Here is a 1,072,388-nt window from a genome sequence, read left to right on the forward strand (position 1 = left end):
AGAAAAATAAAAAGACTTTGATTTTTATAGCGCCTTTCATGACCACTGGACGTCTCACAGCGTTTCACAGCCAATTAAGTACTTTTTGGAGTGTAGTCACTGTTGTAATCTTTCTTCTTAGATGGTCCCACAAATCCAGGATGACTTGCTTCCATGCCGAAAATGGCTGAGTTCACAGGTGTTTCAATGAAGGACCTAAAATTGGAGATCCTGAAGAGTGGAAGATTCCTGTGCGTGGATTTTTTTAACATGGGGTAGCCGTTGCACACCAGCCACCACACGGGCTTGACAGAGCTAGGTCTTGGTCCAGTGGCAAGGGTTAACCAGGATGACTGGAGACCTGCTCTGCTGCATGAACCTAGTGCGCACACATATCACAGTGTGGGCTGGCCCGTGCTGCCCCTGGGCCCCGAACACACGCCTCTCCTGGGCCCCGATCACGTCACTCTACAATCTGTCACCGCTCCTTCGCCCCGACATTGCCGCTCGCCACCTCTCCTGCTGTACCTGCCCACGCTTCAATCACTGACCTTGACTGAGCAGCATGGAGACCACCAGGGAGCAGCGCCAGCTGGTGCAGGAGGACGATAACTTGGAGAAGGGCGAATGGATCCTAGCTCTTACAAATGTTTCAGCAGTCACTCCTTTACCGGAAAGACCGATACAAAACATTTGTAAGACTGCTATAATGTAAGAAATGCGGCAGCCAACTTGTCTACAGCAAGCTCCCACCAACAGCAATGTGATAATGACCATACAATCTGTTTTTTGTTAAGTTGATTGAGGAATAAATATAGGCCAGGACACTGGGGATAACTCTGTTCCTCTTCTAAATAGTGCCAAGGGATTTTATACATCCACCTGAGAGAGCTGACGGGGCCTCAGTTTAACATCTCATCCGAAAGACAGTACCTCTGACTGTGCAGCGCTCCCTCAGCACTGCACTAGAGTGTCAGCCTGGATTTATGTGCTCAAGTCCTTGGAGTGGGACTCAAACCAACAACCTTCTGACTCAGAGGCAAGAGAGAGTGCTACCCACTGAGCCATGGCTGACAATGAGTCAATGCAGTGACAATGAGTGGAAAACCCATGCCGGCTAGTAGCGAACCTTTGACTTGCTGTGGTGGGGCACATACAGCTGTACAGAGGACTACCGCAGAATGAAAGAATCGTAACTAATGAAACCCCCCCCCCCGCTAATTTTGGGGGAGGGGGGTGCAGTCGCTTTCATCATAGGCAGTCCCTCGGAATCGAGCAAGACTTGCTTCCACTCTTAACATGAGTCCTTAGGTAGCTGAACAGTCCAATACGAGAACCACAGTCTCTGTCATAGGTGGGGCAGATAGTCATTGAGGGAAAGGGAGGGTGAGACAGGTTTGCCGCATGCTCTTTCCTCTGCCTATGCTTGTTTTCTGCATGCTCTCGGTGCCCTCCCAGATGCACTTCCTCCACATAGGGCAGTCTTTGGCCAGGGACTCCCAGGTGTCGGTGGGGATGATGCACTTTATCAGGGAGGCTTTGAGGGTGTCCATGTTGCGTTTCCTCTGCCCACCCTTTGGCTCATTTGCCGTGAAGCCGGTCCCTTTAAGGGGCTGTGCAACCCATTCACACTTTTGCACATGCGCGACATTTAACATTGAGAAAGTTGGTCCCAAGTTACGCAGGACCCGGCCGAGAACCGTGCAGCTACATGACTGCGCAGCTTAGAGCGAACGTTGTTCGTGACTGCTGCCGGGATACCAGGCCTTCATTTGCATGGTGTGTACACCAGTTGCATATTGAGGGAGTGGAAGCACTTTCGGCTCATGAAAATCGCCACGTTCACAATGTGTGCAGTTGATAGCACCCTGCAATATGGACAGGTCGGCAATTTGAGCAAAACCCTCGTGCTCACTCCCCACTACTTGGAGCGGTGGCTGCAGCAGTTGGCAGCTTTCCACTCATCTCTTCTGTGAAGTGAAGACATCTCGAGCATTGGTCTTCGCTGAATTTGAGGGAAGAGCATTGCTGCCCGAGCACCCTGGGCGGATATGGCCTCCAGCTGAGAGCCCTCCTCTCCTCCCTCCTCCTCCTCCTCCCTCTTCTAGCAGCTTGTCCTGCTCTGCGTTGCCTCTGCTCATTCTCTCAGCCATGCTCAATTCCCAGAGGAAAGCCACCGATATCTGGAAGCAATTTGTTTCAGCACAAGCTTTTAAATGAACAGAAAAGTACTTCAGCACCTGCCCGACCACACTTTGTACATGTAGACACGTATAAGATTATGAGGGGGCTTGACGAGGTGGATGCAGAGAGGATGTTTCCACTGGTGGGGGAGACTAGAATTAGAGGGCACGATCTTAGAATAAGGGGCCGCCTATTTAAAACTGAGATGAGGAGAAATTTCTTCTCTCAGAGGTTTGTAAATCTGTGGAATTCGCTGTCTCAGTGAGCTGTGGAAGCTGGGACATTGAATAAATTTAAGACAGAAATAGACAGTTTCTTAACCAATAAGGGAATGAGGGGTTATGGGGAGTGGGCAGGGAAGTGGAGTTGAGTCCATGATCGGATCAGCCATGATCTTATTGAATGGCAGAGCAGGCTCAAGGGGCCATATGGCCTACTCCTGCTCCTATTTCTTAGGTTCCTATGTTCTTATAGTAAAGCCCCCACGACACGTACAAATTTACCAGCAGCCAGAAGGAATAATCCAGGAATTGAAGTGTAGGTAATTGTTGCTCCCGTTACACAGTGCTGGCAGGGGATTCTTTCTGCTGTTTAACGTCATGTTCAACTGTGCGTGGTTAAGTCTGGCATTCGAAAATGATATTCGGCTCCGCCTCTCATACCATCCCCCTCCCTCTGCCCCACATACCATCCGCCTCCCTCTGCCCCACATACCATCCCCCTCCCTCTGCCCCACATACCATCCCCCTCCCTCTGCCCCACATACCATCCCCCTCCCTCTGCCCCACATACCATCCCCCTCCCTCTGCCCCACATACCATCCCCCTCCCTCTGCCCCACATACCATCCGCCTCCCTCTGCCGCACATACCATCCCCCTCCCTCTGCCCCACATACCATCCCCCTCCCTCTGCCCCACATACCATCCGCCTCCCTCTGCCCCACATACCATCCCCCTCCCTCTGCCCCACATACCATCCCCCTCCCTCTGCCCCACATACCATCCGCCTCCCTCTGCCCCACATACCATCCCCCTCCCTCTGCCCACATACCATCCCCCTCCCTCTGCCCCACATACCATCCCCCTCCCTCTGCCCCACATACCATCCCCCTCCCTCTGCCCCACATACCATCCCTCTCCCTCTGCCCCACATACCACCCCTCTCCCTCTGCCCCACATACCATCCCCCTCCCTCTGCCCCACATACCATCCCCCTCCCTCTGCCCCACATACCACCCCTCTCCCTCTGCCCCACATACCATCCCTCTCCCTCTGCCCCACATACCATCCCTCTCCCTCTGCCCCACATACCATCCCTCTCCCTCTGCCCCACATACGATCCCCCTCCCTCTGCCCCACATACCAACCCCCTCCCTCTGCCCCACATACCAACCCCCTCCCTATGCCCCACATACCATCCGCCTCCCTCTGCCCCACATACCATCCCTCTCCCTCTGCCCCACATACCATCCGCCTCCCTCTGCCCCACATACCATCCCCCTCCCTCTGCCCCACATACCATCCCTCTCCCTCTGCCCCACATACCACCCCCCTCCCTCTGCCCCACATACCATCCGCCTCCCTCTGCCCCACATACCATCCCCCTCCCTCTGCCCCACATACCACCTCCCTCCCTCTGCCCCACATCTATCCCTCACCCTCTGCCCCATATCTATCCCTCTTCCTCTGCCCCACATACCACCCCCCTCCCTCAGCCTCACATTTTACAAATTATAACCAAGTATTTACAGCACAAAAACAGGCCAATCGGTGCTACAAGCCTTCATGTCTGCTCCAAACGAACCTTCTCCCACCCCTCTTCATCGCACCCCATCACCATATCCTTCTATTCCTTTCTCCCTCATGTGTTTATCCAGCCTTTCCTTAAATGCATCGATACTATTCACCTCAACCACTTCCTGTGGCATAGATTTCCACATTCTCACCACTCTCTGGGTAACAAAGTTCCTCCTGAATTCCCGATTGGATTTATTAACGTTACATTCATGGCCCTTGATTTTTGGTCTCGCGCGCAAGTGGGAACATCTTCTCTACGTTAACCCTATCGAATCTATTCATGATCTTCAACATTTCAATCTTTCACCCCTCAGTCCTCCTTTTCCTGGTGAAACAAGCCATAACTTGCTCAATTTTTCCCGATCGGTATAACCTCTCAGTTCTGGTTTTATTGCAGCAAATCTTTTTCGCACCTTCTCCCAGTACTTCTATATCCTTTTTATATTATGGAGACCAGGATTGTTCACAGTCCTCGGAATGCGTTCTAACCCGGGATCGAATCAAGTTTAACACAACTTCTCTGCTTTACAAATCTATCCGTCTGGAACTGAACTCCAGTGCTTCGTTTGTTTTTAATGGTCTTATTAACCTGCGTCGCTACTTTTAGTGATTTGTGCTATAGCCCCTCACAGGAAGTGTGGTGCAATGTCGCGCTCTACTTGCTGTTGGTGCGGTGTCCGGGGAGCTTCACGGGTGCTACGCGGCCTCTCCACGCAGCATTAATGCCTCTCAAGGCGCCTTCACTTCCCTTAAAGGGGCGGGCCCGCTGCGAACTCTGCAGGCCCCTCGATGGGCCTCCACTGTGGGCCACCAGGGCCGCAACTTGGTGCCAAACAGTGTGCCAGCCTGCACAGGGCAATGGCGGCCCGAGCCACGTGACATCAATGGAGGCGCGGGGCCATCCGGTGAGTCGGCCGAAGAAACAAAATGGGGCGTGGGCGCACAGCGCAGCGCAGCGACCACACTGGCCCCTTTAATTCCCGTCCCGGGAGCGGAAGTCGGCCCAATTCACGACCCGCGAGGCTGGCGCGGATGTTGTCTGTGGCAACCTCATGCAGGCGCTCGTCAATTTCCGCCTCGGGGCGGAAAGTGGTCGCCACGCAAGGCGATGATGTCATCGGCGGCTCGGGTCGCTACCAGCAAGGCAGCCGCTACCATTTTCGTGTCTCCGCTAACTCTCGTGCAATTTCACGGGAGCCAGTAGTGCCCCCCCCACCCCACCCCGGGTGAAAACAGGTTCACGTCCCATTAGCGGCCCCCGGAGGTGCTAACGGCAGGCGTGGAACAAGCCGATTTCAGCCCTTATATCTTTTTAAATGTTTGTTATTTATTTCAGGTTGCACTCTCTCCGTGCGAGAGCCTCAAGCATTGTTTTGCTCTCTCTAACATTTAAAAAAAAATCAGAATAACGAGCTTCCTCACTTCCTGGTTATCTCTGTGCGTGTGAGAATTCTGCATTGTGATTGGCTGCTTAGATGGCTTGTTGATGTCACAGCAGCTTGTGCTATGGAATTGCCACTAAACGACACTGAACTCAACTGCACCTTGAAAAAGCCAAACTTCTCCCTACAGAGATGGCAAAATCTTTGTGGTCAGCTCCTTCAGGAGCTTCACCGCTGACAGAAAATTACAGGCCATGATGTCTCCTGCGTCGCCCCTATCTACCTTTTCTGTTACTCCTTCAAAGAACTCAATGAGGTTGGTCAAGCAGGACCTTCCCTTTTGAAATCCATGCTGACTACTCTGTAGTATATCTTCGAGTAAGGATTCCATTATCTTTCCTACCACTGACATTAAGCTAACTAGTCCATAGCGCCTTGGACATGTTCTATCTCCCTTTTTAAATATACGAAAACATTAACTGTCCGCCAGTCCTCTGGCACTATTCCTTTTTTTAATGAATTTTTATATATATGTCAGTGTCTCTGCTATCTCTTTCCACACTTTCTTTATCAAACACGGATGCAATCCATCCGAACTCGAGGTTTTATATTCTCTCTAGCTTTGATCTGTTTATCAATTATCGCCTCCCTTTCTATCTTAAATACCTTTATATGTTATTTGATCAGTTCGTTTATGACATGTGCACCTTGTTAGTCTCCCTGATAAACACCGAGGCAAAGTAACTACTTAATATTTCAGCCATTTCGCTGTTGTGAGTTTATCGTGTGTATGTACCTCTTAGTGGCCCGATCCCGATTCTGATTTTTCTTTGTTAGAAACATAGAAACATAGAAAATAGGTGCAGGAGTAGGCCATTCGGCCCTTCTAGTCTGCACCGCCATTCAATGAGTTCATGGCTGAACATGCAACTTCAGTACCCCATTCCTGCTTTCTCGCCATACCACTTGATCCCCCGAGTAGTAAGTACTTCATCGAACTCCTTTTTGAATATATTTAGTGAATTGGCCTAAACAACTTTCTGTGGTGGAGAATTCCACAGGTTCACCACTCTCTGGGTGAAGACGTTTCTCCTCATCTCGGTCCTAAATGGCTTACCCCTTATCCTTAGACTGTGACCCCTGGTTCGAGACTTCCCCAACCTTGGGAACATTATTCCTGCATCTAACCTGTCTAAACCCGTCAGAATTTTAAATGTTTCTATAAGGTCCCCTCTCATTCTTCTGAACTCCAGTGAATACAAGCCCAGTTGATGCAGTCTTTCTTGATAGGTCAGTCCCGCCATCCCGGGAATCAATCTGGTGAACCTTCGCTGCACTCCCTCAATAGCAAGAATGTCCTTCCTCAGGTTAGGAGACCAAAACTGTACACAATACTCCAGGCGTGTCCTCACCAAGGCCCTGTACAACTGTAGCAACACCTCCCTGCCCCTGTACTCAAATCCCCTCGCTATGAAGGCCAACATGCCATTTGCTTTCTTAACCGCCTGCTGTACCTGCATGCCAACCTTCAATGACTGATGTACCATGACACCCAGGTCTCGTTGCACCTCCCCTTTTCCTAATCTGTCACCATTCAGATAATAGTCTGTTCTCTGTTTTTACCACCAAAGTGGATAACCTCACATTTATCCACATTATACTTCATCTGCCACACATTTACCCACTCACCTAACCTATCCAAGTCGCTCTGCAGCCTCATAGCATCCTCCTCGCAGTTCACACTGCCACCCAACTTAGTGTCATCCGCAAATTTGGAGATACTACATTTAATCCCCTCGTCTAAATCATTAATGTACAGTGTAAACAGCTGGGGCCCCAGCACAGAACCTTGCGGTACCCCACTAGTCACTTCCTGCCATTCTGAAAAGTCCCCATTTACTCCTACTCTTTGCTTCCTGTCTGACAACCAGTTCTCAATCCATGTCAGCACACTACCCCCAATCCCATGTGCTTTAACTTTGCACATTAATCTCTTGTGTCGGACCTTGTCGAAAGCCTTCTGAAAGTCCAAATACACCACATCAACTGGTTCTCCCTTGTCCACTCTACTGGAAACATCCTGAAAAAATTCCAGAAGATTTGTCACAAGCATGATTTCCCTTTCACAAATCCATGCTGACTTGGACCTATCATGTCACCTCTTTCCAAAAGCGCTGCTATGACATCCTTAATAATTGATTCCATCATTTTACCCACTACCAATATCAGGCTGACCGGTCTATAATTCCCTGTTTTCTCTCTCCCTCCTTTTTTAAAAAGTGGGGTTACATTGGCTACCCTCCACTCGATAGGAACTGATCCAGAGTCAATGGAATGTTGGAAAATGACTGTCAATGCATCCGCTATTTCCAAGGCCACCTCCATAAGTACTCTGGGATGCAGTCCATCAGGCCCTGGGGATTTATCGGCCTTCAATCCCATCAATTTCCCCAACACAATTTCCCGACTAATAAGGATTTCCCTCAGTTCCTCCTTCTTACAAGACCCTCTGACCCCTTTTATATCCGGAAGGTTGTTTGTGTCCTCCTTAGTGAATACCGAACCAAAGTACTTGTTTAATTGGTCCGCCATTTCTTTGTTCCCCGTTATGACTTCCCCTGATTCTGACTGCAGGGGACCTACGTTTGTCTTTACTAACCTTTTTCTCTTTACATATCTATAGAAACTTTTGCAATCCGTCTTAATGTTCCCTGCAAGCTTCTTCTCGTACTCCATTTTCCCTGCCCGAATCAAACCCTTTGTCCTCCTCTGCTGAGTTCTAAATTTCTCCCAGTCCCCGGGTTCGCTGCTATTTCTGGCCAATTTGTATGCCACTTCCTTGGATTTAATACTATCACTGATTTCCCTTGATAGCCACGGTTGAGCCACTTTCCCTTTTTTATTTTATCCATGCAGTCTCTAAATGTCTGCCATTGCCCATCCACAGTCAACCCCCTAAGTATCATTCACCAATCTATCCTAGCCAATTCACGCTACATACCTTCAAAGTTACCCTTCTTTAAGTTCTGGACCATGGTCTCTGAATTAACTGTTTCATTCTCCATCTTAATGTAGAATTCCACCATATTATGGTCACTCTTCCCCAAGGGGCCTCGCACAACGAGATTGCTAATTAATCCTCTCTCATTACACAACACCCAGTCTAAGATGGCCTCCCCCGTAGTTGGTTCCTCGACATATTGGTCTAGAAAACCATCCCTTATGCACTCCAGGAAATTCTCCTCCACCGTATTGCTTCCAGTTTGGTTAGCCCAATCTATGTGCATATTAAAGTCACCCATTATAACTGCTGCACCTTTATTGCATGCACACCTAATTTCCTGTTTGATGCCCTCCCCAACATCACTACTACTTTTGGAGGTCTGTACACAACTCCCACTAACTTTTTTTGCCCTTTGGTGTTCTGCAGCTCTAACCATATAGATTCCACATCATCCAAGCTAACTATTGCATTAATCTCCTCCTTAACCAGCAATGCTACCCCACCTCCTTTTCCTTTTATTCAATCCTTCCTGAATGTTGAATACCCCTGGATGTTGAGTTCCCAGCCCTGATCATCCTGGAGCCACGTCTCTGTTATCCCAATCACATCATATTTGTTAACATCTATTTGCACAGTTAATTCATCCACCTTATTACGGATACTCCTTGCATTAAGACACAAAGCCTTCAGGCTTGTTTTTTTAACACCCTTTGTCCTTTTAGAATTTTGCTGTACAGTGGCCCTTTTTGTTCTTTGCCTTGGGTTTCTCTGCCCTCCACTTTTCCTCATCTCCTTTCTGTCTTTTGCTTTTGTCTCCTTTTTGTTTCCCTCTGTCTCCCTGCATTGGTTCCCACCCCCTGCCATATTAGTTTAACTCCTCCCCAACAGCACTAGCAAACACTCCCCCGAGGACATTGGTTCCGGTCCTGCCCAGGTACAGACCGTCCGGTTTGTACTGGTGCCACCTCCCACAGAACCGGTTGTTGTTTATGTATCTGTAGAATACATAACTATTGCTTGATCATGTCATTTCGTAGTTTCTCTTTCCCTTCCTTATTACTTTTTGAATTCTTTCCTAATGTTTTGATATTCCTTTTTGTCATCTTTTCCTTTATTGGTTACGTACTTAGTGCATGCCTTATCTTTAGTTTAAATTTTAACCTTATTTCTTTATTCATCCATTGTGTGTCATTACTGGCTACTTTGTTGTTGCTTTTTAGTGGGAAATATTTTTGCTGGACTTTATTGTACAATGTTTCCCACTGCCGGCCTCTTTCCATGTTTGTCAGTAAGTGTTTCCCGTTTATTTTCCCGATCTCCATTCTTATACTCATAAATGAGCTTTATTTCAATTTATTACTTTGGTCTTTGTCTTACATATGTCCTTCTCAATCTTTATCTTATACCTTATTATGTTGTGGTTGTTATTGCCTAGATGTTCCCCTACACTTACTACTCTCATCAGTTCATAGAATATGAAGGATAGTGTGCAGACATGATATGAGATGATATCATCCCCCCCCCGCCTCTTATATCACCCGCCCACTCTGCCTCTTATATCAGCCCCCCCCCGCTCTGCCTCTCATATCATCCCCCTCACTCTGCCTCTCATATCATCCACCCCACTCCGTCTCTCATATCATCCCCTCACACCCTGCCTCTCATATCATTATAACCAGCAGCGTAGATAAGGGAGAAAAAGTGGATGTAGTATATTTGGATGAATTGGTTGTCATCGTCTAAAATTCCATAGATTCTAGAGCGGTTCCCACAGATTGGAAGGTAGCAAATGTAACCCTACTATTGAAGAAAGGAGGGAGAGAGAAATCATGGAATTACAGACCGGTTAGCCTGACATCGGTAACCGGGAAAATGTTATAATCCATTATTAAGGATGTTGGTAACAGGGCACTTAGAAAATAATAATAGGATTGGGCAGAGTCAACACGGATTTATGAAAGGGAAATCATGCTTGCCAAATCTGTTGTAGTTTTTTAGGTTGTAACTTGTAGAATAGTTAAGGGGGGACCAGTGGCTGTTGTGTATTTGGATTTTCAGAAGGCATTTGATAAGGTGCCACACCAGAGGTTGTTACACAAGGGTCGGGCTCATGGGATTAGGGGTAATATATTAGCGTGAAAAGAGGATTGATTAACGGAGAGAATATAGAGAGTAGGAAGAAATGGTTCATTTTTGAGAGACAGACCGTAACTAATGGGGTACCGCAAGGATCAGTGCTTGGGCCTCAACTATTTATAATCTTGATCAATGACTTAGATGGTAGGATTGAGTGTAAAGTATCCATGTTTGCTGACGAGACAAAGAAAGGTGGGAAAGTAAGCTGTGAGGAGGATACAAAGGCAACCAGGTTGGTTGAGTGATTGGGCAATAAGGTGGCAGATGGAGTTTAATGTGGGGAGCTATGGAATTATCCAGTTTGGTAGGAAGAATGGAAATGCAGAATTATTTTTTAAAAGGTGAGAGACCAGTAAATGTTGGTATGCAAAGCGGTTTGGGGGTCTTTGCAAACAAAGCACAGAGGTATAAAAGCAGGGAAGTCTTACTACAGTTATACAGGGTATTGGTGAGGCCTCACCTGGAATACTGCGTGCAGTTTTAGTTTCCATATTTACGAAAGGATGTACTTACTTTGGAGGCAGTTCAGAGAAGGTTCACTCGGTTGATTCCGGGGATGAGTGGGTTGACTTATGAGGAAAGGTTGAGTAGGTTGGGCCTCTACTCATTGGAATTCAGAAGAATGAGAGATGATCTTATCAGTTAAGATTATGAGGGAGCTTGTCAAGGTGGATGCAGAGAGGATGTTTCCACTGATGGGGGAGACGAGAACTAGGGGGCATAATCTTAGAATAAGGGGCTACCCATTTAAAACTGAGATGAGGAGGAATTTCTTATCTCAGAGGATTGTAAATCTGTGGAATTCGCTGCCTCAGAGAGCTGTGGAAGTTGAGACATTGAATATATTTAAGACAGAAATAGACAGTTTCTTAACCGGTACGGGAATAAGGGGTTATGGGGAGCGGGCAGAGAAGTGGATCTGAGTCCATGATCAGATCAGCCATGATTGTATTAAATGGTGGAGCAGGCTCGAGGGGCTATCTGGCCTTCTCCTGCTCCGATTTCTTATGTTCTTATGTTCCAAGGTTAACATGCAGGTACAGCAAGCAATATGAAGACAAATAGCATGTTAGCCTTTATTACAAGGGGGTTGGAGTACAGGAGTAAGGAAGCCTTGCTGCAGTTATATACGGCTTTGGTGAGACCATACCCAGAGTACTGTGTACAATTATTGCCTCCTTACCTAAGTAACGATATAATTGAGTTAGTGGGGGGTGTAACAGACGTTCATTTGATTGATTCCTGGGATGAAAGGATTGCCCTGTGAAGACGGATTGAGTAGACTGGATCTATATTCTCTGGAGTTCAGAAGAATGAGAGGGGATCTTATTGAAAAATACAAAATTCTGACAGGGCTTGACAGAGTCGATGCAGGGAGAATGTTTCCTCTGTCTGGGGAGTCGAGAACCAGGGGTCACATCCCAGAATAAGGGGTCGGCCATTTAGGACCAAGATGAGGAGAAACGTCTTCACTCAGAGGATGGTAAATCTCTGGAATTCTCTTCACCAGAGGGCTGTGGAGGCTCAGTCCTTGAGTATATTCAAGACAGAGATCGATGGATTTTTGAAGATTAAGGGATCAAGAGATCGGGCGGGAAAGTGGAAATGAGGTTGAAGATCAGCCATGACCTTATTGAATGGCGGAGTAGGCTCAAAGGGCCATAGAGCCTACGCCTGCTCCTATTTCTTTTGTTCTTATGCCCTCACGTCATCCCCCTCAGGCTGCGTCACATCCTCCACCGCCCATGGTCTCCCAGTCGGGGGAAATGAGACTAACCAGAATAACAATGTTGTAACTGTGAGAGTGCTGGTGGGTTTGGGGACTCTGTATCCATGGCATGTGTTACCATCCTGTGACATTCTGGTTTCAGGCGGTGTTCGACTGCGTGGTGACATCACTGAAGAATGTGTTGAACATTCTGATAGTCTACAAACTCTTCATGTTCATCTTCGCAGTAATTGCCGTGCAGCTCTTCAAGGGGAAGTTTTTCTACTGCACTGACAGCAGCAAGATGACCAAAAAGGAATGCAGGTGATGAAGGTCACTCATACTCCCAGAGTACCACACCTGGTCTCACACACTCGCGGAGTACCACACCTGGTCTCACACACTCGCGGAGTACCACACCTGGTCACACATACTCCCGGAGTACCACACCTGGTCACACACACTCCCAGAGTACCACACCTGGTCTCACACACTCGCGGAGTACCACACCTGGTCACACACACTCCCGGAGTACCACACCTGGTCACACACACTCCCAGAGTACCACACCTGGTCACACACACTCCCAGAGTACCACACCTGGTCTCACACACTCGCGGAGTACCACACCTGGTCACACACACTCCCGGAGTACCACACCTGGTCACACACACTCCCGGAGTACCACACCTGGTCACACACACTCCCGGAGTACCACACCTGGTCACACACACTCCCAGAGTACCACACCTGGTCACACACACTCCCAGAGTACCACACCTGGTCACACACACTCCCAGAGTACCACACCTGGTCACAAGCACTCCCAGAGTACCACAACTAGTCACACTGCGCTCCCAGCGTATCACACCTGGTCACACACACTCCCAGAGTACCACACCTGGTCACACACACTCCCAGAGTACCACACCTGGTAACACACACTCCCAGAGTACCACACCTGGTCACACACACTCCCAGAGTACCACACCTGGTCACACTGCACTCCCTGAGTACCACACCTGATCACACTGCACTCCCTGAGTACCACACCTGGTCACACGGCACTCCCTGAGTACAACACCTGGTCACACTGCACTCCCAGAGTACCACACCTGGTCACACTGCACTCCCAGAGTGCCACACCTGATCACACTGCACTCCCTGAGTACCACACCTGATCACACGGCACTCCCTGAGTACCACACCTGATCACACTGCACTCCCTGAGTACCACACCTGATCACACTGCACTCCCTGAGTACCACACCTGGTCACACTGCACTCCCAGAGTGCCACACCTGGTCACAAGCACTCCCAGAGTACCACACCTGATCACACTGCACTCCCTGAGTACCACACCTGGTCACACGGCACTCACTGAGTACCAAACCTGATCACACGGCACTCCCTGAATACCACACCTGGTCACACTGCACTCCCAAGTACCACACCTGATCACACACACTCGCAGAGTACCACACCTTGTCACACGGCACTCCCAGAGTGCCACACCTGGTCACACTGCACTCCCAGAGTATCACACCTGGTCACACTGCACTCCCAGAGTACCACACCTGCTCACGCTGCACTCTCAGAGTACCACACCTGGTCACACTGCACTCCCAAGTACCACACCTGATCACACACACTCCCAGAGTACCACACCTGGTCACACTGCACACCCACAGGACCACACCTGGTCACACTGCACTCCCAGAGTATCACACATGGTCACACTGCACTCCCAGAGTACCACACCTGCTCACACTGCACTCCCAGAGTACCACACCTGGTCACACTGCACTCCCAGAGTGCCACACCAGGTCACAGTGCACTCCCAGAGTACCACACCTGTTCACACTGCACTCTCAGAGTACAACAGCTGGTCACACACACTCCCAGAGTACCACACCTCGTCACAGAGCACTCCCAGAGTACCACACCTGGTAACACTGCACCCCTGAGCACCACATCTGATCACACACACTCCCCGAATACCACACCTGGTCACACACACTCCCAGCGTACCACACCTGGTCTCAGACACTACCAGAGTACCACACCTGGTCACACGCACTTCCAGAATATGGCACCAGGTCACACACACTCCCAGAGTACCACACCTGGTCACACACACACCGAGAGTTCCACACCTGCTCACACACGCTCCCATCGTACCACACCATGGTCGCACACACTCCCAGAGTACCACACCTGGTCACACACACTCCCAGAGTACCACACCTGGTCACACACACTCCCAGAGTACCACACCTGGTCACACACACACCCAGAGTACCACACCTGGTCACACACACTCCCAGAGTACCACACCTGGTCTCACACACTACCAGAGTACCACACCTGGTCACACGCACTTCCAGAATATGGCACCAGGTCACACACACTCCCAGAGTACCACACCTGATCACATTCACTCCGAGAGTACCACAACTGGTCACACGCACTCCCAGAATACAACACCTGGTATCACACACTCCCAGAGCACCACACCTATTCTCACACACTCCCAGCATACCACACCTGGTCACACACACAACTAGAGTACCAAACCTGTTAACACACACTCCCAGTGTACCACAGCTGGTCACACTGCACCCACAGTGTAGCACACCTGATCACACACACTGCCAGAGTACCACACCTGGTCACACACAGTCCCAGAGTACCACAGCTGGTCACTCACACTCCCAGAGTACCACACCTGGTCACAAACACTCCCAGAGTACCGCTCCTGGTCACACACACACCCAGAGTACCACATCTGGTCACACACACAACTAGAGTACCAAACCTGTTAAGACACACACCCAGTGTACCACAGCTGGTCACACTGCACCCACAGATAACCACATCTGGTCACACTGCACTCCAAGAGTCCCACACCTGGTCACACACACTCCCAGAGTACCACACCTGGTCTGACACACTCCCAGAGTACAACACCTGCTCGCACACACTCCCAGAGTACCACACCTGGTCACACACATTCCCCGAGTATCACACCTGGTCACACACAGTCCCAGAGTACCACACCTGGTCACAAATACTCCCAGAGTACCACACCTTGTCACACACACACCCAGAGTACCACACCTGGTTACACACACTCCCAGAGTACCACACCTGGTCCCATTGCACTCCCAGAGTACCACACCTGGTCACAAATACTCCCAGAGTACCACACCAGGTCACAAACACTCCCAGAGTACCACACCTGGTCACACACACACCGAGAGTTCCACACCTGCTCACACACGCTCCCATCGTACCACACCTGGTCGCACACACTCCCAGATTACCACACCTGGTCACACACACTCCCAGAGTACCACACCTGGTCACACACACTCCCAGAGTACCACACCTGGTCACACACACTCCCAGAGTACCACACCTGGTCACACACACTCCCAAGGTACCACACCTGGTCACACACAGGTCCAGAGTATGACACCTGATCACACATACTCCCAGAGTGCCACATCTGGTATCACACATACTCCCAGAGTACCACACCTATTCTCACACACTCCCAGCGTACCACACCTGGTCTCACACACTCCCAGACCAGCACACCAGGTCACAGACACTCCCAGATTACCATACCTGATCACACTGCATTCCCAGCGTACCACACCTGGTCACACACACTCCCAGAGTACCACACCTGGTCACGCACACGCCCAGAGTAACTCACCTGGTCACACTGCATTCCCAGAGTACCACACCTGGTCACACTGCACGCCCAGAGTACCACACCTGGTCACACTGCACTCCCAGAGTACCACACTTGGTCACACTGCACTCCCAGAGTGCCACACCAGGTCACTCACACACCCACAGTACCACACCTGGTCACAGTGCACTTCAAGAGTACCACATCTGTTCACACTGCACTCTCAGAGTATAACTGCTGGTCACACACACTCCCAGAGTACCACACCTGGTCACAGTGCACTCCCAGAGTACCACACCTGATCACACTGCACTCCCAGAGTGCCACACGAGGTCACTCATACTCCCAGATTATCACAACTGGTAACACTGCACCCCTGAGCACCACATCTGATTACACACACTCCCCAAATACCACACCTGGTCACACTGCATTCCCAGCGTACCACACCTGGTCACACACACTCCCAGAGTACCACACCTGGTCACGTACACACCCAGAGTAACTCACCTGGTCACATGCACTCACAGTGTACCACACCTGGTCACACACACTCCCCGAGTACCACACCTGGTCACACACACTCCCAGAATACCACACCTGATCACACACACTCCCAGAGTACCACACCTGGTCACACACATTCCCAGAGCACCACATCTGATCACACCGCACTCCCAGAGTACCACACTTGATCACAGTGCACTCCCAGAGTAACACACCTGCTCACACACACTCCCAGAGTACCACACCTGGTCACACACTCTCCCCGAGTACCACACCTGGTCACACAGACTCCCAGAGTACCACGCCTGGTCACTCTGCACTCCCAGAGTACCACACCTGGTCACACTGCACTCCTGGTTAACACATCTGGTCACACGGCATTCCCAGGGAACCACACCTAGTCACATACACACCCAGAGTACCACATCTGTTCTCACACACTCCCAGAGTACCACACCTGATCACTCACACTCCCTGAATACCACACCTGTTCACACACACTCCCAGAGTACCACACCTGGTCTCACACACTCCTAGATTACCAAACCTGGTCACACACACCCCAAGTGTACCACAGCTGGTCACACACATTCCCAGAGCACCACATCTGATCACACCGCACTCCTAGAGTACCACACTTGATCACAGTGCACTCTAAGAGTAACACACCTGCTCACACACACTCCCAGAGTACCACACCTGGTCACTCTGCACTCCCAGAGTACCACACCTGGTCACACTGCACTCCCGGTTAACACATCTGGTCACACTGCATTCCCAGGGAACCACACCTAGTCACATACACACCCAGAGTACCACACCTGGTCTCACACACTCCCAGAGTACCTCACCTGCTCACTCACACTCCCCGAATGCCACACCTGGTCACACACACTCCCAGAGTACCACACCTGGTCTCACACACTCCTAGAGTATCAAACCTGGTCACACACACCCCAAGTGTACCACAGCTGGTCACACTGCACCCGCAGATTACCACATCTGATCACACACACTCCCATTGTACCACAGCTGGTCACACTGCACCCACAAAGTAGCACACCTGATCACACACACTGCCAGAGTACCACACCTGGTCACACACAGTCCCAGAGTACCACAGCTGGTCACTCACACTCCCACAGTACCACACCTGGTCACAAACACTCCCAGAGTACCGCACCTGGTCACACTGCACACCCAGAGTACCGCTCCTGGTCACTCACACTCCCAGAGTACCACATCTGGTCACACACACTCCCCGAATATAACACATGGTCCCACACACTCCCAGAGTACCACACCTGGTCACACACACAACTAGAGTACCAAACCTGTTAACACACACACCCAGTGTACCACAGACGGTCACACTGCACCCACAGATAACCACATCTGGTCACACTGCACTCCAAGAGTCCCACACCTGGTCACAAATACTCCCAGAGTACCACACCTGGTCACACACACACCGAACGTTCCACACCTGCTCACACGCGCTCCCATCATACCACACTTGGTCATAAACACTCCCAGAGTACCACACCTGGTCGCACACACTCCCAGAGTACCACACCTGGTCACACACACTCCCAGAGTACCACACCTGGTCACACACACTCCCAGAGTACCACACCTGGTCACAAACACTCCCAGAGTACCACACCTGGTCGCACTGCACACCCAGAGTACCGCTCCTGGTCACACACACACCCAGAGTACCACATCTGGTCACACACACAACTAGAGTACCAAACCTATTAAGACACACACCCAGTGTACCACAGCTGGTCACACTGCACCCACAGATAACCACATCTGGTCACACTGCACTCCAAGAGTCCCGCACCTGATTACACACACTCCCAGAGTACCACACCTGGTCTGACACACTCCCAGATTACCACACCTGCTCGCACACACTCCCAGAGTACCACACCTGGTCACACACATTCCCCGAGTACCACACCTGATCACACACACTCCCAGAGTACCACACCTGGTCACACACACTCCCAGAGAAGCACACCTGGTCATACACACTCCCAGAGTACCACACCTGGTCACAGTGCACTCCCAGAGTGCCACACGAGGTCACTCGCTCCCAGAGTACCACAACTGGTAACACTGCACCCCTGAGCACCACATCAGATCACACACACTCCCCAAATACCACACCTGGTCACACTGCATTCCCAGCGTACCACACCTGGTCACACACACTCCCAGAGTACCACACCTGGTCACGTACACACCCAGAGTAACTCACCTGGTCACATGCACTCACAGTGTACCACACCTGGTCACACACACTCCCCGAGTACCACACCTGGTCACACACACTCCCAGAATACCACACCTGATCACACACACTCCCAGAGTACCACACCTGGTCACACACATTCCCAGAGCACCACATCTGATCACACCGCACTCCCAGAGTACCACACTTGATCACAGTGCACTCCCAGAGTAACACACCTGCTCACACACACTCCCAGAGTACCACACCTGGTCTCACACACTCGCGGAGTACCACACCTGGTCACACACACTCCCGGAGTACCACACCTGGTCACACACACTCCCGGAATACCACACCTGGTCACACACACTCGCGGAGTCCCACACCTGGTCACACACACTCCCAGAGTACCACACCTGGTCTCACACACTCGCGGAGTACCACACCTGGTCACACACACTCCCGGAGTACCACACCTGGTCACACACACTCCCGGAGTACCACACCTGGTCACACACACTCCCGGAGTACCACACCTGGTCACACACACTCCCAGAGTACCACACCTGGTCACACACACTCCCAGAGTACCACACCTGGTCACACACACTCCCAGAGTACCACACCTGGTCACAAGCACTCCCAGAGTACCACAACTAGTCACACTGCGCTCCCAGCGTATCACACCTGGTCACACACACTCCCAGAGTACCACACCTGGTCACACACACTCCAAGAGTACCAGACCTGGTCACACACACTCCCAGAGTACCACACCTGGTCACACACACTCCCAGAGTACCACACCTGGTCACACTGCACTCCCTGAGTACCACACCTGATCACACTGCACTCCCTGAGTACCACACCTGGTCACACGGCACTCCCTGAGTACCACACCTGGTCACACTGCACTCCCAGAGTACCACACCTGGTCACACTGCACTCCCAGAGTGCCACACCTGATCACACTGCACTCCCTGAGTACCACACCTGATCACACGGCACTCCCTGAGTACCACACCTGATCACACTGCACTCCCTGAGTACCACACCTGATCACACTGCACTCCCTGAGTACCACACCTGGTCACACTGCACTCCCAGAGTGCCACACCTGGTCACAAGCACTCCCAGAGTACCACACCTGATCACACTGCACTCCCTGAGTACCACACCTGGTCACACGGCACTCACTGAGTACCAAACCTGATCACACGGCACTCCCTGAATACCACACCTGGTCACACTGCACTCCCAAGTACCACACCTGATCACACACACTCGCAGAGTACCACACCTTGTCACACGGCACTCCCAGAGTGCCACACCTGGTCACACTGCACTCCCAGAGTATCACACCTGGTCACACTGCACTCCCAGAGTACCACACCTGCTCACACTGCACTCTCAGAGTACCACACCTGGTCACACTGCACTCCCAAGTACCACACCTGATCACACACACTCCCAGAGTACCACACCTGGTCACACTGCACACCCACAGGACCACACCTGGTCACACTGCACTCCCAGAGTATCACACATGGTCACACTGCACTCCCAGAGTACCACACCTGCTCACACTGCACTCCCAGAGTACCACACCTGGTCACACTGCACTCCCAGAGTGCCACACCAGGTCACAGTGCACTCCCAGAGTACCACACCTGTTCACACTGCACTCTCAGAGTACAACAGCTGGTCACACACACTCCCAGAGTACCACACCTCGTCACAGAGCACTCCCAGAGTACCACACCTGGTAACACTGCACCCCTGAGCACCACATCTGATCACACACACTCCCCGAATACCACACCTGGTCACACACACTCCCAGCGTACCACACCTGTACTCAGACACTACCAGAGTACCACACCTGGTCACACGCACTTCCAGAATATGGCACCAGGTCACACACACTCCCAGAGTACCACACCTGGTCACACACACACCGAGAGTTCCACACCTGCTCACACACGCTCCCATCGTACCACACCTGGTCGCACACACTCCAAGAGTACCACACCTGGTCACACACACTCCCAGAGTACCACACCTGGTCACACACACTCCCAGAGTACCACACCTGGTCACACACACACCCAGAGTACCACACCTGGTCACACACACTCCCAGAGTACCACACCTGGTCTCACACACTACCAGAGTACCACACCTGGTCACACGCACTTCCAGAATATGGCACCAGGTCACACACACTCCCAGAGTACCACACCTGATCACATTCACTCCCAGAGTACCACAACTGGTCACACGCACTCCCAGAATACAACACCTGGTATCACACACTCCCAGAGCACCACACCTATTCTCACACACTCCCAGCATACCACACCTGGTCACACACACAACTAGAGTACCAAACCTGTTAACACACACTCCCAGTGTACCACAGCTGGTCACACTGCACCCACATTGTAGCACACCTGATCACACACACTGCCAGAGTACCACACCTGGTCACACACAGTCCCAGAGTACCACAGCTGGTCACTCACACTCCCAGAGTACCACACCTGGTCACAAACACTCCCAGAGTACCGCCCCTGGTCACACACACACCCAGAGTACCACATCTGGTCACACACACAACTAGAGTACCAAACCTGTTAAGACACACACCCAGTGTACCACAGCTGGTCACACTGCACCCACAGATAACCACATCTGGTCACACTGCACTCCAAGAGTCCCACACCTGGTCACACACACTCCCAGAGTACCACACCTGGTCTGACACACTCCCAGAGTACCACACCTGCTCGCACACACTCCCAGAGTACCACACCTGGTCACACACATTCCCCGAGTATCACACCTGGTCACACACAGTCCCAGAGTACCACACCTGGTCACAAATACTCCCAGAGTACCACACCTTGTCACACACACACCCAGAGTACCACACCTGGTCACACACACTCCCAGAGTACCACACCTGGTCCCATTGCACTCCCAGAGTACCACACCTGGTCACAAATACTCCCAGAGTACCACACCTGGTCACAAACACTCCCAGAGTACCACACCTGGTCACACACACACCGAGAGTTCCACACCTGCTCACACACGCTCCCATCGTACCACACCTGGTCGCACACACTCCCAGAGTACCACACCTGGTCACACACACTCCCAGAGTACCACACCTGGTCACACACACTCCCAGAGTACCACACCTGGTCACACACACTCCCAGAGTACCACACCTGGTCACACACACTCCCAAGGTACCACACCTGGTCACACACAGGTCCAGAGTATGACACCTGATCACACATACTCCCAGAGTGCCACATCTGGTATCACACATACTCCCAGAGTACCACACCTATTCTCACACACTCCCAGCGTACCACACCTGGTCTCACACACTCCCAGACCAGCACACCAGGTCACACACACTCCCAGATTACCATACCTGGTCACACTGCATTCCCAGCGTACCACACCTGGTCACACACACTCCCAGAGTACCACACCTGGTCACGCACACGCCCAGAGTAACTCACCTGGTCACACTGCATTCCCAGAGTACCACACCTGGTCACACTGCACTCCCAGAGTACCACACCTGGTCACTCACACACCCACAGTACCACACCTGGTCACAGTGCACTTCAAGAGTACCACATCTGTTCACACTGCACTCTCAGAGTATAACTGCTGGTCACACACACTCCCAGAGTACCACACCTGGTCACAGTGCACTCCCAGAGTACCACACCTGATCACACTGCACTCCCAGAGTGCCACACGAGGTCACTCATACTCCCAGATTATCACAACTGGTAACACTGCACCCCTGAGCACCACATCTGATTACACACACTCCCCAAATACCACACCTGGTCACACTGCATTCCCAGCGTACCACACCTGGTCACACACACTCCCAGAGTACAACACCTGGTCACGTACACACCCAGAGTAACTCACCTGGTCACATGCACTCACAGTGTACCACACCTGGTCACACACACTCCCCGAGTACCACACCTGGTCACACACACTCCCAGAATACCACACCTGATCACACACACTCCCAGAGTACCACACCTGGTCACACACATTCCCAGAGCACCACATCTGGTCACACCGCACTCCCAGAGTACCACACTTGATCACAGTGCACTCCCAGAGTAACACACCTGCTCACACACACTCCCAGAGTACCACACCTGGTCACACACTCTCCCCGAGTACCACACCTGGTCACACAGACTCCCAGAGTACCACGCCTGGTCACTCTGCACTCCCAGAGTACCACACCTGGTCACACTGCACTCCTGGTTAACACATCTGGTCACACGGCATTCCCAGGGAACCACACCTAGTCACATACACACCCAGAGTACCACATCTGTTCTCACACACTCCCAGAGTACCACACCTGATCACTCACACTCCCTGAATACCACACCTGTTCACACACACTCCCAGAGTACCACACCTGGTCTCACACACTCCTAGATTACCAAACCTGGTCACACACACCCCAAGTGTACCACAGCTGGTCACACACATTCCCAGAGCACCACATCTGATCACACCGCACTCCTAGAGTACCACACTTGATCACAGTGCACTCTAAGAGTAACACACCTGCTCACACACACTCCCAGAGTACCACACCTGGTCACTCTGCACTCCCAGAGTACCACACCTGGTCACACTGCACTCCCGGTTAACACATCTGGTCACACTGCATTCCCAGGGAACCACACCTAGTCACATACACACCCAGAGTACCACACCTGGTCTCACACACTCCCAGAGTACCTCACCTGATCACTCACACTCCCCGAATGCCACACCTGGTCACACACACTCCCAGAGTACCACACCTGGTCTCACACACTCCTAGAGTATCAAACCTGGTCACACACACCCCAAGTGTACCACAGCTGGTCACACTGCACCCGCAGATTACCACATCTGATCACACACACTCCCATTGTACCACAGCTGGTCACACTGCACCCACAAAGTAGCACACCTGATCACACACACTGCCAGAGTACCACACCTGGTCACACACAGTCCCAGAGTACCACAGCTGGTCACTCACACTCCCACAGTACCACACCTGGTCACAAACACTCCCAGAGTACCGCACCTGGTCACACTGCACACCCAGAGTACCGCTCCTGGTCACTCACACTCCCAGAGTACCACATCTGGTCACACACACTCCCCGAATATAACACATGGTCCCACACACTCCCAGAGTACCACACCTGGTCACACACACAACTAGAGTACCAAACCTGTTAACACACACACCCAGTGTACCACAGACGGTCACACTGCACCCACAGATAACCACATCTGGTCACACTGCACTCCAAGAGTCCCACACCTGGTCACAAATACTCCCAGAGCACCACACCTGGTCACACACACACCGAACGTTCCACACCTGCTCACACGCGCTCCCATCATACCACACTTGGTCATAAACACTCCCAGAGTACCACACCTGGTCGCACACACTCCCAGAGTACCACACCTGGTCACACACACTCCCAGAGTACCACACCTGGTCACACACACTCCCAGAGTACCACACCTGGTCACAAACACTCCCAGAGTACCACACCTGGTCGCACTGCACACCCAGAGTACCGCTCCTGGTCACACACACACCCAGAGTACCACATCTGGTCACACACACAACTAGAGTACCAAACCTATTAAGACACACACCCAGTGTACCACAGCTGGTCACACTGCACCCACAGATAACCACATCTGGTCACACTGCACTCCAAGAGTCCCGCACCTGATTACACACACTCCCAGAGTACCACACCTGGTCTGACACACTCCCAGATTACCACACCTGCTCGCACACACTCCCAGAGTACCACACCTGGTCACACACATTCCCCGAGTACCACACCTGATCACACACACTCCCAGAGTACCACACCTGGTCACACACACTCCCAGAGTACCACACCTGGTCCCATTGCACTCCCAGAGTACCACACCTGGTCACAAATACACCCAGAGTACCACACCTGGTCACAAATACTCCCAGAGTACCACACCTGGTCATTAACACTCCCAGAGTACCACACCTGGTCGCACACACTCCCAGAGAAGCACACCTGGTCACACACACTCCCAGAGTACCACACCTGGTCACAGTGCACTCCCAGAGTGCCACACGAGGTCACTCACACTCCCAGAGTACCACAACTGGTAACACTGCACCCCTGAGCACCACATCAGATCACACACACTCCCCAAATACCACACCTGGTCACACTGCATTCCCAGCGTACCACACCTGGTCACACACACTCCCAGAGTACCACACCTGGTCACGTACACACCCAGAGTAACTCACCTGGTCACATGCACTCACAGTGTACCACACCTGGTCACACACACTCCCCGAGTACCACACCTGGTCACACACACTCCCAGAATACCACACCTGATCACACACACTCCCAGAGTACCACACCTGGTCACACACATTCCCAGAGCACCACATCTGATCACACCGCACTCCCAGAGTACCACACTTGATCACAGTGCACTCCCAGAGTAACACACCTGCTCACACACACTCCCAGAGTACCACACCTGGTCTCACACACTCGCGGAGTACCACACCTGGTCACACACACTCCCGGAGTACCACACCTGGTCACACACACTCCCGGAATACCACACCTGGTCACACACACTCGCGGAGTACCACACCTGGTCACACACACTCCCAGAGTACCACACCTGGTCTCACACACTCGCGGAGTACCACACCTGGTCACACACACTCCCGGAGTACCACACCTGGTCACACACACTCCCGGAGTACCACACCTGGTCACACACACTCCCGGAGTACCACACCTGGTCACACACACTCCCAGAGTACCACACCTGGTCACACACACTCCCAGAGTACCACACCTGGTCACACACACTCCCAGAGTACCACACCTGGTCACAAGCACTCCCAGAGTACCACAACTAGTCACACTGCGCTCCCAGCGTATCACACCTGGTCACACACACTCCCAGAGTACCACACCTGGTCACACACACTCCAAGAGTACCAGACCTGGTCACACACACTCCCAGAGTACCACACCTGATCACACACACTCCCAGAGTACCACACCTGGTCACACTGCACACCCACAGGACCACACCTGGTCACACTGCACTCCCAGAGTATCACACCTGGTCACACTGCACTCCCAGAGTAACACACCTGCTCACACTGCACTCCCAGAGTACCACACCTGGTCACACTGCACTCCCAGAGTGCCACACCAGGTCACAGTGCACTCCCAGAGTACCACACCTGTTCACACTGCACTCTCAGAGTACCACAGCTGGTCACACACACTCCCAGAGTACCACACCTCATCACAGTGCACCTCCAGAGTGCCACACCTGGTCTCAGTGCACTCCCAGAGTACCACACCTGTTCACAGAGCACTCTCAGAGTACCACACCTGGTAACACTGCACCCCTGAGCACCACATCTGATCACACACACTCCCCGAATACCACACCTGGTCACACACACTCCCAGAGTACCACACCTGGTCACAAATACTCCCAGAGTACCACACCTCGTCATAAACATTCCCAGAGTACCACACCTGGTCGCACACACTCCCAGAGTACCACAGCTGGTCACACACACTCCCAGAGTACCACACCTGGTCTCATACACTCCTAGAGTATCAAACCTGGTCACACACACCCCAAGTGTACCACAGCTGGTCACACTGCACCCGCAGATTACCACATCTGATCACACACACTCCCATTGTACCACAGCTGGTCACACTGCACCCACAGAGTAGCACACCTGATCACACACACTCCAAGAGTCCCACACCTGGTCACACACACTCCCAGAGTACCACACCTGGTCTGACACACTCCCAGAGTACCACACCTGCTCGCACACACTCCCAGAGTACCACACCTGGTCACACACATTCCCCGAGTACCACACCTGGTCACACACACTCCCAGAGTATCACACCTGGTCACACACAGTCCCAGAGTACCACACCTGGTCACAAATACTCCCAGAGTACCACACCTGGTCACACACTCTCCCAGAGTACCACACCTTGTCACACACACTCCCAGAGTACCACACCTGGTCCCATTGCACTCTCAGAGTACCACACCTTTTCACAAATACTCCCAGAGTACCACACCTGGTCATAAACATTCCCAGAGTACCACACCTGGTCGCACACACTCCCAGAGTACCACAGCTGGTCACACACACTCCCAGAGTACCACACCTGGTCACAAACACTCGCAGAGTACCACACCTGGTCACAAACACTCCCAGAGTACCACACCTGGTCACACACACACCGAGCGTTCCACACCTGCTCACACACGCTCCCATCGTACCACACTTGGTCTTAAACACTCCCAGATTACCACACCTGGTCGCACACACTCCCAGAGTACCACACCTGGTCACACACACTCCCAGAGTACCACACCTGGTCTCACACACTCGCGGAGTACCACACCTGGTCACACACACTCCCGGAGTACCACACCTGGTCACACACACTCCCGGAGTACCACACCTGGTCACACACACTCCCGGAGTACCACACCTGGTCACACACACTCCAAGAGTACCACACCTGGTCACACACACTCCCAGAGTACCACACCTGGTCACACACACTCCCAGAGTACCACACCTGGTCACAAGCACTCCCAGAGTACCACAACTAGTCACACTGCGCTCCCAGCGTATCACACCTGGTCACACACACTCCCAGAGTACCACACCTGGTCACACACACTCCAAGAGTACCAGACCTGGTCACACACACTCCCAGAGTACCACACCTGGTCACACACACTCCCAGAGTACCACACCTGGTCACACTGCACTCCCTGAGTACCACACCTGATCACACTGCACTCCCTGAGTACCACACCTGGTCACACGGCACTCCCTGAGTACCACACCTGGTCACACTGCACTCCCAGAGTACCACACCTGGTCACACTGCACTCCCAGAGTGCCACACCTGATCACACTGCACTCCCTGAGTACCACACCTGATCACACGGCACTCCCTGAGTACCACACCTGATCACACTGCACTCCCTGAGTACCACACCTGATCACACACACTCCCAGAGTACCACACCTGGTCACACTGCACACCCACAGGACCACACCTGGTCACACTGCACTCCCAGAGTATCACACATGGTCACACTGCACTCCCAGAGTACCACACCTGCTCACACTGCACTCCCTGAGTACCAAACCTGGTCACACTGCACTCCCAGAGTGCCACACCAGGTCACAGTGCACTCCCAGAGTACCACACCTGTTCACACTGCACTCTCAGAGTACAACAGCTGGTCACACACACTCCCAGAGTACCACACCTCGTCACAGAGCACTCCCAGAGTACCACACCTGGTAACACTGCACCCCTGAGCACCACATCTGATCACACACACTCCCCGAATACCACACCTGGTCACACACACTCCCAGCGTACCACACCTGTACTCAGACACTACCAGAGTACCACACCTGGTCACACGCACTTCCAGAATATGGCACCAGGTCACACACACTCCCAGAGTACCACACCTGGTCACACACACACCGAGAGTTCCACACCTGCTCACACACGCTCCCATCGTACCACACCTGGTCGCACACACTCCCAGAGTACCACACCTGGTCACACACACTCCCAGAGTACCACACCTGGTCACACACACTCCCAGAGTACCACACCTGGTCACACACACACCCAGAGTACCACACCTGGTCACACACACTCCCAGAGTACCACACCTGGTCTCACACACTACCAGAGTACCACACCTGGTCACACGCACTTCCAGAATATGGCACCAGGTCACACACACTCCCAGAGTACCACACCTGATCACATTCACTCCCAGAGTACCACAACTGGTCACACGCACTCCCAGAATACAACACCTGGTATCACACACTCCCAGAGCACCACACCTATTCTCACACACTCCCAGCATACCACACCTGGTCACACACACAACTAGAGTACCAAACCTGTTAACACACACTCCCAGTGTACCACAGCTGGTCACACTGCACCCACAGTGTAGCACACCTGATCACACACACTGCCAGAGTACCACACCTGGTCACACACAGTCCCAGAGTACCACAGCTGGTCACTCACACTCCCAGAGTACCACACCTGGTCACAAACACTCCCAGAGTACCGCCCCTGGTCACACACACACCCAGAGTACCACATCTGGTCACACACACAACTAGAGTACCAAACCTGTTAAGACACACACCCAGTGTACCACAGCTGGTCACACTGCACCCACAGATAACCACATCTGGTCACACTGCACTCCAAGAGTCCCACACCTGGTCACACACACTCCCAGAGTACCACACCTGGTCTGACACACTCCCAGAGTACCACACCTGCTCGCACACACTCCCAGAGTACCACACCTGGTCACACACATTCCCCGAGTATCACACCTGGTCACACACAGTCCCAGAGTACCACACCTGGTCACAAATACTCCCAGAGTACCACACCTTGTCACACACACACCCAGAGTACCACACCTGGTCACACACACTCCCAGAGTACCACACCTGGTCCCATTGCACTCCCAGAGTACCACACCTGGTCACAAATACTCCCAGAGTACCACACCTGGTCACAAACACTCCCAGAGTACCACACCTGGTCACACACACACCGAGAGTTCCACACCTGCTCACACACGCTCCCATCGTACCACACCTGGTCGCACACACTCCCAGAGTACCACACCTGGTCACACACACTCCCAGAGTACCACACCTGGTCACACACACTCCCAGAGTACCACACCTGGTCACACACACTCCCAGAGTACCACACCTGGTCACACACACTCCCAAGGTACCACACCTGGTCACACACAGGTCCAGAGTATGACACCTGATCACACATACTCCCAGAGTGCCACATCTGGTATCACACATACTCCCAGAGTACCACACCTATTCTCACACACTCCCAGCGTACCACACCTGGTCTCACACACTCCCAGACCAGCACACCAGGTCACACACACTCCCAGATTACCATACCTGGTCACACTGCATTCCCAGCGTACCACACCTGGTCACACACACTCCCAGAGTACCACACCTGGTCGCGCACACGCCCAGAGTAACTCACCTGGTCACACTGCATTCCCAGAGTACCACACCTGGTCACACTGCACTCCCAGAGTACCACACCTGGTCACTCACACACCCACAGTACCACACCTGGTCACAGTGCACTTCAAGAGTACCACATCTGTTCACACTGCACTCTCAGAGTATAACTGCTGGTCACACACACTCCCAGAGTACCACACCTGGTCACAGTGCACTCCCAGAGTACCACACCTGATCACACTGCACTCCCAGAGTGCCACACGAGGTCACTCATACTCCCAGATTATCACAACTGGTAACACTGCACCCCTGAGCACCACATCTGATTACACACACTCCCCAAATACCACACCTGGTCACACTGCATTCCCAGCGTACCACACCTGATCACACACACTCCCAGAGTACCACACCTGGTCACGTACACACCCAGAGTAACTCACCTGGTCACATGCACTCACAGTGTACCACACCTGGTCACACACACTCCCCGAGTACCACACCTGGTCACACACACTCCCAGAATACCACACCTGATCACACACACTCCCAGAGTACCACACCTGGTCACACACATTCCCAGAGCACCACATCTGATCACACCGCACTCCCAGAGTACCACACTTGATCACAGTGCACTCCCAGAGTAACACACCTGCTCACACACACTCCCAGAGTACCACACCTGGTCACACACTCTCCCCGAGTACCACACCTGGTCACACAGACTCCCAGAGTACCACGCCTGGTCACTCTGCACTCCCAGAGTACCACACCTGGTCACACTGCACTCCTGGTTAACACATCTGGTCACACGGCATTCCCAGGGAACCACACCTAGTCACATACACACCCAGAGTACCACATCTGTTCTCACACACTCCCAGAGTACCACACCTGATCACTCACACTCCCTGAATACCACACCTGTTCACACACACTCCCAGAGTACCACACCTGGTCTCACACACTCCTAGATTACCAAACCTGGTCACACACACCCCAAGTGTACCACAGCTGGTCACACACATTCCCAGAGCACCACATCTGATCACACCGCACTCCTAGAGTACCACACTTGATCACAGTGCACTCTAAGAGTAACACACCTGCTCACACACACTCCCAGAGTACCACACCTGGTCACTCTGCACTCCCAGAGTACCACACCTGGTCACACTGCACTCCCGGTTAACACATCTGGTCACACTGCATTCCCAGGGAACCACACCTAGTCACATACACACCCAGAGTACCACACCTGGTCTCACACACTCCCAGAGTACCTCACCTGATCACTCACACTCCCCGAATGCCACACCTGGTCACACACACTCCCAGAGTACCACACCTGGTCTCACACACTCCTAGAGTATCAAACCTGGTCACACACACCCCAAGTGTACCACAGCTGGTCACACTGCACCCGCAGATTACCACATCTGATCACACACACTCCCATTGTACCACAGCTGGTCACACTGCACCCACAAAGTAGCACACCTGATCACACACACTGCCAGAGTACCACACCTGGTCACACACAGTCCCAGAGTACCACAGCTGGTCACTCACACTCCCACAGTACCACACCTGGTCACAAACACTCCCAGAGTACCGCACCTGGTCACACTGCACACCCAGAGTACCGCTCCTGGTCACTCACACTCCCAGAGTACCACATCTGGTCACACACACTCCCCGAATATAACACATGGTCCCACACACTCCCAGAGTACCACACCTGGTCACACACACAACTAGAGTACCAAACCTGTTAACACACACACCCAGTGTACCACAGACGGTCACACTGCACCCACAGATAACCACATCTGGTCACACTGCACTCCAAGAGTCCCACACCTGGTCACAAATACTCCCAGAGTACCACACCTGGTCACACACACACCGAACGTTCCACACCTGCTCACACGCGCTCCCATCATACCACACTTGGTCATAAACACTCCCAGAGTACCACACCTGGTCGCACACACTCCCAGAGTACCACACCTGGTCACACACACTCCCAGAGTACCACACCTGGTCACACACACTCCCAGAGTACCACACCTGGTCACAAACACTCCCAGAGTACCACACCTGGTCGCACTGCACACCCAGAGTACCGCTCCTGGTCACACACACACCCAGAGTACCACATCTGGTCACACACACAACTAGAGTACCAAACCTATTAAGACACACACCCAGTGTACCACAGCTGGTCACACTGCACCCACAGATAACCACATCTGGTCACACTGCACTCCAAGAGTCCCGCACCTGATTACACACACTCCCAGAGTACCACACCTGGTCTGACACACTCCCAGATTACCACACCTGCTCGCACACACTCCCAGAGTACCACACCTGGTCACACACATTCCCCGAGTACCACACCTGATCACACACACTCCCAGAGTACCACACCTGGTCACACACACTCCCAGAGTACCACACCTGGTCCCATTGCACTCCCAGAGTACCACACCTGGTCACAAATACACCCAGAGTACCACACCTGGTCACAAATACTCCCAGAGTACCACACCTGGTCATTAACACTCCCAGAGTACCACACCTGGTCGCACACACTCCCAGAGAAGCACACCTGGTCACACACACTCCCAGAGTACCACACCTGGTCACAGTGCACTCCCAGAGTGCCACACGAGGTCACTCACACTTCCAGAGTACCACAACTGGTAACACTGCACCCCTGAGCACCACATCAGATCACACACACTCCCCAAATACCACACCTGGTCACACTGCATTCCCAGCGTACCACACCTGGTCACACACACTCCCAGAGTACCACACCTGGTCACGTACACACCCAGAGTAACTCACCTGGTCACATGCACTCACAGTGTACCACACCTGGTCACACACACTCCCCGAGTACCACACCTGGTCACACACACTCCCAGAATACCACACCTGATCACACACACTCCCAGAGTACCACACCTGGTCACACACATTCCCAGAGCACCACATCTGATCACACCGCACTCCCAGAGTACCACACTTGATCACAGTGCACTCCCAGAGTAACACACCTGCTCACACACACTCCCAGAGTACCACACCTGGGCACACACTCTCCCCGAGTACCACACCTGGTCACACAGACTCCCAGAGTACCACGCCTGGTCACTCTGCACTCCCAGAGTACCACACCTGGTCACACTGCACTCCTGGTTAACACATCTGGTCACACTGCATTCCCAGGGAACCACACCTAGTCACATACACACACAGAGTACCACACCTGGTCTCACACACTCCCAGAGTACCACACCTGATCATTCACACTCCCCGAATACCACACCTGTTCACACACACTCCCAGAGTACCACACCTGGTCTCACACACTCCTAGAGTACCAAACCTGGTCACACACACACCAAGTGTACCACTGCTGGTCACACTGCACCCGCAGATTACCACATCTGATCACACACACTCCCAGAGTACCAAACCTGGTCACACACACTCCCAGAGTACCACACCTGATCACATTCACTCCCAGAGTACCACACCTGGTCACACGCACTCCCAGAGTACAACACCTGGTCACACTGCACTCCCAGAGTATCACACCTGGTCACACTGCACTCCCAGAGTACCACACCTGCTCACACTGCACTCTCAGAGTACCACACCTGGTCACACTGCACACCCAAGTACCACACCTGATCACACACACTCCCAGAGTACCACACCTGGTCACACTGCACACCCACAGGACCACACCTGGTCACACTGCACTCCCAGAGTATCACACCTGGTCACACTGCACTCCCAGAGTACCACACCTGCTCACACTGCACTCCCAGAGTACCACACCTGGTCACACTGCACTCCCAGAGTGCCACACCAGGTCACAGTGCACTCCCAGAGTACCACACCTGTTCACACTGCACTCTCAGAGTACCACAGCTGGTCACACACACTCCCAGAGTACCACACCTCATCACAGTGCACCTCCAGAGTGCCACACCTGGTCTCAGTGCACTCCCAGAGTACCACACCTGTTCACAGAGCACTCTCAGAGTACCACACCTGGTAACACTGCACCCCTGAGCACCACATCTGATCACACACACTCCCCGAATACCACACCTGGTCACACACACTCCCAGAGTACCACACCTGGTCACAAATACTCCCAGAGTACCACACCTCGTCATAAACATTCCCAGAGTACCACACCTGGTCGCACACACTCCCAGAGTACCACAGCTGGTCACACACACTCCCAGAGTACCACACCTGGTCTCATACACTCCTAGAGTATCAAACCTGGTCACACACACCCCAAGTGTACCACAGCTGGTCACACTGCACCCGCAGATTACCACATCTGATCACACACACTCCCATTGTACCAAAGCTGGTCACACTGCACCCACAGAGTAGCACACCTGATCACACACACTCCAAGAGTCCCACACCTGGTCACACACACTCCCAGAGTACCACACCTGGTCTGACACACTCCCAGAGTACCACACCTGCTCGCACACACTCCCAGAGTACCACACCTGGTCACACACATTCCCCGAGTACCACACCTGGTCACACACACTCCCAGAGTATCACACCTGGTCACACACAGTCCCAGAGTACCACACCTGGTCACAAATACTCCCAGAGTACCACACCTGGTCACACACTCTCCCAGAGTACCACACCTTGTCACACACACTCCCAGAGTACCACACCTGGTCCCATTGCACTCTCAGAGTACCACACCTTTTCACAAATACTCCCAGAGTACCACACCTGGTCATAAACATTCCCAGAGTACCACACCTGGTCGCACACACTCCCAGAGTACCACAGCTGGTCACACACACTCCCAGAGTACCACACCTGGTCACAAACACTCGCAGAGTACCACACCTGGTCACAAACACTCCCAGAGTACCACACCTGGTCACACACACACCGAGCGTTCCACACCTGCTCACACACGCTCCCATCGTACCACACTTGGTCTTAAACACTCCCAGATTACCACACCTGGTCGCACACACTCCCAGAGTACCACACCTGGTCACACACACTCCCAGAGTACCACACTTGGTCACACACACTCCCAGAGTACCACACCTGGTCACACACACACCCAGAGTACCACACCTGGTCACACACACTCCCAGAGTACCACACCTGGTCACACACACTCCCAGAGTACCACACCTGGTCACACACAGGTCCAGAGTATGACACCTGATCACACATACTTCCAGAGTGCCACATCTGGTATCACACATACTCCCAGAGTACCACACCTATTCTCACACACTCCCAACGTACCACATCTGGTCTCACAAACTCCCAGACCAGCACACCAGGTCACACACACTCCCAGATTACCATACCTGGTCACACTGCATTCCCAGCGTACCACACCTGGTCACACACACTCCCAGAGTACCACACCTGGTCACGCACACGCCCAGAGTAACTCACCTGGTCACACTGCACTCCCAGAGTACCACACCTGGTCACACTGCACTCCCAGAGTACCACACCTGGTCACACTGCACTCCCAGAGTATCACACCTGATCACACTGCACTCCCAGAGTACCACACTTGGTCACACTGCACTCCCAGAGTGCCACACCAGGTCACTCACACACCCACAGTACCACACCTGGTCACATTGCACTTCAAGAGTACCACATCTGTTCACACTGCACTCTCAGAGTATAACTGCTGGTCACACACACTCCCAGAGTACCACACCTGGTCACACTGCACTCCCAGAGTGCCACACGAGGTCACTCATAGTCCCAGAGTATCACAACTGGTAACACTGCACCCCTGAGCACCACATCTGATTACACACACTCCCCAAATACCACACCTGGTCACACTGCATTCCCAGCGTACCACACCTGGTCACACACACTCCCAGAGTACCACACCTGGTCACGTACACACCCAGAGTAACTCACCTGGTCACATGCACTCACAGTGTACCACACCTGGTCACACACACTCCCCGAGTACCACACCTGGTCACACACACTCCCAGAATACCACACCTGATCACACACACTCCCAGAGTACCACACCTGGTCACACACATTCCCAGAGCACCACATCTGATCACACCGCACTCCCAGAGTACCACACTTGATCACAGTGCACTCCCAGAGTAACACACCTGCTCACACACACTCCCAGAGTACCACACCTGGTCACACACTCTCCCCGAGTACCACACCTGGTCACACAGACTCCCAGAGTACCACGCCTGGTCACTCTGCACTCCCAGAGTACCACACCTGGTCACACTGCACCCCTGGTTAAGACATCTGGTCACACTGCATTCCCAGGGAACCATACCTAGTCACATACACACCCAGAGTACCACACCTGGTCTCACACACTCCCAGAGTACCACACCTGATCACTCACACTCCCCGAATACCACACCTGTTCACACACACTCCCAGAGTACCACACCTGGTCTCACACACTCCTCGATTACCAAACCTGGTCACACACACCCCAAGTGTAGCACAGCTGGTCACACACATTCCCAGAGCACCACATCTGATCACACCGCACTCCCAGAGTACCACACTTGATCACAGTGCACTCTAAGAGTAACACACCTGCTCACACACACTCCCAGAGTACCACACCTGGTCACTCTGCACTCCCAGAGTACCACACCTGGTCACACTGCACTCCGGGTTAACACATCTGGTCACACTGCATTCCCAGGGAACCACACCTAGTCACATACACACCCAGAGTACCACACCTGGTCTCACACACTCCCAGAGTACCTCACCTGATCACGCACACTCCCCGAATGCCACACCTCGTCACACACACTCCCAGAGTACCACACCTGGTCTCACACACTCCTAGAGTATCAAACCTGGTCACACACACCCCAAGTGTACCACAGCTGGTCACACTGCACCTGCAGATTACCACATCTGATCACACACACTCCCAGAGTACCAAACCTGGTCACACACACTCCCAGAGTACCACACCTGATCAAATTCACTCCCAGAGTACCACACCTGGTCACACGCACTCCCAGAGTACAACACCTGGTATCACAGACTCCCAGAGTACCACACCTGGTCACACGCACTCCCAGAGTACAACACCTGGTATCACACACTCCCAGAGAACCACACCTATTCTCGCACACTCCCAGCATACCACACCTGGTCACACACACAACTAGAGTACCAAACCTGTTAACACACACTCCCATTGTACCACAGCTGGTCACACTGCACCCACAGAGTAGCACACCTGATCACACACACTGCGAGAGTACCACACCTGGTCACACACAGTCACAGAGTACCACAGCTGGTCACTCACACTCCCACTGTACCACACCTGGTCACAAACACTCCCAGAGTACCGCACCTGGTCACACTGCACACCCAGAGTACCGCTCCTGGTCACTCACACTCCCAGAGTACCACATCTGGTCACACACACTCCCCGAATATAACACATGGTCCCACACACTCCCAGAGTACCACACCTGGTCACACACACAACTAGAGTACCAAACCTGTTAACACACACACCCAGTGTACCACAGCTGGTCACACTGCACCCACAGATAACCACATCTGGTCACACTGCACTCCAAGAGTCCCACACCTGGTCACAAATACTCCCAGAGTACCACACCTGGTCACACACACACCGAACGTTCCACACCTGCTCACACGCGCTCCCATCATACCACACTTGGTCATAAACACTCCCAGAGTACCACACCTGGTCGCACACACTCCCAGAGTACCACACCTGGTCACACACACTCCCAGAGTACCACACCTGGTCACTCACACTCCCAGAGTACCACACCTGGTCACAAACACTCCCAGAGTACCACACCTGGTCGCACTGCACACCCAGAGTACCGCACCTGGTCACACACACAACTAGAGTACCAAACCTGTTAAGACACACACCCAGTGTACCACAGCTGGTCACACTGCACCCACAGATAACCACATCTGGTCACACTGCACTCCAAGAGTCCCACACCTGATTACACACACTCCCAGAGTACCACACCTGGTCTGACACACTCCCAGAGTACCACACCTGCTCGCACACACTCCCAGAGTACCACACCTGGTCACACACATTCCCCGAGTACCGCACCTGGTCACACACACTCCCAGAGTACCACACCTGGTCACACACAGTCCCACAGTACCACACCTGGTCACAAATACTCCCAGAGTACCACCCCTGGTCACACACACTCCCAGAGTACCACACCTGGTCACACACACTCCCAGAGTACCACAGCTGGTCCCATCGCACTCCCAGAGTACCACACCTGGTCACAAATACTCCCAGAGTACCACACCTGGTCATAAACACTCCCAGAGTACCACACCTGGTCGCACACACTCCCAGAGAACCACACCTGGTCACACACACTCCCAGAGTACCACACCTGGTCACAGTGCACTCCCAGAGTACCACACCTGATCACACTGCATTCCCAGAGTGCCACACGAGGTCACTCACACTTCCAGAGTACCACAACTGGTAACACTGCACCCCTGAGCACCACATCAGATCACACAAACTCCCCAAATACCACACCTGGTCTCACTGCATTCCCAGCGTACCACACCTGGTCACACACACTCCCAGAGTACCACACCTGGTCACGTACACACCCAGAGTAACTCACCTGGTCACATGCACTCACAGTGTACCACACCTGGTCACACACACTCCCCGAGTACCACACCTGGTCACACACACTCCCAGAATACCACACCTGATCACACACACTCCCAGAGTATCACACCTGGTCACACACATTCCCAGAGCACAACATCTGATCACACCGCACTCCCAGAGTACCACACTTGATCACAGTGCACTCCCAGAGTACCACACCTGGTCACACTGCACTCCCAGAGTGCCACACCAGGTCACAGTGCACTCCCAGAGTACCACACCTGTTCACACTGCACTCTCAGAGTACCACAGCTGGTCACACACACTCCCAGAGTACCACACCTCGTCACAGTGCACCTCCAGAGTGCCACACCTGGTCACAGTGCACTCCCAGAGTACCACACCTGTTCACAGAGCACTCTCAGAGTACCACACCTGGTAACACTGCACCCCTGAGCACCACATCTGATCACACACACTCCCCGAATACCACACCTGGTCACACACACTCACAGCGTACCACACCTGGTCTCACACACGACCAGAGTACCACACCTGGTCACACGCACTTCCAGAATATGACACCAGGTCACACACACTCCCAGAGTACCACACCTGATCACATTCACTCCCAGAGTACCACAACTGGTCACACGCACTCCCAGAATACAACACCTGGTATCACACACTCCCAGAGCACCACACCAATTCTCACACACTCCCAGCATACCACACCTGGTCACACACACAACTAGAGTACCAAACCTGTTAACACACACTCCCAGTGTACCACAGCTGGTCACACTGCACCCACAGAGTAGCACACCTGATCACACACACTGCCAGAGTACCACACCTGGTCACACACAGTCCCAGAGTACCACAGCTGGTCACTCACACTCCCAGAGTACCACACCTGGTCACAAACACTCCCAGAGTACCGCTCCTGGTCACACACACACCCAGAGTACCACATCTGGTCACACACACAACTAGAGTACCAAACCTGTTAAGACACACACCCAGTGTACCACAGCTGGTCACACTGCACCCACAGATAACCACATCTGGTCACACTGCACTCCAAGAGTCCCACACCTGGTCACACACACTCCCAGAGTACCACACCTGGTCTGACACACTCCCAGAGTACCACACCTGCTCGCACACACTCCCAGAGTACCACACCTGGTCACACACATTCCCCGAGTACCACACTTGGTCACACACAGTCCCAGAGTACCAGACCTGGTTACAAATACACCCAGAGTACCACACCTTGTCACACACACACCCAGAGTACAACACCTGGTCACACACACTCCCAGAGTACCACACCTGGTCCCATTGCACTCCCAGAGTACGAGACCTGGTCACAAATACTCCCAGAGTACCACACCTGGTCATAAACATTCCCAGAGTACCACACCTGGTCGCACACACTCCCAGAGTACCACAGCTGGTCACACACACTCCCAGAGTACCACACCTGGTCACAAACACTCGCAGAGTACCACACCTGGTCACAAACACTCCCAGAGTACCACACCTGGTCACACACACACCGAGAGATCCACACCTGCTCACACACGCTCCCATCGTACCACACCTGGTCGCACACACTCCCAGAGTACCACACCTGGTCACACACACTCCCAGAGTACCACACCTGGTCACACACACACCCAGAGTACCACACCTGGTCACACACACTCCCAGAGTACCACACCTGGTCTCACACACTACCAGAGTACCACACCTGGTCACACGCACTTCCAGAATATGGCACCAGGTCACACACACTCCCAGAGTACCACACCTGATCACATTCACTCCCAGAGTACCACAACTGGTCACACGCACTCCCAGAATACAACACCTGGTATCACACACTCCCAGAGCACCACACCTATTCTCACACACTCCCAGCATACCACACCTGGTCACACACACAACTAGAGTACCAAACCTGTTAACACACACTCCCAGTGTACCACAGCTGGTCACACTGCACCCACAGAGTAGCACACCTGATCACACACACTGCCAGAGTACCACACCTGGTCACACACAGTCCCAGAGTACCACAGCTGGTCACTCACACTCCCAGAGTACCACACCTGGTCACAAACACTCCCAGAGTACCGCTCCTGGTCACACACACACACCCAGAGTATCACATCTGGTCACACACACAACTAGAGTACGAAACCTGTTAAGACGCACACCCAGTGTACCACAGCTGGTCACACTGCACCCACAGATAACCACATCTGGTCACACTGCACTCCAAGAGTCCCACACCTGGTCACACACACTCCCAGAGTACCACACCTGGTCTGACACACTCCCAGAGTACCACACCTGGTCACACACATTCCCCGAGTACCACACCTGGTCACACACACTCCCAGAGTACCACACCTGGTCACACACAGTCCCAGAGTACCACACCTGGTCACAAATACTCCCAGAGTACCGCACCTGGTCACACACACTCCCAGAGTACCACACCTGGTCACACACACTCCCAGAGTACCACAGCTGGTCCCATTGCACTCCCAGAGTACCACACCTGGTCACAAATACACCCAGAGTACCACACCTGGTCACAAATACTCCCAGAGTACCACACCTGGTCATAAACACTCCCAGAGTACCACACCTGGTCGCACACACTCCCAGAGAACCACACCTGGTCACACACACTCCCAGAGTACCACACCTGGTCACAGTGCACTCCCAGAATACCACACCTGATCACACTGCACTCCCAGAGTGCCACACGAGGTCACTCACACTCCCAGAGTACCACAACTGGTAACACTGCACCCCTGAGCACCACATCAGATCACACACACTCCCCAAATACCACACCTGGTCACACTGCATTCCCAGCATACCACACCTGGTCACACACACTCCCAGAGTACCACACCTGGTCACGTACACACCCAGAGTAACTCACCTGGTCACATGCACTCACAGTGTACCACACCTGGTCACACACACTCCCCGAGTACCACACCTGGTCACACACACTCCCAGAATACCACACCTGATCACACACACTCCCAGAGTATCACACCTGGTCACACACATTCCCAGAGCACAACATCTGATCACACCGCACTCCCAGAGTACCACACCTGGTCACACTGCACTCCCAGAGTGCCACACCAGGTCACAGTGCACTCCCAGAGTACCACACCTGTTCACACTGCACTCTCAGAGTACCACAGCTGGTCACACACACTCCCAGAGTACCACACCTCGTCACAGTGCACCTCCAGAGTGCCACACCTGGTCACAGTGCACTCCCAGAGTACCACACCTGTTCACAGAGCACTCTCAGAGTACCACACCTGGTAACACTGCACCCCTGAGCACCACATCTGATCACACACACTCCCCGAATACCACACCTGGTCACACACACTCCCAGCGTACCACACCTGGTCTCACACACTCCCAGAGTACCACACCTGGTCACAAATACTCCCAGAGTACCACACCTTGTCACACACACACCCAGAGTACCACACCTGGTCACACACACTCCCAGAGTACCACACCTGGTCCCATTGCACTCCCAGAGTACCACACCTGGTCACAAATACTCCCAGAGTACCACACCTGGTCATAAACATTCCCAGAGTACCACACCTGGTCGCACACACTCCCAGAGTACCACAGCTGGTCACACACACTCCCAGAGTACCACACCTGGTCACAAACACTCGCAGAGTACCACACCTGGTCACAAACACTCCCAGAGTACCACACCTGGTCACACACACACCGAGAGTTCCACACCTGCTCACACACGCTCCCATCATACCACACCTGGTCGCACACACTCCCAGAGTACCACACCTGGTCACACACACTCCCAGAGTACCACACCTGGTCACACACACTCCCAGAGTACCACACCTGGTCACACACACACACCCAGAGTACCACACCTGGTCACACACACTCCCAGAGTACCACACCTGGTCTCACACACTACCAGAGTACCACACCTGGTCACACGCACTTCCAGAATATGGCACCAGGTCACACACACTCCCAGAGTACCACACCTGATCACATTCACTCCCAGAGTACCACAACTGGTCACAGGCACTCCCAGAATACAACACCTGGTATCACACACTCCCAGAGCACCACACCTATTCTCACACACTCCCAGCATACCACACCTGGTCACACACACAACTAGAGTACCAAACCTGTTAACACACACTCCCAGTGTACCACAGCTGGTCACACTGCACCCACAGAGTAGCGCACCTGATCACACACACTGCCAGAGTACCACACCTGGTCACACACAGTCCCAGAGTACCACAGCTGGTCACTCACACTCCCAGAGTACCACACCTGGTCACAAACACTCCCAGAGTACCGCTCCTGGTCACACACACACCCAGAGTACCACATCTGGTCACACACACAACTAGAGTACGAAACCTGTTAAGACACACACCCAGTGTACCACAGCTGGTCACACTGCACCCACAGATAACCACATCTGGTCACACTGCACTACAAGAGTCCCACACCTGGTCACACACACTCCCAGAGTAACACACCTGGTCTGACACACTCCCAGAGTACCACACCTGCTCGCACACACTCCCAGAGTACCACACCTGGTCACACACATTCCCCGAGTATCACACCTGGTCACACACAGTCCCAGAGTACCACACCTGGTCACAAATACTCCCAGAGTACCACACCTTGTCACACATACTCCCAGAGTACCACACCTGGTCACACACACTCCCAGAGTACGACACCTGGTCCCATTGCACTCCCAGAGTACCACACCTGGTCACAAATACTCCCAGAGTACCACACCTGGTCATAAACATTCCCAGAGTACCACACCTGGTCGCACACACTCCCAGAGTACCACAGCTGGTCACACACACTCCCAGAGTACCACACCTGGTCACAAACACTCGCAGAGTACCACACCTGGTCACAAACACTCCCAGAGTACCACACCTGGTCACACACACACCGAGAGTTCCACACCTGCTCACACACGCTCCCATCGTACCACACCTGGTCGCACACACTCCCAGAGTACCACACCTGGTCACACACACTCCCAGAGTACCACACCTGGTCACACACACTCCCAGAGTACCACATCTGGTCACACACACACCCAGAGTACCACACCTGGTCACACACACTCCCAGAGTACCACACCTGGTCACACACACTCCCAGAGTACCACACCTGGTCACACACAGGTCCAGAGTATGACACCTGATCACACATACTCCCAGAGTGCCACATCTGGTATCACGCATACTCCCAGAGTACCACACCTATTCTCACACACTCCCAGCGTACCACACCTGGTTTCACACACTCCCAGACCAGCACACCAGGTCACACACACTCCCAGATTACCATACCTGGTCACACTGCATTCCCAGCGTACCACACCTGGTCAAACACACTCCCAGAGTACCACACCTGGTCACGCACACGCCCAGAGTAACTCACCTGGTCACACTGCACTCCCAGAGTACCACACCTGGTCACACTGCACTCCCAGAGTACCACACCTGGTCACACTGCACTCCCAGAGTACCACACTTGGTCACACTGCACTCCCAGAGTGCCACACCAGGTCACTCACACACCCACAGTACCACACCTGGTCACAGTGCACTTCAAGAGTACCACATCTGTTCACACTGCACTCTCAGAGTATAACTGCTGGTCACACACACTCCCAGAGTACCACACCTGGTCACACTGCACTCCCAGAGTGCCACACGAGGTCACTCATAGTCCCAGAGTATCACAACTGGTAACACTGCACCCCTGAGCACCACATCTGATTACACACACTCCCCAAATACCACACCTGGTCACACTGCATTCCCAGCGTACCACACCTGGTCACACACACTCCCAGAGTACCACACCTGGTCACGTACACACCCAGAGTAACTCACCTGGTCACATGCACTCACAGTGTACCACACCTGGTCACACACACTCCCCGAGTACCACACCTGGTCACACACACTCCCAGAATACCACACCTGATCACACACACTCCCAGAGTACCACACCTGCTCACACACATTCCCAGAGCACCACATCTGATCACACCGCACTCCCAGAGTACCACACTTGATCACAGTGCACTCCCAGAGTAACACACCTGCTCACACACACTCCCAGAGTACCACACCTGGTCACACACGCTCCCCGAGTACCACACCTGGTCACACAGACTCCCAGAGTACCACGCCTGGTCACTCTGCACTCCCAGAGTACCACACCTGGTCACACTGCACTCCTGGTTAACACATCTGGTCACACGGCATTCCCAGGGAACCACACCTAGTCACATACACACCCAGAGTACCACACCTGGTCTCACACACTCCCAGAGTACCACACCTGATCACTCACACTCCCCGAATACCACACCTGGTCACACACACTCCCAGAGTACCACACCTGGTCTCACACACTCCTAGATTACCAAACCTGGTCACAAACACCCCAAGTGTACCACAGCTAGTCACACACATGCCCAGAGCACCACATCTGATCACACCGCACTCCCAGAGTACCACACTTGATCACAGTGCACTCTAAGAGGAACACACCTGCTCACACACACTCCCAGAGTACCACACCTGGTCACACTGCACTCCCAGAGTACCACACCTGGTCACACTGCACTCCGGGTTAACACATCTGGTCACACTGCATTCCCAGGGAACCACACCTAGTCACATACACACCAAGAGTACCACACCTGGTCTCACACACTCCCAGAGTACCTCACCTGATCACTCACACTCCCCGAATGCCACACCTGGTCACACACACTCCCAGAGTACCACACCTGGTCTCACACACTCCTAGAGTATCAAACCTGGTCACACACACCCCAAGTGTACCACAGCTGGTCACACTGCACCCGCAGATTACCAAATCTGATCACACACACTCCCATTTTACCACAGCTGGTCACACTGCACCCACAGAGTAGCACACCTGATCACACACACTGCCAGAGTACCACACCTGGTCACACACAGTCCCAGAGTACCACAGCTGGTCACTCACACTCCCACAGTACCACACCTGGTCACAAACACTCCCAGAGTACCGCACCTGGTCACACTGCACACCCAGAGTACCGCTCCTGGTCACTCACACTCCCAGAGTACCACATCTGGTCACACACACTCCCCGAATATAACACATGGTCCCACACACGCCCAGAGTACCACACCTGGTCACACACACAACTAGAGTACCAAACCTGTTAACACACACACCCAGTGTACCACAGATGGTCACACTACACCCACAGATAACCACATCTGGTCACACTGCACTCCAAGAGTCCCACACCTGGTCACAAATACTCCCAGAGTACCACACCTGGTCACACACACACCGAACGTTCCACACCTGCTCACACGCGCTCCCATCATACCACACGTGGTCATAAACACTCCCAGAGTACCACACCTGGTCGCACACACTCCCAGAGTACCACACCTGGTCACACACACTCCCAGAGTACCACACCTGGTCACTCACACTCCCAGAGTACCACACCTGGTCACAAACACTCCCAGAGTACCACACCTGGTCACACTGCACACCCAGAGTACCGCTCCTGGTCACACACACACCCAGAGTACCACATCTGGTCACACACACAACTAGAGTACCAAACCTATTAAGACACACACCCAGTGTACCACAGCTGGTCACACTGCACCCACAGATAACCACATCTGGTCACACTGCACTCCAAGAGTCCCACACCTGATTACACACTCTCCCAGAGTACCACACCTGGTCTGACACACTCCCAGATTACCACACCTGCTCGCACACACTCCCAGAGTACCACACCTGGTCACACACATTCCCCGAGTACCACACCTGGTCACACACACTCCCAGAGTACCACACCTGGTCACACACACTCCCAGAGTACCACACCTGGTCCCATTGCACTCCCAGAGTACCACACCTGGTCACAAACACACCCAGAGTACCACACCTGGTCATAAACACTCCCAGAGTACCACACCTGGTCATAAACACTCCCAGAGTACCACACCTGGTCGCACACACTCCCAGAGAACCACACCTGGTCACACACACTCCCAGAGTACCACACCTGGTCACAGTGCACTCCCAGAGTACCACACCTGATCGCACTGCACTCCCAGAGTGCCACACGAGGTCACTCACACTCCCAGAGTACCACAACTGGTAACACTGCACCCCTGAGCACCACATCAGATCACACACACTCCCCAAATACCACACCTGGTCACACTGCATTCCCAGCGTACCACACCTGGTCACACACACTCCCAGAGTAACACACCTGGTCACGTACACACCCAGACTAACTCACCTGGTCAGATGCACTCACAGTGTACCACACCTGGTCACACACACTCCCCGAGTACCACACCTGATCACACACACTCCCAGAATACCACACCTGATCACACACACTCCCAGAGTACCACACCTGGTCACACACATTCCCAGAGCACCACATCTGATCACACCGCACTCCCAGAGTACCACACTTGATCACAGTGCACTCCCAGAGTAACACACCTGCTCACACACACTCCCAGAATACCACACCTGGTCACACACTCTCCCCGAGTATCACACCTGGTCACACAGACTCCCAGAGTACCACGCCTGGTCACTTTGCACTCCCAGAGTACCACACCTGGTCACACTGCTCTCCTGGTTAACACATCTGGTCACACTGCATTCCCAGGGAACCACACCTAGTCACATACACACCCAGAGTACCACACCTGGTCTCACACACTCCCAGAGTACCACACCTGATCATTCACACTCCCCGAATACCACACCTGTTCACACACACTCCCAGAGTACCACACCTGGTCTCACACACTCCTAGAGTACCAAACCTGGTCACACACACCCCAAGTGTACCACAGCTGGTCACACTGCACCCGCAGATTACCACATCTGATCACACACACTCCCAGAGTACCAAACCTGGTCACACACACTCTCAGAGTTCCACACCTGATCACATTCACTCCCAGAGTACCACACCTGGTCACACGCACTCCCAGAGCACAACACCTGGTCACACTGCACTCCCAGAATATCACACCTGGACACACTGCACTCCCAGAGTACCACACCTGCTCACACTGCACTCTCAGAGTACCACACCTGTTCACACTGCACTCCCAAGTACCACACCTGGTCACACTGCACTCCCAGAGTATCACACCTGGTCACACTGCACTCCCAGAGTACCACACCTGCTCACACTGCACTCCCAGAGTACCACACCTGGTCACACTGCACTCCCAGAGTGCCACACCAGGTCACAGTGCACTCCCAGAGTACCACACCTGTTCACACTGCACTCTCAGAGTACCACAGCTGGTCACACACACTCCCAGAGTACCACACCTCATCACAGTGCACCTCCAGAGTGCCACATCTGGTCACAGTGCACTCCCAGAGTACCACACCTGTTCACAGAGCACTCTCAGAGTACCACACCTGGTAACACTGCACCCCTGAGCACCACATCTGATCACACACACTCCCCGAATACCACACCTGGTCACACACACTCCCAGAGTACCACACCTGGTCACAAATACTCCCAGAGTACCACACCTGGTCATAAACATTCCCAGAGTACCACACCTGGTCGCACACACTCCCAGAGTACCACAGCTGGTCACACACACTCCCAGAGTACCACACCAGGTCTCACACACTCCTAGAGTATCAAACCTGGTCACACACACCCCAAGTGTACCACAGCTGGTCACACTGCACCCGCAGATTACCACATCTGATCACACACACTCCCATTGTACCACAGCTGGTCACACTGCACCCACAGAGTAGCACACCTGATCACACACACTCCAAGAGTCCCACACCTGGTCACACACAGTCCCAGAGTACCACACCTGGTCACACACAGTCCCAGAGTACCACACCTGGTCACAAATACTCCCAGAGTACCACAACTGGTCACACACACTCCCAGAGTACCACACCTGGTCACACACACTCCCAGAGTACCACACCTGGTCCCATTGCACTCCCAGAGTACCACACCTGGTAACAAATACTCTCAGAGTACCACACCTGGTCATAAACATTCCCAGAGTACCACACCTGGTCGCACACACTCCCAGAGTACCACAGCTGGTCACACACACACCCAGAGTACCACACCTGGTCACAAACACTCGCAGAGTACCACACCTGGTCACAAACACTCCCAGAGTACCACACCTGATCACACACACACATCGAGCGTTCCACACCTGCTCACACACGCTCCCATCGTACCACACTTGGTCTTAAACACTCCCAGATTACCACACCTGGTCGCACACACTCCCAGAGTACCACACCTGGTCACACACACTCCCAGAGTACCACACCTGGTCACACACACTCCCAGAGTACCACACCTGGTCACACACACACCCAGAGTACCACACCTGGTCACACACACTCCCAGAGTACCACACCTGGTCACACACACTCCCAGAGTACCACACCTGGTCACACACAGGTCCAGAGTATGACACCTGATCACACATACTTCCAGAGTGCCACATCTGGTATCACACATACTCCCAGAGTACCACACCTATTCTCACACACTCCCAATGTACCACACCTGGTCTCACACACTCCCAGACCAGCACACCAGGTCACACACACTCCCAGATTACCATACCTGGTCACACTGCATTCCCAGCGTACCACACCTGGTCACACACACTCCCAGAGTACCACACCTGGTCACGCACACGCCCAGAGTAACTCACCTGGTCACACTGCACTCCCAGAGTACCACACCTGGTCACACTGCACTCCCAGAGTACCACACCTGGTCACACTGCACTCCCAGAGTACCACACCTGGTCACACTGCACTCCCAGAGTACCACACTTGGTCACACTGCACTCCCAGAGTGCCACACCAGGTCACTCACACACCCACAGTACCACACCTGGTCACAGTGCACTTCAAGAGTACCACATCTGTTCACACTGCACTCTCAGAGTATAACTGCTGGTCACACACACTCCCAGAGTACCACACCTGGTCACAGTGCACTCCCAGAGTGCCACACGAGGTCACTCACACACCCACAGTACCACACCTGGTCACAGTGCACTTCAAGAGTACCACATCTGTTCACACTGTACTCCCAGAGTGCCACACGAGGTCACTCACACTCCCAGAGTACCACAACTGGTAACACTGCACCCCTGAGCACCACATCTGATTACACACACTCCCCAAATACCACACCTGGTCACACTGCATTCCCAGCGTACCACACCTGGTCACACACACTCCCAGAGTACCACACCTGGTCACGTACACACCCAGAGTAACTCACCTGGTCACATGCACTCACAGTGTACCACACCTGGTCACACACACTCCCCGAGTACCACACCTGGTCACACACACTCCCAGAATACCACACCTGATCACACACACTCCCAGAGTACCACACCTGGTCACACACATTCCCAGAGCACCACATCTGATCACACCGCACTCCCAGAGTACCACACCTGGTCACACTGCACTCCTGGTTAACACATCTGGTCACACTGCATTCCCAGGGAACCACACCTAGTCACATACACACCCAGAGTACCACACCTGGTGTCACACACTCCCAGAGTACCACACCTGATCACTCACACTCCCCGAATATCACACCTGTTCACACACACTCCCAGAGTACCACACCTGGTCTCACACACTCCTCGATTACCAAACCTGGTCACACACACCCCAAGTGTAGCACAGCTGGTCACACACATTCCCAGAGCACCACATCTGATCACACCGCACTCCCAGAGTACCACACTTGATCACAGTGCACTCTAAGAGTAACACACCTGCTCACACACACTCCCAGAGTACCACACCTGGTCACTCTGCACTCCCAGAGTACCACACCTGGTCACACTGCACTCCGGGTTAACACATCTGGTCACACTGCATTCCCAGGGAACCACACCTAGTCACATACACACCCAGAGTACCACACCAGGTCTCACACACTCCCAGAGTGCGTCACCTGATCACGCACACTCCCCGAATGCCACACCTGGTCACACACACTCACAGAGTACCACACCTGGTCTCAGACACTCCTAGAGTATCAAACCTGGTCACACACACCCCAAGTGTACCACAGCTGGTCACACTGCACCCGCAGATTACCACATCTGATCACACACACTCCCAGAGTACCAAACCTGGTCACACACACTCCCAGAGTACCACACCTGATCACATTCACTCCCAGAGTACCACACCTGGTCACACGCACTCCCAGAGTACAACACCTGGTATCACAGACTCCCAGAGTACCACACCTGGTCACACGCACTCCCAGAGTACAACACCTGGTATCACACACTCCCAGAGAACCACACCTATTCTCACACACTCCCAGCATACCACACCTGGTCACACACACAACTAGAGTACCAAACCTGTTAACACACACTCCCATTGTACCACAGCTGGTCACACTGCACCCACAGAGTAGCACACCTGATCACACACACTGCCAGAGTACCACACCTGGTCACACACAGTCCCAGAGTACCACAGCTGGTCACTCACACTCCCACAGTACCACACCTGGTCACAAACACTCCCAGAGTACCGCACCTGGTCACACTGCACACCCAGAGTACCGCTCCTGGTCACTCACACTCCCAGAGTACCACATCTGGTCACACACACTCCCCGAATATAACACATGGTCCCACACACTCCCAGAGTACCACACCTGGTCACACACACAACTAGAGTACGAAACCTGTTAACACACACACCCAGTGTACCACAGCTGGTCACACTGCACCCACAGATAACCACATCTGGTCACACTGCACTGCAAGAGTCCCACACCTGGTCACAAATACTCCCAGAGTACCACACCTGGTGACACACACACCGAACGTTCCACACCTGCTCACACGCGCTCCCAACATACCACACTTGGTCATAAACCCTCCCAGAGTACCACACCTGATCGCACACACTCCCAGAGAACCACACCTGGTCACACACACTCCCAGAGTACCACACCTGGTCACTCACACTCCCAGAGTACCACACCTGGTCACAAACACTCCCAGAGTACCACACCTGGTCGCACTGCACACCCAGAGTACCACACCTGGTCACACACACAACTAAAGTACCAAACCTGTTAAGACACACACCCAGTGTACCACAGCTGGTCACACTGCACCCACAGATAACCACATCTGGTCACACTGCACTCCAAGAGTCCCACACCTAATTACACACACTCCCAGAGTACCACACCTGGTCTGACACACTCCCAGAGTACCACACCTGCTCGCACACACTCCCAGAGTACCACACCTGATCACACACATTCCCCGAGTACCACACCTGGTCACACACACTCCCAGAGTACCACACCTGGTCACACACAGTCCCAGAGTACCACACCTGGTCACAAATACTCCCAGAGTACCACACCTGGTCACACACACTCCCAGAGTACCACACCTGGTCACACACACTCCCAGAGTACCACAGCTGGTCCCATTGCACTCCCAGCGTACCACACCTGGTCACAAATACACCCAGAGTACCACACCTGGTCACAAATACTCCCAGAGTACCACACCTGGTCATAAACACTCCCAGAGTACCACACCTGGTCGCACACACTCCCAGAGAACCACACCTGGTCACACACACTCCCAGAGTACCACACCTGGTCACAGTGCACTCCCAGAGTACCACACCTGATCACACTGCACTCCCAGAGTGCCACACGAGGTCACTCACACTCCCAGAGTACCACAACTGGTAACACTGCACCCCTGAGCACCACATCAGATCACACACACTCCCCAAATACCACACCTGGTCACACTGCATTCCCAGCGTACCACACCTGGTCACACACACTCCCAGAGTACCACACCTGGTCACGTACACACCCAGAGTAACTCACCTGGTCACATGCACTCACAGTGTACCACACCTGGTCACACACACTCCCCGAGTACCACACCTGGTCACACACACTCCCAGAATACCACACCTGATCACACACACTCCCAGAGTATCACACCTGGTCACACACATTCCCAGAGCACAACATCTGATCACACCGCACTCCCAGAGTACCACACTTGATCACAGTGCACTCCCAGAATAACACACCTGCTCACACACACTCCCAGAGTACCACACCTGGTCACACACTCTCCCCGAGTACCACACCTGGTCACACAGACTCCCAGAGTACCACGCCTGGTCACTCTGCACTCCCAGAGTACCACACCTGGTCACACTGCACTCCTGGTTAACACATCTGGTCACACTGCATTCCCAGGGAATCACACCTAGTCACATACACACCCAGAGTACCACACCTGGTCTCACACACTCCCAGAGTACCACACCTGATCACTCACACTCCCCGAATACCACACCTGTTCACACACACTCCCAGAGTACCACACCTGGTCTCACACACTCCTAGATTATCAAACCTGGTCACACACACCCCAAGTGTAGCACAGCTGGTCACACACATTCCTAGAGCACCACATCTGATCACACCGCACTCCCAGAGTACCACACTTGATCACAGTGCACTCTAAGAGTAACACACCTGCTCACACACACACCCAGAGTACCACACCTGGTCACTCTGCACTCCCAGAGTATCACACCTGGTCACATTGCACTCCGGGTTAACACATCTGGTCACACTGCATTCCCAGGGAACCACACCTAGTCACATACACACCCAGAGTACCACACCTGGTCTCACACACTCCCAGAGTACCACACCTGATCACTCACACTCCCCGAATGCCACACCTTGTCACACACACTCCCAGAGTCCCACACCTGGTCTCACACACTCCTAGAGTACCAAACCTGGTAACACACACCCCAAGTGTACCACAGCTGGTCACACTGCACCCGCAGATTACCACATCTGATCACACACACTCCCAGAGTACCAAACCTGGTCACACACACTCCCAGAGTACCACACCTGATCACATTCACTCCCAGAGTACCACACCTGGTCACACGCACTCCCAGAGTACAACACCTGGTATCACAGACTCCCAGAGTACCACACCTGGTCACACGCACTCCCAGAGTACAACACCTGGTATCACACACTCCCAGAGAACCACACCTATTCTCACACACTCCCAGCATACCACACCTGGTCACACACACAACTAGAGTACCAAACCTGTTAACACACACTCCCATTGTACCACAGCTGGTCACACTGCACCCACAGAGTAGCACACCTGATCACACACACTGCCAGAGTACCACACCTGGTCACACACAGTCCCAGAGTACCACAGCTGGTCACTCACACTCCCACAGTACCACACCTGGTCACAAAAACTCCCAGAGTATCGCACCTGGTCACACTGCACACCCAGAGTACCGCTCCTGGTCACTCACACTCCCAGAGTACCACAGCTGGTCACACACACAACTAGAGTACCAAACCTGTTAACACACACACCCAGTGTACCACAGACGGTCACACTGCACCCACAGATAACCACATCTGGTCACACTGCACTGCAAGAGTCCCACACCTGGTCACAAATACTCCCAGAGTACCACACCTGGTGACACACACACCGAACGTTCCACACCTGCTCACACGCGCTCCCAACATACCACACTTGGTCATAAACACTCCCAGAGTACCACACCTGGTCGCACACACTCCCAGAGAACCACACCTGGTCACACACACTCCCAGAGTACCACACCTGGTCACTCACACTCCCAGAGTACCACACCTGGTCACAAACACTCCCAGAGTACCACACCTGGTCGCACTGCACACCCAGAGTACCACACCTGGTCACACACACAACTAAAGTACCAAACCTGTTAAGACACACACCCAGTGTACCACAGCTGGTCACACTGCACCCACAGATAACCACATCTGGTCACACTGCACTCCAAGAGTCCCACACCTAATTACACACACTCCCAGAGTACCACACCTGGTCTGACACACTCCCAGAGTACCACACCTGCTCGCACACACTCCCAGAGTACCACACCTGATCACACACATTCCCCGAGTACCACACCTGGTCACACACACTCCCAGAGTACCACACCTGGTCACACACAGTCCCAGAGTACCACACCTGGTCACAAATACTCCCAGAGTACCACACCTGGTCACACACACTCCCAGAGTACCACACCTGGTCACACACACTCCCAGAGTACCACAGCTGGTCCCATTGCACTCCCAGCGTACCACACCTGGTCACAAATACACCCAGAGTACCACACCTGGTCACAAATACTCCCAGAGTACCACACCTGGTCATAAACACTCCCAGAGTACCACACCTGGTCGCACACACTCCCAGAGAACCACACCTGGTCACACACACTCCCAGAGTACCACACCTGGTCACAGTGCACTCCCAGAGTACCACACCTGATCACACTGCACTCCCAGAGTGCCACACGAGGTCACGCACACTCCCAGAGTACCACAACTGGTAACACTGCACCCCTGAGCACCACATCAGATCACACACACTCCCCAAATACCACACCTGGTCACACTGCATTCCCAGCGTACCACACCTGGTCACACACACTCCCAGAGTACCACACCTGGTCACGTACACACCCAGAGTAACTCACCTGGTCACATGCACTCACAGTGTACCACACCTGGTCACACACACTCCCCGAGTACCACACCTGGTCACACACACTCCCAGAATACCACACCTGATCACACACACTCCCAGAGTATCACACCTGGTCACACACATTCCCAGAGCACAACATCTGATCACACCGCACTCCCAGAGTACCACACTTGATCACAGTGCACTCCCAGAGTAACACACCTGCTCACACACACTCCCAGAGTACCACACCTGGTCACACACTCTCCCCGAGTACCACACCTGGTCACACAGACTCCCAGAGTACCACGCCTGGTCACTCTGCACTCCCAGAGTACCGCACCTGGTCACACTGCACTCCTGGTTAACACATCTGGTCACACTGCATTCCCAGGGAACCACACCTAGTCACATACACACCCAGAGTACCACACCTGGTCTCACACACTCCCAGAGTACCACACCTGATCACTCACACTCCCCGAATACCACACCTGTTCACACACACTCCCAGAGTACCACACCTGGTCTCACACACTCCTAGATTATCAAACCTGGTCACACACACCCCAAGTGTAGCACAGCTGGTCACACACATTCCCAGAGCACCACATCTGATCACACCGCACTCCCAGAGTACCACACTTGATCACAGTGCACTCTAAGAGTAACACACCTGCTCACACACACACGCAGAGTACCACACCTGGTCACTCTGCACTCCCAGAGTATCACACCTGGTCACATTGCACTCCGGGTTAACACATCTGGTCACACTGCATTCCCAGGGAACCACACCTAGTCACATACACACCCAGAGTACCACACCTGGTCTCACACACTCCCAGAGTACCACACCTGATCACTCACACTCCCCGAATGCCACACCTGGTCACACACACTCCCAGAGTCCCACACCTGGTCTCACACACTCCTAGAGTACCAAACCTGGTCACACACACCCCAAGTGTACCACAGCTGGTCACACTGCACCCGCAGATTACCACATCTGATCACACACACTCCCAGAGTACCAAACCTGGTCACACACACTCCCAGAGTACCACACCTGATCACATTCACTCCCAGAGTACCACACCTGGTCACACGCACTCCCAGAGTACAACACCTGGTATCACAGACTCCCAGAGTACCACACCTGGTCACACGCACTCCCAGAGTACAACACCTGGTATCACACACTCCCAGAGAACCACACCTATTCTCACACACTCCCAGCATACCACACCTGGTCACACACACAACTAGAGTACCAAACCTGTTAACACACACTCCCATTGTACCACAGCTGGTCACACTGCACCCACAGAGTAGCACACCTGATCACACACACTGCCAGAGTACCACACCTGGTCACACACAGTCCCAGAGTACCACAGCTGGTCACTCACACTCCCACAGTACCACACCTGGTCACAAAAACTCCCAGAGTATCGCACCTGGTCACACTGCACACCCAGAGTACCGCTCCTGGTCACTCACACTCCCAGAGTACCACAGCTGGTCACACACACAACTAGAGTACCAAACCTGTTAACACACACACCCAGTGTACCACAGCTGGTGACACTGCACCCACAGATAACCACATCTGGTCACACTGCACTCCAAGAGTCCCACACCTGGTCACAAATACTCCCAGAGTTCCACACCTGCTCACACGCGTTCCCATCGTACCACACTTGGTCATAAACACTCTCAGAGTACCACACCTGGTCGCACAGACTCCCAGAGTACCACACCTGGTCACACACACAATTAGAGTACCAAACCTGTTAACACACACTCCCAGTGTACCACAGCTGGTCACACTGCACCCACAGAGTAGCACACCTGATCACACACACTGCCAGAGTACCATACCTGGTCACACACAGTCCCAGAGTACCACAGCTGGTCACTCACACACTCGGAGTACCACACCTGGTCACAAACACTCCCAGAGTACCACACCTGGTCACACACACACACCCAGAGTACCACATCTGGTCACACACACAACTAGAGTACCAAACCTGTTAAGACACACACCCAGTGTACCACAGCTGGTCACACTGCACCCACAGATAACCACATCTGGTCACACTGCACTCCAAGAGTCCCACAACTGGTCTGACACACTCCCAGAGTACCACACCTGCTCGCACACACTCCCAGAGTACCACACCTGGTCACACACATTCCCCGAGTACCACACCTGGTCACATACATTCTCAGATTACCACACCTGGTCACACACAGTCCCAGAGTACCACACCTGGTCACAAATACTCCCAGAGTACCACACCTGGTCACACACACTCCCAGAGTACCACACCTGGTCACACACACTCCCAGAGTACCACACCTGGTCCCATTGTACTCCCAGAGTACCACACCAGGTCACAAATACTCCCAGAGTACCACACCTGGTCACAAATACTCCCAGAGTACCACACCTGGTCGGACACACTCCCAGAGTACCACACCTGGTCGCACACACTCTCAGAGTACCACAACTGGTCACACACACTCCCAGAGTACCACACCTGGTCACAAACACTCCCAGAATACCACACCTGGTCGCACACACTCCCAGAGTACCACACCTGGTCGCACACACTCCCAGAGTACCACACCTGGTCACAAACACTCCCATGGTACCACGCCTGGTCACAAACGCTCCCAGAGTACCACACCTGGTCACAAACACACCGGGTGTTTCACACCTGCTCACACAAGCTCCCATCGTACCACACTTGGTCATCAACACTCCCATATTACCACACCTGGTCGCAAACACTCCCGGAGTACCACACCTGGTCACACACACTCCCAGAGTACCACAACTGGTCACACGCACTGCCAGAGTACCACACCTGGTCACACACACACACACAGAGTACCACACCTGGTCACAAACACTCCCAGAGTACCACACCTGGTCACACACAGGTCCAGAGTATGACACCTGATCACACATACTCCCAGAGTGCCACATCTGGTATCACACACTCCCAGAGTACCACACCTATTCTCACACACTCCCAGCGTACCACACCTCGTCTCACACACTCCCAGACCAGCACACCAGGTCACACACACTCCCAGATTACCATACCTGGTCACACTGCATTCCCAGCGTACCACACCTGGTCACACACACTCCCAGAGTACCACACCTGGTCACGCACACGCCCAGAGTAACTCACCTGGTCACACTGCACTCCCAGAGTACCACACCTGGTCACACTGCACTCCCACAAGACCACACCTGGTCACACACACTCCCAGAGTACCACACCTTGTCACAGTGCACTCCCAGAGTACCACACCTGGTCACACTGCACTCCCAGAGTGCTACACGAGGTCACTCACACTCCCAGAGTACCACAACTGGTAACACTGCACCCCTGAGCACCACATCTGATCACACACACTCCCCAAATACCACACCTGGTCACACTGCATTCCCAGCATACCACACCTGGTCACACACTCCCCGAATACCACACCTGATCACACACACTCCCAGAGTACCACACCTCGTCACACACATTCCCAGAGCACCACATCTGATCACACCGCACTCCCAGAGTACCACACTTGATCACAGTGCACTCCCAGAGTAACACACCTGCTCACACACACTCCCTGAGTACCACACCTGGTCACACACTCTCCCCGAGTACCACACCTGATCACACAGACTCCCAGAGTACCACGCCTGGTCACTCTGCACTCCCAGAGTACCACACCTGGTCACACTGCACTCCTGGTTAACACATCTGGTCACAATGCATTCCCAGGGAACCACACCTCGTCACATACACACCCAAAGTACCACACCTGGTCTCACACACTCCAAGAGTACCACACCTGATCACTCACACTCCCCGAATACCACACCTGTTCACACACACTCCCAGAGTGCCACACCTGGTCTCACACACTCCTAGAGTACCAAACCTGGTCACACACACCCCAAGTGTACCACAGCTGGTCACACACACCCCAAGTGTACCACAGCTGGTCACACACATTCCCAGAGCACCACATCTGATCACACCGCACTCCCAGAGTACCACACTTGGTCACAGTGCACTCCGGGTTAACACATCTGGTCACACTGCATTCCCAGGGAACCACACCTAGTCACATACACACAACAGAGTACCACACCTGGTCTCACACACTCCCAGAGTACCACACCTGATCACTCACACTCCCCTAATGCCACACCTGGTCACACACACTCCCAGAGTACCACACCTGTTCTCACACACTCCTAGAGTACCAAACCTGGTCACACACACCCCAAGTGTACCACAGCTGGTCACACTGCACCCGCAGATTACCACATCTGATCACACACACTCCCAGAGTACCAAACCTGGTCACACACTCTCCCAGAGTACCACACCTGATCACATTCACTCCCAGAGTACCACACCTGATCACATTCACTCCCAGAGTACCACACCTGGTCACACGCACTCCCAGAGTACAACACCTGGTATCACAGACTCCCAGAGTACCACACCTGGTCACACGCACTCCCAGAGTACAACACCTGGTATCACACACTCCCAGAGTACCACACCTATTCTCACACACTCCCAGCATACCAGACCTGGTCACACACACAACTAGATTACCAAACCTGTTAACACACACTCCCATTGTACCACAGCTGGTCACACTGCACCCACAGAATAGCACACCTGATCACACACACTGCCAGAGTACCACACCTGGTCACACACAGTCCCAGAGTACCACAGCTGGCCACTCACACTCCCAGAGTACCACACCTGGTCACAAACACTCCCAGAGTACCGCACCTGGTCGCACTGCACATCCAGAGTACCGCTCCTGGTCACTCACACTCCCAGAGTACCACACCTGTTCACACACAGTCCCAGAGTACCACACCTGATCATAGACACTCCCAGAGTACCACACCTTGTCACACTGCACTCCCTGAGTACCACACCTGGTCACACTGCACTCCCAGAGTACCACACCTGATCACACACACTCCCAGAGTACCACACCTGGTCACACTGCACTCCCACAGGACCACACCTCGTCACACTGCACTCCCAGAGTATCACACCTGGTCACAAGCACTCCCAGAGTACCACAGCTGGTCACACACACTCCCAGAGTACCACACCTTGTCACACTGCACTCCCTGAGTACCACACCTGATCACACGGCACTCCCAGAGTGCCACACCTGGTCACAAGCACTCCCAGAGTACCACACCTGCTCACACTGCACTCTCAGAGTACCACACCTGGTCACACTGCACTCCCAAGTACCACACCTGATCACACACACTCCCAGAGAACCACAACTGGTCACACTGCACTCCCAGAGTGCCACACCAGGTCACAGTGCACTCCCAGATTACGACACCTGTTCACACTGCACTCTCAGAGTACCACAGCTGGTCACACACACTCCCAGAGTACCACACCTCGTCACAGTGCACTTCCAGAGTACCACACCTGGTCACAGTGCACTCCCAGAGTACCACACCTGTTCACAGTGCACTCTCAGAGTACCACACCTGGTAACACTGCACCCCTGAGCACCACATCTGATCACACACACTCCCAGCGTACCACACCTGGTCACACACACTTCCAGAATATGGCACCAGGTATCACACACTCCCAGAGCACCACACCTATTCTCACACACTCCCAGCATTCCACACCTGGTCACACACACAACTAGAGTACCAAACCTGTTAACACACACTCCCAGTGTACCACAGCTGGTCACACTGCACCCACAGAGTAGCACACCTGATCACACACACTGCCAGAGTAACACACCTGGTCACACACAGTCCCAGAGTACCACAGCTGGTCAACACACTCCAAGAGTACCACACCTGGTCACAAACACTCCCAGAGTACCGCTCCTGATCACATACACACCCAGAGTACCACACCTGGTCACACACACAACTAGAGTACCAAACCTGTTAAGACACACACCCAGTGTACCACAGATGGTCACACTGCACCCACAGATAACCACATCTGGTCACACTGCACTCCAGGAGTCCCACACCTGGTCACACACACTCCCAGAGTACCACACCTGGTCTGACACACTCCCAGAGTACCACACCTGCTCGCACAAACTCCCAGAGTACCACACCTGGTCACACACATTCCCCGAGTACCACACCTGGTCACACACATTCCCCGAGTACCACACCTGGTCACACACACTCCCAGAGTACCACACCTGGTCACACACAGTCCCAGAGTACCACACTTGGTCACAAATACTCCCAGAGTACCACACCTGGGCACACACACTCCCAGAGTACCACACCTGGTCCCATTGTACTCCCAGAGTACCACACCAGGTCACAAATACTCCCAGAGTACCACACCTGGTCACAAATACTCCCAGAGTACCACACCTGGTCGCACACACTCCCAGAGTACCACACCTGGTCGCACACACTCTCAGAGTACCACAACTGGTCACACACACTCCCAGAGTACCACACCTGGTCTGACACACTCCCAGAGTACCACACCTGCTCGCACAAACTCCCAGAGTACGACACCTGGTCACACACATTCCCCGAGTACCACACCTGGTCACACACATTCCCCGAGTACCACACCTGGTCACACACACTCCCAGAGTACCACACCTGGGCACACACACTCCCAGAGTACCACACCTGGTCCCATTGTACTCCCAGAGTACCACACCTGGTCACAAATTCTCCCAGAGTACCACACCTGGTCGCACACACTCCCAGAGTACCACACCTGGTCGCACACACTCTCAGAGTACCACAACTGGTCACACACACTCCCAGAGTACCACACCTGGTCACAAACACTCCCAGAATACCACACCTGGTCGCACACACTCCCAGAGTACCACACCTGGTCGCACACACTCCCAGAGTACCACACCTGGTCACAAACACTCCCATGGTACCACACCTGGTCACAAACGCTCCCAGAGTACCACACCTGGTCACAAACACACCTAGTGTTTCACACCTGCTCACACAAGCTCCTATCGTACCACACTTGGTCATCAACACTCCCATATTAACAAACCTGGTCGCACACACTCCCGGAGTACCACACCTGGTCACACACACACACCCAGAGTACCACACCTGGTCACAAACACTCCCAGAGTACCACACCTGGTCACACACAGGTCCAGAGTATGACACCTGATCACACATACTCCCAGAGTGCCACATCTGGTATCACACACTCCCAGAGTACCACACCTATTCTCACACCCTCCCAGCGTACCACACCTCGTCTCACACACTCCCAGACCAGCACACCAGGTCACACACACTCCCAGATTACCATACCTGGTCACATTGCATTCCCAGCGTACCACACCTGGTCACACACACTCCCAGAGTACCACACCTGGTCACGCACACGCCCAGAGTAACTCACCTGGTCACACTGCACTCCCAGAGTACCACACCTGGTCACACTGCACTCCCACAGGACCACACCTGGTCACACACACTCCCAGAGTACCACACCTTGTCACAGTGCACTCCCAGAGTACCACACCTGGTCACACTGCACTCCCAGAGTGCTACACGAGGTCACTCACACTCCCAGAGTACCACAACTGGTAACACTGCACCCCTGAGCACCACATCTGATCACACACACTCCCCAAATACCACACCTGGTCACACTGCATTCCCAGCATACCACACCTGGTCACACACTCCCCGAATACCACACCTGATCACACACACTCCCAGAGTACCACACCTCGTCACACACATTCCCAGAGCACCACATCTGATCACACCGCACTCCCAGAGTACCACACTTGATCACAGTGCACTCCCAGAGTAACACACCTGCTCACACACACTCCCAAAGTACCACACATGGTCACACACTCTCCCCGAGTACCACACCTGATCACACAGACTCCCAGAGTACCACGCCTGGTCACTCTGCACTCCCAGAGTACCACACCTGGTCACACTGCACTCCTGGTTAACACATCTGGTCACAATGCATTCCCAGGGAACCACACCTCGTCACATACACACCCAAAGTACCACACCTGGTCTCACACACTCCAAGAGTACCACACCTGATCACTCACACTCCCCGAATACCACACCTGTTCACACACACTCCCAGAGTGCCACACCTGGTCTCAAACACTCCTAGAGTACCAAACCTGGTCACACACACCCCAAGTGTACCACAGCTGGTCACACACATTCCCAGAGCATCACATCTGATCACACCGCACTCCCAGAGTACCACACCTGATCACAGTGCACTCCGGGTTAACACATCTGGTCACACTGCATTCCCAGGGAACCACACCTAGTCACATACACACAACAGAGTACCACACCTGGTCTCACACACTCCCAGAGTACCACACCTGATCACTCACACTCCCCGAATGCCACACCTGGTCACACACACTCCCAGAGTACCACACCTGGTCTCACACACTCCTAGAGTACCAAACCTGGTCACACACACCCCAAGTGTACCACAGCTGGTCACACTGCACCCGCAGATTACCACATCTGATCACACACACTCCCAGAGTACCAAACCTGGTCACACACTCTCCCAGAGTACCACACCTGATCACATTCACTCCCAGAGTACCACACCTGGTCACACGCACTCCCAGAGTACAACACCTGGTATCACAGACTCCCAGAGTACCACACCTGGTCACACGCACTCCCAGAGTACAACACCTGGTATCACACACTCCCAGAGTACCACACCTATTCTCACACACTCCCAGCATACCAGACCTGGTCACACACACAACTAGAGTACCAAACCTGTTAACACACACTCCCATTGTACCACAGCTGGTCACACTGCACCCACAGAATAGCACACCTGATCACACACACTGCCAGAGTACCACACCTGGTCACACACAGTCCCAGAGTACCACAGCTGGCCACTCACACTCCCAGAGTACCACACCTGGTCACAAACACTCCCAGAGTACCGCACCTGGTCGCACTGCACATCCAGAGTACCGCTCCTGGTCACTCACACTCCCAGAGTACCACACCTGTTCACACACAGTCCCAGAGTACCACACCTGATCATACACACTCCCAGAGTACCACACCTTGTCACACTGCACTCCCACAGGACCACACCTCGTCACACTGCACTCCCAGAGTATCACACCTGGTCACAAGCACTCCCAGAGTACCACAGCTGGTCACACACACACTCCCAGAGTACCACACCTTGTCACACTGCACTCCCTGAGTACCACACCTGATCACACGGCACTCCCAGAGTGCCACACCTGGTCACAAACACTCCCAGAGTACCACACCTGCTCATACTGCACTCTCAGAGTACCACACCTGGTCACACTGCACTCCCAAGTACCACACCTGATCACACACACTCCCAGAGTACCACAACTGGTCACACTGCACTCCCAGAGTGCCACACCAGGTCACAGTGCACTCCCAGATTACGACACCTGTTCACACTGCACTCTCAGAGTACCACAGCTGGTCACACACACTCCCAGAGTACCACACCTCGTCACAGTGCACTTCCAGAGTACCACACCTGGTCACAGTGCACTCCCAGAGTACCACACCTGTTCACAGTGCACTCTCAGAGTACCACACCTGGTAACACTGCACCCCTGAGCACCACATCTGATCACACACACTCCCAGCGTACCACACCTGGTCACACACACTTCCAGAATATGGCACCAGGTATCACACACTCCCAGAGCACCACACCTATTCTCACACACTCCCAGCATTCCACACCTGGTCACACACACAACTAGAGTACCAAACCTGTTAACACACACTCCCAGTGTACCACAGCTGGTCACACTGCACCCACAGAGTAGCACACCTGATCACACACACTGCCAATGTACCACACCTGGTCACACACAGTCCCAGAGTACCACAGCTGGTCAACACACTCCAAGAGTACCACACCTGGTCACAAACACTCCCAGAGTACCGCTCCTGGTCACATACACACCCAGAGTACCACACCTGGTCACACACACAACTAGAGTACCAAACCTGTTAAGACACACACCCAGTGTACCACAGATGGTCACACTGCACCCACAGATAACCACATCTGGTCACACTGCACTCCAGGAGTCCCACACCTGGTCACACACACTCCCAGAGTACCACACCTGGTCTGACACACTCCCAGAGTACCACACCTGGTCACAAATACTCCCAGAGTACCACACCTGGTCATAAACACTCCCAGAGTACCACACCTGGTCGCACACACTCCCAGAGTACCACACCTGGTCACACACACTCCCAGAGTACCACACCTGGTCACAAACACTCCCAGAGTACCACACCTGGTCACAAACACTCCCAGAGTACCACACCTGGTCACACACACACCGAGCGTTCCACACCTGCTCACACACGCTCCCATCATACCACTCTTGGTCATAAACACTCCCAGATTACCACACCTGGTCGCACACACTACCCAGAGTACCACACCTGGTCACACACACTCCCAGAGTACCACACCTGGTCACACACACACCCAGAGTACCACACCTGGTCACACACACTCCCAGAGTACCACACCTGGTCACACACACTCCCATAGTAAGACACCTGATCACACATACTCCCAGAGTGCCACATCTGGTATCACACACTCCCAGCGTACCACACCTGGTCTCACACACTCCCAGACCAGCACACCAGGTCACACACACTCCCAGATTACCATACCAGGTCACACTGCATTCCCAGCGTACCACACCTGGTCACGCACACGCCCAGAGTAACTCACCTGGTCACACTGCACTCCCAGAGTACCACACCTGGTCACACTGCACTCCAACAGGACCACACCTGGTCACACTGCACTCCCAGAGTACCACACCTGGTCACACTGCATTCCCAGAGTACCACACTTGGTCACACTGCACTCCCAGAGTGCCACACCAGGTCACTCACACTCCCACAGTACCACACCTGGTCACAGTGCACTTCAAGAGCACCACATCTGTTCACACTGCACTCTCAGAGTATAACAGCTGGTCACACACACTCCCAGAGTACCACACCTGGTCACAGTGCACTCCCAGAGTACCACACCTGATCACACTGCACTCCCAGAGTGCCACACGAGTTCACTCACTCTCCCAGAGTACCACAACTGGTAACACTGCACCCCTGAGCACCACATCTGATCACACACACTCCCCAAATACCACACCTGGTCACACTGCATTCCCAGCGTACCACACCTGGTCACACACACTCCCAGAGTACCACACCTGGTCACGTACATGCCCAGAGTAACTCACCTGGTCACATGCACTCACAGTGTACCACACCTGGTCACACACACTCCCCGAGTACCACACCTGGTCACACACACTCCCAGAATACCACACCTGATCACACACACTCCCAGAGTACCACACCTGGTCACACACATTCCCAGAGCACCACATCTGATCACACCGCACTCCCAGAGTACCACACTTGATCACAGTGCACTCCCAGAGTAACACACCTGCTCACACACACTCCCAGAGTACCACACCTGGGCACACACTCTCCCCGAGTACCACACCTGGTCACACAGACTCCCAGAGTACCACGTCTGGTCACTCTGCACTCCCAGAGTACCACACCTGGTCACACTGCACTCCTGGTTAACACATCTGGTCACACTGCATTCCCAGGGAACCACACCAAGTCACATACACACCCAGAGTACCACACCTGGTCTCACACACTCCAAGAGTACCACACCTGATCACTCACACTCCCCGAATACCACACCTGTTCACACACACTCCCAGAGTACCACACCTGGTCTCACACACTCCTAGAGTACCAAACCTGGTCACACACACCCCAAGTGTACCACAGCTGGTCACACACATTCCCAGAGCACCACATCTAATCACACCGCACTCCCAGAGTACCACACTTGATCACAGTGCACACTAAGAGTAACACACCTGCTCACACACTCCCAGAGTACCACACCTGGTCACTCTGCACTCCCAGAGTACCACACCTGGTCACACTGCACTCCGGGTTAACACATCTGGTCACACTGCATTCCCAGGGAACCACACCTAGACACATACACACCCAGAGTATCACACCTGGTCTCACACACTCCCAGAGTACCACACCTGGTCACACACACTCCCAGAGTACCACACCTGGTCACACACACTCCCAGAGTATGACACCTGATCACACATACTCCAAGAGTGCAACATCTGGTATCACACACTCCCAGAGTACCGCACCTATTCTCACACACTCCCAGCGTACCACACCTGGTCTCACACACTCCCAGACGAGCACGCCAGGTCACACACACTCCCAGATTACCATACCTGGTCACACTGCATTCCCAGCGTACCACACCTGGTCACGCACACGCCCAGAGTAACTCACCTGGTCACACTGCACTCCCAGAGTACCACACCTGGTCACACTGCACTCCCACAGGACCACACCTGGTCACACTGCACTCCCAGAGTACCACACCTGGTCACACTGCACTCCCAGAGTGCCACACTTGGTCACACTGCACTCCCAGAGTGCCACACCAGGTCACTCACACTCCCACAGTACCACACCTGGTCACAGTGCACTTCAAGTGCACCACATCTGTTCACACTGCACTCTCAGAGTATAACAGCTGGTCACACACACTCCCAGAGTACCACACCTGGTCACAGTGCACTCCCAGAGTACCACACCTGGTCACACTGCACTCCCAAGTACCACACCTGATCACACACACTCCCAGAGTACCACAACTGGTCACACTGCACTCCCAGAGTGCCACACCAGGTCACAGTGCACTCCCAGATTACGACACCTGTTCACACTGCACTCTCAGAGTACCACAGCTGGTCACACACACTCCCAGAGTACCACACCTCGTCACAGTGCACTTCCAGAGTACCACACCTGGTCACAGTGCACTCCCAGAGTACCACACCTGTTCACAGTGCACTCTCAGAGTACCACACCTGGTAACACTGCACCCCTGAGCACCACATCTGATCACACACACTCCCAGCGTACCACACCTGGTCACACACACTTCCAGAATATGGCACCAGGTATCACACACTCCCAGAGCACCACACCTATTCTCACACACTCCCAGCATTCCACACCTGGTCACACACACAACTAGAGTACCAAACCTGTTAACACACACTCCCAGTGTACCACAGCTGGTCACACTGCACCCACAGAGTAGCACACCTGATCACACACACTGCCAATGTACCACACCTGGTCACACACAGTCCCAGAGTACCACAGCTGGTCAACACACTCCAAGAGTACCACACCTGGTCACAAACACTCCCAGAGTACCGCTCCTGGTCACATACACACCCAGAGTACCACACCTGGTCACACACACAACTAGAGTACCAAACCTGTTAAGACACACACCCAGTGTACCACAGATGGTCACACTGCACCCACAGATAACCACATCTGGTCACACTGCACTCCAGGAGTCCCACACCTGGTCACACACACTCCCAGAGTACCACACCTGGTCTGACACACTCCCAGAGTACCACACCTGCTCGCACATACTCCCAGAGTACCACACCTGGTCACACACATTCCCCGAGTACCACACCTGGTCACACACATTCCCCGAGTACCACACCTGGACACACACACTCCCAGAGTACCACACCTGGTCACACACAGTCCCAGAGTACCACACCTGGTCACAAATACTCCCAGAGTACCACACCTGGGCACACACACTCCCAGAGTACCACACCTGGTCACACACACTCCCGGAGTACCACGCCTGGTCCCATTGCACTCCCAGAGTACCACACCTGGTCACAAATACTCCCAGAGTACCACACCTGGTCATAAACACTCCCAGAGTACCACACCTGGTCGCACACACTCCCAGAGTACCACACCTGGTCACACACACTCCCAGAGTACCACACCTGGTCACAAACACTCCCAGAGTACCACACCTGGTCACAAACACTCCCAGAGTACCACACCTGGTCACACACACACCGAGCGTTCCACACCTGGTCACACACACTCCCATAGTAAGACACCTGATCACACATACTCCCAGAGTGCCACATCTGGTATCACACACTCCCAGAGTACCGCACCTATTCTCACACACTCCCAGCGTACCACACCTGGTCTCACACACTCCCAGACCAGCACACCAGGTCACACACACTCCCAGATTACCATACCAGGTCACACTGCATTCCCAGCGTACCACACCTGGTCACGCACACGCCCAGAGTAACTCACCTGGTCACACTGCACTCCCAGAGTACCACACCTGGTCACACTGCACTCCAACAGGACCACACCTGGTCACACTGCACTCCCAGAGTACCACACCTGGTCACACTGCACTCCCAGAGTACCACACTTGGTCACACTGCACTCCCAGAGTGCCACACCAGGTCACTCACACTCCCACAGTACCACACCTGGTCACAGTGCACTTCAAGAGCACCACATCTGTTCACACTGCACTCTCAGAGTATAACAGCTGGTCACACACACTCCCAGAGTACCACACCTGGTCACAGTGCACTCCCAGAGTACCACACCTGATCACACTGCACTCCCAGAGTGCCACACGAGTTCACTCACTCTCCCAGAGTACCACAACTGGTAACACTGCACCCCTGAGCACCACATCTGATCACACACACTCCCCAAATACCACACCTGGTCACACTGCATTCCCAGCGTACCACACCTGGACACACACACTCCCAGAGTACCACACCTGGTCACGTACATGCCCAGAGTAACTCACCTGGTCACATGCACTCACAGTGTACCACACCTGGTCACACACACTCCCCGAGTACCACACCTGGTCACACACACTCCCAGAATACCACACCTGATCACACACACTCCCAGAGTACCACACCTGGTCACACACATTCCCAGAGCACCACATCTGATCACACCGCACTCCCAGAGTACCACACTTGATCACAGTGCACTCCCAGAGTAACACACCTGCTCACACACACTCCCAGAGTACCACACCTGGGCACACACTCTCCCCGAGTACCACACCTGGTCACACAGACTCCCAGAGTACCACGTCTGGTCACTCTGCACTCCCAGAGTACCACACCTGGTCACACTGCACTCCTGGTTAACACATCTGGTCACACTGCATTCCCAGGGAACCACACCAAGTCACATACACACCCAGAGTACCACACCTGGTCTCACACACTCCAAGAGTACCACACCTGATCACTCACACTCCCCGAATACCACACCTGTTCACACACACTCCCAGAGTACCACACCTGGTCTCACACACTCCTAGAGTACCAAACCTGGTCACACACACCCCAAGTGTACCACAGCTGGTCACACACATTCCCAGAGCACCACATCTAATCACACCGCACTCCCAGAGTACCACACTTGATCACAGTGCACACTAAGAGTAACACACCTGCTCACACACTCCCAGAGTACCACACCTGGTCACTCTGCACTCCCAGAGTACCACACCTGGTCACACTGCACTCCGGGTTAACACATCTGGTCACACTGCATTCCCAGGGAACCATACCTAGACACATACACACCCAGAGTATCACACCTGGTCTCACACACTCCCAGAGTACCACACCTGGTCACACACACTCCCAGAGTACCACACCTGGTCACACACACTCCCAGAGTATGACACCTGATCACACATACTCCCAGAGTGCAACATCTGGTATCACACACTCCCAGAGTACCGCACCTATTCTCACACACTCCCAGCGTACCACACCTGGTCTCACACACTCCCAGACGAGCACGCCAGGTCACACACACTCCCAGATTACCATACCTGGTCACACTGCATTCCCAGCGTACCACACCTGGTCACGCACACGCCCAGAGTAACTCACCTGGTCACACTGCACTCCCAGAGTACCACACCTGGTCACACTGCACTCCCACAGGACCACACCTGGTCACACTGCACTCCCAGAGTACCACACCTGGTCACACTGCACTCCCAGAGTGCCACACTTGGTCACACTGCACTCCCAGAGTGCCACACCAGGTCACTCACACTCCCACAGTACCACACCTGGTCACAGTGCACTTCAAGTGCACCACATCTGTTCACACTGCACTCTCAGAGTATAACAGCTGGTCACACACACTCCCAGAGTACCACACCTGGTCACAGTGCACTCCCAGAGTACCACACCTGATCACACTGCACTCCCAGAGTACCACACCTGGGCACACACTCTCCCCGAGTACCACACCTGGTCACACAGATTCCCAGAGTACCACGTCTGGTCACTCTGCACTCCCAGAGTACCACACCTGGTCACACTGCACTCCTGGTTAACACATCTGGTCACACTGCATTCCCAGGGAACCACACCAAGTCACATACACACCCAGAGTACCACACCTGGTCTCACACACTCCAAGAGTACCACACCTGATCACTCACACTCCCCGAATACCACACCTGTTCACACACACTCCCAGAGTACCACACCTGGTCTCACACACTCCTAGAGTACCAAACCTGGTCACACACACCCCAAGTGTACCACAGCTGGTCACACACATTCCCAGAGCACCACATCTAATCACACCGCACTCCCAGAGTACCACACTTGATCACAGTGCACACTAAGAGTAACACACCTGCTCACACACACTCCCAGAGTACCACACCTGGTCACTCTGCACTCCCAGAGTACCACACCTGGTCACACTGCACTCCGGGTTAACACATCTGGTCACACTGCATTCCCAGGGAACCACACCTAGAAACATACACATCCAGAGTATCACACCTGGTCTCACACACTCCCAGAGTACCACACCTGGTCACACACACTCCCAGAGTACCACACCTGGTCACACACACTCCCAGAGTATGACACCTGATCACACATACTCCCAGAGTGCAACATCTGGTATCACACACTCCCAGAGTACCGCACCTATTCTCACACACCCCCAGCGTACCACACCTGGTCTCACACACTCCCAGACCAGCACACCAGGTCACACACACTCCCAGATTACCATACCTGGTCACACTGCATTCCCAGCGTACCACACCTGGTCACGCACACGCCCAGAGTAACTCACCTGGTCACACTGCACTCCCAGAGTACCACACCTGGTCACACTGCACTCCCACAGGACCACACCTGGTCACACTGCACTCCCAGAGTACCACACCTGGTCACACTGCACTCCCAGAGTACCACACTTGGTCACACTGCACTCCCAGAGTGCCACACCAGGTCACTCACACTCCCACAGTACCACACCTGGTCACAGTGCACTTCAAGTGCACCACATCTGTTCACACTGCACTCTCAGAGTATAACAGCTGGTCACACACACTCCCAGAGTACCACACCTGGTCACAGTGCACTCCCAGAGTACCACACCTGATCACACTGCACTCCCAGAGTGCCACACCAGGTCACTCACACTCCCACAGTACCACACCTGGTCACAGTGCACTTCAAGAGCACCACATCTGTTCACACTGCACTCTCAGAGTATAACAGCTGGTCACACACACTCCCAGAGTACCACACCTGGTCACAGTGCACTCCCAGAGTACCACACCTGATCACACTGCACTCCCAGAGTGCCACACGAGTTCACTCACTCTCCCAGAGTACCACAACTGGTAACACTGCACCCCTGAGCACCACATCTGATCACACACACTCCCCAAATACCACACCTGGTCACACTGCATTCCCAGCGTACCACACCTGGTCACACACACTCCCAGAGTACCACACCTGGTCACGTACATGCCCAGAGTAACTCACCTGGTCACATGCACTCACAGTGTACCACACCTGGTCACACACACTCCCCGAGTACCACACCTGGTCACACCCTCTCCCAGAATACCACACCTGATCACACACACTCCCAGAGTACCACACCTGGTCACACACATTCCCAGAGCACCACATCTGATCACACCGCACTCCCAGAGTACCACACTTGATCACAGTGCACTCCCAGAGTAACACACCTGCTCACACACACTCCCAGAGTACCACACCTGGGCACACACTCTCCCCGAGTACCACACCTGGTCACACAGACTCCCAGAGTACCACGTCTGGTCACTCTGCACTCCCAGAGTACCACACCTGGTCACACTGCACTCCTAGAGTACCAAACCTGGTCACACACACCCCAAGTGTACCACAGCTGGTCACACACATTCCCAGAGCACCACATCTAATCACACCGCACTCCCAGAGTACCACACTTGATCACAGTGCACACTAAGAGTAACACACCTGCTCACACACTCCCGGAGTACCACACCTGGTCACTCTGCACTCCCAGAGTACCACACCTGGTCACACTGCACTCCGGGTTAACACATCTGGTCACACTGCATTCCCAGGGAACCACACCTAGACACATACACACCCAGAGTATCACACCTGGTCTCACACACTCCCAGAGTACCACACCTGGTCACACACACTCCCAGAGTACCACACCTGGTCACACACACTCCCAGAGTATGACACCTGATCACACATACTCCCAGAGTGCAACATCTGGTATCACACACTCCCAGAGTACCGCACCTATTCTCACACACTCCCAGCGTACCACACCTGGTCTCACACACTCCCAGACGAGCACGCCAGGTCACACACACTCCCAGATTACCATACCTGGTCACACTGCATTCCCAGCGTACCACACCTGGTCACGCACACGCCCAGAGTAACTCACCTGGTCACACTGCACTCCCAGAGTACCACACCTGGTCACACTGCACTCCCACAGGACCACACCTGGTCACACTGCACTCCCAGAGGACCACACCTGGTCACACTGCACTCCCAGAGTGCCACACTTGGTCACACTGCACTCCCAGAGTGCCACACCAGGTCACTCACACTCCCACAGTACCACACCTGGTCACAGTGCACTTCAAGTGCACCACATCTGTTCACACTGCACTCTCAGAGTATAACAGCTGGTCACACACACTCCCAGAGTACCACACCTGGTCACAGTGCACTCCCAGAGTACCACACCTGATCACACTGCACTCCCAGAGTGCCACACGAGTTCACTCACACTCCCAGAGTACCACAACTGGTAACACTGCACCCCTGAGCACCACATCTGATCACACACACTCCCCAAATACCACACCTGGTCACACTGCATTCCCAGCGTACCACACCTGGTCACACACACTCCCAGAGTACCACGTCTGGTCACTCTGCACTCCCAGAGTACCACACCTGGTCACACTGCACTCCTGGTTAACACATCTGGTCACACTGCATTCCCAGGGAACCACACCAAGTCACATACACACCCAGAGTACCACACCTGGTCTCACACACTCCAAGAGTACCACACCTGATCACTCACACTCCCCGAATACCACACCTGTTCACACACACTCCCAGAGTACCACACCTGGTCTCACACACTCCTAGAGTACCAAACCTGGTCACACACACCCCAAGTGTACCACAGCTGGTCACACACATTCCCAGAGCACCACATCTAATCACACCGCACTCCCAGAGTACCACACTTGATCACAGTGCACACTAAGAGTAACACACCTGCTCACACACTCCCGGAGTACCACACCTGGTCACTCTGCACTCCCAGAGTACCACACCTGGTCACACTGCACTCCGGGTTAACACATCTGGTCACACTGCATTCCCAGGGAACCACACCTAGACACATACACACCCAGAGTATCACACCTGGTCTCACACACTCCCAGAGTACCACACCTGGTCACACACACTCCCAGAGTACCACACCTGGTCACACACACTCCCAGAGTATGACACCTGACCACACATACTCCCAGAGTGCAACATCTGGTATCACACACTCCCAGAGTACCGCACCTATTCTCACACACTCCCAGCGTACCACACCTGGTCTCACACACTCCCAGACGAGCACGCCAGGTCACACACACTCCCAGATTACCATACCTGGTCACACTGCATTCCCAGCGTACCACACCTGGTCACGCACACGCCCAGAGTAACTCACCTGGTCACACTGCACTCCCAGAGTACCACACCTGGTCACACTGCACTCCCACAGGACCACACCTGGTCACACTGCACTCCCAGAGGACCACACCTGGTCACACTGCACTCCCAGAGTGCCACACTTGGTCACACTGCACTCCCAGAGTGCCACACCAGGTCACTCACACTCCCACAGTACCACACCTGGTCACAGTGCACTTCAAGTGCACCACATCTGTTCACACTGCACTCTCAGAGTATAACAGCTGGTCACACACACTCCCAGAGTACCACACCTGGTCACAGTGCACTCCCAGAGTACCACACCTGATCACACTGCACTCCCAGAGTGCCACACGAGTTCACTCACACTCCCAGAGTACCACAACTGGTAACACTGCACCCCTGAGCACCACATCTGATCACACACACTCCCCAAATACCACACCTGGTCACACTGCATTCCCAGCGTACCACACCTGGTCACACACACTCCCAGAGTACCACACCTGGTCACGTACATGCCCAGAGTAACACACCTGCTCACACACACTCCCAGAGTACCACACCTGGGCACACACTCTCCCCGAGTACCACACCTGGTCACACAGACTCCCAGAGTACCACGTCTGGTCACTCTGCACTCCCAGAGTACCACACCTGGTCACACTGCACTCCTGGTTAACACATCTGGTCACACTGCATTCCCAGGGAACCACACCAAGTCACATACACACCCAGAGTACCACACCTGGTCTCACACACTCCAAGAGTACCACACCTGATCACTCACACTCCCCGAATACCACACCTGTTCACACACACTCCCAGAGTACCACACCTGGTCTCACACACTCCTAGAGTACCAAACCTGGTCACACACACCCCAAGTGTACCACAGCTGGTCACACACATTCCCAGAGCACCACATCTAATCACACCGCACTCCCAGAGTACCACACTTGATCACAGTGCACACTAAGAGTAACACACCTGCTCACACACTCCCGGAGTACCACACCTGGTCACTCTGCACTCCCAGAGTACCACACCTGGTCACACTGCACTCCGGGTTAACACATCTGGTCACACTGCATTCCCAGGGAACCACACCTAGACACATACACACCCAGAGTATCACACCTGGTCTCACACACTCCCAGAGTACCACACCTGGTCACACACACTCCCAGAGTACCACACCTGGTCACACACACTCCCAGAGTATGACACCTGACCACACATACTCCCAGAGTGCAACATCTGGTATCACACACTCCCAGAGTACCGCACCTATTCTCACACACTCCCAGCGTACCACACCTGGTCTCACACACTCCCAGACGAGCACGCCAGGTCACACACACTCCCAGATTACCATACCTGGTCACACTGCATTCCCAGCGTACCACACCTGGTCACGCACACGCCCAGATTAACTCACCTGGTCACACTGCACTCCCAGAGTACCACACCTGGTCACACTGCACTCCCACAGGACCACACCTGGTCACACTGCACTCCCAGAGGACCACACCTGGTCACACTGCACTCCCAGAGTGCCACACTTGGTCACACTGCACTCCCAGAGTGCCACACCAGGTCACTCACACTCCCACAGTACCACACCTGGTCACAGTGCACTTCAAGTGCACCACATCTGTTCACACTGCACTCTCAGAGTATAACAGCTGGTCACACACACTCCCAGAGTACCACACCTGGTCACAGTGCACTCCCAGAGTACCACACCTGATCACACTGCACTCCCAGAGTGCCACACGAGTTCACTCACACTCCCAGAGTACCACAACTGGTAACACTGCACCCCTGAGCACCACATCTGATCACACACACTCCCCAAATACCACACCTGGTCACACTGCATTCCCAGCGTACCACACCTGGTCACACACACTCCCAGAGTACCACACCTGGTCACGTACATGCCCAGAGTAACACACCTGCTCACACACACTCCCAGAGTACCACACCTGGGCACACACTCTCCCCGAGTACCACACCTGGTCACACAGACTCCCAGAGTACCACGTCTGGTCACTCTGCACTCCCAGAGTACCACACCTGGTCACACTGCACTCCTGGTTAACACATCTGGTCACACTGCATTCCCAGGGAACCACACCAAGTCACATACACACCCAGAGTACCACACCTGGTCTCACACACTCCAAGAGTACCACACCTGATCACTCACACTCCCCGAATACCACACCTGTTCACACACACTCCCAGAGTACCACACCTGGTCTCACACACTCCTAGAGTACCAAACCTGGTCACACACACCCCAAGTGTACCACAGCTGGTCACACACATTCCCAGAGCACCACATCTAATCACACCGCACTCCCAGAGTACCACACTTGATCACAGTGCACACTAAGAGTAACACACCTGCTCACACACACTCCCAGAGTACCACACCTGGTCACTCTGCACTCCCAGAGTACCACACCTGGTCACACTGCACTCCGGGTTAACACATCTGGTCACACTGCATTCCCAGGGAACCACACCTAGAGACATACACACCCAGAGTATCACACCTGGTCTCACACACTCCCAGAGTACCACACCTGGTCACACACACTCCCAGAGTATGACACCTGATCACACATACTCCCAGAGTGCAACATCTGGTATCACACACTCCCAGAGTACCGCACCTATTCTCACACACTCCCAGCGTACCACACCTGGTCTCACACACTCCCAGACCAGCACACCAGGTCACACACACTCCCAGATTACCATACCTGGTCACACTGCATTCCCAGCGTACCACACCTGGTCACGCACACGCCCAGAGTAACTCAACTGGTCACACTGCACTCCCAGAGTACCACACCTGGTCACACTGCACTCCCACAGGACCACACCTGGTCACACTGCACTCCCAGAGTACCACACTTGGTCACACTGCACTCCCAGAGTGCCACACCAGGTCACTCACACTCCCACAGTACCACACCTGGTCACAGTGCACTTCAAGTGCACCACATCTGTTCACACTGCACTCTCAGAGTATAACAGCTGGTCACACACACTCCCAGAGTACCACACCTGGTCACAGTGCACTCCCAGAGTACCACACCTGATCACACTGCACTCCCAGAGTGCCACACGAGTTCACTCACACTCCCAGAGTACCACAACTGGTAACACTGCACCCCTGAGCACCACATCTGATCACACACACTCCCCAAATACCACACCTGGTCACACTGCATTCCCAGCGTACCACACCTGGTCACACACACTCCCAGAGTACCACACCTGGTCACGTACATGCCCAGAGTAACTCACCTGGTCACATGCACTCACAGTGTACCACACCTGGTCACACACACTCCCCGAGTACCACACCTGGTCACACACACTCCCAGAATACCACAGCTGATCACACACACTGCCAGAGTACCACAACTGGTCACACACATTCCCAGAGCACCACATCTGATCACACCGCACTCCCAGAGTACCACACTTGATCACAGTGCACTCCCAGAGTAACACACCTGGTCACGCACACGCCCAGAGTAACTCACCTGGTCACACACACTCCCAGAGTACCACACCTGGGCACACACTCTCCCCGAGTACCACACCTGGTCACACAGACTCCCAGAGTACCACGCCTGGTCACTCTGCACTCCCAGAGTACCACACCTGGTCACACTGCACTCCTGGTTAACACATCTGGTCACACTGCATTCCCAGGGAACCACACCAAGTCACATACACACCCAGAGTACCACACCTGGTCTCACACACTCCAAGAGTACCACACCTGATCACTCACACTCCCCGAATACCACACCTGTTCACACACACTCCCAGAGTACCACACCTGGTCTCACACACTCCTAGAGTACCAAACCTGGTCACACACACCCCAAGTGTACCACAGCTGGTCACGCACATTCCCAGAGCACCACATCTAATCACACCGCACTCCGGGTTAACACATCTGGTCACACTGCATTCCCAGGGAACCACACCTAGACACATACACACCCAGAGTACCACACCTGGTCTCACACACTCCCAGAGTACCACACCTGATCACTCACACTCCCCGAATGCCACACCTGGTCACACACACTCCCAGAGTACCACACCTGGTCACTCTGCACTCCCAGAATACCACACCTGGTCACACTGCACTCCGGGTTAACACATCTGGTCACACTGCATTCCCAGGGAACCACACCTAGACACATACACACCCAGAGTACCACACCTGGTCTCACACACTCCCAGAGTACCACACCTGATCACTCACACTCCCCGAATGCCACACCTGGTCACACACACTCCCAGAGTACCACACCTGGTCTCACACACTCCTAGAGTACCAAACCTGGTCACACACACCCCAACTGTACCACAGCTGTTCACACTGCACCCGCAGATTACCATATCTGATCACACACACTCCCAGAGTACCAAACCTGGTCACACACACTCCCAGAGTACCACACCTGATCACATTCACTCCCAGAGTACCACACCTGGTCACACGCACTCCCAGAGTACAACACCTGGTATCACACACTCCCAGAGAACCACACCTATTCTCTCATACTCCCAGCATACCACACCTGGTCACACACACAACTAGAGTACCAAACCTGTTAACACACACTCCCATTGTACCACAGCTGGTCACACTGCACCCACAGAGTAGCACACCTGATCACACACACTGCCAGAGTACCACACCTGGTCACACACAGTCACAGAGTACCACAGCTGGTCACTCACACTCCCAGAGTACCACACCTGGTCACAAACACTCCCAGAGTACCGCACCTGGTCGCACTGCACACCCAGAGTACCGCTCCTGGTCACTCACACTCCCAGAGTACCACATCTGGTCACACACACTCCCCGAATATAACACATGGTCCCACACACTCCCAGAGTACCACACCTGGTCACACACACAACTAGAGTACCAAACCTGTTAACACACACACCCAGTGTACCAAGCTGGTCACACTGCACCCACAGATAACCACATCTGGTCACACTGCACTCCAAGAGTCCCACACCTGGTCACAAAAACTCCCAGAGTACCACACCTGGTCACACACACACCGAGCGTTCCACACCTGCTCACACACGCTCCCATCGTACCACACTTGGTCATAAACACTCCCAGAGTACCACACCTGGTCTGACACACTCCCAGAGTACCACACCTGCTCGCACAAACTCCCAGAGTACCACACCTGGTCACACACATTCCCCGAGTACCACACCTGGTCACACACATTCCCCGAGTACCACACCTGGTCACACACACTCCCAGAGTACCACACCTGGTCACAAATACTCCCAGAGTACCACACCTGGTCACAAATACTCCCAGAGTACCACACCTGGGCACACACACTCCCTGAGTAGCACACCTGCTCGCACACACTCCCAGAGTACCACACCTGGTCACACACATTCCCCGAGTACCACACCTGGTCACACACATTCCCAGAGTACCACACCTGGTAACACACAGTCCCAGAGTACCACACATGGTCACAAATACTCCCAGAGTACCACACCTAGTCACACACATTCCCAGAGTACCACACCTGGTCACACACACTCCCAGAGTACCACACCTGGTCCCATTGCACTCCCAGAGTACCACACCTGGTCACAAATACTCGCAGAGTACCACACCTGGTCATAAACACTCCCAGAGTACCACACCTGGTCGCACACACTCCCAGAGTACCACACTTGGTCATAAACACTCCCAGATTACCACACCTGGTCGCACACACTCCCAGAGTACCACACCTGGTCACACACACTCCCAGAGTACCACACCTGGTCACACACACACCGAGTGTTCCACACCTGGTCTCACACACTCCCAGACCAGCACACCAGGTCAAACACACTCCCACTGTACCACACCTGGTTATACACACTCCCAGAGTACCAAACCTGGTGACACACACTCCCAGAGTACCACACCTGGTCACACTGCTCTCCTAGAGTACCACACTTGGTCTCGCGCACTCCCAGAGTAGCACACCTCATCACACACACTCCCAGAGTCCCACACCTGGTCATACACACTCACAGTATACCACACCTGGTCATACACACTCCCAGAGTACCACAGCTGGTCACACTGCTCTCCCAGAGTACCACACCTGGTCACACTGCACTCCCAGAGTACCACACCTGGTCACATACATTCCCAGAGTACGACACCTGGTCACACACACTCCCATAGTACGACAGCTGGTCACATACACGTCCGGAGAACAACACCTGGTGACACTGCACTCCCAGAGTACAACACCTGGTCACACACACTCCCAGCATACCACACCTAGTCACACTGCACTCCCAGAATACCACACCTTGACACTCATTCTCCCAGAGTACTACACCTGGTCACGCACACATCCAGAGTACCACACCTGGTCACGCACACTCCCAGAGTACCACACCTGGTCACACACACTCCCAGAGTACCACACCTTGTCACAGACACTCCCAGATACCACACCTGATCCCACTGCACTCCCAGAGTACCACACCTGGTCACATACATTTCCAGAGTACGACACCTGGTCACACACACACCCCCAGAGTACCACACCTGGTCACACTGCACTCCCAGAGTTCCACAACTGGGCACACACATTCCCACAGTACCACCCCTGGCCACTCACACTCCCAGAGTACCACACCTGGCCACTCACACTCCCAGAGTACGACACCTGGTCACACTGCACTCCCAGAGTACCACACCGGGTCATACACACTTCCAGAGTACCACACCTGGTCACGCACACTCCCAGAGTACCACATCTGGCCACTCACACTACCAGAGTACGACACCTGGTCTAAAACACTCCCAGAGTACCACACCTGGTCACACTGCTCTCCCAGAGTACCACACCTGGTCACATACATTTCCAGAGTACCACACCTGGTCACACACACCACCAGAGTACCACACCTGGTCACACACACTCCCTGAGTTCCACACCTGGTCACACACACTCCCAGAGTACCACACATGGTCACACTGCACTCCTTGAGTACCACACTTGGTTGCACACACTCCCAGAGGAGCACAAATGGTCACACACACCCAGAGTACCACACTGGGCACACACAGTCCCAGAGTACCTCAGCTGGTCACTCACACTCCCAGAGTACCACACCTGGTCACAAACACTCCCAGAGTACCGCTCCTGGTCACACACACACCCAGAATAGCACATCTGGTCACACACACAACTAGAGTACCAAACCTGTTAGGACACACACCCAGTGTACCACAGCTGGTCACACTGCACCCACAGATAACCACATCTGGTCACACTGCACTCCAAGAGTCCCACACCTGGTCACACACACTCCCAGAGTACCACACCTGGTCTGACACACTCCCAGAGTACCACACCTGCTCGCACACACTCCCAGAGTATCACACCTGGTCACACACAGTCCCAGAGTACCACACCTGGTCACAAATACTCCCAGAGTACCACACCTGGTCACACACACTCCCAGAGAACCACACCTGGTCACACACACTCCCAGAGTACCACAGCTGGTCCCATTGCACTCCCAGAGTACCACACCTGGTCACAAATACTCCCAGAGTACCACACCTGGTCATAAACATTCCCAGAGTACCACACCTGGTCGCACACACTCCCAGAGTACCACAGCTGGTCACACACACTCCCAGAGTACCACACCTGGTCACAAACACTCGCAGAGTAACACACCTGGTCACAAACACTCCCAGAGTACCACACCTGGTCACACACACACCGAGCGTTCCACACCTGCTCACACACGCTCCCATTGTACCACACTTGGTCATAAACACTCCCAGATTACCACACCTGGTCGCACACACTCCCAGAGTACCACACCTGGTCACACACACTCCCAGAGTACCACACCTGGTCACACACACACCCAGAGTACCACACCTGGTCACACACACTCCCAGAGTACCACACCTGGTCACACACACTCCCAGAGTACCACACCTGGTCACACACAGGTCCAGAGTATGACACCTGATCACACATACTCCCAGAGTGCCACATCTGGTATCACACATACTCCCAGAGTACCACACCAATTCTCACACACTCCCAGCTTACCACACCTGGTGTCACACACTCCCAGACCAGCACACCAGGTCACACACTCTCCCAGATTACCATACCTGGTCACACTGCATTCCCAGCGTACCACACCTGTTCACACACACTCCCAGAGTACCACACCTGGTCACGCACACGCCCAGAGTAACTCACCTGGTCACACTGCACTCCCAGAGTACCACACCTGGTCACACTGCACTCCCAGAGTACCACACCTGGTCACACTGCACTCCCAGAGTACCACACCTGGTCACACTGCACTCCCAGAGTACCACACCTGGTCACACTGCACTTCCAGAGTACCACACTTGGTCACACTGCACTCCCAGAGTGCCACACCAGGTCACTCACACTCCCACAGTACCACACCTGGTCACATTGCACTTCAAGAGTACCACATCTGTTCACACTGCACTCTCAGAGTATAACAGCTGGTCACACACACTCCCAGAGTACCACACCTGGTCACAGTGCACTCCCAGAGTACCACACCTGATCACACTGCACTCCCAGAGTGCCACACGAGTTCACTCACACTCCCAGAGTACCACAACTGGTAACACTGCACCCCTGAGCACCACATCTGATTACACACACTCCCCAAATACCACACCTGGTCACACTGCATTCCCAGCGTACCACACCTGGTCACACACACTCCCAGAGTGCCACACCTGGTCACGTACACACCCAGAGTAACTCACCTGGTCACATGCACTCACAGTGTACCACACCTGGTCACACACACTCCCCGAGTACCACACCTGGTCACACACACTCCCAGAATACCACACCTGATCACACACACTCCCAGAGTACCACACCTGGTCACACACATTCCCAGAGCACCACATCTGATCACACCGCACTCCCAGAGTACCACACTTGATCACAGTGCACTCCCAGAGTAACACACCTGCTCACACACACTCCCAGAGTACCACACCTGGTCACACACTCTCCCCGAGTACCACACCTGGTCACACAGACTCCCAGAGTACCACGCCTGGTCACTCTGCACTCCCAGAGTACCACACCTGGTCACACTGCACTCCTGGTTAACACATCTGGTCACACTGCATTCCCAGGGAACCACACCTAGTCACATACACACCCAGAGTACCACACCTGGTCTCACACACTCCCAGAGTACCACACCTGATCACTCACACTCCCCGAATACCACACCTGTTCACACACACTCCCAGAGTACCACACCTGGTCTCACACACTCCTAGATTACCAAACCTGGTCACACACACCCCAAGTGTAGCACAGCTGGTCACACACATTCGCAGAGCACCACATCTGATCACACCGCACTCCCAGAGTACCACACTTGATCACAGTGCAATCTAAGAGTAACACACCTGCTCACACACACTCCCAGAGTACCACACCTGGTCACCCTGCACTCCCAGAGTACCACACCTGGTCACACTGCACTCCGGGTTAACACATCTGGTCACACTGCATTCCCAGGGAACCACACCTAGTCACATACACACCCAGAGTACCACACCTGGTCTCACACACTCCCAGAGTACCACACCTGATCACTCACACTCCCCTAATACCACACCTGTTCACACACACTCCCAGAGTACCACACCTGGTCTCACACATTCCTAGATTACCAAACCTGGTCACACACACCCCACGTGTAGCACAGCTGGTCACACACATTCCCAGAGCACCACATCTGATCACACCGCACTCCCAGAGTACCGCACTTGATCACAGTGCACTCTAAGAGTAACACACCTGCTCACACACACACCCAGAGTACCACACCTGGTCACTCTGCACTCCCAGAGTATCACACCTGGTCACACTGCACTCCGGGTTAACACATCTGGTCACACTGCATTCCCAGGGAACCACACCTAGTCACATACACACCCAGAGTACCACACCTGGTCTCACACACTCCCAGAGTACCACACCTGATCACTCACACTCCCCGAATGCCACACCTGGTAACACACTCCCAGAGTACCACACCTTGTCTCACACACTCCTGGAGTACCAAACCTGGTCACACACACCCCAAGTGTACCACAGCTGGTCACACTGCACCCGCAGATTACCACATCTGATCACACACACTCCCAGAGTACCAAACCTGGTCACACACACTCCCAGAGTACCACACCTGATCACATTCACTCCCAGAGTACCACACCTGGTCACACGCACTCCCAGAGTACAACACCTGGTCACACTGCACTCCCAGAGTATCACACCTGGTCACACTGCACTCCCAGAGTACCACACCTGCTCACACTGCACTCTCAGAGTACCACACCTGGTCACACTGCACTCCCAAGTACCACACCTGATCACACACACTCCCAGAGTACAACACCTGGTCACACTGCACTCCCAGAGTATCACACCTGGTCGCACTGCACTCCCAGAGTACCACACCTGCTCACACTGCACTCTCAGAGTACCACACCTGGTCACACTGCGCTCCCAAGTACCACACCTGATCACACACACTCCCAGAGTACCACACCTGGTCACACTGCACACCCACAGGACCACACCTGGTCACACTGCACTCCCAGAGTATCACACCTGATCACACTGCACTCCCAGAGTACCACACCTGCTCACACTGCACTCCCAGAGTACCACACCTGGTCACACTGCACTCCCAGACTGCCACACCAGGTCACAGTGCACTCGCAGAGTGCCACACCTGTTCACACTGCACTCTCAGAGTACCACAGCTGGCCACACACACTCCCAGAGTACCACACCTGGTCACAGTGCACCTCCAGAGTGCCACACCTGGTCACAGTGCACTCCCAGAGTACCACACCTGTTCACAGAGCACTCTGAGAGTACCACACCTGGTAACACTGCACCCCTGAGCACCACATCTGATCACACACACTCCCCGAATACCACACCTGGTCACACACACTCCCAGCGTACCACACCTGGTCTCACACACTCCCAGAGTACCACACCTGGTCACACGCACTTCCAGAATATGGCACCAGGTCACACACACTCCCAGAGTACCACACCTGATCACATTCACTCCCAGAGTACCACAACTGGTCACACGCACTCCCAGAATACAACACCTGGTATCACACACTCCCAGCGTACCACAACTGGTCTCACACACTCCCAGAGTACCACACCTGGTCACACGCACTTCCAGAATATGGCACCAGGTCACACACACTCCCAGAGTACCACACCTGATCACATTCACTCCCAGAGTACCACAACTGGTCACACGCACTCCCAGCATACCACACCTGGTCACACACACAACTAGAGTACCAAACCTGTTAACACACACTCCCAGTGTACCACAGCTGGTCACACTGCACCCACAGAGTAGCACATCTGATCACACACACTGCCAGAGTACCACACCTGGTCACACACAGTCCCAGAGTACCACAGCTGGTCACTCACACTCCCAGAGTACCACACCTGGTCGCACTGCACACCCAGAGTACCGCTCCTGGTCACACACACACCCAGAGTACCACATCTGGTCACACACACAACTAGAGTACCAAACCTGTTAAGACACACACCCAGTGTACCACAGCTAGTCACACTGCACCCACAGATAACCACATCTGGTCACACTGCACTCCAAGAGTCCCACACCTGGTCACACACACTCCCAGAGTACCACACCTGGTCTGACACACTCCCAGAGTACCACACCTGCTCACACTGCACTCTCAGAGTACCACACCTGGTCACACTGCACTCCCAAGTACCACACCTGATCACACACACTCCCAGAGTACAACACCTGGTCACACACACTCCCAGAGCACCACACCTGGTCACACACATTCCCAGAGCACCACATCGGATCACACCGCACTCCCAGGGTACCACACTTGATCACAGTGCACTCCCAGAGTAACACACCTGCTCACACACACTCCCAGAGTACCACACCTGGTCACACACTCTCCCCGAGTACCACACCTGGTCACACAGACTCCCAGAGTACCACGCCTGGTCACTCTGCACTCCCAGAGTACCACACCTGGTCACACTGCACTCCTGGTTAACACATCTGGTCACACTGCATTCCCAGGGAACCACACCTAGTCACATACACACCCAGAGTACCACACCTGGTCTCACACACTCCCAGAGTACCACACCTGATCACTCACACTCCCCGAATACCACACCTGTTCACACACACTCCCAGAGTACCACACCTGGTCTCACACACTCCTAGATTACCAAACCTGGTCACACACACCCCAAGTGTACCACAGCTGGTCACACACATTCCCAGAGCACCACATCTGATCACATCGCACTCCCAGAGTACCACACTTGATCACAGTGCACTCTAAGAGTAACACACCTGCTCACACACACTCCCAGAGTACCACACCTGGTCACTCTGCACTCCCAGAGTACCACACCTGGTCACACTGCACTCTGGGTTAACACATCTGGTCACACTGCATTCCCAGGGAACCACACCTAGTCACATACACACCCAGAGTACCACACCTGGTCTCACACACTCCCAGAGTACCTCACCTGATCACTCACACTCCCCGAATGCCACACCTGGTCACACACACTCCCAGAGTACCACACCTGGTCTCACACACTCCTAGAGTATCAAACCTGGTCACACACACCCCAAGTGTACCACAGCTGGTCACACTGCACCCGCAGATTACCACATCTGATCACACACACTCCCAGAGTACCAAACCTGGTCACACACACTCCCAGAGTACCACACCTGATCACATTCACTCCCAAAGTACCACACCTGGTCACACGCACTCCCAGAGTACAACACCTGGTATCACAGACTCCCAGAGTACCACACCTGGTCACACGCACTCCCAGAGTACAACACCTGGTATCACACACTCCCAGAGAACCACACCTATTCTCACACACTCCCAGCATACCACACCTGGTCACACACACAACTAGAGTACCAAACCTGTTAACACACACTCCCATTGTACCACAGCTGGTCACACTGCACCCGCAGAGTAGCACACCTGATCACACACACTGCCAGAGTACCACACCTGGTCACACACAGTCCCAGAGTACCACAGCTGGTCACTCACACTCCCACAGTACCACACCTGGTCACAAACACTCCCAGAGTACCGCACCTGGTCACACTGCACACCCAGAGTACCGCTCCTGGTCACTCACATCCCAGAGTACCACATCTGGTCACACACACTCCCCGAATATAACACATGGTCCCACACACTCCCAGAGTACCACACCTGGTCACACACACAACTAGAGTACCAAACCTGTTAACACACACACCCAGTGTACCACAGCTGGTCACACTGCACCCACAGATAACCACATCTGGTCACACTGCACTCCAAGAGTCCCACACCTGGTCACAAATACTCCCAGAGTACCACACCTGGTCACACACACACCGAACGTTCCACACCTGCTCACACGCGCTCCCATCATACCACACTTGGTCATAAACACTCCCAGAGTACCACACCTGGTCGCACACACTCCCAGAGTACCACACCTGATCACTCACACTCCCCGAATACCACACCTGTTCACACACACTCCCAGAGTACCACACCTGGTCTCACACACTCCTAGATTACCAAACCTGGTCACACACACCCCAAGTGTACCACAGCTGGTCACACAAATTCCCAGAGCACCACATCTGATCACATCGCACTCCCAGAGTACCACACTTGATCACAGTGCACTCTAAGAGTAACACACCTGCTCACACACACTCTCAGAGTACCACACCTGGTCACTCTGCACTCCCAGAGTACCACACCTGGTCACACTGCACTCTGGGTTAACACATCTGGTCACACTGCATTCCCAGGGAACCACACCTAGTCACATACACACCCAGAGTACCACACCTGGTCTCACACACTCCCAGAGTACCTCACCTGATCACTCACACTCCCCGAATGCCACACCTGGTCACACACACTCCCAGAGTACCACACCTGGTCTCACACACTCCTAGAGTATCAAACCTGGTCACACACACCCCAAGTGTACCACAGCTGGTCACACTGCACCCGCAGATTACCACATCTGATCACACACACTCGCAGAGTACAACACCTGGTATCACACACTCCCAGAGAACCACACCTATTCTCACACACTCCCAGCATACCACACCTGGTCACACACACAACTAGAGTACCAAACCTGTTAACACACACTCCCATTGTACCACAGCTGGTCACACTGCACCCGCAGAGTAGCACACCTGATCACACACACTGCCAGAGTACCACACCTGGTCACACACAGTCCCAGAGTACCACAGCTGGTCACTCACACTCCCACAGTACCACACCTGGTCACAAACACTCCCAGAGTACCGCACCTGGTCACACTGCACACCCAGAGTACCGCTCCTGGTCACTCACATCCCAGAGTACCACATCTGGTCACACACACTCCCCGAATATAACACATGATCCCACACACTCCCAGAGTACCACACCTGGTCACACACACAACTAGAGTACCAAACCTGTTAACACACACACCCAGTGTACCACAGCTGGTCACACTGCACCCACAGATAACCACATCTGGTCACACTGCACTCCAAGAGTCCCACACCTGGTCACAAATACTCCCAGAGTACCACACCTGGTCACACACACACCGAACGTTCCACACCTGCTCACACGCGCTCCCATCATACCACACTTGGTCATAAACACTCCCAGAGTACCACACCTGGTCGCACACACTCCCAGAGTACAACACCTGGTCACACACACTCCCAGAGTACCTCACCTGATCACTCACACTCCCCGAATGCCACACCTGGTAACACACTCCCAGAGTACCACACCTTGTCTCACACACTCCTGGAGTACCAAACCTGGTCACACACACCCCAAGTGTACCACAGCTGGTCACACTGCACCCGCAGATTACCACATCTGATCACACACACTCCCAGAGTACCAAACCTGGTCACACACACTCCCAGAGTACCACACCTGATCACATTCACTCCCAGAGTACCACACCTGGTCACACGCACTCCCAGAGTACAACACCTGGTCACACTGCACTCCCAGAGTATCACACCTGGTCACACTGCACTCCCAGAGTACCACACCTGCTCACACTGCACTCTCAGAGTACCACACCTGGTCACACTGCACTCCCAAGTACCACACCTGATCACACACACTCCCAGAGTACAACACCTGGTCACACTGCACTCCCAGAGTATCACACCTGGTCGCACTGCACTCCCAGAGTACCACACCTGCTCACACTGCACTCTCAGAGTACCACACCTGGTCACACTGCGCTCCCAAGTACCACACCTGATCACACACACTCCCAGAGTACCACACCTGGTCACACTGCACACCCACAGGACCACACCTGGTCACACTGCACTCCCAGAGTATCACACCTGATCACACTGCACTCCCAGAGTACCACACCTGCTCACACTGCACTCCCAGAGTACCACACCTGGTCACACTGCACTCCCAGACTGCCACACCAGGTCACAGTGCACTCGCAGAGTGCCACACCTGTTCACACTGCACTCTCAGAGTACCACAGCTGGCCACACACACTCCCAGAGTACCACACCTGGTCACAGTGCACCTCCAGAGTGCCACACCTGGTCACAGTGCACTCCCAGAGTACCACACCTGTTCACAGAGCACTCTGAGAGTACCACACCTGGTAACACTGCACCCCTGAGCACCACATCTGATCACACACACTCCCCGAATACCACACCTGGTCACACACACTCCCAGCGTACCACACCTGGTCTCACACACTCCCAGAGTACCACACCTGGTCACACGCACTTCCAGAATATGGCACCAGGTCACACACACTCCCAGAGTACCACACCTGATCACATTCACTCCCAGAGTACCACAACTGGTCACACGCACTCCCAGAATACAACACCTGGTATCACACACTCCCAGCGTACCACAACTGGTCTCACACACTCCCAGAGTACCACACCTGGTCACACGCACTTCCAGAATATGGCACCAGGTCACACACACTCCCAGAGTACCACACCTGATCACATTCACTCCCAGAGTACCACAACTGGTCACACGCACTCCCAGCATACCACACCTGGTCACACACACAACTAGAGTACCAAACCTGTTAACACACACTCCCAGTGTACCACAGCTGGTCACACTGCACCCACAGAGTAGCACATCTGATCACACACACTGCCAGAGTACCACACCTGGTCACACACAGTCCCAGAGTACCACAGCTGGTCACTCACACTCCCAGAGTACCACACCTGGTCGCACTGCACACCCAGAGTACCGCTCCTGGTCACACACACACCCAGAGTACCACATCTGGTCACACACACAACTAGAGTACCAAACCTGTTAAGACACACACCCAGTGTACCACAGCTAGTCACACTGCACCCACAGATAACCACATCTGGTCACACTGCACTCCAAGAGTCCCACACCTGGTCACACACACTCCCAGAGTACCACACCTGGTCTGACACACTCCCAGAGTACCACACCTGCTCACACTGCACTCTCAGAGTACCACACCTGGTCACACTGCACTCCCAAGTACCACACCTGATCACACACACTCCCAGAGTACAACACCTGGTCACACACACTCCCAGAGCACCACACCTGGTCACACACATTCCCAGAGCACCACATCGGATCACACCGCACTCCCAGGGTACCACACTTGATCACAGTGCACTCCCAGAGTAACACACCTGCTCACACACACTCCCAGAGTACCACACCTGGTCACACACTCTCCCCGAGTACCACACCTGGTCACACAGACTCCCAGAGTACCACGCCTGGTCACTCTGCACTCCCAGAGTACCACACCTGGTCACACTGCACTCCTGGTTAACACATCTGGTCACACTGCATTCCCAGGGAACCACACCTAGTCACATACACACCCAGAGTACCACACCTGGTCTCACACACTCCCAGAGTACCACACCTGATCACTCACACTCCCCGAATACCACACCTGTTCACACACACTCCCAGAGTACCACACCTGGTCTCACACACTCCTAGATTACCAAACCTGGTCACACACACCCCAAGTGTACCACAGCTGGTCACACACATTCCCAGAGCACCACATCTGATCACATCGCACTCCCAGAGTACCACACTTGATCACAGTGCACTCTAAGAGTAACACACCTGCTCACACACACTCCCAGAGTACCACACCTGGTCACTCTGCACTCCCAGAGTACCACACCTGGTCACACTGCACTCTGGGTTAACACATCTGGTCACACTGCATTCCCAGGGAACCACACCTAGTCACATACACACCCAGAGTACCACACCTGGTCTCACACACTCCCAGAGTACCTCACCTGATCACTCACACTCCCCGAATGCCACACCTGGTCACACACACTCCCAGAGTACCACACCTGGTCTCACACACTCCTAGAGTATCAAACCTGGTCACACACACCCCAAGTGTACCACAGCTGGTCACACTGCACCCGCAGATTACCACATCTGATCACACACACTCCCAGAGTACCAAACCTGGTCACACACACTCCCAGAGTACCACACCTGATCACATTCACTCCCAAAGTACCACACCTGGTCACACGCACTCCCAGAGTACAACACCTGGTATCACAGACTCCCAGAGTACCACACCTGGTCACACGCACTCCCAGAGTACAACACCTGGTATCACACACTCCCAGAGAACCACACCTATTCTCACACACTCCCAGCATACCACACCTGGTCACACACACAACTAGAGTACCAAACCTGTTAACACACACTCCCATTGTACCACAGCTGGTCACACTGCACCCGCAGAGTAGCACACCTGATCACACACACTGCCAGAGTACCACACCTGGTCACACACAGTCCCAGAGTACCACAGCTGGTCACTCACACTCCCACAGTACCACACCTGGTCACAAACACTCCCAGAGTACCGCACCTGGTCACACTGCACACCCAGAGTACCGCTCCTGGTCACTCACATCCCAGAGTACCACATCTGGTCACACACACTCCCCGAATATAACACATGGTCCCACACACTCCCAGAGTACCACACCTGGTCACACACACAACTAGAGTACCAAACCTGTTAACACACACACCCAGTGTACCACAGCTGGTCACACTGCACCCACAGATAACCACATCTGGTCACACTGCACTCCAAGAGTCCCACACCTGGTCACAAATACTCCCAGAGTACCACACCTGGTCACACACACACCGAACGTTCCACACCTGCTCACACGCGCTCCCATCATACCACACTTGGTCATAAACACTCCCAGAGTACCACACCTGGTCGCACACACTCCCAGAGTACCACACCTGATCACTCACACTCCCCGAATACCACACCTGTTCACACACACTCCCAGAGTACCACACCTGGTCTCACACACTCCTAGATTACCAAACCTGGTCACACACACCCCAAGTGTACCACAGCTGGTCACACAAATTCCCAGAGCACCACATCTGATCACATCGCACTCCCAGAGTACCACACTTGATCACAGTGCACTCTAAGAGTAACACACCTGCTCACACACACTCTCAGAGTACCACACCTGGTCACTCTGCACTCCCAGAGTACCACACCTGGTCACACTGCACTCTGGGTTAACACATCTGGTCACACTGCATTCCCAGGGAACCACACCTAGTCACATACACACCCAGAGTACCACACCTGGTCTCACACACTCCCAGAGTACCTCACCTGATCACTCACACTCCCCGAATGCCACACCTGGTCACACACACTCCCAGAGTACCACACCTGGTCTCACACACTCCTAGAGTATCAAACCTGGTCACACACACCCCAAGTGTACCACAGCTGGTCACACTGCACCCGCAGATTACCACATCTGATCACACACACTCGCAGAGTACAACACCTGGTATCACACACTCCCAGAGAACCACACCTATTCTCACACACTCCCAGCATACCACACCTGGTCACACACACAACTAGAGTACCAAACCTGTTAACACACACTCCCATTGTACCACAGCTGGTCACACTGCACCCGCAGAGTAGCACACCTGATCACACACACTGCCAGAGTACCACACCTGGTCACACACAGTCCCAGAGTACCACAGCTGGTCACTCACACTCCCACAGTACCACACCTGGTCACAAACACTCCCAGAGTACCGCACCTGGTCACACTGCACACCCAGAGTACCGCTCCTGGTCACTCACATCCCAGAGTACCACATCTGGTCACACACACTCCCCGAATATAACACATGATCCCACACACTCCCAGAGTACCACACCTGGTCACACACACAACTAGAGTACCAAACCTGTTAACACACACACCCAGTGTACCACAGCTGGTCACACTGCACCCACAGATAACCACATCTGGTCACACTGCACTCCAAGAGTCCCACACCTGGTCACAAATACTCCCAGAGTACCACACCTGGTCACACACACACCGAACGTTCCACACCTGCTCACACGCGCTCCCATCATACCACACTTGGTCATAAACACTCCCAGAGTACCACACCTGGTCGCACACACTCCCAGAGTACAACACCTGGTCACACACACTCCCAGAGTACCACACCTGGTCACTCACACTCCCAGAGTACCACACCTGGTCACAAACACTCCCAGAGTACCACACCTGGTCGCACTGCACACCCAGAGTACCGCTCCTGGTCACACACACACCCAGAGTACCACATCTGGTCACACACACAACTAGAGTATCAAACCTGTCAAGACACACACCCAGTGTACCACAGCTGGTCACACTGCACCCACAGATAACCACATCTGGTCACACTGCACTCCAAGAGTCCCACACCTGATTACACACACTCCCAGAGTACCACACCTGGTCTGACACACTCCCAGAGTACCACACCTGCTCGCACACACTCCCAGAGTACCACACCTGGTCACACACATTCCCCGAGTACCACACCTGGTTCACACACTCCCAGAGTACCACACCTGGTCACACACAGTCCCAGAGTACCACACCTGGTCACAAATACTCCCAGAGTACCGCACCTGGTCACACACACTCCCAGAGTACCACACCTGGTCACAAATACTCCCAGAGTACCACACCTGGTCATAAACATTCCCAGAGTACCACACCTGGTCGCACACACTCCCAGAGAACCACACCTGGTCACAAATACTCCCAGAGTACCACACCTGGTCATAAACACTCCCAGAGTACCACACTTGGTCGCACACACACCCAGAGAACCACACCTGGTCACACACACTCCCAGAGTACCACACCTGGTCACAGTGCACTCCCAGAGTACCACACCTGATCACACTGCACTCCCAGAGTGCCACACGAGGTCACTCACACTCCCAGAGTACCACAACTGGTAACACTGCACCCCTGAGCACCACATCAGATCACACACACTCCCCAAATACCACACCTGGTCACACTGCATTCCCAGCGTACCACACCTGGTCACACACACTCCCAGAGTACCACACCTGGTCACGTACACACCCAGAGTAACTCACCTGGTCACATGCACTCACAATGTACCACACCTGGTCACACACACTCCCCGAGTACCACACCTGGTCACACACACTCCCAGAATACCACACCTGATCACACACACTCCCAGAGTACCACACCTGGTCACACACATTCCCAGAGCACCACATCTGATCACACCGCACTCCCAGAGTACCACACTTGATCACAGTGCACTCTAAGAGTAACACACCTGCTCACACACACACCCAGAGTACCACACCTGGTCACTCTGCACTCCCAGAGTACCACACCTGGTCACACTGCACTCCGGGTTAACACATCTGGTCACACTGCATTCCCAGGGAACCACACCTAGTCACATACACACCCAGAGTACCACACCTGGTCTCACACACTCCCAGCGTACCACACCTGATCACTCACACTCCCCGAATGCCACACCTGGTCACACACACTCCCAGAGTACCACACCTGGTCTCACACACTCCTAGAGTACCAAACCTGGTCACACACACCCCAAGTGTACCACAGCTGGTCACACTGCACCCGCAGATTACCACATCTGATCACACACACTCCCAGAGTACCAAACCTGGTCACACACACTCCCAGAGTACCACACCTGATCACATTCACTCCCAGAGTACCACACCTGGTCAGACGCACTCCCAGAGTACAACACCTGGTATCACAGACTCCCAGAGTACCACACCTGGTCACACGCACTCCCAGAGTACAACACCTGGTATCACACACTCCCAGAGAACCACACCTATTCTCACACACTCCCAGCATACCACACCTGGTCACACACACAACTAGAGTACCAAACCTGTTAACACACACTCCCATTGTACCACAGCTGGTCACACTGCACCCACAGAGTAGCACACCTGATCACACACACTGCCAGAGTACAACACCTGGTCACAAACATTCCCAGAGTACCGCACCTGGTCACAATGCACACCCAGAGTACCGCTCCTGGTCACTCACACTCCCAGAGTACCACATCTGGTCACACACACTCCCCGAATAAAACACATGGTCCCACACACTCCCAGAGGAGCACACCTGGTCACACACACAACTAGAGTACCAAACCTGTTAACACACACACCCAGTGTACCACAGCTGGTGACACTGCACCCACAGATAATCACATCTGGTCACACTGCACTCCAAGAGTCCCACACCTGGTCACAAATACTCCCAGAGTACCACACCTGGTCACACACACACCGTGCGTTCCACACCTGCTCACACGCGCTCCCATCGTACCACACTTGGTCATAAACACTCCCAGAGTACCACACCTGGTCGCACACACTCCCAGAGTACCACACCTGGTCACACACACACCCAGAGTACAACACCTGGTCACACACACTCCCAGAGTACCACACCTGGTCACACACACAATTATAGTACAAAACCTGTTAACACACACTCCCAGTGTAGCACACCTGCTCACACGCACTCCCATCGTACCACACTTGGTCATAAACACTCCCAGAGTACCACACCTGTTCACACACACTCCCAGAGGATCACACCTTGGTCACACTGCTCTCCCAGAGTACCACGCCTGGTCACACTGCACTCCCAGAGTACGACACCTGGTCACATACATTCCCAGAGTACGACACCTGGTCACACACACTCCCAGAGCATGACACCTGGTCACACACACTCCCAGAGCACGACACCTGGTCACACACACTCCCAGAGCACGGCACCTGGTCAAACACACTCCCAGAGTACCACACCTGGTCACAATGCACTCCCAGAGTACCACACCGGGTCATACACAGTCCCAGAGTACCACACCTGGTCACACACATGCCCAGTGTACCACATCTGGTCCCATACACTCCCAGAGAACCACAAATGGTCACACACACTCCCAGAGTACCACACCTGGTCACACTGCACTCCCAGAGTACCACACCTGGTCATGCACACACCCAGAGTACCATACCTGGTCACACACACTCCCACAGTACCACACCTGGTCACACACACTCCCAGAGTACTAAACCTGATCACACACACTCCCAGAGTTCCACACCTGGTCATACACACTCCCAGAGTACCAACCTGGTCGCTTACACTCCCAGAGTACCACACCTGGTCACACTGCACTCCCAGAGTACCACACCGGGTGATACACACTCCCAGAGTAACACACCTGGTCACACACATGCCCAGTTTACCATATCTGGTCCCATACACTCCCAGAGAACCACAGCTGGTCACACACACTCCCAGAGTACCACACCTGGTCACACTGCACTCCCAGAGTACCACACCTGGTGATGCACACACCCAGCGTACCACACCTGGTCACAGAAACTCCCAGAGTACCACACCTGGTCACACACACTCCCACAGTACTACACCTGATCACACACACTCCCAGAGTTCCACACCTGGTCACACACACTCCCAGAGTACCAAACCTGGTCGCTCACACTCCCAGCGTACTACACCTGGCAACTCAAATTCCCAGAGTACCACACCTGGTCACGCACACTCCCAGAGTACCACAGCTGGTCACCTACACTCCCGGAAAACAACACCTGGTCACACTGCACTCCCAGAGTACCACACCTGGTCACACACACTCCCAGAGTACTACACCTGGTCACACTCACTGCCATAATACCACACCTGGTCACACTCACTCCCAGAGTTCCACACCTGGGCACACGCACTCCCAGAGTATCACACCTGGTCACACCGCACTCCCATAGTACCACATCTGGTCACACACACTCCCAGAGTACCACACCTGGTCACACACGCTTCCAGAGTACTACAACTGGTCACACTGCACTCCCTGAGTCCCACACCAGGTGGCACACACTCCCAGAGTACCACACCTGGTCACACACACTCCCAGAGTAGCACACCTGCTCACTCACACTCCCAGAGTACCACACCTGGTCATACACAGTACCACACCTGGTCACACTCACTCCCTGAGTACCACACCTGATCACACACACTCCCAGAGTAGCACACCTGGTCACACTGCATTCCATGAGTACCACACCTGGTCACATACACTCCCAGAGTACTATACCTGATCACGCACACTCCCAGAGCACCACACCTGGTCACACCAACTCCCAGAGTACCAAACCTCGTTGCTCACACTACCAGCGTACCACACCTGGTCACACAAACTCCCAGAGTACCACACCTGGTCACACACACACACCCAGCATACCAAACCTGGTCACACTGCATTCCCAGAGTACCACACTTGGTCACACACACTCCCAGAGTAACACACCTGGTCACACACACTCCCAGAGTACCACACCTGGTCACAGACACTCCCAGAGTACCACACCTGATCCGACTGCACTTCCAGAGTTCCACACCTGGGCACACACACTCCCAGAGTACCACACATGGTCACCCATACTCCCAGAGTACCACACCTGGCCACTCACACTCCCAGTGCACCACACCTGGTCATACACACTCACAGTACACCACACCTGGTCATACACACTCCCAGAGTACCACACCTGGTCACACACACTCCCAGAGTACGACACCGGGTCAAAAACACTCCCAGAGTACGACACTTGGTCAGGCTGCACTCACAGAGTACCACACCTGGTCACACACACTCGCAGAGTACCAAACCTGGTCGCTCACACTCCCAGCGCACCACACCTGGTCACGCATACACCCAGCATACCAAACCTGGTCACACTGCATTCCCAGGGAACCACACCTAGTCACATACACATCCAGAGTACCACACCTGGTCACGCACACTCCCAGAGTACCACAGTAGGTCACCTACACTCCCAGAAAACAACACCTGGTCACACTGCACTCCCAGAGTACCACACCTGGTCACACACACTCCCAGAGTACTACACCTGGTCACACTCACTGCCATAATACCACACCTGGTCACACTCACTCCCAGAGTTCCACACCTGGGCACACGCACTCCCAGAGTATCACACCTGGTCACACCGCACTCCCATAGTACCACATCTGGTCACACACACTTCCAGAGTACCACACCTGGTCACACACGCTTCCAGAGTACTACAACTGGTCACACTGCACTCCCTGAGTCCCACACCAGGTGGCACACACTCCCAGAGTACCACACCTGGTCACACACACTCCCAGAGTAGCACACCTGCTCACTCACACTCCCAGAGTACCACACCTGGTCATACACAGTACCACACCTGGTCACACTCACTCCCTGAGTACCACACCTGATCACACACACTCCCAGAGTAGCACACCTGGTCACACTGCATTCCATGAGTACCACACCTGGTCACATACACTCCCAGAGTACTATACCTGATCACGCACACTCCCAGAGCACCACACCTGGTCACACCAACTCCCAGAGTACCAAACCTCGTTGCTCACACTACCAGCGTACCACACCTGGTCACACAAACTCCCAGAGTACCACACCTGGTCACACACACACACCCAGCATACCAAACCTGGTCACACTGCATTCCCAGAGTACCACACTTGGTCACACACACTCCCAGAGTAACACACCTGGTCACACACACTTCCAGAGTACCACACCTGGTCACAGACACTCCCAGAGTACCACACCTGATCCGACTGCACTTCCAGAGTTCCACACCTGGGCACACACACTCCCAGAGTACCACACATGGTCACCCATACTCCCAGAGTACCACACCTGGCCACTCACACTCCCAGTGCACCACACCTGGTCATACACACTCACAGTACACCACACCTGGTCATACACACTCCCAGAGTACCACACCTGGTCACACACACTCCCAGAGTACGACACCGGGTCAAAAACACTCCCAGAGTACGACACTTGGTCAGGCTGCACTCACAGAGTACCACACCTGGTCACACACACTCGCAGAGTACCAAACCTGGTCGCTCACACTCCCAGCGCACCACACCTGGTCACGCACACACCCAGCATACCAAACCTGGTAACACTGCATTCCCAGGGAACCACACCTCGTCACATACACACCCAGAGTACCACACCTGGTCTCACACACTCCCAGAGTACCACACCTGATCACTCACACTCCCCGAATACCACACCTGTTCACACACACTCCCAGAGTACCGCACCTGGTCTCACACACTCCTAGATTACCAAACCTGGTCACACACACCCCAAGTGTAGCACAGCTGGTCACACACATTCCCAGAGCACCACATCTGATCACACCGCACTCCCAGAGTACCACACTTGATCACAGTGCACTCTAAGAGTAACACACCTGCTCACACACACACCCAGAGTACCACACCTGGTCACTCTGCACTCCCAGAGTATCACACCTGGTCACACTGCACTCCGGGTTAACACATCTGGTCACACTGCATTCCCAGGGAACCACACCAATCACATACACACCCAGAGTACCACACCTGGTCTCACACACTCCCAGAGTACCACACCTGATCACTCACACTCCCCGAATGCCACACCTGGTAACACACTCCCAGAGTACCACACCTGGTCTCACACACTCCTGGAGTACCAAACCTGGTCACACACACCCCAAGTGTACCACAGCTGGTCACACTGCACCCGCAGATTACCACATCTGATCACACACACTCCCAGAGTACCAAACCTGGTCACACACACTCCCAGAGTACCACACCTGATCACATTCACTCCCAGAGTACCACACCTGGTCACACGCACTCCCAGAGTACAACACCTGGTCACACTGCACTCCCAGAGTATCACACCTGGTCACACTGCACTCCCAGAGTACCACACCTGCTCACACTGCACTCTCAGAGTACCACACCTGGTCACACTGCACTCCCAAGTACCACACCTGATCACACACACTCCCAGAGTACAACACCTGGTCACACTGCACTCCCAGAGTATCACACCTGGTCGCACTGCACTCCCAGAGTACCACACCTGCTCACACTGCACTCTCAGAGTACCACACCTGGTCACACTGCACACCCAAGTACCACACCTGATCACACACACTCCCAGAGTACCACACCTGGTCACACTGCACACCCACAGGACCACACCTGGTCACACTGCACTCCCAGAGTATCACACCTGATCACACTGCACTCCCAGAGTACCACACCTGCTCACACTGCACTCCCAGAGTACCACACCTGGTCACACTGCACTCCCAGAGTGCCACACCAGGTCACAGTGCACTCGCAGAGTGCCACACCTGTTCACACTGCACTCTCAGAGTACCACAGCTGGTCACACACACTCCCAGAGTACCACACCTCGTCACAGTGCACCTCCAGAGTGCCACACCTGGTCACAGTGCACTCCCAGAGTACCACACCTGTTCACAGAGCACTCTGAGAGTTCCACACCTGGTAACACTGCACCCCTGAGCACCACATCTGATCACACACACTCCCCGAATACCACACCTGGTCACACACACTCCCAGCGTACCACACCTGGTCTCACACACTCCCAGAGTACCACACCTGGTCACACGCACTTCCAGAATATGGCACCAGGTCACACACACTCCCAGAGTACCACACCTGATCACATTCACTCCCAGAGTACCACAACTGGTCACACGCACTCCCAGAATACAACACCTGGTATCACACACTGCCAGCGTACCACACCTGGTCTCACACACTCCCAGAGTACCACACCTGGTCACACGCACTTCCAGAATATGGCACCAGGTCACACACATTCCCAGAGTACCACACCTGATCACATTCACTCCCAGAGTACCACAACTGGTCACACGCACTCCCAGCATACCACACCTGGTCACACACACAACTAGAGTACCAAACCTGTTAACACACACTCCCAGTGTACCACAGCTGGTCACACTGCACCCACAGAGTAGCACATCTGATCACACACACTGCCAGAGTACCACACCTGGTCACACACAGTCCCAGAGTACCACAGCTGGTCACTCACACTCCCAGAGTACCACACCTGGTCGCACTGCACACCCAGAGTACCGCTCCTGCTCACACACACACCCAGAGTACCACATCTGGTCACACACACAACTAGAGTACCAAACCTGTTAAGACACACACCCAGTGTACCACAGCTAGTCACACTGCACCCACAGATAACCACATCTGGTCACACTGCACTCCAAGAGTCCCACACCTGGTCACACACACTCCCAGAGTACCACACCTGGTCTGACACACTCCCAGATTACCACACCTGCTCGCACACACTCCCAGAGTACCACACCTGGTCACACACATTCCCCGAGTACCATACCTGGTCGCACACACTCCCAGAGTATCACACCTGGTCACACACAGTCCCAGAGTACAACACCTGGTCACAAATACTCCCAGAGTACCACACCTGGTCACACACACTCCCAGAGTACCACACCTGGTCACACACACTCCCAGAGTACCACACCTGGTCCCATTGCACTCCCAGAGTAGCACACCTGGTCACAAATACTCCCAGAGTACCACACCTGGTCATAAACATTCCCAGAGTACCACACCTGGTCGTACACACTCCCAGAGTACCACAGCTGGTCACACACACTCCCAGAGTACCACACCTGGTCACAAACACTCGCAGAGTACCACACCTGGTCACAAACACTCCCAGAGTACCACACCTGGTCACACACACACCGAGCGTTCCACACCTGCTCACACACGCTCCCATTGTACCACACTTGGTCATAAACACTCCCAGATTACCACACCTGGTCGCACACACTCCCAGAGTACCACACCTGGTCACACACACTCCCAGAGTACCACACCTGGTCACACACACTCCCAGAGTACCACACCTGGTCACACACACACCCAGAGTACCACACCTGGTCACACACACTCCCAGAGTACCACACCTGGTCACACACACTCCCAGAATACCACACCTGGTCACACACAGGTCCAGAGTATGACACCTGATCACACATACTCCCAGAGTGCCACATCTGGTATCACACATACTCCCAGAGTACCACACCTATTCTCACACACTCCCAGCGTACCACACCTGGTCTCACACACTCCCAGACCAGCACACCAGGTCACACACACTCCCAGATTACCATACCTGGTCACACTGCATTCCCAGCGTACCACACCTGGTCACACACACTCCCAGAGTACCACACCTGGTCACGCACACGCCCAGAGTAACTCACCTGGTCACACTGCACTCCCAGAGTACCACACATGGTCACACTGCACTCCCAGAGTACCACACTTGGTCACACTGCACTCCCAGAGTGCCACACCAGGTCACTCACACACCCACAGTACCACACCTGGTCACAGTGCACTTCAAGAGTACCACATCTGTTCACACTGCACTCTCAGAGTATAACTGCTGGTCACACACACTCCCAGAGTACCACAGCTGGTCACAGTGCACTCCCAGAGTACCACACCTGATCACACTGCACTCCCAGAGTGCCACACGAGGTCACTCACACTCCCAGAGTACCACAACTGGTAACACTGCACCCCTGAGCACCACATCTGATTACACACACTCCCCAAATTCCTCACCTGGTCACACTGCATTCCCAGCGTACCACACCTGGTCACGTACACACCCAGAGTAACTCACCTGGTCACATGCACTCACAGTGTACCACACCTGGTCACACACACTCCCCGAGTACCACACCTGGTCACACACACTCCCAGAATACCACACCTGATCACACACACTCCCAGAGCACCACACCTGGTCACACACATTCCCAGAGCACCACATCGGATCACACCGCACTCCCAGAGTACCACACTTGATCACAGTGCACTCCCAGAGTAACACACCTGGTCACACAGACTCGCAGAGTACCACACCTGGTCACACTGCACTCCTGGTTAACACATCTGGTCACACTGCATTCCCAGGGAACCACACCTAGTCACATACACACCCAGAGTACCACACCTGGTCTCACACACTCCCAGAGTACCACACCTGATCACTCACACTCCCCGAATACCACACCTGTTCACACACACTCCCAGAGTACCACACCTGGTCTCACACACTCCTAGATTACCAAACCTGGTCACACACACCCCAAGTGTACCACAGCTGGTCACACACATTCCCAGAGCACCACATCTGATCACATCGCACTCCCAGAGTACCACACTTGATCACAGTGCACTCTAAGAGTAACACACCTGCTCACACACACTCCCAGAGTACCACACCTGGTCACTCTGCACTCCCAGAGTACCACACCTGGTCACACTGCACTCTGGGTTAACACATCTGGTCACACTGCATTCCCAGGGAACCACACCTAGTCACATACACACCCAGAGTACCACACCTGGTCTCACACACTCCCAGAGTACCTCACCTGATCACTCACACTCCCCGAATGCCACACCTGGTCACACACACTCCCAGAGTACCACACCTGGTCTCACACACTCCTAGAGTATCAAACCTGGTCACACACACCCCAAGTGTACCACAGCTGGTCACACTGCACCCGCAGATTACCACATCTGATCACACACACTCCCAGAGTACCAAACCTGATCACACACACTCCCAGAGTACCACACCTGATCACATTCACTCCCAAAGTACCACACCTGGTCACACGCACTCCCAGAGTACAACACCTGGTATCACAGACTCCCAGAGTACCACACCTGGTCACACGCACTCCCAGAGTACAACACCTGGTATCACACACTCCCAGAGAACCACACCTATTCTCACACACTCCCAGCATACCACACCTGGTCACACACACAACTAGAGTACCAAACCTGTTAACACACACTCCCATTGTACCACAGCTGGTCACACTGCACCCGCAGAGTAGCACACCTGATCACACACACTGCCAGAGTACCACACCTGGTCACACACAGTCCCAGAGTACCACAGCTGGTCACTCACACTCCCACAGTACCACACCTGGTCACAAACACTCCCAGAGTACCGCACCTGGTCACACTGCACACCCAGAGTACCGCTCCTGGTCACTCACATCCCAGAGTACCACATCTGGTCACACACTCCCCGAATATAACACATGGTCCCACACACTCCCAGAGTACCACACCCGGTCACACACACAACTAGAGTACCAAACCTGTTAACACACACACCCAGTGTACCACAGCTGGTCACACTGCACCCACAGATAACCACATCTGGTCACACTGCACTCCAAGAGTCCCACACCTGGTCACAAATACTCCCAGAGTACCACACCTGGTCACACACACACCGAACGTTCCACACCTGCTCACACGCGCTCCCATCATACCACACTTGGTCATAAACACTCCCAGAGTACCACACCTGGTCGCACACACTCCCAGAGTACAACACCTGGTCACACACACTCCCAGAGTACCACACCTGGTCACTCACACTCCCAGAGTACCACACCTGGTCACAAACACTCCCAGAGTACCACACCTGGTCGCACTGCACACCCAGAGTACCGCTCCTGGTCACACACACACCCAGAGTACCACATCTGGTCATACACACAACTAGAGTACCAAACCTGTTAAGACACACACCCAATGTACCACAGCTGGTCACACTGCAACCACAGATAACCACATCTGGTCACACTGCACTCCAAGAGTCCCACACCTGATTACACACACTCCCAGAGTACCACACCTGGTCTGACACACTCCCAGAGTACCACACCTGCTCGCACACACTCCCAGAGTACCACACCTGGTCACACACATTCCCCGAGTACCACACCTGGTTCACACACTCCCAGAGTACCACACCTGGTCACACACAGTCCCAGAGTACCACACCTGGTCACAAATACTCCCAGAGTACCGCACCTGGTCACACACACTCCCAGAGTACCACACCTGGTCACAAATACTCCCAGAGTACCACACCTGGTCATAAACATTCCCAGAGTACCACACCTGGTCGCACACACTCCCAGAGAACCACACCTGGTCACAAATACTCCCAGAGTACCAGTCCTGGTCATAAACACTCCCAGAGTACCACACCTGGTCGCACACACACCCAGAGAACCACACCTGGTCACACACACTCCCAGAGTACCACACCTGGTCACAGTGCACTCCCAGAGTACCACACCTGATCACACTGCACTCCCAGAGTGCCACACGAGGTCACTCACACTCCCAGAGTACCACAACTGGTAACACTGCACCCCTGAGCACCACATCAGATCACACACACTCCCCAAATACCACACCTGGTCACACTGCATTCCCAGTGTACCACACCTGGTCACACACACTCCCAGAGTACCACACCTGGACACGTACACACCCAGAGTAACTCACCTGGTCACATGCACTCACAGTGTACCACACCTGGTCACACACACTCCCCGAGTACCACACCTGGTCACACACACTCCCAGAATACCACACCTGATCACACACACTCCCAGAGTACCACACCTGGTCACACACATTCCCAGAGCACCACATCTGATCACACCGCACTCCCAGAGTACCACACTTGATCACAGTGCACTCCCAGAGTAACACACCTGCTCACACACACTCCCAGAGTACCACACCTGGTCACACACTCTCCCCGAGTACCACACCTGGTCACACAGACTCCCAGAGTACCACGCCTGGTCACTCTGCACTCCCAGAGTACCACACCTGGTCACACTGCACTCCTGGTTAACACATCTGGTCACACTGCATTCCCAGGGAACCACACCCAGTCACAAATACACCCAGAGTACCACACCTGGTCTCACACACTCCCAGAGTACCTCACCTGATCACTCACACTCCCCGAATACCACACCTGTTCACACACACTCCCAGAGTACCACACCTGGTCTCACACACTCCTAGAGTACCAAACCTGGTCACACACACCCCAAGTGTACCACAGCTGGTCACACTGCACCCGCAGATTACCACATCTGATCACACACACTCCCAGAGTACCAAACCTGGTCACACACACTCCCAGAGTACCACACCTGATCACATTCACTCCCAGAGTACCACACCTGGTCAGACGCACTCCCAGAGTACAACACCTGGTCACAATGCACACCCAGAGTACCGCTCCTGGTCACTCACACTCCCAGAGTACCACATCTGGTCACACACACTCCCCGAATAAAACACATGGTCCCACACACTCCCAGAGGAGGACACCTGGTCACACACACAACTAGAGTACCAAACCTGTTAACACACACACCCAGTGTACCACAGCTGGTGACACTGCACCCACAGATAACCACATCTGGTCACACTGCACTCCAAGAGTCCCACACCTGGTCACAATACTCCCAGAGTACCACACCTGGTCACACACACACCGAGTGTTCCACACCTGCTCACACGCGCTCCCATCGTACCACACTTGGTCATAAACACTCCCAGAGTACCACACCTGGTCGCACACACTCCCAGAGTACCACACCTGGTCACACACACACCCAGAGTACCACACCTGGTCACACACACTCCCAGAGTACCACACCTGGTCACACACACAATTATAGTACAAAACCTGTTAACACACACTCCCAGTGTACCACACCTGCTCACACGCGCTCCCATCGTACCACACTTGGTCATAAACACTCCCAGAGGATCACACCTGGTCACACTGCTCTCCCAGAGTACCACGCCTGGTCACACTGCACTCCCACAGTACGACACCTGGTCACATACATTCCCAGAGTACGACACCTGGTCACACACACTCCCAGAGCATGACACCTGGTCACACACACTCCCAGAGCACGACACCTGGTCACACACACTCCCAGAGCACGGCACCTGGTCAAACACACTCCCAGAGTACCACACTTGGTCACAATGCACTCCCAGAGTACCACACCGGGTCATACACAGTCCCAGAGTACCACACCTGGTCACACACATGCCCAGTGTACCACATCTGGTCCCATACACTCCCAGAGAACCACAAATGGTCACACACACTCCCAGAGTACCACACCTGGTCACACTGCACTCCCAGAGTACCACACCTGGTCATGCACACACCCAGAGTACCATACCTGGTCACACACACTCCCACAGTACCACACCTGGTCACACACACTCCCAGAGTACTAAACCTGATCACACACACTCCCAGAGTTCCACACCTGGTCATACACACTCCCAGAGTACCAACCTGGTCGCTTACACTCCCAGAGTACCACACCTGGTCACACTGCACTCCCAGAGTACCACACCGGGTGATACACACTCCCAGAGTAACACACCTGGTCACACACATGCCCAGTTTACCATATCTGGTCCCATACACTCCCAGAGAACCACAGCTGGTCACACACACTCCCAGAGTACCACACCTGGTCACACTGCACTCCCAGAGTACCACACCTGGTCATGCACACACCCAGCGTACCACACCTGGTCACAGAAACTCCCAGAGTACCACACCTGGTCACACACACTCCCACAGTACTACACCTGATCACACACACTCTCAGAGTTCCACACCTGGTCACACACACTCCCAGAGTACCAAACCTGGTCGCTCACACTCCCAGCGTACTACACCTGGCAACTCAAACTCCCAGAGTACCACACCTGGTCACGCACACTCCCAGAGTACCACAGCTGGTCACCTACACTCCCGGAAAACAACACCTGGTCACACTGCACTCCCAGAGTACCACACCTGGTCACACACACTCCCAGAGTACTACACCTGGTCACACTCACTGCCATAATACCACACCTGGTCACACTCACTCCCAGAGTTCCACACCTGGGCACACGCACTCCCAGAGTATCACACCTGGTCACACCGCACTCCCATAGTACCACATCTGGTCACACACACTCCCAGAGTACCACACCTGGTCACACACGCTTCCAGAGTACTACAACTGGTCACACTGCACTCCCTGAGTCCCACACCAGGTGGCACACACTCCCAGAGTACCACACCTGGTCACACACACTCCCAGAGTAGCACACCTGGTCACTCACACTCCCAGAGTACCACACCTGGTCATACACAGTACCACACCTGGTCACACTCACTCCCTGAGTACCACACCTGATCACACATACTCCCAGAGTAGCACACCTGGTCACACTGCATTCCATGAGTACCACACCTGGTCACACACACTCCCAGAGTACTATACCTGATCACGCACACTCCCAGAGCACCACAACTGGTCACACCAACTCCCAGAGTACCAAACCTGGTTGCTCACACTACCAGCGTACCACACCTGGTCACACAAACTCCCAGAGTACCACACCTGGTCACACACACACCCAGCATACCAAACCTGGTCACACTGCATTCCCAGAGTACCACACTTGGTCACACACACTCCCAGAGTAACACACCTGGTCACACACACTCCCAGAGTACCACACCTGGTCACAGACACTCCCAGAGTACCACACCTGATCCGACTGCACTTCCAGAGTTCCACACCTGGGCACACACACTCCCAGAGTACCACACATGGTCACCCATACTCCCAGAGTACCACACCTGGCCACTCACACTCCCAGTGCACCACACCTGGTCATACACACTCACAGTACACCACACCTGGTCATACACACTCCCAGAGTACCACACCTGGTCACACACACTCCCAGAGTACGACACCGGGTCAAAAACACTCCCAGAGTACGACACTTGGTCAGGCTGCACTCACAGAGTACCACACCTGGTCACACACACTCGCAGAGTACCAAACCTGGTCGCTCACACTCCCAGCGCACCACACCTGGTCACGCACACTCCCAGAGTACCACAGCTGGTCACATACACGCCCGGAGAACAACACCTGGTCACATTGCACTCCCGGAGTACCACACCTGGTCACACACAGTCCCAGAGTACCACACCTGGTCACTGACACTCCCAGAGTACCACACCTGATACCACTGCACTCCCAGAGTACCACAACAGGTCACTCACACTCCCAGAGTTCCACACCTGGTCACACACACTCCCAGAGGATCACACCTGGTCACACTGCTCTCCCAGAGTACCACGCCTGGTCACACTGCACTCCCAGAGTACGACACCTGGTCAGATACATTCCCAGAGTACGACACCTGGTCACACACACTCCCAGAGCATGACACCTGGTCACACACACTCCCAGAGCACGACACCTGGTCACACACACTCCCAGAGCACGGCACCTGGTCAAACACACTCCCAGAGTACGACACCTGGCCTCACAGACACCTAGAGTATCACACCTGGTCACACTCACTCCCATAGTACCTCACCTGGTCACACTCACTCCCATAGTACCACACCTGGCCTCACAGACACCTCGAGTATCACACCTGGTCACACTCACTCCAATAGTACCTCACCTGGTCACACTCACTCCCATAGTACCACACTTGGCCAAACTCACTCCCAGAGTTGCACACCTGGGCACACACATTCCCAGGTCACGACCCCTGGCCACTCACACTCCCAGAGTACCACACCTGGCCACTCACACTCCCAGAGTACCACACCTGGTCACAATGCACTCCCAGAGTACCACACCGGGTCATACACACTCCCAGAGTACCACACCTGGTCACATACATGCCCAGTGTACCACATCTGGTCCCATACACTCCCAGAGAACCACTACTGGTCACACACACTCCCAGAATACCACACCTGGTCACACTGCACTCCCAGAGTACCACACCTGGTCATGCACACACCCAGAGTACCACACCTGGTCACACACACTCCCACAGTACCACACCTGGTCACACACACTCCCAGAGTACTAAACCTGATCACACACACTCCCTGAGTTCCACACCTGGTCACACACACTCCCAGAGAACCAAACCTGGTCGCTTACACTCCCAGAGTACCTCACCTGGTCACACTGCCCTCCCAGAGTACCACACCGGGTCATACACACTCCCAGAGTACCACACCTGGTCACACACATGCCCAGTGTACCACATCTGGTCCCAGACACTCCCAGAGAACCACAGCTGGTCACACACACTCCCAGAGTACCACACCTGGTCACACTGCACTCCCAGAGTACCACACCTGGTCATGCACACACCCAGAGTACCACACCTGGTCACTCACACTCCCACAGTACCGCACCTGGTCACACACACTCCCAGAGTAATACACCTGATCACACACACTCCCAGAGTTCCACACCTGGTCACACACACTACCAGAGTACCACACCTGGTCATACACAGTACCACACCTGGTCGCACTCACTCCCAGAGTACCACACCTGATCACACACACTCCCAGAGTACCACACCTGGTCACACTGCACTCCATGAGTACCACACCTGGTCACACACACTCCCAGAGTACTATACCTGATCACGCACACTCCCAGAGCACCACTCCTGGTCACACCAACTCCCAGAATACCAAACCTGGTTGCTCACACTACCAGCGTACCACACCTGGTCACACAAACTCCCAAAGTACCACAACTGGTCACACACACACCCAGCATACCAAACCTGGTCACACTGCATTCCCAGAGTACCACACTTGGTCACACACACTCCCAGAGAAACACACCTGGTCACACACACTCCCAGAGTACCACACCTGGTCACAGACACTCCCAGAGTACCACACCTGATCCGACTGCACTTCCAGAGTTCCACACCTGGGCACACACACTCCCAGAGTACCACACCTGGTCACTCATACTCCCAGAGTACCACACCTGGCCACTCACACTCCCAGAGCACCACACCTGGTCATACACACTCACAGTACACCACACCTGGTCATACACACTGCCAGAGTACCACACCTGGTCACACACACTCCCAGAGTACGACACCGGGTCAAAAACACTCCCAGAGTACGACACTTGGTCAGGCTGCACTCACAGAGTACCACACCTGGTCACACACACTCGCAGAGTACCAAACCTGGTCGCTCACACTCCCAGCGCACCACACCTGGTCACACACACTCCCAGAGTACCACAGCTGGTCACATACACGCCCGGAGAACAACACCTGGTCACATTGCACTCACGGAGTACCACACCTGGTCACACACAGTCCCAGAGTACCACACCTGGTCACAGACACTCCCAGAGTACCACACCTGATACCACTGCACTCCCAGATTTCCACACCTGGGCACACACATCCCAGAGTACCACACCTTGTCACTAACCCTCCCAGAGTAACACACCTGGTCACACTGCACTTCCAGAGTACCACACCTGGGCACTCTGCACTCCCAGAGTACCACACCTGGTCACACACATTCCCAGAGTACCACACCTGGTCACACACACTCCCAGAGTACCACACCTGGTCACACTGCACTCCCAGAGTACCACACCTGGTCATGCACACACCCAGAGTACCACACCTGGTCACACACACTCCCACAGTACCGCACCTGGTCACACACACTCCCAGAGTAATACACCTGATCACACACACTCCCAGAGTTCCACACCTGGTCACACACACTCCCAGAGTACCACACCTGGTCATACACAGTACCACACCTGGTCACACTCACTCCCAGAATACCACACCTGATCACACACACTCCCAGAGTACCACACCTTGTCACACTCACTCCCAGAGTACCACACCTGGTCACAAACACTCCCAGAGTACGACACCGGGTCAAAAACACTCCCAGAGTACCACACCTGGTCATACTGCTCTCCCAGAGTACCACGCCAGGTCACACTGCACTCCCAGAGTACCACACCTGGTCACATACATTCCCAGAGTACGACCCCTGGTCACACACACTCCCAGAGTACGGCACTTGGTCAGGCTGCACTCACAGAGTACCACACCTGGTCACACACACTCGCAGAGTACCAAACCTGGTCGCTCACGCTCCCAGCGCACCACACCTGGTCACTCAAACTCCAAGAGTACCACACCTGGTCACGCACACTCCCAGAGTACCACAGCTGGTCACATACACGCCCAGAGAACAACACCTGGTCACATTGCACTCTCAGAGTTCCACACCTGGTCACACACACTCCCAGAGTAACACAACTGGTCACACACAGTCCCAGAGTACCACACCTGGTCACAGACACTCCCAGAGTACCACACCTGATACCACTGCACTTCCAGAGTACCGCACCTGGGCACTCTACACTCCCAGAGTACCACACCTGGTCACACACATTCCCAGAGTACCATACTTGGTCACACACACTCCCGGAGTACGACACCTGGTCACACACACTCCCAGAGTACCTCACATGGTCATGCACACACCTAGAGTACCACACCTGGTCACACACACTCCCACAGTACCACACCTGGTCACACTCACTGCCATAATACCACACCTGGTCCTACTGCACTCCCAGAGTTCCACACCTGGGCACACGCACTCCCAGATTACCACACCTGGTCACACCACACTCCCATAGTACCACATCTAGTCACACACATTCCCAGAGTACCACACCTGGTCACACTCAATCCCAGAGTACCACAACTGGTTCCACTGCACTTCCAGAGTTCCCCACTTGGGCACACGCACTCCCAGAGTACCACACCTGGTCACTCACACTCCCAGAGTACCACAACTGGACATTCACACTCCCACAGTACCACAACTGATCACTCACACTCCCAGAGTACCACACCTGGTCACACTGCTCTGCCAGAGTACCACGCCTGGTCACACTGCACTCCCAGAGTACGACACCTGGTCACATACATTCCCAGAGTACGACACCGGGTCACACACACTCCCAGAGCACGACACCTGGTCACACACACTCCTAGAGCACGACACCTGGTCACACACACTCCCAGAGTACCACACCTGGACTCGCAGACACCTAGAGTATCACACCTGGTCACACTAACTCCCATAGTACCACACCTGGTCACACTCACTCCTATAGTACAACACCTGGTCACACTCACTCCCATAGTATCACACCTGGTCCCACTGCACTCCCAGAGTATGACACCTGGCCAAACTCACTCCCAGAGTTGCGCACCGGCGCACACACATTCCCAGGACACGACCCCTGGCCACTCACACTCCCAGAGTACCACACCTGGCCACTCACACTCCCAGAGTACCACACCTGGTCACACTGCACTCCCAGAGTACCACACCTGGTCACACACATGCTCAGTGTACCACATCTGGTCCCATACACACCCAGAGAACCACAACTGGTCACACACACTCCCAGAGTACCACACCTGGTCACACTGCACTCCCAGAGTACCACACCTGGTCATGCACACACCCAGAGTACCACACCTGGTCACACACACTCCCACAGTACCACACCTGGTCACACACACTCCCAGTGTACCACACCTGGTCACACACACTCCCAGAATACCACACCTGGTCACACACACTCCCAGAGTACCAAACCTGGACGCTCATACTCCCAGCGTACCACACCTGGTAACTCAAACTCCTGGAAAACAACACCTGGTCACACTGCACTCCCAGAGTACCACACCTGGTCACACACACTCTCAGTGTACCACACCTGGTCACACTGCACTTCCAGAGTACGACACCTGGTCACACACACTCCCAGAGTACCACACCTGGTCACAGACACTCCCAGAGTACCACACCAGGTCACACTCACTGCCATAATACCACACCTGGTCACAGTCACTCCCAGAGTTCCACAACTGGGCACACGCACTCCCAGAGTACCACACCTGGTCACACTGCACTCCCATAGTACCACATCTGGTCACACACACTCCCAGAGTACCACACCGGGTCATACACACTCCCAGAGTACCACACCTGGTCACACACATGCCCAGTGTACCATATCTGGTCCCATACACACCCAGAGAACCACAACTGGTCACACACACTCCCAGAGTACCACACCTGGTCACACTGCACTCCCAGAATACCACACCTGGTCATGCACACACCCAGAGTACCACACCTGGTCACACACACTCCCACAGTACCACACCTGGTCACACACACTCCCAGTGTACCACACCTGGTCACACACACTCCCAGAGTACCACACCTGGTCACACACACTCCCAGAGTACCAAACCTGGTCGCTCACACTCCCAGCGTACCACACCTGGTAACTCAAACTCCTGGAAAACAACACCTGGTCACATTGCACTCCCAGAGTACCACACCTGGTCACACACACTCTCAGAGTACCACACCTGGTCACACTGCACTTCCAGAGTACGACACCTGGTCACACACACTCCCAGAGTACCACACCTGGTCACAGACACTCCCAGAGTACCACACCAGGTCACACTCACTGCCATAATACCACACCTGGTCACACTCACTCCCAGAGTTCCACAACTGGGCACACGCACTCCCAGAGTACCACACCTGGTCACACCGCACTCCCATAGTACCACATCTGGTCACACACACTCCCAGAGTACCACATCCGGTCATACACGCTTCCAGAGTGCTACAACTGGTCACACTGCACTCCCTGAGTCCCACACCAGGTGGCACACACTCCCAGAGTACCACACCTGGTCACACACACTCCCAGAGTACCACACCTGGTCACTCACACTCCCAGAGTACCACACCTGGTCATACACAGTAACACACCTGGTCACACTCACTCCCAGAGTACCACACCTGATCACGCACACTCCCAGAGTACCACACCTGGTCACACTGTACTCCATGAGTACCACACCTGGTCCCACACACTCCCAGAGTACTATACCTGATCACGCACACTCCGAGAGCACCACACCTGGTCACACCAACTCCCAGAGTACCAAACCTGGTTGCTCACACTACCAGCGTTCCACACCATGTCACTCAAACTCAAAGAGTACCACCCCTGGTCACGCACACACCCAGAGTACCACAGCTGGTCACATACATGCCCGGAGAACAACACCTGGTCACACTGCACTCCCAGAGTTCCACACCTGGGCACACACACTCCTAGAGTACCACACCTGGTCACTCATACTCCCAGAGTACCACACCTGGCCACTCACACTCACAGAGCACCACACGTGGTCATACACACTCACAGTACACCACACCTGGTCATACACACTCCCAGAGTACCACACCTGGTCACACACACTCCCAGAGTACGACACCGGGTCAAAGACACTCCCAGAGTACCACACCTGGCCACACTGCTCTCCCAGAGTACCACGCCAGGTCACACTGCACTCCCAGAGTACCACACCTGGTCACATACATTCCCAGAGTACGACACCTGGTCACACACACTCCCAGAGTACGACACTTGGTCAGGCTGCACTCGCAGAGTACCACACCTGGTCACACACACTCGCAGAGTACCATTCTTGGTCGCTCACGCTCCCAACGCACCACACCTGGTCACTCAAACTCCAAGAGTACCACACCTGGTCACGCACACTCCCAGAGTACCACAGCTGGTCACATACACGCCCGGAGAACAACACCTGGTCACATTGCACTCCCGGAGTACCACACCTGGTCACACACACTCCCAGAGTACCACACCTGGTCCAATTGCACTCCCAGAGTTCCACACCTGGTCATACACACTCCCAGAGTAACACACCTGGTCACACACAGTCTCAGAGTACCACACCTGGTCACAGACACTCCCAGGGTACCACACCTGATACCACTGAATTCCAGAGTTCCACACCTGGTCACTCACACTCCCAGAGTACCACAACTGGACACTCACACTCCCACAGTACCACAACTGGTCACTCACACTCCCTGATTACCACAACTGGTCACACACACTCCCAGAGGATCACACCTGGTCACACTGCTCTCCCAGAGTACCACGCCTGGTCACACTGCACTCCCAGAGCACACCTGGTCACATACATTCCAAGAGTACGACACCTGGTCACACACACTCCCAGAGCACGACACCTGGTCACACACACTCCCAGAGCACGACACCTGGTCACACACACTCCCAGAGTACCACACCTGGACTCGCAGACACCTAGAGTATCACACCTGGTCACACTCACTCCCATAGTACCACACCTGGTCACACTCACTCCTATAGTACCACACCTGTTCACACTCACTCCCATAGTACCACACCTGGTCCCACTGCACTCCCAGAGTATGACACCTGGCCAAACTCACTCCCAGAGTTGCACATCTGGGCACACAAAATCCCAGGACACGGCCCCTGGCCACTCACACTCCCAGAGTACCACACCTGGCCACTCACACTCCAAGAGTACCACACCTCATCACACTGCACTCCCAGAGTACCACACCGGGTCATACACACTCCCAGAGTACCACACCTGGTCACACATATGCCCAGTGTACCACATCTGGTCACACACACTCCCAGAGTACCAAACCTGGTCGCTCACACTCCCAGCGTACCACACCTGGTAACTCAAACTCCCGGAAAACAACACCTGGTCACACTGCACTCCCAGAGTACCACACCTGGTCACACACACACCGAGAGTACCACACCTGGTCACACACACTCCCACAGTACCACACCAAGTCACACTCACTGCCATAATACCACACCTGGTCACACTCACTCCCAGAGTTCCACACCTGGGCACACGCACTCCCAGAGTACCACACCTGGTCACACCGCACTCCCATAGTACCACATCTGGTCACACACACTCCCAGAATACCACACCTGGTCACACATGGATCCAGAGTACGACAACTGGTCACACTGCACTCCCTGAGTCCCACTCCAGGTGGCACACACTCCCAGAGTACCACATCTGGTCACACTGCACTCCATGAGTACCACACCTGGTCACACACACTCCCAGAGGACCAAACCTGGTCGCTCACACTCCCAGCGTACCACACCTGGTAACTCAAACTCCTGGAAAACAACACCTGGTCACACTGCACTCCCAGAGTACCACACCTGGTCACACACACTCTCAGAGTACCACACCTGGTCACACTGCACTTCCAGAGTACGACACCTGGTCACACACACTCCCAGAGTACCACACCTGGTCACAGACACTCCCAGAGTACCACACCAGGTCACACTCACTGCCATAATACCACACCTGGTCACACTCACTCCCAGAGTTCCACAACTGGGCACACGCACTCCCAGAGTACCACACCTGGTCACACCGCACTCCCATAGTACCACATCTGGTCACACACACTCCCAGAGTACCACATCCGGTCATACACGCTTCCAGAGTACTACAACTGGTCACACTGCACTCCCTGAGTCCCACACCAGGTGGCACACACTCCCAGAGTACCACACCTGGTCACACACACTCCCAGAGTACCACACCTGGTCACTCACACTCCCAGAGTACCACACCTGGTCATACACAGTAACACACCTGGTCACACTCACTCCCAGAGTACCACACCTGATCACGCACACTCCCAGAGTACCACACCTGGTCACACTGTACTCCATGAGTACCACACCTGGTCCCACACACTCCCAGAGTACTATACCTGATCACGCACACTCCGAGAGCACCACACCTGGTCACACCAACTCCCAGAGTACCAAACCTGGTTGCTCACACTACCAGCGTTCCACACCATGTCACTCAAACTCAAAGAGTACCACCCCTGGACACGCACACACCCAGAGTACCACAGCTGGTCACATACATGCCCGGAGAACAACACCTGGTCACACTGCACTCCCAGAGTTCCACACCTGGGCACACACACTCCTAGAGTACCACACCTGGTCACTCATACTCCCAGAGTACCACACCTGGCCACTCACACTCACAGAGCACCACACGTGGTCATACACACTCACAGTACACCACACCTGGTCATACACACTCCCAGAGTACCACACCTGGTCACACACACTCCCAGAGTACGACACCGGGTCAAAGACACTCCCAGAGTACCACACCTGGTCACACTGCTCTCCCAGAGTACCACGCCAGGTCACACTGCACTCCCAGAGTACCACACCTGGTCACATACATTCCCAGAGTACGACACCTGGTCACACACACTCCCAGAGTACGACACTTGGTCAGGCTGCACTCGCAGAGTACCACACCTGGTCACACACACTCGCAGAGTACCATTCTTGGTCGCTCACGCTCCCAACGCACCACACCTGGTCACTCAAACTCCAAGAGTACCACACCTGGTCACGCACACTCCCAGAGTACCACAGCTGGTCACATACACGCCCGGAGAACAACACCTGGTCACATTGCACTCCCGGAGTACCACACCTGGTCACACACACTCCCAGAGTACCACACCTGGTCCAATTGCACTCCCAGAGTTCCACACCTGGTCATACACACTCCCAGAGTAACACACCTGGTCACACACAGTCTCAGAGTACCACACCTGGTCACAGACACTCCCAGGGTACCACACCTGATACCACTGCATTCCAGAGTTCCACACCTGGGCACACACACTCCCGGAGTACCACACCTTGTCACTAACCCTCCCAGAGTACCACACCTGGTCACACTGCACTTCCAGAGTACCACACCTGGGCACTCTACACTCCCAGAGTACCACACCTGGTCACACACATTCCCAGAGTACCATACTTGGTCACACACACTCCCGGAGTACGACACCTGGTCACACACACTCCCAGAGTACCACACATGGTCATGCACACACCTAGAGTACCACACCTGGTCACACACACTCCCACAGTACCACACCTGGTCACACTCACTGCCATAATACCACACCTGGTCCTACTGCACTCCCAGAGTTCCACACCTGGGCACACGCACTCCCAGATTACCACACCTGGTCACACCACACTCCCATAGTACCACATCTGGTCACACACATTCCCAGAGTACCACACCTGGTCACACTCAATCCCAGAGTACCACAACTGGTTCCACTGCACTTTCAGAGTTCCCCACTTGGGCACACGCACTCCCAGAGTACCACACCTGGTCACTCACACTCCCAGAGTACCACAACTGGACACTCACACTCCCACAGTACCACAACTGGTCACTCACACTCCCTGATTACCACAACTGGTCACACACACTCCCAGAGGATCACACCTGGTCACACTGCTCTCCCAGAGTACCACGCCTGGTCACACTGCACTCCCAGAGTACACCTGGTCACATACATTCCCAGAGTACGACACCTGGTCACACACACTCCCAGAGCACGACACCTGGTCACACACACTCCCAGAGCACGACACCTGGTCACACACACTCCCAGAGTACCACACCTGGACTCGCAGACACCTAGAGTATCACACCTGGTCACACTCACTCCCATAGTACCACACCTGGTCACACTCACTCCTATAGTACCACACCTGTTCACACTCACTCCCATAGTACCACACCTGGTCCCACTGCACTCCCAGAGTATGACACCTGGCCAAACTCACTCCCAGAGTTGCACATCTGGGCACACAAAATCCCAGGACACGGCCCCTGGCCACTCACACTCCCAGAGTACCACACCTGGCCACTCACACTCCAAGAGTACCACACCTCATCACACTGCACTCCCAGAGTACCACACCGGGTCATACACACTCCCAGAGTACCACACCTGGTCACACATATGCCCAGTGTACCACATCTGGTCACACACACTCCCAGAGTACCAGACCTGGTCGCTCACACTCCCAGCGTACCACACCTGGTAACTCAAACTCCCGGAAAACAACACCTGGTCACACTGCACTCCCAGAGTACCACACCTGGTCACACACACACCTAGAGTACCACACCTGGTCACACACACTCCCACAGTACCACACCAAGTCACACTCACTGCCATAATACCACACCTGGTCACACTCACTCCCAGAGTTCCACACCTGGGCACACGCACTCCCAGAGTACCACACCTGGTCACACCGCACTCCCATAGTACCACATCTGGTCACACACACTCCCAGAATACCACACCTGGTCACACACGGATCCAGAGTACGACAACTGGTCACACTGCACTCCCTGAGTCCCACTCCAGGTGGCACACACTCCCAGAGTACCACATCTGGTCACACTGCACTCCATGAGTACCACACCTGGTCACACACACTCCCAGAGGACCACACCTGGTCACGCTGCACTCCCAGAGCACCACACCTGGTCACACCAACTCCCAGAGTACCAAACCTGGTTGCTCACGCTACCAGCATACCACACCATGTCACTCAAACTCCCAGAGCACCACACCTGGTCATACACACTCACAGTATACCACACCTGGTCACATACATTCCCAGAGTACCACACCTGGTCACACACACTCCCAGAGTACGACACTTGGTCAGGCTGCACTCACAGAGTACCACACCTGGTCACACACACTCGCAGAGTACCAAACCTGGTCGCTCACGCTCCCAGCGCACCACACCTGGTCACTCAAACTCCAAAAGTACCACACCTGGTCTCGCAACTCCCAGAGTACCACAGCTGGTCACATGCATGCCCGGAGAATAACACCTGGTCACATTGCACTCCCGGAGTACCACACCTGGTCACACACACTCCCAGAATACCACACCTGGTCCCATTGCACTCCCAGAGTTCCACACCTGGTCATACACACTCCCAGAGTAACACACCTGGTCACACACAGTCCCAGAGTACCACACCTAGTCACAGACACTCCCAGAGTACCACACCTGATACCACTGCACTCCCAGAGTTCCACACCTGGGCACACACACTCCCAGAGTACCACACCTGGTCACACTGCACTTACAGAGTACCACACCTGGTCACACTGCACTCCCAGAGTAACACACCTTGTCACACACATTCCCAGAGTACCACACCTGGTCACACACACTCCCAGAGTACGGCACCTGGTCACACACACTCCCAGAGTACCACACCTGGTTACGCACACACCTAGAGTACCACACCTGGTCACACACACTCCCACAGTACCACACCAGGTCACACTCACTGCCATAATACCACACCTGGTCACACTCACTCCCAGAGTTCCACACCTGGGCACACGCACTCCCAGAGTACCACACCAGGTCACACCGCACTCCCATAGTACTACATCTGGTCACACACACTCCCAGAGTACCACACCTGGTCACACACGGTTCCAGAGTACTACAACTGGTCACACTGCACTCCCTGAGTCCCACACCAGGTGGCACACACTCCCAGAGTACCACACCTGGTCACACACACTCCCAGAGTACCACATCTGGTCACTCACACTCCCAGAGTACCACACCTGGTCATACACAGTACCACACCTGGTCACACTCACTCCCAGAGTACCACACCTGATCACACACACTTCCAGAGTACCACACCTGGTCACACTGCAATCCATGAGTACCACACCTGGTCACACACACTCCCAGAGTAGCACACCTGGTCACGCTGCACTCACAGAGTACCACACCTGGTCACACCAACTCCCAGAGTAACAAACCTGGTTGCTCACACTACCAGCGTACCACACCATGTCACTCAAACTCCCAGAGTACCACCCCTGGTCACGCACACTCCCAGAGTACCACAGCTGGTCACATACATGCCCGGAGAACAACACCTGGTCACACTGCACTCCCAGAGTACCACACCTGGTCACACACACTCCCAGAGAACCACAACTGGTCACACACACATCCAGCATACCAAACCTGGTAACACTGCATTCCCAGAGTACCACACTTGGTCACACACACTCCCAGAGTACCACACCTGGTCACACACACTCCCAGAGTACCACACCTGGTCACACACACTCCCAGAGTACCACAGTTGGTCACACACACTCCCAGAGTACCACACCTGGCCACTCACACTCAGAGAGCACCACACCTGGTCATACACACTCACAGTATACCACACCTGGTCATACACACTCCCAGAGTACCACAGCTGGTCACATACATGCCCGGAGAACAACACCTGGTCACATTGCACTCCCGGAGTACCACACCTGGTCACACACACACCCAGAGTACCACACCTGATACCACTGCACTCCCAGTTCGAACATCCATTCCTCATTCTAACATCCATTCCCCATTCTATCATTGTTTCCTTATTCTCACATCCATTCCCCATTCTAACATCCATTCCCCATTCTAACAGCCATTCCCCATTCTAACATCCATTCCCAACTCCAACATCGCTTCCTCATTCTAACATCCATTCCCCATTCTAACATCCATTCCCCATTCTGACATCCATTCCCCATTCTAACATCCATTTCCCCTTCGAACATCCATTCCTCATTCTAACATCCATTCCCCATTCTATCATTGTTTCCTTATTCTCACATCCATTCCCCATTCTAACATCCATTCCTCATTCTAACATCCATTCTCCATTCTAACATCCATTCCCCATTTTAACATCCATTCCCCATTCTAACAGCCATTCCCCATTCTAACAGCCATTCCCAATTCCAACATCGCTTCCTCATTCTAACATCCATTCCCCATTCTAACATCCATTCCTCATTCTAACATCCATTCCCAACTCCAACATCGCTTCCTCATTCTAACATCCAATCGCCATTCGAACATCCATTCCTCATTCTCAAATCCATTCCCCATTCTTACATTGTTTCCTCATTCTATAATCCATTCCACATTCTCACCTGCGTTCACCTCATTCTAACAACTATTCCACATCCTAACCTCTATTCCCCTCATTCTAACCTCCATTCCTCATTCTAACATGCATTCCTCTTCCAATCATTCATTCTTCATTCTTACATCCATTCCGCATTCTAACCTCCATTCACCTCATTCTCACAAAAATTCCCCATTCTAAGCTCCATTCCCCTCATTCTAACCTCCATTCCCCATTCTACCAAACATTCCTCATTCTAACATCCATTCCTAATTCTAACATCCATTCCTCATTCTAACATCCATTCCCCTTTCTAACATCCATTCCCCTTTCTAACATCCATTCCTAATTCTAACATCCATTCCTCATTCTAACATCCATTCCTCATTCTAACATACAATTCCCATTCTAACATTGATTCCTCATTCTAACATCCATTCTCCATTCTCACATCCATTCCCCATTCTAACATCCATTCCCCTCATTTTAACATCCATTCCCCATTCTAACACCCATTCCCCATTCTAACATTCATTCCCGATTCTCACATCCATTCCTCATTCTAACATCCAATCCCCATTCAGACATCCATTCCCCATTCTAACATCCATTCCCCATTCTAACATCCATTCCCCATTCTAACATCCATTCCCCTCATTTTAACATCCATTCCCCATTCTACACCCATTCCCCATTCTAACATTCATTCCCCATTGTAACATCCATTCCTCATTGTAACATCCATTTCCGATTATAACACTCACACTCCCAGAGTACCACACCTGGTCCCAATTACTCCCACAGTACCACACCTGGTCCCATTGCACTCCCAGAGTTCCACACCTGGACACACACTCTCCCAGAGTACCACACCTGGTCACACTGGACTCCCAGAGTACCACACCTGGTCACTCACACTCCCAGAGTAAAAACCTGGTCACACACACTCCCAGAGTGCGACACCTGGTCACAGACACTCCCAGAGTACCACACCTGATCCCACTGCACTCGCAGAGTATCACACCTGGTCACACACACTCACAGTGCACCATACATGGTCATTCACACTCCCAGAGTACCAAATCTGGCCACACACTCCCAGAGTATGACACCTGGTCAAAAACACTCCCAGAGTACCACACCTGGTCACACTGCTCTCCCAGAGTACCACACCTGGTCACACTGCACTCCAAGAGTACCACACCTGGTCCCATACATTCCCAGAGTACGACATCTGGTCACACACACTCCCACAGTACCACACCTGGTCCCACTGTACTCCCAGAGTATGACACCTGGCCAAACTCACTCCCAGAGTTCCACACCTGGGCACACACATTCCCAGGTTACCATCCTTGGCCATTCACACTCCCAGAGTACTACACCTGGCCACTCACACTTCCAGAGTACCACACCTGGTCACACTGCACTCCCGGAGTACCACAATGAGTCATGCACACTCCCAGAGTACCACACCTGGTCACACACACGTCCAGAGTACCACACCTGGTCACACACACTCCCAGAGAAGCACAACTGGTCACACACACTGCCAGATTACCACACCTGGTCACACTGCACTCCCAGAGTACCAAACCTGGTCACGCACACACCCAGAGTACCACAACTGGTCACACACACTCCCACAGTACCACACCTGGTCACACATACTCCCAGAGTACCACAGCTGGTCACATACACACCCGGAGAACAACACCTGGTCACATTGCACTCCCGGAGTACCACACCTGGTCACACACTCTCCCAGAGTACCACACCTGGTCCCATTGTACTCCCAGAGTTCCACACCTGGTCATACACACTCCCAGAGTACAACACCTGGTCACACACAGTCCCAGAGTACCACACCTGGTCACAGACACTCCCAGAGTACCGCACCTCATCCCACTGCACTCCCAGAGTACCACACCTGGTCACACTGCACTTCCAGAGTACCACACCTTTTCACTCACTCTCCCAGAGTACCACACCTGGTCACACACACTCCCGGAGTACGACACCTGGTCACACACACTCCCAGAGTACCACACCTGGTCACGCACACACGTAGAGTACCACACCTGGTCACACACACTCCCACAGTACCACACTTGGTCACACTCACTCCCATCATACCACACCTGGTCCCACTGCACTCCCAGAGTTCCACACCTGGGCACACTGCACTCCCAGAGTACGACACCTAGTCACACTGCACTCCCATAGTACCACACCTGGTCACACACACTCCCAGAGTACCACACATGGTCACGCACACACCTAGAGTACCACACCTGGTCACAACACTCCCACAGTCCCACACCTGGTCACACACACTCCCAGAGTACCACACCTGGTCACACACACTCCCAGAGTACCACACATGGTCACGCACACACCTAGAGTACCACACCTGGTCACACACACTCCCACAGTACCACACCTGGTCACACTCACTGCCATAATACCACACCTGGTCCTACTGCACTCCCAGAGCTCCACACCTGGGTACACACATTCCGAGAGTAGCACACCTGGTCACACACACTCCCAGAGTACCACACCTGGTCACACACACTCCCTGAGTACCACACCAGGTCGCACTCACTCCCAGAGTACCACAACTGGTCACTCAAATATCCCAGAGTACCACACCTGGTCACACACGCTTCCAGAGTACGACAACTGGTCACACTGCACTCCCTGAGTCCCACACCAGGTCGCACACACTCCCAGAGTACCACAACTGGTCACACACACTCCCAGAGTACCACACCCGGTCACACACGCTTCCAGAGTATGACAACTGGTCACACTGCACTCCCTGAGTCCCACACCAGGTCGCACACACTCCCAGAGTACCACACCTGGTCACACACATTCCCAGAGTACCACACCTGGTCACACACACTCCCAGAGTACCACACATGGTCACGCACACACCTAGAGTACCACACCTGGTCACAACACTCCCACAGTACCACACCTGGTCACACACACTCCCAGAGTACCACACCTGGTCACACACACTCCCAGAGTACCACACATGGTCACGCACACACCTAGAGTACCACACCTGGTCACACACACTCCCACAGTACCACACCTGGTCACACTCACTGCCATAATACCACACCTGGTCCTACTGCACTCCCAGAGTTCCACACCTGGGTACACACATTCCGAGAGTAGCACACCTGGTCACACACACTCCCAGAGTACCACACCTGGTCACACACACTCCCTGAGTACCACACCAGGTCGCACTCACTCCCAGAGTACCACACCTGGTCACTCAAATATCCCAGAGTACCACACCTGGTCACGCACACACCCAGAGTTCCACACCTGGGTACACACAATCCCAGAGTACCACACTGGTCACTCATACCCCCAGAGTACCACGCAGGTCATACTGCACTCCCAGAGTATGACACCTGGCCAAACTCACTCCCAGAGTTGCACACCTGGGCACACACATTCCCAGGTCACGACCCCTGGCCACTCACACTCCCAGAGTACCACACCTGGTCACACTGCACTCCCAGAGTACCACACCAGGTCATACACACTCCCAAGAGTTGCACACCTGGGCACACACATTCCCAGGTCACGACCCCTGGCCACTCACACTCCCAGAGTACCGCATCTGGTCCCATACACTCCCAGAGAACCACAGCTGGTCACACACACTTCCAGAGTACCACACCTGGTCATGCACACACCCAGAGTACCACACCTGGTCACACACACTCCCACAGTACCACACCTGGTCACACACACTCCCAGAGTACTACACCTGATCACACACACTCCCAGAGTTACACACCTGGTTACACACACTCCCAGAGTACCAAACCTGGTCGGTCACACTCCCAGCGTACCACACCTGGTAACTCAAACTCCCAGAGTACCACACCTGGTCACGCACACTCCCAGAGTACCACAGCTGCTCACATACATGCCCGGAAAACAACACCTGGTCACACTGCACTCCAAGAGTACCACACCTGGTCCCATTGCACTCCCAGAGTTCCACATCTGGACACACACTCTCCCAGAGTACCACACCTGGTCACACTGGACTCCCAGAGTACCACACCTGGTCATACACACTCCCAGAGTAACAACCTGGTCACACACACTCCCAGAGTACCACACCTGGTCACAGACACTCCCAGAGCACCACACCTGATCCCACTGCACTCCCAGAGCTCCACACCTGGGCACACACACTCCCACAGTACCACACCTGGTCACTCATACTCCCAGAGTACCAAATCGGGCCACTCAAAATACCAGAGTATCACACCTGGTCACACACACTCACATTGTGCCACACCTGATCATTCACACTCCCAGAGTACCACACCTGCTCACACACACTCCCAGAGTATGACACCTGGTCAAAAACACTGCCAGAGTACCACACCTGGTCACACTGCTCTCCCAGAGTACCACACCTGGTCACACTGCACTCCCAGAGTACCACACCTGGTCCCATACATTCCCAGAGTACGACATCTGGTCACACACACTCCCACAGTACCACACCTGGTCCCACTGTACTCCCAGAGTATGACACCTGGCCAAACTCAATCCCAGAGTTCCACACCTGGGCACACACATTCCCAGGTTACCATTCCTGGCCATTCACACTCCCAGAGTACTACACCTGGCCACTCACACTTCCAGAGTACCACCCCTGGTCACACTGCACTCCCGGAGTACCACAACGAGTCATGCACACTCCCAGAGTACCACACCTGATCACACACACGTTCAGAGTACCACACCTGGTCACACACACTCCCAGAGAAGCACAACTGGTCACACACACTCCCGGATTAACACACCTGGTCACACTGCACTCCCAGAGTACCAAACCTGGTCACACACATACCCAGAGTACCACAACTGGTCACACACACTCCCACAGTACCACACCTGGTCACGCATACTCCCAGAGTACCACAGCTGGTCTCATACACGCCCGGAGAACAACACCTGGTCACATTGCACTCCCGGAATACCACACCTGGTCACACACTCTCCCAGAGTACCACACCTGGTCCCATTGTACTCCCAGAGTTCCACACCTGGTCATACACACTCCCAGAGTACAACACCTGGTCACACACAGTCCCAGAGTACCACACCTGGTCACAGACACTCCCAGAGTATCACATCTCATCCCACTGCACTCCCAGAGTACCACACCTGGTCACACTGCACTTCCAGAGTACCACACCTTGTCACTCACTCTCCCAGAGTACCACACCTGGTCACACACATTCCCGGAGTACGACACCTTGTCACACACACTCCCAGAGTACCACACCTGGTCACGCACATACCTAGAGTACCACACCTGGTCACACACACTTCCAGAGTATGACACCTGTTCACACACACTCCCAGAGTACGACACCTAGTCACACAGCACTCCCATAGTACCACATCTGGTCACACACACTCCCAGAGTACCACACTTGGTCACACACGCTTCCAGAGTATGACAACTGGTCACACTGCATTCCTGAGTCCCACACCAGGTCGCACACACTTCCAGAGTACCATACCTGGTCTCACACGCTCCCAGAGTACCACACCTGGTCACACACGCTTCCAGAGTACGACAACTGGTCACACTGCACTCCCTGAGTCCCACACCAGGTCGCACACACTCCCAGAGTACCACACCTGGTCACACACACTCCCAGAGTACCACACCTGGTCACTCACACTCCCAGAGTACCACAACTGGTCATTCACACTCCCAGAGTACCACACCTGGTCACTCACACTCCCAGAGAACCACACCTGGTCACTCACATGCCCAGATTATCAAACCTGGTCACACTGCACGCCCAGAGTACCACGACTGGTCTCACTGCACTCCCAGAGTACCACATCCGTTCACGCACACTCCCAGAGAACCACACCTGGTCGCACATACTCCCAGAGTAATACACCAGATCACACTGCACTCCCAGAGTACCACACCTGGCCACACTCACTGCCAGAGTACCACACCTGGTCCCACTGCTCTCCCAGAGTTCCACACCTGGCCGCTCACACTCCCAGAGTACCACACCTGGTCATACACACTCCCAGAATACCACACCTGGTCTCACACACACCCAGAGTACGACACCTGGTCACACACACTCCCAGAGTATGACACCTGTTCACACACACTCCCAGAGTACGACAGCTGGTCACACACACTCCTAGAGTACGACACCTGATCACACTGCTCTCCCAGAGTACCACGCCAGGTCACACTGCACTCCCAGAGTACCACACCTGGTCACACACACTCCAAGAGTACTAAACCTGGTCGCGCACAATCCTAGCGCACCACACCTGGTCACTCAAACTCCCAGAGTACCACACCTGGTCACGCACACTCCCAGAGTACCACAGCTGGTCACATACATGCTTGGAGAACAACACCTGGTCACATTGCACTCCCGGAGTACCACAACCGGTCACCCACATACGCACAGTACCACACCTGCTCACGCACACTCCCAGAGTACCACACCTGGTCCCATTGCTCTCCCAGAGTACCACACCTGGCCACTCACACTCCCAGAGTACCACACCTGGCCACTCACACTCCCAGAGTTCCACACCTGGGCACACACACTCCCAGAGTACCACATCTGGTCACTCACACTCCCAGAGCACCACACCTGGCCAATCACACTCCCAGAGTACCACACCTGGTCATACACACTCACAGTTTACCACACCTGGTCATACACACTCCCAGAGTACCACACCTGGTCACACACACTCCCAGAGTACGACACCTGGTCACACACACTCCCAGAGTACGACACCTGGTCACACTGCACTCCCAGAGTCCCACACCTGGTCTCACTGCACTCCCAGACTACCACACCTGGTCACACTGCACCCCCACAGAGTACCACACCTGGACACACTGCACTCCTAGTGCACCACACCTGGTCACACTGCACTCCCAGATTATCACACCTGGTCACACACATTTCCACAGTGCCACACCTGGTCACACTGACACCCAGCGTACCACACCTAGTTCCACTGCACTACCAGAGTTCCCCATTTGGGTACACGCACTCCCAGAGTACCACACCTGGTCACACTGCACTTTCAGAGTACCACACCTGGTCACTCACACTCTCAGAGTACCACAACTGGTCACTCACACCCCCAGAGTACCACACCTGGTCACTCACACTCCCAGAGTACCACATCTGGTCACACTGCACGCCCAGAGTATCACGTCTGGTCTCACTGCACTCCGAGAGTATCACATCCGTTAACGCACATTCCCAGAGTACCACACCTGTCCCCACTGCACTCCCGGATTTCCACACCTGGGCACACACACTCCCAGAGTACCACACCTTGTCTCGCTGCACTCCCAGACTACCACAGCTGGTCACACTGCACCCCCAGAGTACCACACCTGGTCACACTGCACTCCAACTGCACCACCCCTTGTCACACTTCACTCCCAGAGTACCACACCTGGTCACGCACACACCCAGAGTACCACACCTGGTCACACAGACTCCCACAGTGCCAGACCTGGTCACACTGCACTTCCAGAGTACCACAACTGGTCAATCACACTCCCAGAGTACCACACCTGGTCACAGACACTCGCAGAGTACCATACCTGAACCCACTGCACTCCCAGAGTTCCACACCTGGGCACACACACTCCCAGAGTACCACACCTGGCCACTCACACTCCCAGAGCACCACACCTGGCCACTCACACTCCCAGAGTTCCACACCTGGGCACACACACTCCCAGAGTACCACACCTGGTTACTCACACTCCCAGAGCACCACACCTGGCCACTCACACTCCCAGAGTACCACACCTAGTCATACACACTCATAGTTTACCACACCTGGTCATACACACTCCCAGAGTACCACACCTGGTCACACACACTCCCAGAGTACGACACCTGGTCACACACACTCCCAGAGTACGACACCTGGTCACACTGCACTCCCAGAGTCCCACACCTGGTCTCACTGCACTCCCAGACTACCACACCTGGTCACACTGCACCCCCAGAGTACCACACCTGGACACACTGCACTCCTAGTGCACCACACCTGGTCACACTGCACTCCCAGATTACCACACCTGGTCACACACATTTCCACAGTGCCACACCTGGTCACACTCACTCCCAGCATACCACACCTAGTTCCACTGCACTACCAGAGTTCCCCATTTGGGTACACGCACTCCCAGAGTACCACACCTGGTCACACTGCACTTTCAGAGTACCACACCTGGTCACTCACACTCTCAGAGTACCACAACTGTTCACTCACACCCCCAGAGTACCACACCTGGTCACTCACACCCGCAGAGTACCACACCTGGTCACTCACACTCCCAGAGTACCACATCTGGTCACACTGCACGCCCAGAGTACCACATCCGTTAACGCACACTCCCAGAGTACCACACCTGGTCCCACTGCACTCCCGGAGTTCCACACCTGGGCACACACACTCCCAGAGTACCACACCTTTTCACTCACACTCCCAGAGTACCACACCTGGTCATACACACTCACAGTGTACCACACCTGGTGATACACACTCCCAGAGTACCACACCTGGTCACACACACTCCCAGAGTACCACACCTGGTCACAGACACTCCCAGAGTACCACACCTGAACCCACTGCACCCCAGAGTTCCACACCTGGGCACACACACTCCCAGAGTACCACACCTGGCCACTCACACTCCCAGAGCACCACACCTGGCCACTCACACTCCCAGAGTACCACACCTGGTCATACACACTCATAGTTTACCACACCTGGTCATACACACTCCCAGAGTACCACACCTGGTCACACACACTCCCAAGTACGACACCTGGTCACACACACTCCCAGAGTACGACACCTGGTCACACTGCACTCCCAGAGTCCCACACCTGGACACACTGCACTCCTAGTGCACCACACCTGGTCACACTGCACTCCCAGATTACCACACCTGGTCACACACACTTCCACAGTGCCACACCTGGTCACACTCACTCCCAGCGTACCGCACCTAGTTCCACTGCACTACCAGAGTTCCCCATTTGGGTACACGCACTCCCAGAGTACCACACCTGGTCACACTGCACTTTCAGAGTACCACACCTGGTCACTCACACTCTCAAAGTACCACAACTGTTCACTCACACCCCCAGAGTACCACACCTGGTCACTCACACCCCCATAGTACCACACCTGGTCACTCACACTCCCAGAGTACCACATCTGGTCACACTGCACGCCCAGAGTATCACGTCTGGTCTCACTGCACTCCTAGAGTATCACATCCGTTAACGCACATTCCCAGAGTACCACACCTGTCCCCACTGCACTCCCGGTTTCCACACCTGAGCACACACACTCGCAGAGTACCACACCTGGTCTTACTGCACTCCCAGAGTACCACAGCTGGTCACACTGCACTCCCGGAGTTCCACATCTGGGCACAAACAGTCCCAGAGTACCACACCTTGTCACTCACACTCCCAGAGTACCACACCTGGTCATACACACTCACAGTGTACCACACCTGGTCATACACACTCCCAGAGTACCACACCTGGTCACACACACTCCCAGAGTACCACACCTGGTCACACTGCACTCCCAGAGTACCACACCTGGTCACACTGCACTCCCAGATTACCACACCTGGCCCCACTGCACTCCCGGATTTCCACACCTGGGCACACACTCCCAGAGTACAACACCTGGTCATACACACTCCCAGAGTACCACACCTAGTCTCACTGCACTCCCAGAGTATCACAGCTGTTCACACTGCACCCCCAGAGTACCACACCTGGTCACACTGCACTCCTAGTGCACTACCCCTGATCACACTGCACTCCCAGAGTACCACACCTGGTCACGCACACACCCAGAGTACCACACCTGGTCACACACACTCCCACAGTGCCATACCTGGTCACACTGCACTTCCAGAGTACCACAACTGGTCAATCACACTCCCAGAGTACCACACCTGGCCACTCACACTCCCAGTGTACCACACCTGGTCACGCACACTCCCAGAGTACCACACCTGGCCGCACACACACCCAGAGTACCACACCTGGCCACACACACTCCCAGAGTACCACACCTGGTCACACTGCACTCCCAGATTACCACACCTGGTCACGCACACACCCAGAGTACCACACCTGGTCACACACACTCCCACAGTACCACACCTGGTCACACTCACTCCCAGAGTACTACACCTGGTTCCACTGCACTACCAGAGATCGCACTTGGGCACACGCACTCCCGGAGTATCTCACCTGGTCACACTGCACTTCCAGAGTACCACACCTGGTCACTCACACGCCCAGAGTACCACACCTGGTCACTCACACTCCCAGAGTACCACACCTGCTCATACACACTCCCAGAGTACCACACCTGGTCACACACACTCCCAGAGTACCACACCTGGTCACACTGCACACCCAGAGTACCACACCTGGTCACACTGCACTCCCAGAGTACCACACCTGGTCACAATGCACTCCCAGAGTACCACACCTGGTCACACTGCACTCCCAGATTACCACACCTGGTCACGCACACACCCACAGTACCACACCTGGTCACACACACTCCCACAGTACCACACCTGGTCATACACACTCCCAGAGTGCCACACCTGGTCACACACACTCCCAGAGTACCACACCTGGTCACACTGCACTCCCAGAGTACCACACCTGGTCACACTGCACTCCCAGATTACCACACCTGGCCCCACTGCACTCCCGGATTTCCACACCTGGGCACACACTCCCAGAGTACCACACCTGGTCATACACACTCATAGTTTTCCACACCTGGTCATACACACTCCCAGAGTACCACACCTGGTATCAATGCACTCCCAGAATACCACAGCTGGTCACACTGCACCCCCAGAGTACCACACCTGGTCACACTGCACTCCTAGTTCACCACCCCTGGTCACACTGCACTCCCAGAGTACCACAACTGGTCAATCAAACTCCCAGAGTACCACACCTGGTCACACACACTCCCAGAGTACCACATCTGGTCACTCACACTCCCAGAGTACCACACCTGGCCACTCACACTCCCAGAGTACCACTCCTGGTCACACACACTCCCAGAGTACCATACCTGGTCACACTGCACTCCCAGAGTAACACACCTGGTCACAATGCACTCCCAGATTACCACACCTGGTCACACTGCACTCCCAGATTACCACACCTGGTCATGCACACACCCAGAGTACCACACCTGGTCACACACACTCCCACAGTACCACACCTGGTCACACTCACTCCCAGAGTACCACATCTGGTTCCACTGCACTACCAGAGATCCCCACTTGGGCACACGCACTCCCAGAGTACCTCACCTGGTCACACTGCACTTCCAGAGTACCACACCTGGTCACTCACATTCCCAGAGTACCACAACTGGTCACTCACACTCCCAGAGTACCACACCTGGTCACTCACACTCCCAGAGTACCACACCTGGTCACTCACACTCCCAGAGGACCAAATCTGGTCACACTGCACGCCCAGAGTACCAAGTCTGGTCTCACTGCACTCCCAGAGTACCAACTCCGTTCACGCACACTCCCATAATACCACACCTGTTCACACATACTCCCAGAGTAATACACCTGGTCGCATTGCACTCCCAGAGTACCACACCTGGTCACACACACTCCCAGAGTACCACACCTTGTCACACACACTCCCAGAGTATCACACCTAGTTACTCACGCTCCCAGAGTACCACACCTGGTCACACACATTTCCAGAGTACCATAGCTGCTCACATATACTCCCAGAGTACCACGCCTGATCACACACACTCCCAGAGTACCACACCTGGTCACTCACACTCCCAGAGTACCACGCCTGGACACACACACTCCCAGAGTACCACACCTGGTCACTCTGCACTCCCAGAGTACCACATCGGGTCACATTGCACTATACACACTCCCAGAGTACAATGTGTGGTCTCACTGTGTATTTTCTTACAATACAACAGCGAGCGCAATTCAAATGTTCTTCACAGTCCGTAACTGCTTCAGGACATTTTGCGATCACCTGCATGTATATGTGTGTGCTTGTGCGAGTGTTTGTACGTATACCTACGTGGCCGTACCCTTACTCAAGTACCACAGCCCTCAGCATCCTGTGACTGACGTCCCAGCACCCAATCATCCTGCCACAGTGTATGTGTGTTTGTGTGTGTCCCGGTTTGTGCATGTGCATGTGTACATGTGATTGTGTGCACATGTACAATCCTGATCATGTATGTGTGTGTGTCTGCATGTGAGTATGTCTGCGTGTGCATGTGTGCACATTTGATTCTGTGTACGTGCACATTCGTGAACATGCGTGAGTGTGTCTGCGTGTTTATGTGCATCTGTCACTTAACGGAATATGTTTTTTTACCCCTGTCAGAGGCCAGTTTGTGGTGTATGAGACAGAGACAGAGACAAAAATTGTTGATCGAGACTGGAAACGTTATGACTTTCACTACGATAACATCGCCTGGGCCCTGCTGACCCTGTTCACTGTCTCCACGGGAGAGGGCTGGCCGCAGTAAGTACCCGCTGACCAGCATGGAGTATAACTACCATCATTGGCACATCGCAAAGCATCGTAAAGGATCCTTTGTCATCAGCTGATTTGAACAACTGGTTGGTTCCTTCGTCCACTTCAGGAAACGATAGATGTAGGATAGGTTGCATAGACCGGACTTGTATTCCCTCGAATCGATACAGGGGAGATCTCGTTGAGGGGGTTAAGAGGATTAAAGAGCTTGACAGGGTAGAGAGGGATAAACGCTTTCTTCTGATGGGGGAGTCCAGAACAAGGGAGCATAATCTTAAAATTAGAGCCAGGCTGCTCAGTGGTGATGTCAGCAAACATTTCTTCACACAAAGGGTAGTGAATAATATGGAACTCACTCCCCCAAAAAGTTTTGATTCTGGGTTTCAAGTGGAGTTCTCAATGCTGAGATCTTTTGTAAGGTATCAAGAGATAGGGACCAAGGCATGTCGATGAAGCTGAGGTAAAGAACAACCATGCTCTAATTCAAAGGTGGAGCACACCCTATGGTCTGAATGGCCTCCTCCTGTTCCTATGTTGCTATGTCACTATCTCCCTGGGGGAGAGGGACTGAGAGACACCAGTCAGTATACAGATATCTCCCTGGGGGAGAGGGACTGAGAGACACCAGTCAGTATACAGATATCTCGCTGGGGGAGAGGGACTGAGAGACACCAGTCAGTGTACAGATATCTCCCTGGGGGAGAGGGACTGAGAGACACCAGTCAGTATACAGATATCTCCATGAGGGAGAAGGACTGAGAGACATCAGTCAGTATACAGGTATCTCCCTGAGGGAGAGGGACTGAGAGACACCAGTCAGTATACAGATATCTCCCTGGGGGAGAAGGACTGAGAGACATCAGTCAGTATACAGATATCTCCCTGGGGGAGAGAGACTGAGAGACACCAGTCAGTATACAGATATCTCCCTGGGGGAGAGGGACTGAGAGACACCAGTCAGTATACAGATATCTCGCTGGGGTAGAGGGACTGAGAGACACCAGTCAGTGTACAGATATCTCCCTGGGGGAGAGGGACTGAGAGACACCAGTCAGTATACAGATATCTCCCTGAGGGAGAAGGACTGAGAGACATCAGTCAGTATACAGGTATCTCCCTGAGGGAGAGGGACTGAGAGACACCAGTCAGTATACAGATATCTCCCTGGGGGAGAAGGACTGAGAGACATCAGTCAGTATACAGATATCTCCCTGGGGGAGAGAGACTGAGAGACACCAGTCAGTATACAGATATCTCCCTGGGGGAGAGGGACTGAGAGAGACCAGTCAGTGTACAGATATCTCCCTGGGGGAGAGGGACTGAGAGACACCAGTCAGTATACAGATATCTCCCTGAGGGAGAAGGACTGAGAGACATCAGTCAGTATACAGATATCTCCCTGAGGGAGAGGGACTGAGAAACACCAGTCAGTGTACAGAAATCTCCCTGAGGGAGAGGGACTGAGAGACCCCAGTCAGTGTGCAGAAATCTAGCTACAGATTTAGCCTCGGGGTTTCAGAGATAGGGACCAGGGGGAACCAGGATTATATTTAGGCACCCCCTCATACAGTTGAAGAGGTGCTGCAGTCACCGACTCCCCCAGCAGAGAATGTAATTGGGGCCCGGTGTACGAGTGGAGAGTGCAGTGTGTCTGTGGGTGAGGTATTAACATGTTGAACTCTGTGTTGCCACAGGGTCCTGCAGCATTCCGTGGACGTGACCGAGGCAGACCAAGGACCCATCCCCGGGAACAGAATGGAAATGTCCATCTTCTATGTTGTATATTTTGTTGTCTTCCCCTTCTTCTTTGTCAATATCTTCGTGGCCTTGATAATCATCACCTTCCAGGAGCAGGGGGACAAGATGCTGGAGGAGAGCAGCCTGGAGAAAAACGAGGTCCTCGACTTCTTCATTCTTCCTCTCCCTCCTTCCTTCCCACCACATTCTATCTCTGCTTCACAATCTCTCCGTAACACTCTCATTCACACTTCACATTGTCTCTCCAGAAGCATAATTGTCTCTCTCATATGCATAATTCACATTCGCTCTCCATAATTCACACCCACTCCATAATTCACGCTCACTCTGCAAAATTCACGCACATTCTCCATAATTCACACTCACTCTGCATATTTCACACTCACGCTCCATAATCCACGCTCACTCTGCATAATTCACAATCACTCTCCATAATTCACACTCACTCCATAATTCACACTCACTCCATAATTCACGCACACTCTGCATAATTCACGCACATTCTCCATAATTCACACTCACATTCCATAATTCACACTCACTCTCCATAGTTCACACTCACTCTCTATAATTCTCACTCACTCTCTATAATTCTCACTCACTCACCATAATTCACAATCACTCTCCATAATTCACACTCACTCTGCATAATTCACACTCACTCTGCATAATTCACACTCACATTCCATAATTCACACTCACTCTCCAGAATTAACACTCATTCCCAATAATTCACTCTCACTCTCGATAATGCACACTCACGCCCCATAATTCACACTCGTTCTCCATATTTCACACTCACTCTGCATAATTCACACTCACATTCCATAATTCACTCTCACTCTCCATAATTCACACTCACTCTCCATAATTCATTCACGCTCTCCATAAATCACACTCACTCTGTATCATTCACACTCATTCTCTATAATTCACATTCACTTGCTATAATTCACACGCACTTTCCACAGAGGCAGAGAGGTTGTTTCCACTGGTCGGGGAGGCTAGAACTAGAGGGCACAGCCTCAAAATACGGGGGAGCCAATTTACAACCGAGTTGAGAAGGAATTTCTTCTCCCAGAGGGTTGTAAATCTGTGGAATTCTCTCCCCAAGGAAGCAATTGAGGCTAGCTCATTGAATGTATTGAAGTCACAGATAGATAGATTTTTAACCAATAAGGGAATTAAGGGTTACGGGGAGCGTGCGGATAAGTGGAGCTGAGACCACGGCCAGATCAGCCATGATCTTGTTGAATGGCGGAGCAGGCTCAAGGGGCGAGATGGCCTACTCCTGTTCCTAATTCTTATGTTTTTATGTTCGAGTAATTCACTCTCACTCTCCATAATTCACAATCACTCTCCAGAATTCACACTCAATCTCAATAATTCACTCTCACTCTACATAATTTACACTCACTCTGGATAATTCACACTCACATTCCATAATTTGCATAATTCACTCTCACTCTCCATAATTCACACTCACTCTCCATATTTCACTCTAACTCTCCATAATTTACACTCACTCTCCATAATTCACACTCACTGACCATAATTCAAACTCAGTCTCCATAATTCACACTCAGGCTGCATAATTCACACTCACATTCCATAATTTGCATAATTCACTCACACTCTCCATAATTCATTCTCACTCTCCATAATTCACACTCGCTCTCCATAATTCTCACACGCACTCCATAATTCTCACTCACGCTGGATAATTGACACTCACATTCCATAATTTGCACGCTCTCCATAATTCACACTCACTCTCCATATTTCACTCTAACTCTCCATAATTCACACTCACTGACCATAATTCAAACTCAGTCTCCATAATTCACTCTCACTCTCCATAATTCACACTCACTGACCATAATTCAAACTCAGTCTCCATAATTTATCTCACTCTCCATAATTCACACTCACTCTCCATAAATCACTCTCAATCTCCATAATTCACACTCACGCTGCATAATTCACACTCACTCTCATAATTCACACACACTCTCCATAATTCACACTCACGCTGCACAATTCACACTCACTCTCCATAATTCACACTCACTCTCAATAATTCGCACGCGCTCTCCCTAATTCACACTCGCATTCCATAATTCACTCTCACTCTCCATAATTCACACTCACATTCCATAATTCACACTCGCTCTCCATAATTCACACTCGCTCTCCATCATTCACGCACACGCGACATAATTCACACTCACATTCCATAATTCACATTCACGTTCCATAATTAACACTCACTCTCCATAATTCACACTTACTCTCCATAATTCACTCTCACATTCCATAATTCACACACTCCATAATTCACACACACTCTCTATAATTCACAATCACTCCCCATAATTCTCTCTCACATTCCATCTCTCACACTCTTCATAATTCACACTCGCTCTCCACAATTCACTTTCACTCTCCATAATTGACAATCACTTTCAATAATTCACTTTCATATTCCATAATTCACACTCCTCTCCATTACTCACACTGACTCTCCATAATTCACACTCACTCTCTATAATTAACACACTTCATAATTCACACTCACTCTCCATAATTCATACTCACTCTCCATAATTCACTCTCATATTCCATAATTCACGCACACTCTCTATAATTCACAATCACACTCCATAATTCAATCTCACGCTCCATAATTCACACTCACTCTCCATAATCCACTCTCAATCTTCATAATTCACAATCACATTCCATAATTCACGCTCATTCTCCATAATTAACACTCACGTTCCATAATTAACACTCTCTCTCCCTAATTCACAGTTGCATTCCAGAATTCACTCTCACCCTCCATAATTCACACACACATTCCATAATTCACACTCGCTCTCCATGATTCACACACATTCACTTTCATTCATGCACACGTTACATAATTCACACTCACATTCCATAATTAACACTCACTCTCCATAATTCACACTCACTCTCCATAATTCACTTTCACATTCCATAATTCACACACACTCTCGATAATTCACGCACTCCATAATTCACACACACTCTCTATAATTCACACTCGCATTCCATAATTCACACTCACTCTCCATAATTCACTTTCACTCTCCATAATTGACAATCACGTTCCATAATTCACTTTCACGTTCCATAATTCACACTCCTCTCCATTACTCACACTGACTCTCCATAATTCACACTCACTCTCTAGAATTCACACACTCCATAATTAACACTCACTCTCCATAATTCACACTCAGTCTCCATAATTCACTCTCACATTCCATAATTCACGCACACTCTCTATAATTCACACTCACACTCCATAATTCAATCTCACTCTCCATAATTCACTCTCACATTCCATAATTCACACTCACTCTCCATAATTCACACTCACATTCCATAATTCACACTCACTCTCCATAATTCACACTCACTCTCCATAATTCACACACACTCTCCATAATTCACACTCACGCTGCATAATTCACACTCATGCTCCATAATTCACTCTAACTCCCCATAATTCACACACTCTCCATCATTCACACTCACTCTGCATAATTCACACTCACATTTCATAATTCACACTCACTCTCTGTTAGCGTTAGTGTTTTCTTAGAAGAATCACTCAACACTCAGGGTCGGTTCCAATGCTGAAGCAGCTTTTATTACGCTCAGCGGGAAGGAAAAACTCAGGACCGTATCCAGGTTTCTCTTCACAGAACAAAGAGTTACATGTACCTTTATATGTTTCACAACAGTTACAAAACAGTTTACTGCAGCTACACAGCCCATCACGGCTGGACACAAGCCAATCACAATGATTATAGATTACATATAGGTTATTTTAACCCAATAGAATTCTTGGAGAAATAATTGGTATATAGCCTTGTTTACAGCAAATGGTTTCCCTCTTATCTTTCTTCCTGAAATAATTGGTTTCATGGCCTTGTTCACAGGAGATGGTTTCCTTCTTATCTCTGTCTTCCCAGGCATTCCTACAGTGGGCCTCACAGGGTTATTGCTCGGTCAGTGAACGTTCAACAGTTCACAGTTTGACTACCTGATTTCCCATAATGCCTGGGCAGCCATTTTATGTGTGTGTCCATTTAAGCTTATGTGAGTTTTAAATATCCAGCAGGTGCCTAATGCCTAAGTCTATATATATTTCTACTCTCTACAACAATTCCCCCCTTTCGGTAAAGGGACTAGCCCTAGTCCCCTTTTAACCGAAATACTGCCTTTATCTGATATTTGTGCACGGCCCGGTATTCCTTGCCTCAACGTGCTGGCCAGTCACGCGGTTTCAGGAGTTCCGGTTGCTCAAATCAAATTAACAAAGGCTAGCTCCTCCCGTCCCCTTATCAAACAGACTTGTTTAATATCCAGGGAACGGTGATTGGTCCGTTTCTGCCGTTTGTGGCGCCTGCATACCTGGCAGGCCATCACGCCCCATGTTATTGCTAAGATTAATTGTATTCCGACCAGTGTGTGTGAAATAATTCGGATCCATGGGTGGATGTTCACATTTATTCCCCAGTCCCAGACCTTTCTCCACCAACTCTGACTTTGTAAGTCTACCTCGGTATCTTCTTCCAGTTCTTTGATTTTAGTTTGTAGCTGGTGATAGAGTTTTACGGATTGCCCCACTCTGAGCCTCAACTCCCGTAATACTTCGGTTAGATGTGGGATAGGGACCTGCTCTGGCTCGTCATAATCCTGCAAATGATCATGGAGCTGATCAGTTACTTCAATAACTTCGGACTTCCGGCGCCTAACCTGGGTGATATGCGCTTGCCCGATCGCGACAGGTCGTAGTGGTGTAAAGCAAAAGTTTGGCTGCGGTATAGGGCACTGCAGGTCATTATACTGGTATGAACTCTCAGTAGTAGAGACGCAGTATCTTCCCCTCCCTCCGTAGCCTGCCCTCGCGAAGTGCATGTGTGCGGGCACTATTTCTAGTACACACCCGTTGGTTCGGTTAAACCCGCACTCGTCTAGTTCACCTCGGCCCACCGGGTGAGGGCATACTGTGATTTCCCCCCCTTTGCTTGCAATCTGCTAGGGAAATCCCAGTAAGTATGTTGTTTCGACGAACGGCAGAGGTGGTGGTCAGGTAGTAGCGTATGGAGACATTTTCCCGTATTACTCCGATATTCTCTAGTTGGTATAAGGGGAACGGCCCTGAGTCCGGCGTTGCTATAGGGATCAACAGGACTATCCCTATCCCGGTAGTCCTACCCATCTGGCAATCTGGAATTGCGGGGTATACTCGGGTCAGTCCCTTCAGAGTACAATTATCCAGTGTCCCCCTTTGGTTCGCCAACTGAGCTAAATGTGAACTGTCTATCCAATCGGGTACTTCCCCGCGTTGGATCTGGTCGAGGTTGTGGCGGATCTGTCCCACCATCCACAGACCATAAGCATGACAGAGTTGCCCCTGTCTTTGCTTTATTGTATCTTCTTGTTCTCTATCAATGAGGTGATTGATGGTTTTAGCGTGAGCTTCCAGGACTGAGATGCCATCCAACTGGATTTCGGCCCCCTCCTTTCCTAGGTTGGCCTGGTCTTCCTGGTTTTGCTCCACCCTCTCCAATAACCCCTTCATCACCCCTTTAAGCTGTTCTACCCTCTCATTTAACCCTTGTATGTCTATCGAGTTCACTACGGAGGTTCCTGTATTGAAAACGGTAGCAACATCATTTACTATTTCCCTCTTCACCCTGGGGGCTAACCCCTGTCCCCGGAACCTACTGGCACCCATTGCATCGGCAGCCTGCTGCATTACAACTTTACTTAATACATTGTACATCTTCCTTGACTGTTCGGTACAATATTCCGGCATCTGGATGCCTGAAATATTGATCAGAACAGGCACAATTTCATGTTTAACATTATCATACAATAATTCCCCTTCGTTGTACATTGCAATCCCATTTTCTGGTCCCTTAGTAGTTATGGGACAAGGCAGTTCTTCGGGCAATGTAGTGATTCTTATGGGGCGCGGTGTCGGAGGGGGTGAGAAACATACATACAATTATATTGCAGCCGCCCCCGCCTCCTCGTAATACCCACACAGCCCCATTCCCTTCTTGCGGATGACTGATTGCTGGGATTGTCCCGGAGGCGCGCAAATTATGCCGAAAGTACATTCATCAGGCCCTTTGACATCCCTCCGTTTAATGCATCTGCTCCTTATACCCGTGGAGCACTGTACACATACTCTTATTCTTATTAGGATTCTTATTAGGATTCACTTGTAACCATGCATTAAAATAAGTCCTGTCCTTGCTCCAGTCCTTGGCTGCTGGGATGCACATTCCGTCCGTTAAATTAAACAAGACTCCATAGTTCATGTAGTTGTTTATTTCCAGCATGCTCTGCTGTCCGTCGGTGTTGCCCAGGGTACGTGCATGTCGCAGGGCTATCCAGATTACGAGTAGCGCCGTTCGTATTCCCATTCCGGTAAGCATTATCTGTAATTTTAAACAGACGGCCTGGTCGTCACCAGGGGTTAAGTTTTTTGCTCTACGAGAGTCCCTGTCACCCTGCAAAATCAGAAGCACAAGGTTATAATCGAACCATTTCGAGCTGAATCTGTAGGGCGTGCGCCCGTGTCTTTACCCACTTAAATATTACCCAAACTCCTATTATGACCAAGGCCAAAGCTATTCCTCCAAACATCGCTGTCTGCTTTACCGTTAGGTTGGGTTTGTGGACTACACCTACCCACCGTGGGGTACATTGGCTCTATTGCCAGAGGTGATGGTGCTATGGCTGCGCACTGCACTATCCGTCTAGTCCCGTTATCTCTTCCAGCCTGTTTATCTTAGCTTTTAACTCTTCAATTTGTTTTATTGAATATCTATTTCTTTATTGTATCAGGCAAGTATTATTACATAAGCTAGTTCTGTTTTTATTTTTGTTTCCTCTGTTAGGTGAGTCTTTTTTTTTTCCCTATTAAGAAATCCAAATTAATAATGTTCAGTATAAAACGGCTGTCAATGGAAAGGGTTAACTCCTTTCCAGGTTTGTAAGAAGACCTGATGTCATTACGTGACTTCACGTAATCATCTGGAAAAAAAAAAGTCTTTGTGCCTTCAAAACTGGCTTCGAAATTAGGAATCCGTTAAACAGCATAAATCATTAGAGTAAACTCCAATGTTTTCTTAACTTCTAATTCAAGTACTTGCCAAAGAATTTTTTTTTTAAATTGTTTTAAAACAAGACCACACATACAATAGCAATTTTGTTTACTGAAATTCAATTCTGTTTTTTTTTTATTTCTCTCTTTCTCCTCGTTATCTTCAAAACCCTCCTGCTTGTTTAGACTGTTCGGGACATTTTTGATAAACACTGTCCATTTTGGAAATCTTTTCAAACTGCATTGAAACTTTTTCATAATTTAAAATTCGAATCCATGTAGAGTGTTTTTTTACTTATTCCATTTTTTTTTCTCTTCTAATTAAACCAATATCTTTTTCACAGCAAACATCAACTAGTATTTAGTAAGTTATGTCTTTTTCCATTTAGTCCGTTACATCTTTTTTTTTTTCCTTTCTTCAAATTAGGTTTTGTATTTTACACGGAGGGTTCGTAACTCCATAAAGTTGTTAATTTAAAATCATTTGTTTACTTTCAAAGTGGCGTCTTTATCTTTTTCTTTTTCTCCATAACTGGAATGAAGTCCATCTTTGAGAGTTTGAGTGCTTTTTCGTTATCTCAAAATGCTCCAGTTTCAAAGTCGTTACTAAAGCTTGCTGTTTTTTAACATTTTCCAAAAGTTCCTTTTACACCTTCGCAGATAGCTCGCCACTTGCCCAGGAGTTTGACCTGATCAGATTTAATTTAATCTTTTTTTTTTAAATCCACCTCAGTATTTCCTGTGCCTTCTCTGAATATCTCAAAATCCCAATTCAAACTTTGTAATTTCAATCTTTATTTAAAACTTTTTTTTTTTAGAAGCTCTCTTTTTTTTTAAGCATTCTTTATCTCATTCCGAGACCAAATTTATGTCTTTCAACCCAATCAATCATTGCATGTTTTCTTTCGGCAAGTAAGTGAGCATGTCAAATAAATATTTTGCTCAACAAACCTATTCTTTATTTGTTTATTTTCCTAGCTCCGTAACTTATCATCCGAATAAATCCACACCTGCGTTTCTAACTTAAATGTCTTAAAACTTCCCACATACAGGACAACATTACAAAGGGTTTAAAAAAAGACTTTCACTCTGTTTCTAAAATAAACAGACACTTGCGTTCCTCTTCCAACCAGGCTTTCGGAACATGAAAACATAAAAAATTCATTCTGCAGTCAAAAATCACACACACACTTCTCACTCAACGATCAGACATTTACAACAGTCTCTCTTCTTGTTTTGGCCGGCTCTATTTTTGGATCCATGACCTTTCAGGGAATTCGTAGTTTTATCTAAATAATTCCTCACATAACTAATTCCTGAGGATTCCACCCTGCTTTAATCATTTTTTCAATTAGCTTCTTTTGTTTTTCCGCCAGGTGGCGGGTAAGCGACCCTTCTGGTCCCCACTCGAGTTTACTTGTTTTCATGGCCATTCCTGGGTAGGACTGGTATCGTTAGGAATCTACTCTCAGAGGTCCGCTTTCTTTCTAGCGCGACTTGTAGTAAACTGTCTCTTGGCTACTGTCAGGTCACAAGTTCTGCTGTTACACAAACTTATACAATTCTTAAAAACGCGTTTAAGCAATTCCCGCAGTGCTCTACATATCCTTAACGACTACCTACCACCGCTCAGCCTGTTGGTCCGACCCTGTTCACAGGTTTGGATTCCGTTAGCCGCTGTACACCGCTTGGTTCTATCCCGGGGTATTTCAAATTACACTACTGGGTCCGGAAGATGTCTCTCGGTATCACGATTCCACGGTCTAAGTGTGTTCCCGACGCCTACTTGGTTCCTGGCCGTCACGTGGGACAAAAGTCCTCTTAATTCAGGCTCAGGCTAGGCGTTTGAGATATTAGACCGTCTCCTCATGTCGATCAACCAGCTTCCACCTTCCGCACCCTTTATACTTAAAAATTGTTTTTTTTATACTCACCCGGGTTTTTTCCAAGGGCGTCCAGCGACTCCGGGAAATCCCGTCGACTACGCCATTGTTAGCGTTAGTGTTTTCTTAGAAGAATCACTCAACACTCAGGGTCGGTTCCAATGCTGAAGCAGCTTTTATTACGCTCAGCGGGAAGGAAAAACTCAGGACCGTATCCAGGTTTCTCTTCACAGAACAAAGAGTTACATGTACCTTTATATGTTTCACAACAGTTACAAAACAGTTTACTGCAGCTACACAGCCCATCACGGCTGGACACAAGCCAATCACAATGATTATAGATTACATATAGGTTATTTTAACCCAATAGAATTCTTGGAGAAATAATTGGTATATAGCCTTGTTTACAGCAAATGGTTTCCCTCTTATCTTTCTTCCTGAAATAATTGGTTTCATGGCCTTGTTCACAGGAGATGGTTTCCTTCTTATCTCTGTCTTCCCAGGCATTCCTACAGTGGGCCTCACAGGGTTATTGCTCGGTCAGTGAACGTTCAACAGTTCACAGTTTGACTACCTGATTTCCCATAATGCCTGGGCAGCCATTTTATGTGTGTGTCCATTTAAGCTTATGTGAGTTTTAAATATCCAGCAGGTGCCTAATGCCTAAGTCTATATATATTTCTACTCTCTACAACACTCTCCATAATTCACTCTCACTCTCCATAATTCACTTTTACAATCCATAATGCATACTCACTCTCCATAATTAACACTCGCTCTCTATAATTCACACTCACATTCCATAATTCGCTCTCACTCTCCATAATTCACACTCACTCTCCAATTCACACACTCCATAATTCACACTCACTCTCCAAAATTCACACTCACATTCCATAATTGACTTTCACTCTCCATAATTCACACTCACTCTCTATAATTCACACTCACTCTCCAAATAAAACACTCACTCTTCATAATAGAAACATAGAAACATAAAAAATAGGTGCAGGAGTAGGCCATTTACCCCATCTAGCCTGCACCGCCATTCAATGAGTTCATGGCTGAACATGCACTTCAGTACCCGCTTCCTGCTTTCTCGCCATACCCCTTGATCCCCCGAGTAGTTCATCTAACTCCCTTTTGAATATATTTAGTGAATTGGCCTCAACTACTTTCTGTGGTAGAGAATTCCACAGGTTCACCACTCTCTGAGTGAAGAAGTTTCTCCTCATCTCGGTCCTAAATGGCTTACCCCTTATCCTTAGACTGTGACCCCTGGTTCTGGACTTCCCCAACATTGGGAACATTCTTCCTGCATCTAACCTGTCTAAACATGTCAGAATTTTAAACGTTTCTATGAGGTCCCCTCTCATTCTTCTGAACTCCAGTGAATACAAGCCCAGTTGATCCAGTCTTTCTTGATAGGTCAGTCCCACCGACCCGGGAATCAGTCTGGTGAATCTTCGCTGCACTCCCTTAATAGCAAGAATGTCCTTCCTCAAGTTAGGAGACCAAAACTGTACACAAAACTCCAGGTGTGGCCTCACCTCCCTGCCCCTGTACTCAAATCCCCTCGCTATGAAGGCCAACATGCCATTTGCTTTTTTAACCGCCTGCTATACCTGCATGCCAACCTTCAATGACTGATGTACCATGACACCCAGGTCTCGTTGCACCTCCCCTTTTCCTAATCTGTCACCATTCAGATAATAGTCTGTCTCTCTGTTTTTACCACCAAAGTGGATAACCTCACATTTATCCACATTATACTTCATCTGCCATGCATTTGCCCACTCACCTGACCTATCCAAGTCACTCTGCAGCCTCATAGCATCCTCCTCGCAGCTCACACTACCACCCAACTTAGTGTCATCCGCAAATTTGGAGATAATACATTTAATCCCCTCGTCTAAATCATTAATGTACAATGTAAACAGCTGGGGCCCCAGCACAGAATCTTGCGGTACCCCATTAGTCACTGCCTGCCATTCTGAAAAGTACCCATTCACTCCTACTCTTTGCTTCCTGTCTGACAACCAGTTCTCAATCCACGTCAGCACACTACCCCCAATCTCATGTGCTTTAACTTTGCACATTAATCTCTTATATGGGACCTTGTCGAAGGCCTTCTGAAAGTCCAAATATACCACATCAACTAGTTCTCCATTGTCCACTTTACTGGAAACATCCTCAAAAAATTCCAGAAGGTTTGTCAAGCATGATTTCCCTTTCACAAATCCATGCTGACTTGGACCTATCATGTCACCATTTTCCAAATGCACTGCTATGACATCCTCAATAATTGATTCCATCATTTTACCCACTACTGAGGTCAGGCTGAACGGTCTATAATTCCCTGTTTTCTCTCTCACTCCTTTTTTAAAAAGTGGGGTTATATTGGCTACCCTCCACTCGATAGGAACTGATCCAGAGTCAATGGAATGTTGGAAAATGATTGGCAATGCATTCACACTCGTTCTCCATAATTAACACTCAATCCCTATAATTCACTCTCATTCTCCATAGTTTGCTGTCACTCTGCATAATTCACACTCACATTCCATAATTCACAATCACTCTCCATTATTCACTCTCACACTCCATAATTCACACTCACTCTTCATCATTCACACTCACATTCCACAATTCACACTTACTCTCCATAATTCACGCATATTCTCCATAATTCACACTCATGTTCCATAATTCACACTCTCTCTTCCTAATTCACACTCGCATTCCATAATTCACTCTCACCTTCCATAATTCACACTCACATTCCATAATTCACATTCGCTCTCCATAATTCACACACACTCTCTATCATTCACGCACACACTACATAATTCACACTCACATTCCATAATTAACACACACTCTCGATAATTCACCCACTCCATAATTAACACACACTCTCGATAATTCACCCACTCCATAATTCACACACACTCTCTATAATTCACACTCACTCTCCATAATTCCCTCACACTCTCCATAATTCACACTCGCTCTCCATAATTCGCACTCGCTCTCCATAATTCACACACGCTCTCCATAATTCACTTTCACATTCCATAATTGACAATCACGTTACATAATTCACTCTCACATTCCATAATTCACACTCCTCTCCAATACTCACACTGACTCTCCATAATTCACACTCACTCTCTGTAATGCACACACTCCATAATTCACACTCACTCTCCATAATTCACACTCACTCTCCATAATTCACGCACACTCTCCATAATTCACACTCACACTCCATAATTCACTCTCACTCTCCATAATTCACACTCACATTCCATAATTCACACTCACATTCCATAATTAATTCTCACTCTCCATAATTCACGCTCACTCTGCATAATTCACACTCACATTCCATAATTCGCACGCTCTCCATAATTCACACTCACTCTCCATATTTCACTCTAAATCTCCACAATTCACACTCATTGACCATAATTCACACCCAGTCTCCATAATTCACTCTCACTCTCCATAATTCACACTCACTCTCCATAATTCTCTCTCACTCTCCATAAGTTGCACTCACTGTCCATAATTCACACTCGCTCTCCCTAATTCACACTCACATTCCATAATTCACTCTCTCATTCTATAATTCACTCTCTCTCCATATTCACACTCACATTCCATAATTCACACTCACTCTCCATAATTCACAAACACTCTCCATCATTCACGCACACTCTACATAATTCACACTCACATTCAATATTTAACAATCAATTTCCATAATTCACATTCACTCTCCATAATTCACTCTCACTCTCCATAATTCAAACTCACTCTACATAATTCACACTCACATTCCATAATTCACTTTCACTCTCCATAATTCACATTCACTCTCCATTATTCACTCTCACTCTCCATAATTCACACTCACACTCCATAATTCACTCTCATCATCCATAATTCACACACACTCTCGATAATTCGCACCCTCCATAATTCACACACACACTCTATAATTCACACTCACTCTCGATAATTCTCTCTCACATTCCATAATTCTCACTCACTCTCCATATTCTCTCACACTCTCCATAATTTACACTCGCTCTCCATAATTCGCACTCGCATTCCATAATTCACACTCGCTCTCCATAATTCACTTTCACTCTCCATAATTTAAAATCACAGTCCATAATTCACTCTCTCATTCCATAATTCACACTCCTCTCCATAATTCACACTGACACTCCATAATTCACACTCACACTCGATAATTCACACACTCCATAATTCACACTCACTCTCTATAATTCACAATCACATTCCATAATTCACACTCGCTCATGGCAATTCACTCTCACTCTCCATAATTCACTCTCACGCTCCATAATTCACACTCACTCTCCATCATTCACACTCACATTCCATAATTCACACTCACTCTCCATAATTCACGCTCATTCTCCATAATTCACACTCTCTCTCCCTAATTCACACTCGCATTCCATAATTCACTCTCACCCTCCATAATTCACACTCACATTCCATAATTGACACTCCCTCTCCATAATTCACACTCACTCTCCATAATTCTCTCTCACGTTCCATAATTCACACACACTCTCGATAATTCACACACTCCATAATTCACACACTCTCTATAATTCACACTCTCTCCATAATTCTCTCTCACATTCCATAATTCACACTCACTCTCCATAATTCTCTCACACTCTCCATAATTCACACTCGCTCTACATAATTTGCACTCGCATTCCATAATTGACAATCACGTTCCATAACTCACTCTCACGTTCCATATTTCACACTCCTCTCCATTACTCACACTGACTTTCTATAATTCACACTCACGCTCCAAAATTCACACTCAGTCTTCATAATTAACACTCACTCCCTATAATTCACTCTCACTCTCCACAGTTTGCTGTCACTCTGCATAATTCACACTCACATTCCATAATTAACAATCACTTTTCATAATTCACTCTCACACTCCATAATTCACACTCACTCTCCATCATTCACACTCACATTCCATAATTCACACTCACTCTCCATAATTCACACTCACATTCCATAATTAACACTCGCTCTCCGTAATTCACACTCACTCTCTATAATTCACACTCACTCTCCATAATTCACTCTCACATGCCAGAATTCATTCTCACTCTCCATAATTCATGCTCACTCTGCATAATTCACACTCACATTCCATAATTCGCACGCTCTCCATAATTCACACTCACTCTCCATATTTCACTCTAACTCTCCACAATTCACACTCATTGACCATAATTCACACCAGTCTCCATAATTCACTCTCATTCTCCATAATTCACACTCACTCTCCATAAATCTCTCTCACTCTCCATAAATTACACTCACTGTCCATAATTCACACTCGCTCTCCCTAATTCACACTCGCATTCCATAATTCACTCTCACCCTCCATAATTCATACTCAAATTCCATAATTCACACTCGCTCTCCATAATTCACACACACTCTCCATCATTCACGCACACGCTACATAATTCAAACTCACATTCCATAATTAACACTCACTCTCCATAATTCACACTCACTCTCCATAATACACTCTCACATTCCATAATACACACACACTCTCGATAATTCACACACTCCATAATTCACACACGCTCTCCATAATTCACACTCACTCTCCATAATTCACTCTCACATGCCAGAATTCATTCTCACTCTCCATAATTCACGCTCACTCTGCATAATTCACACTCACATTCCATAATTCGCACGCTCTCCATAATTCACACTCACTCTCCATATTTCACTCTAACTCTCCACAATTCACACTCATTGACCATAATTCACACCAGTCTCCATAATTCACTCTCATTCTCCATAATTCACACTCACTCTCCAGAAATCTCTCTCACTCTCCATAAATTACACTCACTGTCCATAATTCACACTCGCTCTCCCTAATTCACACTCGCATTCCATAATTCACTCTCACCCTCCATAATTCATACTCAAATTCCATAATTCACACTCGCTCTCCATAATTCACACACACTCTCCATCATTCACGCACACGCTACATAATTCAAACTCACATTCCATAATTAACACTCACTCTCCATAATTCACACTCACTCTCCATAATACACTCTCACATTCCATAATACACACACACTCTCGATAATTCACACACTCCATAATTCACACACGCTCTCTATAATTCACACTCACTCTCCATAATTCTCTCTCACATTCCATAAGTCACACCCTCTCTCCATAATTCTCTCACACTCTCCATAATTCACACTCGCTCTCCATAATTCGCAATCGCATTCCATACTTCTCACTCGCTCTCCATAATTCACTTTCACTCTCCATAATCGACAATCACGTTCCGTAATTCACAGTCATCTCCAATACTCACACTGACTCTCCATAATTCACACTCACTCTCGATAATTCACACAGTTCATAATTCACACTCACTCTCCATAATTCACACTCACTCTCCATAATTCACTCTCACATTCCATAATTCACACTCACTCTCCATAATTCACATACACATTCCATGTTTAACACTCACTCTCCATAATTCACTCTCACTCTCCATAATTCTCTCTCACTCTCCATAAATTACACTCACTGTCCATAATTCACACTCGCTCTCCCTAATTCACACTCACATTTCATAATTCACTCTCTCTCCATATTCACACTCACATTCCATAATTCACACTCGCTCTCCATAATTCACACACTCTCCATCATTCACGCACACTCTACATAATTCACACTCACATTCCATATTTAACACTCACTCTCCATAATTCACACTCACTCTCCATAATTCTCTCTCACATTCCATAATTCACACACACTCTCGATAATTCACACACTCCATAATTCACACACACTCTCTATAATTCACACTCTCTCCATAATTCTCTCACATTCCATAATTCACACTCACTCTCCATCATTCTCTCACACTCTCCATAATTCACACTCGCTCTCCATAATTCGCACTCGCATTCCATAATTCACACTCGCTCTACATAATTCACTTTCACTCTCCATGTTTGACAATCACGTTCCGTAACTCACTCTCACGTTCCATAATTCACACTCCTCTCCATTACTCACACTGACTCTCTATAATTCACACTCACTCTCCAAAATTCACACTCAGTCTTCATAATTCACACTCACTCCCTATAATTCACTCTCACTCTTCATAGTTTGCTGTCACTCTGCATAATTCACACTCACATTTCATAATCCATAATCACTCTCCATAATTCACTTTTACACTCCAAAATTCACACTCACTCTCCATCATTCACACTCACAGTCCATAATTCACATTCACTCTCCATAATTCATGCTCATTCTCCATAATTCACACTCACGTTCCATAATTCACACTCTCTCTCCCTAATTCACACTCGCATTCCATAATTCACTCTCACCCTCCATAATTCAAACTCACATTCCATAATTAACACTCACTCTCCATAATTCACACTCACTCTCCATAATTCACTCTCACATTCCATAATTCACACACACTCTCGATAATTCACACACTCCATAATTCACATACGCTCTCTATAATTCACACTCACTCTCCATAATTATCTCTCACATTCCATAAGTCACACCCTCTCTCCATAATTCTCTCACACTCTCCATAATTCACACTCGCTCTCCATAATTCGCACTCGCATTCCATAGTTCTCACTCGCTCTCTATAATTCACTTTCACTCTCCATAATCGACAATCACGTTCCATAATTCGCTCTCACGTTCCGTAATTCACACTCATCTCCAATACCCACACTGACTCTCCATAATTCACACTCACTCTCCAAAATTCACACTCAGTCTTCATAATTCACACTCACTCCCTATAATTCACTCTCACTCTTCATAGTTTGCTGTCACTCTGCATAATTCACACTCACATTTCATAATCCATAATCACTCTCCATAATTCACTTTTACACTCCAAAATTCACACTCACTCTCCATCATTCACACTCACAGTCCATAATTCACATTCACTCTCCATAATTCATGCTCATTCTCCATAATTCACACTCACGTTCCATAATTCACACTCTCTCTCCCTAATTCACACTCGCATTCCATAATTCACTCTCACCCTCCATAATTCAAACTCACATTCCATAATTAACACTCACTCTCCATAATTCACACTCACTCTCCATAATTCACTCTCACATTCCATAATTCACACACACTCTCGATAATTCACACACTCCATAATTCACATACGCTCTCTATAATTCACACTCACTCTCCATAATTATCTCTCACATTCCATAAGTCACACCCTCTCTCCATAATTCTCTCACACTCTCCATAATTCACACTCGCTCTCCATAATTCGCACTCGCATTCCATAGTTCTCACTCGCTCTCTATAATTCACTTTCACTCTCCATAATCGACAATCACGTTCCATAATTCGCTCTCACGTTCCGTAATTCACACTCATCTCCAATACCCACACTGACTCTCCATAATTCACACTCACTCTCTATAATTCACACACTCCATAATTCACACTCACTCTCCATAATTCACACACACATTCCACAATTGACACTCACTCTCCATAATTCACGCTCATTCTCCATAATTCACACTCACGTTCCATAATTCACACTCACATTCCATAATTCACAATCACTCTTCATAATTCACTCTCACGCGCCATAATTCACACTGACTCTCCATCATTCGCACTCGCATTCCATACTTCTCACTCGCACTCCATAATTCACTTTCACTCTCCTAAATTCACACTCGCATTCCATAACTCACTCTCACGTTCCATAATTCACACTCCTCTCCATTATTCACACTGACTCTCTATAATTCACACTAACTCTCCAAAATTCACACTCAGTCTTCATAATTAACACTCACTCCCTATAATTCACACTCACTATCCATAGTTTGCTGTCACTCTGCATAATTCACACTCACATTCCATAATTCACAATCACTCTCCATAATTCACTCTCATGCTCCATAATTCACACTCACTCTCCATCATTTACACTCACATTCCATAATTCACTCTCACTCTCCATAATTCATGCTCATTCTCCATAATTCACACTCATGTTCCATAATTCACACTCTCCCTCCCTAAATCACACTCGCATTCCATAATTCACTCTCACCCTCCATAATTCACACTCACATTCCATAATTCACACTCGCTCTCCATAATTCACACACACTCTCCATAATTCACACTCACATTCCATAATTCACATACACTCTCGATAATTCACACACTCCATAATTCACACTCACTTTCCATAATTCACTCTCACATTCCATAATTCATGCACACTCTATAATTCACACTCACACTCCATAATTAACTCTCACTCTCCATAATTCACACTCTCATTCCATAATTCACACACACACTCCATAATTCGCACTCACTCTCCATAATTCACACTCACTCTCCATAATTTACACACACACTCTATAATTCACACTCACTCTCCATAATTCACTCTCACATTCCATACTTCATTCTCACTCTCCATAATTCACACTCACTCTCTATAATTCACACACTCCATAACTGACACTCACTCTCCATAATTCACACTCACTCTCCATAATTCACTCTCACATTCCATAATTCACTCACACTCTCTATAATTCACACTCACATTCCATAATAGACACTCGCTCACGGCAATTCACTCTCACTCTCCATAATGCACACTCACTCTCCATCATTCACACTCACTCTCCATCATTCACACTCACATTCCATAATTCACACTCACTCTCCATAATTCAAGCTCATTCTCCATAATTGACACTCACGTTCCATAATTCACACTCTCTCTCCCTAATTCACACTCGCATTCCATAATTCACTCTCGCTCTCCATAATTCACACTCTATCTCCCTAATTCACACTCGCTCTCCATAAATCACACACTCTCTATCATTAACGCACACGCTACATCATTCACACTCACATTCCATAATTAACACTCACTCTGCATAATTCACACTCACTCTCCATAATTATCTCATACATTCCATAATTCACACACACTCGATAATTCACACACGCTCTCTATACTTCACACTCTCTCTCCATAATTCTCTCTCACATTCCATAATTCACACTCACTCTCCATAATTCTCTCACACTCTCCATAATTCACACTCGCTCTCCATAATTCGCACTCTCATTCCATAATTCACACTCGCTCTCCACAATTCACTTTCACTCTCCATAATTGACAATCACGTTCCATAACTCATTCTCACGTTCCATAATTCACACTCCTCTTCATTACTCACACTGACTCTCGATAATTCACACTCACTCTCTAAAATTCACACTCAGTCTTTATAATTAACACTCAGTCCATATAATTCACTCTCATTCTCCATAGTTTGCTGCCACTCTGCATAATTCACACTCACATTCCATAATTCACAATCACTCTCCATAATTCACTCTCACGCTCCATAAGTCACACTCACTCTCCATCATTCACACTCACATTCCATAATTCACTCTCAGTCTCCATAATTCATGCTCATTCTTCATAATTCACACTCACGTTCCATAATTCACAATCTCTCTCCCTGATTCACATTCGCATTCCATAATTCACTCTCACCCTCCTTAATTGACACTCACATTCCATAATTCACACTCGCTTTCCATAATTCACACTCGCTCTCCATAATTCACACTCACATTCCATAATTCGCACACACTCTCGATAATTCACACACTCCATAATTCACACACGCTCTCTATAATTCACACTCACTCTCCATAATTCTCTTTCACATTCCTTCAGTCACACCCTCTCTCCATAATTCTCTCACACTCTCCATGATTCACACTCGCTCTCCATAATTCGCACTCGCATTCCATACTTCTCACTCGCTCTCCATAATTCACTTTCACTCTCCATAATCGACAATCACGTTCCATAATTCACTCTCACGTTCCATAATTCACCCTCATCTCCAATACTCACACTGACTCTCCATAATTCACACTCATTCTCCATAATTCACACACTCCATAATTTACACTCACTCTCCATAATTCACACTCACTCTCCATAATTCACTCTCACATTCCATAATTCACACACACTCTCTATAATTCACACTCACACTACATAATTCATTCTCACTCTCCATAATTCACTCTCACATTCCATAATTCACACTTACTCTCCATAATTTACACTCACACTCTATAATTCACCCTCACTCTCCAGAATTCACTCTCACATTCCAGAACTCATTCTCACTCTCCATACTTCACACTCACTCTCTATAATTCACACACTCCATAATTCACACTCACTCTCCATAACTCACACTCACTCTCCATAATTCACACTCACATTCCATAATTCACTCACAATCTCTATAATTCATACTCACATTCCATAATTCACACTCGCTCATGGCAATTCACTCTCACTCTCCATAATTCACTCTCACGCTCCATAATTCACACTCACTCTCCAACATTCACACTCACATTCCATAATTCACACTCACTCTCCATAATTCACGCTCATTCTCCATAATTCACACTCACGTTCCATAATTCACACTCTCTCTCCCTAATTCACACTCGCATTCCATAATTCACACTCGCTCTCCATAATTCACACACACTCTCTATCATTAACACACACGCTACATAATTCACACTCACATACCATAATTAACACTCACTCTGCATAATTCACACTCACTCTCCATAATTCTCTCACACATTCCATAATTCACACACACTCTCGATAATTCACACACGCTCTCTATAATTCTCTCTCACATTCCATAATTCACACTCACTCTCCATAATTCTCTCACACTCTCCATAATTCACACTCGCTCTCCATAATTCGCACTCTCATTCCATAATTCACATTCGCTCTCCACAATTCACTTTCACTCTCCATAATTGACAATCACATTCCATAACTCGCTCTCACGTTCCATAATTCACACTCCTCTCCATTACTCACACTGACTCTCTATAATTCACACTCACTCTCCAAAATTCACACTCAGTCTTCATAATTAACACTCACTCCCTATAATTCACACTCACATTCCATAATTCACACTCGCTCATGGCAATTCACTCTCACTCTCCATAATTCACTCTCACGCTCCATAATTCACACTCACTCTCCATCATTCACACTCACATTCCATAATTCACAATCACTCTCCATAATTCATGCCCATTCTCCATAATTCACACTCACGTTCCATAATTCACGCTCTCTCTCCCTAATTCACACTCGCATTCCATAATTCACTCTCACACTTCATAATTCACACTCACATTCCATAATTAACACTCACTCTCCATAATTCACACTCACTCTCCATAATTCTCTCTCACATTCCATAATTCACACACACTCTCGATAATTCACACACTCCATAATTCACACACTCTCTATAATTCACACTCTCTCCATAATTCTCTCACACTCTCCATAATTCACTTTCACTCTCCATAATCGACAATCACGTTCCATAATTCACTCTCACGTTCTATAATTCACCCTCATCTCCAATACTCACACTGACTCTCCATAATTCACACTCACTCTCCATAATTCACACACTCCATAATTTACAATCATACTACATAATTCACTCTCACTCTCCATAATTCACTCTCACATTCCATAATTCACACTCACATTCCATAATTCATTCTCACTCTCCATAATTTACACTCACACTCTATTATTCACACTCACTCTCCATAATTCACTCTCACATTCCATACTTCATTCTCACTCTCCATAATTCACACTCACTCTCTATAATTCACACACTCCATAATTCACACTCACTCTCCATAATTCACACTCACTCGCCATAATTCACTCTCACATTCCATAATTCACTCACATTCCATAATTCACACTCGCTCTCCATAATTCACACACACTCTCTATCATTCACGCACACGCTACATAATTCAAACTCACATTCCAGAATTAACACTCACTCTCCATAATTCACACTCACTCTCCATAATTCACTCTCACATTCCATAATTCACACTCACTCTCCATAATTCACACACTCCATAATTCACACACGCTCTCTATAATTCACACTCACTCTCCATAATTATCTCTCACATTCCATAAGTCACAACCTCTCTCCATAAATCTCTCACACTCTCCATAATTCACACTCGCTCTCCATATTTCGCACTCGCATTCCATACTTCTCACTCGCTCTCCATAATTCACTTTCACTCTCCATAATCAACAATCACGTTCCATAATTCACTCTCACGTTCCATAATTCACACTCATCTCCAATACTCACACTGACTCTCCATAATTCACACTCACTCTCTATAATTCACACACTCCATAATTCACACTCACTCTCCATAATTCACTCTCACATTGCATAATTCACGCACACTCTTTATAATTCACACTCACACTCCATCATTCACACACACATTCCATAATTCACACTCACTCTCCATAATTCACGCTCATTCTCCATAATTCACACTCACGTTCCATAATTCACACTCACGTTCCATAATTCACACTCACATTCCATAATTCACACTCGCTCTCCATAATTCACACACACTCTCTATCATTCACGCACTCGCTACATAATTCACACTCACATTCCATAATTAACACTCACTCTCCATAATTCACATTCACGCTCCATAATTCTCTTTCACATTCCATAATTCACACACACTCTCGATAATTCACACACTATATAATTCACACACACTATCTATAATTCACACTCTCTCCATAATTCTCTCTCACATTCCATAATTCACACTCACTCTCCATAATTCTCTCACACTCTCCATAATTCACACTCGCTCTCCATAATTCGCACTCGCATTCCATAATTCACACTCGCTCGCCATAATTCACTTTCACTCTCCATAATTGACAATCACGTTCCATAACTCACTCTCACATTCCATAATTCACACTCCTCTCCATTACTCACACTAACTATCCATAATTCACACTCACTCTCTAGAATTCACACACTCCATAATTCACTCTCACTCTCCAAAATTCACACTCAGTCTTCATAATTAACACTCACTCCCTATAATTCACTCTCACGCTCCATAGTTTGCTGTCACTCTGCATAATTCACACTCACATTCCATAATTCACAATCACTCTCCATAATTCACTCTCACGCTCCATAGTTCACAATCACTCTCCATCATTCACACTCACATTCCATAATTCACATTCACTCTCCATAATCCACGCTCATTCTCCATAATTCACACTCACGTTCCATAACTCAAACTCTCTCTCCCTAATTCACAATCGCATTCCATAATTCACACTCGCTCTCCATAACTCACACTCACATTCCATAATTCACACTCGCTCTCCATAACTCACACACACTCTCTATCATTCACGCACACGCTACATAATTCAAACTCAGATTCCAAAATTAACACTCACTCTCCACAATTCACTTTCACTCTCCATAATTGACAATCACGTTCCTTAACTCGCTCTCACGTTCCATAATTCACACTCCTCTCCATTACTCACACTGACTCTCTATAATTCACACTCACTCTCCAAAATTCACACTCAGTCTTCATAATTAACACTCACTCCCTATAATTCACTCTCACGCTCCATAGTTTGCTGTCACTCTGCATAATTCACACTCACATTCCATTATTCACAATCACTCTCCAGAATTCACTCTCACGCTCCATAATTCACACTCACTCTCCATCATTCACACTCACATTCCATAATTCACATTCACTCTCCATAATTCATGCTCATTCTCCATAATTCACACTTACGTTCCATAATTCACACTCTCTCTCCCTAATTCACACTCGCATTCCATAATTCACTCTCACCCTCCATAATTCACACTCACATTCCATAATTCACACTCGCTCTCCATAATTCACACACAGTCTCTATCATTCACGCACACTCTACATAATTCAAACTCACATGCCAAAATTAACACTCACTCTCTATAATTCACACTCACTCTCCATAATTCACTCTCACATTCCATAATTCACACACACTCTCAATAATTCACACACTCCATAATTCACACACGCTCTCTATAATTAACACTCACTCTCCATAATTCTCTCTCACATTCCATAAGTCACACCCTCACTCCATAATTCTCTCACACTCTCCATAATTCACACTCGCTCTCCATAATCGACAATCACTTTCGAGAATTCATTCTCACGTTCCATAATTCACACTCATCTCCAATACTCACACTGACTTTCCATAATTCACACTCACTCTCTATAATTCACACACTCCATAATTCACACTCACTCTCCATAATTCATACTCACTCTCCATAATTCACTCTCAAATTCCATAATTCACGCACACTCTCTATAATTCACACTCACACTCCATAATTCACTCTCACTCTCCATAATTCACTCTCACTCTCCATAATTCACTCTCACATTCCATAATTCACACTCACTCTCCTTAATTCACACTCGCAATCCATAATTCACACTCGCTGTCCATAATTCACTTTCACTCTCCATAATTGACAATCACGTTCCATAACTCACTCTCACGTTCCATAATTCACACTCCTCTCCATTACTCACACTGACACTCTATAATTCACACTCACTCTCCAAAATTCAAACTCAGTCTTCATAATTAACACTCACTCCCTATAATTCACACTCACTCTCCATAGTTTGCTGTCACTCTGCATAATTCACACTCACATTCCATAATTCACACTCGCTCTCCCTAATTCACACTCACATTCCAAAATTCACTCTCACCCTCCATAATTCACACTCACATTTCATAATTCACACTCGCTCTCCATAATTCACACTCGCTCTCCATAATTCAAACACACTCTCCATAATTCACAGTCACATTCCATAATTCACACACACTCTCGATAATTCACACGATCCATAATTCACATTTGCTCTCTATAATTCACACTCACTCTCCATAATTCTCTTTCACATTCCTTAAGTCACACCCTCTCTCCATAATTCGCACTCGCATTCCATACTTCTCACTCACGCTCCATAATTCACTTTCACTCTCCATAATCTACAATCACGTTCCATAATTCACTCTCACGTTCCATAATTCACCCTCATCTCCAATACTCACACTGACTCTCCATAATTCACACTCACTCTCCATAATTCACACACTCCATAATTTACACTCACTCTCCATAATTCATTCTCACTCTCCATAATTCACTCTCACATTCCATAATTCACACTCACACTCCAGAATTCACACTCACTCTCCATAATTCACTCTCACATTCCATAATTCACACTCACTCTCCATAATTCACACACTCCATAATTCACACTCACTCTCCATAATTCACACTCACTCTCCATAATTCACACTCACTCTCCATAATTCACTCTCACTCTCCATAATTCACACTCACTCTCCGTAATTCACTCTCACATTCCATAATTCACTCTCTCTCCATATTCACACTCACATTCCATAATTCACACTCACTCTCCATAATTCACACACACTCTCCATCATTCACACACACTCTACATAATTCACACACACATTCCATAATTAACACTCACTCTCCATAATTCACATTCACTCTCCATAATTCACTCTCACTCTCCATAATTCAAACTCACTCTAAGTAATTCACTCTCACTCTCCATAATTCACACTCACACTCCATAATTCACTCTCATATTCCATCATTCACACACACTCTTGATAATTCACACCTCCATAATTAACACACACACTCTATAATTCAAACTCACTCTCGATAATTCTCTCTCACATTCCATAATTCTCACTCACTCTCCATATTCTCTCACACTCTCCATAATTTACACTCGCTCTCCATAATTCGCACTCGCATTCCATAATTCACACTCGCTCTCCATAATCCACTTTAACTCTCCATAATTGAAAATCACAGTCCATAATTCACTCTCTCATTCCAAAATTCACACTCCTCTCCATAATTCACACTGACACTCCATAATTCACACTCACACTCTATAATTCACACACTCCATAATTCACACTCACTCTCTATAATTCACACTCACATTCCATAATTCACACTCGCTCATGGCAATTCACTCTCACTCGCCATAATTCACTCTCACGCTCCATAATTCACACTCACTCTCCATCATTCACACTCAAATTCCATAATTCACACTCACTCTCCATAATTCACGCTCATTCTCCATAATTCACACTCACGTTCCATAATTCACACTCTATCTCCCTAATTCACACTCGCATTCCATAATTCACTCTCACCTCCATAATTCACACTCACATTCCATAATTAACACTCACTCTCCATAATTCACACTCACTCTCCATAATTCTCTCTCACATTCCATAATTCACACACACTCTCGATAATTCACACACTCCATAATTCACACACTCTCTATAATTCACACTCACTCTCCATAATTCTCTCACACTCTCCATAATTCACTTTCACTCTCCATAATCGACAATCACGTTCCATAATTCACTCTCACGTTCCATAATTCACCCTCATCTCCAATACTCACACTGACTCTCCATAATTCACACTCACTCTCCATAATTCACACACACTCTCGATAATTCACACACTCCATAATTCACACACACTCTCTATAATTCACACTCTCTCCATAATTCTCTCACATTCCATAATTCACACTCACTCTCCATAATTCTCTCACACTCTCCATAATTCACACTCGCTCTCCATAATTCGCACTGCATTCCATAATTCACACTCGCTCTACATAATTCACTTTCACTCTCCATATTTGACAATCACGTTCCGTAACTCACTCTCACGTTCCATAATTCACACTCCTCTCCATTACTCACACTGACTCTCTATAATTCACACTCACTCTCCAAAATTCACACTCAGTCTTCATAATTAACACTCAGTCCCTATAATTCACTCTCACTCTTCATAGTTTGCTGTCACTCTGCATAATTCACACTCACATTTCATAATTCATAATCACTCTCCATAATTCACTTTTACACTCCAAAATTCACACTCACTCTCCATTATTCACACTCACAGTCCATAATTCACATTCACTCTCCATAATTCATGCTCATTCTCCATAATTCACGCTCATTCTCCATAATTCACACTCACGTTCCATAATTCACACTCTCTCTCCCTAATTCACACTCGCATTCCATAATTCACTCTCACCTTCCATAATTCAAACTCACATTCCATAATTAACACTCACTCTCCATAATTCACACTCACTCTCCATAATTCACTCTCACATTCCATAATTCACACACACTCTCGATAATTCACACACTCCATAATTCACACACGCTCTCTATAATTCACACTCACTCTCCATAATTATCTCTCACATTCCATAAGTCACACCCTCTCTCGAAAATTCTCTCACACTATCCATAATTCACACTCGCTCTCCATAATTCGCACTCGCATTCCATAATTCACAATCACTCTCCAGAATTCACTCTCACGCTCCATAATTCACACTCACTCTCCATCATTCACACTCACATTCCATAATTCACATTCACTCTCCATAATTCATGCTCATTCTCCATAATTCACACTTACGTTCCATAATTCACACTCTCTCTCCCTAATTCACACTCGCATTCCATAATTCACTCTCACCCTCCATAATTCACACTCACATTCCATAATTCACACTCGCTCTCCATAAATCACACACAGTCTCTATCATTCACGCACACTCTACATAATTCAAACTCACATGCCAAAATTAACACTCACTCTCTATAATTAACACTCACTCTCCATAATTCTCTCTCACATTCCATAAGTCACACCCTCACTCCATAATTCTCTCACACTCTCCATAATTCACACTCGCTCTCCATAATCGACAATCACTTTCGAGAATTCACTCTCACGTTCCATAATTCACACTCATCACCAATACTCACACTGACTTTCCATAATTCACACTCTCTCTCTATAATTCACACACTCCATAATTCACACTCACTCTCCATAATTAATACACACTCTCCATAATTCACTCTCAAATTCCATAATTCACGCACACTCTCTATAATTCACACTCACACTCCATAATTCACTCTCACTCTCCATAATTCTCTCTCACTCTCCATAATTCACTTTCACTCTCCATAATCGACAATCATGTTCCATAATTCACTCTCACGTTCCATAATTCACCCTCATCTCCAATACTCACACTGACTCTCCATAATTCACACACACTCTCGATAATTCACACACTCCATAATTCACACACACTCTCTATAATTCACACTCTCTCCATAATTCTCTCACATTCCATAATTCACACTCACTCTCCATAATTCTCTCACACTCTCCATAATTCACACTCGCTCTCCATAATTCGCACTCGCATTCCATAATTCACACTCGCTCTACATAATTCACTTTCACTCTCCATATTTGACAATCACGTTCCGTAACTCACTCTCACGTTCCATAATTCACACTCCTCTCCATTACTCACACTGACTCTCTATAATTCACACTCACTCTCCAAAATTCACACTCAGTCTTCATAATTAACACTCACTCCCTATAATTCACTCTCACTCTTCATAGTTTGCTGTCACTCTGCATAATTCACACTCACATTTCATAATTCATAATCACTCTCCATAATTCACTTTTACACTCCAAAATTCACACTCATTCTCCATTATTCACACTCACAGTCCATAATTCACATTCACTCTCCATAATTCATGCTCATTCTCCATAATTCACGCTCATTCTCCATAATTCACACTCACGTTCCATAATTCACACTCTCTCTCCCTAATTCACACTCGCATTCCATAATTCACTCTCACCTTCCATAATTCAAACTCACATTCCATAATTAACACTCACTCTCCATAATTCACACTCACTCTCCATAATTCACTCTCACATTCCATAATTCACACACACTCTCGATAATTCACACACTCCATAATTCACACACGCTCTCTATAATTCACACTCACTCTCCATAATTATCTCTCACATTCCATAAGTCACACCCTCTCTCGATAATTCTCTCACACTATCCATAATTCACACTCGCTCTCCATAATTCGCACTCGCATTCCATAATTCTCACTCACTCTCTATAATTCACTTTCACTCTCCATAATCGACAATCACGTTCCATAATTCACACTCATCTCCAATACTCACACTGACTCTCCATAATTCACACTCACTCTCTATAATTCACACACTCCATAATTCACACTCACTCTCCATAATTCACACTCACTATCCATAATTCACTCTCACATTCCATAATTCACACGCACTTTATATCATTCACACTCACACTCCATCATTCACACACACATTCCACAATTGACACTCACTCTCCATAATTCACGCTCATTCTCCATAATTCACACTCACGTTCCATAATTCACACTCACATTCCATAATTCACAATCACTCTCCATAATTCACTCTCACGCGCCATAATTCACACTCACTCTCCATCATTCGCACTCGCATTCCATACTTCTCACTCGCTCTCCATAATTCACTTTCACTCTCCTTAATTCACACTCGCATTCCATAACTCACTCTCACGTTCAATAATTCACACTCCTCTCCATTATTCACACTGACTCTCTATAATTCACACTAACTCTCCAAAATTCACACTCAGTCTTCATAATTAACACTCACTCCCTATAATTCACACTCACTATCCATAGTTTGCTGTCACTCTGCATAATTCACACTCAAATTCCATAATTCACAATCACTCTCCATAATTCACTCTCACGCTCCATAATTCACACTCACTCTCCATCATTCACACTCACATTCCATAATTCACTCTCACTCTCCATAATTCATGCTCATTCTCCATAATTCACACTCATGTTCCATAATTCACACTCTCTCTCCCTAATTCACACTCGCATTCCATAATTCACTCTCACCCTCCATAATTCACACTCACATTCCATAATTCACACTCGCTCTCCATAATTCACACGCACTCTCCATAATTCACACTCACTTTCCATAATTCATGCACACTCTATAATTCACACTCACACTCCATAATTAACTCTCACTCTCCATAATTCACACTCTCATTCCATAATTCACACACACACTCCATAATTCGCAATCACTCTCCATAATTCACACTCACTCTCCATAATTTACACACACACACTATAATTCACACTCACTCTCCATAATTCACTCTCACATTCCATACTTCATTCTCACTCTCCATAATTCACACTCACTCTCTATAATTCACACACTCCATAATTGACACTCACTCTCCATAATTCACACTCACTCTCCATAATTCACTCTCACATTCCATAATTCACTCACACTCTCTATAATTCACACTCACATTCCATAATAGACACTCGCTCACGGCAATTCACGCTCACTCTCCATAATGCACACTCACTCTCCATCATTCACACTCACTCTCCATCATTCACACTCACATTCCATAATTCACACTCACTCTCCATAATTCACGCTCATTCTCCATAATTCACACTCACGTTCCATAATTCACACTCTCTCTCCCTAATTCACACTCGCATTCCATAATTCACACTCGCTCTCCATAAATCACACACACTCTCTATCATTAACGCACACGCTACATCATTCACACTCACATTCCATAATTAACACTCACTCTGCATAATTCACACTCACTCTCCATAATTCTCTCTCACATTCCATAATTCACACTCACTCTCCATAATTCTCTCACACTCTCCATAATTGACAATCACGTTCCATAACTCACTCTCACGTTCCATAATTCACACTCCTCTTCATTACTCACACTGACTCTCGATAATTCACACTCACTCTCTAAAATTCACACTCAGTCTTTATAATTAACACTCAGTCCCTATAATTCACTCTCACTCTCCATAGTTTGCTGCCACTCTGCATAATTCACACTCACATTCCATAATTCACAATCACTCTCCATAATTCACTCTCACGCTCCATAAGTCACACTCACTCTCCATCATTCACACTCACATTCCATAATTCACTCTCAGTCTCCATAATTCATGCTCATTCTCCATAATTCACACTCACGTTCCATAATTCACAATCTCTCTCCCTGATTCACCTTCGCATTCCATAATTCACTCTCACCCTCCTTAATTGACACTCACATTCCATAATTCACACTCGCTTTCCATAATTCACACTCGCTCTCCATAATTCTCTTTCACATTCCTTAAGTCACACCCTTTCTCCATAATTCTCTCACACTCTCCATGATTCACACTCGCTCTCCATAATTCGCACTCGCATTCCATACTTCTCACTCGCTCTCCATAATTCACTTTCACTCTCCATAATCGACAATCACGTTCCATATTTCACTCTCACGTTCCATAATTCACCCTCATCTCCAATACTCACACTGACTCTCCATAATTCACACTCACTCTCCATAATTCACACACTCCATAATTTACACTCACTCTCCATAATTCACACTCACTCTCCATAATTCACTCTCACATTCCATAATTCACACACACTCTCTATAATTCACACTCACACTACATAATTCATTCTCACTCACCATAATTCACTCTCACATTCCATAATTCACACTCACTCTCCATAATTTACACTCACTCTCTATAATTCACACACTCCATAATTCACACTCACTCTCCATAACTCACACTCACTCTCCATAATTCACACTCACATTCCATAATTCACTCACAATCTCTATAATTCATACTCACATTCCAGAATTCACACTCGCTCATGGCAATTCACTCTCACTCTCCATAATTCATTCTCACGCTCCATAATTCACACTCACTCTCCATCATTCACACTCACATTCCATAATTCACACTCACGCTCCATAATTCACGCTCATTCTCCATAATTCACACTCACGTTCCATAATTCACACTCTCTCTCCCTAATTCACACTCGCATTCCAAAATTCACACTCGCTCTCCATAATTCACATACACTCTCTATCATTAACACACACGCTACATAATTCACACTCACATACCATAATTAACACTCACTCTGCATAATTCACACTCACTCTCCATAATTCTCTCACACATTCCATAATTCACACACACTCTCGATAATTCACACACGCTCTCTATAATTCTCTCTCACATTCCATAATTCACACTCACTCTCCATAATTCTCTCACACTCTCCATAATTCACACTCGCTCTCCATAACTCGCACTCTCATTCCATAATTCACATTCGCTCTCCACAATTCACTTTCACTCTCCATAATTGACAATCACATTCCATAACTCGCTCTCACGTTCCATAATTCACACTCCTCTCCATTACTCACACTGACTCTCTATAATTCACACTCACTCTCCAAAATTCACACTCAGTCTTCATAATTAACACTCACTCCCTATAATTCACTCTCACTCTCCATAGTTTGCTGTCACTCTGCATAATTCACACTCACATTCCATAATTCCCAATCACTCTCCAGAATTCACTCTCACGCTCCATAATGCACACTCACTCTCCATCATTCACACTCACATTCCATAATTCACATTCACTCTCCATAATTCATGCTCATTCTCCATAATTCACACTTATGTTCCATAATTCACACTCTCTCTCCCTAATTCACACTCGCATTCCATAATTCACTCTCACCCTCCATAATTCACACTCACATTCCATAATTCATACTCGCTCTCCATAATTCACACACAGTCTCTATCATTCACGCACACGCTACATAATTCAAACTCACATTCCATAATTAACACTGACTCTCCATAATTCACACTCACTCTCCATAATTTACTCTCACATTCCATAATTCTCACACACTCTCGATAATTTTCACACTCCATAATTCACACATGCTCCCAATAATTCACACTCACTCTCCATAATACTCTCTCACATTCCATAAGTCACACCCTCTCTCCAGAATTCTCTCACACTCTCCATAATTCACACTCGCTCTCCATAATTCGCACTCGCATTCCATACTTCTCACTCGTTCTCCATAATTCACTTTCACTCTCCATAATCGACAATCACATTCCATAATTCACTCACACGTTCCGTAATTCACACTCATCTCCAATACTCACACTGACTCTCCATAATTCACACTCACTCTCTATAATTCACTCATTCCATAATTCACACTCACTCTCCATAATTCATTCTCACATTCCATAATTCACTCTCTCTCCATATTCACACTCACATTCCATAATTCACACTCACTCTCCATAATTCACACACACTCTCCATCATTCACGCACACTCTACATAATTCACACTCACATTCCATATTTAACAATCACTCTCCATAATTCACATTCACTCTCCATAATTCAATCTCACTCTCCATAATTCAAACTCACTCTACATAATTCACTCTCATTCTCCATAATTCACACTCACACTCCATAATTCACTCTCACATTCCATAATTCACACACACTCTCGATAATTCACACCCTCCATAATTAACACACACACTCTATATTTCACACTCACTCTCGATAATTCTCTCTCACATTCCATAATTCTCACTCAGTCTCCATATTCTCTCACACTCTCCATAATTTACACTCGCTCTCCATAATTCGCACTCGAATTCCATAATTCACACTCGCTCTCCATAATTCACTTTCACTCTCCATAATTGAAAATCACAGTCCATAATTCACTCTCTCATTCCATAATTCACACTCCTCTCCATAATTCACACACTCCATAATTCACACTCACTCTCTATAATTCACACTCACATTCCATAATTCACACTCGCTCATGGCAATTCACTCTCACTCTCCATAATTCACTCTCACGCTCCATAATTCACACTCACTCTCCATCATTCACACTCACATTCCATAATTCACAATCACTCTCCATAATTCATGCCCATTCTCCATAATTCACACTCATGTTCCATAATTCACGCTCTCTCTCCCTAATTCACACTCGCATTCCATAATTCACTCTCACCCTCCATAATTCACACTCACATTCCATAATTCACACTCACATTCCATAATTAACACTCACTCTCCATAATTCACACTCACTCTCCATAATTCTCTCTCACATTCCATAATTCACACACACTCGATAATTCACACACTCCATAATTCACACACTCTCTATAATTCACACTCTCTCCATAATTCTCTCTCACATTCCATAATTCACACTCACTCTCCATAATTCTCTCACACTCTCCATAATTCACTTTCACTCTCCATAATCGACAATCACGTTCCATAATTCACTCTCACGTTCCATAATTCACCCTCATCTCCAATACTCACACTGACTCTCCATAATTCACACTCACTCTCCATAATTCACACACTCCATAATTTACACTCACACTAAATAATTCACTCTCACTCTCCATAAATCACTCTCACATTCCATAATTCATGCACATTCTCTATAATTAACTCTCACTCTCCATAATTCACTCTCACGTTCCATAATTCACACACACACTCCATAATTCACACTCACATTCCATAATTCATCCTCACTCTCCATAATTTACACTCACATTCTATTATTCACACTCACTCTCCATAATTCACTCTCACATTCCATACTTCATTCTCACTTTCCATAATTGACACTCACTCTCTATAATTCACACACTCCATAATTCACACTCACTCTCTATAATTCACACTCACTCTCCATAATTCACTCTCACATTCCATAATTCACTCACATTCCATAATTCACACTCGCTCTCCATAATTCACACACACTCTCTATCATTCACGCACACGCTACATAATTCAAACTCACATTCCAGAATTAACACTCACTCTCCATAATTCACACTCACTCTCCATAATTCACTCTCACATTCCATAATTCACACTCACTCTCCATAATTCACACACTCCATAATTCACACACGCTCTCTATAATTCACACTCACTCTCCATAATTATCTCTCACATTCCATAAGTCACACCCTCTCTCCATAAATCTCTCACACTCTCCATAATTCACACTCGCTCTCCATATTTCGCACTCGCATTCCATACTTCTCACTCCCTCTCCATAATTCACTTTCACTCTCCATAATCAACAATCACGTTCCATAATTCACTCTCACGTTCCATAATTCACACTCATCTCCAATACTCACACTGACTCTCCATAATTCACACTCACTCGATAATTCACATACTCCATAATTCACACACACATTCCATAATTCACACTCACTCTCCATAATTCACGCTCATTCTCCATAATTCACACTCACGTTCCATAATTCACGCTCTCTCTCCCTAATTCACGCTCGCATTCCATAATTCACTCTCACCCTCCATAATTCACACTCACATTCCATAATTAACACTCACTCTCCATAATTCACACTCACTCTCCATAATTGTCTCTCACATTCCATAATTCACACACACTCTCGATAATTCACACACTCCATAATTCACACCCTCTCTATAATTCACACTCTCTCCATATTTCTCTCTCACATTCCATAATTCACACTCACTCTCCATAATTCTCTCACACTCTCCATAATTCACTTTCACTCTCCATAATCGACAATCACGTTCCATAATTCACTCTCACGTTCCATAATTCACCCTCATCTCCAATACTCACACTGACTCTCCATAATTCACACTCACTCTCCATAATTCACACACTCCATAATTTACACTCACACTACATAATTCACTCTCACTCTCCATAATTCACTCTCACATTCCATAATTCATGCACATTCTCTATAATTAACTCTCACTCTCCATAATTCACTCTCACATTCCATAATTCACACACACACTCCATAATTCACACTCACATTCCATAATTCATCCTCACTCTCCATAATTTACACTCACACTCTATTATTCACACTCACTCTCCATAATTCACTCTCACATTCCATACTTCATTCTCACTCTCCATAATTCACACTCACTCTCTATAATTCACACACTCCATAATTCACACTCACTCTCCATAATTCACACTCACTCTCCATAATTCACTCTCACATTCCATAATTCACTCACATTCCATAATTCACACTCGCTCTCCATAATTCACACACACTCTCTATCATTCACGCACACGCTACATAATTCAAACTCACATTCCAGAATTAACCATCACTCTCCATAATTCACACTCACTCTCCATAATTCACTCTCACATTCCATAATTCACACTCACTCTCCATAATTCACACACTCCATAATTCACACACGCTCTCTATAATTCACACTCACTCTCCACAATTAGCTCTCACATTCCATAAGTCACACCCTCTCTCCATAAATCCCTCACACTCTCCATAATTCACACTCGCTCTCCATATTTCGCACTCGCATTCCATACTTCTCACTCGCTCTCCATAATTCACTTTCACTCTCCATAATCAACAATCACGTTCCATAATTCACTCTCACGTTCCATAATTCACACTCATCTCCAATACTCACACTGACTCTCCATAATTCACACTCACTCTCTATAATTCACGCACTCCATAATTCACACTCACTCTCCATAATTCACACTCACTCTCCATAATTCACTCTCACATTGCATAATTCACGCACACTCTTTATAATTCACACTCACACTCCATCATTCACACACACATTCCATAATTCACACTCACTCTCCATAATTCACGCTCATTCTCCATAATTGACAATCACGTTCCATAACTCACTCTCACATTCCATAATTCACACTCCTCTCCATTACTCACACTAACTCTCCATAATTCACACTCACTCTCTAGAATTCACACACTCCATAATTCACTCTCACTCTCCAAAATTCACACTCAGTCTTCATAATTAACACTCACTCCCTATAATTCACTCTCACTCTCTATAGTTTGCTGTCACTCTGCATAATTCACACTCACATTCCATAATTCACAATCACTCCCCATAATTCACTCTCACGCTCCATAGTTCACACTCACTCTCCATCATTCACACTCACATTCCATAATTCACATTCACTCTCCATAATTCATGCTCATTCTCCATAATTCACACTCACGTTCCATAACTCAAACTCTCTCTCCCTAATTCACACTCACACTCCATAATTCACACTCACTCTCCATAATTCACTCTCACATTCCATAATTCACACTCACTCTCCATAATTCACACACTCCATAATTCACACTCACTCTCCATAATTCACACTCACTCTCCATAATTCACACTCGCTCATGGCAATTCACTCTCACATTCCATAATTCACTCTCACGCTCCATAATTCTCTTTCACATTCCTTAAGTCACACCCTCTCTCCATAATTCTCTCACACTCTCCATGATTCACATTCGCTCTCCATAATTCACACTCACATTCCATAATTCACACTCACTCTCCATAATTCACGCTCATTCTCCATAATTCACACTCACGTTCCATAATTCACACTCTCTCTCCCTAATTCACACTCGCATTCCATAATTCACACTCGCTCTCCATAATTCACACACACACTCTATCATTAACGCACACGCTACATAATTCACACTCACATTCCATAATTAACACTCACTCTGCATAATTCACACTCACTCTCCATAATTCTCTCACACATTCCATAATTCACACACACTCTCGATAATTCACACACGCTCTCTATAATTTTCTCTCACATTCCATAATTCACACTCACTCTCCATAATTCTCTCACACTCTCCATAATTCACACTCCTCTCCATTACTCAAACTGACTCTCTAAAATTCACACTCACTCTCCAAAATTCACACGCAGTCTTCATAATTAACACTCACTCCCTATAATTCACACCCACTCTCCATCATTCACACTCACTATCCATAATTCACATTCACTCTCCATAATTCATGCTCATTCTCCATAATTCACAATTACGTTCCATAATTCACACTCTCTCTCCCTAATTCACACTCGCATTCCATAATTCACTCTCTCCCTCCATAATTCACACTCACATTCCATAATTCACACTCGCTCTCCATAATTCACACACAGTCTCTATCATTCACGCACACGCTATATAATTCAAACTCACATTCCATAATTAACACTCACTCTCCATAATTCACACTCATCTCCATAATTTACTCTCACATTCCATAATTCACACACACTCTCGATAATTTTCACACTCCATAATTCACACAAGCTCTCTATTATTCACACTCACTCTCCGCAATTATCTCTCACATTCCATAAGTCACACCCTCTCTCCATAATTCTCTCACACTCTCCATAATTCACATTCGCTCTCCATAATTCGCACTCGCATTCCATACTTCTCACTCGCTCTCCATAATTCACTTTCACTCTCCATAATCAACAATCACGTTCCATAATTCACTCTCACATTCCGTAATTCACACTCATCTCCAATACTCACACTGACTCTCCATAATTCACACTCACTCTCTATAATTCACACAGTCCATAATTCACACCCACTCTCCATAATTCACACTCACTCTCCATAATTCACTCTCACATTCCATAATTCACTTACTCTCCATATTCACACTCACATTCCATAATTCACACACACTCTCCATCATTCACACACACTCTACATAATTCACACTCACATTCCATATTTAACACTCACTCTCCATAATTCACATTCACTCTCCATAATTCACTCTCACTCTCCATAATTCAAACTCACTCCACGTAATTCACTCTCACATTCCATATTTAACACTCACTCTCCATAATTAACATTCACTCTCCATAATTCTCTCACACTCTCCATAATTCACTTTCACTCTCCATAATCGACAATCACGTTCCATAATTCACTCTCACGTTCCATAATTCACCCTCATCTCCAATACTCACACTGACTCTCCATAATTCACACTCACTCTCCATAATTCACACACTCCATAATTTACACTCACTCTCCATAATTCACACTCACTCTCCATAATTCACTCTCACATTCCATAATTCATGCACACTCTCTATAATTCACACTCACACTACATAATTCACTCTCACTCTCCATAATTCACTCTCACATTCCATAATTCACACTCACACTCCATAATTAACTCTCACTCTCCATAATTCACTCTCACATTCCATAATTCACACACACACTCCGTAATTCACACTCACATTCCATAATTCACACTCACTCTCCACAATTTACACTCGCACTCTATAATTACATTCACTCTCCATAATTCACTCTCACATTCCATACTTCATTCTCACTCTCCATAATTCACACTCACTCTCTATAATTCACACACTCCATAATTCACACTCACTCTCCATAATTCACACTCACTCTCCATCATTCACACTCACATTCCATAATGCACACTCATTCTCCATAATTCACGCTCATTCTCCATAATTCACACTCACTCTCCAAAAGTCACACTCAGTCTTCATAATTAACACTCACACCCTATAATTCACTCTCACTCTCCATAGTTTGCTGTCACTCTGCATAATTCACACTCACATTCATAATTCACAATCACTCTCCATAATTCACTCTCACGCTCCATAATTCACACTCTCTCTCCCTAATTCACACTCACATTCCAAAATTCACTCTCACCCTCCATAATTCACACTCACATTTCATAATTCACACTCGCTCTCCATAATTCACACTCGCTCTCCATCATTCACACAAACTCTCCATAATTCACACTCACATTCCATAATTCACACACACTCTCGATAATTCACACAATCCATAATTCACATTTGCTCTCTATAATTCACACTCACTCTCCATAATTCTCTTTCACATTCCTTAAGTCACACCCTCTCTCCATAATTCTCTCACACTCTCCATGATTCACACTCGCTCTCCATAATTCGCACTCGCATTCCATACTTCTCACTCACTCTCCATAATTCACTTTCACTCTCCATAATCGACAATCACGTTCCATAATTCACTCTCACGTTCCATAATTCACCCTCATCTCCAATACTCACACTGACTCTCCATAATTCACACTCACTCTCCATAATTCACACACTCCATAATTTACACTCACTCTCCATAATTCACTCTCACTCTCCATAATTCACTCTCACATTCCATAATTCACACTCACACTCCATAATTCACACTCACTCTCCATAATTCACTCTCACATTCCATAATTCACACTCACTCTCCATAATTCACACACTCCATAATTCACACTCACTCTCCATAATTCACACTCACTCTCCATAATTCACACTCGCTCATGGCAATTCACTCTCACATTCCATAATTCACTCTCACGCTCCATAATTCTCTTTCACATTCCTTAAGTCACACCCTCTCTCCATAATTCTCTCACACTCTCCATGATTCACATTCGCTCTCCATAATTCACACTCACATTCCATAATTCACACTCACTCTCCATAATTCACGCTCATTCTCCATAATTCACACGCACGTTCCATAATTCACACTCTCTCTCCCTAATTCACACTCGCATTCCATAATTCACACTCGCTCTCCATAATTCACACACACACTCTATAATTCACACTCACATTCCATAATGCACACTCACTCTCCATAATTCACGCTCATTCTCCATAATTCACACTCACGTTCCATAATTCACACTCTCTCTCCCTAATTCACACTCGCTCTCCATAATTCACACACACTCTCTATCATTAACGCACACGCTACATCATTCACACTCACATTCCATAATTAACACTCACTCTGCATAATTCACACTCACTCTCCATAATTCTCTCTCACATTCCATAATTCACACTCACTCTCCATAATTCTCTCACACTCTCCATAATTCACACTCGCTCTCCATAATTCGGACTCTCATTCCATAATTCACACTCGCTCTCCATTACTCACACCCACTCCATAATTCACGCTCACTCTGCAAAATTCACGCACATTCTCCATAATTCACATTCACATTCCATAATTCACAATCATTCTCCATAATTCACACTCACTCTGCGTATTTCACACTCGTGCTCCATAATCCATGCTCACTCTGCATAATTCACAATCATTCTCCATAATTCACACTCACTCCATAATTCACACTCACTCCATAATTCACACACACTCTGCATAATTCACGCACACTCTGCATAATTCACGCGCACTCTCCATAATTCACACTCACTTTCCATAATTCATACTCACTCTCCATAGTTCACACTCACTCTGCATAATTCGCACTCACATTCCATTATTCACACTCACTCTCTATAATTCACATTCACTCTCCAGAATTCACACTCACTCTCCAGAATTAACACTCATTCCCAATAATTCACTCTCACTCTCGATAATGCACACTCACGCCCCATAATTCACACTCGTTCTCCATAATTCACACTCACTCTGCATAATTCACACTCACATTCCATAAATCACTCTCACTCTCCATAATTCACACTCACTCTCCACAATTCATTCGCGCCCTCCATAAATCACACTCACTCTGTATCATTCACACTCATTCTCTATAATTCACATTCACTCGCTATAATTCACACTCACTTTCCACAGAGGCAGAGAGTTTATTTCCACTGGTCGGGGAGACTAGAACTAGGGGGCACAGCCTCAAAATATGGGGGAGCCAATTTAAAACTGAGTTGAGAAGGAATTTCTTCTCCCAGAGGGTTGTAAATCTGTGGAATTCTCTCCCCAAGGAAGCAATTGAGGCTAGCTCATTGAATGTATTGAAGTCACAGATAGATAGATTTTTAACCAATAAGGGAATTAAGGGTTACGGGGAGCGTGCGGGTAAGTGGAGCTGAGACCATGGCCAGATCAGCCATGATCTTGTTGAATGGCGGAGCAGGCTCGAGGAGCGAGATGGCCTACTCCTGTTCCTAATTCTTATGTTCTTATGTTCGAGTAATTCACTCTCACTCTCCATAATTCACAGTCACTCTCCAGAATTCACACTCAATCTCAATAATTCACTCTCACTCTACATAATTTACACTCACTCTGGATAATTCACACTCACATTCCATAATTTGCATAATTCACTCTCACTCTCCATAATTCACACTCACTCTCCATATTTCACTCTAACTCTCCATAATTTACACTCACTCTCCATAATTCACACTCACTGACCATAATTCAAACTCAGTCTCCATAATTCATTCTCACTCTCCATAATTCACGCTCATTCTCCATTAATCACTCTCAATCTCCATAATTCACACACAGGCTGCATAATTCACACTCACATTCCATAATTTGCATAATTCACTCTCACTCTCCATAATTCATTCTCACTCTCCATAATTCACACTCGCTCTCCATAATTCTCACTCGCACTCCATAATTCTCACTCACTCGGGATAATTCACACTCACATTCCATAATTTGCACGCTCTCCATAATTCACACTCACTCTCCATATTTCACTCTAACTCTCCATAATTCACATTCACTGACCATAATTCAAACACAGTCTCCATAATTCACTCTCACTCTCCATAATTCACACTCACTCTCCATAAATCACTCTCAATCTCCATAATTCACACTCACGCTGCACAATTCACACTCACTCTCCATAATTCACACTCACTCTCAATAATTCACACGCGCTCTCCCTAATTCACACTCGCATTCCATAATTCACTCTCACTCTCCATAATTCACACTCACATTCCATAATTCACACTCGCTCTCCACAATTCACACTCACTCTCAATAATTCACACGCGCTCTCCCTAATTCACACTCGCATTCCATAATTCACTCTCACTCTCCATAATTCACACTCACATTCCATAATTCACACTCGCTCAACACAATTCACTCTCACTCTCCATAATTCACTCTCACATTCCATAATTCACACTCACACTCCATAATTAACTCTCACTCTCCATAATTCACTCTCACATTCCATAATTCACACACACACTCCATAATTCACACTCACATTCCATAATTCACACTCACTCTCCATAATTTACACTCACACTCTATAATTCACACTCACTCTCCATAGTTCACTCTCACATTCCATACTCCATTCTCACTCTCCATAATTCACACTCACTCTCTATAATTCACACACTCCATAATTCACACTCACTCACCATAAATCACACTCACTCTCCATAATTCACTCTCACATTCCACAATTCACTCTCACTCTCCATAATTCACACTCACATTCCATAATTCACTCTCACTCTCCATAATTAACTCTCACATTCCATAATTCACACTCACATTCCATAATTCACACTCACTCTCCATAATTTACACTCACACTCTATAATTCACACTCACTCTCCATAATTCACTCTCACATTCCATACTCCATTCTCACTCTCCATAATTCACACTCACTCTCTATAATTCACACACTCCATAATTCACACTGACACTCCATAATTCACACTCACACTCTATAATTCACACACTCCATAATTCACACTCACTCTCTATAATTCACACTCACATTCCATAATTCATACTCGCTCACGGCAATTCACTCTCACTCTCCATAATTCACACTCACGCTCCATAATTCACACTCACTCTCCATCATTCACACTCACATTCCATAATTCACACTCACTCTCCATAATTCACGCTCATTCTCCATAATTCACACTCACGTTCCATAATTCACACTCTCTCTCCCTAATTCACACTCGCATTCCATAATTCACTCTCGCTCTCAATAATTCACACTCTCTCTCCCTAATTCACACTCGCTCTCCATAATTTACACACACTCTCTATCATTAATGCACACGCTACATCATTCACACTCACATTCCATAATTAACACTCACTCTGCATAATTCACATTCACTCTCCATAATTATCACACACATTCCATAATTCACACACACTCTCGATAATTCACACACGCTCTCTACAATTCACACTCTCTCTCCATAATTCTCTCTCACATTCCATAATTCACACTCACTCTCCATAATTCTCTCACACTCTCCATAATTCACACTCGCTCTCCATAATTCGGACTCTCATTCCATAATTCACACTCGCTCTCCATTACTCACACCCACTCCATAATTCACGCTCACTCTGCAAAATTCACGCACATTCTCCATAATTCACATTCACATTCCATAATTCACAATCATTCTCCATAATTCACACTCACTATGCATATTTCACACTCGCGCTCCATAATCCATGCTCACTCTGCATAATTCACAATCACTCTCCATAATTCACACTCACTCCATAATTCACACGCACTCCATAATTCACACACACACTCTGCATTTTCACGCACACTCTGCATAATTCACGCGCACTCTCCATAATTCACACTCACATTCCATAATTCACACTCACTCTCCATAGTTCACACTCACTCTCCACAAATCAGACTCACTCTCCACAATTCACACTCACTCTCTATAATTCTCACTCACTCACCATAATTCACACTCACTCTGCATTATTCACACTCACATTCCATTATTCACACTCACTCACTCTCTATAATTCACACTCACTCTCCAGAATTCACACTCACTCTCCAGAATTAACACTCATTCCCAATAATTCACTCTCACTCTCGATCATGCACACTCACGCCCCATAATTCACACTCGTTCTCCATAATTCACACTCACTCTGCATAATTCACACTCACATTCCATAATTTGCATAATTCACTCTCACTCTCCATAATTCATTCTCACTCTCCATAATTCACACTCGCTCTCCATAATTCTCACTCGCACTCCATAATTCTCACTCACTCTGGATAATTCACACTCACATTCCATAATTTGCACGCTCTCCATAATTCACACTCACTCTCCATATTTCACTCTAACTCTCCAAAAATCACACTCACTGACCATAATTCAAACTCAGTCTCCATAATTCACGCTCACTCTCCATAATTCACACTCAATCTCCATAATTCACACTCACGCTGCATAATTCACACTCACTCTCATAATTCACACTCAGTCTCCATAATTCACTCTCACTCTCCATAATTCACATTCACTCTCCATAATTCACTCTCACTCTCCATAATTCACACTCACGCTGCACAATTCACACTCACTCTCCATAATTCACACTCACTCTCAATAATTCACACGCGCTCTCCCTAATTCACACTCGCATTCCATAATTCACTCTCACTATCCATAATTCACACTCACATTCTATAATTCACACTCACTCTCCATAATGCACACTCACTCTCAATAATTCACACGCGCTATCCCTAATTCACACTCGCATTCCATAATTCACTCTCACTCTCCATAATTCACACTCACATTCCATAATTCACACTCGCTCAACACAATTCACTCTCACTCTCCATAATTCACTCTCGCGCTCCAGAATTCACACACACTCTCCATCATTCACACTCACATTCCATAATTCACAATCACTCTCCATAATTCACGCTCATTCTCCATAATTCACACTCGCGTTCCATAATTAACACTCTCTCTCCCTAATTCACACTCGCATTCCAGAATTTACTCTCACTCTCCATAATTCACACACACATTCCATAATTCACACTCGCTCTCCATGATTCACACACACTCACTTTCATTCATGCAAACGTTACATAATTCACACTCACATTCCATAAATAACACTCACTCTCCATAATTCACACTCACTCTCCATATTTCACACTCACTCTCCATAATTCACTTTCACATTCCATAATTCACACACTCGATAATTCACGCACTCCATAATTCACACACACTCTCCACAATTATCTCTCACATTCCATTATTCACACTCACTCTCCATAATTCACACACTCCATAATTCACACACTCCATAATTCACACTCACTCTCCATAATTCACACTCACTCTCCATAATTCACACTCGCTCATGGCAATTCACTCTCACTCTCCATAATTCACTCTCACGCTCCATAATTCTCTTTCACATTCCTTAAGTCACACCCTCTCCCCATAATTCTCTCACACTCTCCATGATTCACACTCGCTCTCCATAATTCACACTCACATTCCATAATTCACACTCACTCTCCATAATTCACGCTCATTCTCCATAATTCACACTCACGTTCCATAATTCACACTCTCTCTCCCAAATTCACACTCGCATTCCATAATTCACACACACACTCTATCATTAACGCACACGCTACATAATTCACACTCACTCTCCATAATTCACACTCACTCTCAATAATTCACACGCGCTCTCCCTAATTCACACTCGCATTCCATAATTCACTCTCACTCTCCATAATTCACACTCACATTCCATAATTCACACTCGCTCTCCACAATTCACACTCACTCTCAATAATTCACACGCGCTCTCCCTAATTCACACTCGCATTCCATAATTCACTCTCACTCTCCATAATTCACACTCACATTCCATAATTCACACTCGCTCAACACAATTCACTCTCACTCTCCATAATTCACTCTCACATTCCATAATTCACACTCACACTCCATAATTAACTCTCACTCTCCATAATTCACTCTCACATTCCATAATTCACACACACACTCCATAATTCACACTCACATTCCATAATTCACACTCACTCTCCATAATTTACACTCACACTCTATAATTCACACTCACTCTCCATAGTTCACTCTCACATTCCATACTCCATTCTCACTCTCCATAATTCACACTCACTCTCTATAATTCACACACTCCATAATTCACACTCACTCACCATAAATCACACTCACTCTCCATAATTCACTCTCACATTCCACAATTCACTCTCACTCTCCATAATTCACACTCACATTCCATAATTCACTCTCACTCTCCATAATTAACTCTCACATTCCATAATTCACACTCACATTCCATAATTCACACTCACTCTCCATAATTTACACTCACACTCTATAATTCACACTCACTCTCCATAATTCACTCTCACATTCCATACTCCATTCTCACTCTCCATAATTCACACTCACTCTCTATAATTCACACACTCCATAATTCACACTGACACTCCATAATTCACACTCACACTCTATAATTCACACACTCCATAATTCACACTCACTCTCTATAATTCACACTCACATTCCATAATTCATACTCGCTCACGGCAATTCACTCTCACTCTCCATAATTCACACTCACGCTCCATAATTCACACTCACTCTCCATCATTCACACTCACATTCCATAATTCACACTCACTCTCCATAATTCACGCTCATTCTCCATAATTCACACTCACGTTCCATAATTCACACTCTCTCTCCCTAATTCACACTCGCATTCCATAATTCACTCTCGCTCTCAATAATTCACACTCTCTCTCCCTAATTCACACTCGCTCTCCATAATTTACACACACTCTCTATCATTAATGCACACGCTACATCATTCACACTCACATTCCATAATTAACACTCACTCTGCATAATTCACATTCACTCTCCATAATTATCACACACATTCCATAATTCACACACACTCTCGATAATTCACACACGCTCTCTACAATTCACACTCTCTCTCCATAATTCTCTCTCACATTCCATAATTCACACTCACTCTCCATAATTCTCTCACACTCTCCATAATTCACACTCGCTCTCCATAATTCGGACTCTCATTCCATAATTCACACTCGCTCTCCATTACTCACACCCACTCCATAATTCACGCTCACTCTGCAAAATTCACGCACATTCTCCATAATTCACATTCACATTCCATAATTCACAATCATTCTCCATAATTCACACTCACTATGCATATTTCACACTCGCGCTCCATAATCCATGCTCACTCTGCATAATTCACAATCACTCTCCATAATTCACACTCACTCCATAATTCACACGCACTCCATAATTCACACACACACTCTGCATTTTCACGCACACTCTGCATAATTCACGCGCACTCTCCATAATTCACACTCACATTCCATAATTCACACTCACTCTCCATAGTTCACACTCACTCTCCACAAATCAGACTCACTCTCCACAATTCACACTCACTCTCTATAATTCTCACTCACTCACCATAATTCACACTCACTCTGCATTATTCACACTCACATTCCATTATTCACACTCACTCACTCTCTATAATTCACACTCACTCTCCAGAATTCACACTCACTCTCCAGAATTAACACTCATTCCCAATAATTCACTCTCACTCTCGATCATGCACACTCACGCCCCATAATTCACACTCGTTCTCCATAATTCACACTCACTCTGCATAATTCACACTCACATTCCATAATTTGCATAATTCACTCTCACTCTCCATAATTCATTCTCACTCTCCATAATTCACACTCGCTCTCCATAATTCTCACTCGCACTCCATAATTCTCACTCACTCTGGATAATTCACACTCACATTCCATAATTTGCACGCTCTCCATAATTCACACTCACTCTCCATATTTCACTCTAACTCTCCAAAAATCACACTCACTGACCATAATTCAAACTCAGTCTCCATAATTCACGCTCACTCTCCATAATTCACACTCAATCTCCATAATTCACACTCACGCTGCATAATTCACACTCACTCTCATAATTCACACTCAGTCTCCATAATTCACTCTCACTCTCCATAATTCACATTCACTCTCCATAATTCACTCTCACTCTCCATAATTCACACTCACGCTGCACAATTCACACTCACTCTCCATAATTCACACTCACTCTCAATAATTCACACGCGCTCTCCCTAATTCACACTCGCATTCCATAATTCACTCTCACTATCCATAATTCACACTCACATTCTATAATTCACACTCACTCTCCATAATGCACACTCACTCTCAATAATTCACACGCGCTATCCCTAATTCACACTCGCATTCCATAATTCACTCTCACTCTCCATAATTCACACTCACATTCCATAATTCACACTCGCTCAACACAATTCACTCTCACTCTCCATAATTCACTCTCGCGCTCCAGAATTCACACACACTCTCCATCATTCACACTCACATTCCATAATTCACAATCACTCTCCATAATTCACGCTCATTCTCCATAATTCACACTCGCGTTCCATAATTAACACTCTCTCTCCCTAATTCACACTCGCATTCCAGAATTTACTCTCACTCTCCATAATTCACACACACATTCCATAATTCACACTCGCTCTCCATGATTCACACACACTCACTTTCATTCATGCAAACGTTACATAATTCACACTCACATTCCATAAATAACACTCACTCTCCATAATTCACACTCACTCTCCATATTTCACACTCACTCTCCATAATTCACTTTCACATTCCATAATTCACACACTCGATAATTCACGCACTCCATAATTCACACACACTCTCCACAATTATCTCTCACATTCCATTATTCACACTCACTCTCCATAATTCACACACTCCATAATTCACACACTCCATAATTCACACTCACTCTCCATAATTCACACTCACTCTCCATAATTCACACTCGCTCATGGCAATTCACTCTCACTCTCCATAATTCACTCTCACGCTCCATAATTCTCTTTCACATTCCTTAAGTCACACCCTCTCCCCATAATTCTCTCACACTCTCCATGATTCACACTCGCTCTCCATAATTCACACTCACATTCCATAATTCACACTCACTCTCCATAATTCACGCTCATTCTCCATAATTCACACTCACGTTCCATAATTCACACTCTCTCTCCCAAATTCACACTCGCATTCCATAATTCACACACACACTCTATCATTAACGCACACGCTACATAATTCACACTCACATTCCATAATTAACACTCACTCTGCATAATTCACACTCACTCTCCATGATTCTCTCACACATTCCATAATTCACACACACTCTCGATAATTCACACACGCTCTCTATAATTCTCTCTCACATTCCATAATTCACACTCACTCTCCATAATTCTCTCACACTCTCCATAATTCACACTCGCTCTCCATAATTCGCACTCTCATTCCATAATTCACACTCGCTCTCCACAATTCACTTTCACTCTCCATAATTGACAATCACGTTCCATAACTCGCTCTCACGTTCCATAATTCACACTCCTCTCCATTACTCAAACTGACTCTCTATAATTCACACTCACTCTCCAAAATTCACACTGAGTCTTCATAATTAACACTCACTCCCTATAATTCACACTCACTCTCCATCATTCACACTCACATTCCATAATTCACATTCGCTCTCCATAATTCATGCTCATTCTCCATAATTCACAATTATGTTCCATAATTCACAATCTCTCTCCCTAATTCACACTCGCATTCCATAATTCACTCTCACCCTCCATAATTCACACTCACATTCCATAATTCACACTCGCTCTCCATAATTCACACACAGTCTCTATCATTCACGCACACGCTATATAATTCAAACTCACATTCCATAATTAACACTCACTCTCCATAATTCACACTCACTCTCCATAATTTACTCTCACATTCCATAATTCACACACACTCTCTATAATTTTCACACTCCATAATTCACACACGCTCTCTATAATTCACACTCACTCTCCACAATTATCTCTCACATTCCATAAGTCACACACTCTCTCCATAATTCTCTCACACTCTCCATAATTCACACTCACTCTCCATAATTCACACACTCCATAATTTACACTCACTCTCCATAATTCACTCTCTCTCTCCATAATTCACTCTCACATTCCATAATTCACACTCACACTCTATAATTCACACTCACTCTCCATAATTCACTCTCACATTCCATAATTCACACTCACTCTCCATAATTCACACACTCCATAATTCACACTCACTCTCCATAATTCACACTCACTCTCCATAATTCACACTCGCTCATGGCAATTCACTCTCACTCTCCATAATTCACTCTCACGCTCCATAATTCTCTTTCACATTCCTTAAGTCACACCCTCTCTCCATAACTCTCTCACACTCTCCATGATTCACACTCGCTCTCCATAATTCACACTCACATTCCATAATTCACACTCTCTCTCCCTAATTCACACTCGCATTCCATAATTCACACTCGCTCTCCATAATTCACACACACACTCTATCATTAACGCACACGCTACATAATTCACAATCACATTCCACAATTAACACTCACTCTGCATAATTAACACTCACTCTCCATAATTCTCTCACAAATTCCATAATCCACACACTCTCTCGATAATTCACACACGCTCTCTATAATTCTCTCTCACATTCCATAATTCACACTCACTCTCCATAATTCTCTCACACTCTCCATAATTCAAACTCGCTCTCCATAATTCGCACTCGCTCTCCACAATTCACTTTCACTCTCCATAATTGACAATCACGTTCCATAACTCGCTCTCACGTTCCATAATTCACACTCCTCTCCATTACTCAAACTGACTCTCTATAATTCACACTCACTTTCCAAAATTCACACTGAGTCTTCATAATTAACACTCACTCCCTATAATTCACACTCACTCTCCATCATTCACACTCACATTCCATAATTCACATTCGCTCTCCATAATTCATGCTCATTCTCCATAATTCACAATTACGTTCCATAATTCACAATCTCTCTCCCTAATTCACACTCGCATTCCATAATTCACTCTCACCCTCCATAATTCACACTCACATTCCATAATTCACACTCGCTCTCCATAATTCACACACAGTCTCTATCATTCACGCACACGCTACATAATTCAAACTCACATTCCATAATTAAGACTCACTCTCCATAATTCACACTCACTCTCCATAATTTACTCTCACATTCCATAATTCACACACACTCTCGATAATTTTCACATTCCATAATTCACACACGCTCTCTATAATTCACACTCACTCTCCACAATTATCTCTCACATTCCATAAGTCACACCCTCTCTCCATAATTCTCTCACACTCTCCATAATTCACACTCGCTCTCCATAATTCGCACTCGCATTCCATACTTCTCACTCGCTCTCCATAATTCTCACTCGCACTCCATAATTCTCACTCACTGGATAATTCACACTCACATTCCATAATTTGCACACTCTCCATAATTCACACTCAATCTCCATATTTCACTCTAACTCTCCATAATTCACACTCACTGACCATAATTCAAACTCAGTCTCCATAATTCACTCTCACTCTCCATAATTCACACTCACTCTCCATAAATCACTCTCAATCTCCATAATTCACACTCACGCTGCATAATTCACACTCACTCTCATAATTCACACACACTCTCCATAATTCACACTCACTCTGCATAATTCACACTCAGTCTCCATAATTCACTCTCACTCTCCATAATTCACATTCACTCTCCATAATTCACTCTCACTCTCCATAATTCACACTCACGCTGCACAATTCACACTCACTCTCCATAATTCACACTCACTCTCGATAATTCACACGCGCTCTCCCTAATTCACACTCGCATTCCATAATTCACTCTCACTCTCCATAATTCACACTCACATTCCATAATTCACACTCACTCTCCATAATTCACACTCACATTCCATAATTCACACTCGCTCAACACAATTCACTCTCACTCTCTATAATTCACTCTCGCGCTCCAGAATTCACACACACTCTCCATCATTCACACTCACATTCCATAATTCACACTCACTCTCCATAAATCACTCTCAATCTCCATAATTCACACTCACGCTGCATAATTCACACTCACTCTCATAATTCACACACACTCTCCATAATTCACACTCACTCTGCATAATTCACACTCAGTCTCCATAATTCACTCTCACTCTCCATAATTCACATTCACTCTCCATAATTCACTCTCACTCTCCATAATTCACACTCACGCTGCACAATTCACACTCACTCTCCATAATTCACACTCACTCTCGATAATTCACACGCGCTCTCCCTAATTCACACTCGCATTCCATAATTCACTCTCACTCTCCATAATTCACACTCACATTCCATAATTCACACTCGCTCTCCATAATTCACACTCACTCTCAATAATTCACACGCGCTCTCCCTAATTCACACTCGCATTCCATAATTCACTCTCACTCTCCATAATTCACACTCACATTCCATAATTCACACTCGCTCAACACAATTCACTCTCACTCTCCATAATTCACTCTCGCGCTCCAGAATTCACACACACTCTCCATCATTCACACTCACATTCCATAATTCACACTCACTCTCCATAATTCACGCTCATTCTCCATAATTCACACTCACGTTCCATAATTAACACTCTCTCTCCCTAATTCACACTCGCATTCCAGAATTTACTCTCACCCTCCATAATTCACACAGACATTCCATAATTCACACTCGCTCTCCATGATTCACACACACTCACTTTCATTCATGCACACGTTACATAATTCACACTCACATTCCATAATTAACACTCACTCTCCATAATTCAGACTCACTCTCCATAATTCACTTTCACATTCCATAATTCACACACTCGATAATTCACGCACTCCATAATTCACACACACTCTCTATAATTCACACTCACTCTCCATAATTCTCTCTCACATTCCATAATTCACACTCACTCTCCATAATTCTCTCACACTCTCCATAATTCACACTCGCTCTACATAATTCACTTTCACTCTCCATAATTGACAATCACGTTCCATAATTCACTTTCACGTTCCATAATTCACCCTCACCTCCAATACTCACACTGACTCTCCATAATTCACACTCACTCTCCATAATTCACACACTCCATAATTTACACTCACTCTCCATAATTCACTCTCACTCTCCATAATTCACTCTTACATTCCATAATTCACACTCACACTCCATAATTAACTCTCACTCTCCATAATTCACTCTCACATTCCATAATTCACACACACTCTCCATAATTTACACTCACACTCTATAATTCACACTCACTCTCCATAATTCACTCTCACATTCCATACTTCATTCTCACTCTCCATAAATCACACTCACTCTCTATAATTCACACACTCCATAATTCACACTCACTCTCCATAATTAACACACACTCTCCATAATTCACTCTCACATTCCATAATTCACTCACACTCTCTATAATTCACACTCACATTCCATAATTCACACTCGCTCACGGCAATTCACTCTCACTCTCCATAATTCACTCTCACGCTCCATCATTCACACTCACTCTCCATCATTCACACTCACGTTCCATAATTCACACTCTCTCTCCCTAATTCACACTCGCATTCCATAATTCACTCTCGCTCTCCATAATTCACACTCTCTCTCCCTAATTCACACTCACTCCATAATTCACACTCACTCCATAATTCACACACACTCTGCATAATTCACGCACACCCTGCATAATTCACACTCAATTTCCATAATTCACACTCACTCTCCACAAATCACACTCACTCTCCATAATTCACACTCACTCCATAATTCACACTCACTCTGCATAATTCACGCGCACTCTCCATAATTCACACTCACATTCCATAATTAACACTCACTCTCCATAGTTCACACTCACTCTGCACAAATCAGACTCACTCTCCACAATTCACACTCACTCTCTATAATTCTCACTCACTCACCATAATTCACAATCACTCTCCATAATTCACACTCACTCTGCATAATTCACACTCACTCTGCATAATTCACACTCACATTCCATTATTCACACTCACTCTCTATAATTCACACTCACTCTCCAGAATTCATACTCACTCTCCAGAATTAACACTCATTCCCAATAATTCACTCTCACTCTCGATAATGCACACGCACGCCTCATAATTCACACTCGTTCTCCATAATTCACACTCACTCTGCATAATTCACACTCACTCTCCACAATTTATTTGCGCTCTCCATAAATCACACTCACTCTGTATCATTCACACTCATTCTCTATAATTCACATTCACTCGCTATAATTCACACTCACTTTCCTCAGAGGCAGAGAGGTTGTTTCCACTGGTCGGGGAGACTAGAACTAGGGGGCACAGCCTCAAAATACGGGGGAGCCAATTTAAAACCGAGTTGAGAAGGAATTTCTTCTCCCAGAGGGTTGTAAATCTGTGGAATTCTCTCCCCAAGGAAGCAATTGAGGCTAGCTCATTGAATGTATTGAAGTCACAGATAGATAGATTTTTAACCAATAAGGGAATTAAGGGTTACGGGGAGCGTGCGGGTAAGTGGAGCTGAGACCACGGCCAGATCAGCCATGATCTTGTTGAATGGCGGAGCAGGCTCGAGGAGCGAGATGGCCCACTCCCGTTCCTAATTCTTATGTTCTTATGTTCGAGTAATTCACTCTCACTCTCCATAATTCACAGTCACTCTCCAGAATTCACACTCAATCTCAATAATTCACTCTCACTCTACATAATTTACACTCACTCTGGATAATTCACACTCACATTCCATAATTTGCATAATTCACTCTCACTCTCCATAATTCACACTCACTCTCCATATTTCACTCTAACTCTCCATAATTTACACTCACTCTCCATAATTCACACTCACTGACCATAATTCAAACTCAGTCTCCATAATTCACTCTCACTCTCCATAATTCACGCTCATTCTCCATAAATCACTCTCAATCTCCATAATTCACACTCAGGCTGCATAATTCACACTCACATTCCATAATTTGCATAATTCACTCTCACTCTCCATAATTCATTCTCACTCTCCATAATTCTCACTCGCTCTCCATAATTCTCACTCGCACTCCATAATTCACACTCACATTCCATAATTTGCACACTCTCCATAATTCACACTCAATCTCCATATTTCACTCTAACTCTCCATAATTCACACTCACTGACCATAATTCAAACTCAGTCTCCATAATTCACACTCACGCTGCATAATTCACACTCACTCTCATAATTCACACACACTCTCCATAATTCACACTCACTCTGCATAATTCACACTCAGTCTCCATAATTCACTCTCACTCTCCATAATTCACATTCACTCTCCATAATTCACTCTCACTCTCCATAATTCACACTCACGCTGCACAATTCACACTCACTCTCCATAATTCACACTCACTCTCGATAATTCACACGCGCTCTCCCTAATTCACACTCGCATTCCATAATTCACTCTCACTCTCCATAATTCACACTCACATTCCATAATTCACACTCACTCTCCATAATTCACACTCACATTCCATAATTCACACTCGCTCAACACAATTCACTCTCACTCTCTATAATTCACTCTCGCGCTCCAGAATTCACACACACTCTCCATCATTCACACTCACATTCCATAATTCACACTCACTCTCCATAATTCACGCTCATTCTCCATAATTCACACTCACGTTCCATAATTAACACTCTCTCTCCCTAATTCACACTCGCATTCCAGAATTTACTCTCACCCTCCATAATTCACACACACATTCCATAATTCACACTCGCTCGCCATGATTCACACACACTCACTTTCATTCATGCACACATTACATAATTCACACTCACATTCCATAATTAACACTCACTCTCCATAATTCACACTCACTCTCCATAATTCACTTTCACATTCCATAATTCACACACTCGATAATTCACGCACTCCATAATTCACACACACTCTCTATAATTCACACTCACTCTCCATAATTCTCTCTCACATTCCATAATTCACACTCACTCTCCATAATTCTCTCACACTCTCCATAATTCACACTCACTCTCCATAATTCACACTCACATTCCATAATTCACACTCACTCTCCATAATTCACACTTACTCTCCATAATTCACACACACTCTCCATAATTCACACTCACGCTGCATAATTCACACTCACATTTCATAATTCACACTCACTCTCCATAATTCACTCTCACTCTCCATAATTCACTCACACAATCAATAATGCATACTCACTCTCCATAATTCACTCTCACCCTCCATAATTCACACTCACATTCCATAATTCACACTCGCTCTCCATAATTCACACACAGTCTCTTTCATTCACGCACATGCTACATAATTCAAACTCACATTCCATAATTAACACTCACTCTCCATAATTCACACTCACTCTCCATAATTCACTCTCACATTCCATAATTCACACACACTCTCAATAATTTTCACACTCCATAATTCACACACGCTCTCTATAATTCACACTCACTCTCCATAATTCTCTCTCACATTCCATAAGTCACACCCTCTCTCCATAATTCTCTCACACTCTCCATAATTCACACTCACTCTCCATAATTCGCACTCGCATTCCATACTTCTCACTCGCTCTCCATAATTCACTTTCACTCTCCATAATCGACAATCACGTTCCATAATTCACTCTCACGTTCCATAATTCACCCTCACCTCCAATACTCACACTGACTCTCCATAATTCACACTCACTCTCCATAATTCACACACTCCATAATTTACACTCACTCTCCATAATTCACACTCACTCTCCATAATTCACTCTCACATTCCATAATTCATGCACACTCTCTATAATTCACACTCACACTACATAATTCACTCTCACTCTCCATAATTCACTCTTACATTCCATAATTCACACTCACACTCCATAATTAACTCTCACTCTCCATAATTCACTCTCACATTCCATAATTCACACACACTCTCCATAATTTACACTCACACTCTATAATTCACACTCACTCTCCATAATTCACTCTCACATTCCATACTTCATTCTCACTCTCCATAAATCACACTCACTCTCTATAATTCACACACTCCATAATTCACACTCACTCTCCATAATTAACACACACTCTCCATAATTCACTCTCACATTCCATAATTCACTCACACTCTCTATAATTCACACTCACATTCCATAATTCACACTCGCTCACGGCAATTCACTCTCACTCTCCATAATTCACTCTCACGCTCCATCATTCACACTCACTCTCCATCATTCACACTCACGTTCCATAATTCACACTCTCTCTCCCTAATTCACACTCGCATTCCATAATTCACTCTCGCTCTCCATAATTCACACTCTCTCTCCCTAATTCACACTCACTCCATAATTCACACTCACTCCATAATTCACACACACTCTGCATAATTCACGCACACCCTGCATAATTCACACTCAATTTCCATAATTCACACTCACTCTCCACAAATCACACTCACTCTCCATAATTCACACTCACTCCATAATTCACACTCACTCTGCATAATTCACGCGCACTCTCCATAATTCACACTCACATTCCATAATTAACACTCACTCTCCATAGTTCACACTCACTCTGCACAAATCAGACTCACTCTCCACAATTCACACTCACTCTCTATAATTCTCACTCACTCACCATAATTCACAATCACTCTCCATAATTCACACTCACTCTGCATAATTCACACTCACTCTGCATAATTCACACTCACATTCCATTATTCACACTCACTCTCTATAATTCACACTCACTCTCCAGAATTCATACTCACTCTCCAGAATTAACACTCATTCCCAATAATTCACTCTCACTCTTGATAATGCACACGCACGCCTCATAATTCACACTCGTTCTCCATAATTCACACTCACTCTGCATAATTCACACTCACTCTCCACAATTTATTCGCGCTCTCCATAAATCACACTCACTCTGTATCATTCACACTCATTCTCTATAATTCACATTCACTCGCTATAATTCACACTCACTTTCCTCAGAGGCAGAGAGGTTGTTTCCACTGGTCGGGGAGACTAGAACTAGGGGGCACAGCCTCAAAATACGGGGGAGCCAATTTAAAACCGAGTTGAGAAGGAATTTCTTCTCCCAGAGGGTTGTAAATCTGTGGAATTCTCTCCCCAAGGAAGCAATTGAGGCTAGCTCATTGAATGTATTGAAGTCACAGATAGATAGATTTTTAACCAATAAGGGAATTAAGGGTTACGGGGAGCGTGCGGGTAAGTGGAGCGGAGACCACGGCCAGATCAGCCATGATCTTGTTGAATGGCGGAGCAGGCTCGAGGAGCGAGATGGCCTACTCCTGTTCCTAATTCTTATGTTCTTATGTTCGAGTAATTCACTCTCACTCTCCATAATTCACAGTCACTCTCCAGAATTCACACTCAATCTCAATAATTCAATCTCACTCTACATAATTTACACTCACTCTGGATAATTCACACTCACATTCCATAATTTGCATAATTCACTCTCACTCTCCATAATTCACACTCACTCTCCATATTTCACTCTAACTCTCCATAATTTACACTCACTCTCCATAATTCACACTCACTGACCATAATTCAAACTCAGTCTCCATAATTCACTCTCACTCTCCATAATTCACGCTCATTCTCCATAAATCACTCTCAATCTCCATAATTCACACTCAGGCTGCATAATTCACACTCACATTCCATAATTTGCATAATTCACTCTCACTCTCCATAATTCATTCTCACTCTCCATAATTCTCACTCGCTCTACATAATTCTCACTCGCACTCCATAATTCACACTCACATTCCATAATTTGCACACTCTCCATAATTCACACTCAATCTCCATATTTCACTCTAACTCTCCATAATTCACACTCACTGACCATAATTCAAACTCAGTCTCCATAATTCACTCTCACTCTCCATAATTCACACTCACTCTCCATAAATCACTCTCAATCTCCATAATTCACACTCACGCTGCATAATTCACACTCACTCTCATAATTCACACACACTCTCCATAATTCACACTCACTCTGCATAATTCACACTCAGTCTCCATAATTCACTCTCACTCTCCATAATTCACATTCACTCTCCATAATTCACTCTCACTCTCCATAATTCACACTCACGCTGCACAATTCACACTCACTCTCCATAATTCACACTCACTCTCGATAATTCACACGCGCTCTCCCTAATTCACACTCGCATTCCATAATTCACTCTCACTCTCCATAATTCACGCTCACATTCCATAATTCACACTCGCTCAACACAATTCACTCTCACTCTCCATAATTCACTCTCGCGCTCCAGAATTCACACACACTCTCCATCATTCACACTCACATTCCATAATTCACACTCACTCTCCATAATTCAAGCTCATTCTCCATAATTCACACTCACGTTCCATAATTAACACTCTCTCTCCCTAATTCACACTCGCATTCCAGAATTTACTCTCACCCTCCATAATTCACACACACATTCCATAATTCACACTCGCTCTCCATGATTTACACACACTCACTTTCATTCATGCACACGTTACATAATTCACACTCACATTCCATAATTAACACTCACTCTCCATAATTCACACTCACTCTCCATAATTCACTTTCACATTCCATAATTCACACACTCGATAATTCACGCACTCCATAATTCACACACACTCTCTATAATTCACACTCACTCTCCATAATTCTCTCTCACATTCCATAATTCACAATCACTCTCCATAATTCTCTCACACTCTCCATAATTCACACTCGCTCTACATAATTCACTTTCACTCTCCATAATTGACAATCACGTTCCATAATTCACTTTCACGTTCCATAATTCACACTCCTCTCCATTACTCACACTGACTCTCCATAATTCACACTCACTCTCTAGAATTCACACACTGCATAATTAACACTCACTCTCCATAATTCACACTCAGTCTCCATAATTCACTCTCACATTCCATAATTCACGCACACTCTCTATAATTCACACTCACACTCCATAATTCAATCTCACTCTCCATAATTCACTCTCACATTCCATAATTCACACTCACTCTCCATAATTCACACTCACATTCCATAATTCACACTCACTCTCCATAATTCACACTCACTCTCCATAATTCACACACACTCTCCATAATTCACACTCACGCTGCATAATTCACACTCACATTTCATAATTCACACTCACTCTCCATAATTCACTCTCACTCTCCATAATTCACTCTCACAATCAATAATGCATACTCACTCTCCATAATTCACTCTCACCCTCCATAATTCACACTCACATTCCATAATTCACACTCGCTCTCCATAATTCACACACAGTCTCTTTCATTCACGCACATGCTACATAATTCAAACTCACATTCCATAATTAACACTCACTCTCCATAATTCACACTCACTCTCCATAATTCACTCTCACATTCCATAATTCACACACACTCTCGATAATTTTCACACTCCATAATTCACACACGCTCTCTATAATTCACACTCACTCTCCATAATTCTCTCTCACATTCCATAAGTCACACCCTCTCTCCATAATTCTCTCACACTCTCCATAATTCACACTCACTCTCCATAATTCGCACTCGCATTCCATACTTCTCACTCGCTCTCCATAATTCACTTTCACTCTCCATAATCGACAATCACGTTCCATAATTCACTCTTACTCTCCATAATTCACACTCACACTCCATAATTCACTCTCATATTCCATAATTCACACACACTCTCGATAATTCACACTCACTCTCGATAATTCTCTCTCACATTCCATAATTCTCACTCACTCTCCATATTCTCTCACACTCTCCATAATTCACACTCACTCTCCATAATCCACTTTAACTCTCCATAATTGAAAATCACAGTCCATAATTCACTCTCTCATTCCAAAATTCACACTCCTCTCCATAATTCACACTGACACTCCATAATTCACACTCACACTCTATAATTCACACACTCCATAATTCACACTCACTCTCTATAATTCACACTCACATTCCATAATTCACATTCGCTCATGGCAATTCACTCTCACTCTCCATAATTCACTATCACGCTCCATAATTCACACTCACTCTCCATCATTCACACTCACATTCCATAATTCACACTCACTCTCCATAATTCACTCTCACTCTCCATAATTCACTCTCACAATCAATAATGCATACTCACTCTCCATAATTCACTCTCACCCTCCATAATTCACACTCACATTCCATAATTCACACTCGCTCTCCATAATTCACACACAGTCTCTTTCATTCACGCACATGCTACATAATTCAAACTCACATTCCATAATTAACACTCACTCTCCATAATTCACACTCACTCTCCATAATTCACTCTCACATTCCATAATTCACACACACTCTCGATAATTTTCACACTCCATAATTCACACACGCTCTCTATAATTCACACTCACTCTCCATAATTCTCTCTCACATTCCATAAGTCACACCCTCTCTCCATAATTCTCTCACACTCTCCATAATTCACACTCACTCTCCATAATTCGCACTCGCATTCCATAATTAACACTCACTCTCCATAATTCACACTCACACTCCATAATTCACTCTCATATTCCATAATTCACACACACTCTCGATAATTCACACCCTCCATAATTAACACACACACTCTATAATTCACACTCACTCTCGATAATTCTCTCTCACATTCCATAATTCTCACTCACTCTCCATATTCTCTCACACTCTCCATAATTCACACTCGCTCTCCATAATCCACTTTAACTCTCCATAATTGAAAATCACAGTCCATAATTCACTCTCTCATTCCAAAATTCACACTCCTCTCCATAATTCACACTGACACTCCATAATTCACACTCACACTCTATAATTCACACACTCCATAATTCACACTCACTCTCTCTAATTCACACTCACATTCCATAATTCACATTCGCTCATGGCAATTCACTCTCACTCTCCATAATTCACTCTCACGCTCCATAATTCACACTCACTCTCCATCATTCACACTCACATTCCATACTTCACACTCACTCTCCATAAATCAAGCTCATTCTCCATAATTCACACTCACGTTCCATAATTCACACTCTCTCTCCCTAATTCACACTCGCATTCCATAATTCACTCTCACCTCCATAATTCACACTCACATTTCATAATTAACACTCACTCTCCATAATTCACACTCACTCTCCATAATTCTCTCTGACATTCCATAATTTACACACACTCTCGATAATTCACACACTCCATAATTCACACACTCTCTATAATTCACACTCACTCTCCATAATTCTCTCACACTCTCCATAATTCACTTTCACTCTCCATAATCGACAATCACGTTCCATAATTCACTCTCACGTTCCATAATTCACCCTCACCTCCAATACTCACACTGACTCTCCATAATTTACACTCACTCTCCATAATTCACACACTCCACACTCCATAATTTACACTCACTCTCCATAATTCACACTCACTCTCCATAATTCACTCTCACATTCCATAATTCATGCACACTCTCTATAATTCACACTCACACTACATAATTCACTCTCACTCTCCATAATTCACTCTTACATTCCATAATTCACACTCACACTCCATAATTAACTCTCACTCTCCATAATTCACTCTCACATTCCATAATTCACACACACTCTCCATAATTTACACTCACACTCGAAAATTCACACTCACTCTCCATAATTCACTCTCACATTCCATACTTCATTCTCACTCTCCATAAATCACACTCACTCTCTATAATTCACACACTCCATAATTCACACTCACTCTCCATAATTAACACACACTCTCCATAATTCACTCACACTCTCTATAATTCACACTCACATTCCATAATTCACACTCGCTCACGGCAATTCACTCTCACTCTCCATAATTCACTCTCACGCTCCCTAATTCACACTCACTCTCCATCATTCACACTCACATTCCATAATTCACACTCACTCTCCATAATTCACACTCATTCTCCATAATTCACACTCACGTTCCATAATTCACACTCTCTCTCCCTAATTCACACTCGCATTCCATAATTCACACTCAATTTCCATAATTCACACTCACTCTCCACAAATCACACTCACTCTCCATAATTCACACTCACTCCATAATTCACACTCACTCTGCATAATTCACGTGCACTCTCCATAATACACACTCACATTCCATAATTAACACTCACTCTCCATAGTTCACACTCACTCTGCACAAATCAGACTCACTCTCCACAATTCACACTCACTCTCGATAATTCTCACTCACTCACCATAATTCACAATCACTCTCCATAATTCACATTCACTCTCTATAATTCACACTCACTCTCCAGAATTCATACTCACTCTCCAGAATTAACACTCATTCCCAATAATTCACTCTCACTCTCGATAATGCACACTCATGCCTCATAATTCACACTCGTTCTCCATAATTCACACTCACTCTGCATAATTCACACTCACTCTCCACAATTTATTCGCGCTCTCCATAAATCACACTCACTCTGTATCATTCACACTCATTCTCTATAATTCACATTCACTCGCTATAATTCACACTCACTTTCCTCAGAGGCAGAGAGGTTGTTTCCACTGGTCGGGGAGACTAGAACTAGGGGGCACAGCCTCAAAATACGGGGGAGCCAATTTAAAACCGAGTTGAGAAGGAATTTCTTCTCCCAGAGGGTTGTAAATCTGTGGAATTCTCTCCCCAAGGAAGCAATTGAGGCTAGCTCATTGAATGTATTGAAGTCACAGATAGATAGATTTTTAACCAATAAGGGAATTAAGGGTTACGGAGAGCGTGCGGGTAAGTGGAGCTGAGACCACGGCCAGATAATTCATAATTCACACTCACTCTCAATAATTCACACGCGCTCTCCCTAATTCACACTCGCATTCCATAATTCACTCTCACTCTCCATAATTCACACTCACATTCCATAATTCACACTCGCTCAACACAATTCACTCTCGCGCTCCAGAATTCACACACACTCTCCATCATTCACACTCACATTCCATAATTCACACTCACTCTCCATAATTCACGCTCATTCTCCATAATTCACACTCACGTTCCATAATTAACACTCTCTCTCCCTAATTCACACTCGCATTCCAGAATTTACTCTCACCCTCCATAATTCACACACACATTCCATAATTCACACTCGCTCTCCATGATTCACACACACTCACTTTCATTCATGCACACGTTACATAATTCACACTCACATTCCATAATTAACACTCACTCTCCATAATTCACACTCACTCTCCATAATTCACTTTCACATTCCATAATTCACACACTCGATAATTCACGCACTCCATAATTCACACACACTCTCTATAATTCACACTCACTCTCCATAATTCTCTCTCACATTCCATAATTCACACTCACTCTCCATAATTCTCTCACACTCTCCATAATTCACACTCGCTCTACATTATTCACTTTCACTCTCCATAATTGACAATCACGTTCCATAATTCACTTTCACGTTCCATAATTCACACTCCTCTCCATTACTCACACTGACTCTCCATAATTCACAGTCACTCTCTAGAATTCACACACTGCATAATTAACACTCACTCTCCATAATTCACACTCAGTCTCCATAATTCACTCTCACATTCCATAATTCACGCACACTCTCTATAATTCACACTCACACTCCATAATTCAATCTCACTCTCCATAATTCACTCTCACATTCCATAATTCACACTCACTCTCCATAATTCACACTCACATTCCATAATTCACACTCACTCTCCATAATTCACACTCACTCTCCATAATTCACACACACTCTCCATAATTCACACTCACGCTGCATAATTCACACTCACATTTCATAATTCACACTCACTCTCCATAATTCACTCTCACTCTCCATAATTCACTCTCACAATCAATAATGCATACTCACTCTACATAATTAACACTCACTCTCTATAATTCACACTGACATTCCATAATTCGCTCTCACTCTCCATAATTCACTCTCACTGTCCATAATTCACACTCACTCTCCAAAATTCACACTCACATTCCATAATTGACTTTCACTCTCCATAATTCACACTCACTCTCTATAATTCACACTCACTCTCCAAAATTAACACTCACTCTTCATAATAGAAACATAGAAACATAGAAAATAGGTGCAGGAGTAGGCCATTCAGCCCATCTAGCCTGCACCGCCATTCAATGAGTTCATGGCTGAACAGGCACTTCAGTACCCCCTTCCTGCTTTCTCGCCATACCCCTTGATCCCCCGAGTAGTAAGGACTTCATCTAACTCCCTTTTGAATATATTTAGTGAATTGGCCTCAACTACTTTCTGTGGTAGAGAATTCCACAGGTTCACCACTCTCTGAGTGAAGAAGTTTCTCCTCATCTCGGTCCTAAATGGCTTACCCCTTATCCTTAGACTGTGACCCCTGGTTCTGGACTTCCCCAACATTGGGAACATTCTTCCTGCATCTAACCTGTCTAAACATGTCAGAATTTTAAACGTTTCTATGAGGTCCCCTCTCATTCTTCTGAACTCCAGTGAATACAAGCCCAGTTGATCCAGTCTTTCTTGATAGGTCAGTCCCACCATCCCGGGAATCAGTCTGGTGAATCTTCGCTGCACTCCCTCAATAGCAAGAATGTCCTTCCTCAAGTTAGGAGACCAAAACTGTAAACAATACTCCAGGTGTGGCCTCACCTCCCTGCCCCTGTACTCAAATCCCCTCGCTATGAAGGCCAACATGCCATTTGCTTTCTTAACCACCTGCTGTACCTGCATGCCAACCTTCAATGACTGATGTACCATGACACCCAGGTCTCGTTGCACCTCCCCTCTTCCTAATCTGTCACCATTCAGATAATAGTCTGTCTCTCTGTTTTTACCACCAAAGTGGATAACCTCACATTTATCCACATTATACTTCATCTGCCATGCATTTGCCCACTCACCTGACCTGTCCAAGTCACTCTGCAGCCTCATAGCATCCTCCTCGCAGCTCACACTGCCACCCAACTTAGTGTCATCCACAAATTTGGAGATAATATATTTAATCCCCTCGTCTAAATCATTAATGTACAATGTAAACAGCTGGGGCCCCAGCACAGAATCTTGCGGTACCCCACTAGTCACTGCCTGCCATTCTGAAAAGTACCCATTCACTCCTACTCTTTGCTTCCTGTCTGACAACCAGTTCTCAATCCACGTCAGCACACTACCCCCAATCCCATGTGCTTTAACTTTGCACATGAATCTCTTGTGTGGGACTTTGTCGAAAGCCTTCTGAAAGTCCAAATATACCACATCAACTGGTTCTCCATTGTCCACTTTACTGGAAACATCCTCAAAAAATTCCAGAAGGTTTGTCAAGCATGATTTCCCTTTCACAAATCCATGCTGACTTGGACCTATCATGTCACCATTTTCCAAATGCACTGCTATGACATCCTTAATAATTGATTCCATCATTTTACCCACTACTGAGGTCAGGCTGACCGGTCCATAATTCCCTGTTTTCTCTCTCACTCCTTTTTTAAAAAGTGGGGTTGTATTGGATACCCTCCACTCGATAGGAACTGATCCAGAGTCAATGGAATGTTGGAAAATGACTAGCAATGCATTCACACTCGTTCTCCATAATTAACACTCAATCCCTGTAATTCACTCTCATTCTCCATAGTTTGCTGTCACTCTGCATAATTCATACTCACATTCCATAATTCACAATCACTCTCCATAATTCACTCTCACCCTCCATAATTCACACTCACATTCCATAATTCACACTCGCTCTCCATAATTCACACACAGTCTCTTTCATTCACGCACATGCTACATAATTCAAACTCACATTCCATAATTAACACTCACTCTCCATAATTCACACTCACTCTCCATAATTCACTCTCACATTCCATAATTCACACACACTCTCGATAATTTTCACACTCCATAATTCACACACGCTCTCTATAATTCACACTCACTCTCCATAATTCTCTCTCACATTCCATAAGTCACACCCTCTCTCCATAATTCTCTCACACTCTCCATAATTCACACTCACTCTCCATAATTCGCACTCGCATTCCATACTTCTCACTCGCTCTCCATAATTCACTTTCACTCTCCATAATTCACACTCACACTCCATAATTCACTCTCATATTCCATAATTCACACACTCTCGATAATTCACACCCTCCATAATTAACACACACACTCTATAATTCACACTCACTCTCGATAATTCTCTCTCACATTCCATAATTCTCACTCACTCTCCATATTCTCTCACACTCTCCATAATTCACACTCGCTCTCCATAATCCACTTTAACTCTCCATAATTGAAAATCACAGTCCATAATTCACTCTCTCATTCCAAAATTCACACTCCTCTCCATAATTCACACTGACACTCCATAATTCACACTCACACTCCATAATTCACACTCACTCCCCATAATTCACACTCACATTCCATAATTCACTCTCACTCTCCATAATTAACTCTCACATTCCATAATTCACACTCGCTACTCCATAATTAACAGTCACTTTCCCGAATTCACATTCGCTCTCCATCATTCACACTCGCATGACATAATTCACACTCACTCTCCATAATTCACACTCGCATTCCATAATTCACCCTCACTCTCCATAATTCACACTCACCCTCCATAATTCACACTAAGTGTGCATAATTCACACTTACTCTCCTCAATTCACACTCGCTCTCCACAAATCACACTCACATTCCATAATTCACACTCACGTTATATAATTCACACTCACATTCCATAATTCACACTCACTCTCAATGATTCACTCTCACTCTCCATAATTCACTCTCACATTCCATCATTCAAACTCACTCTCCATAATTCACACTAATTCTCTATAATTCACACTCACTCTCCAGAATTCACACTCACTCTCCATAATTCACTCTCACGCTCCATAAATCACACTCATTCTCCATAATTCACACTCACATTCCATAATTCACACTCACACTCGATAATTCACTCTCACTGCCCATAATTCACTCTCACTCTCCATAATTCACACTCACATTACATAATTCAATCTCACTCCCTATAATACACTCTCACTCTCCATAATTCATACTCACATTCCATAATTCACACTCACTCCCCATAATACACACTCACTCTCCATAATTCACTCTCACTCTCCATAATGCACACTCACATTCCATAATTCACACTCACTCCGAATAATTCACTCTCACTCGTCATAATTCACACTCACTCTGCATAATTCATTCTCACTCTCCATAATTCACTCTCAGTCTCCATAATTCACACTCACTCCCCATAATTCGCTCTCACACTCCATAATTCACACTCACATTCCAGAATTCACACTCACTCCGCATAATTCACTCTCACTCCCACAATTCACACTCACATTCCATAATTCAAACTCACTCCGCATAATTCACTCTCACTCTCGATAATTCAATCTCACTCTCCATAATTCACACTCACTCAGCATAATTAACTCTCACTCTCCATAATCCACTCTCACATTCCATAATTCACACTCACTCTCCATAATTCACACTCACTCCCCATAATTCACACTCACATTCCATAATTCACTCTCACTCTCCATAATTAACTCTCACATTCCATAATTCGCACTCGCTACTCCAGAATTAACAGTCACTTTCCCGAATTCACACTCGCTCTCCATCATTCGAACTCACATGACATAATTCACACTCACTCTCCATAATTCACACTCGCATTCCATAATTCACCTTCACTCTCCATAATTCACACTCACCCTCCATAATTCACACTCACTGTGCATAATTCACACTCACTCTCCTCAATTCACACTCGCTCTCCATAATTCACACTCACATTCCATAATTCACACTCACGTTATATAATTCACACTCACAATCCATAATTCACACTCACTCTCAATGATTCACTCTCACTCTCCATAATTCACTCTCACATTCCATCATTCAAACTCACTCTCCATAATTCACACTAATTCTCTATAATTCACACTCACTCTCCAGAATTCACACTCACTCTCCATAATTCACTCTCACACTCCATAAATCACACTCATTCTCCATAATTCACACTCACATTCCATAATTCACTCTCACTCTCCATCATTCACACTCACTCTCCATAATTCACACTCATATTCCATAATTCACACTCACTCTCTATAATTCACACTCACATTCCATAATTCAGACTCACTCTCGATAATTCACTCTCACTGCCCATAATTCACTCTCACTCTCCATAATTCACACTCACTTTACATAATTCAATCTCACTCCCTATAATACACTCTCACTCTCCATAATTCATACTCACATTCCATAATTCACACTCACTCCCCATAATACACACTCACTCTCCATAATTCACTCTCACTCTCCATAATGCACACTCACATTCCATAATTCACACTCACTCCGAATAATTCACTCTCACTCGTCATAATTCACACTCACTCTGCATAATTCATTCTCACTCTCCATAATTCACTCTCAGTCTCCATAATTCACACTCACTCCCCATAATTCGTTCTCACACTCCATAATTCACACTCACATTCCAGAATTCACACTCACTCCGCATAATTCACTCTCACTCCCACAATTCACACTCACATTCCATAATTCACACTCACTCCGCATAATTCACTCTCACTCTCGATAATTCAATCTCACTCTCCATAATTCACACTCACATTCCATAATTCACTCTCACTCTCCATAATTAACTCTCACATTCCATAATTCACACTCGCTACTCCAGAATTAACAGTCACTTTCCCGAATTCACACTCGCTCTCCATCATTCGCACTCACATGACATAATTCACACTCACTCTCCATAATTCACACTCGCATTCCATAATTCACCCTCACTCTCCATAATTCACACTCACCCTCCATAATTCACACTTACTGTGCATAATTCACACTCACTCTCCTCAATTCACACTCGCTCTCCACAATTCACACTCACATTCCATAATTGACACACATGTTATATAATTCACACTCACATTCCAACATTCACACTCACTCTCAATGATTCACTCTCACTCTCCATAATTCACTCTCACATTCCATCATTCAAACTCACTCTCCATAATTCACACTAATTCTCTATAATTCACACTCACTCTCCAGAATTCACACTCACTCTCCATAATTCACTCTCACGCTCCATAAATCACACTCATTCTCCATAATTCACACTCACATTCCATAATTCACTCTCGCTCTCTATAATTCACACTCACATTCCATAATTCACACTCACTCTCGATAATTCACTCTCACTCCCCATAATTCACTCTCACTCTCCATAATTCACAATCACATTACATAATTCAATCTCACTCCCTATAATACACTCTCACTCTCCATAATTCATACTCACATTCCATAATTCACACTCACTCCCCATAATACACACTCACTCTCCATAATACACACTCACTCTCCATAATTCACTCTCATTCTCCAGAATGCACACTCACATTCCATAATTCACACTCACTCCGAATAATTCACTCTCACTCGCCATAATTCACACTCACTCTGCATAATTCATTCTCACTCTCCATAATTTACTCTCAGTCTCCATAATTCACACTCACTCCCCATAATTCGTTCTCACACTCCATAATTCACACTCACATTCCAGAATTCACACTCACTCCGCATAATTCACTCTCACTCCCACAATTCACACTCACATACCATAATGCACACTCACTCCGCATAATTCACTCTCACCCTCGATAATTCAATCTCACTCTCCATAATTCACACTCACTCAGCATAATTAACTCTCACTCTCCATAATCCACTCTCACATACCATAATTCACACTCACTCTCCATAATTCACACTCACTCTCCATAATTCACTCTCACGCTCCATAAATCACACTCATTCTCCATAATTCACACTCACATTCCATAATTCACTCTCACTCTCCATCATTCACACTCACTCTCCATAATTCACACTCATATTCCATAATTCACACTCACTCTCTATAATTCACACTCACATTCCATAATTCACACTCACTCTCGATAATTCACTCTCACTCCCCATAATTCACTCTCACTCTCCATAATTCACACTCACATTACATAATTCAATCTCACTCCCTATAATACACTCTCACTCTCCATAATTCATACTCACATTCCATTGTTCACTCTCACTCCCCATAATACACACTCACTCTCCATAATTCACTCTCACTCTCCATAATGCACACTCACATTCCATAATTCACACTCACTCTGAATAATTCACTCTCACTCGCCATAATTCACACTCACTCTGCATAATTCATTCTCACTCTCCATAATTAACTCTCACATTCCATAATTCACACTCGCTACTCCATAATTAACAGTCACTTTCCCGAATTCACACTCGCTCTCCATCATTCACACTCACATGACATAATTCACACTCACTCTCCATAATTCACACTCGCATTCCATAATTCACCCTCACTCTCCATAATTCACACTCACCCTCCATAATTCACACTCACTGTGCATAATTCACACTCACTCTCCTCAATTCACACTCGCTCTCCACAATTCACACTCACATTCCATAATTCACACTCACGTTATATAATTCACACTCACATTCCATAATTCACACTCACTCTCAATGATTCACTCTCACTCTCCATAATTCACTCTCACATTCCATCATTCAAACTCACTCTCCATAATTCACACTAATTCTCTATAATTCACACTCACTCTCCAGAATTCACACTCACTCTCCATAATTCACTCTCACGCTCCATAAATCACACTCATTCTCCATAATTCACACTCACATTCCATAATTCACTCTCACTCTCCATCATTCACACTCATTTCCATAATTCACACTCATATTCCATAATTCACACTCACCCTCCATAATTCACACTCACTGTGCATAATTCATACTCACTCTCCTCAATTCACACTCGCTCTCCACAATTCACACTCACATTCCATAATTCACACTCACGTTATATAATTCACACTCACATTCCATAATTCACACTCACTCTCAATGATTCACTCTCACTCTCCATAATTCACTCTCACATTCCATCATTCAAACTCACTCTCCATAATTCACACTAATTCTCTATAATTCACACTCCCTCTCCAGAATTCACACTCACTCTGCATAATTCACGTGCACTCTCCATAATACACACTCACATTCCATAATTAACACTCACTCTCCATAGTTCACACTCACTCTGCACAAATCAGACTAACTCTCCACAATTCACACTCACTCTCGATAATTCTCACTCACTCACCATAATTCACAATCACTCTCCATAATTCACATTCACTCTCTATAATTCACACTCACTCTCCAGAATTCATACTCACTCTCCAGAATTAACACTCATTCCCAATAATTCACTCTCACTCTCGATAATGCACACTCATGCCTCATAATTCACACTCGTTCTCCATAATTCACACTCACTCTGCATAATTCACACTCACTCTCCACAATTTATTCGCGCTCTCCATAAATCACACTCACTCTGTATCATTCACACTCATTCGCTATAATTCACATTCACTCGCTATAATTCACACTCACTTTCCTCAGAGGCAGAGAGGTTGTTTCCACTGGTCGGGGAGACTAGAACTAGGGGGCACAGCCTCAAAATACGGGGGAGCCAATTTAAAACCGAGTTGAGAAGGAATTTCTTCTCCCAGAGGGTTGTAAATCTGTGGAATTCTCTCCCCAAGGAAGCAATTGAGGCTAGCTCATTGAATGTATTGAAGTCACAGATAGATAGATTTTTAACCAATAAGGGAATTAAGGGTTACGGAGAGCGTGCGGGTAAGTGGAGCTGAGACCACGGCCAGATAATTCATAATTCACACTCACTCTCAATAATTCACACGCGCTCTCCCTAATTCACACTCGCATTCCATAATTCACTCTCACTCTCCATAATTCACACTCACATTCCATAATTCACACTCGCTCAACACAATTCACTCTCGCGCTCCAGAATTCACACACACTCTCCATCATTCACACTCACATTCCATAATTCACACTCACTCTCCATAATTCACGCTCATTCTCCATAATTCACACTCACGTTCCATAATTAACACTCTCTCTCCCTAATTCACACTCGCATTCCAGAATTTACTCTCACCCTCCATAATTCACACACACATTCCATAATTCACACTCGCTCTCCATGATTCACACACACTCACTTTCATTCATGCACACGTTACATAATTCACACTCACATTCCATAATTAACACTCACTCTCCATAATTCACACTCACTCTCCATAATTCACTTTCACATTCCATAATTCACACACTCGATAATTCACGCACTCCATAATTCACACACACTCTCTATAATTCACACTTACTCTCCATAATTCTCTCTCACATTCCATAATTCACACTCACTCTCCATAATTCTCTCACACTCTCCATAATTCACACTCGCTCTACATTATTCACTTTCACTCTCCATAATTGACAATCACGTTCCATAATTCACTTTCACGTTCCATAATTCACACTCCTCTCCATTACTCACACTGACTCTCCATAATTCACAGTCACTCTCTAGAATTCACACACTGCATAATTAACACTCACTCTCCATAATTCACACTCAGTCTCCATAATTCACTCTCACATTCCATAATTCACGCACACTCTCTATAATTCACACTCACACTCCATAATTCAATCTCACTCTCCATAATTCACTCTCACATTCCATAATTCACACTCACTCTCCATAATTCACACTCACATTCCATAATTCACACTCACTCTCCATAATTCACACTCACTCTCCATAATTCACACACACTCTCCATAATTCACACTCATGCTGCATAATTCACACTCACATTTCATAATTCACACTCACTCTCCATAATTCACTCTCACTCTCCATAATTCACTCTCACAATCAATAATGCATACTCACTCTACATAATTAACACTCACTCTCTATAATTCACACTGACATTCCATAATTCGCTCTCACTCTCCATAATTCACTCTCACTGTCCATAATTCACACTCACTCTCCAAAATTCACACTCACATTCCATAATTGACTTTCACTCTCCATAATTCACACTCACTCTCCATAATTCACACACACTCTCCATAATTCACACACACGCTGCATAATTCACACTCACTCTCCTCAATTCACACTCGCTCTCCACAATTCACACTCACATTCCATAATTCACACTCACGTTATATAATTCACACTCACATTCCATAATTCACACTCACTCTCAATGATTCACTCTCACTCTCCATAATTCACTCTCACTCTCCATAATTCACACTAATTCTCTATAATTCACACTCCCTCTCCAGAATTCACACTCACTCTCCATAATTCACTCTCACGCTCCATAAATCACACTCATTCTCCATAATTCACACTCACATTCCATAATTCACTCTCACTCTCCATCATTCACACTCATTTCCATAATTCACACTCATATTCCATAATTCACACTCACCCTCCATAATTCACACTCACTGTGCATAATTCATACTCACTCTCCTCAATTCACACTCGCTCTCCACAATTCACACTCACATTCCATAATTCACACTCACGTTATATAATTCACACTCACATTCCATAATTCACACTCACTCTCAATGATTCACTCTCACTCTCCATAATTCACTCTCACATTCCATCATTCAAACTCACTCTCCATAATTCACACTAATTCTCTATAATTCACACTCCCTCTCCAGAATTCACACTCACTCTGCATAATTCACGTGCACTCTCCATAATACACACTCACATTCCATAATTAACACTCACTCTCCATAGTTCACACTCACTCTGCACAAATCAGACTAACTCTCCACAATTCACACTCACTCTCGATAATTCTCACTCACTCACCATAATTCACAATCACTCTCCATAATTCACATTCACTCTCTATAATTCACACTCACTCTCCAGAATTCATACTCACTCTCCAGAATTAACACTCATTCCCAATAATTCACTCTCACTCTCGATAATGCACACTCATGCCTCATAATTCACACTCGTTCTCCATAATTCACACTCACTCTGCATAATTCACACTCACTCTCCACAATTTATTCGCGCTCTCCATAAATCACACTCACTCTGTATCATTCACACTCATTCGCTATAATTCACATTCACTCGCTATAATTCACACTCACTTTCCTCAGAGGCAGAGAGGTTGTTTCCACTGGTCGGGGAGACTAGAACTAGGGGGCACAGCCTCAAAATACGGGGGAGCCAATTTAAAACCGAGTTGAGAAGGAATTTCTTCTCCCAGAGGGTTGTAAATCTGTGGAATTCTCTCCCCAAGGAAGCAATTGAGGCTAGCTCATTGAATGTATTGAAGTCACAGATAGATAGATTTTTAACCAATAAGGGAATTAAGGGTTACGGAGAGCGTGCGGGTAAGTGGAGCTGAGACCACGGCCAGATAATTCATAATTCACACTCACTCTCAATAATTCACACGCGCTCTCCCTAATTCACACTCGCATTCCATAATTCACTCTCACTCTCCATAATTCACACTCACATTCCATAATTCACACTCGCTCAACACAATTCACTCTCGCGCTCCAGAATTCACACACACTCTCCATCATTCACACTCACATTCCATAATTCACACTCACTCTCCATAATTCACGCTCATTCTCCATAATTCACACTCACGTTCCATAATTAACACTCTCTCTCCCTAATTCACACTCGCATTCCAGAATTTACTCTCACCCTCCATAATTCACACACACATTCCATAATTCACACTCGCTCTCCATGATTCACACACACTCACTTTCATTCATGCACACGTTACATAATTCACACTCACATTCCATAATTAACACTCACTCTCCATAATTCACACTCACTCTCCATAATTCACTTTCACATTCCATAATTCACACACTCGATAATTCACGCACTCCATAATTCACACACACTCTCTATAATTCACACTCACTCTCCATAATTCTCTCTCACATTCCATAATTCACACTCACTCTCCATAATTCTCTCACACTCTCCATAATTCACACTCGCTCTACATTATTCACTTTCACTCTCCATAATTGACAATCACGTTCCATAATTCACTTTCACGTTCCATAATTCACACTCCTCTCCATTACTCACACTGACTCTCCATAATTCACAGTCACTCTCTAGAATTCACACACTGCATAATTAACACTCACTCTCCATAATTCACACTCAGTCTCCATAATTCACTCTCACATTCCATAATTCACGCACACTCTCTATAATTCACACTCACACTCCATAATTCAATCTCACTCTCCATAATTCACTCTCACATTCCATAATTCACACTCACTCTCCATAATTCACACTCACATTCCATAATTCACACTCACTCTCCATAATTCACACTCACTCTCCATAATTCACACACACTCTCCATAATTCACACTCATGCTGCATAATTCACACTCACATTTCATAATTCACACTCACTCTCCATAATTCACTCTCACTCTCCATAATTCACTCTCACAATCAATAATGCATACTCACTCTACATAATTAACACTCACTCTCTATAATTCACACTGACATTCCATAATTCGCTCTCACTCTCCATAATTCACTCTCACTGTCCATAATTCACACTCACTCTCCAAAATTCACACTCACATTCCATAATTGACTTTCACTCTCCATAATTCACACTCACTCTCCATAATTCACACACACCCTCCATAATTCACACTCACGCTGCATAATTCACACTCACATTTCATAATTCACACTCACTCTACATAATTAACACTCACTCTCTATAATTCACACTGACATTCCATAATTCGCTCTCACTCTCCATAATTCACTCTCACTGTCCATAATTCACACTCACTCTCCAAAATTCACACTCACATTCCATAATTGACTTTCACTCTCCATAATTCACACTCACTCTCTATAATTCACACTCACTCTCCAAAATTAACACTCACTCTTCATAATAGAAACATAGAAACATAGAAAATAGGTGCAGGAGTAGGCCATTCAGCCCATCTAGCCTGCACCGCCATTCAATGAGTTCATGGCTGAACATGCACTTCAGTACCCCCTTCCTGCTTTCTCGCCATACCCCTTGATCCCCCGAGTAGTAAGGACTTCATCTAACTCCCTTTTGAATATATTTAGTGAATTGGCCTCAACTACTTTCTGTGGTAGAGAATTCCACAGGTTCACCACTCTCTGAGTGAAGAAGTTTCTCCTCATCTCGGTCCTAAATGGCTTACCCCTTATCCTTAGACTGTGACCCCTGGTTCTGGACTTCCCCAACATTGGGAACATTCTTCCTGCATCTAACCTGTCTAAACATGTCAGAATTTTAAACGTTTCTATGAGGTCCCCTCTCATTCTTCTGAACTCCAGTGAATACAAGCCCAGTTGATCCAGTCTTTCTTGATAGGTCAGTCCCACCATCCCGGGAATCAGTCTGGTGAATCTTCGCTGCACTCCCTCAATAGCAAGAATGTCCTTCCTCAAGTTAGGAGACCAAAACTGTAAACAATACTCCAGGTGTGGCCTCACCTCCCTGCCCCTGTACTCAAATCCCCTCGCTATGAAGGCCAACATGCCATTTGCTTTCTTAACCACCTGCTGTACCTGCATGCCAACCTTCAATGACTGATGTACCATGACACCCAGGTCTCGTTGCACCTCCCCTCTTCCTAATCTGTCACCATTCAGATAATAGTCTGTCTCTCTGTTTTTACCACCAAAGTGGATAACCTCACATTTATCCACATTATACTTCATCTGCCATGCATTTGCCCACTCACCTGACCTGTCCAAGTCACTCTGCAGCCTCATAGCATCCTCCTCGCAGCTCACACTGCCACCCAACTTAGTGTCATCCACAAATTTGGAGATAATATATTTAATCCCCTCGTCTAAATCATTAATGTACAATGTAAACAGCTGGGGCCCCAGCACAGAATCTTGCGGTACCCCACTAGTCACTGCCTGCCATTCTGAAAAGTACCCATTCACTCCTACTCTTTGCTTCCTGTCTGACAACCAGTTCTCAATCCACGTCAGCACACTACCCCCAATCCCATGTGCTTTAACTTTGCACATGAATCTCTTGTGTGGGACTTTGTCGAAAGCCTTCTGAAAGTCCAAATATACCACATCAACTGGTTCTCCATTGTCCACTTTACTGGAAACATCCTCAAAAAATTCCAGAAGGTTTGTCAAGCATGATTTCCCTTTCACAAATCCATGCTGACTTGGACCTATCATGTCACCATTTTCCAAATGCACTGCTATGACATCCTTAATAATTGATTCCATCATTTTACCCACTACTGAGGTCAGGCTGACCGGTCCATAATTCCCTGTTTTCTCTCTCACTCCTTTTTTAAAAAGTGGGGTTGTATTGGATACCCTCCACTCGATAGGAACTGATCCAGAGTCAATGGAATGTTGGAAAATGACTAGCAATGCATTCACACTCGTTCTCCATAATTAACACTCAATCCCTGTAATTCACTCTCATTCTCCATAGTTTGCTGTCACTCTGCATAATTCATACTCACATTCCATAATTCACAATCACTCTCCATAATTCACTCTCACCCTCCATAATTCACACTCACATTCCATAATTCACACTCGCTCTCCATAATTCACACACAGTCTCTTTCATTCACGCACATGCTACATAATTCAAACTCACATTCCATAATTAACACTCACTCTCCATAATTCACACTCACTCTCCATAATTCACTCTCACATTCCATAATTCACACACACTCTCGATAATTTTCACACTCCATAATTCACACACGCTCTCTATAATTCACACTCACTCTCCATAATTCTCTCTCACATTCCATAAGTCACACCCTCTCTCCATAATTCTCTCACACTCTCCATAATTCACACTCACTCTCCATAATTCGCACTCGCATTCCATACTTCTCACTCGCTCTCCATAATTCACTTTCACTCTCCATAATCGACAATCACGTTCCATAATTCACTCTCACTCTCCATAATTCACACTCACACTCCATAATTCACTCTCATATTCCATAATTCACACACACTCTCGATAATTCACACCCTCCATAATTAACACACACACTCTATAATTCACACTCACTCTCGATAATTCTCTCTCACATTCCATAATTCTCACTCACTCTCCATATTCTCTCACACTCTCCATAATTCACACTCGCTCTCCATAATCCACTTTAACTCTCCATAATTGAAAATCACAGTCCATAATTCACTCTCTCATTCCAAAATTCACACTCCTCTCCATAATTCACACTGACACTCCATAATTCACACTCACACTCCATAATTCACACTCACTCCCCATAATTCACACTCACATTCCATAATTCACTCTCACTCTCCATAATTAACTCTCACATTCCATAATTCACACTCGCTACTCCATAATTAACAGTCACTTTCCCGAATTCACATTCGCTCTCCATCATTCACACTCACATGACATAATTCACACTCACTCTCCATAATTCACACTCGCATTCCATAATTCACCCTCACTCTCCATAATTCACACTCACCCTCCATAATTCACACTCAGTGTGCATAATTCACACTTACTCTCCTCAATTCACACTCGCTCTCCACAAATCACACTCACATTCCATAATTCACACTCACGTTATATAATTCACACTCACATTCCATAATTCACACTCACTCTCAATGATTCACTCTCACTCTCCATAATTCACTCTCACATTCCATCATTCAAACTCACTCTCCATAATTCACACTAATTCTCTATAATTCACACTCACTCTCCAGAATTCACACTCACTCTCCATAATTCACTCTCACGCTCCATAAATCACACTCATTCTCCATAATTCACACTCACATTCCATAATTCACACTCACACTCGATAATTCACTCTCACTGCCCATAATTCACTCTCACTCTCCATAATTCACACTCACATTACATAATTCAATCTCACTCCCTATAATACACTCTCACTCTCCATAATTCATACTCACATTCCATAATTCACACTCACTCCCCATAATACACACTCACTCTCCATAATTCACTCTCACTCTCCATAATGCACACTCACATTCCATAATTCACACTCACTCCGAATAATTCACTCTCACTCGCCATAATTCACACTCACTCTGCATAATTCATTCTCACTCTCCATAATTCACTCTCAGTCTCCATAATTCACACTCACTCCCCATAATTCGCTCTCACACTCCATAATTCACACTCACATTCCAGAATTCACACTCACTCCGCATAATTCACTCTCACTCCCACAATTCACACTCACATTCCATAATTCAAACTCACTCCGCATAATTCACTCTCACTCTCGATAATTCAATCTCACTCTCCATAATTCACACTCACTCAGCATAATTAACTCTCACTCTCCATAATCCACTCTCACATTCCATAATTCACACTCACTCTCCATAATTCACACTCACTCCCCATAATTCACACTCACATTCCATAATTCACTCTCACTCTCCATAATTAACTCTCACATTCCATAATTCACACTCGCTACTCCAGAATTAACAGTCACTTTCCCGAATTCACACTCGCTCTCCATCATTCGAACTCACATGACATAATTCACACTCACTCTCCATAATTCACACTCGCATTCCATAATTCACCTTCACTCTCCATAATTCACACTCACCCTCCATAATTCACACTCACTGTGCATAATTCACACTCACTCTACTCAATTCACACTCGCTCTCCATAATTCACACTCACATTCCATAATTCACACTCACGTTATATAATTCACACTCACATTCCATAATTCACACTCACTCTCAATGATTCACTCTCACTCTCCATAATTCACTCTCACATTCCATCATTCAAACTCACTCTCCATAATTCACACTAATTCTCTATAATTCACACTCACTCTCCAGAATTCACACTCACTCTCCATAATTCACTCTCACGCTCCATAAATCACACTCATTCTCCATAATTCACACTCACATTCCATAATTCACTCTCACTCTCCATCATTCACACTCACTCTCCATAATTCACACTCATATTCCATAATTCACACTCACTCTCTATAATTCACACTCACATTCCATAATTCAGACTCACTCTCGATAATTCACTCTCACTGCCCATAATTCACTCTCACTCTCCATAATTCACACTCACATTACATAATTCAATCTCACTCCCTATAATACACTCTCACTCTCCATAATTCATACTCACATTCCATAATTCACACTCACTCCCCATAATACACACTCACTCTCCATAATTCACTCTCACTCTCCATAATGCACACTCACATTCCATAATTCACACTCACTCCGAATAATTCACTCTCACTCGTCATAATTCACACTCACTCTGCATAATTCATTCTCACTCTCCATAATTCACTCTCAGTCTCCATAATTCACACTCACTCCCCATAATTCGTTCTCACACTCCATAATTCACACTCACATTCCAGAATTCACACTCACTCCGCATAATTCACTCTCACTCCCACAATTCACACTCACATTCCATAATTCACACTCACTCCGCATAATTCACTCTCACTCTCGATAATTCAATCTCACTCTCCATAATTCACACTCACATTCCATAATTCACTCTCACTCTCCATAATTAACTCTCACATTCCATAATTCACACTCGCTACTCCAGAATTAACAGTCACTTTCCCGAATTCACACTCGCTCTCCATCATTCGCACTCACATGACATAATTCACACTCACTCTCCATAATTCACACTCGCATTCCATAATTCACCCTCACTCTCCATAATTCACACTCACCCTCCATAATTCACACTTACTGTGCATAATTCACACTCACTCTCCTCAATTCACACTCGCTCTCCACAATTCACACTCACATTCCATAATTGACACACATGTTATATAATTCACACTCACATTCCATCATTCACACTCACTCTCAATGATTCACTCTCACTCTCCATAATTCACTCTCACATTCCATCATTCAAACTCACTCTCCATAATTCACACTAATTCTCTATAATTCACACTCACTCTCCAGAATTCACACTCACTCTCCATAATTCACTCTCACGCTCCATGAATCACACTCATTCTCCATAATTCAATCTCACTCCCTATAATACACTCTCACTCTCCATAATTCATACTCACATTCCATAATTCACACTCACTCCCCATAATACACACTCACTCTCCATAATACACACTCACTCTCCATAATTCACTCTCACTCTCCAGAATGCACACTCACATTCCATAATTCACACTCACTCCGAATAATTCACTCTCACTCGCCATAATTCACACTCACTCTGCATAATTCATTCTCACTCTCCATAATTTACTCTCAGTCTCCATAATTCACACTCACTCCCCATAATTCGTTCTCACACTCCATAATTCACACTCACATTCCAGAATTCACACTCACTCCGCATAATTCACTCTCACTCCCACAATTCACACTCACATACCATAATGCACACTCACTCCGCATAATTCACTCTCACTCTCGATAATTCAATCTCACTCTCCATAATCCACACTCACTCAGCATAAATAACTCTCACTCTCCATAATCCACTCTCACATTCCATAATTCACACTCACTCTCCATAATTCACACTCACTCTCCATAATTCACTCTCACGCTCCATAAATCACACTCATTCTCCATAATTCACACTCACATTCCATAATTCACTCTCACTCTCCATCATTCACACTCACTCTCCATAATTCACACCCATATTCCATAATTCACACTCACTCTCTATAATTCACTCTCACATTCCATAATTCACACTCACTCTCGATAATTCACTCTCACTCCCCATAATTCACTCTCACTCTCCATAATTCACACTCACATTACATAATTCAATCTCACTCCCTATAATACACTCTCACTCTCCATAATTCATACTCACATTCCATTGTTCACTCTCACTCCCCATAATACACACTCACTCTCCATAATTCACTCTCACTCTCCATAATGCACACTCACATTCCATAATTCACACTCACTCTGAATAATTCACTCTCACTCGCCATAATTCACACTCACTCTGCATAATTCATTCTCACTCTCCATAATTAACTCTCACATTCCATAATTCACACTCGCTACTCCATAATTAACAGTCACTTTCCCGAATTCACACTCGCTCTCCATCATTCACACTCACATGACATAATTCACACTCACTCTCCATAATTCACACTCGCATTCCATAATTCACCCTCACTCTCCATAATTCACACTCACCCTCCATAATTCACACTCACTGTGCATAATTCACACTCACTCTCCTCAATTCACACTCGCTCTCCACAATTCACACTCACATTCCATAATTCACACTCACGTTATATAATTCACACTCACATTCCATAATTCACACTCACTCTCAATGATTCACTCTCACTCTCCATAATTCACTCTCACATTCCATCATTCAAACTCACTCTCCATAATTCACACTAATTCTCTATAATTCACACTCACTCTCCAGAATTCACACTCACTCTCCATAATTCACTCTCACGCTCCATAAATCACACTCATTCTCCATAATTCACACTCACATTCCATAATTCACTCTCACTCTCCATCATTCACACTCATTTCCATAATTCACACTCATATTCCATAATTCACACTCACCCTCCATAATTCACACTCACTGTGCATAATTCACACTCACTCTCCTCAATTCACACTCGCTCTCCACAATTCACACTCACATTCCATAATTCAAACTCACTCTCCATAATTCACACTAATTCTCTATAATTCACACTCACTCTCCAGAATTCACACTCACTCTCCATAATTCACTCTCACGCTCCATAAATCACACTCATTCTCCATAATTCACACTCACATTCCATAATTCACACTCACACTCGATAATTCACTCTCACTGCCCATAATTCACTCTCACTCTCCATAATTCACACTCACATTACATAATTCAATCTCACTCCCTATAATACACTCTCACTCTCCATAATTCATACTCACATTCCATAATTCACACTCACTCCCCATAATACACACTCACTCTCCATAATTCACTCTCACTCTCCATAATGCACACTCACATTCCATAATTCACACTCACTCCGAATAATTCACTCTCACTCGCCATAATTCACACTCACTCTGCATAATTCATTCTCACTCTCCATAATTCACTCTCAGTCTCCATAATTCACACTCACTCCCCATAATTCGCTCTCACACTCCATAATTCACACTCACATTCCAGAATTCACACTCACTCCGCATAATTCACTCTCACTCCCACAATTCACACTCACATTCCATAATTCAAACTCACTCCGCATAATTCACTCTCACTCTCGATAATTCAATCTCACTCTCCATAATTCACACTCACTCAGCATAATTAACTCTCACTCTCCATAATCCACTCTCACATTCCATAATTCACACTCACTCTCCATAATTCACACTCACTCCCCATAATTCACACTCACATTCCATAATTCACTCTCACTCTCCATAATTAACTCTCACATTCCATAATTCACACTCGCTACTCCAGAATTAACAGTCACTTTCCCGAATTCACACTCGCTCTCCATCATTCGAACTCACATGACATAATTCACACTCACTCTCCATAATTCACACTCGCATTCCATAATTCACCTTCACTCTCCATAATTCACACTCACCCTCCATAATTCACACTCACTGTGCATAATTCACACTCACTCTCCTCAATTCACACTCGCTCTCCATAATTCACACTCACATTCCATAATTCACACTCACGTTATATAATTCACACTCACATTCCATAATTCACACTCACTCTCAATGATTCACTCTCACTCCCCATAATTCACTCTCACATTCCATCATTCAAACTCACTCTCCATAATTCACACTAATTCTCTATAATTCACACTCACTCTCCAGAATTCACACTCACTCTCCATAATTCACTCTCACGCTCCATAAATCACACTCATTCTCCATAATTCACACTCACATTCCATAATTCACTCTCACTCTCCATCATTCACACTCACTCTCCATAATTCACACTCATATTCCATAATTCACACTCACTCTCTATAATTCACACTCACATTCCATAATTCAGACTCACTCTCGATAATTCACTCTCACTGCCCATAATTCACTCTCACTCTCCATAATTCACACTCACATTACATAATTCAATCTCACTCCCTATAATACACTCTCACTCTCCATAATTCATACTCACATTCCATAATTCACACTCACTCCCCATAATACACACTCACTCTCCATAATTCACTCTCACTCTCCATAATGCACACTCACATTCCATAATTCACACTCACTCCGAATAATTCACTCTCACTCGTCATAATTCACACTCACTCTGCATAATTCATTCTCACTCTCCATAATTCACTCTCAGTCTCCATAATTCACACTCACTCCCCATAATTCGTTCTCACACTCCATAATTCACACTCACATTCCAGAATTCACACTCACTCCGCATAATTCACTCTCACTCCCACAATTCACACTCACATTCCATAATTCACACTCACTCCGCATAATTCACTCTCACTCTCGATAATTCAATCTCACTCTCCATAATTCACACTCACATTCCATAATTCACTCTCACTCTCCATAATTAACTCTCACATTCCATAATTCACATTCGCTACTCCAGAATTAACAGTCACTTTCCCGAATTCACACTCGCTCTCCATCATTCGCACTCACATGACATAATTCACACTCACTCTCCATAATTCACACTCGCATTCCATAATTCACCCTCACTCTCCATAATTCACACTCACCCTCCATAATTCACACTTACTGTGCATAATTCACACTCACTCTCCTCAATTCACACTCGCTCTCCACAATTCACACTCACATTCCATAATTGACACACATGTTATATAATTCACACTCACATTCCATCATTCACACTCACTCTCAATGATTCACTCTCACTCTCCATAATTCACTCTCACATTCCATCATTCAAACTCACTCTCCATAATTCACACTAATTCTCTATAATTCACACTCACTCTCCAGAATTCACACTCACTCTCCATAATTCACTCTCACGCTCCATAAATCACACTCATTCTCCATAATTCACACTCACATTCCATAATTCACTCTCGCTCTCTATAATTCACACTCACATTCCATAATTCACACTCACTCTCGATAATTCACTCTCACTCCCCATAATTCACTCTCACTCTCCATAATTCACAATCACATTACATAATTCAATCTCACTCCCTATAATACACTCTCACTCTCCATAATTCATACTCACATTCCATAATTCACACTCACTCCCCATAATACACACTCACTCTCCATAATACACACTCACTCTCCATAATTCACTCTCACTCTCCAGAATGCACACTCACATTCCATAATTCACACTCACTCCGAATAATTCACTCTCACTCGCCATAATTCACACTCACTCTGCATAATTCATTCTCACTCTCCATAATTTACTCTCAGTCTCCATAATTCACACTCACTCCCCATAATTCGTTCTCACACTCCATAATTCACACTCACATTCCAGAATTCACACTCACTCCGCATAATTCACTCTCACTCCCACAATTCACACTCACATACCATAATGCACACTCACTCCGCATAATTCACTCTCACTCTCGATAATTCAATCTCACTCTCCATAATTCACACTCACTCAGCATAATTAACTCTCACTCTCCATAATCCACTCTCACATTCCATAATTCACACTCACTCTCCATAATTCACACTCACTCTCCATAATTCACTCTCACGCTCCATAAATCACACTCATTCTCCATAATTCACACTCACATTCCATAATTCACTCTCACTCTCCATCATTCACACTCACTCTCCATAATTCACACTCATATTCCATAATTCACACTCACTCTCTATAATTCACTCTCACATTCCATAATTCACACTCACTCTCGATAATTCACTCTCACTCCCCATAATTCACTCTCACTCTCCATAATTCACACTCACATTACATAATTCAATCTCACTCCCTATAATACACTCTCACTCTCCACAATTCATACTCACATTCCATTGTTCACTCTCACTCCCCATAATACACACTCACTCTCCATAATTCACTCTCACTCTCCATAATGCACACTCACATTCCATAATTCACACTCACTCTGAATAATTCACTCTCACTCGCCATAATTCACACTCACTCTGCATAATTCATTCTCACTCTCCATAATTAACTCTCACATTCCATAATTCACACTCGCTACTCCATAATTAACAGTCACTTTCCCGAATTCACACTCGCTCTCCATCATTCACACTCACATGACATAATTCACACTCACTCTCCATAATTCACACTCGCATTCCATAATTCACCCTCGCTCTCCATAATTCACACTCACCCTCCATAATTCACACTCACTGTGCATAATTCACACTCACTCTCCTCAATTCACACTCGCTCTCCACAATTCACACTCACATTCCATAATTCACACTCACGTTATATAATTCACACTCACATTCCATAATTCACACTCACTCTCAATGATTCACTCTCACTCTCCATAATTCACTCTCACATTCCATCATTCAAACTCACTCTCCATAATTCACACTAATTCTCTATAATTCACACTCACTCTCCAGAATTCACACTCACTCTCCATAATTCACTCTCACGCTCCATAAATCACACTCATTCTCCATAATTCACACTCACATTCCATAATTCACTCTCACTCTCCATCATTCACACTCATTTCCATAATTCACACTCATATTCCATAATTCACACTCACCCTCCATAATTCACACTCACTGTGCATAATTCACACTCACTCTCCTCAATTCACACTCGCTCTCCACAATTCACACTCACATTCCATAATTCACACTCACGTTATATAATTCACACTCACATTCCATAATTCACACTCACTCTCAATGATTCACTCTCACTCTCCATAATTCACTCTCACATTCCATCATTCAAACTCACTCTCCATAATTCACACTAATTCTCTATAATTCACACTCCCTCTCCAGAATTCACACTCACTCTCCATAATTCACTCTCACGCTCCATAAATCACACTCATTCTCCATAATTCACACTCACATTCCATAATTCACTCTCACTCTCCATCATTCACACTCACTCTCCATAATTCACACTCATATTCCATAATTCACACTCACTCTCTATAATTCACACTCACATTCCATAATTCACACTCACTCTGCATAATTCTTTCTCACTCTCCATAATTCACTCTCAGTCTCCATAATTCACACTCACTTCCCATAATTCGCTCTCACACTCCATAATTCACACTCACATTCCAGAATTAACAGTCACTTTCCCGAATTCACACTTGCTCTCCATCATTCACACTCACATGACATAATTCACACTCACTCTCCATAATTCACACTCACCCTCCATAATTCACACTCACTGTGCATAATTCACACTCACTCTCCTCAATTCACACTCGCTCTCCACAATTCACACTCACATTCCATAATTCACACTCACATTCCATAATTCACACTCACTCTCCAGAATTCACACTCACTCTCCATAATTCACTCTCACGCTCCATAAATCACACTCATTCTCCATAATTCAAACTCACATTCCATAATTCACTCTCAATCTCCATCATTCACACTCACTCTCCATAATTCACACTCATATTCCATAATTCACACTCACTCTCTATAATTCACGCTCACATTCCATAATTCACACTCACTCTCGATAATTTACTCTCACTCCCCATAATTCACTCTCACTCTCCATAATTCACACTCACATTACATAATTCAATCTCACTCCCTATAATTCACTCTCACTCTCCACAATTCACACTCACATTCCATAATTCACACTCATTCCGCATAATTCACTCTCACTCTCGATAATTCAATCTCACTCTCCATAATTCACACTCACTCAGCATAATTAACTCTCACTCTCCATAATCCACTCTCACATTCCATAATTCACACTCACTCTCCATAATTCACACTCACTCTCCATAATTCACTCTCATTCTCCATAATTCACACTCAGTCTCTATAATTCAAACTTACATTCCATAATGCACACTCATTCCCCATAATTCACTCTCACTCCCCATAACTCACTCACACACTCCATAATTAACGCTCACTCTCCATAATTCACACTCACTCCGCATAATTCACTCTCACTCTCCATAATTCACAGTCATTCTAGATAATTCACTCTCACTCTCCATAATTCACACTCACATTCCATAATTCACACTCACATTCGATAATTCACACTCACTACGCATAATTCACTATCACTCAGCATAATACACTGTCACTCTCTATAATTTAATCTGACATACCATAATTCAAACTCACTCTCCATAATTCACACTCACTATCTATAATTCATACTCACATTCCATAATTCACACTCACTCCGCATAATTCACTCTCACTCTCCATAATTCACAGTCACTCTCCATAATTCACTCTCACTCTCCATAATTCATTCTCATTCTCCATAATTCACACTCACATTCTATAATTCACTCTCACTCCCCATAATTCACTCTCACTCTCCATAATTCGCACTCACATTCCATAATTCACAATCACTCCGCATAATTCACTCTCACTCTCCATAATTCACAGTCACTCTCCATAATTCACTATCAATCTCCATAATTCACTCTCACTCTCCATAATTTATATTCACTCAGCATAATTCACTCTCACTCTCTATAATTCACTCTCACATTTCATAATTTACAATTACTCTCCGTAATTCACACTCACTCTCCGTAATTCACACTCACTCTCTATAATTCACTCTCGTTCTCCATAATTCACACGCACTCTGTTATTCACACTCATTCCATAATTCACATTCTCTCGATAATTCGCTCTCACTCCCCATAATTCTCTCTCACTCTCCATAATTCACACTCACTCCGCATAATTCACTCTCACTCCGCACAATTCACTCTCACTCTCCATAATTCACACTCACATTCCATAATTCACACTCCCTCCATAAATCACTCTCACTCTCCATAATTCACTCTCGCTCTCCATAATTCACTCTCACTCTCCATAATGCACACTCACATTCCATAATTCACACTCACGTTATATAATTCACACTCACATTCCATCATTCACACTCACTCTCAATGATTCACTCTCACTCTCCATAATTCACTCTCACATTCCATCATTCAAACTCACTCTCCATAATTCACACTAATTCTCTATAATTCACACTCACTCTCCAGAATTCACACTCACTCTCCATAATTCACTCTCACGCTCCATAAATCACACTCATTCTCCATAATTCAAACTCACATTCCATAATTCACTCTCACTCTCCATCATTCACACTCATTCTCCATAATTCACACTCACATTCCATAATTCACTCTCGCTCTCTATAATTCACACTCACATTCCATAATTCACACTCACTCTCGATAATTCACTCTCACTCCCCATAATTCACACTCACTCTCCATAATTCACAATCACATTACATAATTCAATCTCACTCCCTATAATACACTCTCACTCTCCATAATTCATACTCACATTCCATAATTCACACTCACTCCCCATAATACACACTCACTCTCCATAATACACACTCACTCTCCATAATTCACTCTCACTCTCCAGAATGCACACTCACATTCCATAATTCACACTCACTCCGAATAATTCACTCTCACTCGCCATAATTCACACTCACTCTGCATAATTCATTCTCACTCTCCATAATTTACTCTCAGTCTCCATAATTCACACTCACTCCCCATAATTCGTTCTCACACTCCATAATTCACGCTCACATTCCAGAATTCACACTCACTCCGCATAATTCACTCTCACTCCCACAATTCACACTCACATACCATAATTCACACTCACTCCGCATAATTCACTCTCACTCTCGATAATTCAATCTCACTCTCCATAATTCACACTCACTCAGCATAATTAACTCTCACTCTCCATAATCCACTCTCACATTCCATAATTCACACTCACACTCCATAATTCACACTCACTCCCCATAATTCACACTCACATTCCATAATTCACTCTCACTCTCCATAATTCACACTCACATTACATAATTCAATCTCACTCCCTATAATTCACTCTCACTCTCCATAATTCACACTCACATTACATAATTCAATCTCACTCTCCATAATTCACTCTCACTCTCCATAATGCACACTCACATTCCATAATTCACACTCACTCCGAATAATTCACTCTCACTCGCCATAATTCACACTCACTCTGCATAATTCTTTCTCACTCTCCATAATTCACTCTCAGTCTCCATAATTCACACTCACTTCCCATAATTCGCTCTCACACTCCATAATTCAAACTCACATTCCAGAATTCACACTCACTCCGCATAATTCACTCTCACTCCCACAATTCACACTCACATTATATAATTCACACTCACTCCGCATAATTCACTCTCACTCTCGATAATTCAATCTCACTCTCCATACTTCACACTCACTCAGCATAATTAACTCTCACTCTCCATAATCCATTCTCACATTCCATAATTCACACTCACTCTCCATAATTCACACTCACTCCCCATAATTCACACTCACATTCCATAATTCACTCTCACTCTCCATAATTAACTCTCACATTCCATAATTCACACTCGCTACTCCAGAATTAACAGTCACTTTCCCGAATTCACACTCGCTCTCCATCATTCACACTCACATGACATAATTCACACTCACTCTCCATAATTCACACTCGCATTCCATAATTCACCCTCACTCTCCATAATTCACACTCACCCTCCATAATTCACACTCACTGTGCATAATTCACACTCACTCTCCTCAATTCACACTCGCTCTCCACAATTCACACTCACATTCCATAATTCACACTCACGTTATATAATTCACACTCACATTCCATAATTCACACTCACTCTCAATGATTCACTCTCACTCTCCATAATTCACTCTTACATTCCATCATTCAAACTCACTCTCCATAATTCACACTAATTCTCTATAATTCACACTCACTCTCCAGAATTCACACTCACTCTCCATAATTCACTCTCACGCTCCATAAATCACACTCATTCTCCATAATTCAAACTCACATTCCATAATTCACTCTCACTCTCCATCATTCACACTCACTCTCCATAATTCACACTCATATTCCATAATTCACACTCACTTCTCTATAATTCACACTCACATTCCATAATTCACACTCACTCTCGATAATTTACTCTCACTCCCCATAATTCACTCTCACTCTCCATAATTCACACTCACATTACATAATTCAATCTCACTCCCTATAATTCACTCTCACTCTCCACAATTCACACTCACATTCCATAATTCACACTCATTCCGCATAATTCACTCTCACTCTCGATAATTCAATCTCACTCTCCATAATTCACACTCACTCAGCATAATTAACTCTCACTCTCCATAATCCACTCTCACATTCCATAATTCACACTCACTCTCCATAATTCACACTCACTCTCCATTATTCGCACTCACTCTCAATAATTCACAATCACTCTCCATAATTCACACTCACTCTTTTTAATTCACACTCATATTCCATAATTCACTCTCACTCTCCATAATTCATACCCACTCTCCATAATTCTCTCTCACTCTCCATAATTCACACTCACTTGCCATAATTCACACTCACTCTCCATAATTCACGCTCATTCTCCATAATTCACACTCAGTCTCTATAATTCAAACTCACATTCCATAATGCACACTCATTCCCCATAATTCACTCTCACTCCCCATAACTCACTCACACACTCCATAATTAACGCTCACTCTCCATAATTCACACTCACTCCGCATAATTCACTCTCACTCTCCATAATTCACAGTCATTCTAGATAATTCACTCTCACTCTCCATAATTCACACTCACATTCCATAATTCACACTCACATTCGATAATTCACACTCACTACGCATAATTCACTATCACTCAGCATAATTCACTGTCACTCTCTATAATTTACTCTGACATACCATAATTCAAACTCACTCTCCATAATTCACACTCACTATCTATAATTCATACTCACATTCCAAAATTCACACTCACTCCGCATAATTCACTCTCACTCTCCATAATTCACAGTCACTCTCCATAATTCACTCTCACTCTCCATAATTCATTCTCATTCTCCATAATTCACACTCACAATCCATAATTCACTCTCACTCCCCATAATTCACTCTCACTCTCCATAATTCGCACTCACATTCCATAATTCACAATCACTCCGCATAATTCACTCTCACTCTCCATAATTCACTCTCGCTCTCCATAATTCACTCTCACTCTCCATAATGCACACTCACATTCCATAATTCACACTCACGTTATATAATTCACACTCACTCTCAATGATTCACTCTCACTCTCCATAATTCACTCTCACATTCCATCATTCAAACTCACTCTCCATAATTCACACTAATTCTCTATAATTCACACTCACTCTCCAGAATTCACACTCACTCTCCATAATTCACTCTCACGCTCCATAAATCACACTCATTCTCCATAATTCAAACTCAAATTCCATAATTCACTCTCACTCTCCATCATTCACACTCATTCTCCATAATTCACACTCACATTCCATAATTCACTCTCGCTCTCTATAATTCACACTCACATTCCATAATTCACACTCACTCTCGATAATTCACTCTCACTCCCCATAATTCACTCTCACTCTTCATAATTCACAATCACATTACATAATTCAATCTCACTCCCTATAATACACTCTCATTCTCCATAATTCATACTCACATTCCATAATTCACACTCACTCCCCATAATACACACTCACTCTCCATAATACACACTCACTCTCCATAATTCACTCTCACTCTCCATAATGCACACTCACATTCCATAATTCACAGTCACTCCGAATAATTCACTCTCACTCGCCATAATTCACACTCACTCTGCATAATTCATTCTCACTCTCCATAATTTACTCTCAGTCTCCATAATTCACACTCACTCCCCATATTTCGTTCTCACACTCCATAATTCACACTCACATTCCAGAATTCACATTCACTCCGCATAATTCACTCTCACTCCCACAATTCACACTCACATACCATAATTCACACTCACTCCGCATAATTCACTCTCACTCTCGATAATTCAATCTCACTCTCCATAATTCACACTCACTCAGCAAAATTAACTCTCACTCTCCATAATCCACTCTCACATTCCATAATTCACACTCACTCTCCATAATTCACACTCACTCTCCATAATTCACTCTCACGCTCCATAAATCACACTCATTCTCCATAATTCACACTCACATTCCATAATTCACTCTCACTCTCCATCATTCACACTCACTCTCCATAATTCACACTCATATTCCATAATTCACACTCACTCTCTATAATTCACACTCACATTCCAGAATTCACACTCACTCTCGATAATTCACTCTCACTCCCCATAATTCACTCTCACTCTACATAATTCACACTCACATTACATAATTCAATCTCACTCCCTATAATACACTCTCACTCTCCATAATTCATACTCACATTCCATTGTTAACACTCACCCCCCATAATACACACTCACTCTCCATAATTCACTCTCACTCTCCATAATGCACACTCACATTCCATAATTCACACTCACTCTGAATAATTCACTCTCACTCGCCATAATTCACACTAACTCTGCATAATTCATTCTCACTCTCCATAATTCACTCTCACATTCCAGAATTCACACTCACTCTGCATAATTCACTCTAACTCCCACAATTCACACTCACATTCCATAATTCACACTCACTCCGCATAATTCACTCTCACTCTCCATAATTCACAGTCACTCTCCATAATTCACTCTCCCTCTCCATAATTCATTCTCATTCTCCATAATTCACACTCACATTCCATAATTCACTCTCACTCCCCATAATTCACTCTCACTCTCCATAATTCGCACTCACATTCCATAATTCACAATCACTCCGCATAATTCACTCTCACTCTCCATAATTCACAGTCACTCTCCATAATTCACTATCAATCTCCATAATTCACTCTCACTCTCCATAATTTATATTCACTCAGCATAATTCACTCTCACTCTCTATAATTCACTCTCACATTTCATAATTTACAATTACTCTCCGTAATTCACACTCACTCTCCGTAATTCACACTCACTCTCTATAATTCACTCTCGTTCTCCATAATTCACACGCACTCTGTTATTCACACTCATTCCATAATTCACATTCTCTCGATAATTCTCTCTCACTCCCCATAATTCTCTCTCACTCTCCATAATTCACTCTCACTCCGCATAATTCACTCTCACTCCGCACAATTCACTCTCACTCTCCATAATTCACACTCACATTCCATAATTCACACTCCCTCCATAAATCACTCTCACTCTCCATAATTCACTCTCGCTCTCCATAATTCACTCTCACTCTCCATAATGCACACTCACATTCCATAATTCACACTCACGTTATATAATTCACACTCACATTCCATCATTCACACTCACTCTCAATGATTCACTCTCACTCTCCATAATTCACTCTCACAATCCATCATTCAAACTCACTCTCCATAATTCACACTAATTCTCTATAATTCACACTCACTCTCCAGAATTCACACTCACTCTCCATAATTCACTCTCACGCTCCATAAATCACATTCATTCTCCATAATTCAAACTCACATTCCATAATTCACTCTCACTCTCCATCATTCACACTCATTCTCCATAATTCACACTCACATTCCGTAATTCACTCTCGCTCTCTATAATTCACACTCACATTCCATAATTCACACTCACTCTCGATAATTCACTCTCACTCCCCATAATTCACTCTCACTCTCCATAATTCACAATCACATTACATAATTCAATCTCACTCCCTATAATACACTCTCACTCTCCATAATTCATACTCACATTCCACAATTCACACTCACTCCCCATAATACACACTCACTCTCCATAATACACACTCACTCTCCATAATTCACTCTCACTCTCCATAATGCACACTCACATTCCATAATTCACAGTCACTCCGAATAATTCACTCTCACTCGCCATAATTCACACTCACTCTGCATAATTCATTCTCACTCTCCATAATTTACTCTCAGTCTCCATAATTCACACTCACTCCCCATAATTCGTTCTCACACTCCATAATTCACGCTCACATTCCAGAATTCACACTCACTCCGCATAATTCACTCTCACTCCCACAATTCACACTCACATACCATAATTCACACTCACTCCGCATAATTCACTCTCACTCTCGATAATTCAATCTCACTCTCCATAATTCACACTCACTCAGCATAATTAACTCTCATTCTCCATAATTCAAACTCACATTCCATAATTCACTCTCACTCTCCATCATTCACACTCATTCTCCATAATTCACACTCACATTCCATAATTCACTCTCGCTCTCTATAATTCACACTCACATTCCATAATTCACACTCACTCTCGATAATTCACTCTCACTCCCCATAATTCACTCTCACTCTCCATAATTCACAATCACATTACATAATTCAATCTCACTCCCGATAATACACTCTCACTCTCCATAATTCATACACACAATCCATAATTCACACTCACTCCCCATAATACACACTCACTCTCCATAATACACACTCACTCTCCATAATTCACTCTCACTCTCCATAATGCACACTCACATTCCATAATTCACAGTCACTCCGAATAATTCACTCTCACTCGCCATAATTCACACTCACTCTGCATAATTAATTCTCACTCTCCATAATTTACTCTCAGTCTCCATAATTCACACTCACTCCCCATAATTCGTTCTCACACTCCATAATTCACGCTCACATTCCAGAATTCACACTCACTCCGCATAATTCACTCTCACTCCCACAATTCACACTCACATACCATAATTCACACTCACTCCGCATAATTCACTCTCACTCTCGATAATTCAATCTCACTCTCCATAATTCACACTCACTCAGCATAATTAACTCTCATTCTCCATAATTCAAACTCACATTCCATAATTCACTCTCACTCTCCATCATTCACACTCATTCTCCATAATTCACACTCACATTCCATAATTCACTCTCGCTCTCTATAATTCACACTCACATTCCATAATTCACACGCACTCTCGATAATTCACTCTCACTCCCCATAATTCACTCTCACTCTCCATAATTCACAATCACATTACATAATTCAATCTCACTCCCTATAATACACTCTCACTCTCCATAATTCATACTCACATTCCATAATTCACACTCACTCCCCATAATACACACTCACTCTCCATAATACACACTCACTCTCCATAATTCACTCTCACTCTCCATAATGCACACTCACATTCCATAATTCACAGTCATTCCGAATAATTCACTCTCACTCGCCATAATTCACACTCACTCTGCATAATTCATTCTCACTCTCCATAATTTACTCTCAGTCTCCATAATTCACACTCACTCCCCATAATTCGTTCTCACACTCCATAATTCACACTCACATTCCAGAATTCACACTCACTCCGCATAATTCACTCTCACTCCCACAATTCACACTCACATACCATAATTCACACTCACTCCGCATAATTCACTCTCACTCTCGATAATTCAATCTCACTCTCCATAATTCACACTCACTCAGCATAATTAACTCTCACTCTCCATAATCCACTCTCACATTCCATAATTCACACTCACACTCCATAATTCACACTCACTCCCCATAATTCACACTCACATTCCATAATTCACTCTCACTCTCCATAATTCACACTCACATTACATAATTCAATCTCACTCCCTATAATACACCCTCACTCTCCATAATTCATACTCACATTCCATTATTCACACTCACTCCCCATAATACACACTCACTCTCCATAATTCACTCTCACTCTCCATAATGCACACTCACATTCCATAATTCACACTCACTCCGAATAATTCACTCTCACTCGCCATAATTCACACTCACTCTGCATAATTCTTTCTCACTCTCCATAATTCACTCTCAGTCTCCATAATTCACACTCACTTCCCATAATTCGCTCTCACACTCCATAATTCACACTCACATTCCAGAATTCACACTCACTCCGCATAATTCACTCTCACTCCCACAATTCACACTCACATTCTATAATTCACACTCACTCCGCATAATTCACTCTCACTCTCGATAATTCAATCTCACTCTCCATACTTCACACTCACTCAGCATAATTAACTCTCACTCTCCATAATCCACTCTCACATTCCATAATTCACACTCACTCTCCATAATTCACACTCACTCCCCATAATTCACACTCACATTCCATAATTCACTCTCACTCTCCATAATTAACTCTCACATTCCATAATTCACACTCGCTACTCCAGAATTAACAGTCACTTTCCCGAATTCACACTCGCTCTCCATCATTCACACTCACATGACATAATTCACACTCACTCTCCATAATTCACACTCGCATTCCATAATTCACCCTCACTCTCCATAATTCACACTCACCCTCCATAATTCACACTCACTGTGCATAATTCACACTCACTCTCCTCAATTCACACTCGCTCTCCACAATTCACACTCACATTCCATAATTCACACTCACATTCCATAATTCACACTCACTCTCAATGATTCACTCTCACTCTCCATAATTCACTCTCACATTCCATCATTCAAACTCACTCTCCATAATTCACACTAATTCTCTATAATTCACACTCACTCTCCAGAATTCACACTCACTCTCCATAATTCACTCTCACGCTCCATAAATCACACTCATTCTCCATAATTCAAACTCACATTCCATAATTCACTCTCACTCTCCATCATTCACACTCACTCTCCATAATTCACACTCATATTCCATAATTCACACTCACTCTCTATAATTCACACTCACTCTCGATAATTTACTCTCACTCCCCATAATTCACTCTCACTCTCCATAATTCACACTCACATTACATAATTCAATCTCACTCCCTATAATTCACTCTCACTCTCCACAATTCACACTCACATTCCATAATTCACACTCATTCCGCATAATTCACTCTCACTCTCGATAATTCAATCTCACTCTCCATTATTCACACTCACTCAGCATAATTAACTCTCACTCTCCATAATCCACTCTCACATTCCATAATTCACACTCACTCTCCATAATTCACACTCACTCTCCATTATTCGCACTCACTCTCAATAATTCACAATCACTCTCCATAATTCACACTCACTCTTTTTAATTCACACTCATATTCCATAATTCACTCTCACTCTCCATAATTCGCACTCACTCTCAATAATTCACAATCACTCTCCATAATTCACACTCACTCTTTTTAATTCACACTCATATTCCATAATCCACTCTCACATTCCATAATTCACACTCACTCTCCATAATTCACACTCACTCTCCATAATTCACACTCACTCTCCATAATTCACTCTCACTCTCCATAATTCGTACTCACTCTCAATAATTCACAATCACTCTCCATAATTCACACTCACTATTTTTAATTCACACTCACTCTCTATAATTCACTCTCGTTCTCCATAATTCACGCGCACTCTGTTATTCACACTCATTCCATAATTCACATTCTCTCGATAATTCTCTCTCACTCCCCATAATTCTCTCTCACTCTCCATAATTCACACTCACTCCGCATAATTCACTCTCACTCCGCACAATTCACTCTCACTCTCCATAATTCACACTCACATTCCATAATTCACACTCCCTCCATAAATCACTCTCACTCTCCATAATTCACTCTCGCTCTCCATAATTCACTCTCACTCTCCATAATGCACACTCACATTCCATAATTCACACTCACGTTATATAATTCACACTCACATTCCATCATTCACACTCACTCTCAATGATTCACTCTCACTCTCCATAATTCACTCTCACATTCCATCATTCAAACTCACTCTCCATAATTCACACTAATTCTCTATAATTCACACTCACTCTCCAGAATTCACACTCACTCTCCATAATTCACTCTCACGCTCCATAAATCACACTCATTCTCCATAATTCAAACTCACATTCCATAATTCACTCTCACTCTCCATCATTCACACTCATTCTCCATAATTCACACTCACATTCCATAATTCACTCTCGCTCTCTATAATTCACACTCACTCTCCAGAATTCACACTCACTCTCCATAATTCACTCTCACGCTCCATAAATCACACTCATTCTCCATAATTCAAACTCACATTCCATAATTCACTCTCACTCTCCATCATTCACACTCATTCTCCATAATTCACACTCATATTCCATAATTCACACTCACTCTCTATAATTCACACTCACTCTCGATAATTTACTCTCACTCCCCATAATTCACTCTCACTCTCCATAATTCACACTCACATTACATAATTCAATCTCACTCCCTATAATTCACTCTCACTCTCCACAATTCACACTCACATTCCATAATTCACACTCATTCCGCATAATTCACTCTCACTCTCGATAATTCAATCTCACTCTCCATTATTCACACTCACTCAGCATAATTAACTCTCACTCTCCATAATTCACTCTCACATTCCATAATTCACACTCACTCTCCATAATTCACACTCACTCTCCATTATTCGCACTCACTCTCAATAATTCACAATCACTCTCCATAATTCACACTCACTCTTTTTAATTCACACTCATATTCCATAATTCACTCTCACTCTCCATAATTCGCACTCACTCTCAATAATTCACAATCACTCTCCATAATTCACACTCACTCTTTTTAATTCACACTCATATTCCATAATCCACTCTCACATTCCATAATTCACACTCACTCTCCATAATTCACACTCACTCTCCATAATTCACACTCACTCTCCATAATTCACTCTCACTCTCCATAATTCGCACTCACTCTCAATAATTCACAATCACTCTCCATAATTCACACTCACTCTTTTTAATTCACACTCACTCTCTATAATTCACTCTCGTTCTCCATAATTCACACGCACTCTGTTATTCACACTCATTCCATAATTCACATTCTCTCGATAATTCTCTCTCACTCCCCATAATTCTCTCTCACTCTCCATAATTCACACTCACTCCGCATAATTCACTCTCACTCCGCACAATTCACTCTCACTCTCCATAATTCAAACTCACATTCCATAATTCACACTCCCTCCATAAATCACTCTCACTCTCCATAATTCACTCTCGCTCTCCATAATTCACACTCACTCCCCATAATTCACACTCACATTCCATAATTCACTCTCACTCTCCATAATTAACTCTCACATTCCATAATTCACACTCGCTACTCCAGAATTAACAGTCACTTTCCCGAATTCACACTCGCTCTCCATCATTCACACTCACATGACATAATTCACACTCACTCTCCATAATTCACACTCGCATTCCATAATTCACCCTCACTCTCCATAATTCACACTCACCCTCCATAATTCACACTCACTGTGCATAATTCACACTCACTCTCCTCAATTCACACTCGCTCTCCACAATTCACACTCACATTCCATAATTCACACTCACATTCCATAATTCACACTCACTCTCAATGATTCACTCTCACTCTCCATAATTCACTCTCACATTCCATCATTCAAACTCACTCTCCATAATTCACACTAATTCTCTATAATTCACACTCACTCTCCAGAATTCACACTCACTCTCCATAATTCACTCTCACGCTCCATAAATCACACTCATTCTCCATAATTCAAACTCACATTCCATAATTCACTCTCACTCTCCATCATTCACACTCATTCTCCATAATTCACACTCACATTCCATAATTCACTCTCGCTCTCTATAATTCACACTCACTCTCCAGAATTCACACTCACTCTCCATAATTCACTCTCACGCCCTATAAATCACACTCATTCTCCATAATTCAAACTCACATTCCATAATTCACTCTCACTCTCCATCATTCTCTCTCACTCTCCATAATTCATACTCACATTCCATAATTCACACTCACTCCCCATAATACACACTCACTCTCCATAATACACACTCACTCTCCATAATTCACTCTCACTCTCCATAATGCACACTCACATTCCATAATTCACACTCACTCCGAATAATTCACTCTCACTCGCCATAATTCACACTCACTCTGCATAATTCATTCTCACTCTCCATAATTTACTCTCAGTCTCCATAATTCACACTCACTCCCCATATTTCGTTCTCACACTCCATAATTCACACTCACATTCCAGAATTCACACTCACTCCGCATAATTCACTCTCACTCCCACAATTCACACTCACATACCATAATTCACACTCACTCCGCATAATTCACTCTCACTCTCGATAATTCAATCTCACTCTCCATAATTCACACTCACTCAGCATAATTAACTCTCACTCTCCATAATCCACTCTCACATTCCATAATTCACACTCACTCTCCATAATTCACACTCACTCTCCATAATTCACTCTCACGCTCCATAAATCACACTCATTCTCCATAATTCACACTCACATTCCATAATTCACTCTCACTCTTCATCATTCACACTCACTCTCCATAATTCACACTCATATTCCATAATTCACACTCACTCCCTATAATTCACACTCACATTCCATAATTCACACTCACTCTCGATAATTCACTCTCATTCCCCATAATTCACTCTCACTCTCCATAATTCACACTCACATTACATAATTCAATCTCACTCCCTATAATACGCTCTCACTCTCCATAATTCATACTCACATTCCATTGTTAACACTCACTCCCCATAATACACACTCACTCTCCATAATTCACTCTCACTCTCCATAATGCACACTCACATTCCATAATTCACACTCACTCTGAATAATTCACTCTCACTCGCCATAATTCACACTCATACTGCATAATTCATTCTCACTCTCCATAATTCACTCTCAGTCTCCATAATTCACACTCACTCCCCATAATTCGCTCTCACACTCCATAATTCACACTCACATTCCAGAATTCACACTCACTCTGCATAATTCACTCTCACTCCCACAATTCACACTCACATTCCATAATTCACACTCACTCCGCATAATTCACTCTCACTCGCGATAATTCAAACTCACTCTCCATAATTCACACTCACTCAGCATAATTAACTCTCACTCTCCATAATCCACTCTCACATTCCATAATTCACACTCTACACTCCATAATTCACACTCACTCCCCATAATTCACACTCACATTCCATAATTCACTCTCACTCTCCATAATTAACTTTCACATTCCATAATTCACACTCGCTACTCCATAATTAACAGTCACTTTCCCGAATTCACACTCGCTCTCCATCATTCACACTCACATGACATAATTCACACTCACTCTCCATAATTCACATTCGCATTCCACAATTCACCCTCACTCTCCATAATTCACACTCACCCTCCATAATTCACACTCACTGTGCATAATTCACACTCACTCTCCTCAATTCACACTCGCTCTCCACAATTCACACTCACATTCCATAATTCACACTCACGTTATATAATTCACACTCACATTCCATAATTCACACTCACTCTCAATGATTCACTCTCACTCTCCATAATTCACTCTCACATTCCATCATTCAAACTCACTCTCCATAATTCACACTAATTCTCTATAATTCACACTCACTCTCCAGAATTCACACTCACTCTCCATAATTCACTCTCACGCTCCATAAATCACATTCATTCTCCATAATTCACACTCACATTCCATAATTCACTCTCACTCTCCATCATTCACACTCATTTCCATAATTCACACTCATATTCCATAATTCACACTCACTCTCTATAATTCACACTCACATTCCATAATTCACACTCACTCTCGATAATTCACTCTCACTGCCCATAATTCACTCTCACTCTCCATAATTCACACTCACATTACATAATTCAATCTCACTCCCTATAATACACTCTCACTCTCCACAATTCATACTCACATTCCATAATTCACACTCACTCCCCATAATACACACTCACTCTCCATAATTCACTCTCTCTCTCCATAATGCACACTCACATTCCATAATTCACACTCACTCTGAATAATTCACTCTCACTCGCCATAATTCACACTCACTCTGCATAATTCATTCTCACTCTCCATAATTCACTCTCAGTCTCCATAATTCACACTCACTCCCCATAATTCGCTCTCACACTCCATAATTCACACTCACATTCCAGAATTCACACTCACTCCGCATAATTCACTCTCACTCCCACAATTCACACTCACATTCCATAATTCACACTCACTCTGCATAATTCACTCTCACTCTCGATAATTCAATCTCACTCTCCATAATTCATACTCACTCAGCTAATTAACTCTCACTCTCCATAATCCACTCTCACATTCCATAATTCACACTCACTCTCCATAATTCACACTCACTCTCCATAATTCACTCTCACACTCCATAAATCACACTCATTCTCCATAATTCACACTCACATTCCATAATTCACTCTCACTCTCCATCATTCACACTCACTCTCCATAATTCACACTCATATTCCATAATTCACACCCACTCTCTATAATTCACACTCACATTCCATAATTCACACTCACTCTCGATAATTCACTCTCATTCCCCATAATTCACTCTCACTCTCCATAATTCACACTCACTCCCCATAATTCACACTCACATTCCATAATTCACTCTCACTCTCCATAATTAACTCTCACATTCCATAATTCACACTCGCTACTCCAGAATTAACAGTCACTTTCCCGAATTCACACTCGCTCTCCATCATTCACACTCACATGACATAATTCACACTCACTCTCCATAATTCACACTCGCATTCCATAATTCACCCTCACTCTCCATAATTCACACTCACCCTCCATAATTCATACTCACTGTGCATAATTCACACTCACTCTCCTCAATTCACACTCGCTCTCCACAATTCACACTCACATTCCATAATTCACACTCACGTTATATAATTCACACTCACATTCCATAATTCACACTCACTCTCAATGATTCACTCTCACTCTCCATAATTCACTCTCACATTCCATCATTCAAACTCACTCTCCATAATTCACACTAATTCTCTATAATTCACACTCACTCTCCAGAATTCACACTCACTCTCCATAATTCACTCTCACGCTCCATAAATCACACTCATTCTCCATAATTCACACTCACATTCCATAATTCACTCATACTCTCCATCATTCACACTCACTCTCCATAATTCACACTCACATTCCATAATTCATACTCACTCTCTATAATTCACACTCACATTCCATAATTCACACTCACTCTCGATAATTTACTCTCACTCCCCATAATTCACTCTCACTCTCCATAATTCACACTCACATTACATAATTGAATCTCACTCCCTATAATTCACTCTCACTCTCCACAATTCACACTCACATTCCATAATTCACACTCATTCCGCATAATTCACTCTCACTCTCGATAATTCAATCTCACTCTCCATATTTCACACTCACTCAGCATAATTAACTCTCACTCTCCATAATCCACTCTCACATTCCATAATTCACACTCACTCTCCATAATTCACACTCACTCTCCATTATTCGCACTCACTCTCAATAATTCACAAATACTCTCCATAATTCACACTCACTCTTTTTAATTCACACTCATATTCCATAATTCACTCTCACTCTCCATAATTCACACCCACTCTCCATAATTCTCTCTCACTCTCCATAATTCACACTCACTTGCCATAATTCACACTCACTCTCCATAATTCACTCTCATACTCCATAATTCACACTCAGTCTCTATAATTCAAACTCACATTCCATAATGCACACTCATTCCCCATAATTCACTCTCACTCCCCATAACTCAGTCACACACTCCATAATTAACGCTCACTCTCCATAATTCACACTCACTCCGCATAATTCACTCTCACTCTCCATAATTCACAGTCATTCTAGATAATTCACTCTCACTCTCCATAATTCACACTCACATTCCATAATTCACACTCACATTCGATAATTCACACTCACTACGCATAATTCACTATCACTCAGCATAATTCACTGTCACTCTCTATAATTTACTCTGACATACCATAATTCAAACTCACTCTCCATAATTCACACTCACTATCTATAATTCATACTCACATTCCATAATTCACACTCACTCCGCATAATTCACTCTCACTCTCCATAATTCACAGTCACTCTCCATAATTCACTCTCACTCTCCATAATTCATTCTCATTCTCCATAATTCACACTCACATTCCATAATTCACTCTCACTCCCCATAATTCACTCTCACTCTCCATAATTCGCACTCACATTCCATAATTCACACTCACTCCGCATAATTCACTCTCACTCTCCATAATTCACAGTCACTCTCCATAATTCACTATCAATCTCCATAATTCACTCTCACTCTCCATAATTTATATTCACTCAGCATAATTCACTCTCACTCTCTATAATTCACTCTCACATTTCATAATTTACAATTACTCTCCGTAATTCACACTCACTCTCCGTAATTCACACTCACTCTCTATAATTCACTCTCGTTCTCCATAATTCACACGCAATCTGTTATTCACACTCATTCCATAATAAACATTCTCTCGATAATTCTCTCTCACTCCCCATAATTCTCTCTCACTCTCCATAATTCACACTCACTCCGCATAATTCACTCTCACTCCGCAAAATTCACTCTCACTCTCCATAATTCACACTCACATTCCATAATTCACACGCCCTCCATAAATCACTCTCACTCTCCATAATTCACTCTCGCTCTCTACAATTCACTCTCACATTCCATAATTCACATTCGCTCTCCATAATTCACACTCACTCTCTATAATTCACTCTCATTCTCCATAATTCACACTCACTATCTATAATTCACACTCACATTCCATAATTCACTCTCACTCTCCATAATTCACACTCACTCTCCATAATTCGCCCGTATTCTCCATAATTCACTCTCACCCTCCATAATTCACACTCACATTCCATAATTCTCACACACTCTCCATAATTCACTCTCACTCTCCAGAATTCACTCACACTCTCCATAATTCACTCTCACTCTCCATAATTCGCGCGCTCTCCATCATTCAGACTCACTCTACATAATTCACAATCACATTCCATAATTCACACTCACTCCGAATAATTCACTCTCACTCACCATAAGTCACACTCACTCTGCATAATTCATTCTCACTCTCCATAATTCACACTCAGTCTCCATAATCCACACTCACTCCCCATAATTCGCTCTCACACTCCATAATTCGCACTCAGATTCCATAATTCACACTCACTCCGCATAATTCACACACACTCTCCATAATTCACACTCGCATTCCATAATTCACCCTCACTCTCCATAATTCACACTCACCCTCCATAATTCACACTCACTGTGCATAATTCACACTCACTGTGCATAATTCACACTCACTCTCCTCAATTCACACTCGCTCTCCACAATTTACACTCACATTCCATAATTCACACTCACTTTATATAATTCACACTCACATTCCATAATTAACACTCACTCTCAATGATTCACTCTCACTCTCCATAATTCACAGTCACTCTCTATAATTCACTCTCATTCTCCGTAATTCACACTCACTATCTATAATTCACACTCACATTCCATAATTCACTCTCACTCTCCATAATTCACACTCACTCTCCATAATTCGCCCGTATTCTCCATAATTCACTCTCACTCTCCATAATTCACACTCACTCTCCATAATTCACACTCACATTCCATAATTCTCACTCACTCTCCAGCATTCAGACTCACTCTACATAATTCACAATCACATTCCATAATTCACACTCACTCACCATAATTCACACTCACTCTGCATAATTCATTCTCACTCTCCATAATTCACTCTCAGTCTCCATAATCCACACTCACGCCCCATAATTCGCTCTCACACTCCATAATTCACACTCACATTCCAGAATTCACACTCACTCCGCATAATTCACTCTCACTCCCACAATTCACACTCACATTCCATAATTCACACTCACTCCGCATAATTCACTCTCACTCTCCACTCTCCATAATTCACACTCACTCAGCATAATTCACTCTCAATCTCCATAATCCACTCTCACATTCCATAATTCACAATCGCTACTCCAGAATTAACAGACACTTTCCCGAATTCACACTCGCTCTCCATCATTCACACTCACATGACATAATTCACACTCACTCTCCATAATTCACACTCGCATTCCATAATTCACCCTCACTCTCCATAATTCACACTCACCCTCCATAATTCACACTCACTGTGCATAATTCACACTCACTCTCCTCAATTCACACTCGCTCTCCACAATTCACACTCACATTGCATAATTCACACTCACGTTATATAATTCACACTCACATTCCATAATTCACACTCACTCTCAATGATTCACTCTCACTCTCCATAATTCACTCTCACATTCCATCATTCAAACTCACTCTCCATAATTCACACTAATTCTCTATAATTCACACTCACTCTCCAGAATTCACACTCACTCTCCATAATTCACTCTCACGCACCATAAATCACATTCATTCTCCATAATTCACACTCACATTCCATAATTCACTCTCACTCTCCATCATTCACACTCATTTCCATAATTCACACTGATATTCCATAATTCACACTCACTCTCTATAATTCACACTCACATTCCATAATTCACACTCACTCTCGATAATTCACTCTCACTGCCCATAATTCACTCTCACTCTCCATAATTCACACTCACATTACATAATTCAATCTCACTCCCTATAATACACTCTCACTCTCCACAATTCATACTCACATTCCATAATTCACACTCACTCCCCATAATACACACTCACTCTCCATAATTCACTCTCTCTCTCCATAATGCACACTCACATTCCATAATTCACACTCACTCCGAATAATTCACTCTCACTCGCCATAATTCACACTCACTCTGCATAATTCATTCTCACTCTCCATAATTCACTCTCAGTCTCCATAATTCACACTCACTCCCCATAATTCGCTCTCACACTCCATAATTCACACTCACATTCCAGAATTCACACTCACTCCGCATAATTCACTCTCACTCCCATAATTCACACTCACATTCCATAATTCACACTCACTCTGCATAATTCACTCTCACTCTCGATAATTCAATCTCACTCTCCATAATTCATACTCACTCAGCTAATTAACTCTCACTGTCCATAATCCACTCTCACATTCCATAATTCACACTCACTCTCCATAATTCACACTCACTCTCCATAATTCACTCTCACACTCCATAAATCACACTCACTCTCCATAATTCACACTCACTCTCCATAATTCACTCTCACGCTCCATAAATCACACTCATTCTCCATAATTCACACTCACATTCCATAATTCACTCTCACTCTCCATCATTCACACTCACTCTCCATAATTCACACTCATATTCCATAATTCACACTCACTCTCTATAATTCACACTCACATTCCATAATTCACACTCACTCTCGATAATTCACTCTCATTCCCCATAATTCACTCTCACTCTCCATAATTCACACTCACATTACATAATTCAATCTCACTCCCTATAATACACTCTCACTCTCCATAATTCATACTCACATTCCATTATTCACACTCACTCCCCATAATACACACTCACTCTCCATAATTCACTCTCACTCTCCATAATGCACACTCACATTCCATAATTCACACTCACTCCGAATAATTCACTCTCACTCGCCATAATTCACACTCACTCTGTATAATTCATTCTCACTCTCCATAATTCACTCTCAGTCTCCATAATTCACACTCACTCCCCATAATTCGTTCTCACACTCCATAATTCACACTCACATTCCAGAATTCACACTCACTCCGCATAATTCACTCACACTCCCACAATTCACACTCACATTCTATAATTCACACTCACTCCGCATAATTCACTCTCACTCTCGATAATTCAATCTCACTCTCCATACTTCACACTCACTCAGCATAATTAACTCTCACTCTCCATAATCCACTCTCACATCCAATAATTCACACTCACTCTCCATAATTCACACTCACTCCCCATAATTCACACTCACATTCCATAATTCACTCTCACTCTCCATAATTAATGCTCACATTCCATAATTCACACTCGCTACTCCAGAATTAACAGTCACTTTCCCGAATTCACACTCGCTCTCCATCATTCACACTCACATGACATAATTCACACTCACTCTCCATAATTCACACTCGCATTCCATAATTCACCCTCACTCTCCATAATTCACACTCACCCTCCATAATTCACACTCACTGTGCATAATTCACACTCACTCTCCTCAATTCACACTCGCTCTCCACAATTCACACTCACATTCCATAATTCACACTCACGTTATATAATTCACACTCACATTCCATAATTCACACTCACTCTCAATGATTCACTCTCACTCTCCATAATTCACTCTCACATTCCATCATTCAAACTCACTCTCCATAATTCACACTAATTCTCTATAATTCACACTCACTCTCCAGAATTCACACTCACTCTCCATAATTCACTCTCACGCTCCATAAATCACACTGATTCTCCATAATTCACACTCACATTCCATAATTCACTCTCACTCTCCATCATTCACACTCACTCTCCATAATTCACACTCATATTCCATAATTCACACTCACTCTCTATAATTCACACTCACATTCCATAATTCACACTCACTCTCGATAATTTACTCTCACTCCCCATAATTCACTCTCACTCTCCATAATTCACACTCACATTACATAATTCAATCTCACTCCCTATAATTCACTCTCACTCTCCACAATTCACACTCACATTCCATAATTCACACTCATTCCGCATAATTCACTCTCACTCTCGATAATTCAATCTCACTCTCCATAATTCACACTCACTCAGCATAATTAACTCTCACTCTCCATAATCCACTCTCACATTCCATAATTCATACTTACTCTCCATAATTCACACTCACTCTCCATTATTCGCACTCACTCTCAATAATTCACAATCACTCTCCATAATTCACACTCACTCTTTTTAATTCACACTCATATTCCATAATTCACTCTCACTCTCCATAATTCACACCCACTCTCCATAATTCTCTCTCACTCTCCATAATTCACACTCACTTGCCATAATTCACACTCACTCTCCATAATTCACTCTCATTCTCCATAATTCACACTCAGTCTCCATAATTCACACTCACTCCGCATAATTCACTCTCACTCTCCATAATTCACAGTCATTCTAGATAATTCACTCTCACTCTCCATAATTCACACTCACATTCCATAATTCACACTCACATTCGATAATTCACACTCACTACGCATAATTCACTATCACTCAGCATAATTCACTGTCACTCTCTATAATTTACTCTGACATACCATAATTCAAACTCACTCTCCATAATTCACACTCACTATCTATAATTCATACTCACATTCCATAATTCACACTCACTCCGCATAATTCATTCTCATTCTCCATAATTCACACTCACATTCCATAATTCACTCTCACTCCCCATAATTCACTCTCACTCTCCATAATTCGCACTCACATTCCATAATTCACACTCACTCCGCATACTTCACTCTCACTCTCCATAATTCACAGTCACTCTCCATAATTCACTATCAATCTCCATAATTCACTCTCACTCTCCATAATTTATATTCACTCAGCATAATTCACTCTCACTCTCTATAATTCACTCTCACATTTCATAATTTACAATTACTCTCCGTAATTCACACACACTCTCCGTAATTCACACTCACTCTCTATAATTCACTCTCGTTCTCCATAATTCACACGCACTCTGTTATTCACACTCATTCCATAATAAACATTCTCTCGATAATTCTCTCTCACTCCCCATAATTCTCTCTCACTCTCCATAATTCACACTCACTCCGCATAATTCACTCTCACTCCGCACAATTCACTCTCACTCTCCATAATTCACACTCACATTCCATAATTCACACGCCCTCCATAAATCACTCTCACTCTCCATAATTCACTCTCGCTCTCTACAATTCACTCTCACATTCCATAATTCACATTCGCTCTCCATAATTCACACTCACTCTCTATAATTCACTCTCATTCTCCATAATTCACACTCACTATCTATAATTCACACTCACATTCCATAATTCACTCTCTCTCTCCATAATTCACACTCACTCTCCATAATTCGCCCGTATTCTCCATAATTCACTCTCACCCTCCATAATTCACACTCACATTCCATAATTCTCACACACTCTCCATAATTCACTCTCACTCTCCAGAATTCACTCACACTCTCCATAATTCACTCTCACTCTCCATAATTCGCGCGCTCTCCATCATTCAGACTCACTCTACATAATTCACAATCACAGTCCATAATTCACACTCACTCCGAATAATTCACTCTCACTCACCATAATTCACACTCACTCTGCATAATTCATTCTCACTCTCCATAATTCACACTCAGTCTCCATAATCCACACTCACTCCCCATAATTCGCTCTCACACTCCATAATTCGCACTCAGATTCCATAATTCACACTCACTCCGCATAATTCACACACACTCTCCATAATTCACACTCGCATTCCATAATTCACCCTCACTCTCCATAATTCACACTCACCCTCCATAATTCACACTCACTGTGCATAATTCACACTCACTCTCCTCAATTCACACTCGCTCTCCACAATTTACACTCACATTCCATAATTCACACTCACTTTATATAATTCACACTCACATTCCATAATTAACACTCACTCTCAATGATTCACTCTCACTCTCCATAATTCACAGTCACTCTCTATAATTCACTCTCATTCTCCATAATTCACACTCACTATCTATAATTCACACTCACATTCCATAATTCACTCTCACTCTCCATAATTCACACTCACTCTCCATAATTCGCCCGTATTCTCCATAATTCACTCTCACTCTCCATAATTCACACTCACATTCCATAATTCTCACTCACGCTCCACAATTCACACTCACTCTCTATAATTCACACTCACATTCCATAATTCACACACACTCTCCATAATTCACTCTCACTCTCCATAATTCACACTCACATTCCATAATTCTCACTCACTCTCCATCATTCAGACTCACTCTATATAATTCACAATCACATTCCATAATTCACACTCACTCCGAATAATTCACTCTCACTCACCATAATTCACACTCACTCTGCATAATTCATTCTCACTCTCCATAATTCACTCTCAGTCTCCATAATCCACACTCACTCCCCATAATTCGCTCGCACACTCCATAATTCACACTCACATTCCAGAATTCACACTCACTCCGCATAATTCACTCTCACTCCCACAATTCACACTCACATTCCATAATTCACACTCACTCCGCATAATTCACTCTCACTCTCCACTCTCCATAATTCACACTCACTCAGCATAATACACTCTCAATCTCCATAATCCACACTCACATTCCATAATTCACACTCGCTACTCCAGAATTAACAGTCACTTTCCCGAATTCACACTCGCTCTCCATCATTCGCACTCACATGACATAATTCACACTCACTCTCCATAATTCACACTCGCATTCCATAATTCACCCTCACTCTCCATAATTCACACTCACCCTCCATAATTCACACTTACTGTGCATAATTCACACTCACTCTCCTCAATTCACACTCGCTCTCCACAATTCACACTCACATTCCATAATTCACACTCACGTTATATAATTCACACTCACATTCCATCATTCACACTCACTCTCAATGATTCACTCTCACTCTCCATAATTCACTCTCACATTCCATCATTCAAACTTACTCTCCATAATTCACACTAATTCTCTATAATTCACACTCACTCTCCAGAATTCACACTCACTCTCCATAATTCACTCTCACGCTCCATAAATCACACTCATTCACCATAATTCACACTCACATTCCATAATTCACTCTCGCTCTCTATAATTCACACTCACATTCCATAATTCACACTCACTCTCGATAATTCACTCTCACTCCCCATAATTCACTCTCACTCTCCATAATTCACAATCACATTACATAATTCAATCTCACTACCTATAATACACTCTCACTCTCCATAATTCATACTCACATTCCATAATTCACACTCACTCCCCATAATACACACTCACTCTCCATAATTCACTCTCACTCTCCATAATGCACACTCACATTCCATAATTCACACTCACTCCGAATAATTCACTCTCACTCGACATAATTCACACTCACTCTGCATAATTCATTCTCACTCTCCATAATTTACTCTCAGTCTCCATAATTCACACTCACTCCCCATAATTCGTTCTCACACTCCATAATTCACACTCACATTCCAGAATTCACACTCACTCCGCATAATTCACTCTCACTCCCACAATTCACACTCACATACCATAATTCACACTCACTCCGCATAATTCACTCTCACTCTCGATAATTCAATCTCACTCTCCATAATTCACACTCACTCAGCATAATTAACTCTCACTCTCCATAATCCACTCTCACATTCCATAATTCACACTCACTCTCCATAATTCACACTCACTCTCCATAATTCACTTTCACGCTCCATAAATCACACTCATTCTCCATAATTCACACTCACATTCCATAATTCACTCTCACTCTCCATCATTCACACTCACTCTCCATAATTCACACTCATATTCCATAATTCACACTCACTCTCTATAATTCACACTCACATTCCATAATTCACACTCACACTCCATAATTCACACTCACTCCCCATAATTCACACTCACATTCCATAATTCACTCTCACTCTCTATAATTAACTCTCACATTCCATAATTCACACTCGCTACTCCATAATTAACAGACACTTTCCCGAATTCACACTCGCTCTCCATCATTCACACTCACATGACATAATTCACACTCACTCTCCATAATTCACACTCGCATTCCATAATTCACCCTCACTCTCCATAATTCACACTCACCCTCCATAATTCACACTCACTGTGCATAATTCACACTCACTCTCCTCAATTCACACTCGCTTTCCACAATTCACACTCACATTCCATAATTCACACTCACGTTATATAATTCACACTCACATTCCATAATTCACACTCACTCTCAATGATTCACTCTCACTCTCCATAATTCACTCTCACATTCCATCATTCAAACTCACTCTTCATAATTCACACTAATTCTCTATAATTCACACTCACTCTCCAGAATTCACACTCACTCTCCATAATTCACTCTCACGCTCCATAAATCACATTCATTCTCCATAATTCACACTCACATTCCATAATTCACTCTCACTCTCCATCATTCACACTCACTCTCCATAATTCACACTCATATTCCATAATTCACACTCACTCTCTATAATTCACACTCACATTCCATAATTCACACTCACTCTCGATAATTCACTCTCACTGCCCATAATTCACTCTCACTCTCCATAATTCACACTCACATTACATAATTCAATCTCACTCCCTATAATACACTCTCACTCTCCACAATTCATACTCACATTCCATAATTCACACTCACTCCCCATAATACACACTCACTCTCCATAATTCACTCTCTCTCTCCATAATGCACACTCACATTCCATAATTCACACTCACTCCGAATAATTCACTCTCACTCGCCATAATTCACACTCACTCTGCATAATTCATTCTCACTCTCCATAATTCACTCTCATTCTCCATAATTCACACTCACATTCCAGAATTCACACTCACTCCGCATAATTCACTCTCACTCCCACAATTCACACTCACATTCCATAATTCACACTCACTCCGCATAATTCACTCTCACTCTCCACTCTCCATAATTCACACTCACTCAGCATAATTCACTCTCAATCTCCATAATCCACTCTCACATTCCATAATTCACACTCGCTACTCCAGAATTAACAGTCACTTTCCCGAATTCACACTCGCTCTCCATCATTCGCACTCACATGACATAATTCACACTCACTCTCCATAATTCACACTCGCATTCCAGAATTCACCCTCACTCTCCATAATTCACACTTACTGTGCATAATTCACACTCACTCTCCTCAATTCACACTCGCTCTCCACAATTCACACTCACATTCCATAATTCACACTCACGTTATATAATTCACACTCACATTCCATCATTCACACTCACTCTCAATGATTCACTCTCACTCTCCATAATTCACTCTCACATTCCATCATTCAAACTCACTCTCCATAATTCACACTAATTCTCTATAATTCACACACACTCTCCAGAATTCACACTCACTCTCCATAATTCACTCTCACGCTCCATAAATCACACTCATTCTCCATAATTCACACTCACATTCCATAATTCACTCTCACTCTCCATCATTCACACTCACTCTCCATAATTCACACTCATATTCCATAATTCACACTCACTCTCTATAATTCACACTCCCATTCCATAATTCACACTCACTCTCGATAATTTACTCTCACTCCCCATAATTCACTCTCACTCTCCATAATTCACACTCACGTTACATAATTCAATCTCACTCCCTATAATTCACTCTCACCCTCCACAATTCACACTCACATTCCATAATTCACTCTCATTCCGCATAATTCACTCTCACTCTCGATAATTCAATCTCACTCTCCATAATTCACACTCACTCAGCATAATTAACTCTCACTCTCCATAATCCACTCTCACATTCCATAATTCACACTCACTCTCCATAATTCACACTCACTCTCCATTATTCGCACTCACTCTCAATAATTCACAATCACTCTCCATAATTCACACTCACTCTTTTTAATTCACACTCATATTCCATAATTCACTCTCACTCTCCATAATTCACACCCACTCTCCATAATTCTCTCTCACTCTCCATAATTCACACTCACTTGCCATAATTCACACTCACTCTCCATAATTCACTCTCATTCTCCATAATTCACACTCAGTCTCCATAATTCACACTCACTCCGCATAATTCACTCTCACTCTCCATAATTCACAGTCATTCTAGATAATTCACTCTCACTCTCCATAATTTACACTCACATTCCATAATTCACACTCACATTCGATAATTCACACTCACTACGCATAATTCACTATCACTCAGCATAATTCACTGTCACTCTCTATAATTCACTCTGACATACCATAATTCAAACTCACTCTCCATAATTCACACTCACTATCTATAATTCATACTCACATTCCATAATTCACACTCACTCCGCATAATTCACTCTCACTCCCCATAATTCACTCTCACTCTCCATAATTCGGAATCACATTCCATAATTCACACTCACTCCGCATAATTCACTCTCACTCTCCATAATTCACAGTCACTCTCCATAATTCACTATCAATCTCCATAATTCACTCTCACTCTCCATAATTTATATTCACTCAGCATAATTCACTCTCACTCTCTATAATTCACTCTCATATTTCTTAATTTACAATTACTCTCCGTAATTCACACTCACTGTCCGTAATTCACACTCACTCTCTATAATTCACTCTCGTTCTCCATAATTCACACGCACTCTGTTATTCACACTCATTCCATAATAAACATTCTCTCGATAATTCTCTCTCACTCCCCATAATTCTCTCTCACTCTCCATAATTCACACACACTCCGCATAATTCACTCTCACTCCGCACAATTCACTCTCACTCTCCATAATTCACACTCACATTCCATAATTCACACTCCCTCCATAAATCACTCTCACTCTCCATAATTCACTCTCGCTCTCTACAATTCAATCTCACATTCCATAATTCACATTCGCTCTCCATAATTCACACTCACTCTCTATAATTCACTCTCATTCTCCATAATTCACACTCACTATCTATAATTCACACTCACATTCCATAATTCACTCTCACTCTCCATAATTCGCCCGTATTCTCCATAATTCACTCTCACCCTCCATAATTCACACTCACGTTCCATAATTCTCACACACTCTCCATAATTCACTCTCACTCTCCAGAATTCACTCACACTCTCCATAATTCACTCTCACTCTCCATAATTCGCGCGCTCTCCATCATTCAGACTCACTCTACATAATTCACAATCACATTCCATAATTCACACTCACTCCGAATAATTCACTCTCACTCACCATAATTCACACTCACTCTGCATAATTCATTCTAACTCTCCATAATTCACACTCAGTCTCCATAATCCACACTCACTCCCCATAATTCGCTCTCACACTCCATAATTCGCACTCAGATTCCATAATTCACACTCACTCCGCATAATTCACACACACTCTCCATAATTCACACTCGCATTCCATAATTCACCCTCACTCTCCATAATTCACACTCACCCTCCATAATTCACACTCACTGTGCATAATTCACTCTCACTCTCCTCAATTCACACTCGCTCTCCACAATTTACACTCACATTCCATAATTCACACTCACTTTATATAATTCACACTCACATTCCATAATTAACACTCACTCTCAATGATTCACTCTCACTCTCCATAGTTCACAGTCACTCTCTATAATTCACTCTCATTCTCCATAATTCACACTCACTATCTATAATTCACACTCACATTCCATAATTCACTCTCACTCTCCATAATTCACACTCACTCTCCATAATTCGCCCGTATTCTCCATAATTCACTCTCACTCTCCATAATTCACACTCACATTCCATAATTCTCACTCACTCTCCACAATTCACACTCACTCTCTATAATTCACACTCACATTCCATAATTCACACACACTCTCCATAATTCACTCTCACTCTCCATAATTCACACTCACATTCCATAATTCTCACTCACTCTCCATCATTCAGACTCACTCTACATAATTCACAATCACATTCCATAATTCACACTCACTCACCATAATTCACACTCACTCTGCATAATTCATTCTCACTCTCCATAATTCACTCTCAGTCTCCATAATCCACACTCACTCCCCATAATTCGCTCTCACACTCCATAATTCACACTCACATTCCAGAATTCACACTCACTCCGCATAATTCACTCTCACTCCCACAATTCACACTCACATTCCATAATTCACACTCACTCCGCATAATTCACTCTCACTCTCCACTCTCCATAATTCACACTCACTCAGCATAATTCACTCTCAATCTCCATAATCCACTCTCACACTCCATAATTCACACTCGCTACTCCAGAATTAACAGTCACTTTCCCGAATTCACACTCGCTCTCCATCATTCGCACTCACATGACATAATTCACACTCACTCTCCATAATTCACACTCGCATTCCATAATTCACCCTCACTCTCCATAATTCACACTCACCCTCCATAATTCACACTTACTGTGCATAATTCACACTCACTCTCCTCAATTCACACTCGCTCTCCACAATTCACACTCACATTCCATAATTCACACTCACGTTATATAATTCACACTCACATTCCATCATTCACACTCACTCTCAATGATTCACTCTCACTCTCCATAATTCACTCTCACATTCCATCATTCAAACTCACTCTCCATAATTCACACTAATTCTCTATAATTCACACACACTCTCCAGAATTCACACTCACTCTCCATAATTCACTCTCACGCTCCATAAATCACACTCATTCTCCATAATTCACACTCACATTCCATAATTCACTCTCGCTCTCTATAATTCACACTCACATTCCATAATTCACACTCACTCTCGATAATTCACTCTCACTCCCCATAATTCACTCTCACTCTCCATAATTCACAATCACATTATATAATTCAATCTCACTACCTATAATACACTCTCACTCTCCATAATTCATACTCACATTCCATAATTCACACTCACTCCCCATAATACACACTCACTCTCCATAATTCACTCTCACTCTCCATAATGCACACTCACATTCCATAATTCACACTCACTCCGAATAATTCACTCTCACTCGCCATAATTCACACTCACTCTGCATAATTCATTCTCACTCTCCATAATTTACTCTCAGTCTCCATAATTCACACTCACTCCCCATAATTCGTTCCCACACTCCATAATTCACACTCACATTCCAGAATTCACACTCACTCCGCATAATTCATTCTCACTCCCACAATTCACACTCACATACCATAATTCACACTCACTCCGCATAATTCACTCTCACTCTCGATAATTCAATCTCACTCTCCATAATTCACACTCACTCAGCATAATTAACTCTCACTCTCCATAATCCACTCTCACATTCCATAATTCACACTCACTCTCCATAATTCACACTCACTCTCCATAATGCACACTCATATTCCATAATTCACACTCACTCTCTATAATTCACACTCACATTCCATAATTCACACTCACTCTCGATAATTCACTCTCACTCCCCATAATTCACTCTCACTCTCCATAATTCACACTCACATTACATAATTCAATCTCACTGCCTATAATACACTCTCACTCTCCATAATTCATACTCACATTCCATTGTTCACACTCACTCCCCATAATACACACTCACTCTCCATAATTCACTCTCACTCTCCATAATGCACACTCACATTCCATAATTCGCACTCACTCTGAATAAATCACTCTCACTCGCCATAATTCACACTCACTCTGCATAATTCATTCTCACTCTCCATAATTCACTCTCAGTCTCCATAATTCACACTCACTCCCCATAATTCGCTCTCACACTCCATAATTCACACTCACATTCCAGAATTCACACTCACTCCGCATAATTCACTCTCACTCCCACAATTCACACTCACATTCCATAATTCACACTCACTCCGCATAATTCACTCTCACTCTCTATAATTCAATCTCACTCTCCATAATTCACACTCACTCAGCATAATTAACTCTCACTCTCCACAATCCACTCTCACATTCCATAATTAACACTCACACTCCATAATTCACACTCACTCCCCATAATTCACACTCACATTCCATATTTCACTCTCACTCTCCATAATTAACTCTCACATTCCATAATTCACACTCGCTACTACATAATTAACAGGCACTTTCCCGAATTCACACTCGCTCTCCATCATTCACACTCACATGACATCATTCACACTCACTCTCCATAATTCACACTCGCATTCCATAATTCACCCTCACTCTCCATAATTCACACTCACCCTCCATAATTCACACTCACTGTGCATAATTCACACTCAATCTCCTCAATTCACACTCGCTCTCCACAATTCACACTCACATTGCATAATTCACACTCACGTTATATAATTCACACTCACATTCCATAATTCACACTCACTCTCAATGATTCACTCTCACTCTCCATAATTCACTCTCACATTCCATCATTCAAACTCACTCTCCATAATTCACGCTAATTCTCTATAATTCAAACTCACTCTCCAGAATTCACACTCACTCTCCATAATTCACTCTCACGCTCCATAAATCACATTCATTCTCCATAATTCACACTCACATTCCATAATTCACTCTCACTCTCCATCATTCACACTCATTTCCATAATTCACACTGATATTCCATAATTCACACTCACTCTCTATAATTCACACTCACATTCCATAATTCACACTCACTCTCGATAATTCACTCTCACTGCCCATAATTCACTCTCACTCTCCATAATTCACACTCACTCCCCATAATTCGTTCCCACACTCCATAATTCACACTCACATTCCAGAATTCACACTCACTCCGCATAATTCACTCTCACTCCCACAATTCACACTCACATACCATAATTCACACTCACTCCGCATAATTCACTCTCACTCTCGATAATTCAATCTCACTCTCCATAATTCACACTCACTCAGCATAATTAACTCTCACTCTCCATAATCCACTCTCACATTCCATAATTCACACTCACTCTCCATAATTCACACTCACTCTCCATAATGCACACTCATATTCCATAATTCACACTCACTCTCTATAATTCACACTCACATTCCATAATTCACACTCACTCTCGATAATTCACTCTCACTCCCCATAATTCACTGTCACTCTCCATAATTCACACTCACATTACATAATTCAATCTCACTGCCTATAATACACTCTCACTCTCCATAATTCATACTCACATTCCATTGTTCACACTCACTCCCCATAATACACACTCACTCTCCATAATTCACTCTCACTCTCCATAATGCACACTCACATTCCATAATTCGCACTCACTCTGAATAAATCACTCTCACTCGCCATAATTCACACTCACTCTGCATAATTCATTCTCACTCTCCATAATTCACTCTCAGTCTCCATAATTCACACTCACTCCCCATAATTCGCTCTCACACTCCATAATTCACACTCACATTCCAGAATTCACACTCACTCCGCATAATTCACTCTCACTCCCACAATTCACACTCACATTCCATAATTCACACTCACTCCGCATAATTCACTCTCACTCTCTATAATTCAATCTCACTCTCCATAATTCACACTCACTCAGCATAATTAACTCTCACTCTCCACAATCCACTCTCACATTCCATAATTCACACTCACACTCCATAATTCACACTCACTCCCCATAATTCACACTCACATTCCATATTTCACTCTCACTCTCCATAATTAACTCTCACATTCCATAATTCACACTCGCTACTACATAATTAACAGGCACTTTCCCGAATTCACACTCGCTCTCCATCATTCACACTCACATGACATCATTCACACTCACTCTCCATAATTCACACTCGCATTCCATAATTCACCCTCACTCTCCATAATTCACACTCACCCTCCATAATTCACACTCACTGTGCATAATTCACACTCACTCTCCTCAATTCACACTCGCTCTCCACAATTCACACTCACATTGCATAATTCACACTCACGTTATATAATTCACACTCACATTCCATAATTCACACTCACTCTCAATGATTCACTCTCACTCTCCATAATTCACTCTCACATTCCATCATTCAAACTCACTCTCCATAATTCACACTAATTCTCTATAATTCAAACTCACTCTCCAGAATTCACACTCACTCTCCATAATTCACTCTCACGCTCCATAAATCACATTCATTCTCCATAATTCACACTCACATTCCATAATTCACTCTCACTCTCCATCATTCACACTCATTTCCATAATTCACACTGATATTCCATAATTCACACTCACTCTCTATAATTCACACTCACATTCCATAATTCACACTCACTCTCGATAATTCACTCTCACTGCCCATAATTCACTCTCACTCTCCATAATTCACACTCACATTACATAATTCAATCTCACTCCCTATAATACACTCTCACTCTCCACAATTCATACTCACATTCCATAATTCACACTCACTCCCCATAATACACCCTCACTCTCCATAATTCACTCTCTCTCTCCATAATGCACACTCACATTCCATAATTCACACTCACTCCGAATAATTCACTCTCACTCGCCATAATTCACCCTCAGTCTGCATAATTCATTCTCACTCTCCATAATTCACTCTCAGTCTCCATAATTCACACTCACTCCCCATAATTCGCTCTCACACTCCATAATTCACCCTCACATTCCAGAATTCACACTCACTCCGCATAATTCACTCTCACTCCCACAATTCACACTCACATTCCATAATTCACACTCACTCTGCATAATTCACTCTCACTCTCGATAATTCAATCTCACTCTCCATAATTCATACTCACTCAGCTAATTAACTCTCACTCTCCATAATCCACTCTCACATTCCACAATTCACACTCACTCTCCATAATTCACACTCACTCTCCATAATTCACTCTCACGCTCCATAAATCACACTCATTCTCCATAATTCACACTCACATTCCATAATTCACTCTCACTCTCCATCATTCACACTCACTCTCCATAATTCACACTCATATTCCATAATTCACACTCACTCTCTATAATTCACACTCCCATTCCATAATTCACACTCACTCTCGATAATTCACTCTCATTTCCCATAATTCACTCTCACTCTCCATAATTCACACTCACATTACATAATTCAATCTCACTCCCTATAATACACTCTCACTCTGCATAATTCATACTCACATTCCATTATTCACACTCACTCCCCATAATACACACTCACTCTCCATAATTCACTCTCACTCTCCATAATGCACACTCACATTCCATAATTCACACTCACTCCAAATAATTCACTCTCACTCGCCATAATTCACACTCACTCTGCATAATTCATTCTCACTCTCCCTAATTCACTCTCAGTCTCCATAATTCACACTCACTCCCCATAATTCGCTCTCACACTCCATAATTCACACTCACATTCCAGAATTCACACTCACTCCGCATAATTCACTCTCACTCCCACAATTCACACTCACATTCTATAATTCACACTCACTCCGCATAATTCACTCTCACTCTCGATAATTCAATCTCACTCTCCATACTTCACACTCAATCAGCATAATTAACTCTCACTCTCCATAATCCACTCTCACATTCCATAATTCACACTCACTCTCCATAATTCACACTCACTCCCCATAATTCACACTCACATTCCATAATTCACTCTCACTCTCCATAATTAACTCTCACATTCCATAATTCACACTCGCTACTCCAGAATTAACAGTCACTTTCCCGAATGCACACTCGCTCTCCATCATTCACACTCGCATGACATAATTCACACTCACTCTCCATAATTCACACTCGCATTCCATAATTCACCCTCACTCTCCATAATTCACACTCACCCTCCATAATTCACACTCACTGTGCATAATTCACACTCACTCTCCTCAATTCACACTCGCTCTCCACAATTCACACTCACATTCCATAATTCACACTCACGTTATATAATTCACACTCACATTCCATAATTCACACTCACTCTCAATGATTCACTCTCACTCTCCATAATTCACTCTCACATTCCATCATTCAATCTCACTCTCCATAATTCACACTAATTCTCTATAATTCACACTCACTCTCCAGAATTCACACTCACTCTCCATAATTCACTCTCACGCTCCATAAATCACACTCATTCTCCATAATTCACACTCACATTCCATAATTCACTCATACTCTCCATCATTCACAATCACTCTCCATAATTCACACTCATATTCCATAATTCACACTCACTCTCTATAATTCACACTCACATTCCATAATTCACACTCACTCTCGATAATTTACTCTCACTCCCCATAATTCACTCTCACTCTCCATAATTCACACTCACATTACATAATTCAATCTCACTCCCTATAATTCACTCTCACTCTCCACAATTCACACTCACATTCCATAATTCACACTCATTCCGCATAATCCACTCTCACTCTCGATAATTCAATCTCACTCTCCATAATTCACACTCACTCAGCATAATTAACTCTCACTCTCCATAATCCACTCTCACATTCCATAATTCACACTCACTCTCCATAATTCACACTCACTCTCCATTATTCGCACTCACTCTCAATAATTCACAATCACTCTCCATAATTCACACTCACTCTTTTTAATTCACACTCATATTCCATAATTCACTCTCACTCTCCATAATTCACACCCCTCTCCATAATTCTCTCTCACTCTCCATAATTCACACTCACTTGCCATAATTCACACTCACTCTCCATCATTCACTCTCATTCTCCATAATTCACACTCAGTCTCTATAATTCAAACTCACATTCCATAATGCACACTCATTCCCCATAATTCACTCTCACTCCCCATAACTCACTCACACACTCCATAATTAACGCTCACTCTCCATAATTCACACTCACTCCGCATAATTCACTCTCACTCTCCATAATTCACAGTCATTCTAGATAATTCACTCTCACTCTCCATAATTCACACTCACATTCGATAATTCACACTCACTACGCATAATTCACTATCACTCAGCATAATTCACTGTCACTCTCTATAATTTACTCTGACATACCATAATTCAAACTCACTCTCCATAATTCACACTCACTATCTATAATTCATACTCACATTCCATAATTCACACTCACTCCGCATAATTCACTCTCACTCTCCATAATTCACAGTCACTCTCCATAATTCACTCTCACTCTCCATAATTCATTCTCATTCTCCATAATTCACACTCACATTCCATAATTCACACTCACTCCGCATAATTCACTCTCACTCTCCATAATTCACAGTCACTCTCCATAATTCACTATCAATCTCCATAATTCACTCTCACTCTCCATAATTTATATTCACTCAGCATAATTCACTCTCACTCTCTATAATTCACTCTCACATTTCATAATTTACAATTACTCTCCGTAATTCACACTCACTCTCCGTAATTCACACTCACTCTCTACAATTCACTCTCGTTCTCCATAATTCACACGCACTCTGTTATTCACACTCATTCCATAATAAACATTCTCTCGATAATTCTCTCTCACTCCCCATAATTCTCTCTCACTCTCCATAATTCACACTCACTCCGCATAATTCACTCTCACTCCGCACAATTCACTCTCACTCTCCATAATTCACACTCACATTCCATAATTCACACTCCCTCCATAAATCACTCTCACTCTCCATAATTCACTCTCGCTCTCTACAATTCACTCTCACATTCCATAATTCACATTCGCTCTCCATAATTCACACTCACTCTCTATAATTCACTCTCATTCTCCATAATTCACACTCACATTCCATAATTCACTCTCACTCTCCATAATTCACACTCACATTCCATAATTCGCCCGTATTCTCCATAATTCACTCTCACCCTCCATAATTCACACTCACATTCCATAATTCACTCTCACTCTCCACAATTCACACTCACTCTCCATAATTTCCCGTATTCTCCATAATTCACTCTCACTCTCCATAATTCACACTCACATTCCATAATTCTCACTCACTCTCCACAATTCACACTCACTCTCTATAATTCACACTCACATTCCATAATTCACACACACTCCGCATAATTCACTCTCACTCTCCACTCTCCATAATTCACACTCACTCAGCATAATTCACTCTCAATCTCCATAATCCACTCTCACATTCCATAATTCACACTCGCTACTCCAGAATTAACAGTCACTTTCCCGAATTCACACTCGCTCTCCATCATTCGCACTCACATGACATAATTCACACTCACTCTCCATAATTCACACTCGCATTCCATAATTCACCCTCACTCTCCATAATTCACACTCACCCTCCATAATTCACACTTACTGTGCATAATTCACACTCACTCTCCTCAATTCACACTCGCTCTCCACAATTCACACTCACATTCCATAATTCACACTCACGTTATATAATTCACACTCACATTCCATCATTCACACTCACTCTCAATGATTCACTCTCACACTCCATAATTCACTCTCACATTCCATCATTCAAACTCACTCTCCATAATTCACACTAATTCTCTATAATTCACACTCACTCTCCAGAATTCACACTCACTCTCCATAATTCACTCTCACGCTCCATAAATCACACTCATTCTCCATAATTCACACTCACATTCCATAATTCACTCTCGCTCTCTATAATTCACACTCACATTCCATAATTCACACTCACTCTCGATAATTCACTCTCACTCCCCATAATTCACTCTCAATCTCCATAATTCACAATCACATTACATAATTCAATCTCACTACCTATAATACACTCTCACTCTCCATAATTCATACTCACATTCCATAATTCACACTCACTCCCCATAATACACACTCACTCTCCATAATTCACTCTCATTCTCCATAATGCACACTCACATTCCATAATTCACACTCACTCCGAATAATTCACTCTCACTCGCCATAATTCACACTCACTCTGCATAATTCATTCTCACTCTCCATAATTTACTCTCAGTCTCCATAATTCACACTCACTCCCCATAATTCGTTCTCACACTCCACAATTCACACTCACATACCATAATTCACACTCACTCCGCATAATTCACTCTCACTCTCGATAATTCAATCTCACTCTCCATAATTCACACTCACTCAGCACAATTAACTCTCACTCTCCATAATCCACTCTCACATTCCATAATTCACACTCACTCTCCATAATTCACACTCACTCTCCATAATTCACTTTCACGCTCCATAAATCACACTCATTCTCCATAATTCACACTTCACATTCCATAATTCACTCTCACTCTCCATCATTCACACTCACTCTCCATAATTCACACTCATATTCCATAATTCACACTCACTCTCTATAATTCACACTCACATTCCATAATTCACACTCACTCTCCATAATTCACACTCACTCAGCATAATTAACTCTCACTCTCCATAATCCACTCTCACATTCCATAATTCACACTCACACTCCATAATTCACACTCACTCCCCATAATTCACACTCACACTCCATAATTCAGTCTCACTCTCCATAATTAACTCTCACATTCCATAATTCACACTCGCTACTCCAGAATTAACAGACACTTTCCCGAATTCACACTCGCTCTCCATCATTCACACTCACATGACATAATTCACACTCACTCTCCATAATTCACACTCACCCTCCATAATTCACACTCACTGTGCATAATTCACACTCACTCTCCTCAATTCACACTCGCTCTCCACAATTCACACTCACATTCCATAATTCACACTCACGTTATATAATTCACACTCACATTCCATAATTCACACTCACTCTCAATGATTCACTCTCACTCTCCATAATTCACTCTCACATTCCATCATTCAAACTCACTCTCCATAATTCACACTAATTCTCTATAATTCACACTCACTCTCCAGAATTCACACTCACTCTCCATAATTCACTCTCACGCTCCATAAATCACACTCATTCTCCATAATTCACACTCACATTCCATAATTCACTCATACTCTCCATCATTCACACTCACTCTCCATAATTCACACTCATATTCCATAATTCACACTCACTCTCTATAATTCACACTCACATTCCATAATTCACACTCACTCTCGATAATTTACTCTCACTCCCCATAATTCACTCTCACTCTCCATAATTCACACTCACATTACATAATTCAATCTCACTCCCTATAATTCACTCTCACTCTCCACAATTCACACTCACATTCCATAATTCACACTCATTCCGCATAATTCACTCTCACTCTCGATAATTCAATCTCACTCTCCATAATTCACACTCACTCAGCATAATTAACTCTCACTCTCCATAATCCACTCTCACATTCCATAATTCACACTCACTCTCCATAATTCAAACTCACTCTCCATTATTCGCACTCACTCTCAATAATTCACAATCACTCTCCATAATTCACACTCACTCTTTTTAATTCACACTCATATTCCATAATTCACTCTCACTCTCCATAATTCACACCCACTCTCCATAATTCTCTCTCACTCTCCATAATTCACACTCACTTGCCATAATTCACACTCACTCTCCATAATTCACTCTCATTCTCCATAATTCACACTCAGTCTCCATAATTCACACTCACTCCGCATAATTCACTCTCACTCTCCATAATTCACAGTCATTCTAGATAATTCACTCTCACTCTCCATAATTCACACTCACATTCCATAATTCACACTCACATTCGATAATTTACTCTCACTCCCCATAATTCACTCTCACTCTCCATAATTCACACTCACATTACATAATTCAATCTCACTCCCTATAATTCACTCTCACTCTCCACAATTCACACTCACATTCCATAATTCACACTCATTCCGCATAATTCACTCTCACTCTCGATAATTCAATCTCACTCTCCATAATTCACACTCACTCAGCATAATTAACTCTCACTCTCCATAATCCACTCTCACATTCCATAATTCACACTCACTCTCCATAATTCACACTCACTCTCCATTATTCGCACTCACTCTCAATAATTCACAATCACTCTCCATAATTCACACTCACTCTTTTTAATTCACACTCATATTCCATAATTCACTCTCACTCTCCATAATTCACACCCACTCTCCATAATTCTCTCTCACTCTCCATAATTCACACTCACTTGCCATAATTCACACTCACTCTCCATAATTCACTCTCATTCTCCATAATTCACACTCAGTCTCCATAATTCACACTCACTCCGCATAATTCACTCTCACTCTCCATAATTCACAGTCATTCTAGATATTTCACTCTCACTCTCCATAATTCACACTCACATTCCATAATTCACACTCACATTCGATAATTCACACTCACTACGCATAATTCACTATCACTCAGCATAATTCACTGTCACTCTCTATAATTTACTCTGACATGCCATAATTCAAACTCACTCTCCATAATTCACACTCACTATCTATAATTCATACTCACATTCCATAATTCACACTCACTCCGCATAATTCACTCTCACTCTCCATAATTCACAGTCACTCTCCATAATTCACTCTCACTCTCCATAATTCATTCTCATTCTCCATAATTCACACTCACATTCCATAATTCACTCTCACTCCCCATAATTCACTATCACTCTCCATAATTCGCACTCACATTCCATAATTCACACTCACTCCGCATAATTCACTCTCACTCTCCATAATTCACAGTCACTCTCCATAATTCACTATCAATCTCCATAATTCACTCTCACTCTCCATAATTTATATTCACTCAGCATAATTCACTCTCACTCTCCATAATTCACAGTCACTCTCCATAATTCACTATCAATCTCCATAATTCACTCTCACTCTCCATAATTTATATTCACTCAGCATAATTCACTCTCACTCTCTATAATTCACTCTCACATTTCATAATTTACAATTACTCTCCGTAATTCACACTCACTCTCCGTCATTCACACTCACTCTCTATAATTCACTCTCGTTCTCCATAATTCACACGCACTCTGTTATTCACACTCATTCCATAATTCACATTCTCTTGATAATTCTCTCTCACTCCCCATAATTCTCTCTCACTCTCCATAATTCACACTCACTCCGCATAATTCACTCTCACTCGCACAATTCACTCTCACTCTCCATAATTCACACTCACATTCCATAATTCACACTCCCTCCATAAATCACTCTCACTCTCCATAATTCACTCTTGCTCTCTACAATTCACTCTCACATTCCATAATTCACATTCGCTCTCCATAATTCACACTCACTCTCTATAATTCACTCTCATTCTCCATAATTCACACTCACTATCTATAATTCACACTCACTATCTATAATTCACACTCACATTCCATAATTCACACTCACTCTGCATAATTCATTCTCACTCTCCATAATTCACACTCAGTCTCCATAATCCACACTCACTCCCCATAATTCGCTCTCACACTCCATAATTCGCACTCAGATTCCATAATTCACACTCACTCCGCATAATTCACAAACACTCTCCATAATTCACACTCGCATTCCATAATTCACCCTCACTCTCCATAATTCACACTCACCCTCCATAATTCACACTCACTGTGCATAAGTCACACTCACGCTCCTCAATTCACACTCGCTCTCCACAATTTACACTCACATTCCATAATTCACACTCACTTTATATAATTCACACTCACATTCCATAATTAACACTCACTCTCAATGATTCACTCTCACTCTCCATAATTCACAGTCACTCTCTATAATTCACTCTCATTCTCCATAATTCACACTCACTATCTATAATTCACACTCACATTCCATAATTCACTCTCACTCTCCATAATTCACACTCACTCTCCATAATTCGCCCGTATTCTCCATAATTCACTCTCACTCTCCATAATTCACACTCACATTCCATAATTCTCACTCACTCTCCACAATTCACACTCACTCTCCATAATTCACACTCACATTCCATAATTCACACACACTCTCCATAATTCACTCTCACTCTCCATAATTCACACTCACATTCCATAATTCTCACTCACTCTCCATCATTCATACTCACTCTACATAATTCACAATCACATTCCATAATTCACACTCACTCTGCATAATTCATTCTCACTCTCCATAATTCACTCTCAGTCTCCATAATCCACACTCACTCCCCATAATTCGCTCTCACACTCCATAATTCACACTCACATTCCAGAATTCACAGTCACTCCGCATAATTCACTCTCACTCCCACAATTCACACTCACATTCCATAATTCACACTCACTCCGCATAATTCACTCTCACTCTCCACTCTCCATAATTCACACTCACTCAGCATAATTCACTCTCAATCTCCATAGTCCACTCTCACATTCCATAATTCACACTCACTCTCCATAATTCACACTCACTCTCCATAATTCGCACTCACTCTCAATAATTCACAATCACTCTCCATAATTCACACTCACTCTCTATAATTCACATTCATATTCCATAATTCACTCTCACTCTCCATAATTCACACCCACTCTCCATAATTCACTCTCACATTCCATAATTCACACTCTCAATAATTCACATGCACTCTCTCTAATTCATACTCATTCTTCATAATTCACACTCATTCAATAATTCACACATTCTCCATAATTCACTTTCACTCTCCATAATTCACTCTCACTCTCCATAATTCACTCTCACACTCCATAATTCGCGCGCTCTCCATCATTCAGACTCACTCTACATAATTCACAATCACATTCCATAATTCACACTCACTCCGAATAATTCACTCTCACTCACCATAATTAACACTCACTCTGCATAATTCATTCTCACTCTCCATAATTCACTCTCAGTCTCCATAGTTCACACTCACTCCCCATAATTCGCTCTCACACTCCATAATTCACACTCACATTCCATAATTCACACACACTCTCCATAATTCACTCTCACTCTCCATAATTCACACTCACATTCCATAATTCTCACTCACTCTCCATAATTCACACTCACTCTCCATAATTCACACTCACTCTCCATAATTCGCACTCACTCTCAATAATTCACAATCACTCTCCATAATTCACACTCACTCTCTATAATTCACATTCATATTCCATAATTCACTCTCACTCTCCATAATTCACACCCACTCTCCATAATTCACTCTCACATTCCATAATTCACACTCTCAATAATTCACATGCACTCTCTCTAATTCATACTCATTCTTCATAATTCACACTCATTCAATAATTCACACATTCTCCATAATTCACTTTCACTCTCCATAATTCACTCTCACTCTCCATAATTCACTCTCACACTCCATAATTCGCGCGCTCTCCATCATTCAGACTCACTCTACATAATTCACAATCACATTCCATAATTCACACTCACTCCGAATAATTCACTCTCACTCACCATAATTAACACTCACTCTGCATAATTCATTCTCACTCTCCATAATTCACTCTCAGTCTCCATAATTCACACTCACTCCCCATAATTCGCTCTCACACTCCATAATTCACACTCACATTCCAGAATTCACACTCACTCCGCATAATTCACTCTCACTCCCACAATTCACACTCACATTCCATAATTCACACTCACTCCGCATAATTCACACTCACTCAGCATAATTTACTCTCACTCTCCATAATCCACTCTCACATTCCATAATTTACACTCACTCTCCATAATTCTCACTCACTCTCCATAATTCACACTCACTCTCAATAATTCACAATCACTCTCGATAATTCACACTCACTCTCTATAATTCACACTCATATTCCATAATTCATTCTCACTCTCCATAATTCACACTCACATGCCATAATTCACACTCACTCTCCATAATTGCCTCACATTCACTATAATTCACACTCAGTCTCTATAATTCACACTCACATTCCATAATGTACACTCGCTCCCCATAATTCACTCTTACTCCCCATAATTCACTCACACACTCCATAATTCATGCTCACTCTCCATAATTCACACTCACATTCCATAATTCACACTTACTCCCCATAATTTACTCTCACTCTCCATAATTCACAGTTATTCTCCATAATTTACTTCACTCTCCATAATTCACACACACATTCCATAATTCACTCTCACTCCACATAATTTACTCTCACTCTCCATAATTCACACTCACATTCGATAATTCACACTCACTACGCATAATTCACTCTCACTCAGCATAATTCACTGTCTCTCTCTATAATTTACTCTCACATTCCATAATTCAAACTCAGTCTCCATAATTCACACTCACTATCTATAAATCACACTCACATTCCGTAATTCACACTCACTCTCCATAATTCACACTCACTCCCCATAATACACTCTCACTCCCCATAATTCTCTCTCACTCTCCATAATTCACACTCACCCTCCATAATTCACACTCACTCTCCATAATTCACTCTCACTCCCCATAATTCACTCACACTCTGCATAATTCACTATCACTCTCCATAATTCATACTCACATTCCAAAATTAACAGTCAACTCCGCATCATTCACTCTCACGCTCCATAATTCACAGTCACTCTCCATAATTCACTCTCATTCTCCATAATTCACACTCACTCTTCATAATTCACACTCACATTCCATAATTCACTCTCACTCCCCATAATTCAATCTCACTCTCCATAATTCGCACTCACATTCCATAATTCACACTCACTCCGCATAATTCACTCTCACTCTCCATAATTCACATTCACTCAGCATAATTCACTCTCACTCTCTATAATTCACTCTCACATTTCATAATTTACAATCACTCTCCGTAATTCACACTCACTCTCGATAATTCACTCTCGTTCTCCATAATTCACAAGCACTCTCTGTAATTCACACTCACTCCCCATAATACACTCTCACTCCCCATAATTCTTTCTCACTCTCCATAATTCACTCTCACTCCCCATAATTCACTCACACTCTCCATAATTCACTCTCACTCTCCATAATTCACACTCACATTCAATAATTCACACTCACTCCGCATAATTCCCTCTCACGCTCCATAATTCACAGTCACTCTCCATAATTCATTCTCACTCTCCATAATTCACACTCACTCTCCATAATTCACACTCACATTCCATAATTCACTCTCACTCCCCATAATTCACTCTCACTCTCCATAATTCGCACTCACATTCCATAATTCACACTCACTCCGCATAATTCACTCTCACTCTCCATAATTCACACTTACTCTCCATAATTCACGATCAATCTCCATAATTCACTCTCTCTCTCCATAATTCAAATTCACTCAGCATAATTCACTCTCACTCTCTATAATTCATTCTCACATTTCATAATTTACAATCACTCTCCGTAATTCACACTCACTCTCGATAATTCACTCTCGTTCTCCATAATTCAAACGCACTCTCTGTAATTCACACTCATTCCATAATTCACACTCTCTCGATAATTATCTCTCACTCCCCATAATTCTCTCTCACTCTCCATAATTCACTCTCACTCTCTATAATTCATACACACTCTCCAATATTCACGTTCACTCTCTATAATTCACACTCACATTCCATAATTCACACACACTCTCCATAATTCACACTCACTCTCCATAATTCACACTCATTCTCTATAATTCACACACTCCATAATTCATGCTCACTCTCTACAATTCACACTCACATTCCAAAATTCACACTCACTCTCCATAATTTTCACGCACTCTCCATAATTTGCAAACACCCGGCATAATTCCCACTCACATTCCATAATCCCCATTCACAATCCATAATTCACATTCACAATTCATAATTCACACTCGCTCTCCATAATTCACTCTCACTCTCCATAATTCACACTCACATTCCATAATTCACAATCATTCTCCATAATTTTCACGCACTCTCCATAATTCACAATCACCCTACATAATTCACACTCACATTCCATAATTCACACTCACAATCCATATTTCACGCTCACTCTGCATAATTCACTTTCACTCTCCATAATTCACTCTCACTCTCCATAATTCACACCCACTCTCCATAATTCACTCTCACATTCCATAATTCACTCTCACATTCCATAATTCCCACTCTCAATAATTCACATGCACTCTCTCTAATTCATACTCACTCTTCATAATTCACACTCATTCCATAATTCACACTTTCTCCACAATTCACTTTCACTCTCCATAATTCACTCTCACTCTCCATAATTCACTCTCACTCTGCATAATTTGCGCGCTCTCCATCATTCAGACTCACTCTCCATAATTCACACTCACTTTCCATAATTCACACTAACTCCCCATAATTCACTCTCACTCTCCATAATTCACACTAATTCTCTACAATTCACACTCATTCTCCATAAATCACACTCACTCTCCATAATTCACACTCACATTCCATAATTCACTCTCACTCTCCATCATTCTCCATAAATCACGCTCACTCTCCATAATTCACACTCACATTCGATAATTCACTCTCACTCTCCATAATTCACACTCACTCACAATAATTCACACTCACTCTCCATAATTCACACTCACATTCCATAAGTCATCCTCACTCTCCATAATTCACACTCACCCTCCTAATTCACACTCACTGTGCATAATTCACACTCACTCTCCTCAATTCACACTCGCTTTCCAGAATTCACACTCACTCTCCATAATTCACGCTCACATTCCATAATTCACACTCACTCTCAATAATTAAAACACACTCTCAATGATTCACTCTCACTCTCCATAATTCACAGTCACATTCCATAATTCACATTCACTCTCCATAATTCACACTCACTCTCCACAATTCACACTCACTTTACATAATTCACACTCACATTCCATAATTCACACTCACTCTCAATGATTCACTCTCACTCTCCATAGTTCACTCTCACATTCCATAATTCACACTCACTCTCCATAATTCACACTCGCTACTCCATAATTAACTTTCACTTTCCCGAATTCATATTCGCTCTCGATCATTCACACTCACTCTCCATAATAGACACACACTATCCATAATTCACACTCGCATTCCATAATTCACCCTCACTCTCCATAATTCACACTCACCCTCCATAATTCACACTCACTTTCCATAATTCACACTCACTCCCCATAATTCACTCTCACTCCCCATAATTCACACTAATTCTCTACAATTCACACTCGCTCTCCATCATTCACACTCACTCGCCATAATTCACACTCACTCTCCATAATTCACACTCACTCTCCATAATTCACCCTCACTCTCCATAATTCACACTCATCTCCAAATTCACACTCAGTGTGCATAATTCACACTCGCTCTCCTCAATTCACACTCGCTCACCACAATTCACACTCACTCTTCATAATTCACACTCACATTCCATAATTCACACTCACTCTCAATAATTAACACTCACTCTCAATGATTCACTCTCACTCTCCATAATTCACAGTCACATTCCATAATTCATATTCACTCTCCATAATTCACACTCACTCTCCACAATTCGCACTCACTTTACATAATTCACACTCACATTCCATAATTCACACTCACTCTCAATGATTCACTCACTCTCCATAATTCATTCTCACATTCCATAATTCACACTCTCTCTCCATAATTCAAACTCACTCTCCATAATTCACACTATTTCTCTATAATTCACACTCACCCTCCATAATTCACACTCACTCTCCATAATTCACTCTCACTCTCCATAAATCACACTCACTCTCCATAATTCACACTCACATTCCATAATTCACTCTCACTCTCCCTAATTCACTCTCACATTTCATAATTCACACTCACTTTCCCGAATTCACACTCGATCTCTATCATTCACACTCACTGTCCATAATTCACTCTCACTCTCCATAATTCACTCTCACATTCCATAATTCACACTCACTCTCCATAATTCAAACTCACTCTCCATAATTCACACTAATTCTCTATAATTCACACTCACTCTCCATAAATCACACTCACTCTCCATAATTCACACTCACATTCCATAATTCACTCTCACTCTCCATAATTCACTCTCACTCTCCATAATTCACACTTACATTCCATAATTCACTCTCACTCTCCATAATTAACTCTCACATTCCATAATTCACACTCGCTACTCCATAATTAACAGTCACTTTCCCGAATTCACATTCGCTCTCCATCATTCACACTCACTCTACATAATTCACACTCACTCTCCATAATTCACACTTGCATTCCATAAATCACCCTCACTCTCCATAATTGACACTCACCCTCCATAATTCACACTCACTGTGCATAATTCGCACTCACTCTCCTCAATTCACACTCGCTCTCCACAATTCACACTCGCTCTCCACAATTCACACTCACTCTCCATAATTCACACTCACATTCCATAATTCACACTTACTCTCAATAATTAACACTCACTCTCAATGATTCACTCTCACTCTCCATAATTCACATTAACTCTCCATAATTTACACTTACTCTCCACAATTCACACTCACTTTATATAATTCACACTCACATTCCATAATTCACACTCACTCTCAATGATTCACTCTCACTCTCCATAATTCACTCTCACATTCCATAATTCATACTCACTCTCCATAATTCAAAATCACTCTCCATAATTCACACTAATTCTCTATAATTCACACTCACTCTCCATAATTCACACTCACTCTCCATAATTCACTCTCACACTCCATAAATCACACTCACATTCCATAATTCACTCTCACTCTCCATAATTCACTCTCACATTTCATAATTCACTCTCACATTCCATAATTCACACTCGCTCTCCATAATTCACACTCACTTTCCCGAATTCACACTCGCTCTCCATCATTCACACTCACTCTCCATAATTCACATTCACATTCCATAATTCACACTCACATTCCATAATTCACCCTCACTCTCCATAATGCACACTCACTCTCCATAATTCACACTCACTCTCCAAAATTCACACTCACTTTATATAATTCACACTCACATTCCATAATTCACACTCACTGTCAATGATTCACTCTCACTCTCCATAATTCACTGTCACATTCCATAATTCACACTCACTCTCCATAATTCAAACTCACTCTCCATAATTCACACTAATTCTCTATAAGTCACACTCACTCTCCATAATTCACACTCACTCTCCATAATTCACTCTCACTCTCCATAAATCACACTCACTCTCCATAATTCACACTCACATTCCATAATTCATTCTCACTCTCCATAATTCACTCCCACATTTCATAATTCACTCTCACATTCCATAATTCACACTCACTCTCCATAATTCACACTCACTTTCCCGAATTCACACTCGCTCTCCATCATTCACACTCACTTTCCATAATTCACACTCACTATCCATAATTCACACTCACTCTCCATAATTCACACTCTCTCTCCATTATTCACTCACTCTCTCCATAATTCACTCTCACTCTCCATAATTCACACTCACTCTCCATAATTCACACTCACTCTCCATAATTCACTCACTCTCTCCATAATTCACACTCACTCTCCATAATTCACGGTCACATTCCATAATTCACACTCACTCTCCATAATTCACACTCACTATCCATAATTCACACTCTTCTCCATTATTCGCTCTCTCTCTCCATAATTCGCTCTCACTCTCCATAATTCACTCTCACTCTCCATAATTCACACTCACTCTCCATAATTCACACTCACTCTCCATAATTCACACTCACTCTCCATAATTCACACTCACAGTGAATTATTTCTCACTCACAGTGAATTATTTCTCTTCATAATTCACACTCACTTCTTTCACACTTTGCCTTGTCTCTGTCATATTAAAGTGACAGATAATTGAAGCAGCCGATGAAATGCCTGCCATTGCTGTTTAGTATTTGCAGCTGGCCCTTGCTGCCTCCTGGTGGCCAGTTCCTTCCAGTGTGCATATTCTCTGGAGATAGCAAGGGTGGGCCTTCGGATTCCTCGATTGTTACCTTCAAACCCACACCGTTCCCATTCCCAATACTTTCCCGCATCAGTCCATCATACCCTGCCTAGATTGACTGTGACCTCGTACATTTCCACTCAGATCCAGACTCCATTTCCCACTGCATGTCCTCATCATCATTGTCTATGATTCCCAGATCGCAGCTCTACCCAACCCCTTGCCCCTTTGAGAACTTTCCACTCCTCCAAACACCCAACTTCTGTCACCACTCCCGCCTGTCCTTCACACCCGCAAACTTCTCACTGAATTATGTGGCCTCTGTTCCAATTGATAATTTCAACCTTCATCAGCAGTCCCTTTAACTCACAACTCCCTTATCTCTCCCTCACCCTCCATCTCACTCCTCAGCCTCCTCTCCAGCTCTCTCTCTCTCTATCTCTCTCTTACACCCAACTCCCTTCTCTCACCCTCACCCTCCATCTCAATCCTCAGCCTCCTCTCCAGCTCTCTCTCTCTAACACCCAACTCCTTTCTCTTGCCCTCACCCTCCATCTCACTCCCTTTTACTTGGATGTGTATTTGAAATGCCGTAACCTACAGCGCGACAAACCAAGAGCTGGAAAGCGGGATTCGATGCGATAGCTCTTTTTTTGCCGGTACAGAGACGATGGGCTGAATGGCCTCCTTCTGTGCCATAAATTTCTACGATTCCTCAGCTCCCTCTCCAGCTCTCTCTTTAACTCCCAACCAACATTGCCAAATGTATTGATCTGTTCTGACCACCTCAAGCACTGTGGCCTCCCCGCTCACCTGGGGTTAAGTCCGACAGTGTGTCAGTGATGGATTCCCACCCACTCTAAGGTCGAGAGTGGGCAAACCCAATAGCTGATTCTCACCCAGAACGATATCCAGCAGAAGGATTTATGCTGGAGGAGGGAAGCTTGTGCAGTTTGTGCAGCATGTGAAAAGAACATTTCAAGGGCTCTGCCCCTGTAGATAAGTCTAGTCCTGTACTGACCCTGTCCATCTTTTACCCCCCAGAGAGCCTGTATAGATTTTGCCATCAGTGCCAAACCCTTGACAAGGTACATGCCACAGAACCGACAGACATTCCAGTACCGAGTCTGGCATTTTGTGGTGTCACCCTCCTTCGAGTACACCATCCTCACCATGATAGCACTCAACACCGTGGTCCTCATGATGAAGGTATGTTCCTGAATATCAGAGCTTGGTTTCGCTGCATAACACTGGTTAACACCCCATAATACTAGGTCATACTGAGTAACACTGGGCTACCCATGGTAACCCTGAGTAACACTAGCTATCTGGGGAACACTCCCCTGGGAGGACAGACGCACCAACGTTAACGTCCTCGACCAGGCCAACATCCAGAGCATCGAAGCACTGACAACACTTGATCAGCTCCGCTGGGCAGGCCACATTGTTCGCATGCTAGACACGAGACTCCCAAAGCATGCGCTCTACTCGGAACTCCTTCACGGCTAATGAGCCAAAGGTGGGCAGAGGAAACGTGACAAGGATACCCTCAAAGCCTCCCTGATGAAGTGCAACATCCCCACCGACACCTGGAAGTCCCTAGCCAAAGACCACCATAAGTGGAGGAAGTGCATCCGGGAGGGCGCTGAGCACCTCGAGTCTCATCACCGAGAGCATGCAAAAACCAAACGCAGGCAGCGGAAGGAGCGTGCGGCAAACCAGTTCCACCCACCCCTTCCTTCAACGACTGTCTGACCCACGTGTGACAGGGACTGTGGCTCTCGTATTGGAATGTTCAGCCATCTGAGGACTCATTTTCAGAGTGGAAGCAAGTCTTCCTCGATTCCGAGGGACTGCCTATGATGATGATGGATCTGGGGAACATTGGCTATCTCTGTCCCTATGCTGGCTAATACTGGGCAATGTTAGCTACCATTGGGCAATCTGGAGTATCACTAGGTGGCCCTGAACAACAATGCTACTTATCACTGGATTTTTGTTGGGTAAGGATATCAACATCAGAACATAAGAATATAAGAAATAGGAGCAGGAGTCGGCCATTTGGCCCCTCGAGCCTGCTCCGCCATTTAATAAGATCATGGCTGATCTGATCATGGGCTCAGCTCCACTTCCCTGCCCGCTCCCCATAACCCTTGATTCCCTTATCTTTCAAAAATCTGTCTATCTCAGCCTTGAATATATTCAATGACCCAGCCTCCACAGCTCTCTGGGGCAGAGAATTCCATAGATCCACAACCCTCTGAGAGAAGAAATTCCTCCTCATTTCCGTTTTAAATGGGCAACCCCTTATTCTGAAACTATGACCCCTAGTTCTAGATTCTCCCATGAGGGGAAACATCCTCTCTGCATCTATCCTATCAAGCCCCTTCAGTATCTAATACATTTCAATATGATCTCATCTCAGTCTTCTAAACTCCAATGTGTAAAGGCCCAACCTGCTCAACCTTTCTTCATAAGACAACCCCTTCATCTCAGGAATCAACCTAGTGAACCTTCTCTGAACTGCCTCTAATGCAAGTATATTCCTTCCGTATCAAGAGATATGAAGAAAAGGTGGACAAACTGAATTGAGATACAGAGCAGCTATGATCTGATTACAGGCGAATCTGGCTCGAGTGTCTGAAAAGCCTCCTCCTGTTCCTATGTCCATTTGAGTAACTATCACTGGGTAACACTGGATAATAATGGTGAAAACAGGTTAATGCTAGTTAGCACTGGGTCACATTTGGTAGCCCTGGTTAAAATTGGATAACCTGGTTATCACTGATTAATAACTGGGTGTGGCTGAGTCACACTGGCTGTCACTGAATATCTCTGGGTGTCACTCACTTTGGGTGTCACTCACTCTGGGTGTCACTGGCTCACTCTGGGTGTCACCCACTCTGGGTCTCCCTGACACTGGGTGTCACTCACTCTGGGTGTCACTGGCTCATTCTGGGTGCCACTCATTCTGGGTGTCACTCACTCTGGGTATCACTGGCTCACCCTGGGTGTCACTCATTCTGGGTGTCACTCATTCTGGGTGTCACTGTCTCTGGGTGTCACTCACTCTGGGTGTCACTGGCTCACTCTGGGTGTCACTCTCTCTGGGTGTCACTCACTCTGGGTGTCACTGACTCTGGGTGTCACTGGTTCACTCTGGGTGTCACTCATTCTGGATGTCACTCTCTCTGTGTATCACTCACTCTGGGTGTCACTCACTCTGGGTGTCACTCTCTCTGGGTGTCACTCACTTTGGGTGTCACTCAGTCTAGTTGTCACAGACTCTGGGTGTCACTCACTCTGGGTGTCACTCAGCCTGGGTGTCACTCACTCTGGGTGTCGCTGATTCTGGGTGTCTCTGACACTGTAGTCACTCACTTTGGGTGTCACTCACTCTGGGTGTCACTCAGCCTGGGTGTCACAAACTCTGGGTGTCACTCACTCTGGGTGTCACTCACTCTGGGTGTCACAGACTCCGGGTGTCACTGACACTGGGTGTCACTCTCTAAGTGTATCACTCACTCTGGCTGTCACTCACACTGGGTGGGACTGGTTATTTAACCGAGTAATGATTCTCCACCAATATTGACACTGTATAAATGTCCGACATTTGCCGGATGCCTCCACCTTCTCTCCCCAGTCACTCGCCGGATGTGAACTAACCAGCAGGATCAGGGCGCGCGTGTGTTTTAAATTCCCATCGATGTGCCGCCCAGTTTCACTCGGTGTTGACTGGAGGGTTACGTTAAGATTCGGGCTAGGTATTTATGAATTTTGAGGTCGGGAGTCACTGGTGCACGTTTCCTTGTTAGATTGTTTCTGCCCTGACTGTGTCCGTGTGTATTGTATTGCAGCATTATTCTGCCTCCCAAAGCTTCATGAATAGCCTAAAACTGATGAACCTCGCCTTCACCATCGCATTCACACTCGAGTGCATCCTCAAAATCATTGCCTTCGGATTCCTGGTGAGCAAAAAACAACAACGTTATGAGGAAAGCGTTTGATTCAATCTTTGCGAATGAGAAATGGTGGATACAAGGACCTTCCCATCCAGTGTCTCGGTTTGATGGTACAGTGTAGAGGGAGTTTTACTCTGTATCTAATCCGTGCTGTACCTGCCCTGGGAGTGTTTGATAGGACTGTGTAGAGGGAGCTTTACACTGTACCTAACCCGTGCTGTACCTGCCCTGGGAGTGTTTGATGGGACAGTGTAGAGGAAGCTTTACTCTGTATCCAATCCGTGCTGTAGCTGCCCTGGGATGCAGAGGGAGCTTTACTCTGTATCTAACCACATGCTGTACCTGCCCTGTGAGTGTTAGATGGGACAGTGTAGAGGGAGCTTTACTCGATATCTAACCCGTGCTGGACCTACACTGGGATTGTTTGATGGGACTGTGTAGAGGGAGCTTTACTCTGTATCCAACCCATGCTGTACCTGCCCTGGGAGTGTTTGATGGGACTGTGTAGAGGGAGCTTTACTTTGTATCCAACCCGTGCTGTACCTGCACTGGGAGTGTTTGATGGGACAGTGTAGAGGGAGCTTGACTCTGTATCTAACCCATGCTGTACCTGCCCTGGGAGTGTTTGATGGGACAGAGTAGAGGGAGCTTTACTCTGTATCTAACCTGTGCTGTACCTGCCCTGGGAGTGTTTGATGGGACAGTGTAGAGGGAGCTTTACTCTGTATCTAACCTGTGCTGTACCTGCACTGGGAGTGTTTGATGGGACAGTATAGAGGGAGCTTTACTCTGTATCTATCCTGTGCTGTACCTGCACTGGGAGTGTTTGATGGGACAATGTAGAGGGAGCTTTACTCTGTATCTATCCTGTGCTGTACCTGCACTGGGAGTGTTTGATGGGACAGTGTAGAGGGAGCTTTACTCTGTATCTATCCTGTGCTGTACCTGCACTGGGAGTGTTTGATGGGACAATGTAGAGGGAGCTTGACTCTGTATCTATCCTGTGCTGTACCTGCACTGGGAGTGTTTGATGGGACAATGTAGAGGGAGCTTTACTATGAGTACAGAGATAGTGACGTGATGGGGTGGGCGAGAGGGTTATGGGGTTGTGACAGTGGGAAAGCCGATGGGTTGAGTGAGGTCCGACAATTGTACCCAGTCGTGAGGTCCATCCCGATGAGCTTCATCTCAAACTGAGTGTCTGTGAAGCGAATGTGAGTCAGCAGTTACTGCCTGACGGGGATCTTTATCAAGGAGACTGTCGGAGAATGTGTTTCTGCTTGCTATTCTGACATCTTATGTTCATTCCCTCCTCACAGAATTACTTTCGAGACTCCTGGAACATATTTGACTTTGTGACAGTACTGGGCAGCATCAGTGAAATCATTGTTACAGAATGCAAGGTACAATGCTTCAATACAGTATATCTTAGCATGGGAGAAATATCACAGTGAGAGTGTGGGAGAGGGAGTGTGGGAGAGGGAGTGTGGGAGAGAGAGTGTTAGAGAGACTGGGAGAGGGAGTGTGGGAGAGGGAGTGTGGGAGAGGGAGTGTTGGAGAGGGAGTGTTAGAGAGAGTGGGAGAGGGAGTGTGGGAGAGGGAGTGTTAGAGAAAGTGGGAGAGGGAGTGTGGGAGAGAGAGTGTTAGAGAGAGTAGGAGAGGGAGTGTGGGAGAGGGAGTGTGGGAGAGGGAGTGTTAGAGAGAGTGAGAGAGGGAGTGTGGGAGAGGGAGTGTGGGAGAGGGAGTGTTAGAAAGAGTGGGAGAGGGAGTGTGGGAGAGAGAGTGTTAGAGAGAGTGGGAGAGGGAGTGTGGGAGAGGGAGTGTGGGAGAGGGAGTGTTAGAGAGAGTGGGAGAGGGAGTGTGGGAGAGGGAGTGTGGGAGAGGGAGTGTGGGAGAGGGATTATTAGAGAGAGTGGGAGAGGGAGTGTGGGAGAGGGAGTGTGGGAGAGGGAGTATTGGAGAGGGAGTGTTAGAGAGAGTGGGAGAGGGAGTGTGGGAGAGGGAGTGTGGGAGAGGGAGTGTTAGAGAGAGTGGGAGAGGGAGTGTGGGAGAGGGAGTGTTAGAGAGAGTGGGAGAGTAGGAAAGAAAGTGGGAGAGAGGGTGTGGGAGAGAGTATGGGTGGGAGTATGGGAGAGAGTGTGGGAGAGAGAGTGAGAAAGAAAGTGGGAGAGGGAGAGTGGGAGACAGGGTGTGGGAGAGAGGGAGTGGGAGAGAAAGAGTGTGGCAGAGTGGGAGAGAGAGAGTGGGCGAGAGGGTTTGAGAGAGTGTGTGGGAGAGACTGGGACAGGGTATGGGAGAGAGTGTGGGAGTGTATTAGAGAGGGTGTGGGGGAGAGTGTGGGAGAGAGAGTAGGAGAAAGTTTGGAAGAGGGTGTGGGAGAGGGTATCGGAGAGGACAGTGTAAGGGGTTTTCTCAGGGAGTGTTGTTGTGCCTTGGGTTTCTCTCTCTGGGCTTCTGCCCTCACAGCTTATGCCTGGCCTGTGAGTGTCAAACACTCCTAACCCCTTCTTCCCTAGCCTGTGACACACAGTTGAGCGTTTTCGAGGCGCTCCTAGCTTCCCTTACACTGTTCTGACATAAGACTCACGATCAGGAGATGTAATACAATAGAACTGAGACAAGCTGATTCCAAGAGGAACTTTTAGGCTTCCAATTTATTTGACAAGGTGTATCTCAACAAACAGCAATACACCAACAAAATAATCCCCCTAAATCCCACTAAACGGACACAACGAAAATCTTTACACAAGTTTAGCAGTACAATGCCCAACCTCCCACCTTTCCTGGCCTAACTGAGTTGGGAGTTCTGGGGACCAGAGGTTATACTCACTACTGTGCCTTCTGCAGTCTAGTGGTTTGTTTCTTCTATCTTCGGTGTCTTCGGACACTGGTTTTCCTTCAGTGTCGAGAGTCTTGCTGGTTGTGGTTGTTGGATGACGAGGGCAGGGAACCACCCACACTATGTCAGAAACCCCTTTTTATAGCCAGATTATCCAGTCCGCCTTTCCTGCTGAAATCGATTCTTCCCATTGGTGGGCTTTGTGATTTTGAAAAATGCAGCAGTTTTAGATAATTGCGTTTTTTTTCCACTGATGTTAACCTACTCAAGGTTTGAGTGGGTGTTGATTGCGTTGGCCTCCTGTAGCCATTGTGTAGGCCCTTGGGTTGTTTTGGGTTCCCTGGTTTCTAAGGTCTGCATAATTTTCCTCCAATTCAGATTTTCTAACCTACTCAAGGTTTGAGTAGGTGTTAGTTGGGTTGGCCTCCTGTAGCCATTGTGTAGGTTCTTGGTTTGTTTTGGGTTCCCTAGTATTCTGAAGATCTGCATAATTTCCTTCCATAATGTAAACATGGGGAAGACAATAGTCTGATAATGGCTGTGAGTCAGTCCCACAGTTTTCGAGCAAGTGCTCTCCCATTGGCTTGAAAGCCCCATGCTTTGGGCTGACTCTGTCCCACCATTGGCCCTCCGGTGTCCTCCCCCGTCCAATCACTGCTCTGCCAAAGTCAAACTGTATCGGTTTCAATTCACAGCACAGACTGATCCCACAGCCCTTTTCCTTCTGGGTAAAATGAGGGGGTTTTTGTCCTCTCCTACAGGATCACAGTGAGGGAGATTATGAGTGACACTAAAAGGGTAGATGGTCACTGAGGGACATGGGGGAACATCTGTGGTATTCGGCGGGACTGATGGAGAAAAGGGTCACTGACGGGAAAGTTACAGGGGTACAGGGTTATGAAGTGAGGAGAGTAAGAGAGGGGTATGGGGCATTGTTCGATGTCAGAGTCGAGGGCTACTGACAGGGTCGAGGTGTTATTTTGGGCTCGGAGTGGAGGGCCCTACCAATTGTGTGTTGCTTGTTTCAGTGCCAAGGTGTGAAAAGTGGAAAGTGGATAATCTCAATACCCTGTGACAGAGCAGTGAGAGAACAGAGAGCGATGGGACGGGCTTCACTCGAACCATGCTGGGACCTGTGTCCGAGCGAATTGAATTACTCATGCTATAGAGAGGGCTTTCAACTAAATAGCGAGGGGGAGGGTTCAGGTGAGCGGAAATTTAAAAAGTCAAAGAGCAAGGAGAAGGCAATAGAGCAGGGTAGCACTGGGGGAAATGATAACCAGAGCATGACAGGAATGGACAGAATGTATAAACATAAGATTGTATGAAAAATAGAGGTCAAAGCAGGAAAATTGGTTAACAGACTAAATTAAAAGCTCATTAATTGAATGCACACAGCATTTGTAACAAGATCGATGAGTTGACGGCACAAATAGATATAAATGGATGTGATCTGATCGTCATTACAGAGACATGTTTGCAACATGACCAAGGCTGGGAACTGAATATTCAGGGGTATTTGACATTTCAAAAGGAAAAACTGAAAAAGCAGGAAACTATAGACGAGTTAGCCTAACATCTGTTGTTGGGAAAATGCTAGAGTCCATTATTAAAGAAACAGTAGCAGGACATTTGGAAAAGCAGAAATCAATCAAGCAGAGTCAGCATGGTTTTATGAAAGGGAAATCGTGTGCTGCAGTACAGAGGGACCTGGGGGTACTTGTGCATGAAACACAAAACTTTAGTATGCAGGTACAGCAGGTGATCAGGAAGGCCAATGGAATCTTGGCCTTTGTTGCAAAGAGGAAGGAGTATAAAAGAGGGAGGTCTTGCTACAGCTATACAGGGTATTGGTGAGGTCACACCTGGAATACTGCATGCAATTTTGGTTTCCATATTTACGAAAGGATATACTTTTAGACTGACTTTTAGATTGGTTTAATTGGCAGCGAACTACTAAGTAGCTGTTTGGTGTTTAAGTAAATTTTAGTAAGTAAATTAATTTAAGGGTTAAATCATGGCAGGAGAGCTCAGACCCGTGTCATGTTCCTCCTGTGCTGTGTGGGAAATCGGGGACACTTCCAGTGTCCCTGACTACTTTGTGTGCGGGAAGTGTGTCCAGCTGCAGCTGCTGACAGATCGCATGGCGGCACTGGAGCTGCGGATGGACTCACTCTGGAGCATGCGCGATGCTGAAAATGTTGTGGATAGCACATTTAGTGAGTTGGTCACACCGCAGGTAAGGGTTAGGACAGATAGTGAATGGGTGACCAAGAGACAAGGCAAGAGCAGGAAGGTAGTGCAGGAGTCCCCTGCGGTCATCTCCCTCCAAAACAGATATACTGTTGGGGGAGATGATTTACCAGGGGAAGGCATCAGCAGCCAGGTTCATGGTACCATGGGTGGCTCTGCTGCACAGAAGGGCAGCAAAAAGAGTGGGAGAGCTATAGTGATAGGGGACTCTATTGTAAGGGGAATAGATAGGAGTTTCTGCGGCCGCAACTGAGACTCCAGGATGGTATGTTGCCTCACTGGTGCAAGGGTCAAGGATGTCTCAGAGCGGCTGCAGAGCATTCTGGAGAGCGAGGGTGAACAGCCAGTTGTCGTGGTACATGTAGGTACCAACGATATAGGTAAGAAGCGGGAAGAGGTCCTACAAGCTGAATTTAGGGAGCTAGGAGTTACATTTAAAAATAGGACCTCAAAGGTAGTAATCTCTGGATTGCTATCAGTGCCACGTGCGACTCAGAGTAGAGGGAGCAGGAGAGTTAGAATAAATACGTGGCTTGAGCAGTGGTGCAAGAGGGAGCGATTCAAATTCCTGGGACATTAGAACCAGTTCTGGGGGAAGTGGGATCTGCACAAAAGGGACGGTCTGCACTTGGGCAGGACTGGAACTGATGTCCTGGGGATAACATTTGCTAATGCAGTTCGGGAGTGTTTAAACTAATATGGCAGGGGGATGGGAACCTATGCAGCGAGACAGGGTGAAGTAATATGGAGTCAGAAACAGATGGTTGAAAGGTAAAAAGCAATAGTGGAAGGCCGAGTAAACAAAGGCAAGAAACAAAAAGGGCCACACTACATCACAATTCGAAAAGGACAAAGGGTGTTAAAAAAACAAGCCTGAAGGCTTTGTGTCTTAATACAAGGAGTATCCGTAATAAAGGGGATGAATTAACTGTGCAAATAGATGTTAACAGATATGATGTGATTGGGATTACAGAGACGTGGTTCCAGGATGATCAGGGCTGGGAACTCAAATTCCAGGGGTATTCAACATTCAGGAAGGATAGAATAAAAGGAAAAGGAGGTGGGGTAGCATTGCTGGTTAAAAGAAGATTAATGCAATAGTTAGGAAGGACATTAGCTTGGATGATGTGGAATCTCTATGGGTAGAGCTACAGAACACCAAAGGGCAAAAAACGTTAGTGGGAGTTGTGTACAGACCTCCAAACAGTAATAGTGATGTTGGGGAGGGCATCTAACAGGAAATTAGGGGTGCATGCATTAAAGGTGCAGCAGTTATCATGGGTGACTTTAATATGCATATAGATTGGGCTAACCAAACTGGAAGCAATACGGTGGAGGAGGATTTCCTGGAGTGCATAAGGGATGGTTTTCTAGACCAATATGTCGAGGAACCAACTAGGGGGGAGGCCATCTTAGACTGGGTGTTGTGTAATGAGAGAGGATTAATTAGCAATCTCGTTGTGCGAGGCCCCTTGGGGAAGAGAGACCATAATATGGTGGAATTCTGCATTAGGATGGAGAATGACACAGTTAATTCAGAGACCATGGTACAGAACTTAAAGAAGGGTAACTTTGAAGGTATGAGGCGTGAATTGGCGAGGCTAGATTGGCGAATGATACTTAAGGGGTTGACAGTGGATGGGCAATGGCAGACATTTAGAGACCGCATGGATGAACTACAACAATTGTACATCCCTGTCTGGCGTAAAAATAAAAAAGGGAAGGTGACTCAACTGTGGCTATCAAGGGAAATCAGGGATAGTATTAAAGCCAAGGAAGTGGCATACAAATTGTCCAGAAATAGCAGCGAACCCAGGGACTGGGAGAAATTTAGAAGAGGGGGACAAAGGGTTTGATTAGGGCAGGGAAAATAGAGTACGAGAGGAAGCTTGCAGGGAACATTAAGACGGACTGCAAAAGCTTCTATAGATATGGAAAGAAAAAAAGGTTAGTAAAGACAAATGTAGGTCCCCTGCAGTCAGAATCAGGGGAAGTCATAACTGGGAACAAAGTAATGGCAGACCAATTGAACAAGTACTTTGGTTCGGTATTCACTAAGGAGGACACAAACAACCTTCCGGATATAAAAGGGGTCAGAGGATCTAGTAAGAAGGAGGAACTGAGGGAAATCCTTATTAGTCGGGAAATTGTGTTGGGGAAATTGATGGGATTGAAGGCCGATAAGTCCCCAGGGCCTGATGGACTGCATCCCAGAGTACTTAAGGAGGTGGCCTTGGATATAGCGGCTGCATTGACAGTCATTTTTCAACATTCCATAGATTCTGGATTAGTTCCTATGGAGTGGAGGGTAGCCAATGTAACCCCACTTTTTAACAAAGGAGGGAGAGAGAAAACAGGGAATTATAGACCGGTCAGCCTGACATCGGTAGTGGGTAAAATGATGGAATCAATTATTAAGGATGTCATAGCAGCATTTTTGGAAAGAGGTGACATGATAGGTCCAAGTCAGCATGGATTTGTGAAAGGGAAATCATGCTTGACAAATCTTCTGGAATATTTTGAGGATGTTTCCAGTAGAGTGGACAAGGGAGAACCAGTTGATGTGGTGTATTTGGACTTTCAGAAGGCTTTCGACAAGGTCCCACACAAGAGATTAATGTGCAAAGTTAAAGCACATGGGATTGGGGTAGTGTGCTGACGTGGTTTGAGAACTGGTTGGCAGACAGGAAGCAAAGAGTAGGAGTAAATGGGTACTTTTCAGAATGGCAGGCAGTGACTAGTAGGGTGCCGCAAGGTTCTGTGCTGGGGCCCCAGCTGTTTACATTGTACATTAATGATTTAGACGAGGGGATTAAATGTAGTATCTCCATATTTGCGGATGACACTATGTTGGGTGGCTGTGTGAGCTGCGAGGAGGATGCTATGAGGCTGCAGAGTGACTTGGATAGGTTAGGTGAGTGGGCAAATGCATGGCAGATGAAGTATAATGTGGATAAATGTGAGGTAATCCACTTTGGTGGTAAAACAGAGCGACAGACTATTATCTGAATCGTGACAGATTCGGAAAATGGGAGGTGCAACGAGACCTGGGTGTCATGGTACATCAGTCATTGAAGGTTGGCATGCAGGTACAGCAGGTGGTTAAGAAAGCAAATGGCATGTTGGCCTTCATAGCGAGGGGATTTGAGTACAGGGGCAGGGAGGTGTTACTACAGTTGTACAGGGCCTTGGTGAGGCCACACCTGGAGTATTGTGTACAGTTTTGGTCTCTTAACTTGAGGAAGGACATTCTTGCTATTGAGGGAGTGCAGCGAATGTTCACCAGACTGATTCCCGGGATGGTGGGACTGACATATCAATAAAGACTGGATCAACTGGGCTTGTATTCACTGAAGTTCAGAAGAATGAGAGGAGATCTCATAGAAATGTTTAAAATTCTGACGGGTTTAGAGAGGTTAGATGCAGAAAGAATGTTCCCAATGTTGGGCAAGTCCAGAACCAGGGGTCACAGTCTAAGGATAAGGGATAAGCCATCTCGGACCGAGATGAGGAGAAACTTCTTCACCCAGAGAGTGGTGAACCTGTGGAATTCTCTACCACAGAAAGTTGTTGAGGCTAATTCACTAAATATATTCAAAAAGCAGTTAGATGTAGTCCTTACTACTGGGGGAATCAAAGGGTATGGTGATAAAGCAGGAATGAGGAACTGAAGTTGCATGTTCAGCCATGAACTCATTGAATGGCGGTGCAGGCTTGAAGGGCCGAATGGCCTACTCTTGCACCTATTTTTTATGTTTCTATGTTTCTTGCTTTGGAGGCAGTTCACAGAAGGTTCACAAGTTTGATTCCGGGGATGAGGGGGTTGACTTATGAAGAACGATTGAGTAGGTTGGGCCGCTACTCATTGGAGTTCAGAAGAATGAGAGGTGATCGTATATCGAACCGTATAAGATTATGAGGGGGCTTGACAAGGTGGATGCAGAGAGGATGTTTCCACTGATGGGAGAGACTAGAACGAGAGGACATAATCATAGAAAGAGAAACATAGAAAATAGGTGCAGGACTAGGCCATTCGGCTCTTCGATTCAATATGATCATGGCTGATCATGCACCTTCGGTACCCCACTCCTGCCTTCTCTCCATACCCCCTGGTCCCTTTAGCCATAAGGGCCACATCTAACTCCTTTTTGAATATATCCAATGAACTGGCCTCAACAACTTTCTGTGGTGGAGAATTTCATAGGTTCACAATTCTCTGCGTGAAAAAGTTTCCCATCTCGGTCCTATATGGCTTACCCCTTATCCTTAGACTGTGCCCCCTGGTTCTGGCTTCCCCAACATCGGGAACATTCTTCCTGCATCTAACCTGTCCAATCCCGTCAGAATTTTATATGCTTCTATGAGATCCTCTCTCATTCTTCTAAATGCCAGTGAATATAAGTGTAATCGATCCAGTCTTTCTTCATATGTCAGTCCTGCCATCCCGGGAATCAGTCTGGTGAACCTTCCCTCAACAGCAAGAATGTCCTTCCTCGGTTTAGGAGACCAAAACTAGAGACAATACTCAAGGTGTGGTCACACCAAGGCTCTGTACAACTGCATTAAACCTCCCTGCTCCTATACTCAAATCCTCTCGCTATGAAGGCCAACATGCCATTTGCTTTCTTTACTGCCTGCTGTACCTGCATGCCAACATTCAATGACTCATGTACCATGACACCCAGGTCTTGTTGCACCTCCACTTTTCCTAATCTGTCACCATTCAGATAATAATCTGCCTTCCTGTTTTTGCCACCTAAGTGGATAACCTCACATTTATCCACATTATACTGCAGCTGCCATGCATTTGCCGACTCACCTAACCTGTTCAAGTCACCCTGCAGCCTCTTAGCATCCTCCTAACAGCTCACACCACCACCCAGCTTAGTGTCATCTGCAAACTTGGAGATATTACATTCAATTTCTTTGTCTAAATCATTAATATATATTGTAAATAGCTGGGGTCCCAGCACTGAACCTTGTGGTACCCCTCTAGTCACTGCCTGCCATTCTGAAAAGGACCCGTTTATTCCCACTCTTTGCTTCCTGTCTGCCAACCAGTTCTCTATCCACGTCAATGCATTACCCCCAATTCCATGTGCCTTAATTTTGCACACTAATCTCTTGTGTGGGACCTTCTCAAAAGAACTTTTGAAAGTCCAAATACACCACATCCACTGGTTCTCCCTTCTACTCTACTAGTTGCATCCTTAGAATAAGGGGCCGCCCATTTAAAACTGAGATAAGAAGAAATTTCTTCTCTCAGAGGGTTGTGTATCTGTGGAATTCGCTGTCTCAGAGAGCTGTGGAAGCTGGGACATTGAATAAATTTAAGACAGAAATAGACAGTTTCTTAAACGATAAGGGAATAAGGGGTTATGGGGAGCGGGCAGGGAAGTGGACCTGACTCCATGATTAGATCAGCCATGATCGTATTAAATGGCAGAGCAGGCTCGAGGGGCCAAATGGCCCACTCCTGCTCCTATTTTTTATGTTCTTATGTTTGACAAATTTGCTGGAGATCTTTGAGGATGTAACGAGCAGGGTGGATAAGGGGGAACCAGTGGATGTGCTGTATTTGGATTTCCCGAAGCATTCGATAAGGTGACACGTAAAAGGTGACTGCACAAGATAAAAATTCATGAGGTTGGGGGTCATATATTAGCATGGATAGAGGATTGGCTAATGAACAGAAAACTGCGAATCGTGATAAATGGGTCATTTTCCAGTTGGTAAACAGTAACTAGTGAGGTGCTGCAGGGATCAGTGCTGGGTCTTCAACTAATTACAATCTATATTAATGACTTGGATGAAGGGACCGAGTGTACTGTAGCCAAGTTTGCTGATGATATAAAGATAGGCGGGAAAGCAAATTATGAGGACACAAAAATCTGCAAAGGGATATAGACAGGCTAAGTGAGTGAGCAAAAATTGGCAGATGGAGTATAATGTGGGAAAATATGAGGTTATCCACTTTGGCAGAAAAAATAGAAAAGCAAATTATAATTTAAATGGAGAAAAATTACAAAATGCTGCAGTACAGAGACACCTGGGGGTCCTTGTGCATGAAACACAAAAAGTTAGCATGCAGGTACAGCAAGTAATCAGGAAGGCAAATGGAATGTTGGCCTTTATTGCAAGGTGGATAGAGTATAAAAGCAGAGAAGTCCTGCTACAACTGTACAGGGTATTGGTGAGGCCACACCTCGAGTACTGCGTACAGTTTTGGTCTCCGTGTTTAAGGAAGGATATACTTGCATTGGAGGCTGTTCAGAGAAGGTTCACTAGGTTGATTCCGGAGATGAGCGGGTTGACTTATGAAGATAGGTTGTGTAGGTTGGGACTATACACATTGGAGTTCAGAAGAATGAAAGGTGATCTGATTGAACTTATAAGATAATGAGGGGGCTCGACAAGGTGGATGCAGAGAGGGTATTTCCACTCATAGGGGAAACTAAAACTAGGGGACATAGTCTCAGAATAAGGGGCCACCCATTAAAAACTGAGTTGAGAGCGAGATGAGGAGGAATTTATTCTCTGAGGTTTGTAAATCTGTGGAATTATCTGCCCCAGAGAACTGTAGAGGCTGGGTCATTGAATATATTTAAGGTGGAGATAGATAGATTTTTAAGCAATAAGGGAGTTATGGGGGCGGGCAGGGAAGTGGAGCTGAGTCCATGATCAGATTAGCCATGATTTTATTAAATGGCGGTGCAGGCTCGAGGGGCCATGTGGCCTACTCCTGTTCCTATTTCTTATGTTCTTATGCAAAGGAAAAGGAGGCAGTGTCGCTCTGTCAATAACGGAGGAGATCAGTGCAGAAGTGAGAAATGATATTGGCTCAGAACATCAAGATGTTGAATCTGTTTGGGTGGAGATAAGAAATAATAAAGGGAAGAAGTCACTGGTGGGCGTAGTCTACAGTCCCCTAACAGTAATTACAGTTGGCCGGGTTATAAATCAAGAAATAATGCAGGCTTTTAAGAAAGGTGTGGCAATAATCATAAGCGATTTTCATCTTCATATTGATTGGACAAGTCAAATTGGCCAAGGAAGCTTTGAGGAAGATTTGATAGAGTGTATCCAGGATGGTTTCTTTGAACAGTAGACTGTAGAACCAACCAAGGTGTAGAGTAACTTAGATCTGATACTGTGTAATGAGACAGGATTAATAAATGATCTCCTAGTAAAGGATCCTTTCGGAAAGAGTGATCATAGCATGGTTGAATTTCAAATTCAGTTCGAGGGTGAGAAAGTTGGGTCTCAACCAATGTCCTAAGCTTAAATAAAGGAGACTTCAAAGGGATGAAGGCAGAGTTGGCTAAAGTGTACTGGGAAAATAGATTAAAGGATAAGACAATAAATAAGCAGTGGCAGATATTGAAGGAGATATTTCATAACTCTCAGCAAAGATATATTCCAGTGAGAAGGAAAGGCTATAAGAGAAGGGATAACCATCCGTGACTAACTAAGGAAATAAAGGATGGTATCAAATTGAAAACAAGGGCATACAAAGTAGGCAAGACGAGTGGGAGGCCAGAGGATTGGGATTGTTTTGTAAAATAGCAAAGGACGACTCACAAAATAATAAAGAGAGGGAAGATAGATTATGAGAGTAAACTAACAAGAAATATAAAAAGAGACAGCAAGAGCTTCTACAGGTACATAAAAAAGAAGAGGGTAGCGAATGTAAATGTTGGTCCCCTGGAGGATGAGACTGGGGAATTAATAATGGGGAACAGGGAAATGGCAGAGACTTTGAACAAATATTTTTTATCGGTCTTCATGGTAGAAGACACTAAAAACATCCCAATAATGCATAATCATGGGGCTATAGGGAGGGGGGATCTTCATAAAATCACTATCACTAAAGAAAAAGTACTCGGTAAAATAATGGGACCAAAGGTGGACTAGTCCTCTGGACCTGATGGCCTGCATCCTAGGGTCTTAAAAGAAGTGGCTGCAGAGATAGTGGATGTAATCTATCAAAATTCCTTGGATTCTGGGGAGGTCCCAGCGGATTAAAAAAATGCAAATGTAACGCCCCTATTTAAAAAAGGAGGGAGACAGAAAGTAGGAAATTATAGACCAGTTAGCCTAACATCTGTTGTTGGGAAAATGCTGGAGTCCATTATTAAAGAAGCAGTAGCAGGACATTTGGAAAAGCATCATTCAATCAGGCAGAGTCAGCATGGGTTTAGGAAAGGGAAATCATGTTTGACACATTTGCTGGAATTCTTTGAGGATGTAATGAGCAGGGTGGATAAGGGGAACCAGTGGATGTGGTGTATTTGCCAGAAGGCATTCGATAAGGTGCCACATAAAAGCTTACTGCTCAAGATGAGAGCTCACGGGGTTGGTGGTAATATATTAGCTTGGATAGAGGATTGGGACCGAGTGTAATGTAGCCAAGTTTGTTGATGATACAAAGATGGGTGGGAAAGCAAGTTGTGAGGAGGACACAAAGAATCTGCAAAGGGATACAGACAGGCTAAGTGAGTGGGCAAAATTTGGCAGATGGAGTATAATGTGGGCAAGTGTGAGGTTACCCATTTTGGCAAGAAAAATAAAAAAACAAATTATTATTTAAATGAAGAGAGATTACAAAGTGCTCCACTACAGAGGGACCTGGGGGGTCCTTGTACATGAAACACAAGAAGTTAGTATGCAGGTACAGCAAGTAATTAGGAAGGCAAATGGAATGTTGGCCTTAATTGCAAGGGGGATAGAGTATAAAAGCAGGGAAGTCCTGCTACATCTGTACAGGGTATTTTTGAGGCCACACCTGGAGTACTGCGTACTGTTTGGGTCTTCTTATTTAAGGAAGGCTATACTTGCATTGGAGGCAGTTCAGAGAAGGTTCACTAGGTTAATTCCTGAGATGAAGGGGTTGACCTATGAAGAAAGGTTGAGCAGGTTGGGCCTATACTCATTGGAGTTTAGAAGAATGAGAGGTGATCCTATTGGAACATATAAGATTCTGAAGGAGCTTGACAGGGTAGATGTACAGAGGATGTTTCCCCTCGTGGAGGAATCTGGAACTAGGGGCATAGTTTCTGAGTAAGTGGTTGTCCACTTAAACCGGAAATGAGGAGGAATTTCTTCTCTCAGAGGGTTGTGAATCTGTGGAATTCTCTGCCCCAGGGAGCTGTGGAGGCTGAGCCATTGAATATATTTAAGGTGGAGATGGACAGATTTTTGAACAATAGGGGTGTCAAGGTTTATGGGGAGTGGGCAGGGAAATGGAGCTGAGGCCATGATCAGATCAGCCATGATTTCATTCGATGGCGGTGCAGGCTCGAGGGGCCAAATGGCCTCGTCCTGCTCCTATTTCTTATGTTCTTATAACTGTGTGACTGATGGTGAAAGGATTGCATTTGGTCTAATGCTGCAATCTCTCTGCAGTTGAAGTTTGTGACGCTGAGCTTCCTGAAGCTGTTCCGTGCTGCCCGCCTGATCAAGCTGCTTCGCCAAGGCTACACCATCCGCATCCTGCTCTGGACCTTTGTGCAGTCCTTCAAGGTACAAGAGCCACCCAAATACTTCCACTCACTCAAACGCAAAGGGATCCAGCAACATCACATTCAGCAAACTCCCGAGATCGATACAGGAGAGAGAGTCCATCGTGCAAGTCCAGCTACAGACCCATCATTCCTCTTCATCAAGGCTCCAAATTTGTTAGCTCCTCATAGACCCCATTGTGAAGGCTGATCACTCTTCCTGGCATCAGTCCTAAACTCTCCTTTCCACAGTCTTAGACGCTGTCCCTGGCTCTTATATCCTGACAGGAGAGTCACGGCAGATCCATCTGACAGCAAACCTGCACTTCCATGGCTAGCTCTCTGCTCTTGATATTGGTGCACTGGTAAGGTATTGCTGCACTGTTGAGGTATCGGTGCAATGGTCAGGTATCGGTGCAATGGTGAGGTATTGGTGCAACGGTGAGGTATCGGTGCAATGGTCAGATATTGGTACACTGGTCAGGTAACGGTGTACTGGTCAGGCATTGGTGCACTGGTCAGGTATTGGTGCACTGGTCATTTATTGGTGCAATGGTCATGTATTGGTGCACTGGTCAGGTATAGGTGTACTGGTGAGGTATCGGTGCACTGGTCAAGTATTGGTGCACTGGTCAGGTATTGGTGTAATGGTCAGGTATTGTTGCAATGGTAAGGTATTGGTGCAATGGTCAGGGATTGTTGCACTGGTGAGGTATTGGTGCAATGGTCAGTTATCGTGCAATGGTCTGTTATTGTGCAATGGTCAGATATCGGTGCAAGGGTGTGTTATTGGTGCAACGGTGAGGTATCGGGGCAATGGTCAGATATTGGTGCAATGTTCAGGTATTGGTGCACTGATCAGATATCGGAGCAATGGTGGGATATTGGTGTAATGGTCAGGTATTGGTGCACTAGTGAGGTATTGGTACCCTGTTGAGTTGTAGTTGCAATGGTGAGGTATCGGTGCAATGTTGCAGTATCGGTGCAATGTTGAGGTATCGGTGCAATGGTGAGGTATCGGTGCAATGGTCAGGTATCGGTGCACTGGTCAGGTATTGGTGCACTAGTGGGGTATTGGTACCCTGGTGAGGTATCGGTGCAATGGTGAGGTATCGGTGCAATGGTGAGGTAACGTTGCACTGGTCAGGTAATGGTGGAATGGTCAGGGATTGGTGCGATGGTCAGGTATCGGTGCAATGGTGGGATATTGGTGCAGTGGTCAAGTATCGGTGCAATGGTCAGGTATCGGTGCAATGGTCAGGTATTGGTGCAATGGTCAGGTATTGGTGAAATGGTCAGGTTTTGGTGCAATGGTCAGGGATTGCTGCAATGGTGCGGTATCGGTGCACTGGTGTGGTGTCGGTGCACTGGTCAGGTATTGGTGCACTGGTCAGGTATAGGTGCAATGCTCAGGCATTGGTGCACTGGTCAGGTATTTGTGCACTGGTCAGGTATAGGTACACTGGTCAGGTATTGGTGCAATGGTGCGGTATCGGTGCAATGGTCAGGTATTGTTGCAATAGTCAGGTATTGTTGCAATGGTGAGGTATCGGTGCAATGGTGAGGTATCGGTGCAATGGTGAGGTATCGGTGCAATGGTGAGGTCTCGGTGCAATGGTGAGGTATCGGTGCAATGGTCAGGTATTGGTGCACTGGTGAGATATCGGTGCAATGGTGAGGTTTCGGTGCAATGGTGAGGTATCGGTGCAATGGTGAGGTATCGGTGCAATGGTGAGGTCTCGGTGCAATGGTGAGGTATCGGTGCACTGGTCAGGTATTGATGCAATGGTCAGGTATAGGTTCACTGGTCAGGTATAGGTGCAATGGTCAGGTCTCGGTGCAATGGTGAGGTATCGGTGCAATGGTGAGGTATCGGTGCAATGGTCAGGTATCGGTGCAATGGTCAGGTATCGGTGCAATGGTCAGGTATCGGTGCAATGGTGAGTTATTGGTGCAATGGTCAGGTGTTGGTGCAATGGTGAGGTACTGTTGCACTGGCCAGGTGAAGGTGCAATGGTAAGGTATTGGTACAATGGTCAGGTATTGGTGCAATGGTGGGGTATTGGTGCACTGGTCAGGGATTGGTGCACTGGTCAGGAATTGGTGCAATGGTCAGGCATTAGTGCAATGGTCAGGTCTAGGTGTACCAGTGGGGTATTGGTACAATGGCCAGGTATCGGTGCAATGGTGAGGTCTCGGTGCAATGGTGAGGTATCGGTGCACTGGTCAGGTATTGATGCAATCGTCAGGTATAGGTTCACTGGTCAGGTATAGGTGCAATGGTCAGGTCTCGGTGCAATAGTCAAGTATCGGTGCAATGGTGAGGTATCGGTGCAATGGTGAGGTATCGGTGCAATGGTGAGGTCAAGGTGCAATGGTGAGGTATCGGTGCACTGGTCAGGTATTGATGCAATGGTCAGGTATAGGTTCACTGGTCAGGTATAGGTGCAATGGTGAGGTATCGGTGCAATGGTGAGGTATCGGTGCAATGGTGAGGTATCGGTGCAATGGTGAGGTATCGGTGCAATGGTGAGGTATCGGTGCAATGGTGAGGTATCGGTGCAATGGTCAGGTATCGGTGCAATAGTCAAGTATCGGTGCAATGGTGAGTTATTGGTGCAATGGTCAGGTGTTGGTGCAATGGTGAGGTATAGGTGCACTGGTCAGGTTTCGGTGCAATGGTCAGGTTTTGGTGCACTGGTCAGGTATTGTTGCACTGGTCAGGTACTGTTGCACTGGCCAGGTGAAGGTGCAATGGTAAGGTATTGGTGCAATGGTCAGGTATTGGTGCAATGGTGGGGTATTGGTGCACTGGTCAGGGATTGGTGCACTGGTCAGGTTTTGGTGCACTGGTCAGGTATTGTTGCACTGGTCAGGTACTGTTGCACTGGCCAGGTGAAGGTGCAATGGTAAGGTATTGGTACAATGGTCAGGTATTGGTGCAATGGTGGGGTATTGGTGCACTGGTCAGGGATTGGTGCACTGGTCAGGAATTGGTGCAATGGTCAGGCATTAGTGCAATGGTCAGGTCTAGGTGTACCAGTGGGGTATTGGTGCAATGGTCAGGTATCGGTGCAATGGTCAGGTATGGGTGCACTGGTCAGGTATGAGTGCACTGGTCAGGTATCGGTGCAATGGTCAGGTATAGGTACACTGGTCAGTTATCTGTGCACTGGTCAGGTATCTGTGCACTGGTCAGGCAATGGTGCACTGGTCAGGTAATGGTGCACTGGTCAGGTATCGGTGTGCTGGTCGGGTATCGGTGCAATGGTGAGGTATTGATGCACTGGTGAAGTATTGGTACAATGGTCAGGTATTGTTGCACTGGTGGGGTACTGTTACCCTGGTGAGTTATAGGTGCAATGGTGAGGTATCGGTGCAATGGTGAGGTATCGGTGCAATGGTCAGGTATCGGTGTACTGGTCAGGTATCAGTGCACTGGTCAGGTATCGGTGCACTGGTCAGGTATCGGTGCAATGGTCAGGTATCGGTGTAATGGTCAGGTATCGGTGCACTGGTCAGGGATTTGTGCGATGGTCAGGTATAGGTGCACTGGTCAGGTATCTGTGCACTGGTCAGGTATCGGTGCACTGGTCAGGTATCGGTGCACTGGTCAGGTAATGGTGCACTGGTCAGGTATATGTGCACTGGTCAGGTATAGGTGCACTGGTCGGGTATCGGTGCACTGGTCGGGTATTGGTGCACTGGTCAGGTATCGGTGCAATGGTCAGGTATCGGTGCAATGGCCCGGTATCGGTGCACTGGTCAGGTATCAGTGCAATGGTCATGTATCGGTGCAATGGTCAGGTATTTGTGAACTGGCCAGGTATCTGTGCACTGGCCAGGTATCGGTGCAATGGTGGGGTATTGGTGCAATGGTCAGGTATCTGTGCACTGGCCAGGTATCTGTGCACTGGCCAGGTATCGGTGCAATGGTCAGGTATCGGTGCAATGGTCAGGTATTGGTGCACTGCTCATGTATCGGTGCAATGGTCATGTATCGGTGCTATGGTCAGGTATTGGTGCAATGGTCAGGGATTGATGCAATGGTGCGCTATCGGTGCACTGGTGCAATATCGGTGCACTGGTCAGGTATAGGTGCAAGGTTGGGTATTGGTACAATGGTCAGGTATTGGTGCAATGGTCAGGTATCGGTGTGACAGTCATTGAATGGTGGAATGGTCAGGTATTGGTGCAGTGGTCAAGTATCAGTGCACTGGTCAGGTATCGGTGCAATGGTGGGGTATCGGTTCAATGGTGGGCTATTGGTGCAATGGTCAGGTATCGGTGCAATGGTCAGGTATCGGTGCAATGGTGGGGTATCGGTGCAATGGTGAGGTCTCGGTGCAATGGTGAGGTATCGGTGCACTGGTCAGGTATTGATGCAATGGTCAGGTATAGGTTCACTGGTCAGGTATAGGTGCAATGGTCAGGTCTCGGTGCAATGGTGAGGTATCGGTGCAATGGTGAGGTATCGGTGCAATGGTCAGGTATCGGTGCAATGGTCAGGTATCGGTGCAATGGTCAGGTATCGGTGCAATGGTGAGTTATTGGTGCAATGGTCAGGTGTTGGTGCAATGGTGAGGTACTGTTGCACTGGCCAGGTGAAGGTGCAATGGTAAGGTATTGGTACAATGGTCAGGTATTGGTGCAATGGTGGGGTATTGGTGCACTGGTCAGGGATTGGTGCACTGGTCAGGAATTGGTGCAATGGTCAGGCATTAGTGCAATGGTCAGGTCTAGGTGTACCAGTGGGGTATTGGTACAATGGCCAGGTATCGGTGCAATGGTGAGGTCTCGGTGCAATGGTGAGGTATCGGTGCACTGGTCAGGTATTGATGCAATCGTCAGGTATAGGTTCACTGGTCAGGTATAGGTGCAATGGTCAGGTCTCGGTGCAATAGTCAAGTATCGGTGCAATGGTGAGGTATCGGTGCAATGGTGAGGTATCGGTGCAATGGTGAGGTCAAGGTGCAATGGTGAGGTATCGGTGCACTGGTCAGGTATTGATGCAATGGTCAGGTATAGGTTCACTGGTCAGGTATAGGTGCAATGGTGAGGTATCGGTGCAATGGTGAGGTATCGGTGCAATGGTGAGGTATCGGTGCAATGGTGAGGTATCGGTGCAATGGTGAGGTATCGGTGCAATGGTGAGGTATCGGTGCAATGGTCAGGTATCGGTGCAATAGTCAAGTATCGGTGCAATGGTGAGTTATTGGTGCAATGGTCAGGTGTTGGTGCAATGGTGAGGTATAGGTGCACTGGTCAGGTTTCGGTGCAATGGTCAGGTTTTGGTGCACTGGTCAGGTATTGTTGCACTGGTCAGGTACTGTTGCACTGGCCAGGTGAAGGTGCAATGGTAAGGTATTGGTGCAATGGTCAGGTATTGGTGCAATGGTGGGGTATTGGTGCACTGGTCAGGGATTGGTGCACTGGTCAGGTTTTGGTGCACTGGTCAGGTATTGTTGCACTGGTCAGGTACTGTTGCACTGGCCAGGTGAAGGTGCAATGGTAAGGTATTGGTACAATGGTCAGGTATTGGTGCAATGGTGGGGTATTGGTGCACTGGTCAGGGATTGGTGCACTGGTCAGGAATTGGTGCAATGGTCAGGCATTAGTGCAATGGTCAGGTCTAGGTGTACCAGTGGGGTATTGGTGCAATGGTCAGGTATCGGTGCAATGGTCAGGTATGGGTGCACTGGTCAGGTATGAGTGCACTGGTCAGGTATCGGTGCAATGGTCAGGTATAGGTACACTGGTCAGTTATCTGTGCACTGGTCAGGTATCTGTGCACTGGTCAGGCAATGGTGCACTGGTCAGGTAATGGTGCACTGGTCAGGTATCGGTGTGCTGGTCGGGTATCGGTGCAATGGTGAGGTATTGATGCACTGGTGAAGTATTGGTACAATGGTCAGGTATTGTTGCACTGGTGGGGTACTGTTACCCTGGTGAGTTATAGGTGCAATGGTGAGGTATCGGTGCAATGGTGAGGTATCGGTGCAATGGTCAGGTATCGGTGTACTGGTCAGGTATCAGTGCACTGGTCAGGTATCGGTGCACTGGTCAGGTATCGGTGCAATGGTCAGGTATCGGTGTAATGGTCAGGTATCGGTGCACTGGTCAGGGATTTGTGCGATGGTCAGGTATAGGTGCACTGGTCAGGTATCTGTGCACTGGTCAGGTATCGGTGCACTGGTCAGGTATCGGTGCACTGGTCAGGTAATGGTGCACTGGTCAGGTATATGTGCACTGGTCAGGTATAGGTGCACTGGTCGGGTATCGGTGCACTGGTCGGGTATTGGTGCACTGGTCAGGTATCGGTGCAATGGTCAGGTATCGGTGCAATGGCCCGGTATCGGTGCACTGGTCAGGTATCAGTGCAATGGTCATGTATCGGTGCAATGGTCAGGTATTTGTGAACTGGCCAGGTATCTGTGCACTGGCCAGGTATCGGTGCAATGGTGGGGTATTGGTGCAATGGTCAGGTATCTGTGCACTGGCCAGGTATCTGTGCACTGGCCAGGTATCGGTGCAATGGTCAGGTATCGGTGCAATGGTCAGGTATTGGTGCACTGCTCATGTATCGGTGCAATGGTCATGTATCGGTGCTATGGTCAGGTATTGGTGCAATGGTCAGGGATTGATGCAATGGTGCGCTATCGGTGCACTGGTGCAATATCGGTGCACTGGTCAGGTATAGGTGCAAGGTTGGGTATTGGTACAATGGTCAGGTATTGGTGCAATGGTCAGGTATCGGTGTGACAGTCATTGAATGGTGGAATGGTCAGGTATTGGTGCAGTGGTCAAGTATCAGTGCACTGGTCAGGTATCGGTGCAATGGTGGGGTATCGGTTCAATGGTGGGCTATTGGTGCAATGGTCAGGTATCGGTGCAATGGTCAGGTATCGGTGCAATGGTGGGGTATCGGTGCAATGGTCAGATATTGGTGCAATGGTGGGGTATTGGTGCAATGGTCAGGGATTTGTGCACTGGTCAGGAATGGTGCAATGGTCAGGAATTAGTGCAATGGTCAGGTCTAGGTGTACCAGTGGGGTATTGGTACAATGGCCAGGTATTGGTGCAGTGGTCAAGTATCAGTGCACTGGTCAGGTATCGGTGCAATGGTGGGGTATCGGTGCAATGGTGGGGTATCGGTGCAATGGCCAGGTATCGGTGCAATGATCAGGTATCAGTGCACTGGTCAGGTATAGGTGCACTGGTCAGTATAGGTGCAATGCTCAGGTATCGGTGAACTGGTGAGGTATTAGTGCAATGGTCAGGTATCGGTGCAATGGTCAGGTATCGGTGCACTGGTCAGGTATCTGAGCACTGGTCAGGTATCTGTGCACTGGTCAGGTATCTGTGCACTGGTCAGGCAATGGTGCACTGGTCGGGTATCGGTGCAATGGTGAGGTATTGATGCACTGGTGAAGTATTGGTACAATGGTCAGGTATTGTTGCACTGGTGGGGTACTGGTACCCTGGTGAGGTATCGGTGCAATGGTCAGGGATTGGTGCGGTGGTCAAGAATTGATACGGTGGTGAGGTATTGATGCAATGGTCAAGTATTGGTTCACTGGTCAGGTATCGGTGCACTGGTCAGGTATTGTTGCACTGGTCAGGTACTGTTGCACTGGCCAGGTGAAGGTGCAATGGTAAGGTATTGGTACAATGGTCAGGTATTGGTGCAATGGTGGGGTATTGGTGCACTGGTCAGGAATTGGTGCAATGGTCAGGCATTAGTGCAATGGTCAGGTCTAGGTGTACCAGTGGGGTATTGGTACAATGGCCAGGTATCGGTGCAATGGTGAGGTCTCGGTGCAATGGTGAGGTATCGGTGCACTGGTCAGGTACTGATGCAATCGTCAGGTATAGGTTCACTGGTCAGGTATAGGTGCAATGGTCAGGTCTCGGTGCAATGGTGAGGTATCGGTGCAATGGTGAGGTATCGGTGCAATGGTGAGGTATCGGTGCAATGGTGAGGTATCGGTGCAATGGTCAGGTATCGGTGCAATAGTCAAGTATCGGTGCAATGGTGAGTTATTGGTGCAATGGTTAGGTAGTTGGTGCAATGGTGAGGTATAGGTGCACTGGTCAGGTTTCGGTGCAATGGTCAGGTTTTGGTGCACTGGTCAGGTATTGTTGCACTGGTCAGGTACTGTTGCACTGGCCAGGTGAAGGTGCAATGGTAAGGTATTGGTACAATGGTCAGGTATTGCTGCAATGGTGGGGTATTGGTGCACTGGTCAGGGATTGGTGCACTGGTCAGGAATTGGTGCAATGGTCAGGCATTAGTGCAATGGTCAGGTCTAGGTGTACCAGTGGGGTATTGGTGCAATGGTCAGGTATCGGTCCAATGGTCAGGTATGGGTGCACTGGTCAGGTATGAGTGCACTGGTCAGGTATCGGTGCAATGGTCAGGTATAGGTACACTGGTCAGTTATCTGTGCACTGGTCAGGTATCTGTGCACTGGTCAGGCAATGGTGCACTGGTCAGGTAATGGTGCACTGGTCAGGTATCGGTGCACTGGTCGGGTATCGGTGCAATGGTGAGGTATTGATGCACTGGTGAAGTATTGGTACAATGGTCAGGTATTGTTGCACTGGTGGGGTACTGTTACCCTGGTGAGTTATAGGTGCAATGGTGAGGTATCGGTGCAATGGTGAGGTATCGGTGCAATGGTCAGGTATCGGTGTACTGGTCAGGTATCGGTGCACTGGTCAGGTATCGGTGCACTGGTCAGGTATCGGTGCAATGGTCAGGTATCGGTGTAATGGTCAGGTATCAGTGCACTGGTCAGGGATTTGTGCGATGGTCAGGTATAGGTGCACTGGTCAGGTATCTGTGCACTGGTCAGGTATCGGTGCACTGGTCAGGTATCGGTGCACTGGTCAGGTAATGGTGCACTGGTCAGGTATATGTGCACTGGTCAGGTATAGGTGCACTGGTCGGGTATCGGTGCACTGGTCGGGTATTGGTGCACTGGTCAGGTATCGGTGCAATGGTCAGGTATCGGTGCAATGGCCCGGTATCGGTGCACTGGTCAGGTATCGGTGCACTGGTCAGGTATCTGTGCAATGGTCAGGTATAGGTGCACTGGTCAGGTATAGGTGCACTGGTCAGGTATAGGTGCAATGGTCAGGTATCAGTGCAATGGTCATGTATCGGTGCAATGGTCAGGTATTTGTGAACTGGCCAGGTATCTGTGCACTGGCCAGGTATCGGTGCAATGGTGGGGTATTGGTGCAATGGTCAGGTATCTGTGCACTGGCCAGGTATCTGTGCACTGGCCAGGTATCGGTGCAATGGTCAGGTATCGGTGCAATGGTCAGGTATTGGTGCACTGCTCATGTATCGGTGCAATGGTCATGTATCGGTGCTATGGTCAGGTATTGGTGCAATGGTCAGGGATTGATGCAATGGTGCGCTATCGGTGCACTGGTGCAATATCGGTGCACTGGTCAGGTATAGGTGCAAGGTTGGGTATTGGTACAATGGTCAGGTATTGGTGCAATGGTCAGGTATCGGTGTGACAGTCATTGAATGGTGGAATGGTCAGGTATTGGTGCAGTGGTCAAGTATCAGTGCACTGGTCAGGTATCGGTGCAATGGTGGGGTATCGGTTCAATGGTGGGCTATTGGTGCAATGGTCAGGTATCGGTGCAATGGTCAGGTATCGGTGCAATGGTGGGGTATCGGTGCAATGGTCAGATATTGGTGCAATGGTGGGGTATTGGTGCAATGGTCAGGGATTTGTGCACTGGTCAGGAATGGTGCAATGGTCAGGAATTAGTGCAATGGTCAGGTCTAGGTGTACCAGTGGGGTATTGGTACAATGGCCAGGTATTGGTGCAGTGGTCAAGTATCAGTGCACTGGTCAGGTATCGGTGCAATGGTGGGGTATCGGTGCAATGGTGGGGTATCGGTGCAATGGCCAGGTATCGGTGCAATGATCAGGTATCAGTGCACTGGTCAGGTATAGGTGCACTGGTCAGTATAGGTGCAATGCTCAGGTATCGGTGAACTGGTGAGGTATTGGTGCAATGGTCAGGTATCGGTGCAATGGTCAGGTATCGGTGCACTGGTCAGGTATCTGAGCACTGGTCAGGTATCTGTGCACTGGTCAGGTATCTGTGCACTGGTCAGGCAATGGTGCACTGGTCGGGTATCGGTGCAATGGTGAGGTATTGATGCACTGGTGAAGTATTGGTACAATGGTCAGGTATTGTTGCACTGGTGGGGTACTGGTACCCTGGTGAGGTATCGGTGCAATGGTCAGGGATTGGTGCGGTGGTCAAGAATTGATACGGTGGTGAGGTATTGATGCAATGGTCAAGTATTGGTTCACTGGTCAGGTATCGGTGCACTGGTCAGGTATTGTTGCACTGGTCAGGTACTGTTGCACTGGCCAGGTGAAGGTGCAATGGTAAGGTATTGGTACAATGGTCAGGTATTGGTGCAATGGTGGGGTATTGGTGCACTGGTCAGGAATTGGTGCAATGGTCAGGCATTAGTGCAATGGTCAGGTCTAGGTGTACCAGTGGGGTATTGGAACAATGGCCAGGTATCGGTGCAATGGTGAGGTCTCGGTGCAATGGTGAGGTATCGGTGCACTGGTCAGGTATTGATGCAATCGTCAGGTATAGGTTCACTGGTCAGGTATAGGTGCAATGGTCAGGTCTCGGTGCAATGGTGAGGTATCGGTGCAATGGTGAGGTATCGGTGCAATGGTGAGGTATCGGTGCAATGGTGAGGTATCGGTGCAATGGTCAGGTATCGGTGCAATAGTCAAGTATCGGTGCAATGGTGAGTTATTGGTGCAATGGTTAGGTAGTTGGTGCAATGGTGAGGTATAGGTGCACTGGTCAGGTTTCGGTGCAATGGTCAGGTTTTGGTGCACTGGTCAGGTATTGTTGCACTGGTCAGGTACTGTTGCACTGGCCAGGTGAAGGTGCAATGGTAAGGTATTGGTACAATGGTCAGGTATTGGTGCAATGGTGGGGTATTGGTGCACTGGTCAGGGATTGGTGCACTGGTCAGGAATTGGTGCAATGGTCAGGCATTAGTGCAATGGTCAGGTCTAGGTGTACCAGTGGGGTATTGGTGCAATGGTCAGGTATCGGTCCAATGGTCAGGTATGGGTGCACTGGTCAGGTATGAGTGCACTGGTCAGGTATCGGTGCAATGGTCAGGTATAGGTACACTGGTCAGTTATCTGTGCACTGGTCAGGTATCTGTGCACTGGTCAGGCAATGGTGCACTGGTCAGGTAATGGTGCACTGGTCAGGTATCGGTGCACTGGTCGGGTATCGGTGCAATGGTGAGGTATTGATGCACTGGTGAAGTATTGGTACAATGGTCAGGTATTGTTGCACTGGTGGGGTACTGTTACCCTGGTGAGTTATAGGTGCAATGGTGAGGTATCGGTGCAATGGTGAGGTATCGGTGCAATGGTCAGGTATCGGTGTACTGGTCAGGTATCGGTGCACTGGTCAGGTATCGGTGCACTGGTCAGGTATCGGTGCAATGGTCAGGTATCGGTGTAATGGTCAGGTATCAGTGCACTGGTCAGGGATTTGTGCGATGGTCAGGTATAGGTGCACTGTTCAGGTATAGGTGCACTGGTCAGGTATCTGTGCACTGGTCAGGTATCTGTGCACTGGTCAGGTATCGGTGCACTGGTCAGGTATCGGTGCACTGGTCAGGTAATGGTGCACTGGTCAGGTATATGTGCACTGGTCAGGTATAGGTGCACAGGTCAAGTATTGGTGCACTGGTCGGGTATTGGTGCACTGGTCAGGTATCGGTGCAATGGTCAGGTATCGGTGCAATGGCCCGGTATCGGTGCACTGGTCAGGTATCGGTGCAATGGTCAGGTATCGGTGCAATGGTGGGGTATCGGTGCAATGGTCAGATATTGGTGCAATGGTGGGGTATTGGTGCAATGGTCAGGGATTGGTGCACTGGTCAGGAATGGTGCAATGGTCAGGAATTAGTGCAATGGTCAGGTCTAGGTGTACCAGTGGGGTATTGGTACAATGGCCAGGTATTGGTGCAGTGGTCAAGTATCAGTGCACTGGTCAGGTATCGGTGCAATGGTGGGGTATCGGTGCAATGGTGGGGTATCGGTGCAATGGCCAGGTATCGGTGCAATGGTCAGGTATCGGTGCAATGATCAGGTATCGGTGCACTGGTCAGGTATAGGTGCACTGGTCAGTATAGGTGCAATGCTCAGGTATCGGTGAACTGGTGAGGTAACGGTGCACTGGTCAGGGATTGGTGCACTGGTCAGGAATGGTGCAATGGTCAGGAATTAGTGTAATGGTCAGGTCTAGGTGTACCAGTGGGGTATTGGTACAATGGCCAGGTATTGGTGCAGTGGTCAAGTATCAGTGCACTGGTCAGGTATCGGTGCAATGGTGGGGTATCGGTGCAATGGTGGGGTATCGGTGCAATGGCCAGGTATCGGTGCAATGGTCAGGTATCGGTGCAATGATCAGGTATCGGTGCACTGGTCAGGTATAGGTGCACTGGTCAGTATAGGTGCAATGCTCAGGTATCGGTGAACTGGTGAGGTATTGGTGCAATGGTCAGGTATCGGTGCAATGGTCAGGTATCGGTGCACTGGTCAGGTATCTGAGCACTGGTCAGGTATCTGTGCACTGGTCAGGTATCTGTGCACTGGTCAGGCAATGGTGCACTGGTCGGGTATCGGTGCAATGGTGAGGTATTGATGCACTGGTGAAGTATTGGTACAATGGTCAGGTATTGTTGCACTGGTGGGGTACTGGTACCCTGGTGAGGTATCGATGCAATGGTCAGGGATTGGTGCGGTGGTCAAGAATTGATACTGTGTTGAGGTATTGATGCAATGGTCAAGTATTGGTTCACTGGTCAGGTATCGGTGCACTGGTCAGGTATCGTTGCACTGGTCAGGTAGTCGGTGCAATGGTGGGGTATTGGTGCAATGGTCAGGTATTGGTGCACTGGTGGGGTATTGATGCAATGGTCAGGTATTGGTGCACTGGCCAGGTATCAGTGCAATGGTCAGGTATCGGTGCAATGGTCAGGTATTTGTGCACTGCTCATGTATCGGTGCAATGGTCATGTATCGGTGCTATGGTCAGGTATTGGTGCAATGGTCAGGGATTGATGCAATGGTGCGCTATCGGTGCACTGGTGCAATATCGGTGCACTGGTCAGGTATAGGTGCAAGGTTGGGTATTGGTACAATGGTCAGGTATTGGTGCAATGGTCAGGTATCGGTGCGACAGTCATTGAATGGTGGAGTGGTCAGGTATTGGTGCAGTGGTCAAATATCGGTGCACTGGTCAGGTATCGGTGCAATGGTGGGGTGTCGGTTCAATGGTGGGCTATTGATGCAATGGTCAGGTATCGGTGCACTGGTCAGGTATCGGTGCAATGGTGGGGTATCGGTGCAATGGTCAGATATTGGTGCAATGGTGGGGTATTGGTGCGATGGTCAGGGATTGGTGCACAGCTCAGGAATTGGTGCAATGGTCTGGCATTAGTGCAGTGGTCGGGTCTAGGTGTACCAGTGGGGTATTGGTGCAATGGTCAGGTATCGGTGCAATGGTGGGTTATCGGTGCAATGGTCAGATATTGGTGCAATGGTGGGGTATTGGTGCGATGGTCAGGTATTGGTGCAGTGGTCAAGTATCGGTGCACTGGTCAGGTATCGGTGCAATGGTGGGGTATCGGTTCAATGGTGGGCTATTGGTGCAATGGTGGGGTATCGGTTCAATGGTGGGCTATTGGTGCAATGGTCAGGTATCGGTGCAATGGTCAGGTATCGGTGCAATGGTGGGGTATCGGTGCAATGGTCAGATATTGGTGCAATGGTGGGGTATTGGTGCAATGGTCAGGGATTTGTGCACTGGTCAGGAATGGTGCAATGGTCAGGAATTAGTGCAATGGTCAGGTCTAGGTGTACCAGTGGGGTATTGGTACAATGGCCAGGTATTGGTGCAGTGGTCAAGTATCAGTGCACTGGTCAGGTATCGGTGCAATGGTGGGGTATCGGTGCAATGGTGGGGTATCGGTGCAATGGCCAGGTATCGGTGCAATGATCAGGTATCGGTGCACTGGTCAGGTATAGGTGCACTGGTCAGTATAGGTGCAATGCTCAGGTATCGGTGAACTGGTGAGGTATTGGTGCAATGGTCAGGTATCGGTGCAATGGTCAGGTATCGGTGCACTGGTCAGGTATCTGAGCATGCTCATGTATCGGTGCAATGGTCATGTATCGGTGCTATGGTCAGGTATTGGTGCAATGGTCAGGGATTGATGCAATGGTGCGCTATCGGTGCACTGGTGCAATATCGGTGCACTGGTCAGGTATAGGTACAAGGTTGGGTATTGGTACAATGGTCAGGTATTGGTGCAATGGTCTGGTATCGGTGCGACAGTCATTGAATGGTGGAATGGTCAGGTATTGGTGCAGTGGTCAAGTATCAGTGCACTGGTCAGGTATCGGTGCAATGGTCAGGTCTTGGTGCAATGGTCAGGTCTTGGTCTCATGGTCAGGTATCGGTGCACTGGTCAGGTACAGTTGCAATGGTCAGGTATCGGTGCAATGGTCAGGTATTTGTGCATTGGTCAGGTATTTGTGCACTGGTCAGGTATTTGTGCACTGGTGAGGTATTTGTGCACTTGTCAGGTATCGGTGCAATGGTGGTGTATTGGTGCAATGGTCAGGTATTGATGCTCTGGTCAGATATCGATGCACTGGTGAGGTATCGATGCACTGGTGAGGTATCGATGCACTGGTCAGGTATTGGTGCACTGGTCAGGTATCGTAGCACTGGTCAGGTATCGATGCACTGGTCAGGTATCGATGCACTGGTCAGGTATCGGTGCACTGGTCAGGTTTTGGTTCAATGGTCAGGCATTGGTGCACTGGTCTCAGGTATTGGTGCAATGGTCAGGTATCGGTGCACTGGTTAGGTATAGAGGTTCTGGTCAGGTATTGGTGCACTGGTCTCAGGTATTGGTGCACTGGTCTCAGGTATTGGTGCACTGGTCACAGGTATTTCTGCACTGGTCAGGTATTGGTGCACTGGTCAGGTATAGGTGCTCTGGTCAGGTATAGGTGCTCTGGTCAGGTATAGGTGCACTGGTCAGGTATTTGTGCAATGGTGAGGTATCGGTCCAATGGTCAGGTATCGGTGCACTGGTCATGTAATGGTGCACTGGTCAGATATTGATGCAATGGTCAGGTATCGGTGCACTGGTCAAGTATCGGTGCACTGGTGGTGAGGTATTGGTGCAATGGTCAGGTATCGGTGCACTGGTCTCGGGTATTGGTGCACTGGTCAGGTATTGGTGCAATGGTCAGGTATTGGTGCACTGGTGAGGTATTGGTGCACTGGTTAGGTATTGTTGCAGTGGTCTCAGGTATTGGTGCACTGGTGAGGTATTGGTGCACTGGTGAGGTATTGGTGCAATGGCCAGGTATTGGTGCAATGGTCAGGTATCGGTGCACTGGCCGCAGGTATTTCTGCACGGGTCAGGTATTGGAGCACTGGTCAGGTATTTCTGCACTGGTCAGTTATAGGTGCACTGGTCAGGTACAGGTGCACTGGTCAGGTATAGGTGCTCTGGTCAGGTATTGGTGCACTGGTCAGGTATTGTTGCACTGGTCAGGTATAGGTGCACTGGTCAGATATTGATGCAATGGTCAGGTATCGGTGCACTGGTCAGGTATCGGTGCACTGGTCTCGGGTATTGGTGCACTGGTCAGGTATCGGTGCAATGGTGTCGAAATCTCGACCTCCGAAAAGAATGACTCCGACACTTACAGCTCCGATAGAAGTTTCCCTTTTAATTTACTTGCTCGCAAGGGGTTGGTTTCACTCAGTCAAGGGCTAAATGAGCACCTCCGCAATGGTACAGCTTCACAAGATATTTATACAGTAAAACCCGTTCTGGCCTCTCCCTGTGTATTGCTCTGTCTCACAGTCAGTGAATACAGATAAAGAGTTAATTACTATATCCTGGTCCTGACATGGTGTCAAGATATTTCCTTTTGTCAGGGTTATCAGAAAGCCAAACGGCCATTACTCCATGAGTCATAGGTAATGGGCTATCACCTGTCTTGTATTGTGTCAGGATTATCCAATTTCCTGGTCAGTTTACCTGTTTGCTTCAAATGGATGAGGTAAAGGAAAGAGATAATGGCTAGAAGATAAGGGTGGGGTGACATGGAACTCCTGTAGTGTAGACAATAGGAGAGCACCATGGGGGGGTTACTTGTCTCAGCATGACTTGTCTCCTAGCTGTCTGATGGCCATCAGCCATCTAACAGCAGGTTTAGCTGTTTATGCAAGCTGGCTGCTAAAATGCAGAAAGTTCTGGAAGGGCCAGGACTCCATTTTAATCAAAAGGCACACAAATACCGTATGGTATCAGCTTAGATAAAAATACTTTCCACATTCCCCCATTTTGTCCTTCACAAGGACAACTCAATCCATTCTGATCTTGTACAGTCTATCCATTTCCATTTTCTTTAGTCTCATTACTCACTAGGCATATTATACCTTCAGGATTTCCTATTCTGGGAGTAATGCTTAGGAAGGGAGGCTGATGGTTATTATCATAATTGGGCTGGTACCATCCCTGGAAGGCTGTAAGTTTATACCCTGCCGACCTCCATTCTGTTTGCTCCTTCGTTTCTGGCCCCTTAGTTAGTTTTGTCCTGTTTTGCACTGTCAACCATTCTACCATTTCTGATTCGTTAAAGGGGACAGATCTCAGGGGAATACCCCCCCTGGAGTGGACAGGTACATGGGAACATATCCAACAACTCGACAAGTTTCTTTCTTGAGCATACCTATGACTCAGTGCCATAAATACGTTTACGTGCAATTCCCTTCGGTGACGGGTCTGTACCCCTGGTGTAATCAATAATGTGAAGTAAAACCCTGTGAAGCCCAGCACCATCAGTCCCCATAGTCCATACAGTTCCTTATTCAGTCTTCCTTTTTCTGTTCCTCTGATTCCTTCGTCCCTTCCTCCTGGTCGGGTGCCCGTTTGCAATGGGATGCGTGGATCCATGTTGGTCTTTCCTTTACCTTGATTGCAGTATTGGTCGCCAGCAAGACCTGGTATGGTCCTTCGAATCTTGGCTGTAGACTGCTTTTCCTTTTAAAAATCTTGATGTAAACGAATTCCCCTGGCTCCAGGTTATGACACTTCCCTTCCGCTGGCTTGACTTGGGCTTCCTTTACCTGTGAATGAAAGCTGGAAATACATTTGGTTAGTGCAATACAATAATTCAACATATTTTCCTCCATTTTGTGGATGTCCATCTGTTTTGCAGTAAATGGTGCTGTAAAAGGTAGTCGTTGGGGACGTCCCATAACTATCTCATGCGGTGACAGGCCTGTTGTTCTGTTGGTTGCAGATCGCATTACCATCAAAGCTAAGGGCAGCAGTTCTGTCCATTTCAGTCCAGTGTCATTGCATAGTTTTGCCAGCTTATTTTTAAGCATTCCATTATATCTTTCAACAAGTCCAGCTGATTGTGGATGATAACTGCAATGAAAACGTTGATTAATCTGTAAAGCTTTACACATTTCTCTTATGACAGTTCCCGTGAAATGTGACCCGTTATCACTGGAAAGCTTAGCAGGGATTCCGAAGCGCGGTACAATTTCTTTTAACAAACATTTAGCAACAGTAGTGGCATCGGCCTTTTTACATGGAAAGGCTTCAATCCATCTAGAGAACACATCTACAATAACTAATACATACTTGAATCCCATACACATAGGTAATTCAATAAAATCCATTTGTAAATGTACAAAAGGCCCGACTGGATTTGGGTGGGAGGCAGATTCTACTTTTTCCGTCTTACCCGGATTCATTGTCTGACAGGTAACACAATTTTCACAGATTTGTTTTGCAATTGCCGAAATACCTGGTGCATACCAAGTTGCCAAAATATAATCTGCCAATCCCCCTTTGCCTGCGTGTGTGAATGTATGAACACATCGGGCAATCCATGGAAGTAAGGATCTAGGGGCCACCACGCGGCCGTCATGGTGAACCCATATTCCTTCTGGATTTTTATAACATTGATCCTTCGTCCAGGTCACCACCTCCTCCGTACTGGCCTGTGTCTGAAAGGCCAGCACGTCATTAATAGTGGGTGGCGGGTCTGAGCAATTATTTTTCCTTAGTGGGAACAATGACACCTGCATCCCCCCTTTCGACACAGCTGCTGACTTAGCTGCATTATCAGCTCTGGCATTCCCAAGTGCCACCTCATTCGACTGGCCTGTATGTGCTTGGCATTTGATAATGGCAAGTTTTAAAGGGCATTGAATGGCTCGCAGGAGATTTTCCACTTGTTCTGCATTTTTGATTGTCTGAGCCTGTTGCATAGCATAATAAGCTGCTGCCAACGAAGGAAGACATCCCGGTAGTCCGCGTGCCACTGGGTCTAGTTAGGTACTGAAATATGCTACCGGTCGCTGCCTGTCCCCATGTAACTGAGTCAAAACAGATTGTGCAAAACCCGACTTGTGATGCACAAATAAGTTGAATAGCTTAGTGTAATCTGGTAATCCCAAGGCTGGTGCTGAAGTGAGGGACTGCTTAAGGTTCTGGAAAGCATTCCGGGATACTTCATTCCACATCCTTTAAGCATTGTGAGAATATTTGTGTGGGCTTCTGAACTGGACGAATCTGTGTGTTACACGGACTTCTCATTTATGCTTATGGTGATTCACAGATCACAGAATGTAAAGTACTTGTTTTCTAATTTTATTAAAAGGCTTCCAAACCCAAGATTTTTCCAATGCACCCAAAATGTTGATCAAGAGATCACCTGAAATATCTCAAAATCCCAATTCAACTATTGTACTGCCACTCTTTATCAAAAAAAATCCTCTTACTGAGCTAGAAGCTTTTGTACCAAGAATTTACACCAAGGACAATGAGAGTGTACTCCCCCAGCCTGCACCTCGAGAGACCCACAAAGGCTTTTTAAAAAAAAAAAGGCATTACAACTTTTAACCACCGGGACCATGTCTCAACAAACCTATCCTTTGTGCATTTCCCAGCTCCGTAACCTCTCATCCGAATAAATCCACACCTGCGCTTCTAACTTAAAATGTCTTAAACTTCCCACATACAGGACAACACTATGAAGGGTTAAAAAAAAAACTTCACTTTGTTTGAAAAAGTGGGTGCAGCTAAAACAAACAGGAGTGGGTGGAGTTAAAACAAACAGGCAGTTCCCCAACCTTTCCAAACAGGTGTCCAGACACAAGGAAAAAAGACAGAAGCACTCTCATTCAAAGACAAGACATTCACGCACTCTCATTGAAAGACAAGACATTCACAAGTCTCTCTCCATTCAATAAAGCTTTTTCTTTTGCTAGCTTCATTTTTTTTTAATCCATAAGTCACTATCAGGTTCTCTTTTTTTTTTACATTTGATTTACTTTCTCTGTTAATTTTACATGGACTTGAAGAATCGGAACCCAGGCATTTTCTATTACTTTCCTTTTTTTTCCTACCTGGATCTCTGTTTATAAGACACTCCTCTAGACATGTTCTTCTCTCTAAATTAAATGAACCATCGGGTGGAAATGGCCTGTTTTCACCCTTAGTCCACTTTACCGTTTTTGTTTCTTTGGTCAATTGAAGACTGACCACAATTCTGGAGCATGACATAGGCTGGTGTGCCTTTTGTGGTGTTTTAACTTGCTCCGGCACCCATTCTGGATGATTAAGATTTTCCCACAGTTTCTGATCTCACAATCCTTTCGGCCAACCGAGTTCTCTACGCCCACTTCTCCTGGCCGTTACGTGGCCTGAAAAGGCTCTTAATTCGGGCTCAGTCTGGGTGTGTGAGATATGTTGGCACGAACCAATCGTAGTTGATCGATCAGTTACTGTTTCTTTTCGTAATCAATCCTTGTGTTTTTTTTTCGAATCACAACTTTCCCTAGTGACTCTTCCCGTTTCTCTAATGGCAATGACTCATAAAGGTATTGCACACAACAGTAATACAAGGACAACAAACAATATTCCCGTGAGTACACAAATCATAACCTCTAAACAAATTCTCAGTCTGCGTTGTACGCCACTACAGACCGAGTCCTTAACTTATCCTAATAACAGCTGATAAAACTTAAGGTTCCGTACCCAAAATCTTTGATCGATTGCGCTCTTTTTTTTTATATAGTCTTATCACATAAGAACCCCTTCCGAATTAAAAACAATAAAAATCTTATCACATAAGAACCTTCGATCGATTAGCGCTTTCTTTTTTCTTTTTTTTTAATAGTCTTATCACATAAGAACCCCTTCCGAATTAAAAACAATAAAAATCTTATCACATATGAACCTGGAACCCTTTTCGATCGACTAGCGCTCCCTTACCTACTGAAACCTTCCCCGGGCTGTCTCGAGATTTTTTCCAGAACCTGTTCTCTTCTGCTGGCGAGCTGAGAAAGAAATGGTTATAAAAAAAATACCTTTAACTTTTAAATGCCGAGTCTTGTAGATGCAGTACCTCAGCTGTGGACAACAGATTACATCTGCGATTCAACAGTGAAGAAACCTCTTGTGAGCAAAGGCTCACCTTGTTTGGCCACCGAAGCCTTTCACTGGAGAGGCACTATGCCTGTATCCGTTTTACTCACAGAACAGAGAGTATGCATCTCGGTGGAACCTCCAATAACTGTCGAAATCTCGACCTCCGAAAAGAATGACTCCGACACTTACAGCTCCGATAGAAGTTTCCCTTTTAATTTACTTGCTCGCAAGGGGTAGGTTTCACTCAGTCAAGGGCTAAATGAACACCTCCGCAATGGTACAGCTTCACAAGATATTTATACAGTAAAACCCAAGTTCTGGCCTCTCCCTGTGTATTGCTCTGTCTCACAGTCAGTGAATACAGATAAAGAGTAAATTACTATATCCTGGTCCTGAAATGGTGTCAAGATATTTCCTTTTGTCAGGGTTATCAGAAAGCCAAACGGCCATTACTCCATGAGTCATAGGTAATGGGCTATCACCTGTCTTGTATTGTGTCAGGATTATCCAATTTCCTGGTCAGTTTACCTGTTTGCTTCAAATGGATGAGGCAAAGGAAAGAGATAATGGCTAGAAGATAAGGGTGGGGTGACATGGAACTCCTGTAGTGTAGACAATAGGAGAGCACCATGGGGGGGTTACTTGTATCAGCATGACTTGTCTCCTAGCTGTCTGATGGCCATCAGCCATCTAACAGAGGTTTAGCTGTTTATGCAAGCTGGCTGCTAAAATGCAGAAAGTTCTGGAAGGGCCAGGACTCCATTTTAATCAAAAGGCACACAAATACCGTATGGTATCAGCTTAGATAAAAATACTTTCCACAATGGTCAGGTATTGGTGCACTGGTTACGTATTGTTGCAGTGGTCTCAGGTATTGATGCACTGGTCAGGTATTGGTGCACTGGTGAGGTATTGGTCCAATGGTCAGGTATCGGTGCACTGGTCAGGTAATGGTGCACTGGTCAGGTATCGGTGCACTGGTCAGGTATCGGTGCACTGGTCAGGTCTTGGTGTCATCGTCAGGTACCGGTGCATTGGTCAGGTACCGGTGCACTGGTCAGGTACAGGTGCACTAGTCAGGTATTTGTGCACTGGTCAGGTATTTGTGCACTGGTCAGTTATAGGTGCAGTGGTCAGGTATTTGTGCAGTGGTCAGGTATTTGTGCAGTGGTCAGGTATTTGTGCACTGGTCAGGTATTTGTACACTGGTCAGGTATCGGTGCAATGGTGGTGTATTGATGCACTGGTGAGGTATCGATGCACTGGTGAGGTATCGATGCACTGGTCAGGTATCGGTGCACTGGTCAGGTATCGATGCACTGGTCAGGTATTGGTGCAATGGTCAGGCATTGGTGCACTGGTCTCAGGTATTGGTGCAATGGTCGGGTATCGGTGCACTGGTCAGGTATAGGGGTTCTGGTCAGGTATTGGTGCACTGGTCTCAGGTATTGGTGCACTGGTCACAGGTATTTCTGCACTGGTCAGGTATAGATGCACTGGTCAGGTATTGGTGCACTGGTCAGGTATTGGTGCACTGGTCAGGTATTTCTGCACTGGTCAGGTATTGTTGCACTGGTCAGGTATTGTTGCACTGGTCAGGTATTGTTGCACTGGTCAGGTATTGCTGCACTGGTCAGGTATTGCTGCACTGGTCAGGTATAGGTGCACTGGTCAGGTATTGGTCCAATGGTCAGGTATCGGTCCACTGGTCAGGTAATGGTGCACTGGTCAGATATTGATGCAATGGTCAGGTATCAGTGCACTGGTCCGGTATCGGTGCACTGGTGAGGTATTGGTGCACTGGTTAGGTATCAGTGCACTGGTCTCGGGTATTGGTGCACTGGTCAGGTACCGGAGCAATGGTCACGTATTGGTGTACTGGTGAGGTATTGGTGCACCGGTTAGGTATTGTTTCAGTGGTCTCACGTATTGGTGCACTGGTGAGGTATTGGTGTACTGGTGAGGTATTGGTGCATTGGTTAGGTATTGTTGCAGTGGTCTCAGGTATTGGTCCAATGGTCAGGTATCGGTGCACTGGTCAGGTAATGGTGCACTGTTCAGATATTGATGCAATGGTCAGGTATCGGTGCACTGGTCAAGTATCGGTGCACTGGTAAGGTAATGGTGCACTGGTCAGATTTTGATGCAATGGTCAGGTATCGGTGCATTGGTCAAGTATCGGTGCACTGGTGGTGAGGTATTGGTGCAATGGTCAGGTATCGGTGCACTGGTGAGGTATTGGTGCACTGGTGAGGTATTGGTGCAATGGCCAGGTATTGGTGCACTGGTGAGGTATTGGTGCACTGGTTAGGTATTGTTGCAGTGGTCTCAGGTATTGGTGCACTGGTGAGGTATTGGTGCACAGGTGAGGTATTGGTGCAATGGCCAGGTATTGGTGCAATGATCAGGTATCGGTGCACTGGCCGCAGGTATTTCTGCACGGGTCAGGTATTGGAGCACTGGTCAGGTATTTCTGCACTGGTCAGTTATAGGTGCACTGGTCAGGTACAGGTGCACTGGTCAGGTATAGGTGCTCTGGTCAGGTATTGGTGCACTGGTCAGGTATTGTTGCACTGGTCAGGTATCGGTGCACTGCTCAGGTATCGGTGCACTGGTCTCGCGTATTGGTGCACTGGTCAGGTATCGGTGCAATGGTCAGCTTTGGTGCACTGGTTACGTATTGTTGCAGTGGTCTCAGGTATTGATGCACTGGTCAGGTATTGGTGCACTGGTGAGGTATTGGTCCAATGGTCAGGTATCGGTGCACTGGTCAGGTAATGGTGCACTGGTCAGGTATCGGTGCACTGGTCAGGTATCGGTGCACTGGTCAGGTCTTGGTGTCATGGTCAGGTACCGGTGCATTGGTCAGGTACCGGTGCACTGGTCAGGTACAGGTGCACTAGTCAGGTATTTGTGCACTAGTCAGGTATTTGTGCACTGGTCAGGTATTTGTGCACTAGTCAGGTATTTGTGCACTGGTCAGTTATAGGTGCAGTGGCAAGGTATTTGTGCAGTGGTCAGGTATTTGTGCAGTGGTCAGGTATTTGTGCACTGGTCAGGTATTTGTGCACTGGTCAGGTATCGGTGCAATGGTGGTGTATTGGTGCAATGGTCAGATATTGATGCACTGGTGAGGTATCGATGCACTGGTGAGGTATCGGTGCACTGGTGAGGTAAAGGTGCACTGGTCAGGTATCGATGCACTGGTCAGGTATTGGTGCAATGGTCAGGCATTGGTGCACTGGTCTCAGGTATTGGTGCAATGGTCAGCTTTCGGTGCACTTGTCAGGTATAGGGTTTCTGGTCAGGTATTGGTGCACTGGTCTCAGGTATTGGTGCACTGGTCACAGGTATTTCTGCACTGGTCAGGTATTGGTGCACTGGTCAGGTATTGGTGCACTGGTCAGGTATTGGTGCACTGGTCAGGTATAGGTGTTCTGGTCAGGTATAGATGCTCTGGTCAGGTATAGATGCACTGGTCAGGTATTGGTGCAATGGTGAGGTATTGGTCCAATGGTCAGGTATCGGTGCACTGGTCAGGTAATGGTGCACTGGTCAGGTATTGGTGCAATGGTCAGGTATCGGTGCACTGGTCAAGTATCGGTGAACTGGTAAGGTAATGGTGCACTGGTCAGATATTGATGCAATGATCAGGTATCGGTGCATTGGTCAAGTATCGGTGCACTGGTGGTGAGGTATTGGTGCAATGGTCAGGTATCGGTGCACTGGTCTCGGGTATTGGTGCACTGGTCAGGTATTGGTGCAATGGTCAGGTATTGGTGCACTGGTGAGGTATTGGTGCACTGGTTAGGTATTGTTTCAGTGGTCTCAGGTACTGGTGCACTGGAGAGGTATTGGTGCACTGGTGAGGTATTGGTGCAATGGCCAGGTATTGGTGCAATGGTCAGGTATCGGTGCACTGGCCGCATGTATTTCTGCACGGGTCAGGTTTTGGAGCACTGGTCAGGTATTTCTGCACTGGTCAGTTATAGGTGCACTGGTCAGGTACAGGTGCACTGGTCAGGTATAGGTGCTCTGGTCAGGTATTGGTGCACTGGTCAGGTATTGTTGCACTGGTCAGGTATAGGTGCACTGGTCAGATATTGATACAATGGTCAGGTATCGGTGCACTGGTCAGGTATCGGTGCAGTGGTCTCAGGTATTGATGCACTGGTCAGGTATTGGTGCACTGGTGAGGTATTGGTCCAATGGTCAGGTATCGGTGCACTGGTCAGGTAATGGTGCACTGGTCAGGTATCGGTGCACTGGTCAGGTATCGGTGCACTGGTCAGGTCTTGGTGTCATGGTCAGGTACCGGTGCATTGATCAGGTACCGGTGCACTGGTCAGGTACAGGTGCACTAGTCAGGTACAAGTGCACTAGTCAGGTAGTTGTGCACAGGTCAGGTATTTGTGCACTGCTCAGTTATAGGTGCAGTGGTCAGGTATTTGTGCACTGGTCAGGTATTTGTGCACTGGTCAGGTATCGGTGCAATGGTGGTGTATTGGTGCAATGGTCAGATATCGATGCACTGGTGAGGTATCGATGCACTGGTGAGGTATCGATGCACTGGTGAGGTATCGATGCACTGGTCAGGTATCGGTGCACTGGTCAGGTATCGATGCACTGGTCAGGTATTGGTGCAATGGTCAGGCATTGGTGCACTGGTCTCAGGTATTGGTGCAATGGTCAGGTATCGGTGCACTGGTCAGGTATCGGTGCACTGGTCTTGGGTATTGGTGCACTGGTCAGGTATCGGTGCAATGGTCAGGTATTGGTGCACTGGTTACGTATTGTTGCAGTGGTCTCAGGTATTGATGCACTGGTCAGGTATCGGTGCACTGGTCAGGTAATGGTGCACTGGTCAGGTATCGGTGCACTGGTCAGGTATCGGTGCACTGGTCAGGTCTTGGTGTCATGGTCAGGTACCGGTGCATTGGTCAGGTACCGGTGCACTGGTCAGGTACAGGTGCACTAGTCAGGTATTTGTGCACTAGTCAGGTTTTTGTGCACTGGTCAGGTATTTGTGCACTAGTCAGGTATTTATGCACTGGTCAGTTATAGGTGCAGTGGTCAGGTATCGATGCACTGGTCAGGTATTGGTGCAATGGTCAGGCATTGGTGCACTGGTCTCAGGTATTGGGCAATGGTCAGGTATCGGTGCACTGGTCAGGTATAGGGTTTCTGGTCAGGTATTGGTGCACTGGTCTCAGGTATTGGTGCACTGGTCACAGGTATTTCTGCACTGGTCAGGTATAGATGCACTGGTCAGGTATTGGTGCACTGGTCTCAGGTATTGGTGCACTGGTCAGGTATTTCTGCACTGGTCAGGTATAGGTGCACTGGTCAGGTATTGTTGCACTGGTCAGGTATTGCTGCACTGGTCAGGTATTGCTGCACTGGTCAGGTATTGCTGCACTGGTCAGGTATAGGTGCACTGGTCAGGTATTGGTGCAATGGTGAGGTATTGGTCCAATGGTCAGGTATCAGTGCACTGGTCTCGGGTATTGGTGCACTGGTCACGTACCGGAGCAATGGTCACGTATTGGTGTACTGGTGAGGTATTGGTGCACCGGTTAGGTATTGTTGCAGTGGTCTCACGTATTGGTGCACTGGTGAGGTATTGGTGCAATGGTCAGGTATCGGTGCACTGGTCTCGGGTATTGGTGCACTGGTCAGGTATTGGTGCAATGGTCAGGTATTGGTGCACTGGTGAGGTATTGGTGCACTGGTTAGGTATTGTTTCAGTGGTCTCAGGTATTGGTGCACTGGTGAGGTATTGGTGCACTGGTGAGGTATTGGTGCAATGGCCAGGTATTGGTGCAATGGTCAGGTATCGGTGCACTGGCCGCAGGTATTTCTGCACGGGTCAGGTATTGGAGCACTGGTCAGGTATTTCTGCACTGGTCAGTTATAGGTGCACTGGTCAGGTACAGGTGCACTGGTCAGGTATAGGTGCTCTGGTCAGGTATTGGTGCACTGGTCAGGTATTGTTGCACTGGTCAGGTATAGGTGCACTGGTCAGATATTGATGCAATGGTCAGGTATCGGTGCACTGGTCATGTATCGGTGCACTGGTCTCGGGTATTGGTGCACTGGTCAGGTATCGGTGCAATGGTCAGGTATTGGTGCACTGGTTACGTATTGTTGCAGTGGTCTCAGGTATTGATGCACTGGTCAGGTATTGGTGCACTGGTGAGGTATTGGTCCAATGGTCAGGTATCGGTGCACTGGTCAGGTAATGGTGCACTGGTCAGGTATCGGTGCACTGGTCAGGTATCGGTGCACTGGTCAGGTCTTGGTGTCATGGTCAGGTACCGGTGCATTGGTCAGGTACCGGTGCACTGGTCAGGTACAGGTGCACTAGTCAGGTACAAGTGCACTAGTCAGGTATTTGTGCACTGGTCAGGTATTTGTGCACTGGTCAGGTATTTGTGCACTGCTCAGTTATAGGTGCAGTGGTCAGGTATTTGTGCAGTGGTCAGGTATTTGTGCACTGGTCAGGTATTTGTGCACTGGTCAGGTATCGGTGCAATGGTGGTGTATTGGTGCAATGGTCAGATATTGATGCACTGGTGAGGTATCGATGCACTGGTGAGGTATCGATGCACTGGTGAGGTATAGATGCACTGGTCAGGTATCGGTGCACTGGTCAGGTATCGATGCACTGGTCAGGTATTGGTGCAATGGTCAGGCATTGGTGCACTGGTCTCAGGTATTGGTGCAGTGGTCAGGTATCGGTGCACTGGTCAGGTATAGGGGTTCTGGTCAGGTATTGGTGCACTGGTCTCAGGTATTGGTGCACTGGTCACAGGTATTTCTGCACTGGTCATGTATAGATGCACTGGTCAGGTATTGTTGCACTGGTCAGGTATTGGTGCACTGGTCAGGTATTTCTGCACTGGTCAGGTATTGTTGCACTGGTCAGGTATTGTTGCACTGGTCAGGTATTGCTGCACTGGTCAGGTATAGGTGCACTGGTCAGGTATTGGTGCAATGGTCAGGTATTGGTCCAATGGTCAGGTATCGGTGCACTGGTCAGGTAATGGTGCACTGGTCAGATATTGATGCAATGGTCAGGTATCGGTGCACTGGTGAGGTATTGGTGCAATGGTCAGGTATCGGAGCAATGGTCACGTATTGGTGTACTGGTGAGGTATTGGTGCACCGGTTAGGTATTGTTGCAGTGGTCTCACGTATTGGTGCACTGGTGAGGTATTGGTGTACTGGTGAGGTATTGGTGCATTGGTTAGGTATTGTTGCAGTGGTCTCAGGTATTGGTGCAATGGTCGGGTATCGGTGCACTGGTCAGGTATTGGTGCAATGGTCAGGCATTGGTGCACTGGTCTCAGGTATTGGTGCAATGGTCAGGTATCGGTATCGGTTCACTGGTCAGGTATAGGTGCACTGGTCAGGTATTGGTGCACTGGTGAGGTATTGGTCCAATGGTCAGGTATCGGTGCACTGGTCAGGTAATGGTGCACTGGTCAGGTATCGGTGCACTGGTCAGGTATCGGTGCACTGGTCAGGTCTTGGTGTCATCGTCAGGTACCGGTGCATTGGTCAGGTACCGGTGCACTGGTCAGGTACAGGTGCACTAGTCAGGTATTTGTGCACTGATCAGGTATTTGTGCACTGGTCAGTTATAGGTGCAGTGGTCAGGTATTTGTGCAGTGGTCAGGTATTTGTGCAGTGGTCAGGTATTTGTGCAGTGGTCAGGTATTTGTGCACTGGTCAGGTATTTGTACACTGGTCAGGTATCGGTGCAATGGTGGTGTATTGATGCACTGGTGAGGTATCGATGCACTGGTGAGGTATCGATGCACTGGTGAGGTATCGATGCACTGGTCAGGTATCGGTGCACTGGTCAGGTATCGATGCACTGGTCAGGTATTGGTGCAATGGTCAGGTATCGGTGCACTGGTCAGTTATAGGGGTTCTGGTCAGGTATTGGTGCACTGGTCTCAGGTATTGGTGCACTGGTCACAGGTATTTCTGCACTGGTCAGGTATACATGCACTGGTCAGGTATTGGTGCACTGGTCAGGTATTTCTGCACTGGTCAGGTATTGTTGCACTGGTCAGGTATAGGTGCACTGGTCAGGTATTGCTGCACTGGTCAGGTATTGCTGCACTGGTCAGGTATAGGTGCACTGGTCAGATATTGATGCAATGGTCAGGTATCGGTGCACTGGTCAGGTATCGGTGCACTGGTGAGGTATTGGTGCACTGGTCAGGTATCAGTGCACTGGTCTCGGGTATTGGTGCACTGGTCAGGTACCGGAGCAATGGTCACGTATTGGTGTACTGGTGAGGTATTGGTGCACCGGTTAGGTATTGTTTCAGTGGTCTCACGTATTGGTGCACTGGTGAGGTATTGGTGTACTGGTGAGGTATTGGTGCATTGGTTAGGTATTGTTGCAGTGGTCTCAGGTATTGGTCCAATGGTCAGGTATCGGTGCACTGGTCAGGTAATGGTGCACTGGTCAGATATTGATGCAATGGTCAGGTATCGGTGCACTGGTCAAGTATCGGTGCACTGGTGGTGAGGTATTGGTGCAATGGTCAGGTATCGGTGCACTGGTCTCGGGTATTGGTGCACTGGTCAGGTATTGGTGCAATGGTCAGGTATTGGTGCACTGGTGAGGTATTGGTGCACTGGTTAGGTATTGTTGCAGTGGTCTCAGGTATTGGTGCACTGGTGAGGTATTGGTGCACAGGTGAGGTATTGGTGCAATGGCCAGGTATTGGTGCAATGATCAGGTATCGGTGCACTGGCCGCAGGTATTTCTGCACGGGTCAGGTATTGGAGCACTGGTCAGGTATTTCTGCACTGGTCAGTTATAGGTGCACTGGTCAGGTACAGGTGCACTGGTCAGGTATAGGTGCTCTGGTCAGGTATTGGTGCACTGGTCAGGTATTGTTGCACTGGTCAGGTATAGGTGCACTGGTCAGATATTGATGCAATGGTCAGGTATCGGTGCACTGGTCAGGTATCGGTGCACTGGTCTCGCGTATTGGTGCACTGGTCAGGTATCGGTGCAATGGTCAGGTATTGGTGCACTGGTTACGTATTGTTGCAGTGGTCTCAGGTATTGATGCACTGGTGAGGTATCGATGCACTGGTGAGGTATCGATGCACTGGTGAGGTAAGGGTGCACTGGTCAGGTATCGATGCACTGGTCAGGTATTGGTGCAATGGTCAGGCATTGGTGCACTGGTCTCAGGTATTGGTGCAATGGTCAGGTATCGGTGCACTGGTCAGGTATAGGGTTTCTGGTCAGGTATTGGTGCACTGGTCTCAGGTATTGGTGCACTGGTCACAGGTATTTCTGCACTGGTCAGGTAAAGATGCACTGGTCAGGTATTGGTGCACTGGTCAAGGATTGGTGCACTGGTCAGGTATTTCTGCACTGGTCAGGTATAGGTGCACTGGTCAGGTATTGTTGCACTGGTCAGGTATTGCTGCACTGGTCAGGTATTGCTGCACTGGTCAGGTATAGGTGCACTGGTCAGGTATTGGTGCAATGGTGAGGTATTGGTCCAATGGTCAGGTATCAGTGCACTGGTCTCGGGTATTGGTGCACTGGTCAGGTACCGGAGCAATGGTCACGTATTGGTGTACTGGTGAGGTATTGGTGCACCGGTTAGGTATTGTTGCAGTGGTCTCACGTATTGGTGCACTGGTGAGGTATTGGTGTACTGGTGAGGTATTGGTGCATTGGTTAGGTATTGTTGCAGTGGTCTCAGGTATTGGTGCAATGGTCGGGTATCGGTGCACTGGTCAGGTATTGGTGCAATGGTCAGGCATTGGTGCACTGGTCTCAGGTATTGGTGCAATGGTCAGCTTTCGGTGCACTTGTCAGGTATCGGGTTTCTGGTCAGGTATTGGTGCACTGGTCTCAGGTATTGGTGCACTGGTCACAGGTATTTCTGCACTGGTCAGGTATTGGTGCACTGGTCAGGTATTGGTGCACTGGTCAGGTATTGGTGCACTGGTCAGGTATAGGAGCTCTGGTCAGGTATAGGTGCTCTGGTCAGGTATTGATGCAATGGTCAGGTATCGGTGCACTGGTCAAGTATCGGTGCACTGGTAAGGTAATGGTGCACTGGTCAGATATTGATGCAATGGTCAGGTATCGGTGCATTGGTCAAGTATCGGTGCACTGGTGGTGAGGTATTGGTGCAATGGTCAGGTATCGGTGCACTGGTCTCGGGTATTGGTGCACTGGTCAGGTATTGGTGCAATGGTCAGGTATTGGTGCACTGGTGAGGTATTGGTGCACTGGTTAGATATTGTTTCAGTGGTCTCAGGTACTGGTGCACTGGTGAGGTATTGGTGCACTGGTGAGGTATTGGTGCAATGGCCAGGTATTGGTGCAATGGTCAGGTAACGGTGCACTGGCCGCAGGTATTTCTGCACGGGTCAGGTATTGGAGCACTGGTCAGGTATTTCTGCACTGGTCAGTTATAGGTGCACTGGTCAGGTACAGGTGCACTGGTCAGGTATAGGTGCTCTGGTCAGGTATTGGTGCACTGGTCAGGTATTGTTGCACTGGTCAGGTATAGGTGCACTGGTCAGATATTGATACAATGGTCAGGTATCGGTGCACTGGTCAGGTATCGGTGCACTGGTCTCGGGTATTGGTGCACTGGTCAGGTATCGGTGCAATGGTCAGGTATTGGTGCACTGGTTACGTATTGTTGCAGTGGTCTCAGGTATTGATGCACTGGTCAGGTATTGGTGCACTGGTGAGGTATTGGTCCAATGGTCAGGTATCGGTGCACTGGTCAGGTAATGGTGCACTGGTCAGGTATCGGTGCACTGGTCAGGTATCGGTGCACTGGTCAGGTCTTGGTGTCATGGTCAGGTACCGGTGCATTGGTCAGGTACCGGTGCACTGGTCAGGTACAGGTGCACTAGTCAGGTACAAGTGCACTAGTCAGGAATTTGTGCACTGGTCAGGTATTTGTGCACTGCTCAGTTATAGGTGCAGTGGTCAGGTATTTGTGCAGTGGTCAGGTATTTGTGCACTGGTCAGGTATTTGTGCACTGGTCAGGTATCGGTTCAATGGTGGTGTATTGGTGCAATGGTCAGATATTGATGCACTGGTGAGGTATCGATGCACTGGTGAGGTATCGATGCACTGGTGAGGTATCGATGCACTGGTCAGGTATCGGTGCACTGGTCAGGTATCGATGTACTGGTCAGGTATTGGTGCAATGGTCAGGCATTGGTGCACTGGTCTCAGGTATTGGTGCAATGGTCAGGTATCAGTGCACTGGTCAGGTATCGGTGCACTAGTCTCGGGTATTGGTGCACTGGTCAGGTATCGGTGCAATGGTCAGGTATTGGTGCACTGGTTACGTATTGTTGCAGTGGTCTCAGGTATTGATGCACTGGTCAGGTATTGGTGCACTGGTGAGGTATTGGTCCAATGGTCAGGTATCGGTGCACTGGTCAGGTCATGGTGCACTGGTCAGGTATCGGTGCACTGGTCATGTATCGGTGCACTGGTCAGGTCTTGGTGTCATGGTCAGGTACCGGTGCATTGGTCAGGTACCGGTGCACTGGTCAGGTACAGGTGCACTAGTCAGGTATTTGTGCACTAGTCAGGTATTTGTGCACTGGTCAGGTATTTGTGCACTAGTCAGGTATTTGTGCAATGGTCAGTTATAGGTGCAGTGGTCAGTTATTTGTGCAGTGGTCAGGTATTTGTGCACTGGTCAGGTATTTGTGCACTGGTCAGGTATCGGTGCAATGGTGGTGTATTGGTGCAATGGTCAGATATTGATGCACTGGTGAGGTATCGATGCACTGGTGAGGTATCGATGCACTGGTGAGGTAAAGGTGCACTGGTCAGGTATCGATGCTCTGGTCAGGTATTGGTGCAATGGTCAGGCATTGGTGCACTGGTCTCAGGTATTGGTGCAATGGTCAGGTATCGGTGCACTGGTCAGGTATAGGGTTTCTGGTCAGGTATTGGTGCACTGGTCTCAGGTATTGGTGCACTGGTCACAGGTATTTCTGCACTGGTCAGGTATTGGTGCTCTGGTCAGGTATTGGTGCAATGGTGAGGTATTGGTCCAATGGTCAGGTATCGGTGCACTGGTCAGGTAATGGTGCACTGGTCAGGTATTGATGCAATGGTCAGGTATCGGTGCACTGGTCAAGTATCGGTGCACTGGTAAGGTAATGGTGCACTGGTCAGATATTGATGCAATGGTCAGGTATCGGTGCATTGGTCAAGTATTGGTGCACTGGTGGTGAGGTATTGGTGCAATGGTCAGGTATCGGTGCACTGGTCTCGGGTTTTGGTGCACTGGTCAGGTATTGGTGCAATGGTCAGGTATTGGTGCACTGGTGAGGTATTGGTGCACTGGTTAGGTATTGTTTCAGTGGTCTCAGGTATTGGTGCACTGGTGAGGTATTGGTGCACTGGTGAGGTATTGGTGCAATGGCCAGGTATTGGTGCAATGGTCAGGTATCGGTGCACTGGCCGCAGGTATTTCTGCACGGGTCAGGTATTGGAGCACTTGTCAGGTATTTCTGCACTGGTCAGTTATAGGTGCACTGGTCAGGTACAGGTGCACTGGTCAGGTATAGGTGCTCTGGTCAGGTATTGGTGCACTGGTCAGGTATTGTTGCACTGGTCAGGTATAGGTGCACTGGTCAGATATTGATGCAATGGTCAGGTATCGGTGCACTGGTCAGGTATTGGTGCACTGGTCTCGGGTATTGGTGCACTGGTCAGGTATCGGTGCAATGGTCAGGTATTGGTGCACTGGTTACGTATTGTTGCAGTGGTCTCAGGTATTGATGCACTGGTCAGGTATTGGTGCACTGGTGAGGTATTGGTCCAATGGTCAGGTATCGGTGCACTGGTCAGGTAATGGTGCACTGGTCAGGTATCGGTGCACTGGTCAGGTATCGGTGCACTTCTCAGGTCTTGGTGTCATGGTCAGGTACCGGTGCATTGGTCAGGTACCGGTGCACTGGTCAGGTACAGGTGCACTAGTCAGGTACAAGTGCACTAGTCAGGTATTTGTGCACTGGTCAGGTATTTGTGCACTGGTCAGGTATTTGTGCACTGCTCAGTTATCGGTGCCGTGGTCAGGTATTTGTGCAGTGGTCAGGTATTTGTGCACTGGTCAGGTATTTGTGCACTGGTCAGGTATCGGTGCAATGGTGGTGTATTGGTGCAATGGTCAGATATTGATGCACTGGTGAGGTATCGATGCACTGGTGAGGTATCGATGCACTGGTGAGGTATTGATGCACTGGTCAGGTATCGGTGCACTGGTCAGGTATCGATGCACTGGTCAGGTATTGGTGCAATGGTCAGGCATTGGTGCACTGGTCTCAGGTATTGGTGCAATGGTCAGGTATCGGTGCACTGGTCAGGTATAGGGGTTCTGGTCAGGTATTGGTGCACTGGTCTCAGGTATTGGTGCACTGGTCACAGGTATTTCTGCACTGGTCAGGTATAGATGCACTGGTCAGGTATTGTTGCACTGGTCAGGTATTGGTGCACTGGTCAGGTATTTCTGCACTGGTCAGGTATTGTTGCACTGGTCAGGTATTGTTGCACTGGTCAGGTATAGGTGCACTGGTCAGGTATAGGTGCACTGGTCAGGTATTGGTGCAATGGTGAGGTATTGGTCCAATGGTCAGGTATCGGTGCACTGGTCAGGTAATGGTGCACTGGTCAGATATTGATGCAATGGTCAGGTATCGGTGCACTGGTGAGGTATTGGTGCAATGGTCAGGTATCAGTGCACTGGTCTCGGGTATTGGTGCACTGGTCAGGTACCGGAGCAATGTTCATGTATTGGTGTACTGGTGAGGTATTGGTGCACCGGTTAGGTATTGTTGCAGTGGTCTCACGTATTGGTGTACTGGTGAGGTATTGGTGCATTGGTTAGGTATTGTTGCAGTGGTCTCAGGTATTGGTGCAATGGTCGGGTATCGGTGCACTGGTCTCAGGTATTGGTGCAATGGTCAGGTATCGGTGCACTGGTCAGGTATAGGTGCACTGGTCAGGTATTGGTGCAATGGTGAGGTATTGGTCCAATGGTCAGGTATCGGTGCACTGGTCAGGTAATGGTGCACTGGTCAGATATTGATGCAATGGTCAGGTATTGGTGCACTGGTCAGGTATCGTTGCACTGGTGAGGTATTGGTGCAATGGTCAGGTATCGGTGCACTGGTCTCAGGTATTGGTGCACTGGTCACAGGTATTTCTGCCCTGGTCAGGTATAGATGCACTGGTCAGGTATTGGTGCACTGGTCAGGTATTGGTGCACTGGTCAGGTATTTCTGCACTGGTCAGGTATAGGTGCACTGGTCAGGTATAGGTGCACTGGTCAGGTATTGTTGCACTGGTCAGGTATTGTTGCACTGGTCAGGTATTGCTGCACTGGTCAGGTATAGGTGCACTGGTCAGGTATTGGTGCAATGGTGAGGTATTGGTCCAATGGTCAGGTATCGGTGCACTGGTCAGGTAATGGTGCACTGGTCAAATATTGATGCATTGGTCAGGTATCGGTGCAATGGTCAGGTATCGGTGCACTGGTCAGGTATTGGTGCAATGGTCAGGTATCAGTGCACTGGTCTCGGGTATTGGTGCACTGGTCAGGTACCGGAGCAATGGTCACGTATTGGTGTACTGGTGAGGTATTGGTGCACCGGTTAGGTATTGTTGCAGTGGTCTCACGTATTGGTGCACTGGTGAGGTATTGGTGTACTGGTGAGGTATTGGTGCATTGGTTAGGTATTGTTGCAGTGGTCTCAGGTATTGGTGCAATGGTCAGGTATCGGTGCACTGGTCAGGTATAGGGTTTCTGGTCAGGTATTGGTGCACTGGTCTCAGGTATTGGTGCACTGGTCACAGGTATTTCTGCACTGGTCAGGTATAGATGCACTGCTCAGGTATTGGTGCACTGGTCAGGGATTGGTGCACTGGTCAGGTATTTCTGCACTGGTCAGTTATAGGTGCACTGGTCAGGTATTGTTGCACTGGCCAGGTATTGCTGCACTGGTCAGGTATTGCTGCACTGGTCAGGTATTGCTGCACTGGTCAGGTATAGGTGCACTGGTCAGGTATTGGTGCAATGGTGAGGTATTGGTCCAATGGTCAGGTATCAGTGCACTGGTCTCGGGTATTGGTGCACTGGTCACGTACCGGAGCAATGGTCACGTATTGGTGTACTGGTGAGGTATTGGTGCACCGGTTAGGTATTGTTGCAGTGGTCTCACGTATTGGTGCACTGGTGAGGTATTGGTGTACTGGTGAGGTATTGGTGCATTGGTTAGGTATTGTTGCAGTGGTCTCAGGTATTGGTGCAATGGTCGGGTATCGGTGCACTGGTCAGGTATTGGTGCAATGGTCAGGCATTGGTGCACTGGTCTCAGGTATTGGTGCAATGGTCAGCCTTCGGTGCACTTGTCAGGTATCGGGTTTCTGGTCAGGTATTGGTGCACTGGTCTCAGGTATTGGTGCACTGGTCACAGGTATTTCTGCACTGGTCAGGTATTGGTGCTCTGGTCAGGTATAGGTGCTCTGGTCAGGTATAGGTGCTCTGGTCAGATATAGGTGCACTGGTCAGGTATTGGTGCAATGGTGAGGTATTGGTCCAATGGTCAGGTATCGGTGCACTGGTCAGGTAATGGTGCACTGGTCAGGTATTGATGCAATGGTCAGGTATCGGTGCACTGGTCAAGTATCGGTGCACTGGTAAGGTAATGGTGCACTGGTCAGATATTGATGCAATGGTCAGGTATCGGTGCATTGGTCAAGTATTGGTGCACTGGTGGTGAGGTATTGGTGCAATGGTCAGGTATCGGTGCACTGGTCTCGGGTATTGGTGCACTGGTCAGGTATTGGTGCAATGGTCAGGTATTGGTGCACTGGTGAGGTATTGGTGCACTGGTTAGGTATTGTTTCAGTGGTCTCAGGTATTGGTGCACTGGTGAGGTATTGGTGCACTGGTGAGGTATTGGTGCAATGGCCAGGTATTGGTGCAATGGTCAGGTATCGGTGCACTGGCCGCAGGTATTTCTGCACGGGTCAGGTATTGGAGCACTGGTCAGGTATTTCTGCACTGGTCAGTTATAGGTGCACTGGTCAGGTACAGGTGCACTGGTCAGGTATAGGTGCTCTGGTCAGGTATTGGTGCACTGGTCAGGTATTGTTGCACTGGTCAGGTATAGGTGCACTGGTCAGATATTGATGCAATGGTCAGGTATCGGTGCACTGGTCAGGTATTGGTGCACTGGTCTCGGGTATTGGTGCACTGGTCAGGTATCGGTGCAATGGTCAGGTATTGGTGCACTGGTTACGTATTGTTGCAGTGGTCTCAGGTATTGATGCACTGGTCAGGTATTGGTGCACTGGTGAGGTATTGGTCCAATGGTCAGGTATCGGTGCACTGGTCAGGTAATGGTGCACTGGTCAGGTATCGGTGCACTGGTCAGGTATCGGTGCACTTCTCAGGTCTTGGTGTCATGGTCAGGTACCGGTGCATTGGTCAGGTACCGGTGCACTGGTCAGGTACAGGTGCACTAGTCAGGTACAAGTGCACTAGTCAGGTATTTGTGCACTGGTCAGGTATTTGTGCACTGGTCAGGTATTTGTGCACTGCTCAGTTATCGGTGCCGTGGTCAGGTATTTGTGCAGTGGTCAGGTATTTGTGCACTGGTCAGGTATTTGTGCACTGGTCAGGTATCGGTGCAATGGTGGTGTATTGGTGCAATGGTCAGATATTGATGCACTGGTGAGGTATCGATGCACTGGTGAGGTATCGATGCACTGGTGAGGTATCGATGCACTGGTCAGGTATCGGTGCACTGGTCAGGTATCGATGCACTGGTCAGGTATTGGTGCAATGGTCAGGCATTGGTGCACTGGTCTCAGGTATTGGTGCAATGGTCAGGTATCGGTGCACTGGTCAGGTATAGGGGTTCTGGTCAGGTATTGGTGCACTGGTCTCAGGTATTGGTGCACTGGTCACAGGTATTTCTGCACTGGTCAGGTATAGATGCACTGGTCAGGTATTGTTGCACTGGTCAGGTATTGGTGCACTGGTCAGGTATTTCTGCACTGGTCAGGTATTGTTGCACTGGTCAGGTATTGTTGCACTGGTCAGGTATTGCTCCACTGGTCAGGTATAGGTGCACTGGTCAGGTATTGGTGCAATGGTGAGGTATTGGTCCAATGGTCAGGTATCGGTGCACTGGTCAGGTAATGGTGCACTGGTCAGATATTGATGCAATGGTCAGGTATCGGTGCACTGGTGAGTTATTGGTGCAATGGTCAGGTATCAGTGCACTGGTCTCGGGTATTGGTGCACTGGTCAGGTACCGGAGCAATGCTCATGTATTGGTGTACTGGTGAGGTATTGGTGCACCGGTTAGGTATTGTTGCAGTGGTCTCACGTATTGGTGTACTGGTGAGGTATTGGTGCATTGGTTAGGTATTGTTGCAGTGGTCTCAGGTATTGGTGCAATGGTCGGGTATCGGTGCACTGGTCTCAGGTATTGGTGCAATGGTCAGGTATCGGTGCACTGGTCAGGTATAGGTGCACTGGTCAGGTATTGGTGCAATGGTGAGGTATTGGTCCAATGGTCAGGTATCGGTGCACTGGTCAGGTAATGGTGCACTGGTCAGATATTGATGCAATGGTCAGGTATTGGTGCACTGGTCAGGTATCGTTGCACTGGTGAGGTATTGGTGCAATGGTCAGGTATCGGTGCACTGGTCTCAGGTATTGGTGCACTGGTCACAGGTATTTCTGCCCTGGTCAGGTATAGATGCACTGGTCAGGTATTGGTGCACTGGTCAGGTATTGGTGCACTGGTCAGGTATTTCTGCACTGGTCAGGTATAGGTGCACTGGTCAGGTATAGGTGCACTGGTCAGGTATTGTTGCACTGGTCAGGTATTGTTGCACTGGTCAGGTATTGCTGCACTGGTCAGGTATAGGTGCACTGGTCAGGTATTGGTGCAATGGTGAGGTATTGGTCCAATGGTCAGGTATCGGTGCACTGGTCAGGTAATGGTGCACTGGTCAGATATTGATGCATTGGTCAGGTATCGGTGCACTGGTCAGGTATCGGTGCACTGGTCAGGTATTGGTGCAATGGTCAGGTATCAGTGCACTGGTCTCGGGTATTGGTGCACTGGTCAGGTACCGGAGCAATGGTCACGTATTGGTGTACTGGTGAGGTATTGGTGCACCGGTTAGGTATTGTTGCAGTGGTCTCACGTATTGGTGCACTGGTGAGGTATTGGTGTACTGGTGAGGTATTGGTGCATTGGTTAGGTATTGTTGCAGTGGTCTCAGGTATTGGTGCAATGGTCAGGTATCGGTGCACTGGTCAGGTATAGGGTTTCTGGTCAGGTATTGGTGCACTGGTCTCAGGTATTGGTGCACTGGTCACAGGTATTTCTGCACTGGTCAGGTATAGATGCACTGCTCAGGTATTGGTGCACTGGGCAGGGATTGGTGCACTGGTCAGGTATTTCTGCACTGGTCAGTTATAGGTGCACTGGTCAGGTATTGTTGCACTGGCCAGGTATTGCTGCACTGGTTAGGTATTGCTGCACTGGTCAGGTATTGCTGCACTGGTCAGGTATAGGTGCACTGGTCAGGTATTGGTGCAATGGTGAGGTATTGGTCCAATGGTCAGGTATCAGTGCACTGGTCTCGGGTATTGGTGCACTGGTCACGTACCGGAGCAATGGTCACGTATTGGTGTACTGGTGAGGTATTGGTGCACCGGTTAGGTATTGTTGCAGTGGTCTCACGTATTGGTGCACTGGTGAGGTATTGGTGTACTGGTGAGGTATTGGTGCATTGGTTAGGTATTGTTGCAGTGGTCTCAGGTATTGGTGCAATGGTCGGGTATCGGTGCACTGGTCAGGTATTGGTGCAATGGTCAGGCATTGGTGCACTGGTCTCAGGTATTGGTGCAATGGTCAGCTTTCGGTGCACTTGTCAGGTATCGGGTTTCTGGTCAGGTATTGGTGCACTGGTCTCAGGTATTGGTGCACTGGTCACAGGTATTTCTGCACTGGTCAGGTATTGGTGCTCTGGTCAGGTATAGGTGCTCTGGTCAGGTATAGGTGCTCTGGTCAGATATAGGTGCACTGGTCAGGTATTGGTGCAATGGTGAGGTATTGGTCCAATGGTCAGGTATCGGTGCACTGGTCAGGTAATGGTGCACTGGTCAGGTATTGATGCAATGGTCAGGTATCGGTGCACTGGTCAAGTATCGGTGCACTGGTAAGGTAATGGTGCACTGGTCAGATATTGATGCAATGGTCAGGTATCGGTGCATTGGTCAAGTATTGGTGCACTGGTGGTGAGGTATTGGTGCAATGGTCAGGTATCGGTGCACTGGTCTCGGGTATTGGTGCACTGGTCAGGTATTGGTGCAATGGTCAGGTATTGGTGCACTGGTGAGGTATTGGTGCACTGGTTAGGTATTGTTTCAGTGGTCTCAGGTATTGGTGCACTGGTGAGGTATTGGTGCACTGGTGAGGTATTGGTGCAATGGCCAGGTATTGGTGCAATGGTCAGGTATCGGTGCACTGGCCGCAGGTATTTCTGCACGGGTCAGGTATTGGAGCACTGGTCAGGTATTTCTGCACTGGTCAGTTATAGGTGCACTGGTCAGGTACAGGTGCACTGGTCAGGTATAGGTGCTCTGGTCAGGTATTGGTGCACTGGTCAGGTATTGTTGCACTGGTCAGGTATAGGTGCACTGGTCAGATATTGATGCAATGGTCAGGTATCGGTGCACTGGTCAGGTATTGGTGCACTGGTCTCGGGTATTGGTGCACTGGTCAGGTATCGGTGCAATGGTCAGGTATTGGTGCACTGGTTACGTATTGTTGCAGTGGTCTCAGGTATTGATGCACTGGTCAGGTATTGGTGCACTGGTGAGGTATTGGTCCAATGGTCAGGTATCGGTGCACTGGTCAGGTAATGGTGCACTGGTCAGGTATCGGTGCACTGGTCAGGTATCGGTGCACTTCTCAGGTCTTGGTGTCATGGTCAGGTACCGGTGCATTGGTCAGGTACCGGTGCACTGGTCAGGTACAGGTGCACTAGTCAGGTACAAGTGCACTAGTCAGGTATTTGTGCACTGGTCAGGTATTTGTGCACTGGTCAGGTATTTGTGCACTGCTCAGTTATCGGTGCCGTGGTCAGGTATTTGTGCAATGGTCAGGTATTTGTGCACTGGTCAGGTATTTGTGCACTGGTCAGGTATCGGTGCAATGGTGGTGTATTGGTGCAATGGTCAGATATTGATGCACTGGTGAGGTATCGATGCACTGGTGAGGTATCGATGCACTGGTGAGGTATCGATGCACTGGTCAGGTATCGGTGCACTGGTCAGGTATCGATGCACTGGTCAGGTATTGGTGCAATGGTCAGGCATTGGTGCACTGGTCTCAGGTATTGGTGCAATGGTCAGGTATCGGTGCACTGGTCAGGTATAGGGGTTCTGGTCAGGTATTGGTGCACTGGTCTCAGGTATTGGTGCACTGGTCACAGGTATTTCTGCACTGGTCAGGTATAGATGCACTGGTCAGGTATTGTTGCACTGGTCAGGTATTGGTGCACTGGTCAGGTATTTCTGCACTGGTCAGGTATTGTTGCACTGGTCAGGTATTGTTGCACTGGTCAGGTATTGCTGCACTGGTCAGGTATAGGTGCACTGGTCAGGTATTGGTGCAATGGTGAGGTATTGGTCCAATGGTCAGGTATCGGTGCACTGGTCAGGTAATGGTGCACTGGTCAGATATTGATGCAATGGTCAGGTATCGGTGCACTGGTGAGTTATTGGTGCAATGGTCAGGTATCAGTGCACTGGTCTCGGGTATTGGTGCACTGGTCAGGTACCGGAGCAATGCTCATGTATTGGTGTACTGGTGAGGTATTGGTGCACCGGTTAGGTATTGTTGCAGTGGTCTCACGTATTGGTGTACTGGTGAGGTATTGGTGCATTGGTTAGGTATTGTTGCAGTGGTCTCAGGTATTGGTGCAATGGTCGGGTATCGGTGCACTGGTCTCAGGTATTGGTGCAATGGTCAGGTATCGGTGCACTGGTCAGGTATAGGTGCACTGGTCAGGTATTGGTGCAATGGTGAGGTATTGGTCCAATGGTCAGGTATCGGTGCACTGGTCAGGTAATGGTGCACTGGTCAGATATTGATGCAATGGTCAGGTATTGGTGCACTGGTCAGGTATCGTTGCACTGGTGAGGTATTGGTGCAATGGTCAGGTATCGGTGCACTGGTCTCAGGTATTGGTGCACTGGTCACAGGTATTTCTGCCCTGGTCAGGTATAGATGCACTGGTCAGGTATTGGTGCACTGGTCAGGTATTGGTGCACTGGTCAGGTATTTCTGCACTGGTCAGGTATAGGTGCACTGGTCAGGTATAGGTGCACTGGTCAGGTATTGTTGCACTGGTCAGGTATTGTTGCACTGGTCAGGTATTGCTGCACTGGTCAGGTATAGGTGCACTGGTCAGGTATTGGTGCAATGGTGAGGTATTGGTCCAATGGTCAGGTATCGGTGCACTGGTCAGGTAATGGTGCACTGGTCAGATATTGATGCATTGGTCAGGTATCGGTGCACTGGTCAGGTATCGGTGCACTGGTGAGGTATTGGTGCAATGGTCAGGTATCAGTGCACTGGTCTCGGGTATTGGTGCACTGGTCAGGTACCGGAGCAATGGTCACGTATTGGTGTACTGGTGAGGTATTGGTGCACCGGTTAGGTATTGTTGCAGTGGTCTCACGTATTGGTGCACTGGTGAGGTATTGGTGTACTGGTGAGGTATTGGTGCATTGGTTAGGTATTGTTGCAGTGGTCTCAGGTATTGGTGCAATGGTCGGGTATCGGTGCACTGGTCAGGTAGAGGTGCTCTGGTCAGGCATAGGTGCTCTGGTCAGGTATAGATGCACTGGTCAGGTATTGGTGCAATGGTGAGGTATTGGTCCAATGGTCAGGTATCGGTGCACTGGTCAGGTAATGGTGCACTGGTCAGGTATTGATGCAATGGTCAGGTATCGGTGCACTGGTCAAGTATCGGTGCACTGGTAAGGTAATGGTGCACTGGTCAGATATTGATGCAATGGTCAGGTATCGGTGCATTGGTCAAGTATCGGTGCACTGGTGGTGAGGTATTGGTGCAATGGTCAGGTATCGGTGCACTGGTCTCGGGTATTGGTGCACTGGTCAGGTATTGGTGCAATGGTCAGGTATTGGTGCACTGGTGAGGTATTGGTGCACTGGTTAGGTATTGTTTCAGTGGTCTCAGGTACTGGTGCACTGGTGAGGTATTGGTGCACTGGTGAGGTATTGGTGCAATGGCCAGGTATTGGTGCAATGGTCAGGTATCGGTGCACTGGCCGCAGGTATTTCTGCACGGGTCAGGTATTTCTGCACTGGTCAGGTATTTCTGCACTGGTCAGTTATAGGTGCACTGGTCAGGTACAGGTGCACTGGTCAGGTATAGGTGCTCTGGTCAGGTATTGGTGCACTGGTCAGGTATTGTTGCACTGGTCAGGTATAGGTGCACTGGTCAGATATTGATACAATGGTCAGGTATCGGTGCACTGGTCAGGTATCGGTGCACTGGTCTCGGGTATTGGTGCACTGGTCAGGTATCGGTGCAATGGTCAGGTATTGGTGCACTGGTTCCGTATTGTTGCAGTGGTCTCAGGTATTGATGCACTGGTCAGGTATTGGTGCACTGGTGAGGTATTGGTCCAATGGTCAGGTATCGGTGCACTGGTCAGGTAATGGTGCACTGGTCAGGTATCGGTGCACTGGTCAGGTATCGGTGCACTGGTCAGGTCTTGGTGTCATGGTCAGGTACCGGTGCATTGGTCAGGTACCGGTGCACTGGTCAGGTACAGGTGCACTAGTCAGGTACAAGTGCACTAGTCAGGTATTTGTGCACTGGTCAGGTATTTGTGCACTGCTCAGTTATAGGTGCAGTGGTCAGGTATTTGTGCACTGGTCAGGTATTTGTGCACTGGTCAGGTATCGGTGCAATGGTGGTGCATTGGTGCAATGGTCAGATATTGATGCACTGGTGAGGTATCGATGCACTGGTGAGGTATCGATGCACTGGTGAGGTATCGATGCACTGGTCAGGTATCGGTGCACTGGTCAGGTATCGATGCACTGGTCAGGTATTGGTGCAATGGTCAGGCATTGGTGCACTGGTCTCAGGTATTGGTGCAATGGTCAGGTATCGGTGCACTGGTCAGGTATCGGTGCACTAGTCTCGGGTATTGGTGCACTGGTCTGGTATCGGTGCAATGGTCAGGTATTGGTGCACTGGTTACGTATTGTTGCAGTGGTCTCAGGTATTGATGCACTGGTCAGGTATTGGTGCACTGGTGAGGTATTGGTCCAATGGTCAGGTATCGGTGCACTGGTCAGGTAATGGTGCACTGGTCAGGTATCGGTGCACTGGTCAGGTATCGGTGCACTGGTCAGGTCTTGGTGTCATGGTCAGGTACCGGTGCATTGGTCAGGTACCGGTGCACTGGTCAGGTACAGGTGCACTTGTCAGGTATTTGTGCACTAGTCAGGTATTTGTTCACTGGTCAGGTATTTGTGCACTAGTCAGGTATTTGTGCACTGGTCAGTTATAGGTGCAGTGGTCAGGTATTTGTGCAGTGGTCAGGTATTTGTGCAGTGGGCAGGTATTTGTGCACTGGTCAGGTATTTGTGCACTGGTCAGGTATCGGTGCAATGGTGGTGTATTGGTGCAATGGTCAGATATTGATGCACTGGTGAGGTATCGATGCACTGGTGAGGTATCGATGCACTGGTGAGGTAAAGGTGCACTGGTCAGGTATCGATGCTCTGGTCAGGAATTGGTGCAATGGTCAGGCATTGGTGCACTGGTCTCAGATATTGGTGCAATGGTCAGGTATCGGTGCACTGGTCAGGTATAGGGTTTCTGGTCAGGTATTGGTGCACTGGTCTCAGGTATTGGTGCACTGGTCACAGGTATTTCTGCACTGGTCAGGTATAGATGCACTGGTCAGGTATTGGTGCACTGGTCAGGGATTGGTGCACTGGTCAGGTATTTCTGCACTGGTCAGTTATAGGTGCACTGGTCAGGTATTGTTGCACTGGCCATGTATTGTTGCACTGGTCAGGTATTGCTGCACTGGTCAGGTATTGCTGCACTGGTCAGGTATAGGTGCACTGGTCAGGTATTGGTGCAATGGTGAGGTATTGGTCCAATGGTCAGGTATCGGTGCACTGGTCAGGTAATGGTGCACTGGTCAGATATTGATGCAATGGTCAGGTATCGGTGCACTGGTGAGGTATTGGTGCAATGGTCAGGTATCAGTGCACTGGTCTCGGGTATTGGTGCACTGGTCAGGTACCGGAGCAATGCTCACGTATTGGTGTACTGGTGAGGTATTGGTGCACCGGTTAGGTATTGTTGCAGTGGTCTCACGTATTGGTGCACTGGTGAGGTATTGGTGCATTGGTTAGGTATTGTTGCAGTGGTCTCAGGTATTGGTGCAATGGTCGGGTATCGGTGCACTGGTCAGGTATTGGTGCAATGGTCAGGCATTGGTGCACTGGTCTCAGGTATTGGTGCAATGGTCAGGTATCGGTGCACTGGTCAGGTATAGGTGCACTGGTCAGGTATTGGTGCACTGGTCAGGTATAGGTGCAATGGTGAGGTATTGGTCCAATGGTCAGGTATCGGTGCACTGGTCAGGTAATGGTGCACTGGTCAGATATTGATGCAATGGTCAGGTATTGGTGCACTGGTCAGGTATCGTTGCACTGGTGAGGTATTGGTGCAATGGTCAGGTATCGGTGCACTGGTCTCAGGTATTGGTGCACTGGTCACAGGTATTTCTGCCCTGGTCAGGTATAGATGCACTGGTCAGGTATTGGTGCACTGGTCAGGTATTGGTGCACTGGTCAGGTATTTCTGCACTGGTCAGGTTTCGGTGCACTGGTCAGGTATAGGTGCACTGGTCAGGTATTGTTGCACTGGTCAGGTATTGTTGCACTGGTCAGGTATTGCTGCACTGGTCAGGTATAGGTGCACTGGTCAGGTATTGTTGCAATGGTGAGGTATTGGTCCAATGGTCAGGTATCGGTGCACTGGTCAGGTAATGGTGCACTGGTCAGATATTGATGCATTGGTCAGGTATCGGTGCACTGGTCAGGTATCGGTGCACTGGTGAGGTATTGGTGCAATGGTCAGGTATCAGTGCACTGGTCTCGGGTATTGGTGCACTGGTCAGGTACCGGAGCAATGGTCACGTATTGGTGTACTGGTGAGGTATTGGTGCACCGGTTAGGTATTGTTGCAGTGGTCTCACGTATTGGTGCACTGGTGAGGTATTGGTGTACTGGTGAGGTATTGGTGCATTGGTTAGGTATTGTTGCAGTGGTCTCAGGTATTGGTGCAATGGTCGGGTATCGGTGCACTGGTCAGGTATAGGTGCTCTGGTCAGGTATAGGTGCTCTGGTCAGGTATAGATGCACTGGTCAGGTATTGGTGCAATGGTGAGGTATTGGTCCAATGGTCAGGTATCGGTGCACTGGTCAGGTAATGGTGCACTGGTCAGGTATTGATGCAATGGTCAGGTATCGGTGCACTGGTCAAGTATCGGTGCACTGGTAAGGTAATGGTGCACTGGTCAGATATTGATGCAATGGTCAGGTATCGGTGCATTGGTCAAGTATCGGTGCACTGGTGGTGAGGTATTGGTGCAATGGTCAGGTATCGGTGCACTGGTCTCGGGTATTGGTGCACTGGTCAGGTATTGGTGCAATGGTCAGGTATTGGTGCACTGGTGAAGTATTGGTGCACTGGTTAGGTATTGTTTCAGTGGTCTCAGGTACTGGTGCACTGGTGAGGTATTGGTGCACTGGTGAGGTATTGGTGCAATGGCCAGGTATTGGTGCAATGGTCAGGTATCGGTGCACTGGCCGCAGGTATTTCTGCACCGGTCAGGTATTGGAGCACTGGTCAGGTATTTCTGCACTGGTCAGTTATAGGTGCACTGGTCAGGTACAGGTGCACTGGTCAGGTATAGATGCTCTGGTCAGGTATTGGTGCACTGGTCAGGTATTGTTGCACTGGTCAGGTATAGGTGCACTGGTCAGATATTGATACAATGGTCAGGTATCGGTGCACTGGTCAGGTATCGGTGCACTGGTCTCGGGTATTGGTGCACTGGTCAGGTATCGGTGCAATGGTCAGGTATTGGTGCACTGGTTCCGTATTGTTGCAGTGGTCTCAGGTATTGATGCACTGGTCAGGTATTGGTGCACTGGTGAGGTATTGGTCCAATGGTCAGGTATCGGTGCACTGGTCAGGTAATGGTGCACTGGTCAGGTATCGGTGCACTGGTCAGGTATCGGTGCACTGGTCAGGTCTTGGTGTCATGGTCAGGTACCGGTGCATTGGTCAGGTACCGGTGCACTGGTCAGGTACAGGTGCACTAGTCAGGTACAAGTGCACTAGTCAGGTACTTGTGCACTGGTCAGGTATTTGTGCACTGCTCAGTTATAGGTGCAGTGGTCAGGTATTTGTGCAGTGGTCAGGTATTTGTGCACTGGTCAGGTATTTGTGCACTGGTCAGGTATCGGTGCAATGGTGGTGTATTGGTGCAATGGTCAGATATTGATGCACTGGTGAGGTATCGATGCACTGGTGAGGTATCGATGCACTGGTGAGGTATCGATGCACTGGTCAGGTATCGGTGCACTGGTCAGGTATCGATGCACTGGTCAGGTATTGGTGCAATGGTCAGGCATTGGTGCACTGGTCTCAGGTATTGGTGCAATGGTCAGGTATCGGTGCACTGGTCAGGTATCGGTGCACTAGTCTCGGGTATTGGTGCACTGGTCAGGTATCGGTGCAATGGTCAGGTATTGGTGCACTGGTTACGTATTGTTGCAGTGGTCTCAGGTATTGATGCACTGGTCAGGTATTGGTGCACTGGTGAGGTATTGGTCCAATGGTCAGGTATCGGTGCACTGGTCAGGTAATGGTGCACTGGTCAGGTATCGGTGCACTGGTCAGGTATCGGTGCACTGGTCAGGTCTTGGTGTCATGGTCAGGTACCGGTGCATTGGTCAGGTACCGGTGCACTGGTCAGGTACAGGTGCACTTGTCAGGTATTTGTGCACTAGTCAGGTATTTGTTCACTGGTCAGGTATTTGTGCACTAGTCAGGTATTTGTGCACTGGTCAGTTATAGGTGCAGTGGTCAGGTATTTGTGCAGTGGTCAGGTATTTGTGCAGTGGGCAGGTATTTGTGCACTGGTCAGGTATTTGTGCACTGGTCAGGTATCGGTGCAATGGTGGTGTATTGGTGCAATGGTCAGATATTGATGCACTGGTGAGGTATCGATGCACTGGTGAGGTATCGATGCACTGGTGAGGTAAAGGTGCACTGGTCAGGTATCGATGCTCTGGTCAGGTATTGGTGCAATGGTCAGGCATTGGTGCACTGGTCTCAGATATTGGTGCAATGGTCAGGTATCGGTGCACTGGTCAGGTATAGGGTTTCTGGTCAGGTATTGGTGCACTGGTCTCAGGTATTGGTGCACTGGTCACAGGTATTTCTGCACTGGTCAGGTATAGATGCACTGGTCAGGTATTGGTGCACTGGTCAGGGATTGGTGCACTGGTCAGGTATTTCTGCACTGGTCAGTTATAGGTGCACTGGTCAGGTATTGTTGCACTGGCCAGGTATTGTTGCACTGGTCAGGTATTGCTGCACTGGTCAGGTATTGCTGCACTGGTCAGGTATAGGTGCACTGGTCAGGTATTGGTGCAATGGTGAGGTATTGGTCCAATGGTCAGGTATCGGTGCACTGGTCAGGTAATGGTGCACTGGTCAGATATTGATGCAATGGTCAGGTATCGGTGCACTGGTGAGGTATTGGTGCAATGGTCAGGTATCAGTGCACTGGTCTCGGGTATTGGTGCACTGGTCAGGTACCGGAGCAATGCTCACGTATTGGTGTACTGGTGAGGTATTGGTGCACCGGTTAGGTATTGTTGCAGTGGTCTCACGTATTGGTGCACTGGTGAGGTATTGGTGCATTGGTTAGGTATTGTTGCAGTGGTCTCAGGTATTGGTGCAATGGTCGGGTATCGGTGCACTGGTCAGGTATTGGTGCAATGGTCAGGCATTGGTGCACTGGTCTCAGGTATTGGTGCAATGGTCAGGTATCGGTGCACTGGTCAGGTATAGGTGCACTGGTCAGGTATTGGTGCACTGGTCAGGTATAGGTGCAATGGTGAGGTATTGGTCCAATGGTCAGGTATCGGTGCACTGGTCAGGTAATGGTGCACTGGTCAGATATTGATGCAATGGTCAGGTATTGGTGCACTGGTCAGGTATCGTTGCACTGGTGAGGTATTGGTGCAATGGTCAGGTATCGGTGCACTGGTCTCAGGTATTGGTGCACTGGTCACAGGTATTTCTGCCCTGGTCAGGTATAGATGCACTGGTCAGGTATTGGTGCACTGGTCAGGTATTGGTGCACTGGTCAGGTATTTCTGCACTGGTCAGGTATAGGTGCACTGGTCAGGTATAGGTGCACTGGTCAGGTATTGTTGCACTGGTCAGGTATTGTTGCACTGGTCAGGTATTGCTGCACTGGTCAGGCATAGGTGCACTGGTCAGGTATTGTTGCAATGGTGAGGTATTGGTCCAATGGTCAGGTATCGGTGCACTGGTCAGGTAATGGTGCACTGGTCAGATATTGATGCATTGGTCAGGTATCGGTGCACTGGTCAGGTATCGGTGCACTGGTGAGGTATTGGTGCAATGGTCAGGTATAGGTGCACTGGTCAGATATTGATACAATGGTCAGGTATCGGTGCACTGGTCAGGTATCGGTGCACTGGTCTCGGGTATTGGTGCACTGGTCAGGTATCGGTGCAATGGTCAGGTATTGGTGCACTGGTTCCGTATTGTTGCAGTGGTCTCAGGTATTGATGCACTGGTCAGGTATTGGTGCACTGGTGAGGTATTGGTCCAATGGTCAGGTATCGGTGCACTGGTCAGGTAATGGTGCACTGGTCAGGTATCGGTGCACTGGTCAGGTATCGGTGCACTGGTCAGGTCTTGGTGTCATGGTCAGGTACCGGTGCATTGGTCAGGTACCGGTGCACTGGTCAGGTACAGGTGCACTAGTCAGGTACAAGTGCACTAGTCAGGTATTTGTGCACTGGTCAGGTATTTGTGCACTGCTCAGTTATAGGTGCAGTGGTCAGGTATTTGTGCAGTGGTCAGGTATTTGTGCACTGGTCAGGTATTTGTGCACTGGTCAGGTATCGGTGCAATGGTGGTGTATTGGTGCAATGGTCAGATATTGATGCACTGGTGAGGTATCGATGCACTGGTGAGGTATCGATGCACTGGTGAGGTATCGATGCACTGGTCAGGTATCGGTGCACTGGTCAGGTATCGATGCACTGGTCAGGTATTGGTGCAATGGTCAGGCATTGGTGCACTGGTCTCAGGTATTGGTGCAATGGTCAGGTATCGGTGCACTGGTCAGGTATCGGTGCACTAGTCTCGGGTATTGGTGCACTGGTCAGGTATCGGTGCAATGGTCAGGTATTGGTGCACTGGTTACGTATTGTTGCAGTGGTCTCAGGTATTGATGCACTGGTCAGGTATTGGTGCACTGGTGAGGTATTGGTCCAATGGTCAGGTATCGGTGCACTGGTCAGGTAATGGTGCACTGGTCAGGTATCGGTGCACTGGTCAGGTATCGGTGCACTGGTCAGGTCTTGGTGTCATGGTCAGGTACCGGTGCATTGGTCAGGTACCGGTGCACTGCTCAGGTACAGGTGCACTTGTCAGGTATTTGTGCACTAGTCAGGTATTTGTTCACTGGTCAGGTATTTGTGCACTAGTCAGGTATTTGTGCACTGGTCAGTTATAGGTGCAGTGGTCAGGTATTTGTGCAGTGGTCAGGTATTTGTGCAGTGGGCAGGTATTTGTGCACTGGTCAGGTATTTGTGCACTGGTCAGGTATCGGTGCAATGGTGGTGTATTGGTGCAATGGTCAGATATTGATGCACTGGTGAGGTATCGATGCACTGGTGAGGTATCGATGCACTGGTGAGGTAAAGGTGCACTGGTCAGGTATCGATGCTCTGGTCAGGTATTGGTGCAATGGTCAGGCATTGGTGCACTGGTCTCAGATATTGGTGCAATGGTCAGGTATCGGTGCACTGGTCAGGTATAGGGTTTCTGGTCAGGTATTGGTGCACTGGTCTCAGGTATTGGTGCACTGGTCACAGGTATTTCTGCACTGGTCAGGTATAGATGCACTGGTCAGGTATTGGTGCACTGGTCAGGGATTGGTGCACTGGTCAGGTATTTCTGCACTGGTCAGTTATAGGTGCACTGGTCAGGTATTGTTGCACTGGCCAGGTATTGTTGCACTGGTCAGGTATTGCTGCACTGGTCAGGTATTGCTGCACTGGTCAGGTATAGGTGCACTGATCAGGTATTGGTGCAATGGTGAGGATTTGGTCCAATGGTCAGGTATCGGTGCACTGGTCAGGTAATGGTGCACTGGTCAGATATTGATGCAATGGTCAGGTATCGGTGCACTGGTGAGGTATTGGTGCAATGGTCAGGTATCAGTGCACTGGTCTCGGGTATTGGTGCACTGGTCAGGTACCGGAGCAATGCTCACGTATTGGTGTACTGGTGAGGTATTGGTGCACCGGTTAGGTATTGTTGCAGTGGTCTCACGTATTGGTGCACTGGTGAGGTATTGGTGCATTGGTTAGGTATTGTTGCAGTGGTCTCAGGTATTGGTGCAATGGTCGGGTATCGGTGCACTGGTCAGGTATTGGTGCAATGGTCAGGCATTGGTGCACTGGTCTCAGGTATTGGTGCAATGGTCAGGTATCGGTGCACTGGTCAGGTATAGGTGCACTGGTCAGGTATTGGTGCACTGGTCAGGTATAGGTGCAATGGTGAGGTATTGGTCCAATGGTCAGGTATCGGTGCACTGGTCAGGTAATGGTGCACTGGTCAGATATTGATGCAATGGTCAGGTATTGGTGCTCTGGTCAGGTATCGTTGCACTGGTGAGGTATTGGTGCAATGGTCAGGTATCGGTGCACTGGTCTCAGGTATTGGTGCACTGGTCACAGGTATTTCTGCCCTGGTCAGGTATAGATGCACTGGTCAGGTATTGGTGCACTGGTCAGGTATTGGTGCACTGGTCAGGTATTTCTGCACTGGTCAGGTATAGGTGCACTGGTCAGGTATAGGTGCACTGGTCAGGTATTGTTGCACTGGTCAGGTATTGTTGCACTGGTCAGGTATTGCTGCACTGGTCAGGCATAGGTGCACTGGTCAGGTATTGTTGCAATGGTGAGGTATTGGTCCAATGGTCAGGTATCGGTGCACTGGTCAGGTAATGGTGCACTGGTCAGATATTGATTCATTGGTCAGGTATCGGTGCACTGGTCAGGTATCGGTGCACTGGTGAGGTATTGGTGCAATGGTCAGGTATCAGTGCACTGGTCTCGGGTATTGGTGCACTGGTCAGGTACCGGAGCAATGGTCACGTATTGGTGTACTGGTGAGGTATTGGTGCACCGGTTAGGTATTGTTGCAGTGGTCTCACGTATTGGTGCACTGGTGAGGTATTGGTGTACTGGTGAGGTATTGGTGCATTGGTTAGGTATTGTTGCAGTGGTCTCAGGTATTGGTGCAATGGTCGGGTATCGGTGCACTGGTCAGGTATAGGTGCTCTGGTCAGGTATAGGTGCTCTGGTCAGGTATAGATGCACTGGTCAGGTATTGGTGCAATGGTGAGGTATTGGTCCAATGGTCAGGTATCGGTGCACTGGTCAGGTAATGGTGCACTGGTCAGGTATTGATGCAATGGTCAGGTATCGGTGCACTGGTCAAGTATCGGTGCACTGGTAAGGTAATGGTGCACTGGTCAGATATTGATGCAATGGTCAGGTATCGGTGCATTGGTCAAGAATCGGTGCACTGGTGGTGAGGTATTGGTGCAATGGTCAGGTATCGGTGCACTGGTCTCGGGTATTGGTGCACTGGTCAGGTATTGGTGCAATGGTCAGGTATTGGTGCACTGGTGAAGTATTGGTGCACTGGTTAGGTATTGTTTCAGTGGTCTCAGGTACTGGTGCACTGGTGAGGTATTGGTGCACTGGTGAGGTATTGGTGCAATGGCCAGGTATTGGTGCAATGGTCAGGTATCGGTGCACTGGCCGCAGGTATTCCTGCACCGGTCAGGTATTGGAGCACTGGTCAGGTATTTCTGCACTGGTCAGTTATAGGTGCACTGGTCAGGTACAGGTGCACTGGTCAGGTATAGATGCTCTGGTCAGGTATTGGTGCACTGGTCAGGTATTGTTGCACTGGTCAGGTATAGGTGCACTGGTCAGATATTGATACAATGGTCAGGTATCGGTGCACTGGTCAGGTATCGGTGCACTGGTCTCGGGTATTGGTGCACTGGTCAGGTATCGGTGCAATGGTCAGGTATTGGTGCACTGGTTCCGTATTGTTGCAGTGGTCTCAGGTATTGATGCACTGGTCAGGTATTGGTGCACTGGTGAGGTATTGGTCCAATGGTCAGGTATCGGTGCACTGGTCAGGTAATGGTGCACTGGTCAGGTATCGGTGCACTGGTCAGGTATCGGTGCACTGGTCAGGTCTTGGTGTCATGGTCAGGTACCGGTGCATTGGTCAGGTACCGGTGCACTGGTCAGGTACAGGTGCACTAGTCAGGTACAAGTGCACTAGTCAGGTATTTGTGCACTGGTCAGGTATTTGTGCACTGCTCAGTTATAGGTGCAGTGGTCAGGTATTTGTGCAGTGGTCAGGTATTTGTGCACTGGTCAGGTATTTGTGCACTGGTCAGGTATCGGTGCAATGGTGGTGTATTGGTGCAATGGTCAGATATTGATGCACTGGTGAGGTATCGATGCACTGGTGAGGTATCGATGCACTGGTGAGGTATCGATGCACTGGTCAGGTATCGGTGCACTGGTCAGGTATCGATGCACTGGTCAGGTATTGGTGCAATGGTCAGGCATTGGTGCACTGGTCTCAGGTATTGGTGCATTGGTCAGGTATCGGTGCACTGGTCAGGTATCGGTGCACTAGTCTCGGGTATTGGTGCACTGGTCAGGTATCGGTGCAATGGTCAGGTATTGGTGCACTGGTTACGTATTGTTGCAGTGGTCTCAGGTATTGATGCACTGGTCAGGTATTGGTGCACTGGTGAGGTATTGGTCCAATGGTCAGGTATCGGTGCACTGGTCAGGTAATGGTGCACTGGTCAGGTATCGGTGCACTGGTCAGGTATCGGTGCACTGGTCAGGTCTTGGTGTCATGGTCAGGTACCGGTGCATTGGTCAGGTACCGGTGCACTGGTCAGGTACAGGTGCACTTGTCAGGTATTTGTGCACTAGTCAGGTATTTGTGCACTGGTCAGGTATTTGTGCACTAGTCAGGTATTTGTGCACTGGTCAGTTATAGGTGCAGTGGTCAGGTATTTGTGCAGTGGTCAGGTATTTGTGCAGTGGGCAGGTATTTGTGCACTGGTCAGGTATTTGTGCACTGGTCAGGTATTTGTGCACTGGTCAGGTATCGGTGCAATGGTCAGGTACCGGTGCACTAGTCTCGGGTATTGGTGCAATGGTCAGGCATTGGTGCACTGGTCTCAGGTATTGGTGCAATGGTCAGGTATCGGTGCACTGGTCAGGTATCGGTGCACTAGTCTCGGTGATTGGTGCACTGGTCAGGTATCGGTGCAATGGTCAGGTATTGGTGCACTGGTTACGTATTGTTGCAGTGGTCTCAGGTATTGATGCACTGGTCAGGTATTGGTGCACTGGTGAGGTATTGGTCCAATGGTCAGGTATCGGTGCACTGGTCAGGTAATGGTGCACTGGTCAGGTATCGGTGCACTGGTCAGGTATCGGTGTACTGGTCAGGTCTTGGTGTCATGGTCAGGTACCGGTGCATTGGTCAGGTACCGGTGCACTGGTCAGGTACAGGTGCACTTGTCAGGTATTTGTGCACTAGTCAGGTATTTGTGCACTGGTCAGGTATTTGTGCACTAGTCAGGTATTTGTGCACTGGTCAGGTGTTTGTGCACTGGTGGTGTATTGGTGCAATGGTCAGATATTGATGCACTGGTGAGGTATCGATGCACTGGTGAGGTATCGATGCACTGGTGAGGTAAAGGTGCACTGGTCAGGTATCGATGCTCTGGTCAGGTATTGGTGCAATGGTCAGGCATTGGTGCACTGGTCTCAGGTATTGGTGCAATGGTCAGGTATCGGTGCACTGGTCAGGTATAGGGTTTCTGGTCAGGTATTGGTGCACTGGTCTCAGGTATTGGTGCACTGGTCACAGGTATTTCTGCACTGGTCAGGTATAGATGCACTGGTCAGGTATTGGTGCACTGGTCAGGGATTGGTGCACTGGTCAGGTATTTCTGCACTGGTCAGTTATAGGTGCACTGGTCAGGTATTGTTGCACTGGCCAGGTATTGCTGCACTGGTCAGGTATTGCTGCACTGGTCAGGTATTGCTGCACTGGTCAGGTATAGGTGCACTGGTCAGGTATTGGTGCAATGGTGAGGTATTGGTCCAATGGTCAGGTATCGGTGCACTGGTCTCGGGTATTGGTGCACTGGTCAGGTACCGGAGCAATGGTCACGTATTGGTGTACTGGTGAGGTATTGGTGCACCGGTTAGGTATTGTTGCAGTGGTCTCACGTATTGGTGCACTGGTGAGGTATTGGTGTACTGGTGAGGTATTGGTGCATTGGTTAGGTATTGTTGCAGTGGTCTCAGGTATTGGTGCAATGGTCGGGTATCGGTGCACTGGTCAGGTATTGGTGCAATGGTCAGGCATTGGTGCACTGGTCTCAGGTATTGGTGCAATGGTCAGCTTTCGGTGCACTTGTCAGGTATCGGGTTTCTGGTCAGGTATTGGTGCACTGGTCTCAGGTATTGGTGCACTGGTCACAGGTATTTCTGCACTGGTCAGGTATTGGTGCACTGGTCAGGTATTGGTGCACTGGTCAGGTATAGTTGCTCTGGTCAAGTATAGGTGCTCTGGTCAGGTATAGGTGCACTGGTCAGGTATTGGTGCAATGGTGAGGTATTGGTCCAATGGTCAGGTATCGGTGCACTGGTCAGGTAATGGTGCACTGGTCAGGTATTGATGCAATGGTCAGGTATCGGTGCATTGGTCAAGTATTGGTGCACTGGTGGTGAGGTATTGGTGCAATGGTCAGGTATCGGTGCACTGGTCTCGGGTATTGGTGCACTGGTCAGGTATTGGTGCAATGGTCAGGTATTGGTGCACTGGTGAAGTATTGGTGCACTGGTTAGGTATTGTTTCAGTGGTCTCAGGTATTGGTGCACTGGTGAGGTATTGGTGCACTGGTGAGGTATTGGTGCAATGGCCAGGTATTGGTGCAATGGTCAGGTATCGGTGCACTGGCCGCAGGTATTTCTGCACGGGTCAGGTATTGGAGCACTGGTCAGGTATTTCTGCACTGGTCAGTTATAGGTGCACTGGTCAGGTACAGGTGCACTGGTCAGGTATAGGTGCTCTGGTCAGGTATTGGTGCACTGGTCAGGTATTGTTGCACTGGTCAGGTATAGGTGCACTGGTCAGATATTGATGCAACGGTCAGGTATCGGTGCACTGGTCATGTATCGGTGCACTGGTCTCGGGTATTGGTGCACTGGTCAGGTATCGGTGCAATGGTCAGGTATTGGTGCACTGGTTCCGTATTGTTGCAGTGGTCTCAGGTATTGATGCACTGGTCAGGTATTGGTGCACTGGTGAGGTATTGGTCCAATGGTCAGGTATCGGTGCACTGGTCAGGTAATGGTGCACTGGTCAGGTATCGGTGCACTGGTCAGGTATCGGTGCACTGCTCAGGTCTTGGTGTCATGGTCAGGTACCGGTGCATTGGTCAGGTACCGGTGCACTGGTCAGGTACAGGTGCACTAGTCAGGTACAAGTGCACTAGTCAGGTATTTGTGCACTGGTCAGGTATTTGTGCACTGCTCAGTTATAGGTGCAGTGGTCAGGTATTTGTGCAGTGGTCAGGTATTTGTGCACTGGTCAGGTATTTGTGCACTGGTCAGGTATCGGTGCAATGGTGGTGTATTGGTGCAATGGTCAGATATTGATGCACTGGTCAGGTATCGATGCACTGGTGAGGTATCGATGCACTGGTGAGGTGTCGATGCACTGGTCAGGTATCGGTGCACTGGTCAGGTATCGAAGCACTGGTTAGGTATTGGTGCAATGGTCAGGCATTGGTGCACTGGTCTCAGGTATTGGTGCAATGGTCAGGTATCGGTGCACTGGTCAGGTATAGGGGTTCTGGTCAGGTATTGGTGCACTGGTCTCAGGTATTGGTGCACTGGTCACAGGTATTTCTGCACTGGTCAGGTATAGATGCACTGGTCAGGTATTGTTGCACTGGTCAGGTATTGGTGCACTGGTCAGGTATTTCTGCACTGGTCAGGTATTGTTGCACTGGTCAGGTATTGTTGCACTGGTCAGGTATTGCTGCACTGGTCAGGTATAGGTGCACTGGTCAGGTATTGGTGCAATGGTGAGGTATTGGTCCAATGGTCAGGTATCGGTGCACTGGTCAGGTAATGGTGCACTGGTCAGATATTGATGCAATGGTCAGGTATCGGTGCACTGGTGAGGTATTGGTGCAATGGTCAGGAATCAGTGCACTGGTCTCGGGTATTGGTGCACTGGTCAGGTACCGGAGCAATGCTCACGTGTTGGTGTACTGGTAAGGTATTGGTGCACCGGTTAGGTATTGTTGCAGTGGTCTCACGTATTGGTGTACTGGTGAGGTATTGGTGCATTGGTTAGGTATTGTTGCAGTGGTCTCAGGTATTGGCGCAATGGTGGGGTATCGGTGCACTGGTCAGGTAATGGTGCAATGGTCAGGCATTGGTGCACTGGTCTCAGGTATTGGTGCAATGGTCAGGTATTGGTGCACTGGTCAGGTATAGGTGCACTGGTCAGGTATTGGTGCACTGGTCAGGTATTTCTGCACTGGTCAGGTATTGGTGCACTGGTCAGGTATCGTTGCACTGGTCAGGTAATGGTGCAATGGTCAGGTATCGGTGCACTGGTCTCAGGTATTGGTGCACTGGTCACAGGTATTTCTGCCCTGGTCAGGTATAGATGCACTGGTCAGGTATTGGTGCACTGGTCAGGTATTGGTGCACTGGTCAGGTATTTCTGCACTGGTCAGGTATAGGTGCACTGGTCAGGTATTGTTGCACTGGTCAGGTATTGTTGCACTGGTCAGGTATTGCTGCACTGGTCAGGTATAGGTGCACTGGTCAGGTATTGGTGCAATGGTGAGGTATTGGTCCAATGGTCAGGTATCGGTGCACTGGTCAGGTAATGGTGCACTGGTCAGATATTGATGCATTGGTCAGGTATCGGTGCACTGGTCAGGTATCAGTGCACTGGTCTCGGGTATTGGTGCACCGGTCAGGTACCGGAGCAATGGTCACGTATTGGTGTACTGGTGAGGTATTGGTGCACCGGTTAGGTATTGTTGCAGTGGTCTCACGTATTGGTGCACTGTTGAGGTATTGGTGTACTGGTGAGGTATTGGTGCATTGGTTAGGTATTGTTGCAGTGGTCTCAGCTATTGGTGCAATGGTCGGGTATCGGTGCACTGGTCAGGTATTGGTGCAATGGTCAGGCATTGGTGCACTGGTCTCAGGTATTGGTGCAATGGTCAGGCATTGGTGCACTGGTCTCAGGTATTGGTGCAATGGTCAGCTTTCGGTGCACTTGTCAGGTATCGGGTTTCTGGTCAGGTATTGGTGCACTGGTCTCAGGTATTTCTGCACTGGTCAGGTATTTCTGCACTGGTCAGGTATTGGTGCACTGGTCAGGTATTGGTGCACTGGTCAGGTATAGGTGCTCTGGTCAGGTATAGGTGCTCTGGTCAGGTATAGGTGCACTGGTCAGGTATTGGTGCAATGGTGAGGTATTGGTCCAATGGTCAGGTATCGGTGCACTGGTCAGGTAATGGTGCACTGGTCAGGTATTGATGCAATGGTCAGGTATCGGTGCTCTGGTCAAGTATCGGTGCACTGGTAAGGTAATGGTGCACTGGTCAGATATTGATGCAATGGTCAGGTATCGGTGCATTGGTCAAGTATCGGTGCACTGGTGGTGAGGTATTGGTGCAATGGTCAGGTATCGGTGCACTGCTCTCGGGTATTGGTGCACTGGTCAGGTATTGGTGCACTGGTGAGGTATTGGTGCAATGGCCAGTTATTGGTGCAATGGTCAGGTATCGGTGCACTGGCCGCAGGTATTTCTGCACGGGTCAGGTATTGGAGCACTGGTCAGGTATTTCTGCACTGGTCAGTTATAGGTGCACTGGTCAGGTACAGGTGCACTGGTCAGGTATAGGTGCTCTGGTCAGGTATTGGTGCACTGGTCAGGTATTGTTGCACTGGTCAGGTATAGGTGCACTGGTCAGATATTGATGCAATGGTCAGGTATAGGTGCACTGGTCAGGTATCGGTGCACTGGTCTCGGGTATTGGTGCACTGGTCAGGTATCGGTGCAATGGTCATGTATTGGTCCACTGGTTACGTATTGTTCCAGCGGTCTCAGGTATTGATGCACTGGTCAGGTATTGGTGCACTGGTGAGGTATTGGTCCAATGGTCAGGTATCGGTGCACTGGTCAGGTAATGGTGCACTGGTCAGGTAATGGTGCACTGGTCAGGTATCGGTGCACTGGTCAGGTATCGGTGCACTGGCCAGGTCTTGGTTTCATGGTCAGGTACCGGTGCATTGGTCAGGTACCGGTGCACTGGTCAGGTACAGGTGCACTAGTCAGGTACAAGTGCACTAGTCAGGTATTTGTGCACTGGTCAGGTATTTGTGCACTGGTCAGGTATTTGTGCACTGCTCAGTTATAGGTGCAGTGGTCAGGTATTTGTGCAGTGGTCAGGTATTTGTGCACTGGTCAGGTATCGGTGCAATGGTGGTGTATTGGTGCAATGGTCAGATATTGATGCACTGGTCAGGTATCGATGCACTGGTGAGGTATCGATGCACTGGTGAGGTGTCGATGCACTGGTCAGGTATCGGTGCACTGGTCAGGTATCGAAGCACTGGTTAGGTATTGGTGCAATGGTCAGGCATTGGTGCACTGGTCTCAGGTATTGGTGCAATGGTCAGGTATCGGTGCACTGGTCAGGTATAGGGGTTCTGGTCAGGTATTGGTGCACTGGTCTCAGGTATTGGTGCACTGGTCACAGGTATTTCTGCAATGGTCAGGTATAGATGCACTGGTCAGGTATTGGTGCACTGGTCATGTATTGGTGCACTGGTGAGGTATTTCTGCACTGGTCAGGTATTGTTGCACTGGTCAGGTATTGTTGCACTGGTCAGGTATTGCTGCACTGGTCAGGTATAGGTGCACTGGTCAGGTATTGGTGCAATGGTGAGGTATTGGTCCAATGGTCAGGAATCGGTGCACTGGTCAGGTAATGGTGCACTGGTCAGATATTGATGCAATGGTCAGGTATCGGTGCACTGGTCAGGTATCGGTGCACTGGTGAGGTATTGGTGCAATGGTCAGGTATCAGTGCACTGGTCTCGGGTATTGGTGCACTGGTCAGGTACCGGAGCAATGGTCACGTATTGGTGTACTGGTGAGGTATTGGTGCACCGGTTAGGTATTGTTGCAGTGGTCTCACGTATTGGTGCACTGGTGAGGTATTGGTGTACTGGTGAGGTATTGGTGCATTGGTTAGGTATTGTTGCAGTGGTCTCAGGTATTGGTGCAATGGTCGGGTATCGGTGCACTGGTCAGGTATTGGTGCAATGGTCAGGCATTGGTGCACTGGTCTCAGGTATTGGTGCAATGGTCAGGTATCGGTGCACTTGTCAGGTATCGGGTTTCTGGTCAGGTATTGGTGCACTGGTCACAGGTATTTCTGCACTGGTCAGGTATTTCTGCACTGGTCAGGTATTGGTGCAATGGTGAGGTATTGGTCCAATGGTCAGGTATCGGTGCACTGGTCAGGTAATGGTGCACTGGTCAGATATTGATGCACTGGTCAGATATTGGTGCACTGGTCAGGTATCGGTGCACTGGTGAGGTATTGGTGCAATGGTCAGGTATCGGTGCACTGGTCTCAGGTATTGGTGCACTGGTCACAGGTATTTCTGCACTGGTCAGGTATAGATGCACTGGTCAGGTATTGGTGCACTGGTCAGGTATTGGTGCACTGGTCAGGTATTTCTGCACTGGTCAGGTATAGGGGCACTGGTCAGGTATTGTTGCACTAGTCAGGTATTGTTGCACTGGTCAGGTATTGCTGCACTGGTGAGGTATAGGTGCACTGGTCAGGTATTGGTGCAATGGTGAGGTATTGGTCCAATGGTCAGGTATCGGTGCACTGGTCAGGTAATGGTGCACTGGTCAGATATTGATGCAATGGTCAGGTATCGGTGCACTGGTCAGGTATCGGTGCACTGGTGAGGTATTGGTGCAATGGTCAGGTATCAGTGCACTGGTCTCGGGTATTGGTGCACTGGTCAGGTACCGAAGCAATGGTCACGTATTGGTTTACTGGTGAGGTATTGGTGCACCGGTTAGGTATTGTTGCAGTGGTCTCACGTATTGGTTTCTGTTGAGGTATTGGTGTAATGGTGAGGTATTGGTGCTTTGGGTAGGTATTGTTGCAGTGGTCTCAGGTATTGGTGCAATGGTCGGGTATCGGTGCAGTGGTCAGGTATTGGTGCAATGGTCAGGCATTGGTGCACTGGTCTCAGGTATTGGTGCAATGGTCAGGTATCGGTGCACTTGTCAGGTATCGGGTTTCTGGTCAGGTATTGGTGCACTGGTCTCAGGTATTGGTGCACTGGTCACAGGTATTTCTGCACTGGTCAGGTATAGGTGCACTGGTCAGGTATTGGTGCACTGGTCAGGTATTTCTGCACTGGTCAGGTATTGGTGCAATGGTGAGGTATTGGTCCAATGGTCAGGTATCGGTGCACTGGTCAGGTAATGGTGCACTGGTCAGATATTGATGCAATGGTCAGGTATTGGTGCACTGGTCAGGTATCGGTGCACTGGTGAGGTATTGGTGCAGTGGTCAGGTATTGGTGCACTGGTTAGGTATTGTTGCAGTGGTCTCAGGTATTGGTGCACTGGTGAGGTATTGGTGCACTGGTTAGGTATTGTTGCAGTCGTCTCAGGTATTGGTGCAATGGTCATGTATCGGTGCACTGGTCAGGTATAGGGGTTCTGGTCAGGTATTGGTGCACTGGTTAGGTATTGTTGCAGTGGTCTCAGGTATTGGTGCACTGGTGAGGTATTGGTGCACTGGTTAGGTATTGTTGCAGTCGTCTCAGGTATTGGTGCACTGGTCTCAGGTATTGGTGCACTGGTCGCAGGTATTTCTGCACTGGTCAGGTATAGGTGCTCTGGTCAGGTATAGGTGCTCTGGTCAGGTATTGTTGCACTGGTCAGGTATTGGTGCACTGGTCAGGTATTGGTGCACTGGTCAGGTATAGGTGCACTGGTCAGGTATTGGTCCAATGGTCAGGTAACGGTGCAGTGGTCCGGTATTGTCGCAATGGTCAGGTATTGGTGCATTGGTCAGTTATTGGTGCACTGGTGAGGTATTGGTCCAATGGTCAGGTATCGGTGCACTGGTCAGGTAATGGTGCACTGGTCAGATATTGATGTAATGGTCAGGTATCGGTGCACTGGTCAGGTCTTGTTGTCATGGTCAGGTATCGGTGCACTGGTCAGGTACCGGTGCACTGGTCAGGTATTTGTGCAGTGGTCAGGTAGTTGTGCAGTGGTCAGGTATTTGTGCACTGGTCAGGTATTTGTGCACTGGTCAGGTATCGGTGCAATGGTGGTGAATTGGTGCAATGGTCAGATATCGATGCACTGGTCAGGTATCGATGCACTGGTCAGGTATCGATGCACTTGTCAGGTATCGATGCACTGGTCAGGTATCGATGCAATGGTCAGGTATCGGTGCACTGGTCAGGTATAGGGGTCCTGGTCAGGTATTGGTGCACTGGTCTCAGGTATTGGTGCACTGGTCACAGGTATCGGTGCACTGGTCAGGTATTTCTGCACTGGTCAGGTATAGGTGCACTGGTCAGGTATAGGTGCTCTGGTCAGGTATTTGTGCACTAGTCAGGTATTTGTGCACTGGTCAGTTATAGGTGCAGTGGTCAGGTATTTGTGCAGTGGTCAGGTATTTGTGCAGTGGTCAGGTATTTGTGCACTGGTCAGGTATTTGTGCACTGGTCAGGTATCGGTGCAATGGTGGTGTATTGGTGCAATTGTCAGATATTGATGCACTGGTGAGGTATCGATGCACTGGTGAGGTATCGATGCACTGGTGAGGTAAAGGTGCACTGGTCAGGTCTCGATGCACTGGTCAGGTATTGGTGCAATGGTCAGGCATTGGTGCACTGGTCTCAGGTATTGGTGCAATGGTCAGGTATCGGTGCACTGGTCAGGTATTGGTGCACTGGTCAGGTATAGGTGCTCTGGTCAGGTATAGGTGCTCTGGTCAGGTATAGATGCACTGGTCAGGTATTGGTGCAATGGTGAGGTATTGGTCCAATGGTCAGGTATCGGTGCACTGGTCAGGTAATGGTGCACTGGTCAGGTATTGATGCAATGGTCAGGTATCGGTGCACTGGTCAAGTATCGGTGCACTGGTAAGGTAATGGTGCACTGGTCAGATATTGATGCAATGGTCAGGTATCGGTGCATTGGTCAAGTATCGGTGCACTGGTGGTGAGGTATTGGTGCAATGGTCAGGTATCGGTGCACTGGTCAGGTATCGGTGCACTGGTCTCCGGTATTGGTGCACTGGTCAGGTATCGGTGCAATGGTCAGGTATCGGTGCACTGGTCTCGGGTATTGGTGCACTGGTCAGGTATTGGTGCAATGGTCAGGTATTGGTGCACTGGTGAGGTATTGGTGCACTGGTTAGGTATTGTTTCAGTGGTCTCAGGTACTGGTGCACTGGTGAGGTATTGGTGCACTGGTGAGGTATTGGTGCAATGGCCAGGTATTGGTGCAATGGTCAGGTATCGGTGCACTGGCCGCAGGTATTTCTGCACGGGTCAGGTATTGGAGCACTGGTCAGGTATTTCTGCACAGGTCAGTTATAGGTGCACTGGTCAGGTACAGGTGCACTGGTCAGGTATAGGTGCTCTGGTCAGGTATTGGTGCACTGGTCAGGTATTGTTGCACTGGTCAGGTATAGGTGCACTGGTCAGATATTGATACAATGGTCAGGTATCGGTGCACTGGTCAGGTATCGGTGCACTGGTCTCGGGTATTGGTGCACTGGTCAGGTATCGGTGCAATGGTCAGGTATTGGTGCACTGGTTCCGTATTGTTGCAGTGGTCTCAGGTATTGATGCACTGGTCAGGTATTGGTGCACTGGTGAGGTATTGGTCCAATGGTCAGGTATCGGTGCACTGGTCAGGTAATGGTGCACTGGTCAGGTATCGGTGCACTGGTCAGGTATCGGTGCACTGGTCAGGTCTTGGTGTCATGGTCAGGTACCGGTGCATTGGTCAGGTACCGGTGCACTGGTCAGGTACAGGTGCACTAGTCAGGTACAAGTGCACTAGTCAGGTATTTGTGCACTGGTCAGGTATTTATGCACTGCTCAGTTATATGTGCAGTGGTCAGGTATTTGTGCACTGGTGAGGTATCGATGCACTGGTGAGGTATCGATGCACTGGTCAGGTATCGGTGCACTGGTCAGGTATCGATGCACTGGTCAGGTATTGGTGCAATGGTCAGGCATTGGTGCACTGGTCTCAGGTATTGGTGCAATGGTCAGGTATCGGTGCACTGGTCAGGTATCGGTGCACTGGTCTCGGGTATTGGTGCACTGGTCAGGTTTCGGTGCAATGGTCAGGTATTGGTGCACTGGTTACGTATTGTTGCAGTGGTCTCAGGTATTGATGCACTGGTCAGGTATTGGTGCACTGGTGAGGTATTGGTCCAATGGTCAGGTATCGGTGCACTGGTCAGGTAATGGTGCACTGGTCAGGTATCGGTGCACTGGTCAGGTATCGGTGCACTGGTCAGGTATCGGTGCATTGGTCAGGTCTTGGTGTCATGGTCAGGTACCGGTGCATTGGTCAGGTACCGGTGCACTGGTCAGGTACAGGTGCACTAGTCAGGTATTTGTGCACTAGTCAGGTATTTGTGCACTGGTCAGGTATTTGTGCACTAGTCAGGTATTTGTGCACTGGTCAGTTATAGGCGCAGTGGTCAGGTATTTGTGCAGTGCTCAGGTATTTGTGCAGTGGTCAGGTATTTGTGTACTGGTCAGGTATTTGTGCACTGGTCAGGTATCGGTGCAATGGTGGTGTATTGGTGCAATGGTCAGATATTGATGCACTGGTGAGGTATCGATGCACTCTTGAGGTATCGATGCACTGGTGAGGTAAAGGTGCACTGGTCAGGTATCGATGCACTGGTCAGGTATTGGTGCAATGGTCAGGCATTGGTGCACTGGTCTCAGGTATTGGTGCAATGGTCAGGTATCGGTGCACTGGTCAGGTATAGGGTTTCTGGTCAGGTATTGGTGCACTGGTCTCAGGTATTGGTGCACTGGTCACAGGTATTTCTGCACTGGTCAGGTATAGGTGCACTGGTCAGGTATTGCTGCACTGGTCAGGTATTGCTGCACTGGTCAGGTATAGGTGCACTGGTCAGGTATTGGTGCAATGGTGAGGTATTGGTCCAATGGTCAGGTATCAGTGCACTGGTCTCGGGTATTGGTGCACTGGTCAGGTACCGGAGCAATGGTCACGTATTGGTGTACTGGTGAGGTATTGGTGCACCGGTTAGGTATTGTTGCAGTGGTCTCACGTATTGGTGCACTGGTGAGGTATTGGTGTACTGGTGAGGTATTGGTGCATTGGTTAGGTATTGTTGCAGTGGTCTCAGGTATTGGTGCAATGGTCGGGTATCGGTGCACTGGTCAGGTATTGGTGCAATGGTCAGGCATTGGTGCACTGGTCTCAGGTATTGGTGCAATGGTCAGCTTTCGGTGCACTTGTCAGGTATCGGGTTTCTGGTCAGGTATTGGTGCACTGGTCTCAGGTATTAGTGCACTGGTCACAGGTATTTCTGCACTGGTCAGGTATTGGTGCACTGGTCAGGTATTGGTGCACTGGTCAGGTATAGGTGCTCTGGTCAGGTATAGGTGCTCTGGTCAGGTATAGGTGCACTGGTCAGGTATTGGTGCAATGGTGAGGTATTGGTCCAATGGTCAGGTATCGGTGCACTGGTCAGGTAATGGTGCACTGGTCAGGTATTGATGCAATGGTCAGGTATCGGTGCACTGGTCAAGTATCGGTGCACTGGTAAGGTAATGGTGCACTGGTCAGATATTGATGCAATGGTCAGGTATCGGTGCATTGGTCAAGTATTGGTGCACTGGTGGTGAGGTATTGGTGCAATGGTCAGGTATCGGTGCACTGGTCTCGGGTATTTGTGCACTGGTCAGGTATTGGTGCAATGGTCAGGTATTGGTGCACTGGTGAGGTATTGGTGCACTGGTTAGGTATTGTTTCAGTGGTCTCAGGTATTGGTGCACTGGTGAGGTATTGGTGCACTGGAGAGGTATTGGTGCAATGGCCAGGTATTGGTGCAATGGTCAGGTATCGGTGCACTGGCCGCAGGTATTTCTGCACGGGTCAGGTATTGGAGCACTGGTCAGGTATTTCTGCACTGGTCAGTTATAGGTGCACTGGTCAGGTACAGGTGCACTGGTCAGGTATAGGTGCTCTGGCCAGGTATTGGTGCACTGGTCAGGTATTGTTGCACTGGTCAGGTATAGGTGCACTGGTCAGATATTGATGCAATGGTCAGGTATCGGTGCACTGGTCAGGTATCGGTGCACTGGTCTCGGGTATTGGTGCACTGGTCAGGTATCGGTGCAATGGTCAGGTATTGGTGCACTGGTTACGTATTGTTGCAGTGGTCTCAGGTATTGATGCACTGGTCAGGTATTGGTGCACTGGTGAGGTATTGGTCCAATGGTCAGGTATCGGTGCACTGGTCAGGTAATGGTGCACTGGTCAGGTATCGGTGCACTGGTCAGGTATCGGTGCACTGGTCAGGTCTTGGTGTCATGGTCAGGTACCGGTGCATTGGTCAGGTACCGGTGCACTGGTCAGGTACAAGTGCACTAGTCAGGTATTTGTGCACTGGTCAGGTATTTGTGCACTGGTCAGGTATTTGTGCACTGCTCAGTTATAGGTGCAGTGGTCAGGTATTTGTGCAGTGGTCAGGTATTTGTGCACTGGTCAGGTATTTGTGCACTGGTCAGGTATCGGTGCAATGGTGGTGTATTGGTGCAATGGTCAGATATTGATGCACTGGTGAGGTATCGATGCACTGGTGAGGTATCGATGCACTGGTCAGGTATCGGTGCACTGGTCAGGTATCGATGCACTGGTCAGGTATTGGTGCAATGGTCAGGCATTGGTGCACTGGTCTCAGGTATTGGTGCAATGGTCATGTATCGGTGCACTGGTCAGGTACAGGGGTTCTGGTCAGGTATTGGTGCACTGGTCTCAGGTATTGGTGCACTGGTCACAGGTATTTCTGCACTGGTCAGGTATAGATGCACTGGTCAGGTATTGTTGCACTGGTCAGGTATTGCTGCACTGGTCAGGTATCGGTGCACTGGTCAGGTATTGGTGCAATGGTGAGGTATTGGTCCAATGGTCAGGTATCGGTGCACTGGTCAGGTAATGGTGCACTGGTCAGATTTTGATGCAATGGTCAGGTATCGGTGCACTGGTGAGGTATTGGTGCAATGGTCAGGTATCAGTGCACTGGTCTCGGGTATTGGTGCACTGGTCAGGTACCGGAGCAATGGTCACGTATTGGTGTACTGGTGAGGTATTGGTGCACCGGCAACGTATTGTTGCAGTGGTCTCACGTATTGGTGCACTGGTGAGGTATTGGTGTACTGGTGAGGTATTGGTGCATTGGTTAGGTATTGTTGCAGTGGTCTCAGGTATTGGTGCAATGGTCGGGTATCGGTGCACTGGTCAGGTATTGGTGCAATGGTCAGGCATTGGTGCACTGGTCTCAGGTATTGGTGCAATGGTCAGGTATCGGTGCACTGGTCAGGTATAGGTGCACTGGTCAGGTATTGGTGCACTGGTCAGGTATTTCTGCACTGGTCAGGTATTGGTGCAATGGTGAGGTATTGGTCCAATGGTCAGGTATCGGTGCACTGGTCAGGTAATGGTGCACTGGTCAGATATTGATGCAATGGTCAGGTATTGGTGCACTGGTCAGGTATCGTTGCACTGGTGAGGTATTGGTGCAATGGTCAGGTATCGGTGCACTGGTCTCAGGTATTGGTGCACTGGTCACAGGTATTTCTGCCCTGGTCAGGTATAGATGCACTGGTCAGGTATTGGTGCACTGGTCAGGTATTGGTGCACTGGTCAGGTATTTCTGCACTGGTCAGGTATAGGTGCACTGGTCAGGTATTGTTGCACTGGTCAGGTATTGTTGCACTGGTCAGGTATAGGTGCACTGGTCAGGTATTGGTGCAATGGTGAGGTATTGGTCCAATGGTCAGGTATCGGTGCACTGGTCAGGTAATGGTGCACTGGTCAGATATTGATGCAATGGTCAGGTATCGGTGCACTGGTCAGGTATCGGTGCACTGGTGAGGTATTGGTGCAATGGTCAGGTATCAGTGCACTGGTCTCGGGTATTGGTGCACTGGTCAGGTACCGGAGCAATGGTCACGTATTGGTGTACTGGTGAGGTATTGGTGCACCGGTTAGGTATTGTTGCAGTGGTCTCACGTATTGGTGCACTGGTGAGGTATTGGTGTACTGGTGAGGTATTGGTGCATTGGTTAGGTATTGTTGCAGTGGTCTCAGGTATTGGTGCAATGGTCGGGTATCGGTGCACTGGTCAGGTATTGGTGCAATGGTCAGGCATTGGTGCACTGGTCTCAGGTATTGGTGCAATGCTCAGGCATTGGTGCACTGGTCTCAGGTATTGGTGCAATGGTCAGCTTTCGGTGCACTTGTCAGATATCGGGTTTCTGGTCAGGTATTGGTGCACTGGTCTCAGGTATTGGTGCACTGGTCACAGGTATTTCTGCACTGGTCAGGTATTGGTGCACTGATCAGGTATTGGTGCACTGGTCAGGTACCGGTGCATTGGTCAGGTACAGGTGCACTAGTCAGGTACAAGTGCACTAGTCAGGTATTTGTGCACTGGTCAGGTATTTGTGCACTGGTCAGGTATTTGTGCACTGCTCAGTTATAGGTGCAGTGGTCAGGTATTTGTGCAGTGGTCAGGTATTTGTGCACTGGTCAGGTATTTGTGCACTGGTCAGGTATCGGTGCAATGGTGGTGTATTGGTGCAATGGTCAGATATTGATGCACTGGTGAGGTATCGATGCACTGGTGAGGTATCGATGCACTGGTGAGGTGTCGATGCACTGGTCAGGTATCGGTGCACTGGTCAGGTATCGAAGCACTGGTTAGGTATTGGTGCAATGGTCAGGCATTGGTGCACTGGTCTCAGGTATTGGTGCAATGGTCAGGTATCGGTGCACTGGTCAGGTATAGGGGTTCTGGTCAGGTATTGGTGCACTGGTCTCAGGTATTGGTGCACTGGTGACAGGTATTTCTGCACTGGTCAGGTATAGATGCACTGGTCAGGTATTGTTGCACTGGTCAGGTATTGGTGCACTGGTCAGGTATTTCTGCACTGGTCAGGTATTGTTGCACTGGTCAGGTATTGTTGCACTGGTCAGGTATTGCTGCACTGGTCAGGTATAGGTGCACTGGTCAGGTATTGGTGCAATGGTGAGGTATTGGTCCAATGGTCAGGAATCGGTGCACTGGTCAGGTAATGGTGCACTGGTCAGATATTGATGCAATGGTCAGGTATCGGTGCACTGGTCAGGTATCGGTGCACTGGTGAGGTATTGGTGCAATGGTCAGGTATCAGTGCACTGGTCTCGGGTATTGGTGCACTGGTCAGGTACCGGAGCAATGGTCACGTATTGGTGTACTGGTGAGGTATTGGTGCACCGGTTAGGTATTGTTGCAGTGGTCTCACGTATTGGTGCACTGGTGAGGTATTGGTGTACTGGTGAGGTATTGGTGCATTGGTTAGGTATTGTTGCAGTGGTCTCAGGTATTGGTGCAATGGTCGGGTATCGGTGCACTGGTCAGGTATTGGTGCAATGGTCAGGCATTGGTGCACTGGTCTCAGGTATTGGTGCAATGGTCAGGTATCGGTGCACTTGTCAGGTATCGGGTTTCTGGTCAGGTATTGGTGCACTGGTCACAGGTATTTCTGCACTGGTCAGGTATAGGTGCACTGGTCAGGTATTGGTGCACTGGTCAGGTATTTCTGCACTGGTCAGGTATTGGTGCAATGGTGAGGTATTGGTCCAATGGTCAGGTATCGGTGCACTGGTCAGGTAATGGTGCACTGGTCAGATATTGATGCAATAGTCAGGTATTGGTGCACTGGTCAGGTATCGGTGCACTGGTGAGGTATTGGTGCAATGGTCAGGTATCGGTGCACTGGTCTCAGGTATTGGTGCACTGGTCACAGGTATTTCTGCACTGGTCAGGTATAGATGCACTGGTCAGGTATTGGTGCACTGGTCAGGTATTGGTGCACTGGTGAGGTATTTCTGCACTGGTCAGGTATAGGGGCACTGGTCAGGTATTGTTGCACTGGTCAGGTATTGTTGCACTGGTCAGGTATTGCTGCACTGGTCAGGTATAGGTGCACTGGTCAGGTATTGGTGCAATGGTGAGGTATTGGTCCAATGGTCAGGTATCGGTGCACTGGTCAGGTAATGGTGCACTGGTCAGATATTGATGCAATGGTCAGGTATCGGTGCACTGGTCAGGTATCGGTGCACTGGTGAGGTATTGGTGCAATGGTCAGGTATCAGTGCACTGGTCTCGGGTATTGGTGCACTGGTCAGGTACCGGAGCAATGGTCACGTATTGGTGTACTGGTGAGGTATTGGTGCACTGGTTAGGTATTGTTGCAGTGGTCTCACGTATTGGTGCACTGGTGAGGTATTGGTGTACTGGTGAGGTGTTGGTGCATTGGTTAGGTATTGTTGCAGTGGTCTCAGGTATTGGTGCAATGGTCGGGTATCGGTGCACTGGTCAGGTATTGGTGCAATGGTCAGGCATTGGTGCAGTGGTCTCAGGTATTGGTGCAATGGTCAGGTATCGGTGCACTTGTCAGGTATCGGGTTTCTGGTCAGGTATTGGTGCACTGGTCTCAGGTATTGGTGCACTGGTCACAGGTATTTCTGCACTGGTCAGGTATAGGTGCACTGGTCAGGTATTGGTGCACTGGTCAGGTATTTCTGCACTGGTCAGGTATTGGTGCAATGGTGAGGTATTGGTCCAATGGTCAGGTATCGGTGCACTGGTCAGGTAATGGTGCACTGGTCAGATATTGATGCAATGGTCAGGTATTGGTGCACTGGTCAGGTATCGGTGCACTGGTGAGGTATTGGTGCAATGGTCAGGTATCGGTGCACTGGTCTCGGGCATTGGTGCACTGGTCAGGTATTGGTGCAGTGGTCAGGTATTGGTGCACTGGTTAGGTATTGTTGCAGTGGTCTCAGGTATTGGTGCACTGGTGAGGTATTGGTGCACTGGTTAGGTATTGTTGCAGTCGTCTCAGGTATTGGTGCAATGGTCAGGTATCGGTGCACTGGTCAGGTATAGGGGTTCTGGTCAGGTATTGGTGCACTGGTCTCAGGTATTGGTGCACTGGTCGCAGGTATTTCTGCACTGGTCAGGTATTGGTGCACTGGTCAGGTATAGGTGCACTGGTCAGGTATTGGTCCAATGGTCAGGTAACGGTGCAGTGGTCCGGTATTGTCGCAATGGTCAGGTATTGGTGCACTGGTCAGGTATTGGTGCACTGATGAGGTATTGGTCCAATGGTCAGGTATCGGTGCACTGGTCAGGTAATGGTGCACTGGTCAGATATTGATGTAATGGTCAGGTATCGGTGCACTGGTCAGGTCTTATTGTCATGGTCAGGTATCGGTGCACTGGTCAGGTACCGGTGCACTGGTCAGGTATTTGTGCAGTGGTCAGGTATTTGTGCAGTGGTCAGGTATTTGTGCACTGGTCAGGTATCGGTGCAATGGTGGTGAATTGGTGCAATGGTCAGATATCGATGCACTGGTCAGGTATCGATACACTGGTCAGGTATCGATGCACTTGTCAGGTATCGATGCACTGGTCAGGTATCGATGCAATGGTCAGGTATCGGTGCACTGGTCAGGTATAGGCGTCCTGGTCAGGTATTGGTGCACTGGTCTCAGGTATTGGTGCACTGGTCACAGGTATTGGTGCACTGGTGAGGTATTGGGCCAATGGTCAGGTATCGGTGCACTGGATAGGTAATGGTGCACTGGTCAGGTAATGGTGCACTGGTCAGGTATCGGTGCACTGGTCAGGTATCGGTGCACTGGCCAGGTCTTGGTGTCATGGTCAGATACCGGTGCATTGGTCAGGTACCGGTGCATTGGTCAGGTACAGGTGCACTAGTCAGGTACAAGTGCACTAGTCAGGTATTTGTGCACTGGTCAGGTATTTGTGCACTGGTCAGGTATTTGTGCACTGCTCAGTTATAGGTGCAGTGGTCAGGTATTTGTGCAGTGGTCAGGTATTTGTGCACTGGTCAGGTATTTGTGCACTGGTCAGGTATCGGTGCAATGGTGGTGTATTGGTGCAATGGTCAGATATTGATGCACTGGTGAGGTATCGATGCACTGGTGAGGTATCGATGCACTGGTGAGGTGTCGATGCACTGGTCAGGTATCGGTGCACTGGTCAGGTATCGAAGCACTGGTTAGGTATTGGTGCAATGGTCAGGCATTGGTGCACTGGTCTCAGGTATTGGTGCAATGGTCAGGTATCGGTGCACTGGTCAGGTATAGGGGTTCTGGTCAGGTATTGGTGCACTGGTCTCAGGTATTGGTGCACTGGTCACAGGTATTTCTGCACTGGTCAGGTATAGATGCACTGGTCAGGTATTGGTGCACTGGTCAGGTATTGGTGCACTGGTCAGGTATTTCTGCACTGGTCAGGTATTGTTGCACTGGTCAGGTATTGTTGCACTGGTCAGGTATTGCTGCACTGGTCAGGTATAGGTGCACTGGTCAGGTATTGGTGCAATGGTGAGGTATTGGTCCAATGGTCAGGAATCGCTGCACTGGTCAGGTAATGGTGCACTGGTCAGATATTGATGCAATGGTCAGGTATCGGTGCACTGGTCAGGTATCGGTGCACTGGTGAGGTATTGGTGCAATGGTCAGGTATCAGTGCACTGGTCTCGGGTATTGGTGCACTGGTCAGGTACCGGAGCAATGGTCACATATTGGTGTACTGGTGAGGTATTGGTGCACCGGTTAGTTATTGTTGCAGTGGTCTCACGTATTGGTGCACTGGTGAGGTATTGGTGTACTGGTGAGGTATTGGTGCATTGGTTAGGTATTGTTGCAGTGGTCTCAGGTATTGGTGCAATGGTCGGGTATCGGTGCACTGGTCAGGTATTGGTGCAATGGTCAGGCATTGGTGCACTGGTCTCAGGTATTGGTGCAATGGTCAGGTATCGGTGCACTTATCAGGTATCGGGTTTCTGGACAGGTATTGGTGCACTGGTCACAGGTATTTCTGCACTGGTCAGGTATAGGTGCACTGGTCAGGTATTGGTGCACTGGTCAGGTATTTCTGCACTGGTCAGGTATTGGTGCAATGGTGAGGTATTGGTCCAATGGTCAGGTATCGGTGCACTGGTCAGGTAATGGTGCACTGGTCAGATATTGATGCAATGGTCAGGTATTGGTGCACTGGTCAGGTATCGGTGCACTGGTGAGGTATTGGTGCAATGGTCAGCTATCGGTGCACTGGTCTCAGGTATTGGTGCACTGGTCACAGGTATTTCTGCACTGGTCAGGTATAGATGCACTGGTCAGGTATTGGTGCACTGGTCAGGTATTGGTGCACTGGTGAGGTATTTCTGCACTGGTCAGGTATAGGGGCACTGGTCAGGTATTGTTGCACTGGTCAGGTATTGTTGCACTGGTCAGGTATTGCTGCACTGGTCAGGTATAGGTGCACTGGTCAGGTATTGGTGCAATGGTGAGGTATTGGTCCAATGGTCAGGAATCGGTGCACTGGTCAGGTAATGGTGCACTGGTCAGATATTGATGCAATGGTCAGGTATCGGTGCACTGGTCAGGTATCGGTGCACTGGTGAGGTATTGGTGCAATGGTCAGGTATCAGTGCACTGGTCTCGGGTATTGATGCACTGGTCAGGTACCGGAGCAATGGTCACGTATTGGTGTACTGGTGAGGTATTGGTGCACCGGTTAGGTATTGTTGCAGTGGTCTCACGTATTGGTGCACTGGTGAGGTATTGGTGTACTGGTGAGGTGTTGGTGCATTGGTTAGGTATTGTTGCAGTGGTCTCAGGTATTGGTGCAATGGTCGGGTATCGGTGCACTGGTCAGGTATTGGTGCAATGGTCAGGCATTGGTGCACTGGTCTCAGGTATTGGTGCAATGGTCAGGTATCGGTGCACTTGTCAGGTATCGGGTTTCTGGTCAGGTATTGGTGCACTGGTCTCAGGTATTGGTGCACTGGTCACAGGTATTTCTGCACTGGTCAGGTATAGGTGCACTGGTCATGTATTGGTGCACTGGTCAGGTATTTCTGCACTGGTCAGGTATTGGTGCAATGGTGAGGTATTGGTCCAATGGTCAGGTATCGGTGCACTGGTCAGGTAATGGTGCACTGGTCAGATATTGATGCAATGGTCAGGTATTGGTGCACTGGTCAGGTATCGGTGCACTGGTGAGGTATTGGTGCAATGGTCAGGTATCGGTGCACTGGTCTCGGGTATTGGTGCACTGGTCAGGTATTGGTGCAGTGGTCAGGTATTGGTGCACTGGTTAGGTATTGTTGCAGTGGTCTCAGGTATTGGTGCACTGGTGAGGTATTGGTGCACTGGTTAGGTATTGTTGCAGTCGTCTCAGGTATTGGTGCAATGGTCAGGTGTCGGTGCACTGGTCAGGTATAGGGGTTCTGGTCAGGTATTGGTGCACTGGTCTCAGGTATTGGTGCACTGGTCGCAGGTATTTCTGCACTGGTCAGGTATAGGTGCTCTGGTCAGGTATAGGTGCTCTGGTCAGGTATTGTTGCACTGGTCAGGTATTGGTGCACTGGTCAGGTATAGGTTCACTGGTCAGGTATTGGTCCAATGGTCAGGTAACGGTGCAGTGGTCCGGTATTGTCGCAATGGTCAGGTATTGGTGCACTGGTCAGGTATTGGTGCACTGGTGAGGTATTGGTCCAATGGTCAGGTATCGGTGCACTGGTCAGGTAATGGTGCACTGGTCAGATATTGATGTAATGGTCAGGTATCGGTGCACTGGTCAGGTCTTGTTGTCATGGTCAGGTATCGGTGCACTGGTCAGGTACCGGTGCACTGGTCAGGTATTTGTGCAGTGGTCAGGTATTTGTGCAGTGGTCAGGTATTTGTGCACTGGTCAGGTATCGGTGCAATGGTGGTGAATTGGTGCAATGGTCAGATATCGATGCACTGGTCAGGTATCGATACACTGGTCAGGTATCGATGCACTTGTCAGGTATCGATGCACTGGTCAGGTATCGATGCAATGGTCAGGTATCGGTGCACTGGTCAGGTATAGGGGTCCTGGTCAGGTATTGGTGCACTGGTCTCAGGTATTGGTGCACTGGTCACAGGTATAGGTGCACTGGTCAGGTATAGGTGCACTGGTCAGGTATTTCTGCACTGGTCAGGTATAGGTGCACTGGTCAGGTATAGGTGCTCTGGTCAAGTATTGGTGCACTGGTCAGGTATAGGTGCACTGGTCAGGTATAGGTGCACTGGTCAGGTATTGGCGCAATGGTCAGGTATTGGTCCAATGGTCAGGTATCGGTGCACTGGTCAGGTAATGGTGCACTGGTCAGATATTGATGCAATGGTCAGGTATCGGTGCACTTATCAGGTATCGGTAACTGGTCAGGTATTGGTGCACTGGTCTCAGGTATTGGTGCACTGGTCACAGGTATTGGTTCACTGCTCAGGTATTGGTGCAATGGTCAGGTATCGGTGCACTGGTCAGGTATCGGTACAATGATGGGGTATTGGTGCAATGGTCAGGTATTGATGCACGAGTCAGTTATCGGTGCAATGGTGAGGAATTTTTGCACTGGTCAGCTATTGGTGCAATGGTCAGGTAGCGGTGCAATGAAGCGGGATTGGTGCAATGGACAGGGATCGGCGCAGTGGTCAGGTATTGGTGCACTGGTCAGGTATAGGTGCAATGGTGGTGTATTGTTGCACTGGTCAGGTATAGGTGCAATGGTGGTGTATTGTTGCACTGGTCAGGTATAGGTGCAATGTTCAGGTATCGGCGCAATGGTCAGGTCTTGGTCCAATGGTCAGGTCTTGGTGTCATGGTCAGGTATCAGTGCACTGGTCAGGTACAGGTGCACTGGTCAGGTACAGGTGCACTTGTCAGGTATTTGTGCACTGGTCAGGTATTTGTACACTGGTCAGGTATAGGTGCAGTGGTCAGGTATTTGTGCTCTGGTCAGGTATCGGTGCAATGGTGGTGTATTGGTGCAATGGTCAGATATCTATGCACTGGTCAGATATCTATGCACTGGTCAGATATCTATGCACTGGTTAGGTATCGATGCACTGGTCAGGTATCGATGCACTGGTCTGGTATCGATGCACTGGTCTATGTATCGGTGCACTGGTCAGGTATCGGTGCACTGGTCAGGTATCGATTCACTGGTCAGGTATTGATGCACTGGTCAGGTATCGGTGCACTGGTCAGGTATTGGTGCAATGGTCAGGCATTGGTGCACTGGTCTCAGGTATTGGTGCACTGGTCACAGGTAATTCTGCACTGGTCAGTTTTGGGGTTCTGGTCAGGTATTGGTGCACTGGTCTCAGGTATTGGTGCACTGTCACGGTTATCTCTGCACTGGTCAGGTATAGTTGCACTGGTCAGGTATTGGTGCACTGGTCAGGTATAGGTGCACTGGTCAGGTATAGGTGCACTGGTCAGGTATTGGTGCACTGGTCAGGTATTTCTGCTCTGGTCAGGTATAGGTGCACTGGTCAGGTATTGTTGCACTGGTCAGGTATTGTTGCACTGGTCAGGTATCGGTGCAATGGTCAGGTATTGGTGCACTGGTTAGGTATTGTTGCAGTGGTCTCAGGTATTGGTGTTCTGGTGAGGTATTGGTGCACTGGTGAGGTATTGGTGCACTGGTTCGGTATTGTTGCAGTGGTCTCAGTCATTGGTGCAATGGTCAGGTATCGGTGCACTGGTCAGGTATAGGGTTTCTGGTCAGGTATTGGTGCACTGGTCTCAGGTATTGGTGCAATGGTCGCAGGTATTTCTGCACTGGTCAGGTATAGGTGCACTGGTTAAGTATTTCTGCACTGGTGAGGTATCGATGCACTGGTGAGGTATCGATGCACTGGTCAGGTATAGGTTCACTGGTGAGGTATCGATGCACTGGTGAGGTATCGATGCACTGGTGAGGTATCGATGCACTGGTCAGGTATCGGTGCACTGGTCAGGTATCGATGCACTGGTCAGGTATCGGTGCAATGGTCAGACATTGGTGCACTGGTCTCAGGTATTGGTGCAATGGTCAGGTATCTATGCACTGGTCAGGTATAGGGGTTCTGGTCAGGTATTGGTGCACTGGTCTCAGGTATTGGTGCACTGGTCACAGCTATTTCTGCACTGGTCAGGTATAGGTGCACTGGTCAGGTATAGGTGCACTGGTCAGGTATTTCTGCACTGGTCAGGTATCGGTGCACTGGTCAGGTAATGGTGCACTGGTCAGATATTGATGCAATGGTCAGGTATCGGTGCACTGGTCAGGTATCGGTGCACTGGTGAGGTATTGGTGCAATGGTCAGGTATCAGTGCACTGGTCTCGGGTATTGGTGCACTGGTCAGGTACCGGAGCAATGGTCACGTATTGGTGTACTGGTGAGGTATTGGTGCACCGGTTAGGTATTGTTGCAGTGGTCTCACGTATTGGTGCACTGGTGAGGTATTGGTGTACTGGTGAGGTATTGGTGCATTGGTTAGGTATTGTTGCAGTGGTCTCAGGTATTGGTGCAATGGTCGGGTATCGGTGCACTGGTCAGGTATTGGTGCAATGGTCAGGCATTTGTGCACTGGTCTCAGGTATTGGTGCAATGGTCAGGTATCGGTGCACTTGTCAGGTATCGGGTTTCTGGTCAGGTATTGGTGCACTGGTCACAGGTATTTCTGCACTGGTCAGGTATAGGTGCACTGGTCAGGTATTGGTGCACTGGTCAGGTATTTCTGCACTGGTCAGGTATTGGTGCAATGGTGAGGTATTGGTCCAATGGTCAGGTATCGGTGCACTGGTCAGGTAATGGTGCACTGGTCAGATATTGATGCAATAGTCAGGTATTGGTGCACTGGTCAGGTATCGGTGCACTGGTGAGGTATTGGTGCAATGGTCAGGTATCGGTGCACTGGTCTCAGGTATTGGTGCACTGGTCACAGGTATTTCTGCACTGGTCAGGTATAGATGCACTGGTCAGGTATTGGTGCACTGGTCAGGTATTGGTGCACTGGTGAGGTATTTCTGCACTGGTCAGGTATAGGGGCACTGGTCAGGTATTGTTGCACTGGTCAGGTATTGTTGCACTGGTCAGGTATTGCTGCACTGGTCAGGTATAGGTGCACTGGTCAGGTATTGGTGCAATGGTGAGGTATTGGTCCAATGGTCAGGTATCGGTGCACTGGTCAGGTAATGGTGCACTGGTCAGATATTGATGCAATGGTCAGGTATCGGTGCACTGGTCAGGTATCGGTGCACTGGTGAGGTATTGGTGCAATGGTCAGGTATCAGTGCACTGGTCTCGGGTATTGGTGCACTGGTCAGGTACCGGAGCAATGGTCACGTATTGGTGTACTGGTGAGGTATTGGTGCACTGGTTAGGTATTGTTGCAGTGGTCTCACGTATTGGTGCACTGGTGAGGTATTGGTGTACTGGTGAGGTGTTGGTGCATTGGTTAGGTATTGTTGCAGTGGTCTCAGGTATTGGTGCAATGGTCGGGTATCGGTGCACTGGTCAGGTATTGGTGCAATGGTCAGGCATTGGTGCAGTGGTCTCAGGTATTGGTGCAATGGTCAGGTATCGGTGCACTTGTCAGGTATCGGGTTTCTGGTCAGGTATTGGTGCACTGGTCTCAGGTATTGGTGCACTGGTCACAGGTATTTCTGCACTGGTCAGGTATAGGTGCACTGGTCAGGTATTGGTGCACTGGTCAGGTATTTCTGCACTGGTCAGGTATTGGTGCAATGGTGAGGTATTGGTCCAATGGTCAGGTATCGGTGCACTGGTCAGGTAATGGTGCACTGGTCAGATATTGATGCAATGGTCAGGTATTGGTGCACTGGTCAGGTATCGGTGCACTGGTGAGGTATTGGTGCAATGGTCAGGTATCGGTGCACTGGTCTCGGGCATTGGTGCACTGGTCAGGTATTGGTGCAGTGGTCAGGTATTGGTGCACTGGTTAGGTATTGTTGCAGTGGTCTCAGGTATTGGTGCACTGGTGAGGTATTGGTGCACTGGTTAGGTATTGTTGCAGTCGTCTCAGGTATTGGTGCAATGGTCAGGTATCGGTGCACTGGTCAGGTATAGGGGTTCTGGTCAGGTATTGGTGCACTGGTCTCAGGTATTGGTGCACTGGTCGCAGGTATTTCTGCACTGGTCAGGTATTGGTGCACTGGTCAGGTATAGGTGCACTGGTCAGGTATTGGTCCAATGGTCAGGTAACGGTGCAGTGGTCCGGTATTGTCGCAATGGTCAGGTATTGGTGCACTGGTCAGGTATTGGTGCACTGGTGAGGTATTGGTCCAATGGTCAGGTATCGGTGCACTGGTCAGGTAATGGTGCACTGGTCAGATATTGATGTAATGGTCAGGTATCGGTGCACTGGTCAGGTCTTGTTGTCATGGTCAGGTATCGGTGCACTGGTCAGGTACCGGTGCACTGGTCAGGTATTTGTGCAGTGGTCAGGTATTTGTGCAGTGGTCAGGTATTTGTGCACTGGTCAGGTATCGGTGCAATGGTGGTGAATTGGTGCAATGGTCAGATATCGATGCACTGGTCAGGTATCGATACACTGGTCAGGTATCGATGCACTTGTCAGGTATCGATGCACTGGTCAGGTATCGATGCAATGGTCAGGTATCGGTGCACTGGTCAGGTATAGGGGTCCTGGTCAGGTATTGGTGCACTGGTCTCAGGTATTGGTGCACTGGTCACAGGTATTGGTGCACTGGTGAGGTATTGGGCCAATGGTCAGGTATCGGTGCACTGGATAGGTAATGGTGCACTGGTCAGGTAATGGTGCACTGGTCAGGTATCGGTGCACTGGTCAGGTATCGGTGCACTGGCCAGGTCTTGGTGTCATGGTCAGATACCGGTGCATTGGTCAGGTACCGGTGCATTGGTCAGGTACAGGTGCACTAGTCAGGTACAAGTGCACTAGTCAGGTATTTGTGCACTGGTCAGGTATTTGTGCACTGGTCAGGTATTTGTGCACTGCTCAGTTATAGGTGCAGTGGTCAGGTATTTGTGCAGTGGTCAGGTATTTGTGCACTGGTCAGGTATTTGTGCACTGGTCAGGTATCGGTGCAATGGTGGTGTATTGGTGCAATGGTCAGATATTGATGCACTGGTGAGGTATCGATGCACTGGTGAGGTATCGATGCACTGGTGAGGTGTCGATGCACTGGTCAGGTATCGGTGCACTGGTCAGGTATCGAAGCACTGGTTAGGTATTGGTGCAATGGTCAGGCATTGGTGCACTGGTCTCTAGTATTGGTGCAATGGTCAGGTATCGGTGCACTGGTCAGGTATAGGGGTTGTGGTCAGGTATTGGTGCACTGGTCTCAGGTATTGGTGCACTGGTCACAGGTATTTCTGCACTGGTCAGGTATAGATGCACTGGTTAGGTATTGGTGCACTGGTCAGGTATTGGTGCACTGGTCAGGTATTTCTGCACTGGTCAGGTATTGTTGCACTGGTCAGGTATTGTTGCACTGGTCAGGTATTGCTGCACTGGTCAGGTATAGGTGCACTGGTCAGGTATTGGTGCAATGGTGAGGTATTGGTCCAATGGTCAGGAATCGCTGCACTGGTCAGGTAATGGTGCACTGGTCAGATATTGATGCAATGGTCAGGTATCGGTGCACTGGTCAGGTATCGGTGCACTGGTGAGGTATTGGTGCAATGGTCAGGTATCAGTGCACTGGTCTCGGGTATTGGTGCACTGGTCAGGTACCGGAGCAATGGTCACGTATTGGTGTACTGGTGAGGTATTGGTGCACCGGTTAGTTATTGATGCAGTGGTCTCACGTATTGGTGCACTGGTGAGGTATTGGTGTACTGGTGAGGTATTGGTGCATTGGTTAGGTATTGTTGCAGTGGTCTCAGGTATTGGTGCAATGGTCGGGTATCGGTGCACTGGTCAGGTATTGGTGCAATGGTCAGGCATTGGTGCACTGGTCTCAGGTATTGGTGCAATGGTCAGGTATCGGTGCACTTGTCAGGTATCGGGTTTCTGGTCAGGTATTGGTGCACTGGTCACAGGTATTTCTGCACTGGTCAGGTATAGGTGCACTGGTCAGGTATTGGTGCACTGGTCAGGTATTTCTGCACTGGTCAGGTATTGGTGCAATGGTGAGGTATTGGTCCAATGGTCAGGTATCGGTGCACTGGTCAGGTAATGGTGCACTGGTCAGATATTGATGCAATGGTCAGGTATTGGTGCACTGGTCAGGTATCGGTGCACTGGTGAGGTATTGGTGCAATGGTCAGGTATCGGTGCACTGGTCTCAGGTATTGGTGCACTGGTCACAGGTATTTCTGCACTGGTCAGGTATAGATGCACTGGTCAGGTATTGGTGCACTGGTCAGGTATTGGTACACTGGTGAGGTATTTCTGCACTGGTCAGGTATAGGGGCACTGGTCAGGTATTGTTGCACTGGTCAGGTATTGTTGCACTGGTCAGGTATTGCTGCACTGGTCAGGTATAGGTGCACTGGTCAGGTATTGGTGCAATGGTGAGGTATTGGTCCAATGGTCAGGTATCGGTGCACTGGTCAGGTAATGGTGCACTGGTCAGATATTGATGCAATGGTCAGGTATCGGTGCACTGGTCAGGTATCGGTGCACTGGTGAGGTATTGGTGCAATGGTCAGGTATCAGTGCACTGGTCTCGGGTATTGATGCACTGGTCAGGTACCGGAGCAATGGTCACGTATTGGTTTACTGGTGAGGTATTGGTGCACCGGTTAGGTATTGTTGCAGTGGTCTCACGTATTGGTGCACTGGTGAGGTATTGGTGTACTGGTGAGGTGTTGGTGCATTGGTTAGGTATTGTTGCAGTGGTCTCAGGTATTGGTGCAATGGTCGGGTATCGGTGCACTGGTCAGGTATTGGTGCAATGGTCAGGCATTGGTGCACTGGTCTCAGGTATTGGTGCAATGGTCAGGTATCGGTGCACTTGTCAGGTATCGGGTTTCTGGTCAGGTATTGGTGCACTGGTCTCAGGTATTGGTGCACTGGTCACAGGTATTTCTGCACTGGTCAGGTATAGGTGCACTGGTCATGTATTGGTGCACTGGTCAGGTATTTCTGCACTGGTCAGGTATTGGTGCAATGGTGAGGTATTGGTCCAATGGTCAGGTATCGGTGCACTGGTCAGGTAATGGTGCACTGGTCAGATATTGATGCAATGGTCAGGTATTGGTGCACTGGTCAGGTATCGGTGCACTGGTGAGGTATTGGTGCAATGGTCAGGTATCGGTGCACTGGTCTCGGGTATTGGTGCACTGGTCAGGTATTGGTGCAGTGGTCAGGTATTGGTGCACTGGTTAGGTATTGTTGCAGTGGTCTCAGGTATTGGTGCACTGGTGAGGTATTGGTGCACTGGTTAGGTATTGTTGCAGTCGTCTCAGGTATTGGTGCAATGGTCAGGTATCGGTGCACTGGTCAGGTATAGGGGTTCTGGTCAGGTATTGCTGCACTGGTCTCAGGTATTGGTGCACTGGTCGCAGGTATTTCTGCACTGGTCAGGTATAGGTGCTCTGGTCAGGTATAGGTGCACTGGTCAGGTATAGGTTCACTGGTCAGGTATTGGTCCAATGGTCAGGTAACGGTGCAGTGGTCCGGTATTGTCGCAATGGTCAGGTATTGGTGCACTGGTCAGGTATTGGTGCACTGGTGAGGTATTGGTCCAATGGTCAGGTATCGGTGCACTGGTCAGGTAATGGTGCACTGGTCAGATATTGATGTAATGGTCAGGTATCGGTGCACTGGTCAGGTCTTGTTGTCATGGTCAGGTATCGGTGCACTGGTCAGGTACCGGTGCACTGGTCAGGTATTTGTGCAGTGGTCAGGTATTTGTGCAGTGGTCAGGTATTTGTGCACTGGTCAGGTATCGGTGCAATGGTGGTGAATTGGTGCAATGGTCAGATATCGATGCACTGGTCAGGTATCGATACACTGGTCAGGTATCGATGCACTTGTCAGGTATCGATGCACTGGTCAGGTATCGATGCAATGGTCAGGTATCGGTGCACTGGTCAGGTATAGGGGTCCTGGTCAGGTATTGGTGCACTGGTCTCAGGTATTGGTGCACTGGTCACAGGTATAGGTGCACTGGTCAGGTATAGGTGCACTGGTCAGGTATTTCTGCACTGGTCAGGTATAGGTGCACTGGTCAGGTATAGGTGCTCTGGTCAAGTATTGGTGCACTGGTCAGGTATAGGTGCACTGGTCAGGTATAGGTGCACTGGTCAGGTATTGGCGCAATGGTCAGATATTGATGCAATGGTCAGGTATCGGTGCACTTATCAGGTATCGGTACACTGGTCAGGTATTGGTGCACTGGTCTCAGGTATTGGTGCACTGGTCACAGGTATTGGTTCACTGCTCAGGTATTGGTGCAATGGTCAGGTATCGGTGCACTGGTCAGGTATCGGTACAATGATGGGGTATTGGTGCAATGGTCAGGTATTGATGCACGAGTCAGTTATCGGTGCAATGGTGAGGAATTTTTGCACTGGTCAGCTATTGGTGCAATGGTCAGGTAGCGGTGCAATGAAGCGGGATTGGTGCAATGGACAGGGATCGGCGCAGTGGTCAGGTATTGGTGCACTGGTCAGGTATAGGTGCAATGGTGGTGTATTGTTGCACTGGTCAGGTATAGGTGCAATGGTGGTGTATTGTTGCACTGGTCAGGTATCGGTGCAATGTTCAGGTATCGGCGCAATGGTCAGGTCTTGGTCCAATGGTCAGGTCTTGGTGTCATGGTCAGGTATCAGTGCACTGGTCAGGTACAGGTGCACTGGTCAGGTACAGGTGCACTTGTCAGGTATTTGTGCACTGGTCAGGTATTTGTACACTGGTCAGGTATAGGTGCAGTGGTCAGGTATTTGTGCTCTGGTCAGGTATCGGTGCAATGGTGGTGTATTGGTGCAATGGTCAGATATCTATGCACTGGTCAGATATCTATGCACTGGTCAGATATCTATGCACTGGTTAGGTATCGATGCACTGGTCAGGTATCGATGCACTGGTCTGGTATCGATGCACTGGTCTATGTATCGGTGCACTGGTCAGGTATCGGTGCACTGGTCAGGTATCGATTCACTGGTCAGGTATTGATGCACTGGTCAGGTATCGGTGCACTGGTCAGGTATTGGTGCAATGGTCAGGCATTGGTGCACTGGTCTCAGGTATTGGTGCACTGGTCACAGGTAATTCTGCACTGGTCAGTTTTGGGGTTCTGGTCAGGTATTGGTGCACTGGTCTCAGGTATTGGTGCACTGTCACGGTTATCTCTGCACTGGTCAGGTATAGTTGCACTGGTCAGGTATTGGTGCACTGGTCAGGTATAGGTGCACTGGTCAGGTATAGGTGCACTGGTCAGGTATTGGTGCACTGGTCAGGTATTTCTGCTCTGGTCAGGTATAGGTGCACTGGTCAGGTATTGTTGCACTGGTCAGGTATTGTTGCACTGGTCAGGTATCGGTGCAATGGTCAGGTATTGGTGCACTGGTTAGGTATTGTTGCAGTGGTCTCAGGTATTGGTGTTCTGGTGAGGTATTGGTGCACTGGTGAGGTATTGGTGCACTGGTTCGGTATTGTTGCAGTGGTCTCAGTCATTGGTGCAATGGTCAGGTATCGGTGCACTGGTCAGGTATAGGGTTTCTGGTCAGGTATTGGTGCACTGGTCTCAGGTATTGGTGCAATGGTCGCAGGTATTTCTGCACTGGTCAGGTATAGGTGCACTGGTTAAGTATTTCTGCACTGGTGAGGTATCGATGCACTGGTGAGGTATCGATGCACTGGTCAGGTATAGGTTCACTGGTGAGGTATCGATGCACTGGTGAGGTATCGATGCACTGGTGAGGTATCGATGCACTGGTCAGGTATCGGTGCACTGGTCAGGTATCGATGCACTGGTCAGGTATCGGTGCAATGGTCAGGCATTGGTGCACTGGTCTCAGGTATTGGTGCAATGGTCAGGTATCTATGCACTGGTCAGGTATAGGGGTTCTGGTCAGGTATTGGTGCACTGGTCTCAGGTATTGGTGCACTGGTCACAGCTATTTCTGCACTGGTCAGGTATAGGTGCACTGGTCAGGTATAGGTGCACTGGTCAGGTATTTCTGCACTGGTCAGGTATAGGTGCTCTGGTCAGGTATTGGTGCACTGGTCAGTTATTGGTGCTCTGGTCAGGTATTGGTGCAATGGTGAGGTATTGGTCCAATGGTCAGGCATTGGTGCACTGGTCTCAGGTATTGGTGCAATGGTCAGGTATCGGTCCACTGGTCAGGTATCGGTTCACTGGTCCGGTATTGGTGCACTGGTCTCAGGTATTGGTGCACTGGTCACATGTATTTCTGCACTGGTCAGGTATAGTTGCACTGGTCAGTTATAGGTGCACTGGTCAGGTATCGGTGCTCTGGTCAGGTATTGGTGCACTGGTCAGGTATTGTTGCACTGGTCAGGTATTGGTGCACTGGTCAGGTATAGGTGCACTGGTCAGGTATTGGTGCAATGGTGAGGTATTGGTCCAATGGTCAGGCATTGGTGCACTGGTCTCAGGTATTGGTGCAATGGTCAGGTATCGGTGCACTGGTCAGGTATCGGTTCACTGGTCAGGTATTGGTGCACTGGTCTCAGGTATTGGTGCACTGGTCACAGGTATTTCTGCACTGGTCAGGTATTGGTTTACTGGTGAGGTATTGGTGCAATGGTTAGGTATCGGTGCACCTGTCAGGTATCGGTACAATGATGGGGTATTGGTGCAATGGTCAGGTATTGATGCACGAGTCAGTTATCGGTGCAATGGTCAGGAATTGATGCACTGGTCAGCTATTGGTACAATGGTCAGATAGCAGTGCAATGAAGCGGGATTGGTGCAATGGTCAGGGATCGGCGCAGTTGTAAGATATCGGTGCACTGGTCATGTATAGGGGTTCTGGTCAGGTATTGGTGCACTGGTCTCAGGTATTGGTGCAATGGTCAGGTATCGGTCCACTGGTCAGGTATCGGTTCACAGGTCCGGTATTGGTGCACTGGTCTCAGGTATTGGTGCACTGGTCACATGTATTTCTGCACTGGTCAGGTATAGTTGCACTGGTCAGTTATTGGTGCTCTGGTCAGGTATTGGTGCAATGGTGAGGTATTGGTCCAATGGTCAGGCATTGGTGCACTGGTCTCAGGTATTGGTGCAATGGTCAGGTATCGGTCCACTGGTCAGGTATCGGTTCACTGGTCCGGTATTGGTGCACTGGTCTCAGGTATTGGTACACTGGTCACATGTATTTCTGCACTGGTCAGGTATAGTTGCACTGGTCAGTTATAGGTGCACTGGTCAGGTATTTCTGCACTGATCAGGTATAGGTGCTCTGGTCAGGTATTGGTGCACTGGTCAGGTATAGGTGCTCTGGTCAGGTATAGGTGCTCTGGTCAGGTATTGGTGCACTGGTCAGGTATTGTTGCACTGGTCAGGTATTGGTGCACTGGTCAGGTATAGGTGCACTGGTCAGGTATTGGTGCAATGGTGAGGTATTGGTCCAATGGTCAGGCATTGGTGCACTGGTCTCAGGTATTGGTGCAATGGTCAGGTATCGGTGCACTGGTCAGGTATCGGTTCACTGGTCAGGTATTGGTGCACTGGTCTCAGGTATTGGTGCACTGGTCACAGGTATTTCTGCACTGGTCAGGTATTGGTTTACTGGTGAGGTATTGGTGCAATGGTTAGGTATCGGTGCACTGGTCAGGTATCGGTACAATGATGGGGTATTGGTGCAATGGTCAGGTATTGATGCACGAGTCAGTTATCGGTGCAATGGTCAGGAATTGATGCACTGGTCAGCTATTGGTACAATGGTCAGGTAGCAGTGCAATGAAGCGGGATTGGTGCAATGGTCAGGGATCGGCGCAGTTGTAAGATATCTGTGCACTGGTCATGTATAGGGGTTCTGGTCAGGTATTGGTGCACTGGTCTCAGGTATTGGTGCACTGGTCTCAGGTATTGGTGCACTGGTCACAGGTATTTCTGCACTGGTCAGGTATAGGTGCACTGGTCAGGTATAGGTGTACTGGTCAGGTATTTCTGCACTGGTCAGGTATTGGTGCACTGATCAGGTATAGGTGCACTGGTCAGGTATTGATGCAATGGTCAGGTATCGGTGCACTGGTCAGGTATCGGTGCACTGGTGAGGTATCGGTGCAATGGTTAGGTATTGGTGCACTGATCTCGGGTATTGGTGCACTGGTCAGGTATCGGTGCAATGGTCAGGTATCGGTGCACTGGTCAGGTATCGGTACAATGATGGGGTATTGGTGCAATGGTCAGGTAGCAGTGCAATGAAGCGGGATTGGTGCAATGGTCAGGGATCGGCGCAGTGGTCAGGTATCGGTGCACTGGTCAGGTATAGGTGCAATGGTGGTGTATTGTTGCACTGGTCAGGTATCGGTGCAATGGTCAGGTATCGGTACAATGTTCAGGTATTGGTGCAATGGTCAGGTCTTGGTGCAATGGTCAGGTCTTGGTGTCATGGTCAGGTCTTGATGTAATGGTCAGGTATCAGTGCACTGGTCAGGTACAGGTGCACTGGTCAGGTATCGGTGCACTGGTCAGGTATCGGTGCACTGGTCAGGTATCGGTGCACTGGTCAGGTATCGGTGCAATGGTCAGGCATTGGTGCACTGGTCTCAGGTATTGGTGCAATGGTCAGGTATCGGTGCACTAGTCAGGTATGGGGGTTCTGGTCAGGTATTGGTGCACTGGTCTCAGGTATTGATACACTGATCACAGGTATTTCTGCACTGGTCAGGTATAGGTGCACTGGTCAGGTATAGCTGCACTGGTCAGGTATTGGTGCACTGGTCAGGTATTGGTGCACTGGTCAGATATTGATGCAATGGTCAGGTATCGGTGCACTGGTCAGGTATCGGTGCACTGGTGAGGTATTGGTGCACTGGTGAGGTATTGGTGCAATGGTCAGGTATCGGTGCACTGGTCTCGGGTATTGGTGCACTGGTCAGGTATCGGTGCAATGGTCAGGTATCGGTGCACTGGTCAGGTATTGGTGCACTGGTTATGTATTGTTGCAATGGTCTCAGGTATTGGTGCACTGGTGAGGTATTGGTGCACTGGTGAGGTATTGGTGCACTGGTTAGGTATTGTTTCAGTGGTCTCAGGTATTAGTGCAATGGTCAGGTATTGGTGCACTGGTCAGGTATAGGTGCACTGGTCAGGTATAGGTGCACTGGTGAGGTATCAGTGCACTGGTTATGTATTGTTGCAATGGTCTCAGGTATTGGTGCACTGGTGAGCTATTGGTGCACTGGTGAGGTATTGGTGCACTGGTTAGGTATTGTTTCAGTGGTCTCAGGTATTAGTGCAATGGTCAGGTATTGGTGCACGGGTCAGGTATCGGTGCACTGGTGAGGTATCGGTGCACTGGTGAGGTATTGGTGCAATGGTCAGGTATTGGTGCACTGGTCTCGGGTATTGGTGCACTGGTCAGGTATCGGTACAATGGTCAGGTATTGGTGCACTGGTCTCAGGTATTGATACACTGATCACAGGTATTTCTGCACTGGTCAGGTATAGGTGCACTGGTCAGGTATAGCTGCACTGGTCAGGTATTGGTGCACTGGTCAGGTATTGGTGCACTGGTCAGATATTGATGCAATGGTCAGGTATCGGTGCACTGGTCAGGTATCGGTGCACTGGTGAGGTATTGGTGCACTGGTGAGGTATTGGTGCAATGGTCAGGTATCGGTGCACTGGTCTCGGGTATTGGTGCACTGGTCAGGTATCGGTGCAATGGTCAGGTATCGGTGCACTGGTCAGGTATTGGTGCACTGGTTATGTATTGTTGCAATGGTCTCAGGTATTGGTGCACTGGTGAGGTATTGGTGCACTGGTGAGGTATTGGTGCACTGGTTAGGTATTGTTTCAGTGGTCTCAGGTATTAGTGCAATGGTCAGGTATTGGTGCACTGGTCAGGTATAGGTGCACTGGTCAGGTATAGGTGCACTGGTGAGGTATCAGTGCACTGGTTATGTATTGTTGCAATGGTCTCAGGTATTGGTGCACTGGTGAGCTATTGCTGCACTGGTGAGGTATTGGTGCACTGGTTAGGTATTGTTTCAGTGGTCTCAGGTATTAGTGCAATGGTCAGGTATTGGTGCACGGGTCAGGTATCGGTGCACTGGTGAGGTATCGGTGCACTGGTGAGGTATTGGTGCAATGGTCAGGTATTGGTGCACTGGTCTCGGGTATTGGTGCACTGGTCAGGTATCGGTACAATGGTCAGGTATTGGTGCACTGGTTAGGTATTGTTTCAGTGGTCTCAGGTATTAGTGCAATGGTCAGGTATTGGTGCACTGGTCAGGTATAGGTGTACTGGTCAGGTATAGGTGCACTGGTGAGGTATCGGTGCACTGGTGAGGTATTGGTGCAATGGTCAGGTATCGGTGCACTGGTCTCGGGTATTGGTGCACTGGTCAGGTATCGGTGCAATGGTCAGGTATTGGTGCACTGGTGAGGTATTGGTGCACTGGTTATGTATTGTTGCAATGGTCTCAGGTATTGGTGAACTGGTGAGGTATTGGTGCACTGGTTAGGTATTCTTTCAGTGGTCTCAGGTATTAGTGCAATGGTCAGGTATTGGTGCACTGGTCAGGTATAGGTGCACTGGTCAGGTATAGGTGCTCTGGTCAGGTATTGGTGCACTGGTCAGGTATTGGTGCACTGGTCAGGTATTGGTGCACTGGTCAGGTATAGGTGCACTGGTCAGGTAACGGTGCAGCGGTCAGGTATTGATGCAATGTTGAGGTATTGGTCCAATGGTCAGGCATTGGTGCACTGGTCAGGTATTGGTGAAATACTGAGGTATTGTTGCAATGGTCAGATACAGGTGCACTGGTCAGGTATCGGTGCAGTGGTGGGGTATAGGTGCAATGGTGGTGTATTGTTGCACCGGTCATGTATCGGTGCAATGGTCAGGTATCGGTGCAATGGTCAGGTATCGGTGTAATGGTGAGGTCTTGGTGCAATGGTCAGGTCTTGGTGTCATGGTCAGGTATCGGTGCACTGGTCAGGTATCGGTGCACTGGTCAGGTACAGGTGCACTGGTCAGATATTGATGCAATGGTCAGGTATCGGTGCACTGGTCAGGTATTTGTGCACTGGTCAGGTATTTGTCCACTGGTCAGGTATTTGTGCACTGGCCAGGTATCGGTGTACTGGTCAGGTAATGGTGCACTGGTCAGATATTGATGCAATGGTCAGGTATCGGTGCACTGGTCAGGTCTTGGTGTCATTTTCAGGTATCGGTGCACTGGTCAGGTACCGGTGCACTGGTCAGGTACAGGTGCACTGGTCAGGTACAGGTGCACTGGTCAGGTATTGGTGCAATGGTGAGGTATTGGTCCAATGGTCAGGTATCGGTGCACTGGTCAGGTAATGGTGCACTGATCAGATATTGATGCAATGGTCAGGTATCGGTGCACTGGTCAGGTATCGGTACACTGGTGAGGTATTGGTGCAATGGTCAGGTATCGGTGCACTGGTCTCGGGTATTGGTGCATTGGTCAGGTATCGGTGCAATGGTCAGGTATCGGGGCACCGGTCAGGTATCGGTAGAATGATGGGGTATTGGTGCAATGGTCAGCTATTGGTACAATGGTCAGGTAGCAGTGCAATGAAGCGGGATTGGTGCAATGGTCAGGGATCGGCGCAGTGGTCAGGTATCGGTGCACTGGTTAAGTATAGTTGTAATGGTGGTGTTTTGTAGCACTGGTCAGGTATCGGTGCAATGGTCAGGTATCGGTGCAATGTTCAGGTATCGGTGCAATGGTTAGGTCTTGGTGCAATGGTCAGGTCTTGGTGTCATGGTCAGGTATCGGTGCACTGGTCAGGTATCGGTGCAATGGTGGTGAATTGGTGCAATGGTCAGATATCGATGCACTGGACAGGTATCGATGCACTGGTCAGGTATCGATGCACTGGTCAGGTATCGATGCACTGGTCAGGTATCGATGCACTGGTCAGGTATTGGTGCAATGGTCAGGTATCGGTGCACTGGTCAGGTATAGGGGTTCTGGTCAGGTATTGGTGCACTGGTCTCAGGTATTGGTGCACTGGTCACAGGTATAGGTGCACTGGTCAGGTATAGGTGCACTGGTCAGGTATTTCTGCACTGGTCAGGTATAGGTGCACTGGTCAGCTATAGGTGCTCTGGTCAGATATAGGTGCACTGGTCAGGTATAGGTGCACTGGTCAGGTATAGGTGCACTGGTCAGGTATTGGCGCAATGGTCAGGTATTGGTCCAATGGTCAGGTATCGGTGCACTGGTCAGGTAATGGTGCACTGGTCAGATATTGATGCAATGGTCAGGTATCGGTGCACTGATCAGGTATCAGTACACTGGTCAGGTATTGGTGCACTGGTCTCAGGTATTGGTGCACTGGTCACAGGTATTTGTTCACTGCTCAGGTATTGGTGCAATGGTCAGGTATCGGTGCACTGGTCAGGAATTTATGCACTGGTCAGCTATTGGTGCAATGGTCAGGTAGCAGTGCAATGAAGCGGGATTGGTGCAATGGTCAGGGATCGGCGCAGTGGTCAGGTTTCGGTGCACTGGTCAGGTATAGGTGCAATGGTGGTGTATTGTTGCACTGGTCAGGTATAGGTGCAATGGTGGTGTATTGTTGCACTGGTCAGGTATCGGTGCAATGTTCAGGTATCGGCGCAATGGTCAGGTACAGGTGCACTGGTCAGGTACAGGTGCACTTGTCAGGTATTTGTGCACTGGTCAGGTATTTGTGCACTGGTCAGGTATAGGTGCAGTGGTCAGGTATTTGTGCTCTGGTCAGGTATCGGTGCAATGGTGGTGTATTGGTGCACTGGTCAGATATCTATGCACTGGTCAGATATCTATGCACTGGTCAGGTATCGATGCACTGGTCAGGTATCGATGCACTGGGCTCTGTATCGGTGCACTGGTCAGGTATCGGTGCACTGGTCAGGTATCGATTCACTGGTCAGGTATTGATGCACTGGTCAGGTATCGGTGCACTGGTCAGGTATTGGTGCAATGGTCAGGCATTGGTGCACTGGTCTCAGGTATTGGTGCACTGGTCACAGGTATTTCTGCACTGGTCAGGTTTAGGGTTCTGGTCAGGTATTGGTGCACTGGCCTCAGGTATTGGTGCACTGGTCACGGTTATCTCTGCACTGGTCAGGTATAGTTGCACTGGTCAGGTATTGGTGCACTGGTCAGGTATTTCTGCACTGTCAGGTATTGGTGCACTGGTCAGGTATTGGTGCACTGGTCAGGTATTTCTGCTCTGGTCAGGTATAGGTGCACTGGTCAGGTATTGTTGCACTGGTCAGGTATTGTTGCACTGGTCGTGTATCGGTGCACTGGTGAGGTATTGGTGCACTGGTTAGGTATTGTTGCAGTGGTCTCAGGTATTGGTGTTCTGGTGAGGTATTGGTGCACTGGTGAGGTATTGGTGCACTGGTTCGGTATTGTTGCAGTGGTCTCAGTTATTGGTGCAATGGTCAGGTATCGGTGCACTGGTCAGGTATAGGGTTTCTGGTCAGGTATTGGTGCACTAGTCTCAGGTATTGGTGCAATGGTCGCAGGTATTTCTGCACTGGTCAGGTATAGGTGCACTGGTTAAGTATTTCTGCACTGGTGAGGTATCGATGCACTGGTGAGGTATCGATGCACTGGTGAGGTATCGATGCACTGGTCAGGTATCGGTGCACTGGTCAGGTATCGATGCACTGGTCAGGTATATGGGTTCTGGTCAGGTATTGGTGCACTGGTCTCAGGTATTGGTGCACTGGTCACAGCTATTTCTGCACTGGTCAGGTATAGATGCACTGGTCAGGTATAGGTGCACTGGTCAGGTATTTCTGCACTGGTCAGGTATAGGTGCTCTGGTCAGGTATAGTTGCTCTGGTCAGGTATTGGTGCACTGGTCAGGTATTGTTGCACTGGTCAGGTATTGGTGCACTGGTCAGGTATAGGTGCACTGGTCAGGTATTGGTGCAATGGTGAGGTATTGGTCCAATGGTCAGGCATTGGTGCACTGGTCTCAGGTATTGGTGCACTGGTCAGGTATCGGTCCACTTGTCAGGTATCGGTTCACTGGTCAGGTATTGGTGCACTGGTCTCAGGTATTGGTGCACTGGTCACAGGTATTTCTGCACTGGTCAGGTATAGTTGCACTGGTTAGGTATAGGTGCACTGGTCAGGTATTTATGCACTGATTAGGTATAGGTGCTCTGGTCAGGTATAGGTGCTCTGGTCAGGTATTGGTGCACTGGTCAGGTATAGGTGCTCTGGTCAGTTATAGGTGCTCTGGTCAGGTATAGGTGCTCTGGTCAGGTATTGGTGCACTGGTCAGGTATTGTTGCACTGGTCAGGTATTGGTGCACTGGTCAGGTATAGGTGCACTGGTCAGGTATTTATGCACTGATTAGGTATAGGTGCTCTGGTCAGGTATAGGTGCTCTGGTCAGGTATTGGTGCACTGGTCAGGTATAGGTGCTCTGGTCAGGTATAGGTGCTCTGGTCAGGTATTGGTGCACTGGTCAGGTATTGTTGCACTGGTCAGGTATTGGTGCACTGGTCAGGTATAGGTGCACTGGTCAGGTATTGGTGCAATGGTGAGGTATTGGTCCAATGGTCAGGCATTGGTGCACTGGTCTCAGGTATTGGTGCAATGGTCAGGTATCGGTGCACTGGTCAGGTATCGGTTCACTGGTCACATATTGGTGCACTGGTCTCAGGTATTGGTGCACTGGTCACAGGTATTTCTGCACTGGTCAGGTATTGGTGTACTGGTGAGGTATTGGTGCAATGGTTCGGTATCGGTGCACTGGGCTCGGGTATTGTTGCACTGGTCAGGTATCGGTGCACTGGTCAGGTATCGGTACAATGATGGGGTATTGGTGCAATGGTCAGGTATTGATGCACGAGTCAGTTATCGGTGCAATGGTCAGGAATTGATGCACTGGTCAGCTATTGGTACAATGGTCAGGTAGCAGTGCAATGAAGCGGGATTGGTGCAATGGTCAGGGATCGGCGCTGTGGTAAGATATCGGTGCACTGGTCAGGTATAGGGGTTCTGGTCAGGTATTGGTGCACTGGTCTCAGGTATTGGTGCACTGGTCTCAGGTATTGGTGCAATGGTCACAGGTATTTCTGCACTGGTCAGGTATAGGTGCACTGGTCAGGTATAGGTGTACTGGTCAGGTATTTCTGCACTGGTCAGGTATAGGTGCTCTGGTCAGGTATAGGTGCTCTGGTCAGGTATTGTTGCACTGGTCAGGTATTGGTGCACTGGTCAGGTAATGGTGCACTGGTCAGGTATAGGTGCACTGGTCAGATATTGATGCAATGGTCAGGTATCGGTGCACTGGTCAGGTATCGGTGCACTGGTGAGGTATCGGTGCAATGGTTAGGTATCGGTGCACTGATCTCGGGTATTGGTGCACTGGTCAGGTATCGGTGCAATGGTCAGATATCGGTGCACTGGTCAGGTATCGGTACAATGATGGGGTATTGGTGCAATGGTCAGGTAGCAGCGCAATGAAGCGGGATTGGTGCAATGGTCAGGGATCGGCGCAGTGGTCAGGTATCGGTGCACTGGTCAGGTATAGGTGCAATGGTGGTGTATTGTTGCACTGGTCAGGTATCGGTGCAATGGTCAGGTATCGGTACAATGTTCAGGTATCGGTGCAATGGTCAGGTCTTGGTGCAATGGTCAGGTCTTGGTGTCATGGTCAGGTCTTGGTGTCATGGTCAGGTATCAGTACACTGGTCAGGTACAGGTGCACTGGTCAGGTATCGGTGCACTGGTCAGGTATCGGTGCACTGGTCAGGTATTTGTGCACTGGTTAGGTATCAGTGCAATGGTTGTGTATTGGTGCAATGGTCAGATATCGATGCACTGGTCAGATATCGATGCACTGGTCAGGTATCGATGCACTGGTCAGGTATCGGTGCACTGGTCAGGTATTGGTGCAATGGTCAGGCATTGGTGCACTGGTCTCAGGTATTGGTGCAATGGTCAGGTATCGGTGCACTCGTCAGGTATGGGGGTTCTGGTCAGGTATTGGTGCACTGGTCTCAGGTATTGATGCACTGATCACAGGTATAGGTGCACTGGTCAGGTATAGGTGCACTGGTCAGGTATTGGTGCACTGGTCAGGTATTGTTGCACTGGTCAGGTATTGTTGCACTGGTCAGGTATAGCTGCACTGGTCAGGTATTGGTGCACTGGTCAGGTATTGGTGCACTGGTCAGATATTGATGCAATGGTCAGGTATCGGTGCACTGGTAAGGTATCGGTGCACTGGTGAGGTATTGGTGCACTGGTCAGGTATCGGTGCACTGGCCTCGGGTATTGGTGCACTGGTCAGGTATCGGTGCAATGGTCAGGTATCGGTGCACTGGTCAGGTATTGGTGCACTGGTTATGTATTGTTGCAATGGTCTCAGGTATTGGTGCACTGGTGAGGTATTGGTGCACTGGTGAGGTATTGGTGCATTGGTTAGGTATTGTTTCAGTGGTCTCAGGTATTAGTGCAATGGTCAGGTATTGGTGCACTGGTCAGGTATAGGTGCACTGGTCAGGTATAGGTGCACTGGTGAGGTATCAGTGCACTGGTTATGTATTATTGCAATGGTCTCAGGTATTAGTGCAATGGTCAGGTATTGGTGCACGGGTCAGGTATCGGTGCACTGGTGAGGTATCGGTGCACTGGTGAGGTATTGGTGCAATGGTCAGGTATCGGTGCACTGGTCTCGGGTATTGGTGCACTGGTCAGGTATCGGTGCAATGGTCAGGTATTGGTGCACTGGTGAGGTATTGGTGCACTGGTTATGTATTGTTGCAATGGTCTCAGGTATTGGTGCACTGGTGAGGTATTGGTGCATTGGTTAGGTATTGTTTCAGTGGTCTCAGGTATTAGTGCAATGGTCAGGTATTGGTACACTGGTCAGGTATAGGTGCACTGGTCAGGTATAGGTGTTCTGGTCAGGTATTGGTGCACTGGTCAGGTATTGGTGCACTGGTCAGGTATAGGTGCACTGGTCAGGTAACGGTGCAGCGGTCAGGTAATGGTGCAATACTGAGGTATTGTTGCAATGGTCAGATACAGGTGCACTGGTCAGGTATCGGTGCAGTGGTGGGGTATAGGTGCAATGGTGGTGTATTGTTGCACCGGTCATGTATCGGTGCAATGGTCAGGTATCAGTGCAATGGTCAGGTATCGGTGTAATGGTCAGGTCTTGGTGCAATGGTCAGGTCTTGGTGTCATGGTCAGGTATCGGTGCACTGGTCAGGTATCGGTGCACTGGTCAGGTACAGGTGCACTGGTCAGATATTGATGCAATGGTCAGGTATCGGTGCACTGGTCAGGTATTTGTGCACTGGTCAGGTATCGGTGTACTGGTCAGGTAATGGTGCACTGGTCAGATATTGATGCAATGGTCAGGTATCGGTGCACTGGTCAGGTCTTGATGTCATTTTCAGGTATCGGTGCACTGGTCAGGTACCGGTGCACTGGTCAGGTACAGTTGCACTGGTCAGGTACAGGTGCACTGGTCAGGTATTGGTGCAATGGTGAGGTATTGGTCCAATGGTCAGGTATCGGTGCACTGGTCAGGTAATGGTGCACTGATCAGATATTGATGCAATGGTCAGGTATCGGTGCACTGGTCAGGTATCGGTGCACTGGTGAGGTATTGGTGCAATGGTCAGGTATCGGTGCACTGGTCTCGGGTATTGGTGCACTGGTCAGGTATCGGTGCTATGGTCAGGTATCGGGGCACCGGTCAGGTATCGGTAGAATGATGGGGTATTGGTGCAATGGTCAGCTATTGGTACAATGGTCAGGTAGCAGTGCAATGAAGCGGGATTGGTGCAATGGTCAGGGATCGGCGCAGTGGTCAGGTATCGGTGCACTGGTCAGGTATAGTTGTAATGGTGGTGTTTTGTTGCACTGGTCAGGTATCGGTGCAATGGTCAGGTATCGGTGCAATGTTCAGGTATCGGTGCAATGGTCAGGTATCGGTGCAATGCTCAGGTCTTGGTGCAATGGTCAGGTCTTGGTGTCATGGTCAGGTATCGGTGCACTGGTCAGGTACAGTTGCACTGGTCAGGTACAGGTACACTGGTCAGGTACAGGTGCACTGGTTAGGTATTTGTGTGCTGGTCAGGTATTTTTGCACTGGTCAGGTATCGGTGCAATGGTGGTGTATTGGTGCAATGGTCAGGTATTGATGCACTGGTCAGCTATCGTTGCACTGGTCAGGTATTGGTGCACTGGTCAGGTAGCGATGCACTGGTCAAATATCGATGCACTGGTCAGGTATTGATGCACTGGTCAGGTATCGGTGCACTGGTCAGGTCTTGGTGCAATGGTCAGGCATTGGTGCACTGGTCTCAGGTATTGGTGCAATGTTCAGGTATCGGTGCACTGGTCAGGTATAGGGTTTCTGGTCAGGTATTGGTGCACTGGTCTCAGGTATTGGTGCACTGGTCACAGGTATTTCTGCACTGCTCAGGTATTGTTGCACTGGTCAGGTATTGTTGCACTGGTCAGGTATTGTTGCACTGGTCAGGTATAGGTGCACTGGTCAGGTATTGGTCCAATGGTCAGGTATCGGTGCACTGGTCAGGTAATGGTGCACTGGTCAGGTAATGGTGCACTGGTCAGATATTTGTGCAATGGTCAGGTATCGGTGCACTGGTCAGGTATCGGTGCACTGGTGAGGTATTGGTGCAATCGTCACGTATCGGTGCACTGGTCTCGGGTATTGGTGCACTGGTCAGGCATCGGTGCAATGGTCAGGTATCGGTGCACTTGTGAGGTATTGGTGCACTGGTTAGGTATTGTTACAGTGGTCTCAGGTATCGGTGCACTGGTGAGGTATTGGTGCACTGGTGAGGTATTGGTGCACTGGTTAGGTATAGGGGTTCTGGTCAGGTATTGGTGCACTGGTCTCAGGTATTGATGCACTGTTCGCAGGTATAGGTGCTCTGGTCAGGTATTGTTGCACTGGTCAGGTATTGTTGCACTGGTGAGATATTGGTGCACTGGTCAGGTATAGGTGTACTGGTCAGGTATAGGTGCACTGGTCAGGTAACAGTGCAGTGGTCAGGTATTGAAGCAATGGTGAGGTATTGGTCCAATGGTCAGGTATAGGTGCACTGGTCAGGTATAGGTGCACTGGTCAGGTATTGGTGTAATACTGAGGTATTGTTGCAATGGTCATGTAAAGGTGCACTGGTCAGCTATCGGTGCACTGGTGAGGTATTGGTGCAATGGTCAGGTATCGGTGCACTGGTCAGGTAATGGTGCAATGGTCAAGTATTGGTGCAATGGTCAGGTATTGGTGCAATGATCAGGTATTGGGGCAATGGTCAGGTATTGGTGCACTGGTCAGGTATTTATGCACTGGTCAGGTATCTGTGCACTGGTCAGGTATCGGGGTTCTGGTCAGGTATTGGTGCACTGGTCTCAGCTATTGGTGCACTGGTCACAGATATTTCTGCACTGGTCAGGTATAGGTGCACTGGTCAGGTATTGGTGCACTGGTCAGGTATTTCTGCACTGGTCAGGTGTAGGTGCACTGGTCAGGTATTGTTGCACTGGTCAGGTATTGTTGCACTGGTCAGGTATAGGTGCACTGGTCAGGTATTGGTGCAATGGTGAGGTATTGGTCCAATGGTCAGGTATCGGTGCACTGGTCAGGTAATGTTGCACTGGTGAGATATTGATGCAATGGTCAGGTATTGGTGCACTGGTCAGGTATCGGTGCACTGGTGAGGTATCGGTGCAATGGTCAGGTATCGGTGCAATGGTCAGGTATTGGTGCACTGGTGAGGTATTGGTGCACTGGTTAGGTATTGTTGCAGTGGTCTCAGGTATTGGTGCACTGGTGAGGTATTGGTGCACTGGTGATGTATTGGTGCATTGGTTAGGTATTGTTGCAGTGGTCTCAGGTATTGGTGCAATGGTCATGTATCGGTGCACTGGTCAGGTATAGGGGTTCTGGTCAGGTATTGGTGCACTGGTCTCAGGTATTGGTGCACTGGTCGCAGGTATTTCTGAACTGGTCAGGTATAGGTGCACTGGTCAGGTATTTCTGCACTGGTCAGGTATTGGGGCAATGGTCAGGTATCGGTGCACTGGTTAGGTCTTGGTGTCATTTTCAGGTACCGGTGCACTGGTCAGGTACCGGTGCACTGGTGAGGTACAGGTGCACTGGTCAGGTACAGGTGCACTGGTCAGGTATTGGTGCAATGGTGAGGTATTGGTCCAATGGTCAGGTATCGGTGCAATGGTCAGGTAATGGTGCACTGATCAGATATTGGTGCAATGGTCAGCTATTGGTACAATGGTCAGGTAGCAGTGCAATGAAGCGGGATTGGTGCAATGGTCAGGGATCGGCGTAGTGGTCAGGTATCGGTGCACTGGTCAGGTATAGTTGTAATGGTGGTGTTTTGTTGCACTGGTCAGGTATCGGTGCAATGGTCAGGTATCGGTGCAATGTTCAGGTATCGGTGCAATGGTCAGCTCTTGCTGCAATGGTCAGGTCTTGGTGTCATGGTCAGGTATCGGTGCACTGGTCAGGTACAGTTGCACTGGTCAGGTACAGTTGCACTGGTCAGGTACAGGTACACTGGTCAGGTACAGGTGCACTGGTCAGGTATTTGTGTGCTGGTCAGGTATTTGTGCACTGGTCAGGTATTGGTCCAATGGTCAGGTATCGGTGCACTGGTCAGGTAATGGTGCACTGGTCAGGTAATGGTGCACTAGTCAGATATTGATGCAATGGTCAGGTATCGGTGCACTGGTCAGGTATCGGTGCACTGGTGAAGTATTGGTGCAATCGTCATGTATCGGTGCACTGGTCTCGGATATTGGTGCACTGGTCAGGCATCGGTGCAATGGTCAGGTATCGGTGCACTGGTGAGGTATTGGTGCACTAGTTAGGTATTGTTACAGTGGTCTCAGGTATTGGTGCACTGGTGAGGTATTGGTGCACTGGTTAGGTATTGTTGCAGTGGTCTCAGGTATTGGTGCAATGGTCAGGTATCGGTGCACTGGTCAGGTATAGGGGTTCTGGTCAGGTATTGGTGCACTGGTCTCAGGTATTGATGCACTGTTCGCAGGTATTTCTGCACTGGTCAGGTATAGGTGCACTGGTCAGGTATATGTGCACTGGTCAGGTATAGGTGCTCTGGTCAGGTATAGGTGCTCTGGTCAGGTATTGTTGCACTGGTCAGGTATTGGTGCACTGATCAGGTATAGGTGCTCTGGTCAGGTATAGGTGCTCTGGTCAGGTATTGTTGCACTGGTCAGGTATTGGTGCACTGATCAGGTATAGGGGTTCTGGTCAGGTATTGGTGCACTGGTCTCAGGTATTGGTGCACTGGTCGCAGGTATTTCTGAACTGGTCAGGTATAGGTGCACTGGTCAGGTATTTCTGCACTGGTCAGGTATTGGGGCAATGGTCAGGTATCGGTGCACTGGTTAGGTATTTCTGCACTGGTCAGGTATTGGGGCAATGGTCAGGTATCGGTGCACTGGTCAGGTATTTGTGCACTGGTCAGGTATCGGTGCACTGGTCAGGTAATGGTGCACTGGTCAGATATTGATGCAATGGTCAGGTATCGGTGCACTGGTCAGGTCTTGGTGTCATTTTCAGGTACCGGTGCACTGGTCAGGTACCGATGCACTGGTCAGGTACCGGTGCACTGGTCAGGTATAGGTGCACTGGTCAGGTATTGGTGCAATGGTGAGGTATTGGTCCAATGGTCAGGTATCGGTGCACTGGTCAGGTAATGGTGCACTGATCAGATATTGATGCAATGGTCAGGTATCGGTGCACTGGTCAGGTATCGGTGCACTGGTGAGGTATTGGTGCAATGGTCAGGTATCGGTGCACTGGTCTTGGGTATTGGTGCACTGGTCAGGTATCGGTGCAATGGTCAGGTATCGGGGCACTGGTCAGGTATCGGTAGAATGATGGGGTATTAGTGCAATGGTCAGCTATTGGTACAATGGTCAGGTAGCAGTGCAATGAAGCGGGATTGGTGCAATGGTCAGGGATCGGCGCAGTGGTCAGGTATCGGTGCACTGGTCAGGTATAGTTGTAATGGTGGTGTTTTGTTGCACTGGTCAGGTATCGGTGCAATTGTCAGGTATCGGTGCACTGGTGAGGTATTGGTGCTATGGTCAGGTATCGGTGCACTGGTCTTGGGTATTGGTGCACTGGTCAGGTATCGGTGCAATGGTCAGGTATCGGGGCACTGGTCAGGTATCGGTAGAATGATGGGGTATTAGTGCAATGGTCAGCTATTGGTACAATGGTCAGGTAGCAGTGCAATGAAGCGGGATTCGTGCAATGGTCAGGGATCGGCGCAGTGGTCAGGTATCGGTGCACTGGTCAGGTATAGTTGTAATGGTGGTGTTTTGTTGCACTGGTCAGGTATCGGTGCAATGGTCAGGTATCGGTGCAATGTTCAGGTATCGGTGCAATGGTCAGGTCTTGGTGCAATGGTCAGGTCTTGGTGTCATGGTCAGGTATCGGTGCACTGGTCAGGTACAGTTGCACTGGTCAGGTACAGGTATACTGGTCAGGTACAGGTGTACTGGTCAGGTATTTGTGTGCTGGTCAGGTATTTGTGCACTGGTCAGGTATCGGTGCAATGGTGGTGTATTGGTGCAATGGTCAGGTATTGATGCACTGGTCAGCTATCGATGCACTGGTCAGGTATTGGTGCACTGGTCAGGTATCGATGCACTGGTCAAATATCGATGCACTGGTCAGGTATTGATGCACTGGTCAGGTATCGGTGCACTGGTCAGGTCTTGGTGCAATGGTCAGGCATTGGTGCACTGGTCTCAGGTATTGGTGCAATGGTCAGGTATCGGTGCACTGGTCAGGTATAGGGGTTCTGGTCAGGTATTGTTGCACTGGTCAGGTATAGGTGCACTGGTCAGGTATTGGTCCAATGGTCAGGTATTGGTGCACTGGTCAGGTAATGGTGCACTGGTCAGGTAATGGTGCACTGGTCAGATATTGATGCAATGGTCAGGTATCGGTGCACTAGTCAGGTATCGGTGCACTGGTGAGGTATTGGTGCAATCGTCACGTATCGGTGCACTGGTCTCGGGTATTGGTGCACTGGTCAGGCATCGGTGCAATGGTCAGGTATCGGTGCACTGGTGAGGTATTGGTGCACTGGTTAGGTATTGTTACAGTGGTCTCAGGTATTGGTGCACTGGTGAGATATTGGTGCAGTGGTGAGGTATTGGTGCACTGGTTAGGTATTGTTTCAGTGGTCTCAGGTATTGGTGCAATGGTCAGGTATCGGTGCACTGGTCAGGTATAGGGGTCCGGTCAGGTATTGGTGCACTGGTCTCAGGTATTGATGCACTGGTCGCAGGTATTTCTGCACTGGTCAGGTATAGGTGCACTGGTCAGGTATATGTGCACTGGTCAGGTATAGGTGCTCTGGTCAGGTATAGGTGCTCTGGTCAGGTATTGTTGCACTGGTCAGGTATTGGTGCACTGATCAAGTATAGGTGCTCTGGTCAGGTATTGTTGCACTGGTCAGGTATTGTTGCACTGGTCAGATATTGGTGCACTGGTCAGGTATAGGTGTACTGGTCAGGTATAGGTGCACTGGTCAGGTAACGGTGCAGTGGTCAGGTATTGATGCAATGGTGAGGTATTGGTGCACTGGTCAGGTATAGGTGCACTGGTCAGGTATAGGTACACTGGTCAGGTAACGGTGCAGTGGTCAGGTATTGATGCAATGGTGAGGTATTGGTCCAATGGTCAGGTATAGGTGCACTGGTCAGGTATAGGTGCACTGGTCAGGTATTGGTGCAATACTGAGGTATTGTTGCAATGGTCAGGTAAAGGTGCACTGGTCAGCTATTGGTACACTGGTGAGGTATTGGTCCAATGGTCAGGTATCGGTGCACTGGTCAGGTAATGGTGCACTGGTCAGATAATGGTGCACTGGTCAGATATTGATGCAATGGTCAGGTGTCGGTGCACTGGTCAGGTATCGGTGCACTGGTGAGGTATTGGGGCAATGGTCAGGTATCGGTGCACTGGTCAGGTATTGGTGCAATGGTCAGGTATTGGTGCACTGGTCAGATATCGATGCACTGGTCACGTATTGGTGCACTGGTCAGGTATCGATGCGCTGGTCAAATATCAATGCACTGGTCAGGTATTGGTGCACTGGTCAGGTATCGATGCACTGGTCAGGTATTTATGCACTGGTCAGGTATTTATGCACTGGTCAGGTATCAGTGCACTGGTCAGGTATCGGGGTTCTGGTCAGGTATTGGTGCACTGGTCTCAGCTATTGGTGCACTGGTCACAGGTATTTCTGCACTGGTCAGGTATAGGTGCACTGGTCAGGTATTGGTGCACTGGTCAGGTATTGGTGCACTGGTCAGGTGTAGGTGCACTGGTCAGGTATTGTTACACTGGTCAGGTATTGTTGCACTGGTCAGGTATAGGTGCACTGGTCAGGTATTGGTGCAATGGTGAGATATTGGTCCAATGGTCAGGTATCGGTGCACTGGTCAGGTAATGTTGCACTGGTCAGATATCGATGCAATGGTCAGGTATCGGTGCACTGGTCAGGTATCGGTGCACTGGTGAGGTATCGTTGCAATGGTCAGGTATCGGTGCACTGGTCTCGGGTATTGGTGCACTGGTCAGGTATCGGTGCAATGGTCAGGTATTGGTGCACTGGTGAGGTATTGGTGCACTGGTTAGGTATTGTTGCAGTGGTCTCAGGTATTGGTGCAATGGTCATGTATCGGTGCACTGGTCAGGTATTGGGGTTCTGGTCAGGTATTGGTGCACTGGTCTCAGGTATTGGTGCACTGGTCGCAGGTATTTCTGAACTGGTCAGGTATAGGTGCACTGGTCAGGTATTTCTGCACTGGTCAGGTATTGGGGCAATGGTCAGGTATCGGTGCACTGGTCAGGTATTGGTGCAATGGTCAGGTATTGGTGCACTGGTCAGATATCGATGCACTGGTCACGTATTGGTGCACTGGTCAGGTATCGATGCACTGGTCAAATATCGATGCACTGGTCAGGTAATGGTGCACTGGTCAGGTATCGATGCACTGGTCAGGTATTTATGCACTGGTCAGGTATTTATGCTCTGGTCAGGTATCAGTGCACTGGTCAGGTATCGGGGTTCTGGTCAGGTTTTGGTGCACTGGTCTCAGGTGTTGGTGCACTGGTCACAGGTATTTCTGCACTGGTCAGGTATAGGTGCACTGGTCAGGTATTGGTGCACTGGTCAGGTATTTCTGCACTGGTCAGGTGTAGGTGCACTGGTCAGGTATTGTTGCACTGGTCAGGTATTGTTGCACTGGTCAGGTATAGGTGCACTGGTCAGGTATTGGTGCAATGGTGAGGTATTGGTCCAATGGTCAGGTATCGGTGCACTGGTCAGGTAATGTTGCACTGGTCAGATATTGATGCAATGGTCAGGTATCAGTGCACTGGTCAGGTATCGGTGCACTGGTGAGGTATCGGTGCAATGGTCAGGTATCGGTGCACTGGTCTCGGGTATTGGTGCACTGGTCAGGTATCGGTGCAATGGTCAGGTATTGGTGCACTGGTGAGGTGTTGGTGCACTGGTTAGGTATTGTTGAATTGGTCTCAGGTATTGGTGCACTGGTGAGGTATTGGTGCACTGGTGATGTATTGGTGCACTGGTCAGGGATTTATGCACTGGTCAGGTATTTATGCACTGGTCATGTATCGGTGCACTGGACAGGTATAGGGGTTCTGGTCAGGTATTGGTGCACTGGTCAGCTATTGGTGCACTGGTCAGGTATTTCTGCACTGGTCAGGTATTTATGCACTGGTCAGGTATTTATGCACTGGTCAGGTATCAGTGCACTGGTCAGGTATCGGGGATCTGGTCAGCTATTGGTGCACTGGTCTCAGGTATTGGTGCACTGGTCACAGGTATAGGTGCACTAGTCAGGTATAGGTGCACTGGTCAGGTATTGGTGCACTGGTCAGGTATTGGTGCACTGGTCAGGTGTAGGTGCACTGGTCAGGTATTGTTGCACTGGTCAGGTATTGTTGCACTGGTCAGGTATAGGTGCACTGGTCAGGTATTGGTGCAATGGTGAGGTATTGGTCCAATGGTCAGGTATCGGTGCACTGGTCAGGTAATGTTGCACTGGTCAGATATTGATGCAATGGTCAGGTATCGGTGCACTGGTCAGGTATCGGTGCACTGGTCTCGGGTATTGGTGCACTGGTCAGGTATCGGTGCAATGGTCAGGTATTGGTGCACTGGTGAGGTATTGGTACACTTGTTAGGTATTGTTGCAGTGGTCTCAGGTATTGGTGCACTGGTGAGGTATTGGTGCACTGGTGATGTATTGGTGCACTGGTTAGGTATTGTTGCAGTGGTCTCAGGTATTGGTGCAATGGTTATGTATCGGTGCACTGGTCAGGTATAGGGGTTCTGGTCGCAGATATTTCTGAACTGGTCAGGTATAGGTGCACTGGTCAGGTATTTCTGCACTGGTCAGGTATAGGTGCACTGGTCAGGTATTGGTGCACTGGTCAGGTATTTCTGCACTGGTCAGGTGTAGGTGCACTGGTCAGGTATTGTTGCACTGGTCAGGTATTGTTGCACTGGTCAGGTATAGGTGCACTGGTCAGGTATTGGTGCAATGGTGAGGTATTGGTCCAATGGTCAGGTATCGGTGCACTGGTCAGGTAATGTTGCACTGGTCAGATATTGATGCAATGGTCAGGTATCAGTGCACTGGTCAGGTATCGGTGCACTGGTGAGGTATCGGTGCAATGGTCAGGTATCGGTGCACTGGTCTCGGGTATTGGTGCACTGGTCAGGTATCGGTGCAATGGTCAGGTATTGGTGCACTGGTGAGGTGTTGGTGCACTGGTTAGGTATTGTTGAATTGGTCTCAGGTATTGGTGCACTGGTGAGGTATTGGTGCACTGGTGATGTATTGGTGCACTGGTCAGGGATTTATGCACTGGTCAGGTATTTATGCACTGGTCATGTATCGGTGCACTGGACAGGTATAGGGGTTCTGGTCAGGTATTGGTGCACTGGTCAGCTATTGGTGCACTGGTCAGGTATTTCTGCACTGGTCAGGTATTTATGCACTGGTCAGGTATTTATGCACTGGTCAGGTATCAGTGCACTGGTCAGGTATCGGGGATCTGGTCAGCTATTGGTGCACTGGTCTCAGGTATTGGTGCACTGGTCACAGGTATAGGTGCACTAGTCAGGTATAGGTGCACTGGTCAGGTATTGGTGCACTGGTCAGGTATTGGTGCACTGGTCAGGTGTAGGTGCACTGGTCAGGTATTGTTGCACTGGTCAGGTATTGTTGCACTGGTCAGGTATAGGTGCACTGGTCAGGTATTGGTGCAATGGTGAGGTATTGGTCCAATGGTCAGGTATCGGTGCACTGGTCAGGTAATGTTGCACTGGTCAGATATTGATGCAATGGTCAGGTATCGGTGCACTGGTCAGGTATCGGTGCACTGGTCTCGGGTATTGGTGCACTGGTCAGGTATCGGTGCAATGGTCAGGTATTGGTGCACTGGTGAGGTATTGGTACACTTGTTAGGTATTGTTGCAGTGGTCTCAGGTATTGGTGCACTGGTGAGGTATTGGTGCACTGGTGATGTATTGGTGCACTGGTTAGGTATTGTTGCAGTGGTCTCAGGTATTGGTGCAATGGATATGTATCGGTGCACTGGTCAGGTATAGGGGTTCTGGTCGCAGATATTTCTGAACTGGTCAGGTATAGGTGCACTGGTCAGGTATTTCTGCACTGGTCAGGTATAGGTGCTCTGGTCAGGTATAGGTGCTCTGGTCAGGTATTTGTGTACTGGTCAGGTATTTGTGTACTGGTCAGGTATTGGTGCACTGGTCAGGTATTTCTGCACTGGTCAGGTATAGGTGCACTGGTCAGGTATAGGTGCTCTGGTCAGGTATTGGTGTACTCGTCAGGTATTGTTGCACTGGTCAGGTATTGGTGCACCGGTCAGGTATTGGTGCACCGGTCAGGTATTGGTGCACTGGTCAGGTATTGGTGCACTGGTCAGGTATTGGTGCACTGGTCAGCTATTGGTGCACTGGTCAGGTATAGGTGCACTGGTCAGGTATTGGTCCAATGGTCAGATAACGGTGCAGTGGTCAAGTATTGATGCAATGGTGAGGTATTGTTCCAATGGTCAGGTATTGTTGCAATGGTCAGGTGTAGGTGCACTGGTCAGGTATTGGTGCACTGGTGAGGTATTGGTCCAATGGTCAGGTATTGGTGCACTGGTCAGGTAATGGTACACTGGTCAGATATTGATGCAATGGTCAGGTGTCGGTGCACTGGTGAGGTATTGGTGCAATGATCAGGGATCGGCGCAGTGGTCAGGTATCGGTGCACTGGTCAGGTATAGGAGCAATGGTGGTGTATTGTTGCACTGGTCAGGTATCGGTGCAATGGTCAGGTATCGGTGCAATGGTCAGGTATCGGTGCAATGGTCAGGGATCGGCTCAGTGGTCAGGTATCGGTGCACTGGTCAGGTACAGGTGCAATTGTGGTGTATTGTTGCAATGGTCAGGTATCGGTGCAATGGTCAGGTATCGGTGTAATGGTCAGGTCTTGGTGCAATGGTCAGGTCTTGGTGTCATGGTCAGGTATCGGTGCACTGGTCAGGTACAGGTGTAATGGTCAGGTACAGGTGTAATGGTCAGGTATCGGTGCACTGGTCATGTATTTGTGCACTGGTCAGTTATTTGTGCACTGGTCAGGTATTTGTGCACTGGTCAGGTATAGATGCAGTGGTCAGGTATTTGTGCACTGGTCAGGTATTTGTGCACTGGTCAGGTATCGGTGCACTGGTCAGGTCTTGGTGTCATGGTCAGCTATCGGTGCACTGGTCAGGTACCGGTGCACTGGTCAGGTACAGGTGCACTAGTCAGGTACAGGTGCACTAGTCAGGTACAGGTGCACTCGTCAGGTATTTGTGCACTGGTCAGGTATTTGTGCACTGGTCAGGTATAGATGCAGTGGTCAGGTATTTGTGCACTGGTCAGGTATTTGTGCACTGGTCAGGTATCGGTGCAATGGTGGTGTATCGGTGCACTGGTCTCATGTATCGGTGCAATGGTCAGGTATCGGTGCACTGGTCAGGTATCGATGCACTGGTCAGGTATAGATGCAATGGTCAGGCATTGGTGTACTGGTCTCAGGTATCGGTGCAATGGTCAGGTATCGGTGCACTGGTCAGGTATAGGGGTTCTGGTCAGGTATTGGTGCACTGGTCTCAGGTATTGGTGCACTGGTCAGGTATTGTTGCACTGGTCAGGTATAGATGCACTGGTCAGGTATTGGTGCACTGGTCAGGTATAGGTGCACTGGTCAGGTATTGGTGCACTGGTCAGGTATAGGTGCTCTGGTCAGGTATTGGTGCACTGGTCAGGTACTGTTGCACTGGTCAGGTATTGGTGCACTGGTCAGGTATAGGTGCTCTGGTCAGCTATAGGTGCAATGATCACGTATTGTTGCACTGGTCTGGTATTGGTGCACTGGTCAGGTATTGGTGCACTGGTCAGGTATTGGTGCAATGGTGATGTATTGGTCCAATGGTCAGGTATCGGTGCACTGGTCAGGTATCGGTGCACTGGTCAGGTATCGGTGCAATGGTCAGGTATCGGTGCACTGGTCTCGGGTATTGGTGCACTGGTCAGGTATCGGTGCAATGGTCAGGTATCGGTGCACTGGTCAGGTATCGGTAGAATGGTGGTGTATTGTTGCGCTGGTCAGTTATCGGTGCAATGGTGGTGTATTGTTGCACTGGTCAGGTATAGGTGCACTGGTCTCAGGTATTGGTGCAATGGTCAGGTATCGGTGCACTGGTCAGGTATAGGGATTCTGGTCAGGTATTGGTGCACTGGTCTCAGGTATTGGTGCACTGGTCACAGGAATTTCTGCACTGGTCAGGTATAGGTGCACTGGTCAGGTATTGGTGCACTGGTCAGGTATTGGTGCACTGGTCAGGTATAGGTGCACTGGTCAGATATTGGTGCAATGGTGCGGTATTGGTCCAATGGTCAGGTATCGGTGCACTGGTCAGGTAATGGTGCACTGGTCAGATATTGATGCAATGGTCAGGTATCGGTGCACTGGTCAGGTATCGGTGCACTGGTGAGGTATTGGTGCAATGGTCAGGTATTGGTGCACTGTTCTCGGGTATTGGTGCACTGGTCAGGTATCGGTGCACTGGTCAGGTATCGGTGCAGTGGTCAGGTATCGGTGCAATGATCAGGTATTGGTGCACTGGTGAGGTATTGGTGCACTGGTTATGTATTGTTGCAGTGGTCTCAGGTATTGGTGCACTGGTGAGGTATTGGTGCACTGGTGAGGTATTGGTGCACTGGTGAGGTATTGGTGCACTGGTTCGTTATTGTTGCAGTGGTCTCAGGCATTGGTGCAATGGTCAGGTATCGGTGCACTGGTCAGGTATAGGGGTTCTGGTCAGGTATTGGTGCACTGGTCTCAGGTATTGGTCACCGGTCGCAGGTATTTCTGCACTGGTCAGGTATAGGTGCACTGGTCAAGTATTTCTGCACTGGTCAGGTATAAGTGCACTGGTCAGGTATAGGTGCTCTGGTCAGGTATTGTTGCACTGGTCAGGTTTTGTTGCACTGGTCAGGTATAGGTGCACTGGTCAGGTATTGGTCCAATGGTCAGGTAACGGTGCAGTGGTCAGGTATTGATGCAATGGTGAGGTATTGGTCCAATGGTCAGGTATAGGTGCACTGGTCAGGTATTGGTGCAATACTGAGGTATTGTTGCAATTGTCAGGTATAGGTGCACTGGTCAGGTATTGGTGCACTGGTGAGGTATTGGTCCAATGGTCAGGTATCGGTGCACTGGTCAGGTAATGGTGCACTGGTCAGGTAATGGTGCACTGGTCAGGTAATGTTGCACTGGTCAGATATTGATGCAATGGTCAGGTTTCGGTGCACTGGTCAGGTATCGGTGCACTGGTGAGGTATATGTGCAATGGTCAGGTATCGTTGAACTGGTCAGGTATCGGTGCAGTGGTGGAGTATTGGTGCAATGGTCTAGTATTGATGCACTGGTCAGTTATCGGTGCAATGGTCAAGTATTGGTGCAATGGTCAGGTATTGGTGCAATGGTCAGGTATTGGTGCACTGGTCAGGTAATTGTGCAATGGTCAGGTATCATTGTAATGGTCAGGTATCGGTGCACTGGGCACATATTGGTGCAATGGTGGGGTATTGTTGCAATGGTCAGGTTTTGATGCACTGGTCAGTTATCGGTGCAATGGTCAGGAATTGTTGCACTGGTCAGCTATTAGTGCAATGGTCATGTAGCAGTGCAATGAAGCTGGATTGTTGCAATGGTCAGGTATCTGTGCACTGGTCAGGTATAGGTGCACTGGTCAGGTATCGGTGCAATGCACAGGTATCGGTGCAATGGTGGGGTATTGGTTCACTGGTCAGGTATCGGTGCACTGGTCAAATATAGGTGCACTGGTCAGGTATTGGTGCAATGTTGAGGTATAGATGCACTGGTGAGGTATTGGTGCACTGGAATCTCTAACAAAGCATTAGTGTATTAGTCTTTCCCGCTTCTGTTTGGCATCTTCTGATTAATATATTGTAGTGTTCACGATGTTCAAATTCTTTTCTACCCAGGCCCTCCCATATGTCTGCCTCCTGATCGCGATGTTGTTCTTCATATACGCCATTATTGGAATGCAGGTGGGTCGCTCTGTTGCACAGAAAAACTTTACTGTGAATACACTAAGCCAGTGTTCTGTGTGCTGACTAATAGAACTGCTGCAATATTTCCCTGGATTCCACAGCTCTTTGGAAACATTGGTCTGGATGAAGGCACGCCCATCGATCGTCACAACAACTTCCACACCTTCTTCAATGCCTTGATGCTGCTGTTCAGGTGAGTCGCATGTGTCTCCACCACAGTGACAGAAAATCAAGCTGTCCCTTTTAGACTCTTCGAATCTGAGGGCTACAACCATTGTTAAAGCTTAGGCTGCAATGACACACTCCTCTACCAAAGAACATAAGAAATAGGAGCAGGAGTCGGCCATTTGGCCCTTCGAGCCTGCTCCGCCATTCAATAAGATCATGGCTGATCTGATCTTAGCCTCACCTGAACTTCCCTGCCCACTCCCCATAATCCTTCACTCCCTTATCGCTCAAAAATCTGTCTACCTCCACCTTAAATATATTCAATGACCAGCCTCCATTGCTCTCTGTGGTAAAGAATTCCAAAGATTCACAACCATTTGAGAGAAGATATTCCTCCTCACCTCAATTTTAAATGTGCGACCCCTTATTCTGAGCCCAAGATCCCTCTGTACCGCAGCATTTTGTAATCTCCATTTAAATAATAATTTGTGTTTTTATTCTTCCAACCAAAGTGGATAACCTCACATTTTCCCACATTATACTCCATCTGCCAAATTTTTTCCCACTCACTGAATCTATCTATATCCCTTTGCAGATTATTTATTGTCTCTGTAAGTGTTATTCGACATGCATAAACAGATCATACATTACCAATCTGGGAAAAAAAGAGCAGCACTTTCACTAGGCTGGAGTTAAAAATATGTTTAAAATACTTAATATTGGGAGAGACTAATCAGCAAATGTTTACCTTATCTATAACTCAGTTAATAGTTTTAGAATTTGATTTCAGTATATTAAAAATGTGGACATAAATAGCAGGTCTCAATAAAAGTGACTATGAAGCTGGACCATCGTGATTCACGGACCCAGAGCTGGAAAGTGGGATTCGACTGGGTAGCACTTTGTCGGCCGGCAGGGACATGATGGGCCGAAATGGCCTCCTTCCGTGCTGTAATTGTCTCTGATTCTAAGCTGTCGGACTGTCGCAAAACCCCCAACTGGTTCACTGATGTCCTTTCGGGAAGGAAACTCGCCATCCTAACCCGGTCTGGGCCTATATGTGACTCCTGTCCTACACCAACATTGTTGACCCTGACTTCCCCCTGAAGTGACCGACTGAGCCATTGAGTTGTGTCTGGGGAATCTAGGTATGGATAATAGATGTCAGCGATGCCCACATCCCAGGAGTGAACAAAAACAAAATAAGCTGAATACTGAACTAATGAGCAAAGATATATCTATCCGCAGTCAGTGTGAGAGCAGTACAATTGACTGTAGAGGGATGTGATCAGGGCCCAGGGGAGAGGCGTGAGTTCGGGACCAGGGGCCCAGGGGCAGCACAGGCCAGCCCACACTGCAATATGTGCGCGCACTAGGTCCGTGCAGTAGAGCTGGCCTCCAGTCGTCCTGGTTAATCCTTGCCACTGGACCAAGACCCAGCTCTGTCAAGCCCGTATGGTGGCTAGTGTGCAACGGTCACCACACATTAAAAAAATCCACGCACAGGCATCTTCCACCCTTCTGGATGTAGTTCAGGTCCTTCATTGAAACACCTATGAACTCATCCTTTTTTGGCGTGGAAGCAAGTCATCCTCATTTTGAGGGACCGCTTATGAGTGAATGAGTACAATTCCTTATTCCTGGTATCTTATCTATCAGTACTTGCTTTGCTGTTGAACCTTGGGAGTCAGCTAGTTCTCAACTTCACATCTCTGCAGTACATTCGACTAGTAATTCTAACTGTTAAGACATTAGTTCTAATACGTTAGGTAATTAGTTTCCACTTACCCAACCCATCATTAAGGTGCATCATCCATGAGGTGGTTAGCTAACACAAGCAGAAGCCAGTTAAAACTGTCAGTGCTGTAAGGGATAGCTTCATGGTTAAAACGTCAGTATTTCCAGATTAATTCTGCCTGCATTGACCTGTACCTTAGGTAGGTATGTGTAAACATGCAATGTTACTCTTGTCCAATAGCCGAACTCTCCCCTGCACACAAGTACGATGCATTGACCTATCCTGTAGAACGGATGTTAAGCAAATCAACAGCAAACTCATCAGAGACTGTGCGTGAGTCACAGAAACCAGGGTATGGCAGAGCGAACAATGATACACACACCATCCCCATTACCCAGTGTTTCCCCCAATAACCACCCAGTGTGCCCCCAATACCCACCCAGTGTGTCCCCAATACCCACCCAGTGTGTCCCCAATACCCAGTGTTTTCCCCAATACACAGTGTTTTCCCAATACAGTCTTTCCCCATTACCTAGACTTTCCTCAATACCCAGTGTTTTCCCCAATACACAATGTTTTCCCAATACAGTCTTTCCCCATTACCTAGACTTTCCCCATTACCCAGTGTGTTCCCCAATACCCAGTGTTTCCCCTTTACCCAGTGCTTCGCCCAATACCAAGTGTTTCCCCAAGAGCCAGTATTTCCCCAATACCTAGTGTTTCTCGAACAACCAGTGTTATATCCTAATACCAGTGTTTCCCCATTACCCAGTGTTTCCCCATTACCCAGTGTTTCCCCATTACCCAGTGTTTCCCCAAAACCCAGTTTTTTCCCCAATGCCCAATGTTTTCCCCAATACCCGGAGTTTTCCCATTACCCAGTGTGTCCCCAATACCCAGTGTGTCCCCAATACCCAGTGTTTCCCCATCACCCAGTGTTTCCCCAATACCCAGTATTTCCCCATCACCCAGTGTTTCCCCATCACCCAGTGTTTCTCCATCACCCAGTGTTTCCCCATTACCCGTTTTTTTCCCCATTACCCGGTTTTTTCCCCAATACCCGGAGTTTCCCCAATACCCGGAGTTTCCCCATTACCCAGTGTTTCCCTAATACCCAGTTTTCCCCAATACCCTGTGTTTCCCCATTACTAGTCTTTCCCCATAACCCATGGTTTCCCCAATACCCAGTGTTTCCCCATCACTCAGTGTTTCCCCATCACCCAGTGTTTCCCCATACCGGAGTTTCCCCATTACCTGAAGTTTACCCATTACCCATTGTTTCTCCAATACCCGGAGTTTCCCCAGTACCCGGAGTTTCCCCAGTACCCGGAGTTTCCCCAATACCCAGAGTTTTTCTCAATACTCAGTGTTTTCCCCAATACCCAGTTTTCCCCCCATACCCAGTTTCCCCCCAATATCCAGTGTTTTCCACAATATGCAGTGGTTTCCCAATATCCAGTATTTCCCCCAATACCCAGTGCTTTCCACAGTACCGAGTGTTTTCCGCAATATCCAGTGTTTCCCGAAAATCCAGTATTTCCCCATTACATAGTGACTCGCCAATACGCAGTGTTTTCCCACTACCCAGTGTATTCCCCCAATATCCAGAGTTTCCCCATTACCCAGTATTTTCCGCAATATCCAGTGTTTTCCGCAATATCAAGTGTTTCCCCATTACCCAGTGTTTGCCGCAATATCCAGTGTTTTCCTCAATATCCAGTGTTTCCCCATTACTCAGTGTTTCCCCATTACTCAGTGTTTCCCCAATACCCAGTGTTTTCCCCCACTACCCAGTGTTTTACCCCACTACCCAGTGTTTTCCCATAACCCAGTGTTTTCCCATAACCCAGTGTTTCCCCAATGCCTAGCGTTTCCCCAATTACCAATGTTTCCATATGCCAGTGTTTCCATATGCCCAGTGTTTCCCCATTACCCGGAGTTTCCCCATTACCCGGAGTTTCCCCACTACATGGAGTTTCCCCACTATCCAGTGTTTCCCCAATACCCAGTGTTTCCCCAATACCCAATGTTTCACCAATATCTGGAGTTTCCCCATGACCCAGTGTTTCCCCATGACCCAGTGTTCCCCGATACCCAGTGTTTCCCCGATACCCAGTGTTTCCCCAATACCCAGTGTTACCCTGATACCCTGTGTTTCCCCAATGCCCAGTGATTCCCCAATGCTCAGTGTTTCCCCAATGCCCAGTGTTTCTCCAATACCTAGCGTTTCCCCAAAATCCAGTGTTTCCCCATTACATAGTGATTTGCCCATACTCAGTGTTTCCCCACTATCCAGTGTTCCCCCACTACCGAGTGTTTTCCCCCAATACCTGGAGTTTCCCCATGCCCCAGTGTTTCCCCATGACCCAGTGTTTCCCCATGACCCAGTGTTTCCCCATGACCCAGTGTCTCCCCAATGCCCAGTGTTTCCCCAATGCCCAATGTTTCCATATGCCCAGTGTTTCACCACTATCCAGTGTTTTCCCCCAATACCCGGAGTTTCCCCCATGGCACTGTGTTCCCCCATGACCCTGTGTTCCCCCATGACCCTGTGTTCCCCCGATACCCTGTATTCCCCCGATACCCAGTGTTCCCCCGATACCCAGTGTTCCCCCGATACCAGTGTTTCCCCAATGCCCAGTGTTTCCATATGCCTAGTGTTTCCATGTGCCCAGTGTCTCCCCAATGCCCAGTGTTTCCATATGCCCAGTATTTCCCCATTACCCAGTGTTTCTCCATTCCCCGGAGTTTCCCCATTATCCGGAGATTCCCCACTACCCAGTGCTTCCCCAATACCCAGTGTTTCCCCAATACCCAGTGTTTCCCCAATACCCAGTGTTTCCCCATTACATAGTGATTTGCCAATACGCAGTGTTTCCCCACTATCCAGTGTTTCCACAATACCCGGAGTTTCCCCGTGACCCAGTGTTTCCCCATGACCCAGTGTTTCCCCATGACCCAGTGTTCCCCCATGACCCAGTGTTCCCCCGCTACCCAGTGTTTCTCCATGACCCAGTGTTTCCCCATGACCCAGTGTTCCCCATGACCCAGTGTTCCCCATGACCCTGTGTTTCCCCGATACCCAGTGTTCCCCCGCTACCCAGTGTTCCCCCGCTACCCAGTGTTTCCCCATGGCCCAGTGTTTCCCCAATACCCAGAGTTTCCCCATGACCCAGTGTTTCCCCATGACAAAGTGTTTCCCCGATACCCAGTGTCTCCCCAATGCCCAATGTTTCCATATGCCCAGTGTTTCACCACTATCCAGTGTTTTCCCCCAATACCCGGAGTTTCCCCCATGGCACTGTGTTCCCCCATGACCCTGTTTTCCCCCATGACCCTGTGTTCCCCCGATACCCTGTATTCCCCCGATACCCAGTGTTCCCCCGATACCCAGTGTTCCCCCGATACCCAGTGTTTCCCCAATGCCCAGTGTTTCCATATGCCCAATGTTTACATATGCCCAGTGTCTCCCCAATGCCCAGTGTTTCCATATGCCCAGTATTTCCCCATTACCCAGTGTTTCTCCATTCCCCGGAGTTTCCCCATTATCCGGAGTTTCACCACTACCCAGTGCTTCCACAGTACCCAGTGTTTCCCCAATCCCCAGTGTTTCCCCAATACCCAGTGTTTCCCCAATACCCAGTGTTTCCCCAATATCCAGTGTTTCCCCATTACACAGTGATTTGCCAATACGCAGTGTTTCCCCACTATCCAGTGTTTCCCCATGACCCATTGTTTCCCCATGACACAGTGTTTCCCCATGACCCAGTGTTTCCCCATGACCCAGTGTTTCCCCATGACCCAGTGTTCCCCATGGCCCAGTGTTCCCCATGACCCTGTGTTTCCCCACTACCCAGTGTTCCCCCGCTACCCAGTGTTCCCCCGCTACCCAGTGTTTCCCCATGACCCAGTGTTTCCCCAATACCCGGAGTTTCCCCATGACCCAGTGTTTCCCCATGGTCCAGTGTTTCCACGATACCAAGTGTCTCCCCAATGCCCAGTGTTTCCATATGCCCAGTGCCTCCCCAATGCCCAGTGTTTCCCCAATGCCCAATGTTTCCCCAATGCCCAGTGTTTCCCCAATGCCCAGTGTTTCCCCAATGCCCAATGTTTCCATATGCCCAGTTTCCCCCCACTATCCAGTGTTTTCCCCCAATACTCGGAGTTTCCCCTTGACACTGTGTTTCCCCATGACCCAGTGTTTCCCCATGACCCAGTGTTTCCCCGATACCTAGTGTTTCCCCAATGCCCAGTGTTTCCATATGCCCAGTGTCTCCCCAATGCCCAGTGTTTCCATTTGCCCAGTGTTTCCCCAATGCCCAGTGTTTCCCCATTACCCAGTGTTTCCCCATTAACCGGAGTTTCCCCATTATCCGGAGTTTCCCCATTATCCGGAGTTTCTCCATTACATGGAGTTTCCCCAGTACCCAGTGTTTCCCCAATAACCAGTGTTTCCCCAATACCCAGTGTTTCCCCATTACATAGTGATTTGCCAATACCCAGTGCTCCCCCACCACCCAGTGTTTTCCCCAATACCCAATGTTTCCCCAATATCTGGAGTTTCCCCATTTCCCAGTGTTTCCCCATGACCCAGTGTTTCCCCACGACCCAGTGTTTTGCCCCATGACCCAGTGTTTCCGCCAATACCCAGTGTTTCCCCATGACCCAGTGTTTCCCCATGACCCAGTGTTTCCCCATGACCCAGTGTTTCCCCGATACCCAGTGTTTCCCCAATACCCAGTGTTTCCCCATTACATAGTGATTTGCCAATACACAGTGTTCCCCCACCACCCAGTGTTTTCCCCAATACCCAATGTTTCCCCAATATCTGGATTTTCCCCATTTTCCAGTGTTTCCCCATGACCCAGTGTTTCCCCACGACCCACTGTTTTGCCCCATGACCCAGTGTTTCCCCCAATACCCAGTGTTTCCCCCATGGCCCAGTGTTCCCCATGACCCAGTGTTCCCCATGACACTGTGTTTCCCCATGACCCTGTGTTTCCCCATGACCCAGTCTTTCCCCATGACCCAGTGTTCCCCCATGACCCAGTGTTCCCCATGACCCAGTGTTCCCCATGACCCAGTGTTCTCCATGACCCAGTGTTTCCCCGATACCCAGTGTTTCCCCGATAGCCAGTGTCTCCCCAATGCCCAGTGTTTCCATATGCCCAGTGCCTCCCCAATGCCCAGTGTTTCCCCAATGCCCAATGTGTCCATATGCCCAGTTTTCCCCCACTATCCAGTGTTTTCCCCCAATACCCGGAGTTTCCCCATGACAGTGTTTCCCCATGACCCAGTGTTTCCCCATGATCCAGCGTTCCCCATGACCCAGTGTTTCCCCATGACCCAGTGTTTCCCCATGACCCAGTGTTTCCCCGATACCCAGTGTTTCTTCATGCCCAGTGTCTCCCCAATGCCCAGTTTTTCCATTTGCCCAGTGTTTCCCCAATGCCCAGTGTTTCCCCATTACCCTGTGTTTCCCCATTACCCGGGGTTTCCCCATTACCCAGAGTTTCCCCATTATCCGGAATTTCCCCATTATCCGGAGTTTCCCCATTATCCGGAGTTTCCCCATTATCCGGAGTTTCACCATTACATGGAGTTTCCCCACTACCCAGTGCTTCCATAGTAACCAGTGTTTCCCCAATACCCAGTGTTTCCCCAATACCCAGTGTTTCCCCATTACATAGTGATTTGCCAATACCCAGTGTTCCCCCACCACCCAGTGTTTTCCCCAATTCCCAATGTTTCCCCATGACCCAGTGTTTCCCCATGACCCAGTGTTTCCCCATGACCCAGTGTTTTGCCCCATGACCCAGTGTTTCCCCCAATACCCAGTGTTTCCCCATGACCCAGTGTTTCCCCGATATCCTGTGTTTCCCTGCTACCCTGTGTTTCCCCGATGCCCAGTGATTCCCCAATGTTCAGTGTTTCCCCAATGCCCAGTGTTTCCCCAATACCCAGCGTTTCCCCAAAATCCAGTGTTTCCCCATTACATAGTGATTTGCCAATATGCAGTGTTTCCCCACTATCCAGTGTTCCCCCACTACCCAGTGTTTTCCCCCAATACCCGGAGTTTCCCCATGACCCAGTGTTTCCCCGATGCCCAGTGTTATCCTGATACCCTGTGTTTCCCCGATTCCCAGTGATTCCCCAATGCTCAGTGTTTCCCCAATGCCCAGGTCTCCCCAATGCCCAGTGTCTCCATATGCCCAGTGTCTCCCCAATGCCCAGTGTTTCCACATTACCCAGTGTTTCCCCATTATCCAGAGTTTCCCCATTATCCGGAGTTTCCCCATTATCCGGAGTTTCCCCATTACATGGAGTTTCCCCAGTACCCAGTGTTTCCCCAATGCCCAATGTTTCCCCAATGCCCAGTGTTTCCCCAATGTCCAGTGTTTCCCCAATGCCCAATGTTTCCATATGCCCAGTTTTCCCCCACTATCCAGTGTTTCCCCATGACCCAGTGTTTCCCCGATACCCAGTGTTTCCCCGATACCCAGTGTTTCCCCGATAACCAGTGTTTCCCCCAATACTCGGAGTTTCCCCATGACACTGTGTTTCCCCATGACACTGTGTTTCCCCATGACACTGTGTTTCCCCATGACCCAGTGTTCTCCATGACCCAGTGTTCTCCATGACCCAGTGTTCCCCCGATACCCTGTGTTCCCCCGATGCTCAGTGTTTCCCCAATGACAATGTTTCCATATGCCCAGTGTTTCCCCACTATCCAGTGTTTCCCCCCAATACTCGGAGTTTCCCCATGACACTGTGTTTCCCCATGACACTGTGTTTCCCCATGACCCAGTGTTCTCCATGACCCAGTGTTCTCCATGACCCAGTGTTCCCCATGACCCAGTGTTCGCCCGATACCCTGTGTTCCCCCGATACTCTGTGTTTCCCCAATGCCCAGTGTTTCCCCAATACCCAGTGTTTCCATATGCCCAGTGTCTCCCCAATGCCCAGTGTTTCCCCAATGCCCAATGTTTCCCCAATGCCCAGTGTTTCCCCAATGCCCAGTGTTTCCCCAATACCCAGGGTTTCCATATGCCCAGTGTCTCCCCAATGCCCAGTGTTTCCCCAATGCCCAATGTTTCCCCAATGCCCAGTGTTTCCCCAATGCCCAGTGTTTCCCCAATGCCCAATGTTTCCATATGCCCAGTTTTCCCCCACTATCCAGTGTTTCCCCATGACCCAGTGTTTCCCCGATACCCAGTGTTTCCCCGATACCCAGTGTTTCCCCGATGCCCAGTGTTTCCCCGATACCCAGTGTTTCCCCGATACCCAGTGTTTCCCCGATGCCCAGTGTTTCCCCGATGCCCAGTGTTTCCCCGATGCCCAGTGTTTCCCCGATAACCAGTGTTTCCCCAATACCCAGTGTTTCCACAATATCCAGTGTTTCCCCATTACATCGTGATTTGCCAATACGCAGTGTTTCTCCACTATCCAGTGTTTCCCCAATACCCGGAGTTTCCCCATGACCCAGTGTTTCCCCATGACCCAGTGTTTCCCCATGACCCAGTGTTCCCCATGGCCCAGTGTTCCCCCGCTACCCAGTGTTCCCCCTCTACCCAGTGTTCCCCCATGACCCAGTGTTCCCCCATGGCCCAGTGTTCCCCCATGACCCAGTGTTCCCCCGTGACCCAGTGTTTCCCCAATGCCCAGTGTTTCCCCAATGCCCAGTGTTTCCCCAATGCCCAGTGTTTCCCTAATGCCCAGTGTTTCCCCAATGCCCAGTGTTTCCCCAATGCCCAATGTTTCCATATGCCCAGTTTTCCCCCACTATCCAGTGTTTCCCCATGACCCAGTGTTTCCCCGATACCCAGTGTTTCCCCGATACCCAGTGTTTCCCCGATGCCCAGTGTTTCCCCGATACCCAGTGTTTCCCCGATACCCAGTGTTTCCCCGATGCCCAGTGTTTCCCCGATGCCCAGTGTTTCCCTGATGCCCAGTGTTTCCCCGATAACCAGTGTTTCCCCAATACCCAGTGTTTCCACAATATCCAGTGTTTCCCCATTACATCGTGATTTGCCAATACGCAGTGTTTCTCCACTATCCAGTGTTTCCCCAATACCCGGAGTTTCCCCATGACCCAGTGTTTCCCCATGACCCAGTGTTTCCCCATGACCCAGTGTTCCCCATGGCCCAGTGTTCCCCCGCTACCCAGTGTTCCCCCTCTACCCAGTGTTCCCCCATGACCCAGTGTTCCCCCATGGCCCAGTGTTCCCCCATGACCCAGTGTTCCCCCGTGACCCAGTGTTTCCCCAATGCCCAGTGTTTCCCCAATGCCCAGTGTTTCCCTAATGCCCAATGTTTCCATGAGCCCAGTTTTCCCCCACTATCCAGTGTTTTCCCCCAATACTCAGAGTTTCCCCATGACCCAGTGTTTCCCCATGACCCAGTGTTTCCCCATGATCCAGTGATCCCCATGACCCAGTGTTTCCCCAATACCCAGTGTTTCCCCGATACCCAGTGTTTCCCCAATGCCCAGTGTTTCCATATGCCCAGTGTTTCCCCAATGCCCAGTGTTTCCCCAATGCCCAGTGTTTCCACATTACCCGGTGTTTCCCCATTATCCAGAGTTTCCCAATTATCCGGAGTTTCCCCATTATCCGGAGTTTCCCCATTACATGGAGTTTCCCCAGTACCCAGTGTTTCCCCAATACCCAGTGTTTCCCCAATACCCAGTGTTTCCCCGATACCCAGTGTTTCCCCGATGCCCAGTGTTTCCCCGATGCCCAGTGTTTCCCCGATAACCAGTGTTTCCCCAATACCCAGTGTTTCCCCAATATCCAGTGTGTCCCCATTACATCGTGATTTGCCAATACGCAGTGTTTCTCCACTATCCAGTGTTTTCCCCCAATACTCAGAGTTTCCCCATGACACTGTGTTTCCCCATGGCCCAGTGTTTCCCCATGATCCAGTGTTCCCCATGACCCAGTGTTTCCCCGATACCCAGTGTTTCCCCGATACCCAGTGTTTCCCCAATGCCCAGTGTTTCCATATGCCCAGTGTCTCCCCAATGCCCAGTGTTTCCCCAATGCCCAGTGTTTCCCCAATGCCCAATGTTTCCACATTACCCAGTGTTTCCCCATTATCCAGAGTTTCCCCATTATCCGGAGTTTCCCCATTACATGGAGTTTCCCCAGCACCCAGTGTTTCCCCAATACCCAGTGTTTCCCCAATACCCAGTGTTTCCCCGATGCCCAGTGTTTCCCCGATGCCCAGTGTTTCCCCGATAACCAGTGTTTCCCAAATACCCAGTGTTTCCCCAATATCCAGTGTTTCCCCATTACATCGTGATTTGCCAATACGCAGTGTGTCCCCACTATCCAGTGTTTCCCCAATACCCGGAGTTTCCCCATGACCCAGTGTTTCCCCATGACCCAGTGTTTCCCCATGACACAGTGTTCCCCATGACCCAGTGTTCCCCTGCTACCCAGTGTTCCCCCGCTACCCAGTGTTCCCCCATGACCCAGTGTTTCCCCATGACCCAGTGTTTCCCCATGACCAAGTGTTTCCCCAATGCCCAATGTTTCCCCAATGCCCAGTGTTTCCCCAATGCCCAATGTTTCCATAAGCCCAGTTTCCCCCCACTATCCAGTGTTTTCCCCCAATACTCAGAGTTTCCCCATGACACTGTGTTTCCCCATGATCCAGTGTTCCCCATGACCCAGTGTTTCCCCATGACCCAGTGTTTCCCCGATGCCCAGTGTTTCCCCAATGCCCAGTGTTTCCACATTACCCAGTATTTCCCCATTATCCAGAGTTTCCCCATTATCCGGAGTTTCCCCATTATCCGGAGTTTCCCCATTACATGGAGTTTCCCCATTACATGGAGTTTCCCCAGTACCCAGTGTTTCCCCAATAACCAGTGTTACCCCAATAACCAGTGTTTCCCCAATACCCAGTGTTTCCCCATTACATAGTGATTTGCCAATACCCAGTGTTCCCCCACCACCCAGTGTTTTCCCCAATACTCAATGTTTCCCCAATATCTGGAGTTTCCCCATTTCCCAGTGTTTCCCCATGACCCAGTGTTTCCCCATGATCCAGTGTTTCCCCACAACCCAGTGTTTTGCCCCAAGAGCCAGTGTTTCCGCCAATACCCAGTGTTTCCCCCATGGCCCAGTTTTCCCCATGACCCAGTGTTCCCCATGACCCAGTGTTTCCCCATGACCCAGTGTTTCCCCAATACCCAGTGTTTCCCCATTACATAGTGAGTTTCCAATACACAGTGTTCCCCCACCACCCAGTGTTTTCCCCAATACCAAATGTTTCTCCAATATCTGGATTTTCCCCATTTCCCAGTGTTTCCCCATGACCCAGTGTTTCCCCATGACCCAGTGTTTCCCCATGACCCAGTGTTCCCCATGACCCAGTGTTTCCATATGCCCAGTGTCTCCCCAATGCCCAGTGTTTCCCCAATGCCCAATGTGTCTATATGGCCAGTTTCCCCCCACTATCCAGTTTTTTCCCCCAATACCCGGAGTTTCCCCATGACACTGTGTTTCCCCATGACCCAGTGTCCCCCCATGACCCAGTGTTCCCCCATGACCCAGTGTTTCCCCAATGCCCAGTGTTTCCCCAATGCCCAGTGTTTCCCCAATGCCCAGTGTTTCCCTAATGCCCAAGTTTCCATAAGCCCAGTTTTCCCCCACTATCCAGTGTTTTCCCCCAATACTCAGAGTTTCCCCATGACACTGTGTTTCCCCATGACCCAGTGTTTCCCCATGATCCAGTGTTCCCCATGACCCAGTGTTCCCCGATACCCAGTGTTTCCCCGATACCCAGTGTTTCCCCAATGCCCAGTGTTTCCATATGCCCAGTGTCTCCCCAATGCCCAGTGTTTCCCCAATGCCCAGTGTTTCCCCAATACCCAGTGTTTCCCCGATGCCCAGTGTTTTCACATTACCCAGTGTTTCCACATTATCCAGAGTTTCCCCATTATCCGGAGTTTCCACATTATCCGGAGTTTCCCCATTACATGGAGTTTCCCCAGTACCCAGTGTTTCCCCAATACCCAGTGTTTCCCCGATGCCCAGTGTTTCCCCGATGCCCAGTGTTTCCCCAATACCCAGTGTTTCCCCAATATCCAGTGTTTCCCCATTACATCGTGATTTGCCAATACGCAGTGTTTCCCCACTATCCAGTGTTTCCCCAATACCCGGAGTTTCCCCATGACCCAGTGTTTCCCCATGACCCAGTGTTTCCCCATGACCCAGTGTTCCCCATGACCCAGTGTTCCCCCGCTACCCAGTGTTCCCCCGCTACCCAGTGTTCCCCCTCTACCCAGTGTTCCCCCATGACCCAGTGTTCCCCATGACCCGGTGTTTCCCCATGACCCAGTGTTTCCCCAATGCCCAATGTTTCCCCAATGCCCAGTGTTTCCCCAATGCTCAGTGTTTCCCCAATGCCCAATGTTTTCATAAGCCCAGTTTTCCCCCACTATCCAGTGTTTTCCCCCAATACTCAGAGTTTCCCCATGACACTGTGTTTCCCCATGATCCAGTGTTCCCCATGACCCAGTGTTTCCCCATGACCCAGTGTTTCCCCGATACCCAGTGTTTCCCCAATGCCCAGTGTTTCCATATGCCCAGTGCCTCCCCAATGCCCAGTGTTTCCCCAATGCCCAGTGTTTCCCCAATGCCCAGTGTTTCCACATCACCCAGTGTTTCCCCATTATCCAGAGTTTCCCCATTATCCGGAGTTTCCCCACTATCCGGAGTTTCCCCATTACATGGAGTTTCCCCAGTACCCAGTGTTTCCCCAATAACCAGTGTTTCCCCAATAACCAGTGTTTCCCCAATACCCAGTGTTTCCCCATTACATAGTGATTTGCCAATACCCAGTGTTCCCCCACCACCCAGTGTTTTCCCCAATACTCAATGTTTCCCCAATATCTGGAGTTTCCCCATTTCGCAGTGTTTCCCCATGACCCAGGGTTTCCCCATGACCCAGTGTTTCCCCACAACCCAGTGTTTTGCCCCATGACCCAGTGTTTCCGCCAAAACCCAGTGTTTCCCCCATGGCCCAGTTTTCCCCATGACCCAGTGTTCTCCATGACCCAGTGTTTCCAAATGACCCAGTGTTTCCCCAATACCCAGTGTTTCCCCATTACATAGTGAGTTTCCAATACACAGTGTTCCCCCACCACCCAGTGTTTTCCCCAATACCCAATGTTTCCCCAATATCTGGATTTTCCCCATTTCCCAGTGTTTCCCCATGACCCAGTGTTTCCCCACGACCCAGTGTTTCCCCATGACCCAGTGTTTCCCCATGACCCAGTGTTTCCCCATGACCCAGTGTTCGCCATGACCCAGTGTTTCCATATGCCCAGTGTCTCCCCAATGCCCAGTGTTTCCCCAATGCCCAATGTGTCTATATGCCCAGTTTTCCCCCACTATCCAGTGTTTTCCCCCAATACCCGGAGTTTCCCCATGACACTGTGTTTCCCCATGACCCAGTGTTTCCCCATGATCCAGTGTTTCCCCGATACCCAGTGTTTCCCCGATACCCAGTGTTTCCCCGATACCCAGTGTTTCCCCAATGCCCAGTGTTTCCATATGCCCAGTGTCTCCCCAATGCCCAGTGTTTCCATTTGCCCAGTGTTTCCCCAATGCCCAGTGTTTCCCCATTACCCAGTGTTTCCCCATTACCCGGGGTTTCCCCATTATCCGGAGTTTCCCCATATCCGGAGTTTCCCCATTATCCGGAGTTTCCCCATTATCTGGAGTTTCGCCATTACATGGAGTTTCCCCACTACCCAGTGCTTCCACAGTAACCAGTGTTTCCCCAATACCCAGTGTTTCCCCAATACCCAGTGTTTCCCCATTACATAGTGATTTGCCAATGCCCAGTGTTCCCCACCACCCAGTGTTTTCCCCAATACCCAATGTTTCCCCAATATCTGGAGTTTCCCCATGACCCAGTGTTTCCCCATGACCCAGTGTTTCCCCATGACCCAGTGTTTCCCCATGACCCAGTGTTTTGCCCCATGACCCAGTGTTTCCCCCAATACCCAGCGTTTCCCCATGACCCAGTGTTTCCCCGATACCCTGTGTTTCCCTGATACCCTGTGTTTCCCCGATGCTCAGTGATTCCCCAATGCTCAGTGTTTCCCCAATGCCCAGTGTTTCCCCAATACCCAGCGTTTCCCCAAAATCCAGTGTTTCCCCATTACATAGTGATTTGCCAATATGCAGTGTTTCCCCACTACCCAGTGTTCCCCCACTACCCAGTGTTTTCCCCCAATACCCTGAGTTTCCCCATGACCCAGTGTTTCCCCCGTTACGCAGTGTTTCCCCATGACCCAGTGTTTCCCCGATACCCAGTGTTACCCTGATACCCTTTGTTTCCCAGATGCCCCGTGATTCCCCAATGCTCAGTGTTTCCCCAATGCCCAGTGTCTCCCCAATGCCCAGTGTCTCCATATGCCCAGTGTTTCCCCAAAGCCCAGTGTTTCCCCAATGCTCAGTGTTTCCCCAATGCCCAATGTTTCCATATGCCCAGTGTTTCCCCACTATCCAGTGTTTCCCCCCAATACTCGGAGTTTCCCCATGACACTGTGTTTCCCCATGACCCAGTGTTCCCCATGACCCAGTGTTCCCCATGACCCAGTGTTTCCCCGATACCCTGTGTTTCCCCAATGCCCAGTGTTTCCATATGCCCAGTGTCTCCCCAATGCCCAGTGTCTCCCCAATGCCCAGTGTTTCCATATGCCCAGTGTTTCCATATGCCCAGTGTCTCCCCAATGCCCAGTGTTTCCCCAATGCCCAGCGTTTCCCCAATGCCCAATGTTTCCATATGCCCAGTGTTTCCCCAATGCCCAGTGTTTCCATATGCCCAGTGTTTCCCCAATATGCAGTGTTTCCCCATTACCAATTGTTTTCCCCATTACCTAGTGTTTTCCCACTATCCAATGTTTCCCCATGACCCAGTGTTTCCCCATGACCCAGTGTTTCCACCATGACCCACTGTTTCCCCAATACTAGTCTTTCCCCATAACCCGTTGTTTCCCCAATTCCTGTTGTTTCCCCAATTCCCGTTGTTGCCCCATTACCCGTTGTTTCTCCAATACCTGGAGTTTCCCCAGTACCTGGAGTTTCCCCAATACTCAGTGTTTCCCCCAATAACCAGTCTTTCCCTAAAATCCAGTTTTTCCCCAGAATCCAGTGTTTCCCCATTACCCGGTATTTCCCCATAACCCAGTTTTTCCACATGACCCAATGATTCCCCAATCCCAAATGTTTTCCGCAATATCCAGAATTTCCGCAATATCCGGTGTTTCCCCGTTACTCAGTGTTTCCCCAATGCCCAGTGTTTCCCCACTATCCAGTGAGTTCCCCAATACCCAGTGTTCCCCAATACCCAGTGTTTCCCCACTATCCAGTGTTTCCCCCAACACCGTGTTTTCCTAATACCCAGTGTTTCCCCACTATCCAGTGTTTTCCCCCAACACCCAGTGTTCCCCCGATACCCAGTGTGTCCCCGATGCCCAGTGTTCCCCAATGCCCAGTGTTTCCCCAATGCCATGTGTTTCCCCAATGCTCAGTGTTTCCCCAATGCCCAGTGTTTCCCCAATGCCCAGTGTTTCCATATGCCCAGTTTTCCCCCAATGCCCAGTGTTTGCCCAATACCCAGTGTTTCCCCATTACCCAGTGTTTCCCCATTACCCAGTGTTTCCCCATTACCCAGTGTTTCCCCATGACCCAGTGTTTCTCCAATACCCAGTGTTTCCCCATTGCATGGTGTTTCCCCAATACCCAGTAGTTCCCCAACACCTGGAGTTTCACCAATACCTGGAGTTTCCCCAATGCGAAGTGTTTCCCCAATGCCCAGTGTTTCCCCAATGCCCAGTGTTTTCCCAATGCCCAGTGTTTCCCCAATGCCCAGTGTTTCCCCAATGCCCAGTGTTTCCCCAATGCCCAGTGTTTCCCCAATGCCCAGTGTTTCCCCACTATCCAGTGAGTTCCCCAATACCCAGTGTTCCCCAATACCCAGTGTTTCCCCACTATCCAGTGTTTCCCCCAACACCGTGTTTTCCTAATACCCAGTGTTTCCCCACTATCCAGTGTTTTCCCCCAACACCCAGTGTTTCCCCGATACCCAGTGTGTCCCCGATGCCCAGTGTTCCCCAATGCCCAGTGTTTCCCCAATGCCATGTGTTTCCCCAATGCTCAGTGTTTCCCCAATGCCCAGTGTTTCCCCAATGCCCAGTGTTTCCATATGCCCAGTTTTCCCCCAATGCCCAGTGTTTGCCCAATACCCAGTGTTTCCCCATTACCCAGTGTTTCCCCATTACCCAGTGTTTCCCCATTACCCAGTGTTTCCCCATGACCCAGTGTTTCTCCAATACCCAGTGTTTCCCCATTGCATGGTGTTTCCCCAATACCCAGTAGTTCCCCAACACCTGGAGTTTCCCCAATGCGAAGTGTTTCCCCAATGCCCAGTGTTTCCCCAATGCCCAGTGTTTTCCCAATGCCCAGTGTTTCCCCAATGCCCAGTGTTTCCCCAATGCCCAGTGTTTCCCCAATGGCCACTGTTTCCCCACTATCCAGTGTTTTCCCCAATATCCAGTGTTTTCCCAATACCCAGTGTTTCCCCACTATCCAGTGTTTTCCCCCAACACCGTGTTTCCCCAATACCCAGTGTTTCCCCACTATCCAGTGTTTTCCCCGATACCCAGTGTTTCCCCGATACCCAGTGTTTCCCCGATACCCAGTGTTTCCCCGATACCCAGTGTTTCCCCAATGCCCAGTGTTTCCATATGCCCAGTGTTTCCATATGCCCAGTGTTTCCATATGCCCAGTGTTTCCATATGCCCAGTTTTTTTCCAATGCCCAGTGTTTCCCAAAACCCAATGTTTCCCCATTACCCAGTGTTGTCCCCATTACCCAGTGATTCCCCACTGTCCAATGTTTCCCCATGACCCAGTGTTTCCCCATGACCCAGTGTTTCCCCATGACCCACTGTTTCTCCAATACCCAGTGTTTCCCCATTGAAAGGTGTTTCCCCAATACCCAGTAGTTCCCCAATACCTGGAGTTTCACCAATACCTGGAGTTTCCCTAATGCCCAGTGTTTCCCCACTATCCAATATTTCCCCACTATCCAGTGTTTCCCCATGACGCAGTGTTTCCCCATGACCCAATGTATCCCCAATACCCAGTGTTTCCCCATTACCCAGTGTTTCCCCAATACCCAGTGTTTCCCCATTACCCGGAGTTTGCCCATTACCCGGAGTTTCCCCATTACCCGGAGTTTCCTGAATACCCGGAGTTTCCCCAATACCCGGAGTTTCCCCAATACCCAGAGATTCCCCAGTACCCAGTGTTTTCCCAGTACCCAGTGTTTCCCTAATATCTGGAATTTCCCCAATACCCAGTGTTTCCCCATTACCCAGTGTTCCCCAATACCTGGAGTTTCCCCAATACCCGGAGTTGCCCCAATACACGGAGCTTCCCCAATATCCGGAGTTTCATAATTACCCGGAGTTTCCCCAGTACCCGGAGATTCCCCAGTTCCCGGAGTTTTCCCAGTACCCGGAGTTTTCCCAGTACCCAGTGTTTCCCCAATATCCGGAGTTTCCCCAATACCCAGTGTTTCCCCATTACCCAGTGTTTCCCCATTACCCAGTGTTTCCCCAATACCCTGTGTTTCCCCAATACCCATGGTTTCCCCAATACCCAGTGTTTCCCCCTAATGCCCAGTGTTTTCCCATTACCCAGTGTTTTCCCAATACCCAGTGTTTCCCCCATTACTTAGTGTTTCCGAATTACCCGGAGTTTACCCATTACCCGCAGTTTCTCCATTACCCGGAGTTTCCCCAATACCCGGAGTTTCCCCAATACCCGGAGTTTCCCCAATACCCGGAGTTTCCCCAGTACCCATTGTTTCCCCAGTACCCAATGTTTCCCCACTATCCAATGTTTCCCCATTACCCGGAGTTTCCCCGGTACCCAGTGTTTCCCCAGTACCCAGTGTTTCCCCAAAATCCAGTGTTTCCCAATTACATAGTGATTCGCCAATAGGCAGTTTTCCCCACGACCCAGTGTTTTGCCCCATGACCCAGTGTTTCCCCCAATACCCAGTGTTTCCCCATTACCCAGTGTTTCCCAATTACCCAGTGTTCCCCAATACCCAGTGTTTCCCCAATACCCACTGTTTCCCCCTAATGCCCAGTGTTTCCCATTATCCAGTGTTTTCCCAATACTCAGTGTTTATCAATTACCCAGTGTTTCCCATTACCCAGTGTTTTCCCAATACCCAGTGTTTCCCCCATTACTTAGTGTTTCCGAATTACCCAGAGTTTACCCAATACCCGGAGCTTCCCCAATACCCGGAGTTTCATAATTACCCGGAGTTTCCGCAGTACCGGGAGATTCCCCAGTACCCGGAGTTTTCACAGTACCCGGAGTTTTCCCAGTACCCAGTGTTTCACCATTACCCAGTGTTTCCCCACTATCCAATGTTTCCCCATTCCCCGGAGTTTCCCCGGTACCCAGTGTTTCCCCAGTGCGCAGTGTTTCCCCAGTACGCAGCGTTTCCCCAAAATCCAGTGTTTCCCAATTACATAGTGATTCGCCAATAGGCAGTGTTTCCCCACGACCCAGTGTTTCCCCCAATACCCAGTGTTTCCCCAATACCCGGAGCTTCCCCAATACCCGGAGTTTCATAATTACCCGGAGTTTCCCCAGTATCGGGAGATTCCCCAGTACCCGGAGTTTTCACAGTACCCGGAGTTTTCACAGTACCCGGAGTTTTCCCAGTACCCAGTGTTTCCCCATTACCCAGTGTTTCCCAATTACCCAGTGTTCCCCAATACCCAGTGTTTCCCCAATACCCACTGTTTCCCCCTAATGCCCAGTGTTTTCCCATTACCCAGTGTTTTCCCAATACCCAGTGCTTCCCCCATTAATTAGTGTTTCCGAATTACCCAGAGTTTACCCATTACCCGGAGTTTACCCATTACCCGGTGTTTCCCCAATACCCGGTGTTTCCCCAATACCCGGTGTTTCCCCAATACCCGGAGTTTCCCCAGTACCCAATGTTTCCCCACTATCCAATGTTTCCCCATTACCCGGAGTTTCCCCGGTACCCAGTGTTTCCCCATGACCCAGTGTATCCCCATAACCCAGTGTATCCCCATAACCAAGTGTTACCTCATGACCCAGTGTTTCCCCAATACCCAGTGTTTCCCCGACAATAGTCTTTCCCAATACCCAGTGTTTCCCCACTATCCAGTCTTTCCCCATTAGCCAGTCTTTCCCCAACACCCAGTGTTTCCCCAACACACAGTGTTTCCCCATTACCCGGAGTTTCCCCATACCGGAGTTTCCCCATTACCTGGAGTTTACCCATTACCCATTGTTTCTCTAACACCCGGTGTTTCCTGAATATCCGGAGTTTCCCCAGTACCCGGAGTTTCCCCAGTACCCGGAGTTTCCCCAGTACCCGGAGTTTCCCCAATACTCAGTGTTTTCCCCAATACCCAGTTTTCCCCCAATACCCAGTTTCCACCCAATATCCAGTGTTTTCCACAATATGCAGTGTTTCCCAATATCCAGTGTTTCCCCAACACCCAGTGTTTCCCCATTACCCAGTGTTTTCTCCAATACCCAGTGTTTTCCACAGAACCGAGTGTTTTCGGCAATATCCAGTGTTTCCCGAAAATCCAGTATTTTCCCATTACATAGTGATTCGCCAATACGCAGTGTTTTCCCACTACCCAGTGTTTGCCCCCAATATCCAGAGTTTCCCCATTACCCAGTATTTCCCGCGATATCCAGTGTTTTCCGCAATATCAAGTGTTTCCCCATTACCCAGTGTTTGCCGCAATATCCAGTGTTTTCCTCAATATCCAGTGTTTCCCCATTACTCAGTGTTTCCCCATTACTCAGTGTTCCCCCAATACCCAGTGTTCCCCCAATACCCAGTGTTTTCCCCCAATACCCAGTGTTTCCCCAATACCCAGTGTTTTCCCCCACTACCCAGTGTTTTACCCCACTACCCAGTGTTTCCCCATAACCCAGTGTTTCCCCATAACCCAGTGTTTCCTCATAACCCAGTGTTTCCCCATAACCCAGTGTTTCCCCAATGCCCAGCGTTTCCCCAATGACCAATGTTTCCATATGCCAGTGTTTCCATATGCCCAGTGTTTCCCCATTACCCGGAGATTCCCCATTACCCGGAGTTTCCCCATTACATGGAGTTTCCCCAATACCCAGTGTTTCCCCAATACCCAGTGTTTCCCCAATACCCAGTGTTTCCCCATTACACAGTGATTGCTAATACTCAGTGTTCCCCCACCACCCAGTGTTTTCCCCAATACCCAATGTTTCACTAAGATCTGGAGTTTCCCCATGACCCAGTGTTTCCCCATGACCCAGTGTTTCCCCATGACCCAGTGTTTCCCCATGACCCAGTGTTACCCTGATACCCTGTGTTTCCCGAATGCCCAGTGATTCCCCAATGTCCAGTGTTTCCCCAATGCCCAGTGTTTCTCCAATACCTAGCGTTTCCCCAAAATCCAGTGTTTCCCCATTACATAGAGATTTGCTCATATGCAGTGTTTCCACACTATCCAGTGTTCCCCCACTACCCAGTGTTTTCCCCCAATACCCGGAGTTTCCCCAATACCCGGAGTTTCCACAATACCCGGAGTTTCCCCAATACCCGGAGTTTCCCCAATACCCGGAGTTTCCCCAATACCCGGAGTTTCCCCATGACCCAGTGTTTCCCCATGACCCAGTGTTCCCCATGACCCGTTGTTTCCCCGATACCCTGTGTTTCCCCGATTCCCTGTGTTTCCCCGATTCCCTGTGTTTCCCCGATACCCAGTGTTTCCCCGATACCCAGTGATTCCCCACTATCCAGTGTTTCCCCATGACCCAGTGTTTCCCCATGACCCAGTGTTTCCCCACTATCCAGTGTTTTCCCCCGATACACAGTGTTTCCCAAGTGCCCATTGTTTCCCCAATGCCCAGTGTTTCCCCGATACCCAGTGTCTCCCCAATGCCCAGTGTTTCCATATGCCCAGTGTCTCCCCAATGCCCAATGTTTCCATATTCCCAGTGTTTCCCCAATGCCCAGTGTTTCCCCAATGCCCAATGTTTCCATATGCCCAGTGTTTCACCACTATCCAGTGTTTTCCCCCAATACCCGGAGTCTCCCCATGGCACTGTCTTTCCCCATGACCCTGTATTCCCCCGATACACTGTGTTCCCCCGATACCCAGTGTTCCCCCGATACCCAGTGTTCCCCCGATACCCAGTGTTTCCCCAATGCCCAGTGTTTCCATATGCCCAGTGTTTCCATGTGCCCAGTGTTTCCCCATTACTCAGTGTTTCTCCATTATCTGGAGTTTCCCTATTACCCGGAGTTTCCCTATTACCCGGAGTTTCCCCATTACATGGAGTTATCCCACTACCCAGTGCTTCCACAGTACCCAGTGTTTCCCCAATACCCAGTGTTTCCCCAATACCCAGTGTTTCCCCAATATCTGGAGTTTCCCAATTTCCCAGTGTTTCCCCATGACCCAGTGTTTCCCCACGGCCCAGTGTTTTGCCCCATGACCCAGTGTTTCCCCCAATACCCAGTTTTCCCCCAATGGCCCAGTGTTCCCCATGACCCTGTGTTTCCCCGCTACCCAGTGTTTCCCCGCTACCCAGTGTTTCCCCGCTACCCAGTGTTTCCCCGATACCCAGTGTCTCCCCAATGCCCAGTGTTTCCATATGCCCAGTGTCTCCCCAATGCCCAGTGTTTCCCCAATGCCCAATGTTTCCCCAATGCCCAGTGTTTCCCCAATGCCCAGTGTTTCCCCAATGCCCAATGTTTCCATATGCCCAGTTTTTCCCCACTATCCAGTGTTTTCCCCCAATACCCGGAGTTTCCCCATGACACTGTGTTTCCCCATGACCCTGTGTTTCCCCATGACCCAGTGTTTCCCCATGACCCAGTGTTCCCCCATGATCCAGTGTTCCCCCATGATCCAGTGTTCCCCATGACCCAGTGTTTCCCCATGACCCAGTGTTTCCCCGATACCCAGTGTTTCCCCGATACCCAGTGTTTCCCCAATGCCCAGTGTTTCCCCAATGCCCAGTGTTTCCCCATTACCCGGAGTTTCCCCATTACCCGGAGTTTCCCCATTACCCAGAGTTTCCCCATTACCCGGAGTTTCCCCATTACCCGGAGTTTCCCCATTACATGGTGTTTCCCCACTACCCAGTGCTTCCACAGCAACCAGTGTTTCCCCAATACCCAGTGTTTCCCCAATACCCAGTGTTTCCCCAATACCCAGTATTTCCCCATGACCCAGTGTTTCCCCATGACCCAGTGTTCCCCGCTACCCAGTGTTTCCCCGCTACCAGTGTTTCCCCGCTACCCAGTGTCTACCCAATGCCCAGTGTTTCCATATGCCCAGTGTCTCCCCAATGCCCAGTGTTTCCCCAATGCCCAGTGTTTCCCCAATGCCCAGTGTTTCCCCAATGCCCAATGTTTCCATATGCCCAGTTTTTCCCCACTATCCAGTGTTTTCCCCCAATACCCGGAGTTCCCCCATGACCCAGTGTTTCCCCATGGCCCAGTGTTTCCCCATGACCCAGTGTTTCCCCATGATCCAGTGTTCCCCATGACCCAGTGTTTCCCCGATACCCAGTGTTTCCCTGATACCCAGTGTTTCCCCGATACCCAGTGTTTCCCCAATGCCCAGTGTTTCCATATGTCCAGTGTCTCACCAATGCCCAGTGTTTCCATTTGCCCAGTGTTTCCATTTGCCCAGTGTTTCCCCAATGCCCAGTGTTTCCCCATTACCCAGTGTTTCCCCATTACCCGGAGTTTCCCCATTATCCGAATTTCCCCATTATCCGGAGTTTCCCCATTACATGGTGTTTCCCCACTACCCAGTGCTTCCACAGCAACCAGTGTTTTCCCCAATATCCAGTGTTTCCCCAATACCCAGTGTTTCCCCAATACCCAGTGTTTCCCCATTACATAGTGATTTGCCAATATGCAGTGTTTCCCCACTATCCAGTGTTCCCCCACTAACCAGTGTTCTCCCCCACTAACCAGTGTTTTCCCCCAATACCCGGAGTTTCCCCAATACCCAGAGATTCCCCAATACCCAGTGTTTCCCCGATACCCAGTGTTTCCCCGATACCCAGTGTTTCCCCAATGCCCAGTGTTTCCATATGCCCAGTGTCTCCCCAATACCCAGTGTCTCCCCAATGCCCAGTGTTTCCCCATGACCCACTGTTTTTCCAATACCGAGTGTTTCCCCATTGTAAGGTGTTTCCCCAATACCTGGAGTTTCACCAATACCTGGAGTTTCACCAATACCTGGAGTTTCCCCAATGCGAAGTGTTTCCCCAATGCCCAGTGTTTCCCCAATGCCCAGTGTTTCCCCAATACCCAGTGTTTCCCCAATGCCCAATGTTTCCCCACTATCTAGTGTTTTCCCCAATACCCAGTGTTTCCCCGCTATCCAGTGTTTTCCCCCAACACCGTGTTTCCCCAATATCCTGTGTTTCCCCAATATCCTGTGTTTCCCCACTATCCAGTGTTTTCCCCACTATCCAGTGTTTTCCCCAACACCCAGTGTTTCCCCGATGCCCAGTGTTTCCCCGATGCCCAGTGTTTCCCCAATGCCCAGTGTTTCCCCAATGTCCAGTGTTTCCATATGCCCAGTGTTTCCATATGCCCAGTGTTTCCATATGCCCAGTGTTTGCATATGCCCAGTATTTCCCCAATGCCCAGTGTTTGCCCAATACCCAGTGTTTCCCCATTACCCAGTGTTTCCCCACTGTCCAATGTTTCCCCATGACCCAGTGTTTCCCCATGACCCAGTGTTTCCCCATGGTCCACTGTTTCTCCAATAACCAGTGTTTCCCCATTGCAAAGTGTTTCCCCAATACCCAGTAGTTCCCCAATACCTGGAGTTTCACCAATACCTGGAGTTTCCCCAATGCGAAGTGTTTCCCCAATGCGAAGTGTTTCCCCAATGCGAAGTGTTTCCCCAATGCCCAGTGTTTCCCCAATGCCCAGTGTTTCCCCAAGACCCAGTGTTTGACCAATACCGAGTGTTTCCCCGATACGCAGTGTTTCCCCATTACCCAGTGTTTTCACCATTATCCAGTGTTTCCCCACTATCCAATATTTCCCCACTATCCAATGTTTCCCCATGACCCAGTGTTTCCCCATGACCCAATGTATCCCCAATACCCAGTGTTTCCCCAATACCCAGTGTTTCCCCAATACGAGTCCTTCCCCATAACCCAGTGCTTCCCCAATACCCAGTGTTTCCCCAATACCCAGTGTTTCTGCAATACCCAGTGTTTCCCCATTACCCGGAGTTTCCCCATTACCCGGAGTTTCCCCATTACCCAGTGTTTCCTGAATACCTGGAGTTTCCCCAGTACCCGGGGTTTCCCCAGTACCCGGGGTTTTCCCAGTATCCAGTGTTTCCCTACTATCCAATGTTTCCCCATTACCCGGAGTTTCCCCAGTACCCAATGTTTCCCCAGTACCCAGTGTTTCCCCCTAATGCCCAGTGTTTTCCCATTACCCAGTGTTTTCCCAATACCCAGTGTTTCCCCCATTACTTAGTGTTTCCGAATTACCCAGAGTTTACCCATTACCCGGAGTTTTTCCATTACCCGGAGTTTCCCCAATACCCGGAGTTTCCCCAGTACCCAGTGTTTCCCCAGTACCCAATGTTTCCCCACTATCCAATGTTTCCCCATTACCGGAGTTTCCCCAGTACCCAATGTTTCCCCAGTACCCAGTGTTTCCCCACTACCCAGTGTTTCCCCAAAATCCATTGTTTCCCAATTACATAGTGATTCGCCAATAGGCAGTGGTTCCCCACGACCCAGTGTTTTCTCCCATTACCCAGTGTTTCCCCCAATACCCAGTGTTTCCCCCATACCCAGTGTTTCCCCAATATCTGGAATTTCCCCAATACCCAGTGTTTCCCCAGTACCCAGTGTTCCCCAATACCCGGAGCTTCCCCAATACCCGGAGCTTCCCCAATACCCGGAGTTTCATCATTACCCGGAGTTTCCCCAGTCCCCAGAGATTCCCCAGTACCCGGAGTTTTCACAGTAGCCGGGGTTTTCCCAGTACCCAGTGTTTCCCCAATATCCAGAGTTTCCCCAATACCCAGTGTTTCCCCATTACCCAGTGTTTCCCAATTATCCAGTGCTCCCCAATACCCTATGTTTCCCCAATACCCAGTGTTTCCCCCTAATGCCCAGTGTTTTCCCATTACCCAGTGTTTTCCCAATACCCAGTGTTTCCCCCATTACTTAGTGTTTCCGAATTACCCGGAGTTTACCCATTACCCGGAGTTTCTCCATTACCCAGAGTTTCCCCAATACCCGGAGTTTCCCCAGTATCCGGTGTTTCCCCAGTACCCAATGTTTCCCCACTATCCAATGTTTCCCCATTACCCGGAGTTTCCCCGGTACCCAGTGTTTCCCCAGTACCCAGTGTTTCCCCAAAATCCAGTGTTTCCCAATTACATAGTGATTCGCCAATAGGCAGTTTTTCCCCACGACCCAGTGTTTTGCCCCATGACCCAGTGTTTCCCCCAATACCCAGTGTTTCCCCATTACCCAGTGTTTCCCAATTACCCAGTGTTCCCCAATACCCAGTGTTTCCCCAATACCCACTGTTTCCCCCTAATGCCCAGTGTTTCCCATTATCCAGTGTTTTCCCAATACCCAGTGTTTCCCAATTACCCAGTGTTCCCCAATACCCAGTGTTTCCCCAATACCCACTGTTTCCCCCTAATGCCCAGTGTTTTCCCATTACCCAGTGTTTTCCCAATACCCAGTGTTTCCCCCATTACTTAGTGTTTCCGAATTACCCAGAGTTTACCCATTACCCGGAGTTTCCCCATTACCCGGAGTTTCCCCAATACCCGGAGATTCCCCAATACCCGGAGTTTCCCCAATACCCGGAGTTTCCCCAGTACCCGGTGTTTCCCCAGTACCCAATGTTTCCCCACTATCCAATGTTTCCCCATTACCCGGAGTTTCCCCGGTACCCAGTGTTTCCCCAGTACGCAGTGTTTCCCCAAAATCCAGTGTTTCCCAATTACATAGTGATTCGCCAATAGGCAGTGTTTCCCCACGACCCAGTGTTTCCCCCAATACCCAGTGTTTCCCCAATACCCGGAGCTTCCCCAATACCCGGAGTTTCATAATTACCCGGAGTTTCCCCAGTACCGGGAGATCCCCCAGTACCCGGAGTTTTCACAGTACCCGGAGTTTTCCCAGTACCCAGTGTTTCCCCATTACCCAGTGTTTCCCAATTACCCAGTGTTCCCCAATACCCAGTGTTTCCCCAATACCCACTGTTTCCCCCTAATGCCCAGTGTTTTCCCATTACCCAGTGTTTTCCCAATACCCAGTGTTTCCCCCATTACTTAGTGTTTCCGAATTACCCGGAGTTTACCCATTACCCGGAGTTTCCCCAATACCCGGAGTTTCCCCAATACCCGGAGTTTCCCCAATACCCGGAGTTTCCCCAGTACCCAATGTTTCCCCGGTACCCAGTGTTTCCCCAGTACGCAGTGTTTCCCCAAAATCCAGTGTTTCCCAATTACATAGTGATTCGCCAATAGGCAGTGTTTCCCCACGACCCAGTGTTTCCCCCAATACCCAGTGTTTCCCCACTACCCGGAGCTTCCCCAATACCCGGAATTTCATAATTACCCGGAGTTTCCCCAGTACCGGGAGATTCCCCAGTACCCGGAGTTTTCACAGTACCCGGAGTTTTCCCAGTACCCAGTGTTTCCCCATTACCCAGTGTTTCCCAATTACCCAGTGTTCCCCAATACCCAGTGTTTCCCCAATACCCACTGTTTCCCCCTAATGCCCAGTGTTTTCCCATTACCCAGTGTTTTCCCAATACCCAGTGTTTCCCCCATTAATTAGTGTTTCCGAATTACCCAGAGTTTACCCATTACCCGGAGTTTACCCATTACCCGGTGTTTCCCCAATACCCGATGTTTCCCCAATACCCGGTGTTTCCCCAATACCCGGAGTTTCCCCAATACCCGGAGTTTCCCCAGTACCCAATGTTTCCCCACTATCCAATGTTTCCCCATTACCTGGAGTTTCCCCAGTACCCAGTGTTTCCCCACTACCCAGTGTTTCCCCAAAATCCATTGTTTCCCAATTACATAGTGATTCGCCAATAGGCAGTGGTTCCCCACGACCCAGTGTTTTCTCCCATTACCCAGTGTTTCCCCCAATACCCAGTGTTTCCCCCATACCCAGTGTTTCCCCAATATCTGGAATTTCCCCAATACCCAGTGTTTCCCCAGTACCCAGTGTTCCCCAATACCCGGAGCTTCCCCAATACCCGGAGCTTCCCCAATACCCGGAGTTTCATAATTACCCGGAGTTTCATAATTACCCGGAGTTTCCCCAGTCCCCGGAGATTCCCCAGTACCCGGAGTTTTCACAGTAGCCGGGGTTTTCCCAGTACCCAGTGTTTCCCCAATATCCAGAGTTTCCCCAATACCCAGTGTTTCCCCATTACCCAGTGTTTCCCAATTATCCAGTGCTCCCCAATACCCTATGTTTCCCCAATACCCAGTGTTTCCCCCTAATGCCCAGTGTTTTCCCATTACCCAGTGTTTTCCCAATACCCAGTGTTTCCCCCATTACTTAGTGTTTCCGAATTACCCGGAGTTTACCCATTACCCGGAGTTTCTCCATTACCCGGAGTTTCCCCAATACCCGGAGTTTCCCCAGTATCCGGTGTTTCCCCAGTACCCAATGTTTCCCCACTATCCAATGTTTCCCCATTACCCGGAGTTTCCCCGGTACCCAGTGTTTCCCCAGTACCCAGTGTTTCCCCAAAATCCAGTGTTTCCCAATTACATAGTGATTCGCCAATAGGCAGTTTTTCCCCACGACCCAGTGTTTTGCCCCATGACCCAGTGTTTCCCCCAATACCCAGTGTTTCCCCATTACCCAGTGTTTCCCAATTACCCAGTGTTCCCCAATACCCAGTGTTTCCCCAATACCCACTGTTTCCCCCTAATGCCCAGTGTTTCCCATTATCCAGTGTTTTCCCAATACCCAGTGTTTCCCAATTACCCAGTGTTCCCCAATACCCAGTGTTTCCCCAATACCCACTGTTTCCCCTAATGCCCAGTGTTTTCCCATTACCCAGTGTTTTCCCAATACCCAGTGTTTCCCCCATTACTTAGTGTTTCCGAATTACCCAGAGTTTACCCATTACCCGGAGTTTCCCCATTACCCACAGTTTCCCCAATACCCGGAGATTCCCCAATACCCGGAGTTTCCCCAATACCCGGAGTTTCCCCAGTACCCGGTGTTTCCCCAGTACCCAATGTTTCCCCACTATCCAATGTTTCCCCATTACCCGGAGTTTCCCCGGTACCCAGTGTTTCCCCAGTACGCAGTGTTTACCCAAAATCCAGTGTTTCCCAATTACATAGTGATTCGCCAATAGGCAGTGTTTCCCCACGACCCAGTGTTTCCCCCAATACCCAGTGTTTCCCCAATACCCGGAGCTTCCCCAATACCCGGAGTTTCATAATTACCCGGAGTTTCCCCAGTACCGGGAGATTCCCCAGTACCCGGAGTTTTCACAGTACCCGGAGTTTTCCCAGTACCCAGTGTTTCCCCATTACCCAGTGTTTCCCAATTACCCAGTGTTCCCCAATACCCAGTGTTTCCCCAATACCCACTGTTTCCCCCTAATGCCCAGTGTTTTCCCATTACCCAGTGTTTTCCCAATACCCAGTGTTTCCCCCATTACTTAGTGTTTCCGAATTACCCGGAGTTTACCCATTACCCGGAGTTTCCCCAATACCCGGAGTTTCCCCAATACCCGGAGTTTCCACAATACCCGGAGTTTCCCCAGTACCCAATGTTTCCCCGGTACCCAGTGTTTCCCCAGTACGCAGTGTTTCCCCAAAATCCAGTGTTTCCCAATTACATAGTGATTCGCCAATAGGCAGTGTTTCCCCACGACCCAGTGTTTCCCCCAATACCCAGTGTTTCCCCACTACCCGGAGCTTCCCCAATACCCGGAATTTCATAATTACCCGGAGTTTCCCCAGTACCGGGAGATTCCCCAGTACCCGGAGTTTTCCCAGTACCCGGAGTTTTCCCAGTACCCAGTGTTTCCCCATTACCCAGTGTTTCCCAATTACCCAGTGTTCCCCAATACCCAGTGTTTCCCCAATACCCACTGTTTCCCCCTAATGCCCAGTGTTTTCCCATTACCCAGTGTTTTCCCAATACCCAGTGTTTCCCCCATTAATTAGTGTTTCCGAATTACCCAGAGTTTACCCATTACCCGGAGTTTACCCATTACCCGGTGTTTCCCCAATACCCGATGTTTCCCCAATACCCGGTGTTTCCCCAATACCCGGAGTTTCCCCAATACCCGGAGTTTCCCCAGTACCCAATGTTTCCCCACTATCCAATGTTTCCCCATTACCTGGAGTTTCCCCGGTACCCAGTGTTTCCCCATGACCCAGTGTATCCCCATAACCCAGTGTATCCCCATAACCAAGTGTTTCCTCATGACCCAGTGTTTCCCCAATACCCAGTGTTTCCCCGATACTAGTCTTTCCCCAATACCCAGTGTTTCCCCACTATCCAGTGTTTCCCCCCGATACCCAGTGTTTCCCCAGTGCCCAGTGTTTCCCCAATGCCCAGTGTTTCCCCAATGCCCAGTGTTCCCCAATGCCCAGTGTTTGCCCAATACCCAGTGTTTCCCCATTACCCAGTGTGTCCCCACTGTCCAGTGTTTCCCCACTGTCCAGTGTTTTCCCATGACCCTGTGCTTCCCCATGACCCACTCTTTCCCCAATACCCTGTGTTTCCCCATTACAAGGTGTTTCCCCAATACCCAATAGTTCCACAATACCTGGAGTTTTATCAATACCTGGAGTTTCCCCAAGACCCAGTGTTTCCCCAAGACCCAGTGTTTCCCCAAGACCCAGTATTTGCCCAATACCGAGTGTTTCCCTGATACGCAGTGTTTTCCCGATACGCAGTGATTCCCCATTACCCAGTGTTTTCACCATTATCCAGTGTTTCCCCACGATTCAATGTTTTCCCACTATCCAATGTTTCCCCACTATCCAATGTTTAAGTGTTTCCCTAATACCCAGTGTTTCCCTAATACCCACTGTTTCCCCATCACCCAGTGTTTCCCCATCACCCAGTGTTTCCCCAATACCCAGTCTTTCCCCATTAGCCAGTCTTTCCCCAACACCCAGTGTTTCCCCAACACACAGTGTTTCCCCATTACCCGGAGTTTCCCCATACCAGAGTTTCCCCATTACCTGGAGTGTACCCATTACCCATTGTTTCTCTAATACCCGGAGTTTCCCCAGTACCCGGAGTTTCCCCAGTACCCGGAGTTTCCCCAGTACCCGGAGTTTCCCCAGTAACCGGAGTTTCCCCAGTACCCGGAGTTTCCCCAATACTCAGTGTTTTCCCCAATACCCAGTTTTCCCCCAATACCCAGTTTCCACCCAATATCCAGTGTTTTCCACAATATGCAGTGTTTTCCCAATATCCAGTGTTTCCCCAACACCCAGTGTTTCCCCATTACCCAGTGTTTTCTCCAATACCCAGTGTTTTCCACAGTACCGACTGTTTTCGGCAATATCCAGCGTTTCCCGAAAATCCAGTATTTTCCCATTACATAGTGATTCGCCAACACGCAGTGTTTTCCCACTACCCAGTGTTTTCCCCCAATATCCAGAGTTTCCCCATTACCCAGTATTTCCCGCGATATCCAGTGTTTTCCGCAATATCAAGTGTTTCCCCATTACCCAGTGTTTGCCGCAATATCCAGTGTTTTCCTCAATATCCAGTGTTTCCCCATTACTCAGTGTTTCCCATTACTCAGTGTTCCCCCAATACCCAGTGTTCCCCCAATACCCAGTGTTTTCCCCCAATACCCAGTGTTTTCCCCCAATACCCAGTGTTTTCCCCCACTACCCAGTGTTTTACCCCACTGCCCGGTGTTTCCCCATAACCCAGTGTTTCCTCATAACCCAGTGTTTCCCCATAACCCAGTGTTTCCCCAATGCCCAGCGTTTCCTCAATGACCAAAGTTTCCATATGCCAGTGTTTCCATACGCCCAGTGTTTCCCCATTACCCGGAGATTCCCCATTACCCGGAGTTTCCCCATTACATGGAGTTTCCCCACTACCCAGTGTTTCCCCAATACCCAGTGTTTCCCCAATACCCAGTGTTTCCCCATTACATAGTGATTGCTAATACTCAGTGTTCCCCCACCACCCAGTGTTTTCCCCAATACCCAATGTTTCACTAAGATCTGGAGTTTCCCCATGACCCAGTGTTTCCCCATGACCCAGTGTTTCCCCATGACCCACTGTTTCCCCGTGACCCAGTGTTACCCTGATACCCTGTGTTTCCCAAATGCCCAGTGATTCCCCAATGCCCAGTGTTTCCCCAATGCCCAGTGTTTCTCCAATACCTAGCGTTTCCCCAAAATCCAGTGTTTCCCCATTACATAGAGATTTGCTCATATGCAGTGTTTCCCCACTATCCAGTGTTCCCCCACTGCCCAGTGTTTTCCCCCAATACCCGGAGTTTCCCCAATACCCGGAGTTTCCCCAATACCCGGAGTTTCCCCAATACCCGGAGTTTCCCCATGACCCAGTGTTTCCCCATGACCCAGTGTTCCCCATGACCCGTTGTTTCCCCGATACCCTGTGTTTCCCCGATTCCCTGTGTTTCCCCGATACCCAGTGTTTCCCCGATACCCAGTGTTTCCCCATGACCCAGTGTTTCCCCATGACCCAGTGTTTCCCCACTATCCAGTGTTTCCCCCCGATACACAGTGTTTCCCAAGTGCCCATTGTTTCCCCAATGCCCAGTGTTTCCCTGATACCCAGTGTCTCCCCAATGCCCAGTGTTTCCATATGCCCAGTGTCTCCCCAATGCCCAATGTTTCCATATTCCCAGTGTTTCCCCAATGCCCAGTGTTTCCCCAATGCCCAATGTTTCCATATGCCCAGTGTTTCACCACTATCCAATGTTTTCCCCCAATACCCAGAGTCTCCCCATGGCACTGTGTTTCCCCATGACCCTGTATTCCCCCGATACCCTGTGTTCCCCCGATACCCAGTGTTTCCCCGATACCCAGTGTTTCCCCGATACCCAGTGTTTCCCCAATGCCCAGTGTTTCCATATGCCCAGTGTTTCCATGTGCCCAGTGTTTCCCCATTACCCAGTGTTTCTCCATTATCTGGAGTTTCCCTATTACCCGGAGTTTCCCTATTACCCGGAGTTTCCATATTACCCGGAGTTTCCCCATTACATGGAGTTATCCCACTAGCCAGTGCTTCCACAGTACCCAGTGTTTCCCCAATACCCAGTGTTTCCCCAATACCCAGTGTTTCCCCAATATCTGGAGTTTCCCAATTTCCCAGTGTTTCCCCATGACCCAGTTTTTCCCCACGGCCCAGTGTTTTGCCCCATGACCCAGTGTTTCCCCCAATACACAGTTTTCCCCCAATGGCCCAGTGTTCCCCATGACCCTGTGTTTCCCCGCTACCCAGTGTTTCCCCGCTACCCAGTGTCTCCCCAATGCCCAGTGTTTCCATATGCCCAGTGTCTCCCCAATGCCCAGTGTTTCCCCAATGCCCAATGTTTCCCCAATGCCCAGTGTTTCCCCAATGCCCAGTGTTTCCCCAATGCCCAATGTTTCCATATGCCCAGTTTTTCCCCACTATCCAGTGTTTTCCCCCAATACCCGGAGTTTCCCCATGACACTGTGTTTCCCCATGACACTGTGTTTCCCCATGACCCAGTGTTTCCCCATGACCCAGTGTTCCCCCATGATCCAGTGTTCCCCATGACCCAGTGTTTCCCCGATACCCAGTGTTTCCCCGATACCCAGTGTTTCCCCAATGCCCAGTGTTTCCCCAATGCCCAGTGTTTCCCCATAACCCGGAGTTTCCCCATTACCCGGAGTTTCCCCATTACCCGGAGTTTCCCCATTATCCGGAGTTTCCCCATTACATGGTGTTTCCCCACTACCCAGTGCTTCCACAGCAACCAGTGTTTCCCCAATACCCAGTGTTTCCCCAATACCCAGTGTTTCCCCAATACCCAGTATTTCCCCATGACCCAGTGTTTCCCCATGACCCAGTGTTCCCCGCTACCCAGTGTTTCCCCGCTACCAGTGTTTCCCCGCCACCCAGTGTCTCCGCAATGCCCAGTGTTTCCATATGCCCAGTGTCTCCCCAATGCCCAGTGTTTCCCCAATGTCCAATGTTTCCCCAATGCCCAGTGTTTCCCCAATGCCCAATGTTTCCATATGCCCAGTTTTCCCCCACTATCCAGTGTTTTCCCCCAATACCCGGAGTTCCCCCATGGCACTGTGTTTCCCCATGACCCAGTGTTTCCCCATGACCCAGTGTTTCCCCATGATCCAGTGTTCCCCCATGATCCAGTGTTCCCCGATACCCAGTGTTTCCCCGATACCCAGTGTTTCCCCGATACCCAGTGTTTCCCCAATGCCCAGTGTTTCCATATGCCCAGTGTCTCCCCAATGCCCAGTGTCTCCCCAATGCCCAGGGTTTCCATTTGCCCAGTGTTTCCCCAATGCCCAGTGTTTCCCCATTACCCAGTGTTTCCCCATTACCCGGAGTTTCCCCATTATCCGGAGTTTCCCCATTATCCGGAGTTTCCCCATTACATGGTGTTTCCCCACTACCCAGTGCTTCCACATCAACCATTGTTTTCCCCAATATCCAGTGTTTCCCCAATACCCAGTGTTTCCCCAATACCCAGTGTTTCCCCATTGCATAGTGGTTTGCCAATATGCAGTGTTTCCCCACAATCCAGTGTTCCCCCACTAACCAGTGTTCTCCCCAACTAACCAGTGTTTTCCCCCAATACCCGGAGTTTGCCCAATACCCAGAGATTCCCCAATACCCAGTGTTTCCCCGATACCCAGTGTTTCCCCGATACCCAGTGTTTCCCCGATACCCAGTGTTTCCCCAATGCCCAGTGTTTCCATATGCCCAGTGTCTCCCCAATACCCAGTGTCTCCCCAATGCCCAGTTTTTCCCCATGACCCACTGTTTCTCCAATACCCAGTGTTTCCCCATTGCAAGGTGTTTCCCCAATACCCAGTAGTTCCCCAATACCTGGAGTTTCACCAATACCTGGAGTTTCCCCAATGCGAAGTGTTTCCCCAATGCGAAGTGTTTCCCCAATGCGAAGTGTTTCCCCAATGCGAAGTGTTTCCCCAATGCCCAGTGTTTCCCCAATGCCCAGTGTTTCCCCACTATCTAGTGTTTTCCCCAATACCCAGTGTTTCCCCGCTATCCAGTGTTTTCCCCCAACACCGTGTTTCCCCAATATCCTGTGTTTCCCCTATATCCTGTGTTTCCCCACTATCCAGTGTTTTCCCCACTATCCAGTGTTTCCCCAACACCCAGTGTTTCCCCGATGCCCAGTGTTTCCCCGATGCCCAGTGTTTCCCCGATGCCCAGTGTTTCCCCAATGCCCAGTGTTTCCCCAATGCCCAGTGTTTCCATATGCCCAGTGTTTCCATATGCCCAGTGTTTCCCCGGTGCCCAGTATTTCCCCAATGCCCAGTGTTTGCCCAATACCCAGTGTTTCCCCATTACCCAGTGTTGTCCCCATTACCCAGTGTTGTCCCCATTACCCAGTGTTTCCCCACTGTCCAATGTTTCCCCATGACCCAGTGTTTCCCCAATTCCCACTGTTTCCCCGCTATCCAGTGTTTTCCCCCAACACCGTGTTTCCCCAATATCCTGTGTTTCCCCAATATCCTGTGTTTCCCCACTATCCAGTGTTTCCCCGATACCCAGTGTTTCCCCGATGCCCAGTGTTTCCCCGATGCCCAGTGTTTCCCCAATGCCCAGTGTTTCAATATGCCCAGTGTATCCATATGCCCAGTGTTTGCATATGCCCAGTATTTCCCCAATGCCCAGTGTTTGCCCAATACCCAGTGTTTCCCCATTGCCCAGTGTTGTCCCCATTATCCAGTGTTGTCCCCATTACCCAGTGTTTCCCCACTGTCCAATGTTTCCCCATGACCCAGTGTTTCCCCACGACCCAGTGTTTCCCCTTGGTCCACTGTTTCTCCAATACCCAGTGTTTCCCCATTGCAAAGTGTTTCCCCAATACCCAGTAGTTCCCCAATACCTGGAGTTTCACCAATACCTGGAGTTTCCCCAATGCGAAGTGTTTCCCCAATGCGAAGTGTTTCCCCAATGCGAAGTGTTTCCCCAATGCCCAGTGTTTCCCCAATGCCCAGTGTTTCCCCAAGACCCAGTGTTTCCCCAATACCGAGTGTTTCCCCGATACGCAGTGTTTCCCCATTACCCAGTGTTTTCACCATTATCCAGTGTTTCCCCACTATCCAATATTTCCCCACTATCCAATGTTTCCCCATGACCCAGTGTTTCCCCATGACCCAATGTATCCCCAATACCCAGTGTTTCCCCAATACCCAGTGTTTCCCCAATATGAGTCCTTCCCCATAACCCAGTGCTTCCCCAATACCCAGTGTTTCCCCAATACCCAGTGTTTCTGCAATACCCAGTGTTTCCCCATTACCCGGAGTTTCCCCATTACCCGGAGTTTCCCCATTACCCAGTGTTTCCTGAATACCTGGAGTTTCCCCAGTACCCGGGGTTTCCCCAGTACCCGGGGTTTTCCCAGTACCCAGTGTTTCCCTACTATCCAATGTTTCCCCATTACCCGGAGTTTCCCCAATATGAGTCCTTCCCCATAACCCAGTGCTTCCCCAATACCCAGTGTTTCCCCAATACCCAGTGTTTCTGCAATACCCAGTGTTTCCGAATTACCCAGAGTTTACCCATTACCCGGAGTTTCTCCATTACCCGGAGTTTCCCCAATACCCGGAGTTTCCCCAGTACCCAGTGTTTCCCCAGTACCCAATGTTTCCCCACTATCCAATGTTTCCCCATTACCGGAGTTTCCCCAGTACCCAATGTTTCCCCAGTACCCAGTGTTTCCCCACTACCCAGTGTTTCCCCAAAATCCATTGTTTCCCAATTACATAGTGATTCGCCAATAGGCAGTGGTTCCCCACGACCCAGTGTTTTCTCCCATGACCCAGTGTTTCCCCCAATACCCAGTGTTTCCCCCATACCCAGTGTTTCCCCAATATCTGGAGTTTCCCCAGTACCCAGTGTTTCCCCAGTACCCAGTGTTCCCCAATACCCGGAGTTTCCCCAATACCCGGAGCTTCCCCAATACCCGGAGCTTCCCCAATACCCGGAGCTTCCCCAGTTCCCGGAGTTTCATAATTAACCGGAGTTTCATAATTACCCGGAGTTTCCCCAGTCCCCGGAGATTCCCCAGTACCCGGAGTTTTCACAGTAGCCGGAGTTTTCCCAGTACCCAGTGTTTCCCCAATATCCAGAGTTTCCCCAATACCCTGTGTTTCCCCAATACCCAGTGTTTCCCCCTAATGCCCTGTGTTTTCCCATTACCCAGTGTTTTTCCAATACCCAGTGTTTCCCCAATTACTTAGTGTTTCCGAATTACCCGGAGATTACCCATTACCCGGAGTTTCTCCATTACCCGGAGTTTCTCCATTACCCGGAGTTTCCCCAATACCCGGAGTTTCCCCAGTTCCCGGTGTTTCCCCAGTACCCAATGTTTCCCCAGTATCCAATGTTTCCCCATTACCCGGAGTTTCCCCAGCACCCAATGTTTCCCCAGTACCCAGTCTTTCCCCACTACCCAGTGTTTCCCCAAAATCCAGTGTTTCCCAATTACATAGTGATTCGCCAATAGGCAGTGTTTCCCCACGACCCAGTGTTTTGCCCCATGACCCAGTGTTTCCCCCAATACCCAATGTTTCCCCATACCCAGTGTTTCCCCATACCCAGTGTTTCCCCGTTATCCAGTTTTTCCCCATTACCAAGTGTCCCCATTACTCAGTGTTCCAATTACTCAGTGTTCCCAAATACCCAGTGTTTCCCCGATACCCAGTGTTTCCCCATGACTGTGTTTCCCCATGATCCAGTTTTTCCCCATGATCCAGTGTTCCCCATGACCCAGTGTTTCCCCGAAACCCAGTGTTTCCCTGATACCCAGTGTTTCCCCGATACCCAGTGTTTCCCCAATGCCCAGTGTTTCCATATGCCCAGTGTCTCCCCAATGCACAGTGTTTCCATTTGCCGAGTGTTTCCATTTGCCCAGTGTTTCCCCATTACCCAGTGTTTCCCCATTACCCGGAGTTTCGCCATTTTCCGGAGTTTCCCCATTATCCGGAGTTTCCCCATTACATGGTGTTTCCCCACTACCCAGTGCTTCCACAACAACCAGTGTTCCCCAATAACCAGTGTTTCCCCAATACCCAGTGTTTCCCCAATACCCAGTGTTTCCCCATTACATAGTGATTTGCCAATATGCAGTGTTTCCCCACTATCCAGTGTTCCACCACTACCCAGTGTTTTCCCCCAATACCCGGAGTTTCCCCAATACCCGGAGTTTCCCCAATACCCGGAGTTTCCCCAATACCCGGAGTTTCCCCAATACCTGGAGTTTCCCCAATACCCGGAGTTTCCCCAATACCCGGAGTTTCCCCATGACCCAGTGTTTCCCCATGACCCAGTGTTTCCCCATGACCCAGTGTTACCCTGATACCCTGTGTTTGCCCGATGCCCAGTGATTCCCCAATGCTCAGTGTTTCTCCAATGCCCAGTGTCTCCATATGCCCAGTGTTTCCCCGATACCCTGTGTTTCCCCGATACCCAGTGTTTCCCCAATGCCCAGTGTTTCCATATGCCCAGTGTCTCCCCAATGCCCAGTGTCTCCCCAATGCCCATTGTTTCCCCATGACCCACTGTTTCTCCAATACCCAGTGTTTCCCCATTGCAAGGTGTTTCCCTAATACCCAGTAGTTCCCCAATACCTGGAGTTTCACCAATACCTGGAGTTTCCCCAATTCGAAGTGTTTCCCCAATGCGAAGTGTTTCCCCAATGCGAAGTGTTTCCCCAATGCGAAGTGTTTCCCCAATGCCCAGTGTTTCCCCAATGCCCAGTGTTTCCCCATTACCCAGTGTTTCCCCACTATCTAGTGTTTTCCCCAATACCCAGTGTTTCCCCACTCTCCAGTGTTTTCCCCCAACACCGTGTTTCCCCGATACCCTGTGTTTCCCCAATACCTTGTGTTTCCCCACTATCCAGTGTTTTCCCCAACATCCAGTGTTCCCGATACCCAGTGTTTCCCCGATACCCAGTGTTTCCCCGATGCCCAGTGTTTTCCCAATGCCCAGTGTTTCCCCAATGCCCAGTGTTTCCCCAATGCCCAGTGTTTCCATATGCCCAGTGTTTCCATATGCCCAGTGTTTCCATATGCCCAGTGTTTGCATATGCCCAGTATTTCCCCAATGCCCAGTGTTTGCCCATTACCCAGTGTTGTCACCATTACCCAGTGTTGTCCCCACTGTCCAATGTTTCCCCATGACCCAGTGTTTCCCCATGACCCAGTGTTTCCCCATGACCCACTGTTTCTCCAATACCCAGTGTTTCCCCATTGCAAAGTGTTTCCCCAATACCCAGTAGTTCCCCAATACCTGGAGTTTTCCCAATGCGAAGTGTTTCCCCAATGCCCAGTGTTTCCCCAATGCCCAGTGTTTCCCCAAGACCCAGTGTTTGCCCAATACCGAGTGTTTCCCCGATACGCAGTGTTTCCCCATTACCCAGTGTTTTCACCATTATCCAGTGTTTCCCCACTATCCAATATTTCCCCACTATCCAATGTTTCCCCATGACCCAGTGTTTCCCCATGACCCAATGTATCCCCAATACCCAGTGTTTCCCCAATACCCAGTGTTTCCCCAATACGAGTCCTTCCCCATAACCCAGTGCTTCCCCAATACCCAGTGTTTCCCCAATACCCAGTGTTTCCCCATTACCCAGTGTTTCCCCATTACCCGGAGTTTCGCCATTTTCCGGAGTTTCCCCATTATCCGGAGTTTCCCCATTACATGGTGTTTCCCCACTACCCAGTGCTTCCATAGCAACCAGTGTTCCCCAATAACCAGTGTTTCCCCAATACCCAGTGTTTCCCCAATACCCAGTGTTTCCCCATTACAGAGTGATTTGCCAATATGCAGTGTTTCCCCACTATCCAGTGTTCCCCCACTACCCAGTGTTTTCCCCCAATACCCGTAGTTTCCCCAATACCCGGAGTTTCCCCAATACCCGGAGTTTCCCCAATACCCGGAATTTCCCCAATACCCGGAGTTTCCCCAATACCCGGAGTTTCCCCAATACCCGGAGTTTCCCCAATACCCGGAGTTTCCCTATGACCCAGTGTTTCCCCATGACCCAGTGTTTCCCCATGACCCAGTGTTACCCTGATACCCTGTGTTTGCCCGATGCCCAGTGATTCCCCAATGCTCAGTGTTTCTCCAATGCCCAGTGTCTCCATATGCCCAGTGTTTCCCCGATACCCTGTGTTTCCCCGATACCCAGTGTTTCCCCAATGCCCAGTGTTTCCATATGCCCAGTGCCTCCCCAATGCCCAGTGTCTCCCCAATGCCCATTGTTTCCCCATGACCCACTGTTTCTCCAATACCCAGTGTTTCCACCTTGGAAGGTGTTTCCCCAATACCCAGTAGTTCCCCAATACCTGGAGTTTCACCAATACCTGGAGTTTCCCCAATGCGAAGTGTTTCCCCAATGCGAAGTTTTTCCCCAATGCCCAGTGTTTCCCCAATGCCCAGTGTTTCCCCAATGCCCAGTGTTTCCCCATTACCCAGTGTTTCCCCACTATCTAGTGTTTTCCCCAATACCCAGTGTTTCCCCACTCTCCAGTGTTTTCCCCCAACGTCGTTTTTCCCCAATACCCTGTGTTTCCCCAATACCCTATGTTTCTCCACTATCCAGTGTTTTCCCCAACATCCAGTGTTTCCCGATGCCCAGTGTTTCCCCGATGCCCAGTGTTTCCCCGATGCCCAGTGTTTCCCCAATGCCCAGTGTTTCCCCAATGCCCAGTGTTTCATATGCCCAGTGTTTCCATATGCCCAGTGTTTCCATATGCCCAGTGTTTGCATATGCCCAGTATTTCCCCAATGCCCAGTGTTTGCCCAATACCCAGTGTTTGCCCAATACCCAGTGTTGTCACCATTACCCAGTGTTGTCCCCATTACCCAGTGTTTCCCCACTGTCCAATGTTTCCCCATGACCCAGTGTTTCCCCATGACCCAGTGTTTCCCCATGACCCACTGTTTCTCCAATACCCAGTGTTTCCCCATTGCAAAGTGTTCCCCAATACCCAGTAGTTCCCCAATACCTGGAGTTTCACCAATACCTGGAGTTTCCCCAATGCGAAGTGTTTCCCCAATGCGAAGTGTTTCCCCAATGCCCAGTGTTCCCCCATTACCCAGTGTTTCCCCACTATCCAGTGTTTCCCCACTATCCAATATTTCCCCACTATCCAATGTTTCCCCATGACCCAGTGTTTCCCCATGACCCAATGTATCCCCAATACCCAGTGTTTCCCCAATACCCAGTGTTTCCCTAATACGAGTCCTTCGCCATAACCCAGTGCTTCCCCAATACCCAGTGTTTCCCCATTACCCAGTGTTTCCCCATTACCCGGAGTTTCCTCATTACCCGGAGTTTCCCCATTACCCAGAGTTTCCCCATTACCCAGTGTTTCCTGAATACCTGGAGTTTCCCCCATACCCGGAGTTTCCCCAGTACCCGGGGTTTCCCCACTATCCAATGTTTCCCCATTACTCGGAGTTTCCCCAGTACCCAATGTTTCCCCAGTGTTTCCCCCTAATGCCCAGTGTTTTCCCATTACCCAGTGTTTTCCCAATACCCAGTGTTTCCCCCATTACTTAGTGTTTCCGAATTACCCGGAGTTTACCCATTACCCGGAGTTTCTCCATTACCCGGAGTTTCTCCATTACCCGGAGTTTCTCCATTACCCGGAGTTTCCGCAATACCCGGAGTTTCCCCAGTAACCGGTGTTTCCCCAGTACCCAATGTTTCCCCACTATCCAATGTTTCCCCAGTACCCAATGTTTCCCCAATACCCAGTGTTTCCCCACTACCCAGTGTTTCCCCAAAATCCAGTGTTTCCCAATTACATAGTGATTCGCCAATAGGCAGTGGTTCCCCACGACCCAGTGTTTTGCCCCATGACCCAGTGTTTCCCCCAATACCCAGTGTTTCCCCCATACCCAGTGTTTCCCCAATATCTGGAGTTTCCCCAATACCCAGTGTTTCCCCAGTACCCAGTGTTCCCCAATACCCAGAGTTTTCCCAATACCCGGAGTTTTCCCAATAGCCGGAGCTTCCCCAATACCCGGAGTTTCATAATTACCCGGAGTTTCATAATTACCCGGAGTTTCCCCAGTACCCGGAGATTCCCCAGTACCCGGAGTTTTCACAGTACCCGGAGATTCCCCAGTACCCGGAGTTTTCACAGTACCCAGTGTTTCCCCAATATCCAGAGTTTCCCCAATACCCAGTGTTCCCCAATACCCAGTGTTTCCCCAATACCCAGTGTTTCCCCCTAATGCCCAGTGTTTTCCCATTACCCCGTGTTTTCCCAATACCCAGTGTTTCCCCAATTACTTAGTGTTTCCGAATTACCCAGAGTTTACCCAATACCCGGAGTTTCCCCAGTACCCGGTGTTTCCCTAGTACCCAATGTTTCCCCAGTATCCAATGTTTCCCCTTTACCGGAGTTTCCCCAGTACCCAATGTTTCCCCAGTACCCAGTGTTTCCCCACTACCCAGTGTTTCCCCAAAATCCAGTGTTTCCCAATTACATAGTGATTCGCCAATAGGCAGTGTTTCCCCACGACCCAATGTTTTGCCCCATGACCCAGTGTTTCCCCCAATACCCAGTGTTTCCCCCATACCCATTGTTTCCCCAATATCTGGAGTTTCCCCAATACCCAGTGTTTCCCCAGTACCAGTGTTCCCCAATACCCGGAGTTTCCACAATACCCGGAATTTCCCCAATACCCGGAGCTTCCCCAATACCCGGAGTTTCATAATTACCCAGAGTTTCATAATTACCCGGATTTTCCCCAGTACCCGGAGATTCCCCAGTACCCGGAGTTTTCACAGTAGCCGGAGTTTATCCCAGTACCCAGTGTTTTCCCAGTACCCAGTGTTTCCCCAATATCCAGAGTTTCCCCAATACCCAGTGTTTCCCCATTACCCAGTGTTTCCCAATTACCCAGTGTTCCCCAATACCCTGTGTTTCCCCAATACCCAGTGTTTCCCCCTACTGCCCAGTGTTTTCCCATTACCCAGTGTTTTCCCAATACCCAGTGTTTCCCCAATTACTTAGTGTTTCCGAATTACCCGGAGTTTACCCATTATCCGGAGTTTCTCCATTACCCGAAGTTTCCCCAGTACCCGGAGTTTCCCCAGTACCCGGTGTTTCCCCAGTATCCAATGTTTCCCCATTACCCGGAGTTTCCCCAGTACCCAATGTTTCCCCAGTACCCAGTGTTTCCCCACTACCCAGTGTTTCCCCAAAATCCAGTGTTTCCCAAATACATAGTGATTCGCCAATAGGCACTGTTTCCCCACGACCCAGTGTGTTGCCCCATGACCCAGTGTTTCCCCCAATACCCAGTGTTTCCCCATATCCAGTGTTTCCCCGTTACCCAGTTTTTCCCCATTACCAAGTGTCCCCATTACTCAGTGTTCCCAAATACCCAGTGTTTCCCCGATACCCAGTGTTTCCCCGATACCCAGAGTTTCCATATGCATAGTGCTTCCCCACTGTCCAATGTTTCCCCATGACCCAGTGTTTCCCCATGTCACAGTGTTTCCCCATGTCCCAGTGTTTCCCCAATACCCGGTGTTTCCCCAATACCCGGTGTTTCCCCAAGACCCAGTGTTTCCCCAATACCCAGTGTTTCACCGATACTCGTCTTTCCCCATAACCTAGTGTTTCCCCAATTCACAGTGTTTCCCCATTACCCAGTGTTTCCCCACTATCCAGTGTTTTCCCCCGATGCCCAGTGTTTCCCCAATGCCCAGTGTTTCCCCAATGCCCAGTGTTTCCATATGCCCAGTGTTTCCATATGCCCAGTGTTTGCATATGCCCAGTATTTCCCCAATGCCCAGTGTTTGCCCAATACCCAGTGTTTCCCCATTACCCAGTGTTGTCCCCATTACCCAGTGTTGTCCCCATTACCCAGTGTTTCCCCACTGTCCAATGTTTCCCCATGACCCAGTGTTTCCCCATGACCCAGTGTTTCCCCATGGCCCACTGTTTCTCCAATACCCAGTGTTTCCCCATTGCAAAGTGTTTCCCCAATACCCAGTAGTTCCCCAATACCTGGAGTTTCACCAATACCTGGAGTTTCACCAGTACCTGGAGTTTCCCCAATGCGAAGTGTTTCCCCAATGCGAAGTGTTTCCCCAATGCGAAGTGTTTCCCCAATGCGAAGTGTTTCCTCAATGCGAAGTGTTTCCCCAATGCCCAGTGTTTCCCCAATGCCCAGTATTTCCCCAAGACCCAGTGTTTGCCCAATACCGAGTGTTTCCCCGACACGCAGTGTTTCCCCATTACCCAGTGTTTTCACCATTATCCAGTGTTTCCCCACTATCCAATATTTCCCCACTATCCAATGTTTCCCCATGACCCAGTGTTTCCCCATGACCCAATGTATCCCCAATACCCAGTGTTTCCCCAATACCCAGTGTTTCCCCAATATGAGTCCTTCCCCATAACCCAGTGCTTCCCCAATACCCAGTGTTTCCCCAATACCCAGTGTTTCTGCAATACCCAGTGTTTCCCCATTACCCGGAGTTTCCCCATTACCCGGAGTTTCCCCATTACCCAGTGTTTCCTGAATACCTGGAGTTTCCCCAGTACCCGGGGTTTCCCCAGTACCCGAGGTTTTCCCAGTACCCAGTGTTTCCCTACTATCTAATGTTTCCCCATTACCCGGAGTTTCCCCCTAATGCCCAGTGTTTTCCCATTAACCAGTGTTTTCCCAATACCCAGTGTTTCCCCCATTACTTAGTGTTTCCGAATTACCCAGAATTTACCCATTACCCGGAGTTTCTCCATTACCCGGAGTTTCCCCAATACCCGGAGTTTCCCCAGTACCCAGTGTTTCCCCAGTACCCAATGTTTCCCCACTATCCAATGTTTCCCCATTACCGGAGTTTCCCCAGTACCCAATGTTTCCCCAGTACCCAGTGTTTCCCCACTACCCAGTGTTTCCCCAAAATCCATTGTTTCCCAATTACATAGTGATTCGCCAATAGGCAGTGGTTCCCCACGACCCAGTGTTTTCTCCCATGACCCAGTGTTTCCCCCAATACCCAGTGTTTCCCCCATACCCAGTGTTTCCCCAATATCTGGAGTTTCCCCAATACCCAGTGTTTCCCCAGTACCCAGTGTTCCCCAATACCCGGAGTTTCCCCAATACCCGGAGTTTCCCCAATACCCGGAGTTTCCCCAATACCCGGAGTTTCATAATTACCCGGAGTTTCATAATTACCCGAAGTTTCCCCAGTCCCCGGAGATTCCCCAGTACCCGGAGTTTTCACAGTAGCCGGAGTTTTCCCAGTACCCAGTGTTTCCCCAATATCCAGAGTTACCCCAATACCCAGTGTTTCCCCATTACCCAGTGCTCCCCAATACCCTGTGTTTTCCCAATACCCAGTGTTTCCCCCTAATGCCCAGTGTTTTCCCATTACCCAGTGTTTTTCCAATACCCAGTGTTTCCCCAATTACTTAGTGTTTCCGAATTACCCGGAGATTACCCATTACACGGAGTTTCTCCATTACCCGGAGTTTCTCCATTACCCGGAGTTTCCCCAATACCCGGAGTTTCCCCAGTACCCGGCGTTTCCCCAGTACCCAATGTTTCCCCAGTATCCAAGTTTCCCCATTACCCGGAGTTTCCCCAGCACCCAATGTTTCCCCAGTACCCAGTGTTTCCCCACTACCCAGTGTTTCCCCAAAATCCAGTGTTTCCCAATTACATAGTGATTCGCCAATAGGCAGTGTTTCCCCACGACCCAGTGTTTTGCCCCATGACCCAGTGTTTCCCCCAATACCCAGTGTTTCCCCATACCCAGTGTTTCCCCATACCCAGTGTTTCCCCGTTATCCAGTTTTTCCCCATTACCAAGTGTCCCCATTACTCAGTGTTCCCCATTACTCAGTGTTCCCAAATACCCAGTGTTTCCCCGATACCCAGTGTTTCCCCATGACTGTGTTTCCCCATGATCCAGTTTTTCCCCATGATCCAGTGTTCCCCATGACCCAGTGTTTCCCCGAAACCCAGTGTTTCCCTGATACCCAGTGTTTCCCCGATACCCAGTGTTTCCCCCATTACTTAGTGTTTCCGAATTACCCAGAATTTACCCATTACCCGGAGTTTCTCCATTACCCGGAGTTTCCCCAATACCCGGAGTTTCCCCAGTACCCAGTGTTTCCCCAGTACCCAATGTTTCCCCACTATCCAATGTTTCCCCATTACCGGAGTTTCCCCAGTACCCAATGTTTCCCCAGTACCCAGTGTTTCCCCACTACCCAGTGTTTCCCCAAAATCCATTGTTTCCCAATTACATAGTGATTCGCCAATAGGCAGTGGTTCCCCACGACCCAGTGTTTTCTCCCATGACCCAGTGTTTCCCCCAATACCCAGTGTTTCCCCCATACCCAGTGTTTCCCCAATATCTGGAGTTTCCCCAATACCCAGTGTTTCCCCAGTACCCAGTGTTCCCCAATACCCGGAGTTTCCCCAATACCCGGAGTTTCCCCAATACCCGGAGTTTCCCCAATACCCGGAGTTTCATAATTACCCGGAGTTTCATAATTACCCGAAGTTTCCCCAGTCCCCGGAGATTCCCCAGTACCCGGAGTTTTCACAGTAGCCGGAGTTTTCCCAGTACCCAGTGTTTCCCCAATATCCAGAGTTACCCCAATACCCAGTGTTTCCCCATTACCCAGTGCTCCCCAATACCCTGTGTTTTCCCAATACCCAGTGTTTCCCCCTAATGCCCAGTGTTTTCCCATTACCCAGTGTTTTTACAATACCCAGTGTTTCCCCAATTACTTAGTGTTTCCGAATTACCCGGAGATTACCCATTACACGGAGTTTCTCCATTACCCGGAGTTTCTCCATTACCCGGAGTTTCCCCAATACCCGGAGTTTCCCCAGTACCCGGCGTTTCCCCAGTACCCAATGTTTCCCCAGTATCCAATGTTTCCCCATTACCCGGAGTTTCCCCAGCACCCAATGTTTCCCCAGTACCCAGTGTTTCCCCACTACCCAGTGTTTCCCCAAAATCCAGTGTTTCCCAATTACATAGTGATTCGCCAATAGGCAGTGTTTCCCCACGACCCAGTGTTTTGCCCCATGACCCAGTGTTTCCCCCAATACCCAGTGTTTCCCCATACCCAGTGTTTCCCCATACCCAGTGTTTCCCCGTTATCCAGTTTTTCCCCATTACCAAGTGTCCCCATTACTCAGTGTTCCCCATTACTCAGTGTTCCCAAATATCCAGTGTTTCCCCGATACCCAGTGTTTCCCCATGACTGTGTTTCCCCATGATCCAGTTTTTCCCCATGATCCAGTGTTCCCCATGACCCAGTGTTTCCCCGAAACCCAGTGTTTCCCTGATACCCAGTGTTTCCCCGATACCCAGTGTTTCCCCAATGCCCAGTGTTTCCATATGCCCAGTGTCTCCCCAATGCCCAGTGTTTCCATTTGCCGAGTGTTTCCATTTGCCCAGTGTTTCCCCATTACCCAGTGTTTCCCCATTACCCGGAGTTTCGCCATTTTCCGGAGTTTCCCCATTATCCGGAGTTTCCCCGTTACATGGTGTTTCCCCACTACCCAGTGCTTCCACAACAACCAGTGTTCCCCAATAACCAGTGTTTCCCCAATACCCAGTGTTTCCCCAATACCCAGTGTTTCCCCATTATATAGTGATTTGCCAATATGCAGTATTTCCCCACTATCCAGTGTTCCACCACTACCCAGTGTTTTCCCCCAATACCCGGAGTTTCCCCAATACCCGGAGTTTCCCCAATACCCGGAGTTTCCCCAATACCCGGAGTTTCCCCAATACCCGGAGTTTCCCCATGACCCAGTGTTTCCCCATGACCCAGTGTTACCCTGATACCCTGTGTTTGCCCGATGCCCAGTGATTCCCCAATGCTCAGTGTTTCTCCAATGCCCAGTGTCTCCATATGCCCAGTGTTTCCCCGATACCCTGTGTTTCCCCGATACCCAGTGTTTCCCCAATGCCCAGTGTTCCCATATGCCCAGTGTCTCCCCAATGCCCAGTGTCTCCCCAATGCCCATTGTTTCCCCATGACCCACTGTTTCTCCAATACCCAGTGTTTCCCCATTGCAAGGTGTTTCCCCAATACCCAGTAGTTCCCCAATACCCGGAGTTTCACCAATACCTGCAGTTTCCCCAATGCGAAGTGTTTCCCCAATGCGAAGTGTTTCCCCAATGCGAAGTGTTTCCCAATGCCCAGTGTTTCCCCAATGCCCAGTGTTTCCCCAATGCCCAGTGTTTCCCCACTATCTAGTGTTTTCCCCAATACCCAGTGTTTCCTCACTCTCCAGTGTTTTCCCCCAACACCGTGTTTCCCCAATACCCTGTGTTTCCCCAATACCTTGTGTTTCCCCACTATCCAGTGTATTCCCCAACATCCAGTGTTTCCCCGATACCCAGTGTTTCCCCGATGCCCAGTGTTTCCCCAATGCCCAGTGTTTCCCCAATGCCCAGTGTTTCCATATGCCCAGTGTTTCCATATGCCCAGTGTTTCCATTTGCCGAGTGTTTGCATATGCCCAGTATTTCCCCAATGCCCAGTGTTTGCCCAATACCCAGTGTTGTCCCCATTACCCAGTGTTGTCACCATTACCAAGTGTTGTCCCCATTACCCAGTGTTTCCCCACTGTCCAATGTTTCCCCAGGACCCAGTGTTTCCCCATGACCCAGTGTTTCCCCATGACCCACTGTTTCTCCAATACCCAGTGTTTCCCCATTGCAAAGTGTTTCCCCAATACCCAGTAGTTCCCCAATACCTGGAGTTTCCCCAATGCGAAGTGTTTCCCCAATGCCCAGTGTTTCCCCAATGCCCAGTGTTTCCCCAAGACCCAGTGTTTGCCCAATACCGAGTGTTTCCCCGATACGCAGTGTTTCCCCATTACCCAGTGTTTTCACCATTATCCAGTGTTTCCCCACTATCCAATATTTCCCCACTATCCAATGTTTCCCATGACCCAGTGTTTCCCCATGACCCAATGCATCCCCAATACCCAGTGTTTCCCCAATACCCAGTGTTTCCCCAATACGAGTCCATCCCCATAACCAAGTGCTTCCCCAATACCCAGTGTTTCCCCAATACCCAGTGTTTCCCCATTACCCAGTGTTTCCCCATTACCCGGAGTTTCGCCATTTTCCGGAGTTTCCCCATTATCCGGAGTTTCCCCATTACATGGTGTTTCCCCACTACCCAGTGCTTCCATAGCAACCAGTGTTCCCCAATAACCAGTGTTTCCCCAATACCCAGTGTTTCCCCAATACCCAGTGTTTCCCCATTACAGAGTGATTTGCCAATATGCAGTGTTTCCCCACTATCCAGTGTTCCCCCACTACCCAGTGTTTTTCCCCAATACCCGGAGTTTCCCCAATACCCGGAGTTGCCCCAATACCCGGAGTTTCCCCAATACCCGGAGTTTCCCCAATAACCGGAGTTTCCCCATGACCCGGTGTTTCCCCATGACCCAGTGTTTCCCCATGACCCAGTGTTACCCTGATATCCTGTGTTTGCCCGATGCCCAGTGATTCCCCAATGCTCAGTGTTTCTCCAATGCCCAGTGTCTCCATATGCCCAGTGTTTCCATATGCCCAGTGTTTCCCCGATACCCAGTGTTTCCCCAATGCCCAGTGTTTCCATATGCCCAGTGTCTCCCCAATGCCCAGTGTCTCCCCAATGCCCATTGTTTCCCCATGACCCACTGTTTCTCCAATACCCAGTGTTTCCCCATTGCAAGGTGTTTCCCCAATACCCAGTAGTTCCCCAATACCTGGAGTTTCACCAATACCTGGAGTTTCCCCAATGCAAAGTGTTTCCCCAATGCGAAGTGTTTCCCCAATGCGAAGTTTTTCCCCAATGCGAAGTGTTTCCCCAATGCCCAGTGTTTCCCCAATGCCCAGTGTTTCCCCAATGCCCAGTGTTTCCCCAATGCCCAGTGTTTCCCCACTATCTAGTGTTTTCCCCAATACCCAGTGTTTCCCCACTCCCCAGTGTTTTCCCCCAACACCGTGTTTCCCCAATACCCTGTGTTTCTCCACTATCCAGTGTTTTCCCCAACATCCAGTGTTTCCCGATACCCAGTGTTTCCCCGATGCCCAGTGTTTCCCCAATGCCCAGTGTTTCCCCAATGCCCAGTGCTTCATATGCCCAGTGTTTCCATATGCCCAGTGTTTCCATATGCCCAGTGTTTGCATATGCCCAGTGTTTCCCCAATGCCCAGAGTTTCCCCATTACCCAGTGTTGTCCCCATTACCCAGTGTTGTCCCCATTACACAGTGTTTCCCCACTGTCCAATGTTTCCCCATGACCCAGTGTTTCCCCATGACCCAGTGTTTCCCCATGACCCACTGTTTCTCCAATACCCAGTGTTTCCCCATTGCAAAGTGTTTCCCCAATACCCAGTAGTTCCCCAATACCTGGAGTTTCCCCAATGCGAAGTGTTTCCCCAATTCGAAGTGTTTCCCCAATGCCCAGTGTTTCCCCATTACCCAGCGTTTCCCCACTATCCAGTGTTTCCCCACTATCCAATATTTCCCCAATATCCAATGTTTCCCCATGACCCAGTGTTTCCCCATGACGCAATGTATCCCCAATACCCAGTGTTTCCCCAATACCCAGTGTTTCCCCAATACGAGTCCTTCGCCATAACCCAGTGCTTCCCCAATACCCAGTGTTTCCCCATTACCCAGTGTTTCCCCATTACCCGGAGTTTCCCCATTACCCGGAGTTTCCCCATTACCCAGAGTTTCCCCATTACCCAGTGTTTCCTGAATACCCGGAGTTTCCCCAATACCCGGAGTTTCCCCAGTACCCGGGGTTTCCCCACTATCCAATGTTTCCCCATTACCCGGAGTTTCCCCAGTACCCAATGTTTCCCCAGTGTTTCCCCCTAATGCCCAGTGTTTTCCCATTACCCAGTGTTTTCCCAATACCCAGTGTTTCCCCCATTACTTAGTGTTTCCGAATTACCCGGAGTTTACCCATTACCCGGAGTTTCTCCATTACCCGGAGTTTCTCCATTACCCGGAGTTTCCCCAATACCCGGAGTTTCCCCAGTACCCGGTGTTTCCCCAGTACCCAATGTTTCCCCACTATCCAATGTTTCCCCAGTACCCAATGTTTCCCCAGTACCCAATGTTTCCCCAATACCCAGTGTTTCCCCACTACCCAGTGTTTCCCCAAAATCCAGTGTTTCCCAATTACATAGTGATTCGCCAATAGGCAGTGGTTCCCCACGACCCAGTGTTTTGCCCCATGGTCCAGTGTTTCCCCCAATACCCAGTGTTCCCCAATACCCAGAGTTTTCCCAATACCCGGAGTTTTCCCAATAGCCGGAGCTTCCCCAATACCCGGAGTTTCATAATTACCCGGAGTTTCATAATTACCGGGAGTTTCCCCAGTACCCGGAGATTCCCCAGTACCCGGAGTTTTCACAGTACCCAGTGTTTCGCCAATATCCAGAGTTTCCCCAATACCCAGTGTTCCCCAATACCCAGTGTTTCCCCAATACCGTGTTTCCCCCTAATGCCCAGTGTTTTCCCATTACCCAGTGTTTTCCCAATACCCAGTGTTTCCCCAATTACTTAGTGTTTCCGAATTACCCAGAGTTTACCCATTACCCGGAGTTTCTCCATTACCCGGAGTTTCCCCAATACCCGTAGTTTCCCCAGTACCCGGTGTTTCCCTAGTACCCAATGTTTCCCCAGTATCCAATGTTTCCCCTTTACCGGAGTTTCCCCAGTACCCAATGTTTCCCCAGTACCCAGTGTTTCCCCACTACCCAGTGTTTCCCCAAAATCCAGTGTTTCCCAATTACATAGTGATTCGCCAATAGGCAGTGTTTCCCCACGACCCAGTGTTTTGCCCCATGACCCAGTGTTTCCCCCAATACCCAGTGTTTCCCCCATACCCATTGTTTCCCCAATATCTGGAGTTTCCCCAATACCCAGTGTTTCCCCAGTACCAGTGTTCCCCAATACCCGGAGTTTCCACAATACCCGGAGTTTCCCCAATACCCGGAGCTTCCCCAATACCCGGAGTTTCATAATTACCCAGAGTTTCATAATTACCCGGATTTTCCCCATTACCCGAAGTTTCCCCAGTACCCGGAGTTTCCCCAGTACCCGGTGTTTCCCCAGTATCCAATGTTTCCCCATTACCCGGAGTTTCCCCAGTACCCAATGTTTCCCCAGTACCCAGTGTTTCCCCACTACCCAGTGTTTCCCCAAAATCCAGTGTTTCCCAATTACATAGTGATTCGCCAATAGGCAGTGTTTCCCCATGACCCAGTGTTTCCCCCAATACCCAGTGTTTCCCCGTTACCCAGTTTTTCCCCATTACCAAGTGTCCCCATTACTCAGTGTTCCCAAATACCCAGTGTTTCCCCGATACCCAGTGTTTCCCCGATACCCAGAGTTTCCATATGCATAGTGCTTCCCCACTGTCCAATGTTTCCCCATGACCCAGTGTTTCCCCATGTCACAGTGTTTCCCCATGTCCCAGTGTTTCCCCAATACCCGGTGTTTCCCCAATACCCGGTGTTTCCCCAAGACCCAGTGTTTCCCCAATACCCAGTGTTTCACCGATACTCGTCTTTCCCCATAACCTAGTGTTTCCCCACTATCCAATGTTTCCCCATTACCCGGAGTTTCCCCAGTACCCAATGTTTCCCCAGTGTTTCCCCCTAATGCCCAGTGTTTTCCCATTACCCAGTGTTTTCCCAATACCCAGTGTTTCCCCCATTACTTAGTGTTTCCGAATTACTCGGAGTTTACCCATTACCCGGAGTTTCTCCATTACCCGGAGTTTCTCCATTACCCGGAGTTTCCCCAATACCCGGAGTTTCCCCAGTACCCGGTGTTTCCCCAGTACCCAATGTTTCCCCACTATCCAATGTTTCCCCAGTACCCAATGTTTCCCCAGTACCCAATGTTTCCCCAATACCCAGTGTTTCCCCACTACCCAGTGTTTCCCCAAAATCCAGTGTTTCCCAATTACATAGTGATTCGCCAATAGGCAGTGGTTCCCCACGACCCAGTGTTTTGCCCCATGGCCCAGTGTTTCCCCCAATACCCAGTGTTCCCCAATACCCAGAGTTTTCCCAATACCCGGAGTTTTCCCAATAGCCGGAGCTTCCCCAATACCCGGAGTTTCATAATTACCCGGAGTTTCATAATTACCGGGAGTTTCCCCAGTACCCGGAGATTCCCCAGTACCCGGAGTTTTCACAGTACCCAGTGTTTCGCCAATATCCAGAGTTTCCCCAATACCCAGTGTTCCCCAATACCCAGTGTTTCCCCAATACCCAGTGTTTCCCCCTAATGCCCAGTGTTTTCCCATTACCCAGTGTTTTCCCAATACCCAGTGTTTCCCCAATTACTTAGTGTTTCCGAATTACCCAGAGTTTACCCATTACCCGGAGTTTCTCCATTACCCGGAGTTTCCCCAATACCCGTAGTTTCCCCAGTACCCGGTGTTTCCCTAGTACCCAATGTTTCCCCAGTATCCAATGTTTCCCCTTTACCGGAGTTTCCCCAGTACCCAATGTTTCCCCAGTACCCAGTGTTTCCCCACTACCCAGTGTTTCCCCAAAATCCAGTGTTTCCCAATTACATAGTGATTCGCCAATAGGCAGTGTTTCCCCACGACCCAGTGTTTTGCCCCATGACCCAGTGTTTCCCCCAATACCCAGTGTTTCCCCCATACCCATTGTTTCCCCAATATCTGGAGTTTCCCCAATACCCAGTGTTTCCCCAGTACCAGTGTTCCCCAATACCCGGAGTTTCCACAATACCCGGAGTTTCCCCAATACCCGGAGCTTCCCCAATACCCGGAGTTTCATAATTACCCAGAGTTTCATAATTACCCTGATTTTCCCCATTACCCGAAGTTTCCCCAGTACCCGGAGTTTCCCCAGTACCCGGTGTTTCCCCAGTATCCAATGTTTCCCCATTACCCGGAGTTTCCCCAGTACCCAATGTTTCCCCAGTACCCAGTGTTTTCCCACTACCCAGTGTTTCCCCAAAATCCAGTGTTTCCCAATTACATAGTGATTCGCCAATAGGCAGTGTTTCCCCATGACCCAGTGTTTCCCCCAATACCCAGTGTTTCCCCGTTACCCAGTTTTTCCCCATTACCAAGTGTCCCCATTACTCAGTGTTCCCAAATACCCAGTGTTTCCCCGATACCCAGTGTTTCCCCGATACCCAGAGTTTCCATATGCATAGTGCTTCCCCACTGTCCAATGTTTCCCCATGACCCAGTGTTTCCCCATGTCACAGTGTTTCCCCATGTCCCAGTGTTTCCCCAATACCCGGTGTTTCCCCAATACCCGGTGTTTCCCCAAGACCCAGTGTTTCCCCAATACCCAGTGTTTCACCGATACTCGTCTTTCCCCATAACCTAGTGTTTCCCCACTATCCAATGTTTCCCCATTACCCGGAGTTTCCCCAGTACCCAATGTTTCCCCAGTGTTTCCCCCTAATGCCCAGTGTTTTCCCATTACCCAGTGTTTTCCCAATACCCAGTGTTTCCCCCATTACTTAGTGTTTCCGAATTACCCGGAGTTTACCCATTACCCGGAGTTTCTCCATTACCCGGAGTTTCTCCATTACCCGGAGTTTCCCCAATACCCGGAGTTTCCCCAGTACCCGGTGTTTCCCCAGTACCCAATGTTTCCCCACTATCCAATGTTTCCCCAGTACCCAATGTTTCCCCAGTACCCAATGTTTCCCCAATACCCAGTGTTTCCCAACTACCCAGTGTTTCCCCAAAATCCAGTGTTTCCCAATTACATAGTGATTCGCCAATAGGCAGTGGTTCCCCACGACCCAGTGTTTTGCCCCATGGCCCAGTGTTTCCCCCAATTCCCAGTGTTCCCCAATACCCAGAGTTTTCCCAATACCCGGAGTTTTCCCAATAGCCGGAGCTTCCCCAATACCCGGAGTTTCATAATTACCCGGAGTTTCATAATTACCGGGAGTTTCCCCAGTACCCGGAGATTCCCCAGTACCCGGAGTTTTCACAGTACCCAGTGTTTCGCCAATATCCAGAGTTTCCCCAATACCCAGTGTTCCCCAATACCCAGTGTTTCCCCAATACCCAGTGTTTCCCCCTAATGCCCAGTGTTTTCCCATTACCCAGTGTTTCCCCAATGCCCAGTGTTTCCATATGCCCAGTGTTTCCATATGCCCAGTGTTTGCATATGCCCAGTATTTCCCCAATGCCCAGTGTTTGCCCAATACCCAGTGTTTCCCCATTACCCAGTGTTGTCCCCATTACCCAGTGTTGTCCCCATTACCCAGTGTTTCCCCACTGTCCAATGTTTCCCCATGACCCAGTGTTTCCCCATGACCCAGTGTTTCCCCATGGCCCACTGTTTCTCCAATACCCAGTGTTTCCCCATTGCAAAGTGTTTCCCCAATACCCAGTAGTTCCCCAATACCTGGAGTTTCACCAATACCTGGAGTTTCACCAGTACCTGGAGTTTCCCCAATGCGAAGTGTTTCCCCAATGCGAAGTGTTTCCCCAATGCGAAGTGTTTCCCCAATGCGAAGTGTTTCCTCAATGCGAAGTGTTTCCCCAATGCCCAGTGTTTCCCCAATGCCCAGTATTTCCCCAAGACCCAGTGTTTGCCCAATACCGAGTGTTTCCCCGACACGCAGTGTTTCCCCATTACCCAGTGTTTTCACCATTATCCAGTGTTTCCCCACTATCCAATATTTCCCCACTATCCAATGTTTCCCCATGACCCAGTGTTTCCCCATGACCCAATGTATCCCCAATACCCAGTGTTTCCCCAATACCCAGTGTTTCCCCAATATGAGTCCTTCCCCATAACCCAGTGCTTCCCCAATACCCAGTGTTTCCCCAATACCCAGTGTTTCTGCAATACCCAGTGTTTCCCCATTACCCGGAGTTTCCCCATTACCCGGAGTTTCCCCATTACCCAGTGTTTCCTGAATACCTGGAGTTTCCCCAGTACCCGGGGTTTCCCCAGTACCCGAGGTTTTCCCAGTACCCAGTGTTTCCCTACTATCTAATGTTTCCCCATTACCCGGAGTTTCCCCCTAATGCCCAGTGTTTTCCCATTAACCAGTGTTTTCCCAATACCCAGTGTTTCCCCCATTACTTAGTGTTTCCGAATTACCCAGAATTTACCCATTACCCGGAGTTTCTCCATTACCCGGAGTTTCCCCAATACCCGGAGTTTCCCCAGTACCCAGTGTTTCCCCAGTACCCAATGTTTCCCCACTATCCAATGTTTCCCCATTACCGGAGTTTCCCCAGTACCCAATGTTTCCCCAGTACCCAGTGTTTCCCCACTACCCAGTGTTTCCCCAAAATCCATTGTTTCCCAATTACATAGTGATTCGCCAATAGGCAGTGGTTCCCCACGACCCAGTGTTTTCTCCCATGACCCAGTGTTTCCCCCAATACCCAGTGTTTCCCCCATACCCAGTGTTTCCCCAATATCTGGAGTTTCCCCAATACCCAGTGTTTCCCCAGTACCCAGTGTTCCCCAATACCCGGAGTTTCCCCAATACCCGGAGTTTCCCCAATACCCGGAGTTTCCCCAATACCCGGAGTTTCATAATTACCCGGAGTTTCATAATTACCCGAAGTTTCCCCAGTCCCCGGAGATTCCCCAGTACCCGGAGTTTTCACAGTAGCCGGAGTTTTCCCAGTACCCAGTGTTTCCCCAATATCCAGAGTTACCCCAATACCCAGTGTTTCCCCATTACCCAGTGCTCCCCAATACCCTGTGTTTTCCCAATACCCAGTGTTTCCCCCTAATGCCCAGTGTTTTCCCATTACCCAGTGTTTTTCCAATACCCAGTGTTTCCCCAATTACTTAGTGTTTCCGAATTACCCGGAGATTACCCATTACACGGAGTTTCTCCATTACCCGGAGTTTCTCCATTACCCGGAGTTTCCCCAATACCCGGAGTTTCCCCAGTACCCGGCGTTTCCCCAGTACCCAATGTTTCCCCAGTATCCAAGTTTCCCCATTACCCGGAGTTTCCCCAGCACCCAATGTTTCCCCAGTACCCAGTGTTTCCCCACTACCCAGTGTTTCCCCAAAATCCAGTGTTTCCCAATTACATAGTGATTCGCCAATAGGCAGTGTTTCCCCACGACCCAGTGTTTTGCCCCATGACCCAGTGTTTCCCCCAATACCCAGTGTTTCCCCATACCCAGTGTTTCCCCATACCCAGTGTTTCCCCGTTATCCAGTTTTTCCCCATTACCAAGTGTCCCCATTACTCAGTGTTCCCCATTACTCAGTGTTCCCAAATACCCAGTGTTTCCCCGATACCCAGTGTTTCCCCATGACTGTGTTTCCCCATGATCCAGTTTTTCCCCATGATCCAGTGTTCCCCATGACCCAGTGTTTCCCCGAAACCCAGTGTTTCCCTGATACCCAGTGTTTCCCCGATACCCAGTGTTTCCCCCATTACTTAGTGTTTCCGAATTACCCAGAATTTACCCATTACCCGGAGTTTCTCCATTACCCGGAGTTTCCCCAATACCCGGAGTTTCCCCAGTACCCAGTGTTTCCCCAGTACCCAATGTTTCCCCACTATCCAATGTTTCCCCATTACCGGAGTTTCCCCAGTACCCAATGTTTCCCCAGTACCCAGTGTTTCCCCACTACCCAGTGTTTCCCCAAAATCCATTGTTTCCCAATTACATAGTGATTCGCCAATAGGCAGTGGTTCCCCACGACCCAGTGTTTTCTCCCATGACCCAGTGTTTCCCCCAATACCCAGTGTTTCCCCCATACCCAGTGTTTCCCCAATATCTGGAGTTTCCCCAATACCCAGTGTTTCCCCAGTACCCAGTGTTCCCCAATACCCGGAGTTTCCCCAATACCCGGAGTTTCCCCAATACCCGGAGTTTCCCCAATACCCGGAGTTTCATAATTACCCGGAGTTTCATAATTACCCGAAGTTTCCCCAGTCCCCGGAGATTCCCCAGTACCCGGAGTTTTCACAGTAGCCGGAGTTTTCCCAGTACCCAGTGTTTCCCCAATATCCAGAGTTACCCCAATACCCAGTGTTTCCCCATTACCCAGTGCTCCCCAATACCCTGTGTTTTCCCAATACCCAGTGTTTCCCCCTAATGCCCAGTGTTTTCCCATTACCCAGTGTTTTTACAATACCCAGTGTTTCCCCAATTACTTAGTGTTTCCGAATTACCCGGAGATTACCCATTACACGGAGTTTCTCCATTACCCGGAGTTTCTCCATTACCCGGAGTTTCCCCAATACCCGGAGTTTCCCCAGTACCCGGCGTTTCCCCAGTACCCAATGTTTCCCCAGTATCCAATGTTTCCCCATTACCCGGAGTTTCCCCAGCACCCAATGTTTCCCCAGTACCCAGTGTTTCCCCACTACCCAGTGTTTCCCCAAAATCCAGTGTTTCCCAATTACATAGTGATTCGCCAATAGGCAGTGTTTCCCCACGACCCAGTGTTTTGCCCCATGACCCAGTGTTTCCCCCAATACCCAGTGTTTCCCCATACCCAGTGTTTCCCCATACCCAGTGTTTCCCCTTTATCCAGTTTTTCCCCATTACCAAGTGTCCCCATTACTCAGTGTTCCCCATTACTCAGTGTTCCCAAATATCCAGTGTTTCCCCGATACCCAGTGTTTCCCCATGACTGTGTTTCCCCATGATCCAGTTTTTCCCCATGATCCAGTGTTCCCCATGACCCAGTGTTTCCCCGAAACCCAGTGTTTCCCTGATACCCAGTGTTTCCCCGATACCCAGTGTTTCCCCAATGCCCAGTGTTTCCATATGCCCAGTGTCTCCCCAATGCCCAGTGTTTCCATTTGCCGAGTGTTTCCATTTGCCCAGTGTTTCCCCATTACCCAGTGTTTCCCCATTACCCGGAGTTTCGCCATTTTCCGGAGTTTCCCCATTATCCGGAGTTTCCCCGTTACATGGTGTTTCCCCACTACCCAGTGCTTCCACAACAACCAGTGTTCCCCAATAACCAGTGTTTCCCCAATACCCAGTGTTTCCCCAATACCCAGTGTTTCCCCATTATATAGTGATTTGCCAATATGCAGTATTTCCCCACTATCCAGTGTTCCACCACTACCCAGTGTTTTCCCCCAATACCCGGAGTTTCCCCAATACCCGGAGTTTCCCCAATACCCGGAGTTTCCCCAATACCCGGAGTTTCCCCAATACCCGGAGTTTCCCCATGACCCAGTGTTTCCCCATGACCCAGTGTTACCCTGATACCCTGTGTTTGCCCGATGCCCAGTGATTCCCCAATGCTCAGTGTTTCTCCAATGCCCAGTGTCTCCATATGCCCAGTGTTTCCCCGATACCCTGTGTTTCCCCGATACCCAGTGTTTCCCCAATGCCCAGTGTTCCCATATGCCCAGTGTCTCCCCAATGCCCAGTGTCTCCCCAATGCCCATTGTTTCCCCATGACCCACTGTTTCTCCAATACCCAGTGTTTCCCCATTGCAAGGTGTTTCCCCAATACCCAGTAGTTCCCCAATACCCGGAGTTTCACCAATACCTGCAGTTTCCCCAATGCGAAGTGTTTCCCCAATGCGAAGTGTTTCCCCAATGCGAAGTGTTTCCCAATGCCCAGTGTTTCCCCAATGCCCAGTGTTTCCCCAATGCCCAGTGTTTCCCCACTATCTAGTGTTTTCCCCAATACCCAGTGTTTCCCCACTCTCCAGTGTTTTCCCCCAACACCGTGTTTCCCCAATACCCTGTGTTTCCCCAATACCTTGTGTTTCCCCACTATCCAGTGTATTCCCCAACATCCAGTGTTTCCCCGATACCCAGTGTTTCCCCGATGCCCAGTGTTTCCCCAATGCCCAGTGTTTCCCCAATGCCCAGTGTTTCCATATGCCCAGTGTTTCCATATGCCCAGTGTTTCCATTTGCCGAGTGTTTGCATATGCCCAGTATTTCCCCAATGCCCAGTGTTTGCCCAATACCCAGTGTTGTCCCCATTACCCAGTGTTGTCACCATTACCAAGTGTTGTCCCCATTACCCAGTGTTTCCCCACTGTCCAATGTTTCCCCAGGACCCAGTGTTTCCCCATGACCCAGTGTTTCCCCATGACCCACTGTTTCTCCAATACCCAGTGTTTCCCCATTGCAAAGTGTTTCCCCAATACCCAGTAGTTCCCCAATACCTGGAGTTTCCCCAATGCGAAGTGTTTCCCCAATGCCCAGTGTTTCCCCAATGCCCAGTGTTTCCCCAAGACCCAGTGTTTGCCCAATACCGAGTGTTTCCCCGATACGCAGTGTTTCCCCATTACCCAGTGTTTTCACCATTATCCAGTGTTTCCCCACTATCCAATATTTCCCCACTATCCAATGTTTCCCCATGACCCAGTGTTTCCCCATGACCCAATGCATCCCCAATACCCAGTGTTTCCCCAATACCCAGTGTTTCCCCAATACGAGTCCATCCCCATAACCAAGTGCTTCCCCAATACCCAGTGTTTCCCCAATACCCAGTGTTTCCCCATTACCCAGTGTTTCCCCATTACCCGGAGTTTCGCCATTTTCCGGAGTTTCCCCATTATCCGGAGTTTCCCCATTACATGGTGTTTCCCCACTACCCAGTGCTTCCATAGCAACCAGTGTTCCCCAATAACCAGTGTTTCCCCAATACCCAGTGTTTCCCCAATACCCAGTGTTTCCCCATTACAGAGTGATTTGCCAATATGCAGTGTTTCCCCACTATCCAGTGTTCCCCCACTACCCAGTGTTTTTCCCCAATACCCGGAGTTTCCCCAATACCCGGAGTTGCCCCAATACCCGGAGTTTCCCCAATACCCGGAGTTTCCCCAATAACCGGAGTTTCCCCATGACCCGGTGTTTCCCCATGACCCAGTGTTTCCCCATGACCCAGTGTTACCCTGATATCCTGTGTTTGCCCGATGCCCAGTGATTCCCCAATGCTCAGTGTTTCTCCAATGCCCAGTGTCTCCATATGCCCAGTGTTTCCATATGCCCAGTGTTTCCCCGATACCCAGTGTTTCCCCAATGCCCAGTGTTTCCATATGCCCAGTGTCTCCCCAATGCCCAGTGTCTCCCCAATGCCCATTGTTTCCCCATGACCCACTGTTTCTCCAATACCCAGTGTTTCCCCATTGCAAGGTGTTTCCCCAATACCCAGTAGTTCCCCAATACCTGGAGTTTCACCAATACCTGGAGTTTCCCCAATGCAAAGTGTTTCCCCAATGCGAAGTGTTTCCCCAATGCGAAGTTTTTCCCCAATGCGAAGTGTTTCCCCAATGCCCAGTGTTTCCCCAATGCCCAGTGTTTCCCCAATGCCCAGTGTTTCCCCAATGCCCAGTGTTTCCCCACTATCTAGTGTTTTCCCCAATACCCAGTGTTTCCCCACTCCCCAGTGTTTTCCCCCAACACCGTGTTTCCCCAATACCCTGTGTTTCTCCACTATCCAGTGTTTTCCCCAACATCCAGTGTTTCCCGATACCCAGTGTTTCCCCGATGCCCAGTGTTTCCCCAATGCCCAGTGTTTCCCCAATGCCCAGTGTTTCATATGCCCAGTGTTTCCATATGCCCAGTGTTTCCATATGCCCAGTGTTTGCATATGCCCAGTGTTTCCCCAATGCCCAGAGTTTCCCCATTACCCAGTGTTGTCCCCATTACCCAGTGTTGTCCCCATTACACAGTGTTTCCCCACTGTCCAATGTTTCCCCATGACCCAGTGTTTCCCCATGACCCAGTGTTTCCCCATGACCCACTGTTTCTCCAATACCCAGTGTTTCCCCATTGCAAAGTGTTTCCCCAATACCCAGTAGTTCCCCAATACCTGGAGTTTCCCCAATGCGAAGTGTTTCCCCAATTCGAAGTGTTTCCCCAATGCCCAGTGTTTCCCCATTACCCAGCGTTTCCCCACTATCCAGTGTTTCCCCACTATCCAATATTTCCCCAATATCCAATGTTTCCCCATGACCCAGTGTTTCCCCATGACGCAATGTATCCCCAATACCCAGTGTTTCCCCAATACCCAGTGTTTCCCCAATACGAGTCCTTCGCCATAACCCAGTGTTTCCCCAATGCCCAGTGTTTCCCCAATGCCCAGTGTTTCCATATGCCCAGTGTTTCCATATGCCCAGTGTTTCCATTTGCCGAGTGTTTGCATATGCCCAGTATTTCCCCAATGCCCAGTGTTTGCCCAATACCCAGTGTTGTCCCCATTACCCAGTGTTGTCACCATTACCAAGTGTTGTCCCCATTACCCAGTGTTTCCCCACTGTCCAATGTTTCCCCAGGACCCAGTGTTTCCCCATGACCCAGTGTTTCCCCATGACCCACTGTTTCTCCAATACCCAGTGTTTCCCCATTGCAAAGTGTTTCCCCAATACCCAGTAGTTCCCCAATACCTGGAGTTTCCCCAATGCGAAGTGTTTCCCCAATGCCCAGTGTTTCCCCAATGCCCAGTGTTTCCCCAAGACCCAGTGTTTGCCCAATACCGAGTGTTTCCCCGATACGCAGTGTTTCCCCATTACCCAGTGTTTTCACCATTATCCAGTGTTTCCCCACTATCCAATATTTCCCCACTATCCAATGTTTCCCATGACCCAGTGTTTCCCCATGACCCAATGCATCCCCAATACCCAGTGTTTCCCCAATACCCAGTGTTTCCCCAATACGAGTCCATCCCCATAACCAAGTGCTTCCCCAATACCCAGTGTTTCCCCAATACCCAGTGTTTCCCCATTACCCAGTGTTTCCCCATTACCCGGAGTTTCGCCATTTTCCGGAGTTTCCCCATTATCCGGAGTTTCCCCATTACATGGTGTTTCCCCACTACCCAGTGCTTCCATAGCAACCAGTGTTCCCCAATAACCAGTGTTTCCCCAATACCCAGTGTTTCCCCAATACCCAGTGTTTCCCCATTACAGAGTGATTTGCCAATATGCAGTGTTTCCCCACTATCCAGTGTTCCCCCACTACCCAGTGTTTTTCCCCAATACCCGGAGTTTCCCCAATACCCGGAGTTGCCCCAATACCCGGAGTTTCCCCAATACCCGGAGTTTCCCCAATAACCGGAGTTTCCCCATGACCCGGTGTTTCCCCATGACCCAGTGTTTCCCCATGACCCAGTGTTACCCTGATATCCTGTGTTTGCCCGATGCCCAGTGATTCCCCAATGCTCAGTGTTTCTCCAATGCCCAGTGTCTCCATATGCCCAGTGTTTCCATATGCCCAGTGTTTCCCCGATACCCAGTGTTTCCCCAATGCCCAGTGTTTCCATATGCCCAGTGTCTCCCCAATGCCCAGTGTCTCCCCAATGCCCATTGTTTCCCCATGACCCACTGTTTCTCCAATACCCAGTGTTTCCCCATTGCAAGGTGTTTCCCCAATACCCAGTAGTTCCCCAATACCTGGAGTTTCACCAATACCTGGAGTTTCCCCAATGCAAAGTGTTTCCCCAATGCGAAGTGTTTCCCCAATGCGAAGTTTTTCCCCAATGCGAAGTGTTTCCCCAATGCCCAGTGTTTCCCCAATGCCCAGTGTTTCCCCAATGCCCAGTGTTTCCCCAATGCCCAGTGTTTCCCCACTATCTAGTGTTTTCCCCAATACCCAGTGTTTCCCCACTCCCCAGTGTTTTCCCCCAACACCGTGTTTCCCCAATACCCTGTGTTTCTCCACTATCCAGTGTTTTCCCCAACATCCAGTGTTTCCCGATACCCAGTGTTTCCCCGATGCCCAGTGTTTCCCCAATGCCCAGTGTTTCCCCAATGCCCAGTGTTTCATATGCCCAGTGTTTCCATATGCCCAGTGTTTCCATATGCCCAGTGTTTGCATATGCCCAGTGTTTCCCCAATGCCCAGAGTTTCCCCATTACCCAGTGTTGTCCCCATTACCCAGTGTTGTCCCCATTACACAGTGTTTCCCCACTGTCCAATGTTTCCCCATGACCCAGTGTTTCCCCATGACCCAGTGTTTCCCCATGACCCACTGTTTCTCCAATACCCAGTGTTTCCCCATTGCAAAGTGTTTCCCCAATACCCAGTAGTTCCCCAATACCTGGAGTTTCCCCAATGCGAAGTGTTTCCCCAATTCGAAGTGTTTCCCCAATGCCCAGTGTTTCCCCATTACCCAGCGTTTCCCCACTATCCAGTGTTTCCCCACTATCCAATATTTCCCCAATATCCAATGTTTCCCCATGACCCAGTGTTTCCCCATGACGCAATGTATCCCCAATACCCAGTGTTTCCCCAATACCCAGTGTTTCCCCAATACGAGTCCTTCGCCATAACCCAGTGCTTCCCCAATACCCAGTGTTTCCCCATTACCCAGTGTTTCCCCATTACCCGGAGTTTCCCCATTACCCGGAGTTTCCCCATTACCCAGAGTTTCCCCATTACCCAGTGTTTCCTGAATACCCGGAGTTTCCCCAATACCCGGAGTTTCCCCAGTACCCGGGGTTTCCCCACTATCCAATGTTTCCCCATTACCCGGAGTTTCCCCAGTACCCAATGTTTCCCCAGTGTTTCCCCCTAATGCCCAGTGTTTTCCCATTACCCAGTGTTTTCCCAATACCCAGTGTTTCCCCCATTACTTAGTGTTTCCGAATTACCCGGAGTTTACCCATTACCCGGAGTTTCTCCATTACCCGGAGTTTCTCCATTACCCGGAGTTTCCCCAATACCCGGAGTTTCCCCAGTACCCGGTGTTTCCCCAGTACCCAATGTTTCCCCACTATCCAATGTTTCCCCAGTACCCAATGTTTCCCCAGTACCCAATGTTTCCCCAATACCCAGTGTTTCCCCACTACCCAGTGTTTCCCCAAAATCCAGTGTTTCCCAATTACATAGTGATTCGCCAATAGGCAGTGGTTCCCCACGACCCAGTGTTTTGCCCCATGGTCCAGTGTTTCCCCCAATACCCAGTGTTCCCCAATACCCAGAGTTTTCCCAATACCCGGAGTTTTCCCAATAGCCGGAGCTTCCCCAATACCCGGAGTTTCATAATTACCCGGAGTTTCATAATTACCGGGAGTTTCCCCAGTACCCGGAGATTCCCCAGTACCCGGAGTTTTCACAGTACCCAGTGTTTCGCCAATATCCAGAGTTTCCCCAATACCCAGTGTTCCCCAATACCCAGTGTTTCCCCAATACCGTGTTTCCCCCTAATGCCCAGTGTTTTCCCATTACCCAGTGTTTTCCCAATACCCAGTGTTTCCCCAATTACTTAGTGTTTCCGAATTACCCAGAGTTTACCCATTACCCGGAGTTTCTCCATTACCCGGAGTTTCCCCAATACCCGTAGTTTCCCCAGTACCCGGTGTTTCCCTAGTACCCAATGTTTCCCCAGTATCCAATGTTTCCCCTTTACCGGAGTTTCCCCAGTACCCAATGTTTCCCCAGTACCCAGTGTTTCCCCACTACCCAGTGTTTCCCCAAAATCCAGTGTTTCCCAATTACATAGTGATTCGCCAATAGGCAGTGTTTCCCCACGACCCAGTGTTTTGCCCCATGACCCAGTGTTTCCCCCAATACCCAGTGTTTCCCCCATACCCATTGTTTCCCCAATATCTGGAGTTTCCCCAATACCCAGTGTTTCCCCAGTACCAGTGTTCCCCAATACCCGGAGTTTCCACAATACCCGGAGTTTCCCCAATACCCGGAGCTTCCCCAATACCCGGAGTTTCATAATTACCCAGAGTTTCATAATTACCCGGATTTTCCCCATTACCCGAAGTTTCCCCAGTACCCGGAGTTTCCCCAGTACCCGGTGTTTCCCCAGTATCCAATGTTTCCCCATTACCCGGAGTTTCCCCAGTACCCAATGTTTCCCCAGTACCCAGTGTTTCCCCACTACCCAGTGTTTCCCCAAAATCCAGTGTTTCCCAATTACATAGTGATTCGCCAATAGGCAGTGTTTCCCCATGACCCAGTGTTTCCCCCAATACCCAGTGTTTCCCCGTTACCCAGTTTTTCCCCATTACCAAGTGTCCCCATTACTCAGTGTTCCCAAATACCCAGTGTTTCCCCGATACCCAGTGTTTCCCCGATACCCAGAGTTTCCATATGCATAGTGCTTCCCCACTGTCCAATGTTTCCCCATGACCCAGTGTTTCCCCATGTCACAGTGTTTCCCCATGTCCCAGTGTTTCCCCAATACCCGGTGTTTCCCCAATACCCGGTGTTTCCCCAAGACCCAGTGTTTCCCCAATACCCAGTGTTTCACCGATACTCGTCTTTCCCCATAACCTAGTGTTTCCCCACTATCCAATGTTTCCCCATTACCCGGAGTTTCCCCAGTACCCAATGTTTCCCCAGTGTTTCCCCCTAATGCCCAGTGTTTTCCCATTACCCAGTGTTTTCCCAATACCCAGTGTTTCCCCCATTACTTAGTGTTTCCGAATTACTCGGAGTTTACCCATTACCCGGAGTTTCTCCATTACCCGGAGTTTCTCCATTACCCGGAGTTTCCCCAATACCCGGAGTTTCCCCAGTACCCGGTGTTTCCCCAGTACCCAATGTTTCCCCACTATCCAATGTTTCCCCAGTACCCAATGTTTCCCCAGTACCCAATGTTTCCCCAATACCCAGTGTTTCCCCACTACCCAGTGTTTCCCCAAAATCCAGTGTTTCCCAATTACATAGTGATTCGCCAATAGGCAGTGGTTCCCCACGACCCAGTGTTTTGCCCCATGGCCCAGTGTTTCCCCCAATACCCAGTGTTCCCCAATACCCAGAGTTTTCCCAATACCCGGAGTTTTCCCAATAGCCGGAGCTTCCCCAATACCCGGAGTTTCATAATTACCCGGAGTTTCATAATTACCGGGAGTTTCCCCAGTACCCGGAGATTCCCCAGTACCCGGAGTTTTCACAGTACCCAGTGTTTCGCCAATATCCAGAGTTTCCCCAATACCCAGTGTTCCCCAATACCCAGTGTTTCCCCAATACCCAGTGTTTCCCCCTAATGCCCAGTGTTTTCCCATTACCCAGTGTTTTCCCAATACCCAGTGTTTCCCCAATTACTTAGTGTTTCCGAATTACCCAGAGTTTACCCATTACCCGGAGTTTCTCCATTACCCGGAGTTTCCCCAATACCCGTAGTTTCCCCAGTACCCGGTGTTTCCCTAGTACCCAATGTTTCCCCAGTATCCAATGTTTCCCCTTTACCGGAGTTTCCCCAGTACCCAATGTTTCCCCAGTACCCAGTGTTTCCCCACTACCCAGTGTTTCCCCAAAATCCAGTGTTTCCCAATTACATAGTGATTCGCCAATAGGCAGTGTTTCCCCACGACCCAGTGTTTTGCCCCATGACCCAGTGTTTCCCCCAATACCCAGTGTTTCCCCCATACCCATTGTTTCCCCAATATCTGGAGTTTCCCCAATACCCAGTGTTTCCCCAGTACCAGTGTTCCCCAATACCCGGAGTTTCCACAATACCCGGAGTTTCCCCAATACCCGGAGCTTCCCCAATACCCGGAGTTTCATAATTACCCAGAGTTTCATAATTACCCTGATTTTCCCCATTACCCGAAGTTTCCCCAGTACCCGGAGTTTCCCCAGTACCCGGTGTTTCCCCAGTATCCAATGTTTCCCCATTACCCGGAGTTTCCCCAGTACCCAATGTTTCCCCAGTACCCAGTGTTTTCCCACTACCCAGTGTTTCCCCAAAATCCAGTGTTTCCCAATTACATAGTGATTCGCCAATAGGCAGTGTTTCCCCATGACCCAGTGTTTCCCCCAATACCCAGTGTTTCCCCGTTACCCAGTTTTTCCCCATTACCAAGTGTCCCCATTACTCAGTGTTCCCAAATACCCAGTGTTTCCCCGATACCCAGTGTTTCCCCGATACCCAGAGTTTCCATATGCATAGTGCTTCCCCACTGTCCAATGTTTCCCCATGACCCAGTGTTTCCCCATGTCACAGTGTTTCCCCATGTCCCAGTGTTTCCCCAATACCCGGTGTTTCCCCAATACCCGGTGTTTCCCCAAGACCCAGTGTTTCCCCAATACCCAGTGTTTCACCGATACTCGTCTTTCCCCATAACCTAGTGTTTCCCCACTATCCAATGTTTCCCCATTACCCGGAGTTTCCCCAGTACCCAATGTTTCCCCAGTGTTTCCCCCTAATGCCCAGTGTTTTCCCATTACCCAGTGTTTTCCCAATACCCAGTGTTTCCCCCATTACTTAGTGTTTCCGAATTACCCGGAGTTTACCCATTACCCGGAGTTTCTCCATTACCCGGAGTTTCTCCATTACCCGGAGTTTCCCCAATACCCGGAGTTTCCCCAGTACCCGGTGTTTCCCCAGTACCCAATGTTTCCCCACTATCCAATGTTTCCCCAGTACCCAATGTTTCCCCAGTACCCAATGTTTCCCCAATACCCAGTGTTTCCCAACTACCCAGTGTTTCCCCAAAATCCAGTGTTTCCCAATTACATAGTGATTCGCCAATAGGCAGTGGTTCCCCACGACCCAGTGTTTTGCCCCATGGCCCAGTGTTTCCCCCAATTCCCAGTGTTCCCCAATACCCAGAGTTTTCCCAATACCCGGAGTTTTCCCAATAGCCGGAGCTTCCCCAATACCCGGAGTTTCATAATTACCCGGAGTTTCATAATTACCGGGAGTTTCCCCAGTACCCGGAGATTCCCCAGTACCCGGAGTTTTCACAGTACCCAGTGTTTCGCCAATATCCAGAGTTTCCCCAATACCCAGTGTTCCCCAATACCCAGTGTTTCCCCAATACCCAGTGTTTCCCCCTAATGCCCAGTGTTTTCCCATTACCCAGTGTTTTCCCAATACCCAGTGTTTCCCCAATTACTTAGTGTTTCCGAATTACCCAGAGTTTACCCATTACCCGGAGTTTCTCCATTACCCGGAGTTTCCCCAATACCCGTAGTTTCCCCAGTACCCGGTGTTTCCCTAGTACCAAATGTTTCCCCAGTATCCAATGTTTCCCCTTTACCGGAGTTTCCCCAGTACCCAATGTTTCCCCAGTACCCAGTGTTTCCCCACTACCCAGTGTTTCCCCAAAATCCAGTGTTTCCCAATTACATAGTGATTCGCCAATAGGCAGTGTTTCCCCACGACCCAGTGTTTTGCCCCATGACCCAGTGTTTCCCCCAATACCCAGTGTTTCCCCCATACCCATTGTTTCCCCAATATCTGGAGTTTCCCCAATACCCAGTGTTTCCCCAGTACCAGTGTTCCCCAATACCCGGAGTTTCCACAATACCCGGAGTTTCCCCAATACCCGGAGCTTCCCCAATACCCGGAGTTTCATAATTACCCAGAGTTTCATAATTACCCGGATTTTCCCCATTACCCGAAGTTTCCCCAGTACCCGGAGTTTCCCCAGTACCCGGTGTTTCCCCAGTATCCAATGTTTCCCCATTACCCGGAGTTTCCTCAGTACCCAATGTTTCCCCAGTACCCAGTGTTTCCCCACTACCCAGTGTTTCCCCAAAATCCAGTGTTTCCCAATTACATAGTGATTCGCCAATAGGCAGTGTTTCCCCATGACCCAGTGTTTCCCCCAATACCCAGTGTTTCCCCGTTACCCAGTTTTTCCCCATTACCAAGTGTCCCCATTACTCAGTGTTTCCAAATACCCAGTGTTTCCCCGATACCCAGTGTTTCCCCGATACCCAGAGTTTCCATATGCATAGTGCTTCCCCACTGTCCAATGTTTCCCCATGACCCAGTGTTTCCCCATGTCACAGTGTTTCCCCATGTCCCAGTGTTTCCCCAATACCCGGTGTTTCCCCAATACCCGGCGTTTCCCCAAGACCCAGTGTTTCCCCAATACCCAGTGTTTCACCGATACTCGTCTTTCCCCATAACCTAGTGTTTCCCCAATACACAGTGTTTCCCCATTACCCAGTGTTTCCCCACTATCCAGTGTTTCCCCCCGATACCCAGTGTTTCCCCAGTGCCCGGTATTTCCCCAGTGCCCGGTGTTTCCCCAGTGCCCGGTGTTTCCCCAATGCCCAGTGTTCCCCAATGCCCAGTGTTTCCCCATACCCAGTGTTTCCCCGTTACCCAGTTTTTCCCCTTTACCAAGTGTCCCCATTACTCAGTGTTCCCAAATACCCAGTGTTTCCCCGATACCCAGTGTTTCCCCGATACCCAGAGTTTCCATATGCATAGTGCTTCCCCACTGTCCAATGTTTCCCCATGACCCAGTGTTTCCCCATGTCACAGTGTTTCCCCATGTCCCAGTGTTTCCCCAATACCCGGTGTTTCCCCAAGACCCAGTGTTTCCCCAAGACCCAGTGTTTCTCCGATACCCAGTTTTTCCCCATTACCCAGTGTTTCCCCACTATGCAATGTTTCCCCATGACCCAGTGTTTCCCCAATACCCAGTGTTTCACCGATACTCGTCTTTCCCCATAACCCAGTGTTTCCCAATACACAGTGTTTCCCCATTACCCAGTGTTTCCCCACTATCCAGTGTTCCCCCGATACACAGTGTTTCCCCAGTGCCCGGTGTTTCCCCAGTGCCCGGTGTTTCCCCAGTGCCCGGTGTTCCCCAATGCCCTGTGTTTCCCCAATGCCCAGTGTTTCCCCAATGCCCAGTGTTTCCCCCTAATGCCCAGTGTTTTCCCATTAGCCAGTATTTTCCCAATACCCAGTGTTTCCCCCATTACTTAGTGTTTCCGAATTACCCGGAGTTTACCCATTACCCGGAGTTTCCCCAATACCCGGAGTTTCCCCAATACCCGGAGTTTCCCCAATACCCGGAGTTTCCCCAGTACCCAATGTTTCCCCACGATCCAATGTTTCCCCATTACCCGGAGTTTCCCCATTACCCGGAGTTTCCCCATTACCCGGAGTTTCCCCATTATCCGGAGTTTCCCCATTATCCGGTGTTTCCCCATTACATGGTGTTTCCCCACTACCCAGTGCTTCCACAGCAACCAGTGTTCCCCAATAAACAGTGTTCCACAATACCCAGTGTTTCCCCAACACCCAGTGTTTTCCCATTACATAGTGATTTGCCAATGTGCAGTGTTTCCCCACTGTCCAGTGTTTCCCCACTATCCAGTGTTCCCCCACTACTCAGTGTTTTCCCCCAATCCCGGAGTTTCCCCAATACCCGGAGTTTCCCCAATACCCGGAGTTTCCCCAATACCCAGTGTTTCCCCATGACCCAGTGTTTCCCCATGACCCAGTGTTACCCTGATACCCTATGTTTCCCCGATGCCCAGTGATTCCCCAATGCTCAGTGTTTCTCCAATGCTCAGTGTCTCCCCAATGCCCAGTGTCTCCATATGCCCAGTGTTTCCCCGATACCCTGTGTTTCCCCGATACCCAGTGTTTCCCCAATGCCCAGTGTTTCCCCAATGCCCAGTGTCTCCCCAATGCCCAGTGTTTCCCCATGACCCACTGTTTCTCCAATACCCAGTGTTTCCCCATTTTAAGGTGTTTCCCCAATACCCAGTAGTTTCCCAATACCTGGAGTTTCACCAATACCTGGAGTTTCCCCAAGGCGAAGTGTTTCCCCAAGGCGAAGTGTTTCCCCAATGCCCAGTGTTTCCCCAATGCCCAGTGTTTCCCCAATGCCCAGTGTTTCCCCATTACCCAGTGTTTCCCCACTATCTAGTGTTTTCCCCCAACACCGTGTTTCCCCAATACCCTGTGTTTCCCCACGATCCAGTGTTTTCCCCAACACCCAGTGTTTCCCCGATGCCCAGTGTTTCCCCGATGCCCAGTGTTTCCCCGATGCCCAGTGTTTCCCCATTACAAGGTGTTTCCCCATTACAAGGTGTTTCCCCAATGCCCAGTGTTTCCCCAATGCCCAGTGTTTCCCCAATGCCCAGTGTTTCCCCAATGCCCAGTGTTTCCATATGCGCAGTGGTTGCATATGCCCAGTATTTCCCCAATGCCCAGTGTTTACCCAATACCCAGTGTTTCCCCATTACCCAGTGTTGTCCCCATTACCCAGTGTTGTCCCCATTACCCAGTGTTTCCCCACTGTCCAATGTTTCCCCATGACCCAGTGTTTCCCCATGACCCAGTGTTTCCCCATGACCCAGTGTTTCCCCATGACCCACTGTTTCTCCAATACCCAGTGTTTCCCCATTGCAAAGTGTTTCCCCAATACCCAGAAGTTCCCCAATACCTGGAGTTTCACCAATACCTGGAGTTTCCCCAATGCGAAGTGTTTCCCAATGCCCAGTGTTTCCCCGATGCCCAGTGTTTCCACAATGCCCAGTGTTTCCATATGCCCAGTGTTTCCATATGCCCAGTGTTTCCCCAAGACCCAGTGTTTGCCCAAAACCGAGTGTTTCCCTTATACGCAGTGTTTCCCCATTACCCAGTGTTTTCACCATTATCCAGTGTTTCCCCACTATCCAATATTTCCCCACTATCCAATGTTTCCCCATGACCCAGTGTTTCCCCATGACCCAATGTATCCCCAATACCCAGTGTTTCCCCAATACCCAGTGTTTCCCCAATACGAGTCCTTCCCCATAACCCAGTGCTTCCCCAATACCCAGTGTTTCCCCAATACGAGTTCTTCCCAATAACCCAGTGCTTCCCCAATACCCAGTGTTTCCCCAATACCCAGTGTTTCCACATTACCCGGAGTTTCCCCATTACCCGGAGTTTCCCCATTACCCAGTGTTTCCTGAATACCCGGAGTTTCCCCAATACCCGGAGTTTCCCCAATACCCGGAGTTTCCCCAATACCCGGAGTTTCCCCAATACCCGGAGTTTTCCCAGTACCCAGTGTTTTCCCAGTACCCAGTGCTTCCCCAATACCCAGTGTTTTCCCAGTACCCAGTGTTTCCCCAATATCTGGAGTTTTCCCAATACCCAGTGTTTTGTCCAGTACCCAGTGTTCCCCAATACCTGGAGTTTCCCCAATACCCGGAGCTTCCCCAATACCCGGAGTTTCATAATTACCCGGAGTTTCCCCAGTACCCGGAGATTCCCCAGTACCCGGAGTTTTCACAGTACCCAGAGTTTTCCCAGTACCCAGTGTTTTCCCAGTAACCAGTGTTTCCCCAATATCCAGAGTTTCCCCAATACCCAGTGTTTCCCCATTACCCAATGTTCCCCAATTACCCAGTTTTCGCCAATACCCTGTGTTTCCCCAATACCCAGTGTTTCCCCAATACCCAGTGTTTCCCCCTAATGTCCAGTGTTTTCCCAATACACAGTGTTTTGCCAATACCCAGTGTTTCCCCCATTACTTAGTGTTTCCGAATTACCAGGAGTTTACCCATTACCCGGAGTTTCCCCAATACCCGGAGTTTCCCCAGTACCCGGTGTTTCACCAGTATCCAATGTTTCCCCACTATCCAATGTTTCCCCATTACCCGGAGTTTCCCCAGTACCCAATGTTTCCCCAGTACCCAGTGTTTCCCCACTACCCAGTGTTTCCCCAAAATCCAGTGTTTCCCCACTACCCAGTGTTTCCCCAAAATCCAGTGTTTCCCAATTACGGAGTGATTCACCAATAGGCAGGGTTTCCCCACGACCCAGTGTTTTGCCCCATGACCCAGTGTTTCCCCCAATACCCAGTGTTTCCCCCATGCCCAGTGTTTCCCCAATATCTGGAGTTTCCCCAATACCCAGTGTTTCCCCAGTACACAGTGTTCCCCAATACCTGGAGTTTCCCCAATACCCGGAGTTTCCCCAATACCCGGAGTTTCCCCAATACCCGGAGCTTCCCCAATACCCGGAGTTTCATAATTACCCGGAGTTTCATAATTACCCGGAGTTTCCCCAGTACCCGGAGATTCCCCAGTACCCGGAGTTTTCCCAGCACCCGGAGTTTTCACAGTACCCAGTGTTTTCCCAGTACCCAGTGTTTCCCCAATACCCAGTGTTTCCCCAATACCCAGTGTTTCCCAATTACGCAGTGTTCCCCAATACCCTGTGTTTCCCCAACACCCAGTGTTTCCCCCTAATGCCCAGTGTTTTTCCATTCCCCAGTGTTTTCCCAATACCCAGTGTTTCCCCCATTACTTAGTGTTTCCGAATTACCCGGAGTTGCTCCATTACCCGGAGTTTCTCCATTACCCGGAGCTTCCCCAATACCCGGAGTTTCTCCAGTACCCGGTGTTTCCCCAGTACCCAATGTTTCCCCAGTATCCAATGTTTCCCCATTACCCGGAGTTTCCCCAATACTCAGTGTTTCCCCAATACCCGGAGTTTCCCCAATACCCGGAGTTTCCCCAATACCCGGGGTTTCCCCAATACCCGGAGTTTCCCCAATACCCGGTGTTTCCCCAAGACCCAGTGTTTCCCCAAGACCCAGTGTTTCTCCGATACCCAGTGTTTCCTCATTACCCAGTGTTACCCCACTATGCAATGTTTCCCCATGACCCAGTGTTTCCCCATGACCCAGTGTATCCCCATAACCCAGTGTTTCCTCATGACCCAGTGTTTCCCCAATACCCAGTGTTTCACCAATACTCGTCTTTCCCCATAACCCAGTGTTTCCCCAATACACAGTGTTTCCCCATTACCCAGTGTTTCCCCGTTACCCAGTTTTTCCCCATTACCAAGTGTCCCCATTACTCAGTGTTCCCAAATACCCAGTGTTTCCCCGATACCCAGAGTTTCCATAGGCATAGTGTTTCCCCACTGTCCAATGTTCACCCCATGACCCAGTGTTTCCCCATGTCACAGTTTTTCCCCAAGTCCCGGTGTTTCCCCAGTGCCCGGTGTTTCCCCAGTGCCCGGTGTTTTCCCAGTGCCCTGTGTTTCCCCAATGCCCAGTGTTTCCCCAATGCCCAGTGTTTCCCCAATGCCCGGTGTTTCCCAATAATGCCCAGTGTTTTCCCATTACCCAGTGTTTTCCCAATACCCAGTGTTTCCCCCATTACTTAGTGTTTCCCCCATTACTTAGTGTTTCCGAATTACCCGGAGTTTCCCCATTACCCGGAGTTTCTCCATTACCCGGAGTTTCCCCAATACCCGGAGTTTCCCCATTACCCGGAGTTTCCCCAGTACCCAATGTTTCCCCAGTACCCAGTGTTTCCCCACTATCCAGTGTTTCCCCAAAATCCAGTGTTTCCCAATTACGTAGTGATTCACCAATAGGCAGGGTTTCCCCACGACCCAGTGTTTTGCCCCAATACCCAGTGTTTCCCCCAATACCCAGTGTTTCCCCCATACCCAGTGTTTCCCCAATATCTGGAGTTTCCCCAATACCCAGTGTTTCCCCAGTACCCAGTGTTCCCCAATACCTGGAGTTTCCCCAATACCCGGAGTTTCCCCAATACCCGGAGCTTCCCCAATACCCGGAGTTTCATAATTACCCGGAGTTTCCCCAGTACCCGGAGATTCCCCAGTACCCGGAGTTTTCACAGTACCCAGAGTTTTCCCAGTACCCAGTGTTTTCCCAGTAACCAGTGTTTCCCCAATATCCAGAGTTTCCCCAATACCCAGTGTTTCCCCATTACCCAATGTTCCCCAATTACCCAGTTTTCGCCAATACCCTGTGTTTCCCCAATACCCAGTGTTTCCCCAATACCCAGTGTTTCCCCCTAATGTCCAGTGTTTTCCCAATACACAGTGTTTTGCCAATACCCAGTGTTTCCCCCATTACTTAGTGTTTCCGAATTACCAGGAGTTTACCCATTACCCGGAGTTTCCCCAATACCCGGAGTTTCCCCAGTACCCGGTGTTTCACCAGTATCCAATGTTTCCCCACTATCCAATGTTTCCCCATTACCCGGAGTTTCCCAAGTACCCAATGTTTCCCCAGTACCCAGTGTTTCCCCACTACCCAGTGTTTCCCCAAAATCCAGTGTTTCCCAATTACGGAGTGATTCACCAATAGGCAGGGTTTCCCCACGACCCAGTGTTTTGCCCCATGACCCAGTGTTTCCCCCAATACCCAGTGTTTCCCCCATGCCCAGTGTTTCCCCAATATCTGGAGTTTCCCCAATACCCAGTGTTTCCCCAGTACCCAGTGTTCCCCAATACCTGGAGTTTCCCCAATACCCGGAGTTTCCCCAATACCCGGAGTTTCCCCAATACCCGGAGCTTCCCCAATACCCGGAGTTTCATAATTACCCAGAGTTTCATAATTACCCGGAGTTTCCCCAGTACCCGGAGATTCCCCAGTACCCGGAGTTTTCCCAGTACCCGGAGTTTTCACAGTACCCAGTGTTTTCCCAGTACCCAGTGTTTCCCCAATACCCAGTGTTTCCCCAATACCCAGTGTTTCCCAATTACGCAGTGTTCCCCAATACCCTGTGTTTCCCCAACACCAAGTGTTTCCCCCTAATGCCCAGTGTTTTTCCATTCCCCAGTGTTTTCCCAATACCCAGTGTTTCCCCCATTACTTAGTGTTTCCGAATTACCCGGAGTTGCTCCATTACCCGGAGTTTCTCCATTACCCGGAGCTTCCCCAATACCCGGAGTTTCTCCAGTACCCGGTGTTTCCCCAGTACCCAATGTTTCCCCAGTATCCAATGTTTCCCCATTACCCGGAGTTTCCCCAATACTCAGTGTTTCCCCAATACCCGGAGTTTCCCCAATACCCGGAGTTTCCCCAATACCCGGGGTTTCCCCAATACCCGGAGTTTCCCCAATACCCGGTGTTTCCCCAAGACCCAGTGTTTCCCCAAGACTCAGTGTTTCTCCGATACCCAGTGTTTCCTCATTACCCAGTGTTACCCCACTATGCAATGTTTCCCCATGACCCAGTGTTTCCCCATGACCCAGTGTATCCCCATAACCCAGTGTTTCACCAATACTCGTCTTTCCCCATAACCCAGTGTTTCCCCAATACACAGTGTTTCCCCATTACCCAGTGTTTCCCCGTTACCCAGTTTTTCCCCATTACCAAGTGTCCCCATTACTCAGTGTTCCCAAATACCCAGTGTTTCCCCGATACCCAGAGTTTCCATAGGCATAGTGTTTCCCCACTGTCCAATGTTCACCCCATGACCCAGTGTTTCCCCATGTCACAGTTTTTCCCCAAGTCCCGGTGTTTCCCCAGTGCCCGGTGTTTCCCCAGTGCCCGGTGTTTTCCCAGTGCCCTGTGTTTCCCCAATGCCCAGTGTTTCCCCAATGCCCAGTGTTTCCCCAATGCCCGGTGTTTCCCAATAATGCCCAGTGTTTTCCCATTACCCAGTGTTTTCCCAATACCCAGTGTTTCCCCCATTACTTAGTGTTTCCCCCATTACTTAGTGTTTCCGAATTACCCGGAGTTTCCCCATTACCCGGAGTTTCTCCATTACCCGGAGTTTCCCCAATACCCGGAGTTTCCCCATTACCCGGAGTTTCCCCAGTACCCAATGTTTCCCCAGTACCCAGTGTTTCCCCACTACCCAGTGTTTCCCCAAAATCCATTGTTTCCCAATTACATAGTGATTCGCCAATAGGCAGTGGTTCCCCACGACCCAGTGTTTTCTCCCATGACCCAGTGTTTCCCCCAATACCCAGTGTTTCCCCCATACCCAGTGTTTCCCCAATATCTGGAGTTTCCCCAATACCCAGTGTTTCCCCAGTACCCAGTGTTCCCCAATACCCGGAGTTTCCCCAATACCCGGAGTTTCCCCAATACCCGGAGTTTCCCCAATACCCGGAGTTTCATAATTACCCGGAGTTTCATAATTACCCGAAGTTTCCCCAGTCCCCGGAGATTCCCCAGTACCCGGAGTTTTCACAGTAGCCGGAGTTTTCCCAGTACCCAGTGTTTCCCCAATATCCAGAGTTACCCCAATACCCAGTGTTTCCCCATTACCCAGTGCTCCCCAATACCCTGTGTTTTCCCAATACCCAGTGTTTCCCCCTAATGCCCAGTGTTTTCCCATTACCCAGTGTTTTTCCAATACCCAGTGTTTCCCCAATTACTTAGTGTTTCCGAATTACCCGGAGATTACCCATTACACGGAGTTTCTCCATTACCCGGAGTTTCTCCATTACCCGGAGTTTCCCCAATACCCGGAGTTTCCCCAGTACCCGGCGTTTCCCCAGTACCCAATGTTTCCCCAGTATCCAAGTTTCCCCATTACCCGGAGTTTCCCCAGCACCCAATGTTTCCCCAGTACCCAGTGTTTCCCCACTACCCAGTGTTTCCCCAAAATCCAGTGTTTCCCAATTACATAGTGATTCGCCAATAGGCAGTGTTTCCCCACGACCCAGTGTTTTGCCCCATGACCCAGTGTTTCCCCCAATACCCAGTGTTTCCCCATACCCAGTGTTTCCCCATACCCAGTGTTTCCCCGTTATCCAGTTTTTCCCCATTACCAAGTGTCCCCATTACTCAGTGTTCCCCATTACTCAGTGTTCCCAAATACCCAGTGTTTCCCCGATACCCAGTGTTTCCCCATGACTGTGTTTCCCCATGATCCAGTTTTTCCCCATGATCCAGTGTTCCCCATGACCCAGTGTTTCCCCGAAACCCAGTGTTTCCCTGATACCCAGTGTTTCCCCGATACCCAGTGTTTCCCCCATTACTTAGTGTTTCCGAATTACCCAGAATTTACCCATTACCCGGAGTTTCTCCATTACCCGGAGTTTCCCCAATACCCGGAGTTTCCCCAGTACCCAGTGTTTCCCCAGTACCCAATGTTTCCCCACTATCCAATGTTTCCCCATTACCGGAGTTTCCCCAGTACCCAATGTTTCCCCAGTACCCAGTGTTTCCCCACTACCCAGTGTTTCCCCAAAATCCATTGTTTCCCAATTACATAGTGATTCGCCAATAGGCAGTGGTTCCCCACGACCCAGTGTTTTCTCCCATGACCCAGTGTTTCCCCCAATACCCAGTGTTTCCCCCATACCCAGTGTTTCCCCAATATCTGGAGTTTCCCCAATACCCAGTGTTTCCCCAGTACCCAGTGTTCCCCAATACCCGGAGTTTCCCCAATACCCGGAGTTTCCCCAATACCCGGAGTTTCCCCAATACCCGGAGTTTCATAATTACCCGGAGTTTCATAATTACCCGAAGTTTCCCCAGTCCCCGGAGATTCCCCAGTACCCGGAGTTTTCACAGTAGCCGGAGTTTTCCCAGTACCCAGTGTTTCCCCAATATCCAGAGTTACCCCAATACCCAGTGTTTCCCCATTACCCAGTGCTCCCCAATACCCTGTGTTTTCCCAATACCCAGTGTTTCCCCCTAATGCCCAGTGTTTTCCCATTACCCAGTGTTTTTACAATACCCAGTGTTTCCCCAATTACTTAGTGTTTCCGAATTACCCGGAGATTACCCATTACACGGAGTTTCTCCATTACCCGGAGTTTCTCCATTACCCGGAGTTTCCCCAATACCCGGAGTTTCCCCAGTACCCGGCGTTTCCCCAGTACCCAATGTTTCCCCAGTATCCAATGTTTCCCCATTACCCGGAGTTTCCCCAGCACCCAATGTTTCCCCAGTACCCAGTGTTTCCCCACTACCCAGTGTTTCCCCAAAATCCAGTGTTTCCCAATTACATAGTGATTCGCCAATAGGCAGTGTTTCCCCACGACCCAGTGTTTTGCCCCATGACCCAGTGTTTCCCCCAATACCCAGTGTTTCCCCATACCCAGTGTTTCCCCATACCCAGTGTTTCCCCGTTATCCAGTTTTTCCCCATTACCAAGTGTCCCCATTACTCAGTGTTCCCCATTACTCAGTGTTCCCAAATACCCAGTGTTTCCCCGATACCCAGTGTTTCCCCATGACTGTGTTTCCCCATGATCCAGTTTTTCCCCATGATCCAGTGTTCCCCATGACCCAGTGTTTCCCCGAAACCCAGTGTTTCCCTGATACCCAGTGTTTCCCCGATACCCAGTGTTTCCCCAATGCCCAGTGTTTCCATATGCCCAGTGTCTCCCCAATGCCCAGTGTTTCCATTTGCCGAGTGTTTCCATTTGCCCAGTGTTTCCCCATTACCCAGTGTTTCCCCATTACCCGGAGTTTCGCCATTTTCCGGAGTTTCCCCATTATCCGGAGTTTCCCCGTTACATGGTGTTTCCCCACTACCCAGTGCTTCCACAACAACCAGTGTTCCCCAATAACCAGTGTTTCCCCAATACCCAGTGTTTCCCCAATACCCAGTGTTTCCCCATTATATAGTGATTTGCCAATATGCAGTATTTCCCCACTATTCAGTGTTCCACCACTACCCAGTGTTTTCCCCCAATACCCGGAGTTTCCCCAATACCCGGAGTTTCCCCAATACCCGGAGTTTCCCCAATACCCGGAGTTTCCCCAATACCCGGAGTTTCCCCATGACCCAGTGTTTCCCCATGACCCAGTGTTACCCTGATACCCTGTGTTTGCCCGATGCCCAGTGATTCCCCAATGCTCAGTGTTTCTCCAATGCCCAGTGTCTCCATATGCCCAGTGTTTCCCCGATACCCTGTGTTTCCCCGATACCCAGTGTTTCCCCAATGCCCAGTGTTCCCATATGCCCAGTGTCTCCCCAATGCCCAGTGTCTCCCCAATGCCCATTGTTTCCCCATGACCCACTGTTTCTCCAATACCCAGTGTTTCCCCATTGCAAGGTGTTTCCCCAATACCCAGTAGTTCCCCAATACCCGGAGTTTCACCAATACCTGCAGTTTCCCCAATGCGAAGTGTTTCCCCAATGCGAAGTGTTTCCCCAATGCGAAGTGTTTCCCAATGCCCAGTGTTTCCCCAATGCCCAGTGTTTCCCCAATGCCCAGTGTTTCCCCACTATCTAGTGTTTTCCCCAATACCCAGTGTTTCCCCACTCTCCAGTGTTTTCCCCCAACACCGTGTTTCCCCAATACCCTGTGTTTCCCCAATACCTTGTGTTTCCCCACTATCCAGTGTATTCCCCAACATCCAGTGTTTCCCCGATACCCAGTGTTTCCCCGATGCCCAGTGTTTCCCCAATGCCCAGTGTTTCCCCAATGCCCAGTGTTTCCATATGCCCAGTGTTTCCATATGCCCAGTGTTTCCATTTGCCGAGTGTTTGCATATGCCCAGTATTTCCCCAATGCCCAGTGTTTGCCCAATACCCAGTGTTGTCCCCATTACCCAGTGTTGTCACCATTACCAAGTGTTGTCCCCATTACCCAGTGTTTCCCCACTGTCCAATGTTTCCCCAGGACCCAGTGTTTCCCCATGACCCAGTGTTTCCCCATGACCCACTGTTTCTCCAATACCCAGTGTTTCCCCATTGCAAAGTGTTTCCCCAATACCCAGTAGTTCCCCAATACCTGGAGTTTCCCCAATGCGAAGTGTTTCCCCAATGCCCAGTGTTTCCCCAATGCCCAGTGTTTCCCCAAGACCCAGTGTTTGCCCAATACCGAGTGTTTCCCCGATACGCAGTGTTTCCCCATTACCCAGTGTTTTCACCATTATCCAGTGTTTCCCCACTATCCAATATTTCCCCACTATCCAATGTTTCCCATGACCCAGTGTTTCCCCATGACCCAATGCATCCCCAATACCCAGTGTTTCCCCAATACCCAGTGTTTCCCCAATACGAGTCCATCCCCATAACCAAGTGCTTCCCCAATACCCAGTGTTTCCCCAATACCCAGTGTTTCCCCATTACCCAGTGTTTCCCCATTACCCGGAGTTTCGCCATTTTCCGGAGTTTCCCCATTATCCGGAGTTTCCCCATTACATGGTGTTTCCCCACTACCCAGTGCTTCCATAGCAACCAGTGTTCCCCAATAACCAGTGTTTCCCCAATACCCAGTGTTTCCCCAATACCCAGTGTTTCCCCATTACAGAGTGATTTGCCAATATGCAGTGTTTCCCCACTATCCAGTGTTCCCCCACTACCCAGTGTTTTTCCCCAATACCCGGAGTTTCCCCAATACCCGGAGTTGCCCCAATACCCGGAGTTTCCCCAATACCCGGAGTTTCCCCAATAACCGGAGTTTCCCCATGACCCGGTGTTTCCCCATGACCCAGTGTTTCCCCATGACCCAGTGTTACCCTGATATCCTGTGTTTGCCCGATGCCCAGTGATTCCCCAATGCTCAGTGTTTCTCCAATGCCCAGTGTCTCCATATGCCCAGTGTTTCCATATGCCCAGTGTTTCCCCGATACCCAGTGTTTCCCCAATGCCCAGTGTTTCCATATGCCCAGTGTCTCCCCAATGCCCAGTGTCTCCCCAATGCCCATTGTTTCCCCATGACCCACTGTTTCTCCAATACCCAGTGTTTCCCCATTGCAAGGTGTTTCCCCAATACCCAGTAGTTCCCCAATACCTGGAGTTTCACCAATACCTGGAGTTTCCCCAATGCAAAGTGTTTCCCCAATGCGAAGTGTTTCCCCAATGCGAAGTTTTTCCCCAATGCGAAGTGTTTCCCCAATGCCCAGTGTTTCCCCAATGCCCAGTGTTTCCCCAATGCCCAGTGTTTCCCCAATGCCCAGTGTTTCCCCACTATCTAGTGTTTTCCCCAATACCCAGTGTTTCCCCACTCCCCAGTGTTTTCCCCCAACACCGTGTTTCCCCAATACCCTGTGTTTCTCCACTATCCAGTGTTTTCCCCAACATCCAGTGTTTCCCGATACCCAGTGTTTCCCCGATGCCCAGTGTTTCCCCAATGCCCAGTGTTTCCCCAATGCCCAGTGTTTCATATGCCCAGTGTTTCCATATGCCCAGTGTTTCCATATGCCCAGTGTTTGCATATGCCCAGTGTTTCCCCAATGCCCAGAGTTTCCCCATTACCCAGTGTTGTCCCCATTACCCAGTGTTGTCCCCATTACACAGTGTTTCCCCACTGTCCAATGTTTCCCCATGACCCAGTGTTTCCCCATGACCCAGTGTTTCCCCATGACCCACTGTTTCTCCAATACCCAGTGTTTCCCCATTGCAAAGTGTTTCCCCAATACCCAGTAGTTCCCCAATACCTGGAGTTTCCCCAATGCGAAGTGTTTCCCCAATTCGAAGTGTTTCCCCAATGCCCAGTGTTTCCCCATTACCCAGCGTTTCCCCACTATCCAGTGTTTCCCCACTATCCAATATTTCCCCAATATCCAATGTTTCCCCATGACCCAGTGTTTCCCCATGACGCAATGTATCCCCAATACCCAGTGTTTCCCCAATACCCAGTGTTTCCCCAATACGAGTCCTTCGCCATAACCCAGTGCTTCCCCAATACCCAGTGTTTCCCCATTACCCAGTGTTTCCCCATTACCCGGAGTTTCCCCATTACCCGGAGTTTCCCCATTACCCAGAGTTTCCCCATTACCCAGTGTTTCCTGAATACCCGGAGTTTCCCCAATACCCGGAGTTTCCCCAGTACCCGGGGTTTCCCCACTATCCAATGTTTCCCCATTACCCGGAGTTTCCCCAGTACCCAATGTTTCCCCAGTGTTTCCCCCTAATGCCCAGTGTTTTCCCATTACCCAGTGTTTTCCCAATACCCAGTGTTTCCCCCATTACTTAGTGTTTCCGAATTACCCGGAGTTTACCCATTACCCGGAGTTTCTCCATTACCCGGAGTTTCTCCATTACCCGGAGTTTCCCCAATACCCGGAGTTTCCCCAGTACCCGGTGTTTCCCCAGTACCCAATGTTTCCCCACTATCCAATGTTTCCCCAGTACCCAATGTTTCCCCAGTACCCAATGTTTCCCCAATACCCAGTGTTTCCCCACTACCCAGTGTTTCCCCAAAATCCAGTGTTTCCCAATTACATAGTGATTCGCCAATAGGCAGTGGTTCCCCACGACCCAGTGTTTTGCCCCATGGTCCAGTGTTTCCCCCAATACCCAGTGTTCCCCAATACCCAGAGTTTTCCCAATACCCGGAGTTTTCCCAATAGCCGGAGCTTCCCCAATACCCGGAGTTTCATAATTACCCGGAGTTTCATAATTACCGGGAGTTTCCCCAGTACCCGGAGATTCCCCAGTACCCGGAGTTTTCACAGTACCCAGTGTTTCGCCAATATCCAGAGTTTCCCCAATACCCAGTGTTCCCCAATACCCAGTGTTTCCCCAATACCGTGTTTCCCCCTAATGCCCAGTGTTTTCCCATTACCCAGTGTTTTCCCAATACCCAGTGTTTCCCCAATTACTTAGTGTTTCCGAATTACCCAGAGTTTACCCATTACCCGGAGTTTCTCCATTACCCGGAGTTTCCCCAATACCCGTAGTTTCCCCAGTACCCGGTGTTTCCCTAGTACCCAATGTTTCCCCAGTATCCAATGTTTCCCCTTTACCGGAGTTTCCCCAGTACCCAATGTTACCCCAGTACCCAGTGTTTCCCCACTACCCAGTGTTTCCCCAAAATCCAGTGTTTCCCAATTACATAGTGATTCGCCAATAGGCAGTGTTTCCCCACGACCCAGTGTTTTGCCCCATGACCCAGTGTTTCCCCCAATACCCAGTGTTTCCCCCATACCCATTGTTTCCCCAATATCTGGAGTTTCCCCAATACCCAGTGTTTCCCCAGTACCAGTGTTCCCCAATACCCGGAGTTTCCACAATACCCGGAGTTTCCCCAATACCCGGAGCTTCCCCAATACCCGGAGTTTCATAATTACCCAGAGTTTCATAATTACCCGGATTTTCCCCATTACCCGAAGTTTCCCCAGTACCCGGAGTTTCCCCAGTACCCGGTGTTTCCCCAGTATCCAATGTTTCCCCATTACCCGGAGTTTCCCCAGTACCCAATGTTTCCCCAGTACCCAGTGTTTCCCCACTACCCAGTGTTTCCCCAAAATCCAGTGTTTCCCAATTACATAGTGATTCGCCAATAGGCAGTGTTTCCCCATGACCCAGTGTTTCCCCCAATACCCAGTGTTTCCCCGTTACCCAGTTTTTCCCCATTACCAAGTGTCCCCATTACTCAGTGTTCCCAAATACCCAGTGTTTCCCCGATACCCAGTGTTTCCCCGATACCCAGAGTTTCCATATGCATAGTGCTTCCCCACTGTCCAATGTTTCCCCATGACCCAGTGTTTCCCCATGTCACAGTGTTTCCCCATGTCCCAGTGTTTCCCCAATACCCGGTGTTTCCCCAATACCCGGTGTTTCCCCAAGACCCAGTGTTTCCCCAATACCCAGTGTTTCACCGATACTCGTCTTTCCCCATAACCTAGTGTTTCCCCACTATCCAATGTTTCCCCATTACCCGGAGTTTCCCCAGTACCCAATGTTTCCCCAGTGTTTCCCCCTAATGCCCAGTGTTTTCCCATTACCCAGTGTTTTCCCAATACCCAGTGTTTCCCCCATTACTTAGTGTTTCCGAATTACTCGGAGTTTACCCATTACCCGGAGTTTCTCCATTACCCGGAGTTTCTCCATTACCCGGAGTTTCCCCAATACCCGGAGTTTCCCCAGTACCCGGTGTTTCCCCAGTACCCAATGTTTCCCCACTATCCAATGTTTCCCCAGTACCCAATGTTTCCCCAGTACCCAATGTTTCCCCAATACCCAGTGTTTCCCCACTACCCAGTGTTTCCCCAAAATCCAGTGTTTCCCAATTACATAGTGATTCGCCAATAGGCAGTGGTTCCCCACGACCCAGTGTTTTGCCCCATGGCCCAGTGTTTCCCCCAATACCCAGTGTTCCCCAATACCCAGAGTTTTCCCAATACCCGGAGTTTTCCCAATAGCCGGAGCTTCCCCAATACCCGGAGTTTCATAATTACCCGGAGTTTCATAATTACCGGGAGTTTCCCCAGTACCCGGAGATTCCCCAGTACCCGGAGTTTTCACAGTACCCAGTGTTTCGCCAATATCCAGAGTTTCCCCAATACCCAGTGTTCCCCAATACCCAGTGTTTCCCCAATACCCAGTGTTTCCCCCTAATGCCCAGTGTTTTCCCATTACCCAGTGTTTTCCCAATACCCAGTGTTTCCCCAATTACTTAGTGTTTCCGAATTACCCAGAGTTTACCCATTACCCGGAGTTTCTCCATTACCCGGAGTTTCCCCAATACCCGTAGTTTCCCCAGTACCCGGTTTTTCCCTAGTACCCAATGTTTCCCCAGTATCCAATGTTTCCCCTTTACCGGAGTTTCCCCAGTACCCAATGTTTCCCCAGTACCCAGTGTTTCCCCACTACCCAGTGTTTCCCCAAAATCCAGTGTTTCCCAATTACATAGTGATTCGCCAATAGGCAGTGTTTCCCCACGACCCAGTGTTTTGCCCCATGACCCAGTGTTTCCCCCAATACCCAGTGTTTCCCCCATACCCATTGTTTCCCCAATATCTGGAGTTTCCCCAATACCCAGTGTTTCCCCAGTACCAGTGTTCCCCAATACCCGGAGTTTCCACAATACCCGGAGTTTCCCCAATACCCGGAGCTTCCCCAATACCCGGAGTTTCATAATTACCCAGAGTTTCATAATTACCCTGATTTTCCCCATTACCCGAAGTTTCCCCAGTACCCGGAGTTTCCCCAGTACCCGGTGTTTCCCCAGTGTCCAATGTTTCCCCATTACCCGGAGTTTCCCCAGTACCCAATGTTTCCCCAGTACCCAGTGTTTTCCCACTACCCAGTGTTTCCCCAAAATCCAGTGTTTCCCAATTACATAGTGATTCGCCAATAGGCAGTGTTTCCCCATGACCCAGTGTTTCCCCCAATATCCAGTGTTTCCCCAATACCCAGTGTTTCCCCAATACCCAGTGTTTCCCCATTGCATAGTGGTTTGCCAATATGCAGTGTTTCCCCACAATCCAGTGTTCCCCCACTAACCAGTGTTCTCCCCAACTAACCAGTGTTTTCCCCCAATACCCGGAGTTTGCCCAATACCCAGAGATTCCCCAATACCCAGTGTTTCCCCGATACCCAGTGTTTCCCCGATACCCAGTGTTTCCCCGATACCCAGTGTTTCCCCAATGCCCAGTGTTTCCATATGCCCAGTGTCTCCCCAATACCCAGTGTCTCCCCAATGCCCAGTTTTTCCCCATGACCCACTGTTTCTCCAATACCCAGTGTTTCCCCATTGCAAGGTGTTTCCCCAATACCCAGTAGTTCCCCAATACCTGGAGTTTCACCAATACCTGGAGTTTCCCCAATGCGAAGTGTTTCCCCAATGCGAAGTGTTTCCCCAATGCGAAGTGTTTCCCCAATGCCCAGTGTTTCCCCAATGCCCAGTGTTTCCCCACTATCTAGTGTTTTCCCCAATACCCAGTGTTTCCCCGCTATCCAGTGTTTTCCCCCAACACCGTGTTTCCCCAATATCCTGTGTTTCCCCTATATCCTGTGTTTCCCCACTATCCAGTGTTTTCCCCACTATCCAGTGTTTCCCCAACACCCAGTGTTTCCCCGATGCCCAGTGTTTCCCCGATGCCCAGTGTTTCCCCGATGCCCAGTGTTTCCCCGATGCCCAGTGTTTCCCCAATGCCCAGTGTTTCCCCAATGCCCAGTGTTTCCATATGCCCAGTGTTTCCATATGCCCAGTGTTTCCCCGGTGCCCAGTATTTCCCCAATGCCCAGTGTTTGCCCAATACCCAGTGTTTCCCCATTACCCAGTGTTGTCCCCATTACCCAGTGTTGTCCCCATTACCCAGTGTTTCCCCACTGTCCAATGTTTCCCCATGACCCAGTGTTTCCCCAATTCCCACTGTTTCCCCGCTATCCAGTGTTTTCCCCCAACACCGTGTTTCCCCAATATCCTGTGTTTCCCCAATATCCTGTGTTTCCCCACTATCCAGTGTTTCCCCGATACCCAGTGTTTCCCCGATGCCCAGTGTTTCCCCGATGCCCAGTGTTTCCCCAATGCCCAGTGTTTCAATATGCCCAGTGTATCCATATGCCCAGTGTTTGCATATGCCCAGTATTTCCCAAATGCCCAGTGTTTGCCCAATACCCAGTGTTTCCCCATTACCCAGTGTTGTCCCCATTATCCAGTGTTGTCCCCATTACCCAGTGTTTCCCCACTGCCCAATGTTTCCCCATGACCCAGTGTTTCCCCACGACCCAGTGTTTCCCCTTGGTCCACTGTTTCTCCAATACCCAGTGTTTCCCCATTGCAAAGTGTTTCCCCAATACCCAGTAGTTCCCCAATACCTGGAGTTTCACCAATACCTGGAGTTTCCCCAATGCGAAGTGTTTCCCCAATGCGAAGTGTTTCCCCAATGCGAAGTGTTTCCCCAATGCCCAGTGTTTCCCCAATGCCCAGTGTTTCCCCAAGACCCAGTGTTTCCCCAATACCGAGTGTTTCCCCGATACGCAGTGTTTCCCCATTACCCAGTGTTTTCACCATTATCCAGTGTTTCCCCACTATCCAATATTTCCCCACTATCCAATGTTTCCCCATGACCCAGTGTTTCCCCATGACCCAATGTATCCCCAATACCCAGTGTTTCCCCAATACCCAGTGTTTCCCCAATATGAGTCCTTCCCCATAACCCAGTGCTTCCCCAATACCCAGTGTTTCCCCAATACCCAGTGTTTCTGCAATACCCAGTGTTTCCCCATTACCCGGAGTTTCCCCATTACCCGGAGTTTCCCCATTACCCAGTGTTTCCTGAATACCTGGAGTTTCCCCAGTACCCGGGGTTTCCCCAGTACCCGGGGTTTTCCCAGTACCCAGTGTTTCCCTACTATCCAATGTTTCCCCATTACCCGGAGTTTCCCCAATATGAGTCCTTCCCCATAACCCAGTGCTTCCCCAATACCCAGTGTTTCCCCAATACCCAGTGTTTCTGCAATACCCAGTGTTTCCGAATTACCCAGAGTTTACCCATTACCCGGAGTTTCTCCATTACCCGGAGTTTCCCCAATACCCGTAGTTTCCCCAGTACCCAGTGTTTCCCCAGTACCCAATGTTTCCCCACTATCCAATGTTTCCCCATTACCGGAGTTTCCCCAGTACCCAATGTTTCCCCAGTACCCAGTGTTTCCCCACTACCCAGTGTTTCCCCAAAATCCATTGTTTCCCAATTACATAGTGATTCGCCAATAGGCAGTGGTTCCCCACGACCCAGTGTTTTCTCCCATGACCCAGTGTTTCCCCCAATACCCAGTGTTTCCCCCATACCCAGTGTTTCCCCAATATCTGGAGTTTCCCCAGTACCCAGTGTTTCCCCAGTACCCAGTGTTCCCCAATACCCGGAGTTTCCCCAATACCCGGAGCTTCCCCAATACCCGGAGCTTCCCCAATACCCGGAGCTTCCCCAGTTCCCGGAGTTTCATAATTAACCGGAGTTTCATAATTACCCGGAGTTTCCCCAGTCCCCGGAGATTCCCCAGTACCCGGAGTTTTCACAGTAGCCGGAGTTTTCCCAGTACCCAGTGTTTCCCCAATATCCAGAGTTTCCCCAATACCCTGTGTTTCCCCAATACCCAGTGTTTCCCCCTAATGCCCTGTGTTTTCCCATTACCCAGTGTTTTTCCAATACCCAGTGTTTCCCCAATTACTTAGTGTTTCCGAATTACCCGGAGATTACCCATTACCCGGAGTTTCTCCATTACCCGGAGTTTCTCCATTACCCGGAGTTTCCCCAATACCCGGAGTTTCCCCAGTTCCCGGTGTTTCCCCAGTACCCAATGTTTCCCCAGTATCCAATGTTTCCCCATTACCCGGAGTTTCCCCAGCACCCAATGTTTCCCCAGTACCCAGTCTTTCCCCACTACCCAGTGTTTCCCCAAAATCCAGTGTTTCCCAATTACATAGTGATTCGCCAATAGGCAGTGTTTCCCCACGACCCAGTGTTTTGCCCCATGACCCAGTGTTTCCCCCAATACCCAATGTTTCCCCATACCCAGTGTTTCCCCATACCCAGTGTTTCCCCGTTATCCAGTTTTTCCCCATTACCAAGTGTCCCCATTACTCAGTGTTCCAATTACTCAGTGTTCCCAAATACCCAGTGTTTCCCCGATACCCAGTGTTTCCCCATGACTGTGTTTCCCCATGATCCAGTTTTTCCCCATGATCCAGTGTTCCCCATGACCCAGTGTTTCCCCGAAACCCAGTGTTTCCCTGATACCCAGTGTTTCCCCGATACCCAGTGTTTCCCCAATGCCCAGTGTTTCCATATGCCCAGTGTCTCCCCAATGCACAGTGTTTCCATTTGCCGAGTGTTTCCATTTGCCCAGTGTTTCCCCATTACCCAGTGTTTCCCCATTACCCGGAGTTTCGCCATTTTCCGGAGTTTCCCCATTATCCGGAGTTTCCCCATTACATGGTGTTTCCCCACTACCCAGTGCTTCCACAACAACCAGTGTTCCCCAATAACCAGTGTTTCCCCAATACCCAGTGTTTCCCCAATACCCAGTGTTTCCCCATTACATAGTGATTTGCCAATATGCAGTGTTTCCCCACTATCCAGTGTTCCACCACTACCCAGTGTTTTCCCCCAATACCCGGAGTTTCCCCAATACCCGGAGTTTCCCCAATACCCGGAGTTTCCCCAATACCCGGAGTTTCCCCAATACCTGGAGTTTCCCCAATACCCGGAGTTTCCCCAATACCCGGAGTTTCCCCATGACCCAGTGTTTCCCCATGACCCAGTGTTTCCCCATGACCCAGTGTTACCCTGATACCCTGTGTTTGCCCGATGCCCAGTGATTCCCCAATGCTCAGTGTTTCTCCAATGCCCAGTGTCTCCATATGCCCAGTGTTTCCCCGATACCCTGTGTTTCCCCGATACCCAGTGTTTCCCCAATGCCCAGTGTTTCCATATGCCCAGTGTCTCCCCAATGCCCAGTGTCTCCCCAATGCCCATTGTTTCCCCATGACCCACTGTTTCTCCAATACCCAGTGTTTCCCCATTGCAAGGTGTTTCCCTAATACCCAGTAGTTCCCCAATACCTGGAGTTTCACCAATACCTGGAGTTTCCCCAATTCGAAGTGTTTCCCCAATGCGAAGTGTTTCCCCAATGCGAAGTGTTTCCCCAATGCGAAGTGTTTCCCCAATGCCCAGTGTTTCCCCAATGCCCAGTGTTTCCCCATTACCCAGTGTTTCCCCACTATCTAGTGTTTTCCCCAATACCCAGTGTTTCCCCACTCTCCAGTGTTTTCCCCCAACACCGTGTTTCCCCGATACCCTGTGTTTCCCCAATACCTTGTGTTTCCCCACTATCCAGTGTTTTCCCCAACATCCAGTGTTCCCGATACCCAGTGTTTCCCCGATACCCAGTGTTTCCCCGATGCCCAGTGTTTTCCCAATGCCCAGTGTTTCCCCAATGCCCAGTGTTTCCCCAATGCCCAGTGTTTCCATATGCCCAGTGTTTCCATATGCCCAGTGTTTCCATATGCCCAGTGTTTGCATATGCCCAGTATTTCCCCAATGCCCAGTGTTTGCCCATTACCCAGTGTTGTCACCATTACCCAGTGTTGTCCCCACTGTCCAATGTTTCCCCATGACCCAGTGTTTCCCCATGACCCAGTGTTTCCCCATGACCCACTGTTTCTCCAATACCCAGTGTTTCCCCATTGCAAAGTGTTTCCCCAATACCCAGTAGTTCCCCAATACCTGGAGTTTTCCCAATGCGAAGTGTTTCCCCAATGCCCAGTGTTTCCCCAATGCCCAGTGTTTCCCCAAGACCCAGTGTTTGCCCAATACCGAGTGTTTCCCCGATACGCAGTGTTTCCCCATTACCCAGTGTTTTCACCATTATCCAGTGTTTCCCCACTATCCAATATTTCCCCACTATCCAATGTTTCCCCATGACCCAGTGTTTCCCCATGACCCAATGTATCCCCAATACCCAGTGTTTCCCCAATACCCAGTGTTTCCCCAATACGAGTCCTTCCCCATAACCCAGTGCTTCCCCAATACCCAGTGTTTCCCCAATACCCAGTGTTTCCCCATTACCCAGTGTTTCCCCATTACCCGGAGTTTCGCCATTTTCCGGAGTTTCCCCATTATCCGGAGTTTCCCCATTACATGGTGTTTCCCCACTACCCAGTGCTTCCATAGCAACCAGTGTTCCCCAATAACCAGTGTTTCCCCAATACCCAGTGTTTCCCCAATACCCAGTGTTTCCCCATTACAGAGTGATTTGCCAATATGCAGTGTTTCCCCACTATCCAGTGTTCCCCCACTACCCAGTGTTTTCCCCCAATACCCGTAGTTTCCCCAATACCCGGAGTTTCCCCAATACCCGGAGTTTCCCCAATACCCGGAGTTTCCCCAATACCCGGAGTTTCCCCAATACACGGAGTTTCCCCAATACCCGGAGTTTCCCCAATACCCGGAGTTTCCCTATGACCCAGTGTTTCCCCATGACCCAGTGTTTCCCCATGACCCAGTGTTACCCTGATACCCTGTGTTTGCCCGATGCCCAGTGATTCCCCAATGCTCAGTGTTTCTCCAATGCCCAGTGTCTCCATATGCCCAGTGTTTCCCCGATACCCTGTGTTTCCCCGATACCCAGTGTTTCCCCAATGCCCAGTGTTTCCATATGCCCAGTGTCTCCCCAATGCCCAGTGTCTCCCCAATGCCCATTGTTTCCCCATGACCCACTGTTTCTCCAATACCCAGTGTTTCCACCTTGGAAGGTGTTTCCCCAATACCCAGTAGTTCCCCAATACCTGGAGTTTCACCAATACCTGGAGTTTCCCCAATGCGAAGTGTTTCCCCAATGCGAAGTTTTTCCCCAATGCCCAGTGTTTCCCCAATGCCCAGTGTTTCCCCAATGCCCAGTGTTTCCCCATTACCCAGTGTTTCCCCACTATCTAGTGTTTTCCCCAATACCCAGTGTTTCCCCACTCTCCAGTGTTTTCCCCCAACGTCGTTTTTCCCCAATACCCTGTGTTTCCCCAATACCCTATGTTTCTCCACTATCCAGTGTTTTCCCCAACATCCAGTGTTTCCCGATGCCCAGTGTTTCCCCGATGCCCAGTGTTTCCCCGATGCCCAGTGTTTCCCCAATGCCCAGTGTTTCCCCAATGCCCAGTGTTTCATATGCCCAGTGTTTCCATATGCCCAGTGTTTCCATATGCCCAGTGTTTGCATATGCCCAGTATTTCCCCAATGCCCAGTGTTTGCCCAATACCCAGTGTTTGCCCAATACCCAGTGTTGTCACCATTACCCAGTGTTGTCCCCATTACCCAGTGTTTCCCCACTGTCCAATGTTTCCCCATGACCCAGTGTTTCCCCATGACCCAGTGTTTCCCCATGACCCACTGTTTCTCCAATACCCAGTGTTTCCCCATTGCAAAGTGTTCCCCAATACCCAGTAGTTCCCCAATACCTGGAGTTTCACCAATACCTGGAGTTTCCCCAATGCGAAGTGTTTCCCCAATGCGAAGTGTTTCCCCAATGCCCAGTGTTCCCCCATTACCCAGTGTTTCCCCACTATCCAGTGTTTCCCCACTATCCAATATTTCCCCACTATCCAATGTTTCCCCATGACCCAGTGTTTCCCCATGACCCAATGTATCCCCAATACCCAGTGTTTCCCCAATACCCAGTGTTTCCCTAATACGAGTCCTTCGCCATAACCCAGTGCTTCCCCAATACCCAGTGTTTCCCCATTACCCAGTGTTTCCCCATTACCCGGAGTTTCCTCATTACCCGGAGTTTCCCCATTACCCAGAGTTTCCCCATTACCCAGTGTTTCCTGAATACCTGGAGTTTCCCCCATACCCGGAGTTTCCCCAGTACCCGGGGTTTCCCCACTATCCAATGTTTCCCCATTACTCGGAGTTTCCCCAGTACCCAATGTTTCCCCAGTGTTTCCCCCTAATGCCCAGTGTTTTCCCATTACCCAGTGTTTTCCCAATACCCAGTGTTTCCCCCATTACTTAGTGTTTCCGAATTACCCGGAGTTTACCCATTACCCGGAGTTTCTCCATTACCCGGAGTTTCTCCATTACCCGGAGTTTCTCCATTACCCGGAGTTTCCGCAATACCCGGAGTTTCCCCAGTAACCGGTGTTTCCCCAGTACCCAATGTTTCCCCACTATCCAATGTTTCCCCAGTACCCAATGTTTCCCCAATACCCAGTGTTTCCCCACTACCCAGTGTTTCCCCAAAATCCAGTGTTTCCCAATTACATAGTGATTCGCCAATAGGCAGTGGTTCCCCACGACCCAGTGTTTTGCCCCATGACCCAGTGTTTCCCCCAATACCCAGTGTTTCCCCCATACCCAGTGTTTCCCCAATATCTGGAGTTTCCCCAATACCCAGTGTTTCCCCAGTACCCAGTGTTCCCCAATACCCAGAGTTTTCCCAATACCCGGAGTTTTCCCAATAGCCGGAGCTTCCCCAATACCCGGAGTTTCATAATTACCCGGAGTTTCATAATTACCCGGAGTTTCCCCAGTACCCGGAGATTCCCCAGTACCCGGAGTTTTCACAGTACCTGGAGATTCCCCAGTACCCGGAGTTTTCACAGTACCCAGTGTTTCCCCAATATCCAGAGTTTCCCCAATACCCAGTGTTCCCCAATACCCAGTGTTTCCCCAATACCCAGTGTTTCCCCCTAATGCCCAGTGTTTTCCCATTACCCCGTGTTTTCCCAATACCCAGTGTTTCCCCAATTACTTAGTGTTTCCGAATTACCCAGAGTTTACCCAATACCCGGAGTTTCCCCAGTACCCGGTGTTTCCCTAGTACCCAATGTTTCCCCAGTATCCAATGTTTCCCCTTTACCGGAGTTTCCCCAGTACCCAATGTTTCCCCAGTACCCAGTGTTTCCCCACTACCCAGTGTTTCCCCAAAATCCAGTGTTTCCCAATTACATAGTGATTCGCCAATAGGCAGTGTTTCCCCACGACCCAATGTTTTGCCCCATGACCCAGTGTTTCCCCCAATACCCAGTGTTTCCCCCATACCCATTGTTTCCCCAATATCTGGAGTTTCCCCAATACCCAGTGTTTCCCCAGTACCAGTGTTCCCCAATACCCGGAGTTTCCACAATACCCGGAATTTCCCCAATACCCGGAGCTTCCCCAATACCCGGAGTTTCATAATTACCCAGAGTTTCATAATTACCCGGATTTTCCCCAGTACCCGGAGATTCCCCAGTACCCGGAGTTTTCACAGTAGCCGGAGTTTATCCCAGTACCCAGTGTTTTCCCAGTACCCAGTGTTTCCCCAATATCCAGAGTTTCCCCAATACCCAGTGTTTCCCCATTACCCAGTGTTTCCCAATTACCCAGTGTTCCCCAATACCCTGTGTTTCCCCAATACCCAGTGTTTCCCCCTACTGCCCAGTGTTTTCCCATTACCCAGTGTTTTCCCAATACCCAGTGTTTCCCCAATTACTTAGTGTTTCCGAATTACCCGGAGTTTACCCATTATCCGGAGTTTCTCCATTACCCGAAGTTTCCCCAGTACCCGGAGTTTCCCCAGTACCCGGTGTTTCCCCAGTATCCAATGTTTCCCCATTACCCGGAGTTTCCCCAGTACCCAATGTTTCCCCAGTACCCAGTGTTTCCCCACTACCCAGTGTTTCCCCAAAATCCAGTGTTTCCCAAATACATAGTGATTCGCCAATAGGCACTGTTTCCCCACGACCCAGTGTGTTGCCCCATGACCCAGTGTTTCCCCCAATACCCAGTGTTTCCCCATATCCAGTGTTTCCCCGTTACCCAGTTTTTCCCCATTACCAAGTGTCCCCATTACTCAGTGTTCCCAAATACCCAGTGTTTCCCCGATACCCAGTGTTTCCCCGATACCCAGAGTTTCCATATGCATAGTGCTTCCCCACTGTCCAATGTTTCCCCATGACCCAGTGTTTCCCCATGTCACAGTGTTTCCCCATGTCCCAGTGTTTCCCCAATACCCGGTGTTTCCCCAATACCCGGTGTTTCCCCAAGACCCAGTGTTTCCCCAATACCCAGTGTTTCACCGATACTCGTCTTTCCCCATAACCTAGTGTTTCCCCACTATCCAATGTTTCCCCATTACCCGGAGTTTCCCCAGTACCCAATGTTTCCCCAGTGTTTCCCCCTAATGCCCAGTGTTTTCCCATTACCCAGTGTTTTCCCAATACCCAGTGTTTCCCCCATTACTTAGTGTTTCCGAATTACCCGGAGTTTACCCATTACCCGGAGTTTCTCCATTACCCGGAGTTTCTCCATTACCCGGAGTTTCCCCAATACCCGGAGTTTCCCCAGTACCCGGTGTTTCCCCAGTACCCAATGTTTCCCCACTATCCAATGTTTCCCCAGTACCCAATGTTTCCCCAGTACCCAATGTTTCCCCAATACCCAGTGTTTCCCAACTACCCAGTGTTTCCCCAAAATCCAGTGTTTCCCAATTACATAGTGATTCGCCAATAGGCAGTGGTTCCCCACGACCCAGTGTTTTGCCCCATGGCCCAGTGTTTCCCCCAATTCCCAGTGTTCCCCAATACCCAGAGTTTTCCCAATACCCGGAGTTTTCCCAATAGCCGGAGCTTCCCCAATACCCGGAGTTTCATAATTACCCGGAGTTTCATAATTACCGGGAGTTTCCCCAGTACCCGGAGATTCCCCAGTACCCGGAGTTTTCACAGTACCCAGTGTTTCGCCAATATCCAGAGTTTCCCCAATACCCAGTGTTCCCCAATACCCAGTGTTTCCCCAATACCCAGTGTTTCCCCCTAATGCCCAGTGTTTTCCCATTACCCAGTGTTTTCCCAATACCCAGTGTTTCCCCAATTACTTAGTGTTTCCGAATTACCCAGAGTTTACCCATTACCCGGAGTTTCTCCATTACCCGGAGTTTCCCCAATACCCGTAGTTTCCCCAGTACCCGGTGTTTCCCTAGTACCAAATGTTTCCCCAGTATCCAATGTTTCCCCTTTACCGGAGTTTCCCCAGTACCCAATGTTTCCCCAGTACCCAGTGTTTCCCCACTACCCAGTGTTTCCCCAAAATCCAGTGTTTCCCAATTACATAGTGATTCGCCAATAGGCAGTGTTTCCCCACGACCCAGTGTTTTGCCCCATGACCCAGTGTTTCCCCCAATACCCAGTGTTTCCCCCATACCCATTGTTTCCCCAATATCTGGAGTTTCCCCAATACCCAGTGTTTCCCCAGTACCAGTGTTCCCCAATACCCGGAGTTTCCACAATACCCGGAGTTTCCCCAATACCCGGAGCTTCCCCAATACCCGGAGTTTCATAATTACCCAGAGTTTCATAATTACCCGGATTTTCCCCATTACCCGAAGTTTCCCCAGTACCCGGAGTTTCCCCAGTACCCGGTGTTTCCCCAGTATCCAATGTTTCCCCATTACCCGGAGTTTCCTCAGTACCCAATGTTTCCCCAGTACCCAGTGTTTCCCCACTACCCAGTGTTTCCCCAAAATCCAGTGTTTCCCAATTACATAGTGATTCGCCAATAGGCAGTGTTTCCCCATGACCCAGTGTTTCCCCCAATACCCAGTGTTTCCCCGTTACCCAGTTTTTCCCCATTACCAAGTGTCCCCATTACTCAGTGTTTCCAAATACCCAGTGTTTCCCCGATACCCAGTGTTTCCCCGATACCCAGAGTTTCCATATGCATAGTGCTTCCCCACTGTCCAATGTTTCCCCATGACCCAGTGTTTCCCCATGTCACAGTGTTTCCCCATGTCCCAGTGTTTCCCCAATACCCGGTGTTTCCCCAATACCCGGCGTTTCCCCAAGACCCAGTGTTTCCCCAATACCCAGTGTTTCACCGATACTCGTCTTTCCCCATAACCTAGTGTTTCCCCAATACACAGTGTTTCCCCATTACCCAGTGTTTCCCCACTATCCAGTGTTTCCCCCCGATACCCAGTGTTTCCCCAGTGCCCGGTATTTCCCCAGTGCCCGGTGTTTCCCCAGTGCCCGGTGTTTCCCCAATGCCCAGTGTTCCCCAATGCCCAGTGTTTCCCCATACCCAGTGTTTCCCCGTTACCCAGTTTTTCCCCTTTACCAAGTGTCCCCATTACTCAGTGTTCCCAAATACCCAGTGTTTCCCCGATACCCAGTGTTTCCCCGATACCCAGAGTTTCCATATGCATAGTGCTTCCCCACTGTCCAATGTTTCCCCATGACCCAGTGTTTCCCCATGTCACAGTGTTTCCCCATGTCCCAGTGTTTCCCCAATACCCGGTGTTTCCCCAAGACCCAGTGTTTCCCCAAGACCCAGTGTTTCTCCGATACCCAGTTTTTCCCCATTACCCAGTGTTTCCCCACTATGCAATGTTTCCCCATGACCCAGTGTTTCCCCAATACCCAGTGTTTCACCGATACTCGTCTTTCCCCATAACCCAGTGTTTCCCAATACACAGTGTTTCCCCATTACCCAGTGTTTCCCCACTATCCAGTGTTCCCCCGATACACAGTGTTTCCCCAGTGCCCGGTGTTTCCCCAGTGCCCGGTGTTTCCCCAGTGCCCGGTGTTCCCCAATGCCCTGTGTTTCCCCAATGCCCAGTGTTTCCCCAATGCCCAGTGTTTCCCCCTAATGCCCAGTGTTTTCCCATTAGCCAGTATTTTCCCAATACCCAGTGTTTCCCCCATTACTTAGTGTTTCCGAATTACCCGGAGTTTACCCATTACCCGGAGTTTCCCCAATACCCGGAGTTTCCCCAATACCCGGAGTTTCCCCAATACCCGGAGTTTCCCCAGTACCCAATGTTTCCCCACGATCCAATGTTTCCCCATTACCCGGAGTTTCCCCATTACCCGGAGTTTCCCCATTACCCGGAGTTTCCCCATTATCCGGAGTTTCCCCATTATCCGGTGTTTCCCCATTACATGGTGTTTCCCCACTACCCAGTGCTTCCACAGCAACCAGTGTTCCCCAATAAACAGTGTTCCACAATACCCAGTGTTTCCCCAACACCCAGTGTTTTCCCATTACATAGTGATTTGCCAATGTGCAGTGTTTCCCCACTGTCCAGTGTTTCCCCACTATCCAGTGTTCCCCCACTACTCAGTGTTTTCCCCCAATACCCGGAGTTTCCCCAATACCCGGAGTTTCCCCAATACCCGGAGTTTCCCCAATACCCAGTGTTTCCCCATGACCCAGTGTTTCCCCATGACCCAGTGTTACCCTGATACCCTATGTTTCCCCGATGCCCAGTGATTCCCCAATGCTCAGTGTTTCTCCAATGCTCAGTGTCTCCCCAATGCCCAGTGTCTCCATATGCCCAGTGTTTCCCCAATACCCTGTGTTTCCCCGATACCCAGTGTTTCCCCAATGCCCAGTGTTTCCCCAATGCCCAGTGTCTCCCCAATGCCCAGTGTTTCCCCATGACCCACTGTTTCTCCAATACCCAGTGTTTCCCCATTTTAAGGTGTTTCCCCAATACCCAGTAGTTTCCCAATACCTGGAGTTTCACCAATACCTGGAGTTTCCCCAAGGCGAAGTGTTTCCCCAAGGCGAAGTGTTTCCCCAATGCCCAGTGTTTCCCCAATGCCCAGTGTTTCCCCAATGCCCAGTGTTTCCCCATTACCCAGTGTTTCCCCACTATCTAGTGTTTTCCCCCAACACCGTGTTTCCCCAATACCCTGTGTTTCCCCACGATCCAGTGTTTTCCCCAACACCCAGTGTTTCCCCGATGCCCAGTGTTCCCCGATGCCCAGTGTTTCCCCGATGCCCAGTGTTTCCCCATTACAAGGTGTTTCCCCATTACAAGGTGTTTCCCCAATGCCCAGTGTTTCCCCAATGCCCAGTGTTTCCCCAATGCCCAGTGTTTCCCCAATGCCCAGTGTTTCCATATGCGCAGTGGTTGCATATGCCCAGTATTTCCCCAATGCCCAGTGTTTACCCAATACCCAGTGTTTCCCCATTACCCAGTGTTGTCCCCATTACCCAGTGTTGTCCCCATTACCCAGTGTTTCCCCACTGTCCAATGTTTCCCCATGACCCAGTGTTTCCCCATGACCCAGTGTTTCCCCATGACCCAGTGTTTCCCCATGACCCACTGTTTCTCCAATACCCAGTGTTTCCCCATTGCAAAGTGTTTCCCCAATACCCAGAAGTTCCCCAATACCTGGAGTTTCACCAATACCTGGAGTTTCCCCAATGCGAAGTGTTTCCCAATGCCCAGTGTTTCCCCGATGCCCAGTGTTTCCACAATGCCCAGTGTTTCCATATGCCCAGTGTTTCCATATGCCCAGTGTTTCCCCAAGACCCAGTGTTTGCCCAAAACCGAGTGTTTCCCTTATACGCAGTGTTTCCCCATTACCCAGTGTTTTCACCATTATCCAGTGTTTCCCCACTATCCAATATTTCCCCACTATCCAATGTTTCCCCATGACCCAGTGTTTCCCCATGACCCAATGTATCCCCAATACCCAGTGTTTCCCCAATACCCAGTGTTTCCCCAATACGAGTCCTTCCCCATAACCCAGTGCTTCCCCAATACCCAGTGTTTCCCCAATACGAGTTCTTCCCAATAACCCAGTGCTTCCCCAATACCCAGTGTTTCCCCAATACCCAGTGTTTCCACATTACCCGGAGTTTCCCCATTACCCGGAGTTTCCCCATTACCCAGTGTTTCCTGAATACCCGGAGTTTCCCCAATACCCGGAGTTTCCCCAATACCCGGAGTTTCCCCAATACCCGGAGTTTCCCCAATACCCGGAGTTTTCCCAGTACCCAGTGTTTTCCCAGTACCCAGTGCTTCCCCAATACCCAGTGTTTTCCCAGTACCCAGTGTTTCCCCAATATCTGGAGTTTTCCCAATACCCAGTGTTTTGTCCAGTACCCAGTGTTCCCCAATACCTGGAGTTTCCCCAATACCCGGAGCTTCCCCAATACCCGGAGTTTCATAATTACCCGGAGTTTCCCCAGTACCCGGAGATTCCCCAGTACCCGGAGTTTTCACAGTACCCAGAGTTTTCCCAGTACCCAGTGTTTTCCCAGTAACCAGTGTTTCCCCAATATCCAGAGTTTCCCCAATACCCAGTGTTTCCCCATTACCCAATGTTCCCCAATTACCCAGTTTTCGCCAATACCCTGTGTTTCCCCAATACCCAGTGTTTCCCCAATACCCAGTGTTTCCCCCTAATGTCCAGTGTTTTCCCAATACACAGTGTTTTGCCAATACCCAGTGTTTCCCCCATTACTTAGTGTTTCCGAATTACCAGGAGTTTACCCATTACCCGGAGTTTCCCCAATACCCGGAGTTTCCCCAGTACCCGGTGTTTCACCAGTATCCAATGTTTCCCCACTATCCAATGTTTCCCCATTACCCGGAGTTTCCCCAGTACCCAATGTTTCCCCAGTACCCAGTGTTTCCCCACTACCCAGTGTTTCCCCAAAATCCAGTGTTTCCCCACTACCCAGTGTTTCCCCAAAATCCAGTGTTTCCCAATTACGGAGTGATTCACCAATAGGCAGGGTTTCCCCACGACCCAGTGTTTTGCCCCATGACCCAGTGTTTCCCCCAATACCCAGTGTTTCCCCCATGCCCAGTGTTTCCCCAATATCTGGAGTTTCCCCAATACCCAGTGTTTCCCCAGTACCCAGTGTTCCCCAATACCTGGAGTTTCCCCAATACCCGGAGTTTCCCCAATACCCGGAGTTTCCCCAATACCCGGAGCTTCCCCAATACCCGGAGTTTCATAATTACCCGGAGTTTCATAATTACCCGGAGTTTCCCCAGTACCCGGAGATTCCCCAGTACCCGGAGTTTTCCCAGTACCCGGAGTTTTCACAGTACCCAGTGTTTTCCCAGTACCCAGTGTTTCCCCAATACCCAGTGTTTCCCCAATACCCAGTGTTTCCCAATTACGCAGTGTTCCCCAATACCCTGTGTTTCCCCAACACCCAGTGTTTCCCCCTAATGCCCAGTGTTTTTCCATTCCCCAGTGTTTTCCCAATACCCAGTGTTTCCCCCATTACTTAGTGTTTCCGAATTACCCGGAGTTGCTCCATTACCCGGAGTTTCTCCATTACCCGGAGCTTCCCCAATACCCGGAGTTTCTCCAGTACCCGGTGTTTCCCCAGTACCCAATGTTTCCCCAGTATCCAATGTTTCCCCATTACCCGGAGTTTCCCCAATACTCAGTGTTTCCCCAATACCCGGAGTTTCCCCAATACCCGGAGTTTCCCCAATACCCGGGGTTTCCCCAATACCCGGAGTTTCCCCAATACCCGGTGTTTCCCCAAGACCCAGTGTTTCCCCAAGACCCAGTGTTTCTCCGATACCCAGTGTTTCCTCATTACCCAGTGTTACCCCACTATGCAATGTTTCCCCATGACCCAGTGTTTCCCCATGACCCAGTGTATCCCCATAACCCAGTGTTTCCTCATGACCCAGTGTTTCCCCAATACCCAGTGTTTCACCAATACTCGTCTTTCCCCATAACCCAGTGTTTCCCCAATACACAGTGTTTCCCCATTACCCAGTGTTTCCCCGTTACCCAGTTTTTCCCCATTACCAAGTGTCCCCATTACTCAGTGTTCCCAAATACCCAGTGTTTCCCCGATACCCAGAGTTTCCATAGGCATAGTGTTTCCCCACTGTCCAATGTTCACCCCATGACCCAGTGTTTCCCCATGTCACAGTTTTTCCCCAAGTCCCGGTGTTTCCCCAGTGCCCGGTGTTTCCCCAGTGCCCGGTGTTTTCCCAGTGCCCTGTGTTTCCCCAATGCCCAGTGTTTCCCCAATGCCCAGTGTTTCCCCAATGCCCGGTGTTTCCCAATAATGCCCAGTGTTTTCCCATTACCCAGTGTTTTCCCAATACCCAGTGTTTCCCCCATTACTTAGTGTTTCCCCCATTACTTAGTGTTTCCGAATTACCCGGAGTTTCCCCATTACCCGGAGTTTCTCCATTACCCGGAGTTTCCCCAATACCCGGAGTTTCCCCATTACCCGGAGTTTCCCCAGTACCCAATGTTTCCCCAGTACCCAGTGTTTCCCCACTATCCAGTGTTTCCCCAAAATCCAGTGTTTCCCAATTACGTAGTGATTCACCAATAGGCAGGGTTTCCCCACGACCCAGTGTTTTGCCCCAATACCCAGTGTTTCCCCCAATACCCAGTGTTTCCCCCATACCCAGTGTTTCCCCAATATCTGGAGTTTCCCCAATACCCAGTGTTTCCCCAGTACCCAGTGTTCCCCAATACCTGGAGTTTCCCCAATACCCGGAGTTTCCCCAATACCCGGAGCTTCCCCAATACCCGGAGTTTCATAATTACCCGGAGTTTCCCCAGTACCCGGAGATTCCCCAGTACCCGGAGTTTTCACAGTACCCAGAGTTTTCCCAGTACCCAGTGTTTTCCCAGTAACCAGTGTTTCCCCAATATCCAGAGTTTCCCCAATACCCAGTGTTTCCCCATTACCCAATGTTCCCCAATTACCCAGTTTTCGCCAATACCCTGTGTTTCCCCAATACCCAGTGTTTCCCCAATACCCAGTGTTTCCCCCTAATGTCCAGTGTTTTCCCAATACACAGTGTTTTGCCAATACCCAGTGTTTCCCCCATTACTTAGTGTTTCCGAATTACCAGGAGTTTACCCATTACCCGGAGTTTCCCCAATACCCGGAGTTTCCCCAGTACCCGGTGTTTCACCAGTATCCAATGTTTCCCCACTATCCAATGTTTCCCCATTACCCGGAGTTTCCCAAGTACCCAATGTTTCCCCAGTACCCAGTGTTTCCCCACTACCCAGTGTTTCCCCAAAATCCAGTGTTTCCCAATTACGGAGTGATTCACCAATAGGCAGGGTTTCCCCACGACCCAGTGTTTTGCCCCATGACCCAGTGTTTCCCCCAATACCCAGTGTTTCCCCCATGCCCAGTGTTTCCCCAATATCTGGAGTTTCCCCAATACCCAGTGTTTCCCCAGTACCCAGTGTTCCCCAATACCTGGAGTTTCCCCAATACCCGGAGTTTCCCCAATACCCGGAGTTTCCCCAATACCCGGAGCTTCCCCAATACCCGGAGTTTCATAATTACCCAGAGTTTCATAATTACCCGGAGTTTCCCCAGTACCCGGAGATTCCCCAGTACCCGGAGTTTTCCCAGTACCCGGAGTTTTCACAGTACCCAGTGTTTTCCCAGTACCCAGTGTTTCCCCAATACCCAGTGTTTCCCCAATACCCAGTGTTTCCCAATTACGCAGTGTTCCCCAATACCCTGTGTTTCCCCAACACCAAGTGTTTCCCCCTAATGCCCAGTGTTTTTCCATTCCCCAGTGTTTTCCCAATACCCAGTGTTTCCCCCATTACTTAGTGTTTCCGAATTACCCGGAGTTGCTCCATTACCCGGAGTTTCTCCATTACCCGGAGCTTCCCCAATACCCGGAGTTTCTCCAGTACCCGGTGTTTCCCCAGTACCCAATGTTTCCCCAGTATCCAATGTTTCCCCATTACCCGGAGTTTCCCCAATACTCAGTGTTTCCCCAATACCCGGAGTTTCCCCAATACCCGGAGTTTCCCCAATACCCGGGGTTTCCCCAATACCCGGAGTTTCCCCAATACCCGGTGTTTCCCCAAGACCCAGTGTTTCCCCAAGACTCAGTGTTTCTCCGATACCCAGTGTTTCCTCATTACCCAGTGTTACCCCACTATGCAATGTTTCCCCATGACCCAGTGTTTCCCCATGACCCAGTGTATCCCCATAACCCAGTGTTTCACCAATACTCGTCTTTCCCCATAACCCAGTGTTTCCCCAATACACAGTGTTTCCCCATTACCCAGTGTTTCCCCGTTACCCAGTTTTTCCCCATTACCAAGTGTCCCCATTACTCAGTGTTCCCAAATACCCAGTGTTTCCCCGATACCCAGAGTTTCCATAGGCATAGTGTTTCCCCACTGTCCAATGTTCACCCCATGACCCAGTGTTTCCCCATGTCACAGTTTTTCCCCAAGTCCCGGTGTTTCCCCAGTGCCCGGTGTTTCCCCAGTGCCCGGTGTTTTCCCAGTGCCCTGTGTTTCCCCAATGCCCAGTGTTTCCCCAATGCCCAGTGTTTCCCCAATGCCCGGTGTTTCCCAATAATGCCCAGTGTTTTCCCATTACCCAGTGTTTTCCCAATACCCAGTGTTTCCCCCATTACTTAGTGTTTCCCCCATTACTTAGTGTTTCCGAATTACCCGGAGTTTCCCCATTACCCGGAGTTTCTCCATTACCCGGAGTTTCCCCAATACCCGGAGTTTCCCCATTACCCGGAGTTTCCCCAGTACCCAATGTTTCCCCAGTACCCAGTGTTTCCCCACTACCCAGTGTTTCCCCAAAATCCAGTGTTTCCCAATTACGTAGTGATTCACCAATAGGCAGGGTTTCCCCACGACCCAGTGTTTTGCCCCAATACCCAGTGTTTCCCCCAATACCCAGTGTTTCCCCCATACCCAGTGTTTCCCCAATATCTGGAGTTTCCCCAATACCCAGTGTTTCCCCAGTACCCAGTGTTCCCCAATACCTGGAGTTTCCCCAATACCCGGAGTTTCCCCAATACCCGGAGCTTCCCCAATACCCGGAGTTTCATAATTACCCGGAGTTTCCCCAGTACCCGGAGATTCCCCAGTACCCGGAGTTTTCCCAGTACCCGGAGTTTTCCCAGTACCCAGTGTTTTCCCAGTACCCAGTGTTTCCCCAATATCCAGAGTTTCCCCAATACCCAGTGTTTCCCCATTACCCAATGTTCCCCAATTACCCAGTTTTCCCCAATACCCTGTGTTTTCCCAATACCCAGTGTTTCCCCCATTAATTAGTGTTTCCGAATTACCAGGAGTTTACCCATTACCCGAAGTTTCCCCAATACCCGGAGTTTCCCCAGTACCCGGAGTTTCCCCAGTATCCAATGTTTCCCCACTATCCAATGTTTCCCCATTACCCGGAGTTTCCCCAGTACCCAATGTTTCCCCAGTACCCAGTGTTTCCCCACTACCCAGTGTTTCCCCAAAATCCAGTGTTTCCCAATTACGTAGTGATTCACCAATAGGCAGGGTTTCCCCACAACCCAGTGTTTTGCCCCATGACCCAGTGTTTCCCCCATACCCAGTGTTTCCCCAATATCTGGAGTTTCCCCAATACCCAGTGTTTCCCCAGTACCCAGTGTTCCCCAATACCCGGAGCTTCCCCAATACCCGGAGTTTCATAATTACCCGGAGTTTCATAACTACCCGGAGTTTCCCCAGTAACCGGAGATTCCCCAGTACCCGGAGTTTTTCCAGTACCCGGAGTTTTCCCAGTACCAAGTGTTTCCCCAGTACCCAGTGTTTCCCCAATACCCAGTGTTTCCCAATTACCCAGTGTTCCCCAATACCCTGTGGTTCCCCAATACCCAGTGTTTCCCCCTAATGCCCAGTGTTTTTCCATTCCCCAGTGTTTTCCCAATACCCAGTGTTTCCCCCATTACTTAGTGTTTCCGAATTACCCGGAGTTGCTCCATTACCCGGAGTTTCTCCATTACCCGGAGCTTCCCCAATACCCGGAGTTTCTCCAGTACCCGGTGTTTCCCCAGTACCCAATGTTTCCCCAGTATCCAATGTTTCCCCATTACCCGGAGTTTCCCCAATACCCGGAGTTTCCCCAATACCCGGAGTTTCCCCAATACCCGGAGTTTCCCCAATACCCGGAGTTTCCCCAATACCCGGAGTTTCCCCAATACCCAGTGTTTCCCCAAGACCCAGTGTTTCCCCAAGACCCAGTGTTTCTCCGATACCCAGTGTTTCTCCATTACCCAGTGTTTCCCCAAAATCCAGTGTTTCCCAATTACATAGTGCTTCGCCAATAGGCAGTGTTTCCCCACGGCCCAGTGTTTTGCCCCAAGACCCAGTGTTTCCCCAAGACCCAGTGTTTCTCCGATACCCAGTGTTTCTCCATTACCCAGTGTTTCCCCAAAATCCAGTGTTTCCCAATTACATAGTGATTCGCCAATAGGCAGTGTTTCCCCACGGCCCAGTGTTTTGCCCCATGACCCAGTGTTTCCCCTAATACCCAGTGTTTCCCCCATACCCAGTGTTTCCCCGATACCCAGATTTTCCATATGCATAGTGTTTCCCCACTCTCCAATGTTTCCCCATGACCCAGTGTTTCCTCATGTCCCAGTGTTTCCCCATGTCCCAGTGTTTCCCCAATACCCGGTGTTTCCCCAATACCAGCTGTTTCCCCAAGACCCGGTGTTTCCCCAAGACCCAGTGTTTCCCCAAGACCCAGTGTTTCTCCAATACCCAGTGTTTCCCCGATACTAGTCTTGCCCCATAACCCAGTGTTTCCCCAATACACAGTGTTTCCCCATTACCCAGTGTTTTCCCCACTATCCACTGTTTTCCCCAATACCCAGTGTTTCCCCACTATTCAGCGTTTCCCCACTATCCAGTGTTTTCCCCCGATACCCAGTGTTTCCCCAGTGCCCGGTGTTTCCCCAGTGCCCGGTGTTTCCCCAATGCCCAGTGTTTCCCCAATGCCCAGTGTTTCCCCAATGCCCAGTGTTTGCCCAATACCCAGTGTTTCCCCATTACCCAGTGTGTCCCCACTGTCCAGTGTTTCCCCACTGTCCAGTGTTTCCCCACTGTCCAGTGTTTCCCCATGACCCAGTGCTTCCCCATGCCCCACTGTTTTCCCAATACCCAGTCTTTCCCCATTACAAGGTGTTTCCCCAATACCCAGTAGTTCCACAATACCTGGAGCTTTATCAATACCTGGAGTTTCCTCAATGCAAAGTGTTTCCCCAACACCCAGTGTTTCCCCAAGACCCAGTATTTGCCCAATACCGAGTGTTTCCCTGATACGCAGTGTTTTCCCGATACGCAGTGTTTCCCCATTACCCAGTGTTGTCACCATTATCCAGTGTTTCCCCACTATCCAATGTTTCCCCATGACCCAGTGTTTCCCCATGACCCAGTGTTTCCCCATGACCCAGTGTTTCCCCATGACCCACTGTTTCTCCAATACCCAGTGTTTCCCCATTGCAAAGTGTTTCCCCAATACCCAGTAGTTCCCCAATACCTGGAGTTTCACCAATACCTGGAGTTTCACCAATACCTGGAGTTTCCCCAATGCCCAGTGTTTCCCCAATGCCCAGTGTTTCCCCAATGCCCAGTGTTTCCCCAATGCCCAGTGTTTCCCCAATGCCCAGTGCTTCCATATGCCCAGTTTTTCCATATGCCCAGTGTTTCCCCAAGACCCAGTATTTGCCCAATACCGAGTGTTTCCCTGATACGCAGTGTTTCCCCATTACCCAGTGTTTTCACCATTATCCAGTGTTTCCCCACTATCCAATATTTCCCCAATACCCAGTGTTTCCCCAATACCCAGTGTTTCCCCAATACGAGTCCTTCCCCATAACATAGTGCTTCCCCAATACCCAGTGCTTCCCCAATACCAGTGTTTCCCCAATACCCTGTGTTTCCCCATTACCCGGAGTTTCCCCATTACCCGGAGTTTCCCCATTACCCAGTGTTTCCCCAATACCCGGAGTTTCCCCAATACCCGGAGTTTCCCCAATACCCGGAGTTTCCCCAGTACCCAGTGTTCCCCAATACCTGGAGTTTCCCCAATACCCGGAGTTTCCCCAATACCCGGAGTTTCCCCAATACCCAGTGTTTCCCCATTACCCAATGTTCCCCAATTACCCAGTTTTCCCCAATACCCTGTGTTTTCCCAATACCCAGTGTTTCCCCCATTAATTAGTGTTTCCGAATTACCAGGAGTTTACCCATTACCCGAAGTTTCCCCAATACCCGGAGTTTCCCCAGTACCCGGAGTTTCCCCAGTATCCAATGTTTCCCCACTATCCAATGTTTCCCCATTACCCGGAGTTTCCCCAGTACCCAATGTTTCCCCAGTACCCAGTGTTTCCCCACTACCCAGTGTTTCCCCAAAATCCAGTGTTTCCCAATTACGTAGTGATTCACCAATAGGCAGGGTTTCCCCACAACCCAGTGTTTTGCCCCATGACCCAGTGTTTCCCCCATACCCAGTGTTTCCCCAATATCTGGAGTTTCCCCAATACCCAGTGTTTCCCCAGTACCCAGTGTTCCCCAATACCCGGAGCTTCCCCAATACCCGGAGTTTCATAATTACCCGGAGTTTCATAACTACCCGGAGTTTCCCCAGTAACCGGAGATTCCCCAGTACCCGGAGTTTTTCCAGTACCCGGAGTTTTCCCAGTACCAAGTGTTTCCCCAGTACCCAGTGTTTCCCCAATACCCAGTGTTTCCCAATTACCCAGTGTTCCCCAATACCCTGTGGTTCCCCAATACCCAGTGTTTCCCCCTAATGCCCAGTGTTTTTCCATTCCCCAGTGTTTTCCCAATACCCAGTGTTTCCCCCATTACTTAGTGTTTCCGAATTACCCGGAGTTGCTCCATTACCCGGAGTTTCTCCATTACCCGGAGCTTCCCCAATACCCGGAGTTTCTCCAGTACCCGGTGTTTCCCCAGTACCCAATGTTTCCCCAGTATCCAATGTTTCCCCATTACCCGGAGTTTCCCCAATACCCGGAGTTTCCCCAATACCCGGAGTTTCCCCAATACCCGGAGTTTCCCCAATACCCAGTGTTTCCCCAAGACCCAGTGTTTCCCCAAGACCCAGTGTTTCTCCGATACCCAGTGTTTCTCCATTACCCAGTGTTTCCCCAAAATCCAGTGTTTCCCAATTACATAGTGATTCGCCAATAGGCAGTGTTTCCCCACGGCCCAGTGTTTTGCCCCATGACCCAGTGTTTCCCCTAATACCCAGTGTTTCCCCCATACCCAGTGTTTCCCCGATACCCAGATTTTCCATATGCATAGTGTTTCCCCACTCTCCAATGTTTCCCCATGACCCAGTGTTTCCTCATGTCCCAGTGTTTCCCCATGTCCCAGTGTTTCCCCAATACCCGGTGTTTCCCCAATACCAGCTGTTTCCCCAAGACCCGGTGTTTCCCCAAGACCCAGTGTTTCCCCAAGACCCAGTGTTTCTCCAATACCCAGTGTTTCCCCGATACTAGTCTTGCCCCATAACCCAGTGTTTCCCCAATACACAGTGTTTCCCCATTACCCAGTGTTTTCCCCACTATCCACTGTTTTCCCCAATACCCAGTGTTTCCCCACTATTCAGCGTTTCCCCACTATCCAGTGTTTTCCCCCGATACCCAGTGTTTCCCCAGTGCCCGGTGTTTCCCCAGTGCCCGGTGTTTCCCCAATGCCCAGTGTTTCCCCAATGCCCAGTGTTTGCCCAATACCCAGTGTTTCCCCATTACCCAGTGTGTCCCCACTGTCCAGTGTTTCCCCACTGTCCAGTGTTTCCCCACTGTCCAGTGTTTCCCCATGACCCAGTGCTTCCCCATGCCCCACTGTTTTCCCAATACCCAGTCTTTCCCCATTACAAGGTGTTTCCCCAATACCCAGTAGTTCCACAATACCTGGAGCTTTATCAATACCTGGAGTTTCCTCAATGCAAAGTGTTTCCCCAACACCCAGTGTTTCCCCAAGACCCAGTATTTGCCCAATACCGAGTGTTTCCCTGATACGCAGTGTTTTCCCGATACGCAGTGTTTCCCCATTACCCAGTGTTGTCACCATTATCCAGTGTTTCCCCACTATCCAATGTTTCCCCATGACCCAGTGTTTCCCCATGACCCAGTGTTTCCCCATGACCCAGTGTTTCCCCATGACCCACTGTTTCTCCAATACCCAGTGTTTCCCCATTGCAAAGTGTTTCCCCAATACCCAGTAGTTCCCCAATACCTGGAGTTTCACCAATACCTGGAGTTTCACCAATACCTGGAGTTTCCCCAATGCCCAGTGTTTCCCCAATGCCCAGTGTTTCCCCAATGCCCAGTGTTTCCCCAATGCCCAGTGTTTCCCCAATGCCCAGTGCTTCCATATGCCCAGTTTTTCCATATGCCCAGTGTTTCCCCAAGACCCAGTATTTGCCCAATACCGAGTGTTTCCCTGATACGCAGTGTTTCCCCATTACCCAGTGTTTTCACCATTATCCAGTGTTTCCCCACTATCCAATATTTCCCCAATACCCAGTGTTTCCCCAATACCCAGTGTTTCCCCAATACGAGTCCTTCCCCATAACATAGTGCTTCCCCAATACCCAGTGCTTCCCCAATACCAGTGTTTCCCCAATACCCTGTGTTTCCCCATTACCCGGAGTTTCCCCATTACCCGGAGTTTCCCCATTACCCAGTGTTTCCTGAATACCCGGAGTTTCCCCAATACCCGGAGTTTCCCCAATACCCGGAGTTTCCCCAGTACCCAGTGTTCCCCAATACCTGGAGTTTCCCCAATACCCGGAGTTTCCCCAATACCCGGAGTTTCCCCAATACCCAGTGCTTCCCCAATATCCAGTGTTTCCCCAATACGAGTCCTTCCCCATAACCCAGTGCTTCCCCAATACCCAGTGTTTTGCCCCATGACCCAGTGTTTCCCCCATACCCAGTGTTTCCCCAATATCTGGAGTTTCCCCAATACCCAGTGTTTCCCCAGTACCCAGTGTTCCCCAATACCCGGAGCTTCCCCAATACCCGGAGTTTCATAATTACACGGAGTTTCATAACTACCCGGAGTTTCCCCAGTAACCGGAGATTCCCCAGTACCCGGAGTTTTTCCAGTACCCGGAGTTTTCCCAGTACCCAGTGTTTCCCCAGTACCCAGTGTTTCCCCAATACCCAGTGTTTCCCAATTACCCAGTGTTCCCCAATACCCTGTGGTTCCCCAATACCCAGTGTTTCCCCCTAATGCCCAGTGTTTTTCCATTCCCCAGTGTTTTCCCAATACCCAGTGTTTCCCCCATTACTTAGTGTTTCCGAATTACCCGGAGTTGCTCCATTACCCGGAGTTTCTCCATTACCCGGAGCTTCCCCAATACCCGGAGTTTCTCCAGTACCCGGTGTTTCCCCAGTACCCAATGTTTCCCCAGTATCCAATGTTTCCCCATTACCCGGAGTTTCCCCAATACCCGGAGTTTCCCCAATACCCGGAGTTTCCCCAATACCCGGAGTTTCCCCAATACCCAGTGTTTCCCCAAGACCCAGTGTTTCCCCAAGACCCAGTGTTTCTCCGATACCCAGTGTTTCTCCATTACCCAGTGTTTCCCCAAAATCCAGTGTTTCCCAATTACATAGTGATTCGCCAATAGGCAGTGTTTCCCCACGGCCCAGTGTTTTGCCCCATGACCCAGTGTTTCCCCTAATACCCAGTGTTTCCCCCATACCCAGTGTTTCCCCGATACCCAGATTTTCCATATGCATAGTGTTTCCCCACTCTCCAATGTTTCCCCATGACCCAGTGTTTCCTCATGTCCCAGTGTTTCCCCATGTCCCAGTGTTTCCCCAATACCCGGTGTTTCCCCAATACCAGCTGTTTCCCCAAAACCCGGTGTTTCCCCAAGACCCAGTGTTTCCCCAAGACCCAGTGTTTCTCCAATACCCAGTGTTTCCCCGATACTAGTCTTGCCCCATAACCCAGTGTTTCCCCAATACACAGTGTTTCCCCATTACCCAGTGTTTTCCCCACTATCCACTGTTTTCCCCAATACCCAGTGTTTCCCCACTATTCAGCGTTTCCCCACTATCCAGTGTTTTCCCCCGATACCCAGTGTTTCCCCAGTGCCCGGTGTTTCCCCAGTGCCCGGTGTTTCCCCAATGCCCAGTGTTTCCCCAATGCCCAGTGTTTCCCCAATGCCCCGTGTTTGCCCAATACCCAGTGTTTCCCCATTACCCAGTGTGTCCCCACTGTCCAGTGTTTCCCCACTGTCCAGTGTTTCCCCACTGTCCAGTGTTTCCCCATGACCCAGTGCTTCCCCATGCCCCACTGTTTTCCCAATACCCAGTCTTTCCCCATTACAAGGTGTTTCCCCAATACCCAGTAGTTCCACAATACCTGGAGCTTTATCAATACCTGGAGTTTCCTCAATGCAAAGTGTTTCCCCAACACCCAGTGTTTCCCCAAGACCCAGTATTTGCCCAATACCGAGTGTTTCCCTGATACGCAGTGTTTTCCCGATACGCAGTGTTTCCCCATTACCCAGTGTTGTCACCATTATCCAGTGTTTCCCCACTATCCAATGTTTCCCCATGACCCAGTGTTTCCCCATGACCCAGTGTTTCCCCATGACCCATTGTTTCCCCATGACCCACTGTTTCTCCAATACCCAGTGTTTCCCCATTGCAAAGTGTTTCCCCAATACCCAGTAGTTCCCCAATACCTGGAGTTTCACCAATACCTGGAGTTTCACCAATACCTGGAGTTTCCCCAATGCCCAGTGTTTCCCCAATGCCCAGTGTTTCCCCAATGCCCAGTGTTTCCCCAATGCCCAGTGTTTCCCCAATGCCCAGTGCTTCCATATGCCCAGTTTTTCCATATGCCCAGTGTTTCCCCAAGACCCAGTATTTGCCCAATACCGAGTGTTTCCCTGATACGCAGTGTTTCCCCATTACCCAGTGTTTTCACCATTATCCAGTGTTTCCCCACTATCCAATATTTCCCCAATACCCAGTGTTTCCCCAATACCCAGTGTTTCCCCAATACGAGTCCTTCCCCATAACATAGTGCTTCCCCAATACCCAGTGCTTCCCCAATACCAGTGTTTCCCCAATACCCTGTGTTTCCCCATTACCCGGAGTTTCCCCATTACCCGGAGTTTCCCCATTACCCAGTGTTTCCTGAATACCCGGAGTTTCCCCAATACCCGGAGTTTCCCCAGTACCCAGTGTTCCCCAATACCTGGAGTTTCCCCAATACCCGGAGTTTCCCCAATACCCGGAGTTTCCCCAATACCCAGTGCTTCCCCAATACCCAGTGTTTCCCCAATACGAGTCCTTCACCATAACCCAGTGCTTCCCCAATACCCAGTGTTTTGCCCCATGACCCAGTGTTTCCCCCATACCCAATGTTTCCCCAATATCTGGAGTTTCCCCAATACCCAGTGTTTCCCCAGTACCCAGTGTTCCCCAATACCCGGAGCTTCCCCAATACCCGGAGTTTCATAATTACCCGGAGTTTCATAACTACCCGGAGTTTCCCCAGTAACCGGAGATTCCCCAGTACCCGGAGTTTTTCCAGTACCCGGAGTTTTCCCAGTACCCAGTGTTTCCCCAGTACCCAGTGTTTCCCCAATACCCAGTGTTTCCCAATTACCCAGTGTTCCCCAATACCCTGTGGTTCCCCAATACCCAGTGTTTCCCCCTAATGCCCAGTGTTTTTCCATTCCCCAGTGTTTTCCCAATACCCAGTGTTTCCCCCATTACTTAGTGTTTCCGAATTACCCGGAGTTGCTCCATTACCCGGAGTTTCTCCATTACCCGGAGCTTCCCCAATACCCGGAGTTTCTCCAGTACCCGGTGTTTCCCCAGTACCCAATGTTTCCCCAGTATCCAATGTTTCCCCATTACCCGGAGTTTCCCCAATACCCGGAGTTTCCCCAATACCCGGAGTTTCCCCAATACCAGGAGTTTCCCCAATACCCAGTGTTTCCCCAAGACCCAGTGTTTCCCCAAGACCCAGTGTTTCTCCGATACCCAGTGTTTCTCCATTACCCAGTGTTTCCCCAAAATCCAGTGTTTCCCAATTACATAGTGATTCGCCAATAGGCAGTGTTTCCCCACGGCCCAGTGTTTTGCCCCATGACCCAGTGTTTCCCCTAATACCCAGTGTTTCCCCCATACCCAGTGTTTCCCCGATACCCAGATTTTCCATATGCATAGTGTTTCCCCACTCTCCAATGTTTCCCCATGACCCAGTGTTTCCTCATGTCCCAGTGTTTCCCCATGTCCCAGTGTTTCCCCAATACCCGGTGTTTCCCCAATACCAGCTGTTTCCCCAAAACCCGGTGTTTCCCCAAGACCCAGTGTTTCCCCAAGACCCAGTGTTTCTCCAATACCCAGTGTTTCCCCGATATTAGTCTTGCCCCATAACCCAGTGTTTCCCCAATACACAGTGTTTCCCCATTACCCAGTGTTTTCCCCACTATCCACTGTTTTCCCCAATACCCAGTGTTTCCCCACTATTCAGCGTTTCCCCACTATCCAGTGTTTTCCCCCGATACCCAGTGTTTCCCCAGTGCCCGGTGTTTCCCCAGTGCCCGGTGTTTCCCCAATGCCCAGTGTTTCCCCAATGCCCAGTGTTTCCCCAATGCCCAGTGTTTGCCCAATACCCAGTGTTTCCCCATTACCCAGTGTTTCCCCACTGTCCAGTGTTTCCCCACTGTCCAGTGTTTCCCCATGACCCAGTGCTTCCCCATGCCCCACTGTTTTCCCAATACCCAGTCTTTCCCCATTACAAGGTGTTTCCCCAATACCCAGTAGTTCCACAATACCTGGAGCTTTATCAATACCTGGAGTTTCCTCAATGCAAAGTGTTTCCCCAACACCCAGTGTTTCCCCAAGACCCAGTATTTGCCCAATACCGAGTGTTTCCCTGATACGCAGTGTTTTCCCGATACGCAGTGTTTCCCCATTACCCAGTGTTGTCACCATTATCCAGTGTTTCCCCACTATCCAATGTTTCCCCATGACCCAGTGTTTCCCCATGACCCAGTGTTTCCCCATGACCCAGTGTTTCCCCATGACCCACTGTTTCTCCAATACCCAGTGTTTCCCCATTGCAAAGTGTTTCCCCAATACCCAGTAGTTCCCCAATACCTGGAGTTTCACCAATACCTGGAGTTTCACCAATACCTGGAGTTTCCCCAATGCCCAGTGTTTCCCCAATGCCCAGTGTTTCCCCAATGCCCAGTGTTTCCCCAATGCCCAGTGTTTCCCCAATGCCCAGTGCTTCCATATGCCCAGTTTTTCCATATGCCCAGTGTTTCCCCAAGACCCAGTATTTGCCCAATACCGAGTGTTTCCCTGATACGCAGTGTTTCCCCATTACCCAGTGTTTTCACCATTATCCAGTGTTTCCCCACTATCCAATATTTCCCCAATACCCAGTGTTTCCCCAATACCCAGTGTTTCCCCAATACGAGTCCTTCCCCATAACATAGTGCTTCCCCAATACCCAGTGCTTCCCCAATACCAGTGTTTCCCCAATACCCTGTGTTTCCCCATTACCCGGAGTTTCCCCATTACCCGGAGTTTCCCCATTACCCGGAGTTTCCCCATTACCCAGTGTTTCCTGAATACCCGGAGTTTCCCCAATACCCGGAGTTTCCCCAATACCCGGAGTTTCCCCAATACCCGGAGTTTCCCCAGTACCCAGTGTTCCCCAATACCTGGAGTTTCCCCAATACCCGGAGTTTCCCCAATACCCGGAGTTTCCCCAATACCCAGTGCTTCCCCAATACCCAGTGTTTCCCCAATACGAGTCCTTCCCCATAACCCAGTGCTTCCCCAATACCCAGTGTTTCCCCAATACCCAGTGTTTCCCCATTACCCGGAGTTTCCCCATTACCCGGAGGTTCCCCATTACCCAGTGTTTCCTGAATACCCGGAGGTTCCCAATACCCGGAGTTTCCCCAATACCCGGAGTTTCCCCAATACCCGGAGTTTCCCCAATACCCGGAGTTTCATAATTACCCGGAGATTCCCCAGTACCCGGAGATTCCCCAGTACCCGGAGTTTTCACAGTACCCGGAGTTTTCCCAGTACCCAGTGTTTTCCCAGTACCCAGTGCTTCCCCAATACCCAGTGTTTTCCCAGTACCCAGTGTTTCCCCAATATCTGGAGTTTCCCCAATACCCAGTGTTTCCCCAGTACCCAGTGTTCCCCAATACCCGGAGTTTCCCCAATACCCGGAGTTTCCCCAATACCCGGAGTTTCCCCAATACCCGGAGTTTCCCCAATACCCGGAGCTTCCCCAATACCCGGAGTTTCATAATTACCCGGAGTTTCCCCAGTACCCGGAGAGTCCCCAGTACCCGGAGTTTTCCCAGTACCCGGAGTTTTCCCAGTACCCAGTGTTTTCCCAGTACCCAGTGTTTCCCCAATATCCAGAGTTTCCCCAATACCCAGTGTTTCCCCATTACCCAATGTTCCCCAATTACCCAGTTTTCCCCAATACCCTGTGTTTCCCCAATACCCAGTGTTTCCCCAATACCCAGTGTTTCCCCCTAATGTCCAGTGTTTTCCCAATACCCAGTGTTTTCCCAATACCCAGTGTTTCCACCATTACTTAGTGTTTCCGAATTACCAGGAGTTTACCCATTACCCGGAGTTTCCCCAATACCCGGAGTTTCCCCAGTACCCGGTGTTTCCCCAGTATCCAATGTTTCCCCACTATCCAATGTTTCCCCATTACCCGGAGTTTCCCCAGTACCCAATGTTTCCCCAGTACCCAGTGTTTCCCCACTACCCAGTGTTTCCCCAAAATCCAGTGTTTCCCAATTACGTAGTGATTCACCAATAGGCAGGGTTTCCCCACGACCCAGTGTTTTGCCCCATGACCCAGTGTTTCCCCCAATACCCAGTGTTTCCCCCATACCCAGTGTTTCCCCAATATCTGGAGTTTCCCCAATACCCAGTGTTTCCCCAGTACCCAGTGTTCCCCAATACCTGGAGTTTCCCCAATACCCGGAGTTTCTCCATTACCCGGAGTTTCCCCAATACCCGGAGTTTCCCCAATACCCGGAGCTTCCCCAATACCCGGAGTTTCATAATTACCCGGAGTTTCATAATTACCCGGAGTTTCCCCAGTACCCGGCGATTCCCCAGTACCCGGAGTTTTCCCAGTACCCGGAGTTTTCCCAGTACCCAGTGTTTTCCCAGTACCCAGTGTTTCCCCAATACCCAGTGTTTCCCAATTACACAGTGTTCCCCAAAACCCTGTGTTTCCCCAATACCCAGTGTTTCCCCTTAATGCCCAGTGTTTTTCCATTCCCCAGTGTTTTCCCAATACCCAGTGTTTCCCCCATTACTTAGTGTTTCCGAATTACCCGGAGTTGCTCCATTACCCGGAGTTTCTCCATTACCCGGAGCTTCCCCAATACCCGGAGTTTCTCCAGTACCCGGTGTTTCCCCAGTACCCAATGTTTCCCCAGTATCCAATGTTTCCCCATTACCCGGAGTTTCCCCAATACCCAGTGTTTCCCCAATAGCCGGAGTTTCCCCAATACCCGGAGTTTCCCCAATACCCGGGGTTTCCCCAATACCCGGAGTTTCCCCAATACCCGGTGTTTCCCCAAGACCCAGTGTTTCCCAAGACCCAGTGTTTCTCCGATACCCAGTGTTTCCCCATTACCCAGTGTTACCCCACTATGCAATGTTTCCCCATGACCCAGTGTTTCCCCATGACCCAGTGTATCCCCATAACCCAGTGTTTCCTCATGACCCAGTGTTTCCCCAATACCCAGTGTTTCACCAATACTCGTCTTTCCCCATAACCCAGTGTTTCCCCAATACACAGTGTTTCCCCATTACCCAGTGTTTCCCCGTTACCCAGTTTTTCCCCATTACCAAGTGTCCCCATTACTCAGTGTTCCCAAATACCCAGTGTTTCCCCGATACCCAGAGTTTCCATATGCATAGTGTTTCCCCACTGTCCAATGTTTCCCCATGACCCAGTGTTTCCCCATGTCACAGTTTTTCCCCATGTCCCAGTGTTTCCCCATGTCCCAGTGTTTCCCCAATACCCGGTGTTTCCCCAGTGCCCGGTGTTTCCCCAGTGCCCGGTGTTTTCCCAGTGCCCGGTGTTTCCCCAATGCCTAGTGTTTCCCCAATGCCCAGTGTTTCCCCTATGCCCGGTGTTTCCCCCTAATGCCCAGTGTTTTCCCATTACCCAGTGTTTTCCCAATACCCAGTGTTTCCCCCATTACTTAGTGTTTCCGAATTACCCGGAGTTTACCCATTACCCGGAGTTTCTCCATTACCCGGAGTTTCCCCAATACCCGGAGTTTCCCCATTACCCGGAGTTTCCCCAGTACCCAATGTTTCCCCAGTCCCCAGTGTTTCCCCACTACCCAGTGTTTCCCCAAAATCCAGTGTTTCCCAATTACGTAGTGATTCACCAATAGGCAGGGTTTCCCCACGGCCCAGTGTTTCCCCAAAATCCAGTGTTTCCCAATTACATAGTGATTCGCCAATAGGCAGTGTTTCCCCACAGCCCAGTGTTTTGCCCCATGACCCAGTGTTTCCCCCATAGCCAGTGTTTCCCCGATACCCAGAGTTTCCATATGAATAGTGTTTCCCCACTCTCCAATGTTTCCCCATGTCCCAGTGTTTCCCCATGTCCCAGTGTTTCCCCAATACCCGGTGTTTCCCCAATACCAGCTGTTTCCCCAAGACCCGGTGTTTCCCCAAGACCCAGTGTTTCTCCAATACCAAGTGTTTCCCCGATACTAGTCTTGCCCCATAACCCAGTGTTTCCCCAATACACAGTGTTTCCCCATTACCCAGTGTTTTCCCCACTATCCAGTGTTTTCCCCAATACCCAGTGTTTCCCCACTATTCAGTGTTTCCCCACGATCCAGTGTTTTCCCCCGGTACCCAGTGTTTCCCCAGTGCCCGGTGTTTCCCCAATGCCCAGTGTTTCTCCAATGCCCAGTGTTTCCCCAATGCCCAGTGTTTGCCCAATACCCAGTGTTTCCCCATTACCCAGTGTTTCCCCATTACCCAGTGTGTCCCCACTGTCCAGTGTTTCCCCACTATCCAGTGTTTCCCCACTGTCCAGTGTTTCCCCATGACCCAGTGCTTCCCCGTGCCCCACTGTTTTCCCAATACCCAGTCTTTCCCCATTACAAGGTGTTTCCCCAATACCCAGTAGTTCCACAATACCTGGAGCTTTATCAATACCTGCTCTTTCCTCAATGCAAAGTGTTTCCCCAACACACAGTGTTTCCCCAAGACCCAGTATTTGCCCAACACCGAGTGTTTCCCTGATACGCAGTGTTTTCCCGATACGCAGTGTTTCCCCATTACCCAGTGTTGTCACCATTATCCAGTGTTTCCCCACTATCCAATGTTTCCCCATGGCCCAGTGTTTCCCCATGACCCACTGTTTCTCCAATACCCAGTGTTTCCCCATTGCAAAGTGTTTCCCCAATACCCAGTAGTTCCCCAATACCTGGAGTTTCACCAATACCTGGAGTTTCACCAATACCTGGAGTTTCCCCAATGCGAAGTGTTTCCCCAATGCCCAGTGTTTCCCCAATGCCCAGTGTTTCCCCAATGCCCAGTGTTTCCCCAATGCCTAGTGTTTCCCCAATGCTCAGTGCTTCCATCTGCCCAGTGTTTCCATATGCCCAGTGTTTCCCCAAGACCCAGTATTTGCCCAATACAGAGTGTTTCCCTGATACGCAGTGTTTCCCCATTACCCAGTGTTTTCACCATTATCCAGTGTTTCCCCACTATCCAATATTTCCCCAATACCCAGTGTTTCCCCAATACCCAGTGTTTCCCCAATACGAGTCCTTCCCCATAACCCAGTGCTTCCCCAATACCCAGTGTTTCCCCATTACCCTGTGTTTCCCCATTACCCGGAGTTTCCCCATTACCCAGTGTTTCCTGAATACCTGGAGTTTCCCCAATACCCGGAGTTTCCCCAGTACCCAGTGTTCCCCAATACCTGGAGTTTCCCCAATACCTGGAGTTTCCCCAATACCCGGAGTTTCCCCAATACCTGGAGTTTCCCCAATACCTGGGGTTTCCCCAATACCCAGTGCTTCCCCAATACCCAGTGTTTCCCCAATACGAGTCCTTCCCCATAACCCGGTGCTTCCCCAATACCCAGTGTTTCCCCAATACCCAGTGTTTCCCCATTACCCGGAGTTTCCCCATTACCCGGAGTTTCCTGAATACCCGGAGTTTCCCCAATACCCGGAGTTTCCCCAATACCCGGAGTTTCCCCAATACCCGGAGTTTCCCCAGTACCCGGAGATTCACCAGTACCCGGAGATTCCCCAGTACCCGGAGTTTTCACAGTACCCGGAGTTGTCCCAGTACCCAGTGTTTTCCCAGTAGCCAGTGCTTCCCCAATAGCCAGTGTTTTCCCAGTAACCAGTGTTTACCCAATATCTGGAGTTTCCCCAATACCCAGTGTTTCCCCAGTACCCAGTGTTCCCCAATACCCGGAGTTTCCCCAATACCCGGAGTTTCCCCAATACCCGGAGTTTCCCCAATACCCGGAGCTTCCCAAATACCCGGAGTTTCATAATTACCCGGAGTTTCCCCAGTACCCGGAGATTCCCCAGTACCCGGAGATTCCCCAGTACCCGGAGTTTTCCCAGTACCCAGTGTTTTCCCAGTACCCAGTGTTTCCCCAATACCCAGTGTTTCCCCATTACCCAATGTTCCCCAATTACCCTGTTTTCCCCAATACCCTGTGTTTCCCCAATACCTAGTGTTTCCCCAATACCCAGTGTTTCCCCAAGACCCAGTGTTTCCCCAAGACCCAGTGTTTCTCCGATACCCAGTGTTTCTCCATTACCCAGTGTTTCCCCAAAATCCAGTGTTTCCCAATTACATAGTGATTCGCCAATAGGCAGTGTTTCCCCACGGCCCAGTGTTTTGCCCCATGACCCAGTGTTTCCCCTAATACCCAGTGTTTCCCCCATACCCAGTGTTTCCCCGATACCCAGATTTTCCATATGCATAGTGTTTCCCCACTCTCCAATGTTTCCCCATGACCCAGTGTTTCCTCATGTCCCAGTGTTTCCCCATGTCCCAGTGTTTCCCCAATACCCGGTGTTTCCCCAATACCAGCTGTTTCCCCAAGACCCGGTGTTTCCCCAAGACCCAGTGTTTCCCCAAGACCCAGTGTTTCTCCAATACCCAGTGTTTCCCCGATACTAGTCTTGCCCCATAACCCAGTGTTTCCCCAATACACAGTGTTTCCCCATTACCCAGTGTTTTCCCCACTATCCAGTGTTTTCCCCAATACCCAGTGTTTCCCCACTATTCAGCGTTTCCCCACTATCCAGTGTTTTCCCCCGATACCCAGTGTTTCCCCAGTGCCCGGTGTTTCCCCAGTGCCCGGTGTTTCCCCAATGCCCAGTGTTTCCCCAATGCCCAGTGTTTCCCCAATGCTCAATGTTTGCCCAATACCCAGTGTTTCCCCATTACCCAGTGTGTTCCCACTGTCCAGTGTTTCCCCACTGTCCAGTGTTTCCCCATGACCCAGTGCTTCCCCATGCCCCACTGTTTTCCCAATACCCAGTATTTCCCCATTACAAGGTGTTTCCCCAATACCCAGTAGTTCCACAATACCTGGAGCTTTATCAATACCTGGAGTTTCCTCAATGCAAAGTGTTTCCCCAACACCCAGTGTTTCCCCAAGACCCAGTATTTGCCCAATACCGAGTGTTTCCCTGATACGCAGTGTTTTCCCGATACGCAGTGTTTCCCCATTACCCAGTGTTGTCACCATTATCCAGTGTTTCCCCACTATCCAATGTTTCCCCATGACCCAGTGTTTCCCCATGACCCAGTGTTTCCCCATGACCCAGTGTTTCCCCATGACCCACTGTTTCTCCAATACCCAGTGTTTCCCCATTGCAAAGTGTTTCCCCAATACCCAGTAGTTCCCCAATACCTGGAGTTTCACCAATACCTGGAGTTTCACCAATACCTGGAGTTTCCCCAATGCCCAGTGTTTCCCCAATGCCCAGTGTTTCCCCAATGCCCAGTGTTTCCCCAATGCCCAGTGCTTCCATATGCCCAGTTTTTCCATATGCCCAGTGTTTCCCCAAGACCCAGTATTTGCCCAATACCGAGTGTTTCCCTGATACGCAGTGTTTCCCCATTACCCAGTGTTTCCCCAATACCCAGTGTTTCCCCAATACCCAGTGTTTCCCCAATACGAGTCCTTCCCCATAACATAGTGATTCCCCAATACCCAGTGCTTCCCCAATACCAGTGTTTCCCCAATACCCTGTGTTTCCCCATTACCCGGAGTTTCCCCATTACCCGGAGTTTCCCCATTACCCAGTGTTTCCTGAATACCTGGAGTTTCCCCAATACCCGGAGTTTCCCCAATACCCGGAGTTTCCCCAGTACCCAGTGTTCCCCAATACCTGGAGTTTCCCCAATACCCGGAGTTTCCCCAATACCCGGAGTTTCCCCAATACCCAGTGCTTCCCCAATACCCAGTGTTTCCCCAATACGAGTCCTTCCCCATAACCCAGTGCTTCCCCAATACCCAGTGTTTCCCCAATACCCAGTGTTTCCCCATTACCCGGAGTTTCCCCATTACCCGGAGTTTCCCCATTACCCAGTGTTTCCTGAATACCCGGAGGTTCCCAATACCCGGAGTTTCCCCAATACCCGGAGTTTCCCCAATACCCGGAGTTTCATAATTACCCGGAGATTCCCCAGTACCCGGAGATTCCCCAGTACCCGGAGTTTTCACAGTACCCGGAGTTTTCACAGTACCCAGTGTTTTCCCAGTACCCAGTGCTTCCCCAATACCCAGTGTTTTCCCAGTACCCAGTGTTTCCCCAATATCTGGAGTTTCCCCAATACCAGTGTTTCCCCAGTACCCAGTGTTCCCCAATACCTGGAGTTTCCCCAATACCCGGAGTTTCCCCAATACCCGGAGCTTCCCAAATACCCGGAGTTTCATAATTACCCGGAGTTTCCCCAGTACCCGGAGATTCCCCAGTACCCGGAGATTCCCCAGTACCCGGAGTTTTCCCAGTACCCAGTGTTTTCCCAGTACCCAGTGTTTCCCCAATACCCAGTGTTTCCCCATTACCCAATGTTCCCCAATTACCCAGTTTTCCCCAATACCCTGTGTTTCCCCAATACCTAGTGTTTCCCCAATACCCAGTGTTTCCCCAAGACCCAGTGTTTCCCCAAGACCCAGTGTTTCTCCGATACCCAGTGTTTCTCCATTACCCAGTGTTTCCCCAAAATCCAGTGTTTCCCAATTACATAGTGATTCGCCAATAGGCAGTGTTTCCCCACGGCCCAGTGTTTTGCCCCATGACCCAGTGTTTCCCCTAATACCCAGTGTTTCCCCCATACCCAGTGTTTCCCCGATACCCAGATTTTCCATATGCATAGTGTTTCCCCACTCTCCAATGTTTCCCCATGACCCAGTGTTTCCTCATGTCCCAGTGTTTCCCCATGTCCCAGTGTTTCCCCAATACCCGGTGTTTCCCCAATACCAGCTGTTTCCCCAAGACCCGGTGTTTCCCCAAGACCCAGTGTTTCCCCAAGACCCAGTGTTTCTCCAATACCCAGTGTTTCCCCGATACTAGTCTTGCCCCATAACCCAGTGTTTCCCCAATACACAGTGTTTCCCCATTACCCAGTGTTTTCCCCACTATCCAGTGTTTTCCCCAATACCCAGTGTTTCCCCACTATTCAGCGTTTCCCCACTATCCAGTGTTTTCCCCCGATACCCAGTGTTTCCCCAGTGCCCGGTGTTTCCCCAGTGCCCGGTGTTTCCCCAATGCCCAGTGTTTCCCCAATGCCCAGTGTTTCCCCAATGCTCAATGTTTGCCCAATACCCAGTGTTTCCCCATTACCCAGTGTGTTCCCACTGTCCAGTGTTTCCCCACTGTCCAGTGTTTCCCCATGACCCAGTGCTTCCCCATGCCCCACTGTTTTCCCAATACCCAGTATTTCCCCATTACAAGGTGTTTCCCCAATACCCAGTAGTTCCACAATACCTGGAGCTTTATCAATACCTGGAGTTTCCTCAATGCAAAGTGTTTCCCCAACACCCAGTGTTTCCCCAAGACCCAGTATTTGCCCAATACCGAGTGTTTCCCTGATACGCAGTGTTTTCCCGATACGCAGTGTTTCCCCATTACCCAGTGTTGTCACCATTATCCAGTGTTTCCCCACTATCCAATGTTTCCCCATGACCCAGTGTTTCCCCATGACCCAGTGTTTCCCCATGACCCAGTGTTTCCCCATGACCCACTGTTTCTCCAATACCCAGTGTTTCCCCATTGCAAAGTGTTTCCCCAATACCCAGTAGTTCCCCAATACCTGGAGTTTCACCAATACCTGGAGTTTCACCAATACCTGGAGTTTCCCCAATGCCCAGTGTTTCCCCAATGCCCAGTGTTTCCCCAATGCCCAGTGTTTCCCCAATGCCCAGTGCTTCCATATGCCCAGTTTTTCCATATGCCCAGTGTTTCCCCAAGACCCAGTATTTGCCCAATACCGAGTGTTTCCCTGATACGCAGTGTTTCCCCATTACCCAGTGTTTCCCCAATACCCAGTGTTTGCCCAATACCCAGTGTTTCCCCAATACGAGTCCTTCCCCATAACATAGTGCTTCCCCAATACCCAGTGCTTCCCCAATACCAGTGTTTCCCCAATACCCTGTGTTTCCCCATTACCCGGAGTTTCCCCATTACCCGGAGTTTCCCCATTACCCAGTGTTTCCTGAATACCTGGAGTTTCCCCAATACCCGGAGTTTCCCCAATACCCGGAGTTTCCCCAGTACCCAGTGTTCCCCAATACCTGGAGTTTCCCCAATACCCGGAGTTTCCCCAATACCCGGAGTTTCCCCAATACCCAGTGCTTCCCCAATACCCAGTGTTTCCCCAATACGAGTCCTTCCCCATAACCCAGTGCTTCCCCAATACCCAGTGTTTCCCCAATACCCAGTGTTTCCCCATTACCCGGAGTTTCCCCATTACCCGGAGTTTCCCCATTACCCAGTGTTTCCTGAATACCCGGAGGTTCCCAATACCCGGAGTTTCCCCAATACCCGGAGTTTCCCCAATACCCGGAGTTTCATAATTACCCGGAGATTCCCCAGTACCCGGAGATTCCCCAGTACCCGGAGTTTTCACAGTACCCGGAGTTTTCACAGTACCCAGTGTTTTCCCAGTACCCAGTGCTTCCCCAATACCCAGTGTTTTCCCAGTACCCAGTGTTTCCCCAATATCTGGAGTTTCCCCAATACCAGTGTTTCCCCAGTACCCAGTGTTCCCCAATACCCGGAGTTTCCCCAATACCCGGAGTTTCCCCAATACCCGGAGTTTCCCCAATACCCGGAGCTTCCCCAATACCCGGAGTTTCATAATTACCCGGAGTTTCCCCAGTACCCGGAGATTCCCCAGTACCCGGAGTTTTCCCAGTACCCGGAGTTTTCCCAGTACCCAGTGTTTACCCAATATCCAGAGTTTCCCCAATACCCAGTGTTTCCCCATTACCCAATGTTCCCCAATTACCCAGTTTTCCCAGTACCCAGTGTTTTCCCAATACCCAGTGTTTTCCCAATACCCAGTGTTTCCCCCATTACTTAGTGTTTCCGAATTACCAGGAGTTTACCCATTACCCGGAGTTTCCCCAATACCCGGAGTTTCCCCAGTACCCGGTGTTTCCCCAGTATCCAATGTTTCCCCACTATCCAATGTTTCCCCATTACCCGGAGTTTCCCCAGTACCCAATGTTTCCCCAGTACCCAGTGTTTCCCCACTACCCAGTGTTTCCCCAAAATCCAGTGTTTCCCAATTACGTAGTGATTCACCAATAGGCAGGGTTTCCCCACGACCCAGTGTTTTGCCCCATGACCCAGTGTTTCCCCCAATACCCAGTGTTTCCCCCATACCCAGTGTTTCCCCAATATCTGGAGTTTCCCCAATACCCAGTGTTTCCCCAGTACCCAGTGTTCCCCAATACCTGGAGTTTCCCCAATACCCGGAGTTTCTCCATTACCCGGAGTTTCCCCAATACCCGGAGTTTCCCCAATACCCGGAGCTTCCCCAATACCCGGAGTTTCATAATTACCCGGAGTTTCATAATTACCCAGAGTTTCCCCAGTACCCGGCGATTCCCCAGTACCCGGAGTTTTCCCAGTACCCGGAGTTTTCCCAGTACCCAGTGTTTTCCCAGTACCCAGTGTTTCCCCAATACCCAGTGTTTCCCAATTACACAGTGTTCCCCAAAACCCTGTGTTTCCCCAATACCCAGTGTGTCCCCTTAATGCCCAGTGTTTTTCCATTCCCCAGTGTTTTCCCAATACCCAGTGTTTCCCCCATTACTTAGTGTTTCCGAATTACCCGGAGTTGCTCCATTACCCGGAGTTTCTCCATTACCCGGAGCTTCCCCAATACCCGGAGTTTCTCCAGTACCCGGTGTTTCCCCAGTACCCAATGTTTCCCCAGTATCCAATGTTTCCCCATTACCCGGAGTTTCCCCAATACCCAGTGTTTCCCCAATACCCGGAGTTTCCCCAATACCCGGAGTTTCCCCATTACCCAATGTTACCCCACTATGCAATGTTTCCCCATGACCCAGTGTTTCCCCATGACCCAGTGTATCCCCATAACCCAGTGTTTCCTCATGACCCAGTGTTTCCCCAAAACCGAGTGTTTCACCAATACTCGTCTTTCCCCATAACCCAGTGTTTCCCCAATACACAGTGTTTCCCCATTACCCAGTGTTTCCCCGTTACCCAGTTTTTCCCCATTACCAAGTGTCCCCATTACTCAGTGTTCCCAAATACCCAGTGTTTCCCCGATACCCAGAGTTTCCATATGCATAGTGTTTCCCCACTGTCCAATGTTTCCCCATGACCCAGTGTTTCCCCATGTCACAGTTTTTCCCCATGTCCCAGTGTTTCCCCATGTCCCAGTGTTTCCCCAATACCCGGTGTTTCCCCAGTGCCCGGTGTTTCCCCAGTGCCCGGTGTTTTCCCAGTGCCCGGTGTTTCCCCAATGCCCAGTGTTTCCCCAATGCCCAGTGTTTCCCCTATGCCCGGTGTTTCCCCCTAATGCCCAGTGTTTTCCCATTACCCAGTGTTTTCCCAATACCCAGTGTTTCCCCCATTACTTAGTGTTTCTGAATTACCCGGAGTTTACCCATTACCCGGAGTTTCTCCATTACCCGGAGTTTCCCCAATACCCGGAGTTTCCCCATTACCCGGAGTTTCCCCAGTACCCAATGTTTCCCCAGTCCCCAGTGTTTCCCCACTACCCAGTGTTTCCCCAAAATCCAGTGTTTCCCAATTACGTAGTGATTCACCAATAGGCAGGGTTTCCCCATGGCCCAGTGTTTCCCCAAAATCCAGTGTTTCCCAATTACATAGTGATTCGTCAATAGGCAGTGTTTCCCCACAGCCCAGTGTTTTGCCCCATGACCCAGTGTTTCCCCCAATACCCAGTGTTTCCCCCATAGCCAGTGTTTCCCCGATACCCAGAGTTTCCATATGAATAGTGTTTCCCCACTCTCCAATGTTTCCCCATGTCCCAGTGTTTCCCCATGTCCCAGTGTTTCCCCAATACCCGGTGTTTCCCCAATACCAGCTGTTTCCCCAAGACCCGGTGTTTCCCCAAGACCCAGTGTTTCTCCAATACCAAGTGTTTCCCCGATACTAGTCTTGCCCCATAACCCAGTGTTTCCCCAATACACAGTGTTTCCCCATTACCCAGTGTTTTCCCCACTATCCAGTGTTTTCCCCAATACCCAGTGTTTCCCCACTATTCAGTGTTTCCCCACGATCCAGTGTTTTCCCCCGGTACCCAGTGTTTCCCCAGTGCCCGGTGTTTCCCCAATGCCCAGTGTTTCTCCAATGCCCAGTGTTTCCCCAATGCCCAGTGTTTGCCCAATACCCAGTGTTTCCCCATTACCCAGTGTTTCCCCATTACCCAGTGTGTCCCCACTGTCCAGTGTTTCCCCACTATCCAGTGTTTCCCCACTGTCCAGTGTTTCCCCATGACCCAGTGCTTCCCCGTGCCCCACTGTTTTCCCAATACCCAGTCTTTCCCCATTACAAGGTGTTTCCCCAATACCCAGTAGTTCCACAATACCTGGAGCTTTATCAATACCTGCTCTTTCCTCAATGCAAAGTGTTTCCCCAACACACAGTGTTTCCCCAAGACCCAGTATTTGCCCAACACCGAGTGTTTCCCTGATACGCAGTGTTTTCCCGATACGCAGTGTTTCCCCATTACCCAGTGTTGTCACCATTATCCAGTGTTTCCCCACTATCCAATGTTTCCCCATGACCCAGTGTTTCCCCATGACCCAGTGGTTCCCCATGACCCAGTGTTTCCCCATGACCCACTGTTTCTCCAATACCCAGTGTTTCCCCATTGCAAAGTGTTTCCCCAATACCCAGTAGTTCCCCAATACCTGGAGTTTCACCAATACCTGGAGTTTCACCAATACCTGGAGTTTCCCCAATGCGAAGTGTTTCCCCAATGCCCAGTGTTTCCCCAATGCCCAGTGTTTCCCCAATGCCCAGTGTTTCCCCAATGCCTAGTGTTTCCCCAATGCTCAGTGCTTCCATATGCCCAGTGTTTCCATATGCCCAGTGTTTCCCCAAGACCCAGTATTTGCCCAATACCGAGTGTTTCCCTGATACGCAGTGTTTCCCCATTACCCAGTGTTTTCACCATTATCCAGTGTTTCCCCACTATCCAATATTTCCCCAATACCCAGTGTTTCCCCAATACCCAGTGTTTCCCCAATACGAGTCCTTCCCCATAACCCAGTGCTTCCCCAATACCCAGTGTTTCCCCATTACCCTGTGTTTCCCCATTACCCGGAGTTTCCCCATTACCCAGTGTTTCCTGAATACCTGGAGTTTCCCCAATACCCGGAGTTTCCCCAGTACCCAGTGTTCCCCAATACCTGGAGTTTCCGCAATACCTGGAGTTTCCCCAATACCCGGAGTTTCCCCAATACCTGGAGTTTCCCCAATACCTGGGGTTTCCCCAATACCCAGTGCTTCCCCAATACCCAGTGTTTCCCCAATACGAGTCCTTCCCCATAACCCAGTGCTTCCCCAATACCCAGTGTTTCCCCAATACCCAGTGTTTCCCCATTACCCGGAGTTTCCCCATTACCCGGAGTTTCCTGAATACCCGGAGTTTCCCCAATACCCGGAGTTTCCCCAATACCCGGAGTTTCCCCAATACCCGGAGTTTCCCCAATACCCGGAGTTTCATAATTACCCGGAGATTCCCCAGTACCCGGAGATTCACCAGTACCCGGAGATTCCCCAGTACCCGGAGTTTTCACAGTACCCGGAGTTGTCCCAGTACCCAGTGTTTTCCCAGTAGCCAGTGCTTCCCCAATAGCCAGTGTTTTCCCAGTAACCAGAGTTTACCCAATATCTGGAGTTTCCCCAATACCCAGTGTTTCCCCAGTATCCAGTGCTCCCCAATACCCGGAGTTTCCCCAATACCCGGAGTTTCCCCAATACCCGGAGTTTCCCCAATACCCGGAGCTTCCCAAATACCCGGAGTTTCATAATTACCCGGAGATTCCCCAGTACCCGGAGATTCCCCAGTACCCGGAGCTTTCCCAGTACCCAGTGTTTTCCCAGTACCCAGTGTTTCCCCAATATCCAGAGTTTCCCCAATACCCAGTGTTTCCCCATTACCCAATGTTCCCCAATTACCCAGTTTTCCCCAATACCCTGTGTTTCCCCAATACCTAGTGTTTCCCCAATACCCAGTGTTTTCCCAATACCCAGTGTTTTCCCAATACCCAGTGTTTCCCCCATTACTTAGCGTTTCCGAATTACCAGGAGTTTACCCATTACCCGGAGTTTCCCCAATACCCGGAGTTTCCCCAGTACCCGGTGTTTCCCCAGTATCCAATGTTTCCCCACTATCCAATGTTTCCCCATTACCCGGAGTTTCCCCAGTACCCAATGTTTCCCCAGTACCCAGTGTTTCCCCACTACCCAGTGTTTCCCCAAAATCCAGTGTTTCCCAATTACGTAGTGATTCACCAATAGGCAGGGTTTCCCCACGACCCAGTGTTTTGCCCCATGACCCAGTGTTTCCCCCAATACCCAGTGTTTCCCCCATACCCAGTGTTTCCCCAATATCTGGAGTTTCCCCAATACCCAGTGTTTCCCCAGTACACAGTGTTCCCCAATACCTGGAGTTTCCTTAATACCCGGAGTTTCCCCAATACCCGGAGCTTCCCCAATACCCGGAGTTTCATAATTACCCGGAGTTTCATAATTACCCGGAGTTTCATAATTACCCGGAGTTTCCCCAGTACCCGGAGTTTTCCCAGTACCCGGAGTTTTCCCAGTACCCAGTGTTTTCCCAGTACCCAGTGTTTCCCCAATACCCAGTGTTTCCCCAATACCCAGTGTTTCCCAATTACCCAGTGTTCCCCAATACCCTGTGTTTCCCCAATACCCATTGTTTCCCCCTAATGCCCAGTGTTTTTCCATTCCCCAGTGTTTTCCCAATACCCAGTGTTTACCCCATTACTTAGTGTTTCCGAATTACCCGGAGTTGCTCCATTACCCGGAGTTTCTCCATTACCCGGAGCTTCCACAATACCCGGAGTTTCTCCAGTACCCGGTGTTTCCCCAGTACCCAATGTTTCCCCAGTATCCAATGTTTCCCCATTACCCGGAGTTTCCCCAATACCCAATGTTTCCCCAATACCCGGAGTTTCCCCAATACCCGGAGTTTCCCCAATACCCGGGGTTTCCCCAATACCCGGAGATTCCCCAATACCCGGTGTTTCCCCAAGACCCAGTGTTTCCCCAAGACCCAGTGTTTCTCCGATACCCAGTGTTTCCCCATTACCCAGTGTTACCCCGCTATGCAATGTTTCCCCATGACCCAGTGTTTCCCCATGACCCAGTGTATCCCCATAACCCAGTGTTTCCTCATGACCCAGTGTTTCCCCAATACCCAGTGTTTCACCAATACTCGTCTTTCCCCATAACCCAGTGTTTCCCCAATACACAGTGTTTCCCCATTACCCAGTGTTTCCCCGTTACCCAGTTTTTCCCCATTACCAAGTGTCCCCATTACTCAGTGTTCCCAAATACCCAGTGTTTCCCCGATACCCAGAGTTTCCATATGCATAGTGTTTCCCCACTGTCCAATGTTTCCCCATGACCCAGTGTTTCCCCGTGTCACAGTTTTTCCCCATGTCCCAGTGTTTCCCCATGTCCCAGTGTTTCCCCAATACCCGGTGTTTCCCCAGTGCCCGGTGTTTCCCCAGTGCCCGGTGTTTTCCCAGTGCCCGGTGTTTCCCCAATGCCCAGTGTTTCCCCAATGCCCAGTGTTTCCCCCTAATGCCCAGTGTTTTCCCATTACCCAGTGTTTTCCCAATACCCAGTGTTTCCCCCATTACTTAGTGTTTCCGAATTACCCGGAATTTACCCATTACCCGGAGTTTCTCCATTACCCTGAGTTTCCCCAATACCCGGAGTTTCCCCAATACCCGGAGTTTCCCCAGTACCCGGTGTTTCCCCAGTCCCCAATGTTTCCCCACTATCCGATGTTTCCCCATTACCCGGAGTTTCCCCAGTACCCAGTCTTTCCCCAGTACCCAGTGTTTTCCCACTACCCAGTGTTTCCCCAAAATCCAGTGTTTCCCAATTACATAGTGATTCGCCAATAGGCAGTGTTTCCCCACGGCCCAATGTTTTGCCCCATGACCCAGTGTTTCCCCCAATACCCAGTATTTCCTCCATACCCAGTGTTTCCCCGATACCCAGAATTTCATATGCATAGTGTTTCCCCACTCTCCAATGTTTCCCCATGACCCAGTGTTTCCCCATGTCCCAGTGTTTCCCCATGTCCCAGTGTTTCCCCAATACCCGGTGTTTCCCCAATACCAGCTGTTTCCCCAAGACCCGGCGTTTCCCCAAGACCCAGTGTTTCTCCAATACCCAGTGTTTCCCTGATACTAGTCTTGCCCCATAACCCAGTGTTTCCCCAATACACAGTGTTTCCCCATTACCCAGTGTTTTCCCCACTATCCAGTGTTTTCCCCAATACGCAGTGTTTCCCCAGTGCCCGGTGTTTCCCCAGTGCCCGGTGTTTCCCCAATGCCCAGTGTTTCCCCAATGCCCAGTGTTTGCCCAATACCCAGTGTTTCCCCATTACCCAGTGTGCCCCCACTGTCCAGTGTTCCCCACTGTCCAGTGTTTCCCCATGACCCAGTGCTTCCCCATGCTCCACTGTTTTCCCAATACCCAGTCTTTCCCCATTACAAGGTGTTTCCCCAATACCCAGTAGTTCCACAATACCTGGAGTTTTATCAATACCTGGAGTTTCCTCAATGCAAAGTGTTTCCCCAACACCCAGTGTTTCCCCAAGACCCAGTATTTGCCCAATACCGAGTGTTTCCCTGATACGCAGTGTTTTCCCGATACGCAGTGTTTCCCCATTACTCAGTGTTGTCACCATTATCCAGTGTTTCCCCACTATCCAATGTTTCCCCATGACCCAGTGTTTCCCCAAGACCCAGTGTTTCCCCATGACCCACTGTTTCTCCAATACCCAGTGTTTCCCCATTGCAAAGTGTATCCCCAATACCCAGTAGTTCCCCAATACCTGGAGTTTCACCAATACCTGGAGTTTCACCAATACCTGGAGTTTCCCCAATGCGAAGTGTTTCCCCAATGCCCAGTGTTTCCCCAATGCCCAGTGTTTCCCCAATGCCCAGTGTTTCCCCAATGCCTAGTGTTTCCCCAATGCCCAGTGCTTCCATATGCCCAGTGTTTCCATATGCCCAGTGTTTCCCCAAGACCCAGTATTTGCCCAATACCGAGTGTTTCCCTGATACGCAGTGTTTCCCCATTACCCAGTGTTTTCACCATTATCCAGTGTTTCCCCACTATCCAATATTTCCCCAATACCCAGTGTTTCCCCAATACCCAGTGTTTCCCCAATACGAGTCCTTCCCCATAACCCAGTGTTTCCCCAATACCCAGTGTTTCCCCAATACCCTGTGTTTCCCCATTACCCGGAGTTTCCCCATTACCCGGAGTTTCCCCATTACTCAGTGTTTCCTGAATACCTGGAGTTTCCCCAATACCCGGAGTTTCCCCAGTACCCAGTGTTCCCCAATACCTGGAGTTTCCCCAATACCTGGAGTTTCCCCAATACCCGGAGTTTCCCCAATACCTGGAGTTTCCCCAATACCCAGTGCTTCCCCAATACCCAGTGTTTCCCCAATACGAGTCCTTCCCCATTACCCGGAGTTTCCCCATTACCCGGAGTTTCCCCATTACCCAGTGTTTCCTGAATACCCGGAGTTTCCCCAATACCCGGAGTTTCCCCAATACCCGGAGTTTCCCCAATACCCGGAGTTTCATAATTACCCGGAGATTCCCCAGTACCCGGAGATTTCCCAGTACCCGGAGTTTTCACAGTACCCGGAGTTTTCCCAGTTCCCAGTGTTTTCCCAGTACCCAGTGCTTCCCCAATACCCAGTGTTTTCCCAGTACCCAGTGTTTCCCCAATATCTGGAGTTTCCCCAATACCCAGTGTTTCCCCAGTACCCAGTGTTCCCCAATACCTGGAGTTTCCCCAATACCCGGAGTTTCCCCAATACCCGGAGCTTCCCCAATACCCGGAGTTTCATAATTACCCGGAGTTTCCTCAGTACCCGGAGATTCCCCAGTACCCGGAGTTTTCACAGTACCCGGAGTTTTCCCAGTAACCAGTGTTTTCCCAGCACCCAGTGTTTCCCCAATATCCAGAGTTTCCCCAATAACCAGTGTTTCCCCATTACCCAATGTTCCCCAATTACCCAGTTTTCCCCAATACCCTGTGTTTCCCCAATACCCAGTGTTTCCCCAATACCCAGTGTTTCCCCCTAATGTCCAGTGTTTTCCCAATACCCAGTGTTTTCCCAATACCCAGTGTTTCCCCAATACCCAGTGTTTCCCCCTAATGTCCAGTGTTTTCCCAATACCCAGTGTTTTCCCAATACCCAGTGTTTCCCCCATTACTTAGTGTTTCCGAATTACCAGGAGTTTACCCATTACCCGGAGTTTCCCCAATACCCGGAGTTTCCCCAGTTCCCGGTGTTTCCCCAGTATCCAATGTTTCCCCACTATCCAATGTTTCCCCATTACCCGGAGTTTCCCCAGTACCCAATGTTTCCCCAGTACCCAGTGTTTCCCCACTACCCAGTGTTTCCCCAAAATCCAGTGTTTCCCAATTACGTAGTGATTCACCAATAGGCAGGGTTTCCCCACGACCCAGTGTTTTGCCCCATACCCAGTGTTTCCCCAATATCTGGAGTTTCCCCAATACCCGGAGTTTCCCCAATACTCGGAGCTTCCCCAATACCCGGAGTTTCATAATTACCCGGAGTTTCATAATTACCCGGAGTTTCCCCAGTACCCGGAGATTCCCCAGTACCCGGAGTTTTCCCAGTACCCGGAGTTTTCCCAGTACCCAGTGTTTTCCCAGTACCCAGTGTTTCCCCAATACCCAGTGTTTCCCCAATACCCAGTGTTTCCCAATTACCCAGTGTTCCCCCGAATGCCCAGTGTTTTTCCATTCCCCAGTGTTTTCCCAATACCCAGTGTTTCCCCCATTACTTAGTGTTTCCGAATTACCCTGAGTTGCTCCATTACCCGGAGTTTCTCCATTACCCGGAGCTTCCACAATACCCGGAGTTTCTCCAGTACCCGGTGTTTCCCCAGTACCCAATGTTTCCCCAGTATCCAATGTTTCCCCATTACCCGGAGTTTCCCCAATACCCGGGGTTTCCCCAATACCCGGAGTTTCCCCAAGACCCGGTGTTTCCCCAAGACCCAGTGTTTCCCCAAGACCCAGTGTTTCTCCGATACCCAGTGTTTCCCCATTACCCAGTGTTACCCCACTATGCAATGTTTCCCCATGACCCAGTGTTTCCCCATGACCCAGTGTATCCCCATAACCCAGTGTTTCCTCATGACCCAGTGTTCCCCAATACCCAGTGTTTCACCAATACTCGTCTTTCCCCATAACCCAGTGTTTCCCCAATACACAGTGTTTCCCCATTACCCAGTGTTTCCCCGTTACCCAGTTTTTTGCCCATTACCAAGTGTCCCCATTATTCAGTGTTCCCAAATATCCAGTGTTTCCCCGATACCCAGAGTTTCCATATGCATAGTGTTTCCCCACTGTCCAATGTTTCCCCATGACCCAGTGTTTCCCCATGTCACAGTTTTCCCCATGTCCCAGTGTTTCCCCATGTCCCAGTGTTTCCTCAGTGCCCGGTGTTTCCCCAGTGCCCGGTGTTTTCCCAGTGCCCGGTGTTTCCCCAATGCCCAGTGTTTCCCCAATGCCCGGTGTTTCCCCCTAATGCCCAGTGTTTTCCCATTACCCAGTGTTTTCCCAATACCCAGTGTTTCACCCATTACTTAGTGTTTCCGAATTACCCGGAGTTTACCCATTACCCGGAGTTTCTCCATTACCCGGAGTTTCCCCAATACCCGGAGTTTCCCCAGTACCCGGTGTTTCCCCAGTACCCAATGTTTCCCCACTATCCAATGTTTCCCCATTACCCGGAGTTTCCCCAGTACCCAGTGTTTCCCCAGTACCCAGTGTTTCCCCACTACCCAGTGTTTCCCCAAAATCCAGTGTTTCCCAATTACATAGTAATTCGCCAATAGGCAGTGTTTCCCCACGGCCCAGTGTTTTGCCCCATGACCCAGTGTTTCCCCCAATACCCAGTGTTTCCCCCATACCCAGTGTTTCCCCGATACCCAGAGTTTCCATATGCATAGTGTTTCCCCACTCTCCAGTGTTTCCCCATGTCCCAGTGTTTCCCCATGTCCCAGTGTTTCCTCAATACCCGGTGTTTCCCCAATACCAGCTGTTTCCCCAAGACCCGGTGTTTCCCCAAGACCCAGTGTTTCCCCAAGACCCAGTGTTTCTCCAATACCCAGTGTTTCCCCGATACTAGTCTTGCCCCATAACCCAGTGTTTCCCCAATACACAGTGTTTCCCCATTACCCAGTGTTTTCCCACTATCCAGTGTTTTCCCCAATACCCAGTGTTTCCCCACTATTCAGTGTTTCCCCACTATCCAGTGTTTTCCCCTGATACCCAGTGTTTCACCAGTGCCCGGTGTTTCCCCAATGCCCAGTGTTTCCCCAATGCCCAGTGTTTCCCCGATGCCCAGTGTTTGCCCAATACCCAGTGTTTCCCCATTACCCAGTGTGTCCCCACTGTCCAGTGTTTCCCCACTGTCCAGTGTTTCCCCATGACCCAGTGCTTCCCCATGACCCACTGTTTTCCCAATACCCAGTCTTTCCCCATTACAAGGTGTTTCCCCAATACCCAGTAGTTCCACAATACCTGGAGTTTTATCAATACCTGGAGTTTCCTCAATGCAAAGTGTTTCCCCAACACCCAGTGTTTCCCCAAGACCCAGTATTTGCCCAATACCGAGTGTTTCCCTGATACGCTGTGTTTTCCCGATACGCAGTGTTTCCCCATTACCCAGTGTTGTCACCATTATCCAGTGTTTCCCCACTATCCAATGTTTCCCCATGACCCACTGTTTCTCCAATACCCAGTGTTTCCCCATTGCAAAGTGTTTCCCCAATACCCAGTAGTTCCCCAATATCTGGAGTTTCACCAATACCCGGAGTTTCCCCAATACCCGGAGATTCCACAGTACCCGGAGTTTTCCCAGTACCCAGTGTTTTCCCAGTACCCAGTGTTTCCCCAATATCCAGAGTTTCCCCAATACCCAGTGTTTCCCCAATACCCAGTGTTTCCCCCTAATGCCCAGTGTTTTCCCATTACCCAGTGTTTTCCCAATATCCAGTGTTTCCCCCATTACTTAGTGTTTCCGAATTACCCGGAGTTTCCCCATTACCCGGAGTTTCCCCAATACCCGGAGTTTCCCCAATACCCGGAGTTTCCCCAGTACCCAATGTTTCCCCAGTACCCAATGTTTCCCCACTATCCAATGTTTCCCCAATATCTGGAGTTTCCCCAATACCCAGTGTTTCCCCAATACCCGGAGTTTCCCCAATACCCGGAGTTTCCCCAATACCCGGGGTCTCCCCAATACCCGGAGTTTCCCCAATACCCGGAGCTTCCCCAATACCCGGAGTTTCATAATTACCCGGAGTTTCATAATTACCCGGAGTTTCATAATTACCCGGAGTTTCCCCAGTACCCGGAGATTCCCCAGTACCCGGAGTTTTCCCAGTACCCAGTGTTTTCCCAGTACCCAGTGTTTCCCCAATATCCAAAGTTTCCCCAATACCCAGTGTTTCCCAATTACCCAGTGTTCCCCAATACCCTGTGTTTCCCCAATACCCAGTGTTTCCCCCTAATGCCCAGTGTTTTCCCATTACCCAGTGTTTTCCCAATACCCAGTGTTTCCCCCATTACTTAGTGTTTCCGAATTACCCGGAGTTTCTCCATTACCCTGAGTTTCTCCATTACCCGGAGTTTCCCCAATACCCGGAGTTTCCCCAGTACCCGGTGTTTCCCCAGTACCCAATGTTTCCCCAGTATCCAATGTTTCCCCATTACCCGGAGTTTCCCCTGTAGCCAATGTTTCCCCAGTACCCAGTGTTTCCCCACTACCCAGTGTTTCCCCAAAATCCAGTGTTTCCCAATTACATAGTGATTCGCCAATAGGCAGTCTTTCCCCATGACCCAGTGTTTTGCCCCATGACCCAGTATTTCCCCCACTCCCAGTGTTTTCCCCCATACCCAGTGTTTCCCAGTTACCCAGTTTTTCCCCATTACCAAGTGTCCCCATTACTCAGTGTTCCCAAATACCCAGTGTTTCCCCGATACCCAGTGTTTCCCCGATACCCAGAGTTTCCATATGCATAGTGTTTCCCCACTGTCCAATTTTTCCCCATGACCCAGTGTTTCCCCATGTCACAGTGTTTCCCCATGTCACAGTGTTTCCCCATGTCCCAGTGTTTCCCCAATACCCGGTGTTTCCCCAATACCCGGTGTTTCCCCAAGACCCAGTGTTTCCCCAAGACCCAGTGTTTCCTCATGACCCAGTGTTTCCCCAATACCCAGTCTTTCACCGATACTCACCTTTCCCCATAACCCAGTGTTTCCCCAATACACAGTTTTTCCCCACTATCCAGTGTTTCCCCACTATCCAGTGTTTTCCCCCGATACCCAGTGTTTCCCCAGTGCCCGGTGTTTCCCCAGTGCCCGGTGTTTCCCCAGTGCCCGGTGTTTCCCCAATGTCCAGTGTTTCCCCAATGCCCAGTGTTTCCCCAATGCCCAGTGTTTCCCCCATTACTGTGTGTTTCCGAATTACCCGGAGTTTACCCAATACCTGGAGTTTCCCCAGTACCCAGTGTTTCCCCAGTACCCAGTGTTTCCCCACTACCCAGTGTTTCCCCAAAATCCAGTGTTTCCGAATTACATAGTGATTCGCCAATAGGCAGTGTTTCCCCACGATCCAGTGTTTTGCCCCATGACCCAGTGTTTCCCCCAAAAGCTAGTGTTTCCCCCATACCCAGTGTTTCTCCGATACCCAGAGTGTCCATATGCATAGTGTTTCCCCACTCTCCAATGTTTCCCCATGACCCAGTGTTTCCCCATGTCCCAGTGTTCCCCATGTCCCAGTGTTTCCCCAATACCCGGTGTTTCCCCAATACCCGGTGTTTCCCCAAGACCCAGTGTTTCCCCAAGGCCCAGTGTATCTCCAATACCCAGTGTTTCCCCGATACTAGTCTTGGATCATAACCCACTGTTCCCCAATACACAGTGTTTCCCCATTACCCAGTGTTTTCCCCAATACCCAGTGTTTCCCCACTATTCAGTGTTTCCCCACTATCCAGTGTTTTCCCCCGATACCCAGTGTTTCCCCAGTGCCCGGCGTTTCCCCAATGCCCAGTGTTTCCCCAATGCCCAGTGTTCCCCCAATGCCCAGTGTTTGCCCAATTCCCAGTGTTTCCCCATTACCCAGTGTGTCCCCATTACCCAGTGTTTCCCCACTGTCCAGTGTTTCCCCACTGTCCAGTGTTTCCCATGACTCAGTGATTCCCCATGACCCACTGTTTTCCCATGACCCACTGTTTTCCCAATACCCAGTGTTTCCCCATTACAAGGTGTTTCCCCAATACCCAGTAGTTCCACAATACCTGGAGTTTTATCAAAGCTGGAGTTTCCTCAATGCGAAGTGTTTCCCCAACACCCAGTGTTTCCCCAAGACCCAGTATTTGCCCAATACCTAGTGTTTCCCTAATACCCAGTGTTTCCCTAATACCCAGTGTTTCCCTGATACCCAGTGTTTCCCCAACACCCAGTGTTTCCCCAACACCTAGTGTTTCCCCATTACCCGGAGTTTCCCCATACCGGAGTTTCCCCATTACCTGGAGTTTACCCATTACCCATTGTTTCTCCAATACCCGGTGTTTCCTGAATATCCGGAGTTTTCCCAGTCCCCGGAGTTTCCCCAATACCCAGTGTTTCCCCAACACCCAGTGTTTCCCCATTACCCAGTGTTTCCCCAATACCCAGTGTTTTCCACAGTACCGAGTATTTTCCGCAATATCCAGTGTTTCCCGAAAATCCAGTATTTTTCCATTACATAGTGATTCGCCAATACGCAGTGTTTTCCCACTACCCAGTGTTTCCCCCAATATCCAGAGTTTCCCCATTACCCAGTATTTTCCGCAATATCCAGTGTTTTCCGCAATATCAAGTGTTTCCCCATTACCAAGTGTTTGCCGCAATATCCAGTGTTTTCCCCATTACTCAGTGTTTCCCCGTTACTCAGTGTTTCCCCATTACTCAGTGTTCCCCCAATACCCAGTGTTTTCCCCCACTACCCAGTGTTTTCCCCCACTACCCAGTGTTTTCCCCCACTACCCAGTGTTTCCCATAACCCAGTGTTTTCCCACAACCCAGTGTTTCCCCACAACCCAGTGTTTCCCCAATGCCCAGCGTTTCCCCAATGCCCAGCGTTTCCATATGCCAGTGTTTCCATACGCCCAGTGTTTCCCCATTACCCGGAGTTTCCCCATTACCCGGAGTTTCCCCATTACCCGGAGTTTCCCCATTACATGGAGTTTCCCCACTACCCAGTGTTTCCCCAATACCCAGTGTTTCCCCAATACCCAGTGTTTCCCCATTACATAATGATTGCTAATACTCAGTGTTCCCCCACCGCCCAGTGTTTTCCCCAATACCCAATGTTTCACTAATATCTGGAGTTTCCCCATGACCCAGTGTTTCCCCATGACCCAGTGTTTCCCCATGACCCAGTGTTTCCCCGATACCCAGTGTTTCCCCAACACCCAGTGTTACCCTGATATCCTGTGTTTCCCCAATGCCCAGTGATTCCCCAATGCCCAGTGTTTCCTCAATGCCCAGTGTTTCTCCAATACCTAGCGTTTACCCAAAATCCAGTGTTTCCCCATTACATAGTGATTTGCCCATACGCAGTGTTTCACCACTATCCAGTGTTCCACCACTACCCAGTGTTTTCCCCCATGACCCAGTGTTCCCCATGACCCAGTGTTCCCCATGACCCAGTGTTCCCCATGACCCAGTGTTTCCCCAATACCCAGTGTCTCCCCAATGCCCAGTGTTTCCATATGCCCAGTGTCTCCATATGCCCAGTGTCTCCCCAATGCCCAATGTTTCCATTATCCCAGTGTTTCCCCAATGCCCAGTGTTTCCCCAATGCCCAATGTTTTCATATGCCCAGTGTTTCACCACTATCCAGTGTTTTCCCCCAATACCCGGAGGCTCCGCATGACACTGTGTTTCCCCATGACACTGTGTTTCCCCATGACACTGTGTTTCCCCATGACCCTGTGTTCCCCCGATACCCTGTGTTCCCCCGATACCCAGTGTTCCCCCGATACCCAGTGTTTCCCCAATGCCCAGTGTTTCCATATGCCCAGTGTTTCCATATGCCCAGTGTTTCCATATGCCGAGTGTTTCCCCATTACCCGGACTTTCCCCATTACCCGGAGTTTCCCCATTATCCGGAGTTTCCCCACTACCCAGTGCTTCCACAGTACCCAGTATTTCCCCAATACCCAGTGTTTCCCCAAAACCCAGTGCTTCCCCAATACATAGTGATTTGCCAATACGCAGTGTTTCCCCAACACCCAGTGTTACCCTGATACCCTGTGTTTCCCCAATGCCCAGTGATTCCCCAATGCCCAGTGTTTCCTCAATGCCCAGCTTTTCCCCAAAATCCAGTGTTTCCCCATTACATAGTGATTTGCCCATACACAGTGTTTCCCCACTATCCAGTGTTCCACCACTACCCAGTGTTTTCCCCCATGACCCAGTGTTCCCCATGACCCAGTGTTCCCCATGACCCAGTGTTCCCCATGACCCAGTGTTTCCCCGATACCCAGTGTCTCCCCAATGCCCAGTGTTTCCATATGCCCAGTGTCTCCATATGCCCAGTGTCTCCCCAATGCCCAATGTTTCCATATTCCCAGTGTTTCCCCAATGCCCAGTGTTTCCCCAATGCCCAATGTTTCCATATGCCCAGTGTTTCACCACTATCCAGTGTTTTCCCCCAATACCCGGAGGCTCCGCATGACACTGTGTTTCCCCATGACACTGTGTTCCCCCGATACCCAGTGTTCCCCCGATACCCAGTGTTCCCCCGATACCCAGTGTTTCCCCGATGCCCAGTGTTTCCCCAATGCCCAGTGTTTCCATTTGCCCAGTGTTTCCATATGTCCAGTGTTTCCATATGCCCAGTGTTTCCCCATTACCTGGAGTTTCCCCATTACCCGGAGTTTCCCCATTACCCGGAGGTTCCCCATTATCCGGAGTTTCCCCATTACCCAGTGCTTCCACAGTACCCAGTATTTCCCTAATACCCAGTGTTTCCCCAAAACCCAGTGCTTCCCCAATACATAGTGATTTGCCAATACGCAGTGTTTCCCCAACACCCAGTGTTACCCTGATACCCTGTGTTTCCCCAATGCCCAGTGATTCCCCAATGCCCAGTGTTTCCTCAATGCCCAGTGTTTCTCCAATACCTAGCGTCTCCCCAAAATCCAGTGTTTCCCCATTACATAGTGATTTGCCCATACGTAGTGTTTCCCCACTATCCAGTGTTTCACCACTACCCAGTGTTTCCCCCAATACCCAGTGTTCCCCCACTACCCTGTGTTTTCCCCCAATACCCGGAGTTTCCCCATGACCCAGTGTTTCCCCATGACCCAGTGTTTCCCCATGACCCAATGTTTCCCCATGACCCAATGTTTCCACATGACCCAGTGTTCCCCATGACCCAGTGTTCCCCATGACCCAGTGTTTCCCCGATACCCAGTGTCTCCCCAATGCCCAGTGTTTCCATATGCCCAGTGTCTGCCCAATGCCCAATGTTTCCATATTCCCAGTGTTTCCCCAATGCCCAGTGTTTCCCCATTACATAGTGATTTGCCCATACGCAGTGTTTCCCCACTATCCAGTGTTCCCCATGACCCAGTGTTTCCATATGCTCAGTGTCTCCCCAATGCCCAGTGTTTCCATTTGCCCAGTGTTTCCCCAATGCCCAGTGTTTCCCCATTACCCAGTGTTTCCCCATTACCCGGAGTTTCCCCATTACCCGGAGTTTCCCCATTACATGGAGTTTCCCCATTACATGGTGTTTTCCCACTACCCAGTGCTTCCACAGTACCCAGTGTTTCCCCAATAACCAGTGCTTCCCCAATAACCAGTGTTTCCCCAATACCCAGTGTTTCCCCAATACCCAGTGTTTCCCCAATACCCAGTGTTTCCCCATTACATAGTGATTTGCCAATACCCAGTGTTCCCCCACCACCCAGTGTTTTCCCCAATACCCAATGTTTCCCCAATATCTGGAGTTTCCCCATTTCCCAATGTTTCCCCATGACCCAGTGTTTCCCCATGACCCAGTGTTTCCCCATGACCCAGTGTTTTGCCCCATGACCCAGTGTTTCCCCCAATACCCAGTGTTTCCCCCATGGCCCAGTGTTCCCCATGACCCAGTGTTTCCCCATGGCCCTGTGTTTCCCCATGACCCTGTGTTTCCCCGATACCTAGTGTTTCCCCATGACCCAGTGTTCCCCATGACCCAGTGTTTCACCGCTACCCAGTGTTTCCCCGTTCCCAAGTGTTTCCCCGATACCCAGTGTTTCCCCGATACCCAGTGTTTCCCCCATGGCCCAGTGTTCCCCATGACCCAGTGTTCTCCATGGCCCTGTGTTTCCCCATGACCCTGTGTTTCCCCGATACCTAGTGTTTCCCCATGACCCAGTGTTTCCCCGATACCCAGTGTTTCCCCGATACCCAGTGTTTCCCCAATGCCCAGTGTTTCCCCAATGCCCAGTGTTTCCCCAATGCCCAGTGTTTCCCCATTACCCAGTGTTTCCCCATGACCCGGAGTTTCCCCATTACCTGGAGTTTCCCCATTATCCGGAGTTTCCCCATTACATGGAGTTTCCCCACTACCCAGTGCTTCCACAGTACCCAGTGTTTCCCCAATACCCAGTGTTTCCCCAATACCCAGTGTTTCCCCCTCATGCCCAGTGTTTTCCCATTACCCGGTGTTTTCCCAATACCCAGTGTTTCCACCATTACTTAGTGTTTCCGAATTACCTGGAGTTTACCTATTACCCGGAGTTTCTCCATTACCCGGAGTTTCCCCAATACCCGGATTTTCCCCATTACCCGGAGTTTCCCCTGTACCCAGTGTTTCCCCAGTACCCAATGTTTCCCTACTATCCAATGTTTCCCCATTACCCGGAGTTTCCCCAGTACCCAGTTTTTCCCCAGTACCCAGTGTTTCCCCACTACCCAGTGTTTCCCCAAAATGCAGTGTTTCCCAATTACATAGTGATTCGCCAATAGGCAGTGTTTCCCCACGACCCAGTGTTTTGCCCCAATACCCAGTGTTTCCCCCATACCCAGTATTTCCCTTGTTACCCAGTTTTTGCCCATTACCAAGTGTCCCCATTACTCAGTGTTCCCAAATACCCAGTGTTTCCCCGATACCCAGTGTTTCCCCGATACCCAGAGTGTCCATGTGCATAGTGTTTCGCCACTGTCCAATGTTTCCCCATGACCCAGTGTTTCCCCATGTCCCAGTGTTTCCCCATGTCCCAGTGTTTCCCAATACCCGGTATTTCCCCAATACCCGGTGTTTCCGCAAGACCCAGTGTTTCCCCAAGACCCAGTTTTTCTACGATACCCAGTGCTTCCCCATTACCCAGTGTTTCCCCACTATGCAATGTTTCCCCATGACCCAGTGTTTCCCCATGACCCAGTGTATCCCCATAACCCAGTGTTTCCTCATGACCCAGTGTTTCCCCAATACCCAGTGTTTCCCCGATACTAGTCTTTCCCCATAACCCAGTATTTCCCCCCGATACCCAGTGTTTCCCCACTGTCCAGTGTTTCCCCACTGTCCAGTGTTTCCCCATGACCCAGTGCTTCCCCATGACCCACTGTTTCCCCATGACCCAGTGTTTCCCCAATACCCAGTGTTTCCCCATTACAAGGTGTTTCCCCAATACCCAGTAGTTCCACAATACCTGTAGTTTTATCAATACCTGGAGGTTCCTCAATGCGAAGTGTTTCCCCAAGACCCAGTGTTTCCCCAAGACCCAGTATTTGCCCAATACCGAGTGTTTCCCTGATACGCAGTGTTTTCCCGATACGCAGTGTTTTCCCGATACGCAGTGTTTCCCCACTATCCAATGTTTCCCCACTATCCAATGTTTCCCCACTATCCAATGTTTCCCCAATACCCAGTGTTTCCCTAATACCCAGTGTTTCCCCATAACCCAGTGTTTCCCCATAACCCAGTGTTCCCCAATACCCAGTGTTTCCACCTAATGCCCAGTGTTTTCCCATTACCCAGTGTTTTCCCGATATGCAGTGTTTCCCCAATACCCAGTGTTCCCCCAATACCCAGTGTTTTCCCCCACTACCCAGTGTTTTACCCCACTACCCAGTGTTTTCCCCCACTACCCAGTGTTTTACCCCACTACCCAGTGTTTCCCCATAACCCAGTGTTTCCCCAATGCCCAATGTTTCCATATGCCAGTGTTTCCATACGCCCAGTGTTTACCCAATGCCCAGTGATTCCCCAATGCCCAGTGTTTCCTCAATGCCCAGTGTTTCTCCAACACCTAGCGTTTCCCCAAAATCCAGTGTTTCCCCATTACATAGTGATTTGCCCATACGCAGTGTTTCCCCACTATCCAGTGTTCCACCACTACCCAGTGTTTTCCCCCATGACCCAGTGTTCCCCATGACTCAGTGTTCCCCATGACCCAGTGTTCCCCATGACCCGGTGTTTCCCCGATACCCAGTGTCTCCCCAATGCCCAGTGTTTCCATATGCCCAGTGTCTCCATATGCCCAGTGTCTCCCCAATGCCCAATGTTTCCATATTCCCAGTGTTTCCCCAATGCCCAGTGTTTCCCCAATGCCCAATGTTTCCATATGCCCAGTGTTTCACCACTATCCAGTGTTTTCCCCCAATACCCGGAGGCTCCGCATGACACTGTGTTTCCCCATGACACTGTGTTTCCCCATGACCCTGTGTTCCACCGATACCCAGTGTTCCCCCGATGCCCAGTGTTTCCATATGCACAGGGTTTCCCCACTGTCCAATGTTTCCCCATGACCCAGTGTTTCCCCATGTCCCAGTGTTTCCCCAATATCCGGTGTTTCCCCAATACCCGGTGTTACCCCAAGAACCAGTGTTTCCCCAAGACCCAGTGTTTCTCCGATACCCAGTGTTTCCCCATTACCCAGTGTTTCCCCACTATGCAATGTTTCCCCATGACCCAGTGTTTCCTCATGACCCTGTGTTTCCCCAATACCCAGTGTTTCCCTGATACTAGTCTTTCCCCATAACCCAGTGTTTCCCCAATACACAGTGTTTCCCCATTACCCAGGGTTTTCCCCACTATCCAGTGTTTTCCCCAATACCCAGTGCTTCCCCAATACCCAGTGTTTCCCCACTATCCATTGTGTCCCCACTATCCAGTATTTTCCCCCGATACCCAGTGTTCCCCAGTGCCCAGTGTCTCCCCAATGCCCAGTGTTTCCCCAATGCCCAGTGTTTGCCCAATACCCAGTGTTACCCCATTACCCAGTGTTGTCCCCATTACCCAGTGTTTCCCCACTGTCCAGTGTTTCCCCATGACCCAGTGCTTCCCCATGACCCACTGTTTCCCCATGACCCACTGTTTCCCCAATACCCAGTGTTTCCCCATTACAAGGTGTTTCCCCAATACCCAGTAGTTCCACAATACCTGGAGTTTTATCAATACCTGGAGTTTCCTCAATGCGAAGTGTTTCCCCAAGACCCAGTGTTTCCCCAAGACCCAGTATTTGCCCAATACCGAGTGTTTCCCCATTACAAGGTGTTTCCCCAATACCCAGTAGTTCCACAATACCTGGAGTTTTATCAATACCTGGAGTTTCCTCAATGCGAAGTGTTTCCCCAAGACCCAGTGTTTCCCCAAGACCCAGTATTTGCCCAATACCGAGTGTTTCCCCGATACGCAGTGTTTTCCCGATACGCAGTGTTTCCCCACTATCCAATGTTTCCCCACTATCCAATGTTTCCCCACTATCCAATGTTTCCCCAATACCCAGTGTTTCCCCAATACCCAGTGTTTCCCCAATACCCAGTGTTTCCCTAATACCCAGTGTTTCCCCATAACCCAGTGTTTCCCCATAACCCAGTGTTTCCCCAATACCCAGTGTTTCCACCTAATGCCCAGTGTTTTCCCATTACCCAGTGTTTCCCAATACCCAGTGTTTCCCCAACACCCAGTCTTTACCCAACACCCAGTGTTTCAAAAAACACACAGTGTTTCCCCATTACCCGGAGTTTCCCCATACCGGAGTTTCCCCATTACCTGGAGTTTACCCATTACCCATTGTTTCTCCATTACCCGGTGTTTCCTGAATATCCGGAGTTTCCCCAGTACCCGGAGTTTCCCCAGTACCCGGAGTTTCCCCAGTACCAGGAGTTTCCCCAATACCCAGAGTTTTCCTCAATACTCAGTGTTTTCCCCAATACCCAGTTTTCCCCCCATACCCAGTTTCCCCCCCAATATCCAGTGTTTTCCACACTATGCAGTGTTTTCCCAATATCCAGTGTTTCCCCAACACCCAGTGTTTCCCCATTACCCAGTGTTTTCCCCAATACCCAGTGTTTTCCACAGTACCGAGTGTTTTCCGCAATATCCAGTGTTTCCCGAAAATCCAGTATTTCCCCATTACATAGTGATTCGCCAATACGCAGTGTTTTCCCACTACCCAGTGTTTCCCCCAATATCCAGAGTTTCCCCATTACCCAGTATTTTCCGCAATATCCAGTGTTTTCCGCAATATCAAGTGTTTCCCCATTACCCAGTGTTTGCCGCAATATCCAGTGTTTTCCTCAATATCCAGTGTTTCCCCATTACTCATTGTTTCCCCAATACCCAGTGTTCCCCCAATACCCAGTGTTTCCCCCCACTACCCAGTGTTTTACCCCACTACCCAGTGTTTCCCCATAACCTAGTGTTTCCCGATAACCCAGTGTTTCCCCATAACCCAGTGTTTCCCCAATGCCCAGCGTTTCCCCAATGACCAATGTTTCCATATGCCAGTGTTTCCATACGCCCAGTGTTTCCCCATTACCCAGTGTTTCCCCGATACCCAGTGTTTCCCCAACACCCAGTGTTACCCTGATACCCTGTGTTTACCCAATGCCCAGTGATTCCCCAATGCCCAGTGTTTCCTCAATGCCCGGTGTTTCTCCAACACCTAGCGTTTCCCCAAAATCCAGTGTTCCCCATTACATAGTGATTTGCCCATACGCAGTGTTTCCCCACTATCCAGTGTTCCACCACTACCCAGTGTTTTCCCCCAATACCCAGTGTTCCCCATGACCCAGTGTTCCCCATGACCCAGTGTTCCCCATGACCCGGTGTTTCCCCGATACCCAGTGTCTCCCCAATGCCCAGTGTTTCCATATGCCCAGTGTCTCCATATGCCCAGTGTCTCCCCAATGCCCAATGTTTCCATATTCCCAGTGTTTCCCCAATGCCCAGTGTTTCCCCAATGCCCAATGTTTCCATATGCCCAGTGTTTCACCACTATCCAGTGTTTTCCCCCAATACCCGGAGGCTCCGCATGACACTGTGTTTCCCCATGACACTGTGTTTCCCCATGACCCTGTGTTCCCCCGATACCCAATGTTCCCCCGATGCCCAGTATTCCCCCGATGCCCAGTGTTACCCGATGCCCAGTGTTCCCCCGATGCCCAGTGTTTCCATATGCCCAGTGTTTCTCAATTACCCGGAGTTTCCCTATTACCCGGAGTTTCCCCATTATCCGGAGTTTCCCCACTACCCAGTGCTTCCACAGTACCCAGTATTTCCCCAATACCCAGTGTTTCCCCAATACCCAGTGCTTCCCCAATACATAGTGATTTGCCAATATGCAGTGTTTCCCCACTATCCAGTGTTCCCCCACTACCCAGTGTTTTCCCCCAATACCCGGAGTTTCCCCATGACCCAGTGTTTCCCCATGACCCAGTGTTTCCCCATGACCAAATGTTTCCACATGACCCAGTGTTCCCCATGACCCAGTGTTCCCCATGACCCAGTGTTCCCCATGACCCAGTGTTCCCCATGACCCAGTGTTTCCATATGCCCAGTGTCTCCCCAATGCCCAATGTTTCCATATTCCCAGTGTTTCCCCAATGCCCAGTGTATCCCCATTACATAGTGATTTGCCCATACACAGTGTTTCCCCACTATCCAGTGTTCCCCATGACCAAGTGTTTCCCTATGACCCAGTGTTTCCCCATGACCCAGTGTTCCCCATGACCCAGTGTTCCCCATGACCCAGTGTTTCCCCGATACCCAGTGTTTCCCCAATGCCCAGTGTTTCCATATGCTCCGTGTCTCCCCAATGCCCAGTGTTTCCATTTGCCCAGTGTTTCCCCAATGCCCAGTGTTTTCCCATTACCCAGTGTTTCCCCATTACCCGGAGTTTCCCCATTACCCAGAGTTTCCCCATTACATGGAGTTTCCACAGTACCCAGTGTTTCCCCAATACCAGTGTTTCCCCAATACCCAGTGTTTCCCCATTACATAGTGATTTGCCAATACCCAGTGTTCCCCCACCACCCAGTGTTTTCCCCAATACCCAATGTTTCCCCAATATCTGGAGTTTCCCCATTTCCCAGTGTTTCCCCATGACCCAGTGTTTCCCCACGACCCAGTGTTTTGCCCCATGACCCAGTGTGTCCCCCAATACCCAGTGTTTCCCCCAATACCCAGTGTTTCCCCCATGGCCCAGTGTTCCCCATGACCCAGTGTTCCCCATGGCCCTGTGTTTCCCCATGACCCTGCGTTTCCCCGATACCTAGTGTTTCCCCATGACCCAGTGTTCCCCATAACCCAGTGTTTCCCCGCTACCCAGTGTTTCCCCGCTACCCAGTGTTTCCCCGTTCCCCAGTGTTTCCCCGATGCCCAGTGTCTCCCCAATGCCCAGTGTTTCCCCAATGCCCAATGTTTCCCCAATGCCCAGTGTTCCCAATGCCCAGTGTTTCCCCAATGCCCAATGTTTCCATATGCCCAGTTTTCCCCCACTATCAAGTGTTTTCCCCCAATACCTGGAGTTTCCCCATGACCCAGTGTTTCCCCATGACCCAGTGTTTCCCCATGATCCAGTGTTCCCCCTGACCCAGTGTTTCCCCGATACCCAGTGTTTCCCCGATACCCAGTGTTTCCCCAATGCCCATTGTCTCCCCAATGCCCAGTGTTTCCCCAATGCCCAGTGTTTCCCCATTACCCAGTGTTTCCCCATTACCCGGAGTTTCCCCATTACCCGGAGTTTCCCCATTACCTGGAGTTTCCCCATTATCCGGAGTTTCCCCATTACATGGTGTTTCCCCACTACCCAGTTCTTCCACAGTAACCAGTGTTTCCACAATAACCAGTGTTTCTCCAATACCCAGTGTTTCCCCAATACCCAGTGTTTCTCCCTAATGCCCAGTGTTTTCCCAATACCCAGTGTTTCCCCCATTACTTAGTGTTTCCGAATTACCCGGAGTTGCTCCATTACCCGGAGTTTCCCCAATACCCGGATTTTCCCCAATACCCGGAGTTTCCCCTGTACCCGGTGTTACCCCAGTACCCAATGTTTCCCTACTATCCAATGTTTCCCCATTACCCGGAGTTTCCCCAGTACCCAGTGTTTCCCCAGTACCCAGTGTTTCCCCACTACCCAGTGTTTCCCCAAATTCCAGTGTTTCCCAATTACATAGTGATTCGCCAATAGGCAGTGTTTCCCCATGACTCAGTGTTTTGCCCCAATACCCAGTGTTTCCCCCAATACCCAGTGTTTCCCCCATACCCAGTATTTCCCTTGTTACCCAGTTTTCCCCATTACCAAGTGTCCCCATGACTCAGTGTTCCCAAATACCCAGTGTTTCCCCGATACCCAGTGTTTCCCCGATACCCAGAGTGTCCATATGCATAGTGTTTCGCCACTGTCCAATGTTTGCCCATGACCCAGTGTTTCCCCGTGTCCCAGTGTTTCCCCATGTCCCAGTGTTTCCCCAATACCCGGTGTTTCCCCAATACCCGGTGTTTCCGCAAGACCCAGTGTTTCCCCAAGACCCAGTGTTTCTCCGATACCCAGTGTTTCCCCATTACCCAGTGTTTCCCCACTATGCAATGTTTCCCCATGTCCCAGTGTTTCCCCATGACCCAGTGTTTCCTCATGACCCAGTGTTACCCAATACCCAGTGTTTCCCCAATGCCCAGTGATTCCCCAATGCCCAGTGTTTCCTCAATGCCCGGTGTTTCTCCAACACCTAGCGTTTCCCCAAAATCCAGTGTTCCCCATTACATAGTGATTTGCCCATACGCAGTGTTTCCCCACTATCCAGTGTTCCACCACTACCCAGTGTTTTCCCCCAATACCCAGTGTTCCCCATGACCCAGTGTTCCCCATGACCCAGTGTTCCCCATGACCCGGTGTTTCCCCGATACCCAGTGTCTCCCCAATGCCCAGTGTTTCCATATGCCCAGTGTCTCCATATGCCCAGTGTCTCCCCAATGCCCAATGTTTCCATATTCCCAGTGTTTCCCCAATGCCCAGTGTTTCCCCAATGCCCAATGTTTCCATATGCCCAGTTTTCCCCCACTATCCAGTGTTTTCCCCCAATACCTGGAGTTTCCCCATGACCCAGTGTTTCCCCATGACCCAGTGTTTCCCCATGATCCAGTGTTCCCCCTGACCCAGTGTTTCCCCGATACCCAGTGTTTCCCCGATACCCAGTGTTTCCCCAATGCCCATTGTCTCCCCAATGCCCAGTGTTTCCCCAATGCCCAGTGTTTCCCCATTACCCAGTGTTTCCCCATTACCCGGAGTTTCCCCATTACCCGGAGTTTCCCCATTACCTGGAGTTTCCCCATTATCCGGAGTTTCCCCATTACATGGTGTTTCCCCACTACCCAGTTCTTCCACAGTAACCAGTGTTTCCACAATAACCAGTGTTTCCCCAATACCCAGTGTTTCCCCAATACCCAGTGTTTCCCCCTAATGCCCAGTGTTTTCCCAATACCCAGTGTTTCCCCCATTACTTAGTGTTTCCGAATTACCCGGAGTTGCTCCATTACCCGGAGTTTCCCCAATACCCGGATTTTCCCCAATACCCGGAGTTTCCCCTGTACCCGGTGTTACCCCAGTACCCAATGTTTCCCTACTATCCAATGTTTCCCCATTACCCGGAGTTTCCCCAGTACCCAGTGTTTCCCCAGTACCCAGTGTTTCCCCACTACCCAGTGTTTCCCCAAATTCCAGTGTTTCCCAATTACATAGTGATTCGCCAATAGGCAGTGTTTCCCCATGACTCAGTGTTTTGCCCCAATACCCAGTGTTTCCCCCAATACCCAGTGTTTCCCCCAATATCCAGTATTTCCCTTGTTACCCAGTTTTCCCCATTACCAAGTGTCCCCATGACTCAGTGTTCCCAAATACCCAGTGTTTCCCCGATACCCAGTGTTTCCCCGATACCCAGAGTGTCCATATGCATAGTGTTTCGCCACTGTCCAATGTTTCCCCATGACCCAGTGTTTCCCCGTGTCCCAGTGTTTCCCCATGTCCCAGTGTTTCCCCAATACCCGGTGTTTCCCCAATACCCGGTGTTTCCGCAAGACCCAGTGTTTCCCCAAGACCCAGTGTTTCTACGATACCCAGTGTTTCCCCATTACCCAGTGTTTCCCCACTATGCAATGTTTCCCCATGTCCCAGTGTTTCCCCATGACCCAGTGTTTCCTCATGACCCAGTGTTACCCAATACCCAGTGTTTCCCCAATGCCCAGTGATTCCCCAATGCCCAGTGTTTCCTCAATGCCCGGTGTTTCTCCAACACCTAGCGTTTCCCCAAAATCCAGTGTTCCCCATTACATAGTGATTTGCCCATACGCAGTGTTTCCCCACTATCCAGTGTTCCACCACTACCCAGTGTTTTCCCCCAATACCCAGTGTTCCCCATGACCCAGTGTTCCCCATGACCCAGTGTTCCCCATGACCCGGTGTTTCCCCGATACCCAGTGTCTCCCCAATGCCCAGTGTTTCCATATGCCCAGTGTCTCCATATGCCCAGTGTCTCCCCAATGCCCAATGTTTCCATATTCCCAGTGTTTCCCCAATGCCCAGTGTTTCCCCAATGCCCAATGTTTCCATATGCCCAGTGTTTCACCACTATCCAGTGTTTTCCCCCAATACCCGGAGGCTCCGCATGACACTGTGTTTCCCCATGACACTGTGTTTCCCCATGACCCTGTGTTCCCCCGATACCCAATGTTCCCCCGATGCCCAGTATTCCCCCGATGCCCAGTGTTCCCCCGATGCCCAGTGTTCCCCCGATGCCCAGTGTTTCCATATGCCCAGTGTTTCTCAATTACCCGGAGTTTCCCTATTACCCGGAGTTTCCCCATTATCCGGAGTTTCCCCACTACCCAGTGCTTCCACAGTACCCAGTATTTCCCCAATACCCAGTGTTTCCCCAATACCCAGTGCTTCCCCAATACATAGTGATTTGCCAATACGCAGTGTTTCCCCACTATCCAGTGTTCCCCCACTACCCAGTGTTTTCCCCCAATACCCGGAGTTTCCCCATGACCCAGTGTTTCCCCATGACCCAGTGTTTCCCCATGACCAAATGTTTCCACATGACCCAGTGTTCCCCATGACCCAGTGTTCCCCATGACCCAGTGTTCCCCATGACCCAGTGTTCCCCATGACCCAGTGTTTCCATATGCCCAGTGTCTCCCCAATGCCCAATGTTTCCATATTCCCAGTGTTTCCCCAATGCCCAGTGTATCCTCATTACATAGTGATTTGCCCATACACAGTGTTTCCCCACTATCCAGTGTTCCCCATGACCAAGTGTTTCCCTATGACCCAGTGTTTCCCCATGACCCAGTGTTCCCCATGACCCAGTGTTCCCCATGACCCAGTGTTTCCCCGATACCCAGTGTTTCCCCAATGCCCAGTGTTTCCATATGCTCAGTGTCTCCCCAATGCCCAGTGTTTCCATTTGCCCAGTGTTTCCCCAATGCCCAGTGTTTCCCCATTACCCAGTGTTTCCCCATTACCCGGAGTTTCCCCATTACCCAGAGTTTCCCCATTACATGGAGTTTCCACAGTACCCAGTGTTTCCCCAATACCAGTGTTTCCCCAATACCCAGTGTTTCCCCATTACATAGTGATTTGCCAATACCCAGTGTTCCCCCACCACCCAGTGTTTTCCCCAATACCCAATGTTTCCCCAATATCTGGAGTTTCCCCATTTCCCAGTGTTTCCCCATGACCCAGTGTTTCCCCACGACCCAGTGTTTTGCCCCATGACCCAGTGTGTCCCCCAATACCCAGTGTTTCCCCCAATACCCAGTGTTTCCCCCATGGCCCAGTGTTCCCCATGACCCAGTGTTCCCCATGGCCCTGTGTTTCCCCATGACCCTGCGTTTCCCCGATACCTAGTGTTTCCCCATGACCCAGTGTTCCCCATGACCCAGTGTTTCCCCGCTACCCAGTGTTTCCCCGCTACCCAGTGTTTCCCCGTTCCCCAGTGTTTCCCCGATGCCCAGTGTCTCCCCAATGCCCAGTGTTTCCCCAATGCCCAATGTTTCCCCAATGCCCAGTGTTCCCAATGCCCAGTGTTTCCCCAATGCCCAATGTTTCCATATGCCCAGTTTTCCCCCACTATCCAGTGTTTTCCCCCAATACCTGGAGTTTCCCCATGACCCAGTGTTTCCCCATGACCCAGTGTTTCCCCATGATCCAGTGTTCCCCCTGACCCAGTGTTTCCCCGATACCCAGTGTTTCCCCGATACCCAGTGTTTCCCCAATGCCCAGTGTTTCCCCATTACCCAGTGTTTCCCCATTACCCGGAGTTTCCCCATTACCCGGAGTTTCCCCATTACCTGGAGTTTCCCCATTATCCGGAGTTTCCCCATTACATGGTGTTTCCCCACTACCCAGTTCTTCCACAGTAACCAGTGTTTCCACAATAACCAGTGTTTCCCCAATACCCAGTGTTTCCCCAATACCCAGTGTTTCCCCCTAATGCCAGTGTTTTCCCAATACCCAGTGTTTCCCCCATTACTTAGTGTTTCCGAATTACCCGGAGTTGCTCCATTACCCGGAGTTTCCCCAATACCCGGATTTTCCCCAATACCCGGAGTTTCCCCTGTACCCGGTGTTACCCCAGTACCCAATGTTTCCCTACTATCCAATGTTTCCCCATTACCCGGAGTTTCCCCAGTACCCAGTGTTTCCCCAGTACCCAGTGTTTCCCCACTACCCAGTGTTTCCCCAAATTCCAGTGTTTCCCAATTACATAGTGATTCGCCAATAGGCAGTGTTTCCCCATGACTCAGTGTTTTGCCCCAATACCCAGTGTTTCCCCCAATACCCAGTGTTTCCCCCATACCCAGTATTTCCCTTGTTACCCAGTTTTCCCCATTACCAAGTGTCCCCATGACTCAGTGTTCCCAAATACCCAGTGTTTCCCCGATACCCAGTGTTTCCCCGATACCCAGAGTGTCCATATGCATAGTGTTTCGCCACTGTCCAATGTTTCCCCATGACCCAGTGTTTCCCCGTGTCCCAGTGTTTCCCCATGTCCCAGTGTTTCCCCAATACCCGGTGTTTCCCCAATACCCGGTGTTTCCGCAAGACCCAGTGTTTCCCCAAGACCCAGTGTTTCTACGATACCCAGTGTTTCCCCATTACCCAGTGTTTCCCCACTATGCAATGTTTCCCCATGTCCCAGTGTTTCCCCATGACCCAGTGTTTCCTCATGACCCAGTGTTACCCAATACCCAGTGTGTCCCCGATACTAGTCTTTCCCCATAACCCAGTGTTTCCCCCCGATACCCAGTGTTTCCCCATTACGCAGTGTTTCCCCACTGTCCAGTGTTTCCCCATGACCCAGTGCTTCCCCATGACCCACTGTTTCCCCATGACCCACTTGTTTCCCCAATGCCCAGTGTTTCCCCAATGCCCAGTGTTTCCCCCACTATCCAGTGTTTCCCCCCAATACCCGGAGTTTCCCCATGACCCAGTGTTTCCCCATGACCCAGTGTTTCCCCATGATCCAGTGTTCCCCATGACCCAGTGTTTCCCCGATACCCAGTATTTCCCCGATACCCAGTGTTTCCCCGATACCCAATGTTTCCCCGATACCCAGTGTTTCCCCAATGCCCATTGTCTCCCCAATGCCCAGTGTTTCCCCAATGCCCAGTGTTTCCCCATTACCCAGTGTTTCCCCATTACCCGGAGTTTCCCCATTACCCGGAGTTTCCCCATTACCTGGAGTTTCCCCCTAATGCCCGGTGTTTTCCCAATACCCAGTGTTTCCCCCATTACTTAGTGTTTCCGAATTACCCGGAGTTTACCCATTACCCGGAGTTTCTCCATTACCCGGAGTTTCCCCAATACCCGGATTTTCCCCAATACCCGGAGTTTCCCCTGTACCCGGTGTTTCCCCAGTACCCAATGTTTCCCTACTATCCAATTTTTCCCCATTACCCGGAGTTTCCCCAGTACCCAGTGTTTCCCCAGTACCCAGTGTTTCCCCACTACCCAGTGTTTCCCCAAAATCCAGTGTTTCCCAATTACATAGTGATTCTCCAATAGGCAGTGTTTCCCCATGAACCAGTGTTTTGCCCCAATACCCAGTGTTTCCCCCAATACCCAGTGTTTCCCCCATACCCAGTATTTCCCTTGTTACCCAGTTTTTCCCCATTACCAAGTGTCCCCATTACTCAGTGTTCCCAAATACCCAGTGTTTCCCCACTACCCAGTGTTTCCCCAAAATCCAGTGTTTCCCAATTACATAGTGATTCGCCAATAGGCAGTGTTTCCCCATGACCCAGTGTTTTGCCCCCGTACCCAATGTTTCCCCGTGTCCCAGCGTTTCCCCGTGTCCCAGTGTTTCCCCATGTCCCAGTGTTTCTCCAATACCCGGTGTTTCCCCAATACCCGGTGTTTCCGCAAGACCCAGTGTTTCCCCAAGACCCAGTGTTTCTACGATACCCAGTGTTTCCCCATTACCCAGTGTTTCCCCACTATGCAATGTTTCCCCATGACCCAGTGTTTCCCCATGACCCAGTGTATCCCCATAACCCAGTGTTTCCTCATGACCCAGTGTTACCCAATACCCAGTGTTTCCCCGATACTAGTCTTTCCCCATAACCCAGTGTTTCCCCCCGATACCCAGTGTTTCCCCATTACCCAGTGTTTCCCCACTGTCCAGTGTTTCCCCATGACCCAGTGCTTCCCCATTACAAGGTATTTCCCCATTACCCAGTAGTTCCACAATACCTGGAGTTTTATCAATACCTGGAGTTTCATCAATGCGAAGTGTTTCCCCAAGACCCAGTGTTTCCCCAAAACCCAGTGTTTGCCCAATACCGAGTGTTTCCCTGATACGCAGTGTTTTCCCGATACGCAGTGTTTTCCCGATACGCAGTGTTTCCCCACTATCCAATGTTTCCCCACTATCCAATGTTTCCCCAATACCCAGTGTTTCCCTAATACCCAGTGTTTCCCCATAACCCAGTCTTTCCCCATGACCCAGTGTTTCCCCATGACCCACTGTTCCCCGCTACCCAGTGTTACCCCGATACCCAGTGTTTCCCCGATACCCAGTGTTTCCCCAATGCCCAATGTTTCCATATGCCCAGTGTCTCCCCAATGCCCAGTGTTTCCCCAATGCCCAAAGTTTCCCCAATGCCCAGTGTTTCCCCAATGCCCAGTGTTTCCCCAATGCCCAATGTTTACATATACCAGTTTTTCCCCACTATCCAGTGTTTACCCCCACTATCCAGTGTGTTCCCCCAAACCCGGAGTTTCCCCATGACCCAGTGTTTCCCCATGACCCAGTGTTTCCCCATGACCCAGTGTTCCCCATGACCCAGTGTTTCCGATACCCAGTGTTTCCCCGATACCCAGTGTTTCCCCAATGCCCAGTGTTTCCATATACCCAGTGTCTCCCCAGTGTTTCCCCAATGCCCAGTGTTTAACCAATGCCCAGTGTTTCCCCATTACCCGGAGTTTCCCCATTACCCGGAGTTTCCCCATTACCCGGAGTTTCCCCATTATCCGGAGTTTCCCCATTACATGGAGTTTCCTAACTACCCCGTGCTTCCACAGTACCCAGTGTTTCCCCAATAACCAGTGTTTCCCCAATAACCAGTGTTTCCCCAATAACCAGGGTTCCCCAATACCCAGTGTTTCCCCAATTCCCAGTGTTTCCCCATTACATAGTGATTTGCCAATACCCAGTGTTCCTCCACCACCGAGTGTTTTCCCCAATACCCAATGTTCCCCAATATCTGGAGTTTCCCCATTTCCCAGTGTTTCCCCATGACCCAGTGTTTCCCCGCGACCTAGTGTTTTGCCCCATGACCCAGTGTTCCCCCAATACCCAGTGTTTCCCCCAATACCCAGTGTTTCCCCCATGGCCCAGTGTTCCCCATGACCCTGTGTTCCCCATGACCCAGTGTTTCCCCATGACCCTGTGTTTCCCCATGACCCTGTGTTTCCCCATGACCCAGTGTTTCCCCATGACCCAGTGTTTCCCCATGACCCAGTGTTTCCCCGATACCCAGTGTTTCCCCGATACCCAGTGTTTCCATATGCCCAGTGTCTCCCCAATGCCCAGTGTTTCCCCAAAGCCCTATGTTTCCCCAATGCCCAGTGTTTCCCCAATGCCCAGTGTTTCCATTTGCCCAGTGTTTCCCCATTACCCAGTGTTTCCCCATTACCCTGAGTTTCCCCATTACCCTGAGTTTCCCCATTACCCAGAGTTTCCCCATTATCCGGAGTTTCCCCATTATCCAGAGTTTCCCCATTACATGGAGTTTCCCCACTACCCAGTGCTTCCACAGTAACCAGTGTTTCCCCAATAACCAGTGTTTCCCCAATACCCAGTGTTTCCCCAATACCCAGTGTTTCCCCATTACATAGTGGTTTGCCAATACCCAGTGTTCCCCCACCACCCAGTGTTTTCCCCAATACCCAGTGTTTTGCCCCATGACCCAGTGTTTCCCCCAATACCCAGTATTTCCCCCATGGCCCAGTGTTCCCCATGACCCAGTGTTTCCCCGAAACCCAGTGTTTCCCTGATACCCTGTGTTTCTCTGATGCCCAGTGATTCCCCAATGCTCAGTGTTTCCCCAATGCCCAGTGTTTCCCCAATACCCAGCGTTTCCCCAAAATCCAGTGTTTCCCCATTACATCGTGATTTGCCAATATGCAGTGTTTCCCCACTATCCAGTGTTCCTCCACTACCCAGGGTTTTCCCACAATACCCGGAGTTTCCCCATGACCCAGTGTTTCGCCATGACCCAGTGTTTCGCCATGACCCAGTGTTTCCCCATGACCCAGTGTTCCCCCGATACCCAGTGTTTCCCCGATGCCCAGTGTTTCCCCAATGCTCATTGTTTCCCCAATACCCAGCGTTTCCCCAAAATCCAGTGTTCCCCCATTACATAGTGACTTGCCAATATGCAGTGTTTCCCCACTATCCAGTGTTCCTCCATTACCTAGTGTTTTCCCCCAATACCCGGAGTTTCCCCATGACCCAGTATTCCCCATGACCCAGTGTTCCCCGATACCCAGTGTTTCCCCGATACCCAGTGTCTCTCCAATGCCCAGTGTCTCCCCAATGCCCAGTGTCTCCAAATGCCCAGTGTTTCCCCAATGCCCAGTGTTTCCCCAATGCTCAGTGTTTCCCCAATGCCCAATGTTTCCATATGCCCAGTCTTTCCCCACTATCCAGTGTTTTCCCCCATTACTCGGCGTTTCCTCATGACACTGTGTTTCCCCATGACCCAGTGTTCCCCATGACTCAGTGTTCCCCATGACCCAGTGTTCCCCCGATACCCTGTGTTTCCCCGATACCCTGTGTTTCCCCGATACCCAGTGTTCCCCCAATGCCCAGTGTTTCCATATGCCCAGTGTCTCCCCAATGCCCAGTGGCTCCCCAATGCCCAGTGTTTCCATATGCCCAGTGTTTCCATATGCCCAGTATCTCCCCAATGCCCAGTGTTTCCCCAATGCCCAGTGTTTCCCCAGTGCCCAATGTTTCCATATGCCCAGTGTTTTCCCAATTCCCAGTGTTTCCATATGCCCAGTGTTTCCCCATTATCAATTGTTTTCCCCATTACCCAGTGTTTTTCCACTATCCAATGTTTTTCATGACCCAGTGTTTCCCCATGACCCAGTGTTTCCACCATGACCCACTGTTTCCCCAATGCTAGTCTTTCCCCATAACCCGTTGTTTCCCCAATTCCCGTTGTTTCCCCATTAACCGTTGTTTCCCCAATACCTGGAGTTTCCCCAGTACCTGGAGTTTCCCCAATACTCAGTGTTTCCCCCAATACCCGGTGTTTCCCCAAAATGCAGTATTTCCCCATTAACCAGTATTTCCCCATAACCCAGTTTTTCCACATGACCCAATGTTTCCCCAATCCCAAATGTTTTCCGCAATATCCAGTGTTTTCCACAATATCCGGTGTTTCCCCATTACCCAGTGTTTCCCCAATGCCCAGTGTTTCCCCAATGCCCAGTGTTTCCGCAATGCCCAGTGTTTCCATATGCCCAGTGTCTCCCCAATGCCCAGTGTCTCCCCAATGCCCAGTGTTTCCATATGCCCAGTGTTTCCATATGCCCAGTGTCTCCCCAATGCCCAGTGTTTCCCCAATGCCCAGTGTTTCCCCAGTGCCCAATGTTTCCATATGCCCAGTGTTTTCCCAATGCCCAGTGTTTCCATATGCCCAGTGTTTCCCCAATATGCAGTGTTTCCCCATTATCAATTGTTTTCCCCATTACCCAGTGTTTTCCCACTATCCAATGTTTTTCATGACCCAGTGTTTCCCCATGACCCAGTGTTTCCACCATGACCCACTGTTTCCCCAATGCTAGTCTTTCCCCATAACCCGTTGTTTCCCCAATTCCTGTTGTTTCCCCAATTCCCGTTGTTTCCCCATTAACCGTAGTTTCCCCAATACCTGGAGTTTCCCCAGTACCTGGAGTTTCCCCAATACTCAGTGTTTCCCCCAATACCCGGTGTTTCCCCAAAATCCAGTGTTTCCCCATTACCCAGTATTTCCCCATAACCCAGTTTTTCCACATGACCCAATGTTTCCCCAATCCCAAATGTTTTCCGCAATATCCAGTGCTTTCCACAATATCCGGTGTTTCCCCATTACCCAGTGTTTCCCCAATGCCCAGTGTGTCCCCAATGCCCAGTGTTTCCGCAATGCCCAGTGTTTCCATATGCCCAGTGTTTCCATATGCCCAGTGTTTCCATATGCCCAGTTTTTCCCCAATGCCCAGTTGTTGCCCAATACCCAGTGTTTCCCCATTACCCAGTGTTTCCCCCTGACCCAGTTATTCCCCATGACCCACTGTTTCTCCAATACCCAGTGTTTCCCCATTGCAAGGTGATTCCCCAATACCCAGTAGTTCCCCAATACCTGGAGTTTCACCAATACCTGGAGTTTCCCCAATGCGAAGTGTTTCCCCAATGCCCAGTGTTTCCCCAATGCCCAGTGTTTCCCCGATGCCCAGTGTTCCCATATGCCCAGTGTTTCCATATGCCCAGTGTTTCCCCAAGACCCAGTGTTTGCCCAATACCGAGTGTTTCCCCGATACGCAGTGTTTCCCCATTACCCAGTGTTTTCACCATTATCCAGTGTTTCCCCACTATCCAATATTTCCCCACTATCCAATGTTTCCCCATGACCCTGTGTTTCCCTATGACCTGGAGTTTCCCCATTACCCGGAGTTTCCCCATTACCCGAAGTTTCTCCAATACCCAGTGTTTCCTGAACACCCGGAGTTTCCCCAATACCCAGTGTTTTCCCAATACCCGGAGTTTCCCCAATACCCGGAGTTTCCCCAATACCCGGAGTTTTCCCAGTACCCAGTGATTCCCCAATATCTGGAGTTTCCCCAATACCCAGTGTTTCCCCATTACCCAGTGTTCCCCAATACCTGGAGTTTCCCCAATACCCGGCGCTTCCCCAATACCCGGAGTTTCATAATTACCCGGAGTTCCCCCAGTACCCGGAGATTCCCCAGTACCCGGAGTTTTCACATTACCCGGAGTTTTCCCAGTACCCAGTGTTTTCCCAGTATCCAGTGTCTCCCCAATATCCGGAGTTTCCCCAATACCCAGTGTTTCCCCATTACCCAGTGTTTCCCAATTACCCAGTGTTCCCCCAATACCCAGTGTTTCCCCCAATACCCAGTGTTTCCCCCATGGCCCAGTGTTCCCCATGACCCTGTGTTCCCCATGACCCAGTGTTTCCCCATGACCCTGTGTTTCCCCATGACCCTGTGTTTCCCCATGACCCAGTGTTTCCCCATGACCCAGTGTTTCCCCATGACCCAGTGTTTCCCCGATACCCAGTGTTTCCCCGATACCCAGTGTTTCCATATGCCCAGTGTCTCCCCAATGCCCAGTGTTTCCCCAAAGCCCTATGTTTCCCCAATGCCCAGTGTTTCCCCAATGCCCAGTGTTTCCATTTGCCCAGTGTTTCCCCATTACCCAGTGTTTCCCCATTACCCTGAGTTTCCCCATTACCCTGAGTTTCCCCATTACCCGGAGTTTCCCCATTATCCGGAGTTTCCCCATTATCCAGAGTTTCCCCATTACATGGAGTTTCCCCACTACCCAGTGCTTCCACAGTAACCAGTGTTTCCCCAATAACCAGTGTTTCCCCAATACCCAGTGTTTCCCCAATACCCAGTGTTTCCCCATTACATAGTGGTTTGCCAATACCCAGTGTTCCCCCACCACCCAGTGTTTTCCCCAATACCCAGTGTTTTGCCCCATGACCCAGTGTTTCCCCCAATACCCAGTATTTCCCCCATGGCCCAGTGTTCCCCATGACCCAGTGTTTCCCCGAAACCCAGTGTTTCCCTGATACCCTGTGTTTCTCTGATGCCCAGTGATTCCCCAATGCTCAGTGTTTCCCCAATGCCCAGTGTTTCCCCAATACCCAGCGTTTCCCCAAAATCCAGTGTTTCCCCATTACATCGTGATTTGCCAATATGCAGTGTTTCCCCACTATCCAGTGTTCCTCCACTACCCAGGGTTTTCCCACAATACCCGGAGTTTCCCCATGACCCAGTGTTTCGCCATGACCCAGTGTTTCGCCATGACCCAGTGTTTCCCCATGACCCAGTGTTCCCCCGATACCCAGTGTTTCCCCGATGCCCAGTGTTTCCCCAATGCTCATTGTTTCCCCAATACCCAGCGTTTCCCCAAAATCCAGTGTTCCCCCATTACATAGTGACTTGCCAATATGCAGTGTTTCCCCACTATCCAGTGTTCCTCCATTACCTAGTGTTTTCCCCCAATACCCGGAGTTTCCCCATGACCCAGTATTCCCCATGACCCAGTGTTCCCCGATACCCAGTGTTTCCCCGATACCCAGTGTCTCTCCAATGCCCAGTGTCTCCCCAATGCCCAGTGTCTCCAAATGCCCAGTGTTTCCCCAATGCCCAGTGTTTCCCCAATGCTCAGTGTTTCCCCAATGCCCAATGTTTCCATATGCCCAGTCTTTCCCCACTATCCAGTGTTTTCCCCCATTACTCGGCGTTTCCTCATGACACTGTGTTTCCCCATGACCCAGTGTTCCCCATGACTCAGTGTTCCCCATGACCCAGTGTTCCCCCGATACCCTGTGTTTCCCCGATACCCTGTGTTTCCCCGATACCCAGTGTTCCCCCAATGCCCAGTGTTTCCATATGCCCAGTGTCTCCCCAATGCCCAGTGGCTCCCCAATGCCCAGTGTTTCCATATGCCCAGTGTTTCCATATGCCCAGTATCTCCCCAATGCCCAGTGTTTCCCCAATGCCCAGTGTTTCCCCAGTGCCCAATGTTTCCATATGCCCAGTGTTTTCCCAATTCCCAGTGTTTCCATATGCCCAGTGTTTCCCCATTATCAATTGTTTTCCCCATTACCCAGTGTTTTTCCACTATCCAATGTTTTTCATGACCCAGTGTTTCCCCATGACCCAGTGTTTCCACCATGACCCACTGTTTCCCCAATGCTAGTCTTTCCCCATAACCCGTTGTTTCCCCAATTCCCGTTGTTTCCCCATTAACCGTTGTTTCCCCAATACCTGGAGTTTCCCCAGTACCTGGAGTTTCCCCAATACTCAGTGTTTCCCCCAATACCCGGTGTTTCCCCAAAATGCAGTATTTCCCCATTAACCAGTATTTCCCCATAACCCAGTTTTTCCACATGACCCAATGTTTCCCCAATCCCAAATGTTTTCCGCAATATCCAGTGTTTTCCACAATATCCGGTGTTTCCCCATTACCCAGTGTTTCCCCAATGCCCAGTGTTTCCCCAATGCCCAGTGTTTCCGCAATGCCCAGTGTTTCCATATGCCCAGTGTCTCCCCAATGCCCAGTGTCTCCCCAATGCCCAGTGTTTCCATATGCCCAGTGTTTCCATATGCCCAGTGTCTCCCCAATGCCCAGTGTTTCCCCAATGCCCAGTGTTTCCCCAGTGCCCAATGTTTCCATATGCCCAGTGTTTTCCCAATGCCCAGTGTTTCCATATGCCCAGTGTTTCCCCAATATGCAGTGTTTCCCCATTATCAATTGTTTTCCCCATTACCCAGTGTTTTCCCACTATCCAATGTTTTTCATGACCCAGTGTTTCCCCATGACCCAGTGTTTCCACCATGACCCACTGTTTCCCCAATGTTAGTCTTTCCCCATAACCCGTTGTTTCCCCAATTCCTGTTGTTTCCCCAATTCCCGTTGTTTCCCCATTAACCGTAGTTTCCCCAATACCTGGAGTTTCCCCAGTACCTGGAGTTTCCCCAATACTCAGTGTTTCCCCCAATACCCGGTGTTTCCCCAAAATCCAGTGTTTCCCCATTACCCAGTATTTCCCCATAACCCAGTTTTTCCACATGACCCAATGTTTCCCCAATCCCAAATGTTTTCCGCAATATCCAGTGCTTTCCACAATATCCGGTGTTTCCCCATTACCCAGTGTTTCCCCAATGCCCAGTGTGTCCCCAATGCCCAGTGTTTCCGCAATGCCCAGTGTTTCCATATGCCCAGTGTTTCCATATGCCCAGTGTTTCCATATGCCCAGTTTTTCCCCAATGCCCAGTTGTTGCCCAATACCCAGTGTTTCCCCATTACCCAGTGTTTCCCCCTGACCCAGTTATTCCCCATGACCCACTGTTTCTCCAATACCCAGTGTTTCCCCATTGCAAGGTGATTCCCCAATACCCAGTAGTTCCCCAATACCTGGAGTTTCACCAATACCTGGAGTTTCCCCAATGCGAAGTGTTTCCCCAATGCCCAGTGTTTCCCCAATGCCCAGTGTTTCCCCGATGCCCAGTGTTCCCATATGCCCAGTGTTTCCATATGCCCAGTGTTTCCCCAAGACCCAGTGTTTGCCCAATACCGAGTGTTTCCCCGATACGCAGTGTTTCCCCATTACCCAGTGTTTTCACCATTATCCAGTGTTTCCCCACTATCCAATATTTCCCCACTATCCAATGTTTCCCCATGACCCTGTGTTTCCCTATGACCTGGAGTTTCCCCATTACCCGGAGTTTCCCCATTACCCGAAGTTTCTCCAATACCCAGTGTTTCCTGAACACCCGGAGTTTCCCCAATACCCAGTGTTTTCCCAATACCCGGAGTTTCCCCAATACCCGGAGTTTCCCCAATACCCGGAGTTTTCCCAGTACCCAGTGATTCCCCAATATCTGGAGTTTCCCCAATACCCAGTGTTTCCCCATTACCCAGTGTTCCCCAATATCTGGAGTTTCCCCAATACCCGGCGCTTCCCCAATACCCGGAGTTTCATAATTACCCGGAGTTCCCCCAGTACCCGGAGATTCCCCAGTACCCGGAGTTTTCACATTACCCGGAGTTTTCCCAGTACCCAGTGTTTTCCCAGTATCCAGTGTCTCCCCAATATCCGGAGTTTCCCCAATACCCAGTGTTTCCCCATTACCCAGTGTTTCCCAATTACCCAGTGTTCCCCAATACCCTGTGTTTCCCCAATACCCAGTGTTTCCCCAATACCCAGTGTTTCCCCCGAATGCCCAGTGTTTTCCCATTACCCAGTGTTTTCCCAATACCCAGTGTTTCCCCCATTACTTAGTGTTTCCGAATTACCTGGAGTTTACCCATTCCCCGGAGTTTCCCCAATACCCGGAGTTTCCCCAATACCCGGATTTTCCCAATACCCGGAGTTTCCCCAGTACCCGGTGTTTCCCCACTATCCAATGTTTCCCTACTATCCAATGTTTCCCCAGTACCCATAGTTTTCCCAGTACCCAGAGTTTCCCCAGTACCCAGAGTTTCCCCAGTACCCAGAGTTTCCCCATGACCCAGTGTTTTGCCCCATGACCCAGTGTTTCCCCCAATTCCTAGTGTTTCCCCCGTTACCCAGTTTTTCCCCATTACCAAGTGTCCCCATGACTCAGTGTTCCCAAATACCCAGTGTTTGCCCGATACCCAACGTTCCCATATGCACAGTGTTTCCCCACTGTCCAATGTTTCCCCATGACCCAGTGTTTCCCCATGTCCCAGTGTTTCCCCATGTCCCAGTGTTTCGCCAATATCCGGTGTTTCCCCAATACCCGGTGTTTCCGCAAGACCCAGTGTTTCCCCAAGACCCAGTGTTTCTCCGATACCCAGTGTTTCCCCATTACCCAGTGTTTCCCCACTATGCAATGTTTCCCCATGACCCAGTGTTTCCCCATGACCCAGTGTTTCCCCATGACCCAGTGTATTCCCATGACGCAGTGTTTCCTCATGACCCTGTGTTTCCCCAATACCCAGTGTTTCCCTGATACTAGTCTTTCCCCATAACCCAGTGTTTCCCCAATACACAGTGTTGCCCCATTACCCAGGGTTTTCCCCACTCTCCAGTGTTTTCCCCAATACCCAGTGCTTCCCCAATACCCAGTGTTTCCCCACTATCCAGTGTGTCCCCACTATCCAGTATTTCCCCCCACTATCCAGTGTGTCCCCACTATCCAGTATTTCCCCCCAATGCCCAGTGTTTCCCCAATGCCCAGTGTTTCCCCAATGTCCAGTGTTTGCCCAATACCCAGTGTTTCCCCATTATCCAGTGTTGTCCCCATTACCCAGTGTTTCCCCATTGTCCAGTGTTTCCCCATGACCCAGTGCTTCCCCATGACCCACTGTTTCCCCATGACCCACTGTTTCCCCAATACCCAGTGTTTCCCCATTACAAGGTGTTTCCCCAATACCCAGTAGTTCCACAATACCTGGAGTTTTATCAATACCCGGAGTTTCCTCAATGCGAAGTGTTTCCCCAAGACCCAGTGTTTCCCCAATGCCCAGTGTTTCCCTGATACGCAGTGTTTCCCCCATGCCCAGTGTTTCCCCAATGCCCAGTGTTTGCCCAATACCCAGTGTTTCCCCATTACCCAGTGTTTCCCCACTGCCCAGTGTTTCCCCACTGTCCAGTGTTTCCCCAAGACCCAGTGTTTCCCCAATACCGATTGTTTCCCTGATACACAGTGTTTCCCCATTACCCAGTGTTTTCACCATTATCCAGTGTTTCCCCACTATCCAATGTTTCCCCACTATCCAATGTTTCCCCAATACCCAGTGTTTCCCTAATACCCAGTGTTTCCCTAATACCCAGTGTTTCCCCATAACCCAGTGTTTCCCCAATACCCGGTGTTTCCCCAATACCCGTTTTTCCCCAATACACAGTGTTTCCCCAATACGCAGTGTTTCCCCATTACCCGGTGTTTCCCCATGACCCGGTGTATCCCCATAACCCAGTGTATCCTCATGACTCAGTGTTTCCCCAATACCCGGTGTTTCCCCAATACCCGGTTTTTCCCCAATACACAGTGTTTCCCCAATACGCAGTGTGTCCCCATTACCCGGTGTTTCCCCATGACCCGGTGTATCCCCATAACCCAGTGTATCCTCATGACCCAGTGTTTCCCCAATACCCAGTGTTTCCCCATTACCAAGTGTCCCCATTACTCAGTGTTCCCAAATACCCAGTGTTTCCCCGATACCCAGTGTTTCCCCAATACCCAGAGTTTCCATATGCATAGTGTTTCCCCACTGTCCAATGTTTCCCCATGACCCAGTGTTTCCCCATGTCCCAGTGTTTCCTCATGACACAGTGTTTCCCCAATACCCGGTGTTTCCCCAATACCCGGTGTTTCCCCAATACCCAGTGTTTTCCCCACTACCCAGTGTTTCCTCTATACCCAGTGTTTCCCCACTATCCAGTGTTTTCCCCCAATACCCAGTGTTTCCCTGATACCCAGTGTTTCCCCAATGCCCAGTGTTTTCCCAATACCCGGAGATTCCCCAATACCCGGAGTTTCCCCAATACCCGGAGTTTTCCCAGTACCCAGTGTTTCCCCAATATCTGGAGTTTCCCCAATACCCAGTGTTTCCCCATTACCCAGTGTTCCCCAATACCCAGTGTTTCCTGAATACCCGGAGTTTCCCCAATACCCGGAATTTCATAATTACCCAGAGTTTCCCCAGTACTGGAGATTCCCAAATACCCGGAGTTTTCCCAGTACCCGGAGTTTTCCCAGTACCCGGAGTTTTCCCAGTACCCAGTGTTTCCCCAATATCCGGAGTTTCCCCAATACCCAGTGTTTCCCCATTACCCAGTGTTTCCCCATTACCCAGTGTTTCCCAATTACCCAGTCTTTCCCCAATACCCTGTGTTTCCCCAATACCCTGTGTTTCCCCAATACCCAGTGTTTCCCCAATACCCAGTGTTTCTCCCTAATGCCCAGTGTTTTCCCATTACCCAGTGTTTTCCCAATACCCAGTGTTTCCCCCATTACTTAGTGTTTCCAAATTACCCGGAGTTTACCCATTACCCGGAGTTTACCCATTACCCGGATTTTCTCCATTACCCAGAGATTCCCCAATACCCGGAGTTTCCCCAATACCCGTAGTTTCCCCAATACCCGGAGTTTCCCCAGTACCCGGTGTTTCCCCACTATCCAATGTTTCCCCACTATCCAATGTTTCCCCATTACCCGGAGTTTCCCCAGTACCCAGTGTTTCCCCAGTACCCAGTGTTTCCGCACTACCCAGTGTTTCCCGAAAATCCAGTGTTTCCCAATTACATAGTGATTCGCCAATAGGCAGTGTTTCCCCACGACCCAGTGTTTTGCCCCATGACCCAGTTTTCCCCCCAGTACCCAGTGTTTCCCCCATACCCAGTGTTTCCCCATTACCTAGTTTTTCCCCATTACCAAGTGTCCCCATTACTCAGTGTTCCCAAATACCCAATGTTTCCCCGATACCCAGTGTTTCCCCGATACCCAGAGTTTCCATATGCATCGTGTTTCCCCACTGTCCAATGTTTCCCCATAACCCAGTATTTCCCCATGTCCCAGTGTTTCGTCAATATCCGGTGTTTCCCCAATACCCGGTGTTTCCCAAGACCCAGTGTTTCCCCAATACGCAGTGTTTCCCCATTACCCAGTGTTTCCCCACTATGCAATGTATCCCTATAACCCAGTGTTTCCTCATGACCCAGTGTTTCCCCAAGACCCAGTGTTTCTCCGATACCCAGTGTTTCTCCGATATCCAGTGTTTCCCCATTACCCAGTGTTTCCCCACTATACAATGTTTCCCCATGACCCAGTGTTTCCCCATGACTCAGTGTATCCCTATGACCCAGTGTTTCCTCATGACCCAGTGTTTCCCCAATACCCAGTGTTTCCCCAAAACCAGTGTTTCCCCGATACTAGTATTTCCCCATAACCCAGTGTTTCCCCAATACACAGTGTTTCCCAATTACCCAGTGTTTCTCCACTATCCAGTGTTTTCCCCAATACCCAGTGTTTCCCCAATACTCAGTGTTTCCCCAATATCCAGTGTTTCCCCGACACCCAGTGTTTCCCCAATGCCCACTGTTTCCCCATTACCCAGTGTTTCCCCAAGACCCAGTATTCACCCAATACCGAGTGTTTCCCTGATACGCAGTGTTTCCCCATTACCCAGTGTTTTCACCATTATCCAGTGTTTCCCCACTATCCAATGTTTCCCCACTATCCAATGTTTCCCCAATACCCAGTGTTTCCCTAATACCCAGTGTTTCCCCAAGACCCAGTGTTTCTCCGATACCCAGTGTTTCTCCGATACCCAGTGTTTCCCCATTACCCAGTGTTTCCCCATTACCCAGTGTTTCCCCATTAGTGTTTCCCCACTATACAATGTTTCCCCATGACCCAGTGTTTCCCCATGACCCAGTGTATCCCCATGACCCAGTGTTTCCTCATGACCCAGTGTTTCCCCAATACCCAGTGTTTCCCCAAAACCAGTGTTTCACCGATACTAGTCTTTCCCCATAACCCAGTGTTCCCCAATACACAGTGTTTCCCAATTACCCAGTGTTTCCCCACGATCCAGTGTTTTCCCCAATACCCAGTGTTTCCCCAATACCCAGTGTTTCCCCAATACCCAGTGTTTCCCCGAAACCCAGTGTTTCCCCGACACCCAGTGTTTCCCCGACACCCAGTGTTTTCCCAATGCCCAGTGTTTCCCCAATGCCCAGTGTTTCCCCAATGCCCAGTGTTTCCCCAAGACCAAGTATTCGCCCAATACCGAGTGTTTCCCTGATACGCAGTGTTTCCCCCTAATGCCCAGTGTTTCCCCATGACCCAGTGTTTTCCCAATACCCAGTGTTTTCCGTTTTGCTCAGTGTTTCCTCATTACCCGGAGTTGCTCCATTACCCGGAGTTTCCCCAATACCCGGTATTTCCCCAATTCCCGAAATTTCACCAATACCCGGAGTTTCCCAAGTACCCGGTGTTTCCCCAGTACCCAGTGTTTCCCAACTATCCAATGTTTCGCCATTACCCAGTGTTTCCCCACTCCCCAGTGTTTCCCCAAAATCCAGTGTTTCCCCAGTAACCAGTGTTTCCCCACTACCCAGTGTTTCCCCAAAATGCAGTGTTTCCCAATTACATAGTGATTCGCCAATAGGCAATATTTCCCCACTACCCAGTGTTTTGCCCCACTACCCAGTGTTTGCCCCACTACCCAGAGTTTCCCCAAATACCCAGTGTTCCCCAATACCCAGCGTTTCCCCGTCACCCAGTGTTTCCCCATTACCAAGTGCCCCCATTACTCAGTGTTCCCAAATACCCAGTGTTTCCCCGATACCCAGTGTTTCCCCGATACCCAGACTTTCCATATGCATAGTGTTCCTCCGCTACCCAGTGTTTCCCCATGACCCAGTGTTCCCCATGACCCAGTGTTTCCCCATGACCCAGTGTTTCCCCGCTACCCAGTGTTTCCCCGATACCCAGTGTTTCCCCGATACCCAGTGTTTCCCCGATACCCAGTGTCTCCCCAATGCCCAATGTTTCCATATTCCCAGTGTCTCCCCAATGCCCAGTGTTTCCCCATTACCCGGAGTTTCCCCATTACCCGGAGTTTCCCCATTACCCGGAGTTTCCCCATTACCCGGAGTTTCACCATTATCCGGATTTTCCCCATTACATGGAGTTTCCCCACTACCCAGTGCTTCCACAGTACCCAGTGTTTCCCCAATAACCAGTGTTTCCCCAATAACTAGTGTTTCCCCATTACATAGTGATTTGCCAATACGCAGTGTTTCCTCACTATCCAGTGTTCCCCCACTACCCAGTGCTTCCACAGTACCCAGTGTTTCCCCAATAACTAGTGTTTCCCCATTACATAGTGATTTGCCAATACGCAGTTTTCCCCACTATCCAGTGTTCCCCCACTACCCAGTGTTTTCCACCAATACCCGGAGTTTCCCCATGACCCAGTGTTACCCCATGACCCAGTGTTTCCCCATGACCCAGTGTTTCCCCATGACCCAGTGTTCCCCATGACCCAGTGTTCCCCCGCTACCCAGTGTCCCCCCGCTACCCAGTGTTCCCCATGACCCAGTGTTTCCCCATGATCCAGTGTTCCCCATGACCCAGTGTTCCCCATGACCCAGTGTTTCCCCGCTACCCAGTGTTTCACCGCTACCCAGTGTTTCCCCGATACCCAGTGTTTCCCCGATACCGAGTGTCTCCCCAATGCCCAATGTTTCCATATGCCCAGTGTCTCCCCAATACCCAGTGTTTCCCCAATGCCCAATGTTTCCCCAATGCCCAATGTTTGCATATGCCCAGTTTTTCCCCACTATCCAGTGTTTTCCCCCAATACCCGGAGTTTCCCCATGACCCAGTGTTTCCCCATGACCCACTGTTTCTCCATGATCCAGTGTTCCCGATACCCAGTGTTTCCCGATACCCAGTTGTTCCCCGATACCCAGTGTTTCCCCAATGCCCAGTGTTTCCATATGCCCAGTGTCTCCCCAATGCCCAGTGTTTCCATTTGCCCAGTGTTTCCCCAATGCCCAGTGTTCCCCATTACCCAGTGTTTCCCCATTACCCGGAGTTTCTCCATTACCTGGAGTTTCCCCATTATCCAGAGTTTCCCCATTACATGGAGTTTCCTCACTATCCAGTGCTTCCACAGTACCCAGTGTTTCCCCAATAACCAGTGTTTCCCCAATAACCAGTGTTTCCCAATACCCAGTGTTTCCCCATTACATAGTGAATTGCCAATACCCAGTGTTCCTCCACCACCCAGTGTTTTCCCCAATACCCAATGTTTCCCCAATATCTGGAGTTTCCCCATTTCCCAGTTTTTCCCCATGACCCAGTGTTTCCCCGCGACCTAGTGTTTTGCCCCATGACCCAGTGTTTCCCCCAATACCCAGTGTTCCCCATGACCCAGTGTTCCCCATGACCCAGTGTTCCCCATGACCCAGTGTTCCCCATGACCCTGTGTTTCCCCATGACCCTGTGTTTCCCCATGACCCTTTGTTTCTCCATGACCCTGTGTTTCCCCATGACCCAGTGTTTCCCCGATACCCAGTGTTTCCCCGATACCCAGTGTTTCCCCGATACCCAGTGTCTCCCCAATGCCCAATGTTTCCATATTCCCAGTGTCACCCTAATGCCCAGTGTTTCCCCAATGCCCAGTGTTTCCCCAATGCCCAATGTTTCCATATGCCCAGTTTTTCCCCACTATCCAGTGTTTTCCCCAATACCCGGAGTTTCCCCATGACCCAGTGTTTCCCCATGACCCAGTGTTTCCCCATGACCCAGTGTTTCCCCATGACCCAGTGTTTCCCCAATGCCCAGTGTTTCCCCATTACCCGGAGTTTCCCCATTACCCGGAGTTTCCCCATTACCCGGAGTTTCCCCATTACCCGGAGTTTCCCCATTACCCGGAGTTTCACCATTATCCGGATTTTCCCCATTACATGGAGTTTCCCCACTACCCAGTGCTTCCACAGTACCCAGTGTTTCCCCAATAACCAGTGTTTCCCCAATAACTAGTGTTTCCCCATTACATAGTGATTTGCTAATACGCAGTGTTTCCCCACTATCCAGTGTTCCCCCACTACCCAGTGTTTCCACCAATACCCGGAGTTTCCCCATGACCCAGTGTTACCCCATGACCCAGTGTTTCCCCATGACCCAGTGTTTCCCCATGACCCAGTGTTCCCCATGACCCAGTGTTCCCCCGCTACCCAGTGTTCCCCCGCTACCCAGTGTTCCCCATGACCCAGTGTTTCCCCATGATCCAGTGTTCCCCATGACCCAGTGTTCCCCATGACCCAGTGTTTCCCCGCTACCCAGTGTTTCACCGCTACCCAGTGTTTCCCCGATACGCAGTGTTTCCCCGATACCGAGTGTCTCCCCAATGCCCAATGTTTCCATATGCCCAGTGTCACCCCAATACCCAGTGTTTCCCCAATGCCCAATGTTTCCCCAATGCCCAATGTTTGCATATGCCCAGTTTTCCCCCACTATCCAGTGTTTTCCCCCAATACCCGGAGTTTCCCCATGACCCAGTGTTTCCCCATGACCCACTGTTTCTCCATGATCCAGTGTTCCCGATACCCAGTGTTTCCCGATACCCAGTTGTTCCCCGATACCCAGTGTTTCCCCAATGCCCAGTGTTTCCATATGCCCAGTTTCTCCCCAATGCCCAGTGTTCCCCATTACCCAGTGTTTCCCCATTACCCGGAGTTTCCCCATTACCTGGAGTTTCCCCATTATCCAGAGTTTCCCCATTACATGGAGTTTCCTCACTACCCAGTGCTTCCACAGTACCCAGTGTTTCCCCAATAACCAGTGTTTCCCCAATAACCAGTGTTTCCCAATACCCAGTGTTTCCCCATTACATAGTGATTTGCCAATACCCAGTGTTCCTCCACCACCCAGTGTTTTCCCCAATACCCAATGTTTCCCCAATATCTGGAGTTTCCCCATTTCCCAGTTTTTCCCCATGACCCAGTGTTACCCCGCGACCTAGTGTTTTGCCCCATGACCCAGTGTTTCCCCCAATACCCAGTGTTCCCCATGACCCAGTGTTCCCCATGACCCAGTGTTCCCCATGACCCTGTGTTTCCCCATGACCCTGTGTGTCCCCATGACCCTTTGTTTCTCCATGACCCTGTGTTTCCCCATGACCCAGTGTTTCCCCGATACCCAGTGTTTCCCCGATACCCAGTGTTTCCATATGCCCAGTGTCTCCCCAATGCCCAGTGTTTACATTTGCCCAGTGTTTCCCCAATGCCCAGTGTTTCCCCAATACCCAATGTTTCCCCAATATCTGGAGTTTCCCCATTTCCCAGTGTTTCCCATGACCCAGTGTTTCCCCGAAACCCAGTGTTTCCCCGAAACCCAGTGTTTCCCTGATACCCTGTGTTTCCCTGATGCCCAGTGATTCCCCAATGCTCAGTGTTTCCCCAATGCCCAGTGTTTCCCCAATACCCAGCGTTTCCCCAAAATCCAGTGTTTCCCCATTACATAGTGATTTGCCAATATGCAGTGTTTCCCCACTATCCAGTGTTCCTCCACTACCCAGTGTTTTCCCACAATACCCGGAGTTTCCCCATGACTCAGTGTTTCCCCATGACCCAGTGTTTCCCCAATGCTCAGTGTTTCCCCAATGCCCAGTGTTTCCCCAATACCCAGCGTTTCCCCAAAATCCAGTGTTTCCCCATTACATAGTGATTTGCCAATATGCAGTGTTTCCCCACTATCCAGTGTTCCCCCACTACCTAGTGTTTTCCCCCAATACCCGGAGTTTCCCCATGACCCAGTGTTTCCCCATGACCCAGTGTTTCCCCATGACCCAGTATTCTCCATGACCCAATGTTTCCCCGATACCCAGTGTCTCCCCAATGCCCAGTGTCTCCCCAATGCCCAGTGTCTCCATATGCCCAGTGTTTCCCCAATGCCCAGTGTTTCCCCAATGCTCAGTGTTTCCCCAATGCCCAATGTTTCCATATGCCCAGTGTTTCCCCACTATCCAGTGTTTTCCCCCAATACTCGGAGTTTCCTCATGACACTGTGTTTCCCCATGACCCAGTGTTCCCCATGACTCAGTGTTCCCCATGACCCAGTGTTCCCCCGATACCCTGTGTTTCCCCGATACCCTGTGTTTCCCCGATACCCAGTGTTCCCCCAATGCCCAGTGTTTCCATATGCCCAGTGTCTCCCCAATGCCCAGTGTCTCCCCAATGCCCAGTGTTTCCATATGCCCAGTGTTTCCATATGCCCAGTGTCTCCCCAATGCCCAGTGTTTCCCCAATGCCCAGTGTTTCCCCAATGCCCAATGTTTCCATATGCCCAGTGTTTTCACAATGCCCAGTGTTTCCATATGCCCAGTGTTTCCCCAATATGCAGTGTTCCCCATTATCAATTGTTTTCCCCATTACCCAGTGTTTTCCCACTATCCAATGTTTTTCATGACCCAGTGTTTTTCCATGACCCAGTGTTTCCACCATGACCCACTGTTTCCCCAATCCTAGTCTTTCCCCATAACCCGTTGTTTCCCCAATTCCTGTTGTTTCCCCAATTCCTGTTGTTTCCCCATTAACCGTTGTTTCCCCAATACCTGGAGTTTCCCCAGTACCTGGAGTTTCCCCAATACTCAGTGTTTCCCCCAATACCCGGTGTTTCCCCAAAATCCAGTGTTTCCCCATTACCCAGTATTTCCCCATAACCCAGTTTTTCCACATGACCCAATGTTTCCCCAATCCCAAATGTTTTCCGCAATATCCAGTGTTTTCCACAATATCCGGTGTTTCCCCATTACCCAGTGTTTCCCCAATGCCCAGTGTTTCCCCAATGCCCAGTGTTTCCATATGCCCAGTGTTTCCATATGCCCAGTTTTTGCCCAATGCCCAGTTTTTGCCCAATACCCAGTGTTTCCCCGTTACCCAGTGTTTCCCCCTGACCCAGTTATTCCCCATGACCCACTGTTTCTCCAATACCCAGTGTTTCCCCATTGCAAGGTGATTCCCCAATACCCAGTAGTTCCCCAATACCTGGAGTTTCACCAATACCTTGAGTTTCCCCAATGCGAAATTTTTCCCCAATGCACAGTGTTTCCCCAATGCCCAGTGTTTCCCCAATGCCCAGTGTTTCCCCGATGCCCAGTGTTCCCATATGCCCAGTGTTTCCATATGCCCAGTGTTTCCCCAAGACCCAGTGTTTGCCAAATACCGAGTATTTCCCCGTTAAGCATTGTTTCCCCATTACCCTGTGTTTTCACCATTATCCAGTGTTTCCCCACTACCCAATATTTCCCCACTATCCAATGTTTCCCCATGACCCAGTGTTTCCCTATGACCCGGAGTTTCCCCATTACCCGGAGTTTCCCCATTACCCGAAGATTCTCCAATACCCAGTGTTTCCTGAACACCCGGAGTTTCCCCAATACCCAGTGTTTTCCCAATACCCGGAGTTTCCCCAATACCCGGAGTTTCCCCAATACCCAGAGTTTCCCCAATACCCGGAGTTTCCCCATTATCCGGAGTTTCCCCATTATCCGGAGTTTCTCCAATACCCAGTGTTTTCTGAATACCCGGAGTTTCCCCAATAGCCGGAGTTTCCCCGATACCCGGAGTTTCATAATTACCCAGAGTTTCATAATTACCCGGAGTTTCCCCAGTACCCGGAGATTCCCCAGTACCCGGAGTTTTCACAGTACTCGGAGTTTTCCCAGTACCCAGTGTTTTCCCAGTATCCAGTGTTTCCCCAATATCCGGAGTTTCCCCAATACCCAGTGTTTCCCCATTACCCAGTGTTTCCCAGTTACCCAGTGTTCCCCAATACCCTGTGTTTCCCCAATACCCAGTGTTTCCCCAATACCCAGTGTTTCCCCCGAATGCCCAGTGTTTTCCCATTACCCAGCGTTTCCCCAAAATCCAGTGTTTCCCCATTACATAGTGATTTGCCAATATGCAGTGTTTCCCCACTATCCAGTGTTCCTCCACTACCCAGTGTTTTCCCACAATACCCGGAGTTTCCCCATGACTCAGTGTTTCCCCATGACCCAGTGTTTCCCCAATGCTCAGTGTTTCCCCAATGCCCAGTGTTTCCCCAATACCCAGCGTTTCCCCAAAATCCAGTGTTTCCCCATTACATAGTGATTTGCCAATATGCAGTGTTTCCCCACTATCCAGTGTTCCCCCACTACCTAGTGTTTTCCCCCAATACCCGGAGTTTCCCCATGACCCAGTGTTTCCCCATGACCCAGTGTTTCCCCATGACCCAGTATTCTCCATGACCCAATGTTTCCCCGATACCCAGTGTCTCCCCAATGCCCAGTGTCTCCCCAACGCCCAGTGTCTCCATATGCCCAGTGTTTCCCCAATGCCCAGTGTTTCCCCAATGCTCAGTGTTTCCCCAATGCCCAATGTTTCCATATGCCCAGTGTTTCCCCACTATCCAGTGTTTTCCCCCAATACTCGGAGTTTCCTCATGACACTGTGTTTCCCCATGACCCAGTGTTCCCCATGACTCAGTGTTCCCCTTGACCCAGTGTTCCCCCGATACCCTGTGTTTCCCCGATACCCTGTGTTTCCCCGATACCCAGTGTCTCCCCAATGCCCAGTGTCTCCCCAATGCCCAGTGTTTCCATATGCCCAGTGTTTCCATATGCCCAGTGTCTCCCCAATGCCCAGTGTTTCCCCAATGCCCAGTGTTTCCCCAATGCCCAATGTTTCCATATGCCCAGTGTTTTCACAATGCCCAGTGTTTCCATATGCCCAGTGTTTCCCCAATATGCAGTGTTCCCCATTATCAATTGTTTTCCCCATTACCCAGTGTTTTCCCACTATCCAATGTTTTTCATGACCCAGTGTTTTTCCATGACCCAGTGTTTCCACCATGACCCACTGTTTCCCCAATGCTAGTCTTTCCCCATAACCCGTTGTTTTCCCAATTCCTGTTGTTTCCCCAATTCCTGTTGTTTCCCCATTAACCGTTGTTTCCCCAATACCTGGAGTTTCCCCAGTACCTGGAGTTTCCCCAATACTCAGTGTTTCCCCCAATACCCGGTGTTTCCCCAAAATCCAGTGTTTCCCCATTACCCAGTATTTCCCCATAACCCAGTTTTTCCACATGACCCAATGTTTCCCCAATCCCAAATGTTTTCCGCAATATCCAGTGTTTTCCACAATATCCGGTGTTTCCCCATTACCCAGTGTTTCCCCAATGCCCAGTGTTTCCCCAATGCCCAGTGTTTCCATATGCCCAGTGTTTCCATATGCCCAGTTTTTGCCCAATGCCCAGTTTTTGCCCAATACCCAGTGTTTCCCCGTTACCCAGTGTTTCCCCCTGACCCAGTTATTCCCCATGACCCACTGTTTCTCCAATACCCAGTGTTTCCCCATTGCAAGGTGATTCCCCAATACCCAGTAGTTCCCCAATACCTGGAGTTTCACCAATACCTTGAGTTTCCCCAATGCGAAATTTTTCCCCAATGCACAGTGTTTCCCCAATGCCCAGTGTTTCCCCAATGCCCAGTGTTTCCCCGATGCCCAGTGTTCCCATATGCCCAGTGTTTCCATATGCCCAGTGTTTCCCCAAGACCCAGTGTTTGCCAAATACCGAGTATTTCCCCGTTAAGCATTGTTTCCCCATTACCCTGTGTTTTCACCATTATCCAGTGTTTCCCCACTATCCAATATTTCCCCACTATCCAATGTTTCCCCATGACCCAGTGTTTCCCTATGACCCGGAGTTTCCCCATTACCCGGAGTTTCCCCATTACCCGAAGATTCTCCAATACCCAGTGTTTCCTGAACACCCGGAGTTTCCCCAATACCCAGTGTTTTCCCAATACCCGGAGTTTCCCCAATACCCGGAGTTTCCCCAATACCCAGAGTTTCCCCAATACCCGGAGTTTCCCCATTATCCGGAGTTTCCCCATTATCCGGAGTTTCTCCAATACCCAGTGTTTCCTGAATACCCGGAGTTTCCCCAATAGCCGGAGTTTCCCCGATACCCGGAGTTTCATAATTACCCAGAGTTTCATAATTACCCGGAGTTTCCCCAGTACCCGGAGATTCCCCAGTACCCGGAGTTTTCACAGTACTCGGAGTTTTCCCAGTACCCAGTGTTTTCCCAGTATCCAGTGTTTCCCCAATATCCGGAGTTTCCCCAATACCCAGTGTTTCCCCATTACCCAGTGTTTCCCAGTTACCCAGTGTTCCCCAATACCCTGTGTTTCCCCAATACCCAGTGTTTCCCCAATACCCAGTGTTTCCCCCGAATGCCCAGTGTTTTCCCATTACCCAGTGTTTTCCCAATACCCAGTGTTTCCCCCATTAATAAGTGTTTCCGAATTACCCGGAGTTTCTCCATTACCCGGAGTTTCCCCAATACCCGGAATTTCCCCAATACCCAGAGTTTCCCCAGTACCCGGTGTTTCCCCACTATCCAATGTTTCCCCACTATCCAATGTTTCCCCACTATCCAATGTTTCCCCAGTACCCAGAGTTTCCCCAGTACCCAGAGTTTCCCCAGTACCCAGTGTTTCCCCATGACCCACTGTTTTGCCCCATGACCCAGTGTTTCCCCCAATACCTAGTGTTTCCCCCGTTACCCAGTTTTTCCCCATTACCAAGTGTCCTCATGACTCAGTGTTCCCAAATACCCAGTGTTTCCCCGATATCCAGTGTTTCCCCGATACCCAGAGTTTCCATATGCACAGGATTTCCCCACTGTCCAATGTTTCCCCATGACCCAGTGTTTCCCCATGTCCCAGTGTTTCCCCATGTCCCAGTGTTTCCCCAATATCCGGTGTTTCCCCAATACCCGGTGTTTCCGCAAGACCCAGTGTTTCCCCAAGACCCAGTGTTTCTCCGATACCCAGTGTTTCCCCATTACCCAGTGTTTCCCCACTATGCAATGTTTCCCCATGACCCAGTGTTTCCTCATGACCCTGTGTTTCCCCAATACCCAGTGTTTCCCTGATACTAGTCTTTCCCCATAACCCAGTGTTTCCCCAATACACAGTGTTTCCCCATTACCCAGGGTTTTCCCCACTATCCAGTGTTTTCCCCAATACCCAGTGCTTCCCCAATACCCAGTGTTTCCCCACTATCCATTGTGTCCCCACTATCCAGTATTTTCCCCCGATACCCAGTGTTTCCCCATTACCCAGTGTTGTCCCCATTACCCAGTGTTTCCCCACTGTCCAGTGTTTCCCCATGACCCAGTGCTTCCCCATGACCCACTGTCTCCCCATGACCCACTGTTTCCCCATGACCCACTGTTTCCCCAATACCCAGTGTTTCCCCATTACAAGGTGTTTCCCCATTACAATGTGTTTCCCCAATACCCAGTAGTTCCACAATACCTGGAGTTTTATCAATACCTGGAGTTTCCTCAATGCGAAGTGTTTCCCCAAGACCCAGTGTTTCCCCAATGCCCAGTGTTTCCCTGATACGCAGTGTTTCCCCCATGCCCAGTGTTTCCCCAATGCCCAGTGTTTGCCCAATACCCAGTGTTTCCCCATTACCCAGTGTTGTCCCCATTACCCAGTGTTTCCCCACTGTCCAGTGTTTCCCCAAGACCCAGTGTTTCCCCAATACCGAGTGTTTCCCTGATACGCAGTGTTTCCCCATTACCCAGTTTTTTCACCATTATCCAGTGTTTCCCCACTATCCAATGTTTCCCCACTATCCAATGTTTCCCCACTATCCAATGTTTCCCCACTATCCAATGTTTCCCCAATACCCAGTGTTTCCCTAATACCCAGTGTTTCCCTAATACCCAGTGTTTCCAGTGTTTCCCTAATACCCAGTGTTTCCAATACCCGGTGTTTCCCCAATACCCGGTGTTTCCCCAATACCCGGTCTTTCCCCAATACGCAGTGTTTCCCCATTACGCAGTGTTTCCCCATTACCCGGTGTTTCCCCATGACCCAGTGTATCCCCATAACCCCGTGTATCCTCATGACCCAGTGTTTCCCCAATACCCAGTGTTTCCCCATTACCAAGTGTCCCCATTACTCAGTGTTCCCAAATACCCAGTGTTTCCCCGATACCCAGTGTTCCCCGATACCCAGAGTTTCCATATGCATAGTGTTTCCCCACTGTCCAATGTTTCCCCATGACCCAGTGTTTCCCCATGTCCCAGTGTTTCCCCATGACACAGTGTTTCCCCAATACCCGGTGTTTCCCCAATACCCGGTGTTTCCCCAATACCCAGTGTTTCCCCGAGACTAGTCTTTCCCCATTACCCAGTGTTTCCCCACTATCAAGTGTTTTCCCCACTACCCATTGTTTCCTCTATACCCAGTGTTCCCCCACTATCCAGTGTTTCCCCCCAATACCCAGTGTTTCCCTGATACCCTGTGTTTCCCCAATGCCCAGTGTTTTCCCAATACCCAGTGTTTTCCCAATACCCAGTGTTTTCCCCATTACTCAGTGTTTCCCCATTACCCCGAGTTTACCCGTTACCCGGAGTTTACCCATGACCCGGAGCTTCTCCATTACCCAGTGTTTCCCCACTACCCAGTGTTTCCCCAATACCCGGAGTTTCCGCAGTACCCGGTGTTTCCCCAGTACCCAGTGTTACCCCACTATCCAACGTTTCCCCATTCCTCAGTGTTTCCCCATTACCTGGAGTTTCCCCATTACCCGGAGTTTCCCCAGTACCCAGTGTTTCCCCAGTACCCAGTGTCTACCCAGTACCCAGTGTTTCCCCAAAATCCAGTGTTTCCCCCAATACCCAGTGTTCCCCCATTACCCAGTGTTTCCCCATTACCCAGTGTTTCCCCATTACCAAGTGTCCCCAAATACCCAGTGTTTCCCCAATACCCAGTGTTTCCCTAATACCCAGTGTTTCCCCATAACCCAGTGTTATCCCATAACCCAGTGTTTCCCCAATACCCAGTGTTTCCCCAATACCCAGTGTTTCCCCCTAATGCCCAGTGTTTCCCCATTACCCAGAGTTTCCCCAATACCCTGAGTTTCTACAGTACCCAGTGTTTTCCCAGTACCCAGTGTTTCCCCAATATCAGGAGTTTCCCCAATACCCAGTGTTTCCCCAATACCCAGAGTTTACCCATTACCCGGAGTTTCTCCATTACCCAGTGTTTCCCCAATACCCAGAGTTTCCCCAATACCCGGAATTTTCCGAATACCCGGAGTTTCCCCAGTACCCAGTGTTTCCCCAGTACCCATTGTTTCCCCACTATCCAATGTTTCCCCAATGCCCGGAGTTTCCCCAATATCTGGAGTTTCCTCAGTACCCGGTGTTTCCCCAGTACCCAGTGTTTCCCCACTATCCAATGTATCCCCATTCCGCAGTGTTTCCCCATTCCCCGGAGTTTCCCCATTCCCTGGAGTTTCCCCATTCCCCGGAGTTTCCCCAGTACTCAGAGTTTCCCCAGTACCCAGTGTCTCCCCACTATCCAGTGTTTCCCACAATACCCAGTGTTTCCCCAATACCCAGTGTTTCCCCGTTACCCAGTGTTTTCACCATTATCCAGTGTTTCCCCACTATCCAATATTTCCCCACTATCCAATGTTTCCCCATGACCCAGTGTTTCCCCAGTACCCAGTGTCCCCAAATACCCAGTGTTTTCCCAATACCCAGTGTTTCCCTAATACCCAGTGTTTCCCTAATACCCAGTGTTTCCCCATAACCCAGTGTTATCCCATAACCCAGTGTTATCCCGTAACCCAGTGTTTTCCCAGTACCCAGTGTTTCCCCAATATCCAGAGTTTCCCCACTACCCAGTGTTTCCCCAGTACCAAGTGTTTCCCCACTATCCAATGTTTCCCCAATGCCCAGAGCTTCCCCAATACCTGGAGTTTCCCCAGTACCCAGTGTTTCCCCACTATCCAATGTTCCCCCATTCCCCAGTGTTTCCCCATTCCCCGGAGTTTCCCCATTCCCCGGAGTTTCCCCATTCCCCAGAGTTTCCTCAGTACCCAGTGTTTCCCCAGTACCCAGTGTTTCCCCAGTACCCAGTGTCTCCCCACTATCCAGTGTTTCCCACAATACCCAGTGTTTCCCCAATACCCAGTGTTTTCACCATTATCCATTGTTTCCCCACTATCCAATGTTTCCCCACTATCCAATGTTTCCCCATGACCCAGTGTTTCCCCATGACCAAATGTATCCCCAATACGAGTCCTTCCCCATAACCCAGTGTTTCCCCAATACCCAGTCTTTCCCCAATACCCAGTCTTTCCCCAATACCCAGTGTTTCCCCAATACCCGGAGTTTCCCCAATACCCGGAGTTTCCCCAATACCCGGAGTTTCCCCAATACTGGAGTTTCCCCAATACCCAGTTTTTCCCCATTACCCAGTGTTCCCCAATACCTGGAGTTTCCCCATTATCCGGAGTTTCTCCAATACCCAGTGTTTCCTGAATACCCGGAGTTTCCCCAATACCCAGTGTTTCCCCAATACCCGGAGTTTCCCCAATACCCGGAGTTTCCCCAATACCCGGAGTTTCCCCAATACCTGGAGTTTCATAATTATCCAGAGTTTCCCCAGTACTGGAGATTCCCAAATACCCGGAGTTTTCCGAGTACCCGGAGTTTTCCCAGTACCCAGTGTTTTCCCAGTACCCAGTGTTTCCCCAATATCCGGAGTTTCCCCAATACCCAGTGTTTCCCCATTACCCAGTGTTTCCCCATTACCCAGTGTTTCCCAATTACCCAGTCTTTCCCCAATACCCTGCGTTTCCCCAATACCCTGTGTTTCCCCAATACCCAGTGTTTCCCCCTAATGCCCAGTGTTTTCCCATTACCCAGTGTTTTCCCAATACCCAGTGTTTCCCCCATTACTAAATGTTTCCGAATTACCCGGAGTTTACCCATTACCCGGAGTTTACCCATTACCCGGAGTTTCTCCATTACCCGGAGATTCCCCAATACCCGGAGTTTCCCCAATACCCGGAGTTTCCCCAGTACCCAGTGTTTCCCCAGTACCCAGTGTTTCCGCACTACCCAGTGTTTCCCGAAAATCCAGTGTTTCCCAATTACATAGTGATTCGCCAATAGGCAGTGTTTCCCCACGACCCAGTGTTTTGCCCCATGACCCAGTGTTTCCCCCAGTACCCAGTGTTTCCCCCAGACCCAGTGTTTCCCCGTTACCCAGTTTTTCCCCATTACCAAGTGTCCCCATTAATCAGTGTTCCCAAATACCCAATGTTTCCCCGATACCCAGTGTTTCCCCGATATCCAAAGTTTCCATATGCATCGTGTTTCCCCACTGTCCAATGTTTCCCCATGACCCAGTATTTCCCCATGTCCCAGCGTTTCGCCAATATCCGGTGTTTCCCCAATACCCGGTGTTTCCCAAGACCCAGTGTTTCCCCAATACGCAGTGTTTCCCCATTACCCAGTGTTTCCCCACTATGCAATGTATCCCTATAACCCAGTGTTTCCTCATGACCCAGTGTTTCCCCAAGACCCAGTGTTTCTCCGATACCCAGTGTTTCTCCGATTACCAGTGTTTCCCCATTACCCAGTGTTTCCCCATTACCCAGTGTTTCCCCATTACCCAGTGTTTCCCCATTACACAGTGTTTCCCCACTATACAATGTTTCCCCATGAGCCAGTATTTCCCCATGTCCCAGTGTTTCGCCAATATCCGGTGTTTCCCCAATACCCGGTGTTTCCCAAGACCCAGTGTTTCCCCAATATGCAGTGTTTCCCCATTACCCAGTGTTTCCCCACTATGCAATGTATCCCTATAACCCAGTGTTTCCCCATTACCCAGTGTTTCCCCATTACCCAGTGTTTCCCCATTACACAGTGTTTCCCCACTATACAATGTTTCCCCATGACCCAGTGTTTCCTCAAGACCCAGTGTTTCTCCGATACCCAGTGTTTCTCCGATACCCAGTGTTTCCCCATTACCCAGTGTTTCCCCATTACCCAGTGTTTCCCCATTACAGTGTTTCCCCATTACAGTGTTTCCCCATGACCCAGTGTTTCCCCATGACCCAGTGTATCCCCATGACCCAGTGTTTCCTCATGACCCAGTGTTTCCCCAATACCCAGTGTTTCCCCAAAACCAGTGTTTCCCCGATACTAGTCTTTCCCCATAACTCAGTGTTTCCCCAATACACAGTGTTTCCCAATTACCCAGTGTTTCCCCACTATCCAGTGTTTTCCCCAATACCCAGTGTTTCCCCAATACCCAGTGTTTCCCCACTATCCAGTGTTTCCCCACTATCCAGTGTTTCCCCGACACCCAGTGTTTCCCCAATGCCCAGTGTTTCCCCAATGCCCAGTGTTTCCGCAATGCCCAGTGTTTCCCCAAGACCCAGTATTCGCCCAATACCGAGTGTTTCCCTGATACGCAGTGTTTCCCCATTACCCAGTGTTTCCACCATTATCCAATGTTTCCCCACTATCCAATGTTTCCCCACTATCCAATGTTTCCCCATAACCCAGTGTTTCCCATAACCCAGTGTTTCCCCATAACCCAGTGTTTTCCCAATACCCAGTGTTTCCCCAATACCCAGTGTTTCCCCCTAATGCCCAGTGTTTCCCCATGACCCAGTGTTTTCCCAATACCCAGTGTTTTCCGTTTTGCTCAGTGTTTCCCCATTACCCGGAGTTTCTCCATTACCCGGAGTTTCTCCATTACCCGGAGTTTCCCCAATACCCGGTATTTCCTCAATGCCCAGAATTTCCCCAATACCCGGAGTTTCCCCAGTACCCGGTGTTTCCCCAGTACCCAGTGTTTCCCCACTATCCAATGTTTCGCCATTACCCAGTGTTTCCCGATTACCTGGAGTTTCCCCAGTACCCAGTGTTTCCCCAGTACCCAGTGTTTCCCCACTCCCCAGTGTTTCCCCACTACTTAGTGTGTCCCCAAAATCCAGTGTTTCCCCAGTAACCAGTGTTACCCCACTACCCAGTGTTTCCCAACTACCCAGTGTTGCCCCAAAATGCAGTGTTTCCCAATTACATAGTGATTCGCCAATAGGCAATGTTTCCCCACTACCCAGTGTTTTGCCCCACTACCCAGTGTTTGCCCCACTACCCAGAGTTTCCCCCAATACCCAGTGTTTCCCCAATACCCAGTGTTTCCCCGTCACCCAATGTTTCCCCATTACCAAGTGTCCCCATTACTCAGTGTTCCCAAATACCCAGTGTTTCCCCGATACCCAGTGTTTCCCCGATACCCAGAGTTTCCATATGCATAATGTTCCCCCGCTACCCAGTGTTTCCCCATGACCCAGTGTTCCCCATGACCCAGTGTTTCCCCGCTACCCAGTGTTTCCCCGCTACCCAGTGTTTCCCCGATACTCAGTGTTTCCCCGATACCCAGTGTCTCCCCAATGCCCAGTGTTTCCATATGCCCAGTGTCTCCCCAATGCCCAGTGTTTCCCCAATGCCCAGTGTTTCCCCAATGCCCAGTGTTTCCCCAGTGCCCAATGTTTCCATATGCCCAGTTTTCCCCACTATCCAGTGTTTTCCCCAATACCCGGAGTTTCCCCATGACCCAGTGTTTCCCCATGACCCAGTGTTTACCCATGACCCAGTGTTTCCCCAATGCCCAGTGTTTCCCCATTACCCAGTTTTTCCCCATTACCCGGAGTTTCCCCATTACCCGGAGTTTCCCCATTACCCGGAGTTTCACCATTATCCGGATTTTCCCCATTACATGGAGTTTCCCCACTACCAAGTGCTTCCACAGTACGCAGTGTTTCCCCAATAACCAGTGTTTCCCCAATAACTAGTGTTTCCCCATTACATAGTGATTTGCCAATACGCAGTGTTACCCCACTATCCAGTGTTCCCCCACTACCCAGTGCTTCCACAGTACCCAGTGTTTCCCCACTATCCAGTGTTCCCCCACTACCCAGTGCTTCCACAGTACCCAGTGTTTCCCCAATATCCAGTGTTTCCCCATTACATAGTGATTTGCCAATACGCAGTGTTTCCCCACTATCCAGTGTTCCCCCACTACCCAGTGTTTTCCCCCAATACCCGGAGTTTCCCCATGACCCAGTGTTCCCCCATGACCCAGTGTTCCCCATGACCCAGTGTTCCCCAGCTACCCAGTGTTCCCCCGCTACCCAGTGTCCCCCCGCTACCCAGTGTTTCCCCATGACCCAGTGTTCCCCATGACCCAGTGTTTCCCCGCTACCCAGTGTTTCCCCGCTACCCAGTGTTTCCCCGATACCCAGTGTCTCCCCAATGCCCAATGTTTCCATATGCCCAATGTCTCCCCAATACCCAGTGTTTCCCCAATGCCCAGTGTTTCCCCAATGCCCAGTGTTTCCCCAATGCCCAATGTTTCCATATGCCCAGTTTTTCCCCACTATCCAGTGTTTTCCCCCAATACCCGGAGTTTCACCATGACCCAGTGTTTCCCCATGACCCAGTGTTTCTCCATGATCCAGTGTTCCCGATACCCAGTGTTTCCCGATACCCAGTTGTTCCCCGATACCCAGTGTTTCCCCAATGCCCAGTGTTTCCATATGCCCAGTGTCTCCCCAATGCCCAGTGTTTCCATTTGCCCAGTGTTTCCCCAATGCCCAGTGTTCCCCATTACCCAGTGTTTCCCCATTACCCGGAGTTTCCCCATTATCCAGAGCTTCCCCATTACATGGAGTTTCCTCACTACCCAGTTCTTCCACAGTACCCAGTGTTTCCCCAATAACCAGTGTTTCCCCAATACCCAGTGTTTCCCCATTACATAGTGATTTGCCAATACCCAGTGTTCCTCCACCACCCAGTGTTTTCCCCAATATCCAATGTTTCCCCAATATCTGGAGTTTCCCCATTTCCCAGTGTTTCCCCATGACCCAGTGTTTCCCCGCGACCTAGTGTTTTGCCCCATGACCCAGTGTTTCCCCCAATACCCAGTGTTCCCCATGACCCATTGTTCCCCATGACCCAGTGTTCCCCATGACCCAGTGTTCCCCATGACCCAGTGTTCCCCATGACCCTGTGTTTCCCCATGACCCTGTGTTTCTCCATGATCCAGTGTTTCCCCGATACCCAGTGTTTCCCCGATTCCCAGTGTTTCCATATGCCCAGTGTCTCCCCAATGCCCAGTGTTTCCATTTGTCCAGTGTTTCCCCAATGCCCAGTGTTTCCCCAATACCCAATGTTTCCCCAATATCTGGAGTTTCCCCATTTCCCAGTGTTTCCCATGACCCAGTGTTTCCCCGAAACCCAGTGTTTCCCCGAAACCCAGTGTTTCCCTGATACCCTGTGTTTCCCCGATGCCCAGTGATTCCCCAATGCTCAGTGTTTCCCCAATGCCCAGTGTTTCCCCAATACCCAGCGTTTCCCCAAAATCCAGTGTTTCCCCATTACATAGTGATTTGCCAATATGCAGTGTTTCCCCACTATCCAGTGTTCCTCCACTACCCAGTGTTTTCCCACAATACCCGGAGTTTCCCCATGACCCAGTGTTTCCCCATGACCCAGTGTTTCCCCATGACCCAGTGTTTCTCCGATGCCCAGTGTTACCCCGATGCCCAGTGGTTCCCCGATGCCCAGTCTTTCCCCAATGCTCAGTGTTTCCCCAATGCCCAGTGTTTCCCCAATACCCAGCGTTTCCCCAAAATCCAGTGTTTCCCCATTACATAGTGATTTGCCAATATGCAGTGTTTCCCCACTATCCAGTGTTCCCCCACTACCTAGTGTTTTCCCCCAATACCCGGAGTTTCCCCATGACCCAGTGTTTCCCCATGACCCAGTGTTTCCCCATGACCCAGTATTCCCCATGACCCAGTGTTCCCCGATACCCAAAGTTTCCCCGATACCCAGTGTCTCCCCAATGCCCAATGCCTCCCCAATGCCCAGTGTCTCCATATGCCCAGTGTTTCCCCAATGCCCAGTGATTCCCCAATGCTCAGTGTTTCCCCAATGCCCAATGTTTCCATATGCCCAGTGTTTCCCCACTATCCATTGTTTTCCCCCAATACTCGGAGTTTCCTCATTACACTGTGTTTCCCCATGACCCAGTGTTCCCCATGACTCAGTGTTCCCCATGACCCAGTGTTTCCCCGATACCCTGTGTTTCCCCGATACCCTGTGTTTCCCCGATACCCAGTGTTCCCCCAATGCCCAGTGTTTCCATATGCCCAGTGTCTCCCCAATGCCCAGTGTCTCCCCAATGCCCAGTGTTTCCATATGCCCAGTGTTTCCATATGCCCAGTGTTTCCCCAATGCCCAGTGTTTCCCCAATGCCCAATGTTTCCATATGCCCAGTGTTTTCACAATGCCCAGTGTTTCCATATGCCCAGTGTTTCCCCAATATGCAGTGTTCCCCATTATCAATTGTTTTCCCCATTACCCAGTGTTTTCCCACTATCCAATGTTTTTCATGACCCAGTGTTTCCCCATGACCCAGTGTTTCCACCATGACCCACTGTTTCCCCAATGCTAGTCTTTCCCCATAACCCGTTGTTTCCCCAATTCCTGTTGTTTCCCCAATTCCCGTTGTTTCCCCATTAACCGCTGTTTCCCCAATACCTGGAGTTTCCCCAGTACCTGGAGTTTCCCCAATACTCAGTGTTTCCCCCAATACCCGGTGTTTCCCCAAAATCCAGTGTTTCCCCATTACCCAGTATTTCCCCATAACCCAGTTTTTCCACATGACCCAATGTTTCCCCAATCCCAAATGTTTTCCGCAATATCCAGTGTTTTCCACAATATCCGGTGTTTCCCCATTACCCAGTGTTTCCCCAATGCCCAGTGTTTCCATATGCCCAGTGTTTCCGCAATGCCAAGTGTTTCCATATGCCCAGTGTTTCCATATGCCCAGTTTTTCCCCAATGCCCAGTTGTTGCCCAATACCCAGTGTTTCCCCATTACCCAGTGTTTCCCCCTGACCCAGTTATTCCCCATGACCCACTGTTTCTCCAATACCCAGTGTTTCCCCATTGCAAGGTGATTCCCCAATACCCAGTAGTTCCCCAATACCTGGAGTTTCACCAATACCTGGAGTTTCCCCAATGCGAAGTGTTTCCCCAATGCCCAGTGTTTCCCCAATGCCCAGTGTTTCCCCAATGCCCAGTGTTTCCCCGATGCCCAGTGTTCCCATATGCCCAGTGTTTCCATATGCCCAGTGTTTCCCCAAGACCCAGTGTTTGCCCAATACCGAGTGTTTCCCCGATACGCAGTGTTTCCCCATTACCCAGTGTTTTCACCATTATCCAGTGTTTCCCCACTATCCAATATTTCCCCACTATCCAATGTTTTCCCATGACCCTGTGTTTCCCTATGACCCGGAGTTTCCCCATTACCCGGAGTTTCCCCATTACCCGAAGTTTCTCCAATACCCAGTGTTTCCTGAACACCCGGAGTTTCCCCAATACCCGGAGTTTCCCCAATACCCAGAGTTTCCCCAATACCCGGAGTTTCCCCAGTACCCAGTGTTTCCCCAATATCTGGAGTTTCCCCAATACCCAGTGTTTCCCCATTACCCAGTGTTCCCCAATACCTGGAGTTTCCCCAATACCTGGAGTTTCCCCAATACCCAGAGTTTCCCAAATACCCGGTGCTTCCCCAATACACGGAGTTTCATAATTACCCGGAGTTCCCCCAGTACCCGGAGATTCCCCAGTACCCGGAGTTTTCACAGTACCCGGAGTTTCCCCAGTACCCAGTGTTTTCCCAGTATCCAGTGTTTCCCCAATATCCGGAGTTTCCCCAATACCCAGTGTTTCCCCATTACCCAGTGTTTCCCAATTACCCAGTGTTCCCCAATACCCTGTGTTTCCCCAATACCCAGTGTTTCCCCAATACCCAGTGTTTCCCCCGAATGCCCAGTGTTTTCCCATTACCCAGTGTTTTCCCAATACCCAGTGTTTCCCCCATTAATAAGTGTTTCCAAATTACCCGGAGTTTCTCCAATACCCGGAGTTTCCCCATGACCCAGTGTTTCCCCATGACCCAGTGTTTCCCCATGACCCAGTATTCCCCATGACCCAGTGTTCCCCGATACCCAATGTTTCCCCGATACCCAGTGTCTCCCCAATGCCCAATGCCTCCCCAATGCCCAGTGTCTCCATATGCCCAGTGTTTCCCCAATGCTCAGTGTTTCCCCAATGCTCAGTGTTTCCCCAATGCCCAATGTTTCCATATGCCCAGTGTTTCCCCACTATCCAGTGTTTTCCCCCAATACTCGGAGTTTCCTCATGACACTGTGTTTCCCCATGACCCAGTGTTCCCCATGACTCAGTGTTGCCCATGACCCAGTGTTTCCCCGATACCCTGTGTTTCCCCGATACCCTGTGTTTCCCCGATACCCAGTGTTCCCCCAATGCCCAGTGTTTCCATATGCCCAGTGTCTCCCCAATGCCCAGTGTATCCCCAATGCCCAGTGTTTCCATATGCCCAGTGTTTCCATATGCCCAGTGTTTCCCCAATGCCCAGTGTTTCCCAATGCCCAATGTTTCCATATGCCCAGTGTTTTCACAATGCCCAGTGTTTCCATATGCCCAGTGTTTCCCCAATATGCAGTGTTTCCCCATTATCAATTGTTTTCCCCATTACCCAGTGTTTTCCCACTATCCAATGTTTTTCATGACCCAGTGTTTCCCCATGACCCAGTGTTTCCACCATGACCCACTGTTTCCCCAATGCTAGTCTTTCCCCATAACCCGTTGTTTCCACAATTCCCGTTGTTTCCCCATTAACCGCTGTTTCCCCAATACCTGGAGTTTCCCCAGTACCTGGAGTTTCCCCAATACTCAGTGTTTCCCCCAATACCCGGTGTTTCCCCAAAATCCAGTGTTTCCCCATTACCCAGTATTTCCCCATAACCCAGTTTTTCCACATGACCCAATGTTTCCCCAATCCCAAATGTTTTCCGCAATATCCAGTGTTTTCCACAATATCCGGTGTTTCCCCATTACCCAGTGTTTCCCCAATGCCCAGTGTTTCCGCAATGCCCAGTGTTTCCATATGCCCAGTGTTTCCGCAATGCCCAGTGTTTCCATATGCCCAGTGTTTCCATATGCCCAGTTTTTCCCCAATGCCCAGTTGTTGCCCAATACCCAGTGTTTCCCCATTACCCAGTGTTTCCCCCTGACCCAGTTATTCCCCATGACCCACTGTTTATCCAATACCCAGTGTTTCCCCATTGCAAGGTGATTCCCCAATACCCAGTAGTTCCCCAATACCTGGAGTTTCACCAATACCTGGAGTTTCCCCAATGCGAAGTGTTTCCCCAATGCCCAGTGTTTCCCCAATGCCCAGTGTTTCCCCAATGCCCAGTGTTTCCCCGATGCCCAGTGTTCCCATATGCCCAGTGTTTCCATATGCCCAGTGTTTTCCCAAGACCCAGTGTTTGCCCAATACCGAGTGTTTCCCCGATACGCAGTGTTTCCCCATTACCCAGTGTTTTCACCATTATCCAATGTTTCCCCACTATCCAATATTTCCCCACTATCCAATGTTTCCCCATGACCCTGTGTTTCCCTATGACCCGGAGTTTCCCCATTACCCGGAGTTTCCCCATTACCCGAAGTTTCTCCAATACCCAGTGTTTCCTGAACACCCGGAGTTTCCCCAATACCCGGAGTTTACCCAATACCCAGAGTTTCCCCAATACCCGGAGTTTCCCCAGTACCCAGTGTTTCCCCAATATCTGGAGTTTCCCCAATACCCAGTGTTTCCCCATTACCCAGTGTTCCCCAATACCTGGAGTTTCCCCAATACCTGGAGTTTCCCCAATACCCAGAGTTTCCCAAATACCCGGTGCTTCCCCAATACACGGAGTTTCATAATTACCCGGAGTTCCCCCAGTACCCGGAGATTCCCCAGTACCCGGGGTTTTCACAGTACCCGGAGTTTTCACAGTACCCGGAGTTTCCCCAGTACCCAGTGTTTTCCCAGTATCCAGTGTTTCCCCAATATCTGGAGTTTCCCCAATACCCAGTGTTTCCCCATTACCCAGTGTTTCCCAATTACCCAGTGTTCCCCAATACCCTGTGTTTCCCCAATACCCAGTGTTTCCCCAATACCCAGTGTTTCCCCCGAATGCCCAGTGTTTTCCCATTACCCAGTGTTTTCCCAATACCCAGTGTTTCCCCCATTACTTAGTGTTTCCGAATTACCCGGAGTTTCTCCATTACCCGGAGTTTCCCCAATACCCGGAGTTTCCCCAATACCCGGAGTTTCCCCAGTACCCGGTGTTTCCCCACTATCCAATGTTTCCCCACTATTCAATGTTTCCCCAGTACCCGGAGTTTCCCCAGTACCCAGAGTTTCCCCAGTACCCAGAGTTTCCCCAGTACCCAGTGTTTCCCCATTACCAAGTGTCCTCATAACTCAGTGTTCCCAAATACCCAGTGTTTCCCCGATATCCAGTGTTTCCCCGATACCCAGAGTTTCCATATGCACAGGGTTTCCCCACTGTCCAATGTTTCCCCATGACCCAGTGTTTCCCCATGTCCCAGTGTTTCCCCATGTCCCAGTGTTTCCCCAATATCCGGTGTTTCCCCAATACCCGGTGTTTCCGCAAGACCCAGTGTTTCCCCAAGACCCAGTGTTTCTCCGATACCTAGTGTTTCCCCATTACCCAGTGTTTCCCCACTATGCAATGTTTCCCCATGACCCAGTGTTTCCTCATGACCCTGTGTTTCCCCAATACCCAGTGTTTCCCTGATACTAGTCTTTCCCCATAACCCAGTGTTTCCCCAATACACAGTGTTTCCCCATTACCCAGGGTTTTCCCCACTATCCAGTGTTTTTCCCAATACCCAGTGCTTCCCCAATACCCAGTGTTTCCCCACTATCCATTGTGTCCCCACTATCCAGTATTTCCCCCGATACCCAGTGTTTCCCCAATGCCCAGTGTTTCCCCAATGCCCAGTGTTTCCCCAATACCCAGTGTTTCCCCAATACCCAGTGTTGTCCCATTACCCAGTGTTTCCCCACTGTCCAGTGTTTCCCCATGTCCCAGTGCTTCCCCATGACCCACTGTTTCCCCATGACCCACTGTTTCCCCAATACCCAGTGTTTCCCCATTAAAAGGTGTTTCCCCAATACCCAGTAGTTCCCCAATACCTGGAGTTTTATCAATACCTGGAGTTTCCTCAATGCGAAGTGTTTCCCCATGACCCAGTGTTTCCCCAATGCCCAGTGTTTCCCTGATACGCAGTGTTTCCCCAATGCCCAGTGTTTCCCCAATGCCCAGTGTTTTCCCAATGCCCAGTGTTTGCCCAATACCCAGTGTTTCCCCATTACCCAGTGTTGTCCCCATTACCCAGTGTTTCCCCACTGTCCAGTGTTTCCCCAAGACCCAGTGTTTCCCCAATACCGAGTGTTTCCCTGATACGCAGTGTTTCCCCATTACCCAGTGTTTTCACCATTATCCATTGTTTCCCCACTATCCAATGTTTCCCCACTATCCAATGTTTTCCCAATACACAGTGTTTCCCTAATACCCAGTGTTTCCCTAATACCCAGTGTTTCCCCAATACCCGTTTTTTCCCCAATACCCAGTGTTTCCCCAATACACAGTGTTTCCCCATTACGCAGTGTTTCCCCATTACCCGGTGTTTCCCCATGACCCAGTGTATCCCCATAACCCAGTGTATCCTCATGACCCAGTGTTTCCCCAATACCCAGTGTTTCCCCATTACCAAGTGTCCCCATTACTCAGTGTTCCCAAATACCCAGTGATTCCCCGATACTCAGTGTTCCCCGATACCCAGAGTTTCCATATGCATAGTGTTTCCCCACTGTCCAATGTTTCCCCATGACCCAGTGTTTCCCCATGTCCCAGTGTTTCCCCATGACACAGTGTTTCCCCAATACCCGGTGTTTCCCCAATACCCGGTGTTTCCCCAATACCCAGTTTTCCCCCAATACCCAGTGTTTCCCCGAGACTAGTCTTTCCCCATTGCCCAGTGTTTCACCAATACCCAGTGTTTTCCCAATACCCAGTGTTTTCCCCATTACTCAGTGTTTCCCCATTACCCCGAGTTTACCCGTTACCCGGAGTTTACCCATGACCCGGAGCTTCTCCATTACCCAGTGTTTCCCCACTACCCAGTGTTTCCCCAATACCCGGAGTTTCCCCAGTACCCGGTGTTTCCCCAGTACCCAGTGTTTCCCCACTATCCAACGTTTCCCCATTCCTCAGTGTTTCCCCATTACCCGGAGTTTCCCCATTACCCGGAGTTTCCCCATTACCCGGAGTTTCCCCAGTACCCAGTGTTTCCCCCAATACCCAGTGTTCCCCCATTACCCAGTGTTTCCCCATTACCCAGTGTTTCCCCGTTACCAAGTGTCCCCAAATACCCAGTGTTTCCCTAATACCCAGTGTTTCCCTAATACCCAGTGTTTCCCCATAACCCAGTGTTATCCCATAACCCAGTGTTTCCCCAATACCCAGTGTTTCCCCAATATCCAGTGTTTCCCCCTAATGCCCAGTGTTTCCCCATTACCCAGAGTTTCCCCAATACCCGGAGTTTCCCCAGTACCCAGTGTTTTCCCAGTACCCAGTGTTTCCCCAATATCCGGAGTTTCCCCAATACCCAGTGTTTCCCCAATACCCAGAGTTTCCCCAATACCCAGAATTTCCCGAATACCCGGAGTTTCCCCAGTACCCAGTGTTTCCCCAGTACCCAGTGTTTCCCCACTATCCAATGTTTCCCCAATGCCCGGAGTTTCCCCAATACCTGGAGTTTCCCCAGTACCCGGTGTTTCCCCACTATCCAATGTATCCCCATTCCGCAGTGTTTCCCCATTCCCCGGAGTTTCCCCATTCCCCGGAGTTTCCCCATTCCCCGGAGTTTCCCCAGTACTCAGTGTTTCCCCAGTACCCAGTGTCTCCCCACTATCCAGTGTTTCGCACAATACCCAGTGTTTCCCCAATAGCCAGTGTTTCCCCGTTACCCAGTGTTTTCACCATTATCCAGTGTTTCCCCACTATCCAATATTTCCCCACTATCCAATGTTTCCCCATGACCCAGTGTTTCCCCAGTACCCAGTGTTTCCCCACTATCCAAAGTTTCCCCATTCCTCAGTGTTTCCCCATTACCTGCAGTTTCCCCATTACCCGGAGTTTCCCCAGTACCCGGAGTTTCCCCAGTACCCAGTGTTTCTCCAGTACCCAGTGTCTCCCCACTACCCAGTGTTTCCCCACTCTCCAGTGTTTCCCCACTATCCAGTGTTGCCCCAACACCCAGTGTTTCCCCGATACCCAGTGTTTCCCCCATGCCCAGTATTTCCCCAATGCCCAGTGTTTCCCCAAGACCCAGTATTTGCCCAATACCGAGTGTTTCCCTGATACGCAGTGTTTCCCCATTGCCCAGTGTTTTCACCATTATCCAGTGTTTCCCCACTATCCAATGTTTCCCCACTATCCAATGTTTCCCCACTATGCAATGTTTCCCAATGACCCAGTGTTTCCCCCAATACCCAGTGTTTCCCCAATACCCAGTGTTTCCCCGTTACTCAGTGTTCCCAAATACCCAGTATTTCCCCGATACCCAGTGTTTCCCCAATACCCAGAGTTTCCATATGCATAGTGTTTCCCCATTGTCCAATATTCCCCCATGACCCAGTGTTTCCCCATGTCCCAGTGTTTCCCCAATAGCCGGTGTTTCCCCAATACCCGGTGTTTCCCCAATACGCAGTGTTTCCCCAATACGCAGTGTTTCCCCAATACGCAGTGTTTCCCCATTACCCAGTGTTTCCCCATTACCCAGTGTTTCCCCGCGATGCAATGTATCCCCATAACCCAGTGTTTCCTCATGACCCAGTGTTTCTCCGATACCCAGTGTTTCCCCATTACCCAGTGTTTCCCCATTACCCAGTGTTTCCCCATTACGCAATGTTTCCCCACTATGCAATGTTCCCCATGACCCAGTGTTTCCCCATGACCCAGTGTATCCCCATGAACCAGTGTTTCCTCATGACCCAGTGTTTCCCCAATACCCAGTGTTTCCCCAATACCCAGTGTTTCCCTGATACTAGTCTTTCCCCATAACCCAGTGTTTCCTCAATACACAGTGTTTCCCAATTACCCAATGTTTTCCCACTATCCAGTGTTTTCCCCAATACCGAGTGTCTCCCCACTATCCAGTGTTTCCCCGACACCCAGTGTTTCCCCGATACCCAGTGTTTCCCCAATGCTCAGTGTTTCCCCAATGCCCAGTGTTTCCCCAAGACCCAGTATTTGCCCAATACCGAGTGTTTCCCTGATACGCAGTGTTTCCCCATTGCCCGGTGTTTTCACCATTATCCACTGTTTCCCCTCTATCCAATGTTTCCCCACTATCCAATGTTTCCCCACTATCCAATGTTTCCCCAATAACCAGTGTTTCCCTAATACCCAGTGTTTCCCCATAACCCAGTGTTTCCCCATAACCCAGTGTTTTCCCAATACCCAGTGTTTTCCGTTTTACTCAGTGTTTCCCCATTACCCGGAGTTTACCATTACCCGGAGTTTCTCCATTGCCCAGTGTTTCCCCAATACCCGTAATTTCCCCATTACCCAGTGTTTCCTCATTACCAGGAGTTTCCCCAGTACCCAGTGTTTCCCCACTACCCAGTGTTCCCCAAAATCCAGTGTTTCCCAATTACATAGTGATTCACCAATAGACAGTGTTTCCCCACTACCCAGTGTTTTGCCCTACTACCCAGTGTTTCCCCCAATACCCAGTGTTTCCCCATTACCAAGTGTCCCCATTACTCAGTGTTCCCAAATACCCAGTGTTTCCCCAATACCCAGTGTATCCCCGATACCCTGAGTTTCCATATGCATAGTGGTTCCCCACTGTCCAATGTTTCCCCATGACCCAGTGTTTCCCCATGTCCCAGTGTTTCCCCAATACCCGGTGTTTCCCCAATACACGGTGTTTCCCCAATATGCAGTGTTTCCCCATGACCCAGTGTTTCCCCATGACCCAGTGTATCCCCATAACCCAGTGTATCCTCATGACCCAGTGTTTCCCCAATACCCAGTGTTTCCCCATTACCCAGTGTTTCCCCATTACTCAGTGTTCCCAAATACCCAGTGTTTCCCCGATACCCAGAGTTTCCATATGCATAGTGTTTCCCCACTGTCCAATGTTTCCCCATGACCCAGTGTTTCCCCATGTCCCAGTGTTTCCCCAATACCCAGTGTTTCCCCATTAGCTAGTGTTTCCCCATTACCCAGTGTTACCCCACTATGCAATGTTTCCCCATGACCCAGTGTTTCCCCCAATACCCAGTGTTTCCCCATTACTCAGTGTTCCCAAATACCCAGTGTTTCCCCGATACCCAGTGTTTCCCCGATAACCAGAGTTTCCATATGCATAGTGTTTCCCCACTGTCCAATATTTCCCCATGACCCAGTGTATCCCCATGTCCCTGTGTCCCCAATAGCCGGTGTTTCCCCAATACCCAGTCTTTCCTCAATACGCAGTGTTTCCCCAATACGCAGTGTTTCCCCATTACCCAGTGTTTCCCCATTACCCAGTGTTTCCCCACGATGCAATGTATCCCCATAACCCAGTGTTTCCTCATGACCCAGTGTTTCTCCGATACCCAGTGTTTCCCCACTACCCAGTGTTTCCCCATTACCCAGTGTTTCCCCACTATGCAATGTTTCCCCATAACCCAGTGTTTCCCCATAACCCAGTGTATCCCCATAACCCAGTGTATCCTCATGACCCAGTGTTTCCCCAATACCCAGTGTTTCCCCATTAGCTAGTGTTTCCCCATTACCCAGGGTTTCCCCACAATGCAATGTTTCCCCATGAACCAGTGTTTCCCCCAATACCCAGTGTTTCCCCAATACCCAGTGTTTCCCCGTTACTCAGTGTTCCCAAATACCCAGTGTTTCCCCGATACCCAGTGTTTCCCCGATAACCAGAGTTTCCATATGCATAGTGTTTCCCCACTGTCCAATGTTTCCCCATGACCCAGTGTTTCCCCATGTCCCAGTGTTTCCCCAATACCCAGTGTTTCCCCATTAGCTAGTGTTTCCCCATTACCCAGTGTTTCCCCACTATGCAATGTTTCCCCATGACCCAGTGTTTCCCCCAATACCCAGTGTTTCCCCATTACTCAGTGTTCCCAAATACCCAGTGTTTCCCCGATACCCAGTGTTTCCCCGATACCCAGAGTTTCCATATGCATAGTGTTTCCCCACTGTCCAATATTTCCCCGTGACCCAGTGTATCCCCATGTCCCTGTGTCCCCAATAGCCGGTGTTTCCCCAATACCCAGTCTTTCCCCAATACGCAGTGTTACCCCAATACGCAGTGTTTCCCCATGACCCAGTGTTTCCCCATGAACCAGTATTTCCCCATGATCCAGTGTTTCCCCATGACCCAATGTATCCCCATAACCCAGTGTATCCTCATGACCCAGTGTTTCCCCAATACCCAGTGTTTCCCCAATACCCAGTGTTTCCCCATTAGCTAGTGTTTCCCCATTACCCAGTGTTTCCCCACTATTTATTGTTTCCCCATGACCCAGTGTTCCCCCAATATCCAGTGTTTCCCCAATACCCAGTGTTTCCCCGTTACTCAGTGTTCCCAAATACCCAGTGTTTCCCCGATACCCAGTGTTTCCCCAATACCCAGAGTTTCCATATGCATAGTGTTTCCCCACTGTTCAATATTTACCCATGACCCAGTGTTTCCCCATGTCCCAGTGTTTCCCCAATAGCCGGTGTTTCCCCAATACCCGGTGTTTCCCCAATACGCAGTGTTTCCCCAATATGCAGTGGTTCCCCATTACCCAGTGTTTCCCCATTACCCAGTGTTTCCCCACGATGCAATGTATCCCCATAACCCTGTGTTTCCTCATGACCCAGTGTTTCCCCAAGACGCAGTGTTTCTCCGATACCCAGTGTTTCCCCATTAGCCAGTGTTTCCCCACTGTGCAATGTTTCCCCATGACCCAGTGTTTCCCCATGACCCAGTGTTTCCCCATGACCCAGTGTTTCCTCATGACCCAGTGTTTCCCCAATACCCAGTGTTTCCCCGATACTAGTCTTTCCCCATAATCCAGTGTTTCACCAATACACAGTGTTTCCCAATTACCCAATGTTTCCCCACTATCCAGTGTTTCCCCAATACCGAGTGTTTCCCCACTCTCCAGTGTTTTCCCACTATCCAGTGTTCCCCCGACACCCAGTGTTTCCCCGATACCCAGTGTTTCCCCCATGCCCAGTATTTCCCCAATGCCCAGTGTTTCCCCAAGACCCAGTATTTGCCCAATACCGAGTGTTTCCTTGATACGCAGTGTTTCCCCATTGCCCAGTGTTTTCACCATTATCCAGTGTTTCCCCACTATCCAATGTTTCCCCACTATCCAATGTTTCCCCACTATGCAATGTTTCCCAATGACCCAGTGTTTCCCCCAATACCCAGTGTTTCCCCAATACCCAGTGTTTCCCCGTTACTCAATGTTCCCAAATACCCAGTGTTTCCCCGATACCCAAAGTTTCCATATGCATAGTGTTTCCCCACTGTCCAATGTTTCCCCATGACCCAGTGTTTCCCCATGTCCCAGTGTTTCCCCAATACCCAGTGTTTCCCCAATACCCAGTGTTTCTCCGTTACTCAGTGTTCCCAAATTCCCAGTGTTTCCCCGATACCCAGTGTTCCCCAATACCCAGAGTTTCCATATGCATAGTGTTTCCCCATTGTCCAATATTCCCCCATGACCCAGTGTTTCCCCATGTCCCAGTGTTTCCCCAATAGCCGGTGTTTCCCCAATACCCGGTGTTTCCCCAATACGCAGTGTTTCCCCAATACGCAGTGTTTCCCCATTACCCAGTGTTTCCCCCAATACCCAGTGTTTCCCCATTACTCAGTGTTCCCAAATACCCAGTGTTTCCCCGATACCCAGTGTTTCCCCGATACCCAGAGTTTCCATATGCATAGTGTTTCCCCACTGTCCAATATTTCCCCGTGACCCAGTGTATCCCCATGTCCCTGTGTCCCCAATAGCCGGTGTTTCCCCAATACCCAGTCTTTCCCCAATACGCAGTGTTACCCCAATACGCAGTGTTTCCCCATGACCCAGTGTTTCCCCATGAACCAGTATTTCCCCATGATCCAGTGTTTCCCCATGACCCAATGTATCCCCATAACCCAGTGTATCCTCATGACCCAGTGTTTCCCCAATACCCAGTGTTTCCCCAATACCCAGTGTTTCCCCATTAGCTAGTGTTTCCCCATTACCCAGTGTTTCCCCACTATTCAATGTTTCCCCATGACCCAGTGTTCCCCCAATACCCAGTGTTTCCCCAATACCCAGTGTTTCCCCGTTACTCAGTGTTCCCAAATACCCAGTGTTTCCCCGATACCCAGTGTTTCCCCAATACCCAGAGTTTCCATATGCATAGTGTTTCCCCACTGTTCAATATTTACCCATGACCCAGTGTTTCCCCATGTCCCAGTGTTTCCCCAATAGCCGGTGTTTCCCCAATACCCGGTGTTTCCCCAATACGCAGTGTTTCCCCAATATGCAGTGTTTCCCCATTACCCAGTGTTTCCCCATTACCCAGTGTTTCCCCACGATGCAATGTATCCCCATAACCCTGTGTTTCCTCATGACCCAGTGTTTCCCCAAGACCCAGTGTTTCTCCGATACCCAGTGTTTCCCCATTACCCAGTGTTTCCCCACTATGCAATGTTTCCCCATGACCCAGTGTTTCCCCATGACCCAGTGTTTCCCCATGACCCAGTGTTTCCTCATGACCCAGTGTTTCCCCAATACCCAGTGTTTCCCCGATACTAGTCTTTCCCCATAATCCAGTGTTTCACCAATACACAGTGTTTCCCAATTACCCAATGTTTCCCCACTATCCAGTGTTTCCCCAATACCGAGTGTTTCCCCACTCTCCAGTGTTTCCCCACTATCCAGTGTTGCCCCGACACCCAGTGTTTCCCCGATACCCAGTGTTCCCCCATGCCCAGTATTTCCCCAATGCCCAGTGTTTCCCCAAGACCCAGTATTTGCCCAATACCGAGTGTTTCCTTGATACGCAGTGTTTCCCCATTGCCCAGTGTTTTCACCATTATCCAGTGTTTCCCCACTATCCAATGTTTCCCCACTATCCAATGTTTCCCCACTATGCAATGTTTCCCAATGACCCAGTGTTTCCCCCAATACCCAGTGTTTCCCCAATACCCAGTGTTTCCCCGTTACTCAATGTTCCCAAATACCCAGTGTTTCCCCGATACCCAAAGTTTCCATATGCATAGTGTTTCCCCACTGTCCAATGTTTCCCCATGACCCAGTGTTTCCCCATGTCCCAGTGTTTCCCCAATACCCAGTGTTTCCCCAATACCCAGTGTTTCCCCGTTACTCAGTGTTCCCAAATACCCAGTGTTTCCCCGATACCCAGTGTTCCCCAATACCCAGAGTTTCCATATGCATAGTGTTTCCCCATTGTCCAATATTCCCCAATGACCCAGTGTTTCCCCATGTCCCAGTGTTTCCCCAATAGCCGGTGTTTCCCCAATACCCGGTGTTTCCCCAATACGCAGTGTTTCCCCAATACGCAGTGTTTCCCCATTACCCAGTGTTTCCCCATTACCCAGTGTTTCCCCACGATGCAATGTATCCCCATAACCCAGTGTTTCCTCATGACCCAGTGTTTCTCCGATACCCAGTGTTTCCCCATTACCCAGTGTTTCCCCATTACCCAGTGTTTCCCCACTATGCAATGTTCCCCATGACCCAGTGTTTCCTCATGACCCAGTGTATCCCCATGAACCAGTGTTTCCTCATGACCCAGTGTTTCCCCAATACCCAGTGTTTCCCCAATACCCTGTGTTTCCCTGATACTAGTCTTTCCCCATAACCCAGTGTTTCCCCAATACACAGTGTTTCCCAATTACCCAATGTTTCCCCACTATCCAGTGTTTTCCCCAATACCGAGTGTTTCCCCGATACCCAGTGTTTCCCCAATGCTCAGTGTTTCCCCAATGCCCAGTGTTTCCCCAAGACCCAGTATTTGCCCAATACCGAGTGTTTCCCTGATACGCAGTGTTTCCCCATTGCCCAGTGTTTTCACCATTATCCAGTGTTTCCCCTCTATCCAATGTTTCCCCACTATCCAATGTTTCCCCACTATCCAATGTTTCCCCAATAACCAGTGTTTCCCTAATACCCAGTGTTTCCCCATAACCCAGTGTTTCCCCATAACCCAGTGTTTTCCCAATACCCAGTGTTTTCCGTTTTACTCAGTGTTTCCCCATTACCCGGAGTTTACCATTACCCGGAGTTTCTCCATTACCCAGTGTTTCCCCAATACCCGTAATTTCCCCATTGCCCAGTGTTTCCTCATTACCAGGAGTTTCCCCAGTACCCAGTGTTTCCCCACTACCCAGTGTTCCCCAAAATCCAGTGTTTCCCAATTACATAGTGATTCACCAATAGACAGTGTTTCCCCACTACCCAGTGTTTTGCCCTACTACCCAGTGTTTCCCCCAATACCCAGTGTTTCCCCATTACCAAGTGTCCCCATTACTCAGTGTTCCCAAATACCCAGTGTTTCCCCGATACCCAGTGTTTCTCCGATACCCAGAGTTTCCATATGCATAGTGTTTCCCCACTGTCCAATATTTCCCCATGACCCAGTGTATCCCCATGTCCCTGTGTCCCCAATAGCCGGTGTTTCCCCAATACCCAGTCTTTCCCCAATACGCAGTCTTTCCCCAATACACAGTGTTTCCCCATTACCCAGTGTTTCCCCATTACCCAGTGTTTCCCCACGATGCAATGTATCCCCATAACCCAGTGTTTCCTCATGACCCAGTGTTTCTCCGATACCCAGTGTTTCCCCATTACCCAGTGTTTCCCCATTACCCAGTGTTTCCCCACTATGCAATGTTTCCCCATGACCCAGTGTTTCCCCATGACCCAGTGTATCCCCATAACCCAGTGTATCCTCATGACCCAGTGTTTCCCCAATACCCAGTGTTTCCCCATTAGCTAGTGTGTCCCCATTACCCAGCGTTTCCCCACTATGCAATGTTTCCCCATGACCCAGTGTTTCCCCCAATACCCAGTGTTTCCCCAATACCCAGTGTTTCCCCGTTACTCAGTGTTCCCAAATACCCAGTGTTTCCCCGATACCCAGTGTTTACCCGATACCCAGAGTTTCCATATGCATAGTGTTTCCCCACTGTCCAATGTTTCCCCATGACCCAGTGTTTCCCCATGTCCCAGTGTTTCCCCATGTCCCAGTGGTTCCCCAATAGCCGGTGTTTCCCCAATACGCAGTGTTTCCCCACTACCCAGTGTTCCCCAAAATCCAGTGTTTCCCAATTACATAGTGATTCGCCAATAGACAGTGTTTCCCCACTACCCAGTGTTTTGCCCTACTACCCAGTGTTTCCCCCAATACCCAGTGTTTCCCCATTACCAAGTGTCCCCATTACTCAGTGTTCCCAAATACCCAGTGTTTCCCCGATACCCAGTGTTTCTCCGATACCCAGAATTTCCATATGCATAGTGTTTCCCCACTGTCCAATGTTTCCCCATGACCCAGTGTTTCCCCATGTCCCAATGTTTCCCCAATACCCGGTGTTTCCCCATGACCCAGTGTTTCCCCATGACCCAGTGTTTCCCCATGACCCAGTGTATCCCCATAACCCAGTGTATCCCCATAACCCAGTGCATCCTCATGACCCAGTGTTTCCCCAATACCCAGTGTTTCCAAATACCCAGTGTTTCCCCGATACCCAAAGTTTCCATATGCACAGTGTTTCCCCACTGTCCAATGTTTCCCCATGACCCAGTGTTTCCCCATGTCCCAGTGTTTCCCCAATACCCAGTGTTTCCCCATTAGCTAGTGTTTCCCCATTACCCAGTGTTTCCCCACTGTGCAATGTTTCCCCATGACCCAGTGTTTCCCCCAATACCCAGTGTTTCCCCATTACTCAGTGTTCCCAAATACCCAGTGTTTCCCCGATACCCAGTGTTTCCCCGATACCCAGAGTTTCCATATGCATAGTGTTTCCCCACTGTCCAATATTTCCCCATGACCCAGTGTATCCCCATGTCCCTGTGTCCCCAATAGCCGGTGTTTCCCCAATACCCAGTCTTTCCTCAATACGCAGTGTTTCCCCAATACGCAGTGTTTCCCCATTACCCAGTGTTTCCCCATTACCCAGTGTTTCCCCACGATGCAATGTATCCCCATAACCCAGTGTTTCCTCATGACCCAGTGTTTCTCCGATACCCAGTGTTTCCCCATTACCCAGTGTTTCCCCATTACCCAGTGTTTCCCCACTATGCAATGTTTCTCCATGACCCAGTGTTTCCCCATGACCCAGTGTATCCCCATAACCCAGTGTATCCTCATGGCCCAGTGTTTCCCCAATACCCAGTGTTTCCCCATTAGCTAGTGTTTCCCCATTACCCAGCGTTTCCCCACTATGCAATGTTTCCCCATGACCCAGTGTTTCCCCCAATACCCAGTGTTTCCCCAATACCCAGTGTTTCCCCGATACCCAGTGTTTCCCCGATACCCAGAGTTTCCATATGCATAGTGTTTCCCCACTGTCCAATGTGTCCCCATGTCCCAGTGTTTCCCCATGCCCCAGTGGTTCCCCAATAGCCGGTGTTTCCCCAATACGCAGTGTTTCCCCATTACCCAGTGTTTCCCCATTCCCCAGTGTTTCCCCACGATGCAATGTACCCCCATAACCCAGTGTTTCCTCATGACCCAGTGTTTCTCCGATACCCAGTGTTTCCCCATTACCCAGTCTTTCCCCATTACCCAGTGTTTCCCCACTATCCAGTGTTTTCCCCACTATCCAGTGTTTCCCCTATACCCAGTGGTTCCCCACTATCCAGTGTTTTCTGCCAATACCCAGTGTTTCCCCAATGCCCAGTGTTTCCCCAATACCCAGAGTTTCCATATGCATAGTGTTTCGCCACTGTCCAATATTTCCCCATGACCCAGTGTTTCCCCATGTCCCAGTGTTTCCCCAATACCCGGTGTTTCCCCAATGCCCGGTGTTGCCCCAATATGCAGTGTTTCCCCAATACGCAGTGTTTCCCCATTACCCAGTGTTTCCCCATTACCCAGTGTTTCCCCACGATGCAATGTATCCTCATGACCCAGTGTTTCCTCATGACCCAGTGTTTCCCCAAGACCCAGTGTTTCTCCGATACCCAGTGTTTCCCCATTACCCAGTGTTTCCCCACTATGCAATGTTTCCCCACTATGCAATGTTTCCCCATGACCCAGTGTTTCCCCATGACCCAGTGTATCCCCATGACCCAGTGTTTCCTTGTGACCCAGTGTTTCCCCAATACACAGTGTTTCCCCTATACCCAGTGTTTCCCCGATACTAGTCTTTCCCCATAACCCAGTGTTTCCCCAATACACAGTGTTTCCCAATTACCCAATGTTTCCCCACTATCCAGTGTTTCCCCAATACCGAGTGTTTCCCCACTATCCAGTGTCTCCGCACTATCCAGTGTTTCCCCGACACCCAGTGTTTCCCCGACACCCAGTGTTCCCCGACACCCAGTGTTTCCCCAATGCCCATTGTTTCCCCAATGCCCAGTGTTTCCCCAAGACCCAGTATTTGCCCAATTCCGAGTGTTTCCCTGATACGCAGTGTTTCCCCATTGCCCAGTGCTTTCACCATTACCCAGTGTTTCCCCACTATGCAATGTATCCCCATAACCCAGTGTTTCCTCATGGCCCATTGTTTCCCCAAGACGCAGTGTTTCTCCGATACCCAGTGTTTCCCTATTAACCAGTGTTTCCCCATTACCCAGTGTTTCCCTACTATGCCTTGTTTCCCCACTATGCAATGTTTCCCCATAACCCAGTGTTTCCCCAATACCCAGTGTATCCCCGATACCCTGAGTTTCCATATGCATAGTGGTTCCCCACTGTCCAATGTTTCCCCATGACCCAGTGTTTCCCCATGTCCCAGTGTTTCCCCAATACCCGGTGTTTCCCCAATACCCGGTGTTTCCCCAATACGCAGTGTTACCCCAATACGCAGTGTTTCCCCATGACCCAGTGTTTCCCCATGACCCAGTGTATCCCCATAACCCAGTGTATCCTCATGACCCAGTGTTTCCCCAATACCCAGTGTTTCCCCAATACCCAGTGTTTCCCCATTAGCTAGTGTTTCCCCATTACCCAGTGTTTCCCCACTTTGCAATGTTTCCCCATGACCCAGTGTTTCCCGCAATAGCCAGTGTTTCCCCAATACCCAGTGTTTCCCCGTTACTCAGTGTTCCCAACTACCCAGTGTTTCCCCGATACCCAGAGTTTCCATATGCATAGTGTTTCCCCACTGTCCAATGTTTCCCCATGACCCAGTGTTTCCCCATGTCCCAGTGTTTCCCCAATACACAGTGTTTCCCCATTACCCAGTGTTTCCCCATTACCCAGTGTTTCCCCACTATGCAATGTATCCCCATAACCCAGTGTTTCCTCATGACCCAGTGTTTCCCCAAGACGCAGCGTTTCTCCGATACCCAGTGTTTCCCCATTGCCCAGTGTTTCCCCATTACCCAGTGTTTCCCCACTATGCAATGTTTCCCCACTATGCAATGTTTCCCCAATACCCAGTGTTTCCCCAATACCCAGTGTTTCCCCGATACTAGTCTTTCCCCATAACCCAGTGTTTCTCCAATACACAGTGTTTCCCAATTACCTAATGTTTCCCCACTACCCAGTGCTTTCCCCAATACCGAGTGTTTCCCCACTATCCAGTGTTTCCCCGACACCCAGTGTTTCCCCGACACCCAGTGTTTCCCCGACGCCCAGTGTTTCCCCAATGCCCAGTGTTTCCCCAATAACGAGTGTTTCCCTGATACGCAGTGTTTCCCCATTGCCCAGTGTTTTCACCATTATCCAGTGTTTCCCCACTATCCAATGTTTCCCCACTATCCAATGTTTCTCCACTATCCAATGTTTCCCTAATAACCAGTGTTTCCCCATTATCCAGTGTTTCCCCATAACCCAGTGTTTTCCGTTTTACTCAGTGTTTCCCCATTACCCGGACTTTACCCATTACCCGGAGTTTCTCCATTACCCAGTGCTTCCCCAATACCCAGAGTTTCCCCAATACCCGGAATTTCCCCAATACCCGGAATTTCCCCAATACCCGGAGTTTTCCCGGTACCCGGTGTTTCCCCAGTACCCAGTGTTTCCCCAGTACCCAGTGTTTCCCCAATAGCCGGTGTTTCCCCAATACCCGGTGTTTCCCCAATAGAGGTGTTTCCCCAATACCCAGTGTTTCCCCACTATCCAATGTTTCCCCATTACCCAGTGTTTCCCCATTACCCGGAGCTTCCCCAGTACCCAGTGTTTCCCCACTACCCAGTGTTTCTCCAAAATCCAGTGTTTCCCAATTACATAGTGATTCGCCAATAGGCAGTGTTTCCCCACTACCCAGTGTTTTGCCCTACTACCCAGTGTTTCTCCCAATACCCAGTGTTTCCCCATTACCAAGTGTCCCCATTACTCAGTGTTCCCAAATACCCAGGGTTTCCCCGATACCCAGTGTTTCCCCAATACCCGGTGTTTCCCCAATACCCGGTGTTTCCCCAATACGCAGTGTTACCCCAATACCCAGTGTTTCCGCATGAACCAGTATTTCCCCATGACCCAGTGTTTCCCCATGACCCAGTGTATCCCCATAACCCAGTGTATCCTCATGACCCAGTGTTTCCCCAATACCCAGTGTTTCCCCCATATTCAGTGTTTTCCCATTAGCTAGTGTTTCCCCATTACCCATTGTTTCCCCACTATTCAATGTTTCCCCATGACCCAGTGTTTCCCCAATACCCAGTGTTTCCCCGTTACTCAGTGTTCCCAAATACCCAGTGTTTCCCCGATACCCAGTGTTTCCCCGATACCCAGAGTTCCCATATGCATAGTGTTTCCCCACTGTCCAATATTTACCCATGACCCAGTGTTTCCCCATGTCCCAGTGTTTCCCCAATAGCCGGTGTTTCCCCAATAGCCGGTGTTTCCCCAATACGCAGTGTTTCCCCAATACGCAGTGTTTCCCCATTACCCAGTGTTTCCCCATTACCCAGTGTTTCCCCACGATGCAATGTATCCCCATAACCCTGTGTTTCCTCATGACCCAGTGTTTCCCCAAGACGCAGTGTTTCTCCGATACCCAGTTTTTCCCCATTACCCAGTGTTTCCCAATTACCCAATGTTTCCCCACTATCCAGTGTTTTCCCCAATACCGAGTGTTTCCCCACTATCCAGTTTCTCCGCACTATCCAGTGTTTCCCCGACACCCAGTGTTTCCCCGACACCCAGTGTTTCCCCAATGCCCAGTGTTTCCCCAATGCCCAGTGTTTCCCCAAGACCCAGCATTTGCCCAATTCCGAGTGTTTCCCTGATATGCAGTGTTTCCCCATTGCCCAGTGTTTTCACCATTACCAGTGTTTCCCCACTATGCAATGTATCCCCATAACCCAGTGTTTCCTCATGACCCATTGTTTCCCCAAGACGCAGTGTTTCTCCGATACCCAGTGTTTCCCTATTAACCAGTGTTTCCCCATTACCCAGTGTTTCCCCACTATGCATTGTTTCCCCACTATGCAATGTTTCCCCATGACCCAGTGTTTCCCCAATACCCAGTGTATCCCCGATACCCTGAGTTTCCATATGCATAGTGGTTCCCCACTGTCCAATGTTTCCCCATGACCCAGTGTTTCCCCATGTCCCAGTGTTTCCCCAATACCCGGTGTTTCCCCAATACCCGGTGTTTCCCCAATACGCAGTGTTACCCCAATACGCAGTGTTTCCCCATGACCCAGTGTTTCCCCATGACCCAGTATTTCCCCATGACCCAGTGTATCCCCATAACCCCGTGTATCCTCATGACCCAGTGTTTCCCCAATACCCAGTGTTTCCCCAATACCCAGTGTTTCCCCATTAGCTAGTGTTTCCCCATTACCCAGTGTTTCCCCACTATGCAATGTTTCCCCATGACCCAGTGTTTCCCGCAATAGCCAGTGTTTCCCCAATACCCAGTGTTTCACCGTTACTCAGTGTTCCCAAATACCCAATGTTTCCCCGATACCCAGAGTTTCCATATGCATAGTGTTTCCCCACTGCCCAATGTTTCCCCATGACCCAGTGTTTCCCCATGTCCCAGTGTTTCCCCAATACACAGTGTTTCCCCATTACCCAGTGTTTCCCCAGTACCCAGTGTTTCCCCACTGTGCAATGTATCCCCATAACCCAGTGTTTCCTCATGACCCAGTGTTTCCCCAAGACGCACTGTTTCTCCGATACCCAGTGTTTCCCCATTGCCCAGTGTTTCCCCATTACCCAGTGTTTCCCCACTATGCAATGTTTCCCCACTATGCAATGTTTCCCCAATACCCAGTGTTTCCCCAATACCCAGTGATTCCCCGATACTAGTCTTTCCCCATAACCCAGTGTTTCTCCAATACACAGTGTTTCCCAATTACCCAATGTTTCCCCACTATCCAGTGTTTTCCCCAATACCGAGTGTTTCCCCACTATCCAGTGTTTCCCCGAAACCCAGTGTTTCCCCGACACCCAGTGTTTCCCCGACGCCCAGTGTTTCCCCAATGCCCAGTGTTTCCCCAATGCCCAGTGTTTCCCCAATAACGAGTGTTTCCCTGATACGCAGTGTTTCCCCATTGCCCAGTGTTTTCACCATTATCCAGTGTTTCCCCACTATCCAATGTTTCCCCACTATCCAATGTTTCTCCACTATCCAATGTTTCCCTAATAACCAGTGTTTCCCCATTATCCAGTGTTTCCCCATAACCCAGTGTTTTCCGTTTTACTCAGTGTTTCCCCATTACCCGGAGTTTACCCATTACCCGGAGTTTCCTCATTACCCAGTGTTTCCCCAATACCCAGAGTTTCCCCAATACCCGGAATTTCCCCAATACCCGGAATTTCCCCAATACCCGGAGTTTTCCCGGTACCCGGTGTTTCCCCAGTACCCAGTGTTTCCCCAGTACCCAGTGTTTCCCCACTATCCAGTGTTTCCCCATTACCCAGTGTTTCCCCAGTACCCAGTGTTTCCCCACTATCCAGTGTTTCCCCATTACCCAGTGTTTCCCCATTACCCGGAGTTTCCCCAGTACCCAGTGTTTCCCCACTACCCAGTGTTTCTCCAAAATCCAGTGTTTCCCAATTACATAGTGATTCGCCAATAGGCAGTGTTTCCCCACTACCCAGTGTTTTGCCCTACTACCCAGTGTTTCTCCCAATACCCAGTGTTTCCCCATTACCAAGTGTCCCCATTACTCAGTGTTCCCAAATACCCAGTGTTTCCCCGATACCCAGTGTTTCCCCGATACCCAGAGTTGCCATATGCATAGTGTTTCCCCACTGTCCAATGTTTCCCCATGACCCAGTGTTTCCCCATGTCCCAATGTTTCCCCAATACCCGGTGTTTCCCCAATACCCGGTGTTTCCCCAATACGCAGTGCTATCCCAATACCCAGTGTTTCCCCATGAACCAATATTTCCCCATGACCCAGTGTTTCCCTGTGACCCAGTGTATCCCCATAACCCAGTGTATCCTCATGACCCAGTGTTGCCCCAATACCCAGTGTTTCTCCAATATTCAGTGTTTCCCCATTAGCTAGGGTTTCCCCATTACCCAGTGTTTCCCCACTATTCAATGTTTCCCCATGACCCAGTGTTCCCCCAATACCCAGTGTTTCCCCAATACCCAGTGTTTCCCCATTACTCAGTGTTCCCAAATACCCAGTGTTTCCCCGATACCCAGTGTTTCCCCGATACCCAGAGTTTCCATATGCATAGTGTTTCCCCACTGTCCAATATTTACCCATGACCCAGTGTTTCCCTATGTCCCAGTGTTTCCCCAATAGCCGGTGTTTCCCCAATACCCGGTGTTTCCCCAATACGCGGTGTTTCCCCAGTACCCAGTGTTTCCCCACTATCCAATGTTTCCCCATTACCCAGTGTTTCCCCATTACACGGAGTTTCCCCAATACCCAGTGTTTCCCCACTACCCAGTGTTTCTCCAAAATCCAGTGTTTCCCAATTACATAGTGATTCGCCAATAGGCAGTGTTTCCCCACTACCCAGTGTTTTGCCCTACTACCCAGTGTTTCTCCCAATACCCAGTGTTTCCCCATTACCAAGTGCCCCCATTACTCAGTGTTCCCAAATACCCAGTGTTTCCCCGATACCCAGTGTTTCCCCGATACCCAGAGTTTCCATATGCATAGTGTTTCCCCACTGTCCAATGTTTCCCCATTACCCAGTGTTTCCCCATGTCCCAATGTTTCCCCAATACCCGGTGTTTCCCCAATACCCGGTGTTTCCCCAATACGCAGTGTTACCCCAATACCCAGTGTTTCCCCATGAACCAGTATTTGCCCATGACCCAGTGTTTCCCCATGACCCAGTGTATCCCCATAACCCAGTGTATCCTCATGACCCAGTGTTTCCCCAATACCCAGTGTTTCCCCAATATTCAGTGTTTCCCCATTAGCTAGTGTTTCCCCATTACCCAGTGTTTCCCCACTATTCAATGTTTCCCCATGACCCAGTGTTCCCCCAATAACCAGTGCTTCCCCAATACCCAGTGTTTCCCCGTTACTCAGTGTTTCCATATGCATAGTGTTTCCCCACTGTCCAATATTTACCCATGACCCCAGTGTTTCCCCATGCCCCAGTGTTTCCCCAATAGCCGGTGTTTCCCCAATACCCGGTGTTTCCCCAATACGCAGTGTTTCCCCAATACGCAGTGTTTCCCCATTACCCAGTGTTTCCCCATTACCCAGTGTTTCCCCACGATGCAATGTATCCCCACAACCCTGTGTTTCCTCATGACCCAGTGTTTCCCCAAGACCCAGTGTTTCTCCGATACCCAGTGTTTCCCCATTACCCAGTCTTTCCCCATTACCCAGTGTTTCCCCACTATCCAGTGTTTTCCCCACTATCCAGTGTTTCCCCTATACCCAGTGGTTCCCCACTATCCAGTGTTTTCTGCCAATACCCAGTGTTTCCCCAATACCCAGTGTTTCCCCAATACCCAGAGTTTCATATGCATAGTGTTTCGCCACTGTCCAATATTTCCCCATGACCCAGTGTTTCCCCATGTCCCAGTGTTTCCCCAATACCCGGTGTTTCCCCAATGCCCGGTGTTGCCCCAATATGCAGTCTTTCCCCATAACCCAGTGTTTCCCCAATACACAGTGTTTCCCAATTACCCAATGTTTCCCCACTATCCAGTGTTTTCCCCAATACCGAGTGTTTCCCCACTATCCAGTGTCTCCGCACTATCCAGTGTTTCCCCGACACCCAGTGTTTCCCCGACACCCAGTGTTTCCCCGACACCCAGTGTTTCCCCAATGCCCAGTGTTTCCCCAATGCCCAGTGTTTCCCCAAGACCCAGTATTTGCCCAATTCCGAGTGTTTCCCTGATACGCAGTGTTTCCCCATTGCCCAGTGTTTTCACCATTACCCAGTGTTTCCCCACTATGCAATGTATCCCCATAACCCAGTGTTTCCTCATGGCCCATTGTTTCCCCAAGACGCAGTGTTTCTCCGATACCCAGTGTTTCCCTATTAACCAGTGTTTCCCCATTACCCAGTGTTTCCCTACTATGCCTTGTTTCCCCACTATGCAATGTTTCCCCATGACCCAGTGTTTCCCCAATACCCAGTGTATCCCCGATACCCTGAGTTTCCATATGCATAGTGGTTCCCCACTGTCCAATGTTTCCCCATGACGCAGTGTTTCCCCATGTCCCAGTGTTTCCCCAATACCCGGTGTTTCCCCAATACGCGGTGTGTCCCCAATACGCAGTGTTACCCCAATACGCAGTGTTTCCCCATGACCCAGTGTTTCCCCATGACCCAGTATTTCCCCATGACCCAGTGTATCCCCATAACCCAGTGTATCCTCATGACCCAGTGTTTCCCCAATACCCAGTGTTTCCCCAATACCCAGTGTTTCCCCATTAGCTAGTGTTTCCTCATTACCCAGTGTTTCCCCACTATGCAATGTTTCCCATGACCCAGTGTTTCCCGCAATAGCCAGTGTTTCCCCAATACCCAGTGTTTCCCCGTTACTCAGTGTTCCCAACTACCCAGTGTTTCCCCGATACCCAGAGTTTCCATATGCATAGTGTTTCCCCACTGTCCAATGTTTCCCCATGACCCAGTGTTTCCCCATGTCCCAGTGTTTCCCCAATACACAGTGTTTCCCCATTACCCAGTGTTTCCCCATTACCCAGTGTTTCCCCACTATGCAATGTATCCCCATAACCCAGTGTTTCCTCATGACCCAGTGTTTCCCCAAGACGCAGTGTTTCTCCGATACCCAGTGTTTCCCCATTGCCCAGTGTTTCCCCATTACCCAGTGTTTCCCCACTATGCAATGTTTCCCCACTATGCAATGTTTCCCCAATACCCAGTGTTTCCCCAATACCCAGTGTTTCCCCGATACTAGTCTTTCCCCATAACCCAGTGTTTCTCCAATACACAGTGTTTCCCAATTACCTAATGTTTCCCCACTATCCAGTGCTTTCCCCAATACCGAGTGTTTCCCCACTATCCAGTGTTTCCCCGACACCCAGTGTTTCCCCGACACACAGTGTTTCCCCGACGCCCAGTGTTTCCCCAATGCCCAGTGTTTCCCCAATAACGAGTGTTTCCCTGATACGCAGTGTTTCCCCATTGCCCAGTGTTTTCACCATTATCCAGTGTTTCCCCACTATCCAATGTTTCCCCACTATCCAATGTTTCTCCACTATCCAATGTTTCCCTAATAACCAGTGTTTCCCCATTATCCAGTGTTTCCCCATAACCCAGTGTTTTCCGTTTTACTCAGTGTTTCCCCATTACCCGGACTTTACCCATTACCCGGAGTTTCTCCATTACCCAGTGCTTCCCCAATACCCAGAGTTTCCCCAATACCCGGAATTTCCCCAATACCCGGAATTTCCCCAATACCCGGAGTTTTCCCGGTACCCGGTGTTTCCCCAGTACCCAGTGTTTCCCCAGTACCCAGTGTTTCCCCACTATCCAGTGTTTCCCCATTACCCAGTGTTTCCCCATTACCCGGAGTTTCCCCACTACCCAGTGCTTCTCCAAAATCCAGTGTTTCCCAATTACATAGTGATTCGCCAATAGGCAGTGTTTCCCCACTACCCAGTGTTTTGCCCCACTACCCAGTGTTTTCCCCAATACCCAGTGTTTCCCCAATACCCAGTGTTCCCCCGTTACGCAGTGTTTCCCCATTACCAAGTGTCCCCATTAGTCAGTGTTCCCAAATACCCAGTGTTTCCCCGATACCCAGTGTTTCCCCGATACCCAGATTTTCCATATGCATAGTGTTTCCCCACTGTCCAATATTTACCCATGACCCAGTGTTTCCCTATGTCCCAGTGTTTCCCCAATAGCCGGTGTTTCCCCAATACCCGGTGTTTCCCCAATAGAGGTGTTTCCCCAATACCCAGTGGTTCCCCACTATCCAATGTTTCCCCATTACCCAGTGTTTCCCCATTACCCGGAGTTTCCCCAGTACCCAGTGTTTCCCCACTACCCAGTGTTTCTCCAAAATCCAGTGTTTCCCAATTACATAGTGATTCGCCAATAGGCAGTGTTTCCCCACTACCCAGTGTTTTGCCCTACTACCCAGTGTTTCTCCCAATACCCAGTGTTTCCCCATTACCAAGTGTCCCCATTACTCAGTGTTCCCAAATACCCAGTGTTTCCCCGATACCCAGTGTTTCCCCGATACCCAGAGATTCCATATGCATAGTGTTTCCCCACTGTCCAATGTTTCCCCATGACCCAGTGTTTCCCCATGTCCCAATGTTTCCCCAATACCCGGTGTTTCCCCAATACCCGGTGTTTCCCCAATACGCAGTGTTACCCCAATACCCAGTGTTTCCCCATGAACCAGTATTTCCCCATGAGCCAGTGTTTCCCCATGACCCAGTGTATCCCCATAACCCAGTGTATCCTCATGACCCAGTGTTTCCCCAATACCCAGTGTTCCCCAATATTCAGTGTTTCCCCATTAGCTAGTGTTTCCCCATTACCCATTGTTTCCCCACTATTCAATGTTTCCCCATGACCCAGTGTTCCCCCAATACCCAGTGTTTCCCCAATACCCAGTGTTTCCCCGTTACTCAGTGTTTCCAAATACCCAGTGTTTCCCCGATACCCAGTGTTTCCCCGATACCCAGAGTTTCCATATGCATAGTGTTTCCCCACTGTCCAATATTTACCCATGACACAGTGTTTCCCCATGTCCCAGTGTTTCCCCAATAGCCGGTGTTTCCCCAATACCCGGTGTTTCCCCAATACGCAGCGTTTCCCCAATACGCAGTGTTTCCCCAATACGCAGTGTTTCCCCATTACCCAGTGTTTCCCCACGATGCAATGTATCCCCATAACCCTGTGTTTCCTCATGACCCAGTGTTTCCCCAAACCCAGTGTTTCTCCGATACCCAGTGTTTCCCCATTACCCAGTGTTTTCCAATTACTCAATGTTTCCCCACTATCCAGTGTTTCCCCAATACCGAGTGTTTCCCCACTATCCAGTGTCTCCGCACTATCCAGTGTTTCCCCGACACCCAGTGTTTCCCCGACACCCAGTTTTTCCCCAATGCCCAGTGTTTCCCCAATGCCCAGTGTTTCCCCAAGACCCAGTATTTGCCCAATTCCGAGTGTTTCCCTGATACGCAGTGTTTCCCCATTGCCCAGTGTTTTCACCATTACCCAGTGTTTCCCCACTATGCAATGTATCCCCATAACCCAGTGTTTCCTCATGACCCATTGTTTCCCCAAGACGCAGTGTTTCACCGATACCCAGTGTTCCCTATTAACCAGTGTTTCCCCATTACCCAGTGTTTCCCCACTATGCATTGTTTCCCCACTATGCAATGTTTCCCCATGACCCAGTGTTTCCCCAATACCCAGTGTATCCCCGATACCCTGAGTTTCCACATGCATTGTGGTTCCCCACTGTCCAATGTTTCCCCATGACCCAGTGTTTCCCCATGTCCCAGTGTTTCCCCAATACCCGGTGTTTCCCCAATACCCGGTGTTTCCCCAATACGCAGTGTTACCCCAATACGCAGTGTTTCCCCATGACCCAGTGTTTTCCCCATGAACCAGTATTTCCCCATGACCCAGTGTATCCCCATAACCCAGTGTATCCTCATGACCCAGTGTTTCCCCAATACCCAGTGTTTCCCCAATACCCAGTGTTTCCCCATTAGCTAGTGTTTCCCCATTACCCAGTGTTTCCCCACTATGCAATGTTTCCCCATGACCCAGTGTTTCCCGCAATAGCCAGTGTTTCCCCAATACCTAGTGTTTCCCCGTTACTCAGTGTTCCCAAATACCCAGTGTTTCCCCGATACCCAGAGTTTCCATATGCATAGTGTTTCCGCACTATCCAGTGTTTCCCCATTACCCAGTGTTTCCCCATTACCCGGAGTTTCCCCAGTACCCAGTGTTTCCCCACTACCCAGTGTTTCTCCAAAATCCAGTGTTTCCCAATTACATAGTGATTCACCAATAGGCAGTGTTTCCCCACTACCCAGTGTTTTGCCCCACTACCCAGTGTTTTCCCCAATACCCAGTGTTTCCCCAATACCCAGTGTTCGCCCGTTACGCAGTGTTTCCCCATTACCAAGTGTCCCCATTAGTCAGTGTTCCCAAATACCCAGTGTTTCCCCGATACCCAGTGTTTCCCCGATACCCAGAGTTTCCATATGCATAGTGTTTCCCCACTGTCCAATATTTACCCATGACCCAGTGTTTCACTATGTCCCAGTGTTTCCCCAATAGCCGGTGTTTCCCCAATACCCGGTGTTTCCCCAATAGAGATGTTTCCCCAATACCCAGTGTTTCCCCACTATCCAATGTTTCCCCATTACCCAGTGTTTCCCCATTACCCGGAGCTTCCCCAGTACCCAGTGTTTCCCCACTACCCAGTGTTTCTCCAAAATCCAGTGTTTCCCAATTACATAGTGATTCGCCAATAGGCAGTGTTTCCCCACTACCCAGTGTTTTGCCCTACTACCCAGTGTTTCTCCCAATACCCAGTGTTTCCCCATTACCAAGTGTCCCCATTACTCAGTGTTCCCAAATACCCAGGGTTTCCCCGATACCCAGTGTTTCCCCGATACCCAGAGTTTCCACATGCATAGTGTTTCCCCACTGTCCAATGTTTCCCCATGACCCAGTGTTTCCCCATGTCCCAATGTTTCCCCAATACCCGGTGTTTCCCCAATACCCGGTGTTTCCCCAATACGCAGTGTTACCCCAATACCCAGTGTTTCAGCATGAACCAGTATTTCCCCATGACCCAGTGTTTCCCCATGACCCAGTGTATCCCCATAACCCAGTGTATCCTCATGACCCAGTGTTTCCCCAATACCCAGTGTTTCCCCAATATTCAGTGTTTCCCCATTAGCTAGTGTTTCCCCATTACCCAGTGTTTCCCCACTATTCAATGTTTCCCCATGACCCAGTGTTTCCCCAATACCCAGTGTTTCCCCGTTACTCAGTGTTCCCAAATACCCAGTGTTTCCCCGATACCCAGTGTTTCCCCGATACCCAGAGTTCCCATATGCATAGTGTTTCCCCACTGTCCAATATTTACCCATGACCCAGTGTTTCCCCATGTCCCAGTGTTTCCCCAATAGCCGGTGTTTCCCCAATACCCGGTGTTTCCCCAATACGCAGTGTTTCCCCAATACGCAGTGTTTCCCCATTACCCAGTGTTTCCCCATTACCCAGTGTTTCCCCACGATGCAATGTATCCCCATAACCCTGTGTTTCCTCATGACCCAGTGTTTCCCCAAGACCCAGTGTTTCTCCGATACCCAGTGTTTCCCCATTACCCAGTGTTTCCCAATTACCCAATGTTTCCCCACTATCCAGTGTTTTCCCCAATACCGAGTGTTTCCCCACTATCCAGTGTCTCCGCACTATCCAGTGTTTCCCCGACACCCAGTGTTTCCCCGACACTCAGTGTTTCCCCAATGCCCAGTGTTTCCCCAATGCCCAGTGTTTCCCCAAGACCCAGCATTTGCCCAATTCCGAGTGTTTCCCTGATACGCAGTGTTTCCCCATTGCCCAGTGTTTTCACCATTACCCAGTGTTTCCCAACTATGCAATGTATCCCCATAACCCAGTGTTTCCTCATGACCCATTGTTTCCCCAAGACGCAGTGTTTCTCCGATACCCAGTGTTTCCCTATTAACCAGTGTTTCCCCATTACCCAGTGTTTCCCCACTATGCATTGTTTCCCCACTATGCAATGTTTCCCCATGACCCAGTGTTTCCCCAATACCCAGTGTATCCCCGATACCCTGAGTTTCCATATGCATAGTGGTTCCCCACTGTCCAATGTTTCCCCATGGCCCAGTGTTTCCCCATGTCCCAGTGTTTCCCCAATACCCGGTGTTTCCCCAATACCCGGTGTTTCCCCAATACGCAGTGTTACCCCAATACGCAGTGTTTCCCCATGACCCAGTGTTTCCCCATGACCCAGTATTTCCCCATGACCCAGTGTATCCCCATAACCCCGTGTATCCTCATGACCCAGTGTTTCCCCAATACCCAGTGTTTCCCCAATACCCAGTGTTTCCCCATTAGCTAGTGTTTCCCCATTACCCAGTGTTTCCCCACTATGCAATGTTTCCCCATGACCCAGTGTTTCCCGCAATAGCCAGTGTTTCCCCAATACCCAGTGTTTCACCGTTACTCAGTGTTCCCAAATACCCAGTGTTTCCCCGATACCCAGAGTTTCCATATGCATAGTGTTTCCCCACTGCCCAATGTTTCCCCATGACCCAGTGTTTCCCCATGTCCCAGTGTTTCCCCAATACACAGTGTTTCCCCATTACCCAGTGTTTCCCCAGTACCCAGTGTTTCCCCACTATGCAATGTATCCCCATAACCCAGTGTTTCCTCATGACCCAGTGTTTCCCCAAGACGCACTGTTTCTCCGATACCCAGTGTTTCCCCATTGCCCAGTGTTTCCCCATTACCCAGTGTTTCCCCACTATGCAATGTTTCCCCACTATGCAATGTTTCCCCAATACCCAGTGTTTCCCCAATACCCAGTGATTCCCCGATACTAGTCTTTCCCCATAACCCAGTGTTTCTCCAATACACAGTGTTTCCCAATTACCCAATGTTTCCCCACTATCCAGTGTTTTCCCCAATACCGAGTGTTTCCCCACTATCCAGTGTTTCCCCGAAACCCAGTGTTTCCCCGACACCCAGTGTTTCCCCGACGCCCAGTGTTTCCCCAATGCCCAGTGTTTCCCCAATGCCCAGTGTTTCCCCAATAACGAGTGTTTCCCTGATACGCAGTGTTTCCCCATTGCCCAGTGTTTTCACCATTATCCAGTGTTTCCCCACTATCCAATGTTTCCCCACTATCCAATGTTTCCCCACTATCCAATGTTTCCCTAATAACCAGTGTTTACCCATTATCCAGTGTTTCCCCATAACCCAGTGTTTTCCGTTTTACTCAGTGTTTCCCCATTACCCGGAGTTTACCCATTACCCGGAGTTTCTCCATTACCCAGTGTTTCCCCAATACCCAGAGTTTCCCCAATACCCGGAATTTCCCCAATACCCGGAATTTCCCCAATACCCGGAGTTTTCCCGGTACCCGGTGTTTCCCCAGTACCCAGTGTTTCCCCAGTACCCAGTGTTTCCCCACTATCCAGTGTTTCCCCATTACCCAGTGTTTCCCCATTACCCGGAGTTTCCCCAGTACCCAGTGTTTCCCCACTACCCAGTGTTTCTCCAAAATCCAGTGTTTCCCAATTACATAGTGATTCGCCAATAGGCAGTGTTTCCCCACTACCCAGTGTTTTGCCCTACTACCCAGTGTTTCTCCCAATACCCAGTGTTTCCCCATTACCAAGTGTCCCCATTACTCAGTGTTCCCAAATACCCAGTGTTTCCCCGATACCCAGTGTTTCCCCGATACCCAGAGTTGCCATATGCATAGTGTTTCCCCACTGTCCAATGTTTCCCCATGACCCAGTGTTTCCCCATGTCCCAATATTTCCCCAATACCCGGTGTTTCCCCAATACCCGGTGTTTCCCCAATACGCAGTGTTATCCCAATACCCAGTGTTTCCCCATGAACCAGTATTTCCCCATGACCCAGTGTTTCCCCGTGACCCAGGGTATCCACATAACCCAGTGTATCCTCATGACCCAGTGTTGCCCCAATACCCAGTGTTTCCCCAATATTCAGTGTTTCCCCATTAGCTAGGGTTTCCCCATTACCCAGTGTTTCCCCACTATTCAATGTTTCCCCATGACCCAGTGTTCCCCCAATACCCAGTGTTTCCCCAATACCCAGTGTTTCCCCATTACTCAGTGTTCCCAAATACCCAGTGTTTCCCCGATACCCAGTGTTTCCCCGATACCCAGAGTTTCCATATGCATAGTGTTTCCCCACTGTCCAATATTTACCCATAACCCAGTGTTTCCCTATGTCCCAGTGTTTCCCCAATACCCCGTGTTTCCCCAATACGCGGTGTTTCCCCAGTACCCAGTGTTTCCCCACTATCCAATGTTTCCCCATTACCCAGTGTTTCCCCATTACCCGGAGTTTCCCCAGTACCCAGTGTTTCCCCACTACCCAGTGTTTCTCCAAAATCCAGTGTTTCCCAATTACATAGTGATTCGCCAATAGGCAGTGTTTCCCCACTACCCAGTGTTTTGCCCTACTACCCAGTGTTTCTCCCAATACCCAGTGTTTCCCCATTACCAAGTGCCCCCATTACTCAGTGTTCCCAAATACCCAGTGTTTCCCCGATACCCAATGTTTCCCCGATACCCAGAGTTTCCATATGCATAGTGTTTCCCCACTGTCCAATGTTTCCCCATTACCCAGTGTTTCCCCATGTCCCAATGTTTCCCCAATACCCGGTGTTTCCCCAATACCCGGTGTTTCCCCAATACGCAGTGTTACCCCAATACCCAGTGTTTCCCCATGAACCAGTATTTGCCCATGACCCAGTGTTTCCCCATGACCCAGTGTATCCCCATAACCCAGTGTATCCTCATGACCCAGTGTTTCCCCAATACCCAGTGTTTCCCCAATATTCAGTGTTTCCCCATTAGCTAGTGTTTCCCCATTACCCAGTGTTTCCCCACTATTCAATGTTTCCCCATGACCCAGTGTTCCCCCAATACCCAGTGCTTCCCCAATACCCAGTGTTTCCCCGTTACTCAGTGTTTCCATATGCATAGTGTTTCCCCACTGTCCAATATTTACCCATGACCCCAGTGTTTCCCCATGTCCCAGTGTTTCCCCAATAGCCGGTGTTTCCCCAATACCCGGTGTTTCCCCAATACGCAGTGTTTCCCCAATACGCAGTGTTTCCCCATTACCCGGTGTTTCCCCAATACCCGGTGTTTCCCCAATACGCAGTGTTTCCACAATATGCAGTGTTTCCCCATTACCAAGTGCTTCCCCATGACCCAGTGTTTCCCCACTATGCAATGTTTCCCCATAACCCAGTGTTTCCCCATAACCCAGTGTTTTCCCAATACCCAGTGTTTCCCGCTAATGCCCAATATTTCCCCATGACCCAGTGTTTCCCCATGTCCCAGTGTTTCCCCAATAGCCGGTGTTTCCCCAATACCCGGTGTTTCCCCAATATGCAGTGTTTCCCCAATATGCAGTGTTTCCCCATTACCCAGTGTTTCCCCATTACCCAGTGTTTCCCCACGATACAATGTATCCCCATAACCCAGTGTTTAATCATGACCCAGTGTTTCCCCAAGACCCAGTGTTTCTCCGATACTCAGTGTTTCTCCATTACCCAGTGTTTCCCCACTATGCAATGTTTCCCCACTATGCAATGTTTCCCCATGACCCAGTGTTTCCCCATGACCCAGTGTATCCCCATGACCCAGTGTTTCCTCATGACCCAGTGTTTCCCCAATACCCAGTGTTTCCCCAATACCCAGTGTTCCCCCGATACTAGTCTTACCCCATAACCCAGTTTTTCCCCAATACACAGTGTTTCCCAATTACCCAATGTTTCCCCACTATCCAGTGTTTTCCCTAATACCGAGTGTTTCCCCACTATCCAGTGTTTCCCCACTATCCAGTGTTTCCCCGACACCCAGTGTTTCCCAGATACCCAGTGTTTCTCCAATGCCCAGTGTTTCCCCAATGCACAGTGTTTCCCCAAGACCCAGTATTTGCCCAATACCGAGTGTTTCCCTGATACACAGTGTTTCCCCATTGCCCAGTGTTTTCCCCACTATCCAATGTTTCCCCACTATCCAATGTTTCCCCACTATCCAATGTTTCCCCAATAACCAGTGTTTCCCTAATACCCAGTGTTTCCCCATAAGCCAGTGTTTCCCCATAACCCAGTTTTTTCCCAATACCCAGTGTTTTCCGTTTTACTCAGTGTTTCCCCATTACCCGGAGTTTACCCATTACCCGGAGTTTCTCCATTACCCAGTGTTTCCCCAGTACCCAGAGTTTCCCCAATACCCGGAATTTCCCCAATATCCGAGGTTTCCCTGGTACCTGGTGTTTCCCCAGTACACAGTGTTTCCCCAGTACCCAGTGTTTCCCCACTATCCAATGTTTCCCCATTACCCAGTGTTTCCTCATTACCCGGAGTTTCCCCAGTACCCAGTGTTTCCCCACTACCCAGTGTTTTGCCTTACTACCCAGTGTTTCCCCAATACCCAGTGTTTCCCCGATACCCAGTGTTTCCCCGATACCCAGAGTTTCCATATGCATAGTGTTTCCCCACTGTCCAATGTTTCCCCATGACTCAGTGTTTCCCCATGTCCCAATGTTTCCCCAATACCCGGTGTTTCCCCAATACCCGGTGTTTCCCCAATACGCAGTGTTACCCCAATAGGCAGTGTTTCCCCATGACCCAGTGTTTCCCCATGACCCAGTATTTCCCCATGACCCAGTGTATGCCCATAACCCAGTGTATCCTCATGACCCAGTGTTTCCCCAATACCCAGTGTTTCCCCAATACCCAGTGTTTCCCCATTACCCAGTGTTTCCTCATTACCCAGTGTTTCCCCACTATGCAATGTTTCCCCATGACCCAGTGTTTCCCCCAATACCAAGTGTTTCCCCAATACCCAGTGTTTCCCCGTTACTCGGTGTTTCCCTGATACCCAGTGTTTCCCCGATACCCAGAGTTTCCATATGCATAGTGTTACCCCACTGTCCAATGTTTCCCCATGACCCAGTGTTTCCCCATGTCCCAGTGTTTCCCCAATACAGTGTTTCCCCATTAGCTAGTGTTTCCCCATTACCCAGTGTTTCCCAACTATGCAATGTTTCCCACATGACCCAGAGTTTCCCCCAATACCCAGTGTTTCCCCGTTACTCAGTGTTCCCAAATACCCAGTGTTTCCCCGATACCCAGTGTTTCCCCGATACCCAGGGTTTCCATATGCATAGTGTTTCCCCACTGTCCAATATTTCCCCATGACCCAGTGTTTCCCCATGTCCCTGTGTCCCCAATAGCCGGTGTTTACCCAATACCCAGTTTTTCCCCAATACGCAGTGTTTCCCCAATACGCAGTGTTTCCCCATGACCCAGTGTTTCCCCATTACCCAGTGTTTCTCCACGATGCAATGTATTCCCATAACCCAGTGTTTGCTCATGACCCAGTGTTTCTCCGATACCCAGTGTTTCCCCATTACCCAGTGTTTCCCCATTACCCAGTGTTTCCCCACTATGCAATGTTTCCCCATGAACCAGTGTTTCCCCATGACCCAGTGTATCCCCATAACCCAGTGTATCCTCATGACCCAGTGTTTCCGCATGACCCAGTGTATCCCCATGACCCAGTGTTTCCCCGATAATAGTCTTTCCCCATTACCCAGTGTTTCCCCACTATCCAGTGTTTTCCCCACTACCCAGTGCTTCCCCTATACCCAGTGGTTCCCCACTATCCAGTGTTTTCCGCCAATACCCAGTGTTTCCCCGATACCCAGTGTTTCCCCAATACCCAGAGTTTCCATCTGCATAGTGTTTCCCCACTGTCCAATATTTCCCCATGACCCAGTGTTTCCCCATGTCCCAGTGTTTCCCCAATAGCCGGTGTTTCCCCAATACCCGGTGTTTCCCCAATATGCAGTGTTTCCCCAATACGCAGTGTTTCCCCCAATACCCAGTGTTTCCCCAAGACCCAGTGTTTCTCCGATACCCAGTGTTTCCCCATTACCCAGTGTTTCCGCAATACACAGTGTTTCCCAATTACCCAATGTTTCCCCACTATCCAGTGTTTCCCCAATACCGAGTGTTTCCCCACTATCCAGTGTTTCTCCACTATCCAGTGTTTCCCCGACACCCAGTGTTTCCCAGATACCCAGTGTTTCCCCAATGCCCAGTGTTTCCCCAATGTCCAGTGTTTCCCCAAGATCCAGTATTTGCCCAATACCGAGTGTTTCCCTGATACGCAGTGTTTCCCCATTGCCCAGTGTTTTCACCATTATCCAGTGTTTCCCCACTATCCAATGTTTCCCCACTATCCAATGTTTCCCCACTATCCAATGTTTCCCCACTATCCAATGTTTCCCCAATAACCAGTGTTTCCCTAATACCCAGTGTTTCCTCGTAACCCAGTGTTTCCCCATAACACAGTTTTTTCCCAATACCCAGCATTTTCCGTTTTACTCAGTGTTTCCCCATTACCCGGAGTTTACCCATTACCCGGAGTTTCTCCATTACCCAGTGTTTCCCCAATACCCAGAGTTTCCCCAATACCCGGAATTTCCCCAATACCCGGAGTTTCCCCACTGTCCAATGTTTCCCCAGTACCCAGTGTTTCCCCAGTACCCAGTGTTTCCCCACTATCCAATGTTTCCCCATTACCCAGTGTTGCTTCATTACCCGGAGTTTCCCCAGTACCTAGTGTTTCCCCACTACCCAGTGTTCCCCAAAATCCAGTGTTTCCCAATTACATAGTGATTCGCCAATAGGCAGTGTTTCCCCACTACCCAGTGTTTTGCCCTACTAACCAGTGTTTCCCCCAATACCCAGTGTTTCCCCATTACCAAGTGTCCCCATTACCAAGTGTCCCCATTACTCAGTGTTCCCAAATACCCAGTGTTTCCCCGATACCCAGTGTTTCCCCGATACCCAGAGTTTCCATATGCATAGTGTTTCCCCACTTTCCAATGTTTCCCCATGACTCAGTGTTTCCCCATGTCCCAATGTTTCCCCAATACCCGGTGTTTCCCCAATACCCGGTGTTTCCCCAATACGCAGTGTTACCCCAATACGCAGTGTTTCCCCATGACCCAGTGTTTCCCCATGACCCAGTGTATCGCCATAACCCAGTGTTTCCCCAATACCCAGTGTTTCCCCAATACCCAGTGTTTCCCCAATACCCAGTGTTTCACCATTACCCAGTGTTTCCCCATTCCCCAGTGTTTCCCCACTATGCAATGTTTCCCATGACCCAGTGTTTCCCCCAATACCCAGTGTTTCCCCAATACCCAGTGTTTCCCCGTTACTCATTGTTCCCAAATACCCAGTGTTTCCCCGATACCCAGAGTTTCCATATGCATAGTGTTTCCCCACTGTCCAATGTTTCCCCATGACCCAGTGTTTCCCCATGTCCCAGTGTTTCCCCAATACCCAGTGTTTCCCCATTAGCTAGTGTTTCCCCATTACCCAGTGTTTCCCCACTGTGCAATGTTTCCCCATGACCCAGTGTTTCCCCCAATACCCAGTGTTTCCCCGTTACTCAGTGTTCCCAAATACCCAGTGTTTCCCCGATACCCAGTGTTTCCCCGATACCCAGAGTTTCCATATACATAGTGTTTCCCCACTGTCCAATATTTCCCCATGACCCAGTGTTTCCCCATGTCCCTGTGTCCCCAATAGCCGGTGTTTCCCCAATACCCAATTTTTCCCCAATACGCAGTGTTTCCCCATTACCCAGTGTTTCCCCATTATCCAGTGTTTCCCCACGATGCAATGTATCCCCATAACCCAGTGTTTCCCCATGACCCAGTGTTTCCCCACTATGCAAAGTTTCCCCATGACCCAGTGTGTCCCCATGACCCAGTGTATCCCCATAACCCAGTGTATCCTCATGACCCAGTGTTTCCCCAATAGCCAGTGTTTCCCCAATACCCAGTGTTTCCCCATTAGCTAGTGTTTCCCCATTACCCAGTGTTTCCCCACTATGCAATGTTTCCCCATGACCCAGTGTTTCCCCCAATACCCAGTGTTTCCCCAATACCCAGTGTTTCCCCGTTACTCAGTGTTCCCAAATACCCAGTGTTTCCCCGATACGCAGTGTGTCCCCGATACCCAGAGTTTCCATATACATAGTGTTTCTCCACTGTCCAATGTTTCCCCATGACCCAGTGTTTCCCCATGTCCCAGTGTTTCCCCAATAGCCGGTGTTTCCCCAATACCCAGTGTTTCCCCAATACACAGTGTTTCCCCAATACGCAGTGTTTCCCCATTACCCAGTGTTTCTCCACGATGCAATGTATCCCCATAACCCAGTGTTTGCTCATGACCCAGTGTTTCTCCGATACCCAGTGTTTCCCCATTACCCAGTGTTTCCCCATTACCCAGTGTTTCCCCACTATGCAATGTTTCCCCATGAACCAGTGTTTCCCCATGACCCAGTGTATCCCCATAACCCAGTGTATCCTCATGACCCAGTGTTTCCGCATGACCCAGTGTATCCCCATGACCCAGTGTTTCCCCGATAATAGTCTTTCCCCATTACCCAGTGTTTCCCCACTATCCAGTGTTTTCCCCACTACCCAGTGCTTCCCCTATACCCAGTGGTTCCCCACTATCCAGTGTTTTCCGCCAATACCCAGTGTTTCCCCGATACCCAGTGTTTCCCCAATACCCAGAGTTTCCATCTGCATAGTGTTTCCCCACTGTCCAATATTTCCCCATGACCCAGTGTTTCCCCATGTCCCAGTGTTTCCCCAATAGCCGGTGTTTCCCCAATACCCGGTGTTTCCCCAATATGCAGTGTTTCCCCAATACGCAGTGTTTCCCCCAATACCCAGTGTTTCCCCAAGACCCAGTGTTTCTCCGATACCCAGTGTTTCCCCATTACCCAGTGTTTCCGCAATACACAGTGTTTCCCAATTACCCAATGTTTCCCCACTATCCAGTGTTTCCCCAATACCGAGTGTTTCCCCACTATCCAGTGTTTCTCCACTATCCAGTGTTTCCCCGACACCCAGTGTTTCCCAGATACCCAGTGTTTCCCCAATGCCCAGTGTTTCCCCAATGTCCAGTGTTTCCCCAAGATCCAGTATTTGCCCAATACCGAGTGTTTCCCTGATACGCAGTGTTTCCCCATTGCCCAGTGTTTTCACCATTATCCAGTGTTTCCCCACTATCCAATGTTTCCCCACTATCCAATGTTTCCCCACTATCCAATGTTTCCCCACTATCCAATGTTTCCCCAATAACCAGTGTTTCCCTAATACCCAGTGTTTCCTCATAACCCAGTGTTTCCCCATAACACAGTTTTTTCCCAATACCCAGCATTTTCCGTTTTACTCAGTGTTTCCCCATTACCCGGAGTTTACCCATTACCCGGAGTTTCTCCATTACCCAGTGTTTCCCCAATACCCAGAGTTTCCCCAATACCCGGAATTTCCCCAATACCCGGAGTTTCCCCACTGTCCAATGTTTCCCCAGTACCCAGTGTTTCCCCAGTACCCAGTGTTTCCCCACTATCCAATGTTTCCCCATTACCCAGTGTTGCTTCATTACCCGGAGTTTCCCCAGTACCTAGTGTTTCCCCACTACCCAGTGTTCCCCAAAATCCAGTGTTTCCCAATTACATAGTGATTCGCCAATAGGCAGTGTTTCCCCACTACCCAGTGTTTTGCCCTACTAACCAGTGTTTCCCCCAATACCCAGTGTTTCCCCATTACCAAGTGTCCCCATTACCAAGTGTCCCCATTACTCAGTGTTCCCAAATACCCAGTGTTTCCCCGATACCCAGTGTTTCCCCGATACCCAGAGTTTCCATATGCATAGTGTTTCCCCACTTTCCAATGTTTCCCCATGACTCAGTGTTTCCCCATGTCCCAATGTTTCCCCAATACCCGGTCTTTCCCCAATACCCGGTGTTTCCCCAATACGCAGTGTTACCCCAATACGCAGTGTTTCCCCATGACCCAGTGTTTCCCCATGACCCAGTGTATCGCCATAACCCAGTGTTTCCCCAATACCCAGTGTTTCCCCAATACCCAGTGTTTCCCCAATACCCAGTGTTTCACCATTACCCAGTGTTTCCCCATTCCCCAGTGTTTCCCCACTATGCAATGTTTCCCATGACCCAGTGTTTCCCCCAATACCCAGTGTTTCCCCAATACCCAGTGTTTCCCCGTTACTCATTGTTCCCAAATACCCAGTGTTTCCCCGATACCCAGAGTTTCCATATGCATAGTGTTTCCCCACTGTCCAATGTTTCCCCATGACCCAGTGTTTCCCCATGTCCCAGTGTTTCCCCAATACCCAGTGTTTCCCCATTAGCTAGTGTTTCCCCATTACCCAGTGTTTCCCCACTGTGCAATGTTTCCCCATGACCCAGTGTTTCCCCCAATACCCAGTGTTTCCCCGTTACTCAGTGTTCCCAAATACCCAGTGTTTCCCCGATACCCAGTGTTTCCCCGATACCCAGAGTTTCCATATACATAGTGTTTCCCCACTGTCCAATATTTCCCCATGACCCAGTGTTTCCCCATGTCCCTGTGTCCCCAATAGCCGGTGTTTCCCCAATACCCAATTTTTCCCCGATACGCAGTGTTTCCCCATTACCCAGTGTTTCCCCATTATCCAGTGTTTCCCCACGATGCAATGTATCCCCATAACCCAGTGTTTCCCCATGACCCAGTGTTTCCCCACTATGCAAAGTTTCCCCATGACCCAGTGTGTCCCCATGACCCAGTGTATCCCCATAACCCAGTGTATCCTCATGACCCAGTGTTTCCCCAATAGCTAGTGTTTCCCCAATACCCAGTGTTTCCCCATTAGCTAGTGTTTCCCCATTACCCAGTGTTTCCCCACTATGCAATGTTTCCCCATGACCCAGTGTTTCCCCCAATACCCAGTGTTTCCCCAATACCCAGTGTTTCCCCGTTACTCAGTGTTCCCAAATACCCAGTGTTTCCCCGATACGCAGTGTGTCCCCGATACCCAGAGTTTCCATATACATAGTGTTTCTCCACTGTCCAATGTTTCCCCATGACCCAGTGTTTCCCCATGTCCCAGTGTTTCCCCAATAGCCGGTGTTTCCCCAATACCCAGTGTTTCCCCAATACACAGTGTTTCCCCAATACGCAGTGTTTCCCCATTACCCAGTGTTTCCCCATGATGCAATGTATCCCCATAACCTAGTGTTTCCTCATGACCCAGTGTTTCTCCGATACCCAGTGTTTCCCCATTACCCAGTGTTTCCCCATTACCCAGTGTTTCCCCACTTTGCAATGTTTCCCCATGACCCAGTGTATCCCCATGACCCAGTGTTTCCCCGATACTAGTCTTTCCCCATAACCCGTGTTTCTCCACTATCCAGTGTTTCCCCACTACCCAGTGTTTCCCCTATACCCAGTGTTTCCCCACTATCCAGTGTTTTCCGTCAATACCCAGTGTTACCCTGATACCCAGTGTTTCCCCAATGCCCAGTGTTTCCCCATTACCCAGTGTTTTCCCAATACCCAGTGTTTTCCCCATTGCTCAGTGTTTCCCCATTACCCCGAGTTTACCCGTTACCCGGAGTTTACCCATTACCCGGAGCTTCTCCATTACCCAGTGTTTCCCCACTACCCAGTGTTTCCCCAATGCCCGGAGTTTCCCCAATGCCCGGTGTTTCCCCAATACCCGGAGTTTCCCCAGTACCCAGTGTTTCGTCAGTACCCAGTGTCTCCCCACTACCTAGTGTTTCCCCAAAATCCAGTTTTCCCCCAATACCCAGTGTTTCCCCAATACCCAATGTTTCCCCGATACCCAGAGTTTCCATATGCATTGTGTTTCCCCATGTCCAATGTTTCCCCATTAGCTAGTGTTTCCCCATTAGCTAGTGTTTCCCCATTACCCAGTGTTTCCCCAATACCCAGTGTTTCCCCAATACCCAGTGTTTCCCCACTATGCAATGTTTCCCCACTATGCAATGTTTCCCCATATCCCAGTGTTTCCCCATGACCCAGTGTTTCCCCATGACCCAGTGTATCCCCATGACCCAGTGTTTCCTCATGACCCAGTGTTTCCCCAATACCCAGTGTTTCCCCAAAACACAGTGTTTCCCAATTAACCAGTGTTTCCACACAATCCAGTGTTTTCCCCAATACCTAGTGTTTCCCCAATACCCAGTGTTTCCCCAATACCCAGTGTTTCCCCAATACCCAGTGTTTCCCCACTATCCAGTGTTTCCACGACACCCAGTGTTTTCCCAATGCCCAGTGTTTCCCCAATACCGAGTGTTTCCCTGATACGCAGTGTTTCCCCATTACCCAGTGTTTTTACCATGACCCAGTGTTTCCCCACTATCCAATGTTTCCGCACTATCCAATGTTTCCCCAATAACCAGTGTTTCCCTAATACCCAGTGTTTCCCCATAACCCAGTGTTTCCCCCTAACCCAGTGTTTTCCCAATACCCAGTGTTTCCCCCTAATGCCCAGTATTTCCCCATTACCCACTGTTTTCCCTTTTACTCAGTGTTTCCCCATTACCCGGAGTTTAACCATTCCCCGGAGTTTCTCCATTACCCAGTGTTTCCCCAATACCCAGAGTTTCCCCAATACCCGGAATTTCCCCAGTACCCGGTGTTTCCCCAGTACCCAGTGTTTCCCCACTACTCAGTGTTTCCCCAAAATCCTGTGTTTCCCAATTACATAGTGATTCGCCAATAGGCAGTGTTTCCCCACTACCCAGTGTTTTGCCCCACTACCCAGTGTTTCCCCCAATACCCAGTGTTTCCCCATTACCAAGTGTCCCCATTACTCTGTGTTCCCAAATACCCAGTGTTTCCCCGATACACAGTGTTTCCCCCATACCCAGAGTTTCCATATGCATAGTGTTTCCCCATGACCCAGTGTTGCCCCATGTCCCAGTGTTTCCCCATGTCCCGGTGTTTCCCCAATACCCGGTGTTTCCCCAATACCCGATGTTTCCCCAATACGCAGTGTTTCCACAATACACAGTGTTTCCCCATTACCAAGTGCTTCCCCATGATCCAGTGTTTCCCCACTATGCAATGTTTCCCCATGACCCAGTGTTTCCCCAATACCCAGTGTTTCCCCGATACTAGTCTTTCCCCATAACCCAGTGTTTCCCCATTACCCAGTGTTTCCCCAATAAAAAGTGTTTCCCCATGACCCAGTGTATCCCCATAACCCAGTGTATCCTCATGACCCAGTGTTTCCAAATTACCCAGTGTTTCCCCACTATGCAATGTTTCCCCATGACCCAGTGTTTCCCCCAATAACCAGTGTTTCCGCAATACCCAGTGTTTCCCCATCACTCAGTGTTCCCAAATACCCAGTGTTTCCCCGATACCCAGTGTTTCCCCGCTACCCAGCGTTTCCAAATGCATAGTGTTTCCCCACTGTCCAATGTTTCCCCATGACGCAGTGTTTCCCCATGTCCCAGTGTTTCCCCATGTCCCGGTGTTTCCCCAATACCCGGTGTTACCCCAATAACCGGTGTTTCCCCAATACCGAGTGTTTCCCCGATACGCAGTATTTCCCCATTACCCAGTGTTTTCACCATTACCCAGTGTTTCCCCATTACCCAGTGTTTCCCCAATACCCAGTGTTTCCCCAATACCCAGTGCTTCCACATTACCCGGAGTTTCCGCATTACCCGGAGTTTCCCCATGACCCGGAGTTTCTCCAATACCTGGTGTTTCCTGAATACCCGGAGTTTCCCCAATACCTAGTGATTCCCCAATACCCAGTGTTTCCCCAATACCCGGAGTTTCATAATTACCTGGAGTTACCCCAGTACCCAGAGATTCCCCAGTACCTGGAGTTTTCCCAGTACCCACAGTTTTCCCAGTACCCAGTGTTTCCCCAATATCCGGAGTTTCCGCAATACCCAGTGTTTCCCCATTACCCAGTGTTTCCCAATTGCCCAGTGTTTCCCCAATACCCAGTGCTTCCACATTACCCGGAGTTTCCGCATTACCCGGAGTTTCCCCATGACCCGGAGTTTCTCCAATACCTGGTGTTCCCCAATACCCTGTGTTTCCCCAATACCCAGTGTTGTCCCCCAATAACCAGTGTTTCCCCAATACCCAGTCTTTCTCCCCAATGCACAGTGTTTCCCCATTACCCAGTGTTTTCCCAATACCCAGTGTTTTCCCCATTACTCAGTGTTTCCCCATTACCCCGAGTTTACCCGTTACCCGGAGTTTACCCGTTACCCGGAGTTTACCCATTACCCGGAGCTTCCCCATTACCCTGTTTCTCCCCACTACCCAGTGTTTCCCCACTACCCAGTGTTTCCCCATTACCAAGTGTCCCCATTACTCTGTGTTCCCAAATACCCAGTGTTCCCCCAAGACCCAGAATTTCCATATGCATAGTGTTTCCCCACTGTCCAATGTTTCCCCATGACCCAGTGTTTCCCCATGTCCCGGTGTTTCCCCATGTCCCGGTGTTTCCCCAATACTCGGTGTTTCCCCAATACGCAGTGTTTCCCTAATATGCAGTGTTTCCCCATTACCCAGTGTTTCCCCATTATCCAGTGTTTCCCCACTATGCAATGTATCCCCATAACCCAGTGTTTCCTCATGACCCAGTGTTTCCCCAAGACACAGTGTTTCTCCGATACCCAGTGTTTCCCCATTAACCAGTGTTTCCCCATTACCCAGTGTTTCCCCACTTTGCAATGTTTCCCCACGATGCAATGTTTCCCCATAACCCAGTGTTTCCCCATGACCCGGTGTATCCCCATGACCCAGTGTTTCCTCATGACTTAGTGATTCCCCAATACCCAGTGTTTCCCCAATACCCAGTGTTTCCCCAATACCCAGTGTTTCCCCGATACTAGTCTTTCCCCATAACCCAGTGTTTCCCCAATACACAGTGTTTCCCAATTACCCAGTGTGTCCCCACTATCCAGTGTTTTCCCCAATACCCAGTTTTTCCCAATACCCAGTGTTTCCCCACTATCCAGTGTTTCCCCACTATCCAGTGTTTCCTAGACACCCAGTGTTTACCCAATGCCCAGTGTTTCCCCAATTCCCAGTGCTTCCCCAAGACCCAGTATTTGCCCAATACCGAGTGTTTCCCTGATACGCAGTGTTTCCCCATTACCCAGTGTTTTCACCATTATCCAGTGTTTCCCCACTATCCAATGTTTCCCCAATAACCAGTGTTTCCCCATAACCCAGTGTTTCCCCATTACCTGGAGTTTCCCCATTACCCGGAGTTTCTCCATTACCCAGTGTTTCCCCAATACCCGGAGTTTCCCCAATACCCAGAGTTTTCCCAATACCCGGAGTTTCCCCGGTACCCAGTGTTTCCCCACTTTCCAATGTTTCCCCAGTACCCAGTGTTTCCCCAATGCCCGGAGTTTCCCTAATGCCCGGAGTTTCCCCAATACCCGGAGTTTCCCCATTACCCAGTTTCTCCCCACTACCCAGTGTTTCCCCACTACCCAGTGTTTCCCCATTACCAAGTGTCCCCATTACTCAGTGTTCAAAATACCCAGTGTTCCCCCAATACCCAGAATTTCCATATGCATAGTGTTTCCCCACTGTCCAATGTTTCCCCATGACCCAGTGTTTCCCCATGTCCCGGTGTTTCCCCAATACCCGGTGTTTCCCCAATACCCGGTGTTTCCCCAATACGCAGTGTTTCCCTAATACGCAGTGTTTCCCCATTACCCAGTGTTTCCCCATTACCCAGTGTTTCCCCACTATGCAATGTATCCCCATAACCCAGTGTTTCCTCATGACCCAGTGTTTCCCCAAGACACAGTGTTTCTCCGATACCCAGTGTTTCCCCATTAACCAGTGTTTCCCCATTACCCAGTGTTTCCCCACTTTGCAATGTTTCCCCACGATGCAATGTTTCCCCATGACCCAGTGTTTCCCCATGACCCGGTGTATCCCCATGACCCAGTGTTTCCTCATGACTCAGTGATTCCCCAATACCCAGTGTTTCCCCAATACCCAGTGTTTCCCCACTACCCAGTGTTTCCCCGATACTAGTCTTTCCCCATAACCCAGTGTTTCTCCAATACACAGTGTTTCCCAATTACCCAGTGTTTCCCCACTATCCAGTGTTTTCCCCAATACCCAGTGTCTCCCAATACCCAGTGTTTCCCAATACCCAGTGTATCCCCACTATCCAGTGTTTCCCCACTATCCAGTGTTTCCTCGACACCCAGTGTTTCCCCAATGCCCAGTGTTTCCCCAATTCCCAGTGCTTCCCCAAGACACAGTATTTGACCAATACCGAGTGTTTCCCTGATATGCAGTGTTTCCCCATTACCCAGTGTTTTCACCATTATCCAGTGTTTCCCCACTATCCAATGTTTCCCCAATAACCAGTGTTTCCCCATAACCCAGTGTTTCCCCATTACCCGGGGTTTCCCCATTACCCGGAGTTTATCCATTACCCAGTGTTTCCCCAATACCCGGAGTTTCCCCAATACCCGGAGTTTTCCCAATACCCTGAGGTTCCCCGGTACCCGGTGTTTCCCCACTTTCCAATGTTTTCCCATTACCCAGTGTTTCACCATTACCCGGAGTTTCCCCAGTACCCAGTGTTTCCCCACTACCCAGTGTTTCCCCAAAACCCAGTGTTTCCCAATTACATAGTGATTCGCCAATAGGCAGTGTTTCCCCACTACCCAGTTTTTTGCCCCACTACCCAGTGTTTCCCCCAATACCCAGTGTTTCCCCATTACCAAGTGTCCCCATTACTCAGTGTTCCCAAATACCCAGTGTTTCCCCGATACCCAGTGTTTCCCCGATACCCAGAGTTTCCATATGCATAGTGTGTCCCCACTGTCCAATGTTTCCCCACTGTCCAATGTTTCCCCATGACCCAGTGTTTCCCCATTACCCAGTGTTTCCCCATGTCCCAGTGTTTCCCCAATACCCGGTGTTTCCCCAATACCCGGTGCTTCCCCAATACCCGGTGTTTCCCCAATACGCAGTGTTTCCCCAATATGCAGCGTTTCCCCATAACCCAGTGTATCCTCATGACCCAGTGTTTCCCCATAACCCAGTGTTTCCCCATTACCCAGTGTTTCCCCACTATGCAATGTTTCCCCATGACCCAGTGTTTCCCCCAATACCCAGTGTTTCCCCAATACCCCGTGTTTCCCCGGTACTCAGTGTTCCCAAATACCCAGTGTTTCCCCGATACCCAGTGTTTCTCCGATACCCAGAGTTTCCATATGCATAGTGTTTCCCCACTGTCCAATGTTTCCCCAATTCCCTGTGTTTCCCCAATACCCGGTGTTTCCCCATTACCCAGTGTTTTCCCATTACCCAGTCTTTCCCCACTATGCAATGTATCCCCATAACCCAGTGTTTCATCTTGACCCAGTGTTTCTCCGATACCCAGTTTTTCCCCATTACCCAGTGTTTCCCCATTACCCACTGTCCAATGTTTCCCCATGACCCAGTGTTTCCCCATGTCCTAGTGTTTCGCCATTACCCAGTGTTTCCCCATTACCCAGTGTTTCCCCACTATGCAATGTATCCCCATAACCCAGTGTTTCCCCAAGACCCAGTGTTTCCCCAAGACCCAGTGTTTCTCCGATACCCAGTGTATCCCCATAACCCAGTGTTTCCTCATGACCAGTGTTTCCCCATGACCCAGTGTTTCCACCATGACCCACTGTTTCCCCAATACTAGTCTTTCCCCAATTCCCATTGTTTCCCCAATTCCCGCTGTTTCCCCAATTCCCATTGTTTCCGCAATTCCCGTTGTTTCCCCAATTTCCGCTGTATCCCCAATACCTGGAGTTTCCCCAATACCTGGAGTTTCCCCAACACTCTGTTTCCCCCCAATACCCAGTGTTTCCCCCAATACCCAGTGTTTCCCCCAACAACCAGTCTTTCCCCAACATCCAGTGTTTCCCCATTACCCAGTATTTCCCCATAACCCAGTTTTTCCACATGACCCAATGTTTCCCCAATCCCAAATGTTTTCCGCAATATCCAGTGTTTTCCGCAATATCCGGTGTTTCCCCATTACTCAGTGTTTCCCCAAAATCCACTGTTTCCCCAATGCCGAGTGTTTCCCCATTACCCAGTGTTTCCCCACTATCCAGTGTTTCCCCAATGCCCAATGTTTCCCCAATGCCCAGTGTTTCCCCAATGCCCAGTGTTTCCATATGCCCACTTTTTCCCCAATGCCCAGTGTTTGCCCAATACCCAGTGTTCCCCATAACCCAGTGTTGTCCCCATTACCCAGTGTTTCCCCACTGTCCAATGGTTCCCCATGACCCAGTGTTTCCCCATGACCTAGTTTTTCCCCATGACCCACTGTTTCTCCAATACCCAAGTGTTTCCCCATTGCAAGGTGTTTCCCCAATAACCAGTAGTTCCCCAATACCTGGAGTTTCACCAATACCTGGAGTTTCCCCAATGCGAAGTGTTTCCCCAATGCCCAGTGTTTCCCCAATGCCCAGTGTTTCCATATGCCCAGTGTTTCCATATGCACAGTGTTTCCCCAAGACCCAGTGTTTGCCCAATACTGAGTGTTTCCCCGATACGCAGTGTTTCCCCATTGCCCAGTGTTTCCATATGCCCAGTGTTTCCATATGCCCAGTGTTCCCCAAGACCCAGTGTTTGCCCAATACCCAGTGTTTCCCCAATACCCAGTGTTTCCCTAATACGAGTCCTTCCCCATAACCCAGTGTTTCCCCAACACCCAGTGTTTCCCCATTACCCAGTGTTTCCCCATTACCCGGAGTTTCCCCATTATCCAGAGTTTCCCCATTACCCGGAGTTTCCCCAATACCCAGCGTTTCCCCAATACCCGGAATTTCCCCAATACCCGGAATTTCCCCAATACCCGGAGTTTCCCCAATACCCGGAGTTTCCCCAATACCCAGCGTTTCCCCAATACCCGGAATTTCCCCAATACCCGGAATTTCCCCAATACCCGGAGTTTCCCCAATACCCGGAGTTTCCCCAATACCCGGAGTTTCATAATTACCCGGAGTTTTTCCAGTACCCAGTGTTTCCCCAATATCTGGAGTTTCCCCAATGCCCAGTGTTTCCCCATTACCCAGTGTTCCCCAATACCCGGAGTTTCCCCAATACCCGGAGTTTCCCCAATACCCGGAGTTTCCCCAATACCCGGAGTTTCATAATTACCCGGAGTTTCCCCCGTACCCGGAGATTCCCCAGTACCCGGAGTTTTCACAGTACCCGGAGTTTTCCCCAATACCCAGTGTTTCCCCAATACCCAGTGTTTCCCCAATACCCAGTGTTTCCCCCTAATGCCCAGTGTTTTCCCATTACCCAGTGTTTTCCCAATACCCAGTGTTTCCCCCATTACTTAGTGTTTCCGAATTACCCAGAGTTTACCCATTACCCAGTGTTTCCCCAATATCTGGAGTTTCCCCAGTACCCCATCGGTGGTGGGTAAAATGCTGGAATCAATTATTAAGGATGTCATAGCAGTGCATTTGGAAAGAGGTGACATGATAGGTCCAAGTCAGCATGGATTTGTGAAAGGGAAATCATGCTTGACAAATCTTCTGGAATTTTTTGAGGATGTTTCCAGTAGAGTGGACAAGGGAGAACCAGTTGATGTGGTATATTTGGACTTTCAGAAGGCGTTCGACAAGGTCCCACACAAGAGATTGATGTGCAAAGTTAAAGCACATGGGATTGGGGGTAGTGTGCTGACGTGGATTGAGAACTGGTTGTCAGACAGGAAGCAAAGAGTAGGAGTAAATGGGTACTTTTCAGAATGGCAGGCAGTGACTAGTGGGGTACCGCAAGGTTCTGTGCTGGGGCCCCAGCTGTTTACACTGTACATTAATGATTTAGATGAGGGGATTAAATGTAGTATCTCCAAATTTGCGGATGACACTAAGTTGGGTGGCAGTGTGAGCTGCGAGGAGGATGCTGTGAGGCTGCAGAGCGACTTGGATAGGTTAGGTGAGTGGGCAAATGCATGGCAGATGAAGTATAATGTGGATAAATGTGAGGTTATCCACTTTGGTGGTAAAAACAGAGAGACAGACTATTATCTGAATGGTGACAGATTAGGAAAAGGGGGTGCAAAGAGACCTGGGTGTCATGGTACATCAGTCATTGAAGGTTGGCATGCAGGTGCAGCAGGCGGTTAAGAAAGCAAATGGCATGTTGGCCTTCATAGCAAGGGGATTTGAGTACAGGGGCAGGGAGGTGTTGCTACAGTTGTACAGGGCATTGGTGAGGCTACACCTGGAGTATTGTGTACAGTTTTGGTCTCCTAACCTGAGGAAGGACATTCTTGCTATTGAGGGAGTGCAGCGAAGGTTCACCAGACTGATTCCCGGGATGGCGGTACTGACCTATCAAGAAAGACTGGATCAACTGGGCTTGTATTCACTGGAGTTCAGAAGAATGAGAGGGGACCTCATAGAAACATTTAAAATTCTGACGGGGTTGGACAGGTTAGATGCAGGAAGAATGTTCCCAATGTTGGGGAAGTCCAGAACCAGAGGTCACAGTCTAAGGATAAGGGGTAAGCCATTTAGGACCGAGATGCGGAGGAACTTCTTCACCCAGAGAGTGGTGAACCTGTGGAATTCTCTTCCACAGAAAGTTGTTGAGGCCAATTCACTAAATATATTCAAAAAGGAGTTAGATGAGGTCCTTACTACTAGGGGGATCAAGGGGTATGGCGAGAAAGCAGGAATGGGGTACTGAAGTAGCATGTTCAGCCATGAACTCATTGAATGGCGGTGCAGGCTAGAAGGGCCGAATGGCCTACTCCTGCACCTATTTTCTATGTTTCTATGTTTCTACCCGGAGTTTCCCCAGTACCCGGTGTTTCCCCAGTACCCAGTGTTTCCCCACTATCCAATGTTTCCCCATTACCCAGTGTTTCCCCATTACCCGGAGTTTCGCCACTACCCACTGTTTCCCCAAAATCCAGTGTTTCCCAATTACATAGTGATTTGCCAATAGGCAGTGTTTCCCCACTACCCAGTGTTTTGCCCCACTACCCAGTGTTTTCCCCAATACCCAGTGTTTCCCCAATACCCAGTGTTTCCCTGATACGCAGTGTTTCCCCATTACCAAGTGTCCCCATTACTCAGTGTTCCCAAATACCCAGTGTTTCCCCGATACCCAGTGTTTCCCCGATACCCAGAGTTTCCATATGCATAGTGTTTCCCCACTGTCCAATGTTTCCCCGATTCTAGTCTTTCCCCATGTCCCAGTGTTTCCCCATAACCCAGTGTTTCCCCAATACCCAGTGTTTCCCCAGTACCCAGTGTTTCCCCCTAATGCCCAGTGTTTCCCCATTACCCAGTGTTTTCCCAATACCCAGTGTTTTCCATTTTACTCAGTGTTTCCACATTACCTGGAGTTTACCCATTACCCGGAGTTTACCCATTACCTAGTGTTTCCCCAGTACCCGGAGTTTCCCCAATACCCGGAATTTCCCCAATACCCGGAGTTTCCCCAGTACACAGTGTTTCCCCAGTACCCAGTGTTCCCCATTACCCAGTGTTTCCCCATTACGCAGTGTTTCCCCATTACCCAGAGTTTCCCCACTACCCAGTGTTTCCCCACTACCCAGTGTTTCCCCAAAATCTAGTGTTTCCCAATTACATAGTGATTCGCCAATAGGCAGTGTTTCCCCACTACCCAGTGTTTTGCCCCACTACCCAGTGTTTTCCCCAATACCCAGTGTTTCCCCAATACCCAGTGTTCCCCCGTTATGCAGTGTTTCCCCATTACCAAGTGTCCCCATTACTCAGTGTTCCCAAATATCCAGTGTTTCCCCGATACCCAGTGTTTCCCCGATACCCAGAGTTTCCGTATGCATAGTGTTTCCCCACTGTCCAATGTTTCCCCATGACCCAGTGTTTCCCCATGTCCCAGTGTTTCCCCAATACCCGGCGTTTCCCCAATACCCGGTGTTTCCCCAATACCCAGTGTTTCCCCGATGCTAGTCTTTCCCCATTACCCAGTGTTTTCCCCACTATCCAGTGTTTCCCCTATACCCAGTGTGTCCCCACTATCCAGTGTTTTCCCCCAATACCCAGTGTTTCCCTGATACCCAGTGTTTCCCTGATACCCAGTGTTTCCCCAATGCCCAGTTTTTCCCCAATACCCGGAGTTCCCCCACTACCTGGTGTTTCCCCAGTACCCAGTGTTTCCCCACTATCCAATGTTTCCCCATTACCCAGTGCTTCCCCATTACCTGGAGTTTCCACACTACCCAGTGTTTCCCCACTACCCAGTGTTTCCCCAAAATCCAGTGTTTCCCAATTACATAGTGATTCGCCAATAGAGTGTTTCCCCACTACCCAGTGTTTTCCCCAATACCCAGTGTTTCACCAATACCCAGTGTTCCCCCGTTACGCAGTGTTTCCCCATTACCAAGTGTCCCCATTACTCAGTGTTCCCAAATACCCAGTGTTTCCCTGATACCCAGTGTTTCCCCGATACCCAGAGTTTCCATATGCATAGTGTTTCCCCACTGTCCATTGTTTCCCCGATTCTAGTCTTTCCCCATAACCCAGTGTTTCCCCATAACCCAGTGTTTCCCCAATACCCAGTGTTTCCCCAATACCCAGTGTTTCCCCCTAATGCCCAGTGTTTTCCATTTTACTCAGTGTTTCCCCATTACCTGGAGTTTACCCATTACCCGGAGTTTACCCATTACCTAGTGTTTCCCCAGTACCCGGAGTTTCCCCAATACCCGGAATTTCCCCAATACCTGGAGTTTCCCCAGTACCCAGTGTTTCCCCAGTACACAGTGTTTCCCCACTATCCAATGTTTCCCCATTACCCAGTGTTTCCCCATTACCTAGAGTTTCCCCACTACCCAGTGTTTCCCCAAAATCCAGTGTTTCCCAATTACATAGTGATTCGCCAATAGGCAGTGTTTCCCCACTACCCAGTGTTTTGCCCCACTACCCAGTGTTCCCCCAATACCCAGTGTTTCCCCAATACCCAGTGTTCCCCCGTTACGCAGTGTTTCCCCATTACCAAGTGTCCCCACTATCCAGTGTTTCCCCTATACCCAGTGTTTCCCCGATACCCAGAGTTTCCATATGCATAGTGTTTCCCCACTGTCCAATGTTTCCCCATGACCCAGTGTTTCCCCATGTCCCAGTGTTTCCCCAATACCCGGTGTTTCCCCAATACCCGGTGTTTCCCCAATACCCAGTGTTTCCCCGATACTAGTCTTTCCCCATTACCCAGTGTTTTCCCCACTATCCAGTGTTTCCCCTATACCCAGTGTTTCCCCACTATCCAGTGTTTTCCCCCAATACCCAGTGTTTCCCTGATACCCAGTGTTTCCCTGATACCCAGTGCTTCCCCAATGCCCAGTTTTTCCGCAATGCCCAGTGTTTCCCCATTAACCAGTGTTCCCCCATTACCCAGTGTTTCCCCATTACCCAGTGTTTCCCCACTGTCCAATGTTTCCCCATGACCCAGTGTTTTCCCATGACCCACTGTTTCCCCATGACCCACTGTTTCCCCAATACCCAGTGTTTCTCCATTCCAAGGTGTTTTCCCAATACCCAGTAGTTCCCCAATACTTGGAGTTTCATCAATACCTGGAGTGTCCTCAAGTGTTTCCCCAATGCCCAGTGTATCCATAGGCCCACTGTTTCCATATGCCCAGTGTTTCCCCAAGACCCAGTGTTTCCCCAAGTCCCAGTGTTTGCCCAATACCGAGTGTTTCCCCGATTCGCAGTATTTCCCCATTACCCAGTGTTTTCACCATTATCCAGTGTTTCCCCGATACCCAGTGTTTCCCTGATACCCAGAGTTTCCATATGCATAGTGTTTCCCCACTGTCCAATGTTTCCCCGATTCTAGTCTTTCCCCATATCCCAGTGTTACCCATAACCCAGTGTTTCCCCAATACCCAGTGTTTCCCCCTAATGCCCAGTGTTTCCCCCTAATGCCCAGTGTTTCCCCATTACCCAGTGTTTTCCCAATACCCAGTGTTTTCCATTTTACTCAGTGTTTCCCCATTACCCAGAGTTTACCCATTACCCGGAGTTTACCCATTACCTAGTGTTTCCCCAATACCCGGAGTTTCCCCAATACCCGGAGTTCCCCCAGTACCCGGTGTTTCCCCAGTACCCAGTGTTTCCCCACTATCCAATGTTTCCCCATTACCCAGTGCTTCCCCATTATCTGGAGTTTCCACACTACCCAGTGTTTCCCCCTAATGCCCAGTGTTTCCCCATTACCCAGTGTTTTCCCAATACCCAGTGTTTTCCATTTTACTCAGTGTTTCCCCATTACCCAGAGTTTACCCATTACCCGGAGTTCCCCCAGTACTCGGTGTTTCCCCAGTACCCAGTGTTTCCCCATTATCCAATGTTTCCCCATTACCCAGTGCTTCCCCATTACCTGGAGTTTCCACACTACCCAGTGTTTCCCCACTACCCAGTGTTTCCCCACTGTCCAATGTTTCCCCATGACCCAGTGTTTCCCCATGAACCACTGTGTCCCCATGACCGACTGTTTCCCCAATACCCAGTGTTTCCCCATTACAAGGTGTTTCCCCAATACCCAGTAGTTCCCCAATACCTGGAGTTTCATCAATACCTGGAGTTTCCTCAAGTGTTTCCCCAAGACCCAGTGTTTCCCCAAGATCCAGTGTTTCCCCAAGACCCAGTGTTTCCCCAAGACCCAGTGTTTGCCCAATACCGAGTGTTTCCCCGATACGCAGCATTTCCCCATTACCCAGTGTTTTCACCATTATCCAGTGTTTCCCCATTACCCAGTGTTTCCCCAATACCCGGAGTTTCATAATTACCCGGAGGTTCCCCAGTACCCGGAGTTTCCGCAATACACATTGTTTCCCAATTACCCAGTGTTTCCCAATTACCCAGTGTTTTCCCCAAAACCCGGTGTTTCCCCAATACGCAGTGTTTCCACAATACGCAGTATTTCACCATTACCCAGTGTTTCCCCATTACCCAGTGTTTCCCCACGAGGCAATGTATCCCCATAACCCAGTGTTTCCTCATGACCCAGTATTTCTCCGATACCCAGTATTTCCCCATTACCAAGTGTTTCCCCATTACCCAGTGTTTCCCCACCATGCAATGTTTCCCCATGACCCAGTGTTTCCTCATGACCCAGTGTTTCCCCAATACCCAGTGTTTCCCCGATACTAGTCTTTCCCCATAACCCAGTGTTTCCCCAATACACAGTGTTTCCCCATTACCCAGTGTTTTCCCACTATCCAGTGTTTTCCCACTATCCAGTGTTTTCCCAATACCCAGTGTTCCCCAATTCCCAGTGTTTCCCCAATACCCAGTGTTTCCCCACTATCCAGTGTTTCCCCGATACCCAGTGTTTCCGCAATGCCCAGTGTTTCCCCATTACCCAGTGTCGTCCCCATTACGCAGTGTTTCCCCAATACCCGGAGTTTCCCCATTACCCGGAGTTTCCCCATTACCCGGAGTTTCTCCAATACCCAGTGTTTCCTGAATACCCGAAGTTTCCCCAATACCCAGTGTTTCCCCAGTACCCAGTGTTTCCCCAATATCTGGAGTTTCCCCAACGACCAGTGTTTCCAAATTACCCAGTGTTCCCCAATACCCGGAGTTTCCCCAATACACGGAGTTTCCCCAATACCCGGAGTTTCCCCAATACCCGGAGTTTCCCCAATATCCGGAGTTTCCCCAATACCCGGAGTTTCCCCAATACCCGGAGTTTCCCAAATACCCGGAGTTTCCTCAGTACCCGGTGTTTCCCCTATACCCAGTGTTTCCCCTATACCAGTGTTTCACCTGTACCCAGTGTTTCCCCACTATCCAGTGTTTTCCCCCAATCCCCAGTGTTTCCCTGATACCCAGTGTTTCCCTGATACCCAGTTTTTCCCCAATGCCCAGTGTTTCCCCATTACCCAGTGTTGTCCCCATTACCCAGTGTTTCCCCACTGTCCAATGTTTCCCCATGACCCAGTGTTTCCCCATGACCAAGTGTTTCCCCATGACCCAGTGTTTCCCCATGTCCCAGTGTTTCCCCATTACAAGGTGTTTCCCCAATACCCAGTAGTTCCCCAATACCTGGAGTTTCCCCATTACCCAGTGATTCCCCAAGACCTAGTGTTTCCCCAATACCCAGTGCTTCCACATTACCCGGAGTTTCCCCATTACCCGGAATTTCCCAATGACCCAGAGTTTCTCCAATACCCAGTGTTTCCTGAATACCCGGAGTTTCCCCAATACCCAGTGATTCCCCAATACCCAGTGTTTCCCCAATACCCAGAGTTTCATAATTACCCGGAGTTACCCCAGTACCCAGAGATTCCCCAGTACCCACAGTTTTCCCAGTACCCACAGTTTTCCCAGTACCCAGTGTTTCCCCAATATCCGGAGTTTCCGCAATACCCAGTGTTTCCCCATTACCCAGTGTTTCCCAATTACCCAGTGTTTCCCAATTAGCCAGTGTTCCCCAATATCCTGTGTTTCCCCAATACCCAGTGTTGTCCCCCAATAACCAGTGTTTCCCCAATACCCAGTCTTTCTCCCCAATGCGCAGTGTTTCCCCATTACCCAGTGTTTTCCCAATACCAAGTGTTTTCCCCATTACTCAGTGTTTCCCCATTACCCCGAGTTTACCCGTTACCCGTAGTTTACCCGTTACCCGGAGTTTATCCATTACCCGGAGCTTCTCCACTGCCCAGTGTTTCCCCAATGCCCGGAGTTTCCCCAATGCCCGGAGTTTCCCCAATAACCGGAGTTTCCCCATTACCCAGTTTCTCCCCACTACCCAGTGTTTCCCCATTACCATGTGTCCCCATTACTCAGTGTTCCCAAATACCCTGTGTTCCCCCAATACCCAGAATTTCCATATGCATAGTGTTTCCCCACTGTCCAATGTTTGCCATGACCCAGTGTTTCCCCATGTCCAGGTATTTCCCCAATACCCGGTGTTTCCCCAATACCCGGTGTTTCCCCAATACGCAGTGTTTCCCTAATACGCAGTGTTTCCCCATTACCCAGTGTTTCCCCATTACCCAGTGTTTCCCCACTATGCAATGTATCCCCATAACCCAGTGTTTCCTCATGACCCAGTGTTTCCCCAAGACACAGTGTTTCTCCGATACCCAGTGTTTCCCCATTAACCAGTGTTTCCCCATTACCCAGTGTTTCCCCACTTTGCAATGTTTCCCCACGATGCAATGTTTCCCCATGACCCAGTGTTTCCCCATGACCCGGTGTATCCCCAGGACCCAGTGTTTCCTCATGACCCAGTGATTCCCCAATACCCAGTGTTTCCCCAATACCCAGTGTTTCCCCAATACCCAGTGTTTCCCCGATACTAGTCTTTCCCCATAACCCAGTGTTTCCCCAATACACAGTGTTTCCCAATTACCCAGTGTTTCCCCACTATCCAGTGTTTTCCCCCAATACCCAGTGTTTCCCAATACCCAGTGTTTCCCCACTATCCAGTGTTTCCCCACTATCCAGTGTTTCCTCGACACCCAGTGTTTCCCCAATACCCAGTGTTTCCCCAATACCCAGTGTTTCCCCAATTCCCAGTATTTGCCCAATACCGAGTGTTTCCCTGATACGCAGTGTTTCCCCATTACCCAGTGTTTTCACCATTATCCAGTGTTTCCCCACAATCCAATGTTTCCCCAATAACCAGTGTTTCCCCATAACCCAGTGTTTCCCCATTACCCGGAGTTTCCCCAATACCCGGAGTTTTCCCAATACCTGGAGTCTCCCCGGTACCCGGTGTTTCCCCACTTTCCAATGTTTTCCCATTACCCAGTGTTTCACCATTACCCGGAGTTTCCCCAGTACCCAGTGTTTCCCCACTACCCAGTGTTTCCCCAAAACCCAGTGTTTCCCAATTACATAGTGATTCGCCAATAGGCAGTGTTTCCCCACTACCCAGTGTTTTGCCCCACTACCCAGTGTTTCCCCCAATACCCAGTGTTTCCCCATTACCAAGTGTCCCCATTACTCAGTGTTCCCAAATACCCAGTGTTTCCCCGATACCCAGTGTTTCCCCGATACCCAGAGTTTCCATATGCATAGTGTTTCCCCACTGTCCAATGTTTCCCCACTGTCCAATGTTTCCCCATGACCCAGTGTTTCCCCATGTCCCAGTGTTTCCCCATGTCCCAGTGTTTCCCCAATACCCGGTGTTTCCCCAATACCCAGTGTTTCCCCAATACCCAGTGTTTCCCCAATACCCAGTGTTTCCCCTAATGCCCAGTGTTTCCCCATTACCCAGTGTTTTCCCAATACCCAGTGTTTCCCCCATTACTTAGTGTTTCCGAATTACCCGGAGTTTACCCATTACCCGGAGTTTCTCCATTACCCAGTGTTTCCCCAATACCCGGAGTTTCCCCAGTACCCCATCGGTAGTGGGTAAAATGATGGAATCAATTATTAAGGATGTCATAGCAGTGCATTTGGAAAGAGGTGACATGATAGGTCCAAGTCAGCATGGATTTGTGAAAGGGAAATCATGCTTGATAAATCTTCTGGAATTTTTTGAGGATGTTTCCAGTAGAGTGGACAAGGGAGAACCAGTTGATGTGGTATATTTGGACTTTCAGAAGGCATTCGACAAGGTCCCACACAAGAGATTGATGTGCAAAGTTAAAGCACATGGGATTGGGGGTAGTGTGCTGACGTGGATTGAGAACTGGTTGTCAGACAGGAAGCAAAGAGTAGGAGTAAATGGGTACTTTTCAGAATGGCAGGCAGTGACTAGTGGGGTACCGCAAGGTTCTGTGCTGGGGCCCCAGATGTTTACACTGTACATTAATGATTTAGATGAGGGGATTAAATGTAGTATCTCCAAATTTGCGGATGACACTAAGTTGGGTGGCAGTTTGAGCTGCGAGGAGGATGCTGTGAGGCTGCAGAGCGACTTGGATAGGTTAGGTGAGTGGGCAAATGCATGGCAGATGAAGTATAATGTGGATAAATGTGAGGTTATCCACTTTGGTGGTAAAAACAGAGAGACAGACTATTATCTGAATGGTGACAGATTAGGAAAAGGGGAGGTGCAAAGAGACCTGGGTGTCATGGTACATCAGTCATTGAAGGTTGGCATGCAGGTGCAGCAGGCGGTTAAGAAAGCAAATGGCATGTTGGCCTTCATAACAAGGGGATTTGAGTACAGGGGCAGGGAGGTGTTGCTACAGTTGTACAGGGCATTGGTGAGACCACACCTGGAGTATTGTGTACAGTTTTGGTCTCCTAACCTGAGGAAGGACATTCTTGCTATTGAGGGAGTGCAGCGAAGGTTCACCAGACTGATTCCCGGGATGGCGGTACTGACCTATCAAGAAAGACTGGATCAACTGGGCTTGTATTCACTGGAGTTCAGAAGAATGAGAGGGGACCTCATAGAAACATTTAAAATTCTGACGGGGTTAGACAGGTTAGATGCAGGAAGAATGTTCCCAATGTTGGGGAAGTCCAGAACCAGAGGTCACAGTCTAAGGATAAGGGGTAAGCCATTTAGGACCGAGATGCGGAGGAACTTCTTCACCCAGAGAGTGGTGAACCTGTGGAATTCTCTACCACAGAAAGTTGTTGAGGCCAATTCACTAAATATATTCAAAAAGGAGTTAGATGAGGTCCTTACTACTAGGGGGATCAAGGGGTATGGCGAGAAAGCAGGAATGGGGTACTGAAGTAGCATGTTCAGCCATGAACTCATTGAATGGCGGTGCAGGCTAGAAGGGACGATTGGCCTACTCCTGCACCTATTTTCTATGTTTCTATGTTTCTACCCGGAGTTTCCCCAGTACCCGGTGTTTCCCCAGTACCCAGTGTTTCCCGACTATCCAATGTTTCCCCATTACCCGGAGTTGCACCCATTACCCGGAGTTTCCCCATTACCCGGAGTGTCCCCATTACTCAGTGTTCCCAAATACCCAGTGTTTCCCCGATACCCAGTGTTTCCCCGATACCCAGAGTTTCCATATGCATAGTGTTTCCCCACTGTCCAATGTTTCCCCGATTCTAGTCTTTCCCCATAACCCAGTGTTTCCCCATAACCCAGTGTTTCCCCAATACCCAGTGTTTCCCCCTAATGCCCAGTGTTTCCCCATTACCCAGTGTTTTCCCAATACCCAGTGTTTTCCATTTTACTCAGTGTTTCCCCATAACCGGAGTTTACCCATTACCCGGAGTTTACCCATTACCCGGAGTTTACCCATTACCCAGTGTTTCCCCAATACCCAGTGTTTCCCCATTACCCGGAGTTTCCCCATTATCCAGAGTTTCCCCATTACCCGGAGTTTCCCCAATACCCAGTGTTTCCCCAATACCCAGAGTTTCATAATTACCCGGAGTTACCCCAGTACCCAGAGATTCCCCAGTACCCGGAGTTTTCCCAGTACCCACAGTTTTCCCAGTACCCAGTGTTTCCCCAATATCCGGAGTTTCCACAATACCCAGTGTTTCCCCATTACCCAGTGTTTCCCAATTACCCAATGTTTCCCAATTAGCCAGTGTTCCCCAATATCCTGTGTTTCCCCAATACCCAGTGTTGTCCCCCAATAACCAGTGTTTCCCCAATACCCAGTCTTTCTCCCCAATGCGCAGTGTTTCCCCATTACCCAGTGTTTTCCCAATACCCAGTGTTTTCCCCATTACTCAGTGTTTCCCCATTACCCCGAGTTTACCCGTTACCCGTAGTTTACCCATTACCCGGAGTTTATCCATTACCCGGAGCTTCTCCACTGCCCAGTGTTTCCCCAATGCCCGGAGTTTCCCCAATGCCCGGAGTTTCCCCAATAACCGGAGTTTCCCCATTACCCAGTTTCTCCCCACTACCCAGTGTTTCCCCACTACCCAGTGTTTCCCCATTACCATGTGTCCCCATTACTCAGTGTTCCCAAATACCCTGTGTTCCCCCAATACCCAGAATTTCCATATGCATAGTGTTTCCCCACTGTCCAATGTTTGCCATGACCCAGTGTTTTCCCATGTCCCGGTGTTTCCCCAATACCCGGTGTTTCCCAATTCCCGGTGTTTCCCCAATACGCAGTGTTTCCCTAATACGCAGTGTTTCCCCATTACCCAGTATTTCCCCATTACCCAGTGTTTCCCCACTATGCAATGTATCCCCATAACCCAGTGTTTCCTCATGACCCAGTGTTTCCCCAAGACACAGTGTTTCTCCGATACCCAGTGTTTCCCCATTAACCAGTGTTTCCCCACTTTGCAATGTTTCCCCACGATGCAATGTTTCCCCATGACCCAGTGTTTCCCCATGACCCGGTGTATCCCCATGACCCAGTGTTTCCTCCTGACCCAGTGATTCCCCAATACCCAGTGTTTCCCCAATACCCAGTGTTTCCCCAATACCCAGTGTTTCCCCGATACTAGTCTTTCCCCATAACCCAGTGTTTCCCCAATACACAGTGTTTCCCAATTACCCAGTGTTTCCCCACTATCCAGTGTTTTCCCCAATACCCAGTGTTTCCCAATACCCAGTGTTTCCCCACTATCCAGTGTTTCCCCACTATCCAGTGTTTCCTCGACACCCAGTGTTTCCCCAATTCCCAGTGCTTCCCCAAGACCCAGTATTTGCCCAATACCGAGTGTTTCCCTGATACGCAGTGTTTCCCCATTACCCAGTGTTTTCACCATTATCCAGTGTTTCCCCACAATCCAATGTTTCCCCAATAACCAGTGTTTCCCCATAACCCAGTGTTTCCCCATTACCCGGAGTTTCCCCAATACCCGGAGTTTTCCCAATACCTGGAGTTTCCCCGGTACCCGGTGTTTCCCCACTTTCCAATGTTTTCCCATTACCCAGTGTTTCACCATTACCCGGAGTTTCCCCAGTACCCAGTGTTTCCCCACTACCCAGTGTTTCCCCAAAACCCAGTGTTTCCCAATTACATAGTGATTCGCCAATAGGCAGTGTTTCCCCACTACCCAGTGTTTTGCCCCACTACCCAGTGTTTCCCCCAATACCCAGTGTTTCCCCATTACCAAGTGTCCCCATTACTCATTGTTCCCAAATACCCAGTGTTTCCCCGATACCCAGTGTTTCCCCGATACCCAGAGTTTCCATATGCATAGTGTTTCCCCACTGTCCAATGTTTCCCCATGACCCAGTGTTTCCCCATGTCCCAGTGCTTCCCCATGTCCCAGTGTTTCCCCAATACCCGGTGTTTCCCCAATACCCGGTGTTTCCCCAATACCCGGTGTTTCCCCAATACACAGTGTTTCCCCAATATGCAGTGTTTCCCCATGACTCAGTGTTTCCCCATGACCCAGTGTATCCCCATAACCCAGTGTATCCTCATGACCCAGTGTTTCCCCATAACCCAGTGTTTCCCCATTACCCAGTGTTTCCCCACTATGCAATGTTTCCCCATGACCCAGTGTTTCCCCCAATACCCAGTGTTTCCCCAATACCCCGTGTTTCCCCGGTACTCAGTGTTCCCAAATACCCAGTGTTTCCCCGATACCCAGTGTTTCCCCGATACCCAGAGTTTCCATATGCATAGTGTTTCCCCACTGTCCAATGTTTCCCCAATACCCTGTATTTCCCCAATACCCGGTGTTTCCCCATTACCCAGTGTTTCCCCACTATGCAATGTATCCCCATAACCCAGTGTTTCCTCTTGACCCAGTGTTTCTCCGATACCCAGTGTTTCCCCATTACCCAGTGTTTCCCCATTACCCACTGTCCAATGTTTCCCCATGACCCAGTGTTTCCCCATGTCCCAGTGTTTCTCCATTACCCAGTGTTTCCCCACTATGCAATGTATCACCATAACCCAGTGTTTCCCCAAGACCCAGTGTTTCCCCAAGACCCAGTGTTTCTCCGATACCCAGTGTATCCCCATAACCCAGTGTTTCCTCATGACCCAGTGTTTCCCCATGACCCAGTGTTTCCACCATGACCCACTGTTTCCCCAATACTAGTCTTTCCCCAATTCCCGTTGTTTCCCCAATTCCAGTTGTTTCCCCAATTCCCATTGTTTCCGCAATTCCCGTTGTTTCCCCAATTTTCGTTGTTTCCCCAATACCTGGAGTTTCCCCAATACCTGGAGTTTCCCCAACACTCTGTTTCCCCCCAATACCAAGTGTTTCCCCCAATACCCAGTGTTTCCCCCAATAACCAGTCTTTCCCCAACATCCAGTGTTTCCCCATTACCCAGTATTTCCCCATAACCCAGTTTTTCCACATGACCCAATGTTTCCCCAATCCCAAATGTTTTCCGCAATATCCAGTGTTTTCCGCAATATCCGGTGTTTCCCCATTACTCAGTGTTTCCCCAAAATCCATTGTTTCCCCAATGCCCAGTGTTTCCCCATTACCCAGTGTTTCCCCACTATCCAGTGTTTCCCCAATGCCCAATGTTTCCATATGCCCACTTTTCCCCCAATGCCCAGTGTTTGCCCAATACCCAGTGTTCCCCATTACCCAGTGTTGTCCCCATTACCCAGTGTTTCCCCACTGTCCAATGGTTCCCCATGACCCAGTGTTTCCCCATGACCCAGTGTTTCCCCATGACCCACTGTTTCTCCAATACCCAGTGTTTCCCCATTGCAAGGTGTTTCCCCAATAATCAGTCGTTCCCCAATACCTGGAGTTTCACCAATACCTGGAGTTTCCCCAATGCGAAGTGTTTCCCCAATGCCCAGTGTTTCCCCAATGCCCAGTGTTTCCATATGCCCAGTGTTACCATATGCCCAGTGTTTCCCCAAGACCCAGTGTTTGCCCAATACCGAGTGTTTCCCCGTTACGCAGTGTTCCCCATTACCCAGTGTTTTCACAATTATCCAGTGTTTCTCCACTATCCAATATTTCCCCACTATCCAATGTTTCCCCAATACCCAGTGTTTCCCCAATACCCAGTGTTTCCCCAATACGAGTCCTTCCCCATAACCCAGTGTTTCCCCATTACCCAGCGTTTCCCCATTACCCAGTGTTTCCCCAATACCCAGTGTTTCCCCATTACCCGAAGTTTCCCCATTATCCAGAGTTTCCCCATTACCCGGAGTGTCCCCAATACCCAGTGTTTCCCCAATACCCAGAATTTCCCCAATACCCGGAGTTTCCCCAATACCCGGAGTTTCCCCAATACCCGGAGTTTCATAATTACCCGGAGTTTCCCCCGTACCCGGAGATTCCCCAGTACCCGGAGTTTTCACAGTACCCGGAGTTTTCCCCAATACCCAGTGTTTCCCCAATACCCAGTGTTTCCCCAATACCCAGTGTTTCCCAAATGCCCAGTGTTTCCCCATTACCCAGTGTTTTCCCAATACCCAGTGTTTCCCCCATTACTTAGTGTTTCTGAATTACCCGGAGTTTACCCATTACCCGGAGTTTCTCCATTACCCAGTGTTTCCCCAATACCCGGAGTTTCCCCAGTACCCCATCGGTAGTGGGTAAAATGATGGAATCAATTATTAAGGATGTCATAGCAGTGCATTTGGAAAGAGGTGACATGATAGGTCCAAGTCAGCATGGATTTGTGAAAGGGAAATCATGCTTGACAAATCTTCTGGAATTTTTTGAGGATGTTTCCAGTAGAGTGGACAAGGGAGAACCAGTTGATGTGGTATATTTGGACTTTCAGAAGGCGTTCGACAAGGTCCCACACAAGAGATTGATGTGCAAAGTTAATGCACATGGGATTGGGGGTAGTGTGCTGACGTGGATTGAGAACTGGTTGTCAGACAGGAAGCAAAGAGTAGGAGTAAATGGGTACTTTTCAGAATGGCAGGCAGTGACTAGTGGGGTACCGCAAGGTTCTGTGCTGGGGCCCCAGATGTTTACACTGTACATTAATGATTTAGATGAGGGGATTAAATGTAGTATCTCCAAATTTGCGGATGACACTAAGTTGGGTGGCAGTTTGAGCTGCGAGGAGGATGCTGTGAGGCTGCAGAGCGACTTGGATAGGTTAGGTGAGTGGGCAAATGCATGGCAGATGAAGTATAATGTGGATAAATGTGAGGTTATCCACTTTGGTGGTAAAAACAGAGAGACAGACTATTATCTGAATGGTGACAGATTAGGAAAAGGGGAGGTGCAAAGAGACCTGGGTGTCATGGTACATCAGTCATTGAAGGTTGGCATGCAGGTGCAGCAGGCGGTTAAGAAAGCAAATGGCATGTTGGCCTTCATAGCAAGGGGATTTGAGTCCAGGGGCAGGGAGGTGTTGCTACAGTTGTACAGGGCATTGGTGAGGCCACACCTGGAGTATTGTGTACAGTTTTGGTCTCCTAACGTGAGGAAGGACATTCTTGCTATTGAGGGAGTGCAGCGAAGGTTCACCAGACTGATTCCCGGGATGGCGGTACTGACCTATCAAGAAAGACTGGATCAACTGGGCTTGTATTCACTGGAGTTCAGAAGAATGAGAGGGGACCTCATAGAAACATTTAAAATTCTGACGGGGTTAGACAGGTTAGATGCAGGAAGAATGTTCCCAATGTTGGGGAAGTCCAGAACCAGAGGTCACAGTCTAAGGATAAGGGGTAAGCCATTTAGGACCGAGATGCGGAGGAACTTCTTCACCCAGAGAGTGGTGAACCTGTGGAATTCTCTACCACAGAAAGTTGTTGAGGCCAATTCACTAAATATATTCAAAAAGGAGTTAGATGAGGTCCTTACTACTAGGGGGATCAAGGGGTATGGCGAGAAAGCAGGAATGGGGTACTGAAGTAACATGTTCAGCCATGAACTCATTGAATGGCGGTGCAGTCTAGAAGGGCCGAATGGCCTACTCCTGCACCTATTTTCTATGTTTCTATGTTTCTACCCGGATGTTTCCCCATTACCCGGAGTTGCACCCATTACCCGGAGTTTCCCCATTACCCGGAGTGTCCCCATTACTCAGTGTTCCCAAATACCCAGTGTTTCCCCGATACCCAGTGTTTCCCCGATACCCAGAGTTTCCATATGCATAGTGTTTCCCCACTGTCCAATGTTTCCCCGATTCTAGTGTTTCCCCATAAGCCAGTGTTTCCCCATAACCCAGTGTTTCCCCAATAACCAGCGTTTCCCCAATACCCAGTGTTTCCCCCTAATGCCCAGTGTTTCCCCATTACCCAGTGTTTTCCCAATACCCAGTGTTTTCCATTTTACTCAGTGTTTCCCCATTACCTGGAGTTTACCCATTACCCGGAGTTTACCCATTACCTAGTTTTTCCCCAATACCTGGAGTTTCCCCAATACCCGGAATTTCCCCAATACCCGGAGTTTCCCCAGTACCCAGTGTTTCCCCACTATCCAATGTTTCCCCATTACCCAGTGTTTCCCCATTACCCGGAGTTTCCCCACTACCCAGTGTTTCCCCACTACCCAGTGTTTCCCCAAAATCCAGTGTTTCCCAATTACATAGTGATTCACCAATAGGCAGTGTTTCCCCACTACCCAGTGTTTTGCCCCACTACCCAGTGGTTTCCCCAATACCCAGTGTTTCCCCAATACCCAGTGTTCCCCCGTTACGCAGTGTTTCCCCATTACCAAGTGTCCCCATTACTCAGTGTTCCCAAATACCCAGTGTTTCCCCGATAACCAGTGTTTCCCCGATACCCAGAGTTTCCATATGCATAGTGTTTCCCCACTGTCCAATGTTTCCCCATGACCCAGTGTTTCCCCATGTCCCAGTGTTTCCCCATGAAACAGTGTTTCCCCAATACCCGGTGTTTCCCCAATACCCAGTGTTTCCCCGATACAAGTCTTTACCCATTACCCAGTGTTTTCCCCACTACCCAGTGTTTCCCCTATACCCAGTGTTTCCCCACTATCCAGTGTTTTCCCCCAATACCCAGTATTTCCCTGATACCCAGTGTTTCCCTGATACCCAGTGTTTCCCTGATACCCAGTGTTTCCCCAATGCCCAGTTTTTCCCCAATGCCCAGTGTTTCCCCATTACCCAGTGTTTCCCCATTACCCAGTGTTTCCCCACTATGCAATGTATCCCCATAACCCAGTGTTTCCTCATGATCCAGTGTTTCCCCAAGACCCAGTGTTTCTCCGATACCCAGTGTTTCCCTATTAACCAGTGTTTCCTCATTACCCAGTGTTGCCCCACTATGCAATGTTTCCCCACGACCCAGTGTTTCCCCATGACCCAGTGTATCCTCATGACCCAGTGTTTCCCCATGACCCAGTGTTTCCCCATTACCAAGTGCCCCCATTACTCTGTGTTCCAAAAACCCAGTGTTTCCCCGATACACAGTGTTTCCCCATACCCAGAGTTTCCATATGCATAGTGTTTCCCCACTGTCCAATGTTTCCCCATGACCCAGTGTTTCCCCATGACCCAGTGTTTCCCCATGTCCCAGTGTTTCCCCATAAAACAGTGTTTCCCCAATACCCGGTGTTTCCCCAATACCCAGTGTTTCCCCGATACTAGTCTTTCCCCATTACCCAGTGTTTTCCCCACTATCCAGTGTTTCCCCTATACCCAGTGTTTCCCCACTATCCAGTGTTTTCCCCCAATACCCAGTGTTTCCCTGATACCCAGTGTTTCCCTGATACCCAGTGTTTCCCCAATGCCCAGTTTTTCCCCAATGCCCAGTGTTTCCCCATTACCCAGTGTTTCCCCATTACCCAGTGTTTCCCCATTACCCAGTGTTTCCCCACTGTCCAATGTTTCCCCATGACCCAGTGTTTCCCCATGACCCACTGTTTCCCCATGACCCACTGTTTCCCCAATACCCAGTGTTTCTCCATTACAAGGTGTTTTCCCAATACCCAGTAGATCCCCAATACTTGGAGTTTCATCAATACCTGGAGTTTCCTCAAGTGTTTCCCCAATGCCCAGTGTATCCATAGGCCCACTGTTTCCATATGCCCAGTGTTTCCCCAAGACCCAGTGTTTCCCCGAGACCCAGTGTTTCCCCAAGACCCAGTGTTTCCCCAAGACCCAGTGTTTGCCCAATACCGAGTGTTTCCCCGATACACAGTATTTCCCCATTACCCAGTGTTTTCACCATTATCCAGTGTTTCCCCGATACCCAGTGTTTCCCTGATACCCAGAGTTTCCATATGCATAGTGTTTCCCCACTGTCCAATGTTTCCCCGATTCTTGTCTTTCCCCATATCCCAGTGTTTCCCCATAACCCAGTGTTTCCCCAATACCCAGTGTTTCCCCCTAATGCCCAGTGTTCCCCCTAATGCCCAATGTTTCCCCATTACCCAGTGTTTCCCAATACCCAGTGTTTTCCATTTTACTCAGTGTTTCCCCATTACCCAGAGTTTACCCATTACCCGGAGTTTACCCATTACCTAGTGTTTCCCCAATACCCGGAGTTTCCCCAATACCCGGAGTTTCCCAGTACCCGGTGTTTCCCCAGTACCCAGTGTTTCCCCGCTATCCAATGTTTCCCCATTACCCAGTGTTTCCCCATTACCTGGAGTTTCCACACTACCCAGTGTTTCCCCACTACCCAGTGTTTCCCCAAAATCCAGTGTTTCCCAATTACATAGTGATTCGCCAATAGGCAGTGTTTCCCCACTACCCAGTGTTTTGCCCCACTACCCAGTGTTTTCCCCAATACCCAATGTCCCCCCGTTACCCAGTGTTTCCCCATTACCAAGTGTCCCCATTACTCAGTGTTCCCAAATACCCAGTGTTTCCCCGATACCCAGTGTTTCCCTGATACCCAGAGTTTCCATATGCATAGTGTTTCCCCACTGTCCAATGTTTCCCCATGACCCAGTATTTCCCCATGTCCCAGTGTTTCCCCATGAAACAGTGTTTCCCCAATACCCGGTGTTTCCCCAATACCCAGTGTGCCCCGATACCAGTCTTTCCCCATTACCCAGTGGTTTCCCACTATCCAGTGTTTTCCCCACTATCCAGTGTTTCCCCTATACCCAGTGTTTCCCCACTATCCAGTGTTTCCCCCAATACCCAGTGTTTCCCTGATACCCAGTGTTTCCCCAATGCCCAGTGTTTCCCCAATGCCCAGTGTTTCCCCAATGCCCAGTGTTTCCCCATTACCCAGTGTTTTCCCATTACCCAGTGTTTCCCCACTGTCCAATGTTTCCCCATGACCCAGTGTTTCCCCATGACCCACTGTGTCCCCATGACCCACTGTTTCCCCAATACCCAGTGTTTCACTATTACACGGTGTTTCCCCAATACCCAGTAGTTCCCCAATACCTGGAGTTTCATCAATACCTGGAGTTTCCTCAAGTGTTTCCCCAATGCCCAGTGTATCCATAGGCCCAGTGTTTCCATATGCCCAGTGTTTCCCCAAGACCCAGTGTTTCCCCAAGACCCAGTGTTTCCCCAAGACCCAGTGTTTGCCCAATACCGAGTGTTTCCCCGATACGCAGTATTTCCCCATTACCCAGTGTTTTCACCATTATCCAGTGTTTCCCTGATACCCAGTGTTTCCCTGATACCCAGTGTTTCCCCAATGCCCAGTTTTTCCCCAATGCCAAGTGTTTCCCCATTACCCAGTGTTTCCCCACTGTCCAATGTTTCCCCATGACCCAGTGTTTCCCCATGACCCACTCTTTTCCCATGACCCACTGTTTCCCCAATACCCAGTGTTTCTCCATTACAAGGTTTTTTCCCAATACCCAGTAGTTGCCCAATACTTGGAGTTTCATCAATACCTGGAGTTTCCTCAAGTGTTTCCCCAATGCCCAGTGTATCCATAGGCCCACTGTTTACATATGCCCAGTGTTTCCCCAAGACCCAGTGTTTCCCCAAGACCCAGTGTTTGCCCAATACCGAGTGTTTCCCCGATACGCAGTATTTCCCCATTACCCAGTGTTTTCACCATTATCCAGTGTTTCCCCGATACCCAGTGTTTCCCTGATACCCAGAGTTTCCATATGCATAGTGTTTCCCCACTGTCCAATGTTTCCCCGATTCTTGTCTTTCCCCATATCCCAGTGTTTCCCCATAACCCAGTGTTTCCCCAATACCCAGTGTTTCCCCCTAATGCCCAGTGTTCCCCTAATGCCCAATGTTTCCCCATTACCCAGTGTTTACCCAATACCCAGTGTTTTCCATTTTACTCAGTGTTTCCCCATTACCCAGAGTTTACCCATTACCCGGAGTTTACCCATTACCTAGTGTTTCCCCAATACCCGGAGTTTCCCCAATACCCGGAGTTTCCCAGTACCCGGTGTTTCCCCAGTACCCAGTGTTTGCCCAATACCGAGTGTTTCCCCGATACGCAGTATTTCCCCATTACCCAGTGTTTTCACCATTATCCAGTGTTTCCCTGATACCCAGTGTTTCCCTCATACCCAGTGTTTCCCCAATGCCCAGTTTTTCCCCAATGCCCAGTGTTTCCCCATTACCCAGTGTTTCCCCACTGTCCAATGTTTCCCCATGACCCAGTGTTTCCCCATGACCCACTGTTTTCCCATGACCCACTGTTTCCCCAATACCCAGTGTTTCTCCATTACAAGGTTTTTTCCCAATACCCAGTAGTTGCCCAATACTTGGAGTTTCATCAATACCTGGAGTTTCCTCAAGTGTTTCCCCAATGCCCAGTGTATCCATAGGCCCACTGTTTACATATGCCCAGTGTTTCCCCAAGACCCAGTGTTTCCCCAAGACCCAGTGTTTGCCCAATACCGAGTGTTTCCCCGATACGCAGTATTTCCCCATTACCCAGTGTTTTCACCATTATCCAGTGTTTCCCCGATACCCAGTGTTTCCCTGATACCCAGAGTTTCCATATGCATAGTGTTTCCCCACTGTCCAATGTTTCCCCGATTCTTGTCTTTCCCCATATCCCAGTGTTTCCCCATAACCCAGTGTTTCCCCAATACCCAGTGTTTCCCCCTAATGCCCAGTGTTCCCCCTAATGCCCAATGTTTCCCCATTACCCAGTGTTTTCCCAATACCCAGTGTTTTCCATTTTACTCAGTGTTTCCCCATTACCCAGAGTTTACCCATTACCCGGAGTTTACCCATTACCTAGTGTTTCCCCAATACCCGGAGTTTCCCCAATACCCGGAGTTTCCCAGTACCCGGTGTTTCCCCAGTACCCAGTGTTTCCCCGCTATCCAATGTTTCCCCATTACCCAGTGTTTCCCCATTACCTGGAGTTTCCACACTACCCAGTGTTTCCCCACTACCCAGTGTTTCCCCAAAATCCAGTGTTTCCCAATTACATAGTGATTCGCCAATAGGCAGTGTTTCCCCACTACCCAGTGTTTTGCCCCACTACCCAGTGTTTTCCCCAATACCCAATGTTCCCCCGTTACCCAGTGTTTCCCCATTACCAAGTGTCCCCATTACTCAGTGTTCCCAAATACCCAGTGTTTCCCCGATACCCAGTGTTTCCCTGATACCCAGAGTTTCCATATGCATAGTGTTTCCCCACTGTCCAATGTTTCCCCATGACCCAGTATTTCCCCATGTCCCAGTGTTTCCCCATGAAACAGTGTTTCCCCAATACCCGGTGTTTCCCCAATACCCAGTGTGCCCCGATACCAGTCTTTCCCCATTACCCAGTGGTTTCCCACTATCCAGTGTTTTCCCCACTATCCAGTGTTTCCCCTATACCCAGTGTTTCCCCACTATCCAGTGTTTTCCCCCAATACCCAGTGTTTCCCTGATACCCAGTGTTTCCCCAATGCCCAGTGTTTCCCCAATGCCCAGTGTTTCCCCAATGCCCAGTGTTTCCCCATTACCCAGTGTTTTCCCATTACCCAGTGTTTCCCCACTGTCCAATGTTTCCCCATGACCCAGTGTTTCCCCATGACCCACTGTGTCCCCATGACCCACTGTTTCCCCAATACCCAGTGTTTCACTATTACACGGTGTTTCCCCAATACCCAGTAGTTCCCCAATACCTGGAGTTTCATCAATACCTGGAGTTTCCTCAAGTGTTTCCCCAATGCCCAGTGTATCCATAGGCCCAGTGTTTCCATATGCCCAGTGTTTCCCCAAGACCCAGTGTTTCCCCAAGACCCAGTGTTTCCCCAAGACCCAGTGTTTGCCCAATACCGAGTGTTTCCCCGATACGCAGTATTTCCCCATTACCCAGTGTTTTCACCATTATCCAGTGTTTCCCCATTACCCAGTGCTTCCCCAATACCCGGAGTTTCATAATTATCCAGAGGTTCCCCAGTACCCGGAGTTTCCGCAATACCCAATGTTTCCCAATTACCCAGTGTTTCCCAATTACCCAGTGTTCCCCAATACCCTGTGTTTCCCCAATACCCAGTGTTGTCCCCAATACCCCGTGTTGTCCCCCAATAACCAGTGTTTCCACAATACCCAGTCTTTCTCCCCAATGCCCAGTTTTACCCAGTGTTTCCCCATTACCCAGTGTTTCCCCACTATGCAATGTATCCCCATAACCCAGTGTTTCCTCATGATCCAGTGTTTCCCCAAGACCCAGTGTTTCTCCGATACCCAGTGTTTCCCTATTAACCAGTGTTTCCTCATTACCCAGTGTTGCCCCACTATGCAATGTTTCCCCACGACCCAGTGTTTCCCCATGACCCAGTGTATCCTCATGACCCAGTGTTTCCCCATGACCCAGTGTTTCCCCATTACCAAGTGCCCCCATTACTCTGTGTTCCAAAAACCCAGTGTTTCCCCGATACACAGTGTTTCCCCATACCCAGAGTTTCCATATGCATAGTGTTTCCCCACTGTCCAATGTTTCCCCATGACCCAGTGTTTCCCCATGACCCAGTGTTTCCCCATGTCCCAGTGTTTCCCCATAAAACAGTGTTTCCCCAATACCCGGTGTTTCCCCAATACCCAGTGTTTCCCCGATACTAGTCTTTCCCCATTACCCAGTGTTTTCCCCACTAGCCAGTGTTTCCCCTATACCCAGTGTTTCCCCACTATCCAGTGTTTTCCCCCAATACCCAGTGTTTCCCTGATACCCAGTGTTTCCCTGATACCCAGTGTTTCCCCAATGCCCAGTTTTTCCCCAATGCCCAGTGTTTCCCCATTACCCAGTGTTTCCCCATTACCCAGTGTTTCCCCATTACCCAGTGTTTCCCCACTGTCCAATGTTTCCCCATGACCCAGTGTTTCCCCATGACCCACTGTTTCCCCATGACCCACTGTTTCCCCAATACCCAGTGTTTCTCCATTACAAGGTGTTTTCCCAATACCCAGTAGATCCCCAATACTTGGAGTTTCATCAATACCTGGAGTTTCCTCAAGTGTTTCCCCAATGCCCAGTGTATCCATAGGCCCACTGTTTCCATATGCCCAGTGTTTCCCCAAGACCCAGTGTTTCCCCGAGACCCAGTGTTTCCCCAAGACCCAGTGTTTCCCCAAGACCCAGTGTTTGCCCAATACCGAGTGTTTCCCCGATACGCAGTATTTCCCCATTACCCAGTGTTTTCACCATTATCCAGTGTTTCCCCATTACCCAGTGTTTCCCCAATACCCGGAGTTTCATAATTACCCGGAGGTTCCCCAGTACCCGGTGTTTCCGCAATACCCAATGTTTCCCAATTACCCAGTGTTCCCCAATACCCTGTGTTTCCCCAATACCCAGTGTTGTCCCCAATACCCTGTGTTGTCCCCCAATAACCAGTGTTTCCCCAATACCCAGTCTTTCTCCCCAATGCCCAGTGTTTCCCCATTACCCAGTGTTTTCCCAATACCCAGTGTTTTCCCCATTACTCAGTGTTTCCGCATTACCCCGAGTTTACCCGTTACCCGGAGCTTCTCCATTACCCAGTGTTTCCCCACTACCCAGTGTTTCCCTAAAATCCAGTGTTTCCCAATTATATAGCGATTCACCAATAGGCAGTGTTTCCCTACTACCCAGTGTTCCCCCCATACCCAGTGTTTCCCCGTTACCCAGTGTTTCCCCGTTACCCAGTGTTTCCCCATTACCCAGTGTTTCCCCATTACAAAGTGTCCCCATTACTCAATGTTCCCAAATACCCAGTGTTTCCCCAACACCCAGTGTTTCCCCGATACCCAGAGTTTCCATATGCATAGTGTTTTCCCACTGTCCAATGTTTCCCCATGACCCAGTGTTTCCCCATGTCCCAGTGTTTTGCCAATACCCGGTGTTTCCCCAATACCTGGCGTTTCCCCAAGACCCAGTGTTTCCCCATTACCCAGTGTTTCCCCAAAACCCATTGTTTCCCCATTACCCAATGTTTCCCCACTATGCAATGTTTCCCCATGACCCAGTGTTTCCCAATGACTCAGTGTATCCTCATGACCCAGTGTTTCCCCATGACCCAGTGTTTCCCCAATACCCAGTGTTTCCCCAATACCCAGTGTTTCCCCGATACTAGTCTTTCCCCATAACCCAGTGTTTCCCGAATACACAGTGTTTCCCCATTACCCAGTGTTTCCCCATTACCCAGTGTTTCCCCACTATCCAGTGTTCCCCAATACCCAGTGTTTCCCCAATACCCAGTGTTTCCCCACTATCAAGTGTTTCCCCCCGACACCCAGTGTTTCCTCAATGCCCAGTGTATCCCCACTGTCCAGTGTTTCCCCATGACCCAGTGTTTCCCCATGACCAAGTGTTTCTCCATGACCCAGTGTTTCCCCATGACCCACCGTTTCCCGAATACCCAGTGTTTCCCCATTACAAGCTGTTTCCCCAATACCCAGTAGTTCCCCAATACCTGGAGTTTTACCAATACCTGGAGTTTCCTCAATGCGAATTGTTTCCCCAAGACCCAGTATTTGCCCAATACCGAGTGTTTCCCTGATACGCAGTGTTTTCCCACTATCCAGTGTTCCCCACTATCCAGTGTTTTCCCCCAATACCCACTGTTTCCCTGATACCCAGTGTTTCCCCAATGCCCAGTGTTTCCCCAGTGCCCAGTGTTTCCCCATTACCCAGTGTTTCCCCATAACCCAGTGTTTCCCCATAACCCAGTGTTTCCCCAATACCCAGTGTTTCCCCAAGACCCAGTGTTTGCCCAATACCGAGTGTTTCCCCGATACGCAGTATTTCCCCATTACCCAGTGTTTTCACCATTATCCAGTGTTTCCCCGATACCCAGTGTTTCCCTGATACCCAGAGTTTCCATATGCATAGTGTTTCCCCACTGTCCAATGTTTCCCCGATTCTAGTCTTTCCCCATATCCCAATGTTTCCCCATAACCCAATGTTTCCCCAATACCCAGTGTTTCTCCCTAATGCCCAGTGTTTCCCTCTAATGCCCAGTGTTTCCCCATTACCCAGTGTTTTCCCAATACCCAGTGTTTTCCATTTTACTCAGTGTTTCCCCATTACCCAGAGTTTACCCATTACCCGGAGTTTACCCATTACCTAGTGTTTCCCCAATACCCGGAGTTTCCCCAATACCCGGAGTTTCCCCAGTACCCGGTGTTTCCCCAGTACCCAGTGTTTCCCCACTATCCAATGTTTCCCCATTACCCAGTGTTTCCCCATTACCTGGAGTTTCCACACTACCCAGTGTTTCCCCACTACCCAGTGTTTCCCCAAAATCCAGTGTTTTCCAATTACATCGTGATTCGCCAATAGGCAGTGTTTCCCCACTACCCAGTGTTTTGCCCCACTACCCAGTGTTTTCCCCAATACCCAGTGTTTCCACAATACCCAGTGTTCCCCCGTTACCCAGTGTTTCCCCATTACCAAGTGTCCCCATTAATCAGTGTTCCCAAATACCCAGTGTTTCCCCGATACCCAGTGTTTCCCCGATACCCAGAGTTTCCATATGCATAGTGTTTCCCCACTGTCCAATGTTTCCCCATGACCTAGTGTTTCCCCATGTCCCAGTGTTTCCCCAATACCCAGTGTTCCCCAATACGCAGTGTTTCCCCAATACGCAGTGTTTCCCCATTACCCAGTGTTTCCCCATTACCCAGTGTTTCCCCATTACCAAGTGTCCCCATTACTCAGTGTTCCCAAATACCCAGTGTTTCCCCGATACCCAGTGTTTCCCCGATACACAGAGTTTCCATATGCATAGTGATTCCCCACTGTCCAATGTTTCCCCATGACCCAGTGTTTCCCCATGTCCCAGTGTTTCCCCATGAAACAGTGTTTCCCCAATACACGGTGTTTCCCCAATACCCAGTGTATCCCCGATACTAGTCTTTCCCCATTACCCAGTGGTTTCCCATTATCCAGTGTTTTCCCCACTATCCAGTGTTTCCCCTATACCCAGTGTTTCTCCACTATCCAGTGTTTCCCCTCAGTACCCAGTGTTTCCCTGATACCAAGTATTTCCCCAATGCCCAGTGTTTCCCCAATGCCCAGTGTTTCCCCATTACCCAGTGTTTCCCCATTACCCAGTGTTTCCCCACTGTCCAATGTTCCCCATGACCCAGTGTTTCCCCATGACCCACTGTGTCCCCATGACCCACTGTTTCCCCAATACCCAGTGTTTCCCCATTACAAGGTGTTTCCCCAATACCCAGTAGTTCCCCAATACCTGGAGTTTCATCAATACCTGGAGTTTCCTCAAGTGTTTCCCCAATGCCCAGTGTTTCCATAGGCCCAGTGCTTCCATATGTCCAGTGTTTCTCCAAGACCCAGTGTTTCCCCAAGACCCAGTGTTTCCCCAAGACCCAGTGTTTGCCCAATACCGAGTGTTTCCCCGATACGCAGTATTTCCCCATTACCCAGTGTTTCACCATTATCCAGTGTTTCCCCATTACCCAGTTTTTCCCCAATACCCGGAGTTTCATAATTACCCGGAGGTTCCCCAGTACCCGGAGTTTCCGCAATACCCAATGTTTCCCAATTACCCAGTGTTTCCCAATTACCCAGTGTTCCCCAATACCCTGTGTTTCCCCAATACCCAGTGTTGTCCCCAATACCCCGTGTTGTCCCCCAATAACCAGTGTTTCCCCAATACCCAGTCTTTCTCCCCAATGCCCAGTTTTACCCAGTGTTTCCCCATTACCCAGTGTTTCCCCACTATGCAATGTATCCCCATAACCCAGTGTTTCCTCATGATCCAGTGTTTCCCCAAGACCCAGTGTTTCTCCGATACCCAGTGTTTCCCTATTAACCAGTGTTTCCCCATTACCCAGTGTTTCCCCACTATGCAATGTTTCCCCATGACCCAGTGTATCCTCATGACCCAGTGTTTCCCCATGACCCAGTGTTTCCCCATGACCCAGTGTTTCCCCATTACCAAGTGTCCCCGTTACTCTGTGTTCCAAAATACCCAGTGTTTCCCCGATACACAGTGTTTCCCCCATGCCCAGAGTTTCCATATGCATAGTGTTTCCCCACTGTCCAATGTTTCCCCATGACCCAGTGTTTCCCCATGAACCAGTGTTTCCCCATGTCCCAGCGTTTCCCCATAAAACAGTGTTTCCCCAATACCCGGTGTTTCCCCAATACCCGGTGTTTCCCCAATACCCAGTGTTTCCCCGATACTAGTCTTTCCCATTACCCAGTGTTTTCCCCACTATCCAGTGTTTTCCCTATACCCAGTGTTTCCCCACTATCCAGTGTTTTCCCCCAATACCCAGTGTTTCCCTGATACCCAGTGTTTCCCTGATACCCAGTGTTTCCCCAATGCCCAGTGTTTCCCCATTACCCAGTGTTTCCCCATTACCCAGTGTTTCCCCACTGTCCAATGTTTCCCCATGACACAGTGTTTCCCCATGACCCACTGTTTCCCCATGACCCACTGTTTCCCCAATACCCAGTGTTTCTCGATTACAAGGTGTTTTCCCAATACCCAGTAGTTCCCCAATACTTGGAGTTTCATCAATACCTGGAGTTTCCTCAAGTGTTTCCCCAATGCCCAGTGTATCCATAGGCCCACTGTTTCCATATGCCCAGTGTTTCCCCAAGACCCAGTGTTTCCCCAAGACCCAGAGTTTCCCCAAGACACAGTGTTTCCCCAAGACCCAGTGTTTCCCCAAGACCCAGTGTTTCCCCAATACCGAGTGTTTCCCCGATACGCAGTATTTCCCCATTACCCAGTGTTTTCACCATTATCCAGTGTTTTCCCCATTACTCAGTGTTTCCCCATTACCCCGAGTTTACCCGTTACGCGGAGCTTCTCCATTACCCAGTGTTTCCCCACGACCCAGTGTTTCCCTAAAATCCAGTGTTTCCCAATTACATAGCGATTCGCCAATAGGCAGTGTTTCCCTACTACCCAGTGTTTCCCCATACCCAGTGTTTCCCCGTTACCCAGTGTTTCCCCATTACCCAGTGTTTCCCCATTACAAAGTGTCCCCATTACTCAATGTTCCCAAATACCCAGTGTTTCCCCAACACCCAGTGTTTCCCCGATACCCAGAGTTTCCATATGCATAGTGTTTCCCCACTGTCCAATGTTTCCCCATGACCCAGTGTTTCCCCATGACCCACTCTTTTCCCATGACCCACTGTTTCCCCAATACCCAGTGTTTCTCCATTACAAGGTTTTTTCCCAATACCCAGTAGTTGCCCAATACTTGGAGTTTCATCAATACCTGGAGTTTCCTCAAGTGTTTCCCCAATGCCCAGTGTATCCATAGGCCCACTGTTTACATATGCCCAGTGTTTCCCCAAGACCCAGTGTTTCCCCAAGACCCAGTGTTTGCCCAATACCGAGTGTTTCCCCGATACGCAGTATTTCCCCATTACCCAGTGTTTTCACCATTATCCAGTGTTTCCCCGATACCCAGTGTTTCCCTGATACCCAGAGTTTCCATATGCATAGTGTTTCCCCACTGTCCAATGTTTCCCCGATTCTTGTCTTTCCCCATATCCCAGTGTTTCCCCATAACCCAGTGTTTCCCCAATACCCAGTGTTTCCCCCTAATGCCCAGTGTTCCCCCTAATGCCCAATGTTTCCCCATTACCCAGTGTTTTCCCAATACCCAGTGTTTTCCATTTTACTCAGTGTTTCCCCATTACCCAGAGTTTACCCATTACCCGGAGTTTACCCATTACCTAGTGTTTCCCCAATACCCGGAGTTTCCCCAATACCCGGAGTTTCCCAGTACCCGGTGTTTCCCCAGTACCCAGTGTTTCCCCGCTATCCAATGTTTCCCCATTAGCCAGTGTTTCCCCATTACCTGGAGTTTCCACACTACCCAGTGTTTCCCCACTACCCAGTGTTTCCCCAAAATCCAGTGTTTCCCAATTACATAGTGATTCGCCAATAGGCAGTGTTTCCCCACTACCCAGTGTTTTGCCCCACTACCCAGTGTTTTCCCCAATACCCAATGTCCCCCCGTTACCCAGTGTTTCCCCATTACCAAGTGTCCCCATTACTCAGTGTTCCCAAATACCCAGTGTTTCCCCGATACCCAGTGCTTCCCTGATACCCAGAGTTTCCATATGCATAGTGTTTCCCCACTGTCCAATGTTTCCCCATGACCCAGTATTTCCCCATGTCCCAGTGTTTCCCCATGAAACAGTGTTTCCCCAATACCCGGTGTTTCCCCAATACCCAGTGTGCCCCGATACCAGTCTTTCCCCATTACCCAGTGGTTTCCCACTATCCAGTGTTTTCCCCACTATCCAGTGTTTCCCCTATACCCAGTGTTTCCCCACTATCCAGTGTTTTCCCCCAATACCCAGTGTTTCCCTGATACCCAGTGTTTCCCCAATGCCCAGTGTTTCCCCAATGCCCAGTGTTTCCCCAATGCCCAGTGTTTCCCCATTACCCAGTGTTTTCCCATTACCCAGTGTTTCCCCACTGTCCAATGTTTCCCCATGACCCAGTGTTACCCCATGACCCACTGTGTCCCCATGACCCACTGTTTCCCCAATACCCAGTGTTTCACTATTACACGGTGTTTCCCCAATACCCAGTAGTTCCCCAATACCTGGAGTTTCATCAATACCTGGAGTTTCCTCAAGTGTTTCCCCAATGCCCAGTGTATCCATAGGCCCAGTGTTTCCATATGCCCAGTGTTTCCCCAAGACCCAGTGTTTCCCCAAGACCCAGTGTTTCCCCAAGACCCAGTGTTTGCCCAATACCGAGTGTTTCCCCGATACGCAGTATTTCCCCATTACCCAGTGTTTTCACCATTATCCAGTGTTTCCCCATTACCCAGTGCTTCCCCAATACCCGGAGTTTCATAATTATCCAGAGGTTCCCCAGTACCCGGAGTTTCCGCAATACCCAATGTTTCCCAATTACCCAGTGTTTCCCAATTACCCAGTGTTCCCCAATACCCTGTGTTTCCCCAATACCCAGTGCTGTCCCCAATACCCCGTGTTGTCCCCCAATAACCAGTGTTTCCGCAATACCCAGTCTTTCTCCCCAATGCCCAGTTTTACCCAGTGTTTCACCATTACCCAGTTTTTCCCCACTATGCAATGTATCCCCATAACCCAGTGTTTCCTCATGATCCAGTGTTTCCCCAAGACCCAGTGTTTCTCCGATACCCAGTGTTTCCCTATTAACCAGTGTTTCCTCATTACCCAGTGTTGCCCCACTATGCAATGTTTCCCCACGACCCAGTGTTTCCCCATGACCCAGTGTATCCTCATGACCCAGTGTTTCCCCATGACCCAGTGTTTCCCCATTACCAAGTGCCCCCATTACTCTGTGTTCCAAAAACCCAGTGTTTCCCCGATACACAGTGTTTCCCCATACCCAGAGTTTCCATATGCATAGTGTTTCCCCACTGTCCAATGTTTCCCCATGACCCAGTGTTTCCCCATGACCCAGTGTTTCCCCATGTCCCAGTGTTTCCCCATAAAACAGTGTTTCCCCAATACCCGGTGTTTCCCCAATACCCAGTGTTTCCCCGATACTAGTCTTTCCCCATTACCCAGTGTTTTCCCCACTATCCAGTGTTTCCCCTATACCCAGTGTTTCCCCACTATCCAGTGTTTTCCCCCAATACCCAGTGTTTCCCTGATACCCAGTGTTTCCCTGATACCCAGTGTTTCCCCAATGCCCAGTTTTTCCCCAATGCCCAGTGTTTCCCCATTACCCAGTGTTTCCCCATTACCCAGTGTTTCCCCATTACCCAGTGTTTCCCCACTGTCCAATGTTTCCCCATGACCCAGTGTTTCCCCATGACCCACTGTTTCCCCAATACCCAGTGTTTCTCCATTACAAGGTGTTTTCCCAATACCCAGTAGATCCCCAATACTTGGAGTTTCATCAATACCTGGAGTTTCCTCAAGTGTTTCCCCAATGCCCAGTGTATCCATAGGCCCATTGTTTCCATATGCCCAGTGTTTACCCAAGACCCAGTGTTTCCCCGAGACCCAGTGTTTCCCCAAGACCCAGTGTTTCCCCAAGACCCAGTGTTTGCCCAATACCGAGTGTTTCCCCGATACGCAGTATTTCCCCATTACCCAGTGTTTTCACCATTATCCAGTGTTTCCCCATTACCCAGTGTTTCCCCAATACCCGGAGTTTCATAATTACCCGGAGGTTCCCCAGTACCCGGAGTTTCCGCAATACCCAATGTTTCCCAATTACCCAGTGTTCCCCAATACCCTGTGTTTCCCCAATACCCAGTGTTGTCCCCAATACCCTGTGTTGTCCCCCAATAACCAGTGTTTCCCCAATACCCAGTCTTTCTCCCCAATGCCCAGTGTTTCCCCATTACCCAGTGTTTTCCCAATATCCAGTGTTTTCCCCATTACTCAGTGTTTCCGCATTACCCCGAGTTTACCCGTTACCCGGAGCTTCTCCATTACCCAGTGTTTCCCCACCACCCAGTGTTTCCCTAAAATCCAGTGTTTCCCAATTATATAGCGATTCACCAATAGGCAGTGTTTCCCTTCTACCCAGTGTTCCCCCCATACCCAGTGTTTCCCCGTTACCCAGTGTTTCCCCGTTACCCAGTGTTTCCCCATTACCCAGTGTTTCCCCATTACAAAGTGTCCCCATTACTCAATGTTCCCAAATACCCAGTGTTTCCCCAACACCCAGTGTTTCCCCGATACCCAGAGTTTCCATATGCATAGTGTTTTCCCACTGTCCAATGTTTCCCCATGACCCAGTGTTTCCCCATGTCCCAGTGTTTTGCCAATACCCGGTGTTTCCCCAATACCTGGCGTTTCCCCAAGACCCAGTGTTTCCCCATTACCCAGTGTTTCCCCAAGACCCATTGTTTCCCCAAGACCCAGTGTTTCCCCAATACCCAATGTTTCCCCATTACCCAGTGTTTCCCCATTACCCAGTGTTTCCCCACTATGCAATGTATCCCCATAACCCAGTGTTTCCTCATGATCCAGTGTTTCCCCAAGACCCAGTGTTTCTCCGATACCCAGTGTTTCCCTATTAACCAGTGTTTCCCCATTACCCAGTGTTTCCCCACTATGCAATGTTTCCCCATGACCCAGTGTTTCCCAATGACTCAGTGTATCCTCATGATCCAGTGTTTCCCCATGACCCAGTGTTTCCCCGATACTAGTCGTTCCCCATAACCCAGTGTTTCCCCAATACGCAGTATTTCCCCATTACCCAGTGTTTTCACCATTATCCAGTTTTTCCCCGATACCCAGTGTTTCCCTGATACCCAGAGTTTCCATATGCATAGTGTTTCCGCACTGTCCAATGTTTCCCCGATTCTAGTCTTTCCCCATATCCCAGTGTTTCCCCATAACCCAGTGTTTCCCCAATACCCAGTGTTTCCCGCTAATGCCCAGTGTTTCCCCCTAATGCCCAGTGTTTCCCCATTACCCAGAGTTTACCCATTACCCGGAGTTTACCCATTACCTAGTGTTTCCCTAATACCCGGAGTTTCCCCAATACCCGGAGTTTCCCCAGTACCCGGGTTTCCCCAGTACCCAGTGTTTCCCCACTATCCAATGTTTCCCCATTACCCAGTGTTTCCCCATTACCTGGAGTTTCCACACTACCCAGTGCTTCCCCACTACCCAGTGTTTTGCCCCACTACCCAGTGTTTCCCCAATACCCAGTGTTTCACCAATACTCGTCTTTCCCCATAACCCAGTGTTTACCCAATACACAGTGTTTCCCCATTACCCAGTGTTTCCCCGTTACCCAGTTTTTCCCCAATACCAAGTGTCCCCATTACTCAGTGTTCCCAAATACCCAGTGTTTCCCCGATACCCAGTGTTTCCATATGCATAGTGTTTCCCCACTGTCCAATGTTTCCCCATGACCTAGTGTTTCCCCATGTCCCAGTGTTTCCCCAATACCCAGTGTTCCCCAATACGCAGTGTTTCCCCAATACGCAGTGTTTCCCCATTACCCAGTGTTTCCCCATTACCCAGTGTTTCCCCATTACCAAGTGTCCCCATTACTCAGTGTTCCCAAATACCCAGTGTTTCCCCGATACCCAGTGTTTCCCCGATACACAGAGTTTTCATATGCATAGTGATTCCCCACTGTCCAATGTTTCCCCATGACCCAGTGTTTCCCCATGTCCCAGTGTTTCCCCATGAAACAGTGTTTCCCCAATACACGGTGTTTCCCCAATACCCAGTGTATCCCCGATACTAGTCTTTCCCCATTAACCAGTGGTTTCCCATTATCCAGTGTTTTCCCCACTATCCAGTGTTTCCCCTATACCCAGTGTTTCTCCACTATCCAGTGTTTCCCCCCAGTACCCAGTGTTTCCCTGATACCAAGTGTTTCCCCAATGCCCAGTGTTTCCCCAATGCCCAGTGTTTCCCCATTACCCAGTGTTTCCCCATTACCCAGTGTTTCCCCACTGTCCAATGTTCCCCATGACCCAGTGTTTCCCCATGACCCACTGTGTCCCCATGACCCACTGTTTCCCCAATACCCAGTGTTTCCCCATTACAAGGTGTTTTCCCAATACCCAGTAGTTCCCCAATACCTGGAGTTTCATCAATACCTGGAGTTTCCTCAAGTGTTTCCCCAATGCCCAGTGTTTCCATAGGCCCAGTGCTTCCATATGTCCAGTGTTTCTCCAAGACCCAGTGTTTCCCCAAGACCCAGTGTTTCCCCAAGACCCAGTGTTTGCCCAATACCGAGTGTTTCCCCGATACACAGTATTTCCCCATTACCCAGTGTTTCACCATTATCCAGTGTTTCCCCATTACCCAGTGTTTCCCCAATACCCGGAGTTTCATAATTACCCGGAGGTTCCCCAGTACCCGGAGTTTCCGCAATACCCAATGTTTCCCAATTACCCAGTGTTTCCCAATTACCCAGTGTTCCCCAATACCCTGTGTTTCCCCAATACCCAGTGTTGTCCCCAATACCCCGTGTTGTCCCCCAATAACCAGTGTTTCCCCAATACCCAGTCTTTCTCCCCAATGCCCAGTTTTACCCAGTGTTTCCCCATTACCCAGTGTTTCCCCACTAGGCAATGTATCCCCATAACCCAGTGTTTCCTCATGATCCAGTGTTTCCCCAAGACCCAGTGTTTCTCCGATACCCAGTGTTTCCCTATTAACCAGTGTTTCCCCATTACCCAGTGTTTCCCCACTATGCAATGTTTCCCCATGACCCAGTGTTTCCCCATGACCCAGTGTATCCTCATGACCCAGTGTTTCCCCATGACCCAGTGTTTCCCCATTACCAAGTGTCCCCGTTACTCTGTGTTCCTAAATACCCAGTGTTTCCCCGATACACAGTGTTTCCCCCATGCCCAGAGTTTCCATATGCATAGTGTTTCCCCACTGTCCAATGTTTCCCCATGACCCAGTGTTTCCCCATGTCCCAGCGTTTCCCCATAATACAGTGTTTCCCCAATACCCGGTGTTTCCCCAATACCCAGTGTTTCCCTGATACTAGTCTTTCCCATTACCCAGTGTTTTCCCCACTATCCAGTGTTTTCCCTATACACAGTGTTTCCCCACTATCCAGTGTTTTCCCCCAATACCCAGTGTTTCCCTGATACCCAGTGTTTCCCTGATACCCAGTGTTTCCCCAATGCCCAGTGTTTCCCCATTACCCAGTGTTTCCCCATTACCCAGTGTTTCCCCACTGTCCAATGTTTCCCCATGACCCAGTGTTTCCCCATGACCCACTGTTTCCCCATGACCCACTGTTTCCCCAATACCCAGTGTTTCTCGATTACAAGGTGTTTTCCCAATACCCAGTAGTTCCCCAATACTTGGAGTTTCATCAATACCTGGAGTTTCCTCAAGTGTTTCCCCAATGCCCAGTGTATCCATAGGCCCACTGTTTCCATATGCCCAGTGTTTCCCCAAGATCCAGTGTTTCCCCAAGACCCAGAGTTTCCCCAAGACACAGTGTTTCCCCAAGACCCAGTGTTTCCCCAAGACCCAGTGTTTCCCCAATACCCAGTCTTTCTCCCCAATGCCCAGTGTTTCCCCATTACCCAGTGTTTTCCCAATACCCAGTGTTTTCCCCATTACTCAGTGTTTCCCCATTACCCCGAGTTTACCCGTTACGCGGAGCTTCTCCATTACCCAGTGTTTCCCCACTACCCAGTGTTTCCCTAAAATCCAGTGTTTCCCAATTACATAGCGATTCGCCAATAGGCAGTGTTTCCCTACTACCCAGTGTTTCCCCCGTACCCAGTGTTTCCCCGTTACCCAGTGTTTCCCCGTTACCCAGTGTTTCCCCATTACCCATTGTTTCCCCATTACAAAGTGTCCCCATTACTCAATGTTCCCAAATACCCAGTGTTTCCCCAACACCCAGTGTTTCCCCGATACCCAGAGTTTCCATATGCATAGTGTTTCCCCACTGTCCAATGTTTCCCCATGACCCAGTGTTTCCCCATGTCCCAGTGTTTTGACAATACCCGGTGTTTCCCCAATACCTGGCGTTTCCCCAAGACCCAGTGTTTCCCCATTACCCAGTGTTTCCCCAAGACCCATTGTTTCCCCAAGACACAGTGTTTCCCCAAGACCCAGTGTTTCCCCAATACCCAGTGTTTGCCCAATACCGAGTGTTTCCCCGATACGCAGTATTTCCCCATTACCCAGTGTTTTCACCATTATCCAGTGTTTCCCCATTACCCAGTGTTTCCCCAATACCCGGAGTTTCATAATTACCCGGAGTTTCCCCAGTACCCTGAGTTTCCGCAATACCCAATGTTTCCCAATTACCCAGTGTTTCCCAATTACCCAGTGTTCCCCAATACCCTGTGTTTCCCCAATACCCAGTGTTGTCCCCAATACCCCGTGTTGTCCCCCAATAACCAGTGTTTCCCCAATACCCAGTCTTTCTCCCCAATGCCCAGTGTTTCCCCATTACCCAGTGTTTTCCAATACCCAGTGTTTTCCCCATTACTCAGTGTTCCCCCATTACTCCGAGTTTACCCGTTATCCGGAGCTTCCACATTACCCAGTGTTTCCCCACTACCCAGTGTTTCCCTAAAATCCAGTGTTTCCCAATTACATAGCGATTCGCCAATAGGCAGTGTTTCCCTACTACCCAGTGTTTCCCCATACCCAGTGTTTCCCCGTTACCCAGTGTTTCCCCATTACCCAGTGTTTCCCCATTACAAAGTGTCCCCATTACTCAATGTTCCCAAATACCCAGTGTTTCCCCAACACCCAGTGTTTCCCCGATACCCAGAGTTTCCATATGCATAGTGTTTCCCCACTGTCCAATGTTTCCCCTTGACCCAGTGTTTCCCCATGTCCCAGTGTTTTGCCAATACCCGGTGTTTCCCCAATACCTGGCGTTTCCCCAAGACCCAGTGTTTCCCCATTACCCAGTGTTTCCCCAAGACCCATTGTTTCCCCAAGACCCAGTGTTTCCCCAATACCCAATGTTTCCCCATTACCCAGTGTTTCCCCATTACCCAGTGTTTCCCCACTATGCAATGTATCCCCATAACCCAGTGTTTCCTCATGATCCAGTGTTTCCCCAAGACCCAGTGTTTCTCCGATACCCAGTGTTTCCCTATTAACCAGTGTTTCCCCATTACCCAGTGTTTCCCCACTATGCAATGTTTCCCCATGACCCAGTGTTTCCCAATGACTCAGTGTATCCTCATGATCCAGTGTTTCCCCATGACCCAGTGTTTCCCCAATACCCAGTGTTTCCCGCTAATGCCCAGTGTTTCCCCCTAATGCCCAGTGTTTCCCCATTACCCAGAGTTTACCCATTACCCAGAGTTTACCCATTACCTAGTGTTTCCCAATACCCGGAGTTTCCCCAATACCCGGAGTTTCCCCAGTACCCGGGTTTCCCCAGTACCCAGTGTTTCCCCACTATCCAATGTTTCCCCATTACCCAGTGTTTCCCCATTACCTGGAGTTTTCACACTACCCAGTGTTTCCCCACTACCCAGTGTTTTGCCCCACTACCCAGTGTTTCCCCAATACCCAGTGTTTCCCCAATACCCAGTGTTCCCCCGTTACCCAGTGTTTCCCCATTACCAAGTGTCCCCATTACTCAGTGTTCCCAAATACCCAGTGTTTCCCCGATACCCAGTGTTTCCCCGATACCCAGAGTTTCCATATGCATAGTGTTTCCCCACTGTCCAATGTTTCCCCATGACCCAGTGTTTCCCCATGTCCCAGTGTTTCCCCATGAAACAGTGTTTCCCCAATACCCGGTGTTTCCCCAATACCCAATGTTTCCCCGATACTAGTCTTTCCAGTGTTTTCCCACTATCCAGTGTTTCCCCACTATCCAGTGTTTCCCCTATACCCAGTGTTTCTCCACTATCCAGTGTTTCCCCCCAATACCCAGTGTTTCCCTGATACCCAGTGTTTCCCCAATGCCCAGTGTTTCCCCAATGCCCAGTGTTTCCCCAATGCCCAGTGTTTCCCCATTACCCAGTGTTTCCCCATTACCCAGTGTTTCCCCACTGTCCAATGTTTCCCCATGATCCAGTGTTTCCCCATGACCCACTGTGTCCCAATGACCCACTGTTTCCCCAATACCCAGTGTTTCCCCATTACAAGGTGTTTCCCCAATACCCAGTAGTTCCCCAATACCTGGAGTTTCATCAATACCTGGAGTTTCCTCAATTCTTTCCCCAATGCCCAGTGTTTCCATAGGCCCAGTGTTTCCATATGCCCAGTGTTTCCATATGCCCAGTGTTTCCCCAAGACCCAGTGTTTGCCCAATACCGAGTGTTTCCCCGATACGCAGTATTTCCCCATTACCCAGTGTTTTCACCATTATCCAGTGTTTCCCAATTACCCAGTGTTTCCCCAATACCCGGAGTTTCATAATTACCCGGAGGTTCCCCAGTACCCGGAGTTTCCGCAATACCCAATGTTTCCCAATTACCCAGTGTTTCCCAATTACCCACTGTGTCCCAATGACCCAGTGTTTCCCCAATACCCAGTCTTTCTCCCCAATGCCCAGTGTGTCCCCATTACCCAGTGTTTTTCCAATGCCCAGTGTTTCCCCATTACGCAGTGTTTCCCCATTACCCCGAGTTTACCCGTTACCCGGAGCTTCTCCATTACCCAGTGTTTCCCCAAAATCCAGTGTTTCCCAATTACATAGCGATTCGCCAATAGGCAGTGTTTCCCTACTACCCAGTATTTCCCCCATACCCAGTGTTTCCCCCATACCCAGTGTTTCCCCGTTACCCAGTGTTTCCCCGTTACCCAGTGTTTCCCCATTACAAAGTGTCCCCATTACTCAATGTTCCCAAATACCCAGTGTTTCCCCAACACCCAGTGTTTCCCCGATACCCAGAGTTTCCATATGCATAGTGTTTCCCCACTGTCCAATGTTTCCCCATGACCCAGTGTTTCCCCATGTCCCAGTGTTTCGCCAATACCCGGTGTTTCCCCAATACCCAGTGTTTCCCCATAATGCCCAGTGTTTCCCCCTAATGCCCAGTGTTTCCCCATTACCCAGAGTTTACCCATTACCCGGAGTTTACCCATTACCTAGTGTTTCCCAATACCCGGAGTTTCCCCAATACCCGGAGTTTCCCCAGTACCCGGGTTTCCCCAGTACCCAGTGTTTCCCCACTATCCAATGTTTCCCCATTACCCAGTGTTTCCCCATTACCTGGAGTTTTCACACTACCCAGTGTTTCCCCACTACCCAGTGTTTTGCCCCACTACCCAGTGTTTCCCCAATACCCAGTGTTTTCCCAATACCCAGTGTTCCCCCGTTACCCACTGTTTCCCCATTACCAAGTGTCCCCATTACTCAGTGTTCCCAAATACCCAGTGTTTCCCCGATACCCAGTGTTTCCACGATACCCAGAGTTTCCATATGCATAGTGTTTCCCCACTGTCCAATGTTTCCCCATGACCCAGTGTTTCCCCATGTCCCAGTGTTTCCCCATGAAACAGTGTTTCCCCAATACCCGGTGTTTCCCCAATACCCAGTGTTTCCCCGATACTAGTCTTTCCAGTGTTTTCCCACTATAAAGTGTTTCCCCACTATCCAGTGTTTCCCCTATACCCAGTGTTTCTCCACTATCCAGTGTTTCCCCCCAATACCCAGTGTTTCCCTGATACCCAGTGTTTCCCCAATGCCCAGTGTTTCCCCAATGCCCAGTGTTTCCCCAATGCCCAGTGTTTCCCCATTACGCAGTGTTTCCCCATTACCCAGTGTTTCCCCACTGTCCAATGTTTCCCCATGATCCAGTGTTTCCCCATGACCCACTGTGTCCCCATGACCCACTGTTTCCCCAATACCCAGTGTTTCCCCATTACAAGGTGTTTCCCCAATACCCAGTAGTTCCCCAATACCTGGAGTTTCCTCAAGTCTTTCCCCAATGCCCAGTGTTTCCATAGGCCCAGTGTTTCCATATGCCCAGTGTTTCCATATGCCCAGTGTTTCCCCAAGACCCAGTGTTTGCCCAATACCGAGTGTTTCCCCGATACGCAGTGTTTCCCCATTACCCAGTGTTTTCACCATTACCCAGTGTTTCCCCAATACCCGGAGTTTCATAATTACCCGGAGGTTCCCCAGTACCCGGAGTTTCCGCAATACCCAATGTTTCCCAATTACCCAGTGTTTCCCAATTACCCAGTGTTCCCCAATACCCTGTGTTTCCCCAATACCCAGTGCTGTCCCCAATACCCCGTGTTGTCCCCCAATAACCAGTGTTTCCCCAATACCCAGTCTTTCTCCCCAATGCCCAGTTTTACCCAGTGTTTCCCCATTACCCAGTGTTTCCCCACTATGCAATGTATCCCCATAACCCAGTATTTCCTCATGATCCAGTGTTTCCCCAAGACCCAGTGTTTCTCCGATACCCAGTGTTTCCCTATTAACCAGTGTTTCCCCATTACCCAGTGTTTCCCCACTATGCAATGTTTCCCCATGACCCAGTGTTTCCCCATGGCCCAGTGTATCCTCATGACCCAGTGTTTCCCCATGACCCAGTGTTTCCCCATTACCAAGTGTCCCCGTTACTCTGTGTTCCCAAATACCCAATGTTTCCCCATGACCCAGTGTTTCCCCATGAACCAGTGTTTCCCCATGTCCCAGCGTTTCCCCATAAAACAGTGTTTCCCCAATACCCGGTGTTTCCCGAATACACAGTGTTTCCCCGATACAAGTCTTTCCCCATTACCCAGTGTTTTCCCCACTATCCAGTGTTTTCCCTATACCCAGTGTTTCCCCACTATCCAGTGTTTCCCCCAATACCCAGTGTTTCCCTGATACCCAGTGTTTCCCTGATACCCAGTGTTTCCCCAATGCCCAGTGTTTCCCCATTACCCAGTGTTTCCCCATTACCCAGTGTTTCCCCACTGTCCAATGTTTCCCCGTGACCCAGTGTTTCCCCATGACCCACTGTTTCCCCATGACCCACTGTTTCCCCAATACCCAGTGTTTCTCCATTACAAGGTGTTTTCCCAATACCCAGTAGTTCCCCAATACTTGGAGTTTCATCAATACCTGGAGTTTCCTCAAGTGTTTCCCCAATGCCCAGTGTATCCATAGGCCCACTGTTTCCATATGCCCAGTGTTTCCCCAAGACCCAGTGTTTCCCCAAGACCCAGAGTTTCCCCAAGACACAGTGTTTCCCCAAGACCCAGTGTTTCCCCAAGACCCAGTGTTTGCCCAATACCGAGTGTTTCCCCGATACGCAGTATTTCCCCATTACCCAGTGTTTTCACCATTATCCAGTGTTTCCCCATTACCCAGTGTTTCCCCAATGCCCGGAGTTTCATAATTACCCGGAGGTTCCCCAGTACCCGGAGTTTCCGCAATACCCAATGTTTCCCAATTACCCAGTGTTTCCCAATTACCCAGTGTTCCCCAATACCCTGTGTTTCCCCAATACCCAGTGTTGTCCCCAATACCCCGTGTTGGCCCCCAATAACCAGTGTTTCCCCAATACCCAGTCTTTCTCCCCAATGCCCAGTGTTTCCCCATTACCCAGTGTTTTCCCAATACCCAGTGTTTTCCCCATTACTCAGTGTTTCCCCATTACCCCGAGTTTACCCGTTACCCGGAGCTTCTCCATTACCCAGTGTTTCCCCACTACCCAGTGTTTCCCTAAAATCCAGTGTTTCCCAATTACATAGCGATTCGCCAATAGGCAGTGTTTCCCTACTACCCAGTGTTTCCCCCGTACCCAGTGTTTCCCCGTTACCCAGTGTTTCCCCGTTACCCAGTGTTTCCCCATTACCCATTGTTTCCCCATTACAAAGTGTCCCCATTACTCAATGTTCCCAAATACCCAGTGTTTCCCCAACACCCAGTGTTTCCCCGATACCCAGAGTTTCCATATGCATAGTGTTTCCCCACTGTCCAATGTTTCCCCATGACCCAGTGTTTCCCCATGTCCCAGTGTTTTGCCAATACCCGGTGTTTCCCCAATACCTGGCGTTTCCCCAAGACCCAGTGTTTCCCCATTACCCAGTGTTTCCCCAAGACCCATTGTTTCCCCAAGACCCAGTGTTTCCCCAAGACCCAGTGTTTCCCCAAGACCCAGTGTTTCCCCAAGACCCAGTGTTTGCCCAATACCGAGTGTTTCCCCGATACGCAGTATTTCCCCATTACCCAGTGTTTTCACCATTATCCAGTGTTTCCCCATTACCCAGTGTTTCCCCAATACCCAGAGTTTCATAATTACCTGGAGTTTCCCCAGTACCCTGAGTTTCCGCAATACCCAATGTTTCCCAATTACCCAGTGTTTCCCAATTACCCAGTGTTCCCCAATACCCTGTGTTTCCCCAATACCCAGTGTTGTCCCCAATACCCCATGTTGTCCCCCAATAACCAGTGTTTCCCCAATACCCAGTCTTTCTCCCCAATGCCCAGTGTTTCCCCATTACCCAGTGTTTTCCCAATACCCAGTGTTTTCCCCATTACTCAGTGTTTCCCCATTACTCCGAGTTTACCCGTTATCCGGAGCTTCTCCATTACCCAGTGTTTCCCCACTACCCAGTGTTTCCCTAAAATCCAGTGTTTCCCAATTACATAGCGATTCGCCAATAGGCAGTGTTTCCCTACTACCCAGTGTTTCCCCATACCCAGTGTTTCCCCAATACCCAGTGTTTCCCCAATACCCAGTGTTTCCCCGATACTAGTCGTTCCCCATAACCCAGTGTTTCCCCAATACGCAGTATTTCCCCATTACCCAGTGTTTTCACCATTATCCAGTGTTTCCCCGATACCCAGTGTTTCCCTGATACCCAGAGTTTCCATATGCATAGTGTTTCCGCACTGTCCAATGTTTCCCCGATTCTAGTCTTTCCCCATATCCCAGTGTTTCCCCATAACCCAGTGATTCCCCAATACCCAGTGTTTCCCGCTAATGCCCAGTGTTTCCCCCTAATGCCCAGTGTTTCCCCATTACCCAGAGTTTACCCATTACCCGGAGTTTACCCATTACCTAGTGTTTCCCTAATACCCGGAGTTTCCCCAATACCCGGAGTTTCCCCAGTACCCGGGTTTCCCCAGTACCCAGTGTTTCCCCACTATCCAATGTTTCCCCATTACCCAGTGTTTCCCCATTACCTGGAGTTTCCACACTACCCAGTGTTTCCCCACTACCCAGTGTTTTGCCCCACTACCCAGTGTTTCCCCAATACCCAGTGTTTCCCCAATACCCAATGTTCCCCCGTTACCCAATGTTTCCCCATTACCAAGTGTCCCCATTACTCAGTGTTCCCAAATACCCAGTGTTTCCCCGATACCCAGTGTTTCCACGATACCCAGAGTTTCCATATGCATAGTGTTTCCCCACTGTCCAATGTTTCCCCATGACCCAGTGTTTCCCCATGTCCCAGTGTTTCCCCATGAAACAGTGTTTCCCCAATACCCGGTGTTTCCCCAATACCCAGTGTTTCTCCGATACTAGTCTTTCCAGTGTTTTCCCACTATCCAGTGTTTCCCCACTATCCAGTGTTTCCCCTATACCCAGTGTTTCTCCACTATCCAGTATTTCCCCCCAATACCCAGTGTTTCCCTGATACCCAGTGTTTCCCCAATGCCCAGTGTTTCCCCAATGCCCAGTGTTTCCCCAATGCCCAGTGTTTCCCCATTACGCAGTGTTTCCCCATTACCCAGTGTTTCCCCACTGTCCAATGTTTCCCCATGATCCAGTGTTTCCCCATGACCCACTGTGTCCCCATGACCCACTGTTTCCCCAATACCCAGTGTTTCCCAATTACAAGGTGTTTCCCCAATACCCAGTAGTTCCCCAATACCTGGAGTTTCCTCAAGTCTTTCCCCAATGTCCAGTGTTTCCATAGGCCCAGTGTTTCCATATGCCCAGTGTTTCCATATGCCCAGTGTTTCCCCAAGACCCAGTGTTTGCCCAATACCGAGTGTTTCCCCGATACGCAGTGTTTCCCCATTACCCAGTGTTTTCACCATTACCCAGTGTTTCCCCAATACCCGGAGTTTCATAATTACCCGGAGGTTCCCCAGTACCCGGAGTTTCCGCAATACCCAATGTTTCCCAATTACCCAGTGTTTCCCAATTACCCAGTGTTCCCCAATACCCTGTGTTTCCCCAATACCCAGTGCTGTCCCCAATACCCCGTGTTGTCCCCCAATAACCAGTGTTTCCCCAATACCCAGTCTTTCTCCCCAATGCCCAGTTTTACCCAGTGTTTCCCCATTACCCAGTGTTTCCCCACTATGCAATGTATCCCCATAACCCAGTATTTCCTCATGATCCAGTGTTTCCCCAAGACCCAGTGTTTCTCCGATACCCAGTGTTTCCCTATTAACCAGTGTTTCCCCATTACCCAGTGTTTCCCCACTATGCAATGTTTCCCCATGACCCAGTGTTTCCCCATGGCCCAGTGTATCCTCATGACCCAGTGTTTCCCCATGACCCAGTGTTTCCCCATTACCAAGTGTCCCCATTACTCTGTGTTCCCAAATACCCAGTGTTTCCCCGATACACAGTGTTTCCCCCATGCCCAGAGTTTCCATATGCATAGTGTTTCCCCACTGTCCAATGTTTCCCCATGACCCAGTGTTTCCCCATGAACCAGTGTTTCCCCATGTCCCAGCGTTTCCCCATAAAACAGTGTTTCCCCAATACCCGGTGTTTCCCGAATACCCAGTGTTTCCCCGATACTAGTCTTTCCCCATTACCCAGTGTTTTCCCCACTATCCAGTGTTTTCCCTATACCCAGTGTTTCCCCACTATCCAGTGTTTCCCCCAATACCCAGTGTTTCCCTGATACCCAGTGTTTCCCTGATACCCAGTGTTTCCCCAATGCCCAGTGTTTCCCCATTACCCAGTGTTTCCCCATTACCCAGTGTTTCCCCACTGTCCAATGTTTCCCCGTGACCCAGTGTTTCCCCATGACCCACTGTTTCCCCATGACCCACTGTTTCCCCAATACCCAGTGTTTCTCCATTACAAGGTGTTTTCCCAATACCCAGTAGTTCCCCAATACTTGGAGTTTCATCAATACCTGGAGTTTCCTCAAGTGTTTCCCCATTGCCCAGTGTATCCATAGGCCCACTGTTTCCATATGCCCAGTGTTTCCCCAAAACCCAGTGTTTCCCCAAGACCCAGAGTTTCCCCAAGACACAGTGTTTCCCCAAGACCCAGTGTTTCCCCAAGACCCAGTGTTTGCCCAATACCGAGTGTTTCCCCGATACGCAGTATTTCCCCATTACCCAGTGTTTTCACCATTATCCAGTTTTTCCCCATTACCCAGTGTTTCCCCAATGCCCGGAGTTTCATAATTACCCGGAGGTTCCCCAGTACCCGGAGTTTCCGCAATACCCAATGTTTCCCAATTACCCAGTGTTTCCCAATTACCCAGTGTTCCCCAATACCCTGTGTTTCCCCAATACCCAGTGTTGTCCCCAATACCCCGTGTTGGCCCCCAATAACCAGTGTTTCCCCAATACCCAGTCTTTCTCCCCAATGCCCAGTGTTTCCCCATTACCCAGTGTTTTTCCAATACCCAGTGTTTTCCCCATTACTCAGTGTTTCCCCATTACCCCGAGTTTACCCGTTACCCGGAGCTTCTCCATTACCCAGTGTTTCCCCACTACCCAGTGTTTCCCTAAAATCCAGTGTTTCCCAATTAAATAGCGATTCACCAATAGGCAGTGTTTCCCTACTACCCAGTGTTTCCCCCGTACCCAGTGTTTCCCCGTTACCCAGTGTTTCCCCGTTACCCAGTGTTTCCCCATTACCCATTGTTTCCCCATTACAAAGTGTCCCCATTACTCAATGTTCCCAAATACCCAGTGTTTCCCCAACACCCAGTGTTTCCCCGATACCCAGAGTTTCCATATGCATAGTGTTTCCCCACTGTCCAATGTTTCCCCATGACCCAGTGTTTCCCCATGTCCCAGTGTTTTGCCAATACCCGGTGTTTCCCCAATACCTGGCGTTTCCCCAAGACCCAGTGTTTCCCCATTACCCAGTGTTCCCCAAGACCCATTGTTTCCCCAAGACCCAGTGTTTCCCCAAGACCCAGTGTTTCCCAAAGACCCAGTGTTTCCCCAAGACCCAGTGTTTGCCCAATACCGAGTGTTTCCCCGATACGCAGTATTTCCCCATTACCCAGTGTTTTTCCCCATTACCCAGTGTTTCCCCAATACCCAGAGTTTCATAATTACCTGGAGTTTCCCCAGTACCCTGAGTTTCCGCAATACCCAATGTGTCCCAATTACCCAGTGTTTCCCAATTACCCAGTGTTCCCCAATACCCTGTGTTTCCCCAATACCCAGTGTTGTCCCCAATACCCCATGTTGTCCCCCAATAACCAGTGTTTCCCCAATACCCAGTCTTTCTCCCCAATGCCCAGTGTTTTCCCACTACCCAGTGTTTCCCCATACCCAGTGTTTCCCCGTTACCCAGTGTTTCCCCATTACCCAGTGTTTCCCCATTACAAAGTGTCTCCATTACTCAATGTTCCCAAATACCCAGTGTTTCCCCAACACCCAGTGTTTCCCCGATACCCAGAGTTTCCATATGCATAGTGTTTCCCCACTGTCCAATGTTTCCCCATGACCCAGTGTTTCCCCATGTCCCAGTGTTTTGCCAATACCCGGTGTTTCCCCAATACCTGGCGTTTCCCCAAGACCCAGTGTTTCCCCATTACCCAGTGTTTCCCCAAGACCCATTGTTTCCCCAAGACCCAGTGTTTCCCCAATACCCAATGTTTCCCCATTACCCAGTGTTTCCCCATTACCCAGTGTTTCCCCACTATGCAATGTATCCCCATAACCCAGTGTTTCCTCATGATCCAGTGTTTCCCCAAGACCCAGTGTTTCTCCGATACCCAGTGTTTCCCTATTAACCAGTGTTTCCCCATTACCCAGTGTTTCCCCACTATGCAATGTTTCCCCATGACCCAGTGTTTCCCAATGACTCAGTGTATCCTCATGACCCAGTGTTTCCCCATGACCCAGTGTTTCCCCAATACCCAGTGTTTCCCGCTAATGCCCAGTGTTTCCCCCTAATGCCCAGTGTTTCCCCATTACCCAGAGTTTACCCATTACCCGGAGTTTACCCATTACCTAGTGTTTCCCAATACCCGGAGTTTCCCCAATACCCGGAGTTTCCCCAGTACCCGGGTTTCCCCAGTACCCAGTGTTTCCCCACTATCCAATGTTTCCCCATTACCCAGTGTTTCCCCATTACCTGGAGTTGCCACACTACCCAGTGTTTCCCCACTACCCAGTGTTTTGCCCCACTACCCAGTGTTTCCCCAATACCCAGTGTTTCCCCAATACCCAGTGTTCCCCCGTTACCCAGTGTTTCCCCATTACCAAGTGTCCCCATTACTCAGTGTTCCCAAATACCCAGTGTTTCCCCGATACCCAGTGTTTCCCCGATACCCAGAGTTTCCATATGCATAGTGTTTCCCCACTGTCCAATGTTTCCCCATGACCCAGTGTTTCCCCATGTCCCAGTGTTTCCCCATGAAACAGTGTTTCCCCAATACCCGGCGTTTCCCCAATACCCAGTGTTTCCCCGATACTAGTCTTTCCAGTGTTTTCCCACTATCCAGTGTTTACCCACTATCCAGTGTTTCCCCTATACCCAGTGTTTATCCACTATCCAGTGTTTCCCCCCAATACCCAGTGTTTCCCTGATACCCAGTGTTTCCCCAATGCCCAGTGTTTCCCCAATGCCCAGTGTTTCCCCAATGCCCAGTGTTTCCCCATTACCCAGTGTTTCCCCATTACGCAGTGTTTCCCCATTACCCAGTGTTTCCCCACTGTCCAATGTTTCCCCATGATCCAGTGTTTCCCCATGACCCACTGTGTCCCAATGACCCACTGTTTCCCCAATACCCAGTGTTTCCCCATTACAAGGTGTTTCCCCAATACCCAGTAGTTCCCCAATACCTGGAGTTTCATCAATACCTGGAGTTTCCTCAAGTCTTTCCCCAATGCCCAGTGTTTCCATAGGCCCAGTGTTTCCATATGCCCAGTGTTTCCATATGCCCAGTGTTTCCCCAAGACCCAGTGTTTGCCCAATACCGAGTGTTTCCCCGATACGCAGTATTTCCCCATTACCCAGTGTTTTCACCATTATCCAGTGTTTCCCAATTACCCAGTGTTTCCCCAATACCCGGAGTTTCATAATTACCCGGAGGTTCCCCAGTACCCGGAGTTTCCGCAATACCCAATGTTTCCCAATTAACCAGTGTTTCCCAATTACCCAGTGTTCCCCAATACCCTGTGTTTCCCCAATACCCAGTGTTGTCCCCAATACCCCGTGTTGTCCCCCAATAACCAGTGTTTCCCCAATACCCAGTCTTTCTCCCCAATGCCCAGTGTGTCCCCATTACCCAGTGTTTTTCCAATGCCCAGTGTTTCCCCATTACGCAGTGTTTCCCCATTACCCCGAGTTTACCCGTTACCCGGAGCTTCTCCATTACCCAGTGTTTCCCCAAAATCCAGTGTTTCCCAATTACATAGCGATTCGCCAATAGGCAGTGGTTCCCTACTACCCAGTATTTCCCCCATACCCAGTGTTTCCCCCATACCCAGTGTTTCCCCGTTACCCAGTGTTTCCCCGTTACCCAGTGTTTCCCCATTACTCAATGTTCCCAAATACCCAGTGTTTCCCCAACACCCAGTGTTTCCCCGATACCCAGAGTTTCCATATGCATAGTGTTTCCCCACTGTCCAATGTTTCCCCATGACCCAGTGTTTCCCCATGTCCCAGTGTTTCGCCAATACCCGGTGTTTCCCCAATACCTGGTGTTTCCCCAAGACCCAGTGTTTCCCCATTACCCAGTGTTTCCCCATTACCCAGTGTTTCCCCATAACCCAGTGTTTCCCTGATACCCAGAGTTTCCATATGCATAGTGTTTCCGCACTGTCCAATGTTTCCCTGATTCTAATATTTCCCCATATCCCAGTGTTTCCCCATAACCCAGTGTTTCCCCAATACCCAGTGTTTCCCCCTAATGCCCAGTGTTTCCCCCTAATGCCCAATGTTTCCCCATGACCAAGTGTTTCCCCATGTCCCAGTGTTTTGCCAATACCCGGTGTTTCCCCAATACCTGGTGTTTCCCCAAGACCCAGTGTTTCCCCATTACCCATTGTTTCCCCAAGACCCATTGTTTCCCCAAGACCCAGTGTTTCCCCAATACCCAATGTTTCCCCATTACCCAGTGTTTCCCCATTACCCAGTGTTTCCCCACTATGCAATGTATCCCCATAACCCAGTGTTTCCTCATGATCCAGTGTTTCCCCAAGACCCAGTGTTTCTCCGATACCCAGTGTTTCCCCAATACCTGGTGTTTCCCCAAGACCCAGTGTTTCCCCATTACCAAGTGTCCCCATTACTCAGTGTTCCCAAATACCCAGTGTTTCCCCGATACCCAGTGTTTCTCCGATACCCAGAGTTTCCATATGCATCGTGTTTCCCCACTGTCCAATGTTTCCCCATGACCCAGTGTTTCCCCATGTCCCAGTGTTTCCCCATGAAACAGTGTTTCCCCAATACCCGGTGTTTCCCCAATACCCAGCGTTTCTCCGATACTAGTCTTTCCCCATTACCCAGTGTTTCCCACTATCCAGTGTTTTCCCCACTATCCAGTGTTTCCCCTATACCCAGTGTTTCTCCACTATCCAGTGTTTCCCCCCAATGCCCAGTGTTTCCCCAATGCCCAGTGTTTCCCCAATACCCAGTGTTTCCCCAAGACCCAGTGTTTGCCCAATACCGAGTATTTCCCCGATACGCAGTATTTCCCCATTACCCAGTGTTTTCACCACTATCCAGTGTTTTCCCCACTATCCAGTGTTTCCCCTATACCCAGTGTTTCTCCACTATCCAGTGTTTCCCCCCAATGCCCAGTGTTTCCCCAATGCCCAGTGTTTCCCCACTATCCAGTGTTTTCCCCACTATCCAGTGTTTCCCCCCAATGCCCAGTGTTTCCCCGATACCCAGTGTTTCCCTGATACCCAGAGTTTCCATATGCATAGTGTTTCTGCACTGCCCAATGTTTCCCCGATTCTAGTCTTTCCCCATATCCCAGTGTTTCCCCATAACCCAGTGTTTCCCCAATACCCAGTGTTTCCCGCTAATGCCCAGTGTTTCCCCCTAATGCCCAGTGTTTCCCTATTACCCAGTGTTTTCCCAATACCCAGTGTTTTCCATTTTACTCAATGTTTCCCCATTACCCAGAGTTTACGCATTACCCGGAGTTTACCCATTACCTAGTGTTTCCCCAATACCCGGAGTTTCCCCAATACTCGGCGTTTCCCCAGTACCCGGTGTTTCCCCAGTACCCAGTGTTTCCCCACTATCCAATGTTTCCCCATTACCCAGTGTTTCCCCATTACCTGGAGTTTCCACAATACCCAGTGTTTCCCCACTACCCAGTGTTTTGCCCCACTACCCAGTGTTTTCCCCAATACCCAGTGTTTCCCCAATACCCAGTGTTCCCCCGTTACCCAGTGTTTCCCCATTACCAAGTGTCCCCATTACTCAGTGTTCCCAAATACCCAGTGTTTCCCCGATACCCAGTGTTTCCCCGATACCCAGAGTTTCCATATGCATAGTGTTTCCCCACTGTCCAATGTTTCCCCATGACCCAGTGTTTCCCCATGTCCCAGTGTTTCCCCATGAAACAGTGTTTCCCCAATACCCGGTGTTTCCCCAATACCCAGTGTTTCCCCGATACTAGTCTTTCCAGTGTGTATCCACTATCCAGTGTTTCCCCACTATCCAGTGTTTCCCCAAGACCCAGTGTTTGCCCAATACCGAGTGTTTCCCCGATACGCAGTATTTCCCCATAACCCAGTGTTTTCACCATTATCCAGTGTTTCCCCATTACCCAGTGTTTCCCCAATACCCGGAGTTTCATAATTACCCGGAGGTTCCCCAGTACCCGGAGTTTCCGCGATACCCAATGTTTCCCAATTACCCAGTGTTTCCCAATTACCCAGTGTACCCCAATACCCTGTGTTTCCCCAATACCCAGTGTTGTCCCCAATACCCCGTGTTGTCCCCCAATAACCAGTGTTTCCCCAATACCCAGTCTTTCTCCCCAATGCCCAGTGTTTCCCCATTACCCAGTGTTTTTCCAATGCCCAGTGTTTCCCCATTACTCAGTGTTTCCCCATTACCCCGCGTTTACCCGTTACCCGGAGCTTCTCCATTACCCAGTGTTTCCCCAAAATCCAGTGTTTCCCAATTACATAGCGATTCGCCAATAGGCAGTGTTTCCCTACTACCCAGTATTTCCCCCATACCCAGTGTTTCCCCCAGACCCAGTGTTCCCCCTTTACCCAGTGTTTCCCCGTTACCCAGTGTTTCCCCATTACAAAGTGTCCCCATTACTCAATGTTCCCAAATACCCAGTGTTTCCCCAACACCCAGTGTTTCCCCGATACCCAGAGTTTCTATATGCATAGTGTTTCCCCACTGTCCAATGTTTCCCCATGACCCAGTGTTTCCCCATGTCCCAGTGTTTCGCCAATACCCGGTGTTTCCCCAATACCTGGTGTTTCCCCAAGACCCAGTGCTTCCCCATTACCCATTGTTTCCCCAAGACCCATTGTTTCCCCAAGACCTAGTGTTTCCCCAATACCCAATGTTTCCCCATTACCCAGTGTTTCCCCATTACCCAGTGTTTCCCCACTATGCAATGTATCCCCATAACCCAGTGTTTCCTCATGATCCAGTGTTTCCCCAAGACCCAGTGTTTCTCCGAGACCCAGTGTTTCCCTATTAACCAGTGTTTCCCCATTACCCAGTGTTTCCCCAATACACAGTGTTTCCCCATTACCCAGTGTTTCCCCATTCCCCAGTGTTTCCCCACTATCCAGTGTTCCCCAATACCCAGTGTTTCCCCAATACCTAGTGTTTCCCCACTATCCAGTGTTTCCCCCCACACCCAGTGTTTCCCCATAACCCAGTGTTTCCCCAATACCCAGTATTTCCCCAATACCCAGTGTTTCCACCTAATGCCCAGTGTTTCCCCATTACCAGTGTTTTCCCAGTGCCCAGTGTTTTCCATTTTACTCAGTGTGTCCCCATAACCGGAGTTTCCCCAATACCCGGAGTTTTCCCACTACCCAGTGTTTCCCCACTACCCAATGTTTCCCCATGACCCAGTGTTTCCCCATGTCCCAGTGTTTCGCCAATACCCGGTGTTTCCCCAATACCTGGTGTTTCCCCACGACCCAGTGTTTCCCCATTACCCATTGTTTCCCCAAGACCCATTGTTTCCCCAAGACCCAGTGTTTCCCCAATACCCAATGTTTCCCCATTACCCATTGTTTCCCCATTACCCAGTGTTTCCCCACTATGCAATGTATCCCCATAACCCAGTGTTTCCTCATGATCCAGTGTTTCCCCAAGACCCAGTGCTTCTCCGATACCCAGTGTTTCCCTATTAACCAGTGTTTCCCCATTACCCAGTGTTTCCCCAATACACAGTGTTTCCCCATTACCCAGTGTTTCCCCATTACCCAGTGTTTCCCCACTATCCAGTGTTCCCCAATACCCAGTGTTTCCCCAATACCTAGTGTTTCCCCACTATCCAGTGTTTCCCTCTGACACCCAGTGTTTCCCCATAACCCAGTGTTTCCCCAATACCCAGTGTTTCCCCAATACCCAGTGTTTCCCCCTAATGCCCAGTGTTTCCCCATTACCAGTGTTTTCCCAGTACCCAGTATTTTCCATTTTACTCAGTGTGTCCCCATAACCGGAGTTTCCCCAATACCCGGAGTTTTCCCAATACCCGGAATTTCCCCAATACCCGGAGTTTCCCCACTACCCAGTGTTTCCCCACTACCCAGTGTTTCCCCAAAATCCAGTGTTTCCCAATTACATAGTGATTCGCCAATAGGCAGTGTTTCCCCACTACCCAGTGTTTTGCCCCACTACCCAGTGTTTTCCCCATTACCCAGTGTTTCCCCAAGACCCATTGTTTCCCCAAGACCCAGTGTTTCCCCAATACCCAATGTTTCCCCATTATCCAGTGTTTCCCCATTACCCAGTGTTTCCCCACTATGCAATGTATCCCCATAACCCAGTGTTTCCTCATGATCCAGTGTTTCCCCAAGACCCAGTGTTTCTCCGATACCCAGTGTTTCCCTATTAACCAGTGTTTCCCCATGACCCAGTATTTCCCCACTATGCAATGTTTCCCCATGACACAGTGTTTCCCCATGACCCAGTGTATCCTCATGACCCAGTGTTTCCCCATGACCCAGTGTTTCCCCAATACCCATTGTTTCCCCAATACCCAGTGTTTCCCCAATACTAGTCTTTCCCCATAACCCAGTGTTTCCCCAATACACAGTGTTTCCCCATTACCCATTGTTTCCCCATTACCCAGTGTTTCCCCACTATCCAGTGTTCCCCAATACCCAGTGTTTCCCCAATACCTAGTGTTTCCCCACTATCCAGTGTTTCCCCCCGACACCCAGTGTTTCCCCATAACCCAGTGTTTCCCCAATACCCAGTGTTTCCCCAATACCCAGTGTTTCCCCCTAATGCCCAGTGTTTCCCCATTACCAGTGTTTTCCCAGTACCCAGTGTTTTCCATTTTACTCAGTGTGTCCCCATAACCGGAGTTTCCCCAATACCCGGAGTTTCCCCACTACCCAGTGTTTCCCCACTACCCAATGTTTCCCCATGACCCAGTGTTTCCCCATGTCCCAGTGTTTCGCCAATACCCGGTGTTTCCCCAATACCTGGTGTTTCCCCAAGACCCAGTGTTTCCCCATTACCCATTGTTTCCCCAAGACCCATTGTTTCCCCAAGACCCAGTGTTTCCCCAATACCCAATGTTTCCCCATTACCCATTGTTTCCCCATTACCCAGTGTTTCCCCACTATGCAATGTATCCCCATAACCCAGTGTTTCCTCATGATCCAGTGTTTCCCCAAGACCCAGTGTTTCTCCGATACCCAGTGTTTCCCTATTAACCAGTGTTTCCCCATTACCCAGTGTTTCCCCAATACACAGTGTTTCCCCATTACCCAGTGTTTCCCCATTACCCAGTGTTTCCCCACTATCCAGTGTTCCCCAATACCCAGTGTTTCCCCAATACCTAGTGTTTCCCCACTATCCAGTGTTTCCCCCTGACACCCAGTGTTTCCCCATAACCCAGTGTTTCCCCAATACCCAGTGTTTCCCCAATACCCAGTGTTTCCCCCTAATGCCCAGTGTTTCCCCATTACCAGTGTTTTCCCAGTACCCAGTGTTTTCCATTTTACTCAGTGTGTCCCCATAACCGGAGTTTCCCCAATACCCGGAGTTTCCCCAATACCCGGAATTTCCCCAATACCCGGAGTTTCCCCACTACCCAGTGTTTCCCCACTACCCAGTGTTTCCCCAAAATCCAGTGTTTCCCAATTACATAGTGATTCGCCAATAGGCAGTGTTTCCCCACTACCCAGTGTTTTGCCCCACTACCCAGTGTTTTCCCAATTACCCAGTGTTTCCCCAAGACCCATTGTTTCCCCAAGACCCAGTGTTTCCCCAATACCCAATGTTTCCCCATTATCCAGTGTTTCCCCATTACCCAGTGTTTCCCCACTATGCAATGTATCCCCATAACCCAGTGTTTCCTCATGATCCAGTGTTTCCCCAAGACCCAGTGTTTCTCCGATACCCAGTGTTTCCCTATTAACCCGTGTTTCCCCATGACCCAGTATTTCCCCACTATGCAATGTTTCCCCATGACACAGTGTTTCCCCATGACCCAGTGTATCCTCATGACCCAGTGTTTCCCCATGACCCAGTGTTTCCCCAATACCCATTGTTTCCCTAATACCCAGTGTTTCCCCAATACTAGTCTTTCCCCATAACCCAGTGTTTCCCCAATACACAGTGTTTCCCCATTACCCATTGTTTCCCCATTACCCAGTGTTTCCCCACTATCCAGTGTTCCCCAATACCCAGTGTTTCCCCAATACCCAGTGTTTCCCCACTATCCAGTGTTTCCCACCCGACACCCAGTGCTTACCCGACACCCAGTGTTTCCTCAATGCCCAGTGTATCCCCACTGTCCAGTGTTTCCCCATGACCCAGTGTTTCCCCCTTATGCCCAGTGTTTCCCCATTACCAGTGTTTTCCAAATACCCAGTGTTTTCCACTTTACTCAGTGTTTCCCCATAACCGGAGTTTACCCATTACCCGGAGTTTACCCATTACCCGGAGTTTACCATTACCCGGAGTTTGCCCAATACCCGGAGTTTCCCCATTACCCGGAGTTTCCCCATTACCCGGAGTTTCCCCAGTACCCAGTGTTTCCCCACTACCCAGTGTTTCCCCACTACCCAGTGTTTTGCCCTACTACCTAGTGTTTCCCCCAATACCCAGTGTTTCCCCATTACCAAGTGTCCCCATTACCAAGTGTCCCCATTACTCAGTGTTCCCAAATACCCAGTGTTTCCCCGATACCCAGTGTTTCCCCACTACCCAGAGTTTCCACATGCATTGTGTTTCCCCACTGTCCAATGTTTCCCCATGACTCAGTGTTTCCCCATGTCCCAATGTTTCCCCAATACCCGGTGTTTCCCCAATACCCGGTGTTTCCCCAATACGCAGTGTTACCCCAATACACAGTGTTTCCCCATGACCCAGCGTTTCCCCATGACCCAGTATTTCCCCATGACCCAGTGTATCCCCATAACCCAGTGTATCCTCATGACCCAGTGTTTCCCCAATACCCAGTGTTTCCCCATTACCCAGTGTTTCCCCATTACCCAGTGTTTCCCCATTCCCCAGTGTTTCCCCATTACCCAGAGTTTCCCCATTACCCGGAGTTTCCCCATTACCCGGAGTTTCCCCATTACCCGGAGTTTCCCCAGTACCCAGTGTCTCCCCACTACCCAGTGTTTCCCCAAAATCCGGTTTCCCCCCAATACCCAGTGTTTCCCCAATACCCAGTGTTTCCCCGTTACCCAGTGTTTCCCCGTTACCCAGTGTTTCCCCATTATCAAGTGTCCCCGTTACTCAGTGTTCCCAAATACCCAGTGTTTCCCCGATACCCAGAGTTTCCATATGCATAGTGTTTCCCCACTGTCCAATGTTTCCCCATGACCCAGTGTTTCCCCATGTCCCAGTGTTTCCCCAATACCCAGTGTTTCCCCGATACACAGTGTTTGCCCCATACCCAGAGTTTCCATATGCATAGTGTTTCCCCACTGTCCAATGTTTCCCCATGACCCAGTGTTTCCCCATGTTCCAGTGTTTCCCCATGTCCCGGTGTTTCCCCAATACCCGGTGTTTCCCCAATACCCGGTGTTTCCCCACTATCCAATGTTTCCCCACTATCCAATGTTTTCCCACTATCCAATGTTTCCCCAATAACCAGTGTTTCCCTAATACCCAGTGTTTCCCCATAACCCAGTTTTTTCCCAATACCAAGCGTTTTCCGTTTTACTCAGTGTTTCCCCATTACCCGGAGTTTACCCATTACCCGGAGTTTCTCCATTACCCAGTGTTTCCCCAATACCCAGAGTTTCCCCAATACCCGGAATTTCCCCAATACCCGGAGTTTCCCCGGTACCCGGTGTTTCCCCAGTACCCAGTGTTTCCCCAGTACCCAGTGTTTCCCCACTATCCAATGTTTCCCCATTACCCAGTGTTTCCTCATTACCCGGAGTTTCCCCAGTACCCAGTGTTCCCCACTACCCAGTGTTCCCCAAAATCCAGTGTTTCCCAATTACATAGTGATTCACCAATAGGCAGTGTTTCCCCACTACCAGTCTTTTGCCCTACTACCCAGTGTTTCCCCCAATACCCAGTGTTTCCCCATTACCAAGTATCCCCATTACTCAGTGTTCCCAAATACCCAGTGTTTCCCCGATACCCAATGTTTCCCCGATACCCAGAGTTTCCATATGCATAGTGTTTCCCCACTGTCCAATGTTTCCCCATGACTCAGTGTTTCCCCATGTCCCAATGTTTCCCCAATACCCGGTATTTCCCCAATACGCAGTGTTACCCCAATACGCAGTGTTTACCCATGACCCAGTGTTTCCCCATGACCCAGTATTTCCCCATGACCCAATGTATCCCCATAACCCAGTGTATCCTCATGACCCAGTGTTTCCCCAATACCCAGTGTTTCCCCATCACCCAGTGTTTCCCCATTACCCAGTGTTTCCCCACTATGCAATGTTTCCCCATGACCCAGTGTTTCCCCCAATACCCAGTGTTTCCCCAATACTCAGTGTTTCCCCGTTACTCAGTGTTCCCAAATACCCAGTGTTTCCCCGATACCCAGAGTTTCCATATGCATAGTGTTTCCCCACTGTCCAATGTTTCCCCATGACCCAGTGTTTCCCGATGTCCCAGTGTTTCCCCAATACCCAGTGTTTCCCCATTAGCTAGTGTTTCCCCATTACCCAGTCTTTCCCCACTATGCAATGTTTCCCCATGACCCAGTGTTTCCCCCAATACCCAGTGTTTCCCCGTTACTCAGTGTTCCCAAATACCCAGTGTTTCCCCGATACCCAGTGTTTCCCCGATACCCAGAGTTTCCATATGCATAGTGTTTCCCCACTGTCCAATATTTCCCCATGACCCAGTGTTTCCCCATGTCCCTGTGTCCCCAATAGCCGGTGTTTCCCCAATACCCATGTTTTCCCCAATACGCAGTGTTTCCCCAATATGCAGTGTTTCCCCATTACCCAGTGTTTCCCCATTACCCAGTGTTTCTCCACGATGCAATGAATCCCCATAACCCAGTGTTTCCTCATGACCCAGTGTTTCTCCGATACCCAGTGTTTCCCCATTACCCAGTGTTTCCCCACGATGCAATGTTTCCCCATAACCCAGTGTTTCCTCATGACCCAGTGTTTCCCCAAGACCCAGTGGTTCTCCGATACTCAGTGTTTCCCCATTACCCAGTGTTTCCCCACTATGCAATGTTTCCCCACTATGCAATGTTTCCCCATGACCCAGTGTTTCCCCATGACCCAGTGTATCCCCATGACCCAGTGTTTCCTCATGACCCAGTGATTCCCCAATACCCAGTGTTTCTCCGATACTCAGTGTTTCCCCATTACCCAGTGTTTCCCCACTATGCAATGTTTCCCCACTATGCAATGTGTCCCCATGACCCAGTGTTTCCCCATGACCCAGTGTATCACCATGACCCAGTGTTTCCTCATGACCCAGTGTTTCTCCGATACCCAGTGTTTCCCCATTGCCCAATGTTTCCCCATTACCCAGTGTCTCCCCATTTTGCAATGTTTCCCCATGACCCATTGTTACCCCATGACCCAGTGTTTCCCCATGACCCAGTGTATCCCCATGACCCAGTGTTTCCCCGATACTAGTCTTTCCCCACTACCCAGTGTTTCCCCACTACCCAGTGTTTCCCCATTACCCAGTGTTTCCCCATTACCCAGTGTTTTCCCAATACCCAGTGTTTTTCCCATTACTCAGTGTTTCCCCATTACCCCGAGTTTACCCGTTACCCGGAGTTTACCCATTACCCGGAGCTTCTCCATTACCCAGTGTGTCCCCACTACCCAGTGTTTCCCCAATGCCCGGAGTTTCGCCAATGCCCGGAGTTTCCCCAATGCCTGGTGTTTCCCCAGTACCCAGTGTTTCCCCATTACCCAGTGTTTCCCCATTACCCAGTGTTTCCCCATTACCCAGAGTTTCCCCATTACCCGGAGTTTCCCCATTACCCGGAGTTTCCCCATTACCCGGAGTTTCCCCATTACCCAGTGTTTCCCCAAAATCCAGTTTCCCCCCAATACCCAGTGTTTCCCCGTTACCCAGTGTTTCCCCGTTACCCAGTGTTTCCCCATTACCCAGTGTTTCCCCATTACCAAGTGTCCCCGTTACTCAGTGTTCCCAAATAACCAGTGTTTCCCCGATACCCAGAGTTTCCATATGCATAGTGTTTCCCCACTGTCCAATATTTCCCCATGACCCAGTGTTTCCCCATGTCCCAGTGTATCCCCAATACCCAGTGTTTCCCCATTAGCTAGTGTTTCCCCATTACCCAGTGTTTCCCCAATACCCAGTGTTTCCCCACTATGCAATGTTTCCCCACTATGCAATGTTTTCCCATGACCCAGTGTTTCCCCATTACCCAGTGTTTCCCCATGACCAGTGTTTCCTCATGACCCAGTGTTTCCCCAATACCCAGTGTTTCCCCAATACACCGTGTTCCCCAATTACCCAGTGTTTCCACACAATCCAGTGTTTTCCCCAATACCCAGTGTTTCCCCAGTACCCAGTGTTTCCCAATACCCAGTGTTTCCCCAAGACACAGTGTTTCCACGACACCCAGTGTTTCCACGACACCCAGTGTTTTCCCGATACCCAGTGTTTCCCCAATACCCAGTGTTTCCCCAATGACCAGTGTTTCCCCAATACTGAGTGTTTACCTGATACGCAGTGTTTCCCCATTACCCAGTGTTTTTACCATGACCCAGTGTTTCCCCACTATCCAATGTTTCCCCACTATCCAATGTTTCCCCAATAACCAGTGTTTCCCTAATATCCAGTGTTTCGCCATAACCCAGTGTTTCCCCATAACCCAGTGTTTTCCCAATACCCAGTGTTTCCCCCTAATGCCCAGTATTTCCCCATTACCCACTGTTTTCCCTTTTACTCAGTGTTTCCCCATTACCCGGAGTTTACCCATTCCCCGGAGTTTCTCCATTACCCAGTGTTTCCCCAATACCCAGAGTTTCCCCAATACCCAGAATTTCCCCAGTACCCGGTGTTTCCCCAGTACCCAGTGTTTCCCCAGTACCCAGTGTTTCCCCACTATCCAATGTTTCCCCATTACCCAGTGTTTCCCCATTACCCGGAGTTTCCCCAGTACCCAGTGTTTCCCCACTACCCAGTGTTTCCCCAAATTCCTGTGTTTCCCAATTACATAGTGATTCGCCAATAGGCAGTGTTTCCCCACTACCCAGTGTTTTGCCCCACTACCCAATGTTTCCCCCAATACCCAGTGTTTCCCCATTACCAAGTGTCCCCATTACTCTGTGTTCCCAAATACCCAGTGTTTCCCCGATACACAGTGTTTCCCCCATACCCAGAGTTTCCATATGCATAGTGTTTCCCCACTGTCCAATGTTTCCCCACTGTCCAATGTTTCCCCACTGTCCAATGTTTCCCCATGTCCCAGTGTTTCCCGATGTCCCGGTGTTTCCCCAATACCCGGTGTTTCCCCAATACCCGGTGTTTCCCCAATACGCAGTGTTTCCACAATACGCAGTGTTTCCCCATTACCAAGTGCTTCCCCATGACCCAGTGTTTCCCCACTATGCAATGTTTCCCCATAACCCAGTGTTTCCCCATAACCCAGTTTTTTCCCAATACCCAGTGTTTTCCGTTTTACTCAGTGTTTCCCCATTACCCGGAGTTTACCCATTACCCGGAGTTTCTCCATTACCCAGTGTTTCCCCAATACCCAGAGTTTCCCCAATACCCGGAATTTCCCCAATACCCGGAGTTTCCCTGGTACCCGGTGTTTCCCCAGTACACAGTGTTTCCCCACTATCCAATGTTTCCTCATTACCCAGTGTTTCCTCATTACCCGGAGTTTCCCCAGTACCCAGTGTTTCCCCACGACCCAGTGTTCCCCAAAATCCAGTGTTTCCCAATTACATAGTGATTCGCCAATAGGCAGTGTTTCCCCACTGCCCAGTGTTTTGCCCCACTACCCAGTGTTTCCCCCAATACCCAGTGTTTCCCCATTACCAAGTGTCCCCATTACTCAGTGTTCCCAAATACCGGTTGTTTCCCCGATTCCCAGTGTTTCCCCGATACCCAGAGTTTCCATATGCATAGTGTTTCCCCACTGTCCAATGTTTCCCCATGACTCAGTGTTTCCCCATGTCCCAATGTTTCCTCAATACCCGGTGTTTCCCCCAATACGCAGTGTTTCCCCAATAGGCAGTGTTTCCCCATGACCCAGTGTTTCCCCATGACCCAGTATTTCCCCATGACCCAGTGTATCCCCATAACCCAGTGTATCCTCATGACCCAGTGTTTCCCCAATACCCAGTGTTTCCCCAATACCCAGTGTTTCCCCATTACCCAGTGTTTCCCCATTACCCAGTGATTCCCCACTATGCAATGTTTCCCCATGACCCAATGTTTCCCCCAATACCCAGTGTTTCATCAATACCCAGTGTTTCCCCGTTACTCATTGTTCCCAAATACCCAGTGTTTCCCCGATACCCAGAGTTTCCATATGCATAGTGTTTCCCCACTGTCCAATGTTTCCCCATTACCCAGTGTTTCCCCATGTCCCAGTGTTTCCCCAATACCCAGTGTTTCCCCATTAGCTAGTGTTTCCCCATTACCCAGTGTTTCCCCACTATGCAATGTTTCCCCCATGACCCAGTGTTTCCCCCAATACCCAGTGTTTCCCCGTTACTCAGTGTTCCCAAATACCCAGTGTTTCCCCGATACCCAGTGTTTCCCCGATACCCAGAGTTTCCATATGCATAGTGTTTCCCCACTTTCCAATATTTCCCCATGACCCAGTGTTTCCCCATGTCCCTGTGTCCCCAATAGCCGGTGTTTCCCCAATACCCAGTTTTTCCCCAATACGCAGTGTTTCCCCAATACGCAGTGTTTCCCCATTACCCAGTGTTTCCCCATTACCCAGTGTTTCTCCACGATGCAATGAATCCCCATAACCCAGTGTTTCCTCATGACCCAGTGTTTCTCCGATACCCAGTGTTTCCCCATTACCCAGTGTTTCCCCATTACCCAGTGTTTCCCCACTATGCAATGTTTCCCCATGACCCAGTGTTTCCCCATGACCCAGTGTATCCCCATAACCCAGTGAACCTTCATGACCCAGTGTTTCCCCAATACCCAGTGTTTCCCCAATACCCAGTCTTTCCCCAATACCCAGTGTTTCCCCATTAGCTAGTGTTTCCCAATTACCCAATGTTTCCCCACTATCCAGTGTTTTACCCAATACCGAGTGCTTCCCCACTATCCAGTGTTTCCCCACTATCCTGTGTTTCCCCGACACCCAGTGTTTCCCAGATACCCAGTGTTTCCCCAATGCCCAGTGTTCCCCCAATGCCCAGTGTTTCCCCAAGACCCAGTATTTGCCCAAAACCGAGTGTTTCCCTGATACGCAGCGTTTCCCCATTGCCCAGTGTTTTCACCATTATCCAGTGTTTCCCCACTATCCAATGTTTCCCCACTATCCAAGGTTTCCCCAATACCCAGTGTTTCCCTAATACCCAGTGTTTCCCCATAACCCAGTGTTTCCCCATAACCCAGTTTTTTTCCCAATACCCAGCGTTTTCCGTTTTACTCAGTGTTTCCCCATTACCCGGACTTTACCCATTACCCGGAGTTTCTCCATTACCCAGTGTTTCCCCAATACCCAGAGTTTCCCCAATACCCAGAATTTCCCCAATACCCGGAGTTTCCCCGGTACCCGGTGTTTCCCCAGTACCCAGTGTTTCCCCAGTAACCCAGTGTTTCCCCACTATCCAATGTTTCCCCATTACCCGGAGTTTCCCCAGTACCCAGTGTTTCCCCACTACCCAGTGTTCCCCAAAATCCAGTGTTTCCCAATTACATAGTGATTCGCCAATAGGCAGTGTTTCCCCACTACCCAGTGTTTGCCCTACTACCCAGTGTTTCCCCCAATACCCAGTGTTTCCCCATTACCAAGTGTCCCCATTACCAAGTGTCCCCATTACTCAGTGTTCCCAAATACCCAGTGTTTCCCCGATACCCAGTGTTTCCCCGATACCCAGAGTTTCCATATGCATAGTGTTTCCCCACTGTCCAATGTTTCCCCATGACTCAGTGTTTCCCCCAATACCCAGTGTTTCCCTAATACCCAATGTTTCCCCATGACCCAGTGTTTCCCCATGTCCCAGTGTTTCCCCAATACCCAGTGTTTCCCCATTAGCTAGTTTTTCCCCATTACCCAGTGTTTCCCCACTGTGCAATGTTTCCCCATGACCCAGTGTTTCCCCCAATACCCAGTGTTTCCCCGTTACTCAGTGTTCCCAAATACCCAGTGTTTCCCCGATACCCAGTGTTTCCCCGATACCCAGAGTTTCCATATGCATAGTGTTTCCCCACTGTCCAATATTTCCCCATGACCCAGTGTTTCCCCATGTCCCTGTGTCCCCAATAGCCGGTGTTTCCCCAATACCCAGTTTTTCCCCAATACGCAGTGTTTCCCCAATACGCAGTGTTTCCCCATTACCCAGTGTTTCCCCACGATGCAATGTATCCCCATAACCCATTGTTTCCTCATGACCCAGTGTTTCTCCGATACCCAGTGTTTCCCCATTAGCCAGTGTTTCCCCATTACCCAGTGTTTCCCCACTATGCAAAGTTTCCCCATGACCCAGCGTTTCCCCATGACCCAGTGTATCCCCATAACCCAGTGTATCCTCATGACCCAGTGTTTCCCCAATACCCAGTGTTTCCCCAATACCCAGTGTTTCCCCATTAGCTAATGTTTCCCCATGACCCAGTGTTTCCCCCAATACCCAGTGTTTCCCCAATACCCAGTGTTTCCCCATTACTCAGTGTTCCCAAATACCCAGTGTTTCCCCGATACCCAGTGTTTCCCCGATACCCAGAGTTTCCATATGCATAGTGTTTCCCCACTGTCCAATGTTTCCCCATAACCCAGTGTTTCCCCATGTCCCAGTGTTTCCCCAATAGCCGGTGTTTCCCCAATACCCAGTGTTTCCCCAATACACAGTGTTTCCCCAATACACCGTGTTTCCCAATTACCCAGTGTTTCCACACAATCCAGTGTTTTCCCCAATACCCAGTGTTTCCCCAATACCCAGTGTTTCCCAATACCCAGTGTTTCCCCAAGACCCAGTGTTTCCACGACACCCAGTGTTTCCACGACACCCAGTGTTTTCCCGAAACGCAGTGTTTCCCCAATACCCAGTGTTTCCCCAATGACCAGTGTTTCCCCCAATGACCAGTGTTTCCCCAATACCGAGTGTTTACCTGATACGCAGTGTTTCCCCAATACCCAGTGTTTTTACCATGACCCAGTGTTTCCCCACTATCCAATGTTTCCCCACTATCCAATGTTTCCCCAATAACCAGTGTTTCCCTAATACCCAGTGTTTCCCCATAACCCAGTGTTTCCCCATAACCCAGTGTTTTCCCAATACCCAGTGTTTCCCCCTAATGCCCAGTATTTCCCCATTACCCACTGTTTTCCCTTTTACTCAGTGTTTCCCCATTACCCGGAGTTTACCCATTCCCCGGAGTTTCTCCATTACCCAGTGTTTCCCCAATACCCAGAGTTTCCCCAATACCCAGAATTTCCCCAGTACCCGGTGTTTCCCCAGTACCCAGTGTTTCCCCAGTACCCAGTGTTTCCCCACTATCCAATGTTTCCCCATTACCCAGTGTTTCCCCATTACCCGGAGTTTCCCCAGTACCCAATGTTTCCCCACTACCCAGTGTTTCCCCAAAATCCTGTGTTTCCCAATTACATAGTGATTCGCCAATAGGCAGTGTTTCCCCACTACCCAGTGTTTTGCCCCACTACCCAATGTTTCCCCCAATACCCAGTGTTTCCCCATTACCAAGTGTCCCCATTATTCTGTGTTCCCAAATACCCAGTGTTTCCCCGATACACAGTGTTTCCCCCATACCCAGAGTTTCCATATGCGTAGTGTTTCCCCACAGTCCAATGTTTCCCCACTGTCCAATGTTTCCCCATGTCCCAGTGTTTCCCCATGTCCCGGTGTTTCCCCAATACCCGGTGTTTCCCCAATACCCGGTGTTTCCCCAATACGCAGTGTTTCCACAATACGCAGTGTTTCCCCATTACTAAGTGCTTCCCCATGACCCAGTGTTTCCCCACTATGCAATGTTTCCCCATAACCCAGTGTTTCCCCATAACCCAGTTTTTTTCCAATATCCAGTGTTTTCCGTTTTACTCAGTGTTTCCCCAATACCCAGAGTTTCCCCAATACCCGGAATTTCCCCAATACCCGGAGTTTCCCTGGTACCCGGTGTTTCCCCAGTACACAGTGTTTCCCCACTATCCAATGTTTCCCCATCACCCAGTGTTTCCTCATTACCCGGAGTTTCCCCAGTACCCAGTGTTTCCAATCGACCCAGTGTTCCCCAAAATCCAGTGTTTCCCAATTACATAGTGATTCGCCAATAGGCAGTGTTTCCCCACTACCCAGTGTTTTGCCCCACTACCCAGTGTTTCCCCCAATACCCAGTGTTTCCCATTACCAAGTGTCCCCATTACTCAGTGTTCCCAAATACCGATTGTTTCCCCGATACCCAGTGTTTCCCCGATACCCAGAGTTTCCATATGCATAGTGTTTCCCCACTGTCCAATGTTTCCCCATGACTCAGTGTTTCCCCATGTCCCAATGTTTCCCCAATACCCGGTGTTTCCCCCAATACGCAGTGTTTCCCGAATAGGCAGTGTTTCACCATGACCCAGTGTTTCCCCATGACCCAGTATTTCCCCATGACCCAGTGTATCCTCATGACCCAGTGTTTCCCCAATACCCAGTGTTTCCCCAATACCCAGTGTTTCCCCATTACCCAGTGATTCCCCACTATGCAATGTTTCCCCATGACCCAGTGTTTCCCCCAATACCCAGTGTTTCCCCAATACCCAGTGTTTCCCCGTTACTCAGTGTTCCCAAATACCCAGTGTTTCCCCGATACCCAGAGTTTCCATATGCGTAGTGTTTCCCCACTGTCCAATGTTTCCCCATTACCCAGTATTTCCCCATGTCCCAGTGTTTCCCCAATACCCAGTGTTTCCCCATTAGCTAGTGTTTCCCCATTACCCAGTGTTTCCCCACTATGCAATGTTTCCCCCATGACCCAGTGTTTCCCCCAATACCCAGTGTTTCCCCGTTACTCAGTGTTCCCAAATACCCAGTGTTTCCCCGATACCCAGTGTTTCCCCGATACCCAGAGTTTCCATATGCATAGTGTTTCCCCACTTTCCAATATTTCCCCATGACCCAGTGTTTCCCCATGTCCCTGTGTCCCCAATAGCCGGTGTTTCCCCAATACCCAGTTTTTCCCCAATACGCAGTGTTTCCCCAATGCGCAGTGTTTCCCCATTACCCAGTGTTTCCCCATTACCCAGTGTTTCTCCACGATGCAATGAATCCCCATAACCCAGTGTTTCCTCATGACCCAGTGTTTCTCCGATACCCAGTGTTTCCCCATTAACCAGTGTTTCCCCATTACCCAGTGTTTCCCCACTATGCAATGTTTCCCCATGACCCAGTGTTTCCCCATGACCCAGTGTATCCCCATAACCCAGTGTATCTTCATGACCCAGTGTTCCCCAATACCCAGTGTTTCCCCAATACCCAGTGTTTCCCCAATACCCAGTGTTTCCCCATTAGCTAGTGTTATCCATTACCCAGTGTTTCCCCACTATGCAATGTTTCCCCACTATGCAATGTTTCCCCATGACCCAGTGTTCCCCCATGACCCAGTGTATCCCCATGACCCAGTGTTTCCTCATGACCCAGTGTTCCCCAATACCCAGTGTTTCCCCGATACTAGTCTTTCCCCATAACCCAGTGTTTCCCCAATTCACAGTGTTTCCCAATTACCCAATGTTTCCCTACTATCCAGTGTTTTACCCAATACCGAGTGTTTCCCCACTATCCAGTGTTTCCCCACTATCCTGTGTTTCCCCGACACCCAGTGTTTCCCAGATACCCAGTGTTTCCCCAATGCCCAGTGTTCCCCCAATGCCCAGTGTTTCCCCAAGACCCAGTATTTGCCCAAAACCGAGTGTTTCCCTGATACGCAGCGTTTCCCCATTGCCCAGTGTTTTCACCATTATCCAGTGTTTCCCCACTATCCAATGTTTCCCCACTATCCAAGGTTTCCCCAATACCCAGTGTTTCCCTAATACCCAGTGTTTCCCCATAACCCAGTGTTTCCCCATAACCCAGTTTTTTTCCCAATACCCAGCGTTTTCCGTTTTACTCAGTGTTTCCCCATTACCCGGACTTTACCCATTACCCGGAGTTTCTCCATTACCCAGTGTTTCCCCAATACCCAGAGTTTCCCCAATACCCGGAATTTCCCCAATACCTGGAGTTTCCCCGGTACCCGGTGTTTCCCCAGTACCCAGTGTTTCCCCAGTAACCCAGTGTTTCCCCACTATCCAATGTTTCCCCATTATCCGGAGTTTCCCCAGCACCCAGTGTTTCCCCACTACCCAGTGTTCCCCAAAATCCAGTGTTTCCCAATTACATAGTGATTCACCAATAGGCAGTGTTTCCCCACTACCCAGTGTTTTGCCCTACTACCCAGTGTTTCCCCATTACCAAGTGTCCCCATTACGAAGTGTCCCCATTACTCAGTGTTCCCAAATACCCAGTGTTTCCCCGATACCCAGTGTTTCCCTGATACCCAGAGTTTCCATATGCATAGTGTTTCCCCACTGTCCAATGTTTCCCCATGACTCAGTGTTTCCCCCAATACCCAGTGTTTCCCCAATACCCAGTGTTTCCCCTTACTCAGTGTTCACAAATACCCAGTGTTTCCCCGATACCCAGAGTTTCCATATGCATAGTGTTTCCCCACTGTCCAATGTTTCCCCATGACCCAGTGTTTCCCCATGTCCCAGTGTTTCCCCAATACCCAGTGTTTCCCCATTAGCTAGTTTTTCCCCATTACCCAGTGTTTCCCCACTGTGCAATGTTTCCCCATGACCCAGTGTTTCCCCCAATACCCAGTGTTTCCCCGTTACTCAGTGTTCCCAAATACCCAGTGTTTCCCCGATACCCAGTGTTTCCCCGATACCCAGAGTTTCCATATGCATAGTGTTTCCCCACTGTCCAATATTTCCACATGACCCAGTGTTTCCCCATGTCCCTGTGTCCCCAATAGCCGGTGTTTCCCCAATACCCAGTTTTTCCCCAATACGCAGTGTTTCCCCAATACGCAGTGTTTCCCCATTACCCAGTGTTACCCCACGATGCGATGTATCCCCATAACCCAGTGTTTCCTCATGACCCAGTGTTTCTCCGATACCCAGTGTTTCCCCATTAGCCAGTGTTTCCCCATTACCCAGTGTTTCCACACTGTGCAAAGTTTCCCCATGACCCAGTGTTTCCCCATGACCCAGTGTATCCCCATAACCCAGTGTATCCTCATGACCCAGTGTTTCCCCCAATACCCAGTGTTTCCCCAATACACAGTGTTTCCCCAATACACCGTGTTTCCCAATTACCCAGTGTTTCCACACAATCCAGTGTTTTCCCCAATACCCAGTGTTTCCCGAATACCCAGTGTCTCCCAATACCCAGTGTTTCCCCAAGACCCAGTGTTTCCACGACACCCAGTGTTTCCACGACACCCAGTGTTTTCCCGATACCCAGTGTTTCCCCAATACCCAGTGTTTCCCCAATGACCAGTGTTTCCCCAATGACCAGTGTTTCCCCAATGCCGAGTGTTTACCTGATACGCAGTGTTTCCCCATTACCCAGTGTTTTACCATGACCCAGTGTTTCCCCACTATCCAATGTTTCCCCACTATCCAATGTTTCCCCAATAACCAGTGTTTCCCTAATACCCAGTGTTTCCCCATAACCCAGTGTTTCCCCATAACCCAGTGTTTTCCCAATACCCAGTGTTTCCCCCTAATGCCCAGTATTTCCCCATTACCCACTGTTTTCCCTTTTACTCAGTGTTTCCCCATTACCCGGAGTTTACCCATTCCCCGGAGTTTCTCCATTACCCAGTGTTTCCCCAATACCCAGAGTTTCCCCAATACCCAGAATTTCCCCAGTACCCGGTGTTTCCCCAGTACCCAGTGTTTCCCCAGTACCCAGTGTTTCCCCACTATCCAATGTTTCCCCATTACCCAGTGTTTCCCCATTACCCGGAGTTTTCCCCAGTACCCAGTGTTTCCCCACTACCCAGTGTTTCCCCAAAATCCTGTGTTTCCCAATTACATAGTGATTCGCCAATAGGCAGTGTTTCCCCACTACCCAGTGTTTTGCCCCACTACCCAATGTTTCCCCCAATACCCAGTGTTTCCCCATTACCAAGTGTCCCCATTACTCTGTGTTCCCAAATACCCAGTGTTTCCCCGATACACAGTGTTTCCCCCATACCCAGAGTTTCCATATGCATAGTGTTTCCCCACTGTCCAAGGTTCCCCACTGTCCAATGTTTCCCCACTGTCCAATGTTTCCCCATGTCCCAGTGTTTCCCCATGTACCGGTGTTTCCCCAATACCCGGTGTTTCCCCAATACCCGGTGTTTCCCCAATACGCAGTGTTTCCACAATACGCAGTTTTTCCCCATTACCAAGTGCTTCCCCATGACCCAGTGTTTCCCCACTATGCAATGTTTCCCCATAACCCAGTGTTTCCCCATAACCCAGTTTTTTCCCAATACCCAGTGTTTTCCGTTTTACTCAGTGTTTCCCCATTACCCGGAGTTTACCCATTACCCGGAGTTTCTCCATTACCCAGTGTTTCCCCAATACCCAGAGTTTCCCCAATACCCGGAATTTCCCCAATACCCGGAGTTTCCCTGGTACCCGGTGTTTCCCCAGTACCCAGTGTTTCCCCACTATCCAATGTTTCCCCATTACCCAGTGTTTCCTCATTACCCGGAGTTTCCCCAGTACCCAGTGTTTCCCCACGACACAGTGTTCCCCAAAATCCAGTGTTTCCCAATTACATAGTGATTCGCCAATAGGCAGTGTTTCCCCACTACCAAGTGTTTTGCCCAACTACCCAGTGTTTCCCCCAATACCCAGTGTTTCCCCATTACCAAGTGTCCCCATTACTCAGTGTTCCCAAATACCGATTGTTTCCCCGATACCCAGTGTTTCCCCGATGCCCAGAGTTTCCATATGCATAGTGTTTCCCCACTGTCCAATGTTTCCCCATGACTCAGTGTTTCCCCATGTCCCAATGTTTCCCCAATACCCGGTGTTTCCCCCAATACGCAGTGTTTCCCCAATAGGCTTTGTTTCCCCATGACCCAGTGTTTCCCCATGACCCAGTATTTCCCCATGACCCAGTGTATCCCCATAACCCAGTGTATCCTCATGACCCAGTTTGTCCCCATTACCCAGTGATTCCCCACTATGCAATGTTTCCCCATGACCCAGTGTTTCCCCCAATACCCAGTGTTTCCCCAATACCCAGTGTTTCCCCGTTACTCAGTGTTCCCAAATACCCAGTGTTTCCCCGATACCCAGAGTTTCCATATGCATAGTGTTTTCCCACTGTCCAATGTTTCCCCATTACCCAGTGTTTCTCCATGTCCCAGTGTTTCCCCAATACCCAGTGTTTCCCCATTAGCTAGTGTTTCCCCATTACCCAGTGTTTCCCCACTATGCAATGTTTCCCCCATGACCCAGTGTTTCCCCCAATACCCAGTTTCCATATGCATAGTGTTTCCCCACTTTCCAATATTTCCCCATGACCCAGTGTTTCCCCATGTCCCTGTGTCCCCAATAGTCGGCGTTTCCCCAATACCCAGTTTTTCCCCAATACGCAGTGTTTCCCCAATACGCATGTTTCCCCATGACCCAGTGTTTCCCCATTACCCAGTGTTTCTCCACGATGCAATGAATCCCCATAACCCAGTGTTTCCTCATGACCCAGTGTTTCTCCGATACCCAGTGTTTCCCCATTACCCAGTGTTTCCCCATTACCCAGTGTTTCCCCACTATGCAATGTTTCCCCATGACCCAGTGTTTCCCCATGACCCAGTGTATCCCCATAACCCAGTGTATCTTCATGACCCAGTGTTTCCCCAATACCCAGTGTTTCCCCGACACCCAGTGTTTCCCAGATACCCAGTGTTTCCCCAATGCCCAGTGTTCCCCCAATGCCCAGTGTTTCCCCAAGACCCAGTATTTGCCCAAAACCGAGTGTTTCCCTGATACGCAGCGTTTCCCCATTGCCCAGTGTTTTCACCATTATCCAGTGTTTCCCCACTATCCAATGTTTCCCCACTATCCAATGTTTCCCCAATACCCAGTGTTTCCCTAATACCCAGTGTTTCCCCATAACCCAGTGTTTCCCCATAACCCAGTTTTTTTCCCAATACCCAGCGTTTTCCGTTTTACTCAGTGTTTCCCCATTACCCGGAGTTTACCCATTACCCGGAGTTTCTCCATTACCCAGTGTTTCCCCAATACCCAGAGTTTCCCCAATACCCGGAATTTCCCCAATACCCGGAGTTTCCCCAGTACCCGGTGTTTCCCCAGTACCCAGTGTTTCCCCAGTAACCCAGTGTTTCCCCACTATCCAATGTTTCCCCATTACCCGGAGTTTCCCCAGTACCCAGTGTTTCCCCAAAATCCAGTGTTTCCCAATTACATAGTGATTCGCCAATAGGCAGTGTTTCCCCACTACCCATTTTTTTGCCCTACTACCCAGTGTTTCCCCCAATACCCAGTGTTTCCCCATTACCAAGCGTCCCCATTACGCAGTGTTCCCAAATACCCAGTGTTTCCCCGATACCCAGTGTTTCCCCGATACCCAGAGTTTCCATATGCATAGTGTTTCCCCACTGTCCAATGTTTCCCCATGACTCAGTGTTTCCCCCAATACCCAGTGTTTCCGCAATACCCAGTGTTTCCCCGTTACTCAGTGTTTCCCCGATACCCGGAGTTTCCATATGCATAGTGTTTCCCCACTGTCCAATGTTTCCCCATGACCAGTGTTTCCCCATTACCCAGTGTTTCCCCACTGTGCAATGTTTCCCCATGACCCAGTGTTTCCCCCAATACCCAGTGTTTCCCCGTTACTCAGTGTTCCCAAATACCCAGTGTTTCCCCATAACCCAGTGTTTCCCCATTACCAGTGTTTCCCCACTATGCAAAGTTTCCCCATGACCCCGTGTTTCCCCATGACCCAGTGTATCCCCATAACCCAGTGTATCCTCATGACCCAGTGTTTCCCCAATACCCAGTGTTTCCCCAATACCCAGTGTTTCCCCATTAGCTAATGTTTCCCCATGGCCCAGTGTTTCCCCCAATACCCAGTGTTTCCCCAATACCCAGTGTTTCCCCGTTACTCAGTGTTCCCAAATACCCAGTGTTTCCCCGATACCCAGTGTTTCCCCGATACCCAGAGTTTCCATATGCATAGTGTTTCCCATCTGTCCAATGTTTCCCCATAACCCAGTGTTTCCCCATGTCCCAGTGTTTCCCCAATAGCCGGTGTTTCCCCAATACCCAGTGTTTCCCCAATACGCAGTGTTTCCCCACTACCCAGTGTTTCCCCATTACCCAGTGTTTCCCCATTACCCAGTGTCTCCCCACTTTGCAATGTTTCCCCATGACCCATTGTTACCCCATGACCCAGTGTTTCCCCATGACCCAGTGTATCCCCATGACCCAGTGTTTCCCCGATACTAGTCTTTCCCCATTATCCAGTGTTTCCCCGCTATCCAGTGTTTGCCCCACTGCCCAGTGTTTCCACACTATCCAGTGTTTTCCTTCAATACCCAGTGTTTCCCTGATACCCAGTGTTTCCCCAATGCCCAGTGTTTCCCCATTACTCAGTGTTTCCCCATTACCCCGAGTTTACCCGTTACCCGGAGTTTACCCATTACCCGGAGCTTCTCCATTACCCAGTGTTTCCCCACTACCCAGTGTTTCCCCAATGCCCGGAGTTTCCCCAATGCCCGGTGTTTCTCCAATACCCAGAGTTTCCCCAGTACCCAGTGTTTCCCCACTATCCAATGTTTCCCCATTACCCAGTGTTTCCCCATTACCCGGAGTTTCCCCATTACCCGGAGTTTCCCCATTATCCGGAGTTTCCCCAGTACCCAGTGTTTCGTCAGTACCCAGTGTCTCCCCACTACCCAGTGTTTCCCCAAAATCCAGTTTTCCCCCAATACCCAGTGTTTCCCCAATACCCAGTGTTTCCCCGATACCCAGAGTTTCCATATGCATAGTGTTTCCCCACTGTCCAATGTTTCCCCATGACCCAGTGTTTCCCCATGTCCCAGTGTTTCCCCATTAGCTAGTGTTTCCCCATTAGCTAGTGTTTCCCCAATACCCAGTGTTTCCCCAATACCCAGTGTTTCCCCAATACCCAGTGTTTCCCCACTATGCAATGTTTCCCCACTATGCAATGTTTCCCCATGACCCAGTGTTTCCCCATGACCCAGTGTTTCCCCATGACCCAGTGTATCCCCATGACCCAGTGTTTCCTCATGACCCAGTGTTTCCCCAATACCCAGTGTTTCCCCAATACACAGTGCTTCCCAATTAACCAGTGTTTCCACACAATCCAGTGTTTTCCCCAATACCCAGTGTTTCCCCAATACCCAGTGTTTCCTCATGACCCAGTGTTTCCCCAATACCCAGTGTTTCCCCAATACACAGTGTTTCCCAATTAACCAGTGTTCCACACAATCCAGTGTTTTCCCCACTATCCAGTGTCTCCACGACACCCAGTGTTTCCACGACACCCAGTGTTTCCCCGATACCCAGTATTTCCCCAATGCCCAGTGTTTCCCCAATACCGAGTGTTTCCCTGATACGCAGTGTTTCCCCATTACCCAGTATTGTTACCATGACCCAGTGTTTCCCCACTATCCAATGTTTCCCCACTATCCAATGTTTCCCCAATAACCAGTGTTTCCCTAATACCCAGTGTTTCCCCATAACCCAGTGTTTCCCCATAACCCAGTGTTTTCCCAATACCCAGTGTTTCCCCCTAATGCCCAGTATTCCCCCATTACCCACTGTTTTCCCTTTTACTCAGTGTTTCCCCATTACCCGGAGTTGACCCATTACCCGGAGTTTCTCCATTACCCAGTGTTTCCCCAATACACAGAGTTTCCCCAATACCCGGAATTTCCCCAGTACCCGGTGCTTCCCCAGTGCCCAGTGTTTCCCCAGTACCCAGTGTTTCCCCACTATCCAATGTTTCCCCATTACCCAGTGTTTCCCCATTACCCGGAGTTTCCCCAGTACCCAGTGTTTCCCCAAAATCCTGTGTTTCCCAATTACATAGTGATTCGCCATTAGGCAGTGTTTCCCCACTACCCAGTGTTTTGCCCCACTACCCAGTGTTTCCCCCAATACCCAGTTTTTCCCCATTACCAAGTGTCCCCATTACTCTGTGTTCCCAAATACCCAGTGTTTCCCTGATACACAGTGTTTCCCCCATACCCAGAGTTTCCATATGCATAGTGTTTCCCCACTGTCCAATGTTTCCCCATGACCCAGTGTTTCCCCATGTCCCAGTGTTTCCCCATGTCCCGGTGTTTCCCCAATACCCGGTGTTTCCCCAATACCCGGTGTTTCCCCAATACGCAATGTTTCCACAATACGCAGTGTTTCCCCATTACCAAGTGCTTCCCCATGACCCAGTGTTTCCCCACTATGCATTGTTTCCCCATGACCCAGTGTTTCCCCAATACCCAGTGTTTCCCCGATACTAGTCTTTCCCCATAACCCGGTGTTTCCCCATTACCCAGTGTTTCCCCAATAACCAGTGTTTTCCCACGACCCAGTGTATCCCCATAACCCAGTGTATCCTCATGACCCAGTGTATCCTCATGACCCAGTGTTTCCAAATTACCCAGTGTTTCCCCACTATGCAATGTTTCCCCATGACCCAGTGTTTCCCCCAATAACCAGTGTTTCCGCAATACCCAGTGTTTCCCCATTACTCAGTGTTACCAAATACCCAGTGTTTCCCCGATACCCAGTGTTTCCCCGCTACCCAGAGTTTCCATATTCATAGTGTTTCCCCACTGTCCAATGTTTCCCCATGACCCAGTGTTTCCCCATGTCCCAGTGTTTCCCCATGTCCCGGTGTTTCCCCAATACCCGGTGTTTCTCCAATACCCGGTGTTTCCCCAATAAGCAGTGTTTCCACACTACGCAGTGTTTCCCCATTACCAAGTGCTTCCCCATGACCCAGTGTTTCCCCACTATGCAATGTTACCCCATGACCCAGTGTTTCCCCAATACCCAGTGTTTCCCCGATACTTGTCTTTCCCCATAACCCAGTGTTTCCCCATTACCCAGTGTTTCCCCATTACCCAGTGTTTCTCCACGACCCAGTGTATCCCCATAACCCAGTGTATCCTCATGACCCAGTGTTTCCAAATTACCCAGTGTTTCCCCACTATGCAATGTTTCCCCATGACCCAGTGTTTCCCCCAATAAACAGTGTTTCTGCAATACCCAGTGTTTCCCCATTACTCAGTGTTCCCAAATACCCAGTGTTTCCCCGATACCCAGTGTTTCCCCGCTACCCAGAGTTTCCATATGCATAGTGTTTCCCCACTGTCCAATGTTTCACCATGACCCAGTGTTTCCCCATGTCCCAGTGTTTCCCCATGTCCCGGTGTTTCCCCAATACCCGGTGTTTCCCCAATACCCGGTGTTTCCCAAATACGCAGTGTTTCCACAATACGCAGTGTTTCCCCATTACCCAGTGTTTCCCCATTACCCAGTGTTTCCCCATAACCCAGTGTTTCCTCATGACCCAGTATTTCTCCGATACCCAGTGTTTCCCCATTACCAAGTGCTTTCCCATGACCCAGTGTTTCCCCACTATGCAATGTTTCCCTATGGCCCAGTGTTTCCCCAATACCCAGTGTTTCCCCGATACTAGTCTTTCCCCATAACCCAGTGTTCCCCATTACCCAGTGTTTCCCCACTATCCAGTGTTTTCCCCAAAACCCGGTGTATCCCCAATACGCAGTGTTTCCACAATACGCAGTATTTCACCATTACCCAGTGTTTCCCCATTACCCAGTGTTTCCCCACTAGGCAATGTATCCCCATAACCCAGTGTTTCCTCATGACCCAGTATTTCTCCGATACCCAGTATTTCCCCATTAACAAGTGTTTCCCCATTACCCAGTGTTTCCCCACTATGCAATGTTTCCCCATGACCCAGTGTTTCCTCATGACCCAGTGTTTCCCCCAATAACCAGTGTTTCTGCAATACCCAGTGTTTCCCCATTACTCAGTGTTCCCAAATACCCAGTGTTTCCCCGATACCCAGTGTTTCCCCGCTACCCAGAGTTTCCATATTCATAGTGTTTCCCCACTGTCCAATGTTTCCCCATGACCCAGTGTTTCCCCATGTCCCAGTGTTTCCCCAATAGCCGGTGTTTCCCCAATACCCAGTGTTTTCCCAATACACAGTGTTTCCCCAATACGCAGTGTTTCCCCACTACCCAGTGTTTCCCCATTACCCAGTGTTTCCCCATTACCCAGTGTCTCCCCACTTTGCAATGTTTCCCCATGACCCATTGTTACCCCATGACCCAGTGTTTCCCCATGACCCAGTGTATCCCCATGACCCAGTGTTTCCCCGATACTAGTCTTTCCCCATTATCCAGTGTTTCCCCGCTATCCAGTGTTTTCCCCACTGCCCAGTGTTTCCACACTATCCAGTGTTTTCCTTCAATACCCAGTGTTTCTCTGATACCCAGTGTTTCCCCAATGCCCAGTGTTTCCCCATTACTCAGTGTTTCCCCATTACCCCGAGTTTACCCGTTACCCGGAGTTTACCCATTACCCGGAGCTTCTCCATTACCCAGTGTTTCCCCACTACCCAGTGTTTCCCCAATGCCCTGAGTTTCCCCAATGCCCGGTGTTTCTCCAATACCCAGAGTTTCCCCAGTACCCAGTGTTTCCCCACTATCCAATGTTTCCCCATTACCCAGTGTTTCCCCATTACCCGGAGTTTCCCCATTACCCGGAGTTTCCCCATTATCCGGAGTTTCCCCAGTACCCAGTGTTTCGTCAGTACCCAGTGTCTCCCCACTACCCAGTGTTTCCCCAAAATCCAGTTTTCCCCCAATACCCAGTGTTTCCCCAATACCCAGTGTTTCCCCGATACCCAGAGTTTCCATATGCATAGTGTTTCCCCACTGTCCAATGTTTCCCCATGACCCAGTGTTTCCCCATGTCCCAGTGTTTCCCCATTAGCTAGTGTTTCCCCATTAGCTAGTGTTTCCCCAATACCCAGTGTTTCCCCAATACCCAGTGTTTCCCCACTATGCAATGTTTCCCCACTATGCAATGTTTCCCCATGACCCAGTGTTTCCCCATGACCCAGTGTTTCCTCATGACCCAGTGTATCCCCATGACCCAGTGTTTCCTCATGACCCAGTGTTTCCCCAATACCCAGTGTTTCCCCAATACACAGTGCTTCCCAATTAACCAGTGTTTACACACAATCCAGTGTTTTCCCCAATACCCAGTGTTTCCCCAATACCCAGTGTTTCCCCACTACCCAGTGTTTCCCCAAAATCCTGTGTTTCCCAATTACATAGTGATTCGCCAATAGGCAGTGTTTCCCCACTACCCAGTGTTTTGCCCCACTACCCAGTGTTTCCCCCAATACCCAGTTTTTCCCCATTACCAAGTGTCCCCATTACACTGTGTTCCCAAATACCCAGTGTTTCCCTGATACACAGTGTTTCCCCCATACCCAGAGTTTCCATATGCATAGTGTTTCCCCACTGTCCAATGTTTCCCCATGACCCAGTGTTTCCCCATGTCCCGGTGTTTCCCCAATACCCGGTGTTTCCCCAATACCCGGTGTTTCCCCAATACGCAATGTTTCCACAATACGCAGTGTTTCCCCATTACCAAGTGCTTCCCCATGACCCAGTGTTTCCCCACTATGCATTGTTTCCCCATGACCCAGTGTTTCCCCAATACCCAGTGTTTCCCCGATACTAGTCTTTCCCCATAACCCAGTGTTTCCCCATTACCCAGTGTTTCCCCAATAACCAGTGTTTTCCCACGACCCAGTGTATCCCCATAACCCAGTGTATCCTCATGACCCAGTGTTTCCAAATTACCCAGTGTTTCCCCACTATGCAATGTTTCCCCATGACCCAGTGTTTCCCCCAATAACCAGTGTTTCCGCAATACCCAGTGTTTCCCCATTACTCAGTGTTACCAAATACCCAGTGTTTCCCCGATACCCAGTGTTTCCCCGCTACCCAGAGTTTCCATATTCATAGTGTTTCCCCACTGTCCAATGTTTCCCCATGACCCAGTGTTTCCCCATGTCCCAGTGTTTCCCCATGTCCCGGTGTTTCCCCAATACCCGGTGTTTCTCCAATACCCGGTGTTTCCCCAATAAGCAGTGTTTCCACACTACGCAGTGTTTCCCCATTACCAAGTGCTTCCCCATGACCCAGTGTTTCCCCACTATGCAATGTTACCCCATGACCCAGTGTTTCCCCAATACCCAGTGTTTCCCCGATACTTGTCTTTCCCCATAACCCAGTGTTTCCCCATTACCCAGTGTTTCCCCATTACCCAGTGTTTCTCCACGACCCAGTGTATCCCCATAACCCAGTGTATCCTCATGACCCAGTGTTTCCAAATTACCCAGTGTTTCCCCACTATGCAATGTTTCCCCATGACCCAGTGTTTCCCCCAATAACCAGTGTTTCTGCAATACCCAGTGTTTCCCCATTACTCAGTGTTCCCAAATACCCAGTGTTTCCCCGATACCCAGTGTTTCCCCGCTACCCAGAGTTTCCATATGCATAGTGTTTCCCCACTGTCCAATGTTTCACCATGACCCAGTGTTTCCCCATGTCCCAGTGTTTCCCCATGTCCCGGTGTTTCCCCAATACCCGGTGTTTCCCCAATACCCGGTGTTTCCCAAATACGCAGTGTTTCCACAATACGCAGTGTTTCCCCATTACCCAGTGTTTCCCCATTACCCAGTGTTTCCCCATAACCCAGTGTTTCCTCATGACCCAGTATTTCTCCGATACCCAGTGTTTCCCCATTACCAAGTGCTTTCCCATGACCCAGTGTTTCCCCACTATGCAATGTTTCCCCATGGCCCAGTGTTTCCCCAATACCCAGTGTTTCCCCGATACTAGTCTTTCCCCATAACCCAGTGTTCCCCATTACCCAGTGTTTCCCCACTATCCAGTGTTTTCCCCAAAACCCCAAAACCCGGTGTATCCCCAATACGCAGTGTTTCCACAATACGCAGTATTTCACCATTACCCAGTGTTTCCCCATTACCCAGTGTTTCCCCACTAGGCAATGTATCCCCATAACCCAGTGTTTCCTCATGACCCAGTATTTCTCCGATACCCAGTATTTCCCCATTAACAAGTGTTTCCCCATTACCCAGTGTTTCCCCACTATGCAATGTTTCCCCATGACCCAGTGTTTCCTCATGACCCAGTGTTTCCCCAATACACAGTGTTTCCCCATTACCCAGTGTTTCCCACTATCCAGTGTTTTCCCCACTATCCAGTGTTTTCCCCAATACCCAGTGTTTCCCCAATTCCCAGTGTTTCCCCAATACCCAGTGTTTCCTCAATACCCAGTGTTTCCCCACTATCCAGTGTTTCCCCGATACCCAGTGTTTCCCCAATGCCCAGTGTTTCCCCATTACCCAGTGTCGTCCCCATTACGCAGTGTTTCCCCAATACCCAGTGTTTCCCCATTACCCAGTGTCGTCCCCATTACGCAGTGTTTCCCCAATACCCGGAGTTTCCCCATTACCTGGAGTTTCCCCATTACCCGGAGTTTCTCCAATACCCAGTGTTTCCTGAATACCCGGAATTTCCCCAATACCCAGTGTTTCCCCAATATCTGGAGTTTCCCCAATGACCAGTGTTTCCCAATTACCCAGTGTTCCCCAATACCCGGAGTTTCCCCAATACCCGGTGTTTCCCCAATACCCGGAGTTTCCCCAATACCGGAGTTTCCCCAATACCCGGAGTTTCACAAATACCCGGAGTTTCCCCAGAACCCGGTGTTTCCCCTATACCCAGTGTTTCCCCTATAACCCAGTGTTTCCCCTATACCCAGTGTTTCCCCACTATCCAGTGTTTTCCCCAATACCCAGTGTTTTCCTGATACCCAGTGTTTCCCCAGTGCCCAGTGTTTCCCCAATGCCCAGTTTTTCCCCAAAGCCCAGTGTTTCCCCATTACCCAGTGTTCCCCATGCCCCAGTGTTGTCCCCATTACCCAGTGTTTCCCCATGACCCAGTGTTTCCCCATTACAAGGTGTTTCCCCAATACCCAGTAGTTCCCCAATACCTGGAGTTTCACCAATACCTGGAGTTTCCTCAAGTGGTTGCCCAGTACCCAGTGTTTCCCCATTACCCAGTGATTCCCCAAGACCCAGTGTTTCCCCAAGACCCAGTGTTAGCCCAATACCGAGTGTTTCCCCGATACGCAGTATGCCCCCATTACCCAGTGTTTTCACCATTTCCCAGTGCTTCCCCATTACCCAGTGTTTCCCCAATACCCAGTGTTTCCCCAATATCCAGTGCTTCCACATCACCCGGAGTTTCCCCATTACCCGGAGTTTCCCCATGACCCGGAGTTTCTCCAATACCCAGTGTTTCCTGAATACCCGGAGTTTCCCCAATACCCAGTGATTCCCCAATACCCAGTGTTTCCCCAATACCCAGAGTTTCATAATTACCCGGAGTTACCCCAGTACCCAGAGATTCCCCAGTACCCGGAGTTTTCCCAGTACCCGCAGTTTTCCCAGTACCCAGTGTTTCCCCAATATCCGGAGTTTCCACAATACCCAGTGTTTCCCCATTACCCAGTGTTTCCCAATTACCCAGTGTTTCTCAATTAGCCAGTGTTCCCCAATACCCTGTGTTTCCCCAATACCCAGTGTTGTCCCCCAATAACCAGTGTTTCCCCAATACCCAGTCTTTCTCCCCAATGCGCAGTGTTTCCCCATTACCCAGTGTTTTCCCAATACCCAGTGTTTTCCCCATTACTCAGTGTTTCCCCATTACCCCGAGTTTACCCGTTACCCGGAGTTTACCCGTTACCCGGAGTTTATCCATTACCGGGAGCTTCTCCACTGCCCAGTGTTTCCCCAATGCCCGGAGTTTCCCCATTACCCAGTTTCTCCCCACTACCCAGTGTTTCCCCACTACCCAGTGTTTCTCCATTACCAAGTGTCCCCATTACTCAGTGTTCCCAAATACCCAGTGTTCCCCCAATACCCAGAATTTCCATATGCATAGTGTTTCCCCACTGTCCAATGTTTCCCCATGACCCGGTGTTTCCCCAATATCCGGTGTTTCCCCAATACCCGGTGTTTCCCCAATACGCAGTGTTTCCCTAATACGCAGTGTTTCCCCATTACCCAGTGTTTCCCCACTTTGCAATGTTTCCCCACGATGCAATGTTTCCCCATGACCCAGTGTTTCCCCATGACCCGGTGTATCCCCATGACCCAGTGTTTCCTCATGACCCAGTGATTCCCCAATACCCAGTTTTTCCCCAATACGCAGTGTTTCCCCAATACGCAGTGTTTCCTCATTACCCAGTGTTTCCCCACGATGCAATGTATCCCCATAACCCAATGTTTCCTCATGACCCAGTGTTTCTCCGATACCCAGTGTTTCCCCATTAGCCAGTGTTTCCCCATTACCCAGTGTTTCCCCACTATGCAAAGTTTCCCCATGACCCAGTGTTTCCCCATGACCCAGTGTATCCCCATAACCCAGTGTATCCTCATGACCCAGTGTTTCCCCAATACCCAGTGTTTCCCCAATACCCAGTGTTTCCCCATTAGCTAGTGTTTCCCCAATGCCCGGAGTTTCCCCAATGCCCGGTGTTTCTCCAATACCCGGAGTTTCCCCAGTACCCAGTGTTTCCCCACGATCCAATGTTTCCCCATTACCCAGTGTTTCCCCATTACCCGGAGTTTCCCCATTACTCGGAGTTTCCCCAGTACCCAGTGTTTCGTCAGTACCCAGTGTCTCCCCACTAGCCAGTGTTTCCCCAAAATCCAGTTTTCCCCCAATACCCAGTGTTTTCCCAATACCCAGTGTTTCCCCGATACCCAGAGTTTCCATATGCATAGTGTTTCCCCACTGTCCAATGTTTCCCCATGACCCAGTGTTTCCCCATGTCCCAGTGTTTCCCCATTAGCTAGTGTTTCCCCAATACCCAGTGTTTCCCCAATACCCAGTGTTTCCCCACTATGCAATGTTTCCCCACTATGCAATGTTTCCCCATGACCCAGTGTTTCCCCATGACCCAGTGTTTCCCCATGACCCAGTGTATCCCCATGACCCAGTGTTTCCTCATGACCCAGTGTTTCCCCAATACCCAGTGTTTCCCCAATACACAGTGTTTCCCAATTAACCAGTGTTTCCACACAATCCAGTGTTTTCCCCAATACCCAGTTTTTCCCAATACCCAGTGTTTCCCCAATACCCAGTGTTTCCCCAATACCCAGTGTTTCCCCACTATCCAGTGTTTCCACGACACCCAGTGTTTCCACGACACCCAGTGTTTCCCCGATACCCAGTGTTTCCCCAATGCCCAGTGTTTTCCCAATGCCCAGTGTTTCCCCAATACCGAGTGTTTCCCTGATACGCAGTGTTTCCCCATTACCCAGTGTTTTTACCATGACCCAGTGTTTCCCCACTATCCAATGTTTCCCCAATAACCAGTGTTTCCCTAATACCCAGTGTTTCCCCATAACCCAGTGTTTCCCCATAACCCAGTGTTTTCCCAATACCCAGTGTTTCCCCCTAATGCCCAGTATTTCCCCATTTCCCACTGTTTTCCCTTTTACTCAGTGTTTCCCCATTACCCGGAGTTTACCCATTACCCGGAGTTTCTCCATTACCCAGTGTTTCCCCAATACCCAGAGTTTCCCCAATACCCGGAATTTCCCCAGTACCCGGTGTTTCCCCAGTACCCAGTGTTTCCCCAGTACCCAGTGTTTCCCCACTATCCAATGTTTCCCCAGTACCCAGTGTTTCCCCACTATCCAGTGTTTCCCCAAAATCCTGTGTTTCCCAATTACATAGTGATTCGCCAATAGGCAGTGTTTCCCCACTGCCCAGTGTTTTGCCCCAGTACCCAGTGTTTCCCCCAATACCCAGTGTTTCCCCATTACCAAGTGTCCCCATTACTCTGTGTTCCCAAATACCCAGTGTTTCCCCGATAAACAGTGTTTCCCCCATACCCAGAGTTTCCATATGCATAGTGTTTCCCCACTGTCCAATGTTTCCCCATGTCCCAGTGTTTCCCCATGTCCCGGTGTTTCCCCAATACCCGGTGTTTCCCCAATACCCGGTATTTCCCCAATACGCAGTGTTTACACAATACGCAGTGTTTCCCCATTACCAAGTGGTTCCCCATGACTCAGTGTTTCCCCACTATGCAATGTTTCCCCATGACCCAGTGTTTCCCCAATACCCAGTGTTTCCCTGATACTAGTCTTTCCCCATAACCCAGTGTTTCCCCATTACCCAGTGTTTCCCCAATAACCAGTGTTTCCCCACGACCCAGTGTATCCCCATAACCCAGTGTATCCTCATGACCCAGTGTTTCCAAATTACCCAGTGTATCCCCACTATGCAATGTTTCCCCATGACCCAGTGTTTCCCCCAATAACCAGTGTTTCCGCAATACCCAGTGTTTCCCCATTACTCAGTGTTCCCAAATACCCAGTGTTTCCCCGATACCCAGTGTTTCCCCGCTACCCAGAGTTTCCATATGCATAGTGTTTCCCCACTGTCCAATGTTTCCCCATGACCCAGTATTTCCCCATGTCCCGGTGTTTCCCCAATACCCGGTGTTTCCCCAATATGCAGTGTTTCCACAATACGCAGTGTTTCCCCATTACCAAGTGCTTCCCCATGACCCAGTGTCTCCCCACTATGCAATGTTTCCCCATGACCCAGTGCTTCCCCAATACCCAGTGTTTCCCCGATACAAGTCTTTCCCCATAACCCAGTGTTTCCCCATTACCCAGTGTTTCCCCAATAACCAGTGTTTCCCCACGACCCAGTGTATCCCCATAACCCAGTGTATCCTCATGACCCAGTGTTTCCAAATTACCCAGTGTTTCCCCACTATGCAATGTTTCCCCATGACCCAGTGTTTCCCCCAATAACCAGTGTTTCCGCAATACCCAGTGTTTCCCCATTACTCAGTGTTCCCAAATACCCAGTGTTTCCCCGATACCCAGTGTTTCCCCGCTACCCAGAGTTTCCATATGCATAGTGTTTCCCCACTGTCCAATGTTTCCCCATGACCCAGTGTTTCCCCATGTCCCAGTGTTTCCCCATGTCCCGGTGTTTCCCCAATACCCGGTGTTTCCCCAATACGCAGTGTTTCCACAATACGCAGTGTGTCCCCATTACCCAGTGTTTCCCCATTACCCAGTGTTTCCCCATAATCCAGTGTTTCCTCATGACCCAGTATTTCTCCGATACCCAGTGTTTCCCCATTACCAAGTGCTTCCCCATGACCCAGTGTTTCCCCACTATGCAATGTTTCCCCATGGCCCAGTGTTTCCCCAATACCCAGTGTTTCCCCGATACTAGTCTTTCCGCATAACCCAGTGTTTCCCCATTACCCAGTGTTTCCCCACTATCCAGTGTTTTCCCCAAAACCCGGTGTTTCCCCAATACGCAGTGTTTCCACAATACGCAGTATTTCACCATTACCCAGTGTTTCCCCATTACCCAGTGTTTCCCCACTAGGCAATGTATCCCCATAACCCAGTGTTTCCTCATGATCCAGTATTTCTCCGATACCCAGTATTTCCCCATTAACAAGTGTTTCCCCATTACCCAGTGTTTCCCCACTATGCAATGTTTCCCCATGACCCAGTGTTTCCTCATGACCCAGTGTTTCCCCAATACCCAGTGTTTCCCCGATACTAGTCTTTCCCCATAACCCAGTGTTTCCCCAATACACAGTGTTTCCCCATTACCCAGTGTTTTCCCACTATCCAGTGTTTTCCCCAATACCCAGTGTTTCCCCAATTCCCAGTGTTTCCCCAATTCCCAGTGTTTCCCCAATACCCAGTGGTTCCCCGATACCCAGTGTTTCCCCAATGCCCAGTGTTTCCCCATTACCCAGTGTCGTCCCCATTACGCAGTGTTTCCCCAATACCCGGAGTTTGCCCATTACCCGGAGTTTCCCCATTACCCGGAGTTTCTCCAATACCCAGTGTTTCCTGAATACCCGGAGTTTCCCCAATACCCAGTGTTTCCCCAGTACCCAGTGTTTCCCCAATATCTGGAGTTTCCCCAATGACCAGTGTTTCCAAATTACCCAGTGTTCCCCAATACCCGGAGTTTCCCCAATACCCGGAGTTTCCCCAATACCCGGAGTTTCCCCAATACCTGGAGTTTCCCCAATACACGGAGTTTCCCCAATACCCGGAGTTTCCCAAATACCCGGAGTTTCCCCAGTACCCGGTGTTTCCCCTATACCCAGTGTTTCCCCTATAACCCAGTGTTCCCCTATACCCAGTGTTTCCCCACTATCCAGTGTTTTTCCCCAATACCCAGTGTTTCCCTGATACCCAGTGTTTCCCCAATGCCCAGTGTTTCCCCAATGCCCAGTTTTTCCCCAATGCCCAGTGTTTCCCCGTGACCCAGTGTTTCCCCATGACCCAGTGTTTCCCCATGACCCAGTGTTTCCCCATTACAAGGTGTTTCCCCAATACCCAGTAGTTCCCCAGTACCTGGAGTTTCACCAATACCTGGAGTTTCCTCAAGTGTTTGCCCAATACCCAGTGTTTCCCCATTACCCAGTGATTCCCCAAGACCCAGTGTTTCCCCAAGACCCAGTGTTAGCCCAATACCGAGTGTTTCCCCGATATGCAGTATGTCCCCATTACCCAGTGTTTTCACCATTACCCAGTGTTTCCCCATTACCCAGTGTTTCCCCAATACCCAGTGTTTCCCCAATACCCAGTGCTTCCACATTACCCGGAGTTTCCCCATTACCCGGAGTTTCCCCATGACCCGGAGTTTCTCCAATACCCAGTGTTTCCTGAATACCCGGAGTTTCCCCAATACCCAGTGATTCCCCAACACCCAGTGTTTCCCCAATACCCGGAGTTTCATAATTACCCGGAGTTACCCCAGTACCCAGAGATTCCCCAGTACCCGGAGTTTTCCCAGTACCCACAGTTTTCCCAATACCCAGTGTTTCCCCATTAGCTAGTGTTTCCCCATTACCCAGCGTTTCCCCACTATGCAAAGTTTCCCCATGACCCAGTGTTTCCCCCAATACCCAGTGTTTCCCCAATACCCAGTGTTTCCCCATTACTCAGTGTTCCCAAATACCCAGTGTTTCCCCGATACCCAGTGTTTCCCCGATACCCAGAGTTTCCATAAGAATAGTGTTTCCCCACTGTCCAATATTTCCCCATGACCCAGTGTTTCCCCATGTCCCTGTGTCCCCAATAGCCGGTGTTTCCCCAATACCCAGTTTTTCCCCAATACGCAGTGTTTCCCCAATACGCAGTGTTTCCCCATTACCCAGTGTTTCCCCATTACCCAGTGTTTCTCCACGATGCAATGAATCCCCATAACCCAGTGTTTCCTCATGACCCAGTGTTTCTCCGATACCCAGTGTTTCCCCATTACCCAGTGTTTCCCCATTTCCCAGTGTTTCCCCACTATGCAATGTTTCCCCATGACCCAGTGTTTCCCCATGACCAAGTGTATCCCCATAACCCAGTGTATCCGCATGACCCAATGTTTCCCCAATACCCAGTGTTTCCCCAATACCCAGTGTTTCCCCAATACCCAGTGTTTCCCCATTAGCTAGTGTTTCCCCATTACCCAGTGTTTCCCCACTATGCAATGTTTCCCCACTATGCAATGTTTCCCCATGACCCAGTGTTTCCTCATGACCCAGTGTTTCCCCAATACCCAGTGTTTCCCCAATACCCAGTGTTTCCCCAATACCCGGAGTTTCATAATTACCCGGAGTTACCCCAGTACCCAGAGATTCCCCAGTACCCGGAGTTTTCCCAGTACCCACCGTTTTCCCAGTACCCAGTGTTTCCCCAATATCCGGAGTTTCCGCAATACCCAGTGTTTCCCCATTACCCAGTGTTTCCCAATTACCCAGTGTTTCCCAATTAGCCAGTGTTCCCCAATACCCTGTGTTTCCCCAATACCCAGTGTTGTCCCCCAATAACCAGTGTTTCCCCAATACCCAGTCTTTCTCCCCAATGCGCAGTGTTTCCCCATTACCTAGTGTTTTCCCAATACCCAGTGTTGTCCCCATTACTCAGTGTTTCCCCATTACCCCGAGTTTACCCGTTACCCGGAGTTTAACCGTTACCCGGAGTTTATCCATTACCGGGAGCTTCTCCACTGCCCAGTGTTTCCCCAATGCCCGGAGTTTCCCCAATGCCCGGAGTTTCCCCAATACCCGGAGTTTCCCCATTACCCAGTTTCTCCCCACTACCCAGTGTTCCCCACTACCCAGTGTTTCTCCATTACCAAGTGCCCCATTACTCAGTGTTCCCAAATACCCAGTGTTCCCCCAATACCCAGAATTTCCATATGCATAGTGTTTCCCCACTGTCCAATGTTTCCCCATGACCCGGTGTTTCCCCAATATCCGGTGTTTCCCCAATACCCGGTGTTTCCCCAATATGCAGTGTTTCCCTAATACGCAGTGTTTCCCCATTACCCAGTGTTTCCCCATTACCCAGTGTTTCCCCACTATGCAATGTATCCCCATAACCCAGTGTTTCCTCATGACCCAGTGTTTCCCCAAGACACAGTGTTTCTCCGATACCCAGTGTTTCCCCATTAACCAGTGTTTCCCCATTACCCAGTGTTTCCCCACTTTGCAATGTTTCCCCACGATGCAATGTTTCCCCATGACCCAGTGTTTCCCCATGACCCGGTGTATCCCCATGACCCAGTGTTTCCTCATGACCCAGTGATTCCCCAATACCCAGTTTTTCCCCAATACGCAGTGTTTCCCCAATATGCAGTGTTTCCCCATTACCCAGTGTTTCCCCACGATGCAATGTATCCGCATAACCCAGTGTTTCCTCATGACCCAGTGTTTCTCCGATACCCAGTGTTTCCTCATTAGCCAGTGTTTCCCCATTACCCAGTGCTTCCCCACTATGCAAATTTTCCCCATGACCCAGTGTTTCCCCATGATCCAGTGTATCCCCATACCCCAGTGTGTCCTCATGACCCAGTGTTTCCCCAATACCCAGTGTTTCCCCATTAGCTAGTGTTTCCCCATTACCCAGTGTTTCCCCACTATGCAATGTTTCCCCATGACCCAGTGTTTCCCCCAATACCCAGTGTTTCCCCAATACCCAGTGTTTCCCCGTTACTCAGTGTTCCCAAATACCCAGTGTTTCCCCGATACCCAGTGTTTCCCCGATACCCAGAGTTTCCATATGCATAGTGTTTCCCCACTGTCCAATGTTTCCCCATAACCCAGTGTTTCCCCATGTCCCAGTGTTTCCCCAATAGCCAGTGTTCCCCAATACCCAGTGTTTCCCCAATACACAGTGTTTCCCCAATACGCAGTGTTTCCCCACTACCCAGTGTTTCCCCATGACCCGGTGCATCCCCATGACCCAGTGTTTCCTCATGACCCAGTGATTCCCCAATACCCAGTTTTTCCCCAATACGCAGTGTTTCCCCAATATGCAGTGTTTCCCCATTACCCAGTGTTTCCCCACGATGCAATGTATCCGCATAACCCAGTGTTTCCTCATGACCCAGTGTTTCTCCGATACCCAGTGTTTCCTCATTAGCCAGTGTTTCCCCATTACCCAGTGCTTCCCCACTATGCAAAGTTTCCCCATGACCCAGTGTTTCCCCATGATCCAGTTTATCCCCATACCCCAGTGTGTCCTCATGACCCAGTGTTTCCCCAATACCCAGTGTTTCCCCATTAGCTAGTGTTTCCCCATTACCCAGTGTTTCCCCACTATGCAATGTTTCCCCATGACCCAGTGTTTCCCCCAATACCCAGTGTTTCCCCAATACCCAGTGTTTCCCCGTTACTCAGTGTTCCCAAATACCCAGTGTTTCCCCGATACCCAGTGTTTCCCCGATACCCAGAGTTTCCATATGCATAGTGTTTCCCCACTGTCCAATGTTTCCCCATAACCCAGTGTTTCCCCATGTCCCAGTGTTTCCCCAATAGCCAGCGTTCCCCAATACACAGTGTTTCCCCAATACACAGTGTTTCCCCAATACGCAGTGTTTCCCCACTACCCAGTGTTTCCCCATTACCCAGTGTTTCCCCACGATGCAATGTATCCCCATAACCCAGTGTTTCCTCATGACCCAGTGTTTCTCCGATACCCAGTGTTTCCCCATTACCCAGTGTTTCCCCATTACCCAGTGTCTCCCCACTTTGCAATGTTTCCCCATGACCCATTGTTACCCCATGACCCAGTGTTTCCCCATGACCCAGTGTATCCCCATGACCCAGTGTTTCCCCGATACTAGTCTTTCTCCATTATCCAGTGTTTCCCCACTATCCAGTGTTTTCCCCACTACCCAGTGTTCCCCTATACCCAGTGTTTCCCCACTATCCAGTGTTTTCCTTCAATACCCAGTGTTTCCCTGATACCCAGTGTTTCCCCAGTGCCCAGTGTTTCCCCATTACCCAGTGTTTTCCCAATACCCAGTGTTTTCCCCATTACTCAGTGTGTCCCCATTACCCCGAGTTTACCCGTTACCCGGAGTTTACCCATTACCCGGAGCTTCTCCATTACCCAGTGTTTCCCCACTACCCAGTGTTTCCCCAATGCCCGGAGTTTCCCCAATGCCCGGTGTTTCTCCAATACCCGGAGTTTCCCCAGTACCCAGTGTTTCCCCACTATCCAATGTTTCCCCATTACCCGGAGTTTCCCCATTACCCGGAGTTTCCCCATTACCCGGAGTTTGCCCAGTACCCAGTGTTTCATCAGTACCCAGTGTCTCCCCACTACCCAGTGTTTCCCCAAAATCCAGTTTTCCCCCAATACCCAGTGTTTCCCCAATACCCAGTGTTTCCCCGATACCCAGAGTTTCCATATGCATAGTGTTTCCCCACTGTCCAATGTTTCCCCATGACCCAGTGTTTCCCCATGTCCCAGTGTTTCCCCATTAGCTAGTGTTTCCCCATTAGCTAGTGTTTCCCCAATACCCAGTGTTTCCCCAATACCCAGTGTTTCCCCGATACTAGTCTTTCCCCATAATCCAGTGTTTCCCCAAAACACAGTGTTTCCCAATTACCCAGTGTTTCCCCACTATCCAGTGTTTCCCAATACCAGTGTTTCCCCACTATCCAGTGTTTCCCCACTATTCAGTGTTTCCTCGACACCCAGTGTTTCCCCAATGCCCAGTGTTTCCCCAATTCCCAGTGCTCCCCCAAGACCCAGTATTTGCCCAATACCGAGTGTTTCCCTGATACGCAGTGTTTCCCCATTACCCAGTGTTTTCACCATTATCCAGTGTTTCCCCACTATCCAATGTTTCCCCAATAACCAGTGTTTCCCCATTACCCGGAGTTTCCCCATTACCCGGAGTTTTTCCATTACCCAGTGTTTCCCCAATACCCGGAGTTTCCCCAATACCCGGAGTTTTCCCAATTGCCGGAGTTTCCCCGGTACCCGGTGTTTCCCCACTTTCCAATGTTTTCCCATCACCCAGTGTTTCACCATTACCCGGAGTTTCCCCAGTACCCAGTGTTTCCCCACTACCCAGTGTTTCCCCAAAGCCCAGTGTTTCCCAATTACATCGTGATTCGCCAAATTAGGCAGTGTTTCCCCACTACCCAGTGTTTTGCCCCACTACCCAGTGTTTCCCCCAATACCCAGTGTTTCCCCATTACCAAGTGTCCCCATTACTCAGTGTTACCAAATACCCAGTGTTTCCCCGATACCCAGTGTTTCCCCGATACCCAGAGTTTCCATATGCATAGTGTTTCCCCACTGTCCAATGTTTCCCCACTGTCCAATGTTTCCCCATGACCCAGTGTTTCCCCATGTCCCAGTGTTTCCCCAATACCTGGTGTTTCCCCAATACCCGGTGTTTCCCCAATACGCAGTGTTTCCCCAATATGCAGTGTTTCCCCATTACCCAGTGTTTCCCCATGTCCCAGTGTATCCCCATAACCCAGTGTAACCTCATGACACAGTGTTTCCCCATAACCCAGTGTTTCCCCATTACCCAGTGTTTCCCCACTATGCAATGTTTCCCCATGACCCAGTGTTTCCCCCAATACCCAGTGTTTCCCCAATACCCAGTGTTTCCCCGATACCCAGTGTTTCCCCGATACCCAGAGTTTCCACATGCATAGTGTTTCCCCACTGTCCAATGTTTCCCCAATACCCTGTGTTTCCACAATACCCAGTGTTTCCCCATTACCCAGTGTTTCCCCACTATGCAATGTATCCCCATAACCCAGTGTTTCCTCTTGACCCAGTGTTTCTCCGATACCCAGTGTTTCCCCATTACCCAGTGTTTCCCCATTACCCACTGTCCAATGTTTCCCCATGACCCAGTGTTTCCCCATGTCCCAGTGTTTCGCCATTACCCAGTGTTTCCCCATTACCCACTGTTTCCCCACTATGCAATGTATCCCCATAACCCAGTGTTTCCCCAAGACCCAGTGTTTCCCCAAGACCCAGTGTTTCTCCGATACCCAGTGTATCCCCATAACCCAGTGTTTCCTCATGACCCAGTGTTTCCCCATGACCCAGTGTTTCCACCATGACCCACTGTTTCCCCAATACTAGTCTTTCCCCAATTCCCGTTGTTTCCCCAATTCCCGTTGTTTCCGCAATTCCCGTTGTTTCCCCAATTTCCGTTGTTTCCCCAATACCTGGAGTTTCCCCAATACCTGGAGTTTCCCCAACACTCTGTTTCCCCCCAATACCCAGTGTTTCCCCCAATACCCAGTGTTTCCCCCAATAACCAGTCTTTCCCCAACATCCAGTGTTTCCCCATTACCCAGTATTTCCCCATAACCCAGTTTTTCCACATGACCCAATGTTTCCCCAATCCCAAATGTTTTCCGCAATACCCAGTGTTTTCCGCAATATCCGGTGTTTCCCCATTACTCAGTGTTTCCCCAAAATCCATTGTTTCCCCAATGCCAAGTGTTTCCCCAATGCCCAATGTTTCCCCAATGCCCAGTGTTTCCCCAATGCCCAGTGTTTCCATATGCCCACTTTTTCCCCAATGCCCAGTGTTTGCCCAATACCCATGGTTCCCCATTACCCAGTGTTGTCCCCATTACCCAGTGTTGCCCCACTGTCCAATCGTTCCCCATGACCCAGTGTTTCCCCATGACCCAGTGTTTCCCCATGACCCACTGTTTCTCCAATACCCAGTGTTTCCCCATTGCAAGGTGTTTCCCCAATAACCAGTAGTTCCCCAATACCTGGAGTTTCACCAATACCTGGAGTTTCCCCAATGCGAAGTGTTTCCCCAATGCCCAGTGTTTCCCCAATGCCCAGTGTTTCCATATGCCCAGTGTTTCCATATGCCCAGTGTTTCCCCAAGACCCAGTGTTTGCCCAATACCGAGTGTTTCCCCGATACGCAGTGTTTCCCCATTACCCAGTGTTTTCACAATTATCCAGTGTTCTCCACTATCCAATATTTCCCCACTATCCAATGTTTCCCCAATACCCAGTGTTTCCCCAATACGAGTCCTTCTCCATAACCCAGTGTTTCCCCATTACCCAGTGTTTCCCCAATACCCAGTGTTTCCCCAATGCCCGGAGTTTCCCCAATACCCGGAGTTTCCCCATTACCCAGTTTCTCCCCACTACCCAGTGTTTCCCCACTACCCAGTGTTTCTCCATTACCAAGTGTCCCCATTACTCAGTGTTCCCAAATACCCAGTGTTCCCCCAATACCCAGAATTTCCATATGCATAGTGTTTCCCCACTGTCCAATGTTTCCCCATGACCCGGTGTTTCCCCAATACCCGGTGTTTCCCCACTGTCCAATCGTTCCTCATGACCCAGTGTTTCCCCATGACCCAGTGTTTCCCCATGACCCACTGTTTCTCCAATACCCAGTGTTTCCACATTGCAAGGTGTTTCCCCAATAACCAGTAGTTCCCCAATACCTGGAGTTTCACCAATACCTGGAGTTTCCCCAATGCGAAGTGTTTCCCCAATGCCCAGTGTTTCCCCAATGCCCAGTGTTTCCATATGCCCAGTGTTTCCATATGCCCAGTGTTTCCCCAAGACCCAGTGTTTGCCCAATACCGAGTGTTTCCCCGATACGCAGTGTTTCCCCATTACCCAGTGTTTTCACAATTATCCAGTGTCTCTCCACTATCCAATATTTCCCCACTATCCAATGTTTCCCCAATACCCAGTGTTTCCCCAATACCCAGTGTTTCCCCAATACGAGTCCTTCCCCATAACCCAGTGTTTCCCCATTACCCAGTGTTTCCCCAATACCCAGTGTTTCCCCAATACCCAGTGTTTCCCCATTACCCAGAGTTTCCCCATTACCCGGAGTTTCCCCATTACCCGGAGTTTCCCCAATACCCGGAGTTTCCCCAATACCCGGAGTTTCCCCAATACCCGGAGATTCCCCAGTACCCGGAGATTCCCCAGTACGCGGAGTTTTCCCCAATACCCGGAGTTTCCCCAATACCCGGAGTTTCCCCAATACCCGGAGTTTCCCCAATACCCGGAGTTTCCCCAATACCCGGAGTTTCATAATTACCCGGAGTTTCCCCCGTACCCGGAGATTCCCCTGTACCCGGAGTTTTCACAGTACCCGGAGTTTTCCCCAATACCCAGTGTTTCCCCAATACCCAGTGTTTCCCCAATACCCAGTGTTTCCCCCTAATGCCCAGTGTTTCCCCATTACCCAGTGTTTTCCCAATACCCAGTGTTTCCCCCATTACTTAGTGTTTCCGAATTACCCGGAGTTTACCCATTACCCGGAGTTCCTCCATTACCCAGTGTTTCCCCAATACCCGGAGTTTCCCCAGTACCCCATCGGTAGTGGGTAAAATGATGGAATCAATTATTAAGGATGTCATAGCAGTGCATTTGGAAAGAGGTGACATGATAGGTCCAAGTCAGCATGGATTTGTGAAATGGAAATCATGCTTGACAAATCTTCTGGAATTTTTTGAGGATGTTTCCAGTAGAGTGGACAAGGGAGAACCAGTGATGTGGTATATTTGGACTTTCAGAAGGCGTTCGACAAGGTCCCACACAAGAGATTGATGTGCAAAGTTAAAGCACATGGGATTGGGGGTAGTGTGCTGACGTGGATTGAGAACTGGTTGTCAGACAGGAAGCAAAGAGTAGGAGTAAATGGGTACTTTTCAGAATGGCAGGCAGTGACTAGTGGGGTACCGCAAGGTTCTGTGCTGGGGCCCCAGATGTTTACACTGTACATTAATGATTTAGATGTGGGGATTAAATGTAGTATCTCCAAATTTGCGGATGACACTAAGTTGGGTGGCAGTGTGAGCTGCGAGGAGGATGCTGTGAGGCTGCAGAGCGACTTGGATAGGTTAGGTGAGTGGGCAAATGCATGGCAGATGAAGTATAATGTGGATAAATGTGAGGTTATCCACTTTGGTGGTAAAAACAGAGAGACAGACTATTATCTGAATGGTGACAGATTAGGAAAAGGGGAGGTGCAAAGAGACCTGGGTGTCATGGTACATCAGTCATTGAAGGTTGGCATGCAGGTGCAGCAGGCGGTTAAGAAAGCAAATGGCATGTTGGCCTTCATAGCAAGGGGATTTGAGTACAGGGGCAGGGAGGTGTTGCTACAGTTGTACAGGGCATTGGTGAGGCCACACCTGGAGTATTGTGCACAGTTTTGGTCTCCTAACTTGAGGAAGGACATTCTTGCTATTGAGGGAGTGCAGCGAAGGTTCACCACACTGATTCCCGGGATGGCGGTACAGACCTATCAAGAAAGACTGGATCAACTGGGCTTGTATTCACTGGAGTTCAGAAGAATGAGAGGGGACCTCATAGAAACATTTAAAATTCTGACGGGGTTAGACAGGTTAGATGCAGGAAGAATGTTCCCAATGTTGGGGAAGTCCAGAACCAGAGGTCACAGTCTAAGGATAAGGGGTAAGCCATTTAGGACCGAGATGCGGAGGAACTTCTTCACCCAGAGAGTGGTGAACCTGTGGAATTCTCTACCACAGAAAGTTGTTGAGGCCAATTCACTAAATATATTCAAAAAGGAGTTAGATGAGGTCCTTACTACTAGGGGGATCAAGGGGTTTGGCGAGAAAGCAGGAATGGGGTACTGAAGTAGCATGTTCAGCCATGAACTCATTGAATGGTGGTGCAGGCTAGAAGGGCCGAATGGCCTACTCCTGCACCTATTTTCTATGTTTCTATGTTTCTACCCGGAGTTGCACCCATTACCCGGAGTTTCCCCATTACCCGGAGTGTCCCCAGTAACCAGTGTTTCCCCATAACCCAGTGTTTCCCCATAACCCAGTGTTTCCCCATAACCCAGTGTTTCCCCAATACCCAGTGTTTCCCCAATACCCAGTTTTTCCCCAATACCCAGTGTTTCCCCCTAATGCCCAGTGTTTCCCCATTACCCAGTGTTTTCCCAATACCCAGTGTTTTCCATTTTATTCAGTGTTTCCCCATAACCGGAGTTTACCCATTACCCGGAGTTTACCCATTACCCGGAGTTTACCCATTACCCAGTGTTTCCCCAATACCCAGAGTTTCCCCAATACCCGGAATTTCCCCAGTACCCGGAGTTTCCCCAGTACCCGGTGTTTCCCCAGTACCCAGTGTTTCCCCACTATCCAATGTTTCCCCATTACCCAGTGTTTCCCCATTACCCGGAGTTTCGCCACTACCCAGTGTTTCCCACTACCCAGTGTTCCCCCAAAATCCAGTGTTTCCCAATTACATAGTGATTCGCCAATAGGCAGTGTTTCCCCACTACCCAGTGTTTTGCCCCACTACCCAGTGTTTTCCCCAATACCCAGTGTTTCCCCAATACCCAGTGTTCCCCCGTTACGCAGTGTTTTCCCATTACCAAGTGTCCCCATTACTCAGTGTTCCCAAATACCCAGTTTTTCCCGATACCCAGTGTTTCCCCAATACCCAGAGTTTCCATATGCATAGTGTTTCCCCACTGTCCAATGTTTCCCCGATTCTAGTCTTTCCCCATAACCCAGTGTTTCATCAATACCCAGTGTTTCCCCAATACCCAGTGTTTCCCCCTAATGCCCAGTGTTTCCCCATTACCCAGTGTTTTCCCAATACCCAGTGTTTCCATTTTACTCAGTGTTTCCCCATTACCTGGAGTTTACCCATTACCTAGTGTTTCCCCAGTACCCGGAGTTTCCCCAATACCCGGAATTTCCCCAATACCCAGAGTTTCCCCAGTACCCAGTGTTTCCCCAGTACCCAGTGTTTCCCCACTATCCAATGTTTCCCCATTACCCAGTGTTTCCCCATTACCCGGAGTTTCCCCACTACCCAGTGTTTCCCCACTACCCAGTGTTTCCCCAAAATCCAGTGTTTCCCAATTACATAGTGATTCGCCAATAGGCAGTGTTTCCCCACTACCCAGTGTTTTGCCCCACTACCCAGTGTTTTCCCCAATACCCAGTGTTCCCCCGTTACGCAGTGTTTCCCCATTACCAAGTGTCCCCATTAGTCAGTGTTCCCAAATACCCAGTGTTTCCCCGATACACAGTGTTTCCCCAATGCCCGGAGTTTCCCCAATACCCGGAGTTTCCCCATTACCCAGTTTCTCCCCACTACCCAGTGTTTCCCCACTACCCAGTGTTTCTCCATTACCAAGTGTCCCCATTACTCAGTGTTCCCAAATACCCAGTGTTCCCCCAATACCCAGAATTTCCATATGCATAGTGTTTCCCCACTGTCCAATGTTTCCCCATGACCCGGTGTTTCCCCAATACCCGGTGTTTCCCCAATACCCGGTGTTTCCCCAATACGCAGTGTTTCTCCGATACCCAGTGTTTCCCCATTAACCAGTGTTTCCCCATTACCCAGTGTTTCCCCACTTTGCAATGTTTCCCCATGATGCAATGTTTCCCCATGACCCAGTGTTTCCCCATGACCCGGTGTATCCCCATGACCCAATGTTTCCTCATGACCCAGTCATTCCCCAATACCCAGTGTTTCCCCAATATCCAGTGTTTCCCCAATACCCAGTGTTTCCGCGATACTAGTCTTTCCCCATAACCCAGTGTTTCCCCAATACAGTGTTCCCAATTACCCAGTGTTTCCCCACTATCCAGTGTTTTCCCCAATACCCAGTGTTTCCCAATACCCAGTGTTTCCCCACTATCCAGTGTTTCCCCACTATCCAGTGTTTCCTCGACACCCAGTGTTTCCCCAATGCCCAGTGTTTCCCCAATTCCCAGTGCTTCCCCAAGACCCAGTATTTGCCCAATACCGAGTGTTTCCCGGATACGCAGTGTTTCCCATTACCCAGTGTTTTCACCATTATCCAGTGATTCCCCACTATCCAATGTTTCCCCAATAACCAGTGTTTCCCCATAACCCAGTGTTTCTCCATCACCCAGTGTTTCCCCAATACCCAGTGTTTCCCCAATACCCGGAATTTCCCCAATTCCCGGAGTTTCCCCAATACCCGGAGTTTCCCCAATACCCGGAGTTTCCCCAATACCTGGAGTTTCATAATTACCCGGAGTTTCCCCCGTACCCGGAGATTCCCCAGTACCCGGAGTTTTCACAGTACCCGGAGTTTTCCCCAATACCCAGTGTTTCCCCAATACCCAGTGTTTCCCCAATACCCAGTGTTTCCCCCTAATGCCCAGTGTTTCCCCATTACCCAGTGTTTTCCCAATACCCAGTGTTTCCCCCATTACTTAGTGTTTCCGAATTACCCGGAGTTTACCCATTACCCGGATTTCTCCATTACCCAGTGTTTCCCCAATACCCGGAGTTTCCCCAGTACCCCATCGGTAGTGGGTAAAATGATGGAATCAATTATTAAGGATGTCATAGCAGTGCATTTGGAAAGAGGTGACATGATAGGTCCAAGTCAGCATGGATTTGTGAAAGGGAAATCATGCTTGACAAATCTTCTGGAATTTTTTGAGGATGTTTCCATTAGAGTGGACAAGGGAGAACCAGTTGATGTGGTATATTTGGACTTTCAGAAGGCGTTCGACAAGGTCCCACACAAGAGATTGATGTGCAAAGTTAAAGCACATGGGATTGGGGGTAGTGTGCTGACGTGGATTGAGAACTGGTTGTCAGACAGGAAGCAAAGAGTAGGAGTAAATGGGTACTTTTCAGAATGGCAGGCAGTGACTAGTGGGGTACCGCAAGGTTCTGTGCTGGGGCCCCAGATGTTTACACTGTACATTAATGATTTAGATAAGGGGATTAAATGTAGTATCTCCAAATTTGCGGATGACACTAAGTTGGGTGGCAGTGTGAGCTGCGAGGAGGATGCTGTGAGGCTGCAGAGCGACTTGGATAGGTTAGGTGAGTGGGCAAATGCATGGCAGATGAAGTATAATGTGGATAAATGTGAGGTTATCCACTTTGGTGGTAAAAACAGAGAGACAGACTATTACCTGAATGGTGACAGATTAGGAAAAGGGGAGGTGCAAAGAGACCTGGGTGTCATGGTACATCAGTCATTGAAGGTTGGCATGCAGGTGCAGCAGGCGGTTAAGAAAGCAAATGGCATGTTGGCCTTCATAGCAAGGGGATTTGAGTACAGGTGCAGGGAGGTGTTGCTACAGTTGTACAGGGCATTGGTGAGGCCACACCTGGAGTATTGTGTACAGTTTTGGTCTCCTAACTTGAGGAAGGACATTCTTGCTATTGAGGGAGTGCAGCGAAGGTTCACCACACTGATTCCCGGGATGGCGGTACTGACCTATCAAGAAAGACTGGATCAACTGGGCTTGTATTCACTGGAGTTTAGAAGAATGAGAGGGGACCTCATAGAAACATTTAAAATTCTGACGGGGTTAGACAGGTTAGATGCAGGAAGAATGTTCCCAATGTTGGGGAAGTCCAGAACCAGAGGTCACAGTCTAAGGATAAGGGGTAAGCCATTTAGGACCGAGATGCGGAGGAACTTCTTCACCCAGAGAGTGGTGAACCTGTGGAATTCTCTTCCACAGAAAGTTGTTGAGGCCAATTCACTAAATATATTCAAAAAGGAGTTAGATGAGGTCCTTACTACTAGGGGGATCAAGGGGTTTGGCGAGAAAGCAGGAATGGGGTGCTGAAGTAGCATGTTCAGCCATGAACTCATTGAATGGTGGTGCAGGCTAGAAGGGCCGAATGGCCTACTCCTGCACCTATTTTCTATGTTTCTATGTTTCTACCCGGAGTTGCACCCATTACCCGGAGTTTCCCCATTACCCGGAGTGTCCCCAATAACCAGTGTTTCCCTCATACCCAGTGTTTCCCCATAACCCAGTGTTTCCCCAATATTCAGTGTTTCCCCAATACCCAGTTTTTCCCCAATACCCAGTGTTTCCCCCTAATGCCCAGTGTTTCCCCATTACCCAGTGTTTTCCCAATACCCAGTGTTTTCCATTTTACTCAGTGTTTCCCCATAACCGGAGTTTACCCATTACCCGGAGTTTACCCATTACCCGGAGTTTCCCCAATACCCAGTGTTTCCCCCTAATGCCCAGTGTTTCCCCATTACCCAGTGTTTTCCCAATACCCAGTGTTTTCCATTTTACTCAGTGTTTCCCCATAACCGGAGTTTACCCATTACCCGGAGTTTACCCATTACCCGGAGTTTACCCAATACCCGGAGTTTCCCCAATACCCGGAATTTCCCCAGTACCCGGAGTTTCCCCAGTACCCGGTGTTTCCCCAGTACCCAGTGTTTCCCCACTATCCAATGTTTCCCCATTACCCAGTGTTTCCCCATTTCCCGGAGTTTCGCCACTACCCAGTGTTTCCCCACTACCCAGTGTTTCCCCAAAATCCAGTGTTCCCAATTACATAGTGATTCGCCAATAGGCAGTGTTTCCCCACTACCCAGTGTTTTGCCCCACTACCCAGTGTTTTCCCCAATACCCAGTGTTTCCCCAATACCCAGTGTTCCCCAATACCCAGTGTTCCCCCGTTACGCAGTGTTTCCCCATTACCAAGTGTCCCCATTACTCAGTGTTCCCAAATACCCAGTGTTTCCCCGATACCCAGTGTTTCCCCGATACCCAGAGTTTCCATATGCATAGTCTTTCCCCACTGTCCAATGTTTCCCCGATTCTAGTCTTTCCCCATAACCCAGTGTTTCATCAATACCCAGTGTTTCCCCAATACCCAGTGTTTCCCCCTAATGCCCAGTGTTTCCCCATTACCCAGTGTTTTCCCAATACCCAGTGTTTTCCATTTTACTCAGTGTTTCCCCATTACCTGGAGTTTACCCATTACTCGGAGTTTACCCATTACATAGTGTTTCCCCAGTACCCGGAGTTTCCCCAATACCCGGAATTTCCCCAATACCCGGAGTTTCCCCAGTACCCAGTGTTTCCCCAGTACCCAGTGTTTCCCCACTATCCAATGTTTCCCCATTATCCGGAGTTTCCCCACTACCCAGTGTTTCCCCACTACCCAGTGTTTCCCCAAAATCCAGTGTTTCCCAATTACATAGTGATTCGCCAATAGGCAGTGTTTCCCCACTACCCAGTGTTTTGCCCCACTACCCAGTGGTTTCCCCAATACCCAGTGTTTCCCCAATACCCAGTGTTCCGCCGTTACGCAGTGTTTCCCCATTACCAAGTGTCCCCATTACTCAGTGTTCCCAAATACCCAGTGTTTCCCCGATACCCAGTGTTTCCCCGATACCCAGAGTTTCCATATGCATAGTGTTTCCCCACTGTCCAATGTTTCCCCATGACCCAGTGTTTCCCCATGTCCCAGTGTTTCCCCATGAAACAGTGTTTCCCCAATACCCGGTGTTTCCCCAATACCCAGTGTTTCCCCGATATTAGTCTTTCCCCATTACCCTGTGTTTTCCCCACTATATAGTGTTTCCCCTATACCCAGTGTTTCCCCACGATCCAGTGTTTTCCCCCAATACCCAGTGTTTCCCTGATACCCAGTGTTTCCCTGATACCCAGTGTTTCCCCAATGCCCACTGTTTCCCCAATACCCAGTGTTTCCCCATTACCCAGTGTTTCCCCATTACCCAGTGTTTCCCCACTGTCCAATGTTTCCCCATGACCCAGTGTTTCCCCATGACCCACTGTTTTCCCATGACCCACTGTTTCCCCAATACCCAGTGTTTCTCCATTACAAGGTGTTTTCCCAATACCCAGTAGTTCCCCAATACTTGGAGTTTCATCAATACCTGGAGTTTCCTCAAGTGTTTCCCCAATGCCCAGTGTATCCATAGGCCCACTGTTTCCATATGCCCAGTGTTTCCCCAAGACCCAGTGTTTCCCCAAGACCCAGTGTTTGCCCAATACCGAGTGTTTCCCCGATACGCAGTATTTGCCCATTACCCAGTGTTTTCACCATTATCCAGTGTTTCCCCGATACCCAGTGTTTCCCTGATACCCAGAGTTTCCATATGCATAGTGTTTCCCCACTGTCCAATGTTTCCCCGATTCTAGTCTTTCCCCATATCCCATGGTTTCCCCATAACACAGTGTTTCCCCGATACCCAGTGTTTCCCCCTAATGCCCAGTGTTTCCCCCTAATGCCCAGTGTTTCCCCATTACCCAGTGTTTTCCCAATACCCAGTGTTTTCCATTTTACTCAGTGTTTCCCCATTACCCAGAGTTTACCCATTACCCGGAGTTTACCCATTACCTAGTGTTTCCCCAATACACGGAGTTTCCCCAATACCCGGAGTTTCCCCAGTACCCGGTGTTTCCCCAGTACCCAGTGTTTCCCCACTATCCAATGTTTCCCCATTACCTGGAGTTTCCACACTACCCTGTGTTTCCCCACTACCCAGTGTTTCCCCAAAATCCAGTGTTTCCCAATTACATAGTGATTCGCCAATAGGCAGTGTTTCCCCACTACCCAGTGTTTTGCCCCACTACCCAGTGTTTTCCCCAATACCCAGTGTTTCCCCAATACCCAGTGTTCCCCCGTTACCCAGTGTTTCTCCATTACCAATTGTCCCCATTACTCAGTGTTCCCAAATACCCAGTGTTTCCCCGATACCCAGTGTTTCCCCGATACACAGAGTTTCCATATGCATAGTGTTTCCCCACTGTCCAATGTTTCCCCATGACCCAGTGTTTCCCCATGGCCCAGTGTTTCCCCATGAAACAGTGTTTCCCCAATACCCGGTGTTTCCCCAATACCCAGTGTTTCCCCGATACCCAGTGTTTCCCCGATACCCAGAGTTTCCATATGCATAGGGTTTCCCCACTGTCCAATTTTTCCCCAATACCCTGTGTTTCCCCAATACCTGGTGTTTCCCCATTACCCAGTGTTTCCCCATTACCCAGTGTTTCCCCACTATGCAATGTATCCCCATAACCCAGTGTTTCCTCTTGACCCAGTGTTTCTCCGATACCCAGTGTTTCCCCATTACCCAGTGTTTCCCCATTACCCACTGTCCAATGTTTCCCCATGACCCAGTGTTTCCCCATGTCCCAGTGTTTCGCCATTACCCAGTGTTTCCCCATTACCCAGTGTTTCCCCACTATGCAATGTATCCCCATAACCCAGTGTTTCCCCAAGACCCAGTGTTTCCCCAAGACCCAGTGTTTCTCCGATACCCAGTGTATCCCCATAACCCAGTGTTTCCTCATGACCCAGTGTTCCCCATGACCCAGTGTTTCCACCATGACCCACTGTTTCCCCAATACTAGTCTTTCCCCAATTCCCGTTGTTTCCCCAATTCCCGTTGTTTCCGCAATTCCCGTTGTTTCCCCAATTTCCGTTGTTTCCCCAATACCTGGAGTTTCCCCAATACCTGGAGTGTCCCCAACACTCTGTTTCCCCCCAATACCCAGTGTTTCCCCAATACCCAGTGTTTCCCCCAATAACCAGTCTTTCCCCAACATCCAGTGTTTCCCCATTACACAGTATTTCCCCATAACCCAGTTTTTCCACATGACCCAATGTTTCCCCAATCCCAAATGTTTTCCGCAATACCCAGTGTTTTCCGCAATATCCGGTGTTTCCCCATTACTCAGTGTTTCCCCAAAATCCATTGTTTCCCCAATGCCCAGTGTTTCCCCAATGCCCAATGTTTCCCCAATGCCCAGTGTTTCCCCAATTCCCAGTGCTTCCCCAAGACCCAGTATTTGCCCAATACCGAGTGTTTCCCTGATACGCAGTGTTTCCCCATTACCCAGTGTTTTCACCATTATCCAGTGTTTCCCCACTATCCAATGTTTCCCCAATAACCAGTGTTTCCCCATAACCCAGTGTTTCTCCATTACCCAGTGTTTCCAATAACCAGTGTTTCCCCATAACCCAGTGTTTCTCCATTACCCAGTGTTTCCCCAATACCCAGTGTTTCCCCAATACCCGGAATTTCCCCAATTCCCGGAGTTTCCCCAATACCCGGAGTTTCCCCAATACCCGGAGTTTCCCCAATACCCGGAGTTTCCCCAATACCTGGAGTTTCATAATTACCCGGAGTTTCCCCCGTACCCGGAGATTCCCCAGTACCCGGAGTTTTCACAGTACCCGGAGTTTTCCCCAATACCCAGTGTTTCCCCAATACCCAGTGTTTCCCCAATACCCAGTGTTTCCCCCTAATGCCCAGTGTTTCCCCATTACCCAGTGTTTTCCCAATACCCAGTGTTTCCCCCATTACTTAGTGTTTCCGAATTACCCGGAGTTTACCCATTACCCAGATTTCTCCATTACCCAGTGTTTCCCCAATACCCGGAGTTTCCCCAGTACCCCATCGGTAGTGGGTAAAATGATGGAATCAATTATTAAGGATGTCATAGCAGTGCATTTGGAAAGAGGTGACATGATAGGTCCAAGTCAGCATGGATTTGTGAAAGGGAAATCATGCTTGACAAATCTTCTGGAATTTTTTGAGGATGTTTCCATTAGAGTGGACAAGGGAGAACCAGTTGATGTGGTATATTTGGACTTTCAGAAGGCGTTCGACAAGGTCCCACACAAGAGATTGATGTGCAAAGTTAAAGCACATGGGATTGGGGGTAGTGTGCTGACGTGGATTGAGAACTGGTTGTCAGACAGGAAGCAAAGAGTAGGAGTAAATGGGTACTTTTCAGAATGGCAGGCAGTGACTAGTGGGGTACCGCAAGGTTCTGTGCTGGGGCCCCAGATGTTTACACTGTACATTAATGATTTAGATGAGGGGATTAAATGTAGTATCTCCAAATTTGCGGATGACACTAAGTTGGGTGGCAGTGTGAGCTGCGAGGAGGATGCTGTGAGGCTGCAGAGCGACTTGGATAGGTTAGGTGAGTGGGCAAATGCATGGCAGATGAAGTATAATGTGGATAAATGTGAGGTTATCCACTTTGGTGGTAAAAACAGAGAGACAGACTATTATCTGAATGATGACAGATTAGGAAAAGGGGAGGTGCAAAGAGACCTGGGTGTCATGGTACATCAGTCATTGAAGGTTGGCATGCAGGTGCAGCAGGCGGTTAAGAAAGCAAATGGCATGTTGGCCTTCATAGCAAGGGGATTTGAGTACAGGGGCAGGGAGGTGTTGCTACAGTTGTACAGGGCATTGGTGAGGCCACACCTGGAGTATTGTGTACAGTTTTGGTCTCCTAACTTGAGGAAGGACATTCTTGCTATTGAGGGAGTGCAGCGAAGGTTCACCACACTGATTCCCGGGATGGCGGTACTGACCTATCAAGAAAGACTGGATCAACTGGGCTTGTATTCACTGGAGTTTAGAAGAATGAGAGGGGAGATCATAGAAACATTAAAAATTCTGACGGGGTTAGACAGGTTAGATGCAGGAAGAATGTTCCCAATGTTGGGGAAGTCCAGAACCAGAGGTCACAGTCTCAGGATAAGGGGTAAGCCATTTAGGACCGAGATGCGGAGGAACTTCTTCACCCAGAGAGTGGTGAACCTGTGGAATTCTCTACCACAGAAAGTTGTTGAGGCCAATTCACTAAATATATTCAAAAAGGAGTTAGATGAGGTCCTTACTACTAGGGGGATCAAGGGGTTTGGCGAGAAAGCAGGAATGGGGTGCTGAAGTAGCATGTTCAGCCATGAACTCATTGAATGGTGGTGCAGGCTAGAAGGGCCGAATGGCCTACTCCTGCACCTATTTTCTATGTTTCTATGTTTCTACCCGGAGTTGCACCTATTACCCGGAGTTTCCCCATTACCCGGAGTGTCCCCAATAACCAGTGTTTCCCTCATACCCAGTGTTTCCCCATAACCCAGTGTTTCCCCAATACCCAGTGTTTCCCCAATACCCAGTTTTTCCCCAATACCCAGTGTTTCCCCCTAATGCCCAGTGTTTCCCCATTACCCAGTGTTTTCCCAATACCCAGTGTTTTCCATTTTACTCAGTGTTTCCCCATAACCGGAGTTTACCCATTACCCGGAGTTTACCCATTACCCAGAGTTTCCCCAATACCCAGTGTTTCCCCCTAATGCCCAGTGTTTCCCCATTACCCAGTGTTTTCCCAATACCCAGTGTTTTCCATTTTACTCAGTGTTTCCCCATAACCGGAGTTTACCCATTACCCGGAGTTCACCCATTACCCGGAGTTTACCCATTACCCAGTGTTTCCCCAATACCCGGAGTTTCCCCAATACCCGGAATTTCCCCAGTACCCGGAGTTTCCCCAGTACCCGGTGTTTCCCCAGTACCCAGTGTTTCCCCACTATCCAATGTTTCCCCATTACCCAGTGTTTCCCCATTACCCGGAGTTTCGCCACTACCCAGTGTTTCCCCACTACCCAGTGTTTCCCCAAAATCCAGTGTTTCCCAATTACATAGTGATCCGCCAATAGGCAGTGTTTCCCCACTACCCAGTGTTTTGCCCCACTACCCAGTGTTTTCCCCAATACCCAGTGTTTCCCCAATACCCAGTGTTCCCCCGTTACGCAGTGTTTCCCCATTACCAAGTGTCCCCATTACTCAGTGTTCCCAAATACCCAGTGTTTCCCCGATACCCAGTGTTTCCCCGATACCCAGAGTTTCCATATGCATAGTCTTTCCCCACTGTCCAATGTTTCCCCGATTCTAGTCTTTCCCCATAACCCAGTGTTTCATCAATACCCAGTGTTTCCCCAATACCCAGTGTTTCCCCCTAATGCCCAGTGTTTCCCCATTACCCAGTGTTTTCCCAATACCTAGTGTTTTCCATTTTACTCAGTGTTTCCCCATTACCTGGAGTTTACCCATTACCCGGAGTTTACCCATTACCTAGTGTTTCCCCAGTACCCGGAGTTTCCCCAATACCCGGAATTTCCCCAATACCCGGAGTTTCCCCAGTACCCAGTGTTTCCCCAGTACCCAGTGTTTCCCCACTATCCAATGTTTCCCCATTATCCGGAGTTTCCCCACTGCCCAGTGTTTCCCCACTACCCAGTGTTTCCCCAAAATCCAGTGTTTCCCAATTACATAGTGATTCGCCAATAGGCAGTGTTTCCCCACTACCCAGTGTTTTGCCCCACTACCCAGTGGTTTCCCCAATACCCAGTGTTTCCCCAATACCCAGTGTTCCCCCGTTACGCAGCGTTTCCCCATTACCAAGTGTCCCCATTACTCAGTGTTCCCAAATACCCAGTGTTTCCCCGATACCCAGTGTTTCCCCGATACCCAGAGTTTCCATATGCATAGTGTTTCCCCACTGTCCAATGTTTCCCCATGACCCAGTGTTTCCCCATGTCCCAGTGTTTCCCCATGAAACAGTGTTTCCCCAATACCCGGTGTTTCCCCAATACCCAGTGTTTCCCCGATACTAGTCTTTCCCCATTACCCAGTGTTTTCCCCACTATATAGTGTTTCCCCTATACCCAGTGTTTCCCCACGATCCAGTGTTTTCCCCCAATACCCAGTGTTTCCCTGATACCCAGTGTTTCCCTGATACCCAGTGTTTCCCCAATGCCCACTGTTTCCCCAATACCCAGTGTTTCCCCATTACCCGGTGTTTCCCCATTACCCAGTGTTTCCCCATTACCCAGTGTTTCCCCACTGTCCAATGTTTCCCCATGACCCAGTGTTTCCCCATGACCCACTGTTTTCCCATGACCCACTGTTTCCCCAATACCCAGTGTTTCTCCATTACAAGGTGTTTTCCCAATACCCAGTAGTTCCCCAATACTTGGAGTTTCATCAATACCTGGAGTTTCCTCAAGTGTTTCCCCAATGCCCAGTGTATCCATAGGCCCACTGTTTCCATATGCCCAGTGTTTCCCCAAGACCCAGTGTTTCCCCAAGACCCAGTGTTTGCCCAATACCGAGTGTTTCCCCGATACGCAGTATTTGCCCATTACCCAGTGTTTTCACCATTATCCAGTGTTTCCCCGATACCCAGTGTTTCCCTGATACCCAGAGTTTCCATATGCATAGTGTTTCCCCACTGTCCAATGTTTCCCCGATTCTAGTCTTTCCCCATATCCCAGTGTTTCCCCATAACCCAGTGTTTCCCCAATACCCAGTGTTTCCCCCTAATGCCCAGTGTTTCCCCCTAATGCCCAGTGTTTCCCCATTACCCAGTGTTTTCCCAATACCCAGTGTTTTCCATTTTACTCAGTGTTTCCACATTACCCAGAGTTTACCCATTACCCGGAGTTTACCCATTACCTAGTGTTTCCCCAATACACGGAGTTTCCCCAATACCCGGAGTTTCCCCAGTACCCGGTGTTTCCCCAGTACCCAGTGTTTCCCCACTATCCAATGTTTCCCCATTACCTGGAGTTTCCACACTACCCTGTGTTTCCCCACTACCCAGTGTTTCCCCAAAATCCAATGTTTCCCAATTACATAGTGATTCGCCAATAGGCAGTGGTTCCCCACTACCCAGTGTTTTGCCCCACTACCCAGTGTTTTCCCCAATACCCAGTGTTTCCCCAATACCCAATGTTCCCCCGTTACCCAGTGTTTCTCCATTACCAAGTGTCCCCATTACTCAGTGTTCCCAAATACCCAGTGTTTCCCCGATACCCAGTGTTTCCCCGATACACAGAGTTTCCATATGCATAGTGTTTCCCCACTGTCCAATGTTTCCCCATGACCCAGTGTTTCCCCATGGCCCAGTGTTTCCCCATGAAACAGTGTTTCCCCAATACCCGGTGTTTCCCCAATACCCAGTGTTTCCCCGATACCCAGTGTTTCCCCGATACCCAGAGTTTCCATATGCATAGTGTTTCCCCACTGTCCAATGTTTCCCCAATACCCTGTGTTTCCCCAATACCCGGTGTTTCCCCATTACCCAGTGTTTCCCCATTACCCAGTGTTTCCCCACTATGCAATGTATCCCCATAACCCTGTGTTTCCTCTTTACCCAGTGTTTCTCCGATACCCAGTGTTTCCCCATTACCCAGTGTTTCCCCATTACCCACTGTCCAATGTTTCCCCATGACCCAGTGTTTCCCCATGTCCCAGTGTTTCGCCATTACCCAGTGTTTCCCCATTACCCAGTGTTTCCCCACTATGCAATGTATCCCCATAACCCAGTGTTTCCCCAAGACCCAGTGTTTCCCCAAGACCCAGTGTTTCTCCGATACCCAGTGTATCCCCATAACCCAGTATTTCCTCATGACACAGTGTTTCCCCATGACCCAGTGTTTCCACCATGACCCACTGTTTCCCCAATACTAGTCTTTCCCCAATTCCCATTGTTTCCCCAATTCCCGCTGTTTCCCCAATTCCCATTGTTTCCGCAATTCCCATTGTTTCCCCAATTTCCGTTGTTTCCCCAATACCTGGAGTTTCCCCAATTCCCATTGTTTCCGCAATTCCCGTTGTTTCCCCAATTTCCGTTGTTTCCCCAATACCTGGAGTTTCCCCAATACCTGGAGTTTCCCCAACACTCTGTTTCCCCCCAATACCCAGTGTTTCCCCCAATACCCAGTGTTTCCCCCAATAACCAGTCTTTCCCCAACATCCAGTGTTTCCCCATTACCCAGTATTTCCCCATAACCCAGTTTTTCCACATGACCCAATGTTTCCCCAATCCCAAATGTTTTCCGCAATATCCAGTGTTTTCCGCAATATCCGGTGTTTCCCCATTACTCAGTGTTTCCCCAAATCCATTGTTTCCCCAATGCCCAGTGTTTCCCCAATGCCCAATGTTTCCCCAATGCCCAGTGTTTCCCCAATGCCCAGTGTTTCCATATGCCCACTTTTTCCCCAATGCCCAGTATTTGCCCAATACCCAGTGTTCCCCATTACCCAGTGTTGTCCCCATTACCCAGTGTTTCCCCACTGTCCAATCGTTCCCCATGACCCAGTGTTTCCCCATGACCCACTGTTTCTCCAATACCCAGTGTTTCCCCATTGCAAGGTGTCTCCCCAATAACCAGTAGTTCCCCAATTCCTGGAGTTTCACCAATACGTGGAGTTTCCCCAATGCGAAGTGTTTCCCCAATGCCCAGTGTTTCCCCAATGCCCAGTGTTTCCATATGCCCAGTGTTTCCATATGCCCAGTGTTTCCCCAAGACCCAGTGTTTGCCCAATACCGAGTGTTTCCCCGATACGCAGTGTTTCCCCATTACCCAGTGTTTTCACAATTATCCAGTGTTTCTCCACTATCCAATATTTCCCCACTATCCAATGTTTCCCCAATACCCAGTGTTTCCCGAATACTCAGTGTTTCCCCAATACGAGTCCTTCCCCATAACCCAGTGTTTTCCCATTACCCAGTGTTTCCCCAATACCCAGTGTTTCCCCATTACCCAGAGTTTCCCTATTACCCGGAGTTTCCCCAATACCCAGTGTTTCCCCAATACCCGGAGTTTCCCCAATACCCGGAGTTTCCCCAATACCCGGAGTTTCCCCCGTACCCGGAGATTCCCCAGTACCCGGAGTTTTCACAGAACCCGGAGTTTTCCCCAATATCCGGAGTTTCCCCAATACCCGGAGTTTCCCCAATACCCGGAGTTTCCCCAATACCCGGAGTTTCATAATTACCCGGAGTTTCCCCCATACCCGGAGATTCCCCAGTACCCGGAGTTTTCACAGTACCCGGAGTTTCCCCCAATACCCAGTGTTTCCCCAATACCCAGTGTTTCCCCAATACCCAGTGTTTCCCCCTAATGCTCAGTGTTTCCCCATTACCCAGTGTTTTCCCAATACCCAGTGTTTCCCCCATTACTTAGTGTTTCCGAATTACCCGGAGTTTACCCATTACCCGGATTTCTCCATTACCCAGTGTTTCCCCAATACGCGGAGTTTCCCCAGTACCCCATCGGTAGTGGGTAAAATGATGGAATCAATTATTAAGGATGTCATAGCAGTGCATTTGGAAAGAGGTGACATGATAGGTCCAAGTCAGCATGGATTTGTGAAAGGGAAATCATGCTTGACAAATCTTCTGGAATTTTTTGAGGATGTTTCCATTAGAGTGGACAAGGGAGAACCAGTTGATGTGGTATATTTGGACTTTCAGAAGGCGTTCGACAAGGTCCCACACAAGAGATTGATGTGCAAAGTTAAAGCACATGGGATTGGGGGTAGTGTGCTGACGTGGATTGAGAACTGGTTGTCAGACAGGAAGCAAAGAGTAGGAGTAAATGGGTACTTTTCAGAATGGCAGGCAGTGACTAGTGGGGTACCGCAAGGTTCTGTGCTGGGGCCCCAGATGTTTACACTGTACATTAATGATTTAGATGAGGGGATTAAATGTAGTATCTCCAAATTTGCGGATGACACTAAGTTGGGTGGCAGTGTGAGCTGCGAGGAGGATGCTGTGAGGCTGCAGAGCGACTTGGATAGGTTAGGTGAGTGGGCAAATGCATGGCAGATGAAGTATAATGTGGATAAATGTGAGGTTATCCACTTTGGTGGTAAAAACAGAGAGACAGACTATTATCTGAATGGTGACAGATTAGGAAAAGGGGAGGTGCAAAGAGACCTGGGTGTCATGGTACATCAGTCATTGAAGGTTGGCATGCAGGTGCAGCAGGCGGTTAAGAAAGCAAATGGCATGTTGGCCTTCATAGCAAGGGGATTTGAGTACAGGGGCAGGGAGGTGTTGCTACAGTTGTACAGGGCATTGGTGAGGCCACACCTGGAGTATTGTGTACAGTTTTGGTCTCCTAACTTGAGGAAGGACATTCTTGCTATTGAGGGAGTGCAGCGAAGGTTCACCACACTGATTCCCGGGATGGCGGTACTGACCTATCAAGAAAGACTGGATCAACTGGGCTTGTATTCACTGGAGTTTAGAAGAATGGGAGGGGACCTCATAGAAACATTTAAAATTCTGACGGGGTTAGACAGGTTAGATGCAGGAAGAATGTTCCCAATGTTGGGGAAGTCCAGAACCAGAGGTCACAGTCTAAGGATAAGGGGTAAGCCATTTAGGACCGAGATGCGGAGGAACTTCTTCACCCAGAGAGTGGTGAACCTGTGGAATTCTCTACCACAGAAAGTTGTTGAGGCCAATTCACTAAATATATTCAAAAAGGAGTTAGATGAGGTCCTTACTACTAGGGGGATCAAGGGGTTTGGCGAGAAAGCAGGAATGGGGTGCTGAAGTAGCATGTTCAGCCATGAACTCATTGAATGGTGGTGCAGGCTAGAAGGGCCGAATGGCCTACTCCTGCACCTATTTTCTATGTTTCTATGTTTCTACCCGGAGTTGCACCCATTACCCGGAGTTTCCCCATTACCCGGAGTGTCCCCAATAACCAGTGTTTCCCTCATACCCAGTGTTTCCCCATAACCCAGTGTTTCCCCAATATTCAGTGTTTCCCCAATACCCAGTTTTTCCCCAATACCCAGTGTTTCCCCCTAATGCCCAGTGTTTCCCCATTACCCAGTGTTTTCCCAATACCCAGTGTTTTCCATTTTACTCAGTGTTTCCCCATAACCGGAGTTTACCCATTACCCGGAGTTTACCCATTACCCGGAGTTTCCCCAATACCCAGTGTTTCCCCCTAATGCCCAGTGTTTCCCCATTACCCAGTGTTTTCCCAATACCCAGTGTTTTCCATTTTACTCAGTGTTTCCCCATAACCGGAGTTTACCCATTACCCGGAGTTTACCCATTACCCGGAGTTTACCCAATACCCGGAGTTTCCCCAATACCCGGAATTTCCCCAGTACCCGGAGTTTCCCCAGTACCCGGTGTTTCCCCAGTACCCAGTGTTTCCCCACTATCCAATGTTTCCCCATTACCCAGTGTTTCCCCATTACCCGGAGTTTCGCCACTACCCAGTGTTTCCCCACTACCCAGTGTTTCCCCAAAATCCAGTGTTTCCCAATTACATAGTGATTCGCCAATAGGCAGTGTTTCCCCACTACCCAGTGTTTTGCCCCACTACCCAGTGTTTTCCCCAATACCCAGTGTTTCCCCAATACCCAGTGTTCCCCCGTTACGCAGTGTTTCCCCATTACCAAGTGTCCCCATTACTCAGTGTTCCCAAATACCCAGTGTTTCCCCGATACCCAGTGTTTCCCCGATACCCAGAGTTTCCATATGCATAGTCTTTCCCCACTGTCCAATGTTTCCCCGATTCTAGTCTTTCCCCATAACCCAGTGTTTCATCAATACCCAGTGTTTCTCCAATACCCAGTGTTTCCCCCTAATGCCCAGTGTTTCCCCATTACCCAGTGTTTTCCCAATACCCAGTGTTTTCCATTTTACTCAGTGTTTCCCCATTACCTGGAGTTTACCCATCACCCGGAGTTTACCAATTACATAGTGTTTCCCCAGTACCCGGAGTTTCCCCAATACCCGGAATTTCCCCAATACCCGGAGTTTCCCCAGTACCCAGTGTTTCCCCAGTACCCAGTGTTTCCCCACTATCCAATGTTTCCCCATTATCCGGAGTTTCCCCACTACTCAGTGTTTTCCCACTACCCAGTGTTTCCCCAAAATCCAGTGTTTCCCAATTACATAGTGATTCGCCAATAGGCAGTGTTTCCCCACTACCCAGTGTTTTGCCCCACTACCCAGTGGTTTCCCCAATACCCAGTGTTTCCCCAATACCCAGTGTTCCGCCGTTACGCAGTGTTTCCCCATTACCAAGTGTCCCCATTACTCAGTGTTCCCAAATACCCAGTGTTTCCCCGATACCCAGTGTTTCCCCGATACCCAGAGTTTCCATATGCATAGTGTTTCCCCACTGTCCAATGTTTCCCCATGACCCAGTGTTTCCCCATGTCCCAGTGTTTCCCCATGAAATAGTGTTTCCCCAATACCCGGTGTTTCCCCAATACTCAGTGTTTCCCCGATACTAGTCTTTCCCCATTACCCAGTGTTTTCCCCACTATATAGTGTTTCCCCTATACCCAGTGTTTCCCCACGATCCAGTGTTTTCCCCCAATACCCAGTGTTTCCCTGATACCCAGTGTTTCCCTGATACCCAGTGTTTCCCCAATGCCCAGTGTTTCCCCAATACCCAGTGTTTCCCCAATACCCAGTGTTTCCCCATTACCCAGTGTTTCCCCATTACCCAGTGTTTCCCCATTACCCAGTGTTTCCCCACTGTCCAATGTTTCCCCATGACCCAGTGTTTCCCCATGACCCACTGTTTTCCCATGACCCACTGTTACCCCAATACCCAGTGTTTCTCCATTACAAGGTGTTTTCCCAATACCCAGTAGTTCCCCAATACTTGGAGTTTCATCAATACCTGGAGTTTCCTCAAGTGTTTCCCCAATGCCCAGTGTATCCATAGGCCCACTGTTTCCATATGCCCAGTGTTTCCCCAAGACCCAGTGTTTCCCCAAGACCCAGTGTTTGCCCAATACCGAGTGTTTCCCCGATACGCAGTATTTGCCCATTACCCAGTGTTTTCACCATTATCCAGTGTTTCCCCGATACCCAGTGTTTCCCTGATACCCAGAGTTTCCATATGCATAGTGTTTCCCCACTGTCCAATGTTTCCCCGATTCTAGTCTTTCCCCATATCCCAGTGTTTCCCCATAACCCAGTGTTTCCCCAATACCCAGTGTTTCCCCCTAATGCCCAGTGTTTCCCCCTAATGCCCAGTGTTTCCCCATTACCCAGTGTTTTCCCAATACCCAGTGTTTTCCATTTTACTCAGTGTTTCCCCATTACCCAGAGTTTACCCATTACCCGGAGTTTACCCATTACCTAGTGTTTCCCCAATACACGGAGTTTCCCCAATACCCGGAGTTTCCCCAGTACCCGGTGTTTCCCCAGTACCCAGTGTTTCCCCACTATCCAATGTTTCCCCATTACCTGGAGTTTCCACACTACCCTGTGTTTCCCCACTACCCAGTGTTTCCCCAAAATCCAGTGTTTCCCAATTACATAGTGATTCGCCAATAGGCAGTGTTTCCCCACTACCCAGTGTTTTGCCCCACTACCCAGTGTTTTCCCCAATACCCAGTGTTTCCCCAATACCCAGTGTTCCCCGTTACCCAGTGTTTCTCCATTACCAAGTGTCCCCATTACTCAGTGTTCCCAAATACCCAGTGTTTCCCCGATACCCAGTGTTTCCCCGATACACAGAGTTTCCATATGCATAGTGTTTCCCCACTGTCCAATGTTTCCCCATGACCCAGTGTTTCCCCATGGCCCAGTGTTTCCCCATGAAACAGTGTTTCCCCAATACCCGGTGTTTCCCCAATACCCAGTGTTTCCCCGATACTAGTCTTTCCCCATTACCCAGTGTTTTCCCACTATCCAGTGTTTCCCCCACTATCCAGTGTTTCCCCTATACCCAGTGTTTCTCCACTATCCAGTGTCCCCCCCAATACCCAGTGTTTCCCCGATGCCCAGTGTTTCCCCAATGCCCAGTGTTTCCCCATTACCCAGTGTTTCCCCATTACCCAGTGTTTCCCCACTGTCCAATGTTTCCCCATGACCCAGTGTTTGCCCATGACCCACTGTATCCCCATTACTCAGTGTTCCCAAATACCCAGTGTTTCCCCGATACCCAGTGTTTCCCCGATACCCAGTGTTTCCCCGATACACAGAGTTTCCATATGCATAGTGTTTCCCCACTGTCCAATGTTTCCCCATGACCCAGTGTTTCCCCATGTCCCAGTGTTTCCCCAATACCCAGTGTTCCCCAATACCCAGTGTTTCCCCGATACTAGTCTTTCCCCATTACTCAGTGTTTTCCCACTATCCAGTGTTTTCCCCACTCTCCAGTGTTTCCCCTATACCCAGTGTTTCTCCACTCTCCAGTGTTTCCCCCCAATACCCAGTGTTTCCCTGATACCCAGTGTTTCCCCAATGCCCAGTGTTTCGCCAATACCCGGTGTTTCCCCAATACCTGGTGTTTCCCCAAGACCCAGTGTTTCCCCATTACCCAGTGTTTCCCCATTACCCAGTGTTTCCCCAAGACCCATTGTTTCCCCAAGACCCAGTGTTTCCCCAATACCCAATGTTTCCCCATTACCCAGTGTTTCCCCATTACCAGTGTTTCCCCACTATGCAATGTATCCCCATAACCCAGTGTTTCCTCATGATCCAGTGTTTCCCCAAGACCCAGTGTTTCTCCGATACCCAGTGTTTCCCTATTAACCAGTGTTTCCCCATGACCCAGTGTTTCCCCACTATGCAATGTTTCCCCATGACCCAGTGTTTCCCCATGACCCAGTGTATCCTCATGACCCAGTGTTTCCCCATGACCCAGTGTTTCCCCAATACCCAGTGTTTCCCCAATACCCAGTGTTTCCCCGATACTAGTCTTTCCCCATAACCCAGTGTTTCCCCAATACACAGTGTTTCCCCATTACCCAGTGTTTCCCCATTACCCAGTGTTTCCCCACTATCCAGTGTTCCCCAATACTCAGTGTTTCCCCAATACCCAGTGTTTCCCCACTATCCAATGTTTCCCCATTACCTGGAGTTTCCACACTACCCTGTGTTTCCCCACTACCCAGTGTTTCCCCAAAATCCAGTGTTTCCCAATTACATAGTGATTCGCCAATAGGCAGTGTTTCCCCACTACCCAGTGTTTTGCCCCACTACCCAGTGTTTTCCATTTTACTCAGTGTTTCCCCATTACCCAGAGTTTACCCATTACCCGGAGTTTACCCATTACCTAGTGTTTCCCCAATACACGGAGTTTCCCCAATACCCGGAGTTTCCCCAGTACCCGGTGTTTCCCCAGTACCCAGTGTTTCCCCACTATCCAATGTTTCCCCATTACCTGGAGTTTCCACACTACCCTGTGTTTCCCCACTACCCAGTGTTTCCCCAAAATCCAGTGTTTCCCAATTACATAGTGATTCGCCAATAGGCAGTGTTTCCCCACTACCCAGTGTTTTGCCCCACTACCCAGTGTTTTCCCCAATACCCAGTGTTTCCCCAATACCCAGTGTTCCCCGTTACCCAGTGTTTCTCCATTACCAAGTGTCCCCATTACTCAGTGTTCCCAAATACCCAGTGTTTCCCCGATACCCAGTGTTTCCCCGATACACAGAGTTTCCATATGCATAGTGTTTCCCCACTGTCCAATGTTTCCCCATGACCCAGTGTTTCCCCATGGCCCAGTGTTTCCCCATGAAACAGTGTTTCCCCAATACCCGGTGTTTCCCCAATACCCAGTGTTTCCCCGATACTAGTCTTTCCCCATTACCCAGTGTTTTCCCACTATCCAGTGTTTCCCCCACTATCCAGTGTTTCCCCTATACCCAGTGTTTCTCCACTATCCAGTGTCCCCCCCAATACCCAGTGTTTCCCCGATGCCCAGTGTTTCCCCAATGCCCAGTGTTTCCCCATTACCCAGTGTTTCCCCATTACCCAGTGTTTCCCCACTGTCCAATGTTTCCCCATGACCCAGTGTTTGCCCATGACCCACTGTATCCCCATTACTCAGTGTTCCCAAATACCCAGTGTTTCCCCGATACCCAGTGTTTCCCCGATACCCAGTGTTTCCCCGATACACAGAGTTTCCATATGCATAGTGTTTCCCCACTGTCCAATGTTTCCCCATGACCCAGTGTTTCCCCATGTCCCAGTGTTTCCCCAATACCCAGTGTTCCCCAATACCCAGTGTTTCCCCGATACTAGTCTTTCCCCATTACTCAGTGTTTTCCCACTATCCAGTGTTTTCCCCACTCTCCAGTGTTTCCCCTATACCCAGTGTTTCTCCACTCTCCAGTGTTTCCCCCCAATACCCAGTGTTTCCCTGATACCCAGTGTTTCCCCAATGCCCAGTGTTTCCCCAATGCCCAGTGTTTCCCCATTACCCAGTGTTTTCCCATTACCCAGTGTTTCCCCATTACCCAGTGTTTCCCCACTGTCCAATGTTTCCCCATGACCCAGTGTTTCCCCATGACCCACTGTGTCCCCATCACCCACTGTTTCCCCAATACCCAGTGTTTCCCCATTACAAGGTGTTTCCCCAATACCCAGTAGTTCCCCAATACCTGGAGTTTCATCAATACCTGGAGTTACCTCAAGTGTTTCCCCAATGCCCAGTGTTTCCATAGGCCCAGTGTTTCCCCAAGACACAGTGTTTCCCAAAGACCCAGTGTTTGCCCAATACTGAGTGTTTCCCCGATACGCAGTATTTCCCCATTACCCAGTGTTTTCACCATTATCCAGTGTTTCCCCATTACCCAGTGTTTCCCCAATACCCGGAGTTTCATAATTACCCGGAGGTTCCCCAGTACACGGAGTTTCCGCAATACCCAATGTTTCCCAATTACCCAGTGTTTCCCAATTACCCAGTGTTCCCCAATACCCTGTGTTTCCCCAATACCCAGTGTTGTCCCCAATACCCCGTGTTGGCCCCCAATAACCAGTGTTTCCCCAATACCCAATCTTTCTCCCCAATGCCCAGTGTTTTCCCAATACCCAGTGTTTTCCCCATTACTCAGTGTTTCCCTATTACCCCGAGTTTACCCGTTACCCGGAGCTTCTCCATTACCCAGTGTTTCCCCACTACCCAGTGTTTCCCCAAAATCCAGTGTTTCCCAATTACATAGCGATTCGCCAATAGGCAGTGTTTCCCTACTACCCAGTGTTTCCCCCATACCCAGTGTTTCCCCCATACCCAGTGTTTCCCCGTTACCCAGTGTTTCCCCGTTACCCAGTGTTTCCCCATTACAAAGTGTCCCCATTACTCAATGTTCCCAAATACCCAGTGTTTACCCAACACCCAGTGTTTCCCCGATACCCAGAGTTTCCATATGCATAGTGTTTCCCCACTGTCCAATGTTTCCCCATGACCCAGTGTTTCCCCATGTCCCAGTGTTTCGCCAATACCCGGTGTTTCCCCAATACCTGGTGTTTCCCCAAGACCCAGTGTTTCCCCATTACCCAGTGTTTCCCCATTACCCAGTGTTTCCCCAAGACCCATTGTTTCCCCAAGACCCAGTGTTTCCCCAATACCCAATGTTTCCCCATTACCCAGTGTTTCCCCATTACCAGTGTTTCCCCACTATGCAATGTATCCCCATAACCCAGTGTTTCCTCATGATCCAGTGTTTCCCCAAGACCCAGTGTTTCTCCGATACCCAGTGTTTCCCTATTAACCAGTGTTTCCCCATGACCCAGTGTTTCCCCACTATGCAATGTTTCCCCATGACCCAGTGTTTCCCCATGACCCAGTGTATCCTCATGACCCAGTGTTTCCCCATGACCCAGTGTTTCCCCAATACCCAGTGTTTCCCCAATACCCAGTGTTTCCCCGATACTAGTCTTTCCCCATAACCCAGTGTTTCCCCAATACACAGTGTTTCCCCATTACCCAGTGTTTCCCCATTACCCAGTGTTTCCCCACTATCCAGTGTTCCCCAATACTCAGTGTTTCCCCAATACCCAGTGTTTCCCCACTATCCAGTGTTTCCCCCGACACACAGTGTTTCCCCGACACCCAGTGTTTCCTCAATGCCCAGTGTATCCCTACTGTCCAGTGTTTCCCCATGGCCCAGTGTTTCCCCATGACCCACTGTTTCCCGAATAACCAGTGTTTCCACATTACAAGGTGTTTCCCCAATACCCAGTAGTTCCCCAATACCTGGAGTTTTACCAATACCTGGAGTTTCCTCAATGCGAATTGTTTCCCCAAGACCCAGTGTTTCCCCAAGACCCAGTATTTGCCCAATACCGAGTGTTTCCCTGATACGCAGTGTTTCCCCATTACCCAGTGTTTTCACCATTATCCAGTGTTTCCCCACTATCCAATGTTTCCCCACTACCCAATGTTTCCCCAATAACCAGTGTTTCCCTCATACCCAGTGTTTCCCTCATACCCAGTGTTTTCCATTTTACTCAGTGTTTCCCCATTACCCAGTGTTTACCCATTACCCAGTGTTTCCCCAATACCCGGAGTTTCCCCAATACCCAGAATTTCCCCAATACCCGGAGTTTCCCCAGTACCCGGTGTTTCCCCAGTACCCAGTGTTTCCCCACTATCCAATGTTTCCCCATTACCCAGTGTTTCCCAATTACCCAGTGTTCCCCAATACCCTGTGTTTCCCCAATACCCAGTGTTGTCCCCAATACCCCGTGTTGTCCCCCAATAACCAGCGTTTCCCCAATACCCAGTCTTTCTCCCCAATGCCCAGTGTTTCCCCATTACCCAGTGTTTTCCCAATACCCAGTGTTTTCCCCATTACTCAGTGTTTCCCCATTACCCCGAGTTTACCCGTTACCCGGAGCTTCTCCATTACCCAGTGTTTCCCCACTACCCAGTGTTTCCCCAATATCCAGTGTTTCCCAATTACATAGCGATTCGCCAATAGGCAGTGTTTCCCTACTACCCAGTGTTTCCCCCATACCCGGTGTTTCCCCCATACCCAGTGTTTCCCCGTTACCCAGTGTTTCCCCGTTACCCAGTGTTTTTCCATTACAAAGTGCCCCCATTACTCAATGTTCCAAATACCCAGTGTTTCCCCAACACCCAGTGTTTCCCCGATACCCAGAGTTTCCATATGCATCGTGTTTCCCCACTGTCCAATGTTTCCCCATGACCCAGTGTTTCCCCATGTCCCAGTGTTTCGCCAATACCCGGTGTTTCCCCAATACCTGGTGTTTCCCCAAGACCCAGTGTTTCCCCAAGACCCAGTGTTTCCCCAAGACCCATTGTTTCCCCAAGACCCAGTGTTTCCCCAATACCCAATGTTTCCCCATTACCCAGTGTTTCCCCATTACCCAGTGTTTCCCCACTATGCAATGTATCCCCATAACCCAGTGTTTCCTCATGATCCAGTGTTTCCCCAAGACCCAGTGTTTCTCCGATACCCAGTGTTTCCCTATTAACCAGTGTTTCCCCATTACCTAGTGTTTCCCCACTATGCAATGTTTCCCCATGACCCATTGTTTTGCCCAATACCCAGTGTTTCCCCAATACCCACTGTTTTCCCCAATATCCCGAGTTTCCCCAATACCCAGTGTTTCCCCATTACCCAGTGTTTCCCCATTACCCAGTTTTCCCCCAATACGCAGTTTTTCCCCAATACCCAGTGTTTTCCGCAATACCCAGTGGTTTCCGCAATACCCAGTATTTTCCACAATATCCAGCGTTTTCCGCAATATCCAGTGTGCTCCCCATTACCCAGTGCTTCGCCAATACCCAGTGCTTCCCCAATACAGTGTTTCCCCAATACTAGTCTTTCCCATTTACCCAGTTTTTCCCCATTACTCAGTGTATTCCCCATTACCCAGTGTTTCCCCATTACCCGGAGTTTCACCATTACCCAGTGTTTCCCCAATAACCAGTGTGTCCCATTACCTAGTCTTTTCCCATTACCCAGTGTTTCCCCAAATCCCAGTGTTTCCCCAAAATCCAGTGTTTCTCCAATATCCAGTGTTTCCCCATGACTCATTGTTTTCCCCAATACCCAGTTTTTCCACAAAACCCAGTGTTTCCACAAAATCCAGTGTTTCCCCAATACCCAGTGTTTTCTCCAATACCCAGTGTTTCCCCAATACCCAGTGTTTCCCCAATACCCAGTGTTTCCCCATTACCTCGTCTTTTCCGATTACCCAGTGTTTCCCCAAAATCCAGTGTTTCCCAAAAAACAATGTTTCCCCAATACCCAGTGTTTCCAAATTACGCACTTGTTTCCCCATTACCGACTTTCCCCCCCAATACCCAGTGCTTCCCCAATACCCACTGTTTTCCCAAATATCAGGAGTTTCCCCACGACCCAATGTTTCCCCATTACCCAGTGTTTCCCCAATACCCAGTGTTTCCCCAATACCCACTGATTTCGCAAATATCAGGAGTTTCGCCACTACTCAGTGTTTCCCCAAAACCCAGTGTTTCCACAATACCCAGTATTTCCCCATTACCTAGTCTTTTCCCATTACCACTGTTTCCCCAAAACCCAGTGTTTCTCCAATATCCGGAATTTCCCCAATACCCAATGTTTCCACATTACCCACTGTTTCCCCATCACCCAGTGTTTCCCCAATACCCAGTTTTCCCCCAATACGCAGGTTTTCCCCAAATACCTAGTGTTTTCTGCAATACCAAGTGTTTTCCGCAATGCCCAGTGTTTTCCGCAATATCCAGTGTTTTCCACAAATATCCAGTGTTTCCCCATTACTCGGTGTTTCCCCAAAATCCAGTGGTGTCCCAATAACCAATGTTTCCCCAATACCCAGTGTTTCCCCAATATCCAATGTTTCCCCATTACGTAGTGATTCCCTAATACCCAGTCTTTCCCCATTAACCAGTGTTTCCACAATACCCAGTCTTTCCCCATGACCCAGGGTTTCCCCATGACCCAGTGTTGCCTCATGACCCAGTGTTTCCCCATGACCCAGTGTTTCCCCAATACCCAGTGTTTTCCCAAAGACCCAGTGTTTCCCCAATACCCAGTGTTTCATCATTACATAGTGATTCCCCACTTCCCAGAGTTTTCCACCAATACCCAGTGTTCCCCCAATACCCAGTGTTTCCCCAATAACCAGTGTTTCCCCAATACCCAATGTTTCCCCATTACCCATTGTTTCCCCATTACCCATTGTTTCCCCAAAACCCAGTGTTTCCCCAATAGCCAGTGTTTCCCCAATAGCCAGTGTTTCCCCAATACCCACTTTTTCCCCAATACCCACTTTTTCCCCATTACCCAATTGTCCCCCAATACCCAATATTTCCCCATTACCCAGTGTTTCCCCATTACACAGTGTTTCCCCAATACCCAGTGTTTCCCCATTACCTCGTTTTTTCCCATTACCCAGTGTTTCCCCAAAATCCAGTGTTTCCCAAAAAACAATGTTTCCCCAATACCCAGTGTTTCCCCATTACGCACTTTTTCCCCATTACCCACTCCCCCCCAAAACCCAGTGTTTCCCCAATACCCAGTATTTTCCCCAATACCCACTGTTTTCCCAAATATCAGGAGTTTCCCCACTACCCAATGTTTCCCCAATACCCGGTGTTTCCCCAATACCCGGTGTTTGCCCAATACCCAGTGTTTCCCCATTACTCAATTTTTCCCCAATACCCAGTGTTTCCCCATTCCGCAATGTTTCCCCAATACCCAGTGTTTCCCCAGTACCCACTGATTTCACAAATATCAGGAGTTTCACCACTACCCAATGTTTCCCCAATACCCAGTGATTCCCCAATACCCAGTGTTTCCCCAAAACCCAGTGTTTCCCCAATACCCAGTGTTTCCCCATTGCCTAGTCTTTTCCCATTACCCAGTGTTTCCCCAAAACCCAGTGTTTCACCAATATCTGGAGTGTCCCCAATACCCAATGTTTCCCCATTACCCACTGTTTCCCCATCACCCAGTGTTACCCCAATACCCAGTTTTCCCCCAATACGCAGGTTTTCCCCAAATACCCAGTGTTTTCTGCAATACCAAGTGTTTTCCGCAATGCCCAGTGTTTCCGCAATATCCAGTGTTTTCCACAAATATCCAGTGTTTCCCCATTACTCGGTGTTTCCCCAAAATCCAGTGTTTTCCCAATAACCAGTGTTTCCCCAATACCCAGTGTTTCCCCAATATCCAATGTTTCCCCATTACATAGTGATTCCCTAATACCCGGTCTTTCCCCATTAACCAGTGTGTCCACAATACCCAGTCCTTCCCCATGACCCAGGGTTTCCCCATGACCCAGTGTTGCCTCATGACCCAGTGTTTCCCCAATACCCAGTGTTTTCCCAAAGACCCAGTGTTTTCCCAATACCCAGTGTTTCATCATTACATAGTGATTCCCCACTTCCCAGAGTTTTCCACCAATACCCAGTGTTCCCCCAATAACCAGTGTTTCCCCAATAGCCAGTGTTTCCCCAATACCCACTTTTTCCCCATTACCCAATTGTCCCCCAATACCCAATGTTTTCCCATTACCCAGTGTTTCCCCAATACCCAGTGTTTCCCCAATACCCAGTGTTTTCCCAAAGACCCAGTGTTTCCCCATTACCCAGTGTTTCCCCATTATACGGAGTTTCCCCATTACCCAGTGTTTCCCCAATATCCAGTGTTTCCCCAATACCCAGTGTTTCCCCAATGCCCAGTGCTTCATCATGACATAGTGCTTCCCCATTACCCAGTGTTTCCCCAATAACAAGTGTTTCCCCATTACCCAATGTTTCCCCAATACGCACTGCTTCATCATTACATAGTGCTTCCCCATTACCCAGTGTTTCCCCAATGCTCAGTGTTTCCCCAATACCCAGTGTTTCCCCAATACCCAGTGTTTCCCCAATACCCAGTGTTCCCCAATACCCAGTGTTCCTCCAATACCCAGTGTTCTGCAATACCCAGTGTTCTGCAATACCCAGTGTTTCCCCAATACCCAGTGTTTCCCCATTACCCAGCGGTTCCCCATCATCTAGTTTCCCCATTCCCAGTCTTTCCCCATTACCCGGACTTTCCCCAGTACCCAGCCTTTCCCCAGAAGTCAGTCTTTCCCCAGTACCCAGTCTTTCCCCAATACCCAGTGTTTCCCCAATATGCAGTGTTTCGCCAATACCCTGTCTTACCCTAATACCTAGTGTTTCCCAGTGCCCAGTGTATCTCCCCGATGCCCAGTGTCCCTCCCCGATGCCCAGTGACTCTCCACAGTGCCCACTTTCCCTCCCAGGTGCCCAGTGTCTCTCCCCAGTGCCCAATGTCTCTCCCCAGTGGCCATTGTCTCTCCCCGGTGCCCAGTTTCTCTCCCCACTGCGCATTGTCACTCCATGGTGTCCAGTGACTCACCCCAGTGGTCACTGTCGCTCCCCGGTGCCCAGTGTCCTTCCCCGGGGCCCAGTCTCTCTCCCCATTGCCTGGAGTCCCTCACCTGTACCCAGTGTCTCTCCCCAGTGCCCAGTGTCCCTCCCTGGTGCCCAGTGTCCCTGCCCGGTGCCCGGTCACTCTCCTCAGTTCCCAGTCTCCCTCACCAGTGCCCAGTGTCCCTCCCCGGTGCCCACTGACACTCTCCAGTGCCCAGTGTCTCTCCCCAGTGCCTAGTGTCTCTCCCCAGTGCCCAGTGTCCCTACCCAGTCCCCAGTTTCGCTCCCCAGTGCCTAGTGTCCCTCACAGTGCCCAGTGTCCCTCCCCAGTGCCCAATGACTCTCCCCAGTGTCCAGTGTCCCTCACAGGAGCCCGGTGTCCCTCCCCGGTGCCCAGTGTCCCTCCGCGGTGCCCAGTGTCCCTCCGCGGTGCCCAGTGTCCCTCCGCGTTGCCCAGTGTCCCTCCGCGGTGCCCGGTGACGCAGCCCAATGCCCAGTGTCCTTCCCCAGTGCCCTGTGTCCCTCCCCGGTGCCCAGTGACTCTCCCCATTGGCCATTGTCACTCCCCGGTGCCCAGTAATTCTCCCCAATGGCCATTGTCCCTCCCCAGTGCCCAGTTACCTCATCGGTGTCCAGTCTCCCTCCCTGGTGCCCAGTGATTCTCCCCAGTGCCCAGTGTCTCTCCCCAGTGACCATGGTCACTCCCCAGTGCCCGGTGTCCCTCAACAGTGACCAGTGTCCCTCCCCAGTGCCCAGTGTCTCTCCCCAGTGACCATGGTCACTCCCCAGTGCCCAGTGTCCCTCAACATTGACCAATGTCCCTCCCCAGTGCCCAGTGTCCCTCCCCAGTGCATATTGTCACTCCCAAGTGCCCAATGTCCCTCCCCAGTGTCCTCACCAGTGTCCAGTACCTCTTTCAGTGCCCAGTTTCCCTCCACAGTGCCTTTTGTCTCTTCCCAATGCCCAGTGTCTCTCACCAGTGCCTAGTGTCTCTCCCCAGTGCCTGGGTTTCTCTCCCCAGTGTCCAGTACCCCCCAGTGGACAGAGTCCTTCCCAGGTGCCCAGTGACTCTCCACAGTGCCCAGTGACTCTCCCCAGTGTCCCTCCAGGTGCCCATTGTCCCTCCCCAGTGCCCAGTGTCCCTCACCGAAGTCCACTGTCCCTCCCCGATGCCCAGTGACTCTTCCAAGTGCCCAGTCCCTCTCACCAGTGCACAGTGTCCCTCCTAGGTGCCCACTGACACTCCCCAGTGCCCAGTGTCTCTCCCCAGTGCCCAGTGTCTCTCCCCAGTGCCTAGTTTCCCTCCCCAGTGCCCAGTGACCCTCCCCAGTATCCAGTGTCCCTCCGCGGTTCCCGCTGACTCTCCCCAATGCCTAGTGTCCCTCCCAGGTGCCTAGTGTCCCTCCTAGGTGACCAGTGCCCCTCCCCGGTGTCACTCCCCGATGCCCAGTGTCTCTCCTCGGTTCCCAGTGCCCAGTGTCCCTCCCAGGTGCCCAGTGTCTCTCCCCAGTGCACAGTGACTCTCACCATTGCCCAGTGTCTCTCCCCAGTGGCCATTGTCTCTCCCCGGTGCCCATTGTCACTCCCTGATGCCCAGTCACTCTCCCCAGTGGCCATTGTCCCTCCCCGGTGCCCAGTCTCCCTCCCCGGTGCCCAGTCCCCCTCCCCAGTGCCCAGTGTCCATCCCCGATGCCCAGTGACTCTCCCCAGTGCCCAGTGTCCCTCCCTGGTGCCCAGTGTCCATCCCCGATGCCCAGTGATTCTCCCCGATGCCCAGTGATTCTCCCCAGTGTCCATCCCCGATGCCCAGTGATTCTCCCCGATGCCCAGTGATTCTCCCCAGTGCCCAGTGTCCTCCCTCGTGCCCAGTATCTCTCCCCAGTGCCCAGTGTCCCTCCCTGGTGCCCAGTGTCCATCCCCGATGCCCAGTGATTCTCCCTGGTGCCCAGTATCTCTCCCCAGTGCCCAGTGTCCCTCCCTGGTGCCCAATGTCCATCCCCGATGCCCAGTGACTCTCACCAGTGCCCAGTGTCCCTCCCTGGTGCCCAGTATCTCTCGCCAGTGCAGAGTGACTCTCAGCAGTGCCCAGTGTCTCTCCCCAATGACCAGCCCAGTTTCTTTCCCCGGTGCCCATTGTCACTCCATGGTGCCCAGTGACTCTCCCCAATGGCCATTGTCTCTCCCCAGTGGCCATTGTCACTCCCCGGTGCCCAGTGTCCTTCCTCGGGGCCCAGTCTCTCTCCCCATTGCCCAGAGTCCCTCACCTGTGCCCAGTGTCTCTCCCCAGTGCCCAGTGTCCCTCAACAGTTACCAGTGTCCCTCAACAGTGACCAGTGTCCCTCAACAGTGCCCGGTGTCACTCCCAAGTGCCCAATGTCCCTCCCCAGTGTCCTCCCCAGTGGCCAGTACCTCTTCCAGTGCCCAGTTTCCCTCCACAGTGCCTTTTGTCTCAACCCAATGCCCAGTATCTCTCACCAGTGCCTAGTGTCTCTCCCCAGTGCCTGGGTCTCTATCCCCAGTGTCCAGTACCCCCCAGTGGACAGAGTCCTTCCCAGCTTCCCAGTGACTCTCCACAGTGCCCAGTGACTCTCCCCAGTGTCCCTCCAGGTGCCCATTGTCCCTCCCCAGTGCCCAGTGTCCCTCCCCGATGTCCAGTGTCCCTCCCCGATGCCCAGTGACTTTTCCAAGTGCCCAGTTCCTCTCACCAGTGCCCAGTGTCCCTCCCAGGTGCCCACTGACTCTCCCCAGTGCCCAGTGTCTCTCCCCAGTGCCCAGTTTCCCTCCCCAGTGCCCAGTTTCCCTCCCCAGTGCCCAGTGACCCTCCCCAGTATCCAGTGTCCCTCCGCGGTTCCCGGTGACTCTCCCCAATGCCTAGTGTCCCTCCCAGGTGCCTAATGTCCCTCCTAAGTGCCCAGTGTCCCTCCCCGGTGTCACTCCCCGATGCCCAGTGTCTCTCCCCAGTGGCCAGTGACTCTCCCCAGTGGCCAGTGCCCCCCCAGGTGCCCAGTGTCTCTCCCCAGTGCGCAGCGACTCTCACCATTGCCCAGTGTCTCTCCCCAGTGGCCATTGTCTCTCCCCGGTGCCCATTGTCACTCCCTGGTGCCCAGTCACTCTCCCCAGTGGCCATTGTCCCTCCCCGGTGCCCAGTCTCCTTCCCCGGTGCCCAGTCCCCCTCCCCAGTGCCCAGTGTCGATCCCCGATGCCCAGTGACTCTCCCCAGTGCCCAGTGTCCCTCCCTGGTGCCCAGTGTTCATCCCCGATGCCCAGTGATTCTCCCCAGTGCCCAGTGTCCTCCCTGGTGCCCATTGTCCCTCCCCAGTGCCCAGTGTCCCTCCCCAATGACCCGTGTCTCTCCCCAGTGCCCAGTCTCGCTACCCAGTGCCCAGTGTCCCTCCCAAGTGCCCACTGACACTCCCCAGTGCCCAGTGTCCCTCCCCGGTGCCCAGTGACTCTCCCCAGTGCCCAGTGTTTCTCCCTGGTCCCCAGTATCTCTCCCCAGTGCACAGTGACTCTCCCCAGTGCCCAGTGTCTCTCCCCAGTGGCCATTGTTTCTCCTCAGTGCCCAGTATCTCTCCCTGGTCCCCAGTATCTCTCCCCAGTGCCCAGTGTCTCTCCCCAGTGGACATTGTCTCTCCCCAGTGCCCATTGTCACTCCCCGGTGCCCAGTGACTCTCCCCAGTGGCCATTGTCACTCCCCGGTGCCCAGTGTCCTTCCCCGGGGTCCAGTCTCTCTCCCCATTGCCCAGAGTCACTCACCTGTGCCCAGTGTCTCTCCCCAGTGCCCGTTGACACTCCCCAGTGCCCAGTGTCGCTCGCCAGTGCCCGGTCTCTCTCCTCAGTGCCCAGTCTCCCTTCCCAGTGCCCAGTCTCCCTTCCCAGTGCCCAGTGTCCCTCCCAGGTGCCCACTGACACTCCCCAGTGCCCAGCGTCACTCCCCAGTGCCCAGTGTCCCTCCCAGGTGCCCACTGACACTCCCCAGTGCCCAGCGTCACTCCCCAGTGCCCAGCGTCTCTCCCCAGTGCCTAGTGGCTCTCCCCAGTGCCCAGTGTCCCTCCCCAGTGCGCAGTGTCTCTCCCCAGTGCCCGGTTTCCCTCCCCAGTGCCCAGTGTCACTCCCCAGTGCCCAGCGTCTCTCCCCAGTGTCCAGTGTTCCTCCGCGGTTCCCGGTGACTCTCCCCAATGCCCAGTGTCCCTCCCAGGTGCCCAGTGTCCTTCCCTGATGCCCAGTGTCCATCCCCAGTGCCCGGTGTCCCTTCCCAGTGCCCGGTGTCCCTCCCCAGCGGCCATTGTCACGCCCCGGTGCCCAGTGTCACTCCCCGGTGCCCAGTGTCCTTCCCTTGGAACAAGTCTCTCTCCCCATTGCCCAGAGTCCCTCACCTGTGCCCAGTGTCTCTCTACAGTGTCCATTGTCCCTCCCCAGTGCCCAGTGTCCCTCCCCAATGCCTAGTGTCCCTCCCAGGTGCCTAGTGTCCCTCCTAAGTGCCCAGTGTCCCTCCCCGGTGTCACTCCCCGATGCCCAGTGTCTCTCCCCAGTGGCCAGTGACTCTCCCCAGTGGCCAGTGTCCCCCCCAGGTGCCCAGTGTCTCTCCCCAGTGCGCAGCGACTCTCACCATTGCCCAGTGTCTCTCCCCAGTGGCCATTGTCTCTCCCCGGTGCCCATTGTCACTCCCTGGTGCCCAGTGACTCTCCCCAGTGGCCATTGTCCCTCCCCGGTGCCCAGTCTCCCTCCCCGGTGCCCAGTCCCCCTCCCCAGTGCCCAGTGTCCATCCCCGATGCCCAGTGACTCTCCCCAGTGCCCAGTGTCCCTCCCTGGTGCCCAGTGTCCATCCCCGATGCCCAGTGATTCTCCCCAGTGCCCAGTGTACTCCCTGGTGCCCATTGTCCCTCCCCAGTGCCCAGTTTCCCTCCCCAGTGCCCAGTGTCCCTCCCCAATGACCCGTGTCTCTCCCCAGTGCCCAATCTCGCTACCCAGTGCCCAGTGTCCCTCCCAGGTGCCCACTGACACTCCCCAGTGCCCAGTGTCCCTTCCCGGTGCCCAGTGACTCTCCCCAGTGCCCAGTGTTTCTCCCTGGTCCCCAGTATCTCTCCCCAGTGCACAGTGACTCTCCCCAGTGTCCAGTGTCTATCCCCAGTGGCCATTGTTTCTCCCCAGTGCCCAGTATCTCTCCCTGGTCCCCAGTATCTCTCCCCAGTGCCCAGTGTCTCTCCCCAGTGGCCATTGTCTCTCCCCAGTGCCCATTGTCACTCCCCGGTGCCCAGTGACTCTCCCCAGTGGCCATTGCCACACCCGGTGCCCAGTGTCCTTCCCCGGGGTCCAGTCTCTCTCCCCATTGCCCAGAGTCACTCACCTGTGCCCAGTGTCTCTCCCCAGTGCCCGTTGACACTCCCCAGTGCCCAGTGTCCCTCCCCAGTGCCCGGTCTCTCTCCTCAGTGCCCAGTCTCCCTTCCCAGTGCCCAATCTCGTTTCCCAGTGCCCAGTGCCCCTCCCAGGTGCCCACTGACTCTCCCCAGTGCGCAGCGTCACTCCCCAGTGCCCAGCGTCTCTCCCCAGTGCCTAGTGGCTCTCCCCAGTGCCCAGTGTCCCTCCTCAGTGCGCAGTGCCTCTCCCCAGTGCCCGGTTTCCCTCCCCAGTGCCCAGTGTCCAGTGTTCCTCCGCGGTTCCCGGTGACTCTCCCCAATGCCCAGTGTCCCTCCCAGGTGCCCAGTGTCCTTCCCTGATGCCCAGTGTCCCTCCCCAGTGCCCAGTGTCCCTCCCCAGCGGCCATTGTCACGCCCCGGTGCCCAGTGTCACTCCCCGGTGCCCAGTGTCCTTCCCTTGGAACAAGTCTCTCTCCCCATTGCCCAGAGTCACTCACCTGTGCCCATTGTCTCTCCACAGTGCCCATTGTCCCTCCCCAGTGCCCAGTGTCCCTCCCCAGTGCCCAGTGTCCCTCCCCAGTGCCCCGTGTCTCTCCTCAGTTCCCAGTGTCCCTCCACAGTGCCCATTGTCCCTCACCAGTGCCCAGTGTCTCTCCCCGGTGCCCAGTGTCCCTCCCCGGTGCCCGGTCTCTCTCCTCAGTGCCCAGTCTCCCTTTCCAGTGTCCAGTGGCGCTCCCAGGTGCCCACTGACACTCCCCAGTGCCCAGTGTCTCTCCCCAGTGCCTAGTGGCTCTCCCCAGTGTGCAGTGTCTCTCCCCAGTGCCCAGTGTCCCTCCCCAGTGCCCAGTGTCCCTCCCCAGTGCCCAGTGTCCCTCCCCAGTGCCCAGTTTCCCTCCCCAGTGCCCAGTGTCCCTCCCTAGTGCCCAGTGTCTCTCCCCAGTGTCCAGTGTCCCTCATCGGTTCCTGGTGACTCTCCCCAATGCCCAGTGTCCCTCCCAGGTGCCCGGTGTCCCTCCACGGTGCCCAGTGTCCCTCCATGGTGCCCAGTGACTCTCTGCAGTGCCCAGTGTCCCTCCCAGGTGCCCAGTGTCTCTCCCCAGTGCACGGAGACTCTCACCAATGCCCAGTGTCTCTCCCCAGTGGCCATTGTCTCTCCCTGGTGCCCATTGTCACTCCCTGGTGCCCAGTGACTCTCCCCAGTGGCCATTGTCCCTCCCCAGTGTCCAGTCTCCCTCCCCGGTGCCCAGTCTCCCTCCCCGGTGCCCAGTCTCCCTCCCCAGTGCCCAGTGTCCCTCCCCAGTGCCCAGCGTCCCTCCGCGATGCCCGGTGACTCTCCCCAATGCCCAGTGTCCCTCCCCGGTACCCAGTGTCTCTCGCCAGTGCACAGTGACTCTCACTAATGCCCAGTGTCTCTCCCCAGTGCCCATTGTCACTCCCCGGTGACCAGTGACTCTCCCCGGTGACCATTGTCACTCCCCAGTGCCCAGTCTTCCTCCCCAGTGTCCAGTGTCCCTCCCCGGTGCCCAGTTATTCTCCCCAGTGCCCAGTGTCCCTCCCAGGTGCCCAGTGTTTCTTCCCAGTGCCCAATCTCGCTACCCAGTACCCAGTGTCCCTCACCAGTGCCCAGTGTCCCTCACCAGTGCCCAGTGTCCCTCACCGGTGCCCAGTGTCCCTCCCCAGTGCCCGGTCTCTCTCCTCAGTGCCCAGTCTCCCTTCCCAGTGCCCAATCTCGTTTCCCAGTGCCCAGTGCCCCTCCCAGGTGCCCACTGACTCTCCCCAGTGCCCAGTGTCCCTCCCTGGTGCCCAGTGTCCCTGCCCGGTGCCCGGTCACTCTCCTCAGTTCCCAGTCTCCCTCACCAGTGCCCAGTGTCCCTCCCCGGTGCCCACTGACACTCTCCAGTGCCCAGTGTCTCTCCCCAGTGCCTAGTGTCTCTCCCCAGTGCCCAGTGTCCCTACCCAGTCCCCAGTTTCGCTCCCCAGTGCCTAGTGTCCCTCACAGTGCCCAGTGTCCCTCCCCAGTGCCCAATGACTCTCCCCAGTGTCCAGTGTCCCTCACAGGAGCCCGGTGTCCCTCCCCGGTGCCCAGTGTCCCTCCGCGGTGCCCAGTGTCCCTCCGCGGTGCACAGTGTCCCTCCGCGTTGCCCAGTGTCCCTCCGCGGTGCCCGGTGACGCAGCCCAATGCCCAGTGTCCTTCCCCAGTGCCCTGTGTCCCTCCCCGGTGCCCAGTGACTCTCCCCATTGGCCATTGTCACTCCCCGGTGCCCAGTAATTCTCCCCAATGGCCATTGTCCCTCCCCAGTGCCCAGTTACCTCATCGGTGTCCAGTCTCCCTCCCTGGTGCCCAGTGATTCTCCCCAGTGCCCAGTGTCTCTCCCCAGTGACCATGGTCACTCCCCAGTGCCCGGTGTCCCTCAACAGTGACCAGTGTCCCTCCCCAGTGCCCAGTGTCTCTCCCCAGTGACCATGGTCACTCCCCAGTGCCCAGTGTCCCTCAACATTGACCAATGGCCCTCCCCAGTGCCCAGTGTCCCTCCCCAGTGCATATTGTCACTCCCAAGTGCCCAATGTCCCTCCCCAGTGTCCTCACCAGTGTCCAGTACCTCTTTCAGTGCCCAGTTTCCCTCCACAGTGCCTTTTGTCTCTTCCCAATGCCCAGTGTCTCTCACCAGTGCCTAGTGTCTCTCCCCAGTGCCTGGGTTTCTCTCCCCAGTGTCCAGTACCCCCCAGTGGACAGAGTCCTTCCCAGGTGCCCAGTGACTCTCCACAGTGCCCAGTGACTCTCCCCAGTGTCCCTCCAGGTGCCCATTGTCCCTCCCCAGTGCCCAGTGTCCCTCACCGAAGTCCACTGTCCCTCCCCGATGCCCAGTGACTCTTCCAAGTGCCCAGTCCCTCTCACCAGTGCACAGTGTCCCTCCTAGGTGCCCACTGACACTCCCCAGTGCCCAGTGTCTCTCCCCAGTGCCCAGTGTCTCTCCCCAGTGCCCAGTGTCTCTCCCCAGTGCCTAGTTTCCCTCCCCAGTGCCCAGTGACCCTCCCCAGTATCCAGTGTCCCTCCGCGGTTCCCGGTGACTCTCCCCAATGCCTAGTGTCCCTCCCAGGTGCCTAGTGTCCCTCCTAGGTGACCAGTGCCCCTCCCCGGTGTCACTCCCCGATGCCCAGTGTCTCTCCTCGGTTCCCAGTGCCCAGTGTCCCTCCCAGGTGCCCAGTGTCTCTCCCCAGTGCACAGTGACTCTCACCATTGCCCAGTGTCTCTCCCCAGTGGCCATTGTCTCTCCCCGGTGCCCATTGTCACTCCCTGATGCCCAGTCACTCTCCCCAGTGGCCATTGTCCCTCCCCGGTGCCCAGTCTCCCTCCCCGGTGCCCACTCCCCCTCCCCAGTGCCCAGTGTCCATCCCCGATGCCCAGTGACTCTCCCCAGTGCCCAGTGTCCCTCCCTGGTGCCCAGTGTCCATCCCCGATGCCCAGTGATTCTCCCCGATGCCCAGTGATTCTCCACAGTGTCCATCCCCGATGCCCAGTGATTCTCCCCGATGCCCAGTGATTCTCCCCAGTGCCCAGTGTCCTCCCTCGTGTCCAGTATCTCTCCCCAGTGCCCAGTGTCCCTCCCTGGTGCCCAGTGTCCATCCCCGATGCCCAGTGATTCTCCCTGGTGCCCAGTATCTCTCCCCAGTGCCCAGTGTCCCTCCCTGGTGCCCAATGTCCATCCCCGATGCCCAGTGACTCTCACCAGTGCCCAGTGTCCCTCCCTGGTGCCCAGTATCTCTCGCCAGTGCAGAGTGACTCTCAGCAGTGCCCAGTGTCTCTCCCCAATGACCAGCCCAGTTTCTTTCCCCGGTGCCCATTGTCACTCCATGGTGCCCAGTGACTCTCCCCAATGGCCATTGTCTCTCCCCAGTGGCCATTGTCACTCCCCGGTGCCCAGTGTCCTTCCTCGGGGCCCAGTCTCTCTCCCCATTGCCCAGAGTCCCTCACCTGTGCCCAGTGTATCTCCCCAGTGCCCAGTGTCCCTCAACAGTTACCAGTGTCCCTCAACAGTGACCAGTGTCCCTCAACAGTGCCCGGTGTCACTCCCAAGTGCCCAATGTCCCTCCCCAGTGTCCTCCCCAGTGGCCAGTACCTCTTCCAGTGCCCAGTTTCCCTCCACAGTGCCTTTTGTCTCAACCCAATGCCCAGTATCTCTCACCAGTGCCTAGTGTCTCTCCCCAGTGCCTGGGTCTCTATCCCCAGTGTCCAGTACCCCCCAGTGGACAGAGTCCTTCCCAGCTGCCCAGTGACTCTCCACAGTGCCCAGTGACTCGCCCCAGTGTCCCTCCAGGTGCCCATTGTCCCTCCCCAGTGCCCAGTGTCCCTCCCCGATGTCCAGTGTCCCTCCCCGATGCCCAGTGACTTTTCCAAGTGCCCAGTTCCTCTCACCAGTGCCCAGTGTCCCTCCCAGGTGCCCACTGACTCTCCCCAGTGCCCAGTGTCTCTCCCCAGTGCCCAGTTTCCCTCCCCAGTGCCCAGTTTCCCTCCCCAGTGCCCAGTGACCCTCCCCAGTATCCAGTGTCCCTCCGCGGTTCCCGGTGACTCTCCCCAATGCCTAGTGTCCCTCCCAGGTGCCTAATGTCCCTCCTAAGTGCCCAGTGTCCCTCCCCGGTGTCACTCCCCGATGCCCAGTGTCTCTCCCCAGTGGCCAGTGACTCTCCCCAGTGGCCAGTGCCCCCCCAGGTGCCCAGTGTCTCTCCCCAGTGCGCAGCGACTCTCACCATTGCCCAGTGTCTCTCCCCAGTGGCCATTGTCTCTCCCCGGTGCCCATTGTCACTCCCTGGTGCCCAGTCACTCTCCCCAGTGGCCATTGTCCCTCCCCGGTGCCCAGTCTCCCTCCCCGGTGCCCAGTCCCCCTCCCCAGTGCCCAGTGTCGATCCCCGATGCCCAGTGACTCTCCCCAGTGCCCAGTGTCCCTCCCTGGTGCCCAGTGTTCATCCCCGATGCCCAGTGATTCTCCCCAGTGCCCAGTGTCCTCCCTGGTGCCCATTGTCCCTCCCCAGTGCCCAGTGTCCCTCCCCAATGACCCGTGTCTCTCCCCAGTGCCCAGTCTCGCTACCCAGTGCCCAGTGTCCCTCCCAAGTGCCCACTGACACTCCCCAGTGCCCAGTGTCCCTCCCCGGTGCCCAGTGACTCTCCCCAGTGCCCAGTGTTTCTCCCTGGTCCCCAGTATCTCTCCCCAGTGCACAGTGACTCTCCCCAGTGCCCAGTGTCTCTCCCCAGTGGCCATTGTTTCTCCTCAGTGCCCAGTATCTCTCCCTGGTCCCCAGTATCTCTCCCCAGTGCCCAGTGTCTCTCCCCAGTGGACATTGTCTCTCCCCAGTGCCCATTGTCACTCCCCGGTGCCCAGTGACTCTCCCCAGTGGCCATTGTCACTCCCCGGTGCCCAGTGTCCTTCCCCGGGGTCCAGTCTCTCTCCCCATTGCCCAGAGTCACTCACCTGTGCCCAGTGTCTCTCCCCAGTGCCCGTTGACACTCCCCAGTGCCCAGTGTCGCTCGCCAGTGCCCGGTCTCTCTCCTCAGTGCCCAGTCTCCCTTCCCAGTGCCCAGTCTCCCTTCCCAGTGCCCAGTGTCCCTCCCAGGTGCCCACTGACACTCCCCAGTGCCCAGCGTCACTCCCCAGTGCCCAGTGTCCCTCCCAGGTGCCCACTGACACTCCCCAGTGCCCAGCGTCACTCCCCAGTGCCCAGCGTCTCTCCCCAGTGCCTAGTGGCTCTCCCCAGTGCCCAGTGTCCCTCCCCAGTGCGCAGTGTCTCTCCCCAGTGCCCGGTTTCCCTCCCCAGTGCCCAGTGTCACTCCCCAGTGCCCGGCGTCTCTCCCCAGTGTCCAGTGTTCCTCCGCGGTTCCCGGTGACTCTCCCCAATGCCCAGTGTCCCTCCCAGGTGCCCAGTGTCCTTCCCTGATGCCCAGTGTCCATCCCCAGTGCCCGGTGTCCCTTCCCAGTGCCCGGTGTCCCTCCCCAGCGGCCATTGTCACGCCCCGGTGCCCAGTGTCACTCCCCGGTGCCCAGTGTCCTTCCCTTGGAACAAGTCTCTCTCCCCATTGCCCAGAGTCCCTCACCTGTGCCCAGTGTCTCTCTACAGTGTCCATTGTCCCTCCCCAGTGCCCAGTGTCCCTCCCCAATGCCTAGTGTCCCTCCCAGGTGCCTAGTGTCCCTTCTAAGTGCCCAGTGTCCCTCCCCGGTGTCACTCCCCGATGCCCAGTGTCTCTCCCCAGTGGCCAGTGACTCTCCCCAGTGGCCAGTGTCCCCCCCAGGTGCCCAGTGTCTCTCCCCAGTGCGCAGCGACTCTCACCATTGCCCAGTGTCTCTCCCCAGTGGCCATTGTCTCTCCCCGGTGCCCATTGTCACTCCCTGGTGCCCAGTCACTCTCCCCAGTGGCCATTGTCCCTCCCCGGTGCCCAGTCTCCCTCCCCGGTGCCCAGTCCCCCTCCCCAGTGCCCAGTGTCCATCCCCGATGCCCAGTGACTCTCCCCAGTGCCCAGTGTCCCTCCCTGGTGCCCAGTGTCCATCCCCGATGCCCAGTGATTCTCCCCAGTGCCCAGTGTCCTCCCTGGTGCCCATTGTCCCTCCCCAGTGCCCAGTTTCCCTCCCCAGTGCCCAGTGTCCCTCCCCAATGACCCGTGTCTCTCCCCAGTGCCCAATCTCGCTACCCAGTGCCCAGTGTCCCTCCCAGGTGCCCACTGACACTCCCCAGTGCCCAGTGTCCCTTCCCGGTGCCCAGTGACTCTCCCCAGTGCCCAGTGTTTCCCCCTGGTCCCCAGTATCTCTCCCCAGTGCACAGTGACTCTCCCCAGTGTCCAGTGTCTATCCCCAGTGGCCATTGTTTCTCCCCAGTGCCCAGTATCTCTCCCTGGTCCCCAGTATCTCTCCCCAGTGCCCAGTGTCTCTCCCCAGTGGCCATTGTCTCTCCCCAGTGCCCATTGTCACTCCCCGGTGCCCAGTGACTCTCCCCAGTGGCCATTGCCACACCCGGTGCCCAGTGTCCTTCCCCGGGGTCCAGTCCCTCTCCCCATTGCCCAGAGTCACTCACCTGTGCCCAGTGTCTCTCCCCAGTGCCCGTTGACACTCCCCAGTGCCCAGTGTCCCTCCCCAGTGCCCGGTCTCTCTCCTCAGTGCCCAGTCTCCCTTCCCAGTGCCCAATCTCGTTTCCCAGTGCCCAGTGCCCCTCCCAGGTGCCCACTGACTCTCCCCAGTGCGCAGCGTCACTCCCCAGTGCCCAGCGTCTCTCCCCAGTGCCTAGTGGCTCTCCCCAGTGCCCAGTGTCCCTCCTCAGTGCGCAGTGCCTCTCCCCAGTGCCCGGTTTCCCTCCCCAGTGCCCAGTGTCCAGTGTTCCTCCGCGGTTCCCGGTGACTCTCCCCAATGCCCAGTGTCCCTCCCAGGTGCCCAGTGTCCTTCCCTGATGCCCAGTGTCCCTCCCCAGTGCCCAGTGTCCCTCCCCAGCGGCCATTGTCACGCCCCGGTGCCCAGTGTCACTCCCCGGTGCCCAGTGTCCTTCCCTTGGAACAAGTCTCTCTCCCCATTGCCCAGAGTCACTCACCTGTGCCCATTGTCTCTCCACAGTGCCCATTGTCCCTCCCCAGTGCCCAGTGTCCCTCCCCAGTGCCCAGTGTCCCTCCCCAGTGCCCCGTGTCTCTCCTCAGTTCCCAGTGTCCCTCCACAGTGCCCATTGTCCCTCACCAGTGCCCAGTGTCTCTCCCCGGTGCCCAGTGTCCCTCCCCGGTGCCCGGTCTCTCTCCTCAGTGCCCAGTCTCCCTTTCCAGTGTCCAGTGGCGCTCCCAGGTGCCCACTGACACTCCCCAGTGCCCAGTGTCTCTCCCCAGTGCCTAGTGGCTCTCCCCAGTGTGCAGTGTCTCTCCCCAGTGCCCAGTGTCCCTCCCCAGTGCCCAGTGTCCCTCCCCAGTGCCCAGTGTCCCTCCCCAGTGCCCAGTTTCCCTCCCCAGTGCCCAGTGTCCCTCCCTAGTGCCCAGTGTCTCTCCCCAGTGTCCAGTGTCCCTCATCGGTTCCTGGTGACTCTCCCCAATGCCCAGTGTCCCTCCCAGGTGCCCGGTGTCCCTCCACGGTGCCCAGTGTCCCTCCATGGTGCCCAGTGACTCTCTGCAGTGCCCAGTGTCCCTCCCAGGTGCCCAGTGTCTCTCCCCAGTGCACGGAGACTCTCACCAATGCCCAGTGTCTCTCCGCAGTGGCCATTGTCTCTCCCTGGTGCCCATTGTCACTCCCTGGTGCCCAGTGACTCTCCCCAGTGGCCATTGTCCCTCCCCAGTGTCCAGTCTCCCTCCCCGGTGCCCAGTCTCCCTCCCCGGTGCCCAGTCTCCCTCCCCAGTGCCCAGTGTCCCTCCCCAGTGCCCAGCGTCCCTCCGCGATGCCCGGTGACTCTCCCCAATGCCCAGTGTCCCTCCCCGGTACCCAGTGTCTCTCGCCAGTGCACAGTGACTCTCACTAATGCCCAGTGTCTCTCCCCAGTGCCCATTGTCACTCCCCGGTGACCAGTGACTCTCCCCGGTGACCATTGTCACTCCCCAGTGCCCAGTCTTCCTCCCCAGTGTCCAGTGTCCCTCCCCGGTGCCCAGTTATTCTCCCCAGTGCCCAGTGTCCCTCCCAGGTGCCCAGTGTTTCTTCCCAGTGCCCAATCTCGCTACCCAGTACCCAGTGTCCCTCACCAGTGCCCAGTGTCCCTCACCAGTGCCCAGTGTCCCTCACCGGTGCCCAGTCTCTCTCCCCTTGCCCAGTCTCTCTCCCCAGTGCCAAGTGACTCTGCCCGCTACCCATTGTTACTCCCCAGTGGCCTTTGTCTCTCCCCAATGCCCAGTGACTCTCCCAAGTGCCCAGTCCCTCTCACCAGTGCCCAGTGTCCCTCCCCAGTGCCAAGTGTCCCTACCCAGTGCCCAGTGTATCTCCCCAGTGCCCAGTGCCTCTCCCCAGCGTCCAGTGTCTCTCCCAGTGCCCAGTATCTCTCCTCATTACCCAGTGTTTCCCCAATACCCAGTGTTTCCCCAATACCCAGTGCTTCCCCAATTCCCAGTGCTTCCCCAATTCCCAGTGCTTCCCCAATACACAGTGGTTCTCTTCTACCCAGTCTTTCCCCATTATCCAGTGTTCCCGCAATACACAGTATTTTCCCAATACAGCGTTTCCCCATTACCCAGTGTTTCCACAATACCCATTGTTTCCCCAATACCCAGTGTTTCCCCAATACTCAGTGTTTCCCCAACACATCTTGTTTCCCCAATACCCGGACTTTCGCCATTACCCAGTGTTTTCCCGAAGACCCAGTGTTTCAACAATACACAGTGTTTCCTTAATACCCAGTGCTTCATCATTACATAGTGCTTCCCTATTACCCAGTGTTTCCCCAATACCCAGTGTTTCCCCAATACCCAGTGTTTCCCCAATACCCAGTGTTTCCCCATTACCCAGTGTTTTCTCTAAGACCCAATGTTTCCCCAGTACCTAGTGTTGCCCCATTACATAGTGATTAGCCAATACCCAGTGTTTCCCCAATACCCAGTGTTCCCCAATACCCAGTGTTCCTCCAATACCCAGTGTTCCTCCAGTACCCAGTGTTCTGCAATACCCAGTGTTCTGCAATACCCAGTGTTTCCCCAATACCCAGTGTTTCCCCATTACCCAGCGATTCCCCATCATCTAGTTTCCCCATTCCCCAGTCTTTCCCCATTACCCGGACTTTCCCCAGTACCCAGCCTTTCCCCAGAAGTCAGTCTTTCCCCAGTGCCCAGTCTTTCCCCAATACCCAGTGTTTCCCCAATATGCAGTGTTTCGCTAATACCCTGTCTTTCCCTAATACCTAGTGTTTCCCCAGTGCCCAGTGTATCTCCCCGATGCCCAGTGTCCCTCCCCGGTGCCCAGTGACTCTCCACAGTGCCCACTTTCCCTCCCAGGTGCCCAGTGCCTCTCCCCACTGCCCAGTGTCTCTCCCCAGTGCCTAGTGTCTCTCCCCAGTGCCCAGTGTCCCTACCCAGTCCCCAGTTTCGCTCCCCAGTGCCTAGTGTCCCTCACAGTGTACAGTGTCCCTCCCCAGTGTACAGTGTCCCTCCCCAGTGCCCAGCGTCCCTCCCCAGTGCCCAGCGTCCCTCCCCAGTGCCCAGTGTCCGTCCGCGGTGCCCAGTGTCCCTCCCCGGTGCCCAGTGACTCTCCCCAGTGCCCAGTGCCCCTCCCAGGTGCCCACTGACACGCCCCAGTGCCCGGTGTCTCTCCCCAGTGCCTAGTGGCTCTCCCCAGTGCCCAGTGTCCCTCCCCAGTGCCCAGTGCCCCTCCCCGGTGCCCAGTGTCCCTGCCCGGTGCCCAGTTTTGCTCCGCAGTGCCCAGTGCCCCTCCCCAGTGCCCAGTGTCCCTCCTCAGTGCCCAGTGTCCCTCCCCGGTGCCCAGTGTCCCTCCGCGGTGCCCAGTGTCCCTCCGCGTTGCCCAGTGTCCCTCCGCGGTGCCCGGTGACGCACCCCAATGCCCAGTGTCCTTCCCCAGTGCCCTGTGTCCCTCCCTGGTGCCCAGTGACTCTCCCCAGTGGTCATTGTCACTCCCCGGTGCCCAGTAACTCTCCCCAATTGCCATTGTCCCTCCCCAGTGCCCAGTTACCTCATCGGTGTCCAGTCTCCCTCCCTGGTGCCCAGTAACTCTCCCCAATGGCCATTGTCCCTCCCCAGTGCCCAGTTACCTCATCGGTGTCCAGTCTCCCTCCCTGGTGCCCAGTGATTCTCCCCAGTGCCCATGTGTCTCTCCACAGTGACCATGGTCAATCCCCAGTGCCCAGTGTCCCTCAACAGTGACCAGTGTCCCTCCCCAGTGCCCAGTGTCTCTCCCCAGTGACCATGGTCACTCCCCAGTGCCCAGTGTCCCTCAACATTGACCAGTGTCCCTCCCCAGTGCCCAGTGTCCCTCCCCAGTGCATATTGTCACTCCCAAGTGCCCAATGTCCCTCCCCAGTGTCCTCACCAGTGGCCAGTACATCGTTCAGTGCCCAGTTTCCCTCCACAGTGCCTTTTGTCTCTCCCCAATGCCCAGTGTCTCTCACCAGTGCCTGGTGTCTCTCCCCAGTGCCTGGGTTTCTCTCCCCAGTGTCCAGTACCCCCCAGTGGACAGAGTCCTTCCCAGGTGCCCAGTGACTCTCCACAGTCCCCGGTGTCCCTCCAGTGTCCCTCCAGGTGCCCGTTGTCCCTCTCCAGTGCCCAGTATCCCTCCCCAATGCCCAGTGACTCTCCCAAGTGCCCAGTCCCTCTCACCAGTGCCCAGTGTCCCTCCCAGGTGCCCACTGACACTCCCCATTGCCCAGTGTCTCTCCCCAGTGCCCAGTGTCTCTCCCCAGTGTCCAGTTTCTCTCCCCAGTGCCCAGTGTCTCTCCTCAGTGCCCAGTCTCCCTTCCCACTGCCCAGTGTCCCTCCCAGGTGCCCACTGACACTCTGCAGTGCCCGGTGTCTCTCCCCAGTGCCTAGTGGCTCTCCCCAGTGCCCAGTGCCCCACCCTGGTGCCCAGTGCCCATCCCCGATGCCCAGTGACTCTCCCCAGTGCCCAGTGTCCTCCCTGGTGCCCAGTATCTCTTCCCAGTGCCCAGTGTCCCTCCCTGGTGCCCAGTGTCCATCCCCGATGCCCAGTGACTCTCCCCAGTGCCCAGTGTCCCTCTCTGGTGCCCAGTATATCTCCCTGGTGCCCAGTATCTCTCCCCAGTGCAGAGTGACTCTCAGCACTGCCCAGTATCTCTCCCCAGTGGCCAGCCCAGTTTCTCTCCCCGGGGCCCATTGTCACTCCATGGTGCCCAGTGACTCTCCCCAGTGGCCATTGTCTCTCCCCAGTGGCCATTGTCACTCCCCGGTGCCCAGTGTCCTTCCCCGGGGCCCAGTCTCTCTCCCCATTGCCCAGAGTCCCTCACCTGTGCCCAGTGTCTGCCCAGTGTCACTCCCCAGTGCCCAGTGTCACTCCCCAGTGCCCAGTGTCCCTTACCAGTGCCAAGTTTATCTCCCCAGTGCCCCATGTCCCTCCACAGTGCCCAGTGTCTCTCCCCGGTGTCCAGTGTCCCTCCCCGGTGCCCGGTCTCTCTCCTCAGTGCCCAGTCTCCCTGCCCAGTGTCCCTCCCAGGTGCCCACTGACACTCTGCAGTGCCCGGTGTCTCTCCCCAGTGCCTAGTGGCTCTCCCCAGTGCCTAGTGGCTCTCCCCAGTGCCCAGTGTCCCTCCCCAGCGTGCAGTGTCTCTCCCCAGTTCCCGGTGTCCCTCCCCAGTGCCCAGTTCCCCTGACCAGTGTCCCTCCCCGGTGCCCAGTGTCCCTCCCCAGTGGCCAGTGTCACTCCCCGGTGCCCAGTGTCCATCCCCGGGGCCCAGTCTCTCTCCCCATTGACTAGAGTCCCTCACCTGTGCCCAGTGACTTTCCCCAGTGCCCATTGTCCCTCCCCAGTGCCCAGTGTCCCTCTCCAATGACCCGTGTCTCTCCCCAGTGCCCAATCTCGCTACCCAGTCTCTCTCCCCTTGCCCAGTCTCTCTCATAAGCGCCAAGTGACTCTGCCCGCTGCCCATTTTCCCTTCCCAGTGCCCAGTGTCCCTCCGTGGTACCCAGTGTCCCTCCGCGGTGCCCGGTGACGCTCCCCAGTGCCCTGTGTCCCTCCCCGGTGCCCAGTGACTCTCCCCAGTGGCCATTGTCTCTCCCCAGTGCACATTGTCACTCCCCGGTGCCCAGTAACTCTCCCCAGTTGCCATTGTCCCTCCCCAGTGCCCAGTTACCTCCCCGGTGCCCAGTCTCCCTCCCTGGTGGCCAGTGTCCCTCCCCAGTGCCCAGCGTCCCTCCCCAGTGCCCAGTGATTCTCCCCAGTGCCCAGTGTCCCTCCCAGGTGCCCAGTGACTCTCCCCGGTGCCCAGTGACTCTCCCCAGTGCCCAGTGTCTCTCCCCAGTGCCCAGTGTCTCTCTCCAGTGCCCAGTGTCCCTCAACAGTTACCAGTGTCCCTCAACAGTGACCAGTGTCCCTCAGCAGTGCCCAGTGTCACTCCCAAGTGCCCAATGTCCCTCCCCAGTGTCCTCCCCAGTGGCTAGTACCTATTCCAGTGCCCCGTTTCCCTCCACAGTGCCTTTTGTCTCACCCCAATGCCCAGTGACTCTCACCATTGCCCAGTGTCTCTCCCCAGTGGCCATTGTCCCTCCCCGGTGCCCAGTCTCCCTCCCCGGTGCCCAGTCCCCCTCCCTGGTGCCCAGTGTCCATCCCCGATGCCCAGTGATTCTCCCCGATGCCCAGTGATTCTCCCCAGTGTCCATCCCCGATGCCCAGTGATTCTCCCCGATGCCCAGTGATTCTCCCCAGTGCCCAGTGTCCTCCCTCGTGCCCAGTATCTCTCCCCAGTGCCCAGTGTCCCTCCCTGGTTCCCAGTGTCCATCCCCGATGCCCAGTGATTCTCCCTGGTGCCCAGTATCTCTCCCCAGTGCCCAGTGTCCCTCCCTGGTGCCCAATGTCCATCCCCGATGCCCAGTGACTCTCACCAGTGTCCCTCCCTGGTGCCCAGTATCTCTCGCCAGTGCAGAGTGACTCTCAGCAGTGCCCAGTGTCTCTCCCCAATGACCAGCCCAGTTTCTCTCCCCGGTGCCCATTGTCACTCCATGGTGCCCAGTGACTCTCCCCAATGGCCATTGTCTCTCCCCAGTGGCCATTGTCACTCCCCGGTGCCCAGTGTCCTTCCTCGGGGCCCAGTCTCTCTCCCCATTGCCCAGAGTCCCTCACCTGTGGCCAATGTCTCTCCCCAGTGCCCAGTGTCACTCCCCAGTGACCATGGTCACTCCCCAGTGACCAGTGTCCCTCAACAGTTACCAGTGTCCCTCAACAGTGACCAGTGTCCCTCAACAGTGCCCAGTGTCACTCCCAAGTGCCCAATGTCCCTCCCCAGTGTCCTCCCCAGTGGCCAGTGCCTCTTCCAGTGCCCAGTTTCCATCCACAGTGCCTTTTGTCTCAACCCAATGCCCAGTATCTCTCACCAGTGCCTAGTGTCTCTCCCCAGTGCCTGGGTCTCTATCCCCAGTGCCCAGTACCCCCCAGTGGACAGAGTCCTTCCCAGCTGCCCAGTGACTCTCCACAGTGCCCAGTGACTCTCCCCAGTTTCCCTCCAGGTGCCCATTGTCCCTCCCCAGTGCCCAGTGTCCCTCCCCGATGTCCAGTGTCCCTCCCCGATGCCCAGTGACTTTTCCAAGTGCCCAGTTCCTCTCACCAGTGCCCAGTGTCCCTCCCAGGTGCCCACTGACACTCCCCAGTGCCCAGTGTCTCTCCCCAGTGCCCAGTGTCTCTCCCCAGTGCCCAGTTCCCCTGCCCAGTGACCCTCCCCAGTATCCAGTGTCCCTCCGCGGTTCCCGGTGACTCTCCCCAATGCCTAGTGTCCCTCCCAGGTGCCTAGTGTCCCTCCTAAGTGCCCAGTGTCCCTCCCCGGTGTCACTCCCCGATGCCCAGTGTCTCTCCCCAGTGGCCAGTGACTCTCCCCAGTGGCCAGTGTCCCCCCCAGGTGCCCAGTGTCTCTCCCCAGTGCGCAGCGACACTCACCATTGCCCAGTGTCTCTCCCCAGTGGCCATTGTCTCTCCCCGGTGCCCAGTGTCACTCCCTGGTGCCCAGTCCCCCTCCCCAGTGCCCAGTGTCCACCCCCGATGCCCAGTGACTCTCCCCAGTGCCCAGTGTCCCTCCCTGGTGCCCAGTGTCCATCCCCGATGCCCAGTGATTCTCCCCAGTGCCCAGTGTCCTCCCTGGTGCCCATTGTCCCTCCCCTGTGCCCAGTGTCCCTCCCCAATGACCCGTGTCTCTCCCCAATGCCCAGTCTCGCTACCCAGTGCCCAGTGTCCCTCCCAGGTGCCCACTGACACTCCCCAGTGCCCAGTGTTTCTCCCTGGTCCCCAGTATCTCTCCCCAGTGCCCAGTGTCTCTCCCCAGTGGCCATTGTTTCTCCCCAGTGCCCAGTATCTCTCCCTGGTCCGCAGTTTCTCTCCCCAGTGCCCAGTGTCTCTCCCCAGTGGCCATTGTCTCTCCCCAGTGCCCATTGTCACTCCCCGGTGCCCAGTGACTCTCCCCAGTGGCCATTGTCACTCCCCGGTGCCCAGTGTCCTTCCCCGGGGTCCAGTCTCTCTCCCCATTGCCCAGAGTCACTCACCTGTGCCCAGTGTCTCTCCCCAGTGCCCGTTGACACTCCCCAGTGCCCAGTGTCCCTCCCCAGTGTCCGGTCTCTCTCCTCAGTGCCCAGTCTCCCTTCCCAGTGCCCAGTCTCCCTTCCCAGTGCCCAGTGTCCCTCCCAGGTGCCCACTGACACGCCCTAGTGCCCAGCGTCACTCCCCAGTGCCCAGCGTCTCTCCCCAATGCCTAGTGTCCCTCCCAGGTGCCTAGTGTCCCTCCTAAGTGCCCAGTGTCCCTCCCCGGTGTCACTCCCCGGTGCCCATTGTCACTCCCTGGTGCCCAGTCACTCTCCCCAGTGGCCATTGTCCCTCCCCGGTGCCCAGTCTCCCTCCCCGGTGCCCAGTCCCCCTCCCTGGTGCCCAGTGTCCATCCCCGATGCCCAGTGATTCTCCCCGATGCCCAGTGATTCTCCCCAGTGTCCATCCCCGATGCCCAGTGATTCTCCCCGATGCCCAGTGATTCTCCCCAGTGCCCAGTGTCCTCCCTCGTGCCCAGTATCTCTCCCCAGTCCCCAGTGTCCCTCCCTGGTGCCCAGTGTCCATCCCCGATGCCCAGTGATTCTCCCTGGTGCCCAGTATCTCTCCCCAGTGCCCAGTGTCCCTCCCTGGTGCCCAGTGTCCATCCCCGATGCCCAGTGATTCTCCCCAGTGCCCAGTGTCCTCTTTGGTGCCCATTGTCCCTCCCCTGTGCCCAGTGTCCCTCCCCAATGACCCGTGTCTCTCCCCAATGCCCAGTCTCGCTACCCAGTGCCCAGTGTCCCTCCCAGGTGCCCACTGACACTCCCCAGTGCTCATTGTCCCTCCCCGGTGCCCAGTGACTCTCCCCAGTGCCCAGTGTTTCTCCCTGGTCCCCAGTATCTCTCCCCAGTGCCCAGTGTCTCTCCCCAGTGGCCATTGTTTCTCCCCAGTGCCCAGTATCTCTCCCTGGTCCCCAGTTTCTCTCCCCAGTGCCCAGTTTCTCTCCCCAGTGGCCATTGTCTCTCCCCAGTGCCCATTGTCACTCCCCGGTGCCCAGTGACTCTCCCCAGTGGCCATTGTCACTCCCCGGTGCCCAGTGTCCTTCCCCGGGGTCCAGTCTCTCTCCCCATTGCCCAGAGTCACTCACCTGTGCCCAGTGTCTCTCCCCAGTGCCCGTTGACACTCCCCAGTGCCCAGTGTCCCTCCCCAGTGCCCGGTCTCTCTCCTCAGTGCCCAGTCTCCCTTCCCAGTGCCCAGTCTCCCTTCCCAGTGCCCAGTGCCCCTCCCAGGTGCCCACTGACACTCCCCAGTGCCCAGCGTCACTCCCCAGTGCCCAGCGTCTCTCCCCAGTGCCTAGTGGCTCTCCCCAGTGCCCAGTGTCCCTCCCCAGTGCGCAGTGTCTCTCCCCAGTGCCCGGTTTCCCTCCCCAGTGCCCAGTGTCCAGTGTTCCTCCGCGGTTCCCGGTGACTCTCCCCAATGCCCAGTGTCCCTCCCAGGTGCCCAGTGTCCTTCCCTGATGCCCAGTGTCCCTCCCCAGTGCCCAGTGTCCCTCCCCAGCGGCCATTGTCACGCCCCGGTGCCCAGTGTCACTCCCCGGTGCCCAGTGTCCTTCCCTTGGAACAAGTCTCTCTCCCCATTGCCCAGAGTCACTCACCTGTGCCCATTGTCTCTCCACAGTGCCCATTGTCCCTCCCCAGTGCCCAGTGTCCCTCCCCAGTGCCCAGTGTCCCTCCCCAGTGCCCCGTGTCTCTCCTCAGTGCCCAGTGTCCCTCCACAGTGTCCATTGTCCCTCACCAGTGCCCAGTGTCTCTCCCCGGTGCCCGGTCTCTCTCCTCAGTGCCCAGTCTCCCTTCCCAGTGTCCAGTGGCGCTCCCAGGTGCCCACTGACACTCCCCAGTGCCCAGTGTCTCTCCCCAGTGCCTAGTGGCTCTCCCCAGTGCCCAGTGTCCCTCCCCAGCGTGCAGTGTCTCTCCCCAGTGCTCAGTGTCCCTCCCCAGTGCCCAGTGTCCCTCCCCAGTGCCCAGTTTCCCTCCCCAGTGCCCAGTGTCCCTCCCTAGTGCCCAGTGTCTCTCCCCAGTGTCCAGTGTCCCTCATCGGTTCCTGGTGACTCTCCCCAATGCCCAGTGTCCCTCCCAGGTGCCCGGTGTCCCTCCACGGTGCCCAGTGTCCCTCCATGGTGCCCAGTGACTCTCCGCAGTGCCCAGTGTCCCTCCCAGGTGCCCAGTGTCTCTCCCCAGTGCACGGAGACTCTCACCAATGCCCAGTGTCTCTCCCCAGTGGCCATTGTCTCTCCCTGGTGCCCATTGTCACTCCCTGATGCCCAGTGACTCTCCCCAGTGGCCATTGTCCCTCCCCAGTGTCCAGTCTCACTCCCCGGTGCCCAGTCTCCCTCCCCGGTCCCAGTCTCCCTCCCCAGTGCCCAGTCTCCCTTCCCAGTGCCCAGGGTCCCTCCCTGGTGCCCAGTGTCCATCCCCGATGCCCAGTGATTCTCCCTGGTGCCCAGTATCTCTCCCCAGTGCCCAGTGTCCCTCCCTGGTGCCCAATGTCCATCCCCGATGCCCAGTGACTCTCACCAGTGCCCAGTGTCCCTCCCTGGTGCCCAGTATCTCTCGCCAGTGCAGAGTGACTCTCAGCAGTGCCCAGTGTCTCTCCCCAATGGCCAGCCCAGTTTCTCTCCGCGGTGCCCATTGTCACTCCATGGTGCCCAGTGACTCTCCCCAATGGCCATTGTCTCTCCCCAGTGGCCACTGTCACTCCCCGGTGCCCAGTGTCCTTCCTCGGAGCCCAGTCTCTCTCCCCATTGCCCAGAGTCCCTCACCTGTGCCCAGTGTCTCTCCCCAGTGCCCAGTGTCACTCCCCAGTGACCATGGTCACTCCCCAGTGACCAGTGTCCCTCAACAGTTACCAGTGTCCCTCAACAGTGACCAGTGTCCCTCAACAGTGCCCAGTGTCACTCCCAAGTGCCCAATGTCCCTCCTCAGTGTCCTCCCCAGTGGCCAGTACCTCTTCCAGTGCCCAGTTTCCCTCCACAGTGCCTTTTGTCTCAACCCAATGCCCAGTATCTCTCACCAGTGCCTAGTGTCTCTCCCCAGTGCCTGGGTCTCTATCCCCAGTGCCCAGTACCCCCCAGTGGACAGAGTCCTTCCCAGCTGCCCAGTGACTCTCCACAGTGCCCAGTGACTCTCCCCAGTTTCCCTCCAGGTGCCCATTGTCCCTCCCCAGTGCCCAGTGTCCCTCCCCGAAGTCCAGTGTCCCTCCCCGATGCCCAGTGACTTTTCCAAGTGCCCAGTGTCTCTCCCCAGTGCCCAGTGTCTCTCCCCAGTGCCCAGTTCCCCTGCCCAGTGACCCTCCCCAGTATCCAGTGTCCCTCCGCGGTTCCCGGTGACTCTCCCCAATGCCTAGTGTCCCTCCCAGGTGCCTAGTGTCCCTCCTAAGTGCCCAGTGTCCCTCCCCGGTGTCACTCCCCGATGCCCAGTGTCTCTCCCCAGTGGTCAGTGTCTCTCCCCAGTGGCCAGTGTCCCCCCCAGGTGCCCAGTGTCTCTCCCCAGTGCGCAGCGACTCTCACCATTGCCCAGTGTCTCTCCCCAGTGGCCATTGTCTCTCCCCGGTGCCCATTGTCACTCCCTGGTGCCCAGTCCCCCTCCCCAGTGCCCAGTGTCCACCCCCGATGCCCAGTGACTCTCCCCAGTGCCCAGTGTCCCTTCCTGGTGCCCAGTGTCCATCCCCGATGCCCAGTGATTCTCCCCAGTGCCCAGTGTCCCCCCTGGTGCCCATTGTCCCTCCCCTGTGTCCAGTGTCCCTCCCCAATGACCCGTGTCTCTCCCCAATGCCCAGTCTCGCTACCCAGTGCCCAGTGTCCCTCCCAGGTGCCCACTGACACTCCCCAGTGCCCAGTGTCCCTCCCCGGTGCCCAGTGACTCTCCCCAGTGCCCAGTGTTTCTCCCTGGTCCCCAGTATCTCTCCCCAGTGCCCAGTGTCTCTCCCCAGTGGCCATTGTTTCTCCCCAGTGCCCAGTATCTCTCCCTGGTCCCCAGTTTCTCTCCCCAGTGCCCAGTGTCTCTCCCCAGTGGCCATTGTCTCTCCCCAGTGCCCATTGTCACTCCCCGGTGCCCAGTGACTCTCCCCAGTGGCCATTGTCACTCCCCGGTGCCCAGTGTCCTTCCCCGGGGTCCAGTCTCTCTCCCCATTGCCCAGAGTCACTCACCTGTGCCCAGTGTCTCTCCCCAGTGCCCGTTGACACTCCCCAGTGCCCAGTGTCCCTCCCCAGTGCCCGGTCTCTCTCCTCAGTGCCCAGTCTCCCTTCCCAGTGCCCAGTCTCCCTTCCCAGTGCCCAGTGTCCCTCCCAGGTGCCCACTGACACTCCCTAGTGCCCAGCATCACTCCCCAGTGCCCAGCGTCTCTCCCCAATGCCTAGTGTCCCTCCCAGGTGCCTAGTGTCCCTCCTAAGTGCCCAGTGCCCCCCCCCCCGGTGTCACTCCCCGGTGCCCATTGTCACTCCCTGGTGCCCAGTCACTCTCCCCAGTGGCCATTGTCCCTCCCCGGTGCCGAGTCTCCCTCCCCGGTGCCCAGTCCCCCTCCCCAGTGCCCAGTGTCCATCCCCGATGCCCAGTGACTCTCCCCAGTGCCCAGTGTCCCTCCCTGGTGCCCAGTGTCCATCCCCGATGCCCAGTGATTCTCCCCAGTGCCCAGTGTCCTCCCTGGTGCCCATTGTCCCTCCCCTGTGCCCAGTGTCCCTTCCCAATGACCCGTGCCTCTCCCCAGTGCCCAGTCTCGCTACCCAGTGCCCAGTGTCCCTCCCAGGTGCCCACTGACACTCCCCAGTGCCCAGTGTCCCTCCCCGGTGCCCAGTGACTCTCCCCAGTGCCCAGTGTTTCTCCCTGGTCCCCAGTATCTCTCCCCAGTGCACAGTGACTCTCCCCAGTGCCCAGTGTCGCTCCCCAGTGGCCATTGTTTCTCCCCAGTGCCCAGTATCTCTCCCTGGTCCCCAGTTTCTCTCCCCAGTTGGCCCAGTGTCTCTCCCCAGTGGCTATTGTCTCTCCCCAGTGCCCATTGTCACTCCCCGGTGCCCAGTGACTCTCCCCAGTGGCCATTGTCACTCCCCGGTGCCCAGTGTCCTTCCCCGGGGTCCAGTCTCTCTCCCCATTGCCCAGAGTCACTCACCTGTGCCCAGTGTCTCTCCCCAGTGCCCGTTGACACTCCCCAGTGCCCAGTGTCCCTCCCCAGTGCCCGGTCTCTCTCCTCAGTGCCCAGTCTCCCTTCCCAGTGCCCAGTCTCCCTTGCCAGTGCCCAGTGTCCCTCCCAGGTGCCCACTGACACTCCCCAGTGCCCAGCGTCACTCCCCAGTGCCCAGCGTCTCTCCCCAGTGCCTAGTGGCTCTCCCCAGTGCCCAGTGTCCCTCCCCAGTGCGCAGTGTCTCTCCCCAGTGCCCGGTTTCCCTCCCCAGTGCCCGGTTTCCCTCCCCAGTGCCCGGTTTCCCTCCCCAGTGCCCAGTGTTCCTCCGCGGTTCCCGGTGACTCTCCCCAATGCCCAGTGTCCCTCCCAGGTGCCCAGTGTCCTTCCCTGATGCCCAGTGTCCCTCCCCAGTGCCTGGTGTCCCTTCCCAGTGCCCGGTGTCCCTCCCCAGCGGCCATTGTCACGCTCCGGTGCCCAGTGTCACTCCCCGGTGCCCAGTGTCCTTCCCTTGGAACAAGTCTCTCTCCCCATTGCCCAGAGTCCCTCACCTGTGCCCAGTGTCTCTCCACAGTGCCCATTGTCCCTCCCCAGTGCCCAGTGTCCCTCCCCAATGCCTAGTGTCCCTCCCAGGTGCCTAGTGGCCCTCCTAAGTGCCCAGTGCCCCTCCCCGGTGTCACTCCCCGATGCCCAGTGTCTCTCCCCAGTGGCCAGTGACTCTCCCCAGTGGCCAGTGTCCCCCCCAGGTGCCCAGTGTCTCTCCCCAGTGCGCAGCGACTCTCACCATTGCCCAGTGTCTATCCCCAGTGGCCATTGTCTCTCCCCGGTGCCCATTGTCACTCCCTGGTGCCCAGTCACTCTCCCCAGTGGCCATTGTCCCTCCCCGGTGCCCAGTCTCCCTCCCCGGTGCCCAGTCCCCCTCCCCAGTGCCCAGTGTCCATCCCCGATGCCCAGTGACTCTCCCCAGTGCCCAGTGTCCCTCCCTGGTGCCCAGTGTCCATCCCCGATGCCCAGTGATTCTCCCCAGTGCCCAGTGTCCTCCCTGGTGCCCATTGTCCCTCCCCAGTGCCCAGTGTCCCTCCCCAGTGCCCAGTGTCCCTCCCCAATGACCCGTGTCTCTCCCAAGTGCCCAGTCTCGCTACCCAGTGCCCAGTGTCCCTCCCAGGTGCCCACTGACACTCCCCAGTGCCCAGTGTCCCTCCCCAGTGCCCAGTGTCCCTCCCCAATGACCCGTGTCTCTCCCAAGTGCCCAGTCTCGCTACCCAGTGCCCAGTGTCCCTCCCAGGTGCCCACTGACACTCCCCAGTGCCCAGTCTCCCTTCCCAGTGCCCAGTCTCCCTTGCCAGTGCCCAGTGTCCCTCCCAGGTGCCCACTGATACTCCCCAGTGCCCAGCGTCACTCCCCAGTGCCCAGCGTCTCTCCCCAGTGCCTAGTGGCTCTCCCCAGTGCCCAGTGTCCCTCCCCAGTGCGCAGTGTCTCTCCCCAGTGCCCGGTTTCCCTCCCCAGTGCCCGGTTTCCCTCCCCAGTGCCCGGTTTCCCTCCCCAGTGCCCAGTGTTCCTCCGCGGTTCCCGGTGACTCTCCCCAATGCCCAGTGTCCCTCCCAGGTGCCCAGTGTCCTTCCCTGATGCCCAGTGTCCCTCCCCAGTGCCTGGTGTCCCTTCCCAGTGCCCGGTGTCCCTCCCCAGCGGCCATTGTCACGCTCCGGTGCCCAGTGTCACTCCCCGGTGCCCAGTGTCCTTCCCTTGGAACAAGTCTCTCTCCCCATTGCCCAGAGTCCCTCACCTGTGCCCAGTGTCTCTCCACAGTGCCCATTGTCCCTCCCCAGTGCCCAGTGTCCCTCCCCAATGCCTAGTGTCCCTCCCAGGTGCCTAGTGGCCCTCCTAAGTGCCCAGTGCCCCTCCCCGGTGTCACTCCCCGATGCCCAGTGTCTCTCCCCAGTGGCCAGTGACTCTCCCCAGTGGCCAGTGTCCCCCCCAGGTGCCCAGTGTCTCTCCCCAGTGCGCAGCGACTCTCACCATTGCCCAGTGTCTATCCCCAGTGGCCATTGTCTCTCCCCGGTGCCCATTGTCACTCCCTGGTGCCCAGTCACTCTCCCCAGTGGCCATTGTCCCTCCCCGGTGCCCAGTCTCCCTCCCCGGTGCCCAGTCCCCCTCCCCAGTGCCCAGTGTCCATCCCCGATGCCCAGTGACTCTCCCCAGTGCCCAGTGTCCCTCCCTGGTGCCCAGTGTCCATCCCCGATGCCCAGTGATTCTCCCCAGTGCCCAGTGTCCTCCCTGGTGCCCATTGTCCCTCCCCAGTGCCCAGTGTCCCTCCCCAGTGCCCAGTGTCCCTCCCCAATGACCCGTGTCTCTCCCAAGTGCCCAGTCTCGCTACCCAGTGCCCAGTGTCCCTCCCAGGTGCCCACTGACACTCCCCAGTGCCCAGTGTCCCTCCCCGGTGCCCAGTGACTCTCCCCAGTGCCCAGTGTTTCTCCCTGGTCCCCAGTATCTCTCCCCAGTGCACAGTGACTCTCCCCAGTGCCCAGTGTCTCGCCCCAGTGGCCATTGTTTCTCTCCAGTGCCCAGTATCTCTCCCTGGTCCCCAGTATCTCTCCCCAGTGCCCAGTGTCTCTCCCCAGTGGCCATTGTCTCTCCCCAGTGGCCATTGTCACTCCCCGGTGCCCAGTGTCCTTCCCCGGGGTCCAGTCTCTCTCCCCATTGCCCAGAGTCACTCACCTGTGCCCAGTGTCTCTCCCCAGTGCCCGTTGACACTCCCCAGTGCCCAGTGTCCCTCCCCAGTGCCCGGTCTCTCTCCCCAGTGCCCAGTCTCCCTTCCCAGTGCCCAGTGTCCCTCCCAGGTGCCCACTGACATTCCCCAGTGCCCAGCGTCACTCCCCAGTGCGTAGCGTCTCTCCCCAGTGCCTAGTGGCTCTCCCCAGTGCCCAGTGTCCCTCCCCAGTGCGCAGTGTATCTCCCCAGTGCCCGGTTTCCCTCCCCAGTGCCCGGTGTCCCTCCCCAGTGCCCAGTGTCCAGTGTTCCTCCGCGGTTCCCGGTGACTCTCCCCAATGCCCAGTGTCCCTCCCAGGTGCCCAGTTTCCTTCCCTGATGCCCAGTGTCCCTCCCAGGTGCCCAGTGTCCTTCCCTGATGTCCAGTGTCCCTCCCCAGCGGCCATTGTCACGCCCCGGTGCCCAGTGTCACTCCCCGGTGCCCAGTGTCCTTCCCTTGGAACAAGTCTCTCTCCCCATTGCCCAGAGTCACTCACCTGTGCCCATTGTCTCTCCACAGTGCCCATTGTCCCTCCCCAGTGCCCAGTGTCCCTCCCCAGTGCCCAGTGTCCCTCCCCAGTGCCCAGTGTACCCTCCCCAGTGCCCCGTGTCTCTCCTCAGTGCCCAATGTCCCTCCACAGTGCCCATTGTCCCTCGCCAGTGCCCAGTGTCTCTCCCCGGTGCCCAGTGTCCCTCCCCGGTGCCCGGTCTCTCTCCTCAGTGCCCAGTCTCCCTTCCCAGTGTCCAGTGGCGCTCCCGGGTGCCCACTGACACTCCCCAGTGCCCAGTGTCTCTCCCCAGTGCCTAGTGGCTCTCCCCAGTGCCCAGTGTCCCTCCCCAGTGTGCAGTGTCTCTCCCCAGTGCCCAGTGTCCCTCCCCAGTGCCCAGTTTCCCTCCCCAGTGCCCAGTGTCCCTCCCTAGTGCCCATTGTCTCTCCCCAGTGTCCAGTGTCCCTCATTGGTTCCTGGTGACTCTCCCCAATGCCCAGTGTCCCTCCCAGGTGCCCAGTGTCCCTCCACGGTGCCCAGTGTCCCTCCATGGTGCCCAGTGACTCTCCCCAGTGCCCAGTGTCCCTTCCAGGTGCCCAGTGTCTCTCCCCAGTGCACGGAGACTCTCACCAATGCCCAGTGTCTCTCCCCAGTGGTCATTGTCTCTCCCTGGTGCCCATTGTCACTCCCTGGTGCCCAGTGACTCTCCCCAGTGGCCATTGTCCCTCCCCAGTGCCCAGTCTCCCTCCCCGGTGCCCAGTCTCCCTCCCCGGTGCCCAGTCTCCCTCCCCAGTGCCCAGTGTCCCTCCCCAGTGCCCAGCGTCCCTCCGCGATGCCCGGTGACACTCCCCAATGCCCAGTGTCCCTCCCCGGTACCCAGTGTCTCTCGCCAGTGCACAGTGACTCACACTAATGCCCAGTGTCTCTCCCCAGTGCCCATTGTCACTCCCCGGTGCCCAGTAACTCTCTCCAGAGGCCATTGTCCCTCCCCAGTGCCCAGTTACCTCCTCGGTGCCCAGTCTCCCTCCCTGGTGGCCAGTGTCCCTCCCCAGTGCCCAGTGTCTCTCGCCAATGGCCAATGTCTCTCCCCGGTGCCCATTGTCACTCCCCGGTGCTCAGTGACTCTCCCCAGTGACCATTGTCACTCCCCAGTGCCCAGTCTCCCTCCCCGGTGCCCAGTCTCCCTTCCCAGTGTCCAGTGTCCCTCCCCGGTGCCCAGTTATTCTCCCCAGTGCCCAGTGTCCCTCCCAGGTGCCCAGTGTTTCTTCCCAGTGCCCAATCTCGCTACCCAGTACCCAGTGTCCCTCACCAGTGGCCAGTGTCCCTCACCAGTGCCCAGTGTCCCTCACCGGTGCCCAGTCTCTCTCCCCTTGCCCAGTCTCTCTCCCCAGTGCCAAGTGACTCTGCCCGCTACCCATTGTTACTCCCCAGTGGCCTTTGTCTCTCCTCAATGCCCAGTGTCTCTCCCAGTGCCCAGTGTCCCTCCCCAGTGCCCAGTGTCCCTACCCAGTGCACAGTGTATCTCCCCAGTGTCCAGTGCCTCTCCCCAGCGTCCAGTGTCTCTCCCACTGCCCAGTCTCTCTCCTCATTACCCAGTGTTTCCCCAATACCCAGTGTTTCCCCAATACCCAGTGCTTCCCCAATTCCCAGTGCTTCCCCAATTCCCAGTGCTTCCCCAATACACAGTGGTTCTCTTCTACCCAGTCTTTCCCCATTATCCAGTGTTCCCGCAATACACAGTATTTTCCCAATACAGTGTTTCCCCATTATCCAGTGTTTCCACAATACCCATTGTTTCCCCAATACCCAGTGTTTCCCCAATACTCAGTGTTTCCCCAACACATATTGTTTCCCCAATACCCGGACTTTCGCCATTACCCAGTGTTTTCCCGAAGACCCAGTGTTTCAACAATACACAGCGTTTCCTTAATACCCAGTGCTTCATCATTACATAGTGCTTCCCTATTACCCAGTGTTTCCCCAATACCCAGTGTTTCCCCAATACCCAGTGTTTCCCCAATACCCAGTGTTTCCCCATTACCTAGTGTTTTCTCTAAGACCCAATGTTTCCCCAGTACCTAGTGTTGCCCCATTACATAGTGATTAGCCAATACCCAGTGTTTCCCCAATACCCAGTGTTTCCCCAATACCCAGTGCTTCCCCAATACCCAGTGTTCCCCAATACCCAGTGCTTCCCCAATTTCCAGTGCTTCCCCAATACACAGTGGTTCCCTTCTACCCAATCTTTCCCCATTATCCAGTGTTCCCGCAATACACAGTATTTTCCCAATACACTGTTCCCCCATTACCCAGTGTTTCCCCATTACCCAGTGTTTCCCCCATACCCATTGTTTCCCAAATACCCAGTGTATCCCCAATACTCTGTTCCCCCAACACATATTGTTTCCCCAATACCCAGTGTGTCCCCAATACCCAGTGTTTCCCCATTACCCAGTGTTTCCCTATTACCCAGTGTTTTCCCAATACCCAGTGTTTCTCCATTACCCAATGTATACCCAATACTCACTGCTTCATTACATAGTGCTTCCCCATTACCCAGTGTTTCCCCAATAACCAATGTTTCCCCAATGCCCACTGCTTCATCGTTACATAGTGCTTCCCCATTACCCAGTGTTTCCCCAATGCCCAGTGTTTCCCCAATGTCCAGTGTTCCCCAATATCCAGTGTTCCCCAATACCCAGTGTTCCCCAATACCCAGCATTTCTCCAATACCCAGCGTTCCCCAATACCCAGTGTTTCCCCAATACCCAGCGTTTCCCCAATGTCCAGTGTTTCCCCAATATCCAGTGTTTCCCCAATATCCAGTGTTCCCCAATACCCAGTGTTTCCCAATTACCCACTTTCCCCCCAATACCCAGTGTTTCCCCAATGCCCAGCTTTTCCGCAATACCCACTGTTTTCCCCAATAACCTGTGTTTACCCAATACATTGTGTTTACCCATTACCCAGTGCTTCCCCATTAGCCAGTGTTTCCCAATTACCCACTTTTCCCCCAATACCCAGTGTTTCCCCAATGCCCAGTTTTTCCCCAATACCCACTCTTTTCCCCAATATCTGGAGTTTCCCCAATACCCAATGTTTCCCCAATACCCAGTGTTTCCCCATTACCCAGTGTTTTCCCGCAATACTCAGTGTTTCCCCAATACTCAGTATTTCCCCAATGCCCAGTGTTTCCCTATTACCCATTTTTTCCCCATTACCCACTTTCCCCCCCAATACCCAGGGACTCCCCACTATCCAGTGTTTCCCCACTATCCACTGTTTCCCCAATACCCAGTGTTTCCACATTACCCAGTGTTTCCCCATTACCCTGTTTTCCCCAATACCCACTGTTTTCCCCAAAATCCGGAATTCCCCCAATACCCAGTGTTTCCCCATTACCCAGTGTTTCCCCATTACCCAGTGTTTCCCCATTACGCAGTTTCCCCCCAATACCCAGTGTTTTCCGCAATACCCAGTGCTTCCCCAATACCCAGTGCTTCCCCAATACCTAGTGCTTCCCCAATACACAGTGTTTCCCCAATACAGTGTTTCCCCATTACCCAGTGTTTCCCCATTACCCAGAGTTTCCCCACTATCCAATGTGTCCCCACAATCCAATGTTTCCCCATGACCCATTGTTCCCCAAAACCCAGTGTTTCCCCAATACCAAGTGTTTCCCCAATACCCAGTGTTTCCCCATTACCCAGTGTTTCACCATTACCTAGTTTTTTCCCATTACCCAGTGTTTCCCCAAAAACCAGTGATTCCCCAAAACCCATTGTTTCCCCATTGCCCAGTGTTTTCCCATCACGCATTGTTTCCCCATCACCCAGCGTTTCCCCAATACCCTGGGTTTCCCCAATACCCAGTGTTTCCCCAATACCCAGTGTTTCCCCATTACCTACTTTTCCCCAATATCCAGTGTTTCGCCAATACCCAGTTTTCTCCCCAATACCCACTGTTTTCCTCAATATCCGGTGTTTCCCCAACACCCAATATTTCCCCATGACCCAGTGTTTCCCCAATACCCAGTGTTTCCCCAATACTCAGTGTTTCACCAATACCCAGTGTTTCCTCAATACCAAGTGACTCCCCAATACCAAGTGTTTCCCCAATACCTAATCTTTTCCCATTACCCAGTGTTTCCCAAAACCCAGTGTTTCCCCAATACCCAGTGTTTCCCCGATACGCAGTGTTTCCTCGCTACCCAGTGTTTCCCCAATACCCAGTGTTTCCCTATTACCCACTTTTATCCCCAATACCCAGTGATTCCCCAATACCCAGTGATTCCCCACTATCCACAGTTTCCCCATTACCCAGTGTTTCCCCATTACCGAGTCTTTTCACATTACCCAGTAATTCCCCAAAACACAGTGGTTCCCCAAAAGCCAGTTTTTCCACAATGCCCAGTTTTCCCCATTGCCCATTGTTTTCCCCAATACCCAGTGTTTCCCCAATACTCAGTTTTCCCCAATACCCAGTGCTTCCCCAATACCCAGTGCTTCCCCAATACCCAGTGTTTCCCCATTGCCCATTGTTTTCCCCAATACCCAGTGTTTCCCCAATACCCACTGTTTTCCCCAATATCCCGAGTTTCCCCAATACCCAGTGTTTCCCCATTACCCAGTGTTTCCCCATTACCCAGTTTTCCCCCAATACACAGTTTTTCCCCAATACCCAGTGTTTTCCGCAATACCCAGTGGTTTCCGCAATACCCAGTAGTTTCCGCAATATCCAGCGTTTTCCGCAATATCCAGTGTGTTCCCCATTACCCAGTGCTTCGCCAATACCCAGTGCTTCCCCAATACAGTGTTTCCCCAATACTAGTCTTTCCCATTTACCCAGTGTTTCCCCATTACTCAGTGTATTCCCCATTACCCAGTGTTTCCCCATTACCCGGAGTTCCCCTATTACCCGGAGTTTCCCCACTACCAGTGTTTCTCAAATAACCAGTGTGTCCCATTACCTAGTATTTTCCCATTACCCAGTGTTTCCCCAAAACCCAGTGTTTCCCCAAAATCCAGTGTTTCCCCAATAACCAGTGTTTCCCCATTACCCATTGTTTTCCCCAATACCCAGTGTTTCCCCGATACGCAGTGTTACCTCACTACCCAGTGTTTCCCCAATACCCAGTGTTTCCCCATTACCCACTTTTATCCCCAATACCCAGTGCTTCCCCAATACCCAGTGATTCCCCACTATCCACAGTTTCCCCATTACCCAGTGTTTCCCCATTACCTAGTCTTTTCACATAACCCAGTGATTCCCCAAAACACAGTGGTTCCCCAAAAGCCAGTTTTCCACAATGCCCAGTTTTTCCCCATTGCCCATTGTTTTCCCCAATACCCAGTGTTTCCCCAATACTCAGTTTTCCCCAATACCCAGTGCTTCCCCAATACCCAGTGCTTCCCCAATACCCAGTGTTTCCCCATTGCCCATTGTTTTCCCCAATACCCAGTGTTTCCCCAATACCCACTGTTTTCCCCAATATCCCGAGTTTCCCCAATACCCAGTGTTTCCCCATTACCCAGTGTTTCCCCATTACCCAGTTTTCCCCCAATACGCAGTTTTTCCCCAATGCCCAGTGTTTTCCGCAATACCCAGTGGTTTCCGCAATTACCAGTATTTTCCGCAATATCCAGCGTTTTCCGCAATATCCAGTGTGTTCCCCATTACCCAGTGCTTCGCCAATACCCAGTGCTTCCCCAATACAGTGTTTCCCCAATACTAGTCTTTCCCATTTACCCAGTTTTTCCCCATTACTCAGTGTATTCCCCATTACCCAGTGTTTCCCCATTACCCGGAGTTCCCCTATTACCCGGAGTTTCCCCACTACCAGTGTTTCTCAAATAACCAGTGTGTCCCATTACCTAGTCTTTTCCCATTACCCAGTGTTTCCCCAAAACCCAGTGTTTCCCCAAAATCCAGTGTTTCCCCAATAACCAGTGTTTCCCCATTACCCATTGTTTTCCCCAATACCCAGTTTTTCCACAAAACCCAGTGTTTCCCCAAAATCCAGTGTTTCCCCAATACCCAGTGTTGTCTCCAATACCCAGTGTTTCCCCAATAACCAGTGTTTCCCCAATACCCAATGTTTCCCCATTACCCATTGTTTCCCCATTACCCATTGTTTCCCCAAAACCCAGTGTTTCCCCAATAGCCAGTGTTTCCCCAATAGCCAGTGTTTCCCCAATACCCACTTTTTCCCCAATACCCACTTTTTCCCCATTACCCAATTATCCCCAATACCCAATATGTCCCCATTACCCAGTGTTTCCCCATTACACAGTGTTTCCCCAATACCCAGTGTGTCCCCAATACCCAGTATTTTCCCCAATACCCACTGTTTTCCCAAATATCAGGAGTTTCCCCACTACCCAATGTTTCCCCAATACCCGGTGTTTCCCCAATACCCGGTGTTTGCCCAATACCCAGTGTTTCCCCATTACCCAATTTTTCCCCAATACCCAGTGTTTCCCCATTCCGCAATGTTTCCCCAATACCAAGTGTTTCCCCAATACCCACTGATTTCACAAATATCAGGAGTTTCACCACTACCCAATGTTTCCCCAATACCCAGTGATTCCCCAATACTCAGTGTTTCCCCAAAACCCAGTGTTTCCCCAATACCCAGTGTTTCCCCATTACCTAGTCTTTTCCCATTACCCAGTGTTTCCCCAAAACCCAGTGTTTCTCCAATATCCGGAGTTTCCCCAATACCCAATGTTTCCCCAATACCCAATGTTTCCCCATTACCCACTGTTTCCCCATCACCCAGTGTTACCCCAATACCCAGTTTCCCCCCAATACGCAGGTTTTCCCCAAATACCCAGTGTTTTCTGCAATACCAAGTGTGTTCCGCAATGCCCAGTGTTTTCCACAAATATCCAGTGTTTCCCCATTACTCGGTGTTTCCCCAAAATCCAGTGTTTTCCCAATAACCAGTGTTTCCCCAATACCCAGTGTTTCCCCAATATCCAATGTTTCCCCATTACATAGTGATTCCCTAATAGCCAGTCTTTCCCCATTAACCAGTGTTTCCACAATACCCAGTCCTTCCCCATGACCCAGGGTTTCCCCAGGACCCAGTGTTGCCTCATGACCCAGTGTTTCCCCATGACCCAGTGTTTCCCCAATACCCAGTGTTTTCCCAAATACCCAGTTTTCCCCCAATACCCAGTGTTTCATCATTACATAGTGATTCCCCACTTCCCATAGTTTTCCACCAATACCCAGTGTTCCCCCAATAGCCAGTGTTTCCCCAATAGCCAGTGTTTCCCCAATACCCACTTTTTCCCCAATACCCACTTTTTCCCCATTACCCAATTGTCCCCCAATACCCAATGTTTTCCCATTACCCAGTGTTTCCCCATTACACAGTGTTTCCCCAATACCCAGTGTTTTCCCAAAGACCCAGTGTTTCCCCATTACCCAGTGTTTCCCCATTATACGGAGTTTCCCCATTACCCAGTGTTTCCACAATACCCAGTGTTTCCCCAATACCCAGTGTTTCCCCATTACCTCGTCTTTTCCCATTACCCAGTGTTTCCCCAAAATCCAGTGTTTCCCAAAAAACAATGTTTCCCCAATACCCAGTGTTTCCCCATTATGCACTTTTCCCCCATTACCCACTTCCCCCCCAATACCCAGTGTTTCCCCAATACCCAGTATTTTCCCCAATACCCAGTGTTTTCCCAAAGACCCAGTGTTTCCCCATTACTCGTTGTTTTCCCCAATACCCAGTTTTTCCACAAAACCCAGTGTTTCCCCAAAATCCAGTGTTTCCCCAATACCCAGTGTTTTCTCCAATACCCAGTGTTTCCCCAATACCCAGTGTTTCCCCAATACCCAGTGTTTCCCCATTACCTCGTCTTTTCCCATTACCCAGTGTTTCTCCAAAATCCAGTGTTTCCCAAAAAACAATGTTTCCCCAATACCCAGTGTTTCCAAATTACGCACTTGTTTCCCCATTACCGACTTCCCCCCCCAATACCCAGTGCTTCCCCAATACCCACTGTTTTCCCAAATATCAGGAGTTTCCCCACGACCCAATGTTTCCCCATTACCCAGTGTTTCCCCAATACCCAGTGTTTCCCCAATACCCACTGATTTCGCAAATATCAGGAGTTTCACCACTACTCAGTGTTTCTCCAAAACCCAGTGTTTCCCCAATACCCAGTGTTTCCCCATTACCTAGTCTTTTCCCATTACCACTGTTTCCCCAAAACCCAGTGTTTCTCCAATATCCGGAATTTCCCCAATACCCAATGTTTCCCCATTACCCACTGTTTCCCCATCACCCAGTGTTTCCCCAATACCCAGTTTTCCCCCAATACGCAGGTTTTCCCCAAATACCCAGTGTTTTCTGCAATACCAAGTGTTTTCCGCACTGCCCAGTGTTTTCCGCAGTATCCAGTGTTTTCCACAAATATCCAGTGTTTCCCCATTACTCGGTGTTTCCCCAAAATCCAGTGGTGTCCCAATAACCAGTGTTACCCCAATACCCAGTGTTTCCCCAATATCCAATGTTTCCCCATTACATAGTGATTCCCTAATACCCAGTCTTTCCCCATTAACCAGTGTTTCCACAATACCCAGTCTTTCCCCATGACCCAGGGTTTCCCCATGACCCAGTGTTGCCTCATGACCCAGTGTTTCCCCATGACCCAGTGTTTCCCCAATACCCAGTGTTTTCCCAAAGACCCAGTGTTTCCCCAATACCCAGTGTTTCATCATTACATAGTGATTCCCCACTTCCCAGAGTTTTCCACCAATACCCAGTGTTCCTCCAATACCCAGTGTTTCCCCAATAACCAGTGTTTCCCCAATACCCAATGTTTCCCCATTACCCATTGTTTCCCCATTACCCATTGTTTCCCCAAAACCCAGTGTTTCCCCAATAGCCAGTGTTTCCCCAATAGCCAGTGTTTCCCCAATACCCACTTTTTCCCCAATACCCACTTTTTCCCCATTACCCAATTGTCCCCCAATACCCAATATTTCCCCATTACCCAGTGTTTCCCCATTACACAGTGTTTCCCCAATACCCAGTGTTTTCCCAAAGACCCAGTGTTTCCCCATTACCCAGTGTTCCCCATTATACGGAGTTTCCCCATTACCCAGTGTTTCCACAATACCCAGTGTTTCCCCAATACCCAGTGTTTCCCCATTACCTCGCCTTTTCCCATTACCCAGTGTTTCCCCAAAATCCAGTGTTTCCCAAAAAACAATGTTTCCCCAATACCCAGTGTTTCCCCATTACGCACTTTTTCCCCATTACCCACTCCCCCCCCCAATACCCAGTGTTTCCCCAATACCCAGTATTTTCCCCAATACCCACTGTTTTCCTAAATATCAGGAGTTTCCCCACTACCCAATGTTTCCCCATTACCCAGTGTTTCCCCAATACCCAGTGTTTCCCCATTCCGCAATGTTTCCCCAATACCCAGTGTTTCCCCAATACCCACTGATTTCACAAATATCAGGAGTTTCACCACTACCCAATGTTTCCCCAATACCCAGTGATTCCCCAATACCCAGTGTTTCCCCAATACCCAGTGTTTCCCCATTACCTAGTCTTTTCCCATTACCCAGTGTTTCCCCAAAACCCAGTGTTTCTCCAATATCCGGAGTTTCCCCAATACCCAATGTTTCCCCATTACCCACTGTTTCCCCATCACCCAGTGTTTCCCCAATACCCAGTTTTCTCCCAATACGCAGGTTTTCCCCAAATACCCAGTGTTTTCTGCAATAACAAGTGTTTTCGGCAATGCCCAGTGTTTTCCGCAATATCCAGTGTTTCCACAAATATCCAGTGTTTCCCCAATACCCAGTGTTTCCCCAATATCCAATGTTTCCCCATTACATAGTGATTCACCAATACCCAGTGTTTCCCCATTATCCAGTGTTTTCACTATACACAGTATTTTCCCAATACAGTGTTTCCCCATTAACCAGTGTTTTCCCAATAGCCAGTGTTTCCCCAATATCCAATATTTCCCCAATACCCAGTGTTTCCCCATTACCCAGTGTTTCCCCAATACCCAGTTTTTTCCCAATACCGACTATTTTCCCCAATATCCGGACTTTCCCCAATACCCAGTGTTTTCCCAAAGACCCAGTGTTTCCCCATTACCCAGTGTTTCCCCATTATCTGGAGTTTCCCCATTACCCAGTGTTTCCCCAATACCCAGTGTTCCCCAATACCCAGTGCTTCCCCAATTCCCAGTGCTTCCCCAATACACAGTGGTTCCCTTCTACACAGTCTTTCCCCATTATCCAGTGTTCCCGCAATACACAGTATTTTCCCAATACAGTGTTTCCCCATTACCCAGTGTTTCCCCATTACCCAGTGTTTCCCTAATACCCATTGTTTCCCTAATACACAGTGTTTCCCCAATACTCAGTGTTTCCCCAACACATATTGTTTCCCCAATACTCGGACTTTCCCCATTACCCAGTGTTTTCCTGAAGACCCAGTGTTTCCCCAATACCCAGTGTTTCCTCAATACCCAGTGTTTCCTCAATACCCAGTGCTTCATCATGACATAGTGCTTCCCCATTACCCAGTGGTTCCCCAATACCCAGTGGTTCCCCAATACCCAATGGTTCCCCAATACCCTTTGTTGCCCCAATACCCTTTGTTGCCCCAATACCCAGTGTTGCCCCAATACCCAGTGTTTCCCCAATACCCAGTGTTTCCCCAATACCCGGTGCTTCATCATGACATAGTGCTTCCCCATTACCCAGTGTTTCCCCAATAACAAGTGTTTCCCCATTACCCAATGTTTCCCCAATACGCACTGCTTCATCATTACATAGTGCTTCCCCATTACCCAGTGTTTCCCCAATACCCAGTGTTTCCCCAATACCCAGTGTTTCCCCAGTACCCAGTGTTTCCCCAATACCCAGTGTTCCCCAATACCCAGTGTTCCCCAATACCCAGTGTTCCTCCAATACCCAGTGTTCTGCAATACCCAGTGTTCTGCAATACCCAGTGTTTCCCCAATACCCAGTGTTTCCCCAATACCCAGTGTTTCCCCATTACCCAGCGGTTCCCCATCATCTAGTTTCCCCATTCCCCAGTCTTTCCCCATTACCCGGACTTTCCCAGTACCCAGCCTTTCCCCAGAAGTCAGTCTTTCCCCAGTACCCAGTCTTTCCCCAATGCCCAGTGTTTCCCCAATATGCAGTGTTTCGCCAATACCCTGTCTTTCCCTAATACCTAGTGTTTCCCCAGTGCCCATTGTATCTCCCCGATGCCCAGTGTCCCTCCCCGGTGCCCAGTGACTCTCCACAGTGCCCACTTTCCCTCCCAGGTGCCCAGTGTCTCTCCCCAGTGCCCAGTGTCTCTCCCCAGTGACCATTGTCTCTCCCCGGTGCCCGGTTTCTCTCCCCACTGCCCATTGTCACTCCCTGGTGTCCAGTGACTCACCCCAGTGGTCACTGTCGCTCCCCGGTGCCCAGTGTCCTTCCCCGGGGCCCAGTCTCTCTCCCCATTGCCTGGAGTCCCTCACCTGTGCCCAGTGTCTCTCCCCAGTGCCCATTGTCCCTCCTCAGTGCCCAGTGTCCCTCCCCAGTGCCCAGTGTCCCTCCCTGGTGCCCAGTGTCCCTGCCCGGTGCCCGGTCACTCTCCTCAGTTCCCAGTCTCCCTCACCAGTGCCCAGTGTCCCTCCCCGGTGCCCACTGACACTCTCCAGTGCCCAGTGTCTCTCCCCAGTGCCTAGTGTCTCTCCCCAGTGCCCAGTGTCCCTACCCAGTCCCCAGTTTCGCTCCCCAGTGTCTAGTGTCCCTCACAGTGTCCAGTGTCCCTCCCCAGTGCCCAATGACTCTCCCCAGTGCCCAGTGTCCCTCACAGGAGCCTGGTGTCCCTCCCCAGTGCCCGGTGTCCCTCCCCAGTGCCGAGTGTCCTTCCCGAGATCAGCGTCCCTCCCAGTATCCCTTCCCAGTGCCCAGTGTCCCTACCGAGTGCCCAGCGTCCCTCCCCAGTGCCCAGCGTCCCTCCCCAGTGCCCAGTGTCCATCCGCGGTGCCCAGTGTCCCTCCCCGGTGCCCAGTGACTCTCCCCAGTGCCCAGTGTCCCTCCCAGGTGCCCACTGACACGCCCCAGTGCCCGGTGTCTCTCCCCAGTGCCTAGTGGCTCTCCCCAGTGCCGTGTCCATCCCCAGTGCGCAGTGTATCTCCCCAGTGCCCAGTGTCCCTACCCAGTGCCCAGTTTCGCTCCGCAGTGCCCAGTGCCCCTCCCCAGTGCCCAGTTTCGCTCCGCAGTGCCCAGTGCCCCTCCCCAGTGCCCAGTGTCCCTCCCCAGTGCCCAGTGTCCCTCCCCGGTGCCCAGTGTCCCTCCGCGGTGCCCGGTGACGCACCCCAATGCCCAGTGTCCTTCCCCAGTGCCCTGTGTCCCTCCCCGGTGCCCAGTGACTCTCCCCAGTGGCCATTGTCACTCCGCGGTGCCCAGTAATTCTCCCCAATCGCCATTGTCCCTCCCCAGTGCCCAGTTACCTCATCGGTGTCCAGTCTCCCTCCCTGGTGCCCAGTAACTCTCCCCAATGGCCATTGTCCCTCCCCAGTGCCCAGTTACCTCATCGGTGTCCAGTCTCCCTCCCTGGTGCCCAGTGATTCTCCCCAGTGCCCAGTGTCTCTCCCCAGTGACCATGGTCACTCCACAGTGCCCAGTGTCCCTCAACAGTGACCAGTGTCCCTCCCCAGTGCCCAGTGTCCCTCCCCAGTGACCATGATCACTCCCCAGTGCCCAGTGTCCCTCAACATTGACCAGTGTCCCTCCCCAGTGCATATTGTCACTCCCAAGTGCCCAATGTCCCTCCCCAGTGTCCTCACCAGTGGCCAGTACCTCTTTCAGTGCCCAGTTTCCCTCCACAGTGCCTTTTGTCTCTCCCCAATGCCCAGTGTCTCTCACCAGTGCCTAGTGTCTCTCCCCAGTGCCTGGGTTTCTCTCCCCAGTGTCCAGTACCCCCCAGTGGACAGAGTCCTTCCCAGGTGCCCAGTGACTCTCCACAGTCCCCAGTGTCCATCCAGTGTCCCTCCAGGTGCCCGTTGTCCCTCTCCAGTGACCAGTGTCCCTCCCCAATGCCCAGTGACTCTCCCAAGTGCCCAGTCCCTCTCACCAGTGCCCAGTGTCCCTCCCAGGTGCCCACTGACACTCCCCATTGCCCAGTGTCTCTCCCCAGTGCCCAGTTTCTCTCCTCAGTGTCCAGTTTCTCTCCCCAGTGCCCAGTATCTCTCCTCAGTGCCCAGTCTCCCTTCTCAGTGCCCAGTGTCCCTCCCAGGTGACCACTGACACTCTGCAGTGCCCGGTGTCTCTCCCCAGTGCCTAGTGGCTCTCCCCAGTGCCCAGTGTCCCACCCTGGTGCCCAGTGTCCATCCCCGATGCCCAGTGACTCTCCCCAGTGCCCAGTGTCCTCCCTGGTGCCCAGTATCCCTTCCCAGTGCCCAGTGTCCCTCCCTGGTGCCCGGTGTCCATCCCCGATGCCCAGTGACTCTCCCCAGTGCCCAGTGTCCCTCCCTGGTGCCCAGTATATCTCCCTGGTGCCCAGTATCTCTCCCCAGTGGCCAGCCCAGTTTCTCTCCCCGGTGCCCATTGTCACGGTGCCCAGTGACTCTCCCCAGTGGACATTGTCTCTCCCCAGTGGCCATTGTCACTCCCCGGTGCCCAGTGTCCTTCCCCGGGGCCCAGTCTCTCTCCCCATTGCCCAGAGTCCCTCACCTGTGCCCAGTGTCTGCCCAGTGTCACTCCCCAGTGCCCAGTGTCACTCCCCAGTGCCCAGTGTCCCTTACCATTGCCAAGTGTCTCTCCCCAGTGCCCCATGTCCCTCCACAGTGCCCGGTGTCTCTCCCCGGTGTCCAGTGTCCCTCCCCGGTGCCCGGTCTCTCTCCTCAGTGCCCAGTCTCCCTGCCCAGTGTCCCTCCCAGGTGCCCACTGACACTCTGCAGTGCCCGGTGTCTCTCCCCAGTGCCTAGTGGCTCTCCCCAGTGCCCAGTGTCCCTCCCCAGCGTGCAGTGTCTCTCCCCAGTGCCCGGTGTCTCTCCCCAGTGCCCGGTGTCCCTCCCCAGTGCCCGGTGTCCCTCCCCAGTGCCCAGTTTCCCTGCCCAGTGTCCCTCCCCGGTGCCCAGTGTCCCTCCCCAGTGGCCATTGTCACTCCCCGGTGCCCAGTGTCCATCCCCGGGGCCCAGTCTCTCTCCCCATTGCCTAGAGTCCCTCACCTGTGCCCAGTGACTCTCCCCAGTGCCCATTGTCCCTCCCCAGTGCCTAGTGTCCCTCCCCAATGACCCGTGTCTCTCCCCAGTGCCCAATCTCGCTACCCAGTCTCTCTCCCCTTGCCCAGTCTCTCTCCCAACCGCCAAGTGACTCTGCCCGCTGCCCATTATTCCTTCCCAGTGCCCAGTGTCCCTCCGTGGTACCCAGTGTCCGTCCGCGGTGCCCGGTGACGCTCCCCAAGGCCCAGTGTCCCTCCCCAGTGCCCTGTGTCCCTCCCCGGTGCCCAGTGACTCTCCCCAGTGGCCATTGTCTCTCCCCAGTGCACATTGGCACTCCCCGGTACCCAGTAACTCTCCCCAGTTGCCATTGTCCCTCCCCAGTGCCCAGTTACCTCCTCGGTGCCCAGTCTCCCTCCCTGGTGGCCAGTGTCCCTCCCCAGTGCCCAGCGTCCCTCCCCAGTGCCCAGTGATTCTCCCCAGTGCCCAGTGTCCCTCCCAGGTGCCCAGTGACTCTCCCCGGTGCCCAGTGACTCTCCCCAGTGCCCAGTGTCTCTCCCCAGTGCCCAGTGTCTCTCCCCAGTGCCCAGTGTCTCTCCCCAGTGCCCAGTGTCCCTCAACAGTTACCAGTGTCCCTCAACAGTGACCAGTGTCCCTCAGCAGTGCCCAGTGTCACTCCCAAGTGCCCAATGTCCCTCCCCAGTGTCCTCCCCAGTGGCTAGTACCTCTTCCAGTGCCCCGTTTCCCTCCACAGTGCCTTTTGTCTCACCCCAATGCCCAGTGTCTCTCACCAGTGCCTAGTGTCTCTCCCTAGTGCCTGGGTCTCTCTCCCCAGTGTCCAGTACCCCCCAGTGGACAGAGTCCTTCCCAGGTGCCCATTGACTCTCCACAGTGCCCAGTGACTCTCCCCAGTGTCCCTCCAGGTGCCCATTGTCCCTCCCCAGTGCCCAGTGTCCCTCACCGATATCCAGTGTCCCTCCCCGATGCCCAGTGACTCTTCCAAGTGCCCAGTCCCTCTCACCAGTGCCCAGTGTCCCTCCTAGGTGCCCACTGACACTCCCCAGTGCCCAGTGTCCCTCCCCAGCGTGCAGTGTCTCTCCCCAGTGCCCGGTGTCTCTCCCCAGTGCCCGGTGTCCCTCCCCAGTGCCCGGTGTCCCTCCCCAGTGCCCAGTTTCCCTGCCCAGTGTCCCTCCCCGGTGCCCAGTGTCCCTCCCCAGTGGCCATTGTCACTCCCCGGTGCCCAGTGTCCATCCCCGGGGCCCAGTGTCCATCCCCATTGCCTAGAGTCCCTCACCTGTGCCCAGTGACTCTCCCCAGTGCCCATTGTCCCTCCCCAGTGCCTAGTGTCCCTCCCCAATGACCCGTGTCTCTCCCCAGTGCCCAATCTCGCTACCCAGTCTCTCTCCCCTTGCCCAGTCTCTCTCCCAACCGCCAAGTGACTCTGCCCGCTGCCCATTATCCCTTCCCAGTGCCCAGTGTCCCTCCGTGGTACCCAGTGTCCGTCCGCGGTGCCCGGTGACGCTCCCCAATGCCCAGTGTCCCTCCCCAGTGCCCTGTGTCCCTCCCCGGTGCCCAGTGACTCTCCCCAGTGGCCATTGTCTCTCCCCAGTGCACATTGGCACTCCCCGGTGCCCAGTAACTCTCCCCAGTTGCCATTGTCCCTCCCCAGTGCCCAGTTACCTCCTCGGTGCCCAGTCACCCTCCCTGGTGGCCAGTGTCCATCCCCAGTGCCCAGCGTCCCTCCCCAGTGCCCAGTGATTCTCCCCAGTGCCCAGTGTCCCTCCCAGGTGCCCAGTGACTCTCCCCGGTGCCCAGTGACTCTCCCCAGTGCCCAGTGTCTCTCCCCAGTGCCCAGTGTCTCTCCCCAGTGCCCAGTGTCTCTCCCTAGTGCCCAGTGTCCCTCAACAGTTACCAGTGTCCCTCAACAGTGACCAGTGTCCCTCAGCAGTGCCCAATGTCCCTCCCCAGTGTCCTCCCCAGTGGCTAGTACCTCTTCCAGTGCCCCGTTTCCCTCCACAGTGCCTTTTGTCTCACCCCAATGCCCAGTGTCTCTCACCAGTGCCTAGTGTCTCTCCCTAGTGCCTGGGTCTCTCTCCCCAGTGTCCAGTACCCCCCAGTGGACAGAGTCCTTCCCAGGTGCCCATTGACTCTCCACAGTGCCCAGTGACTCTCCCCAGTGTCCCTCCAGGTGCCCATTGTCCCTCCCCAGTGCCCAGTGTCCCTCACCGATGTCCAGTGTCCCTCCCCGATGCCCAGTGACTCTTCCAAGTGCCCAGTCCCTCTCACCAGTGCCCAGTGTCCCTCCTAGGTGCCCACTGACACTCCCCAGTGCCCAGTGTCTCTCCCCAGTGCCCAGTGTCTCTCCCCAGTGCCCAGTGTCTCTCCCCAGTGCCCAGTTTCCCTCCCCAGTGCCCAGTGACCCTCCCCAGTATCCAGTGTCCCTCCGCGGTTCCCGGTGACTCTCCCCAATGCCTAGTGCCCCTCCCAGGTGCCTAGTGTCCCTCCTAGGTGACCAATGTCCCTCCCTGGTGTCGCTCCCCGATGCCCAGTGTCTCTCCTCGGTTCCCAGTGACTCTCCCCAGTGCCCAGTGTCCCTCCCAGGTACCCAGTGTCTCTCCCCAGTGCACAGTGACTCTCACCATTGCCCAGTGTCTCTCCCCAGTGGCCATTGTCTCTCCCCAGTGGCCATTGTCACTCCCCGGTGCCCAGTGTCCTTCCCCGGGCCCCAGTCTCTCTCCCCATTGCCCAGAGTCCCTCACCTGTGCCCAGTGTCTGCCCAGTGTCACTCCCCAGTGCCCAGTGTCACTCCCCAGTGCCCAGTGTCCCTTACCATTGCCAAGTGTCTCTCCCCAGTGCCCTATGTCCCTCCACAGTGCCCAGTGTCTCTCCCCGGTGTCCAGTGTCCCTCCCCGGTGCCCGGTCTCTCTCCTCAGTGCCCAGTCTCCCTGCCCAGTGTCCCTCCCAGGTGCCCACTGACACTCTGCAGTGCCCGGTGTCTCTCCCCAGTGCCTAGTGGCTCTCCCCAGTGCCCAGTGTCCCTCCCCAGCGTGCAGTGTCTCTCCCCAGTGCCCGGTGTCTCTCCGCAGTGCCCGGTGTCCCTCCCCAGTGCCCGGTGTCCCTCCCCAGTGCCCAGTTTCCCTGCCCAGTGTCCCTCCCCGGTGCCCAGTGTCCCTCCCCAGTGGCCATTGTCACTCCCCGGTGCCCAGTGTCCATCCCCGGGGCCCAGTCTCTCTCCCCATTGCCTAGAGTCCCTCACCTGTGCCCAGTGACTCTCCCCAGTGCCCATTGTCCCTCCCCAGTGCCTAGTGTCCCTCCCCAATGACCCGTGTCTCTCCCCAGTGCCCAATCTCGCTACCCAGTCTCTCTCCCCTTGCCCAGTCTCTCTCCCAACCGCCAAGTGACTCTGCCCGCTGCCCATTATCCCTTCCCAGTGCCCAGTGTCCCTCCGTGGTACCCAGTGTCCGTCCGCGGTGCCCGGTGACGCTCCCCAATGCCCAGTGTCCCTCCCCAGTGCCCTGTGTCCCTCCCCGGTGCCCAGTGACTCTCCCCAGTGGCCATTGTCTCTCCCCAGTGCACATTGGCACTCCCCGGTGCCCAGTAACTCTCCCCAGTTGCCATTGTCCCTCCCCAGTGCCCAGTTACCTCCTCGGTGCCCAGTCTCCCTCCCTGGTGGCCAGTGTCCCTCCCCAGTGCCCAGCGTCCCTCCCCAGTGCCCAGTGTCTCTCCCCAGTGCCCAGTGTCTCTCCCCAGTGCCCAGTGTCCCTCAACAGTTACCAGTGTCCCTCAACAGTGACCAGTGTCCCTCAGCAGTGCCCAGTGTCACTCCCAAGTGCCCAATGTACCTCCCCAGTGTCCTCCCCAGTGGCTAGTACCTCTTCCAGTGCCCCGTTTCCCTCCACAGTGCCTTTTGTCTCACCCCAATGCCCAGTGTCTCTCACCAGTGCCTAGTGTCTCTCCCTAGTGCCTGGGTCTCTCTCCCCAGTGTCCAGTACCCCCCAGTGGACAGAGTCCTTCCCAGGTGCCCATTGACTCTCCACAGTGCCCAGTGACTCTCCCCAGTGTCCCTCCAGGTGCCCATTGTCCCTCCCCAGTGCCCAGTGTCCCTCACCGATGTCCAGTGTCCCTCCCCGATGCCCAGTGACTCTTCCAAGTGCCCAGTCCCTCTCACCAGTGCCCAGTGTCCCTCCTAGGTGCCCACTGACACTCCCCAGTGCCCAGTGTCTCTCCCCAGTGCCCAGTGTCTCTCCCCAGTGCCCAGTGTCTCTTCCCAGTGCCCAGTTTCCCTCCCCAGTGCCCAGTGACCCTCCCCAGTATCCTGTGTCCCTCCGCGGTTCCCGGTGACTCTCCCCAATGCCTAGTGCCCCTCCCAGGTGCCTAGTGTCCCTCCTAGGTGACCAGTGTCCCTCCCCGGTGTCACTCCCCGATGCCCAGTGTCTCTCCTCGGTTCCCAGTGACTCTCCCCAGTGCCCAGTGTCCCTCCCAGGTGCCCAGTGTCTCTCCCCAGTGCACAGTGACTCTCACCATTGCCCAGTGTCTCTCCCCAGTGGCCATTGTCTCTCCCCGGTGCCCATTGCCACTCCTTGGTGCCCAGTCACTCTCCCCAGTGGCCATTGTCCCTCCCCGGTGCCCAGTCTCCCTCCCAGGTGCCCAGTCCTCCTCCCCAGTGCCCAGTGTCCATCCCCGATGCCCAGTGACTCTCCCCAGTGCCCAGTGTCCCTCCCTGGTGCCCTGTGTCCATCCCCAATGCCCAGTGATTCTCCCCGATGCCCAGTGATTCTCCCTAATGTCCATCCCCGATGCCCAGTGATTCTCCCCGATGCCCAGTGATTATCCCCAGTGCCCAGTGTCCATCCCCGATGCCCAGTGATTCTCCCTGGTGCCCAGTATCTCTCCCCAGTGCCCAGTGTCCCTCCCTGGTGCCCAATATCCATCCCAGATGCCAGTGAATGTCACCAGTGCCCAGTGTCCCTCCCTGGTGCCCAGTATCTCTCGCCAGTGCAGAGTGACTCTCAGCAGTGCCCAGTGTCTCTCCCCAATGGCCAGCCCAGTTTCTCTCCCCGGTGCCCATTGTCACTCCATGGTGCCCAGTGACTCTCCCCAATGGCCATTGTCTCTCCCCAGTGGCCATTGTCACTCCCCGGTGCCCAGTGTCCTTCCTCGGGGCCCAGTCTCTCTCCCCATTGCCCAGAGTCCCTCACCTGTGCCCAGTGTCTCTCCCCAGTGCCCAGTGTCACTCCCCAGTGACCATGGTCACTCCCCAGTGCCCAGTGTCCCTCAACCGTTACCAGTGTCCCTCAACAGTGACCAGTTTCCCTCAACAGTGCCCAGTGTCACTCCCAAGTGCCCAATGTCCCTCCCCAGTGTTCTCCCCAGTGGCCAGTACCTCTTCCAGTGCCCAGTTTCCCTCCACAGTGCCTTTTGTCTCAACCCAATGCCCAGTGTCTCTCACCAGTGCCTAGTGTCTCTCCCCAGTGCCTGGGTCTCTCTCCCCAGTGTCCAGTACCCCCAGTGGACAGAGTCCTTCCCAGCTGCCCAGTGACTCTCCACAGTGCCCAGTGACTCTCCCCAGTGTCCCTCCAGGTGCCCATTGTCCCTCCCCAGTGCCCAGTGTCCCTCCCCGATGTCCAGTGTCCCTCCCCGATGCCCAGTGACTTTTCCAATTGCCCAGTCCCTCTCACCAGTGCCCAGTGTCCCTCCCAGGTGCCCACTGACTCTCCCCAGTGCCCAGTGTCTCTCCCCAGTACCCAGTGTCTCTCCCCAGTGCCCAGTTTCCCTCCCCAGTGCCCCGTGACCCTCCCCAGTATCCAGTGTCCCTCCGCGGTTCCCGGTGACTCTCCCCAATGCCTAGTGTCCCTCCCAGGTGCCTAGTGTCCCTCCTAAGTGCCCAGTGTCCCTCCCCGGTGTCACTCCCCGATGCCCAGTGTCTCTCTCCAGTGGCCAGTGACTCTCCCCATTGGCCAGTGTGTCCCCCAGGTGCCCAGTGTCTCTCCCCAGTGCGCAGCGACTCTCACCATTGCCCAGTGTCTCCCCAGTGGCCATTGTCTCTCCCCGGTGCCCATTGTCACTCCCTGGTGCCCAGTCACTCTCCCCAGTGGCCATTGTCCCTCCCCGGTGCCCAGTCTCCCTCCCCGGTGCCCAGTCCTCCTCCCCAGTGCCCAGTGTCCATCCCCGATGCCCAGTGACTCTCCCCAGTGCCCAGTGTCCCTCCCTGGTGCCCAGTGTCCATCCCCGATGCCCAGTGATTCTCCCCAGTGCCCACTGTCCTCCCTGGTGCCCATTGTTCCTCCCCAGTGCCCAGTGTCCCTCCCCAATGACCCGTGTCTCTCCCCAGTGCCCAGTCTCGCTACCCAGTGCCCAGTGTCCCTCCCAGGTGCCCACTGACACTCCCCAGTGCCCAGTGTCCCGCCCCGGTGCCCAGTGACTCTCCCCAGTGCACAGTGTTTCTCCCTGGTCCCCAGTATCTCTCCCCAGTGCACAGTGACTCTCCCCAGTGCCCAGTGTCTCTCCCCAGTGGCCATTGTTTCTCCCCAGTGCCCAGTATCTCTCCCTGGTCCCCAGTATCTCTCCCCAGTGCCCAGTGTCTCTCCCCAGTGGCCATTGTCTCTCCCCAGTGCCCATTGTCACTCCCCGGTGCCCAGTGACTCTCCCCAGTGGCCATTGTCACTCCCCGGTGCCCAGTGTCCTTCCCCGGGGCCCAGTCTCTCTCCCCATTGCCCAGAGTCACTCCCCAGTGCCCAGTGTCCCTCAACAGTGCCCAGTGTCCCTCAGCAGTGCCCAGTGTCCCTCCCCAGTGCTCATTGTCACTCCCTAGTGGCCAGTATCTCTTCCAGTGCCCAGTTTCCCTCCACAGTGCCCTTTATCTCTCCCCAATGCCCAGTGGCTCTCCCAGTGCCCAGTTTCCCTCCCCAGTGCCCAGTGTCCATCCCCAGTGGCCTAGTTTCCCTCCCAAGTGGCCAGTGTCTCTCCCCAGTGCTCAGTGTCTCTCCCCATTGCCCAGTGTGCATCCCAGGTGCCCACTGCCCCTCCCAGGTGCCCACTGCCCCTCCCAGGTGCCCAATGTACCCCCAGTGCCCAGTGTCTCTCTCCCCAGTGCCCAGTGTGCCTCCCCAGTGCCCATTGCCCCCCCCCCAGTGCCCAGTGTCCCTGCCCGATGTCCAGTGTCCTTCCCCGGTGCCCAGTGTCCCTCCCCAGTGCCCAGTGTCCCTCCCCAGTGCCCAGTGCCCCTCCCCAGTGTCCAGTGTCCTTCTGCGGTTCCCGGTCACTCTCCCCAATGCCTAGTGCCCCTCCCAGGTGCCCAGTGTCCCTCCCAGGTACCCAGTCCCTCTCCCCAGTGCCTAGTGTATCTCCCCAGTGCCTGGGTCTCTCTCCCCAATGTACAGTACCCCCCCCCAGTGGACAGAGTCCTTCCCAGGTGCCCAGTGACTCTCCACAGTGCCCAGTGACTCTCCCCAGTATCCCTCCCCAGTGCCCAGTGACTCTACCCAATTCCCTGTGTCTCTCCCCAGTGTCCAGTCTCTCTCCCCAGTGCCCAGTCTCTCTTCCCAGTTCCCAGTGTCCCTCCCCGGTGCCCACTGTCCCTCCCCAGTCCCCAGTGTCTCTCCCAGTGCCCAGCGTCACTCCCCAGTGTCCAGTGTCTCTCCCCGGTGCCCAGTGTTTCTCCCCGGTGCCCAGTGTCCCTCCCCAGTGCCCAGTGCATCTCCCCAGTGCCCGGTGTCTCTCCCCGGTGCCCTAGTTTCCCTCCTCAGTGGCCAGTGTATCTCCCCAGTGCTCAGTGTCTCTCCCCATTGCCCAGTGTCCCTCCCCAGTGCCCAGTGTCCCTCCCCAGTGGCCAGTGTCCCTCCCCAGTACCCAGTATATCTCCCAGTGCCCAGCGTCACACCCCAGTGTCCAGTGCCTCTCCCCGGTGCCCAGTGTCCCTCCCCAGTGCCCACTGTCCCTCCCAGGTGACCAGTGCCCATCCCCAGCGCCTAGTGTCCCTCCCCGGTGCCCATTGCCTCTCCACGGTGCCCAGTGTCTGCCCAGTGAACCTCCCCGGTGCCCAGTGTCCCTCCCCAATGCCCAGTGCCAAACCCCAGTGCCCAGCGACTCTCCCAAGTGCCCAGTCCCTCTCCCCAGTGCCTAGTGTCTCTCCCCAGTGCCTGGGTCTCTCTCCCCAGTGTCCAGTAACCCCCCCAGTGGACAGAGTCCTTCCCAGGTGCCCAGTGACTCTCCACAGTGCCCAGTGACTCTCCCCAGTGTCCCTCCCCTGTGCCCAGTGACTCTGTCCAATTCCCTGTGTCTCTCCCCAGTGTCCAGTCTCTCTCCCCAGTCCCCAGTGTCTCTCCCAGTGCCCAGCGTCACTCCCCAGTGTCCAGTGCCTCTCCCCGGTGCCCAGTGACCCTCTTCAGTGCCCAATGTCCCTCGCCAGTGCCCAGTGTCCCTCCCCAGTGGCCAGTATCTCTCCCAGTGCCCTAGTTTCCCTCCTCAGTGCCCAGTGTCCCTCCCCGGTGCCCATTGCCTCTCCACGGTGCCCAGTTTCTCTGCCCAGGGTCCCTCCCCAGTGCTCAGTGTCCCTCGTCAGTGCCCAGTGTCCCTCGCCAGTGCCCAGTGTCCCTCCCCGGTGCCCAGTGTCCCTCCCTGGTGCACAGTGACTCTCCCCAGTGCACAGTGACCTCCCCAGTGCCCAGCGTCTCTCCCCAGTGCCCATTGTCCCTCACCTGTGCCCAGTGTCCATCCCCAGTACCCGGTATCCCTCCCCAGTGTCCAGTGTCCTTCCGCAGTTCCCAGTGATTCTCTCCAATGCCCAGTGTCACTCCCAGATGCCCAGTGTCCCTCCCCGGTGCCCAGTGCCCATCCCCGTTGCCCGGTGACTCTCCCCAGTGCCCAGTGTCCCTCCCCGGTGCCCAGTATCTCTTCCCAGTGTACAGTAACTCTCCCCAGTGCCCAGTGTCTCTCCCCAGTGACCATTGTCTCTCCCCGGTGCCCAGTTTTTCTCCCCGGTGCCCACTGACATACCCCAGTGCCCAGTGTCTCTCCCCAGTGCCTACTGTCCCTCCCCAGTGCCCATTGTCCCTCCCCAGTGCCCATTGTCCCTCCCCAGTGCCAAGTGTCCCTACCCAGTGCCCAGTGTCCCTCCCCAGTGCCCAGTGTCCCTTCCCAGTGCCCAGCGCCCCCCCCCCAGTGCCCAGCGTCCCTCCCCAGTGCCCAGTGTTCCTCCCCGGTGCCCAGTGTCCCTCCGCGGTGCCCAGTGCCCCTCCGCGGTGCCCAGTGTCCCTCCCCGGTACCCAGTGTCTCTCCCCAGTGCACAGTGACTCTCACCAATGCCCAGTGTCTCTCCCCAGTGCCCATTGTCTCTCCCCAGTGCCCATTGTCACTCCCCGGTGCCCAGTAACTCTCCCCAGAGGCCATTGTCCCTCCCCAGTGCCCAGTTACCTCCCCGGTGCCCAGACTCCCTCCCTGGTGGCCAGTGTCCCTCCCCAGTGCCCAGTGTTTCTCCCCAGTGCCCAGTGTCCCTCCCGGGTGCCCAGTGCCCCTCCGCGGTGCCTTGTGACGCTCCCCGGTGCCCCGGTGTCTCTCCCCAGTGCCCAGTGTCTCTCTCCAGTGCCCAGCGTCACTCCCCAGTGTCCAGTGTCTCTCCCCGGTGCCCAGTGTTGCTCCCCGGTGCCCAGTGTCCCTCCCCAGTGCCCAGTGTATCTCCCCAGTGCCCGGTGTCTCTCCCCGGTGCCCTAGTTTCCCTCCTCAGTGGCCAGTGTCTCTCCCCAGTGCTCAGTGTCTCTCCCCATTGCCCAGTGTCCCTTCCCAGTGCCCCTTCCCAGTGCCCAGTGTCCCTTCCCAGTGCCCAGTGTCCCTACCCAGTGCCCAGCGTCCCTCCCCAGTGCCCAGCGTCCCTCCCCAGTGCCAGTGTTCCTCCCCGGTGCCCAGTGTCCCTCCGCGGTGCCCAGAGCCCCTCCGCGGTGCCCAGTGACGCTCCCCAATGCCCAGTGTCCCTCCCCGGTACCCAGTGTCTCTCCCCAGTGCACAGTGAATCTCACCAATGCCCAGTGTCTCTCCCCAGTGCCCATTGTCACTCCCCGGTGCCCAGTAACTCTCCCCAGAGGCCATTGTCCCTCCCCAGTGCCCAGTTACCTCCTCGGTGCCCAGACTCCCTCCCTGGTGGCCAGTGTCCCTCCCCAGTGCCCAGTGTCCCTCCCGGGTGCCCAGTGACTCTCCCTGGTGCCTTGTGACGCTCCCCGGTGCCCCGGTGTCTCTCCCCAGTGCCCAGTGTCCCTCCCCGGTGCACAGTGTCCCTCGCCGGTGCCCAGTGCCCCTCGGCGGTGCCCAGTGCCCCTCCGCGGTGCCCAGTGCCCCTCCGCGGTGCCCAGTGACTCTCCCCAATGTCCAGTGTCCCTCCCCGGTGCCCAGTGTCTCTCTCCAGTGCCCAGCGTCACTCCCCAGTGTCCAGTGTCTCTCCCCGGTGCCCAGTGTTTCTCCCCGGTGCCCAGTGTCCCTCCCCAGTGCCCAGTGTATCTCCCCAGTGCCCGGTGTCTCTCCCCGGTGCCCTAGTTTCCCTCCTCAGTGGCCAGTGTCTCTCCCCAGTGCTCAGTGTCTCTCCCCATTGCCCAGTGTCCCTCCCCAGTGCCCAGTGTCCCTCCCCAATGGCCAATGGCCCTCACCAGTGCCCAGTGTCCCTCCCCAGTACCCAGTATCTCTCCCAGTGCCCAGCGTCACACCCCAGTGTCCAGTGCCTCTCCCCGGTGCCCAGTGTCCCTCCCCGGTGCCCACTGTCCCTCACAGGTGACCAGTGCCCATCCCCAGTGCACAGTGACTCTCACCAATGCCCAGTGTCTCTCCCCAGTGCCCATTGTCACTCCCCGGTGCCCAGTAACTCTCCCCAGAGGCCATTGTCCCTCCCCAGTGCCCAGTTACCTCCTCGGTGCCCAGACTCCCTCCCTGGTGGCCAGTGTCCCTCCCCAGTGCCCAGTGATTCTCCCCAGTGCCCAGTGTCCCTCCTGGGTGCCCAGTGACTCTCCCTGGTGCCTTGTGACGCTCCCCGGTGCCCCGGTGTCTCTCCACAGTGCCCAGTGTCCCTCCCCGGTGCACAGTGTCCCTCGCCGGTGCCCAGTGCCCCTCCGCGGTGCCCAGTGCCCCTCCGCGGTGCCCAGTGCCCCTCCGCGGTGCCCAGTGACTCTCCCCAATGCCCAGTGTCCCTCCCCGGTGCCCAGTGTCTCTCTCCAGTGCCCAGTGTCTCTCTCCAGTGCCCAGCGTCACTCCCCAGTGTCCAGTGTCTCTCCCCGGTGCCCAGTGTTTCTCCCCGGTGCCTAGTGTCCCTCCCCAGTGCCCAGTGTATCTCCCCAGTGCCCGGTGTCTCTCCCCGGTGCCCTAGTTCCCCTCCTCAGTGGCCAGTGTCTCTCCCCAGTGCTCAGTGTCTCTCCCCATTGCCCAGTGTCCCTCCCCAGTGCCCAGTGTCCCTCCCCAATGGCCAATGTCCCTCACCAGTGCCCAGTGTCCCTCCCCAGTACCCAGTATCTCTCCCAGTGCCCAGCGTCACACCCCAGTGTCCAGTGCCTCTCCCCGGTGCCCAGTGTCCCTCCCCAGTGCCCACTGTCCCTCCCAGGTGACCAGTGCCCATCCCCAGTGCCTAGTGTCCCTCCCCGGTGCCCATTGCCTCTCCACGGTGCCCAGTGTCTCTGCTCAGTGAACCTCCCCGGTGCCCAGTATCCCTCCCCAATGCCCAGTGCCAATCCCCAGTGCCCAGCGACTCTCCCAAGTGCCCAGTCCCTCTCCCCAGTGCCTAGTGTCTCTCCCCAGTGCCTGGGTCTCTCTCCCCAGTGCCTGGGTCTCTCTCCCCAGTGTCCAGTACCCCCCCAGTGGACAGAGTCCTTCCCAGGTGCCCAGTGACTCTCCACAGTGCCCAGTGACTCTCCCCGGTGTCCCTCCCCTGTGCCCAGTGACTCTGCCCAATTCCCTGTGTCTCTCCCCAGTGTCCAGTCTCTCTCCCCAGTCCCCAGTGTCTCTCCCAGTGCCCAGCGTCACTCCTCAGTGTCCAATGTCCCTCGCCAGTGCCCAGTGTCCCTCCCCAGTGGCCAGTATCTCTCCCAGTGCCCTAGTTTCCCTCCTCAGTGGCCAGTGTCTCTCCCCAGTGCTCAGTGTCTCTCCCCATTGCCCAGTGTCCCTCCCCAGTGCCCAGCGTCACTCCCCGGTGTCCAGTGCCTCTCCCCGGTGCCCTGTGTCCCTCCCCAGTGCCCAGTATCCCTCCCCAGTGTCCAGTGCCCCTCCGCAGTTCCCAGTGATTCTCTCCAATGCCCAGTGTCCCTCCCAGGTGACCAGTGCCCATCCCCAGTGCCAAGTGTCCCTCCCCGGTGCCCATTGCCTCTCCACGGTGCCCAGTTTCTCTGCCCAGGGTCCCTCCCCAGTGCCCAGTGTCCCTCGCCAGTGCCCAGTGTCCCTCGCCAGTGCCCAGTGTCCCTCCCCGGTGCCCAGTGTCACTCCCTGGTGCACAGTGACTCTCCCCAGTGCACAGTGACCTCCCCAGTGCCCAGTGTCTCTCCCCAGTGCCCATTGTCCCTCACCTGTGCCCAGTGTCCCTCCCCAGTGCCCGGTATCCCTCCCCAGTGTCCAGTGTCCCTCCGCAGTTCCCATTGATTCTCTCCAATGCCCGGTGTCCCTCCCAGGTGCCCAGTGTCCCTCCCCGGTGCCCAGTGCCCATCCCCGTTGCCCAGTGACTCTCCCCAGTGCCCAGTGTCCCTCCCCGGTGCCCAGTATCTCTTCCCAGTGCACAGTAACTCTCCCAGTGCCCAGTGTCTCTCCCCAGTGGCCATTGTCTCTCCCCGGTGCCCAGATTTTCTCCCCGGTGCCCACTGACACACCCCAGTGCCCAGTGGCTCTCCCCAGTGCATACTGTCCCTCCCCAGTGTCCCTCCCCAGTGCCCATTGTCCCTCCCCAGTGCCCAGTGTCCCTACCCAGTACCCAGTGTCCCTCCCCAGTGCCCGGTGTCCCTCACAGTGTCCCTTCCCAGTGCCCAGTGTTCCTTCCCAGTGCCCAGCGTCCCTCCCCAGTGTCCAGCGTCCCTCCCCAGTGCCCAGCGTCCCTCCCCAGTGCCCAGTGTTCCTCCCCGGTGCTCAGTGTCCCTCCGCGGTGCCCAGTGCCCCTCCGCGGTGCCCAGTGCCCCTCCGCAGTGCCCAGTGTCTCTCCCCAGTGCACAGTGACTCTCACCAATGCCCAGTGTCTCTCCCCAGTGCCCATTTTCACTCCCCGGTGCCCAGTAACTCTCCCCAGAGGCCATTGTCCCTCCCCAGTGCCCAGTTACCTCCTCGGTGCCCAGACTCCCTCCCTGGTGGCCAGTGTCCCTCCCCAGTGCCCAGTGATTCGCCCCAGTGCCCAGTGTCCCTCCCGGGTGCCCAGTGACTCTCCCTGGTGCCTTGTGACGCTCCCCGGTGCCCCGGTGTTTCTCCCCAGTGCCCAGTGTCCCTCCCCAGTGCACAGTGTCCCTCGCCGGTGCCCAGTGCCCCTCCGCGGTGCCCAGTGCCCCTCCGCGGTGCCCAGTGCCCCTCCGCGGTGCCCAGTGACTCTCCCCAATGCCCAGTGTCCCTCCCCGGTGCCCAGTGTCTCTCTCCAGTGCACAGTGACTCTCACCAATGCCCAGTGTCTCTCCCCAGTGGCCATTGTCACTCCCCGGTGCCCAGTAAATCTCCCCAGAGGCCATTGTCCCTCCTCAATGCCCAGTTACCTCATCGGTGCCCAGTCTCCCTCCCTGGTGGCCAGTGTCCCTCCCCAGTGCCCAGTGATCCTCCCGAGTACCCATTGTCCCTCCCCGGTGCCCAGTGTCTCTCCCCAGTGCACAGTGACTCTCACCAATGCCCAGTGTCTCTCCCCAGTGCCCATTGTCTCTCCCCAGTGGCCAGTAACTCTCCCAAGTGCCCAGTGTCCCTCCCAGGTGCCCGGTGACTCTCCCTGTTGCCCAGTGATGCTCCCCGGTGCCCCAGTGTCTCTCCCCAGTGCCCAGTGTCTCTCCCCAGTGGCCATGGTCACTCCCCAGTGCCTCTCCTCAGTGGCCATCGTCACTCCCCGGTGTCCCTCCCCAGTGCACATTTTCACTCCCAAGTGCACAATGTCCCTCCCCAGTGTCCTCCCCAGTGGCCAGTATCTCTTCCAGTGCCCAGTTTCCCTACACAGTGCCCTGTGTCGCTCCCCAATGCCCAGTGTCTCTCCCAGTGCCCAGTGCCCCTTCATCAGTGCCCAGTGTCCCTCCCCAGTGGCCAGTATCTCTCCCAGTGCCCTAGTTTCCCTTCCCAGTGCTCAGTGTCTCTCCCCAGTGCTCAGTGTCTCTCCCCATTGCCCAGTGTCCCTCCCAGGTGCCCAATGTCCCTCCCAGGTGCCCAGTGTCCCTCCCCCGTGACCAGTGCCAGGTGCGCAGTGTCTCTCTTCCCAGTGCCCAGTGTGCCTCGCCAGTGCCCAGTGTCCCTCCCCAGTGCACATTGTCCCTCCCCAGTGTCCAGTGTCCTTCCCCGGTGCCCAGTGTCCCTCCCCAGTGTCCAGTGTCCTTCCCCGGTGCCCAGTGTCCCTCCCCAGTGCCCAGTGACTCTGCCCAATGCCCAGTGTCCCTGTGTCTCTCCCCAGTATCCAGTCGCTCTCCCCAGCACCCAGTGTCTCACCCAGTGCCCAGCGTCACTCCCCAGTGTCCAGTGTCCCTCCCCAGTACCCAGTGTCTCACCCAGTGCCCAGCGTCATTCCCCAGTGTCCAGTGTCTCTCCCCGGTGCCCAGTGTCTCTCCCCGGTGCCCAGTGTCCCTCCCCAGTGGCCAATGTCCCTCCCCAGTGTCCATGTCCCTCCCCAGTGCCCAGTGTCCCTCCCCGGTGCCCAGTGTCCCTCCCCGGTGCCCAGTGTCCCTCCCAGGTGCCCAGCGACGCTCCCCGGTGCCCCAGTGTCTCACTCAGTGCCCAGTGTCTCTCCCCAGTGGCCATGGTCACTCCCCAGTGCCCAGTGTCCCTCCCCAGTGCACATTGTCACTCCCAAGTGCAAAATGTCTCTCCCCAGTATCCTCCCCAGTGGCCAGTATCTCTTCCAGTGCCCAGTTTCCCTCCACAGTGCCCTTTGTCTCTCCCCAATGCCCAGTGTCCCTCCCCAGTGCCCAGTGTCCCTCCCCAGTGCCCAGTGCCCCTCCGCGGTGCCCGGTGACTCTCCCCAGTGCCCAGTGCCCCTCCGCGGTGCCCATGCCCCTCCCCAGTGCCCAGTGTCTCTCCCAGGTGCCCAGTGTCCCTCCCCGGTGCCCAGTGTCCCTCCCCGGTGCCCAGTGTCCCTCCCAGGTGCCCAGTGACGCTCCCCGGTGCCCCAGTGTCTCACCCCAGTGCCCAGTGTCTCTCCCCAGTGGCCATGGTCACTCCCCAGTGCCCAGTGTCCCTCCCCAGTGCACATTGTCACTCCCAAGTGCACAATGTCTCTCCCCAGTATCCTCCCCAGTGGCCAGTATCTCTTCCAGTGCCCAGTTTCCCTCCACAGTGCCCTTTGTTTCTCCCCGGTGCCCAGTGTCCATCCCCAGTGCCCAGTGTCTCTCCCCAGTGCCCAGTGTCTCTCCCCGGTGCCCAGTGTCCCTCCCCAGTGGCCAATGTCCATCCCCAGTGCCCATGTCCCTCCCCAGTGCCCATGTCCCTCCCCAGTGCCCAGTGTCTCTCCCAGGTGCCCAGTGTCCCTCCCCGGTGCCCAGTGTCCCTCCCCGGTGCCCAGTGTCCCTCCCAGGTGCCCAGTGTCCCTCCCCAGTGCACATTGTCACTCCCAAGTGCACAATGTCTCTCCCCAGTATCCTCCCCAGTGGCCAGTATCTCTTCCAGTGCCCAGTTTCCCTCCACAGTGCCCTTTGTCTCTCCCCAATGCCCAGTGTCCCTCCCCAGTGCCCAGTGCCCCTCCGCGGTGCGAGGTGACTCTCCCCAGTGCCCAGTGCCCCTCCCCAGTGCCCAGTGTCCATCCCCAGTGCCCAGTGTCCCTCCGCGGTGCCGAGTGCCCCTCCGCGGTGCCCGGTGACTCTCCCCAATGCCCAGTGTCCCTCCCCGGTGCCCAGTGTCTCTCCCCAGTGCACAGTGACTCTCACCAATGCCCAGTGTCTCTCCCCAGTGGCAATTGTCTCTCCCCGGTGCCCATTGTCACTCACCGGTGCCCAGTAACTCTCCCCAGAGGCCATTGTCCCTCCCCAGTGCCCAGTTACCTCCTCGGTGCCCAATCTCCCTCCCTGGTGGCCAATGTCCCTCCCCAGTGCCCAGTGATTCTCCCCAGTGCCCAGTGCCCCTGCCAGGTGCCCGGTGACTCTCCCTGATGCCCAGTCACGCTCCCCGGTGCCCCAGTGTCTCTCCCCAGTGCCCAGTGACTCTCCCAAGTGCCCGGTCCCTCTTCCCAGTGCCTAGTGTTTCTCCCCGGTGCCCAGTGTCCCTCCCCAGTGCCCAGTGTCTCTCCCCAGTGCCCAGTGTCCCTCCCCAGTGTCCAGTGCCTCTCCCCGGTGTCCAGTGTCCCTCCCCAGTACCCGGTGTCTCACCCAGTGCCCAGCGTCACTCCCCAGTGTCCAGTGCCCCTCCGCGGTGCCCGGTGTCTCTCCCCAGTACACAGTGACTCTCACCAATGCCCAGTGTCTCTCCCCAGTGGCCAGTGTCTCTCCCCAGTGGCCAGTGTCTCTCCCCGGTGCCCATTGTCACTCCCCAGTGCCCAGTAGCTCTCCCCAGAGGCTATTGTCCCTCCACAGTGCCCAGTTACCTACCCTGTGCCCAGTGTCCCTGCCCAGTGCCCAGTGTCCCTCCTCAGTGCCCAGTGATTCTCCCCAGGTGCCCAGTGTCTCTCCCAGGTGCCCAGTGACTCTCCATGGTGCTTAGTGACGCTCCCCGGTACACCAGTGTCCCTCCCCAGTGCCCAGTGTCCCTCCCCAGTGCCCAGTGTCCATCCCCAGTGCCCAGTGTCCCTCCGCGGTGCCGAGTGCCCCTCCGCGGTGCCCGGTGACTCTCCCCAATGCCCAGTGTCCCTCCCCGGTGCCCAGTGTCTCTCCCCAGTGCACAGTGACTCTCACCAATGCCCAGTGTCTCTCCCCAGTGGCAATTGTCTCTCCCCGGTGCCCATTGTCACTCACCGGTGCCCAGTAACTCTCCCCAGAGGCCATTGTCCCTCCCCAGTGCCCAGTTACCTCCTCGGTGCCCAATCTCCCTCCCTGGTGGCCAATGTCCCTCCCCAGTGCCCAGTGATTCTCCCCAGTGCCCGGTGCCCCTGCCAGGTGCCCGGTGACTCTCCCTGATGCCCAGTCACGCTCCCCGGTGCCCCAGTGTCTCTCCCCAGTGCCCAGTGACTCTCCCAAGTGCCCAGTCCCTCTTCCCAGTGCCTAGTGTTTCTCCCCGGTGCCCAGTGTCCCTCCCCAGTGCCCAGAGTCTCTCCCCAGTGCCCAGTGTCCCTCCCCAGTGTCCAGTGCCTCTCCCCGGTGCCCAGTGTCCCTCCCCAGTACCCGGTGTCTCACCCAGTGCCCAGCGTCACTCCCCAGTGTCCAGTGTCTCTCCCCGGTGCCCAGTGATTCTCACCAGTGCCCGGTGTCCCTCCCAGGTGCCCAATGTCCCTCCCCGGTGCCCAGTGACCCACCCCAGTGCCCAGTCTCTCTCCCCAGTGCCCGGTGTCCCAACCCAGTGCCCGGTGTCCCAACCCAGTGCCCAGTATCCCTCCCCAGTGACCAGTGTCCTTCCCAGGTGCCCAGTGACTCTTCCCAGTGACTCTCCCCAGTGCGCAGTGTCTCTCCCCAGTGTGCAGTTTCACTCCCCAGTGCCAAGTTTCTCTCCCCGGTGCCCAGTGTCCCTCCCCGGTGCCCAGTGTCCCTCCCCAGTGCCCGGTGACTCTTTCCAGTGCCCAGTGACACTTGACAGTGCTCAGTGTCCCTCCCCAGTGAACAGTCTCCCTCCCCAGTGCCAAGTTTCCCCGCTCAGGTGCCCACTGACTCTCCCCAGTGCCCAGTGGCTCACCCAGTGCCCAGCGTCACTCCCCGGTGTCCAGTGTCTCTCCCCGGTGCCCAGTGTTTCTCCGTGCCCAGTGTCCCTCCCCAGTGCCCAGTGACGCTCCCCGGTGCCCCAGTGTCTCTCCCCAGTGCCCAGTGTCCCTCCCCAGTGCCCAGTGTCTCTCCCCATTCGCCAGTGTCCATCACAGGTGCCCAGTGTCCCTCCCAGGTGCCCAGTGTCCCTCCCCCGTGCCCAGTGTCTCTCTCCCAGGTGCGCAGTGTCTCTTCACAGTGCCCAGTGTGCCTCGCCAGTGCCCAGTGTCCCTCCCCGGTGCCCATTGTCTCTCCCCGGTGCCCAGTGTATCTCCCCAGTGTACAGTGACTCTCACCAATGCCCAGTGTCTCTCCCCAGTGGCCATTGTCTCTCCCCACTGCCCATTGTCACTCACCGGTGCCCAGTAACTCTCCCCAAAGGCCAGTGTCCCTCCCCAGTGCCCAGTGCCTCTCCCCAGTGCCCAGTGTCCCTCCCAGGTGCCCAGTGACTCTCCCTGGTGCCCAGTGACGCTCCCCGGTGCCCCAGTGTCTCTCCCCATTGCCCAGTGTCCATACCAGGTGCCCAGTGTCCCTCCCAGGTGCCCAGTGTCCCTCCCCCATGCCCAGTGTCTCTCTCCCAGGTGCGCAGTGTCTCTCTTTCCAGTGCCCAGTGTGCCTCCCCAGTGCCCATTGTCCCTCCCCAGTGCCCATTGTCCCTCCCCAGTGTCCCTCCCCGATGTCCAGTGTCCTTCCCCGGTGCCCGGTGTCCCTCCTCGGTGCCCAGTGCCCCTCCCCAGTGCCCAGTGTATCTCCCCAGTGCCTATTGTCCCTCCTCAGTGCCCAGTGTCCCTCCCCAGTGCCCAGTGTCCCTCCCAGTGTCCCTTCCCAGTGCCCAGTGTCCCTACCCAGTGCCCAGCGACCGTCCCCAGTGCCCAGTGCCTCTCCCCAGTGCCCAGTGTCCCTCCCAGGTGCCCAGTGACTCTCCCCGGTGCCCAGTGACGCTCCCCGGTGCCCCAGTGTCTCTCCCCATTGCCCAGTGTCCATCCCAGGTGCCCAGTGTCCCTCCCAGGTGCCCAGTGTCCCTCCCCCATGCCCAGTGTCTCTCTCCCAGGTGCGCAGTGTCTCTCTTCCCAGTGCCCAGTGTGCCTCCCCAGTGCCCATTGTCCCTCCCCAGTGTCTATTGTCCCTCCCCAGTGTCCCTCCCTGATGTCCAGTGTCCTTCCCCGATGCCCAGTGTCCCTCCTCGGTGCCCGGTGCCCCTCCCCAGTGCCCAGTGTATCTCCCCAGTGCCCATTGTCCCTCCCCAGTGCCCAGTGTCCCTCCCCAGTGCCCAGTGTCCCTCCCAGTGTCCCTTCCCAGTGCCCAGTGTCCCTACCCAGTGCCCAGCGACCGTCCCCAGTGCCCAGTCTCTCTCCCCAGTGCCTGGTGTCCCAACCCAGTGCCCAGTGTCCCTCCTCAGTGACCAGTGTCCTTCCCAGGTGCCCACTGACTCTTCCCAGTGAGTCTCCCCAGTGTGCAGAGTCTCTCCCCAGTGTGCAGTTTCACTCCCAAGTGCCAAGTTTCTCTCCCCGGTGCCCAGTGTCCCTCCCCGGTGCACAGTGTCCCTCCCCGGTGCCCAGTGTCCCTCCCCAGTGCACAATCTCCCTCCCCAGTGCCCAGTTTCCCCCCCTCAGGTGCCCACTGACTCCCCAGTGCCCACTGACTCTCCCCAGTGCCCAATGTCTCACCCAGTGCCCAGCGTCACTCCCCAGTGTCCAGTGTCTCTCCCCGGTGCCCAGTGTTTCTCCGTGCCCAGTGTCCCTCCCACGTGCCCAGTGTCTCTCCCCAGTGCCCATTGTCACTCCCCAGTGCCCAGTGTCCCTCCCACGTGCCCAGTGTCTCTCCCCAGTGCCCATTGTCACTCCCCAGTGCCCAGTGTCTCCTCCGGTGCCCAGTGTCCCTCCCCAGTGGCCAATGTCCCCCCCCAGTGCCCAGTGATTCTCCCCAGTGCCCAGTGTCCCTCCCAGGTGCCCAGTGTCCCTCCCAGGTGCCCAGTGACTCTCCCTGGTGCCCAGTGACGCTCCCCGGTGCCCCAGTGCCTCTCCCCAGTGCCCAATGTCCCTCCCCATTGCCCAGTGTCCATCCCAGGTGCCCAGTGTCACTCCCAGGTGCCCAGTGTCCCTCCCCCGTGCCCAGTGTCCCTCCCCCGTGCCCCGTGTCTCTCTGCCAGGTGCGCAGTGTCTCTCTTCCCAGTGCCCAGTGTGCCTCGCCAGTGCCCAGTGTCCCTCCCCACTGCCCAGTGTCCCTCCCCGGTGCCCAGTTTCTCTTCCCAGTGCCCAGTGTGCCTCGCCAGTGCCCAGTGTCCCTCCCCACTGCCCAGTGTCCCTCCCCGGTGCCCAGTTTCTCTCCCCGGTGCCCAGTGTCTCTCCCCAGTGGCCATTGTCTCTCCCCGGTGCCCATTGTCACTCACCGGTGCCCAGTAACTCTCCCCAGAGGCCAGTGTATATCCCCAGTGCCCAGTGATTCTTCCCAGCGCCCAGTGTCCCTCTCAGATGCCCAGTGACACTCCCAGGTGCCCAGTGACGCTCCCCGGTGCCCCAGTGTCTCTCGCCAATGCCCAGTGTCCCTCCCCAGTGCCCTGTGTCCCTCCCCGGTGCCCAGTGTCCCCCCAGGTGCCCGGTGACTCTCCCTGGTGCCCAGTGACGCTCCCCGGTGCCCCAGTGTCTCTCCCAGTGCCCAGTGTCCATCCCAGGTGCCCAGTGTCCCTCCCCCGTGCCCTGTGTCTCTCACCAATGCCCAGTGTCCCTCCCCCGTGCCCTGTGTCTCTCACCAATGCCCAGTGTCCCTCCCCAGTGCCCAGTGTCCCTCCCCAGTGCCCAGTGTCCCTCCCAGGTGCCCAGTGACTCTCCCTGGTGCCCAGTGACGCTCCCCGGTGCCCCAGTGTCTCTCCCCATTGCCCAGTGTCCATCCCAGGTGTGCAGTATCTCTCTTCCCAGTGCCCAGTGTGCCTCGCCAGTGCCCATTGTCCCTCCCCAGTGTCCCTCCCTGATGTCCAGTGTCCTTCCCCGGTGCCCAGTGTCCCTCCTCGGTGCCCAGTGTCCCTCCCCAGTGCCCAGTGAATCTCCCAAGTGCCCAGTCCCTCTCCCCAGTGCCTAGTGTGTCTCCCCAGTGCCTGGGTCTCTCTCCCCAGTGTCCAGTACCCACCCCCACAGTAGACAGAGTCCTTCCCAGGTGCCCAGTGACTCTCCACAGTGCACGGTGACTCTCCGCAATGTCCCTCCCCTTTGCCCAGTGACTCTGCCCAATGCCCAGTGTCCCTGTGTCTCTCCCCAGTGTCCAGTCTCTCTCCCCAGTGCCCAGTGTCTCTCCCAGTACCCAGTGTCCCTCCCCAGTTCCCAGTGTCCCTCCCCAGTACCCAGTGTCTCACCCACTGCCCAGCGTCACTCCCCAGTGTCCAGTGTCTCTCCCCGGTGCCCAGTGTTTCTTCCCGGTGCCCAGTGTCCCTCCCCAGTGCCCAGTGTACCTCCCCAGTACCCAGTGTCTCACCCAGTGCCCATTGTCACTCCCCAATGCCCAGTGTCTCTCCCCGGTGCCCAGTTTCCCTCCCCAGTGGCCAATGTCCCTCCCCAGTGCCCAGTGATTCTCCCCAGTGCCCAGTGTCCCTCCTAGGTGTCCGGTGTCCCTCCCAGGTGCCCAGTGACTCTCCCGGGTGCCCAGTGACGCTCCCCGGTGCCCCAGTGTCTCTCCCCAGTGCCCAGTGTCCCTCCCCATTGCCCAGTGTCCCTCCCAGGTGCCCAGTGTCCCTCCCCCGTGCCCAGTGTCTCTCTCCCAGGTGTGCAGAGTCTCTCTTCCAAGTGCCCAGTGTGCCTCGCCAGTGCCCAGTGTTCCTCCCCTGTGCCCATTGTCCCTCCCCGGTGCCACGTGTCTCTCCCCAGTGCCCAGTGTTTCTCCCCAGTGGCCATTGTCTCTCCCCGGTGCCCATTGTCACTCACCGGTGCCCAGTAACTCTCCCCAGTGGCCAGTGTCCCTCCCCAGTGCCCAGTGATTCTTCCCAGTGCCCAGTGATTCTTCCCAGTGCCCAGTGTCCCTTCCAGGTGCCCAGTGACTCTCCCCGGTGCCCGGTGACGCTCCCCGGTGCCCCAGTGTCCCTCCCCAGTGCCCAGTGTCCCTCCCAGGTGCCCAGTGACTCACCCTGGTGCCCAGTGACGCTCCCCAGTGCCCCAGTGTCTCTCCGCATTGCCCAGTGGCCATCCCAGGTGCCCAGTGTCCCTCCCAGGTGCCCAGTGTCCCTCCTACGTGCCCAGTGTCTCTCTCCCAGGTGCGCAGTGTCTCTCTTCCCAGTGCCCAGTGTGCCTCGCCAGTGCCCAGTGTGCCTCGCCAGTGCCCAGTGTCCCTCCCCAGTGTCCCTCCCTGATGTCCAGTGTCCTTCCCCGGTGCCCAGTGTCCCTCCTCGGTGCCCAGTGTCCCTCCCCAGTGCCCAGTGAATCTCCCAAGTGCCCAGTCCCTCTCCCCAGTGCCTAGTGTGTCTCCCCAGTGCCTGGGTCTCTCTCCCCAGTGTCCAGTACCCCCCCACAGTGGACAGAGTCCTTCCCAGGTGACCAGTGACTCTCCACAGTGCACGGTGACTCTACGCAGTGTCCCTCCCCAGTGCCCAGTGACTCTGCCCAATGCCCAGTATCCCTGTGTCTCTCCCCAGTGTCCCTGTGTCTCTCCCCAGTGTCCAGTGTCTCTCCCCAGTGCCCAGTGCCCCTCCCCAGTGCCCAGTGTCCCTCCCCAGTACCCAGTGTCTCACCCAGTACCCAGCATCACTCCCCAGTGCCCAGTGTCTCTCCCCGGTGCCCAGTGTTTCTCCCCGGTGCCCAGTGTCCCTCCCCAGTGCCCAGTGCCCCTCCCCAGTACCCAGTGTCTCACCCAGTGTCCAGCGTCACTCCCCAGTGTCCAGTGTCTCTCCCCGGTGCCCAGCGTTTCTCCCCGGTGCCCAGTGTCCCTCCCCGGTGCCCAGTGTCTCTCCCCAGTGCCCATTGTCACTCCCCAGTGCCCAGTGTCTCTCCCCGATGCCCAGTGTCCCTCCCCAGTGGCCAATGTCCCTCGCCAGTGCCCAGTGTCCCTCCCCAGTGCCCGGTGTTTCTCCCCGGTGCCCAGTGTCCCTCCCCAGTGCCCGGTGTTTCTCCCCGGTACCCAGTGTCCATCCCCAGTGCCCAGTGATTCTTCCCAGTGCCCAGTGTCCCTCCCAGGTGCCCAGTGACTCTCCCAGGTGCCCAGTGACGCTCCCCGGTGCCCCAGTGTCTCTCCCCAATGCCCAGTGACCCTCCCCAGTGCCCAGTGTCCCTCCCCAGTGCCCGGTGTTTCTCCCCGGTGTCCAGTGTCCCTCCCCAGTGCCCAGTGTCCATCCCCAGTGCCCAGTGATTCTTCCCAGTGCCCAGTGTCCCTCCCAGGTGCCCAGTGACTCCCCCAGGTGCCCAGTGACGCTACCCGGTGCCCCAGTGTCTCTCCCCAGTGCCCAGTGTCCCTCCCAGGTGCCCAGTGACTCTCCCTGGTGCCCAGTGATGCTCCCCGGTGCCCCAGTGTCTCTCCCCATTGCCCAGTGTCCATCCCAGGTGCCCAGTGTCCCTCCCAGGTGCCAAGTGTCCCTCCTCCATGCCCAGTGTCTCTCTCCAAGGTGCGCAGTGTCTCTCTTCCCAGTGCCCAGTGTGCCTCGCCAGTGCCCAGTGTCCCTCCCCAGTGCCCAGTGTCCCTCCCTGAAATCCAGTGTCCTTCCCCGGTGCCCAGTGTCCCTCCTCGGTGCCCAGTGTCCCTCCTCGGTGCCCAGTGTCCCTCCCATGTGCCCAGTGAATCTCCCAAGTGCCCAGTCCCTCTCCCCAGTGCCTAGTGTGTCTCCCCAGTGCCTGGGTCTCTCTCCCCAGTGTCCAGTACCCCCCCCCCACAGTGGACAGAGTCCTTCCCAGGTGCCCAGTGACTCTCCACAGTGCACGGTGACTCTCCGCAGTGTCCCTCCCCAGTGCCCAGTGACTCTGCCCAATGCCCATTGTCCCTGTGCCTCTCCCCAGTGTCCGGTCTCTCTCCCCAGTGCCCAGTGTCTCTCCCCAGTGCCCCTCCCCAGTGCCCAGTGTCCCTCCCCAGTACCCAGTGTCTCACTCAGTGCCCAGCGTCACTCCCCAGTGTCCAGTGTCTCTCCCCGGTGCCCAGTGTCTCTCCCCGGTGCCCAGTGTCCCTCCCCAGTGCCCAGTGTCTCTCCCCAGTGCCCATTGTCACTCCCCAGTACCCAGTGTCTCTCCCCGGTGCCCAGTGTCTCTCCCCGGTGCCCAGTGTCCCTCCCCGGTGCCCAGTGTCCCTCCCCAGTGGCCAATGTCCCTCGCCAGTGCCCAGTGTTTCTCCCCGGTGCCCAGTGTCCCTCCCCAGTGCCCAGTGTATCTCCCCAGTGCCCAGTGTCCCTCCCCAGTGTCCAGTGTCCCCCCCAGTGCCCAGCCCCCCCCCAGTGTCCCTTCACAGTGCCCAGTGTCCCTACCCAGTGCCCAGCGTCCCTCCCCAGTGCCCAGCGACTCTCCCCAGTGCCCGGTGTCCCAACCCAGTGCCCAGTGTCCCTCCCCAGTGACCAGCGTCCTTCCCAGGTGCCCAGTGACTCTTCCCAGTGACTCTCCCCAGTGCCCAGTGTCTCTCCCCAGTGTGCAGTTTCAATCCCCAGTGCCACGTTTCTCTCCCCAGTGCCCAGTGTCCCTCCCCGGTGCCCAGTGTCCATCCCCAGTGCCCAGTGTCCTTCCCAGGATCCCGGTGACTCTTTCCAGTGCCCGGTGACTCTTGGCAGTGCCCAGTGTCCCTCCCCAGTGCCCAGTGTCCCTCCCCAGTGCCCATTTTCCCCCCGTCAGGTGCCCAATGACTCTCCCCAGTGCCCAGTGTCTCTCCCCAGTGCCGAGTATCTCTCCCCAGTACCCAGTGTCCCTCCCCAGTGCACAGTTTCCCTCCCAGTGCCCAGCAGCGCTCCCCAGTGCCCCGTGTCCCTCCACTGTACCCTGTGTCCCTCCCCAGTGCCCAGTATACCTCCCCAGTGCCCAGTGACTCTCCCCAATTCCCAGTGTCCTTTCCCAGTGCCCTGTGTCCCTCCCCGGTGCCCAGCTTCACTCCTCGGTGCACAGTGTCCCTCCCAGGTGTCCGGTGTCTCTCCCCGATGCCCAGTGTACCTCTCCAGTGTCCAGTGTCCCTCCACAGTGCCCCGTTACTCTCCCCAGTGCCCAATATCCCTCTCAGGTGCCCAGTCTCTCTCCCCAGTGCTCAGTGTCTCTCTCCAGTTCCCAGTATCTCACCCTAGTGCCCAGTGTCCCTCCGAAGTGCCCCGTGTCTCTCCCAAATGCCCAGTGTCTCTCCCAAGTGCCCAGTCTCTCTCCCAAGTGCCCAGTGTCTCTCCCAAATGCTCAGTGTCTCTCCCCAGTGCCCAGTGTCCCTCCCCAGTGCCCGGTGTTTCTCCCCGGTGCCCAGTGTCCCTCCCCAGTGCCCAGTGATTCTTCCCAGTGCCCAGTATCTCTCCCAGGTGCCCAGTGACTCTCCCAGGTGCCCAGTGACGCTCCCCGGTGCCCCAGTGTCTCTCCCCAGTGCCCAGTGTCTCTCCCCAGTGCCCAGTGTCCCTCCCAGGTGCCCAGTGACTCTCCCTGGTGCCCAGTGACGCTCCCCGGTGCCCCAGTGTCTCTCCCCATTGCCCAGTGTCCATCCCAGGTGCCCAGTGTCCCTCCCAGGTGCCTGGTGTCCCTCCTCCATACCCAGTGTCTCTCTCCCAGGTGCGCAGTGTCTCTCTTCCCAGTGCCCAGTGTGCCTCGCCAGTGCCCAGTGTCCCTCCCCAGTGCCCATTGTCCCTCCCCAGTGTCCCTCCCTGAAATCCAGTGTCCTTCCCCGGTGCCCAGTGTCCCTCCTCGCTGCCCAGTGTCCCTCCCAAGTGCCCAGTGAATCTCCCAAGTGCCCAGTCCCTCTCCCCAGTGCCTGGTGTGTCTCCCCAGTGCCTGGGTCTCTCTCCCCAGTGTCCAGTACCCCCCCCCCACAGTGGACAGAGTCCTTCCCAGGTGCCCAGTGACTCTCCACAGTGCACGGTGACTCTCCGCAGTGTCCCTCCCCAGTGCCCAGTGACTCTGCCCAATGCCCAGTGTCCCTGTGCCTCTCCCCAGTGTCCAGTCTCTCTCCCCAGTGCCCAGTGTCTCTCCCCAGTGCCCCTCCCCAGTGCCCAGAGTCCCTCCCCAGTACCCAGTGCCCAGCGTCACTCCCCAGTGTCCAGTGTCTCTCCCCGGTGCCCAGTATTTCTCCCCGGTGCCCAGTGTCCCTCCCCAGTGCCCAGTGTCTCTCCCCAGTGCCCATTGTCACTCCCCAGTACCCAGTGTCTCTCCCCGGTGCCCAGTGTCTCTCCCCAGTGCCCATTGTCACTCCCCAGTGCCCAGTGTCTCTCCCCGATGCCCAGTGTCCCTCCCCAGTGGCCAATGTCCCTCGCCAGTGCCCAGTGTCCCTCCCCAGTGCCCGGTGTTTCTCCCCGGTGCCCAGTGTCCCTCCCCAGTGCCCGGTGTTTCTCCCCGGTACCCAGTGTCCATCCCCAGTGCCCAGTGATTCTTCCCAGTGCCCAGTGTCCCTCCCAGGTGCCCAGTGACTCTCCCAGGTGCCCAGTGACGCTCCCCGGTGCCCCAGTGTCTCTCCCCAATGCCCAGTGACCCTCCCCAGTGCCCAGTGACCCTCCCCAGTGCCCGGTGTTTCTCCCCGGTGCCCAGTGTCCCTCCCCAGTGCCCAGTGCCCATCCCCAGTGCCCAGTGATTCTTCCCAGTGCCCAGTGTCCCTCCCAGGTGCCCAGTGACTCCCCCAGGTGCCCAGTGACGCTCCCCGGTGCCCCAGTGTCTCTCCCCAGTGCCCAGTGTCCCTCCCAGGTGCCCAGTGACTCTCCCTGGTGCCCAGTGACGCTCCCCGGTGCCCCAGTGTCTCTCCCCATTGCCCAGTGTCCATCCCAGGTGCCCAGTGTCCCTCCCAGGTGCCCAGTTTCCCTCCTCCATGCCCAGTGTCTCTCTCCCAGGTGCGCAGTGTCTCTCTTCCCAGTGCCCAGTGTGCCTCGCCAGTGCCCAGTGTCCCTCCCCAGTGCCCATTGTCCCTCCCCAGTGTCCCTCCCTGAAATCCAGTGTCCTTCCCCGGTACCCAGTGTCCCTCCTCGGTGCCCAGTGTCCCTCCCAAGTGCCCAGTGAATCTCCCAAGTGCCCAGTCCCTCTCCCCAGTGCCTGGTGTGTCTCCCCAGTGCCTGGGTCTCTCTCCCCAGTGTCCAGTACCCCCCCCCACAGTGGACAGAGTCCTTCCCAGGTGCCCAGTGACTCTACACAGTGCACGGTGACTCTCCGCAGTGTCCCTCCCCAGTGCCCAGTGACTCTGCCCAATGCCCAATGTCCCTGTGCCTCTCCCCAGTGTCCAGTCTCTCTCCCCAGTGCCCAGTAACTCTCCCCAGTGCCCCTCCCCAGTGCCCGGTGTCCCTCCCCAGTACCCAGTGTCTCACTCAGTGCCCAGCGTCACTCCCCAGTGTCCAGTATCTCTCCCCGGTGCCCAGTATTTCTCCCCGGTGCCCAGTGTCCCTCCCCAGTGCCCCGTGTCTCTCCCCAGTGCCCATTGTCACTCCCCAGTACCCAGTGTCTCTCCCCGGTGCCCAGTGTCTCTCCCCGGTGCCCAGTGTCCCTCCCCGGTGCCCAGTGTCCCTCCCCAGTGGCCAATGTCCCTCGCCAGTGCCCAGTGTTTCTCCCCGGTGCCCAGTGTCCCTCCCCAGTGCCCAGTGTCTCTCCCCAGTGCCCAGTGTCCCTCCCAGTGTCCCTTCCCAGTGCCCAGTGTCCCTACCCAGTGCCCAGCGTCCCTCCCCAGTGCCCAGCGACTCTCCCCAGTGCCCGGTGTCCCAACCAAGTGCCCAGTGTCCCTCCCCAGTGACCAGTGTCCTTCCCAGGTGCCCAGTGACTCTTCCCAGTGACTCTCCCCAGTGCCCAGTGTCTCTCCCCAGTGTGCTGTTTCAATCCCCAGTGCCACGTTTCTCTCCCCAGTGCCCAGTGTCCCTCCCCGGTGCCCAGTGTCCCTCCCCAGTGCCAAGTCTCTCTCCCTAGTGCCCGGTGTCCCAACCCAGTGCCCAGTGTCCCCCCCAGTGACCAGTGTCCTTCCCAGGTGCCCAGTGATCTTCCCAGTGACTCTCCCCAGTGCCCAGTGTCTCTCCCCAGTGTGCAGTTTCAATCCCCAGTGCCCAGTGTCCCTCCCCGGTGTCCAGTGTCCCTCCCCAGTGCCCACTCTCTCTCCCCAGTGTCCAGTCTCTCTCCCCAGTGCCCGATATCCCTCCCCAGCGCCCAGTGTCCTTCCCAGGATCCCGGTGACTCTTTCCAGTGCCCGGTGACTCTTGGCAGTGCCCAGTGTCCCTCCCCAGTGTCCAGTGTCCCTCCCCAGTGCCCAGTTTCCCCCCGTCAGGTGCCCAATGACTCTCCCCAGTGCCCAGTGTCTCTCCCCAGTGCCGAGTATCTCTCCCCAGTACCCAGTGTCCCTCCCCAGTGCACAGTTTCCCTCCCCAGTACCCAGCGCCCCTTCCCAGTGCCCAGCAGCGCTCCCCAGTGCCCCGTGTCCCTCCACTGTACCCTGTGTCCCTCCCCAGTGCCCAGTATACCTCCCCAGTGCCCAGTGACTCTCCCCAATTCCCAGTGTCCTTTCCCAGTGCCCTGTGTCCCTCCCCGGTGCCCAGCTTCCCTCCTCGGTGCACAGTATCCCTCCCAGGTGTCCGGTGTCTCTCCCCGATGCCCAGTGTACCTCCCCAGTGTCCAGTGTCCCTCCACAGTGCCCCGTTACTCTCCCCAGTGCCCAATATCCCTCTCAGGTGCCCAGTCTCTCCCCAGTGCTCAGTGTCTCTCTCCAGTTCCCCGTATCTCACCCTAGTGCCCAGTGTCCCTCCGAAGTGCCCCGTGTCTCTCCCAAATGCCCAGTGTCTCTCCCAAGTGCCCAGTCTCTCTCCCAAGTGCCCAGTGTCTCTCCCAAATGCTCAGTGTCTCTCCCCAGTGCCCAGTGACTCTCCCCAATGCCCAGTGTCTCTCCCCAGTGCCCAGTGACTCTCCCCAATGCCCAGTGTCCCTCACAGGTGCCCGATGTCTCTTCCAGTGTCCCTCTGCAGTACCCAGTATCCCTAACATGTGCCCAGTGTCGCTCCCCAGTGCACAGTATCCCTCCCCAGTGCCCCACCCCAGTGCCCATTGTCTCTCCACAGTGCCCAGTGGCCCTCACAGATGCCCGATGTCTCTGCCAGTGCCCCTCTGCAGCGCCCAGTGTCCCTCCCCAGTGCCCAGCGTCCCTCCCCAGTGCCCAGTGTACCTCCCCGGTGCCCAGTGTCCCTCCCCAGTGCCCAGTCTCTCTTCCCAGTGCCTGGTGTCCCACCCCAGTGCCCAGTGTACCTCCCCAGTACCCAATGACTCTCACCAATGCCCAGTGTCTCTCCCCAGTGGCCATTGTCTCTCCCCGGTGCACAGTTTCTCTCCCCGGTGGCCATTGTCACTACCCAGTGGTCAGTGTCCCTCACCATTGCCCAGTGTACTCCCCAGTACCCAGTGTCTCTCCCAGTGCCCAGCGTCACTCCCCAGTGTCCAGTGTCTCTCCCCATTGCCCAGTGCCTCTCCCCAGTGCCCATTGTCACTACCCAGTGCCCAGTGTCTCTCCCCGGTGCCCAGTGTCCCTCCCCAGTGGCCAATGTCCCTCGCCAGTGCCCAGTGTCCCTGCCCAGTGTCCCTCCCCAGTGCCTAGTGCCTCTCCCCGGTGCCCAGTGTCTCTCCCCAGTGGCTATTGTCTCTCCCCGGTGCCCAGTTTCTCTCCCCGGTGCCCTTTGGCACTCCCCCGTGATCAGTGTCCTTCCCAGGAGCCCAGTGACTCTTCCCAGTGCCCAGTGCCCCTCCCCAGTGCCTAGTGCCCCTCCCCAGTGCCCGGCGTCCCACCCCAGTGCCCACTGTCCCTCCCAGGTGCCCAGTGTCTCTCCCCAGTGCCGAATGTCTCGGCCCAGTGTCTCACCCCAGTTCCCAGTGTCTCTCCCCAGTGCCCAGTGTCTCTCCCCAGTGCCCAGTGTCCCTCCCCGGTGCACAGTGTCCCTCCCCAGTGGACAGTCTCTCTCCCCAGTGCCCGGTGTCCCTCCCCTGTGCCCAGTGTCCCTCCCCAGTGCCCAGTTTCCTTTCCAGGAGCCCAGTGACTCTTCCCAGTGCCCAGTGATTATCCCCAGTGCCCAGCGCCCCTCCCCAGTGCCCAGTATCTCTCCCCAGTGCCCAGCGTCCCTCCCAGGTGCCCGGTGTCTCTCCCCACTGCCCAGTGTCCCTACCCAGTGCCCAGTGACTCTCTCCAGTACCCAGTGACTCTCTCCAGTGCCCAGTGTCTCCCACAGGTGCCCGGTGTCCCTCCCAGTTGCCCAGTGTCTTTTCCCAATGAACAGTGACTCTCACCAATGCCCAGTGCCTCTCCCCTGTGGCCATAGTCTCTCCCCGGTGCCCTGTTTCTCTCCCCAGTGCCCATTGTTCCTCCCCAGTGTCCATCCCCAGTACCCAGTGTCCCTCCCCAGTGCCCAGTGTCCCTCCCCAGTGCCCAGTGTACCTACCCGGTGCCCAGTGTCTCTCCCCAGTGCCCAGTGTCCCTCCCAGTGCACAGTCTCCCTCCCCATTACCCTGTGTTTCCCCAATACCCAGTGTTTCTCCAATACTCACAGTTTCTCCAATAGCCAGTGTTTCCCTATTACCCAGTGTTTTCTCTAAGACCCAATGTTTCCCCAGTACCCAGTGTTTCCCCATTACATAGCGATTTGGCAATACCCCGTGTTTCCCCAATACCCAGTGTTTCCCCAATACTCAGTGCTTCCCCAATCCCCAGTGCTTCCCCAATACACAATGTTTCCCCAATACCCAGTGTTTCCCCAATACCCAGTGTTTCCCCGTTACCCAATGTTTCCTCAATACCCACTGCTTCATCATTACATAGTGCTTCCCCATTACCCAGTGTTTCCCCATTACCCAATGTTTCCCCAATACCCACTGCTTCATCATTACATAGTGCTCCCCCATTACCCAGTGTTTCCCCAATAACCAGTGTTTCCCCATTACCCAATGTTTCCCCAATACCCACTACTTCATCATTCCATAGTGCTTCCCCATTATCTAGTGTTTCCCCAATGCCCAGTGTTTCCCCAATGCCCAGTGTTTCCCCAATACCCAGTGTTTCCCCAGTGTTCCCCAATACCCAGTGTTTCTCCAATACCCAGTGTTTCCCCATTACCCGGTGTTTCCCCAATACCCAGTGGTTCCCCATTACCCAATGGTTCCCCAATACCCAGTGTCCCTCCCAGGTACCCAGTGTCTCTCCCCAGTGCAGTGTGACTCTCCCCAGTGCAGTGTGACTCTCCCCAGTGCCAAGTGTCCCTCCCATGTGCCCACATACACTCCCCAGTGCCCAGAGTCTCTCCCCAGTGCCCAGTGTCCCTCCCCAGTGCCCAGTGTCCCTCCCCAGTGCCCAGTTTCGCTCCCCAGTGCCCAGTGTCCCTCCCCAGTGCCCCTCCCCAGTGCCCAATGACTCTCCCCAGTGCCCTGTGTCCCTTACAGAAGCCCGGTGTCTTCCCAGTGTCCCGTGCCCAGTATCCCTAACCTGTGCCCAGTGTCCCTCCCCAGTGCCCAGTATCCCTCCCAGTGTCCCTTCCCAGTGCCCAGTGTCCCTACCCAGTGCCCAGCGTCCTTCCCCAGTGCCCAGTGTCCCTCCGCGGTGCCCGGTGACTCTCCCCAATGCCCAGTGTCCCTCCCCGGTGCTGAGTAACTCTCCCCAGAGGCCATTGTCCCTACCCAGTGTCCAGTTACCTCCTCGGTGCCCAGTCTCCCTCCCCAGTGCCCAGTGATTCTTCCCAGTGCCCAGTGATTCTTCCCAGGTGCCTGGTGACGCTCCCCGGTGCCCAGTGACACTCCCCGGTGCCCCAGTTTCTCTCCCCAGTGTCCAGTGTATCTCCCCAGTGGCTATGGTCACTCCCCAGTGCCCAGTGTCCCTCAGCAGTGCCCAGTGTCCCTCACCAGTGCACATCGTCACTCCCAAGTGGGCAGTATCTCTTCCAGTGCCCAGTTTCCCTCCACAGTACCCGCTGTCTCTCCCCAATGCCCAGTGTGTTTCCCAGTGCCCAGTGTCCCTTCCCTGTGCCCAGTGTCCCTCCCCAGTGCCCAGTGTCCCTCTCCAGTGGCCTAGTTTCCCTCCCCAGTGGCCAGTGCCTCTCCCAAGTGCGCAGTGTCGCTCCCCATTGCCCAGTGTCCATCCCAGGTGCCCCGTGCCCAGTGTATCTCTCCCAGGTGCGCAGTGTCTCTCTCTCCCCAGTGTGCCTCCCCAGTGCCCAATATCCTTCCCCAGTGCCCATTGTCCCTCCCCAGTGCCCAGTGTCCCTCCCCGATGTCCAGTGTCCTTCCCCGGTGCCCAGTGTCCCTAATCCGTGCCCAGTGTCCCAACCCAAAGCACAGTATCCCTCACCAGTGCCCAGTGACTCTCCCAAGTGCCCAGTCCCTCTCCCCAGTGCCTAGTGTCTCTCCCCAGTGCCTGGGTCTCTCTCCCCAGTGTCCAGTACCCCCCCCCCACAGTGGCCAGAGTCCTTCCCAGGTGCCCAGTGACTCTCCACAGTGCCCATTGTCACTCCCCAGGGTCCCTCCCCAGTGCCCAGTGACTTTGCCCAATGCCCAGTGTCCCTGTGTCTCTCCCCAGTGTCCAGTCTCTCTCCCCAGTGCCCAGTATCTCTCCCCAGTGCCCGGTGTCCCTCACCAGTGCCCAGTGTCTCTCCCCAGTACCCGGTGTCTCATCCCAGTGCCCATTGTCACTCCCCAGTGCCCAGTGTCTCTCCCCGGTGCCCAGCGTCCCTCGCCAGTGCCAAGTGTCCCTCCCATGTGCCCACATACACTCCCCAGTGCCCAGAGTCTCTCCCCAGTGCCCAGTGTCCCTCCCCAGTGCCCAGTGTCCCTCCCCAGTGCCCAGTTTCGCTCCCCAGTGCCCAGTGTCCCTCCCCAGTGCCCCTCCCCAGTGCCCAATGACTCTCCCCAGTGCCCTGTGTCCCTTACAGAAGCCCGGTGTCTTCCCAGTGTCCCGTGCCCAGTATCCCTAACCTGTGCCCAGTGTCCCTCCCCAGTGCCCAGTATCCCTCCCAGTGTCCCTTCCCAGTGCCCAGTGTCCCTACCCAGTGCCCAGCGTCCTTCCCCAGTGCCCAGTGTCCCTCCGCGGTGCCCGGTGACTCTCCCCAATGCCCAGTGTCCCTCCCCGGTGCTGAGTAACTCTCCCCAGAGGCCATTGTCCCTACCCAGTGTCCAGTTACCTCCTCGGTGCCCAGTCTCCCTCCCCAGTGCCCAGTGATTCTTCCCAGTGCCCAGTGATTCTTCCCAGGTGCCTGGTGACGCTCCCCGGTGCCCAGTGACACTCCCCGGTGCCCCAGTTTCTCTCCCCAGTGTCCAGTGTATCTCCCCAGTGGCTATGGTCACTCCCCAGTGCCCAGTGTCCCTCAGCAGTGCCCAGTGTCCCTCACCAGTGCACATCGTCACTCCCAAGTGGGCAGTATCTCTTCCAGTGCCCAGTTTCCCTCCACAGTACCCGCTGTCTCTCCCCAATGCCCAGTGTGTTTCCCAGTGCCCAGTGTCCCTTCCCTGTGCCCAGTGTCCCTCCCCAGTGCCCAGTGTCCCTCTCCAGTGGCCTAGTTTCCCTCCCCAGTGGCCAGTGCCTCTCCCAAGTGCGCAGTGTCGCTCCCCATTGCCCAGTGTCCATCCCAGGTGCCCCGTGCCCAGTGTATCTCTCCCAGGTGCGCAGTGTCTCTCTCTCCCCAGTGTGCCTCCCCAGTGCCCAATATCCTTCCCCAGTGCCCATTGTCCCTCCCCAGTGCCCAGTGTCCCTCCCCGATGTCCAGTGTCCTTCCCCGGTGCCCAGTGTCCCTAATCCGTGCCCAGTGTCCCAACCCAAAGCACAGTATCCCTCACCAGTGCCCAGTGACTCTCCCAAGTGCCCAGTCCCTCTCCCCAGTGCCTAGTGTCTCTCCCCAGTGCCTGGGTCTCTCTCCCCAGTGTCCAGTACCCCCCCCCCCCCACAGTGGCCAGAGTCCTTCCCAGGTGCCCAGTGACTCTCCACAGTGCCCATTGTCACTCCCCAGGGTCCCTCCCCAGTGCCCAGTGACTTTGCCCAATGCCCAGTGTCCCTGTGTCTCTCCCCAGTGTCCAGTCTCTCTCCCCAGTGCCCAGTATCTCTCCCCAGTGCCCAGTGTCCCTCACCAGTGCCCAGTGTCTCTCCCCAGTACCCGGTGTCTCATCCCAGTGCCCATTGTCACTCCCCAGTGCCCAGTGTCTCTCCCCGGTGCCCAGCGTCCCTCGCCAGTGCCAAGTGTCCCTCCCATGTGCCCACATACACTCCCCAGTGCCCAGAGTCTCTCCCCAGTGCCCAGTGTCCCTCCCCAGTGCCCAGTGTCCCTCCCCAGTGCCCAGTTTCGCTCCCCAGTGCCCAGTGTCCCTCCCCAGTGCCCCTCCCCAGTGCCCAATGACTCTCCCCAGTGCCCTGTGTCCCTTACAGAAGCCCGGTGTCTTCCCAGTGTCCCGTGCCCAGTATCCCTAACCTGTGCCCAGTGTCCCTCCCCAGTGCCCAGTATCCCTCCCAGTGTCCCTTCCCAGTGCCCAGTGTCCCTACCCAGTGCCCAGCGTCCTTCTCCAGTGCCCAGTGTCCCTCCGCGGTGCCCGGTGACTCTCCCCAATGCCCAGTGTCCCTCCCCGGTGCTGAGTAACTCTCCCCAGAGGCCATTGTCCCTACCCAGTGTCCAGTTACCTCCTCGGTGCCCAGTCTCCCTCCCCAGTGCCCAGTGATTCTTCCCAGTGCCCAGTGATTCTTCCCAGGTGCCTAATGACGCTCCCCGGTGCCCAGTGACACTCCCCGGTGCCCCAGTTTCTCTCCCCAGTGTCCAGTGTATCTCCCCAGTGGCTATGGTCACTCCCCAGTGCCCAGTGTCCCTCAGCAGTGCCCAGTGTCCCTCACCAGTGCACATCGTCACTCCCAAGTGGGCAGTATCTCTTCCAGTGCCCAGTTTCCCTCCACAGTACCCGCTGTCTCTCCCCAATGCCCAGTGTGTTTCCCAGTGCCCAGTGTCCCTTCCCTGTGCCCAGTGTCCCTCCCCAGTGCCCAGTGTCCCTCTCCAGTGGCCTAGTTTCCCTCCCCAGTGGCCAGTGCCTCTCCCAAGTGCGCAGTGTCGCTCCCCATTGCCCAGTGTCCATCCCAGGTGCCCCGTGCCCAGTGTATCTCTCCCAGGTGCGCAGTGTCTCTCTCTCCCCAGTGTGCCTCCCCAGTGCCCAATATCCTTCCCCAGTGCCCATTGTCCCTCCCCAGTGCCCAGTGTCCCTCCCCGATGTCCAGTGTCCTTCCCCGGTGCCCAGTGTCCCTAATCCGTGCCCAGTGTCCCAACCCAAAGCACAGTATCCCTCACCAGTGCCCAGTGACTCTCCCAAGTGCCCAGTCCCTCTCCCCAGTGCCTAGTGTCTCTCCCCAGTGCCTGGGTCTCTCTCCCCAGTGTCCAGTACCCCCCCACAGTGGCCAGAGTCCTTCCCAGGTGCCCAGTGACTCTCCACAGTGCCCATTGTCACTCCCCAGGGTCCCTCCCCAGTGCCCAGTGACTTTGCCCAATGCCCAGTGTCCCTGTGTCTCTCCCCAGTGTCCAGTCTCTCTCCCCAGTGCCCAGTATCTCTCCCCAGTGCCCAGTGTCCCTCACCAGTGCCCAGTGTCTCTCCCCAGTACCCGGTGTCTCATCCCAGTGCCCATTGTCACTCCCCAGTGCCCAGTGTCTCTCCCCGGTGCCTAGCGTCCCTCGCCAGTGCCCAGTGTCCCTCCCCAGTGCCCAGTGTCTCTCACCGGTGCCCAGTGCCTCTCCCCACTGCCTAGTGCCCCTCCCCGGTGCCCAGTTTCCCTCCCCGGTGCCCAGTCTCTCTCCCCAGTGCCCAGTCTCTCTCCCCAGTGCCCGGTGTCCCTCCCCAGTGTCCAGTGTCCCTCCCCAGTGACCAGTGTCTCTCCCCACTGCCCGGTGTCCCTCCCCAGTGCCCATTGCCCCTTCCCAGTGCCCTGTGACGCTCCCCAGTGCCCAGTGTCCCTCACAGATGCCCGATGTCTCTGCCAGTGTCCCTCTGCAGTGCCCAGTAGCTCTACCATGTGCCCAGTGTCGCTCCCCAGTGCACAGTTTCCCTCCCCAGTGCCCAGTGTCTCTCACCGGTGCCCAGTGCCTCTCCCCACTGCCTAGTGCCCCTCCCCGGTGCCCAGTTTCCCTCCCCGGTGCCCAGTCTCTCTCCCCAGTGCCCAGTCTCTCTCCCCAGTGCCCGGTGTCCCTCCCCAGTGTCCAGTGTCCCTCCCCAGTGACCAGTGTCTCTCCCCACTGCCCGGTGTCCCTCCCCAGTGCCCATTGCCCCTTCCCAGTGCCCTGTGACGCTCCCCAGTGCCCAGTGTCCCTCACAGATGCCCGATGTCTCTGCCAGTGTCCCTCTGCAGTGCCCAGTAGCTCTACCATGTGCCCAGTGTCGCTCCCCAGTGCACAGTTTCCCTCCCCAGTGCTCAGTGTCCCTCCCCAGTGCCCAGTGCCCCTCCCAGTGTCCCTTCCCAGTGCCCAGCGTCCCTCCCCAGTGTCCAGCGTCCCTCCCCAGTGCCCTGTGTACCTCCCCGGTGCCCAGTGTCCCTCCCCAGTGCCCAGTCTCTCTTCCCAGGGCCCGGTGTCTCTCCCCAGTGCCCAGTGTTCCTACCCAATGCCCAGTGTCCCTTCCCAGTGCCCAGCGTCCCTCCCCGGTGCCCAGCGTCCCTCCCCAGTGCCCTGTGTACCTCCCCGGTGCCCAGTGCCCCTCCCCAGTGCCCAGTCTCTCTTCCCAGTGCCCGGTGCCCCTACCCAGCGCCCGGTGTCCCTACCCAGTGCCCAGTGTCCCTCCCCAGTGCCCAGCGACCCTCCCCGGTGCCCAGTGTCCCTTCCCAGTGCCCAGTATCCCTCCCCAGTGCCTGGTGTCTCTCCCCAGTGCCCACTGTCCCTCCTCAGTGCCCAGTGTCTCTCCCAGGTGCCCAGTGTCTCTCCCCGGTGCCCAGTGTCCCTCCCCAGTGCCTCGTGTCCCTCCCCGGTGCCCAGTGCCTCTCCCTGGTGCCCAGTTTCCCTCCCCGGTGCTCAGTGTACCTCCCCGCTGCCCAGTGTCCATCCCCGGTGCCCAGTCTCTCTCCCCAGCGTCCAGTGTCCCTCCCCAGTGCCCCGTGTCCCCCCCAGTGTCCCTTCCCAGTGCCCAGTGTCCCTACCCAGTGCCCAGCGTCCCTCCCCAGTGCCCAGCGACTCTCCCCAGTGCCCGGTGTCCCAACCCAGTGCCCAGTGTCCCTCCCCAGTGACCAGCGTCCTTCCCAGGTGCCCAGTGACTCTTCCCAGTGACTCTCCCCAGTGCCCAGTGTCTCTCCCCAGTGTGCAGTTTCAATCCCCAGTGCCACGTTTCTCTCCCCAGTGCCCAGTGTCCCTCCCCGGTGCCCAGTGTCCCTCCCCAGTGCCCAGTCTCTCCCGCTAGTGCCCGGTGTCCCAACCCAGTGACCAGTGCCCTTCCCAGGTGCCCAGTGACTCTTCCCAGTGACTCTCCCCAGTGCCCAGTGTCTCTCCCCAGTGTGCAGTTTCAATCCCCAGTGCCCAGTGTCCCTCCCCGGTGCCCAGTGTCCTTCCCAGGATCCCGGTGACTCTTTCCAGTGCCCGGTGACTCTTGGCAGTGCCCAGTGTCCCTCCCCAGTGCCCAGTGTCCCTCCCCAGTGCCCATTTTCCCCCGTCAGGTGCCCAATGACTCTCCCCAGTGCCCAGTGTCTCTCCCCAGTGCCGAGTATCTCTCCCCAGTACCCAGTGTCCCTCCCCAGTGCACGGTTTCCCTCCCAGTGCCCAGCAGCGCTCCCCAGTGCCCCGTGTCCCTCCACTGTACCCTGTGTCCCTCCCCAGTGCCCAGTATACCTCCCCAGTGCCCAGTGACTCTCCCCAATTCCCAGTGTCCTTTCCCAGTGTCCTGTGTCCCTCCCCGGTGCCCAGCTTCACTCCTCGGTGCACAGTGTCCCTCCCAGGTGTCCGGTGTCTCTCCCCGATGCCCAGTGTACCTCCCCAGTGTCCAGTGTCCCTCCACAGTGCCCCGTTACTCTCCCCAGTGCCCAATATCCCTCTCAGGTGCCCAGTCTCTCTCCCCAGTGCTCAGTGTCTCTCTCCAGTTCCCAGTATCTCACCCTAGTGCCCAGTGTCCCTCCGAAGTGCCCCGTGTCTCTTCCAAATGCCCAGTGTCTCTCCCAAGTGCCCAGTCTCTCTCCCAAGTGCCCAGTGTCTCTCCCAAATGCTCAGTGTCTCTCCCCAGTGCCCAGTGTCCCTCCCCAGTGCCCGGTGTTTCTCCCCGGTGCCCAGTGTCCCTCCCCAGTGCCCAGTGATTCTTCCCAGTGCCCAGTGTCTCTCCCAGGTGCCCAGTGACTCTCCCAGGTGCCCAGTGACGCTCCCCGGTGCCCCAGTGTCTCTCCCCAGTGCCCAGTGTCCCTCCCAGGTGCCCGGTGACTCTCCCTGGTGCCCAGTGACGCTCCCCGGTGCCCCAGTGTCTCTCCCCATTGCCCAGTGTCCATCCCAGGTGCCCAGTGTCCCTCCCAGGTGCCCAGTGTCCCTCCTCCATGCCCAGTGCCTCTCTCCCAGGTGCGCAGTGACTCTCCACAGTGCACGGTGACTCTCCGCAGTGTCCCTCCCCAGTGCCCAGTGACTCTGCCCAATGCCCAGTGTCCTTTCCCAGTGCCCTGTGTCCCTCCCCGGTGCCCAGCTTCCCTCCTCGGTGCACAGTGTCCCTCCCAGGTGTCCGGTGTCTCTCCCCGATGCCCAGTGTACCTCCCCAGTGTCCAGTGTCCCTCCACAGTGCCCCGTTACTCTCCCCAGTGCCCAATATCCCTCTCAGGTGCCCAGTCTCTCCCCAGTGCTCAGTGTCTCTCTCCAGTTCCCCGTATCTCACCCTAGTGCCCAGTGTCCCTCCGAAGTGCCCCGTGTCTCTCCCAAATGCCCAGTGTCTCTCCCAAGTGCCCAGTCTCTCTCCCAAGTGCCCAGTGTCTCTCCCAAATGCTCAGTGTCTCTCCCCAGTGCCCAGTGACTCTCCCCAATGCCCAGTGTCCCTCCCCAGTGGCCAGTGACTCTCCCCAATGCCCAGTGTCCCTCACAGGTGCCCGATGTCTCTTCCAGTGTCCCTCTGCAGTACCCAGTATCCCTAACATGTGCCCAGTGTCGCTCCCCAGTGCACAGTATCCCTCCCCAGTGCCCCACCCCAGTGCCCATTGTCTCTCCACAGTGCCCAGTGGCCCTCACAGATGCCCGATGTCTCTGCCAGTGCCCCTCTGCAGCGCCCAGTGTCCCTCCCCAGTGCCCAGCGTCCCTCCCCAGTGCCCAGTGTACCTCCCCGGTGCCCAGTGTCCCTCCCCAGTGCCCAGTCTCCCTTCCCAGTGCCTGGTGTCCCACCCCAGTGCCCAGTGTACCTCCCCAGTGCCCAATGACTCTCACCAATGCCCAGTGTCTCTCCCCAGTGGCCATTGTCTCTCCCCGGTGCACAGTTTCTCTCCCCGGTGGCCATTGTCACTACCCAGTGGTCAGTGTCCCTCACCATTGCCCAGTGTACTCCCCAGTACCCAGTGTCTCTCCCAGTGCCCAGCGTCACTCCCCAGTGTCCAGTGTCTCTCCCCATTGCCCATTGTCACTACCCAGTGCCCAGTGTCTCTCCCCGGTGCCCAGTGTCCCTCCCCAGTGGCCAATGTCCCTCGCCAGTGCCCAGTGTCCCTGTCCAGTGCCCAGTGTCCCTGTCCAGTGCCTAGTGCCTCTCCCCGGTGCCCAGTGTCTCTCCCCGGTGCCCAGTGCCCCTCCCCAGTGCCTAGTGCCCCTCCCCAGTGCCCGGCGTCCCACCCCGGTGCCCACTGTCCCTCCCAGGTGCCCAGTGTCTCTCCCCAGTGCCGAATGTCTCGGCCCAGTGTCTCACCCCAGTTCCCAGTGTCTCTCCCCAGTGCCCCAGTGTCTCTCCCCAGTGCCCAGTGTCCCTCCCCGGTGCCCAGTGTCCCTCCCCAGTGGACAGTCTCTCTCCCCAGTGCCCGGTGTCCCTCCCCTGTGCCCAGTGTCCCTCCCCAGTGCCCAGTTTCCTTTCCAGGAGCCCAGTGACTCTTCCCAGTGCCCAGTGATTCTCCCCAGTGCCCAGCGCCCCTCCCCAGTGCTCAGTATCTCTCCCCAGTGCCCAGTGTCCCTCCCAGGTCCCCGGTGTCTCTCCCCACTGCCCAATGTCCCTACCCAGTGTCCAGTGACTCTCTCCAGTGCCCAGTGTCTCCCACAGGTGCCCGGTGTCCCTCCCAGTTGCCCAGTGTCTTTTCCCAATGAACAGTGACTCTCACCAATGCCCAGTGCCTCTCCCCAGTGGCCATAGTCTCTCCCCGGTGCCCTGTTTCTCTCCCCAGTGCCCATTGTTCCTCCCCAGTGTCCATCCCCAGTGCCCAGTGTCCCTCCCCAGTGCCCAGTGTCCCTCCCCAGTGCCCAGTGTACCTACCCGGTGCCCAGTGTCTCTCCCCAGTGCCCAGTGTCCCTCCCAGTGCACAGTCTCCCTCCCCATTACCCTGTGTTTCCCCAATACCCAGTGTTTCTCCAATACTCACAGTTTCTCCAATAGCCAGTGTTTCCCTATTACCCAGTGTTTTCTCTAAGACCCAATGTTTCCCCAGTACCCAGTGTTTCCCCATTACATAGCGATTTGGCAATACCCCGTGTTTCCCCAATACCCAGTGTTTCCCCAATACTCAGTGCTTCCCCAATCCCCAGTGCTTCCCCAATACACAATGTTTCCCCAATACCCAGTGTTTCCCCAATACCCAGTGTTTCCCCATTACCCAATGTTTCCTCAATACCCACTGCTTCATCATTACATAGTGCTTCCCCATTACCCAGTGTTTCCCCATTACCCAATGTTTCCCCAATACCCACTGCTTCATCATTACATAGTGCTTCCCCATTACCCAGTGTTTCCCCAATAACCAGTGTTTCCCCATTACCCAATGTTTCCCCAATACACACTACTTCATCATTCCTTAGTGCTTCCCCATTATCTAGTGTTTCCCCAATGCCCAGTGTTTCCCCAATGCCCAGTGTTTCCCCAATACCCAGTGTTTCCCCAGTGTTCCCCAATACCCAGTGTTTCTCCAATACCCAGTGTTTCCCCATTACCCGGTGTTTCCCCAATACCCAGTGGTTCCCCATTACCCAATGGTTCCCCATTATCCAGTGGTTCCCCATTACCCAGTGTTTCCCCATTACCCAGCGGTTCCCCATCATCTAGTTTCCCCATTCCCCAGTCTTTCCCCATTACACGGACTTTCCCCAATACCTGGTCTTTCCCCAGTACCGAGCCTTTCCCCAGAAGTCAGCCTTTCCCCAGGACCCTGTCTTTCCCCAATACCCAGTGTTTCCTCAATACGCAGTGTTTCGCCAATACCCTGTCTTTCCCTAATACCTAGTCTCTCCCCAGTGCCCAGTGTCCCTCCCAGGTGCCCAGTATCTCTCCCCAGTGCAGTGTGACTCTCCCCAGTGCCAAGTGTCCCTCCCATGTGCCCACATACACTCCCCAGTGCCCAGAGTCTCTCCCCAGTGCCCAGTGTCCCTCCCCAGTGCTCAGTGTCCCTCCCCAGTGCCCGGTTTCGCTCCCCAGTGCCCAGTGTCCCTCCCCAGTGCCCTGTGTCCCTTACAGAAGCCCGGTGTCTTCCCAGTGTCCCGTGCCCAGTATCCCTAACCTGTGCCCAGTGTCCCTCCCCAGTGCCCAGTATCCCTCCCAGTGTCCTTCCCCAGTGCCCAGTGTCTCTCCCCAGTGCCCATTGTCACTCCCCAGTACCCAGTGTCTCTCCGCGGTGCCCGGTGACTCTCCCCAATGCCCAGTGTCCCTCCCCGGTGCCGAGTAACTCTCCCCAGAGGTCATTGTCCCTACCCAGTGTCCAGTTACCTCCTCGGTGCCCAGTCTCCCTCCCCAGTGCCCAGTGATTCTTCCCAGTGCCCAGTGATTCTTCCCAGGTACCCAGTGACGCTCCCCGGTGCCCCAGTTTCTCTCCCCAGTGTCCAGTGTATCTCCCCAGTGGCCATGGTCACTCCCCAGTGCCCAGTGTCCCTCCCCAGTGACCAGTGTCCTTCCCAGGTGCCCAGTGACTCTTCCCAGTGACTCTCCCCAGTGCCCAGTGTCTCTCCCCAGTGTGCAGCTTCAATCCCCAGTGCCACGTTTCTCTCCCCAGTGCCCAGTGTCCCTCCCCGGTGCCCAGTGTCCCTCCCCAGTGCCAAGTCTCTCTCCCTAGTGCCCGGTGTCCCAACCCAGTGCCCAGTGCCCCCCCCAGTGACCAGTGTCCTTCCCAGGTGCCCAGTGATCTTCCCAGTGACTCTCCCCAGTGCCCAGTGTCTCTCCCCAGTGTGCAGTTTCAATCCCCAGTGCCCAGTGTCCCTCCCCGGTGTCCAGTGTCTCTCCCCAGTGCCGAGTATCTCTCCCCAGTACCCAGTGTCCCTCCCCAGTGCACAGTTTCCCTCCCCAGTGCCTAGCGCCCCTTCCCAGTGCCCAGCAGCGCTCCCCAGTGCCCCGTGTCCCTCCACTGTACCCTGTGTCCCTCCCCAGTGCCCAGTATACCTCCCCAGTGCCCAGTGACTCTCCCCAATTCCCAGTGTCCTTTCCCAGTGCCCTGTGTCCCTCCCCGGTGCCCAGCTTCCCTCCTCGGTGCACAGTGTCCCTCCCAGGTGTCCGGTGTCTCTCCCCGATGCCCAGTGTACCTCCCCAGTGTCCAGTGTCCCTCCACAGTGCCCCGTTACTCTCCCCAGTGCCCAATATCCCTCTCAGGTGCCCAGTCTCTCTCCAGTGCTCAGTGTCTCTCTCCAGTTCCCCGTATCTCACCCTAGTGCCCAGTGTCCCTCCGAAGTGCCCCGTGTCTCTCCCAAATGCCCAGTGTCTCTCCCAAGTGCCCAGTCTCTCTCCCAAGTGCCCAGTGTCTCTCCCAAATGCTCAGTGTCTCTCCCCAGTGCCCAGTGACTCTCCCCAATGCCCAGTGTCCCTCCCCAGTGGCCAGTGACTCTCCCCAATGCCCAGTGTCCCTCACAGGTGCCCGATGTCTCTTCCAGTGTACCTCTGCAGTACCCAGTATCCCTAACATGTGCCCAGTGTCGCTCCCCAGTGCACAGTATCCCTCCCCAGTGCCCCACCCCAGTGCCCATTGTCTCTCCACAGTGCCCAGTGGCCCTCACAGATGCCCGATGTCGCTGCCAGTGCCCCTCTGCAGCGCCCAGTGTCCCTCCCCAGTGCCCAGCGTCCCTCCCCAGTGGCCAGTGTACCTCCCCGGTGCCCAGTGTCCCTCCCCAGTGCCCAGTCTCTCGTCCCAGTGCCTGGTGTCCCACCCCAGTGCCCAGTGTACCTCCCCAGTGCCCAATGACTCTCACCAATGCCCAGTGTCTCTCCCCAGTGGCCATTGTCTCTCCCCGGTGCACAGTTTCTCTCCCCAGTGGCCATTGTCACTACCCAGTGGTCAGTGTCCCTCACCATTGCCCAGTGTACTCCCCAGTACCCAGTGTCTCTCCCAGTGCCCAGCGTCACTCCCCAGTGTCCAGTGTCTCTCCCCATTGCCCAGTGCCTCTCCCCAATGCCCATTGTCACTACCCAGTGCCCAGTGTCTCTCCCCGGTGCCCAGTGTCCCTCCCCAGTGGCCAATGTCCCTCGCCAGTGCCCAGTGTCCCTGCCCAGTGTCCCTCCCCAGTGACCAGTGTCTCTCCCAGGTGCCCAGTGTCCCTCCCCAGTGCCTAGTGCCTCTCCCCGGTGCCCAGTGTCTCTCCCCAGTGGCTATTGTCTCTCCCCGGTGCCCAGTTTCTCTCCCCGGTGCCCTTTGGCACTCCCCCGTGATCAGTGTCCTTCCCAGGAGCCCAGTGACTCTTCCCAGTGCCCAGTGCCCCTCCCCAGTGCCCAGTGCCCCTCCCCAGTGCCCGGCGTCCCACCCCAGTGCCCACTGTCCCTCCCAGGTGCTCAGTGTCTCTCCCCAGTGCCGAATGTCTCGGCCCAGTGTCTCTCCCCAGTGTCTCTCCCCAGTGCCCAGTGTCTCTCCCCAGTGCCCAGTGTCCCTCCCCGGTGCCCAGTGTCCCTCCCCAGTGGACAGTCTCTCTCCCCAGTTCCCGGTGTCCCTCCCCTGTGCCCAGTGTCCCTCCCCAGTGCCCAGTTTCCTTTCCAGGAGCCCAGTGACTCTTCCCAGTGCCCAGTGAGTCTCCCCAGTGCCCAGCGCCGCTACCCAGTGCCCAGTGACTCTCTCCAGTACCCAGTGACTCTCTCCAGTGCCCAGTGTCTCCCACAGGTGCCCGGTGTCCCTCCCAGTTGCCCAGTGTCTTTTCCCAATGAACAGTGACTCTCACCAATGCCCAGTGCCTCTCCCCAGTGGCCATAGTCTCTCCCCGGTGCCCTGTTTCTCTCCCCAGTGCCCATTGTTCCTCCCCAGTGTACATCCCCAGTGCCCAGTGTCCCTCCCCAGTGCCCAGTGTCCCTCCCCAGTGCCCAGTGTACCTACCCGGTGCCCAGTGTCTCTCCCCAGTGCCCAGTGTCCCTCCCAGTGCACAGTCTCCCTCCCCATTACCCTGTGTTTCCCCAATACCCAGTGTTTCTCCAATACTCACAGTTTCTCCAATAGCCAGTGTTTCCCTATTACCCAGTGTTTTCTCTAAGACCCAATGTTTCCCCAGTACCCAGTGTTTCCCCATTACATGGCGATTTGGCAATACCCCGTGTTTCCCCAATACCCAGTGTTTCCCCAATACTCAGTGCTTCCCCAATCCCCAGTGCTTCCCCAATACACAATGTTTCCCCAATACCCAGTGTTTCCCCAATACCCAGTGTTTCCCCATTACCCAATGTTTCCTCAATACCCACTGCTTCATCATTACATAGTGCTTCCCCATTACCCAGTGTTTCCCCATTACCCAATGTTTCCCCAATACCCACTGCTTCATCATTACATAGTGCTTCCCCATTACCCAGTGTTTCCCCAATAACCAGTGTTTCCCCATTACCCAATGTTTCCCCAATACCCACTACTTCATCATTCCATAGTACTTCCCCATTATCTAGTGTTTCCCCAATGCCCAGTGTTTCCCCAATGCCCAGTGTTTCCCCAATACCCAGTGTTTCCCCATTACCCAATGTTTCCTCAATACCCACTGCTTCATCATTACATAGTGCTTCCCCATTACCCAGTGTTTCCCCATTACCCAATGTTCCCCAATACCCACTGCTTCATCATTACATAGTGCTTCCCCATTACCCAGTGTTTCCCCAATAACCAGTGTTTCCCCATTACCCAATGTTTCCCCAATACCCACTACTTCATCATTCCATAGTGCTTCCCCATTATCTAGTGTTTCCCCAATGCCCAGTGTTTCCCCAATGCCCAGTGTTTCCCCAATACCCAGTGTTTCCCCAGTGTTCCCCAATACCCAGTGTTTCTCCAATACCCAGTGTTTCCCCATTACCCGGTGTTTCCCCAATACCCAGTGGTTCCCCATTACCCAATGGTTCCCCATTACTCAGTGGTTCCCCATTACCCAGTGTTTCCCCATTACCCAGCGGTTCCCCATCATCTAGTTTCCCCATTCCCCAGTCTTTCCCCATTACACGGACTTTCCCCAATACCTGGTCTTTCCCCAGTACCGAGCCTTTCCCCAGAAGTCAGCCTTTCCCCAGGACCCTGTCTTTCCCCAATACCCAGTGTTTCCTCAATACGCAGTGTTTCGCCAATACCCTGTCTTTCCCTAATACCTAGTCTCTCCCCAGTGCCCACTGTCCCTCCCAGGTGCCCAGTGTCTCTCCCCAGTGCAGTGTGACTCTCCCCAGTGCCAAGTGTCCCTCCCATGTGCCCACATACACTCCCCAGTGCCCAGAGTCTCTCCCCAGTGCCCAGTGTCCCTCCCCAGTGCCCAGTGTCCCTCCCCAGTGCCCAGTTTCGCTCCCCAGTGCCCAGTGTCCCTCCCCAGTGTCCCTCCCCAGTGCCCAATGACTCTCCCCAGTGCCCTGTGTCCCTTACAGAAGCCCGGTGTCTTCCCAGTGTCCCGTGCCCAGTATCCCTAACCTGTGCCCAGTGTCCCTCCCCAGTGCCCAGTATCCCTCCCAGTGTCCCTTCCCAGTGCCCAGTGTCCCTACCCAGTGCCCAGCGTCCTTCCCCAGTGCCCAGTGTCCCTCCGCGGTGCCCGGTGACTCTCCCCAATGCCCAGTGTCCCTCCCCGGTGCCGAGTAACTCTCCCCAGAGGCCATTGTCCCTACCCAGTGTCCAGTTACCTCCTCGGTGCCCAGTCTCCCTCCCCAGTGCCCAGTGATTCTTCCCAGTGCCCAGTGATTCTTCCCAGGTGCCCAGTGACGCTCCCCGGTGCCCAGTGACACTCCCCGGTGCCCCAGTTTCTCTCCCCAGTGTCCAGTGTATCTCCCCAGTGGCCATGGTCACTCCCCAGTGCCCAGTGTCCCTCAGCAGTGCCCAGTGTCCCTCACCAGTGCACATCGTCACTCCCAAGTGGGCAGTATCTCTTCCAGTGCCCAGTTTCCCTCCACAGTGCCCGCTGTCTCTCCCCAATGCCCAGTGTGTTTCCCAGTGCCCAGTGCCCCTCCCCTGTGCCCAGTGTCCCTCCCCAGTGCCCAGTGTCCCTCTCCAGTGGCCTAGTTTCCCTCCCCAGTGGCCAGTGCCTCTCCCAAGTGCGCAGTGTCGCTCCCCATTGCCCAGTGTCCATCCCAGGTGCCCCGTGCCCAGTGTATCTCTCCCAGGTGCGCAGTGTCTCTCTCTCCCCAGTGTGCCTCCCCAGTGCCCAATATCCTTCCCCAGTGCCCATTGTCCCTCCCCAGTGCCCAGTGTCCCTCCCCGATGTCCAGTGTCCTTCCCCGGTGCCCAGTGTCCCTAATCCGTGCCCAGTGTCCCAACCCAAAGCACAGTATCCCTCACCAGTGCCTAGTGACTCTCCCAAGTGCCCAGTCCCTCTCCCCAGTGCCTAGTGTCTCTCCCCAGTGCCTGGGTCTCTCTCCCCAGTGTCCAGTACCCCCCCCCCACAGTGGCCAGAGTCCTTCCCAGGTGTCCAGTACCCCCCCCCACAGTGGCCAGAGTCCTTCCCAGGTGCCCAGTGACTCTCCACAGTGCCCATTGTCACTCCCCAGGGTCCCTCCCCAGTGCCCAGTGACTTTGCCCAATGCCCAGTGTCCCTGTGTCTCTCCCCAGTGTCCAGTCTCTCTCCCCAGTGCCCAGTATCTCTCCCCAGTGCCCAGTGTCCCTCACCAGTGCCCAGTGTCTCTCCCCAGTACCCGGTGTCTCATCCCAGTGCCCAGTATCACTCCCCAGTACCCAGTGTCTCTCCCCGGTGCTCAGCGTCCCACGCCAGTGCCCAGTGTCCCTCCCCAGTGCCCAGTGTCTCTCACCGGTGCCCAGTGCCTCTCCCCACTGCCTAGTGTCCCTCCCCGGTGCCCAGTTTCCCTCCCCGGTGCCCAGTCTCTCTCCCCAGTGCCCAGTCTCTCTCCCCAGTGCCCGGTGTCCCTCCCCAGTGTCCAGTGTCCCTCCCCAGTGACCAGTGTCTCTCCCCACTGCCCGGTGTCCCTCCCCAGTGCCCAGTGCCCCTTCCCAGTGCCCTGTGACGCTCCCCAGTGCCCAGTGTCCCTCACAGATGCCCGATGTCTCTGCCAGTGTCCCTCTGCAGTGCCCAGTAGCTCTAACATGTGCCCAGTGTCGCTCCCCAGTGCACAGTTTCCCTCCCCAGTGCTCAGTGTCCCTCCCCAGTGCCCAGTGTCCCTCCCATTGTCCCTTCCCAGTGCCCAGTGTCCCTCCCCAGTGCCCAGCGTCCCTCCCCAGTGCCCCGTGTACCTCCCCGGTGCCCAGTGTCCCTCCCCAGTACCCAGTCTCTCTTCCCAGGGCCCAGTGTCTCTCCCCAGTGCCCAGTGTTCCTACCCAATGCCCAGTGTCCCTTCCCAGTGCCCAGCGTCCCTCCCCGGTGCCCAGCGTCCCTCCCCAGTGCCCTGAGTACCTCCCCGGTGCCCAGTGCCCCTCCCGAGTGCCCAGTCTCTCTTCCCAGTGCCCGGTGTCCCTACCCAGCGCCCGGTGTCCCTACCCAGTGCCCAGTGTCCCTCCCCAGTGCCCAGCGACCCTCCCCGGTGCCCAGTGTCCCTTCCCAGTGCCCAGTGTCCCTCCCCAGTGCCTGGTGTCTCTCCCCAGTGCCCATTGTCACTCCCCGGTGCCCATTGTCCCTCCCCAGTGGCCAATGTCCCTCGCCAGTGCCCAGTGTCTCTCCCAGGAGCTCAGTGTCTCTCCCCGGTTCCCTCCCCAGTACCTCGTGTCCCTCCCCGATGCCCAGTGCCTCTCCCAGTGCCAAGTTTCTCTCCCCGGTGCCCAGTGCCCCTCCCCGGTGCCCAGTGTCCCTCCCCGGTGCCCAGTGTCCCTCCCCGGTGCCCAGTGTCCCTCCCCAGTGGCCAATGTCCCTTGCCAGTGCCCACTGTCCCTCCTCAGTGCCCAGTGTCTCTCCCAGGTGCCCAGTGTCTCTCCCCGTTGCCCAGTGTCCCTCCCCAGTGCCTCGTGTCCCTCCCCGGTGCCCAGTGCCTCTCCCTGGTGCCCAGTTTCCCTCCCCGGTGCTCAGTGTACCTCCCCGCTGCCCAGTGTCCATCCCCAGTGCCCAGTCTCTCTCCCCAGTGCCCGGTGTCCCAACCCAGTGCCCAGTGTCCCTCCCCAGTAACCAGTGTCCTTCCCAGGTTCCCAATGACTCTTCCAAGTGACTCTCCTAAGTGCCAACTGTCTCTCCCCAGTGCCCAGTGTCTCTCCCCAGTGTGCAGTGTCACTCCCCAATGCCACGTTTCTCTCCTTGGTGCCCAGTGTCCCTCCCCGGTGCCCAGTGTCCCTCCCCGGTGCCCAGTCTTTCTCCCCGGTGCCCAGTCTCTCTCCCCAGTGCCCAGTGTCCCTCACCAGTGCACAGTCTCGCTCCCCAGTGCCCAGTTTCCCCCCCTCAGGTGCCCACTGACTCTCCCCAGTGTCTCTCCCCAGTGCCCAGTGTCCCTCCCCAGTGCACAGTTTCCCTCCACTGTGTCCAGTGTCCCTCCCCAGTGCCCGTTGTCCATTCCCAGTGCCCAGTGCCCCTTCCCAGTGCCCAGCAATGCTCCCCAGTGCCCCGTGTCCCTCCACTGTGTCCTGTCTCCCTCCCCAGTGCCCATTATACCTCCCCAGTGCCCAGTGTCCCTCCCCAGTTCCCAGTGACTCTCCCCAGTTCCCAGTGTCCCTCCCAGTTGTCCGGTGTCTCTCCCCGATGCCCAGTGTACCTCCCCACTGTCCAGTGTCCCTCCACAGTGCCCAGTTACTCTCCCCAGTGCCCAGTATCCCTCTCAGGTTCCCAGTCTCTCTCCCCAGTGCTCAGTGTCTCTCCCCAGTGCCCAGTGTCCCTCCCAAGTGCCCAGTGTCTCTCCCAAGTGCCCAGTGTCTCTCCCAAGTGCCCAGTGTCTCTCCCAAGTGCCCAGTTTCTCTCCCAAGTGCCCAGTGTCTCTCCCAAAAGCCCAGTGTCTCTCCCCAGTGTCCAGTGTCCCTCTCCAGTGCCCAGTGTCCCTCTCCAATGCACAGTGGTCAGTGACTCTCCCCGGTGCCCATTGTCACTCCCCAGTGCCCAGTGTCTCTCCCCGGTGCCCATTGTCCCTCCCCAGTGGCCAATGTCCCTCGCCAGTGCCCAGTGTCTCTGCCCAATGCCTCTCCCCGGTTCCCTCCCCAGTGCCTCGTGTCCCTCCCCGATGCCCAGTGCCTCTCCCCAGTGCCAAGTTTCTCTCCCCGGTGCCTAGTGTCCCGCCCCGGTGCCCAGTGTCCCTCCCCGGTGCCCAGTGTCCCTCCCTGGTGCCCAGTGTCCTTCCCCGGTGCCCAGTGTCCCTCCCCAGTGGCCAATGTCCCTTGCCAGTGCCCACTGTCCTTCCTCAGTGCCCAGTGTCTCTCCCAGGTGCCCAGTGTCTCTCCCCGGTGCCCAGTATCCCTCCCCGGTGCCTCGTGTCCCTCCCCGGTGCCCAGTGCCTCTCCCTGGTGCCCAGTTTCCCTCCCCGGTGCTCAGTGTACCTCTCCGCTTCCCAGTGTCGATCCCCAGTGCCCAGTCTCTCTCCCCAGTGCCCGGTGTCCCAACTCAGTGCCCAGTGTCCCTCCCCAGTAACCAGTGTCCTTCCCAGGTGCCCAATGACTCTTCCCAGTGACTCTCCCCAGTGCCAAGTGTCTCTCCCTAGTGCCCAGTGTCTCTCCCCAGTGTGCAGTTTCACTCCCCAATGCTAAGTTTCTCTCCCCGGTGCCCAGTGTGCCTCCCCGGTGCCCAGTCTCTCTCCCCGGTGCCCAGTCTCTCTCCCCAGTGCCCAGTGTCCCTCACCAGTGCACAGTCTCGCTCCCCAGTGCCCAGTTTTCCCCCCTCAGGTGCCCACTGACTCTGCCCAGTGTCTTCCCCCAGTGCCCAGTGTCCCTCCCCAGTGCACAGTTTCCCTCCACTGTGTCCAGTGTCCCTCCCCAGTGCCCGGTGTCCATTCCCAGTGCCCAGTGCCCCTTCCCAGTGCCCAGTAATGCTCCCCAGTGCCCCGTGTCCCTCCACTGTGCCCTGTCTCCCTCCCCAGTGCCCATTATACCTCCCCAGTGCCCAGTGTCCCTCCCCAGTTCCCAGTGACTCTCCCCAGTTCCCAGTGCCCTTTCCCAGTGCCCTGTGTCCCTCCCCGGTGCCCAGCTTCCCTCCTCGGTGCACAGTGTCCCTCCCAGTTGTCCGGTGTCTCTCCCCGATGCCCAGTGTACCTCCCCAGTGTCCAGTGTCCCTCCACAGTGCCTAGTTACTCTCCCCAGTGCCCAGTATCCCTCTCAGGTTCCCAGTCTCTCTCCCCAGTGCTCAGTGTCTCTCCCCAGTGCCCAGTATCCCTCTCAGGTTCCCAGTCTCTCTCCCCAGTGCTCATTGTCTCTCCCCAGTTCCCAGTATCTCTCCCCAGTGCCCAGTGTCCCTCCCAAGTGCCCAGTGTCTCTCCCAAGTGCCCAGTGTCTCTCCCAAGTGCCCAGTGTCTCTCCCAAGTGCCCAGTGTCTCTCCCAAGTGCCCAGTGTCTCTCCCAAGTGCCCAGTGTCTCTCCCCAGTGCCCAATGTCCCTCTCCAATGCACAGTGGTCAGTGACTCTCCCCGTTGCCCAGTGCCTCTCCCCAGTGCCCAGTCTCTCTCCCCAGTGCCCCGTGTCCCAACACAGTGCCCAGTGTCCCTCCCCAGTAACCAGTGTCCTTCCCAGGTGCCCAATGACTCTTCCCAGTGACTCTCCCCAGTGCCAAGTGTCTCTCCTCAGTGCCCAGTGTCTCTCCCCAGTGTGCAGTGTCACTCCCCAATGCCAAGTTTCTCTCCCTGGTGCCCAGTGTCCCTCCCCGGTGCCCAGTGTCCCTCCCCGGTGCCCAGTCTCTCTCCCCAGTGCGCAGTGTCCCTCACCAGTGCACAGTCTCGCTCCCCAGTGCCCAGTTGCCCCCCCTCAGGTGCCCACTGACTCTCCCCAGTGTCTCTCCCCAGTGCCCAGTGTCCCTCCCCAGTGCACAGTTTCCCTCCACTGTGTCCAGTGTCCCTCCCCAGTGCCCGGTGTCAATTTCTAGTGCCCAGCGCCCCTTCCCAGTGCCCAGCAATGCTCCCCAGTGCACCGTGTCCCTCCACTGTGCCCTGTCTCCCTCCACAGTGCCCATTATACCTCCCCAGTGCCCAGTGTCCCTCCCCAGTTCCCAGTGACTCTCCCCAGTTCCCAGTGTCCTTTCCCAGTGCCCTGTGTCCCTCCCCGGTGCCCAGCTTCCCTCCTCGGTGCACAGTGTCCCTCCCAGTTGTCTGGTGTCTCTCCCCGATGCCCAGTGTACCTCCGCAGTGTCCAGTGCCCAGTGTCCCTCCACAGTGCCCAGTTACTCTCCCCAGTGCCCAGTATCCCTCTCAGGTTCCCAGTCTCTCTCCCCAGTGCTCAGTGTCTCTCCCCAGTGCCCAGTATCCCTCTCAGGTTCCCAGTCTCTCTCCCCAGTGCTCAGTGTCTCTCCCCAGTTCCCAGTATCTCTCCCAAGTGCCCAGTGTCTCTCCCAAGTGCCCAGTGTCTCTCCCAAGTGCCCAGTGTCTCTCCCAAATGCCCAGTGTCTCTCCCCAGTGCCCAGTGTCCCTCTCCAATGCACAGTGGTCAGTGACTCTCCCCGTTGCCCAGTGCCTCTCCCCAGTGCCCAGTCACTCGCCCCAGTGCCCACTGTCCCTCCCCAGTGCCCAGTGTCCCTCCCCAGTGACCAGTGACTCTCCCCAATGCCCAGTGTCCCTCACAGGTGCCCGATGTCTCTTCCAGTGTCACTCTGCAGTGCCCAGTATCCCTAACATGTGCCCAGTGTCCCTCCCCAGTGCCCAGTATCCCTCCCAGTGTCCCTTCCCAGTGCCCAGTGTCCCTACCCAGTGCCCAGCGTCCTTCCCCAGTGCCCAGTGTCCCTCCGCGGTGCCCGGTGACTCTCCCCAATGCCCAGTGTCGCTCCCCGGTGCCGAGTAACTCTCCCCAGAGGCCATTGTCCCTACCAGTGTCCAGTTACCTCCTCGGTGCCCAGTCTCCCTCCCCAGTGCCCAGTGATTCTTCCCAGTGCCCAGTGATTCTTCCCAGGTGCCCAGTGACGCTCCCCAGTGCCCAGTGACACTCCCCGGTGCCCCAGTTTCTCTCCCCAGTGTCCAGTGTATCTCCCCAGTGGCCATGGTCACTCCCCAGTGCCCAGTGTCCCTCAGCAGTGCCCAGTGTCCCTCACCAGTGCACATCGTCACTCCCAAGTGGGCAGTATCTCGTCCAGTGCCCAGTTTCCCTCCACAGTGCCCGCTGTCTCTCCCCAATGCCCAGTGTGTTTCCCAGTGCCCAGTGTCCCTCCCCAGTGCCCAGTGTCCCTCTCCAGTGGCCTAGTTTCCCTCCCCAGTGGCCAGTGCCTCTCCCAAGTGCGCAGTGTCGCTCCCCATTGCCCAGTGTCCATCCCAGGTGCCCCGTGCCCAGTGTATCTCTCCCAGGTGCGCAGTGTCTCTCTCTCCCCAGTGTGCCTCCCCAGTGCCCAATATCCTTCCCCAGTGTCCATTGTCCCTCCCCAGTGCCCAGTGTCCCTCCCCGATGTCCAGTGTCCTTCCCCGGTGCCCAGTGTCCCTAATCCGTGCCCAGTGTCCCAACCCAAAGCACAGTATCCCTCACCAGTGCCCAGTGACTCTCCCAAGTGCCCAGTCCCTCTCCCCAGTGCCTAGTGTCTCTCCCCAGTGCCTGGGTCTCTCTCCCCAGTGTCCAGTACCCCCCCCCACAGTGGCCAGAGTCCTTCCCGGGTGCCCAGTGACTCTCCACAGTGCCCATTGTCACTCCCCAGGGTCCCTCCCCAGTGCCCAGTGACTTTGCCCAATGCCCAGTGTCCCTGTGTCTCTCCCCAGTGTCCAGTCTCTCTCCGCAGTGCCCAGTATCTCTCCCCAGTGCCCAGTGTCCCTCACCAGTGCCCCGTGTCTCTCCCCAGTACCCGGTGTCTCATCCCAGTGCCCATTGTCACTCCCCAGTGCCCAGTGTCTCTCCCCGGTGCCCAGCGTCCCTCGCCAGTGCCCAGTGTCCCTCCCCAGTGCCCAGTGTCTCTCACCGGTGCCCAGTGCCTCTCCCCACTGCCTAGTGTCCCTCCCCGGTGCCCAGTTTCCCTCCCCGGTGCCCAGTCTCTCTCCCCAGTGCCCAGTCTCTCTCCCCAGTGCCCGGTGTCCCTCCCCAGTGTCCAGTGTCCCTCCCCAGTGACCAGTGTCTCTCCCCACTGCCCGGTGTCCTTCCCCAGTGCCCAGTGCCCCTTCCCAGTGCCCTGTGACGCTCCCCAGTGCCCAGTGTCCCTCACAGATGCCCGATGTCTCTGCCAGTGTCCCTCTGCAGTGCCCAGTAGCTCTAACATGTGCCCAGTGTCGCTCCCCAGTGCACAGTTTCCCTCCCCAGTGCTCAGTGTCCCTCCCCAGTGCCCAGTGTCCCTCCCAGTGTCCCTTCCCAGTGCCCAGCGTCCCTCCCCAGTGCCCAGCGTCCCTCCCCAGTGCCCTGTGTACCTCCCCGGTGCCCAGTGTCCCTCCCCAGTGCCCAGTCTCTCTTCCCAGGGCTCGGTGTCTCTCCCCAGTGCCCAGTGTTCCTACCCAATGCCCAGTGTCCCTTCCCAGTGCCCAGCGTCCCTCCCCGGTGCCCAGCGTCCCTCCCCAGTGCCCTGTGTACCTCCCCGGTGCCCAGTGCCCCTCCCCAGTGCCCAGTCTCTCTTCCCAGTGCCCGGTGTCCCTACCCAGTGCCCAGTGTCCCTCCCCAGTGCCCAGCGATCCTCCCCGGTGCCCAGTGTCCCTTCCCAGTGCCCAGTGTCCCTCCCCAGTGCCTGGTGTCTCTCCCCAGTGCCCAGTGTCCCTCCCCAGTGCCTGGTGTCTCTCCCCAGTGCCCATTGTCACTCCCCAGTGCCCAGTGTCTCTCCCCGGTGCCCATTGTCCCTCCCCAGTGGCCAATGTCCCTCGCCAGTGCCCAGTGTCTCTCCCAGGAGCCCAGTGTCTCTCCCCGGTTCCGTCCCCAGTACCTCGTGTCCCTCCCCGATGCCCAGTGCCTCTCCCCAGTGCCAAGTTTCTCTCCCCGGTGCCCAGTGTCCCTCCCCGGTGCCCAGTGTCCCTCCCCGGTGCCCAGTGTCCCTCCCCGGTGCCCAGTGTCCCTCCCCAGTGGCCAATGTCCCTTGCCAGTGCCCACTGTCCCTCCTCAGTGCCCAGTGTCTCTCCCAGGTGCCCAGTGTCTCTCCCCGGTGCCCAGTGTCCCTCCCCAGTGCCTCGTGTCCCTCCCCGGTGCCCAGTGCCTCTCCCTGGTGCCCAGTTTCCCTCCCCGGTGCTCAGTGTACCTCCCCGCTGCCCAGTGTCCATCCCCAGTGCCCAGTCTCTCTCCCCAGTGCCCGGTGTCCCAACCCAGTGCCCAGTGTCCCTCCCCAGTAACCAGTGTCCTTCCCAGGTTCCCAATGACTCTTCCAAGTGACTCTCCCAAGTGCCAACTGTCTCTCCCCAGTGCCCAGTGTCTCTCCCCAGTGTGCAGTGTCACTCCCCAATGCCACGTTTCTCTCCTTGGTGCCCAGTGTCCCTCCCCGGTGCCCAGTGTCCCTCCCCGGTGCCCAGTCTTTCTCCCCGGTGCCCAGTCTCTCTCCCCAGTGCCCAGTGTCCCTCACCAGTGCACAGTCTCGCTCCCCAGTGCCCAGTTTCCCCCCCCCTCAGGTGCCCACTGACTCTCCCCAGTGTCTCTCCCCAGTGCCCAGTGTCCCTCCCCAGTGCACAGTTTCCCTCCACTGTGTCCAGTGTCCCTCCCCAGTGCCCGTTGTCCATTCCCAGTGCCCAGTGCCCCTTCCCAGTGCCCAGCAATGCTCCCCAGTGCCCCGTGTCCCTCCACTGTGCCCTGTCTCCCTCCCCAGTGCCCATTATACCTCCCCAGTGCCCAGTGTCCCTCCCCAGTTCCCAGTGACTCTCCCCAGTTCCCAGTGTCCCTCCCAGTTGTCCGGTGTCTCTCCCCGATGCCCAGTGTACCTCCCCAGTGTCCAGTGTCCCTCCACAGTGCCCAGTTACTCTCCCCAGTGCCCAGTATCCCTCTCAGGTTCCCAGTCTCTCTCCCCAGTGCTCAGTGTCTCTCCCCAGTGCCCAGTGTCCCTCCCAAGTGCCCAGTGTCTCTCCCAAGTGCCCAGTGTCTCTCCCAAGTGCCCAGTGTCTCTCCCAAGTGCCGAGTTTCTCTCCCAAGTGCCCAGTGTCTCTCCCAAAAGCCCAGTGTCTCTCCCCAGTGTCCAGTGTCCCTCTCCAGTGCCCAGTGTCCCTCTCCAAAGCACAGTGGTCAGTGACTCTCCCCGGTGCCCATTGTCACTCCGCAGTGCCCAGTGTCTCTCCCCGGTGCCCATTGTCCCTCCCCAGTGGCCAATGTCCCTTGCCAGTGCCCACTGTCCTTCCTCAGTGCCCAGTGTCTCTCCCAGGTGCCCAGTGTCTCTCCCCGGTGCCCAGTATCCCTCCCCGGTGCCTCGTGTCCCTCCCCGGTGCCCAGTGCCTCTCCCTGGTGCCCAGTTTCCCTCCCCGGTGCTCAGTGTACCTCTCCGCTTCCCAGTGTCCATCCCCAGTGCCCAGTCTCTCTCCCCAGTGCCCGGTGTCCCAACTCAGTGCCCAGTGTCCCTCCCCAGTAACCAGTGTCCTTCCCAGGTGCCCAATGACTCTTCCCAGTGACTCTCCCCAGTGCCAAGTGTCTCTCCCTAGTGCCCAGTGTCTCTCCCCAGTGTGAAGTTTCACTCCCCAATGCTAAGTTTCTCTCCCCGGTGCCCAGTGTGCCTCCCCGGTGCCCAGTCTCTCTCCCCGGTGCCCAGTCTCTCTCCCCAGTGCCCAGTGTCCCTCACCAGTGCACAGTCTCGCTCCCCAGTGCCCAGTTTTCCCCCCTCAGGTGCCCACTGACTCTGCCCAGTGTCTCCCCCCAGTGCCCAGTGTCCCTCCCCAGTGCACAGTTTCCCTCCACTGTGTCCAGTGTCCCTCCCCAGTGCCCGGTGTCCATTCCCAGTGCCCAGTGCCCCTTCCCAGTGCCCAGCAATGCTCCCCAGTGCCCCGTGTCCCTCCACTGTGCCCTGTCTCCCTCCCCAGTGCCCATTATACCTCCCCAGTGCCCAGTGTCCCTCCCCAGTTCCCAGTGACTCTCCCCAGTTCCCAGTGCCCTTTCCCAGTGCCCTGTGTCCCTCCCCGGTGCCCAGCTTCCCTCCTCGGTGCACAGTGTCCCTCCCAGTTGTCCGGTGTCTCTCCCCGATGCCCCGTGTACCTCCCCAGTGTCCAGTGTCCCTCCACAGTGCCTAGTTACTCTCCCCAGTGCCCAGTATCCCTCTCAGGTTCCCAGTCTCTCTCCCCAGTGCTCAGTGTCTCTCCCCAGTGCCCAGTATCCCTCTCAGGTTCCCAGTCTTTCTCCCCAGTGCTCATTGTCTCTCCCCAGTTCCCAGTATCTCTCCCCAGTGCCCAGTGTCCCTCCCAAGTGCCCAGTGTCTCTCCCAAGTGCCCAGTGTCTCTCCCAAGTGCCCAGTGTCTCTCCCAAGTGCCCAGTGTCTCTCCCAAGTGCCCAGTGTCTCTCCCAAGTGCCCGGTGTCCCAACCCAGTGCCCAGTGTCCCTCCCCAGTAACCAGTGTCCTTCCCAGGTGCCCAATGACTCTTCCCAGTGACTCTCCCCAGTGCCAAGTGTCTCTCCTCAGTGTCCAGTGTCTCTCCCCAGTGTGCAGTGTAACTCCCCAATGCCAAGTTTCTCTCCCTGGTGCCCAGTGTCCCTCCCCGGTGCCCAGTGTCCCTCCCCGGTGCCCAGTCTCTCTCCCCAGTGCGCAGTGTCCCTCACCAGTGCACAGTCTCGCTCCCCAGTGCCCAGTTGCCCCCCTCAGGTGCCCACTGACTCTCCCCAGTGTCTCTCCCCAGTGCCCAGTGTCCCTCCCCAGTGCACAGTTTCCCTCCACTGTGTCCAGTGTCCCTCCCCAGTGCACAGTTTCCCTCCACTGTGTCCAGCGTCCCTCCCCAGTGCCCAGCAATGCTCCCCAGTGCACCGTGTCCCTCCACTGTGCCCTGTCTCCCTCCACAGTGCCCATTATACCTCCCCAGTGCCCAGTGTCCCTCCCCAGTTCCCAGTGACTCTCCCCAGTTCCCAGTGTCCTTTCCCAGTGCCCTGTGTCCCTCCCCGGTGCCCAGCTTCCCTCCTCGGTGCACAGTGTCCCTCCCAGTTGTCTGGTGTCTCTCCCCGATGCCCAGTGTACCTCCCCAGTGTCCAGTGCCCAGTGTCCCTCCACAGTGCCCAGTTACTCTCCCCAGTGCCCAGTATCCCTCTCAGGTTCCCAGTCTCTCTCCCCAGTGCTCAGTGTCTCTCCCCAGTGCCCAGTATCCCTCTCAGGTTCCCAGTCTCTCTCCCCAGTGCTCAGTGTCTCTCCCCAGTTCCCAGTATCTCTCCCAAGTGCCCAGTGTCTCTCCCAAGTGCCCAGTGTCTCTCCCAAGTGCCCAGTGTCTCTCCCAAATGCCCAGTGTCTCTCCCCAGTGCCCAGTGTCCCTCTCCAATGCACAGTGGTCAGTGACTCTCCCCGTTGCCCAGTGCCTCTCCCCAGTGCCCAGTCACTCGCCCCAGTGCCCACTGTCCCTCCCCAGTGCCCAGTGTCACTCCCCAGTGACCAGTGACTCTCCCCAATGCCCAGTGTCCCTCACAGGTGCCCGATGTCTCTTCCAGTGTCCCCCTGCAGTGCCCAGTATCCCTAACCTGTGCCCAGTGTCCCTCCCCAGTGCCCAGTATCCCTCCCAGTGTCCCTTCCCAGTGCCCAGTGTCCCTACCCAGTGCCCAGCGTCCTTCCCCAGTGCCCAGTGTCCCTCTGCGGTGCCCGGTGACTCTCCCCAATGCCCAGTGTCCCTCCCCGGTGCCGAGTAACTCTCCCCAGAGGCCATTGTCCCTACCCAGTGTCCAGTTACCTCCTCGGTGCCCAGTCTCCCTCCCCAGTGCCCAGTGATTCTTCCCAGTGCCCAGTGATTCTTCCCAGGTGCCCAGTGACGCTCCCCAGAGCCCAGTGACACTCCCCGGTGCCCCAGTTTCTCTCCCCAGTGTCCAGTGTATCTCCCCAGTGGCCATGGTCACTCCCCAGTGCCCAGTGTCCCTCAGCAGTGCCCAGTGTCCCTCACCAGTGCACATCGTCACTCCCAAGTGGGCAGTATCTCTTCCAGTGCCCAGTTTCCCTCCACAGTGCCCGCTGTCTCTCCCCAATGCCCAGTGTGTTTCCCAGTGCCCAGTGTCCCTCCCCAGTGCCCAGTGTCCCTCTCCAGTGGCCTAATTTCCCTCCCCAGTGGCCAGTGCCTCTCCCAAGTGCGCAGTGTCGCTCCCCATTGCCCAGTGTCCATCCCAGGTGCCCCGTGCCCAGTGTATCTCTCCCAGGTGTGCAGTGTCTCTCTCTCCCCAGTGTGCCTCCCCAGTGCCCAATATCCTTCCCCAGTGCCCATTGTCCCTCCCCAGTGCCCAGTGTCCCTCCCCGATGTCCAGTGTCCTTCCCCGGTGCCCAGTGTCCCTAATCCGTGCCCAGTGTCCCAACCCAAAGCACAGTATCCCTCACCAGTGCCCAGTGACTCTCCCAAGTGCCCAGTCCCTCTCCCCAGTGCCTAGTGTCTCTCCCCTGTGCCTGGGTCTCTCTCCCCAGTGTCCAGTACCCCCCCCACAGTGGTCAGAGTCCTACCCAGGTGCCCAGTGACTCTCCACAGTGCCCATTGTCACTCCCCAGGGTCCCTCCCCAGTGCCCAGTGACTTTGCCCAATGCCCAGTGTCCCTGTGTCTCTCCCCAGTGTCCAGTCTCTCTCCGCAGTGCCCAGTATCTCTCCCCAGTGCCCAGTGTCCCTCACCAGTGCCCAGTGTCTCTCCCCAGTACCCGGTGTCTCATCCCAGTGCCCATTGTCACTCCCCAGTGCCCAGTGTCTCTCCCCGGTGCCCAGCGTCCCTCGCCAGTGCCCAGTGTCCCTCCCCAGTGCCCAGTGTCTCTCACCGGTGCCCAGTGCCTCTCCCCACTGCCTAGTGTCCCTCCCCGGTGCCCAGTTTCCCTCCCCGGTGCCCAGTCTCTCTCCCCAGTGCCCAGTCTCTCTCCCCAGTGCCCGGTGTCCCTCCCCAGTGTCCAGTGTCCCTCCCCAGTGACCAGTGTCTCTCCCCACTGCCCGGTGTCCCTCCCCAGTGCCCAGTGCCCCTTCCCAGTGCCCTGTGACGCTCCCCAGTGCCCAGTGTCCCTCACAGATGCCCGATGTCTCTGCCAGTGTCCCTCTGCAGTGCCCAGTAGCTCTAACATGTGCCCAGTGTCGCTCCCCAGTGCACAGTTTCCCTCCCCAGTGCTCAGTGTCCCTCCCCAGTGCCCAGTGTCCCTCCCAGTGTCCCTTCCCAGTGCCCAGCGTCCCTCCCCAGTGCCCAGCGTCCCTCCCCAGTGCCCTGTGTACCTCCCCGGTGCCCAGTGCCCCTCCCCAGTGCCCAGTCTCTCTTCCCAGGGCCCGGTGTCTCTCCCCAGTGCCCAGTGTTCCTACCCAATGCCCAGTGTCCCTTCCCAGTGCCCAGCGTCCCTCCCCGGTGCCCAGCGTCCCTCCCCAGTGCCCTGTGTACCTCCCCGGTGCCCAGTGCCCCTCCCCAGTGCCCAGTCTCTCTTCCCAGTGCCCGGTGTCCCTACCCAGTGCCCAGTGTCCCTCCCCAGTGCCCAGCGACCCTCCCCGGTGCCCAGTGTCCCTTCCCAGTGCCCAGTGTCCCTCCCCAGTGCCTGGTGTCTCTCCCCAGTGCCCATTGTCACTCCCCAGTGCCCAGTGTCTCTCCCCGGTGCCCATTGTCCCTCCCCAGTGGCCAATGTCCCTCGCCAGTGCCCAGTGTCTCTCCCAGGAGCCCAGTGTCTCTCCCCGGTTCCCTCCCCAGTACCTCGTGTCCCTCCCCGATGCCCAGTGCCTCTCCCCAGTGCCAAGTTTCTCTCCCCGGTGCCCAGTGTCCCTCCCCGGTGCCCAGTGTCCCTCCCCGGTGCCCAGTGTCCCTCCCCGGTGCCCAGTGTCCCTCCCCAGTGGCCAATGTCCCTTGCCAGTGCCCACTGTCCCTCCTCAGTGCCCAGTGTCTCTCCCAGGTGCCCAGTGTCTCTCCCCGGTGCCCAGTATCCCTCCCTAGTGCCTCGTGTCCCTCCCCGGTGCCCAGTGCCTCTCCCTGGTGCCCAGTTTCCCTCCCCGGTGCTCAGTGTACCTCCCCGCTGCCCAGTGTCCATCCCCAGTGCCCAGTCTCTCTCCCCAGTGCCCGGTGTCCCAACCCAGTGCCCAGTGTCCCTCCCCAGTAACCAGTGTCCTTCCCAGGTTCCCAATGACTCTTCCAAGTGACTCTCCCAAGTGCCAACTGTCTCTCCCCAGTGCCCAGTGTCTCTCCCCAGTGTGCAGTGTCACTCCCCAATGCCACGTTTCTCTCCTTGGTGCCCAGTGTCCCTCCCCGGTGCCCAGTGTCCCTCCCCGGTGCCCAGTCTCTCTCCCCGGTGCCCAGTCTCTCTCCCCAGTGCCCAGTGTCCCTCACCAGTGCACAGTCTCGCTCCCCAGTGCCCAGTTTCCCCCCCCTCAGGTGCCCACTGACTCTCCCCAGTGTCTCTCCCCAGTGCCCAGTGTCCCTCCCCAGTGCACAGTTTCCCTCCACTGTGTCCAGTGTCCCTCCCCAGTGCCCGTTGTCCATTCCCAGTGCCCAGTGCCCCTTCCCAGTGCCCAGCAATGCTCCCCAGTGCCCCGTGTCCCTCCACTGTGCCCTGTCTCCCTCCCCAGTGCCCATTATACCTCCCCAGTGCCCAGTGTCCCTCCCCAGTTCCCAGTGACTCTCCCCAGTTCCCAGTGTCCCTCCCAGTTGTCCGGTGTCTCTCCCCGATGCCCAGTGTACCTCCCCAGTGTCCAGTGTCCCTCCACAGTGCCCAGTTACTCTCCCCAGTGCCCAGTATCCCTCTCAGGTTCCCAGTCTCTCTCCCCAGTGCTCAGTGTCTCTCCCCAGTGCCCAGTGTCCCTCCCAAGTGCCCAGTGTCTCTCCCAAGTGCCCAGTGTCTCTCCCAAGTGCCCAGTGTCTCTCCCAAGTGCCCAGTTTCTCTCCCAAGTGCCCAGTGTCTCTCCCAAAAGCCCAATGTCTCTCCCCAGTGTCCAGTGTCCCTCTCCAGTGCCCAGTGTCCCTCTCCAAAGCACAGTGGTCAGTGACTCTCCCCGGTGCCCATTGTCACTCCCCAGTGCCCAGTGTCTCTCCCCGGTGCCCATTGTCCCTCCCCAGTGGCCAATGTCCCTCGCCAGTGCCCAGTGTCTCTGCCCAATGCCTCTCCCCGGTTCCCTCCCCAGTGCCTCGTGTCCCTCCCCGATGCCCAGTGCCTCTCCCCAGTGCCAAGTTTCTCTCCCCGGTGCCTAGTGTCCCGCCCCGGTGCCCAGTGTCCCTCCCCGGTGCCCAGTGTCCCTCCCCGGTGCCCAGTGTCCTTCCCCGGTGCCCAGTGTCCCTCCCCAGTGGCCAATGTCCCTTGCCAGTGCCCACTGTCCTTCCTCAGTGCCCAGTGTCTCTCCCAGGTGCCCAGTGTCTCTCCCCGGTGCCCAGTATCCCTCCCCGGTGCCTCGTGTCCCTCCCCGGTGCCCAGTGCCTCTCCCTGGTGCCCAGTTTCCCTCCCCGGTGCTCAGTGTACCTCTCCGCTTCCCAGTGTCCATCCCCAGTGCCCAGTCTCTCTCCCCAGTGCCCGGTGTCCCAACTCAGTGCCCAGTGTCCCTCCCCAGTAACCAGTGTCCTTCCCAGGTGCCCAATGACTCTTCCCAGTGACTCTCCCCAGTGCCAAGTGCCTCTCCCTAGTGCCCAGTGTCTCTCCCCAGTGTGCAGTTTCACTCCCCAATGCTAAGTTTCTCTCCCCGGTGCCCAGTGTGCCTCCCCGGTGCCCAGTCTCTCTCCCCGGTGCCCAGTCTCTCTCCCCAGTGCCCAGTGTCCCTCACCAGTGCACAGTCTCGCTCCCCAGTGCCCAGTTTTCCCCCCTCAGGTGCCCACTGACTCTGCCCAGTGTCTCCCCCCAGTGCCCAGTGTCCCTCCCCAGTGCACAGTTTCCCTCCACTGTGTCCAGTGTCCCTCCCCAGTGCCCGGTGTCCATTCCCAGTGCCCAGTGCCCCTTCCCAGTGCCCAGCAATGCTCCCCAGTGCCCCGTGTCCCTCCACTGTGCCCTGTCTCCCTCTCCAGTGCCCATTATACCTCCCCAGTGCCCAGTGTCCCTCCCCAGTTCCCAGTGACTCTCCCCAGTTCCCAGTGCCCTTTCCCAGTGCCCTGTGTCCCTCCCCGGTGCCTAGCTTCCCTCCTCGGTGCACAGTGTCCCTCCCAGTTGTCCGGTGTCTCTCCCCGATGCCCAGTGTACCTCCCCAGTGTCCAGTGTCCCTCCACAGTGCCTAGTTACTCTCCCCAGTGCCCAGTATCCCTCTCAGGTTCCCAGTCTCTCTCCCCAGTGCTCAGTGTCTCTCCCCAGTGCCCAGTATCCCTCTCAGGTTCCCAGTCTCTCTCCCCAGTGCTCATTGTCTCTCCCCAGTTCCCAGTATCTCTCCCCAGTGCCCAGTGTCCCTCCCAAGTGCCCAGTGTCTCTCCCAAGTGCCCAGTGTCTCTCCCAAGTGCCCAGTGTCTCTCCCAAGTGCCCAGTGTCTCTCCCAAGTTATCAGTGTCTCTCCCAAATGCCCAGTGTCTCTCCCCAGTGCCCAGTGTCCCTCTCCAATGCACAGTGGTCAGTGACTCTCCCCGTTGCCCAGTATCTCTCCCCAGTGCCCAGTCTCTCTCCCCAGTGCCCGGTGTCCCAACCGTGCCCAGTGTCCCTCCCCAGTAACCAGTGTCCTTCCCAGGTGCCCAATGACTCTTCCCAGTGACTCTCCCCAGTGCCAAGTGTCTCTCCTCAGTGCCCAGTGTCTCTCCCCAGTGTGCAGTGTCACTCCCCAATGCCAAGTTTCTCTCCCTGGTGCCCAGTGTCCCTCCCCGGTGCCCAGTGTCCCTCCCCGGTGCCCTGTCTCCCTCCACAGTGCCCATTATACCTCCCCAGTGCCCAATGTCCCTCCCCAGTTCCCAGTGACTCTCCCCAGTTCCCAGTGTCCTTTCCCAGTGCCCTGTGTCCCTCCCCGGTGCCCAGCTTCCCTCCTCGGTGCACAGTGTCCCTCCCAGTTGTCTGGTGTCTCTCCCCGATGCCCAGTGTACCTCCCCAGTGTCCAGTGCCCCGTGTCCCTCCACAGTGCCCAGTTACTCTCCCCAGTGCCCAGTATCCCTCTCAGGTTCCCAGTCTCTCTCCCCAGTGCTCAGTGTCTCTCCCCAGTGCCCAGTATCCCTCTCAGGTTCCCAGTCTCTCTCCCCAGTGCTCAGTGTCTCTCCCCAGTTCCCAGTATCTCTCCCCAGTGCCCAGTGTCCCTCCCAAGTGCCCAGTGTCTCTCCCAAGTGCCCAGTGTCTCTCCCAAATGCCCAGTGTCTCTCCCCAGTGCCCAGTGTCCCTCTCCAATGCACAGTGGTCAGTGACTCTCCCCGTTGCCCAGTGCCTCTCCCCAGTGCCCAGTCACTCGCCCCAGTGCCCACTGTCCCTCCCCAGTGCCCAGTGTCCCTCCCCAGTGACCAGTGACTCTCCCCAATGCCCAGTGTCCCTCACAGGTGCCCGATGTCTCTTCCAGTGTCCCTCTGCAGTGCCCAGTATCCCTAACATGTGCCCAGTGTCGCTCCCCAGTGCCCAGTGTCGCTCCCCAGTGCACAGACCCCTCCCCAGTGCACAGTACACCTCCCCAGTGCCCAGTGTCTCTCCCCAGTGCCCAGTGGCCCTCACAGATGCCCGATGTCTCTGCCAGTGTCCATGTGGAGCGCCCAGTATCCATAACATGTGCCCAGTATCGCTCCCCAGTGCACAGTTTCGCTCCCCAGTGCCCCGTGTTCCTCCCAAGTGCTCAGTGTCCCTCCCAGTGTCCCTTCCCAGTGCCCAGCGTCCCTCCCCAGTGCCCAGCGTCCCTCCCCAGTGCCCAGTCTACCTCCCCTGTGCCCAGTGTCCCTCCCCAGTGCCCGGTGTCCCTCCCTAGTGCCCAGTGTACCTCCCCAGTGCCCAATGCCTCTCACCAATGCCCAGTGTACCTCCCCAGTGCCCAATGCCTCTCACCAATGCCCAGTGTCTCTCCCCAGTGGCCATTGTCTCTCCTCAGTGTCCAGTGTCTCTCCCCGGTGCCCAGTGTTTCTCCCCGGTGCCCAGTGTCCCTCCCCAGTGCCCAGTGTCTCTCCCCAGTGCCCATTGTCAGTGCCCAGTGTCTCTCCCCGGTGCCCAGTGTCCCTCCCCAGTGGTCAATGTCCCTCGCCAGTGCCCCGTGTCCCTGCCCAGTGTCCCTCCCCAGTGCCCAGTGTCCCTCCCAGTTGCCCAGTGTCCCTCCCCAGTGCCTAGTGTCCCTCCCCGGTGCCCAGTGCCTCCCCCCGTTGCCCAGTGTCTCTGCCCAGTGTCTCTCCCCAGTGCCCAGTGTCTCTCCCCAGTGCCCAGTGTCTCTCCCCAGTACCCAGTGACTCTCCCCGGTGCCCGGTGTCGCTCCCCAGTGCCCAGTGTACCTCCCCAGTGCCCAATGACTCTCACCAATGCCCAGTGTCTCTCCCCAGTGGCCATTGTCTCTCCCCGGTGCCCATTGGCACTCCCCAGTGACCAGTGTCCTTCCCAGGAGCCCAGTGACTCTCCCCAGTGCCCAGTGACTCTCTCCAGTGCCCCTCCCCAGTGCCCAGCGCCCCTCCCCAGTGCCCGACGTCCCTCCCCAATGCCCGGTGTCCCTCCCCAGTGCCCAGTGTCACTCCCCAGTGCCCACTGTCCCTCCCAGGTACCCAGTGTCCATCCCCAGTGCCCAGTGTCCCTCCCCGGTGCCCAGTGTCCCTCCCCGGTGCCCAGTGCCTCTCCCCGGTGCCGTATTTCTCGGCCCAGTGTCTCTCCCCAGTGTGCAGTGCCTCTCCCCAGTGCCCAGTAACTCTCTCCAGTGCCCAGTGACTCTCTCCAGTGCCCAGTGACTCTCACAGGTGCCCGGTGTCCCTCCCAGTTGCCCAGTGTCTTTTCCCAATGAACAGTGACTCTCACCAATGCCCAGTGCCTCTCCCCAGTGGCCATAGTCTCTCCCCGGTGTCCTGTTTCTCTCCCCAGTGCCCATTGTTCCTCCCCAGTGTCCCTCCCCAGTGCCCAGTGTCCCTCCCCAGTGCCCCGTGTCCCGCCCCGGTGCCCAGTGTCCCTCCCTAGTGCCCAGTGTACCTACCCGGTGCCCAGTGTCTCTACCCGGTGCCCAGTGTCCCTCCCCAGTGCACAGTCTCCGTGCCCAGTGCCCCCCTCAGGTGCCCACGGACTCTCCCCAGTGCCCAGTGTCTCTCCCCAGTGTCTATCCGCAGCGCCCAGTGTCTCTCCCGAGCGTCCAATGTCACTCCCAGTGCCCAGTCTCTCTCCCCATTACACAGTGTTTCCCCAATACCCAGTGTTTCTCCAATACTCACAGTTTCTCCAAGAGCCAGTGTTTCCCCATGACCCAGTGTTTTCTCTAAGACCCAATGTTTCCCCAGTACCCAGTGTTTCCCCATTACATAGCGATTTGCCAATACCCCGTGTTTCCCCAATACCCAGTGTTTCCCCAATACCCAGTTCTTCCCCAATTCCCAGTGCTTCCCCAATACACAATGTTTCCCCAATACCCAGTGTTTCCCCAATACCCAGTGTTTCCCCAATACCCAGTGTTTCCCCATTACCCAATGTTTCCCCAATACCCACTGCTTCATCATGACATAGTGCTTCCCCATTACCCAGTGTTTCCTCATTACCCAATGTTTCCCCAATACCCACTGCTTCATCATTACATAGTGCTTCCCCATTAGCCAGTGTTTTCCCAATAACCAGTGTTTCCCCATTACCCAATGTTTCCCCAATACACACTATTTCATCATTACATAGTGATTCCACATTACCCAGTGTTTCCCCAATGCCCAGTGTTTCCCCAATGCCCAGTGTTTCCCCAATACCCAGTGTTTCCCCAGTGTTCCCCAATACCCAGTGTTTCTCCAATACCCAGTGGTTCCCCATTACCCAGTGTTTCCCCATTCCCCAGTCTTTCCCCATTACCCGGACTTTCCCCAATACCTGGTCTTTCCCCAGTACCGAGCCTTTCCCCACAAGTCAGCCTTTCCCCAGTACCCTGTCTTTCCCCAATACCCGTGTTTCCTCAATACGCAGTGTTTCGCCAATACCCTGTGATTCCCTAATACCTAGTGTTTCCCCAGTGCGCAGTGACTCTCCCCAGTGCCCAGTGTCCCTCCCAGGTGCCCAGTGTCTCTCCCCAGTGCACTGTGACTCTCCCCAGTGGCTACTGTCTCTCCCCAGTGGCCATTGTCACTCCCCGGTGCCCAGTGTCCTTCCCCGGTGCCCGGTCTCTCTCCTCAGTATCCAGTCTCCCTCCCCAGTGCCCAGTGTCCCTCCCCAGTACCCAGTGTCTCTCCACAGTGCCCAGTGGCCCTCACAGATGCCCGATGTCTCTGCCAGTGTCCGTGTGGAGTGCCCAGTATCCATAACATGTGCCCAGTGTCACTCCCCAGTGCACAGATTCCCTCCCCAGTGCCCATTGTCCCTCCCCAGTGCTCAGTGTCCCTCCCAGTGTCCCTTCCCAGTGCCCAGCGTCCCTCCCCAGTGCCCAGTGTACCTCCCCTGTGCCCAGTGTCCCTCCCCAGTGCCCAGTCTCTCTTCCCAGTGCCCGGTGTCCCTCCCCAGTGCCCAGTGTACCTCCCCAGTGCCCAATGCCTCTCACCAATGCCCAGTGTCTCTCCCCAGTGGCAATTGTCTCTCCCCAGTGCATAGTGTCCCTCCCAGGTGCCCAGCGTCTCTCCCCAGTGCACTGTGACTCTCCCCAGTGGCCACTGTCTCTCCCCAGTGGCCATTGTCACTCCCCGCTGCCAGTGTCCTTCCCCGGTGCCCGGTCTCTCTCCTCAATATCCAGTCTCCCTCCCCAGTGCCCAGTGTCCCTCCCCAGTGCCCAGTGTCTCTCCACAGTGCCCAGTGGCCCTCACAGATGCCCGATGTCTCTGCCAGTGTCCGTGTGGAGCGCCCAGTATCCATAACATGTGCCCAGTGTCGCTCCCCAGTGCACAGTTTCCCTCCCCAGTGCCCATTGTCCCTCCCCAGTGCTCAGTGTCCCTCCCAGTGTCCCTTCCCAGTGTCCAGCGTCCCTCCCCAGTGCCCAGTGTCCCTCCCCTGTGCCCAGTGTCCCTCCCCAGTGCCCAGTGTCCCTCCCCAGTGCCCAGTCTCTCCCCAGTGGCCATTGTCTCTCCCCGGTGCACAGTTTCTCTCCCCGGTGCCCATTGTCACTACCCAGTGCCCAGCGTCACTCCCCAGTGTTCAGTGTCTCTCACCAATGCCCAGTGTCTCTCCCCAGTGGCCATTGTCTCTCCCCGGTGCCCAGTTTCTCTCCCCGGTGCCTATTGGCACTCCCCAGTGACCAGTGTCCTTCCCAGGAGCCCAGTGACTCTCCCCAGTGCCCAGTGACTCTCCCCAGTGCCCAGTGCCCCTCCCCAGTGCTCAGCACCCCTCTGCAGTGCCCGGCGTCCCTCCCCAGTGCCCAGTGTCACTCCCCAGTGCCCACTGTCCCTCCCAGGTGCCCAGTGTCCATCCCCAGTGCCCAGTGTCCATTCCCAGTGCCCAGTGTCCCTCCCCGGTGCCCAGTGTCCCTCCCCGGTGCCCAGTGTCCCTCCCCAGTGCACAGTCTCCGTGCCCAGTGCCCCCCTCAGGTGCTCACGGACTCTCCCCAGTGCCCAGTGTCTCTCCGCAGCGCCCAGTGTCTCTCCCCAGCGTCCAATGTCACTCCCAGTGCCCAGTCTCTCTCCCCATTACCCAGTGTTTCCCCAATACCCAATGTTTCTCCAATACTCACAGTTTCCCCAATAGCCAGTGTTTCCCCATTGCCCAGTGTTTTCTCTAAGACCCAATGTTTATCCCAGTACCCAGTGTTTCCCCATTACATAGCGATTTGCCAATACCCCGTGTTTCCCCAAAACCCAGTGTTTCCCCAATACCCAGTTCTTCCCCAATTCCCAGTGCTTCCCCAATACACAATGTTTCCCCAATACCCAGTGTTTCCCCAATACCCAGTGTTTCCCCATTACCCAATGTTTCCCCAGTACCCACTGCTTCATCATTATATAGTGCTTCCCCATTACCCAGTGTTTCCCCATTACCCAGTGTTTCCACAATACGCAGTGTTTCGCCAATACCCTGTGATTCCCTAATACCTAGTGTTTCCCCAGTGCGCAGTGACTCTCCCCAGTGCCCAGTGTCCCTCCCAGGTGCCCAGTGTCTCTCCCCGGTGCACTGTGACTCTCCCCAGTGGCCACTGTCTCTCCCCAGTGGCCATTGTCACTCCCCGGTGCCCAGTGTCCTTCCCCGGTGCCCGGTCTCTCTCCTCAGTATCCAGTCTCCCTCCCCAGTGCCCAGTGTGCCTCCCCAGTACCCAGTGTCTCTCCACAGTGCCCAGTGGCCCTCACAGATGCCCGATGTCTCTGCAAGTGTCCGTGTGGAGTGCCCAGTATCCATAACATGTGCCCAGTGTCACTCCCCAGTGCACAGATTCCCTCCCCGGTGCCCATTGTCCCTCCCCAGTGCTCAGTGTCCCTCCCAGTGTCCCTTCCCAGTGTCCAGCGTCCCTCCCCAGTGCCCAGTGTACCTCCCCTGTGCCCAGTGTCCCTCCACAGTGCCCAGTCTCTCTTCCCAGTGCCCGGTGTCCCTCCCCAGTGCCCAGTGTACCTCCCCAGTGCCCAGTGCCTCTCACCAATGCCCAGTGTCTCTCCCCAGTGGCCATTGTCTCTCCCCAGTGCACAGTGTCCCTCCCAGGTGCCCAGTGTCTCTCCCCAGTGCACCGTGACTCTCCCCAGTGGCCACTGTCTCTCCCCAGTGGCCATTGTCACTCCCCGCTGCCCAGTGTCCTTCCCCGGTGCCCGGTCTCTCTCCTCAATATCCAGTCTCCCTCCCCAGTGCCCAGTGTCCCTCCCCAGTGCCCAGTGTCTCTCCACAGTGACCAGTGGCCCTCACAGATGCCCGATGTCTCTGCCAGTGTCCGTGTGGAGCGCCCAGTATCCATAACATGTGCCCAGTGTCGCTCCCCAGTGCACAGTTTCCCTCCCCAGTGCCCATTGTCCCTCCCCAGTGCTCAGTGTCCCTCCCAGTGTCCCTTCCCAGTGTCCAGCGTCCCTCCCCAGTGCCCAGTGTCCCTCCCCAGTGCCCAGTGTCCCTCCCCAGTGCCCAGTCTCTCCCCAGTGGCCATTGTCTCTCCCCGGTGCACAGTTTCTCTCCCCGGTGCCCATTGTCACTACCCAGTGCCCAGCGTCACTCCCCAGTGTTCAGTGTCTCTCACCAATGCCCAGTGTCTCTCCCCAGTGGCCATTGTCTCTCCCTGGTGCCCAGTTTCTCTCCCCGGTGCCTATTGGCACTCCCCAGTGACCAGTGTCCTTCCCAGGAGCCCAGTGACTCTCCCCAGTGCCCAGTGACTCTCCCCAGTGCCCAGTGCCCCTCCCCAGTGCCCAGCACCCCTCTGCAGTGCCCGGCGTCCCTCCCCAGTGCCCAGTGTCACTCCCCAGTGCCCACTGTCCCTCCCAGGTGCCCAGTGTCCATCCCCAGTGCCCAGTGTCCCTCCCCGGTGCCCAGTGTCCCTCCCCAGTGCCCAGTGTCCCTCCCCAGTGCACAGTCTCCGTGCCCAGTTCCCCCCTCAGGTGCCCACGGACTCTCCCCAGTGCCCAGTGTCTCTCCGCAGCGCCCAGTGTCTCTCCCCAGCGTCCAATGTCACTCCCAGTGCCCAGTCTCTCTCCCCATTACCCAGTGTTTCCCCAATACCCAATGTTTCTCCAATACTCACAGTTTCCCCAATAGCCAGTGTTTCCCCATTGCCCAGTGTTTTCTCTAAGACCCAATGTTTCCCCAGTACCCAGTGTTTCCCCATTACATAGCGATTTGCCAATACCCCGTGTTTCCCCAAAACCCAGTGTTTCCCCAATACCCAGTTCTTCCCCAATTCCCAGTGCTTCCCCAATACACAATGTTTCCCCAATACCCAGTGTTTCCCCAATACCCAGTGTTTCCCCATTACCCAATGTTTCCCCAGTACCCACTGCTTCATCATTACATAGTGCTTCCCCATTACCCAGTGTTTCCCCATTACACAGTGTTTCCTCAATACGCAGTGTTTCGCCAATACCCTGTGATTCCCTAATACCTAGTGTTTCCCCAGTGCGCAGTGACTCTCCCCAGTGCCCAGTGTCCCTCCCAGGTGCCCAGTGTCTCTCCCCAGTGCACTGTGACTCTCCCCAGTGGCCACTGTCTCTCCCCAGTGGCCATTGTCACTCCCCGGTGCCCAGTGTCCTTCCCCGGTGCCCAGTGTCCTTCCCCGGTGCCCGGTCTCTCTCCTCAGTATCCAGTCTCCCTCCCCAGTGCCCAGTGTCCCTCCCCAGTACCCAGTGTCTCTCCACAGTGCCCAGTGGCCCTCACAGATGCCCGATGTCTCTGCCAGTGTCCGTGTGGAGTGCCCAGTATCCATAACATGTGCCCAGTGTCACTCCCCAGTGCACAGATTCCCTCCCCGGTGCCCATTGTCCCTCCCCAGTGCTCAGTGTCCCTCCCAGTGTCCCTTCCCAGTGTCCTGCGTCCCTCCCCAGTGCCCAGTGTACCTCCCCTGTGCCCAGTGTCCCTCCCCAGTGCCCAGTCTCTCTTCCCAGTGCCCGGTGTCCCTCCCCAGTGCCCAGTGTACCTCCCCAGTGCCCAGTGCCTCTCACCAATGCCCAGTGTCTCTCCCCAGTGGCCATTGTCTCTCCCCAGTGCACAGTGTCCCTCCCAGGTGCCCAGTGTCTCTCCCCAGTGCACCGTGACTCTCCCCAGTGGCCACTGTCTCTCCCCAGTGGCCATTGTCACTCCCCGCTGCCCAGTGTCCTTCCCCGGTGCCCGGTCTCTCTCCTCAATATCCAGTCTCCCTCCCCAGTGCCCAGTGTCCCTCCCCAGTGCCCAGTGTCTCTCCACAGTGCCCAGTGGCCCTCACAGATGCCCGATGTCTCTGCCAGTGTCCGTGTGGAGCGCCCAGTATCCATAACATGTGCCCAGTGTCGCTCCCCAGTGCACAGTTTCCCTCCCCAGTGCCCATTGTCCCTCCCCAGTGCTCAGTGTCCCTCCCAGTGTCCCTTCCCAGTGTCCAGCGTCCCTCCCCAGTGCCCAGTGTCCCTCCCCTGTGCCCAGTGTCCCTCCCCAGTGCCCAGTGTCCCTCCCCAGTGCCCAGTCTCTCCCCAGTGGCCATTGTCTCTCCCCGGTGCACAGTTTCTCTCCCCGGTGCCCATTGTCACTACCCAGTGCCCAGCGTCACTCCCCAGTGTTCAGTGTCTCTCACCAATGCCCAGTGTCTCTCCCCAGTGGCCATTGTCTCTCCCCGGTGCCCAGTTTCTCTCCCCGGTGCCTATTGGCACTCCCCAGTGACCAGTGTCCTTCCCAGGAGCCCAGTGACTCTCCCCAGTGCCCAGTGACTCTCCCCAGTGCCCAGTGCCCCTCCCCAGTGCCCAGCACCCCTCTGCAGTGCCCGGCGTCCCTCCCCAGTGCCCAGTGTCACTCCCCAGTGCCCACTGTCCCTCCCAGGTGCCCAGTGTCCATCCCCAGTGCCCAGTGTCCCTCCCCGGTGCCCAGTGTCCCTCCCCGGTGCCCAGTGTCCCTCCCCAGTGCACAGTCTCCGTGCCCAGTGCCCCCCTCAGGTGCCCACGGACTCTCCCCAGTGCCCAGTGTCTCTCCGCAGCGCCCAGTGTCTCTCCCCAGCGTCCAATGTCACTCCCAGTGCCCAGTCTCTCTCCCCATTACCCAGTGTTTCCCCAATACCCAATGTTTCTCCAATACTCACAGTTTCCCCAATAGCCAGTGTTTCCCCATTGCCCAGTGTTTTCTCTAAGACCCAATGTTTCCCCAGTACCCAGTGTTTCCCCATTACATAGCGATTTGCCAATACCCCGTGTTTCCCCAAAACCCAGTGTTTCCCCAATACCCAGTTCTTCCCCAATTCCCAGTGCTTCCCCAATACACAATGTGTCCCCAATACCCAGTGTTTCCCCATTACCCAATGTTTCCCCAGTACCCACTGCTTCATCATTACATAGTGCTTCCCCATTACCCAGTGTTTCCCCAATACACACTATTTCATCATTACATAGTGCTTCCCCAATACCCAGTGTTTCCCCATTACCCAATGTTTCCCCAATACACACTATTTCATCATTACATGGTGCTTCCCCAATACCCAGTGTTTCTCCAAGACCCAGTGTTTCCCCAATACCCAGTGTTTCCCCATTACCCAGTGTTTCCCCATTACCCAGCGGTTCCCCATCATCTAGTTTCCCCATTCCCCAGTCTTTCCCCATTACCCGGACTTTCCCTAATACCTGGTCTTTCCCCAGTACTGAGCCTTTCCCCAGAAGTCAGCCTTTCCCCAGTACCCTGTCTTTCCCCAATACCCAGTGTTTCCTCAATACGCAGTGTTTCGCCAATACCCTGTGATTCCCGAATACCTAGTGTTTCCCCAGTGCCCAGTGACTCTCCCCAGTGCCCAGTGTCCCTCCCAGGTGCCCAGTGTCTCTCCCCAGTGCACTGTGACTCTCCCCAGTGGCCACTGTCTCTCCCCAGTGGCCATTGTCACTCCCCGGTGCCCAGTGTCCTTCCCCGGTGCCCGGTCTCTCTCCTCAGTATCCAGTCTCCCTCCCCAGTGCCCAGTGTCCCTCCCCAGTGCCCAATGTCTCTCCACAGTGCCCAGTGGCCCTCACAGATGCCCGATGTCTCTGCCAGTGTCCGTGTGGAGCACCCAGTATCCATAACATGTGCCCAGTGTCGCTCCCCAGTGCACAGTTTCCCTCCCCAGTGCACAGTTTCCCTCCCCAGTGCCCCGTATCCCTCCCCAGTGCTCAGTGTCCCTCCCAGTGTCACTTCCCAGTGTCCAGTGTACCTCCCCTGTGCCCAGTGTCCCTCTCCAGTGCCCAGTCTCTCGTCCCAGTGTCCGGTGCCCCTCCCCAGTGCCCAGTGTACCTCCCCAGTGCCCAATGCCTCTCACCAATGCCCAGTGTCTCTCCCCAGTGGCCATTGTCTCTCCCCGGTGCACAATCTCTCTCCCCGGTGCCCATTGTCACTACCCAGTGCCCAGCGTCACTCCCCAGTGTCCAGTGTCTCTCCCCGGCGCCCAGTGTTTCTCCCCGGTGCCCAGTGTTTCTCCCCGGTGCCCAGTGTCCCTCCCCAGTGCTCATTGTCAGTGCCCAGTGTCTCTCCCCGGTGCTCAGTGTCCCTCCCCAGTGGCCAGTGTCCCTCCCCAGTGCCTAGTGTCCCTCCCCGGTGCCCAGTGCCTCTCCCCGTTGCCCAGTGTCTCTGCCCAGTGTCTCTCCCCAGTGCCCAGTGACTCTCCCCGGTGCCCTGTGTCCCTCCCCGGTGCCCGGTGTCCTTCCCCAGTGCTCGGTGTACCTCCCCAGTGCCCAATGCCTCTCACCAATGCCCAGTGTCTCTCCCCAGTGGCCATTGTCTCTCCCCGGTGCCCAGTTTCTCTCCCCGGTGCCCATTGGCACTCCCCAGTGACCAGTGTCCTTCCCAGGAGCCCAGTGACTCTCCCCAGTGCCCAGTGACTCTCCCCAGTGCCCAGCGCCCCTCCCCAGTGCCCGGCGTCACTCCCCAGTGCCCGGCGTCCCTCCCCAGTGCCCAGTGTCACTCCCCAGTGCCCACTGTCCCTCCCAGGTGCCCAATGTCCATCCCCAGTGCTCAGTGTCCCTCCCCGGTGCCCAGTGTCCCTCCCCGGTGCCCAGTGTCCCTCCCCAGTGCACAGTCTCCGTGCCCAGTGCCCCCCCTCAGGTGCCCACGGACTCTCCCCAGTGCCCAGTGTCTCTCCCTAGTGTCTCTCCGCAGCGCCCAGTGTCTCTCCCCAGCGTCCAATGTCACTCCCAGTGCCCAGTCTCTCTCCCCATTACCCAATGATTCCCCAATACCCAGTGTTTCTCCAATACTCACAGTTTCTCCAATAGCCAGTGTTTCCCCATTACCCAGTGTTTTCTCTAAGACCCAATGTTTCCCCAGTACCCAGTGTTTCCCCATTACATAGCGATTTGCCAATACCCCGTGTTTCCCCAAAATCCAGTGTTTCCCCAATACCCAGTTCTTCCCCAATTCCCAGTGCTTCCCCAATACACAATGTTTCGCCAATACCCAGTGTTTCCCCAATACCCAATGTTTCCCCATTACCCAATGTTTCCCCAGTACCCACTGCTTCATCATTACACAGTGCTTCCCCATTACCCAGTGTTTCCCCAATACACACTATTTCATCATTACATAGTGCTTCCCCAATACCCAGTGTTTCCCCATTACCCAATTTTTCCCCAATACACACTATTTCATCATTACATGGTGCTTCCCCAATACCCAGTGTTTCTCCAATACCCACTGTTTCCCCAATACCCAGTGTTTCCCCAATACCCAGTGGTTCCCCATTACCCAGTGTTTCCCCATTACCCAGCGGTTCCCCATCATCTAGTTTCCCCATTCCCCAGTCTTTCCCCATTACCCGGACTTTCCCCAATACCTGGTCTTTCCCCAGTACCGAGCCTTTCCCCAGAAGTCAGCCTTTCCCCAGTACCCTGTCTTTCCCCAATACCCAGTGTTTCCTCAATACGCAGTGTTTCGCCAATACCCTGTGATTCCCTAATACCTAGTGTTTCCCCAGTGCCCAGTGACTCTCCCCAGTGCCCAGTGTCCCTCCCAGGTGCCCAGTGTCTCTTCCCAGTGCACTGTGACTCTCCCCAGTGGCCACTGTCCCTCCCCAGTGGCCATTGTCACTCCTCAGTGCCCAGTGTCCTTCCCCGGTGCCCGGTCTCTCTCCTCAGTATCCAGTCTCCCTCCCCAGTGCCCAGTGTCCCTCCCCAGTGCCCAGTGTCTCTCCACAGTGCCCAGTGGCCCTCACAGATGCCAGATGTCTCTGCCAGTGTCCGTGTGGAGCGCCCAGTATCCATAACATGTGCCCAGTGTCGCTCCCCAGTGCACAGTTTCCCTCCACAGTGCCTAGTGTCCCTCCCCAGTGCTCAGTGTCCCTCCCAGTGTCCCTTCCCAGTGTCCAGTGTACCTCCCCTGTGCCCAGTGTCCCTCCCCAGTGCCCAGTCTCTCTTCCCAGTGCCCGGTGTCCCTCCCCAGCGCCCAGTGTACCTCCCCAGTGCCCAATGCCTCTCACCAATGCCCAGTGTCTCTCCCCAGTGGCCATTGTCTCTCCCCGGTGCACAGTTTCTCTCCCCGGTGCCCATTGTCACTACCCAGTGCCCAGCGTCACTCCCCAGTGCCCAGTGTCTCTCCCCGGTGCCCAGTGTTCCTCCCCGGTGCCCAGTGTCCCTCCCCAGTGCCCATTGTCAGTGCCCAGTGTCTCTCCCCGGTGCCCAGTGTCCCTCCCCAGTGGCCAATGTCCCTCGCCAGTGCCCAGTGTCCCTGCCCAGTGTCCCTCCCCAGTGCCTAGTGTCCCTCCCCGGTGCCCAGTGCCTCTCCCCGTTGCCCAGTGTCTCTGCCCAGTGTCTCTCCCCAGTGCCCAGTGTCTCTCCCCAGTGCCCAGTGACTCTCCCCGGTGCCCTGTGTCCCTCCCCGGTGCCCGGTGTCCTTCCCCAGTGCCCAGTGTACCTCCCCAGTGCCCAATGACTCACCAATGCCCAGTGTCTCTCCCCAGTGGCCAGTGTCTCTCCCCGGTGCCCGGTTTCTCTCCCCGGTGCCCATTGGCACTCCCCAGTGACCAGTGTCCTTCCCAGGAGCCCAGTGACTCTCCCCAGTTCCCAGTGACTCTCCCCAGTGCCCAATGACTCTCCCCAGTGCCCGGCGTCCCTCCCCAGTGCCCGGCGTCCCTCCCCAGTGCCCAGTGTCACTCCCCAGTGCCCACTGTCCCTCCCAGGTGCCCAGTGTCCATCCCCAGTGCCCAGTGTCCATCCCCAGTGCCCAGTGTCCCTCCCCGGTGCACAGTCTCCGTGCCCAGTGCCCCCCCTCAGGTGCCCACGGACTCTCCCCAGTGCCCAGTGTCTCTCCGCAGCGCCCAGTGTCTCTCCCCAGCGTCCAATGTCACTCCCAGTGCCCAGTCTCTCTCCCCATTACCCAGTGTTTCCCCAATACCCAGTGTTTCTCCAATACTCACAGTTTCTCCAATAGCCAGTGTTTCCCCATTATCCAGTGTTTTCTCTAAGACCCAATGTTTCCCCAGTACCCAGTGTTTCCCCATTACATAGCGATTTGCCAATACCCCGTGTTTCCCCAAAACCCAGTGTTTCCCCAATACCCAGTTCTTCCCCAATTCCCAGTGCTTCCCCAATACACAATGTTTCCCCAATACCCAGTGTTTCCCCAATACCCAGTGTTCCCCATTACCCAATGTTTCCCCAATACCCACTGCTTCATCATTACATAGTGCTTCCCCATTACCCAGTGTTTCCCCAATAACCAGTGTTTCCCCATTACCCAATGTTTCCCCAATACACACTATTTCATCATTACATAGTGCTTCCCCATTACCCAGTGTTTCCCCAATGCCCAGTGTTTCCCCAATACCCAGTGTTTCCCCAGTGTTCCCCAATACCCAGTGTTCCCCAATACCCAGTGTTTCTCCAATACCCACTGTTTCCCCAATACCCAGTGTTTCCCCAATACCCAGTGGTTCCCCATTACCCAGTGTTTCCCCATTACCCAGCGGTTCCCCATCATCTAGTTTCCCCATTCCCCAGTCTTTCCCCATTACCCGGACTTTCCCCAATACCTGGTCTTGCCCCAGTACCGAGCCTTTCCCCAGAAGTCAGCCTTTCCGCAGTACCCTGTCTTTCCCCAATACCCAGTGTTTCCTCAATACGCAGTGTTTCGCCAATACCCTGTCTTTCCCTAATACCTAGTGTTTCCCCAGTGCCCAGTGACTCTCCCCAGTGCCCAGTGTCCCTCCCAGGTGCCCAGTGTCTCACCCCAGTGCACTGTGACTCTCCCCAGTGGCCACTGTCTCTCCCCAGTGGCCATTGTCACTATCCGGTGCCCAGTGTCCTTCCCTGGTGCCCGGTCTCTCTCCTCAGTATCCAGTCTCCCTCCCCAGTGCCCAGTGTCCCTCCCCAGTTCCCAGTGTCTCTCCACAGTGCCCAGTGGCCCTCACAGATGCCCGATGTCTCTGCCAGTGTCCGTGTGGAGCGCCCAGTATCCATAACATGTGCCCAGTGTCGCTCCCCAGTGCACAGTTTCCCTCCCCAGTGCCCATTGTCCCTCCCCAGTGCTCAGTGTCCCTCCCAGTGTCCCTTCCCAGTGCCTAGTGTCCCTCCCCAGTGCCCAGCGTCCCTCCCCAGTGCCCAGTATACCTCCCATGTGCCCAGTGTCCCTCCCCAGTGCCCAGTCTCTCTTCCCAGTGCCCGGTGTCCCTCCCCGGTGCCCAGTGTACCTCCCCAGTGCCCAATGCCTCTCACCAATGCCCAGTGTCTCTCCCCAGTGGCCATTGTCTCTCCCCGGTGCACAGTTTCTCTCCCCGGTGCCCATTGTCACTACCCAGTGCCCAGCGTCACTCCCCAGTTCCCAGTGTCTCTCCACAGTGCCCAGTGGCCCTCACAGATGCCCGATGTCTCTGCCAGTGTCCGTGCGGAGCGCCCAGTATCCATAACATGTGCCCAGTGTCGCTCCCCAGTGCACAGTTTCACTCCCCAGTGCCCATTGTCCCTCCCCAGTGCTCAGTGTCCCTCCCAGTGTCCCTTCCCAGTGCCTAGTGTCCCTCCCCAGTGCCCAGCGTCCCTCCCCAGTGCCCAGTATACCTCCCATGTGCCCAATGTCCCTCCCCAGTGCCCAGTCTCTCTTCCCAGTGCCCGGTGTCCCTCCCCGGTGCCCAGTGTACCTCCCCAGTGCCCAATGCCTCTCACCAATGCCCAGTGTCTCTCCCCAGTGGCCATTGTCTCTCCCCGGTGCACAGTTTCTCTCCCCGGTGCCCATTGTCACTACCCAGTGCCCAGCGTCACTCCCCAGTGTCCAGTGTCTCTCCCCGGTGCCCAGTGTCCCTGCCCAGTGTCTCTCCGCATTACCCAGTGTTTCCCCAATGCCCAGTGTTTCCCCAATGCCCAGTGCTTCCCCAATACCCAGTGTTTCCCCAGTGTTTCCCCAATACCCAGTGTTTCCCCAATACCCAGTGTTTCCCCAATACCCAGTGGTTCCCCATTACCCAATGTTTCTCCAATACCCAGTGTTTCCCCAATACGCAGTGTTTCCCCAATACCCAGTGTTTCCCCAATACCCAGTGTTTCCCCAATACCCAGTGTTTCCCCATTACCCAGCGGTTCCCCATCATCTAGTTTCCCCATTCCCCAGTCTTTCCCCATTACCCGGACTTTCCCCAATACCTGGTCTTGCCCCAGTACCGAGCCTTTCCCCAGAAGTCAGCCTTTCCCCAGTACCCTGTCTTTCCCCAATACCCAGTGTTTCCTTAATACGCAGTGTTTCGCCAATACCCTGTCTTTCCCTAATACCTAGTGTTTCCCCAGTGCCCAGTGTCCCTCCCAGGTGCCCAGTGTCTCTCCCCAGTGCACTGTGACTCTCCCCAGTGGCCACTGTCTCTCCCCAGTGGCCATTGTCACTACCCGGTGCCCAGTGTCCTTCCCCGGTACCCGGTCTCTCTCCTCAGTATCCAGTCTCCCTCCCCAGCGCCCAGTGTCCCTCCCCAGTGCCCAGTGTCCCTCCACAGTGCCCAGTGGCCCTCACAGATGCCCGTTGTCTCTGCCAGTGTCCGTGTGGAGCGCCCAGTATCCATAACATGTGCCCAGTGTCGCTCCCCAGTGCACAGTTTCCCTCCCCAGTGCACAGTTTCCCTCCCCAGTGCTCAGTGTCCCTCCCAGTGTCCCTTCCCAGTGCCCAGTGTCCCTCCCCAGTGCCCAGCGTCCTCCCCAGTGCCCAGTGTACCTCCCCTGTGCCCAGTGTCCCTCCCCAGTGCCCAGTCTCTCTTCCCAGTGCCCGGTGTCCCTCCCCAGTGTCCAGTAATTCTCCCCAGAGGCCATTGTCCCTACCCAGTGCCCAGTTACCTCCTCGGTGCCCAGTCTCCCTCCCTAGTGGCCAGTGTCCCTCCCCACTGCCCAGTGATTCTCCCCAGTGCCCAGTGTCCCTCCCAGATGCCCAGTGACGCTCCCCGGTGCCCCAGTGTCCCTCAGCAGTGCCTAGTGTCCCTCCCCAGTGCACATCGTCACTCCCAAGTGGCCAGTATCTCTTCCAGTGCCCAGTTTCACTTCACAGTGCCCGCTGTCTCTCCCCAATGCCCAATGTGTCTCCCAGTGCCCAGTGTCCCTCCCCAGTGCCCAGTGTCCCTCCCCAGTGGCCAGTATCTCTCCCAGTGCCCTAGTTTCCCTCCCCAGTGGCCAGTGACTCTCCCCAGTGCGCAGTGTCTCTCCCCATTGCCCAGTGTCCATCCCAGGTGCCCCGTGCCCAGTGTATCTCTCCCAGGTGCGCAGTGTCTCTCTCCCCAGTGCCCAGTGTGCCTCCCCAGTGCCCAATATCCCTCCCCAGTGCCCATTGTCCCTCCCCAGTGCCCAGTGTCCCTCCACCAGTGCCCAGTGTCCCTCCCCGATGTCTAGTGTCCTTCCCTGATGCCCAGTGTCCCTACTCGGTGCCCAGTGTCCCAACCCAAAGCCTAGTGTCCCTCACCAGTGCCCAGTGACTCTCCCAAGTGCCCAGTCCCTCTCCCCAGTGCCTTGTGTCTCTCCCCAGTGCCTGGGTGTCTCTCCCCAGTGTCCAGCGTCACTCCCCCATGTCCAGTGTCTCCCCCCGGTGCCCAGTGTTTCTCCCCGGTGCCCAGTGTTTCTCCCCGGTGCCCAGTGTCCCTCCCCAGTGCCCAGTGTCTCTCCCCGGTGCACAGTGTCCCTCGCCAGTGCCCAGTATCCCTCCCAGTGTCCCTTCCCAGTACCCAGCGTCCCTCCCCAGTGCCCAGTGTCCCTCCCCGGTGCCCGGTATCCCTTCCCAGTGCCCAGTGTCCCTACCCAGTGCTCAGTGTCCCTACCCAGTGCCCAGTGCCCCTACCCTGTGCCCAGCGTCCCTCCCCAGTGCCCAGCATCCATCCCCAGTGCCCAGCGTCCCTCCCCGGTGCCCAGTGTCCTTCCCCAGTGCCCAGTGTCCCTCCCCAGTGCCCAGTGTCTCTCCCCAGTACCCATTGTCAGTCCCCAGTGCCCAGTTTCTCTCCCCGGTGCCCATTGTCACTTCCCAGTGCCCAGTGTCTCTACCCGGTGCCCATTGTCCCTCCCCAGTGGCCAATGTCCCTCGCCAGTGCCCAGTGTCTCTCCCAGGAGCCCAGTCTCTCTCCCCGGTTCCCTCCCCAGTGCCTTGTGTCCCTCCCCGGTGCCCAGTGCCTCTCCCCAGTACCAAGTTTCTCTCCCCGGTGCCCAGTGTCCCTCCGCGGTGCACAGTGTCCCTCCCCGGTGCCCAGTGTCCCTCCCCGGTGCCCTGTGTCCCTCTCCGGTGCCCTGTGTCCCTCCCCGGTGCCCTGTGTCCCTCCCCGGTGCCCAGTGTCCCTCCCCGGTGCCCAGTGTCCCTCGCCAGTGGCCAATGTCCCTCGCCAGTGCCCAGTGTCCCTCCTCAGTGCCCAGTGTCTCTCCCAGGTGCCCAGTGTCTCTCCCCGGTGCCCAGTGTCCCTCCCCAGTGACTCGTGTCCCTCCCCGGTGCCCAGTGCCTCTCCCTGGTGCCCAGTTTCCCTCCCCGGTGCCCAGTGTACCTCCCCGGTGCCCAGTGTCCATCCCCAGTGCCCAGTCTCTCTCCCCAGTGCCCGGTCTCTCTCCCCAGTGCCCGGTGTCCCAACCCAGTGCCCAGTGTCCCTCCCCAGTGACCAGTGTCCTCCCCAGGTGCCCAATGACTCTTCCCAGTGACTCTCCCCAGTGCCCAGTGTCTCTCCCCAGTGTGCAATGTCACTCCCCAGTGCCCAGTGTCCCTCAGCAGTGCCCAGTGTCCCTCCCCAGTGCACATTGTCACTCCCAAGTCGCCAGTATCTCTTCCAGTGCCCAGTTTCCCTCCACAGTGCCTGCTGTCTCTCCCCAATGCCCAGTGTCTCTCTCCCCAGTGCCCAGTGTCCCTCCCCAGTGCCCAATATCCCTCCCCAGTGCCCATTGTCCCTCCCCAGTGCCCAGTGTCCCTCCCCAGTGCCCAGTGTCCCTCCCCGGTGCCCAGTGTCCCTCGCCAGTGGCCAATGTCCCTCGCCAGTGCCCAGTGTCCCTCCTCAGTGCCCAGTGTCTCTCCCAGGAGCCCAATGTCTCTCCCCGGTGCCCAGTGTCCCTCCCCAGTGACTCGTGTCCCTCCCCGGTGCCCAGTGCCTCTCCCTGGTGCCCAGTTTCCCTCCCCGGTGCCCAGTGTACCTCCCCGGTGCCCAGTGTCCATCCCCAGTGCCCAGTCTCTCTCCCCAGTGCCCGGTCTCTCTCCCCAGTGCCCGGTGTCCCAACCCAGTGCCCAGTGTCCCTCCCCAGTGACCAGTGTCCTCCCCAGGTGCCCAATGACTCTTCCCAGTGACTCTCCCCAGTGCCCAGTGTCTCTCCCCAGTGTGCAATGTCACTCCCCAGTGCCCAGTGTCCCTCAGCAGTGCCCAGTGTCCCTCCCCAGTGCACATCGTCACTCCCAAGTCGCCAGTATCTCTTCCATTACCCAGCGGTTCCCCATCATCTAGTTTCCCCATTCCCCAGTCTTTCCCCATTACCCGGACTTTCCCCAATACCTGGTCTTGCCCCAGTACCGAGCCTTTCCCCAGAAGTCAGCCTTTCCCCAGTACCCTGTCTTTCCCCAATACCCAGTGTTTCCTTAATACGCAGTGTTTCGCCAATACCCTGTCTTTCCCTAATACCTAGTGTTTCCCCAGTGCCCAGTGTCCCTCCCAGGTGCCCAGTGTCTCTCCCCAGTGCACTGTGACTCTCCCCAGTGGCCACTGTCTCTCCCCAGTGGCCATTGTCACTACCCGGTGCCCAGTGTCCTTCCCCGGTACCCGGTCTCTCTCCTCAGTATCCAGTCTCCCTCCCCAGCGCCCAGTGTCCCTCCCCAGTGCCCAGTGTCCCTCCACAGTGCCCAGTGGCCCTCACAGATGCCCGTTGTCTCTGCCAGTGTCCGTGTGGAGCGCCCAGTATCCATAACATGTGCCCAGTGTCGCTCCCCAGTGCACAGTTTCCCTCCCCAGTGCACAGTTTCCCTCCCCAGTGCTCAGTGTCCCTCCCAGTGTCCCTTCCCAGTGCCCAGTGTCCCTCCCCAGTGCCCAGCGTCCTCCCCAGTGCCCAGTGTACCTCCCCTGTGCCCAGTGTCCCTCCCCAGTGCCCAGTCTCTCTTCCCAGTGCCCGGTGTCCCTCCCCAGTGTCCAGTAATTCTCCCCAGAGGCCATTGTCCCTACCCAGTGCCCAGTTACCTCCTCGGTGCCCAGTCTCCCTCCCTAGTGGCCAGTGTCCCTCCCCACTGCCCAGTGATTCTCCCCAGTGCCCAGTGTCCCTCTCAGATGCCCAGTGACGCTCCCCGGTGCCCCAGTGTCCCTCAGCAGTGCCTAGTGTCCCTCCCCAGTGCACATCGTCACTCCCAAGTGGCCAGTATCTCTTCCAGTGCCCAGTTTCACTTCACAGTGCCCGCTGTCTCTCCCCAATGCCCAATGTGTCTCCCAGTGCCCAGTGTCCCTCCCCAGTGCCCAGTGTCCCTCCCCAGTGGCCAGTATCTCTCCCAGTGCCCTAGTTTCCCTCCCCAGTGCGCAGTGTCTCTCCCCATTGCCCAGTGTCCATCCCAGGTGCCCCGTGCCCAGTGTATCTCTCCCAGGTGCGCAGTGTCTCTCTCCCCAGTGCCCAGTGTGCCTCCCCAGTGCCCAATATCCCTCCCCAGTGCCCATTGTCCCTCCCCAGTGCCCAGTGTCCCTCCACCAGTGCCCAGTGTCCCTCCCCGATGTCTAGTGTCCTTCCCTGATGCCCAGTGTCCCTACTCGGTGCCCAGTGTCCCAACCCAAAGCCTAGTGTCCCTCACCAGTGCCCAGTGACTCTCCCAAGTGCCCAGTCCCTCTCCCCAGTGCCTTGTGTCTCTCCCCAGTGCCTGGGTGTCTCTCCCCAGTGTCCAGCGTCACTCCCCCATGTCCAGTGTCTCCCCCCGGTGCCCAGTGTTTCTCCCCGGTGCCCAGTGTTTCTCCCCGGTGCCCAGTGTCCCTCCCCAGTGCCCAGTGTCTCTCCCCGGTGCACAGTGTCCCTCGCCAGTGCCCAGTATCCCTCCCAGTGTCCCTTCCCAGTACCCAGCGTCCCTCCCCAGTGCCCAGTGTCCCTCCCCGGTGCCCGGTATCCCTTCCCAGTGCCCAGTGTCCCTACCCAGTGCTCAGTGTCCCTACCCAGTGCCCAGTGCCCCTACCCTGTGCCCAGCGTCCCTCCCCAGTGCCCAGCATCCATCCCCAGTGCCCAGCGTCCCTCCCCGGTGCCCAGTGTCCTTCCCCAGTGCCCAGTGTCCCTCCCCAGTGCCCAGTGTCTCTCCCCAGTACCCATTGTCAGTCCCCAGTGCCCAGTTTCTCTCCCCGGTGCCCATTGTCACTTCCCAGTGCCCAGTGTCTCTACCCGGTGCCCATTGTCCCTCCCCAGTGGCCAATGTCCCTCGCCAGTGCCCAGTGTCTCTCCCAGGAGCCCAGTCTCTCTCCCCGGTTCCCTCCCCAGTGCCTTGTGTCCCTCCCCGGTGCCCAGTGCCTCTCCCCAGTACCAAGTTTCTCTCCCCGGTGCCCAGTGTCCCTCCGCGGTGCACAGTGTCCCTCCCCGGTGCCCAGTGTCCCTCCCCGGTGCCCTGTGTCCCTCTCCGGTGCCCTGTGTCCCTCCCCGGTGCCCTGTGTCCCTCCCCGGTGCCCAGTGTCCCTCCCCGGTGCCCAGTGTCCCTCGCCAGTGGCCAATGTCCCTCGCCAGTGCCCAGTGTCCCTCCTCAGTGCCCAGTGTCTCTCCCAGGTGCCCAGTGTCTCTCCCCGGTGCCCAGTGTCCCTCCCCAGTGACTCGTGTCCCTCCCCGGTGCCCAGTGCCTCTCCCTGGTGCCCAGTTTCCCTCCCCGGTGCCCAGTGTACCTCCCCGGTGCCCAGTGTCCATCCCCAGTGCCCAGTCTCTCTCCCCAGTGCCCGGTCTCTCTCCCCAGTGCCCGGTGTCCCAACCCAGTGCCCAGTGTCCCTCCCCAGTGACCAGTGTCCTCCCCAGGTGCCCAATGACTCTTCCCCGTGACTCTCCCCAGTGCCCAGTGTCTCTCCCCAGTGTGCAATGTCACTCCCCAGTGCCCAGTGTCCCTCAGCAGTGCCCAGTGTCCCTCCCCAGTGCACATCGTCACTCCCAAGTCGCCAGTATCTCTTCCAGTGCCCAGTTTCCCTCCACAGTGCCTGCTGTCTCTCCCCAATGCCCAGTGTCTCTCTCCCCAGTGCCCAGTGTCCCTCCCCAGTGCCCAATATCCCTCCCCAGTGCCCATTGTCCCTCCCCAGTGCCCAGTGTCCCTCCCCAGTGCCCAGTGTCCCTCCCCGGTGCCCAGTGTCCCTCGCCAGTGGCCAATGTCCCTCGCCAGTGCCCAGTGTCCCTCCTCAGTGCCCAGTGTCTCTCCCAGGAGCCCAATGTCTCTCCCCGGTGCCCAGTGTCCCTCCCCAGTGACTCGTGTCCCTCCCCGGTGCCCAGTGCCTCTCCCTGGTGCCCAGTTTCCCTCCCCGGTGCCCAGTGTACCTCCCCGGTGCCCAGTGTCCATCCCCAGTGCCCAGTCTCTCTCCCCAGTGCCCGGTCTCTCTCCCCAGTGCCCGGTGTCCCAACCCAGTGCCCAGTGTCCCTCCCCAGTGACCAGTGTCCTCCCCAGGTGCCCAATGACTCTTCCCAGTGACTCTCCCCAGTGCCCAGTGTCTCTCCCCAGTGTGCAATGTCACTCCCCAGTGCCCAGTGTCCCTCAGCAGTGCCCAGTGTCCCTCCCCAGTGCACATCGTCACTCCCAAGTCGCCAGTATCTCTTCCAGTGCCCAGTTTCCCTCCACAGTGCCTGCTGTCTCTCCCCAATGCCCAGTGTCTCTCTCCCCAGTGCCCAGTGTCCCTCTCCAGTGCCCAATATCCCTCCCCAGTGCCCATTGTCCCTCCCCAGTGCCCAGTGTCCCTCCCCAGTGCCCAGTGTCCCTCCCCGATGTTTAGTGTCCTTCCCTGATGCCCAGTGTCCCTACTCGGTGCCCAGTGTCCCAACCCAAAGCCTAGTGTCCCTCACCAGTGCCCAGTGACTCTCCCAAGTGCCCAGTCCCTCTCCCCAGTGCCTAGTGTCTCTCCCCAGTGCCTGGGTCTCTCTCCCCAGTGTCCAGCGTCACTCCCCCATGTCCAGTGTCTCCCCCCGGTGCCCAGTGTTTCTCCCCGGTGCCCAGTGTTTCTCCCCGGTGCCCAGTGTCCCTCCCCAGTGCCCAGTGTCTCTCCCCGGTGCACAGTGTCCCTCGCCAGTGCCCAGTGTCCCTCCCAGTGTCCCTTCCCAATGCCCAGCGTCCCTCCCCAGTGCCCAGTGTCCCTCCCCGGCGCCCGGTATCACTCCCCAGTGCCCAGTGTCCCTACCCAGTGCTCAGTGTCCCTACCCAGTGCCCAGTGCCCCTACCCTGTGCCCAGCGTCCCTCCCCAGTGCCCAGCATCCATCCCCAGTGCCCAGCGTCCCTCCCCAGTGCCCAGTATACCTCCCATGTGCCCAGTGTCCCTCCCCAGTGCCCAGTGTCCCTCCCCAGTGCCCAGTGTCTCTCCCCAGTGCCCATTGTCACTCCCCAGTGCCCAGTTTCTCTCCCCGGTGCCCATTGTCACTTCCCAGTGCCCAGTGTCTCTACCCGGTGCCCATTGTCCCTCCCCAGTGGCCAATGTCCCTCGCCAGTGCCCAGTGTCTCTCCCAGGAGCCCAGAGTCTCTCCCTGGTTCCCTCCCCAGTGCCTTGTGTCCCTCCCCGGTGCCCAGTGCCTCTCCCCAGTACCGAGTTTCTCTCCCCGGTGCCCAGTGTCCCTCCCCGGTGCACAGTGTCCCTCCCCGGTGCCCAGTGTCCCTCCCCGGTGCCCTGTGTCCCTCTCCGGTGCCCTGTGTCCCTCCCCGGTGCCCTGTGTCCCTCCCCGGTGCCCAGTGTCCCTCCCCGGTGCCCAGTGTCCCTCGCCAGTGCCCAGTGTCCCTCCTCAGTGCCCAGTGTCTCTCCCAGGTTCCCAGTGTCTCTCCCCGGTGCCCAGTGTCCCTCCCCAGTGACTCGTGTTCCTCCCCGGTGCCCAGTGCCACTCCCTGGTGCCCAGTTTCCCTCCCCGGTGCCCAGTGTACCTCCCCGGTGCCCAGTGTCCATCCCCAGTGCCCAGTCTCTCTCCCCAGTGCCCGGTCTCTCTCCCCAGTGCCCGGTGTCCCAACCCAGTGCCCAGTGTCCCTCCCCAGTGACCAGTGTCCTCCCCAGGTGCCCAATGACTCTTCCCAGTGACTCTCCCCAGTGCCCAGTGTCTCTCCCCAGTGTGCAATGTCACTCCCCAGTGCCCAGTGTCCCTCAGCAGTGCCCAGTGTCCCTCCCCAGTGCACATCGTCACTCCCAAGTCGCCAGTATCTCTTCCAGTGCCCAGTTTCCCTCCACAGTGCCTGCTGTCTCTCCCCAATGCCCAGTGTGTCTCCCAGTGCCCAGTGTCCCTCCCCAGTGCCCAATGTCCCTCCCCAGTGGCCAGTGTCCCTCCCCGATGTCTAGTGTCCTTCCCCGGTGTCTAGTGTCCTTCCCCGGTGCCCAGTGTCCCTACTCGGTGCCCAGTGTCCCAACCCAAAGCCTAGTGTCCCTCACCAGTGCCCAGTGACTCTCCCAAGTGCCCAGTCCCTCTCCCCAGTGCCTAGTGTCTCTCCCCAGTGCCTGGGTCTCTCTCCCCAGTGTCCAGCGTCACTCCCCCATGTCCAGTGTCTCCCCCCCGGTGCCCAGTGGTTCTCCCCGGTGCCCAGTGTTTCTCCCCGGTGCCCAGTGTCCCTCCCCAGTGCCCAGTGTCTCTCCCCGGTGCACAGTGTCCCTCGCCAGTGCCCAGTGTCCCTCCCAGTGTCCCTTCCCAGTGCCCAGCGTCCCTCCACAGTGCCCAGCGACCCTCCCCGGTGCCCAGTGTCCTTCCCCAGTGCCCAGTGTCCCTCCCCAGTGCACAGTCTCACTCCCCAGTGCCCAGTTCCCCCCTCAGGTGCCCACTGACTCTCCACAGTGCCCCGTGTCTCTCCCCAGTGCCCAGTGTCCCTTCCCAGTGCACAGTTTCCCTCCACTGTGTCCAGTGTCCCTCCCCAGTGCCCGGTGTCAATTACCAGTGCCCCTGTCCAGTGTCCCTCCCAGGTGCCCAGTGTCTCTCCCCAGTGCCCAGTGTCCCTCTCCAGCGCCCAGTGACTCTCCCCAGTGCCCAGTGTCGCTCGCCAGTGCCCAGTGACTCTACCCAGTGTTCCTCCCAGGTGCCCAGTTTCTCTCCCCAGTGTCCAGTGTCTCTCCCCAGTGTCCAGTGTATCTCCCCAGTGATGAGTCTCTCTCCCCAGAGCCCAGTCTCTCTCCCCAGTGCCCAGTGTCCCTCTCCAGTACCCAGTGTCCCTCCCCAGTGCTCAGTGTCCCTTCCCATTGCTCAGTGTCCCTTCCCAGTGCCCAGTGCCACTCCCCAGTGCTCAGTGTCTCTCCCCGGTTCCCAGTGTCCCTTCCCAGTGCTCAGTGTCCCTCCCCAAATTGCCAGTTTCCCTCCCCAGTGCCCAGTGTCCCTCCCAGGTGCCCAGTGTCTCTCCCAGGTGCCCAGTGTCCCTCCCCAGTGCCTCGTGTCCCTCCCCGGTGCCCAGTGCCTCTCCCTGGTGCCCAGTTTCCCTCCCCGGTGCCCAGTGTACCTCCCCGGTGCCCAGTGTCCATCCCCAGTGCCCAGTCTCTCTCCCCAGTGCCCGGTGTCCCAACCCAGTGCCCAGTGTCCCTCCCCAGTGACCAGTGTCCTCCCCAGGTGCCCAATGACTCTTCCCAGTGACTCTCCCCAGTGCCCAGTGTCTCTCCCCAGTGTGCAGTGTCACTCCCCAGTGCCCAGTGTCCCTCAGCAGTGCCCAGTGTCCCTCCCCAGTGCACATCGTCGCTCCCAAGTTGCCAGTATCTCTTCCAGTGCCCAGTTTCCCTCCACAGTGCCTGCTGTCTCTCCCCAATGCCCAGTGTGTCTCCCAGAGCCCAGTGTCCCTCCCCAGTGCCCAATGTCCCTCCCCAGTGGCCAGTATCTCTCCCAGTGCCCTAGTTTCCCTCCCCAGTGGCCAGTGTCTCTCCCCAGTGCGCAGTGTCTCTCCCCATTGCCCAGTGTCCATCCCAGGTACCCCGTGCCCAGTGTGTCTCAACCAGGTGAGCAGTGTCTCTCTCCCCAGTGCCCAGTGTGCCTCCCCAGTGCCCATTGTCCCTCCCCAGTGCCCATTGTCCCTCCCCAGTGCCCATTGTCCCTCCCCAGTGCCCAGTGTCCCTCCCCGATGTCTAGTGCCCTTCCCCGGTGCCCAGTGTCCCTACTCGGTGCCCAGTGTCCCAACCCAAAGCCTAGTGTCCCTCACCAGTGCCCAGTGACTCTCCCAAGTGCCCAGTCCCTCTCCCCAGTGCCTAGTGTCTCTCCCCAGTGCCTGGGTCGCTCTCCCCAGTGTCCAGCGTCACTCCCCCATGTCCAGTGTCTCCCCCCGGTGCCCAGTGTTTCTCCCCGGTGCCCAGTGTTTCTCCCCGGTGCCCAGTGCCCCTCCCCAGTGCCCAGTGTCTCTCCCCGGTGCACAGTGTCCCTCGCCAGTGTCCAGTGTCCCTCCCAGTGTCCCTTCCCAGTGCCCAGCGTCCCTCCCCAGTGCCCAGCGACCCTCCCCGGTGCCCAGTGTCCTTCCCCAGTGCACAGTGTCCCTCCCCAGTGCACAGTCCCGCTCCCCAGTGCCCAGTTCCCCCCTCAGGTGTCCACTGACTCTCCCCAGTGCCCAGTGTCTCTCCCCAGTGCCCAGTGTCCCTTCCCAGTGCGCAGTTTCCCTCCACTGTGTCCAGTGTCCCTCCCCAGTGCCCGGTGTCAATTACCAGTGCCCAGTGTCCCTGTCCAGTGTCCCTCCCAGGTGCCAAGTGTCTCTCCCCAGTGCCCAGTGTCCCTCTCCAGCGCCCAGTGACTCTCCCCAGTGCCCAGTGTCGCTCGCCAGTGCCCAGTGACTCTGCCCAGTGTTCCTCCCAGGTGCCCAGTTTCTCTCCCCAGTGTCCAGTGTCTCTCCCCAGTGTCCAGTGTCTCTCCCCAGTGATGAGTCTCTCTCCCCAGAGCCCAGTCTCTCTCCCCAGTGCCCAGTGTCCCTCTCCAGTACCCAGTGTCCCTTCCCAGTGCTCAGTGTCCCTTCCCAGTGCCCAGTGTCACTCCCCAGTGCCCAGTGCCACTCCCCAGTGCTCAGTGTCTCTCCCCGGTTCCCAGTGTCCCTTCCCAGTGCTCAGTGTTCCTCCCCAAATTGCCAGTGTCCCTCCCCAGTGCCCAGTGTCCCTCCCAGGTGCCCAGTGTCTCTCCCCGGTGCCCAGTGTCCCTCCCCAGTGCCTCGTGTCCCTCCCCGGTGCCCAGTGCCTCTCCCTGGTGCCCAGTTTCCCTCCCCGGTGCCCAGTGTACCTCCCCGGTGCCCAGTGTCCATCCCCAGTGCCCAGTCTCTCTCCCCAGTGCCCGGTGTCCCAACCCAGTGCCCAGTATCCCTCCCCAGTGACCAGTGTCCTCCCCAGGTGCCCAATGACTCTTCCCAGTGACTCTCCCCAGTGCCCAGTGTCTCTCCACAGTGTGCAGTGTCACTCCCCAGTGCCCAGTGTCCCTCAGCAGTGCCCAGTGTCCCTCCCCAGTGCACATCGTCACTCCCAAGTTGCCAGTATCTCTTCCAGTGCCCAGTTTCCCTCCACAGTGCCTGCTGTCTCTCCCCAATGCCCGGTGTGTCTCCCAGAGCCCAGTGTCCCTCCCCAGTGCCCAATGTCCCTCCCCAGTGGCCAGTATCTCTCCCAGTGCCCTAGTTTCCCTCCCCAGTGGCCAGTGTCTCTCCCCAGTGTTCAGTGTCTCTCCCCATTGCCCAGTGTCCATCCCAGGTGCCCCGTGCCCAGTGTGTCTCTCCCAGGTGAGCAGTGTCTCTCTCTCCAGTGCCCAGTGTGCCTCCCCAGTGTCCATTGTCCCTCCCCAGTGCCCATTGTCCCTCCCCAGTGCCCATTGTCCCTCCCCAGTGCCCAGTGTCCCTCCTCGATGTCTAGTGCCCTTCCCCGGTGCCCAGTGTCCCTACTCGGTGCCCAGTGTCCCAACCCAAAGCCTAGTGTCCCTCACCAGTGCCCAGTGACTCTCCCAAGTGCCCAGTCCCTCTCCCCAGTGCCTAGTGTCTCTCCCCAGTGCCTGGGTCTCTCTCCCCAGTGTCCAGCGTCACTCCCCCATGTCCAGTGTCTCCCCCCGGTGCCCAGTGTTTCTCCCCGGTGCCCAGTGTTTCTCCCCGGTGCCCAGTGCCCCTCCCCAGTGCCCAGTGTCTCTCCCCGGTGCACAGTGTCCCTCGCCAGTGCCCAGTGTCCCTCCCAGTGTCCCTTCCCAGTGCCCAGCGTCCCTCCCCAGTGTCCAGCGACCCTCCCCGGTGCCCAGTGTCCTTCCCCAGTGCCCAGTGTCCCTCCCCAGTGCACAGTCCCGCTCCCCAGTGCCCAGTTCCCCCCTCGGGTACCCACTGACTCTCCCCAGTGCCCAGTGTCTCTCCCCAGTGCCCAGTGTCCCTTCCCAGTGCACAGTTTCCCTCCACTGTGTCCAGTGTCCCTCCCCAGTGCCCGGTGTCAATTACCAGTGCCCAGTGTCCCTGTCCAGTGTCCCTCCCAGGTGCCCAGTGCCTCTCCCCAGTGCCCAGTGTCCCTCTCCAGCGCCCAGTGACTCTCCCCAGTGCCCAGTGTCGCTCGCCAGTGCCCAGTGACTCTGCCCAGGGTTCCTCCCAGGTGCCCAGTTTCTCTCCCCAGTGTCCAGTGTCTCTCCCCAGTGCCCAGTGTCTCTCCCCAGTGAAGAGTCTCTCTCCCCAGAGCCCAGTCTCTCTCCCCAGTGCCCAGTGTCCCTCCCCAGTACCCAGTGTCCCTCCCCAGTGCTCAGTGTCCCTTCCCAGTGCCCAGTGTCACTCCCCAGTGCCCAGTGCCACTCCCCAGTGCTCAGTGTCTCTCCCCGGTTCCCAGTGTCCCTTCCCAGTGCTCAGTGTCCCTCCCCAAATTGTCAGTTTCCCTCCCCAGTGCCCAGTGTCCCTCCCCAGAGCCCAGTGTCCCTCCCCAGTGCCCAGTGTCTCTCCCCGGTGCCCAGTGTCCCTCGCCAGTGCCCAGTGTCCCTCCCCAGTGCCCAGTGTCCCTCCCCAGTGCCCTGTGTACCTCCCCGGTGCCCAGTGTCCATCCCCAGTGCCCAGTCTCTCTCCCCAGTGCCGGGTGTCCCAACCCAGTGCCCAGTGTCCCTCCTTAGTGACCAGTGTCCCTCCCCAGAGCCCAGTGTCCCTCCCCAGTGGCCAATGTCCCTCCCCAGTGGCCAATGTCCCTCGCCAGTGCCTAGTGTAATGTCCCTCGCCAGTGCCCAGTGTCTCTCCTCAGTGCCCAGTGTCTCTCCCTGGTGCCCAGTTTCCCTCCCCGGTGCCCAGTGTACCTCCCCGGTGCCCAGTCTCTCTCCCCAGTGCCCGGTGTCCCAACCCAGTGCCCAGTGTCCCTCCCCAGTGACCAGTGTCCTTCCCAGGTGCCCAATGACTCTTCCCAGTGACCCTCCCCAGTGCCCAGTGTCTCTCCCCAGTGTGCCCAGTGTCTCTCCCCAGTGTGCAGTGTCACTCCCCAATGCCAAGTTTCCCTCCCCGGTGCCCAGTGTCCCTCCCCGGTGCCCAGTGTCCCTCCCCGGTGCCCAGTCTCTCTCCCCAGTGCACAGTCTCGCTCCCCAGTGCCCAGTTTTCCCCCCTCAGGTGCCCACTGACTCTCCCCAGTGCCCAGTGTCCCTTCCCAGTGCACAGTTTCCCTCCACTGTGTCCAGTGTCCCTCCCCAGTGCCCGGTGTCCATTCCCAGTGCCCAGTGTCCCTGTCAGTGTCCCTCCCAGGTGCTCATTATCTCTCCCCAGTGTCCCTCTCCAGCGCCCAGTGACTCTCCCCAGTGTCCAGTGTCGCTCGCCAGCGCCCAGTGACTCTGCCCAGTGTTCCTCCCAGGTGCCCAGTTTCTCTCCCCAGTGTCCAGTGTCTCTCCCCAGTGCCCAGTGCCCCTCCCAGTGTCCCTTCCCAGTGCCCAGCGTTCCTCCCCAGTGCCCAGCGACCCTCCCCGGTGCCCAGTGTCCTTCCCCAGTGCCCAGTGTCCCTTCCCAGTGCACAGTCCCGCTCCCCAGTGCCCAGTTCCCCCCTCAGGTGCCCACTGACTCTCCCCAGTGCCCAGTGTCTCTCCCCAGTGCCCAGTGTCCCTTCCCAGTGCACAGTTTCCCTCCACTGTGTCCAGTGTCCCTCCCCAGTGCCCGGTGTCAATTACCAGTGCCCAGTGTCCCTGTCCAGTGTCCCTCCCAGGTGCCCAGTGTCTCTCCCCAGTGCCCAGTGTCCCTCTCCAGCGCCCAGTGACTCTCCCCAGTGCCCAGTGTCGCTCGCCAGTGCCCAGTGACTCTGCCCAGGGTTCCTCCCAGGTGCCCAGTTTCTCTCCCCAGTGTCCAGTGTCTCTCCCCAGTGTCCAGTGTCTCTCCCCAGTGAAGAGTCTCTCTCCCCAGAGCCCAGTCTCTCTCCCCAGTGCCCAGTGTCCCTCCCCAGTACCCAGTGTCCCTCCCCAGTGCTCAGTGTCCCTTCTCAGTGCCCAGTGTCACTCCCCAGTGCCCAGAGCCACTCCCCAGTGCTCAGTGTCTCTCCCCGGTTCACAGTGTCCCTTCCCAGTGCTCAGTGTCCCTCCCCAAATTATCAGTTTCCCTCCCCAGTGCCCAGTGTCCCTCCCCAGAGCCCAGTGTCCCTCCCCAGTGCCCAGTGTCTCTCCCCGGTGCCCAGTGTCCCTCGCCAGTGCCCAGTGTCCCTCCCCAGTGCCCTGTGTCCCTCCCCGGTGCCCAGCGTACCTCCCCGGTGCCCAGTGTCCATCCCCAGTGCCCAGTCTCTCTCCCCAGTGCCCGGTGTCCCAACCCAGTGCCCAGTGTCCCTCCTCAGTGACCAGTGTCCCTCCCCAGAGCCCAGTATCCCTCCCCAGTGGCCAATGTCCCTCCCCAGTGGCCAATGTCCCTCGCCAGTGCCTAGTGTAATGTCCCTCGCCAGTGCCCAGTGTCTCTCCTCAGTGCCCAGTGTCTCTCCCTGGTGCCCAGTTTCCCTCCCCGGTGCCCAGTGTACCTCCCCGGTGCCCAGTGTCCATCCCCAGTGCCCAGTCTCTCTCCCCAGTGCCCGGTGTCCCAACCCAGTGCCCAGTGTCCCTCCCCGGTGCCCAGTGTCCCTCGCCAGTGGCCAATGTCCCTCGCCAGTGCCCAGTGTCCCTCCTCAGTGCCCAGTGTCTCTCCCAGGAGCCCAGTGTCTCTCCCCGGTGCCCAGTGTCCCTCCCCAGTGACTCGTGTCCCTCCCCGGTGCCCAGTGCCTCTCCCTGGTGCCCAGTTTCCCTCCCCGGTGCCCAGTGTACCTCCCCGGTGCCCAGTGTCCATCCCCAGTGCCCAGTCTCTCTCCCCAGTGCCCGGTCTCTCTCCCCAGTGCCCGGTGTCCCAACCCAGTGCCCAGTGTCCCTCCCCAGTGACCAGTGTCCTCCCCAGGTGCCCAATGACTCTTCCCAGTGACTCTCCCCAGTGCCCAGTGTCTCTCCCCAGTGTGCAATGTCACTCCCCAGTGCCCAGTGTCCCTCAGCAGTGCCCAGTGTCCCTCCCCAGTGCACATCGTCACTCCCAAGTCGCCAGTATCTCTTCCAGTGCCCAGTTTCCCTCCACAGTGCCTGCTGTCTCTCCCCAATGCCCAGTGTCTCTCTCCCCAGTGCCCAGTGTCCCTCTCCAGTGCCCAATATCCCTCCCCAGTGCCCATTGTCCCTCCCCAGTGCCCAGTGTCCCTCCCCAGTGCCCAGTGTCCCTCCCCGATGTTTAGTGTCCTTCCCTGATGCCCAGTGTCCCTACTCGGTGCCCAGTGTCCCAACCCAAAGCCTAGTGTCCCTCACCAGTGCCCAGTGACTCTCCCAAGTGCCCAGTCCCTCTCCCCAGTGCCTAGTGTCTCTCCCCAGTGCCTGGGTCTCTCTCCCCAGTGTCCAGCGTCACTCCCCCATGTCCAGTGTCTCCCCCCGGTGCCCAGTGTTTCTCCCCGGTGCCCAGTGTTTCTCCCCGGTGCCCAGTGTCCCTCCCCAGTGCCCAGTGTCTCTCCCCGGTGCACAGTGTCCCTCGCCAGTGCCCAGTGTCCCTCCCAGTGTCCCTTCCCAATGCCCAGCGTCCCTCCCCAGTGCCCAGTGTCCCTCCCCGGCGCCCGGTATCCCTCCCCAGTGCCCAGTGTCCCTCCCCGGCGCCCGGTATCCCTCCCCAGTGCCCAGTGTCCCTACCCAGTGCTCAGTGTCCCTACCCAGTGCCCAGTGCCCCTACCCTGTGCCCAGCGTCCCTCCCCAGTGCCCAGCATCCATCCCCAGTGCCCAGCGTCCCTCCCCGGTGCCCAGTGTCCTTCCCCAGTGCCCAGTGTCCCTCCCCAGTGCCCAGTGTCTCTCCCCAGTGCCCATTGTCACTCCCCAGTGCCCAGTTTCTCTCCCCGGTGCCCATTGTCACTTCCCAGTGCCCAGTGTCTCTACCCGGTGCCCATTGTCCCTCCCCAGTGGCCAATGTCCCTCGCCAGTGCCCAGTGTCTCTCCCAGGAGCCCAGAGTCTCTCCCTGGTTCCCTCCCCAGTGCCTTGTGTCCCTCCCCGGTGCCCAGTGCCTCTCCCCAGTACCAAGTTTCTCTCCCCGGTGCCCAGTGTCCCTCCGCGGTGCACAGTGTCCCTCCCCGGTGCCCAGTGTCCCTCCCCGGTGCCCTGTGTCCCTCTCCGGTGCCCTGTGTCCCTCCCCGGTGCCCTGTGTCCCTCCCCGGTGCCCTGTGTCCCTCCCCGGTGCCCAGTGTCCCTCCCCGGTGCCCAGTGTCCCTCGCCAGTGCCCAGTGTCCCTCCTCAGTGCCCAGTGTCTCTCCCAGGTTCCCAGTGTCTCTCCCCGGTGCCCAGTGTCCCTCCCCAGTGACTCGTGTTCCTCCCCGGTGCCCAGTGCCACTCCCTGGTGCCCAGTTTCCCTCCCCGGTGCCCAGTGTACCTCCCCGGTGCCCAGTGTCCATCCCCAGTGCCCAGTCTCTCTCCCCAGTGCCCGGTCTCTCTCCCCAGTGCCCGGTGTCCCAACCCAGTGCCCAGTGTCCCTCCCCAGTGACCAGTGTCCTCCCCAGGTGCCCAATGACTCTTCCCAGTGACTCTCCCCAGTGCCCAGTGACTCTCCCCAGTGTGCAATGTCACTCCCCAGTGCCCAGTGTCCCTCAGCAGTGCCCAGTGTCCCTCCCCAGTGCACATCGTCACTCCCAAGTCGCCAGTATCTCTTCCAGTGCCCAGTTTCCCTCCACAGTGCCTGCTGTCTCTCCCCAATGCCCAGTGTGTCTCCCAGTGCCCAGTGTCCCTCCCCAGTGCCCAATGTCCCTCCCCAGTGGCCAGTGTCCCTCCCCGATGTCTAGTGTCCTTCCCCGGTGTCTAGTGTCCTTCCCCGGTGCCCAGTGTCCCTACTCGGTGCCCAGTGTCCCAACCCAAAGCCTAGTGTCCCTCACCAGTGCCCAGTGACTCTCCCAAGTGCCCAGTCCCTCTCCCCAGTGCCTAGTGTCTCTCCCCAGTGCCTGGGTCTCTCTCCCCAGTGTCCAGCGTCACTCCCCCATGTCCAGTGTCTCCCCCCGGTGCCCAGTGTTTCTCCCCGGTGCCCAGTGTTTCTCCCCGGTGCCCAGTGTCCCTCCCCAGTGCCCAGTGTCTCTCCCCGGTGCACAGTGTCCCTCGCCAGTGCCCAGTGTCCCTCCCAGTGTCCCTTCCCAGTGCCCAGTGCCCAGCGTCCCTCCACAGTGCCCAGCGACCCTCCCCGGTGCCCAGTGTCCTTCCCCAGTGCCCAGTGTCCCTCCCCAGTGCACAGTCTCACTCCCCAGTGCCCAGTTCCCCCCTCAGGTGCCCACTGACTCTCCACAGTGCCCCGTGTCTCTCCCCAGTGCCCAGTGTCCCTTCCCAGTGCACAGTTTCCCTCCACTGTGTCCAGTGTCCCTCCCCAGTGCCCGGTGTCAATTACCAGTGCCCCTGTCCAGTGTCCCTCCCAGGTGCCCAGTGTCTCTCCCCAGTGCCCAGTGTCCCTCTCCAGCGCCCAGTGACTCTCCCCAGTGCCCAGTGTCGCTCGCCAGTGCCCAGTGACTCTACCCAGTGTTCCTCCCAGGTGCCCAGTTTCTCTCCCCAGTGTCCAGTGTCTCTCCCCAGTGTCCAGTGTATCTCCCCAGTGATGAGTCTCTCTCCCCAGAGCCCAGTCTCTCTCCCCAGTGCCCAGTGTCCCTCTCCAGTACCCAGTGTCCCTCCCCAGTGCTCAGTGTCCCTTCCCATTGCTCAGTGTCCCTTCCCAGTGCCCAGTGCCACTCCCCAGTGCTCAGTGTCTCTCCCCGGTTCCCAGTGTCCCTTCCCAGTGCTCAGTGTCCCTCCCCAAATTGCCAGTTTCCCTCCCCAGTGCCCAGTGTCCCTCCCAGGTGCCCAGTGTCTCTCCCAGGTGCCCAGTGTCCCTCCCCAGTGCCTCGTGTCCCTCCCCGGTGCCCAGTGCCTCTCCCTGGTGCCCAGTTTCCCTCCCCGGTGCCCAGTGTACCTCCCCGGTGCCCAGTGTCCATCCCCAGTGCCCAGTCTCTCTCCCCAGTGCCCGGTGTCCCAACCCAGTGCCCAGTGTCCCTCCCCAGTGACCAGTGTCCTCCCCAGGTGCCCAATGACTCTTCCCAGTGACTCTCCCCAGTGCCCAGTGTCTCTCCCCAGTGTGCAGTGTCACTCCCCAGTGCCCAGTGTCCCTCAGCAGTGCCCAGTGTCCCTCCCCAGTGCACATCGTCGCTCCCAAGTTGCCAGTATCTCTTCCAGTGCCCAGTTTCCCTCCACAGTGCCTGCTGTCTCTCCCCAATGCCCGGTGTGTCTCCCAGAGCCCAGTGTCCCTCCCCAGTGCCCAATGTCCCTCCCCAGTGGCCAGTATCTCTCCCAGTGCCCTAGTTTCCCTCCCCAGTGGCCAGTGTCTCTCCCCAGTGTTCAGTGTCTCTCCCCATTGCCCAGTGTCCATCCCAGGTGCCCCGTGCCCAGTGTGTCTCTCCCAGGTGAGCAGTGTCTCTCTCTCCAGTGCCCAGTGTGCCTCCCCAGTGTCCATTGTCCCTCCCCAGTGCCCATTGTCCCTCCCCAGTGCCCATTGTCCCTCCCCAGTGCCCAGTGTCCCTCCCCGATGTCTAGTGCCCTTCCCCGGTGCCCAGTGTCCCTACTCGGTGCCCAGTGTCCCAACCCAAAGCCTAGTGTCCCTCACCAGTGCCCAGTGACTCTCCCAAGTGCCCAGTCCCTCTCCCCAGTGCCTAGTGTCTCTCCCCAGTGCCTGGGTCTCTCTCCCCAGTGTCCAGCGTCACTCCCCCATGTCCAGTGTCTCCCCCCGGTGCCCAGTGTTTCTCCCCGGTGCCCAGTGTTTCTCCCCGGTGCCCAGTGCCCCTCCCCAGTGCCCAGTGTCTCTCCCCGGTGCACAGTGTCCCTCGCCAGTGCCCAGTGTCCCTCCCAGTGTCCCTTCCCAGTGCCCAGCGTCCCTCCCCAGTGTCCAGCGACCCTCCCCGGTGCCCAGTGTCCTTCCCCAGTGCCCAGTGTCCCTCCCCAGTGCACAGTCCCGCTCCCCAGTGCCCAGTTCCCCCCTCGGGTACCCACTGACTCTCCCCAGTGCCCAGTGTCTCTCCCCAGTGCCCAGTGTCCCTTCCCAGTGCACAGTTTCCCTCCACTGTGTCCAGTGTCCCTCCCCAGTGCCCGGTGTCAATTACCACTGCCCGGTGTCCCTGTCCAGTGTCCCTCCCAGGTGCCCAGTGTCTCTCCCCAGTGCCCAGTGTCCCTCTCCAGCGCCCAGTGACTCTCCCCAGTGCCCAGTGTCGCTCGCCAGTGCCCAGTGACTCTGCTCAGGGTTCCTCCCAGGTGCCCAGTTTCTCTCCCCAGTGTCCAGTGTCTCTCCCCAGTGCCCAGTGTCTCTCCCCAGTGAAGAGTCTCTCTCCCCAGAGCCCAGTCTCTCTCCCCAGTGCCCAGTGTCCCTCCCCAGTACCCAGTGTCCCTCCCCAGTGCTCAGTGTCCCTTCCCAGTGCCCAATGTCACTCCCCAGTGCCCAGTGCCACTCCCCAGTGCTCAGTGTCTCTCCCCGGTTCCCAGTGTCCCTTCCCAGTGCTCAGTGTCCCTCCCCAAATTGTCAGTTTCCCTCCCCAGTGCCCAGTGTCCCTCCCCAGAGCCCAGTGTCCCTCCCCAGTGCCCAGTGTCTCTCCCCGGTGCCCAGTGTCCCTCGCCAGTGCCCAGTGTCCCTCCCCAGTGCCCAGTGTCCCTCCCCAGTGCCCTGTGTACCTCCCCGGTGCCCAGTGTCCATCCCCAGTGCCCAGTCTCTCTCCCCAGTGCCGGGTGTCCCAACCCAGTGCCCAGTGTCCCTCCTTAGTGACCAGTGTCCCTCCCCAGAGCCCAGTGTCCCTCCCCAGTGGCCAATGTCCCTCCCCAGTGGCCAATGTCCCTCGCCAGTGCCTAGTGTAATGTCCCTCGCCAGTGCCCAGTGTCTCTCCTCAGTGCCCAGTGTCTCTCCCTGGTGCCCAGTTTCCCTCCCCGGTGCCCAGTGTACCTCCCCGGTGCCCAGTCTCTCTCCCCAGTGCCCGGTGTCCCAACCCAGTGCCCAGTGTCCCTCCCCAGTGACCAGTGTCCTTCCCAGGTGCCCAATGACTCTTCCCAGTGACCCTCCCCAGTGCCCAGTGTCTCTCCCCAGTGTGCCCAGTGTCTCTCCCCAGTGTGCAGTGTCACTCCCCAATGCCAAGTTTCCCTCCCCGGTGCCCAGTGTCCCTCCCCGGTGCCCAGTGTCCCTCCCCGGTGCCCAGTCTCTCTCCCCAGTGCACAGTCTCGCTCCCCAGTGCCCAGTTTTCCCCCCTCAGGTGCCCACTGACTCTCCCCAGTGCCCAGTGTCCCTTCCCAGTGCACAGTTTCCCTCCACTGTGTCCAGTGTCCCTCCCCAGTGCCCGGTGTCCATTCCCAGTGCCCAGTGTCCCTGTCAGTGTCCCTCCCAGGTGCTCATTATCTCTCCCCAGTGTCCCTCTCCAGCGCCCAGTGACTCTCCCCAGTGTCCAGTGTCGCTCGCCAGCGCCCAGTGACTCTGCCCAGTGTTCCTCCCAGGTGCCCAGTTTCTCTCCCCAGTGTCCAGTGTCTCTCCCCAGTGCCCAGTGCCCCTCCCAGTGTCCCTTCCCAGTGCCCAGCGTTCCTCCCCAGTGCCCAGCGACCCTCCCCGGTGCCCAGTGTCCTTCCCCAGTGCCCAGTGTCCCTTCCCAGTGCACAGTCCCGCTCCCCAGTGCCCAGTTCCCCCCTCAGGTGCCCACTGACTCTCCCCAGTGCCCAGTGTCTCTCCCCAGTGCCCAGTGTCCCTTCCCAGTGCACAGTTTCCCTCCACTGTGTCCAGTGTCCCTCCCCAGTGCCCGGTGTCAATTACCAGTGCCCAGTGTCCCTGTCCAGTGTCCCTCCCAGGTGCCCAGTGTCTCTCCCCAGTGCCCAGTGTCCCTCTCCAGCGCCCAGTGACTCTCCCCAGTGCCCAGTGTCGCTCGCCAGTGCCCAGTGACTCTGCCCAGGGTTCCTCCCAGGTGCCCAGTTTCTCTCCCCAGTGTCCAGTGTCTCTCCCCAGTGTCCAGTGTCTCTCCCCAGTGAAGAGTCTCTCTCCCCAGAGCCCAGTCTCTCTCCCCAGTGCCCAGTGTCCCTCCCCAGTACCCAGTGTCCCTCCCCAGTGCTCAGTGTCCCTTCTCAGTGCCCAGTGTCACTCCCCAGTGCCCAGAACCACTCCCCAGTGCTCAGTGTCTCTCCCCGGTTCACAGTGTCCCTTCCCAGTGCTCAGTGTCCCTCCCCAAATTATCAGTTTCCCTCCCCAGTGCCCAGTGTCCCTCCCCAGAGCCCAGTGTCCCTCCCCAGTGCCCAGTGTCTCTCCCCGGTGCCCAGTGTCCCTCGCCAGTGCCCAGTGTCCCTCCCCAGTGCCCTGTGTCCCTCCCCGGTGCCCAGCGTACCTCCCCGGTGCCCAGTGTCCATCCCCAGTGCCCAGTCTCTCTCCCCAGTGCCCGGTGTCCCAACCCAGTGCCCAGTGTCCCTCCTCAGTGACCAGTGTCCCTCCCCAGAGCCCAGTATCCCTCCCCAGTGGCCAATGTCCCTCCCCAGTGGCCAATGTCCCTCGCCAGTGCCTAGTGTAATGTCCCTCGCCAGTGCCCAGTGTCTCTCCTCAGTGCCCAGTGTCTCTCCCTGGTGCCCAGTTTCCCTCCCCGGTGCCCAGTGTACCTCCCCGGTGCCCAGTGTCCATCCCCAGTGCCCAGTCTCTCTCCCCAGTGCCCGGTGTCCCAACCCAGTGCCCAGTGTCCCTCCCCGGTGACCAGTGTCCTTCCCAGGTGCCCAATGACTCTTCCCAGTGACCCTCCCCAGTGCCCAGTGTCTCTCCCCAGTGTTCCCAGTGTCTCTCCCCAGTGTGCAGTGTCACTCCCCAATGCCAAGTTTCCCTCCCCGGTGCCCAGTGTCCCTCCCCGGTGCCCAGTGTCCCTCCCCGGTGCCCAGTCTCTCTCCCCAGTGCACAGTCTCGCTCCCCAGTGCACAGTCTCGCTCCCCAGTGCCCAGTTTTCCCCCCTCAGGTGCCCACTGACTCTCCCCAGTGCCCAGTGTCCCTTCCCAGTGCACAGTTTCCCTCCACTGTGTCCAGTGTCCCTCCCCAGTGCCCGGTGTCCATTCCCAGTGCCCAGTGTCCCTGTCAGTGTCGCTCCCAGGTGCCCATTATCTCTCCCCAGTGCCCAGTGTCCCTCTCCAGCGCCCAGTGACTCTCCCCAGTGTCCAGTGTCGCTCGCCAGTGCCCAGTGACTCTGGCCAGTGTTCCTCCCAGGTGCCCAGTTTCTCTCCCCAGTGTCCAGTGTCTCTCCCCAGTGTCCAGTGTCTCTCCCCAGTGATGAGTCTCTCTCCCCAGTGCCCAGTCTCTCTCCCCAGTGCCCAGTGTCACTCCCCAGTACCCAGTGTCCCTCCCCAGTGCTCAGTGTCCCTTCCCAGTGCCCAGTGTCACTCCCCAGTGCCCAGTGCCACTCCCCAGTGCTCAGTGTCTCTCCCCGGTTCCCAGTGTCCCTTCCCAGTGCTCAGTGTCCCTCCCCAAATGGCCAGTTTCCCTCCCCAGTGCAAAGTGTCCCTCCCCAGAGCCCGGTGTCCCTCCCCAGTGCCCAGTGTCCCTCTCCCAGGTGCCCAGTGTCTCTCTCCCAGGTGCCCAATGTCTTTCCCCAGTGCTCAGTGTCTCTCCCCAGTGCCCAGTGTCTCTCCCCAGTGCCAAGTGTCTCTGCCCAGTGTCTCTCCCAAGTGCCCAGTGTCTCTCACCAGTGCCCAATGTTTTACCCCATACTGACAGAGTCTGTGTGCTTGTTGCAGGAGTGCAACGGGGGAGTCGTGGCAGGAGATCATGCTTGCTTGCCTGAGTGGAAAGAAGTGCGAGGGGAGCAAGGAGACCAGCTGTGGCACCGACATTGCTTATTTCTACTTCGTCTCCTTCATATTCCTCTGCTCCTTCCTCGTAAGTGTCAATCTTGGAACCTTCAGATATCACCAGGAAATGCTCGATACAAGAGTTTGCTTATTTTTAATCATTAGAATTATTCCCTAACCAGCCAAACCCCTTTGTCTGCACATTCATAAGAACATAAGAAATAGGAGCAGGAATAGGCCATACGGCCCCTCGAGCCTGCTCCACCATTTAATACGATCATGGCTGATCCGATCATGGACTCAGATCCACTTCCCTGCCTGCGCCCCATAACCACTTAATCCCTTATCAGCTAAGAAACTGTCAATCTCTGTCTAAAATATATTCAGTGGCCCAGCTTCCACAGCTCTCTGAGGCAGTGAATTCCACAGATCCACAACTCTCAGAGAAGAAATTTCTCCTCATCTCTGTTTTAAATGGGCAGCCCCTTATTCTAAGATCATGCCCTCTAGTTCTAGTCTCCCCCATCAGTGGAAACATCCTCTCTGCATCCACCTTGTCAAGCCCCTTAATAATTGTTAGATCTCTTAATTTCCAATGAAATACGAACTCCGGTTGACGTTTTAATGTAACTTTATTCTGCCAGGAGCAACAAGCTTCTGGCTTTAAGCCAGGCCTTTGTCCTTCTGAGACCACATGGTCAAAATGGCTGTACTTATACCTGGTTCAATTTACAGAAAAGAACTCACCTTCTTTGACCTTATTGGCTCATTTGATAGTCTGTTAACCTTTAATTGGCTCGCTACCCAAGGTCCTAACATGTCAAGTGGATTGATGACTTAATGCAATGTGGTCTGTGTTTTTTTCAAAACTGTAGCCAGGCTGCAGAGCTTGAATTCTCTATCAATCCCCCCTTTGATTCTTTCACAAAATGAATCATAAAAGATCAGGTATCACTGGTTAAACATCCTAAAAAATAATTTCCTACATGTTAGAGTTTCCTTCTAAAATTTGTTGATGTGTTTCACCACATGTCCGGACTAGTAGCTTCCACACAAATTTACACCAACCCGAGTTCCATCGTGGCCACAATGGAAGTCTGGTTTTCGTAGGTTGATTAACCTTATTCCAATTTAATCCAAATCAATATCTTAATTCAGCCAGTAAACAACCTTCCCTTAAGCATAACATACCCCTGTGCCACGTACAGATGGTCTGCTGGGACCTGCAAGGTGTCTCACCTGCGGGACAGCAGCTACAGCCGCCTGGTTGCAACAACATTTAATCAACATAAAAAAACAATATAAAAGTAAAATAATTACAACAAATAGAATTAAAACTTCCACCAATGAAGTTCCTATTGAACCTAGCCATTCAGTGGCTCCACTCCACAAAGTGAATGATGGGGGTTGCTTAAGTTTTTCTACCTCCTTTTGGATATGCTCCGCTAAGTGGGTAATTTCTTCGGAGCTATCTGGGATATACGTGCAACACTCAGTTCCGAGTAGGGCGCAAGTACCTCCCTTTTCAGCCAGGATGTAATCAAGGGCCAGTCTATTCTGTAGGGCTACTGTGCGGATTGCTACCATTTCTGCCTTGATTTTAACTAGGGCCTCTGAGGTATCATTGGCTACCCGTTCCACAACAGATGCCATGTTAATGGATTCCCTTGCCAGTCTGGCGGTCCCATACCTGGGGATCAGAATGGCAAAGAACCTCTCGGTTTCTGTGATAGCTCTCTTAGGACGGTGTAAATGTTCCGACAGTGACTTTATATGATACATATAAGGCACAATGTAGGCTAAATTAGCAGGATCCCTTCCAATTCTGGGGCAGCCAAGGGTAGGCCTTGTGGCCACACACCCAATAGGTGCCATTATAGGCAATGAAGGTTAGCTGTTTCTTTGTCAGCAACACTCCGGGGCCTGTCCAGGCTTTTCCATCTGTTTTATTCAGAATCCCCGTTACGTTAAAAACTCCCACATCGGCCCAGTTCGGATGGTTCCGTGGTTTGATTATATTATAATTCCGGGAGCAGTTACTATACCCCATATTTTGGCCTCCTTTGATGTTTCTAATCAGACAGACCGATTCCCCCGGTCTTCCTATTCCTGTTGTATTAGTGATAACAAAAAATGGGGGCCGTTTGGAATTATTGTAGCACGGTTGGTATCCCCCTTCAAAGGTAGTCAGATTGTAACCTCTGACTTCCATTTACGTGCTCAATTTTCCTGATCCTGAAACGCCTTGCCTGTTTTGTTTTGATTAATTATCCACTCAGCCATTTCCGAGATATTCAAGGGAACTGGCCTCAAGGGAATCCCTCCCTTTGAGTAAATAGGAATATGCGCACACACCCAACAACTAGAAATGTTACCTTGTTTGGCATAAATGTATGACATATATAAAAAGGCATTTACATGTAATTCCCTTGCTACCCTACTATTTCCCTTTGGTGCAGAGGGTCGGCTAGTAAGAAGTAGGTCTATGCCTAGGATACCTTCAATCAGTAATACAGTAAATGTATACATTTTGGCAAAAAGTAATTGTCCTTATTAGATTTCAGCTTCAGTTACGGGTGCTCGTTTAACGTGTGAAGCGTGGATCCAGGCTTTCTTTCCTTGGACTTTAACAGCTGCCTGGGTGGTCAATAACACTTGATAAGGTCCCTCCCACTTGGCACCCAAAGGTTCTTTATGCAACTTTTTCACATACACCCAGACTCCCGGGATGATGTTGTGTCCCCTTTGGGTGGATTACCCCAACCTGCCGATACCTGTCGGGAAACAGAACTAATAGCATTGGTTGGGTTCTGACAGTATGATAACAAAGTGTCACTCATTAAGTGAACATCAGCTTTCCTTCAATCAATAGTTCCTGGCAGTGACATGGGTCTTCCTGTTATAATTTCAAATGGGCTTAGACCTGTAGTTCTGTTCGGTGTTGCCCTAATGCTACATAGCACTATTGGTAATGCCTGGGGCCATGGTGCTCCTTCTTGATGCTATTTGGCAAGCCGTTGTTTCAGAGTTCGATTCATTCGCTCTACTTGACCTGATGATTGTGGATGATAAGGACAGTGTAAATCCCATGTAATGTTCAGTAACCTACAGACTTCTTGGCAGACAGCACCTGTGAAGTGTGTTCCCTGATCTGAGTCAATGCTACTCGGGACTCCCCATCGGGGAATGTAATCCTTACTCAAGACCTTTGCAGTGTGATTGGCTGTGGCTCTTTTAGTTGGGACAGCTTCTACCCATCTAGAGAATCTGTCGACCATGACAAGAATGTTAGTGTATCCTTGGCATGAAGGAAGAGATATATAATCAACCTGCAGATGCTGGAATGGTCCGACAGGGGCAGGGGGCCTCAGTTGGGGCATTACCGTGATGGGTCCAGAATTATTTTTCTGGCAGACCACACAGCGGTCTGCTACCAGCTGGGCATGTTTTTTAAATCCTCGACCCCACCAGCTTTTTTGGAACCGTGCCGTCATCTGTTGTGAGGCCAAGTGTCCCCACAAGTGGATCTGTTGGGCTAAAAAAGGCATAAGCGCTTGTGGCGCGACTGGCTTGTCGGTAACTCTTTGTCTCCAGACACCATCTTCGCATAGCTTAATTCCTGCCTCAATCCAATCCATTTTTCCTCTCGGGAGCACTCGCCTTGCATTGTTTTAAGGTCTCGTGTCAGAGTCCTGAGTGCTTTCAATCTGCACATCTGTGTTGGTTCTTCTGGGGGAACGCCCTGTGAGGCGACATCTTTAGCTGCCTGGTCAGCTAGGGCATTTCCCTGTGCTTCTGTGGTATTTTCCTTGGTATGGGCCTTACACTTCAGGATGGACACTTCCTGAGGTAATTGTATGGCCTCCAGTAAGTCTCGGACTTCTTTTCCATTTCGGATAGGTGTACCAGCTAGAGTGAGGAATCCCCTTTTACGCCATAACAGACCAAAGTCGTGAGCGACTCCAAAAGCATGACGCGAATCTGTGTAGACATTAGCTGTCTGTCCTTCTGCTACTCGACATGCTTCTGACAGGGCCCATAACTCGGCCTGTTGTGCTGACGTTCCTGAGGGTAAACATCCTTTTGCCACTACCTCATATAAGGTTGTAACTGCCCATCCTGCTTTTCTGGTACCATTGTCAACAAAGGAGGAACCATCTGTAAACAGGATGAGGTCTGGGTTGTGCAGAGGCTCCTCTGCTGCTAAGGCTGCTTCTTCTGTTTCTTTTAAAATCTCCACGCAGTCATGCTCTTCACATTCTCCCCCCTCTTGCTCTCTCGATTCTGACATCGGAAGCATAGTTGTGGGATTAACCGGGCTGGCCCGGACGATATGGAGATTAGGAGCTTCCAAAACTGCTATCCAGCGGGTCCATCTCGCTGCCGTCACCTGAGACATTCTATTCATAGACAGCAAAGCATGTACGTTGTGGGGACACTTGACAATCAGCTTTTGGTCGAGGACTAGAACCGCAGTGATCATTATCGCTCGACATGTAGCTTCCATGGCCCTTAGGCAACTTCCCCATCCTAGGGCTACCGCATCCAATTTTGCCGAATAATAGCCAATAGGTCTTTTCCGATCCCCATGCTCTTGTGTCAGTATCGCTGTCATATATCCTTCTTTCTCATGGACAAACAGGGTAAATGGCTTACCACTGTCGGGGATTCCCAGAGCCGGTGCCGAACACAAAGCCTTTTTCAAACTCAGGAAGGCCTCTTGCTGTTCCTTAGTGAGGGTGATGGCTTCTTTAGAGGTACATTTCCCCTTTAAGATATCATTCAATGGCTGAGCAAACTGTGTGAAGGAGTCAATCCAATTTCTGTTAAAGTTACACAATCCCAAAAAAGACCTTAGTTCCTGAATAGTGGTGGGTTTTTTAGCAGCCCGAATGGCTGCAGTTCTATTCTGGGTATGTTCTCTCTTTCCTTGTGAAATCTTTTATCCCAGGTATACAACCTCTTCTTGGGATATTTGTGCTTTGTCGATGCTGGCTTTATGTCCTTTCAGCCGAAGGTGGTCCAGCAAAGCTCGTAAATCTTGTTCATGCTGTTCTTCCGTGTTTGAAGCTAGCAGGATATCGTCTACATATTGGATGAGTGTGGATGACAGGGGAGGTAATTCTCACAAATGGCTTTGTAAAGCCATGTGGAATACCGTAGGGCTGTTGTGGAAACCCTGCGGTAACCGGGTCCAAGTATACTGTTGTCCTTGGACAGTGAAAGCAAACCACTGTCGAACCTCCAGTGCCAGAGGCACCGACCAAAATCCGTTGGCCATATCTACAACCGAAAAATATTTATGTTCCGGTTTGAGGGCATTAAAAATGGTGGAGGGATCTGCGACCAAAGGAGCTTTTTGATCAATACACTGGTTAGCTTTCCTATAATCGACAGTCAAACGCCAAGTCTCGTTAGATTTCTGTACCGGCCACACGGAGCTATTGGAGGAGCTATGCGTTTTAATAAGCACCCCTTGTTTCTCCAATTGCTGAATAACCGGTAAGATTCCCGCGATGGCAGTTGGATTGATGGGATACTGTTTAGTGCATGGAGGCTTGGTCCCGGTAAATGACGCAGGCTCCATCTGGAGTAGGTCACAATCGTTATTATCTTTAGCCCATATCAGGTGTTCCTTCAATTCTTCTTTCATCAAATGTTCTAATTGGCCATGTCATCCGACCATCCTCGAAATGCAATGATGAATCTACTTGAATTAGAACGTCCATTCCCAAAAGGGGTTGATCTACTGGGCCTATCCAGACCGGCGTGGTTAGTTCATGTGGACCCAGCCCTATAAGTACCGGTGTTGTCCTTTTAATTTCCATTTTATGGCCCCCAACTCCATAGGCTGTACGTGCCCTACCATCCAACGGCAAAAAGTCTCCGTATTGTAGGGGTAAGCATGTTAATTCCGCCCCTGTGTCTAAAAGGCAGTCCACATCCTTATCGCCCACCCTCACAGTTATATATAGCCCATCTCCCCTTTGTTGTATTAGTGCGAGGAGGGGGGCCAGGGTGGGCTCTAATCGTTTTTTGCTATCCCAAGTAACTCCTTCTGTTGTTGTATTGTCAGTTGCTTAAATGCTTCTATGAGGTCATTATCTTGTGACAAGCCTGGTTTATTGGCTGAATTGTATCCCTGGCTGCGCCCTCTTCCCCGGCCGTGACCTTGCTGTTTTGCCCTGCACGTCTTGGCCCAGTGACCTTCTTTCCCACAATAATGACATTTTCCAGGTAATTTTCCCAATAACTGTTTATCGGAATCCTGGGATTTCCATCCCATAGCCTGTACAGCTCGGACTTTAGCTCCCATATCCCGATCTAATTGGTTACATCGATCCACCAATGCTGCAAAGATAGTTCCTCTACCTTCCCAGTCCGGTAACACTACCTTAAGCATTTTGGACAGTTCTGGCTTTAGACCTGCCACGAAAGCTGCTTTCAGGGGTCCAAACACTTGTTCATCCATTTCCTCATCCGTATTATTCATACCTGAATGTTCCAGCCACGTGCATCTAAACCGCTCGTCATACTCCAGGACCTCCTCTGTTCCTTTCTGTTGGCAGGCTGCAATTTTCCCCCAGTCTGTCTTAGCTGGACTGAAGGCTTGCAGCCAGTGTTTAATCGCCTCCCACCCTGTGTCTAATTCTTGCTCATCCTGCCCCAAAGCTTCTTCTACCTTGTCGTGCAATTTTCTTCCCTGTGTTTTTGGCACCATTATGGTCAAAATTTGCACTCCGTCCCAGGGATGAAGTTGATATATATTTCTTAAGCGGTCCAATTGGTCCCACGTTTTCACTTCCACTTTCTTTGGATTGGGCAATTCCTTGGACCATTTATCAATTTTCTCTGGGTCTGCCGGATCATGAACTAAATATTCTGCATACCCCCTTTTCTTCGTTTTTTTGGTTCCGCCCTCATCCGCAGTCTCTTCTGATTTGACTACAACTCGTCTTTTTTTAAACGGGGCAAAGCGCACCCCTAATTCTTCATCATCCTCCAACCCTGTATCGTCGGAGGATTCAGAATTCGTATCTATTCCTCGGTCGTGTCTTCAGGTTTGCGCTTTTAATTTATCCAAACATGGGTACCCTGGGAATTGACCGATACATTTTCCTTTTCCTATTACTGTCTCTTGACCTAATGATTTTTTCCATTCTTTAATTTCACCTTTAAGATCTTTAACTTCCGCTTCCGAATTTTCAAGGTCAAATCTTTTCTGTCGCAGCTGTGCACAAACAGCTTGCAATTGATCCTTTGTACTGGTCAGTTCTCGATCATGTTGGGAACGCATTATAATTTCATTCCGCTTTCGGATCTGTCCCATAACGGCTAGGGACCATCTAGTTCGCTCTTTATTTTTCATACGGGTCGTTTTTCCCCAGACCCTTTTAATCTCGTCCAAGGACCATTGTCCTTTGGAGGTTCCGTACTTTTGTTCGATCTTAATACAGGTTTTAGATATGTTGAATTGTTGCTTTATGTATTCTTTCAACTGTTCGAGGATTTCATCTATCGAAACCTCAGGTAGTGCCCGCCCGCCTTTAACAGTTGTTGGCAATTCTTTGCTCTTATCTCCTGCTGCCATAATACTGATTTCTTTACTGGGGTCTCGAGTCGTAGGCTTTCCAGCCAATCAGTGGGTCAGTGATTAATTAACTAACACACCGCTGAAGTTAGACGTCTATGGGACCTCGAGCTAACTACCAACCGGAGGGTTCACAAACCGGAGGCTTTCGGAATCGCGTTAAGGAGAGGCGAATTTAGACTTTTGACCGAAGACTTTTATAAAGAGGAGTCCCTACCTCAGTATGTAGGTCCGATGTCCAAAATTCAGTTTCTTTCCTCAGCGATCCTGTTCGTGACGCCAAAATTGTTAGATCTCTTAATTTCCAATGAAATACGAACTCCGGTTGTAGTTTTAATGTAACTTTATTCTGGCAGCAGCAACAAGCTTCTGGCTTTAAGCCAGGCCTTTGTCCTTCTGAGATCACATGGCCAAAATGGCTATACTTATACCTGGTTCAATTTACAGCAAAGAACTCGCCTTCTTTGACCTTATTGGATCATTTGATAGTCTGGTAACCTTTAATTGGCTCGCTACCCAAGGTCCTAAAATGTCAAGTTGATTGATGACTTAATGCAATGTGGTCTGTGTTTTTTTCAAAACTGCAGCCGGGCTGCAGAGCTTGAATTCTCTATCAATAATCTTGCACGTTTTGATAAGTTCACCTCTCAATCTTCTGAATTCCAATGAGTACAGGCCCAAACTATTCAACCTTTCCTCATAAGTCAACCCCCTCATCTCTGAAATCAACCTCGTGAACCTTGTCTGAACTGCCTCCAAAGCAAGTATATCCTTTCTTAAATATGGAAACCAAACTGCACGCAGTATTCCAGCTGTGGCCTCACCAACACCCTGTATAACTGTAGCAAGACTTCCCTGCTTTTATACTTCATCCCCTTTGCAATAAAAGCCAAGATTCCATTGGCCTTCCTGAAAACTTGCTGTACCTGCATATTTACCTTTTGTGTTTCATGCACAAGAACCCCCAGGTCCCGCTGTACTGCAGCACTTTGCAATCTTTCTCTATTTAATTAATAAATTGCTCTTTGATTTTTTCTGCCAAATCAAACCTCACACTTTCCAACATTATACTTCATCTACTAAATTTTTGCCCACTCACTTAGCCTGTCCATGTCCTTTTGCAGATTTTTTGTGTCCTCTTCACACATTGCTTTTCCTCCCATCTTTGTTTCGTCAGCAAACTTGGCTGTGTTACACTCAATCCCTTCTTCCAAGTCGTCAATATAGATTGTAAATAGTTGGGGGCCCAGCACTGATCCCTGCGGCACCTCATTAGTTACTGATTGGCAACCAGAGAATGAACTATTTATTCCAACTCTCTGTTCTCTGTTAGTTCGCCAATCCTCTATCCATGCTAATATATTACCCCCAACCCCGTGAACTTTTATCTTGTGCAGTAACCTTTTATGTGGCACCTTGTCAAATGCCTTCTGGAAGTCCAGATACACCACATCCACTGGTTCCCCTATATCCAAATTCAAATTCTTGCTACCCTCACTCAGGTCACCCCGATCCTTCCTTTCTTTGGTGTAAACAGTTCCAGCTTCCTTTAGTGTCAGCTGTGGCTCAGTGGGCAGCACTCTCGCCTCTGAGTCAGAAGGTCGTGGGTTCAAGTCTCACTCCAGGGACTTGAGCACATAAATTCAGGCTGACACTCCAGTGCTGAGGCTGCACTGTCGGAGAGGCTGTTTTTCAGATGAGACGTTAAACTGAGGCCCTGTCTGCCCTCTCAGGTGGACGTAAAAGATCCCACGGCAATATTTTGAAGAAGAGCAGGGGAGTTATCCCCGGTGTTCTCGCCAATATTAATCCATCAACCAACATCACGAAAACAGATTATCTGGTCATTATCACATTGCTGTCTGTGGGAGCTTGCTGTGTGCAAAATTTGACTGTCACATTTCCGACACTACAACAGTGGCTACACTTCAAAAAGTACTTCATTGGTTGTAAGACTCTTTTAAAGGTCCTGAGGTTGTGAAAGGTGCTATATAAATGCAAGTTCGGCTGCCTGAGGAAAAGAGTGTTCGAAGACCAAGCCCTCAAAACTGCCACCAAGGTCATGGTCTACAGGGCTGTAGTAATACCCGCCCTCCTGTATGGCTCAGAGCCATGGACCATGTACAGTAGACACTTCAAGTCGCTGGGGAAATACCACCAACGATGTTTCCGCAAGATCCTACAAATCCCCTGGGAAGACAGACGCACCAACATTAGCGTCCTCGACCAGGTTAACATCCCCAGCATTGAAGCACTGACCACACTTGATCAGCTTCGCTGGGCAGGCCACATTGTCCGCATACCAGACACAAAACTCCAAAAGCAAGCGCTCTACTCGGAACTCCTTCACGGCAAACGAGCCAAAGGTGGGCAGAGAAACATTACAGGGACACCCTCAAAGCCTCTCTGATAAAGTGCAACATCCCCACTGACACATGGGAGTCCCTAAGTGGAGGAAGTGCATCCGGGAGGGCGCTGAGCACCTCGAGTCTCGTCGCCGAGAGCATGCAGAAAACAAGCGCAGGCAGCGGAAAGAGCGTGCGGCAAACCAGTCCCACACATCCCTTCCCTCAACGACTCTCTGTCCCAGCTGTGACAGGGACAGTGGCTCTCATATTGCCACCTGAGAACTCGTGTTAAGAGGGATAGCAAGTCTTCCTTGATTCCGAGGGACTGCCTGTGGTGATGATAAATGCAAGTTTTTATTTTGTGAGTGTCTCCTGAAACCACCTTCCCCTACTCACTGGTGTCGGGGTGCTTGCTCTGTGTGTCCCTGAGCAGGTCAGAGCTGTATCCACACTGCCGTACAGTGCCGAGAGAGTGACTGCGCCGTCTAGCAGTTGGGACCAAACCAGTGGCTCCTACAGACACCAGCACTACGGCTGCACTACAATGCCTACCTGCCTCCTCCCCTGAGCTCGAGTTATCACGGAACGCCCTGAAGGGGCACTGGGGGGCCTCAGCCACCGAGGTCTACAGCAAGTCGGCGGGTCCAGACAGTTCGCAACCTCGGTGTCATGTTTGACCCTGAAATGAGCTTCCGACCACATATCCACAGCATAACTTAAGACCGCCTATTTCCCCCTCTGTAATATCGCATGTCCCCCGCCCCTGCCTCAGCTCATCCACTGCTCATCCTCATCCATGCCTTTGTTACCTCTAAACGTGACTATTACCTAAGAACATAAGAACATAAGAAATAGGAGCAGGTGTAGGCCATACAGCTCCTTGAGCCTGCTCCACCATTTAATAAGATCATGGCTGATCGGATCATGGACTCAGCTCCACTTCCCTGCCCGCTACCCATAACCCTTTATTCCCTTATCGTTTAAGAAACTGTCTATTTCTGTCTTAAATCCATTCAATGTCCCAGCTTCCACAGCTCTCTGAGGCAGCGAATTCCACAGATTTACAACCCTCTGAGAGAAAAAGTTTTTCCTCATTTCAGTTTTAATGGGCGGCCCCTTATTCTAAGATTATGCCCCGAGTTCTAGTCTCCCCCATCAGTGGAAACAGCCTCTCTGCATCCACCTTGTCAAGCCCCCTCATAATCTTATACGTTTCGATAAGATCACCTCTCATTCTTCTGAATTCCAATGAATTCAATTCCATCATCATCATAAGCAGTCCCTCGGAATCGAGGAAGACTTGCTTCCACTCTTAACATGAGTCCTTAGGTAACTTTTATCAGGGAGGCTTTGAGGGTGTCCCTGTAACGTTTCCTCTGCCCACCTTTGGCTCGTTTGCCGTGAAGTAGTTCCAAGTAGAGTGCTTGCCTTGGGAGTCTCGTGTCAGGCATGCAGACAATGTGGCCTGCCCAACGGAGCTGATCAAGTGTGGTCAGTCCTTCGATGCTGGGGATGTTGGCTTGGTCGAGGTTGCTAACTGATATGTCCTTACTATACAGTATAAATGAACACGAGGCCCATACTTGAGAGAAGGTCACTCTGTGACGAGTTATCTTTATTACCAAGACCTCAAGTGATGAAGGTGGGTGGAGCTTCCCCTTTTTTATACCTGAAAGTCCAGGTTAGGAGTGTGTCCCACAAGTTCATCCCTTGTGGTCAATGTTCTCAAGGTGTACAACTTAGGTCAGCTTATATATGGGTTACAATGATAGTTGAATGCATGACATCACCTCCCCCGCAAAGTCTTATTGGACTCACAGGTTAAGTCTCTCTGGTGGTTTACGCTCCCTTGTAGAGCGCCTGAGTTGGGGCTCCGGTTGTTGGGCGCTGGCCTGAGTGTCTGCTGTTTGAGGTGCCTCAGGCCTGTCCGGACTGCCCACAGTGACTGGGCTCTCCTCCACTTGGTTCCGGTGTTCAGTCACCTGTGGTGGAGTAAATTCTACGTCGTGTTCTTCCTCTGCTTCTTTTATGGGGTTGCTGAACCTCCTTTTAGTTTGATCCATGTGTTTGCGGCAGATTTTTCCATTGGTAAGTTTAACTACCAAAACCCTATTCACCTCTTTGGCAATCACAGTGCCTGCAAGCCATTTGGACCCTGCAGCGTAATTAAGGACAAAGACAGGGTCATTGCCATCAATACATCGCGCCCTCGCATTCCTGTCATGGTAGTCACATTGTGACTGACGCCTGCTCTCAACAATTTCTTTCATAGTGATGTGTATCAGAGATAACCTGGTTTTGAGCGTCCTTTTCATTCGCAGCTCTGCGGGTGGAACCCCTGTGAGCGAGTGTGGTCGGGATCTATTGGCCAACAGGAGGCATGATAAGCGGCTTTGTAGGGAACCCTCTTGGATTCTGAGCATCCCCTGTTTGATTATCTGCACTGCTCGTTCCGCCTGGCCGTTTGAGGCCGGCTTGAACGGTGACGTTCTGACATGGTTGATTCCATTGCCTGCCATGAAGTCCTGGAATTCAGTGCTTATGAAGCATAGGCCATTGTCGCTGACCAAGACATCCGATTGACCATGGGCGGCGAACATTGCCTATAGACTTTCGACTGTGGCAGAGGATGTGCTTGAGTTTAAAATGGCATACTCAATCCATTTGGAGTAGGTGTCTACTACAACCAAAAACATTTTTCCCATGAAAGGACCTGCATAGTCCACATGGATGCATGACCATGGCTTGTCTGGCCAGGACCAGGGGCTAAGGGGGGCTTCCCTGGGTGCGTTGCCCAGCTGAGCACATGTGTTGCACCTGCAAACACAAAGTTCCAGGTCTGCATCTATCCCTGGCCACCAAACATGTGACCTGGCAATTGCCTTCATCATGACAATGCTGCTTCCATTTTGGACACAGTAGGTCTGATCCCGTCCGCTGCTACCCTCCTCCCCAGGAATTCTACCTCTGGAGCTAAGAAGACGCACTTCGCCTTTTTCAGTCCCAGCCCTACCCGGTCTAGTCTGCGTAGCACCTCCTCCAGGTTGTGGAGGTGTTCTTCAGTATCGCGACCCGTGATGAGGATCTCGTCTTGAAAAACCAACATCGTTGGAATCGAGTTGAGGAGGCTTTCCATATTTCGCTGAAAGATCGCGGCGGCCGAACTAATCCCGAACGGACATCTGTTGTACCCAAACAACCCCTTGTGTCGTGATGGTGGTCAGCTTCTTCGACTCACTCGCCATCTCCTGGGTCATGTAAGCTGAGGTCAGGTCCAATTTTGAAAAAGGTTTGCCACCGGATAGCGTCGCAAAGAGGTCCTCCGCTCTCGGTAGCGGGTACTGGTCTTGGAGTGACACCCAATTGATGGTGGCCTTGTAATCACCACATATCCTGACCGACCCATCCGCCTTGAGCACCGGCACGATCGGGCTCGCCCAGTCACTGAATTCGACTGGTGAGATGGTGCCTTCCCTCAGCAGGCGGTGCAATTCGCATTCTATCTTTTTCCACATCACGTACAGCACCGCTCTGGCCTTGTGGTGTACTGGCCTGGCGTCCAGGATTTATGTGAATCACGACTTTGGCCCCCATGAAAGTGCCAATTCCGGGTTGAAATAATGAGTCAAATTTGTCCAGGACCTGTGAGCATGATACTCGCTCCACAGAAGAAATTACATTGACATCGCCCCATTTCCAGTTCATGATAGCAACCAACTCCTCCCCAGTAGTGCGGGACCGTCCCCCGGGACAATCCAGAGTGGCAACCTGTTCTCCGAATCTTTGTGGGTCACGACTACCGTGGCGCTGCCTAGCATCGGAATGATCTCCTTTGTATATGTCCGTAGCTGTGCATCAATCGGCAACAATTTTGGCCTCCTGGCCTTGCACACACACAACTTTTCAAACTGTTTGATACTCATCAGGGACTGGCTAGCCCCCGTGTCTAGCTCCATTGATACTGGGATGCAATTGAGGAGCATTTTCATCATTATTGGTGGCGTCCTGGTATATAAACTGTATATGTGCTCTACATGAACTCGCTGTACTTCAGCTTCCAGCGATTTCCCCCAGTACTCATTTGGCCTCGCAGGGCTTACATTGGGCCCCCGATCAACTTACTGAGCTCTTCGAACGCCTTGTCCATCGGCTTCTCTGGCGCTAGAAGGTCCTTCATCAGGGAGTACGTTCTGGATCCACAAACCGTCAGGAAATGAGCCCTGCGTTTGTCGGCCGAATCCTGTCCCAACCATTCCTTAGCGACAAAACTTTGCTGTAGTTTCTCAATAAAGTCGTCCCAATCATCACCAAAGCAGTACCTCTCTTTTGTGCTGCTAGTGGCCATGCTCACGTGGTTTAAATCCCAGTTTCTCGTCACCAATGATATGTCCTTACTATACAGTACAAATGCACACGAGGCCCATACTTGAGAGAAGGTCACTCTGTGACCAGTTACCTTTATAACCAAGATCTCAAGTGATGAAGGTGGGTGGAGCTTCCCCTTTTATACCTGAAAGTCCAGGTTAGGAGTGTCTCCCACAAGTTCACCCCCTTGTGATGAATGTTCTCAAGGTGTACAACTTAGGTCAGCTTATACATGGGTTACAATGATAGTTGAATACATGACACTAACGTTGGTGCGTCTGTCCTCCCAGGGGATTTGCAGGATCTTGCGGAGGCAGCACTGGTGGTATTTCTCCAGCGCTTTGAGGTGTCTACTGTATATGGTCCACGTCTCTGAGCCATATTGGACTATTCTAATGCACTCCTGGCTGGCCTCCCACATTTTACCCTACGAAAACTAGAGGTGATCCAAAACTCGGCTGCCCATGTCCCAACTCACATCGAGTCCCGCTCACCCATCACCCCTGTGCCCGCTGACCCGTCTCCTAACTCGCACCAAGTCCCGCTCACCCATCACCCCAGCGCTCATTCACCTACATCGGCTTCTGGTTAAGCAACACCTCGATTTCAAAATTCTCACCGTTATTTTCAAATCCCTCCATGGCCTTGCACCTCCCTATCACAGTAAGCTCCTCCAGCCCTACAACCCGGATGTCTGCCCTCATCTAATTCTGCCCTCCTGAGCATCCCTGATTATAATCACTCAACCATTGGTGGCCATGCCTTCTGTTGCCTGGGCCCCAAGCTCTGGAACTCCCTCCCTAAACCTCTCTGCCTCTCTACCTCTCTTTCCTCCTTCAGGACGCTACTTAAAACCTACCTCTTTGACCAAGCTTTTTGGTCACCCGCGCTAATTTCTACTTACGTGGCTCGGTGTCAATTTTTTAAAATCTCATAACACTCCTGTGAAGTGCCCTGGGATGTTTCACTATGTTAAAGGCGCTATATAAATGCAAGTTGTTGCTGTCATGCCGGGTCAGGACGGATTCCAGCTCTAGCTGTTTGTTGGTGGTGCTAAGTACGAGGTGTTTAGCTGTACAGGAATCCGTCCTGCTTTCTGAAAGGGGGGTTCCCATTTTCTTTCAGATGCTGAACCTGTTTGTGGCGGTCATCATGGACAACTTTGAGTACCTGACGCGGGATTCGTCTATCCTGGGCCCACACCACCTGGATGAGTTTGTGCGTGTCTGGGCTGAGTATGATCGGGCGGCCTGGTAGGTGTCCCAGCCCTGGATGGGGCGATGGCTTACACACTATTTATTCTCCAGAAGTACGGAACTGCAATATTATAGGATGCCATGGTTCAAGTGCACCTAGCAGTGACTCAGACATTCTTCGTGAGATAGAAAAGGGAGGTCACAGACTGCGGGCAGGAGGACAACTGCCTCAATACCCTGACACCCAGCCCCTGCGTCACAATACAGGGGGTGCAACTTCGGTTGCAGTCTGTGTTTCAATGGGCAACTGATTCATCTGGCACAAAGGGAGATATCTGTACACTGACTGGTGTCTCTCAGTCCCTCTCTCCCTCAGGGAGATATCTGTACACTGACTGGTGTTGCTCAGTCCCTCTCCCTCAGGGAGATATCTGTACACTGACTAGTGTCTCTCATTCCCTCCCTCCCAGGGAGATATCTGTACACTGACTGGTGTCTCTCATTCCCGCTCCCTCAGGGAGATATCTGTACACTGACTGGTGTCTCTCAGTCTCTCTCTCCCTCAGGGAGATATCTGTACACTGACTAGTGTCTCTCAGTCCCTCCCTCCCAAGGAGATATCTGTACACTGACTGGTGTCGCTCAGTCCCTCTCTCCCTCTGGGAGATATCTGTACACTGACTGGTGTCTCTCAGTCCCTCTCTCCCTCTGGGAGATATCTGTACACTGACTGGTGTCTCTCAGTCCCTCTCAGGGAGATATCTGTACACTGACCAGTGTCTCTCAGTCCCTCTTCCTCAGGAAGATCTCTGTACACTGACTGGTGTCCCTCAGTCCTTCTCCCTCAGTGAGATATCTGTACGCTGACTGGTGTCTCTCAGTCCCTCTCTCTCAGGGAGATATCTGTACACTGACTGGGGTCTCTCAGTCTCTCTCCCTCAGGGTGATATCTGTACACTGACTGGTTCTCTCAATCCCTCTATCTCTGCGAGATATCTGTGCACTGACTAGTGTCTTTCAGTCCCTTGCAGTTGTATTAGAGAAGACATGAATTTGCTCCCCTTGTTTAATGGTCTCCAAGTGTATGGGGTGTGGGGTTGTGAAACAATTTGGAGGCTGTAATTATTGAGATTAGCCTTTGAGTTCCAAAATACCAACAGGCCTGAGCCATTCATGTTAATACTATGCCAGATTTGAAAGCTTACCTTCAGTATGAACTTGATTGTACCCAGTACATACTGTGCAGGAGCTGGCACTGATACAGACACACATCAGGTGTACTATACCAGTAGTCAGTGAGCTTCTCCCTTTTACCCAGAGCATACCAAACATTGAGACCGAGTCAAGTCATCATCAGACGTCAAAATCTCTCCTGGTTGTCCTGTGCTAAACATTGAGGCCAGAGAATGGTGTGCCACTGCAGGGTGAGTGCAATGTTGTGTGTAATGTATTTGCTTCAAGGGCTCTTTGCTTAAGAATCCATAGCAACACATTGCTATTAAGAACTAGTTGGTTTATTAGCAAAGGTTTAACAATCAAACTACACATTACCAGTTCATCCACCAGGCTCACAACCACCTGCCCCATCGTGGATCCCCTGAACCCAACTGGCTGGGGTTTTATTGAGTCTTGTGAACATCATGTGACTGGCTAAGCCACTCCCAACTCAACAGCTCTACAACTATTTTAGTTGCACCTGTAAAACAATAAATCATTAAATCGAGTTCCCCCTGATTAAAGTGGGAGGGGGATTGCACTAAAACTGACAAACTTAAACAAATTCAACTTTAGACATTATGTGGATAAAATTAAAATTTGGTTGCCAAGGGTGATGATGCACTCCAGTCCCTCCGGTGCCCATCTCTCGCAGAAGGCCGCGAGCGTACCAGTGGACACTACATGCTCCATCTCCAGGGCTCGGATGTAACCACGGAAGAGAGGCAGGCAGTTGGGCTGAACGACCCCCTCGACCGCCTGCTACCTGGACTGGCTGATGACCCCCTTGGCCGTGCCCAGGAGCAGTCCTACGAGGAGGACCTCCAACCTGCCCGCTCCCCTCCGCACAGGGTGCCCAAAGATCAGGAGTGTGGGACTGAAATGCAACCAGAATTTGAGGAGCAGCCCCTTCAAATATTGGAATGGGGGCTGCAACCTCACACATTCAACATATACATGGAACACGGACTCCTCCAGACCGCAGAAATTGCAGGCGGCCTGGGAGCACATAAACCGACTTAAAAACTTATTGCACGGGACTGCTCCGTGCACCATCCTCCAGGCCAAGTCCCCAATAAATAGTGGGAGGATTCCCGCGTAGAGTTCACTCCATCAGGGACCCCCGCCTCCTCCGGACGGCAAGATGGTGCGCCATGGCATGTCCGGATGGCAGACGAGGATGGCAAGGTGGAGAGTATGCAGGAGTAGCCCGTACAGGAATCCCCTCCACGCAGAACTGAAAGGCACAGAGGGGATTTCACCGAGGAGGCTCAAGTTGCGAGGTGCCGGCTCCCGAGGGAGGTTTCGGGGCTTGGCGCCGATGAGGAATTCCGTCAACAACAGCTCTGCAAACCTGCGAGTATACTCACTATGAAAGCTTCTTCTCCCAGCAGCCATTGCAGGTCTGAATGTCCTATATTAAAGTAATGGCCTGTAGCTTCACTGGAGGGTTTCCACAGTCACTATGAATGCTGCGAGCGACCAACCTTCAATGCTCTCTGAGCAGTGATAGCTGGTGGCCCTAGCAGCCAAGAGAGCTGTGGTACTGAGATTATAAAATTATGCAAAGGACCAGAGATTACAATCGCTTGGTTATACCCTGCAGTCCATGTAACAGATGCTTGGTGCTCTGTTTAACCACCTATGGAGTTTTCACTGCCAGTCGGTGACTCAGACCGCCACACGTGGTCAGCAGCTCGAGCAGAAGCAGAGGGAGACCAGGTCCAGCCTCTATCCTTCACCTGTGGAAGTGGCGCTGAACCGTCTTCGAACATAAGAATTAGGAGCAGGCCATTCGGCCCCTTGAGCCTGCTCCGCCATTCAATGAGATCATGGCTGATCTTCTACCTCAACTCCACTTTCCTGCACTGTCCCCATATCCCTCGATTCCCTTAATATCCAAAAATCTAGCGATCTCTGTCTTAAATATACTCAAGGACTGAGTCTCCACAGCCCTCTGGGGTAGAGAATTCCAGAGATTCACCACCCTCTGAGTGAAGAGGTTTCTCCTCATCTCAGTCCTAAATAGCCGACCCCTTATTCTGAGACTGTGACTCCTGGTTCTGGACTCCCCAGCCAGAGGAAACATCCTCCCTGCATCTACCCTGTCAAGCCCTGTCAGAATTGTGTATGTTTCAATGAGATCCCCTCTCATTCTTCTAAACTCTAGCGAATATAGGCCTAGTCTACTCAATCTCTCCTGGTAGGACAATCGCCCCATCCCAGGAGTCAGTCTGGTGAACCTTCGTTGCACTCCCTCAATGGCAAGTATATCCTTCCTTAGGTAATGAGACCCAAACTATGCACAATACTCCAGGTGTGGTCTCACCAGAGCCCTGTATAATTGTTGAGCGGTGGAAACTGTGTGCCCTCCGACTGTTGCTCTTGTCTAACCGAATGTGTTTTCTTTGTAGTGGAAGGATTGACTATAAGGACATGTACACAATAGTGTGTGCGATCGCACCCCCCCTGGGACTGGGGAGGAAGTGCCCTTGTAGGGTGGCCTGGAAGGTTTGCTTCATATTGACTTCATGGCCAGTGGTTGCCCCTCTCTGGCTGAGGAATGACACGCTGCCTTTAAAGAGACAGAATCTCGGCTTGGCTACTGCCGGTCCCTTTACACGGCACCTCGCTTCCTCTGTAGATTTAATCTGCAGACTGAGGCCATCTCAAGATTGGCAGGAGCCACCTCCTGACGTGGGTGGGTATTTGCCTGGGTCCCAGTGCCCTGATCGGCTGTCAGGGGCACAAAGTGGGCCCGCATTGCATTCCTGCTTCTCCGGAGTGCTGTTTTTCTGGATTGAAGGAGACTCTCAGCTCACTCACATACACACACACACACTTACACTCACTCTCACACAAACACAGTCACACACAAACACACACACTCACTGCCTCACTCACGCTCACACTCTCACATCGACACATACACACGCTCACACTCTCTCACTGACTCACACACACGCTCACTCTCTCACATCGACACACACACTGACATACACTCACACTCACGCCCTTCACCGAATACAGCACACTGCCTACACCGACCGAGCCTGGGGTTCCGGGGAGCCTGCGATGGAGGGTTCCCAAGGTCCCAGCACTGCTCAGCACATCACTGGAAGCTCCAGCAGGTCAGGAACTCGTTCCACACAGACTTCCCTCTCAGTGCGTGAGTTGAGAACTGAATGATGGATGGATTCTATGATAGTGCAACAATTGGACCGGGCTAAGAAGTGAAATCGGAGGCGCGGATCCGTGTAAAGAGAACGGAAATAAGAGAAACTGTTTCTTTAATGAAGGCCAGATGCATGGAGAGCATGCCTTCCTCCCTCCCAACCTCCTCCCTCTGATCCATGCTTGCTGTGCTGGGGTACTGTTCATCCGGTTGGAACGTAACCAGCACCCCCTCCATCATGCCATGGGACTTCCCTGAGTCCAATCACATTCTAACACCGCATTTATGCAACAGCTGAAATTTGCGTAGACCAAAAATAGAGTCTAAGATATTGGCAACAAAGCCGGGGGGAAACAAGGAGCAGTTTATTTTACGCAGCGAGTTGTTGTGATCTGGAACGCACTCCCTGAAAGGGTGGTGGACGCAGATTCAACAGCAGCTTTCAAAATTGAATTGGATATATATTTGAAAAAGAAACATTTGCAGAGCTACGGGGTTAAGTGCCGAGGGGCAGTGGGACAATTGGATCGCTCTTTCTAAAGGCTGATTGGCCTCCTGCTGTGCCTATCATTCGATGATTCTATGAACAAGAACTGTTCTGCTGATTGAGATGGATGTGATTAACTCTTTCCTGTTCTGTTTCTCCTGGACATGCTCACCACCCCCCTCCCTCCATGCAAAGTGGCCGAATCCATTACACTGACATGTATCAAATGCTGACTCTCATGTCTCCGCCGCTGGGTCTGGGGAAGAAATGTCCTTCGAAAGTGGCATACAAGGTAGAAATGCAACACAGCTCAAAGCGCGTGGGCCTGAGACTGAAAGGATATTTATCAGTGTTTGTGTTCAGGACGGTTACAGGCCATTCTCAAACCATTTTTAAAACAATTACACATTATATAGTATGTGTTTGAATATCACATTTTTAGTCTTCCAGAACTGTGACCAGATCTTACTCGTTTTACCTATTTTTTCCCGTGAATTTTATATTTCTCAGGGTGAGGGATGTCCGTGTTTGTATCTAACCCGTGCTGTACCTGCCCTGGGAGTGTTTGATGGGACAGTGTAGAGGGAGCTTTACTCCGTATCTAACCCGTGCTGTACCTGCCCTGGGAATGTTTGATGGGACAGTGTAGAGGGAGCTTTACTCTGTATCTAACCTGTGCTGTCCCTGCCCTGGGAGTAGTTGATGGGACAGTGTACAGGGAGCTTTACTCTGTATCTAACCTTGTGTTGTACCTGCCCTGGGAGTGTTTGATGGGACAGTGTAGAAGGAGCTTTACTCTGTATCTAACCTGTGCTGTACCTGCCCTGGGAGTAGTTGATGGGACAGTGTACAAGGAGCTTTACTCTGTATTTAACCCCATGTTGTACCTACCCTGGGAGTGTTTGATGGGACAGTGTAGAGGGAGCTTTACTCTGTATCTAACCTGTGCTGTCCCTGCCCTGGGAGTAGTTGATGGGACAGTGTACAGGGAGCTTTACTCTGTATCTAACCCTGTGTTGTACCTGCCCTGGGAGTGTTTGATGGGACAGTGTAGAGGGAGCTTTACTCTGTATCTAACCTGTGCTGTACCTGCCCTGGGAGTAGTTGATGGGACAGTGTACAAGGAGCTTTACTCTGTATCTAACCCCATGTTGTACCTACCCTGGGAGTGTTTGATGGGACAGTGTAGAGGGAGCTTTACTCTGTATCTAACCCCATGTTGTACCTGCCCTGAGAGTGTTTGATAGGACAGTGTAGAGGGAGCTTGACTCTGTATCTAACCCATCCTGTACCTGCCCTGAATGGAAAGTCTTCTATTCTGCAGCACTAACATTCCTCACCCTGATGTGCACAGAAAAATACAGAATAAATAGAAGTCTTGTGACCAGCTGAAGCTGCCTGCGGCCAGTTTGGTGCTGTAAACTAGTGCATGTGTTGGAAGATCTGTGTCCTCCTGCTTGGCATGCAACAACACAGCTGCCTTGTATGAGAGCTCAGCGGGTGGTGCATGCTTCGATCAGTCATTTAATCCCTGACCTGTTGCCTGCCAACACCCATCACTACGCTCCCCGTGGTCTGAACAGCTCCTGCATTCTGAGCGGACGGGGCGAGGGGGGTCCCCGCAGAGTGAAAGGGCATTTGGGTGTCTTTGGTGATGCCTGTCCTATGAACACACGACATTGATTTAGTTATTTACAGATTGTGGCACTGTTAGAACGGGAAGATCACAACGCTAGACACGGGCAGCTAAGCTCCAGTGATTTCACTGATCCATTTTTGTCATTGTTGGACAAGGCCTGAATTGTCCAAATCGGGTCAAGACAGAGGGGGTGCGGTGCTTATTGCCAGACTGGACAGTGCACTCGGCTCCACAAGCGGACCTTCCAGGCCGATGCCCCCGCACATCGGGCTGAGCCCGGCAGGCCAGAGGGTCTGCGATTCCGTCCCCGGTCTGTGTTTGAGCCGGGTCCGCAGCCGCAGGCAAGGCTCCCCAGTCAGCCTCAACACCTGCCGGCCAGGAAAGGAGGCAGGGTGGGCCCGGCTTCCAGCCATTGTCCAGTGACGCTGGGTGCAATGTGCGTGGCCTGGGTTGTGTTGCCACCATGTTGGGACGACACTCTGTGTCTGGGCTCCCCGGGGGAGGAAGGGGGAGCTAAAGGAGGTACAGAGGGCGGGCGGGCGGGGGGCAGTGGGGGGGGGGGGAAACAGGGGGTAGTGCAGGGCTGAGTGGGCAGAGCGGGGGCTGAAGGGCTGGTGGGCCGGTGGGGGGGGGGGGGGGCAGGGCAGGGCCGGGCAGTGGGCAAGCCGTGAAACTGTCGCAGCCAAAGGCAACCCCTTCAGGAGAGGAGGAGGGAAAATCGGTATGGCTCAATATAATGATAATAGGTGCTAGAAGCCTCTCACTGACATAGAATACACCATGGTGGTCCTGGGAGTGTTTACTGCTGCTTCCATCCCAGCATTCAGCCTCTCTCTCCCTCCCTCTCTCCATTTCTCTCCCTCCCTCTCCCACCCTCTCTCTCCCTCCCTCTCTCCCTTTCTCTCCCACTCTCTCTCTCCCTCCCTCTCTCCCTTTCTCTCCCACTCTCTCTCTACCTCCCTTTCTCTCTCTCTCTCCCTCCCTCTCTCCTTCCCTCTCTCCTTCCCTCTCTCTCTCTCTCTCTTTTCTCTCGACCTCTCTCTCTCTCTCTCCATCCCTCTCTCTCCCTCTGTCTCTCTCCCATTCTCTATCTCTCTCTCTTCGCTCAGCCTCACTCACTCTCTCTCCTTTTCTCTCCTTCTCTCTCTCCCCCCCTCTCTCCCTCTCTCTCTTCCTTTCTCTCCCCTCACTCCCTCGCTCTCTCTCCCCTCACTCTCCCTCCCTCTCTCCCTCTCTCTCCTTCCCTCTCTCCCTCCCTCTCTCCCTCCCTCTCTCCTTCCCTCTCTCCTTCCATCTCCCTCTCCCTCTCTCCCTTTTTCTCCATCTCTCTCCCTCCCTCTCTTCCTCTGTCTCTCGGTCTCTCCTTGTCTCCCACACTCCCTGCTTCCCTCTCTCTGTTTCTCCCCCTCTCGCTCTATCCCTTTCTTCCTCTGTCTCTCCCTCTCTCCTTTCGCTCGCTCCCACATTCCCGCCCTCTCTCTGTTTCTCCCTCTCTCTTAACCTCCCTCTCTCCCAGTCTCTCCCCCCATCTCCCCCCATCTCTCCCTTTCTCTCCCTGCCTCTCTCCGTCTCTCCCTCACTCCTTCTCTCCATCATTCCCTCTCTGCCTCTCTCCCTCGCTCTCTCTCTCACTCTCTCAATATATCTCACACTGTTTCTCCCTCACTCTGTTATACACTCACTTTCTTTCTATCTCTCATTCACTCGCACCGTGTTTTTCTCGCAGTCCCTCTCTCTATGTCACACTCTCTCTGTCTCTCTCTCTGTTTGTTGGCTTTTCTTTCTATCTCTGTATCTAACCCCGTGCTATACCTGCCCTGCGAGTGTTTAATGGGACAGTGTAGAGGGAGCTTTACTCTGCATCTAACCCGTGCTATACCTGTCCTGCGAGTGTTTAATGGGACAGTGTAGAGGGAGCTTTACTCTGTATCTAACCCCGTGCTGTACCTGCCCTGGGAGTGTTTGATGGGACAGTGTAGAGGGAGCTATGTGTTTATCCTAAATAAAAAGATTTCTACATTTTCTTCCATTGAATCTATTTTAGACGAGTGCCTATCTGGGACTTGCATTATCTTCAATAGTGCGGGCCCCAGGGGCAGAGATTTAGGTTGAATCTCCCAGTGTATGGGAGAGTGGTCTCTGTTCCACTGTTTAGCTGGGCTACACAATAGGACCTCACCTGACAAAAATGGATCATCTATGACTGTGGGTGAAGAGACAGTGGGTTCTCTTTGGGCATACCAGGGTTGCCAACCATCCAGCATTGTCCTGGAAAATCACTGGGGCAATTAAATAAAACAGAGAGTATTTTTCATTTCCGTTGAACACTTTTGTTTATTAGTTATTAAAATATTGGAGATGGGGGAAAAAAATGCTGTTTGACTGAGAGTCAAACGTCATCCAATTGGGGAATAAATAGTATGATCTCTTTCCAATAAGCGTGTGGAGGGCGGGGTACCCTGAAGATGGACAAGTCGGGCAACCAATGGTGGGAATATTGGGGCATGGTGTTTGGAGGTGGAAGGTCATGTGATGAAGCCTCCAGGAATATGCCCAATCAGAGTTGGCAACCCTGGTGGCGACCTTACACATCCTGCACTGATCTCTCAGTGGAGGAAGGAGCAGGTAATGGAGGAACCAGGGAAGGAGGGTTAAGTTACATGTACATTTGAGTAAAATGATAAATCTCAGCACACATAAACCGTCAGGGACACCACAGTGCTTGTGAGGAGCATAACTAGGTTCCCGTTCTCTTATCTCTGGACGGGTTGAGGTGGCAGGGTGGCGGGATTCGAATGTAACGTGTTGTCCCTCTCCGTTATAGCGGCTGATATTGATGAACATGCCGGTGACCAAGGAGAAGACTGTTCACTTCACCTCCACCCTCATGGGCTTGATCAGGACTGCCCTTCAAATCAAGCTTGCAAAAGGTAAGAGGGATTTTCAGTGTTGGTATCACATCACGCGGAGCACAAACCGTCTCTACTGGGGTTACCATGACAACAGCAACACGAACTTGCATTTATAGAGGGCCTTTAATGTAGTGAAATGTCCCAAGGTGCTTCACAGGAGCAATTATCAAACAGACTTTAAAACCAAGCCACATAAAGTGATGTAACAGCAGGTGACCAAAAGCTTGGTCAATGAGGTGAGTTTTAAGGAGTGACTCTCACCCTCTCATCATATCCCTTACCCCCACCCTCTCACTATAACCCTCACCCCCACCCTCTCACCATAACCCTCACCCCCACCTTCTCACCATAACCCTCATCCCCACCCTCTCACCATAACCCCCACCCCCACCCTCTCACCATATCCCTTACCCCCACCCTCTCACTATAACCCTCACCCCCACCCTCTCACCATAACCCTCACCCCCACCCTCTCACCATATCCCCCACCTCCACCCTCACCATAACCCTCACCCCCATCCTCTCACCATAACCCTCACCCCCACCCTCTCACCATAACCCTCACCCGCACCCTCTCACCATAACCCTCACCCCCACCCTCTCACCATATCCCCCACCTCCACCCTCTCACCATAACCCTCACCCCACCCTCTCACCATAACCCTCATCCCCACCCTCTCACCATAACCATCGCCCATGATCTTATTGAATGGCAGAGCTGGCTCAAGAGGCCGTATGGCCTACTTTGCTCCTATTTCTGATGTTATATCCTTCTTTGAAGCAGATATATGTACACCGACTGTGGTCTCTCTTTCCCTGCCTCAAGAAGATATCTGTACACTGGGGTCTTAGTACCTCTCTTCGCGAGTTATCTGTACACTGACTGGGGTCTCTCAGTCCCTCTCCCTCAGGGAGATATCTGTACACTGACTGGTGTCTCTCAGTCCCTCTCTCTCGGGGAGATATCTGTACACTGACTGATGTCTCTTAGTCCCTCTCCCTCAGGGAGATATCTGTACACTGACTGGTGTCCCTCAGTCCCTCTCCCTTAGGGAGATATCTGTACACTGACTGGTGTCTCTCAGTCCCTCTCCCTCAGGGAGATATCTGTACACTGACCGGTGTCTCTCAATCACTTTCCCTCAGGGATATATCTGTACACTGACCGGTGTCTCTCAATCCCTCTCCCCCAGGGAGCTATCTGTACACTGACTTGTGTCTCTCAGTCCCTCTTCCTCAGGGAGATATTTGTACACTCTGGGCTGCCCTCCAGGTTGTAGGTTATAGCCAGATGCATAGTGATGTGTGATTCCGGAATGTTCTCTGTGTCAGGTGGAGCGGACAAACAACAGCTGGATGCTGAGCTACGAAAGGAGATCATGACGATTTGGCCTCACCTCTCGCAGAAGACACTGGACCTCCTGGTTCCCATACACACCGGTATGTAAAGCATTTCCTGGGTGTCATGTATCTTACATTATTATATATAACTGTATCCTAACATGCTATACAGGACTGTAATAAGATATGACCTGTAACCACCAGCATACCTTACCACCAGGGGTGCACTTGCAAGAGACAGGTATATAAGGACAGGTCTCAGGTAAGTGCAGCATTCCAGAACTGTGAAATAAAGGTGCAGGTCCACAGTGACCTTGACTTCACTACATGCCTCGTGTGAATCTGTACTGAGGGGACAGGACTTTACATTGGCGACGAGTTACTGGATTACAGAATCCACAGAATGGCGAACAACGGATCAGATGAAAAGTACAATGCGGGAGACAATTGGGAGGACTTTATAGAAAGACTGTAGCAAAGTGTTGTAACCAAAGACTGGTTAGGCGACGATAAGGCAGACAAGAGAAGAGCCCATCTCTTGACCAGCTGTGGCTTGAAAACATACGCTTTAATGAAGGATCTGTTGGCACCCGAGAAACCAGCAAGCAAGTCGTTTGAAGAATTGAGCACACTGGTAAGAGACCACCTGAAGCCAGCGAGCAGCCTACACATGGCCAGACACAGGTTCTACAACTACAGACGCTGTGTGGGACAGAACATACCCGACTTCGTGGCGGAACTTCGGAGGTTGGCTAGTTTATGTGAATTCTCCGATGAACTGAGGAGAGAAATGCTGAGAGACTTTTTCATTGAAGGAATAGGCCACGCAGGCATATTCCGAAAACTCAAGAACCTGACCTTAGAGGCAGCAGCACTGGTTGCACAGACATTCTTGGTAGGGGAAGAAGAAACGAGGTTGATTTACAATGCAGGTACGACAACTAACGAAATATCAGCACAAGAAGTTCACAGCACTAAACAAGCTGCTACCCCCACACACAGACAAAACTGGGAGAACAGGCTCTTGACAGCAGGCAGAAGCCATCAAGGGCCACAGGAACGGCCGTTCACACCTCATCAACCTACAATGCGAGCAATCAACTACAAACTGAGAGAAGCTCAAGAGAGATCAGCCAGACACAGCTCATTCTTTGGGAACACTATGAACAATGGAACAGGTCTGTGCTGGAGGTGTGGGGGTGGGCACTCGTCAAGGGGATGTCGATTTCAGCAGGCTGTTTGCAGGAACTGTGAATATACAGGGCATTTGGCCTGCATGTGCAAAAAAATGGCAGCTCGGCTGGTATACGAATCGGATGGGTCGGAAAGCGGACCAGAAGACGGTGGGGACAGTACCCGGGACACCGATGTACAGCGAGTCAACACGATCAATGGCCACTGCTCCTACAACAGGATGCCTCCTATAATGATGAGGGTCCTACTCAACAGGATATCTGTCAACATGGAGCTGGATACGGGAGCGAGTCAATCTCTCATGGGCGCTTAACAATTTGAATAACTGTGGCCGCATAAAAGAGACAGACCAAAACTCACGAGGGTCGACACCAAACTAAGGACCTGTACCAAAGAAATCGTACCAGTCCTCGGCAGCGCCACGCTCTCTGTCACACACAAAGGGACAGTGAACCGACTTCCCCTGTGGATTGTCCCCGGAGACCCCCCAGCACTGCTGTGGAGAAGCTGGCTGGCAAAACTAAACTGGAAATGGGATGATGTCCATGCCATGTCATTAGAGGAACGGACCTCCTGCTCAACAGTTATAAAGCGATTTGAACATCTCTTTCAGCCAGGTGTGGGCACTTTCAAAGGGGCCAAAGTCAAAATCTACATCACACAGGATGCTAGACCGGTCCATCACAAGGCCAGAGCTGTACCCTATGTGATGAGGGAAAAGATTGAACACGAACTAGACAGGCTTCTGCGGGAAGGCATTATATCACCTGTGGAATTTAGCGACTGGGCAAGTCCCATCGTCCCAGTCATGAAGCCTGATGGATCCATACGAATCTGTGGGGAGTACAAATCTACCATAAACAGAGTCTCTCTACAGGACCAGTACCCGCTGCCTAGAGCGGAGGACTTATTTGCCACATTGGGCTGGAGGTAAACTTTTCTCAAAACTAGACCTCATATCTGCGTATATGACGCAAGAATTGACCGAGGAATCCAAGCTACTCACCACCATCAACACACATCGAGGCCTTTTCATGTACAATCGATGCCCATTCGGCATCAGGTCGGCAGCTGCCATATTCCAGCGCAACATGGAGAGCCTGCTCAAGTCCATCCCGAGGACAGTTGTATTTCAAGACGACATACTTATCCCATCTCCGTAATTTGGAGGAAGTACTAAAGCGGTTGGATCGGGTAGGCCTACGAGTCAAGAAATCCAAGTGCCTGTTTCTCGCACCCGAGGTTGAATTTTTGGGCAGAAGGATTGCCGCTGATGGAATCCGCCCAACAGAGTCCAAAACAGAAGCAATTCGCCTGGCACCCAGGCCCTGGAATGTCTCAGAACTGCGCGCCTTTCTCAGACTACTCAATTACTTTGGGAACTTTATGCAGAACTTAAGCACGCTGCTGGAGCCTCTCCATGTGCTACTCAGGAAGGGGTGCGATTAGTTTTGGGGGGACGCCCAGGAGCGCACCTTCAATAAGGCACGCAACCTTCTGTAAGGCACGCAACCTTCTGTGTTCCAACAGTGTTTTGACTTTCGTTGACCCAGGTAAAAAGCTAGTTCTCACATGCGATGCGTCAGCGTACGGGGTCGGGTGCATTTTGCAACATGTCAATAGTGCGGGCAAATTACAACCCATAGCTAATGCCTCCAGGTCACTTTTGCGGGCAGAGCGCGGGTACGGAATGGCAGAGAAGGAGGCGCTCGCATGCATGTATGGTGTCAAAAAGATGCACCAATACCTTTTCGGGGCCAAGTTCGCATTAGAAACTGACCACAAGCCCCTCACGTCCCTCCTATCCAAGAGCAAGGCAATAAACGCCAACGCCTCGGCGCAAATTCAACAGTGGGCACACATGCTGGCGTCCTACGACTACACCATAAGGCACAGACCAGGCACAGACAACTGTGCCGACGCGCTCAGCAGGCTACCCCTGGCGACCACGGAAGGGTCTGACGAACAGGACTGTGAGATAGTCATGGCAATCAATGCCTTTGAGTCCACAGGTTCGCTCATGATGGCTCGCCAAATCAGAGCCTGGACGGCCAGCGACCCCACGTTATCCTTAGTAAAAAGACGTGTCCTAACCGGTGACTGGGCAGAGGCTTGCGATGCCTGCCCCGAGGAATTAAAACCCTTTCACAGGCGCATGCATGAGCTATCACTACAAGCAGACTGCCTGATACGAGGCAGAGAGGCATTTGTCCGGGAGCTCCACCGCAAGCACCCAGGGATCGTTCTCATGAAGGCCATAGCCAGAACCCACGTCTGGTGGCCTGGTATTGATGCAGACTTGGAGCTCTGCGTCCGAAGGTGCACCATTTGTGCCCAACTCAGTAATGCCCCCAGGGAGGCTCCACTGAGCCTCTGGCCCTGGCCTACCAAACCGTGGTCGCTGGTGCACGTAGACTATGCAGGCCCATTCATGGGAAAAATGTTCCTCGTAGTTGTAGATGCATTTTCAAAGTGGATCGAATGCACCATTTTAAACTCGAGCACAACCTCCACCACTGTGGAGAGCCTCGCAACCATGTTTGCATCGCACGGAATCCCTGACATATTGGTCAGTGACAATGGTCCATGCTTCACCAGCGCAGAATTCCAAGACTTTATAATTGACTACGGCATAAATCACGTCAAGACGGCACCGTTCAAGCCGGCCTCCAACGGCCAGGCGGAGAGAGCAGTGCAAATCATTAAACAAGGTTTGCTTAAAATCCAAGGTTCCACGCTGCAATCCCAACAGACAGCCCAGGCGAGTCAACAACAATCACATCAATCGAAACAGACAGCCCAGGCGAGATACCAGCAACCACAGCCAAAGAAAAACAGACACCAAGACAAATAACTGAACCACAACTCAGACGCTCCACGCGAGAGCGTAGACCACCTGAGAGACTGAACCTGTAAAGACAATAAGAGCTTGGGGGAGGGTGATGTCATGTATCTTACATTATTATATATAACTGTATCCTAACATGCTATACATGACTGTAATAAGATATGACCTGTAACCACCAGCATACCTTACCACCAGGGGTGCACTTGCAAGAGAGAGGTATATAAGGACAGGTCTCAGGCAAGTGCAGCATTCCAGAGCAGTGAAATAAGGGTGCAGGTCCAGAGTGACCTTGACTTCACTACATGCCTCGTGTGAATCTGTACTGAGGGGACAGAACTTTACAGTGGGCGACTGTCCCCTTCTCAGGGCGGAGTCAGCTACAGCGCATCCTAGATCCTCGATTTCCTCTGGACAGTGTATAAATGTGATGGACTATGTGACAGGCACTGACAGTACAGACCTGTCACTTCACCCTCACACTTTATCTATCAGACTCACGAGTGACGACTCTCCCCACATCATTTCAGGATTCACAAACACAATTATGGATTTCCGAATTGCAAATCCAAAGAAACTCAAATTTTCACTGCACATAAATATAAAATGAAGATGGGGTCTCCTGCTCTTTAACCCGATCTCCTCAGACTGCTCTGGGCCTCCTGACCTTTAACCCGAGCTCTTCAGACTGCCCTGGGCCTCCTGACCTTTAACCCGAGCTCCTCAGACTGCCCTGGGCCTCCTGACCTAGTCCCCAATGTGGGCCTATGGCTGAGCCAAGCTAACTTAATATTTACCGGGGATTGCGCCAGGGACCTGCATAGTCTGTGTGACTCAGTGCCACACTGAACAATGCATGTACATACTGAGTGAGCAGGGATGGTTCCTGGTCTTACCTAAGCATCTGCTAGATGTAATGTAACCGTGGTTTTACTGTTTAGCTCTAATCAGTGCATATGTTTGTGCTGTGCCTGATCTCTGGACTAATGAATATCAGGTTGGCAATCAGTAACTAGTGGGGTGCTGCAGGGATCACTTCTGGGGCCTCAACTATTTACAATCTACATTAATGATTTGGATGAAGGGACCGAGTGTAACGTAGCCAAGTTTGCTGATGATACAAAGATGGATGGGAAATCAAGTTGTGGGGAGGATGCAAATAATCTGCAAAGGGACATAGACAGGCTAAGTGAGTGGGCAAAAATTTGGCAGATGGAGTATAATGTGGGAAAATGTGAGGTTATCCACTTTGGTAGGAAAAAAAAAGCAAATTATTACTTACATGGAGAATGATTACAAAATGCTGCGGTACAGAGTGACCTGGGGGTCCTTATGCATGAAATACAAAAAGTTAGTATGCAGGTACAGCAAGTAATCAGGAAGGCAAATGGAATGTTGGCCTTTATTGCAAGGGGGATAGAGTATAAAAGCAGGGAAGTCCTGCTACATCTGTACAGGGTATTGATGAGGCCACACCTGGAGTACTGCGTACAGTTTGGGTCTCCTTATTTAAGAAATTATATACTTGCATTGGAGACAGTTCAGAGAAGGTTCACGAGGTTGATTCCTGAGATGAAGGGGTTGTCATATGAAGAAAGATTGAGTAGGTTGGGCCTATACTCATTGGAGTTTAGAAGAATGAGAGGTGATCTTATTGAAACATATAAGATTCTGAGGAGGTTTGACAGGGTAGATGCAGAGAGGATGTTTCCCCTCGCAGGGGAATCTAGAACTAGGGGTCATAGTTTCAGAATAAGGGGCCACCTATTTAAAATGGAAATGAGGAGGAATTTCTTCTCTGAGGGTTGTAAATCTGTAGAATTCTCTGCCCCAGAGAGCTGTGAAGACTGGGTCATTGAATATATTTAAGGTGGAGATAGACAGATTTTTGCATAAGGGAGTGAAGGGTTATGGGGAACGGTCAGGGAAGTGGAGCTGAGTCCATGATCGGGGCAGCCATGATCATATTAAATGGTGGAGCAGGCTCGAGGGGCCAAATGGCTGAGTCCTGCTCCTATTTCTTATGTTCTTATCTTTTCCTCCAGATACGGACCTGACCATTGGGAAAATCTATGCCGCCATGATGATCATGGATTACTACAGACAGAGTAAGACCAAGAAGTACCAGAAAATACAGGAGGAGCAGGTACTGTGCCAGGGCAAAGATATCGGGCTCCACTCAACCATACCAATAAATAACATAGCACAGACACTGGGAATCTGACACACAAACAGAACACAGAGCGGGGGAGAGGGAGAGGGTGCAATAGGGTGGGGGAGAGGGAATGGGTGCAATAGGGTGGGGGAGAGGGAGAGGGTGTAATAGAGTGGGGGAGAGGGAGAGGATGGAATAGAGTGGGGGAGAGGGAGTAATGGGGGGGGGGGGAGAGAGTGGATGAGGGAGAGGGAAAGGGAATGGGTGTAATCGGGTGTGGGAGAGGGTGGGTGGGGGAGAGTGAATGGGTGAGGGAGAGGGTGGGGGTGGGTGGGTGAGGGAGAGGGTGGGGGTGGGTGAGGGAAAGGGTGGGAGAGGGAGAAGGTGGAATAAGGTAGGGGGAGAGGGAGAGGGTGGGTGAGGGGAGAGAGTGGGTGAGGGAGAGGGTGGGAGAGGGAGAGAGAGGGTGGGTGAGAGAGAGGGAGAGGGTGGGTGAGAGAGAGGGAGAGGGTGGGTGAGAGAGAGGGAGAGGGTGGGTGAGAGAGAGGGAGAGGATGGGTGAGAGAGAGGGAGAGGGTGGGTGAGAGAGAGGGAGAGGTTGGGTGAGAGAGAGGGAGAGGGTGAGGGAGAGGGTGGGTGAGGGAGAGGGTGGGTGAGGGAGAGGGTGGGTGAGGGAGAGGGAGGGAGAGGGTGGGGGAGGGAGAGGGTGGATGGGGGAGAGGGAGAGGGTGGGTGAGGGAGAGGGTGGGTGAGAGAGAGGGAGAGGGTGGGAGAGAGTGGGAGAGGAGAGGGTGGGTGAGGGAAAGGATGGGTGGGTGAGGGAGAGGGTGGGTGAGGGAAAGGGAGAGGGTGGGTGAGAGAGAGGGAGAGGGTGGGTGAGAGAGAGGGAGAGGGTGGGTGAGAGAGAGGGAGAGGGTGGGTGAGAGAGAGGGAGAGGGTGGGTGAGAGAGAGGGAGAGGGTGGGTGAGAGAGAGGGAGAGGGTGGGTGAGAGAGAGGGAGAGGGTGGGTGTGAGAGAGAGGGAGAGGGTGGGTGTGAGAGAGGGGGAGAGGGTGGGTGTGAGAGAGGGAGAGGGTGGGTGTGAGAGAGGGAGAGGGTGGGTGGGAGAGAGGGAGAGGGTGGGTGGGAGAGAGGGAGAGGGTGGGTGGGAGAGAGGGAGAGGGTGGGTGGGAGAGAGGGAGAGGGTGGGTGGGAGAGAGGGAGAGGGTGGGTGGGAGAGAGGGAGGGAAAGGGTGGGTGGGAGAGAGGGAGAGGGTGGGAGAGAGGGAGAGGGTGGGTGAGGGAGAGGGTGGGTGGGAGAGAGGGAGACTAGCGGCTTCACATGTGCCTGAGATTAAATCCCATAGTCTAACGCGCGTGAGGGAGAAGGGGATAGAGGGATAGCGCAGAAGGTGGGAAGTGGTAACTAGAGTGGGAGGATGTCCGTGTGGAGTATAAACAGTAGCATGAACTGGTTGGGCCGAATGGGCTGATTCTGTGCTCGGGACATCGTGTTCTTTGGGGCATGCGAGGTGCCATAATGAATGTAAGTTGTGTCTTTGCTCAGAATCGAACCCCCATGTTCCAGCGCATGGATGCTTCCTCTCTGCCGCCGCAGATTATCTCAAGCACGAAAGCACTGCCCTTTCTGCAGCCAGACATGTAAGTTCCACATCGTTGCTGCGCTGCCGACCAGACATTACCATTCCTTGAAACGGTGTGAAAGGCTTCCGTCGAACTATCGGCTCTTACTCACTCGAGGGCATTGCGATGCTTTTACCTCGGGCTTGTCCCAAGCTAACCGTTCCCTCACCACCGTTCCCTCACCCAGGCGAAACACAGGAGCAGGAGGAGGCCATTCAGCCCTTCGAGCCATAAAGAGTTTGTTTTGTTCACTCTTCTCTGATTCTTAGACCTGGGAACTTATAGTGGGAAAGGAGAACACGTGCCACAACATTTAGGCTTAACCCAGTGTCCGTTTTATTATGCAACAAAAACCGACTAAAAGCTACAAGACTAGACTTCTGAGAGAAACTTACTTTCGACATACAATTGCCAGCCCTGGCTGTAGCTCTTCTGTCCGTTCTCTGCAGTACCTGTTCCTGGCATGTCCTTTTGTCGCTTCCTCCCATTTCTGCTGTTTCTTTCTGCGTTCCCTCCTTGCTGTTGCTTCATCCTGCTTGTGTGTCTGCATCCCATATATTTATATCCAGGTTTTAGAATAAGTTTCCCGCTGCAACAAAATTCGTGTTTTCGATCTGATTAACTGGTTGGTGACAGGCTTGAATTTGCACACGGAGTCGACAATGCAAAAGATGTTTCCTTATGCTGAAATGCTGTTAGCCCCAAAATGTGCACTTTGTGGGGGGTCCTTTGTTGTCTGGTCTTATTACAGACTTGGTGTCTCCAGTGGCTGTTTCCCCACCCTGGTCAATCAACTTCAGGGCCTCACGTAACAACTCCATTCTTGTTCTGCATGAAGTCAGTTTTTGTTCCTGACCACAGAATGTCCTTAATTGTCCAGCTTCATTAGAAAGCTTTGTATCAATCAATTTTTAGTTCATGGTCTGTGTTTTTTGAAGATTAGTAACATTACAGAACCTGTTCCACCATTCGATTAGATCAGGGCTGATCTGTATCTTAACTCTTTCTGTCCGTAACCATTCCATAATCCTTAATACCCTTACCCAGCAAAAATCTCAGCTTCCTTCTTTTGAAATTTACAATTGCCCCCCGCCCCGCCCACCCTCCACCGCCCCCCCCACCACCCCACCCCACCCCCCGCCCAGCCTCAACAGCTTTTTTGAGGGAGATTGAGAATCTGAGAGAGTTATTCACCCGCCCTGCACAATGTATAGGCATGTGCTAATAGGAATGCTCCACTTGACCCTTCTCCCCGTCTCACCCCCCCCCCGCCCCCCTCTCACCTCACCCCTCTCTCGGGTAAATCCAGTGTTCCTGTGCTCCTGTTATTATGGACCCTTGCTCACTGGGAGAGTCAGTGCAGATAATTATAAGGGCCGATGCTCTTTGGCTCTACATACACTTCTGAGTGCAAGGAGGGGCTGCGCACACTGTCACACATATGGGCGGTCCCTCGAACGAGGATGAATTGCTTCCACACAAGTTCACAGATGTTTCGATGAAGGACCCGATGTTCCAGTCCTGAACTCCAGATGAGGGGGTGAAAGATGCCTGTGTGTGGATTTTTTTAACGTGGGTTGGCCGTTGCACACCAGCCCCCCCAGAGGGCTTGACAGAGCTAGGTCTTGGTCCAGTGGCAAGGGTTAACCAGAATAACTGGAGACCTGCTCTGCTGCATGGACCTAGTGTGCTCACATATCGCAGCGTGGGCAGGCCCGTGCTGCCCCTGGGCCCTCGGCTCTTCTGGGCCCCGTACCCTCATGCACCGCACCTCTGCCACGATCTCTCGCCACTCCTCCGCCACAAACATTTGCCGAACCTCCGCCACGATCACCCACCAAATCTCAGCCACAATCCCTCATCGCTCCTCCGCCTCAATCACTCATCGCACCTCCATCGCGATCACTTGTCGCACCTCCGCCATGATCTTCCCGCTCCTCTGCTGTACCAGGGCCCCGTCAATGCTCCTGCCCACGCTCCAAACGGCGACTTGTGTCCTGATGACGTCACCCAGTCGCCCACCTCGAAGCCGTCGCATATTTGTGTTGGCTCGTGCTGGAAGCTGTAGTGGCTCGCTCCAGCTCTATTTATAGCCCCGACCTGCGGAGGTGTTCTCTCACAGGTCGGGGTGGCCCCTGTAACATGCTACCTAAACCCTATTATATGTTGTATAATATACTGTCAGCCGTGGCTCAGTGGGTAGCACTGTTGCCTCTGAGTCAGAAGGTTGTGGGTTCAAGACCCATTCCAGAGACTTTCGATCACATAAATCTAGGCTGACACTCCCAGTGCAGTGCTGAGGGAGCGCTGCAATGTTGGAGGTGCCGGCTTTCGGATGAGACGTTAAACCGAGACCCCGTTTGCTTTCTCAGGTGGATGTAAAAGATCCCGTGGCACTCTTCAAAGAAGAGCCGGGGAGTTATCCCTGGTGTCCTGGACAATATTTATCCCTTAACCAACATCACAAACATCTGGCCATTATCACATTGCTGTTCGTGGGAGCTTGCTGTGCGCAAATTGGCTGCCGCGTTTCCCACATTACAACAGTGACTACACTCGAAAAGTACTTCATTGGCCGCATAGATGCTTTGGGACATCCTGAGGTTGTGAAAGCAGCAACATGAATACAAGTTCTTTATGTCTGCCTTTCTAATGCGCCCACAGGGACAGCAGGAGCGAGTTTGCTCCACTGGTGCCACTGCACTCAGCCGTCATGTTCCAGCAACACAGTACGTCAACGGGCCTGGCAGAGGAATTCCACGATCAGCGGCGAAAGGTATGGACCCAGCCTCTAGTCACGTCCCCGCTTAAAGTGGACCGAGGTACACGGGGCGACTGGGAACGGCTCGGGGGGGTTACACGGTGTGAGTGAGTTACTCCCTGTGACCATGGAGCGTGGTGGGTACAACATTGTGATGGGCAGCGGGGCACTGACGTAACAGGAAGATGTAGGGACATTAGCAAGGGCATGTACACATTACGGGGTGTGTACAGATTACCGGAGTGTGCACAGATTGGTGCGTTCAGATTACGCAGGTTGTGTACAGAATATCAGGGTGTGTCCAGATTACCCGGGGTGTGTACAGATTATCGGGGTGTGTACAGATTGTTGTGTCCAGATTACGCAGGTTGTGTTCAGAATATCGGGGTGTGTACAGATTATCGGGGTGTGTACAGATTGGTTGGTGCGTTCAGATTACGCAGGTTGTGTACAAAATATCGGGGTGTGTCCAGATTATCGGGGTGTGTCCAGATTATCGGGGTGTGTCCAGATTATCGGGGTTGGTCCAGATAACGGGGGTATGTACAGATAATGGGGGTATGTACAGATAACCTGGGGTGTGTACAGATTACCCGGAGTGTGTACAGATTACCCGGAGTGTGTACAGATTACCCGGGGTGTGTACAAATTACCCGGGGTGTATACAGATTACCCGGGGTGTGTACACATTACCAAGGTGTTGCACACCTCTCTTGGGCGTCAGCACAGAAAACTCCCGAGCTAAAGTTCCGGGCCGGGAGCTCTCCAAGCGATGCCTGGGGGCGAGGGTCGGGCGGGTGAGAAACGTGAAACCCCCCCCCACAAAAACAGTCCCAAAACATTGTCCATGCCATCACAACACAAATCGCAAACAAAATTAAACAATAAACCAATCACGCTTACCTCAGGAGTCCATTACTAACCTCTCCGCTGTCGGTATTGTTGCACTGTCCGATTTCCCAGGCGGTCACTGCGGGGTGCGCTGTGGGGCGGACGGGTCAGGCAAGAGTCACAACTCGTGCCGCTGTCACACCCAGGAGCGTTGCATACCGGCGCGGCATTCCCGGGCGGTGCTACTCCGCACCGCCGCAAAACCGGACCCAGGGATCCCTGCAGGGCGCTGGAGGCTGACCACCCGGACACAACACATCATCATCATCATAGGAGGAATCGAGGAAGACTTGCTTCCTCTCTAAAAATGAGTTCTTAGGTGGCTGAACAGTCCAATACGAGAACCACAGTCCCTGTCACAGGTGGGACAGATAGTCGTTGAGGGAAGGGATGTGTGGGACAGGTTTGCCGCACGCTCTTTCCGCTGCCTGCGCTTGATTTTTGCATGTTCCCGACGATGAGACTCGAGGAGCTTAGCACCTTCCTCCACTTAGGGCTGTCTTTGGCCAGGGACTCCCAGGTGTCAGTGGGGATGTTGCACTTTATCAAGGAGGCTTTGAGGGTGTCGTCGTAACGTTTCCGCTGCCCACCTTCGGCTCGTTTGCCGTGAAAGAGTTCCGAGTAGAGCGCTTGCTTTGGGAGTCTCGTGTCTGGCATGCGAACAATGTGGCCTGCCCAGTGGAGCTGATCAAGTGTGGTCAGTGCTTCGATGCTGGAGATGTTGGCCTGGTCGAGGACGCTAATGTTTGTGCATCTGTCCTCCCAGGGGATTTGCAGGATCTTGCGGAGGCATCTTTGGTGGTATTTCTCCAGCGACTTGAGGTGTCTACTGTACATGGTCCATGTCTCTGAGGCATACAGGAGGGCGGGTATTACTACAGTCCTGTCGACCATGAGCTTGGTGGCAGATTTGAGGGTCTGGTCTTCGAACACGCAGGTGGCGGTGTTGGATCAAGTCGTCAGTGTCTGCTCTTGCTGTTAAGAGGCTCCCGCTGTATGGGAAATGAGGAGCCGAAATTCCAGCCCAATCTGTAGATAACCTTTTAATTGAATATATTGCATTAATTAGATGATCTGTTTTTTGATTTGTTATATACAGGAACTAGAGAAAGGGAAACTGGAATATCCTCACAACGGCCATTACCTCCCCATCGAAAGCCAAGGCCGAGCCGTGTCCATGCCTCGACTTGAGCTCGAGTCTGAGGTAAATCTGCAGTCTGTCTCCAGTCTGTGATTCTTTTTTAAGTTTGTACAGTGGTGTAAAGAAATGTCTCGCAACCCCTCCCCTCACTCCCTTTACTATTACATTAATGACTCCACTCCCCCCACCCCCATGTAATGTGTGCCCCTGAGAGCATGCTCACTGGTTGGTGGAGCTGTTGAGTTGGGAGTGGCTTAGCCAGTCATGTGATGTTCACAAGACTCAATAAAACCCCAGCCAGTTGGGTTCGGGGGAATCCACGATGAGGCAGGTGGTTGTGAGCCTGGTGGATGAACCGGTAATGTGTAGTGTGATTGTTAAACCTTTGCTAATAAACCAACTAGTTCTTAATAACAATGTATTGCTATGGATTCTTAAGCAAAGAACCCATGAAGCAAATACATTACACTCCTCCACCTCACCCCCTGCCTCTTCAATGACTCCCGAATCTGATGAAACAGCCCCTCCTCTAATTATTCTCTCTGTCAAACTATTCATAATTTAAAAGCCACTAATGAATCTCTTCTTCACCTTACCTGCTTGAGTGGAACGAGAAGGACAGAGATCCCAGAGAGAATTTGCAGGTACTGCACGGCCTTGCAGTACTGCCTCTGTCACTTCAGTGCTGCTAATCATTCTTTTCTAGTGTACATTATTCAACTGACTCAAGGTGTAATGAGCTCGGCTGTCCTTTTATCATAGGATCATAGAATAGTTACAGCACGGAAGGCCATTTGGCCCGTCGAGGCCGTGCCGGCTCTCTGCAAGAGCACTTCAGCCAGTCCCACTCCCCCGCCCTTTCCCCGTAGCCCCTGTAATTTTTTTTCCCTTGAGGTACTTATCCAACTCCCTTTTGAAAGCCATGATTGAGTCTGCCTCCACCACTCTTTCAGGCAGAGCATTCCAGATCCGAGCCACTCGCTGCGTAAAAAAGTTTTCCCTCATGTCGCCTTTGGTTCTTCTGCCAATCACCTTAAATCTGTGTCCTCTGGTTCTCGACCCTTCCTTGCTGTAAAGAGCCTTCAAATTTTTAATGGGTAAATGTAAGGAATAGAAAGAAAGACTTACATTTATATAGCCACTTTCATGACCACCAAACATCCCAAAGTGTTTTACAGCCAATGAAGTACTTTTGGAGTGTAGTCACTGTTGAAATGTGGGAAACGCGGCAGCCAATTTGCGCACAGCAAGCTCCCACAGACAGCAATGTGATCATGACCAGATAATCTGTTTTTGTTATGTTGATTGAGGGATAAATATTGGCCAGGACACTGGGAATAACTCCCCTGCTCTTCTTCGAAATAGTACCTTTGGATATTTTACATCCACCTGAGAGGGCAGCCGGGGCCTCGGTTTAATGTCTCATCTGAAAGATGATACCTCCGACAGTGCGGAGCTCCCTCAGCACTACACTGGAGTGTCAGCCTCAATTTTTGTGCTCAAGTCCCTGGAGTGGGACTTGAACCTACAACCTCCTGACTCAGAGGCGAGAGTGCTGCCCACTGAGCCACGGCTGAATGGACCAAGACCCACTGTGCAGGGTGTCACCAAGAATAGGCGAGAAGGCGAAGTCATTCATAATGTAACATCTTAACAATTTTGGGTTTAAAAGGTCTGTGCATTGTAGAAGATAGGGAAGACTGAGAGAAGGAGCCACTGGCCCTGGGAAAGAATTGAGCGAGAGTAAGAGACGCTGCAATTAGCCTCGACACAACACACCAAGGAGGCAGGGAGGGTGAAGAGCGACAATCCTCGTTTATCGGTATTAAAAGGGTAGAGATCCCAGAGAGAATCTGCAAGTACTGCATGGCCGAGTTATGAAAATGTTGGATATTAAAATGCCTTGTTAGTACATCTAAGAACATGGGAATTAGGAGCAGGAGGAGGCCATTCGGCCCCTCGAGCCTGCTCCGCCATTCAGTGAGATCATGGCTGATCTTCTACCTCAACTCCACTTTCCTGCACTGTTCCCATATCCCTCGATTCCCTTAATAATCAAAAATCTATCGATCTCCGGAATATACTCAAGGACTGAGTCTCCACAGCCCTCTGGGGTAGAGAATTCCAGAGATTCACCACCCTCTGAGTGAAGAGGTTTCTCCTCATCTCAGTCCTAAATGGCCGACCTCTTATTCTGAGACTGTGACCCCTGGTTCTAGACTCCCCAGCCAAAGGAAACATCCTCCCTGCATCTACCCTGTCAAGCCCTGTCAGAATTGTGTATGTTTCAATGAGATCCCCTCTCATTCTTCTAAACACGAGAGAATATCGGCCTAGTCTACTCAAAATCTCTCCTCGTAGGACAACCCTGTTACTTCATTGCTGCTAATCATTGTTTTCTGGCATGCATCAGTCAACTGACTCGAGGTTTCTGTATTTGTTCCTCTTGTGGCCGGGCAGTCAACTGAAGACCCAAGCCCACTGAAGCGCTCATTCTCCACGTTTGCTGGCCATCGCGCGAATGGCACCTGGCTCAACGAGTACTCCCTGGAGGCAGCCGGACCAGAGGACCTTTACCAAAAACGGAGCCCGAGGCCGGTGAGGTCAACCAGCCAGTCTTCCACTGCAGGTAACCCGCTGATGTGCTGAGACAGCAGTGTCCATGGGCCTGAGTACGCTGGGTGAACAGATTGCTACTTTGGGACGGCGGGGAAAGGCTGGGCTGCGGTACCAATCTCACAGACCCCAAACGTCGAGCACAGGTGACCTCGTAGCTCAGGTGATCGTTCAGCCTTGATTTTGCAATCCCTGAGCTGCCAGTCATTCATCAGTTCTGAGATTGTGCGATTAACCTCGAAGCTGGAAGCAGCTCACACAATGAAGGACAATATATTGGGGATTGGGACTTGTTTGGGTAAAATCATTGAGGCCATCGGAAATAACAGCAAAGGAACGCTTTGCATGCAATGACCATAACGCGATTAGGTTTCAGAGGGAGAGGGTGAGTCACAAACCAAGAGAACCATAACTTATATTTATATAGCACCTTTAACGTAGTAAAAAGTCCCAAGGTGCTTCACAGGAGTGTTATTGGACAAATATTTGACACCGAGCCGCAGAAAAAGAAATTGGTGCAGGTGACCAAAAGCCTGGTCACAGAGGTAGGTTTTAAGGAGCGTCTTGAAGGAGCAAAGAGAGGTGGAAAGGTTTAGGGAGGGAGTTCCAGAGCTTGGGGCCCAGGCAACAGAAGGCACGGCCACCAATGGTTGAGCGATTATAATCAGGGTTGCTCAGGAGGGCAGAATTAGAGGAGTGCAGACATCTCCGGGTGGATGGGGGGGTTGTGAGGCTGGAGGAGATTACAGAGATAGGGAGGGGCGAGGCCATGGAGGGATTTGAAAACACGGATGAGAATTTTGAAATCGAGGCATTGCTTAACCTGAAGCCAATGTAGGTCAGCGAGCACAGGGGGTGATGGGTGAGCAGGACTTGGTGCGAGTTAGGACATGGGCAGCCGAGTTTTGGATCACCTCAAGTTTACGTAGGGTAGAATGTGGGAGGCCAGCCAGGAGTGCGTTGGAATAGTCAAGTGATAGGCATGGATGAGGGTTTCAGCAGCGGATGAGCTGAGGCAGGGGGGGAGACGGGCGATGTTACGGAGGTGGAAATAGGCGGTTTAAGTTATGCCGCGGATATGTGGTTGGAAGCCCATTTCAGGATCAAATATGACACCAAGGTTGGAAACAGTCTGGTTTAGCCTCCGATTGATGCTGGGGAGAGGGATGGTGTCAGTGGTTAGGGAACGCAATTTGTGGCAGGGACCAAAGATAAAGGCTTCGGTCTTCCCAATATTTATTTGGAGAAAATTTCTGCTCATCCAGTACTGGATGTCGGACAAACAGTCTGATAATTTAGATACCGCGGAGGGACCGAGAGAACTGGTATTGAGGTCGAGCTGGGTGTCATCAGCGTACATGTGGAAACCGACACTGGATGATGTCGCCAAGGGGCAACATGTAGATGAGAACTAGGAGGGGGCCAAGGATAAATCGTTCGGGGACACCAGAGGTAACGATGCGGGAGTGGGAAGAGAAGCCATTGCAGATAATTCTGTAACTACGATTAGATAGAGAAGAATGGAACCAGGCGAGTGCAGTCCCATCCAGCTGGACGATGGTGGAGAGGCATTGGAGGAGGATGGAATGGTCAACTGTCAAAGGCTGCAGACAGGTCAAGGAGGATGAGGAGGGATAGTTTGCCTTTGTCACAGTCACAAAGGAAGTAATTTGTGACTTTGATGAGAGCGTTTTAGTACTGTGGCAGGGGCGGGAACCCGATTGGAGGGATTCAAACATGGAGGGGCAGATTTTCGGGTCTTCTGCGCTCCGCCCCGAAGTGGCGACAATGGCGGCGGTGAGGTGTTGTGTCCGGGTGGTCAGCCTCCAGCGCCCTGCAGGGATCACTGGGTCCGGTTTTGCGGCAGTGCGGAGTAGCACCGCCCGGGAATGCCGCGCCGGTATGCAACGCTCCTGGGTGTGACAGCGGCACGAGTTGTGACTCTTGCCTGACCCGTCCGCCCCACAGCGCACCCCGCAGTGACCGCCTGGGAAATCGGACAGTGCAACAATACCGACAGCGGAGAGGTAAGTAATGGACTCCTGAGGTAAGCGTGATTTTTCTGTTAATTTTGTTTGCGATTTGTGTTGTGATGGCGTGGACAACGTTTTGGGAAAGTTCTTGTGGGGGGGGGTTTCAGTTATTTTATCCCCCACCTCGCCCCCCCAGGCTTCTCTGGGAGCGCTCCCGGCCCGACTCTTTACCTCGGGAGTTTCCCACGCTAACGCCCCAGAGAGGTGTACAACGCCTTCCTTAGCACTGCGCCCTCTGACTTGGGACCCAGCTGCCCAATGTTACTGACTGAGGCGCTAACTTTCCCGCCCTGCTGCCATTACTGTCCCAAAATCATCAAACCCAAAATTCCAGCCAGTTATTGGCACCCTGACGTGATTTGTCTTCAACTATCTTTGTCTCAGTACCATCGCTTGTCACAACCTTAAAAAGTTCATAACATTGCAATTGTTTTAGTGCAGAATTCTCAGGGATGTCTTTTCCCCTCTCACAGGGCTGAGAGCCGATTTGCGCCTGTCCGGGGACATCCCGTACGCAGAGAGCCATGAGAGAGGCCGTTCCAAAGAAAGGAAGCATCTGTTGTCACCTGACAGATCTCTCTGCAACTCGGAGGAGCGCGCTCAGTACCCGCAGCGACGGTCCCGGGATCGCAGGCTGTCTCGGTCCCCCAGTCCAGGAAGTTTGCTCAACCCCCGGGGACAGGTAGGCCCCAGACGTTTACACTTGCAGGCTGTTTTCTGAGCTGACGGGGAAGATGGCAGCTTTGGTACAAAGCTGAGGAGGAGAAGAAATGAGGAGAAATTTCTTCTGAGGGTTGTAAATCTGTGGAATTCGCTGCCTCAGAGAGCTGTGGAAGCTGGGACATTGAATAAATTTAAGACAGAAATAGACAGTTTCTTCAACAACAAGGGAGTAAAGGGTTATGGGGAGCGGGCGGGGAAGTGGAGCTGAGTCCATGATCGGATGAGCCATGATCATATTAAATGGCGGAGCAGGCTCGAGGGGCCATATGGCCTACTCCTGCTCCTATTTCTTATGTTCTTATGTAAATGCCCCCTTATTAAAGGGACACCGAAACCGACAAATGAACAAATTAAACTTTACACATTAAACAAGTCAAATTAAAATTTGGTTGCCGAGGTTGATGATGCACTCCAGTCCCTCCAGCGCCCAGCTCTACAAACCTGTGAGCACACATTACAGGGTCCTCGGTGATTAGTGACTCCCTCCCCAGACCATTGAGGTTCAGTGCCCCCCCCCCTCTGAGAATCCCATCGCGTGGGAAGTGAAGGGGTGTTTTTGTGTTTAACGCATTTTCTCTTTTCTGTATTTGCAGCTCGACAGTTCTGTGAGTGAAAGCCCTGTCCCTTCCACGTCCGGGGCCAGCACCCCCAAACACGGCCGCCGGCAGCTCCCGCAGACCCCCTCCAAGCCTCGGCCATACATTTCGTATTCTCCCATCGCGCAGCGTGCCGACACCCTGTCACCTCCCTCCGGTCCAGCCACGCCCAGGAGCAGGGAGGCCCGCTACCAGTCGCTGAGAGTGCAGCCCAGCAAGCCCCTGTGGACAGAGTCGCCCGGCCTGAGCAAGAAGAGCGAGAGCCAGCACTCCACGCCCCTGCGCTACATCTCGGAGCCCTCGCTGGCCCTGCACGACGACGCAGGCAGCCTGGACCAGGCCCCAGGCGAGGAGACGCTCACCTTTGAGGCGGCAGTGGCCACTAGCCTGGGCCGGTCCCACACCATCTCCTCTGCCCCGCCCCTCCGCCACTCCTGGCAGCTGCCCAACGGGAGTTACCGCACGCGGGTGGTGCGATGCGGAGCCACAGCCGTGCCCGACCCCTTCACCGACACCGACGAGGACGACCGATGCTGAACCCGGTGGGAAGGGCGGGGACGGGTGCAGGAGAACAGAAGGAGAAATCGAATCATCGCCTCAAACGGCAGAAAGGAAGCCAGCGTCAAAAAACAGAATCAAAAAGGCGACGAATCCATGAAAACCTCGCGCACTGCTCCAGCGATGAGACATTTTATTTGGGTGGGTAGTCGGCCCTTGTCCGTGTTGGTGATTTTACCCCCTTGCCCCCCACTTTACGCCATGCATGGATGCGCCAAGGTTCAAGATGACATCGCCCTACGACATTTGGACATCGGGAGATTCAACGGAAGGAAACGACAAGAAGGACCTTGCTGCTATTTCTGTAAACCGAGTCTCCCGGGAGCCCTTCCATTTGTACGCTTTGCCAACCATGATTGATGTGGTGGACGGAGGGGGAGTGCTAAGCCTGTCTCGCTCTCACTCCCGGTCCCACCGGTTGTGCATCCGTGCTTGATTGTGTGTTGCTTGTAAAGCCCATCGCCCAAAGCCCAACCCGAGGACAGTGAGCCTTTGCATCCTCTCCCTACTCTTTTGATCACCCCACATCTGTGTGTGTGTATGTATAGTATCATAGAAATTTATAGCTCAGAAGGCGGACATTTCGGCCAATCATGTCTGCGCCGTCTAACAAAGAGCCGCACGGCCCTCGGTCAGCAGCCCTGAAGGTTACATATAAATCTGTAACAATGGCGGAAAGGCAAAGATCACCCAGCCCAACCAGTTCGCCTCACAAAACTGCGACACCCCTATACTGAAATATTCTACACCCCACCCCAACCGGAGCAATGTGATCTCCTGGGAGAAGCAAAAACCAGATAAACACCCCGGCCAATTTAGGGAGAAAAAAATCTGGGAAAATTCCTCTCCGACCCATCCAGGCGATCGAAACTAGTCCAGGAGATCACCCTGGCCATATTCGATTCCCTGCAGTACTTACCATTATATCTGTTCCGTCCAACAAAAGGTCATCCAGTCTAATCCCAATTACCAGCTCTAGGTCCGTAGCCCTGCAGGTTACTGCGCACTTTAAATGCCCATCCAACCATCTCTTAAAAGTAGTGAGGGTTTCTGCTTCCACCACTCTTCCAGCGAGTTCCAGATCCCCACAACTCTCTGCGTAAAGAAGCCCCCCCTTAAATCCCCTCTAGACCTTCCACCAACCATCTTAATATTATGCCCCCTCATAATAGACCCTTCCACCAATGGAAATAGGCCTTTACTATCCACTATGTCCAGGCCCCTCAATATTTTGAAAGTGCTTTGCTCCCTCTGAAAGTCCAAGCCAAAAGAAAACCCCACCTGAAGTTGCAGAAATACTGTTCTGGATTTCCACAAAAGCTGCAGCCGTCTGCTGTCCGTGAGTTGGTGTGCGGGACTGCATTGGGACCAGACGGTTCCTTGGGGACTGGTTCTGCAGCATGTTGACCAGAATGCAACGCTGCTGAGCGATGACAAGTCGCACGGAATCACATCATCGTCATTATCATCATCATAGGCAGTCCCTCGGGATCGAGGAAGACTTGCTTCCACTCTTAACATGAGTCCTGAGGTGACTGAACAGTCCAATACGAAAACCACAGTCCCTGTCACAGGTGGGACAGATAGGCGTTGAGGGTAAGGGAGGGTGGGACAGGTTTGCCACACGCTCTTTTCGCTGCCTGTGCTTGATTTTTGCATGTTCTCGGCGACGAGACTCGAGGTGCTCCCGGATGCACTTCCTCCACTTGGGGCGGTCTTTGGCCAGGGACTCCCAGGTGTCGGTGGGGATGTTGCACTTTATCAGGGAGGCTTTGAAGGTGTCCCTGTGATGTTTCCTCTGCCCACCTTTGGCTCGTTTGCCCAGAATCACAAACCTTTCAATGACGCCATTTCTCAAATGCTTTAAACTGAGTAAAAAAAAACAGCCAATATTTTATTTGTAAATAATTAATCTTCATCTTCCCCACTTTTCCTGCCAAAATCTCCCCCCCCCCGCCCCCGCCCCCCACCCCCCCCCACCGAAGGATTAGCCACTGTGTGCTTCTAGTATGGTGCATGCAGTTTTGGAAACTTGCGTCAATCTAGTGAGTTCAGTGACTAACTTACTGGCATGTGATTGAGGTTTTAAGAAATGTCTTGGTTTTTTTTTTCCAATATTATGAAACATGTTTAAATAAAAGGTTTAATTTTTAATGCAAGATGACCATAACAGTCACTGGGCTGCGCCCCAGTACATTCGACTGAAACTCAGCCCTTGAGTCCGCTGTTCCAATATTGTATATTTAACCCTGTGGTTACCCTTTATTAAGTGTATTGTGAGGTCTTGACAATCAGAATGCTACAAATCCTTTGCTTTGTCCTGCATACCTTTCATGTCCAAATAAATGAGAAGCCTTCAGTCTGTCACGGTGCCATAGTCTGGTTCTGTCCCTTTCTGAAGCCATTTGGATGCCCCACCACCATGTTATCTCAACATGCTGTGTGGGTGAGGGGGGTTGTTGTCCATTGGATGCAATGGCGGGGGCGGGGGAGTGACCATGCTACCTTGGGAGGGTGGGAGGGCACACGGGAGCAAGAGTGTTTGGCCAAGTCATTGTCTTTGCAGAGATTATAATGTGTCAGTGAGCATGGTGGGATCCACAGCCCAGGGTGTCTCCACTCCCTTCCCCCCACTCCACAGGCTAGGCCCCCCCCCCCCTCACAGCCCAGGGGGTCTCTGCTCCTCTCCCCCCACCCACAACCCAGGGCGCCTCTCCCCCGCCCCCCTCCCCCACAGCCCAGGGTATGTTCCCCCCACCCCCAGCCCAGGGCATCTCCCCTTTCCCCCCCCCCCACTCCACAGCCCAGGGTGCACCTCTAGGAGGCCAGGTTGCCCCGCGCCTGCCTCCCCTCCCAGAGATAAATTACATTTTTCAGAGTTGAAGTTGGGAAGAAGGGACGAGGAATGCTGAGAATGGATTTCCGGTGGGCAAAGGTTGCGTCCGTGGTTCAGTGACGCCTGGCCTGATGTGCTGCTGGGGTCAGTGAGTAGTCGGAGAGATACCCTTCCCCAGCGATGGGAGAAGAAACTCGCTGCCGACAACGAGAGGGCCTGGCTGGAGTTGGCCCAAGAGGTCAGCAGCAGCAGTATTGTGTCACACTCCTGGATTCCACGCAGTGCAGGAAATACTTCAATGACCTGACGAGATCAGGAAAGGTGAGTACAGTTGCACATTCACAAGCCTAGTCCAGCACATCACTCCTCACATCCACTTACCTTGTATACCCACCACCCACCCATGATTCTCATTCTCTGCTCTTCCTCACATCCCAATCTATCCATTCTTCACTGACACTCACCCTCATCCTGATGTAATGTCATATGACAACATAAGAAATAGGAGCAGGAGTAGGCCATTTGACCCCTCGAGCCTGCTCTGCCATTCAATAAGATCATGGCTGATCTGATCATGGACTCAGCTCCACTTCCCTGCCCGCTCCCCATAACCCTTGACTCCCTTATCGCTCAAAAATCTGTCTATCTCCACCTTAAATATATTCAATGATCCAGCCTCCACAGCTCTCTGGGGTAGAGAGTTCCTCTGAGAGAAAAAATTCCTCCTTATTTCCGTTTAAAATGGGCGATCCCTTATTCTGAGACTATACCCCTAGTTCTGGATTCCCCCACGAGGGGAAACATGCTCTCTGCATTTACCCTGTCGAGTCCCCTCAGAATCTTATACGTTTCAATAAGATCACCTCTCAGTCTTCTAAACTCCAATGAGTATAGCCCAACCTGCTCAACCTTTCTTCAAATGACAACCCCTTCAGCTCAGGAATCAACCTGGTGAACATTCTCTGTACAGCCCCCAATGAAAGTATAACCTTCCTTAAACAAGGAGACCAAAACTGTACACAGTACTCTCGGTGTGGTCTCACCAATACCCTGTACCATTGTAGCAGGACTTCCCTGCTTTTATACTCTATCCCCCTTGCAATAAAGGTCAACATTCCATTTGCCTTCCTGATTACTTGCTGTACCTGCATGCTAACTTTTTGTGTTTCATGTACAAGGACCCCCAGGTCCCTCTGTACTGCAGCACTTTGTAATCTCTCTCCATTTAAATCATAATTTGATTTTTTATTTTTCCTTCCAAAGTGGATAACCTCACATTTTCCCACATAATACTCCAGCATCCAAATTTTTGCCCAATCACTTAATGTACAAAATATTGGTAGGCTATTTGTGTCCTCCTCACAACTTGCTTTCCCATCTATCTTTGTATCATCAGCAAATTTGGCTACATTACACTCGGTCCTTTCATCTAAGTCATTAATAAAAATTTTAAATAGTTGAGGCCCCAGCACTGATCCCTGTGGCATCCCAATTGTTACAGTTTGTTAATCTGAAAATAACCCATTTATCCCGACTCCCTGTTATCTGTTAGTTAGCCAATCCTCTATACACACTAATATATTACCCCCAACCTCGTGAGCTCTTATCTTGTGCAGTCATCATCATCATAAGCAGTCCTTCGGGATCGAGGAAGACTTGCTTCCACTCTTAGCATGAGTCCTTAGGTGGCTGTACAGTCCAATACAAGAACCACAGTCTCTGTCACAGGTGGGACAGATAGTCGTTGAAGAAAATGGTAGGTGGGACTGGTTTGCCGCACTCTCCTTCCGCTGCCTGCGCTTGATTTCTGCATGCTCTCAACGATGAAACTCGAGGACCTCAGCATCCTCCAGAATGCACTTCTTCCACTTAGGCCAGTCTATGGCCAAGGACTCCCAGGTGTCAGTGGGAATGTCGCACTTTATCAGGGAGGCTTTGAGGGTGTCCTTGTAACATAGAAAATAGGCGCAGGAGCAGGCCATTCGGCCCTGCGAGCCTGCACCGCCATTCAATAAGATCATGGCTGATCATTCCCTCAGTACCCCTTTCCTGCTTTCTCTCCATACCCCTTGATCTCTTTAGCCATAAGGACCATATCAATGAACTGGCATCAACAACTCTCTGCGGCAGGGAATTCCACAGGTTAACCATTCTCTGAGTAAAGAAGTTTCTCCCCATCTCAGTCCTAAATGGCCTACCCCTAAGACTATGTCCCCTGGTTCTGGACTTCCCCAACATCGGGAACATTATTCCCGCATCTAACCTGTCCAGTCCTTATGCATTTCTATGAGATCCCCTCTCATCCTTCTAAACTCCAGTGATTAAAGGCCCAGTTGATCCAGTCTCTCCTCATATGTCAGTCCAGCCATCCCGGAAATTAGTCTGGTGAACCTTCGCTGCACTCCCTCAATAGCAAGAACGTCCTTCCTCAGATTAGGAGACCAAAACTGAACACAATATTCCAGTGAGGCCTCACTAAGGCCCTGTAAAACTGCAGTAAGACCTCCCTGCTCCTATACTCAAATCCCCTAGCTATGAAGGCCAACATACCATTTGCCGCCTTCACCGCCTGCTGTACCTGCATGCCAACTTTCAATGACCGATGAACCATGACACCCAGGTCTCGTTGCACCTCCCCATTTCCTAATCTGCCGCCATTCAGATAATATTCTGCCTTCGTGTTTTTGCCCGCAAAATGGATAACCTCACATTTATCCACATTATACTGCATCTGCCATGCATTGGCCCACTCACCTAACCTGTCCAATTCACCCTGCAGCCTCTTAACTTCCTCCTCACAGCTCACATTGCCACCCAGTTTAGTGTCATCTGCAAACTTGGAGATATTACACTCAATTCCTTCATCTAAATCGTTAATGTATATTGTAAAGAGCTGGGGTCCCAGCACTGAGCCCTGCGGCACTCCACGAGTCACTGCCTGCCATTCTGAAAAGGACCTGTTTATCCCAACTCTCTGCTTCCTGTCTGCCAACCAGTTCTCTATCCCGTCAGTACATTACCCCCAATACCATGTGCTTTGATTTTGCACACCAATCTCTTGTGCGGGACCTTGTCAAAAGCCTTTTGAAAGTCCAAATACACCACATCCACTGGTTCTCCCTTATCCACCCAACTAGTTACATCCTCTGCCCACCTTTGGCACGTCTGCTGTGGACGAGTTCCGAGTAGAGCGCTTGCTTTGGGAGTCTCGTGTCTGGCATGCGAACAATGTGGCCTGCCCAGCGGAGCTGATCAAGTGTGGTCAGTGCTTCAATGCTGGGGATGTTGGCCTGGACGAGGACGCTAATGTTTGTGCACCTGTCCTCCCAGGGGATTTGCAGGATCTTGTGGAGACTTCGCTGGTGGTATTTCTCCAGCAACTTGAACTGTCTACTATACATGGTCCATGTCTCTGAGTCATACAGGAGGGCGGGTATTACTATGGCCCTGTAGACTATGAGCTTGGTGACAGTTTTGAGGGACTGATCTTCAAACACTCTTTTCCTCAGATGGCCGAAGGCTGCACAGGCGCACTGGAGGCATCATCAATGCCTGCTCTTGTTGATAGGAGGCTCCCGAGATAGGGGAAGTGGTCCACGTTGTCCAGGGCCACACCGTGGATCTTGATGACTGGGGGGCAGTGCTGTGTGTGAGGACAGGCTGGTATAGGACCTTTGTCTTATTAATGTTTAGTGTAAGGCCCATGCTTTCATACGCCTCAGTAAATACGTCGACTATATCCTGGAGTTCTGCCTCTGTGCACAGACGCAGGCGTCGTCTGCGTACTGTAGATCGACGACAGAGGTTGGAGTGGTCTTGCACCTGGCCTGGAGATGGCGAAGGTTGAACAGCTTCCCACTGGTTCTGTAGTTTAGCTCCACTCCAGCGGGGAGCTTGTCAACTGTGAGGTGGAGCATGGCAGCGAGAAAGATTGAGAAGAGGGTTGGGGCGATGACGCAGCCCTGTTGACCCTGGTCCGGACATGAATTGGGTCTGTGATGGATCCGTTGGTAAGGATTACGGCCTGCATGTCGTCATGGAGCAGGCGGAGTATGTTCACGTACTTTTGGGGCATCCGAAACGGAGGAGGACGCTCCATAAACCCTCGCGGTTGACAGTGTCAAAGGCCTTTGTAAGGTCGAAGAAGGCCATGTATAAGGGCTGGCGCTGTTCCCTGCATTTTTCCTGCAGCTGTCGCGCTGCACAAATCATGTCCGTTGTGCCCCGTAGGGGCCGAAATCCGCACTGCGACTCTGGGAGGGGCTCGTCAGCCATGGGGAGAAGACGATTGAGGAGGACTCTAGCGATGACTTTCCCAGTGGCTGATAGCAGGGAGATTCCTCTGTAGTTGCTGCAGTCGGACTTGTCCCCTTTTTTAAAGATGGTCACAATCACTGCATCTCCAAGATCACCCGGCATACTCTCCTCCCTCCAGATGAGAGAGATGAGGTAGTGTATTCGTGCCAACAGCACCTCTCCGCCATACTTCAGTGCCTCAATACCTTCAGTGCCTTGTACAGTAACCTTTTATGTGGCACTTTATCGAATGCCTTCTGGAAATCAAAATACACCACATCCACTGGTTCCCCTTTATCCACCCTGCTCGTTACTCCTCAAATAACTCCAGCAAGTTTGTCAAACATGATTTCCCTTTCATAAAACCATGCTGACTCTGCTTGATTGAACTATGCTTTTCCAAATGACCTGCTACTGCTTCCTTAATAATGGACTCCAGCATATTCCCAACCACAGATGTTCGGCTAACTGCTCTATAGCTTCCTGCTTTCTGTCTCCCTCCTTTCTTAAAATAGGGGCGTTACATTTGCAGGTTTCCAGTCCCCTGGGACCTCTCCAGGGAATTTTGGTATATTACAACTAACGCATCCACTATCTCTGCAGCCACTTCTATTAAGACCCGAGGATGCAGGCCATCAGATCCAGGGAACTTGTCCACCTTTAGTTACATCAGTTTGCCGAGTACTTTATCGCTAGTGATAGTGATTATTTTAAGTCCCCCCCCCCCTCCACCCCGCAATAGCTCCTCAATTATTGGGATGCTTTTAGTGTTTCTTACCGTGAAGACTGATACAAAATATTTGTTCAAAGTCTCTGCCATTTCCTTGTTTCCCATTATTAATTCCCCAGTCTCATGCTCTAAGGGACCAACGTTTACTTTAGCTACTCTCTTCCTTTTTATATACCTGCAGAAGCTCTTACTGTCTATTTTTATATTTCTTGCTACTTTACTCTCATAATCCATCTTCTCTCCATATCATTTTTTTCGTTGTCCTTTGCTGGTTTCTAAAAATTTCCCAATCCTCTGGCCTACCACTATTCTTCACAACGTTGTATGCCTTTGTTTTCAATTAGATACCATCCTTTACTTCGTTAGTTAGCCACTGATGGTTCATCCTTCCCTTAGAGTCTTTCTTTCTCACTGAAATATATCTTTGCTGAGAATTATGAAATATCTCCTTAAATGTTTGCCACTGCTCATCTACCATCTTACCCTTTAATATATTTTCCCAGTCCACTTGAACTAGCTCTGTCTTCATATCTTTGTAATTGCCTTTATTTAAGTTCAGAACACTAGTTTGAGACCTAGCTTTCTCACCTTCAAACTGAATTTGAAATTCAACCATGTTATGATCACTCTTCCCAAGAGGATCCTTCACTACGAGATCATTAATTAATCCAGACTATTTACACATTGCTAGATCTAAAATAGTTTGCTCCCTGGTTGGTTCCACAACGTATTGTTCCAAGAAACCATCCCGGATACACTCTATGAACTCTTCCTCAAGGCTACCTTTGCCAATTTGATTTGTCCAATCAAATGACGATTAAAATCGCCCATGATTATTGCCGTACCTTTCTAACAAGCCTCCATTATTTCTTGATTTATACTCCGTCCAACAGCGTAGCTACTGTTTGCAGGCCTATAGACCACTCCCACTAGTGACTTCCTACCCTAATTATTTCTTATCTCCACCCAAACTGATTCTACATCTTGATCTTCTGAGCCAATATCGTTTCTCACTACTGCACTGATCCCATCCCTTATTAACAGAGCTACCCCACCTCCTTTTCCTTTCAGCCTATCCTTACAAAATGGCAAATACTCCTGAATATTCAGTTCCCATCCTTGGTCACCTTGCAACCACGTCTCTGTAATGGCAATCAGATCATACCCATTTATTTCTATTTGTGCCGTCAACTCATCTATCTTGTTACGAATGCTGCGTGTGTTCAGATACAGAGCTTTTAATTTTGTCTTATGTTTATATGCACTGTCTCTTCCTGTCTCACTCTAGTTATCATTTCCCCCAGTGCTACCCTGCACTCTTGCCTTCCCCTTTCTCTTTTTAAATTTCTGCTCACCGGATCCCTGCCCCCCACTATTTAGTTCAAAGCTCTCTCGACAGTCCTAATTGTTTGATTCGCCAGGACACTAGTCCCAGCAAGGTTCAAGTGAAGCCCGTCCCAACGGAACAGCTCCCTCATACCCCAGTACTGGTGCCAGTGCCCCATGAATTGAAACCCATTTCTCCCATACCAGTCTTTGAGCCACGTGTTCAACTCTCTGATCCGATTTACCCGATGGAAATTTGCTCGTGGCTCGGGTAGTAATCCAGAGATTATTACCTTTGTGGTTCTGCTTTTTAATTTGACCCCTAGCTGCTCATACTCTCTCAGCAAGACCTCTTCCTTTGTCCTACCTATGTCGTTGGTACTCACGTGGACCATGACAACTGGATCCACCCCCTCACACTCAAAGTTCCTCTCCATCCCTGAGGAGATGTCCTTAACCCTGGCACCAGGCAGGCAACACAGCCTTCGGGACTCACGCTCTCGGCTGCAGGGAACAGTATCTATCCCCCAAACTATACTCCCCCCACTTGAATGGCCCCCTGTACCACGGTGCTATAGTCAGTTTGATCATCCTCCCTGTAGTCCCTGCTCCCGTCCACATCGCGAGTAAGAGCCTCGAACCTGTTGGACAAGAGCAAGGGCTGAGGTTCCTCCATCACTACCTCCTGAGCCTCAATACCTGCCTCGCTCGTAGTCACACCCTCCTGTCCCTGACCATGGAGAAAATTTGAATTATTTAACCTAAGGGGTGTGACTACCCCCTGGAACATGGCGTCCAGGTAACTCTCCCCCTCCCTGACGTGTCGCAGTGTTTGAAGCTCGGATTCCAGCTCATCAACACGGAGCCGAAGTTCCTCGAGCTGCAGATACTCGGTGCGGATGTGGTCGCCGTGGACCACACTGATGCCCACCAGCTCCCACATGTAGTAGCAGTAACACATCGCCTCCACTGCCATCTCGAATATATTGTATTGAATTAATTATGTTTTCAAGTTTTGAATGTTTAGTTTTTAATCCTTAAAAAAGCTCATAAATTAAATTTATGTCCAGAAAAAGAGATAAATACTGACCAACAAATCACTGTTTTCCTGTGATGTCACACCTTGATTCTTTGTACATCTTGCCCTCCCGGGTCGCTTGGTACTGTTCTGGGCTAGTTTGTTTTGTAGTCACGCGAAGCAGCCCAGCGGTATTCTTCCCATGCCTGTACTACTTCAGCTCTGTTCTCTTCGTTGGGACTTTCCCTCTTGCCTCTCACCGATCGTCACCCTCACTAACTGCACCGCATTCATCGGGTGAACACAGGCCATTGCACTCAGCCACAGGAGGGCACTTTCCCCATTGCAGGAGAAGAGAGCGCAGAATGCCAGGGAGAGGGATAGAAATGGAGGCTGGCCTCCACAGACCTCACAACTCACAAGCACCAAGGAGGAGGCGCTGAACATCAGTAGAGTTTGGGGGTCCCTGGCCGTCGGAGATGGGGAGATGGGAGATTCCCAGCTGCCTGGTGAAACAATTAAATAGCAGCGACCCACATGTCATAAGAACATAAGAAATAAGAGCAGGAGTAGGCCATACAGCCCCTCGAGCCTGCTCCGCCATTTAATACGTTCATGGTTGATCCGATCATAGACTCAGCTCCACTTCCCTGCCCACTCCCCATAACCCCTTATTCCCTTATGGTTTAAGAAACTGTCTATTTCTGACAAATTTATTCAATGTCCCAGCTTCCACAACTCTCTGAGGCAGCGAATTCCACAGATTTACAATCCTCTGAGAAGAAATTTCTCTTCATCTGTGTTTTAATGGGCGGCCCCTTATTCTAAGATTATGCCCCCTCGTTCTAGTCTCCCCCATCAGTGGAAACATCCTCTCTGCATCCAGCTTGTCAAGCCCCCTCATAATCTTATACGTTTCAATCAGATCACCTCTCATTCTTCTTAATTCCAATGAGTAGAGGCCCAACCTCCTCAACCTTTCCTCATAAGTCAACCCCCTCATCTCCGGAATCAACCTAGTGAACCTTCTTTGAACTGCCTCCAAAGCAAGTACAGCCTTTCATAAATATGGAAACCAAAACTGCACTCAGTATTCCAGATGTGGCCTCACCAATACCCTGTATAGCTGTAGCAAGACTTCCCTGCTTTTATGCTCCATCCCCTTTGCAATAAAGGCCAAGATACCATTGACCTTCCTGATCACTTGCTGTATCTGCATACTATCCTTTTGCATTTCATGCACAAGTGACCCCAGGTCCTGCTGTACTGCGACACTTTGCAATCTTTCTCCATTTAAATAATAACTTGCTCTTTGATTTTTTTCTGCCAAAGTGCATGAACTCACACTTTCCAACATTTTACTCCATCGGCCAAATTTTTGCCCACTCACTTAGCCTGTCTATGTCCTTTTACAGATTTTTTGTGTCGTCCTCACACATTGCTTTTCCTCCCATCTTTGTATCATCAGCAAACTTGGTTACGTTACACAGTTCCTTCTTCCAAGTCGTCAATATAGATTGTAAATAGTTGGGGTCCCAGCACTGATCCCTGCGGCACCCCACTAGTTACTGATTGCCAGCCAGAGAATGATCCATTTATCCCGATTCTCTGTTTTCTGTGTCTTACGGCACGCAGTCTTGATTTCAACGGCAAGTGAAATATGATCGTGTTCATAATGATAACTTACAACATTCTCACCTTGTCAGTACTAATTCATATCTTTCCTCGCCTTTGGGTCCTTCCTGCGTGCAGCAGTTGCTGGACCTCGCGGACAATGATTCCCCGGAGGAGCTGATTGTTCTTAGGGTGCACCGTCCCGGCCCAGGACCCCTGCTCACCGTGCACCGTCCCAGCCCAGGACCTCTGCTCACCATGCACCGTCCCAGGAACCCTGCTCACCGTGCATCGTCCCGGCCTAGGACCCCTGCTCACCGTGCACCGGCCCAGCCCAGGACCCCTGCTCACCGTGCACCGGCCCAGCCCAGGACCCCTGCTCACCGTGCACCGTCCCAGCCCAGGACCCCTGCTCACGGTGCACCATCCCAGCCCACGACCCCTGCTCACCGTGCACCGTCCCAGCCCAGGACCCCTGCTCACCGTGCACCGTCCCAGCCCAGGACCCCTGCTCACCGTGCACCGTCCCAGCCCAGGACCCCTGCTCACCGTGCACCGTCCCAGCCCAGGACCCCTGCTCACCGTGCACTGTCCCGGCCCAGGACCCCTGCTCACCGTGCACCGTCCCAGCCCAGGACCCCTGCTCACCGTGCACCGTCCCAGCCCAAGACCCCTGCTCACCGTGCACCGTCCCAGCCCAGGACCCCTGCTCACCGTGCACCGTCCCAGCCCAGGACCCCTGCTCACCGTGCACTGTCCCGGCCCAGGACCCCTGCTCACCGTGCACTGTCCCGGCCTAGGACCTCTGCTCACCGTGCACCGTCCCAGCCAAGGACCCCTGCTCACCATGCACTGTCCCAGGAACCCTGCTCACCATGCACTGTCCCGGCCTAGGACCCCTGCTCACCGTGCACCGGCTCAGGACCCCTGCTCACCGTGCATTGTCCCAGGAACCCTGCTCACCATGCACTGTCCCGGCCCAGGATCCCTGCTCACTGTGCACCGGCCCAGGACCCCTGCTCACCGTGCACTGTCCCGGCCCAGGACTCATGCTCACCGTGCACCGGCCCTGCCCAGGACCCTTGCTCACCGTGCACCGGCCCAGGACCTCTGTTCACCATGCACCGGCCCAATACCCCTGCTCACCGTGCACCGGCCCAGGACACCTGCTCACCGTGCACCGGCCCTGCCCAGGACCCTTGCTCACTCTGCACCGTTCCGGCCCAGGACCACTGCTCACCGTGCACCGGCCCAGGACCTCTGTTCACCATGCACCGGCCCAATACCCCTGCTCACCGTGCACTGGCCCTGCCCAGGACCCTTGCTCACTGTGCACCGGCCCAGGACCTCTGTTCACCATGCACCGTCCTGGCCCAGGACCCCTGCTCACCGTGCACCGTCCCGGCCCAGAACCCCTGCTCACCGTGCACCGTCCCAGCCCAGGACCCCTTCTCACCGTGCACCGTCCCAGCCCAGGACCCCTGCTCACCGTGCACCGTCCCAGCCCAGGACCCCTGCTCACCGTGCATCGTCCCAGCCCAGGACCCCTGCTCACCGTGCACCGTCCCAGCCCAGGACCCCTGCTCACCGTGCACCGTCCCAGCCCAGGACCCCTGCTCACCGTGCACCGTCCCAGCCCAGGACCCCTGCTCACCGTGCACCGTCCCAGCCCAGGACCCCTGCTCACCGTGCACCGTCACAGCCCAGGACCCCTGCTCACCGTGCACCGTCCCAGCCCAGGACCACTGCTCACCGTGCATCGTCCCAGCCCAGGACCACTGCTCACCGTGCATCGTCCCAGGCCAGGACCCCTGCTCACCGTGCACCGTCCCAGCCCAGGACTCCTGCTCACCGTGCACCGTCCCAGCCCAGGACCCCTGCTCACCGTGCATCGTCCCAGCCCAGGACCACTGCTCACCGTGCATCGTCCCAGCCCAGGACCCCTGTTCACCGTGCACCGTCCCAGCCCAGGACCCCTGCTCACCGTGCACCGTCCGAGTCCAGGACCCCTGCTCACCGTGCACCGTCCCGGCCCAGGACCCCTGCTCACCGTGCACCATCCCGGCCCAGGACCCCTGCTCACCATGCACTGTCCCAGCCCAGGACCCCTGCTCACCATGCACCGTCCCGGCCCAGAACCCCTGCTCACTATGCACCGCCTGGCCCAGTACCCTGATCACCATTCACCGGTCCAGAAGAAATAAGGGATGTGTGCAATAAAGATACAGCAGTAATCATGGGCAACTTTATTCTACAAATTGATAGGGCTAACCTAACTGGTAGCAATGCGGTGGAGGAGGATTTCCTGGAGTGTATTAAGGATGGTTTCTAGACCAATATGTCGAGGAACCAACTAGAGGTCTGGCCATCCTAGACTGGGTGATGTGTAATGAGAAACGACTAATTAGCATCTTGTTGTGCGAGGCCCCTTGGGGAAGAGTGACCATAATATGGTAGAATTCTTTATTAAGATGGAGAGTGACACAATTAATTCAGAAACTAAGGTCCTGAACTTAAAGAAAGCTAACTTCGACGGCATGAGGCGTGAATTGACTAAAATAGACTGGCAAAGGATACTTAAAGGGTTGACGGTGGATAGGCAATAACAAACATTTATAGATCACATGGATGAACTTCAACAATTGTACATCCCTGTCTGGAGTAAAAACAAAACAGGGAAGGTGGCTCAACCGTGGCTAACAAGGGAAATTAAGGCTAGTGTTAGATCCAAGGAAGAGGCATATAAATTGGCCAGAAAAAGCAGCAAACTTGAGGACTGGGAGAAATTTAGAATTCAGCAGAGGAGGACAAAGGGTTTAATTAGGAGGGGGAAAATAGAGTACGAGAGGAAGCTTGCCGGGAACATAAAAACTGACTGCAAAAGCTTCTATAGATATGTGAAGAGAAAAAGATTAGTGAAGACCCTTGCAGTCGGACTCAGGTGAATTTATAATGGGGAACAAAGAAATGGCAGACCAATTGAACAAATACTTTGGTTCTGTCTTCACGAAGGAAGACACAAATAACCTTCCGGGGTTATTAGGGGACCGAGGGTCTAGTGAGAAGGAGAAACTGAAGGATACCCTTATTAGGCGGGAAATTGTGTTGGGGAAATTGATGGGATTGAAGGCTGATAAATCCCCGGGGCCTGATTGTCTGCATCCCAGATTACTTAAGGAAGTGGCCCTAGAAATATTGAATGCATTGGTGATCATTTTCCAACAGTCTATCGACTCTGGAGCAGTTCCTATGGACTGGAGGGTAGCTAATGTAATACCAGTTTTTAAAGAAGGAGGGAGAGAGAAAACGGGTAATGATAGACCGGTTCGCCTGACATCTGTAGTGGGGAAAATGTTGGAATCAATTATTAAGAATGAAATAGCAGAACATTTGCAGAGCAGAGACAGGATTGGTCCAAGTCAGCATGGATTTATGAAAGGGAAATCATGCTTGACAAATCTTCTGGAAATTTTTGAGGATGTAACTAAGTAGAGTGGACAAGGGAGAACCAGTGGATGTGGTGTACTTGGACTTTCAAAAGGCCTTTGACAAGGTCCCACATAAGAGATTGGTGTACAAAATCAAAGCACATGGTATTGGGGGTAATGTACTGACGTGGATAGAGAATTGGTTGGCAGACAAGAAGCAGAGAGTCGGGATAAACAGGTCCTTTTCGGAATGGGAGGCAGTAACTAGTGGAGTGCCGCAGGGCTCAGTGCTGGGAACCCAGCTCTTTACAATATATAAAATGATTTGGATGAAGGAATTGAGTGTAATATCTCCAAGTTTGCAGATGACACTAAACTGGGTGGCGGTGTGAGCTGCGAGGAGGATGCTAAGAGGCTGCAGGGTGATTTGGACAGGTTAGGTGAGTGGGCAAATGCATGGCAGATGCAGTATAATGTGGATAAATGTGAGGTTATCCACTTTGGTGGCAAAAACACGAAGGCAGAATATTATCTGAATGGTGGCAGATTTAGGAAAAGGGGAGGTACAACGAGACCTGGTGTCATGGTTCATCGGTCATTGAAAGTTGGCATGCAGGCGGTGAAGAAGACAAATGGTATGTTGGCCTTCATAGCTAGGGGATTTGAGTATAGGAGCAGGGAGGTCTTACTGCAATTGTACAGGGCCTTGGTGAGGCCTCACCTGGAATATTGTGTTTAGTTTTGATCTCCTAATCTGAGGAAGGACATTCTTGCTATAGAGGGAGTGCAGCGAAGGTTCACCAGACTGATTCCAGGGATGGCTGGACTGACATATGAGGAGAGACTGAATAAACTGGGCCTTTATTCACTGGAGTTTAGAAGGATGAGAGGGGATCTCATAGAAATGTATAAGATTCTGACGGGACGGGACAGGTTAGATGTGGGAAGAATGTTCCCGATGTTGGGGAAGTCCAGAACCAGGGAACTCAGTCTTAGGATAAGGGTAGGCCATTTAGGACTGAGATGAGGAGAAACCTCTTCACTCAGAGAGTTGTTAACTTGTGGAATTCCCTGCCACAGAGAGTTGTTGCTGCCAGTTCATTGGATATATTCAAGAGGGAGTTAGATGTGGTCCTTACGGCTAAAGGGATCAAGGGGTATGGAGAGAAAGCAGGAAAGGGGTACTGAGGGAATGATTAGCCATGATCTTATTGAATGGCGGTGCAGGCTCAAAAGGCTGAATGGCCTACTCCTGCACCTATTTTCTATCTTTCTCTGTTTCTATGCATCGTGCACTGGCCCAGGACCCCTGCTCACCGTGCACCATCCCAGCCCAGGACCCCTGCTCACCGTGCACCGTCCCAGCCCAGGACCCCTGCTCACCGTGCACCGTCCCAGCCCAGGACCCCTGCTCACCGTGCACCGTCCCAGCCCAGGACCCCTGCTCACCGTGCATCGTCCCAGCCCAGGACCACTGCTCACCGTGCACCGTCCCAGCCCAGGACCCCTGCTCACCGTGCATCGTCCCAGCCCAGGACCCCTGCTCACCGTGCATCGTCCCAGCCCAGGACCCCTGCTCACCGTGCATCGTCCGAGTCCAGAACCCCTGCTCACCGTGCACCATCCCGGCCCAGGACCCCTGCTCACCATGCACTGTCCCAGCCCAGGACCCCTGCTCACCATGCACCGTCCCGGCCCAGAACCCCTGCTCACTATGCACCGCCTGGCCCAGTACCCTGATCACCATTCACCGGTCCAGAAGAAATAAGGGATGTGTGCAATAAAGATACAGCAGTAATCATGGGCAACTTTATTCTACAAATTGATAGGGCTAACCTAACTGGTAGCAATGCGGTGGAGGAGGATTTCCTGGAGTGTATTAAGGATGGTTTCTAGACCAATATGTCGAGGAACCAACTAGAGGTCTGGCCATCCTAGACTGGGTGATGTGTAATGAGAAACGACTAATTAGCATCTTGTTGTGCGAGGCCCCTTGGGGAAGAGTGACCATAATATGGTAGAATTCTTTATTAAGATGGAGAGTGACACAATTAATTCAGAAACTAAGGTCCTGAACTTAAAGAAAGCTAACTTCGACGGCATGAGGCGTGAATTGACTAAAATAGACTGGCAAAGGATACTTAAAGGGTTGACGGTGGATAGGCAATAACAAACATTTATAGATCACATGGATGAACTTCAACAATTGTACATCCCTGTCTGGAGTAAAAACAAAACAGGGAAGGTGGCTCAACCGTGGCTAACAAGGGAAATTAAGGCTAGTGTTAGATCCAAGGAAGAGGCATATAAATTGGCCAGAAAAAGCAGCAAACTTGAGGACTGGGAGAAATTTAGAATTCAGCAGAGGAGGACAAAGGGTTTAATTAGGAGGGGGAAAATAGAGTACGAAAGGAAGCTTGCCGGGAACATAAAAACTGACTGCAAAAGCTTCTATAGATATGTGAAGAGAAAAAGATTAGTGAAGACCCTTGCAGTCGGACTCAGGTGAATTTATAATGGGGAACAAAGAAATGGCAGACCAATTGAACAAATACTTTGGTTCTGTCTTCACGAAGGAAGACACAAATAACCTTCCGGGGTTATTAGGGGACCGAGGGTCTAGTGAGAAGGAGAAACTGAAGGATACCCTTATTAGGCGGGAAATTGTGTTGGGGAAATTGATGGGATTGAAGGCTGATAAATCCCCGGGGCCTGATTGTCTGCATCCCAGATTACTTAAGGAAGTGGCCCTAGAAATATTGAATGCATTGGTGATCATTTTCCAACAGTCTATCGACTCTGGAGCAGTTCCTATGGACTGGAGGGTAGCTAATGTAATACCAGTTTTTAAAGAAGGAGGGAGAGAGAAAACGGGTAATGATAGACCGGTTCGCCTGACATCTGTAGTGGGGAAAATGTTGGAATCAATTATTAAGAATGAAATAGCAGAACATTTGCAGAGCAGAGACAGGATTGGTCCAAGTCAGCATGGATTTATGAAAGGGAAATCATGCTTGACAAATCTTCTGGAAATTTTTGAGGATGTAACTAAGTAGAGTGGACAAGGGAGAACCAGTGGATGTGGTGTACTTGGACTTTCAAAAGGCCTTTGACAAGGTCCCACATAAGAGATTGGTGTACAAAATCAAAGCACATGGTATTGGGGGTAATGTACTGACGTGGATAGAGAATTGGTTGGCAGACAAGAAGCAGAGAGTCGGGATAAACAGGTCCTTTTCGGAATGGGAGGCAGTAACTAGTGGAGTGCCGCAGGGCTCAGTGCTGGGAACCCAGCTCTTTACAATATATAAAATGATTTGGATGAAGGAATTGAGTGTAATATCTCCAAGTTTGCAGATGACACTAAACTGGGTGGCGGTGTGAGCTGCGAGGAGGATGCTAAGAGGCTGCAGGGTGATTTGGACAGGTTAGGTGAGTGGGCAAATGCATGGCAGATGCAGTATAATGTGGATAAATGTGAGGTTATCCACTTTGGTGGCAAAAACACGAAGGCAGAATATTATCTGAATGGTGGCAGATTTAGGAAAAGGGGAGGTACAACGAGACCTGGTGTCATGGTTCATCGGTCATTGAAAGTTGGCATGCAGGCGGTGAAGAAGACAAATGGTATGTTGGCCTTCATAGCTAGGGGATTTGAGTATAGGAGCAGGGAGGTCTTACTGCAATTGTACAGGGCCTTGGTGAGGCCTCACCTGGAATATTGTGTTTAGTTTTGATCTCCTAATCTGAGGAAGGACATTCTTGCTATAGAGGGAGTGCAGCGAAGGTTCACCAGACTGATTCCAGGGATGGCTGGACTGACATATGAGGAGAGACTGAATAAACTGGGCCTTTATTCACTGGAGTTTAGAAGGATGAGAGGGGATCTCATAGAAATGTATAAGATTCTGACGGGACGGGACAGGTTAGATGTGGGAAGAATGTTCCCGATGTTGGGGAAGTCCAGAACCAGGGAACTCAGTCTTAGGATAAGGGTAGGCCATTTAGGACTGAGATGAGGAGAAACCTCTTCACTCAGAGAGTTGTTAACTTGTGGAATTCCCTGCCACAGAGAGTTGTTGCTGCCAGTTCATTGGATATATTCAAGAGGGAGTTAGATGTGGTCCTTACGGCTAAAGGGATCAAGGGGTATGGAGAGAAAGCAGGAAAGGGGTACTGAGGGAATGATTAGCCATGATCTTATTGAATGGCGGTGCAGGCTCAAAAGGCTGAATGGCCTACTCCTGCACCTATTTTCTATCTTTCTCTGTTTCTATGCATCGTGCACTGGCCCAGGACCCCTGCTCACCGTGCACCATCCCAGCCCAGGACCCCTGCTCACCGTGCACCGTCCCAGCCCAGGACCCCTGCTCACCGTGCACCGTCCCAGCCCAGGACCCCTGCTCACCGTGCACCGTCCCAGCCCAGGACCCCTGCTCACCGTGCATCGTCCCAGCCCAGGACCACTGCTCACCGTGCACCGTCCCAGCCCAGGACCCCTGCTCACCGTGCATCGTCCCAGCCCAGGACCCCTGCTCACCGTGCATCGTCCCAGCCCAGGACCCCTGCTCACCGTGCATCGTCCGAGTCCAGAACCCCTGCTCACCGTGCACCGTCCCAGCCCAGGACCACTGCTCACCGTGCACCGTCCCAGCCCAGGACCCCTGCTCACCGTGCACCGTCCCAGCCCAGGACCCCTGCTCACCGTGCACCGTCCCAGCCCAGGACCACTGCTCACCGTTCATCGTCCCAGCCCAGGACCACTGCTCACCGTGCATCGTCCCAGCCCAGGACCCCTGCTCACCGTGCATCGTCCCAGCCCAGGACCCCTGCTCACCGTGCACCGTCCGAGTCCAGGACCCCTGCTCACCGTGCACCGTCCCAGCCCAGGACCCCTGCTCACCGTGCACCGTACGAGTCCAGGACCCCTGCTCACCGTGCACCGTCCCAGCCCAGGACCCCTGCTCACCGTGCATCGTCCCAGCCCAGGACCACTGCTCACCGTGCATCGTCCCAGCCCAGGACCCCTGCTCACCGTGCACCGTCCCAGCCCAGGACCCCTGCTCACCGTGCATCGTCCCAGCCCAGGACCCCTGCTCACCGTGCATCGTCCCAGCCCAGGACCCCTGCTCACCGTGCAATGTCCCAGCCCAGGACCCCTGCTCACCGTGCATCGTCCCAGCCCAGGACCCCTGCTCACCGTGCACCGTCCCAGCCCAGGACCCCTGCTCACCGTGCACCGTCCCAGCCCAGGACCCCTGCTCACCGTGCACCTTCCCAGCCCAGGACCCCTGCTCACCGTGCATCGTCCCAGCCCAGGACCCCTGCTCACCGTGCACCGTCCCAGCCCAGGACCCCTGCTCACCGTGCACCGTCCCAGCCCAGGACCCCTGCTCACCGTGCACCGTCCCAGCCCAGGACCCCTGCTCACCGTGCACCGTCCCAGCCCAGGACCCCTGCTCACCGTGCACCGTCCCAGCCCAGGACCCCTGCTCACCGTGCACCGTCCCAGCCCAGGACCACTGCTCACCGTGCATCATCCCAGCCCAGGACCACTGCTCACCGTGCATCGTCCCAGCCCAGGACCCCTGCTCACCGTGCATCGTCCCAGCCCAGGACCCCTGCTCACCGTGCACCATCCCAGCCCAGGACCCCTGTTCACCGTGCACCGTCCCAGCCCAGGACCACTGCTCACCGTGCATCGTCCCAGCCCAGGACCCCTGTTCACCGTGCACCGTCCCAGCCCAGGACCCCTGCTCACCGTGCATCGTCCCAGCCCAGGACCACTGCTCACCGTGCATCGTCCCAGCCCAGGACCCCTGTTCACCGTGCACCGTCCCAGCCCAGGACCCCTGCTCACCGTGCACCGTCCGAGTCCAGGACCCCTGCTCACCGTGCACCGTCCCGGCCCAGGACCCCTGCTCACCGTGCACCCTCCTGGCCCAGGACCCCTGCTCACCGTGCACCATCCCGGCCCAGGACCCCTGCTCACCATGCACTGTCCCAGCCCAGGACCCCTGCTCACCATGCACCGTCCCGGCCCAGAACCCCTGCTCACTATGCACCACCTGGCCCAGTACCCTGATCACCATTCACCGGTCCAGAAGAAATAAGGGATGTGTGCAATAAAGATACAGCAGTAATCATGGGCAACTTTATTCTACAAATTGATAGGGCTAACCTAACTGGTAGCAATGCGGTGGAGGAGGATTTCCTGGAGTGTATTAAGGATGGTTTCTAGACCAATATGTCGAGGAACCAACTAGAGGTCTGGCCATCCTAGACTGGGTGATGTGTAATGAGAAACGACTAATTAGCATCTTGTTGTGCGAGGCCCCTTGGGGAAGAGTGACCATAATATGGTAGAATTCTTTATTAAGATGGAGAGTGACACAATTAATTCAGAAACTAAGGTCCTGAACTTAAAGAAAGCTAACTTCGACGGCATGAGGCGTGAATTGACTAAAATAGACTGGCAAAGGATACTTAAAGGGTTGACGGTGGATAGGCAATAACAAACATTTATAGATCACATGGATGAACTTCAACAATTGTACATCCCTGTCTGGAGTAAAAACAAAACAGGGAAGGTGGCTCAACCGTGGCTAACAAGGGAAATTAAGGCTAGTGTTAGATCCAAGGAAGAGGCATATAAATTGGCCAGAAAAAGCAGCAAACTTGAGGACTGGGAGAAATTTAGAATTCAGCAGAGGAGGACAAAGGGTTTAATTAGGAGGGGGAAAATAGAGTACGAAAGGAAGCTTGCCGGGAACATAAAAACTGACTGCAAAAGCTTCTATAGATATGTGAAGAGAAAAAGATTAGTGAAGACCCTTGCAGTCGGACTCAGGTGAATTTATAATGGGGAACAAAGAAATGGCAGACCAATTGAACAAATACTTTGGTTCTGTCTTCACGAAGGAAGACACAAATAACCTTCCGGGGTTATTAGGGGACCGAGGGTCTAGTGAGAAGGAGAAACTGAAGGATACCCTTATTAGGCGGGAAATTGTGTTGGGGAAATTGATGGGATTGAAGGCTGATAAATCCCCGGGGCCTGATTGTCTGCATCCCAGAGTACTTAAGGAAGTGGCCCTAGAAATATTGAATGCATTGGTGATCATTTTCCAACAGTCTATCGACTCTGGAGCAGTTCCTATGGACTGGAGGGTAGCTAATGTAATACCAGTTTTTAAAGAAGGAGGGAGAGAGAAAACGGGTAATGATAGACCGGTTCGCCTGACATCTGTAGTGGGGAAAATGTTGGAATCAATTATTAAGAATGAAATAGCAGAACATTTGCAGAGCAGAGACAGGATTGGTCCAAGTCAGCATGGATTTATGAAAGGGAAATCATGCTTGACAAATCTTCTGGAAATTTTTGAGGATGTAACTAAGTAGAGTGGACAAGGGAGAACCAGTGGATGTGGTGTACTTGGACTTTCAAAAGGCCTTTGACAAGGTCCCACATAAGAGATTGGTGTACAAAATCAAAGCACATGGTATTGGGGGTAATGTACTGACGTGGATAGAGAATTGGTTGGCAGACAAGAAGCAGAGAGTCGGGATAAACAGGTCCTTTTCGGAATGGGAGGCAGTAACTAGTGGAGTGCCGCAGGGCTCAGTGCTGGGAACCCAGCTCTTTACAATATATAAAATGATTTGGATGAAGGAATTGAGTGTAATATCTCCAAGTTTGCAGATGACACTAAACTGGGTGGCGGTGTGAGCTGCGAGGAGGATGCTAAGAGGCTGCAGGGTGATTTGGACAGGTTAGGTGAGTGGGCAAATGCATGGCAGATGCAGTATAATGTGGATAAATATGAGGTTATCCACTTTGGTGGCAAAAACACGAAGGCAGAATATTATCTGAATGGTGGCAGATTTAGGAAAAGGGGAGGTACAACGAGACCTGGTGTCATGGTTCATCGGTCATTGAAAGTTGGCATGCAGGCGGTGAAGAAGACAAATGGTATGTTGGCCTTCATAGCTAGGGGATTTGAGTATAGGAGCAGGGAGGTCTTACTGCAATTGTACAGGGCCTTGGTGAGGCCTCACCTGGAATATTGTGTTTAGTTTTGATCTCCTAATCTGAGGAAGGACATTCTTGCTATAGAGGGAGTGCAGCGAAGGTTCACCAGACTGATTCCAGGGATGGCTGGACTGACATATGAGGAGAGACTGAATAAACTGGGCCTTTATTCACTGGAGTTTAGAAGGATGAGAGGGGATCTCATAGAAATGTATAAGATTCTGACGGGACGGGACAGGTTAGATGTGGGAAGAATGTTCCCGATGTTGGGGAAGTCCAGAACCAGGGAACTCAGTCTTAGGATAAGGGTAGGCCATTTAGGACTGAGATGAGGAGAAACCTCTTCACTCAGAGAGTTGTTAACTTGTGGAATTCCCTGCCACAGAGAGTTGTTGCTGCCAGTTCATTGGATATATTCAAGAGGGAGTTAGATGTGGTCCTTACGGCTAAAGGGATCAAGGGGTATGGAGAGAAAGCAGGAAAGGGGTACTGAGGGAATGATTAGCCATGATCTTATTGAATGGCGGTGCAGGCTCAAAAGGCTGAATGGCCTACTCCTGCACCTATTTTCTATCTTTCTCTGTTTCTATGCATCGTGCACTGGCCCAGGACCCCTGCTCACCGTGCACCATCCCAGCCCAGGACCCCTGCTCACCGTGCACCGTCCCAGCCCAGGACCCCTGCTCACCGTGCACCGTCCCAGCCCAGGACCCCTGCTCACCGTGCACCGTCCCAGCCCAGGACCCCTGCTCACCGTGCACCGTCCCAGCCCAGGACCCCTGCTCACCGTGCACCGTCCCAGCCCAGGACCCCTGCTCACCGTGCACCGTCCCAGCCCAGGACCCCTGCTCACCGTGCATCGTCCCAGCCCAGGACCCCTGCTCACGGTGCATCGTCCCAGCCCAGGACCCCTGCTCACCGTGCATCGTCCGAGTCCAGAACCCCTGCTCACCGTGCACCGTCCCAGCCCAGGACCACTGCTCACCGTGCACCGTCCCAGCCCAGGACCCCTGCTCACCGTGCACCGTCCCAGCCCAGGACCCCTGCTCACCGTGCACCGTCCCAGCCCAGGACCCCTGCTCACCGTGCACCGTCCCAGCCCAGGACCACTGCTCACCGTGCATCGTCCCAGCCCAGGACCACTGCTCACCGTGCATCGTCCCAGCCCAGGACCCCTGCTCACCGTGCATCGTCCCAGCCCAGGACCCCTGCTCACCGTGCACCGTCCGAGTCCAGGACCCCTGCTCACCGTGCACCGTCCCAGCCCAGGACCCCTGCTCACCGTGCACCGTCCCAGCCCAGGACCCCTGCTCACCGTGCATCGTCCCAGCCCAGGACCCCTGCTCACCGTGCACCGTACGAGTCCAGGACCCCTGCTCACCGTGCACCGTCCCAGCCCAGGACCCCTGCTCACCGTGCATCGTCCCAGCCCAGGACCACTGCTCACCGTGCATCGTCCCAGCCCAGGACCCCTGCTCACCGTGCACCGTCCCAGCCCAGGACCCCTGCTCACCGTGCATCGTCCCAGCCCAGGACCCCTGCTCACCGTGCATCGTCCCAGCCCAGGACCCCTGCTCACCGTGCAATGTCCCAGCCCAGGACCCCTGCTCACCGTGCATCGTCCCAGCCCAAGACCCCTGCTCACCGTGCACCGTCCCAGCCCAGGACCCCTGCTCACCGTGCACCGTCCCAGCCCAGGACCCCTGCTCACCGTGCACCTTCCCAGCCCAGGACCCCTGCTCACCGTGCATCGTCCCAGCCCAGGACCCCTGCTCACCGTGCACCGTCCCAGCCCAGGACCCCTGCTCACCGTGCACCGTCCCAGCCCAGGACCCCTGCTCACCGTGCACCGTCCCAGCCCAGGACCCCTGCTCACCGTGCACCGTCCCAGCCCAGGACCCCTGCTCACCGTGCACCGTCCCAGCCCAGGACCCCTGCTCACCGTGCACCGTCCCAGCCCAGGACCACTGCTCACCGTGCATCGTCCCAGCCCAGGACCACTGCTCACCGTGCATCGTCCCAGCCCAGGACCCCTGCTCACCGTGCATCGTCCCAGCCCAGGACCCCTGCTCACCGTGCACCATCCCAGCCCAGGACCCCTGTTCACCGTGCACCGTCCCAGCCCAGGACCACTGCTCACCGTGCATCGTCCCAGCCCAGGACCCCTGTTCACCGTGCACCGTCCCAGCCCAGGACCCCTGCTCACCGTGCATCGTCCCAGCCCAGGACCACTGCTCACCGTGCATCGTCCCAGCCCAGGACCCCTGTTCACCGTGCACCGTCCCAGCCCAGGACCCCTGCTCACCGTGCACCGTCCGAGTCCAGGACCGCTGCTCACCGTGCACCGTCCCGGCCCAGGACCCCTGCTCACCGTGCACCCTCCTGGCCCAGGACCCCTGCTCACCGTGCACCATCCCGGCCCAGGACCCCTGCTCACCATGCACTGTCCCAGCCCAGGACCCCTGCTCACCATGCACCGTCCCGGCCCAGAACCCCTGCTCACTATGCACCACCTGGCCCAGTACCCTGATCACCATTCACCGGTCCAGAAGAAATAAGGGATGTGTGCAATAAAGATACAGCAGTAATCATGGGCAACTTTATTCTACAAATTGATAGGGCTAACCTAACTGGTAGCAATGCGGTGGAGGAGGATTTCCTGGAGTGTATTAAGGATGGTTTCTAGACCAATATGTCGAGGAACCAACTAGAGGTCTGGCCATCCTAGACTGGGTGATGTGTAATGAGAAAGGACTAATTAGCATCTTGTTGTGCGAGGCCCCTTGGGGAAGAGTGACCATAATATGGTAGAATTCTTTATTAAGATGGAGAGTGACACAATTAATTCAGAAACTAAGGTCCTGAACTTAAAGAAAGCTAACTTCGACGGCATGAGGCGTGAATTGACTAAAATAGACTGGCAAAGGATACTTAAAGGGTTGACGGTGGATAGGCAATAACAAACATTTATAGATCACATGGATGAACTTCAACAATTGTACATCCCTGTCTGGAGTAAAAACAAAACAGGGAAGGTGGCTCAACCGTGGCTAACAAGGGAAATTAAGGCTAGTGTTAGATCCAAGGAAGAGGCATATAAATTGGCCAGAAAAAGCAGCAAACTTGAGGACTGGGAGAAATTTAGAATTCAGCAGAGGAGGACAAAGGGTTTAATTAGGAGGGGGAAAATAGAGTACGAAAGGAAGCTTGCCGGGAACATAAAAACTGACTGCAAAAGCTTCTATAGATATGTGAAGAGAAAAAGATTAGTGAAGACCCTTGCAGTCGGACTCAGGTGAATTTATAATGGGGAACAAAGAAATGGCAGACCAATTGAACAAATACTTTGGTTCTGTCTTCACGAAGGAAGACACAAATAACCTTCCGGGGTTATTAGGGGACCGAGGGTCTAGTGAGAAGGAGAAACTGAAGGATACCCTTATTAGGCGGGAAATTGTGTTGGGGAAATTGATGGGATTGAAGGCTGATAAATCCCCGGGGCCTGATTGTCTGCATCCCAGAGTACTTAAGGAAGTGGCCCTAGAAATATTGAATGCATTGGTGATCATTTTCCAACAGTCTATCGACTCTGGAGCAGTTCCTATGGACTGGAGGGTAGCTAATGTAATACCAGTTTTTAAAGAAGGAGGGAGAGAGAAAACGGGTAATGATAGACCGGTTCGCCTGACATCTGTAGTGGGGAAAATGTTGGAATCAATTATTAAGAATGAAATAGCAGAACATTTGCAGAGCAGAGACAGGATTGGTCCAAGTCAGCATGGATTTATGAAAGGGAAATCATGCTTGACAAATCTTCTGGAAATTTTTGAGGATGTAACTAAGTAGAGTGGACAAGGGAGAACCAGTGGATGTGGTGTACTTGGACTTTCAAAAGGCCTTTGACAAGGTCCCACATAAGAGATTGGTGTACAAAATCAAAGCACATGGTATTGGGGGTAATGTACTGACGTGGATAGAGAATTGGTTGGCAGACAAGAAGCAGAGAGTCGGGATAAACAGGTCCTTTTCGGAATGGGAGGCAGTAACTAGTGGAGTGCCGCAGGGCTCAGTGCTGGGAACCCAGCTCTTTACAATATATAAAATGATTTGGATGAAGGAATTGAGTGTAATATCTCCAAGTTTGCAGATGACACTAAACTGGGTGGCGGTGTGAGCTGCGAGGAGGATGCTAAGAGGCTGCAGGGTGATTTGGACAGGTTAGGTGAGTGGGCAAATGCATGGCAGATGCAGTATAATGTGGATAAATGTAAGGTTATCCACTTTGGTGGCAAAAACACGAAGGCAGAATATTATCTGAATGGTGGCAGATTTAGGAAAAGGGGAGGTACAACGAGACCTGGTGTCATGGTTCATCGGTCATTGAAAGTTGGCATGCAGGCGGTGAAGAAGACAAATGGTATGTTGGCCTTCATAGCTAGGGGATTTGAGTATAGGAGCAGGGAGGTCTTACTGCAATTGTACAGGGCCTTGGTGAGGCCTCACCTGGAATATTGTGTTTAGTTTTGATCTCCTAATCTGAGGAAGGACATTCTTGCTATAGAGGGAGTGCAGCGAAGGTTCACCAGACTGATTCCAGGGATGGCTGGACTGACATATGAGGAGAGACTGAATAAACTGGGCCTTTATTCACTGGAGTTTAGAAGGATGAGAGGGGATCTCATAGAAATGTATAAGATTCTGACGGGACGGGACAGGTTAGATGTGGGAAGAATGTTCCCGATGTTGGGGAAGTCCAGAACCAGGGAACTCAGTCTTAGGATAAGGGTAGGCCATTTAGGACTGAGATGAGGAGAAACCTCTTCACTCAGAGAGTTGTTAACTTGTGGAATTCCCTGCCACAGAGAGTTGTTGCTGCCAGTTCATTGGATATATTCAAGAGGGAGTTAGATGTGGTCCTTACGGCTAAAGGGATCAAGGGGTATGGAGAGAAAGCAGGAAAGGGGTACTGAGGGAATGATTAGCCATGATCTTATTGAATGGCGGTGCAGGCTCAAAAGGCTGAATGGCCTACTCCTGCACCTATTTTCTATCTTTCTCTGTTTCTATGCATCGTGCACTGGCCCAGGACCCCTGCTCACCGTGCACCATCCCAGCCCAGGACCCCTGCTCACCGTGCACCGTCCCAGCCCAGGACCCCTGCTCACCGTGCACCGTCCCAGCCCAGGACCCCTGCTCACCGTGCACCGTCCCAGCCCAGGACCCCTGCTCACCGTGCACCGTCCCAGCCCAGGACCCCTGCTCACCGTGCACCGTCCCAGCCCAGGACCCCTGCTCACCGTGCACCGTCCCAGCCCAGGACCCCTGCTCACCGTGCATCGTCCCAGCCCAGGACCCCTGCTCACGGTGCATCGTCCCAGCCCAGGACCCCTGCTCACCGTGCATCGTCCGAGTCCAGAACCCCTGCTCACCGTGCACCGTCCCAGCCCAGGACCACTGCTCACCGTGCACCGTCCCAGCCCAGGACCCCTGCTCACCGTGCACCGTCCCAGCCCAGGACCCCTGCTCACCGTGCACCGTCCCAGCCCAGGACCCCTGCTCACCGTGCACCGTCCCAGCCCAGGACCACTGCTCACCGTGCATCGTCCCAGCCCAGGACCACTGCTCACCGTGCATCGTCCCAGCCCAGGACCCCTGCTCACCGTGCATCGTCCCAGCCCAGGACCCCTGCTCACCGTGCACCGTCCGAGTCCAGGACCCCTGCTCACCGTGCACCGTCCCAGCCCAGGACCCCTGCTCACCGTGCACCGTCCCAGCCCAGGACCCCTGCTCACCGTGCATCGTCCCAGCCCAGGACCCCTGCTCACCGTGCACCGTACGAGTCCAGGACCCCTGCTCACCGTGCACCGTCCCAGCCCAGGACCCCTGCTCACCGTGCATCGTCCCAGCCCAGGACCACTGCTCACCGTGCATCGTCCCAGCCCAGGACCCCTGCTCACCGTGCACCGTCCCAGCCCAGGACCCCTGCTCACCGTGCATCGTCCCAGCCCAGGACCCCTGCTCACCGTGCATCGTCCCAGCCCAGGACCCCTGCTCACCGTGCAATGTCCCAGCCCAGGACCCCTGCTCACCGTGCATCGTCCCAGCCCAAGACCCCTGCTCACCGTGCACCGTCCCAGCCCAGGACCCCTGCTCACCGTGCACCGTCCCAGCCCAGGACCCCTGCTCACCGTGCACCTTCCCAGCCCAGGACCCCTGCTCACCGTGCATCGTCCCAGCCCAGGACCCCTGCTCACCGTGCACCGTCCCAGCCCAGGACCCCTGCTCACCGTGCACCGTCCCAGCCCAGGACCCCTGCTCACCGTGCACCGTCCCAGCCCAGGACCCCTGCTCACCGTGCACCGTCCCAGCCCAGGACCCCTGCTCACCGTGCACCGTCCCAGCCCAGGACCCCTGCTCACCGTGCACCGTCCCAGCCCAGGACCACTGCTCACCGTGCATCGTCCCAGCCCAGGACCACTGCTCACCGTGCATCGTCCCAGCCCAGGACCCCTGCTCACCGTGCATCGTCCCAGCCCAGGACCCCTGCTCACCGTGCACCATCCCAGCCCAGGACCCCTGTTCACCGTGCACCGTCCCAGCCCAGGACCACTGCTCACCGTGCATCGTCCCAGCCCAGGACCCCTGTTCACCGTGCACCGTCCCAGCCCAGGACCCCTGCTCACCGTGCATCGTCCCAGCCCAGGACCACTGCTCACCGTGCATCGTCCCAGCCCAGGACCCCTGTTCACCGTGCACCGTCCCAGCCCAGGACCCCTGCTCACCGTGCACCGTCCGAGTCCAGGACCGCTGCTCACCGTGCACCGTCCCGGCCCAGGACCCCTGCTCACCGTGCACCCTCCTGGCCCAGGACCCCTGCTCACCGTGCACCATCCCGGCCCAGGACCCCTGCTCACCATGCACTGTCCCAGCCCAGGACCCCTGCTCACCATGCACCGTCCCGGCCCAGAACCCCTGCTCACTATGCACCACCTGGCCCAGTACCCTGATCACCATTCACCGGTCCAGAAGAAATAAGGGATGTGTGCAATAAAGATACAGCAGTAATCATGGGCAACTTTATTCTACAAATTGATAGGGCTAACCTAACTGGTAGCAATGCGGTGGAGGAGGATTTCCTGGAGTGTATTAAGGATGGTTTCTAGACCAATATGTCGAGGAACCAACTAGAGGTCTGGCCATCCTAGACTGGGTGATGTGTAATGAGAAAGGACTAATTAGCATCTTGTTGTGCGAGGCCCCTTGGGGAAGAGTGACCATAATATGGTAGAATTCTTTATTAAGATGGAGAGTGACACAATTAATTCAGAAACTAAGGTCCTGAACTTAAAGAAAGCTAACTTCGACGGCATGAGGCGTGAATTGACTAAAATAGACTGGCAAAGGATACTTAAAGGGTTGACGGTGGATAGGCAATAACAAACATTTATAGATCACATGGATGAACTTCAACAATTGTACATCCCTGTCTGGAGTAAAAACAAAACAGGGAAGGTGGCTCAACCGTGGCTAACAAGGGAAATTAAGGCTAGTGTTAGATCCAAGGAAGAGGCATATAAATTGGCCAGAAAAAGCAGCAAACTTGAGGACTGGGAGAAATTTAGAATTCAGCAGAGGAGGACAAAGGGTTTAATTAGGAGGGGGAAAATAGAGTACGAAAGGAAGCTTGCCGGGAACATAAAAACTGACTGCAAAAGCTTCTATAGATATGTGAAGAGAAAAAGATTAGTGAAGACCCTTGCAGTCGGACTCAGGTGAATTTATAATGGGGAACAAAGAAATGGCAGACCAATTGAACAAATACTTTGGTTCTGTCTTCACGAAGGAAGACACAAATAACCTTCCGGGGTTATTAGGGGACCGAGGGTCTAGTGAGAAGGAGAAACTGAAGGATACCCTTATTAGGCGGGAAATTGTGTTGGGGAAATTGATGGGATTGAAGGCTGATAAATCCCCGGGGCCTGATTGTCTGCATCCCAGAGTACTTAAGGAAGTGGCCCTAGAAATATTGAATGCATTGGTGATCATTTTCCAACAGTCTATCGACTCTGGAGCAGTTCCTATGGACTGGAGGGTAGCTAATGTAATACCAGTTTTTAAAGAAGGAGGGAGAGAGAAAACGGGTAATGATAGACCGGTTCGCCTGACATCTGTAGTGGGGAAAATGTTGGAATCAATTATTAAGAATGAAATAGCAGAACATTTGCAGAGCAGAGACAGGATTGGTCCAAGTCAGCATGGATTTATGAAAGGGAAATCATGCTTGACAAATCTTCTGGAAATTTTTGAGGATGTAACTAAGTAGAGTGGACAAGGGAGAACCAGTGGATGTGGTGTACTTGGACTTTCAAAAGGCCTTTGACAAGGTCCCACATAAGAGATTGGTGTACAAAATCAAAGCACATGGTATTGGGGGTAATGTACTGACGTGGATAGAGAATTGGTTGGCAGACAAGAAGCAGAGAGTCGGGATAAACAGGTCCTTTTCGGAATGGGAGGCAGTAACTAGTGGAGTGCCGCAGGGCTCAGTGCTGGGAACCCAGCTCTTTACAATATATAAAATGATTTGGATGAAGGAATTGAGTGTAATATCTCCAAGTTTGCAGATGACACTAAACTGGGTGGCGGTGTGAGCTGCGAGGAGGATGCTAAGAGGCTGCAGGGTGATTTGGACAGGTTAGGTGAGTGGGCAAATGCATGGCAGATGCAGTATAATGTGGATAAATGTAAGGTTATCCACTTTGGTGGCAAAAACACGAAGGCAGAATATTATCTGAATGGTGGCAGATTTAGGAAAAGGGGAGGTACAACGAGACCTGGTGTCATGGTTCATCGGTCATTGAAAGTTGGCATGCAGGCGGTGAAGAAGACAAATGGTATGTTGGCCTTCATAGCTAGGGGATTTGAGTATAGGAGCAGGGAGGTCTTACTGCAATTGTACAGGGCCTTGGTGAGGCCTCACCTGGAATATTGTGTTTAGTTTTGATCTCCTAATCTGAGGAAGGACATTCTTGCTATAGAGGGAGTGCAGCGAAGGTTCACCAGACTGATTCCAGGGATGGCTGGACTGACATATGAGGAGAGACTGAATAAACTGGGCCTTTATTCACTGGAGTTTAGAAGGATGAGAGGGGATCTCATAGAAATGTATAAGATTCTGACGGGACGGGACAGGTTAGATGTGGGAAGAATGTTCCCGATGTTGGGGAAGTCCAGAACCAGGGAACTCAGTCTTAGGATAAGGGTAGGCCATTTAGGACTGAGATGAGGAGAAACCTCTTCACTCAGAGAGTTGTTAACTTGTGGAATTCCCTGCCACAGAGAGTTGTTGCTGCCAGTTCATTGGATATATTCAAGAGGGAGTTAGATGTGGTCCTTACGGCTAAAGGGATCAAGGGGTATGGAGAGAAAGCAGGAAAGGGGTACTGAGGGAATGATTAGCCATGATCTTATTGAATGGCGGTGCAGGCTCAAAAGGCTGAATGGCCTACTCCTGCACCTATTTTCCATCTTTCTCTGTTTCTATGCATCGTGCACTGGCCCAGGACCCCTGCTCACCGTGCATCGTCCCAGCCCAGGACCACTGCTCACCGTGCACCGTCCCAGCCCAGGACCCCTGCTCACCGTGCATCGTCCCAGCCCAGGACCCCTGCTCACCGTGCATCGTCCCAGCCCAGGACCCCTGCTCACCGTGCATCGTCCGAGTCCAGAACCCCTGCTCACCGTGCACCGTCCCAGCCCAGGACCACTGCTCACCGTGCACCGTCCCAGCCCAGGACCCCTGCTCACCGTGCACCGTCCCAGCCCAGGACCCCTGCTCACCGTGCACCGTCCCAGCCCAGGACCACTGCTCACCGTGCATCGTCCCAGCCCAGGACCACTGCTCACCGTGCATCGTCCCAGCCCAGGACCCCTGCTCACCGTGCATCGTCCCAGCCCAGGACCCCTGCTCACCGTGCACCGTCCGAGTCCAGGACCCCTGCTCACCGTGCACCGTCCCAGCCCAGGACCCCTGCTCACCGTGCACCGTACGAGTCCAGGACCCCTGCTCACCGTGCACCGTCCCAGCCCAGGACCCCTGCTCACCGTGCATCGTCCCAGCCCAGGACCACTGCTCACCGTGCATCGTCCCAGCCCAGGACCCCTGCTCACCGTGCACCGTCCCAGCCCAGGACCCCTGCTCACCGTGCATCGTCCCAGCCCAGGACCCCTGCTCACCGTGCATCGTCCCAGCCCAGGACCCCTGCTCACCGTGCAATGTCCCAGCCCAGGACCCCTGCTCACCGTGCACCGTCCCAGCCCAGGACCCCTGCTCACCGTGCATCGTCCCAGCCCAGGACCCCTGCTCACCGTGCATCGTCCCAGCCCAGGACCCCTGCTCACCGTGCACCGTCCCAGCCCAGGACCCCTGCTCACCGTGCATCGTCCCAGCCCAGGACCCCTGCTCACCGTGCACCGTCCCAGCCCAGGACCCCTGCTCACCGTGCATCGTCCCAGCCCAGGACCCCTGCTCACCGTGCATCGTCCCAGCCCAGGACCCCTGCTCACCGTGCACCGTCCCAGCCCAGGACCCCTGCTCACCGTGCATCGTCCCAGCCCAGGACCCCTGCTCACCGTGCATCGTCCCAGCCCAGAACCCCTGCTCACCGTGCACCGTCCCAGCCCAGGACCCCTGCTCACCGTGCACCGTCCCAGCCCAGGACCCCTGCTCACCGTGCACCGTCCCAGCCCAGGACCCCTGCTCACCGTGCACCGTCCCAGCCCAGGACCCCTGCTCACCGTGCACCGTCCCAGCCCAGGACCCCTGCTCACCGTGCACCGTCCCAGCCCAGGACCACTGCTCACCGTGCATCGTCCCAGCCCAGGACCACTGCTCACCGTGCATCGTCCCAGCCCAGGACCCCTGCTCACCGTGCACCGTCCCAGCCCAGGACTCCTGCTCACCGTGCACCGTCCCAGCCCAGGACCCTTGCTCACCGTGCATCGTCCCAGCCCAGGACCACTGCTCACCGTGCATCGTCCCAGCCCAGGACCCCTGTTCACCGTGCACCGTCCCAGCCCAGGACCCCTGCTCACCGTGCACCGTCCGAGTCCAGTACCCCTGCTCACCGTGCACCGTCCCGGCCCAGGACCCCTGCTCACCATGCACTGTCCCAGCCCAGGACCCCTGCTCACCATGCACCGTCCCGGCCCAGAACCCCTGCTCACTATGCACCGCCTGGCCCAGTACCCTGATCACCATTCACCGGTCCAGAAGAAATAAGGGATGTGTGCAATAAAGATACAGCAGTAATCATGGGCAACTTTATTCTACAAATTGATAGGGCTAACCTAACTGGTAGCAATGCGGTGGAGGAGGATTTCCTGGAGTGTATTAAGGATGGTTTCTAGACCAATATGTCGAGGAACCAACTAGAGGTCTGGCCATCCTAGACTGGGTGATGTGTAATGAGAAAGGACTAATTAGCATCTTGTTGTGCGAGGCCCCTTGGGGAAGAGTGACCATAATATGGTAGAATTCTTTATTAAGATGGAGAGTGACACAATTAATTCAGAAACTAAGGTCCTGAACTTAAAGAAAGCTAACTTCGACGGCATGAGGCGTGAATTGACTAAAATAGACTGGCAAAGGATACTTAAAGGGTTGACGGTGGATAGGCAATAACAAACATTTATAGATCACATGGATGAACTTCAACAATTGTACATCCCTGTCTGGAGTAAAAACAAAACAGGGAAGGTGGCTCAACCGTGGCTAACAAGGGAAATTAAGGCTAGTGTTAGATCCAAGGAAGAGGCATATAAATTGGCCAGAAAAAGCAGCAAACTTGAGGACTGGGAGAAATTTAGAATTCAGCAGAGGAGGACAAAGGGTTTAATTAGGAGGGGGAAAATAGAGTACGAAAGGAAGCTTGCCGGGAACATAAAAACTGACTGCAAAAGCTTCTATAGATATGTGAAGAGAAAAAGATTAGTGAAGACCCTTGCAGTCGGACTCAGGTGAATTTATAATGGGGAACAAAGAAATGGCAGACCAATTGAACAAATACTTTGGTTCTGTCTTCACGAAGGAAGACACAAATAACCTTCCGGGGTTATTAGGGGACCGAGGGTCTAGTGAGAAGGAGAAACTGAAGGATACCCTTATTAGGCGGGAAATTGTGTTGGGGAAATTGATGGGATTGAAGGCTGATAAATCCCCGGGGCCTGATTGTCTGCATCCCAGAGTACTTAAGGAAGTGGCCCTAGAAATATTGAATGCATTGGTGATCATTTTCCAACAGTCTATCGACTCTGGAGCAGTTCCTATGGACTGGAGGGTAGCTAATGTAATACCAGTTTTTAAAGAAGGAGGGAGAGAGAAAACGGGTAATGATAGACCGGTTCGCCTGACATCTGTAGTGGGGAAAATGTTGGAATCAATTATTAAGAATGAAATAGCAGAACATTTGCAGAGCAGAGACAGGATTGGTCCAAGTCAGCATGGATTTATGAAAGGGAAATCATGCTTGACAAATCTTCTGGAAATTTTTGAGGATGTAACTAAGTAGAGTGGACAAGGGAGAACCAGTGGATGTGGTGTACTTGGACTTTCAAAAGGCCTTTGACAAGGTCCCACATAAGAGATTGGTGTACAAAATCAAAGCACATGGTATTGGGGGTAATGTACTGACGTGGATAGAGAATTGGTTGGCAGACAAGAAGCAGAGAGTCGGGATAAACAGGTCCTTTTCGGAATGGGAGGCAGTAACTAGTGGAGTGCCGCAGGGCTCAGTGCTGGGAACCCAGCTCTTTACAATATATAAAATGATTTGGATGAAGGAATTGAGTGTAATATCTCCAAGTTTGCAGATGACACTAAACTGGGTGGCGGTGTGAGCTGCGAGGAGGATGCTAAGAGGCTGCAGGGTGATTTGGACAGGTTAGGTGAGTGGGCAAATGCATGGCAGATGCAGTATAATGTGGATAAATGTGAGGTTATCCACTTTGGTGGCAAAAACACGAAGGCAGAATATTATCTGAATGGTGGCAGATTTAGGAAAAGGGGAGGTACAACGAGACCTGGTGTCATGGTTCATCGGTCATTGAAAGTTGGCATGCAGGCGGTGAAGAAGACAAATGGTATGTTGGCCTTCATAGCTAGGGGATTTGAGTATAGGAGCAGGGAGGTCTTACTGCAATTGTACAGGGCCTTGGTGAGGCCTCACCTGGAATATTGTGTTTAGTTTTGATCTCCTAATCTGAGGAAGGACATTCTTGCTATAGAGGGAGTGCAGCGAAGGTTCACCAGACTGATTCCAGGGATGGCTGGACTGACATATGAGGAGAGACTGAATAAACTGGGCCTTTATTCACTGGAGTTTAGAAGGATGAGAGGGGATCTCATAGAAATATATAAGATTCTGACGGGACGGGACAGGTTAGATGTGGGAAGAATGTTCCCGATGTTGGGGAAGTCCAGAACCAGGGAACTCAGTCTTAGGATAAGGGTAGGCCATTTAGGACTGAGATGAGGAGAAACCTCTTCACTCAGAGAGTTGTTAACTTGTGGAATTCCCTGCCACAGAGAGTTGTTGCTGCCAGTTCATTGGATATATTCAAGAGGGAGTTAGATGTGGTCCTTACGGCTAAAGGGATCAAGGGGTATGGAGAGAAAGCAGGAAAGGGGTACTGAGGGAATGATTAGCCATGATCTTATTGAATGGCGGTGCAGGCTCAAAAGGCTGAATGGCCTACTCCTGCACCTATTTTCTATCTTTCTCTGTTTCTATGCATCGTGCACTGGCCCAGGACCCCTGCTCACCGTGCACCATCCCAGCCCAGGACCCCTGCTCACCGTGCACCGTCCCAGCCCAGGACCCCTGCTCACCGTGCACCGTCCCAGCCCAGGACCCCTGCTCACCGTGCACCGTCCCAGCCCAGGACCCCTGCTCACCGTGCACCGTCCCAGCCCAGGGCCCCTGCTCACCGTGCATCGTCCCAGCCCAGGACCACTGCTCACCGTGCACCGTCCCAGCCCAGGACCCCTGCTCACCGTGCACCGTCCCAGCCCAGGGCCCCTGCTCACCGTGCATCGTCCCAGCCCAGGACCCCTGCTCACCGTGCACCGTCCCAGCCCAGGACCCCTGCTCACCGTGCACCGTCCCAGCCCAGGACCACTGCTCACCGTGCATCGTCCCAGCCCAGGACCACTGCTCAGCGTGCATCGTCCCAGCCCAGGACCCCTGCTCACCGTGCATCGTCCCAGCCCAGGACCCCTGCTCACCGTGCACCGTCCGAGTCCAGGACCCCTGCTCACCGTGCACCGTCCCAGCCCAGGACCCCTGCTCACCGTGCACCGTACGAGTCCAGGACCCCTGCTCACCGTGCACCGTCCCAGCCCAGGACCCCTGCTCACCGTGCATCGTCCCAGCCCAGGACCACTGCTCACCGTGCATCGTCCCAGCCCAGGACCCCTGCTCACCGTGCACCGTCCCAGCCCAGGACCCCTGCTCACCGTGCATCGTCCCAGCCCAGGACCCCTGCTCACCGTGCATCGTCCCAGCCCAGGACCCCTGCTCACCGTGCAATGTCCCAGCCCAGGACCCCTGCTCACCGTGCACCGTCCCAGCCCAGGACCCCTGCTCACCGTACATCGTCCCAGCCCAGGACCACTGCTCACCGTGCATCATCCCAGCCCAGGACCCCTGCTCACCGTGCATCGTCCCAGCCCAGGACCCCTGCTCACCGTGCACCGTCCCAGCCCAGGACCCCTGCTCACCGTGCATCGTCCCGGTTCAGAACCCCTGCTCACTGTGCACTGGGCCAGGACCCCTGCTGGCCGTGCACTGTCACGGCCCAGGATCCCTGCTCACCGTGCACCGGGCCAGGACCCATGCTCACCGTGCACTGGCCCAGGACGACTGCACACAGATGCCCTTGCGAACACCATTACACAAAGCCGAGTTATTCAGAAACTGAAAGGGACACCACTCCCTAAACGTGGAGTGGGTGCATCCTCACAATGAATGCCCGCTATCCCGGGAGCGCACATGATGCTTTCATCCTGCGCGCGAGCAGTGTCTCATGAATGTTTCAGCGACAAAGACAAGAGCAGAGCTGGCTGCTCAGGGACAAAGGATACGGCCTGGTCACCTGGCTCATGACCCCACTCTGCAACCCCATCACAGAAGCCGAGCAGCGCTACAATGAGAGCCACGTAGCCACCCACAACATCATCGAACAGACAATTGGGGTGCTCAAGCAGCGCTTCCGATGCCTGGACCGCTCTGGAAGCAGCCTTCAATACTCCCCTCACCAGGTCTCCGAATTGTGGTGTGCTGCATGCTGCACAGCTTGGCCACCATGAGGGACCAGGCCTTACCAGTGGGGATTGCAGGCCCACCTCAGGAGGAGGAGGACAACGAAGAGGAGCCTGACGAGGCCAGCCACCCCATGCACGGGGGAGGCAGTGTGGAGATGTTGCCGGAGCAAGAGCTGCAGGTTGCCGGCTCATAATGGAGCGGCTCGCTTGAATGGAGGAAGCTGAGGGATGGATCTAATACTAGGCACGCTGTGTGCCCCTGTCAAGGCACATCTCCGGTGAGCTTTGGATTGCCACACACAACACCAATGGCAAAGGGACAAAGTGACATTTTACTCCAACAAAGTAACAAGCTGCCCCCATCCCCCCGACAAAAACAGAACCATACAATGAATAGTTTTCTGCTGTAAGGTACTCAAGAACAATAAAGTGGATTAATCCAACTCAACTATTTGCATGTGTCGAACAATACATCAGGGCACCTCCACAATGTTGTCCCACTCTTTAATGGTACTTTCCCCTCCCTTCCCTTCATCTCCCTCCTACGCCCGCTGCTCCTCCTCAATCAGGCCTCAGTGCCTACAGCAAGTCTGCTTGGGGGCTGCTGTGTTGGTGGGCCAGTCAGTGCAGGCAGCCGAGGAGAATGCCCTGGACAAGCTCTGGGCCTGGAAGGCCCGGTTACAGACTGCTACACCTCAGCATCGGCGGCGGCAGTTTCTGATGGCTCAGGTGTGGACCCGTTGGGTGCATGGTGGGAGAGTCAGTGGTGGCAGCCGGAGTGCTGTCATGTTGAGGAAGGACATCACCTTCCATTTCCTGGGAACCAATGATACTCAGTCAGGGTGAGGCCTCAGCATCCGGAGCACCTTGTGTCACCACAACTTGCTGGCCTGCTTCGGCACCATCACTGCCCCGTTGGACAGTGAGGGAGACAGAGAGGACGGCAGCAGTCAGTGACTACATGACTTCACCAAGCTGGAGTGTAGCTTGTGCCTGCGATGTGATCCCTGCTGTAACCACACTCAGAGCAAGTGCGTCGATGCTCCATGGGACCCGACCCAATGCACCCATGAGCTCGCGGTGCATTTCTGTGTTGTCCCTGGACATTGCCACCAAGTATAGGTCCACATCTGCCTGTCCCTGAGCAGGACTACTGGGCCGACTCACCCTCCAGGGAGCTGGCCTCTGAGCTTCCCCTCCCGCTCGGCGTTGCTGTAGGCTACTGGGGCGAGAAGCCTCCGAGTCCTCAAACCCAGGAAATTGCCTTCGTCCCCCGATGTTGTGTCTCCACACGGTGCGACTGTTAGACTGTGTGGTTCAGGCAGCAGACTATCATCCCCTCGCTCATCACCTCGTCCCATGCCCAGATATCGATGGCTCACGGGAAGGCTGCTGCGCTTCTGGCTGGTCATCTGGAAGCACAAAGCAACAGACGTGTGGTTAGCAGCAGGGGAGGGGGCAGGGTGATAACAGGAAGGTGGCATTGGCCCTTTACATGGGCTTGGCCACTTGATATTAGGGGGCAAGGAAGTCACATCAGTCGAGTGTTCGATTCACATACCCTCACTACCCGAAGTGGGCTCGGCATCGCCCCCGGACACTGCACGAACTGGGGGGCCTAGGAGGGCCGACACTCTGCTCTTCCTCGGGCAGCTCCTGCAGATCAGGCTGTCCACCCACAGACACTGCACGAACTGGGAGCCCACGAGGGCCGACACTCTGCTCTTCCTCGGGCAGCTCCTGCAGATCAGGCTGTCCGCCCACAGACACTGCACGAATTGGGGGGCCTAGGAGGGCCGACACTCTGCTCTTCCTCGGGCAACTCCTGCAGATCAGGCTGTCCGCCCACAGACACTGCACGAATTGGGGGGCCTAGGAGGACCGACATTCTCTGCACTCTCTCGGGCAGCTCCTGCAGATCAGGCTGTCCGCCCCTAGATACTGCATGAACTGGGGGCCCACGAAGGCCAAAACTCTCTGCTCCACCTCTGGCAACTCCTGCAGATCAGGCTGTCCGCCCCCGGACACGGCACGAACTGGGGGGCCTAGGAGGGCCGACATTCTCAGCTCTCCCTTGGGCAACTCCTGCAGATCAGGCTGTCCGCCCCCGGACACGGCATGAACTGGGGGGCCTAGGAGGGCCGACATTCTCTGCTCTCCCTTGGGCAACTCCTGCAGATCAGGTTATCCACCTCCGGACACGGCACGAACTGGGGGGCCTAGGAGGGCCGACATTCTCTGCTCTCCCTTGGGCAACTCCTGCAGATCAGGTTATCCACCTCCGGACACGGCACGAACTGGGGGGCCTAGGAGGGCCGACATTCTCAGCTCGCTCTTGGGCAACTCCTGCAGATCAGGCTATCCGCTTCCGGACACTGCACGAACTGGGAGCCCACGAGGGCAACACTCTCTGTTCCCCCTTGGGCAACTCCTGCAGATCAGGCTGTCCGCCCCCGGTTCATCACTGCTCCCATCTGTTATGGGAGAGCTTGCACTAAGAGCAGGAAGAAAGGTTCAGTAAGGATCCATCTCCGCTTGTGCCACATGTGCCTTCCATAGTTCAATAGCTGACACTGTGTGGATGTGCAAATATCTTCAGTTCAATCAGTGTGGCTGGTGACGGAGGTCTTTCAAAGACTGGGAGGAGGTGAGAGGCAAGTTGCATAGCGGCTCAGTTGATATTTGGCCAACGCACATCAACAGTGGGAGTGGAGTGTGAGGAGGGTTGACAATGATTAGGGAACAAGAGGGTACCTGCATCCTGAATGCAGTGGGAATGGCTGGAGATGTGAGCCTCCAGATTTCTGCTGGATTCAACAACCCACACCATGGCCGGGAATTCATTGAGAAGGGCCAGCTCCAACAAAGGCTTAACAGTGTGTGAGACATTGTATGAGACAGCATGGCAGGCCTACCTAAATGTGAAGGGTACTCACCCTGACAATCCTCGTCAGGTCGTTGAACTTTTGATGGCATTGTGCACTAGACCAGGCCACCGTGTCTGCCGCTGGCACTTCCTGGGCTATCTCCCGCCAGATTCCTTTCAAGATGCTGGGCACCGGCCTTCTTCCCCCCGCCAGATGGAGTGCAAGCCTCCTCCCAATGGCCTGCAGTAAGGCCTCGGCAACTGTTGGAGAGGATCGCCATGCACACTGCCTGCCCTCGTGCTGTGCCATCTCTCCCGCTGTGTCTGAAGTGAGCTGCGTCATCAGCGCATGTGCAAAGGAAATCACTGCACCCTAAAGTACCGTCTGCACCCGGGAAAATTGAAACAGGTCTGACTTTGTTAACGCTTTTTAAGCTGGGGCGCAAATCATAGGCAGTCCCTCAGAATTGAGGAAGACTTGCTTCCACTTTTAGAATGTGTCCTTAGGTGGCTGAACAGTCCAATACGGGAACCACAGTCCCTGTCACAGGTGGGACAGATAGTGGTTGAGGGAAAGGGACAAGGGGACTGGTTTGCCGTTCGCTCTTTCCACTGCCTGTGCTTGTTTTCTGCATGCTCTCGGCGACAAGACTCAAGGTGCTCAGCGCCCTCCTGGATGCACTTCCTCCACTTAGGGCGGTCTTGGGCCAGGGACTCTCAGGTGTCAGTGGGGATGTTGCACTTTATCAGGGAGGCTTTGAGGTTTTCCCTGTAATGTTTCCGCTGCCCACCTTTGGCTCGTTTGCCTTGAAGGAGTTCCGAGTAGAGTGCTTGCTTTGGGAGTCTTGTGTCGGGCATGCGAACAATGTGGTCTGCCCAGCAGAGCTGATCGAGTGTGGTCAGTGCTTTAATGCTGGGGATGTTGGCCTGGTCGAGGATGCTGATGTTGGTGTGTCTGTCCTCCCAGGGGCGCAAAACTTTCCTTGTGTAACGCCTGATTTCATGCCCCCCCGATCATCGAACCTCACTTTTTGCCGAAATTTGCAGTTGAGGGCGTAAACTTTTTGCAGGCGGTATCAGGACCGGCCTTTTGTCATTAAGCCCCGAAATCACAAAAGGCGAAAATGCAGCCCAATAAATCATAAAAGGTTTTGATGGACTGGATACAGAGAGAGTGTTTCCAATTGTGGGGAAGAGCAGAACCAGGGACCAAAAATATAAGATCATCATGAATAAATCAAATGGGGAATTCAGGAGAAAATTCTTTACCCAGCGACTGGTGAGAATGTGGAACTGGCTACCACAGGGAGTGATTGAAGTGAATAGTATCGATGTATTTAAGGGGAGGCTAGACAGGGATATGAGGGAGAAGGGAATAGAGGGTTATGCTGATAGATTTAGATGAGGAAAGACGGGAGGCTCGAGTGGAGCATAAACACTGGCATGGACTGGTTGGGCCGAATGGCCTGTTTCTGGGCCGTATATCCCATGTATGTAATCCAATGTAAAGTGAAGGTTTCAGGCTGACAGCCTTTCATCAGATTTCCGGCTTTTGTTTTTGAATTATGCATGATCTGCTCTGCAGCAGTTGGAAAATGATCACTGCACAAGCTAAGCTCTATCTGAGCCCAGCATGGAACCCCCGATTGTGTTTGAAGCATGGGCTGATAGAGGCTTTGGAGAAGCAGGAATCGAGTGGGGGATATCAGCAGCCGGCAGTCGGTGAACGTCGCCTGGCAAAAGTCAATGTGTTAAATTAACACAGGCTCCCAGCAAAAATAATAAATAATGCAGGAGGAGGAATTCGATCTACACAGCGATGAATTAATTTAGTGAAGGCTGGGTAATAATTAACATAAATAAACACAGGCTTCTGGCACAGTAAGTGGTCCCTGTACCGAAGTTGGAGTGGAATCAATAAATGAAAGGCTGCCTCCGTGCTGAGAGCGGGCCTGATTGAACTCGCCGGGGCGGGCAGGGGGGCATCCAATTAGTTCATCTCCAGCTTCTTTTCTTCTTGGCAAGAACGGGGATTTTAAATTAATTTGAACCATCAATTAATTTTTAAAAATAAGAATGGGCTTGATGAACTCAGAAGAACCAGGTGAACTAACTGGAATAAACCTGAACATGACCAAAAACCAGCCTTCGAGAAAAGACTAACAAACTCAGCAACAAGCAATGAATTAAATAAATTTGTATCTCTTGCCATGTAGTAAGATTTGAGGTTTGGATGGGGAGGAGGAATCCAACACCTTACAAACAACAAGAACTTGTATTTATATAGCGCCTTTAACATAGTCAAACGTCCCAAGGCGTTTCACAGGAGTATTGAGAGATTAATAAATTGCCACCGAGCTGCATAAAGAGAAATTAGCGCCGGTGACCGATAGCTTGGTCATAGAGGTGGGTTTTAAGGAGCACCTTAAAGGAGGAAAGAGAGGTAGAGAGGCGGAGAGGTTTAGGGAGGGAGTTCCAGAGCTTGGGGTCTCGGCAACAGAAGGCACGGCCACCAATGGTTGAGCGATTATAATCAGGGATGCTCAGGAGGGCAGAATTAGAGGAGCACAGACATCTCGGGGGGTTGTGGGGCTGAGGAGATTACAGAGATAGGGAGGGGAGAGGCCATGGAGGGATTTGTAAACAAGGATGAGAATTTTGAAATCGAGGCGTTGCTTAATCGGAAACCGATGTTGGTCAGCGAGCCAGACTCCCAAAGCAAGCACTCTACTCAGAACTCCTTCACCGCAAACGAGCCAAAGGTGGGCAGAGGAAACGTTACAAGGACACCCTCAAAGCCTCCCTGATAAAATGCAACATCCCCACTGACACCTGGGAGTCCCTGGTCAAAGACCGCGCAAAGTGGAGGAAGTGCATCCGGGAGGGCGCTGAGCACCTCGAGTCTCATCGCCGAGAGCATGCAGAAAACAAGCGCAGGCAGCGGAAAGAGCATGTGGCAAACCAGTCCCACCCTCCCTTCCCTCAACGACTATCTGTCCCACCTGTGACAGGGACTGTGGTTCTGTATTGGACTGTTCAGCCACCTAAGGACTCATTTTAAGAGTGGAAGCAAGTCTTCCTCGATTCCGAAGGACTGCCTATGATGATGATGATGATGGGTGAGTGGGACTTGGTGCGAGTTAGGACACAAAGGGTAAATTAAACTAGATAGACCGTGGTCTTTTTCCATCGAGTAATTTCTATGTGTCTATACTCCTTACCCTTCAAGCAGAGACTACATGGCAAAATGTATTTGCACAATGGCCCAGTTCAGAATGGAAGGCTGGAAATTGGCAGCAACACTTGGAGGCAGGTCCTGGGATTTGGGGGATGTCCTGGGATTTGATAGCACTGGGGGAACATGGAATGATAATCAGGAGAGGTAATTACAGGGTGTCACCTTCAAAATTCTGATCTTATTTTGAAGACATGTTCGATAAGCCAACATATTGTGAACTTCAAATGAAACTGTGTGTGTCAGCCGAGGTTCAGTGGGCAGCCTTTGAGTCAGAAGGTTGTGGATTCAAAGTCACACACCAGGAACTTGAGCGCAAAAATCTATTCTGACACTCCAGTGCAGTCTTTCGGAGACTGATTGTTTTCTGAGGTGGACGTAAAGGGTCCCACTGTTTTGAATATTTATCCCTCAATCAACATAACAAATAAACAGATTATCCGATTATTATCACATTGCTGTGTGTGGGAGCTTGCTGTGCGCAAATTGGCTGCCCCCTTTCCCACATTACTGCAGTGACTACACTCCAAAGGTACTTCATTGGCTGTGAAAGCACTTTGAGACATCCGGTGATCGCGAAAGGCGCTATATAAATGCAAGTCTTTCTTTCTGTGCTCGCCCCCTGATTTGTCCCGTCCCCAGAGCTGATAATGATGTGTCTGGTGGTTGGCTCCTGTTCTGATGCAGCCTGAAAAAAACTATTTCGGCCTTTTGTCAGGAAGAGAAGTGAATTCAATCGGCCAATGCTGTCTGAGGATTGTTGGGTCCAGGACGAGGCAGGCGTGCTCTATTTATAGACTTCATTCTATCCGCAGTCTTGTCAGCTCTGCTTTACATCTGCAAATAAGGGGCTGACCACCAGTTTGAGGCCCCGCTATGACAATGGATTGCCACCACATTCAGGACAATCACGTCGTCACATGACCTCACACATGATCTGTAAAAGCACGAACACAACAAGCCAAGTTTCTAAATTATACATAGCTCCCCACAACCTCACATCAAAAGAAAGCGGGCATCCCCACTCCGGTCAATAATTGCCCCCATCTACTGATCCTTCCTCCCATCTCCCAATCCCTCGTTCCAGCTCCCGATTGCTTTCCCAGTTACCGATCCTCCCTGTCCCTGGCAACTGACACTCCTGCCCCAGCAACCAATCCCACCAACTAAAGATCCTCCCGACGGCAAGCGATCCCTCCACTCCAGATAACTACCCGCTCACCTTAGCTACCGGACTCGCCCACCGACATCCCCACCCAACGGCAAATGATCCCACCCGGCAAACACTCACCGCCCCCCCTGCACCGCCCATCACAACTGATCACACTGCCCAGAAAACCAAATTCCCCACGCCACCCCGGCAACTGAGTCCCCCCCAGCAACAGATTGTCGCAACCCCGGCAACCGATTCCATTACCCCGGAAACTGGATCCCCCTGGCTAACGATCACCCGCCCCCCCCAAACAACCCATCCACTCCCCCAACCCAGCACCCGCCCCCCACCGCAGCAACACATTCCCTCCCCAAAACCCATCCCCAAACCCAACAACGCAACCTCTCCCCCAACAACACAGCCCCTGCCCCAACGACCCATCCCCTCCCCCAACAACCCATCCCTTCCCCCAACAACCCATCCCTTCCCCCAACAACTCACCCCCCCAACAACCCAACCTTTCCCCCAACAACCCACCCCCTCCCCCAACAACCCAACCCCTCCCCCAACAACCCATCCCTTCCCCCAACAACTCACCCCCCCCAACAACCCAACCTTTCCCCCAACAACCCACCCCCTCCCCCAACAACACACCCCCTCCCCCAACAACCCAACCCCTCCCCCAACAACCCATCCCTTCCCCCAACAACCCATCCCTTCCCCCAAAAACTCACCCCCCCCAACAACCCAACCTTTCCCCCAACAACCCACCCCCTCCCCCAACAACACACCCCCTCCCCCAACAACCCAACCCCTCCCCCAACAACCCATCCCTTCCCCCAAAAACTCACCCCCCGCAACAACCCAACCTTTCCCCCAACAACCCAGCCCCTCCCCCAACAACTTAACCCTTCCCACAACAATCCACCCCCTCCCCCAACAACCCACCCCTCCCCCAACAACCCACCCCTCCCCCAACAACCCACCCCCTCCCACAACAACCCACCCCTCCCACAACAACCCACCCCCTCCCCCAACAACCCACCCCTCCCCCAACAACCCAACCCCTCCCCCAACACCCACCCCTTCCCCCAACAACCCAACCTTTCCCCCAACAACCCACCCCTTCCCTCAACAACCCACACCTTCCCCCAACAACCCACCACTTCCCCCCAACAACCCACCCCCTCCCCCAACAACCCACCCCTTCCCCCAACAATCCACCCCATCCCCCAACAACCCACCCCTTCCCTCAACAACCCATCCCCTCCCCCAACAACCCACCCCTTCCCCCAACAACCCACCCCCTCCCCCAACAACCCACCCCATCCCCCAACAACCCACCACTTCCCCCAACAACCCACCCCCTCCCCCAACAACCCACCCCTTCCCCCAACAACCCACTCCTTCCCCCAACAACCAACCCCTTCCCCCAACAACCCACCCCCTCCCCCAACAACCCACCCCTTCCCCCAACAACCCCCCCCCTCCCCCAACAACCAACCCCTTCCCCCAACAACCCACCCCTTCCCCCAACAACCCACCCCCTCCCCCAACAATGCACCCCCTTCCCCAACACCCACACCTTCCCCCAACAACCCACACCTTCCCCCAACAACCCACCCCTTCCCCCAACAACCCACCCCTCCCCCAACAACCCACCCCTTCCCCCAACAACCCCCCCCTCCCCCAACAACCCACCCCCTCCCCCAACAACCCACACCTTCCCCCAACACCCACCCCTTCCCTCAACAACCCACTCCTTCCCCCAACAACCCACCCCCTCCCCCAACAACCAACCCCTTCCCCCAACAACCCACCCCTTCCCCCAACAACCCACCCCCTCCCCCAACACCCACCCCTTCCCCCAACAACCCACCCCTTCCCCCAACAACCCACCCCTTCCCCCAACAACCCAACCCTTCCCCCAACAACCCACCCCCCCCCAACACCCCACCCCTTCCCCCAACAACCCACACCTTCCCCCAACATCCCACACCTTCCCCCAACAACACACCCCTTCCCCCAACAACCCACCCTCTCCCCCAACAACCCATCCCCTCCCCCAACAACCCACACCTTCCCCCAACACCCACCATTCCCCCAACACCCACCCCTTCCCCCAACAACCCACCATTCCCCCAACACCCACCCCTTCCCCCAACAACCCAACCCTTCCCCCAACAACCCAACCACGCCCCCAACAACCCACCCCTTCCCCAACAACCCACCCCTCCCCCAACAACCCACCCCTCCCCCTACACCTACCTCCTCCCCCAACACCCACCCCTTCCCCCAACAACCCAGCCCCTCCCCCAACAACCCACCATTCCCCCAACAACCCACCCCTTCCCCCAACAACCCAACCCTTCCCCCAACAACCCAACCCCTTCCCCAACAACCCATCCCCTCCCCCAACAACCCACCCCTTCCCCCAACACCAACCCCTTCCCCCAACAACCCAACCCCTTCCCCCAACAACCCAACCCCTTCCCCCAACAACCCACCCCTCCCTCAACAACCCACCCCTTCCCCCAACAACCCACACCTTCCCCCAACAACCCACCCCTCCCTCAACAACCCACCCCTCCCCCAACACCCACCCCTTCCCCCAACAACCCACCCCTTCCCCCAACAACCCACCCCTTCCCCCAACAACCCAACCCTTCCCCCAACAACCCAACCACTCCCCCAACAACTCACCACTTCCCCCAACAACCCTACCCCTCCCCAAACAACCCACCCGTTCCCCCAACAACCCACCCCTTCCCCCAACAACCTACCCCCTCCCCCAACAAACAAACCCCCCCAACAACCCATCCCTTTCCCCAACAAACCAACCCTTCACCCAACAATCCACCCACTCCCCCAACAACCCACCCACTCCTCCAACAACCCATAACCTCCCCCAACAACCCACCCCCTCCCCAACAGACAACCCCCCCAACAACCCATCCCCTCCCCCAACAACCCACCCCCTCCCCCAACAACGCAACCCCTCCCCCAACAACCCACCCCGTCCCCCAACAAACAAACCACCCCAACAACCCATCCCCTCCCCCAACAACCCACCCCCTCCCCCAAAAAACAACCCTCTCCAACAACCCATCCCCTCCCCCAACAACCCACCCCCTCCCCCAACAAACAACCCCCCAACAACCCTCCCAACAACCCATCCCCTCCCCCAAAAACCCACCCCCTCCTCCAACAAACAACCCCCCCCAACAACCCATCTCCTCCCCCAACAACCCACCCCCTCACCAACAAACAGCCCCCCCAACAACCCTTCCCCTCCCCCAACAACCCACCCCCTCCCCCAACAAACAACCCCCCCAACAACCCATCTCCTCCCCCAACAACCCATCCCTCCCCAACAACCCCCCCCAACAATCCATCCCCCCCAACAACCCTCCCCTCCCGCAACAATCCACCCCCTCCCCCAACAACCCATCCCCCCCAACAACCCCCCCAACAACCCTCCCCTCTTAAAACAACTCACCCCCTCCCCCAACAACCCACCCCCGAGCCCAAAAACCAACCCCCGAGCCCCACAACGCACCCCTCCCCCAACAACGCACCCCCTCCCCCAACACCCACCCCCTCCCCCAACAACCCACCCCCGAGCCCAAAAACCTACCCCAGAGCCCAACAACCCATCCCCTCCCCAACAACCCACCCTCTCCCCCAACAACCCATCCCCTCCTCCAACAACCCACCCCCTCTCCCAACAACCCTTCCCCTACCCTACACCCCATTCCTTCCCCCAACAAACCATCCCCTCCCCCAACAAACAATCACCCCAACAACCCACCCCCTCCCCCAACAAACCATCCCCTCCCCCAACAACCCACCCCCTCCCCCAACAACCCACCCACTCCCCCAACAACGCACCCCCTAGCCCAACAACCTACCCCCGAGTCCAACAACCCACCCCCGAGCTCAACAACCCATCCCCTCCCCCAACAACCCACCCCTTCCCCCAACAAACAACCACCCCCCAACAACCCATCTCCTCCCCCAACAACCCATCTCCTCCCCCAACAAACAACCCCCCCCAACAACCCATCCCCTCCCCCAACAATCCACCGCCTCCCCCAACAACCCATCCCTTCCCCCAACAACCCACCCCTTCCCCCAACAACCCAACCCTTCCCCCAACAACCCAACCACTCCCCCAACAACTCACCACTTCCCCCAACAACCCTACCCCTCCCCAAACAACCCACCCGTTCCCCAACAACCCACCCCTTCCCCCAACAACCTACCCCCTCCCCCAACAAACAAACCCCCCCAACAACCCATCCCTTTCCCCAACAAACCAACCCTTCACCCAACAATCCACCCACTCCCCCAACAACCCACCCACTCCTCCAACAACCCATAACCTCCCCCAACAACCCACCCCCTCCCCAACAGACAACCCCCCCAACAACCCATCCCCTCCCCCAACAACCCACCCCCTCCCCCAACAACGCAACCCCTCCCCCAACAACCCACCCCGTCCCCCAACAAACAAACCCCCCCAACAACCCATCCCCTCCCCCAACAACCCACCCCCTCCCCCAAAAAACAACCCTCTCCAACAACCCATCCCCTCCCCCAACAACCCACCCCCTCCCCCAACAAACAACCCCCCAACAACCCTCCCAACAACCCATCCCCTCCCCCAAAAACCCACCCCCTCCTCCAACAAACAACCCCCCCCAACAACCCATCTCCTCCCCCAACAACCCACCCCCTCACCAACAAACAGCCCCCCCAACAACCCTTCCCCTCCCCCAACAACCCACCCCCTCCCCCAACAAACAACCCCCCCAACAACCCATCTCCTCCCCCAACAACCCATCCCTCCCCAACAACCCCCCCCCAACAATCCATCCCCCCCAACAACCCTCCCCTCCCGCAACAATCCACCCCCTCCCCCAACAACCCATCCCCCCCAACAACCCCCCCAACAACCCTCCCCTCTTAAAACAACTCACCCCCTCCCCCAACAACCCACCCCCGAGCCCAAAAACCAACCCCCGAGCCCCACAACGCACCCCTCCCCCAACAACGCACCCCCTCCCCCAACACCCACCCCCTCCCCCAACAACCCACCCCCGAGCCCAAAAACCTACCCCAGAGCCCAACAACCCATCCCCTCCCCCAACAACCCACCCTCTCCCCCAACAACCCATCCCCTCCTCCAACAACCCACCCTCTCTCCCAACAACCCTTCCCCTACCCTACACCCCATTCCTTCCCCCAACAAACCATCCCCTCCCCCAACAAACAATCACCCCAACAACCCACCCCCTCCCCCAACAAACCATCCCCTCCCCCAACAACCCACCCCCTCCCCCAACAACCCACCCACTCCCCCAACAACCCACCCCCTAGCCCAACAACCTACCCCCGAGTCCAACAACCCACCCCCGAGCTCAACAACCCATCCCCTCCCCCAACAACCCACCCCTTCCCCCAACAAACAACCACCCCCCAACAACCCATCTCCTCCCCCAACAACCCATCTCCTCCCCCAACAAACAACCCCCCCCAACAACCCATCCCCTCCCCCAACAATCCACCGCCTCCCCCAACAACCCATCCCCTCCCCTAACAACCCATCCCTCTCCAACAACCCACCCCAACAATCCATCCCCCCCAACAACCCTCCCCTCCCGCAACAACCCATCCCTTCCCCCAACAACCCATCCCCCCCAACAACCCCCCCAACAACCCTCCCCTCCCAAAACAACTCACCCCCTCCCCCAACAACCCAACCCCGAGCCCAACAACGCACCCCTCCCCCACAACGCACCCCCTCCCCCAACACCCACCCCCTCCCCCAACAACCCTCCCCGAGCCCAACAATCCACCCCAGAGCCCAACAATCCATCCCCTCCCCCAACAACCCACCCTCTCCCCCAACAACCCATCTCCTCCTCCAACAACCCACCCCCTCCCCCAACAACCCTTCCCCTATCCCTACACCCCATCCCCTCCCCCAACAAACCATCCCCTCCCCAACAAACAACCACCCCAACAACCCACCCCCTCCCCCAACAACCCATCCCCTCGCCCAACAAACAACCACCCCAACAACCCACCCCCTCCCCCAACAACCCATCCCCTCGCCCAACAACCCACCCCCTCCCCCAACAACCTATCCCCTCCACCAACAACCCACCCCCTAGCCCAACAACCTACCCCCGAGTCCAACAACCCACCCCCGAGCCCAACAACCCACCCTCTCCCCCAACAACCCATCCCCTCCTCCAACAACCCACCCCCTCTCCAAACAACCCTTCCCCTACCCCTACACCCCATCCCCTCCCCCAACAAACCATCCCCTCCCCCAACAAACAACCACCCCAACAACCCACCCCCTCCCCCAACAACCCATCCCCTCCCCCAACAACCCACCCCCTCCCCCAACAACCCACCCCCTCCCCCAACAACCCACCCCCTAGCCCAACAACCTACCCCCGAGTCCAACAACCCACCCCCGAGCCCAACAACCCATCCCCTGCCCCAAAAACCCACGCCCTCCTCCAACAAACAACCCCCCCCAACAACCCATCTCCTCCCACAACAACCCACCCCCTCACCAACAAACAGCACCCCCCAACAACCCATCCCCTCCCCCAACAACCCACCCCTTCCCCCAACAAACAACCCCCCCCCAACAACCCATCTCCTCCCCCAACAACCCATCTCCTCCCCAACAAACAACCCCCCCCAACAACCCATCCTCTCCCCCAACAACCCACCCCCTCCCCCAACAACCCACCCCCTCCCCCAACAACCCATCCCCTCCCCTAACAACCCATCCCTCCCCAACAACCCCCCCCAACAATCCATCCCCCCCAACAACCCTTCCCTCCCGCAACAACCCATCCCTTCCCCCAACAACCCCCCCAACAACCCTCCCCTCCCAAAACAACTCACCCCCTCCTCCAACAACCCAACCCCGAGCCCAACAACGCACCCCTCCCCCACAACGCACCCCCTCCCCCAACACCCACCCCCTCCCCCAACAACCCACCCCCGAGCCCAACAATCCACCCCAGAGCCCAACAACCCACTCCCTCCCCCAACAACCCACCCCCTCCCCCAACAACCCACCCCCTCCACCAAAAACCCACCCCCTCCCCCAACTACCCACCCCCTCCCCCAAACAACCCATCCCGTCCCACAACAACCCACCCCCTCCCCCAACAACCCATCCCCTCCTCCAACAACCCCCCCCAACAAGCCACCCACCCCCCAACAACCCATACCCTCCCCCAACAACCTCCCCGCAACAACCCACCCTCCCAACAACCCATCACCTCCTCCAACAACCCCCCCAACAACCCCCCCAACAAGCCACCCACCCCCCCCAACAACCCATCCCCTCCCCCAACAACCCATCCCCTTCCCCAACAACCCAACCCCTCCCCCAACAACCCCCCCAACAACCCATCCCCTCACCCAACAACCCATCCCCCCCAACAACCCTCCCCTCCCGCAACAACCCATCCCATCCCCCAACAACCCATCCCCCCCCAACAACCCATCCCCTCCCCAACAAACTAACCCCTCCCAAAACAACCTATCCCCTCCCTCAACAATCCACCCCCTCCCCCAACAACCCACCCCCGAGCCCAACAACCCACCCCCGAGCCCAACAACCAACCCCCTCCCCCAACAACCCACTCGCGAGCCCAACAACCCACCCCCTCTCCAAACAACCCACCCCCGAGCTCAACAACCCACCCCCGAGCCCAACAACCCACCCCCTCCCCCAACAACCCACCCTCTCCCCCAACAACCCACCCCCTCCCCCAACAACCCACCCCCGAGCCCAACAACCCACCCCCGAGCCCAACAACCAACCCCCTCCCCCAACAACCCACTCCCGAGTCCAACAACCCACCCCCTCCCCAAACAACCCACCCCCTCCCCCAACAACCCACCCCCGAGCCCAACAACCCACCCCCTCCCCCAAAAACCGACCCCGAGCCCAACAACCCACCCCCGAGCCCAACAACCCACCCCCGAGCCCAACAACCCACCCCCGAGCCCAACAACCCATCCCCCCCAACAACGCTCCCCTCCCGCAACAACCCATCCCATCCCCCAACAACCCATTCCCCCCCAACAACCCATCCCCTCCCCAACAAACTAACCCCTCCAAAAACAACCTATCCCCTCCCTCAACAATCCACCTCCTCCCCCAACAACCCACCCCCGAGCCCAACAACCAACCCCCTCCCCCAACAACCCACTCCCGAGTCCAACAACCCACCCCCTCTCCAAACAACCCACCCCCGAGCCCAACAACCCACCCCCGAGCCCAACAACCCACCCCGAGCCCAACAACCCACCCCCTCCTCCAACAACCCACCCCCGAGCCCAACAACCCACCCCCGAGCCCAACAACCAACCCCCTCCCCCAACAACCCACTCCCGAGTCCAACAACCCACCCCCTCCCCAAACAACCCACCCCCTCCCCCAACAACCCACCCCCTCCCCCAACAACCCACCCCGAGCCCAACAACCCACCCCCGAGCCCAACAACCCACCCCCGAGCCCAACAACCCACCCCTGAGCCCAACAACCCATCCCCCCCACCATGGCAACTTGTTTCCTCCCAGGAAGCGATCACCTCACCCGTAAATCATCCCCCCCACAACTGATCACGCCACCCCAAAAAACGACTCCCCCACCCTCCAACCCAGGTTACCGATTCCCGTTTAGCATCCACTATTTCCCCGCCAAGCGATTCTACTCCTGTCAAAAGCCGATCCCCCAGTAACCAAGATGCCCCCGGCTACCGATCCTCCCCGGGTTACCGATTCCCCACCGCACCCCCGGCCAATAATCCACTCTGTGTGAACCGATCAGGCTCTCCCCACACGCCCGATCACTTCAACCCGGCAACACCCCCGATTACCGATCCCCCGGAAACTGATACAGCCTGGCAAACGATTGTCCTCTGGCAACCAATCAGCCCCAAGTGACAGATCCTTCCCTTCCACCGGTTTCCACCTCTCTGCCCCGGCTCCCAATGCCCCCCCGCCCCTCCCCCCAAAGCTACCAATTCCCCACCCAGCAACCAATTCCACCCGACAACCGCTTTTACCCCGTGGTAAACAACACCCCCAGCTGCCGATCCCCCGACTAACGAAGCCCCCTCCCCCCATCCCCGCGGCAACCAGTCCCCAAGTACCAGCTACACGAACCCTCCCCCAGCTCCCGATCCCCTCAGCCACTGATCACACTGCCCCGAAAACCAATGTCCACATCGGCGACCGATTCCCCCCCTTCTCCCGCCCCACCCCTGGCTGCCCCAGCCCCAGGCAACCAATCACCCCTCCGGTTACCGATGCCCCCCACTCCAGGCCACTGATCCTCGCCCTGACAACCAAACCCCGCCAGCCACTGCCACCCCAGCTACCGATCACTGCCCCGCCGACAACCATCACCACCACCTTCTCAAGGGGCAATTAGTGATGGGCAATAAATGTCCACAACCCAGGAACGAATAAAATTAAAAGGATCAAACCCCGCCACCCCCCCCCCCCCCGCCCCAGCAACTGAACCCCCCCGGTAACCGATCCCTCCACCACCCACCCCAGATACCGATCCCCCATCCTCACACCCGTTTCCCCCCAGCAACCATTAGACTCGCCTAGCATTCGATCCTCCCCCTGACAACCGAAACACGCCAGTCCCCCCCAGCCCAGCAACCGATGACCCCCACTCCCCCCAACCCCGGCTACCAATTCCACCTCCCCCACTCCCAGGCTGCTGATCAACTCCGCCATCAACCAATCCTCCTCCCAGCGATCAATCACCCCTCCAATTACTGATCACCCCTCCCTGCTATACCAATCACAGCTCCCAGGCAACCAATCCCCCACCCGCCCCCCCGATCCTACCCTCGCAACTGCGCACCCCCAATACTAATCCCCCACTGATATTGATGCCCACACCCCACCCCCCCACTCCGGTTCCCAATTCCTCCCCCCCCCCACCCCGCCCCACGCTACTGATTCCCCCCACCCAATTCCACCCGGCAACCACTTCGACCCCATCGGAAACCAATAACCGGTGGCTACCGAATTCCCCACCCCGGCAACCAATCACCACCCCCCACAGCTGGCTTCCGATTGCCCAACCCCGGATACTGATGCCCCCCTTCCCCCTCCCCCTCACTCCAGGCTACTGATCCACTCTCTGACAACCGTTCACCTCCCCGTCAACCGAACCTCACCAGCACCCACCCCCTCCCTGCCAGCAACCGATGCCCCCCGGCAACTGATCCTCCCAGCAACCGAACTCCCCGGCAACCTTGCAAACCCGCGACCTCTACCGCCTAGAGGACAAGGGCAGTCAGTCATAGGCAGTCCCTCGAAATGAGGATGACTCGCTTCTACGCCAAAAAAGGACGAGTTCACAGGTGTTTCAATGAAGGACCTAATATTCCAGATTCTGAACTACATCCTGAAACGTAGAAGATGCCTGGCCGTGGATTTTTTTAACGTGTGGTGGCAGAGGAGAGGCCTATAAAGGCCCAGCGGCAGCGGGAGTCGCAGCAGAGGAGAGGCCTATAAAGGCCCAGCGGCAGCGGGAGTCACAGCAGAGGAGAGGCCTATAAAGGCCCAGCGGCAGCGGGAGTCGCAGCAGAGGAGAGGCCTATAAAGGCCCAGCGGCAGCGGGAGTCGCAGCAGAGGAGAGGCCGATAAAGGCCCAGCGGCAGCGGGAGTCGCAGCAGAGGAGAGGCCGATAAAGGCCCAGCGGCAGCGGGAGTCGCAGCAGAGGAGAGGCCTATAAAGGCCCAGCGGCAGAGGGAGTCGCAGCAGAGGAGAGGCCGATAAAGGCCCAGCGGCAGCGGGAGTCGCAGCAGAGGAGAGGCCTATAAAGGCCCAGCGGCAGCGGGAGTCGCAGCAGAGGAGAGGCCGATAAAGGCCCAGCGGCAGCGGGAGTCGCAGCAGAGGAGAGGCCGATAAAGGCCCAGCGGCAGCGGGAGTCGCAGCAGAGGAGAGGCCGATAAAGGCCCAGCGGCAGCGGGAGTCGCAGCAGAGGAGAGGCCGATAAAGGCCCAGTGGCAGCGGGAGTCGCAGCAGAGGAGAGGCCGATAAAGGCCCAGCGGCAGAGGGAGTCGCAGCAGAGGAGAGGCCTATAAAGGCCCAGCGGCAGCGGGAGTCGCAGCAGAGGAGAGGCCTATAAAGGCCCAGCGGCAGCGGGAGTCGCAGCAGAGGAGAGGCCGATAAAGGCCCAGCGGCAGCGGGAGTCGCAGCAGAGGAGAGGCCTATAAAGGCCCAGCGGCAGCGGGAGTCGCAGCAGAGGAGAGGCCGATAAAGGCCCAGCGGCAGCGGGAGTCGCAGCAGAGGAGAGGCCTATAAAGGCCCAGCGGCAGCGGGAGTCGCAGCAGAGGAGAGGCCTATAAAGGCCCAGCGGCAGCGGGAGTCGCAGCAGAGGAGAGGCCTATAAAGGCCCAGCGGCAGCGGGAGTCGCAGCAGAGGAGAGGCCTATAAAGGCCCAGCGGTGCAGCTACAGCAGGGTGGGAAGGCAAAAAAGAAGTAGAAAGAAATTGAAAGGTGACGTCACAGCCAAGGGGGTAAGTGATTGGCTGGTGATTGGTAAGTAGTTTTTCTTTTTTCTTTTCTATATCAGTAAGTAACCTGTAAACATTGTTGTTACTAATTTAAGTTTATCTAAGGGTTAAGTCATGGCAGGAGAGCTCGGACACGTGTTATGCTCCTCCTGTACCATGTGGGAAGTCAGGGATGCCTCCGGTGTCCCTGATGACTACGTGTGTGGGAAGTGTATCCGCCTCCAGCTCCTGACGGACCGCGTTGCGGAACTGGAGCTGCGAGTGGATTCACTCTGGAGCATCCACGATACTGAGAATGATGTGAATAGCACATTTAGTGAGTTGGTCTTACCGCAGGTAAAGGGTCCACAGCCACATAGGGAATGGAAGATCAACAGGAAGAGCAGTGCAAGGAAGGTAGTGCAGGGATCCCCTGCGGTCATCCCCCTGCAAAACAGACACACCGCTTTGAGTACTGTTGAGGGGGATGACTCATCAGGGGAGGGCAGCAGCAGCCAAGTTCATGGCACCGTGGCTGGCTCTGCTGCACAAGAGGGCAGGAAAAAGAGTGGGAGAGCGATAGTGATAGGGGATTCGATTGTAAGGGGAATAGATGGGCCATTCTGCAGCCGCAACCGAGACTCCAGGATGGTATGTTGCCTCCCTGGTGCAAGGGTCAAGGATGTCTCAGAGCGGGTGCAGGACATTTTGAAAAGGGAGGGTGAACAGCCAGTTGTCGAGGTACCAATGATATAGGTAAAAAACAGGATGAGGTCCTACGAGACGAATTTAGGGAGCTAGGAGTTAAATTAAAAAGTAGGACCTCAAAGGTAGTAATCTCGGGATTGCTACCAATGCCACGTGCTAGTCAGAGTAGGAATCGCAGGATAGCTTAGATGAATATGTGGCTTGAGCAGTGGTGCAGAAGGAAGGGATTCAAATTCCTGGGGCATTGGAACCGGTTCTGGGGGAGGTGGAACCAGTACAAACCGGACAGTCTGCACATGGGCAGGACCGGGACCAAAGTCCTCGGGGGAGTGTTTGCTAGTGCTGTTGGGGAGGAGTTAAACTAATATGGCAGGGACATGGAAACCAATGCAGGGATACAGAGGGAAATAAAATGGAGTCAGAAGCAAAAGATAGAAAGGAGAATAGTAAAAGTGGAGGGCAGAGAAACCTAAGGCAAAAAGCAAAAAGGGCCACATTACAGCAAAATTCTAAAGGGGTAAGGTGTGTTAAAAAGACAAGCCTGAAGGCTCTGTGCCTCAATGCGAGGAGTATTCGGAATAAGGTGGACGAATTAACTGCGCAGACAGCAGTTCATGGGTATGATATAATTGGCATCACGGAGACATGGCTCCAGGGTGACCAAGGCTGGGAACTCAACATCCAGGGGTATTCAACATTTAGGAAGGATAGACAGAAAGGAAAAGGAGGCGGGGTGGCGTTGCTGGTTAAAGAGGAAATTAATGCAATAGTAAGGAAGGACATTAGCTTGGATGATGTGGAATCGGTATGGATGGAGCTGCGGAATACCAAGGGGCAGAAAACGCTAGTGGGAGTTGTGTACAGACCACCAAACAGTTGTAGTGAGATTGAGGACAGCATCAAACAAGAAATAAGGAATGTGTGCAATAAAGGTACAGCAGTTATCATGGGTGACTTTAATCTACATATTGATTGGGCTAACCAAACTGGTAGCAATGTGGTGCAGGAGGATTTCCTCGAGTGTATTAGGGACGGTTTTCTAGACCAATATGTCCAGGAACCAAATAGAGAGCTTGCCATCCTCGTCTGGGTGATGTGTAATGAGAAGGGACTAATTCGCAATCTTGTTGTGCGAGGCCCCTTGGGGAAGAGTGACCATAATATGTTAGAATTCTTTATTAAGCTGGAGAGTGACACAGTTAATTCGGAAACTAGGGTCCTGAACTTAAGGAAAGGTAGCTTTGACGGTATGAGGCGTGAATTGGCTAGAATAAACTGGCAAAAGATACTTAAAGGGTTGATGGTGGATAAGCAATGGCAAACATTTAAAGATCACATGGATGAAATTCAGCAATTGTACATTCCTGTCTGGAGTAAAAATAAAACGGGGAAGGTGGCTCAATCATGGCTAACAAGGGAAATTAAGGATAGTGTTAAAGTCAAGGAAGAGGCATATAATTTGGCTAGAAAAAGAAACAAACCTGAGGACTGGGAGAAATTTAGAATTCAACAGAGGAAGACTAAGGGTTTAATTAAGAAGGGGAAAATAGAGTACGAGAGGAAGCTTGCAGTGAACATAAAAACTGACTGCAAAAGCTTCTATAGATATGTGAAGAGTAAAAGATTAGTGAAGACAAACGTAGGTCCCTTGCAGTCGGACTCAGGTGAATTTATAATGGGGAACAAAGAAATGGCAGACCAATTGAACAAATACTTTCGTTCTGTCTTCACAAAGGAAGACACAAATAACCTTCCGATTGTACGAGGGGACAGTCGGTCTAGTGAGAAGGAGGAACTGAAGGATATCCTTATTAGGTGGGAAATTGTGTTAGGGAAATTGATGGAATTGAAGGCCGATAAATCCCCGGGGCCTGATAGTCTGCATCCCAGAGTACTTAAGGAAGTGGCCCGAGAAATAGTGGATGCATTGGTGATCATTTTCCAACAGTCTATCGACTCTGAATCAGTCCCTATGGACTGGAGGGTAGCTAATGTAACACCACTTTTTAAAAAAGGATGGGAAAGAGAAAACGGGTAATTATAGACTGGTTAGCCTGACATCAGTAGTGGGGAAAATGTTGGAATCAATCATTAAAGATGAAATAGCAGCGCATTTGGAAAGCAGTGACAGGATCGGTCCAAGTCAGCATGGATTTATGAAAGGGAAATCATGCTTGACGAATCTTCTGGAATTGTTTGAGGGTGTAACTAGCAGATTGGACAAGGGAGAACAGGGACAGTGGATGTGGTATATTTGGACTTTCAAAAGGCTTTTGACAAGGTCCTGCACAAGAGATTGGTGTGCAAAATCAAAGCGCATGGTATTGGGGGTAATGTACCGACTTGGGTAGAGAACTGGTTGGCAGACAGGAAGCAGAGAGTCGGGATAAATGGGTCTTTTTCAGAATGGCAGGCAGTGACTAGTGGAGTGACGCAGGGCTCAGTGCTGGGACCCCAGCTCTTTACAATTTACGTTAACGATTTAGATGAAGGAATTGAGTGTAATATTTCCAAGTTTGTGGATGACACTAAACTGGGCAGCAGTGTGAGTTGTGAGGAGAATGCTAAGGGGCTTCAGGGTGACTTGGACAGGTTAGGTGAGTGGGCAAATGCATGGCAGATGCAGTATAATGTGGATAAATGTGAGGTTATCCATTTTGGGGCAAAACCACGAAGGCAGAATATTATCTGGATGGCGGCAGATTAGGAAAAGGGGAGGTGCAACGAGACCTGGTTGTCATGGTTCATCAGTCACTGAAAGTGGGCATGCAGATACAGCAGGCGGTGAAGAAGGCAAATGGTATGTTGGCCTTCATAGCTAGGGGATTTAAGTATAGGAGCAGGGAGGTCTTACTGCAGTTGTACAGGGCCTTAGTGAGACCTCACCTGGAATATTGTGTACAGTTTTGGTCTCCTAATCTGTGGAAGGACATTCTTGCTATTGAGGGAGTGCAGCGAAGGTTCACCAGACTGATTCCAGGGATGGCTGGAATGTCATATGAGGAGAGACTGGATCAACTGGGCCTTTATTCACTGGAGTTTAGAAGGATGGGAAGAATGTTCCCGATGTTGGGGAAGTCCAGAACCAGGGGACATAGTCTTAGGATAAGGGGTAGGCCATTTAGGACTGAGATGAGGAGAAACTTCTTCACTCAGAGAGTTGTTAACCTGTGGAATTCCCTGCCGCAGAGAGCTGTTGATGCCAGTTCATTGGATATATTCAAGAGGTAGTTAGATATGGCCCTCACGGCTAAGGGGATCCAGGGGTATGGAGAGAAAGCAGGAAAGGGGTACTGAGGGAATGATCAGTCATGATCTTATTGAATGGCAGTGCAGGCTCGAAGGGCCGAATGGCCTACTCCTGCACCTATTTTCTATGTTTCTATGTTTGGATGTTGCACACCAGTCACCACACGGGCTTGACAGAGCTAGGTCTTGGTCCAGTGGCAAGGGTTAACCACGACGACTGGAGACTGGAGGGCAGCAGGTGCATGGGAACACCACCACTTCCACATTCCCCTCCAAGTCACACACCATCCTGACTGGGAAATATATCGCCGTTCCTTCATCGTCGCTGGGTCAAAATCCTGGAACTCCCTCCCCAGCAGCACTGGGGGAGTACCTTCACCTTCACCTTCTCAGGGGCAATTAAGGATGGGCAATAAATGCTGGCCTTGTTGGCAAAGTCCACGTCCCATGAATGAATAAAAGAAGGCCTTCTATGCTGTTTGATTCTAAATCATAGGCAATCCCTCGGAATCGAGGAAGACTTGCTTCCATTCTAAAAATGAGTCCTTAGGTGACTGAACAGTCCAATATGAGAACCACAGTCCCTGTCACAGGTGGGACATATAGTCGTTGAGGGTAAGGGTGAGTGGGACTGGTTTGCCGCACGCTCTTTCCGCTGCCTGCGCTTGATTTCTGCTTGCTCTCGGCGATGAGACTCCAGGCGCTCAGCGCCCTTCCTGATGCACTTCCTCCACTTATGGCGGTCTTTGGCCAGGGACTCCCAGGTGTCGGTGGGGATGTTGCACTTTATCAGGGACGCTTTGATGGTGTCCTTGAAACGTTTCCTCTGCCCACCTTTGGCTCGTTTGCCGTGTAGGAGTTCCGAGTAGAGCGCTTGCTTTGGGAGTCTTGTGTCGGATATGTAGACAATGTGGCCTGCCCAACGGAGCTGATCAAGTGTGGTCAGTGCTTCAATGCTGGGATGTTGGCATGGTTGAGGACGCTAACGTTGGTGCGTCTGTCCTCCCAGGGGCTTTGCAGGATCTTGTTGAGACATCATTGGTGGTATTTCTCCAGCGACTTGAGGTCTCTACTGTACATGGTCCATGTCTCTGAACCATACAGGAGGGCGGGTATCACTGCAGCCCTGTAGACCATGAGCTTGGTGATAGATTTGAGGGCCTGATCTTCGAACACTCTTTTCCTCAGGCGGCCGAAGGCTGCACTGGCGCACTGGAGGCGGTGTTAAACAATTAATGAATAATTTTTAATCCTGCGGCGTGTGACTCACATCCACAACACGCATGAAACTCCAGATTTCAGATCACAGGAGTCACAGCTGCAGCTATGGAAACTACACCCTGCCATGAACCCTCAGAAGGAGAGCTGGAGGAGGGAATCTGAATTGGAACAATCGTGGACACTCAAACACTGCAGCGCTCAGTGCCAGCTGACAGGTCCACTTTCTCTCCTGTTGCGGGGATGTGAAATGTGGAATGGGTTCAAGTCATTGTGAAACGTGTGATTTGAGGAAGAAGCTGACTGTTGACATCTGGGAACCCTCCCTCCCGCCCACTGAACATATGTTCACTGTAACTTGCCAAATCCAGAAGTGAAACTGAAGACATCGGGAGTCTTGAAATTGTGCCCTGTACATCCATATCCGAGTCATTAATATACATCAAGAAAAGCAGTGGTCCCAGAACTGACCCCTGGGGAACACCACTGTATACCTTCCTCCAGTCCGAGAAACAACCGTTCACCACTACTCTCTGTTTCCTGTCACTTACCCAGTTCCGTATCCATGCCGCCCCTGTCCATCTTATTCCACGGACTTCAACTTTGGCGGCAAGCTTATTATGTGGCACTTTATCATTCGCCTTTTTGGAAATCCATATACACCACGTCAACCACATTGCCCTCATCAACCCTCCCTGTTACCTCATCAAAAAACTCAATCAAGTTAGTTAAACACAATTTGCCTTTAACAAATCCGTGCTGGCTTTCCTTAATTCATCCACACTTGTCCAAGTGACTGTTAACCTTGTCCCTGATTATTGTTTCTAAAAGCTTCCCCAGTACCGAGGTTAAACTGACTGGCCTGTAGTTGCTGGCTTTATCCTTACACCCTTTTTTTCAATGATGGTGTGACATTTGCTTTTCCAAATGTACCACTATTGCTTCCTCAATAATGGACTCCAGCATTTTCTCAACCACAGATGTTCGGCTAACTGGTCTATAGTTTCCTGCTTTTTGTCTGCCTCCTTTTTTAAATAGGAGCGTTACATTTGCGGTTTTCCAAACTGCTGGGACCTCCCCAGAATCCAGGGAATTTTGGTAGATTACAACCAATGCATCCACTATCTCTGCAGCCACTTCTTTTAAGACCCGAGGATGCAAGCCATCAGGTCCAGGGAACTTGTCCACCTTTAGTTCCATTATTTTACTGAGTACGTTTTCTTTAGTGATAGTGATTGTATTAAGCTCCCCCCTCACCTTAGCCCCTTGATTATCTGTAAAAACCTGCAAAGAAAGATTAAAATAATAATAAAGAGAGAGAAATTCTGGCCTGTCGCAATCAGGCAATAAACACGAGAGTTAATTACAGAAAAACGTGGGCTATCACTTTAACTTTCCTCAGTTTAAAGGTGCATCAGTTTTAAGCTTATTTGTGTAAATAAGCCTTAGAGTCCAGAAGGTCGTGCTCCCTGCCAAGCCAGCAGATCTGAACTGGGACAGAAGTCGGACCCTTATACCTGGAGCAAGGAAATCCATCCAGGGGTCCACCTGCTGATTGTCGTGCGAGGACCGCTGGGCGTGACAACTGGCTCAGCTGTGATGCCCCTGATGTTGAATAGTCACAGTCATCACTGTCTAGATTCGCGCGAAGAACGTGTGCCTGGGAGAGGTGCTGAAAGGCAGCTGGCATCCACACATCTTGTCGTGTATCCATACATGTTACTGCTTGTACTATTACATATGATGTGCCACCAGAGGGCACTACTATGGGAAACTTGTACACCAGCTGTATGGTCACGAAGGTGTGCCACCGGAGGGCAGTGCAGTGGGAGACTTGTAGGTTACCTGTACAGCTGTGCCAGGCCTAGTATAAAAGGCAGGCCACCATGTGTGATCCTCACTCTGGAGTTATATTAAATGGACTAAGGTCACTACAGTTCAAGTGCAATACATTGCCTCGTGGATTCATTATCAGAGCATCTAAAGACATTACACATCTGTCCCCCAAGTCAGTGTTTCCACAAGGCAAGAGAGGAGGGAATTGTCGCACAGATAGCAAGTCAAGACTCTTCCGCAGCCTCGGCACAAGAGCTGGGGAACTCTGGAGAAATGGCGCCCATGGTGTTTATTATCCTCAGAATCGAGGAAGGCTTGCTTCCACTCCAAATGCGAATTCTCAGGTGACTGAACAGTCCAATTTTGGAATTATAGTCTCTGTCACAGGTGGGACAGACAGTGGTTGCAGGAAAGGGTGGGTGGGGAACGGGTGGTGTTTAATGCCGGCCAGGGCTGACTAATCTAGTTGCATTTTTTGAGCTCACTAACACGGTAGAGAGGGGAGCGCCCTCCCGGATGCATTTCCACTACTTAGTGCGGTCTTTGGCCAGATACTCCCGGGTGTCAATAGTCTATAAGGGCTTCCAGAAGGCATTCGCTAAGTCTCCGCACTAGAGATTATTAGCAAAAATAAAAGTGCACGGAACTGGAGGTAACCTGAGGACATGGGATAGAAATTGGTTGGATGGTCGGAAACAGAGCGTAGGAATAAAGGGAATGTGCTCAGTGGTGTTCTCTAGGGATATGTACTTTTCACCATATTTAGCATCATCATCATCATAGACAGCCCCTCGGAATCGAGGAAGACTTGCTTCCACTCTAAAAATCAGTCCTTATGTGGCTGAACAGTCCAATACGGGAACCACAGTCCCTGTCACAGGTGGGACAGATAGTCGTTGAGGGAAAGTGGGTGGGACTGGTTTGCCGCACGCTCTTTCTACTGCCTGCGCTTGGTTTCTGCATGCTCTCGGCGATGAGACTCGAGGTGCTCAGCGCCCTCTCGGATGCACTTCCTCCACTTAGGGTGATCTTTGGCCAGGGACTCCCAGGTGTCGGTGGGGATGTTGCACTTTATCAGAGAGGCTTTGAGGGTGTCCCTGTAACGTTTCCTCTGCCCACCTTTGGCTCGTTTGCCGCGAAGGAGTTCCGAGTCGAGCGCTTGCTTCGGGAGCCTCGTGTCTGGCATGCGAACTATGTGGCCTGCCCAGCGGAGCTGATCAAGTGTGGTCAGTGCTTCAATGCTGGGGATGTTGGCCTGGTAGAGGACACTAATGTTGGTGTGTCTGTCCTCCCAGGGGATTTGTAGGATCTTGCGGAGACTCTCATGGAGCACTGCATTCAGTTTTGGGCACCGCCCCTCAGGAGCAGTATATTGGCCTTGAGGGACACTTCACCAGAATTGAATTATGAGGACAGACTGCATAAAGTTGGGTTGCTTTCCCTTGGGTTTAGTAGGTTGAGAAGTGATCTGATCGCGGTGTTGAGGTGATTCAATAGGGAAGATGGAGAGGAACTATTGCCCAGATGGGGGAACAAGGAGACATCTACTTTAACCGAAAGCTCGGCCATTGAGGGGTGAAGCCAGGATATCTGAAACTCCCCCAAAAAGCTGTTGAGGTGGTGGGGGGCAATGAAAGATTTCAAGCTCTTTGTTAGGTAAGGGAAACTGGAGCAAAGGTGGGTAAATGGAGCAGAGGTGCAGATGTGTCACGATCTAGTGGAATAACAGAATAGATCTGAGGAGCGACATAGTCTACTCCTGTTATCCTGGTTTCCTACTTTAGATGCTGGTCTGCCCCTCAGTGTCTTGAAATACAGGCCCCTGGCTGCTCAGTCAAGGGAACATTGGGACCCACCTAGATACACAGGAACATTGGCCCCAAGCAAACTTCCTCTCCACCCCGCCACCCCCCACCATTAATCGTAATCAAACAATTCCTGGTCTTTGTAACCCAAGTGAGGCCCATTTCCCCTGTGAAGAGGCTGGAACACCTCTGCTCATTGGCATACTGGCCTGAAGATTTAGACTGCATCCCTGCAATGCCAGGGCATGAGAACGTACAACTTGGGGTTGGAGGGTCCTCTTCCCCCAGCCCCGCCCTGACTACAATACTACCTTGGAGGGGTGGTCAGACGCTCTGTTCCTCACTCGGTCATCCCACAAGCATCGCCTTACAGCCTCGATCCCGGCCTTTCAGGTCCCAGCAAGGTTTGTGTCAACTCCAATTGGTGCCTCCTGAAATCACGGCTTGGAGGGCCTCGCAATGGCTGAGGAAGTTCAAACCCCGCCCTGCCCCACCACCTCCCTGTTTGCCCTGATGGGGTACAGTCCCACAGAATACTGGGTATTCTCCAAAATAATAGGCGGTCCCTCGAACGAGGATGACTTGCTTCCACAAGAGTTCACAGGTGTTTCGATGAAGGACCCGATGTTCCAGTCCTGAACTCCAATTCAGGGAGTGGAAGATACCTGTGCGTGGATTTTTTTAACGTGGGGTGACCGTTGCACACCAGCCACCACACGGGCTTGACAGAACCAGGTCTTGGTCCAGTGGCAAGGGTTAACCAGGACGACTGGAGACCTGCTCTGCTGCACGGACCTAGTACGCACACATATCGCAGTGTGGGCTGGGCCCGTGCTGCCCCTGGGCCCTCGGCTCTTCCCGCTCCTGACACACCACACACATGGCTAGTCTTCATGTACGCACCGAGAGAATGAGTGTTGGCACTGCATCTGACTGAGGAATGATGTCACATGGAGCACAATCTCAACATCGACAACAACAACAACCTACTTGCATTTATAAAGTGCCTTCTGTGCCGTAAATGTCACAGGTGGTAAGTGGTCACAAGTCACAGGAGATGGCCAAAACATGGTCAATGTTCTGAGAAGGATTTTAAAGGCAGGGAGATAGGTGGAAAGACAGAAGGATTTGATACGAGAGTTGTGGAGAGAAGGTGGGGGGGACGGCTGAGATACGAGAGACTGCGCCGCCAATGGGAGGGTGAAGGGAGGGTCAGAGTAAGCAGATCGAGGCATGTGGGCCGAGAGAGGGTTACAAAGGATGGGTTTTGAACTCGATGCATGGGGAGCCGATGGAGGTCAGCGAGACCAGGAGCGCTGAGCGAGTGGGATTTAGTGTGGGACAGGGGGCGCTGGGCGAGTGGGATTTAGTGTGGGACAGGGGGCGCTGAGCGAGTGGGATTTAGTGTGGGACAGGGGGCGCTGGGCGAGTGGGATTTAGTGTGGGACAGGGGGCGCAGGGCATGTGGGATTTAGTGTGGGACAGGGGGCGCTGGGCGAGTGGGATTTAGTGTGGGACAGGGGGCGCTGGGCGAGTGGGATTTAGTGTGGGACAGGGGGCGCTGAGCGAGTGGGATTTAGTGTGTGACAGGGGGCGCTGAGCGAGTGGGATTTAGTGTGGGACAGGGGGCGCTGGGCGAGTGGGATTTAGTGTAGGACAGGGGGCGCTGAGCGAGTGGGATTTAGTGTGGGACAGGGGGCGCTGGGCGAGTGGGATTTAGTGTGGGACAGGGGGCGCTGGGCGAGTGGGATTTAGTGTGGGACAGGGGGCGCTGAGCGAGTGGGATTTAGTGTGGGACAGGGTGCGCTGGGCGAGTGGGATTTAGTGTGGGACAGGGGGCGCTGGGCGAGTGGGATTTAGTGTGGGACAGGGGGCGCTGAGCGAGTGGGATTTAGTGTGGGACAGGGGGCGCTGAGCGAGTGGGATTTAGTGTGGGACAGGGGGCGCTGAGCGAGTGGGATTTAGTGTGGGACAGGGGGCGCTGGGCGAGTGGGATTTAGTGTGGGACAGGGGGCGCTGGGCGAGTGGGATTTAGTGTGGGACAGGGGGCGCTGGGCGAGTGGGATTTAGTGTGGGACAGGGGGCGCTGGGCGAGTGGGATTTAGTGTGGGACAGGGGGCGCTGGGCGAGTGGGATTTAGTGTGGGACAGGGGGCGCTGGGCGAGTGGGATTTAGTGTGGGACAGGGGGCGCTGGGCGAGTGGGATTTAGTGTGGGACAGGGGGCGCTGGGCGAGTGGGATTTAGTGTGGGACAGGGGGCGCTGGGCGTGTGGGATTTAGTGTGGGACAGGGGGCGCTGGGCGTGTGGGATTTAGTGTGGGACAGGGGGCGCTGGGCGAGTGGGATTTAGTGTGGGACAGGGGGCGCTGGGCGTGTGGGATTTAGTGTGGGACAGGGGGCGCTGGGCGAGTGGGATTTAGTGTGGGACAGGGGGCGCTGGGCGAGTGGGATTTAGTGTGGGACAGGGGGCGCTGGGCGAGTGGGATTTAGTGTGGGACAGAGGGCGCTGGGCGAGTGGGACAGGATGTGACAGGGGGAGTGGGAAAGGGGCAGGCAGCAGTGCTTTGGATAATTTAACATTTGTGGAGGGTGGAGATCAGAAGGCCAGCAAGGAGAGTGTTGGAACAAACCAAGTCTGTGGGTGGAGAGAGTGAGGATCAGTCTGTGAGTGAAGAGAGTGAGGATCAGTCTGTGGGTGCAGAGAGTGACGATCAGTCTGTGGGTGGAGAGAGTGAGGATCAGTCTGTCGGTGCAGAGATTGAGGATCAGTCTGTCGGTGCAGAGAGTGAGGATCAGTCTGTGGGTGGAGAGAGTGAGGATCAGTCTATGGGTGGAGAGAGTGAGGATCAGTCTGTCGGAGAGAGTGAGCATCAGTCTTTCGGAGAGAAGGAGGATCATTCTGTCGGAAAGAGTGAGGATCAGACTGTCGGTGGAGAGAGTGAGAATCAGTCTGTGTGTGGAGGGAGTGAGGATAGTCTGTTGGAGAGAGTGAGGGTCAGTCTGTGAGTGGAGAGAGTGAGGATCAGTCTGTGAGTGGAGAGAGTGAGGATCAGTCTGCGGGAGAGAATGAGAATCAGTCTGTCGGAGAGAGTGAGGATCCGTCTGTGGCTGGAGAGAGTGAGGATCAGTCTGCGGGAGAGAGTGAGGATCAGTCTGTGGTGGAGAGAGTGAGGATCAGTCTGTGTGTGGACAGAGTGAGGATCAGTCTGTGGCTGGAGAGAGTGAGGATCAGTCTGTCAGAGAGTGTGAGGATCAGTCTGTGTGTGGAGAGAGTGAGGATCAGTCTGTGTGTGGAGAGAGTGAGGATCAGTCTGTCGGAGAGTGTGAGGATCAGTCTGTGTGTGGAGAGAGTGAGGATCAGTCTGTGGGTGGAGAGTGAGGATCAGTCTGTCGGCGAGAGTGAGGATCAGTCTGTCGGAGAGAGTGAGGATCAGTGTGTGGGTGGAGAGAGTGAGGATCAGTCTGCGGGAGAGAGTGAGGATCAGTCTGTGTGTGGAGAATGTGTGGATCAGTCTGTGGGAGAGAGTGAGGATCTGTCTGTCGGAGAGAGTGAGGATCAGTCTGTGAGTGGAGAGTGTGAGGATCAGTCTGTGGGAGAGAGTGAGGATCAGTCTGTTGGAGAGAGTGAGGATCAGTCTGTGGGTAGAGAGAGTGAGGAACAGTCTTTTGAAGAAAGTGAGGATCAGTCTGTGGGTGGAGAGTGTGAGGATCAGTCTGTGGGAGAGAGTGAGGATCAGTCTGTGGGAGAGAGTGAGCATCATTCTGTCGGAGAGAGGGAGGATCAGACTGTGTGTGGAGAGAGTGAGGATCAGTCTGTCGGAGAAAGTGAGGATCAGTCTGTGTGTGGAGAGAGTGAGGATCAGTCTGTGGGAGAGAGTGAGGATCAGTCTGTGGGTGGAGAGAGTGAGGATCAGTCTGTGGGCAGAGACTGAGGATCAGTGTGTGGGTGGACAGACTGAGGATCAGTCTGTCGGAGAGAGTGAGGATCAGTCTGTGTGTGGAGAGAGTGAGGGTCAGTCTGTGGGTGAAGAGAGTGAGGATCAGTCTGTCGGTGAGAGTGAGGATCAGTCTGTCGCAGAGAGTGAGGATCAGTCTGTCGGAGTGAGGATCAGTCTGTGGGTGGAGAGTGTGAGTATCAGTCTGTCGGTGAGAGTGAGGATCAGTCTGTCGGAGAGAGTGAGGATCAGTCTGTCGGAGAGAGTGATGATCAGTATGTGGGTGGAGAGAGTGAGGATCAGTCTGTCGGAGAGAGTGAGGATCAGTGTGTGGGTGGAGAGAGTGAGGATCAGTCTGTGAGTGGAGAGAGTGAGGATCAGTCTGTGGGAGAGAGTGAGCATCAGTCTGTCGGAGAGAGTGAGGATCAGTCTGTGGGTGGAGAGAGTGAGCATCAGTCTGTCGGAGAGAGTGAGGATCAGTCTGTGGATGGAGAGAGTGAGGATCAGTCCGTCGGAGAGAGTGAGGATCTGTGTGTGGGTGGAGAGAGTAAGGTAGGTCTGTGTGTGGAGAGAGTGAGGATCAGTCTGTCGGAGAGAGTGAGGATCAGTGTGTGGGTGGAGAGAGTGTGGATCAGTCTATCTGTGGAGAGATTGAGGATCAGTCTGTGGGCGGAGAGAGTGAGGATCAGTCTGCGGGAGAGAGTGAGGATCAGTCTGTGTGTGGAGAGAGTGAGGATCAGTCTGTGGGAGAGAGTGAGGATCAGTCTGTGTGTGGAGAGAGTGAGGGTCAGTCTGTGTGTGGAGAGTGTGAGGATCAGTCTGTGTGTGGAGAGAGTGAGGATCAGTCTGTGTGTGGAGAGAGTGAGGATCAGTCTGTGGGTGGAGAGAGTGAGGATCAGTCTGTCGGAGAAAGTGAGGATCAGTCTGTGTGTGGAGAGTGTGTGGATCAGTCTGTGGGAGAGAGTGAGGATCAGTCTGTGGGTGGAGAGAGTGAGGATCAGTCTGTAGGAGAAAGTGAGGATCAGTCTGTGTGTGGAGACAGTGAGGATCAGTCTTTTGAAGAAAGTGAGGATCAGTCTGTGGGTGGAGAGTGTGAGGATCAGTCTGTGGGAGAGAGTGAGGATCAGTCTGTGGGAGAGAGTGAGCATCATTCTGTCGGAGAGAGTGAGGATCAGACTGTGTGTGGAGAGAGTGAGGATCAGTCTGTGTGTGGAGAGAGTGAGGGTCAGTCTGTGGGTGGAGAGAGTGAGGGTCAGTCTGTGGGTGGAGAGAGTGAGGATCAGTCTGTGGGCAGAGAGTGAGGATCAGTCTGTGGGAGAGAGTGCGGATCAGTCTGTTTGTGGAGAGTGTGAGGGTCAGTCTGTGGGTGGAGAGAGTGAGGATCAGTCTGTCGGAGAGAGTGAGGGTCAGTCTGTGAGTGGAGAGAGTGAGGATCAGTCTGTGAGTGGAGAAAGTGAGGATCAGTCTGCGGGAGAGAATGAGAATCAGTCTGTCGGAGAGAGTGAGGATCCGTCTGTGGCTGGAGAGAGTGAGGATCAGTCTGCGGGAGAGAGTGAGGATCAGTCTGTGGTGGAGAGAGTGAGGATCAGTCTGTGTGTGGACAGAGTGAGGATCAGTCTGTGGCTGGAGAGAGTGAGGATCAGTCTGTCGGAGAGTGTGAGGATCAGTCTGTGTGTGGAGAGAGTGAGGATCAGTCTGTGTATGGAGAGAGTGAGGATCAGTCTGTCGGAGAGTGTCAGGATCAGTCTGTGTGTGGAGAGAGTGAGGATCAGTCTGTGGGTGGAGAGTGAGGATCAGTCTGTCGGCGAGAGTGAGGATCAGTCTGTCGGAGAGAGTGATGATCAGTCTGTGGGTGGAGAGAGTGAGGATCAGTCTGTGGGTGGAGAGAGTAAGGATCAGTCTGTGTGTGGAGAGAGTGAGGATCAGTGTGTGGGTGGAGAGAGTGAGGATCAGTCTGCGGGAGAGAGTGAGGATCAGTCTGTGTGTGGAGAATGTGTGGATCAGTCTGTGGGAGAGAGTGAGGATCTGTCTGTCGGAGAGAGTGAGGATCAGTCTATGAGTGGAGAGTGTGAGGATCAGTCTGTGGGAGAGAGTGAGGATCAGTCTGTTGGAGAGAGTGAGGATCAGTCTGTGGGTAGAGAGAGTGAGGAACAGTCTTTTGAAGAAAGTGAGGATCAGTCTGTGCGTGGAGAGTGTGAGGATCAGTCTGTGGGAGAGAGTGAGGATCAGTCTGTGGGAGAGAGTGAGCATCATTCTGTTGGAGAGAGGGAGGATCAGACTGTGTGTGGAGAGAGTGAGGATAAGTCTGTGTGTGGAGAGAGTGAGGATCAGTCTGTGTGTGGAGTGATTGAGGATCAGTCTGTGGGCGGAGAGAGTGAGGATCAGTCTGTCGGAGAAAGTGAGGATCAGTCTGTGTGTGGAGAGAGTGATGATCAATCTGTTAGTGGAGAGAGTGAGGATCAGTCTGTGGGAGAGATTGAGCATCAGTCTGTCGGAGAGAGTGAGGATCAGTCTGTGGGTGAAGAGAGTGAGGATCAGTCCGTCGGAGAGAGTGAGGATCAGTCTGTGGGTGGAGAGAGTGAGGATCAGTCCGTCGGAGAGAGTGAGGATCAGTGTGTGGGTGGAGAGAGTGAGGATCAGTCTTTCGGAGAGAGTGAGGATCAGTGTGTGGGTGGAGAGAGTGAGGATCAGTCTGTGGGTGGAGAGAGTGAGGATCAGTCTGTCGGAGAGAGTGAGGATCAGTCTGTGAGTGGAGAGTGTGAGGATCAGTCTGTGCGAGAAAGTGAGGATCAGTCTGTCGGAGAGAGTGAGGATCAGTCTGTGGGTAGAGAGAGTGAGGAACAGTATGTCGGAGAGAGTGAAGATCAGTGTGTGGGTGGAGAGAGTGTGGATCAGTCTGTCTGTAGAGAGATTGAGGATCAGTCTGTGGGCGGAGAGAGTGAGGATCAGTCTGCGGGAGAGAGTGAGGATCAGTCTGTGTGTGGAGAGAGTGAGGATCAGTCTGTGGGAGAGAGTGAGGAACAGTCAGTGTGTTGAGAGAGTGAGGATCAGTCTGTCGGAGAGAGTGAGGATCAGTCTGTGTGTGGAGAGAGTGAGGATCAGTCTTTTGAAGAAAGTAGGGATCAGTCTGTGAGTGGAGAGAGTGAAGATCAGTCTGTCGGAGTGAGGATCAATCTGTGGGTGGAGAGAGTAAGCATCAGTCTGTCGGAGTGAGGATCAGTCTGTGGGTGGAGAGAGTGAGGATCAGTCTGTCGGAGAGAGTGAGGATCAGTCTGTGTGTGGAGAGAGTGAGGGTAAGTATGTGGGTTGAGAGAGTGAGGATCAGTCTGTCGGAGAGAGTGAGGATCAGTCTGTGAGTGGAGAGAGTGAGGATCAGTCTGTCAGAGTGAGGATCAGTCTGTGGGTGGAGAGCGTGAGGATCAGTCTGTCGGAGAGAGTGAGGATCAGTCTGTGTGTGGAGAGAGTGAGGATCAGTCTGTGGGCAGAGAGTGAGGATCAGTCTGTGGGTGGAGAGAGTGAGAATCAGTCTGTGGGATGAGACTGAGGACCAGTCTGTCGGAGAGAGTGAGGATCAGTCTGTGTGTGGAGAGAGTGAGTATCAGTCTGTGGGAGAGAGTGAGGATCATTCTGTGGGAGAGTGTGAGGATCAGTTTGTGTGTGGAGAGAGTGAGGATCAGTCTGTGTTTGGAGAGAGTGAGGGTCAGTCTGTGGGTGGAGAGAGTGAGGGTCAGTCTGTGGGAGAGTGTGAGGATCAGTCTGTGTGTGGAGAGAGTTAGGATCAGTCTGTGGGTGGAGAGAGTGAGGATCAGTCTGTGTGTGGAGAGAGTGAGGAGCAGTCTGTCGGAGAGAGTGAGGATCAGTCTGTGAGTGGAGAGTGAGGATCAGTCTGTCGGAGTGAGGATCAGTCATTCGGAGAAAGTGGGGATCAGTGTGTGGCTGGAGAGAGTGAGGATCAGTCTGTGTGTGGAGTGATTGAGGATCAGTCTGTGGGCAGAGAGAGTGAGGATCAGTCTGTGTGTGGAGTGATTGAGGATCAGTCTGTGGGCGGAGAGAGTGAGGATCAGTCTGCGGGAGAGAGTGAGGATCAGTCTGTGGCTGGAGAGAGTGAGGATCAGTCTTTGTGTGGTCAGAGTGAGGATCAGTCTGTGGAAGAGAGTGAGGATCAGTCTGTCGGAGACAGTGAGGATCACTCTGTCGGAGAGAGTGAGAATTAGTCTGTCGGAGAAAGTGAGGATCAGTCTGTGTGTGGAGAGAGTGATGATTAATCTGTGAGTGGAGAGAGTGAGGATCAGTCTGTGGGAGAGAGTGAGCATCAGTCTGTGAGTGGAGAGAATGAGGCTCAGTCTGTTAGTGAAGTGTGTGAGGAGCAGTCTGTGGGATTTAGTGAGGATCAGTGTGTGGGTGGAGAGAGTGATGATCAGTCTGTCGGAGAGAGTGAGGATCAGTCTGTGGGTAGAGAGAGTGAGGAACAGTATGTCGGAGAGAGTGAGGATCAGTGTATGGGTGGAGAGAGTGAGGATCAGTCTGTGTGTGGAGAGAGTGAAGATCAGTCTGTGGGCAGAGAGAATGAGTATCAGTCTGCGGGAGAGAGTGAGGATCAGTCTGTGTGTGGAGAGAGTGAGGATCAGTCTGTCGGAGAGAGTGAGGATCAGTCTGTGTGTGGAGAGAGTGAGGATCAGTCTGTGGGTGGAGAGAGTGTGGATCAGTCTGTCGGAGAGAGTGAGGATCAGTCTGTGTGTGGAGAGAGTGAGGATCAGCCTGTGTGTGGAAAGAGTGAAGATCAGTCTTTTGAAGAGAATAAGTATCAGTCTGTGAGTGGAGAGAGTGAGGATCAGTCTGTCGGAGTGAGGACCAGTCTGTGGGTAGAGAGTGTGAGTATCAGACTGTCGGTGAGAGTGAGGATCAGTCTGTGGGTGGAGAGAGTGAGGATCAGTCTGTGGGTGGAGAGAGTGACGATCAGTCTGTGGGAGAGAGTGAGGATCAGTCTGTGGGTGGAGAGAGTGAGGATCAGTCTGTGTGTGGGAGAGATTGAGCATCAGTCTGTCGGAGAAAGTGAGGATCAGTCTGTCGGAGTGAGGATCAGTCTGTCGGAGACAGTGAGGATCACTCTGTCGGAGAGAGTGAGCATCAGTCTGTCGGAGAAAGTGAGGATCAGTCTGTGTGTGGAGAGAGTGATGATCAATCTGTTAGTGGAGAGAGTGAGGATCAGTCTGTGGGAGAGATTGAGCATCAGTCTGTCGGAGAGAGTGAGGATCAGTCTGTGGGTGGAGAGAGTGAGGATCAGTCCGTCGGAGAGAGTGAGGATCAGTCTGTGGGTGGAGAGAGTGAGGATCAGTCCGTCGGAGAGAGTGAGGATCAGTGTGTGGGTGGAGAGAGTGAGGATCAGTCTGTCGGAGAGAGTGAGGATCAGTGTGTGGGTGGAGAGAGTGAGGATCAGTCTGTGGGTGGAGAGAGTGAGGATCAGTCTGTCGGAGAGAGTGAGGATCAGTCTGTGAGTGGAGAGTGAGGATCAGTCTGTGTGTGGAGAGAGTGAGGATCAGTCTGTGGGAGAGAGTGAGGAACAGTCTGTGTGTTGAGAGAGTGAGGATCAGTCTGTCGGAGAGAGTGAGGATCAGTCTGTGTGTGGAGAGAGTGAGGATCAGTCATTTGAAGAAAGTAGGGATCAGTCTGTGAGTGGAGAGAGTGAAGATCAGTCTGTCGGAGTGAGGATCAATCTGTGGGTGGAGAGAGTGAGCATCAGTCTGTCGGAGTGAGGATCAGTCTGTGGGTGGAGAGAGTGATGATCAGTCTGTCGGAGAGAGTGAGGATCAGTCTATGGGTAGAGAGAGTGAGGAACAGTCTGTCGAAGAGAGTGAAGATCAGTCTGTGAGAGGAGAGAGTGAGGATCAGACTGTGGGTGGAGAGTGTGAGGATCAGTCTGTCGGAGAGAGTGAGGATCAGTCTGTGTGTGGAGAGCGTGAGGATCTGTCTGTCGGACAGAGTGAGGATCAGTCTGTGAGTGGAGAGAGTGAGGATCAGTACTGTGGGAGAGAGTGAGGATCAGTCTGTCGGAGAGAGTGAGGATCAGTGTGTGGGTGGAGAGAGTGAGGATCAGTCTGTCGGAGAGAGTGAGGATCAGTCTGTGGGAGAGTGTGAGGATCAGTTTGTGTGTGGAGAGAGTGAGGATTAGTCTGTCGGAGAAAGTGGGAATCAGTGTGTGGGTGGAGAGAGTGAGGATCAGTCTGTATGTGGAGAGAGTGAGGATCAGTCTGTGGAAGAGAGTGAGGATCAGTCTGTGGGTGGAGAGAGTGAGGATCAGTCTGTCGGAGAGAGTGAGGATCAGTCTGTGGGTGGAGAGAGTGAGGATCAGTCTGTGGGAGAGAGCGAGGATCAGTCTGTCGGAGAGAGTGAGGATCAGTCTGTGGGTGGAGAGAGTGAGGATCAGTCTGTCGGAGAGAGTGAGGATTAGTGTGTGGGTGGAGAGAGTGAGGATCAGTATGTGGGTGGAGAGAGTGAGGATCAACTGTGGATGGAGAGAGTGAGGATCAGTCTGTGGGTGGAGAGAGTGAGGATCAGTCCGTCGGAGAGAGTGAGGATCAGTCTGTGGGTGGAGAGAGTGAGGATCAGTCCGTCGGAGAGAGTGAGGATCAGTGTGTGGGTGGAGAGAGTGAGGATCAGTCTGTCGGAGAGAGTGAGGATCAGTGTGTGGGTGGAGAGAGTGAGGATCAGTCTGTGGGTGGAGAGAGTGAGGATCAGTCTGTCGGAGAGAGTGAGGACCAGTCTGTGAGTGGAGAGTGTGAGGATCAGTCTGTGCGAGAAAGTGAGGATCAGTCTGTCGGAGAGAGTGAGGATCAGTCTGTGGGTAGAGAGAGTGAGGAACAGTATGTCGGAGAGAGTGAAGATCAGTGTGTGGGTGGAGAGAGTGTGGATCAGTCTGTCTGTAGAGAGATTGAGGATCAGTCTGTGGGCGGAGAGAGTGAGGATCAGTCTGCGGGAGAGAGTGAGGATCAGTCTGTGTGTGGAGAGAGTGAGGATCAGTCTGTGGGAGAGAGTGAGGAACAGTCTGTGTGTTGAGAGAGTGAGGATCAGTCTGTCGGAGAGAGTGAGGATCAGTCTGTGTGTGGAGAGAGTGAGGATCAGTCTTTTGAAGAAAGTAGGGATCAGTCTGTGAGTGGAGAGAGTGAAGATCAGTCTGTCGGAGTGAGGATCAATCTGTGGGTGGAGAGAGTAAGCATCAGTCTGTCGGAGTGAGGATCAGTCTGTGGGTGGAGAGAGTGAGGATCAGTCTGTCGGAGAGAGTGAGGATCAGTCTGTGTGTGGAGAGAGTGAGGGTAAGTATGTGGGTTGAGAGAGTGAGGATCAGTCTGTCGGAGAGAGTGAGGATCAGTCTGTGTGTGGAGAGAGTGAGGATCAGTCTTTTGAAGAAAGTGAGGATCAGTCTGTGAGTGGAGAGAGTGAGGATCAGTCTGTCGGAGTGAGGATCAGTCTGTGGGTGGAGAGAGTGAGGATCAGTCTGTCGGAGAGAGTGAGGATCAGTCTGTGTGTGGAGAGAGTGAGGATCAGTCTGTGGGCAGAGAGTGAGGATCAGTCTGTGGGTGGAGAGAGTGAGAATCAGTCTGTGGGATGAGACTGAGGACCAGTCTGTCGGAGAGAGTGAGGATCAGTCTGTGTGTGGAGAGAGTGAGTATCAGTCTGTGGGAGAGAGTGAGGATCATTCTGTGGGAGAGTGTGAGGATCAGTTTGTGTGTGGAGAGAGTGAGGATCAGTCTGTGTTTGGAGAGAGTGAGGGTCAGTCTGTGGGTGGAGAGAGTGAGGGTCAGTCTGTGGGAGAGTGTGAGGATCAGTCTGTGTGTGGAGAGAGTTAGGATCAGTCTGTGGGTGGAGAGAGTGAGGATCAGTCTGTGTGTGGAGAGAGTGAGGAGCAGTCTGTCGGAGAGAGTGAGGATCAGTCTGTGAGTGGAGAGTGAGGATCAGTCTGTCGGAGTGAGGATCAGTCTGTCGGAGAAAGTGGGGATCAGTGTGTGGCTGGAGAGAGTGAGGATCAGTCTGTGTGTGGAGTGATTGAGGATCAGTCTGTGGGCAGAGAGAGTGAGGATCAGTCTGTGTGTGGAGTGATTGAGGATCAGTCTGTGGGCGGAGAGAGTGAGGATCAGTCTGCGGGAGAGAGTGAGGATCAGTCTGTGGCTGGAGAGAGTGAGGATCAGTCTTTGTGTGGTCAGAGTGAGGATCAGTCTGTGGAAGAGAGTGAGGATCAGTCTGTCGGAGACAGTGAGGATCACTCTGTCGGAGAGAGTGAGAATTAGTCTGTCGGAGAAAGTGAGGATCAGTCTGTGTGTGGAGAGAGTGATGATTAATCTGTGAGTGGAGAGAGTGAGGATCAGTCTGTGGGAGAGAGTGAGCATCAGTCTGTGAGTGGAGAGAATGAGGCTCAGTCTGTTAGTGAAGTGTGTGAGGAGCAGTCTGTGGGATTTAGTGAGGATCAGTGTGTGGGTGGAGAGAGTGATGATCAGTCTGTCGGAGAGAGTGAGGATCAGTCTGTGGGTAGAGAGAGTGAGGAACAGTATGTCGGAGAGAGTGAGGATCAGTGTATGGGTGGAGAGAGTGAGGATCAGTCTGTGTGTGGAGAGAGTGAAGATCAGTCTGTGGGCAGAGAGAATGAGTATCAGTCTGCGGGAGAGAGTGAGGATCAGTCTGTGTGTGGAGAGAGTGAGGATCAGTCTGTCGGAGAGAGTGAGGATCAGTCTGTGTGTGGAGAGAGTGAGGATCAGTCTGTGGGTGGAGAGAGTGTGGATCAGTCTGTCGGAGAGAGTGAGGATCAGTCTGTGTGTGGAGAGAGTGAGGATCAGTCTGTGTGTGGAAAGAGTGAAGATCAGTCTTTTGAAGAGAATGAGTATCAGTCTGTGAGTGGAGAGAGTGAGGATCAGTCTGTCGGAGTGAGGACCAGTCTGTGGGTAGAGAGTGTGAGTATCAGACTGTCGGTGAGAGTGAGGATCAGTCTGTGGGTGGAGAGAGTGAGGATCAGTCTGTGGGTGGAGAGAGTGACGATCAGTCTGTGGGAGAGAGTGAGGATCAGTCTGTGGGTGGAGAGAGTGAGGATCAGTCTGTGTGTGGGAGAGATTGAGCATCAGTCTGTCGGAGAAAGTGAGGATCAGTCTGTCGGAGTGAGGATCAGTCTGTCGGAGACAGTGAGGATCACTCTGTCGGAGAGAGTGAGCATCAGTCTGTCGGAGAAAGTGAGGATCAGTCTGTGTGTGGAGAGAGTGATGATCAATCTGTTAGTGGAGAGAGTGAGGATCAGTCTGTGGGAGAGATTGAGCATCAGTCTGTCGGAGAGAGTGAGGATCAGTCTGTGGGTGGAGAGAGTGAGGATCAGTCCGTCGGAGAGAGTGAGGATCAGTCTGTGGGTGGGGAGAGTGAGGATCAGTCCGTCGGAGAGAGTGAGGATCAGTGTGTGGGTGGAGAGAGTGAGGATCAGTCTGTCGGAGAGAGTGAGGATCAGTGTGTGGGTGGAGAGAGTGAGGATCAGTCTGTGGGTGGAGAGAGTGAGGATCAGTCTGTCGGAGAGAGTGAGGATCAGTCTGTGAGTGGAGAGTGAGGATCAGTCTGTGTGTGGAGAGAGTGAGGATCAGTCTGTGGGAGAGAGTGAGGAACAGTCTGTGTGTTGAGAGAGTGAGGATCAGTCTGTCGGAGAGAGTGAGGATCAGTCTGTGTGTGGAGAGAGTGAGGATCAGTCTTTTGAAGAAAGTAGGGATCAGTCTGTGAGTGGAGAGAGTGAAGATCTGTCTGTCGGAGTGAGGATCAATCTGTGGGTGGAGAGTGTGAGCATCAGTCTGTCGGAGTGAGGATCAGTCTGTGGGTGGAGAGAGTGATGATCAGTCTGTCGGAGAGAGTGAGGATCAGTCTATGGGTAGAGAGAGTGAGGAACAGTCTGTCGAAGAGAGTGAAGATCAGTCTGTGAGAGGAGAGAGTGAGGATCAGACTGTGGGTGGAGAGTGTGAGGATCAGTCTGTCGGAGAGAGTGAGGATCAGTCTGTGTGTGGAGAGCGTGAGGATCTGTCTGTCGGACAGAGTGAGGATCAGTCTGTGAGTGGAGAGAGTGAGGATCAGTACTGTGGGAGAGAGTGAGGATCAGTCTGTCGGAGAGAGTGAGGATCAGTGTGTGGGTGGAGAGAGTGAGGATCAGTCTGTCGGAGAGAGTGAGGATCAGTCTGTGGGAGAGTGTGAGGATCAGTTTGTGTGTGGAGAGAGTGAGGATTAGTCTGTCGGAGAAAGTGGGAATCAGTGTGTGGGTGGAGAGAGTGAGGATCAGTCTGTATGTGGAGAGAGTGAGGATCAGTCTGTGGAAGAGAGTGAGGATCAGTCTGTGGGTGGAGAGAGTGAGGATCAGTCTGTCGGAGAGAGTGAGGATCAGTCTGTGGGTGGATGGAGAGTGAGGATCAGTCTGTGGGAGAGAGCGAGGATCAGTCTGTCGGAGAGAGTGAGGATCAGTCTGTGGGTGGAGAGAGTGAGGATCAGTCTGTCGGAGAGAGTGAGGATTAGTGTGTGGGTGGAGAGAGTGAGGATCAGTATGTGGGTGGAGACAGTGAGGATCAACTGTGGATGGAGAGAGTGAGGATCAGTTTGTGGGCGGAGAGAATGAGGATCAGTCTGCGGGAGAGAGTGAGGATCAGTCTGTGTGTGGAGAGAGTGAGGATCAGTCTGTCAGAGAAAGTTAGGATCAGTCTGTGTGTGGAGGGAGTGAGGATCAGTCTGTGTGTGGAGAGAGTGAGTATCAGTCTGTCGGAGAGAGTGAGGATCAGTCTGTCGGAGAGAGTGAGGATCAGTCTGTAGGTGGAGAGAGTGAGGATCAGTCTGTGTGTGGAGAGAGTGAGTATCAGTCTGTCGGAGAGAGTGAGAATGAGTCTGTTGGCAGAGAGAGTGAGGATCAGACTGTGGGTGGAGATTGTGAGTGTCAGTCTGTCGGAGAGAGTGAGAATCAGTCTCTCGGAGAGAGTGAGGATCAGTCTGTGGGTAGAGAGAGTGAGGAACAGTCTGTGGGTGGAGACTTTGAGTGTCAGTCTGTCGGAGAGAGTGAGCATCAGTCTGTGAGTGGAGAGAGTGAGACACAGTCTGTGAGTGGAGAGTGTGAGGATCAGTCTGTGGGAGAGAGTGAGGATCAGTCTGTCGGAGAGAGTGAGGATCAGTCTGTGGGTAGAGAGAGTGAGGAACAGTATGTCGGAGAGAGTGAGGATCAGTGTGTGGGTGGAGAGACTGGATCAGTCTGTGGGCGGAGAGATTGAGAATCAGTCTGCGGGAGAGAGTGAGGATCAGTCTATGGGTGGAGAGAGTGAGGATCAGTCTGTGGGTGGAGAGAGTGAGGATCAGCCTGTCGGAGAGAGTGAGGATCAGTCTGTGTGTGGAGAGAGTGAGGATCAGTCTGTCGGTGAGAGTGAGGATCAGTCTGTGGAAGAGAGTGAGGATCAGTCTGTCGGAGAGAGTGAGGATTAGTCGGTGGGTGGAGAGAGTGAGGATCATTCTGTGTGTGGAGAGAGTGAGGGTCAGTCTGTGGGTGGAGAGAGTGAGGGTCAGTCTGTGGGAGAGTGTGAGGATCAGTCTGTGTGTGGAGAGAGTTAGGATCAGTCTGTGGGTGGAGAGAGTGAGGATCAGTCTGTGTGTGGAGAGAGTGAGGAGCAGTCTGTCGGAGAGAGTGAGGATCAGTCTGTGTGTGGCGAGAGTGAGGATTAGTCTGTCGATGACAGTGAGTATCAGTCTGTCGGTGTGAGGATCAGTCTGTCGGAGAAAGTGGGGATCAGTGTGTGGCTGGAGAGAGTGAGGATCAGTCTGTGTGTGGAGAGATTGAGGATCAGTCTGTGGGCGGAGAGAGTGAGGATCAGTCTGTGGGCGGAGAGAGTGAGGATCAGTCTGCGGGAGAGAGTGAGGATCAGTCTGTGGCTGGAGAGAGTGAGGATCAGTCTTTGTGTGGTCAGAGTGAGGATCAGTCTGTGGAAGAGAGTGAGGATCAGTCTGTCGGAGACAGTGAGGATCACTCTGTCGGAGAGAGTGAGAATTAGTCTGTCGGAGAAAGTGAGGATCAGTCTGTGCGTGGAGAGAGTGATGATTAATCTGTGAGTGGAGCGAGTGAGGATCAGTCTGTGGGAGAGAGTGAGCATCAGTCTGTGAGTGGAGAGAATGAGGCTCAGTCTGTTAGTGAAGTGTATGAGGAGCAGTCTGTGGGATTTAGTGAGGATCAGTGTGTGGGTGGAGAGAGTGATGATCAGTCTGTCGGAAAGAGTGAGGATCAGTCTGTGGGTAGAGAGAGTGAGGAACAGTATGTCGGAGAGAGTGAGGATCAGTGTATGGGTGGAGAGAGTGAGGATCAGTCTGTGTGTGGAGAGAGTGAAGATCAGTCTGTGGGCGGAGAGAATGAGTATCAGTCTGCGGGAGAGAGTGAGGATCAGTCTGTGTGTGGAGAGAGTGAGGATCAGTCTGTGTGTGGAGAGAGTGAGGATCAGTCTGTCGAAGAGAGTGAAGATCAGTCTGTGAGTGGAGTGATTGAGGATCAGTCTGTGGGCGGAGAGAGTGAGGATCAGTCTGCGGGAGAGAGTGAGGATCAGTCTGTGGCTGGAGAGAGTGAGGATCAGTCTGTGTGTGGAGACAGTGAGGGTCAGTCTGTGTGTGGAGAGAGTGAGGATCAGTCTGTGGAAGAGAGTGAGGATCAGTCTGTCGGAGAGAGTGATGAATAGTTGGTGGGTGGAGAAAGTGAGGATCAGTCTGTGAGTGGAGAGCCTGAGGATCAGTCTGTGTGTGGAGAGAGTGAGGATCAGTCTGTCGGAGAGAGTGAGGATCAATCTGTGAGTGGAGAGAGTGATGATTAATCTTGAGTGGAGAGAATGAGGATCAGTCTGTGGGAGAGAGTGAGCATCAGTCTGTGAATGGAGAGAATGAGGCTCAGTCTGTTAGTGAAGTGTGTGAGGAGCAGTCTGTGGGATTTAGTGAGTATCAGTGTGTGGGTGGACAGAGTGATGATCAGTCTGTCGGAGAGAGTGAGGATCAGTCTGTGGGTAGAGAGAGTGAGGAACAGTATGTCGGAGAGAGTGAGGATCAGTCTCTGAGTGGAGACAGTGAGGATCAGTCTGTGAGTGGAGAGAGTGAGGATCAGACTGTGGGTGGAGAGACTGAGGTTCTGTCTGTCGGACAGAGTGAGGATCAGTACTGTGGGAGAGAGTGAGGATTAGTCTTTCGGAGAGAATGAGGATCAGTCTGTGGGAGAGAGTGAGGATCAATCTGTGGGTGGAGAGAGTGAGGATAAGTCTGTCGGAGAAAGTGGGAATCAGTGTCTGGGTGGAGAGAGTGAGGTTCAGTCTGTCGGAGAGAGTGAGGATCAGTCTGTGGGAGAGTGTGAGGATCAGTCTGTGTGTGGAGAGAGTGAGGATCAGTCTGTCGGAGAAAGTGGGAATCAGTGTGTGGGTGGAGAGAGTGAGGATCAGTCTGTATGTGGAGAGAGTGAGGATCAGTCTGTGGAAGAGAGTGAGGATCAGTCTGTGGGTGGAGAGAGTGAGGATCAGTCTGTGGGTGGAGAGAGTGAGGATCAGTCTGTGGGTGGAGAGAGTGAGAATCAGTCTGTCGGAGAGAGTGAGGATCAGTCTGTGTGTGGAGAGAGTGAGGATCAGTCTGTGTGTGGAGAGAGTGAGGATCAGTCTGTGGGTGGAGAGAGTGAGGATCAGTCTGTCGGAGTGAGGATCAGTCTGTCGGAGAAAGTGGGGTCAGTGTGTGGGTGGAGAGAGTGAGGATCAGTCTGTGTGTGGAGAGAGTGAGGATAAGTCTGTGGAAGAGAGTGAGGATCATTCTGTGGGTGGAGAGAGTGAGGATCAGTCTGTAGGTGGAGAGAGTGAGGATCAGTCTGTAGGTGGAGAGAGTGAGGATGAGTCTGTGGGTGAAGAGAGTGAGGATCAGTCTGTCGGAGAGAGTGAGGATCAATCTGTGGGAGAGAGTGAGGATCAGTCTGTGTGTGGAGAGAGTGAGGATCAGTCTGTCGGAGAAAGTGGGAATCAGTGTGTGGGTGGAGAGAGAGAGGATCAGTCTGTGGGTGGAGAGAGTGAGGATCAGTCTGTCGGAGTGAGGATCAGTCTGTCGGAGAAAGTGGGGTCAGTGTGTGGGTGGAGAGAGTGAGGATCAGTCTGTGTGTGGAGAGAGTGAGGATAAGTCTGTGGAAGAGAGTGAGGATCAGTCTGTGGGTGGAGAGAGTGAGGATCATTCTGTGGGTGGAGAGAGCGAGGATCAGTCTGTCGGAGAAAGTGGGGTCAGTGTGTGCGTGGAGAGAGTGAGGATCAGTCTGTGGGTGGAGAGAGTGAGGATCATTCTGTGGGTGGAGAGAGTGAGGATCATTCTGTGGGTGGAGAGAGTGAGGATCAGTCTGTGGGTGGAGAGAGTGAGGATCAGTCTGTAGGTGGAGAGAGTGAGGATGAGTCTGTGGGTGGAGAGTGTGAGGATGAGTCTGTGGGTGGATGGACAGTGAGAATCAGTCTGTGGGTGGATGGAGAGTGAGGATCAGTCTGTGGTTGGAGAGACTGAGGATCAGTCTGTGGTTCGAGAGAGTGAGGATCAGTCTGTGGTTGGAGAGACTGAGGATCAGTCTGTGGTTCGAGAGAGTGAGGATCAGTCTGTGGGTGGAGAGAGTGAGGATCAGTCTGTGGATGGAGAGAGTGAGGATCAGTCTGTATGTGGAGAGAGTGAGGATCAGTCTGTGGTTGGAGAGAGTGAGGATCAGTTTGTGGGTGGAGAGAGTGAGGAACAGCATGTCGGAGAGAGTGAGGATCAGTCTGTGTGTGCGGATAGTGAGGATCAGTCTGTGTGTGGAGAGAGTGTGGATCAGTCTGTGTGTGGAGAGAGTGAGGATCAGTCTGTGGGCGGAGAGAATGAGTATCAGTCTGCGGGAGAGAGTGAGGATCAGTCTGTGTGTGCGGATAGTGAGGATCAGTCTGTGTGTGGAGAGAGTGTGGATCAGTCTGTGTGTGGAGAGAGTGAGGATCAGTCTGTGTGTGGAGAGAGTGATGATAAGTCTGTCAGAGAGAGTGAGGATCAGTCTGTGTGTGGAGAGCGTGTGGATCTGTCTGTCGGAGAGAGTGAGGATCAGTCTGTGAGTGGAGAGAGTGAGGATAAGTCTGTGAGTGGAGAGAGTGTGGATCAGTCTGTGGGAGAGAGTGAGGATCAGTCTGTGGGTGGAGAGAGTGAGGATCAGTCTGTGGGCGGAGAGAGTGAGGATCAATCTGTGTGTGGAGAGAGTGAGGATCTGTCTGTCGGACGGAGTGAGGATCAATCTGTCCGTGAGATTTTTTTTATTTGGTTCTGGGATGTGGGCGTCGTTAGCAACTATTGTTGTAAAACTATACATCAGCTGTCCCCTTATTAAAGGGGCACTAGATTCGACAAATAAACAAGTTAAACTTTGGAACATTAAACCAATCAAATTAAAATTTGTTTGCCGGTGGTGATGATGCACTCCAGTCCCTCCGGCGCCCACCTCTCGCAGAAGGCCGCGAGCGTACCGGTGGACACCGCGTGCTCCATCTCCAGGGACATCCTGGCTCAGATGTCACCGCGGAAGAGAGGCAGGCAGTCGGGCTGAACGACCCCCTCAACTGCCTGCTGCCTGGACCAGCTGATGGCCACCTTGGCCATGCCCAGGAGCAGTCCTACGAGGAGGCCTTCCGACCTGCCCGCTCCCCTCTGCACAGGGTGCCTGTTGTAGGAAGGCAAAGGCACCTGCTGGATATATAAATATATATGTATGTCTGTATGTTTAAAATGTTAGCCAAATATAAAATGGCTGCCAGGGGGCTTAGCAAAGCATGATGGGGGCTCGGTTAGCCAAGTTAGCTAAAGCTGCTGACAGCACTGACCCTGCAGAGCCTGGTCTCAGGAATGTCTTGAATCAACAGCTTGAGACAAGATAGTATATAGAACACTGCAGTACCTAGTACGGAATGTCCTCAAGTCAGTGACCCCCATATAGGGTGCCTAGCAACCATAGAGATAAGGAGCTAGGCACCGGCAGAATCCATGAGCAATGAAGTTAAGGGGGGCCTGGAGAGCATCACACGGATAGGGATCAGCCCACAACTGTCACAAACTGATCATGCAGCCCCCTGATGTACCAGGGTTAATTCTATTGGCCCATTTAAACCCATATGTAATCTATAATCATTGTGATTTGATTGTGTCCAGCCGAAGTGGGCTGAGTAACTGTAATGAACTATTGTAAAACATATAAATATCGATGAATTTCTTTGTTCGGTGGAGTGGAGTGCCTGGAGTTGGACCAGAGGCTCTCTCCCCGCCGGCGTAATAAAAGCTGTTTTGGCGTTGGAACCGACCCAGAGTGTTGAGTGATTCTTGCAGGAAAACATTTGCGCTAACAGTGGCGTCACGAACAGGATTTCCCGGAGTCGCTGGACGCCTTTGGAAAAACCCGGGTGAGTATAAAAAAATGTTTAATTTTAAAGGGTGTGGGAGATGGAACGCAGTTGATCGACATAATATCTCAAACGCCCAGCCTGAGCCTGAATTAAAAGGACTTTAGTCCCACGTGACGGCCAGGAACTAAGTAGGCATAGGGAACACACTTAGACCGTGGGATCGTGATACCGAGCGACACTTCCCAGACCCAGTAGTGTGATTTGAAAATATACCCCGGAGACCAGGCGGTGCACAGCGACCAACGGAAACCAAACCTGTGAACAGGGTCGGACCGACACACAAAACGGTGGTAGGTAGTCGTTAAGGAGGCGTGGGGCACAGCGGGAATTGCTTAAACACGTTTTAAGAATTGTAGAAGTTTGTGTAACAGCAGAACTTGTGACCTGACAGTAGCCAGGAGACGGTTCACTACAAGTTACGCTGGGTAGAAAGCGGACCTCTGAGAGTAGTTTCCTAACGGTACTAGTCCTACCCAGGAATGGCCAATAAAGCAAATAACCTCGAGTGGGGACCAGAAGGGTCCCTTACCCACCACCTGGCGGAAAAACAAAAGAAACTAATTGAGAAGATGACTAAGTCAGGTTGGGACCACCAGGACCCGCCAGCAAATCAGTGGGAATGGTGGGAGAAGGAAAAGAAAGATAAAGATGAAAAGGCTGTGGTCTTGATACTGCGAGCCCATGTAAAATTAACAGAGGAAGTAAATCAATATGTAAGAAATTTTTAAAAAACCTGATCGTGATTATCTTAAGTGAAGTATGGATCTAAGAATAGAGCCAGCTAAACAATGAATGTAAAGAGACGTTTGTGAATGTCTGAGTAGGAATAAGATAAAGAACAGAGAAGGGAAGCTGTAATGCCTTTAAAAAAAAGAAGCCTGTGTGGGTGTGTCGAGGCTGCAGGCTGGGGAAGTAAGGTCCCATTTTTCCTTTGTGTAAAACCTTGACGCGAAAGCTTCTAACTCAATAAAGAGATTTTTACACATGCTGCGTCGGAAGCTAAAGCTTAAAAAAAAATTTAATTTATGAGATACTGTATCACAAAATTGAAGTTACAGAGCAAAAGATTAAAGTTTTTGATCAGCTTCTAAAACAGAAGTTAGGCAAAAAAAAACAGTATTACCATATTTGACATTTTGTAATTCAACAATAAATATAAATTCTACAAAAGGGGAGCAGAAATTAGGATGGGAACAGTGAAGAATTAATTTTGTTGTGAAGGTTTCAAGTACCACTGGTTAAGAAAAGGCACAACAAAATGCGATACATTTAAAACAAAAAGTTAAATCTGATCTTTTCAACAAAAAAATAAAACTAAAAGGTTTGAAAAAAGATGTAACGTACTAAATAAGTGCTGAAAAAAATTTATTTGCGATGGAAAAAGGCATAACTTACTAAATACTAGTTGATGTTTGCTGTGAAAAAGATATTGGTTTAATTGGGAAAAGGAAAAAAAATTGGAAGAGGTAAAAGACACTCTACAGTGATAATGATTTTAAATTACGAGAAAGTTTCACTGTAGTTTGAAAAGATTTCCAGAATAGACGGTGTTTATCAAGAAAAGTCCCGAACAGTCTAAACAAGCAGGAGGGTTTTGAAAATAACCGAGGAGAAAAGATCTAAGCTATGCGATCTCAGCAGAGAGAGAAATAAAACACAAGATTTGTCCAGTGAACGGAACCGGTAAAAAAAAATGAAATGTTGGAATGTATACAGCTTGTATGAAAATTGGATTTCAGTCTCTCATTTAAAAAAAAATCTTTGGCAAGTACTTGAATTAGAAGTTTAGAAAATTTGGCGTTTAATCTAAAATGCTGTCTTTCCCGATGAGAAGATTTTTATTATGACCACTTTACGAATGATTTCTGCTGTTTTAATGGATTCCTAATTTCTAAGCAAGTTTTGAAGTCACAAAGATTTGGATGATTACGCGAAGTCACGTAATGACATCAGGCCTTCTTACAAACCTGTAAAGGAGTTAACCCTTTCCATTGACAGCTGATTTACACTGGACCTTACTAATTTGAATTTCTTATTAAAATAAAGAAGACTCACCTGACAGACACAGGAAATGGTGGGATAGTCAGAATAAAAATAAAACAGAACTAGCTGGTCAAGAATTAAAAGTTAAGATAAACAGGCTAGAAGAGATTTTTAAAAACGGGACCAGACGGATAGTGCAGTGTGCGGCCATAGCACCATCACCTATGGCAATCGAGCCAATGTACCCCACGGTGGGTAGGTGTAGTCCACAAACCCAACCTAACAGTAAAGCAGACAGCGATGTTTGGAGGAATAGTGGTGGCATTGGTGTTGATTGGAGTTTGGATAATATTTAGATGGGTCATCGTGCAGGCTCGAGCACAGCAGGCTCAAATATAAAACCGACGGCAGTCCAGACAGGGACATGAAGTGATAGAGATGGTACGACTATAAAGAATATGGTTAACCTAATCCTTACCTCCGATTCCACAGAGTGACCGCGACACAAGTAGACCAGAACCTAACACCTGGTGATGACCAGGCTGTCTGTTTAAAATTGCAGATAAAACTCACCGAGATGGGACCGCGACAACTGATTCAACTCATAATATTGGGGACATTAAGACCCACGCAAACACTGGATGATACCAACGGATTGCAGCGCACTCAGGAAATAAACAACTACATGAACTATGGAGTCTTGTTTAATTTAATGGATGGAATGTGCATCCCAGCAGCCAAGGACTGGAGCAAGGACAGGACTTATTTTAATGCATGGCTGCAAGTGAACCTGAATAAGGACAAAGTATGTGTGCAATGCTCTACGGGTACAAGGAGCAGTTGCATTGGGCGAAGGGAGGCCAGGGGGCTCGATAAATGTATTTGGGATAATTTCTGCGCCCCCTGTCCAACCACAACCGTTAGTCACCCACAAAAAGGGGGTGGGGCTGTGTGGATACTACGAGGAGGTAGAGGCTGCTGCAATATCATTGTATGTTTGCTTCTCACCCCCTCTGACACCGCGCCCCATAAGAACCACCACACAGCCTGAGGAATTGCCATGTCCCATAACTACTAAGGGACCAGAAAATGGGATCATACTGTTCAACCAGGGTGAACTATTATATGATAATGTCAAACATGAAATTGTGCCTGTCCTGATCAATGTCTCAGGCATACGAATGCCAGAATATTGTATAGAGCAGGCAAGAAATATGTATAAAGTGTTGAGTAAAGTAGTAATGCAGCAGGCTGCCATGCCATGGGTGCCAGTAGATTCCGAGGACAGGAGCCAGTTCATAGAACTAAGAGAGGAATAGTTAATGATGTTGCTACCGTTTTCAACACAGGGACCTCCGTAGTGAACTCGATAGACATACAAGGATTAAATGAGAGGGTGGAACAGCTTAGAGGGGTGATGAAGGGGTTATTAGAGAGGGTGGAGCAAAACCAGGAAGACCAAGCCAACCTGGGAAAGGAGGGTGCCGAAATCCAGTTGGATGGCATCTCAGTCCTGGAAGCTCACGCCAAAACCATCAATCACCTCATTGATAGAGAAAAAGAAGATACCGGAAAGCAAAGACAGGGGCAACTCTGTCACGCTTATGGTCTGTGGATGGTGGGACAGATCCGCCACAATCTCGACCAGATCCAACGCGGGGAAGTACCCGATTGGATAGACAGTTCACATTTAGCTCAGTTGGCTAACCAGAGGGGGACACTGGATAACAGTACTCTGAAGGGACTGACCCGAGTATACCCAGCGATTCCAGATTGCCAGATGGGTAGGAATACTGGGATAGGGATAGTCCTGATGATCCCTATAGCCACGCCGGACTCAGGGCCGTTCCCCCTATACCAACTGGAGAATATCGGAGTAATACGGGAAAATGTCTCCATACGTTACTACCTGACCACCACCTCTGCCGTTCGTCGAAACAACAGACTTACCGGGGTTTCCCTAACAGGATGCAAGCAAAGAGGGGAGATCACAGTATGTCCTCACCCGGTGGGCCGAGGTGAGCTAGACGAGTGCGGGTTTAACCGAACCGACGGGTGTGTATTAGAAATAGCGCCCGCACACAGGCACTTTGCGAGGGCAGGCTACGGGGGGAAGGGAAGATACTGCGTCTCTACCACAGAGCGATCATACCGGTATAATGATCTGCAGTGCCCTATACCACAGCCAAACTTTTGCTTTACGCCGCTACGACCTGTCACAATCGGGCAAGCGCATATCACCCAGGTTAGGCACCGGAAACCCAAAGTTATTAATGTAACCGACCAGCTCCACGATCATTTGCAGGATTATGACAAGCCAGATCAGGTCCCTATCCCACATCTAACCGAAGTATTACGGGAATTGAGGCTCAGAGTGGGTCAATCCGTAAAGCTCTACCACCAACTACAAACTAAAATCAAGGTACTGGAAGAGGATACTGACATAGTGTTACGAGACTCGAGTTGGTGGAGGAAGGTTTGGGACTGGGGAATGAATGTGAACATCCACCCCTGGATTTGAATAATCTCACACGTACTGGTCGGGATACAACTGGTCCTAGCGGTAACATGGGGCGTCATGGCTTGTCAATTGTGTAAGCAACACACACGATGAAGAAGAAACCGAGCTAAGTCCCGGGAGATTAGAAGGGCCTGTCTAACAGAAGGGCAGGAGGATTTGACCTTTATTAATTTGATATAAGCAACCGGAACTCCCGAAACCGTGTGACTGGCCAGCACGCTGGGACAGGGAATACCGGGCAGTGCTCAAATACCCATTAAAAAGGAGTGGGTAGGCACACGTTAACAGAACAAAGTGTCGGTTAAAGGGAACTCCGAGTAGTCCCTTACCGAAAAGGGGGATTGTTGTAGGAAGGCAAAGGCACCTGCTGGATATATAAATATATATGTATGTCTGTATGTTTAAAATGTTAGCCAAATATAAAATGGCTGCCAGGGGGCTTAGCAAAGCATGATGGGGGCTCGGTTAGCCAAGTTAGCTAAAGCTGCTGACAGCACTGACCCTGCAGAGCCTGGTCTCAGGAATGTCTTGAATCAACAGCTTGAGACAAGATAGTATATAGAACACTGCGGTACCTAGTACGGAATGTCCTCAAGTCAGTGACCCCCATATAGGGTGCCTAGCAACCATAGAGATAAGGAGCTAGGCACCGGCAGAATCCATAAGCAACAAAGTTAAGGGGGCCTGGAGAGCATCACACAAATAGGGATCAGCCCACAACTGTCACAAATTGATCATGCAGCCCCCTGATGTACCAGAGTTAATTCTATTGGCCCATTTAAACCCATATGTAATCTATAATCATTGTGATTGGATTGTGTCCAGCCGAAGTGGGCTGAGTAACTGTAATGAACTATTGTAAAATATATAAATATCGATGAATTTCTTTCTTTGGTGGAGTGGAGTGCCTGGAGTTGGACCAGAGGCTCTCTCCCCGCCGGCGTAATAAAAGCCGTTTTGGCGTTGGAACCGACCCAGAGTGTCGAGTGATTCTTGCAGGAAAACATTCGCGCTAACAGTGCCCAAAGATCAGGAGTGTGGGACTGAAGTGCAACCAGAATTTGAGGAGTAGCCCCTTCAAATAATGGAACAGGGGCTGCAACCTCGCACACTCAATATACACATTGAACAAGGACTCCTCCAGACCGCAGAAATTGCAGGCGTCGCTGGCAAGGCCAGCATTTATTGCCCATCTCTAATTCCCCTGGAGAAGGAGGTGGTGAGTTGTCTGCTTGAACTGCTGCAGTCCATGGGGTGAAGGTTCTCCCACATTGGTTTGGTACAACTGAGTGTCTCACTGGGCCATTTCAGGTGGCAGTTGAGAGTCAACCACATTGCTGTGGGTCTGGAGTCACATGTAGGCCAGACCGGGTACGGGTGGTAGATTTCCTCCTCAAAGAACATTAGCGAACCAGATGGGTTTTTACAGTAATCCAGTAGTTTCATGGTCACTATTACTAACACTGGCATTTTTAAATTCCAGAATTTAAATTCCCCAGCTGCTTAGTGAGATTTGAGCTCGCGTCTCTGGATCACAAGTCCAGGTCTCTGGATCATAAGTCCAGTGACGTTACCACTATGTTACCGTGCTCTACCATGAGGATCAGTCTGTTGGTGATCTGTACCGTGTGCCCCTGTGGGGATGCTCACAGGTTGGTGGAGCTCTTGAATTGTGAGTGGCTTAGCCAGTCACGTGATGATCACAAGACTCAATAAAACCCCAGCCAGTTGGGTTCGGGGGATCCACGATGAGGCAGGTGGTTGTGAGCCTGGTGGATGAACTGGTAATGTGTAGTGTGATTGTTTAACCTTTGCTAATAAGCCAACTAGTTCTTAACAGCAACGTGTTGCTATGAATTCTTAAGCAAAGAATCCATGTAGCAAATCATCATCATGGGTGGTACCTCGAAACGAGGATGACTTGCTTCCACGCTAAAAGAAAAGGGATGAGTTCACAGGTGTTTCAATGAAGGACCTAATATTCCGGATTCCGAACTACATCCTGAAGGGTGGAAGATACCTGTGTGTGGATTTTTTTAACATGGGGTGGCCGTTGCACACCAGCCACCACACGGGCTTGACAGAGCTAGGTCTTGGTCCAGTGGCAAGGGTTAACCAAGACAACTGGAGGCCTGCTCTGCTGCGCGGACCTAGTGCGCACACATATCGCAGTGTGGGCTGGCCCGTGCTGCCCCTGGGCTCCTGGCCCCGAACTCACACCTCCCCTGGGCCCCGATCACATCACCCATCAGTCTCTCACCGCTCCTTCGCCCCGACCTCAGCGCTCCTGTTGTACCTGCCCACGCTCCAATTACCGACCTGGACCTTGCTGTCGTCACTCTTTGCTGCCGTCGCCCTCCTGCACCAGCTCACACTGCTCCCTGAAGTGGTACGCCGCCATGCTGCTCCCGGGCAGATACATTACAGTGATCAGAGTAAGAATCAGTCTGGTGTTGAGAGTGAGGATCAGTGTGTTGGTGATCAGAGTGGGGATTATCATAGAATCGTAGAATGGTACTCGGTAATATTATCCACAGTAAAGTGTCAGCTTCCACAGGTACTCTGGTGACACCCAGCTCCACCTCTCCAGCACCTCTCTCAATCCTCCTCGGCCTTTGAGTTGTCAGACTGGTTGTCTGACGTCCAGTCTTAAATGTGCCAACATTTCCTGCAGTTAAGCATCGGGAAGTGCAAAGTCATTGTGGTTGGCCGCAGGCACTAACTCCCGTCCCTCACCACCAATTCCATCTCCCTCCCCGGCCACCGTCTCAGGCTGAACCAGGCAGTTTACAACCTCTGCTTCCTGTTCAACGCTGAACCGTGCTTCCACACTCCGATCCACTCCATCACCAAACCCGGCTGCTCCACCTCCACAGCATCACTCCCTCGGCCCACCTGTCACCGAAACTCCTCCACACCTCACTGTTCCACGGCTCTCCTGGCCCCCCTCCCACCCAATGGCCCCCGCAATTATTTTTATTGGGTGCGCGACTCCTTTAAGAGGCTGCACGAGCAGCCACAAACTTTAACACAGGAAAAACCAGACCTGTACGGCCATGATAAAGAAAGAAAGAGAGTGGGAGAGAAAGAGAGAGAAAGGGAGAGAGAAAGTGAGAGAGAAAGAGAAACAGAAAGGGAGAAAGAGAGAGAGAGAAAGAAAGAGAGAAAGGGAGAGAGAAAGAAAGGGAGAGAGAAAGAGAGAGAGAGAAAGAGAGAGAGAGTGAAAGAAAGAGAGAAGGAAAGTCTTGCATTTATATAACGCCTTTCATGACCACCGGACATCTCAAAGTGCTTTGCAGCCAATGCAGTACTTTTGGAGTGTAGTCGCTGTTATAATGTGGGAAACACGGCAGCCAATCTGCGCACAGCAAGCTCCCACAAACAATCTGTTTTTTGTTATGTTGATTGAGGGATAAATATTGGCCAGGACACTGGGGATAACTCCCCTGCGCTTCTTCAAAATAGTGCCCTGTGATCTTTTACGTCCACCTGAGGGCAGACGGGCCTCGGTTTAACGCCTCATGGGGAATATTGCTCCCATCCTACACCCGCGGTAAACTTCGGTTCATTTGAAACTCTGCTGCCCTTATCCTATCCCGTTCACCCCTCACTGAACTACATTGGTTACTGCCTCACGGTTAAAATTCTCCTCCTTTATTTAATTCCCTTCATGGCCTTGTATCTCTGGAACCACCCCCTCCCTCCCCAGCTCTGAAGCCCGGCGCCAGCTCTCCAATCCTCGGACTCTTGCCTTGTGTGCGTTCTGTTGTCCTTCGCACCACACGAACTCCTTCCCTAAACTGCAAAGTTTCTCCTTAAAACCCACCCATCAGTCCAAACCTTGGCTCACCTCTCCTAATAGCTCCCACGATGGGTCAAGGTTCATTTTTTGATTACGTTTCTGTGAAATGCTTCAGGGCGTTTGACGCCACTAAAGGCACTAAATAAATCCAAGTCGTTGTTTTATCCCTAGTTGCCCAGAAGGAATCAACAATCAAGCACAGGGACACCCTCAAAACCTTCCTGATAAAGTGCAACATCCCCACTGCCACCTCCGGGAGGGTGCTGAGCACCTCGAGTCTCATCACCGAGAGCATGCAGAAACCAAGCGCAGGCAGTGGAAGGAGCATGCGGCAAACCTGTCCCACTCACCCTTTCCTTCTGTTATATATGCAGACTATAGATGTACGCTCTGTGTTGTCACTGTGTGGTTGCATAACCTGTATGGTTGTTTACCTGATGTGCTATCAATAAAGTTTACACTGTGTATATACATGCTGGCACCACTAGAGGGTGCAACTGGTGGAGACCGGGGTTTCCTGCCCTGGTGGCAGGGGCTGTATAAAAGGCTGCCCACCATGCTTGTGCCTCACTCTGGAGTTAAGAATAAAGGACCAAGGTCACTACAGTTTGAGTACAACACATTGCCTCATGGAGTCATTCATAAGTACATTACAGACATAACACCTTCAACCACTGTCTGTCCCACCTGTGACAGGGACTGTGGTTCTCGTATTGGACTGTTCAGCCACCTAAGGACTCATTTTAAGAGTGGAAGCAAGTCTTCCTCGATTCCGAGGGACTGCCTCTGATGATGATGATGATGACGAGTAGGGTTAACAGGTAGAGATGCTCAGAGGAGGAGAAGGTATCAGAGGACATGGTGCTGAGACAAAAGCTTAGAATCAATTACATCGAGTTTACAGCACAGAAACAGGCCCTTCAGCCCAACAGGTCCGTGCCGGTGATTGTGCTCCACACGCACCTCCTCCTACCCTTCTTCATTCACCCCATCAGCATATCCTTCCAATCCTTTTTCCCTCGCGTGTTTATCCAGCTCCCGCTTAAATACATCGATGCTATTCGCCTCAAGGAGGATGCACTGGACGGTGGGCAGGAGCAGGAACCCTGGCCGACATTTCTCCTCTGTGGTTCCTCAATTGCTTGTCGGGTTGACCTGCTCTGGATGGTCACGGAAGCAGCAATGACAATGCAACGGATAGCCACTGGGCGGCGGTGTTGCACCACAGTTTAAGCAGTCTCTGCTTTTCTTGCCTGAAGCCGGCGAACACGTGGGCAAATTCAGTTGCACTGGTGTCGGGGGGCCCCTCTCACATCGCAGCCAGCTGCCACTCTGTAAGGAGTGTTGTTCATTTTCAATTGTCCCTGCTCCCACCCACGATTTCCTGACCGAGAGAATTTGAGCCCAAACCTCGGCCAGCACCTCTCTCACAGATTGCGACCAGCACAGGCTGCCAACTACAATGAGAGATTTCAGGAAATAATTTAGTGCGCGGCACAATTGCCGCAGAAGGGGAGGAGAAATTGTGTTTGTGCAGGTCTTGCATTCCGCAGCCCTTTCTATAAGAAAACTTTTAGCATTCGGCACCCGTCTCAACACAACTGGAACAGTACCAGCCCTCCCACATTCTACCCTGCGCAAACCAGAGGTGATCCAAAACTCGGCTATCCGTGTCCTAACTCGCACCGAGTCCCGCTCACCCATCACCTTGTGTTCGCTGACCCGTGTCCTAACTCACACCCATCACCTCTGTGCTCACTGGCCTGTGTCCGAACTCATACCCAGTCACGCTCACCCATCACCCGCTGTGCTCGCTGACCCGTGTCCTAACTTGCACCAATTCCCACTCACCCATCACCCCCTGTGCTCGCTGACCTACACTGGCTCCCGGTTAAGCAATGCCTCGATTTCAAAATTCTCATCCTTGTGCTCAACAAAAATATATTCCAGTGAAAAAGAAGGGCGGTAAGAGAAGGGATAACCAGCCGTAGATAACCAAGGAAATAAAGGAGAGTATCAAATTAAAAACCAATGCGTATAAGGTGGCCAAGGTTAGTGGGAAACTAGAAGATTGGGAACATTTTAAACGACAGCAAGGAATGACTAAGAAAGCAATAAAGAAAGGAAAGATAGATTACGAAGGTAAACTTGCGCAAAACATAAAAACGGATAGTAAAAGCTTTTACAGATATATAAAACGGAAAAGAGTGACTAAAGTAAATGTTGGTCCCTTAGAAGATGAGAAGGGGGATTTAATAATGGGAAATGTGGAAATGGCTGAGACCTTAAACAATTATTTTGCTTCGGTTTTCACAGTGCAAGACACAGAAACCATGCCAAAAATTGCTGGTCACAGGAATGTGGGAAGGGAGGACCTGGAGACAATCACTAGTTCCCCCCACCCCAGTCACTGACCTCCCCCTCCACCAATCACCGACCTCCCCCTCCCCACAATCACCGACCTCCCCCTCCCCACAATCACCGACCTCCCCCTCCCCTCCAATCACCGATCTCCCCTCCCCACAATCACCGACCTCCCCCTCCCCCTCCCCCTCCCACACAATCACCGACCTCCCCCTCCCCACAATCACCGACCTCCCCCTCCCCACAATCACCGACCTCCCCCTCCCCTCCAATCACCGACCTCCCCCTCTCCCTCCCCCACAATCACCGACCTCCCCCTCCCCACAATCACCGACCTCCCCCTCCCCACAATCACCGACCTCCCCCTCCCACACAATCACCGACCTCCCCCTCCCCACAATCACCGACCTCCCCCTCCCCCACAATCACCGACCTCCCCCTCCCCCACAATCACCGACCTCCCCCTCCCCACAATCACCGACCTCCCCCTCCCCACAATCACCGACCTCCCCCTCCCCACAATCACCGACCTCCCCCTCCCACACAATCACCGACCTCCCCCTCCCCACAATCACCGACCTCCCCCTCCCCTCCAATCACCGATCTCCCCTCCCCACAATCACCGACCTCCCCCTCCCCACAATCACCGACCTCCCCCTCCCCTCCAATTACCGATCTCCCCTCCCCACAATCACCGACCTCCCCCTCCCCACAATCACCGACCTCCCCCTCCCCTCCAATCACCGATCTCCCCTCCCCACAATCACCGACCTCCCCCTCCCCCAATCACCGACCTCCCCCTCCCCCAATCACCGACCTCCCCCTCCCCACAATCACCGACCTCCACCTCCCCCTCCCCACAATCACCGACCTCCCCCTCTCCCTCCCCCACAATCACCGATCTCCCCCTCCCCCTCCCCCACAATCACCGATCTCCCCCTCCCCCTCCCCTCCAATCACCGACCTCCCCCTCCCCCACAATCACCAACCTCCCCCTCCCCTCCAATCACCGACCTCCCCCTCCCCCTCCCCTCCAATCACCGACCTCCCCCTCCCCCAATCACCGACCTCCCCCTCCCCCAATCACCGACCTCCCCCTCCCCCACAATCACCGACCTCCCCCTCCCCCAATCACCGACCTCCCCCTCCCCCAATCACCGACCTCCCCCTCCCCCACAATCACCGACCTCCCCCTCCCCCAATCACCGACCTCCCCCTCCCCCTCCCCCACAATCACCGACCTCCCCCTCCCCCTCCCCCACAATCACCGACCTCCCCCTCCCCCACAATCACCGACCTCCCCCTCCCCCTCCCCCACAATCACCGACCTCCCCCTCCCCCAATCACCGACCTCCCCCTCCCCCTCCCCTCCCCCACAATCACCGACCTCCCCCTCCCCCACAATCACTGACCTCCCCCTCCCCCTCCCCTCCCCCACAATCACCGACCTCCCCCTCCCCCACAATCACCGACCTCCCCCTCCCCCACAATCACCGACCTCCCCCTCCCCTCCAATCACCGACGTCCCCCTCCCCCACAATCACCGACCTCCCCCTCCCCTCCAATCACCGACCTCCCCCTCCCCCTCCCCCACAATCACCGACCTCCCCCTCCCCCTCCCCCACAATCACCGACCTCCCCCTCCCCCACAATCACCGACCTCCCCCTCCCCCACAATCACCGACCTCCCCCTCCCCTCCAATCACCGACCTCCCCCTCCCCCTCCCCCACAATCACCGACCTCCCCCTCCCCCACAATCACCGACCTCCCCCTCCCCCACAATCACCGACCTCCCCCTCCCCCTCCCCTCCAATCACCGACCTCCCCCTCCCCCACAATCACCGACCTCCCCCTCCCCTCCAATCACCGACCTCCCCCTCCCCCACAATCACCGACCTCCCCCTCCCCCTCCCCTCCAATCACCGACCTCCCCCTCCCCCTCCCCTCCAATCACCGACCTCCCCCTCCCCCTCCCCCACAATCACCGACCTCCCCCTCCCCCACAATCACCGACCTCCCCCTCCCCCACAATCACCGACCTCCCCCTCCCCTCCCCCACAATCACCGACCTCCCCCTCCCCCACAATCACCGACCTCCCCCTCCCCCTCCCCCACAATCACCGACCTCCCCCTCCCCCTCCCCTCCAATCACCGACCTCCCCTCCCTCCCCCACAATCACCGACCTCCCCCTCCCCCACAATCACCGACCTCCCCCTCCCCCACAATCACCGACCTCCCCCTCCCCCTCCCCCACAATCACCGACCTCCCCCTCCCCCACAATCACCGACCTCCCCCTCCCCCACAATCACCGACCTCCCCCTCCCCCCACAATCACCGACCTCCCCCTCCCCCTCCCCCACAATCACCGACCTCCCCCTCCCCACAATCACCGACCTCCCCTCCCCCACAATCACCAACCTCTCCCTCCCCACAATCACCGACCTCCCCCTCCCCACAATCACCGACCTCCCCCTCCCCCACAATCACCGACCTGCCCCTCCCCCACAATCACCGGACCTCCCCCTCCCCCACAATCACCGACCTCTCGCTCCCCACAATCACCGACCTCCCCCTCTCCCCTCCCCCACAATCACCGACCTCCCCCTCTCCCTCCCCCACAATCACCGACCTCCCCCTCCCCCACAATCACCGACCTCTCCCTCCCCACAATCACCGACCTCCCCCTCCCCACAATCACCGACCTCCCCCTCCCCCACAATCACCGACCTCCCCCTCCCCACAATCACCGACCTCTCCCTCCCCACAATCACCGACCTCCCCCTCCCCCACAATCACCGACCTCCCCCTCCCCCACAATCACCGACCTCTCCCTCCCCCACAATCACCGACCTCCCCCTCCCCCACAATCACCGACCTCTCCCTCCCCACAATCACCGACCTCCCCCTCCCCACAATCACCGACCTCCCCCTCCCCACAATCACCGACCTCCCCCTCCCCACAATCACCGACCTCCCCCTCCCCCACAATCACCGACCTCTCCCTCCCCCACAATCACCGACCTCCCCTCCCCACAATCACCGACCTCCCCCTCCCCCACAATCACCGACCTCCCCCTCCCCCACAATCACCGAACTCCCCCTCCCCCTCCCCCACAATCACCGACCTCCCCCTCCCCCTCCCCCACAATCACCGACCTCCCCCTCCCCCTCCCCCACAATCACCGACCTCCCCCTCCCCCTCCCCCACAATCACCGACCTCCGCCTCCCCACAATCACCGACCTCCCCCTCCCCCACAATCACCGACCTCCCCCTCCCCCTCCCCCACAATCACCGACCTCCCCCTCCCCCTCCCCACAATCACCGACCTCCCCCTCCCCCTCCCCCACAATCACCGACCTCCGCCTCCCCACAATCACCGACCTCCCCCTCCCCTCCAATCACCGACCTCCCCTCTCCCTCCCCCACAATCACCGACCTCCCCCTCCCCCTCCCCACAATCACCGACCTCCCCCTCCCCCTCCCCACAATCACCGACCTCCCCTCTCCCTCCCCCACAATCACCGACCTCCCCTCCCCACAATCACCGACCTCCCCCTCCCCACAATCACCGACCTCCCCCTCCCCACAATCACCGACCTCCCCCTCCCCACAATCACCGACCTCCGCCTCCCCACAATCACCGACCTCCCCCTCCCCTCCAATCACCGACCTCCGCCTCCCCACAATCACCGACCTCCCCCTCCCCTCCAATCACCGACCTCCCCCTCTCCCTCCCCCACAATCACCGACCTCCCCCTCCCCACAATCACCGACCTCCCCCTCCCCCTCCCCACAATCACCGACCTCCCCCTCACCCTCCCCACAATCACCGACCTCCCCCTCCCCCTCCCCACAATCACCGACCTCCCCCTCCCCCTCCCCACAATCACCGACCTCCCCCTCTCCCTCCCCTCCAATCACCGACCTCCCCCTCCCCACAATCACCGACCTCCCCCTCCCCCTCCCCTCCTATCACCGACCTCCGCCTCCCCACAATCACCGACCTCCCCCTCCCCCTCCCACAATCACCGACCTCCCCCTCCCCCTCCCCTCCAATCACCGACCTCCCCCTCCCCACAATCACCGACCTCCCCCTCCCCACAATCACCGACCTCCCCCTCCCCCTCCCCACAATCACCGACCTCCCCCTCTCCCTCCCCACAATCACCGACCTCCCCCTCCCCCACAATCACCGACCTCCCCCTCCCCCTCCCCCACAATCACCGACCTCCCCCTCCCCCTCCCCACAATCACCGAACTCCCCCTCCCCCTCCCCCCCAATCACCGACCTCCCCCTCTCCCTCCCCACAATCACCGAACTCCCCCTCCCCCTCCCCCCCAATCACCGACCTCCCCCTCCGCCTCCCCACAATCACCGACCTCCCCCTCCCCCTCCCCCCCAATCACCGACCTCCCCCTCTCCCTCCCCACAATCACCGACCTCCCCCTCTCCCTCCCCCACAATCACCGACCTCCCCCTCCCCCACAATCACCGACCTCCCCCTCCCCCACAATCACCGACCTCCCCCTCCCCCTCCCCCACAATCACCGACCTCCCCCTCCCCCTCCCCACAATCACCGACCTCCCCTCCCCCACAATCACCGACCTCCCCCTCCCCCTCCCCCACAATCACCGACCTCCCCCTCCCCCTCCCCACAATCACCGACCTCCCCCTCCCTCCCCACAATCACCGACCCCCCCCTCCCCCTCCCCCACAATCACCGACCTCCCCCTCCCCCACAATCACCGACCTCCCCCTCCCCCACAATCACCGACCTCCCCCTCCCCCTCCCCCACAATCACCGACCTCCCCCTCCCCCACAATCACCGACCTACCCCTCCCCCTCCCCCACAATCACCGACCTCCCCCTCCCCCACAATCACCGACCTCCCCCTCCCCCTCCCCCACAATCACCGACCTCCCCCTCCCCCACAATCACCGACCTCCCCCTCCCCCACAATCACCGACCTCCCCCTCTCCCTCCCCCACAATCACCGACCTCCCCCCTCCCCTCCCCCACAATCACCGACCTCCCCCTCCCCCACAATCACCGACCTCCCCCTCCCCCACAATCACCGACCTCCCCCTCTCCCTCCCCCACAATCACCGACCTCCCCCTCCCCACAATCACCGACCTCCCCCTCCCCCACAATCACCGACCTCCCCCTCCCCCACAATCACCGACCTCCCCCTCCCCCTCCCCCACAATCACCGACCTCCCCCTCTCCCTCCCCCACAATCACCGACCTCCCCCTCCCCCCTCCCCCACAATCACCGACCTCCCCCTCCCCACAATCACCGACCTCCCCCTCCCCCACAATCACCAACCTCCCCCTACCCCTCCCCACAATCACCGACCTCCCCCTCCCCCACAATCACCGACCTCCCCCTCCCCCACAATCACCGACCTCCCCCTCCCCCTCCCCCACAATCACCGACCTCCCCCTCCCCACAATCACCGACCTCCCCCTCCCCCACAATCACCGACCTCCCCCTCCCCCACAATCACCAACCTCCCCCTACCCCTCCCCACAATCACCGACCTCCCCCTCCCCACAATCACCGACCTCCCCCTCCCCCTCCCCCACAATCACCGACCTCCCCCTCCCCACAATCACCGACCTCCCCCTCCCCCACAATCACCAACCTCCCCCTACCCCTCCCCACAATCACCGACCTCCCCCTCCCCCTCCCCACAATCACCGACCTCCCCCTACCCCTCCCCACAATCACCGACCTCCCCCGCCCCCTCCCCACAATCACCGACCTCCCCCTCCCCCTCCCCCACAATCACCGACCTCCCCCTCCCCACAATCACCGACCTCCCCCTCCCCACAATCATCGACCTCCCCCTCCCCCACAATCACCGACCTCCCCCTCCCCCACAATCACCGAACTCCCCCTCCCCTCCCCCACAATCACCGACCTCCCCCTCCCCCACAATCACCGACCTCCCCCTCCCCCACAATCACCGACCTCCCCCTCCCCACAATCACCGACCTCCCCCTCCCCCTCCCCCACAATCACCGACCTCCCCCTCCCCCTCCCCCACAATCACCGACCTCCCCCTCCCCCTCCCCACAATCACCGACCTCCCCCTCCCCCTCCCCCACAATCACCGACCTCCGCCTCCCCACAATCACCGACCTCCCCCTCCCCCTCCCCCACAATCACCGACCTCCCCCTCCCCCACAATCACCGACCTCCCCCTCCCCCTCCCCCACAATCACCGACCTCCCCCTCCCCCTCCCCTCCAATCACCGACCTCCCCCTCCCCACAATCACCGACCTCCCCCTCCCCACAATCACCGACCTCCCCCTCCCCCACAATCACCGACCTCCCCCTCCCCCTCCCCACAATCACCGACCTCCCCCTCCCCCTCCCCTCCAATCACCGACCTCCCCCTCCCCCACAATCACCGACCTCCCCCTCCCCCTCCCCCACAATCACCGACCTCCCCCTCCCCACAATCACCGACCTCCCCCTCCCCCACAATCACCGACCTCCCCCTCCCCCCACAATCACCGACCTCCCCCTCTCGCACAATCACCGACCTCCCCTCCCCCACAATCACCGAACTCCCCCTCCCCCTCCCCCACAATCACCGACCTCCCCCTCCCCTACAATCACCGACCTCCCCCTCTCCCTCCCCCCACAATCACCGACCTCCCCCTCCCCCACAATCACCGACCTCCCCCTCCCCCACAATCACCGAACTCCCCCTCCCCCACAATCACCGACCTCCCCCTCCCCCACAATCACCGACCTCCCCCTCCCCCACAATCACCGACCTCCCCCTCCCCCACAATCACCGACCTCCCCCTCCCCACAATCACCGACCTCCCCCTCCCCCACAATCACCGACCTCCCCCTCCCCCTCCCCCACAATCACCGACCTCCCCCTCCCCCACAATCACCGACCTCCCCCTCCCCCACAATCACCGACCTCCCCCTCCCCCTCCCCCCAATCACCGACCTCCCCCTCCCCCTCCCCCACAATCACCGACCTCCCCCTCCCCCTCCCCCACAATCACCGACCTCCCCCTCCCCCACAATCACCGAACTCCCCCTCCCCCTCCCCCCAATCACCGACCTCCCCCTCCCCCTCCCCCACAATCACCGACCTCCCCCTCCCCCTCCCCTCCAATCACCGACCTCCCCCTCCCCCTCCCCCACAATCACCGACCTCCCCCTCCCCCACAATCACCGACCTCCCCCTCCCCTCCAATCACCGACCTCCCCCTCCCCCTCCCCCACAATCACCGACCTCCCCCTCCCCCTCCCCCACAATCACCGACCTCCCCCTCCCCTCCAATCACCGACCCTCCCCTCCCCCACAATCACCGACCTCCCCCTCCCCCACAATCACCGACCTCCCCCTCCCCTCCAATCACCGACCTCCCCTCCCCCTCCCCCACAATCACCGACCTTACCCTCCCCTCCAATCACCGACCTCCCCCTCCCCCACAATCACCGACCTCCCCCTCCCCCTCCCCTCCAATCACCGACCTCCCCCTCCCCCTCCCCTCCAATCACCGACCTCCCCCTCCCCCTCCCCCACAATCACCGACCTCCCCCTCCCCCTCCCCTCCAATCACCGACCTCCCCCTCCCCCACAATCACCGACCTCCCCCTCCCCCACAATCACCGACCTCCCCCTCCCCCACAATCACCGACCTCCCCCCTCCCCCTCCCCCACAATCACCGACCTCCCCCTCCCCCACAATCACCGACCTCCCCCTCCCCCTCCCCCACAATCACCGACCTCCCCTCCCCCACAATCACCGACCCCCCCTCCCCCACAATCACCGACCTCCCGCCTCCCCCACAATCACCGACCTCCCCCTCCCCCTCCCCCCACAATCACCGACCTCCCCCTCCCCCTCCCCCACAATCACCGACCTCCCCCTCCCCCACAATCACCGACCTCCGCCTCCCCACAATCACCGACCTCCCCCTCTCCCACAATCACCGACCTCCCCCTCCCCCACAATCACCGACCTCCCCCTCCCCCTCCCCCACAATCACCGACCTCCCCCTCCCCCTCCCCCACAATCACCGACCTCCCCCTCCCCCCACAATCACCGACCTCCCCCTCCCCCACAATCACCGACCTCCGCCTCCCCCACAATCACCGACCTCCCCCTCCCCCTCCCCCACAATCACCGACCCCTCCCCTCCCCCTCCCCCACAATCACCGACCCTCCCCCTCCCCCACAATCACCGACCTCCGCCTCCCCACAATCACCGACCTCCCCCTCTCCCCACAATCACCGACCTCCCCCTCCCCCACAATCACCGACCTCCCCCTCCCCCACAATCACCGACCTCCCCCTCTCCCACAATCACCGACCTCCCCCTCCCCCACAATCACCGACCTCCCCCTCCCCCACAATCACCGACCTCCGCCTCCCCACAATCACCGACCTCCCCCTCCCCCACAATCACCGACCTCCCCCTCCCCCACAATCACCGACCTCTCCCCCTCCCCCACAATCACCGACCTCCCCCTCTCCCTCCCCACAATCACCGACCTCTCCCTCCCCACAATCACCGACCTCCCCCTCCCCACAATCACCGACCTCCCCCTCCCCCACAATCACCGACCTCCCCCTCCCCCACAATCACCGACCTCCCCCTCCCCCACAATCACCGACCTCTCCCTCCCCCACAATCACCGACCTCCCCCTCCCCACAATCACCGACCTCCCCCTCCCCCACAATCACCGACCTCTCCCTCCCCCACAATCACCGACCTCCCCCTCCCCACAATCACCGACCTCCCCCTCCCCCACAATCACCGACCTCTCCCTCCCCACAATCACCGACCTCCCCCTCCCCCACAATCACCGACCTCCCCCTCCCCCACAATCACCGAACTCCCCCTCCCCCTCCCCCACAATCACCGACCTCCCCCTCCCCCTCCCCCACAATCACCGACCTCCCCCCTCCCCTCCCCCACAATCACCGACCTCCCCCTCCCCCTCCCCCACAATCACCGACCTCCCCCTCCCCCTCCCCCACAATCACCGACCTCCCCCTCCCCCACAATCACCGACCTCCCCGCCTCCCCACAATCACCGACCTCCCCCTCCCCCACAATCACCGACCTCCCCCTCCCCCTCCCCCACAATCACCGACCTCCCCCTCCCCCTCCCCACAATCACCGACCTCCCCCTCCCCCTCCCCCACAATCACCGACCTCCGCCTCCCCACAATCACCGACCTCCCCTCCCTCCCCTCCAATCACCGACCTCCCCCTCCCCACAATCACCGACCTCCCCCTCCCCCTCCCCCACAATCACTCCCGACCTCCGCCTCCCCACAATCACCGACCTCCCCCTCCCCCTCCCCACAATCACCGACCTCCCCCTCCCCTCCAATCACCGACCTCCCGCCTCCCCACAATCACCGACCTCCCCCTCCCCTCCAATCACCGACCTCCCCCTCTCCCTCCCCCACAATCACCGACCTCCCCCTCCCCACAATCACCGACCTCCCCCTCCCCCTCCCCACAATCACCGACCTCCCCCTCCCCCTCCCCACAATCACCGACCTCCCCTCCCCCTCCCCTCCAATCACCGACCTCCCCCTCCCCACAATCACCGACCTCCTCCCCCTCCCCACAATCACCGACCTCCCCCTCCCCCTCCCCTCCAATCACCGACCTCCGCCTCCCCACAATCACCGACCTCCCCCTCCCCTCCAATCACCGACCTCCCCCTCTCCCTCCCCCACAATCACCGACCTCCCCCTCCCCACAATCACCGACCTCCCCCTCCCCCACAATCACCGACCTCCCCCTCTCCCTCCCCCACAATCACCGACCTCCCCCTCCCCACAATCACCGACCTCCCCCCTCCCCACAATCACCGACCTCCCCCTCCCCTCCCCACAATCACCGACCTCCCCCTCCCCCTCCCCACAATCACCGACCTCCCCCTCCCCCTCCCCTCCAATCACCGACCTCCCCCTCCCCACAATCACCGACCTCCCCCTCCCCACAATCACCGACCTCCCCCTCCCCCTCCCCCTCCAATCACCGACCTCCGCCTCCCCACAATCACCGACCTCCCCCTCTCCCTCCCCCACAATCACCGACCTCCCCCTCCCCCTCCCCACAATCACCGACCTCCCCCTCTCCTCCCCTCCAATCACCGACCTCCCCCTCCCCACAATCACCGACCTCCCCCTCCCCCTCCCCTCCAATCACCGACCCTCCCACCTCCCCACAATCACCGACCTCCCCCTCCCCCTCCCCACAATCACCGACCTCCCCC

At 51.4% G+C, this 1,072,388-nt stretch overlaps 1 protein-coding gene across 1 annotated transcript; it reads left to right on the forward strand.

The window, feature by feature from the left end:
• The first annotated feature begins 12,407 nt into the window (after window positions 1–12,407).
• On the forward strand, window positions 12,408–964,828 carry LOC139268197 (probable voltage-dependent R-type calcium channel subunit alpha-1E). The gene is made up of 21 exons (XM_070886246.1): window positions 12,408–12,514; window positions 137,473–137,613; window positions 139,320–139,521; window positions 282,641–282,805; window positions 285,454–285,564; window positions 286,878–286,961; window positions 300,056–300,172; window positions 411,379–411,444; window positions 411,549–411,640; window positions 919,363–919,504; window positions 934,846–934,973; window positions 939,989–940,085; window positions 944,257–944,362; window positions 945,677–945,784; window positions 951,770–951,870; window positions 953,425–953,519; window positions 956,166–956,277; window positions 958,253–958,357; window positions 960,755–960,923; window positions 963,417–963,625; window positions 964,260–964,828. Exons 1-21 carry the CDS (start codon window positions 12,423–12,425, stop codon window positions 964,797–964,799), a joined length of 2,982 nt encoding a protein of 993 aa, XP_070742347.1. The 5' UTR covers window positions 12,408–12,422; the 3' UTR covers window positions 964,800–964,828.
• The last annotated feature ends 107,560 nt before the right edge of the window (window positions 964,829–1,072,388 follow it).

The sequence above is a fragment of the Pristiophorus japonicus genome, chromosome 8, assembly GCF_044704955.1.
Source record: "Pristiophorus japonicus isolate sPriJap1 chromosome 8, sPriJap1.hap1, whole genome shotgun sequence".
In the NCBI taxonomy this organism is placed as follows: domain Eukaryota; kingdom Metazoa; phylum Chordata; class Chondrichthyes; family Pristiophoridae; genus Pristiophorus; species Pristiophorus japonicus.

Bases quoted from the DNA above. Each gene is read 5' to 3' on its own strand.
- LOC139268197 (XM_070886246.1), top strand. From the start codon at position 12,423: ATGTTCATCTTCGCAGTAATTGCCGTGCAGCTCTTCAAGGGGAAGTTT. The intron at 934,974-939,988 runs GTAGGTGTCCCA...CTCCATGCAAAG, and splicing joins GAGTATGATCGGGCGGCCTG to TGGCCGAATCCATTACACTG. The intron at 956,278-958,252 runs GTATGGACCCAG...TGTTATATACAG, and splicing joins TCCACGATCAGCGGCGAAAG to GAACTAGAGAAAGGGAAACT.